Source organism: Dermochelys coriacea, chromosome 1, assembly GCF_009764565.3.
Source record: "Dermochelys coriacea isolate rDerCor1 chromosome 1, rDerCor1.pri.v4, whole genome shotgun sequence".
NCBI classification, from domain to species: domain Eukaryota; kingdom Metazoa; phylum Chordata; order Testudines; family Dermochelyidae; genus Dermochelys; species Dermochelys coriacea.
In genome coordinates, this window is record NC_050068.2 from 60,907,009 (window position 1) to 62,057,881 (window position 1,150,873).

The window sequence follows — 1,150,873 nt, forward strand, 5'->3', positions numbered from 1 at the left end:
ATTAATCCCTAAATGCATAACCTTACACTTCTCACTATTAAATTTCATCCTATTACTATTACTCCAGTTTACAAGGTCATCCAGATCCTCTGGTATAATATCCTGATCCTTCTCCGAATTGGCAATACCTCCCAGCTTTGTATCATCTGCAAACTTTATTAGCACACTCCCACTTTTTGTGCCAAGGTCAGTAATAAAAAGATTAAATAAGACTGGTCCCAAAACCGATCCCTGAGGAACTCCACTGGTAACCTCCCTCCAACCTGACAGTTCGCCTTTCAGTAGGACCCGTTGCAGTCTCCCCTTTAACCAATTCCTTATCCACCTTTTGATGTTCATATTGATCCCCATCTTCTCCAATTTAACTAATAAGTCCCCATGTGGCACAGTATCAAAAGCCTTACTGAAATCTAGGTCAATTAGATCCACTGCATTTCCTTTATCTAAAAAAATCTGTTACTTTTTCAAAAAAGGAGATCAGGTTGGTTTGGCACGATCTACCTTTTGTAAAACCATGTTGTATTTTGTCCCATTTACCATTGACTTCAATGTCCTTAACTAATTTCTCCTTCAAAATTTTTTCCAGGACCTTGCATACTACAGATGTCAAACTAACTGGCCTGTAGTTACCCGGATCACTTTTTTTCCCTTTCTTAAAAATAGGAACTATATTAGCAATTCTCCAATCATTCGGTACTACTCCTGAGTTTACAGATTCATTAAAAATTCTTGCTAATGGGCTTGCAATTTCAGGTGCCAATTCCTTTAATATTCTTGGATGAAGATTATCTGGGCCCCCCGATTTAGTCCCATTAAGCTGTTTCAGTTTTGCTTCTACCTCAGATATGGTAATATCTACCTCTATATCCTCCTTCCCATTTGTCATGCTACCATTATCCCCAAGATCCTCTTTAGCCTTATTAAAGACTGAGGCAAAGTATTTGTTTAGGTATTGGGCCTGCCTAGATTATCTTTAACCTCCACTCCATCCTCAGTGTTAAGCGGCCCCACTTCTTCTTTCTTAGTTTTCTTCTTATTTATATGGCTATAGAACCTTTTACTATTGGTTTTAATTCCCTTTGCAAGGTCCAACTCTACTTGACTTTTAGCCTGTCTCACTTGATCCCTACATGTTCTGACCTCAATTAGGTAGCTTTCCTTGCTGATCCCTCCTATCTTCCACTCCCTGTATGCTTTCTGCTTCTTCTTAATCACCTCTCTAAGATGCTTGCTCATCCAGCTTGGTCTACAACTCCTTCCGATGAATTTTTTCCCCTTTCTTGGGATACAGGCTTCTGATAGCTTCTGCAGTTTTGATTTAAAGTAATCCCAGGCCTCCTCTACCTTTAGATCCATAAGTTCTTCAGTCCAATCCACTTCCCTAACTAATTTCCTTAATTTTTGAAAGTCAGCCCTTTTGAAATCAAAAACCCTAGTTGCAGATTTATTTTTGTTAATCCTTCCATTTAGTTTGAACTGAATTAGCTCATGATCACTTGAGCCAAGATTGTCCCCTACAACCATTTCTTCTATGAGGTCCTCGCTACTCACCAAAATTAAATCTAAAATGGCATCCCCTCTAGTCGGTTCAGCAACTACTTGATGAAGGAATCCATCAGCTATCGCATCTAGGAAAATCTGAGCCCTATTATTATTACTAGCACTGGTCCTCCAGTCTATATCTGGGAAGTTAAAGTCTCCCATGATCATGCAATTTCCATTAGTATTTACTTTATTAAAGACATTAAAAAGGGCTCTATCCATATCCAAATTAGATCCCGGAGGTCTATAGCACACCCCAAGCACTATCGTAGGAGAGGCTTTACTAGTTTTCTTCCCCAATGTAATTTTTGCCCAGATGGACTCTGTCTTATCCATTGCATCGCTTCTTATTTCTTTACATTCTACCTCATCATTGATATACAATGCTACTCCACCCCCTTTACCTTTGTTTCTGTCTTTCCTAAAGAGCACATACCCTTCGATACCTGTAGTCCAGTCATGACTACTATTCCAACATGTTTCTGTTATCCCTATAATATCTGGTTTCACTTCCTGCACCAGTAGCTCTAGTTCCTCCATTTTGTTACCTAGGCTCCTCGCATTGGTGTATAAACATCTTAATTTTTGCTGTTTGGACTCGCTCACATTTTGTACCCTATTAGGCACAGTCATTCTACAGCCAGTATAACCTATTAGACTAGTATCCACACCGCCCTCGCTCCTTATATACATTCTCCTACCCATGGCTGTATCCTTTCTTACTTCATCTTCTTCCCTCTCAATGCTAAAATCTGGCGTGGAGATTTTCTGGACATCTCCCATCCATGTCCCCCTAATTCCTAGTTTAAAGCTCTCTTTATCAGTTGTGCCAGCCTTGATCCTAGAAGTCTATTTCCTTCCCTACTCAGATGAAGTCCATCCTGAGAGAACTGTCCTCTGTCCGTGAATGCCTCCCAGTGGCCATACATCCCAAAGCCCTCCTTATAGCACCACTGCCTAAGCCATCTGTTGACAGTCATGATAAAAATATAGCTTATAAATAGCTGCATTATATTTTAATAATTTTTGACTAATTCCTACTGATGACAAGCTTTCCCGCATGCTGCCTTCTTACTTTGTGAGGCCATGGTTGGTATTATTATTATTAGTATTCATTGGTATTGTGATAATAGCTATACCTAGGAACTGTAATAATGGCTCAGGCCCCATTGTGCTAGGTACTATACAAACATTGCACACTGTCTGGCTGGGCATCTGAAAGGCAGAAATGGCTTTACAACATGCCTGGGAATAAGTTTTTCACAATGAAGTTTTTAAATTTGTTTTAAAGTAAAATGTGTTCAGATCAATTCATGATATCCTGCTCAAACTAATTCAACATGATTTGCAAAAGTTGTGAACCTGAGACCTAAAAGCTTTATGTGTAATCAAGTATTTTCCAGCTCTGGTTGAAAAGTATTTTCTTTTTGGAACTGGATTTTATTTAACAAGGCTCTGGTTTCATCACAACAATTTTTCCAATATGGACTTGTTTTCTGTTTAATTTTGATAACAAAGAAAGGAAATCTGCAGGACACATATCACAATGGAAGTATCCTGAACCCTCTGGCCCATTTCACATAAGCCACTAATAATAATAAATAATAATAATATTTCTATACTGCAGTTCATCTTATGATCTCAAGTGGGTTAGCAAGCATTTTTTAAAATTATTTTCTGATTTAGAGAAGCATAAACAAGTGCCCACTCTAAGCTCAGAACAGTTACCCCCCCCCTCTCAAAATTATTGCTCTTTCAGACATAACATTTACATAACCAGCAGGTTAAACAGACCTGAGAACCTGTTCAACCCTTCCCACTCTTTAAATACCTAGGAGAAAAGATGAGTGCCCAGATTGTTAACAGATCCAGGCTCTGGCAGAGCAGGGTGTAGAGTGAATCCCAAAGGCAAAGATCCAGCTCCCATACCTCAGTTGAGCATAGCTGCTGTAGTATAGTACTGGGGGAGACAGGGGGTTGTCCCCTTGGTTGCCACTTTTCAATCATTGAGGGCTGCACAGGGAAGGCAAACACCTTGGATTCCTCTCAAGAATTGCCTGGGAGCCCACTGCAGATTCTAGATCACTGAGGTAATTTGCTTCCAGAGTGAAACTGCACTTAGTCTGGTTGGAGCATTCTAAACTGCTTCAGTTTGCCAGTGGTCTCAGTGTACAGCCCCAGACAGAGCACATTATATTAATCCACGCTCATCTCAGGCCGAGAGGAAAAAAGTGCCATTGGCCACTGTCATTCCCTGAGCATTCAGAAGACCAGAATCTAATAACACACTTAGTGTGCACTCCTGTATTACAATCACAGGCCTTCAGCTGGGGGCAGTTGCATAATTTCTGGTTCCCACCCCCAACCAGCTTTCTTTCCTCCCTGGTCAGAGTCGCTGTCAGCCAGGCTGAATACATTGCACATCTCTTCACTAGCACCTCCGCCCCCTCCATCGCAGCAGTCTCATGTACACATTGAATAATTGGTAGGGTGACCAAATGTCCCGATTTTATAGGCACAGTCCCGCTTTTGGGGGCTTTTTCTTATATAGGCACCTATTACTCCCCACCCCCTCCCGATTTTTTACATTTGCTATCTGGTCACCCTAACAACAGGTGACAAAGTAGACCTCTGTGCGTGCACCCTTCATGAGAGAGGTCTCAGGACAGAAGAGCACTTTTCCACTGCTCCTCTCTGGGTCCTCTCAGAACAACGGGAATTGGCACCTATATATCAGAAGTCTGCTAGGGCCTGCAGATGTTTTCACATGCCCTCCTGGTCAAGGTATGAATGGCTGCTGACAGATCGAAATGAAATCAGCACTGTCATTCTGTCATCATCTGCAAACAGGGGAATATCATTGACTAAAGCAAATGGTATGGTTTCTACCCCATATTCAGGCCTAAAGCCAGCTCCTGTCTCTCAATGATTCTGAAATACTCTAGAGTACAATTCCCTTTGGCCACACAGTTCTCCACACACCTTGTTAGATAATTGCTAATATGCCTGCACTGCTGGACTTGTGAAATGCTAGAGGTACAATATTTTCAAGAGGTCTTCTGAATTTTAACACATCTTTAGGACCAAGTCCAGCTACAGCAGATGGCAACATACCTGGACATCCATCCAACTGTGGTCATCAGCAGGTCCCTTGCTGAACGGGCATGTGGCTGCTACTGTGAGCAGGTCACATCTGAAGCAGTAATGCATAAGAATCCATTCTGTTCATGGAGAAGGGCAATGATGCACTGCTTCACCCTGCTGAGAGTGTTGCACTTGTATCAATTCAAATTCATGTGAAGTGCGTACAAACCAGTAATTATTGAAGCAGTAACATATAACAGTGACTGATAGCTAAGTAACAACACATCACAGGGTGTGTATTTATCAGTCCAGGAATAGTCAGAGAGACCATAGCTACTGGGCTAAAGTTTGTATAAAGCACTTGCCTTGTGTCTCAAAGAGATCTGAGTTCAAAGCATGTGTTAAAATAATACTTGCATGAAACTGAGCTTGTTGGTCTCATCGTAGTCCTGCCATATTTGCCACATCACAGAACTCTGAGTAGTACTACATGATATGGCCTGATTGTCAGGAAAACCCCATGCCTGGGATAGCAGGTGTACTGAGCACAGTGTTGGGGGTTTTTTTGAACCTCAAGTCTTAGTATTTCCCACAGTCATGTGGGAGCTCAGGAGCCATTTCCTAATCTCATTCTGCTGCTCCATGGGCGGATCAGAGCTTTCAGATTCAAGAAGGAAGGACTGGCTAGCATGAGTCAACAGTGATATTTTTGTCCATACCTCTGAACTCATCAAAAATCAAATGGAGACTGGGGACAAAAGACCATGTGCTGGATTATGTGCATTAGCAACTTCATTATAAATCATTATCCCTGCAAGGAACCCTCAGGTGTAAAAGAAACTGCTGTCCTTGGGCTGCAATAGCCCGGGATTGTTGTCCTTTAGAGCACCCTACCAGATGCATCTTCTTGTCTGGGCTGCTGGACCAGTTGGCGCTTGACATGGGAGAGTATTTATGGGGACAGAGGCCTTCCCCATTGCATTGTGTTGGGAGTGGAATTTTGCTGGAGCTCTTCCTGGGAGTTTATTGGTGGGTTGTATTTTTTTTTAAATAATATCAAAGGCTCCCAGAGTAGCAGATGGGCATGACACAGTATGTTGTTCTCCATTGCAATAAATAAAATAGTCTATTCACAATTCTGCATTCCCATTGCAAATAATTGAAAACCAAAAGGAAACTAGAACAAGGGAGCTCCCTATGTAAGGGACACCTTGAGAATTTTGCCAGTGGCCACTTCAAGTGAGGCACTGATTGTCTCCAAAAGAAGGTCCAGCCTGTTCTCCAGGGCTGCCAGCAGCTGGTGTACAAACAGAATGGCCAGATTGAAATCAATGGGGTACTCCAGATTTACACTAGGGTAACTGAGCTCAAAATCTGGCCCTGCTGAGAGGCACCGATAAGAACAGATGCAATCCCTTTCAATGCCCATAAAATAAAAAATAATAACCTAGTACTGCAGTTGTATAGCTACAAATGGAAATAATAATAGACACTGAATGGGTAAATATAACTAAGATAATCTTTAGGAAAAAAGACATGATTATATAGTTTATTTAGTGCATCAGATTAGTTCCTAGAAAGAAGGGGATAAAATCAATTGGCACAGTTACCTAATTATGCAGCTTTTGCTCTTCTTCACAGAGAAGGTAATGAAAATGGCACCAGGAAAAACCACTTTAGTTTCTCAGAGAAATCAGAACTAACAAGGGGAACAATGCTCTGGTTATAGAGTATCAGTGTTCCTTTTCCCGACATCTGAAATAAAAACACTTGCAGGAGGTGAGCTGCCTGGACATTTTGCTGACTCAGCCAGCGTTGTTTGTTGGTTTGCAGGCGAGCCGATGGGGCTCATCAATCTGGCAGACTCTTGAGACTCAGCACATTATTTCTGACAGGGCACACCATAAGACTATAGTATCTGTCAGCAGCATTTCCCTGGCCAGCAGCATTTCTATTCTAGCTGGGCTAATGCCAGTGCAATCATTTACATTGTTACATGCTGTTATATAGACACACACTGTGAAAGGCTGAGGCTCCGTAGCACACTCCAGAGCATGACTAAGCATTAACTCGCTGCAAGATAAACAGGCAGGGGGCGGAAACTTGTTAGTTTTGTCAAATAGTTTGGGAAAGGAGAATATGGTTTGTTCCCTCTGCACTTTGACCCACTCCCCTCCACCCCAATACTGAGAACAAGGAGATAGTGACAGGTCTCAGAGTGATGCCTCTTGGTTGACAGGGAATGACGTAGGGATGGGAGGGCATGTGTGATGCTCATGCGAAGGCCCCTAGGCCTCACTGCATACTGACAAATGCATAGCTGGAAACCAGTCTGGCTAACCTGTGTGTTAGTATTGTTAAAACAGGTATTAGCTTGAGAGAGATGTGTTTAGTGTGTGGACTTTGTGAAATGCTTGTGAGTTGCTGCCTGCCTTAATCTCACTTACAATATCTGTATTCCATGTTATTAGGTCATATTTAAGTATTTGGTCTGTAACTGTTAAAGTGGTTGCTCTGAAACTGGAAATCCCCACAGCGAGGAGGGAAGCATTACTAAGCATGAAATAGGAGTTCACCAGAAGAGATGTCATTCCCTGCCCAACAAAAAAAGAAGGCATACAGACCCCAGATGAACCACTGTGGAATATCAGTGGACAAAAGGTTTTGTTGATTTCTCCCTCAAATACCCATGGAGAGTGAACATGCACAAATTCTCATCCCCTCATAGATTGAACTTTGGGGGACAGCAATAAAAATCCCTGATGGATTTGTATTGCTATGCTGCTTGGAATTTGGAGAGGGGAATATTTCTAAGCATAAGCAAGGGATCCACAAGCTGCTTAGCTTATGCTAACCCTAAAGACTTCTAGAGCTTGCATATTACAGCAGCTTCTATTGTCTTTTGGAACCTAAGACTAACTAATTTGCGTGTGTATGTTTACCTGCTTTAACCTTGTAAATAACGCTCATTTCTTTTTCCTAGTTAGTAAACCTTTAGTTAGTTTATTACAGGATTGGCTTCGAGCATTGTCTTTGGTGAGAGACCTAAAATAAATTGACCTGGGGTAAGTGACTGATCCTTTGGGACTGGGAGTAACCTGAACATCATTGTGATTTTTGGTGTAAGGGACCATCTATCAGAAAGGTAGGCCTTCCTGGATGACAAGATAGACTGGAGTGCCCAAGGAGACTGTCTGTCACTCCATGTTAAGGCTGTTCTAGTGCTTGAGGAGTTCACACTTGATACTTGGTTGTTGAAATTTAATTATAGAACATACAACCAGCTTGGGGTTTGTGCCCTGGTTTGTAATAGTCTGCCCTGAGGTTGGCAGTCACGGTCTTGAGCTACTCCAGGCAGCGTGACAGGGTGTATATGAAATTTTTCCTGTTTTGTACACTAGTGATAAATATGATAGTTCCAGAGATCAAGTCAATGGTTAATGAAATATGTATTTTTTGTCTTGTATATTTAACTAAAAGTTCCCCAGTGTAACACACTGTAGCTGAATGAGGAGCCTCAGTTATTTTACAGCAAGTAGCTGCTGCTGCTGCATCCTGATTTCTGGTATCCCTTTTTAACTAAAGTAATAATTTTGATGTTTTCAGATTGCAGTTCAAAAACAAGCCAGTTAGTGACTCCTGCGAGCGAAAGGGAAGGGAGAGGGAATGCATGGTTTCAACAAATTGGTTTGATGTCTCTGGGGTATTTGGGCTTTTCAGTAGGAAAGACTGCAAAAAAATTGCAAGTCTCTCACAACTAGGGATATTGTTGTTAAATAAAAACAGGAAGCAAGCAAGCTACCTGAGTAAAAGCTTTTGCAATCTGTGTTTGATTTGGGATGTAAAGTGTACAGCACTTCTGAAAGCCAGAGTGTAAAATAGTGTAATGGACCATTCCAGGGCATTTGAGCCTAAAAGTAAAGCGGTGTGAATTTTTTGCAACTAATTGTGAACCCAAGTGAAACTCACCAGATTTCAGACCTCCTGGTGAAACTGGACAATGTTTGTTTTTTGTAAACCTGTTGCTGGGACAGGGCACTGAACTGGGGCTCAGGAGACCTGGATTCTATAGCCAGCTCTGCCCACTGACCTACTTGTGTGGCCGTTGGACAGGTCACTTCACAGCACCATGCCTCAGTTTCCCCTTCCACCTTTGTTTTGTCTCTTACTATGTGTTTGTACAGCATCTATCACAATGGGGCTACGATCTTGGCTGAGGCCTGTAAGCACTATTGTAATATAAATAATATGAATAAATCTCTTGGGGCCAAAGCCAGCAGAAAGCAGAGTTATGACAATGTTAGCCAAAGTTAAGCAGTGATTAGGAACTTCTAAGTACCTTGATAAATATCAAACCCTAACAAGAAAAAAAAAACGGAATAAACTTACCACTTTCACACATTTGCTGAAGTCGACCATTGTGTGGGTCTACGTAAGCCTAAAACTCAAAATAAATCTCGTGGGGTGTGCCAACCATACGCATCACGAAGGTTCACTCAGAGGTGTGCAAATCTCACTGAGCGCTCTGGTTGGAAGACTGAAGCCAACTCAGGGCCTGTTTTAATAGCAGGATGATAGTTCAGTGAACAGCAAACAAGACAGGAAAGGGGAGAAAGCAGATGCAGAGCACGGGGGCCTGGCTAGAAGGTTCTAATTGAGCATATCAGTTGTCCAGCTAGAGACAGACTGGCGGGGTCCTGGCCCGAAGAGGTGCTGAAGAGTGGCGCAGCTAGCAAGTGACAGGAAGACTTAGGGCCCTGATTCTGAGCTGTGACCAAGCTGAACTCAGCACAGCTTTAGTGGGGAAAGAAACCAAGATGTATGTCACTTCATAGCTCATTGGATTCTGGCGGAAGCAGGGGCCTGGCCTGGTCCCTGGCATAAGCTATAGGAACCCCATAGATACTCTAACTTAGGGCTGCCTGCAACAGCTACTAGCTGGGACTAGCTAGAGTACAGCGCACTTTATGCCTCCTCCTGTCCCAACCACACATGCGCTTGCACTGATGCTGTGATGAGGAGTGATAGAGCTATTCTGGTGTTGGGATCATCATGTCATGGACAGTGGCTCATCTCTCCTTCTGCCCTCCATCCATCACCTCTAATGTGGCAGAGCCCAGGTCCCTCCCAGCACTCACAGAGGGGTTTCCAGATGCTTGGGGGGGACAATGAGGGAGCTGGATGTGGTACTTCTTTTGGTTTACTTCCTGCTACCAGACAGAGGAAGAGTAACAGGGGGATCACATGCAGAGGATTCAAAAGTTATGAAGAGCGTCATGAAAATTAATTGGTCCTTCATTTTTAAAAATCCTCTGCCATAACAAAGGAAGAACAAAAGTGTGCTTGAAATTAAAGGACAGCACATTTAGGACAAAAAAGGGAAATTGTGGTCTGCAACATGTCATCAGCATTGAAATTCACTGCTGCAGGTGGTCATCAGAACATCTGCTGTGGCAAGATTTGAAAAGGGATGGGTAATTTTCTGAACGCAAACAGCATGCGGGCTCAGCTAGCAAAGAAATCACATTCTTCAGGGCATACTGGAGTGACCAGCCAGGGATATGTCAGTTATTATCTGCTACTAGACAGGAATATACTAGACTAGAATGGACCAGGGTTCTGAGCTGGTATAGCAAATCCTATGTTCTCTTCGTTTTTGAACCTGAATACACTGTATTAGACCCCAATTATGCTAAGTGTCTCCATCAGCAGTCCAAAGAGGTCATTTAACCTTGCCAACTCCTTAACTCACTTAACTGTTTATTCTTAGTATTGTTCATCCTGGTATTATTTAATCTAATCTATCAACTGTAGTATGGGCACCTGGAGTCAAGATTGTTAAGCAAAACTATACTATGCAACCATTTGTTAAGCAACAGTTCTTGTTAATGAATATTTTAGTGTCTTTGATCTGTTGCATAGTGATGACCACCTGTGACCTGCTCTCTGTGGGGGCTTTAGCTGCCCTTGATTTTCACATTCAAAACCTGTCCTCATAAAGGAAAGACCGGGAGGAGGATGGTTTGTATTTACCTTCCTATGAATATCCTGTCAAGCAGTTTTCTTTTCAACTAAGAATCCAAACAAACAAGATAACCATAAACACAAATGGAAATCGTGTTTGCTTTGTTTGGCTGCTTCTTCATTCTAAATATAGAATTCGGTGCTGGTGAAAGGGCCCCAGTTGATAGAAATATAAAGTGAAGTCCTCTATTCATCTACAGAATGGGTACAGTCTGGATGGGGCAGCGAAAAGCTTCCTTCGCTTTGCTCTGCCAGTGTACCTCAGCCTTGCCTGGACTCTCCAGGGGTCAGAGGGTAGGTTAGGCCCTGTTCCTATTGAAATTAATGACAACCTTCTCACTGACTTCAGCTGTGCAGGATCAGGTTCTTTTGCTGCAAATTTTGCTCTCAGTGCATTATAAATCTGGAGTAACTCCATGAAAATTGACATGCCATTTTCACTGGTGTGCTCCAGCTGCTCTACACCATTGCAGCAGCACAAAACAGCTATGAACTAAGCTCAACTGGACAGCTAAGCTGAATTTTCAGGTATTTTACATTACAGGCAGCCAGGGCATACCACTGAATCTAGCCAAATGGACTAACTGATGATTTACACTAGCATAACTGAGAGCAGGATTAGACCCTGTGGACCTAATTCCACAGTTGTGTTCCCTTTGGGTAGCCTTTTATACCTATGTAAGACGTTCCCTTGGAATACTCAAGCCACTGGGTGCTCAGACAACTTGGGTGTGACCATTGGGTGTGCCAGCTTGGAAAATCCCCATGGCATTCAACTACCATTTGAACCCCCAGAGGGGTCAAAAATTATTTGCAGCTACTCAAGCCTTTGAAACATCTGGCCTTGCCTTCTGTGCTGGGGCTGTGGGTAAAGTGGTCAGTTACTGTAAACCATTTTTGCACTTGATTTTCACAATCAAAAAATCTATATTCACAAAGAAAACACTAGGCAGGGGGAGTGTGTTCATCATTGCTCTTGATCTCCTCTGAGAGTGATGTTTCCATAGGATCCAGAACTCAGGCAAATAGGGTAACGCTGCAACAGTGGAAAGCCTGGCTAAGGTTCATGTGGGTTCTTTTGCTGATGTCCTTGCTCACAATCACATTTGCAAGAGATAAATACAATGGCCAGATTTTTGCCTTGTTACAAATGTGCTGTAGCTTTGCTCCATTTCCTCTCTTGCTTACTGCTGTTTTGTTGGTGAGAAGATAACTTCCAGAATATCAGCTCTCACCTTGAAGTCTGATCAAAGCATATCCCCTGGTTTTTAAAAAGAAATGGGAGATGGAGGTAGCTCTTTCGTCCAGGAACAGTTTATTTTCATTGGAATGGTTTTGCCTATTGTAACCCAGGCGCACTCCAGTGTTCTGAAGCTTTGCCAGTTCTGATAGGTTTCCTTGATGTTACTGTAGCCGACAAGGCTGAGCACAGCTGTCTGGTGCCTGCGAACCTTAGGAGCCCTGTAGGACCTGAACAAGTCAAATAAACTGAACTTAGACATAATCGGGCCAAGGGTTTCTTCAGCCAAATCCAGTGTAAATAGGCAAGAATCAAAGTAGACACAATGGGTCAAATTAATCCCTCGTGTAACTCTGTTAACTTCAGTGAAGTTATATCAGGAATGAATTTGCTGCAGTTTGTCCTCTAAATTAATCCAAATTGTAGGGGCAGGCTAAGTAAACAAGAACCTGAGGCTCAGCCCTCAGATTTGTCTTATTTTAATATATTTAAGAATATATTAAGATCAGTGTGGAAGGTCTTTTTTTTTTAATTGGAAGAACATTTTGATAAATTACCAAGTTTTAGAGGCAAGTGGATCCAGAGCAGCTGGGTCAAGAGCTAGACATGCATTCCAGATGCCTACGGTTGTCCTAGCTGTGCATAAGAGAAAGACATGTGGGAAGATCTTGATAAATTGATGCAGAATGTTTAGAACCCTGAAGCCATGGTGCTACCACAGCCTGCCTAGTGTTTGAAGATTGTGGGACTGATTTCTCCTTTGTGTAAGCTCCTTGGGTGAGGGACCGTCTTTTTGTTCTGTGTTTGTACAGCCCCGAGCACAATGGAATCCTCATCCATGACTAGTGCTCCCAAGCACTACTGTAATACAAATACATAATAATAGTAGACATTGTGCTAAAACCTTGTCAAAATTCTCTATGCACATCCAAGGTAGCATTTTGCACCATCTTTGCATAGATGTAAATGACTTACACAATGTACAAAGTAAATGGTGAAGCAGGTTCTCTGGCTCCCAGTTGTATTTTCTGTTATAGTGAAGGTGCATTCTGGATTGGGGATGCCATTTGGAATGTATATCATGGCCATGGTGCACAGGCTAAAGGTTCATGAGATGACATCTCATGTGGTATCACTAACTGTTCTACCGTTGAGTCAGATGCCGCTCCCAGTTACACTGATACAAAGTGTGAGTAACTCCATTGGGGCAAATTCATCACTATGCTCTAGCTGCTTTGTGCCTTTGCATCAAAGGCTCTTACCCAAAAGTCCCCCCTTAGCTGCAGTGGATTACATGCATGAGTGTTGTGCACTGTACTGAGAGCAAAATATGATTCAATGATTTTGCTTCCTTTATCACATGAGGCACAATCCCCCCCTGAAGCTGAGCTTCCAAGGGCCTGATATGCCAGTTAGAAGCGTTATGGAAATGGTACGCTCGCCCTGATTGAAAGGTGAAAGCATCAGATTCAGGAGAGCACGGCGACTGCAGGAAATGACATTAAGAGAGGACAAATGGCAAATCAGGCAAGTTTAGGAAACCTTTCAATCAGCAAGTTCTTATTTTATTCTATTTTCAAGTTGACCAGCTTATAATCAATCACTCAGACATGATTATTTAATGGCACTAGAGAACCCTAACATTAAATATAATACTTGAGTAGTGTTTTGGGGGTGCTGACAAAACATGGAAATGTCTGACTATTAAAAGTATGTGTGGTGGTTTGCACAGCAAACATTTCGTCTTTCATGCAGCCTTTCTCCTATGTCCTCTCTCTAAGTTTATAAAATGACTGTGCCAGATGAGAGGTAGGTCCATGCAACACAAATCCTTTTGTCAATATATAGCCAGTGGTGAGCTGGAGCCAGTTCGCACCGGTTCGCACGACCCGGTTGTTAAATTTTGAACCAGTGTTAGAACCGGTTGTTAAAAGTTGTTACGGCTCCCTGAGCTCCTGGCCGTCCCCTCCCGCGCCTTCCCCGCTCTCGCAAAGCCTCAGCGTGCCGCGCCGCTGGCGCCAGCGCTCTGGACCGCTCCTGGGCAGCTCTGCAGCGCCTGCTGCTTTGAGTGGCATGGTAAGGGGGTGGGGCTGCGAGCTCCAGCGGGCCGCGCAGCATGCATACAGGCTGCCCTGAGCAGCATGGTAAGGGGGCCGGGCCGAGGCTGGGAGGAGGAGTTGGATAAGGGGCAGAGAGTGGTTGGAGGGGGCGGAGGTTCTGGGGGGGCGGTCACGGGACAGGGAACGAGGGGGGTTGGGTAGGTGTGGGAGTTCCGGGGGGTCTGTCGGGCAGGGCAGTGCAACCACTAGGCGGACTAGGTGGCCGCCTAGGGCACCAAGTGGTTGGGGGCGCCAAAAAGCGGTGCCTCCCCCCCCAATTTTTTTAAACAGCGGAGCACAAGGCTGCTGCTGCTCCCAGCCTCCCGGCTCCAGAGGGGCCGCCCGCGGCGTGGCCAGTCCCTTCCCCCAGGAGAGCAGCCGGCGACGGAGCGGGGAAGGGGGGGGTCTAGCACTAGCAGCTGCGCCTTCTTCCCTGCACCATGGGCTGAGTCAAGCTCCCCGCCGCCCCGGGGCTCTCAGCAGCAGCTGCCACCACCAGCACTGAGAGCCCCTGGGGCGGCGGGGAGCCCGGTTCGGGCGCAGGGGGGCTGGATGCCTGCACCACTGTTGAGGGCCCCGGGGGTGGCAGAGAGCCTCGCTCGGGCGCGGTGGGGCTGGCTGCCTGCACCACTGCGGGGAGCCCGGCTCGGCCCGCAGCGCGGGGAGCCCGGCTCGGCCCGCAGCGCGGGGAGCCCGGCTCGGCCCGCAGCGCGGGGAGCCCGGCTCGGCCAGCTGCGCTCTGCTCTTTGTGCAGAGAAGCTGGGTGTCTACTCCACCTGCAAGGTACCTAGCCAGGCCGCGGGGAGCCGCAGGGGCCCGCGGAGCGCCGTGGGTGGGCATGTCCAGTCCCTGGCCTTGGGAATGGTATATGTTGGAGCAACCCGGGCACCCGGCCCCCAGCCAGTGCCACCTCCTCCAATACGCACCAACCAGCTACCTTCTCCCCTGTGCACCCCCTGCCCCAACAACCCACCCTGTCCTGCCACTTTTGCCTCTTGGCAACCTCCACTCGGCAACTCACCCCCCGCCAGCCACAGTCACCTTCAGCCCTGCATCAATCTCAGGACCCCTCCCCCTCACCTGCCATCTCCCTCCTGCCCACTCCACCCTTGTGCAAACCCCTCCCTCTACCTTCACCCCCCTGCAATAACTCCGGACACATACACACCCCTTCCTGCCAGCCCCTTGCAACAATCCCCTCCTGTCCACTTCTCCCTTGTGCCATGCCCTCCCTGCAATGTGCCCCTTTTGCCTCTGTGCAATCTCTTCCCTGCCACTAAACCCCCGTCCCCTCCACCTCTTGGCACATCCCTTAAATCAGAACTTTTTATAGGGAATCGGTTGTTAAGATTTTGGCAGCTCATTTTTGTATATAGCCGCAAAAATATCAGTGCTGGCAGTGTGCACACCTCCTTGAAAGCTCTCTGGTGGCTTGCGGGTCTCTCAATCAGGGAGTAAAAACAACACCATGTGATTTAAGTGGTCAATAACATGGCATGAATAGCAAATTACAAATAATGAGTACGCAAAGCAATAATCATAGTGAATAACTGGCAAGAAATCCACACGATAAAACATGTTTGCACAAATCAGTTGGCAAATAATAGTGAAAAATGCAAAAAGGACAGGCTAAATTCCTCAGCAAAACTGTACCCTGCATATAGCTCTCACCAACCTCTAGTCGTAAACAACATTGCAGCCTGGTTCTCACACACACACACACGTGTTCCAGATAAACATCATATTCATAGTGAATATTGCAATTTCTGTTGACAATTCATGTCTGCTTTGATTGCCATTCTACTCACCTTCCAGAGTCTGGTGTGTTTATTAGAAAATACCACAGCTACTCTTTGAAGGGCCACATGATGTTTCTAGACAAGTGCTTTTTTTGTTAAAACATATAAATAAACATATACTTCTAAAGTATATATCTATATTATAGTAGGCACTTGAGGTTTATTTTCCCAAGATTGATCGTGTGCCCATATAAAGTCTACCTCAATAACTGCCAGCTGTTTATTTATTTTTTTAAATAAATGCTGTTCCCTTGCTGGAAACCCAGCAGGAATATTACACTCTGAGGCATGTTCTCTTGTGTAGGAAGGGATCCATGTTTGCTCAACTGTGGCAAGAAAAAATCCAACTGTATAAAATTTTCTGCTATGGCCAAAAAAAATTATTTAACAAATATAATGGACCACATTCATCACTCCTGTAACACCACTGAAGCTAATGCAGTTCCACCTTCTTGTACCGAGGGTGAACTTTTTCCTGTACATTAATATAAATAAATAGAGCATACACAGTTAGTCTAGATAGGCTGAAATTACAAAAGCTATCAATCCTCATGCTTCAGGGCATAATCTGATTACCAGATGAGGTCAACTAGAAATTTCCCCTACCGGTATAATATTGCATAATTAGATTCATTATGGGTATTTTATGCCTTTCTCCAAAGCATCCTCATTAGCCACTAGATGGACCATTGCTCTGTTCAGCTATGGCAATTCCTATGTTTCTAATCCACAAAGCAGTTGGCAGTGGACACCACAGTTCCTGTTTTATGCATCACTCAGCAGCCATGCACCAGATGGAAATCGGCCTGTATCCCAGCTCTTTCACAAAAGGTTGCTGCTACCTGCGGATGAAGCTTCAGCCAGGATGCAGGGGAGGAGAAGAGGAGGAGGAGGTTTACTGCCAAAATGAGAAAGTCTCTGGAATAATTTTCTTTATAGTGGCATAAATGAAAAGACACATCATTTAACCTGTAACTCAAGCGACAGCAATACATAGCAGCTTTAAAGAGTGAAACTGAAGTCTATGAAGAGTAGATATTCCCAAACTGGTCTGGGGACTATTGATGGGTGGAAGGGAGCTGGCCAGGCATATGGTATGGTCTCTTCTTTTTTCCCACCTAAACGAAAAAAAACAGGTGGGGGAAGGGGAAATGAGATGAAGAGTGAAAGTAGATTGTGTGATCAACTGTATTCAATGCACCAAAGACAGCAAAATGACATAACTATTTCCCTAATATCACTTTTCCATGTAAACAAACATTGCATTTGCTCAGGGATATTATGTGATCACCAATGGGAGTGAAGAGGGGTGGAGGGATGCTGGACAATTGTGAACTTGGGGTGGGGGAGGGAATGACTGCGCACAAGATAATCTCACCATTAAGAGGTGGGCTGGAAAAATGAGACATTTATCCCCTAACTTGTTGAATCACAGTTCTAGGTTTATGGCCTATTCTGCACCCATTGCCCTCCCATTGGGAAGATCTCCCAGTTCAACAACACACAGACCTGACATGGCACAACACTGTTCTTTTGCCCGTTTGACTGGAAAGTGGGAGACCTTGGGACTGTATGCTTCCCAGGGAGCTGGCCCATTGAACTGAGCTGTACTTTCACTCTGTCCGAAGCAGGGACGGCTGCCAAGTAGTATCCTGCCATCTCTTTATATGAAAAATACCAGGGTGAGGTCAGAGATAAAAATAGTCGCCAGGGTTCATCTTTACATGAAGACCCCCTTTATACCAGGCTAGTGGAGTAGGGGCTGTGAAGGGTCCTTAGCATACATGAGAATCACCCCTCCAGGGAGCTTAGCAGGTGGAATGTGGGCATTACTCATTAAAAAGAAGTTCTTGGTAGATAAACATATCGGTCATGAGTCATTTTTACAGGCTACCTCAACTAACATTGAAATAAATATTTGTTTGGATTCCATTTGTTGCTTCTGTTTATCCATGCAGAGGAACTCAGCTCCCAGTAGTTCTTCTGTCACCTAATGTCAATCGCCACCTACGGAAGTTAGAACCATGCTGCTGGAGTACCTCTGATGTCCCTCAGATATAAAGCTGGTATCTCTGTCAATGTTTCTGGGTGGTTTTGTGGCATTACCTTTAAGGGCCTGATTCTCATTTACACTAACTCCACTTTCCGACATGCTGGCAGTGGAAAGGGGCCTTCGACTGGATGTAACTGTAATTCACCTCCGCTATAAGAGCGGTATAAAGTGCCCCCCCGTGTTTCCCCGAATGGGGTGATGAGAAGTTAGGGAGGCAATTCACTGGATACACACCTTCTGTAAAGCCCAGAGCTCAAATCCAGAGAGGGTCTCTGCTTGCTATCATTTCAGGATTTCAGGATGGAGGTCTAAAAATCTGCCACTATGCAAAGCACCTGTAGGGAGGAAGAGCCAGAGGGAGGCGATGAAAGGGCTGCTTAGCCATGGGGCTGGATTTGTAGCTACAAAGCTATTCTGTGGCCTGGGGGAAGATTCCACAGCTCTATGTGTTTGTGAAGATCTCCAGCCCTGGCAAGAGGGTAACGGTTTGTGAACACAAGTTATGCTGCCACCACATTCTTCCTGTAACAAATCTTAACCAGGAGAAATAAGAAGTGACTCACAGGGTTTCATCGTATTGTTTGTAGTGAATCTGGTTCCCATGGAATGTGCCAGATCCACAGCTCTGGAGACTCAAGGCTTGTATTTCTCCACAGGAAAAGTACAGCGGGGTGTTGGAAGTGCTGGCTTCCCCCATAGTGTCCTCGCAACGGGCCTCCATCTGAACGGAAAGGGGACCACCTATAAGGAGGCAGAAGTCTCTGTTTCCATGAGCTCACAGCAGAGAGTATAGCACTTCATCCAATTTCTGATTTAAAGCATGAACCATTTTCCAAACGCTCTCTTGCCAGGCATATAAAAATAAAAAGAATTTAAATGTGATTTAAAAAAATAAAATAAAATAAAATAAAATGTAGTTTAAAAAATTATTCTGGAACCATCCAACTTTAGATGTGGGTTAAAAAACAATACATTTATAACCCTGCTCCTGATGAGGTGTAAATTTCCCACCCATCACAGACCGGATGCCAGCTGGTTGAAAGGGTCGTGTATTTACTGTCACCATTGCACAATTATCATGGTGGTTTAATTTTTTTCACAGAGCTAACTCTGATTGGTACAATTTTTAATTCTGCCTTTGCCTTTTTATGTTTCAGATCAACTGTGCATTTCATCAGCCTCTTACCTACCAGCAGTCATGAAATATGAGACATTGTGGGAAAGCAAAGTCATAGAAAGAGTTTCTTGTTCCAGACTCCCCAGCCCAGCTGCTCTCCAGGCAGCTTTTGTGATCCTAGGGACAGTAAACATCAACCTAAAAAAATCAGAGAGTTTGGGCATTTTGGCTTCCAGCCATTGGACAACTTATTATTATTACTGATGCATGGCTATGAAAATTAAAGGGCCTTTTAGTACTAATATCTTTGGAAGCTGCTATGTGATATATCTGGAATCAGTTCAGAATGTTCCTACCTGCTCTGCATCCTATGCTATAACCAATCAAAGCAGTTCTCTTCTTCCTCTATGCCTCAATCTATACCAATCTTAATCAATTTTAATTTCTTCTTCCATTAAATTGGCCTGTCCAATCAGACTCAAAAATAACACAACAACGTTGAGTTTCTGGAGCCCTGTATTGACTGGAGTAACTAGATATATCTCTTCACAGCTAGAGTGGTGGATATGGCACAAGTATGTTTTCTTAAGTGCACTGCAGGGAATTAATTTATTTATGTATATTCCATTTACAGGAATGCCACACATCAGGCTTTCACCCTGTCAGTTTGTATAACAGGATCAGAAGTGGCAGGGAGAAGGCAATGCTCATTTCTGAGCATTTTTTGTTTGTTTTTTTCTCAAGTAACTTAGTTAAAAACATATCAGACTTTAACTGTCAATGGGCCAAACTCATCCCTGGAGTAACTATTGACTTCAGGGGGCTTACAGCAAGAATGAATTCCTTATCTACCTGACAGCTCCTGCTCTGTTTCCACTTCTACAGTCTATCCTTAGCCTCCACATTCTTAGTTCTTCTCTGAGGTCTTATGTTAATTCTCTCCGTTGTGCTCAGGGCTACACTTAAGGAATCCAAAGACTGGCAGAAAAATGCAACCTTGGCATCACTGGCAAATTGCTACACCAATTAATGTCACGCTAGGAGTTCAGATACCATGGTGATGGGCGTGGTATAAGAACCTGGACAGAATACCATGAATAGACTGTACTACAGATATGCTGTGGATACCAGGTATATTTCTAAGTGAGTGTTCTGAGTGGACAGATACGCAGTATTCTGAACATATTTTTAATGATAAAGGATTAAATTCACCCCATGTGCATAGGTCCAGTGGAAGTTAAGTAGAATTTCAGTGGTGCTGATGTCAACATATGGAGATCTAGATTTGATTCCTGACCCTGCTTCAGATTTCCTGTGGGGCCTTGGGCAAGTCACTTAATCTCTCTCTGCCTTTGTTCCCCAACTGGAGGATAAGAAGACTTTGTTTCACCCACCCTTTGACTGAAATGCATATTGTAAGTTCTCCAGGGCAGAAGCTGTCTCCTACTGTTGCAGTTACTGTGCCTTGTACAAGGGGCTGTGGTGTCATTTGGGCCTCTATGTGCTACTGTAACACAAATAATAATAAGAACCACCTGACTAGTTTAAAACATCAAGTCTGACTTCATCTGCTACACATTATTGTGATGAAAGATATTATCAGACTCCATAAGCACACCAAATAGCTTTCTGGCTCTGGTGCACAGTGGAGATAAAACATACTGACTGAAGTGCTCCAGTCCTTTCTGTGTGAGCAAAATGAAGCATCCACTCTCTGGCTTACATCAACAAGAATGCATTTATTTAAGCCTTCTGTATGTACAGTAGCAAATGGAATAGACCAGTTTGCTGAGATCAGGATTTCTCTGCCAAAACAGTTATTCTTATGTCTTCCCACACCTTAGGAACACATATATGAGAGCAGTACAGTGAGTCTACCAATGGAATAATCATCTGTTGGCGTGAAAGGCCTATCAAGACTAATGGAAGCCATACATGGAATGTTAAGTAGAGTTCGGTACAATTTATCAAGGGCTATCTGACCAGTCCGGTCCTCCATCTGTTTCTCAAAAATGGCCTGGACAGTCCTTCCTCTCTGCCACTGTCCTGTTCTACAATATTAGTGTTACACGTGTCAAAAGTCTACTTGCAAAGTTGGAACAACAATTAAGCAAGCTCTCAGCTGAGCTCGTCTGGAGTTGTTCTTCCATAGGGATCCTTTCTTATTACATTTGTTATTGTCCAGTTTTTAAAAAATGTCTTTGGAGGGAGTGGGGTTATTCAGCCTGTAGTCAGGAAAGGGCTGGCTCAAGCTACCCTAAAGCTTCCCTTTCCATTTCCCCAAATACAAGGTCATCAAGAAGGCAAAGAAGATTCATGGACTGTTATGCACTGAAAATGAAGTTATTAGCATACAGTAAGAACATGATGTGTTCAGTATTCCTTAGAAAGCTGTTGTATAGCCATTCCTTTGTGTATTCTTGTCTTCCTTGGAAACTTGGACTTTGTAAAACCCAGATGCTACTTAAATATATCACACATTATGTTTCTCTGACTAAAGTACATTGAACTAAATGAAATTCAGTTTAAATTAGAAATCCCTGTTGTGAAGTTCAGATCTGGGTCCAAATCTGAACTGCCCTGGGACTGTCCAGCTCTAATTAGCTATTTAGCCCAATGTATTTTATACCACCTTTAACTATGGTTGATCGGAGTTTGCGTTCTGGCCCATAGCTACTTATAATAGACCTGATCCAAAGTTCATTAAAAATCAATTAAAGTCTTTCCATTGGCGTCAGTGGTCTTTGGATCAGGTCCAATATATCCTATACAGAATGTCCATAATTAAGATTTTAAAAAATATCTCACCAACTGCTGAAGTTTCAGATCCACCACTAATCCTTCTTGTCTTCGAAGACTTGCTCTGATTTATGTTAAGGTGTTCGATAAACTCATCTGACTGGCTTCCTTTCCTTTTGCCTATATTTTATAAATATACCCTTTAGTTTACCCCACAGTGTAGTTTGTTGCAGGAGTAATCTGCTTGTCCTGAATTATTAAATCAGCCAGACTCTGTTTCCAATATTCTAATACTTGTCCAGAATCTAAATGGAGCTTAGCCAAATCTAATGCTTTTAGTACTGAGTTAGCCCCTTCTTTTTTTTCTTTTCTTTTTTTTTTGGCAACTTGGAGGCAAAAGATTAAGTACTGGTTGGGCAATTAAAACTGGAAGATTAATGGCACTGATTTAAAATGTGTGTCCCTTCCCTGAACATCACATCCTAGTTCCTCATGGTAGGGAAAGAAATCGTAGGACTCACCAGCAGCTTCTCTAAGTTAGAATTTCTTTCATGCCATCAACCCCATTTTAAAAATGAAGACTACAGTTGATCTTGTCTCCTCCAGCCAGGATTTTAATTCTCTAAAGGGGGTCTGAGATAACGTATAAACTATTGCTATTCACAGAATCATAGGACTGGAAGGGACCTTGAGAGGTCATCTAGTCCAGTCCCCTGCACTAATGGCAGGACTAAGTATTACCTAGACCATCCCTGACAGGTGTTTGTCTAACCTGCTCTTAAAAATCTCCAATTATGGAGATTCCACAACCTCCCTAGGCAATTTATTCTGGTGCTTATCCACCCTGACAGGAAGATTTTTCTGATGTCCAACCTAAACCTCCCTTGATGCAATTTAAGCCCATTGTTTCTTGTCCAACTGTCAGAGGTTAAGAAAATTTTTTTTCTCCCTTCTCCTTGTAACAACCTTTTATGTATTTGAAAATTGTTATCATGTCTCCTCTCAGTCTTCTCTTCTCCAAACTAATCAAACCCCATTTTTTCAATCTTCCCTCATAGGTCATGTTTTCTAGATCTTTAATGATTTTTGTTGCTCTTCTCTGGACTCTCCAATTTGTCTACATCCTTCCTGAAACATGGCGCCCAGAACAGGACACAATACACCAGTTGAGGCCTAATCAGTGTGGAGTAGAGCGGAAGAATTACTTCTCAGGTCTTGTTTATAACACTCCTGCTAATACACCCCAGAATGATATTCACTTTTTTTGCAATAGCGTTACATTTAGCTTGTGGTCCACTATGATCACCAGATCCCTTTCTGCAGTACTCCTTCCTAGGCAGTCATTTCCCATTTTGTATGTGTATAACTGATTGTGGAGTACTTTGAAATTCAATAAGGACAAATGCTTTCTATTTACTTCAGACCATTTCTCCAGTTTGTCCAGATCATTTTGAATTGTAATCCTATCCTCCAAAGCACTTGCAACCCCTCCTAGCTTGGTATCATCCGCAAACTTTATAATTGTACTCTCTATGCCACTATTGAAAACATTGATGAAGATACTGATCAGAACCGGACCCAGAACTGATCCTTGTGGGACCCCACTCATTATGCCCTTTCAGCATGACTGTGAACCTGGACATCTGGACCTTTAAACCCAATTCTCAATTTAAGCATAGTCACAACTCTTACTGACTTCCGGGGGAGCTGCACCTCATGTCTACGGGCTACACTGGGCCCACACTAACTGAAAAGATATAGTCCTTGATCCAAGGAGCTTACAGTCTAAGGATCAGATCCTTCTTGCCTGACTCACAGTAGGATCAACTGACATCATTGAGAGTAATAATCTGTGTAAGCAAATCAGGGTTAACAAAACAAATAACAAAAGAGTAGGTTGAGCTCGGAGAAAAGAAGGTAGTAAAAGACAAACATTAAAAGATCTAAGGGAATAGATCAGTAAGGCGCAAATTGTTTTACACTTAGCTCATATAAGCTATTGTGCCTTTTTGGTCAGGAACCTCCAAACCCTCTCTCACTTGAGCCGTGGTTACTCATACAGGTAGCTCCACTGAAGTGAAGGACTCTAGCCAAGGGCTAGATCATCCATTTGTATTCTAGTCCATAGCAAGGGGCAGTGTACTGCTGGGCCACTCCTAAAGCATCTTGGGAACCACCACCATCTCCTTCCACAGAGTATGCCCCCAAGATACACTGGTGTAACTACACTGCCAGACTCATGGGGGGTGGACAGCTTAGCGTCCATCCTGCCAGGCTCCTAGGGGATACACGGCCTAAGGTCTGTCCTCTCCCACTTCTTCCCACCCACCTGTGTGAGGTGGAGGTTTTGCTTCCCTTTGCAAGCTGGAAGTGGTGATGTAGAGCTCCAGTGCAAGGGGATAAGGGGTTGTGTTATATGTCCTCCACCCCACTGTGCCAGTGTGCAGGCTGGGCCCTAACCTGACCCCAAATAAGGAAGAGTTTGCAGGATACTTGGATTGCTGTAATCCTGCTACACACACCGCACAACCACTCAGGAGAGGATCTGTAAATACAAAAAAACCAGGAGAAATAGGATTTGAAGAAAACCATTTACTCATGACACATGTGGTAGTGCACTGGCAGGATGAGATCACATACTAGAAAACAACTAAATATAGACAAGCCCATTTGAAACAAATATATTATACACACATAGTTTCAGATGGGTATAAATATAACATGGTTTATGCTATGGGACGTATGTCTATAGGATGGATATGATCTCATATATTGACTCATGCAGTATATGAACTGGTAGGAAAATGGCCCCTTCCATTCAGTACTGTCCACATATGTGCCAGATGAAAATAAATGACATTATCTATGCACATGAAATACACATGGATTTCCACATGAGTCGGTTCAAACCAGAACCTTGATCTGACACCCCTTACACTTTAGGAACATTCCCCAACATTTCATGGGCTGACCCATCTCTGTTATACAGCACAGGCAGGCAGCTAGTCAGACTGCAGAACATTTCTAACCTTATACATGTGCACACACAGGGTGCCTCATGTTGTGGAACTAATTGCTCTTAGACTGTTCCATTTTAAGATAACACCAAAGGAAATGCAACATTCTTCCTTGATTTTTAAAAATATCTGATTTTGTGCATTATGTTTATTTTTTCAGAGCGTTAGAATACATTCACAGATTCCCAGGTTTCTCCTGAGGAGTGTCACCTCCACAGTTTGTTCAGGATAAAAACTGTTTTGGTTTGCACTCTTGTAGCCTGAACCAGCACACTAATGAGAAATTCTAATGAATAAAATGAAAGTAACCCTCCAGGCACCTTTATAGCAAACACTGCCAGTGTCATCTAGAAAACGGTGCTCAATGAGAGGGATCAAATAGCGGCGCACACGCTATATAGCAACGCAGATGTTCCGTGGAAGCTGACTTTGCCATAAAAGCCACACAAGCCTTTTTTTAGATCAATTATATTTCAAGTTGATATTGAAAGGAAAGGAATTCAATGAAAGGAATTCAATATATAGTCATGCCTCAATGCAGGGAAACACAACAGAGTGTGGATTCAATCAAGAATTATGGCAGCATATTCACAGTGTACTGGATGTGTCTTTTCTCTTTTTTTAATACTGTCACAATTCTGTCCTAGTTATGCAACTGTATAAGGTTAGAAATATTTTGCAGGCTGACTTGCTGCCTGTAAGTGCTATATGACAGAGATGGGTCAGACCCTGAAATCTGTAGGGCTGGGGGATCGTTTCAAAAGTGCAACGGGCTTTGGATCAGGGTTCTGTTTGGAACTGACTCCTGGAAATTTGGCTTTAATGTTAATTTACAGCACTAACATTCAAGTCCATGTGTGACAGTCTCTCTTCAGTGCCTTTTCCTTGCAAAGCATGGAAGATAGGAGGGTACAGTGCTCACCTTGAAATCTTCCCTGTTTTGAGATTGCTAGCAGCAGATGTGGTGTTGGAGGGAAGACAGTAACTACTATGGCAATGTTAATTTTGTAAAGATGCCAATTTTAGGTTCCATTATTTAGGGCTTTGGAAGATAATAAACAAACCATCTAATAAATAATAATCTAATGGCAAACACTGCACAAGTGTTTAAATGCACTGTCTTGAAGAGGGAACTCTCCACACTGCTCTCAATTCAGCACAGTGTTTGAGAGTCATGCCAAAACAGTGGCCACCATTAAATGTTTAAAAGCACCTCATGCACCTTGCCTCCTGGAGTTCCCTGATGCAGAGGAAGAGTATGGCTGCTGTTACACTCCATTAGGTGAATGACTGGCAGTCAGAATATGGGACTATGGCCTCACCACTTTTCCCTCCTCACTCCTTTTAGGGTAGCTTTTGCTGCTTGTAGTCATGGCCACACTGCAGTGACTAGTGATAACATCTCTAAACAGCAATAACTCTACACCTTTTCTTAGCATGCATTTTTTGAAAGGTTTCCAGACCCTCCGCTGTGATATTGTGCAGATTAGGCCCCATTATTAGATTGCACACCCTGCCTTTTTTCCACCCCCGAACGTCCAAGGAGTTGGCCTTAAGGCAGAGGTCCCCAAACTGAGGGGCGAGAAATATTTGGAGGGGGGAGGAGGGAGAGCAACTGGGGTGCAGGCCTACCCCCTCGGAGGGTGGAGAGGGAGAACCACCAGGCTCTGCTCCTGTCCCCAGCTGCTGGCTCCGTGCCCAGGATTCCACTACCGCTCCTGCACCCGGGACCCCAGCTGCTGGTGTCAGCCCTCGGCCTCTGCTCTACTCCCACTCCTGCCCCCGCCCCCAGGTGTGGTTCCAGACTCAGCCCCTTTACCCATGTCCACATCCCCTCTTCCTGGAGCCGCAGCCCCACTCCTGGCCCCAGCTGGGGGGGGCAGATAGGGGTGGGAGGGGCACAAGGTATAAAGTTTGGGGATCACTGCCTTAAGGTTTTGGAGGTTCCTCCTAACCTTTCCAAGCCCCCTATGTATCATTTTGGGGCACATGCATTTTTGGCATCATTGGCCATCTTGGAAAAAAATGTTTTCATTTGTATTTAAAATTTATCCATACTGGAAGCATTACAAATAAATGAATAAATATAGCTTTTATATCTTTTCCCCATTTTGAGAGGGAAATATTTTTGTATAGTATGATTCTAAATAAAGTTGATTAACTAATTGCAAAAAGGCACAAAGTATTAGTGACAGAGAGAGAAGACACAATAGTTCCATGTGTGCAGGGCACAATTTCAGACACCTTTCACAGTGGTCAAAAAAAGTTTTAAAGAAGCGCAGAAAGGTAAGTTAGAGAGAAGAGCAAAGCAGGTCACCCCACAAAGTGACCTCAGCCAAATGGCAAAATCACTTGTTCGGGAAGTTTATGACAAACCATGCCTGCCAATCCAAGCCAATTAGAAGGTATTCTTTAATCCTGCAACCTTTTGCAAATTCAAACTTCATAGATTATTAAATTGCATCAGATTTTTCCTGAGCTAGTCTGAAGGCTATTCTAACCTCATGGCCTTTTTTGGAATTATTCACCGTAACATATAAAAATGTAAATCAAACCTAAAATGCCATTCAAAAGGAGCATGCATGTAGATTTCTTCAAAATTTTTACAAAATCTATGTGAATTTAGCAATTAACCTTATTTGTTTTTGGTTCTGGACCATGAATAAAATGTCCTCTTCCTCCACAGTAACTTCAGCATTTGACTTTAAAAACTGGTTGAGAAACCCTAATTGAATCATACCTAAACTTTGTTCCAATTTTCCTTATTTCATTTCCTCTTTTATTTCTTTATAGTTTTTATAGTCATTAGAAATTAACACTTATTGGCTTAAACTATATTAGAGGTCTCTTGATTTTAGTTAAGTTTTTGAGAGATAGATAAATTAAAACAATATTTTAGCAAACATACCACACACACAGCACCAAGCCACTCACTCCTCCTTCCCCGAACAATTAATCATACATTCAAGCCAACTTGTATACTATTTTATAGATAAACCGCCTTAGGCAAACATTTAAATTGGTTTAATATCATTTTATAGAGAAGACCCTTCCCACCAACCCCCCACACATACAAAAGGCACTTAGTGTGGCCACTCGCTGACAAATTAACACAGAATTGCAGAGATCCCTTGGTTAGATTGTCCCATACTCATAAGAAAAGTTTCAGGAGGAAAAAGTGCGGGGGAGTTTTGAACTTTTCATCAGTTGTAGCGCCCTGTAACATAGATACCTAATTTGTATGCAATACAGAGAAAAAGTTTAATTACTTTCCAACATATGAATAGCAAACTTCCCCCATTCCTTTCCCCCACACACAGCATCAACTTCTATGCTTCCCTCCGCCTTCCCACAACAATTAACATTCAAACCTAATTGGCTCCTGTTTTATAGGCATACCACCATAAGTGTAGATTCAAGTTAGTTTTATTCTATTTTATAGATGTCACCCCCACACATATTCACACTTGTTTTTCAGCATTATTTTACACAAAACACACACACAGCCAAATTTAAAGGAAGTATAACTGTTAATGGGTTAGTACACCAATGAAGCAAAATGTATGCCTACTTACCATTTTTCTAAGTAAAATAATAACACTTTGCACTTCTCTTTCCACAAACTATGCTTTTGTTGTTGTTCTTAAGGTAAACCTGGAACTCTTTCAGAATTTATGAGACCCATATGGAACAATAGATTTAATAAATAAAATAAAAAGAGCAGTGGAGTATTAGGAAAACCTATATTTCAGTATTTGGGAGGTAGCCTATACAAACAAAATAGTCTCCTTAAGATTCAGTATATCTTAGTTGCTTTAACAGTAAATATTTTGCATTAACAACTTATTTGGCATATTTAGCACAATATAAAAAGATATTGAAAATCATGAAACCATTAGAGAGAGCAAGAGAAAGTCTTTTAAAGATAACATGGAAGAATAGGGCAAAGAGATGATGTAGAAGTCCTGGATTTGGGGGGAAACTTTAAGTATCTGAAATCTCTCTCTTTCAGGTTTTTTTTTTTAAGTGAACCAATTTTATATTCATTCTTTGGTTGTTGACATGCTTTAAATGTGTGTCATACAGAAACGCTCTCCAAAGTCAGGAGGCATTATATTCCACCCTCTGGTTTTCTAAGTTTTCGAATCACTTTTTCACAAAGGACCAGAAATAGTAAATAAATAAAACTTACAACGGATCCCCAAAGATGGGGTATACATACTGGGGAAAGACTGGTCATTTCTGGCTGGGATGAAAACCACTATAATGTAACAGAACTTTTGTCTTTACATGTTTAATGACATTTTATAGAAGTACTTCCAAAGGAACACCTTTCATTTTACCGAGTGACATATATTAGACTCCAAAAAGAATGAGAGAAGGGAGCAAAACCATTGGCAGCACAGGGCAGCCACACTGGTGCAAAACTCCAAGCCCAGACATTTTATGACTGATAAAATCCCTGTGATATAATCAAGATGCATTAATATCTTTAAATTTGGATTGATGTTGTATAGAGCTAGCTGCTAAACATTTTCCTCCCCCCATTTTATTTTCCATCACATTGAAGTGGCCCCAAAGAATTAAATTTCCCTGCACTCATGTAAAACTTTACATTTTATAATGTCTTTTTACATATACTGTAACTTCTAGCACTCTCACCCTTCATTTCACCTCTCAACCAGTTTGGCTTAGTCTTAAGCAAAGAAGAAGAGATCTAATGAAATAAAAATGACAACATATGGTTGGAAAGAGATATTATCCCAGCCTTTTAAAAATATCCCAGCTCTTTATTTTTGAAGTTTGACCTAAATAAATTGCATAGCATACCATCCAAACAAAACTTCTCCAAATGCAGTTTATCCATTGTGATAAACTCAGGACAGATGGCTGCAAGGGCTGGCTTAGGGGGAGGGTGGGGAGAGAGATAGAAAACAGTCCCAGAAGGTTAAAGGCCCTCCTCCCTATCAACTGAGGAGGGGTGATTACAGGTCAATCAGGTTCAGCTGAGAAGAGGTTACCAGAGATCAGTTATCAGAGTAGCAGCCGTGTTAGTCTGTATTCGCAAAAAGAAAAGGAGTACTTGTGGCACCTTAGAGACTAACAAATTTATTAGAGCATAAGCTTTCGTGAGCTACAGCTCACTTCATCGGATGCATAGAGATCAGTTAGGATCAGTTGAGAAGGAGTTAACTGAGGTGAATTAGCATCAGCTGATTCCAACTAAGGGCTGCCTGAGACCTTTTTAAACCCTCCCTGGTTAAGGAGAGAGAGAGAGAGAGAGAGAGAGAGAGAGAGAGAGGAGTTAAGTGACCAATAGGCAGTAGCAGCAAGGGAGCAAGCCTCTCTAGGAGGGGAGGTTGCATTCCCTCCCATAAGGGAGAAAAACACGGGCTGAGAGAAGGACAGACTGCCCCTGTGCAGCCAAGAGGGACTGTTTTACCGCAAGCCTATCTCACTAAGGCAAAAAAACAGCTGAGATGGGTGAGACCGAGAAGGTGCCTGGCCACACCATCATTTGTAGAAGACTCATCATTTGTAAATTGTGAAGAACGTTTCAGATTCCAGAGTACAATATAACTCCCACATTTGACATTAAAAATAAAATTTGAAAACTCATAGCTGTCTTACTGCTTGAGGAACAGAGATAAAGACAGCATCTGATATCTCCAACCATCCCTCCTCTTTTCCTGAGTTTTTTGCTCTTATCTTATAAAACCATATGCCCCAACCCCCATCTCCTCTCTTTTCCTGACTCTTTTAGCTGGTATCTAAAATTGCCATCTTCTCTAGTTCCTTTTGCTAAACGTACTCTTTTTAATCAAAGGTCTGAAGAAATGAAAAAATGACATCAATTAAAGTTTTTAAGATAGTTTACTTTTAACTTTTACAAGTATAACATGAAAAAACAGGACATGGGGATATTTTCCCTCTCTTTCTCTAATATTTTGCCACCTTTGTGCAATTGTTTAATCAATTTTATTTAGAATTATACTAGGTCCATCAAATATTTTTTTCTAAAAAGGAGGAAAAGGCATGATTATATATCTGTGTAGTAACATGCTTTTTCTCTGACATTAAGACTTTATATAATTGAAGAGACTTTATTTATAATCATACTAATTGCATAAAAGGCATATTTCCATCTTAAAATGAGGAAAAGGCATGAAATCCTTTATTCCTTTATTTTTAAATGCTTCTAGTAAGGATAAATTGATTAAAATAAACCACAAACATACATTTCTTTTTTCAAAATAGCCATGTCCAAAAACAATACCTAAGGGTCCTGGAGAGGGCAGAAAGGACTTCCAAAACCTTAAGACCAACTCATTGGGCAAAAATGGGATGAGACAGAAGGTCGGGCATGCATTGTAATTGGCACACTATCACCATGGGAGGGCATGGAAACCTAGCAAAAAACTTATGCTGAGGTACGATCTGGAGTTAGTTCTACTTCTCTAGAAACCCAGTGGTCCTAATTCATCTGGCAGTCAGAGTGGTGTCAATTAAAGTAACTTCAGAGATTTCAGGTCAGTGATTTATACTAACTGAAGGCCTGTTCTACACACACATTTTGTAGTGGTATAACTATGTTAGTTAGGGGTGTGACTTTTTATGGCAAGAGTTGTGCATGTGCCACCCCTATTATGGATGCAGTTGTATTGGCATAATGGTGCCTTGTACTGGGATAGCTTAGTCCCCTTCCCATATAGGAATAGCTATACTGGTATAATGCATCTTTGTATTAATATAAGTAGGTCCATGCTTGGGGGTGGGGGATTGTAACACTATAACTATACTATTATAGTTTAAGCAGAACAATTTTTGAGTGCAGATAAGCCCTAAAAGAGCAGAATTTAGTCACGGGTTTGAATCCTGATTGAGGTCCCAGTTACCCCAGGTACGAAGCACATATCATTGAACTACTCACATACTTAAAAGTTACACAAATGCTTCAGTACTTTTGTTCAACTGGGGCTGTTGTTGGTGTCAAGGTTCCTTCCCCACTCTGAACTCTAGGGTACAGATGTGGGGACCTACATGAAAAGCCCCCTAAGCTTATTTTTACCAACTTAGGTTAAAACTTCCCCAAGGTACAAACTATTTTACCTTTTGTCCCTGGACTTTATTGCTGCCACTACCAAGCATCTAACAAATATAACAGGGAAAGAGCCCACTTGGAAACGTCTTTCCCCCCAAAATCCCTCCAAGCTCTACACCCCCTTTCCTTGGGAAGGCTTGATAAAAATCCTCACCAATTTGCATAGGTGAACACAGACCCAAACCCTTGGATCTTAAGAACAATAAAAAAGCAATCAAGTTCTTAAAAGAATTTTAATTGAAGAAAAAGTAAAAGAATCACCTCTGTAAATCAGGATGGTAAATACCTTACAGGGTAATCAGATTCAAAACATAGAGAATCCCTCTAGGCAAAACCTTAAGTTACAAAAAGACACAAAAACAGGAATATACATTCCATTCAGCACAACTTATTTTATCAGCCATTTAAACAAAACAGAATCTAACGCATATCTAACTAGATTGTTTATTAACTCTTTACAGGAGTTCTGACCTGCATTCTTGCTCTGGTCCCGGCAAAAAACAACACAGACCAAGAGAACCCTTTCTTTCCCCCCACTCCAGCTTTGAAAGTATCTTGTCTCCTCATTGGTCATTGTGGTGCCAGCGAGGTTATCCTAGCTTCTTAACCCTTTACAGGTGAAAGGGTTTTTCCTCTGGCCAGGAGGGATTTAAAGGTATTTACCCTTTTCTTTATTTTTATGACAGTTGGCTTTGGAGATCTGAAACCCTTCTGGAAACTGATCAGCCACACTAAACCACTTCACAATTTGAAATTCTTTGCACTTTCTGCTCAGGAGAGGCTGTGACCAGAATGGCAGGAATTCTGCAAATCCAAACGAAGGAACATTGACAGAGAGAACTTGGAAGAAGCTTGGTCAGTGCGTTACTCAAGCCATTGTTGTTCACCCCTAATTTTATGAACACACAATAGATACAAAACGTGAAAGCAAAATAATGATACATTTGACAGGAAACGTTGAAAAAAATCTCATTTTAAACTGGTGAATTGTTGCACTCATGATTTATACATTTCTATGATCCTGTGCAGTAGATTTATGACTTTATAAACAGCTTAAAATAATCCAGCAGTGCTACAATCCTGTGAAGACATGACTGGGTCCAAGCCTCATTGGAACAAAATGACAACATATGCATTTCACAAGGCCCCTTCTATATATTAAAAAGTTGTTTTCATTGCCCTGAACCTGCTGTTGAACTTTATGAAACTTATCATATTTTAGTAGATAGGGGCCTGCTCCTGCTCCCATTAAAGTCCAGGGAAGTTTGGGAATTAATTACAATGAGAACAGGACTGGTGTTCCTAACGTGTTTACAATTCTTTGCTGCTACAACTACAGCAATGGTTCTCAACCGGTGGCCCACGGTTCGCTTGCATTCCAATCAGCATACCACTGCGGCCCATGTGACACCCTGCTAAAAAAATTTAAAGAGTGCCGCGCAATTTGTTGAATCATAGAATCATAGAATATCAGGGTTGGAAGGGACCTCAGGAGATCATCTAGTCCAACCCCCTGCTCAAAGCAGGGTCAATCTCCAACTAAATTATTGAGTGATGCATTTGAGCAGTTGAGCATAGTTGAGTGTCGCGTCTGTGTTGTGTCAGCAGCTGAGGAGGGCACACAAGAGAAAATTGATTGGTTTGTTATTCGCAGAAAGAAAAAAACATTGGTAGCTTCAGAAACCGATGGAAAAAAAAAGGAACATGAACAAAAGAAGCATTGCAGTTTGGCAGCAGGAGGCAGAAAGGTACAAGATGACTGGACAGAAATGTTTGCAGTTATAGAAAGAGATGGGAAGCCATTTTATTTGTATACCCCTCACTGTGTGCAAAACGTACAATGTAAAAAGACACTCTGAGACAAAACATCAAGACTTTTAAACTAAATAGAAATATTTAGATTTAAATAGAAAAATCTGAAGATAGAAAGCTGAAAATTAGTCATCTTGAGAAATCGCTAAAACAATGAGCAGAAAGTGTTGCATGCCACGTTTACAGGAGCAGACGCTGTGACACTTGCATTTTACAAAATTTCTTGGATGCTTGCCAAACATGGAAAACCATTTAGTGATGGGGAGCTATTAAAAGAATGGGTTTTTTTTTTTAGAATCTGTGGACTCGCTCTTTAATGTTTTTGTTTCTCATATCAAAGTCATAAGAAGGATAAAAAAATCTGCAGTCAAGCAATGACATAATGTGTTGGCTTTGAACAAAGGAAGTTGCCAGATTGGCCTAATGTAAGTGTTAGTCCAAATTAATTTTAACAGTTAATGTTTTGACTTATTTTGATAAATTAAAATTCTCTTGGTAGACATTTGCCACTGTTGATATGAAAGGTACTATATTGATTTGAATCGCATTGCAATCAGATAACAAATACTAAACCTTATTTTTTGTAGATTCATAGATTCATAGATACTAAAGTCAGAAGGGACCATTCTGATCATCTAGTCTGACCTCCTGCACAATGCAGGCCACAGAATCTCACCCACTCACTCCTACGAAAAACCTCACCTATGTCTGAGCTATTGAAGTCCTCAAATCGTGGTTTAAAGATTTCAAGGAGCAGAGAATCCTCCCTCAAATGACCCATGCCCCATGCTATAGAGGAAGGTGAAAAACCTTCAGGGCCTCTTCCAATCTGCCCTGGAGGAAAATTCCTTCCCGACCCCAAATATGGCAATCAGCTAAACCCTAAGCATATGGGCAAGATTCACTAGCCAGATACTACAGAAAATTCTTTCCTGGGTAACTCAGATCCCACCCATCTAATATCCCATCTCAGGGGATTAGGCCTATTTTCCATGAATGTTTAAAGATCAATTACCAAAATCACATTATCCCATCATACCATCTCCTCCATAAACTTACGAGTTTAATCTTAAAGCCAGATCGATCTTTTGCCTCCACTGATTGTACAGGTAGTATATATATATTGTGTGGATGCGACCCACATAACACATATGTTAACACATGTGAGAGCTGCATATGTGGCCCACAATGGTAAATAGGTTGAGAACCACTGAACTAGAGCCTCAAATCAGCAATATACTTGAGCAGATGCTTCCCTTCTTTAAGCATGTGTTTAAGCCCCATTGACTTCACTTGCACATAAGTGTAACCCTTCTGCCAGCAGCAACTCAGGCTGGGTTCAATATCTAGGGGTTCCTTTTCAGTAATACGACACAGAGCCAGCTCGAGCTCCCACCCAGTAACAAGGGAAAATTACACACCACCCCTGGGCGCACATGTACTTAAAATTAAGCATGAGCTTAAGTGCTTTCCTGAATCAAGTTCTACAGCAATAACAGTCAACTGGAACCTTCAGAATATGCCTATTCTGTGCATTAGCACAATACTAAGCAATATACTTAATTCCAATTTACATTATATATAACGAAATAGGAGGATTAATCGATTCATAGATTGCAGGGCCAGAAGGAACCACTGTGATCATCCAGCCTGACCTCCTGTATAACAAAGATCACAGAACTTTCCCAAGATAATTCCTAGAGTAGATCTTTTAGAAGAACATCCCATCCTGATTTAAAAAATCAGGAGGTGGAAAGCAAATCTTTGGCAAAGGAGCTAGCTTAAGATGGCCAGTTAAAAAGAAAACAAAAATCAGTTTAGAACCACTAAATTACACCAGGCAAATAAATTGAAGCTGTCACTGGAACAAAATAGCTAAGAACTCTACACAGAAAAAAACAAAACAAAGCTGTTTTATATCAATAGCCAACATGAGAAAACAAAGCGTATAGGAAAAGAGAGTGTAAAACCATTTTAACAGGTCCTCACTGCGTCAGACTATGAAAAAAGTGCAGTTTAAATTAACTATATTGAAAGAGATTTTTATCAGGTGCATTAATAGGAAAGCAAGACACAAAGGAATTCAACCTGTCATCGATGTTACTGCATAGAAACTGACAGCCTCTTTTAAAAGAGAGGCACTTGATTCCCTAGTGATCTGTGTGCCAGTTACATAAGTTTTCTGTAAGATTTGATTTAAAAGTGGTGGGGGGGGGAAACACACCACAGACCACAGGAATGAATAAGGAAATCGTAATTTAATTTTAATAAGCTACCAGTCCCAGGGCAGCAGATGCTGTAGATGGAAGAGTTGCATGAAAAGGTCTTAAGTGCAAAGCAAAACTGGGAAATGTCTTTTCAACAATTTCATACACATAATATAGTATTTCTGATCCTCCCTTCCTTATGGATATCAAACTCCCATTGATTTTAAGGGGAGTTTTGCATACACAAAGAATACAGGATCAAGCTTTAGAAGTAATGCGACAAAATTAAGAAAAGGGGGGAAAGCTCTACAGGTCTTAACAGTGGAGTTATCTCCTAATAACTCATTTTGGCAGTAAAAGTCTCCCAAAGAAGTACTGGGCATTATATTGCTTGAAATATTTACTGGCCTGGACAAACCACAGAAACATAAACCATAGTGCACAAGCCTGCAGTGGCAAGGAAATGAACTAGGTAAACTAATGTGCCTTTTTAACCTCTAAACTTCCATGATTCATTTTTTGAAAAAGTGGCTTTGCTTATAAATAAAATGCGGTTTTACCAGTAAAGCCAGCTGGCCTTTTAACAAAATCAAGCTAAAGGTGCATTCATAACAAAGGGAAGAGCTAAAAATCAAAAAGAAAATCCCTCTTGCTGTGTGGTGTTTCCCTGAGTTTCGTTTGAGACTTAGGATCTGTAGCACTTGCAGCAGGAGAATGGAGTGACTCATGTGGGCATGTCAGGAACTGGGAAGAGAAGAGCATTGTAAAGTTCTCATAACATAAATTGCTTTTCGTCCTGCCCTTTGTTCTTTAAACAGATGCTCTTGGCACTGGTTCCTATGCCAAGGAAAACAGAATATCAGCAGGAGGCTGAACTGAAAGCCAGTTCCACTGGCACTGCAGCCATATTGAGAGGCAGAACAATTGTTCTGAATGGATATGTTTTTGCAAAGTGGGCGAGACAAATCATACAAACAAAAATTAACAGCCCCAATTCATTGTTATGTTCTTTGCCTAATCATTTATGCCCATGCAAAATAAATGTAAATCACTATCATTCTGATTTGATAGCATTTTCCACTCACTTTGCATTGCTGTAAATGACAAGGTGCCAGGACAACAGAGAATCAAGCCTGATGGCAGCAGTTGAAATTACCAAATATTTCCTTCTTCCCTATCTCCCAGTGTGCCTGACCTCGTTATCAGTTATGTCAGTGCCTGTTCCAATGCTAGAATAACAGTAGTCACGAGAGACAGAAGGGTTTTGGACGGGTCTAAGACTTCATTTGGTCTATACATGATTCCATTTCTCAGAATCTTTCAGCCCTGAACCCCAGCTCTAGGGTTGGGAACTGAATGACCTTGAGAGATGGAGTCATGTTCTGGAGTGGGAAAGGTCTTATTTTCTGAGATACTGCTGTGGAGACAAAGCCTAACAACCATTCCCTCTGCCAGTGCACCACTGTTGGCTGGTTGAAATGGTCTCCTCAGGCAATGGTAGAACAGTTGGAGGTACAGGATGGAGGCAGATGTCAAACTCCACAGGGACCAATTAAGGCTGATCATATCAATTTTTCAGTAGTCCCTGAAGGATGTAGATTTCTTATTATTATTCTCCATTCTGCTTTTCTGTTTATAGGAACATCAGAAAGAAAACATACACACAGAAATCTGTTAATATGATCTCAGGGGTCTGGATTTTATAAAACAGAACCAGAGACCCTTATTTTCCTCTGACTTATAGGAAGTGTCAGTGAAGGGGAACTCCAATGCAGTCAATGGAATTTCTTATACTGCAGAAATACTAGTACAAGGCTGCAGTGCCACACAGATTTTGTACCAATTAAACTATATTGGTGAAGGGTATGATTTTTCTACCAAATAATTGAGGCACTATAACCCCTAGTGCAGATGCAGTTATAATGGTGCAAAGGCACATTATACCAATGTAGCTTACTCCTGATGGTGCAAGTGGAATCCATTTCTTACTGATGGAGGGGGAGCACGGAGGGCATGTGACCTCCTCACGTGACCCTCCACATGACTCCTCTCCACCACTCCTCCCACCATGCCTCCCAGCGCGGGGCCCCCATGCTCTGCCCATCCCCTCCTCATGATCTAGCCCCCTTACCTGGGGGTGGGGGGACTCTGTCCTCTCGCTGCGCCAGAGACTTCAGAACCACAGCGGGGAAGGGAGCAGAACAAGCCAGCAGCTCCCCACAACCACTCCCAGCCCTGCCCCCAGGCTGCACAGACGGAGGAGACCCTGCTTGGAAGGCCTGGGGGGCGGTACAGCTGCGCAGGAGGAGCTGCTAGCGTGGGGCAGTCAAGTGGCCCCATGTTCTGCTCCTCCTGCTTCCTCCTCTTTCTTGTACACCGTACCAGCTATAAATATCTTGCTGGTCCAGCATACTGGACCGTACTGCCCTACTTGCACTGCTGCTTACTCCCCTTTCCATACAGTATACGCTATCTGAGTATAAGCACCCTTTTACTGATATAATTGCATCCACTTCATTATTTCAGTATAGTTAAGTGGCACAATTTCTGAGTATAGACAGTCCCTTAGAGGAGAACCAAGCCCAAGAATTCTAAACTGGAGGTAGCCTTGGCTTTGAGTTCCCTGGCTTTTGCACAAACAGTGCTAGCTGAGTGATGTTTGATATGAGTGAACATAATAAAGTCTTTGCTTTTTATTACTGTAGTCCTGCTTGCTCGGAAGAAACATCCCCCCACCTCTTTGCTGTATTAAGCCCAAACGGTTTTCATCTTCAACAGAGATGCTTCATCATAATTAGGAGTGGCACATCAGTCAGTTCATAGACAGAATACTCCAGTTATCCGAATAGCATGGGGGATATGGATTTTATATGGCTAATTGGGAGTTTGATCATCAAGAGGGCAGGAGCAGCAACACAAGGGCCCTCTGCAGCTCCACCATCATCCCCCACCCCCACCCCCACCCCCGTGGCAGCTGGACTGCAGCTCCCTGAGCTGCCGCAGAAGCAGTTCAGCAGCAGTGCGCCCTCCCCCATGACCAGGGGTCTCTGCTCTGGTATCCGAACCTCCGCAGTACCAAATCCCTTCATGTTCAGGTATTAGGGTGTCGGATCATCAGGACTACACCGTAGTTGGTCACTTTGTCTTTGTGTAGGCTCTTTGGCTGAAGTAAATAAGCAGTCAGTAGAATTACACTGGAATTTTTTTATTCAAGCAAATTAAAGAAAAACAACAACCCTCCACCACAACCCTCTTTCTCTCTACTGACCAGCCTCTTGTCCAGTCATTTATATCGGCACACAGTGAGTATAAAATGCCACCACTCTCATTCACTAACCTTTTACACCCAGCTAGCACTGGGAAATCAAGCCCTACGGTTCCCACCATCTTAGGTAACATTTACAAAATGCACGTATTTAAACAAACGCTGTCCCAGACCTCTAATGCACCAGCACATGGCATTCCTGTCCTGAGACAATGCCACATCCTCATTCTTCACTGTGAGTCACTTTGAAGCAGATGTTATTGACCTATTTTTACAATGATACATTGCCACCTAGAGCTAGGCAGGGGTAGCTTAGTGGAATCAACACCCCCCCCCCTTTTGTTTATCCACAGGAGGCCCCTGAGGAAATGAGCAAAACAGGAGTCCCCACGCCAGCTTGCTTGTGGCTGAATGAGTCATCAGGGTGGGGAAACATGTTCTACAGCCTTCAGTGGCTGCTGTTTGTGTGTAGAGGTCTGAATGGAGCCAGACCTGGGTTCTTGACATATTTGCAAGGAGAATTTAAAGTGAGAATTGGAAGATGGAGGGAATGAATCTCTCACTAGGCAGAATTCTAAGTGTGTGTGTGTGTGTGTGGGCAATCCATTAGTGAGCACAGTACTTGTAACAGTTCAGTGTAAAATTAATGAGAGAAGAGTCATGTTAGACCCTCATTTTCAACCAACCTCCAAATAACACGAATACTCAGGCTGTTGCACATCATTAGGCATGGTGTGAGTGCACGTCCCTCTGATGGGCTTCAGAAGCCTCCGTTATTAACAAAAAATATCTAAGGGCCTCATTTCAAACCCCACATTAACTTGTTTGATTAAATCTCTCATCTGTGATGGGAAAATGCTTCAGCTTAGGTAGAGAGAGACCCAAGGTGCACAAGTATCTCATTACCTCTGACAGCAGTGGCAGATGCAGGAACATCTGCCCCGGTTTGGGTTTGATCATTGTAAAATTCATGCTTTAGTCACTGCGATTTTAGCAACTATTTTGTAAGCCTCTGAAGGTAAAACAACAATGAGTCACCCTTAAGAGGGAACCTTCTGTATTAAGAAGCTACCAAGGGACAACCATAACTCTGTTCTGTCTTTATTAGAAGGCTCTTTCCATAAGCTATCACCTTTTGTTGATCACCTGAACCAAACATTAGCACTAGAGGGGCTATCCTGGTGGCCTGATGAAAGAACAAAGTTTTTGCAAAGGACATCCAAATGTAGATCTCATATGCAGCCCCTTGCTCCCATGTCAATAGGTGGGAGTACTGCAGAGATTGCATGCTCCACTCTAGAAGGCAGAGGGATTGGCCCAATGACTAACAAGTTACCATCCCAGCCTACCTACAAGTACAGTTGATGGCTTCAGGAAGAAGCTTTGTTCCATCTGTCTCAGCTGGTATGACAGGTTGCTCCTATGTTTGGTCCTTAAAGGAGGAGGAAATAAAGGAGAAAGACGAGGAGTCCCAAAGGGGGAAGAGAGGCGCAGAGACATCCAGGCAAACACACCCAAGTAATAAACACAGCAAGGAGTGGCCTGTTTTGAAACTATGTGAAGCCCACAAACAGCTGCACAACTGGGAGTCATGAACTTGCAGCATTTCCTTCATGTCCGTGCAGATTCCTTCGAGACAGAAAAAAAAAGAAATGTTCATTCAATTTTCAGCGAACATGGAAACAACATGCTGCATACATCTCCACGTAGCAATCTACGTTACGCAACACCTAACTGAGCCTGTTATACTACATCCCTCATCTCTGCTGCACTGCAGCCAGTGATGGCTACAAATTTTTTTTCAGTCTATGGCAACATCTGTGTGAAAAGTGAATAATAAATCGATTAACTGATTGTGTGTTGTTCAGGATGGATGAGCAGGTGTTAATAGTGATACCTAAGGGTAGGTCTTACACAGAAAAAAACCACACAGCTGCTTATTTTATAGACACAGATCAGTTGTCCCCGAACCTGGGTAGAACACCAATTGGTCTTGTCGTGTAAATGGGCCCCCATTGAAATCAGGTCCCTTACGTGGTTATTTTGCAATGTGCATGGGCCCTATAGCAGGGTGGCCAAATTTACTGACCCTCCGAGCTGCATATGATAATCTTCTGAAGTTCGAGAACCATAAGACATGCACAACCTGCCACGTGGGGTGGTGCGCAGGGCAGAAGTCCTTAGCCCCACCATCCCACCACAGGGCAGAAGCCACAAGCTCTTCCCCCCACCCCCCAGCCGAATCTGGTACATGGAGAGTAGGAGGAAGGTATGGGGGCTCCATGAGCCACACTTTTTAACTGTAAAAGCTGCATGCAGCTAACAAGCCACAGTTTAGCCACCCCTGCCCTAGAGTAAGGAAACTCAGCCAGAATTCATACTTAGGACCAAATCCTGCTTCATTTGCATCATGCAGCCCCATTTATGTAAGTGGCGCTATGCAGGTAAATGAGGGCAGAATTTGGCCGTACGGGCAACATTTAAAAAAAAAATAATTGGCACCTACAAAATACAAATGCACAAAGTAGCGATCAGGGATTGGCTCAAGTTGTACAATTTGGATCCAGATCTGAATTTCTCCAGAGTCTGGGGTTGTTTGGATCTGATTTTCGGTCCAGGGCCATATCTGGAAAGTACAGCTTTCTGTGCATCTGGTGGGTGAACCAGATGTGTAGGTAACTATCGGTTCACACAGGGGTTCCTATGCTTTCTGTCTGAACATTGAGCCTGCAAAGTCCAAGAGAGCTTCTGTCACTGTAGAACATGCTGTTGGAGTTGTGGAGGAGGGTGACTGAAAAAGGCATGTCCACTGAGGATATTTTTACAAGTGACAGCCCCGTCTCCGCCAACTCCCAAGAGAAATGTCAGTTTCTGACGCGTTATCCTACTACACTCGCCCGGCCTTTTCTTACACCTGTGCAAAAATAGAACCCGGAGGAGGATCAATTCCACTCCAATCTCTGCCTAGGTGTGTTTTGTGTAATCCTGGTTTCTGTTTCTTTTCTAACAGTAAGCCATAGCTGCTGCTTCAGGGAACCAACAAAGCAGTATTTCATGTTATATCCATTTAGAAATGACACACTCTTTCAATTCTGGGCCTTTCATGTAGTAATCCACCCACAGATAGACAGTCTACACAAACACACACATTACCCGGAGGCTGAGACTTGCTGCAGAAATTGATTGTAAGCTGTTGTTGTTTTAATTATGTGCTGGCTTCCTTAATTAAAACTATGCCACAGGTCATTTACTGTAGTACAGAGTCCATGAACATTCAAGCTGGGCTGTGTTCTGGAATTGCAAAGTTCTCATTAGCATAGTATTGGCTGCAAGTGAAATATACTCATCTGAAATTCTTTACAAAGGAATGTAAATTAGCATCAGTGGCCTCAGTGTATTATTGACACAGTGAATTATTTTGCTGACTAGAAGTGAAAATGAGCAACGCAAGATGGAATTCATAGTTGCAGCTCAGACTACACTAACTGTTTGCTATAGGGATTTGTATGGGTCTGTCCATAGATAAACTCCCAGATTATCTTCTTCACTATATTATCAGGTTTCAGAGCTGCAGCCGTGTTAGTCTGTATCCGCAAAAAGAAAAGGAGTACTTGTGGCACCTTAGAGACTAAGAAATAGTCTCTAAGGTGCCACAAGTACTCCTTTTCTTTTTACTATATTATCAGTTCTGGATGTCACAATTCCTTGTTGCAAGGGCAAAGCCCGGGAATCTTTGTACACTGTAGTAATGACTGAGTATAAAAATGCTTTATAATGCCTTGTTAATTTGGTTTCTTTTTATAGCACAAAAACTCATACTAGGATTAGACCTAGGAGAATTGGTTTTGAACGCTATTCTAACAAAAGGATTTTACCCAGACACATTGCCTCCCCAGTCAAATCATGTGAGAACCCAATTTGGCTACAGCCTGGTATAAATTGTGCTTTAGAGTGGTTTTTAACTTTGGCTATGACATGAGTACAGAAGGGCCTCGAGACCAGATAAGCCAATTAGTTGATGCTGAAATGGAGGCCATCCTTCCGGGATGGAAGATTCAGCATCAAAACTGGCATGAAGCTGCCTGATGGGTAAGAAGTGGGACCACTAGCTGAATATCCACAGACAGGCAATTGCCAGAGGATGTTGTGAAGGCCAAGACTATAACAGTGTTCAAAAAAGAACTAGGTAAGTTCATGGATGATAGGTCCATCAATGGTTATTAGCCAGGATGGGCAGGGATGTTATCCCTAGCCTCTGCTTGCCAGAAGCTGGGAATGAATGACAGGGAATGGATCACCTGATGATTGCCTGTTCTGTTCATTCACTCTAGGGCATCTGGCATTGGCCACTGTCAGCAGACCGGATACTAGGCTAGATGGACCTTTGGTCTGATCCAGTGTGGCCGTTCTTATGTTCCACGCTCAAAGAGAACAACATGGGGAAGACACACCCACAGCATTTCTAGTTTGCCTACAAGGTCTGCAAAATATTTTCCTCACCGTTCTCATGGTATCCTTCCATAGCCACCAGGAGAGTAAAATGTCTCCTTCATGTTTTTCAGTGCTTTACACTTTTATGAGCCTTCCTGAAAAGATCACAAACAATTAGTGAAACAAAAACTCCACCCCAGGAGACAGGTTAGTGGTATCCCCATTGCAGAGATGGAGAAACCAGGGTGCAAACAGGCAAAAAATCTGACTGAGTCACACAGGAAGTCCTTGACACAGCCAGGAATAGAAACCAGGAGTTCTGCCCCTCAGTCCCTTGTTCTGACTCTCAGATCACACAGTGGTTGTGTATATAATGGCTATGGCAATACAGAGTTTGGGGGACTATATTGTCATCAATTAATTTCCTACATGAGACTGTTGGTTTAGATAGTAGACCCCATCTCTTCCTGGATAATTGTTTCACCAGGATACCCCCCTTCTGATCAAAAGCCAAACCCATGGCCTGGGGAGTTGCACTACATCTGCTATATGGGAAACTCAGTTCCAAATTAAGGATTTAGATTCCTGATGGTAGATGGGAATACTGCACAACCAGGACTTCAAGCTCATGAGGAAAATTACTATAGTAATCCTCTGTCCTGGGCCAAAATGCTACTTTTACAAAAGTGATAAGTAGTTTATAAGGGTGAGGAAGGGGGGCAGTGAGTGACAGGGAAAGTCCTGTTTTTCTCTAGAAACTGGCTGGTTCTAAAGGGTGACTTTGCTAGCATTCTTAATTGGAGGAAGACTAGCAACTCAGGGCTGTCCCTAGCAAAGAGAATACATTAAAATGTGTGAAAATGGCCAGGGATTCTCAGGCCCACAGGCATTTTTACCCAAATCTAGATATCTAAGGTACTTATATTGCCCCCATTACTGTGGTATTTGAGTGGCTCACAACACCTGTGTGATGTAGGGCTGCGCTATTATTCCCATTTTAGAGATAGGAAACTGAGGCACAGAGAGACTAAAAGACTTATACAGGAAGTCTATGGCAAAGAAGGGAATTCAGCCCAGGTCTCCAAGTTCCAGGTTAGCACACTAAGCACTGGGTCATCCTTCTTCTCGTGGAAGTGAAGAATAACTATAGCCAAAATGCCAAATCCCCAAATGCTGCCAAATCCCATCTTGAATAGCTTGCAGAGACCTTTTTTTTTTTAAGGGTTCAGCCACCTTCTGGGAAGTAAAAATGTTTCCCTTTGATCTTCTGATGGGATATCACGTGTATGTTTTCTGACAGCTCCCATTAAAGTAGCTTTTCCAGGCACAGCTCTACTTACAACCTCCATTTGCTCCCGGTCCTCAGTTATTATTACTTTGATGATTCAACAGTGACATCTTGGGATCAACAATCGTTTGATCTTCAGGGTTAGAATACAAAGAAAGTACATGCTGGGAAATATCTCCAAGGAACATCTAAGCAGCACGATAGGAGACCATGAGCTGAGAAAGAGCCCTGTTGCTCTTCCAGGATTTGAATATATTTTGCATTCTATGGTTTCACAGCATGTATCCTGTTTTTACTGCAAACAAATATTTACATTAGTTAGAATGAAACTGAGAGAGGGTTATACAGAATATATACCGGAGAGCCTTCCTCATATGCACTCACCAGTCCTTTCACTTCAAACTCCACGCTAAAAATCTAACCCTCGCTCCTCACATCGCAGCAAAATAGAAGCCAGTGGATTTCAATATGCTTTGCTTTAGGCCCATAATGAGTTGCCCATCACTCTGCCTTTGCTATTTTTACAAAATACAGACTATTTAGGGCCTGACTTCTTCTACCCTTGTTCACAATCATGGACTTATTCATGGACTTTCTTCTGTGAGTAAGTGCTACTCGATGTGCATAAGGCCTTTTCTAGTTTACTATGACATATCATAAGTAATTAAAGGCAAATGATGATAATTTTCAAAGTATATTAACAAAATGTGTTTGGTCATGATTTATTCTTGCTTTTATATAATGTTTAATTGCTTAAACGCTAATTGGCAAAATTAATTTGAAATAGGTCCTCCCCAACATTAGTGTGGTTCTCATTGTTCATAGATTTCAAAGCCAAGGACCATTTGATCATCTTGTTTGACCTGTGTAACACAGCTGACCAAATTTTGTCCATTTACTCCCATAGTGAGTCTAACAACTTGTGTTTGAACACAGCTGATCTTTCAAATGGACAACCAATCCTGGTCTGAAGACTTCAAGAGATGAGGAATCCACCAACTCCCTTCGTAGTTTGTTCCAGTGCTTAATCACCCTCACTATTAAAAATTTGTGTCTCATCCTTCTTCGGAAAGGACCTCTGTCATGATGCCTCTAAGAAAAGAGCCAGTTAAGAATGACTAGATTGAGTAGGAATTGGAGGTAGATAAACCAAGAGTCAGTTATTTCAATAACCCTCTGCCAAAAAGCATATTAAAATTCTTGGTGTTGACTCTTGCCCCCTGCGCTCATCCATCTATTTGTGTCTCTTCTCTATTTTAGTTTGTCAGCATCTTGGGGAGGGACTGTCTTATGCTCTGGATAGTGCCTAGCACAGCAGGGCCGTGATCTGCTTGGGGCCTCTGGGTATCATAGCAACATAAATGTGAAATAACGAAAACATGGACAAAGGGCTCCTGCACTCAGAGGCACATTTTCGGGAGCAGGGAGGGAGACATTTCCCTCCACAATTTTCAGTTGGGGAAAAGCCCTTGGTATGGGGGGAAGATAATGGGGACCAGAAACAGATGCCCTGGGGGAGGCTGAAGTGGAAATTACAAAGAGCACCTGGCATGAGAGATGCCAGGGGCGGCTTATACAAAACCCTCAATGTGGAGCAGTGAATGACTGAAGGGACAATACAGGGTCCCTGATATTGTGGAATGGTGGGTGGGGGACAAAGGGGTGCATCCAGCTTTTTGTCCCCCCCCAAAAAAAACTGTTGCATCAGAATTGCTCTGTCTTTTAACTCATGAATGAATGGCTTATAACCAAAGAGATTTCATCCCATCAATATGAAATCTACCCAGATTAAGCAGTCTTTGTTCAGTTCACTGAAATGAATGAGCTTTTCCAGAGTAAAGAAGGGCACATGATTTCACCCCTGGTGTCCCTCCAAGAACAGCGCCACCAATAATTACTTCATTCTGATTTGCAGAGGTAGAAAGGAGAGAGAGAAGGCCAGGCCCACTTTGCTCTCAAAGCACATAGGGCATGGGAAACCAGCCTACCTGGTTTTAGATGAAGGCCCAGCAGCTCGCTCCCCAAAGGCATTGCACCTGCCTGAGACTCAGTGTCTCCCAGAGCACCCATGGTGACACTGCACCTCTGCCCCACAGCCAGCGTGAGGCTGTGACTTAAATCCCAATCAATCACACTCACACCATTAATTGCTTAACTAGGGTCACGCATCAAGTCATTTGGTGGGGAAGGAAGCCATATCCGGAGGCTCCTACTAAATATATGAAAAGCGAAACAGTTTCATACGCGGGATTGACAAAAACCTCTTGTTTTACACACGTTTTATTTAAAGCTGTAATATCAACGTTTTTTGCAGCAAAAAAATGTTTAGTCACCTCTTGGCTGACTTCTCCAAAATATCCATTTGGCACACAAGAAAATTAGCAAAGCTACACATGTCACTTTTGCCTGCCTCTCTAAGGGCTGAAAGGAGAAAGCAGGGAGAGGTGGGGAAGAGAATGATACAGACTCTCCAAATATAAATAGTATCATTTAATGCATTACCAAGGAGACCGTTTGGACTAGAATTGGCCCAAAGAGATGGGAACATGAATTTAAAAAATTGGCATTGTTTCAGTTTCCTGGGGTTAAAATTTCCCATTTTTCATAATATAAATTTTAGTAAAATGTATATAAACATCTTTTTCAAAAAAATGGTTGTTTATCAAACACCTTCTTTTCAATTACCTTTTCAATCACAACATTTTCAGTAAATGACCATTTAACTAACGATTTTGAAATTTCAGAGTAGCAGTCGTGTTAGTCTGTATTCGCAAAAAGAAAAGGAGGACTTTTGGCACCTTAGAGACTAACAAATTTCTTTGAGAATAAGCTTTCGTGAGCTACAGCTCACTTCATCAGATGCATTCGGTGGAAAATAAGATTTTGAAATTGATTTTGATTTAAAAAAAGTCACTGAAAAATATTGTGGAAAATTTTGCAAAAAAGAATATTTTAATAATGATGATAAATTTCATGACAAGTTTTATTTTTGGAAAAAAGGTCATTTTTATGGTGGGGAGGGGACGTGGGGAAAATTTCAACCACTCCGAATCTGATCATTATGGAAGATGGAGTCACAAAGTTAACATTTTAAAAGAAATTGTTCTCAATCCAACACTTTGACTCAGATCCTCAAATGCTGTAAAATCATCCTCAGATCTTATGCACTGGTATATTGTAAATTACACCCAGAATCTTCTACACTTATAGGACCCACTCTGAAAGTGGTATGCTTTCTCTGTCTAAAGACTTCACCAGCACTGTTTGAGAAGCTTTGAGTGGAAACAGCCTAAGATAATGTAATGCTCTTATATTATTTCCCTAAGGTAAAACATAATAAAAAATACCAGGAGAGGAATTAATGCATTCTGAAATACCGTCACAGTGCAGGTGAAACTCCTGTGATGGCACAGATTATTTTGCAGTATCTGTTAAGCGTTCCTGGACAGACAGTGCCACTCAGTGGATCATGCTGGGCATTGCAAGATCTGCTGTGTAAATACCATTCCCAGTGTCAGCAGCTGAAGACAAAGGGACCAGTGCAATGCTGTAATGTGAATTCATAGAATCATAGACTATCAGGGTTGGAAGGGACCTCAGGAGGTCATCTAGTCCAACCCCCTGCTCAAAGCAGGACCAATCCCCAACTAAATCATCCAAGCCAGGGCTTTGTCAAGCCTGACCTTAAAAACTTCTAAAGGAGATTCCACCACCTCCCTAGGTAACCCATTCCAGTGTTTCACCACCCTCCTAGTAAAAAAGTTTTTCCTAATATCCAATCTAAACCTCCCGCACTGCAACTTGAGACCATTACTCCTTGTTCTGTCATCTGCTACCACTGAGAACAGTCTAGATCCATCCTCTTAATTGATCATGTCTCTGCATTTTGATCCTAGTGCATACACAATTAAGTCTTGTGTTTGGGCCTGATCATACCAGGTGCTAAGCTCTGCCAGGACTGGAGAGGACCAAGCACTTTGTGGGAGAAGCCCAGCCCCTCACAGGATTGGGCCCTGTTGCTGGACAAGACAATAATCCTGGGGCACTAAGAGGTCTGGCTGGACTTTTTCAATTGGCTGCTGCACAAATCAAGGGGTGCTTCAAACGCTGTCCCACTTTCAGGAATGAAAACTGGGTCAATGACTCTGGGGTTCACAATCTGCTTGATGCCCACAAGGATGGTAATGCATGGGAATGCTAATGATAGGTGCCCAATGCCCTCCTGCAGGTTAACAGGAGGTGAGAGCAGTGAGACGCTCAGATGTTCAGCTCCTATATGTGGATTGCCTGCCATTGAGAATTGAATTTTATACACTCATAAAATACATTATGAAGAGGTCAAATAGCTCCAGTGTTTTGGCTCACACAGAGCCTGTGAGAGCTGAGCCAGTGGAATGCTGTTTCCTTTGCCAGTTGACCATGGCAATTAATAGATGGAAATGGATTGTGCCTGTTTAGGTATGGATGGGATGCCTAAGGACTATTTTAGGCTGTGTCATTATTTTGGTCCTGGACAGATTTGTTTTGCTTAGAAGACCGATGGAAATGAAGGGAGATTATTCCCTTTTTACCTACTAGGGGATATGATAAGAAGTTTGGATTCTGCTGTTTGTAGGAACTTCTGCTTCATAAATTAGGGGCAATCAGACACCACATTATACTAAAACTGACACAAATAGGCAGGCTGAGGAGGCAGTGAGGTCCTAGTTGCCAGGGCACTGGATTAAGGGTCAGGAAACCAGGGTTCTGTTCCCAGCTGTGTTACTGACCTGGGGGACCCTGGGCAAGTCACTTCACTTCCTTGTGCCTTGGTTTCCTTCACCATTTTCTCTCTTGTCTATATATAGTGTTAGCTCTGCAGGGCAGGGACTGTCTCTGGCTATGGTTTTGTACAGCACCTAGCACAATGCGGCACCAGGCTTGGTTGAGATTTCTACCATAATATAACAGTATTAGTAGCAGACTGTAAATATAACATGAAAAAGCTACAACAAATGCAGGGTGCGGGATAAACATTCACCTATATCGCAGTGGCAAAGGGAATGAAACAAGAAGCTTTCCTCCACTCCAGCAAAGAGAGAGAGTCTCCAGGGAGAGCCCAGAGAGGATGATTCTCAGGCTACTCGACATATCAGAGAACATCATCCATTAGAATCATAGAATCATAGAATATCAAAGTTGGAAGGGACCTCAGGGGTTCATCTAGTCCAACCCCCTGCTCAAAGCAGGACCAATCCTCAACTAAATCATCACAGCCAGGGCTTTGTCAAGGGTTCCAGTCATTGTGGAATAAGCAGCACTCATTTTTCTACAGTCAACCCCTGAATCTACAAATTAATACTGCGCGATCATTGTATTAGCTGCTCCAGTGCCCACCTGCCCCTCCCTCTCCTTTAAAAGTGACTGAAATGAAGCCCAGAGGCATTTAACTGCAACTTAACTGTGCACTCTGTGGAGAGTGGATCTACTGTCACAATACAATGCAGATTCCACACATGCTACCCATTCTTCAGAGGTCTCTTCATCACAGAAAATGAAACTCATTAGTATGGGGTTCAGTGGAATTTCACCAGCCATTCTTTTGGCATTCGCTCAGGTTTTTCCTTCTTTCTCAGCTGCTTGTGTCCCTTTTAGAGGACTAAATATTATCCTGCAGCCTCTTGAAATATCCTACAAAAAGACCCAGAAAACTTGAAGTAATAATTCGAGAGAGCAGACCTGATTCTGCTGTTTTGTACACCAGTGTAAATCAGGAATAAATCCACTGACCTAGATAGAGCTATACCAGTGCAACTGAGACCACCAATATTTTGGATCATTCCTGTTAAGACCCTGATTCTGCAAACACTCACTATCAAGGCATACTGATTACCACCATAAGTAATCCCATGTAATTCAATGGGACTCTTCCTGGTATGCCCAGGAGTGTTTTCAGTATCCAGTTCTAACACTGTTGTGCTTTTAATCTGGGTAGCCTCCCCATTTTCTCTGAGGAACTCAACAAATGTTCCCATCTCTCTTCTACCAGCCATAGGCACCATCTTTCTTTCCAGATGCAGATCTCAGCCTGGCTTTGGCAGGAGCGGAACAATCATGGCCTTTCATGACCTCCATGATTTATTTCTTCTGCAGGAGCAGCATAGCCAGAACGCTGAGGTCGCTCCTGAATCTAGGGTCTGTGCAAGAACAGTGCAGCAGAGATATGGCACGTGGCATGTCTCTTTCCTACCTGTCATGCTATTTCAGCACAGATTCTGGAAATAAATTCATCCCACTCTCTTGGCTGCCGTGCCGTGAAAGATCACTGGCGAACAAAGACTGCAGTGAATGTATACGTCAATGCAATCATCATATCAATCAGAGAAAATAAAAAGGGGATACATAGCCCTGCTCTGATTTCCTCACCAAAACACACAGACATAGCTGAAAATGTTCACAAAAAGTAAGCATTCAGAATCTGATTATTTGCACCAGAAATCTGATACTAAAACTTATTCCCACGCCATCATGCCGGTTGTTGGCACCCTTTTTACATGCCACGGGGGGGATTCTGTTTCCCCTGCAACACCTACATTACTGCCTCATGCAAAGAGCTTTGATTGAGGATTTGCAAGGGGATCAAAATTTCACCCAAGCCTTTTTCCTGTAGCCATTGCTCCAGCAGGTTTCCCTGATTCAGTTTGCAATAACTGGTTTAAAAAGCAGGAGAGCTTTTGGAATGCAGTCGAAGTAAAGTTTTCTGTTTTCTTCTGTTACATCAGTTAACAAAAAGACACAGTATTCTCTGTCCCCAACTGACTCTTCTTAACGGAACTGCCCTTCCCTGCAGTTGTCTCTAGCTATTAGATCACGCATGCCTGGGTTTACATAACAGAGCAGAGCTGGATGTGAGTGAGAGCCACCCACACAAAGAATGAAAACTGTCCACAGTGGAGATGTTAATATATGAAAATCAGGCTACCTACTGTATGTGTGTTTATCCAGCTACATACACACAGAGAACACTAGCTAGACAAACACAGATACTGTCGATATAGCTCTCTCTCTAGTGCACTCTCATGCATATGCATGCATGCATGAACAGTACATCTTTTTTCTTGATATAGAGTATATCTTTTGTACAGACACAGAGGAGAGGAAAACAGTCAAAACTAGCAACATGGGACTGCAAAACCATGCAAATTCATAGGCAGGTCTAGAAAATGAGGCTACCTTTAAATCATTTTTTGAAATTGACTAGTTTTCAATGTAACAGTATCCTCCCCAACCCCCCTTCTTCCCCTTTATTTTTTTCTGGCAAAGGCTAGTTTGTTTTCTAAACCTTGGAACAAATTCTACCTTATTTACACTCACACAACTTAATTATTTTCTATGGCATTTGCACAAGTACAGGGCCATATTCTGCTCTCATTACACCCATTGACTCAGCGGGTTGCATTTGAGAGCTGAATTTAGCATTCGCTGTGCAAATCACAATGCTGTATCACACATCTGTCTGTGGTAGAACACCTGCTTTAGGAGCTACATGGGAAACACACATGTGTGAGTCCAATTAACCCCACCCCAGTGGATACTTCATGGTGTGTCTTTCTAACTGGCCAGCAATCAACCCTCTGGCCAAGGCCTCTTGGCTGTTTTGTCTCCTCCTGGGAGTCTCAGATGAACAACAAAACAGGACACATACGGCAAATGAGGTTAAACAAAAGAAATAAAAAGAGAAACCTGTAAGCAGCTCCCTCCAGGATAGGGACCTCTCTTGCTACTAAGGTCCCTGGGAGCATCACTGTCCACTTCAGAGTTCACTGGGCTCCAGTGCAAATCTCAGCCATGTCCCACAAGGGGCTCTGCAGGCTGTCAGCCCTTTCTTAGGGGCTGGAGAAGTTCAACAACCTGCGCCCTTCCCAGGGTTGCCCCAGCTGAGTGGAGTTCCCTCATTTTAATTCTTCCTCCAGTCCTGGCAAGATCCACAGGTGCAGAGGGGCAGGTCCACTCCAGCCCAAAGCAGTTCCTTAATCCCTTTCATGCCAGTGCATGGTTTATCTATGCCATCAAATTCTGCCATCTGCCGTACATTTTAAAGTAGTTTATATTCTCTAATAGAGGATAGCTCACTGTGCATTGAGAACACAACTTTGTGCATGCACATCTGCATACACATTGAGACTACTGGCATGAGAATGAACCAATCAGCAGGAGGAAGAGTTTCAGAATTGGGCTCCTGTTCGGTACTATTACCTGCTCACACAAGTTGCATAACTTGTTTGTACAACTGATACACAAAAAGTGCACATGCGTGTGTGTCTGTGTGTGTATGGGAACAAAGTTGCTTGCCCAGAAGTGGAGAATGTCTTTTCAAAATAAGGCCACTTGTACACTACCTTTTGTTACAGGTTACAGTGCCTGTGTCTGTTTTACACACTGTACTTTGCTATAAATATTAAATGTTTTGAGCTGGGTATGAATGTAGGGGTTCATTGTGTTTCTCTCACATAAAAATTGCTTTTCAGTGGTTTAAGAACATAAGAATGGCCATACTGGGTCAGACCAAAGGTCCATCTAGCTCAGTATCCTGTCTTCTGACAAAAAGAAAAGGAGTACTGGTGGCACCTTAGAGACTAACAAATTTATTAGAGCCCGATGAAGTGAGCTGTAGCTCATGAAAGCTTATGCTCTAATAAATTTGTTAGTCTCTAAGGTGCCACCAGTACTCCTTTTCTTTTTGCGAATACAGACTAACACGGCTGCTACTCTGAAACCTGTCTTCTGACAGTGGCCAATGCCAGGTGCTCCAGAGGGAATGAACAGAACAGGTAATCATCAAGTGATCCACCTCTGTCACTCATTCCCAGCTGCTGGCAAACAGAGGCTAGGGACACCATCCCTGCCCATCCTGGCAAATAGCCATTAATGGACCTATCCTCCATGAATTTATCTAGTTCTTTCTGAACCCTGTTATAGTCTTGTCCTACACAACATCCTCTGGCAAAGAGTTTCACAGGTTGACTGTGCTTTGTGTGAAAAAATACTTCCTTTTGTTTGCTTTAAACTTGCTGCCTATTAATTTCATTTGGTGACTCCTAGTTCTTGTGTTATGAGAAGGAGTAAGCAGCACGTCCTTATTTACTTTCTCCACACCAGTCATGATTTTATAGCCCTCTATCATATCCCTGCTTAACTGGCTCTTTTCAAGCTGAAAAGTCCCAGTCTTATTCATCTCTCCTCCTATGGAAGTTGTTCCATACCCATAATCATTTTTGTTGTCCTTTTCTGAACTCTTTCCAATTCCAATATATCTTTTTTGAGATGGGGTGACCACAACTGCACAGAGTATTCAAGATGTGGGTGTACCATGGATTTATACAGAGGCAAAATGATATTTTCTGTCTTATTATCTATCCCTTTCTTAATGATTCCCAACATTCTGTTAGCTTTTTTGACTGCCACTGCTCATTGAGTGGATGTTTTCAGAGAACTATCTACAATGACTCCAAGATCTCTTTCTTGAGTAGTAACAGCTAATTTAGACCCCATCATTTTATATGTAGTGTTGGGATTATGTTTTCCAATGTGCATTACTTTGCATTTATCAACATTTAATTTCATCTGCCATTTTGTTGCCCAGTCACCCAGTCATTCTTTTGTAGCTCTTTGCAGTCTGCCTGGGACTTAACTATCTTGAGTAGTTTTGTATCATCTGCAAATTTTGCCACCTCACTGTTTACCCCTTTTTCCAGATCATTTATGAATATGTTGAATAGGACTGGACCCAGTACAGACCCCTGGGGGACACCACTATTTACCTCTCTCCATTCTGAAAACCGACCATTTATACCAGCCTTTTGTTTCCTATCTTTTAACCAGTTACCAATCTATCAGAGAACCTTCCCTCTTATCCCATGACAGCTTACTTTGCTTAAGAGCCTTTGGTGAGGGACCTTGTCAAAGGCTTTCTGAAAATCTAAGTACATTATATCCAGTGGATTCCCCTTGTCCACATACTTGTTGACCCCCTCAAAGAATTCTAGTAGATTGATGAGGCATGATTTCCCCTTACAAAAACCACGTTGACTCTTTCCCAACAAATTATGTTCATTTATATGTCTGATAATATTGTTCTTTACTATAGTTTCCATCAGTTTGCCAGGTACTGAAGTCAGGTTTACTGGCCTGTAATTGCTGGGATCACCTCTGGAGACCTTTTTAAAAATTGGCATCACATTAGCTATCCTCCAGTCATTCAGTACAGAAGCCGATTTAAATGATAAGTTACAGACTATAGTTAGTAGTTCTGCAATTTCAAATTTGAGTTCCATCAGAACTCTTGGGTGAATATCATCTGATCCTGGTGACTTATTACTGTTTAATTTATCAATTTGTTCCAAAACCTCTTCTAATGACACCTCAATCTGGGACAGTTCCTCAGATTTGTCACCTAAAAAGAATGGCTCAGGTTTGGGAATCTCTCTCACATCCTCCACCATGAAGACCGATGCAAAGAATTCATTTAATTTCTCTGCAATGGCTTTATCATCCTTGAATGCTCTTTTAGCATCTAGATTGTCCAGTGGCCCCACTTGTTGTTTAGCAGGCTTCCTGCTTCTGATGTACTTCAATTATTTTTTTGCTATTACTTTTTGAGTCTTTGGCTAGCTGTTATTCAAATTCTTTTTTGGCCTTCCTAATGATATTATTACATTTCATTTGCCAGACTTTATGCTCCTTTCTATTTTCCTTACTAGGATTTAACTTCCACTTTTAAAAGGATGCCTTTTTGTCTCTCACTGCTTCTTTTACTTTGTTGTTTAGCCACCGGGGCACTTTTTGGGCTCTTTTATTATATTTTTTTAATTTGGGGTATATATTTAAGTTGAGCCTCTATTATGGTGTCTTTAAAAAGTTTCCATGCAGCTTGCAGAGATTTCACTTTTGGCACTATACCTTTTAATTTCTGTTTAACTAACCTCCTCATTTTTGTGTAGTTCCCCTTTCTGAAATTAAATACTACAGTGTTGGGCTGCTGTGGTGTTTTTTCCCGCCACAGGGATGTTACATTTAATTATATTATGGTCACTATTACCAAGTGGTCCAGCTATATTCACCGCTTGGGCCAGATCCTGTGCTCCACTTAGGACTATACGAAGAATTGTCTATCCTCTTGTGGGTTCCAGGACTAGCTGATCCAAGAAGCAGTCATTTAAGATGTCAAGAAACTTTATCTCTGCATCCCATCCTGAGGTGACATGTACCCAGTCAATACGAGGATAGTTGAAATCCCCCATTATTGTTGAGTTTTTTTATTTTAATAGCCTCTCTAATCTCCCTGAGCATTTCACAGTTACTACCACCATTCTCGTCAGGTGGTTGGTAACATATCCCTATTGCCATATTCTTATTTTTAGAGCATGTAATTACTCTCCCTAGTAATTCTGTGGTACAGTTTGATTCATTTAAGTCATTCATTGATTCATGACTTCATTTGATTCTACGCTTTTTTTCACATATAGTGCCACTCCCCCACCAGCACGACCTGTTCTGTCCTTCCGATATATTTTGTACCCTGGTATTACTGTGTCCCATTGATTATCCTTATTCCACCAAGTTTCTGTAATGCCTATTATATCAGTATCCTTATTTAATATGAGGCACTCTAGCTCACCCATCTTATTATTTAGACTTCTAGCATTGGTATATAAGCACTTTAAAAACTTGTCATTTTTTAGCTTTCTGCCATTACATGATGCAATTGAATGGGACTCTTTTTCATTTGACAGTTTCTGATCAGATCCTACCTGTATTTTATCATTTTCCATCCTCTCCTCTTTACTAAGACATAGAGAATCTCCATTAATAGATCCTCCCCTTAGGGGTGTCTGTTGGAACCACATGCTCTTCCACACCTGTTGGCTTTCCCCCAGCCCTTATTTTAAAAAACTGCTCTATGACCTTCTTAATTTTAAGTGCCAGCAATCTGGTTCCATTTTGGTTTAGGTGGAGCCCATCCTTCCTGTTTAGGCTCCACCTTTCTTCACGTGCTTATGCCCTCTCCACTCAGGTAGCATAGTGGATGACAACTACACCAGTGTTGGGTATGACTCCCAATGACAATTCTATCACATCAAATATACATCCTCAAAAAATCAACAGACAGACATTCAGACAGGAGGGGATGTTACTGATACAACCCTGAGTGAACAGTAACTCGTACACTAATGAAACATGACATGGATTTCCTACATATAGTTTCTCCACTTCTCTGGGATCCTCACCAAACAAATCACTGTATTCCCAATAGTCTATACACCATTCAGAAAATCAGTCCAGATCATAATCGCTCCAGATTTCATTGTGGATAGATCAGGAGATGGGGAGGAAGGACTCCTAGGTTCTATTCCCATCTCTACCCATGACTTGCTTTGTTACTTTGGGCAAGTCAATTAACCTCTCATTGCCTCCATTTTCTTATTAGTATGTTAAAGTGTGTCCACCACCAAACTATTATTACAATTCATGATGGTAAAGCACATTGAGATCAGTGCAGAGGTGAAAGTAAGCCGGTAAGCCCCAGTACGGCGTACCGGTAAGAGCCGGTGCGCCGTACAAGGACTGGCTTTCCGAGAGGGCAATTTAAAGCCCCAGGGTAGCGGCGGCGGGGCTGCGGCAGGGATTTAAAGGGCCCTGGAGCTTCAGCTTCTGCTACCTCCCCCCGGGGCCCTTTAAATCCCGGCCTGAGCCCTGCTGCCCAAGCCCTGGGGTAGCGGCGGCAGGGCTCCGGAGAGGATTTAAAGGGCTGGAGCGGTAGCGGCAGCTGGAGCCCCAAGCCCTTTAAATCTCCGCCTGAGCCCTGCTGCCCGAGCCCTGGGGTAGGGGTGGGGGGCTCTGGCAGGGATTTAAAGAGCCCTGGAGCTCCAGCCACCGCTACTGCCCCAGCCTTTTAAATCCCCGCTGAAGCCCTGCTGCCAAAGCCCTGGGGTAGCAGTGGCAGGGCTCCAGCGGGCATTTAAAGGGCTGGGTGGTAGTGGCGGCTGGAGCCCCGGGGCCCTTTAAATTCCTGATGGAGCCCGGCCACCACTACACCAGGGCTCAGGCAGCAGGGCTCAGGCGAGGATTTAAAGGGCTCGGGGCTCTGGCAGCTGCTACCACAGCGGAGCCCCAGGCTCTTTAAAGCTCTGCCAGAGCCCAGAGCCCCGGGGTAGTGGTGGCAGCCGGGAGCCCCCAGGGCTTCTCAGTGATTTAAAGGGCCCAGAGCTCCGCTGCAGTAGCGGCAGCTGGAGCCCTGGGCCCTTTAAATCACCCCCCGAGCCCCGGGACTCCCAGCCACCTCTGCAGCTGGTAGCTCAGGGGTGATTTAAAGGGCCCCGGGCTCCCAACCACCACCGCAGCACAGCTGGAGCCCTGGCCCTTTAAATCAAGATTTAAGGGGCCTGGGGATTTAAGGCCCTGCCTCTTCTGGTTGAGGCCATGCCCCCTGATCAGGACTCTGGCTTACCGGTAAGTCCTCTAACTTACTTTCACCCCTGGATCAGTGAGAGATGCTATTACCATTAGAAGTGATTTGTATTATGGGAGTGCCAAGAGACCTCAGTCAGGACCAAGGGCTTCCTTGTGCTAGGTGGCATTAAGATATAGGTTGAGATCTTTGAAGCTGTGGAGTTTAACTACACAGAAATCCCATTAATCTCAATGGGAGGTTGCTGTGTTCATGAATCTTCTAGTCATCATAAGAATGGACTGCAAAATCTATTATGTTTGTGATGGCCCAGAGAGACTGTAGTGAAATCAGTGCCTTAGTTAGGACTGAATACGTACCAATGTGAGGGACTCAATTCCCTCCCGGAAAAGGTAGCATTAGAGGGAGGAGGAGAAAGGGCAAAGTGGAGAGACACCCAGCATTAAAGCAAAGCCAAAACCCTCAACACTATTGCCACCTAATGAAAAATCAGTAGTTCTTATTATCACGTTGAATACTCAGGGTCAGTTTGTTCAGTTTGCCAAAGAATGTATGAAATAAGGTCACCTGATTCCAGCTTGTTCACTGATTGACAAAGCCCACTGACCTTATGAGATAGGTAATGGATACATATAAAGGGTCACATATTCAGAATGTAGTGATAGATAAAGATATTTGTGCAATATTATTCTTTGCACAATATTGAAAATATAGTTATCTCACAGGTTTCCTGCTATGCTCAAAAATGAAGCTGCGCTGAAAGTCTTTCTAATTTTCCTTTTTCTCTTTTTTCTAGGGCCTGGTGGCAATGTTAATATTTTTATAGTTCTTCATCTCTATATTGGATCAAAACAACAGCCTCAGGAACCCATTTTTCAACCTTCCGTCCCCATTGTTTTCAGCTAAGAGGAGATCACACTTAATTGGCTTAATCCTTCCTACCTACTCAGAGTACAAGCTATACTAGGTCGCATGCAAAACATCTTAAGTAATTTTTTTGAAACAAGCATCTGATTTATCTAAACCCTGTATAGGCCATGAAGCAGTAGACCACTGGAGTGGGCCTACTCCCATGCTCAAAGATAAGCACATAGGTATGTAAGTGCTCTGCTGAATCAGGTCTGTAGAGTGTACAAGTATCTGTAACAAAACCCTTGAACTCTATCAGGTATGAAAAATTCTCAACAATTGATGAAAATAAGAGTCAGTCTGGAGGTACAGATGAGTAGTGATGGCATAGCATAATGCCAGGAGGGGAATGGAGTTCAAGGTACACAATCAGCTGTGGAGACCACAAGGTCTCCACTTCTGCTCAGTAGGTAGGATGAGCTTTGTGTCCCTCCAAGATGAGCTCTCTGTTCAACCCAGCAACAATTTTGAAGGGCTCTATACTCCAGAGAGCCCCTTTATACTGAAATTTAGAGTACCTAAGTAGTTATCGCATATATCAAGGGACCATTCAAGGTTAAGTGGCCCATTAACACTCCTCCAGTCATAAGGGGGAAAGGAAGGGCAGGGAAAGGCAGCTTGGAGGCGGTTGTTAATGGGCTATAGATTGTTGTCAAAAGCCATAAATCCAGTATCTCAATTCAATCCATGATTTTTAGTGTCTAGCAAAGTTATGAATTTAAGCTCTCAGGCTCATATTTTGGAAGTGTTGTGCAGATTTCCTTTAGAATGAGGACTGATCGGTCAGAGACAGTGGGATCACTCTTATAAATTCATAGATTCATAGATACTAAGGTCAGAAGGGACCATTCTGATCATCTAGTCCGACCTCCTGCACAGCGCAGGCCACAGAATCTCACCCACCCACTCCTATGAAAAACCTCACCCATGTCTGAGCTATTGAAGTCCTTAAATCATGGTTCAAAACTTCAAGGAGCAGAGAAGCCTCCCTCCAGTCAACCATGCCCCATGCTACAGAGGAAGGCAAAAAAACCTCCAGGGCCTCTCCAATCTGCCCTGGAGGAAAATTCCTTCCCGACCCCAAATATGGCGATCAGCTAAACCCTGAGCATATGGGCAAGATTCACCAGCCAGATACCCAGGAAAGAATTTTCTATAGTAAATCAGATCCCATCCATCTAATATCCCATCTCAGGGGATTTGGCCTATTTACCCTGAATATTTAAAGATCAATTACTTACCAAAATCCCATTATCCCATCATACCATCTCCTCCATAAACTTATCGAGTAGAATCTTAAAACCAGATAGATTTTTTGCCCCCACTGCTTCCCTTGGAAGGTTATTCCAAAGCTTCACTCCTCTGATGGTTAAAAACCTTCGTCTGATTTCAAGTCTAAACTTCCTGGTGGCCAGTTTATACCCATTTGTTCTTGTGTCCACATTGGTGCTGAGCTTAAATAATTCCTCTCCCTCTCCTATATTTATCCCTCTGATATATTTATAGAGAGCAATCATATCTACCCTCAACCTTCTTTTAGTTAGGCTAAACAAGCCAAGCTCCTTAAGTCTCCTTTCATAAGACAAGTTTTCCATTCCTCGGATCATCCTAGTAGCCCTTCTCTGTACCTGCTCCAGTTTGAATTCATCCTTTTTAAACATGGGAGACCAGAACTGCACACAGTATTCTAGGTGAGGTCTCACCAGTGCCTTGTATATCCCTACTGGAAATGCCTCTCCTGATGCATCCCAAAACCGCATTAGCTTTTTTCACAGCCATATCACATTGGCAGCTCATAGTCATCCTATGATCAACCAATACTCCAAGGTCCTTCTCCTCTTCCGTTACTTCTAATTGATGCGTCCCCAACTTATAACTAAAATTCTTGTTATTAATCCCTAAATGCATAACCTTACACTTCTCACTATTAAATTTCATCCTATTACTATTACTCCAGTTTACAAGGTCATCCAGATCCTCCTGTATAATATCCCGATCCTTCTCCGAATTGGCAATACCTCCCAGCTTTGTATCATCTGCAAACTTTATTAGCACACTCCCACTTTTTGTGCCAAGGTCAGTAATAAAAAGATTAAATAAGATTGGTCCCAAAACCGATCCCTGAGGAACTCCACTGGTAACCTCCCTCCAACCTGACAGTTCGCCTTTCAGTAGGACCCGTTGCAGTCTCCCTTTTAACCAATTCCTTATCCACCTTTTGATGTTCATATTGATCCCCATCTTCTCCAATTTAACTAATAATTCCCCATGTGGCACGGTATCAAATGCCTTACTGAAATCTAGGTAAATTAGATCCACTGCATTTCCTTTATCTAAAAAATCTGTTACTTTTTCAAAAAAGGAGATTAGGTTGGTTTGGCACGATCTACCTTTTGTAAAACCATGTTGTATTTTGTCCCATTTACCATTGACTTCAATGTCCTTAACTAATTTCTCCTTCAAAATTTTTTCCAGGACCTTGCATACTACAGATGTCAAACTAACTGGCCTGTAGTTACCCGGATCACTTTTTTTTCCTTTCTTAAAAATAGGAACTATATTAGCAATTCTCCAATCATTTGGTACTATTCCTGAGTTTACAGATTCATTAAAAATTCATGCTAATGGGCTTGCAATTTCAGGTGTCAATTCCTTTAATATTCTTGGATGAAGATTATCTGGGCCCCCCGATTTAGTCCCATTAAGCTGTTTCAGTTTCGCTTCTACCTCTGATATGGTAATATCTACCTCTATATCCTCCTTCCCATTTGTCATGCTACCATTATCCCCAAGATCCTCTTTAGCCTTATTAAAGACTGAGGCAAAGTATTTGTTTAGATATTGGGCCATGCCTAGATTATCTTTAACCTCCGCTCCATCCTCAGTGTTAAGCGGCCCCACTTCTTCCTTCTTAGTTTTCTTCTTATTTATATGGCTATAGAACCTTTTACTATTGGTTTTAATTCCCTTTGCAAGGTCCAACTCTACTCAACTTTTAGCCTCTCTCACTTTATCCCTACATCTTCTGACCTCAATTAGGTAGCTTTCCTTGCTGATCCCTCCCATCTTCCACTCCCTGTATGCTTTCTGCTTCTTCATAATCACCTCTCTAAGATGCTTGCTCATCCAGCTTGGTCTACAACTCCTTCCTATGAATTTTTTCCCCTTTCTTGGGATACAGGCTTCCGATAGCTTCTGCAGTTTTGATTTAAAGTAATCCCAGGCCTCCTCTACCTTTAGATCCATAAGTTCTTCAGTTCAATCCACTTCCCTAACTAATTTCCTTAATTTTTGAAAGTCAGCCCTTTTGAAATCAAAAACCCTAGTTGCAGATTTATTTTTGTTAATCCTTCCATTTAGTTTGAACTGAATTAGCTCATGATCACTTGAGCCAAGATTGTCCCCTACAACCATTTCTTCTATGAGGTCCTCGCTACTCACCAAAATTAAATCTAAAATGGCATCCCCTCTAGTCGGTTCAGCAACTACTTGATGAAGGAATCGATCAGCTATCGCTTCTAGGAAAATCTGAGCCCTATTATTATTACTAGCACTGGTCCTCCAGTCTATATCTGGGAAGTTAAAGTCTCCCATGATCACGCAGTTTTCATTAGTATTTACTTGATTAAAGACATTAAAAAGGGCTCTATCCATATCCAAATTAGATCCCGGAGGTCTATAGCACACCCCAAGCACTATCGTAGGAGAGGCTTTACTAGTTTTCTTCCCCAATGTAATTTTTGCCCAGACGGACTCTGTCTTATCCATTGCATCGCTTCTTATTTCTTTACATTCTACCTCATCATTGATATACAATGCTACTCCACCATCTTTACCTTTGTTTCTGTCTTTCCTAAACAACACATACCCTTCAATACCTGTAGTCCAGTCATGACTACTATTCCACCATGTTTCTGTTATCCCTATAATATCTGGTTTCACTTCCTGCACCAGTAGCTCTAGTTCCTCCATTTTGTTACCTAGACTCCTCGCATTGGTGTACAAACATCTTAATTTTTGCTGTTTGGACTCGCTCACATTTTGTACCCTATTAGGCACAGTCATTCTACAGCCAGTATAACCTATTAGACTAGTATCCACACCACCCTCGCTCCTTATATACATTCTCCTACCCATGGCTGTATCCTTTCTTACTTCATCTTCTTCCCTCTCAATGCTAAAATCTGGCGTGGAGATTTTCTAGACATCTCCCATCCATCTCCCCCCAATTCCTAGTTTAAAGCTCTCTTTATCAGTTGTGCCAGCCTCGATCCTAGAAGTCTATTTCCTTCCCTACTCAGATGAAGTCCATCCCGAGAGAACTGACCTCTGTCCGTGAATGCCTCCCAGTGGTCATACATCCCAAAGCACTCCTTATAGCACCACTGCCTAAGCCATCTGTTGACAGTCATAATCTTGTCAGACCTTTGTTGCCCTTCTCTAGGAACAGGAAGGATCCCGCTAAAGATCGCCTGAGCCTCAATTTCCTTAAGTGTCTTCCCCAGCCTAGCATAGTCTCCCTTGATACTTTCCAGCGAGAATCTGGCTGTATCATTTGTTCCCAGATGAAGGATAATTAGGGGATTCTTTCCCGCTCCCTTTAGGATCCTTTTCAACCTCAGGTCTACATCCCGTATCTTAGCACCCGGAAGACAGCACACCCTTCTATTCTCAGGATCAGCTCTAGTTACAGGCCTGTCTATTCTTCTCAATAAAGAGTCCCCGATCACATAGACCTGCCTTTTCCTGGTGACAGTGCTATTCTCCAGTCTCTCCCCTGTTCCCTCTGGCTGCAAGTTCTTTCCATTCCTATTTCCTAACTCACACAGGAAAATGAAAAAAGAAATAAAAACGCCATATCACCTGTGGGTGAACACTTTTCACAAAGCAATAACTTCACCTGGAATTGTCCCTTGAAACATGTGTTAACTACTTATGCTAAACAATCTGTTCCAACTTGTGTTTAGCTGTGACACTCTGAGGCTTGGTCTACACTACAGAGTTACGTCAATGCAAAGTAGCTTACAACCCTAACTCTGTGAGTGTCCATACTAAAATGTCATTCCTGCCAATAATAACTCACCCACCTTGCCGATTTAATAACTCCACCTCCAAGAGAGACATAGTGCATATGTAACCCATGCCTGCTTGGTGTGGCACACTGTCACCCTCTAGTGGCACCTAGCCCACTAGAGATTGATGAGTCTGCTACAGCCATGTGGCTTTTAGCTCATGCAGTAGAGGAGCACAGTGTGAATATGCAAAAATTATTTAATTACAGAGGTGGCTGTGCATCGACATAACTTAGGTCGACTTAATTTTGTAGTGCAAACTTGCTTTTAGTGCATTTAAGAGCTCTGTGTAAGTTTAAAAACTTGTCTCTCTCTCAACAGAAGTCAGTCCAGTAAAAGACATTACCTAACCCACCTTGTCTCTAATATCCTGGGACTGAGATGGCTACAACAACATTGCATGCAAAAAAGTATTGGTATTATAATAATAATTTTATTTATTTATGTATTTATTTACAGCATCCCAAAATATGCCAAACACTTAGTAGAAGATATGGGGCCAGATCCTGGGATCTGGATGACTACACATGACACAGGTCCAGGGAGGGTGCTAGAAAAGGTGTCATAAAGCTCATCTTTGCCCTCCCTTGATCATGGGCTGATTGTGTACTGCGCTGGTCTCCAGACATAAAGGCTGATCTGAGTTATGCCAGTCACCAAAAGCCCCAGAGCACTTTAACAGCATCCCTAGCAATGAAAGCAGGGGATTGGAGGGGTGTAAGAAAATCCCAGCCATGCCCCTTTTCCCCTTGCCATGTTCATAACAAGGAAGGTAAATTTGGTGTAGGAAGATCCATAGCACGAGAAGATCCTCCTATTCTGAAGTGAACCCTCCATGGCCAACTGAGCTGGGTTTATGGAGAGAACTTGTTGGTGGTACAGTGCAAAGAGGCATTGCCGCACTACAGTTTCCAGCCCAGCCTCGTTGAGCTTGCAATCTACAGAAAAGCATGACACAACACATGGATTAAGAGGAACAAAAGGGCAAGAGGGAGCAAGAAGAACAAGGGTTACAACAGCAAGGCTGTGTGGTTGTTTAGTGAGTAATATATGCATCATAATGGGTTTTTAAGTTGTGATTCATTTTGATTGGTTCTATCTTTCTTCTTCTTCTTCTTGTCATTTTGACATATTTGATAAAGGCCAAGAAGGCGGGAAAAGCAACAAAATAAAAACAAACAAAAACGTCTCCTATTATTGCTATTTCCAGCTCATGATTTAAAACTGAAATGTAACAATAACCTGTGTTAGGTACTTAGACTAAATATGGAATCATTTAAATTTGAGAAGGCTATTGTCATGGATTAAGTTGATTTAGATCTAATCTAAGTAGAATTCAATTTTTCTTCTCAATCCATTCAGGCTTTTGCTGAAGTGAAGTAGGGTTGAATGATTTCACATTTACGAGAGTTCAGAGTTGCAAAACAGCTGTGACCAGAGTTCAGTGCTAACTCAGGAAATCAGTGGTTTGTCTTGTTGGGAAAGGCCAGGCAAAACACCTATCAGAACTACAGTTTGATAACTGTGAGAACAAGACTATGGTTGCATAAATATGTAAATGCAACATCTGCGAATGGACCAGCCAGAGAATTATTGTTTGACTGCAGCCCTAAAATATAGAAAGAAAAAAAAACTCTCAAAGAGATACAATGCTCTTGTATACATATTTAAACACTGATGCATGTGTTATGGCAGCAAAATGTGCATTTGCATGCATGCAGAATGGGTATGCATATATGATCTATGAATTTGATCTGATTAGTACCTGTGTGCTCAGAGACTGTAACCATTGGTATACTCCAGGATCTATTTTTAATTGCAAATGAGAGTTTTGCATGCACAGTTCCCTGTTTTCATATTCCCAAATGCAAAATGAGGTGCTGAAGACCTTTGGTTTAGTAGCTGGCAAAACTTATGCCCTGATCCTGCACAAACTTGCACACATGCTTAACTTCAGTAGGAGAATTCACAGTGCATAAAGTTACATATTTGTTTTAGTCTTTGCAGGATTGAGGCCTTTGGAGCTATATTTGAAAATCTCACCCCCTTTGTTAGTACAGAAGTATGAAGTGTAGCCAAACAATACAGAGTTATACTGTTAAGAATTATGTAGAACGTAGGATGTCTTAGAATGACAGAAGATGAAGAAGAATCATTAAAGATTAGAACAGGAAGGCACAGAAATTGTCAACCTCTGGAATATTTAATTTACAGTTCTTGCCCACTAAGCCTTTTTTCTCTCTTCCTTTAAATCCCTCCTTCAAAATATTTCTTATATGAAACTTTCATATGCCGGTCATGTCACCAGTATATCTCCTGAACTTCACTATTATCTGATGTTTGTTTTCTGTCTGAGTTAATGCCCCGTGTAAGTGTATCAGGGCTTCAGGAGTCAATCCTTACATTTTTCAGAGTAGCAGCCGTGTTAGTCTGTATCCACAGAAATAAAAGGAGTACTTGTGGCATCTTAGAGACTAACAAATTTATTTGAGCATAAGCTTTCGTGAGCTACAGTGGAAAATACAGTAGGGAGATTTTATATACACAGAGAACATGAAACAATGGGTGTTACCATACACACTGTAATGAGAGTGATCAGGTAAGGTGAGCTATTACCAGCAGGAGAGGGAAAAAAAAACAAAAAACCCTTTTGCAGTGATAATCAAGGTTAGTTATTAGTAGAGTTAAGCCTGAACCAAACTCCTAGATTCGAACACATCAAAACTTAAAAACAGACACTTATAACTAGGCAAACAAAAAGACAAGGTCCAAACATCCTCAAATTTGACTTCAAAACCTGGATCCAGATCCAAATGCTGAGGCTTGAATTCTCTTTACACATAATATTATTAACAACAAAATGGACAATGCTGTTTTTATTGTGTTCATCATACTAGATGATCTGTGAAACTAACTCTCACTGAAACTACTGTGTTATTAACACAACAATAATTGCTACAGAAAGGAAAACCCCTTAACTGTGGGTGGGAATCTCCATTGCTTACATAAGAAATGTTTTTATAAGCTATTTCCTTCTCTGATAAAAATGCATTTTGACACTCCCTTTTCTAAGAAGCATACAACACATGAACGGTCTCATTACAACAGTGTGATTGCTCCAAGTCAAGTTCACAGCACTAAGGGTGCTCTAGGTGAGCCTTGCTCTGCCCTGTTATCATTACATATTAGAGCTCCTTCAGCGTAGTCATCCCTCTGTGAGTCTTGCATGTCAAGGATCAAATCCTGTCTCCTCCTGGGCAATGGGGCTTGTGAGCCACTTTGCCAACAATGGGTTCTGCTGCAGCAGGGCAGAGTTACCCACTAAATGTTCCACAGAGCATGCATAGGGATGTTGCTCCTGCACTTGGCACTGCTCCACAAACCCATGATCTTCTCCGTAGGGCATACGGTCATGTCCCCAGATCACCAGCCTGCTGGCTGTGGTGTGCAGCATGCACTAGAACAGGGCAGGTGCTGCTCTTTGGTAACAAACTTACCCATACGGGAGTGGAAACTCTGTGGATTCACACTCTCTGGTAGTTTCCCCCTAATTCTCTCAGGAGCAAGGTGGAGTTTGAACCACCCCTCCCTGTAGGGAGGGCAAGGTACACAACCACCAAACCCAGCTTTTGAGGGATGATGCTGAGACTTTTCTGTACAACCCTCTCCCTCTCATCTCTCCTGACAATCCTTTGGTATAAAGGTTGCCAGGGCCCTCTCCAATTACTGACACTCCAGTAGAACCCCTTAAGCTGTGGGAGGTCGCAGAGTGGAACACAGAGAAGTTACAGGAGAATGAGTGCAGGAATTTGATTGGGTCTAGCTAGCCCATGAATTGTAGGTGAAAATCCAGCAGAACCCAACAGAACCAATCCATTCCTTTCCACCCTCTCCCTAGCGCCAGAGCTGGAGCCCTGCCCAGAGACTTCCATGGCTTAGTGAGGAGGTGGTGCCCCTTTATCTGCATCACCTAGGTATTGGCAGGATCTGCTAGGTAATGGCCTTGCTCTGCTCAGAAAGGACTGGTTTCTGCCACCCTTCTTACCTGGTGTTTTATCTTACCCCACCAATGAGCCTCTTGTTTCCAATGTCACTACTTGCAGAATAAGGTACTTCTCAGTGTGAGTCAGAGTGGCAGAATCTAGCTCCCTGAAGCAGTGGGGAGCACAAGGTCCTGAATTAGAAGCTCCGGATTTGGTCCATAGCAAACAAGAGAAGACTCCTGAGCAATTCTAAGCTCTCAGCTCTTGAGCCAAACACACCTCATGCCACTTGTTATTACAGCTGGCTGCAGAGAAATATTGTGGTAGAAATTCTTCCACATCTGCACAATAGGGAGGTTAGCCAAGCTGAACAAAACTGAGAGAAGATTCTTTTTAGTATTTTCAGTCCAGAAACACAGAAAGAGATGGGAAGGACAGAAGCTTACCATTCACTGCTTCCCCTGTTGTCCTAGGAAATTATTGCTGATCATCTCAGGCTCCAGCAAATCACTTAAGCAGATGCTTAGCCTTATGCTGGGACTGCATAAATGCATTGCTGGACTGGGGTCTCAGTGCTTCCTAGCAGGATAAAAACCACTGTATCCTTCCCTGCTGATGCACACCCCTTCGGGGGATGGTAGTGGGGAAAGAAACCCTTCTCACACTAGATTTGGAGATTGATTTAATCCTGTGCAAATGGGTATGAACATCAACTGCCAGCTCTGGTTCCTGGAGCCTTTCTAACCCTTGAACCTTCAGGCACATATCTTGTTTCCCAGCTGATGCTAATCTAATCTTTTCCTCTCCATCTCAGAGTTTCATGCAAAATAAATGGTGTCAAAATGAATACCTCCTGTTTGAGCAATGCAATGCTAGTTTGGTGCTGCCCACAATTAGGTGTGCCTCTCAGGACATTTGCCAGGTGCACCCGAGTAGACTGTGCAGGCATTGCAAATCCAAAAGGGGAAGAGGAGGTAAAAGTAAAAAGGAAAGAACTGAGACAAGCCAATGGGTGATATGTGTTCCATACTTTTAGCAAACTCAGAAAAAATTGACTACCTAATTTAAAGTAGCCTTAAGCATCATTAGCATTTGTGGCCAATAACTTCACAGAGGAACATTTTTGGTAGTATTATTCAATCAGTTTGGTGACAATTACAGGGGTCACATTTTCACACAGAAGAACTGTTCTTGAACTACCTCTTCAAAGTGCTGTCATAGAAATGACTTCATCCTCATGATGCCATCTCTTTCCACCTCTTGTTTTTCTCCACAATCTCTAACCATTAATGTTTAATATCCTCTGACAGCATCCCAAGGCACATTTTTTTCCTCACTCCTGTCCATTTACAGGAACATTCCTTGTCATGACTCCAGAGCCATAGAGTGACAAATATTTATTGCTATTTTTCAACAGCAGTTATTGTGCTGGAAGGAGGTAGCTCATCCTCAGATTGGCAGGTGAACATCTCTATGATGAGCAACCCCAAGACTATCTGCCTAGAGCATGCACTGGAACTGGCAGGCAGCACGGGACATAGATCAACTGCCCTTCTTAGATTCATAGATTCCAAGGCCATTGTGAACATCTAATCCAATTCCAGTTTCAGCCCAATAACTTGTGGTTAAATTACAGTACATATTGTTAAAAGACATCTAATCTTGAGGTAAAGACTTCAAGTGACTGAGGATATGCCTCAGTCTTAGGTAAGCTATTCCAGTGTATAATTTCCTTCATTGCTAAAAATTTGCAACTTATTTCCAGAATAGATTTTCCTATTGTCAACTTCCAGCCACTGGATTTTGTTATGTCATTGTCTGATGAACTAAAGAGCCCTCTCATCTCGGATGCCACAGCATCAGGAATACCAATAGTTCAGCTGAGTAAGGCCTGTCCTCCCCCCACTCACACAGGTTGCTCCTGGAAGAATACTATGGATTATGAATTATGGCTGGGGAGGCTAAAATAAATCATTATTAAAGCATAGCAGGCTATGAGTCCTTTGCAAAAGAAGAAGAAACCAAAGGTGGCTAATGTGGCTCACCACTCCAGAGTTTGGTAGTTCCATGCTGAAAATTAGGTGTGAATTTGCCATCTAATGGAAAAAGGCCAGTGCAGTTTTACACAGAAAACACAAGAGCCTCTATGCTGCTTTGGGGTGACTGCACTTGAAATAATGCATCAGTTCAATTCTCAACCTTACCCAAAAGCTATTGATAAACTGGGCAGAGCTCAGAGAAGAGCAGAGGGCTGGAGGGGTTGATTTATGAGGAAAGATTCAAGGAGCTAACTATTGTAAATAGGTTCAATGATGACAAGGGGGAACATGATAACTACCTATAATATGTGAAGGGTGTAATCACCAAGGAGGAAGAGGGGTTATTTTGGATCTTTCAGAGTAGTGTGCACAAGAAATAATTTGAGCTATGCGAAGAACATAAGTTCCGTTCTGCAAAGGGCCTTGAGATTTTTGAAAACAAAATTCCATTACAATTCAGAACGAAACCCCAAAGTTTTAAAATTCTCCATGATTCTAACTTTGTTTTAGATTATATTATAATACATAATACAATACAAAATAAATTCTAAACAAAAAGTTGTTTCAAAAGGAAAATCATAGCACTGTGCACACAAGCACTTATGCCGGAAAAACTTACATCACTCGGGATGGGTTTTTTTCACACCCTTGAGCAACAGAAGTTTTGCTGACATGAGTGTGAGGGTAGACATGGCCTTCGAATGGACAAGATACTAGACCACAAACCATGTGGCCTTCGCAGGGAGGTGGACTGAATACCCTAACAGATTGCTTCTATCTCTTAGCAATTAGATTTTGTGAAAAACAAGAGATACATTCATTACTGATTTGTATGCTCTGCTCTCAGTTCAGTGGCCTTGTCTATAGTGAGCATTTCTTGAAAACCATCCTACCATTATTGTATGGTATTTTTACATTTATCTCATTTATGCTTGTTGTAAGCTGGGTTTGACAATATAATTACCAATAGTTAGTCTATGTTAGCGTTCCCACCATGGCTAGCACGGATGTAGTTGCAGCTATAATAGTGCAATGGAGGGAAAATTTGAGAAATATCTCAGTATAGTACCAACCAAGGGGATTACACAAGATATAAATGCAGATTTGGCAAGAAACGTCCATGAGCCTAAGGTGGCTTGCCTAACTCAGGTCAACTCCTGAAACTCTCGTAAAGCTTTCTACCACAATTTCCTAGAGAAGGAACTGAGACACAATTATCTGTATAATCATCATTTTAATACAGATTATATAAAGCATTGAGAAAAGCATTGTAACTGAAAACATGCATTGGGCCTGATTTTCCCATCACACTGGGTTTTACAATGTTGACTTTAATTGAGTTACTTGTGATTTACATCAGTTTAGGGGAATCAGGCCCAGGGTCTTTCAGACAAAATCAACAAAATGTTTTCATTATGACAACATCTATGAGAGTCACTTTAAGATAGAGCTTAGTGCCTCTGAGGAAAGCACTGAAGCACATATCTCAGGTTTCTATAATACCATTGACAATGACATATTACATTTGTTTTAACTAAGCAAATTTCACAACGCTGCCCAAAGGCATTATATCAGGTGAGAAAAAATAAATTATGCATATTTAAATGTAAAGAGTTTTTAGAGTCCACATTATAAAAGAGACATGTTCAAGTACTATGTTAGGTTCCTACTTTCAAAATAAAGGATGTCAAATTACTATATTATAAGCCATTACAGTCATGCAATCCTATGCTAAATGTAGAGATGACTGCTAGAAAAACAATCTCATTCAACATTTACTAGCTCTGAATTACATTTGCAGTAGAATAAAGGAAACACTCCCTTAGGTATAATTAATTGTGAAAATGAATCCTAATAGTTTAGCACAGTCCATATTGATTTTGTCTCAGATCTCTTTTATGTTGCAGGAACCAAATGGAAATCCATGCAGTGTCCTTGTTCCCATGATTGCCAGAATACAGGTTGCCTTAGAGATATGATGTCACATTTGTACAAGTGGAATATAGATATTTCAGCCACATTGCTCTTGATAGATCAAGCCTCTGAAATTCTTCTTGGGGTCACTTTTGAATGGATTACAAGGAGAAAACTCACACAAATAGATTCAGCAAAATATCTGTAACACGTGATGCTACTGTAAATTAAACATTTTGTAATGAAAGGTCAGAGAGATTTAAAGGCTAACTCCCTATTCTTCTCAGAGTGACATTAGGAAACACATAATTATGCTTTCTAGCAGCACCAAGAACTGTATATTGCATATTAAAGGGAAAGCAAGCAAGTGAAACCTTTTAGTGTTACAAAAATGTGCAGTACTGTATAATAATTTATAACATCCTAGTGCATTTGATACACATGCCTAAAATCATTCTTAAATTAAATACTTCAAATGAATGCCTAAATTATTCACTCATGGGAAAACTCCGGTAAATGTCTGCTGGAAATGGAAAGTACAAGTCAGTTAAACTGTATTACACTTGGGTCGCCAGGATTCTTTGGAGGCATGTGTCCCTTCCAGCAAACCAAGACATTATTTTTCCTGTCACATGTAGAATTTAGCATGCCCATGTAGTGTACTGTTACGTTATCACACAGAGATCCATGTTCATGAAGGACTATGGGACTCAAACGACAAAATCAGGGTACACACGATGCTAATGCACGCAGCCTCAGGATAAGCGAATGCAGTTCATCTCTCTCATTGCGTTACTCAACAACAACTGATCCATGAAGTGAAATGAGGACAGCACAAGCTGAATCTAGGAATGTTGACTTGTTTGCTATAGAGGCTGATAAAGGGGGACCATTGTGAAACCATCCTGTGGGGTATGGCTTGGTGGACCTTTACAAAGATCCTGTGCTTAGGAGGTAGGCTCCACGCTGGCTCTGTGCTATTTTAGAGGGGACTGCTGGGGTTATGTGAGAGAGAGCACAAATAGCTCCTCACATGGTTCCTGTCTAATAGCTGCTGCATAGAAAGACAGACTGTGCAAAGCCTGTACTGCATCCCCACAGGGTAGATTCTGTCTCCTTAAACACCTGTTCCAGACAGTCATATGAACCTCTCTTATTCCGTTTATAGGGGTTTTGTGTGGCATTTGTGAATTTCACCATACAAAAAGATAGCAGAAGATAAGCACGAGAAGGAAAAAAAATTAAAGGAGAAAAGACCCATTGTGCGAAATACAGTTCTGTCTGGGAAAGGTGAAACCCTTCTGGCACGTTAGTGGTTATAATTTTTGGTGCATATGTCAGTGTGTGCTACACCAGTCAGTGTATATTACATGTGCTACTCTCTGCTCAATCCACAGAGGCCTGGAGCCTGTTACAGCTCTCAAGCTCTGACCAGAAGACCACACAGGAAAATCTACACACCCACCTCAGAGACCCGAAGGTTACCACCCAATGCTGAAGCAGCACTGTTCTAATATAATACTTGATCATTCATTTCTGAAAGCCTGTTCAATAATAGGAATATATCAATGCAAATGAAAAGCTCTGTCCAGAATTTACAGCTGCATTGAATGTTAATTATACTGTATATTTACAAAAGACAGTGTTCAGTATGATAATATACTCACACTCTCCTCACATCCCAATAATAATTAATAATACCATTTACTAACTTAATAGCTCAGAGAAATGTTATAAATTCACACTAGAAGTTAATGGGAGAGAAGGATTATTAAACAAGTATGTCAGAATAATTTATGAAACATGTTAAAAGTTCCCCTAGAGGTGGTGAGCCTCGGCTGCTACTACTGATCTGCTTATTAATACAAAGAGCAGAAAAAAACTCTCACAGCTGTGTGTACAGTTTGTAAGTGTAAAGAACATGCTCAGACTATTGTTATCCAGTCCTCCCTGCACCTTTTATTTGATTATATGTAAATATATTTGTTATGTAGAGCCTAGTGCAATGGGGCGCTGACTTGGCTGGGATCTCTGAATTATTATTTATTTATTGTGTGGTGGCAGCACCATCATGCTAGGTGCTATACAAACACACAAAAAAGCTGGCCCCTGCTCTGAAATATAGTCTAAGTATTGTAGTGTAATAGAAATAATGAATAATGGTAAAAATGGCTTGTGAGGCTCACTGTGAGCATATTTCAACAGAACTAATCATTTTGCACTTGTTCTGTGACTTGGATACTTTTATTACCTATAAATGGTCATTTTTCCAACAGACAATGTAAGTCTCTAACATCATGCTTGAGCAGCCATGAGCGACCTGGTGAAACTGCAGAATGATCTTAAACTGCCAATCACATCCCAACTGCAAATGCTACAGTATTAAAGCTACAGCCAGAAGCTGAGAGGAGAGGGGAGAGGTACCTTAAAGGAAATAAAACAGAGAAAGATACCTAAAAGTGAAAGAACTTTCTCCAGAAAGACTGCAGTGCACGGGAAAATGATTGTCCGAACGAGAAATAGGAAGTGAAAAACATACAAAATAAAACCACCAGTAGATTATAGCTAAAGAATAGTGTCAGTGGATACTGACCTTGTCCATAAAGTCCATTTACAAATAAGACACAGATTTAAAAAAAAATTATCTCCAAATGGACAAGCAAAGTCTCTAATTTGCTAGGATCTAAATAGCAGCCCCTCAAGAAGAACAGATTACTTTTCAAGCACAGATGCCAGAATGATTTAGCTGAAGACCTATTGTCAAAGTCATAATAAGTGTCTACTTTACAGTGTCTTATAAAAGTAGCTTTGGAACACCAAACTGCTTCACAGATCTGCTCCAACAAAGCGTTATCCTGGCTAAAGAGTGAGTGAGTGAGCCCTGACCCCCTAGTGGGCAACAATTATCCTGGACCATGCAAGGGACTGGTTGAAAAATAGAAAATATTTTCCAGACATTTCCCCCAAGATGTAAGCCAGAGAACTCTACAGGTTATAATTATCCTAGTAATTAGGGTGACCAGGCAGCAAACGTGAAAAATCGGGATGGGGGTAGGGGGTAATAGGAGCCTATATAAGAAAAAGACCCAAAAATCGTGACTGCCCCTATACAATTGGGACATCTGGTTACCCTACTAGTAATGGACCCGGCAGATAAATGACTACAGTACTGTGAAGCTCTTTTCATTCATATATGATGACCAATAATGTCTATTATGAAACCATAATGTCCAGAGACGCATTTTCAGTAGGAGCATAAGAAGGGTGCATATTTAGATTTTACTAGCAGAACAGATAATGGGGTTAAATCAGGTTTCCTTTTTTCTTGAGTTTAGATCAAGCAGAGAAGATAGTGTCTAGAGTAAGCTCAAGCTGGTAAGAAAGCATTGGCTACTAAGAACAAGCAGTGTGGGAGAATAAGAAAGTTTCTGAGCTTTATTGAGGGCTACCTGGCCACATCCCCAGCAACAACAGAACTATGTTCTATATTTACTGGAGCTATGGTTGCAGATTTTATCTACCTCCGGGACTGCTGCCGAAAGCAGTTGGTAGTTTAATATAATAGAGACCTAACCAGGCCAGGCTGCACTGCCATATCACAAGAGGAGTTCTCACCTGACCTCCTTCAGTTTTGAACTTCACTTGAACTGTAAAGGCCTAACTGGGGAAAGAAAGTTAATGGAGATTTTAGATGCATGTATGGGAACTCAGGATTCCTGCTGGTCAGACTGTATGAGATATAGTGAGACAGAGATGCTGAGAGGAGCCATCGAACTCACTTGGAATTGTATAAATTTGCAATTCCACTGATTATTCAGGCCTGAAACTGACCTTGTTCACTAAGAAAGGACTTAGTGTCCAGTGAAGCTAGCTTAGGAACTTTAATCATCTTAAATTAAAATCCCCTGGGAAAAAATAAGCAGAAACCAAATCATAAAACTTTGGTTATGTATTACTAATGATCCCTTTGCAACTTTCATAATGAGCTCAAACATTTCAGTCCACCCAGCATACAGGCAAGGGGAGCAGAGAGCCAAGAAATATACAAAACAGAAAAGAAACATCCCCTCTCCAATATGTTCCTCTGATTCTGTGTCTCTTAAAATGGCATGCCCACAGCTAGAGCTTGCACTCCTTTTTATTGACCTCTTGGTGCCAGCCAGCTGTCCGATTACTAAGTAGCATATGATACCCTTGGCTGCTTAGTGCAGTGGGAAATCAATGTGAGCAAAAAGGGTGGAGGAGAGGGCACATAAAGAGGAAAGAAGGATTTGAAAATACCTCCCCATTGTATAAGTACCAGGGGCTTCAGTGCAGAAACCCAGCTTCATGAAATTGGTAGGAACTTGGCCCGGGACGGAGAGAAGTCAAGGAAATATCAGCTCTACACAGCATCCTCTGCTTTCAGGGCAGCACAGTCAATGTTGCAGCTTGCACTGAACATTACTGCTTCTCTGAGAGAAGCAGTAACTCTCTTCAGGGCTTTTCCACACTACAGAGGTCTGGGAATATGGGAGGTAGAAAATGGCAGTCAGACAATAGAGCCATGTTGCTGGTGTGATGGGTTGGATCACAGAAACCCCCTTGGGGCTGCCAGCTGATGTGCCCCTGCTTTCCCTGCCAGCTTGGGACTCCAGATCCCTGCCTGGCTGTGCCAGACACACTTGCCAGCCACAAACAGACCCAGGTCTGAACCACGTCCCACAAACTGCAAACTTAACTGAAAGCAGCTTAAGAAGTGTTCTTGTCTTTAACACTCAGATGCCCAACTCCCAATGGGGTCCAAACCCCAAATAAATCCGTTTTACCCTGTATAAAGCTTATACAGGGTAAACTCAAATTGTTCGCCCTCTATAACACTGATAGAGAGGTACGCACAGCTGTTTGCCTCCCCCACACCACCAGATATTAATACATACTCTGGGTTAATTAATAAAAAGTGATTTTATTAAATACAGAAAGTAGGATTTAAGTGGTTCCAAGTAATAGCAGACAGAACAAAGTGAATCACCAAGCAAAATAAAACAAAACATGCAAGTCTATGCCTAATACAGTAAGAAAACTGAATATAGAGAATACCTCACCCTCAGAGGTGTTCCAATAAGCTTCCTTTTACAGATTAGTCTCCTTCTAGTGTGGGTCCAGCAATCACTCACACCCCCTGTAGTTACTGTCCTTTGTTCCAGTTCCTTTCAGGTAACCTCTCCACCCCAAAGGATATCTCTTGAGACAGCTGAAGAGAAAATGGAGAAGTTCCCCATGGGCTTAAATAGACTCTCTCTTGTGGGTGGAGACCCCCCTCCTCTCTCCTATGCAAAGTCCAGCTCCAAGTGGGCAAGTCACAAGTCCATGCAAGACTCAGTTTTTTACAGGCAGCAGCCATTGCCCACATGCTATCATGAATGTCTCCAGGCAGACTTCTTATGTGGATTGGACTCTTCAAAGATCCATTGTTCATTAAGTGTTTCTTGATTGGGCACTTAATTTGCACATTCCTTTCCTCAAGAAGCTGACCAAATGCTTTAGTAAGGCTACTTAAAAATCAAGCAAGTACACAGCCAATATTCATAATTTTGAATACAAAAATGATACATGCATACAAATAGGATGAATAGATTCAGTAGATCATAACCTTTACAGAGATATGTTACATGGAATATGTATCATAAAACATATTCCAGTTGTGTCATATATACATTCATAAGCATATTTCCATAAAGCCTTATGGGGTGCAACATCACAGCAGGTATAATTCAGAAAGGTTTGGGGGTGTTGTGCACAGATGGCCTAGTTCCCACAGATCTCCACTTTCCATGAGAACTTCCCCAGACAACCCTGTCTTTGGCTCTTTAATCCTGCTGCTGATCTCGCCTCCCACAGAGGAATAAGGCATCCCAACAGGTACAAATCCCTTATGATAAATCCACTTTCCTTCACTTGATAAGCGCTGAGGAAGAAGAGGAGAGGCCTACTATCAGGAGAGTAAGATGTCAAGTAATGCTAACAGTTATTGCCTGGTTACTACCCAAGGATAAGAGACGTTACCTCAGTCTCTGATGGATATGAAACCAATCTGTGTGCCAAAGTTAGTGCCATCACGAACATGAGAGTAAAATGTATCAGGGTGGCATGCTGTGCAGTAAGTGAGACTTTGGTTGTGGTCAGTGACAGAATCATCCTGTATGTTCTGAGGCAGAATCCCTCCAGTCTCTAGAAGAATTCTTAAAGAACGGAAGAAAAAGAAAAGATGAACATTTTATCAAATGGCACGTTCCTTAAGCCAGTGTGTTACTGCTATTGCAATAGTGCAATAGTGTAAGACAAACTGTGCTAATACCATTTTTCTTTAGATTAAAATAAGTGGTGTTGCTCATTCTTTAGAACACATACTGAAGCTTTAACATGTATATAGAACAAAGAAGCTACTCTTAAGACATAAAATAGCTGAAATATAGCAATATTTCAAACTAGAAGAGTTGGTTCTGTCCTGACTTGCTGCCAGAGGAAACTCGATACTTTGGCAACACATAACAAAACTTTGCTTGTAATGTTGTTATCCAGGAAAGCTCAGTTCAGTATATGGTGTTCTTGGAGACAGTGGGGATTTCTTTTGTCCATCCCACCCAGTTTTTCAAGTGGAATTCAACAGTACACAAGGTGAGCAAATATCGTCCTTAGGTTCATTCATGAAGGGCTTGATACTGCAACGCTCCCATGAAATTCTGAGAGCCCTCAACTCCTACCCGGTAGGATCACACTCCATATCAGTGACTAACTGGGACTATAACTAAAATTTCTTTTGACTCAGTCTTTTGTCCCCATCCCTAGGCTACTTAGCACAACAAACTATAGCATAGAAAAACACACATGAGACATACCGTGTTGCCCTTCTAATATCAATATAGGGAGTTGGAGATTCAAACTGTCTGACACATTTTGGATCAAGACTGTAAAATTCCTTTGCTGATTCCCGAGGAAGTGTAAAACAGCACGGTCCAACAGATGGGCCCAGCACCACAAGTATATCCTTAACATTACAGCCATATTCTTTTATCATAGCATTTACTGTAGCCATAGCAACTCCTAACAAAGTGCCTTGCCATCCTAAGAAAAAACATAAGGGGAAAAAATCCTGTAAAATTATTTTTGAATTGAATGCTTACAGAAAATTATTGTTAATTATTAATTATTATTATTATTATTATTAAGGATCTAAAAGCCAAATACATGGAGGAATAATTACCTTTTAGCAAACATTAACAGTCCTCAGAGCATTCTTATGAAGTAGCCGCATTACCATTTTAGAGATGGGGAAACTGAAGAAGAAAGGAGCCTTTAATTGCCCAAGGGCAGAGGAAGTCAACATTACAAGTGGGCTTAGAACTCAGGAATGCTTTGCTCCCAGCCCTGATTTTAGACCATTCAATTACACCTCACTGTTCACTCTGTGCTGCAATATCTCATGGGTTAAATACTGTAAAAGTTTCTTTACAATCTCACATGACAGCACTGTGGAAAAATATTATTTAAAGAGAAGGGAAAAAACATTTTATATTAAAAAAATCTCCTTATCTGTACTACTTGGCTGAAGCAAGTGTAAACTGTGCTGCATGCCGGAATTGTTTAGGCTGCAAGAAAGAAAGCCCAGCTCTGACTCCCTGTATCTTACACAGAGATCAAGACAGGCTTTGTACAGAGTCGAGTGTGCCTTAAAGTAGAGGCAGGGCCGTCCTTACCCATATGCAAAATTCGCAGCTGCGCAGGGCACCAGGAAATTTGGGGCACAAATTGCCCCAAATTTCCTGGTGCCCTACACAGCTGCGTGCTGCTCCAGTGGCCAGCCTGATCCCCCTGCCAAATGAGCCACCCAGGAAAGCTGCCCCTGCCCTGCCCCCTGGCACCCGCCCCTGCTCTGCCCAGCCCTACCTCTTCCTTTGAGCAACGACCTGGGGGACTGCAGCAGGGGTCGGGCGCACCCTGCACTCACCGGGTGGCGGGAAGTGGAGTGACCTGGCCCCAGCTCACTCCACACTGCTGGCGAGTGCTGGGGAGTGTTTTCCCCTGCCCCTCAAGTCCCAAGGCTGGGAGCCAGGGGAGCAGAGTGGAGCGTGCTGGGGCCGGGTCACGGCACTTCCTGCTGCCCCACAAGTGCGGGGTTGGGCCTTGCACTGGGTGACAAGAAGTGGAGTGATACAGCCACAACCTACTCCACTCTGCCAGTTCATACCGGGGGGTGGTTTCCTCCCTGCCCCCCCAAACCTGCTCCTGTCCCCCCCCCCCCGCAGAGGCCTGGAGCCAGCCCCAGCCCCGCGGGGTGTGTGTGTGGCCCCAGGCCTCTGCAGGGGGAGGGTAGGAGGCTGTGTAGGGCACCAAAATGTCTAGAGACAGCCCTGAGTAGAGGCTAAGGTATTTTGTTTCTTTTTCTCCCCTTCTTTTCTGTGACCCTTGGCTACAGTCTGGGCCACAGAATGGTATTTAAGGGTATACAGAGCAAGGTTTAAAGCTATTTGTAAATGTTTATCAAAATAATTTGACTTGCTACTGACTTCAGGCATGGATTTGGGGAGTGCAAGGAGGATGGAAAGGGGGAAAGAATATGTGACTGGTCAGGGATATGATATAATACAAGGCATGTGGATTGGAGAGAGGGGACTGGGTGACACGTTACCTGGTTTTGGAATGGGAGGGTGAAGCAGACGGAGGGGGTGCATGCAGAGGGCACAGGAGACTGGCAGAAAATGGACAGGGTGGAGCAGCTTGGGAGTCAGGAAGGGGGGAGCAGGTAACTGAGGGGCAACATAGAAAGGGACAGAGCAATGCACAAATTCTTATCCACGTTAAACTTTTAACACCTAACATTTCTAGATATAAAACTTCAACCTCTTAAAATTTTCAATGTGAAAAAAAGCTTCCCTTTTATCCCTGCTTCATTTCTGTCACCACTCATTTCCCCCACACATAACACCCACACACACCCGGTATTGCTCCCTACACACATACACCCTTCCAGTATGTATAAAGCCTGCAGAGGGGAGCTCCACTCTGATGGGCCTTCTAAGAGCTATTAGATTCATGGACCTCCAGCACAATCTGATTGAAATGTCTGATGCTCACACCAAAAAGTGGGCAATTCACAAACACAAACCTCATTAGAAACAGTTAAAGTGCAAGTGTGTTTGACTGGAGTTCGGCTAACTCCCAAACTATTACATGCTCTTTGGAAGAATTCTACATCTTTGAAAAAGAACTATATTAGGAAGCCTGGAAAGGAAGAGTTAAGGGATTCAGTTTGGAATCCTTCACTCACTTACTACTTGATTATGAATCCCATTTACTATACAAGGGATCCATTCCCAGTACTCTCCTAGTATTATATTACTTTGATTCTGAGAACTGAATACTAGATGTCCTTACCAGAATGAGCAGCTCCACATGCTTTTTTAACAGGATCAGCAAAAAGCATAGGTATGCAGTCAGCACCGGGAGCTGCTATTGTAACATCTTTCTGATTTGTTACTATTCCATCATAGCTGTCAGGCTGGGGCTTTCCCATAATCCAAATATCACTGGCATGATTGACCTGTCAGTACAAAGACAGATGAAGCACAGTCATAAGGCAGTGAAAAAAAATTAATTCATACTTTGCTCAATGCCTTTTCTCCAACTCTCTTGTTCACACCCTCGTCAGGCCAACCCTTATGTTTAGAATTCCATCCCCCTTCTTGTTCAACAAACAACTACTGTCTTTGCCTTCAGATCCCTTCTTAAAACACACCTCTGGTATGCAACCCATCCACCTAAGAAAGAAATGAATTTTTTATTTAAAAAGCTATCTGCACCGCTTTGATTTTGGATCTTTATCTGGTCATATATTGTATTATATCACTGAACTAACTGTATGATCTATTAGAACAAACTTCTTGGGAGAGGGACTAGGTCTTCCTCTCTATAGAACACTAAGTGTGTTGACAGCTATGATGACAGTTTCATCATGATAAACTGTCACAATAACTGTCTTAAAAAGTTGTCCTACCACTTATAATCTCTTGCTAGGAAAGAGAAGATTAATGCATAGTTAAAAAAGCAAAACATTCACTGTTACACAAAGCAAGCTCTGATTAGTTAATATAGGAGTCCACTGCTATCTGATAACATACCTTCACACTGTGAAATTTCTCTGGGTCAAAACCTGCAGCATTAGCTAACCTGCGTAGGTTTTCTTTAACCACAGCCTTTGGATCTCTCCGCTTGGAACTGGTAAAGAGGTTGAAGGAGCTGAGTGTTGGTATATAAGAGATCCCACCTGTCCTCGTGGTGAACCCATGTAGGAAGATGTGACCTGGTGAAGAGAGAGAATTTGTTGGAAACAAATGAGAAACCTGAAAATTATACCAGGTTCTGCCAAATGGAATTGGTATCAGCCAGTCAGATTGTTGGATGGCTGATTCTTATTTAATGATGACATTTAAAAACAAGGATCCCATGCTCCCTTCTCCTTCTGTGAGAGCAAGTGAGAAAGACTGTGACTCTTGCCAGGGTAAAGCATGGAGTGAATAAGAGCCAGGACAAGGGCATATTCCCTGTGACCATATTACCCCTGGACTCCACAGAGCTCCAGGTCAAGGGATGTGAGGCAGCAGGCTCTCTGCTAGATTTAATATCACCCTCTCCCAGGGTAAACCCAAGCAAATTACTGCTGTCCAAGTCTCTAGTAACTCCTCCTCTGAAGAGACTTCTGGGAGCACCTCCAGTAGAGGGGACCCTGGCACACAGTTCCAACAGGTGAAATACTGTCCAGGAACCACAGAAACCTGGGTGGGGAGCTGAGCACCAGGGCAGTGTCAAGGGATCTTTGGACAAATGGTGCTTCCCTCTACTAGAGATCTCTGAGGAACTGCTGGTCTTCTGCTAGGTGGATATGTGCAGGGAGACCCACTCCTTGTGCTGTAATAAAAATGCATTCCATGATTGCTTCACCCAAGCCAGGACTTAGATGGACATGTGTGGTGACATGTGCAGCAAAGGCGGTGGCAGGGGCATGGCCACGGGTGGCCTGGATGGGTCACGGGCCACACACTTAGCATCCAGGTCCACCCAAATCTGAGCAGGGGTATAGTGCTGCCACAGCAGCCCAGAACGTCACTCAGGCACCTGAAATCCAGGATGGAGCTATGCGCCCGCCCTTCAGAAAGTTACACTCTGGCAGCTCTGCCTTGACATTTTCTGAGCCGCCCCATATACATGCCTAGCTTGGCAGGTGAAGTCCTAAGTCTGGGGCATCAGGGCTATGAAGAGGGTGTAGCGTTGGGGGAGAAGCTGAGCTAGCACTGTCTCTCATTGCCCGTCCACCAGAAAGTTGGGGCCCACCCAAATTTCCATTCCTATCTATGCCACTGGACTGTTGGTATGTCTACACTACAGATGCCACAGCGACACATCTGTGGTGCTGCAGATGTGCTATGGTGACACAAGGAGTGTTTTCATCCTTGTAGTTAATCAACCCCCTCAAGAGGTGCTAGCTAGGTCAACAGAAGAATTCTTCCATCAACCTAGAAGTGCCTATATCAGGGCTTAGGTTGGCTTACTTACGTCCCCCACAAGAGTGAATTTTTCGCACCCATGAGTGATATAGCTAGGTCAGCCTAAGTTTTAGGCTTGTATCTGTGACCTAGATAGATAAGAAGAATTACAGAGTGTGTGTGTGTATATGTGACTGAGAGAGTGAGAGACCAGGCACCCTGAATAAGGAATTCCCAGTGCATTCTCTGCAACCTCTAACTCCTCTGCCACAAGGGATGCTGTGCTATAATCTCCTGCCCCCGATGGAAGAATTCCAGGAAAACTCAGGTTGAAAAATCCCTCTTCTCGAGCTGGGAATAATGTACATACAGAAAAATGAGGTAATAAGTCTTTGAACCATTACTGTAAGGTATAACTGATTTTCTCACTGGCTAAGGCATATAGTGGGTGTGTTTTTGAAGATAGTTCCAGCAGTCCATATTTGTTATCTTAACATCCAAACAGATATAGGATATAGCCAGATAGAGATCTTCCAACAATTCAGTTCTTTGATTTGGGGAGTGTCATTTCAAGTAGTCGGAATATGAAGTAAGTAGGTTGTTTTTATCTAAACCGTGAGATGCCCCCCTCCAATAGTGCAGGAAAAAACAATATCCAAAGATTTAATTAAACGTAAGGTGTGAGTGCTGGCAGAGCAGGGTACTGTGCCCCTTCCTACCCAGAACTTCAACACAAGACACAGCCCTTGTTCGGCTTCTTAGAGCCCACAAGCGCTGGTATGGAGAGCAGTTAGATTAAGGGGAGCATTGTGCTCTATGGCTCCACTCAGAGAGGTGTTTGCTTATTGTTTCTTCCCCATAAGAATCACTGCTACTGACCCCATCAACTGAGATGGTGTCTCTGTTTTCTGCGTCAGCACTAACATTGAACACACAGAATCGTACCCTATGTTGTGCCATTCTTTAAGCCACATTTGCTCCTCCCCACTGGAGCATCCAGTGTGATTTAGGCATCCTATGGGACTGATCTAAGTTATTCAGCAGTGCCACCGAGAATCCGCAGAGTGCTACAGGCCTACCTCTTTAGGCCCCTTCTATGCCCCCTGTGCCTGGACTTACGGGGGGGGGCTGCATAGGACAATCTATGGCTATCTTATCTGATGTCTGCACTGGGGACTTCTCCTCTGGCTGGTTATAGGGATATCACAGCAGCAGAGAGACAATTTGGGGGTGAAAATTTCATGCCTAGGACCTCATATTACTAACCCCTGAAGTAGAAGAATATGTAAACAGAAAACTGAATGAAATAGGTTTAAAAAATCCATAAAATCTGTTTTCCAGTTTACCTGGGATCAAGGAAGATTTTAGAATGGTAAGCTTCCCTTTCAGGGCTGGCAGACTTTCCAAGAATGTCTGAATCTCACGCCTGACGAGTTCCATATCATGGGCAGAAAGTGTTTGTATGTCACTCTGAGGTTCAGCTATTTGTTGGAGATTGTTTCCTTCACAATCCATCCCAAAATCCTCAAACTGAAACTGGTAAACAGCAGTGAATAGGTGGTCTATAAACACTTCCATTAAAGCTTTCCTTTGTACTGGTAAAATGATTTTAATGATGCTTAAATCCTTTTCATCTATTTTTTGTTTAATGGTGTACAAGGCAGCAGCTGTACTTGTCATGCACACAACCTCAATTCCTTTCTTCAGAATCTGAAAACTGCTGATTACTTTAAGTAACGAATCTTGTTCACTGCTCCTTTCGCTTCTCGGAGTTTGGTAGCACATTATGTAAACAAATGGAGCACTGGCAGAGAAGCGTTTTTCAGTCCTTTCTAGTGTGCTACATAATAACTTCTGAATGCCATTATTTTGTGAGTTCATTTGTAGACTGAACAGATCAATCACTACTGCTTCTGCCATCTTCCAGATGATTTAAGGAGTCCTAAAGATACCAGATATTGAATAAAACACCTTCAAAGAAAAAGAGAACATTATTAGTCTAAATAAGCAAAGTTACAACTTATTATTTGTTGTTTAGTGGTTAGAGGAATTAACATACTGAAAAGTAATGTAATTTCATATATATTTTTCATTGCATCCAGTGTTAAGAGCAAAAGGAAACTAAAAGAGATGGGAATTGTTCTGCTTTTGTTTAAATCTCCTTACTGTATTCTTTTTGCATTTCTCCAGATCTGAGATGTTAAAAGTATGGGCTACAATATAATCTGGCTTTCACAAATGCATTTTAATAACCTGGACTCCTGTCCTCCCAAATACAGCTTCTGAAGTGAACTTCCATTTTGTTTCTTCTTTATTTTTGTTTCCCTCAAACAGAATTTAAAATCATCCTGATTAAAAGTGCCTGTTTTCTCTTTGTGTACAGAATACATAAAAGATTTCATTCTTGCTATCAGACGCAGAGGACTTGACTGGTCTACTTGAAATAAGCTAGGACTCATGATCAAAACCTGACAGCCGGTGACAGTGTCTGTCAAGGGATTTATGACTCTCAATCTCCCTAGGACTATTATTACATACAACTGATGACACCTACTAGGGAAATCTGCTTGCTAATGAAACTGTGTGAGATAGGTCAAGACCACAGACCCAACAGCAGTCACCAGAGAACTCAGAATGTAGCTTAAGTTACAAGCAGCAATAATGAGGTGGCAGTTGCAGCAGGCATCTTCCTTGCCCTGCTGGCTCCGAATGGAGAGTGCCTTGCCTGTCTGCCTATCAGAAGATCCCAGTTGAATTATAGGTAACATCATACCCCACAAAAGGAAACTTGTCTGGGACAAGACAGAAAACTGCAACTCTCTCTTACCTTATATATATGAGTAGGGGAGGGCGAGCAGGGGTCACTGACTCCCACATCTTCCCTCCTTCCTAAATAAAACACCATCTATACAATGTGGGAGGGAGGATGCCTGTTGAAGGAGAAACATCTACCAGCACAATCATTAAGATGTGCGTATATAGAAAGAAATCCATTAGGACAATTATGAGGCTGTGCACAAATGGACATAATGAGGCTGATTCACTAGTGCATTTGGCCAGTTTTGCATCTTATACCTCCATCAAAATCAATGGTGTTGCATTGGCATTATTTTTATTGCAAATACAACATTTTGTTTACATTAGAGTGGACTCTGATGACTGCTTCTTGAGATATTCACAAAACACTGGGTACTGCTATACAGCACATTGTGTGCCAAGCAAAGCAGTATGTTGGGTTCTCTATAATGTATGATGGTTGTTAAAGTCTGAAATATCTTAGCTTGAAAATCCTAAAGCTCCATACAATATTCAACTGCCAATTCCTTCATCAGAAAATATTTATTAGAGAGCAGTTCATTACAGAGCACAGTTAAAGTCTGTAAATTCATGCAGGTTTGAAGACCAAACCTGCAAATTCACTCTCTTCTGTACACCCTCTGAAACACTCAGTACACAAAGCTGGATGATAAGCAGAACCCAAGCTACAGAACCCATCCAAAGAAAAGAAAGGAAGAATAAAATGATAAAGAGTGGTGGGAACTGATAGGAAAAGGAAAAGAGAGAAAAGAAACATTAAATGAAAAAAAAAGGCAGGTCAGAATAGAAAAATATCATGAAGAAAATTTACCAGAAAATTAAACTGAAATCTGAAAATGAAAATAAACTGAATATATTCCCAGTTTTGGACTAGCAAAGACTGCCACTTTCTCCACATTGACCTCCTTTGGATCTTATCTATCTCTCTTATTTTCTTTTTTGAGATGTAAAGAGATATATGCAGTTTTGAAAAGAGATAAAAAAGCCAGAAAGTATTTAACATCTTATGTGAGATTACTAATAAGTGAAGACATGCATCAACTCCAGAAAAAATATGAAGGATGTTTATAGTTCCACATAACACTTTTAATAAATCACTATATATCAACAAGCAGAAAGCCATTGAAATGTAGAAACCACTCTTAATTTAGGAATATTTATGTGTGTAAAAGTGCCAGAAGTTAGCATTTACAATTACAAAATACAAAGTACATAGAGTTTCCATAAATAAATATAAACTCAAAGACCTTAGTACAGGTATTTACTTACAGAGGTGGACAATCCTTTTGCAGCTCCCAAGAGAGATCATACAAAATACCCACATACTGTTATGAGCCTTATATATCTGCATAATTGCAAGTCCTGCAGTAGATTTTTGCAAGATGGAAATCCCCTTCTAGGTGAGACCTGAGTGGGGGAAACCCACCTTTTCTCTGCCTGGGGTAGTGAGTTGCTACTGTCACTGTACACAGGAAATCCCAAAGGGAACTTAAAGGCACTAACATGATTAATTCCTAGGGTAATACAAAACCAGGAAGCAGTGTTAACCCTGCCATACCAGTTCTAGGCAGCAAGTCATTGTAATGATATGTGCCTCTGCGAGGGCCCTGTTCATGTATATGAAGCTTCAGATAGCCTCAGAAATGGCTGGACCCCCAAATAAGAAAATAAATACATGGAGTGGAGAGATAGGCAGCACAGAAGATAAAGAAGTACTCTCTGCTGTAGCGTAACTCCCTGCTCTGCAGAGAGGTTTGGCAGTAAATCAAGAAGAGAACAGCCACAAAATTACTGAAAAAGAAAAGAGGCCACAGGAACAGAGCTAAGGAAGCTTAGAGGCATTGAAACACATGAAATATTTTTAAAAGGCGTCACTAAAAACAGGAAGTGCTTTTTCATTGTCATGAGAGCCAATTATTCCTGTGAGCCCTTCAGAAATTTTTAACTTCACTGGTAACATTAGCATGGCCACAAGAATAAACCATTTCAGCCAACAATCAGATTGTGTATGGTATCTGAACAAAAGTACAGAAAATAAAACTATGATAAAAGTAGAAAACACCATGGGAACAGCTGGTGAGAGTGCAGCAAAAGAGGCAAATAAGATGTTAAGAAATAAAAAGAATGGAATACAAAATAATACCAAAAATATTATAGTGACATGATATTAATCGGTATTACTTCACCACCTGAAATACTGCGTTTAGTCTAAAGAGGAGAAGAGTAACAGGGAACGTGGTATTATTGTATAAAATAATGAATGGTGTTAGGAAGGAAAATCAGGTCCTCCTATTTATCCTCTTTCATAACTGAAGAATAAGGAGAAGCCAATGAAACTGATGTTCTCAGCAATTTACAATGAATGCCATCAAATTTTAAAACTGATTTAAAAAAAAATCACATTTTAACACAATGAATTAGTTAAGCTAAGAAACTTGTTACCACAAGGCAATATGGAACCAAAGAACTTATCATGATTTTAAAAAAATAGACATTTATACAGATAATGATACCATCAGTTAAATTAAGTAGGATAAAAATTGTAGGGATATAAACCTTCACATTTGAGGGTTGCAATGACAAAAGCATGACCTGTTCCATTTTTTGCATTGCAAACAAACCACCTTGCTTATTACTGGAAATGTGAAAGCCTAATTAATAAGACAGTTAAAATTAGGAACAGATACACCTTCATGTTAGAAAACATAAACAAAAACATTCCCCTAAATCCACATTTTACACAAGTTTCTAGAAAGTCAGGGTGAGAGTCTGTGCTGTCCCTCTATGTATGTCTTCACTGCTGAGTTAACTTTGACTCTTACATGTTGCCCCTAATCCCACTCCCATCCACACACGCAGAATCCCCTCACACAAGTTTAATGGTGCTTTAAACCTGGGCTAGCTGGCACAACTGGGGGTTTAAGCCAGGGCCCAGGTGCTGCTTTCACTCAGACAGGTAACTTGCCTTCTTTATAGTGAGGATACAGGCTAGGAAATGTAGCACAAGACTTACAGCCCATGGGGTGGGGTAGCAGGTGGGGTGAGCTAAGGTGGTTTTAATACGCCCAGCTGAGCCTGGGGTGTTTTGAGGGTTGGAGAAGCCCATTGGGTAACTTAGAAAGCCCTGACCTAACTTTTCTAAGGGTATGGCTATACTTTGAGCTGAAAATGTAATGTCCAGCTTAAGGAAACATGCTCTCACTAGCTCTGATAGAGCTAGAGTACTAAAATTAGACTAAAGGAGTCTAATAAAGGAGCGGAGGCTACCCACCCCTGGGTACAATCCCATCCAAGATACTCATGCATACCTGGGGTGTCTAGACCCTTCTGCCGCTGCAGCTACCCTTTTGTTTTTACTGCGCAAGCAGTGATTGAGCTTGCGCTGATCTCTCTCCTTATGATGGAATGTACACATCCAGCTCACAGTGCAGATGTACCCTAAGTTACAGCAGTCTCCTAAGGCACAGGTCACTGAGCAGTGCTGGTGAGATGAGAGGAAGACAATTGTAGCAGGGCCCTGAGCTCAGGGTGTCCCCCAACACATCTGTAAATAGAGTGAAAAGGAAGAGGGTGGGGCCCCAGTGAACAAGATGTACTGGGCCGCACATGGCTCCTGATGGGCCTGACTGCACAGCCAGGAATCTCAGCCCCACCCCTAAATTAGGGCTTGCAAAGGAGTCCTGTAGTTGTTCATATCTTCTGCCTTGATAAGATGCTTACTCCCTTTATTTTGTCCTCTCTCCTTCACCCCACACTCCCTTTTGTCTTAATTCTTACACAACCCTTTTCGTCGTTTGCAGACACTTCTATTTGGTTTTCCCTTCCACTTTCCTTCCTTGTTTGCCAGCACATCCAGACACACCACCTCTTGTGAATTTATCATGAGAGACGCGCTTTCTAAGTAAAATTAAGACCCACTCACGATCTCATGATAGAACTCTCAAATGTCAGGATTTTTTCCCCAAATTCTGATATTTGAGAGTTCTCTCACTAGATTATGAATAAGGCTTAATTTTACTTAGAAATTGCTGTAAGCCCCGCTTGGCTGGGGCTCCCCTTTGTAAGCCAGGGAAGTGGGAGAGGGGACCTTACTGTAGCCCCCCAGGCCTGGGGGGGTAAAGAATCCTAAGAGGAGCAGAGATGAGGCTGGGAGGGTTGAACTATGGCCTGGGGATTTCCTGAGGGGGCTGAAGTGAGGAGGGTGGGGACTGATGGGGTGGAGGGGCTGTATTGATGGTGGGTTCTGAGTAGATGGGGTGAGTTCTGGGAGGATGAACTGAGGTCAGTGGGGTCGATAGAGTAGGGGGATTGAACTGATGGGGTGGTGATGATGGGGACTGGGGGACTGAACTGATGGGCGTCTGGAGGTCAGGATTAATTACTGGGCAAGAGATGGGCAGATGTGGGGGTGAGAGCACCTGCAGCGGGGCCAAAATGACCTTATCTGGTACATGCGGAAGAGTATGAAAACTGTCACAGGCACACACCCTGGGGACGAGCCAGGTGTTTTTTGTTGTTTTTTCCCTCAAAAATCAAGAGACTGGCCTAAAAAATACAATATCATCTTTTTTAAAAATGTCATGATTTTTGGAGTACTTGTGGCACCTTAGAGACTAACAAATTTATTAGAGCATAAGCTTTCGTGAACTACAGCTCACTTCATCGGATGCATACAGTGGAAAATATAGTGGAGAGATTTTATATACATAGAGAACATGAAACAATGGGTGTTACCATACAGACTGTAACAAGAGTGATCAGGAAAGGTGAGCTATTACCAGCAGGAGAGCAGGGATGGGGGGACTTTTTATAGTGATAATCAAGGTGGGCCATTTCCAGCACTTTACAAGAACAGTGGGAGGGGAAATAACCAACATTCCACACAAAGATGGACTACAAGCCGTCAGGAACGGTATCCCCGATAACGTCATGGCAAACCTGGTGCCTGAACTTTGTGACTTTGTCCTCACCCATAACTATTTCACATTTGGAGACAATGTATACCTTCGAATCAGTGGCACTGCTATGGGTACTCGCATGGCCCCACAGTATGCCAACATTTTTATGGCTGACTTAGAACAACGCTTCCTCAGCTCTCGTCCCCTAATGCCCCTACTCTACTTGCGCTACATTGATGACATCTTCATCATCTGGACCCATGGAAAAGAAGCCCTTGAGGAATTCCACTATGATTTCAATAATTTCCATCCCACCATCAACCTCAGCCTGGACCAGTCCACACAAGAGATCCACTTCCTGGACACTACAGTGCTAATAAGCGATGGTCACATAAACACCACCCTATACCAGAAACCTACTGACTGCTATACTTACCTACATGCCTCCACCTTTCATCCAGATCACACCACACGATCCATTGTCTACAGCCAAGCTCTACGATACAACCGCATTAATGTGATATATGCCATTATGTGCCAGCAATGCCCCTCTGCCATGTACATTGGCCAAACTGGACAGTCTCTACATCAAAGAATAAATGGACACAAATGAGACGTCAAGAATTATAACATTCAAAAACCAGTCGGAGAACACTTCAATCTCTCTGGTCACTCGATTACAGACCTAAAAGTGGCAATTCTTCAACAAAAAAGCTTCAAAAACAGACTCCAACGAGAGACTGCTGAATTGGAATTAATTTGCAAACTGGATACAATTAATTTAGGCTTGAATAAAGACTGAAATTGGATGTGTCATTACACAAAGTAAAACTATTTCCCTTTGTTTATTTTCCCTCCCACTGTTCTTGTCAACTCCTGGATATGGCCCGCCTTGATTATCACTACAAAAGGTCCCCCCCCCCCCGCCCCCTGGCTCTCTCCTGTTGGTAATAGCTCACCTTTCCTGATCACTCTCATTACAGCGTGTGTGGTAACACCCATTGTTTCATGTGCTCTGTGTATATAAATCTCCCCACTGTATTTTCCACCGAATGCATCCGATGAAGTGAGCTGTAGCTCACGAAAGCTTCTGCTCAAATAAATTTGTTAGCCTCTAAAGTGCCACAAGTCCTCCTTTTCTTTTTACGGATACAGACTAACACGGCTGCTACTCTGAAACCCCTGATTTTTTGGGCCAATCCCAAGATTTTGGAGGGTCCGACTCACAATTTGTGATCTCTTGAAGTTGGCAATACTGCACGTCCCCTTTACCTCATCTCCCTGCCGGCGCTTTCCTGCTGAGACGCTCCCTTATCAGCTTTGTCGATTCTTCTCTCTCATTTCGCTCCTCTTTAGAGACGCTCCCTAGCCGTGGCAGGGGCTGGCCACCACAGGCTTCCTGCCCTGACGGAGCAGGCGCCAGCAGGCCTTGCTCTGGGGCTGTGTGACGCTGACGGGGAGCCCGCCGCAGCAGTTTCCTTTGCTTCCCCCTCCCTCACCCCAAGGTGCACAGGGGTTGGTTGTGGCACTGCAGGTGACCTCCCCCCTCCCTCTTCTGTGTTTGCAGGTTTATTTTTAATGCCACAACCTCTAGCTCCTCCCCACTGCCTGGTGGAAAGGGGGGGCATGCCCAGTGGCTCTAATTTGTACACCACACCCCGCTTTCCTGTCACGCTCCTCCCCTCAGAGGGGCTCTCACAAAACCTTTCTCCAGGGCCATCAGGGCCAGCGCTAGGCATAAACAGACTGAGCAATTGCCTAAGGCCCCACGCAGCTCAAGAGGCCCCCTATTAATTATTTGTATGGGGGGGGAGCGGGGAAATATTCCTGCTCAGGGCCCTCAGTGGGCGCGCACTGCCTCTGAGGGCGATACTAACTAATGCTAGTCACTTACTGGATGATTTCTATATTAGAATTAATCCTGAGTCAAACCCCATGGGCAGCGCCTGGCTGTAAAAGGCTCAAAACACACATCACTTTTCCACTGCACATAGCCGTCAGGGAGCAAAGGTCACACAGAGGGAATGTGACTCCCACACACTATGGAGCAGATCTATTTAACCTCAGTCAGCGGGATTTCTCAGGGCTGCAGAATGGCCAACCCTAAGCATTAAAAAAGTTTTTTTTAAATGAATCAGTCCTCTAAAAATTAAGTGATTGGTTTAAATATCATGAGCTTTTCTTTCAAACATAATACATTTGGGGGTCTTTTTATTTGCGTTCTGATTCTTGAGGCTTTTAGGTTCTTGCTTTCTCTGCAAGCACCAGGGGCAGAAACTTACTCTTTAAAAAATGATAAGTGAGATTCTGACACAATAATATTACTTCAGAAGCTTGGGCTTTAAGCAAAACACAAAATATCGTCGTGACTCGTAATACCATCCTGTGTGATAATATTTGGACTTCTCCCATAATCTCAAGACTATTTATTTATGCCACAGATAAGTTATCCACAGAAATTGCAGCTGCCAAAGTAAGGTTGAATAGAATAGAGGGTGAATTAAGAGTGTAGACAGGCCAAGAGTTCAGGAGTCCCACTATTATTCAGGTTTCAGAGTAGCAGCCATGTTAGTCTGTATTCGCAAAAAGAAAAGGAGTACTTGTGGCACCTTAGAGACTAACAAATTATTTGAGCATAAGCTTTCGTGAGCTACAGCTCACTTCATGTAGCTCACAAAAACTTACGCTCAAATAATATGTTAGTCTCTAAGGTGCCACAAGTACTCCTTTTCTTTTTCCACTATTATTCAGGTTCACCTAAAGAAGCAGGCATAGTTGTTTTCCTGATTTAAAATAAATTGAAATGTATTTGATCATTAGCCTTGCCCCTCCCTTATCTCAAAACGGTATAGAGAAATCATCTGAGAGGAAAATCTCTACATTTTCCTATTGTGGATAAAAATGCTGGAAAATGGAGTACTCCTCAGTGGCTCTCCTAATATAGCTATGGCTACGTGGTCCATACACAGCAATGAAGCCAAAACTGTATGGGGGAAAAGCAGCTGCTCACGTCTAGTACTCCCCACAGACCCAGTTCATGGCTAAATTATGTGCTGGTGACTGCAGTTTAGTACTGAAGATATCCTTAATATGTGACCCTTTCATGCACATTTTTTCCAGAGCATTTAGCATTTAGCCAGTTTACTTGACTGTACAGTGATTTTCTGTCTTTAATTAACCTTTATTTGAAATGATACAAACAATATCAATAGGCTTCATATAAATGGTTGTAAATGAAGTCAATCTGACAAACACATTGTGTTCTCTATGATTGTTTCACTACTGTGTCTTTTTTTCAGTTTTTCCTATTTTTTGTTTTACCTGGAGAAGGGATTAAGGGGTAAATAAGCAATATAATTAGGGCTGTCACTTAATCGCAGTTAACTTACATGATTAACTCAAAAATTAATTGGAATTAATCACAGTTTTAATCACACTATTAAACAATAGAATACCAACTGAAATTTATTAAATATTTGGGATGTTTTTCTACATTTTAAAATATATTGATTTCAATTACAACACAGAATACAAAGTGTACAAGTGTACAGTGCTCACTTTATATTATTTTTATTATAAATATTTGCACTGTAAAATGATAAACAAATAGTATTTTTGAATTTACCGCATACAAGTACTATAGTGCAATCTCTTTATTGTGAAAGCGCACCTTACAAATGTAGATTTTTGTTGTTGTTACATAACTGCACTCAAAAACAAAACAATGCAAAACTTCAGAGCCTCCAAGTCTACTCAGTCCTACTTCTTGTGCAACTATTTGCTAAGAGAAATAAGTTTGTTTACATTTATGGGAGATAATGCTGCCCACTTCTTGTTTACAATGGCATCTGAAAGTGAGAACAGATGTTCACATGGCACTTTTGTAGCTGGCATTACACGGTATTTATGTGCTGGATATGCTAAACATTTGTATGCCCCTTCATGCTTTGGCCACCATTCCAAAGGACATGCTTCCATGCTGATGATGCTCATTAAAAAAATAATGTGTTAATTAACTTTGTGACTGAACTCCTTTGGGGAGAACTGTATGTCTCCTACTCTGTGTTTTACTCGCATTCTGCTGTATATTTCATGTTATAGCAGTCTCGGATGATGACTTAGCATGTTATTCCTTTTAAGAACACTTTCGCTGCAGATTTGACAAAATGCAAAGAAGGTACCAAAGAGAGATTTCTAAAGATAATTTCTAAAGACAGCTACAGCACTTGACTCAAATTTTAAGAATCTGAAGTGCCTTCCAAAGTCGGATTGGGACAGGGTGTGGAGCATGCTTTCAGAAGAAGAGCAACACTTCAGTGTGGAAAGTGCAGAACCCGAATCACCAAAAAAACCCACCTTCTGCTGGTGGCATCTGACTCAGATGACGAAAATGAACATGCATTGGTCTGCACTGCTTTGGATCGTTATCGAGAAGAACCCATCATCAGCATGGGCACACGTCCTCTGGAAAGGTGATTGAAGCATGAAGGGACATATGAATCTTCAGCGCATCTGGCATGTAAGTATCTTGCAATACCAGCTACAACAGTGCCACAGGAATGCCTGTTCTCACTTTTAGGTGACACTGTAAACAAGAAGCGTGCAGCATTATCTCCTGCAAATGTAAACAAATTTGTTTGTCTGAGCGACTCGCTGAACAAGAAGTTGGATTGAGTGGACTTGTAGGTTCTAAAGTTTTAAATTGTTTTATTTTTGAATGCAGTTATTTTTTGTACATAATTCTACCTTTGTAAGTTCAACTTTTATGATAAAAAGATTGCACTACAATACTTGTATTAAGTTAATTGAAAAATACTATTTCTTTTATTTTTACAGTGCAAATATTTAAAATAAAAATAAATATAAAGAGAGCACAGTACACTTTGTTTTGTGTTATAATTGAAATCAATATATTTGAAAATGTGGAAAACATCCAAAAATATTGATATAAATGGTATTCTATTATTGTTTAAGAGCATGATTAATCACACGATTAATTTTTTTAATCACACACTGAATCACGATACATTTTTAATCGCTTGACAGCCCTAAATATAATAGGAGTTTATGATTAAATTGCCTCAATCATATATTGCTGTTGCAATGTTAGAAATTACATTAGAATTGCAAGCAAAATCCTCAGCACATGTTATGACCATATGCAGCTATGACTGTTCATACCAGCTGAGGATCTGCCCCATGAACCAGCAGGAAGAACATTTATAATGCTCAACAAAGGAAAAAATGTAGTTTTACAGAAGAAACACAGCAGTGTAGATTTTGAATCCTCTATCATCATTTCCTTTGAGTTTCAGCCCATTAATTACGTTTCCTTGATCAAAAATGGGCCATGATGAATAATTTATTGATCTGGGTTCTTATATGAAGAGTAAGTCCAAGAATATTTTGAAAGTATTGTCCTTTGTCTTTATCAACTGTTTAACATGGGAATCAAACTAGACTATGTGAAAACAATATATTTTTATTCTGTGTTCTTACAATACTACCCTTTTGTCTAGAAATGGCTAAGCAAAATTCTCCATCATTAGTTGAAGTTGTAAAACAAGTAGCAGAACAGCAACATTCACAAGCATCAGAAATAGAAAAAAGCAAAATAGTTCTTTCTCAGTTACAGGTAAGATCTAATTTAGAATGTTGGCTTTACAATGTAATACAATAGACAAGGAAGTATTACTATGAATAAGGGAAGCTGATATTTCTCTATTTTCCTGGGGTATCTTAATTCAAAGTTAAGGCAGTTAGTCCATTCTTAAAAACAATGAAGAGTCCAGTGGCAACTTAAAGACTAACAAATTTATTTGGGCATAAGCTTTTAAAAAAACCCTCTTCTTCACATGAAAGTCTCCATGCATCTGAAGAAGTGAGTTTTTTACCCATGAAAGCTTATGCCCAAATAAATGTTAGTCTTTACAGTGCCGCCGGACTCCTCATTGTTTTTGTGGATACAGACTAACACAGCTACCCCTCTGATACTTAGTCTGTTCTTAATTTACCTTGTTGTATTTAGGTTTTGCCAAAAACAGTATATGCCTATGTCATTATGGTGCAGTTTTAACAGAAGTTTAATCTCTTATTTTGCAAAAATTTAATTGAAATGGTAAAACTCAAAACATGAAATATAAGCTTAGACCTTTTTTCTTGGTGGATTGAGTAAAAAAAAATGAAGGGTTTGATAGAGAGAGGATAATAAGAGTTTAAAAATCACCCTATCAATTTTTCCACTGGATTGTTTCACTTTTTGGTATCCTTTTTCAAGAAACCTAAAATCCTTTAGGACATGTGGATTTTGGCTGGATGGGGTGTGTCCTATCTCAGCCCTCACTGCCGTGCGTGTAGGTTTTGTTTGATAACATAATATATTATATACTGGATATATATAGCTATGTCTAAGATTGCATAATGGTTTCTGTTCTGATCCTTGCAAAAAATTCCCTTGATTTTCTGAAACTCTCACCTTTTGGACTGAACTATTCAGTCTTGATTTCTACCTGAAAGCTATATTTTTAATATGGGGAGAATAAAAAGGAAATACATTATTTCTGAGCTAAAAATATTCTTTTGACCATTTTTTGGAATAGTCTTACATCTGAAACAATCAAGGTTTGAAATTTTGCATGAAAAGTAATTCCTATTTGAGAGCAGCATACATTTTTCCTCCTGACAAAATCTGTTTTGATTTGATCAAGTTATGTGTATTGGGAAATCACATATTGAGTATTCATATTGAGTAGATTGTTTTTTCTGAGCTCAATGTGCACCTAAGGAAGATAGTTTCACAATCAACGGCAAGTCATCCATACTTCTGAACTCAGTAAGGAGAATCACTACTGAGTGATGGGCTCCTGCGGTCTTTTTAAGGTCCACAAGTTAGGGGCCCCTTTATTACCTTATCAATCTACTATCTACCAGCTCCCCTGCACCTTCCCAATTTGGGAGCTCTAAAGTTGCACAGGAGAGGAGTCCCCTCCTTTGGATCTTCTAAGGTATGTTGAATAGTGGCTTCCTTCTTTAGACCTTCTTGGGCACATGGCACAGGGTTTCCTTTCTGCAGACAATTTTTATGGCTCACCAGAGGGAAACTTGCTCTGGCATGCCTTGAAAGCTTTTATCACTGCAGGAGAGGTGCTTCCTAAGGGGCATGCAGCAGAATATGTTGAGATATTGTTGCAGCAAATAGTTCTAGATTATAATGTTTACACAGGTTATATGCAACTTTTGGGAAGCCCACAGAGCTTTAAAGTCTTGGACAATTACACTCACTCATTTTCTTTTAGTTTCTTCCTTTTTTTTAACCTAGAACATTCCATACAAAAGCTAGCATTAATGTTAAGTAATATTATTAGTATTATTATTAAGTAATTAATGTAATAGTTATGAACTCAAAAGTCAGGAAACACCAAAATTAAGATTGTATTTACATCTCTAACTCACAGAAAGCACATAAAATAGTTGTTTCTTCTCCAAAATTCAAGATCTTTGCCATTCAGACCTTTCACTTGTCTATCCTAGATGGCTGGTAGATCAGAGATGATGCCAGTTCTACTGAAAGTTTCTCCCTTGTTATCTAAGATTTGAAAAAAATTCTATATAAACAATATAGGGTCATTCTCCTTAGTCCTGTCGAGGAATTCAGCTTCATAGATGATGTCCCTCCTCATACCGTTATCCAGGTCCTCCATGTAGCAGTCCTGCCTCACAGCATGCCTGCACTCTAAATTGTTTATGATAGTATTCATGATTAATTCTTCAATTTCTGGACATATTGTTAAGTTAATTCTTTTTGGTTTAGTTTGTCAGAGTTTAGTTGTCAAAGTGGTTTACTTTAGAGACTTCAGTACTGTACGTGGATTCAGTAACTTTACAGCAATGTGACTTAATTTAGACCATTAGTGCTTGCGGCCAAACAGATATCCCTCCAACATTTTCACTTGTCAATGTCCCTTTGAGTAGGTATTGTGATGGGGCAAGGCCAGATGGCTATGGAAGAGTAGTGGGAGACAGATATATTAGCTCCAGGCTAAACAAATTCCAATATGACCAGGATAAGTGAAATGGCAGTTGCTCCAGGTCAATTAAGACACCTGGGGCCAATTAAGAACTTTCCAGAAGGCAGGGAGAAGGCTAGGTTGATTGGGACACCTGAAGCCAATCAGGGGCTGGCTGAAACTAGTTAAAAGTCTCCCAGTTAGTCAGGTGGCAGTGCATGTCAGGAGCTGTGGGAAGAAGTTGTGCTGTTGGAGAGGCTGAGTAGTACACACCATATCAGGCACAAGAAAGGAGGCCCTGAGGTAAGGGTGAAGTGGAGCTTGAGGAAGTGAGGGCTGCTGTGGGGGAAGTAGCCCAGGGAATTGTACATGTCATGTTTCTAAAAGGTCAGCTACCATAGCTGATCTATCAGGGTCCCTGGGCTGGAGCCCGGAGTAGAGGGTGGGCCCAGGCTCCACCCAACCTTTTCCCCCTGTTTAATCACTGAGACTGGGAGACAACAGAGACGTGCAAGGAAGGATAACTTCTCCTCACCTCCCTCGCTAGCTTATGATGAAAATCGCTCAGTAGACTGTGACTCTTGTCTCTAGAGAAAGAAGGGTTACGTGGAGGGTCACAGTGAGCCTCTGAGGCTAGTGAAATCCTCCAGGAAATGCGGGACCCCCGGATGCAAGGACAGAGCTTTGTCACAACTGGTGTCAGGAGTGGGACTTCATTCACAGCATGGCGGAAGAAAGAGGTTTAAAAAAAAGTGCACTGGGGTTTTGGATTTTTTTTTTGTTTTGGTTTTTGTTTGCTTTATACCACAATGGAGGAGGTGGTAAGAGCTCTGGTACAAGCCACTGCAGCCCAGCAGGAGGCCACCCGGGTTCAGGCAATGGCAAAACAGGAGTCTATGTGGCTACAGCAGGAAACCAATCAACTATTGATGAGCTAGGTGACCCAAGATCATGCCCTCTTGAGAGAGGTGGTGGACCAGCTGAAGATCCTCACCACCCAGGCCAGGGGGTCCGATGGGACGCGAACCCTGAGGGCCACTGGTTGTCTTCCAAAGATGACGTCAGGAGATGACATAGAGGCATATCTCCTCTCATTCAAAAGGACTGCTCAGCGTGAGATGTGGCCCCAGGAGCAGTGGGCCAGCATTCTCGCTCCTTTTTTGTGTGGAGAGCCCCAGAAGGCCTACTTTGACTTGCCTGCCACGGATACCACTGACTATACCCGTCTGAAGGCAGAGCTCCTAGCACAATCGGGGTAACGGCAGCAGTAGGGGCCCAGAGGTTCCATGAGTGGAAATACCAGGAGAACAAACCCCTGAGGTCCCAGCTATTCGACCTCATACACCTCGCGCAGAAGTGATTACAGCCCGAGGTGTGCAGGTCGGAGGAGATTTTGGAGACCCTGGTCATAGACCATTACATGCGGGGACTGCCACCAGATCTCTGCAAATGGTAGGCCAGAACGATTCGTCCATGTACGACGAGATGATCACGCTGGTAGAAAGACAGATGACAGCCAGAGAACTGACCCAAGGAAGGCCCCGTTCGAAGCAAGCACCTGACCTCAACCCTGTAAGGTTGGGCAGCCAAACCCCCAGGGAGTCCTAGGTGGAAGAAGGGGGTGGGGGCTGAAAACCAGCAGGGACCCCACAAGGAAGGGATTGGCCTGAGTGGGGTAACCCCGGGACTAAACCCCTGGGATAGGGGAGTGATTAAAAGCAATTTTAGATGTTATGCATGTGGGAGTGGGGACACACTAGCAGCACAGTGTCCCAGCACCGAGGAGCCTATGCATGTAAATTGGGGGATTGGGAGGTCCCAGCTCCCTTATCCACCTCGCGGGGTCTGCATTAGCCCCGCATAATTACACCAGGCCAGTGAGGATAAATGGAGCATGAGACTACAGCGCTTGTGGACTCTGGGAGTGCTATCACCCTCATATCGGGTAAGCTGGTAAAAAATAGTCAGCTGCTACAAGCCAAATGCGTAGCAGTGATGTGCGTGCATGGGGCCGTGAGCCATTACTCCACCATCCCAGTGGAGATAGAGGTTCAGGGAAACCCCATTGCAGTGACTGTGGGCTCCTAAATTCTCATATCCTGTAGTCATTGGGAGGGACTATCCAGGGTTTGATAATTTACTCCCCCCCTAGAGGCTGGAGGAAGGTGGAGACCCTGAGGACAGCGACTCGTCACTGGGGGAATGTCAACCCCCGATGTTTGCTGAGATTTCTCAGGATCTGTTCTCAGCCCCCCAAAAGACCCGGAAGACAAAAAAAGAGAAGAAGTCCGCGAAGGCCTTAGGAACCCAGATCCTGACCCAGGGCCAGAACACCTCCCTAGTAGGCAGATGGACACGAGCAGCCAACAGAGAAACTTCCACCACAGAAGGTGAGCCAGAAGTTTCCCCCAGCCATTGGAAGAAGCAGAAGCCGGCCCCTGGGAGCTTGGGCAGGTTAGTCCCGGGAGAGAGACTTTTGGGCGGGACCAGGCGGAGGACCCCAGATATGATAACGCCAGGAAAGAGGTGGCTGAGATCAATGGGATACCCGTGGATGGGAAGGTCCAGAGTCCTGGACCTTACTTTATAGTGAAGAAAAATCTCCTGTACCGCGTGGTGCAAATACAGGAGCAAGAGATACAACAACTTCTGGTGCCACGAAAACATCAAAAAGCCATATTGAGTCTCGCCCACAGTCACCCGTTTGGAGGACACCTAGGGGTAGAGAAAACCCAGGCACGGATCCTGCGGAGGTTCTTCTGGCCAGAAGTACATGAAGATGTCCGGCGATATTGCACCTCTTGTCCGGAGTGTCAGTTACATAGCCCTCGCCCGCACTTGCGGTCTCCTTTGATACCTCTTCCTATAATAGAGGTTCCTTTTGAACGGATAGCCATGGATGTGGTAGGGCCCCTAGAGAAGACAGCTCGGGGCCACCAACATGTGCTTGTTGTACTGGACTATGCAACCTGGTACCCGGAAGTTGTTCCCCTGTGCAACACAGCTTCCAAGACAATAGCTAAGGAGCTCTTCCAAGACAATAGCTAAGGAGCTAGTACAGATCTTTGCCTGGATTGGGCTACCCAAGGAATATGACTGATCAAGGGAACCTTCTAGTGTCCAAGTTGATGAAAGATCTCTGTCATTGCTCCATGTACAAGCCTACGGATGTCGTATACCACCCGCAAACAGATGGCCCTTGTGGAAAGGTTCAATAGGACCCTCAAGGCATGATCAGGAAAGTGGTGCGCAGGATGGAAAAGATTGGGATCCCTATTGCCTTACCTCATGTTCGCCATCCGGGAGAATCTGCACAGCCTCCACGAGTTTCTCTCCATCAAACTACTATATGGGTGCCACCCTCGAGGCATATTGGATATAGCCAGAGAAGCCTGGGAAGAGGAGCCAAATCCCGGAAGGAACATAGTTGAGCATGTACTGCAGTTGAGAGATCAGATAGCCCGAGTTACGCCCATTGTACGGGAACACTTGGAGAGAGCCCAGGAGACCCAACGAACCCATTATAACCACCAAGCGAAGCTTCAACGGTTCCAACCAGGGGATCAAGTGATGGTACTGGTGCCCACAGCAGAAAGTAAACTGTTGGCCCAGTGGCAGGGACCCTACGAAATAATCGAAGCCGTAGGAAAGGTGAACTATAAGGTGTGACAACCAGGCTGCCGGAAATCGGAGCAAATTTACCACATCAATCTTCTAAAACCTTGGCATGATCGAGAGACATGCTTAGTCATGCAGGAGACGCTTCCCCAGGAGGATAACTTACATGAGCAAGTGAGGATATCATCCGACTTGACGCCGATCCAAAAGATCGAGGCAGCCGACATGATTAATCGCAACAGAGATGTGTTCTCTACAAAACCAGGGTGGACAACTGAGACCTATCACCATATCCGCACAATCCCCGCAGCCAAGATAACACTGAGACCCTACCGAATCCCAGCAGCCAAAAGAGGAAATCAAGGCCGAAGTAAAGAAAATGTTAGAATTAGGGGTTATTGAAGAATCTTACAGTCAGTGGTCCAGTCCAATTGTTCTAGTGCCTAAACTGATGGTACCATGAGATTCTGTAATGACTTTTGCCGACTGAATGAAATATCCCAGTTTGATGCATACCCCATACCACGCATCGACGAACTGGTTGACCGACTGGGTAGTGCCCGATTCTTGACTACATTGGATCTGACAAAAGGGTACTGGCAGATTCCGCTGACCAAAGAAGCTAAAGAAAAGACAGCATTCTCCACCCCAGATGTGCTATTCCAGTACACCATACTCCCTTTTGGGCTACATGGGGCCCCAGCCACATTCCAGCACCTCATGGATAAGCTGCTGCGCCCCCATACTAGTTAAGCAGCTGCATACCTAGATGATGTCATCATCCATATGCAAGACTGGGGAACTCACTTGGAGAAAGTTGAGGCAGTACTGCGCACCTTGAGGCGGGCTGGCCTCACTGCTAATCCCGCTAAATGCACCATGGGCTAGCAGAGGCTAAGTACCTGGGATATATTGTGGGAAGGGGCATAGTGAAGCCCCAAACGAATAAGCTAGAGGCAATTCAAAACTGGCCCCGGCCAACCCGAAAGAAGCAGGTCCGTGCGTTCCTAGGCGTGGTAGGCTACTACCGACGGTTTATTCCCCACTTCGCCACTAGGGCAAGTCCCCTAATGGACCTGGTGAAGGCCCGAGGTCCAGACATGGTAAAGTGGACCGACGCAGCAAAGGGGGCATTTACAGACCCTCGGACTGCCCTCTGTAATGACCACGTACTCATAGCCCCGGACTTTAACAGGGAATTTGTTTTACAAACAGACGCTTCCGAGGTGGGGTTGGGAGCAGTTCTGTCGCAAATGGTGGGAGAAGAGGAACATCCAATCCTCTACCTAAGCAGAAAGCTTCTCCCAAGAGAACAGAAATATGCAGTAGTTGAGAGAGAATGCCTTGCTGTCAAATGGGCTATGGAGACACTGCATTATTACTTCTTAGGCCGGTGATTTATTCTTGTGACGGACCATGCACCCCTCCAGTGGATGCAGCGGAATAAGGAAAAGAATGCAAGGGTCACCAGGTGGTTCTTATCCCTCCAACCATTCCAGTTCCGCATACGGCACAGGGTGGATGCCACCATGGCAACGCTGATGATCTGTCACGAGCATACTGCTTGGCATCCCAAGTTGCCCAACTCTATGGTGTTGAGCAGAGGGGGGGGATATGTGACGGGGGAAGGTCAGATGGCTATGGAAGAGTAGTTGGAGATAGATATATTAGCTCCAGGCTAAACAAATCCCTGGTACCAGGATAAGTGAAATGGCAGCAGCTCCAGGTCAATTAAGACACCAATTCAATTCAATTGACACCAGGTCAATTAAGAACTTTCCAGAAGGCAGGGAGAAGGCTAGGTTGATTGGGACACCGGAAGCCAATCAGGGGCTGGCTGAAACTAGTTAAAAGCCTCCCAGTTAGTCAGGTGGGTGTGCATGTCAGGAGCTATGGGATGAAGTTGTGTTGTTGGAGAGGCTGAATAGTACACACCAAATCAGGCACAAGGAAGGGAGGCCCTGAGGTAAGGGTGAAGTGGAGCTTGAGGAAGTGAGGGCTCTGTGGGGGAAGTAGCCCAGGGAATTGTACATGTTATGTTTCTAAAAGGTCAGCTACCATAGCTGATCTATTAGGGTCCCTGGGCTGGAGCCCGGAGTAGAGGGTGGGCCTGGGCTCCTCCCCCCCACACCTTTTCCCCCTGTTTAATCACTGATACTGGGAGACAACAGAGACTGTGCAAGGAAGGATAACTTCTCCTCACCTCCCTCTCTGGCTTATGATGAAAATGGCTCAGTAGACTGTGAACCTTGTCTCTAGAGAAAGAAGGGTTACGTGGAGGGTCACAGTGAGCCTCTGAGGCTAGCGAAATCTGCCAGGAAACGCGGGACCCACGGAGGCAAGGACAGAGCTTTGTCACAGTATGCACTCTTATACTGATACCATCATAGAAAACGGAGATGGAAAAGATATACTAGGTTATTTTGCCAATCACTACCATTTCATTATTTTTTTATATTGTCAAATGCTGAGTCCAGTTTAGTTTTATTCATAGATATTAAGACCAGAAGGCAACATTATCATCAGCTAGGTTGATTTACTTAACAAAGGCCATAGAATTTCATCAACTGATTCCCACATCAAGCCCATAAATCTGGCTGAGCTACAGCTTGATTTAAAGTGATGGGAAATCCACCACTGCCCTGGATAAGTTGTTCCAATAGATAACTACCCTCACTGTTAAATATTTCTGAATTATTTCTAGTGTGCATTTGCCTAGTTTCAGCTTCCAGCCATCAGATCTCATTATGCCTTTGTCTGCTAAATTAAAGAGCTCACTATTGTCAGAAATCTTTTCCCCATCTAAATACTTACAGACCTTAATCAAGTCACCTCTTAACCTTCTCTTGGATTAACTAAACAGATCTCATTTCTTTAGACTCTCAGTGTAAGGCAGATTTTCCAGTCCTTGAATCATTCTCATAGATCTTTTCTGAACCCTTTACTATTTTTCAAGGTCCTTTTAAAAATGTGGACACCAGAACTGGACACAGTATTCCAGTAATAGTCTCTCTAATGTTGTGTATGCTCTTAATACCCTACTCCTACTTGATATTCCCCTGCCTATACTTCTAAGAATCATATTTGCTCTTTTAATATCTGCATTACAAGGTGAGTTAATGTTTAGCTGGTTGTCCTCATGACCCCTAAATCCATTTCTGAGCCTTCCAAAATACAGTCCATAGTCCTATTAACGTGCCCTGCATTCTTGGTTCCTAAATGTATGATCATGCATTTAGCTGTATTAAAACATTTTGATCAAGTAAGTCCAGTTTACCACAAAATTGAGATCTTTGTAGAGATCCCGCTATAGAAATCTGTCTTTATCATCATTTACCTCTCCACCAATTAGTGTGTCATCAACAAACTTTACCAGTGATGCTTTTATATTTTCTTCCAGATTGCCGATAAAGAGATTGAATAGCATTGGGCCCAGAGCAGAACCCTGTTGTATCTCATTAGAAACGAGTCATTGGATGACAATTCACCATTTACAACTACTTTTTAGATGAATCACTTAGCCAGTTTTTAATCAATTTAATATGTGCCCCAATGATTTTGTATATTACTATTTTTTTCTCAGAATTTCAGGTGGTACTAAATCAAATGCCTTCTAAAAGTCCTGGAGATCACAAGATTTAGGCTTATCTAGACTAGGAAAAAGTGATTGATGCTAGGAAGATCTGAATTAACAGGAACTAAGGACCATCACTACCTCCCACTGCAAGTGAAAGACACACTTCCTTGACCTAAAAAGGCACACTTCCTTGACCTAAAACACATAGCAGCACATAAATTTTTACAAAACTCCATACCTAAACACAAAACCCTACACTGCACATGCAGTTCTCCCCCTTGGGAGAGCATGAGAAAGAGAGAACAAACTACACCTGATGGATGTTATTCATGTCACTTAATGCATGATTGGAAGGCACTCAGATATTATGGTGATGAGAGCAGTGTAAGAACCTAGATTGAATTGAGTTAGCTAAACCCAATTAACTCAACCACATTTCCTAATATAGATGCATCCTATAAACCACCTTTATCTTGGTTTTAGCCTGTTGCCTCCTGATTTTACCCTGCATCTGCAATAGGAAAAGCAGTTGAGTTTAGTTTGGCCTAAACTCTTAGTTTAGATAAAACATTAGGGAGGCTGATACAGTTAGGGTCTCTGACACATCCCACTATACATCTGACTATGAGGAAGCTGAACCCATTTGAAAGATAACAAATTTCATGTACACTTATCTTTAAGACCAATAGGATAAAGCAGGGGTCGGCAACCTTTCAGAAGTGGTGTGCCGACTATTCATTTATTCACTCTAATTTAAGGTTTTGCGTGCCAGTAATACATTTTAATGTTTTTAAAAGGTCTCTTTCTATAAGTCTATAATATATAACTAAACTATTGTTGGATGTAAAGTAAATAAGGTTTTTTAAATGTTTAAGAAGCTTCATTTAAAATTAAATTAAAAATGCAGAGCTCCCCGGACCGGTGTCCAGGACCCGGGTCGTGTGAGCGCCACTGAAAATCAGCTTGCTTGCTGCCTTTGGCACATGTGCCATAGGTTGCCTACCCCTGGAATAAAGCCTCAGATATTGTCACCTATCATGTCTCTTGGTGATTATTTTAAGAAATGGAACTCTAGTGATCTCTTCTATTCAAACTATTTTTTTAAGTTGCATAGATTTCTTTATTGTGTGTTCTCTATAAAATGAAAAGAGAGAATTCTGTTAACTAAATGTAAATGATATTGTTTAAATAGCCTGCTGCTATACTCACAAACATTGGCTTTCCACTGATAGGAGAATATTATAACATTTAACAGGCTGAGCTTCAAGAACTTGAAAAACAAATGGAGTCTGCTTTATTAGAAACAAAGGCAACAGAAAGGCAAATTTATCAGCAAGATGATGACATAGAAACTACAAAATGTCACTGTGAAAGTCTGGAGTCCCAAGTCAGATTCCTGTATGCTGAAAAGATAAGGCTGAAACTTGACACAGAAGCAGCTCAAGAAGAATTTGAGATGATGCTTGCAAGAAATAGTGCATATCATGAGAAAATAATGGCTCATAAAGAGCGTTATTGGGAAGCAGAAAGCAAAATGCCAGTTATGCTCGAACTTGCTAAAAAACGAGACATGGTTAAAGAGCTAAAGACAAAGAAAGAAGAATTAATGAATGATCTCCAGAATCCTGAAGGACAAGTTATAAAACAAGTGCAGGTCAGATGTTTCTGTTTCTAGATACCTTTCCTATTGTGTACAAAAATATTTTACAATTTAAAATTATAATCTGGTCTAGCTTTGCAGTGCTTGCTATGGTGTGCGGATATGTGGAATATCTGGGCTCATTGCCCAAGCTAGCTTAAGTAAATGGTGATCTCAGCTTACAGCAAAAATGGTACCAGCCACTATTCTTGATGTTTGATTCCAAAAGCTAGGTTCACCTGATAAAACAACATTAACTTGGCTGTGAGGAAACTACAGTGCTGTCAGCTAAAATTCATCCACTTTTATTTGTAGGATACTGCAGGGTCTTGGATAAACCTACATATACACTTTTCAGAATACACACTCTATATCTCTGTAAATGTTGTTACATTACCACTGTCAGCTAGCAGCACATTGTTTAGTTGGTAACAAATTGCACTTGAGCTATGTGTGATCAGAAGGTGGAGAGGGTGAGAAAAGATGACATAAGAAGGGAGAAGGAGAAAAAACATCAATTTTGTTGTGTATAATCTCTAGCAATCGTGTGTGTGTGTAATTTTAAGCTTTATTAAATTTGTAAAAGTTAAAGCAGTCTGAGCTGCAAAAATGTACAGCCATAGAGGAAAATTAAGTAACTGCAAATTTGAAATTGTCTTAGAATCACAGAGTCTAATTCTGATGTAACTTACACTGGTATAAATCAGAAGTAACTCACTATTACACTATTATAATAGTAATGTGGGATAAGATTAAACCTACAGCTCTCAGACTGAAAAAAAAACAAATTATCACAATAAACCAAGTCTTGCAACAAGATTAATGGACAAAATTAAGGCTTGACATAGGAAGGTTATGTCTCATACTGACTAGAATTGGGGTTGCACCTGCTTCTGTAAGGGCTAAGTTTGTTCAGGTTTTAGTGTCTCTTTCTTACATAAATGGCATTGAACTTTTACAATTGTTCAAATATGCCATAATCTGTATCCTCCCCTGCAGATCTATAGTAGCAAAAGTGGTATATCGCATAGGTGATCAAGTGATTATATGCACTTATATGATTAAAGCTTTGAATTTAAGGTTTATGTAAATGTATACATACATCTATATTTGCATCTGGTGCTATAAAGAGAAACATGGACGGTATGTTGTCTTTTTGCTGCCTATAAACTCTATTAATTGTTGTGCTTTCTTTCTGTGGCTTGTGATTGCATATACTTTAAATTCCATGTGGCTTTTCTACTATAAAAAAGCCTATGTAGAATGCAGGTTTTATCTTGTAATCCCCTCTTTCTTCTCTGAGAATGAACTCTATAGAGAAACCAGCTTTTTTATTATCAATCATTTAGTTATGTAGGCAACATTGCTATTTGAGCATAATCAGAGAAAATTACAATAGATGAGAAATGATTTATTACATGTAAATCCATTTTCAAATGTGGCCCTTCTGCCAGGAGAAGTCGGCAGCAACAAGGGCCAGATTCACTATTTAGGGGTTTATCTTAACACTATAAAACAGAACTGGCTTGAGCCCCCACCCAGTAATCTGGGAAAACTGAACACCATCTCCGGGCGCCTTTAAGAAGCAATACATCCGCACTCGCAAGCACTGAATCTATGTATAACAAACAAGAACTTTTATTAAAAGGGAAAAGGAACCAAGCATTAGTTTGGGAAAACATCACAACCATATTCAAAAGCATGTGATCATGTGATCATCCCACCCCAGAATACGCTGGGCAATGTCCTCTGCCCCACGTTCTCACCTGGCAGTGTGAAAGTCCCACAAACAAGTGTTCCTTTAACAAGCCACTCCCCTCTCCCTCCCCTGCACCCCACTCACTGTTCCTGTCCTTGCTCAACAAATACCCAGAGGTGCGTTCATATGAGTTCACCTCCCACTCAGGGGATGGCGGGGAATCAAGCAATGCTTCAGCTGCTGCTGCCATAGACGCTGCAATTGCCTCGCAGTTGCCACCATTCCCTCTGCATCCCTGCCCGCTACCGTCACTGTGCCACCGTTCGCTCTGCCCCCGTTGGCCTCTACACCCTCGCTTTCTCTGCTGCCACCTGCAGCTCTGCTGTAACCTCTGTGACACCATGTCTTGAGGTCCCATCTCCTAACCCAGCTCTCAGTGATTTCAGCAATTCATGGGGAATCTCACTGCTAGTGCAGGCTGTTTTGTCAAAATGCTGCCCCAGAGCAGGTCTAAGGTCTAAAATGCTGGATGGGCACAACTGTGCCACCGTTGTGTAGACCTCGCCTAAGGATTAGCATTTAGAACTGGGTCTCAGAGACTTCAGTTGTAGCGATTGCTTAAAAAAATCAAAACACTCTCAACTGAATGTAATCAGTTTTGTCTTTAAAAAGTAAGAGAATGTGTGCGGGGGAGGGAGAGGGAGAGGGTCAAATAGCATCTAAGACATTTAGAAAGACCCCATACTACCAGATAGGAACACCTGTCCCCACTCTCTCTCCCCTTTCATTGAGGTTTGGCATCTCTGTCCCCTGATTAGCGAGTGCAGTTCAGTTGATGGTGACCCCCGCAATCAACGCATGCTAAGCACAGTACTGCTGCCCTTTACAATAAGGATAACATTTCTTTACCCCTGCACTCAATGCTAAAGTGATTTGTAACCCAACACCACCCAAAATTGATCACTTTGTCAGCACAGTTTGTCTGAGGCAGAGTAGGTATGTTCATGTAAATACAGTTGGGTCCTCAAGTCTTCCCCCGCCCCCCAAGCTCATCACTAGATGTCAGGGGAGAGCTCATTCCCTGCTTACACTTTGATAAACACAATAGCCAAAATTCCATTAGCATTAGATTCCACATGGGACGAGAATGTAAATCACATATTATGCACATTATTACATAATCAGTTGATTGAATTTTTAAAGTTGACTATTGGTCTTGTATATATGCACACTTCTAAAAACTTAAAAAAAAAAGTTGTGTGTGCAATAGTGTGCTAGATACATTCAAATTGTGACAGCCTTGTAGCTGTAGCCATGTCCACAGCAATATTACTGTGTAGTTTTTGTAAATATATCAATACATATAATTTGCTAGGTAGGCAGGAAGTTTAAGTCAAACTTTTAAATTGTTGAACTTATTTCTTTAGCTAAAGTCAATGTTTATGCAAACAGATTGTTAAAATGACATCATAGAAGGTAAACAATTATACTAGAGTTATCTTTGTTTTACAAATGGGGTTTGAGGTTTTTTTTGTTTTTAATTCCCACTTGTATCTTCAGGAAGAAATCACACATTTAATAAAGGAAGTTACTATGGTAAAAGAGTCAATCGATGAAAAGAAAAAATTGCTTGAAGAAGAGAAAAAAGTGCATGCTAACCTTAGAAAAGAGATTGAGGTAAGGTTTAGAGTTATTCGACTAGAATATAATTACAGTCATTTGACAGAACATACATATTGTAGTTGAAGTTCCAAAATATTTTACTAAACAGGTTGCTACATATCCAAGCATATACATTAACCAACAATAACACCATTAAACTCAAATCCTGAGAATACGTAATATTGGTAAAACTCATCTAACCTTGAGAGCTTGAATTTTTGAGAGCATGGGAAAAATTTTAGTCATCAGCATTTTCCACCGCAACAGCTTAAGAAGAAATTCAGCCACGAGATCTTAGAATAATGTCAATCACTTCTCCTTTGCCTTCTTCTGAAAGCGAATGAAGAGACTACTGAACTTGTAACACTTTTGTTTCTTGAAGTTGCTCTTTATAGGTGGCAAGTTTAAGATGTTTGGGGAAAGGAGGTAATATTGGGAATTTTTAAAAAAAGTCTGCAATGGGATAGTATGCACAATTTACCTAAAACAGTTTACTGTTTGTTTCTGTCTTGACTTTTCATTGCTTGCCCTATGGTACCTGATATCTAACCAATGGAAGAATCAATTGCATGAAGAAAATGGCCTTCCTGAGCACCTTCAAAATTTGAGCTGTCTGTAAAGTAGAGAAAGCACAACTCTTCCTAATTTGTAATCTGTCCAAATATTAATTGTTATGAAGTTATCGTTTAAATAGTTGAGTGATATTCAAAAGTACATCTGAGAAGTGTTGAGCCTCAGACTTACATATCCTTTGTCTTGTTAGGCAAATTAAATGCCATAAAATGTAATGATCTGATTCAAAGCATGATAATATAAAGGTTTTGAACAGATTTGAGACTAGCTCAGTAGAGCACTACAATGTGGAAGGGAGAGAGGGGAATTTTTTCAGATTACAAGGAACAGGAGAAAATTCTTAAACTGAAAACTAAAACACAACAATTTTAAGATCCTAGGTCAACTGTCTGTTCTTCGGCATCTGAAAACAGACCTTTTTATCATGACAAAATCCATCCGAGAAAGATAGAGGAGTTGTTTTAGGTCATCTGAAAGCACTTTGTAAAACATTAGGTCATCAGAATAAATGTAATTAATGCTCTTTATACTCCAGTCAGTTAATATCTACTTTATGACTGTTGCGGGCTGAAAATTAACTCTGATCCTGGGGTTACTTTCCATTTTCTTTAAGTTATTTGGACTGTGAGCTCTGTAGGTCTCAGAGGAAAGGGGAATCTGAAAAAAAAACAAACCCCAACCTAAAACACAAAGTGCACACACACACACACACACTCCTTTGAGAGTATCCTTTTTTTATTAAAATCCTAGAAGGTTCCACAAGGCAAATGCCTTGATCTATGAGGTGTTTGGATTGAGAACTCCTAGGCCAAAGTCAGCAAAGCATTTGGTTGGTTTTATAATATGAATATTGGAGACTATAAAGAGATCATCTAACCCAGGCGTTCCCAAACTTCATCGCACCATGACCCCCTTCTGATAACAAAGTTACTACATAATCCCGGGATGGGGCTGCAGCCCGAGCCCCGCTGCCCTGGGTGGGATGGAAAGGGAACCACAGCTTGAGCCCTGCTGCCCCAGGTGGCACTGGAGCTAGGGCTTCAGCTTCAGCCCTGGGTCCCTGGAAGTCTAATGCTGGCCCTGGTGACCACATTAAAATTGGGCCATGACCTACTTTGGGGTCCTGACCCACAGTTTGAGAACCGCTGATCTAACTATTTTCTCTAGTAACCTAAGTTACAGTCAAATCCAATTTTTGAGGAATGAAATTTTTGAGGATGATCCGAGGAATGGAAAACTTGTCTTATGAAAGGAGACTTAAGGAGCTGGGCTTGTTTAGCCTAACTAAAAGAAGGTTGAGGGGAGATATGATTGCTCTCTATAAATATATCAGAGGGATAAATATAGGAGAGGGAGAGGAATTATTTAAGCTCAGCACCAATGTGGACACAAGAACAAATGGGTATAAACTGGCCACCAGGAAGTTTAGACTTGAAATCAGACGAAGGTTTTTAACCATCAGAGGAGTGAAGTTTTGGAATAACCTTCCAAGGGAAGCATTGGGGGCAAAAGATCTATCTGGTTTTAAGATTCTACTCGATAAGTTTATGGAGGAGATGGTATGATGGGATAATGGGATTTTGGTAAGTAATTGATCTTTAAATATTCAGGGTAAATAGGCCAAATCCCCTGAGATGGGATATTAGATGGATGGGATCTGATTTACTATAGAAAACTCTTTCCTGGGTATCTGGCTGGTGAATCTTGCCCATGTGCTCAGGATTTGGCTGATTGCCATGTTTGGGGTCGGGAGGGAGTTTTCCTCCAGGGCAGATTGGAGAGGCCCTGGAGGTTTTTTTGCCTTCCTTTGTAGCATGGGGCATGGTTGACTGGAGGGAGGCTTCTCTGCTCCCTCCAAGTTTTGAACCATGATTTGAGGACTTCAATAGCTCAGACATGGGTGAGGTTTTTCATAGGAGTGGGTGGGTGACATTCTGTGGCCTACGCTGTGCAGGAGGTCGGACTAGATGATCAGAATGGTCCCTTCTGACCTTAGTATCTATGAATCTATGAAACAGTATCTTCACCCTCTACTCTTTGTATTGTCTATAGTCTTTTCTGTACAAATCAACATTGGCCAGAGCAGTGCAGTTTTCCTGACCATAGAGCCCTGCCAGCTACATTAGTCTGAATCTTTGTGTTTCATATGTTACCTGCAAACAGTCCTCAGTTGTATTTTATTCTATTTTATTAGGTACAGAATAAAAGATGTGATGCTATTCTAAAACGTTTGCATTGTCAACTGAACAAACTCCAGTCGAACAGAAGACAGTGGCACTGGAACATTCAACAGATGGAAAAAAAGGCAGCTGAACTACGAAAGAGTATTGGAGCAATAGAGTGATATATAGTACAGTATAATACAATGCTCAGCAATTTATAACATATGTCATCCTTTATATATAACAGGTGGTTGTTGGAAATAATCCCTTGAATTTTGGACTAAGGATGAGTGATTTTTCCCCCCTCCAGCTTGATGCCCTAAAATACTTTGTGTTCTGTGCCAACCTTTAATGGCCTAAAGCAGTGTTCTCTTTTGTTGATGGGGCAAGTGACTGCTCAGGAAGGAATTTATTACAATTCCCAGACTGCCTTCAAAAGCATCTACCAACATTTGCAAATCCCTTCAAAGACCATATAAATTTGGAAAGTTCCTTTTCGTTTGGTTGGAGTTTTTTTTTTAGATCAAGTTCTGCATTGTTTTTCACTCTGGGAAATTCATATGAGGTGGATAATTGCATTTAATGAGCTACAAAAGCTTCAGATCTTTCAAGCACAGCCCTAATCAGTGCAGTGTACTAAGTAACTCTGAGCTCTCTGGTAGTATTTTGCCATGTGGAAGAGTCAGCTGTACAAGATACTATAGCATTCCCGCACTCCGTGTGCCAGGATTCCCCTCACCCTAGCACAAGTGTGTGGGAGAGAAAGAAGACATACATAGTCTTTCCTGCTTGCTTACCACGAAAGGGCCAAGGACAATCACAGGTTAAGAATGGCACCTCCTAAAACACTATCGCTTCCAGAGCTCCCGGTAAGGCTCTGCAGCACTACGCTAATCCTTCCTCAGCGTTGTGGCTAAATGCCACAGTCTAACTCTATGGAGGCTAAAGCATGGGTAAAATTAATTCTAGTAAATAAAGATCACTTTCTAGAGACCAGTTTTGTTTGAAACACACAGATGTATGTTTTCTGGAGTTGGGGGATGCAAGGAATGTAAAGAGTAAAATGGCAGTTTAGAATGACGTGGTGCTGCAGATTCCTCCATCCTTTCGAACCAGTTCCTATGTTAGGACTTGAAACTATTCCTACTGGTACCAATATCAAAACTCTTCTTGGATTCAGATGGACTAGGATCAGACCTTTGTGGTACACTGTTGATCTATGTCACAATGAAAGAAGAGGGAGACAACATGGTATGATGGCCTTTTCCCTGGCCAACAAACCAACCAACCAACCAACCCAAACATTATTTAAACTGTAATTTTTTAAAAGCCAGTTTTGTGCAGACTTTTTTTACTGCTCTGGACAATAGAAAATGTGGAAGTTCAGCACAACATTACCAAGTTTTGTCAATTCACTTTTTTTCTTGTCTGTACTGAGGTTTTGTTTTCACAGAACTGATCACTTGTTTGTTTCGTACTTCTTCAATTAACTTTCTGTGCTCAAAGTCAAAGCTTCAGAGGAGCACACAGAGCATCGTAATTATAAGACTTAAGTCATGCATTTCCCCAGGACTTTTGGAAAAGAAAAATGAACACCAAATCACCATTTATTTAAAACTTCATGTCAGAACATTAGTGAATAACCAGTTTCTCTTCATAATAATGTTTCTCTGCATGATTTGTATTGTTTTGTACTTTGCATTTCTGGAATTTGTATTCATTGTTTATTCTTATAGTTTAGATGACAATTCACCCTTGAGCCAATCAATAACATTCATATTTATTCCAGAAAATATTTAATATTGTGTTTGATGAGGTATTGGTTTATGTAATTTACATTTGCCTTTGAGTATGTGCATGTATTTGAGCAAGTTGAATATTTATGTTTTACTTAGTTTTTTCTTATTAAACTGTCTAGATACTGTCAGTTTTAGGAAGCTAAAATTAAATGCATTATTACTGTTTTAATTACTGTTTTATTCTTAGAAAGAAAGTTCATATAAACATCTATGTACTTTGAAGAGTATGTGTTTTCCTTCATATAAACTGATTTGTGCCCATCACAATGAATCTCAAAGGGTCATTGTCACTTGTTTAATCCCCAACATTTGCCTGCCTTAGATAAAGGTAAATTCCCCATGCAGTAATCCACCTAAGGCACATTTTTAACACAATAACCTAGAAATGTAAAGCTCTATATCCTACTGCAATTGCCTGAGATGAATAATTTGCTGAGTTAAAATAAATTCACACTGTTTGATTTTAAAAGAAGACAAAGAAACATTACTTAAAAGCAACACCATCCCCGGGGGGTGGGGGTGTGTCTCCAGTAGCAATCTCTGTCCCCTTCTTAGCCCAAGGGATTGGTGTTCTCCTTTATGTGATGACAGAGGCTTTTTTGGCTGCCAGATTTCTCTCTGGGCACTGGCAAGCTCAACAGCTGCCTGTTCCCTTCCCAAAGGTAACCTCGGCTGAGTGGAGTTCCCTCTTTTTAACTCCTCCTCCAGTCCCCGCATGATTTTCAGATGCAGAAGGGTGGGGACACTCCAAGTTAAAGCAGCTCCTTAACCCGTTGCATGCTGGTATAGTGTCTGTATACCTTATCACAGCATCCAGTCTTGATTTGAGGACAATAAGAGATGGAGAATCCAACACTTCCTTTGGCAGTTTGTTCCAATGGTTAATCATGCTCTCTGTAAAAGAAAAAAATGTATTTCTAATTTGAATTTTTCTGGTTTTAACTGCCAGCCTCTGATTTTTGCTATGCCATTAGACTGAAGAATCCTATCGTACCTGGTATTTTCTCCCCAGGAAGGTACCTATACACTGTACTCCACTTGCTTTTAACTCTTATTTGATAAACTGAACAGATTGAGCTCTTTAAGCCTCTCATTGTAAGGTGTTTTCTCCAGCCCTCAAAGAGTTTTTAAGGCTCGTTTCTGCCCCATCTCCAGTTTTTCAAAATCTTTTTTAAAATGTGAGTACCGGGACTGGACACCATATTCCATTGTCAGTGTCACCAATGCCATATACAGAGGTAAAATCACCTGCCTACTCCTACTCACTACTCCTCTCTTTAGACAGCCAAGGATTGCATTAGCCCTCTGCCACAACATCTCACTGGAAGCTCAAGTTCAGTTGCTTGTCCACTATGACTAAATCCTTTTCAGTCACTTATACTGCCAATTTGAAGGTCATACGTCTAGGTACAAAGAATGCAAGGGGACTGCATTCTGGAAATTGTTTCCAGAATACAGTCCCCTTGCATTCTTTGTACCTAGATGTATGACCTTCAAATTGGCAGTATTAAAATACATTTTTGTTTGATTACCAAGCAATCCAAATCACGCTGTATGGCTGCTTTGGCCTCGTCATTATTTACCACTCCATCAATCTGTGTGTCATCACAGATGTTATGAGTAGCGATTTCTTATTGATATCCAGGTCATTGATAAAAAACATTAAATCACATTGGGCCTAGTACTGATCCCTGTTGAACGCCACTAGAAAACCCTCTATCTGAGCATCACTTTCCACAGTTAGCCAGGTCTTAGTCTATTTAATGCTTTATCCATATTACATAGTGCTTTTTAATCAGAATGTTGTACAGTACTAAGTCAAACATCTTCCCAAACCTAAGCATATTACAGCTATGCATCATATGGTACAGACACCCTTTATCGTATGGTACAAACAATAAAATTCTCAGTTATTGTGATTACTCTTTACAGCCCTCACTAAACGCTGCAATTGTAGGCTCAGATCTTCCAAACAGTTAAGTGTGTGCTTAACTTTCCTACTGTGAGTGGCCCCATTGATTTCATTCCATTTCCTTACAGTGCTGTCTGCTCACTGAAGATTTATTGAGTCCATTGAAATTTGTGTTCAACAGGAGTTTAAGGCCCTCAGGACTTCAGAGCAGGTGTTCAGTTCTTTGGAGGAATAGGCCCACCTTGCAGAGACCAAGAATTAACTTCTTATTAAGTGTAATTCTGTTTTACACAATATTTAATATTTTTATCATATGTGGAAATTCACAGCATCCCAGCTTCAGGAGTTTAATATTTAAGAAACTGCACACAAGAAAACAGGAGTAAAAACTTGCAGTAATAAATTCCAGTGTAGCAGGAGAGGGTATAGTTTGAAAAAAAAGGAATGTATATCTTTGCCTGCTCCTGGGCCTATCAGCATTCTTTGCAAGACAGTGCTTTCAAAATGTTTGAGATGTGTTTTATGCTGCTTTTCGAATGCTGACAAATCTTAATGGGCTGATGTGGCAGTTAATTCTTGGTGTAGTATTCAACAGTAATTGTTTTCCCCAGGGGCATTCTTTCCTTCAGCAAGCAGTCACATACAACTGGGAATGACGTCTAATAAACAGAAATAATCCAGTGCATGTACAAGCCCATTTTTACATTCTATTCTTTACATGTGAACATACTGCAAAGCTTTCCCTCTTTCTAGCCATTGTACCTTTTAACAATTACTCATATACAGTAGGCATTAGTTTTATGTAGTATGTGTGACAAATAAGGCAAGTTCCTGCAATATCTTTGGGAGACCATATGGTATTAAGTGTATGAATGGTCTACATATTGTTGTGGGCCAGGATTGTATGCACTCCAAGGGGTGGCGGAGGAAGCTTACCACAGCTCCACCAAGAAATGAAAACTATAGGGGATGATCAAGGCAAATGACTCAGGTTATAACACCCCCAGGGAGGCACCACCTCCTGGGAAGGTTTGTGTTGGTTCAAACTGGATTCCCCAGAGACCAACAGACAAAGGAAGGTCTGTTGCATAAATAGCTAGAGCTTCAATTGACTCAGGGCATTTATCCTGGTTACTGATCTAAAGACTGACATGTATGTGTCAACACGGGGAAAACCCAGTTGTGGGATTTGAAGGTCTGACACCTCCCAGAGCCCTATGTTGGAGTTGGGGTTAGCTTTTTAGCCTGCATGTAGGTTCTTTGATCATTACAATATGTTCTCTCTATAAGTAGGAATAAAGCTGCTTGCTTAAAAGGAGCTGTGTGGAAACTAACTGCTGACGATACACTGGCCATAGCCCTCAGAGAGAAAAAAGTGCAGGTGTTAGTCTCTTAGGCAGACTGACTTGCTGGGAATATCACAGCATAGATCAAGGAGCAGCTGTGCGGCTTTAAAACCCTGGTCAGAAGGAAGTGAGACACCAATCTCTGCCCAGGAGAGGTGACAGCTGGGAGCTGGAAACCTGTAAGCGGGTGCGCTTGAAAGATCTTGGAGGGAGAAATACAGATCAAGTTATCTTGAAACTCTGACAATTTGTATTCATTTTCCCCCCTCCCCTGAGGAACCACCCAATTTAAGCATCCTGCCCTAAAGGACTTGTGTTGAGGCTAAGGAACAGAGATAAATTAAATAGGGTCCCAATTGTCAGCAATGAGCACTTGCATCTGCATCTGGTCAGTCTCCGGGTGACCTATGAGTACAGCTGAGCCACCTGAGTGAGCATTCCTCCTGTAGCTCACGAAAGCTTATGCTCTAATAAATTTGTTAGTCTCTAAGGTGCCACAAGTACTCCTTTTCTTTTTGCGAATACAGACTAACACGGCTGCTACTCTGAAACCTATCATTCCTCCTGGCTGGCCAAGAAGATCAGCAGGGCGATTCTTACGCCCAGCAGCACCAACTGATTGCTGGCTGCTCAACGTACACACCTGCAATTGCGATCACGCCTGCTCTAGGCCTGCTTCCCTACTGGCTTCCTGACTCTGGGTCCTGACCCTTGGCTCTGGCTCCTGACACCCGACTCCAGCTCCAACCACCAGGCCCAACACACAAGTCCCAGTTTGTGACACCAATCAGCTAAAAAGAGTTACTGGAAAAACCACTTTTGCATATTTCCCAAGATTTCTTGTCTTCCTGTGCTAAACTTCAGTGTTCCAAGTCATGGGCACATTTTCTGAGCATAATGGATTGAGATTATCTGTTCCATTGATCCTACCTTATGCCCCAATTCAGCAAAGTACTTAAGCATGTGCTTAAAATTAAAATATAATTAATATTACTTTGGCTATCAAAGTTGATTGTAGTGTTGTTGTAGCCATGCTAGTCCCAGGATATTAGAGGGAAAAGGTGGGTGAGGTAACATCTTTTATTGGACCAACTATTGGTGAAAGAGACAAGCTTTCCAACGTATAGAGGTGAACTGAAGATCTCTGTGTCACTCAAAAGCTCGTTTCTTTCACCAACAGAAGTTGGTCCAATAAAAGATGTTGCTTCATCTACCTTATCTGTCCATCAAAGCCTTTCTAACATTACTCTGGCTATTGCATAAAGTTAAGCACACGATTAAGTGCTTTGCTGAATGGGTGATTAGTCCTGCACAACTGGGGAAGAATGAATAGTTTTCCATTCACAACACACAGCATAAACTCTGCATCTTCTCATTAGACCAAAAAACTGTTACGGTTGAGGTACAGAAAGCATTCCTTCTCTCCTAACCTCTCTCACTGAACTCCCTCTACAACTCCAGATGGCTGAAGGAGCAAAAGGCCAAACCAGGAAACAAACCAAAGTCTCTTTGATTGCAGTGCATTGCACTATTACTAGGCAGCCAAGTTTGCATCCCTTTATAATTGATACATGCTGCACTGAATAAAGAATACATATATACATGAACTTGCTATGCTGCGAGCCTAGTAGGACTTATCTTTTAACCTCACACATCCATAGCTCCTAGACATCATATCCCATCACTTTGTCCTCCCAGGTCACCTTGACAAGGTGTTTGGGGAGGTGGCAAGAGCACCAACTTTGAGCCCCATTGATTATGACATTTTGCCAGGATTACTGTTGGAATTATTCTTTATGAAGGGTATTACCACTCCACTAATTCAACGATAATTTCCCTTCTTAAATTCAAAGGCTGAATGGAATTTATACAATTGCTATAAACATGCCTAACTAGCATCAATGGTAAGCAATTTATTACATCCAAACAGTAACACAACATTTATAAGTTTCAGAGTAGCAGCCGTGTTAGTCTGTGGCCGCAAAAAGAAAAGGAGGACTTGTGGCACCTTAGAGACTAACAAATTTATTTGAGCGTAAGCTTTCATGAGCTACAGCTCATTTCATTGGATGCATTCAGTGGAAAATACAGTGGGGAGATTTTATATACACAGAGAACATGAAACAATGGGTGTTACCATACACACTATAACAAGAGTGATCAGGTAAGGTGAGCTATTACCAGCAGGAGAGCGGGGTGGAGAGGACGGGACAACCTTTTGTAGTGATAATCAAGGTGGGCCATTTCCAGCAGTTGTCAAGAACCTCTGAGGAACAGTGTGGGGTGGGGGGTCAATAAACATGGGGAAATAGTTTTACTTTGTGTAATGACCCATCCACTCCCAGTCTTTATTCAAGCCTAAATTAATTGTATCCAGTTTGCAGATTAATTCCAATTCAGCAGTCTCTCGTTGGAGTCTGTTTCTGAAGTTTTTTTGTTGAAGAATTGCCACTTTAATCGAGCGACCAAAGAGACTGAAGTGTACTCCGACTGGTTTTTGAATGTTATAATTCTTGACGTCTGATTTGTGTCCATTTATTCTTTGATGTAGAGACTGTCCAGTTTGGCCAATGTACATGGCAGAGGGGCAGTGCTGGCACATGATGGCATATATCACATTGGTACATTTATAAGTATTTGTTCAAGTTACTTACAAATGGACTGAACAGTGGTGTTTAGACCCATATTGGTCAGCTCCAATTTGGTCAGCCAGATATTAACAATGCATCCTCCACAAGTTTATTTTTCTGTACCCTTTAGCAAACAAGTGATGTCATTGACAATTATAAGACCTTATCTAAGGGCAGGTGAAGGAGTTCCTTATATAGCCAATTATTTACTGCACCTGGTGCCCAATTAACTGTGTTTTATTTTCATTACTTTAGCTCAAACCTTAAATACGATAACATTAGTATTTTGAAGAGTTACTACAAGTTTAACACAACTCTTCTTTCTCATGCTCTCTTCCTTTTTGGTCACATGGTTTGGGCCTATTGCTCATGCTAATATCCCATATTACCATAGTTCACCCAAATCTAATGTGGCCCTATCTTCCTACAGTTACTCACTCACAGAGTATGTTGTAGGGTCAGAAGCTGATAGTAAGGTTCACACTAGTGTAACAAGTAAAGAGTGGGGCTTTTGTTTTGTTTTCTTTTGCTGGGATATTGTATGAGATAATCAAGATGTACAGTAACAAATCAACAGTCTTCAATGGCGGAAGCTGCCTTGTAGGACTCATAACAAATCAACAGTCTTCAAGCCTGTTTTATTTTGTTTATTTTGGCTCATTTGTGCAAAAATTATTAATGAACTGAGCAGGCACAAGGGCATTGCATTTGCAATGAACTCTGACATAAATGGGGACCCTATTCTCCATTATCTTTCTAATATAGTGTCCAGAGGAATGATGTCAAGAAATTAATCAGCTGGTAACTCAGAACATCTAAAATGTATACAGTCCTCACACTCAGAGATGTTCAATATGACAGGTTTCAGAGTAGCAGCCATGTTAGTCTGTATTCGCAAAAAGAAAAGGAGTACTTGTGGCACCTTACAGACTAACAAATTTATTAGAGCATAAGCTTTCGTGAGCTACAGCTCACTTCATCGGACGCATTTGGTGGAAAATACAGAGGGGAGATTGATATAGACACACAGAGAACATGAAACAATGGGTTTTATCATACACACTGTAAGGAGACTAACAAATTTATTAGAGCATAAGCTTTCGTGAAGTGAGCTGTAGCTCACGAAAGCTTATGCTCTAATAAATTTGTTAGTCTGTAAGGTGCCACAAGTACTCCTTTTCTTTTTGCGAATACAGATTAACACGGCTGCTACTCTGAAAACTGTAAGGAGAGTAAAAAGAAAAGGAGTACTTGTGGCACCTTAGAGACTAACAAATTTATTAGAGCATAAGCTTTCGTGAGCTACAGCTCTGCTACTCTGAAACCTGTAAGGAGAGTGATCACTTAAGATAAGCCATCACCAGCAGCAGGGGGGGGGGAAAAGGAGGAAAACCTTTCATGGTGACAAGCAGGTAGGCTATTTCCAGCAGTTAACAAGAATATCTGAGGAACAGTGGGGGGTGGGGTGGGAGGGAGAAATAACATGGGGAAATAGTTTTACTTTGTGTAATGACTCATCCATTCCCAGTCTCTATTCAAGCCTAAGTTAATTGTATCCAGTTTGCAAATTAATTCCAATTCAGCAGTGTCTCTTTGGAATCTGTTTTTGAAGTTTTTTTTATCTACAGCCAAGCTCTACGATATAACCGCATTTGCTCCAACCCCTCAGAAAGAGACAAACACCTACAAGATCTCTATCATGCATTCCTACAACTACAATACCCACCTGCTGAAGTGAAGAAACAGATTGACAGAGCCAGAAGAGTACCCAGAAGTCACCTACTACAGGACAGGCCCAACAAAGAAAATAACAGAATGCCACTAGCCATCACCTTCAGCCCCCAACTAAAACCTCTCCAATGCATCATTAAGGATCTACAACCTATCCTGAAGGACGACCCATCACTCTCATAGATCTTGGGAGACAGGCCAGTCTTTGCTTACTGACAGCCCCCCAATCTGAAGCAAATACTCACCAGCAACCACACACCACACAACAGAACTGCTAACCCAGGAACCTATCCTTGTAACAAAGCCCGTTGCCAACTCTGTCCACATATCTATTCAGGGGACACCATCAGAGGGCCTAATCACGTCTGCCACTCTATCAGAGGCTCGTTCACCTGCGCATCCACCGATGTGATATATGCCATCATGTGCCAGCAATGCCCCTCTGCCATGTACATTGGCCAAACTGGACAGTCTCTACGTAAAAGAATAAATGGACACAAATCAGACGTCAAGAATTATAACATTCAAAAACCAGTTGGAGAACACTTCAATCTCTCCAGTCACTCGATTACAGACCTGAGGGTGGCTATCCTTCAACAAAAAAACTTCAAAAACAGACTCCAATGAGAGACTGCTGAATTGGAATTAATTTGCAAACTGGATACAATTAATTTAGGCTTGAATAGAGACTGGGAATGGATGAGTCATTACACAAAGTAAAACTATTTCCCCATGTTATTTCTCCCCCCCACCCCACCCCGCACTGTTCCTCAGATATTCTTGTTAACTGCTGGAAATAGCCTACCTGCTTGTCACCATGAAAGGTTTTCCTCCTTTTCCCCCCCTGCTGCTGGTGATGGATTATCTTAAGTGATCACTCTCCTTACAGTGTGTATGATAAAACCCATTGTTTCATGTTCTCTGTGTGTCTATATCAATCTCCCCTTTGTATTTTCCACCAAATGCATCCGATGAAGTGAGCTGTAGCTCACGAAAGCTTATGCTCAAATAAATTTGTTAGTCTCTAAGGTGCCACAAGTACTCCTTTTCTAGATGTTCAATATGTGACAGTATCCTAACACATCACATGGCCTCTTCTGTTCCCTATTAGCCCTATAAATAAGTGTCTGAGCCTCTCTCTCACTGAGGTTGCAATGATTTTCCAGTTCTTGGATCTATTCTTATTACAGGTTATACAGCAGTCAGGGTTTGGTTTGTCCCCAGAATAAATTAGAGCAACTTCAGGGCTGCTCTAATTTTCATGGGCTTGTAGTGGCTCCCAAGGGACATGCTACTTCTCTTCCCCAATATTTTACAGCATAATCCCTATGACACTGTGTGGTGGTATAGCCCTATGCCACCTGGGGGATCCAGAGCTGCCCCTAGCTTCTTGACCACTAGAGTAGCACCAAAATATTGGAGCATGAGACAGGATCTTGCCCATAGGATCTGCCACACGGCATGATATCACTGGTCAGTCAAGTATGGTATCTTGCCATAGGCCATATGTGATGTAGAAGAAGGTGTTTAAAAAAAATAACAGCATCATGCTGTTATTGGTCAATTGTGCAATGCTGCTGATTGGGAAAAACATCCTTCTTAATCCCTTTGTTAGTCAGTTTACTCCCTGTCACATGAGAATTGACTACATTGCTCTTTTCAGCTGCTACTAATATCAGCAAATACAGTGATCCAGCCCTTTTACAAAATCCAGCTACAGTATTTAATTCTGAGTCCCCTTGAGGCAGAGAATTTCAGAAGTGGAATTTCAAGCAGTCTGTAGAAATAATTTTCTTCTATTTGTTCTACTGTTCAGGAGCCAGAACTTTCTCCAGGGCCAGGCCAAGACTGTGGAACTAACTCATCTAGGAACTAAGGGTCAGCACAAATGTCACCACCTTCGACTCCAAGCGCAAGCCACATTTCTTTGTCCTGCATTCTCTAACATAAACACATAGTAACATGTATACTTAAAAAACAAACAAAACTCTCCCAACACAAAACAACCCTACCAACCACTGCCCAAACACCCTACCAACCACTGCACAGACTTCTCCCGTTGGGAGAAAATACGAGAACAAACAACACATGACTGATTTTAGTTTCATTGCTTAATGTTCTACTGGAAGGTACACAGATATTACAGTGATGAGCATGGTATAAGACATAAAATAAAATAGAAAACTTTTACATGTCATTAATTTAAATGCGTGGCCCTTCATTTTAGGGGACAGTTTTCACAGAACCCTTTCTAGTATTACATACTTCATTTAATCCCTTCTAATTTTCCTCCTTACCAAGCTAAATAATCTTATTTTTAAAAAAATCTCTAATTTTATGTAAATCCCACCATACTCCAATATATGCTGATTAAGTGTTAACACAAAAGCTCTCATGTTCTGATTAAAAAACACTGCTAAATTTAACATATGACTTGAATTATTTTCAGCTAAATTACAAATGATCTCCTTATGTGAAAATAGCACTATATACTTGAAATGTGTTCTTTGAATTTGTTTGGGCTTATGAGTGCTTTCATTCAGAATTTCTGCAATTTTTGTCCAAAATTCAGTCTAATGGTTCCCTCTAGTGGTCAAATGTTGTCTTTACACATGGTAACATGAAAGGCTTTTATTTGAGGTTTATGGGAAGCCTGTTAGTACTTTTAAAACAGTGTGTTACCTACTGTAAACTATTCTTCTGCATATGTTCTTTTATATAGTAAAGTGGACAAATCTGAAGGAGCCATGTGATTGTTCCAAGCAAAGTCCCAATTCTTACAACTATGAGACAATGGCATTTTTTTTCTTTCTTAGTCTATTTGTTTTAAAATTAATCAGCTGCTTCCATCCAAGATGCAGAATCTTCCATTTAAAACAACTCTAAGTAATGGAAGAGAAAAAAGACATTTGAAAAGTTCCCCCCAAATTTTCTCTTCTATTATGACTACTTACCTCTTATATAATGGTGCTCTACAAAGGAAGTTAGTATCATTACCCTAATTTATTTCAGAAGGGTAAATTGAGGCACAGCACAATGCTGCGAGTTGCCCAGTGTGACCCATCAGGCTAGTGATAAAGCCGGGAATAAAAGCTAAGTTTTCTGAGTCCTAGGCCAGAATCTAGCCATCAGGCAACACTGTCTTCTACAACCTAATGACTTAAACTCCACCGTAAATAATATAGAAAGGTTTCTTTTTCCTAACAACTTTTTAAAAGTGGTTTCTTGAGCTAAGAGTGAAACCATCACAAACCTGGGTTCAAATTACTTGTCTTAGTAGTTACTGTTGGCAGGACCTGATTTAGAGGCAGGCAACCCAGGCCACCGCTTGGAGTGCTGAGCTTGGGGGTGTTGGGTGTGGGGTGCTCTTTTTGTTGTTAGCAACAAAAGGGAAAATAGAATGTCTGAAGTAAAATGTTTCAAGTATCTGTATGTGGATTCATTTTTCACTGACTTCCTAGAATGTTTTGGACCTTTGTAGAATCTTGTGGAACCTTCCAAACTTTCAGAGGATTACATTTTCCTCAAACCTCCTAGAATGTTGTCAGCCAGGCCCTCCTGAATATATTGGCTTATATATGGCATGAATAAATACAGATTTGCATTTCCTAGCATGCACATTTATTGTCTTATGTGACAGGGATAAATCATGCATGCAAATCGTTCATCAAATAAAAATAAGGTATTCACAAATTTAACAAATGGAGGTGGGGGGCACTGAAGACACTCCTTGCCTGGGGCACCATTTGGTTTAGGGCCGGCCCTGACTGCTGATCTTAGAACTATTAGCTGTTTTGAAAAATGTACTGTGTTTTAAACAGATTAAAAGCTGGCTAAAAGGAACCCAACTGATTAAAGCTGGTAGTGCCTCCATTAGTTAGAGTTTTAAGGTATTTTCCAGTATAAGAATATTTTTTCAGTTGTTTATAACTTTGCCAGACTTTAACCATTCGGACAGAAATTTTCCATGCTTGCTGGGTATCTCAGGCTGAATTGTTCTGAAAAAGTTTCAACACAAATGGTTCAGCCATTTCCAAGAGCAGGATTAAGAGATAATGCTTTGTTTTTTCCATGTTAAAAAAATTCTTACTTCCATTTCACTGAGAAGCTCTAGGATCTCCATGATTTGAAGCATAGACTTGAAATTTGACAGAAAGCTGGCCTTTCAGTCACAGTTGTGCTTTTGATCTCACCATGAAAAACTGGCCAAATATGATCAACTTGAGAAAAAATTCAGTTCACAGATGCTCAGTAGAGACTTGTTAGAGTTTGGCAGCTAAATTTCCAGAAGATTCCATCTACACTGAGCATGATCCATCCCACACCTACAGGCCTAAGCAGTACTCTCCCTGCAGTTGCTATTCTTAGTTGCTACACTGTGGTGCTGGCATCCCCCTCAATCTAATGATTCTTCGGGTCTAAATTAATTTTATAATCAAGAGGTGGATCATCCCATCCTGATGTGTTTAAACTGCTGCCGCACACTGCCCAAATGGAGTTAGTCCAGTTGGCCATTCTTGTTGTAATAAGGGATTATCTGCAATTCATAAAACTACACATATTCAAGTACTAATCACCCCTAGCACCTACATTATCTTCTGCATCTGGGAGACAGGCTGTCTCTCCTCCAGGGTCTTTTGTAAAGATCAGGGCAACTGAAGAACAGAGGCAGAGAGTCTCAGTAATTCCATTTTAGTGACTAGTATCCTAAAATGTTCCCTCTGGGAGATGCAGTTTGCTGTATCCTAGACATCAGTTACATTCTGTATTCTGGGTCTTACTGTATATCCCAGCAATAACTCTGACTTTTTCCGGGGCAATTTTCCACATGAGAATCCATTTCCACATGGTCCTCGGGAAGCTCACCTGTTTGCAGTAAGAAGAACCAAAGTAAGCAGGGCTGCTCAGAGGAAGGGGAGGCAAAAGGGGAAGTCTGCCTTGGGCCCCCAAACCAAGCAGCATTGTGAGTTATTATGTGGGGTCCCAACACCACTTCCTGAAATTTGGCCCAGCAGCCCCTCTGTCAGGATTGAGGAGCGGGTAGGCCAAACCTGAGTGGCACTATAAACCAGCATGTCAGGTTGCAATGCCATTCACAGAAAGTTGGCCCAGCAGCCCCCTGTCATGGAGGGGCAGCCAGGCCAAACCTGAGTGGTGCTGCCACCCTGCACACCAGGTAACAATGCCCAGAGCAGGGAGCCAGGCCCAGGCCCCACGGGACAGCCAAGCCATTACTGCAGGATGAGTGCAATGCAGTCTCCCGCTCCCATTTCAGGAGGGTTTGTACTCAGCATGGCTAAGCCGTGCCTCTGCTGCCTCTACCCATGCTACCATAGTTAACCTGCTATTTATATTCACGCTAGCTTGATGAGAGCTACCACAAGTATGTGGACACGAGCAGGGAAATCACACCCCTAGCTTGTAATGTAGATGTAGCCTAAGTTGATGAGAGTTTTATCATTTATGTTGAGTGAATGAACACTAATGACAAAGCCCACAAGTATGTGTTAGCCAAATGGGTCAGAAAGTGTATCTGTGTATTTCACTTGCCTTTCTTTGATGTTCATCATTGTAGTATTTGAGCACCTCATAAACATTAATGAATTCGTCCTTACATATGTCAAGTAGGGAAGTATTATTATCGCTATTGTTCAAATGGGGAACTGAAGCACTGAGAGTTTCAGTGACTTGCTCAAGGTCACATAGGAAGCTTGTGGCAGAGCAGTAAATAGCATCAGGGTTGCTTATAATGTGTAGGGCCAGCCGCGTAGAGAAAAGATCCATACCACTGGAAGAAATATCATCTCTTGTCCTAGTTCTGAAACTGACTTTGTCCATCAGAAAAACATCATTTTACAGCTAAGAAAATTTTTCTGTTCAGCGTTTGTGTGAGCATAGACAACCAAAAGGTCTCTCAGTTGCTGGGAAATCTCCCTTTTATACCTACACCCATTTTTAATTAACACCTCCTTTATAATTGTTCAATTATCCCACCTACTGTTCAAGGAAACCAGCATAGCAATCATCTAACATAACACAGGGGCAATTAGCACCCAGAAGACAACAAGGAAACTCATCACAACTCAGAGTTTCTATAACACAGGAAGAGGGATCAAAGTATGACATCAAATTCAACTCATTACAAACCTCCTAATGGAACTTGAGTTCTTATAGCAGCGGCCATAATATTTTGGTGTTTCTGAATTCTTTAGTTATTAAAAATAATATTTAACAAGAAGCTATGGTGCATACTTGTCATGTTTTCAAAAGTATATCCTTTAACCCTTTGAGAGCTCCCCATTATGATACTGAAAGACAGAAGCTAACAGATTCATCGCTGGGTTACTCCAGTTTTATACAGTCAAACTCTATTGATTTCATCAGCATAAAACTAAAGTAATCTGTTGATGAGTCAAGCAATATGCCTTTATTTATGTAGAGGATACAATCATCACTTTTAACATTTTATCTAACTCTCTTTGCTCTCATACTGCGTGTTCAGTGGAAGATGGCATCCTTTTCATTTTAATGGCTTTGTGAAGAGCTTGTACATTTGCTACTTCCCCCCCTAGGAATTGCATTATTTTATTAGCTGATGGCACAGGGGATTTTAACTACTTTTGAGATTGTTGGCATCAGAGACCTCCTTAACCATGCTTATTAAACCTTCAAGATTGCTAATTTCTTTGTACAGAGGGAGTTTTGAGCTTTCATTAGGATATTTCCCAGATGTTTTAATTTTCTGACACCATTTAGTATAATTATCTTTGCTTTTAGTACATAAGTATGGAAAATAATGTACATTAGGAAACAAACAAATAAACAAGCTGTCATATAAAAGCATAAAAAAGAGCAGCTGATAAGGAAAAACAGTCCTGGCAACATTGTTTTAAAAGCCATGGGACATATAAAAAGCAGACATATTGTGATGGTAACAACTTTAATTACCCACGCAGAAATAAATAAAAAGAAAAGATAAGAGAATATACTAAAATGAGAAGTTCAGAGATGTGCACAACTAAAACAGAAAATCCTGATGAAATGTCTGAGCTGAAAGAGGTTTTTCAAAAGTGGCAGCCTATAGGGTATAGTAGCTGTCATAAATATAAAGGGAATGCTAACCACCTTTAAATCCCTGCTGGCCAGAGGAAAAACCCTTTCACCTGTAAAGGGTTAAGAAGCTAAGATAACCTCGCTGCCACCTGACCAAAATGACCAATGAGGAGACAAGATACTTTCAAAGCTGAAGGGAGGAACAAAGGGTCCATTCTGTCTGCGGGATGCTTTTGGCAGGACCAGAGCAGGAATGCAGGTCAGAACTCCTGTAAAGCGTTAATAAGCAATCTAGTTAGATATGCGTTAGATTCTGTTTTGTTTAAATGGCTGATAAAATAAGTTGTGCTGAATGGGAAGTATATTCCTGTTTTTGTGTCTTTTTGTAACTTAAGGTTTTGCCTAGAGGGATTCTCTGTGTTTTGAATCTGATTACCCTGTAAGGTATTCACCATCCTGATTTTACAGAGATGATTCTTTTACTTTTTCTTTAATTAAAATTCTTCTTTTAAGAACCTGATTGCTTTTTCATTGTTCTTAAGATCCAAGGATTTGGGTCTGTGTTCACCTATGCAAATTGGTGAGGATTTTTATCAAGCCTTCCCCAGGAAAGGGGGTGTAGTGCTTGGGGGGGATATTTTGGGGGTGAGACATTTCCAAGTGGGCACTTCCCCTGTTCTTTGTGTAACACTTTAGTGGTGGCAGCTTTTAACCTAAGCTGGTAAGAATAAGCTTAGGGGTCTTTCATGCAGGTCCCCACATCTGTACCCTAGAGTTCAGAGTGGGGAAGGAACCTTGACAGTAGCAGACATTTTTATAAAATGACCCTGTTGCTTAGAGTCAATAGGAAAGTGGGTATTTCTTTTCACTGGGTAGTAGGTGGTGATGAAAGGGACTGGTCCGTGCTATGGCCATTTGTTTTACACTTTTGTCAGTGTGCCTAATGATGTCATGTTGGGTGTGATGTACATTATTAGCTAGATAAATGAAGATTTTGCATAGTTCTACTCACGAATTCCAAAGGATTTTTCTTTAGGCAAAATTCTCCCCCTCTCTCCTTGGGGGCTCTTCTTCCCTCCCTGCATAGCTGCAGACAACCCTTTGGCAGTGAAACTGATGCTGTTCCACTAGGCAAGGATAAGGACAGGATGTGCAGGAAATCACTTCTATGTAAACCCCTTACGTGCTCAGAGTCCAGCAATGCGCCTGGGCAGTGCAAACTGGGACAAGAGCAGAGCTGTGAGAATTCTTCTGTCTCCTGATGAATTGGGGAGTAAGGAGGGCAGATAGGCGCCTGCACCGGCTACTTAAACCACAGACCAGTTCTGTCACTGCTCCACGGCACAGATTCTTCCTCCATCTCTGCCTCCAACACACATATTTGTTCAGCATCCAGCCTGACTACTCAGGGGAGGGGCTGCCCTCTGGCTTCTGGGCTTACTGAAGATTCTATTCTTGTTCCATAAGCTCCCATACAGAGTTTCGCATGCAGAACAAACGAAAAAAAATATTAAAAATGTCTGTTGTGTAAGACATTAAGAGATCCATAAGGGGCATGAGAGAGAAGACAACAGATATATCATTACAATATTTTTCAGCTCGCTTTGTTTCCAGTTGTTTCCTATCCAGAGCATGCTCAGCAAGCTAAACTTCATCTTCATAGGTTCCAATTTAAGTGCTAGATGTGACCCCCAAATTCTCAATGTGTAGTTCCTTCCTCCAGTAGTATTCCCATTGACTCTAGTGGTACTGTATTGTGTACAGTATTGTACAAGGCACCATTCATGAGTAAAAGTACCACAATCTGGTCCTGGATAATTCTAGGATTTGTTCTAGTGAATAACACCCTTATGGCACTTCCTGTTAAAATACCACTAAGAATAATCTTTCTTTTTGAATTTTGTTGAGATGGAAATGGTCGCATTCAGGAGAGCCCAGGCAGAAAAGCTTTTCTCTTTGATTTATTGCAGCATTGCCATTTGCATTCATGTACTGGATTGATGGCTCTCCCAGCATTTCACATCGTGAACTCCTATTTTTAGAACTACAGAGCTCCCTCATAAAAAAGAAAAATGTGGAACTTGAACCACCAGATCCCAGACTGAGCGTGACCTTCATTTTAGATAATTAAACAAATCCATGGAGCAGTTTTTGAGTATAATCTCTTCATTTTAGACATTAGTGGTTTAAGATGATATTTTGCATCTCTAACTTTTTTATGTATTTTTTTTAATAGTGAGTGAGTAGTCTGTAATAGAGGTATTTTTTTAAGTTTAATTAAGATGGAAACACTCCAGTCTTGCCCTTAAAAAACAAACAAACAAACAAAAAAACCAGACCAAAATTAGTAACCATGCTTCAGAGGGAAAGGCTTATAGAACTGAGTTCTCGGATTTGGTTACTATTTCCAGGCATTACAATAGTAGCTTCGCAGAAGAGAAAGACATCTAAAGAGATTACATTCCAAGACTGAGGTCCTCACCTGCAGAGGCTCACATCCTGTGAGCAAGGATTGCTCCACATAGCTCAGGATCAGGGGGAAATGCAAAGGTGGTTTAATGCTGAATGCCAATCCCACAGTGTAAGTTAGAACAGCCTCATGATGGTTTTCATGGGTTTCAGACCATTCAGAAACCCTTCAGTTGTAAAAATGGCTATCAAGATTTTTAAGAGAGGTGAACGTTAGTCTGTGACAGTAATACATACTTAATACCTCTTTCACTTGAAATGATATGGAGAGAGAGAGAGAAATCACTGGCATAAATCATTTGATCTGTTAAAAACATATCTGAGTGCAAGATGCCACATAGCACATGTGTTTTGTACAGTGAAAGAAAATGCTTTTTAGCACTACACTCTCCTCTTTTATTTTCCTTTGTTTCAACTATCTATAGTTCTCTGACATGGCAGAGAGGGGAGTATGAGGTCACTGTCCATCAGGGGCCAGGCATAAAAAAAGACCTCTTAGCAATGTCCCTGTCTGTGTCATAGCCCGGGATGTGGGCACTCACACCTAGAGGTCAAAGCAGTGGTGGTCAGGGCTAGTGATTAGCGCAAGAGCCAGGAAGCAGAGGACAAAGTCAGAAAACAAGCCAAGGGTCAGAGCTGGCATCGTAACCAGGAGCTGGGTGTAGATGCAGGGATCTGGAACAAGGCAAAAGGTCAGGCCAGGCCCTCTAAAACCCATCCAGACTCCAATATTGCAGTCAGACAGGGATCCACCTAGTTGCTCAGATAACTTCCAGTGCCTCCTTCTGGCTTAAATAGGGAGTCTGAGCCAATCAGAGAGGCTGGGCATCTCCAATTGGAGCTTCATGGGCAGTGCCTAGGGTGAGCTAGGGTCCACATTCCTGCAAGTTACTAGCTGCAGTGTAAGGACTGCCTGGAGACCTGCATACAAGACCTATAATCCCTCACAGTCTAGTGCCTAACCTTGTGTTTGCTCCCGAATTTAGGTTTCTTATTTTAGAGAAAATTCATCCTGTGGAGAGAGCCAATGCAAAGACTGCACACCACTTAAGACCCATCTAAGTCTTATTTTGAGGACTTGTGCTGGCCCTCTGTACAGAAGTGAATTAATCTTCATGCCCCCAGCTACTTCTAGAATCATGACTGATCCTGTGGAAGCAGTGGACATATAGGGAGTTCTCTTCCCCAGGTGACAAAAGCATCTGTGAATGATAAAGAATGAACCTAGGGAGATAATGATGGAAGTAGAAGGAAGAGAGAAGCTGTGTAAGCCCAGCTGGAAGGCTCTAGCTACTTATCTTATTTATAAAGCTCTAGCCAGTATCTGAGCACTGCCAAAATTCAGCACTGGGTAAATCTGATGAAATAAGGGGAAAAAAAAGAATGACACCTTCTGTATTCTCTTTCTATTGATAGGAAAACAAAACCAAATCAGTTAGCTATACTAAGGAAATCACACAGTGCTTATTCATTTTCTATGGGCATACCTATGCAGTGCTTTGAACACATGGCACAAAGTGACTATTATGAATCTTAGCCCTTTGCTACACCTCTTTGGAAGTCATAGAATCATAGAAGATTAGAGTTGGAAGAGACCTCAGGAGGTCATGGTCCAACCCCTGCTCAAAGCAGGAACAACCCCAACTAAATTATCCCAGCCAAGGCTTTGTCAAGCTGGGCCTTAAAAATTTCTAAGGATGGAGAGATTCCACCACCTCCCTAGGTAACCCATTCCAGTGCTTCACCACCCTCCTAGTGAAATAGTTTTTCCTAATATCCAACCTAGACCTCCCCCACTGTAACTTGAAACCATTGCTTCTTGTTCTGTCACCTGCTACCACCGAGAACAGCCGAGCTCCATCCTCTTTGGAACCCTCCCTTCAGGTAGTTGAAGGCTGCTATCAAATCCCCCCTCACTCTTCTCTTCTGCAGACTAAATAAGCCCAGTTCCCCCAGCCTCTCCTCATAAGACATGTGCCCCAGCCCCCTAATTATTTTTGTTGCCCTCCTCTGGACTCTCTCCAATTTGTCCACATCCTTTCTGTAGTGGGGAGCCCAAAACTGGACGCAATACTCCAGATGTGGCCTCACCAGTGCCGAATAGAGGGGAATAATCACTTCCCTCGATCTGCTGGCAATGCTCCTACTAATGTAGCTCAATATGCTGTTAGACTTCTTGGCAACAAGGGAACACTGTTGACTCATACCCAGCTTCTCGTCCACTGGTCCTTTTCTGCAGAACTGCCGCTTATGCAGTTGGTCCCCAGCCTGTAGCCGTGCATGGGATTTTTCACTCTGCACTAGTCCTTGTTGAACCTTATCAGGTTTCTTTTGGCCCAATCCTCCAATTTGTCTAGGTCACTCTGGATCCTATCCCTATCCTCCAGCATATCTACCTCTCCCCCCAGCTTAGTGTCATCTGCAAATTTACTGAGGGTGCAATCCATCCCATCATCCAGATCATTAATAAAGATGTTAAACAAAACTGGCCCCAGGACCGACCCCTGGGGCACTCTGCTTGATACCGGCTGCCAACTAGACAGCGAGCTGTTGATCACTACCTGTTGAGCCTGGTGATATAGCCAGCTTTCTATCCACCTTATAGTCCATTCATCCAATCCATAGTTTTTTAACTTGTTGGCAAGAATAGTATGGGAGACCATATCAAAAGCTTTGCTAAAGTCAAGGTATATCGCATGCACTGCTTTCCCCATAGCCACAGAGCCAGTTAATTATAGAACATACAACCAGCTTGGGGAGTCTGCCCTGCTTTTTGATAGACTGCCCTGAGGTTGGCACTCACAGTCGTGAGCCCACTCCAGCCAGCATGACACCATACATACATCACGCAAGAATATTGATGATAAGTGAGTGACTAGCTTTCCAATGATCTATCGCATGACACCTTTTAGATACAGATTATAACCACAGTGAGTTGGGGTACATTGAGTGAGTCAAGGCTGCTGAAACTCACTGCGAGATACCAGGGAGCCTCTTGCCTTCTGGCATAGGGATGCTGTTATGGTCATAGTCACTATTCTAGTTATTTCAAAGAAAATAATGGGACCCAACCTCCTTCGGAGAGTATACATGCTCCGAGCTGAAAGAAAACATCTAAATCTAATGACAAAATAAAGGGTTAAAGCTCCTATTAAACAGATATTTATAATGCATCCTTAACTATTGGGTCTCGACCAGCAACTCCATGACAGTACCTTGCATTTCCAAGGATCTCAGATGAATCTATGAGGCACATAAGTGTGATCTTCATTTTGCAGATGTGAATCTGAGAAACTAAAAGTTATAATTTGTCCACTAACACATCGCAAGTCACCGGCACAGGCAGCAATAAATCCCAGGACTCCTGACCTCTCCCACAAGTCCTATGATAAACTGCTTCATGACAGATTACAACCACCATTACAAAAATGGATTTGCATATTATTATAGATTTTCAGAGGGTTAACAAGTACTATCCAAAGATATTGAAAAAACAAACAAACAAGAAGATTTTTGCCAAATTCAGCTCTCAGTTACGCCAGCACAATCAATGAGAATCAATGGGATTGTAACTGAAATTAGAATATGGCCCAGCATTTGAGACACATTCACAGAGCCACTTACGTTCCCATTCACACTGCTGTATACCAGAAATAACTGTACTGAGATCTGGGAGCAGAAATAGGCTTATAATTTCCATATCTATCTACACTGTCTCTGTGAGTGCTGCTTTGTTTAAAAAAAGCAGCTGGGGCAGAGAAAAAAAACAAACAGCATCACTCTATAACAAAGTACTTTTACTGAGATTTTTAAACATGGACATAAATTAGGAAAGTCTGGACCGCCTCCCCTGTACGATCTCATCACTGCTGGGGCAACAGCCTTTCCCTGTACCTTTCCTGCCATCTGGATCAGCTTAATTACATCCCTCTTCCTCATCAAGCCTTCATCCAATTTCAGTTGTCAACTACAGACATTTCAACTAGACACCTTGTAATTTCTCTCTCTTCCTGTTAGTATGTATTATTTAACTCTGGAATTGTTTGCTTTACAGAAGCTGCTGTAAAGCGTTTGGAGAGGCAATGCGTATGAAACACACTATACAAAATAATATCAGTGTGATTTTTTTTTTTGTTTTTGTATTTTAATGCTACTTGCAGTAGCAATACCGTATAATCAAAAACCTGATGTTGAGCCAAAGCAAAAAACAACCAGTAGATGGCACAATTTATTATGTTATAAAAGATTCATAACTACAAGCTTGAGGCCCCCACCCCTAAAACCCGGTTGTTAGTATAACATAAATCAAACCTCCATTTTAAGAGATGTTACTTATAAGCTCAATATAGCCCTAACTTTATGTCCCTTTCCAGTGCTTCCTCTGGAAGATTTGGTGGTGATCCCTTAAATGGAAAAAAACATTTTAGAAACATTAATGGATCTAGAGGGCAATAGGACACTGCCCAGGGGAGTTTTCTTCCGCTCTGCTCTTAAAAATACCAGGTTGCTTCTTTTCATTCCTCCGTTAAATAATAGAGCTGCTTCAAGGGACATCTCTCTACTCGACCAACATAACTTAGAAAAGGTTCAGGCAATGGTCAGTTATAAACACTGTTGCAGCCATTCTATAATAATAAATAATAATATACACTTATAATAAACAGCAGCTTTTACTCAGGACAAATTAATTACTTAATTAAACAACACCTCTGTGAGCATGGGAATGCTAACACTCCAGTAATCCTCTTGACCTCATTGGGATGTCAATGGTTCTGCTTGTATGAGTAAGGGTTACTCTTGCGGGTAAGGATTGCAGAATCAGAAGTAAATACTGTAATATGTTTTCTGTTATTTCAGGCATATTTCTTCTGGGAGGGAAAAAGGAGGAAGTTCACCTTCTAGAAATTAATCCCTGCAAAATATTTGTCAGCGGTTCAGGATGTCTGTCTTTTAGCTTCAAATCTGTAATGTTTGTACTGTGTGTGCTTAAAAGGCAGACTTAGTGGCTTCAGCATAATTTACTATTTAAGGTTAAAAGCTGTTGCTCTCTCTAAGCTTCTGCTCTACAGCCACTGCAACTTTAATACTGCAAGCCTCAGAAAAGGATAAAAATGCCTTGCTGAAACATTTAACATGATACAGTTTTCCATCTTTATTTTAAGTTATGAAAACTGTCTGAAAAAGCTAGTATGTGTTTCCAGTCAGTGATCGTTTCCTAGCATCAAAAGATTAAGAAAATGAACTGAAATATCCAGAGGAAGAAATACTGAGTGGAAAAGATATATTACAAAAAAACACCTTGTATTTTCTATATTTATCTGTGTGCTATGTGTATCTACTTCACTAGGCTGTCAATTTTAATTGGACTAAAATCTTCAGCAGTTCAGTTCACATCAGTTTAATTCAGAATTCCTGTTGTTACTTCTTCCCTATATTCCACTTAAATAGAAGTGTTGTAAGAGTAGTGATGTTAACCCCAGTGTCCTGGCACAATTCCAACTCAGGTACTTACGTTCTGCCTACCTAAATTATGCCTTCAGCTTAATCTCAATACTTTATTCTTCATTTCCTTCCCTAAAGTATTATATGGAGTTGCTCTGCATTGTTAAAGAGCTGCTTTCCAACCCAGAGATAGCTGCATTTTAGTGGTTTGAGAACTGATCTCTATAAATTCCAGAGAAATTACTTAGTGTAAGGGGACTGTTGCCCCCTTACTAACATTAAGTGGGGGTGTTTTAGTTGCTTGCTCCCAGTACTAAAAAGGGGGAAGGGTCAATGGGGAATCAGGACCCTGAGACTGACGGCCCCCAGGAACAATGGGGAGAGGCCAAAGCTCCAGGTCAGCCTGAATGACAGGGCAGGCAGGCGGATCAGGGAGTCAGGAGGCCAGGGAGGTCCCGTCCTCCATGTGAGCTGGACTTGCTTGGGTCAGACAGAGTGGGGCCGAGCTAAGGAGACAGCAGGGGCCCAAGCTGAGCTGGAGGGCAGAGTTGGGCCAGATCCAGAGAGAGCAGACCCTGTCCTGGGAGCAGAGCTGCAGCCCCAAAGCCAGAGGCACAGCCCAGAGAGAGCAGACTTGCCCCGGGAAGAAAGCTGTAGCAACCAGAGCCAGAGGGGCCAGAGAAGCAGCCGCCCAGGGAGCTGGAGGCAGAGCAGCAGCAGCAGCAGTGCTGAGACAGAGTGGTGGAGCTGGGGCTGGAGCAGTCGGGAGCTGGGTGCAGTGAGCAGCTGGGGAGAGCAAGGGGGACCCTGGGCAGCGGGCCCAGCACAGGGAGACACTTCAGACTCTGCAGGCCAGGCTTGGATCATAACCCCGACAGGGCGGGGTGACACCGGGAAGAAGGGCCCTACCACTTAGAGCCTGAGAGCGTGTGGTCACCACCAGAGCAAGTGTCCAACCCACAGCAACCCTGCAGCCCAGCCAGGGCCTGAGAAGAAGGCCTGGGACTTACCAGCAACAGACTCTGAACTGCCCTGACGTTCCAGAGACACTGTTTGTGATGTTCCCTGCCACAGAGTGGGTTGATGTGTTTCCTTTAACCTTTCCCATTTTTCCTTATTCTTTTTAAAATTAATTGTTGATTAAATAACTTGCATTTGCTTTAACTTGTATGTAAAGGTCAATGAGTCAGAGTAGTGCCCAGTGCAGAGACTACCCCGGAGTGGGGACACCCTAGCCCCTGTCCTAGGTGACCACAGCAGGGTTGGGGGTCAAGCCCCCCAGGAATCCAGCCTTGTTGGGGTTATGAGGATTCTGCCAGATTGGAAGGGGAGCCCTGAAGGGCAGGGAGACCACTGGGTAAAGGAAGTGGGACAGTGGATGAGAAGAGGACTCAGATCCTTTCACTAGCCCACTTCACCGGGGTAGTGCAGAAGCCAGGAAAGTTCACCACAATAGCGGGACTATTCCCCTGCTTATACTAGCAAATTTCAGAGTAGCAGCCGTGTTAGTCTGTATTCTCAAAAAGAAAAGGAGTACTTGTGGCACCTTAGAGACTAACAAATTTATTAGAGCATAAGCTTTCGTGAGCTACAGCTCACTTCATCGGATGAAGTGAGCTGTAGCTCACGAAAGCTTATGCTCTAATAAATTTGTTAGTCTCTAAGGTGCCACAAGTACTCCTTTTCTTTTTGAGTATACTAGCAAATGTTTGCTATGTGTTGTGAGATCCTTGGATGAAAGGAACTGTAGAACCACAACATATTATTTGTCCCTGACATCAAACAAGGAAGCTAATTATCAATATTGCTTACCTGTTTTGGAGGGCTGCAAATTTTTTGTTTTGGTGGGTGTTTTTTTTTGTTTGTAGCTGTGCTACAAGCAGGGTTAAAAAGGAGTTTGACTTGGCGGACAAGACCCACATATAAAAGATAGTGGAAATCAATTATGGTATCAATTTTAGATGATGGAGCACAGGACAATACGATCCTCCCTGCTTAAATAGAATTCCTGCCTATTTGCAAATCATAAGGATGCCATGTGTGCTGGACAGAAATCATATGAACTGAAGGTTTGTTGCTTTAAAAGAGACAATAACATTGTATTTTGTTTCAGTTTTACATATTGTTATGGCTTGCAGGACCATTGTATTGCAGTGATGCCACTGCAAAAACCAGCATAACAGTGAATATTCTTGTGGACTACTCAGAAAGATCTTCACATGCAAGGTAGACCAGGAGAAATCTTTGACTTGGAGAGAGAAATAACCCTACAGTGGGCTACATTTGACAATCTTCCCCAGAGGTCTGTGAAAGGGGTGGGTAATCACCTGAAGAAGGAAGGAGAAAGGTCTTCTGATTGATGGGTTGCAAAAAACTGTGGCAGTGCTCCCTGACTGCAATGGCTAGAAATGGAAGGATTCCATTGGGTAGAGATTGTTATGCCCAACTAATAGTCCCTAAGAGGAGACTAGATTCCTGCCCCATGTTTTTATGGATTCCTACTGGCCTAAAAACTAAAAATGTATAAAAGGTCAAATCCTGACTCTATACAATTGTATTTCCTCCAGATACCTGGTTTAGTCTATATTTATTTTTAAAAAGGTTAGAGGTAGCTGAAGAGGGGTATTTTCAGAAGCATTCAGCATTTATTCAACTCTGCTCACAAAACACTCAGCATTGGGTTAACTCAGCTTCCATTGACTTCAAAGTAGGAAAGGCACCAAGATTTCAAAGTGGGAAAGGCTTTTGAAAACCCCACCCTTTAATATTACCTCTGGTACCAGATAGTCCAGTGAGGGATGCCTTGAACTATATGTAATGATAAAGAGGATTATTCATTCCCTTCCAGAATCCTGCTCTGAGTGAATTATAAATGAAATAAAGTCCATATTACAAAATTGGCAGAGATAATAAAATACAACTGGAATTCAGGGATCAGCAGAAAAGAGACAGCACAAAGGTCAAAACAGCAATCTTCTCTTTCAAAAGAGCTCTTACTACACAATGAGGAGAAGATTTTGCAAGGTACAAATGACAGTTAGGTACCTAATTCCCAGTACATTTCAATGAGAGTTAGGCACCTGTCATTTGTGCTTTGGAAAATTTATCACCTAGTCAAGTAGAGGACATCAGTTAACAGAAGGTATATTGATATGGTAAAATAGCTAAGCAGCACATTACAAAAAATTGAAACTGCATTTTAAAATGTATTAATGTTGTTATTATCTGCATTGGCTTTCTTTCTGTGCTTAATTTACTTACTATTTCCTCATAGATTGCTTTTGTATTTTGTCCTTGGAAAATACTGAATAGCGTCTCTTAATACCAAAACATATAGCTTGATGCAGCACCTGACTCACCTGAGTAATCTTTACTCTTGTGATGAGCCTACTTGAATTCATCAGGACTCCAGTGGAACTACTTGCATGTGTGAGAATTACCCACGTGAATAAGGGCTTTCAGGATTAGGCCAAAATCCTGTCAAATGTTTTCTGTTTTTTCCAAGTGTAAGTCTTCAAAGGTGGGAAGGAAGGCGAACAAAACTTGTTGTTTTTCCTTTCTAATGGTGACTGGAAGATTAAACACAAGATGTGAGGCTAGTCACAATGCAGAACAGTCCTCAGAACTGACAGCATTAGCTTTTGTATCCAGTCGTATAGCAGCGATGCAATTCTTAGCACACAGTACATGGAGAACTGTCAGCTCTGTAGCAATCCAATTAAGTTACATGGTTTCTAAACCTAGATGATTTGAGGAAGTTTAAAACAGAGAGCTAGCACTGTGCTGGCTCAACTGTTGTGCCAATTATCTGGTGGGATGTTTGTGTAGCTCCGGCTGCTATGGTATTTTCAGAGCAAGACAAGGGTGAACACATTTCAGGGTTAATTATGAATTAGCATTATTATTTATTTAATTATTTATTAAATAAGATGTCTAATACGTATTTTAAAGAGACACTGGCACCATCTGAAAAATGGGACAAATGAGTGCATTCTACCTTTTTCAAAATGATTATTGAAAAATTGAATTAAAAAGTACCTCACTGGTAGTTAAAGTGGAGTCAAGTAGCATTAATTCCTGTAGAGTCCCTTCCGGAATGGCTGCTCTGCGGGAAAAGCAGCACGACTCTTGACAGAACTATGCTGTTTCTATTCTATTCCATCTGGTTTTTTGTTTGTTTGTTGTTTTTTAATCAAGGCCATCAACATAGTATTTGAAGTAAGATAAGAGTAAGAGCAGCAACATGGAAGGGCAGCCTCTTCATGGAGCTACCTTTTACCTCTTTACAATAGAGGGCTCTTTTCTCCATGGATCGGCACAGGGAACAGGAAGTCATGGCCTCTGCCCAGTCTGAGCTCCCCCCAAGATTTTCCCTTCCATGGAGGGAGCAGTTTCCTGGAAGCTCAGCCTTGCAGTTAGCTACTCCCCTCCTGCACCAGTCAGTCCTCTTTCTGCAGGTTTCTTCATTGGAGAAGGTGAATAGCTCTCCTTTATTTACCAGTTTGAATTACAGCCTCTTGGGATACATATGCTGTATCCAGCTCCAACCCAGTTGTATGCCTAAGAAAAGAGATGGACCTGACATCATGGTCTAAATGTCAGGAGTCCGGCCCTGTTGGTCTAGTATGGAAAGGTAAATTCCAATCAACAGCTGTCTAGTTAATGCATTCTGCTATCACTATCCCAGGATGAAATCCTGACCCTATTAATGTCACTGACAAAACTCCCATTAACTTCACTGGAGATGGGATTTCACTGGGGACAGATATTTAATCTAGGAACAGTTTTTATCTCGAACACCTCAGCTGATCTCGGCTGCCACTTCATTACATAGGGAGAAAGGGCATCATCTGCGGAACCAGCAGCACCTGCACAACCTTGAGTATGCTACTGTCTGGGGGCTATATTTTAGAAAAGTTGTACTGCAGTAGTAATGTGAAATTTACAAAATGAAGTAAAAAAGTAAATAAAAGAACTATAGCTCTGCTTGTTGACTAGCGAGTCCTGTCCTAATTCTGCTTTGCATTAGGGTGTAAATCCCAAGTAACTCCACATTTACACAGCGAAAGTGAGAACACAGTTTATTCTTGTGTGCTTTGGAAGTGCCTAATGAATGCCCAACTCTAATGAAAAATGGAGTCCTCTATTAATTTGCAATGCAATGCAACTAGTTTAGTGTAAGGTTTCCCACAGAGTTCTACCAATGTGCTTGAGTTCTGCTACACAAAAGTTCTCAGGTGGTTTGGTCTTCAATACTTATTCAGTCTTGGGCTTCGCTGAATAGAATGCCAATGTGGTGCTGGTTTCACTGGTGGTTTTTGCAGTGGTTGAAGTGAACTGGCTGAAAAGTACATTGACCCATCCAGCCTCCATACTATCCCTTTCCAACATCCATCCTTCTCTCCCTGTGGGTCAGGAAAACTCTTTTCCCCATGATAAGAGCTTATACTTTTTGTTAATATTTTGTTTGTAGGATGAATTTGGAGGAAGAGGGTGGATTTCTTGTAGTGTGGATAAGCAATATAAATGCAAATATATGGCAGTTGTTATAGGAATAAGGACCCCAATGATTTGTACAGAGGAAAGCGTGAGAAAGGGCTGAGAAGAAACACACAAATCTGATGCTATTTAAGTCACTGGCAAAACTCCCATGGGAGCAGAGTCAGGCCAGAAAGAAGGAAAGGAATCAGAAGTGTTTTTGATGAGTTTCATGTCCCATTTTCTTTTGTGTTTGTTATTTTACTTAATCTCTTTTATGTACATTTGGAAGTTTTATGCATCATCGTAACAGAGTGAGCAGATGAGGGGGGTGTTTTTTGGCTGCTGGCTAGTAATCTGAATAATCAAAGCACGTAAACCAATCAGAGCAGAAGGATTATAGTAGGTGGAATAGTGATATCTGCATATTCACAATACAGTTATTGGAAAAATCACTGTACAATAATCATACAATGCCCTGCAATCTGATTGGCTAATAATGACTATCAGCCAATCAGAGTTCAGGGATTCAAATAGCATATAGCTCTTGAGAGCTAACCATACAGGAATAATATAAATCAGATACCAAGAACCAGAGTGCAGGGAACTAAGTGGAAGAAAACAGCTTGGTTATGCCTCTGAAAGTGTATAGCATCCCTGTCCTCTGATTGGTTGAGACAGTTTCATTCCAGTGTAATGTATCATATTGTGTATATTAATGTTTAGCTTTACAGTTCCATTTCCATTAGGGGAAGATTGCCTATGAGCCTCTTAGTGGATAAATTGGAATTTACAGCTTTCAAAAAATCTCTTAAAGCTTGCAGTATCCAAAGAAGAAGGAATTACATATGATTATTTTTGAAGTTTTAAAAGTCCAGAGGGCCTAACTGTGCCCTTAGCTGTATCTGTGCAATGCCTATTGAAATCAGGTGATGTAGTGCATGCATTTATGAGGGCTGAAATGAGGCTGGTTGGGTTTTTGGTTTTGTTTACACTATCAGTCACATTTTCTGCTAAAAACAAAACTCCAAACCGTGCCTAGGGGAATTAACCTTTCTGACTACATAGATGTCATCAAAAATAAATTGTTTCCATTTTTAAAAACTTCAGTTATTTAAAAAAAAGATTGTGATGTCTTCTGGACAGGGGACGTGTCTTCCCGTGTGTGTACAGTGTCTAGCACAGTGTGGCCTTGCTCCTTATCAGGGCCTGTAAGAGCTACTGAAGTACAAATAGCAAAATGCTCAAATGGACTAGTTCTAGTGAAATTCATAACAGATAAAGTCCTTTCTGCTTCTCAGAATGTATACACGTGCAAAAAGAGTTCTGTGAGTACACTTGAGAGAGTATAAGACAATTAAAGGGACAATAGTTAATTGCCAGGAAAAAAATAATCCTTTAAAAATGTCATCACTGTAGTCAGATATATTAAACAATTCCAGTGTCATTGGTGAGATTTTATATTAGCTCTGTTTTATATCACTCTCCACTTACATAATTGTCAAATAGAGCTTGTTTATACTGCGTGGAGTCTTTTTGTTTTTATTTTCAAACCAAATAAGCAGGAAGATGAAGAAGCAAAATAAACAACAGTAAACAGAAACAAGTGGAGAGTTACTTTCAGAGACTGGGATTTAGGACATATTTGTTAATTATGCCCTGATTCTGCAAACACTTATGCTTAATTTTAAGCATGAATAGTCCCGTTTGCGGCAATGTACTTCAGTACGAGTACCCATGTATATAAAGTTAAGCAAGTGTGTAAGTACTTGCAGTATTGGGATCTATACATTCTGTAACATAATTCAGTAAGTTTGTTCCACTGTAAATAATATAGGAGTGAGCGTTCAAATTATGACTTTCTTTCACCAGGATTGCATCTGATAGAAATGCCTCCAGTAGCTATTCTTTTATACAGTTATCTGTGTCATTGTCCTATTTAAAACAAAGGCAAATGGTGAAAAATGAACTACAGTTAGAAAATGCAGGGCAGTCATTCTCATCTTTGCATTGGTGTGTGATTACTGTTTGTTTTTTTTAAGAGTATAAGTTGTTAGCACTTACCTAAAGCTGTGAATTAGTTTCTATGCTTTGTCCTCTACATGGATGTCCTTGTGTTGGTTGGTATAAATTGTGTCAGTATTGCTTGTTGTCATTACTCAAACTGAAGCTGTGACACTAACCCTGCCAGCCAGGGAAAAAAGCCACACACAGAGGCAACACAAGCCAGTACCGTTTAAATCAGGCAAGCCTAGTGGTTTGGAAATGACTTCTGTTGCATAAAGTGTATTTACTGGTAAACACAAAATGATTTGGTAATGTAAATACAAAATTAGCACAACACTTTGGATATATTGTAGTGATGCTTTAACAAAAGAAGACCTTGAGAAATGAAAGAAAATATAAAACAATCCAACAGATTTCTATCACTAGCAATTTAGGATGTATCCAATCTATATGAAATGTTTAATATGCTACTTTAATATTCATGTTTGATATGATTACTTTAAATATACCAAAGTAATTATCAACCTGAAGTATTCTGAACCACACTGTAAACTGTTCAACAAAGGCATCACTTTATCCAGCACTAAAATGCAGACACCTCAGCTGTTTGCAGCACATGACAATTCTGCACTACCACTTAGGAAAGGATTTGAAGAATTCACTTTTCCAATTGAAATTGCAGGATGAATTTAGATTAGTAAACACATTCTGAATGAGCTTAAATTTGTCCACAAAAACAGTATTAACACTTCTGCGCATACTAGGTGTGCCATCTAATTGTTAATAATAGTACTTAGTTCATACAGAGTTCACTTTTCATCTCTAGATGAAAGATACCTCAAAGATATTATATTTTTGAGCATCTGAGCCTAGTTTACTAAAGATCACTACATATGTACATTTGTATGGCTAAAATAAAGGAAGCATAGAGAGGGGATGAGACTTGTGCAAAATCATAACAGGTAATGTTAGGAACATGACCCAAGGTTTTCTGACACAGTCTAATGCTCTATCTGCTGGATAATACTGCCATAAGCAATCAAGACCTACTGTAGGTTTATGTCTCATTGGAAAAAAGCACCTCCAGTAGCAGTGCCCTAATATCATGATTGGTAGATTCTAAGGCTAGAAGGGACCGTTGTGATCACCTAGTCTGATCTCCTGTGTAACACAAGCTGTAGAATTTCCCCAAAATAATACCTACAGCATCTCTTTTAGAAAAACATCCAGTCTTGATTTAAAAATGGTCAGTGATGGAGAATCCACCGTGACCCATGGTAAACTGTTCCAATGGTTAATTACTCTGTCAAAAATGGACACCTTAATTCCAGTCTGAATTTGTCTAGCTTCAGATTGGATTGTTATACCTTTCTCTGCTAGACTGAAAAGTGTGTTATTAAATGTTTGCTCCCTAGGGAGATACTTATAGACCAGGGGGTCCCAAACTTGATTCGTGGCTTGTTCAGGTTAAGCCACTGGCAGGCACCAAGATGCTTTGTTTACCAGAGCGTCCATAGGTACGGCTACTCACAACTCCCATTGGCCAGGAATGGTGAACCATGGCCACTGGGAGCTGTGAGCGGCCAGACCTGCAGACATTCAGCGGCCCGCCAGGGGCTTATCCTGAATAAGCCAAAAACCAAGTTTGGGAACCCCGTTACAGACTGTGATCAAGTCTCCCCTTAACCTTGTTAAGCTAAATAGATTAAGCTCTTTGCATATGTCTACACTGCAATAAAATACCTGCAGCTGGCTTGTGTCAGCTGACTTGGCCTAGGGCTAAAGGCCTAAAAACCTGAAGTGAAACATTCAAGATTGGGCTGGAGCCTGGGCCCCTGTGATGAGAGTCCACAAGCCTAAGCTTGAGACCCGGCTCTAGCCCAATGCCTACACTGCAATTTTATAGCTCTGCAGCCCAAGTCCTGAGAGTGCAAGTCAGCTGGCACGGGCCAGCCACCAGTGTTTTACTGCAGTGTAGACATACCCTTTGAATCTATCACTATAAGGCACTTTTTAAATCATTCTCATTGCTCTTCTCTGAACCCTCTCCAATGTATCAACATCCTTCTTGAATTGTGGGCCAAATACAGAGGTAAAATACATGTCCAACAGGAGTAGAGAGGTTAAGGATATTGTTTTAGACTCCATACTAACTCAAGGGTCAGAGTGCCTCTAACATTACTTCCTGTAGCATCCCAATTCTCCTTGGAAGATTCCTAAAGGATTACTGACCCCATCAAACTGGGCATAAATTTGGGAAACAGGACAATAAAGTGGTTGCAGATGTAAACCGTTCACATGTGTTCTTTAGCACTGGCCTGTGTGTAAACGCCGGAGGCCCTAGGATGCCAGATAAAATGAGCAGAAATAAGGGTTATATTTTTGCTTTGACAGCTGCCTTGTCCCCCTCACCCCTTCCTCCCTGTTAAGGTAGCAGTGGGGGGAACCTCCTACAACTGCTCCTCTATAATTCACTGTATAATTGACCCTGTAACTCAGCAAAGGGAATTCAGTGCCCCCTTTCCTGGAAGCTAATGCAACAGAACTTTTCAGGGAGCGAAATGGGAGTGGATATAGTTTAATCAAGATCTCCTCCTCCGCCCCCCCCCCCCACAAGAGTGGCAACTAAAGTGGCAACCTGCTGCCCAGCATTCAACACAACAGGGGGCAGAGGGCGGCTCTGGGCATCAGCTAGGAATGAGCCGACCTCTCTGTATTTAAAGCACTCTTGTCCCCTCTGATATTCTTGTTAACTGCTGGAATTAGCCTACCTTGCTTGTCACCATGAAAGGTTTTCCTCCTTCCCCCCGCTGCTGGTGATGGCTTATCTTAAGTGATCACTCTCCTTACAGTGTGTATGATAAACCCATTGTTTCATGTTCTCCGTGTGTGTATCAATCTCTCCTCTGTTTTTTCCACCAAATGCATCCGATGAAGTGAGCTGTAGCTCACGAAAGCTTATGCTCAAATAAATGTGTTAGTCTCTAAGGTGCCACCAGTCCTCCTTTTCTTTTTGCGAATACAGACTAACACGGCTGCTCCTCTGAAACCTGTCCCTTCTGTCCTTCTCCCCCAGGGCTCTTGGCTGAGGGCTCAGTCCCTTTGTGTCCCCACCCCCTCCAAGCATCCCCTCCTGTGCCCTGGCTGCCAGTTTGCCCCGGCTCCTTTCAAGGTCGCAGCGGCGTCTGGAGCTGGCAGATCCACTTGCTGCCCTGAGGAGCGGAAGCCGCTGCCCCTAGGCTGCGGCGTCCCCGGGCGCGGCCCTGGCACGGCGGCAGCTGCGGCCCCGCACCAGCCGCCAACCCCCCCTCCCGCCCCCCAGCACACCTGCTTTCCCAGTTGTCTACGGTTTTCCTAAGCGGGGGAATTTTCCCTCGCTCCCTTGCCGCATCCCTCACACTCGCGCGCACCCCCAGCCCGACACACACACACACGTTTTGGAGCCGCGGCGGCTGTTTCTCCAGCGCCCCTAAGCCGGCTGCGCTCGCCGCGGCTCCCCGCCGCCACGGGGCGTCCTCCGCCCGCAGCGCCGCAGGCTCCGGCGGCCGGGCTCGCGCTCTGCCCGGGACAGGGGTGGGGGCTGCGCGGCGCCGGCCGAGGGGGAAGGGGCCGCGCCGCGCCCCGGCAGCTCCGCACCGCCAGCAGGTAGGGAGCGTAGGGACGGGCGGCGGCGGCGGCGGCATCCCCTGGGCTGCGCCGCTTCCCGCGGCTGCCGGGTCCCCCGCCCGGCTGTGGGGTGCGGCGGGGGGGCTCGCCGCTCCCCCGCTTTCCAGCGCCCATCCGCAGCTTCTGCCGGCTCTGCCCCCTCCCCCCCCCCCGCATCCCTTTGGGTGTGTGTCCCTTCCCCAGCAGCGCCCTGGCCGCCGCCTCCCCTCCCCCTCGGCAAGCCCAGCCGCTGGTCCCCGGGGAGTCAGAAAGTTTGTTCTCCTCTCTGGGGGGGGGGGGGGCATTTTTCTTTTGGCAGCCGCAAGGACGGGCTGGTGCCTCCCAGGCTGCTGCTGGCACCGGGGGTGGGGGAGCTGCGATCCCCCCCCCTCCCCACAACTCCCGGGCCGGGCTTGTTCCCCCCCCCCCACCTGTCCGGGCATCCCCCGGCGGGCTCGCACGCGTGGTGCTGAGCGCGCGCAGGGCCCCTCCGGCCACACGCCTCCTGCCCACCCACCCTGTAGGTCAGGCCCCCGGGGCTCCCTCTTGCTGATTGGCTGGAGGGGGAAACTCTCCCCAGCCCTCCAGCCTGGGGAGCCTGCACTGAGGAGCAGCATCACTGGACCCCTGGAAAGTCTCTCTCTGCAGTTTCCAGGACAGTTTGGTTGTAACTAAAGAGCAACTGTACTAGGTGACTGTTTGTTTGTTTGTTTTCTTGGTCCCTTGGGTGATTACTTAAGACAGGTTTCAGAGTAGCAGCCGTGTTAGTCTGTAGCCGCAAAAAGAAAAGGAGGACTTGGGGCACCTTAGAGACTAGCAAATTGATTGAGCAGGAAAGCTTATGCTCAAATAAATTTGTTAGTCTCTAAGGTGCCACAAGTCCTCCTTTTCTTTCTACTTAAGACAGGTTTCACTGAAGTTGGAAATGACAGGACATGGGTGTGTGGCCAGTCAGGGGTAGAGAGACCCTTAGGTAGCACTTGAACAATATCGCTTGTGCTAGCGTATTCTGCCTCTTGGCAAGGGGATGGATTTGGTGAGCTAGGTCTTGTCCGTTTCTAATTTCTCTGTTCCTATTGCAAAGGTTAGTTTATTGTTGTGTGATATGGAGACAGCTGCGTGCATGTTACTCTTACTCTTACTCTTTTAAATGTACATTGGTAATGACTGTCGGGCTCTTTAAGGAGAGGGTAGACATTAGAATAAATTCAACTCTGGGCTGAGGAGAGAAGGTGCTCTGAGATCATCCCTATGATTTGTGTATTTTTTATGCTGTATTACTTTTAATATCAGAAGTTCCATTGTACTATGTCAAAGCTTTGATGTATTTTGGAACATACCTCGTTTATTTTCTCTCAAATTTTAATGCAACAAAAAGGTAATATGCATTGATAAATTAAAAAAAAACTTGAAAGGCCTTTGAAATACTGTGTGTTGTGTAGGTTTCAGAGTAGCAGCCGTGTTAGTCTGTATTTGCAAAAAGAAATTCACGAAGTTGACAGATCTCCACTCTATACGGCTAAATTCAGTGCCTTGCATAATGACAGGTTTCAGAGTAGCAGCCGTGTTAGTCTGTGTTGTGTAGGATGTGAAATTTCAGGTGTGCATGATAGAGGTACAGCTACTCCACAGGTTTTATTTAAAATCTTTCTATGAGGCTAGATCTGTGCATACATATATTCATCTGTCACTTTATTTCTAAGTATGATAGGCTCTGATTCCATCATGTTCTGATGATGCCATCACAGGCACCCACATTGTCTGGCAGTAACAATCTTTTTAATCCCTTGTTTAGGAAGCTTTGATAGTATAAAAATATGTGACATTTTTACTGTTAGAATTGTTGTTTGCAATTTTAGATACAGTATCCTGCATTATCTTTTGTTATACTGGACGCAGGAGCAACCTTTCTTAGACTTCTATCTATCCCACTAAGCAATAATTGTTACATAGATAAACAGAAACCCCCACATGAGTACAATCTGAATAGCAAAATTCCCTCCAATCCGAATTATAAACTGTATGCCTCTCTAGTTCCCACATTCTATTATGTGTAATGTATACAGAACTTTAGAGTGCACAATAATGCCTCCCCTTTCTGCTTTAGACTTTTGTTCCGCTTGGACAATGATATGATATTCTTTGACAAGTTATGAAAAAAACATAGATATGATTGCAAAAAATGATTGTGTTTGTGTGTGTATTTCAGTAGAGCACTTAAATTAGCTTGCTTTCATTGTCCAGGGATGTTTGCATCTTTTTTCTTTAATAAGTTTTAAAAAGGCTTCAAGAGATTCTTATATTCTTTCTCTCTCTCTCTCTCTCTCTCTCCCCCTCCATATTTCTCTTAGTCTTTGTTTTTCTTATACATAATAAATTAATAAGTGACCTCTGTGAAATTTTAGAAAGCATTATTGCCAGGCAAACTGGGCAATAGATCATGAAATCAGACAATAGTATTTTGTTTCCTAGCAACCACCTACCATGAAAAGAAAACAAAACGATGGGTGGATGCTTCCAAATCATGATAGTCATTGATCGAAACCCTAAAGCAGGTGTAGAACTACAAGTGAGACTTGCTCCTGTTCATTTCCTTTTAAGCTGCTTTTTAAATATTCCACTTTGGCAAAAAAGGAATTTACTTTGTTTTGCAATTAAACAATTAAAATTTCACTCAAATGTTTGTAGCTTGACAGTTCTGCATGTTAGAATAAAAGGACATAAGACTGGTAATAACTAAAGTTTTTGCAAATAACAATTCTAAATAGTTTTTAAAAATATTTGTATCGCTGGTTTTTATAATAAAATATTACTAGACCTGTAAAAATCTGACTTAAAATCTATTTATTACCCCCGTAACTACTGTGCAATATTTATTGGATATTATAGGAATGAAAAAGAAGTATAGCATGTGCTCTGTCCACTGTATTTATTAGAATTCAACAATTTTTTGAGTGACAGAAAGTCTAGTAAGTAAAACCTGTATTGCCTCAAGGTCTTGTGGCCCAACATACTCCCAGTGAAATCAATGGATAAACTGCCACAGTGGGTGCTAAACTGTTATCCTTATAAAAGTTATTTTGATAATGCAATAATGCCCCTAATTTAAGACTATAAACACAAAAATGAAATCTTGACATGAGGCCATATTTTAATCTTAAATGTACTATGTGCATTGCCATCTACCTGAAAAAATCCATTATTGCATGTTATAAATCTAACTCAGTATCTGTGCTGCTTGCCTATCAGTTTACAACTTTTTAACAAGCCTTAGTGCTCAAAATTCTGGTGGTGATATTGAACTATGATAACAAAGGGAGCTGTATAGTTTAATGTGATGAGGAGTTTGTGCATTATACTTCTTGCTCCTGTCCCCCTGTAGTAGAATGTTACTCTGACTGAATGGCTTCCTCCTGGGTGCCCCCTTGTGGCCTCAAGACAACCCTGCAAGCAGCCTCACACATCAGTTTCCCCTCTTAGTTCCTCAATAACCCCCCCCCCCCCAATAGTTTTTATAAATCCAATAACTGCTTTCCTTAGGGTTCAGTTTAAAATGTTAAAAAAATAAACTCAGAAGTCTCCCTCCAGCCTTAAACTGGGCACAGCTCCCAAGTTCTCTGCTGTCTCAGCATCTTCGGTGCTTTACAAGGCTATTCTCAGCCCTCCCCTCTCCCAGTTGTGTGCTCCTGCTTTATTTTGAGTGTTTGTTGATCCATTCTCACAGGCCTTCCCAGTTATCTCACTCCCCAAGTATCAGTTTTTTCTGCTGGAGCCTACTCATTTCCAGCAGCCTATATGATACATCTTTTCTGCTTCTGTGAATGAGCCTCCCAGTCCAGGTCTACAGACTTGGGGCTTATGCTAGCCCAAGCTCCAGCCCAGCTCAAGTTCCAATGTCTACGCAGTTATTTTAGGCACACTAGCATGAGTCTGACAACTTGGGCTAGGAGACTCAGTCACAGATACAGTGTAGAAGTATCCTATATTTCACTCTGTTCACTCTGAGATCTCTCTCTGCAGGGCCAGCAGCTGGGCTTCTTCCTGCTGCTCTTATAGGGTAATCAGGTAATTCCTGGTTCAGGTTCAGTTTTGCCTCCTTAGTAAGCCTGGTTGGCTGGCCCTAGGACTCTAGCTTGTAAGGGGCAGGACACCCTGTTAAATTTACAGAAAGTTCTTCATATAGTTTCAAGTATCGATCTTCTGTAATATAAATAGACTATGTTGTGCAGTGGTTAATTGTCTTATTCTGGTTGCAGATTTGAATCAAGTGAAATAGAAGTACTTATTACATTCAAGAGAGTTAAAACATCTTGTATTTGCAATCTATAAAATCACAAGGAAGATTTGATACTGGGAGAGCAGCAAACTTTGATCATATATGCATTATTAAACAGCAACATTTTGTGTTTGGTATGTGAACTGGATACCCTGAGAGACTTCTGGGGGTTCACAATGTTTTTTAAAAGATCCAATATGTTGTCATATATGATTAATTGATATCACACAGAGGTGTGTTCCTAGCTCATTTAAGACAGTAAAATACAGACACACAATTTTAATAAAAATGATTGAAGTTGAATGGTGAGAGAATATTATAAATCTTTCAAGTACCAGTGAGTAGCTGTTTTCATATATACATTTCAAAATGCACATTTTATGTGCACAATTTGGTGTATAGCATATTAATCTGGTTTTGGTAGCCTGCTTAATTCTGTAGCAAATAATAATTTCTTCAGTATTTTTCTAAAGTGGCACTCCTGAATCTAGAACCCTACAACCAGGTGGTTGACAGACTAATCTCACCATGTTTTAGAATAGTGACAACAATCCCACAACCCCTCCCTTTCCTATCCCCTACAAGTTTACAGAAAGTAGATTAAGAAAAAAGAAAAGAGAAATGTGTTAGAAAATCAAAAAAGGGGGAGAAAGAAAATCAAAAACAGGAGAAGAGAATAACTCATCAGTTCTGCACATAAACCTAAGGCATTTAGAAGTGATTTTTAAATACTCTCCATGAAACTCTTGTCATGACAACTGCTGTGGTTTTTATTAGTGGTGAATGTAAACTCTTGGATTAAAACTGCTGTGTTTTTAGGGTTTTACTCTTTGCTGCACCATCCCTTTCATGTCCAAAGTGTGCTGCCCTTTCTCCCTCCTAAATTCCATCACGTTCAAGGGGTAACACTCAACAAGGTGACGAGATAGCAAGTGTGAAAAATCAGAAAGGGTGGGGGGAGGCAGGCAATGGGGGAGGGTAATAGGTGCCTATGTAAGACAAAGCTCCTAACATCAGGATGGTCCTGATAATATTGGGATGTCTGGTCTCCCTAACACTCAGTCTGGCTCACTTCATATAAAAGTGTACAGCATGCATGAATTAAGAATTTGACATTTTTGTTCCCCAGTGGTCCCTTTTCTGTCTGTAAAATGATGGGCCTGACTAGTTGTCACGGTTACACAGGTCTGGAGCTCTGGAACAGCCCTCCTTGAGGGTTGCACTCTCTATTGGAGGTAAGTCCCTTGGCTTCGCCATCTCCTGGGACTGAACCTCAAAGCCTTCAGCGCCCCTACATCATCCCATGAGCTCCCCTCAGCGAGTCCATTTGAACTGGGCACCTGGGGAAGGCTTGCATGACCAAAGGGAGTAATGCACCCCGACTTCCTTCGACTGGAGTGACTCTCGAGAAAATGTTGTAAAAGCAGAAGGGTTTTTTAACTGTCTGGAACACCGTGTAGAAAATTCTTGGGTCAGCATAGAGAATGGAAAAGAAACGGCAAAGTCCATCTGGGTGGGTACTGAGCCCAGAGTCTCTCCTTTCTGCCCACTTCTGAGTCCTTGCCCCGAAGCGTGTGACCTGCTTCAGCGGACTATACTGTACTATCCCCCATGGCCCTCAGTTCTTTGTTGTTCTTCCTGGGCAATGACAGTCACATGGTCACTCCCTTTAGCATTTTGTTCTCCCGCTGGCCAAAACTGGTGTGCTTCCTGAAGAGGGTGTGTCCCAGGATTGTCAGTTGCTGGGTTACGAAATGTCTGGGCCATTGTCTGATCCTAGGCAGCTAGACAACACTTACACCTGGATCATTACAAAGAAGTAACCACCTTATTCGCACCACCTAGTTAAACACGCAGCACATAGGGAAACTGAGGCACACATAATATTCATACAAAATATTATGAAAAAATCCTACTTTGTCACACTAGTGAACTAGCAATGTGTTCATTCCAGGCTTTATCTGAGATTAACGTGCTGTAACCTTGATTTGTGATTTTCATTAGCACATTTTCCTTTAAGAAATGGTCACAGTTCATAATAATTTATTGGAAACTTAAATCTAAAATCTTAATGATTGTTGCAAGTTTATTCCATTTCATTTTAAAAAAATAAATAAAAGAAAAAAAGAGGGAGTGGAGTCCCTATTCTGAGATCTAGGAAATGTTCACACACTTTAAAAAGTAAATCCTACAAAAGCAAAAAACTTAGCAGCCACTGCACACCAAATACCAAAACAACAACCCTCCGCCCCCAGCTAAGCAGTTATAAACTGAAAAGACTGAATATATTCTACCCTCTCCAATTACTGACCTCCCAGACATCCTAACTCTCAGACATCCTGACCCCTACCTTGCATCCAAAAGCCTTGGGGGAAAAAAAGATGGATTTTGCAGCGTATCATGAAGAATGACAAATATGGAGCCAGTGTGTGGGGAGAGAGTTCCAAAGCCAAGGGAATTACCTTCTAAGAACGCCCCTCCTTCCCTGAAAATGCACTTTTAAATTTTCACAGGGAAGTGGCAATCTCTCAAGTAGGCAGATCCCCTGTGCTATTTAGAGAATTGTTGTAGGCCTCCTGCTTCCTAGCACTGGATCTTCTTATTTTTCCTTGTTTTTTTTTCTAGTGTGTGTGTAGAAATGGAGGGTATGTCTACACTGCAAAAAAAATACTCCACGGCAGAAAGTCTCAGAGCCTGGGTCAATTGACTTGGGTTTGCGGGGCTTGCGCTACAGTGCTGAAACTAGCATTGTTAGACATTCCTGCTCTGGCTGGAGCTAAGGCTCCAGCCCACGCAGGCACATCTACATTGCTATCTTTAGTCCCACAGAGTGAGTCCTGCAAGCCCGAGTCAGTTGACCCAGGCTCTGAGACTCTCTGCTGTGTTTTTTTTTAATTTGTTTGTTTTTGGCAGTGTAGATGTAACCCTGATTTAACAGAGCTCTTAATTGCATGCCTAACTTTAAGCAAATGCTTAAGCCCCATTGGTCTTGCTGAACAAGGAGGAATATAAGCATATGTTTTAAGTAGACATGGCAGAGCTCCATTTTGATTTATTTTTTATAGTTGTGACAGATAACATCAAAGTTTATTTTTAACATTTTTTCTATTTGTATCTGTCAGGGTTCCCTCCCCACTCTGAACTCTGGGGTACAGATGTGGGGACCCACATGAAAGACTCCCTAAGCTTATTTCTACCAGCTTAGGTTAAAAACTTCCCCAAGACACAAATCCTTCCTTGTCCTTGGATGGTTCTGCTGCCACCACCAAGTGAGTTAGACAAAGATTCAGAAAAAGGACCACTTGGAGTTCCTGTTTCCCCAAAATATCACCCCAAACCCATTCACCCCCTTTTCTGGGGAGGCTTGAGAATAATATACCAACCAAATAGGTAAACAAGATGAGCACAGACCAGACCCTTCAGTTTTTAGGACACTAAAAACCAATCAGATTCTTAAAAGCAGAACTTTATAATAAAGAAAAAAGTAAAAAAAGCACCTCTGTAAAATCAGGATGGAAGATAATTTTACAGGGTAATAAGATTTAAAACACAGAGGATTCCCCTCTAGGCTAAACTTCAAAGTTACAAAACACAGGAATAAACCTCCCTCTTAGCATAGGGAAAATTCACAAGCTAAAAAAAAAGATAACGCATTTCCTTGCTATTACTTGCAATTTTTGTAATCTTGGATGCTTATTTCAGGTAGGGTTTTAGGAGATGGTTTTTCCTACCCTGGTCCTCTCTGTCCAAGAGAGAACACAAAGAGAGCACAAACAAAACCTCCCCCCACAGATTTGAAAGGATCTTCTTCCCTTATTGGTCCTTTTGGTCAGGTGCCAACCAGGTTATTTGAGGTTCTTAACCCCTTACAGGTAAAGGAGGGATTTTATGCTACTCGTAGCTGTATGTTTATGACAGTATCAATTTAAATTTTCAGTTGCACAAAATTATGGGTTTTGAGCTTTTCTCCCAACTTCTTTGTATTTACATTTTCACAGTTGTGGGAAATTATAGGGAGGATCAAACAATGGGCAGTGGGGGAGGGGTCAGACCATAATAGTTTAATGACCATAGATGTTGAGATTCAAAAAAGGAAAGATTTTATAACTATTAAAATACAAATGTCAGCATCACATATCAAAATATAGAAAATAAATATCTTTAAATCAATCTCTAAGAAGTTCTCAAGCAGCATTTTTTTTTCTTACTTTGCCTATCTGTAAATTTTCGTTATCATCAATGGACATTTTTTTCATTGTTTTTTGTATGTATGGTGAAATTGACATTTACAGACAGTTCCTGATAATCTAACCCTTCAAAGACTAGTTTTAAGTTTGGCATGCAATGAAATGCTTTGCTGAATTTGGGCTGGAAGCATTTGTATTTTGGGAAAAAACATATAACCTTTCAAACTAACAATATTTTCATTAATGACCTAGGAGACAACAAAATTGGGGAAAAGTACAAATTTCGTGTGGGGAAAGTACCTGAAACATACACACTTGATGGGAGGGAGAAATTTGGGAAGCAATAATTGTGGAAGAGAGCTAGGAGTGATATCAGACAGCAAATTATGCATGTGTTCGACATGGTTACAGAAAAGGCCAGTTCACCTTCGAGCTGAATATTGAAGGGCATTGTGTCATAAAGCAAGGAGGTGGTAATCCCTTTCTGTTAGATGCTGCTGTGAGCACACCTGGAATTTCTGGACACGTTATTACCAGAAAGCTGTTGACAAATTGGATGGAGTTCAGAGAAGAGCAACAAAAATACTCGGACCTGAAGGCATTGGCTTATGAGGAAAAGTTAACAGATGCATATAAATAGAGAAAGCGAGGGAGCTTGGCAATTAATAAGGTTAACAGTGTACAGCTATTTCAAGAGTGTTAATGTAAAGAATAAAAATAATTATTTAACATGGTACATGGGAGAATTCCTGGGAGTAATGGGATGAAATTAAGAAAAGGGTATCTTTGGCTGAATATCAGGAAAAAACTCATGACAATAAGTTGTACTAGGCTGTAGAATAGTTAAGGGAATAGTGAAAGCCCCATTGACTGGGACATTTTTAAGCTAGATGGGACGAATCACAAATAAATGTACTGTATAGAATAATCCTGTATTTTCCAGGTGATGGAGTGGATGATTTAATAGATCTTTTCCATGTGTAAATTTCACTGTTGTAATTTAAGGAGCAGGGCGGGGGTGGTTGGAAATTAGGACACATTTTTGGGTCTAGCATCCTTGACACGGGCTCTCTCTGCCTACAATATTTATATTATGGCAAAGTAATTTCTAGAGTAAGAAGAATTGTTTTGAGCTTTGTGAACATGTATTGTGATCCTATCCTAAGTCATAGGGTCAGACTGAGTTAGAACTTTAATAGGGGACATGCAAGAATCACCTCCAGCAGATGGTATAGGAAATGCTATTGACTTTTCCACTCAATCAGCAACCTGTAAGGGTAAGGGACATTGTGCTGCTAGAGCATCCATCTCTTAGTAGCACTGGGGCTGGTTTTATTTCTCAGCTCGGTGGCATTTGGGGCTGTTGCCTCCCTATTCCTGCCTCTGAGCTCACAGCAGCTGCCTCATGTGATCTGGGTAGACTCTGGACAGCTGCTCATCAGTGCCCCTCTGGCTGCCTGCCACACTAGTGTGGGGAGGAGAGAAAACCTCAGAGAACAGGTAGGCTCTGGATTGACCTTGCTTGAGCCTCGATGAAGAGAGCATCTAACTCAGCTCCTCTTCTCACACAGCCTGGGGTAGGAGAAAAAGGAGAATCTGGACAGAAGCCTGCAGCTGAGAAGCTGCGGCACTAGCTCTCACCATATTTGGTGTTGGTCTTGAAGCCCCAGCCCCTGGAATCATGTTATTACCAGAGAATCTCCTGGTTCATTTAAAAAACAAGTGTTTCTAGCTGTCACATTTTCAGACAAAGGACTGCAGTGTGATCTGCAAGCACACAATGACTTGGAACCCCGCAGGCTGATAAAATTAACCGGGAGCTTGCTACCTAGAAACAAACCCCATGACTCCTAAATCAATCTCAGCCTGTGCTAGGCTCCAACTCATGATTTTTACATTCTTGGGGTTACCAGCGCAGAAGATGGAGGCCAAGAATCAGCAGGCCTACGTTCAAGCCAATTCCACTGAGCTGAAGGAGGCGGGAGATTGGCTAGCTGGGGTTGTTGCAGGGGCTAAGGATGAAATGACTAGGATTGGCAATGCATTATTGAAGGGAGAGAATCAGTTGATTGATTGGGGGATGCCTGTGGGGCAATGAGTGGACTGAGTATGGGACATGGAATGGTTGGGTTTGGGTCACAGAGAATTGCAAAGAGTGAAGTTGGGGCAGACTGAGAATGATTGAATGGGAAACAGAGTACAGATTGGTGAAAATAGATCGTTGAAGGAGATGGCAGAGAATATATTGGCTTTAAGAGGACTACTTGTATGTGTTAAAGTTACTGTCACACACAAATGTTTGTAGGATCTGGGCTTACATATTGGCATCTTTCAGAATGACAGAATAAGATTATTATTCTGTCTGCCAGTCTTCCAAAGAGAAATGATGCCATCAACAACCTTAGCTTCAGTTTGTTAATGTGTTGTTTTTGTGTCTTTATTTTTACTTTTAACATAAATGATTCTTTTTTAATTAATAGTACTTTAGCATGGCCTACAGATACTTGTAATATTGCTTTAGCGTACAGCAGATAATGCTTTAGGTATACTTGATCTCATCAATAGACAACAAGAAATGTGTTGTTAAATATTTGTCCCTGCTCAGTATGATTTTAAAAAAGCCAAATTGTCAAATAAAAATATTTGGTTGCCTAATTTTTTGTGTAAATTTTAAAGGGGAGCTCAGCTCATAAGTCCCAACAAACAGCGGGAGAAATTTAGATAGGCAGGATGTAGTTATTAGAGTTGGAATTTGGCCAGGATATTGGTATTAATGCCCTTTTAAGAAACCAAAGATTCCAAGGAGAATGTGCGAGTAGAGTCGACTTCTTTCATTCTTAATCCTCGTTATCTGATCATTTTTAAAAAGTTCAAGAAAACACACACACAACCATGCGTGTTATGATTTCAATAAAAATCTTACATTTCTATAGTGTCTTATATCCTGTAAGATGCTAAAGTGCTTTACATGTTGTACAGGAATGGTTCATATACAGTTGAAGGGCAGCCATCTCTGGAGTGGAACATGACAAGTGTTTAACAGCATACTGCAATTCTATTTAGACATTTCTAATGCATTTATCAGTGTTGTATACAAAAACTCTATTGTGGGAAGTGAGGAAGAAATAAAACTATGTATTATCCAACCAAAATTGCTGGCTGAATTTAGGAGGATATCATTATTTGTTGTGAGCAATCTAATTTAATCATGCTAACACACTAGATCTTATGAAAATGTTGTGGGATATTTAATGATGTCAGACAGTTCTATCTTTCATCTGAAAGTAGCAGAGTGTCTCTTAATATTATGTTGGTGTAACTATTGTACTGGTTGGTCTGCATACAAAACAAGAGCTTACTATTGCTACCAGTTAACGGAGTTATCCTCAAGTGGTAGAGGCCCGTGCTTTGGTGCCAGAAGTCCTTGATTTTAATCTCTGCTGATGACCTAAGGTGGAGGTTGTAACATTATTTCAAGACTGACTCAGAGGAAAGAGTTACACTTACTGAGTAAGTGACCCACTTAGTTCATGAGGGTTTTCCTTGGAAGTGTGACCCAACTTAGCTGTGAGACCTTATCAGGTCACAGACTAAGACGGAATAGTTATAAACACATACAAAAAACTTTTACAATCCTCTGCTGCTGGATGAGGTTGACAGGCACATACACATAAACTCTCTTGACACATTTACTCGGTGCAGAGATGCAGCATGTTATTTTAATGACAGTTTTAAAAACTGGAAACTGTTAAGTACAAAAGAGATGAAAATAAATTCTAATTTCAGATGTTTCTTGAGTTTCTTAAAAATAAGTGCTCCTCTGGCAGATTTCTTCTTGAAAATGAAAGAACATTTTGACAATTTAGGTAATCGGAAAGTGCACATACATTAAAGGTGTTAGGAAGAACTAGGAGTGATATGTTTTTTGGGATATGGTCATTTGCCCTGACCATCTTGGCTAATAGCCATTGATGGACCTATTCTCAATGAACTTATCTAATTCGTTTTTTAACCCAGTTTTAATTTTGGCCTTCACAACGTCCCCTGCCAATGAGTTCCATAGGTTAACTGTGCTTTGTGTGAAGTAGTACTTCCTTTTGTTTGTTTTAAATGTGTGGCATATTAATTTCATTGGGTGACCCTGGTTCTTTGTGTTATGTGAAGGGATAAATATCCCTTCCTTATTCACTTCCTTCACACCAGTCCTGATTTTATAGACCTCTATCATAGCCCCCCGCCCTTAGTCATCTCTTTTCCAAGCTGAAAATCCCAGTTTTATTAATCTCTCCTCATATGGAAGCTGTTCCATATCCCTGATATTGCTTAGAAAGTAGAGAGTGGAGTTGTCAACTGTTAGAATGGGTTTGATTTGTTAAAATCTGGAAAATGAAAAATCCTTTAGGCAGATTTTAAGCTTTCAGGTCCACTACTAGATGCTGCAAGTGAAGAAACAGAGGGAACGTTGAAAGAAGAACGAAAAGAATCAATATTGACGTTAATGCAAGGTGGTTGGTTGAACACGAAAAATGACCTGACAGTGACGACAAGCGTCCATACCAGGAAAAATGCATTCCTATTTAATGTTATTGATTATATCTCCTGAAAAGAAAACCACAAAATATTGTGTCCAAGTTTTTGAATAGGTCAACTAAGAACACTGAGAAAAGCATGATTTGTTCTCCAAATACTTAGAGAACTGCTCCCTTTCTCCCAAAAAAGAAAAATAAATGGAGATCTCTTCAAGGGCAATCTTCTTAAACTTCTCACGCTTGGGTGTTCAGGACATTGTTTAAATCTCATAGGACAACAGTCCTAAAGCACATTGTGTATTTCAATAATTCTTCCACAACCACCATCTTCATTGGTGGATGGAAGAAGGATGATATATGCCCTAGCTTCCCAATGACACTTGTTGGAACCCTCAGGAAGTTTGTCTCTATATTTGATCTAACTATACCATAAGTGCATATAAATTTGCATAGAGCATGATTCTTGCAGGACTCTGATCAAAACATTGTATGCATCTTATACAACAAGAGATTTTACAGAGAATCTCAAAACTTAGGAAAGCAACTGAAGATGATTTCGGAAAGACTTTGGCAGATTACAGGCTGATGACACCTCAGTCTCAGTGGAAATCTGTCTTGATTTAGTTAGTAACCAAAGAACTGGAGCCACCCAAGGACAAAATTGAAAAATGATTTGGAGAAGCTGTAGTAGCTTAATTGCAAGACTGGATCCTAAATATAAAGGTCAAAGGTTGAATACAAGAAGTAAACCTGAAATATAGATGATTTGGGCAAAATTCCTTTCCGTCGCTTAAAATTGAATATCTAGATTTCCACCCTATATCTGTTTGAGGGAAGGTCATAATTCATTGCATCAAATAATGGAAATTTATGGAAGCAAAATCAAGGAACACAAGACAAGTGACTTCAGATATCTTAGTTTGGAAAAGATCTGCTCTCCTGTCCAGCCAACTCCTTAATTATGCATTCTATTAGCACATTTGTTCTGATTTGGTTGAAACATTGTATTGGGCTGGGATGCTGCGAAGGTGAGCAAGTTTTTAAGTGTATCTGTATATAAGGGTAGATACAAAAGAGCGAGAGGCCTGACTTGATAATAAACTTATATCTCAGCTGTTGTATTCTTGTATTTACTGATAGAGTTGCAAGCTTTTTATTTTGGACAGTATGTGAGCATTTTCATGTCTGAGGGATAACCATGTGTACAAAGTGAATTGGATAACGTATTTTGTGTTTAATAAAATCTTTATCGGCTTTTTTTAGGGTGGTGTTTTCTCTCTGACTGTGTACTTGTGGGAAGGGAGAGAGTTGTTTTTTGCAGAAGGGGGTGGATAATGGACCCCATTTTCTACCAACTTAAAATGCACAGTAACATCCACATCATTTGTGAAGAAAGTAGCACTTAGATTAATAAAAATAGCAGGTGTTATTAGGAGCATCAGGGCAAAAAGACTCCTTTTGCAATGTTTTGCCTTTTGCAATGGACAGTCATGTGAAACAAATTAGTTCCTGTGCATGACACATTGATGGAGATTGCCTCCTTTTAGGTATGTATCGGTCAAGTGTCAGTTAGAATTAAAATCTATAAAGCCAGATTCTGATCCATGCTGGCTTAAATCTGGAGTAATTTCACAGACTACAATGGAGTCTTTCTTGATTTACATCAGAGCAATTGGTCATAAAAGGATATTCAACTATACATTTTCTAAATCTCTGGTCAGTTAGTTACTTAATTCAATGTTGTATTCAGGTTGGTTAGCTTGGATTTATATGTGTGTGAAATACCATACAACTAATGCATAGTGGTGGCCTTAACTAATTGTATAATTATCTAGATATATAGCGCTATCATTATGTTGAGTTACAATGTAACTACTGTTATTTTCAGTGGAGAGAAACCTTATTGTTGTAATGAAATAAAGCACATTATTTTGCAGTAAGTATGCAATTAGCTCATGTAACCTCTATGCTTTTTGAGCCTCGTAGAAGATCCAGGATGACATACAGTTATGAGAACAGAGACCTGGAGACTGAAGGGGATAATACTGAAGTTAATATCAAAATTCACAATAGTTGTCAATAAATGTCCCTAAAGCATCTAACTTACTAGTGCCATGTAAATATTAACAGATAATTATTGTTTCAGTTATTATTATTTCTTTATTTTTAGTATTCTGAAGGATGGAAAGAGTAACTGGATAAAATTGGATGGATTCCTGTTTTTCTTGAGCACCTTTCTGTGCAGATATTTTAGTAAAAAGTGTTATCCACATCAAACTATGAAATCTGTTGTCACACACATGGTATTCATTACATGGATCATCGCTCATGTTGTGCTCCCTGTCACTACCTGGACCAGGTTGGGAAAGCTAATGATCCAACCAGCAGACCAAATTTGGTGATGAATCCTGATCACGTGCCACTTGAGGCACATTGCACGTACATTAAGAAGAATAAATTGATGTTCCCAATGCAATTTATTTCTTTTACAATCTTCAGATAAAAGAATACATTTGTTTGAATGATTAAAGTAAAATTAAGTTTTGTATACACTCTTCTTGCCTCTAGGGTGCGTAGAATGAGAGGTATAGTATTGTTAATTCTTCACAATAGAAATGAGAAGTCCTTGATGTCTACAGTACAGTATACTTCATTTAAATGGGGCATGGTTAGCCTTCAGAGCACCCCACTGGCTCTCATTTTCTTGCTGGAGGCCTTAAATTGTTTAAAGACAAGATGGTAATCAGGAAAGCCACGTTTGCTAGGCTCATGCAAATCCTTGTGTGATGTGAAGCAAAGAGCACAAGGTTGTTAAACTTCAGTTCAAGGTAAAGAAATGGGTATAGTCTTCCATAGTAGTATCAACCATATCTGGCATGCTTTACTGCCAAGAGCACATGATCAAAGGGAGAGCAGGGTTGATGGAGAAATGTGCGATAGCATAGCTATATGATCCGTCTCCGATTATGTACACATTGCGACCTGAGATGTGATTGTAGCTCAGGTAGACATAACAGTGCTAACTTTACCCGTGCTAGTGTGGCTAAAAATAAGAGTGAAGATGCAGAGACACGGGCTTCAGCACAGGCTGCGCAATCGTACTGGGGACCATGAGGACATAGTTGCATTGCTAGCTGGTGTCCCTGCATCTATGCTGCTATTTTTAGCTGTGCTAGCATGGGTATGTCTACCCAAGCTGCAGTCAGACCTTGCAGTGCAGTGTAGCCCTATCCTTCATCCGTGGCTGTTTCTGATAAGCATGAGTAACATGGAAGTCTCACAAAAGAGTTCTCATTAATGTGGGATTGGCTTCTTCTGCATTCCCATTCAGGCTTATCGCTGTCTACCTTTGACTTATAGATGTAACGCTTAGTGCCTGTACAGTGCAGGTTGAAGTCCATAACTGGGATGTCTGTCAGGGAACTGACTGTGTCTAATAATTGTGAGTGATGGCTATTTTAGCGGAACAACTTTGACAAAATTTGTGCACAGTGGTAGACACATTTGACCAATTCTATGCAATTAAGTGTGTTTAACTATCTCTGAAATTCTGATCTGTGGTTCCTTATTAAAAAAAATTGTCAAAGGTTAAATGAGAAAATAAATGCTGTTATTTAGTACAATATCATCAAAGAGTATGGGTGATTTCATAATTAAGGATGAAGGTCACTTGCTATTATTGGGCTAATTTGCAGACTTCCCTAACTTCACTAAAACCAAACCAGTCTACCCAGAGACACCTCATCTCAGACCAGCTTTTTTTCTGAAAAGTATGGATCAAGTCAAGCAAGGAGTTTCAGAAAGGTAGGAGTTTTAAAAAAGCATACCTGTCATTCACTTTTCAAAGGCTTTCCTCACACTGTTTTGACCCCATATTATTTCCAAACAGATAAATTTCAAATTTTACTTTTTCAGTATAGTCTAAGGACTAGAAGTTGGATTTAAAAGTGGACTTGAAGTTCAGGTCAACCATGATTTAGATAGTTACAGATATATTGTGTAAATACCAAAATACAGAACCCCTACAGATAAAATATATACCCATACATTATGTACAATGTAATTTCAGTGGGTGTATTACATTACATGCACCAATTAAACACATGCCTTTTGAAAATGTGTGTGGTTCAGATGCCAAAGGCCCTTAAGAGGAGAGGGAAGAGTGACTGTCCTGGCGAGCTACCGAGTAGGGAAGATTATGTAGACCCTTAAGGCCATGTTTACATTACAAACTAGGAGTGTGATTTTTTTTTTCCTTCCCCTGCTTGTGTAGACATACTTGCGCTAGCACTCACTGAGTTAACATGAGTATAAATAGCAGTGTAGCTGCAGTGGTATGGATAATGTCAGTGGAGGCAGAGTTTAGCTATGTCAAATATGTACCTACTTGTTTCAGATGGGTTTGTACTCAGCCTGGCTAAGCTATGCTTCTGCTGCCAGTACCGAGGCTACTGGGGTTACAATGCCATTTTGTACTCATGCTAGTGTATGTGTACACAAATAGGGAAAATCACACCCCTAGCTTGTAGTGTAGATGTAGCCTAAGATTGGTGGGTCTGGCCTGCAGGAAGCACCAGAGGAAAAAGCCGCATGGGAAATGTGACACAGGAAGCCAGATGTGGAGCAGAAGGCTGTCTGTAAAAGACAGCTTTATCCCTGTGAACTTTGAAAGGTCAGTGAGAGCACCTTACAGTGTCTAAAGCAAGGGTTCCCAGGCTTGGTTTGCAGCTTGTTCAGGGTAAGCCCCTGGTGGGCCGTGAGATGTTTTGTTTACCTGAGCATCTGCAGGTACGGCCGCTCGCAGCTCCCAATGGCCGCGGTTACAAATACATAGTTAACTGTAAAGGTCACCAATTGCATAGAACTGGTCAAATGTGTCTACCACTGTGCACAAATTTTGTCAAAGTTGTTCCACTAAAATAGCTATCACTCACAATTATTAGACTAAGTCAGTTCCGTGACAGACATCCCAGTTATGGACTTCAACCTGCACAGCACAGGCACTAAGTGTTACATCTATAAGTCTACCTTGACTGCCCCTATCATCCTGAGAACAAAGAGAAACAGAGACCATCATAAAAAGAAAAAGGAGTACTTGTGGCACCTTAGAGACTAACAAATTTATTAGAGCATAAGCTTTCGTGAGCTACAGCTCACTTCATCGGATGCATTTGGTGGTTTTTTCCACCAAATGCATCCAATGAAGTGAGCTGTAGCTCACGAAAGCTTATGCCTCTAATAAATTTGTTAGTCTCTAAGGTGCCACAAGTACTCCTTTTCTTTTTGCGAATACAGACTAACAAGGCTGCTACTCAGAGACCATCATATCCATCATGCAATTTCATCTCATTAGTGGCCACAAAAATAGTGGCCACTTATCTTATAATATTACTTGGAGCAGGGACTGTTTCTTACTCTGTGTCTGTGCAGGCACTTGGCACAGTCCTGCTGTAATGTGCATTTTCATGCAATCCTATTGTTTTTGGCGAAGTGGCACTTTAGATTGGAACTTTCCAGCTAATGCTTGGGGTATTTTTTTTAATCTAAGAAGACACACTTTGTTAAGATATTTTTAAATATTTATTGATTTTAATTTATTTATTAATTTATTAATTTATTTTCTTATAAGCCTCTTCAGAGTTTTTTGAAGGAAGTTCTCTCTCTCTCTCTCCTTTAAATTGTAACAGCCACTTAATTGGAATGATAAGATGTTCACTGGTGTGTCCCAAATAAGAGCATTCTACCCTGTCAAAAACTCCCTTGAAAATCTTCAGTAAAGCTATTTCATAGAGATTGCTTGGCTAATTGGCTTAACAGTCCATAACCTGTTCTGATAAATTGGCCATTGACAGGTGATAGAAGGATTTATTAGTACTGCACACTATAATAAGTGGTTTCATAATTCTACTTAATGACAGGCCTCCTAATTACAAGTGCACAGTTGTAATTGTGTTGGTGCGTGGAATATTTTGGCAGACTGTGCATCTTTTATTCTCTTGCCTATTGAAGGTTGGTCATCATCAAAGGTGTGGAGCTCATCTTATGCTATACATGGCATCAGGCATTCAAGAAGTGGGGAAATCAGTCATGAGTTGAAAAGGATCTGGCATGAAGTCCCACTGCTGGACAGGATGCCATGAGTGTAGATCTTGAGTGGAAGCTTCAGTGGCTCAAAGAAATTCACACTTTATTAGCTCCCCTTTAAACGGTTTCCTTTGTCATTTTCAGGGGGAAAGATGGAGTAACGGTGTTAGATATTCACTATTTTATCTTTTTTCTGTTTTCTCTTCCTCTCCATCCTTTCTTCTTTGTCTCTCACCTTTATTTCTGTTTAACTCTCCTCCTTTCTTTGTCTCTGGATTAGTCTGTCTTTCTTTTTGTTGGTCTCTCTTTATTATGCGCCCCATTTTCTTCTGGCTCTTCTAACTTGCCTCCTTTCATTCTCATATTTTTCTTGTTCCTCTTTTTCTTCTGTATAATTTTATCCTTCCTGGTTCTGCTCCATTCTCTTTTTACTAATTGTTTCCCCTGCTCACTTTTTTTTAATCTGCTTGCCCCCTCTTTCCTGTGTTGCAGAGGCTTTCTGAGTAGCATCCTAGTTATTTTACTTCTGCAGAGGTAAACTGGGTAGGGTGCAAGATTTTTTTTTTTAATCAAAGCAAGCTCCATGTATGAAGTGTTCTTGCTATGGGATACTACTTCATCTGTGCCTGTAGCCCATTGTGGTATTGCATGCTGGTGGCAGACCACTAGATATGCTCATGTCATGTGTGATCAAGACTGATAATGTGTGCAGTCTAACGGTGCGTTGTTTATTTCCACTAATGTCCATGTTTAACCTATTCTTGTATTTATCATTAGATGCAGTACCTTAAGTATTCTGTCCAAAGACTAGTCCATTGCTTGATTACTCTTACTATCAAGAATACTTTTCTCATATTCTAACTTTTTCTTCCTTAAACTTCAGTCATTCCTTCTTGTCCTACCATGTGAACAGCTGTATGCACTTGTACAGTAAACACTGGGTAATTCACAGAATTTTGATAGTTTGCTCAAAGAAAACTGCCTACTTTGAATCAGGATCCTAACTTTTAGGTGATAGCTACACAGAGGAAATTATTGGTATAGTAGTGTACTGCTTATCCTTTATCATTGTGGTAAGTCAAGGGGAGAAATGGTCTTATGTGTTCATAATGTCACTAATCCTAATGTTCAAAAATGGTACTCCTGTCTTCAGTTTCAGAATCCTAGTGTGAAATATTAGTACCTTAGGAAGCTAAATTAGTGGTGAGTCAGTGTAATTAAGGGAAAGTAAATAATCTTCCAGGTTCTCATTCCCCATGAAACTATTTCATATCTATCCTTCATGTGTTTAAAAATAGTTTCCTGCTAATTCAAGATGCTTGTATACAGTGTTGTGAAGTGCACTTCAATTCTATTGAAAGGATGGTAGATTAGGGAGTTATTTTCAATGGATTGATTTTTTTTTTAAAGATAGACATTCATTTTGACAACGAGTGAACAAATTGTGTTCTACAAACCACACATCTGACACACATGCACTAAAGCAGGCGATGAGCCAATAGTATTGTGTTAATTTTCAGCTAGACAGTTAATTTGATCTTAAATGTAGGGACATTAGAAGTATTTTTCTCTCCCAAGATTTTTTCATTCTACTAAGGGATTGATTATACTGCCATGCCATTTCTGTTTACCTATTTTACCTCCAGTAGATCTGTTTCTTCTCAGTGACCGTGCCATTGGGAATGTAGATTATTTTGTGATTGTTGCAACAATGGAACCCACCAGAAAAAGACAAGTGGAGAGTATTAGTTCAGTTAAAATACTGGAAAGCTACAGCCCTGAATAGCATCAACATAAGTCTGATGGTGACTCGATTGGAGTGTTACAAGATTGCACCGTAACTCCATCAGTATCTCTAGTAATCGCCTTAAAAGGACAAATGCATGTTTATGATATGTCCTCCTCTTGGCTACACAGAAGAAAATAAATCCAAATTTATGTACATAGGTATTGCCCTTTACTCCATAGGTTTTCTACTGACCAAGGGAGGCTGAACATGTAACCCACATGTGGATTATCTTCCTCTGTGGACACAGAGAAGTAAGTAATGATGTGAGGCAGGAAGACTGAAAGAGACAGGGACCATCAGGATTCAGGTGTACATTGTACACCATACATGGTATACTGATGCTTGTGCACACACCTATGCCAGCAGAGATGCTTAAGTGTTATTAAAAAAGCAGGCACATAGGCTAATTAATAAATTTAAATTGTAGAGAGAAGTCAAGGTAGGAATTTCAGTCTAGGTTGCAGCATTCCCAGATGAGGTGTGTGAAACTGGTCCTTTACTTAGGGTGACCAGATAGCAGCTGTGAAAAAAACCGGACAGAGGGTGGGGGGGTAATAGGCACCTATATAAGAAAAAGTCCCAAAGAACAGGACTGTCCCTTTAAAAACGGGACATCTGGTCATCCTAAATTACAAGAGACTCTGATTTATTACTTGCAGGTCCTAGCAATTAGTTTAAGAAGATCCAAACTTTGCGGTTGTATCCTGCTCTCTGAATTGCTGAGGAGTTCTATGCGAAAAGTTAATGTTAGGCTGGGGCCCTGTAGATTGATGAAAGAAGGAGATCATCAGCTGTATTCCTGAGAGCAGGTTAAACATCTGAGAAAGGGCATTCATAATCTGTATCTCCAGTGAAAGCTGCTTTTTATTATTGATCAAAGAAATGGTGAAAATAATTGGCAAAATGACTCGAGGGAGGGAAAAGTAGAGTTGAGGAGTATTAGTAGTAGTGTTGATTCTTAAATCTTTCAATATCTGTATAGAACCAGCCTCCATTTTTTCCTGAGAAAAGCCATGAGCTTATCTCAGTAATTGAAAATAATCCTCTAAAGTTGCTCTTTAACTAGACTTACATGAGTCCCTTTTAAATCACCTGTTGTCTTTCTGAGGATTTTGCAGTAAATGTTGCTGCCTACACTTGGACAGTGTGGTCCGGTATAACAAATAAGACTAAGTGCATTCTATTCATGACTCAAAACAGAGTGTTTCTAGCCTAATTATGGTGGCTCCTGGCAGTGCTGCTGTAGTTGAAGGTGCCTGTTGGTGTTTCCATTATAAATTGTGTTTATGAGGGTACTTGGATGGCACCAGGCAGAAGCTTGACAGTCTTTTCAGTTAGACAAATTTTTCCTTCACTTAAAAATAAAAAAAAAAGAGAGAGAGAGAGACACTTAAATTGGGAAAACAATTTTGAGTTCTAGAATATAAAAACATTTCACCCATTTTTAGGTACTTTTAAGTCACAACACAGTGCTGTTATATAATGTACAGGGTTACAATTTATTTAATTGTGCAAACTACATCCACAGACTTTGTCTGTTTTAATAACAAATCCCTTCTATGTAAAACAGGGTATGCAATTATCTCCACCAGCACTTCCTCTGGCCAGCTTGTGAATGGTTCCTGATCTGGAAGGTGTGCTTAGAGCAAGTCTACTGAATTGGGCCCCTCGGATGAGATAGGAGAGGGGGAACACCTATCTGCATCTGGTTTGAGGATCCCATTGGGGCTTAGGCATGAGATCTGTTTCTGGATGCCTAGAGTGAGGTATTGTGCACCTGCTCAGTGACAGAAACTGAGGCTCCTTTACAGTGAAAATTTTAGGTGCCGAGGGATTATAGGTGCCAACAGGGTTCTGTGGCAGCCAAGCAGGGGGATTTGAGGATCTCGGTGGTTTCTACATTTTGGATTTAGACACCTAAAATGGGGAATTAGGTGCCTAAGTCCTTTGGTGGATTTGGGCCATAGGGTATGATTCAAAGCCCACTGAAGTCAATGGTGGGAGTCTTTCAACTGACTTTCCAAAGCAGTGTCTGCCAAAGTCTGAAGAGGGACTGAAGAAATGGCTTTGAGAGGCATAAACTGGAATTTTTAATTTCAATGGGGCATTAATTCCAAACCACAATGATGTGAAAACAAAGGTAGATGTTTAACTATTACACTGCTTGTCAAAGTGCGGGAGACATGGGAGGGACAGTCATGCGAGGAAGTGCTAAACAATCTACTTGCATGTTGTCTCATTTTACAGCTCATGTTGGCGGAGCTTGTTTATATGTGTTTCTTGGAAGACTTCTCTTCCAGTCTGATATCTGATTTGCCTGAATACTTATAAATAATTTTATTTTTTGCAGCATACTTCTTGGGCTTGTGGAAAAGCTTTTACCTGCAGAGTTTCCATAAAATAAAATAAATAGCCCCCATCACTAACAAATTAACACTTTTGTAAAACTCTTTCCAAAAATCTATTACAACAATTGCATGTCACTGTTTTAGTAATAATGGGTTTTCAAGTATATGCATTCTAGGACGTGTCTGATCTAGGCACAGTGTGGGTTTGCACAGTTTAAGATTGTGTATGCAGAAATAGGTGTCTGCACACAAATTGCAGATGTATGCGTTGGGGATTTGCACATATAAATCAGGCATGCACAAAGCCATGTGCACACTTATTTGAGAATTTGGGCCAATAATATTTTGCATTTCTATATGAGCTATAAATTTTTGGAATCATATGACTAAATCATGTACATTTTTTCACAACAAGGAGAGATTTTTTTTAAATATCATATTCAATTTTATTTTTAAAAAATTTAGATCTCAGTCCTGTATGAACTGTGGTCTCCCACCACTCAAAAGAGGACCCATCCAAATTTCTGAGTGTCCTTGACGTATATTTTAAAAACACAAGAACATAAATAAACATACAGAAATTAAAAATGGACCAAAGCAGCAACACTACTTCTTACTACATGCCATTTGATCATCAGTCTTGTAACCAATATGGCTTAAAACCCCCATTGCACTTTTCATCAGACAAATTCCACCCTCTGTTGCCTCAGTTCTCCAGCAATGATTGTTCGGACTGATGGTCTTTCCAGCATGTCATAAAGTCAACAAATATTAGCGTATTCCAGCTCAAATGGAACATTGGGGGAAAAAGCTGTCATGAATTGTAATATGAGAAAGAGACAAGAAATGGAATATACTCATAAAGGTTTCACATTTTTTAAAAAAACAGCCTGTTTTCCATTTGTATGGGAGGTGTACTGAGTGTTAGCATTTTACATATTCTGGGGTGGGAGGAACAGTAAAATTCTGAAATGTTCTGCTAGAAGAACAACTATTCAACCTTTTAAAACTTATATTTGTCATAATACCTTGCTCCAACTTATTATTTATCTTTTGATATATAAAAGCTCATTGCTTCATCTCTCACAGTATATAAAAAATACCTAACTTGCTCTCCAATACTGAAAAACTTTTGGAAGACTCACATCACTCAGCTAGATGCTACATCCATAAACACACTGTCAGGCAGAGAAGAGGGATAGGGGCATGGGGCATGGGGTGTGCATACATATTTCCCCCACCTCATAAGAAGGCAAGTAATTTTATGTTGGCTCTGTTATTCTCCCAGCAGAGAAGTGACTCTCAGGTGACCACAGCAGTATCTATTCATGCACATCTCTTCTCCAATGTATGCCAGGAACCCTTCTGTTCTATTTGGAATATATCTATGCCGGATTTACAAGAAAAGTTTTGAGCACAGTCTTGAATTGGTATTTTTGATACACAAGATTTTAAAATTTCATAATGTTAAAGCACAAAATAATAGATGGATATATATATGTAATGTGGTCAGAACACTGCTGCACTTGGGCAGTCTCTGGCTAACATAATGGTTTCTTGGGAGCTGTTACCAGCTTGTGAAAGTTAGAGTAGTGTTGAGGCTGCTCTAAATTACCCAGGATTTGAATTGGTCCCTGTGCAGTCCCCTGATTAGGGTCAGCAAAAAGATGGGACTTGGGGGCTCCCCTTCTCTAGTTTCTGTCTTGAGTGGAGCTCAGCCAACCCAGGGATTGAGCTCAATATTCCCAAATAAGAGATCCAAGAACTTCATATTTATCTAATAGAACAGATTTATGATCTTCCGGATAGGTCTAATTTAGTCTCATCTCAGACAGATGTTTCTTCTGTGCCTTTCTCTAAATGAGAAACTACTTATACTAAACTATCTGTTCAACCTTATATTTAGCTGTGACACTTTGAGTACCTTTCCTAGACCTGAAGAAGAGCTCTGTGTCTCTTGAAAGCTTGTCTCTCTCTCAACAGAAGTTGGCCCAATAAAACACATTACCTCACTCACCTTGTTTCTCTAAATGATTCAGAGTAAGATCTCCGAATCTAGAATAAATTTTCATAGGAATAATAAAGCTTCCTTTGCTTTATTCATTTATTATTTGTAGTTAGTGAAATCTTGTTTGATGTTTCTGATTTTTAAAAAAAAATTGGCTTGTGTCATGGGGCTAAAATAAAGATAGCTACAAAACTGGAATATGGAAAAATGTGGTTCCTGTTGTATTAATTTCAATGAAATAAATAGGCCAAAGGTGTTAAGATAACCCAAGCACTGTCCAACATAAAACTGTTAAATAAGGCCCAGAGTTTGGTATATAGAGACCTCAGCCTGCTTATTACCATGGCAAACACACAATTAAAAATCTTTTAACTTTTTTTAAAGATACAGAGAAGAAGAAAAAAACAGCTAAAGCATTTGGAAATGTGAAATAAGGCTTTCATTTTAACTACATCCCTTGTTTCCTTACCTGTTAGCTGTAGACAGTTTTTAGAAGGAACCCCCCCCCTTTCTCCCTGTTTGAGATCTCTTGGATAGTAATAATGGTCCTTTTTGGGGAGAAGAGAATAATTTAGTTGAGATGGGTTGGAGATGTCATTGCTGCAGTTGCTGTTAAAGTCCAGTCTTAGAAGGAACTCCCCCTACCCCTCTTGTTTGACAGTCTCTTAGATGATGATAAAGATGGTAATAAGTGTCATCCCATGTGGTGTTTGGGATTAAGCTGGAGTCAGGAAGGGTGGTGATGTCACCTGGGTCCCTCTCTCTCTCTGACCCAGTCCAGATCAGGATGATGAAGGCCCAGGGTCCCAGGAAATGGTGGGGCTGGCAACCGTGATGGTGAAGCTTGTGTCAGTCATTTTGTCTGTTCTTCCTGGTTGTTCTTTTTGTTCTTTCATACTTTCCCCCACAAAATCCCTTTATTTTAAGGACCTCAAAAAGGAGTGATAGGTGGAATAGCCCATCCCCTTATTATTTTGTCAATTCGGCTTAATATCTGACATGGTGATTTTGGCTCATTAACTTCCAGCTCCATATCTCCTGTTTTTTAACTAGTATAATTTCAACACAGTTTTTGAATCATCTCAAGATGGCCTTTTTGTTTAGATTAATTCAATTATTCTGTGTTCCTTTCATAGCTTTTCTCATCACCATTTTGTTATTATAGATTATTGTAACATCTTGTAAACTTTTACATACTTTTTCAGTTGAGATCACAATTTGGATAAATTTGTAGGCCCCCTGCTGAGTTTGAAAATGATTGGCTTGGTTCTTCGAGTTTCAACTTGCATTTCAAGGACAACATGATCAGGATCAGTATGTTAACCAGATCAACACATTAGTCTGGGAGGTTGTTACTTGGCAGAAAAAAGACTAATGGTGCAACTTCATTTTTATTATCTGTGCATGTTGTTCTACTTCCATAAATAATATGAATGGGACAATTATCCTAGGGGATATAAGTTTTGATCTTTACCTCTAGAAAGGTCACTGATAATTGAGGCATAACATTTCAGAGAAGATGTCTTCAGATATGTCTCTGCATGTTCATTTTCCACATATCTGTGTGCAAGGGGCATCAAAAAGTGTGCAGAGTAGAAAACTATTATCTGAAATAGTGCTGCTTTTTTAGTATACAGTAAAAGCTTTGTTATCCAGCATGTTGCGGGAATGGGGGGTGCCGGTTAGTCAAAAATTCCAGTTAACTAAGAAGAAAAGGAGTACTGATGGCACCTTAGAGACTAACAAATTTATTTGAGCATAAGCTTTCGTGAGCTACAGTTCACTTCATCGGCATGCTTATGCTCAAATAAATTTGTTAGTCTCTAAGGTGTCACAAGTACTCCTTTTCTTTTTGCGAATACAGACTAACACGGCTGCCACTCTGAAACCTGTCAGTTAACTAAGAGTAATACTTACAAATGAAGGGAGGGAGTTTGGGTGTGGGAGGGTGCTTAGGGCTGGGGGTGCGGGGCATTGGCTCTGGGAGGGAGTTTGGGTGCGGGAGGGGGCTCAGGGCATGGGATTGGGGCACAGGAGGGGTTTTGGGGTACTGGATCCGCGCGGCACTCACCTCAGGCAGCTCCCTGGAGGTGGCCACATGTCTCTGCTCCTCCTAGGAGGAGGCGCTGCAGCCAGGCAGCTCTGCGCGTTGCCTCCACCTGCAGCCGCCACCCCTGCAGCTGCAGTTCCCGGTCAATGGGAGCTGCAGAGCCAGAGCTCAGGGCAGGGTGGGTGCAGTGCACAGAGTCCCCATAGCCGTTCCACCATCTAGGAGCAACAGGGACATATTGCCTTTTCTAGGGTGCCACGCAGAGCCAGGTAGGGAGCCTGCCAGCCTAGCACCAACCGGACTTTTGAGAGAGATCAGAAATGCCAGTTTCTAGAGCTTTCTGGTTGATAAAATGACAAATAACACAGCTTTTACTATATTTTGAGATGAGAGGGAGGATGAAGAAAATCTTTTATTTTAAATTTTCTCCAGATTGCTGCTCCTTCTATCTCCCTCTAAACCAGAATTTCTTTTAAGATAACAGTTCATGGTGACTCTCCTTTGGCTGAGAAAGGTTGGATAGTACTTTTAAGAGCCCCTCAACACTGCTCAGAGACTGGAGTCCAAATATTTTCATTTTGGGTTGATCAGTCTTTTTTGATAAAGAATCATGGGCTGTCAACATCAAAATGTATTAAGGAGCTCACTGTAAAAGAGCAGAATGATGGTATTCCTTCTTCCAAGATAAGTTTTTCAGATGAGCTCCAAAAAGTGTGGTTTGTTTGAGTTTTCAGCTATGATATGTATTGCAGTGAAAAAAATCACTCTGACTTTGTTTGAAATTCCTGATTGTTTACATATGGGTACACATCCCACCTGCATGCCCATATGTGTCTGTGGTGTTTTGTTTTTTTTAAAATGTATGACTGACAGACTACAAAATATGCATGATCATGCCCCAAAACAGATTTTCAGGAAAATCTTAAATCAATTTTAAATAAGAAATATAAAGAATCAAGTATTTGGTATGTACTAGGCCACATTTTTCACATGGTTATATCTGTATAATCCTATTGGAGTTGCCTGGTGAAACTGAAGGCAGAATTTGGCTTACTGTTTCTTTTATAAATTAAGGAAATAATCTCTCTGGTTATTTTTTAAATTGGATTAAAACACATTGATTATTAGGTGAGGAGAGAATCTGGTTTTCCTTCTGGGAAGTAGGTGGGTTTTCCTTAGGCTACTCTGTTAACATACTTACTGTATTACTATTACTATTTAACCCAGGTATTTCTTTGGCTACTTTGCTCTGCTGTAATGCATTCAATAGATATTCATCTCTATTCACCTGTGGGAAAAATCAGAGTCTGAAGAATAAAGAGTCCCTTACTGGTTAAGAGATGCTTTTGCTTTTAGAACACATGTTGTTATACACGTGCTTAATATGACTATGCCAATGAGCGATTTGTCATTTGTTTATTTCAGAAGCTTATTTGGAAAGAAGTAAAAGTAGATTTGGAAACTGGTGCAAAAATACAATATCTGATTCAAATCCATTTCCTTAAGCAAATGTAAGATATTTAACTTAAGGATTTTTTTTAATGGATGTTGATTCATGGTATTGATTTTTGATTTGTGCTTTCAACTATTTCAAACACCTGAATCACCAGGAATTAGAATAAATACTTTATTTATAATAAAGGGTGAGTCTATTCTTTTACTTTTTCACCAAACACCAAATGATAGCTATTTGTACTTGTCAGGTACTGAATAGGGATGTAAAATGTTAACCGGTTAACTGGTAAGCATTAGTCTTACCAGTTAACCACCTTAGCTGTTGGGCCTGCTGGTCCTAGCGGCCCCATGGCGGCTGACCCACTGACCCCAGCAGCCCCACGCCACAGCCACAGCCCCAGCCACACTAGCCCCAGCCGCATAATCGGTTAATCGTTTAAATGAACTATTTTTTAATCATTTAAACAGTTAACTTTTTAAACGGTGTTTACATCCCTAGTACTAAATATGAATCTGAAATTAATGCCCTGTAGACCTTGTTAGTTTCTGCTGCATCTGTGAGATCTGAAATCCCTTAGCAAGTGTGCATTTGACAGTAACTAGGGCTTCCATACTGCAGAATCCATTAATCAGCTGCTTGTGTAGCTTCACTATGCAGTAGAGCTGACAGGGAATAAAAATCTGGACTGTCACTTCTTGGAATCACAAACAGTAGCAAAGACAGCCAATGCTTTTGGTGAAAGCCTGTGTATGTATATGTCACAGGCCATCATAATCCCACGTCTCACTAAAAAGGCTGTTTTAGGTGTCCAATTCTAATATGGCCAACAGACTGCGTGACTTATACAGTAATGTCTGCTATATACTGTTCATTTCTTTGATGTTGGTGGGGGAATAGGAGACAGCACAGCTCCTCAAACAATGGAGGGGATAAAACCCACCTTTCACGCAGCCTTCTTCAAAATCCTCTCCTTCCTATCCCAAACTTCAATTACTCCTTATTAGTTTACTATTGTTTGCCAACTGTTTGCCTGCTCCATCCCAGCCTCCAAAAGAAAAAGACAACTGTCTATCTCTTATCTGTTTGTAGGTGCCATCAGATAGTTAAATATCTAAATGCCTTTACTTAACACCCACATTTTTTTCTTTAAACAATTTCCCTTTTCACATTGATTATGGACATACTGCACATTTGGAGAGGTTTGGAGATGAGCAGAGAATGAGTAAGGGCGTGGAAAAACTCTCAGATGAAGATTGATTGAGAAGACTGGAAATGTTTACCTTAGAAAAGAGATGAATAAGAATGGACATGATAAAAGTATACAAAGTAATGAACAGAGACGGCAGATCAAGAACTTCTTTCTAGTCACCCTGTCTTGTAACACAAGAACGAGAGATACCATTCAATGAAACTGGAAGGTAGCAAATTCAAAACTGACAAAAGCAATTTTTTTTCCCAAACAATTAACCAGTGGAGCTCCTTGTGACAGGGTTCTAGGCCAAGAGACTAGCAGGCTTCAGAAAGTGTGGAGACGTTAATATGGACAACAAGGATATCTAGGGTTGTTATAATAAAGATTAACAATTTAGTAACCCTTGTGTTTGAGGGCCTAAACCGACTACTAATTATTGAGGGTTTGGAGGAAATTTAAGAGACAGGCTACCCCATGATTGCCTCCTGCTACTGCTGGAGACAAAACACTGGACTAGATGAACCACTGGTCTAACAGAATATGGCAATTCTTGTGTTCCTTTGAGGATGCTAATTTGGAAGACTTCTTTAAAACATTAGCCCAAAAAAGTTTAAATATTAAACCTAACATCAACATAAAACTAATTTGTGAGTGAGCTTTCTCATGTTTCTTTTTCTGAATTCCTTAGGAGAACTGCCTTCTCCCTGGCTAGCTTGTAATTTTGTTGATAATTCATAAATGCTAATATGCTGTTTAGCTAAGATTTATATTGCAAACTTTGACCCATCACATTCCTTAGACAGTTAAGCACCAAGGAGAGGGGTTACATGCTTTAGTTTGGGTTCAAGGTCAGTGCTAAATGTATCTTGTTTAGGTCTCTGTCTCATATTGTTGGCAAGAGTTGATTGTTCCACAATGGGTGAAAGCAGAATACTGTATAATAGTGCTTGGAGTGTGCTACGGACCGCCATGATTTGATTTGGAGATAGCTAGAGACCTCTTTAATATTTTTAATGAAATAAATACTGCTGTGAATTGTATGATTACAGGAGATATAGATTGGAGGACAAGTGCTACTAATAATGGTAGGCTCCAGATTGTCCTTGATGTGATAGCTGACAGATTCCTTCACCAAGTAGTCACTGAATCAACAAGAGATGATGCCATTTTAGATTTAGTATTGGTGGGTAGTGAGGACCTCATAGAAAAACTGGTTGTAGGGGACAACCTTGGTTTGACTGATCGTGAGCTAATTCAGTAGAAAGTAAATGGAATAATAAACAAAAATAGATCTACAGCTAGGTTTCAAAAGAGCAAACTTAAAAAAATTAAGCTAATCACTTAGGGAAGTGGACTGGACTGAAGAACCTAAGTATCTGAATGTGGAGGAGGCTTGGAATTACTTTAAGTCAAAGTTGCCAAAGCTATCTGAAGCCCGTATCCCAAGCAAGGGGAAAAAAATCATAGGGAAGGGTTGCAGACCAAACTGAATGAGCAAACAGGTAATTAAGAGAAACCAGAAAGCCTACACGGAATGGAAGATGGGATGAATCATCAAGGAAAGTTACCTTTTGGAGGTGAGAAATTGTAGGGAAAACATGTGAATGGTTGAAAAGTCAAGCAGAGTTGGACCTTTCAAAGGAAATTATAACCAATAGTAAACAGTTCTATAGCCATATAAATAAAAAGAAAACAAGGAAAGAAGTGCGACTGCTATGCATTGAAGATGGGGTGGAGATTAAAGATAATCTAGGCATGGCCAACACCTAAATGAATACTATGCATCAGTTTTTAATAAGGGTAATGAATATATTAGGGGTAGTGCCAGGGTCGTTAATAGAAATAAGGCTATGGAAGTAGAAATTACCACATCTGAGATGGAAGTCCAAGTCAAACCGCTTACTGGGACCAAATCAGGAGGCCCGGATAAGCTCCATCCAAGAATGTTAAAGGAACTGGCACATAAAATTGCAAGATCAATAGCAAGGATTTTTAATGAATCTGTAAACTCTGGGGTCTTACCCTATGACTGGAGGATTTCTAATACAATTTCTGTTTTTAAGAAAGGGGAAAAAGTGATCCAGGAAACTACAAGCCCCTTAGTTTAACCTCAATTGTATGTAATGTCTTGGAACAAATTTTGAAAGATAAAGTAGTTAAGGAAATACAGGCAAATGGTAATTGAGGTAAAATACAACATGGTTTTATAAAAGGAAGATTGTGCCAGACCAACCTGATCTCTGAGAAGATAACTGGCTTTTTAGACAAAGGAAATTCAGTCAGTTTTATCTACTTGGATGTCAGTAAGGCATTTGATATAGTTCCACATGGGAAATTATTAGTTAAATTGGAAAGGATGGAAATTAATATGAGAATTGAAAAGTGGAAAAGGAATTGGTTAAAAGGAAGACTACAATGGGTCATACTGAAAGGGGAACTGTCAAGCTGCGGGGAGGTTACTAGTGGAGTTCCTCAGGGATTGGTTTTGGGACCAATCTTATTTAACATTTTCATTAATGACCTTGGCACCAAAAATGGGACTGTGCTAATAAAATTTGCAGATGACACAAAGTTGGGAAGTATTGCCAATACGGAGGAGGATCAGAATACCCTACAAGAAGAGTTGGACACCCTTGAAAACTGGAAGAATAGAAATGGGATGAAATTTAATAGTGCAGAGTGCAAGGTCATGCACTTAGTGACTACCACAAGATTTTTTCCTATAAACTGGAGATATATCAGTTGGAAGTGACAGAGGAGAGAAAGACCTGGGTGTATTGATTGATCACAGAGGGATAAGTACCAGGGTTGGAGAGAAGTTATTTAAGTTAAGCGCCAATGTGGATGCAAGAACAAATGGCTATAAACTGGCCATCAACAAGTTTAGGCTTCAAATTAGGTGAAAGTTACTAACCATCAAGAAGTGAAATTCTGGAACAACCCTGTAAGGGTAGCAGTGGGAGCAAAAGACCTAACTGGCTTTAACACTTATCTTGATAAATTTATGGAGGGGATGGTATGATGAGACTGCCTACAGTGGCATGTAGCTGATCTGCGATTGCTAGAAGCAAATATCTCCAACGGCTGGTGATGGAACACTAGATGGGAGGGATTTGAATTATTACAGAAAATTCTTTTCCAGGTGTCTGGCTGATGGATCTTGCCCACATGCTCCAGGTTCAACTGCTCACCATATTTGAGGTCAGGAAGGAATTTTCCCCATGGTCAGATTGGCAGAGACCCTGGGGGTTTTTCACCTTCCTCTTCAGCCAGGGACATGTATCACTTGCAGGTTTAAACTAGTCTACATAGTGGATTCTCTGTAACATGAAGTCTTTAAATCATGATTTGAGGACTTCAGTAACTCAGCCAGAGGTTAGGGGTTTATTACAGGAGTGGGTGGGTGAGGTTCTGTGGCCTGCTATGTGCAGGAAATCAGACTAGATGATCAGTTCCGGTCAGTGGTGCAAGTAAAATCCATTTCTTACCAGGAGGGGGGGACCAGGTAAAGGGGAGGGGCATGAGACTTCCCCACATGACCCTCCATGTGACTCCTCACTGCCCTGCCCCCAGTCCGGGGCCCCTGCTCAGGGTCCCCACATTCTCCCTGACCCCTCCCCATGATGCATCCCATGTTACCTGGGGGGGAGGGGGAGACTGTCCTGCTCCTGCTGCACTGGAGACTTCGGGACAGGGCTCTCTTGGGAACCGCAGCGGGGAAAGAAGCAGAAGGAAGGATGGAGATGCAGCTCTGTGTCTGGAAGGGCAGGGTGCGGAGCTCGGATTTCTGCTCCTTTCCCAGCCTTGCCTCCCCAGCCCTGTCCTCCTCCTGCTGCTACTGTAGTACACGGATGGAGGAGACACAGCTGGCATGGGGCTGCCCAGTGACTCCATGTTTTGCTCCTCTCCCTGCTGCAGTTCCAGTGAGCCCTGCTATGGTGAAGTGGATACTGATTTGTATCCGCGCAGGGCTATGAATGCTTTTGGAAGTGACTATGGATGTTCAGCTGACAAAAGTCTCAATTGGATTTTGACAGGTTTCAGAGTAGCAGCCGTGTTAGTCTGTATTCACAAAAAGAAAAGGAGTACTTGTGGCACCTTAGAGACTAACAAATTTCTTTGAGCATAAGCTTTCGTGAGCTACAGCTCACTTCATCGGATGCATCCGATGAAGTGAGCTGTAGCTCATGAAAGCTTATGCTCAAAGAAATTTATTGGATTTTGCTGAGCATCTGAAATCAACTAAGTAAGTAGAGACCCAGGAATCAAAACTTCTCCTTTCCATGATGCGACACACATAGTTTAATGAATTTAAACTTTTATTTGTACCTTTAGCCTATATGAAAAAGAATGAAATCTTTTCCCTTCCAAAGAATTTTAATTATATTTCTTATCCAAAACATTTCAGGAACATAAAGAACATTCACGTAAACAGGTTTCATTTGACCAGGTAGAGCAACAGATACATGTATTGACATCTCAGCATAGAACCAAAAACATCAGATTCTGCCACTTTCACACTTGCTGAGTGGTACTTTACTCCATGAGTAGCTCTAATGAGATACTTCTCACTACTCCTGGAGTATAGTGTTATTCAACAAGAGAAAGGATGACAGAATCTGGCTCACAGTAAGGTCCGGCTGTATTTTGTATCAAGCAGAGAGTGTCACGACTGTTGACTGTAGTCTCCTACTTGAGTTATTTTCTCTGTTAGAACAGCTGGGAGCCAATTTCTGGAGTTGAGGGTTGTTCACATTAAATGCACAGCCACCATTGCCCAGTGGTTTGAATCTTGGCTCTGTTAGTTCAAGCATTTTTTTCAGTTGACATGAACTGCCATGGCAAGCTCACTGGTTGAGAGACATTTCTCAGGAACCTAGGACCCAAATTATTTAGTGATTTATAGCTCAAAGTCAACACTTTTTATTGCTCCTGGAAGCAAATAAGGAGTCAGAGTAGAGATCTAGTATTCTGTATATATGACTATCTCTGCCAAGCAGACTGCAGTCATCTGCAGTCTTTCTGCTGTAATTTCCAAGTGGTCTTTGAATATGAACCCATACGGTACACATCACAGTACTGAAGTCTAGAAGTCACAAAGGCATGAATCGTAGTAAGATCTACTGCTAAGAATAAATGTCTAAACAGATGCAGTTGTAAAATGATGCTTTGGGCCTCTGGTGCCACCTGTATGTACTTCCAGATGTCATTGAGGATCCAGTAGCACCCCAAATTGAAAATTTCTTAAATGAAAGAAGGATACGAAGGACAATAACACTATCAGTAGCTCCATTATGTCCAAACTAAGCTTCTGCCGGCTTGCCTTTGTCGAAGTATTGCTCTCTGCCAGGCACTAGGAAAGCAAAGATGCTGAACCATCTGGGTTTGATGGAAAAGAGGCACAGAACTGGGTTCCATGTGCATCTTGATAGAACTACAGCCCAAATTGTTTTATTATTTTCCTCAGCATGACCTACAAGAGGGGCAATCAAAATCATCCTGGCAGAATATGCATGAGAACTGTCTGTGGACAGATAAGCAACTGATCAAAATCACATTCTTTCCTCTCTCGAGGCCAAATCCTGTTCCCACTGAAATCAAAAGGAGTTTTGCTATTGAGTTCGATGGGAACAGGCTTTGACATTTGGAGAGGAAAGAACAAAACCACACACGCAAGGATAGGGTTGCCAAGCCAGCTCCTTTCAGTGGGCTAACGTCACAATCCCAGCAGCACGACTGGAACTCAGCCTCCAGAAAGCTAAAGCAGCTGCATTTCCACTAGGTAGCTCCACAGCAAATTTCACTGTACATTGTACAGACCCTGGCCTTGGAGAGAGGAGACGCTGGCAGCATGGGGGTGCTGGCTCCTGGCGTGATTGTACTGCCCTTGCCCCCCCCGCGCTTCCATGCAGGGGCGTCTCCTCCACCAGGGGGGCGGGGCTGGGGGCGGTCCCGTGCCCAGAGGAGCTGCCGGCGTTTCTGCTCCTTTCCCCGCTGCCGTGCCCGGGAACTGCCGCGGGAAAAGGACCAGAGCCCCCAACCCCTCCCGCAGAGCTGCGTCTCCATCTGCGTACTACAGCAGCCGCAGGAGAGCCGGGCTGGGGGCGGTGCAGCTGCCGGAGGAGCTGCAGGCATTCCGCTCCTTTCCCCACGGGGAGCGAAGCAGAAACCCCAACCCCAACCCCAACCCCGCCCCGCCGCCCTCTTCTCCGGCGGGGCTGCTGCTGTGTCTTTCCGGTACGCTGTACCGGCTATAAATCGCTTGCTGGTACTGGCGTACTTGCGCTGTTGGTTCTGGTCTTAGCGTCTATGAGTCTATTTTAACTTAATAATGGTAAATGAGTTGCATGCTTCGGTTTTTGAAGTTAACACACCTGCATCTTGAACCAAACAGTATGGATCTTCGAAAAGTTTTAATATTTTGTCGTCCCCCCCCCCTTTTTTTTTTTTATACTGGTCTTTCATGCTTCTGAGGACATACACATCTCACCTCGGCCCCTGAGCCCACAATATCTGTTGTTATAACATACCTCCTGGCTGAGGACACTCTTCTGAGCTAATCAGCGATGCTCCTGTGTGGTCTGGAGGGGCTTAGGTGCTCTTTTTACATTGCTCCTGAGTGCCTCTGCAACACTTTTTTCCCACTCCTATTATGCTAATCTGATTTTTTTTAAATGAGATTATTTTCGAGGCCTTCCTACTTGTGTATATGGTGCCATAAAAATGTATGGCACGTTAGAGACAAATAATAGACAATGCCTTGTAATTTATGAAATTTTCTGTTAAATTAGTGTCCCACCTATAGGCTGTTACTGATCAGCCCTGGTATTGATCTCATCCTGCCAGGTTTGTAGATGGCATCCCTAGTCTCCCCACCATGGTAGCGATGCTGAATTACTGCCCTGACCAGTGGCCTTAATGCTAAAGGTCTACAGCAGCCATGCCCCAAGCCCCTGATTGGCTGGGCAAACAGGATTCCCATTGGATACCTGAACTGTATAAAGATCCCAACAGGAAGAGGAAGCTGTCTGAGAAACAGGTCATTGCCCACTGGATGCTGCCTAAACTGCATTGTCTTGCTGCCCTGCTGTCTTGCCTGACTGTGCCTGGCAAGACCTGACCCCGCCTCTCTATCCTGCCAACACAGCTGCTTTGGATTGGATCTTCCAGCTACTGACCCCTACTAGAACTCTGACAATTGCCCTCGTCTGCCTCTAATATTGATTGACCTCCCAGCTACCAGCCCCACCATGTACCACTTGCCCACAGCTCTGGACTGCCCCTGCCCTGCTTCAGCCACTGGTCATGACAGTTTGCTCAGACCTGCTTCAGTCCTCCTAGGTTTATGCTACCCCAAAAGGCTACAGAACCCAGAGGCCTGGCATCAGCAGGCCTAGCTAGGCCATGTACATATGAAAAACTTAGCCTTGCAGGCTATGCTGGACCAGCTTTAGGCAGAAAATTGCATCCTTTGGGAACAGATCAAAAAACTGCAAGCGGCGACTTCTTTCCTGGCCCAGCAACATACATCACCTTCTGAACCCAAACCTACTGTACCTTTATCAGAACACTATGATGGGACCAGTAGCAAGTTTTGAGGTTTCATGAACCAGTGCAGGCTCTATTTCCTGCTACGGCTCCCAACCTAAAAGACAGACCAAGCAAAGGTGGGACTGGTCATCAGCCTTTTGAACAGGAGAGGCTCTGGACTGGGTGTTCCCTCTGCTAGAGCAGGATCATCCTGTACGGGCCAGCTGGCACATATTTCTGAGGACCTTTGAGACAATTTTTGATGACCCTCACCAGGTTTGCACTGTGGAGGTGGCCTTACAAAGACTCTGTCAGGCCTTATGTCATCTGCATTGTATCCAGCCCATTTCCAATGCCTAGTGGCAGATATTGCTTGGAATGGACTGGCCCAGCTGCACCAATTTGGTCTTGGTCTCAGTGAGAAAATAAAAGTTGAGCTTAGGTGCATTTATTGAGCTTTGCATCCAAATCAACACACGACTTAAGCAACGATGACCTAACAAAAGAAGGATTCTACTCTGCATCCAGACACTGTCTGCAAACCCTGTGAAGCTCCCCTCACCTTAGCCCATGCAAGTGGATTCAACATGGGTCCTGCTGGACCCATGTGGACAGGAATGCCGATTAGTGAGAAAATTTGTGCTTTTACTGTGGTGGCACCAATCATATGGTGTCCTTCTGTCTTATCAAGTCCCTGAACAGCCAGCTCCAAAAAAATGATCGTGCCCAGCCTCAATAAGGGGTTGAGCCTGGGGAATACTGGGAAAACCCCATGAAGGCCCGTCCATCAACCCATGCCATGCACCTGGCCCAGCACCTTGAAGTTGTCCCTGCATCTACAACTCTAGCTGCAACTCTGCCTTTGGGTTTCTGGACAGGTACTTCCCCTAAAAGAAGCCTACAGACATTGGAGCAGGCCATAGCTTTGTGGATGCTACTGTGGCTCAAGTACTTGGCCTGCCCATACCTAGGCCGCCCCGATCTAGTCAGTTGATTGATCGCTGCTTTTCTGTGGTCCCATGGTGATGATTGAGGAGCATCATAAGCTCCTCCAGTTCAGGCTGATCTGGTCCGCACATTTCCCTTTGATACTTGAAATACCCTGGTTGGCAAAACGACCCACATATCTCCTGGCGACAGCCCACCATGACATTTAACTCTGAATTCTACTGGGACAACTGCCTCCTGACTTCCAAACTTGAGCCCTTGGAATCTCAAGATGAGACCCCTTGCCTGGGCTCCAGAAACAGAGAGAGATGGTCAGGCAACAGAGTGGGCTTCTCTGCTGTGAGGGTCAGCCATCACTCTCCCCGGAAAGTACCAGGAATGTTCACATGTCTTCAGAAAACAAAACACAGACACATTGCCCCCTCACCAGTAATATGACTATCTGGCCGTCTTACAATCTGCAGCAAGATTCTGTTTGGCTGAATATACTCTGTGTCAGAGCCCAGATTAGCTGCTCTTCAGAATTATATCCACCAGGATCTTGAAAAAGGTTTATCCAGCATTCCACCTTCCCGGCCAGGGCCTCTGTCCTCTTGACCACAGCTCTAGACTGCCTCCAGCCAGCTTCGGTCACTGGGTATTACAGTTACACAGCATTCAAGTTTTTTCTCTGTTTCTTGCAATCAAAGAAGTTCTCAGACTTCACATTTATTTCAGGTAGCCTTAGCCATGTCTTGCTATTAACTAAGATCTGCAGAGTTAGTCTGAGATGGTTTAAGTAAGGAGTGAAACTAAGTGCAACAGACCCCATCTTTGGGCTAGTAGGAGCTTCAGAGACACTTCTGCAAATCTCTTTTTTGGGGGGGGGTTTCTTGTTTTTTTTTTTTTTTTATACTGCTTATTAGTGTTCCTTAATAAACAAACACGTAAGGTATCAAATGTCAGAATCAAAATGTTCCCTGGCTCTAACCTGCCCTCTTTGGACAAGAATATTGAGAAAGTGACACAGAATCAACTGGCAGTATCTAGGATCTCAGATTTCTTTATTCCCTGTTGACCTGGCTCAGGTCTGGTATGACATACAGATAGCATTGCTCTTTTTGGCTGATGACCCCTCCTAGAAATGGATAAAGGTCAATTGACCATGTTTACTCAAAAGCTGTTGACACATACACAATGCCTTTTACAGTTTTTTTTGTTGAACTGATTGCTGATCCTGACATGGGTGGAAATGATTATTTTTGAGCGTCTCTGTTCCTTCCTTTCAGAGAGATCCCAGAAAGTGAAGTTGAATAATTATTCACGCTAAGATATTTTTATCTTGAGCAGTTCTGCTAGGTAGGTTCTATTCTGTCACGACTGCTGCTTAATGCCCCTGTAAGGGAGCTGGAGCAAATGATGGTTTGGGGCTACGGTGCTATTGGTGTGCTGATGATGTGCCAGTCTGCTGCCTTTTCATTAGATCCAGATGGTAACGGTCATGTGCTTGGTGGGAGATAGAGATAGGTAAGGCCTCTGCAAATGGATTTGTTGCATTGTCTTTTAAAGAAGGGAATACATATACTCATCCCTCCTGATCTTCTGCAGTAGGAGTGTACATCTAGCCTACTTGGGCCTATGTTCTTCAAACTGCATTATCTCTGTTGATAATGGGATTCTTAAAGTAGTATAAAGAGAATAAGGGTTTTTTTTTTCATTAGTCAGACCATAGCCCTCAAATTTCATCAAGTAGTAGACTGGGAGCTGGTTTAATGCACACAGCACTAGTATGATTATTTTCCCTCCTCTACCTCTCAACTGATGGGTCCACTTTGGATACATGTGGCTGCATGTTTTATAAGTTGCAACTTCCACTGTATGTAGAAAGCTAGAAATAGAGAACGTTGCAGCAACTCTTTGTAGAAGTGACAAAGGAATGGATCGCTGTGGTCAGGATCTGCCTCTGAGGGAAGCAGGTGAAATCCTGTCTTATAGAGATGCGGGGGGGAGCTATTTCTGGCTACTGTTGCAACTTAAGTGTCCAACCATAGATGTGTATGAATCTGAACATGCACATAGAGGTATAGAGTCTTAATTCAAAGCGGAGGTAGAAGTATTCCAGTTGGCCTCAGTAGACTTTGGATTCAGCTCATAATGAACACTTTTGAATCCTGAAAAATAAATAAATAAAAGTAATTTAAGCAGAGGACCTTTTAAGAAGTTAATTCTCTTGCATGTGTACAGTTTGTCATCTTGGTTGGCCCATATGATACTCACCTATTTTAGATTTCTCAAAACTCGCAGATGAAATGGAATTAAAGGATTATTATTATTATTCAGCTATTTGTAAATGAGTTAATGAAAACATTACTTTGCTATACATGTCATTGAGTATGGGTCATTAAACAGGGTGGTAAACATCTTTTGATACATCTTTCTTTAGTAGGCAATTTGCAATCTATTTTCATTGCCATGTATATGCAGCAGGAGGGGATAGAAATAAACAGTAATTAAAATAACGTCTTTTCCTGCAGGATTTTTCCCCTTCATTCTTTTTATGCGCTTGCTATATTATATTTCCTTAGCTTTTAATCATTTTATAGTGGTGTATTTGCTTTTGCTGTTGGGCTCTGTATCATTTTATTTTAAAACCTTTTTTCAAGGATATATGACCTTAAAATAAACATAAAAGTACTTCCTTTGGTCCAAACCTAATCATCCAAGATCATCCTGGAAATGATGCCTTAGGTATAGGGTTGCCGATTTTGGTAAAACGTATTCCCAGAGGTTTCATCACATTACATAAACTTTTTAATTAAAGATTAATCTTTAATTCATGGAGACTCCAGGAAAATCCTGGAGGGTTAGCAACCCTTCTTAGGTCCCAATCTTGCAATTACTTACAGATGTGCTTCACTTTAAACATGGAAGTAGTTCCTCTGAAGTCAGACTGCTCCCAAGCTTAAAATAAAGCATGTGCATAAGCCCTTGCAGGTTTGGGCCCTTAATTATGAGCATTCAATCCCTTACATCAAGTAAAAATTTAGAGTTGTAGTATAGCTAAAGGATACTTTCCTGAACTGGGAGTATGCTTTCTTCTAACAGACCTAGAAGAAGAGAGTGGAAAAGAACCAAGGTCTATTGAAGGCATGAAATTGATCATATGAGAGATACCACACACACTCCTTTTACAGCATATACTCACATTTATTCATGCATTTTTAGGTGATGGAGTAGTGTGACAGCAGCAAAAACTCACAGCTTAAATATGCTGGCACTACTTAACAATCAGTGTTTTGGTTAGTAAATTTGCGGTGATGAATAAGAGGGTTTAATATGTGATACTCTATTTTAACAACTGTCTCTTGTAACTATTATATTATGGTATTGCCCATTAAATCTTCTTATTAATTGCTGCACATTTACTTCTAAAAAGGTGATTTTTCCCCCTCCTGCCCCCAGAAAAGTGCTTTTAACTTCAACAGAGAGTTGCTACTACCAATGCTTCCATTTTTCAAACTGAACCAGAAATCGTCTTGGTTGCAGGTTTGGATGTTCTGGTAGCATTTTTTTAAAAAAAGGTTGAGGGTAGAGGGGAAAAAAGAAATAGGAAAGCTAGAAACAAAGCTGATGGTTTCATAGATTACCATAAAACATGGAGATAAGGGGGGAAATGTGGAGATCTGGACCAGAAAGGAAGAAGACAATGAAATAAGAGAAGGAAGGGGAAAAATAAAGTGGCCTGCTCTGTGATATGCAGGGATTAGTATACAGAGCTCCGAGAAATACCAATGGAAGCATAATTTTTTACATGTTGGAATGAGATTGTAATCTTCATTTTTTTAATCCTATTTTGCTTTTTTTCACTCTTCCAAAATATGTTTTGCCCAGGATTTTTTTCCTGATTCTTTCTTCGTCCCTGGAACTAGGGTCTCACTGATCCTGACTTCCCATAACAGCTATGTTTCACTGGAAAAGTGGAGCTGTCATGCTTTTATGGTCAGCTGTGCTGGTGATAGGGCTTTCTTGGAAACTAAACCAGGAATCTGAAACTCCCATCCAGAAGAGACGGAACAGACAAGGATGAAATGAGTTATGGTGAATTTACAGCAAAATACAAACACTACTTTTTTTTAACTCAGTCTGTTCACACTAATGCACACTCTCAGCTCCTGCCTCTGCTCTGTGAGTGTGTGTGAGTGAGAGAGAAAGAGAGAGCTGTGATATGTTCACTTATAGTTTTGCAAGGCAGTGGGATAGTAAAGGAATGGAGATACATGAACCAAGAGAGAGTTCTTGAGCCATAATGAACTAAATCTGTTCAATGAAGCAAACCCTTACAGGGGCCATACCTAAAGAGAAACCCCTAGAAATTTAGGATGACTTTTTTAAAAAAAAAAGATGCTACCAGGAAAGAGTAAAATAAATGTAGTAGGCATTAGAATGCAGTAGACTCCTCCACTACTTCTAATTTAAAGTTTTCTTCCTTTCCTGAGGTCAGTGATCTATTAGAGTTGGCATCTAAAAAGTCAGAAATGAAAGCCAGGAGAAATTACTTCCCCTCGAAAATTGTGGAACTTTTTAGGTTTACCAGCTGCACTTTGCTACCATAAAGTTTCCCTTGTCTGCAGCTTGCAGCAGGAATAGAAGGAAATAATTTCACTTGTAGTGAAATATTTCCCTAGTATTATCAAGAAAGAAACCCAGAATGTCTCTTAATCTAATCAAAACAGTAAATCGGACAGGAGCGAATAATCTATGAGCAAGTGACTAAATGGATAGCTCATGATATTTTCTACCTTCCAAAAGGCACCTCAGTTCCTTTCCAGGGTCCCCATAATCAAACTGGTGGTAGCAGTAGATAGAAAATAAACTGTAGTATCAGTGGACTATGATTTTTTTTACTGAAAGACCAAGTAAATCAAAAACTCAAACCTTCTCTTATGAGGAGTTAGGAAAAAAAGGAGCCACAAAAAGTAATTAAAGTTAACATTCACAGTCTTGCTTAGACCCAGAAGTTACAGTTGAAAATTAGGTCTGATAATCAGCCCTCAGCTCATCTTGTTTTTGGATATTACATTGGTGTCCAAAAAGAATAATAGGTGTTCTTGCATATTATGCATGCTGTAGTCCTTAGGCACAACAGAGTGAGTTAAGGACAGAATGTCAGACATAATTTTCATCCTTAACTCTGAATTTGCTTGCTGTTGTGGACTTATGTCAGACTATTAATACATGGATGTAGGTTTTTTTCTGGTTTACTGTTTTTTTAAATGTCTCAGCATGCTTTTTTCCCTAGCCTCTGTTTGTCAGAGGGTTGAGATGGATTGCAGGAAAGAGATCGCTAGATCATTACGTTAGGTTCACTCCCTCTGGGGCATCTGGCATTGGCCACTGTTGGCAGACAGGATACTGGGCTGGATGGACCTTTGGTCTGACCCATAAGGCCATTCTTATGTTCTTATCCATATAACTACTGTAAAAGTGTCCTCTTTTTCCTAGACAATATGCTTGCCAATATGTTTAACCACTCCCTAGCTTGATTTATCTTGTGTAGTATAGCAGTTTGCTAAATGTATTTCAAAAATTGCCAAAGGACTTCTGTTCATGAAAATGAATATCAGTTTCCGTTCTTTCTCCCACATCTTGCTACTGCAAAAATATTAGCCAGTTTTGAGAACCTATACCTTTGATTTCCATTTGTTTTCTGTTATTAAATTGGCTTACATATTTTACACCTAAAGGAAGTGCTTAATGGAATGAAGATAATTTCCCAGAGGGAAACATTGCTGTGTTTGAGAGAAATTTGCCTTAAGATTATATCTGTAGCTTCCAAACAAATGGAGGGAGACTAAACAGTCTCTTGCTTGTTTTAGTTTGTTTATAAATGCTAGTGATGCACACGTGCAACCCAAGGCACTTGAGTGTAGTGCTTATGCATTGTTCATTTGAAATTAATTCTACTGTGAATGTTTCAGAATGACACATTGTATGAGTGTGATCTTTGATAGAGGCAGGCTAAATTAGACAGTGACTTATACCCCCGGTAATCCAATTGACTTCAGTGCAGAGTTTAGTCTGTTGTTTCAAATGCTTGTGTTTTATGCTAGATATTTTGGTTTTCTACTATAATCTGGAGAGAGTAGAAACCTGTAATCTTTTTGTTGCTGTTCTTATTACTTGGATATGAATTGTTGCTCCACCCTTATGTCTTTCCTTCATTTAGACCCATGTCATGTTTACCCTTGCTATTAAAAAAAAGTCAACAAGAAGGAAAAAAACATCAGACTGACTGGAAAGCCGGGAAGCATCCAGTGTTTGTACTAGAGAGAATTTATTTCATGAGGCAAAGAGTTAAACTGAAAGACTTCCATAGACTTACACAGCCAATTAAGAGTGTGCTATCTCTTACTCTGCATGCATGCCCTTGTGCAGTAAAATGTAATTTATGTTAGTAATGTATGCTGTCCCTGCGTAATGACCTGGGCTCAAGCTGTGACATATTCAATACACTGTGACAGTGAAGGAAGAAGACCTACATATACACATGCATAAGGTTGGATTATTAAAACTGGAATAGCAAGGTAAAGTTAAAGACTATACTGTCTGCTCTTTAACTGAAGGCAGAAAAAAATCAGATCTTCAGATATATGCTTGTTCTTGGAAGGTCCTTGTACAGATATTAAACTGCTTGGTGTCAGAAGGACCTGCCAAATTGGCAACTAATGAGAATTAATCTGGGTGAGAATTTTTTAAATTAATAGTGTATGAAATTGTAGACACTGGATTATCTTGTCTCTTTGCTGCTTCTATTAGCTTTTAAGTGTTTAATAGTTGTGAATCTGTCAGTTACTTGGAGGTGAATTTATTTGAAATGGTATTAAAAGTAGGGGGCTCATTTTCTATTTCACACCTATTTTCTGAGATTTGAGAATGTGTTTGGCATCTTTTAAAGGGATGTTCACAGATGTAATGCAGAAGTAGTAGATTTTCATAGTGTTACACATGGTTTTGCAGAGAATATTTTTGGTGTGTGTGTGTGTGTGTATGCAGTATCTATTGAAATCCATTATGTTATAAAGTACATGTACTATATGCCTAACTCATACTTGTACAAATATGTAAAAGTTACATCTGAATTTCTGTGGTGCACTCAGATTTATAAACCAAAAACGCTAACGGTACTTTGTCAGTTGGCATAAAAAAACTACAACAAACCAAAAAACAAAACCCAACAATAGCAACGCTAGATGACATTCTCTCAATTTGCTACCTTCATATCATGATTATTTCTTAGTGACTTAACTGTTCACTTCATGCTATGTTTGCTTTCCATTTTAGAAGGTGCTGCAGACCTCTCTGATGTATGAGTGCTTTATGCTGACCAATGCTTTCTTTATGCTGACCAATGCTATCTAATCTATCTAGCCATGTATGCCACTCTTATCACTATGGTATTGGTCTGATTCAGAAGCAACCTCAACAAAGGCTTGTCTGAGAGAACATAAATGAAGAAAAGTATTATCAGCATTATAGAAGCTTAGGACACCTTCTGTACTTGGAGATTGCCTTAAAGAACAGCAGAACTGATGGCTGAAGCCATTAGTCTGTAGCTAGTTTTGAAAGTCCTTCTAGGAGTTGACTAATAGTAGTAGCATGAGCACTGTAAAGAAGAAGGTGGCCCTATCAGAGAACTACGTGCTGCCTGGGGAATACTGTTTTCACAAGGGTGAGTTATATCTTTTTGAAGCCAAATAGAAAAACAACTTGAGGGAGTTAGCTGCAGCCCACCCTACAAGTTAAGCATGCACTTGAAATAACCTTGTATTGGAATTTAAAATGTGCAGAGCATATTACTAGGCTAATAAATATGTATTCCAGTGACCTTTATAAAAATGTTCCTACTTTATGGTTGTGCTAGTAGAGGTTACTACAGTGCTAGTTTTATATTCCCAAAGTACAATGATACTGGGAAGAACTGATTTAACGTTTATTGAGAGTTAACTTTAAACAAATTAATCAGATCATCTGCATCAATGGAGGGATTCAAACATACCATACAAGTCCAGTAGAAAATGGAATGGGTAAGAAAAGTATTTGATTTGTGTGAGAGTGGATTAAAAGTTTCTCTGCAGCATAACACTAAGCTAGAACCTGTCTGATCTTTAAGTCTTAATAACAAAATATTACACAGTGGTGGATCCTCGGCTCCTGTCCCGCGGGGCTGGGCCCCGTTCATGTATTTGGGACCTGCACATGGGTTTGCAGCATTGCCTGGTTTGGCAACATTGAGACCTTGTGCATGGGGTCACAGTGTTGCCAAAACTGAGTGACGCTGTGACCCCATGTCCCAGGTGGTAACTCCTGGAGTGGAAAGCTGGGCCCAGCCCTGCAGGATGAGCCACAGGACAAAAAGTCAAGTCACAGACACATGGGAAAATCAAGGTATCCATGACATTTTTCCCACTGTGACAAACCTACAGCCCTAGTGATAGGTTCTAGATCCTCCCTTGATGTAAATTGGGATTGCTCCACTGAAGTCAATAGCTGTGCCAGTTTACACAAAGCTGGCTCTATATCTACAAGTGAATTGAGTGTTCAGGTCAGAATTTATATAAAGCATATGGCATTAGATACACTTACAAACCTTGAGGAGACTTTCTGTTATGGGTGGACCAATTTGATTCTAGGAAACTGATTTTGTCAAATACAGAGTCTTAATCTTGAAATTAAACAAAATGTGGAGGAATCTTGGTGCAAGATTATCCCTGAGTTATTTGACACATCATAATATAATCATAGATTTGGACTGGTAAAGACGAAGGCAGTATGTCATGTCCACATGACTCTCACTCTACTAGTTCTAGTATGTTTACAAATACCTAGCTAATGTTTCAAATGAAGTCATTCCCAATTAGGACCTTTGGCTACAAATTAATGAAGAAAAATATTTCAAAGTCAAATTCAACTTAAACATTAGTAGGTCACTGCTGATGGCATAACTTTGAGAGTTAATGATGAGGGATAAGCCCCATATTTAAAAGAGAAAATTAAGCATACTGCAATGGTTCTCAAACTTTTTGAGTGGTGACCCCTTTCACGTACCAAGCCTCTGAGTGCGACCCCCCCTTATAAATATATAAAAAAGTTTTTAATTTAACACCATTATAAATGCTGGGGGCAAAGCGGGGTTTGGGGTGGAGGTTGACAGCTTGCGACCCGCCCATGTAATAGCCTCCCAACCCCCAGTTTGAGAACCCCTGGCATACTGCATCATAGCGCCCTTCATTTATTTTGACAAGTGCCAGTTTTAATTTAGGGTACTTCATACTACACTAATAATGTACCGTTGTATAATTTATAAGCAAAATAGTAATAGGGGACCTCGCTGTTGTTAAATCTCTGATGAAAAGTGAGGGAAGATGCTGGAGTTTTCTATGGATGTGTGAGAGAATAATTGCATTTTATGTAAAGTGGAATTAACAAGATTCTTCTGTCACTTATAGAGCCTACTCTATTGTCTCCTTGATCCCTGGGATTGGTATGGGATGTTGTTGTAAAGGTGATGGGCCAGGTTCTGATCCACACTAAGGTTCATTTTGTGCTGCAGGAGCAATGCAAAAGGATCTCTTATAACGAGCCATGAATAGGGAGCTGAAGATTTCTACAGTGTGGGGAATCGTCAGCTGGCGATATTGGCTGTATGCCAGCCTCTCCTGTCCCATTCTCTTCCTCCCATTCTCCTCCATCAGCATAATGGGTTCTATGTATATTTTTAAAAAATCTCTACTAGACAATACATGCTTCTCCTCCTGGAGAGAGGATTAGAAAACAAATACATGACATAGATCGGTCACATTGGTTAATGTGCTACTGGAAGGTGGTCAGATACTACAGTGATGAGCGTGGTACAAAAACCTACACAGAATAGAATGTGGTAAAGCTGGAGTACATGCAGCACTGCTGATCCTCGCTAAAAGGTAATGGCCCTTAAGGCTTATTACAAGATGGCACTATTTAGAGCAGCCCTTAGGCCACTCCAGCTTGCACTAGAGGCTGGATCATCCTCAGGATTGGGTAGTGGGAATGGAAAGGTCATTTAGAGCCAGCTTTGTCTCTTCCCTCCACTCAGCTGCACTGAACTCTGCTGCAACAGAGCTAGGATTATTTAACCCTACATGAAGAGATTAGTTCACAAATTACACAAGGTAGCTAAAAATATAAAAGGGAGAAAGAAGAAAATACAGAGAATTGCAGGAAAAATTAACAAGTTGAAAGGGATTCACAAACTATTCCAGGACAGTATTTCCTAGGTGAAAAAACTGTAGTGGGATAGGAAAGAGAAAGTACTTGAGAATTAATTGCTATTGACACAACACTTCTTATGTTCTTGTTGCTATGTTAATAAGATGAAGTTCAGCTGAATGCAGAGGGCTCCTCCAAGGCCCTTAGCACCACTTAAATTGCACGGTAAAGGCTTAAGTAGGGCTTACGTGGCATGTAGGGCCCTGTGTGGGGGTTAATTTAAACTATGTAGAAGATGTTGATTCAGTTCGTTAACTCCATTCCCTCTAAGAAAGCTGAAAATACAGTCTCCACAATATATACAGCTGCCAGAGAGACTGTTTCTGGGGAGGGAAAAGAGTTAGAGGCATTTCAGTATCTTTAAATAGATTCATATAAATTATTGTAAAAATCTAGAAAGATTATCCTGGACTATTTGAAGCGGGGTGAATAATTGAGACTAAATAAGGATGACAAAGTTATTTGCCAATTTGCGATGTAAATCCGCAGGCCATTAAAACTTTAAACCAGGTAAAAATATGGATAAATCAGTCCCCTGTGGAGTTTTATAAACAGCTCTGTGAAATATTGATCCTATTACTACAAGAATCTTTTTGATGAAACTCTCCAGGCAGACAGTCATCTTTCTTCACCTTGTAAAGCTTTAACTGATTTTTCCAAAGGTTCTTTCAAAAAGCTTGGACTAAATTTTTCCAAAACGATTTATTAAGACCAGGTGAGATTTTTGGGAAAGGTTTGTCGGGAGGCAATCTGTGAAAAATGTGGCATCTGTTTCAAACATTATTAAAGTTGTGCAGTCCTGCCAGGGTGCTGTCCTTGACCATTAGGCATTAAACTTTAATGGTGACATTTGCATCCTGATCTATTAAGCATCTGTCAGTTTGTTCACAGATTCACTTCAGGATCAGTATTTGATACATGCAGCAATGATGGCCAGTGGGATCTGGTACCCTTTTGAAATTTTTACAGGCCATGAAAGCGGAGTTTGGACTCTTTCAGCAAAGAGTTGCCATAAAAAATTAGCACTTGCCAACACCTGTGGGATATTTTTTCCATACTTGGAATGATAGACAACTTTGGAAATTATATTTAGTAAAAGTGGAAACAGTTGACAATTTTACTTTTCATAGCTTCTATTGTGTGTGTCGGAGAGTGAGTTGTGGTTGCTATGAGAAAAGTGAAGGAATTTTCTGACTTCTGTGCTTGTAAAACGTTTGAATCCTAACATTGCATTTTGTGTGCTGATTATGCTAAAGAGTGTCTATATATACATGTTTCAGAATAGCAGCCATGTTAGTCTGTATTCGCAAAAATAAAAGGAGTACTTGTGGTACCTTAGAGACTAACAAATTTATTTGAGCATAACCTTTCGTGAGCTACAGCTCACTTCATCAGATGCATTCAGTGGAAAATACAATAGGGAGATTTATATACAGAGAGAATCTGAAACAATGGGTGTTACCATACACACTGTAACGAGAGTGATCACTTAATACAGTGGGGAGATTTATATACATAGAGAACATGAAACAATGCGTGTTACCATACACACTGTAATGAGAGTGATCATTAATCGCACTTATAACAACAGAATACCAATACCAATTGGAAATTATTAAATATTTTTGGATGTTTTTCTACATTTTCAATATTGATTTCAATTACAACACAGAATACAAAGTCCACAGTGCTCACTTTATATTATTATTTTTTATTACAAAACATATGCACTGTAAAAATGATAAACAAAAGAAATAGTATTTTTCAGTTCACTTCATACAAGTACTGAAGTGCAGTCTCTTTATCGTGAAAGTGCAACTTACAAATGCAGAGTTTTTTTCATTACATAACCACTCAAAAACAAAACAGTGTAAAACTTTAGAGCTACAAGTTGACTCAGTCCTACTTCTTATTCTGCCAATCGCTAAAGCAAACAATATCACCTGAAAGTGAGAACAGGTGTTTGCATGGCACGTTTGCAGCTGGCAAGATATTTACGTACCAGATATGCTAAACATTCATATGCCCCTTCATGCTTCGGCTACCATTCCAGAGGACATGCTTACATGCTGATGATGCTTGTAAAAAGAATGCGTCAATTAAATTTGTGACTGTACTCCTTGGGGGGAGAATTGTACGTCTCCTACTCTGTTTTACCTGAATTCTACCATATATTTCATATTATAGCAGTCTCAGATGATGACCCAGCATATGTTCGTTTTAAGAACACTTTCACAGCAGATTTGACAAAACGCAAAGAAGGTGCTGATGTGAGATTTCTAAAAAATAGCTACAGCACTTGACCCAAGGTTTAAGAATCTGAAGTGCTGTCCAAAATCTGAGAGGGATGAGGTGTGGAGCATGCTTTTAGAAGTCTTAAAAAAGCAACACTCTGATGTGGAAACTACAGAACCCGAACACCAAAAAAGAAAATCAACCTTCTGCTGGTGGCATCTGACTCAGATGATGAAAATGAACATGTGTTAATCTGTACTGCTTTGGATTATTATCAGGCAGAATCCATCATCAGCATGGAAGCATGTCCTCTGGAATGGTGATTGAAGCATGAAGGGGCATATGAATGTTTAGCATATCTTGTATGTAAATATCTTGCAACGCCAGCTATAAACGTGCCATGCAAACACCTGTTCTCACTTTCAGGTGACATTGTAAACAAGAAGCAGGTAGCATTATCTCCCATCAATGTAAACAAATGTGTTTGTCTTAGCAATTGGCTGAACAAGAAGTAGGACTGAGTGGACTTGTAGGGTCTAAAGTTTTACACTGTTTTGTTTTTGAGTGCCGTTATGTAACAAAAAAATATGCATTTTGTAAGTTACACTTTCACAATAGAGATTGCACTTCAGTACTTGTATGAGGTGAATTGAAAAATACTATTTCTTTTGTTTATCATTTTTACATTGCACAGATTTGTAATAAAAGTAATATAAAGTGAGCACTGTGCACTTTGTATTCTGTGTTGTAATTGAAATCAATATTGAAAATGTAGAAAAACATCAAAAATATTTAATAATTTCCAATTGGTATTGGTATTCTATTGTTATAAGTGTGATTAATCGCAATTAATTTTTTGAGTTAATCACATGAGTTAACTGTGATTAATTGACAGCCCTAATTTCTACATTAGAAAATTGAGAGTCAGATTCTCCATTGGCTTAACTCCCCTGAAGTCAAAATCTCTTTTTCCACCTATTATTATTGGTTCAGTTATGAGTAGGACCCTACCACATTCCTGGCCAAAAATGTGTCAAGGACCATGACATGTCTCCCCCCATGAAATCTGGTCTTTTGTGTGCTTTTATCCTATACTATAGAGATTTCATAGGGGAGACCAGTGTTTTTCAAATTGGGGGTCCTGACCCATAAGGGATTTGCAGCGGGGTCACAAGATTATTTTAGGGGGGTTGTGGTATTGCCATCTTTACTTCTGCGCTGCCTTCAGAACTGAGCAGCTGGAGAGCGGCGGCTGTTGGCCGGGCGCCCAGCTCTGAAGGCAGCGCCCCACCAGCAGCAACGCAGAAGTAAGGGTGGCAATACCATACCATGCCATGCCACCCTTACTTCTGCACTGCTGCTGGCGGACTCTGCCTTCAGAGCTGGTCTCCCAGCCAGTAGCCGCTGCTCTGTAGCTGCCCAGCTCTGAAGGCAGTGTCACCACCAGTAGCGGCACAGAAGTAAGAGTTGCAGTACCGTGACCTTCCCCTCCCCCCAACTCCTTTTTGGGTCAGAACCCCTCCAGTTACAACATTGTGAAATTTCAGATTTAAATAGTTGAATTCACGAAATTTACAATTTTTAAAATCCTTTGACTGTGAAATTGACCAAAATAGACAATGATTTAGTTAAGAGTTTGCCATGAGCTCAGATTAAGGGGCAGTGAGTTGTGACCAAAGCTCTTGCCAGTTCCTACCCTGTTCCTCTCAGCTGTACGAGGTCAGCATGTAGCAGTTCTGTGGAAGCTGATTCCCTCAACCCCAAGCTGTGGTGCCAGTGCCCAGCACAGGGACATAAGGTTCAGAAGGTGTATGCCCTGTTTCTTCCCGCCCCTCTGGTGACACTACATTATCTGGGCCACAAGTTGGCTCTTCACTCCAAAAGGAAAAAATATACCAAGAAGTTGTGCTGTATAGACCTGATTCTGAATGATCCTGATATGAGCATCCTCAGCTCCCGCTGAAATGTGCCTGGTCCTGTGAAGTGCCCAAGAACACATGTGATTCCATTGACTTCAGCTGGAGCAGCGGGTGTTCCACATCTTTCAGGATCAGATGCAGTAAATGCCTAGAAAAACAAAAAGTTAGACTCCTTCCATATGGGACTTGATGCTGTGACCATAATTGCGTCCCCTCTCACTCCCCAAGATATGAGAAAACTGAAGTTAAGGGAAATGCCTAATAAGATGAAGCCACCCTCCAGACCTTATCCTTCAACATCTGTGCTCCTCAGGAACAATGAAATTGTCTGCCTCAAGGATGAAACTTGTGTGTGTTGGAGACAGGGCTTTCCTGGCTGCTGGCATGTGCATATAGCACTCGCTCCCACAGGATGCCGGAATGACCACTTTCAGGCCCACAAGAAAGACTCATTTCTTTGACCACTCAGTTCTGTTCAGCAGCACGCAATTTCACTTAGCATTTATGACGGATCAAATAAAAGCCCTTGTAATTCCTAACCAAGGCTCAGCAGTAAGCTGTTTCGTCACTGTGCATCACAATTCCTGGATTCTGCACCACTCTGTTGTGGCAGGCAGGAAATTCTGCCGAATGTATATTTAGAAATACAGGGTTGTAATTTAAATGTAATATGTAATAATACAGTCAATACACTAATTTTTATGGTGTTTATTTTCATAGTACATTCAGTTTATTCTACATTGTCCTCCCAGTTGGGATATGCCAACGATTTTTGGAGTTCATAATGCATCCTACATTGGAGGGGGTGAAGCTGGTGGTTTTGGTAGTTGAGCAGGAAGAATCTGAGGCTTTTTTGCCCCATGGGAGGTGTGGGAGGCAGTTGGGATTGCAGGATAAGCACAGTAGTTATAATGAACACCAATAAATTAGTTAACTATGTTGACATTTTAACATGTCACCTTTACAGATTTACCCTCTCATTGACATGAACAGGGTGGAGCACACAGGGCCTTGCTTGTAGACCTCCTAGTCAAAGGGCAAGAGAAATACCAAAGATTAGATCCTTTTCTGGGCTCTTGCCCATAAAGTGCTTAGCTACTGTGGATGAAGGATGTTGTAAGAAATCTCCATAAAATTGAAGTGAACTATTGTATGGTCTTTCCTTCACTTTGGTCTGCATAACTCACCAATGCCAGCAAAAGATCTGAGTAGTGGATCTTTCCCATTGCTTAGGAGATGTGCTACCCTTCATGGCTGAAAGATCTTACATATGTTAATGATTCGACTAATCAAATGGAATCAGTAGGAGGATAAGTACTGTAACTTGGATCGTATTAATAACTACATGAAAAATGGGTTATTTGCATCATTTCCTGGTGTTCACAATGTTATTTAAAAGACCTAATGTGCTGTCATGTATGATTTATGCAATGCAGATACGTTTTTATTACATTTGGAGCAGATATGTATTACAAATAGTATATTGCAATTTTGAATATAAAGATATTGCAGTGGTGTGAGGAGATATCCCAGAAAATCGTTTCTCAACACTTGACTGGGACTCAGGAGACCTGGATTCTGTACCTGACTGCCACTGGCCTGCTGGTGACCTTGGGCAAGTGACTGTACCTCTCTGTGCCTCAGTTTCCCCCTCTGTAAAATGAGGTGAATGATACTGACCTTCATATAGCACTTTCAGATCTACTGATGCAAAGTAATTGAAGAAGTAGGAGGTATTATTCTACAGAAACATGCAGCCCTCTACCTTTATTCTTCTCCAACAAAATGTTTGCATGTTTTTTTTTCTTAGACATGTACACTACATGACAATCTTTTACATGCTTTATTAAAAATATCCAAGTTTCACAGGTGCCTAGGTACTCACAACTTCGAAGTCAATGGAGCTACAGCTACTCAGCAACCCTAAAAGTTTAGGTCACTGTTATATAGGTGCCTGTGGGATAGCTCACCACCTTACCAGCCCAGGAAAGAAGCAGTGACGCACCAAAGTCTGTTTCGGCCCTTGCCTTTGGCACAATTTATTGTTCAAACACAAAAAACTCATGAAGTAAAATTAAACAAAGTGATTCCCCTGACCAAAGCTGTTGCAGTCCCCAGAGGCCTTTCCCTTTGCTTCTTTTATCCCTGCAAAGAGGACACACCCTTTCCTTCAGTCCTTGATGAGTCCTGTGACAGCTACGTAGCCCTTACCTGTTTCCTTGCTTTTTCTCTCTGTCACCCACTCTCCCTTGAGACTCTCCCTTCTTGGGAAATCTGCATTCACATGGGAAGCACCAGATCTGTGTTGCATCGTGAAAGCACAGGGATGCAGAGCCAGATACCAGCCTGGAGTTGGTCTCCTTCACAGATTGCAGACATTTCAGAGGGCCATGGTCAATCAATAGAGTAACAGGTGCCCCAAGCAGACAATAGCTCAAGGCCTCAATTGTTCATTTTATCACTACGCCCTCCTGCTAGACTGCCAAATAGTTGTTCTTTCTGGGAAGGAGCTTTATACTGAGATGTGGTGCTGAATGCTTCCCACCATCTAGTGCCTGCTAGACAAGGACTCCAAACCCTGCTGAGTCCTTAACCCTTTCCTGGCTCTTTCTCCCTGTCACCTTGCTTAACTTTGAAGTATCTCAATCTGAAAATTTTGGACTACTTCCATTATCTGTGAAAGCATGATTTCAATCCACCTCCAACTAAAATTGCAACTCACACACCACCTAAACAAAGAAGAAAGTTGTCTACTATTTTCTTTGTGTTATTACATTCAAACATCATCATCGTGGTAATATTTGTTACCTTTAACCTTAATCATTGCTTTCACACTGATACTTAAACATACACCTATATATCTTGACATATATCTTGCTTTTCCACTCTGCTTGCTTGGCCATGTAAATTTATGCCTTTGCTGCTTCTGCTGTCTGTTTAATGCCTCCAAGTGCATTGCTGAGCAAGAACACCCTCAAACGCCTCTTTAATTCCCTTTCTTGATGCAGAGCTTCATCTGCTTCTCCTGTCTGTCTCTGCCTTGACAATGAACTCTGTCTCATTCGATATGTCTCATTAGTGCTTCTAAGGCCATGTCTACTGGGGCTCGATTCTGCTGCGATTGATGCAGTGGGGTTTGATTTAGTGGGTCTAGATTCGCTAAATTGAGCGCAGAGCGCTCTCCCGTTGACACAGCATGGTGTAGACGCCACATTAAGTTAACCTAAGCTACGTTGACTCCATCCAGGACTGGCTGTAGGCACCAACAAAGCAAGCACGTGCTTGGGGAGGCACATTTCCAGGGGCAGCATTCCGGCCATTCTTTTTTTGGGGGGCAGTTGCGCTCTTGGGCTCTGTGCCACTTAGATGGGGTGAGGGTGCCACACCCCCAGCCGCAGCAGGAAGGGGAAGCCCTAGCCCTGGGATGCTGAGCTGCTAGGGCCCAGCCACTACCTAGGGAGGAGAGGGCAAGTCCTGCCGGGGAGCCGGGGCTGCACTGCCTCATCTGCGCACTGGCTGCTGTGCTGCCTTGTGCCACCCCTTATATCGGGGCTTCTCTGCATGGCCAGGCGGGGTAGGGGGTAAAGTCCCTGCAGGTGCTGGGAGAAGGTGACATCACTCCCTCCGCTTCCAGCGCTACCTGCGAGCCCCAGCCCCACCTGAGCTTGGGGCGGCAAATTTTTTGCTTGGAGTGGCAAAAAACCTAGAGCCGGCCCTGACTCCAGTGACGTTATTCACATAGCTGGAGTAGCGTAACTTAGGTCAACTTACACCCATAGTGTAGACAAGGCCTAACTATTGTCACCTTCACAACATTACTCATTACACCAGTGCCTCTGTGTTGAAATCCACATCCATTCATCCATCCCCTCTTGCTTCAGATAACAGTAACTCTCTTCCCTGTGCTATTCCACTTGGCTAGGACTGCTCTTCTTTCTCTCCTGCCACACCATTGTGCAACTGCTTGATGTTGTGAAGGATGCTTTGGGAGTCAGTCAGCCATTTGAATGCAGCAGGTACAAAATTAACAGTGGGCCGCAGGAAGCAAGTCACTCGGAGTCAATCGGGCTGCATGTTCTGGGGCTGTTTTAAGTACGACTATGCAAAGGGAGAAATTCAAGAAGCAGCAAAGAGTTACCAATATTAGGAGGCAGCACTTCCAAGTGCTCTGCACTCCCCTCTGCTGCTTGGAACCGGGCCTCCTCCTGCCTCAGCACAGGAGAGTAGCAGGAAAGGCTATAGTTAAAGCTGCTGTTGGCGTCCAAAGCAGCGTCTGCATTCCCTTCCGCTGCTGTGCCTCTCAGACTACTCTGAGCCCAGCTGGAACACTTATAATGTCTCCTTTGCCAGCACATTTTAGTTTTTCATTGGCTATTAATTAACTGTGAATTTTTGTTTCCTATTGGAATTCTTCAAAACAATTTGTGGTACAATACACTTTTTTATTTTTAATATCGATTGTTATTTTTTTTTATTGTTCTGTAGGAATTTAGTTATTTATATTACTATAGTGCCTAGGAGCCTTAGTCATGGACCAGGACTCCATTTTGCTGGATGGTGTACAACCACCAAACAAAATGGCAGTCACTGCTCCAGGGCTTACCATCTAAGCCCCAAACACTTCATAACAGTAGTAGGGTTGGCCATAGGTTGTGTGGAGGGAAATACAACAAGTTAGTTTTGGGAGCTTTTGGGTCTTTATCCCATTGCCAGCTGGAGCTTCATTTCCTGGATACATAAAGTTGTTTGTACTCGCTCAGTAGATATCCAATTTCCTGAAGGAAGTGGAGTTTCTAATCCCCCTCTTTTAAATTACATCTCTTGAATAGACTGCAGAAGCGATGTCCAGGAGAAGACTGTACATGTTGTAATTCAGTTAAGTCTTAAGTCTTTTGCACTGTTTCTTGCACATCTCTCGTTAGTATCAAAATAGCAGGTGAATTTGCCTTTAAATAGCACTGGGTTTTTTTATGCTTTGTTTAATGAGAAGTCTAAAACTGCGGATTTATTAATGTTGTGCATTAACATGATTCATAAACATTAGGATCTATTAAACACTTCATAAAGCCTTCAGGGAAACCTTTAACAAATGTTAGTTGTATTTATAATTTAGAAATCCTTAGAAATTGGGTTATCATTAGTTTCCTGTCAAGTAAAATGTTGCAGAAGAGTAGAAAGGGTGATCTAACATGACCTAGAATGAAAGTCGTAGTGAAACCTGGTGTGTAGTCTGATTCTGATCTTGCCTTTAAAAACTGGTATATCAGTGACCCTTGCAATACACATCTAAGCAAATGCAAGGGAAGCAAGAAAAAACCTAGGTAGAAATTGAGGTTAGAGTTTGCACAACTATAATTAAAAAAATGAGTGGAAATATAATCTGATTCTTATTAGATTGGCAGAAAATCCAGCTCAAGACAACATAATACAGAACATGGCAAACCTTAATATTCAAAACAGGAACTCACTTCTTTGCATTTGTAAAAATCTTGGTATAGAAAGATTGTATGCTCTAGTAGCATACAAAACTAATCTAGCAATGTGCCAAAGTATTAAAGCAAAGTAAATAATCTCCAGTGTTCTTATTCCCCACAGAAATTGTTTAATATCTTATCTTTCAAAACTAGTTTTCTAAAAATTCATGATGTCTGTGTAATATTCTTCAGTATTCATGCAAGGGTTTCAACAGTGTGAGAGCATCTCCTAACTATTATGTGCTTTGGGAACTGCCCCAACTCTAAAGAGACTTTTTCCATAGAGTGGAAATGCAAAACATAAAACCAGCAATTGGAATTCCTGAACTGGCAGTTACTGTGTATAAACTGGATAAGCTTTGTTTTACTGGTGTTGGTGATTCAATAGATAGTACTTCCTTTAAGTTAGTGATGTACCAAGGCCCCTGCTGTTGAAGGCGGTGGACCTGATTCTGATCTCACATTAGGGCAAATTATTAGTAACTCCATAGAAGTAAATTAAGTTACATCAGTGTAAAACTTATGAGATAAAGATCAGACTCTCTTATCTTTTGTTTGATCCATCCATATTAGGTTCTGATTACTTATGGTTGTTAGTTTCCTTGGTACTTTTCACAACTGAAGTAATATTATCTCCAGTGCTGTGGTCGGATACCCATTTGGGTACTTGCTGCCACATTTTGGATTCCTACATTTCCTGTGCTGTTTCAATTGGATACTATATCCTTCTTGCTCTCCTTAAATGTTGTTCATTGTTGCTTTGTACTGTTAAACAGCAGCCACATTTGTTTTAGAGGTCACTACATTTCAGTGGTGGATGAAATGATCCAAGTCCAGTGGTTAGGGCATTAACCTGGGACCTGTTCTGCCACAGACTTCTGTGTGACCTCGGACAAATCAGTCTCTCACAGTTTCCCACTTGTATGGCCCTACCTTACCAGGGTATTTTAAGGATAAATGCATTAAAGACTGTAGGGTGCTCAGGTACCATGGTACTGGGGGGCCATATATGTACTGCAGATAGGTTAGAAATGATTCCTTTGTATAGGAGTTAGTCTTTGTATAGTGAAGACTTTTTTTTAATTGAACAATATGCAAATTACAAGTTATTAGTGCAAAGCTCTGAAATTGAGACTCTGATTCTTTGTATCAGAGTTGGTTACAAGAAGCTTCCATGGTGCATATACATGGGTGGGAGGAGAGTACAATTTTTTGAGATTACAGATATTTGTGATAGAAGGCCCTGTGAAAATGAAATATTTTTGAGGTACAGATTTAATTATTTTCATATATGAACTAATATCTATTCAACAGGTTTCAGAGTAGCAGCCGTGTTAGTCTGTATTCGCAAAAAGAAAAGGAGTACTTGTGGTACCTTAAAGACTAACAAATTTATTAGAGCATAAGCTTTCATGAGCTACAGCTCACTTCATCGGATGCTGAAGTGAGCTGTAGTTAACGAAAGCTTATGCTCTAATAAATTTGTTAGTCTCTAAGGTGCCACAAGTACTCCTTTTCTTTTTATCTATACAACAGTTATTGTACGCAGGACCATGATCATCAGCAGTATGCTTTGAATTACCCATTTTGATCACACAGTTTTATTTTCAAATGTTAATTTGTCCATAGTGAATAGTGCTTCTCCTCAGGAAAACTTTCAGATAGATATGCCAAGCAAAATCCGTAGATCAGCTTCCTTTTAATGTTTCTTGACATGAGCAGCTCCATTTCTCAAGTAGAATAGGAAATAAAGTTGATTTTGCAGGTCCATGGGGTGACTGTACATTTGATCAGTAGCTGTAGTGTAAACTGGAAAGGTCACTATAAATAATGTTTTAGTTTTATTGTTCCTAGAAGGACCAGAGTGACTCACTGTAGTTTTTTCCTATAGTTAATAAACACTGGTTGAAAGACTAATTTCTACATATTTATCAATGGTTGCAATTTGACAACATGACCATGGTTTTTCAGATACTTTCTAAAAATATCGCTATGCATATTCTCTTTAGGAGAGTTTGCTTATTTTTAAACTCATTAATATGTTCTGTTACTTTGCTTGCAGTCCACACTACAAATGTGACCCGGCCTATAAAAACAACTTGTAGTCTTTCTACTTCATATATTATTTGTAATAGCAATTAAATTTCTATATTATACACTGCAGATAGTGATATTTGAAGTAAACAGACTTTGGATAATGATGGCCCTATAAAAGTGACAATAATAAAGACTTGTTGGAACTAATAAAAACAGATGAAAGAATCCAAAGCAAAAGTGTCTCAGTGTTTGTCTTTATTTTTATTGTCACCAGTTATTCTGGACTCATTTCGCCCAAGAAAGAGATCTGATTATTTGTGCTAATTAGAAGTACATCACTGGTCTGAGTCACTTTTGTAATTAGTAGAAAGTTTGCAAGTGGATGGCAGAGAGTTCCTGTGTGATTTGTACTGTTAAGTTACTACACCCCCCCCCGAGGATTTACTGGAAAAATAAACAACAACAAAAAGAACAGCCAATTCTCTTTCACAGACAATATGCCAGAAAGTGCTTCATTTTCTTATATTGCTATTCCTTTTGCTCTTGGTTGAGATGTGCTGAATTTTCTGTTTGTGGACAGCACTAGTTTGTCATAAAGAAAGTAAGTGGAGATGGGAAGCCAGAAAATAAACCTGTTTGCTTTTGTCAGCTGCTGTGCCTGGTAATTCACTGAGCAGAAGTGTTGGAGCAAAGAGAACTCCTCTAGACTTACTGCCTTGGTTTCTGAGACAAATAGCAGATAAAAATGCTGGAGAGGGAGAGAGAAGAATTTGAAGGAAGACTAGCAAGAAGTAGGCCTGGGACATGGAAGAAAACATGAGCCATCTGTAGGCTGTTTTAGTGTACCATGTCTTGTTGATTCCAGATTGGAAGTTTGGTACATAGTCCGCCCCCTCGCCCCGCCTTCACGGTGTATAAAATGAACCATCACATGGGTGCAAATGTAGATGACAGGATAAAAATGCCAACTATTCAAGCCATGGGCAATCAGCCTGTGGATTTCTGGCAATCTAACTGCATAGATATTTTTGTCATTTACTTATAGATGTGCTTTGGAAGGCTGAAGCCTATGTGTCTGTCCGTTTCCAGCTGTGCTAGGGATGCCAACTTTCTAATTGCACAAAACTGAACACCCGAGCCGAGCCCCGCCCCTTCCCCAACACCCCGCCCTCTTCCCTGCCTCTTCCCCAAGGCCCTGCAGGAGGTGAGGTGCGAGGGTGATGGTGAGGGTTCTGGCTGGGGGTGCAGACTCTGGGGTGGGGCCAGGTATGAGGGATTCGCAGTTCAGAAGGGGGCTCTGGGTTTGTGGGGGGCTCAGGGCTGGGGCAGCGGGTTGGGGCTTGGGGTTGGGGCGTGGGCTTACCCCAGGCAGCTCCTGGTCAGTGGCGCAGCGGGGATAAGGCAGGCTGCCTGCCTGCCCTGGCACTGCGCTGCATCCCAGAAGCAGCCAGCAGGTCCAGCACCTAGGCTGGGGGGCCAGGAGGCTCTGCGCGCTGTTCTCAGTTCCTGACCAATGAGAGTGTGGAGCCAGTGCTTGGGCAGCGTGCAGAGCCCTGTCCCCCGCCACCTAAGAGCCGGACCTGCTGACCGCTTCCGGGGCACAGTGCGGTCCCTGGATACGTAGGGATTAGTCTGCCTTAGCCCTGCAGCACCGCTGACTGGACTTTTAACAGCCTGGTTGGCGGTGCTGACCGGAGCCACCAGGATCCCTTTTTGACTGGGTGTTCTGATCCAAAACTGGACGCCTGGTCACTCTAAGCTGTGCATGCACATGAAATAGGGAAGCAAGCTAAGTCTCCAGTCTCAGTGACGCATAAACGTGTATGTAAAACACAAGCATAGTTTTCTTCTCTGATGATTGAGATCTTAGGGTGCTGTTCACATATATTTATGTCAAGGGAGACCCTCTCTTCTTTTAAAAAAAATGAAATATGGGGAAGATCCCAAGTAGGGACAAGTATGCATGGGATAAAACCTAGGGATTGAGGATCCCCAAAAGAAATGGAGAGTTGCATTAAGTGCAAAACTCGCAAGCTCTTCAAATAGCTCTAATGTATCTCTATGAATAATGGGTCCATAAATATTGAGAGTTAAACTAATGTTCATCTAGAACAAAATGTGCTATTCTCCTGGGAAGAAAGACACAGTGGCCACAGCTAGGCTCTTGGCCAAATTAAGCAGTTCCCAGTTGGCCACATATTCCTTACAATGTTGTATAGAGTATAAATCTACATGGATTTCCCTTAGTTTCTGCCTGCTCCTGCTCTGTCTACACATAGCTAAGAAATAAGTTGAGACATGTCTGAGTCACTCTTTCTCTCTGTTATTTCTGACAGAGCCCCTCTTAACCAAAGAATAGCTGGGAAGTGATGTCAGAATCCAAGTTTTACTCCATTCAAAAATGAGAGGTCTTTTCACTTACAGGATAATTGTCAATCACAAAGAAAAGAGACATCCCATCATTTCTATTGGAATGCCGCACCTGTTTACTCTTTGTTAATGAAACGTCTTTATTTGACGTTCTCCGGTGTATGTGTTTCTCTCTTGTTCCACTAGAAGCTCTTTCTCGTATTTAAGGATTTGAATTTGCCAAGCACACTGACTCATTTCTCTGCTTTTTTTTTCTTTCGTGAAAACGCTAAAAGCAAAGTGCACAAGTACCTTTTAGCGGTACACTCACTACCTGTGTACACCTGTTTTGACTTGATTGTCACAGGAATTACCCACAGCAGTTGTAGGTGCAGCACCTGTTCCATTAGCAGTCAGTGCCTACTCAGCCTTTCATTAGCACATACAAAACTTCACCTCTTATAGGACCTTTTCACTATATAACCTAGGAAGGCTAGGAGGAAACAAACTCATTTACCAAAGGAAAGTGCCAATAATCAATGTAATCAAACTTTTCCCAAGAAGGAGGGCGTTACTGGTGAAGGAGGCAGTGAAAATGTCTGATCAGGTGGCCCCATTTGAAAATCCAGCTCTTTGGCACAAAATAATGGATAAAATATTTTCCACAAAGATTAACAATAGGGATCTTGGGAAATCAGGATGATGTAGCAGGATTCACAGAGACAGTTGAGGGGGAAAGTATCTGGACTCAAGAGATCATCGAAGTAAACAGGCAGAGGGTTATTCTAAGTTCCAAGCTTGACAACCCAGAGAGATGCATTGCTATAGAAAGCTGTAGACTGCCAGTTTTTGACATCAGCATTTCTCTACTACATTCAGATAATAAAGGCTCTATTTTAAGATCCATATGCACTTTTTTGAAGTCAATTTACAGGGAAATGTTGTTGAGAAACTGTCAGTGAAAGCAGGGATTGGTATAACCAAAATATCAGCTTTGAGGGAAGGGAAGGATTTCAAAATCTGGATCTAAATTTTCTAGCTCAGGATTAGTTTCTAGTAGAAAATATTCCAAATATGCCTATTTGTTTACAGTCTCTAGGGCTAAAGGTCACAGGGAAGATGGGCCATTTATTTATTTAGTTTTCTACTTCTTTTCTTAAAAGAATATCAGAAATATCCTCTTAGGAACCAAAAGAGTGAAAAAACAGAATATAGAGTTGATGCTTTACACTGTTTGGAGGAAGGCAACCCTTCAGTTCTGAATTCAGTTTCTCAGGGGAGCTTGGAAGGGGCTTCCACACACGCGGAGGCTCACAGCCCCACTGGTGTAGATGAAGAACTTTGAAGTCAGTGAATTTTCTCAGCTGAGAGACCTTGAAGGAGCAGACAGTCACAGGGTCTGGAAAAAACATACACACATACAATGGAAAGAATCACAATTAGTACATATGGGGAAGTGTGAAGTAGTCTCTTAATATAAGGTAGTGAGGATACAGACCCCAACAATTAAAAAGGGTCATGTAGAGATTTATTGAGCAGCATCTACAGGGTTATGGGCATAGTAAAAGGAGAATATCCTGAAAAAAGCACAAGCTTACTAAAAACGACAAATGAGATTTAAAATCTGAGTGACTGAATTCAGTCACTCGTCTACCTTATCACTTCCCATTTCCTGACCATTGGCATTAGTTTTGTGGACATATGAGTAAATGATGGAGACCCTGTTACTTTGGCATGCTAAGTTTGTATTTAGAGCCCATGGTACTAGGATTTAGGGACACAAGGAAAACACTGAGATGCTGCAGAACTTGTGGTGAAATCAGAGATACTCTGACAGTTGGGTTTATTCTGTTTACTTTAGTTCTTATACTGAGAGTAAGATTGCTGAGTGGTTGTGTCAATAAATATGATCCCTAGTACATTCTTGTGTTTTATAGCTTTTGTTTTGTTATCTGATCTGGCATCCCTATGGCCTGGTGTTGTAACTAAACAAAATCCATATTCATGCTGCTGAGTAAACATTGTGATAAGAACCTACCTGCAAAACTGAGTGCCGTTAATCATTTCTTTTCCTTTGCTTCTTTTCCTTCGTTTCCTTTGCTTCAGTTAATGTTCCTAAATGTGATTTAGCAGGTTTTTGCACCTCCTCCTATTTAGGTTATGTCTACACTAGCACTTTTCTTGGTAAAACTTTTGTTGGTCAGGGGTGAAAACTGACTGACAAAAGTTTCACAAATAAAAGCACCAGTGTGGACAGCACTATGTCGGTGGGAGACGCTCTCCTACTGACATTGCTATCTCTGCTCATTGTGGGTGGTTTAATTATTGCAGTGGGAGAGCTCTCTCCCACGCGCATAGAGTAGCTACACAGGAGACCCAAGAGCGGCACAGCTGTGCCACTGTAAGGTCTGTAGTGTAGACGTATTAGACTTGACGTATTAATTTCCCCTGGATATTCAGTCGTGATCAAAAAGAAAAGGAGTACTTGTGGCACCGTAGAGACTAACAAATTAATTTAAGCATAAGCTTTCGTGAACTACAGCTCACTTCATCGGATGCATTCGGTGGAAAATACAGTGGGGAGATTTATATACACACACAGAGAACATGAAACAATGGGTTTTATCATACACACTGTAAGGAGAGTGATCACTTAAGATGAGCTATTACCAGCAGGAAGGAGGTGGGGGAAGGAGGAAAACCTTTTATGATGATGATCAAGGTGGGCCATTTCCAGCAGTTAACAAGAATGTCTGAGTAACAGTGGGGGGTGGGGTGGGCGGGAGAAATAACATGGGGAAATAGTTTTACTTTGTGTAATGACCTATCCACTCCCAGTCTCTATTCAAGCCTAAGTTAATTGTATCCAGTTTGCAAATTAATTCCAATTCAGCAGTCTCTCGTTGGAGTCTGTTTTTGAAGTTTTTTTGGTGAAGGATAGCCACTCTCAGGTCTGTAATCGTATGACCAGAGAGATTGAAGTGTTCTCCAACTGGTTTTTGAATGTTATTATTCTTGACGTCTGATTTGTGTCCATTTATTCTTTTATGTATAGACTGTCCAGTTTGACCAATGTACATGGCAGAGGGGCACTGCTGGCACATGATGGCATATATCACATTGGTAGATGCACAGGTGAATGAGCCTCTGATAGTGTGGCTGATGTGATTAGGCCCTATGATGGTGTCCCCTGAATAGATATGTGGACAGAGTTGGCAATGGGCTTTGTTGCAAGGATAGGTTCCTGGGTTAGTGGTTCTGTTGTGTGGTGTGTGGTTGCTGGTGAGTATTTGATTCAGGTTTGGGGGCTGTCTGTAAGCAAGGACTGGCCTGTCTCCCAAGATCTGTGAGTGTGATGGGTCGTCCTTCAGGATAGGTTGTAGATCCTTGATGATGCGCTGGAGATGTTTTAGTTGGGGGCTGAAGGTGATGGCTAGTGGCGTTCTGTTATTTTCTTTGTTGGGCCTGTCCTGTAGTAGGTAACTTCTGGCTCTGTCAATCTGTTTCTACACTTCAGCTGGTGGATACTGTAGTTGTAAGAAAGCTTGATAGAAATCTTGTAGGTGTTTGTCTCTATCTGAGGGGTTGGAGGAAATGCGGTTGTATTGTAGAGGAGCAGTATCGGGGATACTGTTCCTGAAGGCTTATAGTCCATCTTTGTGTGGAATGTTGGTGTAGAGGGCTTGTACATCCATAGTGGCTAGGATGGTGTTTTTAGGAAGATCACCGATGGATTGTAGTTTCCTCAAGAAGTCAGTGGTGTCTCGAAGATAGCTGGGAGTGCTGGTAGCATAGGGCCTGAGGGGGGGGAGTCTACATAGCCAGACAATCTTGCTGTCAGGGTGCCAATGCTTGAGATGATGGGGCGTCCAGGATTTCCAGGTTTATGGATCTTGGGTAGGAGATAGAATACCCCAGGTCAGGATTCCAGGGGTGTGTCTGTGCGGATTTGTTCTTGTGCTTTTTCAGGGAGTTTCTTGAACAAATGGTGTAGTTTCTTTTGGTAACCCTCAGTGGGATCAGAGGGTAATGGCTTGTAGAAAGTGGTGTTGGAGAGCTGCCTAGTAGCCTCTTGTTCATATTCCGACCTATTCCTGATGACGATAGCACCTCCTTTGTCAACCTTTTTGATTATGATGTCAGAGTTGTTTCTGAGGCTGTGAATGGCATTGTGTTCTACACGACTGAGGTTATGGGGCAAGTGATGCTGCTTTTCCACAATTTCAGCCCATGCACGTTGGCAGAAGCACTCTATGTAGAAATCCAGTCTGTTGTTTTGACCTTCAGGAGGAGTCTACCCAGAATCCTTCTTTTTGTAGTGTTGGTTTCTCCCCCCCACCCCACCTCTCACTGTTCCTCAGACGTTCTTGTTAACTGCTGGAAATGGCCCACCTTGATTATCACCATAAAAGGTTTTCCTCCTTCCTCCACCCCCTTCCTGCTGGTAATAGCTCATCTTAAGTGATCATTCTCCTTACAGTGTGTATGATAAAAACCCATTGTTTCATGTTCTCTGTGTGTATATATAAATCTCCCCACTGTATTTTCCACCGAATGCATCCAATGAAGTGAGCTGTAGCTCACGAAAGCTTATGCTCAAATAAATTTGTTTGTCTCTAGGGTGCCACAAGTACTCCTTTTCTTTTTGCGAATACAGACTAACACGGCTGCTACTCTGAAATCAGTTGTGATCAGTAACTGGCTATGATATACGAAAAGGAGTACTTGTGGCACCTTAGAGACTAACAAATTTATTTGAGCATAAGCTTTCGTGAGCTACAGCTCACTTCATCGGATGCATGCAGTGGAAAATACAAGTGGGAGATTTTATATACACAGAGAACATGAAACAATGGGTGTTACCATACACACTGTGACGAGAGTGATCAGGTAAGGTGAGCTAATACCAGCAGGAGAGAGAAAAAAAACCTTTTTTAGTGATGATCAAGGTGGGCCATTTCCAACAGTTGACGAGAAAGTGTGAGGAACAGTGGGGTGGGGGTGAGGGGGGAATAAACATGGGGAAATAGTTTTACTTTGTGTAATGACACATCCACTCCCAGTCTTTATTCAAGCCTAACGTAATGGTGTCCACTTTGCAAATTAATTCCAATTCAGCAGTCTCTCGTTGGAGTCTGTTTTTGAAGTTTTTTTGGTGAAGAATTGTGACTTTTATGTCTGTAATCGAGTGACCAGAGAGATTGAAGTGTTCTCCGACTGGTTTTTGAATGTTATAATTCTTGACATCTGACTGGGTCTCTTTATTCTTTTACGTAGAGACTGTCCGGTTTGGCCAATGTACATGGCAGAGGGGCATTGTTGGCACATAATGGCATATAGCACATTGGTAGATGTGCAGATGAACGAGCCTCTGATAGCGTGGCTGACGTGATTAGGCACTTTGATGGTGTCCCCTGAATAGATATGTGGACAGAGTTGGCAATGGGCTTTGTTGCAAGGATAGGTTACTGGGTTAGTGTTTTTGTTGTGTGGTGTGTGGTTGCTGGTGAGTATTTGCTTCAGGTTGAGGGGCTGTCTGTAAGCAAGGACTGGCCTGTCTCCCAAGATCTGTGAGAGTGATGGGTCGTCCTTCAGGATAGGTTGTAGATCCTTGATGATGCGCTGGAGATGTTTTAGTTGGGGGCTAAAGGTGATGGCTAGTGGCGTTCTGTTATTTTCTTTGTTGGGCCTGTCCTGTAGTAGGTAACTTCTGGCTCTGTCAATCTGTTTCTACACTTCAGCTGGTGGATACTGTAGTTGTAAGAAAGCTTGATAGAGATCTTGTAGGTGTTTGTCTCTATCTGAGGGGTTGGAGCAAATGCGGTTGTATTGTAGAGCTTGGCTGTAGACAATGGATCGTGTGGTGTGGTCTGGATGAAAGCTGGAGGCATGTAGGTAGGAATAGCAGTCAGTAGGTTTCCGGTATAGGATGGTGTTTATGTGACCATCGCTTATTAGCACCGTAGTGTCCAGGAAGTGGATCTCTTGTGTGGACTGGTCCAGGCTGACGTTGATGGTGGGATGGAAATTGTTGAAATCATGGTGGAATTCCTCAAGAGCTTCTTTTCCATGGGTCCAGATTATGAAGATGTCATCAATGTAGCACAAGTAGAGTAGGGGATGAGAGCTGAGGAAGCGTTGTTCTAAGTCAGCCATAAAAATATTGGCATACTGTGGGGCCATGCCCCTACTCATAGCAGTGTCACTGATTTGAACGTATACATTGTCCCCAAATGTGAAATAGTTATGGGTGAGGACAAAATCACAAAGTTCGCACCAGGTTTGCCGTGACATCATCGGGGATACTGTTCCTGATGGCTTGTTGTCCATCTTTGTGTGGAATGTTGGTGTAGAGGGCTTCTACATCCAGAGCATTTAGGCTGGTGTTTTCAGGAAGATCACCGATGGATTGTAGTTTCTTCAGGAAGTCAGTGGTGTCTCGAAGATAACTAGGAGTGCTGGTAGCATAGGGCCTGAGGAGGGAGTCTACATAGCCAAACAATCCTGCTGTCAGTGTGCCAATGCCCGAGATGATGGGGTGTCCAGGATTTCCAGGTTTATGGATCTTGGGTAGCAGATAGAATACCCCTGCTTGGGGTTCTAGGGGTGTGTCTGTATGGATTTGTTCTTGTGCTTTTTCAGGGAGTATCTTGGACTACAGAATAACATACCAGCTAGTTCTATACTACCACCTGAATCACAATTTTAGAGTGACATATACCTACTCTATAATTGACATGGGTAAGAACTATGTGGGGATTTAGAAAGAGAGTTAGTTGTAAGTCAAGACTTCAGAGTGACACCATCTTAGGGAGCATGATAACTAAAGTTTTGTGTCCTCACCTGAAGTCTACCAGTCAAGCTGTTAAAGTAGAGATGGCAGAGAGATACAGTGTTATCAATTAGCCACCTGCATGAGCTTTCTCTGACTCAAAGAACGAATGGAGGGCTGATTGCTGTTTCATGTATGTGCTGTATGACATGATCTTGGGTGCTGTTCTGCCACATCCAGGACCTGACACTTGACATTGCACGCCAATCTCAATCATTCTGATTTCATTATGAATGTCTAAGGAGCAAGTTGTGTGTGAATCTGGTAGCTCCCAAGGCAGCTGGGAATTGTGGCATACTATAGAAGGTATCTATTGGTTGGTGTTATTGCTATTCTTGTATGAGAAATCAAGCATATTAAACAGTTTTCTTCAGAATATCCCCAATAATGCTAAACCAATATGGGTAATGCCTATAGAATCTCTTACAATGGTTTAACTTTCCAAGAGCTCAGTTCTGCCACCTTCACTCAAGAAGTAGCTTTACTTTGTGAGTAGCCCCATTTATTTCTAGTGCACAGTCCCAAATGCTAGGCTTTGGATTTTGGTTGTACTACATGAAGAGGAAGGTGCTGTCAAGCTGTTTGGAATGACTCAAACGCATGAGTACGAACCTTAGAGCAGACTGTTAAGAAGCAGGGCACACACCCTAAATTGGTGAGTTCTATACATAGATTTCACCAACTAAATATCAAGTGTGAACTCCTCAAGGACTACCGCAGCCTTAACATGGAGTCACAGACAATCCCCTTGGGCACTCTGATCTATCTTGCCTTTGTAATAGATGGTCCCTTACACCAAAAATCACAGTACTGTTCAGGTTACTCCCAGTCCTAAAGGACCAGTCACTTACCCCAGATCAATTGCACTTTAGATCTTGCATCAGTGATAACTTGTGTCAATCCGATAATAAACTAACCATTTATTAACTAAGAAAAATAAATGAGTTATTTATGTGGTTAAAGCAGATAAACCTACACACACAAAGGAGTTAAAGTCTTATGTTCCAAAAGGTAACAGGGGGCTGCTCAAATATGCAATCTCTATATGTCCTCTAGGGCTAACCCAGGCTAAGCAGCTGGGGATCCCTTACTTATGCTTAGAAATATTGTCCTCTAAAGTCCAAGCAGAGTAGAGATACAGTTTTTCTTCCTGTCAGGGATTTTTATTCCCTTCCCCCAAGGTTCAAGCTGATGGGACGAGTCCCCATGCACATCTCCTCTTCATGGATATGGGGCGCAATCAGGGAAATATTTTTTCTTCTGATGTTTCACAATGGTTTGTCTGGTGTCTATGAGCCTTCTTTTCTCAGGCAGGAGATAACACCTCCTGTGCTAAACTAGAATTTCACACTTGGTAATCCTGCTCTCCTGACTGGTGGTTTTACAGACAGAGAAAACACTTAAATATTATCTTATAACGTATTCAGATGTTTAAACTTCATGAAAACTAACAGAACGTTACTTGTATTGTTTTTGCTTATCTGTTCCTGGCATAATATAATAGCAAACATTTACATAGTAAATACCCCTGTAATTAAATAATACATTAGACACCAAAGCAGCCTTTGGGAATGCTAATGAAGGACTTTATCAGAAAAGGTGCTAATTTCAAAGCAAATGGCCATATTGGTGATGACCAGAGGTCAAAAGATTAAGTTCATTTCTCACTCATTGGCATCAAAGGAAAAGCCCACATGGGTAGAGACACTGTCAGCAGCTTTTTGTGTGAATATACTATAAAGATGGGCTCAAGGAAAGAGCTTTTATCTCTGGATTGTTTGAATACTAACAGGGCAGAATTATTGAATGAGAAGATGGAGCTCTCCAGAGTTATTCTGGGTGGTCCTGAGAGACTTTTGAGAAACTGGCAGATGTGTGTATATATATATCTCTGCTACCATTTGGAATTATAGACTGACTCACCTGTACATACGTTTTACCAGCTTTAACCTCTCAATAACTCTCATTTCCTTTTCTTACCTGATAAACCTTTAGTTAGTTTACTATAGAATTGGCTGCCAGCGTTGTCTTTGGTGTAAGATCCAGAGAACCAATTGATCTGGGGTAAGTGATTGATCTTTTGGGACTGGGAGAAACTTGATGTGATGTGATGTGATTTTAGGTTTAAGTAATCTTTTATCACAAAGTTCCGTTTGTCTGGTTGGCAAGAAAGGCTGGAGAGTCTAAGGGAACTCTCTGTGACTCCATGGTAAGACTGGTACAGTGATTCAGGAGTTCACATTTGTTAGTGGCTTGGTGAATCTAATTATAAAATATACCACCAGTTTGGGGTGTCTGTTCTTGTTTTCTGACAGTCTGCCCTAAGAGAGGCACAGTTGTGAGCCACTCCGGACAGCATGAAAATGGGACACTGATATTACAAATGAGATTAATGCATGCAGCATCCTATAAGCATTTAATAAAGTCTAAATACTAAACACCAATTTAACATCTATTTTAAATATTTTGGAAACCATCCTGGTTTTCAGCTTTGTATTGGTCAGCGTTCAGTTGAGGCCTAGGGGCCTTGGCATGACCAGGCACCTGGTCTGCCACTAGGGTTGCCAGCTCTCTAGGATTGTCCTGGAGTTCCCAGGAATTAAAGATTAATCTTTAATTAAAGATTATATTATGCAATGAAATCTCCAGGAATTTGTCCAACCAAAGTTTGCCATTGTCATAGATCTTACTACTCTTCCAGAGCAAGAGTGGTAGAGTAGGGCCGTAAATATTCTTGCAGGTCCTGGCTTAGGAGATAAGGAGTGGCACTGGTCTGTTTACCCAAATCTCCGTCTTTGAAAACACAATTCAGTGAATTTAAGAAATGACGATCTGAGACAATAGTTTCTCCTGAAAATAGATATCACTGTTCCCAGAACAGCCATTGTTTCAACTTGTGCTAGAAATCTGTGTAGTTGCTTGGGGTCAGCTTAATAAACGGAGGATAATTGCTTCGTCAGTCATGCTTTTTAAGACTGCAGTGGTAAGTTTTGATTAGCCATGCTGATATTGCTAAAGGGGGGATGTGTCTGGGCAGATATTTAACTTGTGTGGCTCTTGACACAGAATGACCAGTCTCTTACATCTCTCTGAGTACAATAATCTAACCCCCAGGGAATGCAATGCGGTGGTTGGAGAGTTTGGTGGGTGGTTTTTTGTTTTTGTTTTTGTTTTTTGTTTTGCTTTTTTTTTTTTTTGCATGTCTAATCCTTTGCTCTTAGGAAAGTTGCGAGGATCTGTACCTCTAAAAATCCATTTTCTAATATACAGGTTCTGCATAATGCTTTCAATATCTAGCCCTCTGTGTCTTAGGAAGGCTTAAACTGAAAAATCCAAACCACCTGGGATCTGGTGGAAAGCTGGGAACATTTGCTTCCCTTAAAATATGTTGAGTGGCATGCTATGCAGGAGAGAGTATTATCTAACTGATGGGGATAATTTTAAAATGGGATGTGCCTGTATTGCATGAATAAAATTGGCAGTGGTAGGCTAATTTGGATACACAATTGCACTTGCAGACACTTTAACATTTAAGCACCAATTAATACATACAAACTTCTTCTATTTTCATGTGTAGTTATGATGCATTTCAAAACTGCATTTGTAATGCATTAGTCTGCATTTCTTCAGGTCAGACTACTGAGGGATGTATTTGATTTTGATATCATTTTTTGAAAGGATTTAAGTTTTAAAAAAAAACACCAAACTAATTGGTACAATTGTGCAGTGCTGTGGTATACCAAGCCTATAAGGTACTAGTAGTGATTAGGTGTCCCACAGCTCAGAGGCCAGTGCTGAAGGTGCTTCAGCTGCTCGGCCCTTATAGGTACTAGTCCTGGTGGGTCCCCCCAGACATGTATCTAGAGTGGAGTATTTTACTAGGGCTGGCAAGAAAGGGAAAGCTGAAAATGCCATAAATAGAGTGTCTTAAATAGGTACAGCTCAAAGTAAAACAATAGTGGTTCCTGTTTGGTCCTTGGGGGGAAGCCTAGTCCTGTTCTTTATTAAAAGCAAATAAGAGCTTGCAGATTTCCAGGTCAGGCTCAGGTAGTCGTGTGTCATGTTGGGGTGCCTTTGCACTAGCTCCCTGCCCAGTGTCTGCTGCTTCCTCACAAGTTCCACACAGACCTGAACCTTCTTGCAGTGTCCAACTATCACGCCCTGTTTCACACATGGTTCCCTGGCTGCTGTTGCAGCCTTCTCTGCACACAGTTCCCTGGAAATTTCCCTGCATTCAGCTGCTCCTGGCTTGCCTGCAGCTGCTGCTTCCCCAAAAGCCAGGATACTTCCTGGGTCATGGTATTTCATTGCAATTCTGCCCTACTGGCTAGGGCAGAGGAAATGAATGTGTCTACATATTCACCTCCAGAGGGCCCTAAATCAGTGGAGAAAAGGTTGATGGGAATTGTAATTTCCAGTTTAGTAGATTTGTCTATTGCAGATAGATTGGAAAGAGCAAAACTATTTTATATAAAAACTCAGATAGTTAAAAAGGAAACTGGAAAAAAAAACTGTGACAGAATACTGTGGGTCAAAGCCTATGGCCCTTTCTGTAGTCCCTTAATTAAAACAGATTTCCTACTGACGTTTTCATTAAGGTTTTGCCAGAATAAAGACTGTAGAATTTGGTCCTACATATAAAATGAAAAAGAACATACTTCAACAGTGTCCAATCCACAGATAACAATGCTGTTAAAGAGGGGGAGCATCAAATATACTCACAGTTCAAGGACATATGAAAAAGATAAAACCTCTATTCTATTTTGCATGGGTGCTTACACTGCGTTTATCACCATAGTATCTTAGCACCTTGCAGTAGTGCCTTAGGTGACATGACTAACATCTGTCACATGTCGTTTGTTCTTTCATCCTGTCCCCTGGGGGAGAAGTGTGCGTAGTGAAGTGTTTTTGTTTGGTTGAGTGTGTTTTGTCGGTTTTATTTTTTGTGTGTGTGTGTTTTTATATATATGTTCCTATGTGTTAGAGGAGTCAGGTCAAAGATATGCACCTTGCATTTAGCGTGGAAATGATGAGGTTTGTGATGGTCCTTAGTTCCTGGGGGAGTTCATTCCATGGTCTTTGATCAGCCCCCAGGGAAGTTCTTTCTCCCTCACAGATGAGCTTTACCCTTACTGAAAAGAGTTCCATTGTCCCAATAATCTCATACGTTACCGTAAGCAGTGAAATAAAGGGGAGAGATGAGAGAGTGTTTTACCGGCTAATCTGGCAGAGATCAAGTGGTACAGTCTCTGTTGTTTTTAAGGCACAGCCGTGTGTTAGGGGAACTGTAGAGGTACACTTTGGGGATCACAGAGTGTGCACACAGCCACTCTGTCACTTCAGAAGAGGGTGCAACATCTACTTTCTGTTGGGTCTGGCCTGCTCTGCTCATGTCCACTCACTTTAGACAAGCTACTACCAGCAGTGGCTCTGGCCTCACTCCTATCTATCCAGCTGTCTAGCTTCTTCTGTTGACAGCAATCAGTGTAGTATCTGGGCATCAGTATGGGCTAGAAAAAAACATTTTGCCTAGTTCCAGTGTGTGTGTGCACAAGGTAAGGGGGCTTCCTTGTGTTGTTGTCTTGAACCTCATCCCCTTTGTGGACCAGCATAGGAACTGAACATGGTCTTACCTTTAGTGTTTTTCTTCTTTCTTCCTGACAATTGTCTTGGGGATAAGCATTAAAGGTGACTCTAAATGATAAAATTCTATTAAAATAAAATTTTAATTTAACGTTTTCGTCTTAGTAACAGTGTGTGCGTGTGTGTGTGTGTGTGTGTGGGCAGTTGTAGCCTGCTATAAATTACTTTAGTTTTGGTTATCAAAATCCAGTGGCTGAAGAGGAGTGTAGGGAGGAAAAGGATCTGGCACATTCTATTTGCATCACACAAAACTGGAACAAACACAAGGGGACAGGATCAATGAGGCATTGATCAGTGTCCAGTTGTGCAGGCATAGATTTCCATTAATGTTTTGAAAATCAGAAATTCTGCATATTCTGTTTTATGTTAATTGAGCACTTCGGGCACAAAACAGCATGTTGATACATTCCACCTCTTTAGCTGCATTTCTTATATTGCTTCAATGAAAATATGTCTCTTGCTAATGCATCTTAAATGGATTCTTTGAAAATGCAGCCCTGTCCATCTTAGGGAAGAAACTTATTCTGCATTAAAAAGTCAGAGTGTTATGGGAAAAGTGAGGTTACAGAGGATTGGTAGGAGGCTACTGTTACACTTGAAAGCACATTCCTCAATATTTGTATGTGTGAGTTTTTGAGAACATTTAATGTTTCATGCTAAGGGAAAATCGTGATCCTTTGAATGGAATGGTGATTCTTTATGAAGACTCCTCCAATTTGCTGTTGCAGTGTTACAGACCAACAACAGTAAGTACATTAAGTCTGTGGCTCCCTCAGGTTTATTTTTAAACTAAAATTAATCTACAAACCTCTTCAGAATTTATTTGAGCTTTCATATAGGATAAAAAATTAACACAATTATTTTATGAACATATTCTATTTTTTCCCCTTCAACATGTAGCTTGGTTAAGTGGAGAGATGTACCTAACAGATGTTTTGTTTGTGTGTATTGCTTGACAACAATTGGCACCTTACAACGGCAAAGCTTAAACCAATTATGAATAGCTGCAACAGCAAAAATCAAGATCAATACAACACAAGGTCGATTTTTTTCTTGTAATATTACTTTGTTGAGGAGTTGGAGGGAGGTTAGGGAGGAAGAAACAATAAATGTATGTTTTTGCACTTCTTTTCTTATGACCGCAGAGTGCAATCAGTGTGTCTTGTGACAGGGAAGTAGTATCTCGTATCTCTTTAGAAACATAGGTTATAGTGGTACATAAAAACAGGAGTGCAAAAACACCATCATAGGGTAATTTTCCACAAAGTAAGGGGAATTGGTGATCCTTTAGTTTCTCCCTCAGCCTCCTTGCCCCATTGTGAGGTCCCCAGTTAGACTCTCACTAGTGGCCTCATGTGGAGCAAAGCCAACCCAAACCACCTCCCCCCACATTCTTCCACCCCCTTGTGCTGAAGAAGAGAAGATTAGCCTGCCAAAGGATGAGAAACTGTGAAACTCCAGGGTAAGCCAGCAATTGAGGTTGCTATACTGTAAGCTGACCTGCACACCATTTAAAACTATGCATGCAGGGAATAGAAGGCACTGTCAGGTATGCCTCATCTCTTCCTTCCCAGTAAAAAGAGAGCAGATCTAGAGACAGATCATGGGATTAGCGAGTCTTCGATCCAGTTTTGTGAGGATAGCTCATTTGAGGAAGAGTTCAGCTTAACAAAGATAGTTCCAGCAAGCTGATCTGGAGAGATGAAGCATTATTCTGAATTTGTCGCTGCTGCCTATATAGAGAATGAGGTTGATCTCGCAGAAACCTTGCAATGGTATCAAAAGTTGAAAAGTTGCTAGGGAATATAAACTAGAGGACAAGAATACCTTACTTAACTTACTGAGCAAGATATGATTGTCCTTCCAAGCCCGTTAAGGATCATTGTTGCCCTTAGAAGATATAAGAGAAAGTATCCTGCCTGTCCACTGTTTGGTAAATTCTCAATCTTCCATCTGGAGGACCCCGATCATAAATTTTTGGTCTCCATAACTCCCATAAGCTATGTTGCCTTATGAAAAAGAAACAGACCACTTGAGCAGAGTCCTTCAGCAGTCTCTGGTCCTACCACAGGTGACACCTTGCTGGATGGAACGTATCCCCAGGAATACTGTAGTCAAGAAGATAGATTGAACTTTCAAATACATGTTTGCATTCCCTAACTATTTCTATGGCTTACTCAGAATGCGTTTCAACCCAGCCACTGAATCTGTCATCCCCTCAGTAAATCCCAATCCAGTTTGAAAGACACATTCCTTTTATAGCCTGACTGCATAAGAGGGTGTGCTAAGAGTTTCAGTTTCCGTTTCCATGCACTACAACACAGTGGCTAAGAACATGGAATGATGATTTCTCTAAGCCATGCTTTACATTTTTACAACCTGTCCTCAAGAACAGATATTCTTTCAGTGACTGTTCAGATCAATCTCTAAGCAATGTTTCTGAAGAGAGGTTGTCTTCCAGACAAATCCTCCCAAAAGTACCAGTGGTATAATGGAAGTCATCTTATAACTGTATTTGTATGGTTCCTTCTTTAAGCAGGTCTCTGAGAGTCTCTCTTAGTGTAAGGAGGTGTAATTTACATCACCTTACATATGACAACTAAAATTGGCTCTGGTTAATAAACAGGGGGCTCAAAACTGTCTAATTGGTGATTGGCTCTGATCCTTGTTCATCTACTTGAGGAGGTTCACCCAAACTTTACAAATTGGTGCCCCTGGGTGAAGATAATGAATTAATGAGTTTAAAAAGTCTTATTTCATTACCTGCAGCACACTCCATTGCACAATGTGTAAAGGTTATTTTGCCAGTGATGCATATGCTAATATATTTTATTGAAGCTATTTTGATATACTGAAGCTGAAGTAGTCTATACAGATTTTTCTAAAGTCTATTAGACATTGCATTTTAGGAGAGCTTTAAGAAGACGGATTTCCAGAGGTTATCTTTTCCTCCCTCTTCCAGGGAAAAGTTAGAATGTTTCATTTAATTTATGTTAATTAGTATAATTTCATCTGGGTTCAGGGGATAAGAGAGGAGGTGGGAGAGACTGAGTTTCCTTAATTTGCCTTCATTAACTACGTCAAGCATAAACCTGTTCCTCTTGATGTAGATGAAGGGTAGAGTAAAAGAAGGGAAATTTTGCTGTACTTTCAGGCTGATGTTAAAAAGAGTTGATGTTGAAAATATGAATGATAATGATGACAATGGTAGGGGAAGTATGAAAAATTAGGTGTGTTATGATGTGTAGTACAGCAATACTTGTATATTTATTTTTCATATATCAGTCTTTGGCTATATGTTCATGGGACTTTCTGAAGCCAAGGAGAGTCACCGACATACATATTTAAGGGCAAAATTAGGCCTAAGTATTATAACGGGCATCCTTGTTAAATACTGGTACATCTTAAAAGGGTGTCAGATTATTTACGCAGTTAACATTTGATTGTCAGATGAGATTTTAATGGTGTAAATAATAAAATAAAAGTTTAGAATTCTACAAAAAAGGCATTCTAGTATGTGTTCACTTGTAGAGACATAAGAGCCATTTTCTACTATGTCTGTCAGACTATTGAATATTCAGTGTAACAGAAGTGCAAGAGTTATACAAATTATTGGGAAAATGAGGTGTTTGTAGTGATTTTTGATGATGTATTTTAACCTGAGCTTTCTGTTACAAAGAGTTTAGTTCATTTCTGCTGTTGATCCAGATCCGCTGATTCAGAGATGCAAAAGTTTTATATGGAACACTGTCCAATTTAGTCATTTTGCCTAATGAGATGAATAAAACTTGTGTCTGTTTGTTAGCTATGGTAAATGGTTCTACAGTAGTATGACATGGGTAAAGGATGACCTGATACTTGTTAGGTGAGGACACTTATCAGACAAAATGTGTTTGTTTAAATTTTTAAGATTATCAACGAGCATCCATGCTATACTCAAATAATGGACTGCTCTTGACGCACATATTAATATCCTTACAATTGTTTATTAGTGGGTATTTTTCTTCACAATCCTAGCCCTAGAAATTTTTCTCTTTTGTATGAAAGCCTTGATCCTGCAGAGTTTGATAACCTCTGTCAAGGTGAGTGGATTTTTCCAGCCCTCATATGTGGCATCTAAAAGAATTGGCACAGACATCATTGGGGCTTCTCGATCACTTAGAGATCATCAACAGAAAGTGCTGTTTCTGTCTCCTACACAAACCTAAAACCAGAAAGATCAGGATCTAGGAAATCTGTAGCTTTCAGTTGCTGCTGGAGTAACTTTGTCACAATCTGCTTTCCCAAAAATATGATACACTTTCTTCTGAGAACTCCCGTTTTAAACTATGAGTGGAAACCTCCTATCCTAGGCTTTAATTCCAAGTGTAGCCTATTGGCCAACTGCAGTCCATAGAGTTCAACCTTGTGGCCCAGGCTCTCCTTCTCTTCATTATAGAGATGTGGCCTGGAGAGACTACAGGTTCCAACATACAGTGCTCATGATGGCTACCATAGCTCATGGAGACATGCTGGGGTCTCTAGACATGTGTCTCAAATATGTCACTGTTGCTGACATTCAGATACTAGTGTAAGGAAAATGGTATAAACATTCCGTCGCATAGGTGGCAGGACTGGTTGAAAAATAGCAATTATTTGTCACTGGAAATTAAAACCAAAAAATTATTCCCCCTCCCCCCTCCTGCTGCATTTGCCAACATTTTGTTTGTGTTTGTTTTTTGTACAAAAGATTGACACGGAAAAACCAAAACATCATGGTTTCTAAAAAGATTTTTTAGTAAAAATGTTCATATTTCAAAAATTAAGAAATTGTTCTTTTTCAGGTTTTGTTTGTTAATTATGAAAATATGGAAAATGTTGACTGAAAAGCCATTTTTCACTGAAAGAACTGGGTTGGGTTTTTTTGGGTGGGGGGATGAAGGTATTAACCAACTCTAATACCTACTGTTTAAAAAAGAAAGGCAGTTGCAAATTGGGCTTCTGATAATTTTGATGCACCAGTCAGTGTAAATGTTAAGAACCCCCATACAGCACGAAACTGAGTCTTACTTTAAATTCTGACTTCAATGGTGGTAAAGCTTACTTAGGGCAACTGTGAAAAATAGGGTATGTTTAAATTCAGCGGGCTTGGAAGTAATGATTTTTTTTAAAATGCCAAGATGTCAAAACAACTACAGAAAAGATTGAAGTACACCAACATGTAACAATGCACTTCCAGTTTATCTGCTGCTGAATTTTTTCAATTTAATAATCCTGTCTTCCAGGGTCTAAAGTGGTGGTTCATTGTATGTAATGTTTTACTGTCACTCTACCAGCATTAAAAAAATAATTGAAATTATCTTGAGGAAACCAAATCCCTTTATTTCAAAGACAAATTAGATTGATGTATCTTACCATTCTCTATAGATTTCTTCATAAGCGCATTACTTGTTGAAGTGGTACCAGACATTTTGTATATTACAGCAATTTGCATACATTCATTAAGCTGTACTTTGTAAGACTTACTGACAGGGGCATTTGATGATTTTTTGTATGTGTGCACTGTATTGTGTCTTTACACAGAGCAATCTGTTAAATCATGCCTTTGTCCTTTGGTTTGTCAATAAATGATAAATGAAGCAAATGTTAATAGCTGTGGGAGAGTTTTTGGTGTTCGCAGAATAAAGGACAACAGTGGAAGGCATGATTTGTTTGTGAAAAAGGCAGTCAGTGACAGTAAAGAAAGAAGAGCACTACAAATAAATACTTTTTACAGCTTGTTTTATATCTGTATATGCTTTTCAGGATAGCCTACTGAATAAACACTTCAAAAATAAATGCTACTCAGTACCAGGATCCAGAATTGGACTGGTGGTAAGAGAGAAGAGGTTGTTTCCTTGTGCGGTTCTCTACAGCTAAACAATGGAATGTTCATGTTGTTTTCTGTCACTTTTGCAGTAGAGTACTAGGAAGGAGCAGCCATCTGCAGGCTGGCTGATTATTTGGGTGGAAAAATGTGACATTTTCCCAAATTGTGCCTGCAATCCAAGTTCCACCTACTTGTGATACCTGACTAATAAGATGCCTCTCATAGTTTGCTGTGCATAAGATGATTGTCCCTTTTGTTTATTGCATGCTTTCAGTAGTGAAACTATTTCAGCAATGAAATAGTTCATAATGTTGACATTTAAATTGTCGTAATGGAGCTTCAAAGTTAATACCTATTTGAGATGAATGGGAACAGTTAACCTCCCTCAGAGCTATTGTTTCAGGCTATCTGCAGATTCATTTGAACTTTATTGTGGTGTTTTACACCCTATTTGCATTTTGAAGGCAATTTTCACAACTATAAGGTCCAGATAATTAATTTTTAAAAATAAATCCTGGCCTCTAGAAGCCAATATAGCAACCTCTAGGAAAAGTACTGGCTCACAGAGTCATCCCAGTTCAACCCATGTGTGCACTTAATAATGTGGAGTAAACACTATGGTAGGAGACTGGGAATAAAGAGGAAAGATATGGACACCAAGAAGGGTAAGAGATGAGAGAGAGACAGAGATAAAAGGGGAAAGGGATGACTACAGACTGATGGTAAAGTAAAGGTTACCCTTTTGGTCACCCAGGAAGTCTTCAATTGCTTGTCATGGTACATGTACTAAGTAGCTTATGCCATTTTGCAGGTGATATTTTGCTGATTTTTCACAGTAGCTTTAGTGGGATTTCTCTTCGTCATTCCTATATTTCTCATCTCTGAAGCACTGACAATTTTTGAGATCAAATAGAGGATGCAGAGATGTAGTTCTATTGTTCATGCTCCTTTATTGTGGATTCTAAACTTTCACGTCTGTCTTGTCTGCATTTGACATAAACAGTAAGAATGGCAAACAAGTATATAGAGTGAATAATCCTGGAAATTGTAATATTTATAAAGATTTCTTGAACACATAGAGCAGAGTAGTGGGGGGTTATTTGTTGTTGTTGTTGTTCTTGCCTGCGTGTGCTTATGCATGTTTTAGCCCAACCCCTGATCCCCATCCGTCTCCTCCTCCCCCACAAAACATCAAATATGAGCCTCTGTGCCCTTTGAACATATGTTCATGCACAGAGCTGGGAGTATAGGTTAAAGCGTGAGTTTTTCTATAAGTTGTCCTACCTTTCTATCTCGCAGTAAAGATGCCACTAACGCACATGTTGTTGAGCTTGTGTTTAGATAGGTTTCAGAGTAGCAGCCGTGTTAGTCTGTATTCGCAAAAAGAAAAGGAGTACTTGTGGCACCTTAGAGACTAACAAATTTATTAGAGCATAAGCTTTCGTGAGCTACAGCTCACTTCATCGGATGCATTTGGTGGAAAAAAAACCACCATTTTTTCCCATCAAATGCATCCGACGAAGTGAGCTGTAGCTCACGAAAGCTTATGCTCTAATAAATTTGTTAGTCTCTAAGGTGCCACAAGTACTCCTTTTCTTTTTGTGTTTAGATAGTTCTCCAGTGCCATCCCACAGCTCTTGGGGCCTGTGTGTTATGTCCCCTCTACCTACTCACTTCCCACTCATCTCCTATGCACTGGAAGCTATCTGCTGTGTTCAGTGTGGGGAGCCTAAAGATTATCTACCACCAGGCTAAGGATGGCAAGTCTGGCAACAATCTGTCTGCGTGCCTTTACCACAATGTATTCAACCACATATTTACTGCTACCGTGAGCATGGAGCCTTCAGTACTGCATAACATGCTGCTAATTTTTTTTTTTTTAAAGACCAATGCAGGTTTATAGGTGCACAAGGCATCCCTTATTTCCCTTGCTTCCCTGGACCCAGCCCCAGTAATGGCAGGCACACCTTTTGATTATTTGTATGGAGTCTGCAAACCAGCAGCATCTTGAGTTAACTCCGTGGGAAAATTCTAGCCCTTATCCTCATGGATGTTGTGCAGGCCACAGCACAGATGGAACTGGCTGCATTGGTATCCAAACAGATTTGTAGGCAGCACCAGCTTGCTTTCAGCCTTCCAAATGCACACTCCTTCACCATCTGCAACTGCTAAGTGTGTAATTAATCCTTCTTCTGCCAGGTGCTCTGTGGTGAGGGTATGGTTTCATAAACCATCAAGTAGGGGGTAAATGAGATCTCTTAAAATAATTGGGCACAAATACCCCATTGATAATCATGTTATTTGGATGGAATAAGGTCCCTGTTTGTCCAAATAGATAAAAATAAAATCTCCTCACCACCTTGGTGTCATGCACGTTTCCTGTACATCCCACATTGGTGTTCATGAACCTGCCTTTGTGATTGACCAAGGCCTACAGAACAATAGGGTAGTATTCTTTACAGTTGACATATTCATGTGGTCCTTGTGGTAGGCAAATGATGGGCACTTGAGTGTTGTCAGTGGCCCCAGCACAGTTTGGAGACCCCATTCTCCGAAAGCCAGTTATTATTTAAGGCATATTACCAATGTCTACCACTTGTGGCAAAACCACAGTATTAATGGTTTCACAAGCTACCACCACCATATCATCAACAGTTGACTTGCCAATAGTAAACTGATTATCCACCCACCTGTAGTAGTTAGGGATAGCCAGCTTCCAGGTGGCAATAACAACCTGCTTCTGGACTGGTGTGGCCTCCCTCATTTGCAGTCCTGGCACTGGAGGGTCATTCGGGGCAAGCTCCTTGTACAGATACAGGAAGGCGGTCTTTATCTTGCGAAAATTCTGTAGTTACTGCTAGTAATTCCAGGTTTGCAATCACATTGTGATCCCACAATGCCGTGCTAGTTGTCCTGTGTCAAAAGCACTAGTCTGTATAGGAAACCACAGTTGCAACATGCAACAGATATCTCCCGTCTGCCGTGAATGAGCTCTCCTCTGAGTCTTATCACCACCTTCCATTCAGAAGGAAATGCTTCTGAAATGTCACTCACCGTCTTCTAGATCCTCTGTCTGTATCCTGTTGGAATAACAGTTCAGCCACAAGTAGAAACAGCTCATCCAGTAGTTCTGGATCCATGGCTTGGCACCAGCTGGAACAGACAGAGCTGGAAGTGCTTCTGCTAAATGCTACACTGTCTACCACATGCCTTTCAAGATCCAGGGGTCCTACACGTGCCTATCACAACATGTACTGTACCTCATCCAGTGCACAGAATGCCTCAATAACAGCTATAGGGGTGAAACCAGAAAATCACTACGCTCTTGAACAAACTCACAGAGGAAAATGATAGAAGACAAAAACACCCTATTATCTGTGGGTGAACAAATTTCACAAAGGTTTCAGAGTTTATGCCCAAATAAATTTGTTAGTCTCTAAGGTATCACAAGGACTTCTCATTGTTTTTGCCTTTCACAAAGTGATCACTCTGTATCTGACCTATCAGGCTTCATCCTCAAAGGAAACTGCACAACACTTTCAGAAGATGAGCCTAGGAGCTTAAATTCATAACTTTGCTAAACACTAAAAATCATAGGTTTCAGAGTAGCAACCATGTTAGTCTGTATCTGCAAAAAGAACAGGAGTACTTGTGGCACCTTAGAGACTAACATTTGAGCATAAGCTTTCGTGGGCTACAGCTCACTTCATCGGATGCATGCAGTGGAAAATACAGTAGGGTGATTTTATATACACAGAGAACATGAAACAACGGGTGTTACCATGCACACTGTAACGAGAGTGATCAGGTAAGGTGAGCTATCACCAGCAGGAGAGAGAGAGACCCTTTTGTGGTGATAATCAAGATGGGCCATTTCCAGCCATTGACAAGAACCTGTGAGGAATAGTGCGGGGGAAGGGGGGAAATAAACATGGGGAAATAGTTTTACTTTGTGTAATGACACATCCACTCCCAGTCTTTACTCAAGCCTAATGTAATGGTGTCCAGTTTGCAAATTTGTCCAGTCCGTTTCTGAAGTTTTTTTCATGGTCTTCATAAAGACACTGGATTTATGCCTTATTATGACAATCCGTAACCCACTAACGCTCCTTTTTGGTCCTGTGACTACAGGGATGTTAACGGGCCACATCACCTTGAACAGTGCCTTAGAATATGTGTTAACTACTTATGATTTAAGACTGCGAGTCTGTCACAGAAGTCACAGATTCCGTGACTTTCCATGACCTCTGTGATTTTGCAGTGGGTGGTTCTGGCTCAGGGCTAGGGGCATGGGGTTGGGGGCGGCGGCTGGGTGCCTACCTCAGGGTGGGGGCTCCCACTGGCATGGCCCTGCAGGTCCTAGGCGGTGGAGGGGCCAAGGTGCGGGGGGAAGGCTCTGCGCCACCTGCTGCCTGTACCCACAGGCCTTGCCCCCGCAGCTGCCATTGGCTTGCGCTCCTCCACTGCCTAGGAGCTGCAGGGACGCGGACCTGGGTAGGGAGCCCCTGCCAGCCCTTCTCCCCCAGCACCAGTGGGGTCCCAGGCCACTTCCCTCAGCACCCATGGCGCTGCCGGACTGCCCCCCCCGAGCACCCGTGGCCCCCACCCAAATTTTAGTCACAGGTATTTTTAGTAAAAGTCATGGGCAGGTCACGGGCTTTGAATTTTTGTTTACTGCCCATGACCTGTTCATGACTTACTAAAAATATCCATGACTAAATCGTAGCTTTACTTATGATAAACTATCTGTTCGAACTTATGTTTAGCTGTGACACTCGGACTACCTTCCCCAGACCTGAAGAAGATCTCTGTGTAGCTCAAAAGCTTCTCTCTCTCACCAACGGAAGTTGGTCCAATAAAAGTTATTAGCTCACCCACCTGTCTTTCTAATATCCTGGGACTTACAGCTACAGCCACGTTGCATTTTGCTAATTGTGCTGGCTAGCTAAGAACACATCCACACAAAGGCCCAGGAGGGATAAACAAGTTCTTCCACAATATATACCAACCAATTCCTAGGGTGGCTCAATTTAGTAAGGCACTAAGAACACTGGATTATCCCCCCAAAACATATGTAACTCCAGTGTCAATGTTGATGCAACTAGATTGGTATGGGGCATGTGCAGCTCTGTAGTGTGGACATTTGGCAGTGGCTTGGCAAGCACATGTGCATATACGTATCAGCCAGGACACACATACACTCTGCAGTGTAGATATACCCTAAGAAATCTTCAAGATAGTGTGGTAGACAAACTGATGGAGCCACCAGATAAGAGTTGGTACCGAATAAGGACCATTCCCACCTCAGTCTGGCACTTGAATTGTTGTCTTTTCTACTTTCCTTATTTTTCTATCCCTTTCCATGTCAGTTAATTCTTTTTTTGTTTGTTTCCTTCTTCTGCCACATCTTACAGTTTTAACTGTTCAGTCTTTTCTTTTTCTTCTTTCTTTAGTAACTGTATAGTAAAACTAATTTATTTTGTCAAATGGATTATACACTGCACAGTGCTGATATCTGTATCACTGTGTCAGAATCACCAGGAGAATTTATAGAGACTCTAGCTACTAATTGTGGGTAAGTGCTATTCACATGCACATACACATGCACATGCCTGAACATGTGTCTGCTTTAGGGACAGAAATATATGGAGCCAGATTTTGCAATCCATAGTAGAATTGTCATTTTTAACCTTTCTTTATTGATGCATGGTTCTCTAATTCATGCTGTTGTTCTGCTGCAAATCAAAGGCAGAATGTGGCTCAAATGTATGTCTGTTTGTAGGTTTTTTAATAGATTTTTATTTTCTGCCATACCACTAGCCATTATACATATTGAATGTGTTGGTTTTATTCTATCATTACTGATAGTTGTAGTAAAATTACTATTCTAAAACTTGATGTTTGCAGGAACTATCCTGTACTATTTTTGAATTCCCATAAACAAGCTTACTTAAAAGCTTTATGATACTGTATATGACTTAAATGTAATATTTAATAGATTATCTTACTAGTCATTCTTATGTCACACAACATGCATAGCTCTACACATACTGTAAAGGACAATATTTTAAACTTGTTTCCAAATGGAAGTTTAGCAGAATTATTTTACTCTGCTTTTATGCCCAAACTATTTACTTTCAAAAAAAGAAAAGGAGTACTTGTGGCACCTTAGAGACTAACAAATTTATTAGAGCATAAGCTTTCATGAGCAACAGCTCACTTCATCGGATGAAGTGAGCTGTAGCTCACGAAAGCTTATGCTCTAATAAATTTGTTAGTCTCTAAGGTGCCACAAGTACTCCTTTTCTTTTTGCGAATACAGACTAACACGGCTGCTACTATGAAACCTGTCATTATTTACTTTCAGTGACATAATTTTAATGTCTCTGGTTTTCCTTTGCAGATCTTGGTCACTGAAGGTGAAGCAATCTTTGGCTACATGCTTCTACAAACCTGGTGAAGATATACTACAAACAGGTACTGTATAGGATAACTCCAGAGTTGGTCTTACATTATTTGGTTATTGAGCTAAGTTTTTATGGCTATTTGTTGTAATATTGCAATTCTTAAATCCTCTAAAAAATCTCAGTTGTCATTAGTGGAGTAATGTGGTAGATCTTTGTATGCTACATTTTCAGTAAGGTATGTAGTATTTGTATAGGAAAATAAAGAAATGCATGATGCACACGATTGTTTAGAGAGAACTGCTTAGAACTAAATATATAGGTTTAATTTCAAAGTGGGCACAATTGTGGGTGTATATGAGCATCTTGGCAGTGGAGTTAATATACAGCCCTGCGTTTGGGCCTCGATCCTCCAAACACTGACTTAACTTTGCTACTGTAAGTAGTCTCGTTGATTCCAACTGGAATTATTCAAGGTAGAAACATTAAACATATGAGTAAATGTTTGTTGAATCAGGGCTGTAGACGGTGAAATCCTGGCTCCACTGAAGTTAATGACAGAACTCCCACTGATTTCAGTGGGGCCAGGATTTCCCCCAGAATGCCTGTGGGGACTGCACAGGCAGTTTAAAAAATATGTACATTCATATAACTAAGCCATTATTAGATGATTTGGAGTTACTCAATTAGGTGTCGAAAGTTGGGTCACACCTTGTGACACTTGAAAATGTTGTTGTGCTACTGGAGATGAAGAATGTGAAATGAGAACATTTAGAACAGTTTATTCATCCAAAAGGATTTACAGAACTAGATAATCTTTCTATTTTATATCTGAAGAGGAGCAGGGTTTTTCAAAGATACGGATTTGACAAACAAACTTTATTTGATCCTGTATGAGGAGCTTAAAAGATTTAGAGGGGGAAAGGGTGAATTGTTCTTATGAAATAAAAACTAGGGTCAGGTCCAGGGTGTAGTAGTCCTCCAGGCAAAGATGGGATTTGGCAGTAACCTGGTTGTTCCTTATTAGGCCTGTCTTGACATGAGTAATTGAACATAGGTGAGTCCTTATTTCCTGGGGGGCAGGATTAGGGAGGTAAATAGATTAGCAGGCTGGAAACAGAATGTCTGTACTAGCTAAAATAAGGGGGCACATCCAGGGAATGATTTACAACAGACAAGATAAGAATGGGTAAAATAAGCCTGGAATGTAAGGTGAGGTAAAGAGTAAGTCGCACATGGACAGGGCGTGCTGTACAGTGATTGGTTTCGGCAATCCAAGCCCATCCCAAAATGTTTGATGAAATGTATAGTTTCATCTGTAGATTTTAGTGTATTTTGAAAAGCTGGAGAAGTACCATTATTTCCATTTACTGGAGAAAAAAATATTATGTTTTAAATTAAAAAGAAGATTTTTTAATTTAAATTGGATTTTTTATTTAAATTGAATATGTTTGTTTATAAAAATACAATTTTTTACAATTAAATTTGAAATTTACAACTTAAGTTAAGGCCTACATTTACTATAATCTATTTAAATCATTTAAATTAAACACAAAAATAATATTAAGCAGTACATATTTGGTGCCAAATTCTAAAGAAACACCACTGAACTGGTGGAAGTCACTTGAAATCAGAGTTTGCTGAAGTGCTAAACCAGCTTTTGACAGCAGTAACCTCTTCTGCAGGTACAGAGAGAATACTTTGTGCATTACAGTGTATTCAATGATTTTGTTCAGTGATTAATTTATTCAAAGTTAAGAAACCAATAGGGACTTGGACAAAAGAAGGAAAGCTTGTTTTTCTTCTTCCAATCCGCAGATAAAATGTAGGTGTGCGAAGATGAGATCTACTAATTCTAAAATCTTGAGGCATATGGTGACCAGAAAAAATCAATTAAATTTGCCAAGCACAGAATAATGGGTGAGATAGATAGATAAATTATTTAATAAATAAAATAAAAAAATATAATAAAATGCTATTTTTGTGCATTTTTAATTGAATTTGAATTTCTGTCTAAAGAGAGCTTGACACAAATTGCAAGTAAAAATTAATCATCTAGTAAATAAGATATGCAACATTTATCATTTTCTAACATAATAAAAAATGTAAAAAAATAAGAATCTGAATAAATGCAAGTTCAGATATCTAATTGCTTAAATAAATGTGTATTATAGTGGTGCAGTAGTGCCACTATCGTTAAGGTTCCATAACAACTTTTATTTAAACCTAGACCTTTCTAAGTCTCATTGTCGGAGTACTTTGAAATTTGGTGCTCATAAGGAGGGTGCAGTATAGGGATAGTGATTGAAATTTGGGATCATTTGAAGTAGAGGTTGCGGAGATATAAACCCTGAAAAAAAGAGCTGTTTTTGAAAAAGTTTTTTTTTGCAGAGCTAGAGATAAAACTGTTGATATGATGCAGGTCAAAATCATCGCAGTCTGTGAAGTTTTACCCAAGGTAGTGTATGACACCCACTAAATCTTTGGGGGCTCCAATCTGAGCATGGTATGTAAGAACATGTTTGCTTCTTTGCTTGCATAGATGGGTAGTCCAGAAGGATTGTATTGTGCATGCACCAATAAAGAAAAAAAAATATGAGAGGATTTCTATGCAGCCAATTTATACTTGCCTGGTTAGTTTGAGGGAATGTGCTAACGCTACTGCCTCTGGTGAACATACCACCATTGACATTTCTAATCTGTACAACTATGCAATAAAGATTTAATAATTCATATTGCTTGCCGCAAGTTGTCTCTGTTATAATGTGTTTTAATTTTATCGGGAAGTTTGCTGTGAACACAGCAGAATATTTTTGTTATATCAGGTGGGGAGGCGCCAAAGACAGCACTTGGTGAGTGTGGGGGGGTGGAGGGTGGCAGGACAAGGACAGGGAGCGAGGTTGTGGCTGCAGCGGGGTTAGGCAATGAAGATAGGTGGTAGGCAAGCTTTGGACTGGTTGTTTGAGGAAATATCTGTATTGTAACCTCCTGAGGAGATGGGAAGGGTGGGAGTGGCTACTTGCTGAACTCAGGGTAGGTTAATGTGGTGTTTTCAAAGACACTGCCATATTTCCAACATGTGGATACTGGGTGATTCCCGGATCATGAGGTTGCAAATGTTTGCAGGAGAACAATGGGTACAGCATGCCATGGGGACTGCTAAGTGCAGGCTGATTTGGGAAGAGAGAGGTTGCTTGCGTTGTCATCATATTTTACCCACTCTGCAGCATTTACGTGGTGCCATAGGAAATTGTGATCTACTTGATATTGGGTGATTCACTCGGGCAGAAATGATCTGGGACTTATTCCTGATGTACACATCAAACTATGTCTGAGAGCATATTTGGACTGCATCAGAGATTTGTGTCCAAGAGCAGTGATGGCTTCCTCTGACTTGTCTGAGCATCTACATAATTACCTCAGTGACAATATGAAAGCTATTAATAAGTCTGGAAGAACATTTTTGGGGAAATTTGATGGTTCATGGTGTCACAGTTCAAGGCCACTGCACTTTACTTCCCCCTCCCTGGTCCAGCGAGGGCACCCACTCTTGGGCAGAGAAAGGAGCCTCTCCCTCCTGACCAGGGAATTTCCAGGCTTCACAGTTCCCTGCCTACACTGTGAATTCCCCAGCAAGTCAGACTGCGTAAGCAGGCCTGCTTTCCCTTCTTCTCAGATGCTATAAACAGTGTCATTGCCCATGGTATAAGGTTACCACTCAGCTTTTTCTAAGCAAGCACATTTATTCTTAAGGGAAAAGCATTACAGAGAAAATATGTTAAAACAATAAAAGAACCTACATGCATGTTAAGTTTACCAGAGATCATCCACCATCTCTCTCCACAAGGGCTTTGGTAGGTGTCAATCCTTCCTTAAGGATTGGCGCCTGCCCTTTGGACAGAAAGTCCTTTCCAATTGCTGGATCAGAATGAAGGCCCAGAGTCAGTTTAAACTCTGGCTATTTATCCAAAAGTCCTTTCTGTGTCTGTTGGTCTCTGGAGAATCCAGTTTTGAGGTGTTTAGATGTTGCTTATAATTATTAGAATTGGGAACACTGGCTGTTGGGAGTCTGAAAGGACAGGAAACAGGAAGGATGGGGGAGGAGTTGAGACGCTGGGAGAAAGCTACAGAGGATGCAGCAGCAGCTTGGTAAAGAGGTTTCCACTTTGAAAATAAAGTCCTGTTGAAGCTTGTTAGTACCTTGCCTGGTTGATACAACATTTTGGCGATGAGGATGGATCTTCTTCCTCTGAACCCACCTGCACCCTTTTTGCAAAGCCCAGGTGAGCCTCCAATTGCTTTTACTACCTGGATCCATATGTTTGAGACTTATCTGCTTGCAATCAGTGCTACAGAGATTTCTGAAGTAAGAAAGCATGCTCTGCTAATCCACTGCCTTGGAGCAGAAGGGCAGTGTATATTTTATACTTTTCCCCTTGCAGATGATAAATATGAGACTGCACTCACTGCATTAAAGACTTTTTTTGTGCCAAAAGTGAATATAGTAGCTAATCACTACAGATTTTGCCAGCGTGAGCAGAAACCAGAGGAAACTGTAATGCAGTATATTGCTTCCCTGAGGAGTCTGATTGTAATTTGTGACTTTGGGAATATGGCAGATGAGATGATTAGAGACCAGTTCATTGAGAAAACAACCATGCTTCATGTAAGAGAACGCTTACTTCTAGAACCACAACTTACATTAGAAAAAGCTACAGCTGAAGCCAAAATAATGAGCATGGATACAGGAGGCACAGTCCAAGCTGTGATTCTTTTGCAGAAAAGTTCATTACCACTGCAGACACACAATTGCAAAAGGAAAACTAATGAATCACAGAATCAGCAAATTCAAAATACAGTAAAAGCATGTTTTCGCTCTGGATCCCCACAACATCTTGCAAGCTACACAGGATGTCCAACAAAAGTAGCTCAGTGCAATCATTGCAATAAGACTGGACATTTTGCTAAAGTATGTCGAAGTAGCCAGTTCAATCAACAGGTGCATGCAGTTACAATACCAGATGTTACTGTGCTGAGCGTGGACAAAATCACTACTGCACATATTCCAAAACAGATAAAGTGCACTGTAAATATTTCCGCCATACCCCCAGGCAAACCACACTCTATTCAGCTAATGTTGGGCACTGGCTCAGCAGTATCTATACTACCTGATTCCATCTATCTGTATTACTTTAAAGATGTGCCTCTTACTGAACCCAAACTTCACTTGGTGTTCTATTTGAAAAACCATATTCCAATACATGGCTGCCTGCCAGTATTAATTACTTTTGGTGATTGCTGTGTAACTGCAGAGTTCTACATTGTCCACAAAGGCACTCCTATCCTTGGCAGAGATTTATTGGCTGCTTTAAATGGATGAAGTTAATGGATGAATTGATCTTCCTCAGCAAAGCACTGTTGTGGTACACACATCAGTTTCAGCTGGGACCCAACACCAAGTTGAGAAGAAACTCGGCTGTGCTTATGGGTTTCTGCATAAAGTTAAAATGCGGAATAATGTGATGCCTGTATGACAGAAGTTACGGTGCTTACCATTTTCAGTCAGGGAAGCCGTTTCAGAGGAACTTAGAAAGCTTGTTCAAAAGGACATTATAGAAGAGATTGACTCCTCGGAATGGGTTTCACCTATAGTAGTGACACAGAAGAAGGGTGGAGGCATTCGCCTTTGTATGGACTTAAGGGAGCTAAATAAAACTATTGTGATTGACAGCCATCTTCTTCCTCACATAGAAGAAGTATTTGCAGAACTCCATGGAGCAAAGATGTTTTCTACTCTTAATTTGCAGAGCGCATACCACCGGTGAAAGACTTGATTGTACATAGTCCAGTATTTGCACTGTTCAGTCCTGCATTGCCCACAATTGTAACTACTGATACTTCTGATTATGGACTTGGGGCTGTTCTCATACAACTGCATGAGGACAACACAGAGAGGACTGTTGCATTTGCTTCAAGGACACTAAATAATGCTGAGAGAAAATATTCTACAGTCGAAAAAGAAGCACTTGCTTGCGTCTGGGCTACTGAAAAATGGAGAACTTACCTATGGGGCCGCACGTTCAAGTTGCGCACAGACCACAACCCTTTGATGATGTTGCTCACCACAAAACGGCTGGGAAGAGCAGGATACCGTATTGCTCAATGGTCTGCAAGACTACTCTCTTTCAATTATGAACTGGAATATAAGCCTGAAAACCAAAATGTGGTCGCTGATTGCCTTTCTCTCCTGCCTTTGCCTTCACCAGGTGGTCCACCGGAGGATGAGGAGGTAGTGGTTGCGCTTATCACAAGCACTCTCACTGCAGTTACAATAGAACAATTTCAAACTGCTTGTTCAGCATGTCCAATTCAACAAAAACTACAGGAATTTCTGACAAAGAGATGGCCCAGTCACCCTAAAAACCTTGACCCAGTTTTGCTGCCTTATTTTAGAGTTCGGGATGAACTTTCTTTGTTTGATGGCCGTGTGCTACGAGGTACACACCGGCTCCTTGTACCAGAAGAATTACAGTCAAAACTCATACACCTGGCACACTATACTCATAAAGGAATTGTCCGAACCAAACAACGACTACGGATCTGTATTGGTGGCCAGGGATGGACTCTCAAACTGAAGCACTCATAAAATCCTGTGTCACTTGCCAAATGCATGATAAGACAGCAGTGACATATACCCCTGCATTACAGCCTGTTCCTCTTCCTGAATCTGCATGGGAAAAAGTGGTGATTGACATTGTAGGACCCTTTGATACTGCTCCAATTGACTGACGTTATGCTTTCACTTTAATAGACTATTTCAGTAAATGACCTGAGGTAGCATTTACATCGCAAATCTCTTCTGCTACAGTAATTAAGTTCCTCTCTTCAGTTTTTAGCAGGGAAGGTAATCCCAAACAACTGGTTTCAGATAATGGTAGTCAATTTACTTCTCTGCAGTTTGAAACTTTTCTAGCACAGAGGAACATTTTACACAGAAGGTCATCCCTATATTACCCTCAAGCCAATGGGGAAATCGAATGGTTTAACAGAAGTTTGAAAGAGAGTTTGCAAATGGCTAAACTAGAAGGGTGTTTGTGGATACTACTGATTTCTTGCAAGCATACCGGGCTACACGACATGCCACAATGCAAAGATCACCCGCAGAGTTACTGCATGGGAAACAGATGAATACTAAACTGAACATTGCTGGATTGTTAAAGGCACGACCTGATGCCCCAAATGAGGATGATGTGAGAAAAACAGTTGAACAGAACCAAGCAAAGTCTAAGGCTTTCACAGACAAGTGGCGGGGTGCTAAGGAACCAAAGTTTGAGTGTGGTTCCTTCGTTAGAATACGAAAACCTACAATTTTACGCAAAGGGGACCATACATTCACAGCTCCTCTTAAAATCATAGAGAAGAAGGGACCTTACACCTATCGACTTTCTGATGGGCAGGTATGGAATGCTTCTTATCTTGCACCTGCCTATGCACCAAGATGAGATTATGCCAACACCCAGTCTGCATTGGATGACTTCACCATAGTACCAACACAACAAGACATTGCACTGGAACCAGGGTTTGAGAAACGGCCTGTCAGACCCAGATGACCACCTATCTGGACTAGAGACTGTGTTATGTAGTATCTTCAGTGTTTTCAGTGTAATATTTCTGCCAGCTGTATAGTGTCTTGTTTCATACTTGTTCCTGTGGTTAGAACAAGAATGTTTATTTTAATTGGGAGAGTTTCTTAAGAGAGGAGGGAATGTGGTGTTTAGATGTTGCTTGTAATTATTAGAATTGGGAGCACTGGCTGTTGGGAGTCTGAAAGGACAGGAAACAGGAAGGAGGGGGGAGGAGTTGAGAGGTGGGGAGAAAGCTACTGAGGGTGCAGCAGCAGCTTGGTAAAGAGGTTTCCACTTTGAAAATAAAGTCCTGTTGAAGCTTGTTAGTACCTTGCCTGGTTTATACAACAAGTTTGAAACAGGATAGTTTGAAGCTTGCCAAGGAGGTGATACCTCTTTGGAGGTTTTACAACCTGAGTGAATTTGCCTAAGCCACTCCACCCATCTCCGTTCTTAGACCCTAGAGAGGCTGTGGTTACCACCCTCCCCCAGGGAATTACACGCAATCCCTGGATTGTATTGCATTCTGGAGGTACATGTGCGGCTCTTCCCCTTACTCACACACATCAGAATCCGCAAACATACATCTCCTCATATAATCATGGCTCTGTCACACACCTCCAAGTGATCCATGCATGTCGCAGGCCCAACTCCTGCCTTTACTATTTAGTGTAAGTACACCTAATACACTGACTGCACCTGGAGTGTATATAAATAATTCCCATTGGTTACTGCCAGTTGCAGGAGAACAGAGGGAAGATGATGTGGGCAACTGATTCTTTTTTTTTTTCCTTTTTGTCCTTTTAGTGTTAGACGGAATCCTCTGGGTGAGAGTGAATGGGGTGGGGTCAGGGGTAAAAGGAGGTAGAGAGCCTGTACATTTCAGCAACTGTGGGGTTGACAAAGGAAAGTCCTGCACTTAGGAAGGAAGAATCCCATGCACTGCTACAGGTTGGGGACTGACTGGCTAAGCAGCAGTTCTGCAGAAAAGGCCCTGGGGATTACAGTGGATGAGAAGCTTAATATGAGTCTGCAGTGTGCCCTCATTGCTAAGAAGGCTAATAGCATATTGGGCTATATTACTAGGAGCATTGCCAGCAGATCGAGGGAAGTGATTATTCCCCTCTATTTGGCACTGGTGATACATACCACACTGTATTGCATCCAGTTTTGGTCCCCCGACTACAAAAGGGGTGTGGACAAATTGGAGAGAGTCCAGCAGAGGGCAACAAAAATTATTAGGGGGCTGGGGCACATGACTTACAAGGAGAGGCTGAGGGAACTGGGGTTATTTAGTCTGCAGAAGAGAAGAGTTGGGGGGATTTGATAGCAGCCTTAAACTCCCTGAAGGGGGATTCCAAAGAGAATGGAGCTTGGCTGTTCTCAGTGGTGGCGGATGACAGAACAAGAAGCAATGGTTTCAAGTTGCAGTGGGAGAGATCTAGGTTGGATATTAGGAAGCACAATTTTATTAGGAGGGTGGTGAAGCACTGGAATGGGTTACCTATGGAGGTGGTGGAATCTCTATCCTTAGAGTTTTTTAAGGACCAGGTTGACAAAGCCTTGGCTGGGATGATTTAGTTGGGGTTGGCCCTGTTTTGAGCAGGGGATTGGACGAGATGACCTCCTGAGGTCTCTTCCAACCCTAATATTCTATGATTCTATGAAAGGCAGGTATGTGAATGGGGGTTAATGGGGCGTTGCTGAAAGAGGACAGAGTTAAGGTTGCATGGACAACTTTAACTGCGCATTTGCTGGTTTTCAGAAGCTTGTTTTGCTCAACTCAGTGTTCTGCAAGGGTATGACATACCACCAAGCACCTTAACTCTGCATTAACATAGTTTTTTGCCATAGAATAGATATAGTGTACCCTTCTGGTTTGCAAAAAGAAGCACCATATTTAGTGTAAAAAGTATATTTGGTTGCACATCAATGTGTTTTAATGCTTACCAACTAATGAGAATCAACCTTTCTTTAGGAAAAAAAACAAAAGGTACAAATACAGATCATGAGTAAAATCGATGATTTAAATCAAGGTTTTCTGTTTGCTGATTTAAAGCATGATTAAAGTTGGTGATTTAAATCTGTCTGATTTTAATTAATACACCCTGATGAATGGAGGAACCTCAGAGAGAGAGAGAGGTCAAGTGTCTTGTCCAGGGTGATACAGCGAGACAATTTCAGAGCCAGCAAAAGACTCTCAGTCCTTTACTGCCAAAATTCTAGCTTTAATGCAGCTGGTACAAGGGATCCTGAAATGCCAGTTTTTCTGATTGTGTCTCCCTCATACTTCCAGCCTCTCTTCGCTTCTTTCCTATCCTTATTTCTCTCCTTTTATAGTGTGTTATACATGGGAGGGGGTTGCAGATTACAGATGGAAATTCACTAGACCCAGTTTCCTTTTTTTTTTCTTTAGTATCTGCTCTTCATTGAGCCTGCTCTAAAAGGAAACTTGCAGGCATTCTTGTAAGTTTCCCTTTGCATTCAGCTCTGTTGGGTGTCCCCTTTGACTTTGTGCCTTATGGGCACCTGCTTAGCAGTTTATGTCTAAACCTAACTGGAATAAGAACAAACTTGAACCTTATCCTATTCCTAAGTAGAACTTAAACCTTTATTATATGACCCAAATTCTCCTTCCTTAGAGGAATTTAAATTCTATACAGTGATCCTAGTGTTGTCTCTAATGTGAACCGTACTTAGGCATGTACAAGCAGAGACATGCTAATAGGGCTGCTACTTTGTCTGGACTATGTTTTGTTTTGCCTTGGGTGTCTGTATCTGTGCTGGGGCTGTAGCAGAACTCCTGGAGCAGTATTAGTAGCTCTGACCTAGAAGTTCCAGTTGTTAGTAGGGGAACAGGCAGCCGTGGTTCATCTGTGGGGGCAAAATGGCCTTTTCCTGTCTTCGCTTCACCCACCAATGCCCTTTCCCAGAGTGAGGTGAGTTGCTCTCCTTTTCTACTGTGCTGTGCGACACCCTCAGTTACTGCAAATTATGCTTTGTTAAGTTTTACAGAGATACAATGTGCCAGAAGTAAAGCACTAAGCAATGTATGACTTCTTTGGCTTAGTTAATTTTCCATTGCTCCTGGGAACTACTGACTGCATGCACACAGCTGTTTGGGCACCACCCAGTGACAAAATGATTCTTCACAAATAGCAAGCCTATAAAGCCATCAGTATTCAGGCTGTAGTGTATGGGATGCCAAGCACTGATGAGGCAGCCAAATTCTCTGGATCCTGTCATTTTGCCCAAGATTCCAGGAAGGAATGATTACATATCTGCACACATTCTTTGACAATCTACCAGGCACAGAGTATTTGTAAACGTAACCTCCAATGGAAAAATGGATTTGTATGATTTTGTTTTTTTAAAACTAACAGTGGTTGTGTAAAAGTGCATTCCCATTTGACTCTTTGTTTGAAGTACTTTAAAAATGAATGGGATGCACTTTAGTGTTTATGGCACATACGTTTGTCAGGAACATGAAAGAAAAAGTAAAAGATACTGTGTCAAATTGACCTCACTTTATGTCAGCATAGTCTTGGTGGAGTGCCCTGATGGCAAACTCTTTTGCAAGGAGAAAAGAAGTACTTGTGGCACCTTAGAGACTAACAAATTTATTTGAGCATAAGCCTTTGTGAGCTACAGCTCGCTTCATCAGGTGCATTCAGTGGAAAATACGGTGGGGAGATTTATATACACAGAGAGCATGAAGCAATGGGTGTTACCATACACACTGTAATGAGAGCGATCAGGTAAGGTGAACTATTACTAGCAGGAGTGGGGAGGAGGGGAAACCTTTTGTAGTGATAATCAAGGTGGGCCATTTCCAGCAGTTGACAAGAACATCTGAGGAAACCTGTCTTTTGCAGGAGTTCAGGTTATGCTGGCAGGGAGTGGCTGCAACTTCTAGTTGATAGAGGAGGGTGGGTGTGATCAGCCAATTCAGTTCTAAATTACCAGCTCAGACTTTTTGAAAAGGGGCATAGCCAGATTAGCCAGGGAATGCCCCAATTCAGCAGTTTCCCTCAGAGGTTCCTATTGGCAGAGTTCTGACAGAAATAAAAGCATCCCCACTTTTTGGAAATTGAATACAGGGTGATGATGCCTTCCCTTCTCATTGGCTATAGAAGACTTAGGTGGAATAAGATGTAGTAGGTCTGTTGTGTTTTGAAATTAGCTAGCAAGAGACTGAAGTTTAATGCATGGAACGCTTGTTTGTTTAAATCAAATATAGACCAGGAAATGCCTCGTTTGTTCATAGATGCTTACCAAGGAAACCACTCATTACCAAGGAAAGGGTGTTGTCAGCCTTACTGGGCACTTGCAGTGTTAAATTTCTAAAAATTATTAAGTGAAGAATCTGGTCATTTTTAGGGGGGAAGTCTGTGTTTCATCTATGGAAGCTTGTGCAAAACAACAGAAGAGTTGAAAATTTGGCTCTTATAGTGTACCTAATCTGAAATATTAAACACAAAACTGGTGTTAAATTGTGACCAATTGACAGAAGCTGGGAAATTAAAGCTTAGGACTGACATTTGGTTGGCTCAGGGAATCAGATGAAGTGTAGGTTAGGCAGTTTTTCAAAGACCTTATTATTAATGACCTCAGTTGCTATCTTGTAATTTTTTGTAATCTGTCCTCAGTTTTCTGAGTGGAGGAGATGGTATGATGGGATAATGGGATTTTGGTAAGTAATTGATCTTTAAATATTCAGGGTAAATAGGCCAAATCCCCTGAGATGGGATATTAGATGGATGGGATCTGATTTACTATAGAAAATTCTTTCCTGGGTATCTGGCTGGTGAATCTTGCCCATGTGCTCAGGGTTTAGCTGATTGCCATATTTGGGGTTGGGAAGGAATTTTCCTCCAGGGCAGATTGGAGAGGCCCTGGAGGCTTTTTTGCCTTCCTCTGTAGCATGGGGCATGGTTGACTGGAGGGAGGCTTCTCTGCTCCTTGAAGTTTTGAACCATGATTTAAGGACTTCAATAGCTCAGACATGGGTGAGGTTTTTCATAGGAGTGGGTGGGTGAGATTCTGTGGCCTGCGCTGTGCAGGAGGTCGGACTAGATGATCAGAATGGTCCCTTCTGACCTTAGTATCTATGAATCTGTCGTCACAAGGCTGAATCCTGAGCCCTGCTCTGGCCATTTTGCACTCTCCAGTGGTGCATGCTGGTCAGAAAAATGGCAGATCTTCCTGGGTAGCATGTGTAAAATCTGCATAGCTGATTCCTACACCACTTCCAGCTCCTTCTTGGCCTCTGAAGTAAGGCAGTCCTGGGGATGGGGAGAATGAGAGATGGCCAAAACATAGTACCATAGTTTGTGCACCAGCTGCTTGGGGCAATGTCCAACCAGATATTGTTTAGAACAAACTTGAGGCTGCTGCAGTCTACAACAGGGGCTGAAACAGACCCCAGCCAGCCCCAAAATAGGGAAACTGAAAACAGCTTCTTTGTTCCCTCCCATTCAGATGTACCAAACTCTTATCTTGAGTCCTGATCTAAACAACTCCCTTTCACTTCAGTGGGCTTTGAACAAGGCTCCTGGGATTGAGGCAATATTGTATTTTAGTTAATGCCAATGGGCAGTAGTAGTTTTGAAAGTTTGTTTAGATAAAGCATCAGTTTCTGCAGTTTTCCCATGATTTGTAATTTACCCTTTGTTTTCTAAAATAGGTAACAGTTCTTTATTTTCTATCAGAGAGTATATTTCTGCTGTGATGTACCCTATATTTAACAAAGTTGTGCAAAAATATTACCTGTTGACAAATTTATCTTATGTTGTACTTTTTGGATTAGGTATTGCAAATATTTGTCTCTGTTAGCAATGCTAGAAAGTATGTTTAGAGTGGATGATTACAAGCTGCAATACTTTGTTTAGTAATTCGAGTCTGAAAGCAATTCTTCCCTATGATTCACAGAAACAATTGTGGGAGAATCACAGTGCGAAATATGCCGTATTTTATCAAGTAACATACTATACTATAAATTGAAGATGTCAGTACTGCATTACACAACTGTCAGACTTTAAATTAGAGCACTAAATAGGAACTTTGAAATTGTCTTGGTTAATATTTCTTACCATTTATAGTTCTAGTAAAACCAAACACAGATTTCATTTTGAACTAAAAAAGTAAAGGAAATTGAGCATAGTCCTTCCACTTCTACAACTTGATAATTAAGGTGTGTGTACATTGTAAATGTACAATACCATCATGGTGCAAGTGAATTTGGATCACCTAGTAAAATCCAGATAACTGGATTATTATGTAACTTCACCAATCATAAATGTTTCTCAGTGACAATCTCTCATCCTGTAAACAGTTACTGTGTGTCATGCATATATGCATGCATGGTTGTGCATGTAATGCAATATATTTACACACTTAATACAGATAATGAAAAGCTTCTTACATGACCATTCAAGGAACTGATTCAATGTAGTTGCTTAACAGGTGTGATTGTCTGCTAATTCTATTGCACCTTTGTACTCTGTGTTTTTGGGGATATTTTGGGGCTGTCTCTTAAAATAGAGTATAAGTATACATACTCATACTCTACATACTTTCTATATAGATATTGATCTTACACTCTTTATATATTCTGGCCCCAATGTATCACAGTGATATATGTTGATATTTAATTCATTATGTTATGATTGGATCCATATTAATCTAGCCACTGTGGTTAACATAGGACATGAGTAACACATTGTTTTGTGTGAAGACATGTTACTAACCATAGGGTGCCATAAATTGGTCACTGGCAGTAAGTCACTTTGATGGTGACGAACCATGGCTAATATCAACTTTTTGAAAAGGTTACTCTTTCTGCCGTTGAAAACCGCCTCTTGCAGAAGCTAAGCTGAAAATGTAAATATGATGTGATTTGTTTGTTGTAATGTAATTTAATTAGGCCACTACATGGAGGCAAAGAAAAATTAGACAATTAAGAACATTTCAGAATGGAACCACTTTCTTGAGAAATTCTCGATCTATAGAGTTTTGAGAAATGGAACCTTTTTATTCTTGGAAATAGAGAGGGATGAAAAGTGGGCTTACAAGGTAATGCTGGTTACAGATTCAATTTTGGAAAGATTACTTATCTCCATAATTACTGTTATAGTAAGAGAAAGTTTTCAGTTTTTTATTTTGAAAGGTTTTTTGTTTACAAACCATCTAAAGTGTTCTAAAGTTTGAAAGTCACTGGTCTCTTATCATGAGTCTGGTAAAGAATAAGTTCCAGCTTAATATTGCAGATATGCTCTTCCTCTGGGGAAGAGCAAAGGGTGATTAAATTAACAAAATAAGGTTCTTTCCTGTTTTCTAAATATGTTACTCAGCTTAAAATTAATGCAATTATTTTCTACTCACACACATGCTAATGAATCTGATAGTCTAAATCGGCCCATTGTGAAGAACTTCACTGTCATCTCCATTATTACCATGGCATTTTCCTGAAAAGGAAATGATTACTGTAGTGTTTATACATGTAAAGCAAAATGCTTTTGGATGTTTTTAATACATTCAATTTCAGGTTACCATTAATTTAATTGCATTTAATTAGTAAGACTATAAAAGAGCCACTGTATTTTTGCAAGCCTGTTTTCTAAACTTAAATCCCTAAGAGACCTGGAAGATACTGATTGTGTTAAACAAAAGCTGAATAGGTTTGGGGGCAAAAAAGAGACTATTGTACTGAAGCTGAGGGCTGAGTTTCCAAGTGAGGGTCTATTATATTATGTAAGAATGAACTCTTAGGAAAACATATTGACAAAAATGTATCTTAAAAGAGTTTGGCTAGTAATATGATTATTCTTTTTAGGTTTGGAGTCAATATTAACTATGTGCAGCCAGTAGCCTCCGCCAATAATGGAAATAAAATATTTATATTAGTAAATTATTTAAACTGTAGAATATTGAAATGTTTTTAATATGTCAAGTGACACTGGTTTGTAAAAACTCAGATTATTTTATAATTATAATGATCAACAATTGTGGGTATCTTTACTTTCAAAAAGAATGGACTGGGATGTTAAATAGTAGCTAGCTTTAGCCCTCACAGGTTTTTTTTTAAAGCTTTGTAGAGTCCTGGGTAAGAATCCCCCTTGACTTGCAAGACAGAAACAACTGTAGCATGAGCAGGGATAGATGGAGTACCACTCTAGCTGAAGAGATTTCTGGCCTAAGGCTATTTCAGGCAGGAAAATAGATACTCTGTTTAAAAAAACTCAAAAAACAAAAAACAAAAAAAACAAACAAACCCTACTGGGCAATGTTAAACTATTTGCAGACAGCTGCATGTTCAGCCTTTTTGGACAGTATGGTTAAGTGGTTAATTAAGTGGACAAGTCAAACCTCAGCAGGCCCTCAGGGAGAAGGCTACCAGTAGCTCAGCTTCCCATGAAAATTTTGGCAGCTGTGGGTCTGATGCCATAGCAATCTCATCTTACAGAGTGACTATGTGAATGATCTTTGGATATGACTTCTAAAACCAATTTTATTGGATTTCCCCCAGTCGCTGCCACCCACAGGCAAACATTTAAAAAAAAATGCAATTTTTGAAACCAAATTTCCACTGCAGTATACTCTTTGTATTTTTCCCCATTGTACATAATTAATAACATACTTGTGAAGATTGTTCTTATAATTGCCTTGACCCTCTTACCAGATTCATTCAGTGACACAAGCTGTAGAATATGACCTAACAATTGTTTCCTTGATGACAAATTACAGTACTACAAGCAGCATGTTAAGGCATCAGTGGATGAATAAGGTAAGAGCAGGAGGTTGATGAAAAAAGGAGAAACTGTCTACTTTCACAAAGGAATCAGTATTGAAGGGGAAACATTTGTAGGCGTGTGGCTCAGAGCCTTAATGAAACATGATAATGCACCTAGAGTTTTATGTGCTTCCAAGGTGCCCCCAGTATCCCCATGTTATCTAAGTACAGAAGTATCTGTGTGTATCTTGGAACTGGGGACACTTTGCAAGTAACTAAACAAATAAATAGTCCGGACTAGTTCTTCTTCTTCAGTGGAGCAACACCAAATTTCACCAGCTGAGGATCTGGCCCAATGAATTTAACTACAAGAAATTGAAGGTGTCAGTGTATTTCCTGACCCACATTCCACCAAATAATGCAGCAGTAGGCTTGTAAACTCTTTGACATAGGAACACTGTATTTCTTTGTATTTGTACAGTAGCTAGTACAATGGTGCCTCTGGGTTCTGCAATATTTAATATATAATAAAGCTTTTTTTAGTATATTCTGTAGCATACAGCACTGTAGAACACAGTCATTTTAATTAAGATTTATCATGTCAATATTTGCATCTTGAAAGGTCCTTGCACAATTAGTACCATAAAATGGATCTGGTTCTGACCTCACACTAGCATCAATCTGGAATAACTCAATTAAAATTAGTGGGGTTGAGCCAGTTTTATAGTACAAGAGAGATCAGAATCAAGCCCAATTATTTCAGTGGGGATTTTCAGATCAAAAGTCATCTTTTCAAAAAGCCCCAAATTACAATGTTACACGATATACTGTATCACAACAGCTTTAAGGGAATACGTAGTTATTTGGGGTAAATGTTTCAGGATTCCAAAAAAAACCTCTTCAGCACTTACAGCAATAAGAGTTAATTTCATTCTCATCATGAGTGTTTGCATTGGGAATATTGTGCATTGTCTTAGCTCAGACGTTATTTCCAATAAATATGGAAATAATGGCTCACAGTGCTGCAACCTGTTAGGAGATCTCGTGGGAAATCTCATAAGATTACGTGATGGGTTTGAAATTAATCCATGTCTCCACTGTATTTACACAATATACCGTTGTTTCTCTGCCTGCTCACAGGGAAAGGTAAACACTACAGTCCTAAATTGGTAGGGAACCTGCAGCAATAAATTCTCCCAGTAGGAACAAAATTTCTTTGTATTAAAGCAAGCAAATGACAAAATAGATTATGTACCTTTTTTATGCTATGGACATTAGGCATACCACTGTTTGTCCTTTTAAATTACAGTTTGTAACTCTCTCATTTGCATCACTTCCTGTAGACATTAATTTGCATTATACTCATCAAAATCTGAAGGAAATAAAGGAGGATTAAAAGTTAATGGAGAGCTTCTTCCTTTTCTTAGTGGATGTTGCCCAGCCGGGTATCTACCATCTGTCATTCTTAGCCTGCTTCTCTTCAGGTTTGCAGGGCTGTGACTCTTTTAGCCAAACCAGTCTCCCCATTGACTTTAACAAGATGCAATGGGGATTATCAAGCCAGAGATATTTTGTCAGACCTGTTGCCAGTGAATGTCCCTGTGACACTGGCAGACCAGATGCCAGCTCTTGCCAAGGCTGTAGACCTTAGCTGAGCACTGATAGATTCATTGCTAGAAACTAGTCTGTTTCACATAAGAACATAAGAATGGCCATACTGGGTCAGACCAAAGGTCCATCTAGCCCAGGATCCTGTCTTCCAACAGTGGCCAATGCCATGTGCCCCAGAGAGAATGAACAGGACAGGTAATCATCAAGTGATCCATCCTCTGTCGCTAATTCCCGGGTTCTGGCAAACAGAAGCTAGGGACACAATCCCGGCCCATCCTGGCTAATAGCCATTGATGGACCTATCCTCCATGAATTTATCTAGTTCTTTTTTGAACCCTGTTATAGTCTTGGCTTTCACAACATCCTCTGGCAAAGAGTTCCAGAGGTTGACTGTGCGTTGTGTGAAGAAATACTTCCTTTATTTTTGTTTTAAACCTGCTGCCTATTAATTTAATTTGTGACCCCTAGCTCTTGTGTTATAGGAGTAAATAACACTTCCTTATTTACTTTCTCCACACCAGTCATGATTTTATAGACCTCTATCATATCCCCCATTAGTCATCTCTTTTCCAACCTGAAAAGACCCAGTTTTATTAATCTCTCCTCACACAGAAGCCATTCCATACCCGTAATCATTTTTGTTGCCCTTTTCGGAACCTTTTCCAATTCCAATATATCTTTTTTGAGATGGGGTGACCACATCTGCACGCAGTAGTCAAGATGTGGTCGTACTATGGATTTATATAGAGGCAAAATGATATTTTCTGTCTTATTATCTATCGCTTTCTTAATGATTCCCAACATTCTGTTTGATTTTTTGACTGCTGCTGCACGTTGAGTAGATGTTTTCAGATAACTATCCACAATGACTCCAAGATCTCTCTTTTGAGTAGTAACAGTTAATTTAGACCCCATCATTTTATATGTATAGTTGGGATTATGTTTTTTTCCAATGTACATTACTTTGCAATTAATCAACATTGAATTTCATCTGCCATTTTGTTGCCCAGTCACGCAGTTTTGTGAGATCCTTTGGTAGCTCTTTGCAGTGTGCCTTGGACTTAACTAGCTTGAGTAGTTTTGTATCATCTGCAAATTTTGCCACCCACCTCTCCTGTATTACTATGGTTAAAATGGATATTGGACTTATAACAATGTGTTTAGCCTTCATGAAATGCTTGTAAATTGCTGCATGCATGACTCTGAATTATAATTTCTTTATCAAATGCTATAAGATAATATTTAAGTTGTTGCTTTATGACAGTAAAAAGTATTTGCTCTGAAACTGAGAACCCAGTCAGAAGGGATTGTCTCCTAACCATATAAAAAGGCCTATCAAAACTAAATGGGCCATTGTGGAACATCTCAATACAAAGACTTTAATTGTCCTTTCACACCCATGAAGAGGCCACATGCAAAAGGGCTTGTCCCATCAATTTGAATTCTGGAAGAAGGAAACAAAGATAGTTGTCAAGAAAATTTTTTATCTCTCTTCTGCTCTTTGGACTCACATGGGGCTGGAGCTAGAGAATAGAAGTAGAGATCCCCATGGGTTAACCTAGGTAAGCCCTAAGGACATTCAGAGCTGACATATTACTACAACGCTGTTACCTTTTAAAACCATAAACTGTAACTCATTTGTTTATGTATGCTTTCCTGCTTTAACCTTGTAATAGCTCTCTCATTTCTTTTTCCTAGTTAATAAATCTTTAGTTAGTTTATTACAGAATTGATTACAAGTATTGTCTTTGGTGAGAGATCTAAGGTACAAATTGACTTGGGGTAAATGACTGGTCTCAGGGACTGGGAGCAACCTGAATATTTTGTGACCTTTGGTGTATAGCAACCAGCTAGCACTAAGTTCAGCTTGCCTAGGTGGCAAGACACACTAAAGTGCCCAAGGGGATTGTCTGTAAATCCACAGTAAGACCATTAGAGTGCTTCAGGAGTTCACATTTGTTACTGGGTTGGTAAAATCTAGTGATAGAAAGACAACCAGTTTGGGGTCTCTGCCCTGCTACTTGACAGTCTCCCCTGAGCAAAGGCGCTGGAACTAGGGGAACTGAGGGTGCTGCCGAACCCCTGGCTTGAAATGGTTTCCATTATATACAGGTGTCAAGGTTCCTTCCCCACTCTGAACTCTAGGGTACAGATGTGGGGACCTGCATGAAAGACCCCCTAAGCTTATTCTTACCAGCTTAGGTTAAAAACTTCCTCAAGGTACAAATTTTGCCTTGTCCTTGAACCCTATGCTACCATCACCAAGCGTGTTAAACAAAGAACAGGGAAAGAGCCCACTTGGAGATGTCTTCCCCCCAAAATATCCCCCCAAGCCCTACACCCCCTTTCCTGGGGAAGGCTTGATAAAAATCCTCACCAATTTGCATAGGTGAACACAAACCCAAACCCTTGGATCTTAAGAACAATGAAAAAGCAACCAGGTTCTTAAAAGAAGAATTTTAATTAAAGAAAAAGTAAAAGAATCACCTCTGTAAAATCAGGATGGTAAATACCTTGCAGGGTAATCAGATTCAAAACATGGAGAATCCCTCTAGGCAAAACCTTAAGTTACAAAAGTCACAAAAACAGGAATATACATTCCATTCAGCACAGCTATTTTACCAGCCATTAAACAAAAGGAAATCTAACGCATTTCTAGCTAGGTTGCTTACTAACTTTTTACAGGAATTCTGAAGAGCATTCCTGATCTGTTCCCGGCAAAAGCATCACACAGACAGAGCCTTTGTTCCCCCCCACTCCAGCTTTGAAAGCAACTTGTCTCCTCATTGGTCATTTTGGTCAGGTGCCAGCAAGGTTATCTTAGCTTCTTAACCCTTTACAGGTGAAAGGGTTTTGTCTCTGGCCATTTTATAGTTGTGTATACAGAAAGGTGGTTACCCTTCCCTTTCTATTTATGGCAACAGGATTTACAGTTTGGTTCAATGTCTCCCAGCATCCCCACTATACAAATTGTTCCAGCACCCCTGCCCCTGAGGTTGACACTCATAGTCATGAGCCACACCAGACAGTGAGAGCGACCCAACAAGTCCCCAGTCCCTGGGTTAATATCTAACAGTGAAACTTGAGTATTGGCTGATCTTTATCCAATAAGCTAAAGGTAAATATTCATGAAGCTGTTAAGAATTTTAAAGGCAAAATAAGGGTGATTAGCAGCTAAGAGGCATATTCCAGAGCTTGAACTCCAGCATCTTCCTCTGCTTATTGTGTAGTTGTAACTTATGCAATGACAAAGTAAGTTGTTAGCATAAACAATGCCATGTCAACCAGAGATACATTGCTAGATAGCCTGAACAAGACACTTTTTAAATCGAATGGACTTTCCTTGTGGCTTGTACTATCATTGAAACTGAAGGGAAAGTCACTTTGTTCATTTTATGCAATGTGCCCTTGCCTGGTGGCTGTCCTAGCACCCTCCCTGCTTCCTCTATGGCTGGCTTCCTTCCTTTAACCTGAGCTATCCTGGAGCTTTCTCTCTTCCCATTGCAAATTTCTTTCCTTTTCCAGTGGCACCATGTTCTGTTCTGGAGCCTTTCCAGCTCCTTCTGTAAATTCCTTCTCTTCCCTGAAAAATAATTCCCTACCCCTTCATCAGCTCTCCTGGATCCTCTCTATTGGTTTTTCTTCTTTCCCTGATGACTTCTCAGCCTCTGCAAGTTCCTTTTCTTCGTTCCTTTTCACGTTCCCTCCCTTGTAAGTAAACCCCATATTACCTTTGAATGGCCATCAGGTGCAGGAGAAGAGACAAAAATGAACTGATCAGGCAAATCCATTTCTTAACTAACTAGAAAACATTATAAGTCAAGACAAGAAAAATTTAGATACAGGCACAAACTGCCATAGACTGCAGTTTGAGAGACAAGGTGAATGAGGTAATATATTTTATTGGACCAACTTCTGTGGGTGAGAGAGACAAGCTTTTGCAGCTACACAGAGCTCTTCTTCAGACCTACAGAAGACCGGAAGAAGACCTCTGTATAAGCTCCAAAGCTTTTCTCTCTCACCAGCAGAAGTTGGTCCAATAAAAGATATGACCTCACCCACCTTGTCTCTCTAATGTCTTGGGACTAGGAGAGCTACAACACTGCATACAACAGCAGCTCTAATTGAAAAAGTAAAAATGGGACGTAGCAGAACTGACACTTGCGTACATCAAGGAGTCAGATCTGCTGAGATTATTGTCAGAATATGATTCATACATGGCTCCCTTTAATTATTCATGCTGAAGAAGAAGCTGGGTGGAAAAAAACATATTCCACTAACTTTGCCCATATTAGGACTTTATAGATTGCCATCTGCTTTGACTTCTTCACCTTTTTGTAAACCTTCAGTGTGTATTTCACAACTGTCTCTCTTTATATTTGTACCGTCTGTCTGAACCATATGAGTAGCTTCCCTGTGTTTGTTGTTCTTGGCAGCCATATACCTGGGAAATCTTGATTTTTACAATTCACTTGTATCTTAATTTTTTTTCCCTTGGGGGCGGGAGAGGGGGGTTTTATTGCTTTTTTCTTTCTGTTAATGCTGCTGAACTAACAAAGCTAATGAGGAGTGAGATACAAGATTCTTCTCCATCTTCTTTCTGCTGTTGGTTTATTATGCATCACCAATAGGATTGTTTACTAAATTGCAATCAACTAATCCTATAATACTATTAAAGAGCAAAAGGGTTACACAGGTACCTCTGAGAGCACAAATGCCAAGACTGTGGGGTTTCAGAGGTATTGCTGTAGGCCTGAGGAGTTCTCATTACTGGCAATGATGCAAAAGATGGAAGGAACTCAGCTTGACTCTCAGAGCCAACGTAGAGTTAGTGGGGCTGGGAGTTCAGAAAAAATCATATTGTTTAGTTTACAAGTGAAATAATTTCTAGTTGAATTGTGTTTCACTCTTTTATATAGAGAGAAATGTAATAATTTAAAGGTGTCTTCTCACATTTCTGAGTTATTGGAGAAATATGAACCTGAATTGTACTTCTGTGTTTTAAGTACAGCTTGAAAATTATGTTGAACACACTCTTATTTATCTATTTGTCAGTTTGTAGCAGATTTAATACTATACTATGTGCACCGAAACATTTATAACTGAGTTTTTCTGAAGTCTGGTTACACAGAAGTCCCACAGAAGATGTGTTGTTAAAAAAACAAAAAAACATTTTTGGCTTCATGTACTATAATGTGTATTTGTTCAAACAAAGAAATGCTTATCTGTTGAAAAGATAGCAATGATATATTATTTTGGCTTTCATGCTTACCCACTATTTCCCTTTTGGCATTAAATCCTTGGCTGAATCAATTGAGTAGATGGTCTAGACTCAAAAAAGTTAACTTGATGCCTTTTCCAGCAGAGCTTCTATAACCTGGTGATAAAAAGGAAAATTAGGCTTCCAAGGGGCCATCTAGTATAGGTTAGACATCACTGACTACATAAAGGACTGTAGTTTTTAACTTTTCTTTTTATAACTGTATTAATTTTCAAAGGGTATACAGGTCCTCTCCTTTCACTGTCATGAGTGTACCACATTATATATCAACAGTGTAGCCAACCATCTGTTGAATCTAAATAGCATGCAAATTATTCGCTTTTCATACTTTTCCTGACTAATTAAGGGTAATATTGCATATGCTCTATTAATCCATTTGGAAAAATTACTGACTCAACAATAACTCTTTTGTTCTCAACTCATTTCTTAATTTCTTTTGTCATTGACTTTAAAGTTCAAGGGCCTGTTTTATTTTGCATCATACAACAACAATTTCTCTCTGTTTAACATGAAGTATGCAGAACTTGTATTTTCCATTTAATGGCTTATTTTAGATTCATCAGTCTTTTCCCCCTTGGTGCATAAATGAGTCATGCATGGTATGCAGGACAGGAGTATGCAGCTCAAAAAACAAAACAAATAACAGCAATCAGTTTAAAAATGGAAAGTGAACAAAACAAAAATTAACAATATTATAATATTTATGTCTAAGATGAAATAATTAGGAACACTTACACCATTACTGGTCATACTGTACTTATTACAGTTATTGCCATATGTTTGCTAAAACTTACTATATAATACAATGTTGTGGTCCTTAAAATACAGGAAAGTTAAATTCCCATACATCAACTTTGATCTGACAGGCCAGCTTTTTCATGTGGGATGATTCTACACTCAATTATTTCTTATCTCTTCCTTTCCTATGTATTGATATGACTATCCACATAAAGGATAAGCATGAGTGAACCCCCAAAAAGGATTACTGTGACTTGTTTCAGCTGTAGGGAGCATAGTCTAGTGACTAGAACACAGAAATCAGAAGTTCTGGATTCTCTTCATTATTCTGCCACTGCGTCACCGGGTGCCCTTCTACAAATCACGTGTATGTGTGTGTGTCCCAGTTTCCATATCTGTAAAGTGGGGATAATTATACTGATAATGATGATTACAATTATTATTTGTAAATTTAGTATTATTATAAAGTATTCTCTGAAGTGTGATTTTTCTTTTTCCCCTTAGGGCACAATCCTGCATGGTTCTGTAGGATCCTTACAGTGGGTGTCAATGGATTGCTCCATGCTCCTCAAATGAGCTTCTTTTTAGAGCATGATCCTACAAAGGCAGAAACATGCTCAACTCCCATTAAAATCCACTGAAGTTGAGGGTACTCAGTACCTTTCAGGAACTGAGCCCATCTCAAGTCCGATGTTCTGAGCTAGAGCTTTGGTACACCTTAATTTTTGCTTCTCACTCTAATGAAATGGAAGTAACAGTACTACTGCCTTGTAGAGTTCTTAAATTATTAGGTTTGTGATGATCTTCTGCCCAAAAGAAAATATTGTTTGTAAGAGCTGCCTGACAAAATGGTTTTTGAAATGTGAACTTCCCCACACTGCTTTTGATAAAAAGTATCTCCAGGACAATAGTATCTATGTCAGTGATATACAGCCAATCGTTTAACAAGGTGCTCTCCCCAGAACTTTCTTTGGCTCTTTCTTAGAACCTTGTGTGCGAGGGGTGCATTAGTTTACAGAAGGGAGGGAAAGGGGAAACTATTAATATATTTTCAAATTTAAATAAAAGGACTTTTCTCTGGATCATAAGAACAAAGGTAGTTCTACTTGGCAAACAAACTTCTGTTAAATGCACTTTGCTGGAAATGTTTATATTATTCTGTGACCTTTCTGTCTTTTTGTTGGTCGTTAGCACAAATGGGCACATTCTCCAGAAAAATTACAGCAGTCACTAGTTAATTAAACAAAAGAACAACCTGTGTCTATTGCTGGAAGAGCTCATCTCCTGCCAATGGTGTGGCTGACACCCCAGCTTCCTTTCTGCATTACTTCCTGAGCCTGGGGACCTTCCCATATAGGAGGAACCATGCTGTTTGGGAGCTGTTAGGGTTTGTGCCATGATATGTTCGCTCGCTCACTCACTGAGCCAGCACTGGCAATCTGTTACAATACATTCTTCCTGAAAAAAAAATATTCTGAGTATGCCGATAATGTTCAACCTGGATAGTTTGAAATGGGAATGAAGGAGGCAAAGGCATTTTTGTGAATGGGGGCATCATCTTTTGGGAAACCATGTGACATTAGTTGGAATCTGGTCCATTGCTAACATGAAGAAATTGCTCTTCAGAATATTGTGATGAGCCTTAAGAATGAGTCATCTCCGGTAGATGTAGTTTTTAATAGCATCTTAATTATGATCAGAGTCCATCAGTGACAGGGGAAGCTCCTCAAACCACTCTTTGCTGTTCCCCCTGAATTTCCTGCAAGGTCCCTGTCACAGATCTAGTCAAGTGCCCCCTCTTGGGCATCACCAGACTGCTCTGTAGAGATCCAAATGCTAAATCCCTCATGTTCTTTAAATCTCAGGTGTCTGAACAGAGTCCAGGCACTGCCCCTGGCTTGCGGTCTCTAGGCATACTTTTGAGATGCAGATTTTCTGCCTAGAACCTCTCCTGAAAGTTGAGACCTCCCAACTGGGAGTTACAGACTCATGGATATTAAGGTCAGAAGGGACCATTATGATCATCTAGTCTGACCTCCTGCACAGTGCAGGCCACAGAATCTCACCCACCCACTCCTGCAATAAACTTCTCACCTATGTCTGAGCTATTGAAGTCCTCAAATCATGGTTTAAAGACTTCAAGGTGCAGAGAATCCTCCAGCAAGTGACCCGTGCCCCATGCTACAGAGGAAGTCAAAAAAAACCCAGGGCTTCTTCCAATCTGCCCTAGAGGAAAATTCCTTCCCAAGCCCAAATATGGTGATCAGCTGAACCCTGAGCATGTGGGCAAGATTCACCAGCCAGATACCCAGGAAAGAATTCTCTGTAGTAACTCAGATCCCACCCCATCTAATATCACATCACAGGCCATTGGGCCAATTTACCATGAGTTCTCAAGTTCCTCCATAGCTTGAGCACACCCTTGCCCAGAACTCCAGCTGTGTAGTGTTCTGGATCCTCAGGTTAACTCTTTGAGGGCAAGAGATAGGTGTAACATATCTCACAGTCAGACTTTGCACAGGATTCTAAATCATCATTGCACTTTACTAATAGCACAAAAAATACACACATCTAGACAAATATAATAAGCCTTATGTGCATGTCCCTGCCTCAGTTTCCTCACCACTCTGGCACACACTGGGCTGGGATCAGAGTCCGCTGGGGATGTCCTTGATCCTTCTGATACAGCACATGGCTTATTTTCTCAGCCTTGGAGCAGCCCTCTCTCTCCCCATGTCTGCTTGCTTTTACTGATCTTGGTTGGTTCTGTAGCTAATCTGCTCACCCTGTTACAAAAGCATTGGTATTCTCCTCTCCTGCCCAAAATTTCTTGACTGGGTCTGTGAGTCTTCTTTCTGACACAGCTAGTCTCTGTGGTTTTTAAAGGCTAGCAACATCACCACCTTCTTGGCTTTGTTCTGCATTTGGGGATTTTCCACTTTCTCCCATTCAGTAGCCCCCTGCAGAGAGGTAGAGAAAAATGGACATTTGTTGAATTCTGAGGACCCACCACTGTATGTGGTCTGGTGTTTGATAGCAAAGGTGGAATCCACATAGACATAGAGGTATTCAAAAATATAGCAATACACTTAGAACAACTTCATAGCATCACCCAGCATTTCCAGTTGTACGTGCAGATTCCCCAAATCGTCACAGCTCTGAATGACCTTTCTAGCATGCCACTGCTCTATCTGAAACTTTATTACAATGAAATCATCAGGGAAACAAAGAAATCTATCCTGGCTAGATAGCTATTACTGGTTACTAAGAGGCAAAAAAAAAAAAATGGGAACATAAAATTTCAGTAGCTTTGTTGTGACCACAACATTAGTCTATCTTTCCTGTCTCTGTGTGTTAAGTCTTTTTTCTAAAATGGTCATGAGGAAATGAAATGCTCTGTGATCAGCAGCTTGCCCTTGTCCTGACCTCCTTCTAACGGTGACCCCGTGTTTGCTGTCATCATTGGCCACCTGCTTCCCTTCAAAGCATCCGCATTCAAAACACAATCAATTCAGAATAATCACTATATATTTGGAAATGACAAAGCGATTCTCAGAGTCCCACTGATTAGGTTGTATAGCAACCCTACTGTATGTTGCCTCTGCAGCTTGAAAGGCTGATAGCTGTTTGGCAAGCTGCGGAAGAAGTTTCTTTTCAATAAGTGCTTTTATTTTATTCCAGAGTGTAATATTATTTTTCTAGTGGTGTGACTAGTAAAGAAAATACATATACAGCTAAAGAAATAATTTATAATACAGTGTTCACTAACATAAAATGCTTCCAATGACTGTGTATGGTCAATTTACTCTAGGTTTTTGGCTCACTCTTTGGAATAATTGTTGCCCAGAAATTTTTTTCTGAATACTAATTATTTGATTACAAGAAAATTGGTCCAGGTCTTATACTCAGCTTTGTATAATATTAAGTCTCTATCATTTTGCTTGCCATTTCTGAAGGTAGATGGATCTTCCACATATGTCAATTGCTGTATTAACACTGATGATATTTCTAGGGTGACCAGATAGCAAGGGTGAAAAATTGGGACAGTGGCGGGGGTAATAGGCATCTATATAAAACAAAGCCCCAAATATTGTTGAATTCTGAGGACCCACCACTGTATGTGGTCTGGTGTTTGATAGCAAGGGTGGAATCTACATAGACATAGAGGTATTCAAAAATATAGCAATACAATTAGAACAACGTCATAGCATCATCCAGCATTTCCAGTTGTATGTGCAGATTCCCCAAATCGTCACAGCTCTGAATGACCTTTCTAGCATGCCACTGCTCTATGTGAAACTTTATTACAATGAAAATCAGGACATCTGGTCACCCTAGATACTTCTAAGAGAGTGAGCACAGGTGGATTAAAGCAGGATCTGGCTCCTTGGGGGCCCCAGGAACCAGAAAGCCTGGGTTCAAGAGGAGTGTGGGAAGGCATCAGAAGAGGACACTGGAGTCTTTAGAACTAGGGAGCAGCAATATCACTGGCACAACATGGAGACAGGAGTGCAATGAGCACTTCTTGGGTTGGACAAGGGGAGCTTTCTTTGTTTGAGTGCTCTTTGGCTGGTTTGGATCCAGGGCCCATTTTCTTTTGAACTAGTGCTGCATGTCACAGTACTTATGAGTCTCATTGAAATTCCTCCCCAAACTCTTCTCATCTTTTTTCAATCATTTATACAAAGCGAGCCAGGTTTCAGAGTAAGATCCCCCCTTACAAAATCTGGGGCAATAAGGCATTGTGAATGTGGATCAGGGTAATAAAAAATTCAATATGAAAATCATGTTAAAATGTTTTTAAAAGTGTTTAAAAGGCCTGCATTATGATGGGCAAAATATATTAATGAGCTAGAAAGACGTATAACATTATTCCATCTTGAGAGAGCAGATGATTACAGTCCCAAAGGTTAAGCCTCTAAGACACTGAGCCAAGCTTCCTGCTTGCTTTGGAAATGGAATGGTGACTCATTGGTAAACCATATTGTGTGGTGATGACACTATTTTAGAAAATGGTTTAAAAAAATCTCCAAATGAAATACATTAGAAATGACTTTTTAAAACATGAAAAGTCCTTTGTATAATAGCCTAAGTGCTGTAACATTGTTCTGCAAAGATTGTCAGAAATACGAACTTCACGGGTAAAGAAATGGGGAGTGGGGGAAAGAACCTCAGAAGAGAGGGCTTCTTTGTAGGTGTGTGACATGCATCTTTCTATCCTAAACAAATCCAAAAATACTTTGGTGAGTCATAACAGTATGGAGAGACTTGGCCAGATGTGTAGCTGTGTATACATTTGAAACTTAGGTCTAGGGAAACATTAAGAAGATAATCATTTCCACTGAGGTTAACAACAAGATTTATAAAAGTAGGGTGTAATAATTTACCTTAAGGGACCCTACATTTTGATGTTGAATGAAAACAGAAGTGTCTTGGTATCTGCTGTTTGTAATCCTGCAGAGCCTAGTATGGAAAGTGTAATATTCATCAACAAAAAAAAATAAAAAATCTTTAAACAGTACATAAGAGCCGAGAACAGTTTGACTTCATAACATCTCTCTAGAGAATTACCTCAACGGTCCGTTCCTGCTAATGTAACTTACTTTGTTTGAAAAGCTGCTACCTCAACACCCTCTGCTGTTGGTGTTCTGGCACGTAGTCTTGCAGTTGCTCGAAGGGCAACTTCTCTATTTTTCATATGCCAAAAAGAAGAGTCCAAGCTTCAGTCCAAAAGGGAAATGTATATGAAAATATTGTTTTCTAAAGCATAGGAGAATTGAAGAGAGATTGGAGGTGGGGTTGAGGGAGGGAGGGATCACAGGTTCGGAACAAAGTCCAACAATTTATTAGTACTTTGGGATGTTATGACTGGGATGTGAGAGAATTCAAACTCTAATGGAGGAGACTCCTCAGGGATGTTTCAGAAAGATAGTGGTTTTCTGAAAGAACCAAGCAGGAGCCTTGAGTCATTCTGTGAGTAATGATAAACACATTTAGTAGGAAAAAGTAAAGGAAATGTGTAATAGAGTATGTAGTAGCCATGTCCAGTGGCTAAGGAATTGCTCCAAAAACATACAAGAATAAACCAGTTTTGAGTAAACTTCACCAATAACTTAGCTTCTGGATCCTTGCTATCATGAATTAGAAAATACATGAAGTTAGTGTACAGGGGCAGCTCTACCCCGGGTGTCACAGTAAAATCTCAAAGTTATGAACTGACCAGTCAACCACACACCTCATTTAGAACCAGAATTATACAATCAGACAGCAGCAGAGCCAAAAAAAAAAAAAGAGAGAGAGAGAGAACAAATATAACACAGTACTGTGTTAAATGTAAACTACTAAAAAAAATAAAGGGATAGTTTTTTTTAAAAAAGATTTGTCAAGGTTTCTGTTTCTGTGCTTGTTTCATTTAAAGTAAGATGGTTAAATGCAGCATTTTTCTTCTGCATAGTAAAGTTTCAAAGCTGTATTAAGTCAATGTTCAGTTGTAAACTTTTGAAAGAACAATCAAAATGGTTTGTTTAGAGATATGAACATTTCAGAGTTATGAACAACCTCCATTCCCAAGGTGTTCATAACTCTGAGGTTCTATTGTATCTTTTTTAAAAAATCTGTATATTGTAGAGCCTCTAGATCAGTGAGGTCTTCAAGTTGCCCCTTGTGAAAGCCCCTAGTGTCACTCCATTGAGAGGATGTAGAACAAATAATCTTTTGGCATTTTCAGTAGTTATTTCCCCCTCTGCTATGGGTTATCCTCTGGAGGAGCACATCAGGCAAAGTATCCTAATTAGTCATCATTAGATTTTCCCTTGTAGAGTTTTATGCAGTGTTAAAATTTGAGCCAAATTATGCCCTCATGCATATTATAGGACTCCACTGATCTGAGTGGGAATTGGATCTAAGGGTAGAATTTGGCCCAGTTTTGTGTATTAGGCACATTTTTCCTCTGGACTTTTATTTTTTTAGAACTGAAAATGACCTCTCTATTGCGTCATTGTTGAAGAGTCTGAAAACATTTACTTTCCTTTTCTTGTATTTGGATTGGACTGCATCACACTGGTCTTGCTGATATTATTTTTATGTGTATTATGGTAGCATCTACGGATGCAGACCAAGATTGGGACCGCATTGTACAACATAGAATAAGAGACAATTCCTGCCCTGATGTGCTTACAGTCTAAATAGACAAGACAGACAAAATGCTTGGGGAAAAGATGTAACATGTGAGCAGAGTGAAAAATGGGATGGTTTGCAAATGTCGACTTAGTGCCACAATTTTTTTTAAAATATTTAGATTGGAGATTACCTTAACAGAGAGACAAAGGAAGGTAGAGAGGACCCTGAGGGGAGACGTAAGGGAAAAATGGGGGAAGAAAGGAAGCGTGGAGAGCAGATGGAGTGAGATGGAAGTGAAATGACTGTGAGGAAAGGGGCGGGAGGGAGTTGGAACAATCAGCACAGCAGAGAGAATGCACAGAGTAAAAGCTGTAAAAACCAGTCAGATGCTGTCTTAAGACACGCTGCGGCTACTTTTCTCTTCTCGTGCCAGGAGATAAGAACCCCCTAAGAAAATATGCAGCAGTGAAGACTTGCTGGACGAGAAACTCAGCCTGGTTTCAGTCCAATTTCAAATGTGTGTAGGTGTACAAATATTACACCTTTGTTTAGCTAAATGGGAACAGTTGTGGGCAGCTAGCTACCCAGTTAACATGGGCAAAATGAGAAGCCACATTTTCATAAGCCCTTTCCCTCACTTATCTTAGATGGAATAAAGATCATTTATTGTTTTCACCTGTAACATTAACCTCAGCCGTGCAGAACACAATGCCATCCATAGCCTCAGAAACAACTTTGACATCATAATCAAAAAGGCTGACAATGGAGGTGCTGTCATCATCAGGAATAGGTCAGAATATGAACAAGATGCTGTTAGGCAGCTCTCCAACACCACTTTCTATAAGCCATTACCCTCTGATCCCACTGAGGGTTACCAAAAGAAACTACACCATTTGCTCAAGACACTCCCTGAAAGAGCACAAGAACAAATCCGCACAGACACACCCCTGGAACCCCGACCTGGGGTTTTCTATCTGCTACCCAAGATCCATAAACCTGGAAATCCTGGACGCCCCATCATCTCAAGCATTGGCACCCTGACAGCAGGATTGTCTGGCTATGTAGACTCCCTCCTCAGGCCCTATGCTACCAGCACTCCCAGCTATCTTCGAGACACCACTGACTTCCTGAGGAAACTACAATCCATCGGTGATCTTCCTGAAAACACCATCCTGGCCACTATGGATGTAGAAGCCCTCTACACCAACATTCCACCTAAAGATGGACTACAGGCCATCAGGAACAGTATCCCCGATAATGTCACAGCAAACCTGGTGGCTGAACTTTGTGATTTTGTCCTCACCCATAACTTTCATATTTGGGGACAATATATACCTTCAAATCAGCGTCACTGCTATGGGTACCCGCATGGCCCCACAGTATGCCAACATTTTTATGGCTGACTTAGAACAACGCTTCCTCAGCTCTCGTCCCCTAATGCCCCTACTCTACTTGTGCTACATTGATGACATCTTCATCATCATGGAAAAGAAGCCCTTGAGGAATTCTACCATGATTTCAACAATTTCCATCCCACCATCAACCTCAGCTTGGACTAGTCCACACAAGAGATCCACTTCCTGGACACTACGGTGCTAATAAGCGATGGTCACATAAACACCACCCTATACCGGAAACCTACTGACCGCTATTCCTACCTACGTGCCTCCAGCTTTCATCCAGACCACACCACACGATCCATTGTCTACAGCCAAGCACTACGGTACAACCGCATTTGCTCCAACCCCTCAGACAGAGACAAACACCTACAAGATCTCTATCAAGCATTCTTAGAACTACAATACCCACCCACTGAAGTGAAGAAACAGATTGACAGAGCCAGAGGAGTACCCAGAAGTCACCTACTACAGGACAGGCCCAACAAAGAAAATAAAAGAACGCCACTAGCCATCGCCTTCAGCAACTAAAACCTCTCCAACGCATCATCAAGGATCTACAACCTATCCTGAAGGACGACCCATCACTTTCACAGATCTTGGGAGACAGGCCAGTCCTTGCTTACAGACAGCCCCCCAACCTGAAGCAAATACTCACCAGCAACCACACAACAGAACCACTAACCCAGGAACCTATCCTTGCAACAAAGCCCGTTGCCCACTATGTACACATATTTATTCAGAGGACACCATCATAGGGCCTAATCATATCAGCCACACTATCAGAGGCTTGTTCACCTGCACATCTACCAATGTGATATATGCCATCATGTGCCAGCAATGCCCCTCTGCCATGTACATTGGTCAAACTGGACAGTCTCTAAGTAAAAGACTAAATGGACACAAATCAGACATCAAGAATTATAACATTCAAAAACCAGTCAGAGAACACTTCAATCTCTTGGTCACTCAATTACAGACCTAAAAGTGGCAATACTTCAACAAAAAAAACTTCAAAAACAGACTCCGAGAGTCTGCTGAATTGGAATTAATTTGCAAACTGGATACAATTAACTTAGGCTTGAATAGAGACTGGGAGCGGATGGGTCATTACACAAAGTTAAACTATTTCACCATGTTTATCCCCCCCACCCCCCACTGTTCCTCACACTTTCTCGTCAACTGTTGGAAATGGCCCACCTTGATTATCACTACAATTACAAGTTCCCCCTCTCCCCCCCCCCCCGGCTCTCCTGCTGGTAATTGCTCACCTTAAGTGATCACTCTGGTTACAGTGTGTATGGTAACACCCATTGTTTCATGTTCTCTGTGTATATAAATCTCCCCACTGTATTTTCCACTGAATGCATCGGATGAAGTGAGCTGTAGCTCACGAAAGCTTATGCTCAAATAAATTAGTTAGTCTCTAAGGTGCCACAAGTCCTCCTTTTCTTATTACCAAGTGTGGGCATATAAATTAGAGTGGAGTTTCGTGCAGTCCTCTAGGTGTGCCATTGTTAATTCTTAACAGTTCTTCAGCAAACTTCATGTTACCCCATAAGGGACTTCAGTAAAGCATTTAAAAATAAATAAGTTTGAAATAACTGCTGTATTAAACGGCAAAGACACACACATTCCAAAGCTGGGTCTGGTTGAAACAATGCAGATGTTGGGAAGGCTTCATTCAGATGGCCTGACCTGGGAATAAAATAAAAAAAACACAAGGGTGAGAGGTTTTCCAGTGATTTACTCACTGTGTGCTGTGACTCTGATTGTGCTTTTTAAGCACAGCTTATCCGACGGTTATGGATAGTAGAAGAAAGGATTCTGGTATTTCCTCAGAAATGATATGGGAATGGGACAATTTGAGACGTTCTATATTCATTGTTGTGACAGTAAAGCGCTTGAAATACATCAAGATGATGATATAGTATGTGGTATGTACTGCATTAGCATGACCCAAAGATATAAATGGACAGTGATGTAATATATACTTCTTCTTTCTTCTAAATGATTTTAATTTCATGTTGATTATTTCTCCCACACATTTGTGTATCTGTATTGTTTATTTAGACTATAAGCTGTTAAGGGCCGGAGCAACTTATTTCATACCAGTAGAGTGTCTGGCACGCTCTTGGGCAGTACTTAAATATCAAGCAGTAATATCCAGGATATTTATGAAAACTGTACTCTAAAGTTCAGCATAATGTCATTTTTAAAAAAAACCCAATCTTTTTCTAATAATACTTTGTCCTTCTGTAATGCTTTTCATATGAGGATCTCAAAGAACTATCCAAATGTTAGAGTAGAGCTAAATTTAAATGGATTTCCACATGTTTGTATCTTTTTTGGGGGTAAAATGCTCCAGAGCCAAAAAGTAGTCTTGGGAATGGAAACCACAAAAATGAAAAACAGCAGATGTGAAACCGTGGCTTTTGAGAACACATGGCTTCCGGTGTACACACACAAATGTTCTGGCTTAATAACACCATCAGAACACCCTTTGAGGTCATGAAAAAAATAACACCAAAGTCATTTGTGCTAGTCTAAAAAGAAAAACAAAACCCAACAACAACCAAATGTGAATTTGTGCATGCACACAGAGATAGATCCCTAGTAGATCTGTTTCTCAATATTACTTTCTGGTTTGTCTCTATTCAAAGGAATTACTGAGAAGAATTAAAGTAGTCTATAATGTGCATGCAATTTTTTTTGAGAGAGAAAGAGAAAGCGAGCTTCACACTTGTACATCTGGGTTATTTGCATGGGCAAGAGGGAAAAGGATGGTGGTGGCACCCACACAGTACCAAACTTCAAGCAGTAGTTCCCTTCAAAAGTAATAATTACTAGAAATTTTAATCCAATTACACTAGCAGGCGTGTGAATTAGCAGGCTTCCATTCTGCTGGTATTGTGTGGAATATTAGTTGAGCTATGCAGCTGAATAACTTGAGGATTTAATTATGACCGTTACTGGTGTTTTTCAGAACATCAAAGACCTAGCTAGCAGATTATGAAACCAGATGTATTACATGAAGTAAAAGTTGATCACAATTTTCTGGATATTTGTATCATGTATCAGGCAAAGGTGTAATTCAATGCTTATTGCAAGAAATTTTTATAGCTTTTTATGACAGTTGCCTTTATCTGCTGGAATATGAATTTGCCCTTAAGAGAACTAGTGAAAAAGAAGCAGTAGTTTTTAATTAGTCCAGTACAATCTTGTTAGACTCAAAAGTTTGTGGTCCTGATTCACTAAAGCAAGAAGTAAGTTGGTTTTATTTAAGACTCAAGATTTTCTAAATGATGCAACCTGAGTAGAGGTTTTTCTTCAGAATTAATTTGGGATTTAAAAAGATTTAAAAGCAATTTAAATCTCTCTTTTCAATCCCTGTTCTGAAGTAGGGATGTTGAGAGACACTAATGATTACCTATAGCATAAGCACAGGTATTTCTGTCTGTGGATTGACAGGTAAGGTTGCCAACTTTCTAATTGCACAACACCGAACACCCTTGTCCCGCCCTCTCCCTGCTCCTTCCCCGAGGTCTCTCCCATTTGATGACGCCCCGCCCCTACTCAGAGACCCCCCCCCTCCATCCTCACTCCCTCCATCACTCGCTCTCCCCCACTCTCACTCGCTTTCACTGGGCTGGGGCTGGGGAGTTTGGGTGCTGGAGGGGGCTTTGGGCTGAGGTTGGGGTTGGGGTTACCATGTGGGAGAGGGTGCAGGCTCTGGGAGGGATTTTGGGTGTGGGAAGGGGCTTACGGCTGGGAAGGGGATTGGCGTGTGGGAGGTGGTGTGGGCTCCAGGAGGGACTTCCAACCTGGGACAGGAGGTTGAGTGCAGGAGAAGGTTCAGAGTGCAGTCTCCAGCCAGGAGGCACTTATCTCAGGCGATCCGGGTCAGTGGTGCAGCAGGGCTAAGGCTGGCTCCCTGCCTGCGCTGGCTCTGCATGGCTTCCGGAAGCTGCCAGCATGTCTGGCTCTTAGGCACAGTGGCAGCCAGGCGGCTCTGTGTGGTTTGTGCTTCCTGCACACTCAGGCACCGCCTGTACCCTCAGGCACCTCCCACTGCAGCTCCCATTGCCGTAGTTCCCAGCCAATAGGAGCTGTGGAGACTGCGCTCGGGGCAGGGGCAGTGCGTGGGGCTTCCCTGATTGCCCCTGTGCCTAGGGGCCGCAGGGACATGCTGGATACTTCTGGGAGCCGCACAGAGCCAAGGCATGCAGGGAGCCTGCCTTAGCCCTGCTGTGCCATCGACCGGACTTTTAACACCCCGGTCAGTGGTGCTACTGGAGCTACCTCTGCTCGAAAACCAGAGGCCTGGCTACCCTATTGACAGGTCTCCTGCTTTTGAAAAAAATTATATGGTTTCTTTATTATTATTAATTAGAAGCTACTCATGAAATGTTTAGATTTATAGGAGTAATAGTAGATCTCACATCTTCAGTAGACTGCAGCCAGTAGAGAGTGACAGTGATACAAGGATTGTAGAGTCTGGAGAGGTAAACGTGTATTATATAGTACCTTTCAGTTTACCTTACAGTATGTTAAATTCTGATATTACAATAACTGATAATATACCAAACCAGACATGTTATCTTGAAATTGTAAGACCACTACTACTGACTAGCATAATAATGATGTTTCAACTATTTAGAATCAAAATTATGTGCCAAATTCATTGGTGGTATAAGTGTATGAAAGACCATTGACATCAGTGGAGCTGATCCCATTTACACCAGCAGAAAAATTGGCTCTATTAGGACTTCAAATTTATTTCCCTTTGTTCCTCATATCTTCCCTTCTATTGATACAGACTGGTATAAATCCCAGTGTAGTATTTTCCTCAAAACTGCTGAATTCATCACATCTTTCCAGCAGCCCCTAAATAAAAGTGATTTAGTTTAAATCCATAAGAACTTCTGTGAACAACTGTAAAAATAATTTGTACAAGTTTTTAAAGAAAAGCATAATGTGTTAGGAGAAGTATGTTTCCTAAAGATAGCTGAGAGTTTCAGTACAACAGATATTTCTTCTATAATTTGCCATGAAAGGGTTGTATTAATTGTAACAGACAGTTGTGAAAAATGTCCCTTTATATGCTAGCACTGCTGGAAAAAGTCTGTAGGGAACAATCCTTCCTTGGGCGGGGACAGATTAGGCCTCTTCCACTAGCAAGCCTTTTCCATTTCCGCCCACAATAATTAAGGGAAATACCTTGTTCAAATTTTACTGTGGCGTCATACAATTTATGTGAGAAATCTATATCTGATTTTAATGGAAACATATTTTGTCAGCAGCAAGATGGCATGTCAGGACTCATCTGGAGAGGGTGTGCCTAGTTCTTCTCCTGACATCTGTTTAGTGGCAGACATAAAATTACTCTTTTGAAACACTGCAGTGCTACAGAGCCTCACTATCCATGTGCCTTCTCTCTCTCTCAATTCATTCATTATCACATCCTTGAATGTGGGGAGCTATTGTTTACTTAAGGAGAATTCCAAAGGAAAGGAAGATATGAGGAACTTGAGGAAATAAATTTCAAGTCCTCATATTGCAGATGTTGTGAAGTTTAACTCTTGTTTATGGCATTACTTCAAATTATCTTAAAACCGTATTTTAATTTTTTTTAACTATCAATTATTGCTATAATGTGTCCTTTCCTAAGTATGTAGTTTAGTTGGAGAGTAATTAGCAATAACCTTAATGGCAAAATGAGGATATTTGTGTTTTAGAATCAAGACAATTATGCAATAGAGCCTTAATAATAAATTATAATGGGACGATAGTTGTTTTGTATCAGGCTTTTGGCTAGTTCAGATTTCCCTCCTTTCAGGTTTACATGTCTAACAACATTTCATGTCCCTTGGGAATTACGTATTGAAATTATACATTAATTATTGCAAATATTAAAGTTGAAAAGCGCCGGATTCTAGACATATTAAGCAGTTTTACAAGTGGTTGGGTTTTTATTATTTCCATATACTTTTGGATAGAGTATGTCCAGCTTTGTAAGGAAATACTGTATATAGAACTGATGTGATTGTTTTGAAAATGTATGTAGGCAGATGTCACCCTCACTGATAGACAGGGAAAATGATCTCTAGTATGTTGTGTAAGTTGCTTCATTAAACAATCTGCATTTTTGTTTGGAAACAAACAAGATTCTTCTCTGGCAATTGTCATACCCAAGTACAATTGCAAATTTTACCATAAAGATTGTCAGAATGCAGTGTTGCCAACTCTTATGATTTTATGCAACTCTAACAATTTTGGGGTACTCTTTTGTCTGTGTCATGATAACATGATGAAAGGCTGCAAACTCTCAATTTTTCCCTTATTCAATATGGCCACTATCTCCTATTACTGTCAATGTGGTTGAAGCCAACAAGATAGCCACCATTGCCATGCAGTGAATCTGCATGTGGAAGTGAAGCTGCCCTTAATAAAGTTGGCTGCTTCCTCCTGCTGTTTTTCTATGGGATTGAAGTTATGCCTGCAGGCAAAATGGCTGCCCCTCTATGGTTCGGGCTCTAGATGCTGACACAAGGATGTGAGGCACTCAGAAGAGAGTTGATATAGGGAGAGTGAAGGGGGCAGTACGCTGGGGTTATCTGCTAGATTTAGGGGGCACAGGGTGACTTGGGGGGGAGGAAGAAGACTGGGAGTGTGCAGAGGATAGTGATGGGATGGAGGGATTGGATAGAAGCTCCCTCAGCTGGGTGGCAGTGGTGGTGGAGAGTCCCCTCCAGGCAGCCAGAGGAAACAACTGTCGAAGGAGTTCCTGTGATGATGTGAGAAGTTCATCTGCTCCTGCAGAGGAGGGCTGGACAGAGCTCTTTGTAAGAGCCTCAGAGCTGAGGATACAAACCTGACTTGCCACTGAGCTCTGCTGCCTTCAAAGTATGGTCCTATAGTGTTGAGAGGGTCCTGAGGCAATAGGAGACCCTGGACCTAACAGCAACACTTCCTGCCTCTCACTGCCTTGGAACTTCTCTTCTACTTGGGATCTGGGCAGAGGAGAAGCCTGAAGGTACACGACTAGGCAGGAGAGAGGAGAAGCTGGGGAGGCAGTGTTGCTGGGTCTGTTACCTGGGGTTCTCTGAACCCAAAGCTCTTGGTAACTTTACTGTTTGTGAGGTGGTATCAGGAAATAAATGAATGGGGACATGGCCTATCCGTCCAATTAAAATTTGGCACAAACCCAAAGTGCTTTTATCTAAAATTTTATTTTAGATCTATTTTATTAGATCTCCAGCACATACAGATATGCAAAAGGTTAGTGATCCCCAAATCTATAGTTACCCACAATCTGGAGAGGTCTTGAGTGTTGAATGGCAAGGTTCAGGTGGCCAGCCCTTTGCCTGTCTCTGGGGTTTCCAAGAGATGTCCAGAAGGTCAAATCCATATCAGATTTCTTTCCCTTTTTATGCTCAAAATGTCACATAGCTTGTCAATCACCAATAACCACTGAGCAAGCTGTTTGTTAAAAAATTTCAAGATGTTAGTTATGCAGGTGTGTTTTTGGAGCGTCTATACCCTGAGGACCCGACACACACACGCACCAGAAGTCAAATATAGATAGACTTCCTGACTTTCCAAAACCACATACTTCAGCAGGTTGAAAGAAGCAAGACAGGATGGTGCAGGCTCATTCTCAATTCTCCTGGTCACTCCCCCTCCCCTCCTGGTCTGCCTAATTATTCTAAGGCTGTTGCAAAGGCCTTACAGCTGCTTTTGGCTATAAACAGAATAATCGATATTCCAGTATTGGCAGTGGCCTAGGCATTTTGCTGGGCTATCAAAATCTCTCCTAATAGGTCCAGGGAAGGGGAGATGCCGAGGGGGTGGCAGGGGGAAGCAGCAAGATGGAGGATGGGGATTGGGTGGGAGTCAAGACAGTAGTAGAAATGTATGACAGTTGCCCTGTCTTAGGGGTGAGGAAAAGCTAAGCAGAGTCTCCAGCTGGGCAGTGGCATACATTTTTTGTGTGCAATGGAGATTGACTTTTCAACCTAAAATTATCACACACACACACAACCAGAAGAAAAGGAGTACTTGTGGCACCTTAGAGACTAACAAATTTATTAGAGCATAAGCTTTCGTGAGCTACAGCTCACTTTAGCTGTAGCTCACAAAAGCTTATGCTCTAATAAATTTGTTAGTCTCTAAGGTGCCACAAGTACTCCTTTTCTTTTTGCGAATACAGACTAACACGGCTGCTACTCTGACAACCAGAAGAGTAGAGGGGAGTTAAAAACTCAGAAGGCAGACTAAAAATCATGGTTTGATGGTGTTTTTAAAAACTTACGATTTGTGGGGCCAATCTCATGATTTATTAATTATTATTTATCTCATTTATTTATTAACATGGACTCATGTTTCTTGATCTCCTGAGTTGTCAATACTGAGAATGGTAAACTCTGAGTTTGCTTTTTCATAATGGCTAGAGAGGAATAATTGTGTTTTGTTCACTGTAATATCCTGACAATATTAAAAATTACTCCACAACTTGTAGCATTCATAAATTCACACTTGGGAAAAATACCTGACATCGCCTATGCACCACTTAAGGCCAAAGACGTGGCTTAGGTGAGATTTATGTGGTGCATAGGCCCTTGCAGGTCCTCTGTGTTATAGCATCCCACGGGCGCTATAGTATGTTTATGTTTAGGAATTTAGAGGGCGCTATAGTATGTTTATGTTTAGGAATTTAGAGTAGTTTAAGGAACTGATTAATGAGAGACAACAATATACGTGGAGAAAGGAGTAAAGCCTGAATGTTATGCTGTCTTGGTGCTCTCTTTCTCTTTAAGGTTGAATATTGAACATGATGTCAGCCGTTAGTCGGCTTTTTCAGATACTTGAAATCAGAAAGCAGGAATATTGGAAAAAACAAACAAACAGAAAACAATAATCTTGGTAATCTACAAGAATCCTGTTCACAAGCAAATGAACGTGAAAAGGGACATGTTCAGGCAATTGGACATTCTTTAGATCATAATGGTGTAATTATAAAATTGCAACAGGAATGGATAAAGAGGAAAACAAAATACTCTATTAGCTATCATGGACAAAGGCCACCACATATTCCAACACATCTGGAATATGTCAGTAGCAGACTGGTGGGACCCACTGAAAATCCTAGAAGTGCTTCCAAAGTATCTTCAAACTGTGTAAAATGGCTAACTTGTGCAATTACCAAAACTTAAAAGATTGACTAATTTGTGAAAATTAGCAATATGGATGAAAGATTCAGGAACTAGAATGAGAATGCTCACTAACTCTTCCTAGAAGTAGAGACATGTGCATAGTTACTGAACAAGCTCGCATGCAAATCCAGAGCAGATGTGGAGTAGAGACAGAGCTAATTCACGAAATAGCACAGAGAAAGCATGAAATACAATGAAAAATGCATCAAATTTGTGCAAAAACGAATGCTTAAACATGAAGCATACAAGACAAACTAAATGCAAAACTGATCAATTCATGCTCTGGAGAAAACCATGATGAGGTCATATTGTTCTCTTTATACCTTTTTATGGATACAGATTTGGCCTTAAGCAGCAAGGTCTGAATGATTGATTGATGAGGCAGACAGTGGCACCTTTATCTTTATTGAAACAGTGCACAAAGATATTTGAATACAATACTTAATCTTTGTGGAAACTGAAACTTGCAGCTGATTATACAAGTGTTTTCAAGAGCAATTCCCCAAACAAGACTACTTACAAATTAGCTTTTTATCACTTACAACTTCCCTCTTTTTACACATGACAGTTACGCATGTCCCCTTTGGTACATGTTGCAAATTTCCAAGCACATATATCGATGTCCAGATTTTCCATACTAATGCGATTAGTACATTTTAGAGTTAAAAACACTTACTTTGATAAACAGGCTATTATAGTAAGTGACTAAACTTTTAAATCTTAAGACTATCAATAAAGGTCAACCATCTTAGTTTCATCACTCTGCATTATTATTACAAATTATTCATAAACCTTGCTAGGGGTTTGGTTTTCTTAACAATAGGCCTTTACTTAACAACAGGTCTTTGGCTTAATGCTGAACAATATGCAATAATTGTGACAAGACATATCATTATGCCTAAACATTGCAGACAAGAAAAACAAAGAAAACAAAAATGGCACCGTATTGAGGAAGCAAATAGTGATTCAGAGGATGAGATTTTGCACATATGACATTAATGCAGTGCAAAACAGAAAAAGTAAATAGTTTGAAAAGCTCATACTAGCCCCAGATGCAAAGACAAAGCATCAGCACACAAACAAACAGGAAATTGAATTCCAAACAAACACTGGGCCGTCAGTGAATGTGCTAGGCTACAAAGACTTCACCAGTCTTATTCAGGAGAAGAAAATGAAATTGCAACCAAGGAAAGCTAAATTAAAATTATGATGGCACAATTTTATTACCACGAGGATAATGTAAATTACAAGCAGAATACCGTGGAAAAGTATACAGGCTGAAATTTCAGGTAGAAGGCTTTAATAGCATCCCGGTACAAACTTGATGTGAAGATGCACACTTTCCTTGATCCTTATAGCCCTAGCTTTATTACAACCCGCAGTGGAAGGAGTAACAGGCAAAAAAGAAGAGACTCACAGAGGCCAAAGCCTGTTATGACTGTAAAGTTAAGACCTTTCAGAACTACAACCCAGGGACCCTGTCAGGATTAAATTATTTCCTCAGGATACATCATGTACTTCAAAGCAAACCATGTGTGTTGAACAGATAAACCATCATTCACGTAACATAGCAGTGGATGGGCATATATTTCACCAAAACTGAAAATATATTCACCCGGTATGAACACAAGACAAAAACACAGATGTGGAGAATGGTGAAATATGCACTCTGTCAAGTCTTGTTCAGTAGGAGATGGAAGGACCACAGGACTATAAGCAACCAATAGATATTGGAAAAGACTATCAAAACACCACACAACAAGAAAAACCCAAGTGCAAGATAGTGTTTCCTGTCATCACAGGCTTTTGCTCGCTGTAGCAGCAAATGGCCTACAAAAGGTATACACAAAGCTTTGTACAATACTGAGGCTTGAAAGAACAACTCTCCCAAATCCAGAGGAAAATACCCTAGTTGTCAAGCAAGTTGAGTTATTTAATTTTTAAAAAGTTGGTGTTAAGTTTTATATATGATGACATAGGCTTTATGAGGGGTCTAATAGAATGTATACAGAAGTATGCAAGCAGGTTATGACATTCATGTTTAATTTTGCTATCTCAAATATGTGACAAAAATGATGTTACAATAACTAGCTTCCCAAAAGGGGGCGCTATAGTATGCTTATGCATAGGAATTTAAAGAACTCTACCTTCAGGAATTTCTTGACGAGCAAGAACAGCATCCTGAAGGAAGGATATTAGAAAATATTTGGTTTTCATAAATACTGTTACACTACCTCATGGTCTATTTCTCAGTGGTTTATCACAAACAGGCAGAGTGCCCACAGTTGTGGCTTAAGCATGATCTCAGTAAAAAAAGGAAGCACATCTATTTATGTCTGTGAGTGGTTGACGAGGCAGTTCCCTTCAGCTGCTGTAGGTATGACTAAAGCATTACATATTACTAAACTGTTATGAGATGTACAGTGGGGTGGGCTCACTTGCAGGGTTAACATCACAAAAGCAAGTGACAACTGTCTTATTTTATTCTCCAACCAAGCATAAAACTCCAATTTTAAGAGGATTCTATATTTGCTTTAGACTTATTTTCATTTTACAGACCCTATTTAAATCTACTTTAATGAGATGATTATACAGTAAGTTATATTTAAGTTGGGTTTCACTTGGCTTGAAGACATGTACATACAGCCACAATGAAATTTTAATTACACTCACTCAGTTAAAATAACTGATGGTCTGTGAATTACAGTAAAAGCACCTGAAATATATCTAATTTAATCTACGTACCAGCCAACCATGTGTGTTAGGAACAGACATTTCCAGCTGCCTTTCCTATCCTGGATGCGGATGCTACTGCCAACATAGTTGCAGACTGGAGAAAGGATGGGAAGTAATTAGAATCTCCCAACTGAGTGCTTGAGCTGCCTTCATGCTGCCATGATTCTGAATGTGGAATGATCTGGGGATGGAGATGCTCTCCCTGCTCTCCTGCGGCCTGGGATCAACACTGCATTCCATAAACTGTGTGAAGCACAAACTTTGATACTGTTTTTAGTCCATGGTATATTGTTTAATGGGGAAACTGAAACGGAATACTAATGATATTCTAATCAGCACGTCTAATTACCAAGGTTAGTGAATTGTTTTTGTTTAAAATTAAAGGGTAAAATTATGGCTGGCATTTATTCATGGAGGTGTGTGAGAACAGTTAAGACCAGAGTGGGGATGCAAGATAAAAGTGATTGACATGATTCTGATTCTCCCAAACCCATGATTAGATGGCTCCATGGAACCTCTGTGGGTGGTGCAAAAAAGGTTCCTCAGAAGAGTTCTCAGAGTAGTGTCTAAGGCTCAGGAGAAATAGCACATGGATGTTAATCTGCACAACCCCTGATATGACCTCTTGTGCTCTTGCTGTATGCAGTTTTTTTGATTGTGGGGGTATTGCTTGGGGCTGGCGCCAGCCACAATTCAAGTGTACAATAAATGTTTCTTTTGCGGTGTTAATGTGTACCCACTTCTTGGCCAATCCAGAATTTGTCTCCATACATGTTTTCAATATAATTAAAAAAATACTTAAAATCAAATAATGATTTGCTGCCTTGACCAGCTGGTGATCCAAGATGATATGCAGAAAATAACACTTAAAACTGTTGTAAGTTTCCTTATTCAAATAACTATTACATTATTTGTATAGACAAATTAAAAAACATAGTACGAGAACCAAAAAGTGCCCCGGTGGCTAAACAACTAAGTAAAAGAAGGAGTGAGAGGCAAAAAGGCATCCTTTAAAAAGTGGAAGTTAAATCCTAGTGAGGTAAATAGAAAGGAGCATAAACTCTGGCAAATGTAAAAATATAATTAAGAAGGCCATAAAAGAATTTGAAGAACAGCTAGTCAAAGACTCAAAAAGTAATAGCAAAAACATTTTTAAGTACATCAGAAGCAGGAAGCATGCTAAACAACCAGTGGGGTCACTGGACGAGCGAGATGCTAAAGGAGCTCTCAAGGATGATAAGGCTATTGCCGAGAAAATAAATGAATTCTTTGCATCAGTCTTCATGGCTGAGGATGTGAGGGAGATTCCCAAACCTGAGCCATTCTTTGTAGGTGTCAAATCTGAGGAACTATCCTAGACTGAGGTGTCATTAGAGGAGGTTTTGGAACAAATTGATAAACTAAACAGTAATAAATCACCAGGGCTAGATGGTATTCACCCAAGAGTTTTGAAGGAACTCAAATGTGAAATTGCAGAACTACTAACTGTAGTCTGTAACCTATCATTTAAATCCAGCTTCTGTACTGAATGATGAGGATAGCTAATGTGATGCCAATTTTTAAAAGGGCTCCAGAGGTGATCCCGGCAACTACAGACCGGTAAGCCTGACTTCAGTACCGGGCAAACTGGTTGAAACTATAGTAAAGAACAAAATTGTCAGATACATAGAGGAACATAATTTGTTGGGGAAGAATCAACATGGTTTTTGTAAAGGGAAATCATTCCTCGCTAATCTACTAGAATTCTTTGAGGGGGTCAACAATCATGTGGACAAGGGGGATCCAGTGGATATAGTGTACTTATATTTTCAGAAAGCCTTTGACAAGGTCCCTCACCAAAGGCTCTTACGGAAAGTAAGCTGTCATGGGATAAGAGGGAAGGTCCTCTCATGTATTGATAACTGGTTAAAAGATAGGAAAAATGGATAGGAATAAATGGTCAGTTTTCAGAATGGAGAGAGGTAAATTGTTGTGTCCCCCAGGGGTCTGTACTGGGACCAGTACTATTCAACTTATTCATAAATGATCTGGACAAAGGGGTAAACAGAGAGGTGGCAAAATTTGCAGCTGATACAAAACAACTCAAGATAGTTAAGTCCCAAGCAGACTGCAAAGAGCTAGAAAAAGATCTCTCAAAACTGGGCAACAAAATGGCAGATGAAATTCAATGCTGATAAATGCAAAGTAATGTACATTGGAAAACATAATCCCAACTATTCATATAAAATGATGGGGTCTAAATTAGCTGTTACCACTCAGGAAAGAGATCTTGGAATCACTGTGAATAGTTCTCTGAAAACATCCACTCAATATACAGTGGCAGTCAAAAAAGCTAACAGAATGTTGGGAATCATTAAGAAAGGGATAGATAATAAGACAGAAAATATCATTTTGCCTCTGTATAAATCCATGGTACGCCCACATCTTGAATACTGTGTGCAGATGTGGTCGCCCCATCTCAAAAAAGATGTATTGGAATTGGAAAATATTCAGAAACGGGCAACAAAAATGATTAGGGGTATGGAACAGCTTCAGTATGAGGAGAGATTAATAAGACTGGGACTTTTCAGGTTGGAAAAGAGAGAACTAAGGGGGGATATGATTGAGGTCTATAAAATCATGATTGGTGTGGAGAAAGTGTATAACACAAGAGCTAGGGGTCACCAAATGAAATTAATCGGCAGCAGGTTTAAAACAAACGAAAGGAAGTATTTCTTCACACCTGTGGAACTCTTTGCCAGAGGATGTTGTGAAGAACAAGATTATAACAGGGTTTAAAAAGAACTAGATAAATTCATGGAGGATAGGTCCATCAATGACTATTAGCCAGGATGGGCAGGGATGGTGTCCCGAGCCGCTGTTTGCCAGAACTGGAAATGGGCGACAGGAGATGGATCACTTGATGATTACTTGTTCTGTTCATTCTCTCTGGGGCACGTGGCATTCACCACTGTCAGAAGACAGGATACTGGGGTAGATGTGGATACTTTGGTCTTACCCAGTATGGCCATTCTTATGTTCCTACTGGTATAAATCAGTCTGAGTTCCAACAGGCAAAACCAACTTCTTGTGGCTGCAAAATCTGAGTTCTAGGGGTATGAGTCACCAACTCAGTCATAAAGAATAGTTAACAGAAACAGGCCATGTGTCTTAATTATATGAGCAAAAGAGAGAGAGAGAATCCAAGGTGAAATAAAGTATTATAAAGGGTTGTTGGCATAAATTTAGGATGGCTGCATTACTCAGAAATGGTGGAAGGTAGAGGATGTTGAGGTACAATGAACATGGTTAAAAAGTTAATGCCAATGAAACCTTTAAACTATACCACCCAGTCCCCCTTTGGGATGGGGTGGTGGTGGTGGGTGAATGTCACCTTTTACAGAAAATCTGTTACAGTTTTGTTCCTAAAATGTTAGAATTGGCTACGAATAGGGTTTTGAGGCCCCAGCTGGATATAAGAATCTAGGTTGTGGGCAGGACAGTTCTGAGGGAGGAACCTTAGGAATGGCAGTGCCTGGGGAGAAGGGTTGAACTTATCACTGTTACCTTTGTTGTTCCCATCTGCTTCTTAACTGAGCTAAACCCCAGAAGGGGTGTGTTTGGATCTCATATAAAGTGTGAACAGTGTCTATAGTTGGGAAAAGACGCAATGTCCTATATCAAATATTGTGATCAAAAGAGAGAACAAAAGAAAAGCCTAACCATCCCCCCCAACCCACGTTGGCTAGCCTGCAGCCCAGTGGGAGCACTCTGCATGCACAGGAAAGACGACTGAGTTTGAATATCATCCTCTTTTCCCCCATGCTAGCTGCTGCCTCGTCCAATCACTGTTTCCAAGTTGCTGTACCAGTACGTTAGTAAATGTGATGCCATTTGCTTCCTGTCTGTGACTGGGTTGCAGGTCAGGGAACAGGATCAGGAACGATCACAATTGGAAAGCAGCACAATGAGGAGGGTCATGTTAGCTGCCCTCTGTGTGCTGTAGGATCACTCCTTGCCCTGGCTGATGCCTACTTGGGGGAAATGCTGGCATTTATGTGGTGGGTTTATTTAATGTGACAATACCCTCCCAAAGATTAGGGGGCTTCTATAGTACTAGGAAATCTTCTTAGTCTCATCCTTTTCTCCTGTTTTCATAAATCTTCATTTCACCGTTATCTCTCTTCTTCCTCTAACTCATGCTAGCTCTATTGACATCTGATCTAAACCTGGCCTTCAATCATTCATATCCACACTCTTCACTCCCTTCCCTTCTGCTGCTCCCTCTGGAACCGTTACCGCTAAATTAAAAAAATTAAAAAAATAAAATAGTAGTAGTAGTATCAAGATGTGTATAGAATGAACCTAATTAACCATGTAATCTCATTACAATCCTTGTCCTCCCTTCCCCTTTTCTCTCCCCTACTGTTTATTGTTCTCTTTTGCTGCATCACTTCTGAAATTAGCTTGTAAACTCTTTGGGGCATGAAGACTATCTTTTGTTTATGTGAAGCACCTACCCATTTTAGACACTATACTAACAATAATCCTCATATAAAACTATTTGCACTGACTACTCACAGTGTAGCATCTGCACCTAATTACTGGGGAAGTCTGCCTTATTCACATTAGTTAAACAACAATTAATCTTGATAGGAAACAAAATGACTAATAATAACTGGCCAGTTCCAGCATTATAACAGACCAGATTGCTGAGAATAGTTTAATGATTGATAAGATACATGAATGGAAAAGGGACCTTGGGAGCGCAATTTACTGAAAATGAAAAGGAGCTTTATGGAAATCCCATGTACTCTACATTGGGTAATATTCTGCACTAATATTTCAGTTTTATTATTAGACAGAAAAAATAAAGTTCCCAAGACGCAAAAAAACAAAAAGGGCTAGATAAAAATGTGCTTACTCAATGCATAATGCATTAACTATATTTTGTTCCATTTGTACAGAGCAAAAGAGAACAAATAACCAATGTTTTTGGCCCCTTCTGGGCTTTTGTCAAGAAGAATTTCCCTCAGCAGTTTGGTGGGGAAAAGAGAAAAAAAAAACCCCCGACGTAGACAAGTTTTCAAACGGATTCCTCACATGGGCCTACAAATCTGTATCTGCAATTGCCCATGTTTTTCTTTTTCTGTGCACAGTCACTTTTAGTTGTGAATAATAGAATGTATATTTCTAGGCATTGAATTAATGGGTGGAAACTCATGCCCACTGGTCAAATAGTCCAGGCTCAATCCTGCAAACCTGACTGTTGCAAGCAACCGTTACTCATGCAAATAGTTGTATTGCAGTTAATGGGGCTATTTGTATGTGTAAGGGTTTGTTAGATGGGGCTTTTATACACACATTCTATTATTTGTACCCATGAGTAATTGTCCTCAAAATTGAGAGTGTAAATTTAGAAAATGTCATGTTAGCCTTAAATCTTATTACAATCTGAGTATAAGTAAAGTAGATTTAAAGGCTGTAATTTAAAACCAACTTTTTTCTGCTGAGAGAAGCTCCTGCAGGTGCTGCAGCACTTAAGGCCTACTGTTCACTGGAAAGTGCTTGACTCAAGTTCTGACTCAAGTGCTGTCCCCAGCCCAACTCCTGTCCACACACAAAAACTTCTTGCTCAAGTGTGGTGATGCTTTACAGCTGAAGTTAACTGGTCCATCTGGGAGTATAGACTTAAGCCTGAGTTTGGCTTACACTCAAACTGCCAACAGGGCTCTTCACTGTGGACGTAGGCAAGATTTACTGTAGACTTCTTCATGCCATCTCCTGAAGTACAGCACATATGGTAAATTACCATCAGTGGAGAGTAACCAGTGGTTTTAACAAACACATCTGAACAGGGACATTGATTTTTTTTTTGCATTTTGCCCAATTAGTATTGGCCATACATCTTTTCATCCATAGAAACTGCATTAATTTCAAAGCAATTCCTGAAATGACCTTTGACTATATTTGTATTTCTTTTAGGGTGACCAGACGTCCCGATAAAATTGGGACTGTCCCGATTTTTAGTTCTTTGTCTTGCGTCCCGACCAATGCATGGTTGGGATGCCATTTGTCCCAATGTTGCGGCTTTGGCTGCTCCAGCGGTTTCTTTTTTTTCTTTTCTTTCTTTTTGCTTCCCCATGTGTCACGATATTTTGTCCATTCCATTTGGTCACCCTAATTTCTTTGCAAGTGTGTGTGTGTGTGTGTGTGTGTGTGTGAGAGAGAGAGAGAGATACAAGTAATCAGGTGTTTCCTGTATGCCTATTTTTAAGGGAATCTTCAGAGGTTTGTATAAGGAATTTTTTATTATGCTTCCTCTTAGCTCAGCCATTTGCTTCCTGTATGAAAAATATCTGTACATCTTACACTAATTTTCTAATTTTTATAGTATTTTCTGTATTAAGAATCATTATAAGCTAAATAAGTCTAAAGATTAACTTATAATTGATAAGCTATGCATTTTTGAGAAATGTCACCATGTTTGATAGTTTTTGTAAGATGACAAACTAGTCATGTGATGCTGCACTTGTGGCTAACACTGTCTTTGAAGATGCCTCGTGTTTCTAATTTCTTGCCAACACAGCTTTTCAGAGGTACAAAGAGGCCTCACACGTTGGATAACTGCCTCTTAAATATACTTAGAACAGACTACAAGAAGCCTTTAGGTCAAATTTTCAAACAGTGGCTTCCATTTGTGGTAATACAGCCATTGTGTATATACATCACTTGTGCATCCAGTTTTTGAGGATTATTAGCTCATGGCTCCTAAAGTATGCATGCTTTTTTTTGGCAACATGGAGAGTGCATACACAAATAGCCCCCTTGAATTGGTATAAACAGCAGTGTCGATGGTGAAGCATGGCTTAGGTGAGTAGGGTACACCTAAGCTCTCTACTTGCCCAAACCATGCCTCCTTCTCAACACTACTGTTTTTAGCCATGTAATGTCCTACTGGAGGAAAAGCTCCGGCAGGGGAGAGGCATCAGGGAAAGGCTCCATCAGCTCCTTGCTGCCGGAGACTTTCCCCACTGCTTCTCCCTGCCAGAGCCTTTCATGGATAGCTACACACTGCAGTGTGGACACAGCTTGCTTTTCACTGTAATGTGTAGCTACACATACCTTACATGCTGCCGACACTAGTGTGTAGTATAAAACAGGGGTTCCCAAACTTGGTTCGTGGCTTGTTCAGGGTAAGCCCCCAGTGGGCTGCAAGACACTTTGTTTACCTGAACATCCGCAGGTATGGCTGCTTGCAGCTCTCAGTGGCCACAGTTCGTTGTTCCTGGCCAGTGGGAGCTGCGGGAAGTGGTGGCCCTGAACAAGCCGTGTACCAAGTTTGGGAATCCCTGGCATAGAGGTACTTCTAAATTCCACAGTGATGGACACATTACAAAAATGTATAGATGTCACTTTGCAAACACAAGTGGAATTTACATGCACAGAACGTGGCCTTCATTTATGTGTGTTCAGGAACTTGTGTGCAAAAAATTTTAGGCCTGGTTCTTTTGCACACAAATGATAGAATGTACATGCACAAAAATGAGTGCTTGCACAAATTGAACATGAGTCAAATACAGAAATGTTTTGTATGTGCATGTGGTTGCACAAAAACTGTGCATGTACATGATTTGTATAGGCAAAATTATACTTGCACAAAAGGAAGCCATTAGCCACATGTCTACACTGGAATAAAATACCTGAGGCACAGCTGTGACTGGCTCGGGTCAGCTGACTTGGGCTCGTGGGGCTCAAGATGTTTGCACTCGGTCTGGAACCTGAGTTTTGGGATCTCACAGCACAGGGTCCAAGAGCTTGGGCTCCTGCCTGAGCTCTTCTACACAGCAATTTTACAGCCCTGCAGCCCAAGCCCTGCAAGCCCAAGTTAGCTGACTGGGGCCAGCCACGTATGTTTAATTGCTGTGCAAATGTACCCTACAAGGCTCCTTTGAAAATATAGCTCTAAAATCTCTCTGATTTTTTGTTACCTGACATTTTCTCTTTGAAACTAGTGATAAGAACTTCCAACAGGTTCCCAAAGGCAGAGGTGGCATGGCAGGGATGAATCTGAAATCAAATAGTGAAGGTTTTAGGATCCTAATAATACCGAGGTTTCATAAAGTCTCCATAAGACTGACTCCTGGAAAAAGAGTAGCTTGTTAAACTGACGTAAGTAGTGAAGGTGGAAAGGAAATGTTTTGAAGAATAATGTTGCATGATCTTGTAGTCTCCTCCTTGGAGGGTTAGCGGAAGAAGGCAGAGTCCCTGGAGCGATGACATTGGCATGAGCTCAGTAACAACAGAATATGTATTTATTACTGGAAGGGTGGAAAGAGTCAGCTCCCTTCCTGGTGCTGCTGACTCCAAAAACATTTTAAATTCCCTTAGACAGGAAGCACCTTCCTTTCAGGGCCTGTCTGTGGATGTATCACACACACAGACCCAGCCAGCATAGTAACTTGGTTTCAATAATGACCTCTCCTTCCACTGAGGGCATATGCCCTCTTATTTTATGATGGTGTGAAGTCTCAGAATTCTTCTGATGTCTTTGCTGCTTCTGCATTTCCAAAGAACCAGAAACACCTTTTTCCATCTCAGGCTGGATAGGAGGCTACATGCCTATTGGGTATGGACTCTCTCACTGTGATCTGCACATGTATTCCTTCCAGGCTCAAGTAGTGCAATACACTATACCTGGTAATGAAAGTGGAGCCCATGAAGAAGCTTCAATTGATCTAATGCAGAGCAGTTTATCTACTGAGGGCTTGTCTATATTTAAAACACTACAATGGTACAGCTGCACCACTATAGTAGGTCAGCGTAGATGCTACCTACACTGATGGGAGGGATTCTGACATCTTTCTCTTCTGAGAATTAGTAGCTACATGATGATCAATGAAATAATTCTTCCATCGACTTAGCGCTGTCTACTTAGGTTGGACTTAGGTTGGCTTAACTGTGCCACTCAAACATCTGGATTTTTCACACCCCGACCAATGAAGTTAAACCAACCTAATTTTCTGCTGTAGATCAGGCCTAAGTAACACAAGTTAATGGGAACATTTCCCTCTGGAGCTTTGCTCAATACATTGTCTCCCAGTGCAATAATGAATACAATTCTAAGTGTTGGTTTCATTCATCTGAGCCGTAAATGATGTAGGCCCTGGCTCTCTAAAGGATTACTTTTCTCTCTCTCTTCATGAACTAGAACAACAGGTACCATCAATGGGTTAAGTTTGCAGAGCCAAGGACAAGCCTTTCTCTGTGGCATATGCTTGGATTCAGAATCCCATTCAACAAGAAGTCAGACTGAGTCTAGGCTGTAGCCTCTTACAACAAAGTACCTGTAGGCAAACGTCTTCCCACAACAACAGTGTAAAAATGGCTGGCAAACTGGAAATGAGTAGACAGAAAACTAGAAGATATGCATATGTGCCATTTATTTAAAAGGATGTCCACCCTGAGAATTCCTGTTAACTCTTACTAATTTCCTACTTTTTTTCCTAGTACAAATCTACATACTATAGGTTTCATGAACCAAATGTTGAGCAGTAACATGAGGAATCCATGTTTCTAAAACTAAGCTAGATATTTATTAAAAGAACTATTTAAAGAGATGCTGCAACTTCAGCTACCATTCAAGCTATTTACATACAGATTCACTTCCTGATTCCTCCTCCAAACACTTCCTTCCTGCAACCTATGCTCTTGCCTCCAGGTTCCATGCAGATCGATACACTGTATATCGGTGGTCAAGTTGGGAGGTAAGAGTGAAAAATTTATTTGAAGTATATGAGAGAACTTCCTCTTGGATTTAGATAGAAAATTGTGTTTCATAATATGCTTGATTTCTTGCCAGCAATTGATTGGGTCATATTCTACTTTCAATTATGGTAACATAACTCTGGAGAAACACTGTTGAAGTCAGTGGATTTACACCTGTTTTGTCTCATTCAGACATCTTTGTAACGTTTGTCATTGTCACCGCCCTGAGGACTCTCCTATGTGACCTCTGCTTTTTCCACCAACCTAATTCATAAATTATTATGTTTTTAAATAGCACTTAGGGTGTCATAGCTGCTGCTAGCCTTGAAGATTTGTAGTGTACCCTGTAATTTTGAGATGAAAAAAATTGGTTAAGTTACAGAAGAAATATTGCACTTCAACATAAAACTACTTTTGTATTTCATTTTCTGTTCAAGTCATTCATATCCCTGTCACTAATCTCATTAGGTCAAGGGCTTGAAGCAGAGAGTGGGCATAACATTTTTGGTCATAGTGATCCATTCTTCAGCAGCTGAGTATTTGCAAATATCTGTAATTTCAAAACTGAAATGAATGTTGTATTTATTCTGCAGGCAAATATAAATACAATGTGTTACTGAAGTTGACATTCCTCTGGAATTCATAATTAACTGGCAACTTTCAGCCATTCAAACACACATGACTTGGCGCTTGTTATTCTGGTCATATTAATGAATCTGCTAGTGCCAAGGCAGTTTCTTAGGATCCCATCCTTCTGGCTGTGAAGCAAATCCTGCATTTTCAGAACTTCTAGGAAATTCTATAAGCTAACTAGTTGAAATAATAAGGAAAAATTAATCAGGCACATATTAAATGTGAACCATGGAACGAAGCATCTGCAGCACTCAGTGGATGTCTGGATAACATACTTGCAGTGCTATTTTGCCAGCTTTCGTCTGGAGTGGTTCATCAGAACAGAACAGATGCTAGTGTGAAATAGGTCATTATAGCAGCAAGGCATTAGAACAGAGACGTTTCTTTTTTCGTGCAGCAACAGCTATTTCTTTTTTATTCATGCCAATTATGAAAATGTTAGCCAAATCTGAAATATGAATGCATGTATTGAGACAAACCAATATTTTTAAAGGGCATCAAGGTAAAAGCTAATTCAGTGATGAAGCTTCACAAAGCAATCCTTTTATAATATAGATAAAGGAACCTTCACAATGCTCATGTAGGCTGTTTTTTGTTTTGTTTTCTGTTTTTGTGTTTTACTATAGATGTTATGCCCAGAAGCAGAGATGCTAATTCTCATGAGTTTCATCAGTCATTTCAAAGAAGAGGTCACACAGATAAGAAAAATGAACAGTACGCAGTATGTGAAGCAGTGACATTCAATGAGTCCTTGTCACTAGCAGTCATTAGCATGCAAGCCTGCTGTTATGTTTCAGTGCTTTATGTGCTTTTCTTGACCAGGCAGGGAGCCTTGGAGCACTGTAGCAGTTAATACCATGCAAGTTATTGTTTCTTTCTTGAATGCCTTATATTTTTAGTACCATTGAGATGCTTCTTTGTCCCCTGTATGGTAACCTGTGCATCTAAAATTTTAAAGAGATTCAAAGAATGTATAATTTATATATGTCCCAGAGGTAATGGAATGACTCAGTGATATCTGTGAAGGAGATGATTTTAAATTTCATGTCTTATGCAAGAGGTGATTTTTATATGAAAATTGTAAGAGTTGGCCTTGGGGATACCCAGATAATTATCCTTACAACAGCGGGTGTTGATTCCAGAGGGATTGTAGCTGAAAGCTATAGTGTATTAGATTTACCCTTGTGTATCATAGTTGCCAAAATGGAAAACATAGCAACTGATGCTTCTTGGGGAATAGAATTTGTATTTTGACTCTGCATAGCATACACTGGAGATATGAAAAAGCAGGTTTTCCATGATTGTGTTGAAGAATTCATAAAAGGCTTAGGCATTTGTTTACCACTGAAATTCTTTCTGTCAGCTAAAAGAAAAAAAATTGTTTACTGATGTAGGGCAGGACCCATCACTACATCCTTTATCACGTAGCACAGCTCCACTAGACTATTTCTGGTTTCATTGAACTAAAAGCCTAGAAGTGCCAAGGCTAGAAATAAACGTCTGCTGCTTTGATATGCTATATGTTTGAAAATGCAGTTTAAGGTCTGTATTATAGACATTTCAAAGAGAATATAAATTGGTGCAGCATTCTTATTTTTTACAATCCAGTTGTGTGTATCCACTGCAGTTTTATAAAAACTGTTTTCAATAGCATTTTAAAAAATAACTTGCGTTATTTTGCATTCTCTTTTTTCTGAATTATAGTAAATAGACCCCTCTGAGCTCTGAACTTGGACTTTCCAATATTTAAATAATTGTAATGATCTTTCTGCTTCCATAGTTTCAGATGTTTAATAACGTCTACACCAATGCTACAGTCAGCTTTTTAGCATTTCGTTCCTGAGGAAACAATTTTTTTTTCTTCTCTACAGGAGGTTATTGTTTTTAACTTTTGTTTCCTGATCTTATAGGATTGGCCATGAGAATCTTTAATCTTCCTTCAGAAGTATGCTAATGGGGCTACTGATAAGCAATCTGCTTTTGTAAAGGTCTGTAATTTATACTGAGTCCCTGATTATTCCAGCATATATATTACTGCATTGATTAGTATACTATCTGTTTATTACTTTCAGAGCATTGATATATATGAAGTAAGTAAAAAGTTATAATTTTATTTGGGGGGGCTAGTTTATGAGATAGAGATGGAATTATTTTTATTTCTTGAAAAATCGTTAGGTGATAATTCCATTCTGTTACACTGGTGTAAATCTGGAGTAACTCCATTCATTTCTCATTTGGACTACTCAAGAGTTAGAGAAAATTGCATAACCATCAATGATTCATGTCATTTTCAGGCTTTACAAATTCTTTGCTTTTTTCTTTCAAGCTGTGACCATGATATTCTCTGGGGAAAAACTTGTGTTTTTGTTTTTGAGGAGAGGGAAAAAAAGTGCAGACACTGAAAAGGATTCAGTATAAAGGGAACAAACTTGCTGTTAGTGTTGGCATTTGGAATGTAAATCCTTTACTATTAACTGTGATTTTTATAAAAGCGGGCATTCCAGACTTGCCTAGGAGTGACTTCGGGTCTTGGTTCACTAAGTCTTCTAAGAGTTATTGCTGAATCTGTTTAACAAAGTGTGGCTGGGATTGTGTATTCTTTTACCTGTGTATCTGACACATTTGACACAAATGGAGGCAATGACTATTGTGCAGATGGAGCAAGATTAGTCCTTTGTTTAAAGACATATTTTAAGGAGGGAAGAGCTCTTAGGTTCATTGTTCAGAAGTCTGATTCTTGAAAAATAATGGTTTATGATTTATATATAAATTGGGATTATTTAGATTAGAGAGCAGACAAATAAGAAGTGCAATGATAAACATATATTAAAATCATAAGTGGCATAGAGAAAGTGGTTTGGGTACTCCTATATACACCTTTCTTATAATGCAAGAACAAGGGACAACAATGATATTAAAAGGCAAGATGTTTAAACTAAAAAAGAAGTACATTTGTACACAATTATTGAGGCAAAGTATTTAGTAGGATCTTGAAAAGGCTTAGACATTTATGTGAATATCAGCCACGGTTACATTATCTACACTAAACATTTATAAGGCATTTCAACCTACATACTTTAGGACATAAGTCAATCACCAACTGCCTATTTCATGAAGAAGCTTCCGTAATATCCATGTTGTTGTATAATTGTCCATTACGGGGGTTACATACTACCTTCTGGTACTGCCTGTGGTGGGAGAGAGGATGCTCCACTGCATGTACCATTGATCTGATCCAGCATGTCTTTTATGTTTTATTGCACACTTTTTGTATTGTTTTTCCTACAACTATCTTCCCTCTTTCTGCACAGTTTTTTTTTTTTGCATTCAGTATTTTTATTTCCTGCTTGTGATGCCTCTCACATTCTCCCTCTAAGCCTTTGACTTTCTCTTTTAGATTTTTTTTTCTTTTCAGTTTGCAACTTTTTTGCTGTTGGAATTTCCTAATTCCCCTATCGGTGTTTATCTGCAGAGGACACATCTACCCAACAGTCCTGCAGTGGACATTTTAAACTCTACCCGTGATATTCCTATGGCAAAACATGTTTTGATTTTAGGAGAGAAAAAGTATAAACACGGAAAACAATTCGGACTAAAGAATGGAAACTCATTACTGTGCTGGAATAGGAAAATCTTTTTAATGAGCTTTTTCCCCATCTCTGAGTTCTGTTTCCCTCTCCCTCACTTCCTCTTGTTCTATAGTTTTCTCCTTTATCTCATTGCTTTCTCTTAGTTTTTCATTCTGAATATGCTGAGATTGACTATAATCCTGCTTCAAAATAGAACATTGAGTCTAGTGAATGCCACTCAGATGTTGGTGAACTCAGAATGGATTTAGGAGCAGCAGGCCTTCTCTAATATAATGAGATGCAAGCATGAAAATACCAATTTCACAAAGGCGGGGGAGAGCAATTTTCCTACGGTGAATGTAAGCTTGGCAACCCCACTATCTTCAATCTTCCTTCCAGAGCCATGCATACATCTAGTATGCCCTTCTGCTCTCATAAATTTGGAAATATATACCATTTAAAAACATGGTTTGTGTACATCACAGCTTTAAACGGAGATCTTCAGGGTCACCAACCTCTCTTTCTTCACTGGTAGCTGTAGGGATTTTCGGGATGGCTGCTCACAGCTCAGTTCTCCTGCTAGAGGCTGCAGGAATGATGGAATGGCTACTCATGCAGGATGTTGTAGCTTTGCAAATATGAAGCGGGGCAAGTAATGCATTAAACAGAGAGGAATGGAGGGAAACAGGAAGAATTTTCAAATTCTTCCATCAACCTACCCACATCTACGTCAGGGGTTAGGCCGACCCAACTGTAGTGCTCAGGGTATGACATTGTTTGCAGCCATGAGTGACATAGCTAAACTAATCTAATTTTTAATTATAGATCAGGCCTATGATGCAAATTGTTCTAGAATTGGATTCCTCATTGGTCACACCTGGTGATCAGTCCCCTCCCATTTCAAAGGTGGCTGTTAGTTCAAACACCTTAGCTAATCTCAACTGTCATGGTATCGCAGAAGAAAGGTTGTCTCTAAAGTAAGTTGGACAAAAAGCCATCAGTTCTCATGCACCACATTGATGAGCCTAAATAAGAACTGAGATAGAGAATTACCCCAGTCAGGATATAGAAGCCAGTGCAGTTTCGGTAGCTCAGGTATAATGTGTTCTCTGTGAACAGTGCTACTAAGAAAGCAGTCAGATGCATTCCCACCAGCTAAAGTTTCACAAGGATTTCATTTATTTTCATTTCATTAATAAAAAGGATGCTTGCTTCAACAAGGCATTAGGTGCCCTGCCACTTATAGCTTAAACTCAGCAGCATTAAAACAATCAATCAGACGGGAACCTGATCAACCAGCCACCTACCAAAAAAGCTCCTTCCCTGTTCCAGGTTCATAGCCTTTTCCTTTTCCAAAACCCCTATCACATAGATGACTTTTGCAATGGCCCAGGCAGTCACTGAATTCAGCTTAGTTAGGATGAAGGTGGAGAGCAAGTTCCATATCTGCTGATGCAGATGCTGAGCCCTTGCAAAGAACCCCTGCCAGCAGTCATCTTTGATAATGACGGGGGTCCAGCTCAAACACGTGTGCTGACTTCAGCTGTTGTAGTATGGCACAAGGAGAAGGGCGTTCTCACGTGGGCAGGTTCATAGCCATTTAGGGAATTATAGATCATTACCAACACCTTAAACTCCCTCCCAGAGTTCAATAGGCTTACTAAGGAAGCAGTTGCATTTTACACTAGCCTCCATGTCCAAATGGTTTTAAGGTGTAACTGTATGTAGAGTGCACTGCAAAAGTCTCTATATAAAGAATAGCAAAGTCCACATTCAAATCAAAATGTCACAGCCTCCTGACCAGATGCTCATGGTGAAAAGCTGTTTTAATATGATTGCAGTAGTAGCCAGGGATCTAGAATCAGCCCCAAGTTTAAAACCCCGGTGACTAATGTTTGAAATACTCCCTCAACCAAAGGAACTAATATTGCCTTTGCCATCTCTGACTGCTTCCTCCAAGCCATGATCATCATCATCTCAGTTTCCTGAGGATGGAGCTTCTTCCATCTCATTCTCATCTAGGCTTCAGTCTGAGCTAGGTTCCAGTTGGGGCGTTGAACCACATCATCTGATTGTGTCAAAATAGAGACATAGAGGTGGCTGTCATTACCATATTGAAAACACCACACCTAATGCCTCATAACGGTCCCACGTATATGCTTTGAACAGGAAGGGTGACACAATGACACTGGACAGCACCCTGCTCACTTGAGAGCTTTTAGGGGAGTGAAGCAACTATCCTCAGCTAAACATCAGTTCTCTTTGAGAGAAAAGAATGGAGCCACTGATAAGCAACCGTGTCCACTCTCTCGAGGGTCCTCTGGTGAGTCAACAATGCCTCATGATCAATGGTATCAAAGACAACTGATGGATCTAATAATACTGGCATTCACATTTGGTCTTTGTCCATCGTCAGGGGGAGATCATCAACCAACGGAGTGAATTCAGTTTCTGTGCCAAACCAGAAGTTTTCAGAGATAGCTCTAGCTAGAATATGCTGCAATAATCCAAAATGAAGGTGAGAAAAGCATGCATTACTGGAGTGAGTTCAATATCCGAAAGGAAAGGTTGTAACCTCAAATCCAAGAAGATGAGAAAAAGGCACTCATGGTCACTGCTACTCTCTGAAATATCCAAAAGCAGCCGTGGCTCCAATAAGACCTGTGAGTTACAAATGTGAGAAATGAAAGATGGTCTAGCTCCTTCAAAGATAGCAGTATTATGAAAAATCTTTTTGCCTTTCCTACAAAAAATCCAACCCAACATTGGAAAGTGAAAATCCTTTCTCTTTTGCTATTTATCTAAAAAAGTGCAAAAAAAATGGTAGATTTAACATTAAATGTGCTATTGAAAGTCACTTCACTGAAGTGGAAGAAGAGAACATTGAGTTTGATGATCCTACAGTGGATACATTTGCAATGCCGTTGTCATCATCAAAACTAAGCTGTGATGATAGTTCCAGCAATCCTTTGGCATCAGCTTCATTCAGGAACAATCTCTGTTCATCCCCAACACTCAAAAAACCTGCAAAGTTCCATCTATGATTATATCATAAAACAGCCATAAGACAGACTTTGATAAGAAAGTTGCAAACTACTTCTAGGTTATCAACATCTCCTTCAGTGTCGTACAAAACAACCATTTTAAAGAAATAATTGAAGCACATCTCCTGTGATGTACTGCTCCAGACAGATATAGATTCCTGGGATCAGTTATTAGCAGCTACAAGTGGAGATGCAGAAGGGAAAAAGAATGCAGAACTAAAAAGAATCCATATCAGCATTTAATGCAAGATGGTTGGTTGTATGAGAAAAACAATCCAAGCATTCAGGGAATAATGTGTTCCTACTTAATGCTATTGATTCTACATCTGACCACAGAATATAGTGTTCAAGATGTCTTATAAGAACACTGAGAAAAATGGGACAAGACAGTTTGACTCAGACAACAAAAATAAAATCAAAAAGATGAGACATCTAATGTGCAGTCACCCTAAAATTCACCTGTATGGGTGTTCAGCATACTATTAAAAAATTCACTGAGAAAATCATAATGTATAGCATCCTGAAAATATGTTATGGAACTTGAAAAGTTCTTCCACAGCCACCTCTGCCTGGTTGTCATCTGAAAAAGGGGAATTGGTGACCCCAGTTTCTGAATTACATTATGTAATTCTCAGAAAGATTATGTCTCTATATTTGCATCCATCTACCATCAGGACGTTGAAATTTTGCACTGAGTTGGAAAGAAATTTGACTGAAACACAACACGCAATGTACCGAGTCAGGACTGCACAAAAGTGCATTCAACTTATGAGAGCCATTACAGAGGGACCTGACAGATAACAGGCTGACACTATTGTCACAGTCTCCGTGGAACTCTGGCTTGATGTAATTAATAAAGAACTGGAGGTTGGAACCAAAGGTACACTTATTCTGAGAGGCCATGGAACCTTTCCATTTCTTACCAATGAGACTGATTCCAAATACAAAGGTCCAAAGTTGAATCCAGTAGAGGGGAGAAGATGAAACATGGCTGCTTATTCATAAACTTGAGTATTGGTATTCTTGTGTTTTTACTTACAGAATTGCAGCCTTTTCATTTGGGAAGAAAAATGTGTTCCTTTTATATTTGAGGGATAAATATGCTTAAGACGTGCATTGCACTATTTTGTCTCTTTCATTTTGTGAAACCTTTCATGAGTTTGGGTTTTATTTTGGCGAGGGAGTGTTCTTCTCCACGCTCACTTGTGGGTTTTTTGGAGGCAGAGGGGGGGTTGGGGGAAATTACAGTAACCTTGCAAGAAAGGGTTTCAGACATAAACTCTGTTTATTGTAGCTGTTTTCCATGGCCTGTCAGCATTATCTATCTCTTATCCTGGGTGAAGTTCTGCAGACTAGTTGCTATCAAGTTTTCCTCTCCACCAGACAGGAGGAAAGTCAATCAAATGAATTATCTGGGTTCAGTGAAATAGAGACATAGAGCTGGATGTGTTCTGTATGCAGAAAGAAGCAGTCTGCACTGCTTCAGTATTTCCCTAACACACTCATATTTACATAGAACGGGAGAGTGACACTGGAAACCTGTGGTTCCTAACAGGTAATCCGATACCCATCAGATAGTATGATCAATTGCCAAATATTACTCTTTGGGTCTTCTCAGAGAAAAAAGAGAAAAACCATTTGAGTATCGCAATGTTGATACCTCCTACAATCTGCAACCATGTCAACAGTTAGTAGTGTCAAAGACAGAAGAATGTCTACATGGACAGTCAGAGTAGTACATTCAAAAGCACCTATCTGACTTAGGAAGGCAATTCTCATTTAAAGTTTTGAAAATTCTACTCAATCTTTTGTTGCCAGAAAGAGGGTGTTGACCAGTGAGACCAGCCCAGTCCAAGTACTGAACCTAAGACTAAAGCCAGTTTGATAAGCGTCAAGAAAATCTGAGTATGTCAGATGTTGCTTGGTTACCACCTTTTCAATAATGTACCTTTCACCTCTCCTCAAAATAAGGCAGATTATAGGGAAAACAATAATTGGAATAATTCTCAGTTTCAAGACATGACTGTTTGAGCAAGAGCTGAACAATTACTTTTTTAAGAGGTGCTGTCACCATGCCATCCAGAAAGAAAGCAATGAAAGTGTTTTCCAATAACAGACCTGATATCTCCCTCCTAGAATTTATCAGGCAAGAAACACATCGATCCAATTTGCAGGTTGCAGCCTGAAGGTCCCTAAGCACATCTAAAACCTCAGTGTGTGACAATGGCTGAAAATTAGAGAAGATGCTGCATTTGGTCCCTGGCACTTGTCCCATGGTGCTGGGCACCAATCCCATTACAGTCTGAACAGCCTTGTCCATGAAGTAGATGAAACTTCCTCTGCTTCACTGGTCAGTTTGTCTCTTGTTTATAGGCAATTCTACTGACCCTCTCCCTTTCTTGGCTATCGTGCAGTAGCACAAGGCTATAATGTTCGGATTGCAAATACTGCATGGAAATGTTTAAATCCAGGCCAAAAATTGCTTTAATTGGAATTAAAAAAAACATAGAAATATTTCTGTTGCTCTTAGGTTTTGTAATATGTTGTCTTTCAAATTTGTTTTAGGACTAAATTTTAACTTAAATCATTTTGACGCTGTCCTTTTAATTTTCTTGTCTGCTTTTTAAAAATCACCTGAGTATTTGAATTGACATCTTATCCCTCTCAGAAAGTCTTGTTGTAACGATTCATCATGCTTTAATGCAATAATGAAACAAAAATGAGTATAAAATCATTCGCTTTCTGATTGATTTAGAGTTAGAAGATAATTCCTCCTTTGTTCTTAGAGACAAGTTTAAAAGGGCTACTATGGCAACCAAAATTAATGACAAACATAGAGGCTGTTAATCATTCAGACCGACTGGAATAAGAAAAGCTTTAATCTTCACAGAGCCCATTTAATATGTTCCCATTTATTTGTGTGAAGAGTTAGTATATGTGTCTCTAAAGAGTGGCTGGCACCACTGACCTCACTGATTGGAAAAAATGAGTTTCATGTTACTAGGCAGAACCTTTGTGGTGGCCCCTCCCCTGCTGGTAACATGAGACATGATCCATGGGTTTTGGATTATGCTCAGAGGGGGCCACTCCCATCTGTTGCTTATTATTAAGGTCAAGTGCTGATAGTGTGCTTGGTGCTGTGTAAGAAACAGAAATAAAGACAGTTCCTGCCCCAAAGGATTTACAATCTACAAGGCAGACATATGCCAGGGAAAAAAAGGTATTGTGGGATCCAGGCAACCATGGTATCCTATGGTATGTCTGCACTGCAGTAAAAGTATGGGCAGCACAGCATGGCGAGGAGGTGACCAGCCCTCTGTGGAGAAAGAAGTGGTTCGGGACTATTTAGAAAAGCTGGACAAGCACAAGTCCATGGGGCCGGATGCGCTGCATCCAAGGGTGCTAAAGGAGTTGGCGGATGTGATGCAGAGCCATTGGCCATTATCTTTGAAAACTCATGGTGATTGGGGAGGTCCCGGATGACTGGAAAAAGGCTAATGTAGTGCCCATCTTTAAAAAAGGGAAGGAGGAGGATCCAGGGAACTATGGGCCTGTCAGCCTCACCTCAGTCCCTGGAAAAATCATGGAGCAGGTCCTCGAGGAATCATTTTTGAAGCACTTGGAGGAGAGGAAAGTAATCAGGAACAGTCAGCATGGATTCACCAAGGTCAAATCATGCCTGACTAACCTAATTGCCTTCTACGACGAGATAACTGGCTCTGTGAATGAGGGGAAAGCAGTGGATGTGTTATTCCTTGACTTTAGCAAAGCTTTTGATATGGGCTCCCACAGTATTCTTGCCAGCAAGTTAAAGAAGTATGGGCTGGATGAATGGACTATAAGGTGGACAGAAAGCTGGCTAGATCATCAGGCTCAATGGGTAGTGCTCAATGGCTCCATGTCTAGTTGGCAGCCGGTATCAAGCAGAGTGCCCCAAGGGTCAGTCCTGGGGCCAGTTTTGTTCAATATCTTCATTAATGATCTGGAGGATGGCGTGGATTGCACCCTAAGCAAGTTTGCAGATGACACTAAACTGGGAGGAGTGGTGGATACGCTGAAGGGTAGGGATAGAATACAAAGGGACCTAAACAAATTAGAGGATTGGGCTAAAAGAAATCTGATGAAGTTCAACAAGGACAAGTGCAGAATCCTGCACTTAGGATGGAAGAATCCCATGCACTGCTACAGACTAGGGACCGAGCCGCTAGTCAGCAGTTCTGCAGAAAAGGACCTAGGTGTAAGGGGACTGTTGCCCCCCTTACTAACATTCAATGGGGGTGTTTTAGTTGCTAGCTCCCAGTACTAAAAGGGGGAAGGGTCAATGGGGAATCAGGACCCTGAGACTGCCAGTCCCTAGGAGCAATGGGGAGAGGCCAATGCTCCAAGTCAGCCTGAATGACAGGGCAGGCAGGCTAATCGGGAATCAGGAGTCCAGGGAGGTCCCGTCTTCTGTATGAGCTGGAATTGCCTGGGTCAGACAGAGTGGGGCTGAGCTAAGGAGAAAACAGGGGCCCCAACTGAGCTGGGGAAGATCCAAAGAGAGCAGACCCTGTCCTGGGAGCAGAGCTGCAGTCTCAAAGCCAGAGGCACAGCCCAGAAAGAGCAGACTTGCCCTGGGAGGAGAGCTGCAGCAACCAGAGCCGGGGGGCCAGAAAAGCAGCCCACGAAGTAGGTCAGTGCTGGGAGCAGAGTCACAGAAGTGCAGAGCAGACCTGTCCTGGGAGCAGAGCTGTAGCAACCAGAGCCAGAGGGGCCAGAGAAGCAGCCCAGGGAGCTGGAGGCAGAGCAGCAGCCGTGCTGAGGCAGAGTGGAGCTGGGGCTGGAGCAGTCCGGGGCCAGGTGTCGTGAGCAGCTGGGGAGAGCGAGGGGAGATCCTGGGCAGTGGGCCCAGCACAGGGAGACGCCTCAGCCAGGAGGCTCTGCAGGCCAGACTTGGAGGGGGATTGGTAACCCTGACAGGGCAGGGGCAACCCTGGAAAGAAGGGCGCTGCCTCGTAGAGCCTGAGAGCGTGTGGCCACCACCAGAGCGAGTGTCCAACCCACAGCTTCCCTGCAGCACAGCCAGGTCCTGAGAAGGAGGCCTGGGACTTGCAAGGAACAGCCTGTGAACTGCCCAGACGTTCCAGAGACGCTGTTTGTGATGTTCCCTGCCACAGAGCGGGTTGATGTGTTTCCTTTAACCTTTCCCATTTTCCCTTATTCTTTTTAAAATTAATTTTAAATTGATTGATATATATATATACACACCAATAGTGTGTTAAATTGATTAACTTGCATTTGCTTTAACTTGTATGTAATGGTCAGTGGGTCAGAGAAGTGCCCAGTGCAGAGAGTACCCTGGAGTGAGGACAGCCTAGCTCCTGTCCTAGGTGACCACAGCAGGGTTGGGGGTCGAACCCCCCAGGAATCCAGCCTTGTTGGGGTTACAAGGACTCTGCCAGACAGGAGAGTGGAAGGGGAGTCCTCAAGGGCAGGGAGGCCACTGGGTAAAGGAAGTGGGACAGTGGATGAGAAGAGGACTCAGATCCTTTCGCTAGCCCACTTTACCGGGGTAGTGCAGAAGCCAGGAAAGTTCCCCACAATAGCGGGACTATTCCTCCGCTTACATAGGGGTTACAGTGGATGAGAAGCTGGATATAAGTCAACAGTGTGCCCTTGTTGCCAAGAAGGCTAACAGCATTTTGGGCTGTATAAGTAGGAGCATTGCCAGCAGATCGAGGGATGTGATAATTCCCCTCTATTTGGCATTGGTGAGGCCTTATCTGGAGTAGTGTGTCCAGTTTTGGGCCCCACACTACAAGAAGGATGTGGAAAAATTGGAAAGAGTCCAGTGGAGGGCAACAAAAATTATTCGGGGGCTTGAGCATATGACTTGTGAGGAGAGGCTGAGGGAACCGGGATTATTTAGTCTGCAAAAGAGAAGAATGAGAAGGGATTTGATAGCTGCTTTCAACTACCTGAAAAGGGGTTCCAAAGAGGATGGAGCTAGGCTGTTCTCAGTGGTACCAGATGACAGAACAAGGAGTAATGGTCTCAAGTTATGGTGGGGGAGGTTTAGGTTGGATATTAGGAAAAAGCTTTTCACTAGGAGAGTGGTGAAGCACTGGAATGGGTTACCTAGGGAGGTGGTGGAATCTCCTTCCTTAGAGGTTTTTAAGGTTAGGCTTGACAAAGCCTTGGCTGAGATGATTTAGTTGGGGATTGGTCCTGCTTTGAGCAGGTGGTTGGACTAGATGACCTCCTGAGGTCCCTTCCAAACCTGATATTCTATGTTTCTATTAAAAGAGCTGCGACACTGAATCTCAAAGCCTCGGTCAATTGACTTGCATTTGCAAGGCCCAGTTTGCAGAGCAGAAAATGGCAGTGTAGATGTCCGGGCGTAGACTGGAGTCCAGGCTCTAAAACCCGGTAAGGGTGAAGGGTCTCGGAGCCCGAATGTCAACACTGCAGTTTTTAGCCATGCAGCCCAAGCCCTGCAAACCTGATTCAGTTGACCCAACCTCTCAGACTCAGTGCTGTCTTTTTTTCTTTTCAGAATAGATGTACGCTTAGATTGCTTTTTAAAATATAATTGGAGGCAATAGTGATGTGATGTTGATGTGTGTTAATGGGCCTGATGTGACAGACAGGACAGCCACACCTCTCCGTAGAAAAGGGGGAGTGTTCAGGAGCCATGCAAACAATTAAATATATAAACAAATGCTTTTATGCTACCAAAGAGGGCCTCTTATGCTTTATAAAGCAGGATTGATCTATTTTCTGCCACGTGAGAATCGACCAAGAAACTGATTCTAGACATGCTTTGTGGACAAGCTGATCTGTTATACTTTTGGAAGAAAATACATCCATAGACAGCATTTAAAGTATGCAACATAGAATAATTATTTATTTTTATCTGTGCATTTAGCTCAGGGCTCCAGATGTATGGTTGAATCCCACATGGTCAACACCCCCTAAGGTTGACAACCATATGGCTGAAAGCCTACATTGCCAGAAAATTGATGGGGAGGTGGGGTGGGGGATACATATCTGCAGGTTCTGAGGGCGGAGAGGAGCTGTCATCTAGCAACATGATGCTGACTCTCCTCTTCTTTTGAGGCAGAGGTGTCAGCTTTCCAGACATATGGCTGTTGACCTTATGAGGTGTCAGCTCTATGGAATTCAACCATATGAAATACAAATTGAAGAATCAGAAAGTACCTAATTTGATTTCCATAACAAAATTCTTAACTTTAAGAAAAAGTTTCCAATGCTGTGATAGAGATGAAAAAGCAACAGCTTAAAGAGCTAAGTGGTATCCACTCTTTTACAGCAACTCCTCAATAAAGAAAAGATCTAAACTCAGCCTGACTAAACAAAGCTATAGATTAGAATATTTGCTGCAACATTGTGTGGTATTTTGTCTGTACGCCCTTTATGTTCAATAGGGACAAAGGCACCTGTTTTATTTCACCCTTCCTCAGTAGACTGAGATATTAATCCAATAGCTAAAGGATTAAATATATGACACAATTATAGATAAATGACATATGTGATACAACCCTAACCACTGTTTCAGTGTGGTTTTTCATGTGTACTCTGTTGTGGTTAATAGCAATACATAAACTTTTGACTCCATGTTGTTTAATCAGTTGTGGCATATCTACCTCCAACACCTATTACCTATCTGTTGTCTGTGAGTCACCTATTATACTAAACATATAGATCAAAATCCTGCAGTTTCTACTCATTCAAAACTCTCACTAACGTTAACAGGAGTTTGCCTCCAAAGGAGTGCAGGATTAGGCCCAGGGGAACAAGATAGATAAAAGTCATTGTGATATCCAAACTGTGAACATGTGATGTTTTGTTTATTTTGAATTTGGCAAGTGTGTTTGAAAATTTTACAGTCCCTAAAATAGTTTCTTCCCTTCCCTCCTCTACCAGAAAAACATGTCACATATTTAAAGATAATATAGGTGGATGAATAGAAAAAAAGTGTGATTAGTTGGAAATGGATTCTTTTCAGTATAATAGTTAAAATACCAGAGACCACCAGGCCCTCACAGCACTCCCTTAGCTTCTGCCACCTATGATATCTATACTAAACACAATGTCATCAGTTAGCTATGGTGGTGCAGGTTCATACATATTTACCAATTTGCAAATTATGCATGTGCAGCTCTGAACAGAGCTGTTCTTTCTTTGTCTTTCTGCTTTTCTTCCTTCACTAATGATTCAAACTGTTTACATGTCTGGTATCAGAGGGCTGGATTCTGAGCTTGCAGTTTCCTTTTTACACCAATTATGTCTTAGCATTTAAATTACAATTTTATTTGCTGATTTGGAAAGCATCCTTTTTGGTAAAATGAGATTTTCTTCATCCTGCAACTGTTCTTTGATATAATGATTTATTAAGGTATGAGGAGAAATATTGATCCTGCTAATAGCTTCTGCCTTGCCACATAATGCTTTGCATTTTACTCAGCTGAAAGGGCCATATTCCTTCGCTCATCATCTGATTGACCATAAATGCCTTTCCCCAGCAATTATCACACTTACCAAAGCAGTGGGTAAAAGTCAGGTATTTATAGACTAATTAGAGAAGTCAACATGTCCAAATAGTGTACTTTACATAACACAATGAATCATTAGCTAGTGGTGTGTGTGAAATTAGGGAGCAGTGCTATACTGTTTAAAAGCAAATTTAGCAAATTCAGAATTTTTATATGTACATTATTGATTATGCCTCTATTTTTTAGGGAGTTATACCCTACAGCTGTGATTTATTAATGGCATTTATGCTTACATTTCATTGATATTTTCAATTGTATTCTCTCTCCTGTATCCTCACCTCCTCTTGAAAAAGCTTTCTAATGTTATTGTCTATAGAAAGATGGTGAAGGATCAGTTGGAACTGATTGATATTGTGGTTTTCAGTATTCAACTTGGAAAGTGCATTATTCCTTTGGTAATGGTAACCACCTCTATTGCAAGAGGGAAAAAAGAAATGCATGAAAAATACAGAACAAAGCTTATTTTTAAAGGCCAACAGTCTACAGTACTTTATTCACCAAAATGAAGTCAAATGGAGCTCCACATGCTCATTACTTCTGAAAGCCAGGTCTTTGGTGTCTCAGGTTGGATGCTGAAAACCAAAGACATAAAATATTGATGGATACTTTTTTGAAAATAATGCCTTAACCTCTTCTTTACCTCAGTTTCACCTCTTGTAACTTGGCATATTAATACCTACCAGTGAGGGATATAGTGAGGCTTAATTATTAATTAATGTAAAAAGTGGCATGTGATTTTCCCCCCACACAGTGTAAAATTAGACTTGGAACTCATTGCATCAGGATGTTGTTCAGGCTGAGAATGTAGCAAGATTCAAAAAGGGATTGGTTGTTTATATGGATAACCAGAATATCCAGCTATAATAAGTAATGCTAACAAAAGGACTAGAAAAGATATAAACCTCATAGAATCATAGAATCATAGAATATCAGGGTTGGAAGGGACCCCAGAAGGTCATCTAGTCCAACCCCCTGCTCAAAGCAGGACCAAGTCCCAGTTAAATCATCCCAGCCAGGGCTTTGTCAAGCCTGACCTTAAAAACCTCTAAGGAAGGAGATTCTACCACCTCCCTAGGTAACGCATTCCAGTGTTTCACCACCCTCTTAGTGAAAAAGTTTTTCCTAATATCCAATCTAAACCTCCCCCATTGCAACTTGAGACCATTACTCCTCGTTCTGTCATCTGCTACCATTGAGAACAGTCTAGAGCCATCCTCTTTGAAACCCCCTTTCAGGTAGTTGAAAGCAGCTATCAAATGCCCCCTCATTCTTCTCTTCTGCAGACTAAACAATCCCAGCTCCCTCAGCCTCTCCTCATAAGTCATGTGCTCTAGACCCCTAATCATTTTCGTTGCCCTTCGTTGTACTCTTTCCAATTTATCCACATCCTTCCTGTAGTGTGGGGCCCAAAACTGGACACAGTACTCCAGATGAGGCCTCACCAGTGTCGAATAGAGGGGAACGATCACGTCCCTCGATCTGCTCGCTATGCCCCTACTTATACATCCCAAAATGCCATTGGCCTTCTTGGCAACAAGGGCACACTGCTGACTCATATCCAGCTTCTCGTCCACTGTCACCCCTAGGTCCTTTTCCGCAGAACTGCTGCCGAGCCATTCGGTCCCTAGTCTGTAGCGGTGCATTGGATTCTTCCATCCTAAGTGCAGGACCCTGCACTTATCCTTATTGAACCTCATTAGATTTCTTTTGGCCCAATCCTCCAATTTGTCTAGGTCCTTCTGTATCCTATCCCTCCCCTCCAGCGTATCTACCACTCCTCCCAGTTTAGTATCATCCGCAAATTTGCTGAGAGTGCAATCCACACCATCCTCCAGATCATTTATGAAGATATTGAACAAAACGGGCCCCAGGACCGACCCCTGGGGCACTCCACTTGACACCGGCTGCCAACTAGACATGGAGCCATTGATCACTACCCGTTGAGCCCGACAATCTAGCCAGCTTTCTACCCACCTTATAGTGCATTCATCCAGCCCATACTTCCTTAACTTGCTGACAAGAATGCTGTGGGAGACCATGTCAAAAGCTTTGCTAAAGTCAAGAAACAATACATCCACTGCTTTCCCTTCATCCACAGAACCAGTAATCTCATCATAAAAGGCGATTAGATTAGTCAGGCATGACCTTCCCTTGGTGAATCCATGCTGACTGTTCCTGATCACTTTCCTCTCCTCTAAGTGCTTCAGGATTGATTCTTTGAGGACCTGCTCCATGATTTTTCCAGGGACTGAGGTGAGGCTGACCGGCCTGTAGTTCCCAGGATCCTCCTTCTTCCCTTTTTTAAAGATGGGTTTATGCATCAGGGTTTTAGCCAATCTTTAACTATTAAAGGTTAGGAGAAGACCTAGTGCATATAACAGACAGATTATTCTATATCTGTCTACTCTAGGATACTTTAATCTTTCTCTGAAACATCTGGTGCAGGCTGGACCTCTGGTCTGATCCAGGATGGCAGTTCCTGTGTTCCTATATTCTAAAATGATCTGAGAACCTCAGCAGGAAAGTTCTGTGGAAATGTAAAGCATTATTACTGTCCCAGTTGAAGTTTCTGTTTATAAACACACTTTTAACACTGAATTTAAAAACCAGATGGCATGATTTCTCCCCTCCCCTTTTATATTTGTGGAGACGGTCATATTGACAGCATGGACAGTGAAATGCTTCACTCACCGAACATGTGCAACACAGGTGGCTGCCACTGAAGCTCCACTGCCTCACCCCTGTGCCTTACCTCTGACTTGAAAGTAAATGCTCCTCATTGTTCAGTCCTTGCAGCCTCTGCTAAGCAAATGATAAGCAATGAATAACTTATTTGACAAGTGTTTTCTGATTCTTTTACTGTTTGCTAGCTATTTGCAAACAGATCATGAAATTTCAAGTGTATTCCTTATTGGTGGGGTTGTTCAATGAATAATTCTTTTATTATTTGTGAATAGCAAATATCTGCATTTTGTGCTGTCTTGGTTGGTTACATGCATGTCAAGGTTCCTTTCCCACTCTGAACTCTAGGGTACAGATGTGGGGACCTGCATGAAAAACCCCCTAAGCTTATTTTTACCAGCTTAGGTTAAAACTTCCCCAAGGTACAAATTATTTTACCTTTTGTCCCTGGACTTTATTGCTGCCACCACCAAGCGTCTAACAAATCATAACAGGGAAAGAGCCTACTTGTAAACATCTTTCCCACTAAAATCCCCCCAAGCCCTACACCCCCTTTCCTGGGGAAGGCTTGATAAAAAATCCTCACCAATTTGCATAGGTGAACACAGATCCAAACCCATGGATCTTAAGAACAATGAAAAAGCAATCAGGTTCTTAAAAGAAGAATTTTAATTAAAGAAAAAGGATCACCTCTGTAAAATCAGGATGGTAAATACCTTACAGGGTAATCAGATTCAAAACATAGAGAATCCCTCTAGACAAAACCTTAAGTTACAAAAAGACACAAAAACAGAAATATACATTCCATTCAGCACAACTTATTTTATCAGCCATTTAAACAAAACAGAATCTAACCCATATCTAACTAGATTGCTTACTGACTTTTTACAGGAGTTCTGGCCTGCATTCCTACTCTTGTCCCGGCAAAAAACAACACAGATAGAGAGAGAAAACCCTTTGTTTCCCCCCCTCCCCTCCAGCTTTGAAAGTATCTTGTCTCCTCATTGGTCATTTTGGTCAGGTGCCAGTGAGGTTGTCTTAACTTCTTAACCCTTTACAGGTGAAAGGGTTTTTCCTCTGGCCAGGAGGGATTTAAAGGTGTTTACCCTTCCCTTTATTTTTATGACACATGGGGTTGATTTTTTCTAGTTTGTGATTTTTACTGGGAGTAGGCAGTTCAAAATTTGCTTTCAGTGAATATCTTTAAGCTTCAAATTGTATTGTTTCCAATGTTCTGACAGCTCTGTTGCCAGCAAAGGTGCCTCCTAGCACCAGTTGTGATGGTATAATTTGTAATGTGCTTAATTATATGTTTAGGAGTTGGATTAGAGACCAACTCATTTGACAATAGGACACCAAGTATCTGATACTTTTGGTTACCATTGACCCAAAACTGATTTGAACTAGTGAGACCAGATCCTCAGCATGTCTAAATCTGCTTAGTTAATCATTGATGTTAGTAGAGCTGGGCTGACCTGTGTCTGCTGAGGATCTGGCCCCTGGTCTGGAGGTGATTCAGGCTATTCCTGAGTTGTTACTAGTCCTGCATCAGAAATGGATTTTAATCAGTAGAAATGAGAAAATATTTTATTTTAAACTGTTCTGTTGGATGTGTTCCAACTTTTCCAGGTACAGTAACTGCTGAAGTCTCAACAAAGTCTCAGCATCTGTCATAAATATAAAGGAAAGGGTAACCACAATTCTATATACAGTGCTATAAAATCACTCCGGGCCAGAGGCAAAGTCCTTTTACCTGTAAAGGGTTAAGAAGCTCAGGTAACCTGGCTGGCACCTAACCCAAAATAACCAAGGGGGCAAGATACTTTCAGATCTGGAGGAGGGGGAAAGGCTTTTGTCTCTCTGTGTGATACCTTTGCTGGGAACAGATCAAGGATGCAAGCCCTACAACTCCTGTAAAGTGAGTAAGTAATCTAGCTAGAAAATGTATTGGGTTTTCTTTGTTTTGGCTTGTAAATTCACTGTGCTGGAGGAAATGTGTATTCCTGTTTTTGTATCTTTTTGTAACTTAAGGTTTTGCCTAGAGGAATTCTCTATGTTTTAAATCTGACTGCCTGTAAGATTATCTTCGATTCTGATTTTACAGAGTTGTTCTCTTATTTTTTGTTGTTGTTGTTTTTCTAATAAAGTTCTGTTTTTTAAGAATCTAATTGGGTTTCTTGGGTCTTAAAAATCTAAGGCTGGTTTGTGCTCATCTTGTTTATTCTCAAGCCTCCCCAGGAAAAGGGGTGTAAAGGCTTGAGAGGATATTTTGGGGAAACAGAAACTCCAAGTAGTCCTTTCCCTGATTGTTTGTTAAATCACTTGATGGTGGCAGCATTTTACCTAATCCAAGGGCAAAAACTTTGTGCCTTGGGGAAGTTTTAACCTACACTGGTAGAAATAAGCTTAGGGGGTTTTTCATGCGGGTCCCCACATCTGTACCCTAGAGTTCAAAGTGGGGAAGGAACCCTGACAGTATCTAACAGGAGGAAGGAAGGGGGAGGAAAGCAAGGGCATGTCTGCACTGCAATTAGATACCCGCAGGCTGTGGCTGGTCCATACGTGGCTCAGGCTAAGGGGCTGTTTAACTGTGGTTTAGATGTTGGGGCTTGGCCGGGAGCCCAGGCTCTAGGACCCTGCAAGGTGTGAGCGTCCCTCAGTTTTAACATCTACACCGCAATTAACCAGCCCCTTAGCCTCAGCCTTGCAAATCCGAGTCATCTGGCTTGGGCCATCTAAAGATTTTTAGTAGACATAGCTTGAGAGGAGGGCAGACTTGGCAGAATAGAGGGAGCGAGTAGATGTATAGGGAAAGATGATCATCGACATAGATAGAAGGGAAGGACAGCAATATTGATGTGAATTTGGAAGAGGCTTTATGGGGGATTTTGTACTATGGAAGCTGGACTACAACTGTGTGGCTTCCTCATATCAATTTCAAAATATCTGGAACTTGTTAAGCTGCATGATTTACATTATAGCCAGCTTGGCTATACCTATGATATTGTTTCCCCCTTATTGCACCTGATACAAAACCCATTGAAGTCAATTGATAGACTCTCATTGACTCCAGTGGGTTTTGGATCATCCCATATTCAAGGTTGTCAATAGATTCTTCTGTATTTTATTTCTTTAAGTTATGATATCCTCTCCAAATGCTAATTCATAATCTATGTTTTGTTATTTATGACGAGTACACTCAATAATTCAATTCTCAACATTTAAATCAATATTTCATAAATGACTTTGCCTTGTCAGATTTTAAGATCAAATAGCAGATCAAAATTGACATAATATAATTGAGAACAACAAAATCACACTGGTAGGACTTGACCCTGCAAACACACATGCTCATGAGTAAATATGACACGTGGGTTGCTCCCTTTGAGCTCATTGGGACTAAGTGCTTGTGTAAAGTTGCTCATGTGTGTTTGCAGGATGGAGGCAACAGTATGTCTTTTATGTTTAAATTGAATTATTTTATATTCACTATATGTTCAAATGAAACTAATCTATCTGATGCCTATCTGGATGTTTATTAAAAATATTATGTAACTGTCAAAAAGAGAAAATTGCTATTGAGTCAGAGAACTAGCAGTGCCAAATTTTATGGACAATTTTTCCATCAGGATATTAAGGTAAAACTGTAACTGTGTTTATGGTACCAGATGCAATCTTAGTTTGTATATACAACATGCAATCATCATACCTTATTAAATATATATAAACTAAATTTGATTAAATTGTAATTTAATTTCAAAATATAAAGCTTTCATTGTATGCAATGGCTTTGGTTTTTTAAGAAGGTCAGTCACTTCCTGAGGGATAAATATGCCATGTAATCCTGTGAAGATAAGCAAACCCATATGACTCAAATTTTATTGCTGCATCATGAAGTCTTAATATGGACAAATGTCAACTGCTTTTTGTGTGAATGTTGTGTCTGGAAGAGGATTTAAGAAATATTACTCTGTTGGAAGATACTGTGTTCATATATAGCTTTATTGAAAAGAGGAAAAAGAAACTAATAAAATGCCTAAGCATATGTTTTAAATTTTTTAAACATTAAAAAATTATCTAAGTTTCTCCTTTAAAACAAAACCTAGAGAAATATCCTGAGGCTATAATAAGTTTGTTGTTTAAATAATGCACAGAAAATCACTGAGGTTTCAATGTCTGAAGACCATTAACTAATATCTGCTAGTAGCTGGAAAAAATGGAGAAAAAAGCACCAAATTTTAACTCTTCAGTTATTAAATAACCCCTTTTCTATTGCACTGTTAGTAATGAGGAGAAAATCTTGGTGAAGTCTAAAGCCTCTCCTCTTTGTACCTAACTAAAATTAGATTGCTCTTTGTCATTCATAGTTGACCTAGAGAAATCACTTAGTTTTTCTTATAAATTAGAAAGTGATGGTTGTACTTATTTGTCTTGCATCTTTTAAATGGCCTCAGGCAGTCATGAAGTCTTTTAGGCAGGAACAAGTGTGTTTTAGCCTGTGGACCATCAGCAATGGCTTCTCGTGCATTACTCACTCTGATATTGTGATTTTCATTTAATGTGTTGAACATTCTAACTTGGAGCCAGATTCTGATACTCTTACTCATGTTGAGTAGCACCAAGTGTTTCAGTGGGACTATTCTTGGAGCAAAGTGCTATTCAGTGTGAATAAAGCTTTTGGAATCTGTCCCTTAATGAGAATTTCTGGATAGGAGATGTGCCAATACAGAACTTGTTCTGCTTGGTTATACAGCTATGTTTGGCAAGAACTAGGTTAAGAGTTGACATAAATCAGATGGAAATTGGAGAGTGAGGCACAAATAGGCTGTATTCACAATATATACATGCACTGTCTTCTATTTATGAGTAATTCTTACACTCAAGTTTTTCCACTGATCTCATTGGGCTGCTTGCATGAGGAAGCTTTACCAGATTGCATCCTTTAGAAAGGAAGACTACAGATAAAAGTGCATCATAGTACATTATGAGAGAGTTCAAGAGGGCGTGAAACCGTTAAGAGGTGCCTGTGGACGGTGTGAGGCCGGTAGCGGCCCCCGGCGCGCCGGGACCGGGTCTTCTTGGAGTCGGGTTGCTTGGGAATGCAGCCCAAAGCTGGTGGTAAACTCCATCTAAGGCTAAATACTGGCACGAGACCGATAGTCAACAAGTACCGTAAGGGAAAGTTGAAAAGAACTTTGAATAGTACATTATGGATAACATTTTCAAAATAGGGACATCTTATTGAATTTTGCTGTGTCATCACAGACTTAAATGTTCACTTCTTCATGAGACGTATTCTTGATCAAAATGCAACACAAGTGTTTCCTTCAGAGCTGTTTTGTTTGTGTCCTGACCTGGATTTAAGCTCAACAGTTTAAAATAAGTTTAAATAAAGATGATGAAATAACATCAACTGAATTGTTTCAGAAGGGTTACATTTAAAATAAGTAATTTCCTTTTATCTCTGTCCTCCCATCTATAAAATGAGGATAAATAATATTTACCTTTCTCACAGGGTTGTTATAAGCATTAATTCATTATTGTTATAAAGCACTTTAAGAACCTTGGATGGAAGGCACTACTGAATTACAAATTATGGTATTTATTTATTTAAAGGTGAAACTTTCAAAACCCTTTGATTTGCAAAATGAACATGAATGTTTAAGTTTACTGAGTAGAGCAGAGGTGAAATCATTATTGCATAGCCTTTAAGAGTACTAGGTTAAATTGTCCTTAACAAGTGCTATAAGCCAAATGCTTCTCTTGGCTACATAGACTGGTGACCCTGGATAGCTCAGATTGTCCCCATGCAGCCTTTCGTATCGGTAATTGAGAAATCTGCAGTTGTTTGCGTGATTCACGGTGCTGTGGTCCAGGGAAAAAATGGCTTCTGGGAACAATGAAAAGAAATGACAACACCTGTACATTTATGTTTACATTATCACAAAAACTGAAGAAGTAAGAACATTTAAAATTCTGTCCGATGTTATGGGCCAGATCCTCAGCTGATGGAAGTAATCAAAGTCAATGGAACTATGCTGAATTAAAATAGCTGGTGCTCCATCTTAACTGACATTCTTCATGTAAGAAAAAGGTCACCATAGAATGGATTAAAGGATAAATTGACTTTTTTTATTAAGTTGAAAATCAATTGAATATATTAAGATCAGAATTAGTTTAAAATTAATCTTGGTCAATTAGTTTATTAAAATATCCTTTTTGTCTATCGTGTGTATTTAGTGCTTTTGAAAATTGCTACCTGCACCACCAAGGAAACTGGATTCCTTTTTAAACCACAGCTCTAGTAAAATATGGGCCAAAATATTATGACCTTTCCTCCACTGCCCTACTAATGTGCCTCGAGCTTGACAGAGAAGGCCTACCCAGAGGTGGTTCACTTTTATGTGGATCTGGCCAATTCTTCATAATCATCAAGCAACCCTTCACTTACTTTTCCTTGGGAATCCCTCCCTCTTCTTAGTCCTGCTACCTTCAGTGCTCCTTATACCAACCACCATCCTTCGAGTTGAGCAGGACTGGGTGGACTGCCCCTTTGGAGTGCTCCAGCTGCATGCTGTGAAATGTATATAAAATATCAAGTCAGTAACACACTATAAATATAGTGACAGGATCAGGCCAGATGGCTACAGGAGAGGGATCTTATTGGGATCCAGAAGTGGGCGGGTGAAGCCCGTCCACCACTAAAGGATACCCCCCAGCCTAAAAGGGGGATTCCACAGGACCTAGATACCCAAAAAATTCTGGGGAACAACTAATGAAATAACAGGGACAGGAGTGTGGTCAAAGGGTCAAACGAAGGGAACCAGACGGGGACACCGAGCAGAGAACCCCGGACAGTGACCACTGCTCCTCAAAGGCATCAAGGGAGTCAGAGGACACCGCCCAGAGGAACTCTGCCCAGATGCGGGAACGGACCGAGGATTGGAAATAGGCCCCACAGTCACAGGAGACTCCATCGGCCAACCTCCTCACTCTGGTTTCATAGATGGCCATTTTAGCTAGGGCCAGGAGGAGGTTGACCAGGAGATCCCGTGACTTTGTGGGGCCACGGATAGGGAGTGCATAAATAAGAAGGTGAGGGGAGAAGTGCAACCAAAAACGTAATAAAATATTGGTGAGGAGCCGGAATAGGGGCTGCAGCCTGGCACACTCCAAGTATATATGTGCCAGGGTATCCCTCAGGCCGCAAAAGGGGCAGGTGTCTGGGATTGAGGTGAACCGCGCCAAGTACACGCCCGTGCTCACGGCTCTGTGAAGGAGCCACCAACTGACATCCCCAGTGGGTCTTGGAACTAAGGTGGAGTATAGGCTGGCCCACCGGGGCTCCTCACCCTCCAAAGGTGGCAGGAGGTCCCGCCATTTTGTATCGGGGTGGGACACGAGGGTGAGGGCGTGAAGGGTGTGGAGCACGAGCGTGTAGAGATGTTTTCTTGGCACGGTTTGAAAGCAGACCGGCTGCATCTCGTGTAACCGGCTTACAGTGAAGGGGTCGGTTGGGTCCATGGGGCAGGGGTCCAATTAAAAGGTCCGGCAGGCGTGGGATAGGGGGTGGGCGGGGCATGCCCTCGTGCAGGACCCGGTCGAGATAAACCCGAGCAGCGGGCGGCAAAGCGGCCTTCACCTCCTGAAGTATGCGCCGGGGAGTACAGGTCTGGAGAGTCCCATGCGCTGAGTGAGTGTCAGGGGATCCAGCCAGTCTCCCCGGTCATAGTCCAGGAGGTCTCCGACTCTTGTGACCTCTGCCAGGACCAACCTCTGGTGCACCGAGTGGGACTCCGCCACCTGCAAACGAAGCTGGGGGTTGCGTAGCAGGGGCTCCGCGAGGAGATCTGCCCCCTCAATGGCCGCCACGGACCTGGTTGTTGAAAAGAATTTCCAGGTCCAGAGGAGGTCCTGGTAGAAGACGGGCAGCCCGGAGAGATCTCGCGGAAGACCTCTCAGATGGAACTAAAGGAGCTGCTGGTCCTACAGTAGAGGGATAGAAGGTAGCTATATTAGCCGCAGGCTAAGTAGGTCCCTTTTCCCTGGGTAAGATAACAGGGAAGGTTCCAGAACAATCAGGAACTTTCTGGAAATAATTAAGGCAGACAGGCTGATTAGAACACCTGCAGCCAATCAAGAAGCTGCCAGAGTCAATTAAGACAGGCAGGCTAATCAGGGCACCTCGATTTGAAAAGGAGCTCACTTCAGTTTGTGGTATGCGTGCAAGGAGCTGGGAGCAAGAAGCGGAAGAGGCTGAGAGTGAGAAGATGTACTACTGGAAGACTGAGAAGTACAAGCATTATCAGACATCAGGAGGAAGGTCCTGTGGTGAGAATAAAGAAGGTGTTGGGAGGAGGCCATGGGGAAGTAGCCCAGGGAGTTGCAGCTGTCACACAGCTGTTACAGGAGCCACTCTAGACAGCTGCAATCCACAGGGCCCTGGGCTGGAACCCGGAGGAGAGGGCGGGCCTGGGTTCCCTCCATTCCCCCAACTCCCTACTTGATACCGGAGGAGTTAAACTGGACTGTGGGTTTCACCAGAGGGGAAGGTCTCTGGCCTGTTCCCTGATCCACTAGGTGGATCAGCAGAGACTGTGGGGATTGTTCTTCCTTTCCCCATGCTGGCCAGTGATGAGGCTAACTGAGTGAACAGCAGATTTGAGCCAGGAAAGTGGCCAAACTGAGGGCTGCTCTGAGGTGAGCAAATCTGCCAATAAGCGCAGGACCCACCAAGGCAGAGGAGGAACTTTGTCACAATAGATATTATATATATAAAATCTCTAGGCATGGTCAGGCACCACTCCATTTTATGGACCAAAGGTTTTTAGAAGCAAATGTGAACTACTGGTTCTGAATTTTATAAGTTATAAAAAGATATTAGAGACTACAAACTTCTGTTTTTATGTTTTGAGAGTCGTATTTACCAATGTCATAATCACATTTTTTTCATTATTATAGTAAAGGAGAAAACTGCCCTTGGTCTGTGGTCATACTGACCACAATTTAATGGGTATTATAAACCCCTTGGACCTAGGGATTTGTAAATTAAAATGTACATGCAACTTTGAAATGTACAGTTTCATCATTGTTGTTATCGTATATGGGCCATATAGCAAACCTCTGCTCTGAACCAGATTGGATCAAGCATCATTGCTGAGTCTCATTTACTTTTTCCTCATGTTCTTCCTCTGAGCAGCTGGTTCTATACTTCACTCTTCTCCATTTCAAGTTTATGTTTTGTTCCAGTCCTGGGGTTAAGGAATTGTCACATTCAAAGGGGAATCTGTTTTATTATTTAATCTATCTTGCTGTAGGTTGCTGCAGCAAGTAGCTTCAGTAATCCATACTGATGAGTTATCCCCTCTCAACATATGGCTGACAGGTAGACTTACGAATGAGAAAAAAAAAATCTGCCACAAGGGATCACTGCTGCTAATGCACATAGGAACTCATTTCTGCCCTGCTTCATTAAAGAGCAGATGCTGACATGTAACTCGCCTCAGAAGAGCTTTTATTCTTCAGAAGATACCTAAGAAGACAACGAAACAGAGAAATAAGAGGGCTTTTACTAACTTTTCTGCCTACAATGGCCAGCTACTCAGATAATGAAGGTCCTGCATGCCTAAAATTCTTGAGGTTAGACTTTATCATTATATAACAAAGCTTTGGCTGATGCACTTTTCAGCCAGAGTTTTCAGGGCTGTAGAGAAAAGAGAATTGTTAACCTATCTGGTAAATAGGTTTCTGAGAGAGCAATGAATGTAATCTCTCCAGTAATTCATACACCTGACCACTTACTATTATATCATGTGGCTGAATGATGATAATGGTTTCTGTTAGTGTGCTAATTCTGGGGCTCTCTCCCCCATGGTTCCGGTCTGCACTAGCAGCAGGGACCTGTTTTGGTGATAGATACTTCTCTCTTTTGCTTGTCTGTCTGCTTGTCAATCACATGTAAACCGAGGCATGGATCCTGTTAGCATGGATTAATGGAGAACCTGTTACATTTTGCAAGTAGGGTTCTTCTTGAAGGTCTGGTGCTTGTTTAATATGTACATTTTATGAGATATGACTGTATATGAATCTCTAAAAAGCCTCATTTTGTAGCTTTCCTAAGACACTCAAAAATACATGAAAAGAAAAGGAGTACTTGTGGCACCTTAGAGACTAACAAGGCACTGAATTTAGCCGTATAGAGTGGAAATCTGTCAACTTCATGAAAAAACTCGCACAGATACAGACAGACATCATCTTCCTCTCCATAAATTTGTTAGTCTCTAAGGTGCCACAAGTACTCCTTTTCTTTTTGCGAATACAGACTAACACGGCTGCTACTCTGAAACCTGTGAAAAATACATGAGGATTTCTTGTTTTGTTTTGGCATACTATATGTAAGTGGTTCCTTTAGTCCCACCAGGATAAACAGAAAAAAAGGTCTTTTCTGCTATCTGGTGATAATTTTCTAAAGGTCAATGTTGTCAATCCCTTTTACAAGAAATGCTACCAGTCAGTTACTGCCCCAAAATTCCATGAAGATACTGTTTTTCATTTCATTCCCAGGAGCCAGAGCAATGGAACTTTCCATGTCCAACTCCCCCTCAAAACCACTTTGCATTCACTGGGTTCTGTGCATTGAGCTAATGTTTTCTCAAAAGGGATATCACCATCCAAATAATTTATGTCCAAGCAATTCTCCTCTCTCCTTCAGATTAGTTAAGAAAACCCTTGCAGATGTATGGTGTAGATTCTTAACATGACAAAGTTTATTAATTACTGATGTGGAAATTCCTTTCCTTGTTTCAAGAAAAAATGAATTTGAGATTCATACAAGGAGAAGAGGATATAACTCACAAAGTAATTAATTCATCTTTGACACTTAGAGGTCGCATGTCATTGTCAATGTTTGGGCAGGAAGAATGAACAGAATAACATCACTTAGGGAAAGGAACATTTTAATTTGGATTAAACAAGTATTCATCTCCCTGAATTGGTCACAGGTCAAAAAGAAATTCTTTTTTGCTCCTGATCTACTAATTACATGTATAGGCAAACCCAAATAAGCATTCTCTACATGCTTGATAATTAAAAAACGGAATACGACTGATTGAAATTACTTATTTTCATCAAAGATCTCTTTGGGTCAGATTAGCTGGCAGGCTTTATTGGCTAAAAGAGAGGAGGTCAATGGATGTCAACAGTTAAGGAATATGTAGATCTGTTGGAGGAGGTATCCTTTCTTGAAAGTCTTTTGGACACAAAAAAATGAATTTCTCTGTTCTCATTGCTAGCATCTCTTCAAGCCCTGGCACAGCATGGACATTAATTCTAAAATACTGTAGTTTCTTGTCAACTTTTATCCTTTGAACCATCATGAAACACTGTCTGAGGTGCACACTTTGAGTCCCTCTCTCAGAAAAGGAAGCACAGCAGATCAAGATGGCAACATTTAATTTTCCCAGATTGCGTCTCATTTTAGGACTTTATTGTCTACAGGAACTGGGCTTCAGGTTTCCTCAATGTGAGCAGCAAGGCAATCACTTTCTCACTGCAATAACTGTCTTCTGTCCCTTCCCCTGGCCTCGCGGAAAAGTAGATGAGAATGGAAAAGTGAGGAAAAATATGACAGTATTTCTAAGGGTGAGTTTCATGGATAAAAATGACAGTAAATGCCATCTAAGGGTCAGCAGCACAGGAGAATCATGTAGGGAAAGAGGAACATCTCCACTGATGTTTTAAAAGGGACAGAGAAATAACTTTGGAGCATCTTTTTTTCCTGTTAAAGGTATTTTTCTAACTCTTGATTTAATTTTTTTTTAATTTTTATTCACTCAATTTTGAAAGCTGCAGTAAAGCACAGAAAAATTGCAGGTGTCAGACACCAAAACCTATTTTCCAGGTAGAGAAAAGAAAATCCTGTAATACAAAAGAATTTCAGAAGAATGAGGCTGTAATTGGCAATTTAAAAAAAAGATAAACACATAAGTTAGTTGACTACTGCCAGTTTCCTTATCAACCAACTTTATATGTGGCATGGAAGTAGGATCAGAAAGCCATGGTGTAGCAAGGCGAAGACTCACCAGCACGGCTCCTCCAGCTGGTCATCCTGGAAATTAGCTCTTTCCAGCACGCGGAGCATCCCTTCTGCTGGTGTCCCTCCTGGACCCCGGTGCCCTTTACCTCGGGGTTTTTCCCCAGCAGTACCCCTGCACTCTGGGTCTCCCCTCCCAGGGGAACCCCCCACTCTATCTCCACCTTGCCTCAGTGGCTACTGCCAGTCATCATCTAGCCCCCTTTCACTGGGACAGATTGCAGTCTGTAATGGTCACTCATCATTGGCAAGAGGTTAGGACCAGCTGCCTCTGCCTATTCCCTGGCTGTATCTCTGTAGCCCCAGTATCTCTTCATAGGCCTTCACCAAGGCCTGCAGCCAGGGGTTTTAACAGGCTGGAGCTCCCTGTGGTGTTTAGATGCTGCTTGTAATTATTAGAACTGGGAGCACTGGCTGTTGGAAGTCTGAAAGGACAGGAAACAGGAAAGGTCAGGGGGGAAGTTGAGGAGGCAGAGTGAGAACTACTGAGGGTGCAGCAGCAGCAGCAGCAGCTTGGTAAAGAGGTTTCCATTTTATTTTTAAAGTCTTGTTGAAGTTGGTTAGTACCTTGCCTGGTTGCTACAACACTCCCCAGCTCCTCTTGCCTTTCCCTAACACTGCTCTACTTCAGGTACCTTCCTCTCAGGCAGCTAGTCCTTCCCTCTCTACAGCTAGAGTGAACCTCTTCTCGGCTCCTGGCTCACAGCCACTTTATAGGGCCAGCTGTGCCTGATTGGGCTGGCCACAGCTGTGGTCAGCTACTCCCTCAGCTGCTTTCACTTCTTTTATCCCCAGCCACAGCCCTCTCCAGGGCTGCTTTTAACCCCTGTTCTTTAGGAGTAGGGCAGCTGCCCCACTACACATGGACATGCTATAAGGCTCACTTTCCCAAGTCATTTTAACCATATTTTTTCCATGTTGGCATGAATAAATTCACTAGTACAGCAGAATAGTACAAAGACTAGCCTTAATTCTTGGTTGAGGGTAAATAGTTATCTAGTTGTATCAGCGGCTTTGAAGGTCCATATGAGTCAGATGTGCCTCTCTGATTCTCCAGCACTCGCACAGTCTGGCATGTGGCCATAAGTGGAAACCAAGGCATGATGTAGGAGGCTACACCCACCCTCCTCTATGTGTTCCTTATCTGCCTTTGCCTCCCAGGGACTTTGGAGACCTAGAGCTGGTTGCCATGTCAGCAATGCTAGAGAAACACACTGATCACCAAAAGGAAAAAATAATCTCAGTGTTACCTATGTTGAACAAGCCAGCAGATTTAGCCATCACAAAAACTGATCAGATCTGTAAGAGCAAACTCCAGTTTGACCACAGCTGAGTCACCCCATCTCATGCCCATCTGAAAAGTCCATTTCAATTTGCATATGAGAGATACCGGTTTTCCAGCCTGGAGGTTCTATATGGAACATCAGAGTGCTGCTTTGGTGACCTGCCGAGTTGTAAAAATAGCAGTGAATAGTTGCCTGCAGAGATAGTGAGTTAGTGGATAGTTGCTAGACAGTCATTAAAACGTGTTACTGCTGTAAAATACAAATATTCAGCAATGTTGCACTATATAATCCATTAACTATTGCATGTGCAATAATGACATGGTTTTTATTGGTACATGGAGCACTTCCTGGCAGTGCATGGAGAACTGGCAAAGCAAACATGTCTGTCCCTTTGTTTGCAGCTGCTCGATTGCATTAAAGAACAGCTAGCAATACATTACTTTCCTAATGTTTTTTTTCTGTGTGAGCAATTTCTGAGTGGGCACAAGGATGCCTTGGGGTTGTGAATGGGAGGAGAAGTAAACTATGAAACAATCGCTGTTAAAATATGGTCCATATATTTGAGAGAGCCTGTGCAGGAATGTAACCTTGCTGGTTCCCTTACTATTCTACCTGCCAGTCCATGTAGTTTGCAGCGCAATCTGGAAAAGTAAGCTATTTGTATAGGAACACAGGAATTGCCATACTGGATCACTCAGCAGTCTATCTAGTCCCATATCCATGCTTCTGTGAATCCCCTCGAGTTCAACAATGTGCATTTTGAGAGGAGGTGACTGCACACACAATTCCAGATGAGTCTGCACCATTGATTTACATAAACTCATGATAATATTATTGGTTTCAGAGTAGCAGCCGTGTTAGTCTGTATTCTCAAAAAGAAAAGGAGTACTTGTGGCACCTTAGAGACTAACAAATTTATTAGAGCATAAGCTTTCGTGAGCTACAGCTCACTTCATCGGATGCATTTTGAGCTGTAGCTCACGAAAGCTTATGCTCTAATAAATTTGTTAGTCTCTAAGGTGCCACAAGTACTCCTTTTCTTTTTGATAATATTATTGTATCATTCACCATTTCATTTCTTATATATCGTGACATCTTTGTTGCTTTTTTTGACCACAGGCATACATTGAATGGAGGTTTTCATTGAGCTGTCTACAGTGACACCCAGGTCCCTTTCCTGAGTTGATACAGTTAATTTTGAACCCTGCAATGTGCACATTGTTCTTTGCAATGTGCATTATGTTTATTTATCAACACTGAATTTCATTTACTGTTGTGTTGCCCATTCACCTACTTGTTTAGATTTCTCTGAATTTTCTCACAGTCCTCTCTGGTACTAATTATCTGTGTCATTGGCAAATTTTGCTACCTCAGTACTCACCCCTCTTTCCAGATCATTAATAAACACATTAAACATAGGAACTAGTACAGAACCTTGAGGCTTTAACGCTGCAGTTAATCTTTTGCCATGAGGAAATGGACCATTTAATCCTGCACTTTGTTTTCTGTTTCCCAGCCCATATTTGCTCCATGACAATACTTTGCCTCTCACCATGTGACTACTTAGCTTTCTTAGTGGCCTTTTCTGTGGAACCTTGTGAAAGGCCTTTTGGAAGCTTAATATTTATATATCAGCTGGTTCTCTTTTATGTTTTAACACACCCAAAGAATTTTAAGATATTAGTCAATTTCCTAAAGTCAGATTTCCTAAACTGTGCTGGTTAGACACTGTCATATCACAATCTTCAAAGTGTTTTGTTGTTCTCTTTTTAATTATTGTTTAAACCAGGTTGCAAGGTACAAGTTTACTGGCCTGTAGTTCCCCAGATCACCCCTAGAGCCTTTTTCAGTTATAGGTACAATGTTTGCTACCCTCCAGTATTCTTGAAAAGCGTTTGCATAGTTTTTTTTTAGTAGCTCAGCTACTTCACATTTGAGTTCCCTCAGAACTCTTGGATGTACCATCTGGACATGATGACTGAATCATAGAATCATAGAATATCAGGTTTGGAAGGGACCTCAGGAGGTCATCTAGTCCAACCCTCTGCTCAAAGCAGGACTGATCCCCAACTAAATCATCCCAGCCAGGGCTTTGTCAAGCCTGACCTTAAAAACCTCTAAGGAAGGAGATTCCACCACCTCCCTAGGTAACCCATTCCAGTGCTTCACCACCTTCCTTGTGGATATTTTCCTACTATCCAACCTAAACCTCCCCCACTGCAACTTGAGACCATTACTACTTGTTCTGCCATCTGGTACCAGTGAGAACAGTCTAGATCCATCCTCTTTTGGAACCCCCTTTCAGGTAGTTGAAAGCAGCTATCAAATCCCCCCTTATTCTTCTCTTCTGCAGACTAAATAATCCCAGTTCCCTCAGCCTGTCTTTATAAGTCAGGTGCTCCAGCCCCCTAATAATTTTTTTGCCCTTTGCTGGACTCTTTCCAATTTTTCCACATCCTTCTTGTAGTGTGGGGCCCAAAACTGGACACACTACTCCAGATAAGGCCTCACCAATGCTGAATAGAGGGGAATGATCATGTCCCTCGATCTGCTGGCAATGCTCCTATTTATACAGCCCAAAACGCTGTTAGCCTTCTTGGCAACAAGGGCACACTGTTGACTCATATCCAGCTTCTCGTCCACTGTAACCCCTAGATGCTTTTCTGCAGAACTGCTGCCTAGCTGCTCAGTCCCTAGTTTGTAGCAGTGTATGGGATTCCTCCATCCTAAGTGCAGGACTCTGCACTTGTCTTTATTGAACTTCATCAGATTTCTTTTGGCCCAATCCTCTAATTTGTCTAGATCCCTCTGTATCCTATCCCTACCCTCCAGTGTATTTACCACTCCTCCCAGTTTTGTGTCATCTGCAAACTTGCGAGGGTGTAATCCACACCATCCTCCAGATCATTAATGAAGATATTGAACAAAACCGGCCCCAGTACTGACCCTTGGGGCACTCCGCTTGATACTGGCTGCCAACTAGACATGGAGCCATTGATCACTACCTGTTGAGCCTGATGATCTAGCCAGCTTTCTGTCCACCTTATAGCCCATATTTCTTTAACTTGCTGGCAAGAATACTGTGGGAGACCTTATCAAAAGCTTTGCTAAAGTCAAGGAAAAACACGTCCACTGCTTTCCCCTCATCCACAGAGCCAGTTATCTCGTCATAGAAGGCAATTAGATTAGTCAGGCATTACTTGCCCTTGGTGAATCCATGCTGACTGTTCCTGATCACTTTCCTCTCCTCTTTTTCCAGGGACTGAGGTGAAGCTGACCAGCCTCTAGTTCCCTGGATCCTCCTCATTCCCTTTTTTTAAAGATGGGCACCTCATTAGCCTTTTTCCAGTCTTGAAAACGTGAAAATGTTTGCTCACCTGTATCTGCATTGCTGGTACGTGGATGCTCCTCTTTCTTCTTCTGGAGGTCACATGCTGCCAATTTTCTTCACCGTCCTTCTGTCCCCACTGCGCAGCCTGCTCTGAATCTTCAGAATGTTGTGCCCGTAGAAGCATATCCTGACGTCTGTCAGGAAATCTTCATTTTCTTTTATGCAACGCAGGATCGATACTTGTTTCTCCAGACCTTGAACCTTCTCTTCCAATATGGAGACCAGCTTGCACTTTGTACAGACAAAGTCACTTCTGTCCTGTGGAAGAAAGACAAACATGGCACATCCTGTGCAGGTCACAACAGTTGATCGCTCACCATCCATATTACCTTCCTTCTAAGAGCTTCTTCAGCTGTTGCAGTAACTACTCAGAGAAGCCTGAAAGATGAAAGCCTCAGTGGGCTCTTCCCAGGCAAACTCCCTCTGATAGCCTCTCCGCTGTTCACCACTCAGCTGGTTCGCAGCTGACTGCCTTTTTATAGCAGTCAGGCCCAGTCAAAGCCCACCTGGAACAAAGTACTCCCAATTCATGCTTTTCAGACAATCAAGCACATGGTCAAACTGACAAACTCTCGTCACAACTGATGCTCAGATACACACCAAGGCAGCCCCCCAATGAAGCACTTAGCATACCTTCTCTCGGACAGATCCCAGGCAAACTCCATCTGTTAGCCTCTGTGCTGTTCGCCGTCATTTTTCTCCAGCTCATCATCTTCTGTCACCTCAGTTTCCAAGAATACCTCATCTTTATTGCCAGAAAAGAGCAGGACCAGTGTAGGAATCTCCCCAACAACTGTAAAAAGAACAGGAGTACTTGTGGCACCCTAGAGACTAACAAATTTATTTGAGCATAAACTTGAAGACTCATATAAAGCAATCTGCATAGCTTCTCAGCCATATCCTTATTTTCGTTAATTGCTCCCTTTAACTTCTGGTGATCTAGCAGACCTACCATTTTCCTTTCCCTGCTTCTGATACAGATAAAAAGAAATATTATTTTTTTTAACATCAATAGGTATTTGCTCTTCAAAATCCATTTTGGCCTTCTAATTTCCCACTTACAAATTGCTTGCTGTAATTTATACTCTTCTTTACTGGCTTCAGTATGGTCATATTGCCTAATATTTGGAAGGATTTCTGTTTAGCTTGAATAGCCTTTCGAAACCCACCATGTAGCCATATTGATTTACTCCCTGCCTTCCTGGTTCCCTTTTTGGTCAGCAGCACATATGCCTTCTGAGACTCTATTTTCTTAAAGGATTTTATTTCCTTTCCTTTCCTTTAGAGTCTTTTTGACCAATCTACGCATTTTACTGAGATCTCCTTTTCTGAAGTTCAGTCTCTATCACCTTTTGGTACACCTACCTGCCCTTTGGATGTTGAAACTAATTATATTGTGGTCACTATTACTTAGTGACTCAGCTAATGTCACTTCTTGAATTAGGTTCTCTGTTACTTTAGACTAGCCTGTCCTTTGGGGTACTCTAGAGCTAGCTGTGCCAAGAAGCAGTCACTTAAAGTATTGAAAAATAATTTTTCTAAACTTTACCCCTTTGGGACATTTAGCTAGTTTGTATGAGGGTTATTTAAATCGACCATTGTTACCATTTTGTTAGATTTTTCTTCCTCTTTCGTGTTTCTCTCAAAATTGTTCTTTCAATTTCTTTTTCTTGATCCAGTGTAGCTTACTGATATATCTACATTCTTACAGCTTGAGATATTGAAGAAAACTTGGAAAGTTGTGATCACTTTTTTATTTGCTGGGGAGGGAAAAAATTTATCAGTTAAAACTCTGTGTGTGTGTGTGTGTGTGTGTGTGTGTGTGTGTGTGTGTGTGTGTGTGTGTGTGTGTGTGTGTGTGTGTGTGTGTGTGTGTGTGTGAGAGAGAGAGAGAGAGAAATTACCAAAAAAAAAAAAAGTGGGGACATTAATCACAGTCCTGAAGGGTGATAGGTTTGAAGAAAAAACTGTTTGACATAGTTGCCATTTCCCAATAAACACTTCTTTAGTGACCCTTTAATTTAGCTCTGAATATTCTTTCCAAATTACAGTCCTCATTAAAGCTTCACACACCCTTTTTCCTAAGGCCCGTTTCTTGCTCCTTCATATCATGGAGACTTCGCTTAGGGGGTTAAATCATCTCACATTGGAGTCAATGGGAGTTTTGCAATGGATGTCACAGTATGCATTATTCAGCTTTAAGTGCTTAAGTGCTACTTGTGATGGTCCCTAAATGTCCCCAGATTTTCAGGCACCTCACTACCACCTGCCCTTATCATGAAGAAGTCTTGTCTGTTTCTGCTGTGGGTCAAGTCCCTGAAACCACCAGCCTCTGGCAAACGAGCCCTACCTTCCAGACCTCCTCAGGCCTCACTCTCTCTGTACTGGTTAGCAATAGGTATGCACCAACCCCCAAGTTCTCAGAGCATTCCCTGTAGTGCCCAGCCCCTAATTCACTAACTACTCACAGAATTACCAGGTCTGCTGTTCCCAAAGGAGTTGTACACACCAGCTTGAAAGATTCAGCTCAGGACCACCACTTTGCTTAGCATCACATCACTTGGATATATGTATAGTGAACACAAGAATAAGTTTATAATCAAAGAATAGAGGGATTCAAGTAAGAGTGAGTAAGAATATTGGAAACAAATGGTTACATATAAAATGAAATCATAACATGCTTTCTAGAGACTAAACTTAACTAATAGGTTATCCTCCTGTCTAAAGAAGCTTATCTCACCCAAAGTTCTGGACAGCATTTTTCAGCCAAGCCTACCTGAGACTCCTCTTTCATGAAAGCAGCAAAGAGTCCTGTGGCACCTTATAGACTAAAAGACATATTGAAGCAAAAGCTTTCATGGGTGAATACCCAGTTCATTGGATGCTGCATCCGACAAAGTGGGTATTCACCCATGAAAGCTTGTGCTCCAATACGTCCGTTAGTCTATAAGGTGCCACAGGACTCTGCCGCTTTTACAGATCCAGACTAACACGGCTACCCCTCTGATACTCTTTCATGAAGTAAACTTCATTCACTATCCATTTACTTCTTAGGTGAAACATGCTGAGTGTTTTCTTTGTCCCACAAATATATTAGAGCAAACTTTTCATGTGCATTTCAAGATAGGGTTCTTCCTGTCCCCAATCCTCCTGCAGTTTACTTCTTCCTGATACTTTTCTCTCTACCTAGTTTTCACAATCCTTCATTAGCATTCGGTTCAGACTGGTGAGTGGTGACCCATTGTGAACGATACAGTTCTTAATTTACATGTAAACAGACAGATGAATGTTGCTTGTCTGACAGCACACCTGTTTTTCACCTTTGCTGATGAACAGTCCCTAGATACAGAACATAATTTTCAGTGTATATACATAATTCCTTACACAACATCTGTGCATGCATTTCACAATGAAATTGATGACCAGTGTGGCACTAGTTTTGATTTAAGACTTCACATGACATTTTCTGGTGAACTAGAATGTACATACCAGACTCAGGAGATTCCTGTAAATCTGTGCCCCTTGCTAGTTGGCATAACCTGGTTTCTGATTCACACTACTCCAGTCCAAAGGATTTATTATCCTCTTCTTTGAATGGAAAGATGCATCCTTAGTAGTTTCCCCCATCTCTATTTAGGAATAAGTCTTGTTTTACTGAAGAAAATAAATAAAGGCCATGGGGAACATTTTTTTTTTCCTTCTTGTGTGATGCAGGAATGAAACCTGGTCACCTGATGTACCTTTTTTTAAGTTGTTCTTTTGTTCATATATAATATAAACATTGGGCATTGGGTTATTTTCAGCTTGATAAAAAGACAAGATGTTTAATAAAAAGAGAGAATGTTAATAGGGAAAATCATCCACCTATTCATTTACAAATACTTTATTAAAATGACTATATATTAGTTTTTGAAGTCCTTGAATGTACCCTCATACTTTAAATATAGTTTCTTGTCCCTTAGTGCCCATTCTTATAGCTTTAAGGCACGTGGGATGAAAAATTATCAGGAACGAGGAAGGAGGCCATGTGCAGAATGTCACCTCAGATATTTAAATGTAAGTTAATCTTGCTTTGATGCTATTAACATTTGCTGGTTATTTGGGAGAGGTAATTTGCACTGCTGTGTGGTAGTATAGATATCATTTGGTTTTGGGCCAGTTCCTCCTACAAGAAAGTTTCACTGTCTTCACATTGCCAATTTAGACCTCACCTTGTATGGCTTTTCCCAAACAGCAGAACACATGCATGCTGCCACTTGTAGGCAATTTTATAAAATAAAAAGTCACATGAGTGTATAGGTTGGAAGAATGGCAGTCCTGGTTAATTGTTTAAAAAACAGGTACAGTCATGGGCAGAGGCATGTAGGGTGACCAGATATCCTGATTTTATAGGCACAGTCCTGATATATGGGGCTTTGTCCTATATAGGCAACTATTACCACTCAGCCCCCTCCCGATTTTTCACACTTGCTATCTGGTCACCCTAAATGCATGCTTCCCATCACTGCCTCATCAATGTACTAAAGCTTTACCTAGGGACATTACCTCTATGGCTAAAGGGTAATTTTTACTGAGACTGCCAATTGTAGTTATGGTATTTTGGTATGGTATATTTTTGTAATGTAGACATTAGTCAAGTAGGAACTGGATATAGGTCCCCAAATAACTTTTGATAGCTACTGATTTTGAATGTGTTTGTCCTATGGACAACAAGCTGTCTAACCAGTTACCACTTCCTGAGCCATCCATTCCTAAGAAGTGAGACAGTTTCCACTTATATCCATTCTCACATTATGTGAACCTCACAGATATGCCATATGTATCTAAAGGTTGAATTTTCCCCTTCCAGTCAAGAAACTGGTGGAGCTTCTCAATGCTAGGTTTATAGGGCTTTCCCTTCAGGGCACACTATATATATATATTTCCTCCTTCCCCTCCAGTTATGATAGCTTAGGCAACAGTCTCAGACATCACTCCCCAAAAATGACATGTTTGTTTTTTTTAAAGCTAAAATTCAGCAGCTTAAAAAACAAAACTGAATTCAGGATCAAGTCTGATAAATTATTTGCAATGTATCATTCTAAACATTGGGGTCAGACATCACCAACCAGGATTATTTGTCTTGAAAACTCTGGTGGATTTATGTCAGAAAATAATTAAATTTCATTCTGCTAGAGTTGTCTTGTGCTATTTCACTTAGCTTCATGTACAAGGACACTAGTAAAAACATGTACATATACTTAGCTATTCAGTCTATACAGACACATGCATGCATTTTGAGGATTGGATGTTGCTGTGTCTTTGCCATGCTACTTTTGATTAATACATTTATTTGAATGATTTTATAAAATTTTTGGTTGTTTTTTTAATGCTTACAGTGATAGACTCATGGCTTTAATAAATATGAGTGAAGGTGGGTGAGTGTATATGTTGTGCTTGGGGGTGTTGTGTTGATTTGTGAGGGGGTTGTTTCATGCTGGGAGAGTTGTTTATTTGTGCAAGTGGTGTATGGGGGTGTTGTGCAGTGCTGAGTGGCTCTGAGTGTTTGGGTTATTGTGTGAGCTCATAGACTTTAAGGTCAGAAGAGACAATCATGATCATCTAGTCTGACCTCCTGCTGGTTGTTTTGTTGTGCAGGTGGTTTGAAGAACTGTGATAGTTGGGCCAACTAATCCACCATTTGTGCAGTCCCCTTCCATACAACCAATGAAATTGTTGCATACAAAATAGCTGTAGAGCAAGGGTGGTGTTTGGTGGAGACAGTTACTTCTGGCATCACAGTGGTCTAGAACTCTTGGCATGACATAGATTCATGCTTTGCTGTTGCACATATGTAATTCTTAAAGTCGAAATGGCTGCGAATGTAAACATTACACAGTGAAAAATTGCACATCCCAGTGATGACTGAACTTGTGGACATTCTGAGCATAAAGAGCTCTCAACCTTGGTTGTAGCTGCTTCGATCACTTCACACTGAATTGACAGACATTTTAGGCTTCAGAGTGACACTAGGGTTGCCACCTTTCTAATGTTTGAAAACTAGGGCTGTCAAACGATTAAAAACATTTATTGTGATTAATGGTGCTGTTAAACAATAATAGAATACTATTTATATTTTTGGATGTTTTCCACATTTTCAAATATATTAATTTCAGTTACAACACATAATACAAAGTGTATAGTGCTCACTTTATTGTATTAATTAATTGAATTGAAAAAATATTTCTTTTAAGTTTACAGTGAAAATATTTATAATAAAAAAATATAAAGTATTGTAGTGCAATCTCTTTATCATGAAAGCTGAATTTACAAATGTAGAATTATGTGCAGTAAATAACTGCATTCAAAAATAAAACAATGTAAAACTTTAGAGCCTACAAGTCCACGCAGTCCTACTTCTTGTTCAGCCAATCGCTCAGACAAACAAGTTTATGTTTATGTTTGCAGGAGATAATTCTGCCCACTTCTTATTTACAATGTCACCTGAAAGTGAGAACAAGCATTTGCATGGCACTGTTGTAGCTGGCGTTGCAAGATGTATACATTCCAGATGCACTAAAGATTCATATGTCCCTTCATGCTTCAACCACCGTTCCAGACATGCATCCATGCTGATGATGGGTTCTGCTCGATAATGATCCAAAGCAGTGCAGACCAACGCATGTTCGTTTTCATTATCTTGAGTCAGATGCCACTAGCAGAAGGTTGATTTTTCTTTTTTTTGGTGGTTTGGTTTCTGTAGTTTCTGCATTGGAGTGTTGCTCTTTTAAGACATCTGAAAACTCCACACCCCATCCCAATCAGATTTTGGAAGGCACTTCAAATTCTTAAATCTTGGGCTGAATGCTGTAGCTATCTTTAGAAATCTCACATTGGTACCTTCTTTGCATTTTGTCAAATCTGCTGTGAAAGCGTTCTTAAAATGAACAACATGTGCTGGGTCATCATTCAAGACTGCTATAACATGAAATATATGGCAGAATGCAGGTAAAACACAGAGCAGGAGACATACAATTCTCCCACAAGGAGTTCAGTCACAAATTTAATTTAATGCATTATTTTTTAAACAAGCACCATCAGCATAGAAGCATGTCCTCTGGAATAGTGGCCGAAGAATGAAGGGACATACAAATGTTTAGCATATTTGGTACGTAAATACCTTGCTATGCCGGCTACAGAAGTGCTATGCGAACTTCTGTTCTCACTTTCAGGTGACATAAATAAGAAGCAGGCAGCATTATCTCCTGTAAATGTAAATAAACTTGTTTCTTTTAGTGATTGGTTGAACAAGAAGTAGGACTGAGTGGACTTGTAGGCTCTAAAGTTTTTTACATTTGTTTTGTTTTGAGTGCAGTTTTGTAACAAAAAAAATCAACTTTAATTTTGCGATTAATCAACTGCCCTTCTGAAAACTAGACCCTCTTACCTCCCTGAGGCCCTTCCCCCTGATCTGCCTCTTCCCCAATGCCCCGACCCTGTTCCACCTCTTCCCTCAAGGCCTTACACCCTCCACTCGCTCCTCTATCCCCCTCCCCTGCTTCTCTCTCCCTCAACTCCAGGGTGAGCAGCCCCAAGGGACTTGCAAACTCCAGCTCCAGCAGGCTGTCTGGGAGTGCAGGTCACAAGAGAGCTGAGGCTGCATGGGAGCAGCCAGGCAACCCCACTGGTGAGCTAGGACATGTCCCTCCTACATGGCAACCTCCAGCCTCCTGCGCTGTTTGCCCAGCAGCCCCCTTTCCTACCCGCTCGAGCCCTCCCTGCCCCGTAGCTGCTTGGGACCATGGCCGGTGGAAGTGCTGGCTGGTGGGGCAGCTTGCATTCCTTCCCTACTGGGGAACATTCCATGTCTGCTCAAAGCCCCTTACCCCTGCTTACCATAGGCTCCCATGCTCTGTCCTCCACTGCAGCCCTGCAAACTGTGCTCCTCAGAGGGGCTGCTCAAACCAGTGATTGCATGCTGCTGTGGGAGCAGCTGCTTCAGAGCCAGGCTACAGGCTGCCACTGCCCCCCCCCCCCACTCCTGCACTAGCAGTGACTGAACTTTTAGTGTCTGGTCATCTGACAGCACGCTGCTAGGTCCCCTTCTCGACTGGACTTTCCAGTCAAAAGCCAGACACTTGGCAACCGTAAGTAACAATCCTGGAATCTTATTCTATAGATGAAAGTGAAAGAAGCAAATTGTAGATAATCACTCAACATGGCTCATACAGTAATTGTAGGTTGGCATATTGGCTGTAAATTATCATGGAAAGACAGGGCATGAGACTCAGTGCTGTGCAGTCCAGAAAGGTAGTGGGTCCTAATATGGCTTTGTCATCTTTGCCTCCTCCCAAATCTGGGTTGCTTTGGGACCCAAGTGGCCTAGGTGTACCTTATGGCCATCTAAATTAAAGCAGTATGTCCCCAGCTGCTTTTGGGAAGCAGTGTTGTCCTACCCAGAAACTCTGCAATGCCAACATGCCCCATATGCCAGAGCCTGAGCAAGAATCGTAGAATTCAATCTGTATGTTTTCTGCAGTTCTTGCTCTGGGTAAACCATCCCCTGACTGGATCCAATGTTACATAACCCTTTTACTCTGTTCCAGGCTCTCTACCTGATGTACTGGGCCAAGATTTGGAGTGAGAATCTCACCCAAGATCTCTTACTCAAGCTCGAAATGCTTTTTCCTTAAAAATAATGGGGTGTAAGTTATCTAGCACCCTCAACTCTTAGTGAGCTCCTTGCAGGATTGAGTTCAAAGAAGGGAATTTGAACTCACAGAAAAGTTAAACTGTTTAAATGTAGTGTTGTTGTAGCCATATTGGTCCTAGGATATTAGAGAGACAAGGTGGGTGAGGTAATATCTTTTATTGGACCAACTTCAAGCTTACACAGAGCTGTTCTTCAGATGTGGGAGAGTGTCACTCAGAATGTCACAGCTAAATACGAAGTCCCACAGATTGTTTAGCGTAAGTAGTTGACACATTTCAAGGGACCATTCAAGGTGAAGTGGCCTGTTAACACCTTACCAGACATAGGGGAAGAAAAGCTGGCCGGTCAGCCTTGTCCGGTTATGAATCCGGGTGCAGGGGTATCCCTAAGCAATTGACACGGTGGGCACTGGCCTATGCAGATGCAATGCCCATTTTGGAACCCGTGGGGTTTTCCCACGATGCAGTGGCCCCTTTCCAGGCACTCATACTCAATGGTCTCGAAGAGGAGAGCACTCTAGTCCCTTCGGCCAGCACCAGACCTGGGCTCCAGTACCAAACCTCATACCAACCCTCAGAACCTTGACCTGTGAGACCTGGTCAGTGCAGAAGGAGAGGAGGAGGACGACCTCTTGCTGGTGCAGGCCTCCTCTTCCTCTTCCCAAGATGGAGTGTGTGGGGCATGCGTAATGCCTCCCCATGACAACTTCATATCTAATCAGGAGCTGTTGAAAAGAGTGGCCTCAAACCTTGGGCTGGAAGTGGAGGTAGTCAGAGTCCTCCCACAGCCTGGTCAATATTTTGACTCTGGCGGCCCCGTCAAAGGTGGCACTTCCTCTCAATGAAGCCATAATGGGAGAGATTAAAGCCCTGTGGCAAACACTGTTCTCCCTGCCTCCCACCTCAAAGAGGGCCAAAAAGAAGTACTTTTGTTCCTGCTCAAGGGTATGAGTACTTGTACTCCTACCCTCCTCCAGGGTCCCTGGTGATCTCCGTGGCCAATGAGAGGGACAGGCAAGGGCAGCAAGGAGCGACCCCCAAGGCAAAAGACTCAAAGAAACTAGACCTTCTTGGTAGAAAGGTTTATTCTACAGGGGGTTTCCAATCAGCAGGTGTTGCTGGGGAGGTACAACTTCAATGTCTGGCAGTCAATGCCAAATTTCAAGGACTTGCTTCCCCAGGAGTCCAGGCAGGAGTTCTCCGCTCTGGTGGAGGAGGGGAAGTCTGTAGTGAGGGCTTCCCTGTAGGCCGCCCTGAATGCAGCAGACTCGGTGACCAGATCCATGGCTTCCATGGTAGTCATGTGCAGATGCTCTTGGGTCCAGTCCTCAGGACTGCCAACTGAGGTCCAGAAGTCTATCCCAGGACCCTCCATTTGAAGGTGCTTCACTCTTCTCGGAGCAAATGGATGCAAAGCTCCATGGCCTGAAAGACTCCAGAGCCACCTCATGTCCCTGGATCTCTATGCCCTGGCATCTTCAAGGAAGTAATGCCTCCAGACTCCAGCACTCCACCTGTTTCTCAGCTCCGCCGCCCCATCAGGACCTGCAAAAGAAACGAAGCCAGGGGTTTAGATGCAGGCAACTGCCCCCATCCACCTCAGCATCCCTCCCCTCTCAGATACTAGAGGACAGCCAAACAGAACTTTTGATAGGACACCCAAAGGTGTTATACCCATTCCTGTGCTACTGGATCCTGTCCCCCCCTTTGTTTTCAAACTGCTTATCCCACTTCAGGTTTGCATGGTCTCTTATCACCATGGACTGTTGGGTGCTGAACACTGGAAAGAGGTTATATGCTTCAGTTCATTTCCATCCCCCTGTCATACCTCCCTCCTGGTCCCTCTTCAGGGACCCCATAAGCAACTTCTGGCCCAGGAGGTGCAAGCCCTCCTCCAAGTGGTACCCATGGAGGAAGTTCCTCAGGACTTAAGAGGGAAAGTGTTTTACTCCTGATCTTTCCTAATTCCAAAAGCCAAGGAGGGCCTCCGACCCATTTTAGTCCAATGCTGTCTCAATGGCTATCTCAAAGAGCTGAAGTTCCTTATGGTCTCCTTGGCTACCATCATCCCATCCCTGGATCCGGGGGACTGGTAGGTTGCCCTTGACTTATTTCCATGTCTCGATTTTCCAAGGCCGCAGGAAGTTCCCCACATTCATTGTAAATGAGATACACTACCAATTTACGGTTCTCCCATTTGGCCTTTCAACAGCCCTGTGGGTTTTCACGAAATGCATAGTGGTAGTGGCAGCCTTCCTCGGAAGAAGAGGTGTACAAGTCTACCCACACCTCAACAGCTGGCTGATCAAGGCCAGTCCTGGGCACAAGTGGAGACCAGTATTGACTTCATACAGTCAACCTTTCCAGTGCTGGTTATAAATGAGCAGATGTCTCCCCTTGTCCTGGTGCAGAGGATAGAGTTTATTGGAGCAGTGCTCAATTTCTCTCAGGCCAGGGCTTTCCTCCAAGAAGCCCGTTTCCAGACAATGAGGTCATTTATAGCACAAGTCAAGGCCCACCCAATCACAACTGCCAGTTTCTGCCTCAGACTGTTAGCCTTGCATATTGCACTATGTATGTACTCGCGGCCATGCAGCCTATTTCTCAGACCCCTTCAAGCTTGGCTCGCCTCGGTGTATTCACCGAGTCACCACTATCTAGTGTTGGTGCTCATAGTTCCTGCCCTTGTCCTCACCTCCCTTGACTGGTAAAGGAACCCTCTGTTGGTCCTCTCAAGAGTCCCCTTCACCAGGCGCCAGCCCTCATTATTCCTAGATTTGGATGGATCAGATCTAGGATGGGGGGGTTCACCTAGGGCACCTCAGGACACAGGGCCTGTGGTCCCTGGAGGAGCTCTCCATGCATATAACTTCAGGGAGCTAAGAGCGGTCCACCTGACCTTTCAGATGTTCTTACCCCACATCGCAAACAAGAGCATGCCAGTGCTCACAGAAAATACATTGGCTGTATTTTACTTCAACAGGCAGGGAGGGGCTTGCTCTTCCTCCCTGTTCCAGGAAGCTATACACTTGTAGGAGTTTTGCATAATGCACTCGATCCATCTCAAAGCTTCTCATCTTCCAGGAGCCTGAAACAAGCTGGCAGGTCATCTCAGCAGTTACTTTTCTCCAGTCACCACAAGTGGTCCCTTCGCTCCGATGTAGTGAGGGTAGTTTTCCAGTGGTGAGGGACTCCCCAGATAGACCTGTTTTTGACCAGGCAGAATAAGAAACCTCACCAGTTCTGCTCCCTGCAAGGCCACAGCCTGGGCTCACTCATAGACACTTTCCTGGCCCCTTGGATGGGGCATCTATTCTACACATTTCCCCCTATTCCTCTCATGCACCTCTCAAGTTCCTGCTGAAGATCAAGCAGGACAGATCATGAGTCATTCTTATAATCCTAGCCTGGCTCCACCAGCACAGGTTCACCACAATGCTAGGTCTTTCAGTGGCGACTCCAATGCTGCTTCCTCTCTCTCTCCTCCCAGACCTGGTATTGCAGGACCACAGCTGAATGTTCTTCCCCAAACCACATGCAAGCAGGGAGGAGTAACATCTCCACACAATGGATGTTAGATGCACCCTGGCTTTCTATATTGATAGGACAAGACTGTTCCATAGATCCACGCAAATCTTTGTGGCAGTAATGGAAAGGATGAAGGGCCTTCCTATTTCAGCTCAGAGGATTTCATCCTGGATCACATCGTACATCCGCACATGCTACAAGCAGGCGTGGGTCCCGTCACTGGCTATAATGCTGGCCCATTCTATGAGGGCGCAGGTTTCCTCAGCAGCATTCCTGGCCCAAATACTTATCCAGAACATCTGCAGAGCAGTGACTTAGTCATCGGTACATACATTTTCATCCCACTACGCCATCACCCAACAAACTAAAGATGATGCTAGGTTTGGTCGAGCTGTGTTGCAGTCAACGTGTCCATGAACTCCAATCCCACCTCCTATGGTACTGCTTGGGAGTCACCTAATGTGAGATGGACATGTGCAAGCACTTGAAGAAGAAAAAATGGTTACTAACCTTTCTGTAACTGTTGTTCTTTGAGATATGTTGCACATGTCCATTCCATGACCCACCCTCCTAATCCTCTGTTGGAGCTGGCCAGCAAGAAGGAACTGAGAGGATGCGGGAGTCAGCCAGAACCGTTATACCAATGCATGAGCACATGGCAGCACAGGATGCTAGAGCCGACCTGATGGATACCACTGAGGGAAAATTTCCAGCAACTGTGCGCTCAGCGCATGCACACCTAATGTGGAATCGACATGCGCAACACATCTTGAAGAACAACAGTTACAGAAACACGGCTACCACTCTGAAACCAGTTACAGAAAGTTTAGTAACCATTTTCTTCCTGCTTCACGAAAAAAACCAACCCCAAAACCACAGATACCACATCACCCACCTACCACCACCAAGAACACACCACCACTCTCTTCTCCAGCTTGTGTAGCAGAACGTGGAGTGGGACCAGATGCAGCTCCAAGGCTGTGGGAATGTGAAACAATTACAAAGAGGAGGAGGGCTATCCTTGTCCAAAACTGCTACCGTCTGAGTGGATAGTGACCTTACTGTTCAACCCATAGGAGGTCAGGAACCCTTTCACCAAAGCAGCAGCTAGCGGTAGGCACTTAGAGGTTGAGTAAGGCATAAAGTGGAAAAGCCATCCTGGCTCTGTGGTTCCTTCTGGAGCTGTTTCCCCTTGTTTTCCCATACATGCCTCATACGAGTTTAACCTGATCACAAACCCTAGAGATAGTCATGGGCAAGCATCTTCTCAGCACCTCAAAGCAATTTCAGTGCATGATGATCCACTACCAGTTTGCAAGTGTCACCAAGGGTATGTGTGTACTGCAACCAGAAGTCAATGCAGCACATGTAGACATACTCAAGTTAGCTTTGATCTGGCTTGCTTATAAATAGCTGTGAAGCTGCAGTAGCATGGACTAGGCCTGACTGCCCAAGACCCTAGATACATGCTTGAGTGGTCACCACTTGTACTGGCTTCACTGCTGTGGTTACTTGAACTAGTTTGATCTACCTTGATCAAAGCTAGAGTGGGTAAGTCTACACGTGCTGCAATCATACTTCCTGACTGCAGTGTGAACATAACCTAAGACACTGTTCAGGATAGACAAGGTCGCCACACTTTGGCTCCCTATTTAAATGATATAGACAGTTTAGACTTTTTTGTACAATGGCTACTTTAATTTTCAGATTTTTTTTCCCCTGTTCCTTGTATGCAGCCCTTTCTTCCATATTCTTGCCTAAGCTGAATGGTATCCGAGTCTTACTTTCAAAACCCATGATGTTTGACTAGATATGAAATTAGGCAAAATAAGTTAGTCCATTTCTAGTTTTAATAAACTCTTTTTCTGGTTCTGATAAGGAACCCTATTAAAAGCCATGGAGTCTATTTTAATAACATTGCTAAATGAGGCACATCACAAATTAAAGATTGACCATGCAAAGGAAAAAATGATATACTGTGGTTTATTAACATGAATTTGGGATTCTGTAAAGAGCATAGCACTCCCTCCTCCCCCCATTTTGAGACCAGTTTCTTTGCTCCATAGTCAAGCAAACCTCCTGTTAAGAGCCGGGGAACAGTCCCACAGCGGCTGCATGGACTGAAGGAAATAAGGAACCAGTGCAGAAAATATTTGCAGTGAACATGTTGTTCATCAGATCCCCCTATTTTCTGTTGTGAATTGTTTTGTAAACAGATCATGATTTCCATGGAGGAGTTTGATTTTTCAGAACTCAACAAATGTTTTATGTGAACATGTTTCAGCCTATGGGTTTCTCATGAGCTTTACTTAGATACTGCTTTGAGTAGCCAATGTTTACAGTCTGAGATATGTCCGTTGTCTTCTGTCTTCTAACAACATGGGGAAACTCAGGTTTCTTTGTGTAAATACACAAAATCAGAATTTGCACTTAGAATTAATTATTTTGGCAAACATTTCTGCTAGTAAATTTGTTTACTAGAATATTTGGGGAAATCCAAATCAAAAGGATTGTGAACACAGACAAAAGAAGCTTATTTAAACGTTCAGACAATTGTGTGCAAATAGTTTTTGAAGTCTTCTTCCTCAGTGAGAATTACAGGATTTGGTCCTGAATTACATAGTTGAAGGCAAAAAGGGAATATATCTACACCAGTCCAAAAGTATGATCACAAGTGTAATGATGATGCTTTTACAACAGTTTTTAAGCTGAAAATTAGTGTGTTTTTATTGACACTGTTCTATAAACAGTGATATACTTCCCACAAATGTCTAAATGCCATATGCATATTAACTACCTAATCTCCTGCCACAGTGTAGTAAAATTTTATATTTTGATTTGCATGGAAGTAAATCAGAAAAAGATTGGATGAATGCAAGTGCTTTAACTTTTCTAGCTAAAAGAACAAAATTACATATGCAAAACTAGTTGCCTGCTTCATAAAGAAATAAGTGCAGACAATTTTTATGAAAAAATTATGGGAAGCAATTGGCTAGAGAGTGATTTCAGGAGTTAGTTACTCTGGGTACTAATTGGCTTGTTCAGGACATACCCCAAACCTGATTTTCCAATCATTTCTAGCTTTAGTAAATGATGCAATATTATGGAAATTAAACCACAATTAATTTTTCTATGTTGTTTATATATTAACTTTAAATGATTATTTGGGCTTAATTCAGATAAAAAAAATAGACATAATCTATTTTAAAATGTTACCTTTCAAGTCTTATTTTTCTATCAACCCTTTGAGTGCCTATCATTGTCCAGCATGCTGCGAGTTGTCGTCCTCAAACTGCTGATCTTAAGGATATTTATATGAAGCAGACCTTCCTCCTATCAACTTTTTTCATACTTGAGGTCATATTTCTGCTGAATGTGGCATCAACAGCTATTTCTGCAGTAACAAATTGTAATGTCTTTTGAAACTGTGATTTCCTGTTATAGAATAAAGAGCGATGGAACATCCCAGAATGGTGTGTGCATTAGTGAATCATAGGGTGATGAGAGGAATTGAAAAGTCTGAACCTTGAGGTATGTGGAACATAATAAGGATGCAGTGAATTAAAGTGGGAAAAATGGAACGAGGCAGATGAACTTAATGGTGAGATCTGTTAGCTTGTGGAGTAATCTCCCAAGGAAAGTGTTAAAATTCCCTTATTTGAAACCAGACTGGATGAAGCATGGGCAAACTATCTATAGAAAACATTCCAACATCTCTAATTTCTGTGGTTGACAAACAAAGGTGCTTTAAAGGAAGAGCCTAGGGATCTGGACTCAGTGCTCTAAGGAGGTCTATGCAGCATACTCACAGTGAGAAGACAAGTCTATCGGCTGGGCAAGGGGCAAGCCTGAAAGGGCAAGATCAAGGAGTCTAGTAGGTTTGGAGGGAGATGGTGAGGATGAATCAGTTCCTGGGAGTAGGCTGATCAACTAGAGCTGACTCAAACTTGGAATTTCCATACCATGGGCAATTCCGACATTTTGAAAAAGTGTCATTCCGATTTGGAACAAATTCTAGACATTTCAAGGGAAATTCTGGAAGAAAAAAAATTGTTTAGGAAAAACTGAACCATTTTGGTTCCATTTTTTTCAAAATGAAACAGAGCATCTGGCTACCCTGACTCTGGGCCATTCCTGTGGCGGCAGGGAAGTCCCTTGCCACAGATCAGGGAGCCTAGAAGCCCTGGGTTAAGCTAGGGTCTCTCAGAGATTCTAGTCTCTCTGTCACGCAACAGAGAGCTTAGACCTTGAGGGGCCCAGCAAGAGCTGAGGCACAAAGGCTTCGGGCAGTCCACGTGGTAGGGCTGCCCTGTAGCCATGCACCCAGAAAACCCTAGTGACTCTGGCCCTGAAAATTCATAACCAACTCTGGTGGGGACATAGTGGATTTAGTCTTAATTCAGTCCTGGAGGATGAGAGGCTTTTTACAGTTATTTCCAAATAGATACAAGAATAAAAAGCAGAATCTGATGCAAACAGATGAAATGTTTTTCAGAGTTTGTAAAAGTTACAATGAAAGATGAGCTCTGACAGCTTTTTTCTTATTTTCCTATGTTTATACATCATGCTGACAATTCTGTGGGGCTGTGTGTTTTTTATTTGTTTTGGGATTTAAAAAAACCTATGCAGTTTCAACTAAGTAAATTCTACAGATTTCATGTTAACAAAAACCTTTTATCCCCTCTACATTTTCTCTTTCCTACTAAAGCAAGACAGAAGTGAAAGGTGCAAGCCGGGGAGTTGCTAGCTTACTGTGGGGTTAGTTATTGAATCTTCCTGAATCTGTGCTTACAAGATTCACATGGTTGTTTTCCAGGCTGTTCATTAACACTTGCCAGTGTGGCACTGCATGGCTGAGCTTTGCAGTGATTTAGTTTTGTGCATAAGCTGAACAGAGTTATTGCATTTACATAACAGAGTCAATTTATTTTGGTATTTTAGGCTTCTTATGCAAAGGACAAACATTTATCAGTATCTATAGTTCCTCTTAAATATTAATCTAAATCTCTGCCCTGATTGCCAACTACATCTCAGCTCAGTGATCTGCTGCAGACTTCTTGCCCCTTGTCTCTTCTACTTGCATCTGCATGCCTTTTTACTAGGAGATAAGCATAGTCTACCACATGGTGTTGCATTTGGATTTTAAGTTTTGATTTATAGTTAGCTGTCTACCATGAAAACTAAATTGTTTTGGAGAAAAATGTAACATTTTTAGTTTCTGAAATGTTCTTTAAAGATTCTGTCTTATTCCCATTGACATGAATTGCAAAACTTTTCTTGACTTCCACGGTGTAGGATCAAGCCACTGATGCATATGACACCTAGAGCTAGAGTTTAAAAACTGTTCAACATCCACAATTGGGGCCTGATTTTCCAAAGTGCTCAGCTTCCATTTAAGAGTCTAAATAAGTGGCCTGGTATTTTCAAAAGAGCTCAACCCGGAATGTGCTCAGTTCTTTTGAAAATCTGGGTCTAAGTGTCAAAGTGAGAGTGATTGTATGCTAAGCGCTTTTGAAAATCTGGCTTTTACTTATGTGCACAAATTGGATTCTTTTGAATATCTGGCCTCACTTGTGGGTGCTGACCATGTGAAAATCTGGTGTTGAGTTCTTTCCGGCCTAGTGAAAGCTTGTATCGCCATTGTCACCAGGATGGATGCCTGTGCAAAAATAATAACTCTGAAGCAATTGTACTCAGTGCCTAAGTGCTTGATTTTTAAAGGTTTATTTTGGAAACCTTCCAGTATTTCTAGCTATCTCAAAATCTTTTGTCAACTTTCAATATATGCTTTGCTCCTGCTGTGTCTGTCTTAGCCTCATTGCTTCCACAACATCAGACAGTTTGGGCTTTAGCTCATCAGTATTGTATCCAATGTTCAGTGCAAAGAAAATTTTGTGTGGATAGTTTACAACTGACTCAAGGCAGTATTAGTTCAACCACTGCACAGAGCATTAGCTGAATAGTAAAATATTATCTGTCCACTGGAGAGTTTATCCTATGTGCTGAGTTATATCTTGAACCTGAACTCAAAACATTAACCTTGCTCATTAGAAGGTTCTTACTGATTGGATTGTGTTGAACAGCTTATCGTTACCAGCTTATCATTATCATTTTTTTAGTCACCTAGTTCATAGATATGCTTAGTAACAAATGTACACAGGCTGGCCCATACACATCAGGCTGAATAATGATAATTGTAATACCCACTTTTATTGCACTATCATGCTGTCTGGAGTGGCTCACAACTGTGAGTGCCAGCCTCAGGTCAGACTGTCAGAAAACAGGACAGACACCCCAAACTGGTGGTATATTCTATAATTAGATTTCACCAAGCCAGAAACAAATGTGCACTCCTGGATTACCATATTAGTTTTACCATGGAGTCACAGACAGTCCTCTTAGGCTCTCCAGCCTACCTTGCCACCCAGACAAACTGGACTTTTTCATATTGGTAACAATACCACATTTCATTAGGTTATTCCCAACCCCAAAAGACCAGTCACTTACCCTATGTCAAATTGGTACTCTGGATCTCACCAAAGACATCGCTGAAGCCAATTTCTCTAGTAAACTAACTAAAGGTTTATTAGCTAAGAAAAGAAATGAGTTATTGAGAGGTTAAAGCAGGAAAAATATATTAATAGGTGAATTAAAGTTTGATGGCAGAGATATAATGATCTGCTAAATTTCCACAAGTCTCTCAGAGTTACCCACAATAATTCTGAGGATCTCTGTCCACTTGTTGAGTATTGCGCTTTGTTAGAATCCAAAACAGTTCAGAGATGCAGGATCGATCCCTGGATCAATTCTTATAGCATCTTTCCAGGGAAGGCAATTTGGCAAGTGTATTCGTTCACAGCATGGGCTCTTCTTTTGTTGATAAAATGTAAACAGAGTCTTTGAACTTCCATTGTTGAACACAATGACCCATGCTTTGCAGTTAGCAATCTTTTTCATTTCTATGGCTCCAATCTGGTGTAACGGGTAACATAAAGTAAATACAATGTGATAGCCAGAAACAATCCTTCATTCGTTTTCAGAAAGTATTACGATGAGAATTTACTTGATATGTAAACTAACACACACTTTTGATCTAGGGTTAATTAAATACAAGGCTATATAATGTAGTTCTGTGGTGGGCAACCTGCGGCCTGCGGGGCCGCACGCAGCCTGTCAGGGTAATCCGCTGGCGGGCCATGAGACAGTATTTACATTGACTGTCTGCAGGCATGACCACCTGCAGCTCCCATTGGCTGGGAATGGCAAACTGCACCACTGGGAGCTGTGGGCCGCCATGCTTGTGGACGGTCAATGTAAACACTGTCTCGCGGCCTGCCAGCGGATTACCCTGATGGGCCGCAAGTCGCCCACCACTGATGTAGAGGATAGCAATCAACAGGTTATAGATAAGTGAAGACAATATCATTCACATTTCCTTTGAAGTAAATTAACATTCGAGTGAATTAGTACACTTAACATTTCTTTGGTATTCATGCAAGTGAATTGGCCAATTGCACTGACCTGAGCTGGCCTGTCAGTGTCACAAGCACTTTTGATATTTAAAGTGTTTTGCAAACATTAATTACAACAACCCTGCGATGTGCCCATGTATGTATCATTTTCTCTATTTTTCAGATAAGGAAATGAGGAACCGTGAATGTAAGTGACTTGCTCGATGCTACAAATGCCAGTGAAGGAACTGGAATTAGCACTGAGAAATTTGTAGCTTCCAGTCTTGGTGCTCTGACCGCTAGACCATGCCTGTCTCGTGTTTAAAATGTTTTATTAAAATATTCATGATTGTATAGTAGTGTTGCGAATTATACCTGATCGGTCACGCATGGTTCAAGTTTTTAGGCTGAGGCACCAAAAACCAGGTCCAGATCTGCAGAGTTTCCAGTCTGTGTTTAATGCATTACGCTCGAGCGTGGTGCCCCCCCCCCCCCGCTAGTCAGGAGGGGACCTCGTATACAGTTTATGCAAAGCTTATATACCATCTGACATCGCGTGCTGCCCTTGTGCATCGGCACCCTTAACCAATGAATTCCATCCTCACCCCATCCTCAGCCACTCTCTGGTGAGTGCTTTCTCGTGTTCTGAGAATGTCAACAACTTTATCATTAAAACGGAACATGCAGTTACACAACGTGCCTCGCATACCACAAAGACAGGAAGGACAACAGTTTCAAGGCCCGAAATGATTCCCCAAATGTGCTGCGGTCTGTGCTGAACTGTTTCAAGGCCCGAAACGATTCCCCAAATGTGCTGTGGTCTGTGCTGCACAGACAGTGGCTGGCGCCAAAAGGTGCCAGCTCTGCACATATTAGCTTTTCCCTCAACAGTCCTCCCTTTTTTTTTGTACGTCAGTTAACACTATATAGGAGCTGAGTAACCACGATGAAGGACTAATAACTGCGAATAACACATTTTACAACATTGAAGGCATACAAATAACACGGCAAAGAAAACAGCAATCAATATGAACATGTACAGAGCACGTCTTCCCCAGACCCCGAGATCCGGCATCCATGATGTGAGCCAATTCCATACTTCCTGCAATCCAGTACTAGTATTATCAAGACTGATGTGATGAAATAAAGTCGCCTGTTGCTTGAGGATATGGATATCAGTCTCTACCCTATGGTGTTGATTTATAAAAACACAACAGCTGGAGTTAACTAAAGCGCATACCCCACCCTGATTAGCGAGGAGGTAATCTAATGCTAAGCGATTTTGTAGGGTTGTTTGAGATAATTGTGTGACTTCAGTTTGGAGGGCAGATAAAGCATCTGCAGTGGCATTGGCCATCTGCTCTAGGGCAGCAGAAATATTAACTATAGCTTTTTCTAGCTCACTTACTCCTAACCATGGCAGAAACCAGCGCGCAAAGGAATGAAAACCCATGGGCCGCTCGATAAGGGAATTAAAAGGGATACTTCGCCGATCCCTCCATACTATATTGCGAATTTCTTTTTGTGTTAGGTTTCAGAGTAGCAGCCGTGTTAGTCTGTATTCGCAAAAAGAAAAGGAGTACCCGTGGCACCTTAGAGACTAACAAATTTATTAGAGCATTTGTCTCGAAGATAGCTGGGAGTACTGGTAACGAAGGGCCTGAGGAGGGAGTCTACATAGCCAGACAATCCTGCTGTCAGGGTTTCCAGTTCCTGCCTCCTCTTCACTCAGCGGTGGTTCCTGCTCCCCAACTCTTCTGAGAGGGGTAAGACTCCTCATTGCTCCTGCAGAGAGCATAAGAATAGGTCACCATTGGAGGGACCTTCTAAGAAAGAGGCAGAGATCTAATCTCTAAGGTGCCACGGGTACTCCTTTTCTTTTTGTGTTAGACTCTGGTAAACTGTTACAGCAGGAATTATTGCTCCTAGGGTGCAGTACCATACCATCCTACTGGAAGAACTTTATAGGCTGTGTGGTTACACAACCAATACCACCCTGATCCTTCAGGGATGGGCCAAGGGGCCCTTGAATAATTTGAAACGGTTGCCATCCCCGAACTAATTTTGATAGTACGATTGCACCCCATAAAAGTTCCTACAAAATTCCCATTTTCAGGATTCCAATTTCTTCTAACACAGATTGCATAATTGCCCTGGGCCACCATGTCAATAGACCATGTTTGAATAGTGATATTCCAATGAAAGGTAGTATTAGCCCATAGTGTAGACAACCGCGTTTCATTAGTAGGGATAGGGACACCCACCAATGGAATTCCCTGACTAATATATGTGGGGGTATGGATACATATCCAACATTGTGTTTGATTTATATTCTGCGTAATAGCCCGAGTCAAATTCAAAAAACTATTACCTGCCCACCCTTGTACTGGACTTGGGAGTAGGGAGAAAAACCCCCGGGCCAACCATACCAATAGTAACATCCGCCCCGGTACCATACAAAAACCCCTATTCCCAATATACAAGTCCAAAAGAGAAATACAAGAAGTCCTGGTGGGCTGTGAAGATTCCAGTAATTGGAGGGTTCGGTCCATGGGTTGGTTGTAATATTCATCCGTGGAATGGCTCGTACGCTGGATCACTCGGGTCCTGGGGAGGCGCTGTCGCTGCTTTAACATAGTTGTGGTGGATCCACGAGCTCTTTCCTGCAACCTTTAAAGCAGAATAAGTACATAACAGAACTTGATACGGCCCCTCCCACCTAGGTTCCAAGGGGTCTGTGCGGGGAATCCTTTTTACCATAACCCAATCCCCTGGCTTAAATGAGTGAATTTGCAATCCCAACGGTGCAGTTTGACACAATTGAGCTTTAAATTGATTATCAATCAGCTCTTTTTGTAACCTAGCAACATATTTGGCCAGAGTTTCGTCACCATCCAAGAGACTAGCATGTGCTGGAACGTAGGTTCCTGGAATTAAAGCGGGTCTACCAAATAACACCTCAAATGGAGACAGGCCCAGGGGCATGCGCGGTGTCCGCCTTATATGCCATAAGACGATTGGCAGGATTTCCGGCCATTTAAGTCCAGTTTCCTTACAGAACTTTGCTATCATTGTCTTTACTGTTCGGTTCATGCGTTCCACCTGACCAGCAGACTGAGGGTGATACGGAGTATGTAATTGTCGAGTGATTCCCAAACATTTATACAGTTCCTCCAAAATTTTCGCAGTAAAGTGCGAGCCTCAATCTGTATCTATAACTTCAGGAACACCAAACCTAGGTACAATATCCTTCATTAGAAACTTAACTACAGACCTCGCATCTGCTTTCCTCGTCGGTACCGCTTCAGGCCACCCAGATAGCTGGTCCACTATAACGAGAAGGTGATGGAATCCTGAACACTTGGGCATGTCTGCATAATCCATTTGCAGACGCTGAAACGGAAAATTCGCCCAAGGTCTCCCCCCCCGCGAACTGGCATCAGACCGAGTCATAGCAGAGAATGCCAAACAAGTTGAACAGGATCCAAGAATACGCTTCACCGCAGGATAAATGTGTGGTGCCGCCCAGGATTGGAGTATGGCAGCCACTGTGCCTTGAATACCAGCATGGCCCAGGGAATGAAAATAATGAGCAGCTGCCAGTAAATAACGACGGGGAAGAATAGGTTTGCCCCCGATTCGCCAAATTTTGTCCGCGCCCTCCACACCCTCCCAACGTTTCCACTCGCCCAATTCTTCCAAGGATACATCAGTGTACATTAATGTCCAATCCGCAGGTGGGAAAGACCCATCCAAGGGGAGGGTAACCGACACAGAAAGAGGTTGTAGAGCTGCCACTTTTGCGGCTGAATCAGCTAAGGCGTTACCTTGAGAAACAGCGCTATCAGAGTGCTTGTGTGCATAGCAATGTACCACCGCCACCTGGCGTGGAACTAAAATAGCTTCTAGCAACGCGGCAATCAAGGGAGCATTAGCTATTTTTGCACCTGATGAAGTTAGAAATCCACGCTGTTTCCAAAGCTGGCCTGTAGCATGACAAACTCCGAAAGCATATCTCGAGTCTGTGTAAATGGTAGCAGTTTTTCCCGCAGACAATAAGCAAGCTCTCGTGAGCGCATACAACTCTGCACCCTGGGCACTAAATGATGGTGGTAAAGGAGCGGCTTCTATAACATCGGTCTGGGAAGTCACTGAATACCCCGATAGCCATCTAAATAATATGAGGACCCATCTGTGAAGAGAAGCAGATCGGACTCCATTAAAGGAGAATCTGTTAGATCCGGGCGGGGCTTACCATTCTGGGTGACGACGTCCATACACACATGATGAGGGGTGCCATCCTCTGGGAGGGGTAACAAAGTCGCTGGATTAAGAGTGTTGCAGCGGCGTAGAGTGATGTTATCAGCGGCCAACAAAATTAGTTCATATTTATGAGCTCGTTGTGGAGACAACGCCTGGGTAGAATGCTGTTTTAAAAGAATTTCAACCTCGTGGGGGACCCAAACAGTCAGGGGATGTCCCAGAACTATGGGTCGCGAACGCTCAACCATGATTGCCGCTGCGGCAATCGACCGCACACAGGAAACAGAGCCCCGGACAACAGGATCCAGTTGTACTGAATAATAAGCTATGGGGCGTGGGCGGTCTCCAAGATATTGTAGGAGGACTCCACTAGCCACTCCCTGTTGTTCATGACTAAAAAGAAAAAAATGGTTTACCGTAGTCCGGGAATCCCAAGGCGGGCGCCGTAACCAAAGCCTTTTTAACCGCTGTAAAGGCAGTCTCCCTCTCCATAGTCCAGGAAATCGGGTCGAGGGTTGATGACGTGGTAGCTTGGACTAGGGGTTTTACCAGTTCTCCAAACCCCACGATCCAAGGTCGACAAAAGCCGGCAGCCCCTAAGAAAGCCCATAACTGTCTTTTTGTTGTCGGGCGCGGGTAATCCTGGATTGCCCGCACTCTATCGGGAGATAATAAACGTTCCCCAGGCCGAATTACAAAACCCAGATAAATTACCTGATTTAGGCACAGCTGTAACTTGGATGGGGACGCACGATGACCTTTATTCGCTAATGCAGTAAGTAAAACGACAGAATCAGTTAAACATGTGTTATAGTCCAAAGAGGCAATCAACAAATCATCTACATACTGAACCAAAACCGAAGAACCGGGCAAAACAATGTCTTCAAATCGGCTGTGAGAATGCGAGAAAAGATAGTAGGGGATCCAGAGAATCCCTGGGGGAGCCGCGTCCATGTTAATTGCTGACCTTTCCAGGTAAAGGCAAATAGATATTGGGAATCCGGGTGCAAAGGGATACTAAAAAACGCGGCACACAAATCAACTACAGTAAAATAAGTGGCCGAGTGAGGAATTAATGTCAAAATAGTACTCGGGTCAGGAACAACTGGATGCGGGGCTATAACGTAGTCCTTAATACCGCGTAAATCCTGAACAAACCGATAAACCGGGTGCCCGTCAGTTCCTGGTTTAGGTTTTCTTACCGGAAGGATGGGCGTATTACAGGGTGAACTACAAGGAACCAGAATTCCTTGTGCCAAGTAGCTGTCAATAACACGTGAGATACTCTCTTCCGCTTCCCTTGGCAAGGGATACTGCTTCACGGAAGGGGGCGGCCCATCTTTAGTTGTTAGACTCACCGGAACTGCAGATTTAAGGAGACCCACATCAGTGGAATTTGTACTCCATAAAAAATGGGGAACACTAGACAATTCAAAGAGTACACTGGGAACAGACATAGTCAATGTCATAAGAGAGGCAACTGTCGAATCTGGAACAATCAGACGAAGCCCCTCAGGGGCACAATATATATATGTGCTCCTAATTTGCCCAGCACATCTCGTCCCAGAAGGTTTGCTGGGCCCTCCGGCATTATAACAAACCTATGGGATAGCTTTAGAGAACCAAGCTTAATGGGGATAGGGTAAGATAACTGAGCCGGGCAGGGGTTTCCTTCTATACCTTGCACCCACACCTTAGTATTAGACACGGGCCCTGGCACAAACGTTATAGTGGAAAGGGTGGCTCCTGTATCTACCAAGAAAGGCACTAAACATTCCCCAATTTGCAGGTAAATTTGTGACTGCATTCCCAGGTCCCACTCCAACTCTCCCAAAGTTCCCAAAATCTCTGCCTCCAGTCACTGGGGGTCAATTTGATTCAAAGGGTTGGTGGGAGGATACCCTTGAGAAGTCTGGGAAAAACCGGACAGGCCATTGTGCACTGGCTCCTGCCAAGGGGCCCCCTTTGGGTGGAGGGGACATTCCCTTTTCCAGTGTCCTGGTTGTTTGCAGTAGTTACAAGTGCCAAATTTCGTATTTACCCAATTTCCTCTTGGCTCTGTTCGTCCCCGCCCCCTGCCTCTCGCCCCGCCATGCTCCCACCAATTCTGACTCCCAACGCGGCTGCCAACATACTTACTTCTTCCTTCCTTTGTTTACGCTTTTCCTTAGCTTTCTCCTCGTCCCTGCCATTAAACACGAAAGTGGCCAAGCGGACTACTTCCTGGAGAGGTTTCCCTGGCCAATCAGGCACATGTTTAGAGAAATATTTTCTAATGTCTGGGGCTGCTTGATCGACATAAAAGGAAACCATCATTGGACGGTTTGTCTCTGCTTCTGGGTCGACGCCGCCGCCGTATATGCGGACTCGTTTCAACAAGCGGGCTAGGAAGGCAGAGGGATGCTCAGTGACTTCCTGCTGACATTCACGAATTTTAGACCAATTGACTGACTTACTACCTGCTTTACGCACCGCCTCTAAGAGACCGTCCCTGCCTGCTTTAAGGAGGTCCATTTGGGCAGAAACATTAGGGTTCCAACCAGGATCAACAAGGGGCCAGGCAGTACGGACACCATCCTCTCCTGCCCAGCGCCTATTGGCATCCAAGATGGAATACTTCTCATCGGGAGTAAAAAGTGTGTCCAAGATTACCTGAACATCCCCCCAGGCAGGATTAAAAGCAGTAAACACAGATCGAATTGTTTGTAATACCTGTTCAGGATCATCACGCAGGCAAGGCATCTGCTGTTGCCATGTTATCAAGTCGCCTGGGCCAAAGGGGTGGTGCACATAGGGGAAAACAACTTGTTCACCTCCGTCCACCGTATGGGAGACAAGAGGTTGCTGAATAAGAGGGGCTTGCAAAGCAATCGGTGGATCCAGAATGGGTCCACATGAGCAGGGAGGCTGAGACCGGGAGGGTTGCGGACATGAATCAGAAGGCTGAGAATAAGCCGGAGGAAAGGGAGAGGAAGTAGGCAGAGGATAGAGTTGGGCCGAAGACCCCTGGGACAGATAAGAAAAAGAAGAGGTAAGAGGACGTCCTTTCGCACGCGCATAAGCCCAATTGTCCCATACATACCAGTAATCCATCTGGGCTGGAGCCTTATCTTCCAGCCTCTTTCTCAACGCAGTCAATATTTCCCCTGCAAATGACCCGTCAGGTGGCCATTGCATAGATACCTGAGGAAGGGCCTGAATTACTGGCCATTCTACTTTACATAAAACAATAGTTTTCTTCTTATTTAACCCATGGGTGCCTGAAATATTCTTCCAATTCTCTAGAATTTCCGCCAAAGGGGTCCCCTTCTTGATACTCTGCCCAGAGCCCATAATTGGGCAACCGAGGGGACACCTAATGTGCCACCTTATCGTCCGAGCGACTGTTCGTGTTTCCCCCCGTCGGAATTCTCCAAGGTAAATTCACCTTTTGCCGGCTAGAGCTGTCCGCGAGGAGGAACGCGACCTCAGTACGCCTTTTGTGACGAGCCTAAAGTCCCATCTGGGGTGCCAAAACTGTTGCGAATTATACCTGATCGGTCACGCACGGTTCAAGTTTTAGGCTGAGGCACCAAAAACCAGGTCCAGATCTGCAGAGTTTCCAGTCTGTGTTTAATGCATTACGCTCGAGCGTGGTGCCCCCCCCCCCCCCGCTAGTCAGGAGGGGACCTCGTATACAGTTTATGCAAAGCTTATATACCATCTGACATCGCGTGCTGCCCTCGTGCATCGGCACCCTTAACCAATGAATTCCATCCTCACCCCATCCTCAGCCACTCTCTGGTGAGTGCTTTCTCGTGTTCTGAGAATGTCAACAACTTTATCATTAAAACGGAACATGCAGTTACACAACGTGCCTCGCATACCACAAAGACAGGAAGGACAACAGTTTCAAGGCCCGAAACGATTCCCCAAATGTGCTGCGGTCTGTGCTGAACTGTTTCAAGGCCCGAAACGATTCCCCAAATGTGCTGTGGTCTGTGCTGCACAGACAGTGGCTGGCGCCAAAAGGTGCCAGCTCTGCACATATTAGCTTTTCCCTCAACAGTAGTATTCTCATAAGCAGCTTATCTTAAAAGAATACATGCCAAACTGAAAGATAGGTTTTGGACACTGCAGGCTCACTATGTTTATTATAGACTTGAAATATGGAAACTGATATTTTGAAAAGACTGGAAATTCAACATTCACAAGAGTCAGATGCCACATGTAGGAAAGACAGCCTCTGGCAATTTTACAGTTTCTCTGCACTTGGCCATTGACTTCAATCCCTTCCTATTAAAAAGTAATAATAAAATATTTTTGTTTAGCAACCTACCTTTTCTGAATTGTTCTTGAGTTGAATCATCGTTGGCCCTGTCTGACACCTTTGCCTGCTGTTCTTTCTTAATGATGCCACATTGCTTATCTTATAAAGTCTTATATCCAGTATGTTTATTGTTTTAGATAGTTTGCTTTTAATTTAACAGTATTTCAAATTCCCTGTACCATCCAAGCTCTTGGCTGTGATGGCAGTCAGTGGACAATCTTAGTGTAATTTTACCATTGCTCAGTTCTGTAGAGCCCACTGCAGGGTCCAGTCCTAACCAGAATTTACATAGCAGTATTGGGAATGTAAGCTCCAGGTAGTTACATGAAGTGGCTTCTGCACTGAGCTTACCTATTCAGAGAGTTTGGCTTGATATATAAGATGAGGAAGAGGGGAACTGAATCTGTTTTGTTCAGGGGGATGGAGAACTCTGTGTAAATGAGCTCCCTATCCACTAACCATAAGTAGCATTGGGTGTATCTCTGATCCCTCTCTCTCACTCTGCTGGGAAAAGGAGTTACCAGCACTCATGTTGCAACAACCCCTCTGCAGTTCTAGTGAGAGGAAGCAAGTCAAGGCTGCGTTCCCATGCTTTTCAATAAAAAAAAGTGAAAAACTGTCCATTGTATGTGTGTAAAACATTATAGTATTCTACTGACTCATGAAAACGTGAAAATGAAATGAACTTGCCTGTTTTCATTGTCCAAACTAAGAGACATGGGGAAAAGGAAAAAAGAAAGAAAGACGGTAGCAGTATAAATGGGGTTGGGAAAACTACGTTTTAAACTTTTGGTTTTAATAATCTAACACACTGTAGTTAAAAGAAAGTGTGTTTTTAAAATATTATCTATTTTCCTTCAAGTGTCTTTTTCAGGCCATGATACAATACGATGCAAAATAAAGATTAAGAACACTTCTGAATGCCTGGTTCAGAAATTTAAATAATATAACATGATACAAAATGGCATAGCCTTCAATGTCTTTAATTATGCTAGTTAATTTCCTGCAAAATGCTACTGGAATGATGCTCCAGTCAACTGGAATATTTTATTCATAATCATGAGGTATTCAGTGCCTGTAATTACCAATTGTATTCCAATTTGTCAAGCTTCGTAAAAGAGAAATGGTAGTATAAACTACAGTTTGATTTAGCTAAGGGTCAGTGAATGTTTCCCATTATAAACTCTGGTTTTCAGGGGTTTATTTCTCAGTTGTTTCTAGGTTTAACGTTCACTGTGTTACTCTGCTAACTTAGAGTTTTTAAAAATGTTACAGTAGCCAGTTTGAAATTACACTACTTCATGACTAAAATAGACTTCAGAACATGGTTGAAGTTTAATTTGAGACAGGCGAGAGGGAATGTCCCCTTGTGATCTTTCAGAAAGATCTGGCAATGGAATAAATTGTCCTTCACTTTTCATTTGGGGCCTGATCCTGTGAAATGTTGAGCTCCTTGTATCCCCACTGTTTTCTGTGGAAGTTAAGAGAACACAGCTCATGACATGAACAGGGCCTTAACCTGTTTCTCATGCACATGTACCCTTCCCTTCCTTTTCCTGCTTAAATCCATCCTGTATGCTGATAGCTATATAAGTGACTGCTAGACATGATCATCACACTAATTCTTGTTTCAGAGTAGCAGCCGTGTTAGTCTGTATTCGCAAAAAGAAAAGGAGTACTTGTGGCACCTTAGAGACTAACAAATTTATTAGAGCATAAGCTTTCGTGAGCTACAGCTCACTTCATCGGATGCATTTGGTGGAAAAAACAGAGGAGAGATTTATATACACACACACAGAGAACATGAAACAATGGGTTTATCATACACACTGTAAGGAGAGTGATCACTTAAAATAAGCCATCATCAACAGCGGGGGGGGAAGGAGGAAAACCTTTCATGGTGACAAGCAGGTAGGCTAATTCTTCAATACTTCAACAAAAAAGCTTCAAAAACAGACTCCAACGAGAGACTGCTGAATTGGAATTAATTTGCAAACTGGATACAATTAACAGGCTTGAATAGAGACTGGGAATGGATGAGTCATTACACAAAGTAAAACTATTTCCCCATGGTATTTCTCCCTCCCACCCCACCCCCCACTGTTCCTCTGATATTCTTGTTAACTGCTGGAATTAGCCTACCTGCTTGTCACCATGAAAGGTTTTCCTCCTTCCCCCCCCCTGCTGTTGGTGATGGCTTATCTTAAGTGATCACTCTCCTTACAGTGTGTATGATAAACCCATTGTTTCATGTTCTCTGTGTGTGTGTATATAAATCTCTCCTCTGTTTTTTCCACCAAATGCATCCGATGAAGTGAGCTGTAGCTCACGAAAGCTTATGCTCTAATAAATTTGTTAGTCTCTAAGGTGCCACAAGTACACTAATTCTTGAGTACCTTGACATTAAATCACAATCAGGCATCCAAAGCAGGATAATTTAAAAACAAACAAACAAAACCAATCAATGATTCTACCAAATCAGTGGCTCATCCCCTGCTATCAGAATAAAGCTGCATAATTGCATCAATTTTCTTCTCCCCTGAAGTTGAGCAAACCTTCAAGCCTGGGTATCAGGAAATCAGTCTTATAGAGACCACTGCGGTTTCCTATCCTTCTTGGTGCATGTGCCCACCTACATATATGCTTATGGTTATTGTGGGGAACAAACTGCTAAGAAGACTTCAGCAAATGGTTGCATTCATTTTCTATATCAATCGATTTTGTGTTTAAAAGCCCCAGACAGCAGTACTGAGATGATGCTGGATTGTTGTTTATGTATTGTGGTAGTGCCTAGGAGGATCCCTAGCAATGGGCAAGAGTCCCACTGTGCTACAAACACACACAAAAAGATGATCCCTGCCTCTAAGAGCTAAAATTAGAATGATCTGTGACTCCGTCAGCTGTAATTTATTCATAAACGATCCCTCTTAGTCTGATTTTATCAAAGCCTCTGGTGTCACAGTCTTGAATTCTATGGCATTGAAACTGCTGCCACAGTTTAAGGGGGTCAAGAGGGAGGGATATTTGATTGTTCTGCTTGGATGCCTTTAATGAGGAAAAAGTAGTGAGTTACCTGGACAAGTAACTGTAAGGACCTTTCTTCTCCTAAACTAGTTACCTTGTATAGCCAGCACCATTTTTTATGCCTCTATATTAATGAAAATGAATAAAAGCATTTTCGGGGGGAAAGGGAAATTTTGTCTGTTCAGCTAACTATAGTATTGGATGACAGAAAAGTAGTAGCTCAGCCATCACAACTAGCCAGTAAATATGTAGGCTTGTGTGTGGAGTTTGTTACATTTTAATTTTAATGTATGCTTGAAAATCATCTGCTGAGTCAAAGAGCAAGTCCAGTAGGGACAGACAAGCTTCCTCTCACTGCCTAACCAATGTGCCTCAAACCTGTCTTGAGGGAACCACCTCTAAAGGTCAGAAGGAAATTCAGATTCCATGGCTTATGGAGTCCCTGGGCTTTTTGCTGATGCTACCAAAAATAATAGTGCCAACTGTGGTGTTGGCTTATATTATGTGGCTACCTTTTCACTAGCAACTGTGTTGAGACCGCTGAGTCATCTCACATAGGTAACACTGTCAGACAGAAACAATTGTTCTAGGCAGGATTCAGAGCTGAAACCTAGATCCGAAAGGCTCTGTATGCAGTTATCAAACCCTTAAACTATCCAGGTTTCAGAGTAGCAGCCGTGTTAGTCTATATTCGCAAAAAGAAAAGGAGGACTTGTGGCACCTAAGAGACTAACAAATTTATTTGAGCATAAGCTTTCGTGAGTTACAGCTCATCCGATGAAGTGAGCTGTAGCTCATGAAAGCTTATGCTCAAATAAATTTGTTAGTCTCTAAGGTGCCACAAGTACTCCTTTTCTTTAAACTATCCAATCACCTTCACGCTCCATAGGGTTGCCAAGCATCCAGGATTGTCCTGGAGTCTCCAGGAATTGTAGATTAATTAAAGATTATGTCTTGTGATGAAACCTCCAGGAATACATCCAGCCAAAATTGGCAAACTTATGCTCCAGAGAGAGATTTTCAGTTACTTTTCCAATAAATTTCTTCTTTACCAGCTTTAACACCAACCTGGCTTTTCTTAGCTCTCTCCTTCTGACTCTGGTGTTGCTCCCTGTTTCTGTTCATCTATCTGTAGTCTGCATTCTCATTTATTCTACTATATGTTTAATTGCGGGTGCTGTAAACTATTCTATCAGGTTTTCAAAACAATTTATTTTGATGGGTAAATGTGGCATAATGTGTCTGACCCAATATTCAAAATAAATCTGTATTTTTATGGGATGAATCATAGGTGCAAATATTCTTCTAATGAATGTTTCCAGACTTTTTGTGTAAATAGTAAATGTCATAATTATATTCACAATATGGATGGTATTTTAGGAGATAATTTACTGCATCATTGCCGAATAGACTAACTCATCACTATAGTATTACATTTCAGATTTAAACAATTTCCATTCTTAAAACTGTCCTTGAGTTTTAAATCCACTCGCTGTTGTAACCAAAGTCTCTTCTTATTCCAAGTAGTGCTAGATTGGCCCATTTGTCCGGTTAGAAATGGGATGCAGAGCTGTCAGTTCCTAGGCTACCAGTTCAAAGCCTGGCTAGGCTGGCAGTGGTAAAATGTCCTAACCTTCTAAGGGCAGATTAGGTGAACTGTTAGTGATCTCTGTCCATTTATTTTGGAAATGTATCCCCAGCATATACAACAAAAACATAGGTGATACTGCCAATTTTGTTGGCACCTTTGTAGTGAGACTAACGTATGGTGATGGTCCATAGTGGTCTCAAGTAAGTAGTTAACAATTGTGACAAGTTATCACATTGTGGGATAGGATATTACCATAGTTTTTCTTGCCTTTACTTAGAACAGGATATAAAATTGTGCAATGATAACTGGTGAATGTTGATTATTTTTAATACTCTTATTTTTTCACAGTTAGGGTGGAGGTACATTAGCAGTTCATTGTGGGATAGCCTGAGCTGCTGCTACTTAGGGACTGACTTGTTTAGGGTATAAAAACAGGAGTTCAGTTTCTTAATGCTCTCATTCTGGTACTTGATCCTTCTTATGAGCCATAAATGCACTCCCGCTCCTGATTTATTTTAAAGGGCTATTGACAAAATAAAGGTTGCCCTTCTTAATGGTGAATAAGGGAAAGGAAGTGGAGAGGACAAAATATGAAATCTTCAGCTAAACTGTTCTTTACCATTGCTGGCTGTAACACTTTAAGACAATATGGCATACATGAAATGAGAAAATCTCCCATATTCTTGTTTCATGTTTGTCAGGTATGTAAATATCTCAAATTATTTTGCTTAAATTATCCCCAAAGGGGTTTTATAACTAGTTTCTGCATAAAATATAGTTGTAGTTCCCAGGTTATCTTTTATGTTGTCAAACCATTTTCTTGTTTGCATGCTAATCTAAACTTTGCTCTTCATCACTGAATAACTTTAGCAAAAAGAAAAGGAGTACTTGTGGCACCTTAGAGACTAACAAATTTATTAGAGCATAAGCTTTCATGAGCTACAGCTCACTTCATCGGATGCATTTGGTGGAAAAAACAGAGGAGAGATTTATATACACACACACAGAGAACATGAAACAATGGGTTTATCATACACACTGTAAGGAGAGTGATCACTTAAGATAAGCCATCACCAACAGCAGGGGTGGGAAGGAGGAAAACCTTTCATGGTGACAAGCAGGTAGGCTAATTCCAGCAGTTAACAAGAATATCAGAGGAACAGTGGGGGGTGGGGTGGGAGGGAGAAATACCATGGGGAAATAGTTTTACTTTGTGTAATGACTCATCCATTCCCAGTCTCTACTCAAGCCTAAATTAATTGTATCTAGTTTGCAAATTAATTCCAATTCAGCAGTCTCTCGTTGGAGTCTGTTTTTGAAGCTTTTTTGTTGAAGTATAGCCACTCTTAGGTCTGTGATCGAGTGACCAGAGAGATTGAAGTGTTCTCCAACTGGTTTTTGAATGTTATAATTCTTGACGTCTGATTTGTGTCCATTCATTCTTTTACGTAGAGACTGTCCAGTTTGGCCAATGTACATGGCAGAGGGGCATTGCTGGCACATGATGGCATATATCACATTGGTAGATGCGCAGGTGAACGAGCCTCTGATAGTGTGGCTGATGTGATTAGGCCCTATGATGGTATCCCCTGAATAGATATGTGGACAGAGTTGGCAACGGGCTTTGTTGCAAGGATAGGTTCCTGGGTTAGTGGTTCTGTTGTGTGGTGTGTGGTTGCTGGTGAGTATTTGCTTCAGATTGGGGGGCTGTCTGTAAGCAAGGACTGGTCTGACTCCCAAGATCTGAGAGAGCGATGGCTCGTCCTTCAGGATAGGTTGTAGATCCTTGATGATGCGTTGGAGGGGTTTTAGTTGGGGGCTGAAGGTGATGGCTAGTGGCGTTCTGTTGTTTTCTTTGTTGGGCCTGTCCTGTAGTAGGTGACTTCTGGGTACTCTTCTGGCTCTGTCAATCTGTTTCTTCACTTCAGCAGGTGGGTACTGTAGTTGTAGGAATGCATGATAGAGATCTTGTAGGTGTTTGTCTCTGTCTGAGGGGTTGGAGCAAATGCGGTTATATCGTAGCGCTTGGCTGTAGACAATGGATCGAGTGGTATGATCTGGATGAAAGCTAGAGGCATGTAGGTAGGAATAGCGGTCAGTAGGTTTCCGATATAGGGTGGTGTTTATGTGACCATCGCTTATTAGCACCATAGTGTCCAGGAAGTGGATCTCTTGTGTGGACTGGTCCAGGCTGAGGTTGATGGTGGGATGGAAATTGTTGAAATCATGGTGGAATTCCTCAAGAGCTTCTTTTCCATGGGTCCAGATGATGAAGATGTCATCAATGTAGCGCAAGTAGAGTAGGGGCATTAGGGGACGAGAGCTGAGGAAGCGTTGTTCTAAGTCAGCCATAAAAATGTTGGCATACTGTGGGGCCATGCGGGTACCCATCGCAGTGCCGCTGATTTGAAGGTATACATTGTCACCAAATGTGAAATAGTTATGGGTCAGGACAAAGTCACAAAGTTCTGCCACCAGGTTAGCCGTGACAGTATCGGGGATACTGTTCCTGACGGCTTGTAGTCCATCTTTGTGTGGATTGTTGGTGTAGAGGGCTTCTACATCCATAGTGGCTAGGATGGTGTTTTTAGGAAGATCACCAATGGACTGTAGTTTCCTCAGGAAATCGGTGGTGTCTCGAAGATAGCTGGGAGTGCTGCTAACGAAGGGCCTGAGGAGGGAGTCTACATAGCCAGACAATCCTGCTGTCAGGGTGCCAATGCCTGAGATGATGGGGCGTCCAGGATTTCCAGGTTTATGGATCTTGGGTAGCAGATAGAATACCCCAGGTCGTGGCTCCAGGGGTGTGTTTGTGCGGATTTGTTCTTGTGCTTTTTCAGGGAGTTTCTTGAGCAAATGCTGTAGTTTCTTTTGGTAACTCTCAGTGGGATCAGAGGGTAATGGCTTGTAGAAAGTGGTGTTGGAGAGCTGCCTAGTAGCCTCTTGTTCATACTCCGACCTATTCATGATGACGACAGCACCTCCTTTGTCAGCCTTTTTGATTATGATGTCAGAGTTGTTTCTGAGGCTGTGGATGGCACTGTGTTCTGCATGGCTGAGGTTATGGGGTAAGCGATGCTGCTTTTCCACAATTTCAGCTCGTGCACGTCGGCGGAAGCAGTCTATGTAGAAATCCAGGCCTACAACTACAGTACCCACCTGCTGAAGTGAAGAAACAGATTGACAGAGCCAGAAGAGTACCCAGAAGTCACCTACTACAGGACAGGCCCAACAAAGAAAACAACAGAACGCCACTAGCCATCACCTTCAGCCCCCAACTAAAACCCCTCCAACGCATCATCAAGGATCTACAACCTATCCTGAAGGACGAGCCATCGCTCTCTCAGATCTTGGGAGTCAGACCAGTCCTTGCTTACAGACAGCCCCCCAATCTGAAGCAAATACTCACCAGCAACCACACACCACACAACAGAACCACTAACCCAGGAACCTATCCTTGCAACAAAGCCCGTTGCCAACTCTGTCCACATATCTATTCAGGGGATACCATCATAGGGCCTAATCACATCAGCCACACTATCAGAGGCTCGTTCACCTGCGCATCTACCAATGTGATATATGCCATCATGTGCCAGCAATGCCCCTCTGCCATGTACATTGGCCAAACTGGACAGTCTCTACGTAAAAGAATGAATGGACACAAATCAGACGTCAAGAATTATAACATTCAAAAACCAGTTGGAGAACACTTCAATCTCTCTGGTCACTCGATCACAGACCTAAGAGTGGCTATACTTCAACAAAAAAGCTTCAAAAACAGACTCCAACGAGAGACTGCTGAATTGGAATTAATTTGCAAACTAGATACAATTAACTTAGGCTTGAATAGAGACTGGGAATGGATGAGTCATTACACAAAGTAAAACTATTTCCCCATGGTATTTCTCCCTCCCACCCCACCCCCCACTGTTCCTCTGATATTCTTGTTAACTGCTGGAATTAGCCTACCTGCTTGTCACCATGAAAGGTTTTCCTCCTTCCCCCCCCCTGCTGTTGGTGATGGCTTATCTTAAGTGATCACTCTCCTTACAGTGTGTATGATAAACCCATTGTTTCATGTTCTCTGTGTGTGTGTATATAAATCTCTCCTCTGTTTTTTCCACCAAATGCATCCGATGAAGTGAGCTGTAGCTCACGAAAGCTTATGCTCTAATAAATTTGTTAGTCTCTAAGGTGCCACAAGTACTCCTTTTCCTTTTGCGAATACAGACTAACACGGCTGCTACTCTGAAACCTGTGAATAACTTTAGCAGCCTTAGTCTGGCACTATTGTGGTATTTTGCTTTGGAAAGAAAAATGAATGTGTCTGCTTTTCTTAATCTCAAATTCAGTTTCCTATTTCTTTGTTATAATTTCTTTGATGTGAACAAAACTCCAAATCCATTTTTTATGAAATGTAAGTAGCAAGTATATTTAAGAACCCCTATATATTATCAACAACTTCTCTATAATTTAATGATTAGTAAAAGCTGGGGAGCTGCAAAATTCTGTCTCAAAAGGTTCTTGTTCTTTCATGCCTCAGTTTTGATTATCCTTGAGTTGCAATTTCTAATTTCCAAATGAAATATAGGACTTGCTGTTCTTCTTCAAGTGCTTGTTCATGTCCATTTCACATTAACTGTGTGCGTACCATGTGCACCCTTGCCAGAGATTTCTCCCTCAGTGGTATCTGTCGGGCTGGCTCTAGCACCCTCTGGTGTAACATGCTTATGCACCAGTATGAAGGGCACTGCTGGCTCTGCACCCATTCAGTTCCTTGTTACTGTCTGTGATGGTTGCTGGAACATCTCCTCTTGCTTTGGCAAAGTGTTTTTCAGTGGCTTTCTTCTCTGTAACTTAGTTTATTAGTCTTTAGTATAGTTGTAGTGTAAATATTGTAAATAGTACTATTGTAGATAGTTAGTCCCCCTCCTTTATTGTATAGGGGCTCCCTTCGCTCCGGTCCCCAGGCTTCAAACCTTGTGCCTCCTCTGGCAAGCCTATGCCAGTGAGTGACCCACACTCCCGTTGTCTGAAGTGTCTGGGAGAGAATCACATAAGAAAGCGCTATCAGATTTGTTGGGACATTAAGCCTTGTACGAAGAAATGCAGAGAGCCTAGACTGAAGGCTGCCTTAACAGAAGCTGCTCTTACACTGGTGTTGGAGCCAAAAGGCTCGGATTCAGCATTGAGCATTTCAGCCTCGGTGTGAAGCACCCCCGGCACCACATATTTCCCAGCACCATTCTCCATCTCCGAGGTCAAGGAAGAAATATAAAAAGCAGCACTCGGAGAGAGGGCGCTCTCTGGTGCTGAAGAAAGGCATTCAAAGGGAAGGAAGTGGAGTGTGACCTGTGTCAGGCCATTCTTCTAGCCCCAGTTCCTTGTTGGCACTGTCGACTCTGCCCAGAGGGACAATGATTTCAGTGCGGGACCCTCCACTGATGCCAGGAAGTTGTCACGGTGCCTGTGGAATCACAGTGCTTTCTACCATGGAGGCCTTTGCAGTTGCCAGGGTCGTATTATCGCCCCTAATATCACTTCTATGGAACAACCGCTGGTTCCGATTAGCACAAGCAGAAGAGAGCATGGTGGTCTGAGCTCCTTCCCAGCACCAGGTTCCTCAGTATCTTCCGGGGGCAAGACAACCCTACTTTCTTCTATGAGGCCATATCTGTCCTGACACTGTTCCGTGGACCTTTGGCACTGAACGGCAGAAGTGAGGGGTACCGCTCCTCTGTGGTCACCTTGGGAGGACTCTTTGTCAGAGTCTGAGGTGCAGCCCTATACCCATGCCAAGGGTTGCCACTGGTACCCATTTTATGTACCACCAGGCCCAGGTGTGGGTCCCCCCTGCCAGAACCTTGTCAGGTGGTCAGTGGCCTATGCAATAACCATTCTGGAGCCATTCATGGGGTTTTCCCACAGTACTGGGTCTGTCATCTGCCAATAATACTCAGTCACTTCTGAGAGGCAGGCCCCCATACTGCTCTGCTCAGCACCAGACCCTGACTCCGGTATCGAACCTGGTACCAATACACAGGATGTGGTCCCCACAGAGGTGATTGAAGCTGAAGAAGAGGAAGAAGCTCCTCATCCAGTACAGGCGTCTTCTTCCTCCTCCTCCCCGGACAAAGACATCTCAGGACAGAGCAGCTATCCCACCAGGAGCTTCTAAAGAGAAATGCGGCTAACCAGGGTCTTGAGGTTGAGTAGCTCAAGGAATTGTCCCACAGCTTCATTGACATTCTGGCTGCAGCAGCACCATCTAAGGTGGCCCTGTCCATTAACGGGGCTCTAATGGGTTCAGGCAGAGCCCTACGGGAGACTCCATCTTCTCTCCCTCCCACTTTGAAGAGGGCTGAAAAGAAATACTATGTACCAGCCAAAGGGTATGAATACCTTTACTCGCACCTGCCTACAGGGTCCCTAGTTGTATTGGTGGTCAATGAGATGGATAGACACATCCAAGCAAGTGCTACCCCCAAACAAAAGGATACAAAGAAACTGGATCTGTTTGGGGAAAAAAATTATTTGAGGGGTGGACTACAGCTGCATATCTTAAACCAGCAAGCCCTTCTGGGGAGATATGATGACAACCTGAGAGAGACTCTGTCAAAATTTAAAGACTTGTTGCCTCAGGACTCGAGGCAAGAATCTCTGCCCTTTTAGTGGAAGAAAGAATGTTGCCAGAGTCTCACTCCAGCCGGCACTGGATGTAGCATTAGGCGATGCTCTTGGCTGTAGTCTTCTGGGCTACTTCAGGGACATCCAGCAGTTGATTGGGACTTCCCCTTCAAGGGATCCTCATTTGTTTTTGGAGAAAACAGACACCAAGCTCCATGTCCTGAAGGACTCGAGGGCTACCCGCAGGTCCCTGAGCCTTCATGCTCTGGCCCCTTCGAGGAAGCACTTCATGACTCAACAACCAGCCTGCTTCTCGGCTCCACCACCAAGGTAGGACCTATTCAAGAGAAGAAGCAGCGGTTACAAGCACCGTCAAATACTTCCATCCACTCAACTTCCCTGCCAAGGTCACATTGTTACTCTGGAAGCCCAAGCAGGCCTTTTGAAGGTGCGCCCAAGGGTTGGACCAAATGTGAGACCAAAAGTTGGACCAACTTTCCCACTTCAGTTTGGCGGGTCCCTCATTACATCAGACCACTGGGTACTAAATACAGTGGTGGATGGTTATACTGTTCAGTTTTCATCCAGCCCTTCTCCCATCCCCGTCCCTCTTCAGGGACCCCTCATGAACAACTCTTAGCTCAGGAGGTGCAAACCCTCCTTTGGGTGGGGGCTGTGAAAGAGGTGCCTCAAAACTTGAGAGGGAAGTTTATTCCCGATATTTCCTAATCCAAAGGGCCAAAGTGGAGTCTTCACCCCTTCCTGGACCTGTGCTGTCTCAACAGTTACCTCAGGAAACTGAGGTTCCACATGGTCTCCCTGGCCTCCATCTTTCCCTCCCTGGATCCAGGGGACTGGTACACTGCCCTCGACTTGAAGGATGCTTATTTTCACATTTCCATCTTCCGAGGCTACAGAAGATTCCTCCAGACCCATTACCAATTCACTGTCCTCCCCTTTGGCCTATCTGCAGCCCCACAAGTCTTTATGAAATGCCTGGTGGTGGCAGCAGCCTTCCTCAGAAGGCAAGGGGTCCAAGTTTACCCACACCTCAACAATTGGCTGATCAAGGGCCACTCAGAGGCTCAAGTAAAGACCAGAATCACCCTGGTCTAAACTACCTTCTGAGCTCTGGGCCTGTTGATAAATGAGAAAAAGTCAACTCTCATTCCAGTTCAGAGAGTAGTTTATCTGGGCAGTGCTAAACTCAATCCAGGCCAGAGCCTTCCTTCCAGATGCTTGATTCCAGACAATGCCGGACCTGATATCCAGGGTCATGGTCCAGTGACAATAGCCCGGGTTTGCCTCAAGCTCCTGAGACACATGGCCGCATGCTCTGATGTGGCATGGCACACAAGACTGCGCCTCAGGCGCCTGCAGATATGGTTAGCTTCAGTATACTCACCAAACAGACACAACATGGACTCGGTGCTTATGGTTCCAGCTCTGATCCACACCTCCCTCAACTGTTGAAAGGCCCCCCTGTTGACAATGGCAGATATCCCCTTTGTTGCTCCCCAGCTCTCAGTTTTCCTAGTGTCAGATGCTTTAGACCTAGGTTGGGGAGCCCACCTCAATCGCCTGTGGTCCCAGGAAGAGTGCTACCTGCACATAAATGTCAGGGAGCTCAGAGCAGTCCGCTTAGCGTGCCAAGTGCCAGATCATAGGCAAAGTAGTACGAGTACCGACAGACAACACTGCAACTATGTTGTATATCAATAATCAGGGAGGACTGTTCTCCTCAGCCCTGGGTCAGGAGGCCATCCATCTATGGGCCTTCTGTGTGAAGCACTCCATCCACCTCAAGGCTTCCCATCTTCTGAGAGCCTGGAACACCCTGGCAGATCACCTCAGCAGATCTTTCTCCTCTCACCATAAGTGGTCCCCAGAGGTCACCAGTTCATCTTCCAATGGTGGGGATCTCCCCATACAGACCTATTCACAACTAAGCAGAACAGGAAGTGCCATCAGTTTTGCTTGCTGCGCAGGTACAGCCCGGACTCCTTTTCAGACATCTTCCTGCTTCCATGGACAAAGTTCCTATTCTACGCATTTCCTCCAGTTCCTCTGGTTCACAATGTCCTTCTGAAAATCAAGCCAGACAAGGCTAGAGTTATTCTTATAGCCTCGGCATGCCCCCGCCAGCACTGGTTCAGCACGCTGATAGACTTATCAGTAGCACCCTCGCTATTGTTCCCACTCCAGCCAGACCTGATCTCACAGGCCACAGTCATTTACTCCACCCAAACTTTGGGACCCTTCACCTGACTGTATGGAAGCTCCATGGCTGAACCTGGAGGAGCAAGTCTGTTTGGAACAAGTACGCCAGGTCTTGCTGGGAAGTAGGAAGCCATCTACAAGTGCTACCTATCTTGCAAAGTGAAAGCATTTCTCAATGTGGTCATCCCAGCAAAGCCTTTCTCTGACTCGGTCTTCCCTTCCACCTATTCTGGATTGTCTGTTCCATCTAAAACAGCAAGATCTGGCCCTCACATCTGTCAAGGTGCACCTAGCAGAAATTTTGGCCTTTAACCCACCAGTGGGTGGTAGGTCAGTTTTCTCTCATGAGATGACAATCCACTTTCATAAAGGATTAGAGAGGCTTTACACTTAGGTTCGCAAACCAATTCCCCCATGGGATTTAAACCTGGTCCTATCAAAACTCTTGAGCCCTCCCTTTGAGCTGCTAGCATCGTGCCCTCTGCTTTTTTTCTCTCCTGAGAGGTCACCTTCCTGATAGTGATTACCTCAGCCAGAAGGGTCTTTGCAATCAGGCCCTTACCTCTGCACCACCCTACATAGTGTTTTTCAAGGACACGGTTCCCCCATCCAGCCTTCCTGCCAAAGGTGGTCTCGCATTTCCATACCAACCAAACCATTTTCCTGCCAGTTTTCTGCAAAGCCACACAAGAATTCTGAAGAACACACACAGAGTAGTGAACCCTTCGCCAGCTTGCACCAATGGGCCTCTGTGTCGCAATAAGCAATTTATGAAGGATGGTATGAGAGACAAATGACCCAATACTCAGACCTCATTTGGAACTGGAAGTACACAATCAGGCAGCAGAGACCTCCCCAAAAAAGGCAAATACTGTAAACTACAGAAATAAAGGGAAAGTTTAAATAAAAGATTTGACAAGGTAAGGAAACTGTTTCTGTGCTTGTTTCATTTAAAGTAAGATGGGTAAAAGCAGCATTTTTCTTCTGCATAGTGAAGTTTCAAAGCTGTATTAAGTCAGTGTTCAGTTGTAAACTTTTGAAAGAACAATCATAACATTTTGTTCAGCGTTACAAACATTCCAGAGTTATGAACAACCTCCATTCCCGAGCTGTTCATGTACTTTTTTTATTGAAAAATTTCTTATTTCTCCTTGACATGCTTTGAATCCAAAAACTGAAGGGTTGTCGTTACTTTTTTTTCCCATCAAAAATACTCTAGTCTTGGGTATTTTGTAACAATGGAAATCATAGTGGGATGGCCTCATAGATTGAAGTGAGTAATCTATGTACATAATCTATGATTTGTCTGTTCATATAATGGATTTTGGTTTGTGTTAATGCTTCCAGAATAGAGTTTGGTTTACATGGAGCTGAAGTAATAGACACATGATTCAGTAAAATGCTCATTCATTATGACTCAATAAGGCTAGAAAGCTAACTGGAGAGGGAAGAGGTGAGAAAACTGGATATTCCATTTTGCAGGAAGTAGCCATTTGAAGCCAAGTGAGTTGTTATCAGGGCAATCATCATTTACTACTTTATGTAAATCTGTCCACAAATGATCTGATTATAAATGACTACTCCAATAAAGAATCAAAGCCAAACAGTGGTAGTCTCAGAGCTTCTCATTTAAACTGTGTCCTGTATTTAAAGAAAAACAGCTGGGGACAATAATCATCATCATGTGACACCCAATTAACACATGCAGTGTTTTTGACTCTGTTAAAAATTGTGAAGTTTGCAAAATGCTGGGACCAAATGTTTTTGATCATAGACTATCCTTTATGCGAAATGATGACATTTTATTAAAATCTCTATACAAGCAGTTTACAACAATAGATAATTTTTAAATACTTTTGTATTAGGGTAATCACTGAATGCTTTTCTAGGGTTGTAATATTTTCTTAACCCTCTTCAAAAACACTTTTTTGGAGGGGACCCAAAATAGTGAAACTTTTCCACCTTTCTCCAAAGGTCTTTATAAAAAGAAAAGAAAAGCCACCAATTTTAAGCAACTCACTTCAAAAGAATATTTATTCCTCATACCAAAAAAGCACACACTTTGTCTGAATGCAAAGCTTGCAATTCTCTAAGAAAAGCATAAGGATACAATAAGCAAGTCCCCTGTCTAACTAGCTAGGCCTACCATACTTTTTTGTCTGCCATTAATTACAAATACATTTTTACTGATATTTCCTTTTCCATCATCTACCAAAAGTGTTGACCAAACCATTCTGTATGGGTTAAAATTACATTCAATTGATAGGTGAGGTTGGTTGGGTAGCAATGTATATATTTTTAAAACTGATGAAATTATGAATTCAGAAATCTTCTATGATTTCACATCCACAATTTCACACCGTTTTGATGCAGTAAAATGTGCCATTACTTCCTTGACAAATATAAGTTTAGGTTAGAAATCTGAGTCCACAGTTTTAAATTCTGGAATAGTCGAAAGCAGCTCCTGGGTTATATTCAATTAGTCATTTCCATCCCATTTTTCTTGTTCTGGGTTCAGACTTTGATCTTTGTTTTTATGATCAGTCACATTGGCTACATGATGGAAGGGCTCCATAGCTTCTGTGAATCATCTTTGTTCTTGTGCAATTCCAATATTTTATTAATTAGATCAAGCCATTTTATTTTTGTTGGTCTGCAAATGGAAAAGACCTCCAGGTCATAGTTTTCATTCTTGGCAGACATCTTCAGCAGCTTGGATGTGACGGGCCAGATTCTCAGACCCAGGCAAGGAACACTCAGCTCTGTATTGCACAAGGGTGCAATTCGCACTTCCCTGACCGGGGGCCATTCTGTGCTGGCATGGTTTTCCAGCTCAAATTAGAGCAGTTTGAGAGCAACTTTGGTCCCCCTGAGGCTTTACAGAAGCTAGGAATTGAAGGGTCACTGTGGAGCCCCAGTCACCCTCCCACTCCCACTACACTAGCAGCTGGGAAGAGGGCTGGCATAGGAGCTGCTACAATAGCTCTATGCTACTCAAAGACTCTCTCCTTCTCCTGCCCCCCACACACAGTTCAGGAGAGATCTTCTGGGAGCTGGATCCACTGCATCTCTGTAGTGGCACAAAGATCACAGCCAGTAGTCTTTTGTTTTCTTTTCAGACGCAGAATCAATAGTATTAAGTAGGAATGCATTTTTCCCTGTGTGGATACTTGTGGCCATTACTGGGTCATTACTCATGTGCAACCAACCATCTTGCATTAATGTCTGATAGTTTTTCCTTTAACTTTTCCTCCATTTCTTCACTTTCAGCATCTAGTAGTGGACCTGTGAGTTTAAACCTGTCTGGAGGACAATATCCAGGGTAAAGTGCTTCAATTATGTCTTTAAATTGTTCGGTTTCATTGCATGAGAAGTTGTTAGCAGAAAAGAAAGGCCAAGCCTTGAACTTGATGTAACTTTTAGTTTGTCATAGAAGTTGGAAATTCGGCTTAGTTATTGATTGATCTTTGCCTTTTGAGAGGATGGAGAAGACAAAGAGATGCTGCCCCTGAATGAACCTGCCATTTAATTCCTGCTGAGAGGCCTGGAAGAGTGATTTAAATTATCTCAGCTACCTTGGTGGTGGTGGTGGTGGATGATGATGATGACATAAAACCTGTTTCACTTGCAGAATTATCAGTTTCATCAACATTGTGCTCTTCTTTCTTTCAATGGACAAAGTTTCATTCACTGGCACATTTTATCTTGAATCAGAGGAAATCAATTTTCGGGACCTTTTGCAATGGAAACTAATTTTATCTGTGTTCTGCTTAAGAACTCTTGACCATGTTTATATTTTATTTTAGGAAATTGTGTTCATTACTTTAGACTATTCAGCCAGAAATTTCCAACTAGTTGCTTCAATGTAGGCATGTCAGATAAATACATAAACTGTTGTGTAATAAACATTATATAGAATAGTGATATCAGAGCTCCTTCCCACCTTCCAGACATTTCTAGTTTCTAGGAAATCAAGTTCCCTAACAGGCTACTATTCTACCCACTTTTCTTTCTTCAACATCCAGTACAAGTTAATTCTACCCATTTTCCACACTCCTTTATCCAATCATCAGTGAATCCATTCATTCACACTTTCACCACTGGAATTCTAGACAGTTTGAATGCTTTCATGTTGTTTCCTAAGAGGCCTAATAGACATAACAAGAATGCTTATGCCCTACCCTGTGAAGTTGCCCCTTTTAACTTTATTCAAAAAAAACTTTATACAGATTGAAATTAGAATCCAGTGTTTTTAGTATCAAAAATATTTCAGTTATCTGCTCATGGAAATACTTAAAATGGCAGAGATGTTCAGAAAATAAAGAAAACACACACAAAAAACTCTAATAAATCTGTGATTTTTTTTATTATATAAAAGAAATATTACTTTTTCTAATACTCACAGCCCTGAACTTTTCTACAATTGTTCTGGAAGAAGCTACTAATAAAATAAAAGTCTTGTTAGACTGCTTGTAAAATTTATGGGGAGATATTGGTGAGCACCTGAGCTATGCATTGTATTCCAATTTAAACTGCTGTATTTCTATGCACTCGTTACATATTTATAACTATTCAGTTTTATGAACTTTGAGCCACAGAATTAACTGCTTTTGTGTTGTTGTTTTTTAACAATTTTGTTGTTGGGGTGGAATAAGTCCAAGTTTTAGTTCACAGAATAAGAGATGGTGCAGAACAGTGTGTCAGCCTACAATAGTCTCCTAATGTGCAAGTTTTGGGCCTGACTGACTTTTAAGCCAAAGCCTGTGGCAGATGGCGCATGCTGCAGCAAGAGCCTCTGGGATGAATTCAGAGTGTGTGTGCTGCAATGGAAACTCTGCCATCCTTTCAATGGGTGCTCCTCCATCTGCTATTTATCACTGGCTGCTCCATCCACTCTTGTGGCAGGTGCAAAGGGAATGGTTGAGCTATGGCCCCACACACTAATTCTAACCCTTTTCAATAGCTAGTGCTTGCACTCCCCATTTGGATTATGCCCACCTCCTGCGCATGGCCAGGTTGGGAAACAGATTCATTTCACCTCTTCTCCCCTCTTTCTTCACTACCAAACAGCAAGGCATACTCTTAGCAGTATACCCATTGTGTATAACATTAGCATGGAGTGGAATTTGTTTACTGTCTTTGCAGTTTGTCATATCAAGACTTAAGTTTAACTATTTGTAATGTACTGCACTTTAGTGTCCATTAACAGAATTTCTGTTACTTTGTACTGTTAGTCTTCAGGCATTTGCTATGCCTTTGAGCAAATACTTGATAAAAGCACAACTGGTATTATAGTCACTGTACCTTATTCTATGATAAAATCTCAGTGCTCTTGGTTTCATCTGGAGTTTTAGAGGCCAAGTCTGGAAGGAGGTTATGAAACTTGCTAACAGTTGCTGCTGGTGATAGGTTTCCCACTGAAATGGACATGGAGTGATAGAATGGAAATGGACCACTGATCTGATACCTCCCAAAGCACTAGAAAGAGGAGAGAGTAAGAATCAGTGAATCAGCACAATACAGACCATGAACTTGTTATTCTGAAGATACAAAACGCCCTAAACTCTGTTGCCTGTTTTTAGTTTTGCAACTTTTATTTCCTTCCCATTTTTTTTCTAATCTCAGGGATTCTTTTTCATGCCAGTTGATGTCCTCTGCAACCATATAGAACCTAAATATTTACCTATCTGAACCGCCCTATTACAAGAGCTGCAGCCATATATACTTTTATTTTTTTATTAAAAAGACAAAAATGTCCTTGCTACATTTAGAAGTAGCAGAACCATACATTGTGCTAGGGAACAATTTATTTGTATTTGTGTGTTTATGGTGTACTGCAAAGCAGGTAAAATGCTCCAATCATGTCCAGGAAAAGGAAAAATTTCTTGGCACTCAGAGATGGGAGGGATATATAAATTTCCTAAAGAAACAGATAATGTATCTCATAGACCTCACAGGTGGGACTGCTATCAACGTAGATCAGGTTTTAGCCATAACAGCCATGTCTCAAACCCTTTAATGACACCAACACTAAACAAATCCACACACAGAACTTAAAATTACATTTTTCAGACTCTGCCAGTGACAATATTTTCTCCCCAAGACCTTTCCCACTATAATATGGTCTCATTTTTCTCTCCTTTCTTAATTAAGCCTTTCCAAACTCTCTGCTGCAAGAGCTTGCTTTTTCTGTAATGGTTTTGAGCAGAATACTGGATTTCATACCGCCCATTCTTCAAACACAAGTCCTCTACTCTGGTCCAGAAGAGGATTAGTTTAACTCGTATTAGCACTGTGCTTGGAAAATATTCAGTTGGGAAGAGAAAGGGAAATTATGCAATTTATTTTCCATTTGATGTACGAACCAGAATTCATTTTGTCAACCTCTGTGTGATGCAGAGAAATTTCAGTTGAATTAGAACATCAGAAGTTTGCCTTAGCACAGCATCTTTGGGAAAAAATGATATATTTCTAATAATGCTGCTCAGACCTCTCAGCTGGAGATGGTACAGAATGTACCTCACATTAGATCTACATTTAATCTAACTATAGTCAACTAAAATCAGATGCAGCATAAGTCATATAAGTGGGACATAAATAATCAGGACAGACAGCCACTTTACTGGGGCAATCTTCAAGGAAACAGTTTTTTTCTATTAACTTGTATGATTACTATGTTACTCCAAAAGGATGATCACAATTGATTGGACCATTTTATTGGGACATTTCTTGGCTGAATTACCATGTCAAATGTAATAAGACATGTTTAGTATTATGGGAAAGGGTCATCATTTGCTTGTGGCTCTTATTGTCTGCCTGTCTCACTCAATAACTACTAGGAAAAGTCTAGTGATGTACTGGGTTTTTTTTATGTTCATTTCAGTGTTCTCATATTTCAGATCAGTAAATTGCAAGTTAATCATGTTCATGCATTAAAAAAGGTATGTAAAACATTACCATGATTCAGATGAAGGAAATGATTGCAGAGATGGTATAATAACCTTAAGTAACATTTGAATACACGTAATTTAAATGAGATCCCTTAAATGGGACAAAACTGTATCTTTCAGAGCATCCCTATTAAACAGCATCAACTGTACTTAATTTCTGCATCATTTTGAACACATACTATAGGGTAGTATTTATTCTTGAAAATTCCCTGTGGTTTAAATGAATGTCATGTAGTGTGGATCTCTCTTGGTAAATTATATAACTCTGGCCCCACAGCATGGAGAAATGCACAGCATGGGAAATTTACTCCAGAAACTCTGAGGTACACCTTGTGAAATTAGAACTCTGTTTCTCCTTCTAAAGGATGGCTCTGTAGCCTTATTGAATGGGATAGGGGAACACTGTACAAACCCCACAGATCACTAGTTCTATTGCTAGGATTGTCATCGGATGCAAGTGAGCTGTAGCTCACGAAAGCTTATGCTCAAATAAATTTGTTAGTCTCTAAAGTGCCACAAGTCCTCCTTTTCTTATTACCAAATGCCTATGTGAAAATTAAAGTTATCTTGGCCAGCTCTAATTACATAAATTGATCTATATCTAACAATAGCAATCTTCCTACACCAAATTATTGCCAAAACTAGTCTATAGTATTGAATACAGGATGTGTAATTATGCTTTGTTTTTAAATAGTGGCTGCAGCAAGAAAATATTTAAAGCAATTACATATTGTACATGTTAATTTACTCTTTGGCTTGTGGCTTTGGCTGCACTAGATGAAAGATGCAGAGCTGTCTCTGGCCCTCTCCTCCTTTCCAGTTTTTTTAATGTATTGTACAGTTTCTTATTGATGTGTATTTTTGAACTTATATATGCGCTTGGCAAAGCTATGCAGTTTAAGTGCCAGTCTGTGCAGCTTACCAGAGGAGAAAGGAAATAAGGTGCAAGGACATTCTCTGCCTCCAGTAGGTTATTTGCTATGTGACAGACATAGATATTGCATTTTGCAGGACAGATTTTCTCCTGATGTCTTGTAAATTAAACATGAGAAAAACCTAGAGACCACCTTCAGAATAGCTGGAATTTTGCTTGGTCACTAAAGACTCAGTCCTTGAAGGTTGTGAGCATCTTTTGAGAGGTGCTAAATGCCCACAGCTCTCATTAAGAAGACTCTTGAGAGGTGCTGAGCACTTCACAGGATTGGGCACACAAATAGGTCCACTCTGCTTAATATATATTTCTCTGTTATGCAGAAACATACCCCTTGAATTGTGTAATCCTCAGACCAGGGAATACATATGCATTTGTAAGTATAGGACAAAATATTACAATTTAGCCCTTAATGTAGCTAAGTGGCAGACTGTTATTTCATCTGAAGGACACAAATCTCACATAAATTTTCCCATTCTTTTCTCTAATTCTGGAGAAACAAAGCAACAATAATATTGTAGCACTTCACCATCAGCTATCTCTCTTGTTCTGTGAAATGTAACAAAGAGGATGTATATTTTCTCCATATGGTAACAAAAATCTTTTTATTCCCAAATGAAACACTGAAAAGGTCACATTGGAAACATGAGTCACAGGCTCTGTAATTCAAATGTGAGCTAAGTTTAAAAAATGATGTGTCTGCGGGTTGCCAAATACCATTAAAGTCTACAGTGTTCGTTCGGAGTCAAGTCAAATAGAACAGGACCCAGTGGTTAATTGTACTTTCCTGAGCCGTGTATATGGATTTTTTTCCTACATACCTTTCCAGTAAATATTACTACAGCAGAATTCTAATTTCCCATTAATTCTCTGTTTAGGGTTAAATAGTGTGTAAAAATCTGATTTCATGGGTTGGTTCTGACAAAAGTAGTTAATTCTCTAGTTTATCAATTATCATTAGAGAACTGTACTAACACATGTTTTTATGACTGATATGCTTGAAGCTTTCTAATGAATATAACTTGTAATAATGAAAGTCAACTTATTAACAGAACCCCAAACCTCTATTATACAATAAGGAATTGAAATGAAAATATTTATGATTTCAGTCTCAGAAAGAGGACTTTGGTTTTGCTGTTTAGATCCATGGTGACTTCCACCATCCTTCCATCAGACATGTAGATTGACCACTGAACAAAGGTCAATCTTTTCTCTGGTTCCTTTCTGTTGGTGCTTCTAGGGATTCAAGTAGTGTCCCTATGGGAGCTCCAGCATAGATGTGTCTGCGTCCCTGAGCTGCTGATCAGAGAACTTTGGTAACAGGGTCCATTAGACCCACACATGTGCTGTTTCTCCTCATGCTGTGCCACAAGGCTAGTCAGCACGCGCAGGCTAACCCTCCTCAGTTCCTTTCAACTGCCCCTGGCTAGAGATGGAGCCATTCGCAGTCCATTAAGACTAATTGTTCTCCTCTTTGCATTAACACTTAGATAGTTTCCCTAGGTCTAGTTCTAGTTGTTAACTCTTTTTCCCTGTCTTTAAAAAAAAAATGTAAACCCCACAAACCTTTATTTTCTTCCTGCCTCTTCTCCCCAGCGGGGACCCTTCCCCTGAGCAGGGTGTGCCCGGATCCCCAGATTTCAAGAAGTTCTGCACCTGCAACAAGGCAGTCCTAGTCCCGGGTGCATCTGCTGCTTTGGCGAGGGCCACATCCAACAAAAATGTACTCTCTGCCAGCAGCTCCAGCTGAGATCCTGCAAGGATAGAGAGTACCGCCAAAAAATTATCTTCATGGAGACAGTTCTCCGACTTCAACCTCCCGGCAGATGTGAGTCTTCTTCACAACCTTGAACTTCTAAGGGCAGTGGGTCAATGAAGCTGGCTGGGACTACTCTCACAAGTCTGAAAAGAGTGGGAAGTCCCTTCAGTGAGCCTAGAGGTAGCTGCAAGCAATCACCATCTCACTTTGTATCCTCGGCACCGAGACTACAGTTCAGCACCTGTGCCTCAGGGTGACCACCGGTATCCGGTACCACTGACAATCTCACAGACCCTTTGGGCATGGGCACCGAATATTTTGTACCAAGAGACAAGGGCAAACATCCTAGGAAGATGCTCTTGGTACACAAGTTGATCTTGGTACTGCCAGGGGTGGCAGCCTGCCCAGCACCGGAGAGACCAGTGCAGACCGCCACCACCAGTGGAGTTCCACCAGACCAGAGACCTCTGCATGACAGATGCATCATGACAGATTCACCCCACTTCTCATGGGCAGTGGGTATCATAGGCTGGGGGAGGCTGTGCCTTCCAAACAGCCAGGCATGGCCCTGCTCATGCTCTGCCCCCAGACCCCTTCCTGCCAGTTCTCCTGTCCCTGTGGCTGTGGCCCCAGCTAGGATTCAGGCTGGGGTCATGCCACCCACTCTCCCGGTGCTCTGGGGCTAGAGAGGCTGTGGCCATGCCTCCCTCCCCCCGCCCTGCACTCCTGGCTCTTCGGGGCTGGGAGGCTGAGGCCATGTCACCCACCCTTCCCAGCACTCTGGGGCTGGGGTGGGGGCTGGCGGCTATAGTAGGGGAGCTCTAGGCTCCATGGGGGTGAGAGCGGAAAGGGCTAGCCTGCCCCCACTGGTGGTTCATGCACTGCCCATGCTGCTTCTCAGCACTGACATTGCAGCACCGAACCTTTACCGGCTACAGAGGATATCCCCACAATCATGCCATGCCCCTCCGCTGTCTAGCATGCGGTTGGACAGTGAGCAAGAGGGGGTGGTCTCATAGTGGTCCACAATCCGCCCTCCTTCTCTCTACTTTGGGGTTCTTGTCAATGACTCTGTGGTAGAGAAGGAACTGAGGAGGATTAGCCCGTGCGTGCTGACTAGCCTTGTGACAGGAGAGACCACGCATGTGTGAGCCTAACAGACGCTGCCACTGAAGTTCTCCAATCAGCAGCACAGGGATGCAGACACACCTACAGTGGAGCACCCATAGGGACCCACATCTCGAAGAACCATGTTACTGCACAAGGTGAGTAAATTCTACTGTCTCCTGTATCAGTAAGTATTGAGTAAATGGACCGAGACTACTGTAAAAACCAGTGTGAGAGGAGAATTTAGTCTTATTTTTCACTCAGCCTCTGCATAGTTCAAAAATAAAGACCAATTACTCAGTGTTTGGTTTATTACTTAATAATGGCTGAATTCTACTTTTTCCTGAGCATGCCCTTCGAGGACATTTCTAGGATCAGGACCAGTAACTAAGGTTGTTCAGTACTTGGCAGAGTTATGCCTTTTCTACTGGCCAAAATTTCTGAGTTCAAAGAAATAGAATGTGAGGGTTTGATCCTGAAAGGTTCTTAATACCCACAACTTCTTTTGTCACTCGATTACAGACCTAAAAGTGGCAATTCTTCAACAAAAACAACTTCAAAAACAGACTCCAAGGAGAGACTGCTGAATTGGAATTGATTTGCAAACTGGATACAATTAACTTAGGCTTGAATAAAGACTGGAAGTGGATGGGTCATTAACAACACAAAGTAAAACTATTTCCCCATGTTTATTCTCCCCTCTCCCCCTACTGTTCTTCATATGTTCTTGTCAACTGCTGGAAATGGCCCACCTTGATTATCACTACAAAAGGTTTTCCCCCCTCCCGCTCTCCTGCTGGTAATAGCTCACCTTACCTGATCACTCTCCTTACAGTGTGTATGGTAACACCTATTGTTTCATGTGCTCTGTGTATATAAATTTCCCCACTGTATTTTCCACTGAATGCATCCGCTGAAGTGAGCTGTAGCTCATGAAAGCCTATGCTCAAATAAATTTGTTAGTCTCTCTAAGGTGCCACAAGTCCTCCTTTTCTTTTTGCGGATACAGACTAACACGGCTGCTACTCTGAAACAACTTCTTTTGACATCAGTGGTAGTTGTGGGTTCTCAGCACCTCTCAGGTTGTCGTCACTGCTGGTCTCAGTAGATCAATCCTGAGTCCTGTAGTCTTTTATAGCCACCCATTGCTGAACAGCCTGCAAGAAAATCGATAGAACTGAGAGGCAGATTCAAGTCAAAATGATGACGACAGCTGTATGGTGGGAAAACATAGTGTTTAGATAGCAATGGTGAGATCTGGGTGTTCTCTGAATTTAATGACACAACCATGATAAAGTGTTTTTTGCCTGATGCCACACATTTGAACACATTAGTGTTCAGAGTATGAATAAAGCTGTACTCTAATGTGTTTTACACTTAGAAAGGAAAGAAAACGTGCGAAATGTCAAAACTAATAAAAGCTGCAGAATGTAGGATTCATGTTGCTAAGCATCTCTTAAAGTGCAATTCTGCTCTGAAAAGTGGCTGTTAATATGGCACCATCTTACTCAATGGATCTAATCCTTGTGTGTATTCAGAGGCCTATCTTCTAATGCTACTGAGAAAAATAAGGGGTTTTTTTCCTGCATTTTATTTCTGATATTGCTGTAGAAGCAATACAGCTAAGGATATGAATTCTGTTTCTTCTCACGTGTCGATAAAATTGCTATCCAAGGTCTTCTTACAAAGCCAAATTCTACTTCAGTGATGTGTGCCGAGGCATTTGAGTTGCACAGATATAACAGCGGCTGTGTCTGTATTTTGAGCTATGAATGTGATTCCCCTGCTTGTGTGTGCACTTGATGAGTGCTTGATGAGAGCTAGTGTGAGTATAAACAGTAGTATAGCTGCGGTAGCACGGGAACGGCACCAGAGCCATGGCTTAGCCTGTGCTTAGTACAAATCCTCCTGTAACCAGTGACTAAGTCCTTCCTCTATTGGGACTACCCATGCTGCCATGGCTACACTGCTATTTATGCTTATGCTAACTCTAGCATGAGTATGTGTACACGAGCAGGGGTATCTCACACTTACCTTGTACTGTAGAGGTAGCAGAAGAGAAACTAGAAGGCAATGATTGTGCGGGGTTAGCTAAGGGCAAAATCTGAAGACAACAGAATCACACAGCTAGAACCCAGGACATAATTTAGCCTATAACATCTTCGTTACTGGTGGTGCTGTATGAGAGGAAAGAACACAGGTTGAATTGCAGAGTGCAGGTTGAGTTTTCACAGCTGGTAATTAGAAAAGACATATTTTGACTTGCAAACTTGAGCAGATTGATTCTGAAAGCTGGAGTCCCAATAACTCCGCTTTAAGGGAGGAAGGATGATCTAGTGGGTAAGGCACTGGACTGGGATTCTAGCTTTGGTTCAGTTCCCAAGTTTGCTATAGAGTTTCTGTGTGACCAGAAAGTCATTTAAACTTTCTGTGCCTCGGTTTCCCATCTCTAAAAAGTGGATTACTACTTCCTTTCTCCTCTATTTTTACTTTTTCTAAACTGAACGCTATTTGGTGCAAGGAATGAATCAAGCACAATGGTATCCTGATCTCAGCTCAGGCCTCTAGGCACCACTGTAATATGAAGAATAATAATATGGAGCTGCATTTTCAGAGCCTTTTTTCCATATAAAACGACTCTTCAATATGTGTGCGTGTGCATGTGTGTGACAAACGTCAATAGCATTACTAGAGGACATGGCACTCATACAATGAATACATTTGAAAACCTGGATGAACAATGCGTTGGAAGTAATCGTAAAGTCAAGCACCATCTATGGAAGTTTTGTTTTCTCATTGTCATTGACTAGTTGAGAGGACGGCGGGAGACAAAGGAAAGGGGGATGGAACTTGACATCTCAGACAAGTAATGTAGTGTGAGCTGTGTGGCTTCATCTTCATTAGATGGAAAAGTGAGGAAAATGCTTTTGGTGTTTCCCCATCTCTGTTACAAGAAAATAATCTGGAAGAGTCACACAAACTGAAGGAGGTATTTAATATATTATTTCTTTTATTGTTGCTCTGAATAAACTCATCAAACAAAAGCACAACACTCGCATTGCTTGCTGTTAGTTCTGCTGTGGAACCGGAATTTCTGACTTTTAAAATCCCGTCTTCACCTTTTTTCAGTTGCTGCTGTTAGGAACTTTTTACTTCCTTCACTATTGCGGTTCATTGATTAGAGATTCATTTGCGAACTCATGAAAAATGTGGTGGTTTCTAGTAATAGTCATTTCCATGTGTTTTCGAAACAACTTTTAGCCCAAAGAATTTTAGCTCAAAAGCAGAGTAGCAGTGGCAGAGCACATAAATGGAATATTAGTGTAGCTAAGTGCATGTGGGTCCTTTCCCCAGATAAATAAAAAACAACACTACTCCACCTTCAACGGTCAGAGAACTATTTCACTTGTATGTGCGTGTAGCAATGTCATTGTTCATATGCCTACTGGTATACTGATAGGCATACTATTAGAACTGGCAAAAAATACATAAACTTGTCTGCTTTCACATTTTATTTCATTTTACTATTTTCATCCAGTGAAATTCAGAAATCTAGACCATATAAACAGATCATACATGCTGTCAGGGTTCCTTGTCCACTCTGAACTCTGGGGTACATGCAAGACTCCCTAATCTTATTTTTACCAGCTTAGGTTAAAAACTTTCCCAAGGCACAAATTCCACCTTGTCCTTGAACAGTATGCTGCCACCACTAAGTGATTTTGACAAAGAATCAGGGAAAGGACCACTTGGAGTTCCTGTTCCCCCCAAAATATCCCCCCAAACCCTTACACTCCCTTTGCTGGGGAGGCTTGAGAATAATATCCTAACCAATTGGTTACAAAGTGAACAAGACCTAAATCCCTGGATCTTTGGACACTGAAAAAAAATCAATCAGTTCTTAAAAGAAGAATTTTATTAAAAAAAAAAGGCAAAAATCCCCTCTGTAAAATCAGATTGGAAGATAACTTTACAGGATAACAAAAGATGCACAAAACACAGAGGAATCCCCTCTAGCCTTAGTTTCAAAGTTGCAAACAAAACAGGGATAAACCTCCCTCCAGCAAAGGCAAAATTCACAAGTTGAGAAAACAAAAGATAAACTAATACGCCTCGCCTGGCTGTACTTACAATTTCTGTAATATGAGAGACTGGTTCAGAATGGTTTGGAGGACATGGATTGATGTCCGGTCTCTCTTAGTCCCAAGAGCGAATGAACACAGAAACAAAGAACCCAAAACAAAGCCTTCCCCCCCCCCAATTTGAAAGTATCTTTTGTCCCCATTGGTTCCTTTTGGTCAGGTGCCAACCAGGTTATTTGAGCTTCTTAACCCCTTTATAGGTAAGGAGGAATTTTAGGCTACCCTTATGGTTATGACACATGCAATACCCACTTCCTCCATTTGTAGCAGTGTCCAAGGATGATGGAAGATCCACCCTTTCCTCTTGTGGATGTCTTTTATGTAGATGAAAATGTGTTTTCATAGTCATAAATTAGCACAACAAGGCCTTATGATACTCAGTACGATTTATTTTGCTGCCAGAGGAGGAGCACTTTTAGGATTTATGAAGCATTTCATCTTTTATTACTAAAGTTCTTACATAGTCTTGTTGATTCATTTCTAGATAAGACATTGACTGTGGTTGGATTAGAACTTCTACAGCCACATATTGTAATAACATTTTAAAATAAATATGCCACTATAGCACACAATTATTTTATAAATTACTATTTCAGAGGAATCCATGTGTCATGGAGAAGTAATAGCAGCTTCAACATCAATAAAAGATCAAAAATTTATGCCAAAAGAAAAGTAATTATAACAAACTGAAGAAAGCTTTGTTATAAAATGACCACTGGACTCCAAGGCCCAGATTTTTAAAGGTATTTAGGCATTGCTATGCTTAGCATTGGAATGCCTAACTGATTTAGGAGCCTAAATATCATTTTCAAAGGGGATTGGGGATTTAGGGGCCTAAATCCTATCAACTGTCAATGGGATTTTAGTACCTAAGTGCCTAAATCCCTATTAAATGAAATTTGGGTTCCTAAATCAGTTAGATGTTACTATACTGATTTACAGCAATGCCGTAATAACTTTAAAAATCTGGGCCTGATTCCTTTGGAGAAGGAAGGTTCATGATCTTGTTATGGTGGTGGAGGATTGGTGTTGCACAGCATCCAATTCATTTTGCTCTGCTGAACAGGGAGCGAGGCATTGAAAGTCACTTGTAAAATACAAGATATTGCTCAGACAAGGTGGGTGAGGTAATATCTTTCATTGGACCACCGTCTCTTGGTGAGAGAGACATGCTTTTGAACCACACAGAGCTCCTCTGGGAAACATACTCTGAGCATTACAGCAAAATGCAAGGTGGAACACATTGTTTAGCATAAGTAGTTAGCTCTTATTGTAAGGAACCAAGCAAGGTAGAGTGTTCTGTTAAAACCTCTGCAGGCGCAGGACAAAAAGAGGAAGTTAGTGGTTACAGATTATTGTAATAAACCATAAATATAGTGTGTATCTTCAATCCATGAATAGGGTGTGTCCAAACAGCAAAGAAAAACCTATGGCTGGCCTCTGCCAGCCAACCTGAGCTGCAGGGCTGTTTCATTACTATGTAGACTTCTTGGCTTGGGATGAAACCCTGGCTCTAAGTTCCTGTGGGATGGGAAGGACCCAGAGTAAGGTTGCCAACTTTCTCATTGCAGAAAACCAAACACTCTTGCCCCCCCACCCCTTCTCCAAGGCCCCGCCCCGCACTCACTCCATCCCCCCTCCGTCCATTGCTTGTTCTCCCCCACCCTAGCTCACTTGTTCATTTTCACTGGGCTAGGGCAGGGAGCTGAGGTGAAGGAGCGGGTGAGGGCTCCGGCTGGTGGTATCGGCTCTGGGGTGGGGCCAGAAATGAGGGGTTCAGAGTATGGGAGGGGGCTCCGGGCTGCAGCAGGGGGCTTGAGGTGCAGGAGGGGTGAGGAGTGCAGGGTCTGGGCTGCGCTTACCTCAGGCAGCTCCCAGAAGTGGCGACAGGTCTCTCCGGCTCCTAGGCAGAAGCATGGCCAGGTGGCTCTGTGCGCTGCCCCCACCTGCAGGCGCCACCCCTGCAGCTCCCATTGGTCAGGAACCACGGTCAATGGGAGCTGCAGAGCTCGCATTCAGGGTGGGGGTCATCATGTAGCGCCCCCTGGCTGCCCCTGCACCTAGGAGCTGGACATGCTTGCTACTTCCAGGAACCATGGGGGTCCCAGAGCTCAGTCTCCAGCCTGAGCTCAGAAGTATACACAGCAATGAAACAGCTCTGTAGCCCGAGCCCTGTGAGCCTGAGTTGGCTGGCACAAGCCAGCTGCGGATTTTTCTTTGCCTTGTAGACAGACCCTTATTGTCTAGCAGAGTTATGAATTTAAGCTCCCAGGCTCATCTTTTGAAAGTGTTGTGTAGGGTTTTCTTTGAGGATGAGCACTGATAGGTCAGCTATACAGTGATCGCAATGTGAAAAGTATTCAACCACAGGTGATTGGGTATTTTTGTCTTTTATCATTTTCTTGTGTGGGTTCAGTCAAGAGCGTAGTGATTGTCTGGTGTCACTGAACGCAACATATTTTACAAAAACTTGTAGACTAGCTCCAATTCATTAGACATCTTTAATTCCTAGTCTGGGCAATGGCTTTCTCCGCAAGGGGAACTAGAAAATGATACCAAAATAAAATCCCCATCAGTTGCCCAGGTACCCATTAAATGTACCCATTCTGTGGGTGAGTCAGACACATTTTTCTGACTATCCTCTGTGATAGCTATTTGCAGGGTTCGTGCAGTGTGAGTGGCAGGAAATCCAAGCAGGTATGGTTATGTAGAAATCAAAGTAAAGTTTCTTTTCATGTTTGCATTGTTCAGTATTTTATACGTCAAATTTTAAAGCTCAGTAAAAAGTAAAAGAATGCATTAGTGCTTCCAAGAAAAACTGTTTTATACATTTGGCGCAAAGTGACCCGCCTGCCAGCAGAGAGGCCAACAACTGAATAAAGAAGAGAGATAGCTTCCTTTCCGAGAAGATAAATTGGCATTCTCTGGATTTTATGAAAGTTTGTGTCCCCAAGACCTCAGTAGAATGGTATTCTGCATTACAATAGTTGGATCTGAAAAAAAGAAGGAAAGATGATTTTTTTTTTCATTTTACTTCAGGACATTAAAATATCCAACTCAGTTGTTTTTCTGGATAACTTAGTTGCCATTTAGGAGTCAAAATACAGTGTCCAGTTGGTGGTGGTTTTTTTGTGGTTGGTTTTTTACAGTTGAAATTTAAAAGCACCTCAAGATTACATGAGTGTTCTTCATATGAAAGTGTGTTTTGGGTGAGAATCAAGCCCTCAGGACTCGGGAAATTGTAAAAGTCAAGGACTTCACCATATTAATTTGCTTTGTTTGCATATCCTCTATATTTTATGGTATAGATAAAATAAACAGTAAAACATTAAAGTTTACATTTATTAAGAGAAAATAGTACAGATTTCAGAGTAGCAGCCATGTTAGTCTGTATCCGCAAAAAGAAAAGGAGGACTTGTGGCACCTTAGAGACAAACAAATTTATTTGAGCAAAAGCTTTTGTGAGCTACAGCTCACTTCATCAGATGGGTATTCAGTGGAAAATAGTGCTTGTGTTTAATGCAGCTGAGAATTAAGAACTATTACTTTGGAATTTCCTGGGGATTCTGTGTTTGATTTTTTTTGTCCTTAACATTAAATTAATATTGGGTTTCTTCTTTTAGCTTTTTTAAAAATAACTATGAATACTTTAAAGATGCCTCAGTGTTGCTAAAGCACTTTAGGAGCACCTCAGTATAACTAAACACCTCACCACTGCTAAATCACTGTAACAATGCATTCTTATCTGTATATCTGTCTAAATATGTAGTCTTGGAGGCCTTATCTGTGCATGTCCAATGTTCTAGATTTGTCTAAGATAAGTGTAACAAGAAAAAAAAGGAATAGGAAATTTTAAAGAGTCTGAAAATGCTAAATATATTGTGACATATGTACCCCAGTGTAATCCCATTTAATTATTTGAGTTATTTGGACTCTTTACTTTAGAAATACTAAACCTAGTGTCTTATTGTTATTTATTACAGTCGTGCCTAGAAGCCCCAATCATGACATATGATGCTAGGCACCATACAAATACATAGTAATAGACAGTCCCTGCCCTAAAGCACTAACCATATAAACAGACAAGGCAGACAAAGATTGGAACAAAGGAAATATTATTCCCACTTTGCAGAATGGGAATTGAGACACAAAGAGCTTAAGGCCAAAACTGTCAAAAGTATCTACTAATTTTGGATGTCCAACTTGAGACTTCTAGGGTCTGATTTTTCAGAGTACTTAGTATTTTTGTGTCACTCGTATGATTAAAGCACAGCTCCCACTGACTTCAGTTGCAGCTGTGATTGTTCAGTTGGACACCCAAAAAAGGAGGAACATGCAGTGGCCACCTGTACAAAATTTGTTTTATGTTTTTTAACTAGCATCTCAAAGAAACTCTGTGTTAGAGGCAGCGACAGAATCCAGTTCTCCAGGGTGGAATTCAACAGCCTTAACCACGAGCCCATACCTTCTCTTCCTGCAATCCCTTGCCTCATTGATAAGATAACAGCCTCTTTCACAGTGTAACTCAGATCCATTCAGTAAGCACAATCCATCCTGTGCAATGAATGAACCAGTTGTCCTGTGGGGGACGGGGAAATATCTTGGGATTATGTAATTAAAGATTGTATCATAATACATATGCACAAGAGGGTCTAATTAAGGTTACCTTAATTCTGTCATTTCGTAAATATTGAGACCTTGACTTTGCAACCTTCATGTTCTTTTAATGTAGTTTTTTAAGATGTAATTTGCTAAGTTTAAAAAACTAACAGAAAGAAAAAAGTTTCTGCCATGTGGAATCATATTGGACCCACACAGAGGTTAATGGTAGCTCTGACACACAGATCCCGAGCACAGACCTCTACCATTTGAATTAATGGAATAACTGGCGATAGTGGTAAGCAGTTGGTCCTCTGTGTTGGCCAGGCACTAGATAAGACACACATTTTGCCAGAAAGTTTCACAGATGTTTGCTAGCAACAGAGGAAAGTTAGAACTCAGGAATCCTGGGTTCAGTTCCAGATTCTGGAGGAGAGTGTTCTCTAGTAGTTACAGACCCTTCTGCCTGTATCTCCTGCAACTAACCACCTTCTTTCCCCATCCCCTAGCATGTCCCTCTCCACCTGTCGCCTTCATCCCCTATTCACCCTGCTCCTGTCCCATTTTCCCTTCTCTTTTCCCCGCTCCTCCGCCCGGCTCTCAAGTCAGGATGCTTCCTCCTTTTTCCCTGGATGCTGCCTGGACACCCACAGTGGGGTCATTGAAAACACAGAACAGACAGTCTCCATGCTCTTAGATCAGGTGCCCAGCACCACAGCAGCTAGAAGGAGCAATTGTAGCAGAAGTCCTGCTCAACCCTGGGCTGGATGATGTGGAGATGGAGCATGCTTGGTGTGGTTGGGATGGAGCTGTATAGTTCACGTTTGCAGCAGATGTAACGTATGAAATATTTGCTGCTTGACTCTAACAAGCCTATGCTGAGCATGTGCAAACAGTAATTTTCAGAGAAGTATGATGCATCCAAAATTGGGTGGATTTTCATATGGACAGAAAATAGCCTTTCTCTGACCCCACAGGAAATGCAATGGAAGAGAATACTATTATGGGAAGTGTTATGTACCCTTAACTACAAGTGTCACTACCAGCTCTACTTATAGCTTTGATGGGGTGTACCAGGTGTTTGATTCTCCCCTCCCCACCCGAGGCCCCAGTGCTTTGGTGCACCAAATTTGAAAGGAGTGTCCTTTGGGAGGGAAAGAGCAGTGAGTCAAGTCCTCCAGGAGCTGCCTAGATAGGCCACTACAGACCAGCTGTTGGTGAAATCAACAAGAATTGATCCACTAGCAGCTGGAAAGCCCATGAGCAGACAGAAGCCAATAAGGGCCCAGCATGCAACATAAAAAGAGCTTATTGTCTCCTCTAGGAGATGGTTCTTGATGAATCTGGAACAGGAAGGAAGGATCTCCCCTGTTTTAACGCAAAAGTCTGCTGCGTCAGGAGCTTAACTCTGGCTGTACTTTTTGGTTGAGCCCGCAAAAGATAGTTTTGTTTTACATTGTGGAATTTAAAACCCAGGGTGATGTCTACGCTATAATTAAAAACCCACAGCTGGCCCGTGCCAGCTCACTCAGGATCGTGGGACTTGGCTAAGGGGCTGTTTAATTACCGTGTAGATATCCGGGCTCAAGCTGGAACCCGGCCTCTAGGACCCTGTGAGGTGGGAGGTTTCCAGATCTCAGGCTGCAGCCCTAGTCCGAATGTCTACACTGCAATTAAACAGCTCCTTAGCCTGAGCCTTGTGAGCCTGAGTCAGCTGGCACGGGCCAGCTGCAGGTGTCTAATTGCAGTATAGACATACCTAAGGTGGCCATGCTGAGTTTGGATATTGATTGACAGCTTTAAAATTAAAGGGAGTTTGTTTTGCAAGGTGCTCCACTGGTTCAGGCCATTATCATACCACATACAATTTCTTTTTGCTGCAGTTAAAGGTGTGAAAATAGAACCCAGAATCCAAGCAAGGGCTGTTCATCTTCTTAATCAACCCTGATTCATAACTTATATTTTTGGGGTCACTTATCTCCTTGAAGCAGTGAAGATAGTTACCATACTAGTCAAAGCAGAAGTTGCTGACTTTTCACCAACCCTTTCAATCCAGCCTACTTTGCCCTGGTGCTATCAAGCTTTTTAGGAGCCATGCTAAGTAGAGTACCCAATAAAATGAATAAATAATAACAGGAGTTCCTGCTAAGGAAGGTACTATAAGTTTAATGGGCCAGGACTTGGAAATTCATTACGAAGAAAGGGAATGTTCTGCAGTCTGATTCCCTTGTGTGTGCTCCATCCCTTCTTAACAAATCACAAAGGCTGGGATCTGTTTCTTTATTTTTTAAAAATAAAATAAGCAAGAATAAAGCAATTCATGTCCCATATGTGACAGAAATATGTTACTGGAGAAGAGAAACATAACTTAAACTTAAAGGTTTCCATTTATCTTTATATTAGCTTGTGATTTAAAGCCAAATGACCACATCCTCTGTTTCTGGTTGCCTGTTTGCCAGAAGCTGGGAATGGGCGATGGGATAGATCACTTGATGATTACCTGTTCTGTTCATTCCCTCTGGGGTACCTGGCATTGGTCACTGCCAGAAGACAGGATACTAGGCTAGATGGACCTTTGATCGCGCCCAGTATGGCCATTCTTATATTTTTATGTTCTTATGTTTTTCTTATGCACCAGCAGCAGTTTACTATATTTCAATCAGTTACATCTGGGCAAACGCACTGAAGACAATGGGACTGCACAGATGTCACTGAGGGTACATTTGAAGACAGCGGTATAGTAGATGTGTAAATGATGGCCTGATTTGATTTGCAAAACACTTATTGCTGATGATAATGCTCAAAGAGGAAAAAAATACAACTCATTTTCAGATCTACGTTTGAGTTTTCAGAGCTGGAAGTTAGGAGAAAAAAAACCTTTTTATTTGTAAACTGAGCACATTGTATATGAAGTCATTGAAAGACAATAAATATGAAACCACTTAAAGACATTCCACAGTATAACTTTTCTTTAAACCCATTATACATGGGTTACAACCTAATTTGACTGTTAGGAATGCAGAAACCGTGGTATAAGGTTTTCAGGATCACCAGTCTTAGGCACCATTGCTTCCATTCATCTGTGTGTGTCAGGAACACATCAATACAGTATGCTAAACCATGTGTAAAATTCTGTCCTAAACCTCCACTGGAGAATTTGATAACTTTGAAAGTCTCATGGATGGGAAGGACTGCATTTACTGTTGTGAAATTAAAGTGTATTTTAAAAGGGATAAAGTTTCTAAGTCAAATTCATGTTTGTTTTTCCCCTTCAGAATTCCAGAAGTGATTGGAGTATGCAGTTCTATGGACTTATCACTTGCCAAGTGTCATATTTTTTTAAATCAAAGCCATTTTCAATTACAAGATGACTAAGAAGCTTTAAAAATGTCTTTTGCACTCCTAGCCACATACGAACGGCCCAGATTTAATTGGTCTGTGACAAGAAAGTATTCCCAGGCTGAAGTCTTCTGTGCCAAAAGTTAGTTTGTAGTGAATGTTTAAGGCCAAATTCTAAACCACTGAATAACAAGGTTTATGGTGAAAATCCAGCCTTGATTACATCAGTGTTGTTGAGCACAATCATACTATTTAGAGGTTGTCTACACAGGACAAAAGCCTGCAATAGCTGGTGTGCACTAGCTACTCTGCACTAACTCCACGTGCGTACACTCTTTGGGTATGTGTTCACAGCAAAGAAAAACCCACAGCTGGCCTCTGCCAGCCAACTTGGGCTCGGGGGCCTCAGCTGCGGGGCTATTTCATTGCTGTATAGATTTCTGGGCTCGGGCAGGAGCCCAGGCTCTAGCATAGGGTTGCCAACCCTCCAGGAATTAAAGATTAATCTTTAATTAAAGATTATGTCATGTGATGAAACCTCCGGGAATATGTCCAACCAAAACTGGCAACTCTACTCTAGGACCCTCAGGTGGGAGGGTTACAGAGCTTGAGCCCAGAAGTCTACACAGCAATTAAACAACCCTGCAGCCTCAGCCCCACGAGCCTGAGTTGGCTGGCCTGGGTCAGCCGCTGGTATTTCTTTGCTGTGTAGACGTACCCTTATTGCTGACTAAAGAGTGCCTTTGTGCGCATTAGCTTAATACACTTTGGAAGTGTACTATGCTAAACCACCTGAAGGCACTTTTAGTGCACAGTAAGAGTTAGTGTGGAGTAGCTAGTGCACTTTAAATTCACACCCTAGCTTAGTGTGTACTGTCTTCCTCATGTATATAAACCCTTAGCCTTTCCAGTATATCCATAATCAATGCATTCATTTACTAGCTTACTCATTTTTATAACAAGCTTTTTAATTCTACATTCTTGCTCTTTCAAACCCCACTAAAACCGTATTGATGGTTGTTGGTTTTTGGTTGGGGTTTTTTTTGTTTGTTTGTTTTTGGTAGTGAAAATGTGATACAAACATTCTGAATGTACATTATAGCCCATGTGCGTCAAACTGCTTTCCTTTTTATCTATGGTTACAGAAAGCTTATATTGTAGTTCTGATAAACTGTCCATGCCTGTTGTCTGTGAAGTATTTTTTTTCCTGCGGTGTTCATAGAAAAATTTACAGAATGCTTCACATCTCTACCCAGGGGTATACTATAATGCCTAGGTCTAGAACTAGACAAGTGTCAGTCATAAAACAGGAATGGCTAGATCTGTAGAAAGGAAATGGGGAGTGCAAGGTTCTGAAGACTACTTCAGGTGATTGAGGGGAAAAAAAATCATGGTTAGTGATAACAAATGCCACCCTAGAGTAAAGAAAAAAAATGAGGAAAGAGAAGTAAAGATTTTTTCCCCTAAGATTTTGCTAAGAAAGGAAACAGAGAAGATACGCACGGTGAAATCAATTATACACTTGTGGATAATGGGGGAGTTACATTCAGAGAACAGACCTGGAGAAAATCATGTTTGAGTGAGGATGGATGAAGGGAGAGGAGATGAGTCAATTGGATAATTGAAATCTGGTTGTTTGGATTACAGTATCAATAAGGGAGAGGAGTCTGCTCTAGAAAGGCAGGGATATGACACTCTGGTCTTAAAAATAAGGGTGGGGAGAGTAGCAAAGGGGATAGGGAAAAGGAAGCTAAAAAGGGAAGTCTGTCAACAGGGCTGTCAAGCGCTTTGAATTCCATCTGCTGGGAGAGCAATACAGCGGTGCACAGACAATCCAATGGTTAGTCACATTTCCTGGCTCATGAGCACTTAACATGCATCCTTTACATTCTCTTAATATAGTGCTTTTCTGGTGGAATTAAATTTTAGTTTTTTCAAGCCCCACTAATAACCATTCCCCATATGCCTAACTTCCATGCCAGTGTGACCTCCAGAATGTGCTATGCTTTGACATAAAAGATATCATGAAAACCCTACTGGAACAGGGAGCCAGAGCGCTATTTAGTCAGGTACAGCATGTTCTGTTTTTTAAAAATATATGTAGTTTGGTGCTTTTCTAGTACTTTACAAATTATATGTATGTCCTAAAGGGTATGAAATAATTTGTAAAAGCACTGAAAAGCCATATAAGAGGCTGACTTCTTGCTCTAGCAAGGTTTATGGTAGCTGCACTATCTCAGGATTTTTCACATACAGTGGTGCAGCTGTGCTGCTGTAGTGCTTTAGTGAAAACTACTATGCGGATGGGAGAGCGTCTCCTATCAGCGTAGTTCAGTGGTGGGAAACCAGTGGCCCACAGGCTGCATGCAGCCCATCAGGGTAATCTGATTGCAGGCCACACGACATTTTGCTGACATTGACCATCCGCAGGCACAGCCCCCCGCAGCTCCCTGTGGCTGCAGTTCACCATTCCCATTCAATGGGAACTGCAGGTTGCCCACCATTGGCGTTGTGAATCCACCTCCCCGAGAGATGATAGTTACATCAACAGCAGTCGCTCTCCCATCAACATAACACTGTCTACAGAGGGGGGTTAGGTCAGTATAACTACGTTGCTCAGGGACGTTTCACACCCGTGAGTGACATAGGGCAGGTCTACACTATGGGGCTAAGTCGCCCTATGTTATGCAACTCCTTCTACGTGAATAACATAGTTGGAGTTGACATACCTTAGGTCGACTTATTGTGGTGTCTACACTACGCTGGGTCGACAAGAGAAACTCTCTCATTGACTTACTTTACGCTTCTCGTTCTGGTGGAGTACCAGAGTCGACGGGAGACTGATCAATGGCCAATTTAGCAGGTCTTCCCTATCCCCGCTAAATCGTCCCCCAGTGGAGACAAGCCCATAGTTATATTGATATAGGTCTGTAGTGTAGACCTGGCATCAGGGTAGTGCCTAATAGGATATTACATCAGAGCAAGAGTGAATTGGCTACCTCAGTAATGGACATAATATGACAACTAAAGAAGAAAAATACACTTTGAAATAATATTGTATTGAATGGATTTCTTCAATAGCCTGCTGAGGACCTTCCCCACACATTAGTAAGGTTACTTTACTTTTACAGGTCACCTTCACATTTTCAGGAGAGGGGCCTGATGTTGATCCTAACTATCCTATATTTGGTATACCCTATATTTGGTACAGCCTGTGTTTACCAGCTGACGTAGAAAGGCACCAATGTTTTATATTCCATCAAGCAAGACAAGCCCACAGTTAAATTGTTTTTAACTGGTGTGTATTTATACATTTCTTAATAGGCAATCTTGGAAAGCATGAGCTTTACAGGAAAATAAATGGGAATTATAATGTTATTCTTTTAGTCTGAAATTGTCTGAAATACTTGTCAATAGAAATAGTTGCATACATTTGTCTTCATTAATCATTTCAAGGTGTTGCACTTTGATGCAACTAGTCTATCAGTTCACAGGCACTTTAATTTTCCAATTATTGTACCTGTGGCTCAGAACAGATACTGATTAGTTTCACATTTTGCGGTGGGCAGCTTAATGTTCTTGTCACCTCATATTGAATTTTAAATGTTAGAGTATAAGAGAATGTCAGATGTGTTCCAAAGACTTTTGGGTCATGCTCAGTAAGTTACTGAATACAGTATTGATAGCTTTCTGAAATAATGATGAAAGAACAAGGTATGGAGCCAGAATCTTATCACAAAGGAAACAATTCTTGTAAAACAGGTGTGATTTCATGTCTTATTCTATTTCACGTAAGAGTTCTTAGGTGAGCATGAAGATGATACTGCTTGGGTCATATCACAGCATTAGCAGTAAGACTTAAAAAAATCAAAGAAAACTGTGATTTTTTTCCCTGTATTTACACATAACTAAAAGACATTTTACAAACTGTTGTACTGAGACATCTAGGAGAAAATACACACTTTTTGAAAAGCCCTAATAGCTTAATTTTATAAAAAATAAAAATGTTGCTTGCCTACACTTTGTCAATTGTATACCAGTAATGACTCATTTATTCATTCATTATTTTGAAAATTGCCATTAAAAAGTTCCCTTCAGAAACACAAAACCACATGGAACATCTGCTGTGTAGGTAGTCATTAGATCTTTTTGCTGTGCTTTTGGCTAATTGCTTGGGAGTGAAGTTGAAGCATTTACTGGGACTTAACTTTGTGCCAGTATTAGTGGTAAAGATGCTGTAACATTTTGATAAAAGAATGGGAAATGTGAAGCATGTAGCCTCCCAAACATAAACTTTATTTATTGGTCTCTGGTGTAGTTTGTTTGCCTACAGTATTGCTTACATAACTGATATCAGAAAATGTATTTAATAACTACTCAGTGCTAATATGCTGTAGTATGCATGACTGCCTAATTTAATTTATCTCTGATTAAGCCTATTATGTTTGAGATCACTTTACAGAAGAGACTTCTTTTTGCCAGCTGTAAGCCTATTTGAATTGTAATATAAGTTAATAATGTGTGAAATAACCAGTGGTGCCTGCTTCTAAATGTTAATTTTACCAAATGACTTCCTGAGTTAGTACATAGACAGCTCATCCTTTGCAATGTAGTTAGTATGTTTGGACAAGAAGACGGCGTATTTAATAAGGCAGGGGGTCAGGTGAATGATATTTTTGCTGATGAAGAGCAAAGAACAACAATCATTGTATTGCTAATGGTGACACAGTGTCTATTTGGTGACAGTGTAAATTGAGGGCAAATGGTTGAAAGTAGTTCAGCTATGTCATTACATTTATTCTGTTAATTTTAAAATGTTCATTAAACATGTGCTTAATGAAAGAAAACTGCAGTAAGCACAAAGTGCAATCAGCAATACCCAGAACAATGTCAAAAGAAATGAACTTAATAAAAGGATCTCAGGGGAAAAAACAATCACTGAGTTTGGTTAAAAAGCAAAAACTAAATGGTGGGTAGATTTGTATCTGGATTTGTATCCCATTTTTGTGGGATCCTGGAATTGTCTCAAGCTGAATATAGAGCAGACCTCTCAGAGTGGCAAGAGAAGGAAAGAAAAAAAACTGCAGGAATTTAGGATAAAGGGACACATCTCTCATCAAGAAAACTGCTCTTTCTCAGGAAAGGAAGAGGACTGCATCTCCTTCCTCTGAGGTTGGGGGAGGAAGGAAAATAAAATATGCTAAAAACAATATTTGCTTTTATTCTTCTGTGTGCATTGTGGTTACCATGGTCTGCAGATGGAGAGTGCATATTCTGCAAAAAGAAAGGCATGGTTTAATTTAGAAGTGTGCATTTTATGACCAAACATGAGCATTGTTAGTGCCATAGTGATTTTATACTACAACTGTCTCCTAAGTAATGCTTATCCTTCCTGGAAGAATCTATGTCCATGACTCTGCATAGATACAGAGTGAAATGGAAAATAACTGGTACTGTAAATGTACATGCACGTCTATGTCTATACAGCAACACACACTGAAACTCTAGTAGTTCATCCAAGCCTTATGACATCCATTGTGAATGAATAACTGAACTGAGCAATACAAAATGTCACAACAGACTGCGGAATCCTGCAAACTCATAAGCTTGTGTGTAACTTTACTCATATAAATACTGTAGTTCCAATGACTTTGGACTGCTTGCATGAGTGAAGTTTTGCATGTGCTCAAGTGCTTGCAGAGTTAGAGCCATAGTCACAGTTGTTTCAAAGCATCCAGTGCAGGATGTAATGCCAATTGTTCAGATACAGTGCAAAAAGACTGATAGCATCCTGTCACTTGCCTGGCATGAAGGGAAAATTATGTCACACACAATTTCCTTTTCATGTCATTCTTTCTCCACCATGCAGACACCTCTGGCATGTGGTACCATACGGTATGTCAAACCCAATTGTTCACATTTTGTGCATAGTATCTCATTTATTTATAGGTCGGTGGTTTGTGAGTGAGCCAAATGGGACTGTGGTTCTGAGTTCAAGACTTCTCTTCCCTCAGTGGTATATATCTCTTCTAACTCAACCTATGTGAGGTCCATCAAATGCTAGTTGTCAGGACAAACATTTGACTTTTATAGCGATGGATGTCTGAATATGTATATTTTACATGATCAGAGACATAAATGAATGTGTGATGCAGAGACTAAGTTCCTAGTGTTAAAAACTATAATGGTATTTTATATAGGATCCTGTACCGAGAGTTCAGGATATTTGTTCTATAGTATTTGTGATACCTGAAATATCTTGTATTTGTCCAGAATAAACAATCAACACATTTTTGAAGGGAATAGTTAGTGGGAGCCTGCTCTTCACATCAGTCATGGATGTGACTGATAATCATCTTAACATTGACTGGGCTGAATGTTGTTTCAGGTAGTGTCATAGAATCATAGAATATCAGGGTTGGAAGGGACCTCAGGAGATCATCTAATCCAACCCCCTGCTCAAAGCAGGACCAATCCCCAACTTTTGCCCCAGATCCCTAAATGGCCCCCTCAAGGATTGAACTTACAACCCTAGGTTTAGCAGGCCAATGTTCAAACCACTGAGCTATCCCTCAGTCACAGAGAACATATTAGATCTGTTCTCCAGACTATATACTGGCTTTTGTTTTGTTTTCAAGTGCAAAGTGTGGAGTTTGATTTATAAAGGCCTAAAGGGTTTGTGCCCTGGCTACTTTAGAGATGGCCTTTATTTTCCTATGCACAGTCACAACTGTTGAATTAGCTGGAGGTGCTAGCAGACCTGAGATTTGAACATCTAGCAGCTGGAGACAGATACTATTGTGGGAAGGGCCTTTGGCATCAGAATTGCATTGTTTCACTGGCTTGCTAGAGACCAAGATTGTTGACCCACAGTGGAAAGGGCATCTGTTTTCTCAGGCTTTTGCCTAAATGTGAGGAGAATATTCCTCTTCCTGTATTTGAGCAGGATTTTATTTAAAATGAAGATAAATGACCAATTGTGGAGGGCTTTTTTTTAAGCATAGTTGCGTTCTGAAAGGTGACTTTGTAAAATGGCACTGTGAGCTTCCTGGTTAACGTCTCAATTATTTTCATATCAAATGCTTCGTTTAGAAATGAAAAGATGTTACACTCTATACTAACTACCAGCCCTGCAAACTCAGTTTGGGATCTGAGAGATAACACTCTTTTTTTCCCCATCTTGTCCATTATCACGAATATAAAAATAGTGCAGGCTAAATTAGATCTTCTTTACACCTGTGCAACCTCATTGTCTTACAATTATGCCCTCAATGAAACCTGTGAATCTCCATTGCTCTCAATGGATTTGAAAAGAGGTAACTGTTTGGAATTTAGATAAATATTTTTTTGTTGCTGTGCATGAAGGAATAGAATTGGCAACTCTTACCCCCTTAGGCTATGTCTATACTATGAGCTAGAGGTGTGATTCCTACATACTCCTGGTAGCTTGATGAGCTAGCATGAGTATAAATAGCAGTCTAGCCATGGTAGCACGGGCAGCAGCAACAGAGGTATGGGTAAGTCATGCCGTGTACAAACTCGCCTGAAACCTATATGTATGTACTGGACATGGCTCAGCCATCCCTCCACTACCTGTGCAAGTGTTGCTACAGTGCTATTTATACTGGCTGTAGGTCTCATCAACTGCTCCGAGTATATATAAGCAAGCAGGGGAATCAGGTCCCAAGTTCATAAGGTAGACACAGCATTAGGGTATATCTTCACTTCAGTGTTCACTCAGGGATGTCTGAGCACCTGGCTTAGTCTAACACAGGTGTGAGCAGCCACTGTGGGATTTCTGGAGGCGTATCCTGTAGGACTTCTGGAGGCGTATCCTGTGTTTCTTTGTGCTGCAATAAGCTAAGCCGCCCTGATTCTTTCCCAGTGAATTGTGGGGGAACTTGGCTGTCCTGGGGGCACTGTGAAATTGTGAGAAATCATTGGAAGACTGTCAGCACTTGAGTGATTTGGCCTGTGTTCACACTGCAAAGTGGGGGTTACCAATCCAAATGAAAGCAGCACCTGGGCTTTTAGTATGCTAGCTAGCCAGCTGCTAGCTCAGATAGAAGGCATCATTTAACTCCAGTGGGAGGGTTTTGTGTGGGGATGGGAGCGGGAATAGGGGAAACACAACACATATATTAAGTTTAAAAAAACAAAACAAAACAGGGAACACCCCCCCCAAAACTTTTGACACTAAGGTCAGGAAATGTGACTGAACATGTACAGGGAGTGGCTCCATTGAATAAGATGGTGCCTTTTTAAGCACATTTTAAATGTGGTGAAATGTGAAGGTGGATCTGTATGTAGAAGACCAAAATGGGTCAAATTTATCTCTGTTATTATGCTGCTGTTTTGAATTGGTGAAGGTACCAGTGTACATATGATAGAGAAATAAATATTTAGAAAGCACCTAGAATATAGTGGGCATTCACTTCCTTCTGGTATAATAATGACCATTTTTGTAGAGATGTGGATTTTTGAAACTCTACCTCTAATCTTATATATACACAGATCTGCAGTGAACTAATAGGCAGATTATGGTATAATTTATATACAACTCCTGTTGCAGGAAGACCTACCTATATGTGCCAGTGAAGCACATTTCGTGCCAGGTAGATAGAATTTGGTTCATATTTACTCTTCGTGTGCAGAGGAATTGTGATGAAAAACAATACAGAAAAAGTGTTTAAGTATAAGCTATCCATACATTTTCAAAAAGTTGCACACATTTAGCAGGGTAGTTCCCTGGTTGTTTTGAAAATATACTCATTAGTACATGCATTATGTACCACAATCAACAAAAGAGTCATTTCTGTACAAAATCCATGTTAAGTATTCTCAAGTCAGGTTCTCTTCATGTGGTCTTTTTTGTTGCTGAGTTCAGCATAGAAGCCATCTATGCATCAAGAAGTGTTATTGCTCTTCAGAGGACTATCGAAAACTTTTGGGCTGCCTGCCTCCTTCCCTTCCCCCATTTCTTTCCAAATACTAGCTGAATTGAGATCCCAACAATTTATCATTTGATAGCAGAAATGTTAGTCGATAGAGCCAGAGAATCACAGGTGGTGTGTATCTAACTGCATAGAACATTAAAGGCTGCTGAGCCATTGTTTCAGCCTAAATTTACTTTTAAATAAAGATTAGCAAGGATAACTTATGTACAAGGCTGTAAATCTGCTTAGTATTCCATGACTGTTGTAGGCAAATAATGCTTCCTAAACACAGTCTTTGAACATTTCCGAAGCTACTCTTCTAAATGATTAAGATATAAAAGACAATAGGACCATTTCAGCTGAGAAACCAAATGATCTGCAATATATTAAAATATAGAAGGAAACCCCCCCCCCAAACATACCATATACACTACTCAACCGTGTTACATTACTGCTTAATAGTATAAACATATGTTTAAAAAAAGTTACACTCCATAAAATGTCTGTATGAAGTGTCTATTTTGGCACCAGTTCTTAAGATTTACCTTCTGTTTAAAATTATAAATAAAGTCTCTTTCTAGCTTTCACTACTTTAGGATTTATTTGAATTTTCATCTACTATAAAAAAAAATAAACCCTCACAAACCGAAAAAACAAAACAAGAGCAGACACAGGAGGTGTTTTTTTCCCCTATTACTTGGATACTGGAGCTTATGAAAAAATAGACTTCAGTGAGGAATAACGTATTATCTACCATTAGAAAAAATGTACTTGTTTGATTTGATAAAATGATGAAAACAATAGATGTAGGAAAGGTCAGGATTTTTTTACAGCAGTGGTTTTAAAAAAAAGTACTGCTAAAGAAAAGTCTTTTATACATAAATTATGATTTTATTTGTTTATTTTTTTAAATTTTCATTATAAATATTACACAATGCTTTCCTTTTGTTTTCAATAACCTATCACTCTAATTAAGTAGCATTGTATTGTTACAGATACAAAACCATATGGTAGGGATAAGTCTATTTATTTATTTTGAAATAATTCACTGTTTCCCATTTCTTTTCAAACTGGTCCAAGTTCTGTGATGTTCTTGCTGAGACTTGCTCTGTTAAAAGGTTTACTTTCATCAGGTTGAGCCACTCAGTTCTTTGTGGTCCTGCTGGGTTTTTCCGTGCCATCAGAAATGCTTATTTGGCCATTGCTAACAATAGTAAGAGATCACTTTTGTCATTTTAACATTTCAGTAATGTCTAGTGTACCCAACTGAGGTTTATAAGGCACAAAAATCTCCAGCACACCTTTCAATACTTGTGTTATTTCTTCCCAAGGAAGCAGAAAACTGCTTGTAATTTACAGTTATTGCAAATGGGGGTTTTTTCATATTGTATCATATAAACCTAAGAAAATAAAGCTCCTATGGAGTGTAAAGTTCTGAATTTGCATTTGTGCATTATTTCTGGAAATATGTTTAATTTAGTAACCATAATGACCCCCAGACAAGTTAGAGGTTTCAATATTCATAGATTGAGGACTGAAAGGACCATTGTGATTTTTTAGTTTAATCTGCATAGTACAGACCATAGGAGTACCCTGAATTAATTCCTGTTTGAACTAGAGCAGTGGTGGGCAACCTGCAGCCCATCAGGGTAATCCACTGGCAGGCCACGAGACAGTCTGTTTACTCTGCAGGCATGGCTGTCCGCAGCTCCCAGTGGCCACTGTTCGTCGTTCCCGGCCAATGGGAGCTGCAGGAAGCAGTGGCCAGCACATCTGTGCAGACTTGGGCACAGGACCAGGAGCGGAGCCCCAGGCATGGGCTGGAGGTGCTGCAGCACCCCCCGCACCCTTAGTTCTCACACCTATGCTTCCAGAATCCTCTGCCGTCTGTCTTCCTTCGCTAATGGACAGGCAGAATCTCTGAGATCATTTAGAGATTCTTCTTCTTTACCACTCTTCAGAGTTGCATGGTTCACAAGCTGGCCTTGTATATCGAAGACATCCTAGCTGTCATAACTCAGTCGAAACAGTCACTCCTAGGATTAATGGAAGTCAAAGATTACTCAAAATATAAAATTATTTAAATTCAAACAAAAAATCCTACATTATGAGTCCGATCTTCCATCATCTATTAGATTAGTAATATTGAGGAAGAAACAAACTGATGGGTGGAACTCTCTTCTTAAAAGATTAAAGCAACATAGAGTACACTTTTTTCACTAGGGCTGTCAAGCCATTAAAAAAATTAATCATGATTAATCTCACTTTTAAATAATAATAGAATAGCATTTATTTAAATATTTTTGGATGTTTTCTACATTTTCAAATATATTGATTTCAATTACAACATAGAATACAAAGTGTACGGTGCTCACTTTATATTTATTTTTGATTACAAGTACTTGCACTGTAAAAAAAAAAAACAGAAGAAATTGTATTTTCAATTCACCTAATACAAGTACTGTGGTGCAATCTCTTTATCATGAAAGTTGAACTTACAAACGTAGAATTATGTACAAAAAGTAACTGCATTCAAACATAAAACTGTGAAACTTTAGAGCCTGCAAGTCCAATTAGTCCTACTTCTTAGTCAGCCAATCGCTCAGACAAACAAGTTTGTTTTCATTTGCAGGAGATAAGGCTGCCCACTTCTTGTTTACAATATTACCTGAAAATGAGAATAGGTGTTCTCATGGCACTGTTGTAGCCGACATCACAATTTCTGTCCCTGATGCACTCAAGATTCATATGCCCCTTCATATGTCCCTTCATGCCTTAACCACCATTCCAGGGGACATGCGTCCATTCAATCCAAAGCAGTGCAGACTGACGCATGTTCATTTTCGTTATCTGAGACAGATGCCACTAGCAGAAGGTTGGTTTTCTTTTTTGGTGGTTCGGGGTCTGTAGTTTCCTCATCAGAGTATTGCTCTTTTAAGACTTCTGAAAGCATGCTCCACACCTCTTCCCTCTCAGATTTTGGAAGGCACTTTAGATTCTTAAACCTTGGGTTGAGTTCTATAGCTATCTTTAGAAATCTCGCACTGGTACTTTCTTTGCATTTTATCAAATCTGCAGTGAAAGTGTTCTTAAAAGGAACAAGTGCTGGGTCAGCATTCGAGACTGCTATAACATGAAATATAAGGCAGAATGCGGGTAAAACAGAGCAGAGGACATACAGTTCTCCCCACAAGGAGTTCAGTCACAAATTTAATGAACACATTAATTTTTTAACAAGCATCATCAACATGGAAGCATGTGCTCTGGAATGGTGGCAGAAACATAAAGGGGCATAAGAATGTTTAGAATATCTGGTACATAAATACCTTGCAATGCTGGCTACAAAAGTGCCATGCAAATGCCTGTTCTCACTTTCAGGTGACATTGTAAATAAGAGAAGAGCAGCATTATCTCCTGTAAATGCAATAAACTTGTTTGTCTTAGCGACTGGCTGAACAAGAAGTAGGACTGAGCGGACTTGTAGGCTCTGAAGTTTTACATTGTTTTATTTTTTAGTACAGTTATGTAACAAAAAAAAATCTACATTTATAAGTTGGACTTTCACCACACAGAGATTGCACTACCGTAATTGAGTGAGGTGAATTGAAAAATACTATTTCTTTTGTTTCTTTTACAGTGCAAATATTTGTAATCAGGAATGATATACCCTTTGATTTCAATTACAACACAAAATACATGAAAATGTAGAAAAACGTCCAAAATATTTAATAAATTTCAATTGGTATTCTATTGTTTAACAGTGTGATTAAAACTGCCATTAATCGTGATTAATTTTTTAATCACGATTAATTTTTTTGAGTTAAAATCGCTTGACTTAACTGCAGTTAATCGACAGCCCTAGTTTTCACACATTCAAGTTGATTCTGCTACACTTGAAAAGAACCAGTATTACTCTCAGCTTCAGTGACAAATTTCATGACTTTACAGTGACAGTGGTGAAACTTTCCATGTCCTTTGGCTTATAGCTATTCTAAGGTGTCAATCATGCCTAAGGCTACAAGTCTGTCATGGAGGTCACATGAGTTTCTGTGACTTCTGCAGCAACTGGTGCTAGCTCACGAGCTGCCCGAGCTGGGTAGCTCCTGGGCCAGCAGCAGCAGTTTGGGTGTGTGGAAGGGTCTCAGGACTACGGGCAAGGGGTTGGGAGGGTGTGGGGGGGCTCCCCAGCTCCCACTGGCATGGCACCCCCTCAGGCCCCACCCCCACAGCTCCCATTGGCTGGGAACCGCAGCCAATGGGAGCTGCAGCGGCCAGCGCTTGTTGCAGGAGTAGTGGAGCCCCTGCCTTGGCCTCTCCGCCACCTAGGAGCTGCAGGGATGCAGGGCCGGGTAAGAAACCCCTGCTAACCTTCCCCCCACCAGTACCACGGGGGCCGCCCAGCACCCTTGGTCCACCCATCCCACCCCCTCAGAACACCCGTCGACCCCAACCCTGCCCCCCGCAGAGCACCCACAGTCCCCCGCCCAAGTTTTAGTTGCAGCAGGTATTTTTATTAAAAGTCATGGACCGCTCACAGGCCCGTGAATTTTTGTTTACGGCTTGTGACCTGTCTGTGACTTTTACTAAAAATACCTGTGACTAAAACGTAGCCTTAATCATGCCCAATGGAAGTCTAAAAAACAAAAACAAAGAAACCAAAAAATCCCACACACAATTGTCATACACATACACACAATTTGTTAGAAAACAGCAATAGAATGTACAGATAACAGAACAAGTGGACATAAAATTATTAGCGTTTAACCCATATGGGTTATTGCTGCTTTTGTACGTAAAATAAAATACGAATCTGAGGTTACCCCCAACAGTTTCTGCTGAGATCAGACCAGCATTACATTTTCCTGCAAATTCTGACTTTTTTAAAATTTGTATTTTGAATGTAGTGTACATTTCACTTCCACTTCAGGCTAGTTCTCAATGCAAATTTTATAGTATATTTAAATATTCATTTTTAAGATGACACAAGACACTTCATGCAGCCCTCTAGACCCCAAAGTAGAAAAACCTATTAGGTATTACTTTAAACTTTAATCCATTCTGGGGTTCAGGAAATGCTTTATCTGTAATGCTATTTATATTAATCATTATAAATATTTTATCCTTTCCAGAGAGGATGTGCTGACGTATTGTCTCATTGAGAGAGAGAACTTGGCTCAGCTACTTTAAAATGCTTGCTTAACTTTAAGTGAGTACCAAAATGTGCCAACAGGGTTTATTCATAGGATTGCCAGGTGTCCAGTTTTTGACCAGAAAGTCTGGTTGAAAAGGGGACCTGGCAATGTCCAGTCAGATGTACCTCAGGCGGATTGGTGGAGAGGAGGCACCAGGTCATCAACCTGTGCCAGCTCCTGCTTAGCTGGGACTGTCTCTTACCTGCATCTCATGGCAGGCAGGCAGGCAGCAGGCTCCATCCCAGCCCTAGAGCAGATGGAGCCCAGCTTCGGGGAAGGGAGGTGGAGAGGATGGAGCGATGAGGAAGGGGGCGAGGGGAGAGCAGCAAGTGATGGAGGGTCAGGGAGAAGGAGTGAGCAGGGGATGGGGGCTTGGGGTGGGGTCAGGGGACCAGATGTCCTGATTTTATAGGGACAGTCCCGATATTTGGGGCTTTGTCTTATATAGGTGCTTATTACCCCCCACCCCGACCCGATTTTTCACACTTGCTATCTGGTCACCCTAGGTAGGGGGTCCAGTTTTCAGAAATTAGAAAATTGGCAAATCCTAGTCATGCAGAAAATAAAGGGAAGAATCTGGGTAGAAGAATATTATTGTGCTGTTTGCTTGCTTGGTGTTTTTTAAGTTGCAGAAAATATAGTTGACTTTCAGTTCATCTATACAAATATATTACAGGCAACAATCCCAGTTCTAAAAATGGCAAAAGGGTGGGGTGAGAGGGGAAGCAAGAGCACTAAAATATGAAAATGTATTCAAAAGCAGATGTTTATTTACTTGTCCTATTGTTTGTATACCATAAATATACATAAATATACCATTATAAAGAATGGTACTGTTTGCAGGTTTGGCCTAGCAGGACTAAGCTAACAGAAATTCCATAGCTGTGCTTGGCTTATGACAAAGAGAGGGAGAAAGCAGAAAGAATGGTCTAGGAGCTTGAGCATCAGGCTGGGAGTCAGGAACTTCTGTTTTCTAATCCTGGCTCTTCTACTCATTTGTGTGAGCTGTGATATGTCATGTAGGGCCAGATCCAAATACTCTTATTCATACTGAGTAGTTCATTGTTTGATCCTCAGGAAGTGCCATCGATCATAACAGGACTACTCTTACAGAAGTTACTACTCAATATGGGCAAAAGTTTTAGAAGCTGGAGTTAAATCTTGGCTCATTGAAGTCATTCTCTGGCCCTTAGTTGTAAATAGGTCCAAACCAAAACCCTAGACCCAGACTACAGATCTATTGTAACCTTTGGGTGAGCTAGAATTCCCTTTATTTCCCTTCTCCAATGCCTAAAATACCCAACTCCCATAGAAAAGTAGCTGGAGACCCAGAGTTCTGTCTCTAAGGATTTTCAGCAAGGATTGCACAGGGTCAACCTCCCCACATTCAAATCCCCAAAGGAACTAAAATGAATGTAATTAAATAACTATAAAAATCTTACAATAAAGAAACAATAATCTAATTTTACATTATAATGGCTATTTTATAATCCACAGACATTATCTTCAGTTATACATAAACATAAATAAAGAAAACAAATTACAGTCTGCACAGTACAGTCCCCACAGAAATACAGTGAGAAGAAACTGGGAGTTCCCAAAAGCTTAGGTTTGGTTCACCTAAGTCTCGGTTAGAGTCTTTGATCACCAAATCTATACAGTCTGCTGAGTCTAAAACAACATCTTCCTTCCACTTGCTTGTAGGAATCTTCAGTTGGAATCCCTGCAGACACTTCCTCTGCTGAAATCACTGCTAGCCAGTCAGCTGATTGATTAATCAATCACTTAAGTGTACAGATTTAAAGAAAACGCTGTTACAAGAAAATACAAAACTGAGAATAGCAAAATATAAATGACTCTTTCCCCATTACTACATTTAAAGAAAAGTTGGTGAATCAGACTATTTGAGACAATTTAACTAGAACAGTTTGGCTAAAATCAAACAACATTCAAAGCACACAATTAAAACAGAAGAAGTTATTTTCCCTCCCAATTTTCCCTTGCTATAATTAGCATTGCCCATGCACCCCTGATAATAACACTATCACTAATCTGCTGCAAAATGCTTCAGAGTTAGGGACAACAGCCTGCTTTCTACTCCTGGGCTCAGCTTCTCCCACCACAGGACACATGGCCCTTTATAAAGCAGCTGCCCTGACTGCTTGCCCTCATGGAGTCTCAACAGGGAATCTGTTGGAGCAGACCCAAAACTACCACACCCAATTCTGTAAGCTTCTGGATGTGGAGTGCTAAATCTGCTAGCAACAATGACCAGACACAACTGATTCTTACCTCCCCACAATGGGTCTCTTAAAGAGATATCTCCCTATTAGGCACATGGGTTACACTATCACATCTCTATAAGGGCCAGAGCATATGGTCAATATATGTATCATACAAAGATATCATGGAAATTAGTGTTACCACACTTTACAAATGTATGTTTCTACATTAGTGTTAATTGCTGTATTATTGCTGTTACCACTATTTAAATTCCAGTAAGATGGACTAGTTACAGGATGTATTTGGAGTAAAATTAACATGTTCATAGTATTTTTAAACATTTCTATACTGTAAATATTACAGGAGTGTGTGTGTTTGTGTGTGTGTGTGTGTGTGTGTGTGTGTGTGAGAGAGAGAGAGAGAGAGAGAGAGAGAGATGTTTTTCATTTGTTTCCAGTAAATCTATCTAAATGTAAGGATGGAGTTTTAAGCAATCTATTTCTACATGTCCGACAAACTAACAATAGACCTTTCACTTACAGAGCCTTGAAGCAACTGCATGTACTCATTAGGGACCTGATCCAAAATCCATTAAGTCAGTGGTTGTCTCCTCATTGTCTTCAGTATACTTTGGTTAAGCCCTAATAACATAACACATTGTACAAGTTTTTGCGATGAATTAACAAATGTAGGAACACATTGTTCAAAACAGGATCAAGCAAGTTTGTGTGTATATTCTCTTTCTCTATAGTATTTCATGTAAATGGGTATTGATTTACCTTTCAATTAGTATTACCATTGACTATCTTAATGGAAACATCTATTTTATAATAAATTCATCTCCTGCAAGTACTGTCAGATCTCTAGACTGGAACAGATTGTTCCAACATATTTATGTGCTTTTTTGATTAATTACAAATATTATTTATTGTGTACATTTTTAAGACAGATTACTTGCATTCATGGAGCAAGAACAGTATACCAAATGACACTAACACATGCAGTCTTATTAGCATGAATATCTGTTTGAGTTTTCTACTTGACTAAATCATTGACTTACATAATAACTTCTTACTGGATACAGAGCCTGCCGACCCAATTTGCAGCAGCTTCATTACCAAAGTGCAGAGCCATCATCCATCAGTGATGTGAGACATTCTATCTTTGGTCACAGCTGCATGTGAGAGCCTCTCATTGGCCCGAGGTGTGAAGTCTGGCTGCACATAGACACTGGCCTCTTCGAAATTGGTTCAGAAGGGCCTGTGAGTGCTGTGGCAAATAAAAGCAGGGTGAATGCATGGTCGGGTCAGTTCTAAGAGACTGGTTTCCGACATCAGCTGCAGATCATTCTTCATGCCATATCAACATCACAGAGAAATCTGATCAGGGCAAGTGGGCCCAGAACGGGTGCCTCAACAACTAGTGCTCTCTTGGGTGGTCGAAGAGGCCTGTCTCAACCCTTCTGGCTGTAGCCTCCTCACGACAGATGTGTAGAAGAGTGATGTGGCCCATGGGCCATAGTTTGCCCACCACGAGTGCAGCGGACTGGACTAGATGACCATAGTCCCTTCCAGTTCTATGATTCTATTGGTATGTCTTCACTACCCACCAGATCAGTGGGCAGCGATCAATTTCTATCACATCTAGTCTAGACACGATAAATCGATCCCCAAGTGCTTTCCTGTCGACTCCTGTATTCCAGTGCCGCGAGAGGTGCAGGCGGAGTGATGGGGGAGTCGACTTCAGCTATATTATTCACATAGCTGAAGTTGCGTAACTTAGATCGATCCCTCCCCCTTCCCCCCCAATGTAGACCAGGGCTATGATGTGCCTGAAGTACCTATCAGGTACCTCATCTGTGAAATGCGGAGGAGGGAGTTAATATTTGTTGGCCTTCTAATCCAAATGAGATCTTGCTCAATAATATGGTCTGTGAAGTATATAGAACTATTTATGCAAATAAGTGAAAGACTGGAACTCATGATCTCCACCGCTTCCCACAGCTCCCATTGGCTGGGAACAGCGAACTGTGACCACTGGGAGCTGTGAGCGGCCGTACCTGCAGACGCTTAGGTAAACAAAACGTCTCGTGGCCCGCCAGGGGCTTACCCTGAACAAGCTGCGAACCAAGTTTGGGAACCCGTGATTTAGCCCCATTCCAAATTTCAAGTTCCTACTCCAAACCATGATGGGACTAGAGCTCTTCAAAGAATTGGTTGAAAATATTTGTTAACATTGTCAAAATTACCGATTCTTCTCTAGTGTCTTTTTCTTAAGCAGATTAGTGTTTGTTTTTGTTTTGTTTTGTTTGGGTTTTTTTTCTGAAACTTTCAAAAATAAAAATATATATCAGCCTAACTCAAAGACCAAGTTTGGAAAAATTTCAGCCCGTTATTAAAGCAGTGCTATGCCACTTAACTATAGGTATCACTACCATTCCTCTGAATAATGCTAAAGTCCTTTTATTATTTGTACATATGTTTGTCTTGTATGAAAATTGTAGGCAATTCAAAGAAATGTTCTCTTTTTACTCGATTGAGTTCCCAGCTACAGGTATCTCTTACCTTTTAATGGTACATAGCATCTTGCTCAGATTTTGTGTGCACGCATATGTGTAGGAGGGTTTGTTCTCACTGCTTTGAATAAAACAATAGGTCTACAGGATAACTCATCTGGCCACGTGCTAGTGTTGAATAAGGACCCATGAGTTAGGTTGCTCGGGAGAGAAAGGCAAAGCACTTAATTACCCACATAAGTACTCAGTTCAGTCTGTCTGTTAAAAGAAAAGGAGTACTTGTGGCACCTTAGAGACTAACAAATTTATTAGAGCATAAGCTTTCGTGAGCTACAGCTCACTTCATCGGATGCATTTGGTGGAAAAAACAGAGGAGAGATTTATATACACACACACAGAGAACATGAAACAATGGGTTTATCATACACACTGTAAGGAGAGTGATCACTTAAGATAAGCCATCACCCACAGCAGGGGGGGAAAGGAGGAAAACCTTCCATGGTGACAAGCAGGTAGGCTAATTCCAGCAGTTAACAAGAATATCAGAGGAACAGTGGGGGGTGGGGTGGGGGGGAGAAATACCATGGCGAAATAGTTTTACTTTGTGTAATGACTCATCCATTCCCTGTCTCTATTCAAGCCTAAGTTAATTGTATCCAGTTTGCAAATTAATTCCAATTCAGCAGTCTCTCGTTGGAGTCTGTTTTTGAAGCTTTTTTGTTGAAGTATAGCCACTCTTAGGTCTGTGATCGAGTGACCAGAGAGATTGAAGTGTTCTCCAACTGGTTTTTGAATGTTATAATTCTTGACGTCTGATTTGTGTCCATTCATTCTTTTACGTAGAGACTGTCCAGTTTGGCCAATGTACATGGCAGAGGGGCATTGCTGGCACATGATGGCATATATCACATTGGTAGATGCGCAGGTGAACGAGCCTCTGATAGTGTGGCTGATGTGATTAGGCCCTATGATGGTATCCCCTGAATAGATATGTGGACAGAGTTGGCAACGGGCTTTGTTGCAAGGATAGGTTCCTGGGTTAGTGGTTCTGTTGTGTGGTGTGTGGTTGCTGGTGAGTATTTGCTTCAGATTGGGGGGCTGTCTGTAAGCAAGGACTGGTCTATCTCCCAAGATCTGAGAGAGCGATGGCTCGTCCTTCAGGATAGGTTGTAGATCCTTGATGATGCGTTGGAGAGGTTTTAGTTGGGGGCTGAAGGTGATGGCTAGTGGCGTTCTGTTGTTTTCTTTGTTGGGCCTGTCCTGTAGTAGGTGACTTCTGGGTACTCTTCTGGCTCTGTCAATCTGTTTCTTCACTTCAGCAGGTGGGTATTGTAGTTGTAGGAATGCATGATAGAGATCTTGTAGGTGTTTGTCTCTGTCTGAGGGGTTGGAGCAAATGCGGTTATATCGTAGTGCTTGGCTGTAGACAATGGATCGAGTGGTATGATCTGGATGAAAGCTAGAGGCATGTAGGTAGGAATAGCGGTCAGTAGGTTTCCGATATAGGGTGGTGTTTATGTGACCATCGCTTATTAGCACCGTAGTGTCCAGGAAGTGGATCTCTTGTGTGGACTGGTCCAGGCTGAGGTTGATGGTGGGATGGAAATTGTTGACAGATTGACAGAGCCAGAAGAGTAGACTTCGGAGAAATCCATTTTTATTTTTTAATAATCTCAATCGATAGCATAGATGTTTATTTTTAAACCTTTTTTTTGTATTTGTATCCATTTAAATTTTCACAGGTTGCCTGAAATTAGGGGTGTGAAATTAGGGGGAAGCAGGGATGGGGGGTCAGACAATAATTATTTAATTACACTTGACATTGAGATTTAAAAAGCTAAAGCTTTATAACCATTAAAACAAACATTGTCAACATCACATGTCAAAATAGAGAAAGTAAAAAATCCTTCAATCAAATGCTAATCAGTTCTCAAGCAGCATTTTTCTTAGGTTGTCTATCTGTAAATAAATAAACAAATAAATTTCAATTATTATTGATGGAAATACTTTTTGTTGGTTTGTGTGTGTGCGATGATGTCAATATTTAACGACACTGATAAATAATGCATCCGATGAAGTGAGCTGTAGCTCACGAAAGCTTATGCTCTAATAAATTTGTTAGTCTCTAAGGTGCCACAAGTACTCCTTTTCTTTTTGCGAATACAGACTAACACGGCTGCTACTCTGAAAACTGATAAATAATGTAATCCTTCGCAACCTACCCATATGCAAAGCTGCTGCCATATAAATACTTAGTACCTGGCATACCCACAGTGTGTATATGCCCTTGCAGCAGCATTCAGAATGGGATTAGCCCAACAATAATTAGCGACCACTTTCACAAATGCTGGGAGTTCTGTCTTTAATTTTGGACTGTGGAGAGCCACACCGTGTTTCTTGGCTTATACTCTGTGAGTTCAGACTGGTATTAATGACACCATGAGGAAGTAACAGATTTCAGAGCACTAGGATCATCATCATAAAGTGGTTGAATTTGAAGTGATGCTCTACTATTAACTTTTGACAGTCACCTATGTCTATTGACTGTGGCAATGGTTTGCTTTTTCACTGATAAATACTGTATATAATCAGATCCTCCCCTTTAGAAAATGCAAAAAAGGGCTAAACATTTTGGGGGAATCTCTGAATGTTGTTGGCGCAGCAGAACTTTTCTGCCCTGGTTCCCACACGAATTTCGACATAAAAGGTTTATCTTCACTACAGAACTAAATGGGTGCTGCTGCAATCGGTGCAGTGGCATCAATTTAGCGGGTCGAGTGAAGACACACTCAATTGATGAGAGAGTGCTCTCCCATCGATTTCTGCATTCTACCTCAACGAGAGGCAGAAGCAATGTCGGTGGGACAACATCTCCTGTTGACATTGCATAGTGTGGACCCCGCGGTAAGTAGATCTAAGCTACATCGGCTTGAGTTATGCTACTAATGTAACTCAAATTGTGTAGCTTAGATTGACTGGTGGCGCATAGATCTGGCTGTGGAATTGGTTTGCATATCTGCTCTTCGGAAACACACAGTCCTTGTTCAGTGACTAGCTCCACTGTGAAGCTTGACTTCAAGATGTTTTTCATTTAGTCATATAGTATCTTATTTTAGCTTCATATCATTCAGTGTCTGATTATCCCGGACATTATTCACTGCCACAGTTTAGAATGCTTTGGGCAGCAATGAAAATGACAAGAATTATGTCACTAGCATTTTGTTGCAGCTTGGGAAAGCTATGAGTAGTAGCCAAGGCAGGCAGGCACTGGAGTATTCATAGGAGAAGAGGTCCCAAATAAAAGCTGGGGCAAGGTAGAAAAGCAGCAACTCTTCCCTTCTTCTTCCTTCCCACTGCCTCCCCCATAATAACAGAGTCTGCCATCTACTCTGCAGCATCCAGGAGGTGCAGGATTGAAAGGAGAGAAAAAGGAAAATCCGTTTCCTTTCCTAATAGCCAAATGGGTCTATGAGGGCTTCAATTGATTAGGCCTTTACTAAACATACAAAAGATCGACCTCTCATCTAGGCACAGCATCTTGGTAAAAGCTCCTGTGCTCTCTGGCCAGTAGTTGTCTAGTAAATTTTTCAAATCCTGTGTATTCGAACATTATTTATTAGGGCTTGCAGCATTAGTGGGCACGCAAGTCAGGGAAGTGATACGTATGTGACATACAGTCTCTTCAGTTGTATTCACAGCAGTGATTACTTGTGGCCTAGCAGAGCCATAAAGCAGGTGCTGGCATGCTTTTTGTGACACTGACATTTATGCCACACAATCTCATGTTTTTGTACAAGCAGTTTTCCTGCGGTGTTTGCTCAAATACAATGGACTACTGCAAGAGCTAGCAGCAAACACTTACCATTTTGCTGAGTATCTGTGAAGTTTCAAAATATGTTGCCAAATTAATTGCTGCTGTAGGTGGGAGTGGAGATTTGTGTGTGTGAGAGAGAATTTACTGATGCTTCTTATCCTTTGAAATTTTGGAGCGGCGGTTGGAGGGAAAATGGATAGTTTTCCTTTAAGAAACATAGGGCATGTCTACAGTGCAGCCGTACCTGATCTAGCTTTAATCTAGCTAACTTGTATACTAATAGCTCGGAAGCCACTGCAACACACGTTTCAGCGTGGGCTGGGCGTAAACCCAGTTGGGACCTCTGGAAATTGCTTGGGCAGCTAGCCCATGGTGAAGCACATGCTGCTGTGACCTCACTGCTATCAGCACATAAGCTAGCTAGATTAAAGTTAGCGTGGGTATGTCAGCATTTGCTGCATTTCCCTCCCCATTGCAGTACAGACATGCCCATAGGCAATCAGAGGGAGAATCTATCTGTCACATATGAAAATACAATATTTATATTTCATTGTAATGTTTTAATTGGATCCAGAATCCATGGAGTGTCCCGAATTCACACAGTGTCCTGAGTACTATATTTTATCTCTGTATCTGTAGTTTAGCTGAAAGATATATAAAATCATCCATTTCCTTTCAGATCGGAGGAGATTCAAGAACACTGCTTATTGCAGCTGAGGTTAGTATTAGCTTACAATAAAACTATTTCTTCCAGATCTACCTATTTAAGATCATAGCATATAAATACAATGGATGTCATTAAAATCTTAGACGTGCCTTTGTGAGTAATTACATTACTGTGACATTTGTGGAATTCCCTATACTAATATTAGGGAGTATCATGAATTACTTACAAAGGCAAAATTATAAAGATGCCAGCTGGAATTTACTCTGAAGAGTGGGTATGTAAAAATGTTTTGGGGTGCAGTGTTTGTCTCACAAGGATTTCTGTGCCCAATGTCTTCAACTTACAGATTTTTTTTATATGATTAAACCCTACAAACTCAAAACCTCAGCTCCGAGAGTTAGATTGGCACCTTTACTTCTCATGCATCATAGCTGATTCATGCAGCGCACATTAGACCCTCAGTTACATCTGAGTAATTCTATTGTCTTCACATTATGCCTCAGTGACACAGCTGTATAACCTCTTGGCCATCAATGGATTTGCACAGGTGTTACTGATTGGGACTTAGTAAACAATTCTGCTGATTATGTACGAGTTAGAATAGAATCTAGCCACTCCCTTTTATGTGTATTTGTTCTGTGGGGCTAATAGGAGTAAAAAGCAGAAAATGTATTTTAGTCCCTAACGTCAGCAGTTGATTGAAAACAGAGAGCCAGGTTTAAGTAAAAAGCTGCCTTTTTTAAAAATAAAAAATGTACAACTGCTCTTTAATGGTGACCACTTTACATTACTTTTTGTTTATGCCTTCTCCACTTCCAGATGTTGAAAACATGCAGCTCTATGTAGCTTTTGTACTCTAGCAAGTTACTATAAAAAATGACAGCTTTTTTACTGACACCAGGTAAGCCTAGTTTACTCTTAACCCATTAATAAATGTATATAGCCCAAATCTGGAAATGTGCAATGCAGATCTGGTGAAAGAATCATGCTGTAGGACTTGAGCAGTTACCATGTACAGTTAAAAAGCAGTGATTTCTTCATCTTATATTCACAATTCAAATGATGGCAAGCTTTGCAGGACAGAAACCTTGTCCAACTTTGTAGCAGATCAAGAGATCCTGTGGCACTATATTTATGTATTGAATTGAATAGTGTATTTGTTACCAAGAAGCTATATAAGTAGTGAATAATGTATGTAATTTATATAAGTAATAATAATATCCCAAGTGCACTTCACTTCAGTTTCATTCTATCCTCATTGCCCTTTCTCCTTTCCTGAGTTCTTATACTCATGTCCTCCCTCCCTCATCACTCTTTCATCATCTCCTTTGGATTGCTCCTCCCACTCCATCTCTCAGCAGGAGTCCGACTGAGCACTGTGGTCACCTTCTACAACTCATGCCTGGGTGACTTCTTCTGTTTGTATAGCTCTGTTCTCTGTGCTTTGACTCACAAATCTACCTCTGTCACTTTTTGTCTCCCGTCATCCAGTCCCATGTTTCTGACTCTGTCTCTGACAAATAATCGCAAAAAGAAAAGGAGTACTTGTGGCACCTTAGAGACTAACAAATTTATTTGAGCATAAGCTTTCGTGAGCTACAGCTCACTTCATTGGATGCATTTGGTGGAAAATACAGTGGGGAGATTTATATACACACACAGAGAACATGAGGGGGTGGGGCTCTGTCAATCTGTTTCTTCACTTCAGCAGGTGGGTATTGCCTCTAGCTTTCATCCAGATCATACCACACGATCCATTGTCTACAGCCAAGCTCTACGATATAACCGCATTTGGTCCAACCCCTCAGACAGAGACAAACACCTACAAGATCTCTATCATGCATTCTTACAACTACAATACCCACCTGCTGAAGTGAAGAAACAGATTGACAGAGCCAGAAGAGTACCCAGAAGTCACCTACTACAGGACAGGCCCAACAAAGAAAATAACAGAACGTCACTAGCCATCACCTTCAGCCCCCAACTAATACCTCTCCAACGCATCATGAAGGATCTACAACCTATCCTGAAGGACGACCCATCACTCTCACAGATCTTGGGAGACAGGCCAGTCCTTGCTTACAGACAGCCCCCCAACCTGAAGCAAATACTCACCAGCAACCACACATCACACAACAGAACCACTAACCCAGGAACCTATCCTTGCAACAAAGCCCGTTGCCAACTGTGTCCACATATCTATTCAGGGGACACCATCATAGGGCCTAATCACATCAGCCACACTATCAGATGCTCGTTCACCTGCGCATCTACCAATGTGATATATGCCATCATGTGCCAGCAGTGCCCCTCTGCCATGTACATTGGTCAAACTGGACAGTCTCTATGTAAAAGAATAAATGGACACAAATCGGACGTCAAGAATTATAACATTCAAAAACCAGTTGGAGAACACTTCAGTCTCTCCGGTCACTCAATTACAGACCTGAGGGTGGTTATCCTTCAACAAAAAAACTTCAAAAACAGACTCCAAGGAGAGACTGCTGAATTGGAGGTTATCAGTTGAAGTCTCATCTTGCCTTAAGGCCACAGAATATCAGTTACTATGCCACCATCATATTAGCTGCATGCTTCTCCAGTGCTGACACTTCTGTTGAAAGAACTGGAAACATTTTCTTGATCTCCCGTGTGTAAACAGCTTCCATCCCCGCATTTTCTCTAAGGGGAATCAGCTAATATCAAAAGCATAAGGAGAGACATAGCTCAGTTCCAGTCCTTGAAGTGCTGAATGTCAGGATATTGCTAAACATTTTTTAAAGTTTTATTTACAATTTTAGTAAGATAATTTCCAGTATTCCTTTAGCTGTGAGTTACTAATTGTACGCACTGAATCTGAGTCACTGGACACAATACCAAGAAGATATTTAATGTATACAACATACTTAGCATACTAAAGCAAGAGATTCTTCTTTCTGCCATAAAATTTATATGTATAATGTATAATTTCTGAGTTCAAATTAAAAAAATACTTGCTTGGGAATGCAACAAATTTTAACACAAGTCTTATCAGAAGACACAAGTATTTTATCTCCTGATACAAGAAAAACTGAGGATATGTAGATTTCTATAGTAATTTTTGCTTGAGGGACATCTGATAGGAGTGTAGATGAAAAAGTTCATGGGAAGCAAAATGCACAGATCAGAATTGAGTAATTCTATGATCTGTCTGTTCTAATCCTTCTCCTTCTCCTTCCACTCTTATTGTTTGTTACTCTCTATCATTATATCGTATCTAAAATTAGGGTTTGATCCAAAGCCCTGTAATATCACTAGGGTAACACCTACACTGCAAAGAAAAACCTGCAATATCAAGTCTCAGCGCCTGGGTCAACTGACTCTGGCTTTCGGGCCTTGGACTGTGGGGATAAAAAGAGCAGTGTACGTGTTCCCACTCAGGCTGGTGCCTGGGCTCTGAAATCTGGCGAGGAGGAAGGGTCTCAGAGTCTGGAATCCAGCCCAAGTGGGAACATCTGCACTGTTATGTTTAGCCCTGCAATCTGAGCCCCACAAGTCCAAGGCAGTTGACCTGGGCCCTGAGACTTGATGCTGCAGGTTTTTCTGTGCAGTGCAGCTATAACCAGGAGTCCAATGATCAATTTGATTGTGTTTTGGACCAGTGCCTTAGATTTTAAGGTGTTTGGAGGCAGGAACTGTTTTATGTCTTTTTAATTTAATCTGTAAAGTGCCTAGCATGTTTCTGGGTGGTGTTATGCAAATAATAATGACAATATGTACAGATCTAAATGTTTATGGAATTTTTTAAAATTGTGATAGTCCTCTTTTAAAAAATACTGATTTGTTGCCAGTAGAAAAGAAAACTGATTTGTATAAAAATAAGGCATATTTTGAGTACCTTCCTTCCTTGTCCCCAAGTTCCCTACACAAATGAGCAATGGAAAGGTGCCTAGGGAAAGTATTCTGTGAATTGCAAAATCAAACACTGAACTCTGGAACTGCACATTTTTCACATTCTCAGTGTTTATAGTAGTACCACATGGAAAGCTCATGTTGCATGCACAAATGCTTTTAGGGCTTGAGATATCGGTGTCCATGAATAAAATATATTTGCATTGGTCTTCTATAAACAAAAAGAATAGAATTCTTTGGAAAACTAGAACTGGTCTGCATTCAGAGCAAAGTAATCAGAGATGTACTAAAATGTTATTAAAGTTACAGTTATGTGTTTATTCACATATGGATATAAGTAAGAGCTTCACTGCTTCTTCTGGCTGGTGCAGATTCTTCTGGCTGGTGGTTTTTCATGTGAAGATTCCTTCTTTCCAGTGGATCTTTTGAACATTAGTCTATGCACTGTGCTCATAACACATCAACCAAAGAAAATCCAGATACTATTAGAGATAGTCAGGAATTGTTCAACACAATGTTATTTTGTCAGAAAATGCTGATCTCTTGAAACTTAAATGTTCATGGGGAAAGATTGGTCACAATGAATGTCCCATTTCAAAAACCTTAGGGAAAGGGAGGGAGGGTCAAAATTGTTGAAACATTCTATTCTGTTTTTTAGTTCAAAGCAACTTTTTTGTTTAGAAATTTAACATATTGTAAAAACCATATACAAATAAAGTCAGAACTGAAATACTGTGAAATTTACATGTTTTGATTGACCTGATGCAAATTTTTGTCAGTACATAATTATTTTTTTTTAGATTTGTCTTTTTGTCCCTTTCAGAGATCCTAGCATCCCTTCCTAGGCACCCACTAAGATTACTGTGAGGGGAATCAAAGCCTCCATGCTCTGGATGTGCAGGGTGTTTTAAGCTCCTGGACCCTGAATGGAGTCCAGACACTGCCCCCAATTTCAGTGTCCCTAGCACACTCTTACAGTGCATACCTTCTATCTGGCTCCCCTCTTCCAAGTGTCGGAGCCCATTGTCCAACTCCCTAGCCACTGTTTGCAAAGCACTGACCCTTCAGACTCCCCCATACTTAAACATACCCCTGTCCCAAAACTCCACCCCAAAGGTGTGAAGCTTTATAGTTTCAGGAACATGAAGTAGTTGTGAAACAGTCAACACACACTCATTTTGTTCAATCTATCAGCTTTATGTTCTATATGGTTATGTAAAGCACAGGAGAATACAGATCACACCAAACTATAAAACATCCTAAATGCAATGTCCCTCACCCTTCCCTTGGGAGATCATCTGTGTTCTGTCAGGCTGGGTCTTCCAACCCCTTGCCTATCCTGCCCCTATAGCAAACTTCCTCATCTTAATCTGGTGCAAGATGGCTCTCTCTCTCAGTTCCCCCCTGTGAGTGCCTTTATGTCTATAAATGGAATGAAATGGAAACCTGCTGGGATCTACCAGCAGGTCTACCTGCTGAGATCACCTCTCCTTTTGTTCTGACTTTTGGTCATTTTCCATTACTCCAAAACCCCATTCCCCTCAGACAACAGGAGGAAATGTTTTCACCCAGGTAGAGCAAACCTGTTGTCCCAAGATGTTTTACTTTGAATAGATGATCAATGAATGCTGATCTCTGGCCTGGCGGAGACATGACACACTGTGCTAACTTCTGGGAGATTCACATATACATAGTCTTTCCTTAACACTGTAATTTCATGATACAATTTTATAAAATCACCCGGAATTCAGACATGGTGCAGACAGAACCACTAGTTCATCACAATCCCAATTTGAGATGGGAAAACATTTTGAAATCTCAAAATCTTGGTATTCAGCTCATGGTACTACTCAGTATACAGTAAATCACACAATTTAGCAAATGGTGTATTTGAAATATGAATTGGATTCTTTTTATACCCCTTCCCCCTGGTTTTTATGCTTTATTCCTGTTGGAGCCATTGGGAGTAATAAGGGTACAGCTAATGGCAGCATTTGGCTCCTAATTCATAAAACACTTATGTGATATTGAAGACACATGGGATACATCCACTAGATTATATAGTGGATCTCCTTGAATTCATGATAAACAGATGATAGTGCTGGACCTTAACATAGGAGCGTAGAAGGAAATCCTTCAAAAACATTGATGAATGGAAAGTGATACTGTAGTGTATATGCATTCTGCCCCTTATGGGAAAAATGAATTGAGTGGCATGTTCTTAAATTGTTCACAATACCTGTATTTATAAAAGAAATATGGACAGAAGACAAACATGCCTGCTTATCGTAAAGAAAACCTCTGTGCTTCCTTAATTTAATATATTCAAATGCAGTTGCACTATGTGAAAGTGAGATGCTTGTAGTACAGCTGATAAATACAGATCTATTAAATAAATAATTGTCACACACCAAAACTGGAAAAGAAGAATTCTACATTTAGACTACGTTCTGTTTCATATGTATATGTGCTTGTGCACTTCCATAATGCATAGAGTGGAAGTAAGTGCAGAAATTGCAGTTCCACGTAAACAACACACATGGTTATTTCTGTCCAACTCACCATACTGCAAATTATGTTGTAATTGTTTCTTCGTAACTAGTCATTTAATTCTTCATATAGGCCCCAGTCTTGTTTAACCGGAAGGGTGATGGTTTGGGAAGGACATGAAAATTCCCTGTGAAAAACTGAGTACTCTTGCAAAACATACGTGCATTATAAAGACCAAATGGAGTTCCTCAATTTATTTGCTTAATCAGAAAGGCTGTTGATCACTGAATATATATGATATGTAGTATTTTTTATAAGACAAAAATGTAGTCGTGCACCAGATGCACTTATTTAAGTTTCATTGTTATTTTCTTTCAGAACCTTAGCCAGGTTGGCTATGTAATAAAATAGGGAATTAAGCTTTGACTTCCTATGCAAATTAAGCAAAAGTAGTTTCCTCCTTCCCTTTGTATAAATTAACTATCTTTAAACTAATCAAGGCTATTCGTTCTGGAAAGAATGCAGCAATATATCTTTCCCCTAAGGTGGTTTAAGGGAGTTTTCATGGGAAGATGTTGAAAGTTTTCCTTAACATACAGGACAACATTAGGCAAAGTCTGTTGCAAAATTATACTCAGTTCCATATCATTGCTCTTCAAAATGCTTGTTGATGGATTCAAGGTTTTTTATTTATTTTGTTTTATTTTTACAGCAATTGCTAAAGTGGCCATTGCTATAGTCTCTGGACAACAATTTAATAGAATTCCTACATTCTTGAGAGCTCATGAGATATGTTTATTAGGGATCAAAGATCTGAATCTTTTTCTGTATTAAAATCTAGAGGGCGGTTTTTAAAAGTGTTTAATGGATTTAGGCACACAAAATGGACCATTGGGCTGGCCCAGTATGGCCATTCTTATGTTTTTACATTGCCAAATACTAATTTTAAGAAAAAAAGCATCATGTATACACCAAAGTATTTATGCTATATAGGTATGGTGCTCCTAAATGTATATATTTAACAGTGGTCATCCTTAAAAAATCAATATTTGCCAACAATTACTACACAGAGCCTGACCCTGCAGAGTGCAGATACAGAGCATTATACAAGAAGTAAGATAAAAAATGATGAGCAGAACAGGGAGTATAGGGACCCTGTGACAAGACATCTGTTTTACGACCATCTATTTACTCCTCCCAAGTACATGGAGTAAGGCCTGAGAGTGGAACGCGTAGCTAAGTGCCACACTACTTTAATGATGGGCACACGTAAAGAGAAACTGTCAACGTAAAAAAAACTCACTTCTTGCCTAAAATTTTTTTTTACCAATGATTTTACAAGAAACACCTATGATTACTGTAGCTGGAAGAAATGAGACAAGTTATTTTCCTCTCTTTTGTTTTTTTTTATTTTGTGCATCTGATAGCACTCTATATAATACGATATGTTGCTTTTTTGTATAGTCAATTAATTTCTACTGACTCTTCTAAACTACTTGTAACTGACTAAATTTAAAGTTATCAGCATCACTTTAAACCCATGTTTCCTCAGACATGCCCATTCTCTAGTCACACCATATCTCTTTCTTTCCCTGCGCTCTTGGAAGTGAAGGAGCAGGTGTATAAGAAACCTCCTGCTTATTATCAGTGTAAAGGATCATGTCCAGAGCTTAACCTCATATATGCCCACATATAGCTTCCAACTGTACTATGGGTGGTGCACCTTGCTGTGTGCCACACAAGAACTTGCAGGATTAAGATATCCCAGTGTTCCTTTATATTTAGACCAGGAATTAACTGCAGTGTCTCAGATACTGTACTGTGGTGACTTTTGGTAGATGCTGAATTTTTAATGATGGAACCCATATCACAAAAATCACAGTCAGCTAGCAAAATGATTTTTTTGCAGTGATGAAGAAAGCAGAAGAGTTATAGATCATGATTGTGATATCATAAACGATAAGAGAGGACATAAAAGTGTAGTTTTAACACAAATATAGTGTTTTAATTGTTCAAGTAGAACAGTAACTATACGTTAACTAATAGACTTATAGTATGATTGCAAAATGTAAATACTTAGTTGTGCTGAGTGAATTACCTCTGCTGTCAGTGTTGATGCTACCCCACTATCACTTGAAGAGTGCATAGCGTCTCAGCTGATTTAAAACGGACTGATCCAAACTGAATAAAAAAAGAGCTCTGTCAGTCTTTTTCCTTTAATGCTGTTAAGGGATGGCTCATCTGTTCTCTGCCTTGCAGGTTCACTGGATGGGGAGAAGGTGGCATCCTTTTACCTCGTCACTGAAATATCACTGTATGTGATGCAATTGAAGCAGACTGAATAATTTACTTGACAAGTTCTCCCTCTTGTTCTTCTTGAGAAATGATTTTATTCAATTTATTTGTTGCTTGAGTTTCCGGATGGGAAATTTCTCTCATTACCTCAGTCATTGACAAACAGTAATTAGGTGTGTGTGTACGTGGTTCTTGCTAAGAAAGGTGCAGAAAGTCAGATCCTTGACTGGTGTAATTACCTTTATGCAGTGGCTCTGCCAGAGAATTCTGGGGACCGTGTTACCTCCAGCTGTGTTAAACAGTGCCAATCCTGTATCAATTACACCAGTTCTACAAGGGAATCATAGAGCGTTCACTCTTCAGATTTGATTTGCACAGGCATTTGTGGGAAGCAAATATAAAAGGGGGCTGTGCCCAACCACAGCAAATTCATTTTTCAATTGGAATGAATACTTGCAACCATTTATTTAATGCTATTTACTTGACTCTAATGGTTTTTTGGTGGTCAACTAACTGCCTTATAGATGCCAGAACAGAATTTTATGTCTCTGGATTTCCCTCACCACCTTTTTGTTAAATTTTATCCTTAAAGCCTTTATTGCTTTTTTAACAGGGAAGAGGTGTAGGTTTTTTTTAACAGTACTGGAGACCTGCTTTAATAAATGCCTATTAGTTATAACAGAGAGATGTATACCTATTTTTAGTTAACCTAATTAATGTGAAAACTGAGCTCTTGATTGCAGCAAAATTGACTAATAAAAAACAGGTTGGGAGAAAATAAGCAGTTATAAGGCTGTGTGTGTGTGAATAGGGTTTTTGAAAAAGTATTATTTGAAAAAAACTAAACAGCAAGTTATGGTTTAAAAAAAAAGTACCAAGAGAAAGTTTATATTCGATTGAAAGAGGCTTTTTTAGCATGACATGATATACAAATGTTGCCAAAGTGTAGAAAGGGGATAGGTCCTTCGGTTATATATCAGAGGTGGACTTGTACAGAGACTAGTACTTTATTAGCACACTGCCTGTTGTCCAGCTTTTGTACACAGACATGCATGGTCCTTTGGAAAAGAAATCTATACACACACGTAATAGGTCCGTCACTATTTTATTGGCAGAGCTAACATTCTGCAGTAATTCTTGCAATACTGACTGATCCTACCTTCAGTGATCAGGTTCTCAGATTGCAGCTCTGTGGTGACCTTAAAGGTACACACCATTACAAGCACTATTAAGAGTTTTAACCCAAGATATTTATGTCTGTACATTTGGAAAAAGTCTTCACTGCTGGGACAAAAAGGCTGCTAAATCTATAAAAGCCATTGTTTGGACAGGGAGACATGTCCATGGGGCCCATGCAGAGCCTCTTTACTAGGCTGGCAGGTTTGGTCTCTGCCAAGGGTTATGGCTACTATAGAGAAGGACCACAGGATGGATTGACTGAAGTCAAAGTGATTTAAATCAGCAAGCAGGAAACCTCAATTTAAATAATCAATTTTATTTGTGTTTTGCATTTGTACTTTTTCGTTATTTTCCTGAAGGCTGGTTCTCATTGGTTGGTAAACATGAAAACACGTTGCTTTGTAGCTAAATGTAACCTCTACACGAAATTTGGTGGTGCTTTTTGCCAATCAGGAAGATGCACTATATCTATATATTTAACCAGTTGTGTCGCTTTACTTACATTTATTCTGATTCTTATTTTTTACATTTCCTGTTTTAGAAAATGGTGAATGAGGCATTCCTTTAGTAGATGAAGATTAATACATTACTTGTGATGTGCCAAGCTCTGTTTGGATAAAAATCCAAATTGAATTAAAAATGCACAAAACTAGCATTTTTTGTTTATTTATTTTAGTAAATAAAACTAGCTTAAATGTGCTGGAAATGTAAGGGAAAAGAAAAAAATTTACAAAAAAAATTTACAAAAAAATTGTAAACATGTTTTGCACTTAAATCTAATTGGTTAAATAAACAAAGGAATTATTATTGATCGTTAGTAAATTGAACTGATTATTTCTGGTCCTTCAAGATTTTAGAACTAGCGGATCTCATTCTCTCACACCTAGCTTTTATTCTTAGGTTGCAAGAGGAAAACAAGTTTTTTTTGCTTTCGTCCACTTTTCTATTGTTTTGTTTTAATATGAATGAGCAAATCATTGAGCTGAATTAGTTGAATAAACTGAAATGAAGAAAATATTTTCTCTGCACCCGTAGAAGAGGCTACTGCTGTAACAAGCCGGGTTAGCATTTCAATAAACTCTGGTTCCAGGTACTTAGCTACTGACTTCCACCAACTGAGTGCTTTGAAACTTAGCAGCAAATAAGTACTGCTTAGTAATATATTTTTGTTTAATTTAAATGATTTTAATAGACTATCATAAGTTTAGGCCTTAACATTAATTAATTTCAAATTTAATTTTAAATCCATCTCTCAGTGAATTTGGTAGAGAGGTGGAATGCAGGGGATGGAGAAAATCTTGGCTAAATGTATGGTGAGAATAACGTATGAGATTTCAGTCAACCTGTGCTAGGCGGAGCAAAGAGAAACCTAGTGATTTTGTGAAATCTACTTATCTGTGATTTAAACTGTTTTGCTAAGGCTGAAGATGCAGAAACCAGGAGATGTTTCAAAACCATGTCAGAGATTGCAGTAAACCATCCCACTCTCAAATGTCCTGAGCAATGTAATTGTCTTGCAGTTTCATTTGCACTGAGGGCTAACTCATTACTGCAGTAGTGAGGGGAGGAGCTCTTCTTACCAGAAGCTGTGGGCAGGCAGGTGAGCTGACTGTTAATTTGTGGAGTCACCTGACTCCTCCATTCTTGCTCCCACATTCTTCACAGTGTGTCAGATGCATGTATTACAAAGGAACTTGAATATGGCACAAAAATGAATCAGCCCGCCCATCCATATAATAGCTTTGGGAGTGTAACAGCAGGGGGGAAAATAGTTTTTTTGAAGAGACCAGGAGCACTGGATAGTCTGACTGAAATTGGGAGTCTTCTGGCAAAATCAGACAAATTGTTGGAGTGTTAGGGGAGAAAAAGTGAGAAAGCAATTAACTCACACCTTCTGGTGTTTAAGGATACTCTTGAGGATGAGGCACAAGACTAGAAGGTAATAGGGCTTGGATTCTGTTGCCAGCTTTGTTAACTTCTTGTGTCATTTTGGACAAGTCACAACCTCTTTGATCCTCGGTTTCCCCATGTGTTAAATAGGGATGATAATGTGTTTAGTATGGTGATGATTCTTGTGTTGTGAGGATTAATTCACAAATGTTTGCAAAATGCTTATCTGTATTAAGTTTTTGCATGTTTATGATGTAAATAGGGAGAAGGATGGCCCTGTGGTTAAGGCACTGCACTGCACTGGGACTCAAGAGAACTGGGTTCCATTCCTGTGTCTGCTACAAGTCCCTTTTGTGGCCCTGAGCAAGTCACTTAAATCTCTCTTTGCCTCAGTTCACTGCCTGTAAAATGGGAAAAAGAAAAGGAGTACTTGTGGCACCTTAGGGACTAACAAATTTATTAGAGCATAAGCTTTCGTGAGCTACAGCTCACGATGCATTGCATCCGATGAAGTGAGCTGTAGCTCACGAAAGCTTATGCTCTAATAAATTTGTTAGTCTCTAAGGTGCCACAAGTACTCCTTTTCTTTTTGCGAATACAGACTAACACGGCTGCTACTCTGAAACCTGTAAAATGGGAATAATACTACTTACTTTCTACCACTTTTTGCCTATGACTCTTTAGAACAGAGATGGTGTTTTACTATATGTATGTATAGCCCCTACCCCACTGGGTCTTGTAGGAGCAGCTCCTCATTGCCATGGAAAATCCCAGAGGAAAGAGGCCACCTTGCATATTGAGCACCACCCAGCTCGATCTCTGGCAAGGTGCTTAAAGTGGTTGGATCGTATAGTCAGTTTATGTCCATCCCTGGAGCAAGTGTAATATACTAATAATTAATAGTGAAGGGATGCCATTTCAAATATTTTAGAGAGGCAAATTAGTATTTGGATACATACATTTAAGATTCATTTTGTCACAATATTTTCCTTACTTGGCAGGACAGGAATGGGATGTCAATAGTCCCTACTGGCATTGGGATTTGAGCACTGAACCCTTTAGGCACCTTTCAGAATTCAGCCTTAAGCACTCATAGCACTTCTTGTTGGTGGGGGGTTGGAATGCTGCACATTCCATTATCTCACTCTGAAGAAAGAGACTGTAGTAAATACTCTGTTTAACGAAGTAGTTCAGAGTGTTTTGTACAATCATAAGAAACATAGGCTCTGATTCAGCAAAGCATTTAAACATATGCTTAAGTCCCTACCTATTCAATAGAGCACTTAAATATGTGCCTAAACATTAGCATATGCTGAAGCTTTGCTATATTGGGATGACTCAAGAATGTGCTTCAGTGCTTTGCTGAATTGGGCCCATAAAGGTAAATTACCAAAGTTTTCCTATAATAGAAGTCTCTGTGGAACAGATGGGCCATTACTAGGAGACAGACCAGACCTTTCCTTATTCTTCTTGCAGTTAAGGTAAAGAAATGTCTAAAAATACTATTTAAATTGCTCCCTACTGCGTAGTTATAGTAACTTTCATAATATAGATGAATACAATCATTAATTTGATAGGAATCTTTTGAGGTTAATTTTATGATCCTTATTGGACTAAAACAACAACCAAGTTTTTTTTACGTTTTGGATTTGTCTGCTTTTGCTCTGGAAAACCTGCTGTTTAGTCTCTAGTTGGGCACCCAGAAATGGAGGCATCCAAAACCACTAGTCATTTTTACAAATCTTGGCCAGTGACTAGTTCAGTGTTGAGGGGAGGGATGTTTTTCTCCTTATAATTCACTCACTCTCTCCTTATAATTCTCATGCCTGTAGCTCCTAAAAATTTTCAAGAGAGGCTCCCTCTGGCCTCTCTAAAAGGTGCTCATACCAACCCGCTGTTTTCATCTATTCTGAAGTGTACACAGTGAGCATTGTTCTGTACTGTCAATAAATTTGATCTCTGTTTTCAGGAACAAAGAGAATATTTCCAGTAAAGGGCATATACTACAAGTTTGTTTGCCAAACACTGCTGCCTCCTTCCGTGGTTCTGGGGAAGCATTTTGTTGAAATGAAAAAAACAAATGAATAGTTTCCCCAGTCTATGAGTACACACTCCCTTGGGACATGGGGTTTATTATAGGCTAAGGAGAACATTTTTGTGGGAGCCCTTTGTTGAAACATTGGCAGCACATCACTGGACCAGTTGCCGATACAGATGGAATGCTTTGCAGCACAGATGGCTTCTCAGTATTTGAGGAAGAGGAAAGGTACTTTATGTACACTATTGTGTGTGGAGGAGGAGGGGGGAGACATTCCAAGCATATGGAGTGGTATGCAAGAAAGCTCTTTTTGTACGTAGCGCAGTTTGTTGCACTTGAAGTACAGCAACCTCTCCTCAAGTGATCTGGTTGGGAAAGTATAAACATGATGCACAGCAAGTGTCTAAAGTTATTGTAACACTTTAATTGGAGGAAGTAATGCATACAGATGCAATAAAACCAAAGGCATGGCCTACAACAGCCTACGTTCCTAAGTTTATAACTAACTGTCACATCCCAGGGACTGAAAATTACACGAGTCAGAGACTTACTTTATAAGTCCCAGGACCAGTGCCAAAGCAGCACTGCTGGAACAGGGAGCCTGTTGCCATTTTAGGGTTTGTTATCTTGTGAACAACTATGCCTAGAGACAAATGTTTCCCATCGGTGGGAAGCCAGTAATCCTAATTCTCCAACAGTGTATAGCATCCATGTCTCACCAGGGTGAGCCTTGTGTGTAATGGCACCATTTTGATACCATCTTGCCTTCTTCTCTGTCCTTTCCCTCCTCCCCGACCCTTCAATGCTAGCTTCATTTTAGGTAGGACTAATGCTGTGCATCACCTGAGAGCTTGCAATCTGGTCTTTCAAGCCATATAAAGTGTTAGTGTATGACCTGATGTTTACTGCTAAAATCTTGATGGAACTGTCATGCTGTTTGGAGTGGTTCATGATCACAAGTGCCTACCTCAGGGCAGACTGTCAAAAGCAGGGCAGACACCGCAGATTGATGGTATGTTCTGTAATTAGATTTCACCAACTCCATAGCAAATGTGAATGTCTGGATCACTGTAACAGTCTTACCATGGAGTCAAAGACAGTCCTATTGGGCTCTCCATTCTATCCTACCACCACGGCAAACTAGACTTAGTGATAAATAGTCACTTATACCAAAAATCACAAAATATTCAGGTTACTCCCAATCCCAAGAGACCAATCACTTACCCCAGATCAGTTTGTACCTTAGATCTCACACCAAAGGCAACTAGGCTTATCAACCCTCCAGGATTGTCCTGGAGTCTCCAGGAATTAAAGATTAATCTTTAATTAAATATTTTGTCGAGTGATGAAACCTCCAGGAATACATCCACCCAAAACTGGCAACCCTAAAGACAATGTGGTACAAGACAAGCTTGTAGTAAACTAATTAAGGATTTATTTATAATTAGAAAAAAGAAATGGGAGTTATTTACAGCTTAAAGCAAGCAACATAGGTGCACAAATGAATTCAGTCAATGTTTCCAAAAGTTGACTGAGATGTAGTAATCTGTCCACTGCATGTCTTTTAGGCCTAACCCAGGTTGACCCTGGGGCTCTCTGCTTTTTGCTTTTTATCTCCAGCCCTTGTAAGAGTCCAAACAACAAACAAATGAAAATTTTTCATGTCATCTATCTTTATTACCTTATTCCAGCATTTTAACTGATGGGATGAGGCCTTCTGCATGTACTTCTCCATAGATGGATGGTGCAACCATCAAAGCTTTTTTCTGACAATGGTCCATTTAATTTGGTAACCCTCCTGGATGATTGGGGGGAGCCGCTCTTCCCATTTGAATTCACAAGTTCAGAGCTGGCATTTTTACAATTATAAAATGAACTTATATTTTACTTTATAGCATGGAATAGAGACATTACAAGAAAAGACTGATGCATGCAGCAACTTGGAAACATTTTATAGAGACGAAGCACATCCCTACAAGTCTAACGCTTATCTTGAACAATATTATATAGATGAGCTGCTCTGGTTTCCAGCTATGAATTTGTCAGTGCTCGCTGATGCCAACACACTTGGCAAGAACTGGTTTACAGCATCACAGGAATTACAAAGTGGACTGTGATCAGAAAGTAACCTGAACTGAAGGTGTGCTTGCCACCAGATTTGTGAAATTATTTTTCTATTTTTGTTATTGAATATTAACAGTATAAAACTTCTCAGTTGTTACACAAAAAATGAAAGTGAATATTTGTACCTCAACTATGGTACAATTTAAATTGAGAAATGATTGGACTTCATCTCCCACCCCACATACACCATAAGTCTTATACTTTCTAAATGTAATTTAATCTCTTCTTCTTTCGTATGGCTGTGGAGAGCAGCAACTACAATTTCACCTGAAGTTGATCGAGCCAAATGGCTATATCCGGAGTAGCAGAATTTATTGCAGTAATGCCTGCTTCATATTTATAACTTGGGCAGTAGATAGTGATGTGTTCAATGATCTGTTGTGGGGAACCACTCAGACACCGGGGAGTCATTGATTTTCCATTTGTGCATTAGATGTCCACATCTACCATGGTTGGTTCAAATTTGGTTCAGAGTTGACCAAGATAGCCATGGTCAAACTCAGGAACCTTCTGCGTGGGATCTGGCACAAGGTGCTTATTTTTTAAGTCTTGTTTAGCCCAATCTGCTTTCCAAGCCTCCTTCTGATCATAGTCTGACTGCATGAGGTTAAGCGAATATTCCCAGAAAGGCTTGTGAGACTTACGATGTTGCAGGAAGGCGTTGTCAAGGTCTTGGTGAATAGGAAGACATCTGTTTTCACAGGTTATATGAGCTTCGTGGAACATTGCAGCAGTTCTGCATATCAGTGGGGGAGCGATGTTAGGACAGGTAGCCATGGTGTTGGAGTCAACTTAAGGGTTCCTGTGATGCACCATATCACTATATTCAGCTGGACATCCATAAGTCACATGTGGCTGCATTTGCTCCATACTGGTGCACAATATTCAGCTACTGAATATGCAAGTGCTATTGCAGATGTTCGCAACAGTGATGCTGATGCATCCAAGTTGTACCTGCTAGTTTCTGGATTATGTTGGCTCTCGTTTTTATCTTTGCAGCTACCTTCTCAAGATGATCATGGAAGGAGATGGTGTGGTCAAGTTTCACTCTGAGATATGTCAGAGTGTAATCGTGTTGCACATTTTTACCACAGAAAGCTACTTTCAATGTGTGTTTGGCACTATTATTATCTAGATGAAATGTGCTTACTATTGTTTTTCCAGGGTTTGGTTTGAGCCCCCGTTTCTGGAAATATTGTTCCATATTTTGGAGGTCCTCAGTTAATGCTTTCGCAGTGTCATGGAGGTTTGATGCTTGGATTGTCATGGCAAGTTCATCTGCATATATACAATTTTGTGATTTAGTTGGAGGCATGTCACTTATATAAATATTTTAAAAGGTTGGCACAAGTATAAAGCTTTGTGGTAGCCCGTTGTTTATGATATGGGATAAGCTGGTCTTATTACCCAGGTACACCCGCAGGCATCTGTTACTCAGCATGGTCTGCAGCAGGCAAAGTGTTTGGTCACAAGGTATAATTTTATCAAGTTTCAGCATCAGGCCCTTAATCCATACAATGTCATATGCAGATGACAGGTCAACAAATACCGCACCAGTATTTAGGGTTTTTTTGAGAGCCAGCCTCAATGTGAGTTATGAGTGCCAGAACTTGGTCACAACAACAACGTTTTGGCCAGAAGCCTGCCTGTTCAAGCCTGGCTCATTAAAAGGGCATATTCTTCTGAGGATGATACCTTCAAGAAGTTTATAGGTACATAATAGAGAAATTGGCTTATAGCTTCCCACTTTCCAGGCTTTGGAATGGCAATTAGCACTGCCACACACCATTTTTCAGGGATCCATACTGTCCTTAAGGTAACGGAGTACAATGTTGCTAGTCATTGGAATCCTTTAGGGCCAAGATGGTGGAGGAATTCTGGCGGAATACCATCAGGCCCTGCAGCCTTCCCTTTTTTCATTATGGAAAGGCCTTCTTTTACTTCCTCAGTGCTGACAGTGGAAGGTTCTCCTCGGGAGATTGATGCAAGTGTTGTTGATACAAAAGTTGTTGATACAACTGTATTTATCAAGTGGTCCTTTTGTGTTCTCCACCAGTTTGGAGGCTATTGAGTTTGGCTGGATTTTTGGTGTCCGGTATTCTGTGGAATTAGCGGCTGCAAGATGTCATAGTAGTGTCCAGGCTTGATGACTTGAATGTGTAAAATCAAGGTTTTGCATGCAATCAAGCCAGCGCTGGTGTCTTGCTGTGTCAAGGGAGTATAGCAGGGCTTTTGTGGTATCAAAGTTTCTGGTCTGATTGTATTGCTGGACCAACTCCTGCGTCTCTCTCGTCCAGCAAGAAGTGTGCTTTTTCCGGAAGCCTCGGGGAATGTTCTTCTTTCCTGCTACTTTCAGGAGTCCTATGAACCGTTCATAGCATTCTGGTTTTGCAAGAATCCTTGCAACAGTTTTCTCAACAGTCTGTTTGTAGGCATCTCAATCAGCTTTAGCAAAATTCCATCACAGTACCGGTTTCAGAAAAAACACAGGAATTTCAATGCCTACATATATCATTATAGGCTTGTGTTGGCTGTTTGGAAATGCTGATAGTACTTCACATGTTATGATGAGAGTGTTATCACTTTGGTCTTTAGACATGAATGTTAAGTATGGATTGTACCCTCATTGCCAGCGGCTTGAATGGAATGTTGATTGTTGTTTTAGTTCATAGATTAGTTGTAAGTCTTGTGCAGATATCCAGTCCAGTCCATCGGTTTCATTTGTTTTATAGCCCCACCTAGTGTGGTGACTATTAAAATCACCTGCGTAGATACATGGAATAGGAGTGCAGGGTAGAGCTGGTTTTGGCCATCTTGTGCTAGGGGCTTTATAGATGTTGGTAACATGGAGCTCCTCTACTTTGATAGTTGTGGTAAACGTAGTCTCTTCGGTTGATGGAATAACATTAAAATCTGTGGTGGTGTCCTTGATGTATATTGCCAAGCCATATTTAGGATGATAATGGCTAGTCTTTAGATTCTATCCATAGCTACGGTAGTGCCTAGCCTCTTAGTCATTGCCAACATGGGTCTCTTGCAACATGAGGATATCCATGTTGTGAGTCTTCAGCAAGTTTCCAAGGTATTTCCATTTTGCTAATGAGAGTCCTTCAACATTAAGTTGAAGGATTCTTATTCCAGGGCCTATTTGGCATGTTGTATGGCCCTGAGGAGGAACTTTAGGATTTGCTGCTCTGATGACTGAGAGATCGCTGAGCAATGTTTGGTCTCCGAGTTGTTGGCATTCGTTGTGAGTTCTCACTTAACAAAGTTGGCCCTGGGAAGGCTGCTGCTTTCCACCTGACTTAATTTAATTAAACTATTGAAGCGCCTCTTGAATGTGAACCCACAATCTGCTTACAATATCAGAGGCATCAAGGGCCTCTAATGCAAGTCTTCTCTGGGTGGTAAAAATATAATATTTTCTTTAAAGTATGACTCTGTACTGAAAGTACTTCTATAAAACAAGTCACTGACTCAGAGCCATCTGGACCGCTTGGTAAATCACAGAATCATAGGACTGGAAGGGACCACAAGAGGTCATTTAGTCTAGGGCACAAGCACATAGGGCATAAGCAAACAATATGGGTTTTAATATGGCTAAATGTAAATATATACATGTAAGAACAAAGAATGTAGGCTATACTTATAGAAGAGCAAAACACTATCCTGGGAAGTATTGGCTGTGAAAAAGATTTGGGGTTCATGGTGAATAATCAACTGTACATGAGCTCCCAATGTGACACTGTGGTCAAAAGACCTAATGCAATCCATGGATTCATAAAACAGGTGACTCTCAAGTAGGAGTAGAGAGGCATTTTACCTCTATATTGGCAGCAGTGCTTCCGCTGCTGGGATACTGATTCCCATAATTCAAGAAAGATGTTATTAAATTTGGGAGGGTTTAGAGAAGAGCCACAAAAAGATTAAAGGATTAGAAAACATGCATTATGGTAGCTGAACAAAGAGATGATTAAGGGGTCACTTGATTACAGTTTATAAGTATCTATGTGGGGAACAAATATTTAATAATGGGCTCATCAGACTCACAGAGAAAGTATAACACAATGGCTGGAAGTTGAAGCTAGACAAATTCAGACTGGAAATAATGTGTACATTTTTAACAGAGAGTAATTAACCTTTGGAACAATTTACCAAGGGTCATAGTGGAGTCTCCATCACTGACAATTTTTAAATTAAGGTTGGAAGCTTTCTTAAAAGAGATGCTTTAGGAATTATTTTGTGGAAGTTCTGTGGCTTATGTTATATAGGAGGTCAGATCTGACAATCCCAATGGCCCCTACTGGCTATGAATCAATGAAAAATGGCATCTTCTTAAATCATAGAACTACTTCATATGACTATTCAGAGTCATATCTGCTTCCTTTGGTGACAAAAATAATATTTTACTCCTTTTTACCTCAAAATAACTATGGGAGAGTGGATTGGATTATAGTCTGGTTCACACAGCAGCTAAATTCCTGTTTGCAGGACCAAATTCTGAAGAAACCACTGAGATGTAATAAATAAGGAATTCCATAATTACATTTTTGTATAAACATTTTTCAGAATAATCAAAATGGGCATCTTGTCTGGACCACCTCCAAGTGTTACCCCCATAATTAATTCCTTCCCAACCACAAAAACTTTCTCTATTATATAAAAAAAATAAGCAATTTTTATGAAGAAATAAATGACAGAGAATTAATCTCCCAAAGAAGTAATTGTCTAAAAAAGAGATGGGGGTTCCCCTGACTTTTTGGAACCTATGTAATTTTGCAGCCTCACTAAAAACAATATGAGAGTAGCATCACTTTGCTACACAATCCCCCCTAAAGCTTCTCTAGAGCTACATCCGGTACTTCTCTCATTTATTTCTACTAACAACCTGTACCACAACTGGGCTTTCTCTCCTTCCCCCATGGACCAATCTAATCTGATTGTCTCTGGAACTGAGACTTGAGAATGACAAACTATAGCCCACCTTCCTCTCCTAGCCTGGGTTTAGTGAATCAGCTGCAGAAAATAAATATTTCACATATTGGACAGATGAAGGATTTCACACAATTGCAGATTGCTTCCAAGACAACCAATTCTTGTCACTTGAATGGCTTAAACATAAATGCAATGTTGAAAACAAAGCTTTTTATGTTTCTTCGACTCTATGATTTTATATGTAAAGCATTATCCATCTCTCCCTTGTCCCTTCAACCACCAGCAGATATAGAAAAGCTGTTAGCATTAACAACTAATACAAAACAATTTATAACCTGAATCTATTCTTTCTTCCAGTCAAGATGGGATGAAAAATGTCATGCCACTTCACAAGCTTTGAATAAATATTTTGGGATTTGAAATTGCTCTGGTTAGTGCCTATAAATCCTCAATATGCAACAAATGTATCCAAATGTAATACAACATTACACGTAGATTACACTGTTCCCCTACTACAATGAACAAAATCTGAATGGGTGTCTCCCAGAATACTCCAAATGCCATCTTTCTAAAGTAGTGGGTTTTTTGATTATTTAGTTTTACACAAATCCTTCCTTTGGGCAAAGTTACTTGAGAAGCAAGTAGCAAGTGGGCTCCAGCCATACCGAATCTCTAACAGTATCTTTGTCTTTTTCCAATCAACAGGTCTTGATAACGGACATGGTGCAGATAGCACTTGTAGACAATCTCCTCCTGACAAATTTCCATGCTGTGGCCTTTAAAAGCTCGCAGTTGAGCAGACTCTCCTTATCTGACTTTTCTTATTCCTCCCGCACAGAGCTCAGTGTTATAACTAGCAACTGCACCTCCTCCGGGAAAGCTGCTCCCAACTGTGGAGCAATTCAGTTGTCCTGTCTCCACTTGGTCTTCTGTGCTCTGCTCCCCAATCAAATCTTGATCCACATCAAGGGTCCAGTGCTAATTTTTTATAGACCCTCAATGAGCTGGAGCCTAGCAAGCTCAGCAATCACCTCTCTAAGACTGCTCAGGCTACCAGAACAATTGTGAGTGCGCCGGATGGAGCAATGGTGAAGTACTTGATGACTGGGCTTTCTCAGTAGCGAGCCTGCATTTGTGGAATCTTTTACCACCACAGATCAGGGTGACCTGAGATTTCCTGATGTTAGTATGCAATGTAAGATGCATCTTTCAGTGAAGACCTTCCCTTAATACAGTGGCTGTAGAATGGTGATGTTTTTCCAGGGGAAGAATAGATGGATGAGATTCAAGGTGCCTAGACACACTAATGATCGGCACATTAAGAACATAGCTGGCTGCTTTCAATGCAGCCCAGGGATTCAGCCCCTCTACCTGCTTTATCGTAATTAGAGTACGGCTTTTTGCACTGTTTGAGGATCCTCTCAGACTATTGTATTCAAGGGGGTGGCGAGGATGTGATAGGAAGTTCTGAGGGGCAACTGGTGTCTATACTGTCTTAGGGTGAATGTGTGTCCAATAAAGTCTCCCTTGTGTTAAACTGGCATTGTATGAGGCTCACGCTTCTGTAGCAGATCCCACGTTAGGAACAGTTTAACTACCTCTGATCATTCAACATTGTTCTTTCCATTGCCAGCCTTCTAGATTCCAGCCAGCAAGTCGTAAGTTAACTGCCTACCTTTCTCACTCCTCTTTATTTCCTTTTGTGTAGCAGACAGACTTTTTAGTGTTAGGTACACGAACTCAGAGACATTTTTCTCTACCCTACAGTCTTAATTGCAAACAGTCTCTGTCTGGGTTCCTGCAGAACTTGTTACTTCCCAGACCCAATGGGCTTCAGGACCATGCCCTTCCCTTATGCTTTTCAGATTCTATTACAGGCATCCACTTCAAGAAACAATAAATGTTCTTCTGTGAGTATTAAGTTTGGAAATTCCCTCAGGATTCCTGCCGGTACATGCTTGGGCTGTGAAACTAGACAGGTTCATTTCATTTTTTTTTGGTTCTCATGCATCAGCACAAAGATGTTTTGTTTTGAGTTTCCAGTGCTGCAGGGGAATAATGCTTAAATATTCTGAGGGCATCTCTACTCGTATTGTGTTTTATAACTACACACCCCTTTTTAATTTTACAAACTGTAAATTTTGGAAAAAGAAAAGGAGTACTTGTGGCACCTTAGAGACTAACAAATTTATTAGAGCATAAGCTTTCGTGAGCTACAGCTCATTTCATCGGATGCATTTGGTGGAAAATACAGAGGGGAGATTTATATACACACACAGAGAACATGAAACAATGGGTTTTATCATACACACTGTAAGGAGAGTGATCACTTAAGAGGAGCCATCACTTTTGTTTCTTAATGCATTTGTGTCTTGCTTAATTGAACATGAGTCAACAATGTGATGGAGCCTAATATCATTGTGGGGTGTATTAACAGGAGTGTTGTATGTAAGACATGGGAGGTAATTGTCCCACTCTACTCAGCACGTGTGAGGCCTCAGCTAGAGGACCTTGTCCACTCCTGAGTCCCACATTTTAGCAAAGATGTGGATAAATTGGAGAGAGGCCAGAGGTGAACCACAAAAAATGATAAAAGGTTTAGAAAACCTGACAGACGAGGAAAGGTTAAAAATGGGCATTTTCAATCTTGAGAAAAGAAGACTGAAGGGGAACCTTATGCCAGTCTTCAAATATGTTAAGGGCTGAACAGGGATCAATTGTTCTTCATGTCCTCAAAAGACAGGACAAGAAGAAATAGGCTTAGTCTTGAGAAGGGAGATTTAGGTTACATATTAAGAAAATCTTTCTAAGGCTATGACTACACTAGAGAGTTTACAGCAGTGCAGTTGCACTGATGCAGCCATGCCGCCAGTATGCATCCGATGAAGTGAGCTGTAGCTCACGAAAGCTTATGCTCTAATAAATTTGTTAGTCTCTAAGGTGCCACAAGTACTCCTTTTCTTTTAGCCATGCCACTGTAAGCTCTCTAATTATTCCACCCCCTGCGAGCGGCAGTAGCTATGTCAGTGGGAGAGCTTCTGTCCACCCTGACACTTCAGTCCACCCAGCCGCTTAAAGTGGCATAAATTATGTCACTCGGGGATGGCTAATTCACACCACTGAGTGACGTAATTTATGCCCACATAAACTGTAGTGTAGCCATTGTCTAACTATATGGATAGTTAAATCTGGAATAGGCTTCCAAAGGAGGTTGCGGAATCCACATCATTGAACGGTTTCTAAGAACAGGTTGGACAAACACCTGGCAGGGACAGTCTATGTTTATTGGGTCTTGTCTCAACCCAGGGGGCTGGACTTGATGACGTCTTGAGATCCCTTCCAGCCCTACAGTTTATGATTCTTTGATTTTAATATTTTAGGCTGTACCTAAAACAAATTGATCAGAATACATTTGAATGTAATGATCAGTGATCTCTCTGTGATAGAGGAAATTAGTCTGTCTAAATTTTGGAAGACAAAGGGAGAGATAAGTTGTGAGCTATTGAACTTTTTGTAACTGCACCATTAATGCCTATTAGCCATTGGCAGCCATGAAATGCCTTTTTGTATTAGCTAGACCCAGTACTTTGGGGATATGCCTACATGGCAGAAAGTGATACAGTTGGTGAAACTGTACCTCTGGGTACACATAATAGGATCCTTCCTTTGATATGCAAATATGCTGCCAAGTTGCTGCATAAACAATTCATGGGAGAAGCAATGAGAGGTAGCTAAATCATTGGATCAAATATTGGATGTAAAATTAATCACTGGGAATGGGGGACATACATAAAAAGAATGTTTTTGCTTTGCATTTTTTTAAAAAGAGAATTTAAATGTAATTCTACATAATTCTATTCTCAAAGCGTTTAATTGTATTAAAGAGTACATAAAACATAATATATCACAATTGTTACAGCTCAGATTAAAAGACAGCCTATAAATCTAACATATAAATCTAGTTTACTGCAGAAAAGTGTTTATTAATCTAAGCAAGACTTTTATTAGACAGTCAGGAGTGCCTAACCCATAAGATTAATTTTAAATAAGCATATTACATCACAAATGTTAATCTGGTTACTTTACAGGCAGAAAATTAGCATTGATTATATTTTTTTAGTAATCTAAGCAATCCTGTCGTTCCTATTCTAACCATGAGCAATAATCTCATGAGAAACAGTTCAGAGTCATATACTGCCCTAGATCAATGTGCAGATATCTTGTTGACATTAATGGGAGCTGAGTGCATAGATTTGGTCTGCTTGACTCAGGTTGCTTTATTTAACACTATACAAGAAAAGAATTTAAATTAATCACAGTCCCCCCCCAAAATAAAACGTTGTTGTTTCATAAATGCCACCCAAATCTTCACCATAGAGGTCCTTCCTTCCAAAAATTAGTCTCCCTTTAGCCATCTCTTGTGCCTGTTATTCAGCTAAGGCTTTGTCTACATTGGAACCGGAATGACAAAAGTTTTGTCATTCAGGAGTGTAAAAAAAGCACACACCCGAAAAACAAAGTTTTGCTGACAAAAAGCACTAATGTGAACAGCGCTATATTGGCAGGAGACCTCTCCTGCCGCCAAAGCTACTACCGCTCGTTGGGTTTGGAAGTTTTTTGTCAGTGGGAGAGCTCTCTCCTGCCAACAAACAGTGGCTACACTGTGGCCCCTTTTAGCGGCACGGCTGTAGTGGCACAGCTGTGTCGCTAAAAGGTGCCTAGTGTAGACATGACCTAAGATTTTATTCTCTTCCATTAAGTCAACAGAAAGACTCCCTTTGATTTCAATAGGATTTGGATCATGTCCCTAAGATCTTAGAGGGACATGAGTAGAAAACTGAGAAGGCAGCACTGAATTATCATGAGGCAAAGAAAATATTTTTTGTTTATGGTTTTCTTTTATTTTGTCATATAAGAGGAACAACATGCTAGGCAGAGGCATGGCCTCATTATAAACAGATCTTGTATCGAGCAAATATGTAAGATTCTCTTCAATATTTAATTGCTCATAAAAAACTGTCTCAGATTCTCTTTCAACAGGAACAATATTTCCTTGTTAGCAGTTGCTAAGGTATACTATAACAACAGAATGGGAAAATAAAAGTATTTGTCTTTAGACATTTTGAATTTGGATCTTTTTTCAGCCAACTCTCCAAGTATGCTGCAATTAATGAGCAGAGAGCAGGTTTTCTCACTAAAAGACTCACCAGTTTACACAGGAGGTTCTCAATTAAGTAAGTCACAGTTGCTGTGACGTTGATTTTTTTGGAAGCCAGTTGCCAGAAACTGACCACTTTTAGGTTAGTAATTTCCAGACCTGGTCAGAAAAAAGGTCTGGTATCATGTCTTTGGTTGCTTCAGAAAAGTCGGTATTAGAAATCCCATAATGGGTATACTGTATATCTTAATTTTGTATGGTGCTCAGACACGATGTTGCACTAAACAAGTAAATGAACAAGCTCATAAGGGAAATTCCTATTAAAAATCCCTTTAAATTGTGCTATCTGTTTAATTTTCTCTCCATCGAGCAGTATCAGATGTCAGAATCATTCTTGTTGCAGAGGAAATCAGTGACACAGAATCTTGGTATAGTCTAAATTAAACTGGTTTGTTTCATACTGTATTTATATCCTGTTTCTGGAACAGAGGAAGCTACAGACAGCACACAGACAATCCCCATCTTTCAGGCATCTCAGCCTAAATACCAATGCCCAGTTCCCTGGGAGCAACTCTACCCCAAGAATAGACTCTAGTTAGATAGATGAAGGTAGAGAGCAAACTGCCTTGCACCAAGTTACAGCTCCCCCAAAGAAACACCATCAGAAAATGAAAACCATCACTACATTTCTACCATGACTGAAATCTTGTTTGCACACTGAGGAAAAACAAATACAAGACACTGTATCATTGCCATCTGGTGACCACTTCCATAACTATTATTGTCATTTGTTGTGTGTCAGTGATGTGCTTTGTAATGTACAAGACTGAAAAATGGACAATCTCTGTTCTGAGGAATTTGTAATCTAAACGACAAATATACATAAAATAAAATGAAGATTTCTGCAAAAATTAATATTTTGTTTTATAATAAATAAGCATCAATAATAAATATAATAATGATATTAGTACAAGGTTAAGGTTGTCCAAGTTAGCACTCAGAAGTCAGGAATTGCAAAAGTGAAGGTGGAATGCACATCTCTGACTCTACCTCTTGAGCAGATTCATCAAGATGAAGTCTAAATGTGTGATCACCTATTATTTCCCAGACAATACAATTAGGTGTTCTAGATTTTGATTTTGATTTTTACTAATTTTTGTCATTTGTTTTTGTTGCACATTTTTACCAGAAATCAGTTGTTTCATTAAGAAATGAGAGAAACACAAAAGTTAAAAACAATCAAACAAATACCCATACAGGCTTTTATAAATTATTTCATTTATAGTTTGCATCCTAGGTTCCCATATTTAACTAAACACCAAAAAACCCTACTTTACCATAGTGCTGTTATGCATGACTAAGAAATAAACTTTACATACAAGCTGTAATTTACAGCTGACAGAGTGTGAATTTCATTGGAAATCCCTTTAAAGGAAACTTGCAATTTCCCCACCTCTCCCAGTGTTCCTTGAAAAATTATGATCGTTGCCTTTTTTGTTGTTGGTTACAGTGAAAACTACAGTCTCTCAATATAAAACAGTGGAGGTTGTTATACAGGTGTAGATCAGGAGGCCAATGAGTTAGGCACAATACATACATTAGTATAATATCTCTAGTAGGGCTGTTGAGAGTTTAAAAAAATTAATTGTGATTAATTGCACTGTCAAACAACAATAGAATACCATTTATTTTAAATATTTTTGGATGTTTACTACATTTTCAAATATATTAATTTCAATTACAACACAGGATACAAAGTGTACAGTGCTCACTTAATATTTATTTTTATTAGTAATATTTGCACTATAAAAAACAAAAGAAATAGTATTTTTCAATTCACCTAATACAAGTACTGTAGTGCAATCTCTTTATCATGAAAGTTGAACTTACAAACGTAGAATTAAATATAAAAAAACCTGCATTCAAAAATACAACAATGTAAACGAGTTTTTTCATGAAGTTGATAGATTTCCACTCCATACGGCTAAATTCCACACCTACTGACCGTTATTCCTAACTACATGCCTCCAGCTTTCACCCAGATCACACCACACGATCCATTGTCTACAGCCAAGCTCTATGACACAACCGCATTTGCTCCAACCCCTCAGACAGAGACAAACACCTACAAGATCTCTATCAAGCATTCTTACAACTACAGTACCCACCTGCTGAAGTGAAGAAACAGATTGACAGAGCCAGAAGAGTACCCAGAAGCCACCTACTACAGGACAGGCCCAACAAAGAAAATAACAGAACACCACTAACCATCACCTTCAGCCCCCAACTAAAACCTCTCCAACGTATCATCAAGGATCTACAACCTATCCTGAAGGACGACCCATCACTCTCACAGATCTTGGGAGACAGGCCAGTCCTTGCTTACAGACTGCCCCCCAACCTGAAGCAAATACTCACCAGCAACCACACACCACACAACAGAACCACTAACCCAAGAACCTACCCTTGCAACAAAGCCCGTTGCCAACTGTGTCCACATATCTATTCAGGGACACCATCATAGGGCCTAATCACGTCAGCCACTCTATCAGAGGCTCGTTCACCTGCGCATCCACCGATGTGATATATGCCATCATGTGCCAGCAATGCCCCTCTGCCATGTACATTGGTCAAACTGGACAGTCTCTATGTAAAAGAATAAATGGACACAAATCAGACGTCAAGAATTATAACATTCAAAAACCAGTTGGAGAACACTTCAATCTCTTTGGTCACTTGATTACAGAGCAAAGAGTGGCTATTCTTCAACAAAAAAGCTTCAGAAACAGACTCCAACGAGAGACTGCTGAATTGGAATTAATTTGCAAACTGGATACAATTAACTTAGGCTTGAATAGAGACTGGGAGTGGATGGGTCATTACACAAAGTAAAACTATTTCCCCATGTTATTCCCCCCTCCCTCCCTGTTCCTCAGACGTTTTTGTCAACTGCTGGAAATGGCCCACCTTGATTATCACTACAATAGGTTTTCTTCCTCTCTTCCCCCCCCCGGCTGGTAATAGCTCACCTTAAGTGATCACTCTCCTTACAGTGTGTATGATAACACCCATTGTTTCATGTTCTCTGTGTACATAAATCTCCCCACTGCATTTTCCACTGAATGCAGCCAATGAAGTGAGCTGTAGCTCACGAAAGCTTATACTCAAATAAATTTGTTAGTCTCTAAGGTGCCACAAGTACTCCTTTTCTTTTTGAAAAATACTATTTCTTTTGTTTATCATTTTTACAGTGCATATATTTTGTAATAAAAAATAATAATATAAAGTGAGCACTGTGGACTTTGTATTCTGTGCTGTAATTGAAATCAATATTGAAAATATAGAAAAACATCCACAAATATTTAAAAAATTTCAATTGGTATTCTATAGTTATAAGTGCGATTAATCGCGATTCATTTTTTTAACCGTGATTCATTTTTTTGAGTTAATCACATGAGTTAACTGTGATTAGTTGACAGCCCTAATCTCTAGAAAAGACTGACAAACAGTGGGAGAAAGAAAGAATTATCCCATTTTTTCTGATGGGGGAACTGAAGTACAGAGATTAAATGACTTGCTCAAGTTCACTCAGGAATTTTAAGGCAGAGCTGGGAATAGAACCCAAATCTCTGGACTGGATGTTAGTCCAGGGCCTTATCCACAAGAGCATCCTTCCACTTCATAGTGAAGAAGAACAGAAGTCCATTATTGGTTTCATGCAAATTGCAATTCCAGGTAGAAAAGATGTTTAGTGACGGCAAAGGCCTATTATGTCATCAAGTCTTTCCCGCTCCAAGAAACATTGACATGATAATAAATGTGGACTGTCCAAACCACTCTATTTGCTGCTGTTCCATCTTCACTTTCCTTGACCCAAAGCTCTGTCTCAGAATAGTCCTCTGCGGGAGGTCAAGAGGAAGGCCAGTGAGCTAGGTGAGTTTGGGGAAAACAGCTACACTGTACAGTTTCCTTCCTAGTTGCATCATTTCTGTCATATGCATATTCATAGACTGAAGTCAGAATTTGGTCCCAGGAGAGCACTAGTAAAGAAGTTTATTAGGTGACAATATAAATTAACAAGTCAAAAGCTATGAAAGTTACCATATTCATAGCTACAGGCCAAATGCTTTATTCATAGTGTTGTAGTGGCATCATTAACAGTACGTTTGTTTAAAAAGTAACTAATATACTGTTTGTGACCCTCATTAATACATGTGTTAAGCAGAGTGTGCTGCTGGTTTACACTGGTTACATTCTGCTTTGTTTTCTTCCAGGCAGATTTCCATTGATTTTTATTGCCGTACCAAATGCTGTTTATGAATATGGGTAACTAATTGACCAAGGTTTCTCACAGTTACTTCTAGACTGGCTTTTCACCCTTCCTGAGTAATGGTTCTTAGGAAGTTTTTGGCTTCACTGTTGATTCCAGGTTTTTCTGGTTGTATCGTGAAGACTGGAAATACCGGATTACAGGAAAAGAAATTTGTGTTGTTATTATAAAGCATATATATAGTGCAGTAAATTTACACTATACTTTACTAAAATAGAGACAGACACATTCCCTGCCCTGAAGAACTTATAACTCAAATAAGACAAACAAACATGCAAGAGAGCACTTGGGGAAAGGGAGAGGATTATCAGTGAAGGGAAGGAGGGTGGATTGCTTGAAGGGAAGGGTGTTGTTGGTTATCACTAATGTTTTTTATATTACAATAGTGTCTAAAGCTTCCAAATGAGAGTAAGGACCTGTTGTGCTGGGTGCTGTACAAACACACTGTGAGAGGCTGTCCTTCCCCAAGAAGTCTAACTCGTTGAGACAGACAAAGGACAAAAGAGAAGACAGAGACACACACAGGTGAAGTAACTTGCCCAGATTTGGACAGCAGCTGTGTGCTAGAGCTGTGATCAGACTCCTTATCCAGTGTGCTCTCTGGTGGAGATATTTGGATGAGAGAGGGGCGTGTGGCAGATCAGGCCAGGGAAAGTGCCTCAGATGTGAACTCAGGAAGCCAAGAGTGTACAAAAAAGAAAACTGGAAAAATAAATTGAGAGGGATGGGAGGCATGCAGGGAAGGGGTGAGATGGGGAGTAGGGAATATAAAATTGGTGAGGTTATGTAAGGCCTTCCAGGTGAAGACAAGAATCCTGAATGGGCTGTGATAAGAGTCAGTGGATGGATTCAAAGAGGGGATGGCATAGCTGAATGGAAGAGACTCGGAGCTTTTCTTTTAATGGATTTTATCACCAGAAACCTTGACTTAAAAACTATCTCTCAGCATATCTCTTAGCAGGCTTTGTACGGAGAACATGTGATGCTGTCACATAAAGTTTGGATTGCTATGAGCCTGGGGTGGCTGTATTGGCTCAGTGACAAAGGCACAAATGTGTTATGCCAAATTAGAACCAAAATAATATCATATGAAACCACCATGTACTTCTGAGTATGCCACAGATTTTATAAAAAAAAAGTATTTTAGAAATTTTTAAAGAATTTGATTGTCATTTATTAATTCAAACCCCTCTGTCTGTAAAGGCAGGATGCCTTAGATCTAGGAGTTCAATTATACAGGACTTGGAGGCAGAGAGAAATGATAATGAATACATTTTAGAAACCTCTAAAAATTACTTAAATTAGCTTTTCCATACATAATGTTGCTATGTGAAGCTAAGCTATCTCCTCATCTGCCAGGGCTAGAAGCAAGTGCTGTGTGTTCATAGCTGGAATCTCTCCTTTTCAGTGATGTTAAAACTCCTGTTTCTAGCCCCAGTGGGTTGTGAGATACTGGATTATAAATTTGTCTCAGGTGCAGGAGTGACTATGGGCAGTTACACATCAGACCAGTTTAATTTTGTAGGTGTTGGGTGTAGGAGGATTTCACACTGTGTCAAGGTGGGAATGGCAGAAATGTTCTGTGGTTGGTCAAGTTTTTAAAAAAACGGACTCTGAAACTTTTTTGAAATAGCTGTGGTAAGAATGGATTAATGGACAGAATGTGGTATGGTGAGCAAAGGCATGGGATAAGTGCAATTTATTACAAAGGGATACCCACAACTACATATAGAGAGAGAGAAAGAGAGAGAGAGAAAAAATCTGATTTTTTGTACTATATGGCATGGGTGAAGAGTCTAAACTCAGCTTATCAGTATAATTCAGTCTTCCAAAGGAAGTGGTGAAAGTCATGTTGCTTGAGACATCCCAAGCCAGACTCGAAATGTACTGGGCTATAGGGAACATTGCCCTAGATCATCCCCTCCAGCAGGAAGCCCTGTGAGAAGAGGCTGTGGTAAGAAAATCTCCATGAGGTTTCCTTCATATAGATTCCCCACCCCCACCCCATGTTATCCTGCCAAGGCAGCACAGTTGACCTCTTCCTGCAATTCTGGTAGATTCCCAAGAAGCCAGCGCAATCCATTTGGAGGCCCTGGATCTCCAAACTGCTGGTGCTGCCACCATTGCTCCCACAGCAATGGAACCAGGCTACCTGGGCGCCCTCTTGAGCACCTTGTTCCCTAGATTACTTCTGCGCCTTATAGACAGTGGTCTATGTAGTAAGGATAATACAGTCCTGGGCTGTATTTTTTTCTGACTAATTTCTATCAGGTTTTGGAGAGGTCTCCTCAGGGCAAAGAGGTTGGAGGAAGGTATCTTGATGGCAGCTGAGCTGCCTTTCCATGTAAAAAAGGGAGATATGCATCTTGAAGCTCCAGTCTTTGAGAGAACAACCTGGTCAAGTGACAGTGGACTGGACTAGATGACCTGCTAGGCCTTTTCTTTTTAATATTTCTATGGTTTTTAATATTTCTTAAGTTTTTTTATACCTGTTTTCTCACTTGCTTTCTTATTTGAGAGTGAGACTATTCAAGTAAGAAATAATTTTTTTCCCCAACATGCCTCTGGTATAGAAGCTTCCAGTTGCACACAATACAGTCATTTCTGTTACTATATTTTATTTCCCCACTTTAAGACAGGGTGCTGTATGTGCTCCCTTTATTGTTTGAAGTATTTATTTGAGAAATGTCATATTTGTAAAAAAGGCATTTTGAGGACCTTGGATGAAAAGCAGCAGTATAATTTTTAAAACATTATCATTATAATTTGATTAGAAAATGTCAGAAGCCTCAAATATATATGTATTTACATCTGTAAGGCTTAAAAAACTGCAATATGAAATGGTGAAATGGTATAATATATTCTGTAAGCATTCTTCCTCTGAAATGGAAGGCAAACAATTTGCAATTTAAAATCAGTTCCTAGACAAAGTGGAAAAACAGAGACCATCAATGGCACTTTGTATTTGAGCAGTATCCAAATGTGCTTTTTATCATTAGTTCACTGCATTGCTAGCTTGCAAACGTGCTTTTTTCCAGATAATTTTAGTCCTGCATATGCTTTTGTTATCCCTAAGCTGGACTTCTATATTGTCTTGCTTATTGTGTCTCCAAAATCTGTTATTTACAGACTTCAGTGTATTCAGGCTGCAGCTGCTAGGATTCTCACAAAAGAACAAGCACATTTGTAACCTGTTAAGACCTTACATTGGTTGCCTGTAAAGTTCTGGCTTTGATTAAAAAAAGTTGCTGAGTGACTTTTAAAACAATATTACAAAGGAACACCTATTTATCTCACAGATCTTTGTTTTATTTTTACATTCCTGAAATCTTCCCGTGTTCTACTTTCTGGAGGAAATCTGGCCTTTGTGTGTTCCAGATATTATCTTCAAAAACATTTTGCTGAACCAAAACATTTAGACATGTAGCATCCTGAAGGAGCAATTCTTCCAGACGATATGTTGTGTGAAAATTGGCTTTGCTAGATTTCAGGGTAAACTGAAAGTATGTTGTGACTTTCTCTCAGTTGTCTTAGGTCCATTGACATAATTATGATTTGTGGTTTGACTGCAGTGCAATGGTTACTGGTGTAAATGCTCATATGTGAGTATGCAAATATATATATATATATACACACAGAAACATACATTATACATACAAGATGTAAAGTGAAGTGTTGGTTATATGATAACTTTCATTTTGTGAGTGTATAGGATTACATAATTTTCCAGTGGCCGAGTCGGGAGTGAGTAATGGTATCATAATTCATCCCAAATGATTGAAAATCAAAAGAATAATTTCATTTCTCACCATTTTAATTCTATAAATATACCTCCAGTATTCATTGTGTATATAAGTTCCAGTTTCCCGAAGACTTATATTCTTATACACCTGCCAGTTGCAATAACAGATTGTGCTGCACTCAACCTCAAAAAAGTTCATCTCCTTATTGGTTTATAGTTTGAAGACTGGATCTTCCATAATGGGCACAGTTTGGTCAACCAAACATTGTTGTAAGATCCAAATTTTGAAGTGCTTAACATCCATATCTGCAACCAAATTTAAAAAGAGTTCAGCTGCTGTCTGGTGCCAAAAGAAGGGCCAGATTTTCAAAAATGCTCTGGCCACTATTTTGGGGGCCTCCTATGTTTTACATACCCAAGTGTGGAGGAAAATGGTAGCAGTTTTTTGGCACAGAAGGATATTATTCATTTCATTTTAGGCATTTTCAAACCATTTGAATTTCAGAGCTCAGATGGGTTTGGAGTTTTCAAACTATACAAAAATGCAGAGAGTCACCTTCACTAGAAATGCTACACTCATGAAATTAAGAATAGAAGCCAGAGTGGTACAGAAGTCATCATCTCTGAAATGTTTCTTCTGTGTGCTGAAGGCAAGAAGGCTAGGATGATAGGTAGAGAGAAAATTCTGTCATGATGTTGGCTGCAGCTGCTAATGCATTCTCTTTCTCCAAGTTCCTTCCTCCAAAGATGATCAAGTAGATATTTAACAGATGTAGTGAGTGGTATGGTCTAACTTTTTTTTTTTAAGCAAACTCTGCAGGTAGGATTTTCAGCTTTCTAATTGCAGAAAACCAAACACCTTTGCCCCGCCACATCCCACCCCTACCCTAAGGCCCCGCCCCACCCCTTCTCTGAGGCCTGCGCCCTGTTCACTCCATCCCCCCTTCCCTCCATTGCTTGCTCTCCCCCACCCTAACTCACTTGCTTATTTTCACCAGGCTGGGGCAGGGGGTTTAGATGCGGGAGGGGGTGAGGGCTCTGGCTGGGGGTGTGGGCTCTGGGGTGGGGCCGAGGATGAGGGGTTTGGGAGGAGGTGCGGGCTCAAGGATGGAGCCAGGGATGAAGTTTTGGGGTGCAGGAAGGGGCTCTGGGCTGCAGCAGGGGGTTGGAGTGTGGAAGGGGATGTAGAGCTCTGGCTTGGGGTGCGGGCTCTGGGGTGGGATGGGGGTTAGAGTGCAGGGCAGGGTTGAGTGCCCCAGCTGGGAGTGTGGGATGGGGCTAAGTCCTGGGGCAGGGCATTGGGGTGTAGAAGGAGATGCACTCTCCAGGAGGGAATTTGGATGCAGAAGTTGCAATGCAGGATCCAGGAGGGAGTTTGAGTGTGGGAGGGGCTCAGGGCTAGGGAAGGAGGTTGGGGATTAGGGCATGGGAGAGGGTTTGGGTGCGGGCTCTGGCTGGATGACACTTATCTCTGGTGGCTCCTGGAAGCGACTGGCATGTCCCTCTGCCTTCTAGGCAAAGGGGCAGCACAGGGCTCTGCTGCGTGCTTCTCCCACACACAGGCAACACCTCCACAGCTCCCATTGGCCACAGTTCCCAGCCAATGGGAGCTGTGGAACCGGTGCTTGGGGTGGGGGCAGCATGGGGGATCCCATGGCCATCCCTCTTCCTAGGAGCCGGACGTGCCGGCTGCTTCTGGGAGCCACATGGAGCCAGGTAGGGAGCCTGCCAGCCCCGCTGCACTGGCAGCACTGCCAACTGGAGTTTTAACAGCCCAGTCAGCAGCTGACCGGAGCTGCCAAAGTCCCTTTTCGACCAGGTGTTCCAGTCGAAAACCGGACACCTGGCAATCCTATCTGCAGCTCTACTAATCCGTAAATAAAAGCAACAACAGAGAGAGACTAGCTGAAAGTGTGTGGTATGTTGAAAACACCCTCACCTGTCTGGTAAATGGCCTGTATTTTTGCCTTATCAGATGGTGCAGTGACTGATCTAATGTCCAATATCTTATGAATCGCAGTGTGTGTAGTCCGTCAGTTCGACTATGACATTTTCGTGCTCTCTCTTTTTGTGGATTCTGGAGTGACTCTGAAGTCCAAAGGGTGACACGCATGCTCGTGAGCAGACTGGGAGACATTCATTGGTGAGCGTCTTGGTAGCTATAGCAGTAGTATGACACTTTTCCCTTGCAGTTGACAATCGATTATTTCTGTCCTCTTCAAAGACTTGGAAAGCTCTGAGTGACGTGTGCTGCCAGGCTGATCTATTTAATGCAGCCTTCTCAAGATCATCTGGTTTTATTGCACCAAAGTGTATGCTGTTGTCAATACTGTCCTTGTAGTGCATTCTGGGGCGGTCTTCATTCTGGTGTCCTAGTGCCAATTCTCCATAGAAAATTTTTCTGGGGAGTCGATATTCAGGCATCCTAATGATGTGTCCAACCCAGCTTTTATCAGCATGGCCTCGATGCTTATGGAATTTGACTTTTCGAGAACCTCTTGCATTAAAATCGCCTAGGATGATTAGTTTATCACTTTGTGGTGTTGACTTGATGAGCGAGTCGAGATCAGAGTAGAACCATTCCTTTGCCTCGTCAGGGCTTGTTAAGGTGGGCTGGGCGCATATGCACTGATGATGGTACCAAATCGTGACTTATTTAGTGGTAACCGGAGTTTCATAAGTCTTTCGTTAATGCCTATTGGAAAGTCTTCAAGACATTGCAAGAGTTTTGGTCTTAATGGCAATTCCCACTCCAAGGATTCTATCTTTGTGTGGTCTTGTCCCTTCCAATAGAAGTTATAACCCCCAGCCAGTTCTGTAATAATGCCCTCATCTGACAATCTAGTTTCACTGAGTGCTGCAATATCAATGTCATACCAGATTAGCTCTTTTGAGAGGAGAACTGTTCTTCTTTCAAGTTGAGAGGTATCGTCTTTGTCTATAATAGTCCCGATGTTCCAAGCAGCAATCTTTACTTTTCGACCATTTTGAGGATGATCTGCCAGCCACAGTAAGCTGGCCGGATTTAATTTGGGCTGGGAATGTTTGAGGTACTTTTTCTAGCTGCTTCCCTTACAAAGGGAGAGCAGTGCAATCCTAAAAAGGGATGCTCTGTCACCTGGGTTGTTGCCGAGCTTCCTGGGTCAGGAATGGGCAACCAATGTCCCAGGCTGCCTGCATGCTGGCTTGTGGCTACGATTGCCAATAATCATCTTCACTTGTTGCTTTGCCACTCCCCTATTGCCACAGGACTTTTGAAGAGAGATGTGCACTGAATGACGTGTGCGTGAAGTTCATTAAAGAGTCATTGCACTTGGACAATCCTATTCTCTCGGCTGCTGAAGCTTGGCCCAGTGGCACAAAGACTGTTATGACTGGAGGCTTCTTTAGCTGCAGTGGATAGCCATGTAGTGCCCCATCATGCCTTTCGCCTTCCACAATACATTGGTGCACTGCTTTTCAAGCCATTGGACCAACATATGGTCTCTTTCGCCTTAGCTACCATAACAGTCTTCATATGCTTGGGAGGGCAATCCCTAAATCACTGTCAGTTTCCTCATTTCCGGTTATCCTCACCTGGTTTAGCCCGCCTGCCGAGGTGGTTTACTGGGGTGTGGCTACTGTCGCATACTTACAGCTACTTGGAGCCACAGGTGAGAGCTGGTTGTACAGTGAGGACCAGAGAGGAAAAGAACCACTCAAGGACTCCAGCAATTTGGATCACTCAAAGGTACTACCTCTCCCATACACCCTATATACCCCTATGAATCACAGTGGATGGAAACAAATGCTATAGACCTTTGGAAAGGTTGGAAATCCAGTTTGATCTGGTGGCTCATAAGATATCAGACCTTAAAAAGAGTCACATCATTCTGTCTACCCTCTTGCCTTTTAATCCACCTGATTACAGTGGCCACTGTCTTTAGAACTGTTAATCAGCATCAGTGATGTTCATTATCTGAAAACTAGTAATCCTCATTTTTGGAAAGTTGATATCATCAATCCCCTCCTTGAGGCATGTAGTGATCACAGAAGTTACAGAGAGGTGAAGGGACTTGCCTGAAGTCACAAAGCAGGTCAGCGGCAGAGGGTGGAATAGATCCTTCTCTTGGCTACCCAGTCCAGTCCTCATTGCCTCTGAAATTACTGGCATCTTTGGTTGACCATTTTACCTGAGCATTCTGCTAGCAGTTTTGGCAGTGGGGAGTTTAATTTGCTTTGTCATATTGCAATTCAGTTGTCTGGGGTGTTATGGATATCTAAGGGGTAGGGTTTTAACTTAGCAATCTGCTGTGTTATTGAATTAGTTTTATGTTGTGTTAATCTCTTTGTCTCATGGCATTCATTGACTGTGATAATTGATGCAAAATATATAACCAAGTTCTGTATTCACTTGGGTAACTGCATTTAATTGCCTGGTATAAAATATGAGTACTAAGTACAATCTGCTATGACTGAGAAGCTCTCATTGGTATGGACTTGTCGGCACTTTATCTTCCTGACAGCCTGTCTGAGGAAAGTCTAAAAGTCTCCCAGAGCCCACCATGTAAGGATGGAGCATGGATATTTGCTTTGTGACTACAAAAAGAGAGATTGCCATAACTGTTCTGAGGTCTTTTTAGAGTTCTGTTTGTGTTTACTGCATTGGGTATTAATACTGTGTTAATTGGAAGTTCCATAAAAATAAAAAATATACATAAGGCTTTCTCCAATTTTCTCCTCTATATTATTTTGAGGGCTAGATTCCCCTCAATGGAGATACTGACCTGAGTAAAGTTACTCATGTGCATGAGTGTTTGCAGAATCAGAACATTTATTTTGAATGCCTTCATGTTACTAATATTTAAAAGAGCATCAATTGGTTTAAAATCATGGGCCAGCTCCTCTGCTGAGGGAAATCAGCCTAGCTCCCCAGGAACTCAATGCTGAACTATGCTGGTTTACATCAGGTGAGGATCTGTCCCCAAACAGTCTTAAACAAATTTCCCTCCCTATCTTATGAGTAACACCTGTTAAAAGGGGAGAATTTTTAAAATTGAATACAGTTTTCATCCTTTATATCTGTTTGCTTGTTGCATTGCATACAGTGTGGTCAGTGAAAACAAAATAGTCAGCTTCACTTTTGTTTCTAGTTTGTATGACTTTTTAGCTCTGGTGCAGAGCAGTTCTGCAGTGTTCGTGTGGCAAAAACAGCAGGGAAATATTTAAAGCCACACAAAACTTTTTATTAAAAAAATCAAACTTTTCTTTTACTATTATGATTTATAAAACTATTTTTTTACAAAACCTAAATGTTGAGTCTAAACTGACTGTCGAGCGTCTCTATAAGATTATTTTATGCAATGTCATTTTGCATAATGTTAATACAATGTAAGAATTTTTCTCCCATTAAGATTCTGTATTGAGAAAGAAGAACAGATCAATATCTTGTATTATACCAGCACTGTTCTCAATGCTATAGCTACAGTTTTCTCAATGCTGCCGTTATATATAAATTTTTGGGTGGAGTTTCTTTAAGGATTTTTAGAATTAGTAGTTTCTAACTCCAGAATCTAGTCCTGTGCTTCTCTTTTGCATCTGTCACCAGTTTAATGTACATCATTTTGCAGAATGTTCAACAAGGAGCTTAGGTGCACAGATTTGTTATTCAGCTCTATTTCACTGACAAAATAGCCTGCAGCAACTCTTGGTTAGAGGAGATCAGTTCAGCTTCAGGCTTTGGCTCACTTGTGACTTTTTGTCTTTCACCCTTCCTGCAGCTATTTTCTTCTTCTTAGCGTATGTGCAACGTGCCTCAGGTGGCACGTGATCAGGATTCATCACCGAATTTGGTCTGCTGGTTGGATCATTAGCTTCCCTGGCCCGGGTACTGACAGGGAGCATGACATTAATGTCCAGCTGGTCAGGGAGAAAACAAAGCAGCCCTGAGCTACATGGGAGAAGCTATGGGCACTTTAAAACCAGGAGTTCCCGAGATTCATAACCAGAGCTAGTGATACTGTTCAATAAGTGAATCACAAATATTTTCATGAATTAACACAATGAATTTCCTTTGCTGTTATTTGTGCAGTGATATTATTCATTTTCTGCAACTCGTGGTTTATTCAAGAAAATGTTCATAAACCCCCAAAGTTTCAGGCATTTTAGCATGAGTGGTGATTTGCCACTCATCATTCTCCTGTCACTCATCATTCTCCTGTTTAAAATTTCTCTTGTCCAGTCAAGAAGCAGAAGCCATGCTCAAGTGATTTAGCTGACCAGCAGTGCATCCCAATAACACACTGTAAAATACACTGTCAAAACAAATAGTTTGCAAGCTGCCAATAGGCAGAAATTTGTTTACTTAAAATGTTCAGCATTTACTTGTGAAGAGTAACACATGTAGAAGTCAGGATTGAATTGTGAATGATTCATAAAAAGGAAAGAGGATGTACTGAATGTCAGACAACTTATCGACAGCAAATAATTCGACCAGCTCTAACCTTGAAATGGATGCTAGTGGCCAAAAATTTGTTGTCTGAGGCAGATGAAGGAGCTAAATATGGATTTAAGGAGCTGCAGTTTAGGCAACCACTTTTCAACATTTCAATATGTAGCTTGCTTGATGAAAGTCACCTTCTGTTCAGAGAATACTGTGACCTCTGGCCAGTATTTTTGGTAAGTGGTGATCGTACTTAAAATGTCAGTTTTATCATAGTACAATAAAGAAATGACATAGCAAGGTCAAATACTGAAATATGATAAATATTGAGATTTTAAGTAGACCCAGTGTGCCCCAGAACAAAATATGTTTTAACTTAGTAAAAGTGCCCATTTGTAAGTTACAACATATTATAAATGTGCAGAGTTAACTGATTACATTACGTGATTTTTTTTTTACTTGTATGGCTTTTACATGTCACCTTTATATGACATGAGTTGTAATTATAGCTCCAAGCCTCTGTATTACTTATGGGAGGCAGGGAGGCCAGCCATTTGTACAACCATGTTAACCTTTCTGGTTTATATTATATTCACATAATATTAGAAGATAAAAGTGTGGGGAGAATTAATCTAAAATATAGTCTAATCACTTTTATTATGTCTTTTCTAAAGATGAAATATTGAGCTTAACAAACTGGAAACAACACGCTTAACATCTATTAAGTAATTTTCATAAAGAAAATGTAATGTGTATGATCTGAGCTCCAAACTATTTTCCGAAAAGGCACCTAAAATTTTTTTCTCAAACCCACATTTACACTTTTGTGTGTTTGGTTGTTTACATAAACATTTTGTCTATGCAATTAGCCTTTAGCCCAAACAAATGTGAGATTTGCACATTCAAATTCTCTATATGCATTTTTGGATTCTCTTTTGAAAATCTTATCCTTAAAGCCTCCTTTTGCTTCCAGTGAAATTAATTCCAAAACTTCAGCTGACTTCTGTGATGAAAGACTGGGGACTTAAGGTTTGAACCAGCCAAGCACAATTAAATCAATGGGAATTTTTCCATTGACTTCAATGAGCTTTGGATCAAGCCTTTAGTGCTCTTACACAGCAGTGAAGCAATCATGACAGACTGTAAAGGTTCCAAAAAACCCACTGCAGTCTGTTACATAAGTAATGCATAAAAGGCCTAAAATAGGCTTAGATATGTGCTTATCTCAAGCAAAATAAATATTTACTCTCACTACCGTAAGAATTTGAAGGTATTGTTATAATCAAAGTTGTCACCTCTCAGTTTGGTTACGTGCTTTATTTTCCTTTTCTTCAAATCCTTTTAATTATCAGAAATACGCAGACAAATGAGAGTTATAGACAAAAGAATTACCTTTATGTAAAATTTATATTGCAACAGAAACCTGACAAAAGCAAAGACATTTCTAATGGAGGCTGGATGTGCCCCCATTACTTCACATTGGTGTCACTTTGTGGGCTCAGGATATTGTGTTTGTTAAAGAAAGTATGTCTTCCTTAACATTGCAAGCCCTTCCTGGTTAGTGTTCCACTCTTAAAGTTATTTCTTCGCCTGGAAACATATTTAACAGGCAACTGTTTCCTCGAAACTCACAACATCAATTAATTTTTAACTTTTAAAAAAATTCAGATGCCGCCCAAGTATGTCCTTTCAATTGATGCCAGCATGCTGAGGTGGCTGTGCAGGTACTGATAAAACCTAATTTGTGAAGGCTTTTTAGCCAGAAGCAAGACATCTGATAGGTTCATACATGGGCACCATTTATTCAGTAAGCAAGAATCCAGGTTAGTTGAAACTCCTTCACTAACACCTGATGAAGGTGTACAACTGAACTGGATTTGGAGATCCAACTGTGAGTAGATAGGAACTTCATATAGATTTCAGTCAGGGCATGCTGTTTTGAAATTAGAGTTTAAAATCAGCATTTAATATCTGATTACTTGTGTTTTCTTGCAGCGCCTAATGAACTGTGTGTGGACTCTGCATTCAGTGACAGACATATTTTCCCATCGCAAGATGTTATTAATACAGTAGTGGATACGTTCCTACTTGAAGTCAGTCAGTGACAAAAGAACCAGTTTAAACGATGGCTGCAGGTAAACATCTGCACTATGCAGTGGCCACCAAAAATATTGTTGCTGGTAATACTTACCTTTTGTTTTCAAATTAATAATAATTTGATAATAATTACCTTTTGTTTTCAAATGGAACTTAATAATTTTTTTCCTAAGACAAGTAAAATTGGCGTGACCTCTTTTTACATACAGTTGCCTAAAAATATGTCTTTAATGTTTCTTTAATAAACTACCCGGTACATGTCATGAGAAATGTGTCCCTTCTTTGAATATGTGGAAATTTCATGCTGTGTATTTCCATAGAAACATTTGCCATTGATTAGGTAGTCTTAAATTATAAGCTCTTTTGAGCAGGATCATATCTTCTCTTACTGCTATACAGCACCTAATAATTTTATGGGTGCTCCAAAAAGATGTATCATAATAATAAAAAAGTTGATTATTTTTGGTGAGATTTATTTATGTCTCAAACACCCTTTTTTCTGTTACAATTTGTGGCATATTGACTTTTAAATTCAGAATTTGTCTCTTTTGCCACAGCCGCTGATGGTTTGGGAAGTACAACTATAGATACCACACAACTTAATATGTCAGTCACTGATCCAACAGCTTGGGCTACTGCTATGAATAACCTCGGGATGGTTCCAGTAGGATTAGCTGGACAACAGCTTGTGACAGGTAAGATTTCTGTTAGAGATTTGTTGCATGTGCCTATGGATTTTTTTCAATCTTTTTATAAACATCTGAAATCATTTCTGAAGACAGGTGTATTTGTATAGTCTCAGAACAATTTTTGTAGGTGCACAGCATCTGTGATTAATATTGCATACTATGTATTAGTCTCTTTGTATAATGGGTATGTAATCCATACCGTGTTTTAACCAAGTGGAACAGCCAAAATCTTTGGCGAAATTAGAGTTCTAAACCATTGATCTCCAGGCTCTATGCTGGGTCTAGGTTAGGGAGGGGATCAAGAGATGTACTTAGTCTTTGAGAGAGAGCTTATTTTCCTTTCCAATAGCTTTCCTTGAGGTTTTGCCAAGGAATAGTGTGGGCAGTGGCTGCAACCTCCTGACTGGAGGAAGATGGTTGTGCTGACAAAAGAAAGTGCATAAATAGATTCAGAAAAAAATGTGAATCACATACAATTCATATCCACTGGTAACATTAGCTAACTGAAAGAGAGAAGCAGTCTCTTTCTTCTAACTTTTTTTAACACCATAATTAATTTTCAAGGGCTATTATTCTTTGACTTTCTCATTTCGTTTACAGCTTGCGAGAGCTCTGTAGTGGATCACTTAATCTTTCTAGCAATAATAAAAATATTATTTTGCCCATTACAAACACTGAAGGTTCAATCCTGCTCCCGTTGAAATCAGTTGATTTCGGTAGGAGCGGGATTGTATCAAAATGAATTAAGCTTCACAGCACTCTTGTGAGGTATATAAAATCGGCCAGATCCACAGCTGATGTAAATCAGCTTAGCACTCTGTAAGAAAGATAGGGTATAAAACCAACCTTAGGTAAGCAACTGTTTAACTGATTATTCGTACCACCTTGCTTATGGTTCTTTTAATTTTGATTGCTTAACTAGAGAAAAGGACTCGAAAGATGAATTTAGTTTTATAGAGTTTCATTAAATATCCTTATCAACAGGAATTAATAGCACAGAATATAAGAAGTATTGGATTATGATTTGGCTAACATAAACTAGTAAAATTTGTCAGTATAACCATGTAGGTTTTCAGAATCAAATTATACAAAGACAATAGAAAATAATACTTATACTCAATCACTATGTTGGGAAAGTATTGTTGATGTTTTTTAATTTTGGCTAAGGGCACATCTATACAGAAAAAAAAACAAAAAAACCCCAAAACCCTGTGGCAACAAGTGTCAGAGCCCGAGTCAACTGACTCAAGGTTGCAGGGCTTACGCTATGGGGCTAAAAAGAGCAGTATAGATGTTTCCACTCAGGCTGAAGCCCAAATCTGACAGCGCCACCACCCTGACCTCTTTAGGGTTCAGAGTCAGAGCTCCAGTCCAAGCAGGGCTGTTTATATTGCTATTTGCAGCCCCATACCATGAACCCTGAGTCAACTGAGACTTGCTGCTGCAGGTTGGTTGGTTGGTTGGTTGGTTTGTTTGTTTGTTTTTTGTTTTTTTTTACCGTGTGGTCAGGTGTCCTTATAAATACACATTTTGGTTTTAGTTCCTTTTATTTACTGACTCTTTCAGCATAGGCATATTTCAGTAACTCGTTAGCAAAAACATGTTTGATTGCAAACATTAGCCTTACTTCTTCACTTTATCACTTAAACTAAAAGAAATCGATATGAACGCAGTTCTTTTCTTTTCTAACAGGATTGCCCATGAGGTAAACCCTGTCATTGAAATTTACAATATTTTGCCCAAAGCTGTATCACTTATAGTTGACCTCCCTTTTATACACATTTTAATTATAATATTAAATTCCATCAAGTTCCCTATTTTACAACTCTATCTGGCACATCATAAGATATCAGTGTTTGATATTAATGTAATAGTTATTTTTAGTTCATTCACCGACAGGGAAAAAGGGGAAGTCTTTTTAGCTGCACTTGCTCTTTTAGAAAAGAAATGTCTTTGAAGAAATCCAGCTATTAGACCTGAGGTTTTTCTTCTCGTAGGCCTCCATTCTGTCTTTTCTAAAGGACCTTGATGCCTGGGCAAATCTTAAACTGTAATAACTCATAATTTTGGGTCCCTAGTTACTGCAACTATATCTGCCTCCCAGGGGATTTGTGAAGTTAAATTTTTGGCTATCCTTTCTGAAATTAGGCAGTGAATGGAATTATGCCAATTTACACTAGCTGAGGCTCTGGCCCAGAATTACCCAATTTATAGATGGGTAAACTAAGACACAGAGAAGTTAGGTTATTAGTCCAGGATCACACAACTAGTCAGTCCAGAGCAGGAAATATAGCTGGTGTAGATCTTGAGTTGATTCCCAGTCCCCTGCTATAACCATTAGATACACTGTTTTCCCAACTATACAGCTGTACCTTGTCTTAAATTCTTCATCCACTTGGTACATTGGTGTTCACTTGTGCAGTAAACTAGAGAGTCACACACTTCATTGCTTATGTAGGCCATATTAAGCTGCTGCCTATTATGTATAGGCAGTAGGTGGTGTGGAGATTTCTCTGCCTGTGGTATCAAATGAGCATCCTATGGGCCTGATTTTCCAATGAAGGCTTTTCCAGTTTTCCAATTTTCACCAAAAGCAATAGAGTTCTGCCTGTTGATGCCTAGAACAGTCTCTAAAAAAATTTGAATTGATCAGATGTGTTGTTCAAAAGCTATTGTGTCGCAGACAGAAATGCCATCGAGTTGAGTATAGGGCTTTGCTTCGCTTGACTTATAAATAAGGGCCCTCTAGAAACAAACTAGCCCAGTGCTCTTTTGATGTGCTTTACTGAACTTTGACTTTATATCTCCCTTCATATTATTTCCTTGTGTGAGGATCTCCAGGGCTTCAGTTTATCACCCTGATTGCTGCTAGTTTATTTTTGGAACTATTTTTTACCACCTATACTAGGAGCACTGCTTGGATCAGTTAATATTTGTACAGCACTTTTACAGTGTAAAGTGTGGCATAAGTGATAAGGATTAATTGCTAGAGTGGAATATCTCCTTATTTCCAGGTAGGAGTAGAAGAGTCCCGTTCTCTCATGCCTTTTGTTTTCCTATGCATAAAACTATGTACAATAGAATCTCAGCGTTATGAACAGCAGAGTTACGAACTGACCAGACAACCGCAAAACTCATTTGGAACCAGAAGTACGCAATCAGGCAGCAGAGACCAAAAAAAAAAAAAAAAGCAAATATTCTACAGCACGCTATTGTGTTAAATGTAAACTACTAAAAAAATAAAGGGAAAGTTTAAAAAAAGATTTGATGAGGTAAGGAAACTGTTTCTGTGCTTGTTCCATTTAATTTTTTCTTGTGCATAGTAACGTTTCAAAGCTGTATTAAGTTAATGTTCTGTTGTAAACTTTTGAAAGAACTATAACGTTTTGTTCAGATTTACAAATATTTCAGAGTTACGAACAGCCTCCATTCCCGAGATGTTCAGAACGCTGAAGTTCTACTGTATTATGTATTTCCCAAAGTAAATAGGTGCTTTGACATTTCACTCACCCCTCTCCATGATTTTGAGTTTTGACTTTTTTCACCATGACAAAACCATGATTTTCACAATACTTTTCCATGAAAAGAATTATAGCTCTATTGGTATGGCACATTTATCTGCACTGAATTACATTTTCCATCCATTGTTTTAGCCCAAGTACTTAAATGGTTCTTCACCCTTCCTGAGTCTGGTGTTCATGATTTATGTTAATTCTCCTGATACGTTAAACTTCTTCAGCATTTACACTTTGCTTTCAGTAACCTCATCAACAGTATTTCTACAAAAAAGAGGAGACCCCTATGGAATCCCAGCACTAACTTCTTTCTAGCACTAAAAAGACCTATTTCTGGCTGTTTTTATTTTCCTGCCCTGGTGCCAATAAGGAATGCAGTAAATACCTTAGACTGAGTTTAGGCTGAGAATTATCTTGCATGTGAAATATTATCTAAGCTAGCACAGTCTGAAATTCTGACTACAGTACAACTTGCGGTGTCCTGGTGCATCAACTTGGTCTACAATCCTTGAGTTTCCCCAAAAGATATTCAGGCATGGCTTTCCCTTCCTGAAGGTCATGCTGGCTGTTACAAAGCTGCAGATCTTTCTCCTTCACTTTTCCTCCATTTGATCTGCTCAAACTGTTTTAAGCTTTTTGTTCCTTTCCTCAGTTGATGTTAATTTAGTTGCTCTGGAGTACCCAGAACTTGACAGCTTGCAGTTCTCTCCTGAACTGAGAATTTGTAAAAATGACAGCTTAGGCTTCTGCAATATCTGGCCAATTTTCCTATAATAGTCTGGGATGTGTGTTGTCTGGTCCTGGTGACTAATCAATTTTAATCACTGCTAACCTTTTAATACCTTTTTAGACGTTATCTGTACACTATTTCATTCCTTATCTCCTAGTGCTGTAAAATTTGATTTTTGATCTAGGCAAATGTCAGAGCCTTTCATTTGTAAAGATGGATTCTTGTGAATAAATGTATAACATCTCTTCTGTTTCTATATTATTTGCTTCTACTTCTTGTTATTTAGAAGACTCATCATTTTTGGTAATATTTGGCTACTGCATCACATATAATTTAATGTATGCATTTTTACATTGTGTGTGTGTGTATATATATATATATATAGTGACAAAGCTCTGTCCTTGCTCTGTGGGTCCCGCGTCTCCTGGCAGATTTTGCTAGCCTCAGAGGCTCACTGTGACCCTCCACGTAACCCTTCTTTCTCTAGGGACAAGGGTCACAGTCTACTGAGCCATTTTCATCATAAGCCAGAGAGGGAGGTGAGGAGAAGTTATCCTTCCTTGCACAGTTTCTGTTGTCTCCCAGTCTCAGTGATTAAACAGGGGGCAAAGGTGGGGGGGGAGCCCGGCCCACTCTCTACTCCAGGCTCCAGCCCAGGGACCCTAATAGTATCAGCTATGGTAGCTGACCTTTTAGAAACATGACATGTACAATTCCTTGGGCTACTTCCCCCACAGAGCCCTCACTTCCTCAAGCTCCACTTCACCCTTGCCTCAGGGCTTCCTTCCTTGTGCCTGATATGGTGTGTACTACTCAGCCTCTCCAACCATGCAACTTCTTCCCACAGCTCCTGACATGCACACCCACCTGACTAACTGGGAGGCTTTTAACTAGTTTCAGCCAGCCCCTGATTGGCTTCCGGTGTCCCAATCAACCTAACCTTCTCCCTGCCTTCTGGAAAGTTTTTAATTGGCCCCAGGTGTCTTAATTGACCTGGAGCAGCTGCCATTTCACTTATCCTGGTACCAGGGATTTGTTTAGCCTGGAGCTAATATATCTGTCTCCCACTATTCTTCCATAGCCATCTGGCCTTGCCCCGTCACATATCCCTACCCCCCGCCCCCCGCTCAACACCATAGAGTTGGGCAACTTGGGATGCCAGGCAGTATGCTCGTGACAGACCATCAGCGTTGCCATGGTGGCATCCAGCCCTGTGCCGTATGCGGAACTGGAATGGTTGGAGGGATAAGAACCACCTCGTGACCCTTGCATTCTTTTCCTTATTCCGCTGCATCCACTGGAGAGGTGCATGGTCCGTCACAAGAGTAAATTGTCAGCCTAAGGCGTAATAACGCAGTGTCTCCATAGCCCATTTGATAGCAAGGCATTCTCTCTCGACTACTGCATATTTCAGTTCTCTTGGGAGAAGCTTTCTGCTTAGGTAGAGGATTAGGTGTTCCTCTTCTCCCACCATTTGCGACAGAACTGCTCCCAACCCCACCTCGGAAGCGTCTGTTTGTAAAACAAATTCCCTGTTAAAGTCCGGGGCTATGAGTACGGGGTCATTACAGAGGGCCGTCTGAGGGTCTGTAAATGTCCCCTCTGCTGCGTCGGTCCACTGTACCATGTCTGGACCTCGGGCCTTCACCGGGTCCATTAGGGGACTTGCCCTAGTGGCGAAGTGGGGAATAAACCGTCGGTAGTAGCCTACCACACCTAGGAATGCACAGACCTGCTTCTTTCGAGTCGGCCGGGGCCAGTTTTGAATTGCCTCTAGCTTATTCGTTTGGGGCTTCACTATGCCCCTTCTCACAATATATCCCAGCAGCTTATCCATGAGGTGCTGGAATGTGGCTGGGGCCCCATGTAGCCCAAGAGGGAGGACGGTGTACTAGAATAGCCTATCCGGGGAGGAGAATGCTGTCTTTACTTTAGCTTCTTTGGTCAGAGGAATCTGCCAGTACCCTTTTGTCAGATCCAGTGTAGTCAAGAATCGGGCACTACCCAGTCGTTCAACCAGTTCGTCAATGCGTGGTATGGGGTACACATCAAACTGGGATATTTCATTCAGTCGGCGAAAGTCATTACAGAATCTCACGGTACCATCAGGTTTAGGCACTAGAACAATTGGACTGGACCACTGACTGTAAGATTCTTCAATAACCCCCTAATTCTAACATTTTCTTTACTTCGGCCTTGATTTCCTCTCTTTTGGCTGCTGGGATTCGGTAGGGTCTCAATGTTACCTTGGCTCCAGGGATCATGCAGATATGGTGATAGGTCTCAGTCGTCCGCCCTGGTTTTGTAGAGAACACATCTCTGTTGCGATTAATCATGTCGGCTGCCTCGATCTTTAATATCAGCGTCAAGTCGGATGATATCCTCGCTTGTGTAAGTTATCCTCCTGGGGAAGGGTTTCCTGCATGACTAAGCATGCCTCTCGATCATGCCAAGGTTTTAGAAGATTGATGTGGTAAATTTGCTCCAATTTCCAGTGGCCTGGCTGCCACACCTTATAGTTCACCTCTCCCATGGCTTCGATTATTTCGTAGGGTCCCTGCCACTGGGCCAACAGTTTACTTTCTGCTGTGGGCACCAGTACCATCACTCGATCCCCTGGTTGGAACCGTCAAAGCTTCACTTGGTGGTTATAATGGGTTCAATGGGTCTCCTGTGCTCTCTCCAAGTGTTCCCGTACAATGGACGTAACTCGGGCTATCTGATCTCTCATCTGCAGTACATGCTCAACTATGTTCCTTTCGGGATTTGGCTCCTCTTCCCAGGCTTCTCTGGCTATATCCAATATGCCCCGAGGGTGGTGCACATATAGTTGTTCGAATGGAGAGAAACTCGTGGAGGCTTGCGGAACCTCCCGGATGGTGAACATGAGGTAAGGCAATAGGGTATACCAATCTTTCCCATCCCAGCTCACCACTTTCCTGATCATGGCCTTGAGGGTCCTATTGAACCTTTCCACAAGGCCATCTGTTTGCGGGTGGTATACAGACATCCGTAGGGCTTGTACATGGAGCAATGAACTGAGATCTTTCATCAACTTGGACATGAAAGGTGTCCTTTGATCAGTCAATATCTCCTTGGGTAGCCCAACCCAGGCAAAGATCTTTACTAGCTCCTTAGCTATTGTCTTGGAAGCTGTGTTGTGCAGGGGAACAGTTTCCGGGTACCAGGTTGCATAGTCCAGTACAACAAGCACATGTTGGTGGCCCCGAACTGTCTTCTCTAGGGGTCCTATCACATCCATGACTATCTGTTCAAAAGGAACCTCTATTATTGGAAGAGGTATCAAAGGAGCCCGCAAGTGCGGGTGAGGGCTATGTAACTGACACTCCGGACAAGAGGTGCAGTATCGCCGGAATCTTCTTGTACTCCTGGCCAGAAGAACCTCCCCAGGATCCGTGTCTGGGTTTTCTCTACCCCTAGGTGACCTCCAAACAGGTGACTGTGGGCGAGACTCAATATGGCTTTTTAATGTTTTTGTGGCACCAGAAGTTGTTGTATCTCTTGCTCCTGCATTTGCACCATGCAGTACAGGAGATCTTTCTTCACTATAAAGTAAGGTCCGGGACCCCGGACCTTACCATCCACGGGTATCCCATCAATCTCGGCCACCTCTTTCCTGGCCTTATCATATCTGGGGTCCTCCGCCTGGTCCCGCCCAAAAGTCTCTCTCTCGATACTAACCTGCCCAAGCTCCCAGGGGCCGGCTTCTGCTTCTTCCAATGGCTCACCGCTGTCATTGGGGGGGCAGCTTCTGGCTCGCCTTCTGTGGTGGAAGTTTCTCTGTTGGCTGCTCGCGTCCATCTGCCTATTAGGGAGGTCTTCTGGCCCTGGGTCAGGATCCGGGTTCCCAAGGCCTTCGTGGCCTTCCTCTCCTTTTTTGTCTTCTGAGTCTTTTGGGGGGATGAGAACAGATCCTGAGAAATCTCAGCGAACATCGGGGGTTGACATTCCCCTGGTGACAAGTCGCCGTCCTCAGGGTCCCCACCTCCCTCCAGCCTCTCCGGGGGGAGTAAATTATCAAACCCTGGCCAGCAAGCTTTGCCCCATCCTGGTGGATATACAACTGGTGAAAATATGCCACATGTTCTTGATCCCCAGTTTCAATGGTTGCTGTGAGCTATACTTAGGAATAAATACAGCAGTCTACTGACACAGCAATGTAGGTCACTGGGAGCTTATTACCTTGCTGCTCCAGACTCTACATTGGCTTGCAACTTAACACTGGAACAAATTCAACAGTCTAAGTCTTAATCTTCAAAACCTTCAATGGGCTTTCCTAAAGCTTTGTGGTTACAGGATCTTAGGAAGATCCTTCTTTAAAAATCATGGCTTCAGACCATTCATATAATACAAAGAGGGGGAAAATCATGGCTTCAGACATTCATATAATACAAAATAGGAGGAAAAATCAGGGGCACACTAGAGAAAATAAATAAGCAGAGTTCTCTAATTTTATTCTAACAAATTTATTAGAGCATAAGCTTTTGTGAGCTACAGCTCACTTATTCGATGAAGTGAAGCACAAAAGCTTATGCTCTAATAAATTTGTTAGTCTCTAAGGTGCCACAACTACTCCTTTTCTTTTTGCAAATACAGACTAACACGGCTGCTACTCTGAAAACTAATTTTATTCTAGTTCCTTTCTATGTGCTGTACTTGCACAGTCATTATTGTGGACATGCTGGGTTTTATTGAAGAGGAGGAAGAGCAAAGACTGACAGAGTTTAAGTTCCCTGAATATGCAATCAAGATAATCAAAGGAAAGGGACACCCAATATACCATAAAGGTATAGAAGACTAAAGCCTCCACACTACTAAAACAATTTATTACATTCTCAAGACTTGAGAAAGCATTAAGAATAGAAGAGGTAATGTCAGATTGCAAATATGTGGAGCAACTGAGAACATCAATTAAGAAATCTCACGTATCAGTGTAACAGGTTGGTTTTTTCATTGACCCAAAAAGCACCTGCCGAGTTAATCACACTTTCTGTCATGTGAGTGTTACACAAGGAGATTTCACACCAGGAGACTTTAATCCTAAAATACTAGGAACAGACACGACTAGGTTACAAAAAAGGAGAGTCATCTAAAGGGGAGAGAAAATGTGGCTGAGATACTAAGAGTCTTTGATAATGCTATTCAGTGTAAGCATTCCTCTTAGGTCATTTCAAGTCCTCTATATTGGTCCTTAATTGAAGCCAAAGGTAAAGATAATGGTTAAAGTTTATTCAGCATTTAGGAATGAGTTGTACATTTAAAATAAAAGTTGTAACTTTTGTATTAGGGCTAAATGCCCCCAAATAAACAGAACTAGAGAGGCTAGCCAGGGCATCTTAGCACATTTGTGTATGGAAGGGTTGCACTTAATGTAAAATTCATGCTGTATATTGTAAGTTATGTATTCTGTTATATTCCTCTCTTCTGTTGTACTGTGCTAGCTTGTGGCCTGAGACCCTTTGATGGAAGGAACATGCCAACTTTTATTATAAAGTGCTAGGTACATTTTTGGTGCCATATAATTCATACTTTTTAAAAATTCTAGCTGCTGTTTCTAACAACAAAAATTCCTGTTTTAACTGAAATTAAAAACACAGAAAATATTCTATTCAGGTTAAGGTTTTATAAAACTTTTTTTCATCCGTTTATTTTAATTTGAGGGCAATGTTCCTTTATAGTTATTATTTTTTCTCTTTTCCCACCAAGTCTCAATAAAGAACAGATCACAAACAATCACCAACATCCTACTATACAAAATAATCCAGCATGTTCTGTGGGACAGTTTCATTCCCACCATTCATTCATGCTGGAACACAGATTATTGATAGTACTTGACATTTGTATAACTCCTCCAGTCAAAAGATCTCAAATTTCCTTTTCAACATTAGTGAACTAAGACTGACTCCTGTGCCATAGGTAGAGAAGTATTATCCCCATTTTGCAAATGGGGAAACTGAGGCACAGTGAGATTTGTGGTTTACTCAGGGCCACACAGGAAGTCTATAGCAGTATCAGGAATAGAACACTGGTCTTATGACTCTCAGTCTTACGCTTTTACCACAAGCTGACCTTTCTTCTTAGCCTGTGGTCAGGTAAAGTACTGCTTAATCCAATGCTTTGATAGCATTGTGTGGTTTCAGTTAAAAAACAGATTTACCTGACCATGTATCTTCCATGCTCCACTGGTGGTGAATATGGGTATGACATCACCAGCAGATCACACAGAGTAATGTTTTATGGAACAGGAGGCAGCTGGTCACCTACAGACTTCTCTTAGTGGACACAGAAGAGCAAAAAACAATGACATTTAACCAGTCAGATAAGTTGAAATACTTTCTGATCTGTATCTAGACTGTGTTCTCTGCCCGAGTATTAGAGTTACTGTCTTACTATGGTTTCAAAAATTTGATATAGCCTCATTACAAGCAATTCCCTTGCTGATGTATGCGTATTCAGATTCTTCGCCATCAGGAATTTTACCAAAAGATAAAAGCTGTATTGACTCTAAATGCTTTCCATTGTTAATTAATCTTCATCTTCCAGTACCCACAAAAACATTATTATTGTTATTATTATTAATAATAATAATAATTTATTTTATTTATTTGTATTAGGGTAGCATCTAGAGGCCTATTATACAAGGCACTGTATAAATATAGAACAAAGTCAGTCCCTGCCCCAAATTGCTTACGGTCTAAGTGAGAGAAGTTGGGTGAGACAAGCTTGTCTCTCACCAACAGGAGATGGTCCAATAAAGATATTACCTCATCCACCTTGTCACTTTAATATCCTAGCACCAACATGGCTAAAACACCTCTGCAAATTACAGTCTAAGTGTAAAACAGTAGACGAGTGGATAAAACAAATAGATGGGGGAGCACAAGGAAAGAGTGAGATGACACTAGTCAAGATGAAAAGTTGTGGTCACACTAAAGCAGTTGCCTAACCATTGTCTAGTTCCCACGGTAGTTTTAGGGAGGGATTTGCAGGAAGGCAATGAGGTGGCTTTGCTGACATTTTCAGGGTGCTCTTGGCAGACGGTGCTTGTTAGAAATCTTTTTTGAATAGGTGATCAAAATTGGCATCATTTGTGGAACAAAGGCGGGAGTCGAGATCTCAGTGCCACGTAATAGGAGATAGGTAAGGCAGGGATAGGCACGGTTCATGTTAAATGTTTCTTAAACTCATTTTGTGCTCTCTGCTATCATTGTCTTGCCCAGTTACTTATTCCTTATTTTACTCTTTGGTGAAATTATTATGGCCAACTTCCCTGTTTAATGTTTATTACCTAGTCTTTAGATTGTTCCTTATCAAGCAATGCTTTTAGCAATTTTATGAATGCCTTTCAGGACTCTTAAAATGTAGACCTCAATCCTTAGGCATGCATATGTGTTTGCAGGATCGGACCCTTACATAGTAGCCTAGGAATGGAAGGAGTCCCTAGGCCCCTCTTGTCTAGGAAAGTTGGTGATAACTCTTCCATCTCACTCCTTTTTTTTTTTTGACTTTTTAAACTTTGAAAAATGTACCAGAGAAGAGCAATATCAAAAATTAAATAAAAACCCCACAACGACCAAAAAAAACAAAAGAAGGGCAAAAGAGAGAAATATGACCGGTTTAAATTAAAACCTCTTGACATTCAGAGCATCTATTCCTAAGCACAAAGCTGACCACTGCCCATTTAATGTATTACATTCCGTGTATTCATCTGTTTTTTGCTGAAATGCACTTCAGTACTTCAGCAGTGTAGCAACCTACATGGAACCTGGAGGAAGGACCATGGGCTGCAGGAGGAAGGAGTTTGGAGAACGAGTGCTGTGTGAGATGGCTAGGAATGTGAAAATATAGTTGGAGCTGTTCTGAAAAATGTTGATTTAATATAGACTGATTATTTTAATTAGAGTGGGGTCCTCTCATATTGTTACCCAGCACTCGGCCCATGAAACAGTCTCAACTGAAAGTTCATTCCTGTGATTCACGGCCCCCTGAAAAATAAAATACCTCCTTAAATTCTTCCTATATATATTGCCTTTTAACACTGTGTCTCTTAGTTCTGGTCCATCTAATTACCTCAAGTATGTCATCAAGCTTAATTTTATAACAACCCTTAGTTAGTTCAGGCATGTCACCACTAATTTATTGACTCCCAAAGCTAAGGCCTTTCAGTCTTGAGACTCAGAACATTTCCGATTGCAATTCAAGCTATTGTACTATAAATCTAAATACGCTTGGGAGCTGTGTTTTATATTTTCCATTTGTAAAAGTAAACATTCCAGCAGGTTTTTATTTTAGTTAGAATGGATTTTGTTTTAGAATGATGGAAATAACAAAACACCAGTCTGATTCTGCAGAAGCTTGCTTACTGAGTAATCCTCATTCACATGAATAGTCATATTGGAGGCAATGGATTTCTCATGTAACTAACTATTACTCATGCAAGTAACAGCATGACTGGACCATGGGAAACCACACAAATCTCCATGAAAGGGCTCAGTATGTCTCCTCCATAACAAACTGCATCAGCTCTGCCTCACAAGATGGCATGTGACCCTGCAGACAGGTACACTCCTTAGAAATGCAAAGGCACTGTGCAAAGAAAATAAAGTAATAATAGCTAATGACTTTGTGCACCACACTGTGTACCTTAGAGACTGCCTCTCTTTTCATGTTTTACCTCAGCAATTGAGCTGGGACATTCTAGTTTGCCATCCTCTGAAATGTTCGTCTCGGGGCTGGAGGTTGGCTGTTCTCAGGAGAGGGCTTTTTTTTACTGTAACTCTTGTCGCTAACAACTAAAGATTGCATTCCTACTTCCCTGCTCCCTCAATCCCCTGACCTCTAGTTTCCCATTAACAGAGCAGGTTTGCATACAGTCTTACTTTTTAACCCAATAAGTATTTCTAAGGTGCACTTGCAGCTGCGTGAAATAGCAGCACAAACACATCTCACTACTCTGAGTTTCACACAGAGACATTGTCACTCACTTAGTTTTATATTTTACCTCACTGTTAGTACACTTTACTGTTCCTCTTTTTACTTGGACACGGCTTTGCATTATTGCCTTTAGTGATATATTTTTTCACTGTTTCCCAAATCCTTTTCCTTATTAGAATCCTAGGTGATGGTTTCATTTAACAGACATTGCATACGCTGGTTCCTTGTTTCCAGACAAATTATTTTACATTTTTTTACATTGAATTGCATTTGACTTCTGTAATCCCAGTCACCTAAATGATCCAAATCCCTTTGAATTGGATTACATTGCTGCTTCTTAGTTGCTATACTTCTAATTTTTGTTTTATTTGTAACCTCTGAGATCTTGTTTTTAATACCTCATCCACATTTGTATACCATTAATTAGAAACAAAAGAAGTCCTCTAAAGCACTTTACTTCACTCATAATCCATTTACAATTGGAAAATGGCTACCCTTTGTCACTAGTTCGTAAAGTGTAGCTTTATCATGGGCTTCCATGTTTATTGTGTTTCAGCAATTCCATATAAAATGTTCTGAGTGTACAAGTACTGCCAGCCCTGCAAACTCATCATGGGATCTGAAGGGTAGCCTGTATTCCTTCTGATTTATTCTTCATCAGTAAAATACAGTGATAAGTATTACTGCAGACCAAGTTCGGCTTTGTCTTCTCTGGGATTTCACAAGCAAATAAAAAAATGGAAAATTTGATTCAGCAGGGAGACTGAGTTAACAATTCTGCTGATACACAAACCAGAATAGAATCCAGCTTTCTTTCTCTCAACTGTGTTAGCTCTACAGAGTTATTAAGAATAAAATGTTGTAAAACCTTTTGCTTTTGTTACTAAAGTAAACAGACACAATTCTGAACACATATTGCCAGTTTATGCCTCATCCTTGCACAGAAACCTTCCCCCACATCCTCTGTTGCTCCTTCACCCTAAGGGACAGGTACACTTGCAGTCCTTGCACTCTCTTGAGCTAAGGGACTTCCTCAGATAGTTCATTCTAGTGCTTCCCCCCTTCAAAGGGGGAAGATATGGGGCACAATGTTTCCTCTAAATTTTATATCCATGTGCGGAATTAATTTTATTATGTGCACCAATATTGAGGTGATGTGTGGCAGGGGTGGAGCCAAGGGGTTCAGAGTTTAGGGTGCAGGCTGCCCCGGAGCTGTGGCCAGAGGACTTCCCCCAGCCCTCTCCCCGCCGGCAGCAGCGAATTCCAGGGAGGGCCCCCCTCCCCACCGTCAGCGTGGAGCTCCGGGGGAGGGGCCCCTTTCTACCCACTGGCAGCAGGAGCTCTGGGGCACAGGCCCCAACTTGCTCCCCTCCCCAGTCCCCGCCTACCTCTCTCCTCTACAGGCCCCTGTGGCTGTGTGGCCCTTTAGAGCCTGCTGCGCAGTCGTGCAGCTTAGAGGAAATTTAGGCAGGACCATGGCCAGGTCTCTCTCTCTCTCTCTCTCTCTCTCTCACACACACACACACACACATTGCAGGGAAGTGCATTCTGTTTATTCCTCAGTGGAGGCACTCTATCTATGTATGCAATTGTGTCCTAAGGCAGTACCACCGTGCACTGCTACACATGCAGGCCGGTGTCTTAATGGCAGAATTTGAAACATAGGGAGTAGATCTCTTGAGAAAGAAGGTGCCATTTGTACATAGCCACTCTGTACCTCCTGTTTCATGATGACTCATAGTCACTAATCTCTGATATGGAATCTTGTCACATATTTTTGTAAATCTAAACAAGTATGCCACTTCCACTATTATTTTCCTTATTTATAACTGTAATATCTTTAAAGAATTCTTGCATATAAGTGAACATTACTTTTCTCCCCCTGCCCCACATCACCTAAATCTACATTTAACTTTCATCAGACTGGACTTTTCCCACCACATCCTTTAAGACAAGGGTTTTTTTCACTGTGTGTCTTACTTTACAACCAGCTTTAACTCAGTGATTTATAGTGGGGTTTAATGGGATTTAATGGATGTGTTTGGAGATTTTACCCTTGGCATTATGTGTGTGTTTGCACTGTCTTGCATGTGTACATGCCATGGAAGGGGAAATAACTCACCTAAATAAAACTATGCTTTCCGCGATATTTCTCTGATCTCTCTTCAGTGCTTTCCCCCTGGAATTGAATTGTAGACCAAACATATTTTTTTGTTTTATGAAATTTCCCAATCTTTTTCCTAAACAACCAGTTATGTCAAAGAACAATGTATCGGTAATTAAATTACAGTGCACTGGCAGCCTTTCCACAATTAAGGTTGCAACTGAGCTTCTACTGTAAACCCAATTTCTGTGTCTCCCCTTTCCCCTCCCCAAAATTAACAAAATTAAATCATGGCCTCAAAATAAGGTCAGCTCTGAGATCAAGGTTGAACATTTTAATGTAACTAGAAGTGAATTAGAGATGGGCTCATGAATTATGATGTGCTAAAAATTGAGGAGTTCAGAGACCAAATCTCCTGTCCCCCTCTTTCCCTCCTCCCCAGCCATACAACAAAATAAGGAAAGGAGAAAGAGAAAATCTAGTTTATCAGACTGGCCTAGTACAGCAGATTTCATAAGTTATCAGCTTTTTAATTGGGAACATTGCTGTGGCTGGTTGGCTCTCGCAAGCTATGTTTACCTCACTGGAAACTCCAGGGAGTAGCAGGAGGCAGTTGGGGAGCCAGAGAGGTTTTTTACTCCTGAGTCTCCTGCTGGAGCCAGAGGAGCAAGACTGGGGGGTAGAGAATGCCCCTTAAGTAAGGTATTGCCCCCCGCATGTAACTCTCTATTTTCACTCAGTCTCTCTGAATTCCTGAGGTCCATAGGAAGAATCTGTTTTTGAGGGATCTGGGAATCTGCACTGAGGGACTGGAAAGAGCAGTGGGCTTGGCAGGGGAAGAAATAATGCAGGTGAAATCTTCCCTCCTTTCTAGTGGCCCTCCTGAGGTCTGCTGGAGGAGAGAGCCCCTGCCAACCCTTGCGGGGCTCAGTGGCCCTCCTCATGAGTCACAGGAGGCTATTTTGAGGGTCACACATTCCTCTTAAGCCTTATACCTTAAGCCGCCATTCAGCCCTTCATATGGGGCTACAGGTCAGGAGGCCATAAAAGAGATTTCTAAGGCTCATGGGGTCAGAACTAGCTCATTGCAGGAGTCTCCTAATGTCCACAGCAGGCTTGGACCGAATGAGTCCCCTGAGGCTTACAGGAGATGATGGTTGGAGCCTGAAGGTACTTCTAAGGCTCGTGGTGGGGGTAGGATCAGAGGGAGCAGGGAAAGGAGACTTTACTGTTTGGCTCGCCTTTACCAGGGCTGAGGAGCACAGGAGACAGGCAGATGACAGCGGCAGTTAGAAGGAAAGGGAGATTGTTCTCCCAGTTCTGTTGACCCCAACTCTCCTGCTGATATATTTATTCCTCCTTTTCTCACCCAGCTCAACCTGAAAATGAGATTCCCAGTCCCACAGCGATGATTAGGAAGTCGACAGGAAGGGAGCTAGGCACCTCCTAGCTCTGCATAAGAGGAGCTCAGCTCCCTAAAAATCTAAACAGGTTCCAAGAAGTTGGACTCCCTGTTTGTGGAACTTAGGAGAGCTGGAGCATTGTCACTCCCGTCCACAGGATAGTGGACAGAGATAATGACTAGCAGGAGATTTTACCACCAAACCAAGTGAGCATTCCTACCCCTTCCCTCTCTGGACTTCCAAAGGTCTGGTGGATTTTTGTTTCCCTCTTGTGGACCTCATGGGGTTTGCAGGGATGTGGTTTTAGGTCAGCAGGGCTTAAGACCTCTTTTAAAAAACAAACAAAGGAAATTTCCATGACAAAAAAAAGTTTATTACAGTGAAGTTAAGATTACAGGCATATATTAGTGTTTTGAGTAACCTAGAAAATACCAGAACTAAGGTTGCATGTCCACAAAGACCTATAGTGTCACAATCCACTGACCACCACCTCCTTCGCTCTGCTTCCCTGTTTGGGATAACAAAAGCCAAAACTTTTATCTGATTGTGTGGGAGACAATAACCATCCATTGCCCAACAAGTGCTAGTACAGTGACTGTAGTGCAACTGTGATGTGGAATTTGGCTCCATGCAGTGCAGCTGTAATAAACTTTCAAACTTCACCCTGTCACAGATTCACATTCCAAATGCTTGGTAGACAATCTGCCACGAGGCTCATGGGGAAAACAACTTTAATTTAAAGCAAACATGTGCCCTCATCTTTTTTCAGGAGTTGAAAGTTCCAAACGTGGAAGCACTGTGGATTGCTAATTAACAAATTACATATAACAACATAGTTTCTTAAGATATTTTACATCATTAATGAGCATTTAAAAACTAACAGTTGGCATACGAAAGTGCATGGGTACGTGATACATGAAGATTTAATGGATTGTTCCATTGCTCCATTCATTACGCTTAAAAATTAAAGATGTGTACTGTTGTAGGCTGCAACATTTATTATGCTGTCATTTACCAACAGAAAACATTTCCAAATAGCCTCCTTCGCCAGATGTTCATAAACAAGAGTTGGACTGTTGGCCCATATATCAATTCAACAATTTCATTATCAGTCTCTTAGGTGACTCACTTAAATATAGATTTTAGAGTAGCAACCGCGTTAGTCTGTATCTGCAAAAAGAAAAGGAGTACTTGTGGCATCTTAGGGACTAACAAATTTATTTGAGCATAAGCTTTCATGAGCTACAGCTCACTTCATCGGATGCATTCAGTGGAAAATACAGTAGGGGGATTTTATATACACAGAGAACATGAAACAATGGATGTTACCATACGCTCTGTAATGAGAGTGATCAGGTAAGGTGAGCTATTACCAGCAGGAGAGAAAAAAACCTTTTGTAGTGATAATCAAGGTGGGCCATTGCCAACAGTTGACAAGAACTTGTGAGGAACAGTAGGGGTGGGAAATAAACATGGGGAAATAGTTTTACTTTGTGTAATGACACATCCACTCCCAGTCTTTATTCAAGCCTAAATTAATTGTATCCAGTTTGCAAATTAATTCCAATTCAGCAGTCTCTCATTGGAGTCTGTTTTTGAAGTTTTTTGTTGAAGAATTGCAACTTTTAGGTCTGTAATCGAGTGACCAGAGAGATTGAAGTGTTCTCCAACTGATTTTTGAATGTTATAATTCTTGACATCTGATTTGTGTCCATTTATTCTTTTACATAGAGACTGTCCAGTTTGGTCAATGTACACTTAAATATGTTCATCTATACAGTCAGATTTACTTAAGATGAACTGTAAATATAACATCTGAGAAATCTTTTCAGTGGAAAAAATGACAAAGCACCTTCTGTCAGGATCAAGTAGATTTTATAATGCATGGAATCTGAACACAGTAAATACATGAATAATGATAAGAGATTGGCCAAACACAAATGGGTCTTTTAAAGAGAAATAACGATTATGACTAAGATTCATTAATACTTGTATGGACAGTTCATAAATGTTAATAACAATAAATTAAAAAGTTACAAAAATAACATCATGCAAAACTTTCTCAGTCAACCTAAGAATAACACATTGTTGCAAAAGCACTAAGAGCTAAGTTTTTAGTGGTTTATTTTATTTGTGTTTGATGCAAACTCAAAATTGAATGGCTTATTATGGAAGTGCCACCTTAATTCTTGAATTTCCTTGGCTTCTAAAGTTTGTTATTTGTTTTTGATAGTTTCTTTAACACTGCTAGGTGCACAAAACCTTCATCCTAGCAAAAATTTTTGTGGGATTTAAAACAGAAATCAAACTTTTGGATATCTCTCAAACAAACCAGTCTTTAAAACCATAACTGGCTATTTCTGAGGCATTTACAAGGTTAATAGAAAGTTTGATAATTTCTGTTTCTGCACATGTATAAATTATATTGAACACTGGGTTGAAGTTTTTCCAAATGCTTCACACTCTGCTGTTGAGAGAATCAAGTTTATAGTATAATTCAGAACATTTTTCTTGCTTGCTTGGCTCTTAATGACAAGAACTATTGAATGTTTTCTTACTATGGGAGTCTTACATCTTTGAGTGGGTAAATACATTCTCCTTATTGCTCATGTATAAGATGGGATACCTCCTGTTCTCAGGACTATTATTATCAGTGGAATTGTAGTGGTGGAAGGAACTGATGCAACATTTGACCTGTAGTATATATTTTAGAATATTCTGCTCTCTAGAATACATTAGTAGAATGTATTCCAAGAAAGAACCTCAAGTAAGGTGTTGGGGTTTGTTTGTTTTTTGCCAGTACTTGCATCAGTCATATCTAGTTATCCTGAATTTTCCCTTTCCAAGATATGTGATGTTATTTATTTCAATCTGGATGGTGATTTCTCTCTCTCTCTCTCTCTCTCTCTCTCTCTTGAAATTAGAAAATAGTACTAATAAGCTAAGGTTTGTTTGCCTTTGAATCAGCACTACTGTGTGGTTTATCTTTGCTGAATACCAGCTTTGGTAGCTGTGCTCTTTCATATTCATTTCACAACATGAAGGAGAACTCTGTTGGAATTTAACGAGCCCCAGGGAAAGTATTTCAGAAGAAAGAAAAGGAGTACTTGTGGCACCTTAGAGACTAACAAATTTATTTGAGCATAAGCTTTCGTGAGCTACAGCTCACTTCATCAGATGCATTTGGTGGAAAATACAGTGGGGAGATTTATATACACACACAGAGAACATGAAACAATGGGTTTTATCATACACACTGTAAGGAGAGTGATCACTTAAGATGAGCCATCATCATCAGAAGGCGGGGGGAAAGGAGGAAAACCTTTCATGGTGACAAGCAAGGTAGGCCATTTCCAGCAGTTAACAAGAACATCTGAGGAACAGTGGGGGGTGGGGTGGGGTGGGAGAAATAACATGGGGAAATAGTTTTACTTTGTGTAATGACTCATCCATTTCCAGTCTCTACTCAAGCCTAAGTTAATTACATTGGTCAAACTGGACAGTCTCTACGTAAAAGAATAAATGGACACAAATCAGACGTCAAGAATTATAACATTCAAAAACCAGTTGGAGAACACTTCAGTCTCTCCGGTCACTCGATTACAGACCTGAGGGTGGCTATCCTTCAACAAAAAAACTTCAAAAACAGACTCCAACAAGAGACTGCTGAATTGGAATTAATTTGCAAACTGGATACAATTAACTTAGGCTTGAATAGAGACTGGGAATGGATGAGTCATTACACAAAATAAAACTATTTCCCCATGTTATTTCTCTCCCCCACCCCACCCCCCACTAAGGTACCACAAGTACTCCTTTTCTTTTTGCGAATACAGATTAACACGGCTGCTACTCTGAAACCTGTCATTATTTCAGAAGAGTAAATTCATATGTATACAGAAGTAGCTAAAGTGAAGAAGTTTTTGTATTATATGAGCCACTTTTGGTGTGGTGTAGGGCAGGGGGCCTACATTTCTTCTTTAATCCATAACAACACTGATTCTAATTTTTTGGGGCATGGTGGCTTTGACTATGTTTGGTAATGTATATCTATAACCAGGCTGAAATGCTAAGAAAAGTGATTATAAAATTAGTAGATATGAATTACTGGCCTTAAGACCATAGTTATCTTGTGTACCTCAGGAATATAACTCATTTAATGGTGTGCACCTCCTAAGGAATATCCACATTCTAAATGTTTTTGAGCATACAGCTATTTTATGCTTAAATGACAATAACGCATAAAGCTACTGGCCATCATTTTATTTTACAGTGTATATTTTTCTGTGAAGCTTTGAATAACACATGCTTGATTTAAATATGTAAAACTACAGTTCAGTATGTGAACTGCAATAATATCAGTGTAGTAACACAGGGACCAAAGGAACTGTTCAGAAATAGCCCAAAGCTGCAAACTTATAATTTGTTTTAAAACATGTGCTCTAGATGTATAATTGGCCCCATTCTGGCACTTTTGTGCCACATCAGTGGTGTAAAGGGGCCCGAAAGCTGCCCTAATGTGTCAGGCTGAAGACTCAGCTGGCTGACAGAGATGGTTTAGCCAACACTTTTCCATCCGTCGGGAGAGTGTGAGGGTAGAAGACGGCATGATCAATGTAACTGCCCCTAGTGAGGTGCCACAAACTTACAGCTGCCCTGAGGCTGCTTGAAATTACACCAGGCATCAGACCAGTCCTCAGCAATCCTGGCAACTGGGTGAGCACAATGATCATTTAAAGCCACTGCGACCCTCCTTGCCTCAGCTTCATAGAGCACAGCTCTGGCGCAGTTGAGGATCTGGCCCACCGACTAACAGTTTTGGCTGTTGTGAAAAATCAACGCTTAGTAAACTAAATGATCCACACTATGAAGTGTCTTGCTGTGAGTATATTCTGAAAAATTCAGTCTCACATAAAACCTTTGTACAATGGACAAATTCAAATAGAGTGGCTAATGTAAGGAGAGTTTTTCAGAACTTTATATACCACTTGTGCATTTTGGGTGAAAAATATTTCACCAACACATGGTCAGAAAGAAAAGAATAGCAAACAATAAGAAAATCCACCTTCTGGCTCTGACACTTAGTGTTCAGTTGTTGGAAAATCATAGTCACAGCACATAGAGCAAGACCTAATTAGCTATTCCAGACCCAGCAAGCTTTTACTAGAATCTGGCTACTCAGATGTTGTTTTTATTTAGCCACTCTGGTCTTGGCAAAGTGTCACAAAGTTTGATTTGTCCTGTCTGGCTAAGCTGGAAACTTATTAGACAAAAAAAGGATAGAAGGCTACTCTGAAACCTGTCTTAAAATTTTAAATCCCAAAAATCCTAATGAATTCTTTCAAATGCTAATGGCCAAGAACATAAGACTCATCTCATGTGTTAGTGAAATCAAGATTCTCTTCTTGTTTATCTCTTTCCTGGTTGTACACCCAGATGGTGAGTGAATCTCACCCTCTTTTCTTTTCTTGAATCTTGAATTTTTAAATTGTGGCCCGATCCCCCATTTTATATTTATTAGACAAGACCAGTCTAGTGAATAGTCAGTCTGTGTCAGTATATGGTGATGCTAGCTTAACAATATGAGAGACATGAGTTTAACATGGTAGGGAACTTAGCCCTAAATTATCACACACACACCCCATGCCCATGTACAACATAGTGTCAGTCCTGTTTTAAAAAGCTACCACTACCACATGGGTCAAGGTTACCATCAAGAAGTTAGTCTTCCACTGCACTGACCGTATCTGGCTCCTACAGTGGCTAAGGACTTTTGACTTTTCAGAACAAAGCTCTGACAACCCTTTTAACATCAAAAAAACAAAGGTCTAGCTCAGTTAGATTTCTGGCTCCTGTACAACTTTTGCATGTAAATCAGGATAATAAGAATTGCCATCCTGGATCACACCAGTGGTCCCTTTAGTTCAGCATCCTGTCTCCAACAGTGGCCAATACTAGATACTTCAGAGGAAATTAAAGGGAACCCAGCAGTAGGCAGTTATGGGGTAACCTGCCCCCCCAGTCAACGTTTCACCCTAATCCCAATAATTAGAGGTTGGCTGATGCTCTGAAGCATTAAAGTATACATCCCTACCAAAACTCTAGTTTATTCTTTAATATATTATCACAACTCTGGGTATTTTTGTTGTCTATATGAAGGTCTAATTTAATCCTTTGGGGAATTCTTGGCTTCAATGATATTCTGTAGCAAGGCTTTCCACAGAACAATTGTGAGTTGTGTGAAGAAATATTTCCTGTTATCAGATCTGAATTTTCCACCTTTCTGTTTCATCAGAGAACTCCTAGTTTCCGTATTGAGACCGCGTGAATAGAAATTTTGCATCTACCTTCTCTCTGCCATTCATCATTTTGTATCATTTTGTCATGTCCCCAGTTAGGTTTTGCCTTTTCAATCTCTCTTCATATGAACTTCTTTCCGTGCCTCTAAACATTGTCCAACCATGCCAGAGGAAAGACGGGGGCATTGGAAGGGGTTTAATTGGGCTGCAACTTTAGTCACCTAAAATAGCAGTAAATTGTACAGTTAATTAACCAGTATCATTTCCTCCTGCTTGGGGGGCTGTCATCAGCCCTACCCATTTCCAACCTGGTCCCAGCCAGCCCACTGGGGCCCTGCTGCCCTCCCCTCATTTAAGTGTTAAGGGAGCTGAAAAGGAAAGGGAGTTGGCTCCCTGCCGTACGAGATGTTAGGAATCCTGTCTCACTTCCTGAAGGGATGCTTTCCTCTAAATCCGCTTCCAATCCATTTTATCTGATTGCTGTATTCCTTCCAGAACTAGTGCCTGCGCTGGACATCTACCACGTTTTCAGTTACCAAGTGTGACATTTTAACCTAGCTTCCCTGTGCCATCGTGGGGGGAGGTGACAAAACCCACCCACCCACCTCAGCCAGTCTGGTGGTGAAGGGAAAATTCCTTCCTTCCTCCCCAAGGAAGAAGGTGATTAGTGTAATGCCCACAACAGATCAGGAAGAAGCTTAATTCTACTCTGATCCTATGGGTGGGAGGATGGTTGATGACTGCCAGATCCCAGTGGTAGAGGGCTTCTCCAGAACTGCTCAGGGTATAAATATCCCTCCTTTCTACTCACCTGGTAGGCAGTGGTCACACACACACCCGCCTAGTCTAGCCACTTCCTCTTCCTCCTGGCCCCACTCCAGTAAACCTTCCGCTCCTTTCCTCTTTGCCACAAATTGCAAAGGGAGCCCTTAATGGGGCAACAATCCCTTTTCTTCTGGCCAGCCAGTCAAAGGACCCACTATATACAGTTGGGGGAAGCATATTTTCATTGCCTCTCTCTGAACCCCCTGTAATTTTGCAGTATCCTTTTTAGAGACACGGTCACCAGAACTAATGCAGTATTCCTGATGAGGACATACCTTTGATTTATATAATAGCCCGGTAATATTTACTGTATTTTTCTCCATCCAATTCCTTATGCATGCCAGAATCTTGTTAAATGGATTAAAATTTGGCTAAGTGATAGCTCTTAAAATGGAAATGGAGAATCATCATTGAGTGACAGGTTTCAGAGTAGCAGCTGTGTTAGTCTGTATTCGCAAAAAGAAAAGGAGTACTTGTGGCACCTTGGAGACTAACAAATTTATTTAAGCATAAGCTACCGTGAGCTACAGCTCACAAATGCATCGGGTGAAGTGAGCTGTAGCTCATGAAAGCTTATGCTCAAATAAATTTGTTAGTCTCTAAGGTGCCACAAGTATTCCTTATCATTGAGTGAGTGGTCTCTAGAAGGGTCCTGCAGGGATCAGTTCTTGGCCCTATGCTATTTAACATTTTATCAATGACCTGGAAGAAAATATAAAATCATCACTGATAAAGTTTTCAGTTGAAACAAAAATTGTGGAAGTGGTAAATAATGAAGAGGACAGGGCACTGATTCAGAGTGATCTGAATTGCTTGATAAGCTGGGCTCAAGCAAACAGATGTTTTAATATGGCTAAGTGTAAATCTATGCATCAAGGAACAAAGGATGTAGGCTATACTTACAGTATGGGGGATTTTATCATGGGAAGCAGTGATTCTGAAAAAGATTCGGGAGTCATCATGGATAAATCAGCTGAACACCAGCTCCCAGTGTGATGCTGTGGCCAAAAGGGCTAATGCCATCCTTGGATGTACAAACAGAGGAATCTCTAGTAGGAGTACATAGGTTATTTTACTTCTGTATTTGACACCAGTGTGACCACTGCTGGAATACTATTTCCAGTCTGGTGTCCACAATTCAAGAAGGATGTTGATAGATTGCGGGGGGGGGGGCAGGGGGAGACGGGACAGAGAAGAGCCATGAGAATGATTAAAGGATTGGAAAACATACCTTATAGTGATAGACTCAAGGAACTCAATCTATATAGCACTATTTAGCTTGGAAATAGTGACCATAATATATTAACATTTAACATTCCTGTTGTGGGAAGAACACCTCAACAGCCCAATACTGTGGCATTTAATTTCAGAAAGGTGAACTATGCAAAAATGAGGAGGTTAGTTAAACAGAAATTAAAAGGTACAGTGACTAGAGTGAAATCCCTGCAAGCTGCATAGACACTTTTCAAAGACACCATAATAGAGGCTTAACTTAAATGTATATCCCAAATTAAAAAACACAGTAAAAAAAAAACTAAAAAAGAGCCACCATGGCTTAACAACCATGTAAAAGAAACAGTGAGAGATAAAAAGTCATCTTTTAAAAAGTAGAAGTCAAATCCTAGTGAGGTAAATAGAAAGGAGCATAAACACTGCCAAATTAAATGTAAAAATGTAATAAGAAAAGCCAAAAAGGAGTTTGAAGAACAGCTAGCCAAAAACCTAAAAGGTAATAACAAAATGTTAAAGTACATCAGAAGCAGGAAGCCTGCTAAACAACCAGTGGAGCCCCTAGACGATCGAGATACAAAAGGAGCACTTAAAAAAGATAAAGTCATCACAGAGAAACTAAATGAATTCCTTACTTCAGTCTTCACGGCTGAGGATGTTAGGGAGATTTCCAAACCTGACCCGTCCTTTGTAGGTAACAAATCTGAGGAATTGTCACAGATTGAAGTGTCACTATTTTGGACGTTTTGGAATTAATTGAGAAAATTAACAGTAACAAGTCACCGGGACCAGATGGCATTGACCCAAGAGTTCTGAAGGAACTCAGTTGTGAAATTGCGGAACTATTAATTATAGTTTGTAACCTGTCCTTTAAATCAGCTACTGTACCCAATGGCTGGAAGATAGCTAATGTAACACCAATATTTAAGAAGGGCTCTAGAGATGATCCTGGCAATTACAGACCAGTAAGTCTAATGTCAATACTGGGCAAATAAGTTGAAACAATAGTAAAGAATAAAATTGTCAGTCACGTAGAAGAACATAAATTGTTGCGCAAAAATCAACATGGTTTCTGTAAAGGGAGATCATGTCTTATTAATCTATTAGAGTTCTTTGAGGGGGGTCAACAAACATGTGGACAAGGGGGATCTAGTGGACATAGTGTACTTAGATTTCCAGAAAACCTTTGACAATGTCCCTCACCAAAGGATCTTATGTAAATTAAGTTGTCATGGGATAAGAGGGAAGATCCTTTCATGGACTGATAACTGGTTAAAAGAAAGGGAACAAAGGGTAGGAATAAATGGTAAATTTTCAGAATGGAGAGGGGTAACTAGTGGTGTTTCCCCCAGGGTCAGTCCTAGGACCAATCTTATTCAACTTATTCATAAATGATCTGGAGAAAGGGGTAAACAGGGAGGTGGCAAAGTTTGCAGACAATACTAAACTGCTCAAGATAGTTAAGACCAAAGCAGACTGTGAAGAACTGCAAAAAGATCTCACAAAACTAAATGATTGGGCAACAAAATGGCAAATGAAATTTTAATGTGGATAAATGTAAGGTAATGCATATTGTAAAAAATAACCCCAACTATACATACAATATGATGGGGGCTAATTTAGCTCCAACTAATCAGGAGAAAGATCTTGGAGTCATCATGGATAGTTCTCTAAAGACGTCCATGCAGTGTGCAGCGGCAGTCAAAAAAGCAAACGGGATGTTAGGAATCATTAAAAAAGGGATAGAGAATAAGACGGAGAATATCTTATCGTCCTTATATAAATCCATGGTACACCCACATCTTGAATACTGTGTACAGATGTGGTCCCCTCATCTCAAAAAAGATATGCTGGCATTAGAAAAGGTTCAGAGAAGGGCAACTAAAATGTTTAAGAGTTTGGAATGGGTCCCATATGAGGAGAGATTAAAGAGGCTAGGACTTTTCAGCTTGGAAAAGAGGAGACTAAGGGGGGGATATGATAGAGGTCTATAAAATCATGAGTGGTATGGAGGAAGTTAATAAAGAAAAGTTATTTACTTGTTCCCATAATATAAGAACTAGGGACTACCAAATGAAATTAATGGGTAGTAGGATTAAAACACATAAAAGGAAGTTCTTCTTCACTCAGTGCACAGTCAACCTGTGGAACTCCTTGCCTGAGGAGGTTGTGAAGGCAAGGACTATAACAGGGTTTAAAAGAGAACTGGATAAATTCATTGGAGGTTAAGTCCATTAATGGCTATTAGCCAGGATGGGTAAGGAATGGTGTGCCTAGCCCCTGTTTGTCAGAGGGTGGAGATGGATGGCAGGAGAGAGATCACTAGATCATTACCTATTTGGTTCATTCCCTCTGGGGCACCTGGCATTGGCCACTGTTGGTGGATAGGATGCTGGGCTGGATGGACCTTTGGTCTGACCCAGTATGGCTGTTCTTATGTTCTTAACAAAGGAAAGGTTAAGGGGTGACTTGATTACAGTCTGTAAGTACCTGCATGGGGAACAAATATTTGCTAATGGTCTCTTAGTCTAGCAGAGAGGTGTAACATGATCCAAAGGCTAGAAGTTGAAGCAAGACACATTCAGATTGGAGACAGAGTGTAAATTTTTCACAGTGAGGGTACTTCACTGGACCAATGTAACAAGGGTCATGGTGGAGCACTGGCAATTATTAAAACAAGATTAGATGTTTTTCTAAAAGATCTGCTCTAGGAATTATTTTGAAGAAGGTCTATGGCCTGTGTTACACAGAACATCAGAGTAGATCATCACAACGGTCCCTTTTGGCCTTGGAATCTTATTTGCTTTTTTGTCACCCAGTGCTGCACATAGAGCAGAGCTCTCCATTGAGCTGTGCCCAGTGATGCTCAGGTCCTTCTTGTAAGAGGATATCATTAATTTAGAACTCAGTAAAGTATATGAGCAGTTCAAATTATTCAGTGGTGAAAAATGCACATGGCAGAGAATTTTATTAGTCATCATGTTGCCCATTTGCCTCACAGTTAAATAATGTTGTGCCATCTGCAAATTTTGCCATCACATTGCTCGCCCTCTTTTCATTATCATTAATAAATACATTAACCTGGGGCACAGCTGGGGAACCATTGGAACACTTGCCAGAAACAGACAGGAGTGGAGGAGCTTCGTCGCTGCCCTAAATGCCAGAGGCGTAATGGGAACATGATGCTGATGCTGATGATGAATAAATACATCAAATCTTATAGCCAAACTTTTGCCAGGATGAAAACTGACCATTTATTCCTGCTCTTTGTTTTCTCTTAGCCAGTTTGTTATGGGAGTATTTTTCTTCTCAGACCATGACTGCAAAGTTTCTTTATCAGCCTTTTGTGAGGGACTTTGTCAAAGGCCTTTTGAAAGTCTAAATAACCATACTCAATATGTACACACAGAGAATGCCAGATCAGTACAGTTTATACTACTTACACATTTTTCTGACCCATTTAAACCCCACACGTATTGTTTATTCTTTTAAAGTCAACAATTAATTTGACCCATTCTTTTTTGTAGAAAACTCCTATATGTAAAACTGCAAAATTGATTTTTTTTCTTTTTGGATAAAGTACTAAATCCATTGTATATCATTGAACTGGGACCTCTATGCCAATTTTCAGTCTGGAACACATTTTTACAGTTAAGTTATAAATCTCTGACAAAAAAGATTTATAATAGAAGTCCTGACATGGCCACCACAGTATTAACATACCTCTATGTTGGTGAGAGGGACAAGGAACAATTTAATGTGAAAAACATTTTTGAGTCCAAAAATGGCATAAAAAACCACACTTTCCTCTTAAAATTGAAAGGTGCATTATAATTTCAAACGAAGTCTTTCTGACACCATTTGGTTTCATCTTTAATTTGCAAAGAAAGATTCTTCTTAAAGCAATAAATGGCTTTTCTGTGTATATAAATCTTCATCTTTGTTGAAAGCTCTGTCAAAGTGAGTCACATGTTAAAAATTCTGATAGTAGATTAAAAGCAGCAGGAAAAGCTAATTTAGTTTGAATGGTAGGATTTGGGTTTTTTGGAGGGGACACTAGCTTTTCTGTAAAAAGAAAAGGAGTACTTGTGGCACCTTAGAGACTAACAAATTTATTAGAGCATAAGCTTTCGTGAGCTACAGCTCACTTCATCGGAGCTCACGAAAGCTTATGCTCTAATAAATTTGTTAGTCTCAAAGGTGCCACAAGTACTCCTTTTCTTTTTGCGAATACAGACTAACACGGCTGCTACTCTGAAACCTAGCTTTTCTGTGTGTGTGTGAAATTATTATTCCTTTGGCTTACTGCTCTGAAACATTAACTAATAGATCTGTGCTTCAGGTTGCCAAAAATGACAGATGAACTTTTCTAGCAGCAAACATTCTGAGATTCCAATTTTGTGCTGAGTCATAGATGTACTCTAAATTAAAATATATGTAATATAGGAACAGCAAATCCTGGATTCTGCTCTAATTGGCAGAGAAGTTAAACTAATTTTGAACACACAGGATCTCGCTCTGCTTCCTAAAGTATGTTGTTCACTTAAAAATGTCTCTGATTGCTTTTCAAATAAGAGGCATCTTTCCTCTGTTAAGCTGGATAATTAAATATTATTTTGCAAGAAAAATGTCAAGATTTTTTAAGGAAAAAAATGTGCCTTTTTGCTTCTGAAAGGTAACCAAAAGCAGTGCCTTCATTTTAAATATCTTTGGAGACACTGAAACATAAGCAGTCTCAAAGAGATCCTTTCTTTCTGTTATAAGCATTTATCAGCTTTTTAGTCTTCTTTGTAAAGAATGAGGAGTGTGTTTGTTGTACAATAAACACTGTGTGCTGTCATAATACACTACTTGATGAGACTAATCTTTTTCTGTAACAATTCTAAGATGATATTTTTGGTTGACTTTGAAATGACCATTTTCTGTAGTATCTCTAGTCCTCCTGCTGAAGTTCCTGTTGTTGACATAGTATTTTTAGCACACATAAGGGCTGCAGGCTGCGGTCCAGATAGGTTGGCAAGTCGCAGCTCCATAAGCCACTGCTATTCCTTGATGGCTCATCTTGTGCTCCAGATTTTCAGCTTTTGTTTATTAAAAATCAAAGCCTAGATTTTCTCCTACTGTGAAGGGTTTTTTTGGTGGGGGAAGGGCATCAGAGTGCCAGTTATTTCTCCCCAGTTCTGTGGCCTGTCCCAAACCTGGTCCAGCATAGCTTTGAATACCCTTGAGGTGCTTTAACCCACTAATGGACTACATAGGTCAGTCAAGGATTACCAGTTTGTGATGTGCTCTAACCATGCCATCCACATACCCACGTACACGTCTGGGGGTGGAGCTGGCAGAATGGTTGGCTACTCTGGTTTATCCAGGGACTCCTTCACACTGGAGAAATGCCCAGATGGTAGCTAAAGGACTTTCTGCCAATCTTGTGCTGCAGAAGTTGTGCCAAAGGACTGGCGGTGAGGTACCAAATCTAGTCCTAATTCTCTAGTCTTCATGGTTGTGACAGAAAGCTTTCAAATTGTGGCCTAAATGTAACCACTGGAGCAATGTCTGGCTGATTCTGCAAACAGCCTGAAATAATAACTCTGGGAACTCTAAATTGCCTTTATTCATCTCAGTTGGGTGTACGCTCTGGAGCCTAATAATGCTGATTTCAATGTCAACCCTGTTCCACAGCTGATCAAAGGAGAAGGCATAGGTTCATAGATTCTACAGTAGAAGGGACCACTGTGATCTTCTAGTCAGACCTATTTTATAACTCAGGCCATAGAACTTCCCCCAAAGAGTTCCTGTTTGCATGACCAGCTGGTGTCTCTGCATGCAGAGAATGCAAGAAATAATTATTATGAGGATCTGATCAATCTGAAGAGCTTCTAGTTTTAGCATCTGGGTTTGTGCGTGGAGCCTGGAAGAGTACTTTCCCTCCCTCCCCCATTTAACCGCTGAACATAGTGGCCTACAATGGGACCTTTAAAAGCCTGAGAATTTCTTCCTATTCCTACTCCAGAGATACAACGAAAATCGGTTTCACAGATTCAAAGAAAAGTTAGCACAGGGTTATCTGGAACTGGGGCGGCCTTAATAACTGCAATCTAAAAATTTCATACAGTGCAAAATCTCGAGAGGTTTTGGTTAACAATGGAAGGGCACAGGGAACTTTGATTAGTGAGTGGGTTCAGGAAGCATCAAAATAAATATCCTTAGATCAAGGAAATGATTCATTCCACATGCCTGACAGCTGTGAATCAATGCAATGCTAACATCTGGAAGCTGAACAGTTCAGATTTTATTCTCGTTTGTTTGTAAAAGAAAAACCAATGCAAAATACTAGTGTAATGGTAAGGTTGAGAAACCATCTGCTGCTATTTTAGTCAAACCAAACAAAACCAAGGGGTTTTATTTTTCTGTAATATCCTTAATACCCAATATCACAAAACGTTTAACAGAGAAAAGCATCTGCAAGATAAATAGGCAAGGAAGATGTGTAAGATTTACAGAGGAAGTGGCTAACAATGGGTAGAGACTAAGACACAGCAAAATACTGTGTATGAGCTAGCAGGAAGAACAGCCCCTATTTGGAATCAGTTTGGAGGTAGAGACTGAGAAGAGGCCAACAGCAGAGAAATTGAATCAGTTGGCAGAAAGATGGATAGATATTTGTCCTGGGAGTAGTGTGGAGTGAATCCAAAAAGACTGCTCGAAAGCCAGGAGAGAAATAAATGCATTTTACGTATTATAATCACTCTATTATATTGAATGTTATATTTATTCTACTTCTATAGTTTTAAATACAGGATTTGGAGTTTTGAATGAAAATTCATGAATGATTATGCATGTACTTTGTGGTTTTATTATTGGTTTCAGATTGAATCTTTAGCAAACTCTGTAACTTCCAATAAGTATATCATATGGAGATGGGAGAAGCATGTTGCCTTTGTAAAGTGTAAAGCACACACACACAGACACACACATCAGAATGCACTGCATCAAACAACACAAAGTTTTCCAGATCCTCAGTTCTCCTGTTTTCCTCAGTTCTCCTGTTTTTATCTTTCTCTAGTTGTCTTTTCCTCCTCCACTTTTGTGTTTCTTCCTTTTCCTCTCTGCATTTCCATTGCCCCTTTATCTTTCATCTTTTTTCTGTCCTATTTTTTTCTTTTCCCCCCTCCCTTCTAGTTTTCATCCCTACAGGTTTCAGCAACCACAGCAGCAAGGGTTTGCACATGGAAGAGCAGCAGATTGCAGAGGAAAACTGACTAGAATTAATCAGTTTCTGTCTGAATCAAACTTCTTACATGTGGGGCTGTCAGCAATGAAAAACTGACAACTGTAGCTGATTTCCCTCTTCATCAAGTGCTGCGTTTTCCATCTTCGGTTCAGGTTTTGTCAAAAAATGAGAAGTGGATGATGAGGCCAAGTGGTTGAAGCAGCAGTGGTCAGGCCTAATCGTTGGGCTGGGGACAGCACCAGGCATCAGAGCAGCGTTGGAACACGGCTGGAGCTGGAACAGGAGCAGGAAGAGGAACAGACTGGGGCCAGAAAAGGAACAGTCTGTCAGAAGTGCCAAGCATCCAGTGACACTTCTAGGGAGATAGCGATGTTAAGCAGACTGAAGTGGCTGCTCTCAGTGGGAGCCTATATCCCTGTCTTTAGGGTCACCTGATTAGACCTTCACCTGTGGATTGGCTGAGCCCTGGCTGATTGATGTGAAGCCCTCAGATAAGCACGCTCAGGCTCAGAGGCTTTCCATTACGCCCCCCTTCCCACCCCAAAGACACCTACCAAGAATCTTTAGACCAGGCTTATCGGGGTGTGACTGATGGTACTCTCAAAGCAGGTTGAGAGCATGTATGTTTTCAGCTACCTCCCAGAAAGTATCATCTAATCATAACCCTTCCAATCAACAAGTTACATGAATTTTCCTCTGAGAATTTTGGAGTCCAAGATCAGCTTCACCAGGTATTCCTCATGCCCCAGAACATGATGGGTAGAGGTGGCTGTTGTACTTGTCCAGGGAAGGAATTGTCAGTGTCCTTTTTCAGCAGGGAGGCATGGAATACCAAGTGCATTTTCATCACCCTAGGCAGTTGGAGTTTGAAGATCACTGGGTTGATCTGCTAGTTGACCTGGAGTGTGCCAAGATGTCAGTGTCCAACTTCCTTAAAGGCTGGGTAGAATGGTAGAAGGTGTTATGCTGAGAGCCATACTTTATCTCCAACTGTGATTCAAGGAATTGCCTTCCAATGAAGGTCAGCATAACACTTGTAATCTCTTGTAGCTTATTTTAGGTGGGTTTTCAATTCTTCCAGCAAAGGTGTTTGAATAGATCAGACGTTGGAGATACATAGGAGGGTTGTAAAAAGAAAAGGAGTACTTGTGGCACCTTAGAGACTAACAAATTTATTAGAGCATAAGCTGTAGCTCACGAAAGCTTATGCTCTAATAAATTTGTTAGTCTCTAAGGTGCCACAAGTACTCCTTTTCTTTTTGCGAATACAGACTAACACGGCTGCTACTCTGAAACCTGTCATAGGAGGGTTGTGGCATGGATGGGTGAAACCAAGGGTAGGAACTGTAGTTGGCATAAAAAGGACTCTGGCAGGTTGCTCAGTGGTAGGAATTATTGTATGCAAATTCAGCAAACAGAAGGAGGGAAACCCAGCCATTCTGTTGATAGTTAATAAAGCGGTGATGGTATTTCTCCAGAGTCTGGTTCACTCATTCAGTCTGTCCATGAGTCAGAGGGCATAAGCTGAGGAAGCATGTAGATCAACATGCAGGAGCTTGAACAACTCCTATCAGAAGTGTGAAACAAACTGTGATCCTCAGTCAGATATAATATTAGATGGTAGGCCATGGAGTCTGAAGACAGAGTTGAAAAACAGTTGGGCTGTGTCAAGGTTCCTTCCCCACTCTGAACTCTAGGGTACAGATGTGGGGACCTGCATGAAAAAACCCCTAAGCTTATTTTTATCAGCTTAGGTTAAAACTTCGCCAAGGTACAAACTATTTTACCTTTTGTCCCTGGACTTTATTGCTGCCACCACCAAGCGTCTAACAAATATAACAGGGAAACAGTCCACTTGGAAATATCTTTCCCACAAAAATCCCCCCAAGCCCTACACCCCCTTTCCTTGGGAAGGCTTGATAAAAATTCTCACCAATTTGCATAGGTGAACACAGACCCAAACCCTTGGATCTTAAGAACAATGAAAAAGCATTCAGTTTCTTAAAAGAAGAATTTTAATAGAAGAAACAGTAAAAGGATCACCTCTGTAAAATCAGGATGGTAAATACCTTACAGGGTAATTAGATTCAAAACATAGAGAATCCCTCTAGGCAAAACCTTAAGTTACAAAAAGACACAAAAACAGGAATATACATTCCATTCAGCACAACTTATTTTATCAGCCATTTAAACAAAACAGAATCTAACGCATATCTAACTAGATTGCTTACTGACTTTTTACAGGAGTTCTGACCTGGATTTCTGCTCTGGTCCCGGCAAAAACAACACACAGACAGAGAGAACCCCCCCCATCCAGCTTTGAAGTATCTTGTCTCCTCATTGGTCATTTTGGTCAGGTGGCAGCGAGGTTGTCTTAGCTTCTTAACCCTTTACAGGTAAAAGGGCTTTTCCTCTGGCCAGGAGGGATTTAAAGGTGTTTACCCTTCCCTTTATATTTATGACAGGCTGTTACTTACGTGTTAGGAACTTTAAGTCATGGCATGAAATGAGACATTTTTGTAAGCAGGTCGACAACAACTATCACTGCCATGCAGCCTTGAGAATTGCGGAGGTCAACAATAAAATCCATGGAGATGGACAACAAGGGCTGAGATGGAATTAGCAGTGGAATCAGAGCACCAGTGTGTTTGTTGCAGAGGGTCTTCATCTGAGCTCAGACCTCACAAGAGCCGATGTAGGACTCAATGGACAAATATAGTTTTGGCCATCAGAAATATTGAAAGACCAGCTTCATTGTTTTCTAGTAGCTGAATTTGCCAGTCAGGGGCAAGTCATGGCATAGCCAGAGTATTGCTCGGCATGGTTCCCCATCTAGGTCACAGATCCAGTCCTTAAACATGAGAATCCCATTCTTGACAGAATTTTGAGTCAGGAGCTAATTCCATACCAGTTGACATAAGGTTTAATGCAAATGGATTGTGGGATAGGAGAGGCTTCACAAGAAAAAGGAAGTCATTGTTCACCAACACATTGATGAATAGCAAGGTTTCAAGAGTGTGGCAGGTCAAGAGGATCTTAAGCTTAAGTACTCATCCTTGCAGGACAATGCATCAGGTTTGTCATTCTGGATAACTGGCCAATAAGTCAGGGTGTAATTGGACCTGGAGAAAAAAAGAGACCACCAGATCTGATGCTGCTTAAGAATCCTTTCAATGCACAGATACTCCAGGTTCTTGTGGTCTGTATACACCTGGAGCGAGAAAGGAGCTCCTTCCAGGTGGTGATGCTATTCCTTAAAAGTGGCCTTGATGGCCAGTAGGTCTCTGTCACAGATTTCATAGTTCTGGTCCATCAACATGAGTTTCCAGGAATAAAATGCACATGGGTTGAGCACATTCTGGGGTTTATGTTGCTGTGACAATACTGCTCCCATTGCATAATTAGAGGCATCTGCTTTGTCAATTAAGGGTTTTGCCAGGTCTGAATGTACCCAGAGGGTGCCTTGTAAATGCTTCTTTTAATCGATCAAAAGCAGATTTGGCTTCCTGTGTCTAAGTAAATGTGGTATTCAGAAAGTCTTTGCTAAATCTTTGGCAAAAGTTGGCAAACCCCAGTAAGCACCAGACATCTCTGAAGTTCTCTGTTTATCACACAAGAGGGAGTTTTGTGGGCTTCCTTTGCCTGTTCCTGCCTAACTCTCTTTAAAGAAACAGAGTGGGAGGTAGCCAGACAAGAGCAACCTACTTTGGCTGAACCTTCTTCCAGATGGAGGGGACAGGAAGAGGCTTTCAGTAGAGTTTTACAAAGGTGGCAGTACACCATGAAAGGAATGGTTTGTCCAGCCTGCTGCCAGGTTTGCATGGAATCAGTCTGTAAACACTTACTATAGAAGTCAATATTTGCAAGTTATGCAACCAATTGCTGCTGTTGCCACTGCTGGGCAGTATTAAGTAGAACAATAAAGTGGAAATTAGAGCAGCCACTTCCAGTAGCATGGCTGAGTCTAAAGAAGAACTTGCCATGGCAGTTGCTTTTCTGTCTTTCCTGTGTCGTGTTACATGTGTATCTTCTCTCAAGCTGTATGAAAGCTAGAAATACTTGAATCAAGGCTCCACTAGTATAACAAGCAGGTAAATTTGATCATTTGCTTAATGTGGCATCACCCTGCAACCAGTCAAACATTTTCTGGTCCAAATTATGGGCAAGTTATCATCTTTGTGCTTCATATATACTTAAAATATTGACATGTTCTTCTTGAAAAAAAAATCAGTGTTCAAGAAGCCTCAAAAGTGGTATCATATGGCTTAAAGAGATTAATGCAAAAGATATGCCACATCATGCAGTCTCAAATGGGTTAAAGATATATAACTTGCTGTACAGTCCTACTGTAACTATGTTCCACTGAAGTGGGCATAGTTTGATTGTGCTCCTGGGAGTAGTTTCTAAGTTAAACTCATGCATAACTTTTTATATTCAATAACATGTTGCACTGAATAGATACATCATTGATCAGGTGGGTGGTTTGAGGGTTTTGGACTGTTTTTTTCCCATTAGCTAAACAGGATTTTCAAAGCATTGGAGGAGAAAATCCACAATATTTTTGGTGGTTGCAATCGTGTTCTGTTCTTGCCATTTACCTTCCAGAAACACATGAACTGAAAGATTGAGACATAGTGCAAAGCATGCCACATGGGCAAAGCCACTTCCTGAAGTGCTTTAACAATGTGGTCCCCATTCACAATACATTGTAAAGAAGAAAGCCACACTCTTATTTCTTGTTTAAACTTTTCTTGCTAATACAGCTTAAAATCTTAACTTTCCAAAATGGACGTTCTTGTGTTTTCAAATGTATGTCAAAGGCATCCAAACCTTTGGGATGGTTGCACTTAGTTGTGGAGTTTATATAAGATCGAGACCTAAATTTAAAAAAATAGAGTAGTGCCACTTTTAATTGTGTTTTGCAAGTGACAAGAGTAGATGTAGACAAAAACAATGTACAAAGACAACCATATAATCTAATGTCTCATACACTTATCAGCCATGCACTGATAAGTCTCCCCTTATCTTTTCTGGTGAGTGCGTGTTTCAGGCTTGTGGGGCTTGATACATATTGTGAACATCAATAGAAGAGGAACTTGCAAAGACATAGAACCAGAAAGACACAATTCTTACAATCTCTCATACCCACAGCATTACCTAAATAACCTTAGAAAAAGATAGCACTCGTGCTGGGTGGAGAAAAGGCATACCCATCTGGTAACCATTGGCTGTTTGTAGAAAAGTTAAAATACATTTGTTCTCATTTTAGCATACTGGAAGAAATAGTAGTCACTGACAATGGGCTAAAAGAACAGGAGCACTTGTGGCACCTTTGAGACTAACAAACTTATTTGAGAATAAGCTCAATGGGCTGCATCTTGCCAGCAGTAAATTCTAAGCTTGAGGGGTATTGTATAATTTCAGGCATTTTATTTCCAGTTCCTTTTGGGGAACGGACTGGTGGAGAAAGTATAGTTTCCTAAGAGAATCCTACAGAGAAAAGACCACATGATGAGGTATAGGGTAAGTCCCATGTCAATCACTGGAGCAAGCATAGTTCAGCTGGTTATCTGTTGACAGATCAGAGCTGTGCTGCCAACTTTAGAGAGAAATCTTTGTCCTGCGTGGCTCTGCTAAAAGATGTGAGGCTGAGAGATACCAAACTGAAGAGGTTTAAGGCTTTTTTCTCTATTACTTGGAATGCCTCTGGAAGTTTACCAGGACACCCCATACCAATTAAAAACTGGATGAGGAAATGTATTGGAAAATACCCTCTGTTATCTGAACATAGCTGCACACCAAAATCCTTCCACTGTTATGTGATCTGGTGACAACAATTACCACATGACTCAAGGCACTTCATTGGTGAAGGCAGATAGCCCTGTTGAGAAAAGTCCAAAACATACTCATCAGAACCCTATTACTGCACCTATGGGGTTTGATAATCCAAGTGAATTAAAACCCTCCTCAAGGCCAAAAGATGACAAGATCAGGATGCACAGAAACCAGCGATTCATCTGGATCTATAAATTGTGGTCCATTTCATGTTTACTTGCTTATACAGAAAAAGGGGGACTGAGGTATGCATACTAGCCAGACAGTAGGAAAGACTGGGGGAAAGTTTTGAGTAGAAGCTCTACAGTGAAATAGACACAAAGAAGTTTTAGGGATAATACAGTTTTTCTGATTCTAATAAGGCTTCTTGCTCAGTGCTAAAAGGAAGTGACTCTAAGATTCTCCACCATTATCACATGATGAATAGCACTGCTAGTATCTGTTGTTACTTGAAAAGCAGCAAACACAGCATTCTACTTACCTTTTTCCAGGGTAACTCCAATTTTCACTTTCAGAAATTGGTTCAACATTAATTTTCAGAATAATCAACAAAGGTGGCTCCATTGTATTATCAGATTTCTTGGTTCCAGAACTTCTCCCTCTATGAGTAACAACCCTTTTGGTTTTTTGGGGTTTTTTTTCTGCAAAAGCATGAATATAATGAGCTTTGCACAGTGGCAGTATCGTAGCCTGTGAGGTGAAGTCAGTGCATGTCCCACTGCATTTAGTACTAGCAGCTGCCTAGATCCTGCTAATAACCACAGTACATGTTGTTTGGCAACTGGATTGCTGGATCTGGATGTCTTTATTTTTGTCTTTCTACTAAAGCAAAGGTAGAATATTTTTCTTAGATGTAAAATTATCATTGCCATTGATCTGCTCCCCAGTGACCGCTTTCCTAATTGGGTTGCTCATCATTCTGGGGGCAACAGAAAAGACTATTTAACTGTTTTCACCACTGACATGCACATAAGGGGGAAGGAGAAGATATCAAAGTACTTCAGGCACAAGCACACTCAAGGTAAGAACCCTTCCAAGCATGCACGTATACATGGACAAATTAGTGTTGGTACAAATCAGTGCCCTTATTAATTAAACAAAGATATGTCTTGGCAGCTGTTATATAACACCACAGAGGCAGTGGCAGGGACACGCCAAACGAAATGCACATCAGGTGGCTAAGTATTAGCAGCAGAAGAACACAGTTACGTCCTTAAGAAGCAAAGATGCCCTTATTGAGGAAATACGTAACTGGCTACAGCACAGCATGGCAACAACTGGCAGAAAAGAAGTGGCATGATGTTGTGGATGGAGCACTTCCCCCAAAATCACAGATGGCAGAATTGTGAGCACTTGTTAGTGAAGCAACCATTTAATTTGGCAGAGCTGAAGACCACTTGGACAGCAAGAGTTGGCAGGCAAGGACAGAAAGCAGCATGGAATGGGAACATTCGATTGCTCACACCTCAACAGTTGCATTAGCAAAAGGGGTTGTCCCCCTCCTGTGCATTATATTAGAGAGTAGTTCTTTCAAAAGGATTTTATCTGTCTACTCCTTTTTTCAGAGCCTGAGATTTAATGTGGGTTGTTGGTTTTTTTTTTTGTCTCTGTATCTCCTTATTGAAAAAGTGAGCTTTTCAGAGCTGCTTTAAATGTATGGGAAGAACATTTCTCTTCTCTGTCTCTTTAAGTTCCATTTTTAATATAAGTCTTTTGTTTGTTCTTCAAAAGTTGCCATTGTTCTGTCTAGCAGATCACTTATTAGATGAATCAGGAAGTTACTCTTGTTTTGTTATAGATAGGCAGAACATGGCCCTGAAAATATTACCGCTCAGGGCATCTACTAAACCAACACTGTGCAAGTGGACCCATACGTGATAGTGTTCATTACTTATCTACAATGTTCACATGGGTTCAAAGTTAAGCATAATATGTTTGCACATTCTTAACTTGGTTTAGTAATTTTATGAATGTATTTAATATATGTCATCTTTTTTCTGTAATCCACATTGTTAAATCCATATTTATATCACATTGTTAATGTAGATAATTTTAGTTTCAACAATTCAGAAAATGTATCTCAGTATGGCTATCTATATCCCTCTAAAAATAGTTCTAAAAATATAAATCTAAACTATAAAATCTTTACCTTTTAGATGTGTGATATAGTGATATGGATAATTTATCTGTGTGTGGCATTTGTAGCATACCCATGACTGTAATATCTAGATGATTATGTATCAAAATACATCTGCCAACAACAGATATATGTTCTGGGTTATTTCTCATTTTCTTTACCATGCCATATATTCCTATCAATATGTCTGTTTCTGAAGACTGAACAAGCTAATTGAAAAGCTCAACAAGGTTCATTTCCATAGATAACTTGATAATTAGATAACTCTAGTGTCCCGGACCTATCCAAATAGGTATCATGCCAGGATATGAAACAGACCACACTGTCAACACTAATGGATGATCATTTCCTGCCCATAGACAAGGGCTATATATCCAAATTCATATTGCTGAACTCCTACGCAAAACCTCTATGCTTAAACATGGAATGGTGCTGAATCCCATCGGAGCTGTGGCAGAAGTAAGTGACACTGTGCTTAGATGACTTCATTCATTCCTTTCAATCTGCATGCACAGAATCAACTTGGGCACTGATTTACAGCCCTCAGGCCCCTCACCTGTGGAGTTTTACAAGGAGCTGTCATCAGTACACAGTTGATGCTTGTCATCTTCTCGTTAGATTCAAACACCACCAAACTGTCCAAGAGCCTGGTTCAAGATTACCAGCTGAATAAAGACCATATGGCTGAAACTGAATCCAGGAAAGACTGAGGAGGTGCTGTAAGATAGAAGTGCTTTGAAGAACTCATTATCTCCATAATACTGTCTTTGATTATCCATTTTTTGAAAAGGTCTAATTTTTAGTAATGTGTTCTGGTGGAAGTGAAACAAAATGTTAAACACAAGAAGAAAAACATTCCTATCTTGTAATAGATAGATTGGTTGGGAGAGCTTAATCTAGTTGAAAATAGAATGGCAAAACCTAAGGTTTGGGAAATCTGTTACTGTGGCCAAAGAGATACCGTAGCCCATGTGAGAAAGAGACACTGTGTATTTGTTAAACTGGTTTTAAAGTAGAACATTTTATTTTCCTTTTGGAGGTTCAACATGAGTCTTTCATTAACTTCATTGAGCTTTGGATCAGGCCCTGGGAGAAGTGAAATTAGTTTTCAGGAGCTCCTGACTATGCCTCTGTCTCATCACATGCACCTATCTGGAGACAGAGATGCCAGGGCATGTTGAAGTATATCACAGAAATATTGGCCCTGTGCATCCTTTATACATCCTACGTGAGTACAACCAGATGGTAGTGTTTTCCACTGGCTTCTAGAAATCCCCTGAGAGATGCATAAGCAGCATGGAGAACTTTGTCTGATTCCCTGCATCTTTCAGAATGTGGTGGCCTTGCTGTGGATGCTGTATATAGTTACCTATCTGGGTATAATGTGATAGAAGTTATCACATTCAGTACTATGCAATGTTACTTTTTGTTTGTGATGGAACTATCCAGGCACTTCTGGTAGCAAGTTGTAAGGATGGGCTTCTGTCCACCGCAGGCTGCCTTTGGGAGATCATGGCCTGCTATGACTGTCAGCAGTGTGACTTTTAAAAATGCAAGTGAGAAAATTAGAATCGCCTAAGGACTCGTGTGAATTGCATCCCGCCCTTTCACCTCTGAGTTTATCTCACAGCACTCCAGAAACATGAATGTTTAATATGGCAGCCACTGGCTCCCATGAAAGAAATGACAGCTGTGGAGTTTCAAAGCATAATCTGGAAGCAATGCACATGCCTCTATATTAAAAAGAAAAAGAAAAAAAATCACACCCAGAGCAAATCCTTTTTCATAAGCCCAGTTATTAGAAAAAAGTAATGTAATATCATGAGCTTTCATTAATACTAGTCTTCAATAAGCCTAGAGCAAATTCTTGCTTGCTGTGCGCTTGCTATGAAACAGAATGGCTTGAAAGCAGAACATAGTCAGTGTAGGGGCAATCGGGAGTGTGCAGCAGAACTAGAGAGTATTTCTACTGGCATAGCGGTTCTGAACCAAAGCATTTTGTTTTTTTGTGTTTTTTTTTTTTGTTATGTGAATTTGGTAAAAGACGATTACTGGTATTTCAGCAAATATTCAGAGATCATATTTAGCACTTGTAGCATTCTTTACACCTACAAAGTGCTAAACACGCTTGAGTTAATCTTTGCAGGTAGGTAAGTATTATTATACTTGTTTTACAAATGCAGAGACTGAGCTGCAGGGCAGTTAGTACACTTGCCCAGGGCCACAGAGCATATCTGTGCTGGACCGAGGATTACAATTGAGGATTTCCAGGTTCTTGGGTCTATGTGTGGACCAATCATCATGCTGCCTCATAACAAGGTGTAGTTCAAATTTGCCAATTTGTGCTCTCAAAAAAAGACAGTTTCTCTCTTTGTTCAAAGCAAACTCCCATGCTGCTGAACTAACTCCTGACTTTGCATGCATCATTAAATACTTTGCAATTGCTATCCAGAAAGCTCTGCAGAAAACCTGTGGACAATCCAAGTAACTCACTTTTCTTTTAAATAATTGATGACATCAAATAGCAGCAGTGTTGTGGCAACAAAGAGATCGCTCTCTCAAAATGTTTTATTTATTGAGAATTTACAAAATTGACTTCATGTTAATCTAAAACATCTGCTTATTCTAATTCAAGATGCCACAGCTCTGGTGCTATAAAATCCAACAACATTTCAGACTTAAACAATATGTATGTAATATTTGGCAAAGAGATATGGGGAGGGGTATATGAAAGCCAAATATGCATTTCATATGAATTTACTTAAGGGGATTATAAATATGTATTTAATAATAAGTGTGTTTAAGATAATTTACTAAACCACCTAAATACCAGCTAGAGAATAAAAATCGATTCTCAGCTTCAAACAAGACCTTATTAAGTGCAGTAGCAACTTTAGTTTCCAAGAAAAAACACTTGGAATTTTTGTCAGGCCAGATTTATATAAAACACACTTAGAAGTGGAGCTTTTCCCATGGTGTTCATAAATCAAGGTCACTTATGTGAGAAGACCAAGTTTGTTAAAACTGACAATTGGATATAGAGGGCATATCAGTGTTAAATGATATTCTTCCCACATTCTGGGTCAGAAGGCAGTGTAAACAACACAGTGGCATTATAAAACAGAAAATTGCATTCCAGATAATAACAGAGCTTCATGGTGCATGGTTTTACACTTTAATGTGCTGTGTTGCACTCAGTCATATTAATATTTTAAATTATATAACAGTTCCTCCTTTATGCATAGTTTTAATTTGTTTTCAGTGGGATGGCTGGCTGAAATGCAGCTCTTTTTTTTTCTTTTTCCATTTTTAATCCAATGATACCTAGAAAAAAAGCCTAGAGCAAAACTGTCTGTGCAGGAAAATGGAAACAAGAAGTAGTTTCAAGATTTATAAGCCAAGGTTTTATGTGATGTATTTACAGATTCAATCTGTGTACCAGGCTTTGATCCAAGCCTCAGCATGATGACTGGAATATCTCCAATTAACCCGATGATACCAGGCATGGGGTTAGTACCGCCGCCACCACCAACAGATGTGCCTGTAGTCAAAGAAATAATTCACTGCAAAAGCTGTACACTCTTCCCTCCAAACCCAAGTAAGTGGATCTGAAGAAAGAATGCTTGGCAATCTTGTTTTCTTAATATTTTGCATAAAATGTTTCTAGGTGCCAAACAATATTTGAGCACATTTTCTTTATAAATACAAAAGGAACCACAGTGGCATATATGCAAGAAATAGAACTGATTTAATAAAGTGAATAATTTTGGATATGCAATGGTAACTAAAATGTTTGCAACCAAATTGTATGTATGTGTCGCAGTGTGATAGAATATTAGAATATGTTCATTCATCTTTACAAATACAAGGGCAAACATAGGAATACGTTTTGTAAGAAAAGAAAGTGGATTAATTTAACAAAGCTGAAGGAGACTGGACGTCTCACTTAGTTTTAATAAGCCATTCCCCTCTGTATTTCTTTTTCATTTCTATGTCACTCATTCAAATCCAGCCCAAGTCAGTAGCAATGGAAAATTGTCACTGTTGGATGGTTATTCACTGGCCCTTATGAACTGAATGTGGTGCTCTTAGTCTAGTTCCCATCATCAGGTGTCCACATCACAAAAACAGCATACAAATGGGGCACCAATTTCGACAGTCTCAGAAGAGAGACTTCAATGGAAATGAGCATGAAATGAGCATGACCTATTGCCTCACCCCCTAGAGGAGCTTCCTCTGCAGTGTGGGGAAGGTGGGTTGGTAAGGAAATACGGGGAAGCTTGCACAACAGTCACCCACTGTGTACCTCTTCTGGGGTAGACTGCCCACCGGCTGTAGTAAGTGATGTAAGTGGTGATGAGCTGAGCTGCCCGCAGAGAGCACTTGGGAACTCCCCAGGATACAGGAGAAATGTCACGGCACACGGCATAATCGTCCGAAGCTGGTGGCCAGTTCTGGGGCTTGACATGTAGAGAGGGCAAATCTATAGTTCCATCTCCCTGCCCTTTAAGAGCACCATGTTTGCCCCAGGAAGCAGTCCCTATGCTCCCTTCTTCCTGGCCCTTGCATGGGCTGTGCAAATGAAAGACAGACTCGTCCCACTGAGCATCTGCATAAAGGCAAGGCAGAATCTTGTGACTAAATCGGAGGACTTCAGTTCCTAGGGTCATCAGTCGGCATCTTTCACCAGCACCATGGGGAAAAAGGAAAGCGAAGCAAACAGAATTTTGCTCTGTACTGTGCCTAGCCCATGGTTTAAGCAAACAGGCTGGGTTTCAAAAACAATTAAAAGACTAACCTCACTCACCGTATTTAAGCGCCAAATAACTAATTCATATTAATCAGTGTTGGCTTGTAACTGTTTTTTTTCCTGAAAAGTGCTCTAGTAATCTACACATAAACAAGGTGAAACATTATGACAATGTACACTCTATCTTTTATACAGCCTCCAAAAATTTAAGTTTGCTCATTTACATGTAAATGATGATAATTTTTTTTTAAAAAGTCACTTCATTCAGTGATGTTTCAATGCCAAATGAGTATTCTGTGTGCTGTTAGGTTATGCTTCCCTTGTTCTAGCCTCTGTTCTATTATCTGGCAACAGGACAAAGTAGATAACCGGCAGAGGGTTTTCATCATGTTGTCATGTCATCGTGTTTCCCACTCTGTTTTGCTGTTTGCTATGCTTCTGTATTACAAAAGAGAAATGAAATTATGCTAAGACTGGGTAACATCTTCAGACCTGAGTGCCTGAAATTAGGCTCCCATGTCCATATGCAGGCACCTAAACAAATGTGGCCTGATTTTCATCACCCATCGATTTGAGTCGGTGTGGTGTAAAAAATTAGAGATGAGCCAAAGTGGCTGAGTTCAGACTCAGCTCAAATTTACACTAGAGTTTAGGGTTTGTGTCTGAAGTCATGTCAGCACTAAGGTTCCTCTCATCCAAAATTTCACAGATTTTTCTTGCGGGATTTCAACTGAATCAAAGGAAATAGATCCCTTTGGTTTCTGGATCTGACCTGGACAGCAAATCATAATGGCAGGGATTTTACTGTGAAACTATCAATCAAAATTGGAAATAGTGACAATTCAGGGATCCAGTTTTGGCCAATCCCTAAAATATTTAATTGCCCCTGACCCCAATCCCCTCCCAAATAAATTGCTATTCAGAATAATTTTTAGTGCATAAAATTGATTATGGGGATGATTGGGATGAATGAATGCAAAGACAAAGCCTTGTGTTCCAGTGTGATTTTTGTTTTTACTTAGATCTTCCACCACCTTCCACAAGAGAGAGACCTCCTGGGTGTAAGACTGTGTTTGTTGGAGGTTTACCAGAAAATGCTACGGAGGAAATTATTCAGGAAGTCTTTGAGCAGTGTGGAGATATTACAGCTATTCGGAAAAGCAAGAAGAATTTTTGTCACATTCGTTTTGCAGAGGAGTTCATGGTTGATAAAGCCATTTACCTTTCTGGTACTTTACATTCTTTAATGGATTTTCTCTGCTCCTCATTTGTATTTTATGATGCTAATGAGTGCTTATTTTCCTAGCCTTTATCTCAGCGAGTGTTGCTTGAGCTCAGCAGCTTTGGCTAGGAGTGGGAATGGTGCAATTCCACATTTTCCTGTGCTCACCAAGACTAGTATGTGATTCTGTGAATTTTACCTACTCCAGAGCAATTTCCCACCATCCCTGACAATTATTTTCAGTTTTATGATGGTTTATATGGTTTTTACTCATATGTTGGGGGGGGGGGGAGTGGAGGGCCCTGGGCCAGGATTGCTGCAGTACTTCAGTGCCAGTTTCTGTGATAGGTGCTGGCAGTTTCACTGGCATATTTTTATACATTCTGCAGTGTGGCCTGAAAGGATTCTACCTTCATAAGCACATTATAGATGTGATTCTGATACCCTTACTCATACAGAGTAACACCTTTCTCCACAAAAAGTCCAATTGACTTGAATGGGAATATCTGTTCAATACTACTCCTCATGAGTAAAGGTCTCAAAACCTGACCTAATACAGTGTTCGGGATGTTCCTCAAGATCTCCACCAACTACCATTTTTTAAAACAAAAATCAAGTTTAATGCTTTTAAACTTGGGTGAATGTTAAATTGTGACTTGGAAAAACCCCACTCTTTTATTTTACAAAGAGGCAACCACTCTTCCTTTAAAAAAAAAAATCCAATTCCCTGTCTCTAAAGGAAATTTTAAAAACCTTTATTAAGTTTCTCCAAATCTTAATCTTTTCCTTTCCTCCTTCCTTTTTTTACCGCATTTCTTCACTCCCATCCCCGTCTCCTTTTCCAATCCCACTCTGGTTTCAGCTTTCCTCCTTCCCATCTCTCATTATTATTTTTGTGTTCATTTATTATTTCTACATCACTGTAGTTTGTGTGGCACTTTACAGACAAATGAAACAAAGCCCAGGTCCCAGCTCAGCACAGCTGATCTACAGAGGTATTGAACACCTACTATTCATAGTACAAGTCATGGTTGCTTTGTGTTTTTTAGGATGAGGGCCTAAATTGGACATAACCCCCCCAAAATGAACAACACAGTGCAAAGAGTAAGGGGGGTGGAAGAGAAGGTCATAGAAAAACAGAAACTGTCATGCTAGATCAGAATCAAAGTCCAGCTAGTCCAGTATCCTGTCTCTGACAGTGACTGACACCAGATCCTTCAGAGGATGGTTATAGGAATCCTGTGGAGGCAGATGTGAGATAACTTGACCCCAAAGAAAGTTTCCTTTTGACCCCTAATAGTCAGAGATTGCCTTAACTACCGAAACTGAGATCTGCTGATTATTATGTATGCAATGTATTACTTCCTATTTTGCCAGTTTCTTTTTGATAATGTGCTATAGTTAGGGGACAGTCAGGAAAGAGAGCAGCGGTGGAGGTTAAACTTCCTTTCTGCTCCCCTCCCCCTTATTCTGTGCAGGTTTACTTCCAAGCTCCAGTGACTTTCTCCTTCCTGACTCTCCCCTTCATTCTTCATTCCATCCTTTCCCCTCCCTCTTTCCTCACACTTTCTTTTCACTGCTGCTTGTACAACTCTCCTCTTTATTCTCCCACCTCTGCTTTCTTCTGTTTTCCCATCCTCCCTATCTCCATATGTTTCTCTCTCCTCATCTTCCTCTTTCTTCGTTCCTTTTGGCAGAGACTTTTTACCTAGTATTTCTAGCTACATTAAAGAAGTGACAGTGGGTTGGGAGTGAGGGATAGAGAAAAAGAAACAGGTGAGCATTGCTGTCATAATCAGCTAACTTGTGCTGTCAGCCTTGATTTCCATGGAATTCTGCAATAAACTCGGGGCCTTGACTGTTTACCAGCACTGCAGAGAAGATCGTGCACTAGAGGCAGGTTTTAATTGTACTGAATGATTGTGTTTTTCTAACCAATCTTTATAGTGTTTTGAAACATAATGCATTTGGAAATGGTAGAAGGAAAACATACAGTTAAAGCAATTTCCCAAGCCTATAATATACAAAAGAGACCTACAAATAGAAGGTATAATTTATTATAACTTCCGTATACTTGTTATATGAGGGAAAACCATGCCTTTGATAATGATGAGTTAGTCTGTCTAATTGGTTTTATCTGTCTATCCAATCTAATCTAATCTAATCTAATCTATCTAGGTATTTATCCCATGCTTAGTTCCATAGTACCTTATGCAATTATAAAATCCATTAAGCAGTCTAATCGCTAGTTCTTTCCATTCTAACTCCAAATGGATGTTTGGGGGGTTGGGAGGAGGCATTATGTTGCATTTTGATTGCAGGACTGCTAAACTGAAGAAGTGTACATTCTGCTCTGAAGATTGAGCAGTTTGCTGCCATTCTGATCTGTTATGGAAGTGAATTCCAAATAGACATGACCAGCTGATGAGAAAGTTCTGCTTCCTGCCCTCATATGTTTCACCCTCATGACTGGGATGGTTCCATAGCTCGTGAAATTCTAAGCAGTCACGGACAGAAAGAGCAGGACAATATCTTAGCTTGCCAGGGCCCAGCCCTGTGGAGAACTTTCAAAATTATGGGCAAAACCTTGAATATGATTTATATCTGCTAATTTATCCCAATTTCTGCCCAGTGCTGAGTATCCAGGCAATGTATAATGTCATTTTTAAGTTCCCACTGGGTGCTCGTGCCCCTAGGCCTTCTCTTTTGGACGTCAAAGTCCAGGTGTGTCTCTCCCTGTATTCAGGGCTTTCACTGGCCAGCTTCCTGCTCAGTAACACCCAATCACAAAAGGTAAGTCTTGGAGCATATACTAGATGTGTAACATGGAAAGGCTGGTTTTTATTTTTACAGCATAGTAATTGATTTTTCCTGGTGCTGCTCTTTTAAAGTTAGGCTCCTGGCAAGTGACCAAAATCTCTTCCTCTGTCTGTGTGTAAGAAACAGAGATTTAAAATGACACATCCTGCATGCAGTTAATGCTAGCTGCTGTTCCAAGCACCAAGGTGGGAAGAGGTTGTGTGAGTGAAATTCATTGCCCTTCCAGGAGGAGGTCTGAAAAGGGTGTGGGGGGTGCTATTATCTGTTCAAATACCTTTGAACACTGTTAAGGACATAAAATAATGGAAGACAGCAGGCGTTCAGACTTCTCTACAACTCACCGCTGCCACGCTGACTGCTTTGCCAGGGGCTCTGTAAACAAAGCAGAATCTGACAGACACACACACATACCACCCAGTGTATGGTCATGCCAGCCACACACCTATCTGAGGTTTTTATGTCAATCCAGGTAGTGTTGAGGTCATTGTACTGTCCCAGTAGTCCATTTAAGGACTGCTGAAGTGCCTAGATTGACTGTGCCTAAGGAGGGTTGCTGTGACATTTGGAAACAGTGGACTAGTTTTGACATTATGACATGGATGCTCACAAAAACCCTTTGGCTGGTTGCCCAGTGGCAGCCAGAGCAGCCGAACAGTAAATCTGATTTTCAGTCATTCATGGATGCACTCAAAACTGGCTGCCCTAAAGAGGTCTTTTGAAAATTCTCTTGTGAAGGACACCAAATATAGGATCGAAACACAGATATTCCCTGTGCTGTGCTCAAACTGCACCTTCTTCTCTACACCATTCTCTCTATCTGTTCCCAAAAGATAGGGCTGCTCTGATAAAATTCAGCTTCCCTATTGCACACTCCGCGTTTTCGTTGGATTAGGGTGCAACCATCTTTATACCCTCTCACTTTGCTCCTTTGTCATTGTGAGTGGGCAGAGTTTGGACATATGTAAGAATCTTACTTTCTGAAAGGCTCCAAGAGCAAGACTTACATATTTCAATACCCTATCTGCTCATAACAACAGAGGAGACAAGCAGAGCAGAGGGAGAGCATTCACAAGGTCATACAGAGTGCAAAACACAACACAGCTGGGAGATCTAATTTTAGGCTCATGGCCCTGGGCACTTTGGCAGTGTCCCTCAAACATGACTGATAAGGTTCTTTGGGTTTACAAAATTAGTTAGTTGATAAATACATGTTGGGAGTCAATTGATTTGTCTGACATTTGTCACGGTTACAGAGCTAGCTGCACCGCAGACCTCTTCTCTTGCCTCTCTGAGTGCACCCCCCCGCTGGTAGGAGGCCTCACACCTTTACCTCCCTGGAGTAAAATCACACCATTCTCCCACTCGCAGACCAGATCCTTGGTTACAGCACCCTGGGAATCCTTCCCCCAACAGATCTGAGTGGGTTTGAGTACCTGTGGTTCTTCCTTTCTATATCTTGTGGCCAGTGGAGAATACAGTGACACCAAATGGTTTTCTTACACTAAAGTATTATTTAATCTTAACAGTGAGAAAATGGCAAAGTATAAGAGAAGAGTTTAAAACAGTAACAATCTGTACACGTTTCTTTCCTAAAGGCTTAGGCAGGCCGATTTTACTGCAGTCTCCTAACTTCTGGGCTCTGGGTGTCAGTTTGTTCTCCAACAGTCTCTCTCTTCCCTGTCCTTGTGGGCTGTTCTTTGTCCCAGTTTTCCTGTGCTTGAAAGCTGGAACCCCTCTCCCCTTTGCCAAGCTAGACTGTTGAGCTCAACAGGGTGTTAGAGGAAAAACTTCAAAGCAAATATCACCTTCGTTGTCTCTTATATATCTGAAGCCATTGTCCCCTTTTCTGCATATGTGCAGTCCACCTCTGTTTTAACTACCCCTTTTTGTCTATACAGTGACCCCCTAACAACAATCAGATAGAACATATTATAGTCCTAAGTTAGACGTGCACTCACTGTGTCACAGCATTCACCCCTCTCTGTTCAAAGCCCAGGTTTGCCCTTCCCCTTGCAAAGCCCAAAGGCTGTGTTGGAACCCTGTGGTATCTAGGAGGGACAGGACCAAACCTGCTTGAGGCATAAGCAGGCAGTGGCTGCTGTTCAAGTTTATGGGAAGAAAAACAGCTTCTGCCTTTTCATGCGCTCTACACAGGAGTCCCCAGTCATTGGGTCTTCATAAATGCATCAATACAGATGAATAGAGTGACTTACTTTAGGGACAGGCTAACCAGAGCCAGCGTGGAGCTCAGCTACCCAGCGTGCAAAGGATCCAGAGGCCCCTATTGGGCTGTTCCCCTCATATCCCCATGAGCAGAGCTATTGCAATGGTTGGCCTAGTGGGATTTGTGCCATCCTTCTGTAAAGTACGAATTCTACCTATTTTTCAGTGTCTCCTGTGGTTGTATGCACTGTTTACAGCTTTCTGCACTCTCTAAAATTACCCTCTGCACTGGTTAAGAACTAGGAGGATTATTTTAAAATTTTCTTTTAGTTGGTAATGTACAACTTGAGAAAGGATTGTGATGCTTTATGGGGTATCCAGGGCTTTGAGTCATCTTGTTACTTCCTTCCTTTTGCCAGAGGGAGTCTTGCCTGTGGTGCCTGGGTGTTCACTCCATAACACCACCTGCTTTTCAGCCTCTCAAGCATTCCTCTCAGGGCTATACTAGACCTGAGAAGAGTTCAGCCCAGTTCATGAGTCCCCTTGTGATATCCAGCCCCTGCCATTGGCTGCTCAAGGAAATCCCAGATCCTCTGCCACCCCAAGAGCAGTGTGGCCCAGTTTACCAGTTTTACCCTAAATTACCACATCTGTAGAATGCACAACACTTTTGAGCACTTATAATAAAATTAAAGAAGTTTTATTTAAGAAAGAATACAGGTTCCACTAGAAACAAGAGAGTGTGATGGAAACAATACAAAACAAAATCATAAAATGTGAATTGGGCCTACCCTTATTAATAGTTACCTTGGTATCTAATACAGTAGATTTTTCTCCCTGAAGTTCAGTCTGTTGCAGAGCTGGTTGGCTTCACAGGAACCGTGGTCCAATCTTTCATGAAACAGCCCTGTTCAATAAGATGTCTCTGCACACTCCCCATGTTGGGATGGGATATACCAAAATAGGCTTTTGTCTTTATTCACAGATAGGGTGATACCCTGTATATTGCAATATTCCTTTTTACCTGCAAGTTGTTTTTGATGGTTTTCCATTGACTTTTCTGAGATGGGGCGAGGGTAGACACTTGAACAATACATTACATAATTAGCCAGCCAAGGAGAGTTGACAACTCCCCAGCCACCTTGAATGGGCCATAACCAGGACATAAGCTCCCCTGCTGACTCACTTTCACTCAAAGACCATAAGGGCAAAATTTTTAGTCCAGTCATATTATTCCATAAATATTACCCTTACACACATCTCTCACAATGATCACAAATATTGATAAGTTACAAGCTTTCAAGAGAGACCTCCTATGCAATCCTTCATATATAGATACCATGAAAGTGATGTGTTAGGGGTAGTGAGTTTGTCAGGTCTGAGACAGGAGCTGCTTTATAAAGAACAGTGAACCCTTTGCCCATTGTCACCAATAGGCATCTGTACAGTATCCCAAGGATTCTTAGCAAAATAGGACCTATCCTAACAGCTCAGCTTGTGCTGTTGTGCAGTATTGTCCCAGCGGATTAACTTTCTTCATTTAGCACCCAGAGGTTCCAATGAAAATCATTGTGCATGGCTACTATATTAAAGAGCTTACAATCTGTTAGTTTTAGCAGGTGCAGCATTGACCCATCTATGATTACATAAGACGTTACTGAAGGGACATAACAAGCACCTTTTATACATTGTCTACAACAAGATTGCTTCTTCTGATAAATCAGTGTACTCTATTACAATCATTTTCACACAGAATATTGAGTATAAATGCAGTTCTTAGATTGGATTTGATCTATTTATATCTGCACCCATGCTGTTAACATATTGTGTTTGTGACTATGAAAGGTCAAACCTGAGGTCCAGCTTCAATGCAAAGTGTGATGCATTATCCCTGGGGCTGGAAAATTTCTATAACATGATTTGCTCATTTATCTCTGGCAGGGATTTTCAAGGATTTCAATCTTTTGTCCAAATCTTCTGAACCAGAACTAAGCCTGATCCAAACACTCCCAGGGTTAGGTGGGGTTCAAAATCCAAACCCAGTCTAGCTGCGCAGTTTTGCAAACGACCTCTTTGCTTATAAAGGTTTGGAACCTCAAACTGGAACACTCCAAAGTTTGAGGGGGTTCTAAACCTGGATCCAAATTTTGCTGGGTGAGTCTATCCCATCAGCTCAGCTACTGTGGTGATGAATGCTTTAGAAATATAGAAGGCTGGACATGTAGGTGGATGTATATGTAAATGACAATGAAAAGTTTGATATGAGATGGGAGTTAGAAGATCAAGATGGCTAGGGAAAAGCAAATGAACTTTTGATTTTTTTTTCCTCACTGCCTAAAAAGTATAATTAAATAAAAACTGCAACAGTTCTGCTTGTTGCTTTCAGGTTACCGCATGAGATTAGGATCTAGCACAGACAAAAAGGATTCAGGTCGCCTTCATGTTGATTTTGCTCAGGCAAGAGATGACTTTTATGAATGGGAATGCAAACAAAGAATGCTGGCCAGAGAAGAACGCCATAGGCGCAAAATGGAAGAAGACAGACTACGACCTCCCTCTCCTCCAGCAATAATGCATTATTCTGAACACGAAGCTACTTTGCTGGCTGAAAAATTGAAAGGTAATGGACTTTTTTCTCCTCTTTATTATATTCTAAGAGCAGAAGCCACCCAGATGCAAGAACACTGATAAATCCAATCCCATCATAATAGTGCTGCTGATTTCTCTCTCATATGCTCTTTTATTTGCCCTCTTCCTTCATCCCTCTGCTGCTGGTCTGCTAATGTTGCCACCATTATAATATGCACATACCTTTCAGTGGGTGTCCCTCTGGCATTTTTATTTTAACAATTTAATTTAAAAAATTCAGAAGTCTTTTGAATGTTTTTTTTTCCTGCTTTTTTACATCAAGGTATATAGCACATGAGCAGGGAATCCAACCTAAACACGAGATCCACATTGAATAAGGGGAGTCTGTAATGTGACATAATTATCCATCTTGGAGGAGACACTCTTAATGTCAAAATATCTTACATACATTGTTCACATGTAGGGACCAACTCTACGGCCCTTACTCATGTTGAGTAGTACTGGGCTTACAATTGAACTACTGAACTACTTACCTGAGTATATTGGCCAGTGTAAGTTCTTAGATTGCTCTCATCACTGAGTGCCTGTCAGTAGTTAATTAAGTGCTGTGACTAATATCGGTCACATGTAGTTCATTCTTACATCTTCTCCCCAGGGGAAGAATAGTGTGTGCTGGATAGTTGATGGGTTTTTATTTTTGTAGGGTTTTTTGTTTGTTTGTGTGTATATATACACACACACACACACACACACACACACACACACACATGTGCTGAATAAGTACTAGTCAAGGTCAGACTTGAAGATTTGGACCCATAATAATTAGCTAATATGTGAATCATCGTAACGATATAAACATTTAAAAGCAAATGGCTCCTCTCGGTTTCTTTTCCATTAGGCTTCTAGCAACTGTGCTTGACGTCCTTTCCCCAGAGCAGAGGCCAAAAATGTTACCTCTGCAGTATGCCAGCTCACAAGAAAATATAATTCTTGCCACTGTCTTCTTCCCTTGTAACTATCCAGATTAGACTTGGAGACTGTCCAGTTTGGCCAATGTACATGGCAGAGGGGCATTGCTGGCACATGATGGCATATATCATATTGGTAGATGCGCAGGTGAAGGAGCCTCTGATAGTGTGGCTTAGGCCCTATGATGGTATCCCCTGAATAGATATGTGGACAGAGTTGGCAACGGGACAAAGCCCGTTGATATATGCCATCATGTGCCAACAATGCCCCTTTGCCATGTACATTGGCCAAACTGGACAGTCTCTACGTAAAAGAATGAATGGACACAATTATAACATTCAAAAACCAGTTGGAGAACACTTCAATCTCTCTGGTCACTCGATCACAGACCTAAGAGTGGCTATCCTTCAACAAAAAAGCTTCAAAAACAGACTCCAACGAGAGACTGCTGAATTGGAATTAATTTGCAAACTGGATACAATTAACTTAGGCTTGAATAGAGACTGGGAATGGATGAGTCATTACACAAAGTAAAACTATTTCCCCATGGTATTTCTCCCTTCCACCCCACCCCCCACTGTTCCTCTGATATTTTTGTTAACTGCTGGAATTAGCCTACCTTGCTTGTCACCATGAAAGGTTTTCCTCCTTCCCCCCCCACCCCGCTGCTGGTAATGGCTTATCTTAAGTGATCACTCTCCTTACAGTGTGTATGATAAACCCATTGTTTCATGTTCTCTCTCTCTCTCTGTGTGTGTGTGTGTGTGTGTGTGTGTGTGTGTGTGTGTGTGTGTGTGTAAATCTCTCCTCTGTTTTTTCCACCAAATGCATCCGATGAAGTGAGCTGTAGCTCACGAAAGCTTATGCTCTAATAAATTTGTTAGTCTCAAAGTGCCACAAGTACTCCTTTTCTTTTCACAAAGCACTGTATCACAGGTGGATCATGGATAGAAATCTAATTCATGTCTGGAATTAAATGCAGATAACTAGGAAATCAGAATGGTAGGCGGCATGATTAAAAATCACATACAAAAAAAAAGTCAGGCAATGTAAATGGTAAGGTTCCAACAGCATTGTTAAGCATGACAACCTGTTGGCTAGATGGTGTGTGGCCTGCACAAGTGTGGGTGGGGGAAGAGGAGAGCTCACAAGCCTCTCCTCCTTCCATGTCCCTGCAGGTGCTCTCCTCTGCTGAACAAGTAGTGAACTGCACCACCTGAAATAAACAGAGTTGGGTTTCATCATTATACTGAAGGTATTGATGTCCATGCTCGCTACTAATCCTTCCCAAGGACTCAGACACCGTACACAAGATGGCAGAGGAATGGAATGCTGTGGTACCCCACATAGATTCATAGATACTAAGGTCAGAAGGGACCATTCTGATCATCTAGTCCGACCTCCTGCACAGCGCAGGCCACAGAATCTCACCCACCCACTCGTACGAAAAACCTCACCTATGTCTGAGCTCTTGAAGTCCTCAAATCATGGTTTAAAGACTTCACAGAGCAGAGAAGCCTCCCTCAAGTGACCTGTGCCCCATGCTACAGAGGAAGGCGAAAAACCTCCAGGGCCTCTCCAATCTGCCCTAGAGGAAAATTCCTTCCCAACCCCAAATATGGCAATCAGCTAAACCCTGAGCATATGGGCAAGATTCACCAGCCTGATACTACAGAAAATTCTTTCCTAGGTAACTCAGATCCCATCCATCTAATATCCCATCTCAGGGGATTAGTCCTATTTACCCTGAATATTTAAAGATCAATTACTTACCAAAATCACATTATCCCATCATACCATCTCCTCCATAAACTTATCGAGTAGAATCTTAAAACCAGATAGATCTTTTGCCCCCCACTGCTTCCCTCGGAAGGCTATTCCAAAACTTCACTCCTCTGATGGTTAGAAACTTTCGTCTAATTTCAAGTCTAAACTTCCTGGTGGCCAGTTTATACCCATTTGTTCTTGTGTCCACATTGGTGCTGAGCTGAAATAATTCCTCTCTCTCTCCTGTATTTATCCCTCTGATATATTTAGAGAGAGCAATCATATCTCCCCTCAACCTTCTTTTAGTTAGGCTAAACAAGCCAAGCTCCTTAAGTCTCCTTTCATAAGACAAGTTTTCCATTCCTCGGATCATCCTACTAGCCCTTCTCTGTACCTGCTCCAGTTTGAATTCATCCTTTTTAAACATGGGAGACCAGAACTGCACACAGTATTCTAGGTGAGGTCTCACCAGTGCCTTGTATAACGGTACTAAAACCTCCTTATCCCTACTGGAAATGCCTCTCCTGATGCATCCCAAAACCGCATTAGCTTTTTTCACAGCCATATCACATTGGCAGCTCATAGTCATCCTATGATCAACCAATACTCCAAGGTCCTTCTCCTCTTCCGTTACTTCTAATTGATGCGTCCCCAACTTATAACTAAAATTCTTGTTATTAATCCCTAAATGCATAACCTTACACTTCTCACTATTAAATTTCATCCTATTACTGTTACTCCAGTTTACAAGGTCATCCAGATCCTCCTGTATAATATCCTGATCCTTCTCTGAATTGGCAATACCTCCCAGCTTTGTATCATCTGCAAACTTTATAAGCACACTCCCACTTTTTGTGCCAAGGTCAGTAATAAAAAGATTAAATAAGATTGGTCCCAAAACCGATCCCTGAGGAACTCCACTGGTAACCTCCCTCCAACCTGACAGTTCGCCTTTCAGTAGGACCCGTTGCAGTCTCCCCTTTAACCAATTCCTTTTCCACCTTTTGATGTTCATATTGATCCCCATCTTCTCCAATTTAACTAATAATTCCCCATGTGGCACGGTATCAAATGCCTTACTGAAATCTAGGTAAATTAGATCCACTGCATTTCCTTTATCTAAAAAATCTGTTACTTTTTCAAAGAAGGAGATCAGGTTGGTTTGGCACGATCTACCTTTTGTAAAACCATGTTGTATTTTGTCCCATTTACCATTGACTTCAATGTCCTTAACTAATTTCTCCTTCAAAATTTTTTTTGCATTGCATAAAATTTTTTTTGCATCGCATAAGATATTGCATACTACAGATGTCAAACTGGCCTGTAGTTACCCAGATCACTTTTTTTTCCTTTCTTAAAAATAGGAACTATATTAGCAATTCTCCAATCATTCAGTACAACTCCTGAGTTTACAGATTCATTAAAAATTCTTGCTAATGGGCTAGCAATTTCAGGTGCCAATTCCTTTTATATTCTTGGATGAAGATTATCAGGGCCCCCCGATTTAGTCCCATTAAGCAGTTTCAGATTTGCTTCTACCTCAGATATGGTAATATCTACCTCCATATCCTCATTCCCATTTGTCATGCTACCATTATCCCTAACATCCTCTTTGGCCTTATTAAAGGCTGAGGCAAAGTATTTATTTAGATATTGGGCCATGCCTAGATTATCTTTAACCTCCACTCCATCCTCAGTGTTTAGCGGCCCCACTTCTTTCTTAGTTTTCTTCTTATATATATGGCTATAGAACTTTTTACTATTGGTTTTAATTCCCTTTGCAAGGTCCAACTCTACTCGACTTTTAGCCTGTCTCACTTTATCCCTACATGTTCTGACCTCAATAAGGTAGCTTTCCTTGCTGATCCCTCCCATCTTCCACTCCCTGTATGCTTTCTGCTTCTTCTTAATCACCTCTCTAAGATGCTTGCTCATCCAACTTGGTCTACAACTCCTTCCTATGAATTTTTTCCCCTTTCTTGGGATACAGGCTGCCGATAGCTTCTGCAGCTTTGATTTAAAGTAATCCCAGGCCTCCTCTACCTTTAGATCCATAAGGTCTTCAGTCCAATCCACTTCCCTAACTAATTTCCTTAATTTTTGAAAGTCATCCCTTTTGAAGTCAAAAGCTCTAGTTGCAGATTTATTTTTGTTAATCCTTCCATTTAGTTTGAACTGAATTAGCTCATGATCACTTGAGCCAAGATTGTCCCCTACAACCATTTCTTCTATGAGGTCCTCCCTACTCACCAAAACCAAATCTAAAATGGCATCCCCTCTAGTCAGTTCAGCAACTACTTGATGAAGGAATCCATCAGCTATCGTCTCTAGGAAAATCTGAGCCCTATTATTATTACTAGCACTGGTCCTCCAGTCTATATCTGGGAAGTTAAAGTCTCCCATGATCGTGCAGTTTCCATTAGTATTTACTTTATTAAAAACATTAAAAAGGGCTCTATCCATATCCAAATTAGATCCCGGAGGTCTATAGCACACCCCAAGCACCATCGTAGGAGAGGCTTTACTAGTTATCTTCCCCAATGTAATTTTTGCCCAGATGGACTCTGTCTTATCCATTGCATCGCTTCTTCTTTCTTTACATTCTACCTCATCATTGATATACAATGCTACTCCATCACCTTTACCTTTGTTTCTGTCTTTCCTAAAGAGTACATACCCTTCAATACCTGTAGTCCAGTCATGACTACTATTCCACCATGTTTCTGTTTTCCCTAGAATATCTGGTTTCACTTCCTGCACCAGTAGCTCTAGTTCCTCCATTTTGTTACCTAGGCTCCTCGCATTGGTGTACAAACATCTTAATTTTTGCTGTTTGGCCGCGCTCACATTTTGTACCCTATTAAGCACAGTCATTCTGCAGCCAGTATAACCTATTAGACTAGTATCCACACCGCCCTCGCTCCTTATATACATTCTCCTACCCACGGCTGTATCCTTTCTTACTTCGTCTTCTTCCCTCTCAATGCTAAAATCTGGCGTGGAGATTACCTGGACATCTCCCAACCATCTCCCCCTAATTCCTAGTTTCAAGCTCTCTTTATCAGTTGTGCCAGCCTTGATCCTAGAAGTCTATTTCCTTCCATACTCAAATGAAGTCCATCCCGAGAGAATTGTCCTCTGAATGTGAACGCCTCCCAGTGGCCATACATCCCAAAGCCCTCCTTATAGCACTACTGCCTAAGCCATCTGTTGACAGTCATAATCTTGTCACACCTTTGTTGCCCTTCTCTAGGAACAGGAAGGATCCCACTAAAGATCACCTGAGCCTCAATTTCCTTAAGCGTCTTCCCCAGCCTGGCATAGTCTCCCTTAATACTTTCCAGAGAGAATCTAGCCATATCATTTCTTCCCACATGAAGGATAACTAGGGGATTCTTTCCTGCTCCCTTTAGGATCCTTTTCAACCTCATGTCTACATCCCGTATCTTAGCACCAGGAAGACAGCACACCCTTCTATTCTCTGGATCAGCTCTAGTTACAGGCCTGTCTATTCTTCTCAATAAAGAGTCCCCGATCACATAGACTTGCCTTTTCCTGGTGACAGTGCTATTCTCCAGTCTCTCCCCTGTTCCCTCTGGCTGCAAGTTCTTTCCATTCCTATTTTCCCTTATAATCCTCTTCAACCCATCCTGTATCCTCCTGGGGCTTATATTTGGTGTAGTCTCCCTTGACTCTTCCCCTTTTCCTATAGGACTAGCCTCTATTCTCTTCTTCCTTACCCTTCCACCTTCAACAAGTACCTGCTGAGCCCCTTCTTCATTTTCCAACTCTGCAAACCTGTTCCTAAATTCTATTTCTCCTTCACTAGCCCGTCTTTTCCTCTGCCTGGTTCTTTTAGTCACATGCTTCCACTGACCACTTTCCTCACCCAGTCTCCCCTCAAAATTCCCCAGCCCTGCTTTCATCTGTGAGTCTGAGCTTTTCCCTTCAGATACCTCATATCTTTGCTCCATCATCTGCTCAAACCCCTTCCTAAACTCAACCAGACTTTCCATCTGCATCTCCAAACCTTGGATTTTTTCCTCCATCAGCTCTATCAGACAGCATTTCATGCAGCAAAAACTCTTACCAGGTCCCCCCTCCAGGATCATGTACATACCACAGCTTCCACATCCAGTCATCCTTAATGTGTCTTCCACTACAGGAGTCACTCCCACAGCTGCCTCCGTATCTGTCATCGCCTTCCCACCTAAATCCTGTTAATCTGGGAAACACAAGCCACACCAAAAAGACCACCCCCCCAGCAAAAGCAAACCCCAAACAAGCACCACAACTCAAACTCAAACTCAAACTCAAACTCAAACTCAAACTCAAACTCAAACTCAAACTCAAACTCAAACTCAAACTCAAACTCAAACTCAAACTCCCCTGTTTACAGCTCTGTTTGCTAGCTCCTGTGCTGCTGCAGCTCTCTGTGCCGCTGCCTGACTGGCTGGCTACCTTTATAGGACCTCTAGTCAGAAAAGCCCCGCCCCCAATTAGGGCTCAGCTTCTCTCCCAGCACAAAGCCCCTACAAGCCTACACACACACACACACACACACACACTAAAAATACAAAACCAAGTACAAATACCTTCTCTTCCAACAGAACTCCCACTCAAACTCCCCTGTTTACAGCTCTGAGAGAGAGCCCCTGGGACAAATACATTGGCTAGTAATACCCTGTGAGGAATGAAGCAACACAAGAGAAACATCATCTATCCCTGCTAGAGACCATGGAAGCACCACCAGAGCCTCACAATCTATGTATGGTATTGAAGGCAGCTGGCAGAACTAAAATCAGCCTGGATGCTTGAGCTTCATCCAGATCCAAGAGCTGAGCTAGACCAACATAACTACTGCAGTTACTGTACAGTATCCAGGCTGCAATCAAGGTTAACTGGGACCAAAGAAATCGTAGGCTCGGGACATTACCAAATTTGCTTTGTCACAATGGTCTTAACAATTTTTCCACCAAAAGGGAAGCTCAGAATGAGTCTGTTAGGGAAGATTGTCCTGCTTGAAAGATGGACTGTTGAGCAGAGATCTCACAATTGCTTTTGTAAGGACAGCTATTACCCTGCCCTCCCAAAGCAAGGCACTGACACCATCAATAATGAACCCAGTGCTTCTACACTAACCTTTATCACGCAAGGGTTATAACTGCTGCAGCAGCTCCAGAGCCTCACTGAACAATACTGGCTACAATTCAAGCAAAGAAGTGTAACATCTGCCCCCCACCCCTCAGATACCGCTCTGCAACCACCGAGGCAGACAGTTTGGTCTGGATCCAAGCATTTTTCTATCAAAGTACCCATGGAAATCCCTGACAAGAAAAATCTGACTTGATAACTAAGTGGAGACCACCCGGATTCACCAGGCCTTTCACAGACCAAGCTAGTTTTGCTGCTTAGGTATTTGTAGATTCTATGATGGAAATAACAAAAATCTTTGTCTTATGCACAACCACAGCATAAGACATCAATAAATCATTATACTCTGCCAGACTTGACATAAAAACTCTGCCTCCAGTATTCCAAACATCCTCCCACTTGTTTCACGAGTTGCAGTTTTTCTGGTATACCAGTGACCACTGAGGAAGAAGTCTGGTAAGAGGGTATAAAAGTTACTGAAGACAAAAGTTCTTTGTAAAATCCTGTCAGGCAAGGTGATAGAGTAGGCTGTTTGGCTAAATAGTATTCTGTCTCTGTGGCATCTTAAAGTACATTAGTTCCATTAGCCTCTGAACCTGGACGGTTAAACAGATCAGAAGGAGCAATGGTCAGTCTATGACAAGGGTGCCACTTCCACATACACATACATTCCAGTCTCAAAGCCCTGCTTGAACACAAGGTCCAGAAGTTGGGCAGATGCAAGAGTTATCAGAAATTAACTAGGATACTCTCCTGGTAAAGTGGATCTTAGTGGGATAGACCTTCATCCAGCAGTGGACTGGAAATGCATGATTAAAGAAAAACAAAGGGAATTCCCCTATGACATCTTGACCTAACCCAAAAGAATTATCTGCATTGACATCAATCAGCATCAGTGACTCTTTCACTACCAGGAGTCACAGTCAGCTCAATCAGAGACCATCATGGTTGGTGGAGCAATAGGGTTTTTTGTACAGATCCCCTCTTAATCCCAACCTGGAACTCGCATGCAAAAGAGATACAGTCAAGTGGAACTAGTTTTGGAATGACAGACCACTTATATTTGAGGCCAGATGCAAATATGATGGCAATGCTACTTCCTGATTCTCTTTTTTTTATGCTGAACTGAATACCCAGTTGGAGACAACTGTGCCAGCACAGGCTTTGTAGTATCATCCAAACAGGTTTCAGTCAGAGGCCTCATCCTTTATTCAGTAATGATTGTTTGGAACTTTGTTAGCCATATAGACAATGTATATGATCTTGGAGTATGGATCCCGATCATCTGATGCCCACATTCCTGAGAGAAAACTGCAGGCAAAACCAGTGGAACAAATTGCACATTTCAACCAATGCTCATTATGCTAAAACAGTGGCCAATGCCAGATGCTTCTGAGAAAAAGCATAAAACCTTATAATGCACATAATGGTATATTACTCTACCATGAGGGGATATTTCTTCCTGACCCCAGCTTGTGATCAGTTTATGCTCTGGAACATGAGAATTGATATCCCTTTTACTTCTTAACATAACTAGTGTAACTGAAAAATCCATTTTTCTCCTATAAAACAGCTTTCTGTTGCAATGCTGCTTGGCAGGCATGCAGGGTATTCAAAACATTTGTTTGCTACATTTTCAATAGAGGCCAGAATTGCCATTTAAGAGACCAGTATGTGAAAAGGTCTTCCAAGAAATGCTCAAGGTGCCCTTCAGAGTATGACTGAGAGGTTCTCTTTGAGTCCCTTGTTTTTGTTTATCAAGAAGAGAGAATTTGAGCTGTTTTCAAATACAACTACTAGTTTCACCAGCACTGTTTCACCACTTTAAGATTTAAACTACCTTCATTGAAAGATATGGCAATTCCGATGAAAGCTTGCCCTATCTTGCCCTAGTGCTATGATGAGATTTCAAAGACTGCTGCTGTAATCAATTCTTTTTTGCTTGTATGGGTCTTTGTTGAAAATCAGGGCCCCTCTGCCTTGGCGTAAGAAGTTCAAAACATCTGCAAACTTTGCCATTACCATTATGCACTCTTTCAAAGACAATATCCAGATTTGTAGTCTAGTCCTGTCACTACTAAGTTTTTTCCTCTGGTTTATCTGCTCCTATAGCATCTAAAACAGTAAACTGTTCCATGTTCAAAGATACGTGGTCGGATTGTTCTCCGCATTACCCTTCCCTTTATGTGACTCTAACAGTGCAAAAGGGCCATAAGATCAGTGTAATTTACTCCCACTTCAAAATCCCTTTACACTGCCACAGCAATGTTAAGAGGTGCTAGTGCAAATCAAATTCCAGCTTTTAGAGTTCAGGCATGGCTTGAGACAGGGTTGCTGAATCTACACTTTGGGTTTCTGTGCTTGCTCCTTCATGGCATCTACTAATGCCAGAGTGATGGACATATCCCACCTTGTGTCCTATTTTGAGGGGCAAAAGTGGCACTACTCTACTCAAACTGTGTCCACAGTTTATAATCCCAAGCTCCCATCATGTCACTAGAGTTATTGGGTGAGTCTACTAAACTGATAAGCAGTGAAGTAGTTAACAATCCTGACAATAAAAGTGACATCTTTAAGCTGTAGAGTTAGCCTATTTTGATGAAAAGGAGCAGGAACCCACATGGTTCCACAAAAGCAGGGGTATGAGAAGGCACATTGTCTGACCTTCATTTCCAGTCCTATATCAGTTCATGTTTGGAATTAGATCCCTTTGGAATAAACATAAGGGCTAAGAAAAATATTTTTAAATTTCAAGTTTAAATTATGCAGAAACTCATGCATCTACCAAGGGAGAGATCCAGTAAAGAGACCACTATGATCCAGCTCAATCAATCACTGTCTCTATTTGCATGGTAGGACAGACAGTGAATAACATTTTTCTTTTAGAGATCCTCAGAGCCCTGAAAATTCCACTCCCCAATTTCTTTTCCCGGCAAAACTCTTTCCTGTTGGCAATGAAGGCTGGGCATTTTTATTTCCGCAGTATGCCTGATGTTAACCAGCGCTTGCTTTGATCAGCAGGGATTTCAAAGAGTTTCCTCTCTCTAAGTGCCTATGTTGCCTTCAACACATCTGTCTATCTATCTGTCTGGTCAGCTTTCACCATGGCATCTAAGTGTGACATCTAGCATCTGACATGTTGCTAACATCATGTGGCTGGAGAACCTGGGTCTGAGCTCAGGGGTCAAATTTGCTGCCACAACACTAAGGTTGGTTGCTTACACTTTTCCTGCACTGCTCTACATTGATAGTGGCAGTATACAGAAATACTTCTTGCTCTGGTGACAAGTTCATTTGCATCCTTGTTTTTTTTTTAAACCATTGATCACAGCCTGAGCCAACATGGATAGAACCCATATATACCACAGTAACAGCCTTTGCTAAGACATTTACTATGTTGGCAATATCTGTCACAAAGAAACAAACTTTAATATGGCTGTCAGAATCCTGTGTAATGTATGTAGCCCTTTTCCCTGGGGCCAACACATGAGAAGATCTGAGATTTGAACAAGAGTGAAAGCGGTGGCAGAATTACTAGAATGAAATGAGTGTCAAAGTGCTGACATTGATAGACAAGAGGACGAAGAATGTATGCTTATCCATATATCCGAGGTATGATAAAATATCCAGACCGGAGATGGTTTGATGAAATTTTCAACCCCCTTTCTGAGACACACTCATGCATCCTCGGTAGCAGTCTATGTCTTTGTTGAAATGTGGTAACAAGTTGGCATATAGTTAAGGAAATCATGCATTTCTACACTGAAGTGTGACTGTAGATCAGAATCTATCATAAGAGGTATTTGGGATTGTGGTGGGCCTGGTAGCACACCACCCCCTTTGTGGCAGGGGTGGGATGGGGTGTCAGAACCTCACCACTCACAAGTTCACATGCCCGCCTCTCTGTGGGTGGCCGGTTGCGGCCTAATGGCCTCCCTCCACACAATCACCCCTTGGTCAGGGTAGTGCAGCCTAGCATCCGGAGTCCATGTAACTCGCCCCAGCATCAGGACAGTGTGGCCCAATGGCCAGGGTCCATATAACTAGCTCCTTGCATGGGAGCAATGCAGCCTAATGGCCAGAGTTCATACAATCCCCCTCACAAGCAGGGTAGTGCAGCTTAGCAGCCAGAGTCCATAGGATTCCCACAGTGCAGGGAGGGAAGGGTGGTAGGGGGATCCAGGCCCACTATCTCCACCGGGTCCTGGTAGTGGCAAGTTCCCCTTGCCACCAGCTTGGTGGGGATCCACCCGCAACACACCAAGCATCTGTGTGGCTCTAACACTGTTTGCCTCTAAAGTTCCCCTGGGTAACTTCCTACTATAAACACCGGGTTCTCCACTTCAGGCGGTCCTCCGGTCTGTTCCCCTCATGTGACGTACTCCATCTGGGTATCAGGGTGCACCCCGGCTTGGCTGGCCTCTGTATCCTGGTGTGCCGGCTATCCCTCTTCGGGAGCTGGCAGCATGCCTCCTTCCCCTCTGGCAGTCAGCCCAGACTGAGCAGCTCTCCAGGCTTTTATACCATGCTCCAGTTGGAGCATGCCCAGCAGAGCTTCCGGGGCATGGCTTCCTCTGCTAGGAAGGAAGGGTTAACCCCTGCGGTACCAGTGTGGGGACACTCTGCCCCGTCATAGGGATACACTACATATTTTAGCAAGAACAACAGAAAATTATGTCATCAGATAGTGTATTATGAAAATGGCTAGCATAACCACTTGTTTGTTGTACCTCTTTTCCCTGGTCTATATCTTTTAGATTTTGAGATCTCAGCACATTATAGGTGCTACTAGAAATAAATAATTAATAATCAATCCTCCCAATTACATGTATTGTTGCTGCATAAAAAGATATGATGATAGATATTTGGGACCAAATTTTCATGCATGCATATTACTCTTCATGCAATTTTGTGCCCACAACAATGAAGTCCCAGCTAAAGATAAGCTTAGTATGTTAACTTTCTTTCTTTTTTTGGATGCTGCTGTAACAGGCATATTGGAACGAATCATTTTAATCTGTATGCATATGACATTTAGGTTCCAAAGTGGAGCTTTGAACACCATGAGATTCCTAATTCAAGCTCATCTGTACTTAATAGTATCATCTTCACAAAACACTTATTGCAAATAGGCCATTTTAAAATACTGTGTCTGTCTTATTTGCTGCAGGTAGTCAAGCAGTCCAACTGTCTAATGAAGGCATCTCACCAAATCTCAATATCTGCTTTAAAATATTTTATAGAAAGGGAACATAAACATCTGTAAGACATGAACATTATTCTATTATTTACCTCCCTTTTAAATGTAGTGTCTTATTCTGAGCACAGCAAAGTAATCCACCTGCTTTTCCATTTAAAAAAAATATAATTTGCAAAATTGAGAAGCTGCATCTATGCCAGGTACTGTATTATCCCCCTGAAGAGAGAACAGATTGGAAATTTAAATAAATAGATAGCAGTTATAGTAGCATGAACTAACTGGGGATGCATCTTCTGCAAGATTCAGGTAACATCAAGCTTGTCGATCTCAGCCCTTGAACATAGTTAGAAGTATAAAAAAATATTTAATTGCTTGCAAAACAGGATATTTTACTGAGAAGAAATCCACTCTGGTTTTATTATAACTCCATACTTCAACCTAGACTTTTAAGCCTTGCAGAAGTGGTGAAGTTAGCCAAAGGGGAAACCTAATGAAGTTTAATGTAGTAGAGACCAAAATTAATGCATCAGAAAGGAAGTCGGTTCCGAGCTCCTTCTAATAAAACTGCAGAGTGCCTAATGTAGTGCTATTGAAATAATTGTGAGGCATTTTTGCATCCTATTCTTAATTATTATATTCCATACAAAGACAATAATAGGTTTCAGCATTTTTATATCAAATCTGTTCACTCACCATTCCTGTGTTTATTTCAGTGTTTTTCCCTTCCTTATTCCATATGCCATTGGCATCTGTTGTGAGACATATATCTGACTAGATTTAGGGGTGACCAGCAGGAGCTGTTGTGAGAGCAATGTTGCCTTTTGATACTGAAATTTAGGGTGCACTCAGCCTCTAATTCCCTGGATATTCAGTACGCCTAAAATAATTACATTTATTATTAAGTGTGTTCTGAGTGTGGTCGTGACTCACATAATCCATATTGCATCAATGGGAATTTTAAAATGTTAATATAACATAGCTGATTAAATGTACAGGACTGCCAAATTACTCAATTATAACTGACTAGGAAATTGCAGTTCATGGATCTAAAAGTTTGTAGTACGACTTTGAGAAATAGGGAGGAAACTCAATAATCTCATAATTACATTTTATTGGAAATAATAGCATCAGCAGAACAAGATAATGAATTTCTGTGTGTAACACAGAACACCCACCTATGGAAGGATCCTCTGTGATTTGAATTTGGAAGAGATTGATTAGACAGTTTGGAACGATTACATTTGGGATATCTTTTAGTAAGTATATTTTTAAATTTTTAGTTTCAGACACAATATGTTGTTATGTAAAAAGTTTCCTGGATATAATATATAGTTAAGATTATTCAAGAAAAGCTAAGATGGATGATTAGTCATTCTTTAAAGTAACCCTTTGGCACTGAGAATTGGGATTCCCTGACGCCAACTTATTATGCAATGCCATAGGGTTTAAAATGCTCTTAATTACAAAATGACCAGACAGATGTTTGAAGTATGACACAGTTATATACAGTATATGAGCAGAAAAAAACAAGATTTTAATAAACTTAAGACTTAGGTTTCTAGATCAGTGGCATACATTGTCTGCAGGAGAGGAGCTTAAGACAAGAGGAATATGGGGCATAAATCAGGCACCAAACGCAGTGTATGATGGGAAGTAAATTATTTCTGGTGCGTGGAGGTTGAGGATTGAGTCTGTTGATGAATAGGGTTATTAAACCTCTACCCTAGCCTGAGTCACCTGCATAAATCATTTATTTTGACTTTCTTTTACATGGGCTCAAACTATTACATTTTAGAAATATAAATTACAGGTAGATAAATGACCAAGATAACATAACACATCAATGGCAAACCAAGCCAATGAACAAGAAGCATACCTCCCTTCCCCCTGCGGACCATTTGGCATATTAAAGCAGGCCCCCAGTGCTGTCTAAATTATTGGCAGTGGCTTCGGCAGCCTCAGAGCAGCCCAGACTCTGGACAACAAGCTGGATCCCATAGCCCCTTTCCCGTGGGTGCAAGTCCAGTGGTGTGCTTGTTAGAGGTGCAGCAAAGATTCTCACCCTAGAATAGAGTACTATAAATAAGGAAATGACAGGAACACTAGAGTGTCTGAAAGCCTGTCTCCAGCATGATCAGAGTATCAGTCTGTCACCATAAAATGGGTAAGATTATAAGAACTATGGCCCAGATCCTGCAAGTGCTTATTCAAAGACTTAACTTTGCTGAGACGAGTACTCACGAAATTTCAGATTATACTGGGGCAAATTCTGCCCACAGCTACAACAGCGTAAACTGGAAAAACTCTATTCACTGAAAGTAGGATTTTTTTTTAATTTATGTCTCTGCAATGGTTCTTAGAGTACCCAGCACTGTGAGTCACCTTGTTATCCGCCTGCCTCCAGCGAGAGGGAGCCTTTCTTGTGGTAGCTGGATGTCAGCTCCCTGGCGCCACTAGACCTTCAGCCACTCAAACACTCTCCTCTAGACTTATGTCAGCCTTTCCTTCACCATGTACATTAATAATAGGTTCACTCTAGTCCCTGAATCCCTTAGAATCATTTCCCCTGTAATATCTAGCTCCTGACACTGGCCACTTACAGAAATTCGAGATCCTCTTCACCCAAAGGTGAAGCATACCCCAATTTACCAGTTTTACCTGAAACCACTGCTCCTGTAAACCATACAGCTCTTGTGAGCACTTACAATAAAACAAAAGAAAGTTTATTTAAGAAATAATGAAGATTTATCTAAACACAAGAAAGAGTGGTAGAAACAAGTGGTTCCAATACACAACAAAATCATAAAACATGAACCTGAGCCTACAGTTATCAACAATTATGTTTCCTAGTTAGTGAAGTAGACTGTTCCCCAAAGTTCAGTCTGTTGCAGAGGTGACTGTTTTTCAAGAGCCAGGATCCAAATATTTATGAAAGCACCCCGGGGGGTTTTCTCAGTGAATGGATCCAGAGTGCCTTTCCTTACATTCTGTTATATTGAAAACAGCCCTTTGTTTCTATTCACAGGCAGTACAAACCCCTTTGTTCTTATAGAGCTTCTCTTCTACCTTTAAGTGGTTTCGATTGTCCTTGTCTCTGATGGCTTTCCATTGACTGTTCTGGAATGTGTCAAGGGAGACAATTGACTTTTGCATTACCTCACCAACTGACTAATGAGGGGTGTCAACTCCCTCTTGCTTAAATAGTTAATCATCAAGGAACGTTCCGTCCTGATGACTAATTTCTATTCCAAGTCCATAAAGCATACTTTAATATGTTATTCTGTAAATATTGTCCATGTTTACAGCTCACAATGATTATGAGTCTTGACAAAGTTATGAGCTTTCTTAGATACATTACATGTTACTCTTATGGATAGATATCCTGTAAGACATGTTTAATGTAGTGAGTTTGTCAAGTCTGAGGAGAGAGCTGTTTGCGAAGAACAGGGGACCCACTGCCAATGGATGTCTGTATCACAGCTTCTCATATTCTATTTTGAGGCAACCCCAGCAGGAGCTGGTGAAAGTTTATGGGATGTTTAGAGCTGATCAAAAACAAGAAGAAAGATTTAAAAATGTTCATCAACAATTGTTTCTCATTTTTCATATAAATATTGCTTATGGAAATTTTCATTCAGCTCCGGGAATCATTTTCTTCTCTTTATTTTTCCTATCATCTCGCTTTTGAGGTAGGATGTAAGTGCCAACTATATTCACCTGACATAAAAAGAATTTTAAAATATCTTATCTCTGGAGACCTGAATGATTGTTTCCAGAAAAAGACACCTAAACATTTCTAGCAATTGACACCAGGCTAGCTGTCATCAGAAGATTGATAGTATTTAAAAGATACACATCACTACTTTCAATACAACTGAAAGCCCAGCAGACTGTGCATGAGTACCTTGTAGGTTTGTATAATTGATGTACTGTCATCAGAGGCATAATTTGTCTAAATGCACTTTAACTTTGGAGACTGCATTTAACTGCAAGAAAATATTTCAATATATGGTACATTTTAATGGAACGATTATATAAAGAAACATGCCTAAGAGCACGTATTTAAACAGTGCTCTGTATTTTTGTTGCTGTACCTCTGAGGTGATACTTGTGAACAGAATTAGTTTCTGTCTAAAGGAATGACTTTAAAAAGACTGCAATCCAAACTCTGTTTAAATTAGATTCTCTTGTTTTTGTTTTCTCTGGTAGAGAAAACCTTCTACTAAATAAGAATTTACATCAGGTATTGAAAGGTGGTTCTCCAAGTGAACTGGGAATTGCTCAGAAAGAGTTGCACTGTGTTCTGGATGAAGAAAATTAATTAAATTAGAGTTGCAATTTGTCAGTAACTGGGTAGTGGAATCATGGATTTAAAAAGTTAGGAATGAAGATGAAATTAGGAATTTTTGAACCTGTACAGAAAACCTGTTATTAACTAATGTAGTTCTGCTGTGAATTTACTACCCTCTAACATTTATTAAATTATTAGAAAAATATATCTCCTAATTATACAAATAGTAAAGTTTCTGATGTTTAATACTGAACATATTTTATTACAGGTTTCAGAGTAGCAGCCGTGTTAGTCTGTATTCGCAAAAAGAAAAGGAGTACCCGTGGCACCTTAGAGACTAACAAATTTATTAGAGCATAAGCTTTCGTGAGCTACAGCTCACTTCATCGGATGCATTTGGTGGAAAAAGCAGAGGAGAGATTTATATACACACACACACACAGAGAACATGAAACAATGGGTTTATCATACACACTGTAAGGAGAGTGATCACTTAAGATAAGCCATCACCAGCAGCGGGGGGGGAAAGGAGGAAAACCTTTCATGGTGACAAGCAAGGTAGGCTAATTCCAGCAGTTAACAAGAATATCAGAGGAACAGTGGGGGGTGGGGTGGGAGGGAGAAATACCATGGGGAAATAGTTTTACTTTGTGTAATGACTCATCCATTCCCAGTCTCTATTCAAGCCTAAGTTAATTGTATCCAGTTTGCAAATTAATTCCAATTCAGCAGTCTCTCGTTGGAGTCTGTTTTTGAAGCTTTTTTGTTGAAGTATAGCCACTCTTAGGTCTGTGATCGAGTGACCAGAGAGATTGAAGTGTTCTCCAACTGGTTTTTGAATGTTATAATTCTTGACGTCTGATTTGTGTCCATTCATTCTTTTACGTAGAGACTGTCCAGTTTGGCCAATGTACATGGCAGAGGGGCATTGCTGGCACATGATGGCATATATCACATTGGTAGATGCGCAGGTGAACGAGCCTCTGATAGTGTGGCTGATGTGATTAGGCCCTCTGATGGTGTCCCCTGAATAGATATGTGGACAGAGTTGGCAACGGGCTTTGTTGCAAGGATAGGTTCCTGGGTTAGTGGTTCTGTTGTGTGGTGTGTGGTTGCTGGTGAGTATTTGCTTCAGATTGGGGGGCTGTCTGTAAGCAAGGACTGGTCTGTCTCCCAAGATCTGTGAGAGCGATGGGTCGTCCTTCAGGATAGGTTGTAGATCCTTGATGATGCGTTGGAGAGGTTTTAGTTGGGGGCTGAAGGTGATGGCTAGTGGCGTTCTGTTGTTTTCTTTGTTGGGCCTGTCCTGTAGTAGGTGACTTCTGGGTACTCTTCTGGCTCTGTCAATCTGTTTCTTCACTTCAGCAGGTGGGTATTGTAGTTGTAGGAATGCATGATAGAGATCTTGTAGGTGTTTGTCTCTGTCTGAGGGGTTGGAGCAAATGCGGTTATATCGTAGCGCTTGGCTGTAGACAATGGATCGAGTGGTATGATCTGGATGAAAGCTAGAGGCATGTAGGTAGGAATAGCGGTCAGTAGGTTTCCGATATAGGGTGGTGTTTATGTGACCATCGCTTATTAGCACCGTAGTGTCCAGGAAGTGGATCTCTTGTGTGGACTGGTCCAGGCTGAGGTTGATGGTGGGATGGAAATTGTTGAAATCATGGTGGAATTCCTCAAGAGCTTCTTTTCCATGGGTCCAGATGATGAAGATGTCATCAATGTAGCGCAAGTAGAGTAGGGGCATTAGGGGACGAGAGCTGAGGAAGCGTTGTTCTAAGCCATAAAAATGTTGGCATACTGTGGGGCCATGCGGGTACCCATCGCAGTGCCGCTGATTTGAAGGTATACATTGTCACCAAATGTGAAATAGTTATGGGTCAGGACAAAGTCACAAAGTTCTGCCACCAGGTTAGCCGTGACAGTATCAGGGATACTGTTCCTGATGGCTTGTAGCCCATCTTTGTGTGGAATGTTGGTGTAGAGGGCTTCTACATCCATAGTGGCTAGGATGGTGTTTTTAGGAAGATCACCAATGGACTGTAGTTTCCTCAGGAAGTCAGTGGTGTCTCGAAGATAGCTGGGAGTGCTGGTAACGAAGGGCCTGAGGAGGGAGTCTACATAGCCAGACAATCCTGCTGTCAGGGTGCCAATGCCTGAGATGATGGGGCATCCAGGATTTCCATGTTTATGGATCTTGGGTAGCAGATAGAATACCCCAGGTCGGGGCTCCAGGGGTGTGTCTGTGCGGATTTGTTCTTGTGCTTTTTCAGGGAGTTTCTTGAGCAAATGCTGTAGTTTCTTTTGGTAACTCTCAGTGGGATCAGAGGGTAATGGCTTGTAGAAAGTGGTGTTGGAGAGCTGCCTAGTAGCCTCTTGTTCATACTCCGACCTATTCATGATGACGACAGCACCTCCTTTGTCAACCTTTTTGATTATGATGTCAGAGTTGTTTCTGAGGCTGTGAATGGCACTGTGTTCTGCATGACTGAGGTTATGGGGTAAGCGATGCTGCTTTTCCACAATTTCAGCTCGTGCACGTCGGCGGAAGCAGTCTATGTAGAAATCCAGGCTGCTGTTTCGACCTTCAGGAGGAGTCCACCCAGAATCCTTCTTTTTGTAGTGTTGGCAGGAAGGTCTCTGTGGGTTAATATGTTGGTCAGAGGTGTGTTGGAAATATTCCTTGAGTCTGAGATGTCGAAAATAGGATTCTAGGTCACCACAGAACTGTATCATGTTCGTGGGGGTGGAGGGGCAAAAGGAAAGGCCCCGAGATAGGACAGATTCTTCTGCTGGGCTAAGAGTATAGTTGGATAGATTAACAATATTGCTGGGTGGGTTACGGGAACCATTGTTGTGGCCCCTTGTGGCATATAGTAGTTTAGATAGCTTAGTGTCCTTTTTCTTTTGTAGAGAAGCAAAGTGTGTTTTGTAAATGGCTTGTCTAGTTTTTGTAAAGTCCAGCCACAAGGAAGTTTGTGTGGAAGGTTGGTTCTTTATGAGAGTATTCAGTTTTGAGAGCTCATTCTTAATCTTTCCCTGTTTGCTGTAGAGGATGTTGATCAGGTGGTTCCGCAGTTTCTTTGAGAGTGTGTGGCACAAGCTGTCAGCATAGTCTGTGTGGTATGTAGATTGTAATGGATTTTTTACCTTCAGTCCTTTCGGTATTACATAATACCGCTTCTGTGCACCATTTCTCTTAATTTTTCTGTCTGTTTTCTTAACCTAACTAGGATAAGATTATTGTAAATGCTATTTTAATATAGGGTCTCACCTGAATGCTAAATTATGAGGGGTAAGATCTGCTGATATCTACAAGGAAAAAAGAGAAGAATCTATTCAATTCAATATACCTTATGTTCAACATCAGCTGAATTTCCAGAGTTAACAAGCTAGTATTGTCCACATAATCACCTAGCTTCATGATATTCCTTTCTTGTGTAATTGGATTTTAAGACTATGCATGCAAACAGAAATGATTACAGGCTATTCTCTATTGACTATATCGTAATTTCAATAAACACTCTGCTGTAGGGGCGAAATCGTTGTTCTGTTGAAGTCACCAGCAAAACTCCCATTGATTTCAATAGGATAAGGATTTCATCATAGCTCTGAGGTCCTCAGCCCAGTGGTTTCTGAGCTGAATTGAGGCTATCTCAGAATTCTATGAAGAGCTCTTTTAAGGTCTACATGTCTGGTGAGCTTCACTCATGAGAGTGAACTAAGTGCTGGCAGGTACATGTATGTGTATCACAGGTAGAACCGGTAGGTGGCCCCTGCATGCAAAAATGGGACAGAGAAAGAGGAGACCCCCATTTCTTTTCCTCTCAATAGCCACAAAATAAGTGAAAGAGAATGAGGATATGGTCCTATGTGGACCCAAAGTCACAACACACACACAACACAATGCAAATATCAAACATTCTGATGCTTTTATTTTGTGGATTTCTGAGAGTCTCTCAAATGCAAGAAGTCTATCCAGCTGGTAGAGGTTAAATCCAGCTGTTGTAGGTGACAGCATGGTTCAATGAATGGGAGGCTGAACTAAGAGTCCAGAGACCTGGGGTCTATTTTTAAATCTGCCACCGACCTGCTGCATGACTGCAGACGACTCACTGCACCTCTCTGGGTCTTAGGTCCCCATCTTCTTTGTATTGTGATTTGTGATCTAGAATAAACAGTCCTGTATAACATATAATTATTATTACTTATTTTATTATTTCTTATGATAGATTGTGTTATCTTACAAAACAATTTAAAAAATTGCCAGATCTCTTTACATCATTGGCTGGTTTTAATATTTTCACATATTCATTTCAAATGGCATTGGGCAAAACCTCTGCTTCCTTCCCCCCAGAACAGTAGACATTTATGCAGCAGGGAAGACATACTAATCATTTAAAATATACAAAGAAGTAAACACCAAGTATCGGGATGAATTATTCAGTAAATGGACAAAATCAGAAAAAAAATCACATGTAGGCTGAATTGTAAGGAAGTTTTATTTCACAGTTTACTGGACCTCACTATAAGACTCTCTTGAGGAAGAGGTGGAAGAATCATCCCAGGAGATCTTCATTAAAAAAAGTATTAGATGAAGTACTAGAAAATATACTGTAGGCCGAAATTTTGCACAGGAAGAATTAGTGAGCAAGATGGCCTAGTAGATATTTTCCAACTCTAATTTGCATCCCAATTCTTCTGCTTTTACTGATGGTGAGTAGCACTCTTGCTAGTCTCCTTGAAGCCCCTGAGAAGCCTTTCATGAGTAAATTACTAATTTTAAGTAATGATGACAGATTCAGGCCCTTTATCATTATAATACTTGGCTTGGTCTGGTTTGGTTGTTGAGGTTCTATTTTATACAATCTCACAAAAACATAAGAATGACCATACTGGGTCAGATCAATGGTCCATCTACCCCAGTATCCTGTCTTCTGACAGTAGCCAGGGCCAGATGTTTCAAAGGGAATGAAAAGAGCAGGGCCACTATCAAGTGATCCATCCTCTGTCCTCCAAACTCAGCATCTGACAATCAGAGGATCTAAATGTGTAGTGTACTTACAATGCTTCTCCATTCTCTGTTTCTTGATGATCATAAAGTGCCGTCAGTATCCAGTAATAGGTGCAAGTAGAGGAACTAAGTGTAGGGGGGGTCTGTGTCACTGAAAGATTTTGAGTGGATATATTGATCTGCAGATCTAGGCCCTGTGTTTTGACAAGACCCGCAGAATGCAGAATTTTTATTGTAGACGAATGTATTATTTATTTGCTCACCTCGAGGTCTTTGGGAATATGTACAAACCTTTAAATACACAATACTAAAGGCCAATCAATATGGCCACAAAATGTAGGTGCTCCCTGATGTAACTGAAACATCATGCTAGCCTCCCACATTAAATCCCTTACAGAGTTTAAGGCATCTAGCACCTCACACACACACCCTTCCCATTTCTTTAGTGCATGTAAAAATTAGGCCACGTTTTTTTTTCAAGGAAGAGAACTACTATAATCACTACAAGACAGGCTTTGGATGACAATTTATGGAGCTTCATATGATAGCATCAGCTCCCCAGATCTGGTGGATCAATAGACCAAAAAGTGTAACCCAATGTGATACAGTGTAAGTACAATTGATGAGTATTTTAATGTGGCGTAGCACAGAAATTGTATCCTTCCTGGGATATTTATATCTGTAATTTAAAACCTGTGGTTTGACTGTTCTAGATGACAACAAATTTTCAGAGGCCATCACAGTGCTGCTTACCTGGATTGAGCGAGGTGAGGTGAATCGTCGCTCTGCAAATCAATTCTATTCAATGGTGCAGTCAGCAAATAGTCATGTTCGCCGACTTATGAATGAGAAAGCCACCCATGAGCAAGAAATGGAACAAGCCAAGGAGAGTTTTAAAAATGCCTTAACAGGGATCCTCACTCAATGTAAGTAACTCTTTTTGTCAAGTGTTGTTGTTATGATTGTGGTAGTGGTGGTGTGTTTTGTGTGTTCGGGGGTAAGTAGTTATGATAAAGTCACATTCTACTTCATATCCTATTTCATACGCTATAGCAATTTGGAGGAACAAGGACCATTCCTAAGAGCTTATTTCTCAAGGTGAGCAAAGTTTCAGTAGTTTTTCCATTAATAGACTGAGACATACCGTAGGATCCATAATGTTTCAGGAAACTGACCAGACAAAAGTATCCATAATTTGGAACAGAGAAAGATCATGCTTTACCTGGAGTGCAATGATCTCTTATCTGTGAGTTGTAGAGTTAAGGAATTCTAGTTATCTTTGATACCTACAAAGATCAGAGAACAATCAGAGTATACTTTTGGATTGAGGTTAGGTAAAAATAAGTTATAGAAATGAACACCTTTCGGGGGTTTATAAATAGTGTGCCAAGGTCACCCCACAACAAAAGAACTCTCTGCACTGCTCCGTTGATATTCTGCCAGCATTTATTTGGCAGGTAAAGTGCCTAAAATATTTAGTGCTGGCAATTTTTCCCTGTACAGAAATATAATCCATCAACTCACCTTAATGGGGTTCCCTCCTAAAACAATAATTAGGATAATTGCCTAGGGCCATTTAAAACAATTGTACTTCATTTATGCAGGATTTTAATATGTATAATGCGTCCCCATAATCTTTGTTTTTGATTAATTCCATCTGTACCCAATCCACATGGAAAAAGGCTAGATTCCAATTACCCCAAGTTCCTCAAATAATGGATCTAATTATAATCACAAAGAAGCATCCTGCTTAAGCGTACAAGACAAAAACAATTAAGAAAATTTTTCAGTCTCAGACCAATATGCTTGTTGCACTTTTGTGTCTTAATTATGTCTTTGTTGTGTACATCTACATTAACTATATGTACCATAAACACTGTGGGATCATGCTAAAAGATAGAGTTATTATCTGAGGACGTGTGCAGTGCGTGAGTTTTCAAGATCAGTTAATACCCATGGTAGTTTGGATAGGCAGGTCATATTACATCTCAGTGACTGAGAAATAATATGTGAGGAAAAGGAAAGTGAGCACCGCCATGGCCATGTTGTTCTGGTCACACCAGGTTTCCAAAACTTACATGTACAACAGCCGGTTCTAGTATTCAAAAATGTCTTCTTCTGCAGGGTTAAAAAATCACTTATTGTCAGCAGTCTGCACCTTAGTTAATTCCATCTAAATAATCCTGTTCATCATCAACTATTGTGGAACATCTGTCACTGGAAAATTGAGAGCCTTGTAGTCGCAGGCTATGTCTACACTACAAACTTTGGTCGATGCAAATTATGTCGGCATAAAGCCCCCACAATTAGTATATCACTTGTGTGCATATATATTTGGCTCCTTGTGTTGGCAGTGCATGCACTCACCAGCAGCGCTTATATCAAGGCACAGTGCAGTGCACCATAGCTAGGTATCCCAGTGTGCAAGGGGAAGTTTTGGCTATGCATGGTGGCGCAGAAACAGGTCGTAAAGGGGTGGCTGAGAGCAAGGAGTCAACTTCTCAGTGTGCAACTGTCTCCATCCCAAAATATCATCTATATCCCATAATTTCTTTGCCTCTTTTCAAAATCCCCAAAACCCATGCAGCCCTCCTTGCTCTCCACCATCTCTGACAGAAGCATGGAGCCTGCACAGCTCTGCACTATTGTTATGAGCGTTGCAAGCACAGAACACATGATCCTCTGGTTGTTGGAGGACAGATTGCTGTGGGACATAACAAGAACCAGCTCAAGGTTGGTGATGGTGGAGCAGCTGCAGATGGTGAAGTGTCACTTACGGTCCCGAGAAATGAGCACTGACTGGTGGGATCACATCGTAATGCAGGCTTGAGATGATGAGCAGTGGTTGCAGAACTTTCAGATGCACAAGGACACATTCCTGGATCTGTGTGCTGAGCTTGCCCCAACTCTCCAGCTCAGGGACAACAAAATTAGAGCTGCACTGACAGTGAAGAAGTGACTCATGATCGCACTGTGGAATCTTGCAAAGCCAGATTGCTGCCAGTCAGTGGGGAATCATTTTGGAAAATTCACTGTAGGAGCTCTCATCAAGTGTGCAGGGCCATTAATCGCCTCATGTTATGCAGGAGTCAGAGTAGCAGCCATGTTAGTCCGTATCCGCAAAAAGAAAAGGAGGACTTGTGGCACCTTAGAGACTAACAAATTTATTTGAGCATAAGCTTTCATGAGCTACAGCTCACTTCATCGGATGCATTCAGTGGAAAATACAGTGGGGAGATTTATATATATAGAAAACATGAAACAATCGGTGTTATCATGCACACTGTAACAAGAGTGATCACTTAAGGTGAGCTATTACCAGCTGGAGAACGGGGGGGAGGGGGGAAATCTTTTGTAGTGATAATCAAGGTGGGCCATTTCCAGCAGTTGACAAGAATGTCTGAGGAACAGTGGAGGGTGGGGGGAGAATAAACATGGGGAAATAGTTTTACTTTGTGTAATGACCCATCCACTCCCAGTCTTTTTCAAGCCTAAGTTAATTGTATCCAGTTTGCAAATTAATTCCAATTCAGCAGTCTCTCGTTGGAGTCTGTTTTTGAAGTTTTTTTATTGAAGAATTGCAACCTTTAGGTCTGTAATCGAGTGACCAAAGAGATTGAAGTGTTCTCCGACTGGTTTTTGAATGTTACACTTCTTGACGTCTGATTTGTGTCCATTTATTCTTTTATGTAGAGACTGTAGGAGACTTCTGGGTACTCTTCTGGCTCTGTCAATCTGTTTCTTCACTTCAGTAGCTCTGAAACAGATTGACAGAGCCCGAAGAGTACCAAGAAGTCACCTACCACAGGACAGGCCCAACAAAGAAAATAACAGAACACCACTAGCCATCACCGTCAGCCCCCAACTAAAATCTCTCCAACGCAACATCAAGAATCTACACCCTATTCTGAAGGACAACCCATCACTCTCACAGATCTTGGGAGACAGGCCGGTCCTTGCTTACAGACAGCCCCCCAACCTGAAGCAAATACTCACCAGCAACCACACACCACACAACAGAACCACTAATCCAGGAACCTATCCTTGCAACAAAGCCCATTGCCAACTGTGTCCACATATCTATTCAGAGGACACCATCATAGGGCCTAATCACATCAGCACACTATCAAAGGCTCGTTCACCTGCATATCTACCAATATGATATATGCCATCATGTGCCAGCAATGCCCCTCTGCCAGGTACATTGGTCAGACTGGACAATCTTTATGTAAAAGAATAAATGGACACAAATTAGACGTCAAGAATTATAACATTCAAAAACCAATCAGAGAATACTTCAATCTCTCTGGTCACTCAATTACAGACTAAGAGTGGCTATTCTTCAACAAAAAAGCTTCAAAAACAGACTCCAATGAGCGACTGCTGATTTGGAATTAATTTGCAAACTGGATACAATTAACTTAGGCTTGAATAAAGACTGGGAGTGGATGGGTCATTACACAAAGTAAAACTATTTCCCCATATTTATTCCCCCCACACACACATACCCGCTGTTCCTCAGACATTCTTGTCAACTGCTGGAAATGGCCCACCTTGATTATCACTACAAAAGAGTATTTCCCTTTCCCTCCCCCCTCCCCCCCCCCGCTCTCCTGCTGGTAATAGCTTATCTTAAGTGATCACTCTTGTTACAGTGTGTATGGTAACATCCATTGTTTCATGTTCTCTATGTATATGAATCTCTCCACTGTATTTTCCACTGAATGCATCGGATGAAGTGAGCTGTAGCTCACGAAAGCTTATGCTCAAATAAATTTGTTAGTCTCTAAGGTGCCACAAGTACTCCTTTTCTTTATGCAGGAGTGTGACTCTCAGCAATGTGTAGGACATAGTGGCTGGATTTGCAGCAGCATGATTCATGAACTGCATTGGAGCAACAGATGCCTTGCCTTTCCCTATTTTGGCAGACCACCATGCCACAGCATGACATCAACAGAAAGGGCTAATTTTGTATGGTTATGCAAACATTGGTGGATCACTGGGGATGCATCACTGTGGGCTGGTCAGGGAAGGTGTATGACACAGTGCTGTTCAGAAAGCTACAAGTAGGGACTTTCTTTGCTGACTGGTGGATTACCAGTGGTGATGTTGAAATGCCAATAGTGATCCTGGGGGACCCAGCCTACCCGCAGTTCCCCTGAAGCTATACACTGGCCACCTCGGCAGCACCAAGTAAAGATTGAACTAGCAGCTCAGCAGGTGCAGAATGACTGTTGAATGTGCTTTTGGTAGATTGAAGGGACATTGACGTTGACGTCATGAGATTGGATCTCAGTGAGAAAAAAATCCCACTGTTATAGCTGTCTGCTGTGTCCTGCGTAATATCTGTGAACAAAAGAGGGATAAAATTTCCACTGGGGTCGAGTGCAGAGGTGGAGCAGCTGTCTGCTGAGTTGGAACAGCCAGATACAAGTGCTATTAAAAGAGCTTAACGCAGAGCTACATGGCTCAGGGAGACTTTGAAGGAGCAGTTTAACAGTGAGCCACAGTAATGCATTGTGGTGTACTGTGCTCTACCTGGATCTGCTATTTTTGGCCAGTTAGGAAATGCGTGGTGCTTGGTGCACATGGATGAATGTAACAGTGTCAATGCACCGATTCATTTTGTTTGTTATCGATCCTATGAGTTGTGTCACACTGTACAGTAACCAGTAAGTGGGTGCTCTCAGAACCGCTAGGCATTCTGCCGCATATGTTGTGAACTAATAAAGATGAATTATGTTCCAAACAATAGAATTTTATTTGTAACAAAATCAGTGAAAAGAAAAATCCATGCAATTTTAAATGAAATACACTGAAAACTTAATAAATTAATAGAACAGAACTTTACAAGGGGAAAGAACATTCATGTACATTTTAGCTACATACACCAACTGTGGCTTTCACAGGTCAGTGTATGTAAAGCTTTGGTGGTCTTTAATATCCCCTCAGGTGGAGCAGTAGTGGTAGTGCAGCAGCCCCTAATGACACGAGGAATGTCTTGTGGGAGGTGTAGGGAAGTGCTGCAATTGAGTTCTCCATGGACTGCAGAGGGTGGCAAGCCCAGGATTGTTGAATCTGTAGGTCCACAAGAGTCTGCAGCATCTGTGTTTGCTGTCTGAGAAGCCTCATTGCGTCCTGGTGCATCTCCCTTTTCTTTCTCTTGCTGGGACTCCTGGGCCTCTCTCGTCTTCACTCTTTCCTTCTCTAGGCTGTTTGCAATGTTCACCTTCCAGGCCCTAGGTTCGGGGTCTGATGCTGCGCTGGCTTGCAGGATTTCATTGAACATGTCATCCCGAGTCCTCTTCTTTCTCTTTCCTATCCAACTCAGGCGTTCTAGAGGTGTGGAGGGGGAACCCCTCGAGGTCGCAATGGCAGCAACTGCAGATAAAACACACAGAGGTACCATCGTCAGTATAGTCACAACAGAAAGCAAAAGATTCAGAACTCCCCTTCCCTTCCTCCCCTAATGTTTTCAACAATACATTCTCAGTGACTATTTTGCTTGGGATTACTGGTGCACGGCACCACTCACAACACCAGCCACAGTGAGTATGGCTCCTGAGGGTAACACAGAGAGAGCACAGCTACTGCTGGCATCCCAAAGCCACCCAGACCTATATGCTGCTATCCTATGTACTGCAGTGGTGCCTGCCGAAGTTATCGCTGACTGGCACGGGAAAGTGCCCTACTGTGAAGGAAGAAATAAGACTTCTGTCCGTAGAAAGCTTTGGGAGAGGATTGCAGAGTGCCTCCATGAAAGTTTCATCGAGATCTCTCAGGAGCAATGAAAAGCAGATAGCAACTCTACCTCTCTTCATGGTATCTTACCTCTTCTAGTACAAGTAAATTAATGAAAACTCGTTAGCTGCATCCTGTTAAGTTAGGGGTGTCATCACTGTAGTGAGAAATACATTTACACTCTTATCTGATGATCCTTCCCCTTCATTGGGCTCTACTGCCAGGACTGACTGGACTGTGGTGGAGTCCCAAACAAGTCCTGGCTTGTGGCATAGCTGGGCACACAGTCACGTGTCTCTCACCCTCCTCCACCTCCTTCTCATCCTCACTGTTCAAGCCAGGGGTCTGTGGCTTGGGCTCCTCAGAGGTCTGCAGGTGGTGGTGGGGTCTCCGCCAAATATGGCAAGCAGCTCTTTGTAAAAGCAACAAGTCTGAGGCTTGGCACTGGATCAACTGTTGGCCTCCCTGGCCTTGTGGTATGCCTGCTGCAGTTCCTTCACTTTCATGCGGCACTGCTGCTGGTCCCTGTTGTACCCCTTCTCCTGCATCCCCTGTAAAATCTGCTCATAGATGTCAACGTTTCTATGGCTGGTCCATAGCTGTGCCTGCACAGCCTCTTCTCCCCACAGGCCCAGGAGATCCAATAACTCCTGTCTACTCCAAGCCAGAGCACATCTGGAGCATGTAGCTGGCATGGTCAGCTTGGCAGTTGCACATAATAATGGAGAAAAGTAGGTGTACTCGCCATGCTGGACAATCAGGAAAAGACATTTCAGAAATTCACGGGGCCGCTGGGCAGTGGAGTTCACAACTGTGACCAGAGTGGTCAGTGTTGGGCACTGTGACATCTGCTGGAGGACTGTTAGGGTTGACATAGGTAATGCAGGTTTCAGAGTAGCAGCCGTGTTAGTCTGTATTCACAAAAAGAAAAGGAGTACTTGTGGCACCTTAGAGACTAACAAATTTATTAGAGCATAAGCTTTCGTGAGCTACAGCTCACTTCATCGGATGCATTTGGTGGAAAAAACAGAGGAGAGATTTATATACACACACACAGAGAACATGAAACAATGGGTTTATCATACACACTGTAAGGAGAGTGATCACTTAAGATAAGCCATCACCAACAGCAGGGGGGGGAAAGGAGGAAAACCTTTCATGGTGACAAGCAGGTAGGCTAATTCCAGCAGTTAACAAGAATATCAGAGGAACAGTGGGGGGTGGGGTGGGAGGGAGAAATATCATGGGGAAATAGTTTTACTTTGTGTAATGACTCATCCATTCCCAGTCTCTATTCAAGCCTAAGTTAATTGTATCCAGTTTGCAAATTAATTCCAATTCAGCAGTCGCTCGTTGGAGTCTGTTTTTGAAGCTTTTTTGTTGAAGTATAGCCACTCTTAGGTCTGTGATCGAGTGACCAGAGAGATTGAAGTGTTCTCCAACTGGTTTTTGAATGTTATAATTCTTGACGTCTGATTTGTGTCCATTCATTCTTTACGTAGAGACTGTCCAGTTTGGCCAATGTACATGGCAGAGGGGCATTGCTGGCACATGATGGCATATATCACATTGGTAGATGCGCAGGTGAACGAGCCTCTGATAGTGTGGCTGATGTGATTAGGCCCTATGATGGTATCCCCTGAATAGATATGTGGACAGAGTTGGCAACGGGCTTTGTTGCAAGGATAGGTTCCTGGGTTAGTGGTTCTGTTGTGTGGTGTGTGGTTGCTGGTGAGTATTTGCTTCAGATTGGGGGGCTGTCTGTAAGCAAGGACTGGTCTGTCTCCCAAGATCTGAGAGAGCGATGGCTCGTCCTTCAGGATAGGTTGTAGATCCTTGATGATGCGTTGGAGAGGTTTTAGTTGGGGGCTGAAGGTGATGGCTAGTGGCGTTCTGTTGTTTTCTTTGTTGGGCCTGTCCTGTAGTAGGTGACTTCTGGGTACTCTTCTGGCTCTGTCAATCTGTTTCTTCACTTCAGCAGGTGGGTATTGTAGTTGTAGGAATGCATGATAGAGATCTTGTAGGTGTTTGTCTCTGTCTGAGGGGTTGGAGCAAATGCGGTTATATCGTAGCGCTTGGCTGTAGACAATGGATCGAGTGGTATGATCTGGATGAAAGCTAGAGGCATGTAGGTAGGAATAGCGGTCAGTAGGTTTCCGATATAGGGTGGTGTTTATGTGACCATCGCTTATTAGCACCGTAGTGTCCAGGAAGTGGATCTCTTGTGTGGACTGGTCCAGGCTGAGGTTGATGGTGGGATGGAAATTGTTGAAATCATGGTGGAATTCCTCAAGAGCTTCTTTTCCATGGGTCCAGATGATGAAGATGTCATCAATGTAGCGCAAGTAGAGTAGGGGCATTAGGGGACGAGAGCTGAGGAAGCGTTGTTCTAAGTCAGCCATAAAAATGTTGGCATACTGTGGGGCCATGCGGGTACCCATCGCAGTGCCGCTGATTTGAAGGTATACATTGTCACCAAATGTGAAATAGTTATGGGTCAGGACAAAGTCACAAAGTTCTGCCACCAGGTTAGCCATGACAGTATCGGGGATACTGTTCCTGACGGCTTGTAGTCCATCTTTGTGTGGAATGGACAGGCCCAACAAAGAAAACAACAGAACGCCACTAGCCATCACCTTCAGCCCCCAACTAAAACCTCTCCAACGCATCATCAAGGATCTACAACCTATTCTGAAGGACGAGCCATCGCTCTCTCAGATCTTGGGAGACAGACCAGTCCTTGCTTACAGACAGCCCCCCAATCTGAAGCAAATACTCACCAGCAACCACACACCACACAACAGAACCACTAACCCAGGAACCTATCCTTGCAACAAAGCCCGTTGCCAACTCTGTCCACATATCTATGCAGGGGATACCATCATAGGGCCTAATCACATCAGCCACACTATCAGAGACTTGTTCACCTGCGCATCTACCAATGTGATATATGCCATCATGTGCCAGCAATGCCCCTCTGCCATGTACATTGGCCAAACTGGACAGTCTCTACGTAAAAGAATGAATGGACACAAATCAGACGTCAAGAATTATAACATTCAAAAACCAGTTGGAGAACACTTCAATCTCTCTGGTCACTCGATCACAGACCTAAGAGTGGCTATACTTCAACAAAAAAGCTTCAAAAACAGACTCCAACGAGAGACTGCTGAATTGGAATTAATTTGCAAACTGGATACAATTAACTTAGGCTTGAATAGAGACTGGGAATGGATGAGTCATTACACAAAGTAAAACTATTTCCCCATGGTATTTCTCCCTCCCACCCCACCCCCCACTGTTCCTCTGATATTCTTGTTAACTGCTGGAATTAGCCTACCTGCTTGTCACCATGAAAGGTTTTCCTCCTTTCCCCCCCCTGCTGTTGGTGATGGCTTATCTTAAGTGATCACTCTCCTTACAGTGTGTATGATAAACCCATTGTTTCATGTTCTCTGTGTGTGTGTATATAAATCTCTCCTCTGTTTTTTCCACCAAATGCATCCGATGAAGTGAGCTGTAGCTCACGAAAGCTTATGCTCTAATAAATTTGTTAGTCTCTAAGGTGCCACAAGTACTCCTTTTCTTATAGGTAATGCAGTGTCTACACCTGTGCTGCATCAACCTCTACATCAACCATGGCTCAACGACACTTGGGGAGGTGACATTGCTATGTTGATGTAATGGGCATTTATATCAGTGGGAGACAAATTTACGTGTAGACACATGGTTGACGCAAGGTGGCTTATGTTGACCTAACTTTGTAGTGTAAACCAGGCCTCGGGTGAGACTTGTATTACTGTCCTGTTAGTTCCTGCCATGTACAGAATTGTGATGTTTCCTCAAAAGCAAAATTGGCCTTGGTGTGGGTAAATTTTTCAAAGCATGAGGCTTGTACAACCCTGACAAACTCTCAGCAGTACCCGGAAGGAACGTAGCCCCCAGCTGCTCTGTCATTTGGGGGCAAGGACTCTGAAAAGATATACTTGGCTAAAGGTGTCACAATCCATGTATGTTTATAAATACCAAATTTATGAGCTTTTCAGATGTTCCAAGTTGTTGTTTTATCAATGTTGTAAATATGCCCCATTAATTTCATTAACATGTCTTCTTAAAATTCTCTGCAAACTCTTTATGAACAGATGGACAATGTTTCACTTTTCACATATATATAGTAAGCCAGAGAATGCTAAACAAGGAACTGTGAAACAGGCTTCTCCTTTTAAGGAACTTGCATATCTCATAGTTGATTTAAGGAATATTCTCTGTCTCATTTACATCATTCCCATGCACATAAAATTATGTATGTGAGCATACATATCAGCATAACACTCTTTGTAAACAAAAATATGAAATTAAACTTGATACCATCAAGTAGCATAGCTATCCAGAATAGGTGTGCTGTCTAGTAAATTATGTGAAGCCAGTGAGATTCTAAAATACAACAGCTTACACTAGTGTAATACTATAGTGTTATGGACAATTGATATCAGCATTACAGTACTTGTAAGAAGGATATGCTGAACAATCTTCCTGAAAAGAGAAGTGTAAAGGAAGAACCTGGGAGATGATTTAAAAGTACCAAAATAGTAAGAAAAATGAGTAGCGCAAGAAGTGGAGAAGAATTGTGTTAAGGAAATGGGTGCATTTGTCTCAAACATATACAGAGTGCATTTGTCTCAAACATATACAGAGTGCATGTCAGTCTCAATATAAAATACTTTTTTATTAACTAGGACTAGTACAATCAGAATATTTTAGCTTATGGCCCAGCCACCAAAGAACTACAGGTAATGAAATCCCTGACACAAGTTTCTGACTGCAGGTTTTTGAAAGACTAGCAAGAGGATTACACCTAAACGTTTGAGTCAAATGTTCAAAACATACATTAATTGCCTGACCAGATGTTTATGGCAGGGTAATCAGCTGTCGCACCACCAATTTACTGGTCATGTTAAAGTTCTACAGATGATCTTAGTCTCTTTATTAGAGACACAAGGTGGGTGAGGTAATAACTTTTATTGGACCGACTTCTGTTGGTGAGAGACAAGCTTTCAAGATACACAGAGCTCTTATTCAGGTCTGGGATAGGTAATAATAGTGTCACAGATAAATACAAGGTTGAACAGATAATTTAGCATAAGTATTTAGCACCTAATGTAAGGAACCATTCAAGATGGAGTGGCCTGTTAACACCTCTGTAGTCACAGGACAAAAATGGGGATTTAGTGGGTTACAGATTGTTGTAATAAGTGTTAGCAATATGTGTTCTTCATGGGGATTTCTTCTCAGGAAGCATACTACCTATATGGAATTCACAACCTCTTGTGTCCACCTACCATGAGGTTGTATATACATGGCACTCCTTCCTTGACCTTCCGCACTCTCACCATTCATCCCTTCCCCAAAACACACATTCCCCAAGCGGCCTATACTCCCTCATACTCATTCTAAAGCAATGTTAGCACTATAGGTCATAGAAAATGGAGGGTTTTTTTATGTATTCAAAAATTGTGGCTCCAATAAGCTATGTGACTTTGCGGCCCACACCATAGACTGCATCTACATATTGTCTTTTTAGATTATGAGCAATGTAGGGTAGGGTACCTCAGTACGATTTTCAGAACTGCCGATGTGACGTAATGGCCTAAGTCCCATTTTCAAAATTGACTTAGGGGCCAGATATATAAAGGAATTTAGGCATTTAAAGATGCAGATAGCACTTAATAGATATACAAAAGTGCCTAAGGAGGTTAGTGCCTAGTTCCTATGATTTTCAGTAGGAGTTAGATGCCCAAAAGGCTTAGGCACTTGTGCAAATCCCACTAGACGCCTATCTGCATTTTAGGTGTCTGAATACTATTGTAATCTGGCCTTGAGGGAAAGTCTCGTCTTGCAACAAATTGTTTTTGAAAATGGCCTTAGACTGCTGAGTTGATTAGGATATGTCGACACTGCAACATAAGGTCAGGGTTAGTGGGACTCAAATCAGCTGACCTGTATTAGGGAACCCTGAGTTTGAGTGTCTATATTGTATTTTAACTCTAGGTTAAGAATTTTCTGACCCATGCTTGAACCTACGGCCCTGGCATCCACACTGCAGGGTGCAGACCCAAGTCAAAGTAATCATATCCCAGAGTTCCTAGTGATCCCATATACCCGAAATGTGGCAGCTCTAGTCTTAGGAAAGTGGTGCACCGTGGGAAAACTTTACTGCCCGCCATGCATGTTACCAGGAAGCAGCTTGCTTTGCAGAAGGCCTGATTGGTTCACTCTCCATTGCAAACCCAGGAGGCTCTCTGATAGTGTGCTTTCTGATTGGTGATCAGAACAGAATGGGTTAACACTGACCTGAGCTGCTGCCATTTGCCAAGTCAGGGGAGAGGCGGCTTCCATTTTCAATAGAGTGGACTGCAGATTGTTGGGATAGAGAGGATTAAGGAAGTTGTTCCATGGAATTGTGGGATGCATCTGGATGATTCTTGGGACCTAAGTCAAACTGGACTGCAGCTACACTGCAAAACAATAGGGCTCAGACAGTGGCTCCCTCTTTGACTCGAGCTTGGACCCTCCAGCCCTGCAGAGTCCTGGGACCCTGGGTCCGAGATCTGGGTTAGCACAATTGCAATGTAGATGCAAGGGGGCATTAGCCTTGAGCCCGGGCTCAAGCACGGGTTGCATTGCAGTGTAGACATACCCATAGACACATTTGAAAATTCTACTCCTACACTTTATACTTGTCTGTAAGGTGCCTAGCATAAGGTTGGTTCTAATTAGCAACAACAATATAATTAGATTATAGTTAATAATAATAGCCAAAGGTTTAGGAACATATTATTATTTATAACTCACTGAAAAAGTCTTCACTAGAGCTGGTAAGAAATTTGTACTGAAAAAGGAATTGTGACAATAAAGCAAAAGGAAAATGTTTGCCATTTTTATTCTAGTTCCCAGCCTTCTCTAGTGCTCTTGATCAGTGACTGAAAATGTGTATGGCATTTGGGAGCACATTTCTTTTTTTAAATATGAGGCTTCATGGTGGATAAAAAAGAACTTTATTTTTAATTCTCTTTCAAAGAATTAAAAGTCACCATGGAATTAACATTATGTAAATTCATATTTTGTCCTAGACAAATAAATACAGTGCTCATGGGGCTAGATCCTCAGGCTTGATGTGGCCATTTTACATCACCTCAGTAGTGAGCTTTGCCCACAAAACGTGTGTATATGGGTCTAGGAGAATCACCCCAGTGTAAGGTTGATTCTGCAATAGCATATAGTAAGGTGGCCCTCCCAGTTAACAAGATTTCATTGGAACCAGTGACATTGGTCTGGTACACCCCAGCATTCTGTGCCCCCATACCTAGGAGAGCCAAGAGCTGCTATTTTATCCCAGCAAATTTCTGTTCTCCCACCTTGCTCCAAACTCTGTGGTGGTATAAAATAGGTCACAGTACCTAAGGACTACCCATCAGATGAGGGTTCCAAGAGACTGGACCTTCTGGGGAGAAGGGTCTACTCTGTGGGATTACAATTCCGCATCACCAGTCACCAGGCTCTGCTAGCCATGTCTGACTTCAACAACTACTTCTAGGCTGGCGGCCTTTCAGGTAAAACATTCCCCTGACAACAGACTACAGGTTCTCTCACTTCTAGAAGAGGGCAAGTTGGTGGTGAAAATGGGCCTTCAGGCTGCAGTTGATTCAGGGGATTCACCATCCAGAAGATTGGCCACTGGTATTGTTAGAAGGAAGAATTATTGGATGCAATCCACAGGCTTCCCCAGGGAAGTGCAGCATACTTTACAAGACTTTCCCTTTCACAAGTTGAACCTCTTGGAGAAAACTGATTACTCTCTTCATTCATTAAAGGGCTTGAGGACTACTCTCTGCTCCCGGGGAGCTACACACCTGCCCAGAAGAGGAAACACCAAAGGCAGACCTATAAACCAAGGCTTTCTCCTCCTCCTCTTCCTCCTCATGCTTTGTATTATCAGTGTCTTGTTGAGCCTCCCCAAAAATGACAGAAGACATAGAGGCCCCACTTTTCAGCCCCTTCTTTCACCATGACCGTGACCCATTTCCAGCTCATGGCTAGAAGCCACTTTTGACATCTTAGTCAAGACCCACTTACCATCTCTGATGCCACCTTCCCCTTCTTTGGTCACCTTTGGGGGCCATCTTACACTCTTCTCCCTCAACTGGGAGCTAATCATGATAGACAGTTGGGGATTGGAGATTATCCATCAGGTATACTCATAGAGTTCCTCTCCTTCCCTCTTCACAAATCCCCTTCTAGGTCTCCCTTTGGGGACCACCCTTACACAGTGAGTCTTCAACAGGAAGCAGAATCCCTATTACACTGAGGGACAATAGAACGCAGACAATGTACAAGTGGGAGTCCCCTTCCCTAATCCCACTCCCAGTGTGACCATCATAATAGATGCTTTCCTTCTGGGGCAGGGTACCCACTTGAACTGTCACACTGAACAGGGCACATACACCCCACAGGAGGCCAGACTACATATCAACATCCTGGAGCTGTGAGCAATTCTCCTTGCATGCAAGGCCTTCCTCCCACTTATTCGATCCCTCCACATCCAAGTTATGTCGGACAGTATCACCACTGTGGTCTACGTAAGCAAACAGGGAGGAGTGAGGTCTCTCCCACTTTGTCTGGAGGCAGTCAGGCTTTGGAACTCGTGTATCAGACACAGCATGGCTATCCAGGTGGCATACCTCTTGGCTGTTCACAACTCCTTAGCAGATAATCTCAGCAGGCACTTCTTGGCAAACCAAGAGTAGAAAATCCATGACTCTGTTCTGACAGACATATTCACACAGTGTAGCACAAATTTATAGGACCTCTTTTCATCACAAACAAACAAAAAACTCCTCCTAGATTGTTCCGGGGGAGCCATCGGCTGCGACTCTCAAGGTGGTGCTCTCCTATTATTGTGGGCAAACAATATTTTCCAGATATGCCTTTCTTCCCATCTCCCTGCTTCCACAGGTCCTGGGAAAGAAACATCACAACAAAGCCAGTGTCATTCTCACTCCTGTCGGCATAGAGCATCTTCACCAGACAGGCTGCTGTGGCACAGCTGCATTGGTGCAGCTGCACCGATGTAGCACTTCTAGTGTAGACTAGCCAATAGAGTAGAAAAGACTTGGCTTGGGCTAACTAGCTGGCTAAATGGAAAAGCATCTCTGCCTGGATAATAAGTCTCACACAGTCTCTCCAAGCATCCGGATCATTTTAGATTAGCTCCTGTCTGTAAAGAAATATGGTGTTTCAATCAACACATTATGAATCCACCTTGCAGCCCTTAGAGCCTTCCTCCCTCCAGTAGATGGGTGCTCTGTCTTTATCAACCCAACTATAACACGATTCATGAAGGGCCTCATAAAGGCCTTCCCACTAGTCATTAAACTAACACCACTATGGGCTCTTAACCTCCTGTTGTCAAAACTTACTAGACCTCTATTTGAACACTTAGCGATATGTTCGATGTTCCACCTATCCATAAAGGTGACATTTCTAGTGGCCATCACATCGGCCAGGAGGGTCAGTAAACTGGGAGCCCTCATGGTAGACCCTCGATGTACAGTATTTCAAAAGGACAAGGTATCCCTCCACCTTCACCCTAAATATCTCCCCAAGATTGCCTCCAAAATTCACCTTAACCAGTATATTCATTTACCTGTCTTTTTTCCAAACCCCTACACTTCTCCTGAAGAGAAGAGATTTCACTCTCTTGACATCAGCTGTGCACCGGCCTTTTAACTGCAAAGAACCAAACCCATCAGAATCTCCAAAATTCTTCATCTCGATAGCAGAGAGATCCCATGGTCAAGCTATATCCCCACAAAGGATTTCTAAGTGGGTTTATGGCTGCATTATCAAGTGTTCAAGCTAGCTCACATCTTGCCTTCCGATGGTATAACAACCTACTCCATGAGAGCACTGGCTGCCGCAGTAGCATCTCTGCAGAAAGTCCCAATACTGGATATTTGCAGAGCTGCCACCTGGAGCTCCATACACATATTCGCTATGCATTTCATGTTAGTTCAGGCTTCAGCTGTGGATGCAGAGGTGGGATTGGCAGTGTTGCATGCATCTGTGTTGCTGGCTTACTCGTAGCCACCTCCAGTCTGAGCACTACTTGCCAATCACCCACATGTGGAATACCCAAAGAGACCAGCACTCAAAGAAGAAATGGAGGTTACTTACTGTAACTGGAAGTTCTTCAGGATGTGTGATCCCTATCTGTATTACCCACCCTCTTTTCTCTCTGCTTCCAATCTGGTTGGATTCATGGTAAGGAGAGGAACTGAGGGGCCATCAACTTGCACTGCCTCTTATAGCCTCACTCAGGAGATCTACTGTGCACGCATGGGCCTATAGACACCACTTGTTAAAATCTCTGGATTTGGCACATGGTGCACATGCATATCCATGTGTGAAATACATATAGGGCCCACACATCTCAAAGAACTTCCAGTTACAGTAACTAACCTCCATTTACATCGCAACCGCTGATTTTGTTCTGTGCATTTTGATCATATCTGGAGAAATGGTCCATATAATCTAGAGGCAGAAACGACCTATTAATCTTCTAGTCACTATCTCCATTTTGAAAAGGAGTACTTGTGGCACCTTAAAGACTAACAAATTTATTTGAGCATAAGCTTTCGTAAGCTACAAGTGAGCTGTAGCTCACGAAAGCTTATGCTCAAATAAATTTGTTAGTCTCTAAGGTGCCACAAGTACTCCTTTTCTCTTTGTGAATACAGACTAACACGACTGCTACTCTGAAACCTATCTCCATCTTGACAGGTTTCGGAGTAGCAGCCGTGTTAGTCTGTATCTGCAAAAAGAAAAGGAGTACTTGTGGCATCTTAGAGACTAACAAATTTATTTGAGCATAAGCTTTCGTGAGCTACAGTTCACTTCATCGGATGCAGTCAATGGAAAATTGATGAAGTGAGCTGTAGCTCACGAAAGCTTATGCTCAAATAAATTTGTTAGTCTCTAAGGTGCCACAAGTACTCTGTTTCTCTCCATCTTGTTACCAATGCAAGATTATTTCTTACAATGTATTTTCTACTCCGTTGTCCAATCTGTGGGGGTCCCACCACTTCTTTTGAGATACTATTCAACTTCCCAATAGCTTCCTATTTGCTCATTTGTTTCTTTATGATGTACTTCAATAGCTCAGACATAGGTGAGGTTTTTCGTAGGAGTGGGTGGGTGAGATTCTGTGGCCTGCGTTGTGCAGGAGGTCGGACTAGATGATCAGAATAGTCCCTTTTGACCTTAGTATCTATGAATCTATAATGACAGACTGAAAGGTGGGGGGGGGTTTGGTGGGGGCTGGGGTCATGTAGTTTTTTACCATAGAAATATCATGAATGTCAGCTTTGATCTTCCCTGGCCATTCCCAGGGACCTTCTGTATATCTCAAAGGATTTATATTGTTAGTGCTCTCACATTTTAATGAAGTGGAATTTAATGTCCTTTCTCAAGGAAATATCGGTGTTAACAAAGAAACATTCTAAACAATCTGGCTGAAATTCCTTTCCCCTCTCAATTGCTCAACTTCCTTGTGATATGATTTCTTCAGTTCTAAAGTCATCAGAGTCTTCCCAACTAGAGAGGACCTGAATTTCTAATGTAAAAAAACAAGCAAAAAAACCCCAACCAAACTTAAATAAAATCCTTCCAGGCCTTCTTCATGCATAATAAAAAGGGAATGGGCCCTGTTTTTGTTTTGTCCCTGTCATAAATATAAAGGGAAGGGTAAACACCTTTAAAATCCCTTCTGGCCAGAGGAAAAACCCTTGCACCTGTAAAGGGTTAAGAAGCTAGGATAACCTCTCTGGCACCTGACCACAGTGACCAATGAGGAGACAAGATTCTTTCAAAGCTGGAGGGGGGGGAGAAACAAAGGGTCTGGGTCTGTCTGTCTGATGCTTTTGCCGGGGACAGAACAGGAATGGAGTCTTAGTATTTAGTAAGTAATCTAGCGAGATATTCATTAGATTATGATTTCTTTAAATGGCTGAGAAAATAAGCTGTGCTGAATCGAATGGATATTCCTGTCTGTGTCTTTTTGTAACTTAAGGTTTGCTTAGAGGGATTCTCTATGTTTTGAATCTAATTACCCTATAAGGTATTTACCATCCTGATTTTACAGAGGTGATTCTTTTTACTGTTTCTTCTATTAAAATTCTTCTGGTAAGAAACTGAATGCTTTTTTCATTGTTCTTAAGATCCAAGGGTTTGGGTCTGTGGTCACCTATGCAAATTGGTGAAGATTTTGTGGGGAAAGATGTTTCCAAACAACACTTTCTCAAAAATAAACCCGGTTAGACATTTAGTAGTGGCAGTGGAAGTCCAAGGGCAAAAGGTAAAATAGTTTGTACCTTGGGGAAGTTTTAATCTAAGCTGGTAAAAGTAATCTTAGGAAGTTTTCATGCAAGTCCCCACATCTGTGCCCTAGAGTTCAGAGTGGGGAAGGAACCTTGACAGTCCCTTTTTCAGGTTACCTTTAAAATGTGCTCCATTATTTTACCAGGAAAGAAGTGAGACTCATGTGTTGGTGGTTACTGGGATCACTTACCTTCTTACCTGGTTTTTTTTTAATATCAGCACTGCAATTACTTTCTCCCACAACCCATTATCTCCATAGTATGTTCCATGACCTTTCAGAAATACAGTCAGTTCCACTACAGGTACAATAGGTTTGCTAGTTAAGTGTCTTAGCATCCAGGATGTAGATCATCCAGATCTTTTTTTAAGTATTCATACTTTCCTAGTATTACCTTAATTGCTTTCTACTGGTAGCTGTTTTAAAAAAGGTTTTCCTTAATTGCCCTGTCTTCTTTATTCCTTTTGCTAAAGACTAATTTGAAAAATTGGAGTTAGCTATTTCAGCAATTTTTCAAGCCATCATTAAGCTCTTCAGGACAGGGATGGTCTCATATGAACTGTTTGTATAGTGCCTAGCACAATGGGGCCTCGTGTCCTTAGGTGCTAATGGAATACAAATAAAAAAATTAATCATTAATATAATTATCCTCTGGTACTTCTTTTTCCTTTGATATATTTGTAAAAGACCTTTATGATCCATTCAGCCCCTTAGGCTGGCATATTAATTCAGCATTTTGTTTGTTTGTTTTTTTTCTGATAACTTTTTTAGTAAGCCTTAACTGAGTCTCTATATTCTTATATACAGATATTTTTTAAATGTTTTGTCCAAAATGCTGTTGCAATGGCAGAGGACCTATTGTAGGATGAAAGACTTCATGTAAGTGTGTCCTGTGTTGTTATTCTTCCTTGCCACATTTTTCTATCTACTCTATAACCATGGTCTCCACCCCTAATGTAGTCTAATGGCTCATTCCTTTGTCATAGAATCATAGAACATTAGGGTTGGAAAAGACCTCAAGAAGTCATCTAGTTCAACTCCCTGCTCAAAGCAGGACCAACACCAACTGAATGATCCTAGCCAGGGTTTTGTCAAGCCGGGCCTTAAAAACCTTGAAGGATGGTGATTCCACCACCTCTCTAGGTAACCCATTCCAGTGCTTCACCATCCTCCTAGTGAAATAGTTTTTCCTAATATCCAACCTAGACCTCCCCCACTGCAACTTGAAACCATTGCTTCTTGTTCTGTCACCTGCTACCACTGAGAACAGCCGAGCTCCATCCTCTTTGGAACTCTCCCTTCAGGTAGTTGAAGGCTGCTATCAAATCCCCCCTCACTCTTCTCTTCTGCAGACTAAATAAGCCCAGTTCCCTCAGCCTCTCCGCATAAGTCATGTGCCCCAGCCCCCTAATCATTTTTGTTGCCCTCCGCTGGACTCTCTCCAATTTGTCCACACCCTTTTTGTAGTGGGGGACCCAAAACTGAACACAATACTCCAGATATGGCCTCACGAGTGCCGAATAGAGGAGATAATCACTTCCCTCAATGTGTTTCATCTGTCTTGGATTCCTTTGTTTCTCCAGTACTGAGTAATTTTAGCCCTCATCGAAGCAAAAAGGAGTTTTGCTATTGATTTCAGTGGAGCCAGGATTTCACTAATAAGACTTTTCACTATTATTTTTATGTATTGTTTTATATAGGCCTATAAATGCACTTGGCGCTTTACAATCAAATAAAAGACTTAGCTTCTAAAGAGTTTTCAGTCTAAGGCTTCAGTTCAGCAGTCCATCCCTAGTCATCTTGATCTTGCAAGGTGTTCACTTCCATCGGAGTTGAGGGCACTCTGCACCTACCAGGATCAAGCCTCAAAGCACTGAAGCAATGGCTCAAGTCCCACTCAAGTCCATGAACATGCTGAAGTGCTTTTCTGAATAGCTATGGAGTTAAGAAGATGTTAAATGCTTTGCTGAAGTGGAAGCTAAATACTGTGCAGACATGACGTGGTGAGTGAAGATAATAAGGAACTGGAGCAGGGAAGAGAGAGCAGGGGTTACACCAGTGAGGTAGAGTGAATGTTTTGGTTTGTTGGGCACACTTCATGATTGCTGCACTTCTAAAACTTGATGTAGTTTGTTGTTTATAAATGAAGGACCAGACCCTGCTAATATTACTGGCTGACATGATTACTGCCCTCACTGGGAACACTCACATTAGAGAGCTCTGTCTGGTAGTAAGTGTTCACAGGATTGGGCCCAAAGATTATAGGTTTTTTTTGTTATTATAAAGATTTTTGGGTTGGTGTGAGCAGGGCAGAAATTTGAGAGCAAAGGAGGAAAAGAAGAAAAGCTGGAGATAGAGAGGGAGAGGGAGAAAGGATGCAAAAGGGAGAGGGTGAGAATGGAGGCAGCAAAGGAGAGGAGGAAGGCACAGGGTGCATCTGGTATAACAGATGGGGACTTGGAGGGGTTTGAGCAAAATGGGGGAAAGCAAATGTTCTCCAGCATTAGAAATTAGAAAGTTTTTTTTCGGATGAGACAGATGACTTTTTGGCTGACAAATGAGGCCCTGTCTTTTTCCCTCAGCAAAGGAAATCATCTGACACTTGAAACAAATGTACCCTCCTGGTCTTCATTCAGAAGAAGGAGCCACATAAAGCTGTCATGTTCTATTGCCCTGGTACATTGTTATTTCAGGAGAGTCCCTACCCAGAGGGGAACCTGACAGAGCCCAGGCACATTTATGATGCCTCTTCCTCTCAGGACCTCCTCCTGGAGCTCTTTCCTGATGAGGTAAAAACACAAAAGTAGCTGTGACAGTCTCGACTATCTACAGAACTATCTGCCAACTATGACAAAAACGACATCAGTCCCAATTATCAAGGAGATCCGCTAATTACACCCAGTACGTTAGGAACAGCAGAAAATCCAGTCAAGGTGATCAAGTAGCATCCACAGATTCTTTCTTTGAATTAGATTTGTTTCTGTGATGTCAGAGTATAGCCCACAAGCTTTATTCCTTACTACACAATGTCAGCATTAACAAAGAAGGTACTGTGCATCTATACCTGTCCTACTGTATCACACTGGCATGGTGACAGGTTCCAATTTGCTGAGAAATGACATGTAGGTATAGTGGTCTTGTTAAGTTCAAGTGATTTATTGCATGGCAGGGTGCCAAAGCCCTTTGTTACACTGGGCTGCCAGTTTCTTCACTGTAAATTAAACCACATTTCACATCTTAAAAGATTTTCAACATTTATTTTTCGGACAGATTTCCTAGCAATCCCTTGTAGGACATGGTGAGCTCTGTTTAATTTAAGTACATTCTGTTGTTTCAACATAGAGCAAGAAGTGTTTCTACTTTTCTAGAAGTAAGTGTTGTTTAATTATTAATATAAGTACTTGGAACAAGTGAGTGTGCATGTTTTGTTATGGATTCTGAAGCATATGGAAGTTTCAGTATTGCCAGGATGTTCCCTCTTTAGGTCTTCCTCATCCTGTTTCTTTGTAAGAGAAAAGCACATCCCAAGAACAGCAACCAATGATCATAGGCGTAGTTTGACTTATGTATTTGGGGGTGCAGCTCCAGCCAGGCCAACAGAGCCATGCATGAGAGGCAAATTCCATGCCTCTGAGGCAGGCAGTTTGGAGGTGGGAGCAGTGCCCTCCCATGCTGCCCCCAAATTATGCCCAGGCCAATGACAGTGAATTAGAAGGATATCATGAGAAGGGAGGGGAGATTATAATTTCTGTTGCAGAGGAAAAGCTAGGCAAGGCGGAATGAATAAAAACACTTATAAATGTTTTTCCCTCCACTTATATGAGGTAATTTGTATATTATAACAACCAAAACTCAGGTAATATCACTGCCAGTCACCCAACTTCTTAACAACCAACATTATAACACTGACTTGTAAAAATATGATCGGTGGGGGATGAGGTGGGAGCTTGCAAGGTTCATCAAATTATAATCTGATTTTTTAAAATTGAACTATTAGTGTGTGTGTGTGTGTGTGTGTGTGTGTGTGTGTCGCTGATTAGGCCTCAGCTGGAGTATTGTGTCAAGTTCTGGGCACCACATTTCAGGAACGATGTGGACAAATTGGAGAAAGTCCAGAGGAGAGTAACAAAAATGATTAAAGGTCTAGCAACCATGACCTATGAGGGAAGATTGAAAAAATTGGGTCTGTTTAGTCTGGAGAAGAAAAGACTGAGAGTGGGACATGATAAGTTTTCAGGTACATCAAAAGTTGTTACAAGGAGGAGAGAGAAAAATTGTTCTTCTAACCTCTGAGGACAGGACAAGAAGCAATGGGCTTAAATTGCAGCAAGGGCGGTTTAGGTTGGAAATTAGGAAAAACGTCCTAACTGTCAGGATGGTTAAGCCATGGAATAAATTGCCTAGGGAGGTCTCCATCATTGGAGATTTTTAAGAGCAGGTTACACAAACATTTGTCAGGGATGGTCTAGATAATGCTTAGTCCTGCCATGAGTGCAGGGAATTGGCTAGACGACCTCACGAGGTCCCTTCCAGTCCTACAAATCTATGATTCTATATAATCTGTATTTGTATAAACAGATATATTCACACACACACACACATATGGTACACCTAGACACTACTCCCTTTCTGTGGTTATGGAGGACCTTTAGATATCCCAGCCAAGGGGGGTTTTTATTTAAGAATTAGCAATGACTGGAAGGAGGACTATAGTAAAGTTGGCCAGGAGGGCACTGTGGTTGGGTCAATGTTCCTGACCCAGAAACCCCCTAATACTGGACACATTATCTGTTCTCAAATGCATTGTGGTTATTTCGCGAGGACAGAGTATGTAAATAAGCAAGGGATGAATCATACCCATTAGACCCATGCAGAGAGGGGGGCCTTCATGCTCATTTCTTACCCTTCTCATGCAGAAGGGATGGTTCAGTGCCTATCTGTTAGTATCTCCCTTCCCAAGATCCTTACTCATGGATCTCTCCAAAGCTGAGATCCATAGGGGGAAAGGCACAGGCTGGTTGGGCTGGTGGTGGGAAGTGGCCCTGCATTGGGTGTGGAGCAGTTTAGAGAAACTCGCATCATTTTCCCCTTGAGACAATGGAGATATCCCAAGAAACATTATGCAACTTGGGACAGCATATCCTTTCCCAGAGAACCCACAGGGTGGTGAGGATCTTCCTCTTAAGGATGACCTTGAGGGCAGACATGTCAAGGGGGTATTCCTGGTTGCATGCCTCCATTGAAGCCTTGTAACCAGCAAACCAATAGACAACAGGGCACACAGAGCTTCTGCATGGCTGGCATTGGTCTCTCATTAATCCCTTAGGATTCCTGGCACTTGGGGGTGGGTATTTTAGTCTTCCCAGTGGCAAACCGTCCCACCCACCCCCCACCAACACAATGTGGGAGAAGCTCTTCAGGAGGCTCCTTGCAGAACTTCCCTTCTCTTAGGCTCTCCCATAAGTTTTCCTCTGAGATGGGATTGGCAGGTGTGGTAGCCTCCCTTCACAATGCAGTAGCTCTAACCTGAAGAAAATGCAGCAACTCTGAGGAAGTTTGTCAGTCGATCACACAGAGGTATATTTACCCTGGTAAGCTGTTATTTTCTGACTGAGTTGTAGCAAACGGTCATTCTCTCTTTGCCCTCATTTTCTTTTCAAACCATGGTGTTTGGTTACTCTTGGTAGATGTGTATATTGCACAACCAGTGTGATATACGTCTCTATTGTACAAATGCATTATGGGGTCTGTCATAGCATGTCTAATTGATTAGGGAACTCCAACACATGCTACTCTAAACCCTGTGCTTTGCATTTCATGGGTGTTATTTTTAACTTATATAGGTTACCTGCTCTGTTCTGCAGATGACATTCACATCTGTTTCTCCCTCTCTGGCAGTGTAATCTTGGGTAACAATGAATGGGCTCTATTGTCTTTTGGCTGTTAATGTGCAGAAGATAAATACTTTTCTGAAAGTAAATACCATTGGAACCCAAATGCTTCTCTTTGGACCTGACTAATTATAAAATTCTGTATCGTTCTTTCCTCTGCCACTTAACTGAAATATTGTGTCAACATCACATGTCAAGTTGCCGAGGGTAATTTTGGTCTTGGACTCAATGCTGGAACATAGTCAATATGTCACCAAATGCATATCAGGACAGTTGCCAGAAATACGCCCTTTTCTATCCACAGCTGATCTGGAGACTCTAATCCATTCATTTATAACATCAAGCCTTGACTACTGTAATTCTTTGTTTTCTGGGCTCCCTGCCAAATTGATTGGCAGACTCCAGCTTATTCAGAACTCAGCAGACAGGCTTTTGACTAAGACCAGGCTAACTATGTACATTCTTCCTGTCTTGGAGTCCTTATTCCAAAATCATGTTTATGTTGACAGTAAAATTTCCTTTCAACTTTAATTTTATGGGTGAAATCCTTCTTTTATTTTCAGTATCACTTGTCATGCATTTTAAAATCTTTCTAAGATAAATTGCTGCATATTCCATTATTCCACCTACAATCGTTTCGTGTTTGGACCATTTCATTCTATACCCCTCAATTTTGGAATTAGTTGTCCATGATATGAGTTCTGACTTTTTGTTTTGAGTTTAGGCCAAGCTGGATTCTGTTTTGTTCATTGTTTCCTTTTATTGTAAAGTACTGTGAGACATTCAGTTGCCTATGTACATTTTTATTGCATAAAAGGAATAAGATCTTCATTTATGCATAATAATCAATGAAATATCAAGCAAAGCACAATTTGAGTTGCTTGTTTTTGTCACTGGAACTTCAAGATACAATTTCAGACTTAACTTGTGTAGGTGGTTGAAAGAATGTATTTAATGTTCCTAGTGGAAAACAAATGTTCGCCCATAGTCTCCCTATTTACAGAACTGTATAGCCCTTTACCCCCATCTTTTCTCCATTCAGTAAACTTGCTATGTTATGGCATATTTTCTACTGTAAATATTCCACTTCTCCCTAAGATCAGTCCTCTTTGTCCCTACATCCTTAGATTTATAGTTTATCTATCTATCTATCTATCTATATATAGATATAGATATAATTTACATTTAAGAGGAATATCATAATTTGGCCCACTTTGTTTATGGCAACAAATATTGAACAATGATGATGTAACTATCTATTTAATATGCCTAATATAAGTTTCCACTGATTATAAATTATTTTGTAGTAATGTTGCAGTTGTGAACCATTTTGAGCATTGGCCTGCTAACCCCAGTGTTGTGAGTTCAATCCTTGAGGGGGCCATTTAGGGATCTGGGGTAAAAATTGGGGATTGGTCCTGCTTTGAGCAGGGGCTGGACTAGATGACCTCCTGAGGTCCCTTCCAACCCTGATTTTCTATGATTCTATGATTAGCTGACACCTACATATCAACTCTGGTTTTCAGGGTCTAAAACTCAGCAGAAAAACAATAGTATAATAATCCTTTGTGTGAAACACACCACACAAAGTATCACAAAGCCTTAGAGTGAGTTTTTAGGAAAATTGGAAACAAATCTGAATTATATTGAATGACAAAAAGAATTGGGGGTTTTGTATCCAGAACAATGATGTTCTTAAAATTAAATTTGGCCAGTTACCTATATTTTCTCTCAACAAGAAGCAATTTTGCATATGGCTAATGAAATTTTTATTATATAATTTTATACAGCTGTTTGTTGGTGAATATTTAATGATACTTAATAATAATACAAAGCACTTATACTCTACAGTGCTGTTCACACTCAGAACTGAAGGAACTTTACAGAGATTGGTAAAAAGAAAAGGAGTACTTGTGGCACCTTAGAGACTAACAAATTTATTAGAGCATAAGCTTTCATGAGCTACAGCTCACTTCATCGGAAATGCATCCGATGAAGTGAGCTGTAGCTCACGAAAGCTTATGCTCTAATAAATTTGTTAGTCTCTAAGGTGCCACAAGTACTCCTTTTCTTTTTGCGAATACAGACTAACACGGCTGCTACTCTGAAACCAGAGATTGGTAAGAATTATTAACTCTGTTTTACAGATAGGGACCTTGGCCATGTTACACATTGGCTGAGCCAGGGTCAGTAGTTAGATAGGAGCACCTCTTGGCACAGTTCCTCCAGGAACTTCAGGGGTCAAACCAAGTTTGAGGGTTGTGTTTGGCCAAACTTCATCCCTGAAGGAAGGATGAGTAAACTAGAAGTGAGAACTCTGATCCTCAGCTGATGCAAATTGTCATAACTCCATTGGCCCAATTGTCTACAATGGAACCATGTCAATTTGCACCAGCTGATGTTCTGCCTCCCTGAGTAGTCTCTGTATGGCAGAGAATACATTCATATAGGGAAGAGTCAGGCTCAGAGGGCCAGATTTTTAAAGGTATTTAGGCGCCATGGGAGTTAGAATCATAGAATCATAGAATATCAGGGTTGGAAGGGACCCCAGAAGGTCATCTAGTCCAACCCCCTGCTCAAAGCAGGACCAAGTCCCAGTTAAATCATCCTAGCCAGGGCTTTGTCAAGCCTGACCTTAAAAACCTCTAAGGAAGGAGATTCTACCACCTCCCTAGGTAACGCATTCCAGTGTTTCACCACCCTCTTAGTGAAAAAGTTTTTCCTAATATCCAATCTAAACCTCCCCCATTGCAACTTGAGACCATTACTCCTCGTTCTGTCATCTGCTACCATTGAGAACAGTCTAGAGCCATCCTCTTTGAAACCCCCTTTCAGGTAGTTGAAAGCAGCTATCAAATCCCCCCTCATTCTTCTCTTCTGCAGACTAAACAATCCCAGCTCCCTCAGCCTCTCCTCATAAGTCATGTGCTCTAGACCCCTAATCATTTTTGTTGCCCTTCGCTGTACTCTTTCCAATTTATCCACATCCTTCTTGTAGTGTGGGGCCCAAAACTGGACACAGTACTCCAGATGAGGCCTCACCAGTGTCGAATAGAGGGGAACGATCACGTCCCTCGATCTGCTCGCTATGCCCCTACTTATACATCCCAAAATGCCATTGGCCTTCTTGGCAACAAGGGCACACTGCTGACTCATATCCAGCTTCTCGTCCACTGTCACCCCTAGGTCCTTTTCCGCAGAACTGCTGCCGAGCCATTCGGTCCCTAGTCTGTAGCGGTGCATTGGATTCTTCCATCCTAAGTGCAGGACCCTGCACTTATCCTTATTGAACCTCATTAGATTTCTTTTGGCCCAATCTTCCAATTTGTCTAGGTCCTTCTGTATCCTATCCCTCCCCTCCAGCGTATCTACCACTCCTCCCATTTTAGTATCATCCGCAAATTTGCTGAGAGTGCAATCCACACCATCCTCCAGATCATTTATGAAGATATTGAACAAAACGGGCCCCAGGACCGACCCCTGGGGCACTCCACTTGACACCGGCTGCCAACTAGACATGGAGCCATTGATCACTACCCGTTGAGCCCGACAATCTAGCCAGCTTTCTACCCACCTTATAGTGCATTCATCCAGCCCATACTTCCTTAACTTGCTGACAAGAATGCTGTGGGAGACCGTGTCAAAAGCTTTGCTAAAGTCAAGAAACAATACATCCACTGCTTTCCCTTCATCCACAGAACCAGTAATCTCATCATAAAAGGCGATTAGATTAGTCAGGCATGACCTTCCCTTGGTGAATCCATGCTGACTGTTCCTGATCACTTTCCTCTCCTTTAAGTGCTTCAGGATTGATTCTTTGAGGACCTGCTCCATGATTTTTCCAGGGACTGAGGTGAGGCTGACTGGCCTGTAGTTCCCAGGATCCTCCTTCTTCCCTTTTTTAAAGATGGGCACTACATTAGCCTTTTTCCAGTCATCCGGGACTTCCCCCGTTCGCCACGAGTTTTCAAAGATAATGGCCAAGGGCTCTGCAATCACAGCCGCCAATTCCCTCAGCACTCTCGGATGCAATTCGTCCGGCCCCATGGACTTGTGCACGTCCAGCTTTTCTAAATAGTCCCTAACCACCTCTATCTCTACAGAGGGCTGGCCATCTCTTCCCCATTTTGTGATGCCCAGCACAGCAGTCTGGGAGCTGACCTTGTTAGTGAAAACAGAGGCAAAAAAAGCATTGAGTACATTAGCTTTTTCCACATCCTCTGTCACTAGCTTGCCTCCCTCATTCAGTAAGGGGCCCACACTTTCCTTGGCTTTCTTCTTGTTGCCAACATACCTGAAGAAACCCTTCTTGTTGCTCTTGACATCTCTTGCTAGCTGCAGCTCCAGGTGCGATTTGGCCCTCCTGATATCTTTCCTACATGCCCGAGCAATATTTTTATACTCTTCCCTGGTCATATGTCCAACCTTCCACTTCTTGTAAGCTTCTTTTTTATGTTTAAGATCCGCTAGGATTTCACCATTAAGCCAAGCTGGTCGCCTGCCATATTTACTATTCTTTCGACTCATCGGGATGGTTTGTCCCTGTAACCTCAACAGGGATTCCTTGAAATACAGCCAGCTCTCCTGGACTCCCTTCCCTTTCATGTTAGTCCCCCAGGGGATCCTGGCCATCTGTTCCCTGAGGGAGTCAAAGTCTGCTTTCCTGAAGTCCAGGGTCCGTATCCTGCTGCTTACCTTTCTTCCCTGCGTCAGGATCCTGAACTCAACCAACTCATGGTCACTGCCTCCCAGATTCCCATCCACTTTTGCTTCCCCCACTAATTCTACCCGGTTTGTGAGCAGCAGGTCAAGAAAAGCGCTCCCCCTAGTTGGCTCCCCTAGCACTTGCACCAGGAAATTGTCCCCTACGCTTTCCAAAAACTTCCTGGATTGTCTATGCACCGCTGTATTGCTCTCCCAGCAGATATCAGGAAAATTAAAGTCACCCATGAGAATCAGGGCATGCGATCTAGTAGCTTCCGTGAGTTGCCGGAAGAAAGCCTCATCCACCTCATCCCCCTGGTCCTCATCCACCTCATCCCCCTGGTCCTCATCCACCTCATCCCCCTGGTTAGTTAAGCATGTAGGCGCTTCTGAAACCTCACTAAGCACCTATCTGCACCTTTAGGTACATAAATATCTTTACAAATCTGTTTCTCTGAACCTGATATCTCCTGTATGGGTTTACCCTAAGCTGAAGCTGAGAAACTCAAAGGGGTAGACTCTCAACTAGTGCAAACTGTCATTGCTCGATTGAAGTCAGTGGAGCCTCTCTGTATTTCCAGAGGCTTGACTTAGGCAAATAAAGTCAATAGAATTTTTGCCAGAGTGAAAACTGCATGATTGGGTTCCACATATTCATATTCAATTATTTAAAAAAATGAAAATAACTAAGTATTATAAGAGCTAATATATAAATGTTAGGAAATTCAAAAGTCCTCCTGACGCATCTATGGATTAAAGGTGCTATGAGTGCTAAGTATTATTAATTGTTATGTTAAGTATAATGGGCACTTAGCATTCTCTCCTAGTTTTTTCCCTTTATGTATATCCAGAGCTGTAGCTTGGAAAATATTGTGCATAACCGCTTGACTTTTTTAGCTTATTGCACACTTAACATTTATTTTTTTATTTATTTCTTGAACACCTGAGAATTTTGATCATTGAAGAAGGCCTCCCGTACACTCTTCACTTTACTTATAAAAGAAAGATAGGAAATCTCTGTGACCTCTTCCTGTCTTGAGTTTTCACTGAAGAGAGCCTCTGAAATGATCAGATAAAGATTTCTGATAGATGTTAGCACCTGTAGAAAGAACTTTTTAATTAAACATTTAAAAGTCCAAAGGTTTCTACAAAATTCAGATGATCCTATTGATACCTTTTAGTGGAAAATGGTAAACCAGCACTTTCTTATATCTTTGTAAATCCTTTCTACTTGAATTTCCATTTGCTAATTAAACACAGATTGTTAATTAAGCAGGATTCTCTGTGCACCGGGGTCACTAACGCAGCATAACCATTAAATTCTAGCCTTCATTTATATACATATAATCATGGGTACGCTAATCTTTTTAAGTTAATTTAATAAATATATACATTTTAATTCCATTCTTATATAACTCTACCTTTGGAGCCAAGCAAGTGTTAATATGCTGAAATTATTGTGACTCCAGTCAGAACTTGAACCAGAATGCCATTCCAGTACTCCTTAAACAGCCTATCTAGTTTAAGCAGAGTTTAAAATTTCATTAAACATATTTATTGCTGTACTTTTAGCAGTTAATTAACCAGCCTTGTTAAAGCAACATTGATAAAGCTTCCTCATGTGACTCAACCTAGTGTTGTCTTCCTGAATCTGGAAATAGCTTGGAACAATAGTGCAAAGAGAAGCAAGCCATTTGTCTGTGTGATTAACTCTCGAGTCTGAGGATGAAAGTTTAAATACCCATATTGCTAACTGTTTCACTATTGATCATTTTAGCAGAAAAATCCATGGCCTTATACATTGGTTTGACATCATAGAAGTCAGAAATGAAAATAACGTATTAAATTGTCTAGCCCATTCTAGGGAAGCCAATGCAGGATTGTCCTCTATCCTGTATTCTCCAAGGCTGAGGACTAGTTTACACTAAAAAGTTAGGTTGACCTGCTACATTGCTGAGGAGTGTGAAAAATTCACACCCCTGAAGAGACATCATTAAGCCAATCTAAGCCCCAGTGTAGACAGCACCAGGTTGATGGAAGAATTCTTCCATCCATCTCGCTACCGCCTCTTGGAGAGGTGGATTTACTACAGCAACGGGAGAACCCCTTCCATCTCTGTAGTAAGTGTCCCCACAACAGCACTGCAGATGCAGCACTGCCGCAATGCCACTGCAATGTTTCTAGTATAGACATAGCCTTAAAGTCCCACGATTTGAAATGAATCACCAGGGGAGAAGAAAACAGCAACTAAGTATGTGGGTGAGGTAAGATATGGAGCTACCAGCTCAGGTGGCACAGGAAGTGGGACATGAGCAGAGTTCCACCATCCTTTCCTTGATTCTAGTAGGCTTTAAAGACAGAACGTGGTAGCTTTACAAAACAGATAATGCTAGTTTAGCCAACGAATCCAGAGAGACAAATCATAGAGAACTTCACTACAAAAATAGTGCTTATTCAGGTTAAACTGACACAACAGCTCAGCTGTTGGTCTGGTTTAATACAAAGTCCTAGCTTCACGGGGCCTCTTTGGGATAATGTCATTAGAGGGTGGGCCCACCTCACACCTTGCCTCTAACACGTCTTCCTCCTCCACACAATCCCCCTCCCCCAACATTTATATGAACATACACACAGCACACAAATTATGCACAAGAGGCAATTGCATGCAAATTTTTCAGTATATGTTTGTAGCTTGGATAGACTAAAGTTATGGAGACAGACTTGAAGGGAGACATCTCCAACATTGATAAAATGTAAGTACAAAAGACACATGATTGGATGGATATTGATGATGTTATTTCAGTAATGACATCATCCATAGACTCCTAGTGTCTTTGCTTTGCTTCTCTATAGTGATCACAACATAAATTGCTTGTCTTGTTTGACTTCCTTGTTCACCAAAGTTGAGCAGATTGTGGCCGTTTTCAACGCTTCTACCAGACAAAAAGCTTGGGACCATTTCTCGAAAGCTCAGCGAAAGAACATAGACATTTGGCGAAAGCATTCTGAGGTTGGTGATTTTATTATTACTTTTTATCCATCATCTCACAGCTGGATTGACACAGAACAAGTGTGACTGTAGCTGGACATACAGCATTCAGCAATATTTACAGCTGTAGTTTTAGCAGTTAATCAGCTAGCCATTATACTTTCTCATTTAGAGTATGTATTGCTCCCATTACAATAAATGTTGTTAAATAACACTAAGTTGGAGAGCAATGTGTTTTTATTTTTCTTTTAGAAGAAATGGGAAATCATTGGAGGAATATGTTTACCACTCTGAAATAATGAAATGAAATGATGAAATTAGCAAAGATATTTAAAATATATACATTTTAGAATTAAGTCTTTCTCATTCTAAACGATACATTTTTAGGAAGTCACTGAGATTTGGTAAATAAAACAGATATATATTATAGATATTTGTTCTGGTTGTATCATTATATGGCCATAGTAATATGACTTTGCTGGAAAATAAAATAAAGATTTCTTTTCTTAATAATCAGTAAAGTGTATTCAGTCCAGAGACAAAAGGTACTCTTTCCCATCTATTTTATGTGCATCTTTAAAAAACAAATCAATCTCTTGTATTAACTCTAAGTTCATGGCTGGCAAACACAGCAGTATAAATGTAATAATAGTACACATTAGGGTGACTATCCAAGTCCATGCATGTGTGACTGTCATAAGCATGAGCAAAAAAAATGAGAAAAGAGATCTGGGATTCCCCTTTCCTTTACATGAGTGTCAGTAAAGAAAGTAGTAGTCCTGTTTTGTGTTATTGGTCATCCAGCTTTTGATTTTAATTCAGTATATACGCTATGAACCCGTATTTTAAAAGTAAGTACCACTGTCTTTGTTTTCTTTCTTTTTTATTTAAAAATAATTTACATACAGTTGCTTATTTCCATGTAGTACGGTATGTTAATTGTTAACATTACAGTCCTCTAAATAATTTTCCTGTCTCAAAACAAAAACTATAGAAGGTAAGATGAACTTATTTAATTATTTTGTAGTACACTTGTAAAATAAGTGTTGCACACTTAGTTTGAGAAACACTTAAGTGCTGTGATATAAATCATTTGGATTGCGTTTTAAGTGCCCATTAACTAATGCTAAATTACAGTTGAATACCAATGGCAATAGATGTAACATCCGCATGAATACCAAATGAATTTTTATTATCAGTGCTATTATGGCGAATACCAAATGACTTCACAATAATGGGACACTTAAAATAAAATGTTAGAATAATTTATTGTTAAGAGCTGTATTTTGCATTTTGTTCATAAATAGTTCAAGTGGGTGGCAAATAAAGTCTTTGTTTAACTGGAAGTTGGGGATGTGGGTGTTTTCTTTCTTGTCTTTTCGGGAGATGTGAAAAGTGGTTTTCTGTTAGTTTATTTCAACTATGTTAAAGTAATAAGAAAATAAGAACGGCCATACTGGGTCAGACCAATGGTCCATATAGCCCAGTATCCTGTCTTCTGACAGTGTCAATACCAGATGCTTCAGAGGCAATCATCAAATTGTCCATCTTCTGACATCCACTCCCAGTTTCTGGAGGTCAGAAGCTAGGAATACCCAGAGTATAGGGTTGCATCACTGATCATCCTGGCTAATCCCCATTAATAGACCTATCCTCTATGAATTTATCTAATTCTTTTTTGAACTCCATTATGGCTTTGACCTTCACAACATCCCCTGGCAACTTGTTCCACAGGTTAACTGTACATTGTGAGAAGTACTTCTTTTTGATTGTTTTAAACCTGCTACCTATTAATTTCATTGGGTTACCGCTGGTTCTTGTGTTATGTGAAGGAGTAAATAATACTTCGTTGTCCACTTTCTCCACACCATTCATGATTTTATAGAACTCTATCATATTCCCCTTAGTCATCTCTTTTCCAAATTGAAAAGTGCCAGTCTTTTTAATCTCTCCTCATATTGAAGCTGTTTCATACCTTTAATCATTTTGTTACCCTTCTCTGTACCTTTTCTAATTCTAATACATCTTTTTTTAATATGGAGTGACCAGAACTGCACGCAGTATTCAAGGTGAGGGCTTACCATAGATTTATATAGTGGCATTATGACATTTTCTGTTTTATTATCTATCCCTTTCTTAATAGTTCCTAACATTCTGTTAGCTTTTTTTGACTGCCACTGCACATTGAGCAGAGGTTTTTAGAGAATTATCCACAATAACTCCAAGATCTCTCTCTTGAATCAGCTAATTTAAATCCTACCATCTTGTATGTATAGTTGGGATATATTTTCCAATGTGCATTGTTTTGCATTTATCAACATTGAGTTTCATCTGCCATTTTGTTGCTCAGACACCCAGTTTTGTGAGATCCCTTTGTAACTCTTCACGGTCTATTTTGGACTTAACTATCTTGAGTAATTTTATATCGTCTGAAAATTTTGCCACGTCACTGTTTACAGATCATTTATGAATATGTTGAATAGTACTGGTCCCAGTGCAGACCTCTGGGGGACAGCACTATTTACCTTTCTCCATTCTGAAAACTGACCATTTATTCCTACCCTTTATTTCCTCTCTTTTAACCAATTACGGATCCACAAGAGGACCTTCCCTCTTATCCCATGACTGCTTACTTTGCTTAAGAACCTTTGGTGAGGGACCTTGTCAAAGGCTTCCTGAAAATCCAAGTACACTTTATCCACTGGATCACCCTTGCCCACATGTTGGTTGACCCCCTCAAAGAATTCTAATAGATTGGTGAGGCATGATTTCCCATTACAAAAGTCATGTTGACTCCTCCCCAACAGATCATGTTCATCTATGTGCCAGGTAATTCTGTTCTTTCCTATAGTTTCAGCTAGTTTTCCTGGTACTGAAGTTAGGCTTACTGACCTGTAATTGCTACTGGATCACCTCTGGAGCCCTCTTTTAAAAATGGTGTCGCATTAGCTATCCTCCAGTCATCTGTACAGAAGCAGATTTAAATGTCCCTTCTTAAACTAACTTTTCATGCGGGGACACATCATATCATTCCTTTGCTGGCTTTTAAATTTATTTAAAGTAAAATGCCTAAAAGTAGGACTTTCTATAAATGTTAATTCACAAAACATCTTTGCTTATTTAAAAGTTGTTGCTCTTTTTTTCTTTCTGGAGAAAGAAAACAATCAAAAATAACTTAAGAGGTTCTGAAATCTCTGGTTGAACCAATGTATATGGACAACTACTATTTCTCAATTGTAAAATACTATGCATATGTCAACAAATAGCTCTCTTCCTCCAAATCATTGTTATAATCATTGATTATTCCCTCTTTTGCTAAGGTGCTTACATTTCCCTTGTCACCTCTCCTCACTATGTGAGTTTTTCTGGCAACAAAAAGAAAAAAGGGACCTCTTTGAGGTTCCCAGAGAAGATTATTGTTTGGCTGCTAAAGACAGTTTTGAAATAGATGCTCCTGGGACATTTACAGTCTAAAATACATTAATCATTTGGTTTTTAAGAAAATAAAGCATACTCTCCAGTAAAGAGTGTTTGTTGCTCTTTTCAATATGGAATTACAAAGTGCTTTATGAATTTCTGTCTTAAATGCAATTAATTCATTCAATACTGGTTTTCAATTTACCATTTTAGTCATTTTTCTGAATTTCAAATGATTCCCACGTAAAACACCCATTAATTAGCCTCTCTGCCTTTGCAGTGATTAACAGATACATATACCTTTATTACAGTGTATGACATTTACTGATGAACTCAAGGCGCAGCCCCAGGGAAACACCCTCCTTTTTTTTTCCCTCCCACTATGAGAGTTTGTTGTTAATAGCATGGGTAAATAGTTGGAACCTTCAGCACTATTTATTCCTTCCATTGACTTTTCCTTATTTCAAAGATTTCAAACCATCTCTTTGGGAATTGGGCTCTTTGTCGATAGAAAAATTAGCTGTCTGCCTACTGAAAAGCTCTACACTAATCACCATGCCACATCCCTGTGTTACACCTGACAGTATTATTAGGACAAAATAGAATTCTCTCAGTCTTCTCTGTGCTGCAACCATTAAAAAGCCAGTCATTACATCAATGCTGTCCTATTTTATTTTTTGAGGACAAAGAACCTCTGGGCTTTCATAAAGCCCACATGCTTGCTGATCACTTTCTTAGTTACATACATACAGGCTCCCTGAGGGGTTTTCTGAGAATGGGCTGTTAGCTGTCATTTGTTTCACATCAAGATGCAGATGTTACCAAAAAAGATGTTTCTATGCTGAGAATTTAAAATTTGTGGAAATTGGGTTTACCGTGGTGCAGGCATAGAAACCTAGGGCTTATGAAAGTTAGAGCTTAGTATTTTTTTAGCCAACTTGATAGCACCTTTATACATCCATTTTACATGCAGTATTAAGTGTTGCCATTACTGAAATATACCTGCCTGGGTAGGACCGGTAGTAATTTAACAAGGGGAACTCATCTTCTCGGTTGTTTTTTTCCCAATGGTATATTTGACATATTCAGTTATTTAAAATATTTTAACACAAAGAACTACATTCCCTTCAATTTGAGCCCTTCTAACTCTGAATCTTGTGCTGATTCTGTACAATTCTGATTCTGATTCAGGGGTTATTTATATGTATTTTTTAAAATATCAGAATATAACATTTAAATTGGTTGTTTAGAAATAGAGAGATCAGTTCATGGAAGTCAATACTGATTAAGGGTCATCTTGGGTTTTAGGAGCTCCGGAATGCTCACAGCGAACAGCTCATGGGGATCCGCCGTGAAGAGGAGATGGAAATGTCTGATGATGACAGCAGTGACAATCCCAGTAAAAAGCTGAGACTAGATGAATCAGGTAAAGTTGAAACCCTTCACAATATCCTATCAGATGTCAAACTGTTCTTTTCAAAACGAAGATGAGTGATAGAAAATAGTTATATAACATAGAATATCTACTTTTAATTTAATTCTCCTTACATTTTGTCTTTGTATGACTCTCACTTGTATCTAGAGTGCTTCTGTCACCTTCCAAGAAACATACTCATCAGAATGCTCCAGTTCTTTCCATAGTTGCTTCCATTTTGGGTCTTTCAATAAGGTTCTTCTCATCTTCCAAAACTGTATTTCATTCCAGGATAGTAATAATGTCATATTTAAATAAAAGCAGCTGAAATTGTGTTTCATTCAATATTCTTTGAACCTTGCCTTTTCTTTCCAGCAAATATATTTACATGTATATTATCTGAATTTTCCATGGAATTAACTCTTAAAGACACACATTTCAAAGTGTGGTACTAGATATGCATTAATTGACACTCTTGCCTATCATGAAAGGAAGAGCAAGTACACTTGATATATTTCAGCTATCCCAGTATAAACAATTCAGGAGTTGGATATTGGGCTGACTCAATGACTTCTGAGTAACTAGTATGCACTATGGAAAGGAATACCTTGGTTTGAATCCTTTCTTTGGTTTCTTGATCTTCATGTCAGCAATGGGTTAGAAAGTGTGAGGGGTTGACAAGGGTTGAGCCCTGCGTTAGTCAGCATCAAAAAGGAAAGCCATGCAGAAGGTCTAGGTTAAGCTTAATTGAGCCCTGCCAGACAGAGATGAGGTATATGGGAAAAGATGGGGCAAGTTATATGCACAAACTCAAGATGTTAACAATGACATACATTTGACCTAAACATCTGCACACAGGTTCCAGATTCCATGACCTGACCCCATTTCTCCCATCATGGATGGGGTCCTATGTCTGTGCATGTATACACATATGTGTGTTTACAAATATGCAAGAGAAAAGTGAAAAGAAAAGGAGTACTTGTGGCACCTTAGAGACTAACAAATTTATTAGAGCATAAGCTTTCGTGAGCTACAGCTCACTTCATCGGATGCATTTGGTGGAAAAAACAGAGGAGAGATTTATATACACACACACAGAGAACATGAAACAATGGGTTTATCATACACACTGTAAGGAGAATGATCACTTAAGATAAGCCATCACCAGCAGCAGGGGGGGGAAGGAGGAAAACCTTTCATGGTGACAAGCAAGGTAGGCTAATTCTAGCAGTTAACAAGAATATCAGAGGAACAGTGGGGGGTGGGGTGGGAGGGAGAAATACCCTGGGGAAATAGTTTTACTTTGTGTAATGACTCATCCATTACCAGTCTCTATTCAAGCCTAAGTTAATTGTATCCAGTTTGCAAATTAATTCCAATTCAGCAGTCTCTCGTTGAAGTCTGTTTTTGAAGCTTTTTTGTTGAAGGATAGCCACTCTTAGGCTATCCTTGTGTGGACTGGTCCAGGCTCAGGTTGATGGTGGGATGGAAATTGTTGAAATCATGGTGGAATTCCTCAAGAGCTTCTTTTCCATCCCACCATCAACCTCAGCCTGGACCAGTCCACACAAGAGATCCACTTCCTGGACACTACGGTGCTAATAAGCGATGGTCACATAAACACCACCCTATATCGGAAACCTACTGACCGCTATTCCTACCTACATGCCTCTAGCTTTCATCCAGATCATACCACTCGATCCATTGTCTACAGCCAAGCGCTACGATATAACCGCATTTGCTCTAACCCCTCAGACAGAGACAAACACCTACAAGATCTCTATCATGCATTCCTACAACTACAATACCCACCTGCTGAAGTGAAGAAACAGATTGACAGAGCCAGAAGAGTACCCAGAAGTCACCTACTACAGGACAGGCCCAACAAAGAAAACAACAGAACGCCACTAGCCATCACCTTCAGCCCCCAACTAAAACCTCTCCAACGCATCATCAAGGATCTACAACCTATCCTGAAGGACGACCCATCACTCTCACAGATCTTGGGAGACAGACCAGTCCTTGCTTACAGACAGCCCCCCAATCTGAAGCAAATACTCACCAGCAACCACACACCACACAACAGAACCACTAACCCAGGAACCTATCCTTGCAACAAAGCCCGTTGCCAACTGTGTCCACATATCTATTCAGGGGACACCATCATAGGGCCTAATCACATCAGCCACACTATCAGAGGCTCGTTCACCTGCGCATCTACCAATGTGATATATGCCATCATATGCCAGCAATGCCCCTCTGCCATGTACATTGGCCAAACTGGACAGTCTCTACGTAAAAGAATGAATGGACACAAATCAGACGTCAAGAATTATAACATTCAAAAACCAGTTGGAGAACACTTCAGTCTCTCTGGTCACTCGATCACAGACCTAAGAGTGGCTATACTTCAACAAAAAAGCTTCAAAAACAGACTCCAACAAGAGACTGCTGAATTGGAATTAATTTGCAAACTGGATACAATTAACTTAGGCTTGAATAGAGACTGGGAATGGATGAGTCATTACACAAAGTAAAACTATTTCCCCATGGTATTTCTCCCTCCCACCTCACCCCCCACTGTTCCTCTGATATTCTTGTTAACTGCTGGAATTAGCCTACCTTGCTTGTCACCATGAAAGGTTTTCCTCCTTCCCCCCCCTGCTGTTGGTGATGGCTTATCTTAAGTGATCACTCTCCTTACAGTGTGTATGATAAACCCATTGTTTCATGTTCTCTGTGTGTGTGTGTGTGTGTGTGTGTATAAATCTCTCCTCTGTTTTTTCCACCAAATGCATCCGATGAAGTGAGCTGTAGCTCACGAAAGCTTATGCTCTAATAAATTTGTTAGTCTCTAAGGTGCCACAAGTACTCCTTTTCTTTTTGCGAATACAGACTAACACGGCTGCTACTCTGAAACCTGTCATTATGCAAGAGAAAAGTGGTTACCGCACAGGTGCCAGTGGCTATGGGAGGTTAAAGATCTCCAGAAATAAAGACTGAAAAGTAGGATACCATTGTGGAAAGAAACTTTCACTATGAACAGGAAAAGGGCACTTCTCCTACAGGAAAAAAATGGTTTTCAGAAAGATAGATGGCTATAATAAACCCTCCTACGGGCAGCTTTAATTTCTGCTTAAAATAATTGTATGGGATTGAATTTTCTACTATTCATTAGTAGAGTGATTGGAGCTGACACAGTGGCTCTGTGGGCATAGTATTGCTGGCAATCACAGATTCTTATGAACATAGAATCATTTGCCTTGGCATGTCCAGGCTTTTGGAGATAAATAATTATAATTAATAATAACCAAAAAAGGTGAGCAATGCCAACTCACAGGACTCAAGAAAAGTAATTATGCTATGAACGGTCATATTTAATATTTCATTGTGTTTTAACAAATACATGCTTAGGTTGTGGTACAGTTCAGCCATTGTGCATCATATTAACCAGTAGAAAATATGTGGGGGTTTTTCCTATTGTAAAAAGATGTATTTTTCAGTAGGTTTGTTTTGTTTGTTTTTAGACGAAAAACAGAAATTTCTGTGGTTCTCCCTCCCCGGCTATTTTAATTGATTTGAGTTGGTCTCTTATTATTGTCTTGGACGAATCATTCACATTCATAATATCAAGAGTTTTGCTAATATATCACGTACAAAGTGCAAATTCAGCGGTATAAATCAAATACAGTGGTCATCCAAAGCCATCATTAGTGTAGCTCTCTTGACTTCAGCGGAGTTACACCAGGGTTGAATTTGTCCCAGTGTGTAGTTGATCAAGCCTGTTCCCTATGAAGAATCACCCAATAACAAAACTAGATTTTACCATTTTCTTTTTCCAACATTAGACTTTAAAATCAATGTTTTGAATCTCCTCTCACTTATGCTGGTGTCAACTAAGAGTAACTATTCGAAACCAATGAACTTATTCTAGTACAAAACTTGTCTGAGAGGAGAATCAGACTCTGCTTGTTGACTGTTCATCCTTTTCTATTAGTCAGGATCCTCACCCTCCTTTTCTGTAGATTTCAGGTTTTTTGTTTTTGTTTTTTGTTTTTTTTGCTTGAATATGTCATTCCTGACCCAACTTTTTTTCTTCTCTTATCTATTTACATGGTCTATTCTACAGAGAGAATATTTTTTTAAAAAAAATCTTTATACTGCAAAGGGACACCTTTATTCAGTAAGCAAATTTTGACATGTTCCTCACTGTTAAATCCTTGTCTATCTGCAGCATAGTAAAAGTATATAATTTTCATGAAGGGTAGGACAGTGCAAGAATGACCAAAAGATGAATGATTCAATCTCTATTCAACTTAAGAGCACCATATTCAAATAAACCTTTAAGAAAACTAATAACAGACTAAGGGTTCTAGTCAGCCCTTATATAAAAAAGTCTGCCTCCCAGTGAATTCAGGTGCTGGAATATTTTACTAAATGTTCTCACTACTACAGTTAGGGTTACAATTTCAGCAATCCTCTGAAACGATTTCATCTGCTTAATCAAATACTATCATTTTCCTTGTGCAAAAATAACTTGGCATCCACGAGCATTTAGATACTATGGTGATGAGTGCCACATACGTCCCTAACATCTAGATTGATTAGAATGAAAAGACTATATTGGTGGGATCTTTCATGTCAATACTTAAGTCTATTGAGATGAAATAGACTTAAGTATTAGTTCGTGTCATGTCAATACTTAAGTTCATTAAGATGAAGAGGGGAGAATCCCAGCCCCATGTTAAGAACATGTAGGTGCAAGAGTCCTCATCTGTTAGGTGTAGTCTGAAGTCTGATCAAGTTTAAGTTTCAAAGTGGCACTACGCTAATGCCAGGCTCTTGGAGGCTGTGGATTTTGTGCACTATGGAGCAGATGGTGAAACGTCTGGCAGCGAGGTGTTTGCTTTGGGAACCATGGTCAGGTCTTCAAGCCAGCCATGAATTTGTTGCAAATTATGAATTGCACTAATCACTGCGTGTCTTGGTGGATTCAGGTTAGTTTCTTAAGGATATACAGTGCAGCTTAATAGTGCCTCAGTACAAAGTACATTGTTGCATTTTAGACTTAAATTTACCTTTTTTACCCACAAGCCTATTGATTTTCTCACTGTTCATTTCCCTAATTTATTGATGTCAGAAATTCTTTATCGTAAAGCCGTGGTCACACTGTGCATCAGTGGCAAAGCCAGGCTTATAACTCAGGGATTCCTAACTCCCAGCCATGTACTCATTCCTCCAGACCATGCTGCAATGCAGAGACACAGCATTCTGAGCAAACACAGCCTAACTCATAGCAATGTTGTAGCAAGACATCACATTTTATGGGCTTGAGGCATTAAGACCCTACTCACATGAGCATGAGGTTCTACAGGTTACATCCCATACACCTTCAGGGACAGGGCAAACTTCTGTACTGTCCTCCACCAGCAGAGAGGAATTTTTAAACTGCTGCTGAGGCTCCATCAGAAACTTACCACTGGAGTCTACCCAGGAGATATATTGAACTAGCACAGATGGCTTGGCTTTGTCTCATTCCTGGCCAGCCATGCCCACTCTATGGGGCTGCCTGATGTCTTCAGGCCCCCTGGCAGAGTTAAGAGTCTTGGTCACCATGTTGTATTCTCTATCCCTCTCAGATTGGACCTACCGCATGGGACTGATGGTGAACTCCAAGAGACACCATCCAGTGAATCTGACCCACAGTTTGCAGCCATTTCTTTAGAGCCCTGTTTTCCACAAGTCAAGCTTTAGATGTAAACATTGACTTATTTGCATTGTGTATTTTGGAGCTTGAAGGGAAATAGAAGTTTGCTGAGGTAAAACTGAGAGATTGCAAAAAAATTGGCAACTGACTTCATTAATACATTTGAAAGTCAAGGTGCAGTTATTGAAGCATTAATTCAGAAAAATGGCACCCTGCACAGGAGGCTAGAGAATAGAGGAAAAATTTTAGAACAATTGGAATTTATGGATGGTTGGTCTCCCGCCTCCTGGCATTGGGAGCAGAGACTCAAAAATAAAAGTCTCAGAAGTAATTTTAAGAATTATTGAAGTGAAGCTGCAGAGATAACAAAAAAGTTTGCTGTATCCCTAGGAGATATCAATACTTTTCCTTTAAGCGAAACAGGTGCTATGCTGTTCCAAAGACAACAGATCGTGATTATGTGCTATTAATTCTAGTGACTGCAACTCCAATGAGGGAGAGAGTTTTTCAGGCAGCCATAAAAGTGAAAAGACACTTACCTGCAAAAGGCCACTGGATGGATGGTCCTGTGTAAGGTGACAGGTGTCCGGTTGTTGAAAAAGGACCATGGTGGCTCCAGTCAGCACCACCGACCAGACCGTTAAAGGTCTGGTCGGTGGTGCTGCGATGATAAGGCACGCTAGTCCCTACCTGTCCTGGGGCACCGCACTGTGCCCCGGAAGTGGCCAGTGGGTCTGGCTCCTAAGCCAAGGGCCAGAGGGCTCCATGCGCTGCCCCCACCCTGAGCACCGGCTCTGCACTGGCCAGTGGGAGCTGGGGGCGGTGCCTGCAGGAGAGAGAAGCGCAAGTGGAGCCTCCTCCCTCCATCCATCTGCACCGGACCTGCTGGCCACTTCCGGTGTGCTCAACGCGGTGTCAGGATAGGCAGGCAGCCTGCCTTTGTCCTCGCTCGGAGAGCAAGCCACCGAGGGAGGGGGAATGTAGTGAGCAGCGGCGGGACCTCAGGGAAGGGGTAGGGCTGGGATGTTTGGTTTTGTGCGATTAGAAAGTTGGCAACCGTAGTCCTGTGGTTAAGGCATTTGACCTGGACTCAGGAAATCTGGGTGATATTCCATCTCTGCCACAAAATACCTGTGTGACCTCAGACAAATCACTTATCTCTCTGTGTCTCAGTGCCCCATCTTTAAAATGGGGATAATAGTGCTTCCTTTCGTCTACCCATTGTCTGTCTCGCCATTTAGATTGTAAGTTATTTGATGTAAGGAATGTCTTTGACTATATTTATATGTACAGTAGGGACCTTGGGCCTCTAGGAACTACTGCAATAAAAGTAACAAAAAGTTGTGTCTCCCTTGTGCTTGACATATGCATGACATATAGTTGTACATGTAGGACAGGCAGTTTCATGCACAATAGCAAATTAAGGATCTGTAAATTGTGTATGTAATTATGTGTTTGGGGTACATAGTTTATGCACATAATATAGATACAACTTTCCAAAGTCCGTGCAGTTTTGGCCTCTAGGATGAGATTTTCAAAACCACCTATGTGACTTAGTCAGTGTTTGGAAATCACACCCTATGCAAATAATATTACACCCGGGATAAATTAGGTTTCTCCATAAATCTCACAAATTGCAGGCCTGATCTCTACTTGGATGAGAAATCTTCAAGGAAAGCCCCCCAAAATACAGAAGTGACCTGGCTGATATTGATTCTTCTTGCCATGATTCAATCTTCTCTTGCCGTCTGTATCTACAGTTTAACAAAAGGTCTGATTTTAAGTTGATTTAGTTAAATGGGTGCAAAATGTTGAGTGGATTAACTGGTGCAATTGTGAATATTAACAAGGCCTAAGTCTCTTAAGCGTGACATTTTGGAACTTATTCCTGCTCTTACTTTATTTTTCTGACTTCCCCCTCTCAAAACCTCGTGCTTTTTCCCTCTTCATTCTACTTCTAATGACTGGATGTTTCTCCCTTCATTTTCTTGTAAATCAGATATTTTGGTTTTACTTGAGACCATCAATTTTTGACTTGCTTGTTTTATTATTGCTTGTTGGTTTCCTTGCTTTCGACTGTTAGGTCAAATGTTACAGTAAAAGTATTGTTTTCATAAAATCTATCTTTGTCTTTCTTTATATCTTTTGACAAAGACCATGTAAATGATCTCATTTATTACCCTTAGATGAATGGGTCAGTGCCCTTTTTCTTCACATAAATCAATAAAATTTCTATGTAATCAACAACCCAAACTTACAAGCAACCCTAAATAATAAATTAATATGCATGTGAGAATGAAGATAGAATTTAGTAAAAAAAACCCTGCCTCTTTCACTCTACCAAGGGGTTTTGACAAGCAACAGCACAGACAACAATATTTGAAATATAAAGGACTAAATTGTAGGCACATCAGGATAATCCCCAAGTTCTCGGGGGATAGGGGACAAGGGAAATTTATATCCCTTTATGCTTTTGGAGTAAGGCAAAAGTACTTTATTATAGATGAGGATCTATCCCACAAAAAACGTACATCAAAACAGCTTTCTCTTGCGGGGAAAAAGTCTGGACATAATTTCCACTAGAGACTTTGTGCTCAAGGGAACCATCAGAGAAGATCACAAGAGAGCAAGACAAGATATTCACTCCCTCCATTGGGTAATAAGTCTGTATATGTATTTTTCCCAGCATGCCAGCTGGGAGCTGAGCTCGGTCTACTCATCAGGCAGACCAAAACCTGGGCTTTCTAACAGGATTTTGTACGCTGATATAAATTGCATTTTTCCACAGCATTTACGAAAACAAGCCCTAACTCAGGAAGGTCTCTAAGCACACGTCTCACTTGAAGCATCTGAGGAGTCCCATTAACTTCAAAAGAACCGTTCCCATGCTTAGAGTTAGACCCTGCATATGTGTCTTGCTGCATCAGGGCCAGAGGAGATTGCCAAACCTGCATGTTTTTTGTTTGTTTTTTGATAAAACATAACAAATGTCCTGTTCCATGTATCAGGTATGTTCCTCTGCAACATTAACATTTCCTCAGCCCAGGAACAGAGCCGCATTTTGCTATAGTACAACACATCAATGAAGGGATTAATAGCCATACTTTTGTTTTTAAAAGAAAATATAACTTTCAAAAATATTTACCTAATAAGGATTTGGAGAAAATGACCAGTTAACTGAAATCTGCAGTGTAAAGTCTTTGGTGCTTTGATGCCTTTCGACTGCCAGAAATGCTATTATCTAGATTATCTTTTATTATGTTTTCTGGGTATTTCATACTGATAAAGTTTGATGCAGAATCATTATATATGAGAATAGATTTAATCCGGTTGTTTAGGAAGCTTTAAGGACACTGAGGGATTATTTATGTAATAAGATGCAAAATTGCTATGGAAAATGCTATAGCAACCTAACATCTTCACAAAACCAAGCAGTCACTTGTGACAGCAAAAATCTAAATTTACATTTATTTTAATGTCATTTTATTGACAACCTTAATGTCTAATTTTGACAGCATGTTAAAATAAATTTTTAGATTGTGCTGGAGCAAAATTAACAGCACATTGCTGGAATGAAAAGAGTTCATATAATTTCCTGAGCCAATATTAGGATATTTCACTTTTTGCAAAATTGCATTCAAAAATAATAGAAAAGAGATTTTGTGGATGTCCCAAATAAACGAAAATCATTTATGTCTTTTCATGAATTCTTTTTAAGTTTTTTTGTTAATTTATTAGTAAAGCTATAGTTGGTGCAAGTTAAAAGTAACAAGAGAACATTTTTACAAGAGTAAAAGACAAATTAAAATGTTTTTATTTGCTTTATATCTTCATGAACATATTTTCTAAAAAAAAATGGTTTTCTTCTCAGAATTTATTTCAAATCCTATACCTTATACTGCAACTTTCACAGCTCAGGATACAAGCCATAATTTTTCATTAGGTTTAATATAGCAGGGCAACACATTTGAATACATAGAGTTACAGTCTGGTACTGAAATGCCCTATTTAAACAGCAGGAGCTCACCTTCTGAAAACGCAAAATAAGCAGTAGATGTAGCCTTGTTGGAAGTAGAAAGACACAGAATGAGCCGTGTTCTGCTCTCATTGCAGTTAATAACAAAACTCCCATTCTCTTCAATGGGAGCAAAAGCAGGCTGTGTGTATTGATTTTTTTCCATACCCCTCCATTAAGAATCTTGAAATGCAACCGTAACATTGTTGAAGTGGGATGTTGGCAGCAAAATCAATAAGAGACAATAGTGGAACATATGCTGTTTTCAGTTTCCTCCCAACCTGATACAGCCTTTATTAGCATCATTTTCCCAATTACACTCCACCCTCTGTGGAAAGTGATCTTTGTTAGAACACTTTGTCTGATATAAAGCTTTTGTGCCTCGGCCCCTAACTGCATTTACACTTCACTAGAATAAGACCTATTTCTAAAACTGAAAAAGTTGGGCTTTGGCCATGTCAGGGTTCTTTCCCTACTCTGAACTCTGGGATACAGATGTGGGGACCCAGATGAAAGACCCCCTACGCTTCTTCTTACCAGCTTAGGTTAAAATTTCCCCAAGGCACAGATTCCTTTCTTGCCTTGGGATCGCTGCCACCACCAAGTGATTTAACAAACAATCAGGGAAAGGACCACTTGGAGTCCTATTCCCCCAGATATTCCCCCAAGCCTACACACCTTTCCTGGGGAAGACTTGAGCATATATCCTCACCAGTTGGTTACAAAGGGGCTACAGACCCAAACCCCTGGGTCTTAGAACAATGGGAAAATCAGTCAGGTTCTTAAAAAGAAGGATTTTATTTAAGGAGAAAAAGGTAAAAGAATCACCTCTGTAAACTTAGGCAGGTAGTTAACCTTACAGAGTAGCAGAAAATTCAAAGAGCACAGAGGAACCCCCTCTAGCCTTAGTTTCAAATTTACAACAAAACAGGGATAAACCTACCTCTAGCAAAGGGAAAATTCACAAGTTGAGAAAACAAAGATAAACTAACATGCCTTGCCTGGCTGTTACTTACAAGTTTGAAATAAGAGAGACTTGTTTAGAAAGATTTGGAGAACATGGATTGATGTCCAGTCCCTCTTAGTCCCAAGAGCAAACGGCCACAGAAAAAAAGAACCCAAAACAAAACCTCTCCCCCCGCACCAGATTTGAAAGTATCTTTTGTCCCCATTGGTTCCTTTGGTCAGATGCCAACCAGATTACTTGAGTTTCTTAACCCCTTACAGGTAAGGAGGAATTAAGCAACCCCCATGGTTGTGACAGGCCATGAATTGCATATGCCACAAATCACAGGCATCTTTGGCATCTTTAGGAGTAGCTCCATTTGACTGTCAGTTTTCTAATTATTGTGTTACTATTTTGTTAACGACCCTTTTAATATTTTTAATTTAAACTAAGTTCTAGGACTTTGGTTTTCTTCTTTATTAGTCTGCACTGCATGCTTTCTTGATCTTGAGAATCCTTTCTAACTCAAGATCTGCAGCTGTCAGAGATCCTTACAAATACTTCTCAAGGTGCAGATTTGGAAGCCAGCTGACTGAAATTTAAATCTGTAATATATACAGTTCTCACCCATCAAACCCCTGGTAATCTGTAGCATAGCATGGAAAGTAAATGGAATTGTTTTCAGCCTCCAAGCACAGATTTTAAACTCATAGCTGCAGACCGGGGAAGGGCACTGTTGGAGCATGAGATATGCAAGACCGACTAAGATTTCCAAAGTGTTTAAAGGCTTATCTCTTCAAAGACTGCAGATTCCACCTCTCTATACATTCATCTAGCCTGCAGTTTGAGAAATGCTAGAATTCCAAGAGTTAAGAACTCAGCAAGCATGGCTAGCATTCAGAACTGGGTGACATTTGAAATTCCCAAAGCTACCAAGACTTAGTGATGTTGTTGTTTGTTTTGATGAATGAACTTCAGATATTTCGGATTCTGAGGTGTTTCAAGATTCCCGGTTCTTTAGTGTTGGCTTGAAGACTGTCCAAAGAAAAATCCATGTCTACTAAAGCCTCATGTGCATTTCAAATCATATCTGGGACCTATACATTGAAGTATTTGGTTTTTAAAGCCAAATAGCAAAGAGGTAAAATGCTGCTTCAAGGTGAGTGACTGTTTTTTAAATTACAGTTGCATAGTGAAGAGGATGAAGGGAAAGGCTGTGTTGGAAGTCAAATCACAACTTCAGGAACTGGACATACTGTTTTACTCTTCGTCTCCATTAGTTTATACATATGGTTCAAAGAACTCTAGTCCTATGGTATTTTTCTTATTCTTAAAGAGGTTAAGATTTTCCTCTGTTAAAAGAAAGGTATTGCTGGAAGCTTTGACAACACACATTCTAGAGGTTCAGATTAGGGCTTTGAACCGCTGTAAAATTCTTCCTTTTTCATGAAAGAATAGCTGATTATTTTTTAATTTATTTATTTAGTGTTCCATAAATTTGGTGTATTGCAATTTTTAAGTCATATACACAATGGTTTCTAACATGTTTTTCAGTGGCTTGTATACCCCTCTGTGATTTTTACATTGCTTTTAGAGTTGCCAAGTGTCCATCTTAAACAATTGCATGGGAAGATCTCCATGTTTGCAGGCCTCGGCCAGTTGCTACTTCAGCTCAGCTGTTTCTGAACTGGTCTTTTTCTATGTTCCCTATATGGCTGCTTTGGCCTCTTGGATTTTTCTGAGCTCCAAGAGGTGATTTTTCTGAGCTCCCACTTCTTAATAGATGAGGGGGAATGTGGGAAATGGTGTTAAATGCTCTATTCTGTTATATTATCCACCAGTCATTGTTCTCATCACATTTTATTCAGTGGTTTCAAGATATGCTGTGGTAATGCTTGATCCTGCTAGCTTCTGACCATTGCTGAAAGAATCTGTATGTGCAGTGATGCTTCTGCAATGTGGACAAATGTGCCTGGTGCTCAACAGAGTCAGCAAATCTCTGCACCCAGGCTGAACTGAGAGTGAGGAAGAGGGAAAGTGGGTATGATGGTGTGGAGGCGGGATGTAGTAAGGGTGAAGGCATGTAAGTGTAATCCAGGAATGCAAGCTATGTGAACATGATGAAACTTGTTGGGATTTTCAGTTATTCCAACTGTCTGCCAGGAGCTGGTTCACTCAAGTGCGTTGAGGGGCTGCACTTAAGGAAAAAATGGAAGGTGAGAAAGTCAGGAGGGCCAGACAGCTGACTGAGGAGTTTCAGAACGTGCCTCTGAGATGGTCTGTCTTGTAGCCAGCTGCTCTGTGTTAGTGATTATAATGAGTACAATAGTTTTGCTGGGTCATCAACCTGCAGCACCACTCTCTTCTCTTAAAAAAAGAAAAGGAGTACTTGTGGCACCTTAGAGACTAACAAATTTATTTGAGTATAAGTTTTCGTGAGCTACAGCTCACTTCATCGGATGCTGTAGCTCACGAAAGCTTATGCTCAAATAAATTTGTTAGTCTCTAAGGTGCGACAAGTACTCCTTTTCTTTTTGCGAATACAGACTAACACGGCTGCTACTCTGAAACCTCTCTTCTCTTAGTTCAGCTTGTTGGATCAGTTGTAACTAAGCACCATATTCAACAAGCCTCCTAGTGGCTCACAACTCGCTGCTCTCTCACAATTGTCATGACTAGAAGACTGAGTTCTTGGGAGGGACTATTCAGTATTTTGTATTGTCTTTTTGGGTTCGGGAGGATAACGGTAGGTTTTATGTACTGGAATTTCTTGGATCTCTGTATAGATATATGGAGCTTAGTACAATATTTTTTTCCTCTGTTTGGATCTAGTGAATTTTGAAGGGCCTAATTTTCATACTTGAATGCATGTATTTCAGCATCAAAATCTGGATTTGCATGTTGTATTATTTTAAGGTAAATTGGTTAATAAAACTAAACGGGAGAGGTTAAATATCATGCAGGCAAGAAGTAGAAGGCACTTGACTGTGGTTCCTGAACTTTCCTTGGCTTCGGTGTATTGAAGGGAGGGCCAGTGAGAGTATGTGGAATGAGAAGACTACAATGAGTATGTGCAGAAAGGCTGAGAAGATCTGGGATTCCAGCAGCAGCCAAGCAGGAAACCTTATAGAAGTCTTGTTCTGATGTTAACTCTTCTTGGCTTCTTACTCTTTGAAAGGCTTGCTAAGGTCTCCATTCCCCTGCAAGGGTCTCCAGTCTCTCTGGGGCTCCACTCTTTACAAGTTTGTAGTCACTTTTTATTTCTCAATAGTTTGCAAAATATGACTTTTCAGATACCCTTAAACTTCAAAGGGGAGTGGTTATCTTTGTTTGTAGGCCCTCAAAGTGCAAAAAATGGGAATGGAATTGAGCGCCGGAGTGTGTGTGGGGAGGGGAAAGAGGGGGAGGGCTTTGCTTGCAGCTGCAAGCTTTTCCCTGGACAGCTTCCCTGGAATGACTTTTTCAGTTTACCAACAAAAGCTCTAGAACTACTTTGTGAGCATGACAATCATCCCTGTGCTTAACAATTCAAGAAACTGAAAGATGCATTTGAGCAAATGTTCAAAATATTTCAAAACGACAAAAAATATTCAGGTTTTTTGTAGACCCATTTTCACCTGAACCCAAACTAGAATGGACACATTTCAATTTCATTAATTGACTTAAATATCACTCCAGTCAAATTCAAGGTCGTGAAGTAAACTCGGTGAATGAATATAAATGCCTGCTATTTGAGACATACCAGAATTTTGCAAGAAGGCTGTTTGTGCTTCCCTTTATGTGAACAGACCTTTTCTACTATGAATCAGAACAAGTTAAAACACTACAGTCATCCAATAGACTCACACCAAACCTGCATTCTCTAAGGTATATGGCCAGATAAAGATGGATATCGTGAAGTTGGTTTCAGAGCAGCAATGACAGTCTTCCTGTGTTTACGCCTTCTCCTGCAGCTCCCAAGCCACATGTTGTCTTTCAATGGATCTGAACTTGCCCCCAGTTCATGTCCAAGGAATAGGATCTGGTCGTTTTTATTTTGTAAAACAAAGTGTACATAAGGATATTTCTTTAACTCTGATTAAAATTAGGAGCAGTATTTAAGCTCCTGAGAAGTTTCCAATGACAGCCCTTACTACTGCAGAATGTTTGAACATACCAGATTATATTATTGGTATGTCTTACCAATTGTTTCCCGTCTACATTTATTTAAGCTGTATATTTTGAGATATTGCAAGAGATGTCAAGGGCTGTACAGTGCCCACTAGTGTGGTCAGGAGCGCTTGTTTTACATACGTTTCAAAAGGCAGCACCTCCAATGACAAAGTACCACTAACACCATATAGGCACATTGGTTCAATACTGACTCAGGAAAGAGTGTCATCTACTGAATCACCAGTGCCATTTAACAGATTCCAGTAACACGAGCTTGTCTTACAATGAACTCACTTCTTCCTTTCTCAGACCAAACAGCTTCTTATTCATTTTCACTATGGAATTTTCACTAGGAATATAGTGATTTTTTTCAAAACATTGAATATAGGCAGAAGTCTGCTTCATCACTGGCATCTTTAATTCAAGCAAGGTCACTTCATAAATTTTTCTAAATAGCTCTATTTCTCAATTAGAAAAGAGGCAGAACTGTTTAAGGGTATTTAGTATTTGATTAATAGCACTTAACTGGTGCTTTAAGCACTTGCAGAGGTTTTTCAAGCATATACTTTTAAGAATAAAACATTAACATCTGAAGAGTTAACCTTATCAGAAACTGAAAACAAATCATTCCAAGCAGCGGGGCATGGGACGGGACTCTTTTTTCACTATTTTTTTTGGAAATGATGTAAGTTACAGGGTACAAGTGCTCCAAAGAGATGTGGCAAGTAGTTTAGGCCCCAAATTTGACTTATTTTTAAATTGTAATGACTAGATGGTGAGTGCCTTCCAAATTCTAAAGGTACATTTTAAAAATTCAATGTAATATTGCTGCCAAAAAAAACCAAACCAACAAGACAATAATTATTTATGGGACATGGGGGAATGGGAAGAATCTTCAATTAAAAGGATACAGCTGAGGGGAGAAGAAGGAAACACCTGGAAATACTGGGGAGCTGGGGTTTACAAATGAACAAAGGGATAGGACCAGTGGATCAAGAGCTGAAGGAGGCAGGCAGGGAGGGACAGAGAAGGGGGCAATAGAGTGGAGAAGAAAAGGAGGGGCAGAAAGCAACGGCTAAATGATGAAAGAGTGTTGGAAGATGGAGAAAGTGAACAGGGAAAAGGGGCGAAAAGTAAGAGGGTCAAAATGAGGAAAGGAGATGACAATGAGAAGAAAAAAGGTGCAAGGGGAAGGGAAGGAGAGAGCAGACATGTTGCATAGTGTCCCTGATAAAACTCCTCTATCCTAAAACATTTTGAAGAGTGAAATAATGCAGGACAGCAAAGAGTACAGATAGTCTAAATTACAAAGAAATAGTGGTTCAAAGAGATTGTATGAATAAATTAAAGCATTCAATTATCAGGGCATTAACACAAGGAGAGAGAAGCTTAGAGGCAACAATACAATCAGTATGTTCTAGGTGTCAGGAAAGGACAGAGAGATGGTTAGAAGCAATGAGAAGGGCAGTTCTGAACTGATGGATCCTAAAAAAAAGAATAAGAGCTTATGGAGTTGCTTGAGGATAGGGTGATGTGGTCACACTTTATAGGGATAAGAAGGCAGATGAAAACACTCTGCGCACACAAAGATGGGATTCAGAGGCTAAAAGGAAGGAGATGCAATAGTCTAAACAAGAGTAGCTAGAATGAGGATTGAGCAGTGTTGCAGCCAGTTGTATGTACATACCATGTGGTAGCAGTGGTGACTTGCAGACACGGGAGTCAAGGAAAGCAAAAGTCAGTGTTGACGCCAAGGTTATGGAAGGTAAAGCAAAAAGGAGTTCTGAGTTGAGAGACAAATTTTGGAGAAGGTGTTATTTGAGGATACGCTCTTTGTCTGAATGAAGCACTTCCACCTTTGAGATAATTGGATGAATGAGGTTAAGACGAAGCCATAATTTATCTGATCAAGACAGAATGAGCAAAGAAAAGTTAATAAAGGTGGTGGACAGCTGAGTGTTATCAGGATAAGTGTGTAGAAAAAACAAAAAATAAACAACTGCGGAGAGGTGGGTATAAAAACAGAGATTAATAAACACTATCTTGCAAGCCCAAGTTAAGTACAGTAGTTGTGACTCACTTGGTCTACGGTAGAAATGCTGGGGGAAAAGAGAAGCAAAAAGGAAGGATGTCAAATTCCTTTTGGAACTAAAAAACTTCTGGGTAATAATGACTATTACCAAGTCTAGGGAGAGACCCTAGTATTATCATCAGTTCCTCCCAGCCTCCCATTATATGTGGAATTTTAAAATCTGCAGCACATAAATTCAGTTCTTCCTTTGGTTTTTTCTCTCAGTCTGTCTCAGTATTGCCAACCCCAGATCTTCAAAAATCACATCTGAGCCCCCCAAATATAATGAAATTGGCTTAAAAATCATAATTACCCCCCAAAAAGGTGTTTTTTATTTGCCTTCTGGCATTTGAGCATTTAGTACTTGGGTCACTGCAGCCTTGGGGTCTTGAAACATAAAGCTGAGATTCTCACATAATCACTTGCCTCCAGGAGCTGGAGCTTTAAAGAAAAGAGCAAATATCATGAGTCTCATGATAAAATCCCAAGAGCTGGCAACACTGACTCTCATTTCATTCTGATTCTACTGCAGTGCCAGTGTTTGCCAACAGCTTCTTGCCAAGGTTTTGTTATTAGACCCGAATGGACCATAAGTGTCCTCTTTTCTGCCCCCTACTCCTCTACACCCTCCCTGTCTTTGAAAATAACTGCATCCAGTTTTGAAATATTTCAGTAACAGATTTCTCATTCAAAAAATGTTGTTTAGAGTCTGCTAAGTAGCTGTAGAAAAAATTTCAATAGGCAAAGAAAATGTTTGTTCAGACTAATGCTTTGGTCTCTCAACCCTTATGTCTGCCTATAATGGAATGGGATGGGTAAAACTGATGTTAGAGGAGGGTGGATTTAAAAAAAATTACTAGTTATCCTGCTATGTGTTGCTTGTTCAATCCCTAACTCCTCTGTGAATAGAAAGTCCTAAAATCATTCCCATGAGGAATTACTTTGAACATCTGCTATCACCATGGATGTAACTACTGTAATGAACTGCTGTGTGTAGACTGTAGGCAGCATGGTGTGGAAAGGATTTTAAAGTGACTCCATCTGAGTAAAAACAAGACTTTGAAATAGAGTGAATTTCCTTCCCATTATGCAGGCCTAACTCCAACTAACATTAATGGGAGTAACCTACACAAAGGATAATTAGAGCCTTGGAGTTTAGACTCACAGCTATTGAGAACTCTAGCTAAAGTGTGCATAAAGTTAGAGAAAATGTTTAAATTGCTTCATAGTTTAGTTATATTGTGTCTGAAGGTGAAAATCAAAATTTGCATAGTGCTAGAATAGCTGGTAATTGCCTGAATTTACTTTATATATACATATATAGTGCTAATTATATTTTAGCTAGCTATTTTGCAGTTTTCAAGCTTCCAGCAGATCATTTTCTTAAAGTATAAAGGATGATACAATCTATTTCCTTTCTGTTTCTAACAGCAGGAAGAGGCATTTGCCAGAGAATTCAATGTAGTAATAATATTGCTATTATTTATTTATTATCAGAAGTATTTATAAGGTGATCATCATGGTGGCATATAAACATCCCTTACGCTGGGACTCAGATTTATTTCTTGTAGGATCAGATACTGGAGGCATGGGCACACCACCAACAGTACCTGCCCCTGACTGTCTTGATCTACACACAAGGAATATATAGGTGAAACTTGCTTTCTGAGAACAGTTGTCATGGTGGGGCATTGGAAAAGGTATGTGAGATAACTGGATCTGTTTGGGCAATATAGATAGGTGACCAGCACCTGGAATTTTATTCAGAACTGAACTGGCAGCCAGTGAAGATTACAGATTAATAGGGTGAGAAGGGACTGCAAGGATCATCTAATCTAACCACCTGCCAAGATGCAGGATTTGTGGTGTCTCAACCATCCAAGACAGATGGCTATCCAGCCTCCTTTTGAAAACCTCCAGCAAAAATTCCACAGCTTCCCTGGGCAGTCTGTTCCATTGTCCTACTGTTCTTGCAGTTAGGAAATTTTTCCAGAATTTAATCTAAATCTGCTATGCTGTAGTTTGAACACATTGCCTCTTGTCCTGCCCTCTATGACGAGAGAACAACTTTTCTTCATCTTTTTTATGCCAGCCTTTAAAGTATTTGAAGACCACTATCATGTCCCTGCTAAATCTCCACTTTTCCAAACTAAACGTACCCAGTTCCTTCAGCCTTTGCTTGTATGGCTTGCATTCCATCCCTTTGATCATCTTTGTTGCTTGCTTCTGGATTCTTTCCAGTTTCTCAACACCTTTCTATACATTGGTGACCAAAATTGGACACAGTACTCCAACTGAGACCTCACTAGTGCCAAGTAAGAGCAGTACTATCACCTCCCATGACTTGCATGCTATGCCTCTGTTAATACAATCTAAAATTTCATTTGTTGGGTTTTTTTGCAACAGCATTGCATTGCTGACTCATGTTGAGGTTGTGATCCACCACAACTCCCAGATCCTTTTCAGCAGTGCTGCTGCTAAGCCAGCTATCTGTCATTCTGTATTTGTTCATTTGGTTTTTCTTCCCTAAGTGTAGCACCTTACCTTTGTCTCTGTTGAATTTCATTTTGTTATCGACAGCCCAGTTCTGAAGTTTATCAGGATCCTGCTGAATCTTAGCTCTATCCTCCAAAGTTTTGGCAACCCTCCCAGCTTGCTTAGTGTCATCTGCAAATTTGATCAGTATGCTCTCTATTCGTACATCCAGGTAATTAATAAAGATGTTAAATAACACCGGACCAAGAACTAATCCCTGTGGAACCCCAAATGAGACCTCTGTCCATTCTGACATCATTCCATTAATAGTTACTCTTTGTATGGGGTTGTTTAACCAATTATGTATCTACTTAATGGCAGTTCCACCAAGGCGGCATTTCTCCAGCTTACTTATCAGAATGTCATGTGGGACTGTGTCAAAAACCTTGCTGAAGTCCAGGTACATTATGTCCACTGCATTCCCCCTATCTACCAAACCAGTTACCCTGTCAAAAATGGAAACGGAAATGATTTGGCATGATTTGTTCTTGGTAAATCCATGCTGGCTGCTAATGATCACCTCTTCATCCTCCAGGTATTTGCAAATTGAATGTTTTATACATTGCTGTAGTAGATTCCCAGATATTGAAGTCAGGCTGACTGGTCTATAGTTCCCCAGCTCCTCCTTTTCCCCCTTTTTAAATATGGGCACTACATTAGCCCTTCTCTAGTCTTCTGGGACCTCTTCTGTCATCCATGAGTTTGCAAATAGTATTGCCAGTGGCTCTGAGATTTCTTCAGCTAATTCTTTCAGTACCCTCAGGTGACTAGCTTCAGGCCCTACTGATTTGAATTCATTCAAATTGGTCAGAAGATCTCTGACATGTTCTTTATTGATCCTGGTCTGCATCCCTTCTCCTTTATTGTTTATGGTAACTTCACTAGTCATCCAGTCACATGTTATTTTTTGTGAGAGGACTGAAGCAAAGTAGGCACTGAGCAACTCTGCCTTCCTGTCATCTTCCGTTACTAGCTCACCTTCTCCATCAAGTAGTCCATACCATCCTTGACCTTTCTTTTTTGTCTGACATATTTGTAGAACCCCCTTCTCGTTGTCTCTAACATTCCTTGCCAGCTGTAACTCATTCTTTGCCTTGGCTTTCCTGATTTTGTCCCTGCATATTTGTGTTATTCCCACGTATATTTCTTTGATGATATTCCTCTTCCATTTCCTGTATGTATCCCTTTTGTTTTTTAGATAGCTAAAAAGCCTAGGGTGGCTCTTCTTACCTTTCTTCTGCATCAGAATAACTTGATGTTGAGTCTCTAGTATTACATCTTTTAGGAACAGCCCCCTTCAACTCCTTTTCTTCCTAACTGGTCTTTCCATGGGACCTTGCCTATTATTTCTCTAAGTTGATTGAAATTCCAATGTCCACAAGCTGTGATAGTTTGGGATGGATGTAAAGAATAAAGTCTACTACTCCATCTTCCTCCACCTCTAAAGTCATTGAGCATGCCAACAACAACCACTGCTTTGAGTTCCTTTCTTCGAACTCCCTCCTGGATTCTCTCTAATCTGACTTCTGCCCTCCAGACTCTCCCCAAGTTTGCCCCTCTCTGCTGATGTGCTTTTATCTCTCATTGCATCACTCGCTGCCTGCTTTGTTTTGCCAGCACTAGCTAGAAAGAGGACTTGATGGGGATGACTGATATTTGTGTACTTCTATCTCCAAACTTTGTGTGCTTTGCTTCTCTGACGGAAAGTTCTTTGGGGCAGGGATTGTGCCTGCTTGTTGCTATGGACAGCACCTAGCACATTGTAAGTGCTCCAGGATACCAAACTACATAAATAACAATTATAATGATAAGAGTGGGATTTCTCTGCCTTTTTTAATAGCATGAAATGAAATTTTTAATACTTACATAGTTAAATTGGGAAGATATGATACTGACGTTAGCAGAATTCAGATGCTGTAAGGCTCCAGAACTGTCCCTTTGGCATCCTGCCTGGACAGAACCAGTCCTTTAGTTATTACTCTGTTCTGGTCAGTGCCACTGACTCAATAGTGGCAATTACATCTGAGATATTGGCTAAAGTCTTGAAGGCTTACGTAATCTCCCCAAAAGTGTAAGGCTCATGCAATGTCTGAAGGTAGGCAAGTATGCACATAAGGATTGGCTTCATGATAAGCTTGAGATTCAAAGCAGGCAAATACTATACAAAAAACTTAAAAACAATAAACACTTAGAAAAATCTCTATAGAGAGACACAGGGGAACTCTGAGCTCTCAAGCCCAACCATTTTTTCCCTCAGGAAAATATTGTTTCCACAAACTCTTAAGAAAAACTGCTAACTGTCCATTTTAAATGGAAGCGCCACGAGTGAGGCAGACATTAGATACTTGTAGCAGTAAGAAATTCAAGACAAAGAAGGGAACAGTCTTACAGAAGAAAGGGACGTCATCAAAAGGTGGATAAACTACTGCTCTGATCTATACAACCACTCGACAAATAGAGATCCTAGTGTCTTAGATAGTCCAGATTCAACAGAGGAGGATAAATTTCCAATATATGTGAAGAAGTTGTGAAATCACTCAAGAACGGAAAGGCTACAGGTATTGACAACATCCCAGTCAAACTGATGAAATTCGGAGGAGAAATAGTAATAGATGTACTCACCAAGATCTGCAACAAGATCTGGCAGACTGGTGAGTGGCCCTCCATGTGGACACAATCACTAATCATCACTCTGCCAAAGAAAGGCAACCTGCAATTGTGTCAAAATTATTGGACTATAAGATTACTTAGCCATCCCAGCAAAGTGATGTTGAAAGTCATATTGAACAGATTGAAGCCATAAGCGGAGATTATCATTGCTGAAGAACAGGCTGGCTTTTGTGCTGGAAGAAGTACAACAGAACAGATTTTCAATCTTCGTGTTCTATGTGAGACATCTACCACATCTTTGTTGACTTCAAGAAGGCGTTTGACAGAGTATGGCACAAAGCTTTCTGGGCAAGCATGAAGAAGTACACTGTTGGTTGTAAGCTTATTCTTACCATTAAACAACTGCATGCCAAAATCAGCAGTGTAGTTCTTGTGAATGGCACAATAGGAGAATAGTTTCGCACCACTGTTGGAGTCTGGCAAGGCTGCCTTCTTTCGCCCACAATGTTCAACATCTACTTGGAGCACATAATGACTGATGCCCTGGAAGATCACATATGCACAGTCAGCAATGGGGGGTGAACAATCTCAAATTTTCAGTTTGCTGATGACATCGATGGCCTGGCAAGCAGCAAAGATGAACTTGCCAACCTTGTGAAATGACTGGATGAAACCTCCACAAAATATGGCATGGAAATCAGTGCAGAGAAAACCAAGCTGATGACAAACAAACATGATGCGATCAGCTCACATATCACTGTCAGTGGACAAGAGCTGGAGACAGGGAAACAGTTCAAGTATTTGGTGGCAATCATCACTGATGAAGGATCCAAGGCAGAAATTTGGGCAAGAACTGCACAAATAGCAGCAGCAGTGGCAAAGCTAAAGCCAATTTGGAGAAATAAAAACATCTCCCTGGAATCCAAACTGAAACTGCTGCATGCATTGGTCATGCATTTTTCTGTATGTATGCGAGACATGGACCCTTACGGAAGAACTTGAACGGAAAATCCAGGTAGTAGAGACGAGATACTTCTGTAAAATACTGGGCATCTCCTACTTTGACCACATCACTAACGAAAGGTCCGCAAGATCATCATCCAACGTGCTGGGTCATAGGAAGACCTTCTGATGACCATGAAGAAGTGAAAGCTGAACTGGTATGGCTATGTAACAAGATCATCTGGCCTACCAAGATCATCCTCCAAGGGACAGTACAGGAGAAGAGAAGAAGAGGTAGACAGAAGAAGAGAGGGATTGATAACATAGAAGAGTGGATAGGAATGGACTTCACAGAGACTGAATCACTGACACACAATCGTCAGGGGTGGAGACAAATTGTTGATTGCTCATCAGTGATGGTCCCCCAATGACCAACACGGTTATGGGAGTGATGATGATGATGATTGATAAATGAGCAATGTAAGACCAAAGTATAGTTGATTGGTTGAAATTTCCCAAATTTCAATGTTCTTAAAAAATTCAGTTTTCAATGGGAAAAAACCCCAAAATTTTTCACAGAAAATTGTTATCATTTTCAACCATCTTTAATGATTGGAAATGACCAGTAAAGAGACAGTATGAATACAAAGTGGACATGGTGTCACAGGATATGGCTCATTACACATGGACTCCATTGGCTGTTGTTACATTTTGGTAAGTCAAATGTAATAGAAATAGCATACCAACTAAAATAACAACCAAAAATTAACTAATACAACCTGTTCATAAAACACCCAAGTAGAGACATATGGCATAGATGTCAGGATAGTTGACCTGATCCCTCCAAAAGGTAAGAGAGTTATTCTTTCTCTTATTGGACATAAGAGGACCTTTCCTCTTATCCCATTACTGCTTACTTTGCTTAAGAGCTTTCATTGAGGGACCTTGTTATAGGCTTTCTGCAAGTCCAAGTACATTATATCCACTGGATCACCCTTGTCCGCATGCTTGTTGAGACTCAAAGAATTCTAATAGATTGGACATCCTAGCCGACATTCTTAGCTGCTGCACCACGGCAACACACTGAACCACCACTCTTGACCAACAACCTTAATGCTAAAGGCCTACAGATCCACAGTAGCCACACCTCAGGCACGGGATTGGTTGGACAGACAGCCTTCTCGTTGAATACATGGACTATATAGAAACAGGAAGAAGAAGCTGTCTGAGCAACAGACCATTTTCTGGTTGGTGCCTAGACGGCCTTGCCTAACCCTGTCCTGCTGCCTTGCCTGACCTCGCCTCTCTAACTCACTGCCCTGGCCCCTTGGATTGGATCTTCCAGCTACTGACACCTGTTAGAACTCAGACCATTGCCCTGAATTGCCTCTGATAGTGATTGACCTCCTGGCTCCCTGGGGTTGCCTCCTACCCTGTCTTGGCCACTGGCCATACATAATCATCCCACTGCATTCTCCTTGTTCGATTCTTGCTCAAGACTTGCTGCTAGCATGAAGCCTACAAGTAGTTATCTACTATTCATGGCTTGGTAAAGGACCACTGGGGGTAACAAGACAAAGTCCCACATCAAAAGCTCTTAAGCAAAGTAAGCTGTCATAGGATAAGAGAGAAGGTCCTCTCATGGATTGGTAATTGGTTAAAAGATAGGAAACAAAGGGTAAGAACAAATGGTCAGTTTTCAGAATGGAGAGAGGTAAATAGTGGTGTTCTTCAGGGGTCTGCACTGGGACCAGTCCTATTCAACATATTCATAAATTATCTGGAAGAAGAGGTAAACCGTGAGGTGGCAAAATTTGCAGATGATATAAAACTACTCAAAATAGTTAAGTCCCAAGCACACTGCAAAGAGCTACCAAAGGATGTCAGAAAACTGAGTGACTGAGCAACAAAATGGCAGATGAAATTCAATATTGATAAATGCAAAGTAATGCACATTGGAAAACATAATTCCAACTATACATATAAAATGATGGGGTCTAAATTAGCTGTTACCACTCAAGAAAGAGATCTTGGAGTCATTGTGGATAATTCTCTGAAAACATCCACTCACTGTGCAGCAGCAATCAAAAAATCAAACAGAATGTTGGGGATCATTAAGAAAGCGATAGATAATGTGACGGGGCAAGGCCAGATGGCTATAGAAAAGTAGTGGGAGATAGATATATTAGCTCCAGGCTAAACAAATCCCTGGTACCAGGATAAGTGAAATGGCAGCTGCTCCAGGTCAATTAAGACACCTGGGGCCAATTAAGAACTTTCCAGAAGGCAGGGAGAAGGCTAGGTTGATTGGGACACCTGAAGCCAATCAGGGGCTGGCTGAAACTACTTAAAAGCCTCCGAGTTAGTCAGGTGGGTGTGCATGTCATGAGCTGTGGGAAGAAGTTGCACTGTTGTAGAGGCTGAGTAGTACACACCATATCAGGCACAAGGAAGGAGGCCCTGAGGTAAGGATGAAGTGGAACTTGAGGAAGTGAGGGCTGCTGTGGGGGAAGTAGCCCAGGGAATTATACATGTCATGTTTCTAAAAGGTCAGCTATCATAGCTAATACTAGTAGGGTCCCTGGGCTGGAGCCCGGAGTAGAGGGTGGGTCCGGGCTTCCTCCCTCCCCACTACCACCTTTGCCCCCTGATTAATCACTGAGACTGGGAGACAACAGAAACTGTGCAAGGAAGGATAACTTCTCCTCATCTCCCTCACTGGCTTATGATGAAAATGGCTCAGTAGACTGTGACCCTTGTCTCTAGAGAGAGAAGGGTTACGTGCAGGGTCACAGTGAGCCTCTGAGGCTAGCGAAATCCACCAGGAAACACAGGACCCACAGAGGCAAGGACAGAGCTTTGTCACAATAATAACATAAAAAATATCATATTGCCTCTATATAAATCCATGATATGCTCACATCTTGGATACTGTGTGCAGAAGTGGTCGCCTCATCTCAAAAAAGATATATTGGAATCGGAAAAGGTTCCGAAAAGGACAATAAAAATTATTAGGGGTATGGAACAGCTTCCATATGAGAGAGATTAATAAAACTGGGACTTTTCAGCTTGGAAAAAGAAACGATTAAGGGTGGACATGATAGAGATCAATAAAATCGTGACTGGTATGGAGAAAGTAGATAAGGAAGTGTTATTTACTCCTTCTCATAACACACAAACTAGGGGTCACCAAATGAAATTTATAGGCAGCAGGTTTAGAACAAACAAAAGGAGTATTTTTTTCACACAACGCACAGTCAACCTGTGGAGTTCCTTGCCAGAGGATGTTGTGAAGGCCAAGACTATAACAGGGTTCAAAAAAGAACAAGAGAAGTTCATGGAAGATAAGTCCATCAATGGCTATTAGCCAGGATGGGCAGGGAAGGTGTCCCTAGGCTCTGTTTGCCAGAAGCTTGAAATGGATCATTTGACGATCACCTGTTCTGTTCATTCCCTCTGGGGCACCTGGCATTGGCCACTGTCAAAAGACAGGATACTGGGCTAGATGAACCTTTGGTCTGACCCAGCACAGCCGTTCTTATGTTCTCGTGTTCTTAACAATTTTTAATATGATTTGGACCCCTCAAGGTATCCTGTGTAATTCATGATCTTACTACTGTTACCCTCATCTTCCCTCCCCCCCATTTCCTCTTATTTTCTGTGACATTCATCTGCTGTGCCTTGTCTTCAATTAGTTAGAAAGCACTTTGGGACCTGGACCATGTCTTCCTGTGTATTTGTCCAATGCCTAGAACAATGGGGCACCAGCCCTGATTGGGACTTATTGGTTCTATTGAATTACAAATAATAATTGAATATTGAGATTGTGCTAAGTGACAAGAACTGTTCATGGTCACAAGTATTATAAGCTCTCATATGTTTCTGAAAGAACAGAAAGTATGTCGTTTCCTGTGGTAAAGAGTCACTTGTAACTGTTCAAACAGTGTTTGTTACTTGAGCCTTGCCCAAAAGTTATTCTTAAAACTCTGATGGTGGTAATATACAGCTCAGAATAAAATGTTTAGGCATGGAGAGTTAGCTGTCTGGGTCAGGTAGCTAAAGATTAATGCAGACTTCACAAGCCTCCTTGTAACTAGCTTCTAATAACTTTGACGAGGATAGCATTGCTTATACCTGTCACTTGAATTGGCAACCAGTTTTGTCACTTGCAGGTGATTCTTACAATGTCTAATGGGCTCTTGTTCAGCTGACTTACCAAACAGCAGTCAGCAGCATTGCACACTAAGCCTCAAATCCTCTTCCAGGCACCCAGCTCCAGTAAAAGTAGCTATGTAAACCTTGTGGCTCAGGCTACAGCTTGAGCTCCAAAGCCTAGGGAGGGAGTGGGCTTCAGAGCCTGAGCTTCAGCCCGAGCTGCAACTTCAAAGCAAATCTACACAGCTATTTTTATCGCAGTAGTGTGAGCCTGAGTCTGTCAACCTGTGCTCAGAGGCTTGCTGCCACTGGCTGTATCGATGTACCTGCTGGCAGTGGAAATGTCCACAGCTGTTTTTCCAGCCAGGATAGGCTGTGAAGCCTTCGCACCTGAACTCCATCCGAGATAACAATCCAACAGATTTACAAACCCAGTCCCTTCCATCTTTGCAACAGCTTTTGGGGATTTCTCTTGGATCTGAGTTAGGTGATGCACAGGAGATGCACGTTCTTCCAAGGTTCTGTTGCATCAGTGTCCCTTCTATACCGCACAGAGTGGAGGTTATCCCTCTGGTTAAAGCTTCTGTGTGGAAGTCAAGATTAACGCAGTGGTGGTGCATAGCACTGTGTAATAACTCTAGCTAACCATAAAGTGATGTCTGTTGGTCAGCATGAATGTACTAGTTTATACATTTAGTTGCCTTGGTACACTACAAAGAAGTTCCAAACTGCAACATTTGGAAGTTTGGTTCCTCTCTCTGAATTAGAGGAGCAAATTTTGAAAAATACTTTCTATTGGACTGGAGGTTTGTGTTTGCTTAGCCTGTTTTTCTCAGATGTAGTTATTTGGTTGTTATGAAAAAAGATTCTATCCTCTTAGTTGCCCATTAGACTCCTCACAACAATTTCTTGAGAGTAAATTTTATCATGGAAGAATGATTACATGCTTTTCAAAACAATTTATTTTGATATAACAATACTGTAGCTGCAGCTAAATCTTCCAGAGAGATGTTGTGGAGGAGCCAAATTAGATGCAACAATGAACCTATAGGTGTATTTTAATGACTACACTATATTTGCAATAATGTATTTGTATTGTTTGAAAAATAATAGAAATTAATTGGGTCAAAGAAAGGTTTGTCCTGTCAAAAGTAAAGTATTTTTATTGCTAATGATGTATTGAGATCTCCTGTTCAGGCAACAAACTAGTTTGACAAAGATTTTGAGTCATGTTATGTGCGATTACGCAGGATACAAGAGACTCTTTATACAGCAAGGTCTGTTCAAGAGAGGCCTGAAGTTAAGTGGTGGTAATATATAATTTCTTATCCTCTGGAAAGTAATCATATTGTTACTGTCGATGGCCATTAAAAATTCTGTAATATCAAGTTTGAAATCATTTAATCAGTTTTGTGCTCCTATTACAAAATGCAGATAGAATTTTGGAGGTTTTTTTTTAAATTACAGCTATTTCATAGGTTTCAGAGTAGCAGCCGTGTTAGTCTGTATTCGCAAAAAGAAAAGGAGGACTTGTGGCACCTTAGAGACTAACAAATTTATTAGAGCATAAGCTTTTGTGAGCTACAGCTCACTTCATCATAGTGATATCACAGTTCAAAAATAAAGACAGTACTGCATCATACTTTGCTAAGCCAAATGACCATTGTTGCTGCCAAGTATAAGAACTGCCAAGAGTAAAGTTCTTCTCCAGGACATTAACAGTATTGCTGAAATAACGGCTGTCACACTTCCCTATGTATATTTATGCTCAGATCATTTATTTAAATAGTGTTCTTGGTATATGCTTTATAGCCTTCCACATTTTGCTATACAAATTTAGGCTTATATTGCAGACTGTGCAATTCATTTGGCAAATGTAATTTCCATCCCTGCATACTAATCGATTTCTCCACAAACACCTGCTATCAGTTATGATAATAAAAATGCCATTCTAAATTGAAAAGGGGCCAAATAGAGCTTCCTAAGGAAATGACTTCAGTATCTTTCAATGAGGCGAATGTAGTAATGTTCTTGTAGTGCCAAGGTTGGTTGTTGTTTGGGGGTTTTTTTGGGTTGTTGTTTGGGGGGGTGTTTTTTTAGCATTTGTATTTTATATAATTTTGCTCTATGACATCATTTCTCTGTCTAAATGATTCCTCATAACCAGGGAATTCGCAGGGAGGCAGGAGTGGAGTTTCCACATTTCCTCTCTCCTGGGACCAAATCCAAAAAGCTTTACTTAGCCAAAACTCCCTAGCATAACAGGGCCTTAATCCTGACTGGAAAAAAGCTGTGAAGTCAATAAAGTTTTGCCAATTGAAGAACTTAAGAATTTTACCTTTGCACTGGATATCAGTTTCTTACCTAAAACCTATGTCTAAATTTAGCAGCCAGTCTGTGAAGAGTGATTGAAACAATGTATGGCCTCATCTCACTAGAAAATAATCTCTTGTTGATTATGCCCCTGTCAAATGGTTAACTGCTAATGTACACAGAACAAAACTGTTTTCAGCACCATTATGCCTTCCCACACTCAGAAATGTCGTGCCCGTTTTCAGAAATGGTGATTCTCTAGTGGAGCTTAGCCGACATTTTTACCGCCATATGTGACTCGGTGGCAAAATGCATGCATGTCAGCTCCACTGCAGCTTATGCTATCAGTTGTACCAGTATGACTGCACTGTTGCTGAGACACAGGTAGGAAACTGTCAAGAGTAGATACCTCCCTGGTAGAAAAAAATGAATAACTCCGTGTCACGTCAGGGTTCTAGCACACTTTCAGAATCAGAGTCAAAAATTCATTCACAACTAAACTGTTTTCAACATAGTTTGAGGTGGTAGGGTAGGAAGAGAATCATTGCTGACATCTGTTGTCAGTAATCGGTCATTTTCTGAAGTCTCTCTTAGGACATTTCTCTTGGGCAGTGGTTCTCAACCTCTCTCCTTCCCGTCAGCACTCTTCTCCCAGCCGTTACACATCTGTCCTCCCATTTAGCAATATCAGAAAGGCAAGGTTGTCATGACCCCCTGACACCTATTTGCAATTGCCATGCAGCTCCCAACCTCCATGTCAAGAAATCCTGCTTTAGGATATTTATATAAGGCCTTGTCTGCATTAAAGAACTGAACCATTTGTTACTGAACCAGATTAAGTGTAAACAATTAAGTGTCTCCACACTAGTCATACCAAACTGGTTTATTTTGCCCCATATTCACACTTGTGTTGTCCTAAACTATTTAATTTGCAATTCCTGTTGTCTAACAATTCACAGCTAGCTCCCAGAAGTAATGCATCCTGGGAAATGTCACAAGGCCACTTAGGGCTTGACTAAACAGAAATGCTCAGGAAAGTGAATTAAGATAAATCGAATTAAGGACATTTTGATTCTAAATAAGAGTTTTCCACACAGGAGTTAAATGCAATTTAACTAACTCACTTTAATTTGGATGAACGTTCCTGAGTGTCCCCCTGTAGACAAGCCCTTAGTGTACTGTGGGGCATTAATAGGGAGGACTAGTTGAACCATTTCAGCTTGTCTGTGTTCACTCTTGCACCAAACCAGTTGAAATTGAACCTATGAAGCTGTGACAGTTGATTAGCCCTGCTATTTCTAACGAACTATTAGACTCTTTGTAAACCATTAGCAGACCATTTGAGAAGTTCTTGTGTGTGGTGGACTCTCCAGACCCAAGAGTGGCGACTCAGACTTGAGCTGCATCCACACTACAAAATGCCTGGGCTGTGACCCACATCGCAGCAGTACTCAGGCTCTGACCCTCCATCCTGCAGGGACCATAGGCCCCAGGCAAGAGGGTTTCCTGACCCGAGTCAGCCTTATTTCTGTGTGGATGGAAGGGGTGCTTGGGCATGAACCTGAGTCAGAGCTTGGGCTTAGTGTGCTGTGTAGACATACCCAAAATGTTCTACAAATATTCTTAAGGCTTTAACCAGTTTACTTTCTCTAGACCAAACTTAAGAGTCGAATGTTTACCTTGTATATATTTATGCTGCATCCCCTTTTGTCTGAACAATGCCCTCTTTGTTATCTGCCTGCAAATAAGTCATCATATTGATTTTTTTTTGAATGTTCATTTTCTCATAGCTCTAACAGCCCAAGCTTATGCACTGAAGGAAGAGAATGACAGCCTCCGATGGCAGCTGGATGCTTACAGAAATGAGGTGGAGCTTCTAAAACAAGAGAAAGGACAACTCTTTCGGACAGAAGAAAGTCTCACAAAGGACCAACAGTTGCAATTTCTGCAGCAGACAATGCAAGGCATGCAGCAGGTACCATGAGTCAATTTTTAATGCCTTTTCCCAATCATGAATATGCAAAAGGGGTATTTTTTTGTTAGGAAAAAAGCACTGCAAATTTCTGCAGTGCTAAAATCAGTTTTTGTAAGATGCTAAAGGGCCTGACCGTGATTTCTTTGCATACTCAAATGCCAGTTGATTTCTGCAGGCTGTTTTGGGTGTATACAGATGGCAGCATCAGGCCACAGGGATTAAAGACCTGCTGACAAAGGGGAAGTCTACACTGCAGTCGGAGGTGTGATTGTAGCATGGGTTGGCCTGCAAGAAAGTAGCAGGTTTAAGAAGCCTTTTCCAAACTAGCATGGCCAGTGCCCCAAAGGCCGCAGGTCAGGTCTGTGTCATAGCGTCAGCAGCCTTAAACAGCATCAGAGCTGTGCAGTGCGCGCAGGGGAGAGAACATACAGTACCTACTGCAAAGGCTGTTGTGGCCTGTGGTCCCATGACACTTGTCCATCTCCTCAGCAAGTATAAATTGACATACCACCACTGAAGTCAGTGGCGCTAGATTGACTTAACACTAGCTGAGGACCTGGCCCACTGTGACTGAGTCAAACATAATGTCGCCATAAGCTGCTGCTGGGGTAGTACACCTCCACTTTCTTTCTACTGTGGCCAGTGACTTAAAGCCATAGACGGACCCTTTATTTCTAAGTATCTTCTGTCTCCAAACAGTTAATCAGCTCCCACTTCTGATATTATCATTGGAAGTCATAAATCCCCTCTCTGTGACATTGCAGTTAGTAGTCATTGTGAGGTCCCAGACTTATGCCCTCTAACCAGGAGTGAGCTTCAGTACAGATCATACATGAACCCCCAGATCTCATCTTTCTTTTACAATATTGGGAGAATTTATGGCCTAAGTGAGTAATTTCTAAAAAAAGTATATGAGAATTAACAAATTAGGCATTAGTTGCTCTTCAAATATGATGCTAAAGTGTCTTAGGCCTCAAAGCACTTAAGCACATGCTTTAAGCATATGAATAATCTCATCCTTACTTAAGCACATGCTGAAGTATCGCTGACTTAATTAAAGTTAACACCTGAACACATGCTTTGCTAAATCTGAGCCTTAGTGCCTGTTCTCTCTTGCCTTACACTTTGTGTAGTCATTCATACCAGTACAAATGTGTATAAAATGCTACCAAATCAAAGTGGTAGTGTTTTTATACTTACTTGTCACTGGTTTAGATTGTCACCTGAGTTGCAAGAGCCAAAGAGAATCAGGCCCTGGAATTTTAATTGAATTAGTATTGAAACTTCAGCCAGATACCAATATTGTTAACCAAGTGTGTTAAGAGAAAACCCACCATTTATTATCCACTATCCATCTGTGTCACAGCAACTGTAGTTTCCTGTCCTCCATGGTTTTTTAAATCCTTGATATTTTGCTGTGAGTTTTTGAATTTTTGCTAGTTTGGCATTTGAGATCAAGCCAACCAACTTCCTATGGGGGAGGATTACAAAAGGTTCAAGAAGTTGGAAAAGGGGCTGCAGTTAAGCCAATTTGAGGGTATTCTGAAGATTGCAGAGATGAGGAGTTTTGTTGGGAAGTTGTTAGCAGGTTCAACAGCTGAATGGAGCTGGGTTGGGTCATTTTTCCGGATGATTGTAATGGGTTTAAGTAGATGTGTTTGGGTTGTTAGTAGCACTTGTGACACCCCACGACATTTACACTTTTCCTGTGATTCATCCAGGAATATTTAGAAATTGGCCTCTCATTTAGGTAGAACCTATAAAATCTGAGTTTGGTTTTCAGAAATACTGAAGATTGACAGCTTCAGTTGAAATCCATCAGCATAGCATGTGTACAGCACCTATGAAAATCAGGCTCTATATGAAATATTAAACACACATCCAGGTCTTGGCTGGTAATGGTTTAACAAGAAGACCTCTCTCATTCCCTTTTATCTTGTTGTGTGTATATTATATTTAATTTAAGACAAGATGAACTGGTTTCCACTGAGTTCCTGAGCCCTACCTACACATTAAAAAAATCTGTTCCTCATCCTTCCTTTCCATTCACACCCACTCCCTCGCAACCCCAAACCCCTTCCTTCCTCTCACTTTGAAAACTAAAAAATAATTGGTTTGAACTGCAGTTGAAGAGCAGATCTGGCTGAGAAAATGGATGCATTTTGAGGGTCAAGGAATTTTCTGTGCACAGACTTTGTGCCAAAGAGTAGCAAATAACACAACACTGATGTATTTTTAATGCACTCCAATTATCTGGTGATTTTTCAGGTTTCTTTTGCATACTTACAGGACTGATGAAATGAGTGATTATTTTCTCTTCTCTCACCACTTCTGTTACTCAAAAGCATTATCAGCAAAATCACATAGATATTTGCTCATGAAGTATACCATATGGGCAGTCATAGCAATCTAGCAATTTATGTTGTCGAAAAATATGTAATAGCAGCTCAGGCATTGAAGTTATGTGTTTTTGACTTAACTTCCTCCATGAATTTGTGTCACCATTTAATTTCATACCCACTATGAGGTCTCAAACAAATGAAAATAATGTCTTGTATCCATGGTATCAAATGAGGTACAGTGTACCTGATCTTAAGATGGAAATTAAATTAACTTGTCACTTCTGAATAGGTGGTGTTAGCTTCCATGTATTTCTATATAGCACTGGGTCCCAAACTTGAGACGCCATTTGTTCAGGGAAAGCCCCTGGCGGGCCCCGCCAGTTTGTTTACCTGCCGTGTCCACAGGTTCAGCCGATCGCGGCTCCCACTAGCCGCAGTTCACTGTGCCCAGCCAATGGGGGCTGCGGGAAGCAGTGGCCAGTACGTCCCTCGGCCCGCACCACTTCCTGCAGTCCCCATTGGCCTGGCACAGTGAACCCCAAGCAGTGGGAGCCGTGATCAGCTGAACCTGCGAACGTGGCAGGTAAACAAACCGGCCGGACCCATCAGGGGCTTTCCCTGCACAAGCGGCGTCCGAAGTTTGGGAAACACTGCTATACAGGGACACACATACAAAATATATACCTTTTCAAATTGCTCTGTATTTGAGCATCTCACTGCTGGAAACGATGTAAGGAAACTCTATGATCAGAGAGATTTTGCTTTCAGAATGTAATTCCAGTGTTGTTTTGGGAAACAGGTTAGATATTTTTGGATCTATTGTTAATCACTCAGTGCTAAGTATATTTGAATCTTTCCTTCCTAATGTGAAATAACTGAAAATGCCCAGACAACAGGACATGGGTTTTTACCATATAGAGATTATAGATGACATATATTCTGAGTGATGCTGAAGTTAATTTTGATTAATTTTTAATGCATACCAGGTGACTTTATGAATTCCCTAGAGAATTATTTATCAGATTATTAACAGTATTGGCCTGTAAACTGTACTATTGTGTGGACCTTTTGTTGTGTCCTCACACTACCTTGGTAACATTATTTCAATTGAGACTTATGAAGAACAGGAGCGAGGGTTTGACTTGGCCATCTTTAGGAAGAGTCACAGGAAAGTCATACTGAACAAAGGAAATGTCACAAAAACATGGTTAAAAATACTAAGAGGGAAAGGATTAGCCTGCAAAAGAACCTTTGTTCTGCTATTTACAATGCAAACAATTCAAACAGTGCAAGTGCTGTGATAACAAATGGCTAGTTTGAACCCAGGTCTTAGACAGAACCGTCCTCTAGTTGTCAGGGCATTTGGGTTGTTTTGCTGAGCCTCCTGCATCTCCTACTGAATTCACTGGGAGCTGGAGGTGCCCAACACTTGTCAGGTTTCATAGAATCATAGAATCATAGAATATCAGGGTTGGAAGGGACCCCAGAAGGTCATCTAGTCCAACCCCCTGCTCAAAGCAGGACCAAGTCCCAGTTAAATCATCCTAGCCAGGGCTTTGTCAAGCCTGACCTTAAAAACCTCTAAGGAAGGAGATTCTACCACCTCCCTAGGTAACGCATTCCAGTGTTTCACCACCCTCTTAGTGAAAAAGATTTTCCTAATATCCAATCTAAACCTCCCCCATTGCAACTTGAGACCATTACTCCTCGTTCTGTCATCTGCTACCATTGAGAACAGTCTAGAGCCATCCTCTTTGAAACCCCCTTTCAGGTAGTTGAAAGCAGCTATCAAATCCCCCCTCATTCTTCTCTTCTGCAGACTAAACAATCCCAGCTCCCTCAGCCTCTCCTCATAAGTCATGTGCTCTAGACCCCTAATCATTTTTGTTGCCCTTCGCTGTACTCTTTCCAATTTATCCACATCCTTCTTGTAGTGTGGGGCCCAAAACTGGACACAGTACTCCAGATGAGGCCTCACCAGTGTCGAATAGAGGGGAACGATCACGTCCCTCGATCTGCTCGCTATGCCCCTACTTATACATCCCAAAATGCCATTGGCCTTCTTGGCAACAAGGGCACACTGCTGACTCATATCCAGCTTCTCGTCCACTGTCACCCCTAGGTCCTTTTCCGCAGAACTGCTGCCGAGCCATTCGGTCCCTAGTCTGTAGCGGTGCATTGGATTCTTCCATCCTAAGTGCAGGACCCTGCACTTATCCTTATTGAACCTCATTAGATTTCTTTTGGCCCAATCTTCCAATTTGTCTAGGTCCTTCTGTATCCTATCCCTCCCCTCCAGCGTATCTACCACTCCTCCCAGTTTAGTATCATCCGCAAATTTGCTGAGAGTGCAATCCACACCATCCTCCAGATCATTTATGAAGATATTGAACAAAACGGGCCCCAGGACCGACCCCTGGGGCACTCCACTTGACACCGGCTGCCAACTAGACATGGAGCCATTGATCACTACCCGTTGAGCCCGACAATCTAGCCAGCTTTCTACCCACCTTATAGTGCATTCATCCAGCCCATACTTCCTTAACTTGCTGACAAGAATGCTGTGGGAGACCGTGTCAAAAGCTTTGCTAAAGTCAAGAAACAATACATCCACTGCTTTCCCTTCATCCACAGAACCAGTAATCTCATCATAAAAGGCGATTAGATTAGTCAGACATGACCTTCCCTTGGTGAATCCATGCTGACTGTTCCTGATCACTTTCCTCTCCTCTAAGTGCTTCAGGATTGATTCTTTGAGGACCTGCTCCATGATTTTTCCAGGGACTGAGGTGAGGCTGACTGGCCTGTAGTTCCCAGGATCCTCCTTCTTCCCTTTTTTAAAGATGGGCACTACATTAGCCTTTTTCCAGTCATCCGGGACTTCCCCCGTTCGCCACGAGTTTTCAAAGATAATGGCCAAGGGCTCTGCAATCACAGCCGCCAATTCCCTCAGCACTCTCGGATGCAATTCGTCCGGCCCCATGGACTTGTGCACGTCCAGCTTTTCTAAATAGTCCCTAACCACCTCTATCTCTACAGAGGGCTGGCCATCTCTTCCCCATTTTGTGATGCCCAGCACAGCAGTCTGGGAGCTGACCTTGTTAGTGAAAACAGAGGCAAAAAAAGCATTGAGTACATTAGCTTTTTCCACATCCTCTGTCACTAGCTTGCCTCCCTCATTCAGTAAGGGGCCCACACTTTCCTTGGCTTTCTTCTTGTTGCCAACATACCTGAAGAAACCCTTCTTGTTACTCTTGACATCTCTTGCTAGCTGCAGCTCCAGGTGCGATTTGGCCCTCCTGATATCTTTCCTACATGCCCGAGCAATATTTTTATACTCTTCCCTGGTCATATGTCCAACCTTCCACTTCTTGTAAGCTTCTTGTAAGCTTGTAAGGTTTCAGGCTCTTCCTCAAAGGTATTTAGATGAAATCAATGGAAGTTAGATACCTAAATACTTTAGAGGAACGAGGCCCTATGCTGTAAATTGGTTGATTATGGACCATGCCATTATCTGCATTTCATATATCATAAAGGATGCCATCATTATTTAACAAATAGTAATAACCATTGGTGAGATTTTCAAAAGCACTCAGCATTCACCTGACTTTGCTGGAGTGCATTGGAGTTTGACCATTCACTTTAATGGGAGCCATGTTAGGCCAATGCTGAGCACTTTTGAAAAGTCCTCACTATTCTGCTAGATGTTGCCCCCTGAGAGTTAAATTATGTAAGCCAGACTCTGTCATAGTTGGAATGAAAAACGTTATCTTTTACATAGAGGCGGAGAGCAAATCGTGTATCAGCATGATCCCATTGACTTCAGTGGGTGAGGGCTGAGAGCATATTTCTTCACAGGGGTGAGTTCAGTAACTTGTAGGATGGATCTATGTGAGACCTTTTTCTTCACTTTTTCCTTGTGGCTGATCTACTGTCTAAACTCCCATGAATCTCAATCAGTGTTTAGTGCTACAGGTCTCAAGCGTCTCAAAGAAGATTTTCCTATCACATCCATTCCATTCACTCGCATGCAAACTTTCCCAAATGCCAAAAGTCACAGATACTTTTGTAAAAGCCTGAAAATCACAAAATCCAGGGCTGTCATGACCACTATAACAACCCATTCATCCTTAGGTGTGAATGTTCCAACAGCAGATGAATGCTAGGATTCATAGTGTAGTCAGGTGGATGGGGCTCATTGTGGGTTATATTCATTAGTATATCCTAACTACAGAAGGGCTTATTTATTCTGTTTTATCCTTCCACTCCGTACTCACCAAACATTTACTTAACATGTCGCCCAGCATACACATGCTCAAGATTAACCTGTTTCTTCTGAAAATGCAGTATTAGGGAGGAGAGTAAATGAGAGGGAAAAAATATCACCCTTATATTCACTTTTTACCTGCTGTATAAATATACTAGAGTGATTAAGTTGAAAATATTTGTGTTGCTTTCCAGAGTATGAATCTTAATTTGATCTATACATTTACAAAGAGTAACAGCAGTAGCAAAAACCTGGCATTACTGAATGACATTTGAATTATGAAAACAAATAGCCCTGTTTCTGGGAAGGGGGAGGGAGTGGCTCAGTAACAGTATGTCTGTTCTACAATCACTACATCTGTACAGATGCAGTACTGCAGCTATGCCACTGTAGTGTAGATACAGTACTTACTACTCAACAGAAGGGGTTTTTCCATCACTGTAGTAAATTCACCCTCTCAGGAGAAGTCGCTAGGTCAATGGAACATTTCTTCTGTCAACCTAGCTACATATACAGTGTGTGTTAGAGCCACCTAACTGCATCGCACAGTGTGTGAAATTTTTCACAGCCTTGAGTGACATAGTTAGGTCAACCTAAGTTTTAGGTGTACACCAGACCATAGGATGCTTAAGCACTCTTTCCTTTACGCTTTGAATTTCACATTCCATTAGGTTTGCCATCAAATATCTACCTGCTGCTGCTCATAGGTAATAATAATTAATAAAGTGCACCAATAGGTTTACATGACAATGATTTAGTTTATCTCAGAATGGGAGACTGGAGTTTTCCTCCAAATGTGGCAACCCCTAACTAAGGCATTGTTTACTGCGGGCATTTCCCCCTAAAATTTCCTCCCGTAGTTATCACCAGTTCAGCTGCACAAGTGGTAGCAGCAATGGAAGTCTTAGTGTAAATAAGGCCCCACTGAGCTTTTAACTACCAGGTCATCTAGATCTGTTCTGAGATTACACATGGTTGAACTGCCTTTGTACCCCGACAGCTACCACCAGTGATGGAGCTGAAGTGGTGGCAGCAGCAGTAGGAAATTTTAGGAAAATATTTACTTAACATGCTGTATGTTTAAATGAAGATTATAGTCTAGCCCTCTTGCAGGAAATCCTTAAACACTAGACCTCTTCCACCAGTTATATTATTTTTAGCTTTAGCATGGAATTTTCAAAAGCATTTGATGTTGGCCTAATTCTGCTCCCATAAAGTCAATGGAAGCAAAGTTAGGCTACTGCTGAGCACTTTTGAAAATCCCAGCCTTAGTGGTGAATACTTTTTTCTTTAAAGATGAATGGTAAAATTAAAATTCATGGCAAATTTGAGTCAGCTCAAAACATGAACCTTTGCAAAGTACAGTAGACCAGTTTTCAGAGTAGCAGCCGTGTTAGTCTGTATCCGCAATAAGAAAAGGAGTACTTGTGACACCTTAGAGAGCTGTAGCTCACGAAAGCTTATGCTCAAATAAATTTGTTAGTCTCTAAGGTACCACGAGTACTCCTTTTCTTTTTACAGTAGACCAGTAATTTTTATCTAGACCAACTTCAAGGCTTTCTGTTAATCTCTGTAGTTCCTCTAGCCTCAATGTGTAAGATTTTTTTTTAACTTTGCTTTAAAGATCAATCAAATATTTCTCTTTGAAAAAGAAAATCTAAAATCTAAGTGGGTTTGTTAAATATAAGGGTGCTATGGCTATGAAGAAGTGGTTTTATGCAATTTGTGGTCACATGGAGAAATAGACATACTTATACCATTCAGTGCTCTACTTTTGTAGAATGAAATTCTCATCCCTTCTAAGTACAAAACAAATGTATGAAATTGAAGCCTGATTAATGACTCATTCTGTGTGTGTGTGCCTGTCTTGGGCTCAGCACTGCCCTCTGCTGTGCAGCATTGAGACCTTCACGCTCAAGGTGGCAGCAGGACAGCATATAGTACAGTAATATGCACCAAGAGGTAGGCCTGCCTAATGCCTTTACCTATGGGGGCATGCTTGTCCCACCCCAAATAAAAAACAACTGATTAACATTCATGCTGTACCAGGTGAGTGTGCACTTTGTTCCTGGTTAGAAGACCAGCCAGGTTCACTGCTCAGGGTGGAACCCTGGCCAGCTGAAGCCAGTAGCAGAGAATGCACAGGGCTCTTAATCAGCACAGTGCCCGTCCGCCAGGTCAGGATTTAGATCCTTCTTCCATTACAAATCCCATCAGCCTCCCAGATAGGGAAATCCTAATGTATTAATTAATTAATAAGATTAATCCTAATGTAAAGTGGACAGGGCTGGGGAACAAGAGGGTAAGTGCCATACCCTTCACCTAACTGATATGCTGCATTTCCCTTCATTGTAATTTTTAAAAATTCATTAATTGCCTTTTTAATTTGCCCAGTCTCATATTAGGCCTGGTTATATGTTAATATAAATGCTGCAGTGTGGCTAGCTTCATTTATAACTCATTTCTAAAGCACGTGCTGCCAGCTCCTTTGACTTGTCTTTCACATTTTCTTGTTTCCTTGGTGATTTGTCTGGTCTCATCAGTGTCTTGTTACTAATGCATATTTGCTCAGCTGGGAAGTTGCACTCCCATTATTCAAGGCTGCCATGCACTGGCCATTTATTATATGAAATCCTGTTTTAGTAGTGTACAAACTTAATACTGTAACTAATCCATAGAGCTAATGTGTTTGATGGCTGCAAAGTGTGTGTGTGTGTGTGTGTGTGTGTGTGTGTATTCCTTCATTTTGCTTCATTTTTTTCTTTAACCTAAGGAGAATTCTGCCAAGAAATACATTCTTCTTTTCTTCCATTGTTTGTAAATAGCCTCTAAGGAGCTTGAAACACGTTTACCCTTGCTGATTTTTGTCCTTTTCCATTTTGAAGATTCTAAATTCTCTTTATTTGTGTAGAATAAAGTTTTGATTGACTTGACTGGGTTTTGCTTTTAAAAAAGGGAATTGCTAGCCTGGATGGCTAATGGAATTCATAATGAGATAGGGAGACTTCCACCACTAGATCTCCGATTCAAGTCTGCCCCAGGGGAAATAGTTCCATTCATGCATGAAGAACAATTCACATGAGCAAAGGTTGCTAGATAAGGTCCTATGTTGTTAGTGACTGAAAACTGTCACCCTCTGATGTCTGGTAGTCTAATTTAACTGGTGTGCTACAAATCCTCTTCAGTGAGTATGCCACAGGCATTCCAGAGGCTGGGAGGAGAGCTCATATTTCCTTCCAGGTAACTGAGTGGACAAGGTATGCTATAATGAATACTTGTTATAACAAACTTGGCTACTTCCTCAGAGATGTTCATTACAGCAAGTGTAATGTACTTTACTTTTTAGTAAAGTTAAATTATTATGATCATTTTGTGTTTCATTTCCAGCAGCACTAAACAAAATTGTGACCAAAAGAGCAACAGTAGTAGAAGCATGGTATAACAGCTAAATATATTGGAATTGCTGGGGTTCTTTTTTAATATCCTAAGAACCTTGCAGTCTTAAATATGACCTACGGTCTTATGGTCTATTTCTTGAATGTGCTTGTTGGGCTATTTAGATAGCTGGTTATAAACAATGTTTTCATGGTGGAGCTGTTCACTAGGGAAGGTTTGTCCGTTGTTCTTGGGGGGTGGAGTGTCTACTTATGCACATATGTGTATATGCATGTATATAATATATATTAAATTTATACAAACATCATTTCTTTTGGTAAATGCAGGGCTTGGGGGAAGTATTCAGTGGCTATGTGATGATCATAAACAGAAAGCTATTGCTTTCCCTTTGGGGATTTTTATATGTTTGGGGGGTATTCTATTTTGTATGGATGTTAGCATTCCCAGCCATGCTGGCACCACATTGCACACAGCCTGAGTAATTCAGCTGGCTTCTAGAATGCCTTCTAGAATTTAATGTTTCAGGAAAAGAGAAGATTTGTTTAAGATGGTAATTTTCTGTCTCCACTTTTGAGATCTGTGCAGTCTGGGTGATACTGAACTTTACTGGTGGCAGCAGGACAGCATATAGTATAGTAATATGCACCAAGAGGTAGGCCTGCACTGGAGATAGGGATTGTGTTTAAAAAAAAAAAGCTACCTTTTACAATATGCATGTTTGCTTTGATAACAGCTATTTTAGTCCTCATGAATGATTCCAGATTAATAGCCCTGGAGATTGAAATTTTCTAATTATGTATAAAGCAGATACAGGAGAGTCAGTGGTAATGTAAGCAAACTCCTTGTGATGGTGGTATACAGATCTCACATTGGGACACACAGGATTAATGAGTTTATGTGGGCTCAGTTGGCCACGTCCAACCCCAGCTGTGAGAGAGGTCAGACTTGGAGGGAGGAGCTTAAAAAGGAAAACACAACACAGTTAGTGTCAGACCGGACCTCTAGTCTTTGGCTCCTGGAGAGCAGACTGGCTGGAAGCAAGAGCTCCTCAGATGACCTGGACCTATTCCAGAAGTTCATCTTTCATAGATTACCAAATCATAGAATATCAGGGTTGGAAGGGACCTCAGGAGGTCATCTAGTCCAACCCCCTGCTCAAAGCAGGACCAGACTAAATACTGTCCCTTATTTTTGCCCCAGATCCCTAAATGATCCCCTCAAGGACTGAGCTCACAACCCTCTGTTTAGCAGGCCAATGCTCAAACCACTGAGCTATCCCAGCCCCTCCATCTGTAGATGATTATTTTTGTTCAGTGTAGACCTGTGCAGCTTTCAAACCAGTGACTGGTAGAGAATAAACCTCTGCAAACATCTAAGATATAACAGAGCCATGAGCAATACATGTCATGGATTTGGAACGAATAGATCTTGTCCATAAAAGGCTGACAACTTTCACTGAGAAAACTGTAGAATTGCTGATTGAAGAGAATGCAGGAGCTGTATTAAAGTTATGGAAAACTGGGGCCTCTTCAGTAAATGTTCACACTGGGAATAAAGTGGTCGGAGGGAGTTGATAGTTGAACAAATGAGTGAGCACTTTGGTGGCTGTGCTAAAAGCACTTGATTATAGTCTGTGAGCAGCTACATGGGGAACAAATATTTAGTAAAGGGCTCTGTAGCGGGGCGGGACTCAACCCTGTGGCACCTCCTGCTGGTCATCCAGGGAATTAGCATTTCCAGCCTCTGGAGCATCTTCTGCAGGCCGGTGTCCCGCTTGCCGCTGGGCCCCGAGTCCCTCCTGGACCCCGGTGCCCACTTGTGAGCTGGAGCCGGTTCGCACCGGTTCGCTGGAACTGGTTGTTAAATTTAGAAGCCCTTTAACAGCCAGCCAAAAGTGGCGCCTAGGCACCGACTCCGTCGGTGCTCCAGGGCTGGAGCACCCATTGGGAAAATTTGATGGGTGCAGAGCACCCACCAGCAGCTCCCTGCCCGGACCCAGCTCACCTCCGCTCCACCTCTGCCTCCTCCCCTGAACGCGCCGCCCCGCCCTGCTTCTCCACCCCCCCGCAGGATGGAGATAGAGGGGTGGGTAGGCTGGCAGGAAGGGCTCTGTCAGATTTTCATTGGAATTTTGACATGCCCCTGCAGAACATGTCAATTGTAATGAATCGGCGTTTTCTGATAGAAAAATGTTCCAACAAAAAATTCCCAAGTAGCTGTAATGAATGTGTATATTTAATAACAGTGATGTACAGATTGACTAAGTGCTCACATTTTCCATGTTCTCACCGCATCAAGTTTACGGTATCTTTTTTAGCTGCCTCATACCACACTGCAGACCCAGCTGCATTTTCTTCTGGTAATTCTTAAATTCTTTAAATTCTTAAAACATATATAGCTTCAAGGCTTCAAAAGAACCTAGGAGTGAGAAGCCACTAAATCAGTGATGCCCAAACTTTTCCTCTTGGGCCCCCTGCTTACCAGTAATGGAATGTGTCCATATCCCACCCTGGCCGGGAGTGAAGTCGTGGCTGGGCCAGGAGCCAGAAACGGGGGCTGAGGGGTGAGAGTGGGGGCTGGGAGCTGGCGGTCAAGTCACAGCTGGAGCCAGGCAGCAGCTGCGGCTGGGGGATGGAGCCAGAGCAGAGCTGAGGGCAGAGCGGGGCTGGGTGGCACTCCCTCCCCACCCCCCCACTCATGGGGGCTGGTCTGAGCCCCACCGTGTCCCCTTGGACCTTCCTCCATGCCCCACTGGGGGACATGGCCCACAGTTTGGGGACCACACTAAAGCAACCTAGCTATACTTTGGATTGAAGTCACAAATATAAAAAGGTGATTTATTAAAATTTACTTCCATCTAGCTGTGGTGACCCAGCATTGCCACTGGAGGTTGAAAAGTCTGGCAGTGTTCATAGGAAGAAGTTTATGTAAACTGTCTAGCCCAGGACCAAGTGGGACTGAAACCATTTTTGATATTTGCTTCCACTTGATATGCAAACTTTGTCAATCAGTTTAGATATGTGTCATGGCCCAATTTGTATAAATGGGTAAGCTATTTAGCATGTTACTAAACGGGACATTCTGGTTCATAAATGATTATTATTTGTTTGGCTTCATGTGGCTATACATTGTCTGATGGAATGCGGTGCTCTGGATTTTCTGAATCGCCCTGGAAAATGAGCACAATTAATTGGAAAATGGGGGGTGTGTGTGGGTGGGTGGGTGTAATGGCAGTGTTAGAGACCTTTAAAACGTTGAATTAATCCATCCAGCTCGTAGTCATCCACATCAGAAATTCAGTATCAATCGCTACTCAAGCCTTGATGCTTCAGACATTTCCACACAGCTCTAAAAGCAGGCTTTACACAGCATTGAAGAAAAAACTTTGATGCTTAATACTGCTAACTACATGATATAAAATTTATGCACTAAAAGGGCCTGCTAAACAGCCACAGCATCAGCTGAAGTCAGAGAGTTATGGGTAAGCACCCGGGTAAATTAAGCCTTAAATGTTTACTGTGTATAACACAAGTAACTGAAGTTTCTTGCTATTAATGCAATTGTTCACTGACACACCTTTTTAAAAATAGTAATCAAAGTACCATGTTTGCACAGCAAATAAATTTTCCTTGCTTTATTACTAAAGGGAGAGATACTAAACCAGTTTTCAGAGTAGCAGCCGTGTTAGTCTGTATTCGCAAAAAGAAAAGGAGTACTTGTGGCACCTTAGAGACTAGCAAATTTATTAGAGCATAAGCTTTCGTGAGCTACAGCTCACTTCATCGGATGCATTTGGTGGAAAAAACAGAGGAGAGATTTATATACACACACACACAGAGAACATGAAACAATGGGTTTATCATACACACTGTAAGGAGAGTGATCACTTAAGATCAGCCATCACCAACAGCAGGGGGGGGGAAGGAGGAAAACCTTTCATGGTGACAAGCAGGTAGGCTAATTCCAGCAGTTAACAAGAATATCAGAGGAACAGTGGGGGTGGGGTGGGAGGGAGAAATACCATGGGGAAATAGTTTTACTTTGTGTAATGACTCATCCAGTCCCAGTTTGTAATCTCTTGATTGTATTTTCTTGCTCTTCAGCAGGGTCTAGTACTTGTCCTCTCTTTTCAGAAATACATAACCAGTTTCAGAATTAATTGAATCTAGTGACCAGTTCCTGGCAAGTCCCAATGGCTGTTCATGACTTACAACTGGATAGGATGAGGGGAGCCAAGCCCTTAAAAAAGTCTCTACATTTCAGAAATTCTCTGCATAAAAATAATCTTTTGGTCATCGTTTTGTGTTTTAACAGATCACATCAGCAGTTTTCTTGGCTGATACATTGATTGTAGGGCATCCGTCTTGCTGATCTAATAACACATCATCATCATAGCATGAGAAGAAAAAGAATGTTTAGTCTTCTTGGCAACTAAGTGCAAATGCTTTCCAGAATATTGCTTTGTGTTGAATGAAATGGCTTTGGGCCAATGACTAATTAGAGTAAAGGGCTGTGCTTGTGAATTATGTATGTACTGTAGTGTTTACCCTAGTATTGTTAAAACCACAGCATATACTTCTACAGATAAGGTTGTTGTTCAGATGGATGTGACAGTCCTTCTGTGGATGATATACTCTACCATGTGTTTGTGCTTTAGTGTAACAAATAGTTTAACCGCACATTTACAAATGCATTCCTTGTGTAGTACTGCTGTGGAAGGAAATGCAGATGGAAGTAATTTACATCTTGTTCAACTTAGACACAACAGACTTAGTAACAATAACAAATATAGAAATAACTTGAAAAATGTTGCTTGCAGTGAGAATTTACAATATTTAAGATTGCTCAGATTCTGATGGTGCTAATCACACTCTTTTCACCTACCCAGCAATTGCTGAGTATACAGGAAGAATTAAATAACAAAAAATCAGAACTGGAGCAAGCAAAAGAAGAACAAACACATACACAAGCCAGGCTTAAAGTTCTTCAGGAGCAGGTGAGTGCTTTCATTGAGCATAATCCTTATTTAGGACTACACCAGGGGGCCTGGTCCTACACCTTTGAAATCAGTGAAAGTTTGGCCATTGACTTCAATGTGATTAATATATGACCTTTGTGTGATCCAATGAGCATTTACAAAGGTTAGTTGAAATTAATTGATAGTATAGTTTGTGGAAACTGAAATTGAAAGTGAAATTGAACTCTGTCAGTTTTGCAATGTCAGATATTTAATCTCACATTTTGTATAACATTTTCTGTTATGTTCCTCCACACAGATACCAGTGATATGTGAATGTTTTCTATCTGAAGACAAATGAATTTTTGGAGAGTTCAATATACCAGCAAAGCAAACATATTTCAAAAAAAGCCAGCCATTTCTTTTAAGAATAGTGGGGGGGGGGGGAATTAGTTTAGCATCTCCTGTATTATTCATGCAGACACATGTATACAAAGGACTGAATTATGATGACATAAAAAAAAATCCCCAGTGCATCAGTGCACTTATCTAACTGTGGTGAGAAGCAAACCTTTTATATACTCTGCAAATCTGATAGTTTCATTTTTTGCTTTCACTGATACTGAAGTGCTGTATGACATTGATAAGTGTATTTGAAAATATTGTCTAATACACAGGGTAAGATGGATCGTTTCACAGCAAAGGAAGATCTGTGCCCATATTTGTAGTACTGGAGATGAAATACTGTGTTGTCCACACACACAGAGTATACAAATAAATGTTGTGTGTCAGCAACTTGATTGTGGAGACAGTAGTCACAACTCCATAGTTCTTAGCTGAAGTAGGCAGTGGACTGCTTTTTTGATTGATTAATCTAGTAAAAAAAATCAGAAGTGTAGAATGTAAATTGTTTAGATGGCAAGGATTCAAAAAGTCTATGGTTTTCACAATTTTAAAATATCCTTCTGAATTTTTGAATGTTTATATATTTTTATAGTTATGCACATCGGACGTGTGTCGTCAGATGCATTTGGCACAAATATACTTTACAATCTGACAATCCAGATTCTGCAAAATAAAGTTTTCTCTTAAAAAAATATTTCTAGCACTTACGGTTGCAAAGATAACTTTCTAAATGTAAGCTGATGTAACGCCATCTTAGACAAAAGGGTATAAGGAAGAATGGATTTGATTACAACATTTTTGGCACCTAAAACTTCAGATGAGAAATAGACTAAGGGACATGCAGGATCTATATAGTATATACAAAACATAAACATAGGGTATTTTAGGTCTACAATTTTAACATATGTTAATAGCATTCAAACAACAGCATTATAAAATACTCTAAAAATATTTTATTATAGCACTCAAAATGTTATAAAACATACAGGAAGATCTTACAATCTGACAACCACCATAGTGCAACTACATGTTTTCATTGCAAATACCTGTGACATGCTGAATATTGAAAATCAGGGGCAGAGTCAAATAAATGTGAACATTTAACATCAAAATAAAAGCACAGGGGCTACTGGATTGATCAAGAACATAAGAATGGCCATACTGGGTCAGACCAAAGGTCCATCCAGCCCAGTAGCCTGTCTACCAACAGTGGCCAATGCCAGGTGCCCCAGAGGGAGTGAATCTAACAGGTAATGATCAAGTGATCTCTCTCCTGCCATCCATCTCCACCCTCTGACAAACAGAGGCTAGGGACACCATTCCTTACCCATCCTGGCTAATAGCCATTAATGGACTTAACCTCCATGAATTTATCCAGTTCTCTTTTAAACCCTGTTATAGTCCTAGCCTTCACAACCTCCTCAGGCAAGGAGTTCCATAGGTTGACTGTGCGCTTGTATTGTATTATAAATTTTTGTATTACATTCAGCAAAACCCGCTATTTTTAAAAGTTAATTTAGAGCTGAGGCAGAATTTCCAGCCTGTTGCGCTGAAGTGCCACAGAAACCAAGGTTCTTAGTGCAAAATTTTGATCCAGTTGGGCTTTGATTGTACTCTGTATATTTTTACACATGGATTACCTGTACAATGTGAATAATCCTGTAGAACAAATGCCCCCCTCCCAAAAAAACCCATGGACATTTCAGTACACTGCTAATGTTATAACCCTTTTGCTTTCCTTTCAGATTCATGAAGGGTAGCCCCTTGGCAATTGCTGGCTCTAGTTCAGTGCAATGCATCAGCATGCTCTTTGCTGGTAACCACATTTGCCATTGAACAGCAATAGAGCCTGCCTTTGGGGTAGGGCAGCTCCTGTTTTTTTTTCCAATATTGTATGTTTTTCCAGGGTTTCTGTTACTATTTTATACCATTTAGGGTATAAGATAAGAATATAATTTAAACTTGAACAAAAAAACAATATTGGAAAAAAGGGATATTACCCTTGGTGTGTCTGCACCTAGGTGTTTTTTCCTTAACATTTTCTATTATCGCTACCCTCAGTGCAATGGTGGGAGTTCTAGTGTAGACAAGGCATCAGCATTTTATCCTCTGTGCTGTCTAACCTTGCTCAGAACAGATGGCACAGAGGTGAAAATGGCCACAACTGCCAATGCTGTGGCTACACTAGAGTTACCATCTATGAAACTTACCAGTGGTGGTCATGGGGTGGAAAGTTTTTTGGGGGAAAAGTCTAGTATACATGTTTACCTAGAGACAGATTCCAATCTCTAGCAGAGTGAGAGTGTGGTTCAGTGGTGAATCTGAAGTCATCAGTAGAATACATGCTGCGCATCACACAGGTAATAGCCAGTGATTGTAGGGTGGCTGCACTTGGTGAACCTGAAGAAGGAGGGGGTAAAGGTAAATAAACATATGAAATTAGCTAACCTCCCTTGCCATTTTTATTTTGAGCAATAAGCAGGTTATCTTAAACAACATGCTGAGTTCCCTTTCAGACAAGAGCCTGCTCTTCTGACCTCTTACTCGTGTGAGGGATGGGGAGGCAGAGGGGGCCAAGCACGATGGGGGGAAATGAGGGGGCTCTGGGGTAGGCAGCAGGGGCCAGGAGTGATGGGGCGGATGGCTGGGGAATCCACGGAGGCATCAGAGGCCAGGGTGGGTGGGGAGGCCAGGGAACTAGTGGGGGGCCGGGGCGATGTGGAGGATGGATGGGGAGGCAGCAGGGGCAAGGGGGTTCCAAAATACAAGTTCACCCAGGGTGCCATTTTCCCTAAGACTGGCCCTGGTTGCTTGTCATTTCATGGAAGTGGTGGCACATTCATATGGAATGCATTGGACTGCTCTAATTATAAATAGCAGCTGTTCTGAATCCAGCATAATATTGGTGTCCATTTTTACCAGAATTTTAGGGTTGTTCTCACACAATAAACCATTTGTGTTAGGCAGAAAAGATAACTCTTATAACAACTGCTACTTCCATAGTAAAAACAGGTTGAAACAAAGGTATACAGCAGAAAGAGCTGTTTACTCCCCCACTCTCATTTTGAATAGGTTAGAATAAAGGCATACATTTTATTAAAGATTTACACACCTAAGTGCAAATGCGCTTTGTTCTGCATGCTCATCTTAAATCCCCAGTTCATGTAAGCATGTGAAGGTTGCAGTGGCACATACCAGTCTGTGTGGGTTCATCTGTAGATTGGATGTGCAGAAATCTTTGAAAATTTGGCCCAAAATGTCATTAGGTAATTTCTTAAATCTTCTGATAGTGATTATTTTATAATCTCCCATGAAGTAATCCTGAATTTCCATTAAAAATCTCATTTACTTTAAGAAAAAAAAGTTTTGCTTCAGATCACCTATAGTGAAATTGGCAGTGTCTTCCCAGTTCTTCCTCTCAATAGCTAAATAAATGAGTTCCATAGCTCTTCCTCCTCCATCATACTCAGGAGCCATGTCAGTTATCTGTATACTTCCTCAAGAAGGCAATATACAGGAGCACTCTGACATTTTAAACAGCTCAGAATATATCATTCAAAAGTAATCATAAGCCAACACTATTTAGCTAGTGGCAACTTGCAAACATTGCAAAGCTTAAATTAATAGCAACAAGAATGGGAAATGAAATCATTTATTCTTCCTGAGAGCCAATTTTGTACACTTTTTATGCCTTGAAACTGTTTTCTAATCTTATTATTTAAAAAATAATGATCCAGTCTTATTATTTTCCTTACTCCCCCCTGCCTAAACTTATCAAGCCTTAAATATGTTGGTTTTAAAATGGCTTGAGCAAAAACTCATTAGAATTATATGCTCCATCTGTTTTTCTCATTGGAAGCTTTATAAAATGCTACTTCAAATAAATCAAAGATAACTGTGTGAAATACTCAAGTAATGTGCTTTGGGTTTTTTAATTTTGTTTTGTTTCTTTGTTTAAACTTTGCAGTTAAAAAGTGCCAAGGAGTTAGCAGAGATCAACGGCCATGACGAATCTCAGGCAAATGTAGGTACAGCTCTATTTGCATTCTATTATTAAAGGTTATGGAATGGCTTACTGGTTTAAGGGCTCAGGTTTAAAATGCCTACTTTTCCTGCAGCTACAAGTTCAAATCCCGGCAAGTTTCATTTCAAGGTAGTTAAACTGAGTTCCGTAAAATTTACGTTGTGGGGTTATTTGGATGAAATGTTAACAGCTAAGGTTCTGCCTGCTCTCTATGGATGTTAATGGTACCATGGCAATTTTTGTAAGAATAATATTTTGCCTTAGTGTCCTGGTGCCCAGTGCTCTTCCCTTCTCTCCCCTTCCCCTGCCCCATTTTTCTCACCAGCTCCCAGCCCTAGTCTCCCACAGGCATCCAATCCCAGAATTCTTCCTGAACCAGTCCCAGCCGCCTAACCCCAGCTACCAGTCCCAATCCCTTTTTCCAGCCAATCACAATTTTTCTCTTCCCATGCCCCCCTCCAGTCCCAGTATCACCAGGTTCCTTGCCCCCAATCCAATCCTTTCCCCCAATCCCACCAGACTTTTGCTCCCTGCCATTCTGTCAGGTCATATTTTATAAAATCCAAGACCAATAGAAAAGCTTCCATTATCTCTTTTCAGAGTAGCAGCCGTGTTAGTCTGTATTCGCAAAAAGAAGAGGAGTACTTGTGGCACCTTAGAGACTAACAAATTTATTTGAGCATAAGCTTTCATGAGCTACAGCTCACTTCATCGGATGCATTGGCTGTAGCTCACAAAAGCTTATGCTCAAATACATTTGTTAGTCTCTAAGGTGCCACAAGTACTCATTATCTCTTTATTATTCCAGTGGAAAAAGGTCCTTAGAAAAAGGGCAAGGGGTAGGGTGGGTTAAAGAAGGATCCAATCTCTTGCCTGTAATCCAAACTTTGCACCATTTGCTTTTGTGTAAAAATCTGAAAATGAAATTAATAGACTTGAAACAGGTGAAACTGAATATCTTTGTCCTAGCTGAGCAAAATGCTCACAGGATAAATACTGAAAAGTAATTTATCTTTTTGAATAATTTTTGTGTTAATAATCTAGAGTGGTATCAATAGCACAGGTAGAAAACCTATTTTGTTTTTAAAAATTATACTAAACCTGACCCAGACCCTAAATTTAGTAAATAACATTTAAATGAAGAAGTGTTTTTCTTCCTTTTTTTAATGTTCTTTGAACCTTGCTCATTATAGTCTGATTCTGCAGTGAAGTCAATAGGTGCTCTGAGAATCCAGCACTGCACAGAAACCATTAAGTACTGCTCAAGTGTGCCAACAAAGCAAAAATTCCTGTTTGCACACAGCATCTGTGCAGCCTGGAAAAATTTGATTTCATGTGGAAGAACTACATTAGCTTGCTAACAATCTTGAAATTGTCACTTCTGTTGCCCTGAACACTGTTGCTTTCACACAAGGGCGGGTCAAAAAAATTATCTGATAGAACAGTTTTCTGTTGGAAACTGATTTGACAAAATCAAAATGTTTTACAGGAACATATATATTTAATTTTAATTCTACAGGAAATTATCAAAATGTTTTGTGTTAGCTTATGTATAATATAGTCAAAATGTTTTGACTTGTATATTAATTATAATATAACAAAAGTCAAATTGACAACATCAAAATGAAACATTTAAATAAGGTTTGTTACCAGGGAAGCTACCTCCCATGCACCCCTGTGGCCTGGTCTTCCTCTCCAGCACTGTGCCTCAGTTTCTCCTCTTCAGGGGTCCTTAATAAACTCCACACAGGCCTTTGGTCCAACAGTATCCCTTCTCCCAGAGTCTAACTTACTGACATAAAACTGAAAACAAAACTCTGTTGTCAGGCTTCTCTCCCTCCCATTTCCATTGGATTCTGTTCTCTGCAGCTCTTCCCAACTTTAGCAGGCCATTTTCAGCACTACGTGCCTGGAGATTTGATCTACTCCCCTGGAGTCTGCTTTGTCTTCAGCCCTATGACTATGGCTTCCAGGCTCAAACCCTTCCCCGTGGTCAAGGAAGGTCTCTTGCAGGAGCCTCTTGCTGTCTGCAATCTCTACCACGGGTTCCTCTCTCTGTTTTCTGTTCCACTCTGGCTCTTTATCAGGACCAGCTGCCCACTATCTGGCCTCTCCAGAGGCTGCTAATGAGACACAGATGGGCTGGACCTGTTCCTTCTTAAAGGGCCCCAGCCCCAGCCAGTTGACAAGGTCATTTCAGAATTTTTGTTTTGAAGTAAATTGTAAAATTTTGACTTTTTGTTCTGATTTGGGATGAAAGGATATTTCAAAATATCAGTATTCCCCTCAGAAGGGAAATTCCATTTTCCAGCCAGCTCTGCTTCTCTCCCTCTGCTTGATGTCCATGTGCATCTGACAGTGAATGGGCATCGATGGGTAAAGAGGTGCATTGTGAATATTTACATCCCAAAGATCTCCCTCTTGAAGTTGGATCTACATGAACACAAAAGTCCTCCTCTGTGCAGAGCCAGTCCCAGGATCCAGCCCCTAAGGAAAGAAGTCACTGTCATTCCTAAGGTAATGGTGGAGAAGGAAACTAGACAACTGCACTTGTCAGTCCACAAATTCAGAAAATTGTTCCACCTTAGGATAAGAAAGAGATTCAGGAACATAAATGGCAATAGATAAATTTATTTTGATACCTAATAGTGAAAGAGTGAGAATTTATTTGCTGCAGAAATGGACATGGTCGATGGACAGGAACTGAGAACTTTTTAAATAGTACAATATGACTAGGCTTCCGATTTTAGCTTTTAACCAATAAACATAGAGAAAACAATCCTGACACAAATAAAAATTAAATCAGTGTTTGTCCAGTAAACACCAGAAAACCCCTGGAATTTTTTTTTTTTTTTGGTACCTAAGGGCTTGTCTACATGGAGCAGTAATGCGGGCTATGAGGTGTGATTTCTAAAGCACACTAAAGTGTTACACATTAATTGGTCTAGGTAGATCCTGCTCATGCACACAAATCATTCCCTAGTGCTCTTTAACATAGGACTATTTGAAACAGAGAGATTACTTATTACTGTATTTACAACTAATGTATATAATATACATTCCTCATTACAGTATATACACAGAGGAAAGTTCCCAAAAAAACAATTTTTAACATCTATGTAGAACTCAAAAATTGCTAAAAATAAACCCTCAGCAATGAAATTAATAAAATCCCCAAACCAGAAGCCCTAAAAATGATTAATGTTGTTTACATTGAATATTTAATACTAATGTGCTTCTCCTCCAAAATGCATCCAAAGCTAATTACAAATAGAGTTTGTGGTTCTTGCCCTTGGCCGGTATCTAAATCTGGACTGATCAAAGAGGAAAAGATGTAGTGGCTCCTACATGGTTATTAGTGGACTGTGATGCATATAATAGGATTAGTACATATTTGATACAGTTGACAAGTTGAATTTAGCAAATGAAATACCCTGACATTCAGGACCAGATTGGAAGGTATTGGCAAGGAAACATGAAAATGTCTATCTGTGTTCCAAATAGTATATATGATCTTTCACCCTACAACACATTTTGGCCTACTTTTACCTTGTACTGTAGTAGTAAAAAAATGGATTTTTGAAAAGGACAGTGGCAAATTTTATGAAGATCGCTGCATGTATATTGCAGTGTTGTACTCCAAGAATGTCCTCTCTGTATTGCTATTACAGTTTTTAAAAATAATTTTCCTGTGTCCTAAGGAACCTTTTCCACTAGTGGCATTGGCCATAATATCATAGGTATCTTACATTATCTTATTGTTTCTTGAAATAAAAAATTACAACGTTTTTGGTAGCCAAAGAGAGTATAGACAACATGTATTGCATATACATGGCCGTATTCTGGGGTGGGCTGCACACTTTTTGGTGGTCGGAACATCCTACCAGTTGTAAAATAAAAACACACTGCTGATTAAATGTGCCCAACTCCTGACGGGCACAAAATTAGCAGATCTTGGGGAGAGGGGTGTCTTGTTTTTGCAAAGGCATTCCACACAGTTACTTAAAAGGCTGGGCAAGGGTAATGTTAGACCCTCTGCTACGACAACTCACAAGCAAAGCTAAAAAAAAAAGAATAGATTTTTGTGTGCATCAGCTGCACTAATTATTCCAGGGCAGTGCAAGAATAACTCATGTGCAGGACTCTGCAGACAGTCATGAGGCCATTTCACGAATGGCTTGTCAGGTACATGTGGTAATATTTGTTACATCTGGTCACATTTCACATGATTTGAAGTGGTTTTTAATCCATTGAAAGTGTCATTCTTGCTTGTGGTGCATTCTGTAGCAGGAAAGCCCTGACATAAAGTGCATGTTGGGCCTGGAGCAAAAGTCCTGGCCCTGAGGGAGACCTAAGTTTAATAATAACCTTAGCACTCCCATATTCTGGGTTGACAGAAGTGTTCTGACATAAAACTCATTTCTGGGGGCTTAGGTGTGATTGTCCATTGTTCTTAATGCTGCTCAATGCATAGAGCAACTTGTTAATTTCCCCATCATTGTTGGACACAGTGATATATAATTCAGATCATCCTCTTAATTGAAGAGAAAACCCTAAATAAATGTACACTATAATTTCAGATTTCATCCTTTGTCCAGCATGTTCCTGGTCTCCCGTGACCAGACTAGCCCCATCTTGACAAAAGCACTTCTTCTTTCTGAAATGGAGTGGAGGGATTACTAAATGGTTTATGAAGACAAACCACAAAACACATGCTGTGAGATTCAAAACATCAATGTACAGTATTTATTCCTCAATTGTATCTGGCTTGCTATAGAGTCTCTTGCTGCGTAAAACGTGCTGTGTTTTGATCGACATCGTCCTTCTGTGCACTGCAAAACTCAGCATACTTAGGGTACCGGATGTCAATGCAATGGCACAGTCTTCCTGGGACAGTCCATTAAATTACAAGAGACAACCACTGTGAGACGGATGCTAGTTAAAGAATTTTTGAATGTCCACAATGTACTTAAGGGATGAAATTCCAGCCCCGTTGAAGTCAATGGCAAAACTCCCTATAGTGGGGTTAATACCCCTTTAAGGGACAGTCTAGCACTTACAGCCAAGCAACCTAAGTTCAGTCAAGGAGTGCCCTGCCCCACCCTGGAACTGGGCTATATAAGTGGGAAAAAGAAGCTGAGCGAGAGAGAAGGGACCAGAAGCCACACTTGAAGCTATCGGTTGCAGGACCCTCAGGCTCCAGGGCATTAGCCTGATCTGCTTCGTAGAGGCTTTGTTTTCTGGCTATAAGTTTGGTTGCTCTGATTCAAGGCACTTGAACTTGGTTAAGCTGCTCCTCCCCTGACTTGATACATATGGGAAATGGAGAAAGCCTGTCTGCTTCCTAAAGCAATAAGAGAACTGGAAACTCTGCTGGCTAAGGTTGGTTTGGATGCCTTGTAAAAGGGGACTTTGGGTGGTTTTGGTTAGCTTGGTTTTAGCCTCCCGTTCTATAATCCTTTACACTTCCATTGACCTCAGTTGGGCAAGGATTTCCCCTAAGGACTTTAAGTGTTACTGCTTTCTAAACAAAGTTTAAATAGTGTGCTAAACACAGACATCTCAGAAGGTTAGAGTGATTACACCTGAAAATTTCTATCGTCTTTTTCTATTTTCATTGCCTGAACAAATAGCAAAGCCTATCTTATTCTGCTTTCTCTGTATCTTTGGTTAGCATCTCTAGAAACTTAGACACAATAGTCTGTGGTTTTCTCTTCAGACAGAGAACCAATGGAATTAAGTAGGGATGTATTTTTCCCTTTGGATACTTGTAGCCATTATTGGGGGAGTTTTCATGTTTGCTGAACCTTCGTTCATTACTGTTGATTCCTTTATTTCTTCCTTTATTTTTCTCCTCCTATTCCTGCACTTCCAGCATTAATAGTGAACCTTTGAGTGTAAATCTGTCCAGAGGAATATACCAGGGTGAAGCATTTCAACCATTTCACTAAATTGCTCTTTTAGTGCTACACTGAAGGTAATGTTATCTCTTATCAAGTTCAAGTCTTTGCCTTTAAGATATTTTTATGAAGGTAATCACTGGATGATCCTTATTATTTTGGGGATGGCAAAGATAGAGACAGTTCCTAAGTGAAGCTGGTCTTCAAGATCAGCTGGAAGATCTAAACAAGTACATATTATAACAGCTATATTTCAGGGATCATGATGGCATCAAAATTATTTCTTTGGAGGATCATCAGACTCAGTATTCTGCTCTTCCATTTCAATAAACAAAGTTACTTTCAGTGACATATTTGATGTAGAAGAATCCAAAGAAACTGAATTTTCTGCCCATTTGAGATGAACACAAATGCTTTTGACCTAACTCTTGACAATGTATACATTTTTCTGTAGAACAACAATATGTTTTCTTTGCTGCAGGCCATTGAATCACCTGTTTCCTACCATTTTCTTCAACTTTAGGAATGTAGAGTCAGATAAAGTCATAAAGTGATGATTGATCATCCATTTGCAGTATCAATTAGCAGCTTTCATATTTACACCTTACACCAGTTAGAATGAGAAACAACCACCCAGTGAATTCGCCGCTGTGAAGATGAAAAATAACATGAGCTCTGGCTTTGTACAGAGCCATGTTTCAGATGCCCGGTTCACCTTCCAGAAATTTCCAGATTCTGGAAAATCAAATCCCTCAAAGTTCACAACTCCACCCTCCCACTTGTGATTCTGTACATTAGAGGAGAGTGATACATACACATTACACAGTTCATTATGGTGCAGTGTTTAGACCTGTGTTCTCACAGAATCACAGTCTCTATGGTTTGAGCTGCAGTGCCTCTGCAGAGATCCAGCCTTCGGGAAAGTGCTGTAACAGTGTAGGCTGAGGCACAGTCTAACAGTGAATATGTTATCTGAAATGGCCCCAGGCTTTAGTGATACCCCCTTCATTAACATGGAGCAACATCATACCACTTCCCTTGTTCCTAACTGGAAGTGCAACAGTGGCATACTGACTTAGCTTTTGACTGAGTAGGTTCATTTAACCTCAGCAAGAGAGAAGAGAATGTTCTGAAACACAATGTTAAAACCCATTCAGCCACCCACTCCCAGCAAAGCACAGACATTTCTGACTTTGGATTTCGTGAGCTCTGTGGGGATACAGTCACGCAATGCCCACAGCTACCAATAACACCTGACATTTTAATAATACCTGACAGTTCTGTTCAGCCTTTCTTCCTACAGTGCTGTACAAAATATATAAACACACTTACAGGAATCGCTTCTCCCATCAGTGAAATGGAGCTGCTTTTAATTATATATATGTGCACCTGTGTGGATACCCTGCACTTTGCATAGGGTTGGCAGTGCAATCTGGCTCATTGCTGTCACTACGCTGTTTGTCTTTTACATTACATGGGCTCCCTAGTAACTGCACGAAGGATTATGGAGTCTCTCTCTGCTTCTGCTGTAAGCCTAATAGTGCTGGCGGTGGGAGTGTTTACTTGGTCCCACAGCCCTATAGAGAAAATCAGGCTACTTCTTTCCCCTCTCTTCTGACAATCTTAATGGAACAGGCAGTAAAGACTATTTGGGGTGGCGGGGGGGAACCTGTGTTGATTGCTCATAGGAGGCACTGATTTTGGGCGTGTTCATCTTTCTAGTCAAGGTCCTGTATAGAAGGAGGAGGAAAAATGGCTGATATCTTGTAGAAATCACACTAAAAGTATCTCTCATAAAAGCTTCTCTCATAAATGCTATATGAGGCACCTATAAATGGGGAGGTTGCCCTTGGCCACAGGGTTTTCAAGTCCCAACTGCTGGCTAAGAGTATCTCTCGAAATCCATTTATCCTCTCAGAATGGATAAGGGTTTTTTATGATTCCTTCTTGTTCTTCAAGGATACCTATCAGACCATCTCACAAACCCACAGAATCTATTTCTAGGACAGAATTATTATTTTTTTCTCATTTCAATATTTTTTTTAATGCTCTTTAATGTTCTTATGCTGGAGAAACATTCTGAGAGCACGTTATTACATCCAGATCCTGCATATGAGTGCTGTGGGGTGCTGAATATCTTTAATCCACGTTGATTTCAGTACTTGTGGCACCTTAGAGATTAACAAATTTATTTGAGCAAAAGCTTTCGTGAGCTACAGCTCACTTCATCAGATGCATCCGATGAAGTGAGCTCTAGCTCACGAAAGCTTCTGCTCAAATAAATTTGTTAGTCTCTAAGGTGCCACAAATCCTCCTTTTCTTTTTGCGAATACAGACTAACACGGCTGCTACTCTGAAACTTGTTGATTTCAGTGGGAGTCGAGGCCGGTCAATACCTTGCAGGATCCAACTCCTGGTTTTCATAGAGTATAGTGTGTGTGCGATGAGCTACAAGTATTCATTCAGCTTGCAAAGTTTAATTTACACATGCAGTTTGTGCTGTTCCAAATATGCAAGAAAATTGCGGGATAAATTTTATCACCATGTAGGTCTAATCCTTTGTTTGAAAAATCTGATGATTATTGCTATTATTTGTAAAATGTCAAAAGTGTGCGAGGCACTGTACAGACATGTAGAACAATGATCTCTTCCCATACCAAATTATCTTCAGACTGCATGAAAAATAATATTTCCGTGTCACCAAGAATCTGCACCCTATTTAATACTTTCAGAATATAAGGAAATGACCTGACCACCCATGTATTTTTAAAAGTAAATATCAAGTGACTTTAACATTAGTCATTACATACACATTGCATAGTGTATAGTCAAATAAAATATTTGTGTTCAAATACTATGGTAATGAGAGCCGTATAAAAAGATAGCTGAGATTATTAGACAGCTATTTTGACATTATTGCTAGTTGCCCAAGGTGAAAGTTATAATAGTAAATGTTTTTATACCAAAACATAAAAAAGTGTCTCTCTGGCAAGTGGACTGGAAAAATGGTATGTCAAAAACACTATAATGCAATTAATCTCCACTCCTGAAAATATTTCTATCATGCAGGATAAAACCAAACAGACTAATCTTAGCTGCATAGACATGCATTTTATAGTGTTTCATTTGCAAGATCTTTTATTTGTTGTTCTAATTTTTCTTCTTTGTTGATGATGTACTTGAAATGCCAGTTAATTTTTCAGAGTTGTCAACTGCTTATTTGTTAATGCCAACACACTTCTTAACTATACTCGCATCGTGTTATTTTTAATATTAGGACAGTTTAAAAAAGAATTGCGTGCGGTAGCAGAAGAACTCAGTGCTAGGTTGAGACAAGGCACCAAAGATAGGTTAACCCCAAAGGTCATGCTTGACTTGAGTGAAAAAGGACACTAATTTATTTTCAGACATTTTCAAATGATAAAATTCTTAAACCACTTACTAGTAAAACCTGTTATAGAATTGACCAGTAGCATAGCATGTTGTAACGAGCTAGCCCTACCCCATTAGCTGGATTGCAGAGGGATGTGGATCAAGAGAGACGCTGTGGGACTAGGATTAAAACAAAGTGTTCTGGTGGTGGGTGGTGCAAGTAAAGTCTTTGGGCTTGTCTACACAGGTGTTTTAAAGCAAATCAAACCAAATGAAGTTTGAAAATGGTTGCATACACACAACACAATCCATGACTGCCGCTAGCTCCACATTTGCCATGAACTCTGGAGTCTGGTTGCCAAGTGTATCAGGTTTGCTGTGCATTGAATTAGTGGGGTCTGCTGTTTGTGTGGATTCAATTGCTGCACACCACTTTTGTTTGCATGCTTCCAACAGCTATCCCACAGTCCTTAGCAAATTAATCATTACTGACCTTTCCATTCACCTCTCCTTGCTCTGGTGTCAAGTTCTCAAGACATCTACTCCCCCCTTTAAAAACTGGTGCAGAACCAGAATTTGCCCATTTGCTCCTGGATCTAAGTGTATCGGCATTCTTGCAATATAACCATGACAGCACTACAGAAGCCCTACAGCATGCCTCGTGCAGCTGCTTGGAGGCGTGTTGAGACTTTGGATTTCCTTGTCATGTGAGGAGAAGTGTCGGTGCAGGAAGCTCCAGTGGCCAGCCACCAGAATAAAGACCTGTTTGGGGATGTTCCCAAGCACACGTCCAAGAGGGGTCATGACAGGGATGCTGACCAGTACTGGATAAAGAACAAGCAGCTTAGGAGTAAGTACATTGAAATGAGGGACACAAGGAGACAATCTGGCAGGGGATATGTGACCTGTCCATTTTATGGTGAACTGGACAGAATGCTACACTATTATATAGCATGACCCTGCCAACACTGTGGCACCTGCTGGCTGCACTCTCCCCCACACTGAGAATGACTGGCAAGGCCCACTGGAGGTTGAGCAGGAGGGTGCTGGAGAGGAGCTTTCCCCTAAGATCCAGGATCTGTTGGAGACCCAGGACCCTGATATCACCCAGCTGGAAAGCCAGCAGCAGTCATGCCCTCTGCAATGTACCCCAATTTCTGCCCGACATCAGCCAATCCCAAGTCCTAGCCAAAAATCCAGACCAGGACTGAAAAGGCAGAACTCCTGGACGGAACTTTGTCATGTAAGTACCTATCATTTCAATGTATTTATTATTATTGTGCTATACAGCCGTTCTGTCTTCTGCTCCAGGTACCCCATGGTCACTGCCATTTTAGACAGATGAGAGCAAGGAGCTGTTCTGAGAATCCAGCCCTCGCCTCCCTCTGTAAACTCACACTGCCTGTTCGGCCCCACTGCACATGTTTCCAAAACGGTGGCTGCTTTGCCTGGGCAATTCATACTCCTAGAGGAATTCTCCGCCTAAAAATTCTGTGCACAGTATTTTAAAATTCTGCAAAATGCTACATATTTTATTTGTAAAAATAACACAATATAATCACACCGATTTCAATTGTTTTGGTAATTTATTTCAAAATACCTGTCAGCAACTATGTCTGTAACAATACAGACAACAAAAAAGATTCCCCCAGGAGTAGAAAGTTAAAGAAACCCCTATGACAATCTAGCTCCTGTTTCTCTGTTATGTTTTGTCAGCCACCTCAGTCTGAGAGTGTCACACATGCCAGCTGGACACATCTTGGGGGAAAACTCTGCCCCTCCAGTCTTTTAGTGGATTCTTGTTTTTTTGCCCTGCCCCATAGGGTTACAATTTTTCAAGTTGCCAAATAGAGGGTACTGCCACAGGAAGCGGGGGAGGGAGAACTGGGGTAGGTGGGTACAGATGTGGGGGTGCTGAAGGGGTGGGTATGTGTACTCTGAGGAGGTATTTTGGGGGTACCCGTGATGATATTTTGGGGTGCTGGAGGAGTAGGTGTATGTACTGAGAGGGAGTATTTGGAGGGTGTTTGAGGGGGTATTTGGGGGTGCTGGAGGTGATATTTGGAAGATACTGGAGGGATGTATGTGTGTACTGAGAGGAGGGTATTTGGGGGCACAGGAAGGGGCTGTGCAGGGTCCCCGTGGCCCAGACACCTGCACTCCCTCCCCCAGAACCCATCTCTGAGGTTCCTCCAGAAGAAGATGGAAGAGGCTGGGAAGATCCTAAGGGAGGTAAAGTCATGTATGCATACTAAAAAAGTGCTATCATGTCCTGTATGGAATGTGAACAATAAGTGACTTTTTCCTCCATATTTCCATGGCACTTACGACAATCAAACCATCAAGGACCATGCCTTTATCTACTGCTAAGAGGCAAGCCAGCCTGAGGGGTTGGGAAAGGAAGACTCAGCTCAAGAGGTTTATAGAACTTATGATAGAGTCCCAGGAGAAGACCACACTAGCTGAGAAGTGCAGGCAGTACATGGTGACCCAGACAGAGAAGGAAATGAAGCTCTCCCAAGAGATCATGGCAGTGGCCAAGAACAGTGTTACAGAAGCCAAGGGCAGTATCACCATGGCCCAGGACAGCATGGAAAAAGACAGGGAGATGCAAGGCAACTGAGACCAACTGTGGCTACTGAGACCATCAACAATTCTTCCCCTCTTTACCCATTCAGCACTTATCCTAGAGACCATTCTCCTCTCAGATCCATCATCTGCCCACCAAGAAGACTGGCTTCTGGAAGCCCAGCACTTTTGACCCCTGCAATGCACCTGCAAATTTTGAGCTGTGGTACTCAACCCCAGAACTCCCACATGCAAGAAAAGGCAGAAGGAAGACCTATATGTGCCTATAACTTTAAGCTACCACCACCACCTTGTTAGTTTTGCACTGTTTGCATTGTTGCACTTTCAGTTTGGTTTGCACTGTTGCTTTGTTTAAAGATTTCCTTTTTGTTAGTCAGTGAGTAGATTGTTCTCGTAAATGTATTTGCAAATAAAAAGCTATTATTTATCCTTCGGTTCAATTAAACTTTATTTTTGACCTTGTTACTGTTCCTTCATAATAAAAACCTTTTAAAATCCATTTTGATCCATTATGACTCATCGTAGCATGTAACACACAAAATCCTTTAAATGAAGCTAAAATAATCCATACGGCTTCACAAAAGTATATAGGCAATGTCCCACTTCTACAACCCACAAGCAATACTGGACTGCTCACAGTCTATCTCACCCCCCATGGATTAGCAGCTGAATGCACAGCTACACATGTTCAACCATGAGACTCAAAATATGAACAATAGGCATCCCTGACAATATTCTCCCTGGTGTTAGCATCCTCTATGGGATGCCATGCTGGCTGTTTAAACCACCAAGCAAGCATCAGTACTTCAGCCTCCCACTGATCATTGAGGCTTTCCCCTTTGGTCTCACAAATATTGAGCCGAGCACAGCACAAAGCTATAATGGTCAGGACATTTTTTTTCTGCTGCTTCCAAATGATTCTATGACAGAGTGCTGAGAGCTAACAGCTGTCCCAACACTCTGATCACTTAAGCTCTGATTGCTTCCCCCAAAGAAGACTTGACTGAGGAATGAAGTACTTACCTAATCAGACTTGGGGCTGGGAGCATTAAGGAGCTAATTGTCCTGTCAGCTGGGAGGGGTAGTTAAAAAAGCACAGGAAGGAAACACAAAGGGGAAAGGCTAGCAGAGCTGAGGCAGAAGGGATTTCAGGAGGATGAGATCTCTCCCTGGGGAATGGTCTCCACACGACTAATGTCCATAGTGGTCTTGGGGTCAAACACCCCTTTCTCCATTAATTTAAATAGAACTGAGTTCTGAACGATCCTCTCATCATAGACCCTCTCAGAACACCCTGCATTTCTGTCTGTATACCTGCTGCAGTGGTTGACCATTGTGAATAAACACTCCTTTCTGTTTATAAATTCTGCACCCGGGCAGTGGGGCAAATGATAATTAGCTGTCCTAATACAGTTTGGGAACCCCATGTGTGCAAAGCCATCACTAATCTCCTGAGCATTATAACCCAGCTAGCTAGTACTTTAATGGCATAGCAGACCTGCATGAGATTGGTCCCAACGGTTCATCTCTCCAAGCCGAACTGGTTGGCTACAGACTAGTTACATTCTGGGGAGGCCAGCTTCCAGATGGTAATGATGACTTGCTTCCCTACAGGTATGGGAATGCATTTTGGTACACTGTCACTATAGCTCTGCACAGATCTCAATCAAAGTAGCCCTCCCCATCCCAAAGTTCTCGCACCACTGCTGGTGATCCCAGGTCTGCAGAAAGATTCTCTCCCATCAATCCACGCTGGTTTTCCAGTCCCAGAAATGGCACTGAGTGCTGTGTAGCTGATCCAGGAAGTGGTCGTCTAGTTCCAACAGCTCAGCATCCTCATCCTGTTGCAAGAAGCTTCATGGTATTCTCCTGCTACCTGGAGGAGCCACTGATTCTGCCACTGAACATTCTCCTGCACCCACACCTGCACCATCTTCTCGGTGGTGCAGTGGACAGAGGCCAGTGCAGAATGTGCCCGGGTTTGAATGCTGTAATACAGCCCTAGCAGCCTCTGCATATTCACACTTGCTGCCATAGCAGCATGGTGCATTTCTGGGTCCTTGCTGGCAGACAACAATTTGAAAATGATGCTAGCCCTCCCAGAAAGGAAGAATAGGGCAGAGACAGTGGAAACATGATTTTGGGATTTTTTATTTCAACCTGTCTGGCTTCTGCTTTGCATACTACAATTCACAGTGAAAACAAACCCACAATGCACACTGCTCGGCTGTGAAGTAAAGAACCATGGGATAGACCCCAAGAATGCTACATCCTCACTTCTCAGCAAACTGCCACCGTGTGTTCACACAACTCAAATTGGACAGGCATCCCATGTGCATGCTATTGGTGAGACTTGCATACTGCAGATTACCAGATGCTCATCAAAAACCTTCACATTAAATCCCTTATGTAAACAGACCCTTAAACTGGAGTGAACTAGCATTGTGTGCCTTGCAGCAGCCCTCTGAAATAGTTCTTCTGCTAAAGCAAAATGTTTTTCTAGATTCCATCACAACAGCAAGATAATTATATCACTCAAATATTAGAGACTTTCTAATTGTCAGAATACTTTCAATCAAATAACTGGTAAAGAATCCAGGATGGCCATCATGAGAGAACATGTTGAAAAGCAGAGGTATGTAAATATCATCCTCTTTCTTACTGTTTGGGGCTGCAACTTTTCTACTGTTTGAGGCTGTGTGTCCCTGATAGCTAAGAATGGACCTGACCCGATGAGCACTGAAGTCAGTGGAAAAGCTCCCACTGACTTCAGTGGACATTGAATTAGACCCAATAGGGGCTGCACACCAAGATTAAATTATTATTCTGTGTGGCTATGGAGACATATGTAACCAATTGTCAGCAATTGTTGAAAGAAATGAAAACTGAGTTGCAGCACTTAAAGGTTGGGGCAGCCAAAAGAGTTTGTACGAGGGTTAAAAAAACAAAACAAAAAACTATATCTAAGTGTAGTGTAGAAAGAGGTAGTTTTAAAACTGTTGGATCCCAAGTAATTTTATTCTAAAAATGGTTAGTTTAGAGAAACAAGAAATGGTAAGCCAGCTCTATTAATTGTTTCTCTTACTGCCAACTCGGGGATGTCTCCATTATTTAGTCACACCAGCTTTTTTCCATGCTTTAGGGGACATCCATGATCAAGCAAAATAAGGACAATTATTAAGCATAGCTATTTTATTATTAAAGACAGGAAAAGAAACATTACACAAAACACAAATGACTAAACACAAATAATAAACTGGTTACTTCTGTTACAAACTCTTGTGTATGTCTCTCTGTGGAGAGCGTTTAACAGAAATTATACCTTTGAGAGTGGACCGCATCTGAGGGGCTCTTTTCTCTTCGTAAGTGAAGACCAAAGTATATTGTTGTCCACAATTACTGTGAATTCAGTTTTAGTATCTTATTAGATGCTTAAAACTGTTTAGGTATGAGCAAAATAATTTGTTTAGGGGCAAATGAAATCTGTCTAGTTATTAATAATAAACTAAACAGTTTATAGCTGGACAAAGTAAGCAATCTTAACTATGAAATTCAAAGAAGATTTTTAAATTAATTACTTTGAAGAAGCCATGTAAGGAGCTGTCCTAAGCCAGGCCAATTACAAATATTAAGAATCTTAAATCCAGCTATATCCCACTATTTTGCTGTTTACCAATGTCTAGCCCCTATCTCTGCTCCAGGCGATTAAACAGTAGAAACTGATAGTAATTTAAAAAGAACAGGAGTGCTTGTGGCACCTTAGAAACTAACAAATTTATATGAGTATAAGCTTTTGTGAGCTACAGCTCACTTCACGAAAGCTTATGCTCAAATAAATTTGTTAGTCTCTAAGGTGCCACAAGTACTCCCTTTCTTTTTGTGAATAAAGACTAACATGGCTGCTACACTGAAACCTGACATAGTAATTTAAGTTACAACAGAATTTGCATAGCCCAGTAAAATCATTACAAGAGTTTTAAATCTAATCCATTGGCAGTCTTAGTTAACTTTCTCTCATCAATCCAAGTTGAGGTCTTGGGGAGGTTTACCTTGGGTTGGTTTCTTCCTGAGTCTTCTCTGTCTGTGGTAGCATGCTTGTAGAGCGGGACCGGATGAGTCATGGAGTGCTTGCTGTCTAGGCAGAGTAGCAGAGGGGCGGTGTGTAGGATGCTCACTTCAGAGTCTTTTATACTCTTCTCCTTCCTATTTTCATGAAATGATAGGAAAACACACCTCTCACAGGCTAGTTTAAATTCAAGTTGGTTGTTGTCACTTTCATTGGCATCACGCCTGCAGGGTTGGCTTAGCGGACACTTTCAGCTCCTGAGTATGCAGTTCATTTAATGAATATGCAACATTTATTTAATTGTCTTTGTTCTTTTCCCAGCAAGAAAGATCCAGATAACTTTTAAAGTTAGTTTTAATTCTTTCTTTGTATTCAGTCCATTTTTGAGACTTGATTTTATTAGCATTTGAGTGGAAATAAAATTGTTTTCAAACAGTCCAAACATTCCTGTCCTTTATACACAAGTTTTTAGCTCCCAGAAGAGACTTTTTAAATTAGATAACTCTTACAAAGACTTTAGTTTAAATATGTAATAGTTGACTCTGCAGAACAATTTCTGGAACGCCAATTTTCTTGTCTTCCTAAATTGTTGAGGGTTTGCTTGTGCACTGCCTGTAACTAATTCATTCCCCATTAATATAAATATTTTGCACTTAAATGGCCTCTTACATTAGTAATTAGTTTTGCATCAAATGAGCTTACTATATTTATATATACAACATCTTATTATTCATACAACAATGCTATCAGGCAGTTACTATATGAAGGTTTACATTTAGATAGAACATATTTACCAATATACATTTTGAAAGCTTATGCCATCTTAAACATTTGAGAAACAGCAAAGGTTTTCATCTTTAAATGGAAACGTGAGTTGGAAGTAAACAATATCTTCTGAAAAACATTTCCCACCATAAAAGTTCCCCAAGTTCAAAGAAAAAAGACTTTAGGGGGTTTACAAAATAAATCAGTTTCAATAAGGATATTTCTGGAATTCTTTGTGTAGGTTTAAACTCAAGTTTTCCTTTAAAAAGAAAAGAAGGAGCTGGTGTAGGCTCACTTTACAAATATATTTATGGCTCTGATAACACACCCTACGTTCCTTTTTACTCTACTTAAAACATGAATAGTCTGTCTTTGTAATGTTTGCTTGTCCTTGGGAGATAAAAACAGAAACCTTCTGGAATTTCTTTGATTAGCTCTAACACTTTGTAACGTAAATAGCTAAATATATGTATTGTTGTATTTCCAAGCAGCATGGCTATAACATTCTTGTTGCTATATCTTAACATTTAGGAAAGGTGAAAACAAGTTTGAAATTAAGTTATAATTGTATTAATCTGTGTTTGCATTAATATTGAGGTCTCTTCCTCACATAAGAAGAAATATACTGTAGAAAACAGGTGAACTTCCTACTGTAGGCCAAATTCTATTCATTGTTACAATGAGATGATAGGATTGCACGGGTATAAATGAGCAGAATTTTGCCCATATGTTTAAAATCTGTGGCTGAATTCTGCAGTCCTCAACCAAGCAAAACTTCTATTGGCATCGGTAACAGTTTTGCTCAACTGAGGACAGCAGAATTTGGCTCTGTGTGTTTTTTTCACCTTCAAAAATATAAATTGCCTTTTCTTCACATGCTTAACTATATCTCCACCCTGCTCTGGATGGCCTGCGTGCCTCTTGCTTTTGTTTCAGATACACAGCTTTTTCCCTCCTCCTTATCTTTCTTCAGAGAAAGCTTGGGGCTGATAAGAAAGGGTAGCAAACTGCTTATGCACAGCCAGCACTCTGCAGTTACTCCCTATGTACCCTGCACTGCCAGACACCTAGTAATGTCCTTCTCTACTTCCCCTTCTCCTGCTACTGTTGGTATAATTGCACAAAACAGCTGTTAATCGGGCTTTGTATCGTCAGTATAAATGTCAAAACGTGCTGTGACCTCACACAAAGTGTACCTTTTACTGGGTGCTTCACAAAGCATAATATTCTCCATGCCCCACAAAATCCTGCAGAATCCCCCCACTCCACGCCACAGGGAACAGGCATTTTCAAGATGCTCCATAAGTAATAGTTTCCCCCCAGGTTTTCAGACAATTTTCAAACCTTTGGATTACCTGGATAAGTCAGAGGCTTTTTAAACTCTCTGGATATTTGAATTTTGCACACTGATCACACAGCCAATCCATATTCCAAACAGTATATGGAAAGTCACAGACATTAAGGTCCAAATGTTACCTGTCAAGCACAGCCCTGAGTAAGGGTTAAAGTAGAGGGGAACTGAGCTATTGTTCCAGCCTTAGAAAGCTCTATAGACTAGTGTGTGCAGGGAAGAGTACCAGGAGAGGGCACGTGCCATGTCCCTACCTACTCCCCACTTCTTTGGAGTGGTTAACATGCACAGGGATGTCCTTGCATGCATGGAAATGCATGGGCTTCTGTATTTGCTAAGCCCAAGGGAAGAGGGCACACGGATGTGTGTGTGAGGAGGAAGGCTCTTTACATCCATCTCACCCCTTTACATTAGTGCAGGCAATGGCCATAATCTGATCATATAAGTGATATGCTGTCTGGCAATTTAATGCCAGGGGTGATGTCATGCTTTCCTGTGGGGGAAAAAAAAAAAACTATGGGAGAATTGTCACATCCACAGAGTGGGCAGGGGACAGAGACCTACCCTGCTGAAATCTCATGAGCTGCAGAGAAATCCCGTGATTCTTGGAGTACCCACAAGAAATCTGCATGGAGACCCAGCATCGCCCCACTACTCCTTAGGGGCCCTGTATCCCTTTGGCAGCACAGCTCCCTTAGGAGCCAGGCTCTTATTAGTTCTCTGCCTGTAGGTGGGCCCAAAGATTTGTGTGTGGAGTGGGACCCTGTGTGAGATAATGATTGAATGTCAGCATTACTTTACCTAGAAATATCCCTGCAGACTTGCAACCGAGAGTGACTCTCCACTGATCTGATCCAAAACCATGGAGCCCCAAAAGTGAAGCATCTGCAGACTCGGAGGAATCATGCCCCCTCAGCCCAGGCCCTGCTTGCTAACAACATTTGGATCAAAGTGGGAGAGGGGAATTCAAGTCCTTTCATCATCTGCTTGAGAAAAAATTAAAGTGATACTCTGGCCCCACTTACACCAAAAGGTCCCTTTTTTTTTGGTAATTGTGCTAGCACCCTAAGGAATGACTCCATCCGCAGAAAGGTTTGCCTTATATGTAGTCTGTCCTTAGCTGTAGCATTCTAGTCATGCATCCATGTTCTACAGTTACCTGATGAAATTTGTGACTAATGAATACTCCTGGGGCCATGTCCCTAATGGCTTCCAAGTGCTATCTAACCTGGCTTATGACAGCCACATATTCCATTTAGTCCTTCCAAGGTCATTTCACTTCTAATGAATACTAATTTCTCCATGCTCAGCCACACTCTTCGTCTTTATTGCAGTAACAGACAGATGGTTGCAAACTATTTATTTTATAATGAAAGTTAGTAAAGGGGACTGCATAAAGGCCCAGAAACTAACATCTGCCAAGTAGAAATGGCCTCGAACTAAGGGTGGAACAAAGCTGTACTCGAAAATGGAGATACTCTAGTGCAATGTTTCTCCAACAGTACTACAGAGACTGCTGGTTGCTGACAGCACTGCTTATGTCACAGGGGTGAAACATCTGTCACTCTGTAACCCATGATCCTTCCAGTTAGTTGTAGCCTGGTCCAGCACTCTTCGAGTAAATGCCCAGCCAGGCTGACGTAATTTTCCTGTTTGCAGACACAATTTGTGCCTGCAAAAAATGCACCATTTTTTCTCCTGCCCACAAGTGAACTGTGTAGATGCAAATCATAGTGGCTTCATACCCAACTATCAAATTTGCGTCTGAAGCATATACAATAATTAGATACATAATTAGTAAGATTTTCACTCACAATATAATTGCAAGTGCAAATGTTGGATGAGTTACAGGTGAATTTTTTTTTTCAAATATGAACAGGGTCATTTCCACTCCTGGTTCCTACCAATGTTGCTACTGCCTCCTTTGACAGTTCTTAGCTGCCCTCTCTTTGCTATGGCATGAATCCCTAAGCCAGACTTGGCCATATTGGCCATCAAATGCATACAAATGGTTCCGTTCATCCATTTCATCATCTTCTCTGGGACAGCAAGTCTTGCACAGAAGAATTTTATTCCCTGTAAACCCATTCACTCTTAATTGCTCAAGTGCCTGCAACCTGCTTTTTAAGCATCCTCTGTGTCACTAGCAAGATTAGCAATGTTTCCCTGCTTTCTACTCTCACCATCCATCCAAGCAAGAACAACTTCCTGTGACTTCCTCTAGTCTCCATTAACACTGCTCCATAAATAATACCGAGGGTTTTGCACATCCTCAAACCTGTCCATTAGATGAGACACCATCTGCTGTCTAATGCCAAAGGGAGTAGAGTTTCTTTCCCTGTATCACCGCTCGACAAAACTTTCTGACTTTCCAAAAAAGGTAGTCAGGTGTTTTGGGGAATTGTTTTATCAAGTGCCCATCTTGTTGGTCTCTCTCTTCCCTCTCAATAATTACCCTTTTTAGAATGCTTTTATATCCTTGGAGACAAAAATTATATCTTAATGTGTACGGTCTCTACTGACTTGCATTGCTCTAGCTTCATGCTGTATTCTCCTTCATCTTCCTTCTAGCCCAATTATTCTGCTCATCGGGCCTTCCCTCCCATTGCAGAATCCATAGATAGATACATTTACAGGCTTTCATTAGTATTCTTCCTCCTCTCCTTTTTGTTGCCCAAAGTCTGCAGATTAGTACTTACTTCAGCTGTGGGTAGTGTCTGGAGCAGTGTCATTAGTGTTATCCATCCCAGGGATGATGATGATGATGTTATCATTTATTATTTCCATGACAGTACTACAAGTTAGTAAATGCCAAGATGACTTTCTTGTCTAAGAAGTAGAGCTGGTTGACAATCCTGCAAAAAAAAAAAAAAAAAGTCAATTAGTTGAAACAGAATTTTTTTTGCAGGAATTAATTTTTTTTTTAAATCAAAATTGTTGAGACATCATTTTGAAATTGTCATTTTCTAAATGAAAAATTCAGTTTTTTCTAGTTCCAAGCCACTTTTTGTTTCAAAATTTGTAAAAACGTTTAAATAGAAAATGACTGAAATTGAAACAAAACAATATTCAATATTATCAAAACAAATTTTTTCAATTAACCCAAATCAAAAAATATTGGATTTGTGGGACACAAACGTTTCTAAAATTGTGACTGTCCTGATTTGGGATAGGAACATTTTAAAAAATTTCATGGGACAGGAAAACAATTTCGTGCTCAGCCCTACCAAGCAGCAGCTAGACCAAACACAGCTACTTAGGTGACTGTCCATCAAGATTTTACCTTAATTGCTGCTTCTTGGAACCAACATTGCCCTCCAACACACACACACGTTTCTAACTCTTTTTTGTCATGCTGGTAATTTTAAAAGTCAATTACCAGAGCAGAAAGTTTGTCACAATGATTTTTATTTAAAAAATGTGGAATATTCACAGCCTGTCAAATCCCTCCTTCTGTGCCAAAAAGCCATGTAAATATACCAGTCCAACCATATTACTTGGTTGTTGTCTTTGTTCTGAAATTTTCTTAGGAGGTTATAAGATCCCCATTCTGCTTGCTGTAAAAGTGGAATTTTCTAAATCTCTCTAGTATGTACCTTCTGTCATGTCTAATAAAGAGGCAGCTGTGACAAAGTTGGCACCTACTATATACAGGAAATTCCTCTGCTTGCAGCAGGTGGGGAAACTGCTTCAAAAAGGCCTTTAATATTCTGCAAACAACTCAATTATTTATAATGGTTTTGTCCTTAGCCGTAAATTAAAGTAATGATCTCTTACAGGGAGAGTTAAAAAGCAGCAGGCAGGTTTTTTCTTGAAATGAATGAAATCTACATAAACACCTGTTTTGTTTTTAAACTTTATAGGAAATCAATGTGTTGACAGTAGCATTGGTCAACCAAGAGAGAGAAAAAAAATCTGAGAAACGAAGCCAAGGTCTAAAATCAGAGAAAGAGGCATTGTTAATAGGTAAGACAACTCAGTACTCAGTTCATCACTGCATATAACAACTAGAAAACATTATTGTGGAATAAGCAACCTGGAAACTAATGTTTATTGTTAATGTACGTTTGCATTTAACTTAATTGAATTAGAACTAAAGACTGTGCTGCTTATCATTCACATGTGTTCACACTGGTTACGGTCAAAACAGCCACATAATAAAATAAATAGAAACGTTTTGATCATAAGGGATACAGGACCAGTCCTACAAGGCTCACTCACATGACTAAGCCTTACTCACCTATGAAGACCTACTAATTTTAACATAAGCATTTCTTATGGAGGACAAGTTGCAGGATATGCGTCTATGCGTGTAAGGTGACAATAGATACTGAATTTAGTTGTTCCAGGGTCTCATGGAATAGAACAGCGTGAATGGTTATCTACCCATTGCACTAACAAAATAGGTATAAGAGAAAGGAATAGAAACAATATGGAACAAAATAAGGATGCCCTTAACAATTTCCTTTTTTTTTTTTTACATTAGGTGACAGTTTACAAGAATAGGTATGGGAAATACCACAAGGACAGTTAATACTTTAGCATACCTAATGAAAAACTTTAAAGGGAAATTGGTCCATTCAAGGAAATGAACTGTGACTGGCATGACATGATACAGTGAGGATGGATTGTGATATATAAGGTTGTTAGTTTGGGGGTTTTTTAATTTTGGATCAGACATTCCATACATAATTTCAGTCCCAGCATTTGGCTTCCTTTTCATTGTAACTATAAATGAATGCCTTTGATTTATTCATAGATAAATTGAGATAGATGACTTGGTATATTGAGAATTTTATGTAGAGCTTTTCTCCGCTAAGTGACCAGTTATTTGAATCCAGCCCACTTTGGTAATTATCCAAAGTAGTTACCACTTTATAGCTGTCCCATGGCTCATTTGAAGTGAGCATCTGGTCTCAGTCTGGTCCTAATGGGCAGATGTCCACATCAGATAACCATCATCACAACTGGTGGTCTTAATGGGAGCCAAGGACTGCATGGGCATGGAAACCCAACATTACTCTTTCCTTTCAAGATCAGGGATGAGGCACATTGGTGATTGGTGGGCGGAGACTTTGCCCTATATCTGCCCGTTCTCTAGAATTGTCAATATTTCACAAGCACTAAAATTCACTTAAGAAAAGCTGAATTACTAAGTTGGTATCATGCATCTCTAGTCAATAATTACAAGCATATTTTTAAGCAGCCTTTTATTTCATTTACATTAATTAAAAATGGGCCATAGGTACAGAAATCAGATCTGAAGGAGGTGTTTGGATCTGAAGTTTTGGTTCAATCTATAATGAAGATGGTGCCATTAGCAAACTGAAGACTGAATACAGGTTTGGATTTCCAACAGATCCAGTCAAAGTTTAGTGATATTTAGTTTGGGCCCATCTCTGCAATTATTGGCAGAGACCTTGATCCTGCAAAGATTTACATATGTGCTTATGTTTATACACTGTGGACGGCTATTTCCATTGATTTCCATGGGATGACCTGCTATGTAAGTAAGTTTTTGCAGGATCAGGACCAGAATTTGCAAACATAACTGAAAATCTGAAAGAGGAAAAGGAAAGATGTAAAATGAGTTAAGCTTTACTTATCTTTTTCTAGTGTTGCCAGTGTTTGGGAAACGCTGAAACGTAACGGGGATTCTATTTTAGTCAGTATCAGCAGGGTGGCCTGCAGTTCACAAGACATAGTGACCCATTTTTGTAATTTGTAAGCATTTTGCTCTTGCTCTGTTTATGCCTTAAAAATAAAGACCCTACCCCCTTAAGGTTTATTAGTTAAGAAACTCAACCAAAGGGAGTTGAAAATATCTTTGAATCTTGCTCTTCAACTCTCAGCAAATAGTGACATGCATGCTGATGACCATTCCATATACCCACTTTTCATGTAGAGAAGGAGAAATGGGATAATGCTTTTAATATCAATGCTGACATCCAACATCCTGCTTTCTCGATTCGTCACTATTATGCTGACACTTGATTTCCACTGCAGGAAAAAAAAAAAAAAAAAAAAAAAACCTCTAGATTGAGAATCTGACTCCTCCTCAGCCCTTTATTCCCAGACCTTTTAACATGATCTTGTAAATTGCAAGGAAGAAAGACAGAGCTTGCTCCCTTTTAAGGAAAAAAAATAAGTAAATACGGCAGGAAGGATTTGTGCTTCTCTCAGCAGCACTTCGGGGTAATATGTATTAAACACTTATCATAACTAGCAACAGTGTAATTATTAGAAAAATTTAAGGCAGTGCAGTTTCTGACACAGTTTATATGAAACATTTTCACAACAGAGTTTCCACTGAAGGGGAAATAGCAATAATTTTTCCATTTCAATATCTACTATTATATATTGGTAAATCAAGCATAAAATAGGTAATTGAAATGTTTCCAGCAAGTCTTTGTTTAGAAATCCCTTTATTCATCTGTATATTCCTTGGTCACTTACTTGCTAACTGCTGTCATTCCTGAAGATGAGCAATTGTGTTTATCGTGTTACTATGGCTGTGTTAAAAATGTACTGTTCTCTTTTGTTTGTTGAACTATGTAAGAAATATAAGAATCGTAACTCAGACTGAAAAACTTGCAATGACTTATTCAGAATTACTGTGTTTAGACATACGATATATTGCCTCAGGTAAGTTCAATACCTTGTGTGTTTGTTTTAATACAGGTATCATATCCACATTTCTTCATGTCCATCCTTTCGGCGCCAATATAGAATACCTTTGGTCTTACATGCAGCAGCTGGACTCTAGGGTAAAAAAAAGTTAATCAAAGTCTGGTTTCTTTGTAGAACTTTTGTTTTGTTCTTTACAGCATGTTAAACTCGGCATGAGTGTCCTTGAGAGAGATAATGGGATGTGGGGTTTGGGGATTCGCAGTCTACATTCATTCGCATATTACGTTGCACACATGTACCTGAGGTCTTTTGCCTTTCATTACTTTGCTGTGCTTTTGTGGCAAGGAAGGCTGTTGTATTAAATGGCAAAGACTACCACGCTGATTCTAGGAAACATGATTCTTATTTACTTCATGTAATTTGTAGGAAATAAATTAAGATGTAGGTTTAGCTCTGGCCACCAAAAGGAGAGAGGATGGCCAGACAGAGACCTTTTCTTGGGACTGTGCCTCTTAGAGAGCCTTGTACCCTGCAATGCGTCCCTCACCTTAACCCAATGCTGCCCCTCAGAGCTGAGAATGCTCTTGATACTTGGATCAGTGAGCCCTCTGCGCACTTGGAGCATGAATTATGCAGTACAAATGGAGAGAGGAGTATAAAGCACTGACAGGGCTGCAGGCTGTATCAGAGGAGCTACAGAAGTGGTCACTACCTCAGGCTATAGCATGCAGATGGACCAGGGGAAGAGACTACAGTAAGATAGATAATACACTGTCTCTCTTCTGACTTCATCCCATCCACATAATCAACACTGTGCTTATGAAAAATATTCTTTGCTCACTGGCTAAATGTGGTGATGCCTGTGTCAATGAAACAAAAGTCTGATTAAATAAGTGAAATTCATGTTCCTATTATCTCTTCCTCTGGCCAGTATAACTTGGTTCTAAATAAACCCTTTCCTTCTCAAGTAAGGAGTTAAATACTGCTGTAGCTATAAAATACAAGCGGACATGAGGCACTTAACAATGATTTGCATATGTGGTTGTTGAGATACAAGTAACTAGTTACATACTCTGGGTCAAATCCTGCACCCCTTATACTAGTGACTTCAACTGACTGCAATAACCTCCCACTTCCTGTCCTCCTGGACTCTCCCCTCTTCAATCTATCTAACATTCGGACTATAGCCCAGGTAATGTTCCTTTCCTTCTGCTCTGACTATGCCACTCCTCCCTAGAACCCTTTCATGGCCTCCATGCAAAATAGTGCAAGGTAGAGATTAGTGGAGACGCCTTAGCGAGAGCCCCATTAGTGTGAGAGAGAAGGGGGAGCTGGCAGGGCCCTGAGCCTTTGCAACTCGCTTCCTGCCATAGCAGCCTGTTTGTCAGCGCATCACAGGCTGTCATTTTCCTCTGTCCGGAAAGAGGTGGGTGCAGGGTAGGACTGGGTAACTGGATGGCTGTGTTTTCATTGCAGAGTTGTACAAATCCGAGTGATGACGTATGTCTTTCTGTATCGAGTTCAAATCCTGGTCCTGACTTCCTAGGCACTTAGATCTCAGCCCCTTCTTTCCTCCACACTCCTCGTCCTATGCTGTGCTCTGATGCTCCATATCTTCTCGCACTCATGCTTTAGTGCCTCTTTTCATGCTGTTCCAAATCTCTGGCATATACTCGCTCTGCCAGTCAGCCAAGTGTCCTCACGCATCTTTCAAATCCCTTTGTAATACCCACTGCTTTTGATTAGGTTTCAAATGCTGTCCTCTCCCGGGGTTGCCCACTCCTGCTTAATTATCAATATTTAAAATACAAGCTCTGTGTGCCACATACCACAGTTCAGACTGGTATTTGTTGTACCCCTTATGCCTCTTTTCCGTCTCCCACTTGCCAGTTGGAATCATTTCCTGTGTTTAATTCAGGCCCAGTGCTGCAACCTTTACTCACACGAATTGTCTCATGGACTTCACTGGGAGCATTCACACGAGTAAGGGCTGCAGGGTCAGACACTTAGGTTGTAAACTCCTCATGGTGAGCTGTAGCTCACGAAAGCTTATGCTCTAATAAATTTGTTAGTCTCTAAGGTGCCACAAGTACTCCTTTTCTTTCCTCATGGAATGGACCTTCATCTCTCTCCCTTTCTGTAAAGGGCTGTTTAAATTTGCAGGGCTACATCAGTGCCAGATAATAAATGTGGACTGCAGGATTTGGCCGGATGAGTTTACTTCTGAAGTGACTGACAGTAGTATGCAATTACTTTTTAATAACGTGATCCTGAGATGTAATCTCAGAGATTAATTTCATTTACTTTCCATGGATACCTTGTCATTACTAACCTAAACAGGAATGATAATGTCATAGTACTCAGGTTGGCTGCAGTCTCGCTGTGCAACTCACGTGTTACCCAAAAGTAACTTGTTAGCAATTACTCTTATGAGAAGTAAGAAAAATATGTAACAGATTTCTTTTTGGCTGTAGATTGATTGGCCCTCACACTGACTCCCTCTGGCACTTTTCTGCAAATCACTTAAACTCTGCCTCAGTCTCCCCTTTGGGAAAATAAAGGGGTATGGCTAATATTTTCTTATCTTGCTGGGGTGGTGTTGTTAAGCTTAATTTGTATACTTCCTGTTGGTAAAGTGCTTTGAAAATGAAAAACACTACCATAGTAGTGTGCTAGTAGTGTTAGTAAATAGATTTGTAATAAACCTGTTGTCCACAGAACTGGAGGATACTGCTGTGAATAACAAATCTATTGCACAGGAAGCAACAGCAGTACGTATTTCCCCATTATTTTTTATATTATGATAGTGCCCAGAGGCCCCAGTCAGTATTCAAGCTCCTTTGGGCTAAATGCTGTATAAACACACAGGAAGAGACAACCGCTGCACACAAGGAGTTTACAGTCTAAAAAGACAAAGACAAATGGTGGGAAGAAGTGGTACAGAATACAAGCAGAGTAATCAGGGTTTTGAGAGTCCCAGAGTTTTGAGTGCCCAGAAGTGGGACTGGACGATGGGATGGATCACCCAATAAATTGCCATGTTCTGTTCATTCCCTCAGAAGCTTCTGGCATTGGCCACTGTCAGAAGACAGGATACTGGACTAGATGGACCATTGGTCTGACCCAGTACGGCTGTTCTTGTGGCCTCTATTTTATTGGTGGTATCTGAGGGAAGGAAGCTGAATTTATACTGCACTTCACTATTCTAATGTAATTTTAATTTATTTTTGCCCATTTTCATTTTTTAAAATACATATTTTATCTAATTAATTATTCTTGTCTATTCAGATTTTATTTTCCCCCATACCATGTGCCTTACCACTGACCCAGAATAGACACCTGTAAGACCAAGATGGAACAGTTTCCATGGTCATTCTGTTTTTGGCCTCTTCGCTGATTTCTGCAAGGGTACCACTGTCGTGGTGATTTATGTTTTTTGGGTGATGATGGGCCCATCTTTCCAACTAGAAATTTGATTGAGGTGTCCAGTTCACATAGCTCACCAAATGTACTGAGATTTTGAGTGACATGGAGGCAGAAACAATGCCTCCTAGAGCTCTGGGACTGCTGCCAAATCCTCAGGCAGTGTACCATAGAGTTCTTAACCTGCAGGGGACCAGCTGTCACTGTGCCTTAGTGGGTCACAGCTGAGAATGCCAGGTTCATGACAAACTGCTGAGAAATAGGGCAGACTCACCCCAAACTGGTGGTTATTCCATTATTAGATTATACCAAGCCAGTAACAAAAGTAAACTTCTGTCTTACCACACTGGTTAACAAGAAGTCAGAAATGCAGTCTCCTTAGGCATTCCAGCCCTTGTTTCACCACCCAGACACTGGACTCTATGATGAGTGGTTACTGAAAACTAATTTCATCACATATAGGGTCCTCTAATCCCAAGAGATTAGCCACATAGCCAGGTCAGTATATAACTCAGATCTTACCCAATAGTCATGCTGTTGCCAATCCTTTAGAATCTGATATCTAATGGCTTATTTATAAGAGAAAAGAAAGAGGAGAGAGTTAAAATGGTCAAAGAAATCATACATACAATCATTGCAAAGTTCTTGGATCAGTTTTGTAGCAGTGATGTTACAGATTTATGGCTTGCAAAGTCTCTTGGAACTTCCAAAAGATTGGAAGGTCCTCAGTTCATAGTCAATATGCTCCTTTTAGTGTAAATCCATAGTCCAAAGATCAGAGCAGGAAAAAGACAAAATGGTGATGCTTTCAGGGTCCTTTATACCCTCTCCCATGTGGAGGGACTGCTCTGAGTCTTAGTTTGTGGAAAATTACAGGCACAAGATGGAGTCCAGGGTCATATGAGCAAGTCACATGCACTTGCATGCTTTGATAGGAGCAACCATTACCCATATTCTGGTTAAAACATCCACAGGAAGGCTCACCGGGTGGGAAGGAGCTGCTTCTATGGCCCATTTTGAGAGTTACGTGTTCTTTAATAGGCCACCAACTTGAATGGCCTATTCACAATGTGCTCGCTAGACTGGATTAACCTACCTTCTCGGTGTTACTATAGGAGCAAACACATTTGAAATACTGGTACATAGTCAATATTCATAACTTTAGACACAAAGATGATACATGCATACAAACAGGATAATCATAGTTGATAAATTGTAACTTTTGCATTGATACCTTACAGGACATACTTTGTATACAGTTTGGTGTAATTGTCCAACAGTGGCAATATTAATGACATAAATGGTCATATTTCAATCATACAGGATCACATCAGCTCCTCTTGCCAATGTGGAGAAGGCCCTGCCCCACTGTGACCATTAGCACTGTAGAGTCCTTGTGCTCAAGGGAGCTCAGGGACCAGGACTGTGGCCCTGTCCTCACACACCACTTGCATGCCCACACAGGGTTCAGTGCAATCTGGCCCTTAATGGTTACCTGCTAAATTTAACCATAGTTTATGAAGTAAACTATTTTAAATACTGCTTCTACATTTTAGCTTAGCTGAAAGTGCCTGACCAAACCTTTACCAAAGAAGCCTTTTTTAATCATAAATGTGGAAACTAAAAAGTAAAACTAATATGTTATGTTTTTTTCAAGAAAATTAGAGTGCTGAACCTCAAGACCAGTTAAAGGGTATACACTTCTTAGAGAGACTAAAGTAAATGTTATGCAATGATAACAGCCTAGCAATAGTATTTCTTCCAGTTATATATTGTTGTTCTTTTATAATACCAGTCCAGGTACAAAAAGCAAGACCCATGCTGCAGGGAATTTACATTTGTGTTAGAGTCAGGAGATTCAGATGTGTGGAGTTAATGTTAACAAAAGGGCTGACCGCTAGCATACCATTAATTTAGTACAAAGCTGCAGGGTTTATGTATAGGACAGTCCCGTAATAAAGATGGCAAAGCTGCCTGATTAGCATGCATCTACTGTTCTACTGAATCTTAGAGCATTTCTGCAAACAAGCTGATAATATGGTTGATTTTGTTCTCACTTCTACCTGTGCACATCAGAAATAACTGCAGGTAGTGATGTATAGGGTGAGTGAGCTCAGAATCAGATTCAGTGTCTGTATGTCATAGCTTACCTTGGCATAGATTTTGGGTAATACTAGAGGGTGTGGGCGATTCTCCACATGCAATATAGGGAGCATTCCATGTGCTTTCTGCTACCTTGTGGCCATGAACAAGGTGCTGTCGAGAACCCCATTGGGGAAGATAATCCCTCCTCCTACCCGTAAATGGCCTATGTGATGGGAGGAAGAACAATAGTGGACAGTTCAGTAGACTGCATTGTCTTTAAGGGCAGGCTAGCTGCTATACTCGTCTGTACTGTGTGGGATTCTCTTCCAGGAGCTCTGGTGACTATGCAAGTCCCCTTCATGCTTCCTCTTCCAGGCCAATGGTACAAAGGGCACAACCTATCCTTCCCTGACCCTACCCCAAGTAACATTTCTTCCAGAACTGAATTTCTGAGAAATGTCTAAAATGAGTAGGAGGCCACTGAACTAGGACAAGAAGCAATGGGCTTAATCTGCAGCAAGGGAGATTTGGATATTAGGAAAAACTTTCTAACTACAAGGGTAGTTACACTCTGGAATAGGCTGCTGGAATCCCCTCACTGGAAGTTGAGGAACAGGTTGGATAAGAAGTTGAAGAACAGGTTCTGGGATGGTCTAGGTTTCCTTGGTCCTGCCTCAGTGCAGGGACCTGGACTTGATGACCTCCTGAGGTCTCTTCCAGCCCTACATTTCAATGATTCTGTACAATAGTGGGAATATGGATCTAGCTGTAGATGGCATAAAATGTTATAAACTCCCAAAAAGAAATGCTGGGATTTTTAGTTGACCTAGAAAATGTTTCTTCTACCTGTATTCTCTAAATTTCCTATTTCTTAAATATAACCCAATTGTTTCTCACTGTATTTTTGCTTTTCCCTCTCTTTCACAGATCTCTGCAAATGAAATAGAAATGCTTTTGATGAGATTGCCACGCATGTTTAAACAAGAGTTCACTGGTGTAGGAGCAACATTGGAAAAGAGGTGGAAGTTTTGTGCCTTTGAAGGAATTAAAACTACCTGACTGTGAATAGTAAAGAAGTATGCAGAAGAAGAATTCCTAAAGCATGGCAGAGTTACAAAGTATTAAAGTATGAAATTTGGCACACGGAAGTACATTTTCAGAGTTATCCAAGCCTAATTTTAGTTACATTTGTGACGTTCTCTTGTGAGTGGAAATGTGGTTGTGCACCAGTTCCTAAAAATAAAAATATAAAATATTTTAAAATGTGAAACATCTGTTTCCTATGAAAACTGAAGATACCACTGAAGACAGTCATAACGATGTCAAGATATTAACGTGCTATATCTAAGAATAGCTCACTGAGCAAAGGGATAAGGGAAAAGATTGCCTCGTTATGGTTGCTAAGCTACAACAATGTATATGTAATATGTAGCAGAAATCATTACGTTATGTTCCTGAAAGTCTTTCCATTAAGTAAGTAATTATACAGTGAGAAAAATTATCCCAAAAGAAAACTTGAAGATGTGTCTGAACAGTTATTGTCTTTTGTAAATTAAGTTATATGCTGTTCCAGGGATTTTTGCCTTATTGAAAGAGGCCTGAAAATGTGATTGGACTCCTCAAGAATGCTTTATCAAGAATATTATTTTTCTAATGTAACTATTCCTCATTATAAGTTCCTTTAACATGGATTGCGTATCAATTTTCATAAATATGTAAATAAAAAGGAAACCAGTGTTACTGTATTGTATTTGGTATGTAACATTCAGGTTTATGCATCAAAATAAATATTCAGTTCATTACTGTTAAGGATTTTATAGCAAATACATTAATTTTTTTTCAATAAATTTGACTTCTACCATATTGTTTTTACAAGTTGTTGTTCTGATGTTTCTGAATTGTTACAAATCCAAAAGATGTCTGTCACTGTTTGCCCTCCTTCCACCAAAGCCAGCTATTGCAAACCTCCCAATGAAATGTGTTGAGTAATGAATCAAAGAAGAGACTGTAATATTAGTCTAATCAAAGGAATTAAAATTAGCACCAAAGGAAGCTCCAAGGTGAAGATTGTGCTTTTACAAACTGAACAGATTTCATTTTGTTTTAAACATATCTAGCAAAGCAGCAAGGTATTTAAACAACCAAAAACAAAGCCATAAATTTCACATTTTGCAGTGTTTTGCTGTGCAGCTACGATGCAACCTTGGTGCTTGAGGCAGAATACAAAGTGCATTTTACACTAACAAAATATTTGTTGTTTACTGAAAACTGTATTATCCCCTGCCACAATTTTTTTCTAATGTAAACTCATGCGCTGTTGCACATAGTGAAACCCAATTGTTTAATGAAATGTGTATCTCAGACTAAACTTTCATGTTCTCAACATGCCATCATACTCACTTAGGAATAGCTAAGCTCAGATTTAGTGAACATCCCATACAAAGCCACATTACATTTGGTTTTCATGTACAGTAAATATTATGCAGACTAAAGCTAAAAACACTTATGTAAAAGCATTTGAGATTGTTTAACTCAAAACTGTAGTCATGTAATTTTTTTCCCCCTTTTTAATCAATAATAGTTTTGAGCATAAAGATTTCTATAGTAAAAAAATGCCGTATGCTGATCTTTTTGCACTTCCATTAATATCCCTAGTCAGCTGTATGACTGGCGCTTAATTATCACATGCTACCCTTCTAATACCTGAAATGGGAGTGTGACAGATGCATCCAGTTGTTTGATAGCTTGTTGCGTATGTGGCTTTTACCGGCTATTTTCTATGCATTGGCATAATATCTGCTTTTTTCCTCTTTCACTGTGCACAACAGTGTGGGGGTGCCTACCGATATTGCCCTAATTTTGTCCCCCAAAGGCTAGCTTCAAAGGGGACTTTGGCTTTGCAATGCCTAAAGTTTAGGCACCCTGCCACATAGCAGCATTCACAGCCCTGAGCTAAGCAGCCAGGCTCCTGTACAAAGCATGGGCAGAGATAAGCACCTAAAAATTGGATTCACAGACACCAGCAAGCTGAGCAGGATATCATCTAAGCTAGCCAATAGGAAATGCCATGTTCCTCAAATGGAGTTAAGGTGCCTAACTGCAGGCTGGAGCACTCCTTCCATTTGGGATTCTCAGCCATGAACTCGCTCTCCTAGACTTTGGCAGCTAGGTCAGGTCAGTCCTTTCTCATAATGGGAAGGTCCTTGACCTTCCCACCTCGCAGGGTCCTAGAGCTCAGGCTGCAGCCTGAGCCCGAATGTCTATACTGCAATTAAACAGCCCTTCAGTCCAAGCCCTGTGAGCCTGGGTCAGCTGGCATGGGCCAGCCACAGGTGTTTAACTGCATTGTAGTCATACCCATAGTGCACTTGGATTTTTCACAAGGTCCCTCACCAAATGCTCTTAAGCAAAGTAAGCAGTCATGGGATAAGCGGGAAGGTCCTCGCCTGAATCAATATCTGGTTAAAAGATAAGAACCAAAAGGATAGGAATAAATGGTCAGTTTTCACAATGGAGAGAAGTAAACGGAGGGGGCCCCACAGGATCTATACTGGGACCTGTGCGGTTCAATGTAGTCAGCAATGATCTGCAAAGAAAGTGAAAGGTAACGTGGCAAAGTTTGCAGTGGATACAAAATTATGCAATAGTTAAGTCCAAAGCTGACTGCAAAGAGGCATCTCACTAAACTGGGTGACTGGACAAGAAAATGGCAGATGAAATTCAGCATTGATAAATGCAAAGAAAAAATAATCCCAACTACACACATTGGTTTTTGCCGGTGGGTGCCCCATCCCAGTTCTGCCCCTTCCCCAAGGCCCCGCCTCACTCTGCCCCACTCCACCTCTTCCTGCCCCCACTCTGCCCCCTCTCCTTAGGTCCTCTCCCCTGAGCATCTCCTGCCCACTGCTCACTCCTTGCTGCCTCGCCTGTCTTGAAGGCGAGGTGTGTGTGTTTGGGACTGGCAATTTTCAGCATATTTATACACATCTTTCATATTCTGTTATTGACTGGGTGTCTATCCTTGGCATCGTAACAATGTAATCATTATTAAAATAGTAATGAAATATATAATTACATTATCATGAATGTATAGTAAAATCATCACACTCAGCTACAAGCTGTCTTCACTAACATCCCAGTTTAAAGATATTATGTTCGCTCTGGGCTTCACAGCTGCTTAGGGCCTGTTTGGGAGCTGAGGGCCACTGATGACTGTGGGAAGAAGGTGGATGGGAGAGACAAGCGGTGGAGCGTCTTTCCCCTCTCTCTGCCCCTTTCGCCTCTCCCTTCCTTTCGCTCTCCCTGCCCCTTTTCCTTTCTCTTGTTTCTTCCCCAAGTCCTTGCTCCCTTTCCTGATGTTTCCCCTTTCTTGCTTCCCACCCATGTCCCTTTTCCCATCTCTCTCCTTGCTCCCCATCTCCTGGTGGCTCTGTCCAGTACCTGCTCCCACCCACCCACTCAAAATGGCAGAGGAGGTTCCCCCTCCTTGGATGGGAAGGTTGCCTAGTGGTTAAGGCACAGGCCTCGGGCTCAGGTGTTCTGGGTTTGATTGTCTGCTTTGCCACAGACTCCCTGCTTAGCCTTGGGAAAGTCACTTCACCTCTGTGTGCCCCTGATCCCACCTGCCAAATGGGGCTAATGCTGACCCTGCCTCCTAGACGAAATTCATTCATGTGTGATGATGGGGGAAATGGAGATACCACAGTGGGTAGATTTGGGTTGAATTTCTCCACCGCCCGAGAGTGAAAGCCAACTCCTCACAGGGTGGATGGGCAAGAGTTTGGCTAAAGCATATATTCCAAAAAGCCATCAAGAACTGGAGAATCCACCACTTCCCTTGGTAGGCTATCCCAGCAGGTAATCAACCTCACTGTAAAAAAATTGTGTCTAATTTCTAATTGGAATTTGTCTGGCTCCAGTTTCCAGCCACTTGTCCCTCTTATGCCTTTCTCTGATAGATTAAAGAGCCCTTTACTTACACACTCTAATCAAGTCACTCTTCTTTTTTGATTAAATAAATTGAGCTCTTTAAGTCTTTCACTGTAAGGCATTTTCTCCAGCCCTCAAATCATTTTTGTGCCTCTTTTCTGGCCCCCTCTCCAATTTTTCAACATCATTTTAAAAATATGGACACCAGAACGGTACTCAGTATTTCACCAATGTGTTACAGAGGTAAAAACTCATCTCCTTACTCCTACTCATTCTTCTGTCTCTTAGTCTTAAGAAACTAGCATCTTTTCATAAATGTCAATAGTGTAATTCAAAGAAATAGCTATTAGGTCATCTAGTGTATTTGACTGAGCATACATTATTCCCCTGAACAATATGCATGTGTAGACTGAAAAGGAGTACTTGTGGCACCTTAGAGACTAACAAATTTATTAGAGCATAAGCTTTCGTGAGCTACAGCTCACTTCATCGGATGCATTACGGCTGCTACTCTGAAACATGTGTAGACTGAATTTCTACTGAAGCCAATGTTAGTTTTGCCTGTGTAAGGGCTAAGAATGGCCTTCAGGATTTGTACTCTATTAAAAGGGCTAGATAATGGCATGGTATTTTCAGTTACATATGCCAAGAAAGGGGTAATTGAATCTTGTGCATCAGAGAATATTAGTTGGTCGTCTCAGGTACTTCTAGAAATGAAATAGCACAGGCCTTATCTAGGCTAGGATTAAAATGTTTGTTGTTAGCATGTCCGCTAACGCATTCCAATTAATGCCTTTTAAAAGTCTTATGTAAACAAGGCACACTGCCTTTAACTCATGCTAAGTGGATTGTGTTAAGCCCTAGGGTGTTAAAGTCTAGACTGCCTTGTCTATATTAGCGTTTCAAAACGTGTTCTTTAGAACAAGTTAGCTAAGGGATTGTTTATAAAAAAGTTATTCTGAAATGGGGTAGAGTTTGAATTTAAAGTACTATAGCTGTCCGGAAATAAGAGTGTCTGCATGGGGAGCTCTTCCAGAAGGTCCATGGTAAAATAGTTACTCTGGAATGGTTGTGCTGGTCAGTTTCCCCATATAGACAAACCCTAACAAATTTTAGCTAGCACCCCTTGAAATAGTAGTCTGGACAAACCCAGACACACATCCTATACAGCATTATATAGTTAGCCAGGTCTGATAGGCTATTCCACTGAAAACCCATTCTAGTGTGAGAAATCTTATGCTGAAAATTTTACAGATTGGTCCCATGAGTGGTTTACTTCTTATTCCCTGGTGAGTATATTTGATTTTCTTTCCTATTTGGGGCAAAGGAAGAAGAACTCCAACACGCTATAGTGCTGATTGCTAATGTTAAAAGCCTATTCGCATGCCACAAGAGAGAACATAGAATAGTCGGTGTAAGAGGAAAGGAAGCACAGCAGTGAAACATCAGAAAATGGGATTAAAAATAGAGACCAGAGTGAATTTGTCAAAATCCTGGCACTCTGTCCAAAAAGAAAACAAAAACTACAGTCAAATGAGGTCAACTCTGAAGCCTACAATGAACTAAAAGGGGCCAGGAGGGTAGACTTTTTCCCTTGATAACATTTCTTACAAAGTATATCTGTATTGACTAAATTTGTGTGCGTTTCTCTCCATATGTGTGCACTGGGTACTATTTATAAATTTAATTGGCTTAGTTCCTCAAAAGGTATTAGGCACCTAACTCCATTGTAATAAATGGGAGTTTGTTGCCTAAATGCCTCTGAGGGTCTGGGCCTCTGGCCTTTCTATGATTCCTCCCAAATGTGAGCATTCCAAAAACTTTCCAGAGTTAGCCCCATCCGAGAGATGAACGGATCTGCATAGCTTCCAATACACAGGCAGCTGCTGTTGTAAGAAAACCCAAAGATTCTATAGCTCTTTGCTAGGTTCAGGTGATACTTTGTTAACATAATAAAAAAATTTCTTTTGCAAAGGATAGTAAATGAACAAATTGCTCACCTAAGAGGGTGACTAGAAGCCAGACATTCAGTCAGGGCTTGTACAAGTATCTCACAGCTTTTCCAGTGCTCATCCTTTATGAGTTGCTGTTCCTGGGCCTCTCTTAACCACACAGTCTGAAAGTGGTCATGTTCTCATGCACATAAATGGGGTTGGGTGGAGACAATCAAACTCATTTGTGATCAGATCAGCACTGGAACTCTGGTCTGGCGACAAATGACTAGTGGATTATTGCACCAAATCAGTAGTCCTAGACCCACTTGCCCACTGTTGAATTGTTTATCGGAATTGCCTATCCAAAGAACAAGGTAGGAATTGTTTAATGAGGAGATTTAGCAAAGTCTATTAAACACAGTAAAACACACTGATAAAAATAAACCCAGATGGTGGCTCAGCAGCGGGAATTTTTCTAAAGTGAATTTACTGCCTCTGACAGATGCCGGATTGACAGAATCTTGAACTGCTGTTGCCTACCCTATTTTTTGGGTAAACACTAAGTGGGTGGGTAACAGAACTAACACTGCCCCAGCCAAGACATGCAGCAATCACTTGTAGTGATGAGACAGTCATCTTCCTTCTAGGCTGTCAAGGTTCCTTCCCCACTCTGAACTCTAGGGTACAGATGTGGGGATCTGCGTGAAAACCTCCTAAGCTTACTTTTACCAGCTTAGGTTAAAACTTCCCCAAGGTACAAACTATTTTACCTTTTGCCCTTGGACTTTCGCTGCCACCACCAAACGTCTAACTGGTTTTATTTTATTAGGAAAGAACCTGTTTGGAAACGTCTTCACCCCAAAATCCTCACCAAAACCTTGCACCCCCCCTTCCTGGGGATGGTTTGATAAAAATCCTCACCAATTTGCCTAGGTGACCACAGACCCAAACCCTTGGATCTCAAGAACAATGAAAAAGTATTCAGTTTCTTAAAAGAAGAATTTTAATAGAAGAAAAAAGTAAAAAGAACACCTCTGTAAAATCAGGATGGTAAATACCTTACAGGTAATTAGATTCAAAACATAGAGAATCCCTCTAAGCAAAACCTTAAGTTACAAAAAGACACAAACAGGAATATCCATTCTATTCAGCACAGCTTATTTTCTCAGCCATTTAAAGAAATCATAATCTAATGAATACCTCGCTAGATTACTTACTAAGTTCTAAGACTTCATTCCTGTTCTGTCCCCGGCAAAAAGCATCACACAGACAGACCCAGATCCTTTGTTTCTCCCCCCTCCAGCTTTGAAAGTATCTTGTCTTCTCATTGGTCATTGTGATCAGGTGCCAGCGAGGTTATCCTAGCTTCTTAACCCTTTACAGGTGCAAGGGTTTTTCCTCTGGTCAGGAGGGATTTTAAAGGTGTTTACCCTTCCCTTTATATTTATGACATAGGTCCATTAAATCTTTGCCCAATTTCTGCAAATTACAGACCAGGGATCCATTTGTATACACTTTGCACTGATGCCATACAACATATGTGAGTTATAACTCTTAGTCACAATCAATCAGCGCTAGATTTGAACCAGCAACCTACAAATGTATCACTCATTAGGCTATTATCAGTCTCCTGAGCCATCCAGCAATGTTTTTCCTTCAAGCACAAGAATACCAGGTAAAGAGGTAAATTTACTGGTGTACTTCAGAAATGACCTTAAATGTTTTGGAGAAATTTTGTTTGGGGGAAAAAAAGCCCCACTCCATTAAAAGAAGGAAAAAAGAGGGTCCCCCACAATAACACTATTTATGACAGCATTTCTATAGTCTAAAGAAAAACACTCTAGTTCACAACCTTCAGAGGCATTCCTAAAACACAAGCTAGCACAGAGAACTAGAAGGGAAATCCAAAATTGTAATTATGTCTCTTCTTGCAGCTCACTCCTTTCCCTTGATGGACCTTAGAAAAAGTTAATTATGTACAACTTGGCTACATGACAGCAAAGATGGGGATGTGATGCCATGCCATGTATGTATGTGGAGGGTGAAAACCCCATGGCAATAAACGTTTTTTAAATTTCTTTCAAAATCAACTTAAGGGTCACAGTCATTTGCAAATATTTTTGGAGAACTTGGTTTGAGTTGCCAGCCAAGCTCTAGAGTTTTGGGAAGGCATACTCCATGGCCTGGCATCATATCAACCAATACCAGGCACAATTTGGCATCTTTGGCTTGCACTTTGAGTTTTGGGGGGGTCCATTAAATCAAAAATTCAAAGCAAAACTCAGGAGTATCAACCCAGGTGAACCAGAACTGGATGATGGTTCATGCAAAATGGAACAGCCAAATTTTCTACAGCTCTATTTAGGATCCATTTTTGAAAGGAAACCATGACTACAGTGTCATGGCAATTGGTCAGCTGATCACTGAAATATTCTTGGACATGCTTGTTAGGAAGTGAGGGTCCCTACTATCATTTATATGAATAGCACACACTCACTGTCATATTTAGTTGGACAAACACATTTGGATAGGAGCCAATTTTTTCCCTTGGTTATAAACCTGTGGAACCCTCATTGGCATCAAGAAGGGTTGAACTGATGAGAAAGCCTTCCATTGGCTTCACTAGGTTTTGAATCAGGACCTATCTAAATTGCCAGTAGAAGGCTTTGCATATTGACTTCAATGAGCTTTAGATCAGGCCTTACTAAGGGGAGAATTTGGACCTCATAATATTGTCTACTGAAAATTTTAAAACAAGTTTGATAGTCAGCTTTAGATGTAATTGGAGAAACAAATATATTTTTTAAAGATTCCATAGATAATTAAAGCATGACTTTCTGGGTACATCTAAACTGCAATAAAAAAACTCATGGCACCAAGTCTCAGGGCCCAGGTCATTTGACTTGGGCTCATGGGGTTAAAAATAGTGGTATAAACATTCAGGCTTGGGATGGAGCCCTGTGATCCACCCCCCTCACAGGGTTTCAGAGCCCAGACGCCAGCCCACATCTGAACATTTACACTGGACTTTTTAGGCCTGGGAACCTGACCCCCACCAATCCAAGTCAGCTGACCCAGTGTGCTGCAGTGCAGGTCTTTTATTGATGTGTAGATGTAATCAAGGCATTTACCCTTTTAGATCAAGCTTGTTGTAGTCCCCAGGTCTAAACGGGACATAGGGCATATTATTCAGAGAGGAAATTAAGTTCCTGACTTTAAGAACTGTAAGTAATTCATAGCTTTTGGAAGATTGCAAAAGAGTTCCTTGCTGGGAGACTGGAAGGATCAATGCTACTGTTTTTCTGTGTAACTAACTTGAAATAAGGTTTTCATTACCTCTCCTTATTTGATTCATTGGGAAACAAACAGCATATGAATTGCTAACTGTGTTTGTAAAAAAAATGAAACAAAAGCCCACAAGAACATAGCCAAATGGTATACTGCAAAGAGATTATATAACAAATAAAGTAACTGCTGATGTGCTAACTCTGTCTTGCTGCTAAGCAGGAACCAACACCAGCACAATGCTATGAGTGAGCTCCAAGACCTTTTTCTTAAGGATGTTTGGAAACTGCTACTTTGTACCAAGTCAAATAATTTAGTAGTAATAACTAAGGCTATGATTTTGTCACAGAGGTCACAGAAGTCATGGAATCTGTGACTTCCAGAGATCTCCGTGACTTCAGTCTAAAGCATTGGGGGCCCCAGGAACATCAAGCCACTGTGGGAGGTGAGGGTACCCTGCAGCTCCTGGCCACTGTGGCCCCCCCCACAGCTCCCAGCTGCTGTGTTGCAGGTGGTGGGGGGACTCTGCAGCTCTGAGCCCACACTAGCAATGGGGGCCCCGGAGGTCTGAGCTCGGGCCCCAGCAGCTGCCCAGCTACCATGGTGTGGGGTCTCCACAGCTTCCCTGTTCGTCACGGCAATTTTTAGTAAAAGTCAGGGATAGGTCATGGGCGTCCGTGAATTTTTCTGTATCACCTGTCCATGACTTTTACTAAAAATATATCCATGACAAAAATCTTAGCTTTAGTAATAACTCTTTAGTAATCAGTTTTATTACATGACAACATACAGGCCTGTCTAAGCCACAGGCCTCTAAGTTTTGAGCACTTTGATGTCTGAGAAAAGAAAAGTGTAAAAGCAACAGAACCAGTGACTGAAAGGAACAAATCAGGGCTCCAATCAGGAGCAGCATGATGCATATAGCCTATCAAATGCCTGAGCCTAAAGTCCTTACTCAGCCAAAACTTTCACCTAAGCCCCTGTATTCGTAACATTTGCTCCACCAATTTATTATTAGGTTTTGGCGGAGTAGATATTAATTGGGAAGTGTCATTAATTGTGGAATTCTCCCTCCATCCAAAATTGAACATGAAGTCTTTATTTTGACTTTATCGATAGATACCGTAAGTAGTTGTAATAATTTTAAAACACCTCAGTTTCAGTCAGCAATCCGCATATTGGACAACTGTGTTACATCGCATAATTTTTTTTTCAGGATTGCATTAAAAGCTTTATTTTGAATTATTTACTCAGTCGTGAATCAATGAAAAATGTCATTGAGTTTTTCAATACTATGCTGTTGATGTCAATGGGATTTGCGCTTGTGCAGCTGAGGTCAGGATTTGGCTCTTGGGAGTGAAGAATTTACAGTTTCATAATACTGGGATTTTTTTTGCATTTCAAGCACTGAACTATGAATTTCAGGCATCCAAATGTAACCCACACACCTCGTGGGTGTGGTGTCCTGTCCCATCTAGTGGCACCGAGACCACTTAGAGCGAGATTAATGAGTCTGCTCTACACCCTTAGCTAACAGGCATATGGCTTTTAGCTCATGCAGTAGAGGCTCATGCATTTAGGTCCAGCAGTCCCAGGTTCAATCCCGCCTGCCAATGATTGGGCTCTGTTGGTGTGACACAAACATAAGACTCCGAAACAAAATATTGCTTAATTAGAGCCTTTTAAAGCAGTCCCTATAAGTGAGTTTCTAATCCAGCCCTCTCAATCCAGTCTTGTTTGCAGACAAGACCATCCAGCTGGTCTTTGGGTTCTTATCCCATCATACAGGGCCAGCTCTAGACACCTGCAAACCAAGCATGTGCTTGGGGCAGCACTTTTCAAGCGGTAGAACTCTGGCCCTTTTTTTTTTTTTTTTTTTGCTTGGGGTGGCAAAAAACCTAGAGCCAGCCCTGCCCATCAACACGTTGTGCCTTTCATTTTTTTCATTATGTAATTTCTGTTTATTTTACTGGCAGTTTTAGGAATAGAGGGAATTGCAAAGGAAAAATATCTGTCAATCCACATAACAGTCTCATGCATAGGGTAAATTTACATGTAAATGGCAATCCATCCAGTTTACAAGGAAGTAAGAAGCCAGCAATTACAATGAGAACCCACAAAGATTTATATATATGCACACCAGTAATTAGTTCTGAAAGATGAAAGGCTAATTGCTCAGTTATTTAGCCCCGCTAGATGAAAGTCTACCAGCTCACAGCTATTTAAATCTTTGTTCAGTTTACTCCTGTTTGAACGATGGTTGCCATGTGCATTTTATATGGGGCTAGTTCTCATTCCGAATCCAGACAAGCTGAAGCAGGAGCATAACTTTTCTTCAAGAAGAATGGATCAGTTGTCTTTGGTATCATGGACCAGATATACACCAGTGCAGTCACTGAAGTGAAGCCAGGGCAACAGAAGAGAATTTGGCCTCTCACACATGTGGCCACTAGAAAATGCCAGGTCACAATAGCCAGTTGTCGATGACTGTAATCTGACATCCCTAACGGAGAGCTCTGGAGCATGAGTGAACAATACATATACCAGTGGCTTATTTTATCCTTCTGTTTTAAACTCTCCCAATCAAAGCCAGTGTTCAATTGTGAGGTGTCTGAACTACCTACAGGCCTTGTGCACTATTTCAAGTGGGCCCTGGATTTGTGGAAACCCTTTAGTTGCAGCTCACTGGAGTGTTACACTGTATCCCCTCAGCTTTCCTACTGAATTCAGTAAAACAGGGGAACATCTGGCAAATGTTGTCATTTTAAACAGGTTTTCCCATAACAAGGATCTTCCTAAATCTGCAAACCTCCTCCCTGCTGCTTGCCCTTAAAACCGGCCCTGCTCCTTAAAGGTACTGGTCAGCAGTGAACAGTGCCCCAGCTGAGGCCTATTGGTAAGGCTACGTTTTAGTCATGGGTATTTTTAGGAAAAGTCATGGACAGATCATGGGCAGTAAACAAAAATTCCCAGCCTGTGACTTGTTCATGACTTTTACTAAAAATACCTGTGACTAAAACTTTGGGTGGGTGCTGGGGAGGGTGCGGATGGTGGTGCACGGCCCGGGACCCCCGCAGGTGCTGGGTGTGGGAGGGGGGGCATTGGCGGGGCCGGAAGGCTCCCTACCTGGTTCCACGCCACCCTCCCCCCCCCAGGAGGAGCAGCAGCAGAGTTTGGGTGTGGAGAGGGTTGGGGCATGGGATGGGGTGAAGCAGGTTCTGGGTGGTGCTTACCTGGGGGGGCTCCCCGGAAGTGGCGACATCCACCCAGCAGCTCCCATTGGCTGAGGTTCCTGGCCAATGGGAGCTGCGAAGCTGGCGCTCTGCAGGGAGCCTGGCCATGCCTCTGCCTAGCAGGTGAGTGAGGGGGATGTTGCCGTTTCCAGGGAACCCCCCAGGTGAGCATTGCCTAGAGCCCACCTCACCCCGATCCATTCCCCAACCCCCTCCCACACCCAAACTCTGCTGCTGCTGGTTTGAGAGGGCGCAGTGGCCCGAGACTGCCCCAGCAGCAGCCAGTGCGGCTGGCACAGGGGCTGCCTGAGCTGCCTCTGAGCCAGGAGCACCAGCTGCTGCAGAAGTCACGGAGGTCACGGAATCCATGACTTCTGTGACAAACTCACAGCCTTATCTATAGGCAATGATTTATTGTGACACTTCCAGAAGAGGCAAAACACACAACTCTTGGAGCTGCAGATGAGCTAACTAGCATGCTGGAATATATTTAGCAAATGGTAATGCAAGACATCGTAGAATATAGGGAAAGAGGAGTGCAATGCATATTTTCTCTGGCTTGAAATTTATTGAACACTAAGAGCCAGGGAAAATATAGATTACAGGATGTAGGTGGGCAGGAATTTTCCTGACTTCTGCCCAGCCATTAAAATAAATCACTGAATATAAGATGCACCAATGAGCAAAGCACTTTGGCACATGACTTAGACACAGTAATTTAGATTTATATTTGAATGCTTTAGAAAAAGTGGTTGCAACTACATAAACTTCTCAGGGTAATTTTAAGATTCATGAGCTTATGCTCGGATGGCCTAAACATTTTCCAAGTGCTTTGCCAAATACATTTCCACTGTTGCACTAAAATGTGACGCTGACACTCATCAAACTGTTTCTTTTGTTCAGCTCAAACATACGTTCTCTTCATGCTTCTCATAGACTCATACATATTAGACACACATCTTTGGTTTTTAATTATAAAATTAATGTAGACAGCAACCAGAAATAAAGCTGACAAATCTAATTTCCCAAATAAGTCAATATAATCTAAAGACCTCTGAGGGAGAAGAAAAATATATTTTTCTGAGGTTTCCAGAATTTTACAATAGGGACTAAACTAAAAAAAACAAAACAGCTGACCATTAATGATCATTTCCTCAGTATTTAATTCCTTCTCTCTCACAAATCAGAGCAAGCTGATGGGTTTTTGAAAATGAACTGCTTTTTTAAAGCTGTTTAGTCCTAGATCCTAAACTGAAATAGCTGTGTAAATGCTGACATTATAAATATATTTTAGAACAAAATAATTATTTGTATATTATATATATACACAAGTGTACAAACCAAGCTCCTCCCAACTCTCCACAGCTTTATATTTAATTTTTTTTAAATGAATGACCCATCTAAAAGCGGAGTGATTTTATGCTCAAGTATATGCAGCAGGCTAAAGAGCAACCATGGAAAGCTGGAGAGCTTTCACTACAAATCCATCTTGAGATCCCACATAAGAGAGACGTGGCAGGGGGTCTAGGAGAATATGCTGAAATGGTTTTAATTCTTCCGAAAAGGATGCACCCAAAGATTAGCGAAGGAAAAGTGCACCTCCACCACTCGACCCTTCATTTGTAAAGTTCCACAAGGTTCAATTCTCTCTCGGGTCATATTCAGCATCTACTTTCAGCCGCTAAGTGAACTGGTCAGACAACATGGACTAAAGTATCAGCAAAATGAGGAAGATACTCAGCTCTACCTATTCTTTATCACATACACCCACACCGCAATGCCAAGATGGCCCAGTGCTTGGATGAGATCAGCTTGTGGATGAAGAACAGCTGGCTAAACCCAAGCAAGAAAGATGATGCTGATAGGCATAGGTGGGTCTGGGGTATAGAGTTATGCTGGAAAACTGCAAAGCTGGCATATGTGGAGCTCTGTATACTACATAAATTAGTGGTGCGCTTCATGTCCCTTGAGGTTGGGATGCTAGGTAGGATTTCCCATTCCCTCAAGTTGCTCTTCATCATCCACATGGAGGATGAGCACCTCTATTCTATTCTATGTCTTACACTGCCCTCTTCACCATATCATCTGAGTGCGTTCCAGTAGCATATTAAACAGTGACTACTCTCTGTCACATGGTTTGGTCTCTCCTCCTCTCTTCAGAGGGAGAACTGTGTATGCATTATGGTATTTTGTTTTGGTTTTGAGTTGTCTTTTTTAATGTGTGCACACTGCTATGACAAGGTCAAAGAAGTGTGTCTTGATGGTGAAGTCTGCAATGGTTCTTAACTCCTGAGACAGTGCCATCTCCTGTACAGACTAGCTTTATCACTGTGGTAGAAAGATCCAGTGTGCCTGAGGAGCAGAGTTGTCCACCAAGGTCCACATTCCAGAACTTTAGGCAGTCTTTACAGAGCCTAGGCCCAGGCCATTCAGTGTCTTGACAATTAGGACAGAGACCTTGAACTTGATTAGATATTCTATGGGAAACCAGGGTAGAGAGTGGAGGACAGCTCTGATGTGCTCACAATAGCCTGTGTTGCTGAGGAGATATTCTGGATTCCTGCAATTTCCTAAGAGCTGATGGCCTCATGACCAGATATATCAGCAGAGGTGACAAAGATATATATAGCCAAAGCCAGATAAACATCTGCCAGGATGGGATGGAGTCTCCGTAGCAGCCTATGTTGATAAATGTTTTCTGTGTTAGAACTTAGTATCAGCAGGGAATCTAGGAGAACTCAAACTACAACCTATAGACTCAGGCCATGCCTACACAGCGCCGTAGTGCAGATTATGTCAGTGTGATTTGCAGAGCTCACCAGAATCAAGCTCTAACTGCCCTGTGTAGATGCTGCAAGCGTGAACTAAAAGGTACCTCGTTTGCATAACATAGTCCTTTTTCAAACAGGCCCGTTTTAGTTCACGCCAGCACCGTCCACATGGGGCAGTTAAAGCACAATTCTTTGGTAAACTCTGCAGTTCACACTCCCATAGTCTGCACTGCAGCAGTGTAGACAAGCCTTGAATTTATCAATTGTAGGTATGTACCGTCAACTACAGGAAACTACAACCTGGCTGCCGCCTCTTCATTGGATTATCTCAGGGCCTAGCAGTTTATAAATTACAGGAAGCGTTAAGTGATGACTTTCTTGTAAGCCTCTGTGTTTTCTGTTGCTGATCACTTTGTGAAACGGGCACGGCCATAGACTTTTTGTTGTCCCCATGAAAATCCAACTGGATGTGGTGGTGTTGGAAACCTCTGAAAATCACTATATGCTAATGCCCATTACAGCTTATTATAATCTTACTGCTAAAATCTCTGAACATTCCATAAATACTGAGCAGCCTTCAGCCCTACAGAGCTCCCTGCATGACAAATGCATTGATTATGCTTCTGCTCCAAACACACAGTGCTAGTGCTCCAGACAGAGGGTGGTGTAGGGAACAATTCGGCACCTGTAGTAGCATCTGCAGCTGCCCCTTTGGTCTATGAGAAGGAAGGTGTACGGGGTGCCAGGAACCCATCCACAAGCTAGTCTGAGCTCTTCTACTAACTGTTGTTATGGATGTCTGAATTAATAATTCTGCGTACTTCACAGCCTTTATTTTTGAACAACATCTCAGACTTCTACCTGAGGAGACAGGCAAGTGTCATTCCCCCCATTTTATAGATGAGGCTGTACAAGGCCACTTCTGAAAGAACTGGGAATGGAACCCAGGCCAAGATTCTGCTCCTCTCAGGAGATGCAGCACAAAAGCTGCAGCCCCAGGGAGGCGCTAAGAAGGGGCAAAGGGGGTTAAGCTTCCTTTTCACCTCCCAGATTCTGGGCTGCTCTTCAGGTAGGGGAAAGGGGACATTAAATTAGAGCAGCCTCATTCAAGTAGCCTGAGCTGGGTGCTTTATGTGCTTCTCTGCAGTCCAGAACTGCCACTTTGCCACACTGCTGTAGTTTAAGGCCATATATCTACCCTACCCTGCTCCTGTTCTGGGAGAACACCCTCAGGATCCACTATTTCCTGTTCACAGTCCCTGTGTGCTGTTATAGACATAGTAGCATATGGCAGACCCAAGTCTCATCCACTTGGTCACACTGCCTTTCAGCTAAATCTCTAGAGCTGGCTATGGTGTTTGTAACCACCTACTCCTCCTGCAGAGCCAGGAGTCCAAGACTCCTGAGTCCCAATTTTCTTCTGATGTCCAGAAAAATAGATGTGTAAGTCGCTGGCAAAAAATGTCACATCTCCTTTTAGTGACTGGTCCACAAGCCTTATACTGCTTTCAATTGCTTCTTTAAATCACCTGGTGGAGGTCTGTGCTACTGATATAAAGATCCTGGGTTCCAACACATAAAAAGCTTTACAGTCCATCTTTAAAATGTATTTGTTTGTAAATGTGATTTGACATATGTTTCTTAATGATTTGGCATTTCAAACAGGCTATTTTGAATGCTTACTTTAAAGGGTTTCATTTCATCTTTAACTTCATTATTCCAGAGAACTGCTGGCAGTGTGTGACCTCATGCCTTGAACTGATTTAGAATCTCACATGTACAGTATGTGTTAGTTCACAGACACACAGACCTTTCAACAGAGGAAAACAATTATACAGGGCTTAGGAGAAGAGAAGTTTGACTTATGAAAAATGATATTTTTCTGCATATCTGCTGTAAACAGTAATTTGAGGCTCAAAAGCTTAAAAGGATAGAAACCAATCATGAATGGCAAAATCATATGGTAAAATGAAAGCTATGCTATACTCTATAAATAATTATTGAGAGCTAAGTCTTCAGTTTCTTCTCTGGCCAGTAAAAATTCTAAAAATAGAGTTCCATTGGAACAGCCAATCCTACAGGTTCCTAGCCTCAGGAAGACCATAATAGGAAAGACTGTCTGTAGTCATCTCCGATAATTTGATAGTACCCCGTAAGGTCAGAGTGAGCCTAGCTCAGATCTCAGGATCGCATTCAATTTCCCTTCCCAAGATAATTTTAAAGGGACAATATCAAGGAAAGTTGGGCCTTAAGTTAACCCTAGATGCAGCCCTTGCATTAGCCTTGTCTAGGCTAGGAAAATTAGGTGTGTTTAGCAAACATGTATTAATACATTTTTAAACACTTAGCAGCTAGTGTACACTGGTGTTTAAAAATGTATTGGCTGGGCCTGGTCAAACCCAGGATCTCTCTTCCCCCCCATGTCCAGCTAACACATGTTTTTTTTTTTAAAAAAAAACAGTCTCTCTCTACTCTATAGAACAGGGGTGGGCAAACTATGGCCTGGGGCCGCATCCTGTACTTCAGATGTTTTAATCCAGCCCTCAAGCTCCTGCCGGGGAGCAGAGTCAGGGGCTTGCTCCACACGACTCCCGGAAGCAGCGACACATCCCTCCTCTGGCTCCTACACGTAGGGACAGCCAGGGGGCTCCTCACGCTGACCCCACCTCAGAGCCCCCAGCCAGAGCCCTCATTCACTCGCACACCCCAACCCCCAATTTCGTGAGCATTCATGGCCCACCATACAATTTCCATACCCAGAGGTGGCCCTTGGGTCAAAAAGTTTGTCCACCCCAGCTATAGAAGCTCAATGGTGTTTAACACATTAAATAAGACAGATAACAGATTTGCTAAATCCATTTCATGTTCTTAATCTAGGCAGGACCTAGACAGACAGGATCTTTCCTCCTACGTTTTTTTTTTTTGTCTCTGAATTCTTGCTGTAGTCCTGTGACCGTGACTGTGGTAGAGAAGAGAGAGGACTTTTTAATTAATGTGAAGGGAATTATCTACAGAAGCTATTGGACAGTGACAGTATCTAGTAGTTCTGTCTGGCTTTCTAGCCCCGAGACTAACACAACTGACTATCACCAGAGAAGATCTTTGCAACATGCTGGCATAGACTATGGAAGGGACTGTTAATTATACTACAGAGATTAGGCCACTTGACTGCTATATATTGTGAATTAAAGCCAAATAAAGTTTCTGACAGCTTAGCAATTAAGCTAGTGAAACATTGCAAAGGAGAAGGAAATACAGTCAAATTAAGCACTCAGTAGTGTTAACCATGTCTTATTCTTTCACAGGTTAGCGTGGTCAGAATAAAGACTTTTATTCACTTGACAGAAGATCATTGCTAACTTATTCTTTAGGACTGCATCAGCCTCACCTGTAAGGCTTATAGAAGCCATGGGGGGAAAGCTCATAATTTAATTTCCTGATGGGTGACCGGAAACTTTTCCCTTGTTATATTTTGTTTTTTAATTAGTGGAAGGGGGGGAGGCCTCTGACTTTTATAAATTTAGTTTAGAGGGGAAGGATTAAAGTTACAGTTTTATTACTTATTACCTGAAAATCATTCTTCTCATAATATACACACCCATCACTGCTGAGAATTTACTAAGCACTTCAAAGTCAATGGGAGACAACTGGTATTACCACACTAAAACCTTCTTCTCCTCAGCTGTCCATCACATGCACTCAGGTACTAATTGATAGACCAAAATCAGAGTGCAGTTTTCAGAGTAGCAGCCGTGTTAGTCTGTATTCGCAAAAAAGAAAAGGAGAACTTGTGGCACCTTAGATGTTCTTGTTAACTGCTGGAAATAGCCCACCTTGATTATCACCACAAAAGGTTTTCCTCCTTCCCCCCCCCTCCTTCCTGCTGGTAATAGCTCATCTTAAGTGATCACTCTCCTTACAGTGTGTATGATAAAACCCATTGTTTCATGTTCTCTGTGTTTATATAAATCTCCCCACTGTATTTTCCACCGATTGCATCCGATGAAGTGAGCTGTAGCTCACGAAAGCTTATGCTCAAATAAATTTGTTAGTCTCCAAGGTGCCACAAGTACTCCTTTTCTTTTTTGCAAAATCAGAGTGGTAAGAGAGGTTATTCTTGCTGGAAAGATTAGACTAGAAATGAGCCCAAAAGTATGTGTTTAAGAGTCTCAAAGCTTGGGTAGTGCTAGAATGGATTACTAGGCAAAACAGCAATATAGAACAACTGGAGAGTACACATCTGAGTGTGTTTACCTGGTGTATATACATTGGATTGAAACAGTGGGTACTTAAAACACTCAGTTTTACTTCACTGAACATCTTTACAAAGAGAGATTTTCCTCTAAATTGCTGCGGGATGTGTCATTCCTCTGGGAATCCTACCTTTGATTTGCCAGAACTAATGTGCTCCTGTATACATGCGAGTCATACTAGGTTATAAAACCTGTATCAGCAGTGCTCACCCTCAGCACTAAAATAATCATCAGTCAGGCTGCCAAAAATCATGAGATTTTTTTAAAAAATAATAAATGGTAGGATTGTTTTTGTGTGTCTTCTGGATTTTGATCCGTTAGGGTGCACTTGGGTCACTTTTTCAAGCTTCTCTCTACAACTGAGAGCTAGAAATGTGCTCTTCTTTAATGAATGCTCAGATTCTCGTAATCATGTGACTAGAGGAGCTAGAGCTTTAAGAAAACCACCAAATAATATGAACGTTAAAGAGCTCATGCGCATGCTTTTCTCTCTCTCTCTCTCTCTCTCACACACACACACACACACACACACACACACACACTCCCTCCCCCCCCCCCAGGATAATGTGTAATTCATTATAAAGCGACCAGTATGTCATATCCCTGCCATATCATAAACAGATTCATTTGAATCCTTCCAGGAATTCAAGCACTGTAGCTTGCTGCTACTGTAATGACCGCTGGGTAGCCAGCAGAGGTCAAATGCTAGACCTCAGGCTTCTCAGGGAAGATTTTTTTCATTTAAGCTAAAGAATAACTCTTCTAGCAGACTACACTAGTAATCTGTTATCCACTAGCAGACCACTCACTATTGGGGGGAGGGCTGGTACACACATCTGGTGCTGTCATCAGCATTTCCAGCTGCTGTTGCTTTTCCAAAGAGCCTGTTCAGCAAGTGGCCATGATGCTGAATGATGGTCTTCTGGACCCATCCTATGTAAAATGCATCAACAAATAACTCCTTATGTCCATTTACAGATATATAGCTTACCCCACCTCACACAACACACTGCTAAATTTAGGCCTTAGACTGGAGTGATTGCCTCCTGTACCGCAACTATTATTTTGGGCAGCATAATGGTCACGGGAACAGGTGTCTGTTTCTGCTTAGAACTCACATTACCCTCTTCATCCCAGATCCACATAAGTATTTAGATGCATAAGTCCAGTTTGACGCACCACCATGATCCATGAACCTCTTACTCAGCTTCCGTCTTACTCTGCAGGCAGCTGGACTCATTCAGCATCTACGATTTTTGCTGTAAAAGTTCCCTATGCCAAAGTTTCTGCCTCGGGGCATGTTCACTGCTGCTGCCCTTAGATGTCCACCTACTGGATTGAGTCCCTTTCAGAAGCTGACCAGAGGAGGTGGTGCTGCCACCTACCTTATAACTTTTAGGCAAGTGGTTAGAGCACTCACCTGGAATGTGGGAGCCCCAGGGTGAGTCCCCACCTTCTCTGCCTGAGAGAGAGAGAAAGACCCCTGTTCAAATCCTCCCACACCTCTCAGGAAAGTGCTCTAACCACTGAGCTATGGGATCTTCAGATGTGGAGCTCCCCTCCTATTGTTCCATTTTGTGAGGAAGGGAGAGAAAGAGTGGATGAATGAATGACTGTATAGTCCAGTGGTTCGGGCACCCACATGGGAGACCCAGAGTCCAGTGCTTCAGTGACTAACTATTTATACACAAAGGAACAGCTGCTACAGGAGAGATTGAGGAAACTCACACCAGAACATCCCTAGCTCAGCAGTTAGTGCACTTTGAGAGGTAGACGACCTCCTGTTCAAATCCTCTCTCCCATCAGGCAGAGGGGAGAATTGAAGCTGGGTCTTCTGCATCCCAGGTAAGTGCTCTAACCTGGACTAAAAGTTTTTAGATGCCCTCCCCTCTCCACCCCCACCCCCGTACCTCTTTCCCCCACTTTTGGTGGAGTCAGGCTGGCACAAGATTCCTCACGAGAAATAACTTGGGCTCCTAAGCCCCCTGACTCCAGGAGAGGGGTTCCTGCTTGTGAATTGCTTGCAGAGATAGGTACCCCCCTGCAGCCCAGACTTTGGTGCCTAGCTCCATGAGCACGGCGAGGCTTAGGACACAACCTTTGTGTCAGCAATTTTCACTGGCTAGTTCAGGCGGGTCCCCACCTAGCATGCTGGCATTCATGGATGGCATTCTAAGGCACCAATCTCTTCCCATTCATTGTATAGGGAGCACAAGCATCTAACTGAGGCTTTGTGGACCACAACGATGTTCCCATGATTATCTAGATGCCTAAAGGGAGGCATTGCAATGCTCAGCATCCCAACATCCAAGCCCTCTTGTGGATCCAGTCTTTTGTTACAGCACATGTGGCCACTTTGGTGAAGGAGAGATAGTTTGGGGGTAAAGCACAGAAATGGGAATCGGAGGTGAACTTGATTCCTGGCTCCAACTTTGGCTTGCTACATGAAATATAACTTGTTTTCCTGAATTGTAAAATGGAGACAAGGAGGAATGACCCAGTGACTACAGTGCTAGTCTGAGACCTGGGTTCAGTTCACAGCTGCTCTCACTGACTTTCCTGTGTGACCATGAGTAAGTCACATATTCTCTCTCTCCTTCAGTTCCCCATCTGTAAAATGGGGATAATGGCATTTCCCTCCCTCACAGGGCTGCTGGGAGCACAAATACACTAAATATTGTGAAGCACTCAGATACTGCAGTAATGGGGCTGTATGAGTACCTAAAATAGATAAAATGTTGTTGCATTTTATCTTTAACATATTTGAATAAAAAGTTAATTAAAAACAGGGATAAAAGCACCTGCATAACAGGGGTGGTGAGAGGCTTAATCATTATTTGTTTGTAAAGCGCTCAGCGATCCTGAGATGTGAGATGTTATAAAAATGCTTAGTATTATAATTATCCTATGATCTATACAACTTGGTCATTTCGGACTCCAGAAGATCAGCTGAAGCACCCCTTGCAGATGTATATGATTTACTTTAAAGGCAATCGTGACCATTTGTTCTCTGTGTATCATAAAATATAAAACAAATGTTTGTACATATGGGAGGCTTCTTGGGGAAAGAATGCTGTGGCTTTACAAAGAGTAATCACAGACTTATCTACATTAAGGTGGGTACTGCTCCATATTGATTATTCCCAGGAAATACTTCTGTAATTATATCATCCTGTCTACTATTAGACCAGGCATTCAATTGCCAAATTAAGAAGGCAAAGGAAAATTCCTGGCCCCCTAGAGGGTGCATCAAAGACGGAATGGTTCCAAACCTAGCAGGTTACTATCTAGTGATCCCCTTGCAATAGCTTTCCACTGAGGAAATACGCTCCCTTAAATGAAAAATCTCGTGCTGCTAAGGAATGTTTTCTATTTTGGCAGGAAATGGAATGGAAGCTTTACTCAGCTGTTCTGATCCCTTCAGTAAATATTTATATATTGTCTATAAGATTTAAAGTTTCTTGGGAATATAGATAGTATAGTGTGAAGTAAGGTCATTACAGTATTTTTTGCCTGTGCTTTTGGAAAATAATCTACCTCATAAGAAGCCCATTTACATTTCATGAATTATACTGATCAGCACGTGTACACCTTAGCTAGAGAGGAAGAGTTATCAACCATTATCAGGTCTATTGCTAACAAGGTGACTTTCCTGGGTCTTATGAATTTTAAAATTAATACGATGAAGACGTTGAGAGTAGTTGTAGCTTTATGTCCTCTTCCTGTGAAAAGGTCTGTTCAGAGCTCAGAGGGGATCCCTAAGGAGTCACACTATCATGGAAGAAGGAAGGCAACTTCCCCAACTAGCACAGTTCCCTGGACCATGCAGCTGTCCTCTGTTTTTGCCACAGATCATTGTGGTATTCAGCCCCACAAGCCCTCCCCACTCTAGGGATTAAACACTGGAAGAATCTAGCAGGGTTTCCTGAATTTTTTCCCCCTCTCCCCATAGATTTTTTTCTAGGAATGGAAAACATCTGGCTCATTGATTTTTCTAAGGATATGCAGACTGACTTAAGAGAAAACTCTTGGAGTTTCCTGTACCATAGCCTTCATCCATGTTCTCCATTATGTGAAGTGACTTACAACAAAAAAAGTAGGCACCGACATCAGGCCCAATCCTACCAGGTGCTAAGTGGGCACTGGGCACTCTCAGCCCCTATTGGCATGAACAGGAGCTGAAGGCACTCCGTGTCTTGAATGATTAGACTCATAATGAGAACATTCTCTCTCATCAAAATGGCACCACCTTTCTCCAACCCAAGATATATTAATTTGTATAAAATTGTCCCTGGCAATTGCTTCTAACTGAGTTCATTTGACCTTGCCTCCCTTTCAGTACATCCTCTAATGGGAGTGAGAGCTACAACTTCAGATTTTCCCCCCTCCGCCCCCCCCAAATCAGCTAGAGGTCACATTAAATATGATCATTAAAAATATCCAGATGTAAATAACATGGCTATAGTGAAGTTGCTGCTGATACAAATCTTATTTTGGAGAGCTAAAGGGAGATGTTTTTAACAAAAGACAAACAAACAGTTATAAGCAACAACAGGACAGAGCATGGAGGGAAATTGTGACTCTTAACTAAACAATGTTCACATGACAGACTACAAACATTTTTGTTCATAAAAATATCTTAAAGCCCCCACTTTCCCTCTCATTCATTCTCCTCCATCTGCAGCAAGCTGCACAGAATATTTCTAGAGATTGTTTTTTTCTTACCAGCTATATCCCAAAGCAATTCATACTGGTAACAATTACTAGGCTTCCTATGGTATAACTTAAGGAAAGCAGCTGTGGAAAGACCCTGCACAGTAAAAAAAAAAAAAAAAAAAAAAATTAAAACATTCAGTCATAAGATCAGTAACTGAGGGACAGTAAGAATCATAAAACAAACTGGCAAATAATTATTCAAAGAGCTTTCTTTCTAGCTGGGCCCATTGCTGTGGTCCTTGAGTGCTTTACAAAATGTTAATAATTGTAAGTGATCTAATCAGAGATCTGATATTCATCTTTCTGCCTCTGTCCAGAGGCAGGTAGGACTAGCTAAAACACTTCTCTTTCCACATTCTGAAATTCAGTGGAGTATTAGCACTGGACATTCATAGGGATAATGAGAACATTCATATTACATTGGGGGTGGGAGATACCAATTAGATAAGCCATATGGTAAACTTGGTGGCTCCTGTACATATCTGAAGAGACAGAATTAGCCTTAAAGAAGGTATAAAATGTCCAGGAGCACTGTAAAGGTCCTGTTGCCATACCCTGGGGGCAGGTGAAACAAAAGCTACAATTTTACTTTTCATTTATGAAAACAGAAGAAAAAGCAATTGCCACAACACCCAAAGTTCTAATGGTTTCCGAGCACTGCACAAGGTGTTAATAGTCAGAAAGATGTCTGGAAAATTTTATCTTGTTACTGCACATATCTGCATGTTTTACTTGAAAAAAGCTCTCAAGCAGCAATGAAATGACAATATAGCTGTGTAAAAGCATGGGTAAGGGTTTGGGGTTTTTTTTGTAATTTTGTTTATATTGGATTCATCTTAGCTACACATGTACATCAAAAATAAAAGCAAAACTGTCAGTACAAATTATACAATATATACACAGATAAGTATTTTCAAAACAAACAGAGCCTGGATTTATACTGACCTGTTAACCTAGTCCTAGAACAGCTCTTGAGACTATGAACAAACAAAACCGTGTGTGTATTGGAGAATTCTATCATCAAAACTCACTTATTTCTGGCTAGCTTTCCATCATTAATCTCTACTCTGCCATTCTCTACATCACCCTCACTTATAAAAGAAAAAACAAACAACAACGTGAAATGAAGTTTATAAATCTTCCCTTAAAAATACACTCCCTAACAAACATTATTCCCTTCCCATTGTTTACTTTTACACCCTCAATTTCCTTACCCTCCCACCCACCTTAGCCTGTTTTTTTGGTAATGTTATCCCTCTTATTTGGATTTTAAGCAAGCACTTCCTCTCTTTTTACTTGTCTAACACTGCCATGCACACCAGTGACATTGTAGAAATAATATTCTGCATAATGCCTCATCAGCTGGGTAAGTTTTGATTAATGAAAATTGATAATCAAAGTAAAATGACATATCTTAATGGAAATGGAAGCATCATGGTCCAGTGGATTGGTGATGGGAAAAGAAACTGGACTTTCCTACATTCTAACCCGATTCAGCCACTACTGTGCTGTGTGACCATGGGCAAGTCACTTAATATATCCGTGCTTCTGAACAACAAATTAATTCAGTTACATTGTTTGTGCTCATGATGATAACAACTATGCATGGAAATTGCATATTTGTTTATACAGATATAAAGGTAGTTAACGGCTCATGTATAGCCAGCTGTGATGTTTGTCTGCATAACTATAGGCATGTAGTTATGCCAGAGACCAGAGACGGAGGGAAAAAATTAGACCATCTAGTCCAGTGTTTCTTTCTCAACATTTTCATCCCATACCCATATTACAGCACAGAAAAATCTTCAACTCCCCACTTTTCCTATCTATTCATAAAGAACAAGAGGGTGTTCATGACTCTTCTCCACCCAACTATATATCCCAAAGTTTAAGAACCCATGATCTTATAGAATCATAGAATATCAGGGTTGGAAGGGACCCCAGAAGGTCATCTAGTCCAACCCCCTGCTCAAAGCAGGACCAAGTCCCAGTTAAATCATCCTAGCCAGGGCTTTGTCAAGCCTGACCTTAAAAACCTCTAAGGAAGGAGATTCTACCACCTCCCTAGGTAACGCATTCCAGTGTTTCACCACCCTCTTAGTGAAAAAGTTTTTCCTAATATCCAATCTAAACCTCCCCCATTGCAACTTGAGACCATTACTCCTCGTTCTGTCATCTGCTACCATTGAGAACAGTCTAGAGCCATCCTCTTTGAAACCCCCTTTCAGGTAGTTGAAAGCAGCTATCAAATCCCCCCTCATTCTTCTCTTCTGCAGACTAAACAATCCCAGCTCCCTCAGCCTCTCCTCATAAGTCATGTGCTCTAGACCCCTAATCATTTTTGTTGCCCTTCGTTGTACTCTTTCCAATTTATCCACATCCTTCCTGTAGTGTGGGGCCCAAAACTGGACACAGTACTCCAGATGAGGCCTCACCAGTGTCGAATAGAGGGGAACGATCACGTCCCTCGATCTGCTCGCTATGCCCCTACTTATACATCCCAAAATGCCATTGGCCTTCTTGGCAACAAGGGCACACTGCTGACTCATATCCAGCTTCTCGTCCACTGTCACCCCTAGGTCCTTTTCCGCAGAACTGCTGCCGAGCCATTCGGTCCCTAGTCTGTAGCGGTGCATTGGATTCTTCCATCCTAAGTGCAGGACCCTGCACTTATCCTTATTGAACCTCATTAGATTTCTTTTGGCCCAATCCTCCAATTTGTCTAGGTCCTTCTGTATCCTATCCCTCCCCTCCAGCGTATCTACCACTCCTCCCAGTTTAGTATCATCCGCAAATTTGCTGAGAGTGCAATCCACACCATCCTCCAGATCATTTATGAAGATATTGAACAAAACGGGCCCCAGGACCGACCCCTGGGGCACTCCACTTGACACCGGCTGCCAACTAGACATGGAGCCATTGATCACTACCCGTTGAGCCCGACAATCTAGCCAGCTTTCTACCCACCTTATAGTGCATTCATCCAGCCCATACTTCCTTAACTTGCTGACAAGAATGCTGTGGGAGACCGTGTCAAAAGCTTTGCTAAAGTCAAGAAACAATACATCCACTGCTTTCCCTTCATCCACAGAACCAGTAATCTCATCATAAAAGGCGATTAGATTAGTCAGGCATGACCTTCCCTTGGTGAATCCATGCTGACTGTTCCTGATCACTTTCCTCTCCTCTAAGTGCTTCAGGATTGATTCTTTGAGGACCTGCTCCATGATTTTTCCAGGGACTGAGGTGAGGCTGACTGGCCTGTAGTTCCCAGGATCCTCCTTCTTCCCTTTTTTATCTTGTCTATTTCTCGGCCAATGCAAAAAAGCGAATTAATTGGATACAAAGCTAACAAATAAGTTCAGATTCCGTATCTGCTGAAACTTCCAGCAAGGTGCAAATATACTTGATTTTAAATGCCTAAAATTTCAAAAGTGGTATTGCAGTTACAATGGTGTCTTTAGTGGTGGGGCCACTTGTCCATCAGAAACTGGACAAAGGTCAATTCATTGCTAATAGGCCAAGGATTAGACTTCAGATTGATATGTTTCCCTATCTCTAGTAACCTGGGTCACATTCAAAGCCAGTGATATACTGTAGCTATCATAGGCTCCATAGCTCATACTGAAAACCCCATGTGGCTGGCCACATACCATAGGAATTTCAGTCTTGAATCTCTTTAGTTTAGGAATTACACTCTCTCTCTCTCCAATATAATACAACCTGATCTTTACCAACAGTTATACATTTCAGTTTTGCCTGCACACTTTCAGATGTCACCAGACTCTGGTGGTCTTAATAACTAGTGAATAATAGGTAATGTCTAATGGCCTGAGTATATGTGGATACCCACTGACTAAGGCTAAAGTAGATATTTTAATGTTAAGGTTTGTACAGTACCTACTTCAAGAGAGTCACCAGGTGTCCCAGTGTTCTTTTAAGAACAGTCATTCTTAGCCCTTTACCTGTCCAAAGCTGTGTACAAACAAACGTTACCTTATTTTCACAACTTTCTTACTATTGCAAATACAGGAGTTAAGTGATTTTCCCAAAGCCATGGAAGGTCTCTCTGTCAGAGCCATTACCAGCACTCTGGAGCTATTTTCAGCCCCATGCTCATTCTAGTTATCTCAACTTCCTTCCAAAAAATGAAATCATCTCTGCAAGATTAACTCTGAAAGTCATGCTACATCATATATCAAGAGATTTCTCTGAGTAATAGGTAATTTATGTCATAAATATCTGCCTACCCATACATATTGTCCTTTTTACTAGTGCCTCTAGTTCTCCAGATTCATAATTCTTTAATATGAGAAGCTGTAGTTTTCTTTCCATTCTCTGGGAGATGGTCAGTAGTCTAAAATTCTAGCAATAAAAGTGTTTCACACCTTCAATCTCAAAAACAAAACAAAACAAAAAAAATGCAGTGAGGAGAAAAACCCCCAGCTCTCAAGAGTGATATTTCCTAAAGATTCATCTTAACAGTTGCAATTAGCTTCCCCAATACCCTTTTGGATAAAAGTTGTCTGATAAGAGATCAAGCAAGAGAACATGATTTAGCTCTAGCAAGTCTTGATTTACAATCCGTCTTCCCTGGTCTGAGTTCACTCGATACAACTTCTGTGTCATGTTCGTCTCTTGCAGAGACAGGGGAAAGAGTTTTAAGTCAAAACAGATAAGTGTAGAGTCTTTGAAGGCAAGGATGAAATGTCTTTTAATGGCATCTTCAGGACACTCTCAGAATATCATCATACCCTATGAAGCTGTGATGAAGATTTTTCTATCACTTACTTGAAAAGCTTTGGTAATAGTCTAAAAATACATAATTCTTTAATTTAAAACCCCCTAAATATTTGGTGCAAACTCCTGGATTTCAGATTTGTGCCTGTGATGGTGGTGATGAGGTGAAAGGGAGAGGGGAAGAAACAGCCACATTTCCCCACTTCTATACACTGACTTTAAAATCAATTTAAAGGTCCATTTTAAAGGCAGTAGCTTTAAACAGAGCTCTCTGCGGGAATATCTAATTTTCGTAAGAAAGAAAGATCTTTTTCTGCCCATTAATGATCCTGCTTCCAGGCCTGGATTTTTAATGCTTGTGTTTTCTAGATCTTCAATTACCTCAGATTCTATTAATGTCTTTTAGTTTTATTTAAGTTAGTAAGTGCTCACTACATTTTAAATAATGAAAATATACAATCAAGGCAAATGCCTTGCAACTGTCTTTTATAGTTAAGAATGTAACACTGGTAACAGAGGTTAATGTTATTCTTAGGAGATATCAGTGGTTGCTATGGTGAGGAAATTTTCTGTCACTCACTACAGGGAAGATGGAGCCTGTGTTATGAATTTCTTGATTATATTTTTGCCATTGAGATTATCCATAGTAATTATTCTAATGCAGACGCTGACTTGTACATTTCATTGAAGATCTTTCATTTGTGTGTTTTGAATCTGGATAGACTAGTTTCCACCTTTTTCAAATGGGTCCATTTAACAGTATTGCAAATTTCCTCACAGCTGAAGAAATAGTGGAAAAGCAACAATAGCTTGTATTGGGAAACGACAGTCTTTAAATAAATAGAGCCTCAGCAATCACATTTATAAAATCTGTCTTACTGTTCATATACTGGAGATTACATATATTTTAAAAAAAGCTTAATTTCATTAGGCCAGATCTTTGTTCAGAGCTTAATGATCTGCACTTCCTACTGACATTTATTCAGGCAATATTCCACAAGAAATTGGTTGTTTTCAGGAGTTCATGACTTGTTATTTTACATTTAACAAAGTGGCAGTTTTATTTTGGTAACAACCAGTTCTGAGAAATTTATTGCCATTGTAAACCATAATCAACCATTTGTACCACTTCTAGTTTTTCCAAGAGCTAACAATGGCCTGCTGCATGGGAAAATTGTTTAGACAGTATAAACATTTGCATTGAAGATTATGCATGGAGTTATTGCACCTTAAAGGTCAAATGCATTTACAGAACCCACTCACTTCACTTCAGTGTAAATTATTCCACAGATTGGTTAAAAGCCACTCCCAGAAAGAGAATGCTGATGCAATTCTCAATCATTTTTTCAGTTATGGGTATGAAAAAAGGAATCTGTAGGAGATGGACAATACAGAAGATTGCGTTTTGTTTATCAGGCCAGGGCTTGGTGCCTTTGTAGATGTTGCAACTGATTCAATGAATAATTTATTGCACTCTACTCACAAATAGCTCAATCATCAGGGTTTCCTATTTCTCCCTTATCATGCTTCTGGGCCACAAAACTCTTGACCTACATCTTTAGCAGAACGTTAGATATTCCAAAACACTTCAAGCCCAGTTGGCATAAGACTTAAATAAAAGCACATCTGTGCTGTATCAGATTATATACATACTTTATGTTGCCTTGGCCTAAGTGTTCAGTAGAATTAAATGAATAATTCACAAATGAATAATTTATCTGATATTAATCTTTTTTCCTGCTCACAGAATATATCTGCAAGCAGACTGCAGTATCCTCAGTTGTATTTGTTGTTCAATTGTTATTATTTTACTCTATTGATTTAATGGATAATGTGTAAATAATCAGTACTGGATATATTTGAGCTGTAGTCTAGCTGTCATTGGTTAGATAAGTCACATGGTATTGTGTTCCCTGAATGGATAGAATCATAGAATATCAGGGTTGGAAGGGACCTCAGGAGCTCATCTAGTCCAACCTCCTGCTCAAAGCAGACCAATTCCCAACTAAATCATCCCAGCCAGGGCTTTGTCAAGCCTGACCTTAAAAACTTCTAAGGAAGGAGATTCTTCCACTTCCTTAGGTAATGCATTCCAGTGCTTCACCACCCTCGTAGTGAAAAAGTTTTTCCCAATATCCAACCTAAACCTCCCCCACTGCAACTTGAGACCATTACTCCTTGTTCTGTCATCTGCTACCACTGAGAACAGCCTAGCTCCATCCTCTTTGGAACCCCCTTTCAGGTAGTTGAAAACAGCTATCAAATCCACCCTCATTCTTCTCTTCCACAGACTAAACAATCCCAGTTCGCTCAGCCTCTCCTCATACGTCATATGTTCCAGTTCCCTAATCATTTTTGTTGCCCTCCGCTGGACGTTTTACATCCTCCTTGTAGTGTGGGGCCCAAAACTGGACACAGTACTCCAGATGAGGCCTCACCAATGTTGAATAGAGGGGAATGATCACATCCCTTGATCTGCAGGCAATGCCCCTACCTGTACATCCCAAAATGCCATTGGCCTTCTTGGCAACAACGGCATACTGTTGACTCATATCCAGCTTCTCATCCACTGTAACATCCTTTTCTGCAGAACTGCTGCTTAGCCATTCAGTCCCTAGTCTGTAGCGGTACATGGGATTCTTCCGTCCTAAGTGCAGGACTCTACACTTGTTCTTGTTGAACCTCATCAGATTTCTTTTGGCCCAATCCTCTAATTTGTCTAGGTCCCTCTGTATTCTATCCCTACCCTCCAGCGTATCTACCTCTCCTCCCAGTTCAGTGTCATCTGCAAACTTGCTGAGGGTGCAAACCACGCCATCCTCCAGATCATTAATGAAGATATTGAACAAAACCGGCCCCAGGACCGACCCTTGGGGCACTCCACTTGATACCAGCTGCCAACTAGACATGGAGCCATTGATCACTACCCGTTGAGCCCGACAATCTAGCTAGCTTTCTATCAACCTTATAGTCCATTCATCCAGTTTATACTTCTTTAACTTGCTTGCAAGAATACTATGGGAGACCATGTCAAAAGCTTTGCTAAAGTCAAGGAACAACACGTCCACTGCTTTCCCCTCATCCACAGAGCCAGTTATCTTGTCATAGAAGGCAATTAGATTAGGCAGGCATGACTTGCCCTTGGTGAATCCATGCTGACTGTTCCTGATCACTTTCCTCTCCTCTAAGTGCTTCAGAATTGATTCCTTGAGGACCTGCTTCATGATTTTTCTAGGGACTGAGGTGAGGCTGACTGGCCTGTAGTTCCCCGGATCCTCCTCCTTCCCTTTTTTAAAGATGGGCACTACATTAGCCTTTTTCCTGTCGTCTGAGACCTCCCCCGATCGCCGTGAGTTTTCAAAGATAATGGCCAATGGCTCTGCAATCACGTCCGCCAACTCCTTTAGCACTCTCGAATGCAGCGCATCCAGCCCCATGGACTTGTGCTCGTCCAGTTTTTCTAAATAGTCCCAAACCACTTCTTTCTCCACAGAGGGCTGGTCACCTTCTCCCCATGCTGTGCTGCACAGTGCAGCAGTCTGGGAGCTGACCTTGTTCATGAAGACAGAGGCCAAAAAAGCATTGAGTACATTAGCTTTTTCCACATCCTCTGTCACTAGGTTGCCTCCCTCATTCAGTAAGGGGCCCACACTTTCCTTGACTTTCTTCTTGTTCCTAACATACCTGAAGAAACCCTTCTTGTTACTCTTAACATCTCTTGCTAGCTGCAACATCAAGTGTGATTTGGCCTTCCTGATTTCACTCCTGCATGCCTGAACAATATTTTTATACTCTTCCCTGGTCATTTTTCCAATTTTCTACTTCTTGTAAGCTTCTATTTTGTGTTTAAGATCAGCAAGGATTTCACTGTTAAGCCAAGCTGGTCGCCTATCATATTTACTATTCTTTCTACATATCGGGATGGTTTGTCCCTGTAACCTCAATAGGGATTCTTTAAAATACAGTCAGCTCTCCTGGACTCCTTTCCCCCTCAAGTTATTCTCCCAGGGGATCCTGCGCATCAGTTCCCTGAGGGAGTCAAAGTCTGCTTTCCTGAAGTCCAGTGTCCGTATTCTCCTTCTCTCCTTTCTTCCTTGTGTCAGGATCCTGAACTGGACTGTCTCATGGTCACCGCCTCCCAGATTCCCATCCACTTTTGCTTCCCCTACTAATTCTTCCCAGTTTGTGAGCAGCAAGTCAAGAAGAGCTCTGCCCCAAGTTGGTTCCTCCAGCACTTGCACCGGGAAATTGTCCCCTACACTTTCCAAAAACTTCCTGGATTGTCTAACAGACTCCTAAACACATCTGATACAAATGCTCATGTGTGAATAAAAAAATCAGTTTCCACTACTACTCATGAATGTGACTGCAAAATTTACTTTCCAAGCACATTCAGACCAGTAAAATCTGCTCTCTTAGCTGTTAATGGAAAATGAATAAAAAGGGGAAAACATGTGAATGAAATACATTCATTTAAAAAACTGGGCAAACAGAAGCAGAATATTTTTGTTTTATTCATCCAGCTCTTGTCTTTAGAGCCATTTGGAATTTCTGGTACAAAACTAACTCATTTCCCCCTTAAGTCTTCAAACATTACGTGTCAAATTTATCCCTGCTATAACTTCACTGAATTCAAGGGAGTTATGGCAAAGATAATTTTGGCCATATATTTCTTATTTCATAGAATCATAGAATATCAGGGTTAGAAGGGGCCTCAGGAAGTCATCTAGTCCAACCCCCTGCTCAAAGCAGGACCAATCCCCAACTAAATCATCCCAGCCAGGACTTTGTCAAGCCTGACCTGAAAAACTTGAAGGAGATTCCACCACCTCCCTAGGTAACGCATTCCAGTGTTTCACCACCCTCCTAGTGAAAAAGTTTTTCCCCAGTATCCAACCTAAACCTCCCCCACTGCAACTTGAGACCATTACTTCTTATTCGGTCATCTGCTACCACTGAGAACAGTCTAGATCCATCCTCTTTGGAACCCCTTTCAGGTAGTTGAAAGCAGCAATCAAATCCCCCCTCATTCTTCTCTTCTGCAGACTAAACAATCCCAGTTCCCTCAGACTCTCCTCATAAGTCATGTGTTCCAGTCCCCTAATCATTTTTGTTGCCCTCTGCTGGATGCTTTACAATTTTTCCACATTCTTCTTGTAGCGTGTCCAAAACTGGACACAGTACTCCAGATGAGCCCTCACCAACATTGAATAGAGGGGAACGATCACGTCTCTTGATCTACTGGCAATGCCCCTACTCGTACATCCCAAAATGCCATTGGCCTTCTTGGCAACAACGGCACACTATTGACTCATATCCAGCTTCTTGTCCATTGTAACCCCTAGGTGCTTTTCTGCAGAACAGCTGCCTAGCCATTCGGTCCCTAGTCTGTAGCGGTGCATGGGATTTTTCCGTCCTAAGTGCAGGACTCTGCACTTGTTCTTGTTGAACCTCATCAGATTTCTTTTGGCCCAATCCTCTAATTTGTCTAGGTCCCTCTGTATTCTATCCCTACCCTCCAGTGTATCTACCTCCCCTCCCAGTTTAGTGTCATCTGCAAATTTGCTGAGGGTGTAATCCACGCCATCCTCCAGATCATTAGTGAAGATATTGAACAAAACCGGCCCCAGGACTGACCCTTGGGGCACTCCACTTGATACCGGCTGCCAACTAGACATGGAGCCATTGATCACTACCTGTTGAGCCCAACAATCTAGCCAGCTTTCTATCCACCTTATAGTCCATTCATCCAGTCTATACTTCTTTAACTTGCTGGCAAGAATACTGTGGGAGACCGTGTCAAAAGCTTTGCTAAAGTCAAGGAACACCACATCCACTGCTTTCCCCTCATCCACAGAGCCAGTTATCTCTTCATAGAAGGCAATTAGATTAGTCAGGCATGACTTGCCCTTGGTGAATCCATGCTGACTGTTCCTGATCACTTTCTTCTCCTCTAAGTGCTTCAGAATTGATTGAAGACCTGCTTCATGATTTTTCCAGGGACTGAGGTGAGGCTGACTGGCCTGTAGTTCCCCGGATCCTCCTCCTTCCCTTTTTTAAAGATGGGCACTACATTAGCCTTTTTCCAGTCGTCCGGGACCTCCCCCGATCGCCATGAGTTTTCAAAGATAATGGCCAATGGCTCTGCAATCACGTCCGCCAACTCCTTTAGCATTCTTGGATGCAGCACATCCGGCCCCATGGACTTGTGCTTGTCCAGCTTTTCTAAATAGTCCAGAACCACTTCTAGGCATATCCTTCTCAAATCAAGTTAGCAGATACAACTTCCGTGATGTACTCTGGAAGTTTTTCCTGGTCTCAATGATATCACTTCCCATCTATAGCCAACTAGCTCTCGCCAAAGCCCCAGTCTCCATTAGATTCCCAGACCAAAAAAAAAAAAAAAAACTATATTAAGCTGGAGTTATTTGTAAACGCGTTTTAGTAAAAATAAAAAAACCTTCAAGAATAGCAAACTAATCCTAAAAACCCATATGTTCGAAACCTATAGTCAGTTAAGAGATATCTAGATTTAAAGAGATTTTCAATAGGCACAAAAGGAGAGTTAGACACCCAACTCATTGATTTTTAATGGGAGTTGTGGACCTAACTTCTTTTTTGTGCTTTTGAGGATTTTTCACCAACTCAGTAGAATATAAACCAACATATCTTGTGTAATTTAACTTAATATGTTGCAGCTCCTCAAGTTCCTGTAAAGCACTTAAACATCGTCCTCATTTTGTATCCAGCCATTCTGTAGTTCTCCCAGAGGGATGAACAATAATGCAACATACATTTCCAACAAAACTCTTCTCAGGACTCTTAATCATTTGCATCTCTGGAAGCTAACACAACTGGGTGACTATGTCAGCACTATTTTTACAAGCCATTTTAATTATTAAAGCCAGTATGCACCACTGGATCCTGCTTTGACATGCTGTGTTTTACATCCCCATCGGGTCCTTGTTCATACTGCTAAAGCAAAGACAGACTAATCCAAAACATTTGGGATTCTTTTAAGGACATTAGTTTCATGGCAGTTCTTGTGGATGTTATTTTATACTCATGAATGCAAACAGTGGGAATAACATCTACCTTGTCTTCAAAATAGAATAATACTATCTGTCTGGACCATTTTAAATGACTGATTTTTAACCCCTTTTGTACATAAATTAAGTTCAATACAATGCAAAATTGTAGAACTAGTCCTAGCTTTTTCCTTCATTTTCTTTTACTATCTCGTTATGATGCAGATTAGAGTTATTGGGGGGTTGGGATACACTTTTATTTATGAAAATGGCACGTATATTACCTTACCGAAGAAAAAGCTCTCTGCAGAGAGCTTACACAAAATGTTCACATTTGGTCACCTCATCATGGTAACTGTTAAAACTGATGAAGAGATTAAAAAAGATAGATCTGCTTTGCATTTTTAAATATTTATCCCTCTGATCTCACAAAGTTTCCATGACTAGGCAAGAAAACAAAAAATGTCAATACACGGTGTGATAAAATGCACCAGGAGAAAATGTAAAATCTTTCATAAAGGTGATTATTTTCAGCAACAGGCTATACATTTGCTTTCTGTGAATAGAACAAACTAATTTAAGTGAACACAGGTGGAACATTAAAGCAGCAATAGTCTACTAAAACAACAAAGTAAGGGATGGAAATCCACACAATTTTTGTCCATGGAGACTGGAAAATCCCTCTGCAGCATCTGGAGAACACTTTAATTCTAATCGCTATCACCCAACATAGAGGTCAAATTGTGGACCAGGTTAACTAGCTTGTCAGCTAGGAATAAACTTGTCCCTGATCCTTAGTCACTTTTTCTATTAAAAAATAGAATATAATAACTGAATCCCACTAGGACCTACTTTCCTACTTCTCCTTACTGCCACCCATACATGCCATGCCTGTTGGTGAAATGTGCAGCCCAGCAAGCTTCTTACAGGGGCATAGCCCTTTTAAGGACAGAGTTTGGGGCATTTTAGTCACCAGAAGGGCACTTTATAAGCAAAGCTCTTGGCTCATAAGAGCTTCCATATACATGCTTCTCATTCAGATGAGAATGATGATTACAGTTTTTCACTATTATATTTAAATGATAGAAAATATGAATGATGCCACAGCTTTAATTTTCAGATAAATGTTGAGGATCTTGCCTTATGTAATTCTGAGTGGGTTATTAGAATTGTCAGAAGTGTTTGGCTGTTGCTTTCCTACTTAATTGAAAGCAGAGGTTCTCCAAACTTTGTATGGGCGCATGACAAGGAACAGGTGGTAAACTGATGAAAAAAAACAGAATAGACATACCAACTGGAACAATATTCTCATCTTGTCACACTGTATCAGAGAAGGGGGAATTATTCTACAGGGAAAAAAAGAGCTAGGAGAAAAACATATGTATATATTTCCTAAATCCTATGGAAAAAACCCACAATATCCAAGCCATTACTGTTAGTAACACTGCTGAGAATTCTCTTTATGTCTTGGCAGAGCTTTAGCAATTAGTATCAGGTAATTCTGACTGCCAGTCACTAGGTGCTAGTAATTCAATGGCCCTTAAGAACTAAAAAGGAAAGCAGACTATTTCATAAGGAAGTGAAAAGAAATGGACTTCTTTTGTGCAGAGCTATTAGGGAACTGGAAGTGGATAAGTATTTAGGCCTATTAGTGCCTCTTCAAGAATGCAAGCAATACTTTATAAAATTGGGGGCAAAGGGATGGGTAATTCACTATAGGATTACAGCTTCTTCCATCTACCTATGTTTGTTAAAGGAAAATTAGTTCATATACGAGTAGAATCATTAGTCACCTCACTAAAGCTGACAAACTGGATTATGAATTTGGTGAAAACGTGAGTCAGATTAGCACCTCCTGGTACAGACTAATTCTTTAATTGAAATTATTATTTTTTCCTTTTGTGCTGTCTTTTCACACCTTCATACTGTTGCTGTTTATTCTTTAGTCTAAGTCACTAGAAAGTTTGATAGCAGTTTTCTTCATGTGTTTGTCAAGGGAACAATTAAGATATTTTTGCGCATTAATGATCTTGTTCTTCTCCCTTCTTTTTGGGCATACACTGATCATAGCTTCTGTAACTATGATTTTTGTCTTTACTGTGCAACTAGGTCCTCTGCCGATTGCTATTGTTAGTGGCTTTTGTGTCATTCTGTTTCATTATTTAAAATTACAAATAGAACTTAAAAGGGCTATAGTCATGCATTAGGATTGTTGATAGCAGCAGCTGTGCACTAGACAGCCCTTATTTTATCCAGTATTCCAAAGCCATTTCACCATTTGCTAGTGAGCTAACCTTCAGGTTTCTCTGTGTAAATTTCCTGGAACCACAAGTTCAGATCCCTAAGGTCAGCTCAATCCTCCATTCTTCTGAGGCTGTCAAGTGCAATTTACTGTGGATGAGTCTTTGAAATAAGAACCTACCTACATAAACCATGACTTTAAAAAATAAAAAGGGTGAGGCACCTAAAGTTAAGCTCCTAAATATATCACCTAAACCAGTGGCCTTTCAAAAGTGTTGGGCACTAAGCAGCCATCAGTAATGCTGCAAAAGTACCTTACACTAATTTTACATTCTGTAGGTTCACTAAAACTCTCCAGTGTTAAGGGTATGTCTACACTACCCACCGGATCGGCGGGCAATCAATCCAGCCGGGGTCGATCTATCGACCCCTGAGCGCTCTCCCATCGACTCCTGTACTCCAGAACCGTGAGAGGTGCAGGCAGAATCGACCGGGGAGTGGCAGCAGTTGACTTACCGTAGTGAAGACACCGTGTAGAGTAGATCGACCCCCTCCAGTGTAGACCAGGGCTAAGACAAACTTCTGGGTTCCTAAAATTTCAGCCAGGTCCACCTGGGACAAACGTTCACTCTACGTCTCTCATGGTATTTTCCCAAGAGTAGAGTGTTGTCCCAGTGGCCCTAACCAAAATGTCGTCATATTATATTATTATTATTATTATTATTTTTTTTTTTTTTTTTTTTTTTTTTTTTTTTTTTTTTACAGACTTTGAAGAAATAGTTAGGAAAAGCTAACAATGCTGACATTTAAAATATCATCTGAATTAACAACCATTGAATTGAATAATGAGTTTCACATCTCTGAGCTATTGTCTCAAACTCTGCCAACTCCAGCAGGCACTGCCACATTGATTTCTCTAGTGTCACATTTTAACGGTTTTCTTTATAGCCGTAACAGAAACTTAAGAGCAAGCCCAAAAACGTACTTAGGTGCCACTTACACTGAATACTTTGGAGCGGAGACTTGAACCTGACCCTCCTACCTCCAGGTGAGTGCCCTCACCACTGGGTTGGAGAATCCGTCTCTCTCTGGCCCAATGAATAAAGTGGAACCAACTCCAATATGAGACACAGATACCCACCCCTGAATATCCTATGTGGGATGTGGAAGACCCAAGTGCAAGTTCCTGCTCCAAATCAGGTAGTGCTAGAATTTGAATCCTGATCTCCCACATCTCAGGGGAGTACCCCTAATCACTGTGCTACTGGCTATTTTCTGAAGCATCTCTCTCTTTCCTCCCCTCATCCACCCCCAAAAGGGTTGATCTGGAGAGGGTTCACTGCTGAGGATACTGAGTGTAGGGAGGGGCCTATTTTTGGCCCATTTATCAGGCACAAAAATACTTCTGAGGACTTGGGCCCAAAACCCACCCCTTTTCTTAGCATTTCTCTCTGGTTTGTTTAGGTGGCTCCCCGCTCAACTTACTGGCTTCTGAATCTCCCTACCATCAATGGCAGATTAGCCATTTGGGCAATAGGGTCTGTGCCCCGGGGCTCCAGCCAATTGGGTGCCCCCGCATCTCGACCTGCTCTGCCCAGTGCTCCTGTCAGGGAGTGGGGTCAGGGTGCGGGGTTTTGGCAGGTGGAGCGTGGGAAGCCCCCATACCTCGACCCCGCTCCCTGGCAGGAGTGTCGGGTGGGGAGGGGGTGAGGCAATAGTACAGGGAAAGGAATAGAATCCAACTTATTCTGTGTTAAATCTGCAGCACAAACAGTTAACAGGAATAAAATAGAAAAACTATTAACAAAAAGATATAACAAATGCTCATTTACATAGTAATTTTTCACAAATAGAACCATGCTTTAATATATAATAGTGTACTTTTAGTGAAAAGCTTCCTAATATTATATTTGAGTTTTCATTAATGAACAGACCTACATGCAACCATTTCTGCTGTAGTTGCAATAAGAAGTCATTTTTATTATTCTGTCCAAAAAAATTGGGGTAGCTAAAACCATTTTGGTGCATTTTCTGAAACAGAAGGAGTCTCATAAGATTATAAGTATAGCAGCTGCACTGAGAGATCTTGAACATGAAGCACTTTAATACTGTAAATGAGAATATAGCTTGAAGTGAAGGCAGGAGTCCCAAGTAACATCTGCAGGATTGTGTTCTTAATGAAGTGGGTGGAGTGCAAGACCTAAAGTGACTTACTGTACAGGGGAAAACTTAATTGTGTAAAATAAATGTACGAAGATTCCAACTGAGCATGTAAGCAAGGTGTAGATATTATGCCAGTGTTTAGCAACTGGGCTCTCACATATTTTTAAGGCCCCTGTTGAAATGGTATTTATGTGCTGTGGAGAACAATGTCAATTGGGGGTTAAATAATATATTGAGATCAGTACAAACACTTGAAAGCTTTCATTTAAAGCCTTATAAATGGGGAATCCCATTGTTTCTCCCCTTATTGCGGCTAAAGAAAATCTAACCATGACCATTGTATTCAATCACTTAATTCCGAAACCTGAATTGCTGTCAGTAACCTAAACACTCAAATCTTTAAACCTCCCTTAGTTGATCAATTTGTCCCCTAAAGCAATTTATACTACAGTAATTCCCATTGACGCCAGCGAGGGAAGCACTAAACAATTACTGGCTGGCCTGCTGCTGAACTCCACTAACTAGGTGCTCATGGTTCCAACAGAGATTTCTGTTTGTTTTAGGCCAAGGGCAGCTTTACAAGCCAGATTTTCCTCTTCTTGGTACAACCTGAGCCAAGAAAAACCCCTCACGACTCAACACTAAGAACAAAGTATTGATCTGACCACTGACTCCAAGGCTTGACTCAGAATCCTCAGGAGCACTAGTTCTAATACACTAATGTATTATTGCACCAGTCCACCAAATCTTAGCTACTATGCTTTTCTTTGAATAGGCAAGGCTATTTAGAACAGGATTTCATATTCAATTGCAGCCTTGAACATTACAGCATATGACTTAAAATAACAAAATAAATAAACCACCCTCCCCACACATACTCTACAGATATTTTTCCCCAGGAAAGCATGTTCTGCTGTTTTCATGCCAGCCATCTATTTTTAACATTGAATTTTCCCTTATATTTCTGATCATAGTCATTGTAATACTGTGTAGACTCATTTTTCACAGTAAGTTGCTATTTGCACAATTGCAGATACATACATGACACTGAAGGCTCATGCATAAATTCAATGAACTGGTGGAAGTCCGTATTTCCAAAGCCAGGCTTTATACAATATTTTAACACCACAAAACTATCCTGTGAGAGATGCTTTGACACCAGTTAAAAGAGTTTTAGATGTAATATTTGTTATATTTTTAAAAAAGCTAATCCCTTCCCTGTATGAATTAGTATAAATAGGAATCAGGAAATAGAATAGTACAATAATATACGTTACTGTCACAGGAGGTTATACACCAATAGCTATCTGTACCATACATAATGCTCAGTATATTTGATAATACTAATATCAAAACAGTATTTTCTCATTCTAAAACATTGGTATGTATTGCCCCAAATGTTGAAGGAAGTAGTAATACTGCAATGCTTATTACTCAATTTAAATATAGGGTGTGCTTTTAACTATCCTGTAAACATTTATTTTTAACAGTAACTTGGTTTAAAGATATTGGTCCAAGAGCATTAAATTATTTAAGAAAAAAATTGAATTCCAGTAATCTCCAAATGGCTTCTTAGTTTAAGTTTAAATGAAAATAATTAAAGTGGAACTTTTAACTAGGATTTTGTTTGTTTATTTTTTGGCAAGGGCACAAGGGGAGGTGTTTGTGAAATTGCAAGCACACATTTCAAGGTGGAAGTTTTATTTACTCTTAAACTGTAATTATCTGATTTAGAAAGCCTATTTGGATACTAAATTTCTGTTGGGTTTTGTTTTATGAATTCCAGTACTATATAACAAATGTTACAAACCAAGCAAATTCTTTATGTGATCCTAAGAAGTCATATGCTTATGTATTCTGTTGGCTGACTGCAACAGTTAAACAAGAAAACACAAGTCTCCTGGTTGTACTGACATTGTTGATTATGCCGATTCACAAACAAAGACGTCTCAGCACTATACAAGCCAATGCTTTTGTTGCTAAGCCAAAAACAGCAATGTTAATTTAATCTCTATTCAAACTGGAAGTTCTGGAGGCTGCAGTGGCAAAACGGGTGCCAGTCTATTCTGCTGCTTGCCAACAAAAAGAGAAAAAAAAAACACCTTTGTGCATGCACTGAAGACATAAGGAGAAAAAAGCTACTGCACACCCTAAAAAAATTTGATAAAAGCAGTCATCACATCCTAAAGAGGGTATTATGAATAAAATTATGAGAAATTTAAATTACCAAGCACTTGATCATAAACTTTTTCGTAAGCAATTTGGTTACGGTAATCAAAAGATGAACACTTAAGAGACTGAGGATTTGTTAATCCTCCAGTTGCCTTCAAATGTACATAAGACACCAAGTTAGGCAAAAACTGAAACCAAATAACCAATTCAGATATGTACTTTTTTCTCCCTAAGGAGTCCAACTATGTGAGGTGGTCACTATTCTCAAGTCCCACTTAGGACTTAGGAAGACCTGCAGGTGTTCAGGATCTCCCAGGAGACACTCAGAATTCGTTCCTGAAATGTACTAAGTCAGCAGAGCCAATTGCTAAGAAGATTGCCAAGTTTCAGAGGAGTGTCCTGGGAATTGTAGCAAAGATCAGGCAGATAAGCAAGTGCAGAGACTGGCAAGTCATATTTTATTAAATAAATCGGGGCTCAGTGCTTTAATGGAGGAGGCTCTTCAGACTTTTCTGAAAAATCTTCAGATTTTTCTTGCTAGTGAGTTTTGCTCATGGCAGGATATGGCCCTTTGAGAGTAGATAGTTCCACTATTATAAAATAGTAATTTGAAGGGCATGTATTGTAAAACAATGTATCTACTCATTTCTGTTTCAACAGAGCCTAAGGACCCCAAACAAGCTTCAGCATATTAGGAGCTGTACAAACACACTACGAAGACCTTCCAGGCCCCAGAGAGCTCAAAACTTAGGAGGACATACACATATACACAGAAGTTAAGCCAATACTATTTCCCATGCGTTACTGTTAAGTTAGACAGTATATATAGCATCTGCTTGATAGACCAGACGGTTCCTTTAGAATTCAAGATAATTTTATATGATTTCACTCGTTTTTTGAAAGTTTGTTTGTATGTGTTTAATTTTAAGGAAAAAATACTTACATGTCTTCATGCACTGATCAAAGCTAGCAAATCACGAGCTCAGTTTGACAGACTCAATTGTTATTTCATTTCACTCCCACGCTTTTTTACTTCCAAATATGATTTAATAGACAAAATATCAGCTTTAGTTTTCTTCTACTGCTCACCCACATGTGCAGAGTTATTGACCAACTTGTGCTGCTACACATGCGCCACAGCACACAACGATGATGCTCATGCTAATCTATATCTGTCAAATCCCACATTTCATTGGACCCAATAGATTTCAGTGAGACCCCAGTGATCAGACTTATGCCTGGTGGAATGGGATGGGGAGACAAGTCTCAAATGGGACACGTGAGAGCTATTTCAAACAAAACGGAAACAACTGAACTCAAGAAGAAGATATAAAGAAAATGGAGGAAAAAATCAATATAGGACACGATACACATGCTGCCTGGAAAGCAATCTGGTACAGGCAGCGGATCTGGCAGGAAAGATTCAAGTGACTTGAAATAAAATAAACCACCATAATCTGGGAGAAAAAAAAAAAAAACAACTTATTTCTTGGAAAGCCATGAGAAGTTAATTAAGAACAGAGTAAAATTAACAGTTATTATATTTGTTTCAATTGATATTTTTAAAATGTGAGGTTTTTATAAAAATTTTCACTCAGCAACAAGAAAAAAGCTCTCATGTGGGAACAATAGCTAGTCAGCTCATAAAATCATTAGAGGGAACATTTTTGCTGCCTACCATGCAGAGCAGTTTTGCTTTTGGGCAATGGTCCAGATCAATTACAAATTCTATCTATAAAAATCGGGGACAGAAAATTTTGACCATTTTTTTCCTAATGCACACTAGATCAGTGAAAAGTACAGCTAATCTTAAGTCTATTCGAAATTGCTACTATTCTTTTTCAAAAGTGACACTTAAGTACTCAATGAAGTACAGGCACGTTGCTTTAAAAATGTAATAGATTTGTTGATCCGCTTTCATCTTGCATTAGAAAACCCGTTAGATGGCAGAAGCCTATTAGTTATATAGTCTATGTCCACGCCAGAGCAGGAGTCTCCCCTTCAATATGATCTTCAGTGCTTTATCTATTCTAATTTTAAATGTATCATGTGACCCACAATCTCACAGAAAGGTGGATAAAAATAAAAAAAAATCTTTTGATTTAATTGGATTTTTTAGTTATTTAATGTTTTAAAAAAATAAGCCTATTTAAAATGAAATCTGAATGTGATACAAAATATGTTAGGGCCTAAACTTATTATAATTTAGCTGTAAATGTGAAACATGTTTTGATAAGACAAGTTTATGGAGCCAAAACATTTAAGGTGGTTTTGTTTAATAAAAATAAATGTTATCGTTATTTTGTGTTTAATTAAATTTCAGTTACCATCCTAATTCAGCTTGACACAAATCATGACCAAAAGTTAATTATCTCGTACAAAAGCAATATATCATATCATTCGCCATTTTCTGACATAATAAAAATGTAGTTAATAAGAAACTGCAAATATTAAGCTATATAATTGCTTAAATAAATGTACATTGTTATACTGTGTTTGCATGTAGAAAAAGATGCACCAAATTTAGTATAAAGGCTCCATTAAGTTGTAAATCAACGTTTTAATGGTTATACCAACCAATAAAAATGCACCTCTCTTTAGAAAACAAGTAGAAATGGGAAAATTATTAAAATCGATTACTTAAATTAAGGCTTTTGACTTGGTGATTTAAATCATGATTTTCATCACATTGATTTAAGTTAATCCATGCAGTCTCATACACATCCTGCATCTGTGACTGGCAGGAAGCATGACTAGATGACCTAACCTTCAAGGTTTCTTTCAAAGCTAGCCTTAGTATTTTTTGGGTGGGCTGGCAAAACAATTTCACACTCTTCCCCGTCATCAGACTCCTATTAACTATGATCACTGCGCTACATAGACGACTAATCTAAAGATTTTGAGGAAGATTAATTAATGGGGCTGTGTTCTGCTTAACTGACAGATTTTAACACAAAAGTGTGTGTGTCTACGAAAGAATGGGAAGACAAGACACCCCAGAGCCTCTAGTTACAGAAGTGGAGCCCAGCTGTGAAGGGTTGTGGTTAGTTGCCAATATTTAAAAAAACAAACAAACAAAAACAAAAAACGAAGAGTTCTCCCAGGAAAAAAAACTGTCCAAGTAAGATGGATACCTAGGAGCCATTAGGCACTCTGTATTCTGCTGAATGTTACCACATTATGTGTTACCAACAGTAATTGTCCCAAATCTCTTCCCTCTGGCTAGTATTTTATAGAGAAACTAAGGCATAACAATTAAATCAGTTGACCATGGTCACAAAAGGGATGCTAGTCAGTGTTGATTAGAGAACAGGAATCCCCTGTTCTTAATCTTCTAGGATGACGTCTCATGGAATTCTGTTGCTCCTCTTTGTGGGAAGAGATCACATGGGCTACTCAGAGGCCTTAGCTCGGTTGCAGGCAGCTGAGGGGGAACCTACAGTAGCACTAGAACCATGAATGAATCTTGAATGCCACTGCCCCGTATATTTGTAAACTGATCTCGAGTTGTGGCACTGGTTTTCCCAAAGGCCAGCAGTGCAGTGAGGCATAAACAAACAGTGATCTTACAGAAAGCTATCTTTCTCAAAGCTGTTTTAACATGGAAAAGGTCTAAGCACCTTAAAAAAAAAAAATCAGGCTGATATTCTCCTTTACACATCTACGTCCCTCAAATACAGAGATAAGGAAACAGCGTAATCTTCAAGTCATTCTGTCCCAACCAGCAACTTTGAAATGGCATCTATGCTGCAAATCCCAATATTTCAAAAGAAAGGAATCCAACATGTGGCAAGCCTTTCAGTTTTACCTTCTAGAGCCACTTCAAGTGACAGCGCTATACAGTATCACCATTATCAAGTCAGTCAATAAATAAATAAATGTCTGTATTATAATACAGACAAATGTTTCCATTTTAAAAAAATAAGTTCCAGAAGTCCAGCCCTATTGCACAAACCTGTAATAAACCATTTTTAAAGAACAGTCAATGAAGAACCAGCTTCATTGCTTCCAAAGAGTCAAAACATATTGAGGGGGAAAAATACTAAAAATGAGACTTATTGTAAAATGTATCAGTTTACTTTTTAAATAGTCTTAGATCTTTAATAATGAAGATAGATAACTGAATATTTGATCCAGTGTTATGCAACTATATAGAGCAGCACGCAGCTATTGCACAATATATCTACAGGATTTCCAGTAGAAAGGAATATATAAAAAGTTCTATCACAGAAGTCCTTGGATATTAATTTTTGGTGCTGGATTCTAACAAATCTTTTGCTTCATTTATTTTTGTTGCTAAGTATGGAGATCCACCTGAAAAAAAGGAGAAAAATAGATTTATATCAGTATGAAAAACAAAACCATTTAACTCAGAGCATCCCTTAAATTATTGGTGATGTGGTTTATTAGTTTCCTCCTCCTCCAAAAAAAATTGTTCATAAGCTTACGTGAAAATGTCAGAGATAAATTAAACTAGTGGATAAGTAAACAGAACAAAACATGCAATAAAATCTTAATCACTGTGAAAAATAATGCAGAGCAGTAATCTCCTATCGAAGTGAAGTCCTCATGAAAAGTCTAAAATTATTCTCTGAAATCATCTTTCACTTAGACTGAATGCATTGTTCCTGCACCTGTTAAGCAAGGTCAGCTACCCTGAACAGTTCATCTAATGAGAACAGCTAGGATTTTTTTCCCCTCAGGAAATCATCAGAGGCAAAATGTTATAAGCAAATTTTTGATACAGAATCATTAAGAACATACACAAAGCCTATTCCATTCTAGATTCAGAGACAGAGAAATACCAGCCAAAAAAATGTCACATTAAAGCTACTTAAACACGGTACTCCTTCTAACTTCTGGTCCTGAACAGTGTCATTGCTTTATGCTCCATCTAACAATCTGATTACAGTTCAGTGGTCTTTGTGTTTGTTTTTTTACTCTTCCCTTGAGTGGCAACCATCTGCCTACAGTCACCAAAAACAACATTAGAAGGTCTGTATCAGTAGCTCATCACTCACTAGAACACACCTCTATCTTTAAAAAGAAAAGGAGGACTTGTGGCACCTTAGAGACTAACAAATTTGAGCATTAAGCTTTCGTGAGCTACAGCTCACTTCATCAGATGCATTCAGTGGATAATACAGTGGGGAGATTTATATACACAGAGAACATGAAACAATGGGTGTTATCATACAGACTGTAACAAGAGTGATCAGGTAAGGTGAGCTATTACCAGCAGGAGAGCGGGGGGGTGGGGGGGAACCTTTTGTAGTGCTATTCAAAGATGGGCCATTTCCAGCAGTTGACAAGAACGTCTGAGGAACGGGGGGGGAGGGGGTGAAAGAGGAATAAACATGGGGAAATAGTTTTACTTTGTGTAATGACCCATCCACTCCCAGTCTTTATTCAAGCCTAAATTAATTGTATCCAGTTTGCAAATTAATTCCAATTCAGCAGTCTCTTGCTGGAGTCTGTTTTTGAAGTTTTTTTGAACAAAGACTGGGAGTGGATAGGTCATTACACAAAGTAAAACTATTTCCTCATGTTTCTTTGTGTAAGGACCCATCCACTCCCAGTCTTTATTCAATAAACTTCAAAAACAGACTCCAGCAAGAGACTGCTGAATTGGAATTAATTTGCAAACTGGATACAATTAATTTAGGCTTGAATAAAGACTGGGAATGGATGGGTCATTACACAAAGTAAAACTATTTCCCCATGTTTATTCCTCTTCCACGCCCACCCCCCGATTCCACAGACGTTCTTGTCAACTGCTGGAAATGGCCCATCTTGATTATCACTACTAAAGGTCCCCCGTCCCACACCCCCCGTGGCTCTCCTGCTGGTAATAGCTCGTCTTAAGTGATCACTCTCCTTACAGTGTGTATGATAAAACCCATTGTTTCATGTTCTCTCTGTGTGTGTGTGTGTGTATATATAAATCTCCACACTGTAGTTTCTACTGAATGCATTTGATGAAGTGAGCTGTAGCTCACAAAAGCTTATGCTCAAATAAATTTGTAAGTCTCTAAGGTGCCACAAGTACTCCTTTTCTTTTTGCGAATACAGACTAACACGACTGCTACTCTGAAACCTCTATCTTTGTACACTAAAATGTAGTTTAAACATCACTGTGCCCTGAACAATGTTTTCCTAAGCATCTTTTCTGTTCACAATGAAAAATTATGAACAACATTTAAGGATACAGAAAGGACAAGTATCAGTTCTAGATGCCTGGCAACAGAAGGAGATGGGACTTCCAAGACTGGAGAACTTCACTGTGACTTTTAGATCAGGAGTCTAAACCATTACAAACTCATTCCCAGATAGGGTTGCCAACTACTGGGAGTCTCCCGGAATCATGCCCTATCTCCCGGATTCAGAGTAGCAGCCGTGTTAGTCTGTAATCAAGGTGAGCCATTTCCAGCAGTTGACAAGAACATCTGAGGAACAGTGGGGGTGGGTGGGGGAGAATAACATGGGGAAATAGTTTTACTTTGCGTAATGACCCATCCACTTCCAGTCTCTATTCAAGCCTAAGTTAATTGTATCCAATTCAGCAATCTCTCGCTGGAGTCTGTTTCTGAAGTTTTTTGGTTGAAGAATAGCCACTTTTAGGTCTGTAATCGAGTAACCAGAGAGAATGAAGTGTTGTCCAACTGGTTTTTGAACGTTATAATTCTTGATGTCTGATTTGTGTCCATTTATTCTTTTACGTAGAGACTGTCCAGTTTGACCAATGTACATGGCAGAGGGGCATTGCTGGCACATGATGGCATATAGCACATTGGTAGATGCGCAGGTGAACGAGCCTCTGACAGTGTGGCTGATGTGATTAGGCCCTCTGATGGTGTCCCCCGAATAGATATATGGACACAGTTAGCAACGGGCTTTGTTAGGTTTGATAGGTTTCTGGGTTAGTGGTTCTGTTGTGTGGTGTGTGGTTGCTTCTGAGTATTTGCTTCAGGTTGGGGGACTGTCTGTAAGCAAGGACTGGCCTGTCGCCCAAGAACTGTGAGAGTGAGGGGTCGTCCTTCAGGATAGGTTGTAAATCCTTGATGATGCGTTGGAGAAGTATTAGTTGGGGGCTGAAGGTGATGGCTAGTGGCGTTCTGTTATTTTCTTTGTTGGGCCTGTCCTGTAGTAGGTGACTTCTGGGTACTCTTCTAGCTCTGTCAATCCATTTCTTCACTTCAGCAGCTGGGTATTGAAGTTGTAAGAATGCTTGATAGAGATCTTGTAGGTAACTGTCTCTGTCTGAGGGGTTGGAACAAATGCGGTTGTATCATAGAGCTTGGCTGTAGACAATGGATTGTGTGGTGTGATCTGAGTGAAAGCTGGAGGCATGTAGGTAGAAATAGCGGTCAGTAGGTTTCCGGTATAGGGTTGTGTTTATGTGACCATCGCTTATTAGCACCGCAGTGTCCAGGAAGTGGATCTCGTGTGGACTGGTCCAGGCTGAGGTTGATGGTGGGATGGAAATTGTTGAAATCACGGTGTAATTCCTCAAGGGCTTCTTTTCCATGGGTCCAGATGATGAAAATGTCATCAACGTAGCGCAAGTAGAATAGGGGCATTAGGGGACAAGAGCTGAGGAAGCATTTTTCTAAGTCAGCCATAAAAATGTTGACATACGGTGGGGCCATGCGAGTACCCATCGCAGTGCTGCTGATTTGAAGGTATGCATTGTCCCCAAATGTGAAATAGTTATGGGTGAGGACAAAGTCACAAAGTTCAGCCACCAGGTTAGCCGTGACATTATCGGGGATACTGTTCCTGACGGCTTGTAGTCCATCTTTGTGTGGAATGTTGGTGTAGGGCTTCTACATCCATAGTGGCTAGGATGGTGTTTTCAGGAAGATCACCGATGGATTGTAGTTTCCTCAGGAAGTCAGTGGTGTGTCGAAGATAGCTGGGAATGTTGGTAGCATAGGGTCTGAGGAGGGAGTCTACATAGCCAGACAATCCTGTTGTCAGGGTGCCAATGCCTGAGATGATGGGGCGTCCAGGATTTCCTGGTTTATGGATCTTGGGTAGCAGATAGAATACCCCAGGTCGGGGTTCTAGGGGTGTGTCTGTGCGGATTTGTTCTTGTGCTTTTTCAGGGAGTTTCTTGATCAAATGCTGTAGTTTATTTGGTAGCCCTCAGTAGGATCAGAGGATAATGGCTTGTAGAAAGTGGTGTTGGAGAGCTGCTTGGTAGCCTCTTGTTCATATTCCGACCTATTCATGATGATGACAGCACCTCCTTTGTCAGCCTTTTTGATTATGATGTCAGAGTTGTTTCTGAGGCTGTGGATGGCACTGTGTTCTGCACGGCTGAGGTTATGGGGCAAGTGATGCTGCTTTTCCACAATTTCAGCCCGTGCACGTCGGCAGAATCACTCTATGTAGAAGTCCAGTCTGTTGTTTCGACCTTCAGGAGGAGTCCACCCAGAATCCTCCTTTTAGTAGTATTGGTAGGAAGGTCTCTGTGGATTAGTATGTTGTTCAGAGGTGTGTTGGAAATATTCCTTGTGTCGGAGATGTCGAAAATAGGATTCTAGGTCACCATAGAACTATCATAGAAGTATCATGTTCATGGGGGAGGAGGGGCAGAAGGAAAGGCCCCGAGATAGCCCAGCAGAAGAATCTGTCCTAAGAGTATAGTTGGATAGATTAACAATATTACTGGGTGGGTTAAGGGAACCACTGTTGTGGCCCCTTGTGGCATGTAGTAGTTTCAATAGTTTAGTGTCCTTTTTCTTTTGTAGAGAAGCAAAGTGTGTGTTGTAAATGGCTTGTCTAGTTTTTGTAAAGTCCAGCCATGAGGAAGTTTGTGTGGAAGGCTGTTTTTTTTTTTTTTTTTTTTTTTAAAATGAGAGCATCCAGTTTTGAGAGCTCATTCTTAATCTTTCCGTGTTTGCTGTAGAGGATGTTGATCAGGTGGTTCCGCAGTTTCTCTGAGAGTGTGTGACACAAGCTGTCAGCATAGTCTGTGTGGTATGTAGATTGTAATGGAATCTTTACCTTCAGTCCTTTTGGTATGATGTTCATCTGTTTGCATTTGGAAAGGAAGATGATGTCTGTCTGTATCTGTATGAGTTTTTTCATGAAGTTGATAGATTTCCACTCCATACTGCTAAATTCAGTGCCTTGCATAATGACCGATTTCAGAGTAGCAGCCATATTAGTCTGTATTCGCAAAAAGAAAAGGAGTACTTGTGGCACCTAAGAGACCAACAAATTTATTTGAGCATTAAGCTTTCGTGAGCTACAGCTCACTTCATCAGACGCATTCAGTGGATAATACAGTGGGGAGATTTATATACACAGAGAACATGAAACAATGGGTGTTATCATACACACAGTAAGGAGAGTGATCACTTAAGATGAGCTATTACCAGCAGGAGGGGGGCAGGGGGAAGGAAGAAAACCTTTAGTAGTGATAATCAAGATGGGCCATTTCCAGCAGTTGACAAGAACGTCTGAGGAACAGTGGGGAGGGGAATGGGGGGGGAAATAACAGGAGGAAATAGTTTTACTTTGTGTAATGACCCATCCACTACCAGTCTCTATTCAAACCTAAGTTAATTGTATCCAGTTTGCAAATTAATTCCAATTCAGCAGTCTCTCGTTGGAGTCTGTTTTTGAAGGTTTTTTGTTGAATAGCCACCCTTAGGTCTGTAATCGAGTGACCAGAGAGAATGAAGTGTTGTCCGACTGGTTTTTGAATATTATAATTCTTGACGTCTGATTTGTGTCCCAAACCGGGAGATTTTAGGTGCTGAAAGTCTGGTGGCGGCAGCGGGGCTAAGACAGACTCCCTGCCTGTCCTGGCTCTGCACCGTTCCCTAAAGCGGCTGACACATCCCTGTGGCCCCCTTAGCCCAGCTGCGCCGCCGACCGGTAGCTGCCCGAGGTATGCACCTCCCGGCTGGAGCCTACACTCCACACTACCTCCTGCACCCCAACCCCCTACTGCAGCCCTCCACCCCAGGCTCAGCCCAGAGCCCCCTCCCACACTCTGAACCCCTTGGCCCCACCCCGCAGAGCCCATACCCCCTCCGGCAACCCAACCTCCTGCCCCAGCCCACTGAAAGTAAGTGAGGGTGAGGGAGAGTGATCGACAGAGGGAGTGGGGATGGAGTTAGCAGGGCGGGGCCTTGGAGAAGGACAGGGCAGGGCAGGGCAAGGGTATTTGGATTTGTGTGATTAGACAGTTGGCAACCCTATTCCCAGATCTAATACAGAAACAACTGAGTGAAGTCCATATTTTTTAAGTGTGTGCTGTGTTGTGTGTGTGTTTGGGGTGGAGGGGTTGGGAGGGGCAGAGGGGGGAGAATGCTTACCAATACATATGTAAAGTTTTTCTGGTAAATGGGGTTTCAGTAAGGAGTGGGGATTACTGAATTGAATGTAGCTTGTCTATTCCCCTTTGAGAGCAGAGGCATGAAAAATAAAACTGCAAAAAGCAATACAAGCTAGAGAAATATTAACTATGCACTGTTTAAATGCCAAAAGTGAATTCTCTCAAAATAAAGTCAAAATTTGCTAAAAGCGTTTTTTGCTACATTTACATCATTAAGTGCACAACCTATTTCATTGCCTTCCAATGAGAGAAGAACTTGTATCATGCAATTCAATTATTTGTAATTTTAGTTTGGATACTTAGTGCAACAATTTTTGTGGCTTTCGTTGTGCATATTATTTCTCTAAAAACATTTGATTTTGATTTATTTATTTAAAATTGTGTCTTCAGATCCCATAGTTCTCTCATAACTAGCCTATACAACTGTAGTTTTAATCAGTTTCCATTGTTGTCCTTTTCCACTAACTCCAATTATCTGCTACAGGTGTGTATCGTCTTTGGCTTCAACCTTGCCACTAATGAAGTCAAAGGAGCTCTAAGTGGGTATATGAGACTGCCTGTGCAGATGCAGGATTAGGAACTATGGCCCCAATTCTGCAATTGGTAGCGCACAGATGGGCTGCTGAGTCTACACGATGCCCTGTTGAAGTCTACAGAGCCCCAGGCAAGTGCAACTGTCAGCTCAGATGCTATCAATTGTGGGAGTGGGAGACTTTAGTGTATATCATCTTCAGAACAGTGATTGTCTTAATATGTTGGTACAGCACCCAGCCCAAAGGAACCAAGATCCTGATGGGATCTCTGGGTGCCACTGCAATACAAATGATAATGTCCGTTAATCAAAACTTTTAACATACTGTACACTAAACTGTAGCTCTGACCATCATAATATATTACAAATACAACAGAGAATTCCTTTCCTATTTTCAGTATACCCACTTTACAGAAAAACAAATTAAAAAGCAGAATGACAGACATCTAAGCAGGACTGTTTAACCGTTAGCAATCCAAGGAGATAAGGCAGCTGAAATAAAAGTGCTTACTCAACACCTTATATTGCTAGCGGTCAGTTATCTTTTTATTATGATGGTTAGGAACAAAATCCTGTGAAATCTGTCAACAAGAAATAAAAAACTTCACTTCCCCCTTTTGACTTTTGAAATACAGTGCAATTCTACCATCTGTTATTGAAAAGTAGAAACAGGAATGAACATATGGGCTCTCTTTCTCAAGCAGCTGTAGTGTAGTTAAAGTTATAATAATAAGCCTTTCTGTAAGATAAATTTACATTAAAAACCTGGCCAATTAAAGCAACTGTGCCCAGCTTTACAGTTTTCCAGGATGGGTTTAAGAACCCCAGAATCTGATATATTTAGTGATTATAGCACATGTACCTCAGAGACTTGTGTGCTCATATATTTATGGCCAGAAAAAACCCAGTTCAAGCATTTTTGTGTAATGTAAGTGGGAACTTCACGGCTAGTGTTTTCCCTTCTTCAAAGCTCCTGGAACACTAACAGCTAGTGAAGTGCTGATCTAGAAAATGAGCTCAGAAGGCAGCAGAGTAACCTAGTGCTACTATGGCATCCGGAGTTTCGATATCGGTCTGCTTTATTTATTAGAGAAAACAACAACATATAAAAGCTTACGCGTAAGTCTCACTACTAAATATACAGCACATAATTTCATGAATTACATAAATGGCTAGCTACAACCAGTTTAAGTAAACTGAAAGGAGCTCGTAGTATGTTCTTTCCACCCAATATTAATAAAAACAACAGTGTACCTTTATCAGGGTGATTCAAAATCATGATTCTCCTATGAGCTGTTCTAATCTTGGCCTTGTCAGCAGATGGACTGTAGAAATAAATAAAGTGCTTACCATAGTGTCAATGGTAAATGATCAGTTTGCACTGACTTCAGACAATTTAAAACTAGAGGGTTTCACCATCTTGTGGACAAAACACACAATTGCACCTTTTGGGACGGAACATTTTAATAAGCCATTTAAGACATTTAAGGAAGTACACCCCTTTTATTTAAAAAATAAAATAAAATAAAATAAATAAATAAAAAAGCACAGCCAGTACAGTGCAGGAATACTGACAGTTTTTGTCTGTTTCAAAACTCAACAGTTTCTGCCACATACATAACAGAGACTGGTTTCAGAGTAGCAGCCGTGTTAGTCTGTATTCGCAAAAAGAAAAGGAGTCCTTGTGGCACCTTAGAGACTAACACATTTATTTCAGCATAAGCTTTCACGAGCTACAGCTCACTTCATCGGATGCATTCAGTGGAAAATACAGTGGGGAGATTTATATACACACATAGAGAACATAAAACAATGGGTTTTATCATATACACTGTAAGGAGAGTGATCACTTAAGATGAGCTATTACCAGCAGGAAGTGGGGGGGCGGGGAAGGAAGAAAACCTTTTGTGGTGATAATCAAGGTGGGCCATTTCCAGCAGTTGACAAGAACATCTGAGGAACAGTGGAGGTGGAGGTGTGGGGGGGGAATAACATGGGGAAATAGTTTTACTTTGTGTAATGACCCATCCACTCCCAGTCTCTATTTAAGTCTAAGTTAATTGTATCCAGTTTGAAAATTAATTCCAATTCAGCAGTCTCTCGTTGGAGTCTGTTTTTGAAGTTTTTTTGTTGAAGAATAGCCACTCTTAGGTCTGTAATCAAGTGACCAGAAAGATTGAAGTGTTGTCCAACTGGTTTTTGAACATTATAATTCTTGATGTCTGATTTGTGTCCATTTATTCTTTTACGTAGAGACTGTCCAGTTTGACCAATGTACATGGCAGAGGGGCATTGCTGGCACATGATGGCATGTAGCACATTGGTAGATGCGAAGGTGAACGAGCCTCTGATAGTGTGGCTGACGTGATTAGGCCCTCTGATGGTGTCCCCTGAATAGATATGTGGACACAGTTGGCAACGGACTTTGTTGCAAGAATAGGTTTCTGGGTTAGTGGTTCTGTTGTGTGGTGTGTGGTTGCTTCTGAGTATTTGCTTTAGGTTGGGGGGCTGTCTGTAAGGAAGGACTAGCCTGTCTCCCAAGATCTGTGAGAGTGATGGGTCGTCTTCCAGGATAGGTTGTAGATCCTTGATGATGCATTGGAGAGGTATTAGTTGGGGGCTGAAGGTGATGGCTAGTGGCGTTCTGTTATTTTCTTTGTTGGGCCTGTCTTGTAGTAGGTGACTTCTGGGTACTCTTCTGGCTCTGTCAATCCATTTCTTCACTTCAGCAGCTGGGTATTGAAGTTGTAAGAATGCTTGATAGAGATCTTGTAGGTAACTGTCTCTGTCTGAGGGGTTGGAACAAATGCGGTTGTATCGTAGAGCTTGGCTGTAGACAATGGATCGTGTGGTGTGATCTGGGTGGAAGCTGGAGGCACGTAGGTAGAAATAGCGGTCAGTAGGTTTCCGGTATAGGGTGGTGTTTATGTGACCATCGCTTATTAGCACCGTAGTGTCCAGGAAGTGGATCTCTTGTGTGGACTGGTCCAGGCTGAGGTTGATGGTGGGATGGAAATTGTTGAAATCATGGTGGAATTCCTCAAGGGCTTCTTTTCCATGGGTCCAGATGATGAAGATGTCATCAATGTAGTGCAAGTAGAATAGGGGCATTAGGGGACAAGAGCTGAGGAAGCATTGTTCTAAGTCAGCCATAAAAATGTTGACATACGGTAGGGCCATGCGAGTACCCATCGCAGTGCCGCTGATTTGAAGGTATACATTGTCCCCAAATGTGAAATAGTTATGGGTGAAGACAAAGTCACAAAGTTCAGCCACCAGGTTAGCCGTGACATTATCGGGGATACTGTTCCTGACGGCTTGTAGTCCATCTTTGTGTGGAACGTTGGTGTAGGGGGCTTCTACATCCATAGTGGCCAGGATGGTGTTTTCAGGAAGATCACCGATGGATTGTAGTTTCCTCAGGAAGTCAATGGTGTCTCGAAGATAGCTGGGAATGCTGGTAGCGTAGGGCCTGAGGAGGGAGTCTACATAGCCAGACAATCCTGTTGTCAGGGTGCCAATGCCTGAGATGATGGAATACTCCAGGTCAGGGTTCCAGGGGTGTGTCTGTGCGGATTTGTTCTTGTGCTTTTTCAGGGTGTTTCTTGAGCAAATGCTGTAGTTTCTTTTGGTAACCCTCAGTGGGATCAGAGGGTAACGGCTTGTAGAAAGTGGTGTTGGAGAGCTTCCTAGTGACCGCATGGCCCCACAGAATGCCAACATTTTTATGGCTGACTTAGAACAACGCATGTATGTGATATATGCCATTATGTGCCAGCAATGTCCCTCTGCCATGTACATTGGTCAAACTGGACAGCATCTATGTAAAAGAATAAATGGACACAAATCAGACGTCAAGAACTATAACATTCAAAAACCAGTCGACAACACTTGAATCTCTCTGGTCACTCGATTACAGACCTAAGACTGGCTATTCTTCAACAAAAAAACTTCAAAAACAGACTCCAACGAGAGACTGCTGAATTGGAATTAATTTGCAAACTGGATACAATTAACTTAGGCATGAATAGAGACTGGGGGTGGATGGGTCATTACACAAAGTAAAACTATTTCCCCATGTTATTCCCCTCCACCCCCCATTGTTCCTCAGATGTTCTTGTCGTCAACTGCTGGAAATGGCCCACCTTGATTATCACTACTAAAAGGTTTTCTTCCTTCCCCACCCCCCCACTTCCTGCTGGTAATAGCTCATCTTAAGTGATTACTCTCCTTACAGTGTGTATGATAAAACCCATTGTTTCATGTTCTCTGTGTGTGTATATAAATCTCCCCACTGTATTTTCCACTGAATGCATCCGATGAAGTGAGCTGTAGCTCACAAAAGCTTATGCTCAAATAAATTTGTTAGTCTCTAAGGTGCCAGAAGTACTCCTTTTCTTATTACAGAGACTATCAGAACAGTTATGTCAGCATAGCTATGCCAGCACTACACAGACAGAAGGGGTTTTCTGTCAACGTAGGATCACCACCTCCCCAAACAGCATTAGCTAGGTCAATGGAAGCCCTCTTCCCTCACACCCCTAATCGATGTAGCTATGCTAATATAACTGATCACCACCTCCCCAAACAGCATTAGCTAGGTCAACGGAAGCCCTCTTCCCTCACACCCCTAATCGATGTAGCTATGCTAATATAACTGATCACCACCTCCCCAAACAGCATTAGCTAGGTCAACGGAAGCCCTCTTCCCTCACACCCCTAATCGATGTAGCTATGCTAATATAACTTATCATTATAGACAATGACTTACACATATTTAACTGGTTTTGCACCAGTGAACAGTGAAAAATGATTCCCGGAAAATGGTTATTTACGACCAATGACAAAATATATAATATTTGTTGTAACTATGAATCTATACAGAGTATTATTAAAATAATTCCTCATCCTGGTGAGATCCAAAAACTCTGCATTTTTTGTTTTCCTAAAGCTGTTCAATGTGTTATTCTCAGGGACATGTCAATTTACAAATGCTACATAAAGCTGCTTCTTTCAATGACAGGAAGATAAAATATGTACTTCAACTAAATTAAGTGTGTACCTTACCAGCAAATAGCCACTTATGGAAGCATTATGCCAGCACAGTAGCAGAGTTCCTTCTGGATTGAAGAGGAACATTTCTATTTGAAGCTGTATGGTTTAGCTTTCTTAAAATTGGTTGACATGGAAAATGTAGCCACCATTTGCAGCAACATTTACCACTTCAAGAGAAGCCAGAGGAAGGCAGCTTTTTGTCACTCCACTAAAGAATGCTATGGGGTAACACTGTTTAGTGGTACAAAATTTCACCAGAGAAGGCAAATACATACTGCCCCCGCCTTTTCTTTTTAGCCTAAGGCTCCAAGAGCAGAGGCTAATACATATTTCCACCCCCATTGCCCCCTTTTTAGCTGAAGGCTCCAAGAACCTAACTCCACTATCTGTGCAGGAATGCCAGGTCTCAGCCTAACTATAGTCTTGTGGGGGGACTCTCCTAAATATTGTAATTTTTACTCTTCAATCACAGAAAAATCAAAGCCTACCTATGTTGCAGAAGTGGTGCACAGAACTGCACTAAAGAAAAAGCGATGGGAATAAAAATTAGGCGGTCAGAGGCCCTGAAAATTACATAATAATTGAGAAATAAGATTATTTATATTTCAAATAATTTTTATATCGAACAGTTAAAGAGCACAATTTCCCATTATTTCAACCTATAAAGCTGTTAATAAATAGGCTGCTGTAATCTAGTGGATTGAGCAGACAGTTAGAACCAAGTTTAGCTGAGTTCTGTTCCCAGTTCTGCAACTCACTGTGTAACCTGGGACAAAAAACAATCTACATACTTCAGTTACCCCACAGGCGTAGTTCTCATAGGGACAATAACGTTTGCCCACCTTAGTCAGGGGATTTCAGACCTATATTGCTAAAGGGCATTAAGTGCAAAGTACTATTAGAATCCAAAAACGAGTATTAATGTATTGTTAAGGTTAGAAATTTTAATGCTCAAGAGTCAGGTTAAGGCAAAATTGCAGTAAAGTAGTGCAGTTCTGCTCCAAAAAATGACTGATAAAATGGCCTGTAACATCAAGTTTGCTTAATTTACCAGATGTCACTAATCCTGCAAATTCAAAACCTTTTCTCAAACATCACTAGTAATAAAGATTCTGCATTGCAAGTTACACTGCCAAGCCTCAGTTTCATTAGTGCAACCTTACTCATTACCTTCAGGAAGGTTACACAGGGGTAACTGATTGGCCTTGTACATTTGGTCAGCCATATGTCTCTGGATATATATAGGAACAGATCTGTGGAGTAACGTGATGCTACTTTCCAGTCATTTTTCAGAGTATAATCACACTTGAAGGTTGAATACATGACCTCAACTTTGCCCCATGTGTATGCATTGATTATACAATCTACTGTACTACTTATGAAATGCAATAACTTAGATGTTTCTGCAGTCTTAGATTCTATTGTATATTCTTGCTATCTTTTTAGTATTTCATACTTATTTTTATTGATTTATACCAGGGTTGGGCAAACTTTTTGGCCTGAGGGCCACATCGGGTTTCTGAAATTGCATGGAGGGCCAGTTAGGGGAGGCTGTGCCTCCCCAAACAGCCAGGCATGGCCCAGCCCTGCCCCCTATCCGACTCCCCCCTGCTTCTCGCGCCCTGATGGCTCCCCTGGGACTCCTGCCCCATCCAACCCCCCCAGTTCCCTGATGGCCCCCAGGAACCCCTGCCCCATCCAACCCCCCCAGTTCCCTGATGGCCCCCAGGAACCCCTGCCCCATCCAACCCCCCCCGCTCTCTGTCCCCTGACCGCCTCTGACCCCCCTGCCCCTAACTGCCTCCCGCCGCCCCATCCAAACCCCCTCTCCTTCCTGACTGCCCCCGGAACCCCCGCCCTTAACTGCCCCCCCATTGCCCCATCCAACCCCTCCTCTCCTTCCTGACTTCCCCGCCCAGGACCCCTGCCCCCATTCAACCCCCGTTCCCCACCCTCTGACCGCCCCAACCCCTATCCACACCCCTGGCCCCGAACACCCCCGGACTCCCCTGCCCTCTATCCAACCCCACCCTGGTCCCTGCCCCCTTACCACGCTGCCTGGAGCACCAGTGGCTGGCAGTGCAGCTGCACCAGGACAGACAGGCAGCCATGCAGCACAGAGCACCAGGTCAGGCTGTGGTTCTGCAGCCCCGCCGCCCAGAGCATTGCACCGGCAGTGCAGTAAACTGAGGCTGCGGGGGAGGGGGAACAGCAGGGGAGGGGCCAGGAGCCAGGCCAGATGTGGCCTGCAGGCCGGATGTGGCCCACCTCTGATTTATATGCTATGTAATTTTTCTAGCTAACATATCAATACTTGTCACCACTTACATACCACATATTGAAACAGTATAAAGATTTCCTTTGGGAAAAAAAATCTTTATTTTATCTTGTAAGCTGTCTGCTGAGACAACAATATGTACATTTGAGTTTCTCTCATCTAGAACTAGCTAACTTACAATTCTCATTGGACTTATTCTGTAAATCTGGAAAGTTCAGGATGTTTGCTTAATACAGGGGGAAGCTAGTAACATCTCCTATATTTAGACTCCCTAACATTTTCCATTATAAACGGTTCTTGTGTACTTCTCTTTGAAAAGCTCTCAACTCCATTGTCTGCAGCAGGCAGACATTATAATACTTCACTTATAATGCCTTCCCCATAAATCTCAAAATTGAATTAAGCCCCAAAACCATTGTGAACTAAGGATTTCCTTTTTACAGATGACAAAAATTAGGGACAGGGATTAAAACAATTTGCCAAAAGTCACAGGAATTTTATGGCACAGAATAGGGAATCACAAGACCCAAGCACAAGACCATTTTTCTTCCCTTATGGAGACACCAGTTACTGCTCCATAGTTAATGCTGCGTTCCATTTTGCATTTAAAGTACAGATTAATCCTTTGTTTTACATACACAGCCTCCACAAAATTGTTGTTTATTTTGGGGGCACAGAATGGATTTTCTGAGAATTTACAAGTCCGGTAATTAGAGTGAGTTAAAAATTCATTAAAATTAGCCTCTATGAAATTTAGCATCTGTACCAAATGATCTTAGTAATGGAACACCACAGACTCTTCAGATTATCCACAGAGTTAATTTTTGTTGAAATCTTCTGCATAAACTATGTTAGATGAAATTAGGTTGTATTTAAGCTATATTAATAATGAATGTTGTATCTAATTGTTACATTTATAAAAACCACACACAAGGTCCAGTTAACAGCTCAGTTAACTCGTAAGTGGGGCTTTGTGACAGAGATAACTCAACAAATCACAACCGTTTCCCGATAGCTCATTTGTATGCATCATTTTGATTAGTTACAATGAGTCAGTGCTATGATGAAAACTGGACACATTCAAAATAAGGCTGTGAAATGATTAAAAAAATTAATCACGATTAATAGTGTGATTGTGTGATTAATTTTTTATGATTAAACAACAACAGAATACCATTTATTCAAGTAGTTTTGGATATTTTCTACATTTTCAGACATATTGATTAAGAACATAAGAATGACCCCACTGGGTCAGACCAAAGGTCCATCTAGCCCAATATCCTGTATTCCGAAAGTGGATAGTGCCAGGTGCCCCAGAAGGAATGATCATCAAATGATCCATCCCCTGTCGCTCATTCCCAGCTTCTGGCAAACAGAGGGTAGGGACACCATTCCTGCACATCCTGGCTAATAGCTATCGATGGACCTATCCTCCATGAATTTTTCTAGTTCTTTTTTGAACCCTGTTATGATCTTGGCCTTCACAACATCCTCTGGCAAGGAGTTATACAGGTTGACCGTGTGTTGTGTGAAGAAATACTTCCTTTTGTTTGTTTTAAACCTGCTGCCTATTAATTTCATTTGGTGATCCCTAGTTCTTGTGTTATAAGAAGTAGTAAACAACACTTCCTTATCTACTTTCTCTAGACCAGTCATGATTTTATAGACCTCAATCATATCTCCCCTTGGCCGTCTCTTTTCCAAGCTGAAAAGTCCCAGTTTTATTAACCTCTCCTCGTACGGAAGCAGTTCTATATCCCTAATAATTTTTGTTGCCCTTTTCTGAACCTTTTCCAATTCCAATATCAATTACAACACAGACTACAAAAAGAAAAGGAGTACTTGTGGCACCTTAGAGACTAACAAATTTATTTATGCTCAAATACATTAGTTAGTCTCTCTAAAGTGCCATAAGTACTCCTGCGGATACAGACTAACATGGCTGCAACTCTGAAACAGACTACAAAGTGTACAGTGCTCACTTCATATTTGTTATTACAAATATTTGTACGTAAAAAACAAAATAGTATTTTTTCAGTTCACTTAAAACAAGTACTGTAGTGCAATCTCTATATCATAAAAGTTGAACTTACAACTGTATAATTATTTACAAAAAATAACTAAATTCAAAAGTAAAACAATGTAAAATTTTAGAACCTACAAGTCCACTCAATCCTACTTCTTGTTCAGCCAATTCCTCAGTTTGTTTACATATGCAGGAGATAATGCTGCCCCACTTCTTATTTACAATATCACCTGAAAGTGAGAACAGGCATTCGCATGGCACAGTTGTAGCCGGCATCACAAGATATTTATGTGCCAGATGTACTAAAGATTTGTGTGTTATTCCTGAGGACATTCTACGCCAAAAAATTAAAAGTTCTCCTCACAATATTTTAAAATTCTGCATGGTTTATTTGTCAATAAATAAATGCAGAGGTTCCAGCATGTCAGTGGAGAGCACAGGCCACTACCTGCACAAAGGTGGGAGATCAGCCTGCAGCCCCTCTACCCCCGGACATGGACTCAGCGGTGATGCTGCACCCCACCCTGACACAACACAAGGCCGGGTCTGCCCTAGAAACACCCTGGGACCCTGCTCCTCTGCGCCAGGCGTGTGGCAGGCCGGCTCAACCAAGCAGGATCCAAGTGTGGAGGGGATCCAAGTGTGGGGTGAGAAGATTCTGTGTGGGACAATCTGGATGCAGGCAGCTCAGTGGAGGGTCTAGGTGTGAGGGGGATCTGGATGCACACAGGCTCGTTGGGGGTTTCCAGATGCAGGGGCAACGAGACTCTACAGGGGCTTCCAGTTGAAAGGTAGTGGGGGCTCAGCGCAGGGTCTGAATGTGGGGGTCTCAGTAGTGGGCAAGGGGGTCTGGGTGGGGTGTCTGTGGCATGGGGGTCTGGATGTGGAGGCTCAGGGTGGTGCACCAAGGTGGGGGTTTGAGTGCAGGGAGTTCAGTGGGGAGTGGTCTGGGTGCAGGTGCTCCGGGTACAGTGGTTGAGGTTCAATGGGTTTTTTGGGTATGGAGGGCGAGGCTAAGCGGGGGTGTCTGGGTAGAGGAGGTCTGGAAGCACAGGGGTTGAATGGATAGGAGGAGCAGCTCCCTGTACAATGACCCCTCCCCTTGCAGCTGAGGAGTGCTGGGGGTAGGAAGCAGGGGAGGCTGCTGTGCTTCATGCAGCTGGGTGAGGTTTCTGAGCGTGGGTCTGACACAGCCCCACCCACTCCTTGCAGTGGAAGAGGAAGTCCTGTCCTCTCCTGCCCAGACAGGACTAGTAGCTGATCCCGGCTCAGGGTAGGAGCCACTGGCTGGGGAATCCCCATGGTGATTAACCTCTCTACTGGCTGCTCCGGGTGCCTGAAACGATGTACCTGTGCTGCTAGAGAGTGGTGCGTGACTGCTCTTGCAGCTTCCCTGTCAGAAAGTCATTTTTCTGTGGGGAAGCAAAGAAATCTGCAGAGGATATGAATTGGCACAGAATTCCCCCAGGAGTAACATGTCCCTTCTTGCTTCAACCACCACTCCATACGACATGCGTCCATGCTGATGACGGGTTCTGCTCGATAACCATCCAAAGCAGAGTGGACCAACACATATTCATTTTCATCATCTCAGTTAGATGCCATCAGCAGAAGGTTGGTTTTCTTTTTGGTGGTTCAGGTTCTGTAGTTTCTGCATTGGAGTGTTGCTCTTTTAAGACTTCTGAAGACCTCATCCTTCTCAGATTTTAGAATGCACTTCAGATTCTTAAACCTTAAGTCGAGTGACGTAGCTATCTTTAGAAATCTCACATTGGTATCTTCTTTGTGTTTTGTCAAATCTGCAGTGAAAGTGTTCTTAAAAGGAACAACATGTGCTGGGTCATCATCCAAGACCACTATAACATGGAATATATCACAGAGTAGGAGACATACGATTTTCCCCAAAGGAGTTCAGCCACAAATTTAATTCATGCATTATTTTTTTTAATGAGCATTATCAGCATGGAAGTACGTCCTCTGTAATGGTGGCCGAAGCATGAAGGGACATATGAATGTTTAGCATATCGCACGTAAATACCTTGCAATGCTGGCTACAATAGTGCCATGCGAACGCCTGTTATCACTTTCGGGTGACACTGTAAATAAGAAGCGGGCAGCATTATCTCCCGTAAATGTAAACAAACTTGTTTGTCTTAGTGATTGACTGAACAAGAAGTAGGTCTGTGTGGACTTGTAGGCGCTGAACTTTTACATCGTTTTGTTTTTGAATGCAGTTATGTAACAAAAATATCTACATTTGTAAGTTGCACTTTCACCATAAAGAGATTGCACTACAGTACCTGAATGAGGTGAATTGAAAAATATTATTTCTTTTGTTTGCCATTTTTACAGTGCAAATATTTGTAATAAAAATAATATAAAGTGAGCACTGTCTACTTTGTATATTGTATTGTAAATGAAATCAATATATTTTAAAATGTAGAAAAACAAAAAATATGTAATAAATTTCAATTGGTATAATAAATTTCAATTGGTATTCTATTGTTTAACAGTGCGATTAAAACTGCGATTAATCGCGATTAATTTTTTTTTTTAGTTAATAGCATGAATTAATTGCAATTCATTGACAGCCCTAATTCAAAATTCTTGCTGGCAGATTAAGGAGAAAAAAGTGACAATTGGGGCAAGTAAAGGTTTTATGACCACATACTGGCTGGGGCATCAGTACTTTAAAAGGCTCCCCACGGGACGGCATTCTTGCCTTTTCTCCACTGCACACTAAGATAGTACTAACTGGGGAAACTAAAACAGAGCATAGGGGATACCTTTAAAGTGCATGGACATTGGAATTATGGGGTTGGGATCGCCCATCCCTCCTTTACATAGCACCAGTTCTCTAACACAGACCTCTAAAACAATAACTTAACTGCAAATTAAGGTCCAGAATCACCAGTACATCGACTGCTATGAACTGCTCTATCAAAGCAAACCAACTTTAAAGCCATCTAAACGGACCAGTAAGCTCCAACTGCAATGCACTACTCTGGTGTACCAGTGAATCTACCCATAAGTTTAATTTTAATAAGTGATTTAAGGTTGCTAACTCATATCTTTAAGTCATCCAAAATACCACGTGGTACCATTCTCTTTGGATTTCTTGTTTAGTGTGCATGTATGAAATATATATTTTCAAAACCTAAGGAAATTGCAAGACAAAAAATACATCAAGGAGGACATAATTTTGGGACATATCAGTTAAAGACCCTTACAGGAATGTTGTAATTAACTTTAAATGTACCTTAACTTTCAATTGCCTGGATTAATAAGGGTTAGATATGGCATCACTACAACATTCCTGAAATTAAAGTTTAATTAATGTTAAGGTTACACAAACAAAAATCCAAACATGTTAACATTTGGAACTACACAGTTAAGGCAACCAACCAACCAATCTTTACTCTGGCCTATAGAGACTTCCTGCAATAATCATGCAATTATGATTAAGACATTTTAGCATTTGTGGCCCCAGATTAGATTAAACTATTTTTAAAGACATTCAGGACTCGCCCTACCCTTTCCTGCCTTCCTGGAGTTGCTATAGGGAAGAATAAAGGTGGTTTGGGTGCCTCAGATGTCCATTTCCATATGTTAAAAGAAATCCAAACATGTTTAAGTGTAACCTTAACTCTTAATTGCCTGGGTATGTAATGCTTGGTATTGGGGATAATCACAATTGTTCTGTAATGTGTTTTATCCTTAAGTTACACATGCCTATGCTCACCCTTAAATTCATCCTAATACATTGTATTGTATCCTCAATTCCTTTAACTACAATAAAAAAGATGTGAAGAAAGATTACACATACATTTGAAATGACAGACTCAATGGAATTGCTTTCTGCATTACTGATGCATTAATACAATCCATAGTATTGTAAATCTTGATTTTGTAGCGAGATCAGAGTAGATGATCATGTTGATCAGCATAGTATGTGTTGTTCTGATTTATATTTACAGCATTTGTCCTCTACTGCTGTAAGTGGCCTGAAGGTATGACAAAAGCTGCGTAGCTGCTCATTTTATTGTATGTTTTTTTCCAACCAAAATACAACCTTAGAATGGCACATGGAACACAATTTTTGTTAACAAGTTACAACTGTGAGCACTATTACAGCCCTATTCTTTCACCTTACATTTCTCCATTCAGTTTGGTGATAAAACAAAAAAACAGTATTAATGCAGCACACCTACCTTATGCCTAAAATAAGACTAGCTTCTCGTCTACTCATTTTCTGTTCAAATCCTCCTTTATAGTATGATGAAAAACTCTATGGGGGGAGTGGAAGGGGGAGGAGGGAAGAGAGAGGAAAATAATTAGTTCCACGTACACAGGTACCACTGAAAATCTGACCTCTTAAAAGTTACAGTTTGTGTTTTTACAGTGTCCCACTGATAATGAAAGACATTATTTGTTGCAGCCATTGATTTGTAGGGTTGAGAGTCTCCCTGCCCTTTGGCAGGGCAACCCTAATTGTCTAAATGCTGGGTAGAATGAAATTGCACATGAGCACCGTCCTGGGCTTCATGTGCACATAAATTCATGCCGACTTAACTTCCCCTGCCATTTGGGATTATTTGCGGTTTTTTTCCCAGATCAGAAACTGAGATTTTAACCACTGTTTAAAACAACGGAAAGAGAAAACTTGTTTTGGAGAGTGAGGTGTGGTGAATTTTTTAAAAGCAAAAACTGTAGCTGTCCAGGGAAGGGAGTGAGGATAAAACTGATGCCTATCAACCGTAAGTGTGTTAAAATAAATTATTGAAATACCATAGCGTAACTAAAGATATCAGTGTTTTTTTTGTTTTTTTTTTTTTTTTTTTTTTTTAAAATAAAAAGAATTAGGGACTAGTCCAGCATCGCACAGCCACAGCCCTCTAAGTCAAACAAGCCCCAGAGACAACAGATGTAGTTTCAAGACAGCCTGACTATTGGGAGCTGGAGCCCAGAAGTCAGTTAAGAAGAGGGAAGTTTTGTTAACTGCCAAATTTATCAACAAGTAAGCTTTACAAAAAGTAAGTTTCACCCTTTTATCATCAAAGTGAAGTCTGAAATGACTTCAGACAAAATGAAACACATTTTCAGTTAGCTACTAAATATACCTAGTAATTATCAATAATAAAATTTGTCTTATATTTATACAGTACTTCATCCCAAATGAACTTACAAACACTCATTTAAATTACATGCACTTATAAGGCACCTATTATGGTATCTAAGCAAACTTCATAGTTAAGATTAGGAGCAGATAGTCTCCCAAACCATACTGCTTACACAAGAGGGATGCTTCACCTATTACCGAAAAGCAGCCACCTCTGAGCTAATACACCGCAACATTACGGCTTTAGAAAGGCAGAGAATTTGGTATCAAATAAAACTTCAGAGAGCACACAGGGCCTGTTAGTGCCCACTGAAGTCAATGGAAATCCTCCCAATCACTTCAACAGCCATTGGATCAGACCAGTGATTCTCAACTCATGGGCCGCTTGCAGCCCAGTCCCAGCTGTGTGCTAAAAAAAATTCAAAGTTTGCTGGTCCCAGCAGAGGGCGGGACCTGCTGAGGGGTAGACAGCACCATGGAGCCCTGCTGGAGCGCTAATGCCATCAAGGAAGGCAAAGCAGCCCTCTATGGCAGGGGAGCAGCTCTGGTGGCAGCCTGATACTTCTTCCTTCCCCGGGACAAATGGTAGGGTTGCCAGGTGCCCAGTTACCACGTGCGGGAGAAGGCACTGGGCCATCAACCCATGCCAGCCATAGGCGTAGTTTAGGGGGGCACAGCCCCCACCACCTCTCGCAGAAATAGGGGGTGCTGAGCAGGACTACTCAGCGTGTCGGAGTGGGCGGTGAGAGACATAGGTTCTGTCCTTCCCACGCTGTGCCAGCTCACTCTGCGCCTCTCCTTGGTGCAGGCTGGCAGCTCTGGGATGCTGCCTCCTGCGTCCTAGTGCCTGTCATTGTCCTCTTCTGCGTGTGCCGGGTCCTGTTTCTGTACAATAGTGAGTGCCTATGTGGGGTCAGGGCAAGGTAGTGGGGAAGGAAGAAGGATGGGATAGGGCAGGAGGGAGTGGGACAGGGGTAGGGGACAGTATGGAGAGGAAGGGAGAGGGGATGGGGCAGGGCAGGGGACAGTGGGGAGAGGAAAGAGGATGGGGCAGGAAGAGGAAGGGGATAGGGGAAGAGAAAGGGATAGGCCATGGAAGAATGGGACAGTGGGGAGAGGAAGGGAGAGGGGATGGGGCGGGGGAAAAGAAAGGGATGGGGGAAGGGGACAATGGGGAGAGAAAGGTGGGTGGGGTGGGAAGTGGAAGGGGATACGAGGATCGGGCAGAGAGAAGAAAAGGGGATGACTGAGTGCCACTGCCAGTGGGAGAGCTGTCTCCTCACTTCTGGGCATCCGTGCGAAAGGCATCCATAGAAATGGGGGGATGGCAAGTGTCCCCACACTAGCCACAGCTGTGTGTCACCTCTGGGGGCAGATGACCATGCTCTAGGCTGCAGTGCACCCTGGACTGCCTGCAGCAGACAGTGCCCACCTGCCTGGCCCCTGCTGGCCATGTCCAGACCCAGAGCTCACAGCCAGAGCAGGAGGCTGCCCTGCAAGTCCTGTCTCTGGGGGGAGAGCTGGTGTGGGGTGGAAATTTGTCCCATTGTGGCTATAATCCCCCGTCTTGGTGGGTGGGATCAACCCTGCCCCTTACCGTCTGGGAGCAGGTGTCGAGGAAAATGTGCCCAATTGGGCAGCCACAGCAGGCAGGGTAGTATATATATTGCGTGGATGCAGCAGACATAACACAAAGAGCTGTATATGCAGCCCACAATGGTAAACAGGTTGAGAGCTACTGGATCAGATCGTGAGAGAGAGTAGAACATTACCGCCTAAAGAGAAACTTGGCAATGATACCTTACTACTTCTCCCCCCAGTTATTAAAGATGACAGGTAATGTTTTCCAAAGCACCTAAGTCTTTTTCGAAAAAGGGACTTAAGTGACTTATTTTCCAAAGCATCTAGGAGACTAAGTCCCATTTACAAAAGAGACTTTGGTACTTAGGTGCTTTTGAAAATGTTACGCGTCATCTCTAGCGTAGTTCTCTAATGTGACAATGGGATACTGATTCAGTGCTGATGGAGAAAAGTCTGCTATGTCCCGAATTATCTCCACCTTCTCCCACAGAACCCTACCCCTGCCTTTAATAGGCTCCATTTAAGGTACTGACCAGTGCTCATTAACTTGAGATCATAACCTAAGTCAGTGGTGGGCAACCTGCGGCCCATCAAAGTAATCCACCGGTGGACCGCAAGACTGTTTGTTTACATCGCATTCGCAGGCACGGCCGCCTGCAGCTCCCTGTGGCCGCGGTTCGCCGTTCACAGCCAATGGGAGCTGCGACTGGCCGTGCCTGCAGACAGTCGTTGTAAACAAACTGTCTCGTGGCCCACCAGTGGATTACCCCAATGGGCTGCGTGTGGCCTGCAGGCCGCAGGTTGCCCATCACTGGCCTGAGAAGTATGGCTACAAGACAAAATACAAACTCCTTTTTATAATTGTAAACATTCTTCTTATTCTTATTATTAGCGCCTAGGAGCCCTTGTCATGGACCAGGACCCCACTGCACAAAGTATTATACACAAAAGACAGTCCCTGCTTAGACTGCTTACTTTCAGGGAGCCCTGATCTTTATCATTTCCAAAAGGCATTAAACAATTGATTGCCCTGTTCTTTTGAGAGGAAGACACTCAGGCTGGCTTGGACCTTTAAAATCACAGCTAGGTCATGAAAGACAATGGTTTCCTTCTCAGGGGACGCTTACAGCACAAACAGCCCCTTTTTTAATGGAAGTCTCAGTCCTAAAGAGATGTGAAGCTTCCTTTTTAAAGCAAAAGAAATCAGACTAAAAAGCCATCTTTGTCTAGGTTAGAGGCATGGGCAAGCGAGGACAGAACATTCCTAAAAAAGGAGGTAGAAAGGCAGTTTTCTAGCTACCAAAGAACAGAGAGGTTTGATTATCCATCTCACTTACACGTGCTACTCGGACTAAAATAGTGAAGTGTTTTCATGAAGCAGTGCTACTTTTGATATTTCCCTGTTAGGAAAACTCCTCAAAGTGATAAGGGAAGGACATTTCAGGCACCTTACAATATTAAATTCAGCCTACCACATCTGCAATCCTTGCTGGGCTGGAAAGATCACACAAGTGAGCTCTCCACTTCCTGATACTTCTGATATTTTGGGCCCCATTTAATCTTCTAGGCATTTCTTCCTTACATGTTGTGCCCTATACAGCCCATGAGAGTTAATTCAGTTTCTTCCATGAACTCTATTAAAAGGTGAAAAGAAAATGGTAAATAGCTTTAGGCCCACTCTACAAGTGTATGGTTTCCCTCAACAATCTCCAAAAAAAGGCTGTCAGATAGGGAAGCCTAATTTATTTGGGCTGTGACATCTTTAAAGACCTTCCCCGGCTCGCATAACCTACCTTTCTGTTACAATTTCTGCACCAATAAGAGATATTCCAGTGTCCTTATGTTTTAGACTAATCACCACATCCCATCTGTAAAGAAGCTATGGTTTTTATAAAATGTGTATGTTTTTCAGTATTCCCCAAGTCACCACAATCTCTCACCGAAGAGACCATATATAACTCCACAAAATAAAATAAAAGAGCCACTATATATATTCTGCTAGTTATTAAGAATATTTAATGGGGAAAAAACTATGTTAATGCAGGTTTAAGGTTGCTTGATGGTATGCTGTCCCCTTGCAGTATCCTGAGAAAGAGTTGCCTGCACCACCTGCCCTCTACCCTCTACAAGCCATGTATCCATATACACATACTCACACTGGCTCTTGGCACTATAACATTCAGGAGGTTCCAGATCCTAGTGTAAACTCACTCATACAGCCAACTTCCCAGAAAGACTACCACATGTGTACAATTTAACAATCACTTCTCAGCCTTTTACAACTCCCTTACACTTACTCACAGGATACCATCTCAACCTACACTTTCACGTAACCATCATTAAAGCATTAGAATCCTCTCCTATTCCACCTCACTACTGACAATTGCCATTTAATAAAAGCCCTGTACCTTGCTACTGACATAACCTACACCATTCTACATAAAGTGATGCATCCTGGAGGTACACATGCAGATCTTCCCTTTCCTCACATGCTTCAGAGGGTGCAAAACACAGATCTCCACGTATCACAACCACAGCCAATTTATCTAACTCTTTTATTGAACTCATTTATACTTTTGGCCTTTACATCATTTCCTGGCAACAAGTTCCACAGGTTAACTTGCATTATGTGAAGAACTTCCTTATGTTTGTTTTAAGCCTGTTGCTATTAATTTCAGTGGGAGATCCCACAGTTGCATGTTATGTAGAATAGCACTTCTCTATTTACTTTTTCCACACCATTCATGATTTTATAGACTCTAATCTCCCCCCACACCCATCATCTCTTTTCCAAGATGAACAGTCCCACTCTTTTTAATCTCTCCTCATATGGAAGCTGTTCCATAAGCCTAATTATTTTCATTGCCCTTCTCTGTACCTTTTCCACTTCTAATATATCTTTTTTGAGATGAGGTTTCCAGAACTACAAGCAGTATTCAAGGTGTGGGCATACCATGGATTTACACAGGGGCATTATCATATTTTCTATCCCTTTCCTATTTTGTGCAAATGTGTTCAGAGTACTATCCACCATCTATGCAAGTGAAAAAGTGAACTTAAATTCACAATTTGGGTCTCCCAAAGACTTAGTGGCTGCCATGCACTACTTGGGTAAAGCTGACCAACAGAGATCAATCTGACCCATGTCACAGCAATAGATTGATCACTAGTTCTGTGCAAACCCCACTAGAAACCATTAGAAAAACAATGTTGTTGTTTCAGAGCTTATATATCTGGAACCCAGTTCAAACAACCCCAAGGGTGGGGGAGGTGTCACTAACCCTACTCTGCACGCCCACAAAGCATAGCAAATTTCAAGAAAATCCATACAAGCACAAAGATTTTAGAGCGCTTAGAAATGTCCTCCTCTAAACAGGAAGGATAGATGGACAATGGACGGAAAAGGCTCTTGTGCCCGTCCATCTGCAGCACAGGAGGCTCTGAAATGTGTGAAGTGGCCAATTCATCTCAATAAGGTGTTTTCAGCTGAAGGAGAACACCTCATGGAGATTAATACAACCTGAAACAATAGACACGTGAATTGCTCCATTCTTCTCAATAGATGTTATATCGCCCTCCTGAGTCTGGGAGAGCCTCTGATATGCATGAAGCATGCATGTTTTCAGCTCCCCATCCAAAGGGAGAATACTCCCCCAGATCCTGGCTCACATGGGGGCAGCAGTGGGGAGGAGGGGGTCCAACCCCCTGTAGGTGGGCACATACTCCACAGATCCTGGCTGGGGCAGCCAGAAGGGCTCAGACACTCCCAGAGGGGCAAGGCCCTAGACCCCAGCTCATATGAGGAGGGCAGAGAGGGAGGCTCAGGACCCCTTAAAGGGGAAAAAGCCCGCCATATCTGGGCACATACATGGGAAGGAAGAATCCCTGCCTCTACTCTCCTCCAGTCCCTCAACCCACTGTCCCCCTTCCCACTATCCCACTTCTCCTATCTTAATCCCCAAGCCTCCCTCCCCTACCATCCACTTCCCCTCATTGCAGCTCCAAACCCCTCTCCTCCCTTTCCTCCACTTCTCTTCCCCGTAATTACCCCATCCCTCTTAGGAAGAATTCACATCTCTAAATTTTCCCCAAAGGCTTTGGGAGGTGCAGGGTGGTTTGGGGGCAATGGCAAAACTGTGGCATGCACTGGGGTGGGGGAGCACAGGCAGAGCTGTGGAGTGCCACACTTCCCTCACTTGAGCACCCTACCTCTTCCCCTCCTCTACCACCCATCCCCACTCATGCCCCTTCCAATAACCCTGTTCTCTTCACTGCAGCCCCAACCCCTCTCATCATATTCCCCCACTCCTCCACCCTTCAGTGCACCTCCCCTCCCAGAAAGCATTCACATATCCAATTTTCTTTCCTTGAATTCTTTGATTACACCCCTCACCCCCCAAAATGAAATTACTACCCATGACTCATAAATTGTACCCAACCTCCAGCCACTCAGTCCAAAACTCCTTTTGTCTTTGGTCACTGCGTGGGGGGGGGGAGGGACAACAACAGGGGGAGAGAAATGAGGAACTTAACCTTAGTTACGTTAATGGATGGGTGAATTTACAACCATAAGGAGGTCTGTGATTCATCTAGTCACCAGTACTTTTCCGTAAAACAGAACAAGGCAGCAGAAGGAAACTATTTTTTGGCAGGGGCTGTAACTCAGGAACCCGTGGGTCAAATGACTCCAAGTTTGGATCACTAACACTACCCCAGCACCCTCACAAGGCACACCAAATTTCAGAGCAATCCAATTCACCATTCAGACTTCACAGCACTTACAAGAATTAAGCTTTAAAGCGGGCAAAATGGCAGGAATGGAAACCCACTAGCTGTTTTTCTGTATTGGCACATTCACAGTGTAAAAATGATTTAGGGGGTGCCATGCACTAGCTTGGGTAAATCTTGACAGCTTGAAACCATTTAGACCCACATCACATCATCAAAAGTTTGATCTCTAGCTCTGAGAAAACAAAACAAACATTCAGCATTTTTCAGGGCTTCTCTCTCTGAAATTCCATGCTCAAATGACTCAAAATTTGGCTCACTAACTCTACCATGCATCCTCCTGAAGTATGCCAAATTTCAAAGAAATCCAATTAAGCAAGTCAATTTTAGAGAACTTAGAAAGATCATCCTTTAAAAAGATGTCATGATATAACCTACTGTGGCACTCAGTTACCACTGTAATACTAGGTTTCAGAGTAGCAGCCGTGTTAGTCTGTATTCGCAAAAAGAAAAGGAGTATTTGTGGCACCTTAGAGACTAACAAATTTATTAGAGCATAAGCTTTCGTGAGCTACAGCTCACTTCATCGGATGCATTTGGTGGAAAAAGCAGAGGAGAGATTTATATACACACACACAGAGAACATGAAACAATGGGTTTATCATACACACTGTAAGGAGAGTGATCACTTAAGATAAGCCATCACCAGCAGCAGGGGGGGGGGAAGGAGGAAAACCTTTCATGGTGACAAGCAAGGTAGGCTAATTCCAGCAGTTAACAAGAATATCAGAGGAACAGTGGGGGGGGGAAGGGAGAAATACCATGGGGAAATAGTTTTACTTTGTGTAATGACTCATCCATTCCCAGTCTCTATTCAAGCCTAAGTTAATTGTATCCAGTTTGCAAATTAATTCCAATTCAGCAGTCTCTCGTTGGAGTCTGTTTTTGAAGCTTTTTTGTCGAAGTATAGCCACTCTTAGGTCTGTGATCGAGTGACCAGAGAGATTGAAGTGTTCTCCAATTGGTTTTTGAATGTTATAATTCTTGACGTCTGATTTGTGTCCATTCATTCTTTTACGTAGAGACTGTCCAGTTTGGCCAATGTACATGGCAGAGGGGCATTGCTGGCACATGATGGCATATATCACATTGGTAGATGCGCAGGTGAACGAGCCTCTGATATTGTGGCTGATGTGATTAGGCCCTATGATGGTATCCCCCGAATAGATGTGGACAGAGTTGGCAACGGGCTTTGTTGCAAGGATAGGTTCCTGGGTTAGTGGTTCTGTTGTGTGGTGTGTGGTTGCTGGTGAGTATTTGCTTCAGATTGGGGGGCTGTCTGTAAGCAAGGACTGGTCTATCTCCCAAGATCTGAGAGAGCGATGGCTCGTCCTTCAGGATAGGTTGTAGATCCTTGATGATGCGTTGGAGAGGTTTTAGTTGGGGGCTGAAGGTGATGGCTAGTGGCGTTCTGTTGTTTTCTTTGTTGGGCCTGTCCTGTAGTAGGTGACTTCTGGGTACTCTTCTGGCTCTGTCAGGACAGGCCCAACAAAGAAAACAACAGAACGCCACTAGCCATCACCTTCAGCCCCCAACTAAAACCTCTCCAACGCATCATCAAGGATCTACAACCTATCCTGAAGGACGAGCCATCGCTCTCTCAGATCTTGGGAGATAGACCAGTCCTTGCTTACAGACAGCCCCCCAATCTGAAGCAAATACTCACCAGCAACCACACACCACACAACAGAACCACTAACCCAGGAACCTATCCTGCTGGAATTAGCCTACCTTGCTTGTCACCATGAAAGGTTTTCCTCCTTCCCCCCCCCTGCTGCTGGTGATGGCTTATCTTAAGTGATCACTCTCCTTACAGTGTGTATGATAAACCCATTGTTTCATGTTCTCTGTGTGTGTGTATATAAATCTCTCCTCTGCTTTTTCCACCAAATGCATCCGATGAAGTGAGCTGTAGCTCACGAAAGCTTATGCTCTAATAAATTTGTTAGTCTCTAAGGTGCCACAAATACTCCTTTTCTTTTTGCGAATACAGACTAACACGGCTGCTACTCTGAAACCTGTGATTATGCAAGGCACTGAATTTAGCCGTATAGAGTGGAAATCTGTCAACTTCATGAAAAAACTCGCACAGATACAGACAGACATCATCTTCCTCTCCAAATGCAAACAGATGGACATCATACCGAAAGGACTGAACGTAAAAAATCCATTACAATCTACATACCACACAGACTATGCTGACAGCTTGTGCCACACACTCTCAAGGAAACTGCGGAACCACCTGATCAACATCCTCTACAGCAAACAGGGAAAGATTAAGAATGAGCTCTCAAAACTGGATACTCTCATAAAGAACCAACCTTCCACACAAACTTCCTCGTGGCTGGACTTTACAAAAACTAGACAAGCCATTTACAAAACACACTTTGATTCTCTACAAAAGAAAAAGGACACTAAGCTATCTAAACTACTACATGCCACAAGGGGCCACAACAATGGTTCCCGTAACCCACTCAGCAATATTGTTAATCTATCCAACTATACTCTTAGCCCAGCGGAAGAATCTGTCCTATCTCGGGGCCTCTCCTTTTGCCCCTCCACCCCCACGAACATGATACAGTTCTGTGGTGACCTAGAATCCTATTTTCGACGTCTCAGACTCAAGGAATATTTCCAACACACCTCTGACCAACATATTAACCCACAGAGACCTTCCTGCCAACACTACAAAAAGAAGGATTCTGGGTGGACTCCTCCTGAAGGTCGAAACAGCAGCCTGGATTTCTACATAGACTGCTTCCGCCGACGTGCACGAGCTGAAATTGTGGAAAAGCAGCATCGCTTACCCCATAACCTCAGCCATGCAGAACACAGTGCCATCCACAGCCTCAGAAACAACTCTGACATCATAATCAAAAAGGCTGACAAAGGAGGTGCTGTCGTCATCATGAATAGGTCGGAGTATGAACAAGAGGCTACTAGGCAGCTCTCCAACACCACTTTCTACAAGCCATTACCCTCTGATCCCACTGAGAGTTACCAAAAGAAACTACAGCATTTGCTCAAGAAACTCCCTGAAAAAGCACAAGAACAAATCCGCACAGACACACCCCTGGAGCCCCGACCTGGGGTATTCTATCTGCTACCCAAGATCCATAAACCTGGAAATCCTGGACGCCCCATCATCTCAGGCATTGGCACCCTGACAGCAGGATTGTCTGGCTATGTAGACTCCCTCCTCAGGCCCTTCGTTACCAGCACTCCCAGCTATCTTCGAGACACCACCGATTTCCTGAGGAAACTACAGTCCATTGGTGATCTTCCTAAAAACACCATCCTAGCCACTATGGATGTAGAAGCCCTCTACACCAACATTCCACACAAAGATGGACTACAAGCCGTCAGGAACAGTATCCCCGATACTGTCACGGCTAACCTGGTGGCAGAACTTTGTGACTTTGTCCTGACCCATAACTATTTCACATTTGGTGACAATGTATACCTTCAAATCAGCGGCACTGCGATGGGTACCCGCATGGCCCCACAGTATGCCAACATTTTTATGGCTGACTTAGAACAACGCTTCCTCAGCTCTCGTCCCCTAATGCCCCTACTCTACTTGCGCTACATTGATGACATCTTCATCATCTGGACCCATGGAAAAGAAGCTCTTGAGGAATTCCACCATGATTTCAACAATTTCCATCCCACCATCAACCTCAGCCTGGACCAGTCCACACAAGAGATCCACTTCCTGGACACTACGGTGCTAATAAGCGATGGTCACATAAACACCACCCTATATCGGAAACCTACTGACCGCTATTCCTACCTACATGCCTCTAGCTTTCATCCAGATCATACCACTCGATCCATTGTCTACAGCCAAGCGCTACGATATAACCGCATTTGCTCCAACCCCTCAGACAGAGACAAACACCTACAAGATCTCTATCATGCATTCCTACAACTACAATACCCACCTGCTGAAGTGAAGAAACAGATTGACAGAGCCAGAAGAGTACCCAGAAGTCACCTACTACAGGACAGGCCCAACAAAGAAAACAACAGAACGCCACTAGCCATCACCTTCAGCCCCCAACTAAAACCTCTCCAACGCATCATCAAGGATCTACAACCTATCCTGAAGGACGAGCCATCGCTCTCTCAGATCTTGGGAGACAGACCAGTCCTTGCTTACAGACAGCCCCCCAATCTGAAGCAAATACTCACCAGCAACCACACACCACACAACAGAACCACTAACCCAGGAACCTATCCTTGCAACAAAGCCCGTTGCCAACTCTGTCCACATATCTATTCGGGGGATACCATCATAGGGCCTAATCACATCAGCCACAATATCAGAGGCTCGTTCACCTGCGCATCTACCAATGTGATATAAGCCATCATGTGCCAGCAATGCCCCTCTGCCATGTACATTGGCCAAACTGGACAGTCTCTACGTAAAAGAATGAATGGACACAAATCAGACGTCAAGAATTATAACATTCAAAAACCAATTGGAGAACACTTCAATCTCTCTGGTCACTCGATCACAGACCTAAGAGTGGCTATACTTCGACAAAAAAGCTTCAAAAACAGACTCCAACGAGAGACTGCTGAATTGGAATTAATTTGCAAACTGGATACAATTAACTTAGGCTTGAATAGAGACTGGGAATGGATGAGTCATTACACAAAGTAAAACTATTTCCCCATGGTATTTCTCCCTCCCCCCCCCACTGTTCCTCTGATATTCTTGTTAACTGCTGGAATTAGCCTACCTTGCTTGTCACCATGAAAGGTTTTCCTCCTTCCCCCCCCCTGCTGCTGGTGATGGCTTATCTTAAGTGATCACTCTCCTTACAGTGTGTATGATAAACCCATTGTTTCATGTTCTCTGTGTGTGTGTATATAAATCTCTCCTCTGCTTTTTCCACCAAATGCATCCGATGAAGTGAGCTGTAGCTCACGAAAGCTTATGCTCTAATAAATTTGTTAGTCTCTAAGGTGCCACAAATACTCCTTTTCTTTTCACTGTAATACTGCATACGTTGCAAATCCCAAGATTAATTTCCTCTTCCCAAACTTTTCAACATCTTTACTTTACACATTGTGTTAGAACAGCTGACTTGAGTTATATGAGCCACAGAAGATGTGATCCCCCAATCTCATTCCTAGACTCTGACAGTCACATGATAGCCTGACTGAGCAGAATCCCAAACTCTGACTGGAAAGGAGAGAACTGCAAACTAATTATTGTAGTACTCCATGTTTGCTAAAGAGGAGATATATTCATTGTGGAATAGGGAATTTCCATGATTGTGCATACTGAGGGCCATGGACATTCATTTTGCCTTAGAATTAATATGGGTATAGCTCAGTCTTCATATGCCTCAACAATTCAACAAGGTAGTGCCATTGAAATACCTCTTTTTTATGTATGTCTTATTTTAAAAGTGACTGAAGTTATAATAATGGTAATATCTGCCTCAGTAATGCAAACCAATGACTAATTAATGTTTCACTCTTTTTGATGACAACAGGCTCATGTCACCACAGAATTAGCAGAACAGTGTAAGCAGCACTAGTGACATCAGTGGCAAATGACACTTTGAAAAGCTAAGTTAATTGGAAAATAAGTGTTTTTCTGGAAAAGCCGCATTACAGGAGACGGTAGGTGAGGTAAACACTTAACCCCACCCTCCACGCAAAAAAATTCCTCTAATCCTTTCACTGAAATAACATATTACAGTAGAAACTTGAAGGCTGAACTACGGTAGTATTTTCACTTATGTATATATACTTAACTACCGTAAGTTACAGTTAAATGGGAAGTAGTGATTCAAAGTAAATTTCAATACATTTCAGTTACTAATCTTAATTAAAAGATTACCAGAATTGTTGACTATACATGCTTTTTGCTTACATAAAAAATAGGTAAGAGACACAAGACACAGGCATTTTAAATGACCATTTAATAATCACTCAGCGTGGGTTCAGTTAGTGATCTGGAAGAAAATCAATATGTTGTTTACTCTCATCTCTGAATGTAATTAACTGAAAAAAGAAAAGGAGTACTTGTGGCACCTTAGAGACTAACAAATTTATTAGAGCATAAGCTTTCGTGAGCTACAGCTCACTTCATCGGATGCATTACATTAGCTGTAGCTCACGAAAGCTTATGCTCTAATAAATTTGTTAGTCTCTAAGGTGCCACAAGTACTCCTTTTCTTTTTGCAAATACAGACTAACACGGCTGCTACTCTGAAACCTGTAATTAACTGGGAATTGTTACAAACAAATAAAATTAGGATTAGGGTGAGGTCTCTGATTATACAGAGCCTGAGGTGAACCACAGGAAACTGCAGCCCATACCCACGGTTCCCAAAGTTTCCATGTGCTCTGCTAGTCTCTCCTATAACATTAACCATAGATAACTATGCAACTATTAAATGTATTCTCCAGCAGCATGAGCAGCAATAATTACTGCTGTGATAGCTACTAGTTCAGTAGTCAACACTGTCCAGAAAGCAATATGTTGCAGACAGAGGGGACTAGAAGGAACTATCTTATTATGTTCTCTAGTTTTGAATCCTTCACAAAAACCATACAGAGAGAGCACAAAGGAATTGGGGCAGCAGGGGCTTCTGCAGGATTCTATGGAAAGGGTACTCTATATGCTCTCTACTTCCATAGTTGGAAGATGGAAATATCAGTTTTGTTCGGCTTTGCCCACATCTTCTGAGTCACAGGCAGAAAATAATTACATTGATACATTCTGGGAAAACATATCCCAACACAGATACTCAAAAGGAAGAAGATACTTGTAAAACAGAAATGCCAGAAAATGTTGGTTGACTGTTAGACATTTTTTAATGCACATACTGGACCATAAATTTATAACACACTTTAGAGAAAAACAAAGCTATTGTTCCTGCCCTGGCAAAATTAATCAAATTAAGACCACAGACGAAATAATGGCAAACAAGGAAGAGAACAGAAGGATGAAGGTTATAACAAACAAACACTTAACCTGTGAGAGATGATGAGTATGATGCTTGAAATTTTTAAGTTTTCAAATAGAGGAGGACAAGTCAGAAGAAAGAAACTGCACTGACTGGAGATCATCTTGCAAAGCTAGCCAAAAGAAAGATTTAAAGAAAGAATCTGAAGGGAGGGAAAAAAACAAACACACACCTGTTACTCACCTTCTTGTAACTGTTGTTCACATCCATTCCAATCAGGTGTGCGTGCGCCACGTGCATAGCTGTCAAAAATTTTTTCCCCAGCAGCTCCCGTCGGATTGGCTGCGGAGCGGTGCCTTCATGGTGCTCAATATATGATCCTGCTGACCCGGCCTCTCCCCAGTTCCTTCTTGCTGGCTATTCCGACAGAGGGGTAGGAGGGTGGGTATTGGAATGGACGTGAACAACATATCTCAAAGAACAACAGTTACAAGAAGGTGAGTAACCATTTTTTCTTCTTCAAGTGCTTGTTCATGTCGATTCCAATCGGGTGACTTCCAAGCTCCATCCCAGAGGTGGGGTCAGAGTTAAGGAATCGCAGATTAGAGCGTCGCTCTGCTGAAAGCTGCATCATCTGTAGTGTTCTGTGTGATAGCACAGTCAGAGGTAAACGTATGCACCAAGGACCAAGCAGCTCTCCTGCAGATTTCTTGTATCGGGACCTGGGCTAGGAATGCAGCTGATGAAGCCTGTGCCCTTGTGGAGTCAGCCTTAAGGCAGGGCTGGGACCTTGGCCAGCTCATAATGTGTGCAGATACAAGCTGGGATTCAGGAAGATAATTTTTGAGAGGAGACCGGGAGTCCTTTCATGTGGTCTGCCACCGCCACGAACAGCTGATTTGACCTCCTGAACGGCTTTGTGTGCTCGATGTAGAATGTTAACACCTGCCGAACATCCAATGAGTACAGCCTTTGCTCTTGGGTACTGTTTTGGGGCTTGGGATTGAAAACAGGTAGAAACATGTCTTGGCTAGTATGGAATTGTGACACTGCCTTAAGGACAAAAGCCAGGTGAAGTCTGAGTTGCACCATGTCCTTCTGGAAGACCAGGTAGGGTGGATCAGAAGCAAGGGCCTTTAACTCTGACACCCTCCTGGCTGATGTGATGGTGACCAGGAAGGCTACCTTCTATGACAGGTAGAGAAGGGAGCAAGATGCCAAGTGGTTCGAATGGGGGTTCCATTAATCTGGAAGGACCACGTTAAGGTCCCATGCCAGAAGAGGCTGTCTAACCCGAGAATATAGCCGTTCCAGGCCCTTAAGGAAACGCCCTATCATAGGATTAGCAAATATGGAGCGTCCAGACATGCCCGGATGGAAGGCCGAGATAGCAGCAACCTCGATGGATGACACTGCCAGGCCTTGTTGGTTGAGGTGCAGAAGGACTCCAGGATGAGTGGTATAGACGCCTGGAGTGGAGGAGTGTGATGTTGGGCACACCAGCAAGTGAACCTGTCATAAATATAAAGGGAAGGGTCCCCACATCTGTATCCCAGCGTTCCTTTTCAAATCTGTGCTTCTGGTTCAAAAAAATCTCAAATTGATTTCAAGTTAATCCCACCACTGCCACCATGTCAAGGTTCCTTCCCGACTCTAAAGCTAGGGTACAGATGTGGGGACCTGCACGAAAACCTCCTAAGCTTACTTTTACTAGCTTAGGTTAAAACTTCCCCAAGGTACAAACTATTTTACCCTTTGCCCTTGGACTTTCGCTGCCACCACCAAACGTCTAACACCGGTTACTGGGAAAGAGTTTGTTTGGAAACGTCTTTCCCCCCAAAATCCTCCCAAATCTTACCCCCTTTTTTGGGGGGGAAGGTTTGATTAAAAATCCTCACCAATGTGCATAGGTGACCACAGACCCAAACCCTTGCATCTTAAGAACAATGAAAAAAGCATTCAGTTTCTTAAAAGAAGAATTTTAATAGAAGAAAAAGTAAAAAGAATCACCTCTGTAAAATCAGGATGATAAATACCTTACAGGGCAATTAGATTCAAAACAGAGAATCCCTCGAGGCAAAACCTTAGGTTACAAAAAGACACAAAACAGAAATATCCATTCCATTCAGCACAGCTTATTTTCTCAGCCATTTAAAGAAATCAGAATCTAACGCATATCTAGCTAGATTACTTACTAAGTTCTAAGACTTCATTCCTGTTCTGTCCCCGGCAAAAAGCATCACACAGATAGACCCAGACCCTTTGTTTCTCCACCCTCCAGCTTTGAAAGTATCTTGTCTCCTCATTGGTCACTGTGGTCAGGTGCCAGAGAGGTTATCCTAGCTTCTTAACCCTTTACAGGTGCAAGGGTTTTTCCTCTGGCCAGGAGGGATTTTAAAGGTGTTTATTCTTCCCTTTATATTTATGACAGAACCACTTCCACTTGGCTAGATAAGTGGATGATTTTCTGCTAATGGATGGTTCACCTGGTGGATGGTTTTCTGATGCCAAGCAGGACCTTTATTACTGGTTTTGAGCAAAGCTCATTGGGTTTAGCCATGAAGCTTCCAAGCCGTGAGATGGCGGGCCTGAAGGTCCAGGTGGTGAAGGCGACCGTGATCCTGCGTGATCTGATCGAGGTAGAATGGTAACACGATAGGAGTGTCCACTGACAGCTCCAGAAGTGTGGTGTAGCAATGTTGACGGAGCCATGCTAGGGCCAGCAGAATTACTATAGCACTGTCTCTGCGGATTTTCAACAGTACTCTGGGCATGAGTGAGAATGGTGGAAAGGCATATATGAGACGGTCTCCCCAGGGAAGAAAGGATGCATCCGAGATCAAATCCAGGCTGTGATTCTGAAAGGAACAAAACACTGGGCACCTCCTATTGCTCCTAGTAGCAAACAGATCGATTTGGGGAAACCCCCACCTTTGGAAGATGGAATATATGACATCTGGACGCATGGCCCACTCATGATTGTCCGCTAGTTTGGAGGTGGTCTGCTAGTTTGTTCTGCACACCTGAGAGATTGCTTCCAGGTGAACGGAGTGGGCTTTCTATGCAGAACTCCCATAGCTGAGGGCTTCCCAACATGGGGGGGGGGGAACAGCGGGCTCCACCTTGCATGTTGATGTAAAACACGACCAAGGTATTGCCTGTCATTACGGCCACACGCTGGAATTGGAGCTGGGATAGCAAAGTTTGGCGTGCTAGCTGGACTGTTCTGAGCTCTCCGATATTGATATTCAGGGAGAGCACGTCCTGCGAGCATAATCCTTGTGTCTGGAGCTCTCCCAGATGCGCCCCCTAACCCAGTACTGATGTGTCCATTACTAGGGACGAGAAGGGCTGAGGGCTGTTGAACGGGACTCCCTTACACACTGTGAAAGGATCAAGCCACCATTGGAGGGACCCAAGTACTTGGTCTGGCACCATGACCACAGATTCCAGGCTGTCAAGCCCTAGGCGGTATAAAGATGCGAGTCATGCTTGAAGTAGTCTGAGTCTTCAGTCTGGCATGCCAGACCACATAAGTGCAGGCTGCCATGTGGCCGAGGAAACTCAGGCATCTCCTTGCAGTAGTGGTTGGGTACCTCCTGAGGTTTTGGATAATGTCTGTCATGGTCTGAAATTGGGTCTCTAGCAGGACTGCCCTTGCCTGCACCAAGTACAGCATTGCACCGATTAATTCTATTCTTTGAGTCAGTGACAAAGTTGACTTGTTCATGTTGACGAGTCCCAGCCTCTCAAAAGTAGCTCTGACTAGTCGGACTAGAGACTCCACCTGCTCCCTGGTATGCATCCTGAGTAGCCAGTCCTTGAGGTAGGAATAGACCTGCACCTGCCTCCTGCGGAGGAATGTTGCTACAACCGACATACACTTGGTGAACACTCAGGGGGCTATCAACAGACTGAAGGGGAGGACTGTGAATTGAGAGTGTTTGTAGCTGGCTACAAACCACAGAAATCACCTGTGCACTGGCAGAACAGCTACGTCAGAATTTGTGTCTTTCATGTCAAGGGCGGCATACCAGTCTCCCAGATCCAGGGAAGGGATGATAGTGCTGAGGAAGACCATGTGGAACTTCAACTTCACCATGAACCTGTTGAGCCCTCGCAAGTCTAGAATGGATCTGAGACCCCCCCCTTTTGCCTTGGAGATTAGGAAATAGCAGGAGTAGAATCCTTTGCCCTTTAGCTTCTGAGAAATCTCCTCCACTGCCCCTATGGGAAGAAGCGATTGTACCTCCTGGATAAGGAGTTGCTCATGAGAAGGGTCCCTGAAGAGGGACAGGAATGAGACGGGAGGAGCAGCAGAACTGGAGAGAATATCCCACTTCTATCGTGCGAAGTATCCAGCGGTACGATGTTATTTGGGACCATGCAGGATATAAGTGGGACAGACGATTCTGAAAGCAGGGTCGAGGATCTGGTATACAGTCTAGAACATCCTCCCCAGGTGCATCTTCAAAAGGCCTACTTGGAGGCCAAGGGGGTGCATGCTTGGCACTGTGATGACGAGGGCAGAGACGGCTTATGCCTGCCGTTCCTACCTTGCCGTCTAGAAAAGTCTTGCCTAGGGTGAGGTTGGTAAGGATATTGAGGGGATTTGAGGCTTAAAGTGTTTTCGTATGCATCCCCAGCAACTTCATCATCGCCCTCGAATCCTTTAGGCTGTGTAGCTTGGGGTCTGTTTGCTCCACGAATAATCCTGTCCCTTTAAAGGGCAGGTCCTGCAAGGTCTGTCGGACCTAGAGGAGGTAGGCCCAAAACTTGAAGCCATGAGGTCCTCCTCATGGCTATGCCAGAGGATAAGGCATGCGCTGCCAAGTGAGGCCTATAAAGAGGTCCATGCCACTGTCTTGCCCTCCTCCACAATGGCCCCAAACTCATCCCTGGACTCTGATGGTATTAGCTCCTTAAATTTGAGCATGGAGCTCCATGAGTTCAAATTATATCTGCTCAGGACTACCAACTGATTAACAATCCTGAGCTGTAGGCCCCCCATGCAGTAGACCTTTCTACCAAAAAGGTCAAGTTTTTTAGAATTCTTGGACTTAGGTGTGGGTCCCTGCTGCCTTTGCCTTTCACGTTCATTAACCACAGACACTACCAGGGAGCAGGGCTGAGGGCGGGAGTATAGATATTTGTAACGCTTGGAGGGAACAAAGTATTTGTGTGCTACTCCCTTGGCCACCAGGGGGATGGAGGCCGGGATCTAGAGGGCCATGGCGGTGCTGATCAGAGCTGGCTAGGTTAGTGGTGCTGCCAGGAAAGGGAGCAGTGCCAAGTCTTCCATCTGTACCGAGAGGATCGGGGACGCGATGATGATTAGCGCTGGGAGTGGGACCTCCGACAATCCAAGGACCAGTGCCGCAAGCGAGAGCAGCACCCCCTTTCCAGTGCCAGGGATCAGTGACCTGGCAACACGGGCAGGCACATCATTATTGGCTTGCCATGTGACGGTAGCAGCCTTGGCAGTGCCTGGGGCTTGTTGTGGACAGTGTACGGATTCTGATGTCAGCCCTATCCTTTGCACATTCACTTACGCACATGCAGCACATCCTAAATTCCAGTCCCTGAACAGTAAGAATTTTATAATGGTACCCACAAAAGTTAGATTCCACAATTTTGTTTTTTTCTCTTAAGCTCCATGACTTACCCACCTTTGCTCCCCATCCACATTGGTATAGAAGTGCCATTATGGCACTGTGTGTGAAAAATCTGTCATCTGCTGTTTCCTTGTGTGTTTATTTAAATTCTACAGCCTACTGCTCTGCTTGGGAGGGTGAAGAGACCTTGTTGCCCTTGATCTCACCACAAAGAGGATGTAGTGCTGACTAAGATTTGCTTTTACTTGAATATCCAATATGCTTTGCGCTGAATATTAAATGTCAACATGCCCCCTGCAGAGAGGGCATTCCAGACTGTGAAAAATACGGAAGTGTCCATATCCTGAGGCCTCTGAAGGGATCCATTGAAACAAACAAATATCCCCCTTAGTGTGACTTTGCTTCCATAGAGAGGAATGGGAGAAACCTTTGTTAGCCCACATTCCAGGAGAGGACAGTCACCAAAGCCAAGATTAGATATTAAGGAGAGTGCACAGCAAAGATTCCACTGACGCACATACCAGAATGAAGGAGAAGATACCAAAAACAGGCAATCTGGGTAAAAATTCAGGCAGCTGTTAGCTGGAGCACACTGGATAAAAGCACAACTGATGTGTCGGAGAGAAGACAGGTTTCAATTCTTTTTCATATTACCATGACAAACCTCCCCAGCAATTTGTTTACATTTTTATAAGCCATGTCTGAAAGAAAAGTGACTAGAGATTTTTATTTTTCCACCATTTAAAGTGATATCTTAGGTCACGGGAAGTCATTTCGATCCTTCTAGAAGTTTGCCATAGCTAAAGGGGCCATGATTACATTCCTTATACATTCTCTTGCAAACAATTTTGATACTAGGAAAGTCATATTCGGAAACTAAACTCATACACTAGAATCTCACCAGCAACTTTTGAGAAAAATTCATCTTAAAGCATTTAAAACTACACCGAACAAAGCACTGGAGCATGTAGCATTGAGAATAATCTTGCAATAGAAAACCTAACTAGATATCCTAAAATGTTTCTCTTCAATTTTAAATCATGTTTGTGATTTTAAATATAATTTTAAATTGTTTATGGTAAAATAATCTCAACTTACAGAGGTTGAAATCTTCTTTGCTGTTTCTGTGAATACTTGTTCCAGTGGTTTCCAGACCTGGAAAGCATAGCGACCTGAAAAACAATTAAATAAAAATAATAATAAAAAAAAATCAAACTTCACTTAAAAAAGAAACCTTTACAGAGGTTTACCTGTGCAAACACTTATTTTGCAAGTATAATACCGTGTAGGATTTTTGGTCTAAAAATCAAAGCCATCTCCATTTTTAATCTCTTCATGTCATTTGTTTGCTGGCAAGCACTGTTGCACTTTACTGCTTTTCAAGATGTTCCCCAAGCAGTCAGTTTTGTAGTCAAGCCCAAAACAGTTCTCTGATGAGTTTGCAATCAGTTGCATTTTTCAATCTTTATATTAAGAAGAGGGGAAAAGTTTGGTAATAAGTTTGGAAAAGAAAGTAATAAATTGCAAGATTCACAATGTTTGTTCTCAAGGCCAACATATTCCAATATGTTTGGATAGGATAAACTGAGATATGTGTCTTGTAAATTGTTGGAAATATTGCAATTAGCAATTATAGCTGGCATTTGTAATGTAATTCACCAAAATAAGTACAGCTCAAAGTTGTTTCCAAATCTACTTCTTACAGTGTTCATACAACTTTGCACCAATATCACACAAAGTGAGTAATTCTTTGCATTCTTATTTATTTAGTGAAAAACTGAGTCTTTTTGGATCCAGCACCATTAGAGACCCAATTTAGCCATGACCCTCTCTAAATACAAAACAGACTGGATGGAGCTCTATTTAGCAGTTAGTAAATTCTACTCCATTTTGGAAAAGAATTGAGTAGGTCTACCAAGTTTAGTATCAGAAATTGGATCAAAGCCATGGTAGGAATAATCATTTTTTTGTTTGGTTGGGTTGTTTTTTGTTTTTTGCTTACTATATACTAGAAAATTTAGTCACCATTATGCCATTTTAATTATTTTTTAAAATAAGATAATGCTTTAGCCAGATAGCATTTTGTTTTCATTCTTAATGATCAAGATGTCTACATAGGTTATTTCAATCATGAAAGCGTGTACTTAGGTTTACAAAGAAATCAAGTTAATATCGTGTGATTTGATTACCTGAAGTGAACAGAAATCAATTTGTAGATTTCAAGGCCAGAAGGAACCCCTGATCCTCCCATGTAACATGGGCCATAGAATATCAACCTGTAATTCCTGAATGAAACCCAATAATTTAAGGTTGAACGAGAATCTATCTTTCAAATTAATATCGCATCTTGATTTAAAGATTTAGAGAGATGGAGAATCTACCACTTCCCTTGGTAAATTGTCCCCTTAATTCCCTGTAAACTGCACCGCTGAGCAGCTGCCTCTTAAGCCTCGCGCAGGGGCTCAGGGCTGCAGCAGGGAGAGATGCGTCTTCCCCCAACGCTGACCTGCCCCGCCGGGGAGAGGAGCCCTCTCCCTGCCGGCTCCAGTGCAGACCTGCTCCGGACTTGCAGCAGCCGGGGGAGAGGAGCCCCTCCCCCAGCCCAGCCCCGCCCCACCGGAGCTGCCGCAACCAGGGAGAGATGCCTCTCCCCCAGCCCCAAGCGGCTGCAGTGAAAGAGTGCTGGGGGGAGTCCTCTCTCCCTACTGCAGCCCTGGGACAGCCTGTACCCAAACCCCACATTCCTGGTCCCACCCCAAAGCCCGCACCCCAACCCTCTTCCCTAGCCCCACCCCCAGAGCCTTCACCCCTAGCCGAAGCCCTCACCCCCTGCACCCAATCCTCTACCCCAGTCCTGAGCCCTTTCCCACACCCCAAACTCCTCATCCCCTGCCCCACCCCAGAGCTCACACCCCACAGCCCTGAGCCCCCTCCCGCATTCCAAACACCTCAGTCCCACCCCCACCACATTAATTTCGTTATGTGTCACACATCACCTCCATATTGGTGCACATAATAAAATTCATTCCACACATGGACATAAAAAATTAGAACTGGTTGTTCCTATGGTTAATTACCTTCACTGCTAAAACTTGCTAGACAAATTCAAACTGGGAAAAAGGCGCATCAACTCTCTGCCACTGCATCTTTTTATGCCTTTGTAAACTAGATTAAAGAGTACTCTATTATCCCATATCTTCCTTCTGCGTAGGTACTTGTAGACTGTGATGAAGTCACCTCTTATCATCTTTGATCGCTAAACACATTCAACTTCATTAGGTCAGGTTTTCCAGACATCAAACCATTCTCGTAGCTCTTTTCGGAACCTTTCCAATTTTTCTACATTCCTTTTCAGGGGTGGACACTAAGGCTGGACACAATATTCCAGTAATGGTCTCACCAGTGGCAAATGGAACCTCCCTACTCCAACTTCTTACGCTCCTGCTTATATCTCACATTAGCCCTTTTGGGCACAGCATCACACTGGGACCGCATGTTCAGATGGCTGTTCAGTTACCTGCAAATGCAACAGCTGCAACACCCAGGCCAAGTGCCATCATAGTTCTGGCCTATAACAGAAAAACTGAGTCAGTATAAAATTTGAAGTTCTGATTTTAAATAAATTGACATTCTATTGCAACAGTGAGCATTTCTGAAGTCTGAATGTGCATACCATATGGTCCACTTCTGTAAACCTTTAGCGAATCTTCCCCAATAAGGTTTAATATTTTATTATTTTCTTATAAAAAAAATTACAACCTTTTCTCCATGTATTTTAACTTTGGAATGTACCAATACTTTCAGTGTGTAAAAAAGTAATAAATCCTTGGATACGTTTTAACGCATGAAATTAGAAACTCAGACATCACTGGAAAATTAAATAGCTTTCCTTGTTCCATGACATTACTTAACCTCTGACAAAACTTCATGTTTAGTTTGAAACTGACTCTTACTAGTGTTTCACAATTATGTGATTTGCTAAAACATTTTCACAGGAGATCATATAAAATGGCATGCAAAACTATTCTGCTAGGGTTACTTGAAATAATTCATACAGTAAAACTCCAGTTTAATTTAAAAGAACACAGATAACAGAAACCTCCATAATATTAACTAGAAAATCCAGGTGGTTGGATTGGGATTATGAATGGAATAAAGTTTGCATTAGGGCTTTGCACAGGAATCTCATCATGACAGAATTTCTGGGATTAGAAAAGGGAGTTTTAACTCAGGCACAGTCCCTAGACTTACACAGTAATAACTGGGAGAACTCCCAGCCTTTGGTACTCCTTCCCCAATGCAATCAGCATGAGCTATAGCTGAGGTCACAGGGGTAAAATAGGGTCTACAGGGATAAGTCTACACTGCAGCTGGGAGCCTCCTAACCTGAATAAACATGTTATCTGTGCTTCAGATAGCAGATTCAAAATAGCACCATGAATGTTGTAGCATGGGAGATGGCGTGACCTAGCTTCTCAAGTACAAGGCTGGTCCAACCACCTTGGGTCTGTCCTTTGGTGGCTAGCCCATGCCATCACATCCACACTGCTCATTTTAGCATGCTAGCTTGAACAGAGCTACTCAGTGTTAGTCTATCCAGCCTGGGAGATCTACAATGCAGCTGGGAGTATAATACTGCCTTAGGGCCTTCTAGGTCCTCTGTCCCTCAGACTCAGACAGGCCTCATCAAGAGAAAAAGTTCTGGAACCTCTTGTTTTCTGACTACCTCCACATTGGGCACAGCAGCTGAGAGGAAGCTAGTGGGGGTGTATTTCTGAAATTCTGATGTTCTTCCCCAAAGCAGCCACCTTTGTTTTCCTGCTTCAAAGGGCCCTTGACTTGTCCTCCTGGCTCCTATTCCTCCAAGCAAGCATCAGCCTGCAGTCTTTGTTTTGTTTCATACCTTGAGATTCCATTCCTTGTGACACCCCAGGCAAGTCATTAGAAATCTGAAACTTTTGGAGCCAGATAGAATTTTTTTTTCCCCTGTTGAAAAGTCAGAATTGCTGGGACGGGGAAAAAAGGAAAACCACAGAAACTGCTATACCAAATCAGTGGTCCATCTATTACGGTATCCTGTCTTTGGCAATGGCCAGTAATGGATGCGTCAGAGAAAGCTGTATTAAACTTCATAGTAGAGAAATATTCAATAACTGCCAACAAGGGAGACTTCTTCCTAACGCCTGTCAATTAGTCATTGGACTCTGCTTGAAGCATGGGGTTTATATCCATCCTAAAAGAGGTTTTCTTCCTGTTTTATTTAGTTTTTCTGTAACTGTCAACATTATCATTATCAATATAAATATCTCAACCTACTTTGAATGTAACTAGGTTCTTGGTCTCAATGTTAGCATAAAGTTTCGCATGTTAATTGTGTAAAAAAAAAGTTTATATCAGTTTTACAGTTGTTGCCATTTAGTGTCATGAAATTTCCCATTGCTTCTGCACTATGGAGAAGGATAAACAGGAGCACCCAATTTACCTTCATCATACCATTTATTATTTTTATATTCCTCTTATTTATCTCCTCTCTAAATTTAATAGCCACAATCTTTTCAACCTTGCGTCACAAGGAAGTCTTGTCAGGCCTTTAATCGTTTGATGCCTATTTTTGAACCTCTTCTATTTTTGCTCTCTCTTTTGAGATAGGCGACCAGAACTTGACACAGTATTTCAGGGGAAGGCATCATATTGATACATAATTGCATTATACTATTTTCATTATACTTTGTTTGTTTAGTTTTGGTGTTTACTAAGTAAAGACTTCCATTGACGTGTCCAAGTAACAGCTACATCTTTTTTCTAAGTTAAGAGCCCAGCAATGTGTAAGAGTAGTTCTCTCTATTCCATCCAATGTTTATTATCCTGTATTTGTCAAAATGAAATTTCACCTGCCACTGCACTGGACACTGGCCTAACTTTGTTAGGTCCTTCTGAAATTCCTCAGTTTTATTTATTCTTGAATAAGCAAAGTATTTTTTCATCTGTAAAACTGCCACTTTACAGTTCATTTTTCCAGATAACTGATAAAACACCACCAGTCCTTATGTGGAATGTTACAATTGATGCAATTTTTCAGAAAGTTGTGAACAGAGGTTCAGAAGTATCCATGTTAACTGAATCTTGAAAAAAAATCTGAAAACAGCTCATGGTGTAAATTTTTAGTTTGCTGAATAAAAATGGGTACAGATTTCTTAAATAATTTAGTAAATAAAAATTAGAGTGTCATTCAGTTGAACTGGTTTAGGCACACTATGGAAGTATATTATTGAAATCTTCCATACACTAATCAAGGACTCAACTGTTATTTCAGTATTTTTAGTTCTAAACTGAAGTTTCTATTGTAGAGAAATCCACTAAAAATCTAAATTGATAATCTCTATGCTTCCACATGACCCAAGATTAATCTAAATCAATATATAAAAATGCTGTGTCATTAAATGACAGATCATGAGGTCCAGTAGAATGAACAGTAACTCAAAGTACCACTAATGATTCAATGAGAGCCCTGGAGTAGATCGTTTAGCCCTCCGTTTGTGTCCCCATCTGTACCCACTTACCTCAGCTGGATATTTTAAAGAATAATCAGTTTGTACACTGCTTTGAAACTGTAACATGCTCAGTATTACTGATGTCAAAAGCACAAATCTTGAATTAAACTCAGATTTTTTGTTGATGTTAAAAGGCAATTTACTAGCACTCTTGAGGGTACAAAGAGATTTGTGTTATATGAGACTAGTATCACCAAACTATTTCTTCCTCTCATTGTTTGAAAATAAGTTATACATGCAGCATAGTAGAAACTGAATAAAGGGTCATTAACTTTCAACAGTGTGCTTACTTACAATTTACATTTTGGAGAGTGTACTGTTGAGGAATTTGTAAAATATAGGCTTTAGATGTAGCTACATTTAAAGTATTCCCTTAACAGCCAAGAAACAAATTAATGTCAAGAATGTATGAAGCTGTAATGGAATAGAAGACAAAAGCAGCTGACCCACAAAAATTGTTTTCTTTTTTAGTGCATCAGCTCTCTTGGGTTAATCATTGGTATATCCTATTGTGCTGATCTCAGTATTTTTCTTACTATTTAGTTCAATTTATAATAACAAAGCTTTTTGGATTCAGACAACAGCAAGGAAAATGTTGCTGAATCAGCAAAGGCTAGATTTTTTTTTTTTTTTTTTTTTTTAAGAAATGCAGAGCAGGAGAGAGATTAGAAAGGCTGCTTCAGACATGACAGACCGTTCCAGTACTTAACTATCCTTGTAATTAGAATATCTAATATCTAACCTAAATCTCCCTTGATGCATATTAAAACAGATTACTTCTCGTCTTCCCCTCAGTGGACATAGAGAACAATTGAAGAAATATCTAAAAATGTAAAATTTCTGTATTCCATAATTATATGATGTTCCATTCAATGAAGGGATTAGAGGAAAGAAAAAGTAAAACATCTACTATATAAAAAATCCAGAATAGTAAAACAGATTTCATAGGGCCTTATATTAGCATGATGTGGAAAGCACTTTTCTGATGGATTTGAAAAAATGTAATTGCTTACATGTCTATAGCCTTCATATCTCACTACAAGGCCTAGATATATTTTTTAGGCATTTAAGTGGCTAACGTATATTGCGGAGGACAGGGAAAGAGAAAGCACTTATCTAGCCCATCAGAACTGATAAGATTTGGCAATTGATATTAGCTTAGGACCCCATTCATCAAGGGTACTAAGCATGTGCTTAACTTTTAATGTGCAAGTAGTCCCTTTGAAGTCAAAGTTGATTTAGCCGTGTCCCTTAATTTGATTTTGAATTAACTGTAAAAGAAAAACTTGAAATCTAATCAGTTTCAAAAAGTGAACGAGAAGTAGCTTCAGGTACCCATGCTAATTTCTGTTATTCTACAATTACATTTTCCTATTTTTAGAAAGATGTTTCTCACACATTTGTGTGGGTCTTTCATGCTGAAACAGGGAAAGCTGACCAACGTATTCTGTTAATACCTCCTTTAGAGAGCAATATCAGTCAAACTCTTTGAACAACGAATAGTTAGCTCAATCCTCAAGAAGTTAAGACTTGACCTCATCCTGTCTCCAAAATCCCATTCCTGGGCAAAATAATAGAGAAAGTAGTAACCATCAAGCTCCTACATAATGTGACAGCCAGGATCCTGGATGCTTCACAGTCAGGTTCAAACTAGGGCACAGGAACAATCCTAGTGGCCTTAAAAGATGGACATAGCATGTACACAAGCACATTGCCCATGTTCATATTGCTAGGGTTCTCTGCTAAACAGCAGACCACAAGGTAGTGATAACCTGCCTACCTGACATAACACGAGTAGATGGTACAGCACTAGTCACTCCAATCATTCCTCTCCAACAGACCTCAGAATAGTGATGTGCAATTACTCCTTCCCTCCATAGGCCCTCACCTGCTGAATCCCACAGAGATTCAGATCACTCCATCTGCTTTTCAATATATATGAAATTATTGGGAGAAATAGTGACATACTATGGGCTCAGCTGCCAATAATATGCTGATGACTAGAACCCTACCAAATTAATGGCTGTGAAAAATGCCTCATGAACCATGAATTTGATTTTCTCCAGGAAGTCTGGTGCCCAGTCGGGGGCTCCTACCCTGTGCAAGACTCCCGCTATTAGTCCCAGCTGGGGATGAGGAGGGACAAAACTTTCTCTTCCCCTGGAGGGGCTGCTCCCAGGGCGAGTCAGTCCCACTACCGGAACCTCCCCTGGCTGCAGGAATCTCCACATCTCCAGCTGTCATCTCTTTCCCTCTTCCCTCCATGGGGAGGCTGTGTCTCCAGCTGTCAGCCCACAAGACACACTGGGATGGGAGATTGCCAGGAAAACCGGACATATAATAACTGACCCCCCTACCCTGTGACCCATGCTTCTGCACTGCTGCTGCTGCTGGCGGCACTGGCTTTAGAGGTTGGATGCCCAGCCAGCAGCCTTCCTCTCTGGCTGCCCAGCTCTGAAGGCAGAAGTAAGGTTGGCAATCCATTACCCCCCTACAATAATCCTGTGATTCCCCCGCAACCGGCCTCTTGGGTTTGGACTCCCATGGTTACAACACTGTGAAATTTCAAATGTAAACAGAAAATGACTAATTTTAAAATCTCCTGGCCATGAAATTGACCAAAATGGACTGTGAATTTGGTAGGGCTCTACTGATGACACTCTACAAGATTTTTCACCACTGACGCAACCATCCTCACTAAGATATCAGAAAGCCTACAGAACATCAGTTCTTGGACGAAGTGTAGTTGACTCAAAGTGATGCCAACCAAGACTGAAAATGATGAAGCTTTTTGAAGAACTAGCTGAGGTACAGTTGCCACTGTCCACTGAAGGCATACAACCCCTATTCTTGAATCAGTGCAGAGTCTCCTTCTAAAATCTGACTTCTCACAAAATTTAGATGATCAGGTATCATCAGTGAATAAGAATGCCTTCCTTCACCTTCAGCATTCTAGGAAACTTGCCCCCCTCCTTTCCAACAAGGATCTGGCCACAGTGATCCATTCATTTTTCATCTCTAGGCTGGATTACTGCCATTCACTGAAGCAGCATGCATTGATGCTAGAATAATTTTTATAGTGTGGATACTGAAGACTGAAACCATGTATTTCGGATATTACTACTTCAAGACAGGAGGTACAGCAGCACCCATAGCACTCTTAGTTTCAGCACTTATGGCTGAATGTGAAGACAATGGATTGGCTTCAAATAATACAAAAAGTGGCTGCCCGCTTTGTCCAGGTTCTGGATCACCATGAGCACGTAAGTCTTGCATTCAAATCCCCACACTCACGCCTACTCAGTTTCAGATGCCACTTTAAGGCTCTGATGCTAATCTTCAAAACAATTAATGCATCAGTCCCAGCTACATTAACTGAATTTCTATGAACCACTGCGAAAGCAGTGCAAGGACAAGCAGATCACAAAACCCAGGATGAAGTACATGAGAGCTGGGGAAAAAGGGAGGGGAACTGTCTATGGCACAGATGCTATGGAATGAAATTCTGAAGTGGATTAGGTGAATCCCGAGTCTGACCCTTTTTACCATAGAAAGAAAAACATATCTCCTCTCTAAAATAAAATAAAATAAAATAAAATAAAAATGAAACAACCAACTCAAGCACAACACACAATACCCCAAGTGGAGTTTGGTCTCCACTCCAAAAAGGGGGAAAAAAACCAGAGACTCCCAAGTCCACTAGGAGTTTTACTATTGCTGTTCACTTCACATGGAAGGCACTCAGCTACTACTATGATGGATGGCAGTGTTATAAAACCCTAAGAGAGACTACAAAGTAAACGGTAAAAAGAAAAGGAGTACTTGTGGCACCATATTAAAAGTTAATGTCTCTTAGAGACTAACAAATTTATTTGAGCATAATCTTTCGTGAGCTACAGCTCACTTCCTGAGATGCATTCAGTGAATTTGTTCGTCTCTAAGGTGCCACAAGTACTCCTTTTCTTTTTGTGAATACAGACTAACACGGCTGCTACTCTGAAACCTGTCATTAAAGAAAAACAGTGAAACCAACCATACATGAAGTGCTGTCAAAAGCACACAAAATGAATCTACTGAAGAAATGAAGAGAGTAGAGAAGGGAAAAAAGCTCTAAAGTTATAGAAATCTTAACTTGTAACAACAGTGAATGAAAAATTCATACAGAAGAGATTTTTTAAAAATTGATCGTGTCCCTTCATAGTAGAAAAATTCTTTGCACTACGACAACACAAATAATGACATGAGCAAAACATAACACAGTGCAGATTTTAAATGGTGAAAGTTTCCCCATTGCACTAGAAGCATGTTTACTTTCAGTAATGCCAACTGTGGCCAATGTTTTAAGAACTGATCCGTGGAGTTGCCTCAATTTTATTTGTCACCGTTCCATGAACTGATCACCAAACTGATCACTGATCAAACATAAACAGACACCAGATAAAGGTACAAAATCTTTTCACTATATCATGATATTACCTAAAATTCAGCAGGCATTTTACCTCCACAATTTACTCAGTGTCTCATGGGCTCTCCCACCTGTTATACTGTATGATGAGAATAAAATTTCCTAAGTGTAACTCTCAGAGCCTAGAAAATAATTTAAATTTAGAAGTAATAAAACTAAATCAGATGAGAATTTTACAAATAATGCCTTTTTATGGTACGCAAATAAAATAATCCTAAAACCTGTCTGTACTAGGGAATAGCAAGGGGGGGAAGTCCTATGTATACAGGCCCCATGCTATTGAAACAATCTTTTTCCCCCTAGATTCCAAGGCCAGAAGGAACCATTGTAATCATCTAACGAAGGCCCTAGAACTTCCCCTAAACAATTTCTACAGCAGATCTTTTAGACAAACACCCAATCTCAATTTAAAATTTTTCAGTGATGGGAAATCCACCACGACGCTTGATAAACGGGTCCAGTGGTTAATAACGCTCACTGTTACAAAGAAATGACCCCTTATTTCTAATCTGACTTTGCTTTGCTTCAACTTCCTGGTGTTGGATCGTGTTACTTGGTGATAGACTGAACAGCCCATCCTTCAATATTTGTAGATACTCACAGACCATAATCAAGTCATCCCGTCACCTTATCAAGTCACCCCCTTTAAGGACCAGGTCAGCACCGAGGTCTTAATCAACATGGAGCTTAAAATCTTGGCGGTAGCAGCCTTCTAGGGCAGGGCTCCCAATGTGGCTCCCACCGGTGGCGCTGTGGTGTGTTAGCAGCGGTGGAATAACTGTCCGTGGCGGTGGCACAGAAGACGACGTGCTAGAGTGACGGTCACTAACCCATTTACCCTCTCAGCTGTCGTTTCCTTCCCACCCCCTGGCGCCAGCGTTGCCCCGCCACGCACAAGCGTGATTTCCTGCAGTGCCCAGTGCCGGGCACCGGGAACCAGACAGGCTCCAGGAGCCTTTGCACGGATTAAGAAAAGGAGGACTTGTGGCACCTTAGAGACTAACAAATTTATTAGAGCATAAGCTTTCGTGAGCTACAGCTCACTTCATCGGATGCATTCAAAATGCATCCAAATGCATCCGATGAAGTGAGCTGTAGCTCACGAAAGCTTATGCTCTAATAAATTTGTTAGTCTCTAAGGTGCCACAAGTACTCCTTTTCTTTTTGCGGATACAGACGAACACGGCTGCTACTCTGAAACCTTTGCACGGATTTTATCCCTAACGGCTGAGGCGCGTGTGACCTCGGGCGGCGAGTCCCACTCGGGGCCCCTTTCCCCGCGGGTAACGGGGGGGCGGGGGCAGCGCTCCGGCCGCGGGACAAAGCGGCGGGACATGGAAGGGCCGGATTGAGGCGAGAGGGGCGCAGCGCGGGCCCCTCACGCGCAGCTCTCCGCCCCCGTCCCGCAGAGTCGCGGGTGGGGGCGGGGAGGGGTAACCGCCATCCTAGTGGCTGGGGGGGGGGGGAAGGGGAAGGAGCGCGACAGACGCAGGCCCCCTGCCCCACACTCACCAGCCCCCTGTCCGTGTCGGGCTCACCCTGCCTGCCGCCCCCGGGGACCCTCGCGTACTCAACGTAGCGCAGGGTCTCCGAGGGGGCCCCGGCACCTTCCATGACAGGCCGAAAGAGCGCGGGCGCCGTACGGGGCCCCGCTAGGGACAATCGAGCTCCGAGGGCGGAGAGAACGAAACAAGCGCGATTCGCTCCGTGCCAGCCCCTCCCCCACTCGGCGGGGCGGGGCCAAGTGCAGGCGTCAGCCGCCTGTGCAGGCAGCTCCCCGCCGGCGTCGGAGGGGTGGAGTGTCGTGTGCGCGTGAGCCAGCCGCGCGGCGGTGTCATAGCCACGCAAGGCTGCCGTGCCCGAAAGCGTGAAACGTGGCCCGGTCCCTTCCGCCTCGCCAGCCAGGGACGCTGGCAACTTCTCAGCGCTGGCCCCCGTTCCCACCCGCCACCAGGCGCTGCGGGAGGAGGGCACCCAAAGGGGGCATTCATAGGACACACACTGACCCCATCAGTGGGATGGGGTGGAGACCGAGAAAGGCTGCTAGCGTGGTCAGGGCCTGTGAACACAGCCCCCTGGGGGATTTAGTCCCTTCCAGGGTCAGACATTGCCCCCTCCCAAGCTGGTGGGCGGCACAGAATCTCCCTGTTCCCCAATCTTTCACATCACTATGTTTAAAAAAATGTAACATAATACACATGGCTCAGCGTGAAGTGCTGTCACCACTAAAACTCCCATGCCCACAGGATAAAACACATCGCCTTACCACCTGTCTGCCCCTCAACCCCCAAAAGAAGGGATAGGCCTCTCGTTGCACCCTGAAGGTCAACGGGTTCAGGATATGTCACACAAGAGCAGAAAGCAAATTCCTGAGCCAAAGGCCCCCCACTGAATACACCTTGTTCACAAAGCTAGGAACTGTTTGTCTTCACTTTACCAGACCCTTGTCTGACTCCCCACTAATTTGTGGGGGATGAGGACAGTAAGACTCGCTCAGTGGATTTTAAGGGTTTGGTGTAATTCCCTCCTGAGGCCAGGGAGGATTTTGCAGTTTGTGTCCTAGATGGCAATTTGTAAAAGTTATTCACTTGTTCCCATAATATAAGAAATAGGAGCCACCACATTAAATTAATGGGCAGCAGGTTTAAAACAAATAAAAGGAAGTTCTTCTTCACTCAGCGTACAGTCAACCTGTGGAACTCCTTGCCTGAGGAGGTTGTGAAGGCTAGGACTATAACAGGGTTTAAAAGAGAACTGGATAAATTCATGGAGGTTAAGTCCATTAATGGCTATTAGCCAGGATGGGCAAGGAATGGTGTCCCTAGCCTCTGTTTGTCAGAGGGTGGAGATTGATGGCAGGAGAGAGATCATTAGATCATTACCTGTTAGGTTCACTGCTAACTGTGGAGCACCTGGCATTGGCCACTGGAGGTAGACAGGATACTGGGCTGGATGGACTTTTGGTCTGACCCAGTATGGCCATTCTTGTGTTCTTATGCTATTTAACCTGTATTTGAAAGGTGACACTCACATTTCCTGTAATTCATTCACACAACATCACCTGCTCACTTTCCAAAATCCCAAGACAATTGAGGGGAAGGAGCGATCAAGAAGAAGAAATGAAGGGATGAGAGATAATAGTAGGTAGAAACTGGAACAGAGAGGGAAAAAGAGGAGAGAGAACACTGAAAATAAAGAGAGATGGAGAGAAAGGCCAAACAGGAAAAAAAAAAAAATCTTGGCCTAAACAGAAGATTTCAGAGAAAGAAAAAGAGAAAACATTTATAAATATGAAAAATTCAAGAAAAACTGGTCTGGGGGAAAACATAGACAATGAAAGAGACTAAAAATGCATGACTGTTTCTTTCAAGTTAGCCAAATATGATGTATTTTAGCACACTTTTATACTTAAGTTTCACAAGTCTCTTGTAAATCTAGACCAGGGTTAGTCAATTATTTTTTGTCACGGTCCAAATTTCTTGGTCAAGATATAGTCAAGGTCCAGACTTCAGAGAAACATTTTTCACACCTCAAGTGCCCCTGTTCAATGAACACCTACAATGCTGTGAAATATACTCAGGGCCTATTGCTTATGATTTTATTGCATTAAATGAAAAATAAAATCAAAACATTGTATAATCTGAAAATAACCCCCAAGAAAGGTGTAATAAATTACATCTCAGACGTTTCAGAGTAGCAGCCGGGTTAGTCTGTATCCGCAAAAAGAAAAGGAGTACTTGTGGCACCTTTGAGACTAACAAATTTATTTGAGCATAAGCTTTCATGAGCTACAGCTCACTTCATCAGATGCATGTAGTGGAAAATACAGTGGGGAGATTTTATATACACAGAGAACATGAAACAATGGATATTACCATACACACTGTAACAACAGTGATCAGGTAAGGTGAGCTATTACCAGCAGAAGAGCGGTGTGGGGGGGGGGGGCAGGGACGACCTTTTGTAGTGATAATCAAGGTGGGCCATTTCCAGCAGTTTATAAGAACAGTAGGAGGGGAATGCCCGAGATGATGGGGCATCCAGGATTTCCAGGTTTATGAATCTTGGGTAGCAGATAGAATACTCCTGGTTAGGGTTCTAGGGGTGTGTCTGTGCGGATTTGTTCTTTTGCTTTTTCAGGGAGTTTCTTGAACAGATGGTGTAGTTTCTTTTGGTAACTCTCAGTGGGATCAGAGGGTAATGGCTTGTAGAAAGTAGTGATGGAGAGCTGCCTAGCAGACTCTTGTTCATATTCCGACCTATTTATGAGACACCACTGACTTCCTGAGGAAACTACAATCCATCGTGATCTTCCTGAAAACACCATCCTAGCCACTATGGAGTAGAAGCCCTCTACACCAACATTCCACACACAGATGGACTACAAGCCGTCAGGAACAATATCCCCGATAATGTCATGGCAAACCTGGTAGCTGAACTTTGTGACTTTGTCCTCTCCCATAACTATTTTACATTTGGGGACAATGTATACCTTCAAATCAGCAGCACTGCTATGGGTACCTGCATGGCCCCACAGTATGTCAACATTTTTGTGTAATGACAGGTTTCAGAGTAGCAGCCGTGTTAGTCTGTATTCGCAAAAAGAAAAGGAGTACTCGTGGCACCTTAGAGACTAACAAATTTATTAGAGCATAAGCTTTCGTGAGCTACAGCTCACTTCATCGGATGCATTTCCGATGAAGTGAGCTGTAGCTCACGAAAGCTTATGCTCTAATAAATTTGTTAGTCTCTAAGGTGCCACGGGTACTCCTTTTCTTTTTGCGAACATTTTTGTGGCTGACTTAGAACAACGCTTCCTCAGCTCTCATCCCCTAATGCCCCTACCCTACTTGCGCTACTGTCATAATTTACTCTCTTTGAACGTATGTGATAAATTTTTAACCTTTGGTGGAACTGCATTTCTTGTAATCATAAAACCTATTTTAAAATCAGTAATAATGTCCTTACCTAATCCTTTCTCTGTTCATTGATTTACATAAAAGTAAGGAAGAATGGCACATTGCTTACCTATTCTTTCAATTAGGAAATACAAGTAAACCTCAAATAAACTAGAAGTACTGGGATCTTTAAAAATCTGTAGAATAACTTAAACCTCTTGCCTTTTCCTACAACTTGTTCAGGAAATTTGAGCATTTATTGAGGCTATTACTGATATACTTTGTCAAAGTGTAAGGAACAGTAGGAGAAGATGGGGTTGTATGTATTTCTTTTTCGAGAAATAACTGAGATTGTGGAGAAGTGAAAAAACAAACAAACAAACAAGGTTGGAGGAGTACAAGAAATTACTCAAATCAGTGATGGGAGGAACTATACAGAAGGAGGGGGCTGATTTTTCCAATTTACAGCCAGATTCTGCAGTCTTTGCTCACTAGAAGTATTTACTCACACAAGTTAGTCCCACTGAGCTGAGTACGACTATTCATATATGTAAGTATTACTCAGCATGAAGAAGCGTTATAGAATTGGTCTCTTAATGTTCAAAGATTTTTTTCTCTCTTAAACTTTAAAAAAAAAAAGAGCTAACTTTAAAATTTTGTGGATACTTCTGAACAAAAGCAGCTGGATTCCTTTATAGTATTAGTAAGGCCCAGCAAACAAAATCAATACTCTGAGTACATCAATAATAATACATTTTAATAATGCTTTGCACTTCTGCACCACCAAAGATACCAAAGTAATTTATATGGATTCATCCAAGCATTCAGGATACAAAAGATGTTTACAAACATTATCTAATTAAGCACTACAATATACTTGTGAAGTACATTAGATAAAGGAGCCAAAGCAATCTCTTTATCCACAATTGAAATGCATTCACCAGTGGAACAAAGTATATCAGCTGTTCAGTAGTGCTAAATTACAACATTTTAGGACTGGAAATGAAGAAAAATATTTTTTTCCACTGAAAAATGCAGAGAAAGTCCAGGTAGACAGAACAACTACCTGACTAAGCTTGTCCAGGACACTGAAGTTAACACTGTCACTCATACAAACATCTACCAATGTGATATATGCCATCATGTGCCAGCAATGCCCCTCTGCCATGTACATTGGCCAAACTGGACAGTCGCTACATAAAAGAATAAATGGACACAAATCAGACATCAAGAATTATAACATTCAAAAACCAGTCAGAGAACACTTCAATCTCTTTGGTCACTCAATTACAGACCTAAAAGTGGCAATTCTTCAACAAAAAAACCTTCAGAAACAGACTCCAACCAGAGACTGCTGAATTGGAATTAATTTGCAAACTGGAATAGAATTAACTTAGGCTTGAATAGAGACTGGGGGTGGATGGGTCATTACACAAAGTAAAACTATTTCCCCTTGTTTATTTCCCCTCCTACTGTTCTTATAAACTGCTGGAAATGGCCCACCTTGATTATCACTGCAAAAGGTTCCCCCCCCCCCCGCCACTCTCCTGCTGGTAATAGCTCACCTTTCCTGATCACTCTTGTTACAGTCTGTATAGTAACACCCATTGTTCCATGTTCTCTGTGTATATAAAATCTTCCCACTATATTTACCACTGTATGCATCTGATGAAGTGAGCTGTAGTTCACGAAAGCTTATGCTCAAATAAATTTGTTAGTCTCTAAGGTGCCACAGTACTCCTTTTCTTCATACAAACAAGAACACTTGGGGGGGAGTGGGAGAGAGGAAGCAGAAGTACCAAAGAAAAGGCTATTCTCACAGTATTTATGTCCTGAAGGAAACCTTAATAGATTATAAGTCTTGTGAGAAAACATGATAGAGTGAGATTTTCCAGTCCAATTTCTAACCCAAGGAGTTTTTTGGGCGTTAACCTTTAAGGTGTGCTTATCACTAATTTATTTATTTCATAAGAGCAAAGTCTGCATTTCTGCCTGTACAGTAGGTATATTTTTCCTCATTAAACTAGATACATTTATGCTAGCTAATGCACAACACACAGGAAAAACATTTATCCTTCTGACATTTTTTCAGTGATTGTTTTATCTATTTTTCTCTGGTGCTTTTTCACTGCTTTCAAGTTGAGAAGTCCTAAGAAAATTTGGAAATCCACTGCTTAACTTTATTGTTTATATCAGAACTGCCTACAGACAACGAATTGTGACTGAAGAGTCTTACCAGAAGAAGCAAAAAACAAAGAAATGAAGCTAAGCAAGCAGCCTGGGACTGTGTAAAGGAAAACCAAGCCAAATAAGAATGTCTTTACTTTTGACTTCAAAATATGTTTTCAGTTATTTGGTTGCAAACAGCACTTGAAAAACCAACATCAGGCTATGTGAGAGACAGCAAAATGCCCCTCTGTATATGTATTTAACATCTGATTATAGAAAAGGGGTATTGTCCATCACGCACATTAGTCTAAGAATCACCTAGAGAAAGATCTACCAGAGATACTTCATTGTTGTAATATTTCAGTAGATATTTATTGACTTAAACTTTCTATATGATAGTTCCGCTTCTCTCTAAGATGTGCATTTTAATAGTTTGAGGCCAGACTCCAACATACTTACTTACATTTAGCTCCTCACCTAAAGCCAATAAAGTTAGAAACTCCAGCTGAGAAAGTGCCCCACTGAGCCTAATCCAAAATCAGTGGAAGTAAATAGCCTCATTGATTCAGCAGGCCTGGTTGTGGCATAATGTACTATTCAGTGTGAATAAAGGTGGCAGGATCTGACATTGAAAGATATATGATCAAACTTTTGCCTGGCTGTGTACGACTAGACCAATGTATAACGGGGAATATGATTTCCCACACACATTCCCCTGAGTGTGCTCTTCCGATCACTGCTAATTCCCCTCTCTAGCCATGCAGGTGGGTGGAAAGTGGGTGAAAAGTGATGGAGAATGGCCAGAACCTTGAATCTTCCTCCCCAGTCTGCCAGCCATGATAGCTAAAATATCTGTTACTGTTAAGGGAAAGAAGCAGATTACTTCTCTTGGGAGAAAGGTGCTGAAGTATGGAAGGAACTGTTTTCAGAGTAGCAGCCGTGTTAGTCTGTATTCGCAAAAAAGAAAAGGAGTGCTTGTGGCACCTTAGAGACTAACAAATTTATTTGAGCATAAGCTTTCATGAGCTACAACTCTCTTCATCGGATGCATTCGGTGGAAACGTGACTCTTTGGACATATAGTTCTGTCCCCAAACACCTCTTGTAGTGCCACAGCTACATACCAACCCTTATGTAGGACTGTGCCCACAGACACAATCTAGCTCTTAAATGTTTTAATTTAATTCTAAACAGCTAAAGAAGGCAGGACATTTTCACTGTTAGTTTGTCTTGATATAATTTGCCTGTAGTATGTCCATTAAGTACAGTTTTCTGTGTACTTTTCATATACATAACTTTAATGAACCATCAGCCACACACAGAGTAGTACAAAGACAAGGTGAGTGAGGTGATATATTTTATTTATATCACCTCATCAACCTTCACTCTCTAAAATCCTGGGACCAACACTTCATACACATAGTAGTACACAGCATTCCAAGATGGAGGTGGGAACTGTGTTTGAAGATGGCTCTGATGGTGAAGGAGGAGAGCCTAGATGTTAGGAGAATTTGGGAGGTGCTGGGGAATCTAGACTTAGGAAATTGAGAATCACCTGATGGCAGGGAGTAAAGCCACTGCGAATTGCTATCTGCCATTAATAATTTCTAAAGCACCCATCACAATAGTACCAAGGCAGGGGAATCTAAGATGGCAGTGACTAGAATTGATGATGGAAATCTGAAGTTTCTGAGATCAGAGAGAAAAGGGAATATAAGCAATTTAGTAAACTTGGCTGTCAGAATTTGAGCCTCGCTGATCTGTAGTATGCATACAAATGAACCATGATAAAAAAAACAAGAACATATACTTTGGACTGCAATGTAACCCTTCTGCCAGGTGGAGCCAGCAGCAACCAGGGCCAGGTTTAATATCTAGGGGTTCCTTTCTATCGATACATGCAGAACTGACTCAAGCCCCCACCCAGTAACCTGGGAAAATTACACACCACCCTGGGCACCTCTGAGAGGCAATACTTCCCCACTTGCAAGCACAGAGTCTGAGTGTAGAAAAGAAACTTTTAATAAAAGGAGGAAAGTAACTTGGCGATAATTTGGGAAAACACTGCAAACAGGGTTCATAAACATAAACCATGAGTAAAAGACCTACCCCCAAGTAGGTTGGGCAGCGCCCCTTTCCCCTCAGGTTCTTAAGTCTAGCAACCCAAAAGTTCCTTTCACATACTCAACCCTTCTCTGCACCCTATTCACAGTTGCTGTCCTTGGTCAGAGCAGAGTTAGAGGTGCATCTGCAGAGTTCACCTCCCACCCTGGGTGGGGGAGGGGAGGGTTAAAGAGGCATCTCATTCATTCTGCTGGCTCACTGGCCAACTGCTCACTGCTCTCACCATGTTCCTCCACCAGCCACCCCGCTGGCTGCTTGTTGCACCTCTCCATAACCGCCCTGCTGGCCACTCATCACACCTCTCTGCCGCCACTGTACTGGCCGGTCATCACGCTTCTTTGCCACCGCCATGATGGTCACTCATTCATCAGCTGACTGTCAGTCACCTTCTGCCTCTCTGCTGTGACCTCTGTGATTTTCAGCTCTTTTGCAGACTGGGAAGAAACATTGCCCCATCTCAAGTGATTTCAGCTCTCAGTGATTTTAGTTCTTCGCAGGCAGCCTAGAAATACAGTCCCACCACAAAAAGAAAAGGAGTACTTGTGGCACCTTAGAGACTAATAAATTTATTTGAGCATAGGCTTAAAATAGCTCATGAAAGCTTATGCTCAAATAAATTTGTTAGTCTCTAAAGTGCCACAAGTATAGCTCACGAAAGCTTATGTCTGTTTTTAAAGTTTTTTTGTTGAAGAATGGCCACTTTTAAGTTTGTTATTGAGTGTCCAGGGAGATTGAAGTGCTCTCCTACTGGTTTTTGAATGTTACAATTCTTGATGTCTGATTTGTGTCCATTTATTCTTTTGCGTAGAGACTGTCTGGTTTGGCCCATGTAAATGGCAGAGGGGCATTGCTGGCACATGATGGCATATAGCACATTGGTAGATGTGCAGGTGAACGAGCCCCTGATGGTGTGGCTGGTGTGGTTAGGTGCTATGATGGTGTCCCTTGAATACATATGTGGATAGAGTTGGCAATGGGGTTTGTTGCAGAGATTGGTTCCTGGGTTAGTGTTTCTGTTGCGTTGTGTGTCCACTAACACTAACAAAAAAACCTTCAAAAACAGACTTCACTGAGAACCTGCAGAGCTGGAATTAATTTGCAAACTTGACACTATCAAATTAGGCCTGAATAAAGACTGGGAGTGGCTGGGTCACTACAAAAAGTAATGTTCCCTCTGCTGATAGTTACCCCTTCTTGTCAACTGTTGGGAATGGGCCACATCCACCCTGATTGAATTGGCCTTGTTAGCACTGACCCCGCCACTCGGTAAGGCAACTCCCATCTTTTCATGTGCTCTATATTTATAGCTGCCTATTGTATTTTTCACTTGATGCATCTGATGAAGTGGGTTATAGCCCACGAGAGCTTATTCCCAAATAAATGTATTCGTCTGTAAGATGCCACAAGGACTTCTTGTTGTTTTAGCATATAACAGAATGCATGTACAAAACAAACCTCCTCCAGCATCAAAAGTGCTTGAAAAAAAACATTCCAAGTCTGGAGAAAAACAAATTCAATGTGAAAACTTTGATTTCAAAAGACAAAGTTTCTTAGTAACAAAGATAAATAAAATTTCTATTTTATTTTAATGTTGACAGCCTCCTCAGGGCCTTTTTCTGTCTGACCACTGCTTCAAGAGTAGTGGTAGAATAAGTTTATTGCTCTTGAAAGCATTTATACAGTTTGCCAATTACCTTTGCAACAGCCTTTCCCAACAAATCTCTCTCAAGAGTTTTCTAATGGCATAAAACATTCATTTCCAGTACTAATGGTTCCCAAAATATAGACCTTTAAAAACAGGCCTGTTCTATTATATTATTAATTATTATTATTTATATAGCACTATGGGTACATATGGCACTTTATAGACATAACAATACATTGCTTCCTGAATATAGCAATGTTTTTCAGCACTAGTTCAGGACTGAATTAGCAAGTCCTGAACATCAGAACAATGTAATTTTCAATCTCTGGCCCCTTTAACTGAAGTGTAACAGCTAAGCAGAGAAGACCATGCTGTAATACTGAGGCATATTGCAGAGAAAGTAGGGTTCAATTTCTTTCAAAGAGTGTAGGATGATAATTTTTGACAGATACTGTCAGTTTCAGCTTTTTTAACAAAATGGAAAGTGTGTGCACCATTTCTCATCTCCTAAATAGATTACCCACCATAAACACACACACTTGTCAAAGCTAATGAAATTCTTCCTGCTGAGTCTGATAAATTCCTGTCCTGAATCTAAACAAGAATAAATCTTGGCCCAATGTAACATTTCACCCTTCTTCTAGGACCAGCTCTCCAGGGAGCAGTGAAATTTGTCTCTTCAGCATCACAAGCTCTTAAAATTAATGCTATCAACCCTTCAAAACATTCTGGTCATTCATAATGGAACATTTTATGTGAACTGCACAAAGTTGACAACAAGAAGAACAAAACAAATATTGACAGGTTTCAGAGTAGCAGCCGTGTTAGTCTGTATTCGCAAAAAGAAAAGGAGTACTTGTGGCACCTTAGCGACTAACAAATTTATTTGAGCATAAGCTTTCGTGAGCTACAGCTCACTTCATCGGATAAAGTGAGCTGTAGGTCACGAAAGCTTATACTCAAATAAATTTGTTAGTCTCTAAGGTGCCACAAGTACTCCTTTTCTTTTTGCAAACAAATACTGTAGCACTGAGTCATAATATGTTATGTGTTATTGGTCTATTAGATTTCTGTGAGTTTAAATGTAACACTAGCCATAATGTATACTTTGGATTAAGTATTTTAAAACATGGCTAAATATTTCTGCATTTTTTAATTTCAGGCTTTTACTTCATGGTTAATTGTACATCTTTCCAACTGGATTACATGAGAATATGATTTTCATTTAAAAACAAGTTTCTAGTCTTTATGGTTGTGGGGAAAAAAATGGAAAATGTAAACGTTAAAGGCTTAGAAACCAGATTTTAAAATTGTGTTATCTTTTTAAAAATACATGATTTGCAAGCAATGTCATGATTTTTTGGAGCATCTAATTCATGACTTTTGAACATGGGTTGTGCAGTACTCCTCTCTTCTCTGCCCTCCTCTGTTCGGATGTGGAAGCTTCTTTCCCCATGTGGTGTCCCCAGAAGTGGGGACAGTGTGGGATGCTGGGGGTATATTTTGGGTCTGGATAGCTGGGGAGAAGGAAGCCCAGTCCAGCCTTGCCCAGCTTCCCTCCTCCCCACTGTAGCCCACTGCTTCAGCTGCTCTGGCAGCTCCCAGGCATTCCACTTAAAGCATGCTGCTGCTGCTACTGCTTTGGTGGCAAGGGCCCAGCCTTACAATGTTCATGTCAGTCACTATTTTGTCAGCCTGCCGGAATTTTCCTGAGGAACACAAGTAAGAAAGGAAAATGGTGATTTTTAACATTTTACAACTCAGATAAATCTGGATGGAATTTCATGAGACAGAGGAAAGCCATCAGTGTTGAGAAGTATAGATTGTAGAAAATGGTGGATATTTTATGCACCCGAGGGTGTAGGAGGGCAAAGGAAGTAAGAAGAATTTACTACGTGTGAGAGACCTGCCATCTTGGCCAACATGTTAGAGTTTGAAGCAGAGACCTTCCGAGTTAAAAGCATGAGCTGCAATAGCTTGAGCTAAAGAACCAAGTTTTTGCACCCGCTGTCCGTAATAGCTCATATCCTCTGTGGATTGGCACAGAAGGGAACTTGTAAAACAAATTCACCAGTGAGTGTACACACTGTCTTAACCCAGTCCAAATTAAAAGGTCCAGAACAGACCTCTCCATTGAATTAAATGTATAATCAGACCTCGTTTACTTGCTGCTGTAGCTAATCACATGCTCCATCGCTTCTGGTCCAGATGAGTAAGGAAGGATATTTTCAAAATAAAAGCTGGATACATTGATTCTAGTATATTTATCCCTCCACGTCCTCATTTCTATTTTCTCAGTCTCTCAGTTCTACGTTAATTTTTAACCCCATTCTCTCACAACTCACTTCTTTTTTGTTCTTTCTCTCCCCAACTCCATTTCAAACCTTGCCTTATTTGTCTGTATAATCTGTCCTCCTTATCTTTGTTCATTTGCTTCCTCTATTTCTTTTTTTCTTCCCCTCCAACCTTATCTAGTGTGACAAGATGCAGAAAAGTATGCATGAATTGGTTCCACACCCTTCCTATCAAGCACTTCCATTCAATCCTACTGCCCCAGTTTTTTTAAACCCTCTTTTCTCCTCCCTCCAGTACACCCAATCCTTCCAGCAGTGTGCCTTGACTGGCCTCAAGGTCCTTCTTGCAGAAGGGCCTAAATTTATCATAGAATATCAGGGTTGGAAGGGACCTCAGGAGGTCTTCTAGTCCAACCCCCTGCTCAAAGCAGGACCAATCCCCAATTTTTGCCCCGTTCCCTAAATGGCCCCCTAAAGGATTGAACTCACAACCCTAGGTTTAGCAGGCCAGTGTTCAAACCACTGAGCTATCCCTCTCCTTGATTATGGCTGAAATGTACTGTCCTATTTGTGCCTCTCAGTTGTTAATGGGCAATAGACCTAATTTCTATTCCCACCTGAGAGACAACCATAAGAGGTGTGCTATACAGAACATGTTATATGTGATACACCTTGTATCCCAGCAGGGACACATAGAAACTATAGTCAGGCAGAAATTAGGATGACCAGATGTCCATAGCACATGTAAAACTTGAGAGATTCAGCAACAGAACTTGATTGGTGGCCAAATCTTGGCCCCTTCTGAGATTGAAATAATTTTGGACCTCACTGTTTTCAAGTTATATAGGAAGATTCACCTCAGTGCCTTAGCCTTTCACACTAATAAAGAACAAGACCAAAATAATTTTAAAAACTCCAACCCCACAGCCAATAACTAATGCAAAAATGCCCCTCTCAGCCTTCAGATGGGAGGAGAGAGAAACACTTTGTAGTAAATTACCTGTCATTTTCTTGTAAGGCACTGGACACCACATTGTTGAGCAAGGAAAAGAAAGAATGTTCTCTCAGATGATTTACAGATTCATAGATTCCAAAGCCAGAAGGGACCACTGTGATCATTTAGTCCAGGGATCGGCAACCTTTGGCACGCAGCCCACCTGGTAAGCCCCCTGGTGGGCCGAGACAGTTTGTTTACCTGGCACATCCTCAGGTTCGGCTGATTGCAGCTCCCACTGGCAGCGGTTCACTGCTCCAGGCCAATGGGGGCTGCAGGAAGTGGCGTGGGCCAAGGGATGTGCTGGCCACCACTTCCCACAGCTGGCCTGGAGCGGCGAACTGCAGCCAGTGGGAACTGTGATCGGCCAAACCTGCAAGCGCAGCAGGTAAACAAACTGGCCCGGCCCATATAACACGGACCATAGACCTTCCCCAAAACAATTCCTAGAGCATCTCTTTTAGGAAAACATCCAATCTTGATTTTAAAATTATCAGTGATGGAGAATCCACCACAACCCTTGGTAAATTGTTCCAATGGTTCATTACTCTCACTGTTAAAAATGCCTTACTTCTAGTCCGAATTTCTCTACCTTCCAGCTACTGGATCATATTATACCTTTCTCTGCTAGATATTAGTTCCTTATGTAGGTAATTATAGGCTGATCAAACCATGCTTTAACCTTTTCTTTGTTAAACTAAATAGATTGAGCTCTTGGAGTCTATCACTGTAAGGCATGTTTTCTAATTCTTTAATCATCCTTGTGGTTCCTCTCTGAACCATCTCCAATTTTTCATCATCATGTCTTGAATTGTGGGCACCAGAACTAGACATAGTATTCCACCAGTAGTCATATCAGTGCCAAACACAGACATAACATAGCCTCTCTCCTCCTACTTGAGATTCCCGTGGTTATGCAGCCAAGGATTGCATTAGCCCTTTTGCCCACAGCATTACACTGGGACTTTATGTTCAGCTGATTATCCACATGACCCCTCCAAAAAATCTTTTTCAGAGTCCTTGTGTCCCAGAATAGAGTTCCCCATCATGTAAGTATGGCCTACTTTTTTTGTTCCTAGATATATACATTTACATTTAGCAATATTAAAATTCATATTGTTTGCTTATACCCAGTTTACCAAGCAATCCAGATCGCTCTGTTTCATCAGCAATCCCTTGACGTTGAGGATGATCTCTTTCACAGGTATTATTTTTCATGGGTCCTTTGGTGACTGAATAGTCCGATTCTTAAGCCACAGGCTCCTTGGCAGACATTGCAGGTGGTGTTGGAAGACAGGGATGGGCTGCGATGGCTGCGTGACTGTTGTCTTTCCTTTCTTTTCTGGCATTTTTATGCGACCTGGGCAAGGCGATTTTCCTCAAAAGTGTACGTTCCCTCTTTGACAAGTCTTCTCCAGTTATCCCTATCCTGGGCTGCTGTCTCCTGGTGTGCAGTGTTGATGCCACATCTCTTGAGGTTTATCTTGAGGGTGTCTTTAAAACATTTCTTTTGGCCTCCCCATTTCCTTTCTCCTTTGGTAGTTAGGTGTACAGCAGTTGTTTTGGTAAGCGTACATCAGGCATGTGCACAAGTGCCCGCTCCACTTCAGCTAGTGCTGGATAATCAGGGCCTCAACACTGAAGATGTTGGCCTCTGAGGACACTGACATTAGTGCAATGATCCTCCTACTTTATGTTGAGGATCTTCTGAAGAAAGTGCTGGTGCTGGCGTTTTGCAGGTGTTTTCTGTAGGTCACCCAAGTCTCACAGCCGTAGAGAAGTAAATTGGGATTACCACCGCTTTGTAAAGTAAAAGTTTAGTATGTGTTCAATTTTTGTTGTGATTGTTGAACTCCCAGCAAGACAGTCTGCCAAAGGCAAGGCTGGCACAGCAAATTCTGTGCTGAATCTCGATATCTATGTCTGCCCTCTGTAAGAGATGGCTGCCAAGATAGGCAAAGTATTCTACATTTTCAAGTTCTTCTTTGTTGATATAGATCTTCCTTGCTGGGTCTGATGATTGACCGGGGACTGGTGGAGAGCTTTTGTTTTGCCAATGTTCAGAGTTAGCCCTAGGCTTTTGTAAGCTTCAGAGAAGCAATCAAGTGCTGTTTGAAGATCCTCCTTTGAGTGTGCAACTACAGCACAATCATCTGCATACTGGAATTCAGTTATTGTTGCAGCTATTACTTTAGTTCTGGCACGGAGACGAGAAAGGTTGTAGAGGTTGTCGTCAATCCGATACTGGATGCCAATGCCCTTTGGTAGACAGTCTTGGGTTAGTGTTTTCATAGCTATTAAAAAAATGGAGAAAAGGGTGGGTACCAGTACACAATCTTGTTTTACACCACTTCGGATGACAAAGGGCACAGAGGTATGCACAGGATGGAGGCAATCATCTGGTCATGGAGGAGTCTTACAATGGGGACAAATTTGCTTGGGCAGGCAAACTTTCCACAGAGCCTCATAGTTGATAGACTAAGGCTTTGGTCAGATCTAAAAAGTCCATATACAGCTCCTGGTGTTCTTGGTATGGTGTTCTTGGCATTTTTCCTGGATCTGCCAGGCTGCAAAAATCATGTCAGTTGTGACTCATGATGGTCTGAAGCCGCACTGAGACCCTGGAAGTACTTCCTCTGCAAGAGGGAGGAGGCGAGAAGAAATCTAGCAAGAATCTTCCCAGCGATGGAGAGGAGGGCAATGCCTCGATAGTTGCCACAGTCAGCCTGGTCTCCTTTTTTGAAAATGGTGAAGATGTTAGCATTATGTAAATCAGCAGTGATTTTTTCGGTGTGCCAGATTTTGAGGAGCAGCAAGAGAAGCTTGTTAGTCAGTGTTTATTCCCCCACTTTCAGTACTTCAGCTGGTATGCAATCAGGACCTGGTGCTTTATTGTTTTTCATTTGTTTAATTGCTTTGCAGACCTCTTCAGGTGTTGGTGGGTTGGCAAGAGTTTCCCAGATTGAGTGCTGAGGGATAGAGTCAATGGTGTCATCAATCACAGTCTATTCTCAATTTAGAAGCTTTTTGTAGTGTTCCTTCTAGTGCTCTTTGATGGATTTGTTATCTTTAAGAAGGGTACAACCATCTTCAGATCGCCAGAGGTCTGAGGCCACATGAGCTTGGTCTTTGTCTCACAAAGAAGCTCCACATATTATGTCTGTCAGTGAATGTTTGGATTTCTTTTGCTTTGTCCTCCCACCAATTGTTTTTGATTTCTCAGATCCTCCTTTGAACTTCAGCTTTGAGCTGATGGAAAGAGCTCTGCTTCTGACTGGATAGTAGTTGGTTTTGCCAGTCGCAGAAAGTTTTTCTCTTCTCGTCCAAAAGGATATTTTCTGTGATATATTAGTGGAATGGAAAAGTGTTATCACCATCATGTAATCTCAATGTTGTCATCATCAAACCAGTCTTGATGGCAGCGAGTAGCAAGGCCAATGGATTCCTTGCAAACCTCAAAGATGGTCTGTTTTAGGGCTTCCCAGTCTTTCGACACTTGTGTTGTCAATTTGTCGTGTGCATATGGCCAGTTTTTCACTGAGGAGTGTTTGGAAGTTCTTCTGATGAACTGAGGTTTGAAGTCTTTGGATGTTGTATTGCTGTCTGTGTGATTTGGATTGCTTTTTATGTTTTGGTGCAATACTGATGGACATGACTGACGTCACCAGACAGTGGTCTGTCCAGCAGCTATCGGCTTCTCTCCTGACGTGGGTGATTTGAACATCTCTTAGATCCTGTGTTCTTACAGTGACACAGTCTAGGAGAAAGAAAAAGAGAACTTGTGGCACCTTAGAGACTAACAAATTTATTAGAGCATAAGCTTTCTAGGAGTCTAGGAGGTGCCACTGTTTTGAGCGGGGATGTTGCCAAGTAGTTTTGTACTTGTTTCTTTGTCTGAAGACTGTGTTTGTGATCACAAGGTCATGCTCCGTACATTTGCTGTGTAGAAGGATGCTATTGGAATTGGTCTTACCCACTCCTTCTTTCCCAATGGCACTACTCCATATGTTAGAATCTCAGCCAACTCTTGAGTTAAAGTCCCCTAGGAGGATTATCTTATCTGTTTTTGGAATGGATGACAACATTTTGTCAAGGTCAGTGTAAAAGGATTCTTTCTGTTCTTCTTCACCATCAAGAATTGGTGCATATGCACATGTACTAATAGTGGCAAATGACTTATTGACCAATTTGATGCAGAGGATCATATGGCGCTCGTTGATGCCAACGGGGAGTTCAGTCTGGCAGTTGACTAGAGGTTTTTGATTGCAAAGCCAACATGGTGTATTCGCGGGTCGCTTGCTGGTTTCCTTTCCAGAAGAAAGTGTAACCGCCACCCTTTTCCCTCAAGTGGCCTTCATCTATACGTCTTGTTTTGCTGAGAGCAGCGATGTTGATGTTGTACTTTGAGAGTTCTCGGGCAACAATTGCTATTCCGTGTTTGAGTCTTTCACTTTTTGATTCATCTAGTAGGGTACTGACATTCCAAATTTCAAGAAACATTTTTGTTTTTCGACTGCGTTGGGAATGATCCCTCTGGACACGGTTATCCAGTCAGGTATGGTGGGATAGTCTATGATTGGGGCACCTTTTATAGCCTCTTTCCCATATGGGGTGAGCAGAAGGGTTCCTAAAAAGGCCTGCTCAGTCATGACCACTGCTGGCAAAAATGCTCCCTATCCCAGTCCAGGGGCACATGACGACCATTTTGCAATCACCACCTGTGTGTGGGTCTGTGACTAGTAACTCCTGGTGATCACTTCACCTATTCCCATAGTCACTTGCCCATTGTCGCAGGACTTTTATGGGTAGCGGTGGCGGAAAAGTTCTTCCTCTGAAGGAAGCCTGCCTGTAACTAGTTTAATGTGGGGGAGCTGATGCGCACCAGCAGCCACACAAATCTTGGCGGAAGAGGCACCTGTGTCTGGTGGCAAGGTCCAAGACAACCGGGAGTTTCTCCTCTGTTGCAGTCTTCGTCTGCCTCCATAAATGTCCTGCTTCATCTGCCTGTTCTGCTGTTGAGGTTTTATACTAGGTTGTGCTGTGGTGGGCTGCACTTTGTGTGGTACCTTGCCTTCGATGGGTGATCCTACCAGGAGTACAGGACGCTAGACGGCATCGCTCGTAGGGCCTTAAGTATACACAAGCTTCTCCAACATGTCCAGGGGGCAGCTCAAGGAGAAGACTCTCTATCCAGGGCCGGCTCTACAGTTTTGGCCACCCCAAGCAGTGAAAAAAATTGCCACCGCAGTCGGCAAAAGGAAGAAGTTGCTGCCGATTTGCCGCTGCGGCCAGCAAAGGGGAGAAGCTGCCGCCGAATTGCCACCGCAGCCGGAGGAACTGCCACCCCTTTCTAACTGCCACCCCAAGCACCTGCTTGGAGCACTGGTGCCTGGAGCCGGCCCTGTCTGTATCAGTAATCTATTGTCTTCATTATTGACCATTGCCCCAATTTTTGTGTCATCTGCATATATTATCAGTGATGATTTTATGTTTTCTTCCAGGCCATTGATAAAATCTTAATTAACGCCAGTCCAAGAATCAATCCCTGTGTTGCCCCACTAAAAACAGACCTGCTTGATGATGATTCCCCATTTACAATTACATTTTGAGATCTAAAAGTTAGCCTATCTGTGTTCCGTGTTAATTTTATATCATTCTAGTTTTTTAATCAAATGTAATGTGGTACCAATTCAAACGCCTTGCAGAGTGTAAGTATATCACATAAATACTATTACCTTTATCAACTAAACTTGTAATCCAGGTAGTTTGACAGGATCTATATTCCATAAATCCATGTTGGCTGGCATTATTTATATTATCCTCCTTTAATTTTTTATTAATCGACTCCTGTATCAGCTGCTTCCTTATCTTGCCCAGGATTGATGTCAGACTGACAGGCCTATAATTGCTTGAGTCATCCTGTTTACCCTTTTTAGGTACTGGCACTGGCACATTAGCTTTCTTCTAGTCTTCTTGAACTTTTTCCAGTGTTCCAAGACTAATTGACAATCAACATTAATGGCCCAGGGAGCTCCTCGGTCAACTCTTTGAAAACACTTGAGTGCAAGTTATCTGGACATGCTGATTTTAAAACGTCTGACTTTAGTAGCTGTTGTTTAACATTCCCTTGATATATTAGTGGAATGGAAAAAGTATTATCACCATCATATGATATGATTATATCATCTGTTTTTCCCTCAAATTCAGAACAGAATATTTATTGAAAACTTCTGCCTTTTCTGCATTATTATTGATAATTCTACCATTTCCATCTAGTAATGGACCAATAGCATTGTTAGGATTCTTTTTGTTCCTAATATACCTTTAAGGAAAATAAGAAAGAGGTTTTTTTACACTGCTGGCCATAGGTTTGCTTCCCTTATCAACTTTCTATAATTCCTAGCTTCTAGTTTAAATTCACTACTATCAACATCCCTTTTCTTCCATTTAGATAGGGAAGCGAAGGCAGCTGTAAATAAATAAATAAATATTAAAAATTAATAAATATTAAAGAGTGGCCTGATTTAGACGGGGAAGTGAAGGCAGCTATAAATAAATAAATAAAAATAAAAGTATATTAGGAACAAAAAGAATCCTAACAATGCTATTGGTCCATTAAATATTTATTTGTTTATTTATTTATTTATAGCTGCCTTCACTTCCCTGTCTAAATCAGGCCACTCTTTAAATCAGTAGGTATGTAGAGGATGTGGCCCTCCCTTGCTGTCAATCTCTGAGGGAGGCAACACCTTTTTGCTGTCACACCACTGGAATAGCAGTCTAACAAAGGGGGAAAATTAATAGTCTCTTTAGGCAGGCTAGAGCAGTGAATAGTCCAGAGGCTCAGGCCAGCCAAGGCCCCAAGCAGTCTAGGGTTCCATCCCTCAGGCAGGGTGAAGCAGGGAAAAGTTCAGGGGCCCAGGCCCTTAGGCAGGGCAGGGCACCAAGCAGTCTAGAGCTCCAGCCCTCAGGCCAGGTGGAGCAGGTAAGAGTCTAGGAGCCCAACCTTTAGGCAGTGGTGAGCCCCAAACACAGTCTAGCATCTTATCTCAGAGGACAGTAGATTAAGACAGGCCTCCTGGACTAAGGAGAGGAGGTTGCCACCCCATGGGTTGGGTGGCAGGGGGACGCAGACCCACCCAACTCCACCACATCCCAGCCCAGGGCCCTAACAGTGGCAGAGTGGAGATCCAACCACAACACACTGACTTGGGTTCAGCCAGCAACCCAGCCGGATTGTAATCAATTGGCCCTGGGCTACTTCCTCCCCTCTCCTCAGGGTGTACATGGGTCCTAGGTTTGTCCTCCATCTCCCCAGGGTACACTGCTAGTGGCAATCCCAGCAGCTCCTCAGCATCAGGCCTGTCTGGCAGTTCTGGTAGCTCAGGAGCATTCTTGGGACAGCAAAAGTCTCCTGCGGGCTCTGGTTCCAGCTGCAGGCTGGATGCATCTGTCTCCCTCAGTGGCTCCAGCCCAATTGAGTTGCATGTCCCGCCTCTTATACTTCCAGTTCCTGTTGCGCCCCTCTGCTTTCGGCGTGGTGGTCATGGACTTCCTGGTTCTGGCCCACCAGTGGGTGTCTGGCCCTCCCTCGCTGTCAATCACAGAGGGAGGCCACACCTCTTTGCTACAGGGCATCTAATAAAATGTTCTTAAACAATTCATACATATCATTCACGTTTTTCTGATTAAATTCTTTCTCCCAGCTGATTTGACTTGTAATTGTTTTAAGCTTTGTGATATTATGATTGTAAAACACCAAATATAGATAGGTAGATAGGTAGATCTATATCTGGATTTTATTGTTTTCACATAATAAATGGGATCAAGTAATGATCACTTGTACCTAATGACTCTTAATTTTTAGTTCTTTGATCAGTTCCTCTTTATTTGTCAAGATGAAGCCTAATATAGAATTCCCCCATGTTGGCTGCAACACTTTTTGGGGTTAGGAAACTGGCATCTATCGTACTTAGAAATTCCAAGAAAGTTTTAGTACTGACAGCATAAGACCCCCAGCATATGTCATTCAAACTGAGGTCCCCATGATTGTGCAGCTTTTTTTTCTATACATTATAGATAGGTGTGTAGGGAGCTGGTCATCCTGTTCCCTAATGTGATTTGGTGATCTGTAGTAGACACCAATTAATATCCCATCTTGTGCTTTATCTGTTAGAACATTGATAAGCATTTGAGATTTTTTTTTCTGAGTTCTCAGTGATTTGGCAACAGGTAATGTCATTTTTGACATAAAGTGCCATTCCCCTTCCCCTTTTGCCATCTCCATTCTTCCTAAATAAGGTATAACCATTGGTTTTAATATTCACATAATGTGATTAATCGTACCAGGATTCAATAATACCAACTAGATCAAATTTCTGCTCATAAATGAGCAATTCCAATTGATCTTGTTTGTTACCCAGGATCCTAGCATTGGTGTATAGGCAATTAAAGAACTTCTGTTATACCAATAAAATAAAACCCAACAGGACCTTTTAAAGGGGGGTAAGACAAAATGCCGTGTTTACTGTGAATACAAAAAGAGGCACAGTAAACAAGTAATCATAAACATTCTATCCCATGTACTCACACAAAATACCAAAAGAAGCAAAGCAAGTAAGCAGTCATATTTACTACATCCCATTCAGTCCCACATACATACACATACAAGTTCTGCAAAGTTGTTATAGTTACCAGCCTAGAGGTTGCTCATGCCAAGTTACTGGCCAGGTAACCTGGGCATGAGGGTGGAATGAGTCTTTGTCAGATGCGCATCCGATGCTCCTGGACGGTGGTTGCAGAACCAGACTCAAAGTCCTTAGTCTTTAGGGTCTGTTTTTATAGGAGTTTTATTCCTATGCCAGTCTATGGAGGTGGCTTTATCATGCTGTTGCTGAATCAATCAGCAGATGGCACATCCCTGACAGTTCTGTGCTGCCAGATGTTATCTTGTTATTCAGTTCTCCCATCCTTGAGGCTGTTGTGTGGTTTCCAGTCTTCACTCTGGGGGCCATCCGGTTATCTCCACCTAGCACATTCTTCGGCCAATCGATACTGAAGTGGTAACTCTTAGGCTGGCACTCCTAACCATGCATCTTCTATTTACACACAACATCCATTCACATGCATTCTCGAGCTTTATTTCAACATATTTCTCTTCTGACTTTAACAACTCTTAGGGTGTAATGAACTGCTTAACCCCCTTACCATATAACATACATAACAAGCAAGATAAAGAACGTGAAAAGGGTGGGAGTCTCTGTGTGCTGATCTGAGGAACAGTTGTTTTTGAAAAGTCTTGTCTCTTCTGAGAACAGATTCTCTGTCCTAAATGTGCTGAGCAGTTTGGCCTTCTAATTAACATTTCTTTGGGATCTTTAAACTATATAAAATTAAAAATCATATAGAAATCCTCTGGTATAATAACACTTCTTCTCTGCACGTCCTTTGGTTCCTTGATTAATTTTGTTCTCAAAATCTCGATTTTGTGCCAAGTGTTCAGATCTTCCCACTTTATACCCTTCCCTTTTTGCTATTAGTTTAACGCCCTCCTCGCTGTTCTAGCAAGCCTGTTCCTGAGAATATTGGTTCCACTTCTAATGAAGTGGAGGCCATCCAAACTATAAAGCCTGCTCTCCCCACAGAAGGTGAACCAATATTCCACAAAACCTAAACCCTACACCCTATGCCATTTACCTGGAGCATTTACTTCCAGCAGTTCACTTCCAGAGTCTTCTGCCCTCTGCCATCCTTCCTTCGTGGGACAGGAAGGATCTCAGAGAACATTGCATGGACACTTTTTGTTTTCAGCATGCTTCTGAGTTCCCTGAAGTCATCTATTATCTGTGAGATATCCCGTGATGCAGTGTCATTAGCGCTTACATGAACCATCACCATATGAACCATGTCGACACTAATGTGGCAATCAGGGAGAAATGTCTCAGGCCCCTAGGAAAGGAATCACCAATTCTAGAAATATGTGGCAGTTGGAGGAGCCATCGGACCAAAAGGAAGCTGTTGCCAGAAATTCAAATGACAATGTTAGGATCCTTGGACTTACGACACAATTCGTTCCTCCGAACTGCATTGTAAGTCAAAATGTTGTATGTCGAAACCGCTTTTCCAGTAGGAATCAATGGTATAAAGGGGGGATTGGTTCCTGAACCAAGGCTTGATACACTATTTTCACCACAGTAACCCAGATTTTTGTACTAAATGAATTATAGATGACTAATGTAGCAACATCAATTTATTTATTTGGTAAATAGCATTCAAATAAACATATAAAATCACATATGCTTTGACTTTCCATTTCCAGAACTTTTTGGGGCTTCCCTGAGGGCCGGGGCCCTTGCAGATGCTTATCTGATTGGTTTCCACAGCCGGGGTAGCTTGTTGCCGGGGCCCCTTGCCGCTTGTTGTTGATTGGCTCCTAGCCCCGGGTTTGGCCAATCAGAAAGCTTGACCAAAGAAATCAGTGATTGATGGGGATCAGCATGTGATGTGTGCTGTTCTCCCTGCCCGCTTTCATCTGAAGGGAGAAAAAGGCTGTCAATTGAAAAGCGTCCTAAGTGCAAGGATTCCCTGTAATTGCTTCCCTATAATGGGCTGGTGTTGCTGCTACTGCTGCCCAAGAAGAGTAAAAAAGGTCCTGATGCTGCAGCAGGCTGAAAGTGCCTTACTGGTGCTGGAATTCTGAAGGCCCAGTAACTGCCTGTTGTTTGTTTGTCCCTAAGAGCCTATATGGCCACTTTTCAGAGTAGCAGCCGTGTTAGTCTGTATTCGCAAAAAGAAAAGGAGTACTTATGGCACCTTAGAGACTAACAAATTTATTAGAGCATAAGTTTTCGTGAGCTACCGCTCACTTATGGCCACTGACTCCTGTTAGATAGGATGCATAGGGTGGTAGAAAGAAAGAACCGAGAAAGAATATTCCTTCCATCCTGCTCTGTATTCCTTGTAGGATCCCTTTACTCTGCAAAAAAAAACCAAATCTCTTCTCCCCACAACATGTTACTACATGGCTATGTGTCCCAGTTAGGAATCTCAATTAGTTTGGGTTGCTAGGAGAAAGCTGAATATGTATATAAGTATAGATAGTAGAAATGATGGGCCTGCAGCAAAATAGTTGCGGGATCTATCAGAATAAAGGTGTTAAATTAGACTTGTGGCTGTTTTGTTTTGTTTTGTTTTGTTTGTTTTTTGTACCAGATATGATGGTGTTCACATTTTTTTTTCAATTTTTTTCCCCAGTATAGCAGAAGCAACACTGGCTCTCTATTTTGGTTATACAATTTCTGTGTTTGTGACCCAAAACTGGTAAGATCCAGCAGGATTCAGAGGCTGGATCTGAGTTTTTGTGGTACTATTATACTAGAGTCTGGATTTTTAAAGTGCAGTAGCAGCTAAATATGTTCTCTGGTTAGGCAATAAAATGTGGGCTGTTAGGACCAAAACCTGGCTGAATATAGGAGAATCCACATGTTAGCTCTGGATTTTTTTGACACTGTTTTATTGAATGAATTAGCATCCATATTTCTTTGGTGCAATCTGAGCAGCTGTCTTGTTCTTTGTTTAGCCAGTGGCATTTGGGAGACTGGTCCCAACTTGCAGGAATCTGGCAGAATTTGTGTGTTGGATCTAGGTTTTTCCAGCTCTGTTGCACTGGGATGTATTGGAATCCAGATTTTTTTTTGTTAGCATAGGAACAGCTAAACTTGCTCTCTACAAGTGAGCTGTAGCTCACGAAAGCTTATGCTCTAATAAATTTGTTAGTCTCTAAGGTGCCACAAGTACTCCTTTTCTTTTTACTTAAGCAGTGAAATTTGTGAAGCAGGTTCCCAAAATGTTTTGGATCCAGCACATTTCTGATGCCAGACCTGAGTATTTGCAGTGGCGTTGTGCTAGGTGCATCAGGATCCAGATTTTATTGATTTTGTTTTCCTTTTTGTTTAAGAAGAGTGTCTACATTTGTTCTTTCTTCAGGCAGTAAAATTAGGAGGGTTGGAGCCAAATATCTGCAGGATCTATCAGGATCCAGGTATTGGATCTCGGGTACTGCAACACTGTTGCGCCACAATTTGTCAGGGGCCAGGTTCTTTTGATGCAAAAGAAAAAGTTAGATGTGTTCTCCAGTTAGGTAGTGTAATTTGGGGCACTGGGGTCAACAACTGAAAGGGATCTAGCTTTTACCCAACCCCTACTTTAGATATTTCAGATATGTTAATTCAAAGAGAGCTCAGGCTGCACAAACTATCACCCAGCTGGGCCATTAGAATGAGAGCAGAAAAGCTTTCTATCTGTTCCTGAACTCCAGTTCCCAGTTATCTTTTGTGCCCTTGTCAGTCAAGTGATCAGCTTGAGCTCCAGGTGGAGTAGAGGTGATTGGGTGAATGAGGAAGGGAAAGTGCTCCTGCACATGTCAGAGCAGGGAGGAGCTGGTTTGGGGTGGTCTTATAAGAAATTGAAACCAAGTGACTGTAACTCGGCAGTTTTTTCTTTCATTTTCTGGTTCCTTGTTTTGTTGTCAGAAGTCCCTGGCTGGGCTGGATTTACAGCCTTCTTTGACAAGACAGGACACACTTCGAGACTATGTATGTGGCAACAGGATGGGAAAAAGATAGCAGGTGCAAGGTGGCTGCTGCCTCCACCACCTCCTATTCTAGGGGTTACCAGGAGCAGGAGAACTCTGGGCTGACAGAGGGAGCTGGAAATCCTAGGGGGGATCTGACTTCTGTGGAAGAATTGGGGTGCCAAAAACCAACCTTGCAGCAGTAAGTAGAAACCAGTCTAGCTAAGTTTGTATGTATTTACACAATAATATTGTGAGTATTAAGTACCAGTTTTTCACCAGACTCAGTGTGTGTATTTATATAAAAGATGTGAATAAAGAGGAAATTTTTTTGAAAGAGTGAAGAGTCAGACTTTCAAAATGCTCGGCCCTTAACTTTTTTCTGAGAATCTGACTACTTATTTGTGCCTAAAAGAGAGCTGAGCTCTTATGAAGACTCTGGAGATATGGTTCAGAGATAATATTGCTGTGTGACCATGCACATGTACTTAATATGTTCATGTAAAAAACATAAGTATTGTGTGTGTGCATTAGGTGCAGTGGGATTACAGAATTTGGTGTGTATCTCTATTACTATCTGTTTCTATGCAGATGGTATTACGTACATTGTGAATATGTGTATGGCCTCTTAATTAGAGAAGGTCTTGAACTGGAATGTCAAAGCCAATTCTGATGATCTTTTTCACCTAAATTTAATCACAGGAGATGGATTAAAAACTGCTAGATCCAAAAAATCAACTTTTGGTTCTGAGCTAGAACTGATTTCCTTATGCAGTTTGGATGCAACCCATGATGGCAGGAATTAAAAACTACTTTGTATGAGCTCAGGGGATTTTTCTGGCAGCTGGGAATAGCTAGAATGCAGAGGCATTCTGGCCACCTCCTTTTCTTTGCATGACAGAAACACTCCTTACATCTGGAAGCTTGAGAAATCCTATGGCTGTCTTTCTAGCTCTGTGCTATTAAGGTATTTGAGGAATAATCAAACCAAAGTAAAATCTCAAACTCTTTCAAACTGTTTCTGTTGCACCAGGATGCCTGACAAAGGGAGAGAATCATCTGTCAGGAACTTAGCCAGCAATAGCATCTGTTCAAATTCAATTTGGAAATGAAACTCAAATGCCTGGACAAAACCCTATATAATATCTTTGAAAGCCAAAATAGGGAAACAATGAATCAACAGGGTGAAGAGCTTGAAAATACCTACTACTTTCTACAGTCAGTTTGTGCTTATTGGGTTGCTTGACTTCAAGTCTGTAACATGCTGTGTGTAAAAGTTGATTTCCAAATTGCATGTGTTCAGAACAAACCTGAAACAAAAGCTTATCCTGAAAAAATAAATCTGCAAAAGATAGAAAATGAAAGTGTAGTCAAGTGACTAAGAAAGAAAAAGGTTGTGATGGCCCCTCTTGTTCAGCAACCAGACTTGACTTTTTTTTTTTTTAAATCTGACCTTGTGTAAAAATAGTTTCCAATAAAATCCACCTTCCTAAAAAACAAACCTGCTCTCATAAAATCCAAGGATATGTCATTGTACAAATGGGAACAAACATCCCTTGCCATGCAGGATGAAAAGAGAAAGGACACAGTGGAACACTTGTTTACAGAGCACTTATACTTCGCATTTACAGTTTAAAAAAAAAATCTAGTTTTTTCAATCTTTATGCTCAATTTAAAAAAAATCCATTCAATCTGTTACCAATAGAAAGCTACTTAGACAAATGGAAAATAAAACTGCAGTCTTTGTGCAATCAGATTTTAAAGGCCTGAAAATGAGTCCATTAAACTGGAGACAAGAGGCTCTTCAAAACATTCCTGTAGATAACTGTCCTCTGTATTCGGGGAGTTCCCGAATCCTCTGAATTACACGGGTTGTTTAGAGCCTAATTCTGTACTCTATTCACTAGTAAATCTCCCATCACTACACCTTTCAGGATCGCACTCATTCATATAGGGTTGTCACCTTTTCTAATTGTTGGTAACCGGATCCTTGAGGTCCTGCCCCTGTCCTGCTTCTTCCCCCGCAAGTCCCTGCCCCCATTGCTTGCTCCTCTCCCAACCTTCTCATGGTTGCTTGCTGGATTGTCTTAAAGAGCCTGCCTGTAGGTAGGAGGCAACCCTGGCTCAACAGGGGCTGGTGTGGATTAATGACTGAGGGCCTCCTCCTGCCCTGCGGTAACCGGACTTTTAGTTCAGGTGCCATTTAAGGTTGCCAGGTCCCCTCTGGACTGGACTTTCTGGTCAAAAACCAGAAACACAGCAACCCCCACAGAAGCCAAAAACCAGACTGTCTGGGTAAAACCCAGCCAGATGGCAACCCTACACTCAGTCATTATTGGCTAGTGAGTCATCTAATCCATCCCCATGTATCAGTTTCCCCAGGGAAGTGTGGAGATAAATATTTCCTTTCACTGTTGGCATTCAAATGACATCTACTGAACAGCAGAGAGCAGTTCACCATGATTTCATTTTAAGGTAACTTTCCCCTAATCTTAAACTATGTGATAGTCTAGGGCAGTGGTTCTCAAACTAGGGCTGCCGCTTGCTCAGGGAAAGCCCCTGGCGGGCCGGGCCGGTTTGTTTACTTGCTGTGTCTGCAGGTTCGGCCAATCGCGGCTCCCACTGGCCGCGGTTCACCGCTGCTCAGGCCAATGGGGGCTGCAGGAACGGCAGTCAGCACATCCCTCGGCCTGCGCTGCTTTCCCACAGCTCCCGTTGGCCTGGAGCGGCGAACCACGGCCAGTGGGAGCTGCGATTTGGCCAAACCTGCAGACGCGGCAGGTAAACAAACCAGCCTGGCCCGCCAGGGGCTTTCCCTGAACAAGCAGCGGCTCTAGTTTGAGAACCACTGATCCAGTGGACCACCAAGCACACAGTTTTTCCAAAGATGGTCCTGAACTAAACCCTGGGATCTAAGCTCCCCTCGACACGCCCAAAAGTTCAATTCTGGATCCCAGCTTTATGGCTTGGACCATAATCTCCAAATCTGGTAGCTCACCTCTAAACTTTAGTGTATTGAAAAATGTCTTAAAATTAGAAGCTATCACTTCAGATTCTCAGGGTTTTTCCTGGCCCTACATGCAGGCTAGAGGTTTCCGTAGGGAAGCATGCAATATCGGTCTTTCTACAGTCAAGGTGCAAAGAGTCAGCCAAAAGCAAGGTTGGGGAGTTGTGCATCTCTGCCTTAGGGTCCAGCTTGCTTGCTCGTTCATTCCTCTCCCTTTGGTTCTTGTGTGTTAAGTTGCAACCTTCCAGTAAGTGTATTTTAGATGACCTCATTTCTCTGTTTGTATAGTGTGAACATAGCTGTCAGTCACTGAGAATTGTACAGCTGAAAAGTGTATTCAGTGCCAATGTTAATACCACAACTCTTGTTCTGCCCCTCATGCTTTTTTTTTTCTCTCCTCTTCACTCTGTTTCCTCTCCTTCTGATCCCTTTCCCTATGTAAAAGGCTTCTCCACTCAGGGCTGAATCCTGTAGTTCTTTCTTAGGCCTCACTCAGGCAAGACACCCTAGTGACTTGGTACAAGGGCACTGCCTACCCCAAATCCTAAAAAGTTCATGCAGGAGCTAATTAACCCCGTCCTACTAGAGGGAGCAGGGGAAATATAAATAACTGAGACAGCTGGGTGTGAGTTGGAACCCTGCCCACTGGTTTGTATGACTGTAGAGATCACTTGTAGTTGCCACCTTTATTTTGCTACTGCTGTTTTGTTCTGTTTGGAAACTCTAGAACGGGGTGGCCAAACTTACTGATCCTCCAAGCCGCATACAACAATCTTCAGAAGTTCAAGAGCTGGGCACACCTGCCAGGGCTCAGCGCTTCTGCCCTTGGCATGGTGGTGGGGTTGAGGGATTCAGCCCCATGCGAGGCTCCTGCTGAGGCTCGGGGCTTCATTAAGAGTGCAGCTGAAACCCTGAGCTCCAGGAGGCACCTTCTGTGGGGCTGAAGTTCTGAGCCCTGGCAGGTGTCTCCAGTGGGGCTAAGGCAGAAGACCCAAGCTTCCCCATAGTGTGGTAGGTGGAAAATGGGAAGGGGGGGGCATTCCACAAGCCACACTTTAACTGTAAAAGAGCAGCATGTGGCTCACGAGCTGCAGTTTGGCCACCCCTGCTCTAGATGTTCCCATAAAGAAGAGACAGTGACTGACTGTCTTTTATTTTGGGGCTGGGAAATCTGTGCCTCAGCAAACAACCCTCTTAGTGAAAACTCCCATTGAAATAAATTAAGACAACAGGATTTGTCCAATGATGAGGGGAAAAATTGATGAGACCCAAACCTGTAAATGGATCTATGCTGTTGGACACTTGCACCCACACAGAGCCCTGTTAACATCAGTGTGTCTGTGTAAACAGATCTGTTGTAAGGATTTGGACTTAGTACTGTAATTTTCAGTTATCCATTGCAACTAGCTCCATTTAATGGGAAACAGACAGCTACCGGGCAGTTGTTTACCACTAGCATGGACCCACTTTGGGAAAATGTCTGATTTGGCAGGTTGGTGATTGCTTCATGTGTGGCTGGTGCCCACCAACGCAGCCATGTATATGTGCTTTAGGAAGTGGGATATTATTAAACAGTGCCTGTCAATTGAATGTTATGTCCATCTGTGAGTATCCTTGAAGATGATCATACAACTCTCCTTGACAGTTTGATCCTTTAAGTCAGCTAGCCTTTGTTTTCCTTCATGCAGTATTTCATGTAAACTTTCTCTGCTGCAGCTTAAGCGCATTTTTCTGCTTCTTTCCACTGACTAATGAGAATAAATGGTTCTTGTCCTCTTTATAGTATTCCTTTTCCATAGCTGTTGACAGTTATAATGTCTCCCTGAGCCTCTCTTTTCATAGAATCCTAGAATATCAGGGTTGGAAGGGACCTCAGGAGGTCATCTAGTCCAACCCCCTGCTCAAATCAGGACCAGTCCCCAACTAAATCAAGTTCTCTACACTTAACCTGCCCACATCTCTTCTTTTTCCAGGCCTTTAATCATTTGTGATGTTCTCCCTTGGACTCTCATGTTTCTATCTCTTACTGCAAACTGAACATCAGATGAGATCATCTAGTTCCATGGAGAGTGGAATAATTAGCTTGCAGCCATTTTGTATTGGTGCATGTACTGTAGAACTGGAAATACTTGCTCTGGAAATAACTAATAACATTTTGAAGAGATGCCAAAGTAACCGTTCTAATTTCATTAGCATGGCTCTGTAAAGGTAGCGACAGGAGAGTACTCATGCTGTTGCTCGCATTGCCTCTTGCCAGGTAATGTGAGAATTTCCCAGCCAAACGGCAAAAATAACATGCAAAATTGTCAGTGGGCGCCATCTGGCAAAATAGGACATGTGCAAACAAAACAGTTTTATGTTGTATAATTTAATCAAAAACTATGCACAAGGAAGCAGAGTTAAGTTTATGAAGGTCCAGTCCTGCAAGCATTTTAAGTACAACTTCATCAGGACTATTGCATGAGTAAGATACATACATAAGAGTATGTACACGTGGTGCAAATCAAACCGAACATTGCTGGTTTTTTCCTTCTTTACTTCATATCTTTATTTGAAATAGTGTCCCCACTCCCACCCACACAGTCAAATACTCTTTTCCCCCCCATAGAATATGTTGAAATTGTCTTCACAAACTCATAACAGTTTTTTCTTTTTTAAAAAGAAAGTGCATTGCGGTTTCAGGCATCATACTCAGACCAATATCAAAGAAGTCAATATTTGCTCAAAAGTAGTAGTAAGCCAAAATGTATTTTCTCTGTTTCTGTGGGGAAAATCTCAGAAAATCCATCAAGGATTTTCAGAGCCCATTAATGGGATCTCTATCGGGGGAGTTGGAGGAGAAACACATCCTCTATAACTCTAAAGAGACATTACAAGGAAAAGTTTAAAAAAAATAATAAAACAATAGATTTTTCATTAAGCACAAAATAAACTATTTAAAAAAAAGTATTTTGGAGCCTGAGTAGTAGAAAACATATTTCCTTTTTGTTCCATGCCATTTTTTTCATACTCTTTTTGTACTTCACATTGTGTGCACTATATTGATAATTTAAAATCTTCAGAATTAGGATATTTCATTAATTTCCAGCAAGGCAATTAGGATAACTCATTTCCAAATACAGTTACTGCAGTAGCTCAGATTCTGCTTAAACAGAAAACTGACTAGAATGTTAAATTGCCCTCTTGTAACTAGGGTTCTGAAGGCTTTGCAGGATCAGAGTGTCTGTCAGAGGATATGTGTGACACGTGGTATTGCAAACTGGCTCAAACACAGAGTGAAAGAATTCCTTTCACAGAGAGGCAAAAATAACAGTTAATTCAAAGGTCTCAAGGAAAAGGAAAAACAAATTAGAGTATGGATTTAAGCCCCGATCCTGCAATTGACAGTCTGTGAGTTGTTGATTGCAGTGCCTGTACAGAACCTCATTAAAGAACACCCATGGTAACTGCACGACTGGGGACTTAGACTTTGGTCCTGAGTTTCCACACTGACTGATTTCCAGTAAGCCTTGGGTGTCCAAAGCCACACTTTGACTGTTCAGCTGGGTCTTCTCTAATGTTAAACAAGTCGTTTTCCAACTCCCAGTGGTGCACACCTGGAATCTCCTCATCAATGACCTCCCAACCCTACACTCCTAATGAAACCTACATACGTGGGGTAGGTACATGCATACTTCAGTAAAGGGAGACCAAAAAGGTGTTTACCTCCCCACTATTCTGATAGTTAAAATAACCAAAGCACTATATGATAGACTTGAAGAAAGCCAAAGCTGGTTTTGTCCCTTTCTTGCTCTGCATCTGCCTCTCTTCTCTTCCTCCTTCATCTGGTTTCCAAATAAACTTCAATGATATGAAAACCCATTCAGCTTTTAACAGTCTCCTTTTAACTGCACTTTTATGGTGCTGTTTTTCTTGTACCTTGCCCTGATGCATTTGTTGCTGATACATATATTTGAGCCAGTAGGAATCTCAGACTAAGGAAATGATCATCTTTATGGAGATTATGTATGTTTTGGATTTGTTGACCGTTCTTTCCATAGATACTCTTTAATATAGTTTTTTTTTAAAAAAAAAAACCAAAAACTGGGGATCTAAAGGAGAGGAACCATAATACTGTGAAATTTCAGAGCCTTACCATATGAGAGTAAATTTAAAGGCTAATTCCTATCTCTATCTGTATCCGCAACCTTTTATAGGGCTCATCACCATAGACCCTGAAGTCATTCTGAAAAATGAAACTGTACATAATTTTCTTTGGCAAAGTTTGGAGAGACAATACAGGAAACAAGAATAGAACTGAAGAAGTTGACAAACTCATGTATAACATCTCAAGAGAAGTAGTAGTCTGAGATCTGGTTAGTAAAATACCATAAAAACAAACCTAACAAAACCGTCAAAGAGTAGAACAGATGACATTCAAGCTTAGTTGGGGGGGAGGAAGTCTAAACATTTTTAAATCAAGCCAAATAAGGGAATGCTTGGAGAAGCATACAGTAATATGATCAAGAATAACAAGTTGTGTTAAATAAACAAGGATAAGCTTTGCTAACCTGCCTTAAATTGGTCATTAACTTACATGCAATACTTGAACATAATGGCCATACTGGTCAGATCAAAGGTCCATCTAGCCCAGTATCCTTTCTTCTGACAATGGCCAATGCCAGGTGCTCCAGAGGGAATGAACAGAACAGGAGATCATCAAATGATCCATCGTCTGTTGCTCATTCCCAGCTTCTGGCAAACAGAGGCTAGGGACACTGTCCCTGCCCATCCTGGCTTATAACCATTGAGGGACCTATCTTCCATGAACTTATCTAATTCTTTTTTGAACCCTTGTGGTGTGAACTTTCATCTGCACAACCTCATAACACATCATGTTGGCCAAATTTGTGAGGGTGCAGTACATACTGCTTCCACTGAGTTTGCAGCATTCCAGTTGTTAAGGATATTTGGCTGCATGGAAAATGTTCAGTGGCTATCACAATAATAAGATAAGAAAGGATTGTATTAGCTGGCTCCATTTAATGCAAGCAGCTCCATAGTTGAATTTTTTTTTAATGAATCCAGTTCCTAGAATAAGCCTTCAAAAAGAAATCCGTAATTAAACAGATATAAATACTTTCCTTCCCAGCCCTGGATCCCAGTGATATAGCAGCAGACTGCTTTTTGCAGTCGAAGCTCTGTGTGATTTTTTTTTCCTGTCCCCTTTTCAGTTGCTTTCCTTAAGCACCTCCTGCCTCTCTCCTTCATAGTTCTCCTACTGCCAGCCTTGTTCTTCTTGCCCTCAGTGCTCCTCTGTCCTCACCCCATTCCTTTAATGTCTCTCTTTAATCCCCTAGCTCAACTGAGACCCATTCTGGATTGCAGGATGTGTGGAAGGGTGGAGGCTTTCAGGCACTACTGTAAAATAATAAATATGCCCAGAAAATTTAAAGTCCTTCATAACCATTAAGCTTCATGACACCACAGTGATGTACTATCCCCATTTTATAGATGAAGAAACTGAGGCACGGGCCAAAGATGGACATCAATAGGTGCTTGAGAACACTAGGCACCTTGTAGGATGGAGCCTGGGAAGAGGAATAGAACCCAGAATTGCTAATTCCCATGCCTTCCCTATTAGACAAACATTTGACTGATGTTCATGGACAGGATGTACTGTATAACATTTTGTAGCAAATCTATGGACATACATCTTGAAATGAAGGAGACATTATATCAGCAGTGAGGGTGGGACTTTCATAAGCAGAGTTAGGCCAATGCTGAGTATATCTGAAAATCTTATTCTTGACACACATGACATACAGCATGGCTTGTGATTGAAAACATCTCTGTGTATATACCTACTGCAGAAATCATACATCCAGTTTTGTTCTAAACCTTGTAGCTATTCTTACAGAAATTCTAAAAATTCTAAAGGTCCATATTGAAATAGAGCAGCGTCTCCCACGCTTGGGATGCCGCTTGTTCAGGGAAAGCCCCTGGCGGGCCCAGCCAGTTTGTTTACCTATCATGTCCGCAGGTTTGGCTGATAGTGGCTCCCACTGGCCGCGGTTCGCCACTCCAAGCCAATGGGGGCCTCAGGAAGTGGTGGCTGGTACGTCCCTCAGCCCGCGCTGCTTCCTGCAGCCCCCATTGGCCTACACCGGTGAACCGTGGCCAGTGCAGCCCCCATTGGCCTGCAGCGGTGAGTCTGCGGACGCAGCAGGTAAACAAACCAGCCCGGCCCGCCAGGGGCTTTCCCTGAACAAGTGGCATCCCAAGTTTGGGAAACACTGAAATAGAGGATAGTAATGAATCCATCATACTCGTGGACGGTAATTAACAACATTCCTTCCATTCCAGTACAAGCGCATATGTCTTGATACCTCCAAATGAAACCAGAAGGAACCAGATACAGAAAAGTAAGTGCATTATCTAACACTCTCTCTCAAGATGAATTTTTGTGCTTTTGTTTTTACAAAATGCAGCTTTTGTTTTTGTGCTTTGACCCTTGCAGTTTATCTCAGCCTTTACATTGTTTTTTTTGTGTGCAGCTGTGATAATATTAAAGCTACTACAATATAGAATCCACGGCCAGAATGATCATTGTGATCAGTGTTTAATTTGTAATGAGAGGTGCTGGGACTCGAGCAGTTTTTTTTTTACTTTCATAATTGACGTGGCAAACGTAGAGGTGCCGGGGCTCAGCCCTGGCAAGACCCAGCAAAAATTAAGCACTGATTGTGATCACCTAGTAAAGGTAAACTCCATCACCATGCAGACTCTTCTTGTATCTGTTCTAAAATATTTTGCATGGGTAGAAAAGTCAAATTAGGAAACAAATAGTTCAACCATAGAAAGATGTGATATCTGTAAAAATGTTCCCATTAGAAAGGTGGTGTCAAACGAAGTTCTACAAGACACATTCAGAATTAAGTTGATACCCCTCCTAAAGTTCATAACCCTCCTCCTCTTTTCCCTCCCCCCACCCCCAGGTGTCGAGTTTAGGTTTGAAGATCAAATTTTGAGTATTGTTTAGCTATCCATGGTCAAGTTAATCTTTCTCTAATGCCAGTATTGGCATAATGTACCTATTGCATGTTTATATGGTTAAACTGTTCACATGTGTACTGTTTTCAGGGAGAAAATGTCCATTTATAGAATGTGCTTAACAAATTCTCTATACAACTGCACAATGCAAGTCATCTTACCTCCAATGGCTTGATATTTGAACAGCACAGAATATCTACATCTTCAATTGTTGCATGTCTGAGTTAGAGTTGAGATTGTTGAACAACTGGCTCAATTGGAATTATTTAATCAAAGATCATCAATCAGAGATTAGTACAACATTATGCAGAAGGAAATAGATACATTACCACGCCTGTGTTGTCAGATCAAGTGGCTCTGTGTCTCTCCTTTACTGTATCTGGAGGGAGGTGCAGTTCTCATTCCCCAACTATGTTCCCTTACCAGTGTCGTCATATAGGGTTTTAGGCAAAGAAACCCTCTTTGCCAAAATAAACAGATGTTCTGATGTAATTTCTATGCATTCTCAGTTTACTTGAATTATGTGTGAAGGCATGATTATTTACAGCTGAAAGGACCAACAGTTCTTCAAGATAATGTCTTTCAGTGAGTCCTTCTGACCCCATAATCGTTGTTTTCTGTTGGGGAATGAACGGGGAAGATCTGCAGTAACAATCATCCCTCACTAGTTTCCCAAGTTTATATGTGCTTATGTAAGCTATATGTGCATAAGTTTATAAATATGTGTATGTTAAAGAGGTGGTTTCCAAGAATATCTGGAGTTTTATAGACATGAAGGCACTACGAAATTACTAAATACAGCCTAACACACACAATTCCTGAATAGGGTTCCTTATCGGTGAAGGACCAATGTTCTGGGCCTTAGAGTTCAGACATTCTCTTTGTTGAATATAGATTCTAAGGAATAGTCAATATATAAATGACTCAAAAATACACAAAGAACTAAAAGGTTTAATATTTACTAACAGATACTAAACCCATTGACCTTCAATGGGCTCTTGTAGACATTTGCTGCCTCCCCAAATCAGGTCTAATATCTAAACTTTCCCTCCATGTTGAAGGACGCAGTGAAATGCACCAAGCCCTTAAAAATTGCAGTAGCCCATTTTACTGAAAATTTGGAGTATAAAATAAAATAAAATCATATGTCATATACATTTTAAAAAAAGAGAACAACACAAAATCCCAGAATCACAAGAACTGTGTACGTAAATTCCTTGGTAACAAGCTCAGAGACACACATGACTTGCATAAAATTTTATAAATGCACACAAGCCTCGAAATGCTGACAGGGTATACAGTGTGTATACAGTAAACAATCTTTTAGATGGCAATCTAAAGTATTTCATTGTAAAAGTTCATATTGGTTGGCTTAAAGATTTTTGTTTAGCAAGTGCTAGTAAATAATGAATACACATTCTGGACAGAAAAGATTAGGAGTAAATTAAGGAGTTTTATTTGGCAGGAACTGGAAGATTTTTCATAATTTTTGTTCTTGTATTTGGGAGTAACTCTGCACTGTAACTCTTCACCAATATCTTTCATAATGTCTGAGAACTACCGGGTAGGAGCAGTGGGTCAGCACTGTGTAGTTTGAAACCCTTTGGAGAGTGTGGTTAATTTTAATTTCTTAAATTTAAGACTCTGGTTGATCCAGGGCTCACTTTACCTTACTCCTGGAGTAAGCTGCTGAGGGGTTGTGGTGGTCTCCTCTAGAAAGAAAGTGAACCCTGGCATCTGTTCCATTACACCAAACCACCACCATCAGCCCAGGAGGAAAACAATTCAGAGGAGTGAGAATCAGCCCAGGCAGACACAATGCTGCTGTCATGGTTGTAGTTGTGTTTGTGTTGTGACAACAAAACGCTAGGACCCCAGTCCAGCAGAAAACTTAAGCATGTGCATTGCACTCAAAAAGCTCTACAAGCACCTTGCTGGATTGGGGCCAAGATGGTTTACAGACAAGGAAAATGACAAGCGGGGGAATTCTTCCCAGCGCTAGTGCAGAGTGGCATGGGTGACGAAGGCCTTCTTTTCACTAGAAAAGAAGGTAGGTCTGAACATATGTTAAGCAGAACTCATTTTACCCTATTGTGTAGGCAGTCTGAGAGGGGAGGTTTTATTTTCCTTTTACTAAAGCTGGCAAGGATCAAACTGGCTCCTGGAGCAGGTTAGAACAGCCCAAGTACCACCCTAGATTGTGTACCCTGTTGCCATAGTCCCCATGCAGAGGAGAATTGCCAAGATGCAGAACTGCCACAATTCCCAACCATCTTCTCCAGCCTGCTCCTAGTCTGCTCTGTAGGGGTGCCATAACTCTTCACCTCACAGGAAGAGCTACTGGGCTGGGGAACTAATGAGAGGGCAGTGCAGCTAGTTTCCATAGACCAAAAATGGCTGCAGCGAAGAGATGAACTTTCTTAATGGTCCCACAGCCTATAATATCCACAGAGAACAGATGAATGCAGAGAAGGAAAAGAACAAAAAGTAGCATGAGTGAACAGTGACAGATGGCGCGTGTCTTGGGAGTTCTATGCATTTATTTATATAATTTTAAATAGGTAACTTGCTGGTATTATCGGGGAGAGCTACTAGCCAGGAACTATCATGACTATAGTCTATATATCTATAGTAGCCAGTCCTACTTCAGACAACAATAATAGGATTTGAACTCAAGGCTTTCAGAGATAAAATCAGTCCCCTGGCTGGTAGCTGGCACCATATGCTTATTAATCTTCCATATGGACCAGCCATTAGTGTAGCTTGAACTATGTTTGTGGAGAATAGTAGACCTGCCCATGAGTGCACATAGTTTTTAATGTGATGTAATTTAACAGTATTATAAATTCCTTACAGTAGTGGCTCTTATTTCTGTATGCTGACTGTTTTCTTTTTGATTTAGTTGCCAATAAAGAACTGGAGAACTTGGAGAGGTGGAAGGAACAGCACCGGCCAGGACCAATTAACCTGAAACCACAGAAACTGGGTAAGGAAATAGAAGTAAGCTGACTTAATGGATTATTTAAAAAAAAAAACCAAATAAATGAAAAATGTCATGGTTTTATTTTATTTTTTGCTCTGGTTTTTAGAGATTTACTGTTGGTTAAAATGTTAGCGATAATTGCTACTCTTGGTGGGATTTTAATGAACTTGACTATGAAGAAGTTCCTAAAACATAAATGCATAGCTTTTGCCTTCATGAAATTTCATCTGACTGGTGCAGAAAACCCTGTAAAACATTCACTTACATATTTTGAATAGTTATTTAGGCAATGGAAGAACAATTTGAAGAAAGCACAGTGAGTGACTTGGCTGAGAGCACTGAAAACTGTAACATGAAAATTATAACCACAAAAATAGACACAAATCTAAAAGTAAGTGCAGCATTAGGCTGGAATTTAAAAATGGCCTTTTTTTTTTTAAGGTGAATTCTACAATAAGGGGATGGGGGAAATGGTTAACCAGGTCTGACCTGCTGTTTTTCTAAACTCTTCTGGCTCTACTCAGCTGATTGCACCCCAGACAGGACTTTCAGAAGAGGGCATGAAACTACTTGCATCCTTTTCCTAAAGTACATTATGTGGTGCCTTAATCACTGGTGTTTACAATGAAACTAAATTGGGAGATCACTTTTTTCACGTTTTGGGGTGGATGGCCAATAGGTCAATGAATCAAACTGTGGGTGCGTGGATTGCAATTTTCAAACTGCAGATCATATCAGCTTGTGCTCGAGGAAGGAACATAACAAAGTATTTTGTAAATGACTCATTTTGGCTACTAAAAATCATTCAGAGCAGCCACATTTTTGAAAGATGATCAAAAGGTTTAGGAAAAGTGACTTATGAGGAAATGTTAAAGAAACTGGGTGTGTTTAGTCTTGAGGAGAAGACTGGGCAGGAGGGGACCTGATAAGTCTTCAGATATGTTAGAGATATAAAAAGGATGATGATCAATTGTTCTTGTCCTCTGAAGGCAGGACAAGAAGCAATGGACTTAATCTGCAGCAAGGAAGGTTTAGGTTAGATATTAGGGGAAACATTCTAACAAGGGTAGTTAAGCTCTGGAATAGGCTTTCAAGGGAATCTCCATCCTTGGAAGTTTTTAAGAACCAGTTTGACAAAAACCTGTCAGAGATGGTGTAGGTTTACTTGGTCCTACCTCAGTACAGGGGGCTGGACTTGATCATTTCTCGAGGTTCCTTCCTACATTTCTATAAAATTTGGGATCCACGTTGCTGCAATTTTGCTGTCTATGTACAAAGGTAGGCAGAAAAGTTAAGGTGACTTTTTGCCTACCCTCATGCACAGAGAGACCGTATTGATGAAGTTGAAACCTCATTCACAGACCAGCCTTTGTAGTTGTGTTTTGTTTTAAATAAGAACAGTATAACTGAAAAACAGTACATGAAACTGGAGTGAAATCTTTCTTTCAAGCAATCTTGAAAGGGGTAGAATACAGGGTCTAAACTTGTTAGCTCATGAATGCTTTAGATCAGTGGCGGGCAAACTTTTTGGCCTGAGGGCTACATCATGTTTCCAAATTGTATGGTGGGCCGGTTAAGGGGAGGCTGTGTCTCCCCAAACAGCCAGGCGCGGCCCAGCCCCCCGCCTCTTATCTGACGACGGCTCCCCGGGACTCCAACCCCTGCCCACTGACTGCCTCCTGCCGCCCCATCTAACCCCCCATCTCCTTCCTGACTGCCCTCCCGGGGACTCCTGCCCTCTGACTGCCCCACCCCCTATCCACTCCCCTGCCCCCTTACTGCACTGCCCAGAGCACCGGGTCAGGTTGCGGCTCTGCAACTGTGCCGCCCAGAGCATTGTGCCAGCAGCACAGCGCGCTGAGGCTGCGGGGGGGCAGCGGGGGAGGGTCTGGGGGCTAGCCTCCTAGGCCAGGAGCTCAGGGGCTGGCAGGAGGGTCCCATGGACCAGATGTGGCCCGTGGGCTGTAGTTTGCCCTCATCTGTTTTAGATAGAAGAGTGGTACTGGAATGTTGCAGAAGTGAAAAGCCCACCCCTCCCCTCATCTTCTGGGGAGGAAGGTGCTGGGTTTCCTGTCCTAAGGCACCCTCTTCTATATCAACCACTAGCTAGTGGGTGTTTAACTTTGAAAGTGCATCTTCCCGTTGCTGGAAAGGAAAAGGAATGTCACTCTCTTGTCCTGGCTTGGTGGGAAGGGTTCACTGTCTGCATCCTAGTTGCTGAACAGAGAGAGTCCTCCTCCCCTAAAGTGAGCTGTAGCTCACGAAAGCTTATGCTCTAATAAATTTGTTAGTCTCTAAGGTGCCACAAGTACTCCTTTTCTTTTTTCTCCTCCCCTAAACAATCAGCAACAGGCTTTCACTAGCCCATCTGAAATTATGCTGAATGTGGCTTGTCCTTGTTGATGATTCCAGTCAAACCATGTTCCTCCCTGTTTCAGCAGCTCCCATTGCCAGTGGGCAACTTTGGTAGTGTAGACAAGGCTAGCAAGGTGTTAAAGAAGGTGGAGGCTTCCCCAGTCACAAATATCATCCAGAAGGACATGGACTCGGGGGTTCTTTTAATCAAGGCATGTTGTAGTCAGTGCTATGCCCCTCCTTGTATCATGGAGATACCTAATGACCATGGATAAGAACTTGGTTCAAAGGGTATATGGTGACAGTTCTGCAGAAATAAATATCTTAATCCTCCTGAGATGCATATCTCTGCCATGAAAAGCTTCCCAGTGGTTAGTAGGCAAGTTGTTTTTTTTTTTTTTCAAGTTCTGGTGAACATGGCATTCTGCCCCCTCATTACCTCACATCTACTAATACTAATGAGCCATTTAAAGAAAATGCACATGAAGGCAGCAAGTTACACCCTTGGAAAAGAGAGAGAGAACTTCAGAGCTTATGGTAGGAGAAAGAGGAATCCTAGAATATCAGGGTTGGAAGGGACCTCAGGAGGTCATCTAGTCCAACCCCCTGCTCAAAGCAGGACCAATCCACAACTAAATCATCCCAGCCAGGACTTTGTCAAGCCTGACCTTAAAAACCTCTAAGGAAGGAGATTCCACCACCTCCCTAGGTAACTCATTCCAGTGTTTCACCACCCTCCTAGTGAAAAAGTTTTTTTTTTCCTAATATCCAAACTAAACCTCCCCCTCTGCAACTTGAGACCATTACTCCTTGTTCTGTCATCTGCTACCACTGAGAACAGTCTAGATGCATCCTCTTTGGAACCCCCTTTCAGGTAGTTGAAAGCAGCTATCAAATCCCCCCTCATTCTTTTCTTCCGCAGACTAAGCAATCCCAGTTCCCTCAGCCTCTCCTCACAAGTCATGTGTTCCAGTCCCCTAATCATTTTTGTTGCCCTCTGCTGGACATTTTCCAATTTTTCCACATCCTTCTTGTAGTGTGGGGTCCAAAACTTGACACAGTACTCCAGATGAGGCCTCACCAATGTCTAATAGAGGGGAACGATCACGTCCTTCGATCTGCTGGCAGTGCCCTTACTTATACATCCCAAAATGCCATTGGCCTTCTTGGCAACTCGTATCCAGCTTCTCGTCCACTGTAACACCAGGTCCTTTTTTGCAGAACTGCTGCCTAGCCATTCGGTCCCTAGTCTGTAGCAGTGCATGGGATTCTTCCGTCCTAAGTGCAGGACTCTGCACTTGTCCTTGTTGAACCTCATCAGATTTCTTTTGCCCCAATCCTCTAATTTGTCTAGGTCCCTCTGTATCCTGTCCCTACCCTCCAGCGTATCTACCTCTCCTCCCTGTTTAGTGTCCTCTGCAAACTTGCTGAGGGTGCAGTCCACCCCATCCTCCAGATCATTAATGAAGATATTGAACAAAACCGGCCCGAATACTGACCCCTGGGGCATTCCACTTGATACCGGCTGCCACCTAGACATGGAGCCATTACAGCCTGCCAGCCAGTTTCCACTAATGTGAAGGAAACTAAAAAGCTGTTGGTGTGTGTTCTCAGCTCCATAAAGTGAGTGGAATGACTAAGAGGGAGCCTCAGAGCTTCCGTCAGAGGAATCAGAATTGTGGGAAATGCACAATAATTAACATAGATTAAAAGGCAGATTCACTTCCTTGGTGACTTCACTGTAGATACAGATCAGATGTGAGAAGAAATAAAAGGCTTTTGACATGTAGAAACTTCAGCATTTGAGGAGGCTACATCAACCGTTGGAGTGCTGGTACTTTCCAAACTGAAGCAAATACACCTGAATAACTGGTGAGAAATGTCCACTATATTCAATATCTGGCATTAAGAACTTTAGCTCTATACTTGCTCGTGTGGGCTTAAGAGGGGCAGCAGAGGCTTGAAGAAAGAGATTCCCAATGGCATTTTTAATGGCACAATTAAATAGGCTTATTAGATTGCAAATTCTTTTAATGCCTCTTCTGAGAGTGACTCTTTTTAGAGAGACTGTATTTTTAATGTCCCAATCATCAGATTTCCTCAAATTGAAGTTCTACAATTGCTTGGCTACCGTGATTAAATATTGTAAGAATTCCAAATCTGCACTATTTCTGTGACTGGCAGACATCCAATCTTTCTGGGACTACATAATTTCAGGTACCATAGAGAACAAACAAATTTGAGTTCCATACTTTCCCTGAGATAATAGAACTCTAAGCAATAAATTATTGTAAGTTTATAAAGAACAAATCATGCCTGACAACCTTCATTGCTGTTTTTATATATATATATATATATATATATATATTAAGTGAATGCAGGAGTTATAACACATTTTGATTTGTCTAAAACATTTGATATACCACTTCACAAAATCTTATTTGAAAAATTAATTCAAGTTGTCTTGGATCTGAGCCCTGTTGAATGGATTGAAAACTGGCTGGCAGGCTGTAAGCAAAGGGTAATGATGAACCGCAGTATATTGAGTAGTGGCTGATGTCCGGTGGTGTGCCTCTGTTGGAAATTAATGATGCACATGGCTTTAATTAACATCAGGAGCTGGAATTGATAAATTTGCAGATGATGCTAAAAGGCAAAGTGTTGGCAATACCGGGGGGGAGGGGGGGCGGAATAATACACAGGGATCCAGAAAGGCTAGAAAAGGGTTCAGGAAGTAACACAAAAATGCTCAACCTGGAAAAATTATTTATAGTACCAACTGTGAGCTGATTATAGTGTCAACAATAAGTTGTTGTCTTTCATACTATATAGTCCCATTGATTCCTAGGGGGACTACACAGGTGTGTAAAGTTAAGCCTCAGAGTGTCACAGATTAGGAAGGTAATAGTTCTGTATGTAGCACTAATGCAACCAGCTTTTGTAGTCTTGGGTACCTCTGTAATGACAAAGATGTTGACCAATAGGAAGGAATTCAGGGAAGAAAAACAGAAATAATTATGGAGCTGCAATTAAAGGAATCAGCTTGCCCAAACAACAAAGGGAGACCCGATTGCCTTCTATAAATGGAGGGAACATCACGGAAAAGAAGAATTGTTCAGAGTAGCCTGGCAGAAGAACTGAGAATAATGAGATTTAAATCATTTCACTTTCTCCATGCCCTGCCATGAGAGTGAAGATCTATTGGGTCCCTCTTGCCGTCTATTGTAGAGTTTACAGATTCATGGCTAGAGACTGGGTGCTCTCAATAGAGGATCCATGCCTCCGAAAACTATACTTCCTACTATTTGAACCTTGGTTTGGTAAGGCTAAGATGCAGGTGAAGCTTGTGTTTTTAATCAGGCTTTTGATTGCTTTAAAAATTTAGTGTTTTTTCCCCCTTGCTAATAAAGAGCAAATTCTGTGTTTTCACTGATGTTAGGTACTTTGATGGTTGGGGGGCCATCCAATTAGAAACCTCAAAAATTTCTATCAATTTTGGGAAAGTATTTTTGTGAAACAATTTCCTGCCTTTTTTTGGACCAAATCTAGCACCAATATTCAGTTTTGAATAAACTGAGCAAAAGAAAATTTAGGATGACCATCAGGAAATTAATTAGAAAGCAAGACACTGCTAAACTGTGAAATAGTCTCTCAAGTAAAATGATGAACCCCCGTAACTTCAGTCATTTACCAGTAAAAAGGACAATATCGTGAAGAATATTCTGCAAATAACAATCCTGTGCTGGAGAAAGACTGACATTAGAAAAAGAGATGGGCAAAAAGTTAAAATAGGCCTCTTCGATTTCTCATTTTTATCAGCATGATTATGAAAATATTCTCATGTATGCCTAATGTATTTATTATATTACAGTGTCTCTTGTTGCTGACACTTGGGCTTAACATTTTCTAACATGCAGAATGCAATTTGTATTTTCTAGGTGGAACAGAATCTGAGGCTGAAGCTAGGCAAAAACAACACATCAGACTCCTGCAATCTAAATACCAGCAAAAGGTCAGGAGGAATACATGTGATTTTTAGTTTTGATTTAGGAAATACTGTTTCCCCCACCCCCCTCAGGCCCACTGTTCCCTGTGGCTTTAAAATGAACTCCCAGTTATTTGACAAAAGAAATAGTCATGAGACTTCAAAAGAGACAAAGAAAAGGTGGAGTTGAAAGACTTCTCTGTAATGTAGAAAATGAGAAGACTGCTATATAAGTGTGTGTAAACAATGTTGCAGATCACCTCTAAAATAATGAGGTTAATGATAATGCCACTGAAGTTGCCCTTCATATTTGCAACATGCTACATAAATAGTAACTAGTCAATCAACACACCAACTCACCTTTGAGGGCTGTAAGTATTATCCTCATTATTAAGGGCATACACACTTGTAAAGGTCAGTCATAAGAATGGCCATACTGGGTCAGACCAAAGGTCCATCTAGCGCAGTATCCCGTCTTCTGACAGTGGCCAATGCCAGATGCCCCAGAGGGAATGAACAGAACACATCATCATCAATGATTCATCCGCTGTCACACGTTCCCAGCTTCTGGCAAACAGAGGCTAGGAAAACCCTCCTTGCCCATCTTGGATAATATCCATTGATGGACCTATCCTCCATGAATTTATCTAGTTCTTTTTTGAACCCTATTATAGTCTTGGCCCTCACAACATCCTCTGGCAAGGAGTTCCAAAGGCTGATTGTATGTTGTGTGAAAAAATAATTGTTTATTTTAAACCTGCTGTCTATTTCATTTGGTGGCCCCTACTTGTGTTATGAGGAGTAAATAACACTTCCTTATTTACTTTCTCCAAAGCCATGATTTTATAGACCTCTATCCTATCCCCCCCCCTTAGCCATCTCTTTTCCAAGCTAAAAATTCCCACTCTTTCCTCATACGGAAGCTATTCCATCCCCCTAATCATTTTTGTTGCCCTTTCCTGAAACTTTTCCAATTCCAATATTTCTTTTTTTGAGATGGGGTGGCCACATCTGCATGCAGTATTCAAGATGTGGGCTTACCATGGATTTATATAAGGGCAATAAGATATTCTCCCTCTTATTCTCTATCCCCTTTTTAATGATTCCTAACATCCTGTTTGTTTTTTTGACTGCCGCCGCACACTGCGTGGACATCTTCAGAGAACTATCCACGATGACTCCAAGATTTTTCTTGAGTAGTCACAACTAATTTAGACCCCATCATTTTATATGTATAGCTGGGATTGTTTTCCAATGTGCATTACTTTGCATTTATGCACATTGAATTTCATCTGCCATTTTGTTGCCCAGTCACCCAGTTCTGAGATCCTTTTGTAGCTCTTCGCAGTCTGCCTGGGGACTGAGATCCTTTTGTAGCTCTTCGCAGTCTGCCTGGGGACTTAACTATCTTGAGTAGTTTTGCGTCGTCTGCAAATTTTGCCACCTCACTGTTTACCTCTTTTTTCCAGATCATTTATGAATATGTTGAATAGGACTGGACGCAGTATAGACCCGTGGAGACCCAGGATGCTTGCATAACTACCTATTGATAACAGATTGTTCAAAACTAACATGGAGGAGCTATTGTACAGTTCATGTCTTCGTTCTCTAATTACAGTGAGGGGGCACACATGCTTGATTTTTTTTTCTTTGTAACTTCATCAATCAAAATTTAGGGTTGGAAGAGGTGCAATACAAAAGTCAAACTGCACTGTCTGTGTATGTGTTCTCCCCCAATACTATATAGCTGAAGAGAGAAGAATATGCAAGAATCAAGAAGGAGGCTGAAGAAGCTGAAATCCTGACAATGAAAATGATTCAAAGAGAAAAGGTAAGACTTGTTTGAGTCTGCAATAGCCAGAATATCTCACTGGAACAGTGCTTTACCTGGATGAATCCTATGGGATGGATCCTTGGCTCATGTAAATTGGCTATACTGATTTACACCAGCTGAGGAGCTGGTCCTTCATCTGAAATTTTGCATATCCCCTTAGATGAAATCTGAGCTGACATTGTGCTGTGCTCACAAACTCACTTTGCTTTCTGTGGCCATAGTAGGGAAGAAGGTTGTTCTGGGTGCCATATAAGCTGTTCCTGCAGCTTTAACTTCTAGGTTACTTGAGTTGTATACCTAATGATTAGAAATAACTGTTCCTCCAAGAAGTGCAGAGCTGGAACCCCTATGGCTCATCTCTCTAAGAGAGGAACCTGTTAAATCTGCCAGAAGTACATATGACTGACAGTCACCAGACCAGAGTGATGTGCCTATAGGACCATTGATCACCTACTGGCCTGGGAGTATACTCCATCATGCTAGCTTCAAAACAAGGTATATTGGAGACCCAAAATGTAAACAAACAGTTCTGGAGGTGGAGGGTGCACTGCAATGTCCTTTTGTTTTGGCTGGTACACCAGGGTTTTTGCTTTGGTTGAGAACAGTAAGGATAACTCTGCTCTGATTCAGGGAATGTATCTAGAAAATTACACCATCTTGTCAAAAGTTTGAAAGGCTGATGGACAGATGTTTTATATATTAAATAGAAAGCTCTGCATTGTCAGCTGTACAAAAATACCCTTTTTTACCTGTGTAGCGTGATGTGATGTTTGAATTTTTGAAATGAAGATGGCTACCCTAGATCCTCCTCAACTGATGTTGAAAAGGGTTGTCCCATTGATGTAGATGAAGCCATAATGTCTTCAATGTCCACTGTAAGAACAGAATTAAGGATAAGAAGGCACAGAACAATGCTCTAATGCAGGGGTTCTCAAACTTTCTTGCACCATGACCTCCTTCTGACAGCAAAAATTATTACATGGCCCCAAGACAGGATCAAAGCCTGAGAACACCCGAGCCCCTCCACCCTGGGCGGAGGGCCAAAGCCCAAGGGCTTCAGATCCAGACAGGGGGCCTGTAACCTGCATCCAGGGATGAAGTCCTTAGGCGGTGGAGCTCAGGCTTTGGCCCCGGACCCTGGCAAGTCTAAGTCAGCCCTAGTGACCCCATTAAAATGGGGTTGTGACCCACTTTGGGATCCTGACCCACAGTTTGAGAACCGCTAATGCCTATGGCGAACTTCTCTAATGCTGCACTTTCAGATGTAAATCTGCAAATTCAGATGGAAATGCCTTCATAAGCTGAGGTCATGGTGAAACTGCAAACCGTTAAGCCTGTCCATTCTTCTAAAATGCAAACCTCCCCAAGTGGTAAGTGCAGACATGATTTTGTTGGGAGGTATTTACCCCAGTCTTAGGCGCACTTCAAAAGAAGTTGTGGAAGCTCAGGATGAAATCCCAGGCCCTATTGAAGCCTCGGAGTCCAGTTCTTAATGCTATGTGGTCACATAGTCTCTAAGAACCCATGTATTGTGGCACCCCATCTGCACATAACTGACCTATCAGCCACACTATCACTGGTAGTGTGCCTGGTAATGCTCACTGACATGTGCTAGGCCTTGCCTCCTATTGCTCTTTCTGTCTGCAGTCCTGCATCAGTGGTAATGCCAGCACTGCAGCATCACAGTTCCTATTTGTCCATCACCTTACCGAGTTGTGCTAGCTGACCAGCTTGAATGTCCCATCTGTATATGAGCCTTGGACCAAAATGTTTTTTCAAGACTGTAAACATACATGAAATGGCCCAAGATATAATTAGATTTTCCAACATGGCTGGATTAAACCACGTGGCATTGTTTTTCACCAAAAATTGGAAACATTTTCTGGGAAAACATTCTCCAGGCCATCCTTTGCCTCCACCTCAAATCCCCATTGTGTGGGGATGTAAAGTTGTCCATCTACCCAATGAAACCAACCTCCATTCTTCCAGATTAGGGATTCAAAAGGCTGCCTGTAAAATTGCCTTGTGCCCATAACGATCCCCGTAGATTCTTCTGTGGCTCTGCTCTGGAAGGCAGACTGCAGCTTTCTCACATTCCCTTTTCCACTATGTAGGCTTCAACCTTTTCCTCTCTCTGCCAGGGACATCATTTGTTATGGGGTAAAAGGGCCCCCACAACCCCCAAGATATTGGACCCAATCTTTAAGAAAGCAGTAATTGCTTAATTTTTTTCCCCATTCCTGATGTTTGGGACAGAGAATGTTCTATATGCTGACAGAACTTCACACCCCCAACCCCCGGTCTCTGCTTCCCTCCAGAAGACAGGGATACGGTGTCTGTAAGAAACCCTTGGGAGACTAATTAGAACCACTATCATGCAGATTACAGGAGACTTCAATTTAGAACCCCAAATTAGTATGTATTGACAGTTTATAGAAGCAAATACATAATAAAAACATTGTCAAAGATTAAAGGGACCTGTTTGGGGGAACAAGCTATCCCCCCATCTTTCAGTCTAAAATAATTGCATGGTTTACTTTGTCACATAGTAGTGATCTCTTGGCTGTTGGACCTTCAAAGTCCTGGGGCAGATTCTATGCTGCACTTCCAAGAGTTTAGGTCCCTCTGGGAGCTAATGTGGCCTTTAGCATAAGTTATAACAGCCCTCTCCCTCACAACCCTCCCAGCTGAGCCAGAGGAAAAATTTCCAGATTCCAACATGCTCTCACTCCTGTACTAGGGACTGTGACGAGGGCAGTTTGTATACTGCCCTGTGCAGGAGGAATGCCTCCTTAGTCTTCTGGAGCTATGTAAAGTGGTCAGAGGAGGGGCCAGAATTTGGACTGGAAGATAGCTCATGTAACACCAAAATTTTAAAAGGGTTCTAGAGGTGATCCCAGCAATTGCAGTTCGGTAAATCTAATGTCAGTACCGGGCAAATTAGTTGAAACAATAGTAAAGAATAAAATTGTCAGACACATAGAAGAACATAAATTGTCATTGTGGCCTCTGTCAAGGGAAATCATGTCTTACTAATCTATTAGAATTTTCTGAAGGAGTCAACAAACATGTGGACAAGGGGGATCCAGTATGTACTTAGATTTCCAGAAAGCCTTTGACAAGGTCCCTCACCAAAGGCTCTTATGTAAATTAAGTTGTCATGGGATAAGAGGGAAGATCCTTTCATGGATTGAGAACTGGTTAAAAGATTGGAAACAGAGTACGAATGAATGGTAATACATGGTGTTCCCCAAGAGTCAGTCCTAGGACCAATCCCATTCAACTTATTCATAAATGATCTGGAGAAAGGGGTAAACCGTGAGGTAGCAAAGTTTGCAGACGATACTAAACTGCTCAAGATAGTGAAGACCAAAGCAGACTGTGAAGAACTTCAAAAAGATCTCACAAAACTAAGTGATTGGGCAACAAAACGGCAAATGAAATTTTAATGTGGATAAATGTAAAGTAATGCACATTGGAAAAAATAACCCCAACTAGACATACAATATGATGGGGAGCTAATTTAGCTACAACTAATCAGGAAAGAGATCTTGGAGTCATCGTGGATAGTTCTTTGAAGACGTCTATGCAGTGCACAGCGGAAGTCAAAAAAGCAAACAGGATGTTGGGAATCATTTAAAAAAGGGATAGAGAATAAGAGGGAGAATGTTATTGCCCTTATATAAATCCATGGTACGCCCACATCTTGAATACTGCATACAGATGTTGTGGTCCCCTCATCTCAAAAAAGATATACTGGCATTAGAAAAGTTCAGAGAAGGGCAACTAAAATGATTAGGGGTTTGGAACGGGTCCCATATGAGGAGAGATTAAAGAGGCTAGAACTTTTCAGCTTGGAAAAAAGGAGACTAAGGGGGGATATGATAGAGGTCTATAAAATCATGAGTGGTGAGGAGGAAGTGAATAAGGAAAAGTTATTTACTTGTTCCCACAATATAATAACTAGGGTTTAAATGAAATTAATGGACAGCAGGTTTAAAACAAATAAAAGGAAGTTCTTCTTCACTCAGCGCACAGTCAACCCGTGGAACTCCTTGTCTGAGGAGGTTGTGAAGGCTATATAACAGGGTTTAAAAGAGAACTAGATAAATTCATGGAGGTTAAGTCCATTAATGGCTATTAGCCAGGATGGGTAAGGAATGGTGTCCCTAGCCTCTCTTTGTCAGAGGGTGAAGATGGATGGCGGGAGAGAGATTACTTGATCATTACCTGTTAGGTTCACTCCCTCTGGGTCACCTGGCATTGGCCATTGTCAGCAGACAGGATACTGGGCTGGATGGATCTTTGGTCTGACCCAGAATGGCCATTCTTATGTTCTTGTGTTTGACAGTGAACCATTAATAACTACTGTTTTTGAGGATGGTCTTTCAGCCAGTTATGAATCCACCTTGAGTAATGTCGTCTCAACCTCATTTCCCTAGTTTGCTTATGAGACTGTCATGTGGAGTTGTCAAAAGCCTTACTAAAATCGAGATATGTCATGTCTGCAGCTCCCTTCCCCCCCGCCCCCCATGCCTTAGGCTAGTAACCTCATCAAAGCAGGAAATTAGGTTGGTTTGCCATGATTTGTTTTTGAGAAATCCATGCTGGCTATTCCTTAACTCTGTTGTTCTCCAGGTGTTTACAAATTGCTTGTTTGATAATTTGTTCCTATATTGTATTTTGATCGTGCACTTATTCTTGCAGGCTCCCCCCTGCACAGAATGGCCATTAAGACTAATGGCCACACACCGTTAACTTGCAGTATTGGGGCTTTAAATGGCTACTCCTGGAACCTTGCAAAATTGTCATGAATGTTTACAAACCCATGCACAAAAATCCCCCTTCTCCAGGCTTTTCTATGAGCATTTATGATGAGGGAGGGAGAAAGGGAAACAAACTTTATTCACCCATTTTATATATTGAATTATTGCCCATGACAACTGGACAAGTTTCAAGTCTGCTGTAACTACAGTTATACCTGGAAAAGTATTGATGTAGCACTTTTGTTTTCCTACTTTTACGGTTTCCTGGCATTCACATCCACAGAATGTAAAATGTTTATAAGTCTTGTAGGTAGTAAAATTCTAAATAGTGATTTCGTTTAAAAGTTCAATATCCTAGCAAATATCTCTACCATACAAACTGTTTATTTCCTAGAATTAAATTCATATTTTGAAGCAAGTTGGGGAATCTTGCAAACCAAATAAGTAAATAGGTATCAAAGGGAACTTTAAAAATAATCAACTAGTCTGAAGATGTTTTTTGTAGCAACCTTGGGACTGGTGGGGATTTTGACTGAAATATATTAACATGCTGAATAATCCACCCTGTTTCGTAGAAAAGATCTGCAGTGCATTAAAAAGCCACCAAAGGGTGTTGATTTGGCTTTTGCCCTCAACAATCTCAGCTTGGTTGCAGACACATCACTTATGATCTGAAGAAGAAATCGGGAGTGGGGAGGCAAGAGAGTAAAAATGGAGGGAATAAGCTTCCCAATTCTGCAGAACTTTGGCCCTGCTAAGTAAGACAGTGTTTGGCCCTGATTATCCATGGAACAGTTTGGTATGGAGTTTTTTGTTGTTTTTGGGTTTTTGTTTTTGTTTTTGTTGTTTTTTTTTTGCAAATGATAACTAATCTATCTGAAAACTAGAAGAATTGCTAGCTGCACCTGCAGAGCATCAACTACATGCATATCTTTGATCAAAAGGAGGACTTCTATAGGATATGAAGCAGAGGGAGGGTTTGTGATTTCTCAGGCAGAGTCACTATTCATTTAATAAAAATAAATTGCATGACCGTTTGAAAGGTGATCATGGCTAGCTAGCGATGTCAGCAGAGGCATTGGAACTTTCACCACTGGAGAACTACTTTGCCATTCATGTTTGTTGGGAAAGAGCTACAAAATGTGTGATGGTTAGATATTGTGCTGAGATCCTCAAAATAATAAAGAGGAGTTTGTGTAAGGATGTTGCATCATAAATCAATGCTACTACGTATAGATACAACCTCTATGTGATATTGCTCAATGTCATCTCCTACCTTCTCTTGCTGCAAAGAATAATTCTTGTTCTGGGGAGGGAAAAATAGAATCATACACTCTCTTATCCTTGCTACTAGGAGACACAATATGGTGGATAGGAGAAGGGTGGATCTCCGTGTTTTCTACAGAATTGATTTGTTTGCCTGGTGTTCTCCTTGTTGTTTTGTGTCTATCAGCCTCTGCTAAGAATGATCATCAGTCTTGCTCGTTGTACCTGTAATCCAGGCTAATGTGAAGAGCACAGGTCAGCTCTGCAGACTCCCTGAGATTCTATTTGGAATCTTCAAGACTGCTAATCAAGTACCACTGAGCTATGTGAATCCCACAAGCCCTTCTCCTCAATTTCCCCTCGTCCCGTCCCTGCCCCCCAAATCATCTAGGTGGTGATGCTGGAGCACTCGCTGAGAAACTTTAGTGGAGACCACCTGATATTAGTGAAGATGTCCATTTTCCATGTATGGCATTGGGATAGGTGTGGATATACCTAATCTGTAAGAATGGAGGGAACAGATGACCAGAGGCAGCATTCCTGGTAACTTTTAAGGAGACTCTTACAATTCCAGATAGTGCTGAGCTTTATAGACTTCAAGTCTCAGAAGCCCACCCAGAATGAGAACGTCCTCCTGATAGAACCTTAAGTTAACTTGAACTTTATTGTAGAGTCTTTAGAATGAAAATCCTGCAAAAGCTTCTGGGGGTGGGAAGAGGTAGATAAAGCTGAACTCATGCCTTCAGTGTAAATGGTACAGGTGTAAAACCCTGAACAAGAGATCCCCATGCATAGCTCAAAAACTTCTGAAAGCATCTGTTTCTGCAACAGCAATTTCCTGAGATCAAACACCGTATGATTGGGTCAGATCTGTTTTCTCTGTCTGGCATGTTCTGGTCTATAAGCTTGTTATTCCATTAGCATTTCCTGCACATATTCTAAAGTTACATAGTTAAATGTGTAAAGATTCAAATTAACTGAAGTGAGAATACTATTGCATGTAACTAACTTTTTGCTGCTGTGTATCTCTCTAAGGGTCTTCATAGAAGTTCTCTCCATTTAAAATAAAGAAAACAATATGGAATAAATCTTGTCTTATCAATGTGCTCTGTATTTTGGTAACGAATAACTGTACTAGCAGGCTTTTTTCATTTTTAGTATTTGCTGAAGGCTGAAAAATTCCTGGCTTTCTACACACATTTCTCCTAATGCACTCCGAACATGTTTATCTACAGTACCACAGCTGTTCCAGCCCTGGCCCTCTTTGAAGAGAGAGTGCCAGTTGTGAAGTGCTTTTATGATGTTTGAGATCACACTTTCTTTTATGACCTAAGCAAGCATTTCAAGCTAAAATGATAAAGGTGAAAGGCTAGTGCAGTAGCCAGTGGCCAATTAGTTCAAGCCCTATTCTATATGGTAGTTATTGGCAAATCCTTGCTGCCTTTATCCATTGTACTCCAATATTTCCTGCAGTTTGTATTTCGTACACAAAATCACTCTCATGTGACAAATCCCTGCTTTTCTGTATGAACAAAAATGTGTCTGGAGGAGACATCTGGTGGTTGGTGTTTCAGCCAATAGTGCCCTCTTGAGTCCTGCAATACTAGGGAGTTTTCCATCATGCTGGGGAGACTTCCAACACCACCAGTAAGATGGACTCGTGACCATCTGGTGATTAAATTCTTGAGACAGTGGATGTGTTGTTTGAAGTGAACTGTCCATGTGTCCCTTTGGGAGGTCAGTGTGCCAACTTCCCTTTAAGAAGCATTATGTCCTTATTCATGGAAGCCCGCCTGTAATACCAAAAATCACTTTAATTGTCTTGAGGAAGGTGGTGTTTGAAGCCACTCTGGCAATAGCTGGTATGCTCAGATTTCCTCTGACACTGATCAGTCTCATTTTAGGTATGGATACTTCGTTGATGAGGGATAAAAGGTGTGTCCCTGCTGCTTTTTGTACATCTGTCAGCTGCTCTTGATGCATTTGACATTGAGACACAACTGTGGATTCCTGCAGGGATTAAAAAAAAAATTCTAGGTTGCCACAAAATGTATCTGCCTATGTGAGGGGCTCTGTTTACATGGAGCACATTACTTCTGTGCCAAGCAATTTGCACAGGCTTCCTTTAAATGCACCCAAAAATGAATGGGTATTGGTTTTTACCTACCATAGAAACCTTAAATAGATTGAGTCTTGGCTTTACTTCATAGACCACCTCAGGATCATTGTCGTATTGCTGTTATTAACTGACACCAGAGCTCAGTCTCTTGATTTTAATCATGAGGTGCTGGAAACAAGATGTTTTTAGGGTATCCTCAACTGTGCGTCTTTCCCCGTCAGTAGAATTCCTCAGAGCCCATGTTCACTGACTTGCAGGTCTTGCAACAAGATCTGTTTGGTGTCCTGGCTTTTGTAGGGGGAGAGAGACCCTGCTGACTGAGGTTTGTTGTGGGAAGCTGTTTTGAGTTGCAGAGGTGGATACAAGTTTTATAAACACATTTCACAAACGCAACCTAAAGCTGTACATACCCTTTTTCCCCATCGGAGCATTGGGTGGGTGCATTTTTGTAAATGTCAACATAGACTCTGATCTCTTGTCTGCTTTTGAAACCTGTATCAAGATATTTATTTTAATTGCTTCGCATTCTTTAATTCTGTATGTGCCAGTATTTCAGTACTTCTCCTTATAGTGTCTCATTCTGATATGCTTATATGAGCTAAAGGGTAGCTTATTGAAAGAGGATTTGATTTTTTTTTCACCTCCCCGAGTTATGCCCACATCACTGTTGTACTTACTCATTTAATTATTGAGCCACTTACAAAATATGGTGCAAGACATGATATGGCTTTACTCAGTGCAAGCTGAAGACGGATTTACCTACTGTAGTGATTTGTTTCACAAGCCTCCTCCTCCAGTCTTTCATTAGCCATATCTATTAAAGGGGGGGAAGGGGAGGGACCTGAATTCAGCTAAGGCAAAGTAACTCTCTGATCAGATCTCAGTACCTGTTTGTTTGTCCAATACTTTTCCATCATTTTAAAAATTAGGGATAGTTGTCTGGTATGCTGTAACATCAGTGCCTGTGGTGTGAAAACTTAATGTTTCATCAAACAGGCATTTTAGAATTTAAAAATATAGCAGGATTGAAATGAAGATTTGGAACTCTTGATTTGTGCTTGAAATACAGTGAAGTGTCTTAACTGGTCATCCAGAGACCACATGTTGCACAAAACTTGGCTACTTACCTTTTTTCACTGGAGTTAATTTAGAACTCTATATTCCCTCTGTGCTGCTGCAAAGTTCTGTATTCATTTTTACTTCAAAATTTTATATTGCTTACTTTTAAAGCCCTCCATAGACCAGCTTTATGCTACTGACTTCTAAATGTTATATGCAGTTTTAGATTGGAGATCCTATATTGTATTTGTGGTACTGAATGTACTATGGATTTTCTTGGTGCCAGCATTTCAGTTGACTCTCTCAGTGGGCATAGTGTTTAAGGATTTGCCTACATGAGGAAATTGACTAGAGTAGCTATGGCAGAATAAACCGTTGCAGAGCCACTCCCTATGGGGATGCTTCTATTCTAGAATAAGTTCTTTTATTTGGGAACAATTAATGCAATTCCAAAGCAGAGTAATTATTCTGGAATAAAATAAAGTTTTTAATTCTCCAGGTTAGCAGCATTCTTGAGCTATTATAGAATAGCTATTCCAGTCAATTTCCCCATGTAGATGAATCCTCAGTGTTGCAGTAAGTGTGTGTGTGTGTGTGCGTGCGCATTATCTGCATAGGTTCAACTTCAGCCAGAATTTGGCCTTAAAAAGCCAAAAATCTGATATCTATATGTATGTGCATAAATTTGCATTTCAGATCTCTTATGAACTCACTCTTGCAGTGATTTGCATGCACAAATTGGTTTTGTACCAGCAAATGCTTGTGTACTTGGGTGATAACTTGCACGCACACAGTTTCTGATGTGCTTTCTGAACACCAGGGATTAATTAGGCTATTTGGGCCAGATTCTGTTCTGTTGGCTTTGACTCATTTGCACTGCCAGAATCTAGCTGCAGCTGTCAGCTGAGAATTCCTCTGATTGGCATGCATTGTCAGCTGCTATAAGCCAGTAGTGCTAGTTCCTAGAGAGGAAGGATAGTCCAGGGATTAGGGAACTAGACTCAGATGGCCCTGGTTCAATGCCCTGCTACATGCTTCCTCTGGGATCTTGTGCAAGACACTTAGTCTCTCTCTCTCTATTCCCCATCCATATCAGAGATATTAGCACTTCCATACCTCACAGCAGTGTTGAGGATAAACCGTCTGGAAATGGGGGCATACATGTACCTAAGTCAACCACCCCCACATCTCGAAGGATGGAACACATTCTCAAAGCAGCCTCAAGGAAACCTACACCAATTAATTTATTGTAGTGGTAACCTGATTTAGTGGCAGGAGAATTAAGAAGTGTAACTGGGTCTCTGATGATGGCTTCCCTCGCACACCAAGCAGATCTTTGCCAGGAGAAAATTTGATCTATTATACTGAATTTTTTTGTACATGTTAAATTAGTCTTTTGACCCTGCTGCCAGGAGGTATTTGATTATTGGTCTGTTTTTAAGAGTACAGTCTAGGCTGAAGCCTCTTTAAAATATTTTTCCTGTGTTTTGGGCTCTTGTATACTTGGGTGTGAAATCTAATGGGCTATTAAAACAAAAATAAGTAGTGAAATCATTAATTTCTCACTTAATTCTTAATTTCCAATTTTGCAGGCTGATAAATTGGAAGAAAAAAGAAGGAAACAAGAAAAGCAAAGAAGAGAAATGTTTAATGAAGATCACTATTTGTAAGTAAAATGTTAAATCTGACTGCCTAAGTCTGAAAGAGGTCAGTCACCTTTGTAGGCATAGGTGGTAAACAGATTCCAGGTGACAAGCAGATGAAGTAATTCTTCCAGCCATGGCATCTGGCCTCTAAGCTCCAGGCTGTTGTTCTGAAGCTGACTGTCTGCCTGTCCCGTGGCTAGGTTTCAATGGCTAGGATATGTTCTTTTCTTCCTCAAATATGTTCCTCTGGTTTATCTGTATTCGCCAGAATTTCCAGTGTTTGAATCGTTGGAGAATGGCTTTTGTATAGAGTATTCCTAAGCTAGAGGGTTTTTTTTCTTAGATCATTGTCAGTACAGAATATTTATTTTAAAAAATCCAAGAAAAAAAGGCTGTTGGGTAATTCTATGAAAGCGGATATGTAACCTAATTGTTTCTGTGAATAAAATCTACTGAAAGAGTACCAAGATACCATGTGATGGGTGCTTTTACAAATGCATTCATAGATATTGATATTAAGGTCAGAAAGGACCATTATGATCATCTAGTCTGATCTTCTGCACAACGCAGTCCACAGAATCTCACCCACCCACTCCTGCGAAAAACCTCTCACCTATGTCTGAGTTATTGAAGTCCTCAAATCGTGGTTTAAAGACTTCAAGGAGCAGAGAATCCTCCAGCAAGTGACCCGTGCCCCATTCTACAGCGGAAGGTGAAAAACTCCCAGGGTCTCTTCCAGTCTGCCCTGGAGGAAAATTCCTTCCTGACACCAAATATGGTGATCAGCTAAACCCTGAGCATATGGGCAAGATTCACCAGCTAGATATCCAGGAAAGAATTCTCTGTAGTAACTCAGATCCTACCCCATCTAGTATCCCATCACAGGCCATTGGGCCTATTTACCATGAATATTTAAAGATCAATTAATTGCCAAAATCATGTTATCCCATCATACCATCTCCTCCATAAACTTATTGAGTCTAATCTTAAAGCCAGATAGGTCTTTTGCCCCCACTGCTTCCCTTGGGAGGCTATTCCAAAACTTCACTCCTCTGATGGTTAGAAACCATCTTCGTCTAATTTCAAGTCTAAACTTCCCAATGACCAGTTTATATCCATTTGTTCTTGTGTCCACATTGGTACTGAGCTTAAATAATTCCTCTCCCTCTCTGGTATTTATCCCTCTGATATATTCATAGAGTGCAATCATATCTCCCCTCAGTCTTCTTTTAGTTAGCACTAAACAAGCCAAGCTCCTTGAGTCTCCTTTCATAAGACAGGTTTTCCATTCCTCGGATCATCCTAGTAGCCCTTCTCTATACCTGTTCCAGTTTGAATTCATCCTTCTTAAACATGGGAGACCAGAACTGCACACAGTATTCCAGATGAGGTCTCACCAGTGCCTTGTATAATGGTACTAAAACCTCCTTATCTCTACTGGAAATACCTCGCCTGATGCATCCCAGGACCGCATTAGCTTTTTTTCACGGCCATATGACATTGGCGGCTCATAGTCATCTTATGATCAACCAATACTCCAAGGTACTTCTCCTCCTCCGTTACTTCTAATTGATGCATCCCCCACCTTATAACTAAAATTCTTGTCATTAATCCCTAAATGCATAACCTTACACTTCTCACTATTAAATTTCATCCTATTACTATTGCTCCAGTTTACAAGGTCATCCAAATCTTCCTGTACGTTATCCCAGTCTCTCTCTAAATTGGCAATACCTCCCAGCTTTGTATCATCCGCAAACTTTATTAGCACGCTCCCACTTTTTGTGCCGAGGTCAGTAATAAAAAGATTGGTCCCAAAACCGACCCCTGAGGAACTCCACTGGTAACCTCCCTCCAGCCTGACGGTTCACCTTTCAGTAGGACCCTCTGTAGTCTCCCTGTTAACCAATTCCTTATTCACCTTTCAATTTTCATATTGATCCCCATCTTTTCCAATTTAACTAATAATTCCCTATGTGGCACGGTATCAAACGCCTTACTGAAATCTAGGTAAATTAGATCCACTGCGTTTCCTTTGTCTAAAAAATCTGTTATTGCCTCAAAGGAGGAGATCAGGTTGGTTTGGCACGATCTCCCTTTTGTAAAACCATGTTGTATTTTGTCCCATTTACCATTGACTTCAATGTCCTTAACTACTTTCTCCTTCAAATTTTTTTCCAAGACCTTGCATACTACAGATGTCAAACTAACAGGCCTGTAGTTACCCAGATCACTTTTTTTCCCTTTCTTAAAACTAGGAACTATGTTGGCAATTCTCCAATCATACGGTACGACCCCTGAGTTTACAGATTCATTAAAAATTCTTGCTAATGGGCTTGCAATTTCACGTGCCAATTCCTTTAATATTCTTGGATGAGGATTATCTGGACCCCCCGATTTAGTCCCATTAAGCTGTTCGAGTTTCATTTCTACCTCAGATATGGTAATATCTACCTCCATATCCTTATTGTTAAATGGAAAAATGTACTGGTATAGCAGTGCAGCAGTAAAAACATAGTTACAAGTTAAATCTTACTCTGAACCCTAATTTTCACTTGCTTACAACTTTCTCAAAGCCTCTTTTGTCAGACATTTCTCAAGCTTGGTTGCAACTCAAAACTGCTTAGTGTGTGTGTTTCTGAAAGTTTGAACAAATTCCAGCTATTCTTTATTATGCAGAAATGAGAGAGAAACTTTAAAAATCCCAGTATCACCTTTGTGGGCAGCTAATGGGTTTGTTTTAAGATTTCATACTTGGTGCAAAGGTATTCCTAAATAGTTACTTGTCTTGTATGAATATATTTTGATTTTCAGATACAGGGCAAGAAATTGCCCTCCCATAGAAATAGTCCTGGGATGAGTATAAGAAACACAGTAAAGTTGGAGTTTACTTCAAATACTTTTCTAAGGCAAGTGTGAAGGAGCCACTGAGGGAAGAGGAATATGGCCACCCAGTCCCACAGATCCTGGAAACTTCTAGGGAAAGGGAATCTGTCCTCCAATGGAGGTTTAGCACCCTTTTGCTAAAGATGAAGCAAAAACTTCTAGTAACATTGTTCTCTCCAGCACTCCTGGATGCAGTAGATCTGCTCTAGTCTTATACAGGTATAACAGCTATTTGTCCCAACTCGGGCACAGCAACTCACTATGTACTGCCAGGGCCTTAATTGAGCCCTTGCTGTCCACTGAAAAGTAGATTCAACATTCATGTTGGTCCCTTTGACTCAGACATACCTGAATGCTTTCAGCTATCTCCTTAACAAACTGAACCGACTTAAATGTAACTGAAGTTAAAGACTAACTTTCAGACACTGTCGAGCTCTGTTTCAGCAGAGACTGCATGTAACTGTCAAAAGAATAAACCTGGTGGAAGGTAGATTATTCTCTGCACTAAGCATATACTGTGAAGTTCTACTGAATGTCAAACCTGGGGAAAGTTGGACAGAAAATTAAATTAATAGGATTCTACATACTTAAGCAAAATTTATTGCATAGTGCAAGACAATGGTATCTTCCCAAACACATACATATATACTCGATCATAAGCTGGTTCATTTATAAGCTGACCCCACCCCCCAAGATGAATAAGAAAATAAGGAAAATTCATAAGCCAACTCTATAATTCCAGGGTTGGCAAACTTTGGCTTCCGGCCCATCAGGATGTGCTGCTGGCAGGCTGAGATGGTTTGTTTACCTCTAGTGTCTGCAGGCATGGAGGTAAACCTAAGTAAACAAAGTGTCCCGGCCTGCCAGCTGCTTACACTGATGGACTGGGACAGCACCTCGTGGGAAAATTTTTTGGGGGGAGAGATGCTGGGGGTCATGGGAGTAACCCCTGTGACCACCCCCCACATGACCCCACCCCAGCCCAGGACCCCCACACTCTTCCCATCCTATCCCTTTCCACCTTAGCTAGGGCAAGCTAGGAGAGATGTCTCTGGCCTGGCTGTAGCGTGCTCTGGCGGCCTGGCTGCAGCGTGCTCTGGCAGGCGGGGCTGGGAGGCGTGGCGCGGCTGGCAGCCTGCCAGCCCCAGAGCTGCAGCCACTTCGGAGGCTGGGGGGAGAGCAGCGTGGCCAGAAGCAGAGAGACTCTGGCCCCACCTCTTCCCTTCTGGCTGTGCTGCCTCTCCTTGCCTGCTCTGTTGAGGGGAGGGGCTGTCCCACCTCTTCCCTCTCTATACCTGTTCATAAGCTGACCCCCTTCTCTGATGCTTCCCTTTTTTTACTAAAAAAAATTTGGCTTATGAACAAGTATATACGGTACTAGTTAAAAGAATCTGCTACCATGCAGAATATAAGGAACCTGGGAAAAATAAATTCATCATTGAATAATGTAATGATAATACTTTCAGAATACTTTTTGTGCTGTGCTATGTTGCACATTAACTCCACTGAGTAATGTGAAGATATGACATCTCATCTTGTTATGACATTAACTCAGGTTACTGTATCATCTTTTGTAAACCCATTTGAGATAGGCTTGAAGGAAAAGTGCTACATATAAAGTACAGAATATTATTCTTGGGCCTGATCCTGCCTATATTTTTGTACAAAATGGGAGGTCAGAATGTTAACACCTTATTTGCTGCTAACCATGAGGTTGCAATAGTTTATCATCCATCACCATGTACTCATAGACTTTAAGGTCAGAAGGGACCATCATAATCATCTCGTCTGACCTCCTGTACACTAGAGGCCACAGAACTCAACCACCCACTCCTAAAATAGACCCCTAACCTCTGGCTGAGTTACTGAAGTCTTCAAATCATGGTTTAAAAACTTCAAGTTACCATTTACAGTCGTTTAAACCTGCAAGTGACCCGTGCCCCATGCCATAGAAGAAGGCGAAAATCCCCCAGGATCTCTGCCAATCTGACCAGGAGGGAAATTACTTCCCTACCCCAAATATGATGATCAGTTAGACCCTGAGCATTTGGGCAAGATCCACAAGGCAGATATCTGGGAAATAATTCTCTGTAGTAACTCGGAGCCCATCACATCTAGTGTCCCATCTCTAGCCACTGGGGATTTTTGCTACTGGCACTTGCCGATGGGTCACCTGCCATTGTAGGCAATTTCATCATACCGTCTCCTCCATAAACTTATCAAGCTCAGTCTTGAAGCCATTTAGGTTTTTTTGCCCTTACTGCTTCCTTTGGAAGGCTGTTCCAGAACTTCACTCCTCTGATAGGTAGAAACCTTCACGTAATTTAAAGCCTAAACTTGATGAGGGACAGTTTATATACATTTTGTTCTTGTGTCCACACTGGCACTTAATTTAAATAAATACCAGGAAGAGAGAGTTCTCCCTCTGATGTATTTATAGAGCACAATTGTATCTCGCCCTCAGCCTTCTTCTGGTTAGGCTAAACAAGCCAAGCTCTCTTGAGTCTCCTCTCTTAAATTTAGGTTTTCAATTCATCAGATTATCCTAGATCCCCTTCTCTGCATCTGTTCCCGTTCAAATTCCTCTTTCTTAAACATGGGACACCAGAATTGCGCACAGTATTCCAGATGAGGTCTCACCAGTGCCTTGTATAATGGTACTATAAACCCAACACTTTCCTGTCTCTATTGGAAATACCTTGCCTGATGCATCATAGGATTGCATTAGCCTTTTTCACAGGCATATCACATTGATGGCTCATAGTCATCCTGTGATCAACCAGTACATCCAGGTCTTTCTCCTCTTCTGTTACTTCCAACTGATATATTCCCATCTTATAGCAAAAATTCTTGTTGTTACTGCAAAGTCATGCATTTAGGGACTATTAGATTTCATCCCATTCTATTATTCCAGTTTACAAGGTCATCCAGATCTTTTTGTAGGATATTCCAGTCCTCCTCCGTATTTGCAAAACCTCCCAACTTTGTGTCATCTCAAAATTTTACTAGTGCACGCTCACTTTTTGTGCCAACGTCAGTAATAAAAATGTTAAATAGATGCTTTTTTATTTTTTGTGTGTGTGTGCCCAAGACCTAAACAAACACCAGAATACCTCCCACCCCCAAATTCCCCTTACAAATTCCCACTCAATCTCCCCTGTTTACAGCTCTGTTTGCTTCACTTGTGCCACTGTCTGGCTATTTGGCTTCCTTTATTGGCTCCCTAATCAAGACTCTGCTTCTCTGACTGCCCACTGTCTCCTACCAGCCTGTACAAACTGAAGGAAAAAACCACACACACAAATCCACCAAAAACTCACTCCCTGCCCCTAAGTGTACTGGTGGGACTAGTGAGCATGTTGCATACCATATGGAGAATCTTGTATTGTGGCTCTGTTTCAAACAGTGGGTGGGGTTAGACCAACAATCTATCCAGACATTAGCATCTCCCACTGCAATTAAGTCTTTTTCTTTCTTTTACAGAAAAGATCAAATTGGGGTGTGTGGTAGGGTGTGTTTTCTCCCAGTGGCATTGCCAGCTCCAGGAAGCCATGTTAGAGCAGAATGAGGTGGTCTCTTCACATTCTTTGGTTGTTTGTACAGATGACAGCACTGCTTTCATCATACTCTAAAGAAGTCCTAGCTGCTGCTTATTTGGTCTAGAAAGGTGCATGTGGCTCTAGCCTGACTGGCAGTATCTCTGCAGTGCAGGCATGCTTCTGCTGACTTGCAAATATAGTAGCACATACTGGAATTTTTCTGCTCCATTTAAAAATCAGCTTTTACCATACAAGAGAATTACATTGAAGGAACACTTACTTTGCAGAATGAAGCCCTGAAAAGTCAGAAAAGGCCTGACTTTTGAGGGCTTTACTTGGCAACTTAACGACACTGAAGGAACCTTTTTCTTTTGTATGTACAGACTTTTTTTCAGGTCTGACTTCAGATTGTCTTCATTATTGAGGTTATGCTGGGGTTCCCCCAAGACCTCTTCCACTTGATTCCCCAAAAACTCAGGCTCCAATCTCCTCTCTCAGGTTCTTTTATTTGGCATACTGCAAAGCTACACTGAACTGATGAGTCTCAAATGCAGGGTACATCACAAATCCAATGTCCCAAAACAAAAATGTTCCTTAAATACACGTCTACCAACACTAGTTTCTAACTGTACATTGTATCATATTCGTCATGATTGGCTTGGTTGCTTTTCAGTAATCAATTGCTGTGCAGCATGTGCTGGCCGCTCATGCATAATCTTACCTCTCCCTTCTTTTAGGCTTGTTTACGAATACCAAGTCAGAGGACAGGGGGTGGTTGAATGAGTCAGGGGATGGGGAACGGGGGCATTGGATAGGCGTGGGAGTCCTGGGGATGTGAGGAGACGGGGATGTGTATCGGGGTCAGGGGAGTCACGGCACAGGGAGCAGGTGGGGTCCCGGGGGGAGGTTAGGGGCAGGGGGTGCCAGGAGGGGGTGGTCAGGGGACAAGAAGTGGGGGGGGTTTGGATTGGTCGAGGGTTCTGAGGGGGGGGCAGTAAGGGGGTTGGGGCCAGGCTGTTTGGGGAGGCACAGCCTTCCCTACCTGGCCCTCCGTACAGTTTCATAATCACAATGTGGCCCTCGGGCCAAAAAGTTTGCCCACCCCTGGTTTAGATCCAACAAATCCTGCATCATAGCAGAGGGGATAGATTAGATCAGGCCCTCCGGGACTCCCACACCTATCCAACACCTCCTGTTCCTCATCCTCATCCCCTGACCATCCCCCCCCCCCCCGCCAGAACCTCCACCCCATCGAACTGCCCCCAGTTCCCTGTCCCCTGACTGCCCTCCCCCCCAGACACCCTACCCCTTATCCAACCCCCATTTCCCCCCCCCCCACTATGCCACTCAGAGCAGCAGGAGCTCGCAGCCATGCTGGCCAGAGCCAGCCATGCTGGCCGGAGCACTGGTGACGCAGTGAGGGGGAGGGAGGACAGTATGGGAGGGGCTGGGGTTAGCCTCCCTAGCCGGGAGCTCAAGGGCTGGGCAGGACAGTCCCATGGGCCAGATGTGGCCTGTGGGCTGTAGTTTGCCCACCTCTGGACTAGATGACCCTTGCAGTCCCTTCTAACCCTATAATTGGGTTATATATAATCGGGAAAACCGAGAAGTCTGCTGCTTGCCAGGGGCTAAGATTCGTGATGTGACGGAGAGACTGCCGAGACTCATCAAGCCCTCGGATCGCTACCCCTTCGTGCTTCTCCACGTGGGCACCAATGATACTGCCAAGAATGACCTTGAGCGGATCACTGCGGACTACGTGGCTCTGGGAAGAAGGATAAAGGAGTTGGAGGCGCAAGTGGTGTTCTCGTCCATCCTCCCCGTGGAAGGAAAAGGCCTGGGTAGGGACCGTCGAATCGTGGAGGTCAACGAATGGCTACGCAGGTGGTGTCGGAGAGAAGGCTTTGGATTCTTTGACCATGGGATGGTGTTCCATGAAGGAGGAGTGCTGGGCAGAGACGGGCTCCATCTTACGAAGAGAGGGAAGAACATCTTTGCCAGCAGGCTGGCTAACCTAGTGAGGAGGGCTTTAAACTAGGTTCACCGGGGGAAGGAGACCAAAGCCCTGAGGTAAGTGGGAAAGCGGGATACCGGGAGGAAGCACAGGCAGGAATGTCTGTGAGGGGAGGGCTCCTGCCTCATACTGGGAATGAGGGGCGATCAACAGGTTATCTCAAGTGCTTATATACAAATGCACAAAGCCTTGGAAACAAGCAGGGAGAACTGGAGGTCCTGGTGATGTCAAGGAATTATGACGTGATTGGAATAACAGAGACTTGGTGGGATAACTCACATGACTGGAGTACAGTCATGGATGGTTATAAACTGTTCAGGAAGGACAGGCAGGGCACAAAAGGTGGGGGAGTAGCACTGTATGTAAGGGAGCAGTATGACTGCTCAGAGCTCCGGTACGAAACTGTGGAAAAACCTGAATGTCTCTGGATTAAGTTTAGAAGTGTGTGCAACAAGAGTGATGTCATGGTGGGAGTCTGCTATAGACCACCGGACCAGGGGGATGAGGTGGATGAGGCTTTCTTCCGGCAACTCACGGAAGCTACTAGATCGCATGCCCTGATTCTCATGGGTGACTTTAATTTTCCTGATATCTGCTGGGAGAGCAATACAGCGGTGCATAGACAATCCAGGAAGTTTTTGGAAAGCGTAGGGGACAATTTCCTGGTGCAAGTGCTAGGGGAGCCAACTAGGGGGAGCGCTTTTCTTGACCTGCTGCTCACAAACCGGGTAGAATTAGTGGGGGAAGCAAAAGTGGATGGGAATCTGGGAGGCAGTGACCATGAGTTGGTTGAGTTCAGGATCCTGACGCAGGGAAGAAAGGTAAGCAGCAGGATACGGACCCTGGACTTCAGGAAAGCAGACTTTGACTCCCTCAGGGACTAACATGAAAGGGAAGGGAGTCCAGGAGAGCTGGCTGTATTTCAAGGAATCCCTGTTGAGGTTACAGGGACAAACCATCCCGATGAGTCGAAAGAATAGTAAATATGGCAGGCGACCAGCTTGGCTTAATGATGAAATCCTAGCGGATCTTAAACATAAAAAAGAAGCTTACAAGAAGTGGAAGGTTGGACATATGACCAGGGAAGAGTATAAAAATATTGCTCGGGCATGTAGGAAAGATATCAGGAGGGCCAAATCGCACCTGGAGCTGCAGCTAGCAAGAGATGTCAAGAGTAACAAGAAGGGTTTCTTCAGGTATGTTGGCAACAAGAAGAAAGCCAAGGAAAGTGTGGGCCCCTTACTGAATGAGGGAGGCAAGCTAGTGACAGAGGATGTGGAAAAAGCTAATGTACTCAATGCTTTTTTTGCCTCTGTTTTCACTAACAAGGTCAGCTCCCAGACTGCTGTGCTGGGCATCACAAAATGGGGAAGAGATGGCCAGCCCTCTGTAGAGATAGAGGTGGTTAGGGACTATTTAGAAAAGCTGGACGTGCACAAGTCCATGGGGCCGGACGAATTGCATCCGAGAGTGCTGAAGGAATTGGCGGCTGTGATTGCAGAGCCCTTGGCCATTATCTTTGAAAACTCGTGGCGAACGGGGGAAGTCCCGGATGACTGGAAAAAGGCTAATGTAGTGCCCATCTTTAAAAAAGGGAAGAAGGAGGATCCTGGGAACTACAGGCCAGTCAGCCTCACCTCAGTCCCTGGAAAAATCATGGAGCAGGTCCTCAAAGAATCAATCCTGAAGCACTTAGAGGAGAGGAAAGTGATCAGGAACAGTCAGCATGGATTCACCAAGGGAAGGTCATGCCTGACTAATCTAATCGCCTTTTATGATGAGATTACTGGTTCTGTGGATGAAGGGAAAGCAGTGGATGTATTGTTTCTTGACTTTAGCAAAGCTTTTGACACGGTCTCCCACAGCATTCTTGTCAGCAAGTTAAGGAAGTATGGGCCGGATGAATGCACTATAAGGTGGGTAGAAAGCTGGCTAGATTGTCGGGCTCAACGAGTAGTGATCAATGGCTCCATGTCTAGTTGGCAGCCGGTGTCAAGTGGAGTGCCCCAGGGGTCGGTCCTGGGGCCCGTTTTGTTCAATATCTTCATAAATGATCTGGAGGATGGTGTGGATTGCACTCTCAGCAAATTTGCGGATGATACTAAACTGGGAGGAGTGGTAGATACGCTGGAGGGGAGGGATAGGATACAGAAGGACCTAGACAAATTGGAGGATTGGGCCAAAAGAAATCTAATGAGGTTCAATAAGGATAAGTGCAGGGTCCTGCACTTAGGATGGAAGAATCCAATGCACCGCTACAGACTAGGGACCGAATGGCTCGGCAGCAGTTCTGCGGAAAAGGACCTAGGGGTGACAGTGGACGAGAAGCTGGATATGAGTCAGCAGTGTGCCCTTGTTGCCAAGAAGGCCAATGGCATTTTGGGATGTATAAGTAGGGGCATAGCGAGCAGATCGAGGGACGTGATCGTTCCCCTCTATTCGACACTGGTGAGGCCTCATCTGGAGTACTGTGTCCAGTTTTGGGCCCCACACTACAAGAAGGATGTGGATAAATTGGAAAGAGTACAGCGAAGGGCAACAAAAATGATTAGGGGTCTAGAGCACATGACTTATGAGGAGAGGCTGAGGGAGCTGGGATTGTTTAGTCTGCAGAAGAGAAGAATGAGGGGGGATTTGATAGCTGCTTTCAACTACCTGAAAGGGGGTTTCAAAGAGGATGGCTCTAGACTGTTCTCAATGGTAGCAGATGACAGAACGAGGAGTAATGGTCTCAAGTTGCAGTGGGGGAGGTCTAGGTTGGATATTAGGAAAAACTTTTTCACTAAGAGGGTGGTGAAACACTGGAATGCGTTACCTAGGGAGGTGGTAGAATCTCCTTCCTTAGAGGTTTTTAAGGTCAGGCTTGACAAAGCCCTGGCTAGGATGATTTAACTGGGACTTGGTCCTGCTTTGAGCAGGGGGTTGGACTAGATGACCTTCTGGGGTCCCTTCCAACCCTGATATTCTATGATTCTATGAATTGTAAGAGGTAGGGAGTAAGGTCCAGATCCTCAAGGGTATTCATTCATTCATTCATTCATTCATTCATTTCAATGGAAGTTTGGAACCTAAATATCTTGGGTCAAGATCTTCAAAGTGACTTGCCTAGGGTCACACAAGGAGTTTATGGCAGAGCCAGGAATTAAAGCCCAGTTTCCGGACTACAAGAATATCCTTCAATTCATAATGGGTGACAGTCACCTTAGAGGCTGCCTCCCATGGTGACTTGCAATGCCAACTGCAATCTTCAAGGTCACTCTGGATATATCTGAGCCTGAATAATGTGGTACAATGTAATACCACCTTTTCACAAAATTAAGACCAAGTCTTCTCTCTGACAATGTCTTGTTTTCATTCACACTTTTATATGGTTTCCTGATACCTCAATGTTGAATGCTTTGGAAAGTGGATGGATAGGCTGATCTGGGTATAAATAGGCAGAAATATAAAACAGACAGAAAGAGAGCAGCTCTCTTACATAGCCAGGTACACATCCAATAACTACTCAATAATGCAGAGCTAGAAAAAACTGGTGAAGGAAATGTAGATGATTTTGAAGGCTTTTCTTATTTATAGATGCCAGATAGTATAACTGTGTTATACTGTATAACTGTGTATAACTGTGATAGTATAACAATACAATATTGTGTTAAGAATTTAGAGCTTCAAATGCAGAGTTTGCCCGAATACCATAAGGTGAATATTCCAAATATAGTGCCTGAATTTCACCACCACAAGCTCTAATCACTAGCCTGCCAAAGCAGTCTATTCAAAAGTCATAAAACAAAGAAAATAAAATATGAACCCAAATAGGATTTTATTTATTTTATTGTACAAGACCACTCCTAGTGTCCTTGCCAGTTCTCAGGGCTCTGTGATATGTAATTCAAACAGCAGGCCAGTAAAAAATTTTCCTCACAAGTGCAAAACCAAACCTGACCAGACTGTAAATAAAGACTGCTAAAGAGAGAGTCACAGGCACTACAAAACTGCTTTCAGCCTTGAGAATCTTTTGTTTGCTCTCTTTCACCACAGTCTTCTTCACTTTGTCCATTTGCTCCTGATTATTTTAAGCATTGTCAATTATTTAGCTAACAGGCAGAAAACTAGGCTTTTATAGACAACCAAAGGGACTCTCCTGAGTGTAATAATGAAGGCAGTTTATTGAACGCCTGTGAGGTTGCTTTCTAATTGTACACATTAATCTGCCCATGCAAGCTGGCTGAAAATATAGAAGCAGATTGCATGTGCAGATGGAACACACGCAACGGTTTGTATGGAAAGACCTCAGCAGTAAACTTTTTCAAAATTGTCCTTTCCTTGAAAATTGGATATATGGTGACTCTTACAAATAATAAATGAAACTTCATATCTGGAAATAACTTTCCCTATATTAGTTTTGCTGCCCCCTTCCCCTCCTCCCTCCATTTCAGCCCACTGTGGCGAATGGACCCTAAACCATTACATTAATACAAGGGTTGACTATATTTAAAAAAAATAAGTTGGTAGAAAAGAGAATTGGCGGGGAGTGTGCTATGTTATTGTATTTACCTTTTTAATTCTATACTTTTCTAGCTTGACACTAAAAGTGAGAGAGTGCCATATTGTTGATAGAAGTGGTGTTTAGAATTTAAACTGGTTTCAGAGTAGCAGCTGTGTTAGTCTGTATTCACAAAAAGAAAAGGAGTACTTGTGGCACCTTAGAGACTAACAAATTTATTTGAGCATAAGCTTTCGTGAGCTACAGCTCACTTCATCGGATGCATTCGGTGGAGTGAGCTGTAGCTCACGAAAGGCTATGCTCAAATAAATTTGTTAGTCTCTAAGGTGCCACAAGTACTCCTTTTCTTTTTGAGAATTTAAACTGTCAATGTACAATGGCTACATTTTAGGAATATTATTTTATCTGAAGATACTTCAATTCTGCTGTTCAGATTACAGTAACAGGCCCTATTTTGCCTTTAGATGTGTGTATAATTGCCAAAGAAATCAAGCGTTGTGAATTTGGGATCAGATTTTTGGCACGCAGTTATTGGAAAAGGGTTGGTGACAAGATTTTTCAGTGAGGTGGTGAGCACCCTCTCCTTCCATTAAAGGGTACAGAGCACTTTCAGCATCTTGCAGGACTGAGTGGGTGTTTTGGTCATGTCCACTTCACCTAATAGCTTTCCAACAAAAGATGATTGCAGGCGCATGCGTCTGGTCATAACAGCATGCTTGCAGAGTTTCTAAATTTTTGTTAAAACCAGCACAAAGTCTATGGGATAAATTCACTTTTGTAGCAGGAGTAGAGTGTAGGGGAGACAACTACATGTTCTGGACCTATAGGAGCAGCTTCACCTGAGGGCAGATCCACTGCCATGGAAGGCAGTGATGGAGTCTCCTGCCTCCCATGGTGGGAAAAGTTGGATATCAGAGTCCCACCTCCTGTAGTGGCACTGCTGAAGGGGACGTGCCAAACTAATACCACACTACTGGATCTCATTACTTCATCCAAGATTACTGGGCATTAAAAGAAACTGGGGGAGGGCAATATTCTCCTCTGTCAATTTGTCTATATTGTAGTTAGTCAGTTTGCTGTGTGAGAGACCTACACAGAAAAGTAGGGGGAGGAAGAATTAGAAATCTGTTCAAAAGCCACAAATTGGCAGAAAACTTGGTTAACTGAAAAAACTTGTAACTGCTCAAGCACTCAGTGGCTTCAGCTGGAGTGGAGTTAGAGCAACTCTGATCATTCATGAAAACCCCAATCTTAAAATTGAGCTATGGCTCCATTGAGGGCCTCTTTCCCCATGTCTCTTAAAGTAGGCTCCCTGGGAGAGTCAGTGAATCAATACAACTCCCATCTGGCCTGGTTCTTCTCTCTGGGCTTGGCTCAGCCCCATTCAGGGCTGCAGCAGTAGCTAATTCGAGCTGCCCCTCTGGGGCAGGATGTGCAGGCAGTGTCCATGGCTGAGCTCTCATTCCTGGTGGGTTTTCTGTTGCTTGAGACCACAACTTGGGTTTCACCAGCCATGAATAAAGCCTCCAAGGGAACCAGACTAAGCATGTTGATTCTGATGGGGCAATGCAGGAAACTGTGTGTGTGTATGTATATATATATATATAGATATATAGATATAGATATAGATATATATGAATTTAGCAGTATAGTGGTGGTATCTGGAATGAAACTTAAATATGTGATTACAATTAGTCCCATTATTACATGGTAAAGGCCAGATAAGAAATGTGCATGCAGGCCAGGAAAAAATATCTAGAACACTATTCATGGGGGACTTTAACTACTCTCCAGGTGGACCAGAAGAGAAATTGTAGAATGAGTAGGATGAGCATTGTAAAAGGACAGAGCAGGCATGTAATCTGATAGCTGTTTCCCTTGTTCTTCTTCCCCAAACATTCCTACTGTCTTGGTACCCCATTGTTGTTTTATGTCTCCAGTTGGCATGCAAGCTTCTCTGGTCTGGATCATGTATTTTATCTGTTCTGGGAGATATCTAGCATGCCTTGGGGTGCTGTTAGAATAATGGAATAAAGCTGCGTTGCTGGAGATCCCACAGTCTGAGCAGGCAGAGTTCAGAAGTTGTTTTATTTTGTTAATAAAAAGGTATGATTTTAAAAAATGAAGGTAGAGATTACTGAAAATCATAGGGAGAAATAAATCCTAGCATCAGATTTGTGATAGATGTAAAGGTACTGTGGAAAACAAATATACCAGCTTTTAAAAAATAGATAACGGTAGCTTACTCTCCACTGATTAAAGCAACAATATTAATAGCCACTACTTTCAATCAGAAGTAACAATTAAAAATACAATAGAAGGGTGGTGGTTTTTTAATATTTTAACATAGCTCTGGAAAGTGTTGCCCATGGAGGTTTTTTCATAGGCATATAAAATATCCCACTTTAAAAAAAAAATCATTGTAAAGGGCAGGTAAGGAAATTTGTGCCCAGGCTAAAAAATATTGTGACTGCTTTTCAGGGAAGTTTATCACCAGACAAGGTGCCCAATTCAGCATCCTTTTCTCATACACTGAATCATTAAATATGCACTTACAGGCTTTTCAAGATGTTGTCACATCTTTAACTAATGGATCTACAATGACATTTATGACAGGTTTCAGAGTAGCAGCCGTGTTAGTCTGTATTTGCAAAAAGAAAAGGAGTACTTGTGGCACCTTAGAGACTAACAAATTTATTTGAGCATAAGCTTTCGTAAGTGAGCTGTAGCTCATGAAAGCTTATGGTTAAATAAATGTGTTAGTCTCTAAGGTGCTACAAGTACTCCTTTTCTTTTTGCGAATGACATTTATGTGATTAATTGCAATAAAATACAATTGGTAAGAGCTGAACTCCATGCTTGTCATGTTCCCGTACCAGATATTGACTGGCCACACACACACACACACACACACACACCCCCATGATCTTTGAATGCTCTGCCTAGTATGGCTGTGGTTCTTTTAAATACAGTATTTTTACACGCAGCACCACCTAGTGGCTGAATATAATAGTTTAGCATTCCATTTCATCCCCTTTAATTTCTACATTTCTACCATTTACACTATCATGTTGAAGTTCAGTATGGAACAGTCTGTTAAGTGTGTCTGAATCTTACTGGTTTTCTAATTACATGACCCAAACGCATAACAACTTGGTCATCTGGCTTTCCATTAGTTGCAATGACTGCCTGAGGTCAGTTTGGAATCCTTGAGACTTCGTCATCTTGTTCTGCATCTGCAGTCTGTACGGTTTTCTCTGTTGATTGTTCTTTCTGAGGAACAAACTGTAGCTGTTAGTGGTTTTTGTTGAATGCTCCACTCGGTCTCATTCTCATACAATATGGGTGCTGAATTATTTTTTCTTTGACAGCTGGATTTGGCCATCTTTTTCTCCATCCAATCTGACGTGATCTTGATCACCAGGTTCTAGACCTGGCAGCTCTTTAAGTGTTGTCTGTTTGCTTGTAAAAGTATTCATAGACTCTCTTTTTCCTTCTGAGACAGATTCTAACTTTGAAAAGAACAGTAGTTCTTAATTGTCTTCCCATTGAGAGTTGTGCTGGACTGTATCCAATAGCTGATATTGGTGTTGACATGCAATTCAGAAAAGCCAGGAATGGACCTTCCTGCTACAAGGTTTTCTTGGCTGTCTACACAAGCTCTCTCAGCTTCTCCATTCACTTGTGGGCAATGTGGACTGCTAGTAAGATGAATAAAATCATATTTCATTCAAAATGACTTAAATTCTGCCACGGTGAATTGTGATCCATCGTCTGTCCATCATGAGTTGTTCTGGAATACCGAAGTGAGCAAAAGCACAATGCAGTTTCTCAATAACACTGAGACGTTCAGTCTTTCGAATACATTTATTTCTTTATACCTGGAAAAATAGTCCGCAATGACTAGGTCAACCAGTCTTTTGAATTTGCATAAATCTGCATTTAGTCTCTTCCAAGATCTCTCTGGTAGAGGTGTGTGTACACTGACTGATCCAGAATTGTCACTTAAGTTGATTTTTCACTGGATCTCCTTGCAAAAGTCCAATATCATCAAATCCTCCATAGAGTTCTCTCTCTTCTGTTACTAGTCCCATCATGGCTGCTACACTGAGAGGGTTGTTGGTCTTTGATTCTTTGATTACATGCACACTGAATGCATAGCTTTTTGTCTTTTGTAAGTTATTTCTGTGCTGAACTGGCCCATGCAGTTCGGAATAGCTCCAGGGCCAGCCAGAGCTTTGTCACGTGACTGAAGCTCTGGGAGGGCTTGAAAGTGACTGTACGTTCCTTCTGAGATGACTGTGACACCAGCTCCCAAGTCACTTTTAGAGACAGTCTTGCTAGGAATATTCAGTTTCACTCTCCAGGCAAGCTCTGTCATCATACGTGATTGATCCCAGAAACAGTGGCTCTTGATTGTCTGTAATATGAGTCAACTTCCAGACCATTATGGTGAGGCAAACACAGGTAAAAAATGTCCATATTTTGTGCATGTATTATATCACGCGCCTCTGGTTGGACATGCATCCTCTTTTGGGATATGACTTTTTCCATATGTTCTGCACCTAGGCTGGAATTTGTCCCTCTTAGTCTGGGAGTTCTCTCCTTGCCTCAGTGATTTTATTATAGTAACTTTTTTTCACATGCAAGTGTCTGTTTATAGCTTCTAAGCCACTTTCAGGTTTTTCAAGTTGCTCCTGCCTTTTGTTCTGTTGCTTGATTAATTCTTGCTTTGCTATCTGTATAGCCAGTGCTAAGGTCTTATCTCTCCAATTGTAGCTGTTGTGAAAGATTTTTATCTGTAAACCCAGTAACCATCAAGTCTTATATTTTCATGGTTTCCATTTAGGGGGTTGGACTAGATGACCTTCTGGGGTCCCTTCCAACCCTGATATTCTATGATTTCCAAAATCAGTTTTCAGGCAATGTATGCAGAGTTCTTATAAAACATTCAACGTTTTCCCCTGGTTCTTGAATTCTCAGGCGAAAACCTGCTCCTGCATAAACCACATTTCTGAGGTATAAAATATGCACCAGAAATAGCCAGAACTCTTTCCTAGTCATCTTTGTGGCAGTCTTCTTTAAAGTCAAAGGAATTAAAGATCTGGTCTGCCAGCTTTCCCATAATATAAATTAAAGAAGATACCTGTATATTTATAGTTTTTGTGAAGCTTGGTAGCAATGTAAAAATCTTGAAAAATAAATGTTTCCAGTCTGTCCATTCTGGAGTTTGTCAAAGTTGAAGTTGTCTGGAGCACTGAAGAGTGGCATGTTGAGGAGATCCTACATCTCTATCTCTGCATTGTTGCTATTTTTCTTTTGTTTCTGTTCTTAGTTTACTCCTGACACCATGTCATGTGCTTCTGTACCAGATATGGACTGGCTACAGAGCTTGCTTATACACACCAGATATGTTTATCATAAGATCCTTTAATGTTCTGCAAGGTATGGCTGAGGTTAGCTTAGCTAAGGTATTTTTACACACTACCACCCAGTGCCTGAACAGTATAATACAGTTTAACATTCCATTACAATGATTAGAAATTTTAGGTGATACTGCAGTCAGATCAGAGTTTAGAGGTCTGCCAATATTGATCCAGTTGTAGACTGGGGCCTAAATCTCTTGTAGATCATGATTTTGTTGGGAGTACCAATAGTATGCTGAAAATTCAATGGACTTTATTACACTGCTTTCTATAATCCCTCCTGTAACTAGAAATATAGGGGTTTTTATTAGTTTTTAAAAAAAATACATAGAATATTTAAAATTACTCTTTGTACAGTTTGATGATGAGGAATCTGATAGTTAGGGCCTGCAGCAAGCATGCATGCTTGTGTGTGTGTGTGTGTGTGTGTCCTGCAGTAGGAACTTTCATTTTGAGCACACAGCACTGGGTAATATGATAGCATATGTTGTGCAAATACAAAAGCATTGCACTTCTGTGACTTGAGTTATAGTTGCACAGAATTTTGTGTTGCTGCATGTGATCCTGAATTTCTTTCTAACACCTACTTATTTAAAAGCAGCTCAGTTGAGTTTCTTTTAAAAGGTATTTTATTTTCTATACCCTTATGCTGAGGATTGTGACCTTGACTGTGGCTTAAAGCCACAGCCTTGGGTTAGAAGCTACTAGTATGGAAGTGTAGTATCTCAGCGGGAGCTCTGGGACTACCACCACTATAATGGTTGCACGCGTGGGAGGCTGGCTCTGGCTCTGTGTCATTTCTGCAGGGAGATTAATGCCTCCTGAGCTGCTGAACTATGCATAAGGGAGGTCCCATTCAGGTCTCAGCACACCTTGGTTCCCTGTGTATTGTGTAGCATAACTCTACATATAGGATAGGCGCACACAGTAATGCACATACAGCTAAGGTTACTGTGACACAGTTGAAGTTGCCATGGCATTTGTGTGACTTTAAATCTCAACTGTATAGTTGTACTAATGGGTTTTTTAAATTTTGGTTTTTCCCCACATTAAGAGCCTCTAAACAATGGTTTCCTTTTGTATCTATTTACTATGAGCTCTGGACACACACTCCTTTAGCTGACATCAGTTCCCTCATTGCACCCAAAGGGACTGTCTTGGGATCAGCACTTAGATTTTGTAGAAATAAGCTTTTCAAAGACTAAAACCAATAAGCGTTTCTAGGAATTTTTAAATTTATTCCAGTGGAAACAGCTTTTAAAAAACAAAACAACTCACCCTTCCTGTGGTACCAGCAACACCCCAAAATGCAGTGTTCTGTAAGTGCATGGGACCCTGAAAGTAAAATTGATTAGAAATATGAAGGGAGGTTGATCAGATAAGCTTTGGCATTTCTCCCAGCTTGAGAAGTAAAAATGAAGTAATCAAATTCATAAGTCAAATTCACTTTTGCTGTCTATAGATTATTCAATGTAAGAGATTTCAAAGTGTTGTTGCTTGTTACCTGTATAAGAATTTTGTGGGGATTTTTCATTTTTGTTGGTTGGTTGTGTCACCATGCCTCCGTGGGTCACAACTGAGAATATCAAATTCAGGACAAACTGCTGAGAAATAGGGCAGACAGCCCCCCACAAACTGGTGGTTATTCTCCCATAGGATATACCAAACCAGCAACAAAGAAACTTCTGTTTCATCACACTGGCTAACAAGAAGTCAGAAAAGCAGTTTCCTCTAGGCATTCCAGTCCTTGTATAACCACCAAAAACCCTAGACTTAAAGATGAGTGGTTATTTAAAACCAATTTAATCAAATAAAATGTTCTTCTGATCCCAAAGGACTAGCCACATACCCAGGCCAATATACAACTCAGATCTTACCCAGTAATCATGCTGTTGCCAATCCTTTAGTATCTAAAATCTAAAGGTTTATTTATAAAAAGAAAGAAAAGTAAGACTTAACATTAGTTAAAGGAATCAAATACAAACAACAATTGCAAAGTTCTTGGTTCAGGCTCATAGCAGTGATGGAATAAACTGCTGGTTTAAGTCAAGTCTCTGATTGCTTCCAAATCATCGGAAGCTCTTCGAAGAATCCCTTAGTTAGAATGCTCCCATTAGTGTAAGTTCATAGTCCACATGTTTGAGCAGGAAAGAGGCAAAGTGGAGGTGTTTCCAGGGCCTTTTATAACTCCTGCCATGTGGAAGGAAACCTATTGTTTCAAATAAAGCCTTCAGCACAGCTAGTGGGAAAATTACAGGTAGAAAGATGATGTTTGGAGTCACATGGGCAAGTTACATGTCCATGCATGATTTTGCTTAGACACCAGAGTCCATTACCACTTGTTCACATGAAAGTCCATCAGGCGTAGATGGGCGTTTTTCATAGTCCATTGTGAGTTAAGTGTCCCTTGATGGGCCACTTAACTTGAATAGCCCCTTCAAGATGTGCAGGCTAAATACCTTGTGGGTGTTACCGCAGGAGCAAACCTATTTGAAATACAGATACAGAGCCAATACTCATAACTTCAAATACAAAAATAATACATGCATACAAATAGCCTAATCCTATTCAGGAAATCATAACCTTTCCATAGACACCTTACTTGACATAATTTGTACAAGATTTTTTGCAATTAAATAACAGTGGTAGCAACAATCATCTACATGGTCATATTTAATCAGATAACATCACAGGTTGGATTTGTTAAAATAGTGTATATTATTTTGATGTTACACTTTCCCTCTTAAAGTTGTAAAACACTCTAGAGAAACAGGGCCAAATTCTCTGCTGGTGTAACTCTAAGCCAAAGAGCTACACCAGTAGAGAGCTCAGCTCACAGCTTTGATTACTAATAAAATTAGGAAACTACCCAGTATAGAAAAAACAAACCTGCTATGACACTATTTGGATGCTGCCTGGCCTCTCCAGGTTCTCTTTCCTCTTTATTATGTTAAGATCCTCTTGACTATGTTGAAGCTCATCTTGGGTTTGAAATGACTACACCAGTAATTCAACACAGTGTCAAAATAAGCTAGTGTGCTCTTCAGAGAAATATAAAGAATTCAGGTTGCATTTAAAGATGAAAAACAAATCTGGGGGGTGGGGTGGAGGGAAGAATCAGATCAGCATAGAGCAAGATCCTGACCTTACTGCTGTGACTGGTGCTGATCGTCATTAGCAGGACTCAGTAATAAGTACTATTCTTTGCGTTTAAAAAAAAAATCGTAAGTGGCCCAGTCTGTAAGGAACAAAGTGGCTGAGTGGTGCATCTAGCATGCAGCTGCCAGAATCCATATGCAATAGGCCACAAAATGCTGCAGTTGTCTTACATATTAGCTACACTATTTCTAATCTATTGCGTTTGGGCACAGATGTTTGGGCACAAGAGCTTGAAAATGTACAGATGCCAGTGGAGTTTTCATATGCATTTCTAAGCTTAGTTAAGCTAAGAAGTGCATATTATCTCTTTACATTTGTGTGTGGGAGGAAGGGCTTCTTTTGCATATGGTCTCCTTGTAAACACTATAAACCCCATGAGAGCAGGCTGTACCTTAAGTTGCCATATATTTCTTTATGAAACTATAATCTGCCACAGTGTATCCCAAATCCATATCTGTTTTTTCAGGTGTTTTTTAAAAAAATGTGCTTATGAATGCATCTAGGCACAGCTATGAAAGAAATCACAGTGCAGCACAAGGTTAAACTCAATAGATCTCCACAAACCATAACACATGTTCTCACCACCCAATCACACCTGCATGCGCAGAGACTTGAATAACAGGTATGCCAGGCAAGTTGTGGTGAATTCTGGAAATGCCTCCATGAAGATCTTTCCTTGGCAAAATCTGGCTTCATTTTTATATTGCCTGTGCATGGCTACCATGACTGAGCATGTGAATCAAATATTTGCCTAATGGAATGAAATTAAGCACATAGTTACATGTTTTGAAAATCGGGTCCAGGGTCCGTGTGTTGATAAATTCATCCGTTTGACCAATGGACCTATCTACAGAGACGATGATGTACAGCTTTATTGCAATTCAAGACAAGAATAACTCTTCTATTAAATTTGATTTTATTTAACCCAGTAGAGAGACGAAAGAATCTGATGTAAGGGTGCATTGTACTAAGCATGAAAAAAATACTTTAAAATAATCTTGTCATTTAAGATGCTGGTAGGAGGGTTTAGAACAAAGGATTCAGATAAGCAATATATGCTGCTGATACTGAAATCTGATAGGATGTGTATCAGAATAAGAGTTGAAAATGGCAGAGAGAGAGAGAGAGAGAGAGAGGCCCCTTTAACACAGAAATAGGTTCTTTTTCTCTCTCAAAAAAATCACTCCCAACAAATGCCTTATCCACCATATCACTTCATGTTCTATTTCATTCTTTCTAGCTCTCAAACCTTTTGTTCTAGCTATGGTGCTTTTCTGTTCTTGCACTATAAATCTAGGTTAGAATCTAGGGACACAATTGTAGGCTGTATTTATATTTCAAGAAAGCACTAACAATTCTGTTTGGGTTTCTCTGTAGCAAAACCACTGAACTATTGGACAGATTGGACTTGGGTTTGCCAAAGAGAAACTCCTATCAAATGGCTAATCCTAGCCCAGAATCTACAGCATGGGTAAGTCCTACTATGGAATATGAAACCTCCTCTGTAATGTTCTGCCAATGCTAATGGTGCTACCAACAGTACAATGTTAATGTTTCATTTAGTTTAACATACTGCACAGACTCAGTGCAATGCATATCATGGAATTGTCTGTCTTGGAAGGATGGCTACAGCCTCACAAACCCTTCCCCTGCATTGTGCAGACTGGCTTCGTTATTCATAAATCCATCCCTGATCATTCAAGAGCCAGATTTTCCCAAATGCTCAGTATCTCCTAAAAAGTTGACCTTAACTGAAGTGCACAGCATCCACCAGTTCCCACTGAGAGCAACTAACCCTTCTGATTGCTAAGTCCTTTTGAAAACCTGGCTATTTCATTTAGATGCATAAATGGAAGCTGCTGGGTGCCGAGTTATTTTAAAAATCCAGCCATAGGAGTAAAGTCTACTCTCCAGTATCTCCTAGAAAAATTATTCTAAAACCAACTTGGGTGGGTTGTCAGATTTCTGAAGTGGTCTGATATCTTGTCTCATAATATCACTACTGTAATCAGCCACCAGTAACTAATCAGAATAACTGCTCTTTACATCTTTCCTGAGGGTTTTTTTTTCCTACATTCTTAACAAAGGAAAAACTACCTCATTGTTTGTTTAATCAATAATTCCTGAAGTGTACTCAGCTGTTTGGGCTGCCCTGCTTCAGGAAGCATGTCCTGTGGGGAGTCATTATGCCAATGTTTGTAGAGCCATGCCCAGATTACAGGTGGGGCGACAGACAACAGATCAGCTACTGTGTGCAGAAGAAATTACAGATGGTTGCTACATACCCTGGAGTCAGCAAAGCTTGGAAACCTTTATTGATTAGCTCATATGCCATAGAGGCTTTAGTGTCTGCTGAATCTTAAGTGTCAGCTACTAAGAAGAAGAAAAAAATTCCTCTCCCTTTTGGCTTTAGTCTTGCTTCAGCCTTTCTGGAAATACATTGGAGCCTCACAGGTTGAGAAACCTTGATGTAGAGAGAATATGTTCAGACCTCAGCATTTTCTCATAGGCCTTGCTTCACAGTCTCTTTCCCTGTCCCTTAATACCATGAACAGAGACGGGGATGTGGGTGTACTTTTTTTTTGTTTTGTTTTGTTTTGTTTGAGTCTTTGGGACCAGTTTCCAGTGGCTTCCTTTACCTTCACCATAGGCATAAGAGTCTTAGAATGGGTGGAAACAGCCTTTAGGATTTCAGTGGTAGGGGAGGTTCCCTCCTTGGCACAGAGTCGGAGGAATGAGTTTACTTGTGCAGCCACTAACACACAGGGTGTGCAGGTAAAGGGAGGGATGCGGCTGGAGTACAGTATGCTCTGGCTGTTTTCAGGTGATGCAGCATCCTTTGGAAGGCCACCTTCAGGGCTGCTCTAACTTATGTTGGAGGCCAAGCAGGCCACTGAAATGGCAGAGACTATGAGAGGCAGAAAGATGACGTAAAGCCATGTTCGCCTCCCGACCTGTCACCACACGAGAGCTGAACAATGAGACCTGAGCCTAGTGGATTTATCTGAGGCAGAACTAGTCCTACAAATTTCAGTGGGATGTACTCAAACTGAAAACATCCCCAGGACTGGTACTTATTTCAGAAACATTAGTGTAGTGTGATGGCCCTAGGCTAAGGAGAGGTGGAGTAGGTACAGATCCATGGCTGGAGCCCCTCACTCTAAAGCTGTTTCAGTTTTATGCCTTATATTCCAATCTGTTTTATGTCTGTTACTCTCTGCAATTGGGCGGGGGGGGGGGGCGGTTAAACATAGTGCAAGAAATGTGTGTGTTGCCTCTCAACTCTGGCTTAATCAGTGCCCAAGTAAAGAAGATGAATTACCTTGCTGCTTGTGTATATGTGATACTCTTATTAACACAAGCCAGTATAGCATATGTTACTTTTTGCTAGCATGATTCTATGGCCTTGTATTTGTAAAAGGTCTGCTCAGGCTAGTGGAACCACTCTACAGGTAAACTAGCACCGGTGTGCCCCATTAAGGGGGCTCTAACACATAAGCAATGGAGTACTACTTGGTATAAAACCACTTGAGCACTAAGAGATAATAGCAAAGGGGAAATGTTGTTCTTGAATTGTGCTAATTTGATGTGGTATTTTGAACTAGTCTGTTTCACCTGTAAAAAAAAAATTGTGACTTGCTTTTTTTTTGTTTAACTTCTAAAATATAAGAAATCTATTAAAGACACGTTTAATACAAATGACAAAATAACTGACTTTCAGTTCACTAGCCATTCCAAATATGAAAAATTCATATTCAAATTCAGGTCAGATTAAATGTTTTGTTCAGCGTGGATGTAATTTTTGAGTGGTTAACATTCTTTTAAATGAAATCTGAAAAATTTCAAAACAAGAAGTCCTTTAGAATCAAAACATTTTGACTTTTGGAATTTTTGTTACACGAACAATTCAGCAAAACTGACAAACATTCCCCAAATGTATCCATGTTGCCAAATTTGTATCTTTTTTTTCTGGGAAAAGGGTTAGGTAAAATTTGTCACTCTAAATTCTAATTTTTAACATTAAGTTAAGATTGTCAGTGGTTGCATGTACTAGAAAAGGACATGCAGTTCTTGCTAAAAACAGTTTAAATTCCCCAGATCCTTTCTGTGGTGCTACTATCTAGTGTACCCAGTGATATTTGTGTATATTTATCCCTTCCTACTGGAAGTAGACAAATTCAGTTTATTTTTAGGGACTGTCCTCTATTGGTGGCTTCTCTTCCTCCCCCCCCCCCCACATTTAATCAATTGAGATCATATCCATTTTAATCCAGTCTTCCAAAGTGTTAACAATCCTGTCTAGATTTTTATTGTTCTCCAACTTGATTAATATATTCTCCACACAACCGCTCAAGTCATTACTGAAAGTAATAAATAATATTGGACCCAGAATGAATCTCCCTGGACACATCTAACAGCTCCTCCAGCTCGAGACTGAACCATTAATAATTGCTGTCTCCATTCAGTCTTTATAGCAAACTATGTACCCATTATTCAGTAGCTTCATTTGGTTCACATTTATCAAATTCCTTTTGAGAATCCTGTGTAGAATTATATCAAAGCCTTTATTAAAGTCAAGTTACATGATAGCCACCACAACTTTTTGTACTAAACTTAGTTAGTTTTAACATTAATAATGTGCTAAGTATGATATACACACAAAGGAAGGTACAGTCCTTGCTCAAGGTAAGAGTAGTGCATCTCCCTCCCACCCCCCATCAAGGTTCCTTCCCCACTCTGAACTCCAGGGTACAGATGTGGGGACCTGCATGAAAACCTCCTAACCTAAGCTGGTAAAAGTAAGCTTAAACTTCCCTAAGGTACAAACTATTTTACCTTTTGCCCTTGGACTTTCACTGCGACCAACAAATGTCTAACAGGGATATAATTGGGAAAGAGCCCGTTTGGAAATATCTTTCCCCCCAAAATCCTCCCAAAGTTACACCCCCTTTCCTGGGGAAGGTTTGATTAAAAATCCTCACCAATTTGCATAGGTGAACACAGACCCAAACCCTTGGATCTTAAGAACAATGAAAAAAGCATTCAGATTCTTAAAAGAAGAATTTTAGTAGAAGTAAAAAGAATCACCTCTGTAAAATCAGGATGGTAAATATCTTACAGGATAATCAGATTCAAAACATAGAGAATCCCTCTAGGCAAAACCTTAAGTTACAAAAAGACACAAAAATAGGAATCTACATTCCATTCAGCACAGCTTATTTTCTCAGCCATTTAAAGGAATCTGAATCTAACGCATATCTAGCTAGATTACTTACTAAGTTCTAAGACTCCATTCCTGTTCTGTCCCCTGCAAAAACATCACACAGGCAGAGAGAGAGGCTTTGTTTCTCCCTCCCCCCAGCTTTTGAAAGTGTCTTGTCTCCTCATTGGTCATGTGCCAGTGAGGTTATCCTATCTTCTTAACCCTTTACAGGTGCAAGGGTTTTTCCTCTGGCCAGGAGGGATTTTAAAGGTGTTTTCCCTTCCCTTTATATTTATGACACCCTCAGTAACTGCAAATGACAAGAGAACATGCATTGTGAAACTCATTATAAGTAAGGGTTGCAGAATCAGGCCACTTAATGATTTCAGATCTAGTTCATAGACTTCTCCCATTCAAACAAATCCCCCAGAGGTGTCTGAACCATAGAACACTGCAGGCAGGGTCTCTCTGGAGAACAAACCACCCTAGCAATTGTATTAAGAAGGGTGTATATAAATTAATTTGGAAATGGTGGATTTTTCTCAAAAGAGCCTCATGTCTGGTTTTTAAACTTAGATGAATCTATCCCTAAGTAATTAGAAATCTCCAACTAGTTTTATGTTAATTGATTCTATAAAGATTGAGAGTGGAATCTTCTGTCAATATATTGTTTTTATGCTCTGCTGTGCAATAGACTAGAAGCCACACTTATAAGCAAAGCCTCCAGGAGGATGAAAACAGAAGACTACAGGAAATGAAGGCAGAACAACAGAGGAAGGTAATTATAATATGTTAACAGTTTATGTATAATGTTTTATGTACTGTGCTGTGTAACCAGTTTAAAAAAACATACTCATTACTGTAGCACATGAGCACCGGATCTCCTCAGGAAAAGTACTTCAGACCAATTTTAGGCAGTCAAATAGGCAAAGCTGCAAAGTTCAGATGTGGTTTGAAGCATCTACAAAGCTTACAGCTAGTTGGCTCTGAACTATTAGTTTGCTTTTTTTCCCTGCATTTAAACTGCATAACACCTTTTAGCTGATGGTGCTAAGTTTAGTATTCTAAGAAACCTAATTTGCATTCCACTCTTGATATGCACACAGTTGCTAGAAATTTCCCCCTCAGTGGCACCCATTAGGGTGGCTTGAGCACCTTCTGCTGCTGTATAAAGGGCCTAGGTAACCCTGAGCCCCGTCAGTTTCTTCTTATTGCCCGTAATGATCACTAGAATGGCTCATCTTGCTTTTAAAAATGTTCTCAGTGGACTTTGTACTCTATTGTAAATAGTTTAGCATTTTTCTGATTATTAGTGTTTTAGTACAGTTGGGTAGGTTTTACCCACCTGAGGGTTTTGGTCAGTTCCTGGTGCCAAGGGATGCCTTGGTCAAGCCATACATTGCCTGCAATAAGGCTATGACCCTGAGTCACCTGCTCTCAAGTTGCTTAAAGTGTTTGGCAGAAGCTCATACAGAGGAGTATCGCCAAATTTTCAGAGACCTTAAGCCTCACACGCACAAAGATTATCACCAGACTAAAGTTTCTACTCATGGAGGTGGCCTTGAGACTTCCATCTGAGCCAGGTCAGTCAGACTCCGAGTCTGCACCAAGCGCCTCAGTGTGGTTACATTTGGATTTTGTGCCTCCTATTGTACTGCTCACCATCCCCAGTACCCAAGAAAAAACATAAGAAGCAGACGGCCAAGCAGGGGTGATTCCTCGGCATCGAAGTCAGTTAGGCATGTGGATCAGAGTTAGATTCATAGATACTAAGGTCAGAAGGGACCATTCTGATCATCTAGTCCGACCTCCTGCACAGCGCAGGCCACAGAATCTCACCCACCCACTCCTATGAAAAACCTCACCCATGTCTGAGCTATTGAAGTCCTTAAATCATGGTTCAAAGACTTCAAGGAGCAGAGAAGCCTCCCTCAAGTCAACCATGCCCCATGCTACAGAGGAAGGCGAAAAACCTCCAGGGCCTCTCCAATCTGCCCTGGAGGAAAATTCCTTCCCAACCCCAAATATGGCAATCAGCTAAACCCTGAGCATATGGGCAAGATTCACCAGCCAGATACCCAGGAAAGAATTTTCTATAGTAACTCAGATCCCATCCATCTAATATCCCATCTCAGGGGATTTGGCCTATTTACCCTGAATATTTAAAGATCAATTACTTACCAAAATCCCATTATCCCATCATACCATCTCCTCCATAAACTTATCGAGTAGAATCTTAAAACCAGATAGATCTTTTGCCCCCACTGCTTCCCTTGGAAGGCTATTCCAAAACTTCACTCCTCTGATGGTTAAAAACCTTCGTCTGATTTCAAGTCTAAACTTCCTGGTGGCCAGTTTATACCCATTTGTTCTTGTGTCCACATTGGTGCTGAGCTTAAATAATTCCTCTCCCTCTCCTATATTTATCCCTCTGATATATTTATAGAGAGCAATCATATCTCCCCTCAACCTTCTTTTAGTTAGGCTAAACAAGCCAAGCTCCTTAAGTCTCCTTTCATAAGACAAGTTTTCCATTCCTCGGATCATCCTAGTAGCCCTTCTCTGTACCTGCTCCAGTTTGAATTCATCCTTTTTAAACATGGGAGACCAGAACTGCACACAGTATTCTAGGTGAGGTCTCACCAGTGCCTTGTATAACGGTACTAAAACCTCCTTATCCCTACTGGAAATGCCTCTCCTGATGCATCCCAAAACCGCATTAGCTTTTTTCACAGCCATATCACATTGGCAGCTCATAGTCATCTTATGATCAACCAATACTCCAAGGTCCTTCTCCTCTTCCATTACTTCTAATTGATGCGTCCCCAACTTATAGCTAAAATTCTTGTTGTTAATCCCTAAATGCATAACCTTACACTTCTCACTATTAAATTTCATCCTATTACTATTACTCCAGTTTACAAGGTAATCCAGATCCTCCTGTATAATATCCCGATCCTTCTCTGAATTGGCAATACCTCCCAGCTTTGTATCATCTGCAAACTTTATTAGCACACTCCCACTTTTTGTGCCAAGGTCAGTAATAAAAAGATTAAATAAGATTGGTCCCAAAACCGATCCCTGAGGAACTCCACTGGTAACCTCCCTCCAACCTGACAGTTCGCCTTTCAGTAGGACCCGTTGCAGTTCTCCCCTTTAACCAATTCCTTATCCACCTTTTGATGTTCATATTGATCCCCATCTTCTCCAATTTAACTAATAATTCCCCATGTGGCACGGTATCAAATGCCTTACTGAAATCTAGGTAAATTAGATCCACTGCATTTCCTTTATCTAAAAAATCTGTTACCTTTTCAAAAAAGGAGATTAGGTTGGTTTGGCACGATCTCCCTTTTGTAAAACCATGTTGTATTTTGTCCCATTTACCATTGACTTCAATGTCCTTAACTAATTTCTCCTTCAAAATTTTTTCCAGGACCTTGCATACTACAGATGTCAAACCAACTGGCCTGTAGTTACCCGGATCACTTTTTTTTTCCTTTCTTAAAAATAGGAACTATATTAGCAATTCTCTAATCATTCGGTACTATTCCTGAGTTTACAGATTCATTAAAAATTCTTGCTAATGGGCTTGCAATTTCAGGTGCCAATTCCTTTAATATTCTTGGATGAAGATTATCTGGGCCCCCCGATTTAGTCCCATTAAGCTGTTTCAGTTTTGCTTCTACCTCAGATATGGTAATATCTACCTCTATATCCTCCTTCCCATTTGTCATGCTACCATTATCCCCAAGATCCTCTTTAGCCTTATTAAAGACTGAGGCAAAGTATTTGTTTAGATATTGGGCCATGCCTAGATTATCTTTAACCTCCACTCCATCCTCAGTGTTAAGCGTCCCCACTTCTTCCTTCTTAGTTTTCTTCTTATTTATATGGCTATAGAACCTTTTACTATTGGTTTTAATTCCCTTTGCAAGGTCCAACTCTACTCGACTTTTAGCCTGTCTCACTTGATCCCTACATGTTCTGACCTCAATTAGGTAGCTTTCCTTGCTGATCCCTCCCATCTTCCACTCCCTGTATGCTTTCTGCTTCTTCTTAATCACCTCTCTAAGATGCTTGCTCATCCAGCTTGGTCTACAGCTCCTTCCTATGAATTTTTTCCCCTTTCTTGGGATACAGGCTTCTGATAGCTTCTGCAGTTTTGATTTAAAGTAATCCCAGGCCTCCTCTCCCTTTAGATCCATAAGTTCTTCAGTCCAATCCACTTCCCTAACTAATTTCCTTAAACTAATTTCCCTAACTAATTTCCTTAAATTGAGTTGAGTGCAATCTAAGCCCAAGCACTCCTTTGCTTCAGCACTGCAAAAGCCAGACCCGTAGACGTTGGCACTGTCAAGTCTGGAACCAGAAGGAGCACCTTCCACATCTGTGATACCGCTCTGTACCATCACTGTCTTGGTACCGACCATGCCAGAGGCATTTGTGGCTGTCGGGGAGCTTCTAACCCTGACAGAGCCGGTATCGCCTGCATTTCAAGAGTCAGTCCTATCAGTGCTGGCAGACACAGGGGAGCCAGCAGGGTCGCCACAGTGCTCAGCACCAGGCCAGCCCCATGTAGACTCATAGACTTTAAGGCAGAAGGGACAATTGTGACCACCTAATCTGACCTTCTGCATGTTGCAGGCCACAGTATCTTTTCACCACTCCTGTAATAGACCCCTAACCTCTGCCTAAGTTACTAAAGTCCTCAAATCATGGTTAAAAGCCTTCAAGTTATAGACAATCCACCATTTACTCTAGTTTAAACTTGCAAGTGACAAGTGACCTGTACACCATACTGCAGAGAAAGGTGAACACCTCCCACCCTGACCCAGTCTCTGCCAGTGTGACCCAGGGGAAAACTCCTTCCTGACTCCAAATATGGCAATCAGTTGGACCCTGAGCATGTGGGCAAGTCCCACCAACCAGACACCTGGAAAAGAATTATCTGAAGTAACTTGGATCTAGTGTCCCATCTTCAGCCGTTGGAGATATTTGCTACTAGTAGCCTCACATGGGCCAAATGCCATTGTAGGCAGTCCTATCATACCATCTCCTCCATAAACTTAAGCTCAGTCTTGAAGCCGGTTAGGTTTTTCCCCCCAACTGCTCCCCTTTGAAGGCTGTTTCAGAACCTCACTCCTCTGATGGTTAGAAACCTTTGTCTAATTTTAAGCCTAAACTTGTTCGTGGCCAGTTTATATCTATTTGTTCTTGTGTCCACATTAATGCTTAACTTAAATAACTCCTCTCCCTGCCTGGTATTTATCCTTCTGGTGTATTTATAGAGAGCAACCATGTCTTCCCTCAGTCTTCATTTGGTAGGGCTAAACAAGCCAAGCTCTTTGGAAAACCTACCTTATGAGAGGAGACTCATTCCTTGGATCGTTTTAGTAGCTGTTCTCTGCACCTGTCCCAGTTTGAATTAATCTTTCTTAAACATCGGAGACCAGAATTGCGCACAGTATTCCAGGTGAGGTCTTACTAGTTCCTTATATAATGGTACTAATGCTTCCCTGTCTCTACTGGAAATACCTCACCTGATGCATCCTAGGACTGCATTAGCCTTTTTCACAGTCGCATCACATTGGTGGCTCATAGTCATCTTGTGATTAATCAATACATCCAAGTCTTTCTCCTCCTCTCATTTTCAACTGATAAATCCTCATCTTATAGCAAAAATTCTTGCTCTATTAAATTTCATCCCATTTCCTTATTACTCCAGTTTTTGAGGTCGTTGAAATCTTCTTGTATAATATTCTGATCCTCCTCCGTATTGGCAATACCTCCCAACTTTGTGTCATCCACAAATTTTATTAGTACATTCCCACTTTGTGCCAAGGTCATTGAAAATCTTAAATAAGATTGGTCCCAAGAGGGACCAGTCCCTGAGGAACTCCACTAGTAAGCTCCCTGCAGTCTGACAGGTCACCTTTCAGTATGACCCATTGTAGTCTCCTCTTGAACCAGTTCCTTATCCACCTTTCAATTCTCATATTAATCCCTATCTTTTTCACTTTAACTAATAATTTCGCATTTGGAACTTTATCCAGTGCTTTACTGAAATCCAGGTAGATTAGATCTACTGTTTCCTTTGTCTAATAAATCGGTTACCTTCTCAAGAAAAATGATCAGGTTGGTCTGGCACGATCTACCTTTTGTAAAATTGTTCTATTTTGTCCCAGTTGCCATTTACCTCTGTCCTTAACTACTTTCTCTTTCAAAATTTGTTCCGAGACCTTGCATACAATTGAGATCAAACTAACAGGCCTGTAGTTTCCCGGGTCATTTTTTTCTTTTTCTTAATAATAGGTAGTATATTAGCAATTCTGCAGACCTAGGGTATGATCTCCGAGTTTAGATGTTCATTGAAAATTCTTGCTATTGGTCTTGCAATTCCATATGCCAGTTCCTTTAATATTCCGGGATGGAGATTATCTGGCCCTATAAAATTTGGTACCATTAAGCTATTGGAGTTCGACTTCTGCCTCTGCTATGGTAATTCCTACTTCCATATCCTCATTTCCATTAACCACCCTGCCACTCCCCTAATCTCCTCATTACCCTTATTAAAAACAAAGCATTTGTTTAGGTGTTGGGCCATGCCTAGATTATCCTTGATCTCCACCCCATCTTCAGTGTTTAGCTTAACTGTTTCTTTCCTGCTTTTCTTTTTATTTCTATGGCTACAGTACCTTTTGCTACTGATTTTAATTTCCTTTGCAAGGTCCAACTCTGCTTGGCTTTTGTCAGTTCTCACTTTATCCCTACACTTTCTGACTGCTAAGAGGTAGCTTTTCTTGCTGATCCATCCCATCTTCAATTTGTTGTAGGCGTTCTGCTTTCTCTTAATAATCTGTTTGAGATGCTTGTTCATCCAGTTTGGTTTGCAACACTTCCCTATGAATTTTTCCCCCTTGCTATCTGAACCCTGCATCCCAAACTTCTGCAACTTTGATATGAAGTAATTCCAAGCCGCCTCCACATTCAGATCCTTGTTCTTCACTCCAGTCCACTTCCCTAACTAATTCCCTTAAATTTTTTAGTTTTCCGTTTTGAAATCAAGGAATCAAGTTGCAGATCTATTTTTTTAAACTGAATTATGATTGTTTAAACCAAGGTTGTCCCCTACAACCAGTTCTTATGTGAGGTCCTCACTACTCACCAATCCTAAATCTAAAATGGCATCACTTCTTGTTTCTTGGTGACTGTTTTGGTGAAGGAATCTGTTATCCAGGAAAATCTGGGCCCTACCATTTTTAGTAGCACTTGTCCTCCAATCTGTATATGGGAGGCTAGTCTCCCATGATCATACAATTCCAAGTAGTATTTATTTAATTAAAAATGCACCTCTGATGGCTCTCCCTTTGGTACTGTCAAAGGGAAAACCTGCAATGCTTGCCACTCTGCACAATTCTTTGCCTCTGCACTGGTCACTGGCACTATCTGGAACTGCACCTCCATGGTTAGGGAAAGGAGGGTAGTCTTCCTCCGAATCAGAGATTGGGTCCTACTACATCTGCTCTTGGAGCCATCCCTCCTCTTGATACCATTACTCTACCACAGGAGTACCATCAAGTGGTTGGCCAGGGAGGTCACTGGGGGCCTATGTCTGTCCAGTGGCCTTTTTGGAATTAGTGGGGCTTTTCCACCATATTCTGGGCACTCCTATTCAGTGGCCTCAGAGAGATGTGCAGCACCTACCCACCAGGAAGCACAGGTTTCTGACTCTAGTACTAATATCAAGACACGGCTCAGCAGGACCCCCCTTTCCCTGATGAGGCAGTCTCAGCAATGTGTGTTTTGCCTCCCCCATATGACTCCACAAAATGTTAGAGGGTTGCCTGAAGCCTGGGCATACAGGTGGAGGAAGTAAAAGAATCCTTACACCCCAGCAGGTCCTTCCAGAGTGGCCCTACCTCTCAATGAGGCCATTATATGAGTGCCGATCCGTCCACCTATATTACTGTCTGGGAGTCACCACAAGTGGAGCGCACGTGTGCAATCACTTGAAGAAAAATGGTTACTAACCTTCCATAACAGTTGTTTTTTGAGATGTCAGGTTTCAGAGTAGCAGCCGTGTTAGTCTGTATTCGCAAAAAGAAAAGGAGTACTTGTGGCACCTTAGAGACTAACAAATTTATTGGAGCATATATGCTAAAGTACTCCTTTTCTTTTTTTGAGATGTGTTGCACATGTCCATTCCATGACCCGCCCGCCTACCCCAGTACATTGGAGCTTTCTGGAAAGAAGGAACTGAGGGGACTTGGCGTCAGTTGGGCCCTTTATATTGGCACCGCCAGCATGCAGCAGCAGAGGGCACTCAAGCTACCCCAACGGGGTACCACTGAGAGAAAAATTTGTGGTGACTGTGTAAGCGGGGTACATGCACACCAAGACTGGAATGGACATGTGCAACACATCTCGAGGAACAACAGTTATGAAAGGTTATAATAGTTTTTTTTTTTCCTCTCCTTTTACACAGAAGTTCTCACTAAGCATGTCATGGGGCCATTCTGAAGGCGATTCTGAATAGAGAATTAATGCTTCACACACCATCTCCCCTCAGTTGTGTTTAGAACCAACTCTTAAAATCATAGAATCATAGAAATGTAGGCTTAGAATGGGAGCTGCTGGACGCGGCATGGGCCAAGAGACGTAGCGGCCGCCACTTCCAATAGCTCCCATTGGCTTGTAGCAGCGAACCACGGCCACTGGGAGCCGCGATCGGCTGAACCTGCGGATGTGGCAGGTAAACAAACCGGCCCGGCCCGCCCCACCAGGGGCTTCCCTGCACAAGCCGTGGAACAAGTTTGGGAACCACTGGTCTACTGACTTCCAGTTTCTTCTCAACATTAAATCGTATCACTGCCTCTTCTACACACTCCTTCTGTTGTTACAGTAATTGGACATACGGGTCCTTCAAGAAATATGCCTTCATTTAATAAAAGAAATCTATATAGCTTTTGTTTCCCATCATAGCATGCACCTTTTCTCTTATGTCCAGTTACCAACAACATTTTTTCTCCTAAATAAAACCCTTATGAAGTCCCAAATGCTATGGGTATGTATGTTTTATAAATAACTATGGCATTGTACATTGTGCCATAAAGAAATGGCATTTCGTTTAAAACTAGTATAGGCCCCAACCCTTCATAGAGCTTGGCCCAGGGCATCCCGGTGTGGAGTTCATTGTAGAGTTGGGGCCACAGTCACATCTAAGGGTAAATCTCTCTTTAACTAAATTTATGATTTTTATGCTTTTTTACTGATTTTTCTCTCTCTAAAAGAGTATGGGCTGAGTGCAAAATTTTTGTTTTAATACATAGTACCAAAGGACTCCTTGTCTCAGTAGCTGCTATTAATACATTAATCTGTCCAGTAGGTATTTGTAAACCTACTCTAAAGTGTACATATTTTAAAAGCTCTAATAATTGTCCCTCCGATTTATGTTAACTCACTTCCACTTCAAACTAATATTTTATTAATGTAATTGTAAATTCTGTTTTTGTGTGCACCTTCTAGTGCAATATAGCTATTAAATTTATAGGTTTTGTCAGTTAATTTTTGGGGGGAAATGGGTTTTAATATATATTTCTAGATTTAAAATGTTTTCCAGGGCACTTTAAACACAGTATTACGTACTTGCAGTATATTTCAGAAGGTACAGTTATTGCAGAAATCTAATGAATGCCATTAAAAGTCAAACATTAGAAAATCAGATACTGGATTTTAATTTTCAGGTTGAACAGTTATTTAAAAAGTGAAAATGAAGCTTGGCTTTTTTATTTCTTAATCTTGCTTTTCTTTTAGGGCTAGACAAACAGTGATAAACACATTATCCAGTTATTGATTGGATTATATTATTTACTGCAAAGCTTTTATTAATGTTCTACTTAAATTGGTTTTTATTTCATTCTGTAGTCATTTTTAGTTACTGAACCTTTCTATAAAAATCATCACTTTAATTCACATTCCACCTTTATTGGTGTTCCATTACTATGGCAAATATGCAGGATAGGTCCATTTTCCCTTGGGGAACCCTTTCAGTGGCAAAAGTTGGTAGCTTCAGTTCCTGTTGACTGTACCTGTAATGGCGTGAGATCCCTAGCATATCAGTAATTCATCTGGCAGAGAGGGCATGGTGCATAACATGGAAAGGTACTGACTCAGCCACTTCAGAACAAGTTACATGGAACTGATGTTCCTTTGGTTAGCATTAGCAGTCACCAGGCTGACCAGGACACCTGGCTGATACTTGGTGTTGCATGAATCCGAGCTAAACGATTAAACATGCATGGCCCAGCTCATTTCGCTGATTTATAAATAAAACCATAGGACCACATCATCGTAACCTTAAAAGGTGTAAAGTGCAAGGAAGTAGGAACAACAATGGCCACCCATTGTGTGCTTCCTTCCAACAACTGCAGCTGGTATTTGCTAATCGTAGTGGCTTCTCCCCACTCCTTATATGGGTTGGGTCCTGGGTTCTCTGTTGCAATGCCTGGTGCCTGCACCCTGGTGACTCTTATGTGTTCAGGACACTAGGGTGCTGTCCCTTGGGAAAATAACTAATACAACTACTCCTTAATAAGGAGTATGACCCAGTGCACAAGAAACAAATGACAATAATACAAACGCCAACAAATGAAATGCTACAAAATAACAGTATAATAAAGCGGGGCTTTATTGGGGACAGGAAACAGAAGCTCTAAAGAAGGAAAGTGATAAGGTTAACCAATAAATGTTAAGTTTCAGAGTAGCAGCCGTGTTAGTCTGTATTCGCAAAAAGAAAAGGAGTACTTGTGGCACCTTAGAGACTAACAAATTTATTAGAGCATAAGCTTTCGTGAGCTACAGCTCACTTCATCGGATGCATCCGATGAAGTGAGCTGTAGCTCACAAAAGCTTATGCTCTAATAAATTTGTTAGTCTCTAAGGTGCCACAAGTACTCCTTTTCTTTTTGCAATAAATGTTAAAACATTAATAAAATCATTCACAACTGTACCACTCCCCCAGCTTCTTCCCTGGCACCTTTCCAGCTAGGTGGAAAGAGTGTGAGTCCAGAGCTGGGTGTAGCAGTGCTTCAAATGTTGGCTAGCTTAAAGAAAATAAAAAGGGTTCTCCTACAGTATTTTCACTGCTGATTGGGAAAGGGTCCTCTGCTGGCCCCCTGGCTAGCGTCCTGTAGAGGTCTCGGATGGCTCTTAGTAGATGGAGCTGGGTTGGTTCTCTGCCTTCCTGGACACTCACCTCAGCAATGTTGGAACTGCCCAGTGCACGTTAGATCCTGCAGAAGTTCAGTGTCTCCCTTTGTGGGGACTGGGAGATGAGCCGAGACTCCCTAGGCTATTTTATCTCTTGGCTCCAAACTCAAAGGCTCCAAAAGCGAAAATTCCTTGTCCTCTGGAGACGCTAGTCTCTGTCTCTGAGTCAGTCTGTCCCTTCCAATTGAAGCAACTGAGCTGTCCTGGCTTCTCATTGGCCCAGCAAACTGTCGATAAATCACCCTGTCAGAAGCTCCCAGGTGGCATTTGCAGGCAGTTCCAGTCTATTCCATCCCCACTCCGAACTCTAAGCAGGCTGGGAAGTGATGTCTGGAGGTCTGCAGTGGTTGTTATTTTAGTCCATATGGTAGGTCTCCAGAGGCTCAGTCCAGCATTCCAGGAGCTGATAAACACCAAAGGGGATACGTAGGTGACAAGGAGACATAGGGATAGCTGTCAGGAAACCTTGGGGCCCAGTACAGCACCACAGTGTGATGCTGGAAGGGAAGATAGTGAAGCTACACATCATCTTACTATGGCTCTGCTGCATCCCTTTTCTATTCTAGCTACGTGGGCCCCAAAATATACGACCGCATAGGTCTGAAAGGATCTGGAGCTCCCAGAACATCTTCAGACAGCTCAAACCATCATGCATCTCCAGTTCTGCATAAATTTAATGCTGTCATGGTCAGAATTTCCTCACATGTGTTTGAGGAACACTTTAACTGCTACATTTAAAAAAAAAAACCAATTATGCAACCCTTTTCTGAGTAAGCCATACTCGTGGGAACAGCCCCTCTGACATCACTGGCACTAGTTTGCATAATTTAGGATTACTTTTAAGGGTAGCAGGATCCATTTCTAGAATGATATTCAGTTTGATATAAACAAGTATCCACAGACAATACAGCAAGATAAGAATAAATTGAATGAGCATATTTACATAGTGTAAAGTGGTCACTATGGACTCTCTTAAAGCCAGGTATTCTTGATAACAAGAGGCCTGACTTCAGAAAGGCTCAGCAAGGCCACTTCTATGGAAAACAGCATAAGTGTGGCTCCAAAAATAATGGTGTGCAATTAAGTAACAAAGAAATGTACATAAATAAAATTCCCCCAAACTCTGTCCCAGTAACAATGGACAGAGGTAGTTTCAAAACTTAGAGCTATGTTGTAAAGGGTCCTGTTCTCCCCTCCACTTCTGCAAGCAGAAGAGAAGCAAAACCCATGGATCAGGGCAAAGGGAGGAACAGAAGGGAGGAGAGCATGCTCTATGGCACCCTCCCATGGCTGATAAACCATTTGAAAGCTCCTCCACAGTAGGTCAGCGGGAAGGCAGAGCCACACAGTGGGGGAAGGCTGCAGGGCCCTCCGAAGCTTGCTTCCTCCTTCATGGCATAGTGTCACATATCACTGCAGACTTGCATCAGGAGGCAGGAGTGGTCTTTACCTCCACCCTTTGTGGTGGTTCCAAAGACCTTCCATCTGGATGACACCTGCCTCTGGCATATCCCCCTAGATCTGAGTTTAGCTGTCAGAACCCCCTGGCTTCTTTTGCAAGAGGGCACATGCCCTTTTGTCCAGTGGAAGGCTAAAGAGGAAATGTATTGCTTTTTTTGGATGCGATTGGATATTGTAAATAAAAATTACTTCCCAGAGGAACTAAAATTTAAGTAAAAGTTTGGCAAATTAAATAGTGCGCTAGTTAAGGTGAATATATTGTGTAATTAATTGGGTTTATCTTCTGAATAACTAACTGTTAATTTTCAAAAAAATAGTTTTTGGGTTTCACTTTTATCATTTCCAGGGTGAATTATTGGAACTGAGACGAGAGCAAGAAGAGCAAGAAAGAATAAAAGTGCGTCAGAATGAACAGAGGAGGTATAATTTAGGGGAAAAAAACCAAAAGAAATGGCTTACATTGAATTCCTGTCTAGATGGCTTCACGAAACTGCAATCTTGTGCTTTAGGGAACCATTGCAATGAGATTGCTCCGAGTAACATCTTTAGCATCAACCTTGCATTCGGACAAGCCATTGAGACCCATTGTCACAACTCCTTTATAATCCATTTCTACACAGTTGTGCACAAGTGCAGTAACTTTTTTTTCAAAAGTTTGTTTGAAGTCAGAATGGATCTTTTGGGATGCATTTGGAGAGCAATCTGATTATTATATCCTAAGGCCCAGAATTTCAGAGAACTGTGCATGTCACTATGCTTACCGTATCTTCTCAGTCATGGTAAATACCTTAGCATGAATTCTTTGCTTCAGTCTTCATGGCTGAGAATATTAGGGAGATTCCCAAACCTGAGCCGTCCTTTGTAGGTGACAAATCTGAGGAATTGTCACAGATTGAAGTGTCATTATAGGAGGTTTTGGAATTAATTGATAAACTTAACAGTAACAAGTCACCGGGACCAGGTGGCATTCACACAAGAGTTCTGAAAGAACTCCAAATCTGAAATTGTGGAACTATTAACTATGGTTTGTAACCTGTCCTTTAAATCAGCTTCTGTAACCAGTGACTGGAAGATAGCTAATATAACGCCAATATTTAAAAGGGGCTCTAGAGGTGATCCTGGCAATTAGACTGGTAAGTCTAATGTCAGTACCGGGCAAATTAGTTGAAACAATAGTAAAGAATAAAGTTGTCCTACACATAGAAGAACATAAATTGTTGGGCAAAAGTCAACATGGTTTCTGTAAAGGGAAATCACATCTTACTAATCTATTAGAGTTTTTTGAAGGGATCAAAAACATGTGGACAAGGGGGAACCAGTGGACATAGTGTATTTAGATTTCCAGAAAGCCTTTGACAAGGTCCCTAACCAAAGGCTTTTATGTAAATTAAGTTGTCATGGGATAAGAGTGAAGATCCTTTCATGGATTGAGAACTGGTTAAAAGACAGGGAACAAAGGTTAGGACTAAATGGTAAATTTTCAGAATGGAGAGGAGTAACTAGTGTTCCCAAAGGGTCAGTCCTAGGACCAATCCCATTCAACTTATTTATAAATGATCTGGAGGAAGGGGTAAACAGTGAGGTGGCAAAGTTTGCAGATGATACTAAACTGCTCAAGATAGTGAGGACCAAAGCAGACTGTGAAGAACTTCAAAAAGATCTCACAAAACTAAGTGATTGGGCAACAAAATGGCAAATGAAATTTTAATGTGGATAAATGTAAAATAATGAACGTTGGAAAAAATAACCCCAACTATATATACAATATGATGGGGGGCTAATTTAGCTACAACTAATCAGGAAAGAGATCTTGGAGTCATCGTGGATAGGTCTCTGAAGACGTCCATGCAGTGCGCCGCGGCAGTCAAAAAAGCACACGGGATGTTCGGAATCATTAAAAAAGGGATAGAGAATAAGACGGAGAATGTTATTGCCCTTATATAAATCCATGGTACGCCCACATCTTGAATACTGCATACAGATGTGGTCCCCTTATCTCAAAAAAGATATACTAGCATTAGAAAAGGTTCAGGAAAGGGCAACTAAAATGACTAGGGGTTTGGAATGAGTCCCATATGAGGAGAGATTAAAGAAGCTAGGACTTTTCAGCTTGGAAAAAAGGAGACTAAGGGGGGATATGATAGAGGTCTAAAAAATCATGAGTGGTGAGGAGGAAGTGAATAAGGAAAAGTTATTTACTTGTTCCCATAATATAAGAACTAGGGTTTAAATGACATTAATGGACAGGAGGCTTAAAACAAATAAAAGGAAGTTCTTCTTCACTCAGCGCACAGTCAACCTGTGGAACTCCTTGCCTGAGGAGATCGTGAAGGCTAGGATTATAACAGGGTTTAAAAGAGAACTAGATAAATTCATGGAGGTTAAGTCCATTAATGGCTATTAGCCAGGATGCGTAAGCAATGGTGTCCCTAGCCTCTGTTTGTCAGAGGGTGGAGATGGATGGCAGGAGAGGGATCACTTGATCATTACCTGTTAGGTTCACTCCCTTTGGGTCACCTGGCATAGGTCACTGTCAGCAGACAGGATACTGGGCTGGATGGATCATTGGTCTGACCCAGTATGGCCATTCTTATGTTATGACTGGTGAAGTGTGTAAATGACCATGTGCACGCGTAATTACCAGGATGTATGTGCAAGCAAATTAGGTGTCCAATCCTATCAGAAGCTTTTACATAAGTATTCCCATACCATCCTAGATCCATGGTCTAACTAGTCCAGTGTCCTGTCTATAACAGTGGCCAGTACCAGTTACTTCAGAGGAAAGTTTAAGAAACTTTATAGTGGATAATTATGAACACTTTTCCTCTATAAACAAGTAACTGTTCCTAACTCCTATCAGATAGTACTTGCTTATGCCCTGAAGCAAAAAGGCTTTATTCCTCAAAAATAGGTATTCAATCTACTTTGGCTATACATGTTCTTATTAGCGATATAAATATTTAATCATATTTTGAATTCTGCCAGTCTCTTGGCTTCAAAAAAGTGGTAGCTAGTAATGAGTTCCAGAGGCTAAGCAAGCATTTTGTTAATATATTCCTTTTGTTAGTGTTGACTTTCAAATCTATTAAATGTACCATTGCTCTTTTATTATGAGAGGGTAAATAGAGGTATCTTATTCACCCTTCAGCCTGTCTTCTCTGTATGCTAAACAGTCCCAGTTTTAAAATTCTGGATCTCTCTCTTAATTTACCCTGGTATTCTTTCTTTTTTCTCAGTTTAGTTTTGCCAGGAAACCAACTACCTCAATGCTATGTTCATTCTTAATTTTCTTTGCAGTCAAAAGAAACCCCTTCTTTCCCCATAATGAAAATCCTTATAAAACAACCCTGAAAGCAGCTTTTTTCAAAAGCTGTTTTAATATTTTTTTTGTCTTTCTGACCCAGTGCTAAGGTAGCAAAATTATCAGCCTTAGAAGTTTGTGAAGAAGAAGACCTATTTGAGCACTGAAGCCATTCTCAGTGCCTTAAAAGTAAATAGAGAATCAGCATTTAATATCCTTTATTAAAAGTATCCTAAGACACTTTAAAATGAGTGCAGCCATAAGCATAAGTGGAAAAACAGCTTTCAACATGATATTCAGAAAGTGGCTTGGAGGGAAAGCATGTGTTCCAAATTGATAGAGCAGTACAAACAAATGGAAGAGGTACTGTCTGTACTGGGGGGGGGGTGAAAGTGTCAATTGCTGTACTTGTCTCACTAACCAAGACAAACTCAAATGGGTTTCACAGTGGCATGAAAAGATCAGCAGCTTCTAGAAATTCTCCTTCTATACTGGGTACTTAAAGGCCATTTAAGGTGACTAGCCAGCACTGGTAAGGTGAGCACAGTATGTGGACAGTCAAATTGTTCTGAATTATTTTAGTGCATCTCTTATAGCTACAAAGGTTCTCTTCCTTTCTACCCCCAAAGCAGTCTACAGGGAATGTCACATGACTGCTATAAACTGTTAATGGAAATCATATGGCTGAATCTCCATGCAGTGAATCAAAAATATAGTCCACCATGTTGTTTGATTACTCACTATGGGTTTTAACTAGGGTTGTCAAGCGATTAAAAAAATTAATTGCAATACATCACACTGTTAAACAATAATAGAATACCATTTATTTAAATATTTGTGGATGTTTTCTACATTTTCAAATATATTGATTTCAATTACAACACGGAATACAAAGTGTACAGTGTTCACTTATATTTATTTTTGATTACAAATACTTGCACTGTAAAAATGATGAAAAAAATTGTACTTTTTAATTCACTTCATACAAGTACTGTAGTGCAATCTCTTTATCATGAAAGTGCAAGTTATAAATTTACTTTTTTGTTACAGAATTGCACTCAAAACCAAAACAATGCAAAACTTTAGAACTTACAAGCCCACTTAGTCCTACTTCTTGTTCAGCCAATCACTAAGAGAAACAAGTTTTGTTTACATTTACGTGAGATAATGCTGCCCACTTCTTAATTACAATGTCACCTGAAAGTGAGAACAGGTGTTCAGATGGCACTGTTGTAGCTGGTGTCGCAAGATATTTATTTGCCAGATGGACTAAATATTCATATGTCCCTTCGTGCTTCTACCACCATTCCAGAGGACATGTGTCCATGCTGATGACGCTCGTTAAAAGAATGCGTTAACTAAATTTGTGACTGAACTTGGGGGAGAATTGTACATCTCCTGCTCAGTTTTACCTGCATTCTGCCATATATTGCATGTTATAATAGTCTCAGATGATGACCGAGCACACGTTGTTCGTTTTAAGAACTTTCACAGCTGATTTGACAAAATGCAAAGGTACCAATGTGAGATTTCTAAAGATAGATACATCCAAGATTTAAGACTCTGAAGTGCCTTCCAAAATTTGAGAGGGATGAGGTGTGGAGCATGCTTTCAGAAGTCTGAAAAGAGCAACACTCTGATGTGGAAACTACAGAATCTGAACCACCAAAAAAGTAAATCAACCTTCTGCTGGTGCCATCTGACCAGATGATGAAAATGAACATGCATTCGTCCGCACTGCTTGGACCATTATCTAGCAGAATCTGTCATCAGCATGGACGCATGTCCTCTGGAATGGTGGTTGAAGGACGAAGGGACATACGAATCTTTAGCGCATCTGACATGTAAATATCTATCTTGTGATGCTGGCTACAACAGTGCCATGAGAACAGCTGTTCTCATTTTCAGGTGACATTGTGAACAAGAAGTTCACAGCATTATCTTCTGCAAATGTAAACAAACTTGTTTGTCTATTGCCTGAAAAGGAAGTCGGACTGATTGGACTTGTAGTTTCTAAAGTTTTACATTTTTATTTTATACATAATTCTACATTTGTAAGTTCAACTTTCATCATAAAGAGATTGTACTGCAGTACTTGTATGAAGTGAATTGAAAAGTACAATTTCTTTTTATCATTTTTACAGTGCAAGTGCATTTGTAATCAAAAATAATATAAAGTGAGCACTGTACACTTTGTATTCTGTGCTGTAACTGAAATCGATATATTTGAAAATGAAGAAAAACATCCAAAATGTTTAATAAAATTTCAATTGGTATTCTATTGTTTAACAGTGTGATTGATTGTGATTAATTTGTTTAACTGCGATTTAATTTTTTTGAGTTAATCACTTGAGTTAACTGCGATTAATCGGCAGCCCTAGTTTTAACTAAGCAAAGGGGTTCACAGATGACTTTTAAGCACCAAAAGTCATTCACAGAATTTATATAATACTGAATTTCAAAGTCTGTCAACCTCTTAACAAGCTGCTATTATTAATGTTCATTTTCCCCTTGTTTTTAAGGGTAAATAATGCTTTTCTGGATCGACTACAAAGCAAAAGTCAACCAAGCGGCATTCACCAATCTAGCCATTTTGAAAATATGGATCATTTTGCTTGTGACAGCTGGGTGAGTAGCAAAAGCATCTTTCAAAATCCCACAGTTGAAATCAATAAAGTTTTTTTGTTTTGTTTTTATTGTAGCTATCTACTCCCCAGATATTATTCTTTTAGTATTCTGTTTAATCTGATGGGCAGCCTGCCAGGATGATTACTATAAGTTCTACAATAGCTTTTGAGAAAAAAACCCTGATATAATCAGTTTTATCAAAATAAAAAATGACAGCTGCCTTTACTGCAGAACTAGATTGCCTTGAATACAAGACTTTTTCACTGCTTCCCTAAGTTTAGAACAAAAATAAATGAAGTTTTAAAGAGATTTTTGAAAGACTCTAAATGAAAGATGTTTGGAAATGTTGTAAACATTTTTAATACATTCTTGAAGGGGAAAAATAGCACATCAAAGATACAGCTGTTCATTTTTTCCCATAAAATTGTGACAAGAAAGACAGTGTATCCAATTTAAAATATGAAACCTTCTGCTTGGCTTCTTTGAAGGAAAAAAAATCATGGAATTTTGCAGTAATCCATTAAATATACAATATCAGGTACCAAACTGTATTCACGCATTAATAAAAAATGAATGTGACTACAGTTCTGCATAATGGTATCACTGAGTGATCCAAAAATATTTGTACTAGTCCCTTGCATTTAAATGAACCATAGCAGAAATTGCCCATTAAGGGCAAATGCAATTGCTAAAAGGATAATTTGCTGAAAAGGAAATCCTGCAAAGGGATTAAACATTGCAGAAAGGCACATAGGGTTAAGTGAACTGGCAAATGTAGCGAAAACCAATGCTAGCTTAAATGATAAATAGCAACTTTGAGTAACCATGGTGATGTCTGTTTCCAGCACATATAGCCCAATCCTACAAAGACTTGAATACACGTTTAACTTTTATACATCTGAGCAATCCTGGTTAACCATGGATAGAAGTCTTTGCAATATAAGGGCCATCCCCATTGAAACTATCCATGTCACAGTTGTGCTAAGACACCCCAATTGATCCCGCCAGCCACACAGAAAGAGACAGATGTTTAGCTCTTTGGGGTGGGTCTTGGGAGGTAAGATTGACAAAGGGCAGAGAGAGGAAGTATTACAATCTCCACTTTGCAGACAAGGGAACAGAGGCACAGACTAAATGTATATTTCAAGATGCTACAGGAAACCTGTGGCCAAGCCAGGACCTGAACCCAGATCTTCTGACTTCTAGTCCAGGGTCCTAACTACAAGAACGTCTATCTGCCCAATTGCTGAGAATTTTGACAGTGACTTCAGTGGGAGTAGAACTTTGCCATCGCAGCCAATCACCATAATGTACTACCCTACATAATACATGCTTCTGTTACAAAACTTAAGTAATTTGAATCTATGTAGAGATCACTTCATATTCTATTATGGCTGTATGCAGCAATCTGTGCTATTGTGTTTATCCTTGCTTCTTTTTATAAGAATAAGCTAAACAAAGCCACAATACTGTAGCTCACGAAAGCTTTTGCTCAAATAAATTTGTTAGTCTCTAAGGTGCCACAAGTACTCCTTTTCTTTTTGTGGATACAGACTAACACAGCTGCTACTCTGAAACCTTACTACTTTAGAGGCCACCATGTAAATAAAACCCCAAGCTACAATAGCCTGCCTTCTACTGTGTAAAAATGACAAAGAATGGCTTTCTGTTCCCACTTATAAATTAGAGAAAAGAGAAGAGCAAATAAAACAAGGACAAGTAAAAAATGCAATGATGCATCATAGGAAGGAATTTAAAGTGACAACTAAAAAAAAAAATCAGCAGGGATTGGAGCCCGGAATACTACAAGCACAAACCAGGATTGGGAGAAGACTCCACTTGCAGGATTGAAACTTTAGACTCTGATTTTACAAAGACTTAAATATGTGCTTAAATTTAAGCATATATGAGTTGTCCCATTAAAGCCAATTGCATTACTACATAGAGTGCATACAGTCAAGCACATGCAAAAATCTTTTCAAGATCAGGGTCTGAGATTGTAAACTCCTCCATTGGAGGGTTTGGATCCTGCTATCCATTTTTGAAGAGAATGGAGTACATAGTCTGCATTCCAGTATTAAAGGCTGACAACTTTATTTTAAAGATGTACTTGGTTCAGAGTTTGATGTGATGTGGGGAGGCAAAGAAGCAATAAAACAAATTGGGTCAAATTGTGGTTTATGCAAATCTCTAGAACTCAAAATTGGTTTAAATTAAGTATAGAGAAAAAAATCATCAGTGACTCCTCCAGAAGGAGGGAGCTGTCAAATGTTCCATGATATTCTACCATCAAATTGAAGGGACAGATGGGATGATTTCCTGAATCTGGGAGTTCAACCCTTTTCTGGATACAGCTACCTGCCAGTAATGTAGTTCTCAACATAGTTCTGGAGAGCAAATATTTTGCTTTTGGAACAGATCAGATTCCATGAAGTAGCAGATTTATTTATTTTATTTAAAAAAACACTAAAATCCTGTCAAAGGATACCCCCATCTAAGGTTTTCATCCACTATAATCCACTTATCTTCAAATGATCTAAATTGAACTTTTTGTTATGCTAACCATATACTCAGTTTAATACATTCTTGAAGGGGAAAATGGCACATCAAAGATACAGCTGTTCATTTTTTCCCATAAAATTGTGACAAGAAAGACATGGTATCCAATTTAAAATATGAAACCTTCTGCTTGTCTTCTTTGAAGAAAAAAATCATGGAATCATGGAAACTCAGTGCACTTTTAAAGAACAAAGCATAAATCTTTCCAGCAAAATGCAGCTTCGTATCAGCTCATTGACCAAGTGCTTTTACTTCCTTTCTTGGTTGTGGGAGACAAATGTTGTGGATTTTTTTTAAAAAGTAAAACAAATTACACTGCTCTCTGCAAGCTGATGCTCTCTTGGGATGAAGGGTTCATTACAGGCTAAAAGGGAAGATCTTGAAGAAGGCTCCAGTTAATACATTGGCAACCATTGTAAACCATTCTTTTTGGAAAACAGCAACAGCTGTCAGCTCAGTATGATTTATAATTTCACAAAGCATTAACGCCCAAGGTTTAAATTGTGGACAATTTGTCCGCAAACTATTTTGGCACTTATAATTGATCTAAATGGTACACCTGGCTTAATTCAAATACAGTTTACTTCTCTTTTTATGAAAAGAACAACTTCAAATATTTTGTACGTCTTTATATGCAGTTCAGCTGAATTTTTACCCATACTTAAAGAACTGAGGGATTTATAGAGGCCAAGTATTAATGCATTGCAAGTACCTTAATGGAGCTGTTATTTTTGTGTGAAAATCAAGGGCCCTCCGTGTGCCTTTCCTTTATCCCATTCATAGAGTGATAATACATGGTAAACTGCTGAAATCTATGTAGTCGTCTTTAACAAAACATAAGCTGCCATGTTAAAACCTTACAGAGTTATGGTAAACTTGGGACCTAGAAAGCAACTTGAGATATATTACTATCTCATTTCATGTCTCCATTATTCTGTGTTTCAAAGTAGCAGCCGTGTTAGTCTGTATTTGCAAAAAGAAAAGGAGTACTTGTGGCACCTTAGAGACTAACAAATTTATTTGAGCATAAGCTTTCGTGAGCTACAGCTCACTTCATCGGATGCATCCGATGAAGTGAGCTGTAGCTCACGAAAGCTTATGCTCAAATAAATTTGTTAGTCTCTAAGGTGTCACAAGTACTCCTTTTCTTTTTGCAATTACACTGTGTGTCATGCATAAGAATGAGGAATGCTTTTTGGATGCTGACTCTCTGCTCCTTTTGGTGATGCACAATTAACTATGAATACTTATATGTAGTGGAAAGCTAATACACTGATGGCATAGGTGCACTGAGATAATAGACCACATACTGTACTGCTCCAATATGTAGAACAAGAATCTACTGGAAAAGCAACTGTGTCTAAATGAATGAGACTGACAATGTCAGTGTAATTTTGTAGCATGGTGTATTGGAATGATTCTTCTGGAGTCTTATTCAATAGCTACCATGTGCTGTTTGCTCCTACTAATTTTTCAAGGGATGCAACATGCCATAAAGCTTATTGTTGCATATAGTCCTGGTTAAGGAATGTAGAGTCACCTGACAAATCTGTAGTCCAATATTGAACAGCCTAATCACATGTGTAAAGCTACATTTACACTGGCATTTTTATTGCACATGTAACGCTCATGAACACTATTGTTTCACCCTTGTTGGGAAACCAAACCAATTTTGCTTTCCTACCACGGGGAGATTGGAGACCGGATACTGGACTGGCAGGACTAGGAGTCAAATCCAGTATGGAAATTCCTATGTTGAAAAAAATTGGTTACTGCTAATGCTTTTGCCTGGCTGGTATTCATTGGTTGGGGTACAATTTAGTTAATTAAGATGTGTTTTTAATGTTGAACCCTTTAGGAAGAACTATGAAAGAAATGGATGTTTAAAACCACTTTTACAGCAGAAACAGAGGTATAGATAGGGGGCTTATTGAGTGCATCCTGAGTGGTTGCAGCTGAGTTTAATGATTATTTATCTGAAGAGCTGATCAAATAGCATATGCAAATATGTGCTATCTGATCTGAGGTTAAAAAAAAATTCTCTTGAATGTTGTTTTCAAAGGAAAAAGTTGGTGCTCCTATGTCACGCTGTCTGGAGTGGCTCAAGGGCATGACTACCACCTACAGCGTAGACTGTTAAGCAGGTCACGCACCCAGAATTGGTTGAAGAGTTCTGTACTTAGATTTCAACAACTAAGCATCAAGTGTTAACTCCTTGGGCACTACAACTGCCTTAACATGGAGCCATAGATCGTTCCCTTGGGTACTCCAATCCATCTTGCCACTCAAGCAAGCTTGCCTTTTTGATAGATGGTCACTTACACCAAAAATCACAACAATATTCTGGCTACTCACAATTCCAAAGGACTGGTCACTTATCCCAGGTCAATTGCACTTTTGATCTTACACGAAAGACAACATTGTAGCCAATCCTATAATGAAAAATTTATTTATTAAGAAAAAGTGAGTTATTTACAAGGTTAAAGCAAGTAACCACACACACACACACAAATTATATTCTTTGGTTCCAAAAGGTAATAGAAGCTGCTGTAATATGCAAGCTTTATGTGGCCAGCCCAGCTGCTGGGGATCCCTTGCTTATGCTTAGAAATCTTGCACACTCCAATGTCAAGCAGCATAGAGACCCAGTTTCTTCTTGTCAAGAATTTTTATTCACTTCCTCCCAGAGTTCAAGATGATGGGATGAATTCATGCACAGATGTCCTCTTCATGTGGGGTTGGGTGTAGGAATACAATTAACAAAGTCTTTGTCCTTTGTTTTACAATGGCTCATCTGGTTGCAATGGACCTTTTGGGCAGCATCTAACACCTTCGGTAGGAAGCCAGCATTTTATATTAGGTCATGCGTCTTTCCTCTTTGAGTTACAGTTATAGAGGCTGTCAAGGTTCCTTCTCCACTCTGAACTCTAGGGTACAGATGTGGGGACCTGCATGAAAAAAACCCTAAGCTTATTTTTACCAGCTTGGGTTAAAACTTCCGCAAGGTACAAACTATTTTTAAAGTCCCTGGACTTTATTGCTGCCACTACCAAGCATCTAACAAATATAATGGGGAAAGAGCTCATTTTCTCCCAAAATCCCCCCAAGCCCTACACCCCTTTCCTGGGGAAGAATTGATAAAAATCCTCACCAATTTGCATAGGTGAACACAGACCCAAACCCTTGGATCTTAAGAACAATGAAAAAGCAATCAGGTTCTTAAAAGAAGAATTTTAATTAAAGAAAAAGTAAAAGAATCTCCTCCTGTAAAATCAGGATGGTAAATACCTTACAGGGTAATGAGATTTAAAACATAGAGAATGCCTCTAGGCTAAACCTTAAGTTACAAAAAGACACAAAAACAGGAATATTCCATTCAGCACAACTTATTTTATCAGCCATTTAAACAAAACGGAATCTAACGCATATCTAGCTAGATTGCTTATTAGCTCTTTACAGGAGTTCTGACCTGCATTCCTGCTCTGGTCCCAGCAAATACAACACACAGACAGAGAGAACCCTTTGTTTTCCCCCCCTCCAGCTTTGAGAGTATCTTGTCTCCTCATTAGTCATTTTGGTCAGGTGCCAGCGAGGTTGTCTTAGCTTCTTAACCCTTTACAGGTGAAAGGTTTTTCCTCTGGCTAGGAGGGATTTAAAGATGTTTACCTTTTCCTTTATATTTATGACAGAGGCTTACAATGCAAACACTCAATATAACTTTATAATGTGGAGTACAGATGTTGTGAGATTATTGCATGCAGCATCCTACAAGCATTTCATAAAATCTAAGCTTTGAACACATTTTTATAACTCCAATACCTGTTTTAACAATACCAACACACTGGTGAGCCAGACTGGTTTCTAGCTATGCATTTTGTCAGTGTTCAGTTAAGGCCTTGGGGCCTTTGCATGAGCTGGCCCCAGGACTGTCAGCATCACATCCAGAAAAAACACTTTTGAAGTGCAGCACTGTAGTGGTGAGTGTTCCAGATATCTCAAACATTCAGAACAATACCTATGTTGACTTTATTTAGTGAACCCATGCAGAAAATATTTTGTCTTGTGGGTAAATACATCCTTCTATTCATGTTAAAAAGAGTCAATATTTGCTTAATATTTTTACTGTAATTTTATTATCCAATCTCATATGTGCCTTTGAAATTTTCTCCCTAATTATATATTTAATAATACTTCCTTTAGTAAGTATTTCTGTTCATATGTATTTGTACTGTATTAACACAGGTACCTTTCTTTCTTGTCTAGCACTCAAGATATTTTGAGTAAAAGAATCATACAAGCAAAAAAAGGTAAGAGTAATAAACTATATTAGTTGTCTTCAAGTGTTATGCAGACGTCAAAGTTAATTATCTTTTAAACTGGAAACTAAATTATTACCACTTGTAATTAAATGTCACAACAAGAGGTGATTTGTGTTAAGCATGTAAATGATAACTTTAGTCTACACAGTTACATAATATAGCTATGATTATATATATATATAAACATATATAAACAAAGACACTTGCAATTCTGAATTCAGCTATAGCCATGTGATCTCATTCACATAGTGGAGTTGTACATGTGTAATTGAGGGCCAAATCCAATCTATACAACCCCACTGAAGTGTATGAGACCAGCTGGCTGTAACCGACTGCAGAATTTGTATCGTGTTATGTATACTATTTCAACCCAAGGTAAGCTGCACCACTGCAAGTAAGAGTTTAAACTGGAGCATCACATCTACACTAGCATCAGTATAGCTACATCAGTGCAACTACACCATTGACCAATATAGACCAGTTCTCATTTCAGAAAACTTGTCTCCTGTTACACAGTCATGAACATTGGCCTGGGTAGGTTTCTGAAAACATGGGGTGGTGAAGTATGTGCATCTAATGTATGCTACCTATTCTTCCATTTATGGATAAAGTTTCTAAAATGTTGTGGCCCTCATCGTCGTCCCACATACACCAGTGTAAATTAAAAGGGACACCACAGAAGTCAATGGAGTTCACTGTCCTAAAACTGGTGGAGGTGATGTGGGAATCAGGCCCTTTGTTTTAAAGTGGCATTTTCTTCTCTATTGTGTCTACATTTATCTTCTTTTCATCTCAGTCTATTGCTTTTTCCTCCTGCCTGTACAAATTGCCACACTCCATTCTGCAAATCCTTAAATCTGTAAAGTGTTAGTCTCTACTATACCTCTCTCTGTGATACTGTTTGAAGGATGCAACATAGAAATAAACTGTCGTATTTTAGAAAGGAAAGGATTTTCTTTAGATTTTCTTCCCGGCTAATTCACAATCCCTAAGGAAGAGAATTGAATGCTTAGCAGAACTAGGACTCCTGGAATCTTAAAATACGAGATCTGGGGTATCTGATGCCCCAGTATTGATGTCTTTCATAGCTCTGGCCTTGGAATAGGGCTCAGAATATCATCTCTTCAACTGCTAGAATGTGTGTGGAGAGACTTAAAAAAAACAACCCTGTTTTGTTTTAAATTCTGTGGGATTACTTTGTTTTTAAATGTTCCCTTTTATTGCCCTGTATCCCCTATGGGACAAAACCCCCTAGTGGTTCTTTATATTTTTTTCATTAATTTAAACAGTTATCTTTGAAATGATTTTTTTTAACATGGATGTATTCTGAAGAGTGCTCTATATTGATTATCTTTTAATGAATTCCAGCTCAAGTCTGCTCAGCTTACGTACGTGTGTGTGTGTGTGTGTGTGTGTGTGTGTGTGTGTGTGTGTGTGTCGGGGGTGGAGAGGCAGGCAAGTTAAGTGCCAGCTCAGCAAGCATAACCTGGAATCTGAAAGCCTGGGTTCTTTGTGGTTCACACATTGCCATGCCTACCCTTTTGGCCAATTCTATCGCTGATACATGAGCCACTTTAAAATGGACTCCCTCTGTTGTATTGGCTCTGCGTTGGCTAAGAGGAGTAAATTGCAGTAAAACCTTGCTCTAGTTGGTGAAGTAGGCATATATGGTGGTAAATGGACACCGGCAGTATGTCTATGGAAGAAAGTTCCATTTTACGGTCACTTTTTTCAGATCACAGTACTTAAGGGTTGGGTTTTTTTTAAAAAAAAATTATGTAGCTAAATGAGCTGAGTTAATTGTAACTCTCTATTTTTTTCACAATTCCTACAATATCTGCTATATAATGTACATCACCATGATCCTGGCACACGCTCTTGTAAGGCTTATTTTACTGTTATGAGATCACATCCCAGACTGCTATATTTAATATATTGTTCAAAGAGCTATTAATGTGTCTGCAGATAACTAGAACATTTTGTAAGTCAAATTTATAATAAGATAGAAAAATGAAATCCTTTTAAATTACAAAATAAAACATGTCAGAGGAAAAGGGAAACACTGGTTTCCAATGGACTCAAACCTGTAGCTATATGACTTTTTTTTTTATTTTTGCTTTGCTGCATAAGATTACTAGAATTCTGTTTTCTCTTGTTACAGGATGTTTGTGGAATATGTACTTTTATCTGGCCTTGACCAACTGACCTTGAAAAAGCTCTAGGGATGCTTTTTTCATAATGTTTTCTTGTTGAGCCTCACTTTACCCTGACTTCAACTTTACACCCACTTCAGTGAGCAGTCTTCAGTGACCGGTTTCTCTCTATCATTATTCACGCATATTTGAGGCAGTTGATTATCAAAGTCATATTTAATCTTTAATGACTGTGAAAGATTTCATTATATTTTTTCATAATTTATTTTGCAGCATGCAATTACAGCAGGATCTCATGAGAGACATGCTTGTAGCTTCCATGACTATGAAATCTTCAGGAATATCCTGCTCTCCCCTATATAATTAGCCAAAAAATCTGACAGCTTGCAGAGGCTTGTGGTGGGGGAAGGGAGAGGGGCATTCTGTTCATTTTTACTCGGTGCTTATCTGCTGAGGTTCAAAGAAAAAAATTGAAATACTATTGTGTGTACTAAACTGAATATTTTACTTTTTAAATGTTTTTAAATGAGTACAAAATATACGATAATAAAACTTTTGAAAAATATTTTCAATGTGATTTTAATTTATGGGGAGTTTTCTGTGCTATAATACACTGACTTTTCACTGTGCTTTTTTTTGCTTCAATTTTCTCTAACTTCAGTGGGAAAAAATTGCATGTTAGAAGTTAATGAAGCAATCCGCTTTCTTTCTCTCTTTCTTTCTTTCTTTCTTTCTTTCTCCCTCCCATTCTAATGGAACTGACCTGTTGTAATATGACTATTTCTGTAAGGCGCCATGTGCTAATGCTTTCCACAAAATCCGATGCACAAGCTAAATCTTTGCCTAAAATAGATGCTTACAGTGCCTGGCAGGTAAACCATGCAGATACAAAATATTCCACATTTAAAGGTGTGTGTCTTATGTAATGGTGAAGGTTTCCCAAACAGTTTTCTCAATGCATAGATATGCCATGATATTTTGCATCCCCATTATGATATGGAATGTATGCAACAGATCAGAAGCTTCAGCCACAGCTTTATTCCAAAGCTTGGATGCACTGACATTTTTTTGCCCTGCAGGATTCTCTTTGCAATGCCCATAATTAAGTCTGTTTCAGAGAATCACTCACCATCTCATATACTACTAGATTGGAGTTGTACACCCTGACCTAACCTTAGAGTGACTCAGCATAAATACCTCTACATCTATATGCAGGGATTAAGCATCTGACATCAAAGAGATTCAGCAGAAGAGCTCTGCATCTCAGTAAAATGACTCTGTAATGCAAACATTCATCATTGTACTCTGAGTGCTTCTATAAGGAAGAGCTCCCCTCTCTGCCTTCTTTTTATAGTGGTCAGATCCTGGCACTTGGTTGTCAGGGTGAATATGATAAAGTGGTGATTTAGGAAATGCCCCTGTTAGCTCTTGCATTATACTCCCTACATGGTGAGTCTCCCACTCAGCCCAGATTAGTAGTAGTGTAGTGACACTAGGAATGTCCTGCCTCTCAACCCCATGAATTCATACCTCACGTGTCAGCTGAAGTGTTCCTGCTGAGCATGACTGATGTGGCAGAGTGTGCAGAAAGAGACATTCTGAAGGTAATTAGACAGACAGTGTCTAAATTCAAATCCAACTTGGTTAGGCAACTGCGTCCCTTCATCCTAAGTGGAAACGATGTGTCTATAGTTACTGTCGCTATTTTTACATCCCAGAACAGTGCTGAGTCCAATAGGACTGTGCACCATCTTGACCACCAGAAGATGGATCTGCTCCGTGGTAAAAGAGACACTTTTTCTTCAAAGTACTTCCCTTTCTCAATCTCGTTCAGTTTGAAAGCATTCTGAAACCCATAACTGATTTCTGCACTACCTTTCCAGAATCATTACTGTGCACATCTAAATCATCCCACTTATTTCTTTCCTTTCTGATTATATGTAATATAAAAGTTACAAAATAAATGGTGTATACAAACAGAGGGCCAGTCTGTCACTTAAAAGTCATGGCCTGCAACGGACATGATGAGAGGGCCATAATGCAGCAAAATCACCTGGAGGAATTCTTGCTATCTCAGCTACAGCTTCTTCCTGAGCTCGTCCTGCAGTGACAAACTAGATCCTATTTTCAAAGGGCTGTATTGTGCACACTATCTTTACCAAGTGTATAACTAGCCGTGGTGATGGCATTACCAAGGAGCAATGTCTGAAGTCTCCTACAGGGTTGTGCCTGGCTATGCAGGAATACAAGATGTGGGGAAAATGTCTTGTGCCTGTCTTTTCACAGATGCACAGTTGAGCTGAAACTCCAACCCTTCATTTCAAGATCACTGGTCCCTTGTATATGACACCCAGGTTTTTCTGTAATTTAACATCTTATCTTATACCAATGCCATGCTGTCTCCATGGTGCTGGCTGCCACTTCCTGCAGCTCCCATTGTCCGAGAACTACGTACTGCGTCCACTGGGAGCCATGGAGGGCCATGCCTGCAGACAGTCAACATCAGAAAAATGTTTCACGGCCTGCAATCAGATTACACTGATGGCCCACAGGTTGCCCACCACTGGTCTAAAGGCACTCAGAAGCTCTTGGGTGATTTCTCTCTGCTTTTGACCAATGAAAAACATTCTGACAAGACAGACTTACCAGCTTCTGGAGCTCCCAGAAAAACTGGTTCATAGATATATAGGTTTTAACTCTAGAATGAACCATTATGAGCAACTAGTCTGACTTCCTATATAACATGGGTCATAGAATTTCACCAAGTGATTCCTGTATCAAGTCCAAATGCTCCATCTCAACCATAAACCTTCTAGAGAGACATTCAATTTATGTCCTGGGATACGAGACTGGTGATAATTTACCCTAATTTTAAAAAGACACGGACTGTCTTCATTATGACAGTGACCTATTCCATCACTATTGAACCCAGATTATAAAATTCAGACAAAGGTTCTCACTTCACACTTAAACAACATTGCTATATCAATCATTCATGGAGACCAAATGGGTTTTATTCATAGCAGATTAGCGGCAGACAGTACTCGGAAATTATTCCATTTAATCTGCCAGGCACAAATAACTGATGCTCCCAGCTGCTATCCTGTCATTAGATGCTGAAAGGGCCTACAATTGAGTGGAATAGCCATACCTACAAGCAATCCTGAGAAAATTAAGATTTGGATTTAAATTTCTGACCTGGAGTGATATTATTCACAAATCATCCCTTGGCTCTGTTCTGGCAAATGGTGTTGTCTCCTCTACTTTTCAGTTAAATTGAGGAATGGATCAGGGATGCCCTCTGTCACCTCTACTATTTGATATTGCTGTGGAACCTCTAGCAGCACATATCAGACATTCTCCCTTGAAGGAATTGCAAGCAGAGATAAAGAATACAAGATTAGTCTGTACATGGATAATATTCTGCTCACTTTCGAGAATCCCTCCTCTTCAATTCTACCACTACTATCTGCAGTAAACTATTTTCATGATATATTGGGATTTTGGATGAACTGTAATAAGTCTCCAAGTGATGGATATTTCATGTGGACCAAATCCATCTCAAATACAATCATTCTCCTTTCATTGATGCAAAGGAGAGAACCTATTTAGGAATCAGGATATGCTCGGATTTATCAAAGATTGTGTCTGCAAACACAGATGTCAGACTCAGTGATAAAAAACATGAAGTGGCATTCGCTACCAATATCTTTATTGGGAAAGATAGAAGCTATTAAAAATTAATTTAAGACCAAGATTAATGTATTATGTTTAGCTTAATTCCTTCAATTTCCTGCTTCAACTTTCACAAGAACAAGAGTTGCACAACATTTCTTTTGGAATATGAAGACATTATGGATATCCCATAAAATACTTAACCCTCGCCCCTCACTTTGGCCATGATTTCTTATCTGATTTGTATTTTTATATCATCTGGCTTTATTAAAATTTCTAATAAAATGGTTCCGTCCTGCCAATTCTTCCCAAGAACCTTTGTGCTTAAAGATTGAAGAAAAATTAGTTAACGTCTTTAGCTTTCTGCATTTCCATTTTTAAAATTGTTGCCTGCATCTTTAAGGCAAAATATAATTATCTCCTCTTGGAGTGAGTGTTCTTCAAAAAAATCAAATCCATTACCTCTTCTAATCTCACCAACTCACCTTCCATGCCAATCTGGAATAATCCCAATTTAAATTTTGCTAATAGATTGAAACTCAAATTTATTTGGCTAAGCAAAAGCATGTTAACCATAAAAGAGATTATTGAATGGACAACTGTAGCCTACTTCACATCTTTGTGATAAATACCAGCTACCAGCAGAGCAAGGTACTTTCTACAATAAGCTTTCATTTAAGATTATAGAAGAGCTGGGGAATTGCTGGCAGGCCATAAATAACATTCCACGGGAAGTGCACCTTAAAAAGTGTGTTTACTGACACAATATTTTTGGCTATGCATACGAATGGCTAAATGCCTTGATGTATCCTACTGACTGTACCCTAAAAGAAAAATGGGAGAAGGACCTAAACATCTCCATTTCCTCCAACAGGTGTGATAATATCTGGCATCCAGTTCTCTGTTTTTGCATTTTTCAGAACAAAATTCTAAATAGATATTATTGGACCCCATGTGATTGCATGAAGCTGGACTTCCCCCACATACTAAAAGTTTATGTGACCGCTCTAATGCAAAACTGTCTCATGTAGTCTTTGAACGTCAAAATATATTCACACCAGGAAACAAGCGTGTGGGCACTCTGTTTAAGGTGACTGATGTAGGAAAAACTCCTACCCTGAGCCTCTGTGTTTTGGGCATTCTAGAAACTCTACTCTGTTTGAGTAATGTCAGGAAATGGATTGCTGCAGCACTTATAATGGTCAAATGAGTCATTTTAAGAAAATGGAAATCTGCTATCTCCTCCCCCGCATTCTTTGATTGGCTAACTCAACTAACAAACATTGCCCTCCTGGACAAACTGGCAACAATCTATAGAGGCCCCAGATCTAACTATGAAGACACCTGGTCTTTCATGAGAGCATTAGAAATAGTGTGAGCATACATCCCCTTTTGGCCGGGAAAGTCCCCCTTTTTAAGCTTTATCCCCGCTGCCCAGGCTGTTTTGGCAAAAGTGAGTATTTTGTCCTGTTTGCTCTTGCCAACTTGATGAGTTGACGAGCAAATGAGACAAATGTCCATTTTTGTTTAAAAAAACAAAAACTGGGGTGTACCAGAATGTGCCTAGGGGCAAGTGGCAATGCCATCTCTGAGCTGGGGGAGATGGCAGAACTCCAATGGGGGGTAGACAGGGATCGGGCAAATAGCAATGCAGTCCCAGCTTTTGGGAAATATGGTCACCCTATCTAGTATGTGTATCACTGCTCACCTGTCCCTCACACGTAAGGGGGCTTGGGTGAGTGGCTCGGGCTCATGGGTGTCTCCTGAACTGCTGTGGGGGGGGGAAGCTAGCCCCCAGCCCTGCGCCTTCCATGGGCCCCAGAACCCCACATCACAGCCACCGGCCCAGGCTAACTAGGGCCTGCAGCCCCCAGAGCACTGGGAAGGAGAGCGCACACTGCTGCAGCGCTTCCTTCTCCGCCGCAGCCCCAGCCGCAACCCCGGAGCCTACAGGGAGGGAGAGTGCACAGTGGCACTGTTGCAGCCCCCATAGCCACAGGAAGGCAGGCAGCCTGGCTCCAGACCCTGGATCCCAGCGGTACCCCTAAAGTGGGGCCCTAGGGGTGGAGTCTGGGTAGGGCCATGCCTGAGTGTTTGGAGAGGCGCAGCCACCTCCAGTCTCCCCTACCCGCCTCCCATGCTTGGGCCAGCCCTGCGTATTCAGGAATGGTGGGGGGCTCGGGACAATCTCATGGAAGATCTCAGGCCAGCCGTACACAGTTTCCTGTTTTCCTTTTTGGAAATATGGTCACTGTAATTACAAACTAACTCCAGGTATATTGGGCTTCTGCTGTTTCTATTTGTGCAGGAGGGAGTAGGGAGAGTGAGGAGTTGGGAATTATTTGTTTTATAATGCTCAAGAATATTTATGACTTTCATACTGTGTTAAGTTATACTCTTGCTGTGTTTTCTTTGTCGTTGTATTTGAGTATGTTTGTATGGATATGTTAAAAACTTTTTCACAGAAAGTGGAGTAAAGCATGCCTTTGTCTGCAAGTTTGAAAAGCCCCCCCCCCACAACTTGTTTTCATAAGTATGCGTGATGGATATTACAACCACATGCAGTATCTCTGGGGGAATATATTGTTAAATTTGTGAATGATTCATGTCTCACTGTGGACCAGGTATTGTATATAATTTCAGGGGGAAAGGGTTGCCACAGCTCCTCCAGGACCTAAAAACAGTGGTGGGGGACAAGGGGATGATTAAGGTGAAAAACCTTAGGTTGGAAACCTCCAGAGTCAGAAACCAGCTACTGGGGAGACTTGAATATATTATTACCCAGGTTTGTACCAATTGTCCCCTCTTCTCTACCACTCCTGGCTGGCTCGCCAGTTATGTTACCCAGGGTTTTCAGAATCCAAAGTAGTGGTAACTTAACTGTTTCTCTCCAGGTGATGTCAGGAATAAATCAATGGGGACACAGCTCCTCTATCTGCTAAATGATTGATATAAACCAGAATGCTTTTAAACTAAACTACTTTATTAGGTCTCAAGCACACACACTCACATGCTATAGCAGTAGGTTCAAAGAACCTCAAACCCTGTTACCTAAAGTTTGAAAGGATTTCAAGTGATCAGCAGTCAGGCTTTCAGGAACTTCCTTTTGGCCGGCTGATGGGGAGTTTAGGTGTCCGCTCCTTGCCTGAAGAAAAACTTCCTTGGACTGCTCCAAAGCACCCTTTCTAGATTTTCTCTGGACAAAGCACATAGCCTATTAGGGGCTATTAGGAGTTAACAATTTCCCTAGCAACAGCCAATAACAATTGATTATTCTCCTTATCAGTAAAGCCACTTCAGCCAAAAAAAAAAACACAACCACAATCAAGGTAAGTTTTCCACATCTTCCCCTCCCCTGCATAAATCTGTCCTTCACTTTATCTATCCCAGTCAGTAAAATTGCAGCTGTTTTTGTCTACCTAAGCAAGGCCAGATTTTTCTCCTGACTCTGCGGTGTCCTCACTTCCAGCTTGAGGGGCGGGGGCTGTTAGAGAACTGAATTTGACATAATCTGTAGCCCTCTTGTGCATTTCTCAACAATATTGGTTCAAACAGGGTTCTCCAGCGATCATCACACAAAGAAAGGGCTTTTGATATAAAAAGGTTGACTCAGGCTTCTCCTTTCAGGAAAGGGACATAATCTTCTGCCCAAGGATGGACCCAGCCCTTCCTTGCAGAAGGGTTGGAATAACTGGGATACTAGTAGATCAGAGAGTGATGGGTAACTTCTGGTAAGCTTTCAGTATACATATAGAAGCTTTTGTTTTTATATATTTTTCTCTGTAATGCTTGAACCTTAAGAATAAAAGTGCTTGCTAAGAAGGAGCTGTGTGGTAACTTGTAACTGCTGGCAATACCCTGTTTGTAGCCCTTGGAGAGAGAGCAACATACAGGCACGGGCCCTTAGGCAGACTAGCTTGCTGGGGATATCACAGTGTAAGTTAGGGAGCTATGCAGCCTTAAATCCCCAGTCAAGAGGGGGAGAGAGATTTTCTACCCAAGAGGGGTGATGGTTGGTAGCCAGAAACCTTATGTGAGTGCCCTTGAGCAACTCTGGAAAAGGAATACAGGGCAGTTACCCTGAGACAGTGACAATATTTACCTGCACACAGTGATCGAGTAATCTCTCAACCTTCTCTTCGATAAACTGAGCTACTTAAGCCTCTCACTGCAAGGCTTGTTTTCTAACCCCAGGATCACTACTGCAGCCCCAAGAGTCTGTGATATACCAAAGTTCAGTCTAGACCAATGAGGCGCTGTCACCCCTGCAACCTTAGGTGCCTTACAATACCTTGCTGCAGTAGCACCCACCTAGGCCATTCACAAATAGCCATCCAAACTGCAAGTCACAACATGAGTGTCTGTGTGTGACTGCAACCTTCCAGCCAGGAGTGACGGAAGCTCCTAAAAAGTGGGTGTGCTACTGGCACCCAAACGGTGGCCTTGCCCCCCTGCACAGCCCTTTCTTCCCCCCAGCGCCCACCCTTGCGCCTCCTTGCCACCTGCCCTTATGCCGTCCCTTCCTCTTGAGACCCCACCTACACATACTCCTCTGCCCCTCCCCCTGTCGCTTGCCCTTATGGCCAGTAAAAAGTGGAAGGGCATAGCCATGGCCCTCAGACTCCCCATATCCCGGTGCCTCTGCTGCCAGCCACGTGTGGGGTATGCTCCAGCTTTTACCAGCCTTGGTTATACAGTACTATAGGGTGACCCCAACATGCTCCAAGTCCTGGATTCTTCCCCACCCCACCCCAAAATGTATGTCCTGTACTGTCCAGCCCTCTCCTGGATGTTCAAATACATTCAATCCATTATTCCTTTAAGGGAATAATATACACTAGCTTATCTTAAATAGTTACCCAGATACTTGAAAGTTAAATTCACTTTAGTGAAAACAAGCTTATGAACTATAAAGGGGGAGATTTTAAGTGAATACAAGCAATGAGGCATAAAAGTCAGAATTATAAGAAAATAAAGATAAAAATGCTTTCTAATACTTAGCTTAAATTATATAAGATTCAAAGCAAACTTTCTCCCCACGTTTCCAAAAGCATCACTGACCGAACTGTCAGGTCAGGACCCTTCTTCCAGAGTCCAGTGACTGTTTCCTTTGCCTTCTCAGGTGTGGAGAATGAGATGGGCAGAGAGCGAGAAAAGGTCTCTTGGAGTGTTTGCCCCTCCTTTTTATAGTTTCCATCCCTGTTTGAAAAGCATTTCCAGCTGAGAACCAAGAGACAGGAGTTTAGACTAGGTGACCATGATGGTCCCTTCGGATCCTAGAGTCTGAGCGTAAGGAGATCTCCTGGTGTTTCTTTGCTAAGATGCAGACCTCTTTGTCCCTGACCCACTTTCTTGCCAAAGGATGGCCGCTTGATATGTGATGGCCCATCAGCTTAGTTGACACCTGCCTAGGGCATCATCTTGCCCTTTGTCTTTGAGAAACTGGATTAGCCACTCCCCAGATTTATCTAGGAAACACACTTATGCCATGATTTCAGTTTATATTCATAAGTTTACACATAATGTTGCTATATGAATTTTACCATGCTATTACTGATCAGCAAGTTGTGAGTTTTCAAATGATACCTCACAAGGCCTACCTTGTACAAAGATTATTAAAAAAGCGTGTAGGGGTGCATTCAGTCACAATTGGCAAAGGGTGCACCCAACATACTGTTCAGAATATTTAGCAAAATAGTATCATGTAAAAACTCATGACATGCTGGTTACTAATATTATTGCATGATGTATGTATAGTGTGATAGACCCAGACCAGTGGGGTACAGGAGTCTGGTCGTATTGGGATCCAGGAAGTGGGCGGGCTTCACTCGCCCATTGCTAAAGGATCCCCCCCAGCCTAAGAGGGGGGTCCACAGGACCTGGAAAGCCAAATAATTACAGGGGACAACTAATGAACAACAGGGACAGGAGTGCGGTCAAAGGGTCAAAAGGAAGGGAATTGGACAGGGACACCGAGCAGAGAACCCCGGACAGTGCCCACTGCTCCTCGAAGCATCAAGGGAGTCAGTGGACGCCGCCCAGAGGACCTCTCCATTCACGCCTCTGCCCGGAGGCGTGAATGGACGAAGGATCGAAAATAGGCCCCACAGTCACAGGAGATGCCATCGGCCAACCTCCTCACCCTGGTTTTATAGATGGTCACTTTATCCAGGGCCAGGAGGAGGTTGACCAGGAGGTCCCGTGACTTGGTGGGGCCATGGACAGGGAGTGCATAGATAAGAAGGTGAGGGGAATAGTGCAACCAAAATCTTAACAAAATATTCGTGAGGAGCCGGAATAGGGGCTGCAGCCTGGCACACTCCAGGTAGACGTGCACCAGGGTTTCCCTCATGCCGCAAAAGGGGCAGGTGTCTGGGATTGGGGTGAACCGTGCCAAGTACACGTCTGTGCTTATGGCCCTGTGAAGGAGCCGCCAACTGATATCCCCGGCGGGCCTCAGGACCAAGGTGGAATAGAGGCCAGCCTATCGGGGCTCTTCTAGGGGTGGCAGGAGGTCCTGCCACTTTGTGTCAGGGTGGGATGCGAGGATGTGAAGGCTGTGGAGCACGAACATGTATAGATGTTTCCTTGGCACGGTCAGGAAATGGACCGGCTGCAGCTCGTGTAGCCAGCTCGCGGTGAAGGGGCTGAGGGGTCGGTCAGGTCCACGGGGCAGGGGCCTGATGAAAAGGTCCAGAGAGCCTGGCGTAGAGGGTGGGTGGGGCACGCCCTTCCTTAGGACCTGGTCGAAGTAAACCCGAGCAGCGGGCGGCAAATCGGCCCTCACATCCTGAAGTACGCGCAGGGAAGTATGAGGTCTGGAGAGCCCCATGCGCTGAGCGAGCATCAGGGGATCCAGCCAGTCTCCCCGGTCATAGTCCAGGAGGTCTCCGACTCTGGTGACTTCTGCCAGGACCAACCTCCGGCGCACCACCTGCACACGGAGTTGGGGGTTGTGTAGCAGGGGCTCCGCGAGGAGATCTTCCCCTATGGAGGCCGCCATGGACCTGGTCGCTGTGAACAGTTTCCAGGTCCAGAGGAGGTCCTGGTAAAAGATCGGTAGCCCAGAGAGGTCTCGCGGAAGACTTCTCGGATGGAGATAAAGGAGCTGTTGGTCGTATCAGAGCCCCCGGAGGTGGCGCATGCCTTCCTGCGCCAATACACTCCACGCCAGACTACCTGCACCATAAAGGAGTCTCTGCAGGGCCTGGAGGCGGAAGACACAGACCTGAGTGCAGAGACACTTCAGGCCCTGCTGTCCCTCCTCCAGGGGAAGATGGAGGACCGCTGCAGAGACCCAGTGCAGTCCTGACCAGAAGAACTCCAGAATCAACGTCCGGAGTTGGCCAGGAAATCCGGGGCCAGAACCAGGGTGTTGAGCTGGTGCCAGAGCATGGACAGGACTAGTTGATTAAGCACCAGTGCCCTCCCTCGAAGGGAGAGACACCGGAGTAGTCCTGTCCATCTCCGGAGCCACTCTACCACCCTGCCCTCTAAGCCGTGCCAGTTTTCCGGTGGAGATGGATGCATGGCAGAAAGGTAAATGCCAAGATAGAGCAACGGACCCGCGATCCACCGAATGGCCTGAAGCGTGGGTGCGAGGGAGCTCGCCTGCCACCAGTCCCCTACCACCAAGCCAGAGCTCTTGACCCAGTTGACCCGGGCGGAGGAGGCTGCCGAGTAAATGGCCTGGCAAGCCTCCACCTGCGCCAAGTCACCTGGGTCCCGAACCACAAGGAGCACATCGTCGGCATACCCAGACAGGACCAGCCGCAGCTCCGGCTCCCGCAGCGCCAACCCCGTCAACCTCCTGCGGAGGAGACAGAGGAAGGGCTCGATTGCCGGGGCATACAGCTGGCCCGAGAGGGGGCACTCCTGCCGTACTCCTTGCCTGAAGCTGACCCGTTCGGTCAGGGTCCAGTTGAGCCTGACCAGACACTCTGCGGAGGCATACAGCACCTGGAGAAAACCCACAAACTGGGGTCTGAAGCCAAATGCTTGCAGAGTGCTCAGGAGATACCCGTGATCCACCCTGTCGAACGCCTTCTCCTGATCCAGGGACACGAGGGCGAACGACAGACCATCCCTACACCAAGTTCCAAGAGGTCTCGGACCAGATACAGGTTGTCGAAGATGGTGCAGCCTGGGACGGTGTAGGTCTTGTCTGGGTGGATCACGTCCGCCAGCACGGACCCTAGCCGCAGTGAGATGGCTTTCGCTACGACCTTGTAGTCCGTGCTGAGGAGCAAGACGGGACGCCAATTTCGTAAATCGCGGAGGTCCCCCTCCTTCGGCAATAAGGCGAGCATGGCTCGCCTGCACGAAAGAGGGAGGACCCCGCTCTGCAAAAACTCGGCCCAGACAGTGACTAAGTCTGGGCCGAGGATGTCCCAGAACACGCGGTAGAACTCCATGGTCAGCCCGTCCATGCCCGGAGATTTATTAGTGGATATGCGGTGGAGGGCTTCCGAGAATTCAGCCAGAGTGAGAGGCAGCTCTAGCCGGTCTCAGTTGCCCGCGCTGGCCATCGGGAGTTTGTCCCAGAGCACTCTGCAAGCGTTAGGGTTGGCCGGATCCGGGGAGAAAAGGCATGCGTAGAAGGCCCTGGCCCTCCTGCACATCTCCGCCAGATCCGTGAGGGGGGTGCCACCCTCTGCGAGGAGGCAGGTGACGTGCTTCTTAGTCCCCCTCTTTCTCCAGGGCGTAGAAGAAGCGGGAGCCACGATCCATCTCCCAAAGGAGGCGGATGCGGGATCGAACAAAGGCACCCCAGGCCCGATGGTCCTCGAGGACCTGGAGCTCCTCCCGCTTCTCCCGGCACGCCCCGCAGAGGGATGGATCCTCAGGGCTGGCAGCCAGACGCCTCTCCAGCTCTAAGACCTCCCATTCCAACTGCCCTATTGCCACATCCCTCCGTGGGCTGGTGCCCCAGGTGTAGTCACAGCAGAAGAGCCAGGTGCGTTCCTTCCCCAGGTCCCACCACCACCGCGCTGAGGGAAAGGCACACCACTGCCCTCGCCAGGCCAGTCAGAACTCCAGGAAGGACGCCACAAAGCCAACATCCTCCAACAAGCTGTTGTTAAAATGCCAATAGGCTGGCCCCGGCCTCTCTGCACTGAGAGAGACAGTCACAGTGGCTAAATGGTGATCGGAGAACAGGGCCAGCCGATGCTGGAGGAGTGGGCCTGTGAAAAGTGGAAACACGATAAGCCAACCGGGAGTGACGCGACCAATGGGCCTCCACCCGGACAAAGGTGAACGTCAAGACGTCGTCCGGGTGGTGGTTGCGCCAGACGTCCAACAGGGAGTGATGGTCAGCTATCTCCCGGAGGACATCCGCAGCAGCTGGGCACGGCTCGGTCCCCAAACGGTCCCACTCCTCGAGGGTAGTATTAAAGTCCCTGCCCAGGACCAGGCACTCGCGAGGATCCAAAGTGCCAAGGAAGGCGGACGCCTGCTGAAAGAAATGTAGCCGCTCCAGGCCCGATGTCGGGGCATAGATGTTGACAAGATTGACCACGAGCCCCTCCATACGGACCCGGAGGTGCAGCAGGCGGCCCGGCACAGTCTCGGCAACCCCCAGCACCTCGGGCCGTAGGTCAGGGGAGAACAGGGTTGCCACTCCAGCTGTACGAACTGTGAGATGGCTAAAGTAGACCCTGTCCCCCCAATCCTGTCTTTGGCAGCTAGAACCTTATGGGTCTCCTGCAGGAAAACCACAGAGTATCCCCCCTCCCCAAGGAAGGAGAACACCTGGGACCTGCGGAGACCCATCCTACAGCCACGGGTGTTCAACGTTGCGATGGTAAGAGGTGCCATAAGGAGGGCTGGGGGGGGATCCTCGCCAGCAAGGATGCTCGCGGCTCCTGACGGGCCGCACAACAGTCCGTGAACTACCCCGTAGGCGACTAAGGAGTCACGGAAGAGGTGGATGTGCTGGTAGGCCGCGGCGCCCTGATTCCCAGTCCTTTTATCCTCCCCCATGAGGGCCCTCGCGGCCTGGAGGATTTGATGGAAGTCCCCCCCCCCCCCATCGCTGGAGAGCGAGCTGCACCTTGTTATGGGAGCCACGGACATCCTCAAAGAACCCCCGCAGAGTATGGGGGGCCGGGGTCACTAGCCCCGGCTTTCCTCCGGAGGGACCATCAACACAGCCCCGTGGCCCACCAAAACGGGCAGGCAAGGGGCGGACTCCTGACGTGGTGCCCGATGGGCTGGCACCATGTGGCCCCCCTCAAACCCCGGCTCATTTGGGGACAGCAGAGGGAAGATAGCAGCCCCTGGTGAGTCAGGACTGGGAAATACAGAGGCCGCTCCCTGGGGGAGCATCCCCAGGGGCAGCAATAATATCATGGGAGGTGGAGGGGACAGGGACAAGGTTGACATCAAGGGCAGGGCAGGGATCCAGAATAGGAGCAGGGCAGGGGTCGGAAACAGAGTCAGGGAGAGGGGTAAAGGTAGGATCCTGGGCTCCAGGAGCCACGCAGCTGGAAATTGGCCCCCCTCGGTTGAGCTCAAGGGACTGGGGGTGGAAAGGGGGCCCTCCATGCTGCTGGGCTCTGGCATCACGGCCGGCAGAGTAGCCACAACATCTTCAGTGGGGTCCCTGCCTGGGAAGGAGGTCGGTTGCCCCACGCCCACAAGGAACAGCCCATGGGGCCCGGGTCCCAGCCACACGGCACCAGCCGGAGCGGGAGCAGAAGCAGCAGTTAGAGAGGAGGAGCATGGAGAAGGCGGCGCCGGGGTGAGGTCGCTCAGATCGAGGCCCGCTGGCAGATGATCGTCCTCCCCTTTGGTGACCGGGGTCAGACCCAGGGCTCAATCTCCTCATAGATGGAAGGGAGCTCCCCTTCCACCGCCCCAGAGGTCTCCCCACCAATGCCCAAAGTGACGCTCGCCTCGGGGCTCACAGAGGCTCCATCGGGGGCCTTGAAGGGAAGGGGCTCCAGTGGAGGGACAGTACTGCCCTCCCGTGCTACCACATCTTCCTCAGCCGGCACCGGGGGATGGAACGTGCCCATGGGCAAGGCAGAGGGCTCGGCATCAGTCCCCCTTTTCTGGTCTTCCTGGGGGCTTCCGCATCGTTGGAAGGGAGCAGAGCTTAAGCCTTCCGCTTGCCCCGCTTCCCCTGGACCCGGGCCCAGCCCTCCATGGCATCATCAGGGGGCCGGCTAACAGGGGTCGGGTCGGGAGGCAGGGGCATGGCTCAGGGACTGTGGGAGGCAGCGGTGGGGCGGCATGAGGGAGGGAAAAATCACCCTGGGGCGGGCCCTCTCCCACGCTTGGTGGTATCCCTGCTGCACCCTCCTCTAGATGCCCCGCCAGACTGCAGGCAGCAGAGGTGGGGCTCTCCCACTCGTCTGGGTGTGCTGGGGGGGGGGCGCCCCTTGGACCAGAGCGGGAGCAGTGGTGGACTGAGCGGGAGGAGATGCGGCTCCGGGTGCCGGGCAACCGGGGCGCCGGGGTCCCGGATGCCCCTCCTTGCCGGGCCAAGGGGAAGTCCCTCCGGACGTGCCCCATCGCCTGGCAGAGGTAGCACTAGGCCTCCCCCATGGCGTAGTGCACCCGGTAATGGGCCCCCTGGCAGGGGACCAAAACGGACCCCTCAAGCGCCTCTCCGTCATGTGCCACTGGCGGTAGTTGAAGCTGCACTTGCCGGCGGAACGAGAGGACGTGACGGAGGGCGGGGTCCTTGCAGCCCAGTGAGAGGGCTCAGGATGGAAAGGGGCTTCCCCAGCTTTGAAAGGGCGGGTAATAGGGCGGCATTGGGAAGGAAGGGAGGGACTGAGGTCAGGACGAGGCGGACGCCCAGCGGCTCCAGGGGAACGAACATGCTCCCCGCTGCCACGCCCTTCTCCACCGCCTCCTGGGCGGCGGCCTCCAATGCCCAAAAGAAGACGACCTTCCCGTACATTTTGGAGGCCGCCACAATGGCCGTGAGCCCCATCACCCTCGCCAACGCCCGCACGTATGTCTCCGTGTGGGGCGAGGCAGGCACCAGGAAGCAACGGACACTGTGCTTCCTGGTCATGGTGAGAAAGGGGCCCCGGCCGCTATAGATGGTAGCGGAGGCGGTGGGCGGGAGAGAGGATGTAGCGGCAGGCGGGGGGGGCTGCTGCCACCTGGGCGTACACCCTGGGGGCTGGGGGAGGGACACCCGCAGAGCTGGTGGAGGGAACAGCGGGGAGGGACACCGCGACCGGTGGCGGGGCCGTGGCAGTGGGGGCAGCCCCTGCCATGGAGGGCCTGGTCTTTTTGGTGTAGCCCTTCCCGCCGGCTGGGGGGGCTCCCCCAGAATCCGAGAGGGCAAGGAATGTGGCAGCAGCGGAGGTCACCCTGGTGCCCACCGCAGCTGGTGCCCCGGTGGGGGCAATGGCAGGTGGTTTGGCAGCAGCGGTTGAGGTAGAGGCTTGGGGGGGTGACGGAGGGGCAGGTGAGGAGGGGCCCCACCTGTCGTGTCCCCCGCCATAATAAGCAGGGAGGGAGGGGAAACACCAGAGAGAGGAGGGGTGAGGGGAGGCAGGTCAACCACTCCTCCCTGCTAGGCTGCAGGCAGGGGAGGATGGCACCAAAAGGGGTGGGCTGGACAGGGGGGTATGAAGGGCTCGTAAGGGACAGTCACCGACTCAGGATAGGAATCCGGCTCCTCTAGCTGCACTAGGGGAGGGGGGTAACAACATTAGGGGGGTGCAGTGAGATGGGGCAAACAGGGGAAGGGCACAAGTGCATGGGGGGGCATGGGCGCACTGGGTAAGGGGCCAATCAGAGAAGGGGTACCACATGGGGAGGGGGGAGAAACAGGCCAGAGGCAGGACAGGGAACCAAGGAGCTAGCTTCAGAGGCCAGGGCAGGGCAAACAAACAAAAGCTGCAGAGGGAAAAGGGCGGGGCAGGCAAAACAAAGCTGAAGCCAGCGAGTGCTGGGGTAAAGGGGAGGGCAAAAAGGCTGCAAGGGGCAAAATGGGGCAGGTAACAAGGGACAAAGCTGGGGCTCACTAAAGGGGTCCAGTCCAGGGGGATGAGGGGGGCCATGTGCACCCACATGCGCTTTCAAAGAGTCAGTGCGGGCTGGCTACTGCTTCAGGCCCAAAAGGTGGTGAAAGGGCGCGACAGGGCAAGCAAGCAGCAGAGTCCCAGAGGCAGGAGCTTGAGGCAGATGATAAGCGTCCACTGGGGGTGGTGGAGGGGGCAGCGACGACGGCAGTGGTGGGGGTTGGGGGGAACATGCAGATGGACTGGGGGGCAGGCCCCACACCACACCCCTAGTGTCCCCACAAACACAGTCAAAACCCCCACCACAAGAGCACGGTTCAAAAGTTACTCAGCCTTAAGGCTCCCTCCACAGTGGTCTGAAGAGTCCCCGTGCGCTCCCCCAGCAGCAGACGGCCTCGTCCCCTCCTCCATCGGGGTCCAGCAGCTCCCAGGCAGCAAAGGTAGCAGCAGCCCAGTGGCCAGGCAGGCAGAAAGGACCCCTCACAGGTGGCGGTGTCCACAGCAGCAGTAGCGACAGGTGGGTAGGGGGTCCCTCACTCCCCCCATCCAGCAAGCGGGCCAGCAGCCCCCCCTCCCAAGGGGCTGCAGCTGGAGAGGCAGCAGCACCCAAGGTGGGGAGTCCAGCAGCTAGTCAGCAACCAGGTAGCAGAGAAGAGGGGTGGGTGGTGTCTGGCCTAGCCCAGCCAGGGAAGTAGCTGGAGCAGTGGCGGCAGCAGCAGTAAGAGCCCAAGGACCAGTAACAGCAGCAGGAATCTCCCTCCTTCCTCCGGGCCAGTTGGGTTCAGCAGAGAAGCAGATCTACTAGCCACTGGGTGAACAGGTTGCTGATCCCTGACTGACCAGAGCAGGGGCTGCACTACAGCAATCAGGAACCTGCTAGAACCAATTAAGACAGGCAAGCTAATTAAGACACCTGGAGCCAATTAAGAACATACATCAATTATGGCAGGCAGACTAATCAGGGCACCTGGTTTAAAAAGGACCTCCTATCAGTTAGTGGGGGGTGTGCAAGGAGCAGGGAGTGAGAAGGCTGCTGGAAGACTGAGGAGTACACGTGTGATCAGGCTCCAGAAGGAAGATCCTGCAGTGAGGACAAAGAAGGTGCTGGAGGAAGGCCATAGGGAAGTACCCCACAGTGTTGTAGCTGTTGTGCAGCCTATACTGGGATGGGATGGGATGGGATGGGATGATTTAGTTGGGGGTTGGCCCTGCTTTGAGCAGGGGGGTTGGACTAGACAACCTCCTGAGGTCCCTTCCAACCCTGATATCCTATGATACAGGAGACATTGTGGACAGCTACTGTCCACAGGGCCCTGGGCTGGAACCCAGTGTAGAGGCTGGGACTGAGTTCCTCCCTTTCCCCCCCCAACTCCTGATCAGACACAAGAGAAGTTGACCTGGTCTGTGAGCAACAGCAGAAGGGAAGGTCTAATTTGGAAAGGGATCTGGCCTGTCCCCAAACCACTAGGTGCAACAACAGAGACTGTGGAGATTGTTCTCAGTTTCCCCCATGCTGGCCAGCTGAGTGAATGGCAGGTTTGAGCCTCTAGGAGAAGCGGCCAAACTGAGGCCTGCCATGAACCTCTGAGGTGAGCAAATCTGCCAAAAAGCACAGGACCCACCAAGGCAGAGGAGGAACTCTGTCACTATAGTTAGCGAGTAAAGAATTGTGAGTGTGATAGAAATATGTTCAGACCAACCAATCTGAGTAAAGTGAATAAAGTAGTTTGGAATAGACAAAGGAATATTGTTTTACCTGTTTGCCCATGTCTCCATCTTAAACTGAGCAAGGTGAGGCCAGAGACAATGGAAGAACATTTACATCTAAGGAAAACAAAGTGATTAAGACAATCAAATAAGCAAATTGACCAGAGCATAGCAACTATACACCAACAAGGACTCACAAAAAGAAAAGGAGTACTTGTGGCACCTTAGAGACTAACAAATTTATTAGAGCATAAGCTTTCGTGAGCTACAACTCACTTCATCGGATGCAATCCAACAAGGACTGTGGAACTGTGTCTGGGTTTATATTTGAAAGGTTTACTGGACTATGAAAAGAACGGGAGAGAACCCCTTATTTATCTCTCATTTAGGGAAGATGGGGTACAGCACCCTCTAATTCTGTGAACGTTGGATCCTGTGGCTTGGAGGGTTGGCAATGCTGGTAACATGATGTAAGTGAGAAAAAATGCTTAGGCAAAGATTGTAACTTCCTAACATTTAGGGTTTAGTCCCTAGAAAACATGTTATCTTTGTTTTGTTTGTAACCATGTCTCTTTTTTCTCTTGCTTAGCATCATTTAAATCTGTTCTTTATTAATAAACTTACTCTTAATTTTACTGTATACCCTCTCCGTGCTGTCCTGCTGAAGTATAGAGTAAGTCCTCTGCTAACCTAGCAGGATGGCGTGTCCAGTGGCTTTGGAGGCAGCGAACCTGATGATGATTTCTTTGAGTATCCAGTGAGAGGGACTGAAGACTGCAGATAAATGTGTCTGGAGAGTTTGGGAACTGGAGCTTACTGAGTGTTACCTGCAAGGCAAGATAAAGACTGGCAGAGTCTCAAGGAGTTTGCTGGTGAGGAAGAAAGGCTGGTTTGGCAGGGAGCTGACATGCACACTAATCCTCAGCAGAGCTCACGCTTACTAAGGCAGAGGGGTAACACAGTGGCTTATGGTTCTGAGTGTCCTGAGGAGAGCGTCAAAGCTCTTCTTTGAACTCTCTCCCACTTTTCCACATCCTTCTTGAAATGTGGACACCAGCACTGGGCACAATATTCTAGTGGTAGTCTTACCAATGTTGTCTACAGAGGCAAGATCATTTCCCTACTTACACTTGATGTTCCCCTTTTTATACGTCCAAGGATCACATTAGCCCTTTTACCCACAGCATTGCAGAGCACTCAGGTTGAGGGGGTTATCTAGGATGACCTCAAAGTCCTTTTCTGAGACGCTACTTTACAAGCAGAGCTCCCATTCTGTAGGTATAGCCTGCATTCTTTTTTCCTAGGTGTACTACTTTGCATATGACTTCATTAAAACACATTTGATTGGATTGTGACAATTGAACCAAGTGATTTAGATCCCTTCATCACAGCCACCTGTCTTCATTATTTACTATCCCATCAATCTTTGTGTTAGCTACAAACCTTATAAGTAAAAAATGTTTACTGTCTAGATCATTGACCAATAAAATTGAATACCATTGGCCCAATAATTGATCCCTGAGGGACTCTGCTGGTACTGCCTCCACCCACTGATATCTTCCCATTAACTAATTTTGAGATCTGTCAGTGAGCCAGCTTTTAGGCCATCTAATGTATGCCCTGTTAATTCCATATAATGCAAGTGGTTTTTTTAAAATCAAGATATTATGTGATGCTTGGAGAAATGCAAGTATGTTATATCAGCACAAGTGTCTTTATCAACCAGTCCTGTAATTTTGTCCCAAACTGTCCCCTTCTCCCCCCCCCCCCACACTATCCCCGTTTTCCAGGAAATCATGCTCTCTGGCATTAATTATATTTTTAGCCTCTAGTTCTTTGCTGATAGAATCTCAAATTAGCCATTTCATTATTTTGCCTGGTATTGACATCAAGCTAACTAGTCATTTCTCTGGATCATCCCTTTTACTACTGTTTAAATATTGGAATTACATTGACGGTCTTCTAATGCTTTGGAATTTTCCAGGATTTGTTAAAAATTAATGTTAGTAGTTCAGAGGGCTCTTTAGGTCATTTCTTTAAGACGCTTTAGTGTGTCCAGGTCTGATTTGAAAATGTTTAAATTTAGCAGATGCTGTTGCTTCACATCCTCCTTTGTTACCAATGATAAATTTTCTGCTCCATCCACAACATCATATGGGATGAATATATTCCCCCTGCTTCATTCCAAATATAGGACTGAAATAACCATTGAATGCTACTTTCTTTTCTGCATCCCTATTTATGATTTTAGTGTCTGCATCTAGCAATGGGCTTATGCCTGACCTAGGGGTTTTTTTTATTCCTAATATGTTAAAAATGCCTCCTCCTTGCTTTTAACCCTATTGGCCATTGATAATTCATTGATCCCATTAGCTTCCCTTACCAGTCACCTACATTTTTAATGTATAACTTATATTCATTGTCCTTAACTTCCCCTTTTTTGAATTCTTAATATATTTTTTTTTTGTTTTGGTTTATCACTGCTTTTGCATCTCCTTTTAATCAGGATGGCTTTTTGACCAGCATCACTTTTTATTTCCTATTTAGAATGATGGCTTTTGAGACATCCAGCTGGATGTTCTTGAACAATTCCTAGTTTTCATTAACACTTCATACTTAAATTTATGTTCCCAGTCAGTTATAACAACAATTGCTTTAAGCTTTAGGAAAATGTCCCTTTTAAATCCTGGTTTGAGCCATGTTCTGTTTGCACAAAGTAGGTGTAACCAGATCATGATCACTGGTACCTAGGCTACTGCTAATTTTTAGGTCAGCAATTAACTCTTTTCTGTCCATCAGAATGAGATGTACTATTGATGAAGTATGTCAGATGAAGGACTTCCTGTGTTTAAAAAAATTATTGTTGTGAGCTGACATAAACCTCCTGGGTTCCGTTAAAACCTCATTTGAAACTGATGTGTGAACATGCTGTTCAGTTAAGATAATCTTAAAGAGTTAAGGGTCCACACCTAAATAAAGGCAAAACAAAGTCTGCCTGGACTCTGGCACCATGTGGGCAGAGGGTTCCACTGGGCATTGCTCTTACCAGGTGTGGGGGGGTGTCTGTGGGCATGGGGAAAAAAACAACCTGGGGGCAGACAAGAAACTGAAAGTAATTGGGGCAAAGCAGCAGCCTGTGAGCATGGTGTGACCATAGGAGAAGCCTAGAGAGGAGATTTTGGGTCTGGTGCTGGCTAGAGAGGTTTGAGGCTCTACACAAAGAAGCTAATTCCTGTTTTTGATTTTTCCTATGGTCAGAGAAGCAGGACTTCGTACATTCCTTGTAAATAAACAAGATTGCACTAAAGAAAATACCAGACTCTGTCAATTTCTACTCCCAACTGGATGATTCCTAGGCCCCCAGATTTTGACTAGTTGCTCAGGTCAAAATGGGGCAACATCTTTGACAGCTCTTGTATAGATGGTGTGGGGCATTGCCCCAGCAAAGTAGCAAGCACACACACATTTCATAAATGTGTGTGTGTGTCACTCACAAGCCCAAAGTGAACACAGCAGATCTATAGCAGACAGAGGGGCCACCTTCTCCACTGCCCCTGGGGCACATGTGCAGCAATGATGTACAAGGTCTGAGTGAGGAGTGTGCTGCAGCAATTTCAGGGGGTGGGAAGTGCTGGATTCACTGCCCAAGCCCTAGGCTATGGGAATTGTAGAGCACTCTAACATGTAGTGCTCTAACTGCTCTGGTACGGTACCTCCTGGAGCACACCAGCAGAGCCTACATCGGGCAACTGGAGCACAACATCATAGAGCCCTCAATAGTCCTCGAAGCCTGGGGCCTGCCCTGTGAGCAAAGGAGCCAAGCTCAGGAGTAGGAGCAAGTGCAGCACCAAGGTTCTCCATCAGTAGCTTTGGGTAGACTGAGTGAGAAAAGCTCCATGAAGACAGAGAACAACAACAGAGAACAAATGGGGGTTGATTCTCCTGCAGGGTCCACTGGGCAACGTCATTATCTTGTTTTAGAAAACTCTTTAGGAAGTTTTGTTCCTGGCCACAAAGTGTCCAGCAAATGTCCCTTTGACAGGGTATCATCCCTCTCCTCTCTCGTCAAGCTACAAACTGCTCAGAGACGTTCTGCTGGTCAAACACCATGTGCAATTTATTACAGCATTCTCCCCACCACTGCCCTTACAAACTTGTGCAGCTCGATATTTACAATAGCATACACTCTCTCAGCCAAGAAGAGGAGAGACAGGAGGTATCTTCCTCCTTCTCCTGGCTCTGACTGTCAAAAGTCTACCAGTCTCTCTCTCTCTCTCTTTCTTCTCCCCTTGAACACTTCCTTATTGTGTCTGTCTACTCTCTGGCATAATTGGTTAATTAGCCTTGTAGCTCTTTCCAGCCCATTCCCAAGCTATCAATTAGCCACGGCTTTGCCCCTCAGGGTTACTCCAGGGCAATTTGAATTGATGATGCTGGTGTTGGTATAGCTGCTGTTGCCCAGCACTCTGTCACAGTCCCCCAGATTGAAGTTACCCATGATAAGTTGTTTTGTTTTTTGTTGTTTTTTTTCCTGCTCCTGATGGACAGATGCTTCCGGAGCAGTCTTGGTGGTTTCTGATTCCCAGCAGTTCCCCATCTTTAGTTTTATTAGTAAAAACCTTAATCCATAAGCCTTTGAGGTCCTGGGCCTCTGAACGGTCTCTATATCAAAGACACCATTACCTGTTAGAGTGAAAGTGCCATCTTTTTCCCCATTATATCCTTATAGAACAAGTTTTAGCCATCAATTTTAGTGTTCCACTGACGTGACCTATCCCACCAAATTTCACTAATACCATATCATATTACTTCATATATAGTTTAACTCTAGCATCCTGTCTAGAGACTTGTAATAAGTAGTTCATTATTACTGTAAATTGTGAATATCATCCATCTTCCTCCAGAACATAGAACAGAAATATGTATTGAACACCTCTTCTTATTCTGCATCATTATTGATATTTTTATTATCCCTAGTCTATTTTAGTGTGCTAGGCACTTTATCAAAAAGAAATAAACTATCAAAACTCTAGGTAATGTGCATTATTATAAGTGCATGCTTGTAAATGTCCATTAATATAAAACCTTTCGCCATTCTCCATCTTTTCTTTGCATACATCCTTATTCTGGTTGTTACTGCATGGACTGTCTGTGAAAATATATTTTGTAGCATATCCTGAAGATCATGAACTGTGGACTCTGGCAGGGGATAGGGTCTACAGTACTGGAAGCTTTCACTGGAAATCCCCTGTAGCATCATTTGTATTGAAACACCTGACCCAGTTCTATTGATATCAATGAAAAGACTCCCATTGACTTCAGTGGAGAATTGGACTGTGCTGTTAAATAGGGGTTAGGTCAAGTGCCTCAGTTGATTATAACTGCTGAACTATCATACATGAGAGAGGCAGTATCTCGGGTAAACTTCACTCATGACCCAACTCATCTCTTCACACCATCCAAGATAGCCAAACAAAAGGCTTTGGGTTTTGGGGGTTTTCCCCACCATGTTCCTTCAGAGAAAAAGTGAAAGATTGACAGGAGGGATTTATTTTATTTTATTTTTGGTATATCCTTTATTTCACTTTCCTTTTCAGATATTCTGTGATACCTTGTCACATCGATTCAAGCCTGATGAATTCTTTGTTCCCTTGGACTTTCATATTTCTGTACATGAGACCAGAACTCTACAAATGCCAAATACTTTTTTCTTTTTTAAATCAATGCCTCGCCGGGATCCACTTTAGAAAAGAATGTGTAAAATAGTGATTCATTGTGTGTTAAGTGTTTAATCTGATAACATGTTTCCTATGCTCTTTGTGCCTTGGCAACTGGCTCCAGACAGGAAGCAAGTGGAGAGATTGGAATTGAAATAATTTCCAATTCATTTAATCCGTCACAACCATAAAGACCAACATTTTCAAAAGTGACCCCTGACTTTTAGGTGCCTCCGCTCTTGGATGCCCAGAAAGAGCAATGTGGGCTTGATCTCCAGAGGTTCTCTATAACCACAGCTCCTATTGACTTTAGCTGGAATTGTCACTGGTTCAGCTGAAATTCAGGCCTATGTTGTCATGAGTTGGGCACTCAAAATCAGAGACCACTTTTCAAAGTATGGATAGGATCTGATGAGAAACAGTCAAATGAAAGAGTCCCATTCAATTACATCATGTAATGGCAGACCGCTAAAAAGTGACAAATTTTTAAAGTGCTTATATACCAATACTAGAAATCTAAATAATAAGATGGGTGAACTAGAAGTACCTCATATTAAAAAGAAAGAAACTTGGTGGAATGAGGATAATCCAATAGGACCCAGTAATACCAGCGTACAAAATATATTGGAAGAACAGAACAGGTCGTGCTGGTGGGGGAGTGGCACTATAGGTGAAAGTGTAGAATCAAATGAAGTAAAAATCTTAAATGTACCATAGCATCTCTATGGATAGTAATTCCATGCTCTAATAATAAGAATATGGCAGTATGGATATATTACTGACCACCTAACCAGGATGGTGATAGTGACTGAAATGCTCAGGGACATTAGAGAGGTTATAAAAATAAAAAACTCAATAATAATGGGGGATTTCAACTATCACCATATTGACTGGGTACATGTCACCTCAGGATGGGATAGGAGAGAGAGTTTCTTGACACCTTAAATGACTGCTTCTTGCAGCAGCTAGTCCTGGAACCCACAAGAGGAGAGGCAATTCTTGATTTAGTCCTAAGTGGAGCACAGGATCAGGTCCAAGAGGTGCATATAGCTGGACTGGTTGGTAATAGTGACCATAATATAGTTAAAGTTAACATCCCTGTGGTGGGGAAAACACCACAGCAGCCCAACACTGTAGCATTTCATTTCAGAAAGGGGGACTACACAAAAATCAGGAAGTTAGTTAAACAGAAATTAAAGTGCAGCACCAAAAGTGAAATCCCTGCAAGCTCCAGGGAAACTTTTTAAAGACACCATAATAGAGGCTCAAACTTAAATGTATACCCCAAATTAAAAAACAGAGAGAACCAAAAAAGTGCCACCATGGCTAAACAACAAAATAAAAGAAGCAGTGAGAGACAAAAAGGCATCCTTTAAAAAGTGGAAATTAAATCCTAATGAGGAAAATAGAAAGGAGCATAAACTCTGGTAAATTAAGTGTCAAAATATAATTAGGAAGGCCAAAAAAGAATTTGAAGAACAACTAGCCAAAGACTTTAAAAAAATAGCTATTACTTTTTAAGTATACCTGCTGAATAATTGATGGGGCCACTGGATGATTGAGATGCTAAAGGAGCACTCAAGGACGATAAGACCATTGCAGAGAAACTAAATGAATTCTTTACATCTGTCTTCACGGCTGATGAATTCCCAAACCCTCCATTCTTTTTAGGTGGAAAATCTGAGGAACCAGATTGAGGTGTCATTAGAGGAGGATTTGGAACAATTGTTAAACTAAACAGTGTTAAGTCACCAGGACCAGATGGTATTCACCCAAGAGTTCTGAAGGAACTCAAATGTGAAATTGCAGGACAACTAACTGTAGTTTGTAACCCATCATTTAAATCAGCTTCTGTACCAAATGACTGGAGGATAGCTAATTTAATGCCAATTTTTGAAAAGTGCGCCAGAGGTGATCCCAGCAATTACAGGCCGGTACGCCTGACTTCAGTACTGGGCAAACTGGTTATTATAGTTTCAAAGAACTAAATTGTCAGACACATAGATGAAATAATTTGTTGGGGAAAAGTCAACATAGTTTTTGTAAAGGGATATCATGCCTCACCACTCTACTAGAATTGTTTGAGGGGGTCAACAAGCATGTGGACAAGGCGGATCCGGTGGATACAGTGTACTTAGGTTTTCAGAAAGCCTTTGACAAGGTCCCTCAACAAAGGTTCTTAAGCAATGTAAGCTGTCACTGGATAAGAGGGAAAGTCCTCTCATGGATCAGTAACTGCTTAAAATATAGGAAACGGGGTAGGAATAAATGGTCGGTTTTCAGAATGAAGAAAGGTAAATAGTGGTGTCCCCATGAGGTCTGTAGTGGGACAAGTCCTATTCAGTATATTCATAAATGATCTGGAAAAGAGGGTAAACAATGAGGTGGCAAAATTTGCAGATGATACAAAACTACTCAAGATAGTTAAGTCCCAAGCAGACTGCAAAGAGCTACAAAAAGATCTCACAAAACTGGGTGACTAGGCAACAAAATGGCAGATGACATTCAATGTGGATAAATGCAAAGTAATGCACATTGGAAAACATAATCCCAACTATACATATAAAATGATGGGGTCTAAATTAGCTGTTACTACTCAAGAAAGAGATCTTGGAGTCATTGTAGATAGTTCTTTGAAAACATCCACTCAGTGTGCATCAGCTATCAAAATAATGAACAGAATGTTAGGAATCATTAAGAAAGGGTTAGATAATAAGACAGAAAATATCCTATTTCCTCTATATAAATCCATGGTATGCCCATGTCTTGAATACTGTGTGCAGATATGGTCGCTCCATCTCAAAAAAAGATACATTGGAATTGGAAAAGGTTCAGAAAGGGCAACAAAAATTATTAGGGGAATGGAAAGGCTGCCATACAAGGAGAGGTTAATAAGACTGGGACTTTTCATCTTGGAAAAGAGATGACTAAGGGGGGATATGATGGTCTATAAAATCATGACTGATGTGGAGAAAGTAAATAAGGAAGTGTTATTCTCATAACACAAGAACTAGGGGTCACCAAATGAAATTAGTAGGCAGCAGCATTAAAACAAACAAAGTATTTTTTCACAAATACAAAGTTAGCCTATGGAACTCTTTGCCAGAGGATGTTGTGAGGGCCAAGACTATAACAGGGTTCAAAAAAGAGCTAGATAAGTTCATGGAGGATCCATCAGTGGCTATTAGCCAGGATGGGTAGGGATTTATAACAAAGTCTTTGGGGGGGGGGGGAATGAACATAGTTAATTTACAGAAACTGAATTTTTTTAAATATTCTAAAACATTTAGTATATGGTTACTTGAATATGTTCTCAAGAATCAAGACATCCTGTATTTGCAGGAGTGTCTGTGCCAAGTGACTTAGGTACAAAGGTATTTGTAGGAAACTTTCTAAGCTGTTTTTATAGCCAATTCAAGTTGTTTACAGGAAATATTTAACATAGAAATTTTCTGAAGTACTTTCTTATATGAGCACATAGAATTGCTCATTAGCTTGATGTGCTGCACACATTTGGTCCATACGGCATTTTCTTTAGAACTGCTGGATTTAATTCACAAATCATTTTTAAAAAGGAAAATATGTATCAAATATTAAAATATGGGCCTCAATCCTGCATTGGGGTCTGCTAACACAACCACCCGCTGACCCGCAACCAGCTGCAGTTACATTTTGTGATGGGGTATACAAAACCCATACTGGACAACACGGGGTTAATGAGCAAATGTGGGCTCGGGTGGTTTATAGTTAGGTTGCTAGGGAATGGGTATGTAGTCAGACCGTATTAATTCTTAGAAATTGTTGCAAATGGTTATTATTAATGATTATGGTTAAATATGGAACCCAGAATGCTACAGATGTAATAGGGGCAAGCATTGGCCTTATGATAACTGGGATACCAGAACAAATATGAAAATGTATCCATGACCGCTGCGTCATGTGGGGTATAAGACACCATGTCTAGTCCCTTTTCTCAGGTTCTCTCGGGCTCTGAACTTATATCAACTGTATCTAAGACCTTCTGAGGCTCTGCATTTGCTCATTTTTCATCCCTGTATTTTCCTTATCTTTTAGAGTACAAGTATGGAATGCATTTATTAGCATGGCCCTATTGGGTGCACAGGTTTTGTACTGTTTGGATAGGTTTATGCTGTTTAATTATTACAGATAGTACAACTATTTGGTTTCTTTGTAAGGTTATAGTTAAATCTATGCTATTATACCACCAGTCATGTCAATCCTAGAGAGAAGTTTCTAAAGGAAAATCATATGTAGCCTGTTTTGGGAAAGAACGTATAAGTGATTATTCATAGTAAACATTGTAAATTGTGGCAAATCAGTTGTGTCGTCATCTGTAATGGCTCCAGAAAGGAGGGAAGGGGGGAATAGAGTGAGGCAGAAGATGGGAGCCTGGAGGTTGATGTAAAGGAGGGGGTTGGAACAGACAGCCAGTCAATACAGGAGAGATAATGTCTGGAATGAAAACTGTTTGAAGACAGCTGATGGCAGTTCCCATCACTGCCTGCTGCAAAACCAGGCAAGGTCGCTTCTTTCCTACTCCAGTGACCTGAGAATTTTTCTGGCCCCAGGAAGCTGAAGCTGGCTTCTCCTTGAAATCCCGCTTCATCAAGCCCACATGGTGTGGGGAAGAAGAAGCTCCTCATGAGTCCTAATACCACCATGTGGAAGGACAAGGGGAGAACCACCCCTGCACAGTTCTGGCTCTGGCTATGCTAGGTGGGAGGGGTAGCCTCAAACTAAACCACTTTGTTCCTCCTCTGTCCCCTCCCTCACAGCCCTGCAAATGCTGTGCCTGCTGAATCTGCTTCTACCATCAACAGAATTCCACACTGGTATGGAGTGGTCTGCTATCGGATCTCAGAGCAGGACTGAGGACATCATGAAAATTTGATATGATTTGATATGATTACCTAGGAATTCTTCTTATCCTTTGGGTGATACTGTTTGCATTTTCCAGACATTATCTGGAGCAGGGCTAGCTCTAGGCACCAGGAAATCAAGCGTGTGCTTGGGGCGGCACATTTCAAGGGGGCATTCCGGCCACCCTTTTTTTTTTTTTTTTTTTGGCTTGGGCAATTGCGCTCTTGGATCTTGGGGCAGCAAAAAACCTAGAGCCGGCCCTATTTTGGAGCAGGTGATAATAGTAACCATTCCATATAGTATGTGATTAATGGCACATGATACATAGTTTTATACAGAGGGAGAATGTAGACCTGGCAGTGGTCTAAGCTACCCTTAAATGAGAGATAAATATATAGGGACAGATCATAAGCTGACTTAAATTGGCATTGCTCCATTTTGAAGTGTCAAAATTCACTGTAATATGAATATCCTATAATGGTACGAATATACACTAGTACAAACACTGGGCCAGCCTCTGCTCTTAGCCATGTCTGAAGTCAATGGGGTCGCATGACCATAGCTGAGAGTAAAATATGGCCCAGTGTATTAAATTGTCAAAATGATGTGAATTTTTTGTTCACCAATTTCCACGTTCTCCTTTCAAATGGTAAACAACTTATTTACTCAGGTGAGATTCACCTCTATGCAGAGATCCAGCATAAGACTTCAAAACAGGCTTCTGCACAGCAGTGAATTTCAATTTTATATTATTTGACCTTGCATGCTGAAGGATCAGATCTGATGTGTTGTGTGATGCCCACACTTTTCTACAAGACTGCAGCATATTGACTTGTTTAACCCACTTTGCTCTGTTCTGCCTGTCAGATTTTCACAGCAGCATTAGTTGTGTTCTCTCAGTTCTTCCACTCCTCTGTGAGTAGTGATTACAGCTGGGCAGTGGGGACTGGTGAGTCCTCGAAGGGCATAAATTCCACTCGATAAGTGTTAAAAAGGTGGTAAATGCACAAGACACATGAACAGCTTAAATCTTCTGCCGTTGGGAAAGCAGCGTGCTATACACAGAATATATTTAAAATACCTCCAGTATTTCACTGCTAAATATCACATAGGGACTTTTTATTGTGCTGTAATTTAAAATGAATGTTTCAGTATTGTCTGCTCTGAACTGACAATGAAATTAGAAATAAATTGGTGAGGGGAAATAATGGCTAATGGGACTGGACCAGAGCTAAGAGAGGTCACAAAATTGATTTTATTCCTTGTGTGCAAGTGTGCCATTTTAGGAACATTTAATGGAAACCATATAACTTAGTACACTCAAATTAATCTTCACTGACAGTGAAATGTTTCATTAATGGTTACTGTGAGTTGGAGTTTAAATAGCGCATATATTTCCTGTTAAAATAATGAGCTCAGAGACAACAATTAGCAGTTTAATCAAGAAATGTCACAATGCCAAATATCACAAAAAGACAAACACATTTAAATAGTAAACTCTTTGGGACAGGGACTGTCTCTTTAAAATGTGTTAGTATTAGAGCTGGTCGAATAACTGTTGTTGTTTTTTTGCTTTAGTTCACTGGTTGTTTTGAAAAATTGGGGAAAAAAATTCTAGTCAGGTTAAACTGGAAATTGAAAAAATCTGTTTGGGATATTTGTCAAGGGCTAGATTGACAAAATTAGAAGCCGGGGGGAACAAGGTGTGTAAGAGTGGTGTCCTTAACTTGTAGCCAGTGGTTAGGGCACATACCTAGGATGTCAGACCCATGAGTTCAATCCTACCCTCTACCTAATGTGAAGAAGGGATTTGAAGGGAGTCTCCCACATTGCAGGGGAGTACCCTAGCCACTGGGCTATGACCCACTACAGTGTGAGGCTGAAATTCTTGGCAGGACAATTACCCTATGACATTTTTAGCTTAATTCTTCTGTTCCTTTCTTAAATGTGCACACTAGGGGACCAATTGTACCAGCTTTACCCATGCGAGTAACCCCAATGATAAACATTCTTGCCTTGGGTTAAGCATGACTAAATTGTCTCTACTTGGATTGCTAGAGTAAGTAAGGTGAACAGAATTTGACTAAAAAAAAAATCTCATCTTTCATGACATTGCGCCTGCTTTCCTCCTTGTTGTTTTTCTGTCCTGTCTCCCTTCCCTCCTGTGCTGTCCATGCAGTACAGCTGCCATCTAGAGAGCCCTTTAATCACCTGACTCCCTACTGTCACTTACAATATGCTTGTCTTGTAGCTCTGAGTTTTCACTTCATAGCCTGCCCTCTTCCTCTTTTTCCCTTGTGTTTATGAGCAATATCAATTATAAAGCACTGAAACACAGCCCACCAATTCCAGTAAGGACACACCAAATTTGATAGTCATAATTTTGTCCATATAATATTTTTCCTCCTGTGTTTTATAGAAAGGCTATTGGATTTCTGTGTTTCACTGTAACCTTGCCATCAAATAAAAAAACCTCACCAAGGAAGAAGGTAGTTTATCTCACTGGCTGTGAACCATTGTTTAAGGCAGAATACATTTAACATCTAAATTACCCTGGTCTACACTGGTATATTCTGCACCTATTCTTTGGTTGTGTGGGCTTGTTTGTTTTCTTCATAAGTGGGTGTAACTGGACCAGTATAGACATTTGCTGAACTAATAGCAGAGATGGGGGCTCATTTTATTCAGCTCTATGTCAAGGAAACCTGCTCAGAGCAAATCTTCTTGACATGGTCCTAAAGAAGATAGTGCCCTAATCATGCAAGGTGATAAACTATTGTCGGCACCAGTGTCGCTGCACCCACTGTGGACGAGAACTACAAAATGGGACAGTGTATCGGACAGGCAAAGTTATAGACATGCAATCCTTACCTGGGCTCTTTATTTACCTGCTCTAAATTAGATGCAAACTGGCCTTCATTCATTAATGTTTGTGCAATGCTCTGAAGAGGTAAAGCACTGTATAACTGCTAAATATTATAATTAATTCATTTCCAGATCTGATGCAATTAACACAGATTTCAACTGGATTTTTTGCAAGGAAATGTGAGACATTCAATTTCCTCACATTTGAAATGTTTCAAGATCTTCCCTCAAGATCCTAACTATTTAAACTTTAGAAAATGCCACTCTTTTGGGGGAGGTGGGAAGGAGAAGAAATGAAAATTAAATATTTTACTGTGGGAGACAAATATAATGACTCTCCAGATTGACAGGCAACCAGTCCATCTAAGAAGCAGTGACATCAGCTGAGAGCCAGAAAATGTAGTTTGCAATACACCAAGGCCACAATCATATAAAGGAAATGGACAGTCCAAGTAAGTCTTGGTGATTTTTCAAGTACCTTAAAGTACCCATGACATCTTAGACACTTGTTAATGCAGGAGAAAAAGCTGAAAGCTTGATTTCTCAGTGAACAGATGGGAGGGTGCTTGGATCTGCATCAGTGCCAGTGGGATCATTGCAGACACCTGCAACATCAAGGCACCTAGTGCAAAGTCATTACAGACATGGGCACTATAAATGTCATCGAGTCCAAGTAGCAACTGTCTGAAGCTGCAAAATAATCAGCCCGGAGTGAGTTGTATTCTATGAGTGGTGTCCTGAGAAAACCAGACAGATACATCCAGGGCTGATATATACTTTGAAAACTACACAGAATCTATTCACCACTTGTATATTCTGTTATATATATCAAAGGTTGGTGTTGTCATAAAGAATTCAAGTAGCTAGAAAAAACGGGGGCATGTAGGGACAATAGGCTAGTATATGAGTGATTATGGAACTGAGATGATGGAATGTGAGCATAGCACAAGTGACTATGCTCATTTGTGTTAAACCCAGTATGGGCTAGCTGGTTCCCACAGCCTGAATAGTCTTGGGGTACGTGCTTGTGATGTTAGCAAAAGTGTCTTTTCTCCAAGCTACTTGCTACTTAAATTTTACTGAGAATATATGGGACACTCCATTAAAGCACTACCTGGAGGTGGCTTAAAATATCATTAGTACACTTTTCTGTTCATGAAAATCAATTTACTTTCATATTACAGCTGTGTCTCCTCTTGATTTTTAATGTATAGTATAATCCTATAGTGAACCCCATCCAACTGAAACTCTCTGTAAACACACAGGAGAATGTACTTTCAGTCAAAAATTCCTTTTTTAGGTTAAAGAAGCAACAAAAAACAAGGAAAGCGAACTCCCCAGAAGAGAGCACAGTGTGTTTGTGTGAATGTTCGTTTGTAACATGCTACAGTCACTGAGAACAAAATGGCTGCAGAAAACTGCACTTAGGGAGAGTTCTCAGAAAATTAGTGGTGCAGCACCCAGTAAACAAAATGCATCAAGGTTTCAGAGCGACATACATAAATTATATCCTTATGAGCTGGGCTTTCCTCTTTGCTCTGCACTGGGTTCCCAAATGCAGAGAACAGTGAGGCAATTTTCTTTGGCAACCTACTCAACAGGATGGTGTCAGTAAGCTTCCCCAAGGCCCAACAGAACTGCAGAAGCAGGCTGAACTCCAGGGATAAAGTCCTGGCCCATGGAAATCAGTAGCAAGATTCCCACTGACTTCAAGAGGGTCAAGATTTCACTCCAGGTTCCTGCTGCAGAGTGAAAACACATGCCATTTATTCAGCTTTCAGACTATCTGGCTTTATGGGGTTATTGAAAAACATCCTCTTTCAGCTGGTCAGTATCTTATAAAATTATGGCAATTGGCCATTTGCTAGTTACATTGATGAGCTGAAGCTTTTGAGTATCCCTCAAGGCCTTTGGAGAAAAAAGGGTTCTACTGTATTTATAAGGAGTCCCTGGTCCAAGTCTTTCTGGAGTTACAAAAGGCTCTCATTTGCTCTTTGGAAAATGCAAGTAACTATGACCTTCATGTGTTGCTCAAAGAATGGTGTTTAAATGTTGCTTCAGTTATGCAATTCTTTTATTCTATGAGATAAACAATATTCCACTGTTGTATTGCAAAAATGCCAAAATGGGTTGTAACATCAGTTGTTTTAGGCTGTAAAAGGTTTATCTTGAGACGTTTATTACTTACACAGTTGCAGTAATACAATGTACCATATTCACAGGAACTTTCCTATCAGTTTTTACTATTTGATCAGGTGATCATGTTTACTTAAGAAGCCAAAGAGATACTTTGTTTCAAGTATTCATTGATCTTCAGTCAAAAATAGGGCAAAAGTTCAGAATAATATGAGTGGTCATATAATACAAGTATAGTGTGGTTCTAGAACAACCTTTGTTCTTTTTTATGATTCTGATTGGCCAGTTGGACACAAGGAATTAAGCCATAAAGAATAAGTTGCTGTACATACGGTTCCATTTTGGATAAATGGGAACAGAAATGCACAGGCAAGAGTCCTAGTACATTCATCTCTCCAGGTATCCTGAAATGAAATGTCACATATGGCAGTCCTCATGCTGCCTTGCTATTTCATGGTTTTCATTTTAATAAATATTTCACTGAAACATTACAAGACCTGGCCCCTGGCTTCTTGAACAGCTTCAGTGTGACAATAGTTTCTTTTGTTACATAGATGACAGCTGACTACAACATGTTCCTCTTATCTTTCCTTTCAGGACTGCTTGAATTTCAAATGGCCAACAATGTGTAACCATATCGCTTAACTGGTACTGAAGGCTCTCCTTCCATGTGAGGCTCTTTGAAGTATTCGGCCCTTAATGCAGTTTTAGCAGGTGGCTAACTAACCTCAGCAGGACCCTCCAATGAAATATCAAATCTAATCTATAACCACCACTTAATTTCTTTTCTTAATTTTCCCATTTGGTACCAGAGCAACCAATTAAACTGCAGAAGAAATAAATTACTTAAAATACTCCACAAATATAAATGCAGTTTGATCAGCAATATACTTATTCTTTTACATTCACCTTTTCTTTTCTGTACTGAGAGAGAACATTTTTCATTTTCATGGCCACTGGGATGGCAGCAGGGGTTCCCTTACATTATCTGTAATTAGATATGGTGTATAGCTGCCATGTTTAAAGAATTGTATTGTACATTGGGTCTTAAAGGTGAAATAGTAAATATGTCTCCACTTTACATAGTAAGGCTCAGTGTGAACATATGGATCATTATCAGGTATTTCAGTATCCTTCCCCCCCCCACCTCCACCCCCAATAAATAGACCTACTAAAGGAGGAAAAAGTCATAGTTTCTGGCCTGTTGCTAGATTTCCTGTTTGGGGCCAGATCAAATGACCACTGTCATTTGACCACAAGTCATTAGGAATCTGTTCATTATCTTCCATGAATATTGACTTGGAGCCTAAATTAGATATCCTGATGTTCATTCATCTAATGAAGTCAACAGCACAATTTCTAAGATTTTTCTATGAGATTGAAGTATTAATTTTCAGGGTTCAGTTATTCACTAGACAGGGAACTATCAAGCATTCTTTTTTTTTCCCATGTCACGCTGATTTTGCTAAACTGTGAGTACAATGGAAATCAGGACCACTAACACGGGCTGGGCATACATTGAGCCTGTGACAGGAGCCTGTGATTTTGATGAGATAATGTGGTGATTTAGCTGTGTGTTAAACCTTGCATGGAGGGTATAGTAGGACTGGCATATTTGGAGAACAAATCTATCCTTAAAAAATAAAAAACACCAATAGTCTTTTTTTCCCCAGCAGACATTTGTTTCTATGGCCACTAGCCCATTGGGGCTATATAGGTCTCTTGTGCTCTGTAGCAATGAAGGCTAACAACACTGATTGGGGCATCATGCTATCTCTTGAGTGGCTACAATAACACTCTATTAGATCTTCTCTATAGCACCATTTCATGGGAGGGGGGAGTGGAAGGTTATCATTCTGTCTGTTTATATGGGCTGTCATCAGGATAATCAAGGAGCCTCTGCAAATTGACACCTTTATTGCCATTGTCTTCAAGATTCAGTGTTTCAGAGTACAGCCATGTTAGTCTGTATCTGCAAAAAGAAAAGGAATACTTGTGGCACCTTAGAGACTAACAAATTATCTGAGCATAAGCTTTTGAGAGCTCCAGCTCACTTCATCAGCTGCATGCAGTGGAAAAATACAGTGGGGAGATTTATATACACAGAATACATGAAACAATGAGTGTTACCATACACACTGTAATGGGAGTGATCAGGTAAGGTGAGCTATTACCAGCAGGAGAGGGAAAAAAAAAACCTTTGTAGTGATAATCAAGGTGGGCCATTTCCAGCAGTTGACAAGAACGTGTGAGGAACAGTAGGGGGGAAAAATAAACAAGGGGAAATAGTTTTACTTTGTCTAATGACGCATTCACTCCCAGTCTTTATTCAAGCCCAATTTAATGGTGTCCACTTTGCAAATTAATTCCAATTCAGCAGTCTCTCACTGGAGTCTGTTTTGAATATTTTTTTGTAGTAATATTGTGACTTTTAGGTCTGTAATAGAGTGACCAGAGAGATTGAAGTGTTGTCTGACTTGTTTTTGAATGTTACAATTCTTGACGTCTGATTTGTGTCCATTTAGTCTTTTATGTAGAGACTGTCCAGTTTATCCAATGTACCTGGCAGAGGGGCATTGCTGGCACATGATGGCGTATATCACATTGATAGATGTGCAGCTGAACGAGCCTCTGAGTAGTGTGGCTGATGTGATTAGCCCTCTGATGGTGTCCCCTGAATAGATATGTGGACACAGTTGGCAACGGGCTTTGGTTGCAAGGATAGTTTCTGGGTTAGTGGTTCTGTTGTGTGGTTGCTGGTGAGATATCTGCTTCAGGTTGGGGGGGCTGTCTGTAAGCAAGGACTGGCCTGTCTCCCAAGATCTGTGAGAGCGATGGCTCGTCCTTCAGGATAGGTTGTAGATCCTTGATGATGCGTTGGAGAGGTTTTAGTTGGGGGCTGAAGGTGATGGCTAGTGGCGTTCTGTTATTTTCTTTGTTGGGCCTGTCCTGGAGTAGGTGACTTCTGGGTACTCTTCTGGCTCTGTCAATCTGTTTCTTCACTTTAGCAGGTGGGTATTGTAGTTGTAAGAATGCTTGATAGAGATCTTGTAGGTCTTGTTTGTCTCTGTCTGAGGGATTGGAGCAAATGAGGTTGTATCGTAGAGCTTGGCTGTAGACAATGGATTGTGTGGTGTGGTCTGGATGAGAGCTGGAGGCATGTAGGTAATAGCTTACCTTACCTGATCACTCTCGTTACAGTATGTATGGTAACACCCATTGTTTCATGTTCTCTGTGTAGATTAAAATCTCCCTACTGTATTTTCCACTGCATGCATCCGATGAAGTGAGCTGTAGCTCACAAAAGCTTATGCTCAAATAAATTTGTTAGTCTCTAAGGTGCCACAAGTACTCCTTTTCTTTTTGAAGATTCAGTGTGTGGCTTTCACTATCACCTAACCGCAAAGGCATATGTCATTCATGCTGGGATGTTCAATTTCATGGGAAATATAGAGGAAGGGGGGAAAACTAATGTGTTCAGAAACTGTGTGTGTGGAGTTAGAGGGTAGTTGTTGGAGGTCTTCTGTTAAATAGGAAGCATCGGAATCTACATTGTACTCAAGCCAGGGCTGTGATCAAATAGAAGTCATGCTGGTTCCCCAGAGGCCAAGATTAACACTTGGGAACAATGTCAGTGGATCAAACTTCTTGCTGTATGGCACTGGAGTATGAGCAGTAAACACGACACTTGCTTGGGTTACCTGCACTGCTGGGTGGCTATGGTTAGGGTTACCAACTGTCTAATCACACGGATCCAAAGAACCTCGCCCTGCCCCTTCCCTGAGGCCCCACCCCAGCCCTGCCCCTTCTCTAAGGACTTGCTCCACTCACTCCATCCCCCCCTCCCACTATCATTCGCTCTTCCCAACCCTCACTCACTTTTAATGGGCTGGGGAAGGGGGTTGAGGTGTGGGAGGGGGTGCAGGGTGCAAGCTCTGGGAGGGAGATTGGGTGCCTGAGGAAGCTCAGGGCTGAGCCTGGGGCAAGAGGTTGGGATGCAGGAGATGGTGCAGGATGCAGGCTCTGGGAGGGAGTTTGGGTGCAGGAGGGGGCTCTGGGATGAGGCAGGGGATTGGGGTGCGGGAGGGGGTGAAGGGTGTGGGCTCTGGCTGGGTGGCACTTACCTCTGGCAGCTCTCGATCAGTGGTGCAGTGGGCTAAAGCAGGCTCCCGCGCAGTGCTTGGGGCAGGGGCAGCGAGTGGAGCCATCCTGATCCCTCTCCCCCCAGGGACCCACCACGCCAGCCACTTCTGGGAGTGGTGCAGGGGAGCCTCCCTTAGTCCTGCTGCACCACCGGACTTTCAGCAGCCTAAAATCTCCCACTTTGGCTTCAATAGCCTCCAGGAGATAGAGCCTGATTCTGGGAGACTCCTGGTGAAACTGGGATATTTGGCAATTTTACTTGTGGCAGAATTGTCTCAACCAGCTCAGATAGTCTGGTTTCTGTACTGTGAGCCTCATTCTCAAGAGTCTTGCACAAAATCAGAATGGCAGCATTTAACACCCACTTTGCATAGGAATATGTAACTGCACAGGAACAATAGAACTACTATACGGTAGTAGACACTTGTTAGTAGCAACTAGTGTTGTCAAGGGATTAAAAAAAATCATGATTAATCGCACTGTTAATAATAGAATACCATTTATTTCAATATTTTTGGATGTTTACTATCTTTTCAAATATATTGATTTCAATTACAACAGAATATAAAGTATACAGTGCTCACTTTATATTTATTTTTATTACAAATATTTGCACTGTAAAAACCAAAAGAAATAGTATTTTTCAATTCACCTCAAAAAGTATCATAAAATCATAGAATATCAGGGTTGGAAGGGACCTCAGGAGGTCATCTAGTCCAACCCCCTGCTCAAAGCACAACCAATTCCCAACTAAATCATCCCAGCCAGGGCTTTGTCAAGCTGGGCCTTAAAAACCTCTAAGGAAGGAGATTCCACCACCTCCCGAGGTAACGCATTCTAGTGCTTCACCACCCTCCTAGTGAAAAAGTTTTTCCTAACATCCAACCTACACCTCCCCCACTGCAACTTGAGACCATTACTCCTTGTTCAGTCATCTGCCACCACTGAGAACAGTCTAGATCCATCCTCTTTGGAAGCCCCTTTCAGGTAGTTGAAAGCAGCTATCAAATCCCCCCTCATTCTTCTCTTCCGCAAATTAAACAATCCCAGTTCCCTCAGCGTCTCCTCATAAATCGTGTGTTCCAGTCCCCTAATCATTTTTATTGCCCTCTGCTGGACGTTTTCCAATTTTCCACATACTTTCTTGTAGTGTGGGGCCCAAAACTGGACACAGTACTCCAGATGAGGCCTCACCAATGTCAAATAGAAGGAATGATCACTGGAAATGCCCTTATTTATACAGCCCAAAATGCCATTAGCCTTCTTGGCAACAAGGGCACACTGTTGACTCGTATCCAGCTTCTCATCCACTGTAACCCGTAGGTCCTTTTCTGCAGAACTGCTGCCCAGCCATTTGGTCCCCAGTCTGTAGCGGTGCATGGGATTCTTCCGTCCTAAGTGCAGGATTCTGCACTTGTCCTTGTTGAACCTCATCAGATTTCTTTTGGCACAATCCTCTAACTTGTGCAAGTCCCTCTGTATCTCATCCCTACCCTCCAGCATATCTACCACTCCTCCCAGTTTAGCATCATCTGCAAATTTGCTGAGGGTGCAGTCCACGCCATCCTCCAGATCATTAATGAAGATATTGAACAAAACCAGCTCCAGGACCAACCCTTGGGGCACTCCACTTGATACTGGCTGCCAACTAGACATACTGTACTGTAGTGCAATCTCTTTATCATGAAATTGAACTTACAAATGTAGAATTATGTACAAAAAATAAATGTATTGTTTTATTTTTCAATGTAAAACTTTAGAGCCTACAAGTCCCCTTAGTCCTATTTCTTGTTCTGCCAATTGCTCAAACAAGTTTGTTTATATTCATGGGAGATAATGCTTCCCACTTCTTGTTTACAATGTCACCTGAAAGTGAGAACAGATGTTGTAGCTGGAATCAAAAGATATTTACATGCCAGATTCTCTAAAGATTTGTATGTCCCTTCATGATTCAACCATCATTCCAGAGGACATGCATCAATGCTGATGACGGGTTCTGCTCAATAACAATCCAAAGCAATGCAGGCTGACACATGCTCATTTTCATCATCTGAGTCAGATGCCACCAGCAGAAGGTTGATTTACTTTTTTGGTAGTTCAGGTTCTGTAGTTTCCGCATCAGAGTGTTGCTCTTTTAAGACTTCTGAAAGCATGCTCCACATCCTGTCCTGATCAGATTTTGGAAGGCATGTCGTATTCTTAAATCTTGGGTCAAGTGCTGTAGTTATCTTTAGAAATCTCACATTGGTACCTCTTTACTTTTTGTCAAATCTGCAGCGAAAGTGTTCTTAAAATGAATAACGTGCTGAGTCATCATCCGAGACTGCTATAACATGAAATATATGGCAGAATGCAGGTAAAATAGAGCTGGAGACATACAGGTCTCCCCCAATGAGTTCAGTCACAAATTTAACACTTTTTTTAAACGAGCATCATTAGCATTGAAGCATGTCCTCTTCCATGGTGGAAGGTGGCCGAAGCATGAAGGGGCATACAAATGTTTAGCATATCTGGCACGTAAATACCTTGCAATGCTGGCTACAAAAGTCCCATGTGAATGCCTGTTCTCACTTTCTGGTGACTTTGTAAATAAGAAGCAAGCAACATTATCTCCCGTAATTGTAAACAAATTTGTTTTGTCTTAGTGATTGGTTGAACAAGAAGTAGGACTGAGTGGATTTGTAGACTCTAAAGTTTTACACTGTTTTGTTTTTGAATGCGGTTATGTAACAAAAAAAAATGTAGATCTATAAGTTGCACTTTCATGATAAAGAGATTGCACTAAAGTACCTGTGTGAGAGCTTGGCTGCCAGTGGGTGCAGAGCATCCACTAATTTTTCCACATGGGTGCTCCAGCTACAGAGCACCCATGGAGTCGGCACCTATGGTTGCAAACAAGTGTCTGTTGTACCAGATCAGACCAGTGGTGCATCTATTCCAGCATCCTGACTGACAGTAGTTGCTAGAAGATGCAATAAAACCATAATGAGCAATAATGGAGTAAATCTGCCCATAAGAAACTTTCTTCCTAATTCCTGTCAGTTAGTGACTACCTTAGGCCTAGAACCATGAGGGTTTATATGCCTTAAACAGTCACCTCCTATGGGAAATTCTGTTGAAGGCTCCAGTCCATATGGTATTTTGAGGAAGTGTGTGTCTGTGTCTGTGTGTGTGTGTGTGGGGGGGTATTCCATATGTCCCCACAGTCCTGGCTCCCTTAGGGCAAGGAACAAGGAGGATTTGGGTAGGCCCCTCCCTGGGATGGTGGTGGCGGCTGCTGCTGCTGAGATTTTTCCTTCCTAGAGCCTACTGGGACATGCTTAAAAGACCACACTCCAGTGTCTGTTATGTCATTGTAGCTACCTGAGAAAACTAATGCCATTGTAGTAAAACCATGCTACTCATAACACTCACTCATGCAGTATTGTATGCCTTTTTCGTCTTCTCACCCTAGGGCAGTGGTTCCCAAACTTGTTCCGCTGCTTGTGCAGGGAAAGCCCCTGGCGGGCTGGGCCGGTTTGTTTACCTGCCGCATCCACAGGTTCGGGCGATTGCCTTTCCAAATGGCCTCAGTTCGCTGCTTCAGGCCAATGGGAGCTGTGGGAAGCAGCGGCCAGTACATTCCTCAGCCCGTGCCGCTTCCAGCAGCTCCCATTGACCTGGAGCAGCGAACCGCAGCCACTGGGAGCCACGATTGGCCGAACCTGCGGACGCGACAGGTAAATAAACCGGCCTGGCCTGCCTGGGGCTTTCCCTGCACAAGCGGCGGAACAAGTTTGGGAACCACTGCCCTAAGATATAGACTATTGCACTGAAGATAAATGTAATTTCCTACCGACCTTATAGTGATGGTGTGAAAATTAACCAGTTATTGTTTGGACATGAATTTGCTAGATAAGTACTAAGTATTAACTATGATAGAACAGGATGGAAACATTTCCATGGCTGCATAACCCATTGTCAGAGGGAGACCTTAAATTGACTTGCGTATTTAATAACTTACAGCTACATAGTGTAGATCATTAAAACTAAATTGCTTGCAGGGTTCTTAAAAATAATTGAAAATCATGTTAATAAACTTAGGGGAAAAAAGAACCCAGAGCAAAAACCAAGCTAACTCAGTTATCCATCCTAGGAGTTTCTGGACAAGTGCATGGGATCCTAAGCCTACAGTTTATAGAACAATTCTCCAAATCACCAGCCACCACCAGCAAATCTTGTTACTCCCCTAAAGATCTGACTTCTTAAGAACTGGAACAGAATCAAATGTGGGTAGGTGTATCTAGCAGGAAACAGGATGCAGCCCCCTCCGCCCCGCCCCGAGACTTAGCAGAACACAAAGTATGAATACAGCAGTTAGTAGGCTTATCAGGTCATGCTGTATAGGGGGTAAATGCTGTTCGATGGTCAGAAGGGCCCTAACCATCCCCTTAAAATCACAACATTAAAAGCTTGGAGAGGGTCAGCTGTAATGAATCCATGTGCTGCAGTTACTAGATAAAAACACACACACACCCTGGGACAAGGACCGTGGTCCAGCCGGTCTAAGCACCAGCCTCTCCTGCTTGAGTTAAAAGAGAATGCCCTGAAGTCCTGATCCAGCAAAGTACTGAAGCCTGCATGTAGCTTTAAGCGCATGAGTAATCAGACCTCCGAAGGAGTCAGCCACTGGGTGGCAACATGATTTCACACACACATTATATTTTTTTCTCCTAGCTTTGACCACAGCAGGTGAAATTTTCACCTTTCTATGAGTCCTTCATGCTCATGTACAGGGGCCATAAACGCCTTCTTGCCAGCCAGGGTAAAATTCCTGTGGCCCAAGCATTGCATAAGACAACCATCGGCTACCCTGCACAGGCTCCCTCACAATCCCTGGTCTAGAGGGTGTGCTAGGGCTAGGCCTATTGCATGTAATGCTATAGGGTTTCTAGGTAGCATCAGCTCTTGCCCATAGGCAGCCCAGACTGGGCTGTACATTTTTGTAATTCAAATATCTATTAGACATTACTAATAGTCATAAGGGAAAGGGGTGGAGAGAGTGTAGGGAATGCTCATGGGCCATTGGGGTAACATAAACAGGACATTAGGAAGAAAGTATGTCAGTGCTGTAATTCTCTGTCTGTAAACACTGAGTGGCTGGCACAAACAGGGACAGAAAGGAATCAGAGATGATTGCAGGGTATGGAGGCATTCCAGGAGAACTGAAGTGGTCCACACTGTAAAAGGACCAAAAGAAAGAGGCTGATAACTATATGGAGACAAGTGGTTTCTGTACTATTGCCAGAACAAAACTGAGATGGAAAACGGCCAAAGATTTTGTTGGTTGGAGTGGCTGGAAAAAGGAGCGAATATTATGTCGCTGACTGCATAGTTGAGACCAGGAAGGACAAAGATGGAGTCTTGAAGAGACTCAGGATCAAGACAAGGGTATTTAAGAAAAAGGCATATCTGGGGAAAGCACCAAAGCAGCAATGTAGGGAACAAAATCTAGAAGACAAACCATGTGCTAAGAGAGAGAAGGGGATCGAGAGCAAGAGTAGTTTTCTCAAGAGACTGGATTACTGATAGTTATGTTTAGATATATGGACTATAGACGGGGACTGGAAAGAGATAGGGAAGAGAAAGTATTAATGGGGAGCAAAGCTGGCTGGTGTTAGAAATGGGAATTCACATATTCTATTCTCATAAATGATTTGCAAATGTGCCAACCCCAATTAGTCATTCTTTACTGCCCCGATGTACAGCGAAAGATTTCTTCTCCATCTCTGGTTGTAATCTGCTAGGAGCAGATTCAGCAATGAAGAAATGATCATTAATAATAAGATCTGATTACCTTTCACCTGCATAAACTCTGTTATCCAGCCCTTCTCTAATTCCTTCTAGGCTGTGCCCTCCTTAAGCTCTGCAGCTGTACTAAATATCAATAAAATGAGAGTCATGACTGCTCATGGTTTAATCAATAATGGATTTAAGAGATGAAGTCATCCTGTGCTCTTCATTTTTGAATCTCAAGCCCCATCTGCTGCTCACTCATTGACTGTGTGTGCTACTCAGGAGTTCACTCAAGTGTATATACTTTTGCAGTCTTTCCAATTATAGAAGACATGGGCATTGCCAAAATACAGTCTCTTTTGCCTCATAAATACTGCATAATACCATGAACATGCTTATTCTCAAGTCTTCCACCCTCAAAATCTGCAGAGGAATTGTAAAATAATACAGAAGAGATTTAGATGGGGAAATCACCTCCTGCATCTAATAACTTCAATTCTGGTGGTGCATCAAATCTAGGCTATTCTGAGTATCTTGAGCTAGATTTTCATAAAGGACTCACTCTAGTCAGCCCATTGCATGTAGAACTTTTATTGACTCATGTATGCAAGCAAATCTCCTACTTAAGGCTCAAAGGATTGGGCCACAGAGAGGACCGAGAGCCATGTAAATGTTCATGCCTACATTTGCATACACAAATACCACAACTGTGCATACAAAGTAAGCATTTATATATGTTAATGGGCATTGAAGTGCCTCAAGACTTGTCTTCACCGAGGGAATAGCCCAATTCAACAGCTGACTGCAAACTCTCAGGGCTTGTCTACATGGGGACGTTCAGGAAACTTAATCTGAATTAACTTTTAAAGTTGATTTAATTAAAGTGTATTAAACCCTGGCTAGACACTCTTATTCAGAATAAAAACATTGTTAATTCAGTTTAATTTAATTCACTTCCAAAGATACACCTGTATCAAGTGTTGTACACTGATTGCTAAATGTGGGTCACTGCCAAGTGTAAACATGTCTTTTGCATGCAACAAACCTATGCATAAAATTGATGCCTTTGCACATGCAAAAAGCACGCAGACCTCAGGTTGCCCTTTATGAAAATTTGGCTGAGGGTGTTCAATGTTAAGCTGTTGCTACCACTGCCCCCATCCAGTCATTTCCTAGTGTTTAAACAAATTGACCATAAAGGACAAGAAAGGGAGATTTTAGCAGTCTGCTCCCATGAGTTTTACAATAACCTTCAAAGCATTTTTCTAAATGTTATCTAGCGGACTTTGTTGGTAGAGAGACTCTGTGAAATCTGTTGTATTGTGGAATCATAAAAATTTACAGAATTAAAATCACAAAGAACAGGTCAAATTCAGCCCTGATACAAGTGGGTACAGATCCATTAACATCAAAGAAATGTCACTCACTTACCAGGACTTAATTTGTCTCAATGGGCCTGATTTTAGTTTACAATAAGGTCATTTTACATTGCCATGACAGTGCAAAGAGGTCTTAAAAGGTGGGTTCAGTTGCAAGTATAAAAAAAACTAAAACCCCAGAACAGTATAAAAGCCAGGTGTATGCAAGTTTTGAACCAGTATAGCCATTGTAATATGATGGCTTTTTTCCAAAATAATTATACCAGTACAACTTCTGATGTGAACGCAGTGATTAGTCCAAAGGAGCTTTATTCCAGTATAGCAGCTCTCTTGCTTTGTCTTGGCTTTGGTCTCTTTCAACCTAAGAAACCGCAGTTCTGAAATGTCTGCCAAACATGGGGTTCCCCTTCAGCTCAGAGGATTGCCAATCCCTAGTTCTCAAAAGGGTCTGGGAAAAAAAAGCAGGGGGGAGTGTCATATCTTAATCCCAGCCAGAATAAATGTTCATGCACTTGGCAAGACAGTGATTAAAGTGCACACGTCAGCCATCTGGCTCAATCAAATATATTTTGCCAAGTTTGTGACATCTTGCAAGCCTGCCAACTTTCAGCAATGCTGATTCCCTTTTTTTCCTTTTTATTGCATTTTTTAAAATTGCTTCCATATTCTACCAAATTTGAATACCTTGGAAAGGTAAAAGTAGAACCTGCTTCTATTCACACTAGAAATTTGATTACACATACCAAGGAAGAAAATGGGCCTAATTCTCCACTCTACTACACTGGGTTTACACTAACATAACTCCAACTTCAGTGAAGCCTGCATAAATCTGGTGTAATGGAATTATTCATGCTCCTAACACTTCCCACCCACTTTTTTTAAACAGAATGTTGACAGCTACCATGTATACTCAAGATTATATACCATATTATTTCTCTTCCATTTCAACTGGCCTGTCATGTTGCATTACATCCCAGCAATACGGCATGTTATATTAAATTGCAACACAACACACAGCAATGTGGCACAAAAGAGACAAGTCTAAAGAAAGGAGACCATAAATGATGGCTCGCAAATTGGGGGCATGTGCCTGTGGCAAACAGAGATGAGGATGGTGGCACACACAAAAGTGATTTGTGGACAAAGTGAACTCACGGATGCTGTGTTCCGAAAGGATATCAGTCTCTTTCTCAGTTTGGTGTTTTTTGACACAAAATACTTTCTTAGTTTAACATCTTTGAACCTGGAGATGTTGACCTTTATTTCAACCACTCTGTTTTGCAAAGGGGTGGGAGAAGTACTTTGCTTTACAGATCCCTTGAGGCTGGCAAATACAATGGTGCTGAGAAGATAGCAGAGTTAGCTCAGGTAAGTTGTCGGAAGAATGATCTTAAAGGCCATTCTGGCTTATTAGGGAGTAAAGTCTGTGTATTCTGTATGCTGTCTAACCCTACATTCCCAAATGGAGAATAGATCTGTAATGCATATTGTGAGAGGGAAGAAGAAGAATATGTTGGGCTGGCCGGCCCAGTAGCCTAATAATGATGATAATCATCATATAATCAAAGAAATGAAGGACTGGAAGGGATCTCGAGCAGTCATCGAGTCCAGCTCCCTGTGCTGAGGCAGGACCAAGCATATCTAGACAATCACTGACAGATTTTTGTCTAGCCTGGTCTTAAAAACTTCCAAGACAGGGATTCCACTACCTCTCTTGGAAGCCAATTCCAGAGCTCTAATAGAATCAGAAATGTTAGGCTGAAAGGGACCTCGAGGGGGCCACAAGTCCAGCCCCTTGACTTGAGGCAGGACCAGCTAAACTTAGACCAGCCCTGGCAGGCCTGTCCAACATGATCTTAAAAACCTCTATTGATGGCTATTCTACACCCTCCCTTGGAAGCCTATTCCAATGCTCAACTATCCGTATAGTTAGAAAGTTTCCCCTAATATCTAACCTTAATCCTCCTTACTGCAGATTAATCCAATTGCTTCTTGTCTTACTTTCAGTGGACTTGTAGAACAACTGATCACAGTCCATTTTAACAGCCCATAACATATTTGAAGACTGTTATCAGGTCCCCACTAAGTCTTCTCTTCTCAAGATTAAAAATATATAGTTTGTTAACCTTTCCTCATAAGTCAGGTTTCTAAACCCTTTTATCATTTTTGTTGCTCTCTTCTGGACCCTCTCCATTTATCCACATCTTTTCTAAACTGTGGTACCCAGAATTAGACCCAGGACTCCAGCAGAGGCCTCATCCGTGCCAAGTAGAGTGGGACAGTTTCCTCCTGTGTCTTACATACAACACTCCTATTAATAGACCATGGAATAATATTAGCCTTTTTCCAATTGCATCACATTGTTGGCTCCTATTCAATTTGAGTTCCACTATAATCCCCAAATCTCTTTCTGCATTCTACCACCTACCCAGTTATAATGCATTTTTTATTTGTGCACTTGATTTTCCTTCCTTTGCACTTGTCTTATAGAATTTCATTTTGTTGATTTCAGACCAATTCTCCAATTTATCAAGGTGCTTTTGAATTGTCCTCCTCTCCTCCAAAAGTGCTTGTAAACCCTCCCAACTTGCTGTCATCCATAAATTTTAGAAGCATACACTCCACTCCATTATCCAAGTCATTAATGAAAATATTGAACAGTACAGGACACAGGACTACCTGTGGGACATCACTTGATTTGTCCTTACAGTTTGACAGTGTACCTAAATAACTACTCTTTGAGTATGGTTTTTCAACCAGTTGCTCACCCACTTTATATAATTTCCTCTAGACCACATTTCCCTCATTTGCTTATGAGAAAGTCATGTGTGACTGTGTCAAAAGCCTCACTAAAAATCAAAATAAATCATATCTCCCTATTCCCCCTTATACATGTAACTCTATCAAAGAAGGAAATTAGGTTGGTCTGGCATGATTTGTTCTTGACAAATTCATGCTGGCTGCTACTAATAGTCGTATTATATACTCTAGGTGCTTACAAATTGTTTGTTTAATAATTTGTTCCAGTATCTTTCCAGGAATCCGAGATAGGCTGATTGGTCTATAATTCCTCAGATCTTCTTGTCCCAACTCCCTTTTAAAGGTACTACATTTTCTCTCTACATTGTCATGGAAGAGACACCCATTTAATCTCTGGTAGGCCCCAGAATCACAAGTAATCCAACAATAATCCCTCTGGCCAAATAAGAGGAATAATCAAGCTCCAATCTCTGAATAGAGTCTGTGGTAACTGGAATCTAAGAAGGTTGATAGAGGAGGACCAGTTCTCCTCTGTGCTGGAGATGCTCAGGGCCTTCACTTGGGGAGCCATTTGTTCCAAAAACTGAAAATTGTGAGGGAGGGGAAAAAAATGTGTTAATTCTACATTTTGTCTCAATTGCTTAATTGTTTCAGCCCTGGCAGGAAAAATGGTGCGACGAACAGCAACATATACTACCTCTAGTAGCACATTTCATTGCTGCTGGGGTGGTAGGAAAGCACAGTGACACCCCATTAATTGATCTGATGTTAGATGTTATTGTGTGACAGACCACTGGCAGTTCAAATGAGTTGTTCTCTCTGTACAGTGCCAAAAAATGACTGCAGTTGCTCTGTTGTGATGGTACAGGGAGAAGAAACTGCAAGGATGTGCCTAAGTCTAGACTCCTTGGGTCAGATTCATCTCTGAGATAAACCTGTGGACTTTCATTTGGGATGAATTTGACCCTTTGGATTCCTACCTGTGCCTCTGTGTAGGGTTCATTATTACAGGTTGTCCTTCGATTTTCTCCAAAAAACAGTTTATCCTTCATCGTCATGGCAAATCCCCAAGGGATATGGCCTCCTTGCAAATCAACCACCAGCTGGATCCATCTCTGGCAAAGTGCATAAGATGGTCTAGCTGTATATTCACTTTATGTCCATCACTGGGAACTATCGTGCAGCTGAAGTTTTTTGGTGCCCATGTGATCACCAGCTGTGTAGCAGCATTACTTAGTACACACTCTCTTCAGAATTCCTTGATCTTCCATTCTAATAATATATCTGTACTATGAAAGTCATCAAAACTGAATAGATGCTAATGAAGGTGGTTGCTGGACTCAGTTTCTAATATCCTTATTTCTGATCTTGATCTTACAGTTTATTTCTGGGGATTTCCTAATAGGTATAAAGTATGACAATAGCATGGAAGAAGCATGATTTCTGGGATATACAGAGAACCTGTTCATATGGTTAGCTACAGTCTTGTTAACTACTGCTTTGACCACTCAATGTAGTATGCAGATTTTACAGTTAACTGGAGCTGAGTGATACATTATTTAAACAAAAAGAAAAGGAGTACTTGTGGCACCTTAGAGACTAAAATTTATTAGAGCATAAGCTTTCGTGAGCTACAGCTCACTGTAGCTCACGAAAGCTTATGCTCTAATAAATTTGTTAGTCTCTAAGGTGCCACAAGTACTCCTTTTCTTTTTGCGAATACAGACTAACACGGCTGCTACTCTGAAACGTGTCATTATTTAAACAATCCCACTACTGGACTACACATCATTTCTGTGCTGTCAGCCTTCTAAATTTTGAAGATTGGATGGATGGTCCCTTTGGATATACACTATAGCATGGATATTTATTTGAATCCTCTTCTTTAAAACACAAAGAACGTGTACTGTAGATGTGTAGTCACTGGAGAAATTGTTGGTACTTATCTAAACTTACAGTAGACAAGGCCCTGTCCTTTGTGTCCGCTTCTACAACACAAAACTATAAAGCTGCTGCACACTTCTTTTTCAGTTAAAGATTTAGTTGGTCTTGCATATTTACAGATGCCTTTCATAATAGACTTGAGATAAATGAACTAGCTATTCATGAAGATGCTACATATTTCTTCTGCACACTTTCAGCTGATCATTGAGCAGGGGGTTGGACTAGATGACCTCCTGAGGTCTCTTCCAAACCCTAATCTTCTATGATTCTATGATTGCTAGGGAGGCTGGCTACATTGCTAATGCCAGTTGCTATTTATTTATAAGAAAAGGAGTACTTGTGGCACATTAGAGACTAACAAATTTATTTGAGCATAATCTTTCGTGAGCTACAGCTCACTTCATCTGTAGCTCACGAAAGCTTATGCTCAAATAAATTTGTTAGTCTCTAAGGTGACACAAGTACTCCTTTTCTTTTTGCGGATACAGACTAACATGGCTGCTACTCTGAAACCTGTTATTTAGTTATACTGTCTGTAACTTTATGCCTGACCTAGCAGGTCACTAGTTTGTCCAACAGGTGGCATTGTATCTTTTAGCATTTAAATTTACTTGCTGAAGTTGCTTTGGTATAGTAAAGATCTTCCCTATGAATAAATAAAGCTGGTTTGCTCTTTTGTTAAGTGTTTCTGCTGGGTTTTCAACCACAGACCTTTTAAAAATAAATCCTTAGGTAAGTGTTTAAAAATGTACAACTTCAATAAAAACAAAAGTTTGATTTCAAGTTCTGACATCTAATTTTAATGTTGTTAGGGCTAAAAGCAATCTGAGCACTGGAGCAAAGATGCGCAGGTAAGGGATGTCTCCACTTCAGGGAAATGCTTCAGGGATCACAGAAATCCCCAGCTTCTAAGAATGGTCTCCACTATGAAAACTAAGCTGTTGCCCCATTGCAGTCTCTCTCATTTGGTTTTACTGGCTGTAGCCGATTAAGAAATAAATCCAAATATAATAAACCATGGAAACAACTTTTAATAAAGTGGATCCAGCTCAGAATACCAGGCACAGCACCAGGACCAGTGACATCAACCACCAAAGCCCCTCCCAAGTGAGCTGGCCCCAGCCAGATGCTCTGCTGTGCCATGCTCCAAGAGTGCTTGCTCCTTCCCCAGAGCACCAGAGAGAGGCCATAACTACCACAGGCCCTCCATGCTCCTTGTGACACAGTGTGTGTCAGTTCCATGGTGTGATTCTGCCTCTGTGCCCCCTGGAAAGCCAGGGATTGTAGCGGCTATTTCAACATCCAGTGACAAAAAAAAAATGCATCTCTGCTACTGTACATGCTGATTTGTACTTTCTCCTGAGCTTCTCTCTTCCTCTGGACCTTCTTCCACCTTGGCATGTTTCTCCTTCATGTCCCCTCTTCTGACCCCACTACATTTTCGCACCATGCCCTCATCATTTACTTTCTGGCTCCCGGTTTCCACTTTCTTCTCTACTCACATTTTCCTCCCCTGCCTCTCTGGACCCCATCGCCATCTCTCCCTGCTTATTCCCCCATCCCCTTTTCTATTTCCATAGGCTGTCCTGCATTCACCTCCACCTACCACCTCATCCCTCTTCCCTCAGTCTCTCAGATACCCATCCCACCTCTTCTTTATTCTCCTCTTTTTTGCTGCAGTGACTTCTTCATCCTGTCCCCGATCCCTCTTCATGCTTGTCCTCTCTTCCTGTTCCCATACTACTGTCATGTCTGTCCTTGGACTCTGTTCCTGCCACCCTTACTCCTATCTGCAACTCTCAGCTTTCTCTTCACCAAGTTCTCCTTGATCTCTTCATCACCTTCTCCTTGTGTGTCCTGGTGGCCATTCCTCCTCTCACTCCCCCAAAAGCCATGGCTGTGATGTCAGGCTCCTCCTCTCCCCCCGTCTCATTTCCAACCACGCTCCCCTCCCCTTTCCATTCCTTCTCATTTGATGTCCACCCATTTTCTCTTTCCTTCCTCCAAATGACTACTATCTACTTTTTCTGTGCTCTCTTCCCCTAGATTGCCATGTTTACTCTGTTTCCTGTCCTCATGCCCTCTCTTTGTCAATGGTGACTTTAGCTTCTGTGTTGACAACCAGTCTGACTCTGCTGTCTGTCACTTCTTTTAATTTAACCTCCCTCAACTGGTTTGATTAACTCCTCTATTCACTTGACCAAGTCTTCCCTAAATCTCTCCAGTCCTGCGATCTTGGAGTTCTATTTCTGTCAATGATGCTTGCTCTGCCTCATCATGTCTCCCTACCTCACCCCATCCTTCACCAATGCTTTAGTGAATTTCAATCTCTTGGCTCTTTCTCAGCTCTGCCTTTGTCTATGCTGCACAACTTTTCCATGTCTCTGATCCACTGTTGATGCTCTAATCCCCTCTCCTGAAACCTTTCTCGCTGCCTTATTCTTGTACTGTTACTGTAACCTTTTCCTCTCGATTCAAAAACATCTTCCTTTCCCAGCGCTGTAACCCCATCACTCTCTCCTTGGATTCCACAAGAATCCTTTTGATTCTGATGTCATAAGAGATCATTGAATCTCCTCATTTTTTTTTCTTCAAGGTCCAGCACAATATTGTCCTAACTACATTTCTGCTCTCTTTGTCCCCTATGCTCCCCCTCCTTACTGCTCTTGTTCTCTCTTTTTCCCCACTCTGAGTCATACCTTTCACTCACACTATCCCTTGGAATGGTTGTTCACTAGTTGTCTGCTAAGTGACCTCTCTAGCCATTTAGATTGCCCTTGAAAACTCTTAGGACCAAACTCCGTGCTGGTGTAACTTCAGTATTTGGCCCACTAGCTCCATGAATCCTTCCTGGGTTGATCTCTTCACCAACTATTGCCCTGTGATTTGTTTTGGCTGTGTTAGACTATTTGGAGCAGGGAATCCTATTTAGAGAGGGTCCCAACGGAACCAAATTTGAATGATTCCAAGGTGCTTTGGTGTCCCCATTGAACTCATGATAGAATTGGATCCAAACTCACCCCCTGTTGGCCTCTTATAAAATACCTGGCTCAACATATTGCTTGTATGTTAAATCTACCTTAATAGTTCCTATAGGCTGTGGGTAGCAGTAGTTACCATGTATGGTAACTTTTAATGATGCCATGTCCCTGCTACATTGGCAAAAATAAATGGTGAATGGATACTATAGTGAAAGGGACTATATAAGCAGCTAGATAGATAATATGGATATGGATTATACAAGATAAAAAATTTATTCTCCGGGGTTTACTGTAGCTGCTGCTATCTCTGACTGTTGTTTTTTTTTTTTACTAATCCAAAATCTTCATGTTTTATTCACTTTTTCTTTTCTAAGTGGTAATGCATAATAACATCTTTTCCAGTAAAATGATCCCTTTACAATTTGGCTTTGATACAAAACCAGATTCCCACCAGAAAAGTTTTTACCTCTGGGCATATAGCAATATATTTCCTTCCTAATTAATACCACATCTGCCTCCATATTTCATTTCAGCTTCTCAAAGAACATTGATGAGGCAGCCAATCACAAACAAGTATCATATGCCGCTCATCGTTCAATCAGCACAGTTTCCAGCATATCTCATTACTAAAGCATAAGTAATCTGTAAGTGAATGGCGCTTGTCCATACATTGCTAGTGTTAGTATAAATGCTCATTAGCCCACATGAGCATGACTATTACATGACCTACCACCAAATAGTTCATCTGTTTGAACACATGACAAAATCAAACTGGATAATTGAAAAAAGCCACAAATTTCAAATTATACAGGGTCAGATCCTGGGTTGTGGTCAAATAAAACACAGCACAGGATGGGGTAGAGACATGCAAATGTGGGATTAAACTCCCATGAGCACTCTTCTCATCTTCAGGAGGCTGTGTACCCGGCCACTCCTATCGCATTAAATACAGCAGCTTAAGAACAGTTCCAATGTATACAGCTGCTAATGGCTCCAAGTTGAAACCTGATTTGACTTGACGATCTCTAAGCTGAGAAGGTGGTTCAGTCTCCATAGTTAAGTCAGTCCTTACCCTCTCCTGATGCTGCTAGCGGTCAGGCTAGTCTATGCCAGTTGTAGTGCTGGTATTTGTGATGTGAACATCTGTTCACTGGGAATCAGACATAGGGAACATCTACACTGCACACTTCTTTTGGCTGTGGGCAGAGTACATATTCACAGAGCCCCTCCTACCGGGGTATAAATAACAGCCTAGCTGATGAGGCAGTGCTTAGGCAAGTAGAGTAAAGACATGCTTGAAGGGCTTGGGTATGTATGCCAGGTCTCTGCTTGCCCAAGCCAGGCCCCCATCTACACTGCTATTTTTAGCAGAGTAGTGTCTCATTGCCTCCTGGCCTCTGGAATCTTTCCTTACCACAGGAAAAGACTTCCCCAGTGGGGAAAGACTGCCTTCCCCTTGACAGAGCCTTTCCTCACCGCAGCTGGAAAAGGCTCTGGCAGCTCCCTGCAGGGAAAGATTCCAACAATGGGGAAAAACTCTGCCAACTGCCTGTTGCTGGAGCCTTTCCCCATAGCAAGGAAAGACTCTGGCAACATGGAAAGGCTTTGGCAAAAGGGAGCTGCTGAAGGCTTTCCTCATTGCCCCCACCCCTGTGCCAGATCCTTTCACTGACACATGTACATATACACCGCAGTATGGATGCAGCCTACTTTTCACTGCAGCATGTAGTGAAACATAATCTCCACTCTACCACCAGTGGTGTGTAGTGTAGCCATAGCCTAAGACCAACCCACAGAGGCCTCCTTTCAAGTCCCCTCCTCGGCCCTGAGGTCTGAGAATGATGTGATATTTAGTTTATCCCCTTCCTAAGTGTGTACAAAATCCATCTCTATATATTTACAAATGTAAACACCCTCTCCCTGAGCATACACAGTCTGAAATTACATACTACCTTCTGGTAAAATGTACAAATTAACCAGCCCACCAAAGTCTTTGTGTTTCAATAATAAGGATAGTCTACTGATTCTCAAGCCCACACACATACATAAAATTTAAATCTTCTCTTTTAGAATGGCACATGGAGAATATTAGCTCACCTCCACTATCTGTAAGAAATTATCGGGGAGAAAACATTCTAAAGTATGTGTTTTCCAGTTGAGAGGATATATAGAAAAGAAGTGAACCTTTTTGCTGAAGTTATAAAACATTCAGAGGAAAGTAGAAGAACCAAATATTAGTAATGGTCTCCTAAAGTAGCTGTAACAGCAAGGGACACAGTTTCTTTTGTTTGGACCTTATCCACAAGGCACAGCTGTTGGTTGGTAAATTTTTAAAAAATCCTTTTCTGTAGAAGCAGATGCATTGGCTCTAATGTTTCTAAATCTATTTGCCTACGTCTAGCAAAGTTTATTTTAAAGTGAAGTTTCTTTAGGGATTTCTCAACACATAATGTACTGTGCATACCTATGTGGAGCTATTCTCAAAACAGCCACCAAAAGCTGTGATAAAGCCATAACTACAGAAGCATGTGAGAGCTACCAGGGAAATTGCATGACAGAAGTTTGTCTTAATCTTAACTCCAGCTCTACCCAAATCTACATTAATAGATATGGATAGGACATGGTGCACACTACAAAGGCCTATTTCTCCAACCATTTTATATGAGCAACTCCCATTGAAATGGCTGGTCAATCAACACCTGAAGAAAACTGTTTATTCATAGTAAATGTAATGCTTGTAATGGGCACAGGCAAGAAAGCCTATGAAACTGAACTCTTTTGTATTACCTCAAAACAGGTACAGCATGGACAGTGGCAAGGCAAGCTTCTCCCACACATGGGCTTCAGCTCTGCCCTGGAGGAGTGTGAGGATAATTTAGTTTCCATAGCTATTCAGAACTTTGAACTCTCTTCTGAGAGTGCAAACGCATGCCAGTCGTGGTGATTCTTTCTTTGCATCATTAGCTAGTAGCTGAAAACCCACACTATCAAATGGGTGTGGCAGTTGAGCTAAGGAACACACCATCTGTGCAGTCTCCATCATACAACCAATGAAATTCTGGCATGCAGATTAACTGTGGACTAAGGCTGGAGATTGGTGGAGTTAGCTCTCCTGCTGTGGTTTAAGAACTCTTGACATGGCACAGAGGTATCTGTTCTGCCCTGCAGAACTTAGACCCTATGTAGACAAGAAACAAACAGAATAGGATGGGAAACAGAGGATGGAAAGCCCAGTTCCTCAATGTTATGTAGGCTGAAATCCATTGATTTCAGTAGAAGCTAGGAGCCTAAATACCTTTGAGGATCTGGGCTGAAGTGACTTGCCCAGGGTAACATAACAGCTCTGTGGCAGAATTTCAAATAAACTCAGTCTCCTGATTCTAATCCAATGTCTTAATCCACTGCATCTCATTATTTAAAATTATGAAGAGCTCTTTTTTAAAAAAAAAGAAAAAATATCTTTTAAAATCACTAATCCAATGAGTTTACAGGTTGTCTATAGCCTTAATTAATCTGATACTGTGCATGCATATTAAAATATTTGGAAATAATTTCCTTCATTCTTTACCTGCCAGGTTTCAAGTGCTGGGTTCTCCGCCTTCCCTGGGGATGCACAGATATAACAAAAGTTAGAATCTGGTCAATGGTACGCGGTATGTATATGGTATGTATGGTATAAAATTCTAATTGAGTTCAGTAGGTGTCAGATCCTGCCCAGAGATCTTAAAAGAACAATAATGTTCCTTTAAAATCCCTTTGCTTTTCATCCAAATGGAAAATAACTTTCACAAAGTTTTCAAGGTTATCTAGGGTGCCTGTCATTCAGTGATGTTTAGGCCTTTTGGTGGTTTCCACTTATGGCATATTCATCTTTTAGCTATTAAGCTTGCAATTAACAAGAATTTACCCTGTGGGCTATTTAAGTTTACGAGATTGTTAAAATCCCGTAGTGGGAAAATGTTCAATTTATTAGGCACATCAACCACTACTGAAGAATCTGTTGACTCTATATATTGTCTTTTCCCACAATGTATTTCATAAACATTTGAAAGTGCTGTGATACTCCCCAGGAATACCCAGGGTTATGAGTTACCTCATCACCACCTGCCCTTACTGTGAAGCAGTCTTGTCTGCACTTGCTGTAGATCAGCTTCCTAAAACCACCAGCCTCTGGCAACATAAGCACTGCTTGCAGGCCCCATAGACTTCACTCTCTCTGTGAAGGCAAGTGATAGGCACGTACACACACACACACACACACACACAGAGAGTCCTTGAAGCACTCACTGCAGTGTCCAGCCCTGTGGACACTCACAGAAATTAGCAAGTTTGCTATCCCCGAGGGGACAGCATACACGCTAGCTTGTTTGAGTCAACTGAGGATCAACTCCTAGTTAACACCATAGCACTGAGATATATTAATGAAAAAATCATGTTTATCATCACAGTTTAGATTTTAAGAGATAGTATTAAGATAATTAGAAGCAAAATGGATACATGTAAAAGAAAATCATAAAATGCAAACCTGGATCTACACTTATCAGTGGTTACCTTTTCTATATAATAAAGAAGATTTTTCCCCAAAGATTCAGTCTTTTGCAGAATTAGCTGGTCATCCAGTCTGACCTCCTGTACATTACAGGTCACAGAACTTCACCCACCCACTCCTCTACTAGACCCATAACCATTCGCTGAGTTACTGAAGTCCTCAAATCATGAATTAAAGACTTCAAGTTACAGAGACTCTGCCACTTACAGTAGTTTAAACATGCAAGTGACCCAGGCCCCATGCTGCAGAGGAAGGTGAAAAACTCCCAGGCTCTCTGCCAATCTGACCATATATGGTGATCAGTTAGACCCTGAACATCTGGGCCAGACCCACTGGACAGACACCTGGGAAAGAAATCTCTTTAGTAACTCAGAGCCCTGCCCAACTAGTGTCCAGACAAACCAGGATCCAGGTGTTCATGAAGCACCCACCTCTCACCAGGGGTTTTCTTCAGTGATTGGAAACAAAACATCTCCTTGAATTCTTTTTATATTTTTCAAAGTTCAATTTCCCCCTTCCCCCGCCCTTAGACAGCACAAGTTCCTATGGTTTAGTCTCCAGTGTCTTCCCATTTTCCCGGTTACTTCATATGTAAATTGGGCTTCCACTGTGTTGTCTCACAATGTTTCATTTACATGTGAACGGAGATAGGCACTATACATCCTGTCTGGAAGAAACCTGTTTTCTCTTTGGTTGGTGACAGCCTCCAAAACATATTTTCCGTACATACACACAACTCCTTAAATATCATCCATAGATCATGCAATGATTATGAAGATCAGTATATCATAAGCTTTTATTAGAGACCTTACATTATATTCTTTATGAATAAATATGATTAAAGCAGTATGCTAGGTGTAGTGAGTTTGTCAGGCCTGCTAAAATTTGCTGTTACAGATCAGTAAATCCTTTGCCAGATGGCACTATTCATAGATTCATAGATACTAAGGTCAGAAGGGACCATTCTGATCATCTAGTCCGACCTCCTGCACAGCGCAGGCCACAGAATCTCACCCACCCACTCCTATGAAAAACCTCACCCATGTCTGAGCTATTGAAGTTCTTAAATCATGGTTCAAAGACTTCAAGGAGCAGAGAAGCCTCCCTCAAGTCAACCATGCCCCATGCTACAGAGGAAGGCGAAAAACCTCCAGGGCCTCTCCAATCTGCCCTGGAGGAAAATTCCTTCCCGACCCCAAATATGGCAATCAGCTAAACCCTGAGCATATGGGCAAGATTCACCAGCCAGATACCCAGGAAAGAATTTTCTATAGTAACTCAGATCCCATCCATCTAATATCCCATCTCAGGGGATTTGGCCTATTTACCCTGAATATTTAAAGACCAATTACTTACCAAAATCCCATTATCCCATCATACCATCTCCTCCATAAACTTATTGAGTAGAATCTTAAAACCAGATAGATCTTTTGCCCCCACTGCTTCCCTTGGAAGGTTATTCCAAAACTTCACTCCTCTGATGGTTAAAAACCTTCGTCTGATTTCAAGTCTAAACTTCCTGGCGGCCAGTTTATACCCATTTGTTCTTGTGTCCACATTGGTGCTGAGGTTAAATAATTCCTCTCCCTCTCCTGTATTTATCCCTCTGATATATTTATAGAGAGCAATCATATCTCCCCTCAACCATCTTTTAGTTAGGCTAAACAAGCCAAGCTCCTTAAGTCTCCTTTCATAAGACAAGTTTTCCATTCCTCGGATCATCCTAGTAGCCCTTCTCTGTACCTGCTCCAGTTTGAATTCATCCTTTTTAAACATGGGAGACCAGAACTGCACACAGTATTCTAGGTGAGGTGAGAGTTCCTAGAGGCCAAATTTAGGCTGCTAGGTAAGAAGTCTAGGACCTCCATGGTAGCATTCTTTGAAGTGCTTCCAGTTCCACATGCAGGGCCAGTTAGACAGGCAGAACTGCAGTGTCTCAATGGGTGGATGAGACAATGGTATAGGAAGGAGGGGTTTACATTTATTAGGGAAACATTCAGGGAGCCTATACAGGAAGGATGGGCTCCACCTAAACCAAAATCGAACCAGATTGCTGGCACTTAAAATTAAAAAGGTCGTGAGCAGTTTTTAAAATAAGGGCTGGGAGAAAACCGACAGGTGCACAGGAACACATGGTTCGGACAGAGACATCCCTTAGGGGAGGATCCATTAATGGAGATTCTCTATGTCCTAGTAAGGAAGAAAGGATGAAAGATGATAAAATACTGCTAGAATCTGATGAGCAACAGTCAAATGAAAAAAAAAGTCCATTCAATTACATCATTTAATGGCAGACAGCTAAAAAGTGACAAGTTTTTAAAGTGCTTAAAAACATAAGAATGGCCACACTGGGTCAGACGAAAGGTCCATCCAGCTCAGTATCCTGTCTACCAACAGTGGCCAACGCCAGGTGCCCCAGAGGGAGAGAACCCAACAGGCAATGATCAAGCGATCCCTCTCCTGCCATCCATCTCCACCCCCTGACAAACAGAGGCCAGGGACACCATTCCCCACCCATCCTGGCCAACAGCCACTAATGGACCCAACTCCATGAACTATCCAGTTCTCTTTTAAACCCTGTTATAGTCCTAGCCTTCACAACCTCCTCAGGCAAACTATTGAGCCTCCATGTATCACATGTGCATTATATCTGCATTCCTCACTGTTCCAGCAATTAGCATTAGTTTTAATCCCTGGTTTTGGTGGGATTTATTTCCCCCATTCTGATTTAGTTGGAGCAGAAAACTTGCCTAATTGAAGACTAACTTCCAACTTTTCAGGAGCCTGAAGGGGACACAGCCTATTTTCCTTAAAATGGAGGAGACTGCAGCTGTCCTCATTTATAATAAAGAGATTAATTCTGCTAAAGCACCAGGTTCTAGGATGCAATATACTCCATCTGGATCCCAGAGGCCTTTCTGTAATTTCTGCAGGTCACACCCTACCTCTTAGGGCCTAATCTTGCAAAGCTCTGACTTCAGCAGGAACTGAGCTTGCTCAGATTTAGACTAAAATGATATGGATGACTCTTGGGTTATATTGTAGAATCATGAGGATGCATTTGACTCAAAGGCCACATTTTTCCCACCTCAGCTCTATCCGTATTCATTGTATGCTAAAACACTGACCAATTTTTACATCTTTTGTGAATTTAATCATAGAATCATAGAATATCAGGGTTGGAAGGGACTTCAGGAGGTCATCTAGTCAACCCCCTGCTCAAAGCAGGACCAATCCCCAGCTAACCATAAGAGGAGTGAAGTTTTGGAATAGCCTTCCAAGGGAAGCAGTGGGGGCAAAAGATCTATCTGGCTTTAAGATTCTACTCGATAAGTTTATGGAGGAGATGGTATGATGGGATAATGTGATTTTGGTAATTTATTGATCTTTAAATATTCAGGGTAAATTGGCCGAATCCCCTGAGATGGGATATTAGATGGATGGGATCTGAGTTACCCAGGAAAGAATTTTCTGTAGTATCTGGCTGGTGAATCTTGCCCATATGCTCAGGGTTTAGCTGATCGCCATATTTGGGGTCAGGAAGGAATTTTCCTCCAGGGCAGATTAGAAGAGGCCCTGGAGGTTTTTCGCCTTCCTCTGTAGCATGGGGCACAGGTCACTTGAGGGAGGCTTCTCTGCTCCTTGAAGTCTTTAAACCACGATTTGAGGACTTCAATAGCTCAGACATAGGTAAGGTTTTTCGTAGGAGTAGGTGGGTGAGATTCTGTAGCCTGCATTGTGCAGGAGGTCGGACTAGATGATCAGAATGGTCCCTTCTGACCTTAGTATCTATGAATCTATGAATCTATAACTAAATCATCCCAGCCAGGGCTTTGTCAAGCCTGACCTTAAAAACTTCTAAGGAAGGAGATTCCCCCACCTCCCTAGGTAACCCATTCCAGTGCTTCACCACCCTTCTAGTGAAAAAGTTTTTCCTAATATCCAACCTAAACCTCCCCCACTGCTATTTGAGACCATTACTCCTTGCTAAGTTATCTGCCACCACTGAGAACAGTCTAGATCCATCCTCTTTGGAACCCCCTTTCAGGTAGTTGAAAGCAACTATCAAATCCCGCCTCATTCTTCTCTTCCACAGACGAATATTTTGGTTGTATTTATTCTGTCACTTATTACCAGTGCTAAACTTGGCTCCACATTCCTCCTGTCTGTTGGTATTTTAGTTGCTGAGAACAGTAAGCTATAGACTGAGGAAACTAAAATTCTGACTCTTATTGCAGCAATCTGTCTAGACTGTCTAATAAGGGGATTGTTCTTGGGTGGCCTCATATTCTTTTAAATATTGACTATTTGTGCCCATAATTGCTTTCTTTGTAGATATTCGCAAAAAGAAAAGCAGTACTTGTGGCACCTTAGAGACTAACAAATTTATTAGAGCATAAGCTTTCGTGAGCTACAGCTCACTTCATCGGATGCATTTGGTGGAAAAAACAGAGGAGAGATTTATATACACACACAGAGAACATGAAACAATGGGTTTATCATACACACTGTAAGGAGAGTGATCACTTAAGATAAGCCATCACCAGCAGCAGGGGGGGAAAAGGAGGAAAACCTTTCATGGTGACAAGCAAGGTAGGCTAATTCCAGCAGTTAACAAGAATATCAGAGGAACAGTGGGGGGTGGGGTGGGGTGGGGGGGGAGAAATAACATGGGGAAATAGTTTTACTTTGTGTAATGACTCATCCATTCCCAGTCTCTATTCAAGCCTAAGTTAATTGTATCCAGTTTGCAAATTAATTCCAATTCAGCAGTCTCTCGTTGGAGTCTGTTTTTGAAGCTTTTTTGTTGAAGGATAGCCACTCTTAGGTCTGTAATCGAGTGACCAGAGAGATTGAAGTGTTCTCCAACTGGTTTTTGAATGTTATAATTCTTGACGTCTGATTTGTGTCCATTCATTCTTTTACGTAGAGACTGTCCAGTTTGGCCAATGTACATGGCAGAGGGGCATTGCTGGCACATGATGGCATATATCACATTGGTAGATGCACAGGTGAACGAGCCTCTGATAGTGTGGCTGATGTGATTAGGCCCTATGATGGTATCCCCTGAATAGATATGTGGACAGAGTTGGCAACGGGCTTTGTTGCAAGGATAGGTTCCTGGGTTAGTGGTTCTGTTGTGTGGTGTGTGGTTGCTGGTGAGTATTTGCTTCAGATTGGGGGGCTGTCTGTAAGCAAGGACTGGCCTGTCTCCCAAGATCTGTGAGAGTGATGGGTCGTCCTTCAGGATAGGTTGTAGATCCTTGATGATGCGTTGGAGAGGTTTTAGTTGGGGGCTGAAGGTGATGGCTAGTGGCGTTCTGTTATTTTCTTTGTTGGGCCTGTCCTGGAGTAGGTGACTTCTGGGTACTCTTCTGGCTCTGTCAATCTGTTTCTTCACTTCACAGGTGGGTATTGTAGTTGTAGGAATGCATGATAGAGATCTTGTAGGTGTTTGTCTCTGTCTGAGGGGTTGGAGCAAATGCGGTTATATCGTAGCGCTTGGCTGTAGACAATGGATCGAGTGGTATGATCTGGATGAAAGCTAGAGGCATGTAGGTAGGAATAGCGGTCAGTAGGTTTCCGATATACGGTGGTGTTTATGTGACCATCGCTTATTAGCACCGTAGTGTCCACTCCTGCTGAAGTGAAGAAACAGATTGACAGTGGCTATCCTTCAACAAAAAAGCTTCAAAAACAGACTCCAGTGAGAGACTGCTGAATTGGAATTAATTTGCAAACTGGATACAATTAACTTAGGCTTGAATAGAGACTGGGAATGGATGAGTCATTACACAAAGTAAAACTATTTCCCCATGGTATTTCTCCCCCCCACCCCACCCCACCCCCCACTGTTCCTCTGATATTCTTGTTAACTGCTGGAATTAGCCTACCTTGCTTGTCACCATGAAAGGTTTTCCTCCTTTCCCCCCCCCCCCCGCTGCTGGTGATGGTTTATCTTAAGTGATCACTCTCCTTACAGTGTGTATGATAAACCCATTGTTTCATGTTCTCTGTGTGTGTATATAAATCTCTCCTCTGTTTTTTCCACCAAATGCATCCGATGAAGTGAGCTGTAGCTCACGAAAGCTTATGCTCTAATAAATTTGTTAGTCTCTAAGGTGCCACAAGTACTGCTTTTCTTTTTGTGAATACAGACTAACACGGCTGCTACTCTGAAACCTTTGTAGATATTGCCAATATTGTTCTCTTTTCAGGTTATATTTTTCTTTTGCGGAATGAAAAGAGAAGACCTCCCTCCATAACTGCTCTATAGATATTTCCTTCTCAATCCAGTTAGGCCCCCAGCATAGAAAAAAAAAGTCCCTGCCTATAGTAAAAAAAAGTAGCAATAAGATGGACACCTGAAGGCAAGCAGAAACAAGGCCACCTGAAAATAACATGGTGAAGAGCTGTGGAAGCCAAGCTGAAATACCTGGGGCAAAGCTGGGGAACCGTTGAAAGAGTTGCCAGAAACAGACAGGAGTGGAGGAGCTTCGTCACTGCCCTAAAAGCCAGAGGCATAATAGGAACATGATGATGATGACATAGTAAAAAATGCCATACTGGTTCTGGCCAGCAGCATCAGGAACTACACATAACACAATTATTTAGTATTCAGGGTTTGACTCTGCAAAGCCTCCACATACACAAGCCAATGTGAATTCCATGCAGGATCAGGTTCTCTGGGTTGTAGATCACTAAAATATCAGTGCTTGTTTTGAAATGCCACTGCAGATATGTTCCTCAAGACAGTATTTTAGATTCTGGTTAAACCAATGCATTTCTTTCTTCTCAGTATCATACTCTGGGTTGTCCCAGAACATGACTATTTTTAAACGAATGAAAGGTCTGCAAAATACACCTCCTGATCCTGTCGGACTCTAAGCACCTTGTCATAAATATAAAGGGAAGGGTAAACACCTTTAAATCCCTCCTGGCCAGAGGAAAAACCCTTTCACCTGTAAAGGGTTAAGAAGCTAAGATAACCTCGCAGGCACCTGTCCAAAATGACCAATGAGTTGACAAGATACTTTCAAAGCTGGGGGGGAACAAAAGATTCTCTCTGTCTGTGTGATGTTTTTGCCGGGACCAGAGCAGAAATGCAGGTCAGAACTCCTGTAAAAAGTCAGTAAGCAATCTAGTTAGATATGCGTTAGATTCTGTTTTGCTTAATGGCTGATAAAATAAGTTGTGCTGAATGGAATGTATATTTCTGTTTTTGTATCTTTTTGTGACTTAAGGTTTTGCCTACAGGGATTCTCTATGTTTTGAATCTGATTACTCTGTAAGGAATTTACCATCCTGATTTTACAGAGGTGATTCTTTTACTTTTTCTTTAATTAAAATTCTTCTTTTAAGAGCCTGATTGCTTTTTCATTGTTCTTAAGATCCAAGGGTTTGGGTCTGTGTTCACCGATGCAAATTGGTGAGGATTTTTATCAAGCCTCCCCAGTAAAGGTGGTGTGATTCTTGGGGGGATATTTTGTGGGGGGAGACATTTCCAAGAGGGCACTTCCCCTGTTCTTTGTGTAACACTTTGGTGGTGGCAGTGTTTAACCTAGGCTGGTAAGAATAAGCTTAGGGGTCTTTCATGCAGGTCCCCACATTTGTACCCTAGAGTTCAGAGTGGGGAAGGAACGTTGACACACCTCTTTGAGGTTCTGAGCTCCCTTAATGTCCATTGAAGTCAACACATTGCTGGAGTGAACCCAGAGCTCTTTTGAGCTGGTTTAGTATTAATTATACAGTGTAATAGCTGAACATGGAACTTCACAGACAGACTCCACCAGCCCCACAGAGTTTATAATCTAAGTAAGATATGATAGTCTATGACCCATCCACACAGCAAATTATCACTAAATCAGTAACTGGTTATGGCAATGGTTAAGCTCAAAACATTGTTGACTATGTACAGAAAATGTTAATGACCACTTACAACTGCTAAATCCATGCACTGCCCTTTCTAGATGCTTCATCTACTATGCAGGAGATTTGGTTATGACGGATGTGGGTAGATGTGCCATTGTAATTGGTAAACTAAGTCATCGCCCCACCCATTATTCTGTGGTGAGACCTCTCCCAATGGTTTTCTGGTTAAGGCACAAAATTGGGAATTGAGGGTTGTGATGAGTTTCCCCCGGAGTGCCACTTGGAACTGGGATACCACTGAGCCCCCCGTCCCACTAGCCTGGGTTCCCCTTACTCTGTGTTGCTGTGACAGGCTGTGAAGCCCCCTTCCAGCACACACACAGGTAAAGACACACCTAGCTGTAGTTATATTCACACACATGCTGAGATCAGCTCTACTTGGGAGAGCTCAGCCAAGGAATTGCCCAGGATGCAAGTGCACATCTCCTCTAGAGGATAAACCCAACTCCGAGAAGTATACAGCGTAAGCTCATAAAATTCACCCTCTCCCTCAATGTGGAGAGAGATGCAACGGCTTTCTGCCCCAAGTATGAGTTCCACACTGGTTTTAGAGACAAAACAAAACAACAAAACAAAACTACAAAAGATAGATTTTAAGTGATTATAAGTGATAGCAAACAGATCAAAGCAGATTGATAAGTAAATAAACAAAAAACGCAAACCGATCTTAACATACTAGATAGGTAGGATATAAATCAGCAAATTCTCACCCTGAGTGATAACAGGCTGGCAGATTCTTAAGGCCAAGTTGCCTTGGCTTTCCCAGGTTTTCATACACAGGCTAAAAATCCTTCTAGCCTGGGACCATCACTTCCCACAATTCAGTCTTTGTTCCTCAGGTGTTTCCAGGTGTGTTGTTTCACCAGAGAGTAAGGTCTCTCATTGATGTAATTTTCCCCCCTTTATAGCTTCTCCCCACTTGCTGGAAAGATCTTTTGCTGTGACCTGGGTCAAATAGTCCCACTGTATAGTGCTATCTCTGAGAGGTTCTATTGTACTCAGTTCCTGGGGAACCCTCGTGCTTGTGTGCATTTCCTCACTAAACCATTAACATTGTTTGGCCTTTTTACTGTCGTACCTGAAAGGCTGCTTGTGGGTGCTTTCACTCATGACATATTTCAGTAACACATACATAGCCAAACTTCATAACTTCACATACAACGAGAGCACATACAAGCCAATGAGATATTACTGTCCAGCAGATCAAGACTTTTAGAATGACACCTCACAAGGGATACTTTTTATAAGGCATATCCTAATTACATGATAGAGGTGAATATTGGGGTGTCAGGGTGTCAAAAGGATAGAAACTCTATTCCTGCCATAGAGTCTTCTTATGTGGCAATAGGCAAGTCACTCTGGTTAGATGTTGGCTGTGTGTGTGTTTATTTTGTGTGCTGTCCCAGCTCTGCGCAGATAGCAGAGATAGTAGAGCTTAATTAAACTGCCCAATAAATCCACAGACTCGTTTTCAGCAAAGACACCCGGCCAGGTTTATTGTCGATGAAGCACAGTAATAGCACCTGGCAGACTCTACGAGGATACTATGACATGTATGCTCATGAGGATGCAGCTCAGTCAGTGGCAGGACTTTCCTCTGCCCCCCTAGGCTGGCCAAAGACACTCCCTCTGAGATACATCTTTATATACCGGGTGGGCAAACTACAGCCCACAGGCCACATCCAGCCTGCCAGCCCATTTAATCTGGGCCCTCGAGCTTCCGCTGGGGAGTGGGATCTGGGGCTTGCCCTGCTCCTTGTGCTCCAGCCAGGAAGCAATGTCAGGGCCCACTCCATGCACGTGTGCTGCAGCTCCTGAAACAGTGGCATGTCCCCCCTCCAGCTCCTGCATTTAGGGACAACCTGCCTGTCTGCAGACACCATCACTGCAGCTCCCATTGGCCAGGAACTGCAGCCAATGGGACCTGCAAGGTAGCACCTGCAAATGGGGCAGCATGCAGAGCTGCCTAGCCATGCCACCCCATAGGTGCTGGAGGGGGGATATGCTGCTGCTTCCGGGAGCTGCTTGAGGTAGTGCTGCCCAGAGCTTGCACCCCTGACCCCTTCCATGCCCCAACCCCCTGCCCCAGCCCTGATCCCCATCCTGCCCTCTGAACCCCTCAGTCCCAGCCCAGAGCATCCTCCTGCATCCCAAACCCCTCATCCACAGCTGCACCCCAGAGTCTGCACCCCCAGCCAGAGCCCTCATCCCCCTGCACCCCAATCCCCTGCCTCAGCCCGAAGCCCCCACGCAGACCCTGAACTCCTCATTTCTGGCCCCGCCCCAGAGCCGGCACCCCCAGCCAGAGCCTTCACCCCTTCCTGCACTCCAACCCCAATTTCTTGAGCATTCATGGCCCACCATACAATTTCCATACTCAGATGTGGCTTTCTGGCCAAAAAGTTTGCCCACCCCTGTTATACACCAATACAAACAAGTTACATATTGTCCTTGATGTATCAGGGTGTCACCCTCTGATGTATTAGAGTGCCATCCATTGCCTTGAATGTGTTTGATTGATTAAAACATTTTTATTCATCATGCGGTTACCCTGACCTTACCTTTAGGATGGGTCACTGTGTTCCTGTTATCTTTGAGGAATATACTGGTATTGAGGTGTTCTGGTAACACCTTTTTCGAATGTGCTTGCATGAGTGCTCTGTGCCCAGCACTTCTTAGCAATACGTGTTTTTGCAATATTAGTCCTGTGCTTGCCAAATTTTGTGAACAGGGCTTGCCTCTTGCTTACAGCTTAACTTTGCTTTATGTCAGCAAAGCTTTGACTATTTTAATTGAGGCCTCAGGCTTCATACCAGGCCTTTGATACATGGGCTTATGTTTCAGGCCCTCTTCTTACTACAGTCACTTGCTGCCTCACTTTTCCCCACTTGTGACATGGTACTGTTAACATTTCCCTCCCTCACTTGATGTGAGGTAAAATTCATTAATGATATTGTGGTGCTCATATGCTACAATGGTGAGAACCATAAACAAGCCCGTGGATAAAAATGAGGTTTTAAAAAATCACCTCTTGGCAGATACAACTTGTGCAGATTCTCTTGTCCCTATAGGAACCACTGTAATAATTGAGAAAATAAGTGTTTTCAAAATGTCTAAGGTAAACAATGGTGGAAGTGCAATAATCTTTTTTACCATAGTGAGACTTCAAGTGGGTTCAACCTCACTATGTCTAGTTTTGTTTGTTTGTTTTATAGGACGTATATTTACTTTCAGATGGTTTTCTTATTTTGATTCCATAATATGTTATTTCTTCTGCTACCCATTTCACTATTCAAGTCAACTCCCCTTTACAGTTGTCATATTGATACATTAAGCAAGAATCACTGTTTGATCCAGTTTTAAAGATGAAATCTCTAACTGCTACATAATGTACCTATAGAATCTAAGCATTAGAAATGCATTGGATCAGTCTCCTTTCCTATTGTTTGTAGAACCAGAAATATTCAGCAGAAAAACTAAAAATAAATCTCCAGACAGCAAAATATGTTTTGTAATATCTTTTGATGTAGGCATTACCTCAGACTCATTTGAGATAGGGAAATTCAGCTCTATTTAATAATTCTGGAATTGATGTTTGCTGTTTCGAAGTGAAGTGAAGTTAGTGTCTGTCTGTCTAGATATTTCAGTTGAGCTCATCAATGTGTGGTACCTGAGCACCTTCAAATATTTTGAAGAGCTAGAAAATCTAATAATGACCATCAAATATCATCAGCATAACATGTTTCTTTGTAGTTATATCAGTTTTAATTCTTGTTTTCACACACACACAACTCTGTACACTGCTGCCATAGGGTTTTTTCAAGGATGAATGGGAATCCTTTTGAGTCTAGCAAGTGTAAATATAGCTACATCATTCGGTGTGGGGTAACTTTTAGACCATTTACCAAAATTGAACCCAATTCCAAATGAGCCCAGTGTTGAGGAAACGGGAAATGTACCTCTTACTCTCCCTTGGAGTGACCATGACCTCATGAAACCCAGCAACATCCCTGTTTTTTATATTGGTTTTACAAAATTTAGGGTGAAATCCTGGCCGTATTGAAGTCAATGGCAAAATTCCCATGGACTTTAATAGGATCAGCATAATGACCATAATGTTTTGTCCCTGTTTTTGTAAATGCTTTGCAAATTGTGACCTACTGAAGAAGCTGTCAGACAAATGAGGTGGTGAAATTGATAGCAAGCTAGCTGAGCTCATGTGCATTTTAAGATCACCCGTCACCAGACATATCAGATGATGCCATCTTGCTATTCCTTCTCTCCAGTGAGTAAGGTGATCTGGCTACAGCATTCATAAGCTGAATGGAAGAGTGGTTTAATGGTTAAGGTGCTAGCTAGCAATGTGGAAGATCCCGGCTCCAATCTCTACTTCACTTCAGATCCTGGCTCCAGTCTCTACTTCACTTCAGGCTTCCAGTGTGACTTGGGTAAATCACTTAGTCTCTCTGGGCCTGGTTCCCAGTCTGTGGAGTGCAGCAATATATTCAAATGTGGTTTGGCTCTCAAATGCTGTGGAAGGGGGTGGGTGGGCAGGCTCTGCACCACAGATAGCTATATGATAATTTTGCTGTTATCTCATCCTTTCCCTGTACCTCCTATTTTTGATGTCTTGATATAACCCAGAATGTGAACTCTTAATAAAGCCTTTCTAAATGAAGGAAATTCACAGTCATGCAAACCCCTGATGTAGACACCTTATATCACATGCGGAGTATTTCAAACTGGTATAGTGTACTTGGATGTGTTACCAATGTCGTAACATTTAGTTAAGTGGGGGTGAATTTCCATACTGTAGACTGGGCTCTAGTGACAGACATTTCAGCTCCGAAGAGCTGATAATCTAGGTTACAATAAGACACAACAAGTGGATGAAACCAACACATTGGAAGTGTGGGGGAGGGAAAAGGATGTTGTAACCATAAAGCAAACAAATTATCATACAATAAGCAGTTGTGTCAGCTAAGTACCTGTCTAGGCAGCAATGTAGTTACGGACATGTGTACTGCTGTAACGTAGAAAGGACTGAAGAGTCTGTAGAGTGGCTAGTGCAATGGGAAACTGATCCTTGATTGGTGCCTCAGGCATTATTGCACTATAAATAATAAATGACCACAATGATGAGGTGCCCCTAAAAACTTGGACTCTCACTGTTCTTGAAGGCCATTCCAGCATCTGGTTTGGGTTAAAATAATGTAAAATAAAAACATTTTGATTCCTGTTTTTTATAATACTACAGCAGAGCTGCTCCTAGCCAAGCTATGTTGCTGCAGAGGGAGGAGAAAGAGCAGAGGAGCATTCCCCACTACCTCCAACCTCTCCAAGGTGTATCTTCTTGTCGCGCCACCAAGACTCTGGACCAAATATGCAGCTGTCTGCAACCCCTGCAACATGTCCTGGTTTCTGGGTTTGACAAACTGGTCAGTCTGATCCCTTTAAAATTCCATTTGCTTATCTATTATTTAATAGATCAATCAAAATAAGTACTAGAACTGGTGAAAAAATGGAAACCCTCTTTCAGGAAAATTTTTGAAAATGTCAAAGTCGTTCTTGTTCTGCAGGTTTCACAGAATCATAGAACCATAGGGTTAGAAGGAACCACAAGGGTCATGTAGTCTAACCCCATGCCAAGATGCAGGATCTGTTGTGTCTAAACCATCCAAGACCAGATGGCTATCTAGACTCATTTGAAAACCTGCTTTGAAACCCAGTTTTCTTGTTTTTTAAAATTTTCATTTTTGAAAAGTTTTGTTTTTTGGTTTGTTTCTTTTTTCTCCCTTTTCAACTCAACCCCACCCCCCTTGTTTTCTTTTTCCATTTTGCCACTGAAAGAGGAAAGGAAAAGAGTGGCGGAAGGAACTGAAACTGAAAATACAAAAGCCAGAAAAAGAAATTCAAATTGTATCCAACTAGAACAATTTAGAGAAACAAAAATCAGAAAAAATTCTGATTTTTTTAAAAGGGATATTTTTGCTTCAAAAATTGTGCAAAATAATTTTTTAATGTAATCAGCATGTTTGTAGTAAATTTTGGTGGTTTAGATAAAATGTATGGCTCTGGGGAGGGGAAACTCATTTCAGTCCTTTTCTGTTAGCCTTCTTAAAGCCATTTGAGATAGTAGGTTATTCATTTGGGACCAGATTGCTTACAATGTGAGCAGTTAATCGCATGAATAGTTCCTTTGACCTCAGTGGGAGTACTTGTGTGAGTAATTGCCTATAATGGGCCAGATTCTGATATCCCTACTTGCGCTGATTAGTACTGTAATCTACCACTAGTACTTACTGAAGTCAGTGGTGCTACTGATGAAGTAAGGTACTACTAAACTACAGTAGAGGCAACAGATCTGACCCACCGTGAATGAGGAGAGTTCACATTCCGGTCCTTACTATTTTCATCTTTTTCAGTTTTTTTAAGATCACATTCAGAAATACATTTGTGTTATAGAAAAATATGTTGACAGCCATATAATCTGCCCTGGGGGAAGGACAGTCTTGTCATCTGTGTTTGGTACAGTGCTCCACACAACGCCCTCTGATCTTGATCCTAATGGGGCATTAGGGTACTACTGTAGGAAAAAAAGATTATAGTATTTAAGGGAAAGACTGAGAACCCAATCTCACACCGGTGAGAAGTTAGTAACAGGAGGAATCCCATCAAATTTCATTCCCAATCCGGATCAGTAAATGATATTGAAGTGAGGGATACTGGGCATGGAAGTCATTGCTCCCACTGGGAATAAGGCATTCTCAGTCAGGCCCTACACGGTCTCATGGTTAAATGGATTCACTGCATTAGTGATCTGCTTGTATGTTTTCCATTCCATACAGGAAACAGTGCAAGTTACTGCTTTCTTTTACCTCTCTAATTTTTGGTGTCAAAAAAAGTAAGCATATATATTTTGTGAAGTAAAGTTTTGCTAGTTCCAATTGGCTACAAGACTGTTCCCCTTATTTGTCTGTGGATAGTAAGGGGAGGGTACGCTAATAGAACTCTGTCATTCAGGAATCAATTGCAAGGAGCCCAGGACAGAGCTCAATGTGCTGAGGAGTGCAGGATGGATGGTAGCTAATAAATCTCCTCATTACTTCTTGCGTCTCATTGCAGCTGGTATTTGTAGTAGTGTGTATAATCTCATTACTGTAGTGCAGTTCTTCTGTATGGCTGTGGGAAGGGCAAATTCCATTTCAATCCTTATTCTGTCAGCCTTGCTCATGTTGTATATGTAAGGGGACTGTTGCCCCCTTACTAACATTCAGTGGTGGTGGTTTTGGTTGGCTGGCTCCCAGTACTAAAAGGGGAAGAGTCTATGGGAAATCAGGACCCTGAGACTGATAGTCCCCAGGAACAATGGGGAGAGGCCAGGGCTCCAGGTCAGCCTGAATGACAGGGCGGGCAGGCTGATCAGGGAATCAGGAGGCTAGGGAGGTCCCGTCCTCAGGGTGAGCTGGAATTGCCTGGGTCAGACAGAGTGGGGCTGAGCTAAACGAGGAAAGCAGGGGCCCAAGCTGAGCTGAGGAGCAGAGCTGGGCCAGATCCAGAGAGAGCAGACCCTGTCCTGGGAGCAGAGCTGCAGCTCCAAAGCCAGAGGCACAGCCCAGAAAGAGCAGACCCTTGTTCTGGGAGGAGAGCTGCAGCAACCAGAGCCAGAGGGGCCAGAGAAGCAGCCCAGAGAGCTGGGAGGCGGAGCAGCAGCCGTGCTGAGACAGAGTGGTGGACCTATGGCTGGAGCGGTCTGGAGCTGGGTGCGGTGAGCAGCTGGGAGAGCGAGGGGGACCCTGGACAGCGGGCCCAGCACCGGGAGACGCCTCAGCCAAGGAGCTCTGCAGGCCAGGCTTGATTGTAACCCCAACAGGGTGGGGGGCAACACTGGGAAGAAGGGTCCTACCACTTAGAGCCTGAGAGCATGTGGCCACCACCAGAGCAAGTATCCAACCCGCAGCATCTCTGCAGCACAGCCAGGGCCTGAGAAGGAGGCCTGGGACCACCAGGAACAGACTGTGAACTACCCTGACGTTCCAGAGACACTGTTTGTGATGTTCCCTGCCACAGAGCGGGTTGATGTGTTTCCTTTAACCTTTCCCATTTTCCCTTATTCTTTTTAAAATTAATTGTTGATTGAATAACTTGCATTTGCTTTAACTTGTATGTAATGGTCAGTGAGTCAGAGAAGTGCCCAGTTCAGAGAGTACCCCATGGAGTACACCCTAGCCCTGTCCTAAGTGACCACAGCAGGGTTGGGGTCGAGCCCCCCAGGAATCCAGCCTTGTTGGGGTTACAAGGACTCTGCCAGACAGGAGAGTGGAAGGGGAGTCCTCAAGGGCAGGGAGGCCACTGGGTAAAGGAAGTGGGACAGTGGATGAGAAGGAGACTCAGATCCTTTTGCTAGCCCACTTCACCGGGGTAGTGCAGGACAGCCAGGAAAGTTCCCCACAATAGCGGACTATTCCCCCGCTTACATATAGTACTTATTCGAGCTAGATTCTTGATACCTTTAATGACACCGAATACTCGGGGTAGGATTCTGTTCTGTGCCATCTAAGAGGTGTAATGCCCAACTTGTAGCTCAGAAGGCATGGGAGGTTAAGGTAGAAGGCATCTTTGTCCTTCCTGATCCTGGAGTTCTGGGAACCCTGTCTATGTTACAGCAGCCTCTCTGGGGCTACCCTATTGGCCATAGCATGGCCAGGAATCTCTGCAATGCTATATGCTGTTGCCCTTGTGCCCAATTGCCCCTCCTGTCGCCCAGCATGCTCCTTACATCAGGCTTATGATTAGTTCTCTGGAAGGCAGATCAAGGCTATCTCTTGCTGTGCTTATGCTACGAGAATCCTCCCCTACTCACACACACCAACCAGACAGGAGACTTTTAATGCCCTTTACTCACTCCAGTCCTCTGACTTAGTATAAATGGGCCAGAGTGGGGATAGGATCTTGTTCTAGCATTGTACTCCATGAGCAGTTACACTGAGATCAGTGGGACTAGGCACAGCATCAGGTAATGCTCAATTTAAATAAATGCATCCGATGAAGTGAGCTGTAGCTCACGAAAGCTTATGCTCTAATAAATTTGTTAGTCTCTAAGGTGCCACCAGTACTCCTTTTCTTTTGCGAATACAGACTAACACGGCTGCTACTCTGAAATTTAAATAAAGGTTCAGAATCGAGCTCCATTGACTTCAGTGGGACTATTTCCAGAGTAAGGTACTGCACGTGGCGAGTAAGTCTGGAAGAATCTGAACTTTTAGACTTTGCTGCTCAGGCTGGTGATCTACAGTAATGACAGGGCTGCAGATGTTTTCTGAGGGAAGATTGGTTTTAAAAAATCTGTTTATGGCTAGCTTGTGAGCTCCTTCCTCGCACTAGTGAACACTCACATGAGTAGCCCCATTGCAAGCAGTGGAACTATTTGTGTGAATATTTGCTCACCATTGTCAGGAAGGAACTCACAATCTGTCTCTTAACAAACGTGTAGTTGCTGAGTTTTGGATCTACATTAGGGAGTAAGACTACCTGGTGCTTAGCTTCAGGTGTGTAGGCAGAGGCAGTGCTGCACGCTTATATACTCATCCCCCACCCTAGGCAAGTGGGTGAGGGAGAGAGTGACGGCTTGGCATCACCAACCGCATTTGCTGGGCAGTACAACTGTTGGTAAAGACTAGCAACAAATTATACCCCCTCTCTGAAGCAAGGAAGGAAAGAGGAATTATGAATCGGAGGTGTGTCTCTGCACAATGTCTTGGTGGAGATTATACATCACCCCTTGCTCCAGACTGTGCCTAAAATTACAAAACTGATTTTAAAATAACTCCGGTTGCCACCAGCAGAAACAGAATCCTTTCAGGTGCTCTCACTGCTGCATAAAGCTTCAGCTTCTCATGTGGGATTTAACACAGCTGCCAATCATGGAAAGTATTAAATTACCTGGTTTATCCATCTGATAGTGCACAGTTATTCCCTTGAGTGTATTTGCTAGTTCTTTGTCTCCAGTGCTTTCCTTAGAAGAGTATCCACAGAAAAGGGTGGGTGTGAGGTTGCGATAGGGCAGTGGTTCTCAAACTTCATTGCACTGTGACCCCTTCTGACAACAAAAATTACTACACAACCCCACGCCACAGGGGCCCGCAAAGCTAAGTTGCTTGTGCTTCAGCTCGGGCTTCAGCACGGCTGGCATTAGACTCGCTGGGGCCCAGGGCAGAAAGCCCAAGCCCCGCTGCACAGGACTGAAGCCTGAGGTCCCTGCATGGCAAGTTGCCACCAGCAGAAACAGAATCCTTTCAGGTGCTCTCACTGCTGCATAAAGCTTCAGCTTCTCATGTGGGATTTAACACAGCTGCCAATCATGGAAAGTATTAAATTACCTGGTTTATCCATCTGATAGTGCACAGTTATTCCCTTGAGTGTATTTGCTAGTTCTTTGTCTCCAGTGCTTTCCTTAGAAGAGTATCCACAGAAAAGGGTGGGTGTGAGGTTGCGATAGGGCAGTGGTTCTCAAACTTCATTGCACTGTGACCCCTTCTGACAACAAAAATTACTACACAACCCCACGCCACAGGGGCCCGCAAAGCTAAGTTGCTTGTGCTTCAGCTCGGGCTTCAGCACGGCTGGCATTAGACTCGCTGGGGCCCAGGGCAGAAAGCCCAAGCCCCGCTGCACAGGACCGAAGCCTGAGGTCCCTGCATGGCAGGGCTTGGGCTTCAGCCCCGTGTGGCAGGACCTGGGACTCGGTTTTCTGCCCTGGGTCCCAACGAGTCTAATGCTGGTCCTGGCGATCCCATTAAAATGAACTTGGACCCACTTTGGGATGCTGACCCACAGTTTGAGAACTGCTGGGACAAGGTATTGTTCACTTGGAACAAAAAACAGTAGAAAATATGAGGCAAAGACATAAGAGGAAAATGCCAAGCACATTGTGGATGCAACTGGAAAACATATAATTAATATTAGATACTGCAAAAATCTTTTATTTTATTATACCTCATGCAGCCCTCAATTTCAGTGGATTTACAGTGTAGAATTTGGCCGTATCATTTTTGTGCTAGGAATATGATATCAGTCTGTGAAGTGTATGTCAGTGCAGAGCCTGGGCTTTACTTTCTAAAGTTGAAATCATGGAACATCCAAGACCCAGAGTCAGCATTTCAGCTTTTAAACAGAAGCTCAGACCAAAGACAGACATCTGAAGTTCTGATATACCTCTTTGATTTGGAGATTTCAAAACTATTTTCTCCCACTCAGGCTAAGTCACAAAATTGCATTTAAAGGTTTTATACTCTATTAATGTGTCTTCCTACAACAAACTGACCTGTTGTTGTTTAATGTGGTAGCTTGTTTCCTTTTTACTCTACTGAATTCTCTTTTCTTATTGTCCCCTTAGATCTTTTACTGCTTTGATAACTTCTAAGAAAAAAAGTTTATATATTATGCATCTTAAATCATCATTTCTCATTTGCTGAGTGCTGATGATAGATTTCTCTTTGCATTTGCTCAAATTATGTTCTTTTTTCTAAAATGTTCTTTTTTCTTAAAAAAATAAAAGATTTCCTGGTGTTTTTTTTGTGGATGAAAAAGTTGGCATTCTGTTCAACTACATTTATTATTTAATTGCTTAACACCAATATATTGTATTGGGTTTGGTGTAAATATGATGGGTCTGATACATCACTCTCTTAACTTGGTGCCACAAGAGTGTGAAAGTGGTGTAACAGAGTTGGGAATCAGGCCCCATGTGTCAATATATAATGGAAATAGATTTGACATCAGTTTTTTAAGTGGAACTCACATAGGAGACTGATGGCAAGTTCTGCTGAAAAACTAATGGCATGATATGGCCCTGTGGTTTTTGAATCATGCTCCTCATCACTGTTTTCAGATTTAATAACTAGATTCACTTTAGCAGTATGGTCAGGTGCTACTTAAAACAATGTTTCAGTTCTGATAGCAAGAAAATTTTGGATCTCATCTTTTACCAGCTACAGGCTAAAGTGAGAGTTTACTCTCGGCCCCGGATAAAGGGTGACATACAGACTAACACGGCTGCTACTCTGAAACTTCTCCAAAGGAAGCTCTGGGAAGAGAGTATGTAACCAGAGACACCCCAAGGAATCATCACGTTTCTCTGGAGCTCATTTTAGGTAGCGTGAAGGACATATCTGTCAGTTCATTACCAGATGTGGTATATTCTGCTCCCCCTCCACAATTCTTCATGTCCAGCAGCTCTGCTCTACACCATGCCACACATCATGCCCTTAGCCTTCATCGGTGCTCACATTGTGAGAATAGCAGGCATGAGTCCCTCTGCTCTTCCCACCACCATGCCTAGACCCAGGGTCTCAGTAGGTCCTCCATGACTTGCAGGACCTTACTACCATGCACAGCCACACAAGTCATACTCATGAATCTAGCACAATGTCTTCTGTTTTACTAAAATCTACAGAACGATGCAACTAAACTGCTAAATCAATTGGCAGTATATCAAAATAGCTACAGTAATGGATAGTTGGCGCTATATTGAATAATATGTGTAATGGTGTAGTAAAATATATTGCAAAAACAATATGCCGTGCTTAACAAAATTTCATCTTGAGATAACACTAATGTTTATGGTTTGTTTTGTCTTTTATATATTCTCATTATAGTGAAGAGAGTATGTTTTGGAAATTGATCCATAATACAGGATATGTTATATTTTCAGCAATAAAACATTACTCAGGAAGAAGAACAGAGGGAACTCTCGATTGTACCACAATGTGAATCTCCCTTTGCTAGCTAAAAAAATAGTAGTTTTCTAAAGCGAAACCCTTGGAGGAAATCATATGTAGAGCTGGGTTGGATTCCAGGCTGGTGCAGAATAGGATTTGTAGTCCATCTGTTGTTAACCTCTGATCACCAGAGGCAAAACATTGTTTCCTCTCTAAAATGGCTCTTTCAGGGAGGGATGGGGTCAAAAATAATATGTGAGATATATTTTATATCAAAGAGCCTTATAGAGAAAAACATTTTGTGAATGAGCTCAGCAGTAAAAAATTAAGTTTCCTAAGTGTCCTAGAAAAATGTGAATGTGTATATAGGATAGCAGAATATTGCAGTGAACAGCATTGCAAAAGGAACGGTATTTTAGACACCTTACTCTAAAAGATAATAAAAGGTTAACCTACAAAATGTACTAGTCCCAGTGCCATATTCCATCTTGTGTACAACTACAATGTACCTCCCCAGTTTCCTTCTGCAATCTTCATCACTCCCTGAAGTGCCAATGTAAACTTTACATATTCTATAAATAATTTATGTTTTTATACTGCACTCATCATATAGTATCTGAGCACCTGGCTGTGATCTCTTAAACAGGTGCTGTGTCCTTCAAGAGGTACCTTCAGGAAGAAAAGGTTCTCCGTCACTCAAGGCCTGCTTCTCCTTCGATCGTTATGTAGGGACTGGTTTCCACTGGTTCACCATTCCTTGATGGAGTTTTGGGGAACATTGAAAGTATGTTGCCATAAGACCAGAGGGTGAAAGGTGGTCTTTTGTGCTGCTATGATTTACTAGCTGCTGAGTTAATGTGTTACCAGTATATAAGCTTTTAATATTGTTGGGTTGTCACTATAAGTCTAATTAATCGTTGAGCCATCTAGATCTTTGCAGATGGGTGTTTTAAAATCTAAATAAATGAATAAATATTGCTGTGAGCTTTAGTACAACTCAGTATTTCAGAGCTGTCAGGATGTCTTCCAGTTATAATTAGGGATAAATCTAATTGTAAAGGAAAAAGGGATTTTCAATGCTGGGATTATATTACAAGTTAATTGACAATAGGCACCAGAATAAATGAGCCTGATACAATGATTTATTTACATCAACTCTGGTGCATTTAGAAATTCATTATGATTGTGTAAACGCAGATGTCACTAGGACTTCGTGCCTTTGTGGTTCTCTCCAAGGCTAGAAAATTGAGGCAAAATCAGAAAACTGCCAGCAATCCAAGGGACCCCATCCTGCAAGGTCTTGAGCAGCCTGTGCTTTCATGGGTCAGATGGAGTGCTGCTGACTAGGATCCTCCTTTGCTATTACTCATCCCAATAAAGTTGAATGTAATTAGATTTATTGTTAGCCCTAACAAAAAGTCTTTAATTTCTGCATAATTAGCCTGATTAAGTGAAGAAGCTGCTCAGAAAATGCTGGGGGGTGGTTCCCTCTGTGGAAAAATGCGACTTTTCATCAAAAACCTGCAATCAGATATTTTCAACCAAAACTGAAAGTTCCATCAGGAAAATCAAAACTGAACCCTTTTGCTACAATGTTTAGTTACAGGGAAGGTCCTCCTATGCTGCCACAGTGCTTCATGGTAGGGTGACCAGATAGCTAGTGTTGAAAAACTGGGACATGGGGTAGGGGGTAATAGGTGCCTATAAAGACAAGCCTGAATATTGGGACTGTCCCTATAAAATCAGGACATCTGGTCACCCTACTCATGGGAGTTGTAGTTTGGGTGCTTATGCCCCCATTCTCGCCATACAGGCCAACCTGCCTGGCTGGTCTACATCTTCCAAGTCAAAATTTTCCACTGAAAACCCAGTTTAGCTCTCATTTAGTCAAAAATCCACTGTCCATTGAAAGACAGTTTTGATAGAAAAAATTCAACTGGTTCTATTGAAGTGAATTTGGAGCTCAGAAAAGGGTCTGGATTGACAGCCTTGAAGAGTGATGTCCTCTAATTACAGACCACATTCAGCAGTGGCAGAAAGCAGTGCCAGCTTCCTCTCACTTCACCACAAATGTGCTTCAGCCCTGGCCTGAACAAACCATTTCTGCTCCATTGCCTGTATTATCCCTGCCCTCTATGCATGGACTGTCAGCTGGGGTGCCAATTAGCCCCAACCAAAGTTAGTATTTTTTGTAACATCTCCTAATTCTTAATCATACTGCATCTTTTGAATTTTCTCCATCCTCCTTCTTTCTCAAAAGTTAAAGGCAAGAGAGGTTGGTTTGGATTCCTGTCTTCTGGTTGTTAAAAGGGGGCATGGTTCAGGATGATCTCACTGTTGCCCTCCTTAGGGCTACGGGAGGTAGGTTTGGAAACTAATTGTACCAGGGAGAAGAGGTCCAGTTCTTTCAGACATAGATGTGTGGGAAAGCCCTTCATAGAATGCAGGAATAGAATATCTGGCGTATACAATATCTGTCACTGTGTCACTTGGAGGTGGGTGCAGATCAACTCAAAGCAGATATGCAGTACAGTGAAGGAAGTGAAATGGGACTAGTGGACCCAGTCTTGTTTTCTAAAGGGAGGACAGACAAACATTGGATCCATGGTCATGCCGTTGCTTCCCAGACTTTAAAAAGATTTAGCTGCCTCCATTTTGTCCAGCAGAAAGTTCATATGGTGGAACAGTTTTTAATTTTGTTTACACATTGAAATTCTTCATTTCATGTTTAAGGCTGGGATTTCAAAGAAAGTTCAGCATCCAATTTACACTGAAAGTCTTTGCCTTTGGACATCTAACTACCTTAGTCTCCAGCCTAACTAAAAGAAGGTTGAGGGGAGATATGATTGCTCTCTATAAATATATCAGAGGGATAAATACAGGAGAGGGAGAGGAATTATTTAAGCTCAGCACCAATGTGGACACAAGAACAAATGGGTATATAAACTGGCCACCAGGAGTTTAGACTTGAAATCAGACGAAGGTTTTAACCATCAGAGGAGTGAAGTTTTTGGAATAGCCTTCCAAGGGAAGCAAGTGGGGGCAAAAGATCTATTCTGGCTTTAAGATTCTACTCGATAAGTTTAGGAGGAGATGGTATATGATGGGATAATGGATTTTGGTAGTAATTGATCTTTAACTATTCAGGGTAACTAGGCCAAATCCCCTGAGATGGGATATTAGATGGATGGGATCTGAGTTACTATAGAAAATTCTTTCCTGGGTATCTGGCTGGTGAATCTTGCCCATATGTCAGGGTTTAGCTGATTGCCATATTTGGGTCGGGAAGGAATTTTCTCCAGGGCAGATTGGAGCAGGCCCTGGAGGTTTTGCCTTCCTCTGTAGCATGGGGCCTGGTTGACTTGAGGGGGCTTCTCTGCTCCTTGAAGTCTTGAACCATGATTTAAGGACTTCAATAGCTCAGACATGGGTGAGGTTTTTCATAGGAGTGGGTGGGTGAGATTCTGTGGCCTGCGCTGTGCAGGAGGTCGGACTAGATGATCAGAATGGTCCCTTCTGACCTTAGTATCTATGAATCTATGAATCTATGAAAATCCCAGCCTAAATCAGTACCACAGCCAGATGGATGCTGCTTTATGCTGTCTGCCATCCAGCCCGCTCCCAGCCTGCTCTTGTCACATGCCTCTCTACTCTTCAAGGCAGCCAACACAGCCATCCCCACCTCCACATAGCTCAGAAGTGCCAGTCTTCATCGCAAACTTTTTAACGTTGAAATACAGCCAGTGCTTTAAACACAGAAAGATGGACTAACTGCCATTCCCTCCAGCCCCCATAAAGTAAACCTGGCTGGACTCAGTCACTGTGAATTCCTACAAATTGGTGGGAAAGATGGAGATTAAGTTTAAGGTGACGAATAGTAATACAATTAATGTCAGAGTTTGACTCTAACAGAAAAGGTTTAGTGAAGGCCAGGCAGTTATCAGCATCTTTCCACTGGGACCTCAGTATGGATCCGTGCTGCCTCTTCTAATCCTACCTGATTTAACAATGGAAGGTTAAGGGGTGATCATATCTTGTAAGTGCCTACCTGGGAAATAAAAAATTGAAACTGGGCTCTTCAGTCTAGTAGGAAAAGGTATAACAAGATCCAACGGCTGGAAGTTGAAGCTAGACAAATTCAGGCTGGAAATAAGGCACAATTTTTTAACACTGACACTAACCATTGGAACAATTTATCATGGGATATAGTGGAATTTCCATCACTGGCAATTTTTAAATCAGCATTGGATCTTTTCCATTTACAACATACACTTTGCTTCTCTACAAAAGAAAAAGGACACTAAACTATCTAAACTACTACATGCCACAAGGGGCCACAACAGTGGTTTCCATAACGCACCCAGCAATATTGTTAATCTATCCAACTATACTCTTAACCCAGCAGAAGAATCTGTCCTATCTCGGGGCCTCTTCTTTTGCCCCTCCATCCCCACGAACATGATACAGTTATGTGGTGACCTAGAATCCTATTTTCGACATCTCCGACTCAAGGAATATTTCCAACACACCTCTGACCAACATATTAGCCCACAGAGACCTTCCTACCAACACTACAAAAAGAAGGATTCTGGGTGGACTCCTCCTGAAGGTCGAAATAGCAGACTGGACTTCTACATAGAGAGCTTCTGCCGACATGCACGGGCTGAAATTGTGGAAAGCAGCATCACTTGCCCCATAACCTCAGCTGTGCAGAACACAATGCCATCCACAGCCTCAGAACAAACTGACATCATAATCAAAAAGGCTGACAAAGGAGGTGATGTCGTCATCATGAATAGGTCGGAATATGAACAAGAGGCTACTAGGCAGCTCTCCAATACCACTTTCTACAAGCCATTACCCTCTGATCCCACTGAGGAAGAAAAGAAACTACAGCATTTGCTCAAGAAACTCCCTGAAAAAGCACAAGAACAAATACGCACAGACACACCCCTGGAACCCCGACCTGGGGTATTCTATCTGCTACCCAAGATCCATAAACCTGGAAATCCTGGACGCCCCATCATCTCAGGCATTGGCACCCTGACAGCAGGATTAGCTGGCTATGTAGACACCCTCCTCAGGCCCTACATTACCAGCACTCCCAGCTATCTTCGAGACACCACTGACTTCCTGAGGAAACTACAATCCACCAGTGATCTTCCTAAAAACATCATGCTGGCCACTATGGATGTAGAAGCCCTCTACACCAACATTCCACACAAAGATGGACTACAAGCCGTCAGGAACAGTATCTCCGATAATGTCACGGCTAACCTGGTGGGTGAACTTTGTCCTCACCCATAACTATTTCACATTTGGGGACAATGTATACCTTCAAATCAGCGGCACTGCGATGGGTACCCGCATGGCCCCACAGTATGCCAACATTTTTATGGCTGACTTAGAACAACGCTTCCTCAGCTCTCGTCCCCTAATGCCCCTACTCTACATGCGCTACATTGATGACATCTTCATCATCTGGACCCATGGAAAAGAAGCCCTTGAGGAATTCCACCATGATTTTAACAATTTCCATCCCACCATCAACCTCAGCCTGGACCAGTCCACACAAGAGATCCACTTTCTGGACACTACGGTGCTAATAAACGATGGTCACATAAACACCACCCTATATCAGAAACCTACTAACCGCTATTCCTACCTACATGCCTCTAGCTTTCATCCAGATCACACCACACGATCGATTGTCTACAGCTCTACGATATAACCCCATTTGCTCCAACCCCTCAGACAGAGACAAACACCTACAAGATCTCTATCATGCATTCTTACAACTACAATACCCACCTGCTGAAGTGAAGAAACAGATTGACAGAGCCAGAAGAGTACCCAGAAGTCACCTACTACAGGACAGGCCCAACAAAGAAAATAACAGAACACCACTAGCCATCACCTTCAGCCCCCAACTAAAACCTCTCCAATGCATCATCAAGGATCTACAACCTATCCTGAAGGACGACCCATCACTCTCACAGATCTTGGGAGACAGGCCAGTCCTTGCTTACAGTCAATCCCCTAACCTGAAGCAAATACTCACCAGCGACCACACACCACACAACAGAACCACTAACCCAGAAACCTGTCCTTGCAACAAAGCCCGTTGCCAACTCTGTCCACATATCTATTCAGGGGACACCATCATAGGACCTAATCACATCAGCCACACTATCAGAGGCTCGTTCACCTGTGCATCTACCAATGTGATATATGCCATCATGTGCCAGCAATGCCCCTCTGCCATGTACATTGGTCAAACTGGACAGTCTCTACATAAAAGAATAAATGGACACAAATCAGACATCAAGAATTATAATGTTCAAAAATCAGTCGATTAAAGACCTGAGAGTGGCTATCCTTCAACAGAAAAACTTCAAAAACAGACTCCAGTGAGAGACTGCTGAATTGGAATTAATTTGCAAACTGGATACAATTAACTTAGACTTGAATAGCGACTGGGAGTGAACGAGTCATTATACAAAGTAAAACTATTTCCCCATGTTATTTCTCCCCAACACTCCACCCCCCACTGTTCCTCAGATGTTCTTGTTAACTGCTGGAAATGGCCCACCTTGCTTGTCACCCTGAAAGGTTTTCCTCCTTCCCCCCCCCTCCTGCTGGTGATGGCTCATCTTAAGTGATCACTCTCCTTACAGTCTGTATGATAAAACCCATTGTTTCATGTTCGCTGTGTGTGTATATAAATCTCCCCACTGCATTTTCCACCAAATGCATCCGATGAAGTGAGCTGTAGCTCACGAAAGCTTATGCTCAAATAAATTTGTTAGTCTCTAAGGTGCCACAAGTACTCCTTTTCTTTTTGCGAATACAGACTAACACGGCTGCTACTCTGAAACCTTCCTAAAAGAGAGGTTCTAGTTCAAACAAGGATTATTTGGAGGAGTTCTATGGCCTGTGTTATACAGCAGGTCAGACTAGATGATCACAGTGATGTCTTCTGGCCTTACATTCTATGAACTACAGGCTGTTAATTCCAGTTGACTTCTCCCAACACTGGACTTCAGAGAGGTACTTTTCTAGCTGAGACCTTCCTTGGGTCTCTCTCTTCAGCTTGATCCAGGAAGGAGGTGTAAAACCTGACTTCATGCTCAGTAATATGACCTGGGTGTGAGGATAGAGAAAATGGACAGGAATCAAATATTATACACACATACATGCACAAGTGCTATATCTTTGATGGGCAGTGATGTTGCATAGCAATAAATTCACCAAAGAGGGGAGCCTGCGTTTGAAAAGCATCAAGCTGCACATAAAAACTAGCTGAACAAGTGATACAGTAGCATCACATCATGCAGTATGGTGTGTTAAAACTGATGGGATGAGAAGTGCTCCTTGCAATGCATGAGCTATGAAGTCTGAAGATATTATTTGTAACTACAATTAGAGCTTCAGAACCTTTTGTTGGCAGCTGCTATCTCACGGAGATGTGACATTGTCCCTGATGTGGTCAGTGGTGAGAGAAGAAATGATATTTGAGACTTTTGCATCTGTGGTCCTAGCTTAACCATGAGAAGAAAACTTCTGCTGCTTGACTCCACTTTTGACCTCTCTAATTAGATGGCCCATAATCTCCTCCCTGTAATCTGAGTGGAATTTAAGAAGTTGATTTTGACCTTACAAAGTCCTAAATAGTTTGGGACCCAGCTACCTCAGGGACTACCTTTCTGTGTGGATATCTCTGCCGTTGTGGTCAGCACAGGCAGTTGAGCTAACAGTTCTATGGGCTGGAAGATGTGGGTTCGGAGAGGGTGTGGCTGGTAGGGCAATTTCCATGAAAGGTCTTCAAGTCAAATTCATTGTCTATCAAAGCCAAAATTTGCTGATCTTCAGGGCATGCCACAAAGATCCATCTGATTTTTGTTGGCCTTTGGTAAGAGTGTGGGATGAGGGATGGGAGGGATGGATGAAGAGAATGGCTCTCAGACACCTTGATGGAAGGAGAGGACACAGTATTTTTAATATCTTTTATCCTCTGATTTTATGCATTCAATGTTTCTGTAAATAACACCCAGAGCTAGGGATAGGCACTCTGCAAATGAATAAATAATATCAAACCTAGAGTGTTTTGCTGCTTGTTGTCACAATGGTCTCTGCTGAGGAAGGCAGAGCGCATCAGCCAAAGGCTTCCTGACCTCTGCCTACAAACTATTCCAGGCTCCATTTTGTGTGTCTGGTGTATTATATGGCACCATAAACTTCTTATGCTATTCACTCAAACTCCAGGTTTACCCTCCGGACTCCAATTTCTATAGATTGCTGATGCACACAGCAATACCAGCCGGCACTTACCCAGCAAATTCTGATGCTGGAGGTTGAGCATGTACTGATGGGACAGCATTTCCCTCAGAGGTTTGCTGTCATAAACTCTCATGATGCTATAGAGGTAGCATTTCTGGCCTCGCTTCAGGTCCTGTAAGAGCAAGGCAGCACATGGCAATTTAACTGTTAGGACTAAATTTACATCTGATTCTATACTGATTTCAAACTGTAACAAGGGGATTTAAGTCCATTGTTCTATTGCAGGGGGATTTTATTAAATAAAGCAGTAATTAACCTGAGGAAGAAACCTTTACAGACAAGTTTTAATTTAACCTTTTTTACCATTTAAATATACTCAGAAACTAGGCTACAAGAATGGATAGCACCCTCTAGGATGTTACCCTCTAGGATGTTACCTCTGCTCCTAAAGGGACATTTTTGTTTCATTTAACTAAAAGAGTTAAGTAAGACCCCAGATTGTGAATGAAATACAAAGAACGCTAAACTAGGCCTGCTATCAGTCTGTTACCTTCAGTAAGTAGGTATCCTGAGCAGATGGAGGAACTTGTATGCATAAAACTTTTGGAGAATGACAGAGACCAGGATTCTTCTTCCAATTTTCACCCATCCTTACCCAGCCTCTCAAAAGACAGGTTCAAAAACATGAGACAAAAACAAACTTTATATCAATAATTATTCATGATCTTCAAATATCCAGTACAACTCCTCAGAGGGGAGGAACAAAAGCAGAACTAAATTTCCAGACCCATTCAGAATGGGCTCTGGTTGGAGGCCCTGAAAAGAAGAATAAAGAAGAACTGGATCACTGTGCCTTTCCCTTGTGCAAATGCTTTGCTCTCATAACTGTGAATTGTAAATTGTCACCTTTCAAACTGGACTTTGGAAACCATGCAGACTTCACACTACATAATGCTAAAATGGAGACATCTTCCTATCCCTCTTCACCCATTGTAGAGTGCTGGTGCTAGGGATTAATTTAAGTATATAGTGATTTACAGAGAGAATACATAGATAATCCCTGCCCCAAAGAGTTTACAGTCTAAGGGTCAGATTCTGATACCCTTATTCACATTAGGTAGCACCTTACCCCACAAAAAGTCCCAAGAAAGTCAATTGTGAGGAAGGTGCTATACAGCGTTAGTAAGCCTATTAAAATTGTGTGGTAAACTGGATATGGTATGACATAATAGAAAGGGAAACGACGCAGGGCAAGCTAAAAAGGTTGCTTCCTTTATACTTTGGGTCACTGCACTACCTACTTTTTAAATGTTATTATCCTACTTACTTTAGAAAGGCAGCATAGGTGTAGGAGTCAGCATTGGAGAGACCGTGGGAATAGGCGAGTTGTGAGGAGGAATATGAAGGAAAGGGAGGTTACATGGTATGCAGGATTTGGAAGGTATTTCAGGCATAGGGGAAAGCATAGCAATTCAATCTTTCCTGAAATCATAGGCTATTTAAAGCAAGGTGATCCCACCCCACTTCTGCCCATGGTGAAATCCCATGGCACTTTTCCAATATGCATGTAAAGGATAATCCAAGTCAACATTTCCCCCGCTCTCTCTTTTAGGAGAACTGCTTCTGACATCTACAGCTATGTGTGCTGCTGCTTAATGCACAACACCTGCTGCATTTGTCTACCCTGTTAGTGAGTTGCTAGCATTTAATTTACAATGTTGTGCATTGAGTTACCTGGAATATGAAAGACCTCATATATAAAGCAAATTCTGTTCAGCTCTGACTCACTCCTGGAAATACAGGTTCCCTTTTCAACACAAGACAGCCTTAATACAAAATTCAGTTTCTCCCAGGAACTGTCACTTTCATTCTGTTGACAAATATCCTAGCAACATAGAGGGGGAGAGAGAGTTACAAGGAACTCTGGGAAATTGGCTAAGTGCCTTGAACCTCTGACCATCAACCTGCTGATTTTTTTACAATGACTACATCTTTGTTGTGTAGGAATGGGTCTGACCATTCTAATTCTCCCAGGGATCAGGATGTTGTCTGAACAGCTAAATGAAACTTTTGCTCAGTCATCATTTTGTGTTTATAGAAACACTTGTGCACAGACAGCTGGGGTTGCTGGGAGAATGACTTAATTTTGAAGACCAGCACTTCCAATAGCACAGTGAATCTTTCCACCATGCAGGTGTGCTGGGAAATGGAGCATGCCCATATTATGAGAAACAAACAGCAGATAGACGGCCCTATACAAGGAGAGAGAACAGAGAATAGACCCAGGTGAATCCTACAAAAATGTTCTATAAATATACCTTCAAATTTATCAACAAATGTCCTTCATCTGTGTTAGCAGGAGGAATTTTCAAATGCACCTAAGTGAGGTAGAATCACAAGTCCTATTGACTTTCAATGGGACTTGTACTCCTAAGTCAATTGAAAGTCACATGCAGCAATTTCTCTATTTACTTTTGATGAATATTCTAGCAAATGAATGTACGGATAGGAATGTTCACAGAAACTGTGAATTTCCAGGGAATACTGCAGGATATTTATGGAAAGCAAATTTTAAATGCATGCTCTGTAACTTCCTTCTCAGAGTTATGTTCATCCAGGCAGGAAATGGAAGCGTACAATGTGTCTTATGTCTCTGATCAAAATAGTACAATTTCTTACTACACTCAATGAGCTGCTCACAAAGAATCTACAGGCTGAGAATTATCCGCAGAAAGTATTTAGTGAGTAATTTCAAGTAATGAATAAATTCAAGAAAATCATTATCAGTTCATAGACTAGTATTGAACCAAGTAAGGAGAGGTCAGATCCATTGATTAAATGAATTGGTACCATTACAATGTACTTATCTAGTGGAGAGACATTTTGCTATATAGTAAATGGCATGCAGTATGCACTCAGAAACTGATTCTTTTATAAATATATTATGGTGAGAATGAGAAGTGGGTAAACTACTCAGACCACTTATTTACCATCATTTTATAGGTTTAGTACATAATCCTCCTTTAACACACTTCCCTTCACCACAAAACAAACATCAAACACCTTTTCCCATACCACATTACCCGGAAGGGCAGGAAAAGCAGCCTAGTGATGAAGGATACGACTCTGCAATTGTTGCTCACATTGTGAGTATCTCGCCTGATTAGACGCTTCTCAATGTGAGTTAGGATAGCAGAGGCAGGCCCTCATATGCTATTTGTAAGATAAAACAAAGGGAAATTTGCCACTGGGATGCATACCCTGGAATCGTACAGAACCAGTCCCACCCACAGTCCATCTTTAAGGAGGCACTAGGATCCATCCCCTGAGGTCTCTCAGCTAATAACTATATCTCTTTAATTTTAAAGAGACAGGACTACTTTAGGGAACAACTGTCCCTGGACCTGGTGGCAATGAGACTATATTTGTACAAAGAAAGGGAAAAAGGAGTTCATTTTAACTCCTTTAATAAATATTTGAGTTTTAAATGAATTCATGAACTCAAACATATGCCCTAATCACATAGTGTGATTCAGAGCATTTAATGGATGCAGGACGTATTTACTGTACATGAGGGTGTTTGGACAAGGTTTAAGAAAACGGTATGTCATGGGGAAGCTTGTGTATGTTAATACTTAGTCCTGCCATGAGTGCAGGGGACTGGACTTGATGATCTCCTGAGGCCCTTCCAGTCCTATCATTCTAGGATTCTATGTTTAATGGAGCTTGAAGGGGTTCTCAGCTCTGACTTTTTTCATTGCCTCATCAACAGGCCTGAGCCTTGTCCTGAAGGGAATGTCTTCATCTGACGGGATAAGAAATATAGTTTCCATGTTCTCTCAACTCTAGACTCCTGCCCTGCAAAACACACACTCCCACATAGACACCTCTCTCTCTCTCTGCTCCCTTACCTCATCCTCATCCTCCATTAGACAAAGTATTCTACAATGATGAGCACAAATATTATAGATGTTACTGTTGTATTTGGAACCAGTACTGTAGCCTATTTTTATAGGGGTCATCCTAGAAGGACAGCCCTACCTCTTCCCATGTTGTGAAGGGAACTTATTTGTTCTCATATCATTTCTCAGTGGACACTTCAGATTAAGGTGAGTTTCTGAAAGGCTTTGCTAAACAAGCAATGGGTGCTTAAAATAGCACAGATGTCAAAATTGGACCCCACTCATCTTTGTTTAAGGGAGAGAGACTATTTAAAAAAGATTTCCAGCTAAATATTAGAGCTGGCCTCATTTACCAAAGGGAATAGCCATCCTTGCCAAAGCTGGCATCATAAATATCTTAAGGACACAGTTTTTATTTCACACCAAAGCGAAAAGGAGGAAGAAAAAACAGAGAGAATCTGCAATACAGTATTTATCAATCTCTTTTTTTTTATATGCCTCATTCTGTGTGTTTCTAGTTCTCTGTCTCTCTCAGTCTATTTATTATATTATACACACATATCAACAGTTGTCTTTCTTATGCATGTATCAGCTTCCTCTTTATACATTTCTTACTTTTTCTATTAATCATTGGGGTGGGGGGGTGTTTTCAAAACACTGCACCTGATTCTAATCTCCACTATACTTGTTTCAGAGTAGCAGCCATGTTAGTCTGTATTCGCAAAAAGAAAAGGAGTACTTGTGGCACCTTAGAGACTAACAAATTGTTAGTCTCTAAGGTGCCACAAGTACTCCTTTTCTTTTCACTATACTTGTGTAAATCCAGAGTAACCCCAATGGATTAAATAGAATTACTCTGAGATTTGACCCCAGTGTAATGAAGATCAGCATCTAGCCATGCCAAGTCACACTAGGGTTGAGTTTGGCCTGCTGTGTATCAGAGTTAGCCATGTGATTCACATTAATATTAACTAGAGTCCATGGAGAAATCCTCATTCATCATGCTGACAAAGTTCCTTTCCCTGGGTTCTTCCATCTTTCTTTCTTTAGTATCCAATTACTCCATTTTTCCCCTCTCCTGCCATTATTATTTTAGCACCGCAGCTATTTTCCTCCTATTCAGTCCATCATTAGTTCAGCATGTCATTGAGACTAGAATATAAAAGTGTCATCTAGGCAGCTCCTGTGTGAGTGCACAGCAACTTGTTGCTGAGCTGCCCCTGAAGGGTGCTATTGTGGTTCATTCATTCACTCCTGTCTACCCTCTTTGGAGTTGGAGGTACAGACTTAGAAAGGAAGACTAAAAGAACAAAAAATGTACAGTTTGTCTTAATAAATCATGGGGTGGAATCAGGGAGGAGGACATAATTGTCTCTGTGTATCTGAAGTGTGTGAACACCATGGAAGGAGTCTTATTTAGAACAGAGAGTTATAACTAGGAATAATGGGAGAGAATTAGGAAGGAGAATATTTAGGCTGAACCACAGGGCAACATTTCTGACAGTGGCATCTGTTAGAATCCCAAAGGGAAGTGGTGGAAGCCCCATTCCTGAAGACACTTAAAACTTAATTGGACAAAGGAATAGGAAACACAGTGTGGGAACAAGCCTACAAGGAGAGGCTCAGTCTAGGTGAGATTAGGGGTAACACTTTCCATGGGAGTTGGGCACATAACCAGCTTAGGTGCTTTTGAAAATCCCAATTAGGCGTCTTTTGCATCATTAAGTGCCTAAATACCTTTAAAAATCTGGCCCTAAGTCGCTACTGAAAATGGCACTTAGGCTCCCAAGTCACCTAGGCACTTCTGAATATTTTACCCAATATAATGAGTCATGTTGATGATAAAACCATCTACCAGCTATGGAGTATGATGTAAAGATATCGTTTCTCTCCTCCATTACACTGACACCAATGGAGATGCCCTGGCAGATCTCTTCCATTTCTTACTTTGACCAGCAGTCAGGTGCCTGGATGAACAACTTCTACCTGATATTTACACATTGCAGGCAACAGTGTCACAAGGTCTCCTAGCAATGAAGTCTCTTCCATTTTTGTTCCTGATTCTAGGCGTACTGGTTCTCCCTGGCTTGGAAGGTGAGTATAATGCATCTAGAATGTCTGTCTGATGCTGCAAAAAAAAGAAACACAGCCTCACCATTTGCTTCTTGTTGTTAGCAGCACAGAATTATTTTAAAGTTAATAGAGTAAAAAGTCTGAGGCTTTGGGTTTTTTTAATGTAGAATGAATCTGGTGTATCGTTTAATATGTCTGCAATGCAGTGACAGTGAGCAAAGGTTGGAGCCAGGTCTAGCGTGATGTGCCCTTGTGCAAGCCTTCTACATGCAAAGAGCTGCAAAAGGTCCTCAATAATTCCAAATGATCCACACCCTGCCCTCAACCCAGAAGTACAACTCTTCCGAGTATGACTGAGGCAGGGATAAAATGAGAATCAGCTGCTTTAAGACTGATAGGCCTAGGAGAGGCTGGGGGAGAGAGAGTGTGTGTGTGTGTGCGCGCGCGTGTCCATTGTGCTGTTGACTTGCCCTTGCATTAGAGGTGGTGTGGGCCTGCACCACCCTAAGAACTGCTCCAGGATGAATCTCTCATAGAAGACCAGAGAGTGCAGTGGAAGCACAACCACTGCATTATGCCTGTACTTCCCCTGAACTTAATGCAGCACACTCCACTCTCTGCTCCTGGCCATCTCTGCTGGTTATAAGGCAGGTTGAAGGAAGGGTCCAGCACCATAATTCACTCCCTCCCACTCCCCTGTGGGATGGCTTGAATCCCCAGATACTAAAAGTGACCCAGAGTGTGCAGGTATCCTGGCAGGGAGCTGCAAGGGGAGAGTGGTGGGATGAAATTGTTCAGTGCACCTTCCTCCCCATATTGTTGTTGGGCTAGTTCCAGGCACATCTAGCTCTAGAGGGGAAAATGGGGCTTCCACAAGATGAAATTTTAATGGATAATACAAGAGATTCTAAGGAGGTAGAGGAAATTACAATATGAGGTTTTGGGAGATAAATCAATGATATTTGGAAGTTGAATCCAACTGTGCTGATTGTTTACTAAGACGGATGTTGGAAAAAAATTGACTGCAATAACTTTCACAAAATTAATCTTAATTCTGGTCTGACAGACCTGTATTGTTCTAGTATTCCTCCTTCTCTCGATACATCTCAGCCCCAGCCTGCAATTCACATTGCTAGTCCTGTCCTGGGTCCTCCTTGACAAAGCTTTGCTCCTGTTCTGCAGAACCAACTGCTGTTTGAGTCTGGAGAACCAAAAAATACCCACCAATGCCTTTCGGTTCTGACCTGCTGCACTCCCTGCAGTCTCTCCAAGGGGCACAGCCAGAGAGGAATCAGCAAGCTGTGATGCATTGCACCAACCACTGACATGGTTTTGTGAAGCAGAGAAGTGGATCCATTGTATCCTGCAATGAGAGCTGCAAACTAATATTGTTTATGACCTCATCAGAACTTGACTCCTAAGACGAGTGCACTTCATTTGCTGAATTTGCATTGTCCCGCTGAATATCTAGTACAATGTTTGCTTTTAATTATATTCAGTAAATCATCCTTGTTTCACTTTATATAGACTGTCCCTAGGATCTGTTATAACTCAGTTCACATAGATTTAAAGAGACATCCAAGGTGAGAGGGAGACATATTGTCCAGAGAGATATATGGACTTTTGTTCTTCTGGTACCTCTCTCTAGGAGTCAGTTTGTATTTCTCATAGGTGTCGAGAACCCAGATGTCAAACGTCGTGATGTCCGGTTCTTGGACAGCATATTTGGGAGCAGTCATTCTTCACCTAGGGACATTCAAGTCCCAGCTCAAGCTGACTTCTCCTTACTAGAGTCAGAATGTTCTGCCAAGGTCCCTGTCAGGATGGATGGTTCAGTAACAGGGGCCAGTGCTACAAGTTTGTCCAGGAGCAAAATACATGGGCTGATGCTAAGGTACCAGGTTCTACAAAATGAGAATTTTCTCTCTCTCCCCTTGTTCTATCTTCTTTTACTTTTTTGTTTCTTTTTTCCTTCCTTTTTGATTTTCCTGAAATGTATCAATCCTGGCAGAAGATACTTGATACACATTTCAGGGCTGAACATGTGGGTGAGCTACCAGCATGCAGCTTTGCCATGTGAGATGCTCAGGTAGCTACGAACCAACTCCTACTCAGCTCTCGGATCTTTTGAAATCTGAAAACAGTTCTCATTTAATCCCATCTCTCTCCACTGGTCAGGATTCACTAACTTTGAACATTGGCAGTTTTCCATCTACACTCTGGAACAAGCCAGAGAATTTCTAATTCCTTGTTAAAATCCTAACACCAAATTGAAGAGAAGATTAAGGTGATTTTCCTGTTCATAAGGCAGTTGGCCCCACCCCCACTCTGAATGTGCTAACTCATCCCTAAGAGGCTTAACTTTTATCTCTCTGCCTCATAAAAACACTTCTGAAGAGCAAATTCCTTTTGCCTTGTCTATGTTCCTCCAAATCTCAGAGGCTTGCTAAAAGATAATCTGACTTCACTTCGCTCCCTGTTCTAATTATACCAGATGAAGCCAGTGCTATATTGATGTACTGATATGGGATGGGGGGAGGATGGAGTTCAAAATATTGTCAAAATATGCAAATTTTCAAAATGCAGACACCTCTCTCAAATGCACTCGGTGTAAATGTTTGCTTAGTGGTGCTGCTTTCCACGGAACTTTTTAGTAAAAGGAAAAAGATTTATATGATCTGAGGTTATGGCTATGAGACTGTGTTCAGTTTAAATGACAAAACAAATGCCTTAATCATCAAGGTGAACTGGCAAAGGGCTCCTTAGGGCCAAAGCAAACTGTGCCTTTATTTCAGGCTGCGGACAAAGAGGCCTCCTGCCTTAGGGGAAAGAGAAACCATCTTCTTACCTTAAGATAGAGGCAAAAATCCCACAATCCCACTCAGCAGAACATAGTTAAGAAAATTTACCCCATCTTGATTGGTGGATGGCTGGGGAACACAAGAAGAAAAACTATTTCTTAAACACTTTTTGGCCTTTCAATTTTCTCCATCTTCCTTTTCTCTCTCTACTTTTCTCCCTTTCTGCCCTCTCTGCATTCCACACTTAATGTTCTTGTTTTCCCCTTTATCATTATTTCTTCCTTCCACACTTCTCCGCTCTGGCCTACACCTAGTTCCATTTGTATGTCTTTCTCTATTCCCTTTATACAACTTTCTCTTTTATGTCCTATTTCCCCCCTTTCTATTTCATTCTCCACTGCCCTTCTCTTTTCACTTTCTCTTATATTCTTGTCTCTCTTTCCCTCTTCACTGCCATTCCCAAACTTTTTCCACTTTTCTTTCTCCCCTTTCTGTTTCACAAACTCTCCCCTTACTCTCTTTCCCACTCTATGTCCCTGGGTTGAATTTGCTTTTACCCGGCAGAGTATTTGCCAGAGGATAGCAGAGGGAGGTCACCTCACCAGCATCTCCAATGCAGCTCAGAATGATTTCCTTGTGAACCTCGCCAGCTATGCAGACAAAAGGACAACCCAGTTCTGGACAGGAGGAAGTCACCAAAAGGTAAGTGAGGGCATGAAAAGGAATGAAAATAATAACCTGCTAGGAGAGGTTCACAGAAGGGATGAGCAAAATTTTTCCATAGAAAATGTATTGATTTTCAGTGATTTTCAACTTAATATTTTTAGCTTTGAGCCTCCTCCCAAAAATTGGTTTTTGATTGCGGAAAACCAAAATATTTTCATTTGCTATAAGCATTTTTTTTCAGATTTGATTTTTTAACAAAAAAATTCTTCAGAACCCCATCCTCCCACCCACCACACACACACACATACACGCACATTCCAGCCAGCACTAGCCCACAACTGCAGGATGACCTGGGTTCAGGCTTCGCTGGATAAACTGGCTTGTGGATAATGGGTTCTAGGTTTAATTTCTGCCTGGCAGAATGTAAACTCAGTAGAGATGAGATAATATTATCAAAAGCTTCTGTGAATATATTTATTCAGATTTTTGTAATGAATTCACTTGAACTGTCTACTCAGCAATATTCTAGGAAATTAGTTTATTGGTAGGAACTTTGGTGATACAATGAATTTACAAGTAGTGGAATTTCACCCCTGGAGCCCCGACCTGGGGTATTCTATCTGCTACCCAAGATCCATAAACCTGGAAATCCTGGACGCCCCATCATCTCAGGCATTGGCACCCTGACAGCAGGATTGTCTGGCTACGTAGACTCCCTCCTCAGGCCCTTCGTTACCAGCACTCCCAGCTATCTTCGAGACACCACCGATTTCCTGAGGAAACTACAGTCCATTGGTGATCTTCCTAAAAACACCATCCTAGCCACTATGGATGTAGAAGCCCTCTACACCAACATTCCACACAAAGATGGACTACAAGCCGTCAGGAACAGTATCCCCGATACTGTCACGGCTAACCTGGTGGCAGAACTTTGTGACTTTGTCCTGACCCATAACTATTTCACATTTGGTGACAATGTATACCTTCAAATCAGCGGCACTGCGATGGGTACCCGCATGGCCCCACAGTATGCCAACATTTTTATGGCTGACTTAGAACAACGCTTCCTCAGCTCTCGTCCCCTAATGCCCCTACTCTACTTGCGCTACATTGATGACATCTTCATCATCTGGACCCATGGAAAAGAAGCTCTTGAGGAATTCCACCATGATTTCAACAATTTCCATCCCACCATCAACCTCAGCCTGGACCAGTCCACACAAGAGATCCACTTCCTGGACACTACGGTGCTAATAAGCGATGGTCACATAAACACCACCCTATATCGGAAACCTACTGACCGCTATTCCTACCTACATGCCTCTAGCTTTCATCCAGATCATACCACTCGATCCATTGTCTACAGCCAAGCGCTACGATATAACCGCATTTGCTCCAACCCCTCAGACAGAGACAAACACCTACAAGATCTCTATCATGCATTCCTACAACTACAATACCCACCTGCTGAAGTGAAGAAACAGATTGACAGAGCCAGAAGAGTACCCAGAAGTCACCTACTACAGGACAGGCCCAACAAAGAAAACAACAGAACGCCACTAGCCATCACCTTCAGCCCCCAACTAAAACCTCTCCGACGCATCATCAAGGATCTACAACCTATCCTGAAGGATGAGCCATCGCTCTCTCAGATCTTGGGAGATAGACCAGTCCTTGCTTACAGACAGCCCCCCAATCTGAAGCAAATACTCACCAGCAACCACACACCACACAACAGAACCACTAACCCAGGAACCTATCCTTGCAACAAAGCCCGTTGCCAACTCTGTCCACATATCTATTCAGGGGATACCATCATAGGGCCTAATCACATCAGCCACACTATCAGAGGCTCGTTCACCTGCGCATCTACCAATGTGATATATGCCATCATGTGCCAGCAATGCCCCTCTGCCATGTACATTGGCCAAACTGGACAGTCTCTACGTAAAAGAATGAATGGACACAAATCAGACGTCAAGAATTATAACATTCAAAAACCAGTTGGAGAACACTTCAATCTCTCTGGTCACTCGATCACAGACCTAAGAGTGGCTATCCTTCAACAAAAAAGCTTCAAAAACAGACTCCAACGAGAGACTGCTGAATTGGAATTAATTTGCAAACTGGATACAATTAACTTAGGCTTGAATAGAGACTGGGAATGGATGAGTCATTACACAAAGTAAAACTATTTCCCCATGGTATTTCTCCCCCCCACCCCACCCCCCACTGTTCCTCTGATATTCTTGTTAACTGCTGGAATTAGCCTACCTGCTTGTCACCATGGAAGGTTTTCCTCCTTTCCCCCCCCTGCTGTGGGTGATGGCTTATCTTAAGTGATCACTCTCCTTATGATAAACCCATTGTTTCATGTTCTCTGTGTGTGTGTGTGTATATAAATCTCTCCTCTGTTTTTTCCACCAAATGCATCCGATGAAGTGAGCTGTAGCTCACGAAAGCTTATGCTCTAATAAATTTGTTAGTCTGTAAGGTGCCACAAGTACTCCTTTTCTTTTATTCAAAGAAAGTAAACCTCATATTTGTAATCATTACTATTTGAACTAGAAACTTGATTCTATGAATTATATACATGCAATCAGGGACCAGAAATGTACTATGTGTTCTCAGTGTCCATTCCAAACATCTCAAAAATTGAACACCAAATACCTGCAATGAACTCATCATAAGTGAGTTATAGACTGATTCTGAATAACAAATAGATTCAGAAAAATTGCAATCTATTTGAGAATAATTCACAAATGGAAGAATAGGTGAAGTGAATATAATACATTATTCAAAATGAATTATTCATGCAGCTTCATAGGCCAATAACGTGACTGTAGGCAATAAGGGTATGCACACATTTCTGTTCCCTCACACTCCTTCACTCATTTTCAATCCTAGAAGAGTATTAGAATACCTGTCCTCTCTGCAGGTCTCATTAAACTTCTGTATTACTTTTCTGAAGGGTACTTCTCTGAGATGGACTGATGGATCAGTGCCAAATTTCATCCAGAGGCCTCTGAGCTCGATTTTCAATGCCATTGGCAGAATATTTAACCGTATCTTCAACGTACGAATCTGCTTGACCCTAAATTTAAGAGGTAAAGAAAACAGGGATTGATTTATGACATACAATTTCATACTAGGCAGAGTAACTGAGGGTAAGGAACAATTGTTTCTGTTAGATTAATAGATTATGAGGCTAAAAGGTACCACTGTGATCGTCCAGTCATAGGACTTCCCTGAATTAATTCCTGTTTGAACAACAGAATATCTTTTAGAAAAATATCCAATCTTGATCTAAAAATTTCCAATGACAGAAAATCCATCACAACCCTAGGTAAACTGTTCCAATGGTTAATACCCTTACTAATAAAAATGTGTGTCTCATTTCCAGTCTGAATTTGTCTAGCTTCAACTTCCAGCCACTGGATCTTGTTATATCCTTGTCTGCTAGACAGAAGAGCCCATTATCAAATTTTTGTTCCCCATGTAGGTACTTATAAATTATGATCAAGTCACCCCTTAACCTTCTCTTTGTTAGTCTCAGGGAGCTCAATCTAGGTTATCACTCTAAGGCATGTTTTCCAGTCCTTTAATCATTCTCTTGGCTCTTCACTGATCCCTCTTCAATTTATCAACATCTTTCTTGAAGTGTGGCTATCAGAACTGAACATGTTATTCCAGTGTTGCTTTTTGTTTCAAGACAGTTTCCTTGCTCATCAGGGTCAGAACTTCTCCTCAAAACACACCCATGCATGCAAACACACACACACCCATATGCCCACAGAACTCCACTATTATAACTCAACCCTGCTCTGTGAACCATTTTCTCCTGGGGCGAAACAGGAAAGTAGTCTCCATTTTTGTTTAATCATGAGCTTTCCTCAGCCTTGCCCTACCAATGGACCCCAACCACTCCCTGATCGGACCGATATTTCCTGGATTAGTTGGAGAAAATGTTACCTTTTGGTTAGTGTAATTGATATATTTTGTAAACACAAATTAGAAGGAGAATTAGTTTTCCAGGGACTGAGCTGAGCCCAAATGAGCTCATGTCAAAAGTGAAAAAACTCATTTATAAATTGTTCTGTTACTTTTCCTTTTCATCTTCATTTGTCTTTGTTTCCAGTCCAGGATAAGTGAGATGGCTGTAACTGCAACAAGAAGTTATTATTCATCTGCAGTTACAAACCCAATTTGACCCCGCCTTAGCCTGCAACAGGAAGTCTATGCTGCTGATGAAATCTGACCACTTTTACTGCACTCAGAATGTCGTTCAGCCACAATTAATGAGTGATTCTTTCATATGGTAAAAATCAAAATGTCAGTTTAAAAAAACCCAGAATGTTAACTCATATGATATAGATAGAACAGAAAACAGTAGAAGAAATTAAAAAGTGACTCGCTTGTAGACTGCATTTAGAACACTAAAAAGGGTCATATAAAAATAATTTCTGCTTTGATCTGAATGCTTGATGAAATCAGTGCACTATTGGGCTTTTCCATAGGGGTTTCAAGAATATTCATGAGAGCTCTTTAATTATTAAATAATTACAAATCATTACAACATTACCCATTTCACCATTTAATCACACCAATACATACATTTTAAATCCTGGAAATTCTCCTTTCTTAATGTCAGATAAATCCAAGAAAAGTCAGTTGAATGTTTTCAATTTTTAAGTAGTTAAATGGCTAATTCATTGAACCGTAATATAACCATAAAAAGAAGTACAAATCATATGGAACAGTCATGTGTATATCATTATACAGAGAGATGATACAGAGCTTTGTTAACTACATGGGATGGCATTTTGTTAAGTGAAGCAAAACTTGTTATTATGGCCATGTATGTTAAAATGACTAAACATTATAACATTACTGTGGTCTGTGTAAACAAACAACATCACTTTGTTTTTCTTAATTATAAGTTACTGTATTGCTTTTGACTCATTAGTTAGTTGTAAGTTCTTACTGTAAGTGTGTCCCTCCCCCAAGACATGTCAGTCATTGGCAAATCTTCATAGAATCCTAAAAGACTGTGTCATCTAACCCTGCTCAGGGGATGACTTCGTGACATGGTGGTAACAACTCCAGTGCCTTATCTATACTAGAGTACACTCTTTTGCTGATAGCAGTGGAGATGCAGTTGTCGGAGTAATAGTGAGAAATGTTTTTAAATGTATGAAGTTTGCCGTAACATAATGTCCCTTCAATATCAGTGGCCATACACATCATAATTACAGGGTATGCCACTGATATTGAGGTGAACATAAGAATGGCCCTACTGGGTCAGACCAAAGGTCCATCTAGCCCAGTATCCTGTCTTCCAACCGTGGCCAATGCCAGGTGCCATAGATGGAATTAACAGAACAGGCAATCATCAAATGATCCATCCCCTGTCGCCCATTCCCAGCTGCTGGCAATCAGAGATTAGGGACACCATCCCTGCCCATCCTGGCTAATAACCATTGATGGACCTATCATCCATGAATTTATTTAGTTCTTTTTTGAACCATGTTATAGTCTTGGCCTTCACAACCTCCTCTGGCAAGGAGTTCCACATGTTGACTGTGTGTTGTGTGAAGAAATACTTCACACAAAGATGAAAATGATATGTTGCGGAAGAGTCAACATGGTTTTTGTAAAGGGAAATCATGCCTCATCAATCTACTGGAATTTTTTGAGGTCAACAAGCATGGAGAGTGGGGAGATCCAGTGGATACAGTGTACTTAGATTTCCAGAAAGCCTTTGACAAGGTCCCTCACCGCCTGGTTGAGCCTGCCTATCCCAGACCTGGTGCACCTGGTGCAGAAGGACAGGGCCCAGGGTGTTTCTGGGGTAGGCCCTGGCCTTGTGCTATGTCAGGGTCGGGTGCAGCCTCACCACTGAGTCCGTGTCCCAGGGGTTGGGGGTGGAGGGGCTGGAGGTTGATCTCCCACCTTCGTACAACCAGTGGCCTGTGCTCCCCACTGCCATGCTGGAGCCTCTGCATTTATTTATTTATTGACAAATAAAGCTTGCAGAATTTTTTCGCACAGAATTTTTAATTTTTTGGCACAGAATGCTCTCAGGAGTAATAGAATTTCTTAAGCGGGTCTGTAAGAAGAGCAGTATCAAGTCAGCTTCACCTCCTCCCTCTCTCTCCTCTTCTCCAGAGGAATAAATAACTTATAATTCATTCTATTACATTCTCAATCCACCTACTTATGATGAAGTTTCTCTCTGACAGACATAGTTTCTTAAAATCCTACAAAACTCTCGCTCAACATGCAATCTTTACTTACCATTAGAGACATGAAAATTGCAGTGGTTTCAGTTCCCAGGGCTTTATGCAAACCTTTTGCAGTTTTGGCTTGTGAGGTTCACATACCCTTATTTTTGCTTATAGTCTCAATTTTGAATGAACCCAAAAAACCCAAAGTGAAAAGCAGCTGAAATGGCCAATTTTTGCCTAGTTTCAAATGGAGACCATGCAAAACCACTGTGTTTGGCCTGATTTCTGCCTGAAACTATAAATAGGTCCTTCAATTGAAACTCAGCCCTGGTTTACACAAACCACAGCCAAGACTCATGTGAAAGTTTATGAACCTTGGTGAATGTTTTGGAGACCCTTGCCTGTGCTTGGTGTTTGTAACAAAAATCTGAACCCGCTGAATTTTACCTGCTTGGTTTGAGGTTTCATTGCAAAACTTTTACATAGTCTACTTCCCATCTAATGTACCATCCTTTGTCATGGGAAGGAAGCCAGTGCAGATAGGGCAGCAGACTAGAAGACCTGTATTCTGTTCATGGTTCTACCACTGACTTCCTGCATGACAGTGGACAAATCATTTCACTTCTTAGTGAAATGTGTTTCTCCAGCTGTAAAAAGGGATAATAACGCTTACCCACCTTTGAAATCTACACATGAAAAGTGCATCTATAAGCTACATTTTATTATTTGTCTCTGAATGAAATGTGAAACCTTGGCTTCTATATAGCCCTGTCTTGTTTTAAATTAGGATTGACCCAGCTATCCTTGTGCAGTCTAAATTCCTACTGCCGGAAAACATCATCTGGCCCTTCATTTTAAAATAACACTAAAGTCTTTTTTCTTATTGAAAGCACATGTCTTAACCCATTTTAATTGCTACCAAGATCCTTGGCATTGAAGTTAATCACCAATATTTTTTAAAATGTCCATCCCTCAAAAGAAAACTGACCATACCATCCATTTGCTGGCCCCGGTCTTCAGTTCCAAATTCTGCACAAAGTATGAGTTTGTTTCTGCTGAAGTATATCGTGTCACAAATGGCCTTCATCAAAGACATTCTTTTGTGACTGATACATTAGACTTTTCAGTCCATTCACCTGAAATAAAAGTGTAAGCTTGTCTTAGTAGAGCTGTCACAGCTCATTTGATTATTCAGAGTTTGTTCTTTGGTCTAGTGTACCAGGAGCTTTTTGCTAGTCAATGTCATTTAATAAATTCATCTGTTTGGACTGGAGGATGTTACTCAAAGTTGGAAAGGAGGGTTTCTTAAAATAGACCTTTATATTTAAGCAAATCTTCCTTCATCCTGGAAGTATCGGGAGGTCATCCTCCATGTAGTATGGTTCAGGGGCCCAATACAATCCCCGGATGCAGGTGGTCAACTCCTGGCTCTATTCTTTCACAAGTACTCAGGGGAATTTAGTGACAGGTCCATGTCCAGTTTCTTGGGGGCAAGTCAAGAAATGTCATGATAGAAGCTACTTGTGAGACTGAAAGTTGCATACCTCAAAGCAATGATAACTCCTCATCCAGAACCAGACCATATTCCCTAGAGGACCCTGTGCACATGAACCCAATCCTTGCAGAAGGACCCAGTTGAGAATTACTCCAGAGCTGGAGATCTGTGAGGAGGTTGGTTTCAGGAACATGCATGGTTCAACTCTCCATCTAAATCCTGTGGGGAATCTGCTGAAAAGTTGATGAAGATGAAGGCTGCCTGGCTATTCTGTGGGTCCACTCAGTGCTGTTCATCTCTCTTTAGGAGCAGCAGTCAGTGGAGGTTACCCTAGTGGTGAATCTCCATTCCAGTCATACAACCCTGGAGCCACTGTGATGTCATGGACTCCATACATGTGGCCCTGTTGCTATTGGGGAGGGGGAGTTGAGACACTCCTGATTTGTTCATTAAGGTGACAAACACTGTCCCTCCACTACCCTCCCATAGAATTTGGATGAAACTTTATGAAGACAGCCTTACTGAATTTTCAGAAATGGCACCTGTTCATTCAGGCCACTTGATGATTTGGTCTTTAATTACATGATCACATACTGTTTTACCATAGGACTCCTACCTCATTCACTGCACATGATGGACCCGCTCTGGGAAGGAATCAGGATTGTGTAGTGAAGGAGGGCTTTGGCTGTAGGACCCCGCCTCATTTGTTGCAGAACTTGGAAGGTGTGTAGTCAATGAGGAAGTGGATTGCAGGAAGAAAAAGGATGGTCTCATGATTGTAGAGTTCAGTGCTGCATGGGGGAATTGGATTTTATCCCTGCCTCTGTCACAGTGTTCCCGTGTGGTACTGAACAAATCACTTACACCAAACTTTTCACATGTGCTCACTAATTGTCTGTTCCTCATTTTCTGGGTGCCCAACTTGAGACCCTGGGGTCTGATTTGCAGAAGTGCTGATTGCTCACAGCCTCGCCTGAAGTCAATGGGAGCTGTACTTTGAATGTAGAAAGTGCCAAGTACTCTGAATAATCAAATCCTAGGTGTCCCAAATTGGGCTCTCAAAATTAGTAGATATTTTGGCCTTAATCTTTCTCTTTCTCCCCATCTGTAAAATGGGGATAATAAATCCACATCTCACAGGGGTGTTCTGGAAAAGAAATTAATTAATGTTTGTGAAGCACTCAGGTATTATAGTTATGAGCACCATAGAAAAGTCAATGAAGAAATTAATAGTTATACATTGAGAGGAGTAAATAAGGCCTGGGACCACCTGTTGAACAATGAAGATAAAATAAAATACTGAATAGCTGTCACTACATGAGTACTGTCTATCCTGTGCACTGAAAGAGGCAGGAGGAAAAATAGTACGTGATCATATAATTATGTGACTGTATCATTCAAAATGCATATGCATATGTATGGGAGGGTGGAATTCAAGTTAGGGATTTCCTAATTTTTGAGTGCTTAACTTAGTAACCTTAGTAGTATTCTTTCAACAAGTTTTTATGTGTGTAAATTCCTAGTTTTTTTTTTAAAAGCAAACTGAAAAAACAGAATTTTCATAATTTGGTATCATGTTGACTTGCACATGGGTCATCAGCAGGGATGGAACCTTTAGATCCATTGCAAAAACTTCTGCCCCTTGGTTTATAGAATAGCTGGTTGTAATAGTAAGTTGTCTCTGGGGACTAGCACTACAGAGGGATGAGAACTTTGGCAGGGAGTTTCACAGGTATTTGCTGACAGCAGAGGAATGGCAAGACTCAGCAATCTTTGGTTCCATTCCATGCTCTGGAAGGGAATGTGCTCTTGTGGGCACAGATTTTTTTGCCTGTTCCCCTCCAAGTGTGATACCTTCTGCCTCAAATTCTCCAATCGGTCGCTGTCCCAATCCTGTCTCTTCCTCAGCCCAGACTTCTTATCCCAGCGCCATTCTCCTCACCTAACTCATCCCAGTCTCACTCCTCATGCTTATCATCCCAGTCCCCGTTTTCTTGCCTAGTAAATCCTATGAACTCCCTGTCCCAGTTCCAGCCTCCTCCCTCCCATTTCCAGATCCAGTCTCCTAAACCAGCAGCTCCGAATCTGCCAGTCCCAGTTTCCCTCTCCCTCAAGTTAGCCTTTGGTCCCTGTCTTTCCTCACCTTTTCCTGGCACCATGTCCCAATATACTCTCCCCGCCTCTTCCCCCTAGATTTAGCCCCTTTGCATGTGATTCAGGTAGCTTCCTCCTCCCTGTTGCTTGGGTGTCAGCAGGTCAGGCATTGAAAGTAGAGGAGAGATAGTCTCCTTACCTTCAATTTCAGAGCCTGACCACAGTGGTCAGAGCTGCAATTGCAGGGAAAGTCCTGCTCTGCCCCCATCTGGAGCATGCCCAGTGTGGACAGAATCTTCAGAGACTGTAGGTCTGAAGCTTTACCATGTAGGAACCACCATTTTTCAAATGCTTTTAATGTAATCAAATGTGAGCGTTTTGGGGGAAGAAGAACAAAAGGCGCATCCCTGGCACAAAGGCCGTCCCTCCCTGCCAAATTCCAATTCCCTACTCCAAAGCTTGGAGGCTCTAGACCTTCTCAATGAAAAAAAAGGACAAAGCAACATATTTTCCCCTTAGCCCATTCTCACAAACAGCTCAGCAATTTTTGCTGAAACTTTCAAAACCGTTTCAGCCTAAGGCAGACACCCAGCCTGGAAATGAAACAGTTAAAGTTTGGCAGCTGAAAACAGAGTCTTAAAATGGAAAGCATCAGGTAACTGTAAGAATAAACAGTGCTACTATCGCTGCTTATAAGTCATCCATTCTACCCAGACTGCCTTGTGTGTTTTAATTCCATTTAACAGTCTAGACTAGTCTCCTCCTCTGCACTGAGCAACCCAATTAAGGAGCAGCAAACTCTCTGGGTATATAATACAAAAATTAAGTGTTAAAGGAAATGGCATTGGTAAGCAGGGTGCATAGCATGGAGACCTGTTTTTCCTTTGTATGCTCAAACAGCTCCCATACATTCTATTTAATGCACCTCCGTCTTTTCTTCTTTCTATTAGAGAACAAATAAATTTTAAAAACCTCATAATGTTGCTGTGCCATGTGATCGCAGCCCAATCGATTACCATCTTCCAAAGGTGACTCATTGTTTTGATCTGTAAAACACAAGAACACAGTGAAAGCCTTTTAGAATAACTCCAGAGGCGTATTTTTCCATTTGTGGTTTCATTTTTAAAAAATCTTCCTCCACAACATGAAGCACAGCTTGCGAAGAGCATATAGTGTGCACAACAGCATGGGGGAAAGAAGCAGCTCGCATCACTCTCCTCCTTAATCCTTGAGTCTAATTTTGGGGTCCACATCAAAATCCCACGGTTAGCGCTACAATAGTAAGGGTCCAGTGCTATAAACTTTTGTATACAAGTAGTCTCATTTACTTCAGTGAGATGACTTGTGTGAGTAGTGGCTACTTGTCTAAGTAAAGGTTTGTAGAATCAAAGCCATTTACTATGTTACATATGTTGTGATGAATTAATTCATTTCAGTTGTATATCAGATTTATACAGATAGAGATCCAAACAATGTGTAGAAATAGTCAATTTGGAATAATCTCTCTGCTTTCATATTAGACTGATCATGTCCTTTTCACATTCAGTAGTTTTGCAAAGAGACTTTCTTGGTTACTACTTTTTATTAGATCAGTTTGTAGTCTGGGATTCCACCCTACCCAACATTTTCTGCTCTGCAGGGTAAAATCCATTGAATGACACTGAGTTTCTGTAAAAAACACGTCCTTCAAGACACTTTCTTCCAGCAGGAATTTGGAATTTGAAGGTGGCAGGCCTGTATGGCACTTAATTAATGAAATGTAGGACAAAAATTCTCCTTTTTTTCTCTTTGAAGTTATATAATTCTAAATATGGCTTTCTTTTTTGAAGACAATAATAAACTTTTAATCCCTTTTAATGGATACAATAAACCTTTTGGGGGCACCATAAATATACAAATGTGTTTTTTAATGTGAAGATTGTATGGTACAGGGTGAAAATATTGCTTGACAGGTGAAGAGGCTTTACAGAATTGATCAGTATGTTATAGCTCTTCAAAGAAGAAAAAGTACAACAAAGTTAAAAAAGAAGGCCTTTGTGTTGAACAGTTCATTTACTAAGCCTTTCAAAGCTACTAGAGAGTTAACAAAAATGTAATTGTGGGTTGACTTCTGAAATACTAGTGAAGAATTCCCTTTTATTAATTGTCCAAAGCTTTTTCTTGCATGACTGGACCGTCATGACCCCACACATGGTACCTGTCTACTTCAATCTATGAAGAATGTTCTTAGTTGAGCTACTCCATCAGTCACATCCTCCTGGAAATTATATATGCTTTATATTCTGTATGAGAAGCATAGGATTAATAATTCCTGGTTCATCTATCAAAATATTTATTTCCTATGTCCTTTTTTCTTTCCCTTCTTAGATACAGCCTTTACTGTTGAAAAGAATTGGCCTACGTTAAGGACTTTTGCAGGAAATCAACATATAATAAAATATTGTTTCCTGTGGTGAGTGCTCCCGAAACTCAGAATAAAGCAGATCTTTTCAACTGCCACTGGTGTACATACAGAGCTGACTAATTAGACACTAACTGGCAATATTTTGCCTGAATCTATTAATGTACAGTGTTAGTTTTTCTGTTAGCTGTCTCAGAAATGCTTCTCCTGATTTGAAGTGTAGGTTGTTGATTGCTGTTACATGGGTCTAAAATAATGAAATCGACCTTTTGTACTCAAAGGCCACTCATATTGATCATCTTTTCTTGTTATATACACAGACCATGGGTTTAATCCGGGCAGTACTTAGAAAAGCTGCTGGTATGAAGCAGAGACTGGCACATCCTCAAGGTGATTTTGTGATTGATTAAAGAGGGAGAGGATGAGGGGGAGGGGAAGATTGAAGGAGAAGCACAAATTGTGATCAAGCTATGTTTTACATGCAGATATTTGCAGTGTTTCTCGACCATCTGCTATGATATTAAAAATTAAACCACTGAACATTTTTCCATTGCAGTAAAGACTGTGTAAAGCTTGTAAAGCAGCATCAGTGCGCTGGAAGATTCTTGCTCCTAGCTCCTTGGTCCTGGTCTTCTTCTCAGCTGTTGGTCCAGGAAGTCAGTTTGCACTTATCCTTACTTTATGGACAGCCAGACTTCCTATGTGATCTGGCTGTGACCACTGCTTGGTCCAGTCACCCACACCTACACCACACCCACACAATCTGGCTGTGATCACTGCTTGGTTATATGCACACATGTTCTCTCAATCTCTCCAACCACGGTTCTTACCATGTCCTGCATTGTAGTATCTGAGTGCCTGGTTAATCTCTGCTTCTGTCTCCCCAGTTGTCTAAGCATTTCTAATGTACTCATCAACCACTCAAGGGGCTAGCTTCCTTGCTCTAGCTCTGAAGCCCCTGTTGTTTAGCCTGGGTAAGAATATACAAGCACTTCCGGCATGTATACTTTGAAATTCACTCGCTGTGAATATTTACGCCAGCAAACTGGATTACTTGAAGTGAACACAAAAGCCCTTCTGGGTAGAGACTGCTTTGTTTTGTGTGTTTTTATGGTGTATAGCACAATGGGGCATTGATATTGTTTGGGCATTATGATAATACCAGTATTACTACTGCTACTACTATGAAATGCAAAGATGGTAAATGGCAATTCATGGGATACATTTTTGCATTAACTACCAAACTCAGGTTTCTAAGATCCCTTTGGAAATCCTATCTACATTAGGGATATTTTTGAGAAAATTTCCCCCCATTGCTAACACTGGTTCAGTTGAACAGCTACTGATGAGATTGAGAGGGACTTTCTTTTTGTTTTGTGTTTGTACAGCTCCTAGCACAATGGGGTCCTGGTCCATGACTGGAGCTCCTAGTGCTATAATATTATAAATACATGATAATAAGTAGATTGACCTGTAGCTGCTAATGACATTTTGAGCAAATACCCCTGCTGGGAATAGGGCTAATCAACACAGGGCTGCAAATGATGGCCAGCAGTTATGCTAGGTCTCCCAACATGGCCTTGTTCAGCTGAACCAGTGTTAGAGACGTTGGAAATGGTTTTTAATTTTTCCTTTGTGTAGAGAGGCCCCAGAGAAGCAGTAAAGTGAGAGACCCTGTCTTCTTGTCTCTCTAGTACTCAAAATGTCAATTCCTGCTAATTCACAATAAGATGAACAAAGGAACTTTGCACCATGAGATGAAAAAGGTTAGGTTTCCTCCAAGACCCCTATGCAATTACCCCTTTCCTCTGAAAGGATCCTTCCTTGTGTTCATTTTTGCTTTCTCCCTTTCTGGCTGGTGCATTGTCAAAGATACTCCTCTCCTTGTTAATACAGTCCCCTTCCTAATTAGCTTCTTCACACATGTACAGCAGGTGTTCTGCAGGTGTTCTGCTACCAGTGGTACTAACTATTAATTGGAAAGTGTTATTTTTTACTTTTTGCCACTTTCCACAGTGCCACCTTCACAAATAAGATACTGGCAGAGATAATGTATCAGTACTAGCAAAGCTGTTTCACTGAGAAAGCTGTAGCAGCACCTTCAACACCTTCACAGGATATCTTATTACCCCTTTGTGTATTTCAGCCTGTGCATTAATCATTACTGAGAGGCAAGGAGAAAATTGTTAGAGTCTCTTGAGGTGAAGGCTGTGTCTAAAGCTGTTGAGGGCTCTGCGGTGTATTTTAGTGGTTTTGAAGCTGAATTAACCTGAATTCTCTTTTTTCAGCATGACCAACTGTAGGCTGCCTGCAGAAACCACTTCCCTGCCTGAGAAAGAAGAGGGCAGGGTTTACATGTTTCCTACCAGATCAAAGTGGGGACAGTTATTGGGGCCATTTGTCATCTCTATGGCACTAAAGCAAAAGTGCCATAGGATTAGGAGTCCTTGATTTAGGTCATTTGTGGCCCCCTGTGGACTTTTTACTCAAAATCTCTAGTATTTGCTCTATTCTTTTGATAGTACAAGATAAGACTACTGATCTGACAAAAAAAGTTTTCCATGTGATTATCCAAGAATGGCATTTATTCAAAATTGTGCATTTGCAAGCACACACCTAATTTGTGTGATCGTGTGTGAAATCAGATACTTGCACACACAAATGAACTAGACAAGCAAAAAGAAAGGCATACAAATTGAATATGCATGTAACTGTAGGTGCAAGTAATCAGTTATGAGTCTAAGTGCCCATCTGTGCCCACATTTACCCAATTTCCTTGCATGTTGTAGTAGTTGCCTGCACAAATAAGGGACACAATTGTGTGTGCATAGCTTAGGAAATCAGGCTCTCACTGTATTATATACTTCTCAGAAAACTCTGGCTTTGTAGGAAGAAGGAAAAGCTCTGTAATGACAATTTGCCTGTAGAAACAGCAACTAACCTAATGTCACTGACAGCTTGAGGGACCAGATCTCACAGTTTAGTAGGCCAACATATTGGCTGATTGATTGATAAGACAAAACCAAAACATATAAACAAACAAACAAACAAACAAACAAAAAAAAACCCTAGCATGGGACTACCGCAGAGATTGGATGGTTTTGTAGGGCTGTGTTCAATTTGTTCAATGTGTCTCCCATTTCTCTTCAAATTGTCTGCAAGTAGTTGGATGTAACACCATTCAGATGAGTCCTCTGTGGAGGGAAATACCTTCCTCCACTCTCAGCCCCATTGTGCACTGCCACACGAGAACAATCAGTGAAGACATTTCAAAAGAGAGATGGTGACATTGTAATGAAGCCTGGGAAAACACCACATCACACCACCTCAAATTAGATCATGGCTCCATAATATCCTAACTCCTTCATCAGCTCAAACACCCCAGCTCATGAATTAGACTGTAAACTCTTTGGTTGGGAGTCATGTCTTCCTATGGGTTTATATAGCACCTCGTACAGAGAGGCCCTGTCCCTGATTAGGGCCTCTGGGCACTACTATACTATAAATTATAAATAAACTAATAATGGCTCAACATCACAGTCTACAGACAGAATAATTCATATTCTCATGGAAAAGCAATAATTAATTAAAAAGACAAATAGCTTTCTCTCAGTTAGTTCTCATGGAAGATATTGCATTTATTGCCTAGATACTGAAGGCCTTTGTCCATAGAGTAGCTACAGCATGCAGAATATTTTCCAAGGTTGCTCTGCCAATATGTCTAAGGGCCTGATTTTAAAAGATAATAAGGTGTCTAAAGATGTTAATAGGCACCTAGGGTAGGCTCCACAAAGGGACTTAGGCATTGCAATGCTGTGCATCAAAGCGCCTAACTTGTAGAGGCCCAGAAAATCACGCGAACACCACTGTGACCCACAAAGCCAGAGTTAGCCACCTTGGCTCTCTATACAATGAATGGGTAGATACATGTGCCTAAGAATGCCATCCACAAAAGCCAGCACTCTAGGCTAACCAATTAAAAGGGTATGTCCTAGGCCCTGCTTCTTTCTTGGAGATAGGCACCTAAGCCCAGGCTTCTGGGAGAAAGCTGCTGCTTGAGGTTAGGTGGCTGAATCACTTCACAAAAAGCCCAGGGCTTGGGGGAAGGGAAGGATTTGGTGCTGAGTCTCCCTTACAACTTTTAGCATGTGCTTGGGACATAGGAGACCCAGCTTCAACTGGATCTAAACAGGGGTGTCCTTTGTCTCGGGAGAGTGCACTAACCACTGAGCTATGAGATATTCGGATTTGGGGTACCCTCAATCTCTCCTGTTGAAGCTAAAGTTCCATTGTGGCTAAAGAAAGAAAACATGTTTGGAGAAGAGAGAGCTTATATAGTTCAGTGGCTAGGGGATCCACCTAGGAGGTAGGAGACAAAAGGTCCAGTCCTTCGTTGCTCCAACCACTCTTTTATTATTTATCCACAGTGGAACAGCTTCAACAGGAGAGACTGAGGGAGCCCACATCGGAGTATCTCACAGGTCAGTAGTTAGAGCACTCCTGAAAAGTGGGACAGCCCAGCTTGAATCCTTTCACTGTTAAGACAGAAAATGGGGAATTGAACCCTCATCTCTGATGAGTGCTCTAACCACTGAACTGTTCCTAGCTCTAACCTTGGTTTGCTGTAGGTATTCACCTTGCTGTAACTCATTTTCTCCCATCTGTAAAATGGGGCAAAAAACCTGCTTTGTAAAGGTCTCTGAGATTAATGGATTAAAAAGTACCACACAGTATTACTCTAGGGATAAGACAAGCTCACCGTGTGTGCCTGCTGTCTGTGGCCTTGATACTTCTGCTTTTCCTGCCTTTAAAAAAGTGCTAAATTATTGCTAATTGTGGTGTTAGTTTCAGTGTTGTGGATTACATGCCATTGGGAACTGAAGTAAGCCCACTGAATCAGTTTAGATAGCTCACCAGTCACCCACTGGATGTAGGTCAGGTTTCAGATCTTATCAACATGGTTCATATTAGCACAGGTTTCAGAGTAGCAGCCGTGTAGTCTGTATTCGCAAAAAGAAAAGGAGTACTTGTGGCACCTTAGAGACTAACAAATTTATTTGAGCATAAGCTTTCGTGAGCTATAGCTCATTTCATCGGATGCATTCAGTGGAAAATACAGTGGGGAGATTGATATACACACACAGAGAACATGAAACAATGGGTTTTATCATACTCACTGTAAGGAGAGTGATCACTTAAGATGAGCTATTAACAGCAGAAGGGGGGGGAAGGAGGAAAACCTTTTGTGGTGATAATCAAGGTGGGCCATTTCCAGCAAGGTTTTCCTCCTTCCCCCCCCCACCCCGCTGCTGGTGATGGCTTATCTTAAGTGATCACTCTCCTTACAGTGTGTATGATAAAACCCATTGTTTCATGTTCTCTGTGTGTGTATATCAATCTCCCCACTGTATTTTCCACTGAATGCATCCGATGAAGTGAGCTGTAGCTCACGAAAGCTTATGCTCAAATAAATGTGTTAGTCTCTAAGGTGCCACAAGTACTCCTTTTTATATTAGCACATATATTAGGAGATGTAGAGTTCCATATTTATTAGGAAAACCCTAGTCCATTTGCCCCAGGCATTCACCATGTTTTAATGGACTCCTGGAAGCTCTGGCTACCATATTATAAAATGACCATTGTATCTGAATAAACTTATTATTCTACATTGAGAATACAGGCCCCTAAATCCATTCTCTAGGGACAGAGATGTTGTTCAAAAATAAAATCCAGGAGCGGGGCATGTTGCTGACAATGAAATGTGGTGTTCTTTGTGGATCAGGAAGCCCAGATTAACTAGTCCAGTCAGTCAGCTCACTCTTTGGAGGTAAACTAATTGACAAGGAAAAAAAGTCACTTTGAGTTGGGATTTTGCACTGTCTAGTGCACTGAGCATGAGGACTGAGGTTCCTAAATGCCTGCCCTACCACTGACTTGCTGTATGATCACGGACAAGTTATTTACCCTCTGTTTGTCTCACTTTCCCCATCTGTACCATATGCTCCATAATACTGACAGTACTTACCTCATAGGTAAACTGTGCATCGATTAGGTAGTTTTGGTATAGTAGGTAGCCAATGTGGTAAACTAATGATGTTACTGAAATACAGTGATCACCCTAAACAATGGATCTTAGATAAATATGTAACATGGGTTACGAAAAAGGACAACAAAAATGATTAGGGTTATGGAACAGCTTTCCTCTGAGAAAGATTAAGACTGGGATTTTTCAGATTGGAAAAGAGACAACAAAGCAGGGCTATTATAGCGATCTATAAAATTATGATTGGTGTGGAGAAAGTAAATAAGGAAGTATTACATAAGATCATCCATACTGGGTCAGACCAAAGGTCCATCTAGCCCAGTATCCTGTCTTCCAACAGTGGCCAATGCCAGATGCCACAGAGGGAATTAACAGAACAGGGAATGATCATCAAGTGATCCATCCCCTGTTGCCCATTCCCTGCTTCTGGCAAACAGAAGCTAGAGTCCCCATCCCTGATCATCCTAGCTAATAGCCATTGATAGACCTATCCTCCAGGAATTTATTTAGTTCTTTTTTTGAACCCTGTTATAGTCCTGGCCTTCACAACATCCTCTGGCAAGGAGTTCCACAGGTTGACTGTGCGTTGTGTGAAGAAATACTTCCTTTTGTTTGTTTTAAACCTGCTGCCTATTAATTTCATTTGGTGACCCCTAGTTCTTGTGTTATGAGAAGGAGTAAATAACACTTCCTTATTTACTTTCTCTACAACAGTCATGATTTTATTGACCTCTATCATATTCCCCCTTAGTCATCTCTTTTCCAGGATGAAAAATTCCAATTTTATTTATCTCTCCTCATACGGAGAGATATGTTCCATGCCCCTAATCATTTTGTTGCCCTTTTCTGAAGCTTTTCCAATTCCAATATATCTTTTTTGAGATGTGGTGACCACATCTGCATGCAGTATTCAAGATGTGGGCATACTATGGATTTATATAGAGGCAATAGGGTGTTTTCTGTCTTATTATCTATCCCTTTCTTAATGATTCCCAACATTCTGTTTGCTTTTTTGACTGCCTCTGCACACTGAGTGGATGTTTTCAGAATACTATCCACAATGGCTCCAAGATCTCTTTCTCGAGTGGTAACAGCTAATTTTACACCCCATCTTTTTATATATATAGTTGGGATTATGTTTTCCAATGTGCATTACTTTGCATTTATCCACATTGAATGTCATCTGTCATTTTGTTGCCTAGTCACCCAGTTTTGTGAGATCCTTTTGTAGCTCTTTGCAGTCTGCTTTGGACTTAACTATCTTGAGTAGTTTTGTATCATCTACAAATTTTGCCATCTCACTGTTTATCCCTTTTTCCAGATCATTTATGAATACGTTGAATAGGACTGGTCCCAGTACAGACCCCTGGGTGACACCACTATTTACCTCTCTCCATTCTGAAAACTGACAATTTATTCCTACCCTTTCTTTCCTATCTTTTAACCAGTTACCATTCCATGAGAGGACCTTCTGTCTTATCCCATGACAGCTTTCTTTGTTTAAGAGCCTTTGGATCCAAGTGTGGAGGGGCTCAGTGTGGAGGGATCCAGGTGTGGGGTGAGAGGATTCTGTGTGGGACAATCTGGGTACAGGCAGGCCAGAGCGGAGGTCTAGGTGTGGGGGGATCTGGATGCACAGAGGCTCATGGTGGGGGGGCATGTTCCCAGTGCAGGGACAATGGGACTCTGCAGGGGCTTCCAGGTGAAAGTGACTGGGGCTCAGCAAAGGGGTCAGGGTGTGGGGGCCTTAGAAGGGGGGTCTGTGTGCCAGGGGAGTGGAGCTTGGTGGGTTGCGATCTCAGTGCAGCTAGTTGGGGGTCAGTGGCATGGGGGTCTGGAGTGGCACAGAATTCCCGCAGAAGTAATTCTATTGTAAAACCAATAATCAGTATTTCAACGTCAAAAATCTATGCAGCTCACACTTCTCAGCTATGAAACCTCACAAGTGTATTACACCAAAAGGAAGCCCTGTGGTTAGGGTTGCCAACCTCCAGGATTGTCCTGGAGTCTCCAGGAATAATAAAAAATAATCTTTAATTAAAGATTATATCATGTGATGAAACCTCCAGGAATACATCCAGCCAAAACTAGCAACCCTACGAGTGGTCCCAATGATGGTACAGAAGAACTAGGAGCTAAGAGGAGCTGAGTCACTGACTCAGGGTGCGATTGTGACTGTAAAGAAGCCATTCAACCTCCTTATGATTCAATCATTCTAGCTCAAAACTAGCTTAAAAAGCAGGTTGTTGAAAAATACCTGCTCAGACTGACCTATTTGTTGAGTCACTGTGCACGTGATGTTTCTCGAAACTTTCTTGTCATCAGCAATATACCTTATGAAGGTCAAGAAGGCTAAGGGAATAATCACAGCTGGATGTCTCAGGTTCATGCTACCATAAAGAAAATCTCTTAAAAAGAAATTAAACTATAGCAACTCAAAGCTATGGGGACAATGGGTAAAATTTTCAAAAACACCTATGTGACTTTGGAGCCTATGTCCCATTTTCTATAGTGAATTACCATTAATTTACTATCATTCATTTCTGTTGGGTTATTTTACATGTCAGCCTGACTAGGTGTAAGGAGGTGAAACCAAATAAAATGAAAGATCATAAACTATTGTTGCCCCTACGCTGAGTGGGAGAAGATTTTGGGGCCTTAGAGTTCGTTTTCCCATTTAAGGAGAAATCAGTGACTCAGAGATAGGGTATTTTAACCAGTATCTCTGTACAATAAACACACAGTTGCAGTCAGCAAGTTCTTTTCCTTAAATTATGCTGTTTTAAAAAAGGAAGCAGAAAGTAAACAAGCCATTTGAAAATTCAGGGTCCACACTACTCTTTTGACTCTGGTTGTGGACTTTTACCATCCCAAAGGCATTTTCTCCCCACTGTCTCCCAAGCAACATATTTACCTGTGCATGCACACACACACAAAAAAACCTGAGCTCATTTAATTTCTTTTTTCCTTTGACTGAATATTTAATGGTGGCAAATATTGCAGCCAATGTGGAAAAGTAAAACATTTACGTTCTTTAATACAAAATATTACGTGAATCCAAGAGCTAGAGCTCTAGGCACAGGCTTATGGTGCCTTTTCCTTATCCTGGTCCTGGAAGTGCTCTGTCAAATCTATCCCTTCTAAGGATTTTTCTTTGGCTTTAGGGCAGCTTGTGGTTGTCGGAGCAGCACATAGCTGCCAATACATCACAGAGAATCAGCCCCCCTCTATTTACTTGGTAAAGATCTTATATTATTTAAAAAGCACAAATGTCAAGGGGAAAACGTGCTGCAGAGCATAACTCTCAGAAACATTCAGATTGCAATTACTGTAATTATATCTTTCAAAGGTAAGGTATGAAAATTATCACACAAATGAGAGAACAAGGAAAGCACTGGGAACAGTATGTTATTTTTCATCTTATCTTTGTCTGTGTGCCATTGTGTTGAATTGCTATGATTACGTTCTGTTAAAAACTTTTCATTTTTCTCACTGCTCTCTAGGGATCTAAGGCTCGGTGAACAAAGCAGGGTTATCAAACCAATTTCAATTTCGCAAACTCCTCACGGGAAATATTTAGGAAAATGTAGACTTCAGAAAGATCAGATGCTGTCTAACTTTCTTTTATGGGTTTGATAAGATTATGAACAAGACTGAATGCATCAGTGCTGCATTTTCTGTAGCAATATTAAGGACGCAAGAAATTTCAACAACAAGAAAAAGCCATCAAGCCCAACATGCCTCGTCTTTTTGGTTTAGCTTAATCCCACCTTCCTGATTTCTTGCCATGCTCTTCAATCTTTCCTTCTCCTGAAAAATGAGGTGTCTCAAATTTCTATATATTCTTTGTTCAGTCACCTTCTGCATAGACATCTTATTCCATGTATCTGTTGTCTTTTGCATGCCGTAGCCCCACTTGAGCCTCCTACTCTTCTATTTGTTGAGATGATGACTCTTTATCTGTGAACTCCTTACATTATTCAAATGTGTTTCCACCAATTTTACCCCAAGGCTTTTTAAAATATTGATGCCCTTCAAATGCCGGGGGTGTTTGTTAATTTTACGAGGAACTTTGAACCCAATCCTTGTTGTTGACAACAACTAGCATGATTACATAGAAAGAGAGAGACAGAGAGAAAGAAAGAGAGAGAGAGAGAGACTACTTAATAGTCTAGAATAGAAACAGATTGTTTCCAGGCAATGTTTGCAGGAGTCACTTTCTCAGTCGCTAGCTGGTGCATAGCAATGCACTGTATCAGTGGCAGTTGGTTCTCAACAGGAGAGGTAGGGCTGCAAGTAGCAATCTGTATTCTCATCTCAGCCCCACAGATTGGTCAGATTTTTGAAGTAAAATGCTGGCACATTCAGGTTGGGGGTGGCAAAGTCAGAAGATAAAGGAGGGCCCCTCTCACTCTCCCTCTTCCAGAATGAAAAATAGGGATATTTTATAGTGAATGGCAGGATGGGAGAAACTGAATGTAGCCCCCTATTGCTCCTTCACTGTTCTCCTAGCGCTAACCTCTAATGTCCCATCTACTTACCACACTATCCCACCCGCATCCCACCATACCCCTACCAATCCACCCGCTGCTTCATTCTTTCCTTCTCCTCCACCCTGCACCCATTAAATCCTACTAATCGGCCCATCCCTGCCTACCTCTGTACTGCCCCAAGTGCCTTCAGCAGCCTCCAAACCCACCCCACCTGCTCCGAAATTCCTACATCCACTTAGCCCTCAAGATCAGAAACCCTCCTCTTCCTGTCAACCTCCCTACAGAACATTACCATGCCCTTAGCTCTGACGTCTCTTCCACCTGGCAGTCCCAAGCTCAGAATGCACCCCCTTCTTTTCCTCCCCTCCCTACATCTTTGGGCTCAAAAACACCTGAGCTCATGCTCAGAACTCTTTCCCCTCCTACTGACACTCACACTACAAGGCTCAGAATTGCCCCTACTTACTGCTTGGTCTGGAAAAGAAAGAACAGAGATAGCTGGTAGCATCTGCAGACAGCCCTGTACTCTGCCTCTTTGGAGATAGCCCCACAAATGCCTACTCTGTGCCTCCTTCCTCCACTGCTCCTGGGTCTGAAGTAGCTCCTGCCCCACTCAGCATCTCCCAGTGGCAGGAGGTGTTACTGCAACTTGTGGTACATCAGCCGCACTACACAGTTGTGACATCATTGGTAGGGTTAGCGCCATTAATCCCTAATGATCAGCCACTGCTTCATAGACTTGAATTTACTGCATCAAGTAGATAATAGATTCATGTCTGATCCTGTGAAAATCATTTACAGAGTCAGAGATGACCCATGGTCTTTTGAAAAGAGACGAGCAAGGTTTTAAACATTATTTTGGACTTTGATGGTCCTCTGATTTTCTTTTTTTTCTCTCTCTATTTGAACTAGGAATTTGCAATCATGAGCATAAGTATCTTGAAGTAACCGTGCTTAAATTAAACCAGACAGCACAGAACTCTCCATGAAACTTGTTAAATTAACATCAGCAGACTTTAGTAGGGACCCCTCCCGCCCCCGTAAGATGTGATAAGTGCAGAATTAAAGCTTTAAAGCAAAAATATAATTTAAAAATTCTAAAGGTTGAAAGCAGTGAGTCTCAGCACTTAACATCTTCAAAGAGCCGTACGACCTTTACTAATTCTCACCAGGCCTATAGAAAGCAGGTCAATGAGTACTAGCCCCATTTTACAGACAAGGAAATGGAGACACAGAGATTAAGAATCAGTTTTGAACTAAAGGCACAGACTTTGGGGCAGTGGGTGCTCTAAGAGACATTGTGTTGAAGCAGTCAGAATGCTCCCAAAAGTATCTGGGCAGCACAGCTGCTATGCTAGTGCCTTCTTGGTAGACTGTTGTATGTTCTCTCCTCTGAGCTCAGCCATCTTAGCAAAAACTCTCAGTGAGCTGAGGATATCATGCTCCTTTCATCATCTCCCTCCATTTGAAGTTAATGAAGGAGGCTGGTGGGGTGAGATGCAGAGGTTTCGTTTGTCCTCTGCTCTACCACCTTTGCACCACCTAGAGCTTATTGTGGTACTAGCCCTTCAGTGTCCTTGCGCTCCTACCTACAAGAGTTTCTTTTGTCCTTTCTGCATCAGCACACAGGACTCAGGCTTAGTCTGGACTTGTATGTTCAAGGCCACCTAGCAAATCAAAGTAGCAGAGACAGTATTAGAACTCAGGAGTTACTGGCTTTCAGCTTGTTATGAGATTTGTATATAAAACGTATTTATAGGCTATTTCCTATATTCTATATGAACTGCCAATGGGATATGATGGCTAAGACAGAAAGCCTGATCTTTAAGTGAATAAAAGGTGCCATGACTGTATACAATAGTAGCAAGATCATTACTATACTGTTGTGCCCATTTTTTGGTGTCCACACTTTTAAAAGGATGTTGACAAATTGGAAATGATTCAGAAAAGAGCTACAGAAATGACTGGAGGTCTTAAAAACCTGTCCTACAGTGAGACACTAATTTACTCACTCTATTTACTTTAGCCAAGAGAAAGATGAGGTGACTTGATCATGGTCTATAAGAATGTACTTTGGGAAAATATTTCTGATAGTAGAGGGCTCTTTAATTTAGCAGACAAAAACTTGAGATTTAGCAGCTGGAAGCTGAAGCTAGACAAACAGACTAGAAATGAGGCTTGTATTTTTAACAGTAAAGGTAATTAATCATTGGAACAACTAATGTAGATTCTCCATCCTTTGAAGCCTTTAAAAGAAGGCTGCATGTCTTTCTAAAAGTTATGCTTTAGCCCACAAGAAGTTGTGAGCTTGATGCAAGAATGACTTAGTGAAATTCTATGGCCTTTGTTATGCTGCAGCTCAGACTGCATGATCATACAGGTACCTTCTGGCCTTCAAATTTATGAATCCCTGAAGATGTAAGTATCTATGTAGTGTGTGTATACAATTTGAGAGAGAGAGAGAGAGATCTCCATCTAGTGGCATATAAGAATAGTAGCATCTGTTATAAGAACGAGGTGTACTTGTAGCACCTTAGAGACTAACAAATTTATTTGAGCATAAACTTTCATGGGCTAAAGCTCACTTCATCAGATGCATACAGTGGAAAATTCAGTAGGAAGATAGATAGATAGATAGATAGATAGATAGATAGATAGATATCATGAAAAAATGGGTGTTGCCATACCAACTCTAATGAGACTCATCGATTAAGGTGGGCTATTATCAGCAGGAGAAAAAAAACGTTTGTAGTGATAATCAAGATGGCTCATTTCAAACAGTTGACAAGAAGGTGTGAGTAACAGTAGGGGAAAAATTAGCATGGGGAAATAGTTTTAGTTTGTGTAATGACTCATCTACTCCCAGTCTTTATTCAAGCCTAATTTAATGGTGTCCAGTTTACAAATTAATTCCAGTTCTGCAGTTTCTCATTGGAGTCTGGTTTTGAAGTTTTTTTTGTTGAATAACTGCAACTTTTAGGTCTGTAATTGAGTGTCCAGGGCGGTTGAAGTGTTCTCCGACTGGTTTTTGAATGTTATAATTCTTGACATCTGATTTGTGTCCATTTATTCTTTTGCATAGAGACTGTCCAGTTTGGCCAATGTACATGGCAGAGAGGGTTTAACAGTTTTTCTCCAGATTTTTCCATTGTTTTTATTTTGTTAATTTCATTCTGAAGAATTTATATAAATATAATGTATATTTGTAAATTTTTGATATTAGAAATATTAGGCTTTAATTTCAATCTATGAATGAAAATTTTACTATTCAAAAGGGTGAAAAGAGAAGTGACAAGAACATCCATGTTTGGTCTATTAGGAAGCAGTAAGAAAGCAATAAAACTGCCTAGAAGCCTAAAGGGGAAGAGACTAGCTGGAATCATTTGTGATTGGAGAGGGAGGCATAGTTAATGGTTGGAAATGGAATTAGTTGTCATTGAGTGATGAAAAGAGGAGAATGGGTGGCAGTTTGGACTCTCAGAAGACTTAGTTTGCTAGAATCTACAAACTTCTGAAGGGTGGGAAAGAGCGCTGATGTAATGCTTCTATGTAAAGCTGGCTAGCACATCTTAATTTTCAGTCTTCATTGTTGCAGTTGGTTGTTTTTCTTTTTAAATGTGAAAGCTGCTGATCAATACTGCAAACAGGTGATTAATGTTTAGTGATTAAAAACCATTTGTCTGTGAGTTTGACTTAATATGCCCCAAAATGAAGGAAGTGGTACTACACCCTACACCCCTACTCTTGCCCTGAGCCCCTCTCATACCCCAAAACCCTCATCTGCAGCCACACGCCACAGCCCTCACCCCTGCACCCCCTCCCTCTGCACCCTTTCCCATCCCCAAACTCCCTCCCAGAACCTGCACCCCCTCCTTCTGCACCCCTTTCCAACCCCAAACTCCCTCCCAGAGCCTGCACCCTGTACCCCAATCCCCTGCCCCAGCCTAGGGCCTGCACCCCAGACCTCCTCCCCCACCCAAACTCCCTCCCAGAGCCTTGGGCAGGTGGAGGACAGAGTTTGGGCGGGGGCGGGTTCTGGGCACCACCAAAATTTCTACAAACCTGCCACCCCTGCTAGGGTGTGGGTTGAGCAGTATTGAGGTAAGAAGATCGGAGCAGCCTATTTAGTGACAAAGACTTAGGCTGAACTTTAGATAAATTAATGTAAAGTTGTTAATAAAGCCAAACTCCAGAATAGGGATGAGTTTGGACTCTATGCACGGCAAAGTAATGTTGCCTTAGAGCAGTTTGCCATACCGTTATTTGATTATCTTTACCTTCTTGGATATGTTAGTTTCCAAATAACCTGTACTGTTCAGCTATCGTTATTAAGTCAATGTGTTCCAATACTAACAATGTGTGTAGTATGTACGGGATACATTTTATACAAAGTAAAAGCATCCAATAAGTGATATGGAGCAAGAAAACTTGCCCTCATTTATCACCACAGAAAAGTTAAACATTTGGTGCCAGAGAGGCGATACCAGTGGGCACGGGGTAAGCAAATTAACAAGGGTTCGATATAGTGAATGTGACTGATTAAATGTGAAACCATTGCAACCCATACAGTGTGAAAAAAGTTTGTTTTCCCTCCTCAAGTACTGTTGCAAAAGAATTCAAGATCTGAAAAGTTTCAGATTTGAACCTGTTTGCATCTGGGGGACATTTATATGAGCAGGTGTAATGTGTTACAGACAGAGTTGCCAGCATGTGGGTTCACTCTGGCGGAGGGACAGTCTCCAAATTGTACCGTATGGTTGAAATGCTGGAACATTAGTAAAGTAAAAACTGCAAGTATTGTGTGGTGGCTGAAAAGGAACACTGCTGGTATGGACCCAGGGAATGTTATTTTAATTGGTGTATGTTCTGTTTCACATCGAAATTTCTTGTGATGATAAATGAAAAGATTTTTTATATTTTTTACCAGTTTTTTAATAATGTAATCAAAATAAAAGCAAAGTTAAAATTACAAAATGTTGCTGTAAAGGCAGAGCAAGCAAGAATCACACCCTGTGGTGGGCTATTCTGCAGTAGGGGATTTTGCATCCCCTGGTTTGTCCTTTGAGCCTAGTATTAATGGTGGATCAAATCATTACAACAATTGTGGTCTTGAAAATGTGTTGTTGAAAGCACAAAAGAACAGAAATAAAATGTATACTAATACAGAAAAGAAAAACAAAAGCAGTGGAATGTAGGCCTGACTTGACATGAGTAATTAAACATGGGAGGCATCATTTCTTGGGAGACAGGACGAGGGAGGTAAATAAATCAGCAGACTGAAGACAATATCTGTGCTAATTAGGATAGGGTCTGTAAGCTAAGACAGAGAATGTCTGTACTAGCTAAGAAAAGGGGGAACATACAGAGAACCATTTACAATGGACAAGATAACAATGACTAAAATGGGTCCGGAACGTAAAGATGAAGTAAAGAGTAAGCTGTACGTGGACAGTGCCTGGACAGTGCATGCTGTATCTCAAGATACAAGCCAATCCCTAAACATATAATGTATAGTAAATGCAATGTAATGTATGAAATGTATATAAAGGAAAAGGGTTTCTGTGTACCGCTGGATGTGTGGTATGCCCAATACTCACTCCTACACTTGAGTCTGATCAACTCAGCATAGCTTTCCTGTATGCCAAATAAAGGAACCTGAGTGACAAGACTGGAATCAAACTGAGTTATTGGCAAAACAAGTGGAAGAGGTCTCGGGGAAGCCCCAACATTTAAATCGTTGGATATGTTCATTTCCAGAAAACCTGTACTACCTTATCTTCAGCTGTCATTAATAGGGATAGTGCTCTTTCTGGTTTTACATATTATATAAAGCCGTCATTTGCTTGCTACATTGTGATACAATCGATTTTAATGCTCAGTTTGACTGTGTAAAATAACATGCCTGTGATTTTATTTTTGTGTTTTGAATTGAAAGAGACTTTTAAAAATAAGTGCAGTAAGAGAATCATCTGGCTCAGTGGGTAAAAAGAATACTAACATGAGAAAATAAATAATCTTGTTAGTCATGATGAATAAATGGCATACAATATTGATAGCATAAGTACTCATTATGGGCCAAATCCTCAGCCCAATCCGCAGGTGAACTGGCCCAGTGCTGGGCTGATGTATGGTGCCACCATGCTGCATAATAGCTACAAGAACTCTGTGATATGGTCAAACTTCTCCTGCCCTCCTAGTTCTCTCTTATAGGTATTCTATCATTGATTCTATTTATAATTGAGCCTCTAATACTGTGCCGTAAAGTATGATCCACCCACCCTAAAAATTAAAAACTGTGTAATTTTTTTATCATACAGAGTGAAGATCACCCTAGCACAAGACCCATGTACTATTTACATTCTACCTAAGCCTTCAATAACAGGGATTAAGCAGGATTTAATTGGTGCACAGTGAATTTCATTCACAGTGCATAGCAAATTACAATAAATCAAGATATTTAAGAAATATTTAAGAGGACCTGTCCCAGAGTGAGGTGTCATTAAAGAAGGTTTTGGAACAAATTGATAAAATAAACAGTAATAAGTCACCAGGACCAGATGGTATTCACCCAAAAGTTCTGAAGCAACTCAAATGTGAAATTGCAGAACTAATTACTATAGTCTGTAACCTATCCTTTAAATCAGCTTCTGTACTAGATGGTTGGAGGATAGCTAATGTGATGCCAATTTTTTTAAATGGCTCCAGATGTGATCCCAGCAATTATAGGCTGGTAAGCCTGACTTCAGTACTGGGCAAACTGATTGAAACTATAGTAAAGAACAGAATTAGCAGACACATAGATCAACACGGTTTGTTGGGGAAGAGTCAACATGGTTTTTGTAAATGGAAATCATGCCTCACCAATCTACTAGAATTTTTTGAGGGGGTCAACAAGCATGTGGACAAGAGGGATCCAGTGGATATCGTGTACTTAGATTCTCAGAGAGCCTTTGACAAGGTCCCTCACCAAAGGCTCTTAAGTAAAGTAAGCTGTCATGGGATAAGAGGGAAGGTCCTCTCATGGATCAGTTAAAATATAGGAAACAAAGGGTAGAAATAAATGGTCATTTTTCAGAATGGAGAAAGATAAATAGAGGTGTCCCCCAGGGATCTGTACTGGGACTAGTGCTGTTCAACATATAAATAAATGATCTGGAAAAAGGGGTAAACAGTGAGGCTGCAAAGTTTGCAGATAATACAAAATCACCTAAGATAGTTCAGTCCAACACTGACTGCAAAGAGTTACAAGTGGATCTCACAAAATGGGGTAACTGGGCAACAAAATGGCAGATGAAATTCAATGCTGATAAATGAAAAGTAGTGCACACTGGAAAACATAATTCCAATTAAACATACAAATTGGCTGTTACCAATCAAGAAACTCTGAAAACACATGCTCAAAGTGCACTGGCAGTCAAAAAAGTGAACAGAATGCTAGGAACCATTAGGAAAGGCATAGATAATAAGACAGAAAATAGCATAATGCCACTATTTAAATCCATGGTATGTCCACACATAGAATACTGAATTCAGTTCTGGTTGCCCCATAAAAATGGGAAAAGTAGAGGGAAGGGCAACAAAAATGATTAACGGTACGGAACAGCTACTGTATGAGGAGAGATTAAGACAACTGGGACTATTTGGCTTGGAAATGACATGACCGAATGGGGATATGATAGAGGTGTATAAAACCATGACTGGTGAGGAGAAAGTAAATAAGGGAGTGTTATTTACCCCTTCACATCACGCAAGAACCAAGGGTCAACCAATGAAATGAATAGGCAGCAGGTTTAAAACAACCAAAAGAAAGTACTTCCTCACATAATACACAGTCAACCTGTGGAACGCATTGCCTGGGGATGCTGTGAAGCCCAAAATTATAAAGAATTAGATAAGTTCATGGAGGATAAGTCCATCAGTGGCTATTAGCCAAGATAGTCAAGAATGCTCCCCATGCACTGGGTGTCCCTAAGCTTCTGACTGCCTGAAGATGAGACTGGATGACAGGGTATGGATCACTTGACAATTGCCCTTGTCTGTTCATTCCCTCTGAAGCACCTGGCATTGGCCACTGTCAGAAGACAAAAAGAAAAGGAGTACTTGTGGCACCTTAGAGACTAACAAATTTATTAGAGCATAAGCTTTCGTGAGCTACAGCTCACTTCATCGGATGCATTTGGTGGAAAAAGCAGAGGAGAGATTTATATACACACACACAGAGAACATGAAACAATGGGTTTATCATACACACTGTAAGGAGAGTGATCACTTAAGATAAGCCATCACCAACAGCGGGGGGGGAAGGAGGAAAACCTTTCATGGTGACAAGCAGGTAGGCTAATTCCAGCAGTTAACACCTTTAGCTTATGCTCTAATAAATTTGTTAGTCTCTAAGGTGCCACAAGTACTCCTTTTCTTTTTGCGAATACAGACCAACACGGCTGCTACTCTGAAACCTGTGATTATGCAAGGCACTGAATTTAGCCGTATAGAGTGGAAATCTGTCAACTTCATGAAAAAACTCGCACAGATACAGACAGACATCATCTTCCTCTCCAAATGCAAACAGATGGACATCATACCGAAAGGTGTTAACTGCTGGAATTAGCCTACCTGCTTGTCACCATGAAAGGTTTTCCTCCTTCCCCCCCCTGCTGTTGGTGATGGCTTATCTTAAGTGATCACTCTCCTTACAGTGTGTATGATAAACCCATTGTTTCATGTTCTCTGTGTGTGTGTATATAAATCTCTCCTCTGTTTTTTCCACCAAATGCATCCGATGAAGTGAGCTGTAGCTCACGAAAGCTTATGCTCTAATAAATTTGTTAGTCTCTAAGGTGCCACAAGTACTCCTTTTCTTTTTGCGAATACAGACTAACACGGCTGCTACTCTGAAACCTGTCAGAAGACAGGCTACTGAGCTAGATGGACTATTGCTCTGACCCAGTATGACTATTAAAAAAATAATCTGTTTATATTGGCTGTTCATGCTAGGTGACTCACTCCTGTGTAAAGAGCCAGCACACCTATGGTGCATAGACTATGTACCAGTAAATTTCCACATTATCTCTATTTTTCTCAGCTAAGGAATCAATGATCCATGTCTTGATACTTCAGCAAATATGACAGGTGTTTTGCCTTGCCGCTGAAGCATTCTTCATCTAATCAGTTATATGCTGCCAAAACTTTAACTAGGGATCCCTCAGAAAATTTCCTCTTTTGTCAGAAAAGAATGTAATATTAGCTGGTAACATACTTCTCCTCCCCTTCTTGCTCCTGATCAATTAATTAATCAAATGTTTTTTTTAAAAACTCAGTTCATTGCCCTCTGCAAACCCCCCATCAATTCCATACGCTCTACTTCCTCAGTGCATCAGTCCTCTCACCCTCATCTCCTTCAGCACAGCCCCTTCTCACCCTACCATACTTCCATCTCATCAGTATGTCAGTGAGGTTTCTTTAGGTGGCTCCCTCACCTGCTAACTTCCTCACAGCAACATCAGTGGCAACAGGTAGATCACCCTGCAGTCTCTGGTCAGGCAGGAAGCAGGCCCCCTTGGGCAAGGTGGCCAGTGAAAGGCTTTTAGGCTTTGAGATAGACCCATCCCCCTGATCTCTAGAGGTCTCCCTTAGCTGGGAGAGGAGACTGGAGAACGGGTCTCCCCTGGCTGCTGCGTGGTGACAAGGTGTCCTGGTTCCTTTCTAAAACACTCTGAGATGGCAGACTGCAGCAGGATGAGAGGCAGGCTGTAGTGGCTTCAGGACTCTCACTCAGTACATAAGCATCATTTCCATCTCCTCCTACTCCCCTTTCTACACTGCTGGAGCAGCTGGCATTGCGGGAGCTGAAAGGACTTTGGTGCACCCCCTATATGCACCAAGAGGCACTGGTAGAAATACAACAAAGGAGTGTCTTTGCAGCAGCTGCTTCTGTCACAGTGATAGCGAGCATCCTCGAAGAAGACTGTAACTTTTAATAAGCACAGTCTTATCATTTTTACAGTGACTTCCCAACTCAAATGTAACCAATTTCTGTCCATGTTTATCACTTTACTATGCACAGGACCCGGTAAAGGATTTGTGAGAAGTGAGATGACTCTTTAAGATACATACAGGCCAGACTTAACTGACTTGATAGAGTAGGTGTGGGGGATCTTTGGGTTCCATCTAGGTTCTTGCTACAGAAGTGAAGTCCAGCTGCATTTTAATCTTAGCAATCGGTTTGCAGTGGTGTACATTTTCAAAGCTATCTTCACAATGAAAAGGGTTAGAGACTTCCTTTTTCTTTTTACTGGGAGCTTATGTTCTCCTTATCAGGGCCCAGTAGTTGGATTTGTTCACAAGCCCTGCATGTCCCTTGCATCTGATCAGTGGATCCATTTTATTTTAGAAAGACTTGGTGAGAGGCTGTGTCTATTCCTGGGGTGGGCAAACTATGGCCCATGGTCAGGATCCATCCCACCAGCCGTTTTAATCCAGCCCTCAAGCTCCCACTGTGGACTGGGATGTGGGGCTTGCCCCGCTCCGGCGCTCCAGCCGGTAAGCAGGGTCGGGGGCCACTCCATGCAGCTCCCGGAAGCAGCGGCATGGCCCCCACTCCAGCTCTTACATGTAGGGGCAGCCAGGGGCCTCTGCTCTGCATACAGCCCCCGCCCCAAGTGCCGCCCCTGCAGCTCCCATTGGCTAGGAACTGCAGCACTATCCTACACCCCAAACTCCTAATACCCTGCCCCAGCCCAGAGCCCCCTCTCACACCCTGAACTCCTCATTTCTGGCCCCACCCCAGAGCCTGCACCCCCAACCAGAGCCCTCCCCCATTCCCCCGCATCCCAACCCCAATTTTGTGAGCATTCATAGCCCGCCATACAATTTCCCAGATGTGGCCCTTGAGCCAAAAAGTTTGCCCACCCCTGGTCTATTAGCACCTCTCTATTTAAATTAACTTGAACCTCTTAAAGGTGAAAACATAAACTGAATTAAACTGTTTTACTCCTTCATTATTTTCCTTATTGTTAAAATGCTGCCATCAGAGCCACTCTTACTGGTATTGATTTCAATTGGGATTTTCACTGATCCCAGCAGAAGCAGGATGGAGTCCTGAATCTCTGAAAGGTGGTATTTGCAAGAGTGCTCTGTGTTGGCCTGCATCCATTGAAGTCAATGGTAAAACCTTTTCTGAATTCACTGGAAGCGTTCTAAGCCATTGATTTCAATGGGAGCAGCATTAGGTCAACGTTACGCCTATTTGCAAATCTCACTCCAAAGGTCCAGGGAGGTAAAAGCCACTCCATGAGAGAATCCTGTCCCCTATCCTTGCCTGAAAAGTAGTTTAAGATAGAGAATAATATTTGGATTTTTTCTAAGTCATCCGTAATTTTCATTTAAGTTAATGTATTTCTACTCCTTACCATCAATCCTAAAGGCTTCTTAAAAGCAATCTCTATGGTGTCTTGATTTCAGAAAAAGCCTGTTCTACCACCATTTATATAGTAATGAAACCAAGACTATATCATGATATGATTGAGAGTTTCTTTTCTATTACACCTGTATGTAGGACAAGCTTTCTACTGATCTACAGTTTCTAAAAAGTCCATTACTGAAATTTCAGTCTTAGGAATTACATCTCCCCAAGATAGCCAAGTCCATTCCACTGGAGTAACACTAATCTTCTACACAGACAGAGGAAAGATATTCCCATTATTCACTAAGATAACTAGTTCCTCATTTTTGGCTAACAATGTTCTTTTTCAACTACTCAGACCAAAGAAGCTGGCAGAGTTCCTTAGGAGCAGAAAGAAGCTGAGCTTAGGATCAGTCAGTGAATCTCTGAAGATGTTAGTTCTTTTAATTTTAATTCTGATAAATGTGGAAATAACTTTAAGGTGAATTGGTAAATGCCTGGAACTGCAGCTTCTACATGAGTGTATTCTGTACTTGATATATCAACAATTTGATATATACCTCTTGGGTTGGATCAATTTTCTGCTTAAGGTTGCCTAAGAACATTGACAGAATACATCAGGTCTTTTGTTCAGAAGGCATATGCTGTGGACCGAGTTTTCAGCTTGACTTAAGACAGTCTCCAGAGTTACAGGATCAATTTTGCATTGCACAAGCAATTGCACCTGCAAAACTGGGAATACAGAATTCTTGAATTCTGTGAACACAAATTGGCAGTGTGTATGCCCCAAACAGATGTACTACCAATCAGTTGTGCACATAAAACTGAGTATGCAAGAAGCTGAAAATGTGGTCCAATACATTTCTGGGGAAAGTACATAACTAAAATGGAATGTTGAAAAATGTTTATGGGTACACAATAGGTGAGAAGGGGGAGTAGAATAGGACAAACTGTTCAGAGGAAAACTTGGACTTTCCTAATTTAGCCCTGTCCCAATCTGCTGAATGAATCTGAACTTCTGAGATCTCAGAGATTTCATGACTTCAAGATCATAGTCCATCTAGCCCATTCTCCCCATCCCGTACCATTGTGATAGGATTAAATTTACCTAGACCACCCTGGAAACATGATAGAGTTTTTGATAACCTTGCCTCATTCCAGTGTCAGCTTAACTGAGTCCATATTCCAGAACCATATCCTCTCTCTGAATAGAACATTGGTCACATAGGAAGAGGACTGGCCAAGAAGATCCCAGTGATCTCAGAGCCCATATTTCAAGCACAAGCAGAAAGAGCTTTGCTGATGCTTTTCATTGTGGCTTCCCACCAGTGCTCCAACAATGTCTTCACCCAGCACAAATTCTTCTGCACTGGCATTACTATCTAGGTACTTGCTCTGCACTCATCTCTGTGGTAAATGAATACTAATAAAGCAATGCAAATTTTTCAGCTAGAATATTATAGCCTTATCTGTATTCTTGTCTGTAAAGTGCCTTGCAGCGCTATTGGCCTGATATAAATAGAAAATGTGATTATTTATTATTAATTATTATTATTAGTTAGAAGTAATAAAATGTTTCTAAAACCAAATCTATTTTTGAGTTATAGGAATGTGAAAACATTTAAACAGGTATATTAAAATACCATAATCCAACACAAATGAATCTATTTTTATTTTATTTTATTTTTATTTTTTTTAATTACTTCTGAGCTGAAACACAGTCAAGTTTCACCCTACAGCAAATTTCTGTGGCTGAGTTATAAATCTCTTAATAATGAAGTTTTTAATGAAAGCAAGACTAATACAGTGTGAAAGGTAGCAGAGCAAATTGTGTCACTTTAGCCATATCTTAATGGAAAACTGAAAATGTTTTCTGATTATTGCTTAATTTATCAAAACCACATCATTTACAGCACACAGTAAATGAGGCAAAATAGTTTTTAAAGATGCTACAGAGATAGTTATATGAAAAAGTACTGAGTGGCCAAGGAATGAGTAGGCAGAAAATAAGTCACATGAGAGGCTAAAGTATTGCCCAGCTAACTGGATGTCCAACAAATATATCAAGTAATTACATTGCCAGCAATCCACGGGGATGCACCAAGTAAGTAAGTGGAAATGCGATTGTGGCTGGTGGGATGGCGGTTATTTCTGTAACATTTTCATCTTGAGATATGGTATAGCTGTTATAAATTGAGGCATTTTAACAAGAAGCTTTAGAAACAATTAAGCAAATGAGCAGCTAAAACCAAAGGGCCCCAAAAGAAAGGAAGGGTTAACAAATTAGCTGCAAGGCAATAACACTTAGCATTCTTATAGCCTGGTACATTTTCAAAGCATTGTACAAATATTCACTAATTAAGAGCCTTCTCCTGATTACATTGAAGTCCATGGGAATTATGCCATTGACTTCAAAGGGAGCAGGCCCAAAACGAGATACCCAAGTCCACAAAGCAAATGAGTGCCAGAGCTGGCATTAGAAAGCGCACAGATGCTATGGTGCCGGGTGGTATAGAAAGCCCCAGAAAAGATAGAATTCAGGAATGACTGATGCCTAGGACACCAATTATCGTGTTGTCTGAGGTGCATTCTGGGAGCACCAAAAAGGCAATAAAGGAACACGCCAAAGAGCTAGAGGTCCAGTAAATAGGTTAAATTGGGTTAGGCAGAAAGCTTGGGTGTAAACAAGTTGTTTCGTGTCTATTTACTATCTGAGCCAGCTTTGGCTCTGAGGGGGGCATACATTTCCCAGTTTGTTCTTCAGTTGATTCTGAATACTCTCAGCACAAACAGACGTGGTGAACATTGTAGAATATGGCATGTTTTTGATGTTTCTGAAAATCTGACTCTGCATCTAAAGCTTCAGTGAGCCATTTATTCCAATACACATTTTGTGGTTTCATAGAAAATAAGGTCAGAAGGGACCATTCTGATCATCTAGTCTGACCTCCTGCACAACGCAGGCCACAGAATCTCACCCGCCCACTCCTGGTTATTAGTTTCAGTCCTGTATTGTTTTAGAGAGGACCCTGGCATACTCCTACTCCTGCCCAGGACTTTGGAACAACTGAAGCCGGTCTATGAAACTCCCCTGAAGAATCCAACCACACATTTAAAACAAAAACAAGCCAACAAAGAAACACATCAATTATAGCACATCATGGAGCAAAACTTTGAGAGTTTTAGCTGTAGTTACACACAGGCATTCATTCCAAAAGGATATAGTCCATTAAATGGTTAGTGCCTTGCATTGTTAGAGTATTAATTCAAGGCTTTCACAAACCTGAGACAACATAATCTGAAATACCATACCCAGAATATTAGGAACTGGGAAAGCAGGCCAGTTCAGTTACAGCACCACTATTCTGCTATCTTGTTAGCTGCTGTCAATCTGCCTCTCTCCCATCACATTTCCAAAAATACCACTGTACCTCCTGTTTCAGTGATTCCAACTTGCTTTTGTATAGGCAGACTAATGAAAGCTGGCTAGAGGGACAGCTTGGACTGATGGAGGCAGCTGCAATTTTGCAACAATAAAGAACTAGTCAACTAGTGGAAGGCAGCATAATGCCTTGCGTGATGTGTTGTCCCTAGGTTGCTTAAGTAAGGGACAGCTCACCATAGATGCACAAATTCTTAGCGGAGATTGGGAGCACACCAAGGTCAATGGAGGTGTTAAGAGCAGGCTAGAGGCTGTGAGTGCCAGTTAATAATAAATGCATTTAAGATACATAATACCAATATTGCAACTTTTCAGGAAAATCCTCCTGACAGTGAATTTTATTCTCTCGTGGTACAATACCACTAGACTGCTGAACGAAACACTAGAAAATAGATTACATGGAGCAGCCTTTCTGCTAGATGGCTTAATCGTAGGGCCTTGCCCTCTCTAACATCTATCATTCTTCATAGATTAAAGAGAGCCAAGTAATTAAGGTAAAGAAAGTAGCTTAATGAAAAACTAAATTATGAAGAAGGAAAATAATTAAAAATAATGCAGACTATATTGACAGATTATAATAAAAAAGCACCTCATGTGGATTAATAGTATATAAATAGCTGAGAGAGTAACCAAATTCTGCTTTTTTGAGTGGAGGTGGGGGGAATAATCCAGGTTTAGCATCAATTTCAAGGTGTCCAGTGTCCAGGTCACTGGAAATTGGATGCATTTTCCAGATATGTTATATCATTGAGGGGAATGGTTCCTCCCTGCTTAATACAAGTGCATCCTCAGCCAATCAACTGCTAGATCACCAGTAACAGTGGTCTTAGTACAGTTGCTCTCCCAACAAGAGGATAGGACTTCAATAGGGGATACTGCAAAAGGCTGGCATCAAGGGGTGATGTTCTGCCACCCTTACTCAGATTGGGTTGCACTTTGAGCAGCGCCATTTATTTCAGGGAGGGGATTTTATATGGCATAAACGTGTGAGTCATACCCTTATGCAGATGTCTGGTGTCACAAGGGGAAGGAAGTAACCACAACAAATGCAAAAGGGAAGATTTGGCTAAAATTGAAACATGGAATTAATAAGGCTCTTAGGAGGGCTGTATGGTGGTAACTTAGATCCTGAAAAGAACGGATGGATATCATCAGAAAGCAGTTTATGACCACAGCTGATTTGCAAGGTGAGTCATTGAAACAGCTACTTCAGAAGAAGGAAGTGCCCAGTAAAGAATGAATATATGTGGCAAACCACACGCCAGCACTGCCTCATATTCATCAGCTCATGTAATGATCATGTTTACAGTCTGTGTATAGTGTCTATCCCACAAACAGCCATCAGTTCTTCCAGGCACAGTAATATCTTTGACAATATTTTAACATAGATTCAAATAATATATATCAAATCATTTGTGCTCTTATCGGCTGAAAGAGGAAAAGGGACCAGCCTAGAGGCTGTGTCATTTAATGTAATTTAGCCTGTCAAGCAAGAGTGCTCCTCGACTGGGGATGTTTAAAAGGGAATAAGGTTGCTTGTGGTGAAGCAGCAAGGTCAGAGATTGCCCTCCCACTGTCTAAGCACTGGATGCAATTCCATTATGGACTCTGCTGTGACAAGGAAGCCTCAGAAAAAGCCAGCAGTTGTGTAGGGCTGAGGTAGCCTTGCTGCAGGAACGGAGACAGGCATATGCCAGCACGAAGCATTTTAATTTCCCAAAGACAGCATTGAATTCTGTTTTTCATCAAATCTTAACACATTGCTAGCCAGAGTGGAGACCTACGGCATGCAACTACTAAAGTGGCTACCTTAGGAGATTTCTAAAGGCACAAAGGGAAGCTAGGGTTGGATCTACGAAGGGTTGGATCTACGAAGGGTGGAATCCACAAAGGTATTTAGGTGTCTAAATCCCATTGATTTCACTAAGTCCCTGTGTGAATGCCACCCTAAATAATCTACCACTGGAGATTTTCAAAGGCACAACAACTCCCACTGAAAGCTAATGGGAGTTGGGGACCTAAATCACTTTTATGCCTTTGAAAATATTCTTCTAGAGATAGAAATATGGTGGGAGGGAGGGATCAAATCAGCCAGTGCTGTTAATTATACCACCAGCATGCAGCAAACCATGGGTACTACCTCTTTAAAAACTAGTAATTCCGAGAGGAAAATGCCCTCTTAAATTATGGTTCTATGTTTATAAAGTGGCATCATATTACTGCCGAGATCTACTGCCTGTGGGATAAGTTGTCAGTACAAACATAGTCATACAATTCCCATTACTGAAGAGTCTTGTGGCTGTGTCTCTGCACGTTACACTGAACATTTACTGTTATGTAGCCTCCAAGACGTATCACCTCAGTTTACTGACACAATCAAATGTTTACTGCTTTCAGCATGGCACAGCCCATATAGCTGCTGAACAGCAAGCTGTATTCTAATCTACCTTTTGCAGCAGCATCAAAATTGCTAGCTAAATTCTGATTTCAGATGCTTCATTATCGGCAATGCAGATGTATAGAACCAAAAGAAGAAGGTTTGATTTCCAGAGCCCATCTGTCATTTCAAAAAATCATGTTTTTTCTCAACCATGAATTGAGCACATTTCATCTAAAAGTCATTGACTAAACATGAAGCATCATGGCGCACATTGGTCTGAATGATCAAAAACAGTCTCCACTATTGTGGGCACAATTACTGACAACTGTAATTCCAGGCAGTTAGATGCCCAACATCCTACTTGAACCTACAAATCAGCTCATTAGGCATCTTCTGTGTGTGTAGTTAAAAATACAAATGGTTATGTCCACAGTTTTATCTATGCATTTAATTATGGGTACCGAATGTGCAACCAATAGGGTGGGGTGGAGTAGCTGATACCTGATTAAAAAAATCAGATTTTCAAAAATACTTGCCTAAAAAGTTAGCCTTCTAAATTCATATTTAGGCACATAAACATTTAGCTTGCTTTTCACAAGCATTGAGCATTCAACAGAGCCCAATAGGGCAGGCTTGGCACGAGGAGAGAAAGCAGGAGGACTTTGGTTAACAGGAAAGACAAATTTCAGAGTAGCAGCCGTGTTAGTCTGTATTCGCAAAAAGAAAAGGAGTACTTGTGGCACCTTAGAGACTAACAAATTTATTAGAGCATAAGCTTTCGTGAGCTACAGCTCACTTCATCGGATGCATTTATTTGTTTATTTATTCATTTGTTAGTCTCTAAGGTGCCACAAGTACTCCTTTTCTTTTTAGGAAAGACAAAGAAATAGATAGTAGCCATTCAGGAGCAAGAAGAAGGGGGAAGGATAGAGAGGAGGATGGAGGGTAGGGGAGTTTCAGCTAGAAATGACAGATCAAGAATGGGAATCAGAGTGAGTATGAACAGCTGGTCAGCAAAGGAAAAAGATCTGTGTGTATTCTCACACATTATGCATGCAGTATATATACCTGAAACTGACACCTACACCAGCCAGCCATTCCGTGTTCCACACCTATCCATCATTCTTTGCACTGCTAAACAGCTGACACATTCTGCCCCAGGGCTGGATGCATATCAGTGCTGGGTGAAGTGATTCCTGCATATGTTTTGAGAAGAGCTTTGGGATAATACAGTAGGATGTTATTATTTACTATACTGCATGCCATCCAGTTTCACAGACTTGGAAAAACATGACCAGTGACAGGCAGATTAACACTGTACTTTGCTAGGGTAACCAGCAAACATTGCATTAAATTCATTGCCGGGAGGTAAACCACATTACCACAGTTTCACTTGTTCTATGGCTCTGAAATGTTTTGTAGTAGGACTTCACATACTGGAAGTTAAAACAAACAGACCAAAAAAGTGACCCGCGGATTAACTGTAGTTTGTCCATTATGGCATGTTGGGTGATTTTTCCACCATCTCAATACAGTTAGTGATGGGCCAAAGAAATGAAGTTTAGATGCAGAAAACAACGTATCCAGAGTTTAAGGGGATTCTCATTTAAGGTTCCAGTTCTGATCAATCTCTAATTAATAATCCTTTCTGCCTACATATAAATTATCCATATTATTCAGTTAATAGGTGAACAGAATGAGTTCAGCTCTTCTAAAGGGAAAATTTTGTATTGATAATATAGGGGCAGCTGCATTATGGTTATAACATTAAACAGTGTCATTATGTTAATCTTTCAAAAATATTATGCATTAAAGGTTATGAAAAAGACCACACTGCAGCAACATTTTGATTTGTGACATCGCTAAGTACAATATGCTGGTCCTGTCTCAATTGTGTTAGACAATATGCCAGCAAAGTATAGTGTGTGCAATTAAGAATGATAGAAGTACAAATAAACAGTGCCATCTTTTGGCCAATGCTCAAACCCCACATTTTTATATGTAACCTATCTATGTAATGGGTTGTTTTAGGGCAGGGGTTCTTCACCAGGGATACATGTACCCCTGGGGGTATGCAGATGTCTTCCAGGGGGTACATCAACTCATCGAGATATTTGCCTCATTTTACAACAGGCTACATAAGAAGCACTAGCGAAGCCAGTACAAACTAAAATTTCATACAGACAATGACTTGTTTATACTGCTCTATACACTATACACTGAAATGTAAGTACAAGATTTACATTCCAGCTGATTTATGTTATAATTATATGATAAAAATGAGAAAGTAAGCCATTTTTCAGTAATAGTGTGCTATAACACTTTTGTATTTCCATATCTGATTTTGTAAGCAAGTAGTTTTTAAGTGAGGTGAAACTTGGGATATGTGAGACAAATCAGACTCCTGAAAGGGATACAGTAGTCTGGAAAGGTTGAGAGCTACTTTAGTAAAGTACTAACTTTATAGCCATGGAGACAAAGGATCATAACTTACAGAAGGTACGAGCCAATGAGGATGAACACATGAGCCCACTCCAAACATAGAATCATAGGGTTAACAGGGACTGAAGGGTCATCCATTCTAACTTATTTATTTAGTTTCCAGTATTAGTATCTTTCTGTTTTGACCCATGAAAAGTATTAGAATAAAGCAGAAATGGATCAGTGAGTTCATTTTTTGGCCGGCAAGGAGATGCCCTCTGTTTAATAGAAGCCAGTGCATGTTGTCAGCCTACTAACTGGATAAGCGTGTTGTCAGCCTACTAACATTCTGGGTCAGACTTTTAGTGCAAGAGAGATGTGTGCATGTGGGAGAGAGAGAGAAAGACCCTTCTGACAGCCTGGACTTGCCCAGCGTGGTCCACTCTTTGTCACTGTCAGGCCTGACTGCTGTAACATGCAAGAAGCTCCGCTTGGTTCAAAACGTGCTGCTAAACAACAAAGAATAACAGAGGCAAATCACCACTGTGTTGCAGATACTTCACTAGCTCCCTAATGATTACTATATCAAATTCAAATATTTCTAAAGGGCTACCCCCACAGTATTTAGGTGCCAATCTGAAGGCAGACTGAATCACATATAACATTAGGGTGTCTTTTAAAATAGTTTCTAAAGGGTTAATGGTAATTAAAAGATGTTATAGCATGTTACAGACATGAGTAGTGTATATGTGCACTAGATGGTTATAAGCACATCAACAGAAAGGCTTATAGAAGGTTATAAGCAACCTATCACTCCCCTAGATGCTAACACTTGATTAACCATTTATAAAAATATCTATTAATCACTCATTAACCCTTTGTAAGCTATTTAGACATTACTATTAAGTGACTATTCAGTATAGTTACTGAAGATATGACCTAAATAAAGCTAAATGGACTGGGGAAAACACTGGCTTCTTATGCTGCATTTTGTACATGCAGCTTCCAATGGAATAAAGCAACCTTATTTACTTATTGGGTTCCTGTAGCCTGAATCCTTTATAAAGGTTAGAAGTCAGAACCTTCAAAATTTCCCCATCTCTGCCCATGGTGCAATTATATTACCTTGCACAGAAGTGTGTGTGTGTATATATATAACTGCCACTCCAGGTTTCTTGCCCTGGGTTACACGAGTGGAAGCACTGACAGAGAGCTAGAACACTAAAAAAACAGTGGGACATTAGGCATTAGATTTGGACAAACAGCATATCAAACCAAGGTGGAAGCAGAAAGGAACAATAGAAGGAACAAAAGAAAGATAGAGAGTGAACCCTAGAGACAGAAAATTGAAAGCAAGGGAGAGTGACCAGAGAGCAGAGAGTTCTAACAGAAAAAACAGCTATATGTCTGCAAAATAATGTGTGTCTATTTTACAGACATAGCCTTGTCTATCAGATCTGTCAATGCTCTATGGACATTGTCTCACTTTCTGTTTTCTTTTATATAGCTGAGCTGGCCTGAGAGACGGGATGCATTGCTTCTTTACAGCCCCAGACAGCCTCTTCTGGTGAGCCCCAAGTAAAGAGCCTGCAAGTAAAGATGCCTTGTCCCAGGTATGACAGCTGTTACAACCCTAATCAGTATCTTTGGGGGCCATTCACTACATTTATTAATGGTTTGTGTATGATTCTGTTCTACTCCATAGTGGAGGATTATCACAGCTCCTCCACAAATTCAAACCAATGAGGGGTGATGAAGGCTAAACAACTATAATGAGGTACCACTCCTTGGGGGTGGTGGTGGGAATGCATATCCTGGTTCAAACTGAGTTTTCCAGAGACTCGAATAAAAAAAGGGCATTAAGTATAAAAAAGGCTAAGTTTGAACTGACACGGGCCTTCTTTCTACTCCAGCAAACACACAGGACCCTCTGTCCAAGAGAGGGCCACAACCCTTCTGGAAGGATTGGAAGACTTTGGTTTGCCTAGGGCCTTCTGGAACTAGTGGGTGATCTCTGGTAAGCCCTTAGCATGCGTATAGGAACATTTATTGTTTGTATGTTTCCGCTGTAATGCTTTTATCCTACAAATATATGTATTTTGCTTTGTGAAGGCAAGTCGGTACCTGGTATACATTGCTGTAGCCCTGGAGAAAGTGTTAACCACATGGCAGTCAGACCTGCTGGGGAAATAACAGTGAGGTGAAGAGGGACAGCAAGCCTAAGCCACTGTGGTGGAGGAGGAGAGACACACGGGTTTCGGTCTGAGAGAGATGATGGCTGGGAGGCTGAAACCTTAAGTGGGTGCCCTCAAGAAAGAGTGTGGGGAGAAGTGGAGGTTTCAAAGGTGCAGTTGACCCTGAAACTGACACTGGGTAAGAGGAAATCACCCTGCAGTGCAGCATTTTCACTGGAGCAGGTGTTGTGAACTGAATCAACCCCCTTGAATGGCCAACACTGGTAGCAGAAACGGACAGTCTGACAGGATCTGAGTCACTCAACGAACCTTTGCCTGACATATAACCTGAGTGATGCTTTTCTCCGTGCTACCATGTTCTTAGAACTTCTTGCAGGACATTATGGCTGCCTAGCCCTCTCTAGCTAATACCATTCAGCCTCCTCACTTTCCCCTCCCCCCACCCTTCTCTTTAACAGTCCCTTGTGGTTGGATTTTATATAGCTCCATAAGAATCCATTAAAATGTGAAGTCTGCCTATACAAACTATTCTTTCAAATATGGTCCATTCCTTTAATTAGAATAGTTCGGCAGCAGCAACAACAGCCAAACTGTGCATGGTACACATTGCATAGAGATCTACACAGATCTAAGCACCCCTCCCCTTTCTCACACACCCCCTCCTGCCCCCAAACTCCCTCCCAGAGCCTGAAATCCCACCCCCTCCTCCTGCACCCCCACCCAAACTCCCTCCTAGAGTCCCCACCCCCTCCACTCCCCAGTCCAGAGCCTGCACCCAGCACCCAAACTCCCTCCTAGAGTCTGCACCCCAATCTCCTACCCCAGACCTCCTCCCCCACCCAAACTCCCTCCCAGAGCTTTAGGCAGGTGGGGGGTGGAGTTTGGGGCGGCAGAGTTTTGGGAGGTGGATTTTGAGCAGCATGAGTGACATTATTGGCCCACTGGGAGGATTTGAGGACTGGCATTGGCCCTAAGGTAAATTGAGTTTGAGATCCCTGCCTTAGATAATAAAATTCACTCTGGCTATATAGATATAGTCAGAGCTCTGAATGGCCACCTAATATCAGCAAACACTTCTACCGACCTGTAACTCCCCAGCCACATTGACTAGGCAGGCCTTTGTGGTGTGCCAGGAGTCACTGAAGTGATTCTGCAGCAATAATATAAACTATTCCCGCATAGAAATATATCATTCAGATATTTAAGGTGACATCATGTTGCAGTCTTTAGCCAGATGCCTAATATCAGGTAAAAGTCACCTTCCTGCAGAGAGCAAGTTTAAGACCTATGCACCTCCTAAATCCCAATGGGTGTATTTCACAGATCTTACATTTGAAAAGCACAGGGCAACATGGGCAGCCTGTATATACATTGTCATCACATAAGTCAGAGCAACAAATATCCATGCCTATTTTATCTACCTAATCCTTTTAGCATTTTAGAGTGATACATATAGTATGGAAACACTAATTTTGGTCTGGTATCTTACTAGCAAAAATGAGACGTTGCTTGTACCAGCCAGCACTTTGATTAACGGTTATGCCTACATTGTTGTGTTTCCAGGGGATGAAAGTTTAGTGAGAAAGTATCATATTTGCAAACAACAACAAAAACAAGGTAACCTAAGCACAGTACTTACTTACATTCATGTTGGCTCTTATTCATTTCAGCTGCCAGTTTAGGTCCAAAAGTGGCATTTTGGAAAAAATGACTTTAAGGTCTAGCAGACTATTTAAGTCTAATACTACTTTGATGGGACTTTTTTTAAATGAATCACAGATTGATTATTAGGAATGATTTAATTGTTTCGGGCAATTTCAGTTTTAGCTGCTGAATTCTAGCATGTACTGCTGTTACTCCCAATGTCAGCATAACTTGAGACTTTGCCAGACACTCAGTTCTCTGTTTCTTTCATAGTCTATGCTGCTTAAAGCAAGGAGGAAATTGTACATAGTGCAGTGCAATACATTAACAGTTATGCATTACACTGCTCCATATTACTGCTATCTGCGATCTTCCGTGAATGCCTACTAATTGCCAGGTGCAGTTTAGTACTGTTGATGTTGACCTTTAATACCATCAATAGTTTGGATCCTGGCTAACTTGGAGACTTCCTCTGTTCCCTTGTGATATGACAGCACTTGTGGCCAAGTAAAATACTCTAGATATCAAGCCGCTCTGTTTTATGATATGAAGAAGCTGCTAGGGCATTAGCAGTGAAACGTCTTTAATTTCGGACTCTCTCCAACACCTTGATCAACTGACTCAGGGGGCTATCATGCATAAGTGAAGGGGGAGGTTTCAGTGGCTGGAGGGGATGGTTGCAGAACACGGATTTGGCAGGGATTGGAAGGGTGTTAGTTCTTGGACATTGAAACAATGTATAGGAATTTTATACTATTCTTTGTATTTGTGTGGGAGGAATGTTTTTTTCAGTGGACAGGGCCCTGGACTGGGAGCCAGAAGGCTTACTACTGTCTTTTCCACTGACCTGTTGTGTGACTTTGGGCAACTCACTTCATCTCCTTGTGCCTGAACTTTTCCATCTGTAAAATGGAGATGATACCTATAGGGTTGTGTAAAGTTTGAGCTTTTCCAAGCCAATTAGGGGATTTCACCACACAACTCCCACTGAAATTAATGAGAGTTGTGTGCGAGTTATGTGGCTAAATCCTCTATCTGACTTCTTAAATCCTCAGCCCAATTATTCATCATTATTAATTATTAATTATTATTATTATTAATATTTTTATGCTGAACTTTTGGCTGGGCACATTATTAATAATCATAAATAATGAATGTCCATGTGATTATTTGCACTAACACAGAGAAAGAACATTTCAGGAATTTTAAAAGCTACCCTCAAATATCAACAATTTCTTGTACCAAATCAATACTCACAGGTATCAGCACACAGATGTCAAAGTTCCAGACTCTTGAGTTTTAATTAATTGACTCCATGGATGTGGTGTGCAGCTAACCCTACTTTTTCCATTAGTGAGTCTAAAGATTCTCTTGAGTAGCCTAGTTTCTCTTGAGTAATAGCCTATAGCTGGCATCTTACATACCTCACAGGGTGTTACGAGGCTTATTTTCAGTGTTTGTTAGGCTTATTAGTTATCACCCTTACAAGATGAAGGTGTAAATTCCTCTCCTACCCATGCAAACCAAGTTGACTGCAGAATCTTGCCCAGAAAGCATGCTCTATATTGTGCATTTTATATGAATGGACACAGAAAAGGCTGCATTAATTTGCTTGTTCACACAATGTTAAATGACTTGATGGCAGGTTAAACCACAAGCAACATAAATAAATGTTTGCACTGACAATTATTTTGAAAGGGAAATACATTTCCATTTTCATGAGACGGAGGAAGATAAAGTGATATTTTGTCAGTTTCCTCTTATATGTCTAGCTGGCTTTGTGGAGTTTTTGGATAGCACTTTATCATTGTTGGGGCTTTTCCAGGAAATGAACATTTACCAGATTTTGAAACATATACTGCCTCACCTAATCAGTAAACATGACCTAGTTTAAGTTACAGTATGAAGATGTGACCTAGTTTAAAAAGAAACTTGTGTCCATTTTACTCAGCATAATATTCTAAAATTTGAGCTGTCTTGTTCCCTCAAGGTATGGATCTCCAGCTTGTGTCACCACAGCCCTTGATCCTGTTTGTCTTGATGCTTGCACACCTGAAAAGAGACTAATATATCTGCCAGGAATTCCTGGGTACTGCTTCTGTGTGCGACTGACAGAGGAGAGGCCTTTTGGGGACCATTGGTAGGACCACTTCAACCCTGAAGACATGGGTGGAAAATTGACAGATTCAGAAACTCTGGCATATTGAGAGGTGCTGCAAACAGGCAAGCAGCATGAAAGAAATACAAATTAACAATAGACAAGTTAAATGTACTGTGGTTTTTCTCATAGAAGCTTTGCAGCAATAGAAGGAAATTTTCTTTGCTTGCAACTCCTATACCCCAGAAATCCCATATTGCTCCCACCATACTTCTAGCAGAGGAATTCTGGGTAGACTTGCTATTTAGAACCCATCTATGCCACCCTTTAACTATCTGGAGGGTTAGGGCTAGATCAGCAAAGGGACCAAGCTTCAGTGTTGCAACACCTAACATTTAGGTACCCTGACACCTACTGGAATCCACATCCTTGAGTTAGGTGCCCAGGCTTTCCATACAATGTGTGGGGAGAGTTAGGCACCTGAGTGTATCTCAACACTACAGGAGCTACGGCAGCACAGCGAAGGCACTGCAACTGTGCTGCCTTCACACTGTAGTGTAGACACTTCCTCCATCAATGGAAGTGGTTTTTCCATTGATGTAGTCAACCCACCACTCCAAGAGGTGGGAACTAGGTCCGCAGAGAATTCTACAGTCTACTGTGGGGATTGGGTAAAGCTAGCTGCATCACACAGGGCGCAAAATTGTTCACAGCGAGGAGTGAGGGAGCTAGGTCAACCTAAATTTTAAGTCTAGACCAGGCCCAAGACTGGAATTCATAAAACTAGCCAGCAGGATATGCTAAAGAGAGGAGTGTAGCCCAAGCCCTGCCCTTCAAAGGAAGTTGGGTGCCTAACTTTGGGCTGGTGGGAGACAACTCCCTCCACTCAGGAATCACAGCAATGAATCCATGCCCGTATCCGGGCACCTAATCCAGGTCAGCATTTTCTCACAAAAAAACAAGGAGGAGCTGGCAATGAAGCTATTTCATCATGTATAAAATACTTAAATATTAATTGGGCCAGAAAGAGAATGTAGAGAATGACTCTACAGCAGAGTGGTTAGGGCACTCAGCTAGGAGAGCCAGGTTCCAGTCCCTACTCCAAAGATTATTTAAGTTTTAATACCAAGTGAAACAGCTTCAACTGGAGAGACTGAGAGAGCCCCATCCCAGAATACCCTCCTATGCCCAGTACATAGAGCACTCGCCTGTGAGGTGAGAGAACTGGATTCAAGTCCCTGCTTCAAATCAGGCAGCACCAACACCTTGGCAGTGTTTTGTGTGGAGTCTAATCCAGTAGGCACTCTCTGAGCACATTACCAGATTGGGCCCTACAGGTAAGATAGGCTGGGGCTCATTTGAGGATCCCGCCAAAACTTAAGCACCAAACAGCTCAGTGGTATTATGACTTAGGTGGCTTTGCATGTGCTCAGCAGCATAAATTTAGGCACCTGGGGGACTTCACTGGTGGACAAGTAGGTACTGAAACTATTTAGGTGCCTACAGGGCTAGTCAGCAGCTAAGCAGGGGTTTTGTGAATGCCAGTGGTGTTTAAATGTTGGACTTATGCCTAACTGCCCCATAGGTGCTTCTCAGTCTCCTTTGTGAATCTAGCCCAGTGTGTCCCCCATTTCCCCCTTCCAGTTTCCTGATCAGATGCGGTGTTCAAAAGTTATCATGTTACACCCAGACAAACAAACAGACAGCCAAGCAGTGAAATGCCATCAAGTTGCGAGGAGGGCCTCACTTCACTCAGCCAGATAAAACATTGGTGGAATTAATATGGAGGTTCTTCCTTACCCCAAACTGAAGACTAACAAAAATCATGTTTATAATAACAATGGCTCTGGTGTAATGACCACGCATTTAGTGAACAGCTCAGTACTCTAGTAGAAGGGACACTGAAATGTACTGTATTGTAATTCAGAAAAGGAAAGAATATACTTTCCAGAGCAATACAGAACTTGATCCTGGAGATGTGCATAAATAAGTGAAACAAGCCAGGCTATTACTCTTACTAATGCAAAACAATTGATTAAAAACATGAGGGTAACAGGAAAGCGTGGTACTAGTAATATATAGTCTCATTTCCACATACAAGAGATAATTCATTGAACACAGCCGTTCCAGGGTTACGTGCACCATTCAAATCTAGGTCACATTAAGAATTTCAGAGAAAACTTCTGAGTTTAATGATACATTTTTAACAAGCAAAATGTTTCCGAGCATGCAGTAGTCACATTAATACGAGAAATGCCAGCATTTAATGCAGCGTAACCTTCTCTCACTCTGCAGTTAGCACTGTGGTGAACTTTCAGATGACGGTCATAAGTAGGAAGCAAACAAGTGCTCAAGGGTTTTACTGTAGCCTAATTTTACTGCCTATTATCATGGTTGAAGCAGCACTAGGCTTACTATAACCTTCATTTCCATTTTGCTGTCTGTGAGCATCCTGTTGGTGTGTGCTACTTCTGGTATTCAGCCCCAGGCACAAAAGGACAAACTTCAATACAAAATAGTTCATTTGAAACAATTGGGCAGCACCAACTATCATTACCTCAAGAGGAGGAGCTGGTATTAAACCCATGGTACATTCTTGGTGTTGGTTCTTATTTTAGTGGGTCTTAGCATTTGTTGTTTTTTCCTCCCTCTAATGGCCAAGAGGGATGGGGAGATCCTGCACTGGCAGCAGTGACTTTCTCCAGCAGACTCTTTGGTAGCTGGCCCATTCCCATTGTTGATTCAGACTGTCTCATGTTGGTAGCCAACCCACATTCATATACTTTTGCTGAGAGAACTTAAATTGCTCTTAATTTAATATGTCTCTAACCCATAATGGTCATAAAGCCCATCTGGGTTCTCAGGCTTTTGTCTGAAGGGATGGGGACAAAAGATGCTGGGCATGGCTTCCCTCTGCCTAGCACCTTTTAGGGTCAATTACACCCTCTGCAAAGTGGATCCCAAAAACTACCATCAATGGGAGTGAGGGGTGATTTCTGATTTGATCATGTTTTGTATCCATTTTGCACAGGTATATATACAAGGTGCAAGGCAGCAGAGGATTATAAGACTTATGTTTCCCATTTCAATCTGTTTAATTTCAGTTGATGCTAGATGATTAATTTTGTATTGTTCTTTATAAAACTGGCATAGGAGACGAAATACAATTTGAATGGGTGTGTTTTTAGAAACTTACCTCATGAAAGATCTCATGAGAGCATGATAGATAATATGTCATCACTTTTAGCAAACACCATAGAACATGTACGTCCAATATTATCATCAATCACATTTTTACCATATAAATTTAACATAAGAACATAAGAAAGGCCATACTGGGTCAGACAGAAGGTCCATCCATCTGCCGACAGTGGCCATTGCCAGGTGCCCCAGAGAGAGTGAACCTAACAGGTAATGATCTCTCTCCTGCCATCCATCTCCACCCTCTGACAAACAGAGGCTAGGGACACCATTCCTTACCCATCCTGGCTAATAGCCATTAATGGACTAAACCTCCAGGAATTTATCCATTTCTCTTTTAAACCATGTTATAGTCCTATTTATATTTATATGAGGCAATTAGAGTAGCTCACATACAGCAACACTGACACTGTTTGGGTTTTTTTTTTAATCAGTTTAATGCAACACAAGTAAACAGGTAGCAGCATAAACTATAAAGATCAACAACTATTTCAGAGAAATTGTCATATTTTTAGAAAAATCTCATCTATATTCTATTGATATCAGTAGAAAAACTCCCTTTGATTTCAATGAGAAGGCTCAGGTACTATATTACAAGTAACACACTAGATTATTAAAATGATTTTTCAAATCACCAATATGTGTATTTTTCAGAGGGTTGGTTTTTTTTACAGTTAGCAAGTCTCACAGCTGCGCCAATGGACTAGAAGGTTACATGTTTTATTACAGCTGTTTTTTCTAGTCAAATGTACATCCAGGTGCTCATATAGCAGCAAAATATTGCAATGTACAGATTGTAAACACCGCATTGTAAACACAAATTTTTGTTTAAAAAATATTCTTTGGACTTTACTAAAACTTAAGCCCACTAGAAATTTTTTCATTTTTTAAAAGTTTTTGTTTTCATAAAATCGTTAATTTGAACCAAATTTGACTTTATGACTCAAAGAAACAAGCATAATAAAAGTGTTATTAATCCAAAGGCTGCAATGCTTTAAATTGGACAGATAGCTAAAACTGCTTATTTTTGATATTTTGTGGGTTGGGCAATGTCACTGAACCTGGTTAGTGCAGCACCCTCCTTCATTCAGGGAAAATGTAAGAAATGGTAGGGGCCTACAAACCAAAACACAGACACTGCCCAAAACAACGACACATCTGAGTCTGCTCAGGAATTAGAACTGTGTGGGCAGAGGGTTTTTCGCTGGGTATCATTCTCAGGGTGGTGTATGTGTGTGAGAGAAGGGGAGAGACGCCAGAGACGAGCAGGAAGCCAGACAGGGCCTGAACAGAGAGTGGCCCTGAGGAAAGTCTAGAAAGAGAGCTTTTGTGCCAAGTAATCATAGAATATCAGGGTTAGAAGGGACCTCAGGAGGTCATCTAGTTCAACCCCCTGCTCAAAGCAGGACCAATCCCCAATTTTTTTTTTTTTTGGCCCAGATCCCTAAATGGCCTCCTCAAGGATTGAACTCACAACCCTGGGTTTAGCAGGCCAATGCTCAAACCACTGAGCTATCGGGACTTGGATCTGTGAGCAAAGAAACTATCTCTTGTTTGATATCTTCCTGGGTTCAGGGAAACAGGACTTTTTACATGCTCTGTAAATTAACAGGAGGGTATCAAAGATACCTGAACTCCATCATCAATTTCCCCTCCTAGTGGAAACAACCTACGGGTCCCCAAACTTGGCTGTTTGTTGGGTCAAAAGGGAAACAATACAATACTGATAGTAATACAAATCCACAGTTATTAGTTACAAATAAAATAATAGGGATTTTTTTCAAATTCACAATGATAAAATAGGAGAACTGGTTAACATGCATTGAAAGAAGGGGGTTCAGACTGACCGTGTAAACAGCAAGTTGAACCATAAACCATAAACAAACACATTTTAAATTGGTGGGATAATTAAAAATCTCCTCTCTGGATAGGCTACTTGTCCACTTTCAAATTTCTTGTATCTTCTTCTAAAGTATAGAATTCTGGCCACTGGATACTGGACTAGATGAACCACTCTTCTGATTTGCTATGGTAATTCCTATCTTCCTCAATTTGACACTACACAGAAGGAAAGTATTTAGTAATGTTAACTTTGCAAAATGTGACATAACTAATGAATCAGTCAAACTGACTGTGAAATTGTTCTGAATAATACAGAAAGTGCAATAAATGGGATGTTAACAGAAAAATAACAGAACTTCTACATACAGTTGACGATTAATGTAGATTCAATGGAATTATAACAGCAAGGAATTTGAAGAAAAACAGGTAACAGTCTAGAAATTTGGATACACAAGCTATACCATTTACTGTATTTCATTTCAGCTGGAGCTCCAAATGTGCCAAAGGGAAGAGCATACTAGGGAAGAGAACCAAGAGGACAGAGCTGAAAGAGAACGTAAACAGACTAAATCAATAGCAGAAAGGTTAGAACAATAAAAATGATTTTTTTTAACTTTCAGCACATATGCATTGAATATAATTGGGATTATTTCAGTTAGTCAAACCGTATGTAAACTGATCCAAATTTTGTGACATGATGTTCTTTGTACAACATCTGAACTAAAGAGCTGTGCCTGATAGAATCTAGAGAAGATGACAGGAGGTGACTGGTCAAGTAGATGGAATGCAGAGCATTGGGCATGCAAACATTCCTTGACAAAAATCTTATTTAAAATGGAGTTAAGGCTGTGAGTACATATCAATAATTCTAGGATTTAAAAAAAATCCAATGCTTTACACTACCATTGTAGTTAATGAAAATACGTTAGAGGTCCAAAAAATGCAGAGTTAAGACTAAACTTAAAAAAAAAATCATTTGAAAATATGGGAAGTCACAGAGACTCCAACAGCCTAATTCTGTCATCATAGTGACACCAGCCTCTCATCTTCATCCTTTTCATACCAAGGTCTCAGTCCTAGAAACATACGTTGCCTCCCCACTTGACCCCAACCAAAGAAATTCCCTCTAACCTCCCCTTTTCAATTCTACCAAGCAGGAAACCCCTCAACGATCTGAGCAATGAACAAATTCTTTGTCTCTCTGACTTTTGGGGATTGTGATTCTCAGAACTGGGACTTGAAGCCTTTCATTTGTGTTGCGAGTTCAACTCTAGCTCTGGTAAGTAGTGAATAAAAGGTATTAAGCCAGCTGATACTTGTGATTTTGACTTTATTTTGAACAGCTAAAATCTTTTAGACACAAAGCACCATCAAAAACTGGCCCCGCTGTTGACACTCTCAGAAGTCTACCTATATCACTAGAGACCATCCCTTAGAACAGGTTTGTTGCACAATGTCTGGGTGATGCAGGGAAAAAATACTACTACTTCCAGAGCTGGAGAGAAACTTGCTCTTGTTTTGTTCTCTTAAAAGCCTTCAGCTCACACGTCTCCTACCCCCTCCTCTTCAAGATTTATGTGCTTCCCCCACCCACATTTGTCAAACATGAATGTCATTCTGAAATTAACTAGAAAATAATTATGAACATTAGGTGCCAATTTTGATCTGTAAAGCAAAACTAACTATTCAAAAGAGGACTTGAAGGAGAAGTGATTAGATCATCAAGGTTCCTGTTAGACTTATGAAACAATAAGTTATAGAACTACCTGAAAGCTAGTGAATTCCGTCACACTCATTGTATTGCATCTCTGCATTTGCATCCAACCACATAGGTTGGAAGTTTGCACTAAGCAGGAGGATGACTGATCAATACATACCATGCCATACATGAGATGCTACAGAGAAGTGCTAAATTTACAAAAGCAATTGAGGTTTCAGATGAATTTGACAGATTTCAGGTTGACGGCCCAATTGTTGCAGTCTTAGTGGAAATTTGACTTAATCTAATTAACAAAGAAATGGAATTACTCAAATGGAATCACAAAGAGGTGAAAGGACAATTCAGAGAAGCTAAGTTATGGACCCTTTCCATCACTTTCCCCCATGGCTGACCCAAATACAAAGGACATAAATTGAGACTAGAATGGGAAGAAGAGCCTGAAAATGGTAGGGGGGAATATAACACTGAGTTTGCACCTTTTTGTTCGAGCATATGAAGCTGAAGACCCATATTTCTATCCCCCCAAATCTATGTTTGTGAAGAAGATTCTATCAGTATGTTGCATCAAAATTGTGGAAGTAAAATCATGGAAAGTTAAATTCAGAAAGTTATCATTTTTAAAAAATACCTGTACTCCTGTCCAGTCAGTTTAGCAGTAATCAAGCATGCATTAAACACATTTAGATAGGTTTGGTTGAAATCATTAGTAGTCTCGGAACTGGAAAAAAAAGTTTGTAAAAGTGTAATCGTGGCTAAAGTTAGACCCAAAAGAGTGGTAGATCCAGTGAGTTGGACTGGGGACTCAACTATTGTGTTTTTATGTTGAGGAATAAAATGCTTTATGAAGTTAATCTTACAATAGCTGTATGGCTTCATAAAACGGCCTTGGGGTTATGAGAAGTAGGCAATGTTTCTCCCCGCCAACAAGAAAACTTTTTTCCGAGATGGTGTGGGGGACAAAGAGGCAGGGGAATCACAGCAACCCTGACTACTGCTGTCACTGTTCTGTAAATTTCAACTACCAAGCTTATCTGACCCCCATCATGAGCACTATCGTTGGATCACACACATTTTTAATGTTCATCACTGAACATTTTTAATGTTCCTCTTAGCAAAACACAATTAAGGCTTGCATTATTTTGGCCATAAAGGCCAAACTTTAGTTGGTGTTCCCTCTGCCCTCATTTAGAACTGATTCTTCTCTCACAGTTATGCAGAGTGGGTGTAAGTACGTCCAATTACTTCAGCAGAGATACTCCTGATTTATGTGTAAGTGAATGCAGATTTGAGCCCACTAATCTCTTTTTCATCCCCTTTTAAATTTACCTCATTCCACAAAAACCGTAAAACAAAGAGTCCAGGAAACCAAACGCCAACAGATATAATGTGTCTGAATAACAATGAAGTTCATGTTTCTGTGTAATTCCCTAGAATGAGCTATACTACACGTAGGTTGCATATTCCAGTACTGTGAACAAGATGGGGTGCACAAGGGTAAACTAAGAGTTAATGAGCAGCTCTGGGCCCAAAAGGTACCACCCAGCTGCACCTACTCGGCATGCTAGGAGGGGAGGCTGAGCTCAAAAGAGAGCAGCTCAGTTCAGTCTAGGCAGATCAGCCATGTGCTGCAAGCTCCCACAGAGAAGCTGCTGGAGCTCCATGTGGCTAGGATGAGGCACCCACCACCAAGTCACTGCCTCATCCTGGCCACATGGGGCTGGAAATGATGGGCTACAACTGATATAGGAGCATGATCGGAGTGGACTCCAGGAGCAATCCAGATGCAGACCAGTGGAGCCAGTGGAGGAACTGAAGACAGGTTAGGAAGTGGTCCAGGGAACAAGTGCAGGGGCCACCCATCCCATGGCCACACAGTTAAACTATTACAGGACCCTGGGTTACAACCCTGTGGAACAGGGAGGGCCTGGGCTTCCTTAACTCGGCCAGTGATTCTCACCACTGGGTGACACAGACACTGACTCTCACACTAGATGGTGTTGCCAGGTTTGGATTTCGGATCCCTGACATATAGTGGAGAATGTGGACAGCAACAAACTCCTGTTAAAAGAACAGCAGGTGTAACCGTTAACCCGACACAAGAGAAGCCATTGACATGGAAAAGTTACTGAAGTGGATGGTGGAGAGCCAGCAACAGCAGGCAGCTACTCTGGAATCTGGCAACACAGATGCAAGAAGAGCAACTGATTCAGCAGATGATGGCAGCCTCACAGCCCCAAAGGGCATCTAACGCCATGATGCCTTCACCTCTGGGGATGTCTTCCCCATCAGGCTCATGCGTGGTCACCTTTGAATGGGTAGTCATGGTGGCAAGCTAGTCACAGGAGCACTGGGCCGCCCTGATAGCCCCATATTTGAGGGGAAGTGCTAGAATACACCAAGGAAAAGACAGCCATCCTTGAGTACCTGGACATCAACCCTGATACATTTCACCAACAGTTCCGAAAAGAGAGAGACCTGCCAGGAGCCTGGCTCAGTTGATGGCCCAACACCTGAAGGACAGGGCTGACACTGGTTGGACCCAGAGAAGCAGACTACAGTACAGGTGGTGGAGGCAATTGCATTAGAGCAGTTCATCCAGGTTCTTCCAGTTGACAGGAAGGAGCGGGTGAAAAGTCATCAAACCTAGCAGAGGCTGTTACCTTAATGGAGAACTACATGGTGGCTGAGAGTCCAGCCTTGCCAACACCTAAGACAGGGTCCCCTGGCACCAGGATGCCAACCCCTTGTCAGGGCCATGCCAGGAGGGGAAGCTGAGGGTAGCTGAACAGGTCTTCCCCCCCTTTGGGTTGCTTCTGCCTAGAAGACAGGATTCAGACACCGAGGCAGAGTGGAGAGGAGACTGGGGTCACCGAGGAGAGGAGTAAACCCCACTAGGAGGCCCCATGGCCCCGAAAGCAAGCCAGCCAACTATGACCCTGAAGGGGAGCTGCTTCAAGTGTGGGCAGGAAGTTGCATTTTAGATGGGAGTGCCCCTTCATGGACTAATAGCTATAGGTGGGCAAGGACAGCAGTCACCAGAACCCATAAGCGAGGCCTGGCCAAGATGCTGCTGCCAGGATGGGTTAATAGCACTGAAGTGATGGGCCTGGTGGACTCTAGGTGTAGTACATCGTACAGGTAAGCTCTGTAGAGTCCACTAACTTGCTGGATGCCCCTGTCTACCTCCAGTGCATCCATGGGGAAATGTGACCCTACCTCATGACAAAAGTGCAACTGAGAGTAGGAGGCCATGCTGAAACTTTCTTGGTCTGCTTAGCAGCCACCCTAACCTACCCAGTAATTTTAGGGCAGGACTGAAGATGGTTTGAGAACTCCTGAAGCAGTGGAGCAGAGCCCCCCACCCCACCATTCCCCCACCAATGAAAACTAACCCAGGCCCCAAAATGATGGGGTTTGTGGGCCAAGACAAGGTGGACAAGATGTAGCCCTAGGACATCTGAGGAAGTAAGCCACTTGGGGCTATCAGAAGATGAGGATTTCATGCAGTAACAAGAGGACCAGAGTTTGAGCCGGGCATGGGAGCAAATAGCTGTTGCCGATGGGGAGGAGGGTGAAACCCAATGGTTAAAGCAGCGGCCCCACTTCTAATTCCAGAACAAGTGATTCTACTGGGTGACAGAAGACCCCAATACCAAGAAATATGGTGACAGCTGCTGGTCCCCAAAAAGTTCCTTCAGAGTTTTCTCCATTAACCCACTCAGTGTCATGTGCTGGGCACTTGGGGAGAGAAAAGACACTAGAGAGAGTGGCCCTTTGGTACTTCTTGATGGAGATCCACTCAGAAGTTCACGATTTCTGTGCCTCACTGGTTCTACTCCCACTGGTAGGTATACTCTTTGAACAGGTAAGAATAAATCTAGTGCCCCTCAAGAAGAGCATACCAGGGTACCGTCAAATATTAGTGATAGTGGACTCTGCTACACGGTACCCCCAAAGCCATCCCGCTATGCATGACAAATGCACCCACCATAGAAAACAAACTCATGAAGGTCTTTGCAAGGATCAGAATACCAAGGGAAATACTGACAGACCAGGAAATCCAATATCTCTTCCAAACTGATTCAGGAATTGTACAAATTGCTGAGGACCAAAGCACTCAAGACCTCCCCCCTGCCATCCGCAGACAGATGGACTGGTTCAATGGGACTCTGAAGGCCACGTTGAGGAAATTTGTCAACACAGACCCACAGAAATGGGAGCAACTGCTACCATCATTGCTATTCACCATACAGAAGGGTCCCTCAGGCCTCCAAAGGGTCCTGGCCCTTTGCACTTCTATATAAGAAAAGTCCCTGAGGGATTTTGGACCTCCTCTCGGAAGCCTGGGAGGAACAGGATCATGGGCTCCATCCACTACATGCTCCAACTACAGAAACGGCTGAATATGCAAGAGAGCTACGCTAAGGAAAACCTTTCGAAAGCCCAGCAAGTCCAGGAATGTACCTACAACAATGGGGCACAGTTGTGAATGTTTGAACCAGGTCATTGGTGGTGGTGGTACTCTCAACGCCAGAGTCAAAATTACTGGCCTCATGGTAGGGGCCATTTGAAGTGGTAAGGAGGGTTGGGTCAGTTGACTATGAAATCTGTCAGCTCAGGAAATAGAAGGGGATGCAAATTTATCATGTCAACCTCCTGAAGAACTGGAAGTGCCTTCCAATAGCCCTGTACCCTCCCACCCCAAAACCAGAAGCTATAACATTCCTGGGTCCCACCCCCATGTCTATGGGATTTGAGCTCAGCCCAACACAGCAACCCCAAATACTGCAGCTGACTCAGGCCTTCTCCACTGTGTCCTCAGCCCTCCCAGGGAGGATGTACTTCACTCTCCACCACATTGCAGTGACACCTGGACAGAGGGTAAGCTAAAATCAGCAACTCCTACTGTAAAAGATGTGGGAGACAGTTTGTGAAGAGCTCCAAGCTATGTTGACCTTGGTTATCATCAGAGTCCCACAGTGAGTAGAGCTCTATCGTGCTGGTGCTAAAAACCAACTGCTCGACGAGGTTCTGCATAGACTTTAGAAAGGCCAACATGATATCAAGTTTCAATGCTTACCTGCTATTAGTAAGACTGGGGAACACTGACTACATCTCCATGCTGGATTTAATCCAAGGATACTGATAAATCCCCCAATGAGGGCATCCTGGGAAGACAGACTTCCCTATTTCATTCAGCCCTATCAATTTGTAACAATGCCCTGGGGCCTATATGGGGCAGCTGCCATCTTTCACTGACTGATAGACTAGATGCTGCGGCCCCATGACCAATACAGCCATCTACATTGATGACCACTTACAGCATGTCACTGTGGTCACCCAAGCCCTAGAGAAGGTGGCACTTTACAGATCCTGCCAACCACCATACCTCAGATCACCATGAGGCACAGCCAGCTACACCTCCTCAGGTAGATAAGGTTCAGGCACTAACTAATTGCCTAATCCCATCAACCGAGAAGTAAGTGTGGTGTTTCCTAGGCCTGGACAGCTATTATGGGCAATTTGCACCTGACTTTGCCACAATAGTCCTCACCCTCCGCCCACTTCCTGACCTGATGAAAGGCACTCATTCCAGAAAGGTGCAATGGACTAACACATGCAACAAGGCCTTCAGAACATTGAAGAACTGGCTAACCCAGAGGCCAGTCCTTTTCCATCCCAACTTTTCAATGCCTTTCATTCTTCAGATGGACAAGGCAGAAGTGGGTCTTGGGGATGTGTTATCCCAAGAGGTAAAAGAGGAACATCTGATATATCTGAGTAGAAAGCTGTTCCCACAGGTGGTGAACTATTCGATGCTCAAGAAGGAGGCCTTGGCTGTGAAATGGGCCAGAGAGATCCCTAGCCAGGGGTAGTTTATTTTTTGTCAAGATCCAAATTTCTTGGTCAAGATATAGTCAAGGTCCAGACTCCAGAAAAACATTGCTGAACAGGGGCACTTGCAGTGTGAACAAACACACATTACACAATGTTGTACCCAGCCAATTGCCTATATTTTGAGTGCATTAAATGAAAAATAAAATCAAACCACTATATAACCTAAAAATAACCTCTAAGAAAGATGTAATACATCTGAGACCTTAAGTATTAAGATAAAATGTCAAATATATGCAAATATTAGCATTAAAATACTTTTAGAAAAGCTGTTTTAAGTTTTGAATTGGTTTTGAGTTTACAAAGAATATAAACTTCAGTTTTGTCAAATAAAATGATTGTAGGCATATAACCCTCCTCTCCCGGTCACCCACCAGCTCCCGCCCAGAGAGTAGGGCAACTATATTTCCCTGAACTGAAAAAGGGACACAGGGCTGACCTTAGCCACATGGCATTGCCACTCATGCCCCCGCCAAAAAATGTTCCCTGTCCCCAGTTGAGCCAAGTAGCAGAAATAGGGACAGGAGGAATTGATATGGGCTTTGATCTGGGCAGCCAAGCAGAGTGAGAGTACTTTTGAGCTTAGAGCCAAAAAGGTGAAGCTATTGGACTATGATCCAGCTAGCACTGCAATGCCTCTTTGGCAGCTGTAGTAGCAGACAGGCAGGAAGGAGACTCCAAAAAGCAGCCCTTTGGAGGTGCAGGGAGGCAGAGATGTGGCAGAAGCAGGTGAGTGGAGGCAGACTGAGGAGTGAGAGACCGGTTGGGACAGGGGGTGTTGGAGAGGGCTGCCGGGGGGGCCCCCCCAGGGACAGGGAGGACACAAGGCTAGTGCTTCAGGAACCACTGAAGGGCAGAGGGCACGAGGCCAGGCTCAGTAGCCAAGCACAAATGGATGCTGGAGGACCCAGTCGAGCACTTACCAGCCAGATTATCCGGTCATGGCTCTACAGTGCAGCTGGTCCTGCCATCTCCACAGAAAGCAGAGAATTTGAATTAGTGCTGCCATCTGATTGGCCTGCAGAGTGAGCATGTGATACCTTATTGTGCCCTGATTGGAGGGGCAGGGTGTAGCAGACACATGCTGTCTGCAGGAGTGTGCATGTGGAGAAGTTCCCCCCCATCAATCACCACCTCTCCCTGACCCCCAGGCCTGCGCTGCTGCTGGTGGGGCTGCTGTGGCTGCACAAGCAGCTGCCCGCGGACACGACAGCGCCCTGCAGCCTGGCCCGGCCACAGCAGCCCTGTGCTGGGGAGCAGCGCAGCGCTGCAGTTCCAGCTCTGGCTCAGCTTCGCCTGTGCAGTCCATTGAAAAGCATCTGGCAACCAGATTTGGCCTGCAGCCCACTTATTAACTACCCCTGCCCTGTGCTATTACCTACTAGGGAACTCCTTACTCATTATGGACCATGCCCTTCTTCATAGAGTTTAGCCAATTGAGGACACTAACGCCCAGATCAAGAGAGAGAACCTTACTGCCACCACCTAGGAAGGCCACATGCAAATGTGCATTCCCCCCCCCCCGCCGAATAGAGGAGAAAGACCCACTGCTGGGTCCTGGCCTGAGAGGGAGGGTGTGATGGTGAACTAAGCGTTAATGAGCAGCTCTGAGCCTGAAGGACTTGCCTAGCTTTACCTGTTGGGCTCAGCCTCCACTGAGAGCATGCCCAAAAGGGAGCAGCTCAGCTCAGGCTCTAGGCAGACAGAGCAGTCATGTGCTAAAAGCTCCAGCAGACACCCCGCTGGGGCTAAACATGGCCAGGCCCAGGCCCATGCCCCACCACCAAGCCACCACAGGCCTTTCACCCATGCAGGACAGGAATGATGAACCACAACTGATAGAGGAAAACCCTCTGGAGAGCAATCGGAGGGGATGCCAGGGAAATCCAGATGCAGACCAGTGGCACTAATGGAGGAACTGAAGCCACAGCAGGAAGTGACCTAGGGAGCAGGGCCCTGGGTTGGAACCCAGTGGAGAAGGGAGGGCTTGGGTTCCTCTACCCCCGGCCACTGTCACATTCAGACTTCAATCACTCAGAAGCACAAAAATGAAAGTGGAAAAAAAATAAGCCAGTTTCTTTTCTTCAGAAATGTATTTTGTAACAAAAAATATTCAAAAGAAATGTTTATTGTACAATATAAAATGATTGCTACTGAATTCAACTTGGTTGCTTCAGTAAAACCTCTGAGGAGGTGTAAAGACATGTTTGGTGTTGTACAAAAATTCTACTACAGGATTTACAATTTGCTGTAGAAAAAATGAATGTTCAATAATTACATAAATACTCTTGACAGATTTCTATATCCCATTATGTACTTTTTTTACCTTCCCAGTTTGAAAGGGATCTGGTGACCAACCTTCTGGTATAATTTTCATGACAGTTTGATTTTCTATAATACTGAAAAGTTTAACAGAAATCTATTAAGTTAAAAAGAAAGAATATATTACATTTGCTAATTGCAAACAATCTTTTAGCTGCAATTTTTCCCATTGGGATTAACAAAGTGCACCAGTTAAACATACATTAAACAGTTTAAAAACATTAAATATACAAACAGCAAGAGATTTTAAATATTTTGTATCAAATACTATAGGACAAATATAATTTACAATTTTTTTGCACAAAACATTACATCTGAAATATAACTTTAGATATTACAGACTATAAAAATACATATTTTGCCTCTTAAAAAAGTATTTGCAGGTTCTGGCACAATGTAACAGTTCAAAGGAATTTAATACTTCAGATTTCTTCATATGTAATTGGATGTGCAATGATAATTAATCAGACTTGCAATTAGTCTTCTATAACTGCAAGTAAAATGTAAATTCCTGAAAGAGCCCTTTCTAAATAATCCAAATGTAGTACCTGATTAGCTATAACACATATGGTGTGAACTACGGGTCATTCCTGTAAGGACCGACCACTCTAGTCCCAATTCAGCAAAACAAGCAAGCACATGCTTCACTAAGTATCTGCAGAGCCCCACTTGCTTAAATCGGACTAGTTACATACTTAAGTTTACTACAAACAATTTTGCTAGATCGGGGCCAGAGCACTCAGCACCTTTTAAGACTGAGCCCCTAATGAATTCTATGGCCACATTCTGCCCTGTCCTATATTTACACTAAAGTCAATAGGGTAACAGCATGTCAGTCAGGGCAGAATTTAGAACTAGCAGTTCAAAGATGTAAGAACATCAGGCCTGATTCAAATTTCAGTTACATCAATGTAAAATCAGTGGAGCCAGTGGAGTTGTACAGGTATGAAACTGGTATAAGATCAGAATCAGGTCCATTGTGTAATTTTGTCCTAATGTTTTTCTGGGGATCCCTCTGAAGTAATCCTAGAGCAAAATTCAACCTGAAGAGTGATATTCTGCCTACAGTTACTGCAACTGGGCCCTAAAGGTTTTTTTCAGTCATGTCTCCCAGTAGTCTCTGGCCCAGCTATATAACCATCAAACTTTAAAAAAAAGTCCTAAAAAATACATATTAATTTACAGGAAATATCAAGACTCAGTCTATATCCCTTACTTTAAATGCCCCAAAATAAGTTGCTTCTTGAGATGAATCCAGTAATGATGGGTTTGATACCTGGATACTTATTACTTCTCCAGACTTTAGTTTAAAAAATCCTCCTATGTTTACAGAATAAAAATGAAATTCTGAATTTCCCGACCAATATTTGGTGCTGCCTCCCTTCATCAGGACATCAGAGCGTCTTATTTTAAGGTTTGTTTTAATCATGTACACCATCAGCTGAAGCCCTCTTCTAGTTAGGTCTCCTGAAGTTTCATGGTGTCTAAAACAAATGTTTGCATACAAGTAGTAAAACCCATCTTGATTGACTATTAGTTTTCCATCACGGAAGGTCATATTCGATAAGTTTGCCTGGCCTTTGTCATGATGCCAGGATGTAAGGTTCACTTTGCGTGTGCCTAGGAAAAAAGGGTTTAGCAGAATGTTACTTTTGCTCACAAACATTTTCTACAAAGTTGAGAGACACCATGGCTGGATTTTTAGTGTCAGTAACAAAGGTAGCTATACAAGCTAAGGTAAAGAATAAAAGTGAAGTGGAGAGAGACTGTTGCCAAAAGGCTAAGATGAGGTCAAATAAGTCTCAGACTTTAGGATATAAGCCAATTGCCACAAAGCACAGGAAGAAGTTTCCTCTCCACTTGTGAATACAACTAGCTGTTCCTACCCACCCTTACTCTGAAGCATCAGCTATTAGCATGAATCAGGATAGGAGGTTTGTTTCACCAATAATCAGATCAGGCAAATCCTATATGGAATCAATTGCTAAAAACTGTCCCAACTAAAAAACATGTTTATTTAATGTACTTAAAGAGTGGATTTTGCACTGGCCAAGGAAAAATGCCTGCTCTCCTTAACTATTTATTCTTAAATGGTTTGGTTAGTATTAATATAATTTATAGTTCTGATATAATCAGGGTAACCACTGTCTTGATACGAATCAGGACTTTACCAAGTACTGCTCTCCATCACCACATAATATGTTTCAATATTACTCACTATCAACCCAAGCATGTACTCATTTCAAGACTGACTCACTCAGCTTTCCTACAGTACTCAACTCCTTCATCTCTCCCCCTTTCATCATCTGTCGATTCCACCACCAACACCACACTCTTCTGTGCCCACTCCCACAGTGCCTGTCCCACCGAACGGTAACCTTGTCTTCTCATCTCCATGCTCTCCCCTCCCCCTTTCCTGTTCTCATGCTGCAAAACACCTCTGAAGAAAGTTCACAATGACTTTGTACTTTCAGGTACAATGTTTCTCCCTCTTTCACCTCTGCCTTTTACCTTGCTAAATAAATCATCTTCTTGAGACTCCTGCATCTGCAGCCCCCATGACTAATAATTTCCCTGACTCAGCTGAGATTCTCAAAGTATCTTGAAAGCCAAAACAGACGTTCTCTGAACAAAGCTGTCTTTCCCTGCCCCTCCCAGTCTTCCCTTCCTCTTTCTAATTTCAGAGAGATTTTTCATAGTATCCAAACTAATCCCAAATGCTGACTTTTCTTGCTCCATGCCATATCTTCTCCGTCATCTTTATGGTCACTCTCTCTAATCTAGCACCTTTTCTTCATTTTTTTGGGGGGGAGGGGCCTGTAGATACTACCCATCTCCCTCAATCCTGTCTCCAAACTCCTAGAACAGGAGTGGCCAAACCATGGCTCACAAGTTGCATGTGACTCTTACAGTTAAAGTGCAGCTCATGGAGCCCCCCTGTTCCCCTTTTCTCCATCTACCAGACTGAGGGGAACTTGGAACTTCTGCCCTGTGGTGGGGTGTTGGTGCTAGGGGCTTCTGCCAGAGAAAACTGGTGCCTACTGAGAGTGGGGGGGGGCACAATTTAAAGGTCCCCCGCAACAGCTTGAGTAACGCCCACCAGATATGCCCCCCCACCCTCACTGCCCTCCCCCTGCAGTTCCCAGGTGATAGTGCCCCAGGGAAAAGCAGCAGCAAACAGTTGAGAGCTGCAGAGGGGTCACTGCTTTAGCTCCACGAAGAGAGGCAGCAGCAAAAGCAGCAGCTCTCCTTGCAACTCCCAGCTGTTAGCCGCTACCTCTCCCCAGCGCCAAAGCTGCTGCTGTGACCATGCAAGGAGAGGGCTCAGTAGATACCATGTAACTGAGCAGGGCCAGCAAACCCTGGCAAAAATCTGGGGGGGTCATGTGACTCCCTCGCATGATACTCCCCGCCGCCTCTGGTTTCTGCTCAGTGGGGAGTCTCACAGCTTCAGCCCCGCATGGTACACCTGATAGAGATCAGGGCTTCAGCAGGAGTTGGGCCAGAGCCCTGAGCCAGGGCAAGTGCCTCCCATGGGGCTGAAGCCCTGATCTCCCACTCCCTGCAGGACTGAAACCCTGAGCCCTGGTACGCACGCCCCAGCTCTTGAACTTCTGACAATTGTATAAAGAAAAGGAGTACCTGTGGCACCTTAGAGACTAACAAATTTATTAGAGCATAAGCTTTCGTGAGCTACAGCTCACTTCATCGGATTTTTGCGAATACAGACTAACACGGCTGCTACTCTGAAACCTGACAATTGTATGCGGCTCAGAGGGACAATAAGTTTGGCTACCCCATCCTAGAATGCGTTTTCCCACATACACTGTCTAAACTTTCTTTCCTTCAACTCCCCTAAAGTCTGCTTGCCATATCTCCACTCTATTAAAGCCACTATAAAGTCAATCGCCTCTTCCTGGCCAAATCTATGATCCTCTTGTCTGTTCTTCTCAATCTCTCAGGTGATTTTGACATTGTCAACGACTTTCAGCCACCTCTGCTTGCTGCTCTACCTGCACTTGCCTAACTTTATGCTAATCTATTTCTCCTACCAATCCAGATAGGTGGAGGAGCAAATACATCTGTGTATCACACATTCCATGGGTGGGCAGTACACTTCTGTATGCAATTCAAGGTGCTGGTTAACAATTAACAGATGGGAGCTCTTTGGTGGAGGGATTTTTTGATTTTAAAGAGCCATGCATACTTATGGCACTGAATAAATAAAAAATGGTTACCAATCACAAAGCCCTACTGTCCTGCCAACCACCTGCCTCCAATGACCTCTCGCTCTGACCCACTACTGTCCCATATGAACACAGGCTACTGTCCCAAAGGTGAGGTTCACAGGAACCAGAGGCAGGGCAGTCTTCAAATGAGAGCCCTATTAGTGATACTGCAGTAGGACCAGGTGGCCACAGTAAGGCTCCTTTGTTTGCACAGTGCCTAGTACATGTGGTTAAAGAACACCGCCCCTGCCCAGAAAAGCTTATCTTGGTCAATACGATGCAACAAGTGGATGTGATAAACATGGTTGGAGGGATGGGGGAAAAAAGCATGTTTTTACATAAGTTAGACTATGTGTAGACCTGCCTATCTGCTGGCAATGTGTGTCAAATCATAGGAGAGGGGGAGAGATTTCCCCTTTGCCAAAGGAATTCACTACTATTGGAAATACACAAACCTAAGGTTGGTCCTATTCATTAACTGGTATAAGATGCACCTCTTTATCCTGGCTTATCAATTCTCTTATTTGGTTTACTAGTCTTCTTCATCAATGCATTCTAACATTGTGGAGTGGAGGTAGGGTACATGGGATATTAGCTCCTTGCACATAAAGTGTCTACCACGTAAACTCAGCCAGATTATGGTGCTGGGAACCATGAGCATGTTTGTAATAGACAACAGTATCTGAAAACTAAGTCTGAAAAGTTCAGTAGTAGGTTCTCCTTCTCCCCTGCATGAAAGTTTCTTATTTCTTCCACATTTAATTGATTGGGCACAGCAAATTTCATAAAAACACAGGCAATAAAAAGTAAACATGGTTTTAGCTTGAGATAAAGGAAAACTAAAAATCACCGTAATTGTGCATTACAGCATAATATATATTATACTTGAGGTACATAAAATAAGTGGGAAAATACTCCCAATACTTGTGCAACAAAAAGCCTTTACATACAAAATCACGTGCTTACAGGCTTAACTCAAAGCTTGAATGAATACAAGACTCTAGGGTATGACTTAATCACAGTATACTAGAGTGATTCATACATTATAGCTCTGTAGTAACTGTACAGATCCTTATTTTCTAGGTGGTCAAATTAGTGGCACACTCAGGCCAAGAGTTTCAAGAGGGCTTGAAATCTGGGGTCCTCAACTTGAGATACCTTTAAAGGGTCCAATTTAAGAAGGTGAATATTCAGCAGTGTGTGAAAATTAGGCCCTTTTAAGTTCTCATACTGGGGACCCACAAACTAAGGCATCTAAAATCCCTGCTCCCCCACTCCTCCCATGGAAGCCGATATACTTGGGAATCAAACAATCAATGGAAGGTGTAAAACTGCATAATTTGGTAGTATAGGTGATCAAGGTCCTAAGTTATTCCAAAGTGGTTATAGGTAAATATGGGTTGTTTAAAGTGTGTGTAAACTGGCAGATTCTGGGTATGGCTTTTGTGCATACCTGGAAGCTGCCACATTAAGAGTTAAGGAACCTCAATACTTTGTAAGGGGGATTTAAAAAAAAATGAGGGAATAGTTGATAGCATGGAAGGAATTTTTGCAATAGTTTTAGGGAGTATCATTTTGGTGATCCCATTGGATGCTAGGTTCACATTTACAAATACAATGAGATGTGCCAGATGTAGTTGGACTTAGAACATATGACTGAAGGACTTGGTGTGTCCAGAGATGGCTTGAGAAGTTAGAAAGAAGTATATTGAGAGATCTCTCTTTTTTGGACTTTCTTCCAGTATTGGTGGCAGTCATCATTGGGGTGAAGGATTTAGTAACCAACAGGTTCATGGCAGTGGTCCACTGCATTAACAGAATCTGCAAGGTTGCCAAGGGCAATGCAGCTAAAGACATCTGTATTCTTTGTTAAAAAATATTCTGATGTTCAACAAAGAACATGTTCCCAGTATTGACAATAGTATGGATTCAGGGAGGTAACACCATTCACCAAAGACCCACTGCCAATGATTTTTTTTTTCTAGAACCATGGCTCCTAACATTGCTAGGACTGGCAGAAAATTCCAGTGCCTCACTGACATTCAGCATCCGTTTCAAATGACTAGATATACAAAGTTGTTAATACACCACAGACTGGCAGCATCCACCACATCGGGTAATCTCCCCGGCCTGTCATTTCATTACAGGCTGGTGAGATTTGCTGATCTGTTAGAGGATTCTTGGTCAAGAAGCTCTGGGAAGGCTGGCCCAAATGTGAAGGATGCACCTAAGATGCCAGGTTACAAATAACTATACAGATCTTTTAGGTCAGTTGAGGCTTTGCCTCTACAGTATGTTCTTAGCGAGGAAGAGGCATTGGTCTGAGCATTTGCAGTGTTTAGTGTTGGTCGGGTCATGCCTGGGAAGCTAAGGGACAGTTCTGGACATGAACTAGATTGGCAGAGGGGAAGGTGAAATAAGGGTCGAAGGCTGAACAAGCAGAAGTGGGGAGCCATAACAGAGCTAAGAGAAAAGGGGTACTTGTGGCACCTTAGAGACTAAAATTTATTTGAGCATAAGCTTTTGTGAGCTACAGCTCACTTCATCGGATGAAGCTCACGAAAGCTTATGCTCAAATAAATTGGTTATGCTCAAATAAATTTGTGCCACAAGTACTCCTTTTCTTTTTTGCGAATACAGACTAACACGGCTGCTACTTTGAGAGCTAACAGAATACCCAGATGAACAGGTATGTCCAATGAAAACCATAGGAACATTTCTGGCTCTGCAAAAGAGCCCTATGTTGTATTGCACATGGAGATGGCAGCTACCTGACCAGATATCCATTTGCTGCAATACTGAGAAAGGGGTTAGTCTGTGTGTAAGGTGCAAGCCAGCAAACTTTGGTATGCATTCCTTCATGACCAGTGCAGCAACATTCGAGGCATCTGATTAGCTGAAGGGTCCAGGTGGCTGGACTCTTGTGGTTGAAATGTTCTAGCCTATGCCTGCCTACAATGGGAACAAGGGCAGATGTCTGGATTTGCAGACACCTGATAGTGCACTAAGCCCACAAGAGGGAAGGAAAACAGCAGGCAAGTCACAGAGGGGTTTTCGGGGCAGAGTTGTCTGTCTAATGATTTAGAAGGAGGAGGAGGAGGAGCAGCATGTTGTAGGCCAAGCTCATGCCTCTTCTGCGCTCACTGATGGGTAAATCACATCTATGTTTTGAATATTCACTGAAGGGAAAATGATCTTGGGTTTTAGATGGGGGTGGATGAGAGACTTTGAGCTAACAGGAACATCAGCCAGAGTACCCAGCTGTTGCTGGTTACCAACCATGGTTGTACTGAAATGCCCACAAGGTGGGTATGATTGAAGCAATCAAGCCTGCTTCTGTGGATTGGGCCTGGAAGAGTGTGAACCAAAAGGGTCACCAGAGTCTTTGTGAACACTGATGGCACAGAGATCACATGCTGAAGATTCAGGGTGTTCCTGAGCATTACAGGGAATATGGGCATGTTTATCAGACACAGACTGATGTGGTTGGGAAAACTTACAGACTGGACTGATGGGAGGCAGATACCCAGCAGTGTGGTGTGGGCAAGCTATCTGCTGGCACCACCATATTTGAGCTCTAGTGCAAGTGAGAGGCTCAAAGCCAGTTCCCAGGAGTAAACATAATACTCAGAATGGTGGCCCTAATTAACCTGGCGGAAGAAGAGGAGACCTTAAGCCTTCCAGACTGAGGTGCCCTTCATGTCTATCCTCATTCCCCCCCCCCCCCCAGGGAAAAAGCAAGAAAATTCAGAGGAGTGCTGAGTCCTAAGGATTAGACTCAAGCCTGGATATTGGCACCGAGGCCATTTAGCATGCACTCCAATGTCTGGAATTTGGGTGTGGGGGATAAAACCTCCATTCAAGTTAACAAAATTACAGCTTTCCAATTTAAAATCCATCCTTTGTTTGTATTTCATTCTCCTGCTAGTCCTGATCATCAGCAACTTTTTAAAGTCTTTGTCCCAGGGCTTTATGTATTGTTCAAAACTCTAATGCAGCCAAAATGTTCTTACAGAAATATTTGATTAAAAGTGAACTTACCAGCTGGAATATTTTTATCATCAATAATGAGATGTGCAAAGGGCTGTTTCTCAGGTTTGTTTCTCTTGGACAGATCAAACAATGATGCTTCCATTATAGCTAGAGATAAAAAGTTACATTAACTCAAAGGAACAAATTTAGTAGGATTTCAAATATTTTTTATAAGCCACTTGTTACCTTTTCCTGATCTTGGTGGCTCTCTTGCAGCAATGATGCGCTGTATCTCCTAAAATGAAAAAGAGCTATTACTCTATACAGTCATGTCCCCAGTATTATACTGTACTGCTGATAATTTATTGGCTTGCATTACACAATTCTGAAATAATTTATCACTTCTGGAATATAGGTTTTCAATCTTCCAGGACGTAAAATGTGGACACAAGGGTCAACTTACAAGAATCCGTTCCTTTCTATAATGGAGGCACTACGTCCAATACTTCCGTAAAAGGAAAATAGAATGATGGTGTTTATAATTACTTCACAGTATCTTTGACTATACAATAATCAAGGGTACGGTCTGAAAACTGAAGATCATGCTGAAAGGATGGCTACAACCTTTTATTGTTACTGTGCTTAGAGCAAATGCATTTCTGTAAATGTAAATGAACAATCAGAACCACCAAGTATTGAGCAAAGTAAAGTAAATATTTGTCACACTGAACATTGTGCAATATGGAATAATTTAGATACCTGGGGCCAGACCGTGCCATACATGGGCAGCATGCAGTCACATTCACAAGAATTCAGGGATGTTGAGCATGTTAACTGCATCACCCTTTTTGGGTTTTAGGAGGCTGCAGAGAGTTCTCTCCTTCACAACCAGCCACTTACATGGGCTGTTGCAGAAGGACAATGATCCTTCTTCCTTTAGGATGGGGCTTGTGCCCTAGAGATGTCAGCAGGCAGCTGTCCCAGCACACAAATGAGTGAAGGGATTTCAAATGTGCCTGGCCTTTTGCGAAGTATGCAAGAATGAGATGGGTAAGGCGCCTTGCACATTCATACAAGGCCCAAGAACAGCCTGGACAAGTGTTAATTAAAATTGTAAGTGAATTTCAATTTTAATGAAAACAGGCTATGTATTGGCTAGAGCCAGGCATAGCACAACCAAGAGATATTTAAGCTGTCACATATGCACCTCTGCTCCTGAAAAGTCACTCCCCAACATTCCAGTCCTGATCTTCTTCGCAAGTAGATACTGAAATTGTAACTTTAATGAGTGGAAGCAGTGTCTTTTGTGGGTAAGCCACAAAATGGACTCAGGAATTTCGGGTACTGTTCCCAGCGCTGCCCCAGACTTCGCAAGCTTGGGCAAGTCACAAACTCACAGTGTCTCAGTTCCCCATCTAAAACAGGGGTAAAACTTTCCTTCTCCTACCGCATGTCATGTGTAATTAGATGGCACACTCTCTGAGGCAGAGATTGTCATACTGGTTTTGTACAGTGCCTAGCCCAAAGGAACTTCAACCTTAGTTGGCCTCCAGATAGCACAATAATACAAATAAATGATCATCAGAAGTTTATGATGCAGACATAATAATCAATCCCTCATGTCAGATTTTTCAATGTGTCCCTGTTTTCTATACGTTTATCCTTTAGTCTAAATTCTTTGGGACAGGGACTGTCAAAATAAATGAACCAAGCGCATTCTGTAATGCATTATTATTTCTTTTACTGTTTGAGAATTGGCAAGAGAACAATATTATTTACAACAGATCTCCTAGATATTAATCTAAATTTGCAATGTTCTATTGCAGTGGTTCTCAAACTTTTGTACTGGTGACCCCTTTCATATAGCAAGCCTCTGAGTGTGACCCCTCCCCAAATAAATTAAAAATACTTTATAAATTTAACATTATTATAAATGCTGGAGGCTAAGCGGGGCTTGGGGTTGAGGCTGACAGCTCACAAGCCCCCATGCAATAACCTCACAACCCCCTGAGGAGTCCCAACCCCTAGTTTGAGAACCCATTCTATTGTATTCTGAATTACTGCCATCTTGTGGAGTTTGATATGCAACACCAATTCTAAATATCAAGGAAATGTTGCTTTTATGTAACTTTGTAACCACAATTAAATGAAGGTGCTCTGTGTGTGTAGATATCTGCTGAAAGGGGAAAGTGAGTGTAATTAGGTAGACGTCTAAATGCTAAACCAAAATGGAAAGCCACAGCAGCATGAAAGTCATAGTTTGACTATCAAAGTAATGTAGCTCTGCTGAAATGCTGATGAGTTTATAGATAAGATTCTTTGCTCAGCTGTATAGCAAAGTAGCAGATGAATTTTATTTTTTGTTGAAGTTGCAAAGCGTTCCCTCCCCAATGTTGGTGGGAAGTTGTAATTAACTCTCCTTGCCCTCACTGGTTCTTCTGCTTTCATGCCAATTATTAGAATATGTGGGTCAGCACAAGCTGTGGTTTAGTCACACAGAAGACTGGACACAAGCAAAGATCTACTTGGCAATATGAACTACAGCACCAACCTCTTAGCCACCCACACGTGCCTTGTTACCTCACTTGAAGGGGTAAGAGCAACAATGGCGGGCACTGAATATTCCCTTGTGCCAATAGCTTCAAGGTTCCTGGAGAGGACATGCCACCAGGAGAGGACAGATCTAGGGAGCATAATAATGTTAGGGCCCTCAGAGGATGCCCTTTGTTTCAGAGCATCCATGAGATTAGTGCCCTTTCGCTCCAGCCCCTCAACCCCTCCATCCTCCTTCCCTAGAGGGGATAATCCTCTTTATTGTGTTGCTTCAGAGCCATGGAAGTATTTGCTTGGTAATTTTCCCCTTCCGTGTAATTTGGGGACATGATTTAGTCCTAGACTTGTTTGTCTGAAGGGATTAGTTCACTGTCCAATTGATTAGGAAGTCTATTTACTACAAAATTACATCCTTCTTGGAGACCGCACAAAGACTAATTTCTTCCATTGTACAGTGAACTGTAGTAAAGCACTCACAAAGTTGCCCTCTTCTACAATCCAAGCAGTGGTTTCAGGGGTATCCAACACAGGAGACTAATCCCTTTTTGGCACAATGCCAGGCAGGGATCATCTACCCCAGTGATACTCAGAGTGTAGTTCATGAGCTGCAAGTGGCTCTTTAATGTGTCTCCTGCAGCTCTTCACAGCACATGGTATTAAACACACTGATTTAATAATTAACCAATCCAAGTTAACAACCAGTCAGTATGCTTCTATTATATTAACCAACTGTAGTTGATACTACTTGGTCATTTTGCTGTGAGATTTTATTTATTTATTTATATATATATATATATATATGTAAAAATTCCATCATGCTGTTTAAATATGACTGTATAATACTACAGTAAATGAAACCATGTATTCACACAACTGTGGGTCATTTGGGTAACACTGATCTCTAATTTGGCTCCTGAACCACTGAGATCTGAGCATCACTGATGTACCCTGTCACAGATGTATTCACTTTATGATTCTACCTCACTAACATTTACAGCAAACTGAGTACAGTTAGGATTTGCACAAAGCAGGAATAGAACACAGATAACACCAAATTACTCCCAGTTATAGGTTAATTTTCAGGTCAGTTACATACTTCAGTCTTACTCTGTATACTTAAACCCAGGTATAAGCAATGTTCCAGATCTTAATAGTTTATTATAATTTCCTTTTAAAAACTACAATGTACCATAATTTGATTTTTGCAAGCAGTCACAATCACCTCCTCAAATTTCTAAGGCCCTGATCCTTCAAATGCTGAGACACATCTACATTTTCAATGGGCCTACTCACAGTAGTGCATGTTTTTAGGATTGGGCTTGTAGCAACCACCACAATGATAGGCCAGAAATTAAATTTAGACTGCTTTACAGCAAGTATTAAATTGCCTCAAAATCTTCAGTGATAACCAGGCAAGCATTTCAAAACCAAATGAATCTGTAGTTTAATGAATTTTTTAACATGCGATTCATTTACAAAGGTCTTATTTTCATAAAACAGAATAAAGCTTTTGCTGAGACTATCCTGGTATATTATGAATTTTTTTTATTTTATTTATTAAACAGAACGCCTATTTCAGTAAAGGTCCCCTTAGATTTTCAGCCCAGCATAAAAACATCACAGCAGAACAGCAATTTTAGCATTAATAAAAGCAGGCTGTTTTAAGGGGTTTACACTAGATTGTTAGTCTAACATTTCACAAGCCATCAAGAGGTAAGGTGTTTTATATTCCCGGAGAGTTGGAAATTCTGCTTTCCAAAAGGATGCAACACTTTGCCTCTGGTAGATAGCTAGATATCAGACCTAAAATTACAAGTAAAACTTTCAAAAGCATCTAACTGACATAGAAGCCCAAGTCTAATTGTATTTATGAAAATTTGTACCTAATATTACTATTTATAGAAAAGCTATTTTAAATTTATGAATGCTAGAGCTTAGTACAATTTTATTCTCTTAGGCTTTGTGCAATATCCCTTCCCACAGTCTCAAACAAAGGGATGTAAATATGTTTGAAAAAGCCTCCAGGCTTTTGAAACCTAAGTGGACCCTTTTGACATTCAGATATATTACAAGTATCAGGGGGTAGCCGTGTTAGTCTGTATCCACAAAAACAACAAGGTGGCATCCAGTTACATCTGAAGTGGTTTTTTACCCACAAAAGCTTATGCCCAAATAGCACAATAAGGGATTGCTGTAGTATATCTAACTTTAATGCTACCACCTTTGTTCATTTAAAACTAATTGATACCAAGAAGAGATTCTGATCATCTTGCAGGAAATTCAGCAGTTTGAAGAATTCTCCAGAAGCTACACTAAAGATACCAATCCTGTAACTCAATACGAGTATTCCCAGAACCTGCAAGAGGTTGCAAGATCAGGATCACAAATATTGGACAACTTGTAACTCTGAAACCTTGCCTCTGAAGCACTTTGTTAATAACCACATGCGCTTAGAATGTTTGTTAAGCATATAAAAGTCTTTATAATGGCCATCCTGGAGGTCTAACAGCAAAGTGTTTTGTTGCCATGCGGGTGACTAGTTTAGGCCTGACGCTGCCAGGGTCCAGGAGCACTGCCAAAAAAGCATTACTTCATGGATTGACCCCAGCTGTGTGTTTGTCGTTCTCTCTTTACTGCCAGACTTATGGTAGTCTTTATAAAAAGTGTGGTCAGTGTATCTGGACTGCTAAAGGGCTTTTAGGGTTACATGAAAGAAAAAGAGCAGCCAAGCCACGCCATGCAACCACAAAACAAGAAAATTATATTACTTGTCTACCTAAAGCTGTGGGACCATGTTCTGATCTCAGCTACATCAGTGTAAATCTAAAGTAACTCCACTGATGACGACAAAGTTACTCCAGATGTTCACAGGTACTTGAGATCAGAATCTGGTCTGTGATGAGGAACCACCACACTAAGGGTGAACAACCCCATAATGCATTATTGATGCTTGTAAAACAATAGTTTAAATGTGCTGCCCCGAACATGCTGCTCTCTAAGCAACAGTTCCATCACCCAAGATGGTGTCAAGTAATATAGGCATAAATATTAGATTTAGTTAGAAAATGCTTTAATGAGTGTTTTGGGGGTTTTTTTGTTTGTTTTTTTAAGGGGGAAATGTTTGGGCCCCACCCTGCAATGGAACTCCCAAATGACTTTAGTGAGAGCACTAAAATACTTCCAGATTAGTCCCTGTTGTGGATGTAAACACTAATCTACACATGTGCAAGGAACATATGCAGATACATACCAGAGCACAAAAAAAACCTAGAAAACGCAGCCTGCTACATAGAACATGAAACTGATTAGTCTATTTTCATTGACCAAACTGAGTGAAGTGCAAAAAGTAAAAAGTCATAAATGACAAGAAGTTAATTAGATTTTTAAGTGTTGCATTTCAGTAACCTATTGTATAATTAGTATTGCAAATAAGGAAATGTGGATTTTAAAAAACATACATGGGGAATATTCTCTGATAGGAAACTGCACCTAGAGAACTTAGGAAAGCAACACTCTCCATCCATGCCCCTGGTATGCCCCCTGGGGCTAGAACCAATAGAGAAAGAGATCCAGCCAATTTCCAGCCACTTGACATTGCCAGAGATGGTGCAAGCCCCAGACTCCGACCCAGGATTTTTACCTTGACATTGGCCCTTTAACATCTGGGATATATGCTCATCCAGCTAAAGAGATGCACCTGAGGCTAAGTTAACATTTCTTTTTCTTATTTTGACTTACCTCCCTCAGTGTCAACATATAGGGCCAAATGAACTAGGATGCAGATCTGGTTACCCATTGTCTCATATACATTCTCCTTTACTGCGCTCATATTTAAAAATGGATTCTTTTGGCAAGAGAAATTTTACTGTTCACTTAAAATAATGGCCATCAACAAAAATAATCATCCCTAGTCATTCAACCTCTAGTCAGGATGACAGGACATGCAGCTTCCACTAAAGCCAATGCCTTTGTTGATTATACCAGCAGATAGTGCTTCCCATTCACTTACTGTAACTATACACTCCATCCACAGAGCTCCCTGGAAGAAAAACGCACTATATGCACACAGAATATAAATATAAACACTTGCGATTAACTCCTTTTTCCCCCCCTCTAAAGTATACAGTGGATGATTTCAGCAAATATTAGAAGAGGAACAGCCAAGTCCATATTTTCCCAACAGTCTTTGAAAGACAGGCTGGATGGAAGGAAGGGGCAAATATCTGAAATCTTAGGAATGTATAGTTCATATAACTGAGGGAGTTTATATAATTATCCTCAAATAGTCTCTACCATTCATGTAACCTATGGTATAATTCATGGTACATATGAAGGCAGCAAAGAAGTACAGACTAAGGGATTCTGACACGAGACTATTATAAAATAAAGAAGTCAAGGATTTAGCACTCTTGGTATTTAAATAATTCTTTATTAGATGGCAATTAGGTTGAAATAGCACAAAATACTCATATGAACGTGCTAGGAGATCAAAAAGTATAAATTCCCTTTAGGAACCTGGGTAATTGTGACAGGTACACCAAATTTGTCCAGTTCCCCTTCTCCCCACACCCCCATTATGGCTAATGACTTTATCTGACTAATTTCCCTGTTAGAGCTTGTCTACACTGGCACTTTACAGAGCTGCAACTTTCTCGCTCAGGGAAAAACATCCCCCAAGCACTGCAAGTTTCAGCGCTGTAAAGTGGCAGTATAGACAGTACATCAACTCTGGGAGCCGTGCTTTCAGCACTGCGAGTTAGGCCCCTCGTGGAGATGGTTATTTTAGAACATTAGGAGAGCTCTCTTCCAGCGCTGTGCTGCAACTACACAAGCCACGTTAAAGTGCTGCCACGGCAGTGAAGATGTGCCCTTAGTGTTTGGGAGTAAGCTTTACCTCTGAAATGCCAAGTAGGAGCTACCTAGTTATCATGCTAATCAAGACTTCCTTATTACATTGTTCAGACTCATTAACACAAAGGACCTGCTAATGGGCATGTGTGCAATGCAACTGTTGTAAAATTATATTAAAAGGTGTGCTGTCTAGTTTTAGCCCCTTTCTACAAGATACATAGGCTTTGTTCACACTGGAAACTGAACAAAACTTTTGTTATTCAGAGGTGTGAAAAAAAATGCACCCCCGAACGTAGCAGCACAGCTGTGTCACTAAAAGTTACGTAGTGTAGACATTATAGTAGCTGAGAATATGGTTAAGTAAGAGGACTGCTATGTATTTTGCATTACTTTAAACTATCTTGTGTTTGTCCTCATTATCCCCCTATCCTACCGCTCTAAGTTTATCCGGCATTCCACTCAGTGGTGTCAGCTCCCTCACTGGGCCTACATAGTTCTCATTCTACCTCAGTAGGAACAATCCCCACACAGAACAGAGAACTGGTTTGCAGGAGACTGAATTCTCTGTGCAAAGAACAGGAGCTGTTCTCTCACACATGGGAGAGTCACATTCCTGGAATCCCACTCCACGCACAGAGGGCAAAGGGGGGGGGGGGAGATGTGCTGTTTCCTCCACAAGGAAACGAGTAGATGCCCTCCATCTAATATTTTGCTTGCCCAACCACTTTCCCTCTGCTTGGGAATTTTATTTGGAAAAGAATGTCACATCCGACTCACCAGGAACACAATCAGGAAGATTGGAGGTTTAAAAAAAAAAAAAAAAAAAAAAAGATAGTCTAACTCTCTCAAAACCAAAACGCTGGGATCCATTTGGACTAGCCTGAGGGACAAATTGGCCAATCAACTAATCACAGACATTGTTTTTCCTCCTAGTGTGAATCCAAACTTCCCCTCTTAAAAAAATGCTAGTCAAAGCACCATTAGTCTGCATATAGACATGATGAACCACCACCAAGGGGTTCATGAACAAATGCAACAAAATACCAAAGATGTTAAAGTTTACAATGCAACCACTAGCTCTATGTGAAATAGGAAACGGGTTTTTTTTCCCCTCTAAAACTTCTCTCTCTCCAGGTTTTCAGAAACTCACTTAAGTTTAAATATTAGTTTAATTCTTAGGGTGCACTGACCTTTTGCATAACTCCTTGCAAAGCCTGTTTTATTCTCCAGCATGATTCGGACATTAATTTTGTTTCCTGATTTTCCAGTGCTGTCTCTTGCAAATCTGTGCTTTCTTGAAGTCTTAAAAGTGCTGTGAAACAACGAGTGTCTTCTTTTGTAATTCTGTTAGGATCCATCTGAAATAGGTTTAAGAACATCCATAATCTAAGTTTGTCCAATAGACTAACTTAGTATAAGCAAAAGGTACACTTGTATGCCACTCAATGCAATGTCATACTAATCTTACCTCTTACTACTATAAAATATATTCTCAACACACAAAACTTCTATTCATGCAAAATAAGTAAATGATAAGCAAAAACACAGATGTCTTATATTAAAGTAAATCACACCAGAAACTCATAAGGACTTTCAGATATAGTAGGAACATGAAAAAATAGTTTCTTTTAATATGCATTATGCTTTTCTGTTTAAGTGCTGGACTTAGAGTTATTTTAACTTACTCATCCTTTTTTCCCCAAATTTCCTAGGGCTATGTAGATGTAGATCGGAGAACAGGACAGAATATTTCCATGAAATCTTGAAAGGGACTCTATATTTTGCCTGTGCAGCAAATGGAATGGAGATCAAGAAAATTAAAAAGTTTGGAATGAATCAGACAAATGATCAGTAAATTTGGAACCTGATTACATGGAGAATGATCTCGTGTCCACTGTAACCACTGGGTAATTACATTAAAAAAATGGATTAATCAGGCTTAAAAGACGCCAGGACATGGATCGGTGTCTGTCCAACAGTTTTAGAAGATGAACATTTTGTAAATGGTAAACTCAATTTTCTCTCTCTGCTTCATATGTGACAAAGAAAAACTGCCTTCAACTCTGGACACCACACTACACTACATTTATTGACAAACTGAAGCAGTTCAGGACAGCACTGCAAATATGATCAGTAGCTTTGAGGAATTTATAAGGAAAGATGCAAAATGCATACAAGCATGGCTAGGTGATAACCAAGTGTGTTGAGAAAACGTAATAGTGTACAAATACTTGAAAGGTTCAAACCTCATGAAGGGAGAGGAATTATTCAACATGGTACAAGGGGTTATGACAACTAGAAACGCAATGAAATGAACAAAGGGAAAACTTAGGCCAAATATCAGGGAAAAAATCTCAATAGCCAGACATACTGGTCTGTGGAACAGCCACCTGAGGGATGTGGTAGAAGCCCAATACTTGGAACTTTCAAACTCAGCTAGAAAACCCACTATAAAACGTACCATGGAGAATACTCCTACATTAGCAGAGGGATGGACTGAAGATTTTAAAAGTACTGTTAGGCTCTAACTTCTATGATTGAATCAAATAAGTCATGTTAAGATTTCAAAGCATAGGCTTAGAATCTATTGCCATCCAATTTGAAGCAGCTTTTTCTACATTTAAAAGAGTGACGGGAACTTAAAATATTGCAAGTACTGCGTCTTAGAGTTGAATCACAAAACCATTTATTTCACATACTGAAGGAAAGAAAATAAAGCAGCCTTCTCTCAGAAGCCCAAACAAAAACAAACATTTATCATTTGTACTCAAGAAGATGGAACACAGGGTCATGAAAATGTAATGTGTGATCATTGGAAAGCATGTTAAAGAAAGTATTGAACTTAATGGAATACCAGAGGTAAGGTTAGCAGGATACAGAATTGCTAGCCAAAAACCGCAAATGAATTCCTTTATATGCATTCTAAAGCATGAGAATGAAAGATTCAAGCTAGCCTAAAAAACTTCTGATCAAGAGTGAATTTTAGAACACAGTGGTAACTATCTAGAACAAATTAATATGTACTAATAGATGCCAAAGTGCAGTGAATAATAAATGTAGACTGGAATTATCAAAGGGGCCCAAGGCATAAGGACTATTCACCAGGAGTTGGGTTTCAAACTCATATAGCCCCCCCCTTGAAATTCTTGTCTACAATATAGTAACTTCAAGTATGTTTACTTTTCAGTGGCAACCACTACTGAAAAGAGGTTACTACTGCAGTTTTTAATGTAATCAAAATAAAAGCTTCTGAAAAAAGTTGACATGGGTGTTGTAACACAAACATGGGAGATCAAACTTTGTAGGGGCCAGATCCAGTATACAGCAAGTCAAATTCATGTGCCGAATAGCTTCATAGATATCAAAAGGCAATAAATCTTGTGTGTCAAATGGAATGTTGCTTGAACAAGATCAGCAGTGGATTGTATTAAGGATTTATCTGGATTATCTCTAATTTAGTACCTCATTTACTAAATGCTATTGGACAATACCCCAGAGAACATCTTTACAAACATATTTAGAAAGGTTGATGGGGATATGCTGAGAAATTTACGTGACTACTGATGGCTTTGAAAACATGTGCAGGATTAGTTTAAATAATTCTGTTAAAGTTAGAAAACTGTAGGACTTCAGGGAGAACATTTGATTTGTGGTGGTCAGTTAATGTAGTTGATTGCGGCAGCCTTTCAAGGGATACTGACCCACCCACTGCCACTCCCATACTGTTTTTATGTTTTTTGAAAACTAGTTTGCCTGAGTAAAATCTAAACAGAAGTTTATAGGAATCCACAATATTAATAAGAGGAACATTTTAAAAGTTAGTCACCAAATAGACATTACACAGAGGTGGGGGGGAGGAGGCGGGAGGAGAAGGGGGAAGAGAGCTGCAGGCAAGAAGTCATTGACAAGACTTTTTTTTAGAAAAGGCATTGGGAATTAATCACACAAAATCAAAATAAAATATCAAAATACTTTCCAAGAAGTTGGTTAATATTCAGGTAAAAATGCCATTACAATATTTTCAGTATTCTTCTCTCCTATTACATATTTTAACAGTTAACTTGCTTTTTTTAATTTACCACACACTACCACTGTACAATGAGTTGAGGTTTTCATTAAGCTCTCCACAGTACCAAATTGTCACTTTTTGTGAGCAGTTACACAACTTAGAATCTACAAACGTACAAATAGTACATACTTTCCATTCTGACATACATTACCATACATTTGTCAAGACTAAATTTCACCTGCCAACATGTGGCCCATCATTCTAGCACATTATGCCCCACTGAAGTGCCTCAGTCTTTTCCAGCTTTGATTAACCTACATATTATCTCCTTGGTAAAGTCTGTCACTCTACTAAACCCCTCCCCACCCCCCACACACAAAGCAATACATTTATTTACAGAGCTGGTGAAAAATGGTTAAGTACGTTTTATTAAAAATTTAAAGTTTTCTGGAAAAAAATTAAAACTTCATTTTTGACTCCTTCTCTCCCCTCTTCTGGTGGTCAAAAGGGAAAGGGAGAACAAAACAAAACCAAAAACATTTTCCAGGAAAATTGGAAAAAGTTTTAGTTTTATAATTGAAAAAATCCAAACACTTTCAAAAAACATTCTTTTATTTCCAAAGATGACAGTTGCACTGAAAAAAGTTTTAAATAAAATATTTAAATCTGCTTTGTTTATTAAACATCTGCCCTTGTATGGAACCACGTTAACTTTCTCACATTGAAAACTGACCATTTATTCCTGCTGCTGTTCTGCCTTTTAGCCAGCTTCCAATTTATCAAAGAAGTTTGCCTCTCACTCTGACTACTTGGTTTCCTTAACAGCCTCTTCTTTGGCACTTTGACAAAGGCTTTTTGAAAGTTCAAATAAATTACACAAGCCAGTTCTAATTTATCTACTAGTTGGTTAGCTTACTCACAGAATAGTAACAGAAATCTGAAAGACTTGGTATATGAAAAAAGCTCGTGAAATGGTCTTGTGTTAAAAGGTGTATTTTTCAAATGTTCAGTAAAGCCTTCGAATGCATCCGATGAAGTGAGCTGTAGCTCACGAAAGCTTATGCTCAAATAAATTTGTTAGTCTCTAAGGTGCCACAAGTCCTCCTTTTCTTTTTGCGAATACAGACTAACACGGCTGCTACTCTGAAACCAGTAAAGCCTTTCTAATTCACACTTGGTTAATCCACACACCGCTACTAGCTAGCTGAGTAGCTCAGCATCTTTGAGAAGTTTCAGAGTAGCAGCCGTGTTAGTCTGTATTCGCAAAAAGAAAAGGAGTACTTGTGGCACCTTAGAGACTAACAAATTTATTAGAGCATAAGCTTTCGTGAGCTACAAGCTGTAGCTCACGAAAGCTTATGCTCTAATAAATTTGTTAGTCTCTAAGGTGCCACAAGTACTCCTTATCTTTGAGAAGAGTGCTCTGAAGACTCCTATTGCTAAACTGTCATTACCTTAACAAAATATACTAAAGGGTACATAAGTATACTATGAAGTACATCAGCATCAAACAACTAACGCTATACTGCTCAAAAGTCATGCTCGAATTCAGAGAAAGGCAATGGAAGTCTTTTCATTGATTTCATGGGAGTTGAATCAGGCCCTGCATGATTAAGTGCATTTTGTCAGGCCGCATATTTTGTTTGTTTCCCTGACTATCAAAATTTCTGATAATCTGGAAGAGGTTACCATTCAATAGTGTGAATTAATGACCTTCTCTTGTATTTTATGTGCACTATTCTATTTCTCCATAGAGAGAGAGGGGACATTAAAAAATACTGAAGTCTCATTGTGTCTACAAATTGTAGAGATATATTTTGTGCAAATCTTGTATCAAGTTGGGTCACTCAGATATTTTGGAACTAGTTCAGATTTACAAATAAATAGGAGTTTCAGATCAATTAGAGGATCAGGCTCTAATTGTAGAATTATATTTATATTGCTATTTTTACATTATGCAGACTAAACGATAACGTGTATGCCATGGGAATAATTCTGCCCTTTGTTACACTTGCATAACCTTACAGACTTCACATTGTTTACTTCAAAAACAGGCCAAAAAAAGTCAGGATTCTATATAACTAAATGTATTTTGTTTATTTTGACAAGTAAGTTTAGTTGCAATGACTTCATAGCATACTAATTAACATACTATTGGGTGTTTTCTATAAGTTAAGATGTCTTAATGGAGATGTTTCAATGGGTTTGTAATGGAGAGAATAATTTTTCACCTGACAAGCCGAGTTATTGTATATATTAATCTATTTCACTGTCAAGAAAACAAGTAATTCTAAGCAACTTTACAATAAGTACCATAAATGAACTGTCACTCTGCTAAGGTATAGTCAATTAAGTATGTATAAACATGGAACAGGTCATACATAGCTTTTAAAAGTAACTAATAAATGCAAAGCATTTGCCAGTAACTGAAAACAGAAAGGAATAAATAAGTAGGTGCAAATAACAAATATAAACAATATTACAATAAATTTGGAACTGTCACTTGTTTTATTTCAATCACTTGTTTAAATGTGCATGCAATGGTACTGCATCCAATCTGTAGGTGGTCTAGAATGACCTGAAAGAAAAATAGATTTCCACTTCTTCACTGACTTCAAATGAAAAGAAAATAAAAGCACCATTTCTACAAAGACAGACTAGTGTTCGTACTATACATATAAAAACTTCTCAACACCCTAACTAAAACTCTTATCTCCAGTTTTTGGACAGTAAAACTTATATCAGATTCTATAGCATCTTTAGTTCACCAATTCTGAACTAGTAATCTTTTTTGCAAACTTGAAAGAGCACAATTTTTTGTTTTACCCCAGAGAAAGAGCAAACATCAGCCCCCCACTTCCTTTGAGAAAGTTCACAGTACCAGGCAAAAAAAAAAAAAAAAAAAACCCGTAAGTGAATCCAACCAATGCAGTGTAATCTCCAAGAACAAAAAATAATCTTTCTAAAAGCTTAAACCGCTAGAAAGCATAACATTGTAGCCCGACCCCTCCCATCCTATCTCCCTGCAGCTCAGATCTAACGTGCATAGCATTGCCCAATTGAAAACATTACTTTGCCATATTTTTGTGGCCTAGTAGGGCAGTCTAATTCTCCTCTCCTGGGAAATGAGCTAACAAGTTACAGAAGGTACCTTTTCCCTGTGACAACCATTATACACCCAAGTTCCACAGGGAAGAGCAGCAGCGTCAAATTCACAAGGAAGGTAGCCTCTAGAAAGAAACCTGGGACACTTCTTGTAGTAGGTGGCAAGTAGTTATCCTCCAAAGGGGGACCAATGATAACTTAAATAAAATGCAGGGGCCCTATTTGGTCTAGGCAACGAGGAAACTACTATTTGTTAGGGTCATACATACATACAAACAAACCCGAGTTTAGATTTGTTCAAATTATTCCCTTTATTTTCTGAATTCTCATTTATCTGCAGGTCCTGGATGTCCTGGAAACAGCGTCACCCTTATATTAGGATGGCTCTTTCTAAACTTGCCCACTCCAGGGCTCCCTTTACTCAGCGGGGCAGTGGTAAAAAACAGAAGTGGGTAAAACTAACCTGGCCTGAACTAGACTCCGTGTTTCCCCAGGTGAGGAAACTCAAGTTGGCCCAGCTTACCCTCCAGGACAAGACGAGACGAGACGAGACACCCTTGACTGGAGCCCACCTTCTTCCAACCCGTCTCCCTTCCCGCCCCCCACGCCCAGATCAAGAGCGCGCGGAGCGTAAGTAAGAAGCGTAAAGAAGTAGCCCGCGTCTCATAACCCAGCCCCTGCAGTGAGCAGATCCCCCGGCCGCTCGAGCCCCCGGGCTACGCGGCAGACACGGGGTCTGTGCCCCCCGGCCCCCGCCCAGCCTGAGAGGCAGCCAGCACCCACGGCCTCCCTTCGCGCCTTCTGCGCCCCAGGGCTGCGCAGCCACCCGCCCTGCCGCGGCGGGAGGGGGCGAACGAGCGGCGCCGCGACGCTACCTGGGCTCTGAAGCAGAAGAACAACGCGACGCTGCAGACCACCTGCCCCAGCCCGAGCAGCACCAGCGGCACCAGCAGGGCCCTGGCGGAGGCTGGCGGCGGCGGCGGCGGGAGCGGGTGGGGCGGCGGCGGCGGCGGCGACTGCTGCTGCGAGCCCTCGTGGGGGGCGCTGCCGCCCAGCTCCTCGGAGCCGCGCAGGTACTTGGTGTAGTCTCGGCTGGCGCGCCGCATGGCGCTTCGGCAATCTCCGGGCGGCGCGGGCAGGCTCCCAGGCTCGGCAGCGCCCGGCGCCTGCAGGCGGCGGCTCTTATAACCTGGGGCCGGGCTCTTCCGCCAATCAGGAGCCAGCCGCCAGGCTCGTTCTGCCCCGCCCGCTGAATCCTGTGCGGGCGCCACGCTGTAGCCGCCTGCAGGTAGCGAGGTTGGCAACTGGGCGCAGCTTTACCACCAAAGCCCGGATCCAGCCCCTGGGCCCTGGCCGGGCCTTCCAGCGTGGGGACCCGAGAAACAGGAAATCAGTTGAGCTGCCTTTCAAAAAGTTACATCCCGGCTCCCCCCCCCCCCCCCCACACACACACACCGCTCCCCCTTGAAGCGCAACAGTACTTGTGAAACTTTGGCCGCAAACCCACAAATCAAGCCATTAGAATAGACAGCGATCGTTGCCGCCAAAACGTAAAATGACATCAGGGCACCCTCTTGCAAGAAAATTCCAAAATGTGTAACATTGTGCCTGTATCCGGCTGCATCTGGCTAATTTGTGTAGTCAACCCCTACTTTTCAATCTAAATTTAATAAATAGGCAGTTCCTCCTAGTCTACTGGAATGTTGTAGATGATGGAAATCCTAATTTGTGCTGCTCCCCAGGGTCCCTTCAGAAAGGATCAGATTTATCGGTTAATTTGCTATTCAAAATTATAACCTACCTCCTCCCAAAAAACTCGGACATTTAAAGAGCTAGTATAAAAATAAAATAAGAATGAACAAATAGAAACAATTTATAGTAGCTTTCCACTCCCTGAACACTCTAAAAGTTGCTATAGACTTATTAGGTTGTTACACATTATTATTAATAAAAAGAAAAGGAGTACTTGTGGCACCTTAGAGACTAACAAATTTATTTGAGCGTAAGCTTTCGTGAGCTACAGCTCACTTCATCTGATGAAGTGAGCTGTAGCTTACGAAAGCTTACGCTCAAATAAATTTGTTAGTCTCTAAGGTGCCACAAGTACTCCTTTTCTTTTTGCGAATACAGACTAACACGGCTGCTACTCTGTAACCTATTATTATTAATGGAGTAGGTAAATGATACATATCAGAGATAGAGTCTTAAAGCCCTAGGAATGTTTTGAGGAGACACAGAGCAGGTCTCTTAACTCTACAGAGTAAGAATGACAGGGAACCTTGTTCTGTAGGCACAGCTGATTTGGGGAAGAAAAGCAACAGAAGAAAGTTTCACCTGTGACTCTTGTTTTAGAACTTAGTGTTCTGCACTTGGAAAAAGCTGTCTGCCTGAATTAAGAATGTCCTTGCTTTTGTGGCTCTAAATCTCAGTGTTAAGATTATATAATCATAGACATGTCTAACTGGAAGGGACCTCAGCAAGTCATCAAGTCCAGCCCCTGCACTGAGGCAGGACCAAACCTAGACCTTCCCTGACAGGTGTTAGTCCAACCCGTTCTTAAAAACCCTCCAATTACGGGGATTCCATAACCTCACTTGGTAACCTATTCCAGTACTTAATTACCCTTATAATTAGAAAGTTTTTCCTAATATCTAATCTAAATCTCCCTTGCTACAGATTAACCCCATTACTTCTTGCTCTACCTTCAGTGGGCATAGAGAACATTTGATCACTGTCCTCTTTATAACAGCCCTTAACATATTTGAAGAGTCATCAGGTGCCCCCCCCCCGTCTTCTTTGCTTAAGACTAAACATGCCCAGTTTTTTTATCCTCTCCTCCTACGTCAGGTTTTCTAAATCTTTTATCATTTTTTGTTGCTCTCCTCTGGACTCTATCCAGTTTATCCACATCTATCCTAAAACAGGGCAACCAGAATTAGACACAGGACTCCAGCTGAGGCCTTACCAGTGCTGAGTGAAGTAAGACAATTACCTCCTGTGTCTTCCATACAACACTCCTGATAATACAGCCCAGAATGACATTAGCCTTTTTTGCAGCTGCATCACATTGTTGACTCATATTCAATTTGTGATCCACTATAACCCCCAGATCCTTTTCAGCAGTACTACCACCTAACTAGTTAATCCCCATCTTATACTTCTGCATTTGATTTTTCCTTCCTAAGCACACTATGTCGCCCTTGTTTTTATTGAATCTCATGTTGTTGATTTAAGACCAATTTTCCAACTTGTCAAGGTCATTTTGCATTCTAATCCTGTCCTTCAAAGTGCTTGCAAACTTGCTGAGCTTGATATCATCTGCAAATTGTATAAGTGACCTCTCTTCTCTATTACCCAAGTCATTAAAGGAACAGTCACCAGTGTGAAATGCCTGCAAGCTGCATGGAAACTTTTAAAAAACACATAATAGTAGTTCAAACTATATGTATATCCCAAATAAAAAAAAACAGAAAGAGGACACAAAAAATGCCACCATGGCTAATCAACAGAGTAAAAGAGACAGTTGAAGACAAAAAGTCATCTTTTAAAAATTCAAAGTCAAATCCTACTGAGGAAAATAGAAAGGAACATAAACTCTGGCAACTCATTTGTAAAAGTAGAATTAAGCAGAAAGGCTGCCAAACAATCAGTGGGGTCACTGGACGATCATTGTGCTAAAGGAGCACTTAAGGAAGACAAGGACTTTGCAGAGAAGCTAAATGAATTCTTTAAATCGGTCTTTACTGCAGACAATGTGAAGGAGGTTCCCACACCTGAGCCATTCTTTTAGATGACAAATATAATGAACTATCCCAGATTGAGGTGTCAACAGATGAAGTTTTCGAGCAAATTGATAAATTAAATAGTAATAAGTCACTACGAGGAGATGGTATTCACCCCCAGAGTTCTGAAGGAACTCAAATATGAAATTGCAGAACTACTAACTGTGGTATGTAACCTATCGCTTAAATCAGCCTCTGTTCCAGATGTCTGGTGGACAGCTAATGTAATGCTGATTTTTTTAAAAAGGCTCCAGAGGCGAACCTGGTAACTATAGGCCACTAAACCTAATTTCAGTACCAGAAAATTGGTTGAAACCATAGAAAAGAACAGAATTATCACACATAGATGAACACGGTATGTTGGGGAAGAGACTACATGGCTTTTGTAATAGGCAATCATGCCTCATAAATTTCTGAGAAATCTTTGAGAGGGTCAACAAACATGGACAAGAGTGATCCAGTGGACATAGTGTACTTGGGCTTCCAGAAAGCCTTTGATAAGGTCCCTCACCAAAGGCTCTTAAGCAAAATAAGCAATCATGGAATAAGAGGGAAGGTCCTCTCATGGATCAGTAAACAGTTAAAAGGCAGGAAACAAAGGGTAGGAATAAATGGTCAGTTTTCACAGTGGAGAGAAGTAATAGGGGGGTTCCTCAAGGATCTGTACTGGGACCAATGCTGTTCAATATATTCATAAATTATCTGGAAAAAATAATAAACAATGAGGTGGCTAAGTTTGCATATGACATGAAATTACTCAGGATAGTTAAGTTCAAAGCTGTCTGTGAAGAGTTACAAAGGGATCTCATTAGACTGAGTGACTGGGCAACAAAATGGCAGATGAAATTCATTGTTGATTAATGCAAAACAGTGCACATTGGAAAACATAATCCCAACTATACATACAAAATGATGGGGTTTAAATTAGCTGTTACCATGAAAGAAAGAGATGTTTGAGTCATTGTGGATAGTTCGCTAAATACGTCTGTTCAGTTTGCAGTGGCAGTCAAAAGAGCAAACAGTATTAGGAACCATTATGAAAGGGATAGATAATAAGACAGAAAATATCATAATGCCATTATGTAAATCCATGGTACTCCCACACCTTGAATACTGCGTGCAGTTCTGGTCTTCCCCATCTCAAAAAAGACAGAATTGGAAAAAGTACAGAGAAGGGCACCACAAACGAGTAGGGGGATAGAACAGCTTCCATATGAGGAAAGATTTTAAAAGCGGGGGCTGTTCAGCTTAGGAAAGAGACGGCTAAGGGGAGATATGATAGAGGTGTATACAGTCATGACTGGTGTAGAGAACGTGATTAAGGAAGTGTTATTTGCCTCTTCACATAACACAAGAACCAGGAGTCACCCAATGAAATTAATAGGCAGCAGGTTTAAAACAAACATAATGAAGTACTTCTGCACAAAACGCACAGCCAACCTGCAGAACTCATTGCCATGGGATTGTGCAGACCAAAAGAATAACTGGGTTCAAAAAAGAATTAGGTATGTTCATGGAGGATAGGTCCATCAATAGTTATTAGCCAATATGTAGGGCCCTACCAAATTCATGGTCCATTTTGGTCAATTTCACTATCAAAGGATTTTTAAAATAGTAAATTTCATCATTTCAGCTATTTAAATCTGAAATTTCAGAGTGTTGTAATTGTAGGGGCCCTGACCCAAAAAGGAGTTGTGGGGAGGTCACAAGTTTGTTGTAGGAGGGGTTGCGGTACTGCTACCCTTACTTCTGTGCTGCTGTTGGTGGCAGCAGCTGGCCAGGAGCCCAGCTCTGAAGGCAGATCCACACCACCGGCAGCACAGAAGTAAGTGTGGAATAGTATGGTATTGCTACTCTTACTTCTGCGCTGCTGCCTGCAGAGCTGGGCCCTCAATCAGTAGCCACCACTTTCCGGCCACCCGGCTCTGAAGGCAGCAATACAGAAGTAAGGGTAGCATGGTATGGTATTGCCACCCTTACTTCTGTGCTGCTGTGGGCAGGGCGCTGCCTTCAGAGCTGGGCATCTGGCCAACAGCTGCCACTCTCTGGCAGCCCAGCTCTGAAGGCAGTGCTGCACTAAGGGTGGCAATACCACAACCCCCCCTAAAATAACCTTGTGACCCCCCCCGGCAACTCCCTTTTGGGTCAGGACCCCCAATGTGAGAAATGCTGGTCTCCCCCATGAAATCTGTATAGTATAGGGTAAAACCACACAAAAGACCAGATTTCATGGGGGGTGGGGGAGACCAGATTTCATGGTCCAGGACATGTTTTTCATGGCCATGAATTTGGAAGGGCCCTACTAATATGGTCAGGGACACAAACCCATGCTCTGGGTGTCCCTTTAACTCTTCCTGCCAGAAGCTGGGACTGGACAACAGGAGATGGATCACTCAATAAATTGGTCTGTTCGTTCCCTCTGGAGCATCTGGCACCAGCCACTGTTGGAAGCCAGGATATTGGTCTGACCCACTCTTATATTCTTCTATTCTACTAGATACATCCTCCCTGTTTGACAGCGAACCATTGATAACTGCTCTTTAAGTATGGTTTTTCAATCAGTTGTGCACCCATTTTAGAGTAATTTAATCTAGATCACATTTCCTTAATTTTTTTATGAGAATGTCATGTGAGACTGGATCAAAAGTCTTACTAAAATCAAGATATATCACATTTACTGCTTCCCCACATCCACTAGGCCAGTAACCCTGTCAAAGAAGGAAATCAGGTTGGTTTGGCATGACAAATCCATGCTGGCTATTATACTTATATATAACATTATTATACTGTACATACATATAAACTGTTTGTTTAATTGTTTAATAATTTGTACCAGTATCTTCCAGGTATCATAGTTAGGCTGAGTGGTCTATAATTACGTGGGTCCTCCTTGTTCCTCTTTTTAAAGATAGGTCTATGTTTGCCCTTTTCCAGTCATCTGGGACCTCTCCCGTCCTCCATGGGTTCTCTAAGGCCTTGTCTACACTACAAAGTTTTGTCAGCAAAAGTTATGCCACCATAATTAAAACTGCTGGTTCATGTCCACACTATGCTCCTTGTGTCAGCAGAGCGCATCCACACTAGCAGCTCTTGCATCAATACAGAGAGCAGTGTACTGTGGGTAGCTATCCCACTGAGCAGCTGGCCGCAGGGTGCTTTGGAAAGGGTTTGCAATGCCTTATGGGGCAGGTACAGTGTCGCATGATGCAGGTTTCTCAATCCCATCTTTCCATGGGCATCCTAGTAGATTGTCAGCTGCTTTTCATCTGAAGTGGCGGGGACAGCGGGAACGGAGAGTGGTGTGTTTCGAGCGGGAGAAACAGCAGGCTGACTGACCTATCCTGAGGCCTGGGGAGACCCCCCGACCCCCACATCAGCTCCTGGCTCTGCTCCGCACAGCAGTCCCTTCCGCCTCTCCCACCCCGGAAGAAGCAGCCTGCTCTGCCAGCCTGCCTATGGTTCTGTGATTCCCTCTGAGTTCTCCCACAGCCTCCTCAGCTGTGGGGAGCAGCATCCTGAGAAGCTCTGTGAGCTCTGGGTGCTGAGGAACATCAACGCAGCACAGCAATGTCCCCTTCCCCCACCCACCCATACACACACACACTCTCCGGAGCAGCAGTTTGCCCGCTGCTGTGTTCCTAGTGGAGTGGCTAATAGAAGCTTTCCACACTAATGATTTGCTCTTTGCTCCCGGAGCAGAGCAGCATGCTCAGCTGTCAGATACAGCACAGTTTTGAAAGGGGAGGGGTGCACGCCTGCAGGGCAGCCGAGATCAAAACAGTGAGCAGAGCGGTCGCAGCAGGCACTGTGGGATACTGGTGGAAGCCAGTTATGTCAACAAAACAAACAGCAGCATCTACACTGATGCATTGTCGCTTTAACTTTGCCACAAAAAGCTTTACGCCTCTCATCAAGATGGTTTTATTTTGTTGGCAAAACAGCAGTTTTGCTGCCAAAAGTAGCTTTGTGGCGTGTGCACCTCCACTGTTTTCTCAGCAAAATGCAGCTTTTGGTGACAAAACTTTGTAGGGTAGTCAAGGCCAAAGATAATTGCTAATGGTTCCAAGATTGCTTCAGCCATAGGCACCGACTCCGTGGGTGCTCCGGGGCTGGAGCACCCACAGAGAAAAATTGGTGGGTGCTCAGCACCCACCGGCAGCTCCCCGCTGGCCTCCCCCGCCCAGCTCACCTCCGCCGCACCTCCACCTCCTCCCCTGAGCGTGCCGCCACCTCTCCGCTTCTCTCCCCCGCCCAGGCTTGCCGCGAATCAGCTGTTTCGCGCATGGCAAGCTTGTGAGGAAAGGGGGAGAAGCGGAGAGGTAGCAGGAGGGGAGGAGGCGGAGCTGAAGTGAGCTGGGACAGGGAGCAGTTCCTCTGCACCCCCCAATCTCACCTCCGCTTCCTAGGGCCCTCCCTGCGCCCATCCCCCCGCCCAGCTCACCTCCGCTCCGCCTCCTCCCCTGAGCACGCTGCCACTCCGCTTCTCCCCCTTCCCAGGCTTGCTGCCCACAAGCATAGGAGGGAGGGGGTGGAGGGGAAATGCGGTGCGCCTGGGGGAAGAGGCGGGGGTGGGGATTTGGGGAAGGGGTTGGAATGGGGACAGGGCCGGGGGCAGAGTTGGGGCGGGGCCAGGGGCGCAAGCACCCACCGGCGCCGGCTAAAGTCGGCGCCTATGGCTTCAGCTAGTTCCTTCAGTACCTTAGGATGAATTTCAGTAGCCCTGACGACTTGAATGCATACCACTTATATAAATATTCTTAAACCTGTTCTTTCCCTATTTTGGCTTCTGTTCTTTCTCCCTTGTTGTTAATCTTCATTGTGCTGAGTATCTGATCACCATTTTACTGAAGCATAATAAACATTCAGTACCTCAGCCTCTTGATGTTATCAGTTATTAGCTCTCCTTCCCTACTAAGTAGAGAATCTATGCTTTCCTTCCTTTTTCTCTTGCTCCTAATGTATTTAAAGGACCTCTTACTATTGCCTCTTATGTCCCTTGCTAGGTGTAACTCATTTTGTGCCTAGGCCTTTCTGATTTTGTCCCTGCATGCTTCTGCTTTTTCTTTGTACTCTTCCTTAGCAATTTGCCCATGTTTCCACTTTTTGTAGGATTTCTTTTTGATTTTCAGGTCATTAAAGAGTTCCTGATGAAGCCATATTGGCCTCTTACTGTTCCTCCTGTCATACCTCTACATCAGGATAGTTTGCAGTTGTGCCTTTTATATTGTCTCCTTGAGAAACTGCCTGCTTTCCTGAACCCCTTATCCTTTGGAGTTTCTTCCAATGGGACTTTACCGACCAGTTCTCTGACCTGAAGTCTGCTTTTTTGAAGTCCATCGTTTTTATTCTGCTGCTCTCACTCCTTCATTTCTTTAGAATCATGAAATCTATCATATTTCATTATCACTTTTCACTCAAATTATCTTCCACCTTCAGATTTGCAATCAATTCCTCCCAGTTGATCAGAATCAAGTCTAAAATGGCTTCCTGCCTGGTTATTTCCTTCGCTTTTTTAAACAAAAAAGTTGTCCACCACACATTTCAAGCAATTATTGGAAATTTTCTGTTTTGCTGTATTACTTTTCCAACAGATGTCTAGTTAATTAAAGTTTCCCATTCTACCAGGTCTTGTGTTTTGGATATTTGTATTATTTGTTCTAGAAATACTTCATCCAACTCCCCTTCCTGATTTGGTGGTCTATAGTAGACCCCTACCATGATTTCACACCCAGAGACTTTTAACTGATCTGCCTCTCATTTCCTTCTGGACCTTGGAACAAGAGTATACATTCTTGATGTATAATGCAACACCTCTTCCTTTTTTTCCCTGGCTGTCCTTCCTGACCAAGCTATACTCCTCTATACCAATATTTCAGTCATGAGATTTATCCCATAAGACCTCTGTAATGTCAATTAAGTCATATTTTATCTTATAAATAATAGGTGCAGTTCTTCCTTTTATTCTTCATACTTCTTGCATTTTTGTATAGACAGCAAAGGACTTGAGCAGATTCTTCTGTTAAGGTTGCCTTTTTTATTCTTACCTGTGGGCTTTTATCACCTGCCCCTTTTAAATCTAGTTTAAAGCCCTCCTCACTAGGTTGTTGAATCAAGTGTGCAGGTGCTATAGATTTTTCATATTGTGTGAGACAAAACACTTAAGCATTTTCTTAACTTTAAGCATATGCTTAAGTCCATCCCTAGTTAGCAATTTACTTAAAGACGTGCTGTAGGCACTTGCTTCAGTCCCATTGAAGTCAGTGGGACCTAACCACATGGCTGAATTTAAGCACATGCTTAAGTACATTGCTGAAGAGGGATGGATTTTAGCATGTGCATAACTCCTTTGACGAATTGAGGCTTGAATGCGTGCACAAACTCACACCCAAGCATGGATATTTTCAGCCCAAAAGGTGTAAGAAACTTACAAAAAACTGAAAATAGCAGTTAGAATGGAAAATTCTTCCTTCTCAGACTTAACCATAGTGTTCACTTATTGTGAACCTTGCAAGAAAGAGAATATATGGAAGAAAGAATGGACAAGCTGTTTAAATTATGAGGTTTTGCAGCCTTGTTGAACTATATTTTGGGGTTTGTAAAACTAGTATGAATTTCTGAACTTTTTTCTCCCTGTAATTTAAATCAGTTTTTTTCCCCACAAGGATAATCCAGTTTAAAAAATAAAACCACCACAAAAAACAACCACCACTATACCCCCTCATATTTTGCTAGCTGAAGTGAAGTCTTATGAACATTCCTCCAAAAGCTAGCATAAAAATGGTTGGTCCCTGTATTGTAAGCAGAGGGTCACATCTTCAGCAGGTGTAAATTATTCTCATTCAGTTGCCTTCAAAATTTGCCCAGAATTCGTAGCTATAGTTATAGCTAGGGTTGCTCAAATATTTTAATTTTAAACGGCCCCTTTCAATTTCTCATAACTTTCTTAAACATTTACTTTTTTTGGCTGAAATTTGGAACATTTCCTGAATGAAATTTAAATCAAAAATGGTTCAGGCATTTTCAAGCACAGAGCATGAAAATGTACACTTTTTAGTTACCAAAAATGTTTTTTAATAATTCGAGTGTATCAGTGAGACATGATGGAAACTTGACGTTTGACAGAGACATAGTTCTTAATTTATACATATGCATACTGATAGTTTAGTGAACATCAGTTTTGATTTGGTCATCTTACAAGAATTTTTACAGTGTGTTTTATGCTTGTACACTGAATATATTTCTACAGCTATACAATCTGACATGGTCCATTGACACTTCACATTAAATAGAAAATCTTTCAGTAATCAATCTGTGCATAAAAAGGTTGAGTGGAATTCAGCCGTATTATGAATACGGCTCTGTGGATAAGGGGAAAGCAGTGGACATGTTATTTCTTGACTTTAGCAAAGCTTTTGATATGGTCTTTGATACAGTATTCTTTCCAGCAAGTTAAAAAAGTATGGGCTGGATGAATGGACTATAAGGTGGATAGAAAGCTGGCTAGATCGTTGGGCTTAACAGGTAGAGATCAATGGCTCCATGTCTAGTTGGCAGCCGGTGTCAAGCAGAGTGCCCCAAGGGTCGGTCCTGGGACCGGTTTTGTTCAATATCTTCATTAATGATCTGGAGGATGGCATGGACTTCACCCTCAGCAAGTTTGCAGATGACACTAAACTGGGAGGAGTGGTAGATACTCTGGAGGGTAGGGATAGGATACAGAGGGACCTAGACAAATTAGAGGATTGGGCCAAAAGAAATCTGATGAGGTTCAACAAGGACAAGTGCAGAGTCCTGCACTTAGGACGGAAGAATCCCATGCACTGCTACAGACTAGGGACTGAATGGCTAGGCAGCAGTTCTGCAGAAAAGGACCTGGGGTTACAGTGGATGAAAAGCTGGATATGAGTCAACAGCGTGCCCTTGTTGCCAAGAAGGCTAATGGCATTTTAGGCTGTATAAGTAGAGGCATTGGCAGCAGATCGAGGGATGTGATCATTCCCCTCTATTCAACATTGGTGAGGCCTCATCTGGAGTACTGTGTCCAGTTTTGGGCCCCACACCACAAGACGGATGTGGAAAAATTGGAAAACGTCTAGCGGAGGGCAACAAAAATGATTAGGGGACTGGAACACATGACTTATGAGGAGAGGCTGAGGGAACTGGATTGTTTAGTCTGCAGAAGAGAAGAGTGAGGGGAGATTTGGATGAAATAGGTAATAGGATGAAATTTAATAGTGAGAAGTGTAAGGTTATGCATTTAGGGATTAATAACAAGAATTTTAGTTATAAGTTGGGCACGCATCAATTAGAAGTAACGGAAGAGGAGAAGGACCTTGGAGTATTGGTTGATCATAGGATGACTATGAGCTGCCAATGTAATATGGCTGTGAAAAAAGCTAATGCAGTTTTGGGATGCATCAGGAGAGGCATTTCCAGTAGGGATAAGGTTTTTGTACCGTTATACAAGGCACTGGTGAGACCTCACCTAGAATACTGTGTGCAGTTCTGGTCTCCCATGTTTAAAAAGGATGAATTCAAACTGGAGCAGGTACAGAGAAGGGCTACTAGGATGATCCGAGGAATGGAAAACTTGTCTTATGAAAGGAGACTTAAGGAGCTTGGCTTGTTTAGCCTAACTAAAAGAAGATATGATTGCTCTCTATAAATATATCAGAGGGATAAATACAGGAGAGGGAGAGGAATTATTTAAGCTCAGCACCAATGTGGACACAAGAACAAATGGGTATAAACTGGCCACCAGGAAGTTTAGACTTGAAATCAGACGAAGGTTTTTAACCATCAGAGGAGTGAAGTTTTGGAATAACCTTCCAAGGGAAGCAGTGGAGGCAAAATATCTATCTGGTTTTAAGATTCTACTTGATAAGTTTATGGAGGAGATGGTATGATGGGATAACTGGATTTTGGTAAGTAATTGATCTTTAAATATTCAGGGTAAATAGGCCAAATCCCCTGAGATGGGATATTAGATGGATGGGATCTGAGTTACTATAGAAAATTCTTTCCTGGGTATCTGGCTGGTGAATCTTGCCCATATGCTCAGGGTTTAGCTGATTGCCATATTTGGGGTCGGGAAGGAATTTTCCTCCAGGGCAGATTGGAGAGGCCCTGGAGGTTTTTCGCCTTCCTCTGTAGCATGGGGCATGGTTGACTTGAGGGAGGCTTCTCTGCTCCTTGAAGTCTTTGAACCATGATTTAAGGACTTCAATAGCTCAGACATGGGTGAGGTTTTTCATAGGAGTGGGTGGGTGAGATTCTGTGGCCTGCGCTGTGCAGGAGGTCGGACTAGATGATCAGAATGGTCCCTTCTGACCTTAGTATCTATGAATTTGATAGCTGCTTTCAACTACCTGAAAGGGGGTTCCAAAGAGGAGGATCTAGATTGTTCTCAGTGGTAGCAGATGACAGAACAAGGAATAATGATCTCAAGTTGCAGTGGGGGAGGTTTAGGTTGGATATTAGGAAAAAAAATTTCAGTAGGGGCATGGTAATCACTGGAATGGGTTACTTAGGGAGGTGGTGGAATCTCCTTCCTTAGAGGTTTTTAAGGTCAGGCTTGACAAATCATCCTGGCTGGGATGATTTAGTTGGGGATTGGTCCTCCTTTGAGCAGGGGGTTGGACTAGATGAGCTCCTGAGGTCCCTCCAACCCTGATATTCTATGATTCTATGATTATTCTATTCTATGTAAAACTTGTTAAATAAATAGTATATGACAGTTTATGTGAGAGCAGAAAAGATCAGAGCCCTGACCCTTGCCTCTTGGAAGAAATAGCCTTCTATAGCTGCACATTTATTCATTTCTCTTTTTTGAAAAACAAAAAACAAAAGAAAGAAAGAAAGAAATACACATAAAAATCTTCATTAAAAGAAGGTTCTGGTTGTAAAGTGGAGCTCGCAAAAACTTGAAAATGGCAAAGTAAGTGTTGCCTGCATCTCCTGAAGGTGGAACTTTAGAAAGAATGACTACATTTTTTTTTCCAATTTGACTCCTATTAAACAATGAGGATCCAAATAAATATAAAAAGCTGCCTGATTTCTATCTCACCATCCAACCTTCACACGTCATGAGGCAGCATTCATTAAGATCCATGAGATCCGTTTAGGCACCTGGATCAAACCTTTATTGAATTAAGCTAAATTGAAATAAGTAAGGTTTACATCTATTTAAGAGCATCCACTGTAGGTGTTTGTATTGATTTAACCACATTCGTTTCTAAATCAGTATAATTGAACCAGTGCAAAAAATTTACCTCTGCTTTGTATAGACACCATACATGGGCTTACATCACCTCAAAGCAAATCTCTGCATTACTTCTAGCAACAATGATACAGCCTATGCTAATGTCCTACCCAGGTGGATGGGAACTGTTGCAGCTGGCCCTCCCAGGTCTGTCCCACATTGTTCACAACCATTGACCTTCATACAGAATTCATTGGTAACATTGGTTTCAGTTAGAGCTGAGTGAAAATTGGAGTTTCCATCCCACAGGAAATTTTTATATTTCAACATTTATTTTCAAAAATATAGACATTATTCAAAGCATGAAAAGCTCTGAAAAAAATTATTTGGAAATGTCAAAATATGAATTTGTTGAACCAAATCAAAATGGTTTGTTTTGAGGCACTTCAGCATAAACTGCATCTGCTTCTGGTGCTGTGGTGCCTCATGGGAGTAGTAGTTCAGGTGTCTCTTGATCCCATTCTCCCCTATTGGCCAGATTCACTGGCTGGACTATATCTCCCATAGTGCAACCACAGTTGTTTGACTCCCATGATTCACCACATAGCTCAGTCAGAGGGGAGGTTGTGTGATATCATGATAGTTGTAATCTAGCCAAGAAGCCCAGCCCATAGGACAGGAGTGGGCAAACTTTTTGGCCCGAGGGCCACAGCTGAGTGGGGAAATTGCATGCAGGGCCAAGGCAGGGGATTGGGGTGCGGGACGGAGTGCAAGACGGAGTGTGGGGTGTGGGAGGGAATGCGGTGTGTAGGAAGGGGCTCAGGGCAAGAGGTTGGGGCAGAAGAGGAGTGCGGGGCATATGAGGGGGGCTCAGGGAAGGGGTCAGGGTGCAGAAAGGGTGCGGAATGCAGGAGGGGGCTCAGGGCAGGGGTTCAGGGAGGGGCATGGGGTATGGCAGGGGGCTCAGGGCAGAGAGTTGGGGTGTAGGGTGTAGGAGGGGTTTGGGCTCCGGCCCAGCACCACTTACCTGGAGAGGCTCCGGAATAGCAACGGCACGCACTGAGGCTGGGGCAGGCTCCCTGCCTGCCTGCCCTGGCCCCACGCTGCACCTCTACAGGAAGCGGCCAGCACCATGTCCCTGTGGCCCCTGGGGGAGGGGAGGCAGAGGGCTCTACGCACTGCCATTGCCGTGCCTCCAGATACCTCCCGTGAAGCTCCCATTGGCCGCAGTTCCCCATTCCCAGCCAATGGGAGCTGTGGGGGCGGTGCCTGGAAGTGAGGGCAGTGCATGGAGCCCTCTGCTCTCCACACCAGGGACCACAGGGACATGGTACCAGCCGCTTCTGGGAGCGGCATGGGGTCAGTGGCACCAGGGGGGTGGCAATCCTGCAGGCCGGATCCAAAGCCCTGAGGGGCCAGATCCAGCCCGCGGGCTGTAGTTTGCCCAACCCTGCCATAGGAGAAAATGGGGCATGATGTATCCAAACTACAGCTCCCATGAGGCACTGCAGTATGATAGGCAGATGCAGATGTAACGCTGAACTGGGTTGAAACAAAATGTTTTGGTTCAGTTCAAATGTTTCAATTAACATCAAACCAAACTGAAACAATATATTTCATTTTGATTTTCCCAGTGAAAAATATAAATTAGAAAAACTGAAATTTTTCAGAAACTGCATTTTTTTTTTAAAAAAAATCATTTTGACAGAAAATTCCTGACTAGCTCTAGTTTAATGGGCAGTTCCACTTGCTCCAGTGCCTAATTGCACCATTCTCCAGAGCTGAACCTCAGACAGGACACAGATAAAATGGATTTGGCAGCAGCTCCATGTATGCTGGGGGGGGGGGGTTGGAGGGGAGGGAGAGTGAGACACAGAGAACAGGGGGTAAGACTCTTAGACACAGAGAGTTTACTGACTGATATCTCTGCTTGTCTGTTTTTGTAAAATGAGGCTACTCCTGCATATGTAATCAGTTATTTCAGTGTTACATATCTTGTTCTAATAGCTGGTCCATAGTGGTTAACTCTGTTGTCTACTTCCAGCTAATATAGTCAGGCTTTCAGTTAAGTATGGAAGGATCAGGGTTCAAACCCTAATGATGATGTGGAGGGGCAATTGGTACAGTTTCCCAAAACAGGCTGGTTTTTTTTATTTCTCCACTTTTGAAAATACTTACAAAGTTATGTAAAAAACTGTGTTAAAAGGAGGTTATTTTATTTAGGTTGCAAAGTCAAGTATGTGACAGTAAAGAAACCTTTGAGTAGCTCACGAAAGCTTATGCTCAAATAAATTTGTTAGTCTCTAAGGTGCCACAAGTACTCCTTTTCTTTTTAAAGAAACCTTAATTCTGTCCTCTTGTGTGCATGCTTAGAAAAGAGACAACTCAACTTAGAAAAGAGATGATTCAGGGGGATATAATAGAGATCTATAAAATCATGACTGGTAATGAGAAAGCGAATCAGGAAGTGTTATTCACCCCTTCACGTAACACAAGAACCAGGACATCAGACAATGATAGGCAGCAGGTTTAAAACAAACATAAAGTACTTTTTCATACAATGCATTATCAACTGTAGAACTCGTTGCCAAGGGATGTTGTGAAGACCAAAAGTATAACTGGTTCAAAAAAGACTTTGATGAGTTCATGGAGGATAGGTCCATCAATGACTATTAACCAAGAAGGGCAGGGGATGCAATCCTTGCTCTGGGGTCCCTAAGCCTTTGCCTGCCGGAAGCTGGATGATGGGCGGTGGATCACTTGATAATTGCATTATTCTGTTCATTCCCTCTGAAGCATCTGGCACTGGTCACTGTTGGAAGACAGAATATTGGGCTGGAGGGACTCTTGGCCATTCGTATGCATTATGAAAAAATCTTTAATTACATGAGTACTTTTTTTTTTAAACACACAAAACTCTCTTGCCTCATTCAGTGAACAGGATGAAACATTCTCACGGAATAAGGCAGCTGTTCAACATTTCTTTTTATCCTCAGTGTGTGGCCCCTGCCTTATTTACAGAACACCACGCAAAGCCTTTATTGTATACAGAATTGTTAATAGCCTCATGGTTGGCTTTTTTCCTACCCTCTCTTTTTTAAACATCAGAGTGAGTAAATATTACTTTCTCCATTTTACAGATAGGGAAACAGAGAGAAAGTGACTTACCCATGGCTATACACTGAGACAATAACAGAGCCACAATTAGAACTCAGGATCACCCACTTCTTACTCATGTGCTGGTTTCTCCAAACTATACTACCTTTACCTTTATAGCTACAGCTATTGAGTGTATCTGCATCTCCTATTGACTTCTGTTGGAGTTGGACATGCTCAGCATTTTTGAATGTCAGCTCACAGGTGTATCAAGTTGGGCCCTCAGAAAATGAAGAACACACAGTGGGCAACAGAAAAATATTCTGTTTAAGTGACTTGCTTAGCATAACATAGGAACTCTGTGACAAAGGCAGAAATAGAATCCAGTTCTCCAGGGCAACATTCAACTGCCTTAACCACAAGACCAATCTTTTATTTCCCGTAAAAACAACAAGGAGTCTGGTGGCACCTTAAAGACTAACAGATTTATTTGGGCATAAGCTTTCGTGGGTAAAACACCACTTCTTCAGATGCATGCATGGACTCCATGCGTCTGAAGAAGTGGTGTTTTACCCACGAAAGCGTATGTCCAAATAAATCTGTTAGTCTTTAAGGTGCCACCAGACTCCTTGTTGTTTTTGTGGACACAGACTAACACGGCTGCCCCCTGATACTTATTTCCTGTAATTCCCCAGCTTCATTCTCTACCCACTTTCCAACTTCTACAGCCCATGAGGCTGAGGGAATACACACACTTTGACACAATAGCCTCATTCGCTACTCAGCTGTGATTCAGTTTCTGAGCACTGTCCATCTTGTACACTGAATGAGACAAGGGTCCTGCGGAAACGGGGTAGATCAATTTAAATCAAGGTGATTTAATTCTACCAAGTGGAAAGCCATCATCATCTATTTTAATTGACTTTTCCATTTGTACTTTAATTATTTTCTAAAAACCAGTGCATTCTCACTGGTTGATATAACCATTAAAATATGTTGATTTACAACTAAATAAAGACTTTACACTAGATTTGGTACATCTTTTTGCTATTTAGAAGTATACAATATAACTATATACTTTTATTTAAGCAATTATGTAGCTTAACATTTTCAAATTCTTACTAATTGTATATTTTTAGTATGCTAGAAAATGGTGAATGGTATATTGTTTATTTACTAGATAATTAACTTTTTGCTTACAATTTGTGTCAACCTGCATTTGGATGGTAACTGGAATTTAATCAAACACACAAAACGGCATATAAAAATTTTTAAAAAATCTTAAATATTTTGGAAACATGAACTTTTCTTATCAAAATGTTTCACATTTACAACTAAATTATAAATTTGGCCCTCAGCTTATTTTGTATGAAAGTCAGATTTCATTTTAAACTGTTTTATTTTTAAAAAGAAAAATATATAATTTAAATAAAAAAATCAACATCTGATTTTTTTTTTATTTTTTGAAAAAACTCATCAACTTTTATCCACCCTGTGTGGAAAGAACAGTATGTTATTATGTAATTAAAGACTGCATCGTAATGCAAATGCACAAGGCAGAAGAATTAAGGTTCCACAAGTCACCTTAATTCTGGTATTTCCTTACTTGACTTTGCAGCATAATTTTTTATTTTAACATACCAAGTATGGTGCTTATTGTATATAGTAACATAAAGAATTTACTTGCACTGACATACTCTCTAAGAATAAAAGAACAAGGAGACACCCAATGAATTAAGAGCGACAAATTTAAAAGTAATTTTATAAAAGCATTGGGACTAGCCAGTGTTAGATATAGGATGTTGAAATGATGGATTGTCCATGTAATATGGTATTGTAACTCCTATGCTCCTATGAGTAAGGACTACAAGATTTAGCATATTATAACTAATACTGTATTTGAATATTAATACTAATATAGATAGGACTACTGAGATATTTGAATTAGTAAAATGTAAAAAACTAAAAAAGCCTATGTTAATTTAAAAGAATAACAGAGTAACATGGGGAAATAATTTACTTTGAAAATAAAACGTTCATCAAAATGTTAGGTAAAGAACAGAGGTAAAGAACAGGTTTGCTGTTAAAAAATAATTCTGAAAAATTAATGAGCCCAATACATCCCTCATATAACTGACTGAAGTCAGTGGAGTTACATCAAGTATTAACATTGTGCTACATATGAATCTTTTCCAAGTTAGATTGTAATGGCTCAGTCTGCTCCTATTGTAGTAAATGGGTAGAGGATTAGGCACAAAGCTCCAACCGTCCTAAGGGCAGGTAACTTGTAACTTTGCATAGCTGATATATTTAAACGGTCAGAACATTGTCTCTCCTGAGTAGAATTTTTTCACCAAACTGAACCGGAAAACGTATTTGGTGTTATCACCACCCCACCCCGACCCCAGGCTACCCATATCACAAAATAGTACTAGCGAAAAACACAGATAAAAGGGCAGGAAAATGTAAAACTAAAAAATACCAAAACATATATAAAACAATGAGGGGTAGGTGGGCATAGAAGGAGGCCTTTTGAAGTGCATGGTTATGCAAGACATAACAAAGAAGTTTTATGATACAGAAACAAAAAATCCCACCCACATACAGGATGCTTTACTTTCCTTTTCTATCTTTCTTTCTTAGCCTAAAAACAAACAAATCAACTCTCCCAGAATTGTTGCTGGGCCTCACTGGGCATGGTGATTAATATGGCCCTATGTTTCCTAGGCAGCTTTACCTAGGTCAGGCAACAGTGAGCACTGTGTAGCAGGCCATCAGTCTAATGCCAACTGCTGCTGGTGCTTTTTTTCCCCCTTCAGTACTCTTACCTGGTACCCTGAATACTGAGCACAAATGCTGAAGTCTCTTGGGGTATGTCTAAACCTTAAGGCTGGAGGTATAAATTCCAGCTCGAGGAGACCTACCCATGCTAGTTCTCATTGAACTAGTGTGCTGAAAATAGAGTGTAGCCATGGCGGCACAATTAGAGATGGCAGGGGGGAGGGGCACTAGGCCTTTTTGAGTAAACACCTAGGGTCTCGGACAGGATTGTACTTGGGGCAGCTAGCCCCGCCCACTGCTACAGCTACATTCTGGTTTTAGCCCATAGTTTGATCGGAGCCAAGAAAGCCAAGTTTTCAATATATGTGGGACCTCATTAGCACTGTATTTTCACCCCTTTAGTGAGGTTTTGTGGTTTCCTGTGCACAGACCTGGTGAGCAACCATGCAGGTTTATGCTGGGTATGTTGTCCCCTCAAGATAGAATTTTCACCTCCAGTTCAACGTGTAGACGTACTCTTAGGCAGCTCTTTTTGTTGATCTAACCCAACTTCAGTGCAAGTTCACTTTTCTCCACAGTGGCTTGAACACTAATCTTGTAGAGTCAGAGTAGCCTACTTCAATGGGCCTCCAATGTCCTCTGCCCAAGTTCTGTCCTTCACCAGAAGCCAACATATAGTTAAAATAAATACCATCATGAAATCTTCCGTGCAACTGCCCAAAGGACCCACATTGAACAATACATGCCAGAGTTAGGGTCTGCAGAATAAGGCCCCAAAACTGTGTCATGTTGTGGTACAGGCAGGAGCAAGGAGCACAGACAGGAACATGTGGTTACAACACAGGTAATATAAACTTTTATTAGTAATAACCTGTAAGTACACAGGTAGGCAGCAATACTTCCAGTTGTAATGACACTATAGGCTTAGCTGTTTAAGCTCCTTTCAGCAAAAACAAAATACAGAAATATGATAGGATACTCATAAACAAACACCTGCATAATAATCAGACCACAGGGTGCATCACAATGTAAATATATTATACAAATATTATAAAAATATAATAAAAAAGTGTATGAAGGAAAGGAACAGAATGAATGGACATATGGTTTACACAGGAGCAGTTGCACATGAGGTATTCAAAAACAGATCAAACCAGTGTCCTTGGTGATGCTAAGAGAATGCTGTCATCAGATGTTCGGCTGCATGTGTGTTCTCCCTGTGTGCTGTTTCAGCTCTGCGCAGATAGCTGGCACAGTAGATCTCAAGTGAACTCCCAATGACCATAAAATCTATTAAAGTGCAAAGGCACTTGGTCAGGTTTATTGACAGCAAAGCACAGTCCTAGCTCCCTGGAATAATGTCTACAGTTACACTAGAACATGTATGCCCATGACAATGGATGCGGCTCAATCAATGGCGGGACTTTCTACTGCCCCCTCAGCTGGACAAAGACACTCCCTCTGAGATATCTCTTTATACACCGATACAAACAAGTTATGTATCACCCTTGATGTATCAGGGTGCCACGCTCTGACATATTTGGGTGCCACCCATTGCCTTGTACCTGTAGGTTTGATCAAAACATCCGTATTCATCATGCGGTCATCTTGACCTTATCCTTAAGATGGGTCAGCATGTTCCTGTCATCTTTGGAGAATGTGTTTGGTCTCAGGGTGTTCTGGTACCACCTTTCTGGACTGTGCTTGTGTGAGTGCTTTGTGCCTAGAAACTCTTAGGAATATATGTTTTTGCAATATCAGCCCTAATCTTGCCAAATTCTGTGAGCAGGGCCTGCCTCTTTCTCACAGCTTAACTTTGCTTTATATCAGCAAAGTTTTGACTACTTTAGCTCAGGCCTCAGACCTCATACCAGGCCTCTGATATATGGGCTTATGTTTCAGGCTCTCTTCTAACTACAGATGCTTGGATGAAAACCTGTGGTCTGTAAGAACAGTCAAAGCTTTTCTAGCCATACAGAACCCACAAACAAGATCAACTATTTGTACATGGGGATGTCAGAAACATGGCCAGTTATCAGTTAGATGCAGCAGTGAAGATGGCATTAGCCTACTTAGGGCTCAATACAGCTAACTTTGGCACACATTCCTTCAGGATGGAGCCTCAGAGGGTTGCCTAGCTCCCAGAGGAGCTAGGCAACAGGGTGCTGGAAAAAGAACTGTTGCAAGACCTATGTTTACTCCTAGGGAGATGTTACTGGGGCAGGCAAGGAGAGTAACTAACCCTGCCTGTAATTTCAGGAAGTATCCCAAACAAGGCTGATATCCCAACTCATGGGCACTCTATAGTGCATTGGGCTAACAAGAAGACAGCTAGGTTGGTGAGTGGATGGCAGGTGATCTTCAGTGTTGAAATCTGCATTCAGTGGTTTGGCAGGAGAGGCATACTGTGGGATGAGCTCATGCCTCTTCTGCACTTATTTATAGGTGAATTACAACCGACCATCAGGAGTGCCCAGCCTGTGGCCCACAGACCATACATGGCCCACCAGAGCATTTCATAAGGTTGTGGCCTGCTTCAACACAATATACTAATGGCCAATTCATTACAGTTTTGTCATCAAATTTTAAGTACTCATTTCTTTATTTGTTTTTAAATAGACAATACTGAAGTTGATGTTTCATAATCTTCGGCTCAGCACTGGTGATGTTAGCTGCAGAGAGAACGCTGGCATTGGTGTGATGGTCTTCCCATTTGATACAGAGAATCTTCCTATAGCAGTGCGGTTAGTTCCACTCCAGACACTTAAGAGGGCATCAGTATGTCACCCATGTCTGACACTCACAAAGAAGGGTGGGGATGACTACTGAATAGTAGACCATGATCTTAGTTTCCATCCACAGATCTCTGTCAATAAAGACATGATGAAGCAACTTTCTGAAGGATACGCGGGCACAATGGATCCTATGTTCAATCTCCACATCAAGATTGGCTGTCTGGGAGAGGTGGCTGCCAAGTTAAGGGAAATGCTCAACGTTTTCCAGGGGTTCACCACCGATGACAATTTGTGGGAGAACAGAGGTGACTTTTGCTGGAAGAGGCTGATGGTGCACCTTAGTCTTCCCAATTTTGAGGGAAAGTTCCAGGCTATGATGGGCACCTGAGAACAGACCTAGGGTGGATTTCAAGTCAGCCTTAGTGTGCGTGAGGACAGCACAGTTGTCAGCATGCTGGAGGTTGGTAATAACAGTCTTGATTACTTTAATTTTATAATGAAGATGTCACAGATTGAAGAGCTGGCTATCCATGCAATACTGAATCCCAGTTCCAGAAGAATATGAATAAGAATCAAGGTTCCAGCAAGATAGAAGGAAAAAAGGGTGGGGGCAATAACACAGCCCTGCTTAACACAAGTATGGATAGTGAAAAGGTCTGTCTCCAACCCAATACAGAGGACAGTGATGGTCATCCCATCATGAAGTATCCTGAGCACGTGAATGAACTTCAATGGACAATTGAACTTAGCACCCTCCATAATGCTTCACAATTGATGGAATCAAAGACCTTAGTTAGGTCAATAAATCTGGATCTGTCGTGCAATGAATTCATGCTAGTGGTGCCTGCCCCAAGATGGTCTGAAACCACACTTGGATTGTGGAAGGATGGTTTTGGCAAGAGGGTGGCATGAAAGAATATGAACCATAAGGTTACCAGAATCATTATGGATACGGATGATCCCATAATCACACATAGAGGCATCCATTACAATTTACTTGAATTTTTTGGGGATAATGGAGTGTACTTGTTTGACACAGGGACCAACATCTAGCTTTGGGACATTAGGTGTTGGATCAGTTAGGAAATAGGTACTAGACAGTGTGGGTGGGGAGTATGACCAATCTAACTGCTCGTAACCCCATTGTCTAGGGCAAATAAAGGCCAAAAGAGCCAGCTCCCAGAGACGAAAGAGACCTGGTGGATCTTGGGCTTATGGGAAAAGGGGAGGCCTGAAGTCTTCACAGACCAAGGGCCCTTTTTGGAACCCTCTGTCCCTCTCATGGAGGTTTGGGTGACAGGTTCAGAAGAGTGAGCAGAATCCTAGGGGTAGGCTGAGGAGAGGTCTACCCAAAATTAGGGGGTATATTGTGGGAGCCTGGTAACTAGATCCACTTAATGCCTGGTATGTGAGAGTCGGGGGAGGCAGGGCATGTAATACCCCAGTGTTAAGTTAGTAAAGTTGTAGCCTGCCACTTAAATCCTTCCCTTTGTTTGTCCTCATTCACCAGCCAGGCCTGATCCAGCTGCTTTCTTTTGCACAGGGGAGAGGATTTTGCCCTAATCAAATCACAACAGCCCTCAGAGGTGGATGAATGCTGGGGTAAACTCCAAGAAGCATTATTTTAAGGATTTAAAGAAGAATTCTATTTATGTTAGTAAAATACTGAAAAAATATAATAGCCAGAAAGAAGAGAAACCTGCTTTGGGTAAAAGCCAGTATGATGGGGCGGCAGTCCCACACAAGGCCTGAGTAGAAAGAAAGGGCCAGTTAACCCTATGACAGGCTGCACCTGTGGAACAGTCAGGGCTGATAGGCTTTTAATTGATGATGAAGCCCAGCTGGGCAAAGGGCAGGCTAAGCTGCTATAAAACCAAGAAAGTCAAGTGTAAGAAGGTGGGTGTGAAACAGAAGGTTTCTTGTCACTTGCTGGGCTTAGAAAGGGAAAAGTGAAAACCAGGGGGAGACTAGAAGGGATCCTGACCCAGAGGAAAGGTGGGGAGAAGGAGCCTGGTAGAGGCTAAGTAGGCAGCAGCCCAGGGAAACACCAGCAAGGTTTGGGACAATGCAGACCCTAGCTACTGATTGAACGGTCCTTGGGCTGGAACCCAGAGTAGTGGGCATGCCTGGACTTCCATACCAGCCACTGGAGAAGTGGCATAGAAGTGGACAAGAAGACTGCCTGAGACAGTTGTCCAATGGGACTCCTAGAAATGGAAAATTATAGTGACCTGACTGGAGGAACAAGCCACAAAGAGGGAGCACCCTGATTGATGATAGGGGAGTAAGCTGACTCCAGAGAGAGCAAGTGAGAGCACAAGATGAGAAACCAAAGGAGGGAGCATCAGACTGGTCATGAGCTAATACCCAGATGGGCCACAAGGAGGTGCCATAGCAGTGACTAGAATACACCTGGTAGCTGGATATACTAATAATGGTATCAATGCATGGGCCCAAATGCTCTTATTACATGGAGTAAAGGTGAGTATTGAATATTGACCATATCTGCCTGATGCAGGTGAAAGGGAGAGTCGAGTCACTGACTGAGACATGTTCCACCCTTTCCCTGAGCCTGCAGTAAGCCCTGTGTGTGTATGAAGACTGCATGGGTGAGTTCTGATGAGCATTGTGTTGGGGCAGAGAGGGACAGCTGACAGTAACCATTGTACATAATTTGCTTCCCTCCAAACCCAACCCATTTTCTGCCAGTAAATGCCTCAGAGTTGAATACTGCTAAGAGAAGGGGAGGTCACTGAGTACAAGCACCGGACAGGCACCATTGGAAGCAAGACCACTAAGCTGACCATATTGCCAATTGGGAGGTGAGTCCAGAGAGGAGCACAGACTTCTGCTCCACATACACAATCTGAAAATCTTGGTCAGGGCCAGAATGCACCACCTATCATTAGACTGTGTGCAGGTGGGAGGCTATGTCCCTTTCCCCTCTGTGCCAGAACTTAAATCTTTCACCTGAGGGGTGAATGAGTCAAAAAGTCAGAGAGCTTAGTTTTCTACTTATTTTTTTTCCCTTCCAGACATCTGTGTGGAAGGGATAATTTGGCCCAAGGTTAATTTTTAGCCACAAGACTCATAATTTATTAAATGGCAGTTTACTGTCCATATAAGCTGTGATGGGATAGTAAAAGTTCAAGAAGTTCATGAACTGGTTCACCACAGTTATCTTGAACATGAACTCAGTGATTAGTCAATAGTTTAGAAAAATAAGGTTGGCCAGCTGGTCTCTGTGCTACTTACCGCAGTCTCAGGGCAGGGACAAAGGAAACTAAGGGAGTTTTTTCCAAATAAAAACTGCCAAATTATGCAGATCTCCAGAATACCCCATAGATACTTGGTTTTATTTGCTCTGGAATCTGACATACATTGTAGTATGCTAATATACTCTATTTTTTTTAATATATTCATATTGGCATCTTAAATGACTGTTTCTTAACTCAATATACCACCACTGCATCTGGCTGTTTTCAGTAGTCTGGGGAAGTGCCCTACCACAAGGGCTTGAGCCAGAGAAGATGGTGAGACAGATGAAGCTAGATAGTCTTTTTTTATGACATGAGGGTAGTCTTTCAACACTGAGAAGAACTAAGACAAATAAACAGAAATGGGACACACTATAATTAATGGTTCCAGAACACAATAAATCTGGACAGCTTCATAGTTTCAAACTGTGGGTCATTTCAGACTAACTTAAAAGTAAAAGCTAAAAACCCACTGTGGTCACTTCTTCCCTCTGAACTGGATCTTTTGGACAGAGGCTCTTTCAAACTAAATATGCCTGTAGACAGAGCAGTCCCCACACCTAAAAGCTGTGTGCATGAGTGTGTCATTTGACAGTTGTCTTTCCCTCCCACTGTTGACTTATCCTAAGAAAACACCCTGTCCTCAAATTATGACAGTATATAACAATATTTCAAAAATGTTGCCACGTGGACTTGTATCCAATACAACTCCATCCTGCTTAATCCTCATGTACTGTTTGGTGGTATGGAATACCAGATGAATTGTTGTTGTTAAGTCTTTCAATGCTGGCCTTAAAAAAGAGGATAGAACAATAGCTACTAAGCTATCCAGATTACCAAAGTCTCACACAAGACAACAGTATAGAAATAATGGTGCATAACTGCTATCATGGAAAACTAAGTGATTCATACTGGTTTGATATTCATGATCTATAACCCCCATTCACATCAAAATCATAATCCAGAATTCACAGCCCCTTGCTTTAAATCTTATTTTATATTATGCTGGTTGTTTTAAAAATTAGTCAAGTACTAGGGGCCTGATCCAAAGCCCACTGAAATCAATGGAAAGGTTCCCATTCTAAAGCCAGGGAGATATGAAACACTGCCCACCTGTTATCTTTTATGCCCTGTACCCCTTCCAGAGACCTGGGCTAGACTCTCCTCTTAAGGCACTGATGTGGAGAATGAGGTAAGAGAAGACCGAATGCTTGGAGTGAGATTCATGAAGGAGTCTGTGCCATTTTAATATACACTTTGTTTTTAAATCAGCAATGAGCGACATAGAATCACAGGCTTGCAATGAGCTAAACATGCTACAGAGTTATAGCAAAGCTTCCAGCTAAACCTCACTTCACTGGGAGAGACTCCTACTTATTGAATTTTTAAGACCAATTTTTGAAATACTATACCTACCTCTTATGGTGAAAGTTTTTGCAATATATTTTAGAGAGAGAAGCTTCAAATCTCACCCATCACTGTTGTAAAGGTTTCCACTCATTTGGATTGTAACCATCTGACAGTCCTCTAACATACAGCATGTTGTTCTTCCATGCTCTGGGCCCCTTGGCTGGCCTGGGAAAAGCAGTGTGCTGGGAGTTTCTGGCCTCCTCAGGGGTTAGGTATGATGGTCTCAGTTGTGCGTAAGCAAGTGGTTTAAATCCTTAATTACGATGGGGAAGTGGTCAGACAACACACTCTGTCCTGGCAAGATAAAGGGTAAGATGTCTTGGAAGAAAACCAGGAAATAACAAAGTTACATATGAAATAAAAATATATTTCTAACATTCTGGAAAATTTCTAACGTATTCTTGAAAAACAAAAGGTTTTAGTATTTCCAGCTTCAAATAAAGCCCATCTATCTCATGCTTCCCACTCTTTATGGAAGTTAAATAGCCAGTTTAACTATTAACTAGACAGTTTAAACCATTGTTCTTTACAGCACAATTGCATACAATTCAAAACACTTATGAGGAAATGGATGTGGGTTAGGATTTTGGTAGCAGTTGTCAATCAATAGCAAAACACCAGGAAGCATTGTTTTAGTTTTAAGTAGGAGAGACAACCTACCTCATCATAGCATAATAGTAATATGCTTGCAGTCTTCTTGCAGTCAGGGTTGTCTCTAGGGGTCTGCAGAGCTCAGGGCGGAAGTGATGGATTCATCTCTTCCGGGAGCAATCGCACCAGCCTGTGGGGGGGCCCCCCCAAAGTGTAGGGCCTGGAGCAGGGGGGCTGGGGCACAAGTGATGGAGTCATCTCTTCCAGGACCAATCATGCTGGCCAACCGCACCAACCCGCAGGCCCCCCCCCAAAGCACAGGGTCCAGAGTGGTCACCCCAATTCACCCTACCCAAGGGATGGCTCTGCTTGAAGTTATAGAGCACGTCTTCCAAAGATCTCAAAAATCTTTACAAATATCAGTTCATTAAGCTTTACTGCATAAAGCTTTAACCTTTGAGTTAGTCTTTACTTTACGCACTTTACTAATGGTTAGCCTGAGATATGGAAAGGTTTGAATAACTAGTTCAAAGTCACCCAGTAATTCATGAGCCAATCTGGGAATAGATTCCAGTAATCTTGACCCAGTGCCTCCCTATAAACTCTATTTACAGTCCTGTTGATAATGTGTGAGCCAAAATTCTCCCAGTTCATTCTCCCATGCTGTGTGTATAAAACTGATTCAGTGGAATAAACAGTAGCCTTTGAACATATTACTGCAGAAAAATCCATCAGATGAAAACTACTGTTAGATTTTTCAAAGCCAGCTAGGGACTTTTCTCACAACTCTCATTGAAATTAATGAGACCCGAAATTGGCATAGGCCACTATTTTCAAACTTGGGCGCCTAAAGCTAAGCTGCTCAATTCATATTTAGACACCTAAATAACTGATCTGATTTTCAGAGGGCAGAGCACAAAGCATCTACTGCTTTCATTGATTTCACTATATATTGATTACTGCTTACAGTACACAAGCACTACCCTCCGAAGTGGCCACATAATTGCAGTGTCCTTGTCTACCCCTCTCCTGCCTGTGTTGTTGTCACCTGCTGTTCTTGTCCTAACAAAAGCCCTGATCTTGCAAACACTCATGAATAACTTTAGATTGGAAGCTTTTCTGGTCAGGGAATCCATTTTTTGACTTGTTCTGTAAAGTCTCATGCACATCAATGGTGTTATATAATAAATAAATAATAGTCACTCCCATTTGATATCAGTCCAATACAAGTTTTGCATGGAGAACCATAGTGATATAACCAATAGATTCAGGTCCCTGAGAACTGGAAATAAAGCATATCCATGAAGATGACGATACTGCTAGAACAATCAGCTAAATATAGTAAAATATGAAAAAAATTTTGCAGGAAGAAATGCAGCAACGATTCTAATTGATTCCAGTGTTTCAGCTGTGTGTACAAGTGACCAGTGTCTTGTCTTGTTTTGTTTTTTGCTCAATTCTGACCAACCATTGCAAACATGTAAAAATCTTGGCGACTTGTCAGATATTTTAAAATAATTTAGAATGTTTTTGAGGTGGCCAAAGAAATCTTTAAAACATTTTTCCAATATAAGATGACTTTCAGAGATCTGAAACATAAATAAAAACAGAAAACTGGGTTTGAGCAATTTCTACATGCCATTTTCATTTGTTTGCTGCATATCATTTACAAGATAAAACTTCAGCATCTTGGGGAGTTTTACAAAAAGATTATACCATTTCTTTTAAGCACCTTGCAATTCTCTCTGTGTATGTTCTTCTATTATCTGTCTTATTAAAATCAATTTAAAGGTATATTAGTGAGACAAGGTGAGTGAGGTAATATCTTTTATTGGGCCAACTTCTGTTGGTGAAAGAGAGAAGCTTTCAAGCTACACAAAGCTCTTCTTCAGACCCAAAGCACGAAAACTCCGTAGCACAGAAGCTGTGTAGCTGAAAAGCTTGTCTCTTTCACCAACAGAAGTTGGTTCAGTAAAAGATGTTACCGCACCCACGTTGCCTCTCTAATATCCTAGGAGCAACACAGCTACAACAACACTGCAAACTTAAAAAGTATATAACAGACATGCAAAAAAATCCTCCAAAACAATCTACCAATTATGCATTTGTTCTCTCAGCATATATTCTGTTTCCTAAATTATGTAAAAGACCAGGAGCAGACTTTATTCCTGTGGCCAGAAGAATAAGGTTAAAGAGTGTAGTGCAAGGAGAGAGAGCGATCAAAATTTGTTTTCACACATGAAAAGCTATTGTCCTTTGAGACTATGTCACATATTTATCTTATAAGAGAGGAAGAGAATTACCACTAGATAGACTGGAAATTTGACAAAGGTCTGAGAAATAAGATCTTCTCAGGCTTTGTCAATAGGTGGGTAAAGTCATAATGGCTCTGTTTTTCTTGGTTTTCTTTACATGAGAAAAACTGTGTTAAAATGCCTTACCATGCAAAATTGTGAGGATATTAGTTGCTTTGAGTCTATTTTACACTGTATCTCAGTAAACTAAAAGGGCAGTTTAGTTATTTTCCCTTCCTCACATCCTATACTGAGGGGAAAAAAATTTCTCCTCCTTTCACATTTAGATAGGTTTTTCAGATTTCAATGAAAATTATAGCTGTCACCCATCTGCCAAACAGCTTCCTCCCATAGCAAGAACGACTCTGGGGTGACTGAGATTTTCCCTTCCATACATTTTATCTCTCAGTTCTCAAGCATAGTGCCAGTGAGTACTGCATCATGTTTAGCAAAAACAGCTGTCGTGTCTTCATTGTAAAACCCCCCTCCTTATGACTGAAAATATATCGTTGATCTATCCATGTGTACCAAATTATCCTATAGACGATGAAATGTATTAACATTAAGATCACCGTAATTAGCTTTTGTTTGTTTCCCATACAGCACTTATAAACTTGGGTTTCATACAGATTTGGTCAGATCTAGCTTTCAGTTTCCCATCTTAGAGCCTGATCCAAAGACTATTCCAGGCAGCAGAAAGACTTCAATTCACTTCAGTGGGCTTTGAATCAGGCCCCCTAGTCCCCATATTCTTTACATAGTAAATTTAAAAAATGAAATGGGTCTAACAATCCCTTAATGCAATAATATTTACAGACAAGACTGGTAGCCCTCCCAGTGGCTTAGAAGTAGCTTTAATGTGATACCAAATAGGGAAATAGATTTGAATCTTGACTTAGCCTCTCCTCTCCCACCCAAAAAACAAACAAAAAAAGGCAGTAGTTTGGATCACTATAGCATCAGGATGTTGAGAAATATAGTTTACATATCAGCTAGTGATTGAGTGTGACGTTAACTGAGATCCCAGTGAAGCTCATTTCATCTCTAGGTCAGAATCACATGTAAGCCATCAGAGGTTCTTAACTTTGGTAACTAAATGGGAGCCGAGCTCTTTTAAAAATGATATGAAGCATCCTAACTGTGAATGTTGAGCACTTTTGAAAATTTGGTACAAGTTCACTAAGAGCAAGGATCAAAGCATTTCCACTACTGACAGTTGTGTGGATAAAAAAAATAACCCAGGCTACACAAAGGTCATTTTTTGTTCAAAGGTACTTGAATTTTCAAGGGGTTATTAGTGTCAGCTTTGCTTTAGTCAGATTTCCCCTTCAATATATTTTATATTATATATAATATTATTATAAGCTTGGTTCTAAAGCATAGTACCAGTCAGTACTGCACCATATTAAATAAATCAGAGTTCATACCTCACAATCCACTCCTTGACTTTCCACATAATCCCACTAGTATATTGCATGCTGCTTCTGCTCCTCTTGATGAGCATCTTCTCAACAGAACTAAAATGTCAATGGAGCAATTGAGCTCTACACAGAAGTGTTTGGATAATACTGTGGCTTACGATATTGTCTACAAATATGTGGCGCTGGTGTATATTACCAATGCCTCTCAAGAGACTGGCTAACTACTTTTTAATATCTAGACATCTGACCTATGTGTTAACGTGCAGTTCTAGTTGCAAAAATCACTCTCTCTTACTCAACAGAGTGGCTCCATGTGTGTGTTCCAAATGATACTTGCTGACTTAATTGACATATGTATGTTTTTACTACTTTTAGCCCTGTTGAATTTTATTATTGCCAAATACCATCACACAATATTTTTACTGGTGATGATACGTGTGTCAGAAAGGACATTACTTGACTTTAAAATCCTAGGTTGAGTTTGTGGGGCTGGCAGTTAGGGGTGGGGAAGCATCTTTTTAATTGTAAACTGAGAAAATTTGATCAGGAAAGTACCATGGCGCAGATCCACAAGGGGCATAAGCATTGCGATGCTAAGTGTCACAGCACTTAACCTTTAGGGGCCAAAAAAATCACTGGAACAACAATGGGATCCACAAAGCCTGATTTAGGCACCTAAGCTCCCTATACAATGAACGGGGAGAGATAGGAGCCTTAGAATGAGATGCACAAAAGCCAGCATGTTAGGCTGGGAGCCGCCTAAACTAGCTTCTAGAGATGATGACGAGAGGGGCGTGTACTAAATCCCACCCCTCTCATGGAAATAGGTGCCTAAATCCAGGCTTCAGGGAGGCGCCTATCTCTGCTAGCGATGCAAACCAGGAACCCCTCTCCTGGAGTCGGGCAGCTTAGTGCCGATGTCATTTCTTGTGAGAATGAGTTAGGTGCCTCACTGCACACAGCAAAGAGGAGGAGGAGTGAAAAGCAGTGATGTCCAACTTTGAGTGAAGTGGCTAATGCAGTCACCTGGGATGCAGGAGACCTAGATTCAATTCCCCTCTTCTGCCTGAAGAGGGAAAAGGATTTGACAAGGGGTCTCAGACATGGGTCAGGAGAGTGCTCTAACCATTGAGCTATGGGATATTCTGATGTCGGGAGGGATGTCCCTCAATCTCTCCTGTTGAAGCTATTCCACTTTGGATAAATAATAAGAATCACTGGCACCAAGGAGCTGGATCCTGGGTCTCCTGCATCTCCGGTGGATGCCCGAGCCACCAGACTATCCAAAGTGGAATCACTTCAACAGAAGAGACTGAGGGAGCCCCATCTCAGAATATCCACGAGTTGAGAGGTGTGAGAGACTTCTATTCAAATCCCTTTCTCCTCATCAGGCAGAGGGAGAAATTGAATCTGGGTCTCCCACATCCCAGGTAGGTGCTCTGACCACTGGGTTAAAAGTTATAAGGAGGGCAACAGCAGCAACACCACTTCCTTCTCTCGCCACTTTTTGAAAGGGACCCAATTCAGAAGGCAGTTTGAGAAGGCCTACCAGATACAGCCCCCTGGGTGAGATGGGCAGAGGGGCACCTATCTTCAGTGGTTTGTGGATCACTCTGGTGGGAGATAGACATCCGGACACCTACAGTGTAGAACCAGGGTCATCCGCTGAGGCAGAGACATAGGTGCCTAGGGACAGGGCCGGCTCTAGGCACCAGTGTTCCAAGCAGGTGCTTGGGGCGGCAATCTGCAAGGGGTGGCAATTAGGGGTGCCTTAGGGCGTTTCCACGGCGGCGGTAATTCTGCGGCAGCCTCTCTCTTCAGCCACCCACAGAGGTAAATCGATGGTAGCTCCTATGTTCAGCCATCTGCGGCGACGATTTGGCAGCAGCTTCTATCTTCAACCGCTCGCGGCGGCAGCAATTGGGTGCGCTGCTTGGGCCGGCAAAAATGGTAGAGCCGGCCCTGCCTAAGAAACTTTTGTCCTGAAAATGTAGGTGCTGAGTAAGTTAAGCTCCTACAGGGTTTCAGGCAGCAGCTAAGCTGAATTTTGTGGATCGCAATGACACCTAAAACTGGGACTTAGGTGCCTAAGTTTGGGGTTTAGGTATCCAAGTACCTTTGTGGATCTGGGCCTGAGACCTGGAAACATATAATGTCATTTGTAGTCAGTTTTCAGAGTAGAACTAAACTTATTTAAATATAGTATCAACAGTTTCTTTCTCTTCCTTCCTATCTTTGGTGCTGGTTCAGCAAGATACTTAAGCACATGTTTAACTTGAAGCATGTGAGTAGCCCCTTTACTTCAATGGAGCTACTAGGATGGTTTATTTGTCTGAACATTGATATAATTATATTTTTTTATTTTATTTGAAAACAATAATATAGTGTTCCAAAAATTAATTTGACAGGCAAACTTGTGGCTCTGCAGAAATGAGCCCCATTATCTCACAATATGAAACACATAGGTACAGTAGACTGAGACACTGTAGCCCAGATTTTGTCTTGCAAAAACTTTGTAGACACAGACAAATAGCTTGTGGGAGGCAGCTGAATTACCAATTGACTGTACAATTGTGCCTATGATTTAAAAAAAATATTCTGATGTTGTGTGGGAATGTGGATGTCTAGTCTCAGATCTGAATAAGTGAATTACTAATCAGTCATCACATTTTTTTAAGTGAGGAAATTGGCCTTAACTATGTCATAAGTTTTTAGACCTTGACAGGTTGGGGGATGACTCAGCTGCCCAAATCCTGCGCATAGTAAATTTTGTATAAAAGTGGTGAATATTGCATTAGTGTAGCGAATGTATACTGGACAACCTTGTTTTTAATTATACCGTTACGGTGAGCTATGGCCATTCCCGCACAATAACATTTGATACAGTAAGCTCTGAGAAATGTAACTATTGCTAAAGAAAAATATGTACAGAGAAGTAGATGCTGATTTCAAAACAATTGTCTTTTAACTTCTATAACTGTAAATATTTCTATATTCCTTACACTCTATATGCATAATAGGTTGATTGTTTTGGAAACAAAAAAATGATTTTTGAGTGCAGGTGAATAAAATAAGAAATAGACTTCCAACATCTGATCAATCTGCTTCTTAAAACTTTATAAGTCAGAGTTCTGGTAGCATTTTTGTACAAAATATTTTTGTTGCACAAGATATTATTTTTGTAGGCATTTTTAGTGAGCGCAGCTAAAATAAAAAGGCTAAATAAACATTTTTCTATTATTCTAGCCGCTTGTTTTCCATTCTCCAGCATAAAATGGATTATTTTAATTACCCAAGTGTTGAACATTTTGAGGCTCAATCCAGCTCCCATGGAAGTAAATGATACACCTTTCTAAGCATTATTCCTAATGTTCACTTAAACCTTTTGATATTTTGAATTTTTACAGTAATTATTGAGCATATATCATAATGAAGTGCTTAGTTTCTATAACATTCACTTGAATCAAGCACATTTTCATTGTATCCTCTTTCAGCCCAAGGTTCTGAGACCTTTTAGTTGGTTCTTACTCAAGCTAAACTTCCACTGAAGTAAATGGAAGTTTGAGTAAGTAATGAGTAAACCTGGAGAATGATGGTGCTTCCTTCCCTCGTGACAGATTGAGAGTAACATGCTGCCTCTGTCTTGGACTTTTTATCAGTATCACATCTGGGACATTGCTAGGAGGACAAGCTGAATACTAAAGGGGTAAAGTTTACATATTATTTGGGTGGCCTGAATAGAAGAGGATGTCCACACTGTAGTCTACCTACGGTTTAGTGAGGGGTGTTGGAGTGTCTGAATCAGCAGAGCTCCAGGAGAAACTACCCTTTAGGGTAGTGATCCCCAAACTTTTCAGGGCCCCTTCCTTCCCTCACCCCCCACCCCCGAGCCAGCACTCGTGGCTCTGAGGGGGTGAGGGGAAGAGGATACAGACAGGGGTAAAGAAGCTGAGGCTGGACACAGCTGGGGGCAGGAGTGGGGCTGGGAGCAGAGCCCTGACCAGGTCCAAGGCTGGAAACGGAGCTGGGTGGTCTCCCTCCCCACCCAGGGAGGCTGGCCCAGGCCCCAGTTGTGCCTCCCCGAACAGTCATCTACATTTTGGGGACCTGTCCTTTAGGGCACAGTTTAAGCTAATATCCTTCTTCCACAAACCTTGAGACTGGGAAAGCCGGTGGGGTAGTCTCTAAAGCGTGTTCTATCCACCTCTCCGTGGTTTTGGGTGTGGGGAGTTGTGGTGGATCACAACCTCAACATGAATCAGCAATGCAATGCTGTTTCAAAAAAAGCAAATGCAATTTTAGGTTGCATTAACAAAGGCATAGCATGCAAGTCATAGGAGGTGATAGTACTGCTCTACTTGGCACTGGTTAGGCCTCCTCTGGAGTATAGTGTCCAATTTTAGTCACCAAAGTATCGAAAGGATGTAGGGAAACTGGAAAGGATCCAGAGGCAAGCGACAAAGATGATCAGAGGGATGGAATGCAAGCCATATGAGCAAAGGCTGAAGGAACTGGGTATGTTTAGTTTGGAAAAGAGACGATCAAGAGGGGGACATGATACCAGTCTTCAAGTACTGGAAAGGCTGCAGTAAAAAAGATGGAGAAAAGTTGTTCTCTCTTGTCATAGAGGGCAGGACAAGAGGAAACAGGTTCAAACTACAGCATAGCAAATTTAGATTAAATCTCAGGAAAAACTTCCTAACTGTAAGAACAGTAGGACACTGGAACATACTGCCTTGGGAGGTTGTGGAAGCTCCTTCACTGGAGGTTTTCAAAAGGAGGCTGGATAGCCATCTGTCTTGAGTGGTTTAGACACAACAAATACTGCATCTTGGCAGGGAGCTGGACTAGATGACCCTTGTGGTCCCTTCTCACCCTATGGTTCTATGATTCTATAATTTCGTATGGTTTTGAAGAGGATCATTTTGAAGGCCATAATTAGAGGTGGGCATTGCCCATATAGATCTAAACTTCCCCAAAGTTCAGTGGTGTTGGCTCTGATATTTTGGTTCAGGGCCATCTCTAGGCATTATGCTTAATTATTCTGGGCTCTGACTCAGCTGAAACTCCATATGTATGCATGTACGTGTGTGTGTGTATATATACACCTGCAGATTATTTAGTCATTGCAACTAGGAAATTTCTCTATTTTACAGGAAAGGAATTTTATCTTTTAATTTTATGGTATTTACCTTACAAATGCCCTTTTACAACATGATATTTAAGGTAATTAAACGAGCAATAGTTATAATGCTGGCAAAAAGAAAAGGAGTACTTGTGGCACCTTAGAGACTAACAAATTTATTTGAGCATAAGCTTTCGTGAGCTACAGATGAAGTGAGCTGTAGCTCATGAAAGCTTATGCTCAAATAAATTTGTTAGTCTCTAAGGTGCCACAAGTACTCCTTTTCTTTTTGCGAATACAGACTAACACGGCTGCTACTCTGAAATGCTGGCAAAGAGTACAGAGTATAAGCAATTTGTCTGAAACGTAGATTCTGAAATTGAATATAAAAGGCATTCTGCCTTTGGGATATTCCTACCAAATTCCTAAAGTGCTTTCTAAACTATAATATTTTATGAACTTAGATCAGTAAAAATAAATTATAAATAGTAATAAAAAAGAAGGGTAATTTAAAATGTAGAAAGATCATCTCTCCTCCAGTGAACCAGCCCCAAATGAAGCAGAATTCTACTCCTTAGATAAGTCTTGTAAGTTACACAATCAGGGAACTAATTCAACTTCTGCAGAAGTGGTTGCACATCGGTGGCTATCATTTGATCTTTGCAAGGATCATGGATTGTGAATGTTCATAACTACTTTAGCCATATCCTCCCTGACCATTTCATGACCATTTGTCCTGTTGCTACTGATTCAGTCTTCTAATTGTCTCTCACGCCTCTACACTCAGTGTTAAACCAGTAATTCATAAATTTACAATAGAATTAAACTCCAAAAAACCAGAGACTACAGCCAATTAAGTGCCATCACTGATAGTGTTCTTCCCTCCTCTATTCTATATTATGCTCTCTTAACCCAGCATTAAACTCCTCCAAGTTTATCCATTCATAAAAAGCAAGCAGGTATGACACTCTGGAAAACACCCCTCACTTTAGGGTATTGTAAAGTCTTATAATTTTCATAAAATGCCATTCTGCAACAGCAGCAATTGGGGAAAGCTTTAAAGTCAGTAAAAATGTAAACATGTTATGATGGCCCTGCCTTGAATTAAACATGGTTCAGAGAAAAAGTAGAATTAAATTAACATATCTGATTTAGGATATCATTCCATTCCCATTAAATCCAGCATATCAGGCCCGTAGACCCCCACCTCGTTCCTGAAAACACTTACAAATTGAAGTTGATGAGACTATTACTGTGCTTAAGAGTCAACCATGTGGGCAAGTGTTTAAAGCATCAACGACCTAGTGCCCAACTCTGCTCCCACTAAAATTAATTGCAAAACTTGATTGACTTTACTGGGAGAAAGAGCAGGGCATTAGACTGCAATCTCCTTAGACAGCAACTATGTCTTCCTTTGTGCGCCCAGCACCAAGCATAGTGTTCAGGGATCACGCAGTGCTTAAGGTACTTGTACAAAAGACTTGCTTTATTGTGTCTGGTTCAAATGGGTTGTGCATAATGAGAGCTTCACAATGCTCTGGGCAGAGTCTCTGTTTGGGAAGCTCAGCCCTTTAAGGGCACAGTCCCCAATACTACAATTGGTGCTTAACAATAAGTATTAACAATGAATAAATATAATAGAATTATGTATAGAACTTGTTTGGAATGTTCTTCCTAAAATGTATTTCTCCTTGAACTGCAAGAGATTAAAAGAAACTAGTAACTATATCATGGGTATAATTCATAAAGTAACGTATTTTTTTTTAAAAAAAACAAACCTAAAATGGCTCAGAACTTAAAAAATTGGATGGCAAAAAACTGAATACCAGTGATGATTGAACCTGGTGATATTCAAAACACAGAGAGCTCTGAGCCATGCTGGTAGCTGTTCCCATCACAATAGACATTCTATGCGTCAGAGTGACGTTTGGGGTTATTGTGTGTGCTTGTTGTGTTGTTGTTGTTGTGTGGGTGATTGTGTTGATTTATGTCAGGGAGTGCTGGAAGATGTGCTGATTTGTGTGGCACTTGGGAAATTGTTTAATGCAAATTAGCTGTAGAGTAAGCATGGCAATTGGTTGAGTTACCACTGATACCACCCTGGCCTAGATCTCTTGGCCTGGCATAAGTACATGCCTTACTGTTGCATTGGTATAATTAGTAAAGCCAACATGGCAGAGAACTTAAAAGTTGGATGGTAACAGACTGCAAAACCAGTGATGATTCAACCTGGTGATATTCTGAACAAAAAGAGCCCTCAACCATGTTTGTGGCTGCTTCCCATTACCTCACGCTGACTTTAAAGACATAATAGGCTTGAGAGTGAAAATCCTGTCATTTTGTGATATGGATAATATGGTTCTACCCTCTCCTTTGTCAATAAATTAAAACCTGACATATCCTTAAATGTTATGGGTTTTACAACTATATATGTTACACTTTAATATCATGAAACATATTGAAATATTGTAGCATTACAGACATGATAAAGATGATAGTCTTAAAAACCTCAAATCTAAGGACCTTCCTCAAAAGGTCATTCTTCACAGCTTCTCTTTCTGCACCTTCAGTTTAACTGCAGTCTCAAAGGAGGACATGTGGACATCTCTGATTTCTGGGTGTCTACATGGCCTTATTTTTCCATGCAATTAATCGCACCTTCAAAACTGTACTCAAAAAATGTACATACGAGAAGGGAAGTCAGGTTTTTTGGGAAAAAACAGGTCCTAAAAGTGTTAAAAGCATTTCAATTACCATATGGCAACACTGACACATGGTCGTTAAATTCACTGTTTTGCCAGCCAAGCAGAGAAGGAGAGTGCACAGAAGGTCAAACAAATACACTGAGTGCATTTTACATTACTATGGGAAAATGTTAGGGTTTAGGATACATGTATGTGTATTTTGTGGGCACCCAAGCATTGTAATACAAAAATACATATACACTACAAATTGGGCCAAATTCTGGGCTCAGTGACACATTCTCTCACCAGACTGAAGATAAATTGGCTAAGCAAAACATTTCTCAGGGTAACAGTGTAGAATTTGGCCTTTTATCAAAACTGTGGTATTATCTGTGGGTTCTAAACATATTCTTGCACGTTGAAGGGGGAAATATTCTGTCCATCTCACACTGAGAATGGGTTCAGTACTCACTGTCGCTGCGTCTAATAATCTTTTGCCTATTTATTTTCATTGTACAGAAGAATGAGTGGTTATTCTCTCCTGTTACAGTCTGCTAATGAACTGAGCACTGCCATCTTGTGTTTTTGTGAGCAAGTACATTTATTATTTCATAAATGATCCCTTTAAAGCGCTTGAGTAAAATGTGTTGGTGAAGAAAAATCATAATGGCAGATTAGTTGGTGGATAGTATAACTCTCCCCTGATATGTGCCCTTGATAATGTGAGCCCTTCAGTTCTTGAATACAGACATGAGACCCAAAAAAAGTTAGAGTGAAAAACATTAAATGGAAAGTTTAGTAAAATGAAATAGACATTTTAAGCTTGGGTACGAATTTAGATTTGAATCTTTTGATTTGCAATATTGGGAGCTCATGAAAGTTTGTAATTAACAGTAGTGTCCAAAGCTCACATCATGCAAGCAGTTGCCTGTAAGCTTCTCTGAACAATTATTTTAACACATTTAAAGGGACACTGAAAACTTAAAACCTAGTCAGTTTTTTTTTCAGAATGAATTTGATGCAAGGATTTTGTGTTTTAAGGGTGGTTCTGTGCCGATATTCCAAATCTCAAAGCCTTCATGTGTCAAAACCTCACTCTAGCAGGCAATGATTCAAAGGCTGCACTTTGGAAGTTGTGCTAGGCAACAGATTTGAGACAGCTGCCTTTGAAGTCCTCCAGGCCAAGAACAGGCCTGACTTACATTTGGAGATCTCAGGAAATCTGAGATGTTCAACTCTTTCCAAAGAGCTTCTGTTAGCATCTCTACTTCAGAAGACCCAAATAGAGCCTTGAAGAAATCTTCACTTCTGAAGATCACTCGAGTCAAATATAAAAAGGAAGAGACAAAGAAAGAAAACAGTCTCCACTGTATCAAAAGAAGTTGCCCAAACTTAGCCAGAGAACTCAGTATTTCAGAATAAGTTTGGGGGTCATAGCTGCGAAGCATGCTGAAAGGTCAGTGCTGTTGATGAAACACAGAAGGTGTTGATGTGCCTAGCACCAAAGGAGGATCAGCTCCTGAAGGAAACGAAGCTAATCACCCCTAGTCCACTGAAATAGATGCAAATGAACTAACTGCTCCCCTCAAAGATGCACTGATAATTCAAAGTTGACATCAACTATGCAGCTAAAAGCATTAAAGGAAAATGGCATTGTGAGAAGCCACACTGGGGATTCTGGAATTAAAGAGAAAGAGGGAAAATCAGTTAAAGAATAAAAATATGCCATCTAAATTGAAAGTCATGGCGGCACAGAGCTGGATCCTCCTTAAATATTTCTGGTTCTGCCAGGGAGCTCCTTCACTGATCACCATTAGAAAAGAAACAAAATTGTGCTGAGCCTCTAGCAGTTGGTCTCAAAATGCGGTTGGCCTGCCTCCATCCAAGGGGACCAAACCATTTTGCAAGCTGGAGGACTTCAGCTCGACTCATGCTAAGGAGCTGAGACCCAGACATAGGAATTCACTCAATATTGTATCTGTAGAGACAATAATTTCTTCTGGCAAATACAACTTGTATCTACTCTGCTGATATTTAACTGCATGACATTTTTAGTCTGTAGTTGCAGAATGTAATTTCATAATCCAATATGTGCAGCTCAGGAATCAGACGTTTTGATGGAGCATCATCTACTGGTTAATGCACAGGCCTAAGAGTCAGGAGATTTGGGTTCTACTCCCAGATCTGTCACTGATTTATCATTTGACCATAACCAAGTCACTTCAACTCTTGGTGCCTCAGTTTCTCCAACTATAAAATGGGGATAATGATTCTTACTGATTTGTAAAGTACTTTGAGATCTACAGATGAAAAACATTGTGTAAGAGGTAGGAATTATTATAAACCTCACAGCGTCTCTGGTTAACAATCTGTAAAATGGGAATAATTGCCTAACTCACGGGGTGTTGAAAAGTTTTATTCATCAGTGTTTGTAAAGCATGTTGAGGTCCTCAGATGAAGTGTGCAGTATAAGTGGAAACTACAATTGTATGAACATGTAGTAGTTTAAAGAATAGTTTGACTCCAGGAAATGTCATGGGGATGTTTTCCAGTTATTGTGACTCAATGATTCAGTTCATAAGTTAAACAGTGAGTTTTTTCTAACTGCAAACTCATCCTCAGATTTGAAAGCCAACCTCTGTTTTTTCTGTTTTGTTCATTGCCACCAGTAACAAAGATCCTGCAAGCCAAATGTTGTTTTCTGTTGCACCTCTGCAACGTATTCCTTCAATGCGGTGTCACACAGGTATGTGTGGACACAATTTGAAAACAGTGGCGTTGCGCAGGTGGGCCTTCGATTGAACACTACTTACCAATTCTATGGATAACTTATAAGCAGAAAAGAACCCAGCTCACTCTCCCAGAGCTTTGTTGTTTCGGCAGGGCAAACTATGAGGCATTTATTCCCACTTTACAGATTGTTAACCAGAGACACCATGAGGTTTATTATAATTCCTAGCTCTTACCCAGCACTGTTCATCTATAAATCTCAAACTGGGCATTAAATATTTATTTGGGTTACTAAAGTTAGCATAAATGACTGCATGCACAGAGGGAGCAAATCTGTTGAGGAAGAAGGTGCCATATTTACATAATCACTTTTCAGAGTAGAACTGCACTTTAACATGTTTAATGATGCAATTAGTATTTGTCAAAATACCAAAAAACCAATTAATCTTCCCTCTGGCCCAACAGCCTGTCAAAATGTCACTTCTTTTTCCGTGGTTTCTAAATACAGAGAGTTAGCACAGATAATTATGCCTCCTCAAACATAAAGTAGTTGAGTTTCACAAATCACAATGCATGAAGCTGGTTTTGTTAGCCTGTCTTTCTGAGCTATGCTGATATAGAGTGATCTTGGTGCATGACATGTAGTGGTTTTATGAAGAGCATTGGGAGGTTAAAAACAGTGCTGTATTGTGTTTCTACTGTGTTTAGATTATCTGACCACGTGGGCGCAAATACCCGCCGAGGCAAGCAGAAGCTGACTTTGTGGCCATCTACAACACATGGAATATGGCTTTTGTTTTACCCAAGCAATAACATTATTTTGTATGTTATTTTTTTCTTAGCTGAAAGCGCATGTTTTGACTTTTCCCATCAATGTAGGAGTAACAATTTCTATTGTAGGTCATGAGACAAAAACAAACAAACAAACTTAGGGCTTTCTTTCTAAAGAAAATTTCTACCCACATTTTTTCCTAGTTTACCCAATTAATAAGGCAACTTATTTTTCTTCTATTTCCAAAACCGTAACAGCTGTAAGTAAATTTTCAAACATACTGTTTCCCTTTTGGGCCTGAATGGCTAGTCAAAGTTTGAGGCCCTGTGGGTAACCAAGTGGAGAGTTGAAATTGGTGGTACTCAGGTATTTCTTTGAGGTAATATTGTTTACTTACAAAGAGCATACAAAAGTCTGTGCCTCTGAATGCAGAAGGAAGCAACAGAAAACAGCTTCTTTTGCTCACAGCACAAAGAGCACTCTTGTCATCCTTAACCTTGACCCAAAAAACCTCTCCTTAGCTTTCTTACAGGACCAGCTATACTCTGTGAGTTGCTCCTTCAGGCTATCTCGCACTCAGTCTGTTCTTGGCTAACCTTAGTTTCTGTGTGATCTCTCTTTCCGCATACACACCTAGCCCAAACAACACTCAGCTGCAAGCTGGTACACACACACCTTTTGTCATAGGTGACAGAGTAGCAGCTATGTTAGTCTGTATTCGCAAAAAGAAAAGGAGTACTAGTGGCACCTTAGAGACCAACAAATCTATTTGAGCATAAGCTTTCGTGAGCTACAGCTCACTTCATCAGAATGCATCCGATGAAGTGAGCTGTAGCTCACGAAAGCTTATGCTCCAGTAAATAAATGTGTTAGTCTCTAAGGTGCCACTAGTACTCCTTTTCTTTTTGTCATAGGTGAAGGGCTTATACTTATCATTATGTTAACTGAAGATTGAGTTAAACCTACTAGTCTCAGTGGGGTTTTAACTCAACCCATAACAAGGTTTCACCAGCTTCTGCTTTCACCAGATTCTGATACATGGAGTGAGGTGCTGCTCACTGTGAATAAGGGTATTTGGACCTAAGTCAAATGGCAAGTTTTTACCTGTCATGACAATATATAAAAAATGTGTAGACAAAACACTCATTTTTTCACCCGGATATTAAAAATGGCCACTTTTAGACTCTAAAAGGTAAATGCACAAAATGTGTCAACTTGGTAAAAGAGACACACTGATAAGATTACCTAAATCACTGATCCACAGAACAATGCAGGCAAGTAGCATTGCAATTTAACTCAACAGCAACTCAACAATGTGTCTCAACCTAGATCTAATGGCAATCCTCTTTAGAGGTTAGAGAGAAGTTCATTCTGAATGCTCATTCACCCCTGGAGCTCTGTTGTGATTGCCAGTTGGAGTATTGTTTTTTCTGATGTGGACTCCTACTAAAAACTGGCCTGTGATGACACACCACATTCCATTCTCCATGTAGAGCATGACTATTTTTATCACAACCAGCTGGCTACACATTCAAACTAATGATGGACAGAAATTACCGGTAAAAACTTGCCATGTGACTTAAATCCGGATACCCTTCTTCATCATGAGCAGCACCTCACTCCAGGAATAGTCCCATTTACTTCAGTGGGACCACATGTGGAGTAAAGTGCTACTCTATGTGAGTAAAGGTATCAGAATCTGGTCCTTGGATAGCCAAAAAAGGTTACCTCAGTACAGTAGAACCTCAGAGTTACGAACTGACCAGTCAACCACACACCTCACTTGGAACCAGAAGTACACAATCAGGCAGCAGCGGAGACCCAAAAAAAAAAAAGAAGAAGAAGCAGCAGCAAACACAGTACAGTGCTGTGTTAAACATAAACTACTGAAAAAGAAAGGGAAAGCAGCATTTGTCTTCTGCATAGTGAAGTTTCAAAGCTGTATTAAATCAATATTCAGTTGTAAACTTTTGAAAAAACAACCATAGCATTTTGTTCAGAGTTACGAACATTTCAGAGTGACGAACAACCTCCATTCCCGAGGTGTTCATAATTCTGAGGTTCTACTGTATTTGATCTATTTCCTGTGTATTCCCTATAGTACGTTACCCATTTTGAGTATGCAGTTCTATTCAGACACATAGGCACCTATATTTGAAAATTTGCCCTTTCAGGTCCAGTCCTGCAATATGATGAACCGCTCTAGTGAGACTCCTGGTACATTGAACTCAATGGGAGTTGAAGTAATGCGGTGCTTTGTAAGATTGGACTTTTAGGCCCCAATTCTAGGCTGTGTCCTGGCTCCCTTGTGCCACTCAGGTAGTGTAAGTGGACCAGAAGCTGGCTGGGTTTTCCCATCAGGAAATACCCCTGACATGGAGAGGATTCGCCAGTGATGTTTAACTGGCAGAATTATTAATAATATTTGAAATTATTAATTTCAACCAGCGTCTACCAGACGCTAATTTAACCGTCAATTCCTTTAAGACCAAAGGGTATTTTATACAATTGTTCTAAATATGCCTAACAGACTAAAAATAAGCAGTCACTACATCCAACACAGTAACAAGGTATTTACAAGCATGTGATAAGTATACTTACCAATAGGCCAGAACTAGGGAAAACCATTTCAACCTGGTTCGCTGACATATTCAGGTATGGTCTGACAAAGAAAACCTTCAGATTCTTTATATGTTTCAGCTAACATGCTAACTTTAGCAAAAACCCATTGTGAAGCAGTTTATCCTTGCTACTTTCCTTCCTCCAAGACCTTCCTTTCTTATCTCCTCTCCCTCCTTGCTTACCAACAGAACACTGGGAAGGTTTGTGCTTGTTTCTTAGAAGACCATTTTCCTTTGTCTTGTTACTGCAGTGTTTCACTGTATCAGTTACTTTTTGAGCCATACATCTTTCCCACACTACAAGTAATAAGTAATATTACTTATTATTCTCACAGCCTCCTTTTATTTGCTGATTATGGCCTTTTCCATACTAGCCACAACCCACAAAGCAGATTTTTTTTTCATAACCAAACTTCACCTAACTTTAATTCTCTTAATTTCATAACTATCCCTACAGCTACCTTTCTCACAGTCCCCAGTACAGGGGCATAATGGGGACATGCCTGGGGGCAGAATAGTGTATATCAGGAGAGGAGACAGGGTGGTCAGAGAGCTTGCTCTGCACTCCAGTTTTTTCTGGGCTGTTGAATGGTCCCTTGATGATCGTTGCAGTCAGGGCAGAAATTAGATCAGCCTTGGGGCAACTCTAGTTTACCTAGGGACTAAACCCAGCAGCCACACAGTCTGGGAAGGACATAAAACTCTCTTTCGATGGCTCTAAGCTCAGCTCAGCCATTGCACAGCAGCCATTGCTCAGTTTATCCATATAAGAGTGCAGGAGTCACTAGTAATATTTCTTCTTTGTTGAAAAGTATACCCTGAGGCTAGAGATTGCAACTTCCTGTTGCATATTTTGAAAGGGCTAAGCATATTTTGGGTACTGCTGTTCTTTACATAATAACTAACATCAATAACTAATGTTTCTCTATTAAAAAAAAAATACAGTAACACCATTTTTAACCACACTCCTACATCAGGAAAATTTCCTTGAAGAAATCATAGCATGATGCATTCTGAAAACTAAAGTCCTCAGTCAGAATTCTTTATTTTTGCTCACCACTGCATACAGATATCACTTAAGTTTTAGTGGCACATGATACTACACACAGAAGAGTCAGACTTACTGGTGATTATCCTGTGGACAATCCCTCATTTCTCTTGGAAACCTTCGAGGGATGAAGTAACAGTAACCACAACGGGAAAAAAAAGTCAAACAAACAATACAGTATTATGGTAACTGATTACATTTTATTCAGAAAACATTAAGGGCTCCGTTCTGGTTTTTTGTTTTTTTGTTTTTTTTAAATACTTACACATACATCTTTTTGCCCTTTGGGGGTTCTTTAATAAAGCAGAATGGAGGCATTAGTGACAATCCAGAGGGACACCCAAAACATGCGACATAAACTGACTTCTAAACTAATAATATGTATGACTGTGAAATTAAATATGGCTCTGGGGATTACTTGTGTGGTCGCCTGGAGAAGCAGTGTGAGTTTCAATACACACTATATAGTTGATACAGCCGTCTGATCAGAAAAGTTTACAGCAAATAATCCGTAGCCAACTGAAAAAGGATTGCGAGGACTCTCGTCTTTCATATATAACTTCTCAGATTATAAATCAAAATACAATTAATACCTAAAAACAATGATGATACAAGAGGAAAACAGTATCTAGCCAAGCACTTTTAACATATATTAAAAACACAGTTGCACAACCAGAGTAAAACTACATCTGCTTTTCCTCACTCCCAAACCAAGAACTAACCAACCACAACTGAAAAGCAAAGCCTAAACAGTAGCCTATCCAACCCAATATATTAGACTTCAGCACATCTGTTTCCAAAATACAGAGAATATTAGTGGGTATTTACAAATTAATACCCCCTAAAGGTCAACAGGTTGAGGTTATTAGGGATGGGCAAGGAAAGTGTGAATTCCAAAGTTCCTTGCAAAGAAATCCACTGCTGGCAATCCTGCCTCTTTTTAACCAAGGTGGATCTAGGTCAAATGCTTCCACTGGTCGCAACAGAGTATTGTATAGGGAGATTTCAGAGTAGCAGCCATGTTAGTCTGTATTCGCAAAAAGAAAAGGAGTACTTGTGGCACCTTAGAGACTAACAAATTTATTAGAGCATAAGCTTTTGTGAGCTACAGCTCACTTCATCGGATGCATCCGATGAAGTGAGCTGTAGCTCACGAAAGCTTATGCTCAAATAAATTTGTTAGTCTCTAAGGTGCCACAAGTACTTCTTTTCTTTTTGTATAGGGAGAGAGTCAGATTCCCCAGCAGGTAAGTCCCAAACCACTAGAAATGTTATTGGAAAATCTACAAGCAGTCAGTCCAGATCCTGATGCACTGGTGTCACAAGCTCATAGTAAGATACATTGCTTAACTGTTTCCAAAAGGATTTAAGAGAGATCCTTAAGTCAAGAGCATTTTCTAATCTCAAGGTGACAAATGCATAGTAGCAAGGTCCCTATATGAAAAATGCTCACAAACTCCTTGCCACACATAGATGAAAACTTCTCAGTTGCTGCTGCTCATTGAACAGCTGCAGTGGATGCGACAGTGCTCTGAGATTGCAAATTCAAGGAGGAATACCAGTTGCTTCCTCACATCTGTAATGTGACATAAGAATACATTTAATTTGCACCTTTCACTTGAGAGTCTCAAAGCACATTACAAAAACTTATTGATGGAGCCTTAACATTCCTCTGAGGTTGGTAAATAGAATTATACCCATTGTACAGATAAGTAATATGAGGCCCAAAGAGATGAAGAGGACTTGTCAATATCACACAGAGTCAACGGCACAGCTGGGAACAATATCCTACTTCCCAGTCATGTGCTCAAACCATAAGATCACAGTGCCTCACGTAACCTTTCAAATGTATACAAAAATTGCAACCAAGTTTTTAAAATGACATTTTCACTATAAAGAGAAACCTTTTTTCTGTTCTCATATTTATGATTTTCACAACTGTCATTTCACTGCAAAAGTGATTACAGTATAAGGGAAAGTCACAATTTTGTGCTGAGCTGGAAATTAAACTTTCTTTTTTCAGTTACAGAAAGTTGAGTTTGCTTATGAGCATGGTGATATTCCTTTTGTCAAATCCACAGAATCTTGTAAAATATCATTTTCCACAGGTAAACTCAGAGCTAAAATTGATAATTTTGCACAGCCCTAGAAGCGATGGTTTAGAAAAATATATACATATATTCGTCAAAATTCTGTCATGAACAAACCTCAGGCAACTTTATTAAGGTCAATTGAGTTACCTCCGGATTTACAACAATGTCATTCAGAACAAAATGTAGCAAGCATTATATTGATTTCTAAGGAATTTTAAAACTCTAAATACCAAAATCAATAGCAGGATATAATCCTAAATAAAACTTCCTTTACACTATTTATTTATGCCTCAGTATTAGACACAGTGGAACTCACTTTAATTGCTTGACAAAAAAGAAAGCTGAAACTGTGGAAGAAGAAAAGGCAAACTCTAAAAAAAATCTCTGATTTAAGATTTTTAATTAATTGCTTTCAAATGTCACCAACTTTAAAAACAACTATATAAGTGGTTCCTTCCATTTGTGTTTAAATCAAATTTCATGTAAGGCTGCATATTTCTATATTACTAATATTTTTCTACAGGACTGGCCACTAAACCAAAGGCTGCTTTCCAGCAGTGCCCTCACCCTGCCACAATTGTGCAATAACGCAAACACACATAAACAATATATCTTAAAATGCATGACATATTTAAAACCCACAATCAACAGAGGGCAAAATTGGGACTCAGGAACTCTAGCACAGGCAATAATGAGTTTATCTAGTGTGGCCCTTTGTCCATGAGTACAAACTGGTTGGTACATTTTGGAAAACCAAATTGGGCCAATGCTTCATTCCTGATTAGATTCCTCAAGGTGCCAGACTTAACCATGCTGGTTTCATTTCTTGTATGAGAGAAAATAAAGAAATACATCCATTGGTGTAATGACAAAAACATCTGTCAGAGTCATCAAATTGTTGGGTGGTTGGGTTCACATGAGAAAAGTCCGATAGGTATCTGATGCCTAGCCCTTTATAGTCATGAGGGTTGCCCTGGGAGATCACAGAGCCACAGTACCTGGGGCAGCAGAATGTGACACACACTCAGAAATAAGAAAAGGAGTACTTGTGGCACTTTAGAGACTAACAAATTTATTAGAGCATAAGCTTTCGTGAGCTACAGCTCACTTCATTGGATGCATTTGGATGCATTTTGAATGCATCCGATGAAAAGAGCTGTAGCTCACGAAAGCTTATGCTCTAATAAATTTGTTAGTCTCTAAGGTGCCACAAGTACTCCTTTTCTTTTTGCGAATACAGACTAACACGGCTGCTACTCTGAAACACTCAGAAATCATTCAATATTTTTAGTTGACAGGTTTCAGAGTAGCAGCCGTGTTAGTCTGTATTCGCAAAAAGAAAAGGAGTACCCGTGGCACCTTAGAGACTAACAAATTTATTAGAGCATAAGCTTTCGTGAGCTACAGCTCACTTCAAGTGAGTACTCCATGGGTACTCCTTTTATTTTTAGTTGGGGATTGTTCCTGCTTTGAGCAGGGGGTTGGACTAGATGACCTCCTGAGGTCCCTTCCAACCCTGTTATTCTATGATTCTATGATTTTAAATCTACCTGACCAAGTGAAGTGCTTTGTAAATTTAGCAAAATAGATTTTAAAATGTCAAACTATTTAAGAAGCCAGTTCGGCTGTACATAGCCCAAAATGCTGAGATCAGACTGCTAAATAGAGGGGGTTTAATCTGAGAAGGTCTGCAACAGCATCCAGTTTGGAGAATCTGCATCAGGTATTTCAGTGACAGGTAGTAATACGAAACCCTAAGATAAAAGATATCAGCAATTACACCTGAATAACAAGACCCCTGTCCTCAAAGGTATTTAGGCACATTTGATTTCAGTGGGAGTTAGGTACGTAAATACCTTTGAGGACACGGGTCTTGTTATTCAGATCTAATAGTTGCAAATAGTACCAAAATCAAGAGACAAAGGAGGCAATTGCTATGTTAAGCAACTCTGTGAGTTTGTGTATTTAATGCCATGGTTCCTTATCCCCTGACATTAGCTGAGCATTTGATGTGGTGATATTTTGAAACAGTATGTTGCTGGTTTTGTTTGTGTGATTCATGTCATCAACTTTTGGAAATGGTAAAGATAATTGAAATGACCTACCATTCCACACAGCTATAGATGAAATAATGTTTATAAACAATTTTTTCAACATTTTGGTCTTCCTCATCTTAAAAAAAAAATGACAGGTTAAACAGTAAAACTAACAATTCAGCAATGAGACATCAACTACCGTGACACTGTATTAAAAACTTGCAACTGAACTTACCTCATCCCATTGGTGACTAATCAGTTGCAATAAGTACACTCCCTGTGGTATAACCAGGCTTTCATACCAGTCTGCTGCATATGACTCATCCTCAACATTAGTCATATCAATGGATGGGTCAAGACTGCCTTCATTGTTGTTTACTTTCCATCACTGGTCAGTAGGGATGGAGCGGACACTCATAATAGGGATTGCTTTTAAAATCCTCACTCAAGGTATAATCCACAAAGATACTTAGGCACCTAAGGGCCATTTTTAAGCACCAGCGCAATCCACAAAACTCCCACTCAGCTGCCACCTAACTCTGTAGGTGCCTAAAGTCACTTGGTGCCTACGTTTTTGCCTCTGAGTATGTGCACTGCTGCCTTACTATAGGCATGCGACCCCCGGCCTGAGCTCAAAGCAATTGACAAACTGGGAAAGATAGGCATTTGGGCACCTAAATCGGGTACCAGGGTCCAGATCCAGTAGGCATGCTCAGAGGTCACCCACTGGACTAGGCTGCTCAGGCAAGTTCAAACAAAATGGCTGAGAAGAAGGAGGAGGACTTCGTAACCTTTAGCCTCGGGGACTCACCGAGGATGTAGTTCAAGTCCCCTCTCCTCCTGACATGGGGAAGGGATTAGAACAGGATCTGCCACCTCTCAGATGAGTGCCCTAACCATTTACTACAACACAGGAGTATAAAGAACTCCACTAAAATTCTTCTAAGATTCTTTGAGAGTTGTATAGGGAAAGACCAAAATATTATTGTGTGCATGGACATATGCTAATCAAAGTCTTGCTCCCGTGTTATGACAAGGACAACTGTTTAGACCTGTCTGGCACCTTCTTGGAGAGAGGGTCAACACCACTCTTGTCTCAGAGACCAATGCACAGCTCTCCAGCAGCACTACTCCAGCCATCTGCCCCCATACAGCAGGATGAAGGGGTGCAAAGTAAAGCAAAAGAAAAAGTCAGGATGCCTCTGTGCCCACTAAAGACAGAATCCAGAGCCTCCAAAAATCCAAGGAGGAAAAAAGAGAGAAAAGAACCAGCCCTTCTCCTTTGGGAGGCGGTTTGGACAGTCAAGGATCTCAAGCAGTTTCCCCAATCAGTAATCACCACTCCTAGAGGTTGGGACTCTCTGAATTACAGCCCTGGTCCTTCAGATAGCCACTCTGCAGTATGCAGGGACCACCCTTTTAAGGATCCACTCTTCTCCAGGCTCCACAAGCCTCACAGGTGTGCGGGGGTGGGGCTGATTGTGCCCATGGGAGCTCTTTAACCCTGTCCTGACTGGGGTGCAGATCTGCCCCACTACAACTACAATACTTCTGTAGCTCAGCTGTCCTGAGCACGTTTTAGCAGCACGGTCATGAATTCCTATTACATACACATTTCTGTTGAGGAAAAAAATTAGGGTGCCACTTTTTCTGGTGGCTTTTGTCATTTTACAGTAAACCCTTTTTGGGTCAGAAACTAAATGGAGAAATTTGCTCACTTGTTGGCTTAATATTAAAACAACAATATGTTAACAGCAATATTTCTTTTAAAATATACCACGAATGGAAACTTTGTCCTTTGCTTTTTTTTGTTTGTAAAATGTCGTGTTAGAATCACAGTGCCACATCCTGAAGTATTTACTAAGCAACACTGAGTTTTGCCCGGGTAAGAACTCAATAAGGACTTCAGGATATAATTGCATATGATCTAAGTCGGACACAAAGTCCACTTTCCAAGCTGTAAGTTAACTTCTTCAAATTGAATCTGCACCATATTGTATACAGTTGCATGTCAAAGAGAAGCTTATTTATTAACTTGAAGTGTTAGCGTACAATTGCTTCGGCCCACCGTGCTTGTCACCATGAAAGGTTTTCCTCCTTCCCGCCCCCCCCCCCCCGCACCCTGCTGGTGATGGCTTATCTTAAGTGATCACTCTCCTTACAGTGTGTATGATAAAAACCCATTGTTTCATGTTCTCTGTGTGTGTATATAAATCTCCCCACTGTATTTTCCACTGAATGCATCCGATGAAGTGAGCTGTAGCTCACGAAAGCTTATGCTCAAATAGATTTGTTAGTCTCTAAGGTGCCACAAGTACTCCTTTTCTTTTGGCAAAACTTTGTGGCAGTAACAGAGGCATTTCTTGTTTGAAGCTACCATTTGAATTTCAATAGAAATGAAAAAAGTAGTAATTTATTAATAGAAATAAGATTCTTATGAATGTTACAAAATAATCATTAGTCATGGTTCATGATATCCAGACCCTTGTGAACTTAATGTGAATTTGGACAGATTATCCAAAGAATGTTTCCGGATAATGTCTTGTATATAATCCGTAACTATAGTTCTGGGAAAGTAAAGCAACTTGATGATGCCAGTATTTAGGATGGGGATATGTGCTTTCTCTTACCATTTATCAGTTATATTTATAATGCCTTGGTAATCAGAACATCACAGGAAAAGGGGATTATTGCATATTTGAGAAATGGCTTTTTTAAATATGCAGCTGAAATGTTCGGCCGAGGAAGAGACCGATATAAATAAAGAACAGAAAACAAAAGACTGAATAAGAGCTTTCATCCAGGACACGAGACCTCTAAGAAAAACCAACAACAGCCACTATCAACATTCTGTCAATACTTTAAAAGGCCTAGTCAAAAATTCTAAGGGCCTGATCCTATTTTTAGAGCAGCAAGTGTCAAAATTTACATAGTTAATGCACTCTTAAGGATCAGAATTTAGACAGAAATGGTCTGATTCTCAGGTGCACCACAGAACTTTTGCACTGGCTTCAAATAGCCAGGTGAGTGTGAAAGATGGAAAGATCCATTCCATTCCATTCCAAACCCTATTTTTGCAAGGGGACATGAATTTCCTGACACTTTGGACCTGATTCTGCTGTCGAATGTCAGTACCCCTTTATATCTTCTTCAGATCCAGGTATAGGGACAATTTTGGAGAAAAGGCTGGCCAGAGTATCACTGTACCAGCTGCCAGAATGGACCTTTGGGACCATTGCAGCCAGGTGTAAATTAGAGCAGCCCCACTAGAAAGAGAGGACAGAGGAAACATATCATACATCCACCTTTGCCATTCTTCTCCCACGGCCTATGTTGAGCAAATGAAGTTGGTTAGATCTGAGAACTGGACCCATGATGTCAGGAAATTATCAATTAAAGGAATGATATGAGACACTCGGTTTTATCATGACCATGACTTCACAATTCTATGCTTAGCTAGATAGATCACTCTCTTTAGGCACCTAAATATAAGTAATTCTGTGTGGATAATTACTGGCTTGTTATCTTCATGGCACAAACCTTTAGTTTTCGGTCTAAGCCGAAATCTGAACGAGATAAGCATTCTAACGCCTTGTGCCTCAAATTGAGAATTTGAAAATGAGAACACACGCCGGAAGAAATTTCAAATCACCAAACCAAGTACACTGGCTCCTACTAATGTATGTTTTTCATATTTTTTTTTTAAAAGCTGTTGTGAACATTAAATTCATGTTCCATTGTTCTATACTCTACAGCTCTGATTTTACCTTTAAAACAAACACAGAAAAGAAAGAAAAACGCTACGAGAGGAAATTTGGGTCTCTGGCTGTTGCTGATCTTTTTGCGAACAGAAATTTCATCCCGAGGGATGCGTGTGACATCTGAAAGTGGACAGGAAAAACTGACAAAAAAGGAGGACTTGTGGCACCTCAGAGACTAACACATTTATTAGAGCATAAGCTTTCGTGAGCTACAGCTCACTTCATCGGATGCATTTGGATGCATTTTGAATGCATCCGATGAAGTGAGCTGTAGCTCACGAAAGCTTATGCTCTAATAAATGTGTTAGTCTCTGAGGTGCCACAAGTCCTCCTGTTCTTTTTGCGAATACAGACTAACACGGCTGCTACTCTGAAACAGGAAAAACTGAATATGATTTGAGCCAATTTACTGGTAGAGCCGCAGGCAGGGCCGTCCCTAGGGCGTTTGGGGTGCCTTACGCAGCACCCCAGGCCTCCCCCTCCACCTGGGTCCGGGAGGCAGGAGCTGTGGGGGGCCACTTTTGGGGGCCCCACAGGCCCAGAGCGGCCCGGGGGATCAGCCCACTCCCCTTCTCTCGCCCCGGCCCCAGCCGTGTCGCTTGGGGGAACGGCCCCACGCGCCAGCCGCGGCGGGAAACGGAGCAGCCCGGCCCCAGCCCGCTCTGCCCCGCCAGCTCCCAGCCGCGGCGCTCGGCTTCCCGCCGCCGATGAGAGCCGGGGGGCGGTCCCTTCCCCCACCCGAGCGACACGGCTGGGGCCGGGGGCAAGGGAAGCGGAGCGGGCTGGGGCCGCATCGCTCTGCTTCCCTTCGCCGGGGAGAGCGGGGGCTCGATCCTTTCCCCGCCCTCGCCTGGGAGCGGGCGGCTCCGCTTCCTGCCGGCGAGTGCGGGTTCGCTGGGGGAAGAGGTGGGCCTGGGGCGGAGGGAGTTGTCCAGGGCCCCACGCCCCCGCTAGGGGGGGCCCTTCCCCTTGCCGTGGGGGGCAGACCGTGCTGGGGGCGGCCCAGGGACCGGGCTGGTCGCTGGGGCTGGCGCTGCCATGGGGCGCCATGAAATTTGGGGCAATTTGGTGCCCCACATTTCAGGGTACGGGTCCCCTATGCAGCTGCGTGTACTGCAGACGCCTAGGGACGGCCCTGGCCGCAGGCATCACCCATCATCGTGCTCAAAACACAGCCGGCAAAAACCTATCTTGGAGAGTTTTCATTGATTAGCCCCCATACTGTTTCCAATGACTTAGGCCTTGATTTTGTTCTCACTGAAGTCATTGGGAGTCTCTCCATTGACATCAGCAGGAGTTGGATCTGGTCCTTAAGTAGAAGATTAGGTTTCTGTTGCTCTCCTTCTCTAAATTATGCATGTCACGGTTTGCTGTTCAGTTCCAAGTGAAGTTTTAAAATCATGCCAAATCTCTTAACTTTCCACGGTGAAAGTTGTAGGTGTTTCTGGGCTGTAATCGTTCCTTCCTTTTCCACAACTCTTACAGTTATTTTTCAAGCACTCATGGAATGTCTGAAGTGACCACAGATTATCAGGTTGAACCCGGTCTATTTTCCCTTATCCTCTCACCATGTGGAAAGTCATACATGATGAGGTTCAGGTATGCAGCAAAGCAGAAAGCATACCAGGAGTTGCCACACTGCTATTAAACATTGACTCCATCACCAGCAGCAGGGGGCCCATATGAAAAGCCACTGAGGGGGTAAACTACACATATGGTTATTTGTTCAACTTGTTCAGAATGTAAGCTGTAATGAGATCTTTCTCAAACCACTTAAGCAATGGGCAGTCTGCTTCCCGAAACTTGTGCCACTGCTGATACTGATGCAGGAGACATATCAGAAATTTGTTTTAAAAAATAAACCAAGTAAACAATCATGGTTAAGTAATAAATTATTCAGCCACTTGTCCTTGGGGCCTTATTTTTTCCCCATTCATTTTTTCCTCTTTGTCGATATCCGAGGGGGGCATTAGGTAGTTTTCTTTGGTCGATGGATATGAATCAGCACTATGTTGACTCTCTAGTAAAACTGGTCTTTGCACTGAGCTGCATTAAATTTCATACTATATTGTCCGACATGTGCAGGCACTTTAGTTGGCAAGTGGGAAGCTGGAAAAAACTCAAGGAGAACTCAAGAAGAAAAGAAACTCATGGAGAAAAGAAAGTGGGCAGTTTGGTTAGAATGAATCCCTGCTAATAAAACTGGAAGGGTAAGTTGCTAAAATACTGTTCCATCTACATTAGTAGATGTAGGAACAGGGATGGTCTCAAACTGCAACCTCAGTTCTAAACACCTTCCAACTTTAGGGAAACTCAAATCCATTGACTTCAGCACACATTGGATCAGGCCCTTTATGACTTCTTCATAACTGTTGCTTAGCACTTGGATACTAAAGTGATATGTGCCTTAGCAATACTTAGGAGAAAAGGACCCTGGCAGAAAGAAGCTGTCTAGGAGAGGCTGAGATGGGGCTGGCTGAAGAGGGAATATGTACAGGACAGCAGGAGAATATACTGATTCAGTGAGCCTCTGTTGCAATCTCTGCTGGCGGGGCTCCTATGGCATTGTTGGTGGAAATTAAAGGAGTCCCTCACTATTGAAGCACCTCTGAGAAGACAAATATCAAAATACTCCCCTCCCTAAGGTGAATTCCTTCCCACAGCCTCCCCAAAATCAGCATGCCTTGCTGGTGCACCGGTGTGGGTGAATCTAGTACAATTACTATTTTTGCAACAGCCTTGTGAACAGGTGAATCAGTGTTATTAGATATACAACAACAATTCTTTTCGGAGATTGAACCACTTATAAAAATATCAAGAAACTAATCAATGAGTAAGCTCAATGTCAATTTTCTATACTGTGAACTTTCCTTAGTACTGTGTAGACTCTCTCTTGATTAACATTTAGAACCTCTGCCAGTTCTAAAGATGTCTCCGACTTCTCAGACTGCTAGGAGATTGTTTTAAAAATCTGAAAGCGATAATAAAAGTTGACGAACTGACCCAAAGTGGAAACGTTCACCACTAAACAGAACTAATGCTGACCATTCTCTTTTCCTGTGCTCACGGTTACCCAATAAGAACTACTTTTAAGAGACAGCTGTAGCAGCTGAACAGTGACCCATGATTTCGAGAAGAGGAGGGAGGATGATTCGAACAGATATGCAGATTCAGAAGTATATCTGGTCAAGATTTTTTCAATAAGACTTTTTTCATTGGAAAATGCTGATTTGTCCAAGACAAAACTTTTGTCAGGAAAGAATCAGTTTTAATGCAACTTTTATGCTGTCTGGGTTGGCTCAGGACCATGAGTGCCAACCTCAGGGCAGACACCCCAAGCTGATTATGTATTCTATAATTTGATTTCACCAACCCAGTAACAAATGTGAACTCTTGGATCACTATAGCAGTCTTGCCTTGCAGTCACAGGCAGTCCCCTTAGACTCTCCAGTCTATCTTATCACCCAGACAAACTGGACTTAGAGATAAATGGTCACTTACACCAAAAATCACACAATATGCAAGTTGCTTCCTGTCCCAAGAGACCAGTCACTTACCAGAGATCAGTTGGTACCCTAGATCATACACCAAAGACAACATCTGTAGCCATTCCTGTAATAAGAAAAGGAGTACTTGTGGCACCTTAGAGACTAACAAATTTATTTGAGCATAAGCTTTCGTAAGCTACAGCTCACTTCATCGGATGCATCGGATGACAGTCTGTACCCCTATGTTCATAGTTTTTTACAGGACTATGTCTGGATTTAATGCATCTGAGGGTGCTGACGGAGTTGGCTGATGTGATTGCAGAGCCATTGGCCATTATCTTTGAAAATTCATGGCAATCAGGGGAGGTCCCGGACGATTGGAATAACTCAAATATAGTGCCCATCTTTATAAAAGGGAAGAAAGAGAATCCGGGGAACTACAGACTGGTCAGCCTCACCTCAGTCCCTGGAAAAATCATGGGGTAGGTCCTCAAGGAATCCATTCTGAAGCACTTGGAGGAGAAGAAGGTGATCAGGAAGAGTCAACATGGATTCAGCAAGGGCAAGTCATGCCTGACCAACCTGATTGTCTTCTATGATGAGATATCTGGCTCTGTGGATATGGGGAAAGTGGTGGATGTGATATATCTTGACTTTAGCAAAGCTTTTGATATGGTCTCCCACAGTATTCTTGCCAGCAAGTTAAAAAAGTATGGATTGAATGAATGGACTATAAGGTGGATGAAAAGATGGCTAGATCTTCAGTCTCAACGGGTAGTAATCAATGGGTCAATAGCTAGTTGGCAGCCGGTATCAAGCGGAGTGCCCCAAGGGTCTGTCCTGGTTTTGTTCAACATCTTCATTAATGATCTGGATGATGGGCTGGATTGCACCCTCAGCAAGTTTGCTGATGACACTAAGATGGCGGGAAAAGTAGATATGCTGGAGGGTAGCGATGGGCTCAGAGTGACCTAGACAAATTGGAGGATTGGGCCAAAAGAAATCTGATGAGGTTCAACAGGGATAAATGCAGAGTCCTGTACTTAGGACGGAAGAATCCCATGCACTGCTACAGGCTGGGGACCGACTGGCTAAGTGGAAGTTCTGCAGAAAAGGACCTAGAGATTACAGTGGACAAGAAGCTGGATACTAGTCAACAGTGTGCCCTTGTTGCCAAGAAGGTTAAGGGCATATTGGGCGGAATTAGTAGGAGCATTGCCAGCAGATCGAGGGAGGTGATTATTCCCCTCTATTCAGCGGTGGTGAGGCCACATCTGAAGTATATGTCCAGTTTTAGGCCCCCACTACAGAAAGGATGTGGACAAACTGGAGCGAATCCAGCGGAGGGCAATGAAAATGATTAGGGGTCTGGAGCACATGACTTACGAGGAGAGGCTGAGGGAACTGGGCTTATTTAGTCTGCAGAAGAGAAGAGTGAGGGGGGATTTGATAGCAGCCTTCAACTACCTGAAGGAGGGTTCCAAAGAGGATGGAGCTAGGCTGTTCTCAGTGGTGGCAGATGACAGAACAAGGAATAATGGTCTCAAGTTGCAGTTGGGGAGGTCTAGGTTGGATGTTAGGAAACACTATTTCACTAGGAGGGTGGTGAAGCACTGGAATGGGTTACCTAGGGAGGTATTGGAATCTCTATCCTTAGAGGTTTTTAAGGCCCAGCTTGACAAAGCCCTGGCTGGGATGATTTAGTTGGGGTTGGTCCTGCTTTGAGCAGGGAGTTGGACTAGATGACCTCCTGAGGTCTCTTCCAACCCTAAACTTCTATGATTCTATGTTAAATTATATACAAAGCATACTGTGTAAGGTATCACTTGAAAACTCATGATTTGCCGATCATTATTGTCCTGATAAAATATGCAGGGCAACATTGTATGTAAAGATATAAGATTCCACTGTATGTATTACCAAGACATATTCCAACACGTTCTGGAGGGCAGTCACAAACAAGTTCCCCCAAGACAAAAGGCTAGCCAAGGCCTCAGCCAGGTGTCAGCAAGATCAAGTGGTCCACCGCCTGACCTAATGGCCACTGTTCAGCAGGAGAGAGGGTGTGAGTAAAAAATCTACAGTTTTGACAAAAAAGCAGTTTACGGTTCCAGGACACTCCAAATTTCTGTCTCCTCAACATGAGCTGGAGATGATTCTTGCACAAGAGAAAGGACTATCAGAGGAGAGGCAGACGCCCCAAATAATCTTTCCTTTGCTCTCTACCCACAGCATCATCAAACACTGAAGAACAAAGGAAGCAGCATTGGACTGGGGGGAGAGATCCTGACTGAAAGAGGTTCAGCCAATAAGACGTCTGGAACATGTGGTGAGAGAGACCTTTGCTTTGTATTCACTTAGCTTGTTACATTAGGTGTTAGTTGTGTTTTACCTTTTATTTCCTTGTAACCAATTCTGTCTTATATGCCTCATTACTTATGGTCACTTAAATCTCTCTTTCTGTAGTTAATACATTTGTTGTTTTATCTAAACCAGTGTGTTTGGATTGAAGTGTTTGGGAAACTCCATTTTGGACAACAATATTAGTGCATATCATTTTCTATTAATAAAAGACGGACTTTATATAAACTTACATTGCTTAGGAGGGTGCTGGGCAGTACAAGACGTACATTGTACGGGAGAACGTCTGGGACTGAGAGTTTGCTGGTGTTGCCCTGTAGTGTAATTCATGAGTGGCTGGCTATGCCCTCAAACAGTATAGCTGGGAGTGATTTACATGCTGGAGGCTGTGTGTGAGAAGACCAGGAGTGGTTGCTCTCACAGCAAAGCAAGGTAAAAAGCACCCCAGGTTGGGAAATGGAGAGGACACAGCTTTCCATCAGTCCAGATTGTACCCTGCATAATGTCACAAAGACTAAAACCTATTTTGAACAAAATTAACAAACATGTGAACTGGTCCGATCTCCAGCTACAAGGTTGTTAGTTCTTAGCTAATGCCTCCAGTCTGGGCAAGAGCTAGCCTCTGGCCTGCCAGCCTCACCCCCCATCACAAAAGTGGTGTAAGAAGGTGTGTCCCTGACAAGCCTGAATACTCCTCAGGGTCCCCCCATTCTCTACAAGGGTGTCATCCACTGCATTTTCCTTTCCCTTGATATGAATTATTTCCAGATAAAATTCCTATAGGGCTAGACTCCAATGAAGAAATCTAGAATTGGTTCCTTTAGCTTGGTGCAGCCATGTCAAAGGGGCATGATTGCTTAAAACAGTACGTTTTTATTACACAAATAAGGTTTAAGTTGCTTGACAGTCCAGACAATTGGCATAGCACGCTTTCCTGATTACCTCTGCAGTCCCCATCTTGCATTTGGAGACCTTGATAGTGAGGTTGGCTTCTCTCAGCCTTTGTAACACAAGTCCCACATGGTTTAAGTGGTCTTGCCAGGAGCTACTGAAAATAGCCATGTCATCTACATAGGACCTGGCAAAGTTCTGTAACCCCCACAGCACCTCATTGATAAGCCACTGAAAGGTAGCACCTGGATTTATTAATCCAAAAGGCATATAGTCCATATTTAAATTCATATAGTCCAGATTTCCACTATAAAAATTAATTTTCCTGGGCATCAGCATCTAAGAGAATTTGCCAGTACCCACAAGTCAAATCCAGTGTGCTTATAAATTTTGCCCCCCAACCCCTCCTCCAACAGATCCAGTAAGTTCTCTATTCAGGATGTGGGATATTGGTCACATTGGGTGATAGCATTTAGCTTTCTAAAATCCACACCAAATCTCCTGGCTTTATTCTTTTTAGGTACCATTACAATAGGAGACACCCGGGGTTTTTTGACTTAGTAATGACTTAGCTTTTGACTCAAAAGGTCCTTCCCAATAATCCTGCACTTTTTTTTTCCTTATTGGGATCAGCACTAACACCAAATCACCAGTATCAAATTATCTTTCTTCAGCATGCTGGTCAGACCAAACTTTCTGAGTGCATGACTTTCCTCAAGATTCTGTTGCACTAAATTCATCATAATCTATAAATTTATTTTATTCATATCTTTTTGGATATATATTGTAATTTTATATCATTTTAATAGTTTTTAATGTGATTTTATGTGAATAAAGGTGTTTTTCATGTCCTTTCTCTCTCTCTCTCTCTCTCTCTCTCAATTTCAAAAGCACTATCTTTCATCCCGCTACACAATCGGAAATTTTTTTAAATCTCAAAAATGTCCATGGGATGTGACCAGCTCTATTCATAAGCATCAGCAAATAACTCCACTACCATTTTAGTCTTACAGTTAAAAGGGAAATGCAATTTAAGAACCTGAACCTGCAAACACACATGTGCATTACTTTACTCAGGCGAATAGTCTCATTAAGCTCAGTGGGACTGCTCACATGAATAAACTTATGTATCAGTATAAACATTTGCAGGAACAGATGCTTACAATGCAATGTAGCCAGGAGCACTTGGTTTACTTATTATCAAATAAAATTTACATGGGTCATCTGTCAGTGAAGCAGCTTGAAGAAGTTTGTGGGAATAATGGTAGGATGCAACATTTGCTTACAGCACACTGGCAACAAAATAAATCAAAGCATCACAGAAATTAGACATAGCTCAGCTAGTCTTTGCCCTGCCAATGCAAGGAAGAACATGTAGCTAGCCAGAAAAAATAGACTAATACTGGATTCTCTCTCTATATATATATACACACACACATATACATACACACACACACAAACATTGAATAATAAGTTTTTGTCTCCTTTCTTTTCCTCACTGTGAATGGTTTATGCTTTATGAACTCTTTCCTCACTTTCTGATGCATGACACTGAACACACTTTTCACTACCTTACCAACATTCACCTTTCCTTTAATTAGTCTCACTTCATTTTCTCCTTTTTGGCTGTAGGGTTGTTGAAGAAAAAAAACTTGCAAAAAGTATGTTCTAATTCAAACCATTCAAAAATAGTTCAAAAGCTTCCAAAAAAAGTCACCTGTCAGCAGAAACCACCCACCAAAAATTTCACTTTGAGGTAGAAGTTTCAAGAAATCACTGAAAACAGGAGATTAGAAGATAAAATTTTATGCAGCCTGAGGGCCACTACAATCTGCTTACAATTTGCTGTTTCTATTAACATTTTTGCTAGAAAATTAATTCTCTAGAATATTCACAAAAGCTGAATACAAGTGGGATGCCAACTACGACCAAAAGTGAATTCAATCTGAACGAATATTCCTGGAAGCAATTTGTTGCATAGTCATTCAGTTTTATTCAATACTATTGCAACAACTGAAAAGTAAAGACTGCTTTTTTAGCAACTCATGACCTGTGACATTTGATGGGATTCTTTTTAATTACACAGTATTTCTGATGGTTTATAAGTGCCCTTTTCACCCGGACTTTGCTGCAACATTTCCAATAAAATTGATAGAAAAAATAGGGTTGCCAGGCATCTAGTTTTTGACTGGAACACCTGGGTGAAAAGGAACCCTGGTGGCTCCGGTCAGCACTGCTGACCGGGTGAATAAAAGTCCACTCGGCAGCACAGTGGAGCTAAGGCAGGTTCCCTGCCTGCCCTGGCTCTGTGCGGCTCCAAGAAGCAACTGGCATGTCCAGCTCCTAGGCGCAGGGGCCAAGGAGGCTCTGTGCATTGCCCCACCCCAAGCGGGAACTGCAGCCAATGGGAGCTGTGGGGGGCGGTGCCGGCTAGTTCCGAGGAGCGGCAAGGAGCCAGGGCAGGCAGGGAACCTGCCTTAGCTCCACTGTGCTATTCGCCTGAGTAAAGTAATGTACATGTGTGTTTGCAGGTTCAGGTTCTTAAATTGCATTTCCCTTTTAACTGTAAGACTAAAATAGTAGTGGAGTTATTTGCTGATGCTTATGAATAGAGCTGGTCACATCCCATGGACATTTTTGAGATTTAAAAAAATTTCCCATTGTGTAGCGGGATGAAAGATAGTGCTTTTGAAATTGAGAGAGAGAGAGAAAGGACATGAAAAACACCTTTATTCACATAAAATCACATTAAAAAACTATTAAAATGTTATAAAATTACAATATATATCCAAAAAGATATGAATAAAATAAAGCAAAACAAGTCTTAAGTGAACTTTAATCATGGATTAATAAACATGGATCACTAAAGCACCAGCGTCACCAAGTTCACTTAAAATATTGTCCAGGTTACAAGTCAATTTATAAAAAGGTTAATCAAGCCACAGCCAGGATGCAATCAGTGCATGGAACAATCCTAGCACATCACACCGCTCTGCCCTGGCCATTCTGTGCTGGTGAGATTACAAAAGGGCTTCTTTTGCCTGACCCAGCACAAAGTTAGCCAGGCGGGAACCTGCCCAAATGCAAGCACTGCATCTCACTTGGAGAACAAATAAGGGCTTGGAGAAAACGGTGAGCGATTGTGGACCTCAAACCCAGACCCATGGGTCCTCAGGCAGTGCTCAGGTCACAACCACCACACAGCAGCTCACCTGAGTATTCAGGGAAGAGAACCAGTGAAGTGCTAGCTCACAAAGGGCCCCTCCTCTGAAAACATCCATGCCCGACTGGCTGAGGAGCTCAATTTAAACCAAGAAGAGACACAGAAAGTTGTGTGAGCAACTAGAGGAATCCCTGGCTGTCTGCTACTATGGAACTCTCCTGCTTACCTGGCGACTGAGCCTTTTATTCCTGCCTGCTCAGAAATGTGTTGCCCACTGATATTTTAATAGCTAATAACATTTTAGCCACGCCTAAGCATATTCATGTTATAACCCAGTCCCAAAGAAAGTATAGATCTGATTCACCAGCTTTGTCTGTGGTGAGCAGGGAAGGCTGCAAGGGGGAGGGAAAGACCCTCAAAAACAGCTTGCCCATAGACGACTCACGCCTCCCCATACTCGGGGGGTAGGGGAGGGGCAATCTATAGGGGAGGATACGTGACCACTCCACGCATCTCCTCTGCCCAGCGACCCCCATGCCCCGCGCCCAGCCCAGGGCCTTCATGCTCTCCCGCCCCACGTTAACTGCGGGAGAGGGGGCTCTGTCTTTCTCTCAGTGCGCCTCTGCCCTGGCACGTTTGGCCGCTCTCCCTGGCAGCTAGGCCCGGGTGGGGCGTGGGAGGGTGTCGCTTCTCACGTGGCTGAAGCCGGCAGCTCCTGGTCGCTGCCTCTGTGCTGCGTAGCAGCTGCCTGAGAGAGCCTGGCTGGAGAGGTGGTGGCAGGCCATCCCCCACCCTGGCCCAGCTGCCAGGGAGAGGGGCCGAGAAAGCTGGAAGCGTGCTGGGGGGAAAGAGGACTGTCAGAAGAGCAAGGGATTAAGCACCTCTGCAGCCTTTGCCCATTATTAAAGAGGTGTTTGCCAGAGTGTCTGTAGATATTGTGGGACCTCTCACTAAACCTTCTAGGAATGGAAAGAGATATATACTTGTTGTGGTGGAGTCTGCCATTAGGTACCACGTCTAATATTGAAACTGAAACAGTGACTACAGTTGTATTCACCATTTTTAGCAGAGTAGTTTTTCCAGAGAAATCTTGACAGACCGTGGTGCAAATTTCATGTTTGTAGTCTTTAAAAAGTTATGGGAATTATGTGGAGTGAAGCATACAAAGGCTCCATAAAGTATATATCTCCATTTCCATTTCTATCATCCAGAAACTAATGGGGTTGTGAAAGATTTAATGGAACTTTAAAAGCTATGCTAAGAATGTATGTCTCCAGGCATGAGAATGACCGGGATGTGTTACTCCCTTATTTGCTATATGCATACAGAAGTGTTCCCCAAGAATCTCCTGGCTTTCCCCCTTTGACCTCCTGTATGGGAGGCAGGTTAGGGTACGCCCCGCCCCAAGCGGGAACTGCAGCTAATGGGAGCTGTGGTGGGCGGTGCCAGCTATTCCGAGGAGCGGCAAGGAGCCAGGGCAGCGAGGGAGCCTGCCTTAGCCTCGCTGAAACACTGACCAGGAGCCGCCTAAGGTAAGTGCCATCCTGCCGTCCCAATTAAATACTGTGTAATTAAAACCACAGCCCCAGGTCGGAACTCCCTCCTGTACCCACCCCCAAGTCCACACCACCAGCAAAGCCCACACACCATCCCGCACCCCAACCCCCTGTCCCAGCCCTGAGCCTCCTCCCGCACTCTGAACCCCTCAGCTCCAGCCCAGAGCCCCCTCCTGCACCCCAACACCCTCATCTCCAGCCCCACCCCAGATCCCTAACCTCGAGCTGGAGCGTTCACCCTCTCCCATACCTCAACCCACTGTCCCAGCCCAGTGAAAGTGACTGAGGGTGGGGGAGGGAGAGAGATGGAGGGAGCAGGGGCGGGCCTTGGAGAAGGGGCAGGGCAAGGGTGTTCGGTTTTGTGCGATTAGAAAGTTGGCAACACTAAGAACAAACGCATAGAATGCTTGTTCCTGCTCCTACTTACTTCAGTGGGTGGAGGATTAGGCCCCTAATTATGCTACAATCTTGGAAAATCTATGGTGAATTCTGTTCTTGGCTCTATCGGCTTGATCCTGAAAAGTGCAGAGAGCTCTGACCCTGATCCAGCAAAGCACTTAAGCATGTGCTTAACTTTATACATACAAATAATACTTCTGACTTCAGTGGAACTATTCACATATTTAAAGTTGAGCAGGTACTTAAATGCTTTGCTTGATTGGGGCTTGGGGCTGGGCTTTGCAGAATCAAGCCTTGTGTCCGTATCTGACTGCTGAAAAGCAACATGGAGTTTAATACCTAGAGAGTGAATGGTTATTTTGATTCTACATGAAATTTATGGTGCAATTTTCAGAAGTTCCTATTTCATGTTCATGTTCAGCCCTTGTATAAATAGCTGGAGTAGCATTAAACTGGCGATAACTATCCAAAATGGATGACTGCTTTCTTCACTGATGAAAAATTGTACATGTACATGCAACACGTGTAACATTACACAAGGGAGTTTCAATTTAAGCAAAATTCACTGCTAAATTTATATAATGGACTAATTGGAGATGTTTTTAATACACAGACTCAAGAAACTAACAAAAATGTCACAAAGAAAGTTTGCACTGGTCTCAAATCACTGCATTTCTGTGTACGCATTTCACTCCAGAGACATAGTAATGGGGAGCAAGGCATTAATGACAATGAAAACATTGGCATTTTCTTCTTCTTCTTTTTTATAATGAAGGATTTTATTTTCGATTTTTCTTAGGAGACTGTGCTAACCATCCAAATTAAATAGCATTGGTGCTCAGTAAAAATATTTTGTTTTTTATTCTTGTTTAATAGTATTTGGGGAACAAAAATGAGGTAGGGAAAGATGTGCAAGAAAATAAAATTCAAGTAATCTCAAAGTTTTGTACACTTTTTTAAAAAAAATATTATTTTCAATTAAACAAAACTCTGAAAATAAATCATCCAAAATACCCTGCTAATAGTTTACTGTCTGGATTGAGTGAGCTTAACCTTAAGGTGCGGTAGGCTCTGGAAACTTACTGTGACTCATTGAGTAATAAGTAGCTACAACATAAAACATCAACCCACACACAATTTCCCTGCCTCATTCTGTATATCTTTCATTTTAAAAGAAAAATAAATGAATTATCTCATTAAATCTGTTTTTAATTTTTATAAGAAAATAATGTAGATAAAGGAATATTACTTTTTCCTGAAAACTTATCCATATATCAAAGAAAATAGATAGTATATTCTTTAAAACTCTATTCTGCAATCAGCCCTGTTCCTTTTCTAAACTCTGATTTTTTAAAATGAAGTTTAACGTACAATATAACAAGCAAGCATTTACAATATATGAAAATAAATGTATAATGTGTACACAAATATTACTAACGCTAGTAAGGCAAATCGAAAACACAAATCACAGAATAAATATTATCTCCATCCTTCAAGATATGAGCGCAAAAAAAAGGCTCTGCTCCTGCAAACCCTCATGTGAATAAATCTTTGCTTGCATGAGTAATCCAACTGACTTCAGTGGATTTACGCACATGAGCAAGGGTTGCAAGATTAAGCACATAATTAGGAGAACTGTTGTCTATTTCCAAATATCAGACTGCATATTATAAATAAATGAGGCAGCACCTGCTATTAATACAATCTATTTCTTATTTTCCATTTGCCAGCTTTCCAGTATCTCAGGAAAATATTTCTTTGCTCTCTATCTGCCAGTACCAATCCAAACTCTATACTCTTTGGTCAGGTCTCCAAGTTTCAGCATGACTTGTATAAACATAGCTTTGGCGTAGACAAAAAGTGGGTGCCTGAAATGTGACTCAGTATAATTTGTATTGTTTATCAGAATCCTGTGATCTTTAAACACTCCCCAAATATGATTTTTATATCGCCTGCCAGATGAGAACACTAGCAACCTATTTCAAAACCATTTAAATCAGTGATACTGAAGCTATAGTACCTCGTACAGCTCTCCTCATGAATATGAATCCTGAAAATGAAGCACCCGTTGCCATGGGAACAATTTTGACAACTATGTACATGCAGTCAGATGGGTTAAATCTGTATGTGCCATGGTAGCTAGCTGAGGTAAGTAAAAATTCCTCACGTTAAAACATTGTACAGGATATCTCTGCGCCAGTTTCTCTGACCGTGTAAACTGGCACCACTCCACTGATTTCACTGTATCTGTGCCACTTTACACCAGAGAATTTGGCCCTCTGAATGTCAGTGACATGAAGCCAAGCACAACCAGTCAATTCGAACCCTCAGTTTGCAAGGCCTATGATTCAGAGGGTGACTGTCTCTCCCGCACCTGTCCCAAACTCCTGTGCCATGATAGCTAGGGTTGTTCAGAGCCATTGGAAGATGGTGTCAAATAGGTAACGTCCCTAGAACTGGTGTGGGGATTGGCAGAGGATGATAAAGAAACAATGAATGTTAAGATCTGGATGGGAGGGTTGGCAGCATTGAATGAATCAGTCCTGACCAGAACTGGGTGTGTTGTAACTGTAAAGAGTCTTCACACACAGAGCACTAAGGAATATTCTTCTTATTGTAACTGTTACATAGCTCTTTAATGAATAATGGCACTTTGAGATCCTCAGACGGAAGTAACTAAAGCAGAGCAAAGTGCTTTACACATATTAATTACTGTCACCTACTGTTTAAAGTAGGTAATAATCTTATTTTGCAGGTGGAGAAATTGAGGCACTGAGAAGTTAAGTGATTTGCCCAGGATCACTCTGGTTCTTGAATATTGGCTGCATAGATATTTCTGTTCCTAATAACATAATAAGTGTGCAAATCCCTTTGATGTAATTCATTGCTGTACTCATTATTCCCCATCCATATGCACATGGCAAACACAGCCACCTCAGCTTCTCACCCTTTTCTCTTGCCTCCTTGTCATCCCATTCCACTGTCCAACAGAGAGGCATTTGTGTAGGGATCACCCTGTTGCTGGACTGTGCTGACCCATCCTAAACTGGGGTGGCTTTTATTCCTGTCTTAGAAGAATGCTTCTGCCAGATTGCACCAAATGGAAGGGACTTCTGAAATTTCTGCAGGAAAATAATCCAGATCCCTCTACAAGGTTAAGGAGTTGTTGTTTTCTTTTAAAATAGAAGACCATATATTCCAACAGCACTTTCCTAATTTTGGTAGCATAGGCCTCTATTAGTGGTGAGGGATGAGGTTACTCTGAAGGGCAGAATAATATCCATAGCCCCAAGCAGCAGTTAGACATCCGAATCAGTGATATGATTGTGTAACTAAAAGACATCATGTGCAGACCAGAAAAACATGTAAGTAGAACAGTGGACAATTCTAGAGATTTCATGTACTACACGTCTACTACATTCCCAGGTACACGTACACATCATACTAGTGGGCTACAGCAGTTTTCAGAAAGAAGTTTAAAGACAGTGTATCTATCAGCAAACAAATATCAAATACATAAACATTCACATGGACACATTTGGGACATGCATCTGACGAAGTCGATATTCACCCACAAAAGCTTATGTGCCAATACGTCTGTTAGTCTGTAAGGTGCCACAGGACTCTTTGCTGCTTTTACAGATCCAGAATAACACAGCTACCCCTCTGATATTTGGGACCAGGTTTTCAAAAAAATGTTCGACTTGCAATTGTGTGTGCAAAAATAAATGTACAATTGTAAATCTAATTTGTGCACAGTTACTGTTTGAACATATGAATCAGGTAATTACACGTGCAAAATACCAGAACTAGCTAGTTGTGTGTACAGGCAGTCAACTAGTGCAGGTAGTCACTGTCATAGTGCACACACGTTAGCGATACAACTGCACCCATACTTCTGTACATGAATTTGCATGTCTAATGTATTTAATAATCTTGCCCTTTTGTAAATGCTACGGTAACAAAAAAAATGGGGGGAATGGACAGTATAGCAATTTTCAAAGTCCATGGGATTACTCACGTGAGTAAGGGTTTGCAAGATCAGGCCCTTAGACATGCATTTTAAAAATGCTTGCTTCCTGCACTAAATTTGTAGACAGCACAGAGTTTCTCATTGTCCAGTGTCTCACACAAATTTTGTTTGTGGCCATCTTGGACGCCTACAGCTTTAAAGGCAGTAATTATCCCAACCCATATGCTGCCGAGTGCATTTTCCACTGCAAATGATAGATGGTTTATCCACAGAGTTGTTTCCTAATGGTGTTTTCCACGTGTATAAAGCACTTTGTGGATACAAAGGGGGCATGTCTGGACCATACATTGAGAAAGTAAACACTGTATAATCTGCAAGCCTCATCTTCTCCTGGACATACTTAATAATAAGTACATTTGAAACTTGCAAGAGTAACAAATAACCCATTTCTGCTTGTTAATTTAGAATTGATCTCTGATATTCAACACTAGTGAGGTTACAGCTCAAATTGGGTAGACAGTTTAATTTAATCTTAAATTAAAGGTACTAATAAACTGGAAAGGATATGATGGAGGGTACCTACCATGACCAAAATGATGGGGTAGGAAAAAAATCTTTAAGAAAACAAAAAACCAAACATGTAATCATAGGAAAAGAAGTTTCAATGGAACATGACAAAGATACACAAGCTTGTCTCTCTCACCAACAAAAGTTGGTCCAATAAAAGATATTACCTCACCTATCCTGTCTCTCTACGGATACACAAGGTATTTTATGAGGGAAAGAGAGAATCTGCTTACCCTAGTCAAAGAAAATAAAATCAGAAATAATTAACTAAATCTGCAGCAAATTAAATAGTAAGAAAGGCAGGGAAATGATGGAATTGTCATCACTTGAAATTTTTATGGCTTGGCCTTGATAACTGTTGGAGATGGTTTTGAATGATACAAAGTCTTGCCAAATCACATGAGGATGAAGTAATAAATCTATTAAAGGCTTCTCCCAGCCCAAAAATGTGAACAATTTTATGTAATGTAGCTGGTCTAAAATTTGCAGTTGATCCATAATACTGTATCAAAAAGGCTGTCCCTACTAGCAAAATAAATCACAAAATAAAACTTATTTTAAAATCATATGGTTAGATCTTTATTTTGATTAATAGCATGTAACTATAGCTTAAGAAATTAACAAATTCATAATTGCAAAATAATGTCAATTTATGTTAAAGAAATGTTTAGCAGGTAGAGGGCTGAAAGTATAAAATATCAGCAGTCAAAATTTTAAGCAGAGTTTCACAAATGGTAAATCCCATCATTACCATTTGAGTTGAGTGAGCCAACCTAAGTTTTGTGCAAAATTGTTAATGACAGCAATGGAGCAGCATTATTGCACAATAATACATGCATATGTTTCCATTACTGATAATAACTAGCAAAGCTAGCAATAGTGTATTATATGAGTTAAACATATCTGTACAATCCCAAATACTGAGTAATTATTTTATTTTTGGCAAATTTTTGCAACTTGTGGAAATATCTCAAATATCACTGGGTACATTAAGGGTCATATTATCAAAAATAAATGCCTAAGAAGCATTCACACAATATGCAGATGCCAAAAAAAAATGTTGTGCATACAAAATTAATTACCATGCACTTATGCAAATAAGGGTCCATTTTACATGTCAAATGCATATTTTATATTTGTAATTACCTGTTTCTACAAATATGTTTGTATGAGTGTTTTGAAAAACTAGTCCTTAAATTCTATTCAAGTGGCATTGTGGATTACTGAATCCTAGAAGAAATGGCAAGGAACCCATAGATCATCCAATCTATCCCTCTGCCAATGCCAGACGTTTTTGTCCGGTTGAGTGTAAATATCCCAAACTATGGTGCTTCCACCATTTCTATTCCATCGAATAATCACTCTCATTGTCAGAGAGTTTCTCTTACTATTCACCCAGATTTTTTCTTAATTTCATTCCATTACTTATGCTCATAGGTACCATACCAAATAATTTCCCCCTTCTTTGTTATTTACATTCTTCCAGGATTCATACACTGTAATCACAGTTATTATCATGCTGCCTGCTTCATTTAAATTATATTGTGATTAAGATATTTTGGTTTAATAAGGCATTCAAAAATTCTAAGTCAAGGGCACCCCAAAATAATGAGCGTAGTTTAAAAAAATCATGAGATTTCAAAACCATTACATTTGGGTTCTTCAAATTGCACAACACTCATGTGAACATATACATTCCTTCAGAATGGCCACCATCTCCCATTGTTTTTAATGGGAATGAAGTTAGGCTATCCAGACTAAAGATGGCTGCCCAATCTTCAAAAGCTTTGCAGGTAGAGCTTTAGGTACTAATTGTGAGGATGGCTGCCATCTCCTATTGTTCTCAATGGGAAAGTGAGCTGCCCTCAGAGAGGATGGTGGTCCCCTGTTTTTTATGAGTGTTCCAAGCAAGAGAATATGAGTGTACAAAAAAAATGTATTTGCAGGCCAGGGGAATTCAGGAATGTGGAGTGATTGGCAGACTGAACAGAGGACAGGTAATATGTGGGGTAGAAAGGGTGACTGAGAGCAACATGGGAATGTGTGGGGGTAGGAGGAAAACTTGTGGGAAGGCAGGGAGAGAGAATAGGAGCAAACCAAACTAGAGGGAAGGACATGTGAAGAGTGAGGGTGAGTGTGGGCAAGAGAAATGAACAGTGTAGAAGATTTTGATGGGAACAGGAAAATATTGGTGCAAGAGACTAGGGCAGGGTGGGGCGGGACAGGATGGTGATTTCCAAAAAGTATAGGGACACTATTGAGGCTACCTTAGCGCAACTTTTCATGACTCTCAGTCTTCTGAGAAGATTAAAGCAAACCGCAACATTTCCCTTCCTTGCATCAGAAAACACCACTCATACGAAGGTGTCAATATATGCTGAAAAACCCTGAATTGTGCAATCCCACAAATGAGCTACCGTACATTACATTTGTACCGCACTGGACTGGTAAATGGTGGCTTTCCTTATTTGTTTCCTGTTCAGAGTTCTTTGAAAAACGTTGACTTGTTCACTTACATTACTCAGAAGAGGATATAATGAGCAATTCTTTTGTAGCATTGGCAGAACTTAAAGTACAATGATAATAGGACCAGATTCTGATCATTTTAACTCAAATTGAGTAATACTACACCTTACAAGCAGTCCCATTTACTTCTGTTGGGTACACATAGAGTGAGCTGCTACTTAATATCAGTTAAAATATCAGAATCTGGCCTATAACTTTTAATATGTGACTAGCAGACTAATATCTCTTGGAGCTTTCTATTCATGCTCACAATCAAGACTGTTTCAGTAAGTGAGCAATCAAAGACAACAACTTTAGCCCAGAGATATATATCTAAAACAACTTCTATTGTATTCTAAAAGCTCTTAAAGCATTGAAAAGAGATTCATAAGTAGATGATGAGCAAGTTAAGTCCTCCATGTGTTAGTATGTGCTGTTCTATTACAGTAAAAATTATGCTGCAACCACGTTAGTACTAAAAATTAAATAACAAAAGCAAGGAATTCAGGGGGATGGTTACACCCATAACCCCTGCCACTGAATTAGGATACATGTACCTACTGTGGGATAGAATGAGATACTTTTTTGAAATATTTGCAATACCTACACAGACACAATGGAACAAGTGAAAGTATGATTTTTCTGCTCTGAAAAAATGGATCTGTAAAAATGACATGAGATTCCCATGTTTGTCCCTATCTCTGTTTTCAAATATGGTCAATTTACAAGTAAACGTTTATGTGTTTGCTATTGAATCAGTGACACACACTTAAACAGGGACTACACAATGACATTTTTATAGCCATTTTGCAAAGTTGACATACATTTTAAGAACTTGCACCTATTTGATATTGAGTTTTGATTTTTCATTCCCTTGCATTTTTTTCCACAGAGAAATGGGGGGGGGGAAACCCCATGAGTCATTTTGCCCACCACTTGTCTGGCCATGAGCATCCCCCTGTTATAGTAAAATGCAATGTGCATTTTCATTTTCAAGTATCCAAAAAAGTGTACTTATGCATCCCTGAACAGAATGGAGTTTGCTCAGAGCAGTCAGCTGATAGTGCAGGAACGAAACATACTTTACACTACTAAACACTTTAGAACATTTTTTGTTATTTATATATCAGGATTGAGGTTACATTATTCCAGGGTCTATATGTACACACAGAACAGTCCCTGTGCCAAAGAGCTTACTTTTTCTACTATAAAAATAACCGAGTAAAATAACAAACATGTAATAAAAGAATTACAGATGTACTGTAATGCACTGGAAGTAACTATGCTGCTCATTCATCATTTGAACATACCCCCAAACTTATTCCCTCTGAGAGGCATGTTTTTTGAGTAATAGACTTATGACTTACGATGGGCCCAGGTTCAGTGGTCATATCACAATATCATAGATTTAGAATGGGATTTTCAAAAGCACCTAAGTAATGTAGCTGCAAAAGTGCCACTGACTTGTAATGGGATTTATGCTCCTGAATAACTAACTGGATAACCGTGATTCTTAATTACAGACTTCATTTACAGACTGCAAATCTAAGGTAAATTATTTTTGGTACATGGCCTGCCCCTCAACTTCTAGTCATGTAAGAGGACACTCCCAATCATTCATTGACATATCCACAATCCAAAATTATAGTATCAGACACATTTTTTAAAAGAATAAAGGAGTTCTTTACCTCAACAGCTCTGCCAAGTATATTTAGTACAATACAGGTCTGTCTTTAAGCCTTACTTCTGTTGTGATGACTCCAGGTAAGATGATTAGCAGGCCCACACACAGCTGGTGTACCCAAACCATGTTCATATTACTGTAACATCACCATCTTCAAACCCCACCCATCTGTTTGTTTCTTGCACCTTGTCATTAACAAAGACTATTAACTGATCCTGATTGTGACTGCTAGTTGTTACAAATAATCAATAGTAATGATAATATAACTGCTACTATTATTTGATCCTATTACTTGTATCCGATGAAGTGAGCTGAAGCTCACGAAAGCTTATGCTCAAATAAATTTGTTAGTCTCTAAGGTGCCACAAGTACTCCTATTATTTGACAGTAAACATTCCCACAAAGGAAATGGTTTGCACAGTGTGAAACCATCATCTGTTATTGGCTCATGACTCCAAAATTTCCCAGAAGGCAGATAATATGGTAAATATTGAGTCATAATTAATTTCAGTTTATTAATGGAAATTATACAATTCAAGGTCAGGTCTAAATCACTAAGACTAATGAAAATCAGGACTAGGGGATTTCTGGTTGATTAGGATTATTCATCTGGCAACCAATCCTGTTTATAATGAGGATTTTTTAAAATAAGAGTAATCAAAATCCAGGAACCAAAGATGTCATACCATGTTACTGGAAAAAGTCCAGGCAACTCTTATCCAGGCTTCCTTCATTCATCAGTGTCTCTGTGCCCTGCCTTTCACATCTCGCTGATTTATCCAGTATATCTGCAACAAACAGTATTTTTTTGTTGAATAAACCTTAGTTATAGATAGTCACTGGATATATAATTAGCTCCGGTAAGTTTATAACATTGCAGCACTGAGATTATATTATATAGTGGTCTCCCTGTCCCATATTGTCATGTGTTTCTCTCTGTTAGAGTCAAGTATGATGGTGTTGGTGCAGGATGCTGGTTATAACCCATTATAGTTAAAGCCGCATAAATTGTTTCCATTTTGACTCCTTTTATTCACCTGCTGATAACTTTCTACAGTTTCAGCTCTGTGGCTGGAATTGTTCTCTGCCCAAAGCTGAACTTGCTTTTAAAGAGGGTGCAAAAATGATTTAGCCCTTTTTGTGTAAGAAAGGAATGAGGGAGGTGGTGGATACAGTACTCCCATTCTTTAAAAAATTGTGTGTGTGTTGGTTTATTTTCGGGGGGAGGCAAAGCTCTGTAATCAAAATGGTTGAAGGTGGAAAGCTGGCATGGTTTTAGAACTCATGACAGAGCTGTTCGAGTTTTTCTGTGGGAGAAAATTGATGAGGATTTGACTAAGTGATCTGCATTTGATAAGCATGTAATAGGCAAATGTAGATTTAATTATTTTTTACTAAGTCAATGAAGGCCTGATGTGAAGCCCACTGAAGTTAGAGGGGGATTATTGATTGACATCAAGGGGCTTTGGATCGGGCCCCAAATGTGCAGCAAAGGAAGAATGGACAATTCATGCAAGCACAGCTAAATTATCGAACTGTAGTCATTTGCGGCAGAAGCTGCGGCAAGTGCTTCTGCCAGGCTTGTCAGGTGAGCTAGTGCCGTGACAAGGGATCCTGACCACCTTGTGATGTGCTCAGAAACTGAGGTAAAGGTTCTGGCCAACTTTGCCAGGTGAACATGAAATGAGGAGCAGGAAACAAATGATGTGCTAGTTGCATGATGAGGGAGAGGTTGGGATCTGACAGGGAGGAAGGTTTGACTGGGCTGTCATCATTTTTCTGTAGTAAAAAAAAAAAACTAATAAAAACACATAGTAATTAATCTTCCCATTAATTGCACTAGTGAAAAACATATAGAGAAGCTAATATGTTATTTAGCCCATAGTTATTGTGTATTCTACATATGGTACAGCAACTGGGTTTAAACTAAAAAGCAGAAAATAATAAGCGCACTACTGTTTCACTAACATATTGTTTGGGGCAACTATTATCTATAAATTATTTTAAAGACCTTATCAGATAGTTCTTTGCTTCATTTAATAATATATTATGGCCTGAATCTGGAATTAAATTTGACACTGTTAAATCCTAAGAGATTACCAGTGAAGTCCCTACTCCCAAGTAAATAAAGACAAATCAGACAACATGAAAGAAAAATAAAATAGCTGGCAAATTTAGAGCTCCAGTTTCTCTCTGCCAACTGACACCCAGACACTGGAACTGACACATATGGTCAGAGAGGGGGCGTCTTATGATCTCTGGCAGTAGCTAAATTGCATGTGGAAAAAGCAGCATCTCATCCAGCTTCCCTCAGCAGCTGGTGGAAGCACTGGCAACAGACCATGAGGGACCTAGCCTGAGTGTTAACTGTGCTGATGTTCGAGGCATTTTGGTTAAGTTTTCTCTTGCTCAAAAAAAAAAAAAATCAGTTACAACTTTGTAGGTGTTTTATTCTCTGTCACCTGACCTGGATTTAACACAATCACTGTGTCCTCATTTGTAAACACACATTAACTCAAAACAAGGTTCAAACAAACAATTTTCTTCCTTCCAAGACTGATAGTGTCATAAAATTCCATGTGCCTAAAATAGAGTAAGTTTACAGTACATTTCTGACAGTGCTCCACTCGCAACAGCTCCCATTGCAGGTGCTAAGCAGTTTTGAAAATCTGCCCTTTAGTGAGTGAAAGCCCTATGGGTCGGATGATGGGACACTGTGCTATATTCATCCTTGTGGTAAGTAGATGCGGGGATTAATTTATCAGAGTCAAAACATAATAATTATTAACAAAGTCCTAACTAGCACCTAAAAGCAACAGGGGTTTTCTGTGTTTTCACAACATCCTCATATAGTTAAATCCCTTTAAAAAGAGAGAAAGAGAGAGAGTTTTTTCCCTTATTTGTTTATTGACAGATGTAAGCTGTGAAGTGAAAAGAAAGAAAGAAAGAAAGAAAGAAAGAAAGAAAGAAAGAAAGAAAGAAAGAAAGAAAGAAAGACCCAACCCACTGCTTGGGCAACATGCCTGAGTGAGAGGAGGTGAGCTGTAGCATTTCCTTCTGACAGAATGCCAGGGCAGAAAATGGTAATAGGAGACAGGGAGGATGTGCTGTACCGCAGACAGGGCACTGAGTTTTTTGTGGTTAAGATGACAGCAAATGCACACCTCTGTCGTCAACTCTTAGTACAATATGACTAGTAAAGACCACTGAAAGCCATATCCATGAAGAAATTTAGAGAAACCAAAAAGAACCTCAAAACAACTGAGGTTTTGTTTATGAATAATGATAATGTACTGAGGAAATCCATTATCCTATTTATGGTTTGTTATTCAGTGTCAGTACCCATAGAATACAGCACATTGTGGATATATATGTTATATCATTAGAATGGGTCAGGACACAGCTGTTATGATTTTGATGCAAGATGTAAGCCAGGAACTGAATGGTCTCAAAAAAACAAACAAAAAACCCAGCCTACTGTTTGGGACAACACACTTGAGCGAGAGGAGGTGAACTGTACTGTTTCCCTCTGACAGAACGTAAACCCTGTAACCTCAAAAGGTGAGGGGGTCTTTGTTTGCACTGGTAGGGAAAAAGGGTAGGGCTCCTTTAAGGGTCCCCCCGGAGCTGGGGATTAGGAGACAGGGAAGATTCAAGCATTTTAACACAAATTATTTTTTCATCTGAAAATTTGTACAAGAAGAGCATTATTTGTTATTTGTCATTGTCTTACTTAAATTGTTTCTAATCAGGAAAAAATGTGACTTAGGTGACCAATTGCATATTGTCACTAGACAAGGTAAATCATTTTTAAACAATCCATGAGGTGAAATTTATTCAGATACACTATTTGGCAAATACTTGTGAATACAGCTGATCAAAACACAGAATTTCTGTTTTACAGGAAATCCTGAGGTTTTGACACTTGTTTGCATCTCAAATTGGGACAAGAAGTCAGAATAAACATACAATTGAAAGTTCCAAAAATGTTGATTCTGAGATGTTAAAACATTTTATTTCAGGTCAGTTTGACAATCTGTATCTGCCTGAGCTGCTTCAGTACTTCATAAGAGTTGTAGTTCAGGTGCGCCCCTATGGGTTGGGCTTCCTGGCCAGACTACCTCTTCAAAGCTGCACCATAATCATGAAACTCCCATGATGCTCAGCTAGAGGAGACATCACAGTGCATCATGGGACAGGTAGTCCAACTAGCAAGCCCCACAGGGAATATTGAGGGCATTCAGTAACCAAAGTACAACTCCCAAGAGGCACTGTGGTGGCTCAGGTAGATGCAGATTACCATTGAATTGATCCAAAACAAAACTCAATTTGAGTCAGACCATCCTGAAACAAAATGCTTTATTTTGATTTGCCTGACTGAAAATTGAATAATTTTGGCAAAAAGTAACATTTTCCTATGATAAATTTTGATTTTTCCAGACACACATTTTCCATTAAAAAAAAGTCAGAAAATTTCCAAGTATCTCCACTTATTAATAATAAATACATCCATGAAATCAGGGTCTGCTCACAAATGATTTGCAAAAAAACACCCACCTCAGATTCAAAATGACTGTTTCCAAATCTCAAGATTTTACTATAGGACTCATGATATTTAGTGTTAAAGCCTCAACTGCTGGAATCAGGTTATTACCTGAGAATATCAGTTTCCAGTAAAAAGTAAAGGTAAGTTTCTAGCCCTCATGATTGTGGGGGGAAAGCTTCAAAAAGTGAACCCTAAATGCTCAAGCACCAGAAACATGGGTGGTGGGTATAAGGCACTGCTGCAGCCACCAGACCCCCGGTTGCGGGGTTTAGCGGGCGAAGTTTCTGTTTGACTATGCCTGATGCAGGTTCTGGGGCAGCTGAAGAGGCAGTAAGTGCTATTCAGCTTCCTGGGTTCATTAGTAATCTCCCTGGACTCCAGAGAGATTACTGATTAAACCAGGAAACTGAGTAGCAAATACCGCCTTCTCAATCACCTGGGGGACCTGCATGGGGCATAATAAAACAAAAACTCCCCCTGCCAAAAGCTTCTTCAGGAGGAGAGTCTGAGACCTTTTCCCCGCGGTGGCTTGGTGTCTGGGGAGGAGTGGTGCAGCTCCTCAGGGCAGGTGGTGGTGGGGGCTTCGGGCCTCCAGCCAGCCCAAGGCTTCTCTGACCGAGCCAAGGTGGGGGCACTCAGGTCTCCAGCCAGCCTGAGACTCCTCCAGCCAAGGGTGGGGTGCTTGGGCCTCCAGCAAGCCCAGGGTTCCTCCGGCCAAGGGCCGGGGGGGGCGCTCAGGCCTCTGGCCAGTCCATTGCTCCTCCGGCCAAATCAGGGGGGCGCTCGTAGCTCTGGCTTTGGGAGGGGGTCCCAGGGGTGGAAGGGGAGGAACTGCAGACTAGTCTCACTGAAGGGGGGCTCCACCTGCCGCCCATGACCAAAAAGCACATAAAAATAAACCAATGTTTAAATTACATTGTAAATATCATTATATGGTGGGGGCCTAACTCATGAGTGTGGAATACTTGGGGTTGGAAGTGTGGAATGCAGTGGGAGATACTGATCGAGGTGTTTGTCCTGAGCCCTGCCCCCTTCCCCTCAGAGTGATAGGCGCATAAGTCCAGGATGAAGGAAGGCGCCTATTTCTACTTAGCGATCCATGAATGGGAACCAGCCACCTACTGTCAGTCAGCTTCAGTTCTTCAGGCATTTCTTGTGGGAATGAGTTAGGCACCTACCTCACTCTACACAAAGCAGCTGTGTTAGCAACAACTTCTGGCCACCTTATAGCTTTTTGCTTAGTAGTTAGAGCACTCACCTAGGATGTGGGACACCTTGGGTCCAGTCCCCTTACTACAATCACTCTTCCATTATTTATCCACAGTGGAACAGCTACATCAGAAGAGAATGAAGTGAGCCCCACAGCAGAATACCCCATAGTGCCTCCTGGGGGAATTCTACATGACTGCACAATGCAGAATTTTGCAGAAATTAATGATGTGCACGCAGAATTTCCTTTTTCTCCTACAGAAATGGGCTGCAGAGATTTTTGCCACTGAACCCCGCAGAGCCCAGCTTACAAATAGAAGACAAGGCTGGGGCAGAGGGAGGAAACTGGAGGGTTTCCAGCAGCTGCAGTTCCCAGCATGCACTGAAGGAAGGAGGCGGTAGTGCACAGGAAACTCTCTTCAAGCCCAGGACCCAGCATCAGGGTGTGAGTATTTGGGCTGGGGTGCGGCATGGCTGGGCTCTGCGGGGAGAGGGGGTGTGAGTGTATTAGCTGGAGGAGGCATGGCTGGGCTCTGGAGGGGGGAACGGGGGTGTGAATGTCTGCCCCCCCCCCAGCTGGGCTCTGTGGGGGAAAGGGAAGAGAAGCAGGAACTGGGTTGTTGTAGGGGTTTCTTTAACTCTCTACTCCTGGGGGAATTTATGTGTGTATTTGTTACAGGCATATTTGCTGACAGGTATTTTGAAATAAATTACCAAAATAATTGAAACTGGTGTGATTATGTAGTTTTATTTTGACAAATAAAATTTGCAGAATTTTACAGAATTTTAAAATATTGTGTGCAGAATTTTTAAATTTTTTGACACAGAATTCCCCCAGGAGTACCCATAGCTGAGCGGTTACAGCAATGTCTTGAGTGGTGGAAGACCCCTTTTCAAATATTTTCTCCACGTCTGGCAGAGAGGGGGGAATAGAACCCAGCTCACCCACATCCCAGGTGAGTGCTCTAGCCACTGGGCTAAAAGTTATAAGGTGTGCTCCATCACCACCACAATCTCCTCCTCCTAGATTTTGAATGAGACTCAATCCAGTAGGCAGCCTCTGAGCATGCCTACCAGACTGGGCCCCACGAACACATAGGCTGTCAAATATTTGTCTTCCCCTGGTTCAGGAATTGCTCTCAGGCTTAGGCAGGAAATTGGTTTCTGGGTGCTTAGAGTAAGGCAGTAGTGCACAAGCCTAGAGGAAGAAATTTAGACCACTAAGGAACTTTTACCCAAAGACTTAGGCGTCAAGTGAGTTTCGGCACCTACAGTGTTCGGCGGAAGTTTCATAAATCGCAGGGGAATCAAAACTGGAACTTAAGCACCTAAATCTGGTGTTTAGGCACCTAAATATCTTTGTGGATCTGGGATGAAGTGCTCAAATCACTTTCAACAATGGGACTTAGGCTTCCATGTCAGTTAGGCATTTTTGAAAATGTTACCTCATATTTCATAGCCAAAAAATATTGAACTGATTAGTGACTGACTGGTGGAAAGAAGTTTGGAAGCACTTTATTGTTGTCTCATAACAGCCAAAAATGGAACTAAGTGAATGAAAGAGGGATGATGTAAAAGAAAAAATCTCCCAGAATAAGTGTTTTCCTGTCACTCTCACTCAGGACTTGTCTAAACAAATCTGGCGCCTACTGCAAAATCTTTCAAGTGGGTTCCTGTCTGTGATAAAATTTACTGAATGAATTTCTGTCTGTCCCCAACCTAAGTCAAACAGCTGTGCCACATCTTCTGCAGAAAGTTTAAATATACAGGGTCAGTTGGGGTATGCCCAGGACTGGCAAGTGTATTTTTTCCTCCTCAAGGAGGGCTTATGTTCTCTTCAGAAAGAATCAGCTTGTCCCTCATACCAGATGGCATTAGAATTTAAGTAGTAAATCTCTTGCTATTTTAAATATTCTCTTACAGGTAAATTCTATGTGTGACCTTTATATGGAGTTAGAAGCCGAACTTTGGCAGCAAAGTTTGAAATTTTAGGTAGTGATTTTTGAACTTGACGATGAATTAAGCAGCCAGGTAATTCCTGGCTGTTGCTAAATCTCTCATGGATGATGAAATAAAGTAGGTCAAGGAAAAGTTTGTACAACTGAGAGAGTTTTAGTATAAAACCAGAATGCTGATTAAAGGGTCATTGTGCTGTTGATTTGCTGATAACTACACTCCAGGCACTATGGGTATGTCTACATTACAAAATTAGGTTGGTTTTATTTAAGTTGACATTGAGCCTCTGATTTAAGCAAGTCTCTTCTACATGTCCCCTCTATGCTCACTGTGTTGGCAGAGTGCATCCTCCCTAGCAGAGCTTGCATCAACTCACAGAGCACTGCACTGTGAGTAGCTATCCCACAGTGCATGCAGCTGAGTGGAATGTTGGGTTGGGCTTGCAAGGCCTCATTTGCACAGGTGGTTATGGGAACATTAGCCTCCCATGATGCACTTATCTCCCTCCCTCCCTGAAATCAATGGCAAACAAAGCCTTTTTCATGCCTTTTTCCCTAACCTGGGTTACCCACGCAGATGCCATAGCATGGCAAGCATGGCCCCCACTCTGCTGTACACTGTTGTTGTGAGCATTACAAACACCTTGCGCCTTATCCAACAGTATTTGCTCTTCCGAAGCAGGAGCCACCACACGGAACAATGTGATGCCATGCAAGCAGCCCTGCTGGAAGCCATGGAGTGGAGCAATTCGCAGATGCTGGTAGCAGTAGCGCATCACCTTGACATGGTGGAGCGCCGCTTCTGGTCCCAGGAAACAAGCACTGACTGGTGGGACCACATAGTTATGCAGCTATGGGATAACGAGCCATGGCTGCAGAACTTTCGACTGCATAAGGCCACTTTCATGGAACTGTGTGAAGAGCTTTCCCCAACCCTGAATACTAAATACTCAGTACTAAAATGAGAGCTGTTCTGATAGTTGAGAAGCGAATGGTGATAGCTCTGTGGAAGCTTGCAACGTCAGACTTCTGCCAGTCAGTGGGGAATTAATTTGGAGTGGGTAAATCTACCGTGAGGTCTGCTGTGATCCAAGTTGCCAGGGCAATCAATAGACTTCAGCTAAGAAGGGTAGTGACTTTGAGAAACATGCAGAACATAGTGGATGGTTTTGCCGCAGTGGGGTTCCCTAACTGCAGTGGGGCAATAGATGGAATGCATATCTCTATCTTGGCACCAGACCATCTTGCCCAAGAGTACATAAACTGAAAGGGGTACTTCTCAATGGTGTTGCAAGCATTGGTGGATCACCGGGGCTGTTTCACTGACATCAACATGGGATGGTCAGGAAAAGTGCATGACATGCGCATCTTTAGGAACTCTGTTCAGAAAGCTGCAAACAGGAACTTTCTTTCCAGACTGCAAAATTACCATTGGTGAAGTTGAAATGCCAATCGTGATCCTGGGAGACCCAGCCTACCCCTTGCTCCCATGGCTTATGAAGCCATACCCAGGCAGCCTGGAAGCAGTAAGGAGCGGTTCAACTATAGGCTAAGCAAGTGCCAAATGGTGATGGAATGTGCCTTTGGACATTTAAAAGCCTGCTGGCATAGTTTGCTTACTAGGTTAGACTTCAGTGAAAGCAATATCTTCATTTTTATTGCTTCATGCTGTGTGCTCCATAATATCTGTGAAACAAAGGGAGAAAAGTTTCTGGTGGGGGATGACAAGTTTCAGAGTAGCAGCAGTGTTAGTCTGTATTTGCAAAAAGAAAAGGAGTACCTGTGGCACCTTAGAGACTAACACATTTATTTGAGAATAAGCTTTCTTGAGCTACAGCTCACTTCATCAGATGCATTTGGTGGAAAATACAGAGGGGAGATTGATATACACACACAGAGAACATGAAACAATGGGTTTTATCATACACACTGTAAGGAGAGTGATCACTTAAGATAAGCCATCACCAGCAGCGGGGGGGGGGGGGGAGGAAAGGAGGAAAACCTTTCATGGTGACAAGCAAGGTAGGCTATTTCCAGCAGTTAACAAGAATATCTGAGGAACAGTGGGGGTGGGGTGGGGGGGAGAAATAACATGGGGAAATAGTTTTACTTTATGTAATGACTCATCCATTCCCAGTCTCTATTCAAGCCTAAGTTAATTGTATCCAGTTTGCAAATTAATTCCAATTCAGCAGTCTCTCGTTGGAGTCTGTTTTTGAAGTTTTTTTGTTGAAGGATAGCCACCTTACATAATCTGTATATCATATCGTAATAGTCTGTAATCGAGTGACCGGAGAGATTGAAGTGTTCTCCAACTGGTTTTTGAATGTTATAATTCTTGATGTCTGATTTGTGTCCATTTATGATCGCCTGGCAGCCAATTTTGAGTAGCCAGGCACCAGGGCAATAAGAAGAGCACATAGAGGTGCACTGCATCTCCATAAGGCTTTGAAAACTAGTTTTATCAATGACCCACAGTATTATGACACTTATGTGTGCTGTTCCTTACCAAACTGTCCCCTTCATTGCATGTACGCTCCTGTAAACTACACCCCCACTAACCATAGTGTGCTGAATGAATAAAGAGCCTTTTCGCCTGTCAACTAATTTTTATTATGTTCACAAACACTTAGAGGCAGCAAAGAAAAGTAAAATAACCTGGGGTTAAGGGGCTGATAACACTGGGGGGTAGTGGGGAAAACAAGGCCAGCTCGCTTACAATTGCACTTCAGTAACAATCAAAGGTGTGGGAATGGGTGTCTTCTGATCCTTGTACCCTCCCCTGGAGTTGAGTGCAAGGGATACTGGACTTCTCCCCACCCCGGCATCCTAGGACATCTGGAGAGGAGGATGTGGAACTTGATGATGATGGCCGCAGGTTCACCATAGGCTGCAACAGGACTCTAGCATCCAGCTGCCTTTCTTGAACCTCAGCCAGATGCCTCAACATGTCTGTTTGCTCCCTCATAATCCGCACCATCTCTTCCTGCATGTCACGCTCGTGTTCCCTGCATGCTCTCCTGTCCTCCAGTCATTGTGCAAGCTCTCTGACAGTGTAATCCTCCATGCGCTGAGCTCCATCTTGTCACTCTCAGAGGCATGCTTTAACTCATTGAACATGTCCTCCCGAGTCTTCTTTTTCCATCTTGTCTCTGTCCCAGTGTGTTGGATGCGCCTACAGATAAGGTTTCAGCGGCAAAGAATACAAAGCACAAGGGTAGCATTGACAGTGCATACATTGTTTCTGGTGCAAGGTTAATTCTTTTTATAAAAAGAAACACCCCTCAATGCACTTCCCTACAAGCCACAACCTAATCACAACCACTGGTTACTGCAAGAGTTGATTTGCTGCTACAGCCATGGTGAGTAAGGCCACAAGGCATGGGCGAGAGGGCTTGTGCTGCAGCTTTTGTAGGATCATTGGTTCCAACCTCAGCACAACCCCCTATCCCATAGCAACCTGGATGGTGCTTGAGGACAGGCACCAGCGTAAAGCCCCACAAATACTTTGATTGTTACAAAAGCATCACCGGGTTGGGGTGGAAGGGAGACAAGCAGGAAGCATCGCCCCTCCTTTTTTTAAAATGCTGGCTGCAATACAGGGTGATCCCTTCCAACCACAGCCAAGGCACACTTGGGAACGCGTGGGTGTGTGACCCAGAATTCACCAAACAGAGGCGGATTACTTATCAAAGTGTTCGCTCCAACAACAGTGATCTATGTGCTTCTTTGGTTTTACATTGGTTGTGTTACAGGAAGCTTATCTTCATTAGTCAAAATATGCACATTTCTCTCTCCAGACGCAGGATTATTCATCATTAACTTTACAACAAAGCTGTCTAGTTTCTTTCTTTCATTACTCTTTAGATAAGCTGCATAGTGTACTCTTTTTAAGTCCCAGACATTTCCCTAGTTCCACTACCTCTGTTATAATTCAGTAATATTGTCTTTTTCTGTCAACCATGTCCATGCATTTCAGCAATCATAGAGTATTGTGTATGGTGGTTGGGTCTGTAGATAAGATAATGAAAGACCTTACCTACATTTCATTTGTGTTCATTCATTTCATTCTCTTCCCACTCTCTTCTGCAGCATTAAACATTAGGAAGAGCCCCACAAAATAAAATTATGCTCAAAATACAATCCCATACATAATTTTGCCTATGTCACAATTTTATTCTCTGTCATCTATGAGCCTGGGCAAATGTGTTTTCTTCTGAATCTGGCAGAGAAATCACATCCTTAGTCATAAAATTTATTATCAAACCAATATCTTCCTATAATCAGGAACTGCTGCTCCTAATGGCATGAGAGGAATGTGTCTTCAAGACAAAGTAGGCATTTCAAAGGTAGGCATTACATTTGGTGATAAACCAAGTTTTACTGTCATCTCTGACAACAAAATAGTAAAAATGAAGCACATAAGCATGTAGCTAGTAAAAAAATAAAGCACCTGGCTCATTTGTAGATCAAAACTATACCATATGGTCCCTAAACACTGTTCATAGGATTAGGATTATTTCAGATACTTCAGACGATTGATACCCCCTCCCCCCCCCCCTTTTTTTTTTTTTTTTAAGAAAAAGCCACTTGCTGTACATGTAGATGATTAAAATACATTAAAAAAGTCATTAAAAGTCCTCAAACAGAGAAATCCAACAGAATTCTTCCTTAAAGATACAGTTAAATGTAAGGATTTAGATAGGAAATGTTTGCAAGATTCAGGTCTTTGATTTGTATCATAATCATTGTTCTTTGTTACTGTATGTACTGTATCCTGGCAAATAAAGTACATGCAAAGTATCCTAAACTTCTACTGGTATGCCTTAGAAGAGGAATGGGAGCACTGGGCAAATTTCCAGATTTTATTATAGCATTTTAAAGCTCCTAATTTCAATTAATTGATTCCCTCAAATGTAGCTTGAAATTGCCAACAATGAGCTTGAAGTTGAACTAGTAGAACTAGTATAAAACCATATACATGATTCTAGAAAAATGGAACATGGAAAATCCTGACGGATTAAAAACTGGGCCAGGGGCACTGACTCATCACTACACGTTAAATGATTAATCACTTGTCCTCATTGTTAATATGAAAACAGGAAGTCCACAAAACCCGCACATGGTGCATTTCTAGGTAATACACTCTGACTAGTTAGTCCGGCAAAAAGCACACACTGCATCAACTATTATATATTAATTTAATACATTGGCATATACTGAGAAACTGAAACTGTTTGCTAATTTATAAACAGCTGACAGCGACTATGTATGTTTCAGCTAGGGAAAGAATTCTAACTTTCAGCATCTGGATGAAATTTGGCCAACCAGAAGAAGATGCTGAATCCAAAGTTCAAAATCAGTCATTTTGTGTTGTTGCCGGAGACTTAGAAAGGGCTCTGTGCAATGCAAATAAAATCACTCTGTTTAAAGGTGCTTATGAAATACAGACAGACGCTTTTCTAGAGACTATCCAACTGGTGCAATCCATGCTATGCTACCCATAACAACAGGTTGTGGTGGCATGACCTTGAGTCAGTGCATAAGCCTGGCTGCCTTTCTTATCAAACCATTGACGATCGCAGCTACAGTTTGGAAAGTATGGCAGACTTTCCACTCTGGGCAACGCATCGGTGTTCAGCAAACCACCATCAACAGAGTGGGTCTAGTATTTAACAAACAACATTTCTGTGGCTTTTCTGAGCGGTAATATTTGCAAGGGGGTTTGCTACTCGTGATAATTTTTATCTCAAGTGTTTACTCCCTTTATCTCAAAAAAATTATGAATCTGTACGGCAGAGTGGGAGGAGACTCACTCTCAGACAACAGTGTACTGCCCTTTTCTCAGACCAAAGCCATGATGTAGCTCTATATGATTTTGTCCCTTGGATCTTTGCATGTAAACTCCTAATGGGTAATGACAATTAACGCACATAAAACAAGAAATTAAGATATTGGTAAAAAGAAAAGGAGTACTTGTGGCACCTTAGAGACTAACAAATTTATTTGAGCATAAGCTTTCATGAGCTACAGCTCACTTCATCGGATGCAATAAATTTGTTAGTCTCTGGAATGCATCGATGAAGTGAGCTGTAGCTCACGAAAGCTTATGCTCAAATAAATGTGTTAGTCTCTAAGGTGCCACAAGTACTCCTTTTCTTTTTGCAAATACAGACTAACACGGCTGCTACTCTGAAACCTAAGATATTGGTGTAGCCATCCACACTAAAAAATGTGATGTGCCATGATCACTGCTTGGTTAGCTGATATCCAAGTACCACTGTTTGACTGATAAACTCCCACTGATCCCATGCAGTGGCAGGAACCCGCAGCACACCAGCCAGACAATTACATTTGATTTGTGCCTTGGCATGACACAAGAATATATAAACACACTCCATTATCGTCGTCCTCTGCCTACCATTTCCATTTTTGTGAAGGCGCAGGGGATTAACATTAACCACACTCCCTCTCTGTACCTTTCATTAATAGCAACACTGTGCTCTGATACCCAACACTCTCAAAACAGACCATGATATATCTATAACGTCTCATGGCCAAGATGGAATCCGCTCTTTGGGGCGGCTCTGGCCAAAAAAAGGAATGGAGCAAGGGAACTCCTTTCCACCCCAGAGGCACCTGTTCCAAACTTCCAACTCTGGAGTAAACACACACACCCCAGAATTCAGAGTAGCAGCCGTGTTGGTCTGTATTCACAAAATAGTACAACAAATATAGGAAAGGGAAAGAGGAGGTTACTTATTGGTAACTGGAGGTTCTTTGATGTGTGTGTATTCCAAACGCAGGTGCGCATGCGCCAGAGCCAGAAGTTTTCAGCAGCAGCGTCCGTTGACCCGCACAGCTGCCCTACGTCGCCACATGCTCCATGCAAGGTTATAAGAGGCAGTGCAGGGCGATGCGCCATCAGTCCCCCTCTTACTGCTGCATAGAGTGTCCGCAGCAGAGGGAATGGTGGGCAGGTATTGGAATACACACAGGGACCACACATCTCAAAGAACCTCCAGTTACAGGTAAGTAACCTCCTTCCCTTCTTTGAGTGATGTTCCTTATATGTATTCCAAACACAGGTGAGTATAGAGCAGTGATCAGGTCAGAGGTGGGTGTGAGGACATGATGGGTAAGGCCTGCTACAGGACATGTCCCAAGGTCGTGTCTATGGCTCTGCCCTGGTCGATGGCATAGTGTGCTGTGAAGGCGTGGACGAAGTGCCATGTTGCCGCATGGCAGATCTTGTGCCAGGGGACATCTGCCAGGGAGGAGGAGGTAGTCATGTGTGCCCATATGGAGTGTGCTGTGATTCTGCTGGGCGGTTTTGCATTGGAGCACACATAGCATTCTGTAATGCACCTAGAGATTCAATTGGATATGCACTGCAAGGGGAGGGCCTGCCCTCTTGACTGTTCCAAAATGGCTACGAAGAGGCATGGGGAGGTGCAAAATGTGCAAGTCCTGTCCAAAGAGAAGGCTAGTGCCCTGCATACATCCAGGGAGTGCAGTGTCCTGTCCGCATGAGCGGTATGCTAGAATGGAAGACCAGGAGATGGATGGACTGGTTGAGATGAAACTCGGAAATGACTTTTGGGAAGAACTTAGGATGAAGGCGCTGGGACACCTTGTCTTTATGAAAAACTGTAGGATGGGGAGGGGGGGTCAGTCATCATGGCCACCAATTTGCTGACCTGCCAGGCAGAAGTGATGGCCACCAGGAAGAGGACCTTCATGGATAGGTGGGCAAGGGAGTATGTGGCTAGTGGTTTGAATGGAGGCCAGGTGAGGGCAGACAGCATGAGGTTGAGGTCCCGGGGTTGGGGTGGGGGATGGTAAAGTAGGAGTAAGGACCAGTGGGAAGCAGTTTGTCAGTTCCCTCAGAAACCAGGTAGTGGTAAGGTGAGTAAACACCGGCCATCCATGGGGGAAGGAAGCCACTGAATGCTGTGAGATGAATGCAGGTTGAGCTGAATGTGAGGCCTGAGTTCTTGAACTCCAGGAGGTAGTCTAGGACAACAGCCATGGAGATGGCATGGAGGGAGAGGTGGCAGTATTGCACCCAGGTGGTAAAGCACTTCCATTTCATGGTGTAGAATTCCCTCATGGACTCCCACCTACTGTGTGTAAGGATACAGCAGATGGGTGACAAAAAAGCACTATCTGCCCGCAAGCCCCATCTGAAAACCAGGCCATCCGTTGGAGCGGGCCCAGGTTGGAGTGCCATTGCCCTGGGTGAGAAGGTCCAACAGTATGGGAAGGCTGATTGGTGTCCGAAAGATTGAGTAGATTGGGAAACCAGAATTGTTGGGGCCAGTGTGGGGCTATCAGGATGATCCTGGCTTGGTCTCAGCAGGTCTTGTAGAGGACCTGGGGAAGGAGGGGAACTGGGGAAAAAGCATACCGGAAACTGTCATGTCATGGAAGAAGAGTGTCGCCTTGGAGTACCAACCTTTGGCCCCCCTGGAGCCGTAGACGGGGAACTTGCAGTTTGCATGGACTTGCAGAGAGGTCCCATCAGGCATGGCAGATGGAGCAGAGAGCGGGGTCATAGAGTTCCCCTTCATTGTTGATGTACCAGGTCTGACTGAGTGTGTCTGCTAGAGAGTTCTGCACCCCCCAGGAGGTACGCCACATGGAGTATGATGTTCTGGCAGACACACCATTTCCAGAGGTGGATGGCCTCCATGCTGAATGACCAGGAATAGGAGGCACTGGCAAGCCGGGTCCCAGTACCTGGTGTAGGTGGGTTGTTATGTCAGGTAGGGGCATGGACATGCGATTTAGGTTGCCAAGGGCAGGGGACTAGATCCTAAGGGACTGGAGGGTCACCCATGAGTCCTTCAGTGAATGCAGGGTTTCATCCATTTTCATGGCTAACAACTTGCCCTCATCAAAGGAAAGATCTTGGATGATGGATTGGACCTCCCTGGGAAAACCGGATGACTGGAACCACACTTCACATCTCATCACCACTCCTGTGGAGAGGGAGTACAAGGATGTGTCTGCCACATCTACCATGGCTTGGAGGCTGACCCTGGCCATCAGATGGCCTTTATTCAGCAGGGCCTGGAACCACTGGTGCTTGTTCTGTGAGATGTCCTCCAAGAACGCTGCCAGCTTGGCATAATTGTTAAAATCATACTTCTCCAGAAAAGCTGGGTGATTAGAGACACGGAATTGGAAGGCCACTGAGGAGTACAGTTTTCTGGCCAATGAGGTCCAGGTGCTTCACCAGCTCATATGGGATGTGGAGGTGTCAGAGTTCTGGTGTGCCTGTTCCATGGCCATGTGCATGACCAGCAAGGTCGGGGGGAGCAGTGGGAGAACAGAAAGTCAGCCCCCTTAACTGGCACAAAGTACCTGTGTTCCACCCTTTTGGGTGTAGGGGCACAGGACATTGGTGTGACGGGTTACCCCCCACTCTGGGGTGCCACCTGATGTACTGGGGTACCACTAAGCCCACCTATTCCACCAACCTGGGCTCCTTTACACTGTCCTGCTGAGCCAGGCCCTCAAGCCTCCTCCAGCACACACACAGGTAGGGACACATCCAGTTGCAGAAATACACAGACACTGAAATCAGCTCTGCGTGGGAAGACTCAGCTAGGGAATTGCCCAGAACTCAAGTGCACACCCCCTCAGGGGCGCAAACCCAAAACTGCATTGTCTTGCGCTTCACAGAGAACTGAATAGCATAAGCTCATGAAATTCGCCCCCTCTCTCAATGTGAAGGAAGATATGTACAACTTTTTGCCCCCCCATTATGAATTCCATAAACTGGTTTTAGAGAAAACAAAAACAACTTTATTAACTACACAAGTTGGGGGCCACCCTCTGCAGCAGCTCCTGGTATTGGTGGTGGTTGTCGGAGGCAAGAGGGTGGGTGGGATCAGGACATCGTCCAGAGAGGAAGAGGCTGCCATTAGGACTGGTGGCAATGCCGGTACCAGGTCGAGCTCCAGATCCTCCTCCAGGTCCAGGTGATCCGTGCCCATGGAGGGGCTGTGTGAGGCCACCAATGGTGGGTACAGCCGGTGGATAGTAAGTGTCTCATGCGGACCAGTGGTGCCATGAAGCTGGGTCTTAATGGTACTGTGGTTTGCAAGGATATGGATACCACCCAGGCGAGCCCAGAGCTTAGTGCATCAGGCAAGGTGGGCTCTCAGAAGTCCGAACTACACTGGAAGACCAGGGAGAAGGACAGCTTCTCTGCCAAGAAGCCCTCCAAGTCTGAAGAAGCCTCTGGAAGTGGCGGAGCCATCAATGCAAGCGATACCATGACCAACGGAGATGGGTGGCAGCTGAGGAGGAGTGGCTAATCCACCAGTGTTGGAGGCTGCAGGCCTGAGAGAAGCGGTGAGAGTGGGTACAGCAGTTCAAGGTGGGTGGTAGAGACCAGCAAATCTGTCCGTCCCAGTGTCCAGGACACATCCCGTTGTCTGCCGAACCAGGGCGGGGTACATGGAGCAGATCCCCAAAAATCCTGCCATGGAGCACACACCCGCAGGCTATCATGACCCTTGGTCATTGCAGGAACTGGCAGTGCCAGGGGGTCTCACTTCCACTTTGCTTTGCCCCTGGCCTTAGGGGGTGTCCCTGCAAGGTCATCATATGTTGTCTCAACTGACCAGGCCTGCCTTGGGGAGGAAATGTGATGCATTGCAGCGGTCCACGACAGGGATATGCTGCAGTGTTCATGAGAGTGCTTGCCTTCTCACATCTCGGCAGTGCCAGTGGATCCAGGCCTGAGGCCGAGGACAGAACGCTCACCCCTGTTGAGGTGCAGTGCACTGTCAGTACTGATGGTCCGGGATCAGATTCCACACAAGGTTGGAGCACCTCCGCCATAAGGAACTTTCAGAGGCGCAGAAGATGAGTATCATGGATCCTTGACGGGAAGGACTTGCAGATGTTGCAGCGGCAATGTGCATCTGGCCCAGGCAGTAGAGACAATGCATGTGCTCATCATTCACGGAGAACAAGTGAGGGCATGAGGCACAGTTCTTGAACCCCAGAGTGTGGGGCATAATCTCCTGAAGGGCTCAAGGGAGGCCCCATACAGGGCTATTATGTACACTAGCTAACTAATTTACAGAAGTAAAAAGAAAGAAGCAGAACTTTCTACAAAGGACAGTTGTTCTCATAGCGGCTACGAGCGTGAAGAGAGGATTCTGACTCTGACTGTGTGGTAAGAGGGAACTGAGGGCACATTGCCCTGCACAGCCTGGAGGCTAACCCCCAGCCCTGCCACTTCCACGCCCTTCTGCCAGAACCCAGAGTCCCCTCCCCGGCCATCAGCCCCCACCCAAGCTAGTCCCCCAACCCTGGAGCACCTTAATTTCATAGACTCATAGGACTGGAAGGAACCTTGAGAGGTCATCTAGTCCAGTCCCCTGCACTCATGGCAAGACTAAGTATTATCTAGACCATCCCTGACAGGTGTTTGTCTAACCTGCTCTTAAAAATCTCCAATGATGGAGATTCCAAAACCTCCCTGGGCAATTTATTCCAGTGCTTAACCACCCTGACAGTTAGCAAGTTTTTCCTAATGTCCAACCTAAACCACTCTTGCTGCAATTTAAGCCCATTGCTTCTTGTCCTATCCTCAGATGCTAAGAACAATAATTTTTCTCCCTCCTCCTTGTAACAACTTTTATGTACTAGTAAACTGTTATCATGTCCCCTCTCAGTCTTCTCTTTCCAAGCTAAACAAACCCAATTTTTTTCAATCTTCCCTCATAGGTCATGTTTTCTAGACCTTAAATCATTTTTTGTTGCTCTTCTCTGGACTTTCTCCAATTTGTCCACATCATTCCTGAAATGTGGTGCCCAGAACTGGACACAATACTCCAGCTGAGGCCTAATCAGTGTGGAGTAGAGCGGAAGACTTACTTCTTGTGTCTTACTTACAAAACTCCTGCTAATATATCCCAAAATGATATTTGCTTTTTTTTCCAACGGTGTTGCACTGTTGACTCATATTTAGCTTGTGGTCCACTATAATCCCCTGATCCCTTTCTGCAGTACTCCTTCCTAGGCAATCATTTCCCATTTTGTATGTGTGCAAGTGGAGTACTTTTCATTTGTCCGTATTGAATTTCATCCTATTTACTTCAGACCATTTCTCCAGTTCATTTTGAATTTTAATCCTATCCTCCAAAGCACTTGCAACCCCTCTCATTGTGGTATTGTCTGCAAACTTTATAAGTGTACTCTCTATGCCATTATCTAAATCATTGATGAAGATATTGAACAGAACCAGACCCAGAACCGATCCCTGAGGGACCCTATTCATTATGCCCTTCCAGCATGACTGTAAACTACCTTCTAGGAAAGGCTTTCCAAACACTTATGCACCCATTTTATAGTAGATCCATCTAGGATGCATTCCCTAGTTTGTTTATGATAAGGCCATGTATTTTTCAATTTACCTCATACAAGTACCGTAGTGCAATCTCTTTATAGTGAAAGCACAACTTACAAATGTAGATCTGTTGTATATAACTGCACTCAAAAACAAAACAATGCAAAACTTCAGAGCCTGCAATTCCACACAGTCCTACTTCTTGTTCAGCCAATCACTAAGAGAAACAAGTTTGTTTACATTTATGAGAGATAATGCTGCCCGCTTCTTATTTACGTCGCCTGAAAGTGAGAACAGATGTTCGCATGGCACTTTTGTAAACAGCATTGCAAGGTATTTACTTGCCAGATACACTAAACATTTATATGCCTCTTCACGCTGTGGCCACCACTACAGAGAACATGCTTCCATGCTGATGACGCTCATTAAAAAAATAATGTATTAATTAAATTTGTGACGGAACTCGTTGGGGAGAATTGTGTTTCCTGCTCTGTGTTTTACCCGCATTCTGCCATATATTTCATGTTATAGCAGTCTCGGATGATGACCCAGCATGTTGTCGATTTTAAGAACACTTTCACTGAACGCAAAGGAGGTACCAATGTGAGATTTCTATAGACAGCTATAACATTTGACCCAAAATTTAAGAATCTGAAGTCCCTTCCAAAATCTGATCAGAATGGGGTGTGCAGCATGATTTCTGAAGTCTTAAACGAGCAATACTCTGATGCGGAAACTACAGAACCCAAACAACCAAAAATGAAAATCAACTTTCTGCTGCTGAGTCAAATGATGAAAATGTCATCAGCATGGATGCATGTCCTCTGGAATGGTGTCTGAAGCATGAAGGGACATGTGAACCTTTAGCATATCTGGTATGTAAATATCTTGCAATGCTGCTACAACAGTGCCATGTGAACACCTGTTCTCACTTTCAGGTGACGTTATAAGCATTATCTCCTGTAAGTGTAAACAAACTTGTTTGTCTGAGCAATTGGCTGAACAAGACGTAGGACTGAATGGACTTTTAGGCTCTAAAGTTTTACTTTGTTTTATTTTTGAATGAAGTTATTTTTTACACATAATTCTGCATTTGTAAGTTCAATTTTCATGAAAAAGAGATTGCACTACAGTGCTTGTATTAAGTGAACAGAAAAATACTATTTCTTTTATTTTTACAATGCAATAATTTATAATAAAAATAAATATAAAGTGAGCACTTTAAAACAGTGCGATTAATCACACAATTAATTGTGATTAATTTTTTAATTGCTTGACAGTCCTAGGTGAAGAAGATGATACACCCAGAAAATCTGGGTCATGATCTTCCTCCTCCACATATTCATGTGGAGCCAGTTGCTGTTAACTAGGAGGGGGGAAATGAGACTCTAGTAGAATGTACGGGTATTGGTGCCATGCATAAGGATTCCATAGACCCCAATAGGCCAGTACAATATGTCAAAGGCTGGTTGGGAGAGGCTCAAGGCACTGGACACTAGCAATCCCTTGCCGGGTACTCCAGCTTGGATGGTAGATAAGTCAAGGAAACTCTCAAAAACCCTGTCTAGACTAACCTCCCTGGGAGATGATTATTCATCCTGGACACTGGATTCAGCCTACAAGGTAATACCATTGGTGGTATTAACAACAAGGAGTACTTGTGGCACCTTAGAGACTAACACATTTATATTTATTTATTTATTTGCATCTGATGAAGTGAGTTTTAACCCACAAAAGCTTATGCCCAAATAAATGTGTTAGTCTGCATCAGCAAAAACAACAAGAAATACTTGTAGCACCTTAGAGACTAACACAGATCCACTCTGAAACCACTGGAGGTGTTACTGACGCCAGTCGAAGGAAGCTCTGGCTTGACTAGATGAGTAACTCCTTTTCCTTGTGGTACTATCCTGTTCTTGGGTTAAAATGTCTCTCAGAAACCAGACTGAAAGTAGAGGAGATTGTAGGTCCAGGAAGGTGAAGACGTCCTCTGTGGTAGTATACATTTGAATCCGTCCCCAGGTATGAGAGGGTTTGTTTGTTGGTTCTGCCGGATCCAGTGCCATAGCAGACTAAGTGCTCAGTGGATCCTTAGGGGGCCAGGCCAGTACTTGGAGAGAGTCCAGGCTGGAGGTCTTGGTTGGTACCAGTACAAGTTGGTCCTTCAGCTTGCTGGAGGTCCTGGCCATCACCACAGTTGGTAGTGAGGCTGGTACTCTTAGAGCTTTGCTTCAGCATGATTTTCCTCCAGGATTAGGAGACTTCAGCAGACCAGATCTTTGGGACCTGTGTATGAAGACTCACCCAACTTAGAAGGACTCAGAGAAGGACTCCTTCTCCAGGAAGCAGACTTAGAGAGGGATCTAAGTTTTTTGTCTGTAAGACTGCCCCTTACTCTCATGAGAAGACCAAGACAATGGGCCTTTAGGTTTTCTGATCTGGCTTCTATGCCAGAGCTCATGCTCAGCAGCTATGGCCAATGTACTGGGGTTCTCCCTGGCCTGGATCTGACTGAGGCCCTTTTTTATGAGGTGCTTCTTCAGTTAAAGCTTTTGTCCCTCTCAGGTCAGTGTGGCAAGGAGCAACAGATACTGCACTTGACAGAGCTATGCACCTCGCCAAGGCAGTAAAGGCACCAACAGTGGTGGTAGCCACTAAGCAAGAAGCAGCAAGGACAGAAGACAGTTTTTAATCCCAGAATTCTAGGCACAGCCATGCTCCTCAAAGGTGGGCTGGAGAGGGTCCCCAGGCTCGGGGGAAAACACGGTTACTTTCTTTCTCATAACTGTTGTTCTTCGAGATGTGTTGTTCACGTCCATTCCACATTAGGTGTGCGTGCGCCACGTGCAGAAGCATTGGAAACTTTGTCCTTTAGCGGCTCCCATCAGGCCGGCGGGGCTCTCCGAGTGGCGCCACTGTGCCATGCATATATATCCCTGCCAGCCCGACCCCCTCCAGTTCCTTCTTGCGGTGAGTCCGACAGAGGGGTAGGAGGGTGGGTTGTGGAATGGACGTGAACAACACATCGCGAAGAACAACAGTTACAAGAAAGTAAGTAACTGTTTTTAGTTCTTCGAGTGCTTCTTCATGTCCATTCCACATTAGGTGAATCACAAACTTACCTCTGGAGGAGGGTAGGAGTCACGGAACAACTACTCGGAGGACTGCTCTGCCAACCACCACGTCCTCTCTGGCCTGCTGGTTGACCGTGTAGTGGGTCGTGAAGGTGTGCACCGAGGACCAGGTGGCTGCTCTGCAGATCTCCTGGATCGGGATCTGTGCCAGGAATGCTGTGAAAGTTGCTTGCACCCTGGTCGAGTGGGCCGTGACCGCCAGAGCCAGAACACCTGTGAACTCATAGCACGCCCGGATGCAGCTTGTCATCCAAGACGAAATCTGCTGTGCCAACACTGGGAGGCCTTTCATCCTCTCAGCTACAGCCACAAACAGCTGTGTGAATTTGCAAAAGGGCTTGATGCGCTCCAAATAGAACGCCAGCGCTCGACGCACATCCAAAGTGTGCAAGCTGCGGTGACTTGGGTCTGTATGGGGTTTCGGGAAGAACACCTGCAGACAAATGTCCTGGGCAAAATAGAATTGTGAGACCACCTTAGGGAGGAATTTGGGGTATGGCTGGAGCTGCACCTTATCCTTGTGAAATACTGTATATGGTGGCTCAGAGGTGAGGGCCCTCAGTTGGGACACCCTTCTGGCCGAGGTAATGGCAACCAGAAATGCCACCTTCCAAGAAAGGTGGAGGAGAGAACAGGAAGCGAGGGGCTCGAAAGGGGGTCCCATGAGTTTAGAGAGGACCAGGTTAAGGTTCCATGGAGGGACTGGGGGGGGAATACGGGAACACCCTCTCCAACCCTTTAAGGAACCGACCCCACCATTGGGTGGGAAAACACTGAGCCCCCCGAGAACCCCGGATGGAAGGCCGAGATGGCGGTCAGGCGTACTCTGAGTGAGGATGGGGCTAGCCCTTGCTGCTTGAAGTGCAGGAGGTACTCCAGGATGGCCTGCACCAGAGCCTGGCACGGCCGCACATGTCAGGGTTCACACAAACTAGAGAACCTTTTCCACTTGGCCATATCGACCGCCCTGGTAGAGGGCTTTCTGCTGCCAAGCAGAATCTGCTGCACAGGAAGGGAGCACTGGCTCTCCAGGGCATTTAGCCACAGAGCCTCCACGCTGTCAGGTGCAGTAACTGTAGGTCAGGGTGGAGAAGCTGTCCACCGTCCTGTGTAATGAGGTCCCAGTGTAGGAGCAGGACTACTGGGGCCTCCACTGTCAGCTCTAGGAGTGATGTGTTCCAGTGCTGGTGGGCCCAGGCTGGGGCGATGAGGATCACTGCCACCCTGTCCCTGTGCACCTTGTGTAGGACCTTGTGCACCAAGGGGAGTGGGGGGAAGGCATACATCATGCTTCCTCTCCACAGGATCACAAACACGTCCGCAAGCGAGCCTGGGTTGCGGCATTGGAACAAGCAGAACCGTGGGCACTGGATGTTGGCCCTGGTGGCAAACAAGTCTACCCAGGTAAACCCCCACCTGCAGAAGAGCGAAAGCACGATGTCCGCCCTGAGCGTCCACTCATGCATGTGGTACGACCTGCTGAGGGAGTCCGCCAGCTTGTTTCGCACCCCTGGGAGATAGGACGCCTCGAGGTGAATTGCATGGGCTATGCAGAGGTCCCAGAGGAGGAGAGCCTCACGACAGAGTGGTGAGGAATGAGCGCCGCCCTGTTTGTTTATATAAAACATGGCAGTAGTGTTGTCTGTCAGAACTGTCATGCTGTGACCATTCAGAGTGGCGTGAAAGGTCTGGCAGGCGAAACGAACCACTCTGAGCTCCTTCACATTTATATGGAGCTACCACTCTGCTCCAGACCACAAGCCCTGAGTCCTGAGGTCCCCCAGGTGAGCCCCCATCCGTGGTCTGACGCATCTGTCACCAGCGTCAGGTCTGGTTGTGGGGTGGCAAAGGGGATGCCTTCGCAAACCAAAGGCTGGGACTGCCACCACAGCAGAGAGTCTAGCATGTCCTTTGGGGCTGTCACTACCAAGTCCAGAGGTCCCTGCCTGGGCGGTACTCCCGAGCGAGCCAGGCCTGCAGAGTCCTGAGTCTCAGTCTAGCATGCCTGACCACGTGCATGCATGCTGCCATGTGGCCCAGCAGCCGCAGGCAGCACCTGGCCATTGTCATTGGAAATTGGCACAGGGAGGCCACCATTTGCCTGGAATCAGGATAGTGGAAGGTTTGCCTTGGCCTGCACTGCATCCAGGACCACCCCTATGAATTCCACTTTCTGCATGGGTACGAGCGTGGACTTGGGGACATTGACCAGGAGCCCAAGCTCGCGGAAGAATCTCAGGGCCACCTCCACGTGGCCTTCCGCCTTGGATCAGCCCACCAGTAGCCACTTGTCGAGGTACTGGTACACCCTGATTCTCTATCTCCATAAGAAGGCTGCCACTACCACCATGCACTTCGTGAACACCTGTGGGGCTGTGGCTAGACCGAATGGGAGAACCGCAAACTGGTAATGTTCTTGGCCCACGGTGAAGCGCAGGAACCGCCGATGAGCTGGGTGGATGGCGATATGAAAGTACGCATCCTTCATGTCGAGGGCAGCGTACCAGTCCCCCAGATCCAGGGAAGGGATGTTGGTGCCCAGAGAGACCATGCGGAACCGGGCCTTGACCAGGAACTTGTTGAGCCCGCACAGGTCTAGGATGGGGTGAAGGCCCCCTTTGGCCTTGGGGATGAGGAAATACTGGGAGTAGAACCCCTTCCCCCTTAGGCTGTGTGGCACCGCCTCTATCGCCCCCACCTCTAGCAGTGAGCGGACTTCCTTCTTTAGGAGATGCTCGTGAGAGTGGTCCCTGAAGAGGGACGGGGAAGGAGAGTAGGAAGGGGGTGAACTGCAGCAAGTACCTGTTCCGCATCGTGCGTAAGACCCAATGGTCTGACGTAATGGTGGACCACGCACAGGAGAAATGGGACAGGCGGTTCAGGAAACAAAGGGACGGATCCGGTGACTGGTCTGGTACGCTGTCCTCGAGCACACCTTCAAAAGCCTGGCTTAGTGCCCAGCTGGGGTTTGTGCTGGCCTTGGTTGTGGCCCAGCACATTATTGTTACTGTTGTTGTTGCACCGTCGCCTGTTATCCTGGCCTCGCCTACGGTAAGGCTCATGCCTATGGTGAGGCTGGTACTGGCGTTGAGGGGAAGGCTGCAGCTTAAAGGGCTTCCTCTGGGTCGCCGGGGTGTGCATACCCAGCGACTTAAGTGTAGCTCACGAGTCCTTGAGGCTGTGCAGCCTTGTGTCTGTCTGGTCTGAGAAGATCCCGGACCCTTCGAAGGGGAGGTCCTGGAGTGTATTCTGGACCTCGGGCGGCAGGCCTGACTCCTGGAGCCACGCCGAGCACCTCATGACCACCCTGATGCAATTGTTCTAGCCGCCGTGTCTGCCGAATCCAGGGAGACCTGGAGAGAGGTCTTGGCTACTGCCTTGCCCTCGTCCACCAGGGCTGTGAACTCCTGTTGGGAACCTTGTGGGAGGTTGTCCTTAAACTTTCCCACCGCCACCCAGGAGTTGAAATTGTGCCTGTTGAGGATGGCCTGCTGGTTCACAATCCTCAACTGAAGGCCCCCGGATGAGTACACCTTTCTACCAAAAAGGTCCAGACGTTTCACCTCCTTGGCCTTAGGGGCTGGGGCCTGCTGTCCATGGTGCTCCCTTTTGTTTACCACTGAGACCACTAGGGAGCATGGACTCGGGTGGCAGAACAGGAACTCATAGCCCTTAGATGGGGCAAAGTATTTACGCTCCACTCCTTTGGCCATTGGAGCGCTGGAGGTTGGGGTCTGCCATATAGTCTTACAGTTGGACTAAACGGTCTTAATGAGTGGGAGCGCTATTCTGGCTGGACCTTCAGGGCTCAAAATGTCCACCATGGGGTCCTCCTGCTCAACCGACTCCACGGCCTGCAATCCCAAGTTCTGGATGACCCTGTGCAGCAACTCCTGGTGGGCTCTATGGTCTATTGGTGGACGGATGGACACATCTGTACATCCGGGGATGATGATGAGGTTAGCTGCTGCTCGACCCCCTCTAGTTGGTCCCCCTACTCCCCTTCTCCTGTGGGAGGGGCCACCAGCTCAGGCCAGGGCGGGAGTCCATGGGACAGCACCGGACTTGGTGCCGGTCTCCCTAGTTTATCCTGGGGGGATGCTGGAGGCCTGGATACTGTAGCTTCTGGCACCGTCTGGCATCAGTGCAGGGATGGGACCGCTGCACCGACTAACTTGCCTTGGATGGGGCCCCTTGGCGCTCCTGATAGGCCCAGGGGTTGCCAGCCCACCTGAGGGTCCCTGCTGTCTGGGGCCTGGTGCGGGTAGCTATAGTGGCCAGAGTCGGCACCAGACTGCGGCAACACCGATCGAGAAGGACATGGTGGTGCCAATGATCTGCGCCAGCGGGAGAACGAGCAACTCCTGGCTGAGTGGGAGCGGGAGCAGTACCGGTATCCGCGGGACTAGGACTTGGACTGGGACCACTGCCGGTGTTCCCTGGACCGTGACTGTCTGCAGGAGTCCTCTGGCGAGGGTTGTCTCGACTCCTCCTGGTGCTAGTCTCTGGGTGGTGCTGGAGAGCAGTGTGCCCTTTCCGGTGCTTCCTCGAGCCGCCCCACTCCCGGTGCCGCAACTTCCTTCTGGGCGGCTGGCAACTGTGAGTCCACGGAGTCAGAGCTCGACCAGGACCAACTCCAGGAGCGGTGCCGGGACACCATTGCCGGCTTACCCCTTGACGGCACCTGAGGCATGGGTGCCAGAGGGTTCTCCCCATATGGGAGGGGGCTCGCTGCCAACAGCTCAATGAGGTCCTTCGCAGCCTCATGATCCATTATGCCCCTGAGCCCATCGTCTGCACTGAGCTCACTTAGGTCTGGGCTCGGTGAGGCTTGTGCTGCCAGGACTGCCGTGTCAGTGCTGGTACTGCTGCCTTCCCGCTCTTATTGGCGCTCGGGGCCTTGGGAGGCACCGGCCTCCTGTGTGGGGAACGACCACGTCTTCCTTTCGGCTGCACCGGGGAGGACGAGCGGTGCCGGGGCCTAGCCTGGCGCTCTGGGGCTGTTTACGGTGTTTAGCCGGTGCCGGGTCTCTCTGGGGCACCGAGGAAGACTAAGCCAGCGTTGGGCACTCCGGGCCCGGTGGCTGCAATGCGGCATCCATCAATAGCTGCTTTAAACGAAAGTCTTTCTTTCCTTGTTCTTGGCTTAAACACCTTGCAAATCCTACACCGTTCAGTTTGATGTACGTCCCCCGGGAAATGTAGACACGAGTCATGGGGGTCACTAACTGGCATAGGTTTGAGGCCCTTGGCACAAGCCTTGAAGCCGTGGGCCTGCAGCATGCCCCGCGGCCCGGGATGGGTGCTGGAGGCCTCCAAGCACCTAATCACTTAAGTGTCCACAATAAAGGTATGTTAACTAACTGATAACAGCTACTCTGAAGGATAAGGGACTGCTCTTCTACGAGAGAGAAAGAGGGTCAGGGCCAGCAGGGGTATATATGCATGGTGCAGCGGCTCCACTTGGGGGGCCCCACCGGGAGCCGCTAAGGGAAAAAGTTTCCGATGCTCGTGCATGTGGTGCACGCATGCCTAATGTGGAATGGACGTGAACAAGCACTCGAAGAAGAACTAACTTATAACTCTATAGAATACTATAAAACATTAACAAACCATATACAATTATAGTTACGAGATGAAGACAATGCAAGGATAGCTTCAGCCATTGCACATTCTGACTCAGGGCATGCAGTGGAAAGGAGGAAATGGAGGTGGTCAGTCCACACTTCCCTTATACCTTCAGTGTGGAGCAGGAAGAGATTCAGGGCATAAGTATGGACCAATATACAATATTTTCTGGTCTCAAGTGTATGGTGCACATGAGTACTCACACGCGGGATACATTTAGAGACCAGCCCTGTGTTTTAGCTATAAACAAGATTACAGGTTATAGTACCTGCCAGGCTTTGAATATAACACAGATGACTTTGGGGAATGGTGCATGCTGGAAAGGGTCAATATGGGACCTTGGGCTTTTAGGAAATTTCTCAAGACTTCTGTGAAAAATCTTCAGACTATTAACAATGCAGCCGCTGTTGGTGCTAAGGTCATGGGTGCTACAACAATGAAGGTGACTGTACAAAATCCAGGAAGAAGAGATATGCTGGATTATTATTG

At 41.7% G+C, this 1,150,873-nt stretch overlaps 8 protein-coding genes and 2 long non-coding RNA genes across 27 annotated transcripts in view; 5 read left to right on the forward strand and 5 right to left on the reverse strand.

Moving 5' to 3' along the window:
- LOC122457215 overlaps positions 1-6,046 on the reverse strand; it is a 14,824-nt gene extending 8,778 nt beyond the window's left edge. For all 5 annotated transcript variants that reach the window (XR_006276661.1, XR_006276657.1, XR_006276660.1 and 2 more), the window contains exon 1: positions 4,657-6,046. This is a non-coding gene — a long non-coding RNA (uncharacterized LOC122457215). The remainder of the gene's footprint in view (positions 1-4,656) is intronic.
- Positions 6,047-71,483: 65,437 nt separating this feature from the next.
- LACC1 (laccase domain containing 1) lies at positions 71,484-93,006 on the reverse strand. Of its 10 annotated transcripts, none has more exons than XR_006276679.1 (8): positions 87,789-89,785; positions 85,049-85,673; positions 82,341-82,522; positions 81,598-81,763; positions 79,062-79,287; positions 78,229-78,404; positions 74,435-75,844; positions 71,484-73,727 (listed from the first exon to the last, which is right to left on the reverse strand). XR_006276679.1 is itself a non-coding variant. In XM_043500992.1 (8 exons), exons 2-6 carry the CDS (start codon positions 85,620-85,622, stop codon positions 78,230-78,232), a joined length of 1,323 nt encoding a protein of 440 aa, XP_043356927.1. In that variant the 5' UTR covers positions 85,623-85,673; positions 92,690-93,006; the 3' UTR covers positions 71,484-74,607; positions 75,799-75,844; position 78,229. The 10 variants fall into 10 exon arrangements, 9 of the variants coding, with proteins under 9 accessions (XP_043356927.1, XP_043356934.1, XP_038243959.1 ...); XM_043500992.1 differs by lacking the exon at positions 87,789-89,785 and adding an exon at positions 92,690-93,006 and having other exon boundaries at positions 71,484-74,607; positions 75,799-75,844; XM_043500999.1 differs by adding an exon at positions 86,530-86,607 and having other exon boundaries at positions 71,484-75,844; positions 87,789-88,050.
- A 3,793-nt stretch (positions 93,007-96,799) lies between these two features.
- On the forward strand, positions 96,800-114,625 carry CCDC122 (coiled-coil domain containing 122). The gene is made up of 5 exons (XM_038387227.2): positions 96,800-96,806; positions 96,937-97,052; positions 107,874-108,272; positions 111,517-111,633; positions 114,386-114,625. Exons 1-5 carry the CDS (start codon positions 96,800-96,802, stop codon positions 114,533-114,535), a joined length of 789 nt encoding a protein of 262 aa, XP_038243155.2. The 3' UTR covers positions 114,536-114,625.
- Positions 114,626-149,741: 35,116 nt separating this feature from the next.
- Positions 149,742-654,538, forward strand: ENOX1 (ecto-NOX disulfide-thiol exchanger 1). 3 transcript variants are annotated; one of them, XM_038386734.2, is made up of 16 exons: positions 149,742-149,865; positions 237,287-237,360; positions 457,102-457,241; positions 457,761-457,898; positions 501,581-501,754; positions 503,929-504,135; positions 511,498-511,731; positions 534,809-535,021; positions 566,768-566,874; positions 571,579-571,696; positions 602,921-603,105; positions 617,999-618,106; positions 622,440-622,496; positions 644,403-644,505; positions 647,221-647,306; positions 653,605-654,538. In XM_038386734.2, exons 3-16 carry the CDS (start codon positions 457,232-457,234, stop codon positions 653,734-653,736), a joined length of 1,872 nt encoding a protein of 623 aa, XP_038242662.1. In that variant the 5' UTR covers positions 149,742-149,865; positions 237,287-237,360; positions 457,102-457,231; the 3' UTR covers positions 653,737-654,538. The 3 variants fall into 3 exon arrangements, with proteins under 3 accessions (XP_038242662.1, XP_038242663.1, XP_043360473.1); XM_038386735.2 differs by lacking the exon at positions 149,742-149,865 and adding an exon at positions 149,983-150,556; XM_043504538.1 differs by lacking the exons at positions 149,742-149,865; positions 237,287-237,360 and adding an exon at positions 294,012-294,108.
- Positions 654,539-698,401: 43,863 nt separating this feature from the next.
- DNAJC15 (DnaJ heat shock protein family (Hsp40) member C15) lies at positions 698,402-753,179 on the reverse strand. The gene is made up of 6 exons (XM_038372633.2): positions 752,951-753,179; positions 743,940-743,991; positions 741,521-741,594; positions 720,599-720,675; positions 708,283-708,353; positions 698,402-700,456 (listed from the first exon to the last, which is right to left on the reverse strand). The coding sequence occupies exons 1-6, from the start codon at positions 753,050-753,052 to the stop codon at positions 700,386-700,388; spliced, it is 447 nt and encodes a 148-aa protein (XP_038228561.1). The 5' UTR covers positions 753,053-753,179; the 3' UTR covers positions 698,402-700,385.
- A 24,878-nt stretch (positions 753,180-778,057) lies between these two features.
- EPSTI1 (epithelial stromal interaction 1) lies at positions 778,058-864,903 on the forward strand. 3 transcript variants are annotated; one of them, XM_038387492.2, is made up of 12 exons: positions 778,058-778,334; positions 787,485-787,543; positions 791,074-791,157; positions 797,448-797,521; positions 799,242-799,325; positions 810,131-810,204; positions 833,087-833,180; positions 837,607-837,690; positions 849,991-850,064; positions 855,468-855,573; positions 862,396-862,439; positions 864,613-864,903. In XM_038387492.2, exons 1-11 carry the CDS (start codon positions 778,153-778,155, stop codon positions 862,414-862,416), a joined length of 936 nt encoding a protein of 311 aa, XP_038243420.1. In that variant the 5' UTR covers positions 778,058-778,152; the 3' UTR covers positions 862,417-862,439; positions 864,613-864,903. The 3 variants fall into 3 exon arrangements, with proteins under 3 accessions (XP_038243420.1, XP_038243421.1, XP_043360474.1); XM_043504539.1 differs by lacking the exon at positions 778,058-778,334 and adding an exon at positions 778,950-780,607; XM_038387493.2 differs by lacking the exon at positions 799,242-799,325.
- An 84,771-nt stretch (positions 864,904-949,674) lies between these two features.
- Positions 949,675-952,912, reverse strand: FAM216B (family with sequence similarity 216 member B). The gene is made up of 4 exons (XM_043504540.1): positions 952,828-952,912; positions 951,590-951,855; positions 951,091-951,211; positions 949,675-949,902 (listed from the first exon to the last, which is right to left on the reverse strand). The coding sequence occupies exons 2-4, from the start codon at positions 951,686-951,688 to the stop codon at positions 949,802-949,804; spliced, it is 321 nt and encodes a 106-aa protein (XP_043360475.1). The 5' UTR covers positions 951,689-951,855; positions 952,828-952,912; the 3' UTR covers positions 949,675-949,801.
- A 5,827-nt stretch (positions 952,913-958,739) lies between these two features.
- On the forward strand, positions 958,740-964,702 carry LOC119851068 (snaclec bitiscetin subunit beta-like). Its single transcript, XM_038390323.2, has 4 exons — positions 958,740-958,908; positions 960,380-960,517; positions 963,453-963,588; positions 964,635-964,702. The coding sequence occupies exons 1-4, from the start codon at positions 958,813-958,815 to the stop codon at positions 964,700-964,702; spliced, it is 438 nt and encodes a 145-aa protein (XP_038246251.1). The 5' UTR covers positions 958,740-958,812.
- A 60,247-nt stretch (positions 964,703-1,024,949) lies between these two features.
- On the reverse strand, positions 1,024,950-1,047,898 carry TNFSF11 (TNF superfamily member 11). The gene is made up of 5 exons (XM_038368446.2): positions 1,047,390-1,047,898; positions 1,040,591-1,040,758; positions 1,032,243-1,032,291; positions 1,032,066-1,032,164; positions 1,024,950-1,025,415 (listed from the first exon to the last, which is right to left on the reverse strand). The coding sequence occupies exons 1-5, from the start codon at positions 1,047,618-1,047,620 to the stop codon at positions 1,024,994-1,024,996; spliced, it is 969 nt and encodes a 322-aa protein (XP_038224374.1). The 5' UTR covers positions 1,047,621-1,047,898; the 3' UTR covers positions 1,024,950-1,024,993.
- A 5,498-nt stretch (positions 1,047,899-1,053,396) lies between these two features.
- LOC122457601 lies at positions 1,053,397-1,076,318 on the forward strand. Its single transcript, XR_006277231.1, has 3 exons — positions 1,053,397-1,053,539; positions 1,066,901-1,066,908; positions 1,076,308-1,076,318. It is a non-coding gene; the product is annotated as an uncharacterized LOC122457601 (long non-coding RNA).
- Positions 1,076,319-1,150,873: the final 74,555 nt, after the last annotated feature.

Coding starts and splice junctions, on each gene's coding strand:
- LACC1 (XM_043500992.1), bottom strand. CDS start 85,622: ATGGCAGAAGCAGTAGTGATTGATCTGTTCAGTCTACAAATGAACTCA. Junction 81,764..82,340: donor AGAAATTTCACAGTGTGAAG/GTATGTTATCAG, acceptor TTGTACTGACAG/GTCAATCATGCCAGTGATAT. Junction 79,288..81,597: donor ATGTGGAGCTGCTCATTCTG/GTAAGGACATCT, acceptor GTTTTTTCTTAG/GATGGCAAGGCACTTTGTTA.
- FAM216B (XM_043504540.1), bottom strand. CDS start 951,688: ATGGGTGAAAATTGGAAGAAGAATCCTGGTCTCTGTCATTCTCCAAAA. Junction 951,212..951,589: donor AGGATACCTACTTACTGAAG/GTAACAGACTGA, acceptor TTGCTCTTACAG/GACCTGAAGCGAGGCCAGAA. Junction 949,903..951,090: donor CCAGCATCAGAATTTGCTGG/GTAAGTGCCGGC, acceptor CCTCACACCCAG/GTCATATTACTGAGCATGAA.
- LOC119851068 (XM_038390323.2), top strand. CDS start 958,813: ATGTTCTGCCAAGGTCCCTGTCAGGATGGATGGTTCAGTAACAGGGGC. Junction 958,909..960,379: donor ATACATGGGCTGATGCTAAG/GTACCAGGTTCT, acceptor TTTACCCGGCAG/AGTATTTGCCAGAGGATAGC. Junction 960,518..963,452: donor CAGGAGGAAGTCACCAAAAG/GTAAGTGAGGGC, acceptor ACTTTTCTGAAG/GGTACTTCTCTGAGATGGAC.
- CCDC122 (XM_038387227.2), top strand. Junction 97,053..107,873: donor TAGTTCTTTCTCAGTTACAG/GTAAGATCTAAT, acceptor AACATTTAACAG/GCTGAGCTTCAAGAACTTGA. Junction 108,273..111,516: donor AAGTTATAAAACAAGTGCAG/GTCAGATGTTTC, acceptor TTGTATCTTCAG/GAAGAAATCACACATTTAAT.
- ENOX1 (XM_038386734.2), top strand. Junction 457,899..501,580: donor TGGACAACAGCTTGTGACAG/GTAAGATTTCTG, acceptor ATGTATTTACAG/ATTCAATCTGTGTACCAGGC. Junction 622,497..644,402: donor ATGACGAATCTCAGGCAAAT/GTAGGTACAGCT, acceptor TAAACTTTATAG/GAAATCAATGTGTTGACAGT.
- TNFSF11 (XM_038368446.2), bottom strand. CDS start 1,047,620: ATGCGGCGCGCCAGCCGAGACTACACCAAGTACCTGCGCGGCTCCGAG. Junction 1,040,759..1,047,389: donor TCTTCTGCTTCAGAGCCCAG/GTAGCGTCGCGG, acceptor AACCTATTTCAG/ATGGATCCTAACAGAATTAC. Junction 1,032,292..1,040,590: donor TGCAAGGAGTTATGCAAAAG/GTCAGTGCACCC, acceptor TTTTCATTTTAG/GAGATACAGCGCATCATTGC.
- DNAJC15 (XM_038372633.2), bottom strand. CDS start 753,052: ATGGAAGGTGCCGGGGCCCCCTCGGAGACCCTGCGCTACGTTGAGTAC. Junction 741,595..743,939: donor TGCAGCTGTTGCATTTGCAG/GTAACTGAACAG, acceptor ATTGTTTTTCAG/GTCGCTATGCTTTCCAGGTC. Junction 708,354..720,598: donor AGTCTTATTTTAGGCATAAG/GTAGGTGTGCTG, acceptor TTATTTCTACAG/TCCATCTGCTGACAAGGCCA.
- EPSTI1 (XM_038387492.2), top strand. CDS start 778,153: ATGTATGTGGCAACAGGATGGGAAAAAGATAGCAGGTGCAAGGTGGCT. Junction 791,158..797,447: donor CCTGAAACCACAGAAACTGG/GTAAGGAAATAG, acceptor TGTATTTTCTAG/GTGGAACAGAATCTGAGGCT. Junction 850,065..855,467: donor CGTCAGAATGAACAGAGGAG/GTATAATTTAGG, acceptor CTTGTTTTTAAG/GGTAAATAATGCTTTTCTGG.